We start from the raw sequence: 1,031,361 nt of genomic DNA on the forward strand, positions 1-1,031,361 counted from the left end.
ATTCAGTCCAACGGCTGGGATCTCGTTTTACTCCGTGGGCCTCGCGGCCCTGACTTCAGCTGGGAGGCTGGCAGTACCAAGGCCCTCCACCAGGCAGGCCCCGCTTTCGGGAGCCGGCCAGATTCCCTAAGTGACACCCAGGGGCTGCCCCCCGCCGTCCTGCCGACTCCGGGTGCTTCCTTATTGAGACAGAGGCGCTGAGAGCCTGGCACCCCCATAGAGAAGGGGGCCCCCGCCTCGAGGGTGCTTTCCTGGAAATCAATGATGGTGACAAATGGCCCTCTTGTCTAAAAGGCGGCTCAGATGTCTGTAACGGTGGGCACCCAGGCCATGCCACATTAGTGGGTCCTGAGAACAGGGGGCCGCCTCCCCCGGGCCTTTATTCACAGGCCCACACTCTTTCCGCAGTGGAGACGGATCCAGCCAAGGGGCCAGCGAGGTAGGCAGTTGGTGTCTGGGCCATGGACGGCAGGTTCCCTGGGGACTTAAGAGAAGCCTTTGACTGTGTTTAAGCTGGAGGCTGAACGTGGAGGGGATGCTGAAATGAGGGTGGGAGCTGGGGGGAATCGCCCCAAGTTCACCATTCTCCCCGCCCCCCATCCCCGGGCCCTCCCCACCGCTTCTGTTCATTCCTGGTTTGCTTGAATTCTCTAAACCCTTGTGCTGGCTTCTCTCTGTCTCCCCTTCTCTCTCCTTCCTCTCACTTTTATTATTCCTGCCAGCTCTTTTCCTGGGCTGCATTAAGTGCTCACTCTAGAGTGGCTGGTGAATTGGATTAAAAAGCTGGAAATTATTAAAGGGAAATCAAGGTCGGGGAGCCTGGTCCCGCTGGTGATTGGTTTCCCGATTGTTAACAAATGGGCAGGATGCCATGAGGGCCCCGAGCTAGGAAATGACAAAACTGAGGAGAGGCGTTCTGTCCTGCTGCCAGCAGAGTGGACGCTTGTGCCTGGGCCCCAGCGGCCTGGATGGCCTGGTCTCCCACCTGATGGGCACAGGTGTCGCCCCCTCTCCTTGACACCTTCCCCCGTGCAGGCTCACTGCCCTAAGTTATGTCCCCTCAAACCTCGTGCTGTGCACCCCGATCCCCGAGCACTGGGATCTCCGTGTGACACACCTCCCCAATCATGGGGTGAATGGCCCACCATGTGACATCTCAGGTCAGCTGGGTATGCATTTTCCTCTGCACTATGCCCTCACCTTTGCAACCCAATGCCTCCTGCTCCTGACACATGATGGGGGCTCAGCGGGGTTCCTCTTCGACCTCCATCCCCACCCCCCCCAACACTCCCATGTGGACCCCTCACCACACTCCATTTCGATCCCCCCTGAGGACGAGGGGCTGTGGCTGCCTCAGCTCTGCCCCCAGGAGCTCCATCAGTGTCCGAGGCCAAATCACTGAATGTCACCCAGTGACATCCTGGGACTCTCCCCAAGCTTCATGGCCCAGTCCTGAAATCAGCATCCGTAAGTAAACCACACGCCACCCCACCTCACGCCCTAAATACAGTCGCCAATAAGGCAAAGTCACCAAAAATGCCCAAAAAATTGATTCTAAAACCAAAACCATCCAGAAGACCTTTAGGACAAAGCTGAGAACCCGCCCGAGGTTTGTATTTCCAGCAGGCAAGGCTGCTGCGGCAGAGAAACACTCAATTCCAGAAACAAGGAGCCCACCAGGCCCCCATCCCTTTCTCTGCCCGTCCCCTCCTCCCCAAAGTTTCCCCAGAAAGGTTTCCAAGTCCTCAACATCCCATTTCACTCCCAGAACCTACCCCCCAACCTGCACAGAGCAGATGACCAGCAGGCTGCAGGGCAAAATGCTGGTTCTGAAAAATGAAGAACGAGGCTACACTCAGACACTGGGAAGGTCCTATCACCCTGGGAATCTCTGCGTAGCTGGGTTCACCTGCTCATGTCTCCCACGTCAGTCCATCAGCGGGATGCGAAGTGATGGACTCTCAGGGTTGGAAGCTCAACCCCACTTCATGCATAAAACTCCTCCACTCGGTCCTAGGGAAGTGCCCGAATGCCTCCTCTTGGATGCCTCTATTGACGGGAGCCTCATCACTACTAATTCACAGTAGGTGCTAATGACCTGGGGGAATCTTTATACTGAGCCAGCCGCCAGCTCCTCACCTTGGACCCCCATCTGAAAGCACATGAAGGGGTCTAACCTGGCTGGCGCTCACACTGGGATGCAGAGGCAGGCCCCTCAGGACCACATCTCAGCACCCTCAGCTCTGTTCACTGCAGAATCCAGCCCATGGTGTCTTTTTGGATCCGGAGTTTGTTTCCAGCAAACTTGAGGTAACACAGAGCCTCCTATCATTTGAAATTTTAATCAACAGGTCATCCAAATTTGCATCAATGTCCCTGATTACTGGTTGAGCGGATAGGAAGAGGGCAGGGTCAGAAGGCCCTGCACTGGGGGACTTTGGCCAGAGGATGCTGGCTTTGCATCCCAGCCAGAGCGGTCAGACCGACCAGCCACCAGGGAGGAGGAGGGCCCCTGAGGGGCCAAGAGCTGAGGCTGAGGCCCGGCTGCCTGTTCCACGACTGGAAAGGAGCTGAGGCCTAGCGCACAGCTCTGGGGCTGGCTGCACATCCCGGGGGCCTGGAGACCCAGCTGTAAGCCCTCCAGCCCAGGCTGAGGCCTCGGGGCCCCAGAAGCTAAGTGCTGCCCTTAGCTCGTCTTAGATGATTGAAGTTCACCCTTTCTTCCTCGCTTTCACTCGGCCTCAACCATGGTTTTCCTTTTTCGTTTATTTTTCACTTCTGTTTTTCTGCATACTATTTTCTACTTATTGTTTTCATTCTTAGTTTAAAGACACGGTCAGGAGGAAGCCGGGGGAGGAGGGTCTGTACCCTCAGCTCTTCTTCTTCCAGGAGCCCCTGGACGGCCCTGCCATCCCCACTGCCACCCCCAGGACCCCCACCTCCCGGGACAAAGCTTCCAGCACCTTCAGTGGTGAATTCCTATGAGATGAAATCCCTTCCAGGCCAACAAGGACTTTGCGCAAAGGTATCACTGGGTCCTGCTGGGGCAGAGGTGCTGCCCCCTCCCTTGACCCTGAGCCACCTGGTCTCTGAGAAGGAACTGACTTAACCCTGCTCTCTGTCTGTGAGCTTGCGGACGCCAGGCGCACCTTGTGAGCCAGTCGGCTGCCCCCGGCTCGTTCAGCCAGGATCTGTCCCGTCTCCAAGTCCATCCGCCAATCTTGTCCATGCGTTGTGAGCACCCACTAGGTGCTAAATATCGGAATCTCATGAGGCTGCGTGACTCAGTGGAAGGAACAGGAGTTTGGGTGTGGGTTCCCACAGCAGCTCTCCATTCCCCCCACCCCCCGTGTGCTCTGGGGCCACACCGCCCACCCACCCTGCGCCCACCCGCCACGTTTGTTGAACGGGGCTGGCGTTGCCATCCATCCACGGTCACTCTACAGAGTGAGATCCCGCTCGTGAACTTCCCGCCACAAGGCCTATCCTGTGTCAGGCGTGAGAGGTGATGTGGGTCATTACGGTTCGGAATATAAAACAGGCGGCGTCCAGGGGAGGAGGAGGTGCATCGCTGGGAGTGTGACCTGCACTGGGGGTGACTGTCAATGTCACAGGGGAAACAGACAGACACCAGACAGATGCCTGGGAAGATGCATGCCCCGTATCCCTCTCCCCAGCCAGAGGTGCGATTCCGTTCTCTTTGGGTCGATTCTGCATCCGGACAGAGAAGGGATGCAAGATTCACGTCGACTCCACTCGGCCCCATGTGTTGCACAGAAGAGAGGACGGGGTGATGGTGGAGGAAGAGGGAACAGCACGTGCACAGGCTGGGGGTGGGAGGGCCCGAGCTGAGCATCCCTGCAGCCCTGCGGACAACGTAGAGGCACCAGCCGCAAATGGGCGGAGACACACATCTCGGCCTGACCCTCCCCCAGCCCAGTAGCCTTCAGAGCTCTTGCTCCGCCCCTTTCTCTTCTTGTATTTTTTTATTTTTTTTAACATCTTTATTGGAGTATAATTGCTTTACAGTGGTGTGTTAGTTTCTGCTTTACAACAAAGTGAATCAGCTATACATATACATATGTTCCCATGTCTCTTCCCTCTTGCATCTCCCTCCCTCCCACCCTCCCTATCCCACCCCTCTAGGTGGTCACAAAGCATGCTTCCCTGGCCGCACTTGGCCGTCTCCCCTCCACACCCGGCGCTGCCGTCCTCGGCCGGGCACTCCGTGGCCCTGACAGTTCACAACTGCTCTCAGTCCTAGAGCAGCGAGACCCGCAGCCTCTGACACTATGGGTGCCCCTCCACCTGCCCGCATGAATTCCCATCCCCTCTGCAACCCCTCCTCTTCCGGATTCTCTCCTAACCTCTTAGATTTTTCCTCCTTGGTTCATTTCTCCGGTCTTTCACCAACTCCCCGAATCCCCCCTAAACCCTACTCTTCCCCCTGTGTCCCTGAGATAATGACAAAGCCCTTCGCCATCTGGACGAAATCACAGAGGCAGCCCAGGGTCTCCAGGCAGAACCCACTTCTAGCCCCCGACCCCATCCCTGACTGCTCAGGCTGCTGTAGCAAAGCACCACGGCCCAGGCAGCTTCAACAGAAATGTATTTTCTCTCAGTCCTGGACTCCAGGAGGCCAAGGTCAAAGTGTCCGCAGGGTTTAGTTCCTCCGGGGCCTCCCTCCTGGGCTCACAAACGGCCACCTTCTCCCTGTGTCCTCGCATTCTTCCCCCTGGATGTCTGTGCTCTAATCTCCTCTTCTTATAAGGACACCAGTCAGATTGGATCAGGACCCACCATAAAGACCTCCTTGTAACTTAATTGCCTCTTTAAGGATTGTCTCCACATACAGTCTGAGGTACTGGGGTTAGGACTTCAACATACAAATTATGGGGGGCACGGTTCAGCCCAGAACATACCCCCTAACTGAATACCTCACAAAAGCGTTCTCTCCCTCCATCCCCTCTGCTCAGCAATGGTCCTTGCAGTATTGCCCGGACGCAGGAACAAATTCCCACCACCCCCCCCACCTCCCAGCCCCCAGCCCTCAGCTCCCTAATCCACCTGCCACCCCGCCCCCAGTGCCATGCTGCTCTTGTGTTTAACCATCACTGTTGTAACCCTGTTACTTGCAGGAGAAAAAGATTTATGTCGCTTCACCCTCTGTCCTAGCTGTTTCTCTTCCCCACCCTCTGCTCTGCCCATCTGGCGCCCTGAACTGACACATGAACAAACTCTCAGGCAGGGGTCAGAGCTGCTCTTTCCCTCTCCCTGGACCCCATGCTCCTCTTGTCCCTTACTTCTTTACCTGGAAAACCAAACCACTCCTCTTCCTCCTCCAAGACCCCACCAAGGGGGCATCCTGCCCTCACCCCAAGTTGATGGTCACTCCATCCTCTGTGCTCCTGAGTGCTTTATGCAGACCCGTCTCCTGCACGGAGCCCGAGGGAGGCTGTATGCCTCTCTGTCACCCACTCCAGCCGACAGAGAACAAGCCCTTTCCATCTCTGTATTCACTGTGCCTGGCACAGAGCAGACACCCCTAGGTCCTGGATAAACAAACGAATGATTAATTCAGTGAATGAACCTACAGCCTGGGGGCTCCTCCCCTCAGAGTAAACACAGAGCCTTACAGAGAGCTTATTTTGCTCTAACTTACAGTCTCTGAAAAATGAATCACTGTCTCTGAATTCTAAGAAATCCAATATCAAAGCCCCTAACAGGAAGCTGACATGTGCATGTTACAGACCCAGCGGTGGAATTTAAGGAGGTCTGGGCTTCGCAGCATCCTCTGGTCTGCGCGAGCCTCAAAGCCCAGGAATGTTCTTCGGGGAGAACATTCATCCTGCCTGCCGCGGCGTCCACTTAAGGGAATGCCAACCGCTTCACTCCACGTTGATTTTGCAGGCGCGCATAATTACATGTGAAGTGTTCCAGCAGCTCCAGTGAGTAAACAGCAAGGAAAGCCGGCCTCCGTCTGCTGGATGCAGCAAGCAGGACAGGTCGTGCCTTTCATCAGCTGCAAGTCTTGGGTTACAGCTGGAAAGCTGGAACATTTTGGTTCTGTCTCAGAAGCCGGAAAGTTTGGGAAAAAGGGGACATTTTCTGAATAACGAAGAGCTTGTTTGTTGGCGTGAAATCTACTCCTTGGCTTCTAGCAATGAATGCACGCTGCTTTCTAAGTCTCACGTAGTCCCCTTCAGAACACGGGACAAAACCCAAAGCCTTGAACTTTGCTGCGCTCTCAGTTCTGCACGCCGAATCTCCATCAGTATTCTAGCCCACGTGCCTGCACCTTTTCTCCGGGTTCAATGCCACCTTACACAAAGCTCACATTCTGACGGCGGCCCCGAGCCCCTGGAACACAGCCGGTGGAGCAGCCGACTCTTCGGGCCCTGTTCTCATTCCTGGCACAGGTCACAGCAAGTCCGCATCTCAGCTTCGCACAGGGATTTACAGAGCCCAGCCTCGGGGAGGTGCTGACCCAAGACTATCCACACAGCTCCTGCCCGGTCACTAGCAATGTCCTCATTCATTCATTCGTTCAACAAACCCTTATTGGGCACCTACTCTATGCCAGGCATGGTTCTAGGCGCTGAGGATACTACAGTGAAAAAGTCAAGAAAGATGCCCACGTCCAAATCCCTGTAAGCTGTAGCTGTTCCCTTATGTAGCAGAAGGGACCTTGTGGATGTGAGTAAGACGGAGAGATGTCTCCTGAGATGGAGAGATTCTCCTGGATTATCTGGGTTGGGCCCTAAACGTAATCACAAATATTCTTGTAAGAAGTCTGTTAAAAAATTCTCTGGGGCTTCCCTGGTGGCGCAGTGGTTGAGAATCTGCCTGCCGATGCAGGGGACACGGGTTCGAGCCCTGGTCTGGGAAGATCCCACATGCCGCGGAGCAACTAGGCCCGTGAGCCGCAATTACTGAGCCTGCGCGTCTGGAGCCTGTGCTCCGCAACAAGAGAGGCCGCGATAGTGAGAGGCCCGCACACCGCGATGAAGAGTGGCCCCCACTTGCCGCAACTAGAGAAAGCCCTCGCACAGAAACGAAGACCCAACACAGCCATAAATAAATAAATAAATAAATAAATAAAACCTTTAAAAAAAAAAAAAATTCTCTGATTACTCCAACCTCACAATAAAACCTAAAAAAAAAAAAACCCAAAATCTATCCACACGTCCTAACTGAGAACAGAGAATTCTATAATCCTAGGAGGAAAGACCACGTTTTCTGTGCTATTTTTTGGCTATCTAGAACATGAAGTATGTCAACAAAGGCTCAAAGAAAGAAACAAGAGATGTTATTTTAATACAAGCTTAAAAGGAGAAAAAAGCAAATTGCATTTATGCACGTGATTTTCTTCAACATACACACAATAAGCTAAATATATTTCATTAAAAAGAGAAGGAGGCAGAGGGAGCTCTGGCCACAGGAGAGAGAAGGCAGTGTGATGACCGAAGCAGAGGTTGCACGTACTTTGAAGGCGGCAGAAGGGACCATGAGCCAAGAAATACAGGCGGCCTCTAGAAACGGAAAAGGCAAGGAGACAGATCCTCCCCTAAAAACCTCCAGAAGGAACCAGTCCTATCAGTACCCTGACTTTAGCCCAGTGAAATCAATTTCGGACTTCTGACTTCTCAAACTGTAAGCAAATAAGTGCGTGTTGTTTTGACTCACTAAGTTTGTGGAGTGTGTTACAGCAGCCATAGGAAACTAATACATACCTTTTCCCTCAAGGAAGCAGAGCAATGATGGAGACTGATGCATGATAGGAGATGGCAGACGCCCAAGAACCTTGGCAACGCAGAGGCTCTGCTCAACCGAATTGGCACATGGGAGCTCTTCCTATGGAAAAGGTATGTATTATGCGGATTTCATGGAGCCAGAGTATCCAGGCCTGGAAGGCACAACGTGGGCTATCTAATATGCCACCAGGTTTCTAATTTTCATTAATTCACTAATTGGGCAAATGTTACACAGCATATCTCAGTGGGACATGGTGCTGGTGCAGGGAATGGAGGTGACAAGGACAGCCCTACTGCCTGGCCTTGTGGAGCTCTGGCCATGAGGCTCCCTGCACATGTCCAACCACAGGGACCTCACTCTGACCCAAGGAAGCCCATTTATCCTCGGACAGCTCACTCTTAGAAAGTTTTAAGGACTCTTTGGAAATTATAATATTTCTTCCAGCCAGTTTGGAGAAAGGCTGCTGCCCGGAGATGAGCACACTGTCCCAAGGGCTTGTTCTGTGTCTTTATTCCACCATCTACAGGTGTGTGAATGCAGCCTGACGCTGAATCACTCACCCCTTGACTTCATTACACCATCCTCCCAAATCCCCAGCCTCTTACACACCTGCCCTCATTCAGACACATCTTCTTTGTACCTACGCAACTGGTTTTCTTGAAGCCAAGTTAATTGTGCTTATGGAATTCCATCTTTTTAGATATGCTCCAGTACTCCTCCCTGACTATACATCCAGCACATTCACAGACTCCTTAGCTATCTGTCATCGGAAAAGTATTTCTTCTATTTTGTGTGTGTGTGGAAGTAGAAACTTCAACAAGGTCCCCATGCAGATCATTCCAAGCCCAGGTCTACCGTCTCGCAGGAATGCCCTGCAAAGACATACATTCAAACGTCCTGCAATCAAATGCCTACCACCCTCCTCGTCTGTCCTCCCAAGGCAGCGCCAGCTTCTTGCCAAGCAAGAAGTGGTTAATGCATCTCCTTGCCTTCCTCCATCTGGAGACCCAGACATCAGCCCTCTGGCGTGCACATTCCATGAGCATTAGGGTACCAGGCAAAACCCTCCCAGGCGGATTCCTTGGAAGATGCATGGAGGCAAAAAGCATGCTAATCAGGAGGCTGGCTTCCAACAAAGATCGGTGAAGCCTGCCTTATCAGTCCTGGGAGCTGCAGCCGGCCGCCCAGCACACTCACCCGCCCTGCCAGCAGAAAACAGACACCGGTAATTAAGGGCATGCCATTTACCAGAGACAAAGAAGGGTATCACCAGAAAGCTGAGTTTGGGAGGACTGAAAGGGCACAATCAACATGTAATTGGGGGGGTGACAGCCTCTGTGCCTCCTTGCCAACCCCTCAGCAAAGCATATTCTCGAGCCTTGGGTTTGTGCTGTACTTTGCTCACACGCTGGTCATAGCATAGGAATAAAGAGATGAAGACAACCTCTCTGTAAAAAATAGAGTAAGTTCCCAAAGCCAATCCTTCCACTGCCCAGAAAGAAGCACTAATACCTTTAGTGCTTCAGTTTTTGTTTTATCTTTGTGTGTTATCTTTATTTTGTGTTTTATCTTTCCAGACCTTTCCAGCTCTGAGCATAGACACACCGAAAACTATGCTGGACACATGCTAGTGCCTTTGACATATACATGCAGTTTGTTTGCTTCTTCTCTGCATACATGTAACCCACGGGTTATGCACTGTTTTGCCACTCGCTGTTTCCAGGCAACAGTATGGGTTGGGTTTCCTGTCATGTCTGCACGTATAAATTCACTCATTCTTCTTCACGGCAGCCGAGCGCTGCGCTGTAGGGACACATCTGAGATTGCCTCACCGTTCCTTCCATGTTGAACGTTTGGGCTGTTTCCAGCGATTTTCTGTCCCTGACGTCTTTGTCAACCTGCCACCTCCGTCATCCTCCGTTGGGGCTGGTGTCCCAGATCCGGCCCCTGAGTCTCCTCCCATCGTTCATCCACAAGCAGCACAGGAAACCATGTGCCACAGCCTGAACACACAGTGAGGCCCCCCCCCCACCACGCCGTGGTCCACACAGTGACCTGGACGGATGGTCTCTGCCCAGCCTCTTGGTCATCCACCTGGCCTGACTCCCCTTCCTGCACTCTCGGCTCCCTGGAGACCTCTGCAGAGACCGTCACGGATCTGCCCAGGCAGAATGCGCTGCTCCCCATTTGTAGGACACTTCTCACTGTATCACCCTCCTTTTGCATCCCAGCCCCTGGCACGGTGCCTGGAATACAGCAGGCATTCAGTAAGTATTGTTGAGTGGATGTAAGAATGAATTCACTGGGTTCACACCCACCCACAGACAATGCTCATCTCCTTGTGGTAGACCTCTTTGGGGTCTACATGTTTGTGTTTCCTTTGTCATTATCGGCCACCCCTCAATGTCACGGCCCTTTAACCAATGAATGTCTATGTTCTTCCAGGTGAAGCTCTTGGTGGTGCTGCAGGAATAGAGGGAGTTTACTGAACTCCCCATGTGCCAGGCAGAGCTCTCTAGGCATCATCTCACCCAGTCTCATCCAGGAGTGACCAAAGGTCCTGGATGGCCAGGTCCAGCTGTACTGGGCTGAACAGTGTCCCTCAAAAATTCATGTCCACCCAGAACCTGTGAACGTGACCTTATTTGTAAATAAGAGTCTTTACAGATGTAATCAGGTTAAGTTGAGGTCACGTTGGATTAGGGTAGGCCCCCAATCCAATATGGCTGGCGTTATGGACTGAATGATTTGTCCCCCCAAAATTCATATGTTGAAATCCTGATCCCAAGGTGATGGTATTCGGAGGTGGGGGCTTTGGGAGGGAAAGAGGTCATGCGGGTGGAGCCCCCATGAATGGGATTAGTGCCCTTATAAGAAGAGGTGGGAAACTAGGTGGCTCTCTTCCTGCCACATGAAGATACAATGAGAAGCTGGCCATCAGTAAGCCGGAAGTGGGTGCTCCCCAGAACCCAACCATGCTGGCAGCCTGATTTCAGGAGTCCAGCCTCCACAACTGAGGTAAATCTGCTGTTCATAAGCCGGCCAGTCTTTGGTACTTTGTAACAGCCACATGCACAAAGACAATCAGTGTCCTTATACGAAGAGAAGAGCCACACAGAGACACACAGGAGAGAAGCCGTGTGATGACGGAGTCAGAGATTGACATGCTGCAGCATCAAGCCAAGGAACCCTGAGGATGGCCAGCAACCCCCAGAAGCTGGAAGAAGCCAGGAAGGCTTCTCCCCTACAGGTTTCAGAGGGTGCATGGCCCTGGGGAACCTTGATTTCAGACTTCCAGCCTCCAGAACTGTGAGACAGTACATTTCGCTGTTTAAGTCATCTGGTTTGTGGCACTTTGTTACAGGAAGTGCCACAAACTAGGAAACAATCCTGCCATCCTTCCTTCCATCCTTTCTTCCTCAGCCAGGCAAGTCAGGGAACCCAATGACACAAAATCCCCCTCCCGTTAGACTGATCACACACAGCCCTGCTACCCTCAGGAGGGGCAGCCATACGCAGAGGCAGCTACATGATTTGCAAAGCCCAGCACAAAATGAACATGCAGGCTCTCTGGTCAAAAGTCTTTTCTTCTGTGGTCTCTTGACCTATCATGTTAGCTTTTGTTTGCTGTTTGTGTCTCTCTGGCTTGGGCACAGGGATGTTTGTGGGGTGACTGCAGACCTTCACAAGTGTCTGTTCCCACAACTCAGCACACCTACCCTGGCTCCCCACCCCCGTGCCCTCCCAGACCCTGAGCAGGGGTCGGGGGTGGGGGGAAGCGGGGCAGGGGGGCAGCAGGGGGTGCACCCTCCATTGTCCCATCAGACCCCCATAAAAACACAAATTCAAAGATAAAACGATGAAGGATTTCAAGACGGCGACTGCAGAGCATTACACCCCAGGGGCAGGGCCCTCCGAGCTCAGGCCCTGTGACTGGCTGGTCACACACACAGGAGACCAGCCCTGATTAGACCAAACCAAGGCCACTCAGAAGAGGACACAACATTTACTGAGTCTATGATGTGCTCAGGCTGAGCAATTTAAAAACCTTATCTCCACCAGGCCCCGGAAAGCCACATGGTGTGATCGTTCCTTTTTCCCAGATGAGAAAACTAAGGCTCACAGGGCAGAGTAAGGTTTACTTCAGAAGGTTCTCTCTGGACTCCGGCGTCATCATTCCCTAAGCGTTCAGCCCCCCCTGACAGTCAGGTATCAGCCACCAGCTGGCCCACACCACGGATGGAGAAAGTGGTCTATTTCCAGACAAGGTTGGGGGCAATTTACACTAAAAAAAGATGCGATAAATCCAAAAACCACTGAAACAAGAATAAAAAGACCAGAAGAAAAGAATAAGGCGGGGGAGGCAAATATTTTTCCCAGAAAACCGAAGCTAGGATAAACGACCTCCACTGCAGCACAAACGGCCACCAAGGGAGGACTTGGGACCCGCGCGGCCCTGCTGCGGAAACAGTGTGCTGCCTGGGACCCGTGGGACGGTCGCAGAAGAGCATGATGAATTCAAGAATTGGACGATGGCGGTTTTACAAAAAACATGCAGATGTTCCAAATCTGGCCTTTTCATATAATTATGCTTCTTATGAAAACTGAGGGCATGATGTCAAGGTGACTGTTGGTGGGGGGAAGAGGCAACAAGTACAAAGGGCGGAGAGCGCTTTCCCGCAGACCCAGTGTGGACACCCTAATCCCTAAGGACCTGGTGGCCTCTGGAAGGACTAGTGGGGAGTCACCACTTTTGCCCTGGCCCCGGAACCTCCATGTTGTCCGCGGGGAGGAGATGCAGACACACACGAGCAGCTGGTGTGTGCGTGTTGGATGGCAGGGTCTGTGCCGAGAGCCGACATCCTAGAGGATGCCCTGCTCCCCGCTCCTCCAAAACAGACGCCTGTGCACACTACACACACACACAAAATACCTATTTTTTTAAATAAATTTATTTATTTTTATTTATCTATTTTTGGCCGCACTGGGTCTCTGTTGCTGTGCACGGGCTTTCTCTAGCTGTGGCGAGCGGGGGCTACTCTTCGTTGTGGTGCGTGGGCTTCTCATTGCAGTGGCTTCTCTTGTTTCGGAGCACGGGCTTCAGTAGTTGTGGCTCACGGGCTCCAGAGCGCAGGCTCAGTAGTTGTGGCACACGGGCCCAGTTGCTCCGCGGCATGTGGGATCTTCCCGGACCAGGGCTCGAACCCGTGTCCCCTGCACTGGCAGGCGGATTCTTAACCACCGCGCCACCAAGGAAGCCCCCAAATACCTATTTTAAGTAAAATAAGCAGTTAAAGTAGTCCAAAGAACATTCTCTTCTTTAAAAGGGTGGTGTTTTTGTCTTGGTTGAGATAAAAGTCTGTTACTAACAGAATTGCTTTTGGGCCACATAAAACGTGCCCTTGGCAGGAAGACGCTCATTTGGTGGCCTTGGCAAATGCCGACCTTGGAGAGACTCCTAGAGAAGAAGCAAACCCGGCAGCTCGTGCAATAGACCCAGCTCACCCAGTCAAGCATGGAGGAGAGGACACCCAGCGTGTCTAGGGGCCCCGGCTGGGGCGCAGAGCTCGGGGCTGAGCGACCGGCTCTAGCAGGCAGGGCCAAGGCAGCACCTGCAGAAGACCGTCGGGCTCCCTCCCAGCCCAGCACGGACCAGGGGCGCGCCCACCTCCAGCAAGCCCAGTGCCCCCAACTGTAGACGGGAGGATGATGGTGAGAAGGGCTCAATGAACAAATACCAGCGGGTACCCAGCCCAGGGCTGGAAACACGTCCTCCGAGATATCACTTCCCTCCCGCACCCCTGCGTGCCCGCCTGCACGGTGCACGCGCAGTTCTGGTCCCTTGGGACAAGGCAACGTGGCAATAAAAAGCCGTTTGAGGGAATGGCTCAGCCCGGAGTGGCCTGACTCTTTCACAGGAATCTGTGGTCCCTGGAGGGAAGAGCTGCTGCCCTCCTGGGTCTTTGTAGGCTGAACTCAAGCAAAGAATAATGAGGGACCTTGACTGATTGGAAAACATGACGATGGGTCCTGCTGGTTTTCCTTAAATCCCACTGTTCTGTGGGTGCTGGCAAAGATGGCCCAGAGAGAACTCACACGCTGGAGCCGCAAAACGGGCACCAGTGAGCCAGGGTTGGTGGGTCTACTTCCCAACCAGGTGAGGATGCCCAGTGCTCGGCCAGTGTGGGCAAGCAGCCCCGGGTTCAGTGTCCTGTGGTCTTCCCGTGAAGACTGCGACGCCAGGAAGAACGTGCCCTTCGGAGACACAGGACAGAGGTTCATCAGGCTAAACGGAGAGCTTCCAGCTCTGCAGCACGGCAGGAGGGAGAGCCTGGAATTGGGCACAGCTGTTCTGTGGCTCGCGGAGCAGCCTGGATCACGAGGCCCTCGCCTTCCAACCCGGGTGCTGGGAGCAGAGAGCAGGGAGGAGGGCAAGGATCGGTCCGATCGGCCTTCTCACATCACGCTGAAGAGGGCCTGCCGGCAGGTCAAGTAGGAGCCCAGGGTAAGGACACAGGACACAGGACTCAGGCCACCCTAGAAGTCCTGTGGGAGCCCAGAATGTGGGCCCAACACTAACCCTCCCTTAGCGGGAAGTGGAGACGCAGAGACCCAGCGACTAGGGCTTTTTTCAAACTGTGTAACTGATCCGAGAGCCTGGGAGCCTCTGGGGATGCTTTAAGAGATCCGGAAGTTTCCAGGACTCACGCAAAGCTGGACTCAGCCCTTACAGGGAGGCAACTGCAGTAAGGTGGCAGGTGAGCAGCCCCTTAGCTTCCGTGGGTGAGACCCTTCATAGCGGAAACCCACGGTTACCCCCAAACTATCTTTCTTAGGGGTGTAAAAGAAGACTTGAGCTTGAGTCAATCATTTGTCACTGTCCACAGAGTAAACTGCTCGCCTCGTCTCTTCTGGGCGCCTGTTCTAGGTCCCTCAACGCTCACGTCTTGAGAACCCTGTGCCACACGCAGGTGCCGCAGCCGACGGAGAGGTGAGCGAGGTACAAGCCCTGCCCCTGGGACCTTGAGGTCTAGGACAGAAGGAGGACCAGGAGGTCATCATGGTCAGACACACGGTTAAGGAGCAATGAGCTCCATCCCCATGGCTTCCAAGGCCAGACTCTAGCATGCTCAGCAGGCAACGGCCACGTTGTCACGTCCCCAGCTCCCACCCCACGTTTGACCCAATAGGAGAGCCCCCCGCCAACCTCAGGCTTCCTTAGTGCTGGTCCCCTAACACCAAGGTGACCAATGAGCTGCCCCTTCAGGGTCAAGCCCAGCGGATGGGCAACGGCTCCTGCGATCACTGTGCCGAAAGGATTCTGAGCCAGGCCTGCTAGCGGGGGGCTGGCAGGGAAGAGAACCAGGACGGAAAAGCCGTGCCTGACACTGACCCCAAGGTGCTCGTGCTGCCACCCTTTCACTCCTGACCTGCAGGTGTCTCTGCGCAACAGGTCGGTTTCCCCAGCTTGACCCAAGTGAACGACCCAACTCCATCAGAGCTCCTGTAACTCACTCGGTATCACACTGACCATCACAGCTTCCCAGTGCAGGCTCCGCCCCTCCCGGCTCACCTAACTGACTCGGTATCACACTGACCGTCACAGCTTCCCAGTGCAGGCTCCGCCCCTCCCAGCTCACCGAACTGACTCGGTATCACACTGACCGTCACAGCTTCCCAGTGCGGGCTCCGTCCCTCCCAGCTCACCTAACTCACTCGGTATCACACTGACCGTCACAGCTTCCCAGTGCGGGCTCCGTCCCTCCCAGCTCACCTAACTCACTCGGTATCACACTGACCGTCACAGCTTCCCAGTGCAGGCTCCGCCCCTCCCAGCTCACCTAACTGACTCGGTATCACACTGACCGTCACAGCTTCCCAGTGCGGGCTCCGTCCCTCCCAGCTCACCTAGCTGACTCGGTATCACACTGACCGTCACAGCTTCCCAGTGCAGGCTCCGCCCCTCCCAGCTCACCTAACTCACTCGCTTTCACACTGACCGTCACAGCTTCCCAGTGCGGGCTCCGCCCCTCCCAGCTCACCTAACTCACTCGGTATCACACTGACCTTCACAGCTTCCCAGTGCAGGCTCCGCCCCTCCCAGCTCACCTAACTGACTCGGTATCACACTGACCGTCACAGCTTCCCAGTGCAGGCTCCGTCCCTCCCAGCTCACCGCTGGCTCTGAGTGAGGCGCAGGAGACCCGCCTGGCCCCGGGCACAGCTCGTGGGAGATGGTGAGCAAAATAAATTTGGACCTGATCTGTTCACTCAAACCATCCACCGCCAAGGAGCAGGCGAGAAGGTTTGGGCTGATTAATCATTGTTGCTGAAGCTGAAGGGAATTAGTTATATAATTCTGAGCAGTTGAACTGTAGTTCCGCTGAGCTTTCATCACGAGACCGAAGCGTTAGCACGGATGCCTTTCACGGGGCTCAGAGGTGTGATTACGCTTTCACGTTCTCTCCGCTCGCCTTTGAGCTGAGTCCAGTGCCAAAGGCTCACTATCGACTCACGTTGTTTTACTAAAACGTTTGTGGAGCCACACACACGAGGATTTCTTTATTGAAAACCCCGATGCCCGCCCCAGGACTGAGGCACCTGCTCCTGGGTGGTACCTTTTGCCCCGGCTGGTTTCCCCAGCCCTCTTCCCAGTGAGGCGCTCTCGTTACATCTGTCCCTGTCACTCTCTGCCCAAAGCATGGCTTTCCTCGTGGTCTCCTTTCTGTCAAGATGGTCATACATGGGGATTCGTTCCATTCGCTGTTGCATCGGCCTGTGGCCTTGGTCGTGGTGACCTGAAGAAAGCCCCTTGACCTCATCTTCCTAAATCTGCCCCTTTAAGACCACAGGTTGTCAGCAGATTCTACTTGTGTACCCTTCTGGGTATGTTTTGTTTGCAAGGACATGAAATCTGCCTCCTGATGCTAATTTCTAACATAAGTGTCTACAGCAGACAGATAACCCTCAAATTCCTCAACAGCGCTGGACCCCTGTCACTCTCCCCTTTTCTACACACTATTTTTTTTTTTTAACTTTTAGGGTTTATTTATTTATTTATTTATTTATTTATTTATTTATTTATTTATGGCCGCGTTGGGTCTTCGTTTCTGTGCTAGGGCTTTCTCTAGTTGCGGCGAGCTGGGGCCACTCTTCACCGCGGTGCGCGGGCCTCTCACTGTCGCGGCCTCTCTTGTTGCGGAGCGCAGGCTCCAGACGCGCAGGCTCAGTAGTTGTGGCTCACGGGCCCAGTCGCTCTGCGGCATGTGGGAATCTTCCCAGACCAGGGCTCGAACCCGTGTCCCCTGCATTGGCAGGCAGATTCTCAACCACTGCGCCACCAGGGAAGCCCTCCCCTTTTCTAAATTAAGCCACATGAGTGCTTGGGGTGCCATCATGGCGTAGGAGTTGGTTTCCCGTTCTTTTGTGACGTTGCACGTATTCGTCCATAAAACACATAGAAGGGTGCCTGCCTCTGAATACGTGTTCTGTACGTCTTGACCTCCATCAGCCAGTCACCAACCATCACTCTCTAATTCATCCCAGCTCGCATCAAAAAGAAAACCCAACCCGCGGTCCCGTCGACAGAAGAAGGCCTTAGAATGAAGCAGACCCAGGCACCAAAGGTAGCAACATCACTCCAGGCCGATGGCTGAGCGATCACAAGGATACAGTCTTGCAAGGTGGCCTTGAAAGTAAGAGAGACGCTGGCTGAGAAGCCCTGGTCACACCGCAGGAACCCAGAGAGTTAGGGCTGTTGTCATGGGGTACCCGCCGGCACAAAGGAGCAGTGCCTTCTCCTGTTTATTAAAACTCTAGCTCCGTGGCCCGGGAACACTGGTCTCTCCCATCCGTATTCAGGGTTTGTCCCTTGCTAAGTGTTATCTCATTAAGGAGCTGTCATCTAAAAACTTGGTTTATTTTGAAAATCTAGCCCTACACAAACAAATGGGGAATGATGCTGATTGAGTTATTCATCATTTAGCTATTCATCATCATTCATCATTTAGTTATTCATTTATTTCCCCGTTTTTTTCTACAACAAATCCCAAGGAGATTATAATATACATAATAACTTCATTCCTTTAAAAATACCAAGCAAAAGTATGTAATAAGTCAGGTGAGCTAAGAAAGTGTCTGGGATGAGCTCCGAGTCTTGCATCTAAAGATGGCAGTTTGAGTTCATGGACTTCACCTCCCCCCCCCACCACCTTAAACATTCCCACTGAATTCACTTTCAAAATAAGAGAGGAATTCTGTGAATGAGCTGGAAAATGATGCTGGTGTCACCATAGGTAATAAATAACCAGGACTTTCCGTAGGTACGTGGCTGGTGGGACACGGACCCCACCTGTATTGGAGGAGTGACACAGTCACGTTGTGAAAGAGCATGGGTCAGAATACGTTGCTGCAAATATCTTTGAAAAATACAAAATGCCATGGCACCATTGACTATTTCACCATAGCCTGCGTTATTGTTTCAGTTAATGAACTAGTTCAACTAAGTGATATGGAGATGTCATCATTTATCTTTCATCAAAATAAAATTAATAAGGAGTCATTGGGTGATTTTTCATGAGGAAACGTAAGCAGAAGGTAGCCTTCTTGATCAGCGAACATTAAAAAGCATAAGCGTAGTTGCTGACATCTCTGGGTCTTAGACACAAGTGCAATCAATGACTTTTGCACCGTGTTCCATAGCAGTGCCGATTCTCTCGTAGAGGTGGGGAAGAGGGAAGCCTCGACTTCCTGATTTCCCCCTTAACCAGAGCAGCTTGGATTTTTCTGTATTTGTTTATGTTTTATTTTACCTGAAAAAGTTACGTATCTGAAAACTGTTACAGCAGCCTTGAGCTAATGCGATTGCCTTGTTTACAGATAAGGAAACTGAGTCTGGCCTCCCTGGCACCTGCCTGGACACAGATAAGGAAACCGAGCCTGGCCCAGGACCCAGACTCTCACCCTTACCTGGGATCTTTGCTAAATCCACAGGCAGCAGCCACAAGTCTGAACTTGCCTGCATGTCTGTACCGCTATCAGTCAGAGCCTCCTAGGTTCAGCCTGATCATACCCCTGGGTGATTGGGTGGTTTTATTATAACCAAATATAAAATTATGTGTAACAGGGCAGAATCACACAATGCAGGCAGACCTGACATTTTTCTCATAGGACTTGATGAAAAATGGAGTTATGACATTGTTTGAGATTATTCCAGAAAGCAAAATGCAAAACAAACTAGCCTGAGGATACAGCATAGCCCTCGGGGTATGTTAGATCCTCAGAGGCCTTTTGAACTGCTAGAAGGTTTGCTAAATAATGTCAAGAACTGAAAATGTCAGTGACATCTATTACTGAAGACTATAGGTTTTTTTCTTAATGGTTAAACCCTAGGTTTTTACCTCCTGTTCAGCTTGGAGAAATGTCAGGACACATAGCATGTGAGACTAGCAAGCCCTAGGAGCGTCTGGGACAGGCTCGCAGACCTAGTATTTCAGATCTCTCATCTGGAATTCATTAGGTGGTAATATTATTAAGCTTCTAGTCAAATAGAAAAAAAAAACCCACCGTATTCGTTGGAAATGGAAGGCGTTTGAATGTCAGCAGCCAGGCCCTGCAGCCAGGGACAAGGTTTTCTTGAAAGAAATGGAAAAGCAGCCAGCCTGTTTTCCTGGTGATTCCACCCTGTTTACACATGGTTGGAATATGTAGCAGTTCTTCACTGGGCAGGGCACTTGACCTCCCCATAAGCCCTGTCTCCTTTGTCATTACCTCAGCCCTGTAGGGTACATAGGACTCCTTTTGGCTGGTCGGAGAAGTTGTGAACTTGGCTGAGGTCACCCAGCCAAGAAGTGGCAAAGGTGCATCCGGAATGCCACCCTGGGGCTCCTGGCCCAGTGCCCCATCCTGGGTACCCGCCTCCACATCCCTGAGCCACCGAAAGTCTCTGCGGTGGACTGAATTGTGCACCCCCAAATTTATATGTTGAAGCCCTAACCCCCCATGGGACCATATTTGGAGATAAGGTCTCTAGGGAGGTCATTAAAGTTAAATGAGGTCATAAGGGTGGCGCCCTGATTGAGACTGTGGCCTTATCAGAAGAGGAAGAGACCCCAGAGATGCTCTCTTTCTCTCTCCCTTCTCCCCACACACACAAAAGAAAGGCCAAGTGAGGACACAGAGCGAAGCTGTCTACAAGCCAGGAAGCAGGCCCTCGCCAGAAACCAAGTTCACCAGCACCTTGACCTTGGACCTCTGGCTTCCAGAACTGTGAGAAAATAGACGTGTGTTGTTTAACCCCCTCACGTGCGGACTTTGTCGTGGCGGCCTGAGCAGGCTAAGACAGCCGCTCTCACCCAAAGCTATGGGGTGTGAGTAGAAGATCTTAGAGAGGCCAAGGGAATAGATCCCAGAAGTCAGAGCATGGGGGCCCCTTTCTAAGAGAAAGAGCAAACGAGGGGTCCAGGCTGAGGGCCCAGCAGGGCCGGTCTGTGTGCTCAGGACTCTGTGGAGGTAAGTGCTATGGGGCCTCCGATCTGGGGGTGAATCCACTAAAGGGAGGCCCAGCCACGGCGGGAGGCCATGGGCCCCACTCCTGCAGGCTTGGAGTTACACGGGGACTCCGGACTTATCCCGGCCAGCCTACCAGGTCAAAGGCAATCCCAGAAGGGACCCAGAGTCAACGGCAGAGGTGGGGCCCTGAAGACCTCCCTGGACTGGACAGTCAGGCCCAGAAAAGCTGCCCTCCTCCCTCCCTTCCAGCCAGTGCCAGGAGGCAGCCAGGAGGAGTGTCACCGTGCCCCAGGGACATCACCAGGGTCACGAGGAAGCTGAGGACCAGAGGACGTGGATGAGCCTGGATGGTCCTGTCTGTCCAGGCAAAGCAGGTTCATGTGTTCATGAGACGTCTGCTGAGCCCTGACTACAGGCAAGGACTACAGTGCCCACTGGAGACCCGCGGGGATGGGCTCAAGCACGGGCTGGCGTCTCCTAGGGAACCAGGGCTCCCGGGGAGCTGCCAGCCAACCGTGTAACTGAGACGTGGGCACCTTGGCAGAGAGCAGTGGAGAGCGTGGAGGCAGTTGCTAAACGAGGAGTCTGAACTTGTTAAGTGAAGAGGCATCCCTGGGGATTTTCAGGCAGGTGTGAAATGCCTAAATCTGCATTTCAGAAAGGTCACTCAGGTGGCATTTTGGAGAAGGGAAAGGCTGGAGGGGATGAGGCTGGTGGGAAGGTGGTACAATAGTCCAGACAGGGAGCCCCTGGACCAAGGTGGAGATGGCAGAGACGGAGAAAGAGCTGGTGATGGACCAGACGTGCACATCAGGGGATTGGGGTGTGCTTCCAGACCCCCGGGTTTCTGGTTTGAACAACTTGCATGATCAGCCATTAATAAGGCGGGAGCACAGGAGGGCAAGTGGGGACAGTGGAGGCAAGGAGGGTAGCTTGCTTGAGCTCCTGAGACATCACCATAAAGGTGTCCAGGGGTGGGTGGGACACAGATCTGGGTCTCAGAGGAGAGGTCTAGACTGGATGCATGGAGCCAAGAATCCCTTGACCCATAGATGGCATTTCGGTAAGATCACCTGTTATAGGTGAATTGTGCCCTCATCCAAATTCATGTGTCAAAGGCCTAACCCCTAGTTCCTCAGAACGTAACCGCATTTGGAGAGAGGGCGTTTAAAGAGGTGCATAAGTTAAGATGAGGCCGTTAGAGCAGGCCCTACTCGAATCTGACTGGTGTCCTTATAAGTAGAACTGTGGACGCACGGGGGACCCCAGGGATGCACGTGCACAGAGGAAAGACCGTGTGTGGATGCAGCGAGAAGAGGGCTTTCTGCAAGTCGAAGAGAAAAGTCTCTGCAGAAACCGGCCCTGCCGACACCTTGATCTTGGACTTCCAGCCTCCAGACTGCGAGGAAACAAATTTCTGTTGTTCAAGCCCAGTCTGTGGCACTTGGTTGTGGCAGCCCAAGCAGAGGACGACCAAGGAATCCTGCAGGAAATCAGGACACTAGTGAGATGGAGAGGAAAGGAAGTGCAAATCAAGATGATGGTGGATGGAACCGTGAGAACCAGAGTAGCGTCACGTCAAGTGGACACTTCCTGGTGAGGTCATACACCAGTGAAAAGCAAGAGCTGTTTCTGTGGAGCAGTGGGGACCAGGCCAGACTGGATGGCTGGATGGAGCCAGCGGGAGGGCGGCCCATGGACATAGCAGGAGTAAACAGCCCTTCAAGAGGCTTGGGGTAAAGGGCAGAAACGGTGGGGACAGCGGTGTGATGGGGACCAAGCGCCCAGGGACGATTTTAAAATTCTGTTTTCTTTTGTTCTTGGTGAAGAGCATGTGTATTATGCGAGAAACTCAAGACTGCTTCTGTGGACAAGGGGTTGTAGCATGTGGCTGGCATAGGACGCATTCTACAAGATCCAGCCGAAGACGTACAGAACGCTCAGCTGGGATCGTGCAGAGAATTTATCGAGGGAACTGTGGGCAACATTAAAGACACGAAAAGGGATGCTGAGACACCCACGGAGAGTCATTAAACATCCAGAGCCGAACAGAAGAGAGAAAGACACGGTGAGGCCCGCACCAGGCTTGTCTAGGGGGACCGCATAGCGGAAGGTGCCCAACGAAGTTGTGCCTCAGAGGACCTGGCACCTTCGGACCGGCAGCTTCGTTACAGGAGGGTCAGAAAGCAGGGCTGGATGCCTCTGTCACCTCACATCTGCTCCTGGAGGCTCCTAGAGACAAACCCAACCAAGGACCGAGGGCAAGAATGCCAAGCGAAGAGGCCAGAGCAGCCATGCCCCCCGGGTACAGGGCACAGCTGGTCACGGATTTGGGGTTGTTCTGGGTGAATTTTGTCTGCCCAAAAAAAGATACATTAAAGCCCTAACCCCGAGGACCTCAAAATGTGACCTGATTTAGAAACAAGGCTGATGCAGATGTAATGAGTTAAGATGAGGTCACACTGGGGTAGGGTGGGCCCGACTCCAGCCATGACTGGTGTTCATATAAAAAGACAGCTGTGTGAAGCCGGACACACAGGGAGAGCACCGCGTAAAGACGGGGGATTAGATTGAGGATCTAAAAGCCCAGAAACACCAAGGATGGCCACCAAGAACTGGAGAGAAGAGAAAGGAAGGGGATAGATCCTCCCCTAGGGCCTCTGGGGGAGCAAGGCCCTGCTGGTACTTTGGTTTCAACTTCCAGCCTCCAGAACGTTGAAACAATACTTTCCTGTGGTTTTAAAGTACCAGTCTGCGGTACTTTGTGAGGGCAGCCCTGGGAAACTAACACATGGGGATAAAGAGGCGAACAAGCAGATTCAGGGAACAATGATGAACAAAGTTCCTGGCTGGGCTGGAGGGTCATGAACAAAAGGAGAGAAGTAAGGCTTCCTGGGAAGAAAGAGGAGGGGGCGGCGTGGGTGCAGAGAAGGAAATTGAGGGCATGCCCTTCCTTCCCCTGCTTTCTCCAGGGTGTGACAGGCAAGGTCCTCAGCCATGAGTTAGGTGTAGTGGCTGGGGTAGGAGTTAGGGAGCCAGGGAACAGGCAGGGAAGGGACACGAAGGTTTCTGAAGAAGGACGTAGTGGCCGAGTGCCTGGGGGACCCGCCTAGATCCAACTCCATCCCCTTGCCTGGCACCTGTCTTCACAGTCTTGTGATTTTTCTCCAGCGGCTACTAGCCTGGTTTGGGGCGAGATGTGGGCTGTCGGTATCAGCCCACGGTGGGGACTTGCAGTGGGTACACTGCCAAGCAGTGCCGCCTGATAGGACTTTCTGCTGTGAAGGAAATGTTCTCTAAATCTTCACTGTCCAGAGGGAGGGCCACAAGCTATGCCTGGCTACTGAACACTTTAAGTTGCTGGTGCAACTGACAAATGGAATTTGTTTTACTTTCATTAATTCAAAGTTAAACCACAGGTGGCGCTTGGCTGCCATACTGGGTCTGGCATGGGTGAGCCATGGTGGGTGAAGAAAAGGCCAGTTTCAGCCAAGGAGCTGGACCCACAAAGCCCGAGGCCAGGTTGGAGACTCATCCAGACAAAGGAACAGCCTGAAATCATTAGATTCTCTCTTTACTAAATTAACTCCTCAAGGGGAAATTGGCCGCTGGCCTAGAAGTTGGTGGGTAATTTTTAGGAGTGAGAGTTGTGTCGAGGTGTGAACCCTGGAAAGTAAAGTCATTCTCTAACATCTTTTCTTAGTTGGCCAAGGTCACCATGCCTGCAAGTACCTTGTGCTTGTATTATGTGCAAGCAGCTTTCTGAAATGTTTTAAAACTTCCCAGATGTGCTGAAGAGCTTTGTCCCAGAGAAGTTACAGACCTGGTATTTTCATGGTGCTTTATCGTATCCTTGGATCCTTCTCCCAACATTTTGAAGAAAGCTCTTGAGGAGGATAAGACGCCTGTCGATTAATTAAACTCAGTACAAGCCATTTGCCCTCTCCTGGGGCTTATTAAGCCACGGAGATTCCATAAAGAAGCCCCCGAAGGAACTGCAGTGTCTGGAGAAAAATATTTAATCACTTTTCCATTATCCACTAAATTCCTCACTGGTTTTCTTGATGACAAAATGCATTTTTGGAAACTCGGCAGTTTCCTCCCATGACCTTGTTCATCCCCCAATAAACTCTTGAGATCCTTCCATGGGGGACAGTGCTCCCCTGTGTATTACAGGAAAGCAAGCTGGGATGTGGTCTCCAGGCAGAGAGGGGTGCAACCCAGACCTGCAGACTCTTGATCCTGTCCTCTTCCACACGTAATGTTACCTCCTGGGCAGCACTGACCCAGACCAAAGCAAAAATATTTTAAATCCACCCCTCTTGTCAAAGTTCTGTCAAATTTCTACCAGGGTGTATGCTCAGATGCAAGAAAAATAAAAGAATTGTAAACAGTCACACGAAAGAATTCTAAGGATACAAGAAAAATAAATGTTGGGAAGTCTGTGCCGTGCCAGCGATGGAAAAATACACACACTGATACCTGCTAGAATCACTGATAAGTGGTCCTCTTATGAGAGTCGGAAACACAGCCACAGGGCCTGGGCACCACGGCTCACAAACGCATGGAGGACACCCAGCTTCCCAGATACTGACAACCGGTCTTCATAAATCTCCGAGTGTAAAGAGGCCAAGGGTCTGCCATGTGTTTCCAAAAGATAAAATTCAAAGGATTAATGACAACTTAGCTTCCTAGATTGATAAAAAAAAAAAAAAAAAAAAAGCATGCTAACCCTTTGTTTAAGCTGGATGTGGTCTCTGTGCTGCCCGCCCCAGGACCACGCGGTTCTGTGCCCTCTCCGCCCCAGCCCAGGCAGCTGCGGCATGGGGCAAAGTATCCCTTCGTGGTCTGTGAATTTTTCATACGTAGACTCTTCGTGCTCTGGGTTATTTCCCCCCATTTATTCAAACCTAATTGGCAAAAAATTCATTCCAAGAACCCTTATTAAATACTGTCATTTCAGAAGTGAGAGTGTAATGGTTATGATGTCATTTGGGGATTTGGAAAAACAACATTTTTTCAAAATCTATGAAGTTAGCCTGCCCTCTTGAAGTTTGGGTGTTATCTCAGTAAAATGAGTATCCCCAGGCAATATTTTTGGAAGGGAAAGGGCTGGTCAAGCCGCACACAGGTGACTAAAACAGCAATATTTCTCTCTCACCAAATAGCCCATGAGGTTTCTCTTACTAAAGCAACATCCAAAGCTCGCCTTTGGCTCCTGCTGGTAAAAATCAATTCCAGCAACAGACCGGGGAGCAGGGTTTCATGATGAATGCACTCATTCTATGTAGAGTGCTTGGTAGCAGAGCTAATTCTCTCATACGCTGCGGAGCCAAAGGTAAGTAACTCTGGCTTGTGAGTTTTGCTCTCAGTAGGAAAAAGAAACCATTTAAAATAATATTTCATGGTTACCTCTTCTGAAAGTTACATGCCAGGTGCTGGGGTGGAGGTGGAATTGGGGAGGCCAGCCTGAGGTTGGTTTGGAGGCTGCCGCCTCATCCGTCTGGAACAATGTCTCCATCACGCGATGCTCATGGAGAAGGCAGGGCATTGACAACTCGGGTTTTGTTATGATGACTGCTATTATTTACGTATCTGTCCAATACTCAGCCCCCACTGCCAGCCGCTGCTCCCCGCAGAAATACTGCAGGTAATTAGAGACAAGCTTGCCTTCCCGGGGCCGTAGCTGGTAAGTCCTGGCACGATTTATGTTGTTTGGTTTTCACTAAGGAACCCGCAGATAGCTGCCTTCAAAAACCCAGCCTGCCCTGAGGATAGATGTGGTAAGTCTTGGCCAAATTTATGAGAGTTTCATGAAAGCACATAAATCAATCAGCTGGATCTGAACAAGTGAAGTCCCTTTGTTCCTTTGTTCAAAGGGCACGAGTCTCATTCATTCATTCCTTAATTCAGCAAGTATGGATGGATCCTCCTGTGTTCCAGACACTGGAAGGACCCAAAGACACCAAGATGAGCGGACAGTCTCCTGTTTAATCGTTCCACTGCCCTCCTCCCAACTCCTTTTAGGTGAAAAATACAGTAGAAGTCGGAGAACACACAAGGGAAGCAAAACCCAGACCTATTCTCTTATATGCCATGGTGCTCACAGGTGGGCATGGTTCCCAATGTTCACATCCCTTCTCTGTCACACCTGAGATTGAAGAACAAGCAACGGAGCATCAAGAGGGCCAGGTGCTCAGGGACAGACAGGGAGGATGGCTGCCCTGATGGGGCGTGTGGAGTAGATGCTGATTAAGGCCCCTCGGGGAATTCCACCTCCTCCAGGCAGCCCTCAGGAGTCTGTAAGGCAAGCTGGAGCCCCGTCCCTTGGCCCCAGTGTTGTTCCAACAAACTGAGTTAGTTGACTTTGGGGAATGGCGCCCGATCATGACTTACTCAGGCGCTGACTAAGACAGAAGGTTACATGAATTGAGTCATCATAGCTGGGGCCAAGAATGTTTTTTATTTTCCCCACTGTTACCAATTTTTTAATATGTGGATTCCTCAAATATTATGCACGTAACCACAGGGCTCGGTTCTAGAAACTAATAGCAGAGGGCTGTTAAAATGGAAAAGAACTTTGCATTTGAAATGTAAGAACAAACAACTTCTGGTAAATCTGTTTAAAAAGAAGGATGATGTGGAAAGAATTCTTCTTGAGAGGACCAAGGCTGCAATGCAATCGGCTGCTTCTGGATCAAGTTAGCATCTGCCAAGTTTATGGATGGTGAAATTGAACTAATGGATTGATTCATTTGATAACCATCCACTGAGATGAGTATGGGGCCCTCCCAGCATTGTCCAAGCCTGTGTATCACAAGTGTGGTCACCCATCCTCAACTGCCCTTTCACGACAATGTCAAACATTGGAGGAAATTAGAAAGAGAAGGCTGTCAGGCAAGGGGAAAGGGGAGCCACCCCTGAAGGGACAAGTGTGCTAGGCTGTGTGTTACCAAATGCAAGTTCATGTGCCTGACGTACAGTCAGGCCAAACAAACCAAAACAGCAGAGTTTGGAGCAGAAAAAGATTTATTGCAGGGCCCTGTAAGGAGAAGGGTGGGTCGTGCCGGAAAAAGCCTGAACTCCCTGAGAGGTTTCAGCAAAGCACTTTTTTTTTTTTTTTAGTATGAACTTTTAAAGGCATAGGCGAGGAAGGGGCGTGCAGCAGTCCACCTAGGTCAGGTCAGGATGTTCCTGTAAACCTCCAACACGACAAATGTTATTCTCTTTTCTGCAACTTTGTATATCTATATGAATGTAAAAGTGTTATACCCTTAAAGGTCAGAGCCTTGAGAATAGCCTATCCTGTATATTTCAGGCTCTAGGCAACATTCTTTTACAAAAGGTGCAGAGCCAGCATGACTAAGCACAGGCAACAGAGCACAAGGGTTAAAGTAAAAGAAATAGATCCAGCATGGAGTCAGATTTGTTCTTCCCCATTACGTGTGTAGTAAGGGTCATTATAGAACTGTCTTAATTGACACTCACCGCACACTTTGAGATGGATGTTAGTATGGAATCCATATTCTAGAGGAGAGAATGAAGGCTCAGAAAGGCTGAGTCACTTGTCCAGAGCAAGAGTTTGAATTTGGGTATGTCTGATGTTGCCATCTCTGAACTAGAAAGAAAGCAGCATATGTTTGGCTGGAGGAAGCCAGCCTTGGGGGATGGGCAGTACTTGCTTCCAGAGCTGGGCTGTGAGCTTGGTGGTCCTTCCCAGGGAAATCCGGAATAAAAATCTGGCTGGCTGAGATCCTGGCTCACAGATCTGAGTTGGCGGGATCCAGGAAGACTATAGTCTGTTGGTGGCATCTGGCCTATCCTGAAGTCAGGGATATTCGGAGAAACACAGCCCAAGGTGGGGTGAAGCGCACTTCATCTGGCCCAAAGCCAGGCCTGACCCCAGTGATCGTTAGCTCCAAAGCCTTGGGCAGCTTCTTGGAGCTGGATTAAAATCCAAGTGGGTCTGCTCTGACTGCATGTTCCCTCACTGAGGGGAGTGTTGCCAAAAGAGCAGTCATCTCCTGTATTCACGCAATTGCTTATTAAGTCAATGAGCATCTCTTCGGCCTACTGTGTTGCCAGGCTTGGCATGAGACCCTGGAGGTACAAAGGAGCAGGAGGGGCCTCCCCAGCTGCCCTTCCGTTGGAATATGATTGAGTGAGAAGCACAGCAAACACACACTCTGCTGAGCCTTCAAATCTATGGGCATTTTGTAGATCAAGTAACCGAAAGTAGGCCCTGCACAGAAGCCAGTAACTCCCCATGGAAACGGCCATCTGTTGAAGGAAGTTCTGATTCGTGATTGGAAAGCAGGAGATAGTTGGCCGCCTCTCGATACAGAACCTTCACAAGGACTCAGGGCCTCTGATTGGGCTCCTCTAAGACAATCTCCCGTTTCAGACATTTCAGGACTTTTCACCAAAAACAGGCCATGTGGTTAGGGTGTCCAGCCTTCATAGCCCACCCTCCCTACGTGGCAGGGGTCTGGCTTCTAAGATTGAGCTTTCTAGCCACATGAGATCGATTATTATTTTTATGAACTTCCAGGAAAAAGAATGGTCAGTTTAACAACCTTCAAGTGATCTTAGAAGACCCGACCCAGCTCTCAGAAAGGAAAGACAGGGAAAACAAACCACGAAGTAAAAATCAGTGCACTTTCCTTTGCTTAGTTTTAAACCCACCTCTTCATCCTTCCTTCCCTTTGAGTGGAACCCCAAAGGCCCAATTTCCTATTTTCACGTAGTCCTCCTGGGCTGCAATCCTGTTTGGCCTGCAGATAACTTCTGACTTCGGGAAATTCTGTAAAATAAATCTATATATCATCAGGTATATCTGCTCTTGAAACCAAAGACTCAAGGACTTACGCCTAACCCCATAGCTCAGCAAAGAGGGAAGAGGAAACAGAATTCTTTTGCAAATTGGGTTTGGGTTTCTGGCAGCGCTGGGGTTTGCTCTGAGCAGCTGGGCTGACCGTCTCAGAAAGCCCCCCGGGTCCCCGTACTAGTCTGCCTGGACCGATTCCTTTTCCTGGCAGCAGCTGGAGGCAGTGGCCTCAAAACCAGCCAGCCCTAGGTTCAAAGTCAGGCTTCCTCCCCTTATATGCCTTGTGGGGGTTCCTTTATACAAGAAGCAGTGGTGATAATCACACTCGATCAGGATTCCATGAGATGACGACATTTGGGACGGGCTCAGCCCAGCGTCTAGCACCTAGATGGGAGCTTCCTCTCTCTCGTTCCCTCTCAAACTTCAGACGGCACAGGGCTCTCCTCGGGACCTGGTCACCACGCAATCCACCGTCTTCAGTGGGCTGCTCCCGTGGCACCATTGCTGGAGCTGCCAAAGCACCCAAAGCTTGAACAAAACTGCCAGGAGCTCCTGGTTTTGTGCACCAAGAACACAGGAGGTTTTTTTGTTTTTTCTTTTTTTTTTTTAATTGAAGTATAGTTGATTTACAATGTTGGGTTCGTTTCTGCTGTACAGTAAAGTGATTCAGTTATACATCTATATACATTCTTTTTTATATTCTTTCCTGTTATAAACCATGTTTTTCTTAATCGTGTGGGCCTTTATAAGTTGAAGCACATGGAGGTATTTCACCAGGGACTTCCCTGGTGGCACAGTGGTTGGGAATCTGCCTGCCAATGCAGGGGACATGGGTTTGGGCCCTAGTCCGGGAGGATCCCACATGCCACAGAGCAGCTGAACTTGTGTGCCACAACTGCTGAGCCCACGTGCCACAGCTACTGAGGCCCACACGCCTAGAGCCTGTGCTCTGCAACAGGAGAGGCCACCGCAGCGAGAAGCCCACGCACCGCGATGAAGAGTAGCCCCCGCTCGCCGCAACTGGGGAAAGCCCACACGCAGCAGCGAAGACCCAACACAGCCAAAAATAAATAAATGAACAATTTTTTTAAAAAAAAGAAAAAGAAAAGAAAATCCATAGACTGTTTAGTATCTTACTTTTCAGGTCTCTGAGCGGGAAACCACTGGATGCTGTAGAAACAGGGGTCTCCAACCCCCCCGGGCCTCGGACTGATACCGGTCTGAGGCCTGTTAGGAATCGGGCCACACAGCAGGAGGTGAGCGTCGGGTGAGTGAGCAAAGCTTCATCTGCCACTCCCCATCGCTCGCATTACCCCCTAAACCATCCCCCGCCCCGTCCATGGAAAAATTGTCTTCCACGAGACTGGTCCCTGGTGCCAAAAAGGTTGAGGAACACTGCTGTAGAAGACCAAGTCCAGGGATGCCTGCTAAGGCGGGGCGTTGTAGCCTCCAGGCCCCCTTGGTTATCATTTCTGAATGTATCTAGAGGCCATGGCACAGGGCACCATTGTTTAGTGGGCTTAAACCAATCATGTTCCTGCTTTCACTGTTTGTTGTCACGGCATCTCTCTAAAGGCAGCAGATTGTAGCGTGAAGAGCTTGGGGCTTAGCGGTAAAAGCTCTGACTCTCCTTCTTCTGTTCATTCATCTGTTTATTCAACAGCTCTGCATTGAGCAACTAGCAAAGGGCCAAGCACAGTGCTGGGCGGTGGGTGTGCAGAGACGATCTGGTTCCTGGTTCAGGGCGCTCACGTCTAGCTGGGGACACGGGACACAAAGGAAGGCAGGTCTAAGTGATGCAGGAGCCCAGAGGGACCAGAACTTTTGTGACCACACCAACCCTGTCTTGGGTGTATACATCTATCAGACATTATGCCGCACAGTGAATACAGTTTCTCTGAATTAATCCTCAAAACAAGCCCGTGAAAAAGATACCACCTGCATCCCCATGTTATAGTCATCAAAACCGAAGCTCTGAGATGTGTAACTTTCCCAAAGTCACACAGAGACTAATGGAGAGTAAAACCCAGACCTGCTAGACCCCAAAGCTCCAGCATTTGGCAATCCCTTCACATGCTGTTTGTTTCCCCTTCTACCTGAGTTGCCGCCCACACCCCTTTCTAGGTCGTCTGCCATTTAAAACCCCCGAGGCACCTTGATGGTAGGGGTAGCGAGGTAAAATAATTCATGATGCAAAGTATCATTAATAAATTCCTGAGTTTCCTACACAGGGAAGTACTTGGTGAGCTAAGCAAGATTTTGATGCATTTTAAACAGCCCTGAACTTAATGTGAGGCTGAGATATGGTCACTTATTAAACATGATTGTTCAACTGATTTTCAGATTCTTTTGTGCAGCCAGGCTTAACCACGTGAGGTTCACAAGAGCTGCAGAGTCCTGTCTGGCCCGGCTCTCACTTCCCGCGGGGCCACCCAGCCCAGGGTGCTGTTGCTTCCGGATCTACTGTATCACAACTCAGTGGGACCCGATTCCACGAGAGTCGGACAGCCCCGTTTTTTGCGGGTCCCTCTGTCCTACACGATGGTTTCAGCACAAGATTTGAGGCAGCCAGGCCCACCTGCCCCACGCACATCCCCTGGCCACTCACGCTCGCCTTAGGGGATGTGGAAACAGGTCTAACTGCCTCCCCCGTTACTAGAGGTGCACGTGGATCAGCTCTAATCCACAAGCTCAGGCTCTTCCTCAAGTGATGGGTCCATGCACTTCTCAGATGTCTCTTCCGACTTGATTTTTCCAGCGGATGTGGAACACATTTCCCAGGATGGGTGGAAATGCACTAGAAGACTTGCCTGGATATTGTGCAAACCAAGGGTGAATAAACATTCACAGAGGAGACCATCTCCTCCCCCGGCTTCCCAAAGGGAAAGCCACTAATTTAGCAGTTTGGTCTCAGCGCAATCTCACAATTTTAGTGCAATCTTAGTGCAATCTCACAATTTCACTGCAAGCCACTAATGTACAGTTACTTTCCCATCTGTAAAGTTATAGCCATCTTTTCCAGCCCTTGAAAGGCATGACTGCTCTATCGGGGTCTCTCCTGAGACAATGTTTTCCAAGATGCTCACCCCCAGGGCGGGTCTAAGATGGACTCGTGCCACCACTGACCTCCCCTGTTTGCCTCTGGGGTACTCAGACTGAACACATAGAAAAAACTCAACTGTTGGGCTCTGTGGCCACCAAAATGCTTCTCTGGGCACGTGAGTCCACATCCTAACCTGAGTGATCATCAGATCGCCTGGGAAGTTTTAAGACATAAGGGCTGTGGGGTCCATCCTGGAGTTCCTAAACCAAAACATCCACGGGTGGACCCCAGGAGTCACTCTGGTTTCAGACCTTCCCAGGGAGTGTCCTTGTTGCCAGGCCTGGAAACTCTTCCGTGTTCCACGTGAACACTGCAGGCAAAACCAGCTCTGGAACCAGAAACACATGTTCTGTAAGGAATGGGTTCCATGGCCAAAACAGCTGAAAGGGTTCCTTCACCCCCAGACTTCCTGAGCCTCGGATACGCCAGGATGCACATGCCGTTCCCACGAGGCAAGGCAGCTCTTCCCAAACCTGTGAGATCACAGAACCCCCTTTCTCAAGGAGCACCGGGGCTCCGGTTGGGCTGGGCACCCCTGGAGAAACGCTGCCGGCACACAGAGCGCTGGGCATCCACTCATCCCTCATCCCCACGGTTGTATTTGTGCCCTCCAGCCAGCCGGTGATGCCTGGAGCGTAACGCACCTGAAATCCACTACCCCAGGGACGATCCCCCAACCTCAGCTGAGACACCTGCCCTCCTTGTGTCTGTTTCTTCTCTATAAAACAAGTGCTGGCCTGAACCCCAGAGTCTGGCATCCGAGAAGCAGAGTTTGTAACTTGCGATCAAAGAGCCTGGGGCTTTGGGGTTTGGTCACAAATGAGGGTGATGACGAGGCTGGTCTCCTCATGATTTGTCTCACCCATCGGGGACTCAAACCAGGAAGGTAAATGTGCGGGGTCCCCACAGGAAGCTGAGCCTGGGCAGTCCAGAAACGATGAGTTGATTAAGTCAGCCTCCAGGCAGGCTACCAGTGGCCACACCTAATCACTCGCTGACTGCTCGCGGCCTGCCCCTGGGAATTCCACACCTGCGAGTCTCTCACCCTCGTCAGCTGCTGGGCTGTGTATCCTTCTCCAGCCCCCTTGTTAGCGGTCACCCTGCAGAGCCGGTCCCTCCGCCAGCATCAGGGCCTTTGGTCGCCATCAGGCAGGAGGTTAAGCCCTGACTGCTAGAGAGGAGATATTCTGGGTTTCAGGATTCCACATGGGCAGTAGTAGAAATAAGGTGGAGTTTTACCCATGCTAGTGTCGAGTACTGGAATTTACTAAAAAGAAAACAGAAAAGAAAAATATCAACTGCAAGGGAGTGGGCGTGATGGGTGGGAATCAAGAATGTCCCCACCTTCTCCCTGCCAAGGGCAGGAGACTTTGTCAAGTCCAAGGACAGGATTCATTGATTCAGAGTCCGGCCAGGAACAAGGAGCCCATGGCTTTGAGTTGAGTAGAGAGAAGGTAGCATAGAGACCTTGGTAAACGGCGTGTGACCATGTTAATCGTGCTGAAGAGCCATTCAAAGTCCATGAGGCCACCCGGAGATCAGCATCCGGGAGGGAACGGAGCGGAGGTGGTACCCGAGCAGAGGCCAAGGCCACCCAGCCGGAGAGGCTCTGTGGCCAGGCACCGCAAGTGGGAATTAGGATCACAGAGACGATGTAACCACTGCCAGAGACACTGTCCAAAGCAGAGACAGGGAGGAAGGGACAGCCTGGCTCCTCCCATGTGCCCACCCTCCTGCTGGGCCCATCCCGTGGCCCAGGGTGGCCAGAAGCCGGCGACCAGGAGTCCCCCGAAGTGTAGTTTGTAGGAGTCACCCCTTCCGTGCAGAACATTTGGAAGGATGACTCTGACATTTGTGTGAAGGGTGAGTTGGAGGGACAGAGATAAACCAACAAATGAAACTAGAAAGGGCTTAAACTGAAGTGACGGCCCCGGCGGGAGAATGATAGGGTGGCAGCAGACCGTGAGGGAAGACAAGTCCCTAAGATAGCTATAGCTTGCTTGAACTTGAATTCACTTCCCGTGTGACACAGCAGGTCGACTGCACTGACTCACCCGGCACCACCCCATCTCAGTCAGGGCCCAATCAGGAGAAAAAATGTGAACAGGGAAGGTTTGATGTAAAGAATGATAAACTGTAACAAGGAGTAACTGGCACACCTTCCCAAAACCTCACTACAAGGGCAATAGAGAAAATAAAAAGAAATATAAATACACACATACACATGTGTGTATATGGATATACACATATATATCAATATATAAATGTATTCACCTTGACTACTCACTCACCTTTTACTTTCCATCTTCCAAAACTGTAACGAAATCAGAAGGCTTGCAGAGGGAGAAACCAGTAAGAAACAAACCTGTTTATGCCACAAATTCCAAAAAGCCTTAGAAATCTGAGCTGCCAGGTGCCAATGAGAGGGTGATGTGGCCCTGTGGTATAGTGTGCAACATACAGTTTGCAAGAACCAACTGCTACATTTCCAAGATGTCTGTGAGTCAGCTTTTAAACATGGCCATTATCAAAACTTAAATTATATAAACTTAGAATTTAAAGTATGTTATTAAAAACAAAGATAAAACTCTCAGGATGCATCACTTCCTAATCCTTCTATCACGTTTTGCCACCGTCTGCTCTTGAGGGGACCGCGGTCACTTGTGTCTATGTGAAGAACGTGCTGCAAGCATCTCTTCCCGAATCTGCCTTCAGTGACGTCACATGGTAGCTTGAAATGGACCATGATGGGAATATTTACACCACAGGAATCAAGAGACAATAGAAATCAGGGCTGTGTTTTCCTTCCAGAAGGTAGTTGTTAAGCATTTACCAAGATGCCACTGCATGAAACTGAAGACATATGATCTTAGACCCCCCCATATCCCTCCCCTACTTCACACTCAGGAGATCACCCGTCCCAACCCAGACAGAAGAGTGTGTCTTGTGGGGAAACTGAATCGGGGTCTGGGGAATCGGAGTCTGGGCTTTGGGAACTCAGGCACAGCAGACAGTGGGTACAGGAGGAAGGACTAAAAATAGGGCAGTGAAGCAAAATTGTCCCCCCAGATGGTGAGACTCGCTAACCCCCTTCCCTTGTTTCCTTTCCGGGATGCCACGAATCAGGGTTACACTTCCCACACCGAAGGAGGAAGATCTGGAAAAAGAGACCAGCCTGAGAAGAAAGCCCCACAGCCACTCACCCTCAGGCCGCCGAGGTGAAGCCTCTCGGCCCCGTCAGCTAGTTCTTCCCCAGGGTCCGCTGGCCGCCAGGGCCCCTCAACGCACAGTCAGTCAGACTTTGAGCGTCTCATTGTGAATGGTGACTAGATCACCAAAGATCAGTAGCTATTAGAGAAAGATCCTAATGTGAAAGACAGAAACCCAAACCAGCAAGCAGGCCAACAGGGGGAGAAGGGCTTGGCTGGAGCCCAGCCCGTGGCAGGTCCCATGTGTGCAGGGCTGGGCTGGGGACCAGGACACGGGCTGGTGGTGTCCCCATCACATTCATGGGCAGGAGTATCCCCGCAGTGGGTTGACCGGTGTCCCCGCAAAAGACACTGCCACCAGGAGCCTGGGAATGGGGCCTTGTGGGGAAAGGGTCTTTGCCTAGGAGTGTAACTTGCACCTGGAGTCCTCCCTGCCTGAAGCCCCTATACTCCCACACGCCCAGGCAGTGGCCACGCGCCCTCCGGGGCATCCCCAGCCATCCTACAGACCGGGAACCCCAGAGACCAAGGGCAACAGCGTGAGGTTCCACTTAGCTTACAGATCCTGTGTGCGGTGGGGGGAGAATGTGACGGAAACCCTGGGAAAGGCTGTCTAGGTGAGACCCTGAGAGCCCAGCTTTAAAAGTGGCCTCCGTGCCCTCCTCCATGAACCACCAGAGACCCTCCAGCTGCGGTCAGCCTGCAGCAGGGCCGCCGAGCAGGACGGGGGTCCAGGCTCTCTGAGAACCGCCCATTCCTTCTAGAAACACGGGTCTAGTGGTCCATCCTACAGCCGTGAGAGCTGAGCACCCATTCCCCGGAGACTCTGTCCGCTGCCCACGTCCTTGTCCTGAAGCCTCATCTCCTGTTCTCTGGGTGTGGGTGGCCATGATGACCTTGGCTTCTCACCTAGAAACAGGCTCCTATCACACAGTGATTAATGACATCAGTGTGGATTGACTTCTGGACACCTGAGATGCCTTCACTTTTCCTGAAAGCATTTACTTTTAACAGGGACGGCATTCCAGAAACCGTCCTGGGGACTGCCAGCCCACATCCGTCCCCTGGGCCTGCCCCCTGGGGTCCTGGCCGCCCTCAGGCTGGGAAGGGAGGACCCCTCTTTGTAAACGTTCCCTGGTTCTTCCTGGGAAGGATCACTTCCCCCTCTTGGCTCTGAGCATCTCCAGAAGAGGCCACCGGGAATCTTCTCAGCATCCTGCCCATAACAGTTTCTCTGCATCGCATTGTGCATCTCCCCTTCCAGGCTGGGAGCATAGAAAAAAAGAAAAACTGGGACTTCCCTGGCGGTCCAGCGGTTAAGACTCCACGCTTCCAATGCAGGGGGCGTGAGTTTGATCCCTGGTCAGGGAACTAAGATCCCACATGCCACGTGGCACGGCCAAAAAAATTTTGTTTTAATTTTTAAAAATTAAAAACAAAAAAAGAAAAACCAAAGCCACAGCTGTCTCTGACATGTTAAAGACAAGCACAGTGCCTGGCACACAGTGGGCGCTCAGTAAGGCTCATCCGATCCATGACTGAATGAACACACGCACGGATGGATGAATAAACTAATGGGAGCCAGTGTGGAATAAATCACAGGGAAAGATATTCACGGGCTGCACAGCTGGGCAACGGGCGATTTTTCATTGACACTCCAGCTCCGCACGAAATTCAAATTCTCATTAGCACACAGCCTAAAACACAATTCTCACTTTTAACCACGACCCTGAGAAAGGCAACGGTGGGGGAACCTTTAATGCGTTCTTCCTATTGATCACAGCCTCGCAAAAAGGAATGAAAAGCTTAGCTTCAAACACTTTGCTGTGAAAGGCTAAAAGGAAGCAAATTCAGCGTGGTATCGTGAGGCCCGGGTCCCTTTCAGACACACCGCGGCCACCGACTCGCCGGGTTTGTGACTCGCCCCGTGACATGCCGCCGTGCCAACACACATTCTGAGTCACCCAAGCAGATTTAATGCCCTCGCCACAATGACTCTCTCGGCCTTTTCTTCCAAACATGGTTAAAGGGAAGATTCCGACCTACCTAGGAAAGGATTTTAATCAGTTTAGTTCCGGAAATAACTATGGAAATTCAGATTTTTCCATTCTGCTGCTTCTGAACATTATATTCTAACAAACGGCTGATGAAGCCACCCCCAGCCCCATTTTCTTTTTCCCCAGCCCATCGGGAGAAATGACTTGATTGGCAGCCCTTCTGAATCCCACATGGAAAGGTCTGAGTCAATAAGCATATGAAAAGGCAACAGAAATGAAGCTTTGGAAAATGAGAAAAACACCAAAATCACCCATCACTCTTCACACACCCTACAGATAACCAGGCCCTCCCATGAAGAGCCCTGCTGCTATTGCCAATTATCTCAGTCCTTGGGAAGCACGACCCTGAGAAATCTAGACAAGGGTGTGTGTCCAGTGACCAACTGTACAATGTACGGGTGACCATAAACTCATTTGTAGACTTAAAACAAGCCCGGAAAGTACAGGGTGCACTCGAGGTATGATATTGAAGACATCCCAGGCTGCGTCATAGTTAAGCACTGGGGCAGCATGAAATGAATCATGCAAAAAGCTTGGGAAATGTTTGGGGATTCTTTGGGTGGCTTCCCAGCATTTTGCAGCATTCACCCCTTTATCCCGTCACTCAACAGTATTTCCTGGCATACCTGCTCCTTTGACCTTTGCAAGAACCCTTTTATGGAGGTGGAGAAGTCTTTTTTTTTTTTTTTGGCCTCGCCACGCAGCTTGCAGGATCTTAGTTCCCCGACCAGGGATCGAACCCTCTCCCCCTGCATTGGAAGCACGGAGTGTTAACCACTGGACGGCCAGGGAAGTCCTGGAGAAGTCATTTTAAGGGTGTGAAAACTGAGGTTCGTGGAAGAACTGTTGCCGGCATCACAGAGCTATCGAGAGGCAGAACTGAATCTGTCACCCCGGTCTCCTCAAGCAGGCCTGTCACTAACCGTGTTCTCTCTGGGGTCTTTAAAACTAAGTGGTGTCAATATTAAATTGAAAGGTTAAACCTCCCAAGGGCACTTCAGATGTTGACTAAAGTTTAATTTGTGTGTGCCTTTTTCAGAAGCATGTCTTTAGCTCTTAACCAGATTTGTGGAAGTAAAATCTCTTCAGGCACCATGAGGCTGGGTCTGAACCCTGCACAAGGATTGAAGGTATGTCTTGCCCTTGCCTGTCAGCTCGCAAACTTCTGCAGAGTTGAGGGGCAAGAAAAGGGAAGCTGAGGGCTCAGGGGACCCCCTAGGATATACCCTCAGCCCCGGGATTGTCAAAGGGCCCTGCTCCGAGCGGATCGTAGTAAGTCAGTGCATAGCAGCCAGAATTCGTGTGTCTAGTGTTTGGCTAATCCGAGACCAGAGTCCCTCAGTCTCAGCTCTACGGACATCTGGGGCCAGTAATTCTTTGCTGGGGGCCGTCAGTTCATTGTAGGACGCTCTGCAGCTTCCCTGGCCTCCACCCACCAGATGCCGGGAGCATGCCACCCCCGGGGAGGCAACCAAAAATGTCTCCAGACACTGCCCGACGTCCCCCAGGGACGTAATGGCCCGGTTGTGGCAGATGTGCCTCACTCTTTCAGTCACTGCCCACAGGTGGATACTCTCTCCCCGAATTTCTCTGGAGTGCATTGTTTCTTGCAGAGAAGATGCAGACTGTGCCCCGAGGCTGTGGACAGAGCGGCTCTGGACCTGAGCACGTGCTCCGTGTGCCCTGGGCTGCTGGCGAGCACCTTGCAGAGGCCCTGGAACTGGAGCATCACGGGAACCCTGTGAAGCAGGGACTATTATCATCCGACTTTATGAACGGGGAAACTGAGGATTCCCGAAGACTCCCCAGGACGTTAGTATTGAGGGCTCTTTGGGCCTCGTGGTCAGCTGTCCCCACTCTAGCAGAGGCTCCCACTTCCAGAAGGCAGACCTCAGTGCTGTGGCCCAGACAACGGCTAGACCACCCTAGACGTGACCGTTGAAGCCGTGTCCGTGATGCGTGTGTTAGTGACCCCGTATATGGTAACGAACCCACGTGTGTGTGTGTGTGTGTGAGTGCATGAGAGCCGACTCTAGGGAAGAAAGCTCAGTATTTTACAGAAATGTCAAGCCACCATCAGTCACTCAGAAAGCAAAAGAAAAAAAAAATTGCTGCAAATACAAACTGCCTACAATAAGTGATTTAATTTCCTATGAGCCCTTACCTAAACTAGCATCATTCCATATTAAATGTCTCTGGATACTTTAGGATCCTGGCAGGCACTGCTTGTACGTGCACCATCAAGGGTATAAAGGAGCTTTCCTTGGAGGGTCCAAGACCACAGGCAAAGAGGACTAAAGTTTTTTTTAATGCTGAATGGACCTTTTCAAACATTTAGCTCACCGAAAACCATTGCTCTGGAGAGAGGAAATCTCAGGGGCTTGTATCCACACAGAGGCACGCTGGAGCTTGAGACTGAAGGCTGGTCCTTCCAGAAAGGAGCTCTGGGGAACCTTCCTGCACTAATCAGCCATCCCACTCACCCCATTCAGGGCAGATTCACGTGTGTCCCCAGATTCTGTGATACTGGGCTTACCTTAGATGGAATGTCTCCTGGACCCCTGGTTGGTGGTCAGTGCCCTCACAGGAGGAGCCCAGCAAAGGCAGAATTTCCACATTCCTAAAAAGTTGGGTCACATCCCTGAGCTGTTGTCTCCTGGGGAGACCCTGAGAAAAGGCCAGCTGCGAGTGAGTTAAAATTCCTCGCTGCTCCGTCAGAGATCTGAGCACAAACATCCATGGGGTCTCATCCCAGTTTGCTGCCAGGCTCCTGCGAGGACTAAAGTCCGTCGGCCAGCAAAGAGTTTTATGCCCAAAGCATTTTCCATCTGGTGTTTTCAGTGGCATTATTTTTCTTCTTCACTTTCTGGGAACCCAGTAAATTGCTCATACGTTGAACCAAATGGAAAACATTTATCCCTGACTGACAACAGACTGCCATCAGGGTGGCTTGCGGTGGTCCCGCTGGCCGCTGCCATTTGGAGCAGAGTGCCAGGCGGGAGGGAGGGGAGCGGAAAAACTTCCCCATCTTGGGCTCCAGGCAGGGCCGTCATGGAGCTGATGGCTGCTTTCCTCCCCGGCCCAGACCCCACCCTACACTGGAGCTCCCGACATCCACATGGGGTCCAAATGCCATCACTTGCTAAATGACTAACAGTGTTATTACTATCTCACGAGGCTGGCACTTTCAAAGATCTTTCCATCACAAAGGATGCCAAAAGAATGGTCCTCGAATGGCAGAATTCAGACTCTGGCCTCTGTGTTTGAGGAGGGCCAGGGACTTCTGCCCAGCCCTTCTTCCCCACCGACGCCCACCTCGTACCCCAAACCTGGCCCATGACCTCTGCCCGCTCCACGCCCACATCCGCGAGGTGGACAGAAATTGTTTAAAATATTAACTGATGATACCCCCATGGATATTCTGTACCCTTGACCTGGGCCTCTATCACCACATCTGCAGTGACACCACCCAGTACCGCTCCCGAGAAGGATGTTATAGCCAGAGATCAAAGGGAAGGCTTTTGAGTCTGGATAAGCCAGTCTTCAAGCCCCAGGCAGGGCAAAGAAGGGGATTTCTGGAAGGACCAGAGAGACCTTAGTCACTGGAGCAGCCCACAGATGGAGCCTGCATCCCGGAGACCCGTAGGGGCCTGCGACACTGTGTGCTGAGCCCTGGGGGGAGACAGCAAATCTACATGATGCGTCTAGATTCAGTTCAGCCTCCCTCCCTCTGCACCTCAGTGCAGGAGGAAGCAGCTGGTGATTCTCCTGGGCTTCAGAGAAGGCAGAAAAGCAGACAAGAGCCAGGGGCAGCCCCCCAAGTACCTGAGTACACCGTGGTCCAGAGAGGTATGGAACGGCAGAAAGAGACCCTTGAACAGGGCTGTCAGAAGGAGCCCTGCATGAGGACCAGGCAGGCAAGAGGACATCTCAGCAGATGCCGGCAGGGATGGGGGAGGTGGGCATCTCTGAACTGACCAAGATGGGGCCTCAAAATAGAAGTTCAGTTGAATTACTTCTGTTATGCCTGTTGCAGAGCTGAGCTCGGGGTGCAATCAGTGCCCCACTTCGCACTGACTACATGGTATGTTTCTGTCTGAATTTAGGCCACTAGAAAGCACAGAGCAAACTTGCAATCCTTTTCTATTCTCAGGAACCTGTATTTGGGTCATAACCTTCTGCGATTTCACTTTGCCATTCTGCTATTTCTCCTTGATCTTGCTGTCTCACCTACGGTTATGCCGTTATCGCACTATCCACATTATTATTATCTGACCTGAATCCTATTTGGAACAAGGCAAGGCGCATATGGACCGGAGAACATATGTGTGCATCAAGTAGATATTTAATTTATAACCCAGGTTTCAAAACTCTCAGGCGTAAAGCCCTCTGAGAAGGGGGACCCTTCCTGCAGGAGGCTGGATCTAAGGCCTGGGGGCTGCAGGGGGCTATCTGCTTTGGGCCAGCGGGGGAGCTGAAATGCACGAGGTGCTTTGCTATAGGATAGCAGCCCCCAAATTCACAGGTGAGATTTGGATCCTGGTCCGGGTCGACCCTTATGTTGGCAAGTAGCTCTCTATGCCCATCGGTCCCATCAGAGGTGGAGCTGGTCAAGGCAGCGTTGGGGCACCAGGTCCTTCTCTGAGCTCCTGCCCAGGCCCAGCTGCTGAAGCCCCCGCTGCTCTTGTGGCCCAGGTAGAGCTGGTGAGGGCACAGCAGGAGCGGCCATTCTGAGAGCGCTCTTTCAAACTACTAGTGAAGTGGGTTTACTTGGTGATGCACAGGCCAGGAATGTAGTCACTGCAAGGCCTGAAGAAGAGGGTCATGGATGGGTTATCTGTTAAGTGAAGAGTCTGTCTTGACCAGAGAAAGAGAAAGAACTTAAACCACAGAACCTCGGCAGGGAAGGTTCCAGGCCCATGTCGTGTGGCCTGGGGGAACACGGGGCATATATGAGGATCAGTTCTGGGACCCAAACCCTTCGGCCGGCAGCAGGTGGGGACACTTCTGCACCAACTTTGTGTTGACAGGGGCACCTACCGACCATCTCCCCTCCCTCAAACACAGGGCATGAATTTTAAAAACAGAACAAAACACTCACACTCAAATTTTTCTCCTTTTATATCATTTCACCCAAGTTAATCTCTTGGGCTTTGCCTTTATGGTAGTACTCTTTTCTTTAAACACATTTATTAGGTTGATCATCCATGCTGTAAGTATCTGTATTATTGTCAAACATGCCACCTAATGCCAAACAAGCTTTTAAAACTTAGACCCGAACACCTTTTTAGGAAAAAAAAATCTTTATTAAAAAAAAATAACTTACAAATGGAAAGAACTCTCTGAAATACAAGGTTTGTTTTGTGCGCCGTGTTACAGACTGGAATAGTGTTGCTTTCTTTATTTTCAATGTAACTTTACAATAATATTAATGTCACAAACTGCATTACAGAGCAGTTTTCGCTCCATATCCCAGACCGGGCCAAAATACCACACAGATATAAAACTATCGTAAATAAAACATTTCAGCCAAGACTGGCATATATTTATATATATATATTTATATGTGTATATATATATATATATATTTATATGTGTATATATATATATATATATTTATATGTGTATATATATATATATACTTTCAAAACAGCTAACAATTAATGTCATCCTTAGTCAAAACGGAAGTCAAACTAATCTCAAAACTACAACACTGAATATATGTCAGCATTATACCTCCCATACAATATTTAAAATATATTTAAACTTTCAAATACATTTAGAAGGTACATCAAGAGTGAGAAAAATAAAGTCTTAAGATTTAAATACAAATCACCATATAAAACCTTCAGGGAGCACAGGAAAGTCCTATTTTACAGAAGTGCAGGCAAGCCTGTCCCGCAGCTGGTGTGACAAGCAGTGGGGACTCCTCGGCACAGCCCCACATGGTGGGCGCCACTCCGTCGGGACGCACGGCCACGCGACAGACAGCCACATTGGCACGAGAGAGAGAGAGAGAAAGGAGCCACAGGGACACACGTTCCCCTTTTCACGCAACTGCGGCATCAAGCCTGAAGCCACTTTGCTTTACTGTGGAAAATGACGCAGCCCGGTGCCCTGCTGGGAGCAAGCACACACGTCCCGGAGGCCGTGCAGAGCGCATCACTTGGTGTTTTGCTCCAAAGCCGAGTACTCGGTCTCCGACACTCGGGAGGCATCGATGAGCTTGGTGAGACCCGTTTTGGCCGAGTACTTGAAGATGAAGGCTTTCATCAGCTCGTACCTGTAGTTGCGGTTGATGAAGCTGTAGAGCACGGGGTTGACGCAGCAATGCACCAGGGACAGGCACTGCGTGACGTGCAGAGCCGTGAACAGGAAGTTCTCCAGCTGGCAGGTGAAGGGGATGTAGTGGAGGATGGAGAAGACGTCCAGCAGCACCACGACGTGGTAGGGGAGCCAGCACACGAGGAAGACCACCACGTAGGAGAAGATGATCTTCCGGCTGCTGTGCTTCTCCTGGTCGCTGGAGGAGGAGATGGCTCGGGCGAGCAGGAAGTAGAAGACGGCAATGATGGAGAAAGGGATGGCGAAGCCCAGGACCACGGAGACCAGCTCCATGCTGATCAGCCACTCCTTGATGCTGTGCTCGGGGTAAAAGGACCGGCAGTAGGTCTCGTTGTTCGAAGCGGACGTGACCGTCTTCAGGTAGTAGGTGTCGGGCAGGGACACGCAGAAGGCCAGGAGCCATGCCAGGACGCACACGGCGCGGCGCACCATCTTCTTCTTGCGGCTGGAGGTGTTGGTGAAGTAGGCGACAGAGAGGTAGCGGTCCACGCTCATGCACGTAAGGAAGAAGATGCTGCCGAAGAGGTTGATGGAGAAGATGAGGTGAGTGACCTTGCACGTGAGCTCGCCCATGGGCCACTGGTTATGCTGCACGAGGCTGACCACCCAGACCGGGATGGTGACCACCACCCACAGGTCGGCGATGGCCAGGTTCAAGATGTAGCAGTGCGTGTCGTAGCCCGTGGTCTTGGCCTGGATGTTCACCCAGACCACCACGGAGTTGGCGATCATGCCGATCACGAAGATGAAGATGTAAATGAAGGAGAGCGTGTACAGCAGGACGTTCTTGTTGGGCATGTTGGCGCACTGCACGGTGTCCACGACGATGCAGTCACTGCTGTTGCACGGCCAGCTGATGTCGGAGAAGTTCCCCGGTTCCGAGTAGTCGAAGACGTGCAGATCCATGGTGCCACGGGCAGCGATCAAACGGCCTACGTGCAAAAGCAAACGAAAGGATGGAAGACCAGCATGGCTCCATTAGCAAACACTCCAGATCTGTAAAACGCTTTCCCAGTGCCCCCGTGTGCTCGGCGGTTTCCCCGTAGCTCCCTAGTATCTTTGCAAAGAAAGGAGAGAAGAAACCAAACATAACAGAATCTGCAAAAGAAAACACACCCAGATTCTACATCCGTGTGAATCTAAATCCATCTCTCTCAAGGAGAGAAACAACGTTTGCTTTCTCTGTCTTCGCAGGGCTGTGTTCTCAAGACATCACCAGCCTGGCTGTGCCCAGGGTGTGAAACCGACACAGTCCAGAGGCCACAGGAACATCAGGCACTGAGCCCCAGGCCCAGTAGTGCTGAGGCCCAGGGGCCAGCTCATTCTCTGCTGGGGATGGCAGAGCCATCTCACCTACGTCCCCAAGAGTGGCGGGGTGGATCTGTTCCTGGCACTGGTGTATTACAAGTGTCCTGCTCGCCTGTCTCGGGTCCACTGCGGTTTGCAGTCAGGAGGCCCCTGGAGATGTGGGCAGCGTGTGGCATGCCCTGCAGCTTCACTGCACCCCAAACCTGCAGCCTCTGAATTTGCCATGTGGTTCACAACTCAGGGCAACCAACCAGCTGTCTCAAAGTGTGGGCCATTGCCTAGTTTTCCATCTTCTATTTGTCCAACTGCTTCAAGAGTAACTGGTGCCAAGACCCAAAGCACAAAAACCACCACCTGCTGCATCTCTGGAGGGGCTGACTTTTCTCGTCTCCCCTGCTGACCCGGCGTGAGGTCAACACTCTCTCAACTGTCACCATTTTAACACCCAAGGAGAACCCAGGCCCGAGGCACCACTATGCCTGGAAATGATTCCCCCACAAACACCAGCTTTGAGAGCTGCCCAGGGCTGGGCTGTCTTCTGCTGACTGGTCCACCCAAGGGCCCTGAAATCCCTCCACCACCCGCCATGGGATGGCAGCCTCACTGCATGACTACGGGAAGGAAGATGTAAAATGAAACTATTCAACCTGAGGGTGCCCTGATGGGAGTGATCACCTAGAGGTAGGAGTTTGTTCTTCCTTTTCACCTGTTGCAGGTAATGACTGACCATGAGTCAAGCTTATTTGCCAAGTTCATTTAAAGTGGACTCCAGGACTTCCCTGGTGGGGCAGTGGTTAAGAATCCGCCTGCCAGTGCAGGGGACACAGGTTCGAGCCCTGGTCCAGGAAGATCCCACATGCCGCGGAGCAACTAAGCCCGTGCGCCACAACTACTGAGCCTGCGCTCTAGAGCCCGCGAGCCACAACTACTGAGCCCGCGTGCCACAACTACTGAAGCCCACGCGCCTAGAGCCCATGCTCCGCAACAAGAGAAACCACTGCAATGAGAAGCCTGCACACCACAATGAAGAGTGGCCCCCGCTCGCCGCAACTAGAGAAAGCCCACGCGCAGCAACGAAGACCCAACAGAGCCAAAAATAAATTAATTAATTAATTTTTAAAAAAAATAAAATACAGTGGACTCCAGGCCACATAGAAGAGCTCCCAGAGGATGAGGACTATGGTCCCTGGCTCAGTGCCCAGGTGACCGGGCTAAGGGTCTGCGGAGACCCAGCTGGGAAAGCACCCATCTGACGATCAGACCTTCCTGGATTGGGATTCGGGTTCCTCACTCACTGGTGTTTAATTTGAGACTAGCTAACCTGTCGTTTGCCACTGCTTTCTCAGGACACCAGCACCCATCTCACGGAGCTACCTAAGAATTCACGGGCCTAAGACAGAACCTAACACAAGCAGAAGCTCAAAACTTCATCCCCGCCCCTCCCCGTCTCTTTACCTATTAGAAAGCACAGGCTCACTTAGCTTTTTGTTCCGCGTTCAAAACTGACTCCTCCCAGCTGATGGGCAACGTCCTGCCCTGGAGGGAGACGCAGGAGCCACGCAGAGAGCGCGGTTTGATGCTCTCACCGCCAGACTTCATGAACAGAATCCCAAGAAGTGAGACCGTCTGCTGCCTCCCAGGGCTGCCTCCAAACTCACGGCACAGGACCTGCTCTTCAGTCCCATCTAGGGAGACAGCCCTCAGGCTCCTGTCCCTTCTCCTCTGTGGGTTGTGAGTGGCCGCTGCTTCCCCTCCAGGTCACCTGACCGCGCCTCGGTGTCCCCTGCCGCTGATGGAGACGCCTGGACCTCCCCGGAGGCGGCTGGAACCGCGGGCCCTGCAACCGGGAAGCCTGGTGGTCCTCAGAGTCACCCCGCCAGGAGGACCCTCGGGCCCCGGGACCACCAACTTGTCGCAAGACCTGACCCGTAGCGCGCCCACGCAGAGTCAGCCGGGTCAAGTTAGGACAAATAAAGTCCTCGCGTTAAGAGACCCTGGAATGCCCTGTCCTATGCAGCTCCAGGACCCCGAGGGGACATGGACACACAGAGGGCGCCTCTGAGAAGCCAGGCCCCCGACCCACTGGATGGGCCTCAGGGCGGGCAACCACCCCCAGACCAAGCCTGCAAGGTACTACCGCCCCTCCCGCTGCCCGGGCTGCCCACCTGCCTGGAGCTGACCGTGCCCGCTGCACCCCTGACCCCAGCAGAGGGCAACGGAGGATTTGCGCTTTCCTCTCCTGCCTGGCTCTAGCGTGGTGACACTTTTCCCCCATTTCCTTAAAATGAAACACCTCTGCAGCATGGCTTCATTTCATAAAGCGCTTTCACCCAGTGACCTCATCTGAGCCGAGTCCCTGCAGAGCAGAGAAGCTCAGCTGGAGAACCAGCCACAGCCCCACAAAGGTGGGCAAAGGTGGGCTGGCCCCTAGCTGGGGCTCCTTCGTCTGCCCGCACTGGCACAGCCCTAGCAGGCCTCGGCGGACACAGCCAGAAACCCTGGCGTTTGGGTCATTCACAGGGGCTGGAGAAAAAGGAAGGACCCCCAGCCTTTGTTGGCCTGACTTGGATGCCGTGTCCTCACCTCCGTCTTCGACCCAAGGAGTCATTCCGCTCGCCGGGACACTCTTGTGCCCTGCAGTGTCCAGGTGGCGGGGCACTGCTCAGTGTGGGCAGAGGGACGCATGCAGGCAAGGGACCTCGGGGGAATGCCAGGCGTCTGTGTCCCTCTAGGACCCCACTTCTCCCTCACGACAGACTGTCCGCATTCACACCACGGGGGCTGGGCCAGCCCTGGGTGTTCCCTGAGCCGGAGCCGAGGTGGGAAAGGGCTCAGGGACCCTGAATCGGTCCTTTGGTTTCTGCCCTCTGGGTGATGAAAACCTGATTTAGCGATCACTGGTCCTCTGAGCCCAAAATGTTACTTGTGAACCGGGCACATCACTCCCTGCAGCCGTCCTTTCCCCCCCCTCCTGGACAGCATGAGGGAATCTTCCAGAAAGGGCCGAGGGGAGAGCAGAGGCTGGGGGGGGACTCCTCGCTGGAGCTTGAAAGCCCATTGGCCCCACTGATCGATCATCCATCACCGATCCATCACCGATCACCCATCAGCCCAGGAGATGAAGCCAGAGGCCCACGCCTTGACCACCAACCTTCTGCTGGGGAACCCACCCACCCCAACCCCAGGGCAGAGGCTCCAGTGGTCCAGAGACGGAAGGGAAGCACCGAGAGAGGAGGTTAAACAAGCAGTGCAGTAATCCAGTCCTTCCCAGATTTAAATGGGAAGCTAAAGAGGAAAAAAAAAAAGAAAGAACGCCAGACGATAGCGTAGCTCCGGTCATTTGTTATTTTACATGCATTCTGTTTTGGAAACAAACAAGGGCTCTTTCCAGAAAAGAGAATATTATGATATAAAGACAATCTGCCATGTTACGTCAAATGTGGTCCGTGGCCGTCTGGGCGCGTGTCCCGGAGCTCTGGGGCTAACGGTGTGCGCCCCTCACCGCCCCACTGCAGACAAGAATCTTCCTAAGTCACTGGCTTAGGTTTTAACAAGTGATGCTCTCGGAGCTCCTGACCCGAACAAAGACGTGACACAGCAGCTACGAAATATCGACCCAGGCCCCTGGTTCCCCAAGGCCTGGCCAAACCTGAGGGAGGAGGGGGTGAGGGAGGCTTCCCACCGACCCCCTGGGGCCACTCAAACCCCCTGAGATCCTGCACCAGAGTCTCATCTCCAGGAAAAGCGGGAGTGGGGATCACCCCATCCACTAGGGAGGCCCCACTGCCTGTGCCAACCGGGAAGGACCTGCGGGCCTGACACAGACCCCGGGACCTGGAGCAGACGCCCTCATCCACTGGGACCAGACCCCCTCTGCTGGAATAAACCAGCAGTTCCATTCCCGTCAGCTTGGGCCAGAGCTGAGGAGGGACTTCTGGGTATTAGTCCCACCTGCCCACCGCCTGCCTCCCTGTGGGCCAGGCCCCCCACCGGGGTGGACAGGAGAAGGAGAGGCCACTTCTGACACAGGTCATGACATCTGCATAAAGATTCCTGACGGAAGGGAAAAAACGGGGCTTGGAAGAAAAGATTCTTACCGTTCTTTAATTTTACAAGTTCACACGTTCTCCTCTCAAAATATATATTCCCAGGTCCCCAAATGTACATGCAAGAATGTTTACCGAAGCACTATTTATAAACCAGCAAAAAACTAGGGACAACATAAATGTCCACCCATGGAGGACAGCAAACCACTGTCTGGAATATAATACAGCTGTACAAAGAAATAGGAAACCTACTTTTACGAACGTGGAAAGTTACACTTATACACATACCGTAATCTCATGTATGTTAAAAAAAAAAACAAACCAAAATTATGTGTATTTTTATAGATAAATATATGTGTGTAAAGGAATGGGAAGAAGATCTGTAGTAAGTATAACTTTGGGCTGGGAGTGTGGGATGAGGGGACAAAGGGGGAACTGTAGTTTCTACTCTATACACTTCTGTATGATTTGAAACTTGCCATCAAGAATCTGTAAATGTGAATAGAGGGAGGAATGTTCCACAGAACAATAAAGGTTCACGGTCCATTTTTTTTCTAGACCGGGGAGATCCCACTGAGAGCAAAGCAGTAATCATCACTTTTCATTCCCTTTTCCCCAACATGTACTGCTTTATCTCACCGAACCCCCCTCCAGGGATCACTTCCCATAGATTCCATGCCCAACACCTGCTCCTGGAGAGCATTGCACTTCTGCCAGGACAGGAAGTGGATCTTCCTACAGCCTGAGGATGGAGGACCAGCGTCCGTCCATCCCCCCTCCCCCACCGGCCTGGGATCTGTAGAGGAGCTCATCTGACACTTGCATCCCCAAATGGTGGAAGGGAGATTCACCACTCATTTCTCAGGCTTATTATTCATCAATCAAGTATCCTTGGTAACCACTGTGCTGCTTCAAGCGGCCTGACACATTCAGCTGCCTCCAAATGGTTGCCCTGAGCTCACCAGGCCAGCTGGGGGCAAAGCCAGAATGAGAATCTCCAAGTTCAGGGTCCCCAGGGGGTGGCAGTCTGGCCTGCAAGGAATATGTCCATTCACTGGCCGAAAGCCACTCCCTCCAGGACACAGACTGGCACGCGTTCAGGTATCTGGCCGGTGTTTCCCCAAAACTGCCTTCAGTATGTTTGCAATTTCCAATCACAATCCCAGAAGACCCTTCCCAACCTACCCCTGAGCCCCTCCCGTCCCAAATAAATTCCATCCCGAATATCCCCTCTGTTTCTCCCGCCTTCTCCCAGCCCGGCGGCGCATCTCCATTCTGTGTCACTGGGCTATTGGCGTGTCTCCCCTCCTCCTCAAGCTCCCACCCCACGACGTCCTACTCTCTGTGTACAGAGCAGCCAGCAACGGCACCTGGACAAAGTAGGTGTTCAATGAATTCAGAGTCAATGAATCGACAGTGAATCAAGCTCCCCCAAGACCAGAAATCTGAGGTTATCAATGGAAATGGAGGCCCAGAAGAGACTTTTCTGAAATCCTCACAGAGCTAAGATAAACATCACTGGTTTCTATGCCCCCAGATGTTTGTGGAGCCCCTTCTGTGAGGGGCACTGCTCTGGGGCATAACAAACCGGAATCATCACACCCGCCCGCCCCCAGGAACTCGCCAAGTAACCAAGAGGGTCAGGAAGGCAGGAGGGTGGTGCTGGACAGCCCTTGAGCACAATGGTGATGGATTTCCACCCCAGTGGCTGATGGGGACCCCCAAGTAGAAAGGGGGTGGTGGGATGCTCAGTGATATGCCATGAGGAGGGTCACCGAATCTGGCTGCAACAGTCAGGCGGGGCCTGTGCACGCAGGAGCCATCAAGGCCTTGAGCGAGGGACTGGCTTCGGGGCAGAAAAGGGGGAAAGAGGTGACACAGACCACAGAGAAGGCTTGCGCTGGAGGCTGGGTGCAGGTCGGACTGGAGGCAAGTGCCAGGATGCAGTGCCAGGCCGCCCGGGGCACCAGCTCGGACGCCAAGGGGCCCTCTGGGCCCTCCAGAACCTCTGCCTGCAGGTGGCCTTCTTTACTGGTCTTCTGCAATTGGGACTTGTGTACTCCCAGGGTGGAATTTCACGGAGCAACTCAGTGCTGTCCCAACAAGATCACCCGGCTCGGCTAATCTCGCTGCTGGGCACCTGGAAACTGAGGTCAGACGGGCAGCAGGACCAGCCATCTCAGGGGTGTGGCTGATACCAGCTCTCTTCACTCTCCCCACTCCCCAGGGACTCTACAGTGGCACTCAGGCCCTGGTCTCCTGTGAAAGCCCTGCCCCTTCTACTACTCAGCCGAGTGCAATTTGCATGAAGAGGGCCTGCATCCTCTCTAAAGGTCATTAGGAAACCGCACATCATTGGGGTTTGTTTCACTTCTTAGCAATCCTGCATTCAATCTATGGGAATGTCCAGGAAAGCTTCAGCCCAAGCTTGGGAGGCCACCTGCTGGGGCTGAGAGCAGAATGGGGGAGGTCTGTCCCCCACCCCGTGTCGCGCAGACAGAACAATGCTGTCCTGACTGCTTATTTTACACGAGTAAAGAATTGCTCTGAATCACTTGAGAACTTAAAAAAATAATAGAGAGAGAGAGAGAGAAAGAAAAATCCAAACCCTAATTCACATATGGGCCACCTATTTCCAGAGTCCTCAGACACACTACACATTGACACACAGGGCAGCCGTATCCACTGTAAGTATTTGGGGAGATGAAACGAACCCCACATCCAGAAACCTGATCTGTTCTATTGTGCTTCGCAGCCCACAGGGAAGCGGTGCTGGACCCAGAAGGGCAGATCCAGAGATTCCCACGGCACAAAGGCTGCCGTCTGGGTTGATGGGTGTAACCAGAGCCCTGATTCCCACCCAGCTTAGGATCAGGATGAGGCAGCCCAGGACAGCCACTCACCTCCGGCTACACACAATGGGGTTCCCAGGAGAATAGGACGCAATCTTAGACAAAATTAAGGGAAGACCCGACAAAGGTTTCTGTTACAATAAGAGAATTGGAAGACGCAAGCTACCTGGCTGGCAGAGCCCTCACCATGCGGTCCCCCTGCGGCCCCCTGCACCTTTATCTGCCCCTTGACCAAGAGCGGTCCAAGGCCACCTGAGGTGGTCTCAGCCCCTCCACCTTTAAATGCGCGGAACAAAAAAAAAGGGTCAGCTTCCAAAACTACTTGGGGCTCAGCAAAATTTTCACTATAAAAATATGTAATTCTCTCATCACTTTAAGAGCCAAGCAACAACGTTTGTTTTTTTCCAGTTCTAAGCTAGTAGATTCTTATGTAACCAAAGTATCAAAGATTCCCTGCAGAAAACCATTAAGTATTCAAAATCAGAGGCCTCCCCCTTTTTTCCTTTCTGTTTGCTTGCTTTTACTTTAGTAAAACATATGTGTCCCAGAGCTACAATTTCCTGGACTTTAAAAACACTTGACATGACACACAAATTTCCACTTACACACATGCAATTCGATTGGAAGCCCTTCTAATACTGTTTTTGCTCCTGAGTAAAACCAAGTTCCTTGGTTGCCTGTATGAAAAGTACAAATACTTTCTAGCCCCAAATTCCATTCGTGTTCTGCGAAATCACTGAGAACCATCTCAAGTGCTGAGTTACTCTTGGGGCTCACAGAATGACTCCCTTTCAGTCTCAGGTTTGAGTGACCAACTTCCCTCGTGTCTCCTGGAAAACGGGAACCTCTCTGCCTGGAGTGATCACACAAAAAGCCACTGTTCCTGATTAAGTAGTTTTTTTTGGTTTGGTTTTTTTTTTTTTTTTTTTTTTTTTCATCCAGAAAGTCTATACTTTGCCTGTTCTGGACCTGATTAGAAACCATAATACCTTCTCCAGTCTCTCAAGACTTGCTGTTAACATGGGATAACCTCACCTCCGAAGCCCTGACTCAGTTAAGCATTGTCATGCTGCCTCGGCTGTACCTTCTGGAACTTTTTTAAAACTACGATTGCAACGCACACCCCTTTAAAAACATCAGAAGGGCGGCAAAATACAGGCATTTCTCAATTTTCTTTTGCTTTTCTACTCTAATCCCGTGCAGCCCTCCTCCCCCACCCCGGTTTCCAGGAGGTTGTGGCATCAGGCTCCACAGTTGTGTGCACACTGGAGTGTTTATGGCAGAGACTGGGGAAAAAAGAGCAAATTGTTTCCAAGCTAGAGCTCCCATGTGCAACTCTGCTTCAGAAAAAGGCTCTGCATCTGGGGAAGCTCAAGGGCTGATGAAAGAAGGGCAAGCAGTTTATCCATTTAAAATCTATGGGAAGTTAAGCACAGACACCAGCGGCCTCCACTTTCCTTTCCAGACAAGCCTATTTGATCTCTGCATTTTCCTGGAATAAATAAAGGGACACAAAGGCAGCATCTGCACATTTAAAAAGAAAAGAAAAAGTTACCACATTGAGATTTTGCAGAATGAAGTTTCAGGGGATGTCAGGGCATCAAATACCTTCAAAGGGCTGTAAACCATTTCAGGGAGGCCTCTTCTACATCTGGAAAACGTAATTATCCTGGTGTGATTGCTCACACCAGGAAAATGAATTGAGAGGAAAGAAGGAAGGAAAGAAAAAAGAAGGAAGGAAGGACAGATGGAAGGAAGGAAGAGAGAGAAAGGAAGGAAGGAACGAAGGAAGGAAGAAAGGAAGAAAGAAAGAAAAGAAAGAAAAAGAAAGAAAAAAGAAAAGAAAGAAAGAAAAAGAAAGAAAGAAAGGAAGGAAGGAAAGAAGAAAGAAAGAAAGAAAGAAAAAAGGAGACAGCCAGTCTGACTTTTACAGCTTCTCATTCTCCCTGGAACTTACAAGTCTTGGCTAACCACCCAACCCTGACCTCACTGCAAAGTTTTTACTTTCCGTCACCCCTCAAACCTTTATGCGGGCTAACAAAACCGAACAAAATTCGTTTTACTTCAAGAGTATAATTAAATTGCAAAATCCTAGACTTGCGTGTGTGCCTTTTTTTTTTCCAACTGAAGTTGGGTTTAACACCTTCTGAGCGAACAATGGATACTCAAATTAGATCAGGAGGGATGCAGTCAAGAGACAAGACCACCGAGCTGTATTTAACATTCACCCTTATAGCTTCCGGACTTACAAGCTCTGGTAATCCTCCAAAGCAGTGAATTCAAACCCACTCTGGACCCAAAGAGATTCTCAGCCCAGTTTTCTTCTTCGCTCAAGGATGCCTCTTCATAAATGGTACATCTTTCTGGAATTACACATTCACTGCCAATTCTATTTCCCAGTGGATATACCAGAAGCAAAACAGGTAGGCAGTGGTGCCAAGCTGACCCCAATGCCAACTTTGAGCAAGCTGAATGGACAGTCTGCCTTCTTGTGAAGTTCTCTGCTTGCAAATAAACCCCCGATTCCTCAATCCAACAAACACACACACACACACACACACACACACACAGAGTGCCTTCCACTTCAGAAAACTGCCCTTTTTTACTTTCTGCAGCCAAGGTGAAGCCCCAAGTTAACAACCTCACTCTGCAATGCAGCCCTGCGACACACAGCCTGTGCTTTCAGAAACCAGACCTGCACACTCTCCAACACCCATCACAGCTTATAAAAAAGAAGAGCTCTGAAAAAGACCATTAGCTTAAGAGCAGAGCCCCTGCCCGCCATCCTCCCTTCCTTTCTAAGCAGGGCTGCTGACCCAGCACAGTTTCCTTACCTCCCGGCTGGGCTCCGCTCCGGCTTAGGGCTCAGGGCTCGCCTTCCCAGCTCCTGCGCTCACTGCCTTAGGGCTGAGCACTTTGCAGGAAGTGTGAGCTCTCGGGCTGCAGACTTGCGTTATATACACTGCAGGGAGGCGGCCTCTAGATGGCAGCTTTGTAACCCGCATCTCCTCCCTCCCTCCCCCAGCTACCCCCCTCCCTGTGCGTGTGCGCGCGCGCACACACACACACATACACACACGCTTGCAAGCACGCACACACTTGCACCCGCGCACACACACCCCTCTTGTAAACCCCAATCTGTCATTTCCGGCCAAGCTCTCCCACACAAGCACACTCTTGGGAAACCCCAGCCTGCCTTCATTTGCAAAGTTTAATGAAGCTACAAGGTCCAGACCCCCGGGGGGAGATGTGTCAGCAGAAAAAAAAAAAAAAAAATAGGCAAAGAAACCCTAGTGCTTTGCAAAATCATCAAATATTTATCTGGTCGCAGGTATATCTTTAATAATCCCATTAACACCAAGAATTCCTTTGAATGCCTCTTAGCTCTAGGGAAGACTTTGTTCCCAAGACAAATTGCTCTGAACTTCTGAACTTCGGTGTTGATTTATTAAGCCTGGGTTGTCTTTGTTAATTCCTCCAAAACAGAAGTAACAATTTTGGTATGGGAGCAATGAATCCATACCACAGCATATACACCCAAAGTGAGGGAAAGAGCTTTGTCATAGATTTTAGTAGATTTTATTTAAATGCTTTTATTTGTAAAGGACTTTAGGTCCAAAAACCTTGAAAATCGAATGAAAATGATGTTCTGAAGCACACCCAGTGCCAGACACACATTACCTGCGTCATACATGTCTTTTGATAATGTCCTTTTCGGAGGTGAATTTAGCAAATATTTCTTTATTTTTATTTTTGAAATCTACATTCTTACCTAGAAGTGGGTAGCTGGAGTTCTGTCCATGGGGGAATTGGACCTAAAAATGTGTTGCATATAATAATCACCTCTCCTGCCCTATTTAGATAAATCAAGCGTAAGACAATGACTTCAACTTTCACTTTTAAAACCGTGCTGAGCTTTTCCCCCCGGTAATGTGCAGGGTTGTGGCTTTTGTTTTGCTTTCTGCTCCTCGTGGCGTTAGTTCTGTGGCTCACCTCCCTGTGCGCTGGCACCCGGTGCTCCCACTCTCACCCCAGCTGAAACTTTCTGAGGTTCTTTTTATACTTCTACTAAAAATACCAGCAGACAGCCAAATGCTCAGTCTGGAGAATTGGGAGGTCAAACTCTCACGCAGCCAGAAGGCCTGGGTATGCAGAAAGCCCTTAACAAAAGAAATATTTTGTTTAGATGAAACTTCACAGAGCACAGTGGAAGTCACTCCAAAATGGGAGTTAAGAGCACACCTGCTCCGAGGTCTCTCACGGGGGTCTGCCCACCATGTCCCTGCCCATCTGGTCGCTGTCCTTAAGAACTGGCGCGGATCTTCTTCCTGTCCTGTTGCCTGGGCACCCAAAGCCCCATCTCCGAGCTCCCACAGTGAAAGCTGCTGTAAAGCAAAACCTCGGGCAGCTGGGTCTGCACGCACGCAGGATCTGGGGAGACTGTACGAAAACGCTCGTGACTTTCTCGGTCCTGTTTTCTACCAGCAGGTGACCCTGTGTCTGAGCCTGATGGAAATGTACCTGTGGCGGCCAGAGCAGAGATCTCCTCCGTGACACTGACACCCAGGCTGACTTTCTATTTCTATGAACGTGATCTGTCCCTTAACGCGATTCTCCTTTGGCAGGTTTGGGGGCAAGACTGAAACGCAGGATGGGTTTGAATCTGCTCTCAATTAAGCGTGCTACGTTGAAAAGAAAGCAAGCCTTGCCGAGAAACCCGCGACAGGATGCAGTTGCTGAAGTGCAGGAAGGAAAACGCAAAGTAGATGTAAAAAAAAAAAGAACACTCTTCAGTTCAGACGCTGTAGGGCCCGCGCTCCCCGGGGGCTGGGCTGGGGCGCCCGTCGCAGCACCCGGAGGACGGCGAGGGGCGCGGGAGCCGCGCGGGCACCGGCTGGGTGCAGAGCTGTGCGCATGGGTGCCCCCTGGGACGAGGCCCGCAGCCCTCCCGCGTCTGAGTTCTGCCTGGGTCTCCCCACCCCTGACGGAGAACCCAGTCCTGGGGGAATTGAGAGGGTAAGTAAGCCAATGTTCTGTAAGGGAGCAAGACTCCATCACCCCAGGACCTAAAATGTCTCTCGGAACGTTTGGAAGTCTGCTCCAGCTGGTGGAAGGATTGCATTTGGAAGGGAAGGTTAGTCTCAGAGGAATGAGTTTGGTTCCCCCACGATGGGAAACTGAGAAGGCAGCAATGGGTCGCTGTCCCAGCTGACCCAGATTTCATAGTTCCTGGACCTGTTTTGCTCGCCCTGACTACGTAGTGTAGCGGGGGCGGTGAAGGGGTTTTCAGCGAAGCCCCGCCCCCCATCCTTTCCTGTCTATAATCTGCACCTGGGATTTTAGACTCCGCAGAGCAGCCTGTCCCCTCTGGGCTCTGACTTGCCTGCAGATGTGGCGCCATCATCCTCCTGCCTTGAAACCCCACCTCACTTTCAGAGGGATCCTGGAGGGCCAGTGTTGGGGCTGGCGGGGTGAGGGCTCCAAGGGAGCACAGTTAGGCTGGAGAGAGCGTGGACCCTGACGCCTGCAAATGTGATCCCAGCTCACCTGCATCTTCGGCCCAAGGGCTGAAGACTGACTCTGCCCAAGGGCGGCTGTTCCGTGCATCCTCAGAGGATCACACGAGGTGTTACGGATTCCTAGAGCCAGCCAGTAGATGTCCTGGCCTGGCGGGAGTCATCTCAGCCAGGACTGGGCATCCCCCCCCCCCCCGAATAACAGATGCCAATGCCTTCTGTGGGGGAAGGACCTGGAAGGAAAGACAGAGCCCTGCCCGCAAGGGGATGGCGGTCCCAGCCTGGGCTCCATTCAGACAGGCCTGATTTGGAACCTGACTTATACGTCGTATCTCCTTAGGCAACCAACCTTTTTGGAATCTTAGGTTCAGGTCTTTAATTATAATAGAACGTTCTGTTCTCGGCAGGGGCCTCTCAGGATTAAATGAAAAGGTTAGAGGCACCTCGCAGGTGCCAGAAAGGCTAGTTCTCTCCCTCCTCCTCCTCCCCTGGCCCCGGCCAAATTCTGGTGACACAGAGCATTTTTGAAGATATACAACCCAAGTCTTGCCACATTTTATGAGCTCTTTCATAAAGTTTGGCAAGTTTGCACAATAATAGCTCTGAGTGTGGAACTTTTGCCGGGCTCTGTGCTAAGTGCTGCGTTCTTTCAGTTAATCTTCACAGCAGCCATTAACCTAAAATTTCTCTAGTTTTGTCCAGCTTTTCTTTTTTTTTTTTTTAATTATTAGCACCTTTAATTATTATTTATTTATTTATTTGGCTGTGTTGGGTCCTCGTTTCTGTGCGAGGGCTTCCTCCAGCCGCGGCAAGCGGGGGCCACTCCTCATCGCGGTGCCCGGGCCTCTCGCCATCGCGGCCTCTCTTGTTGCGGAGCACAGGCTCCAGACGCGCAGGCTCAGTAGCCGTGGCTCACGGGCCCAGCCGCCCCGCGGCACGTGGGATCTTCCCAGACCAGGGCTCGAACCCGTGCCCCCTGCATTGGCAGGCAGATTCTCAACCACTGCGCCACCGGGGAAGCCCTGTCCAGCTTTTCTAACTGAGGAAACCAAGGCCCAGGGAGAGTGGGCAAACTGCTCTGGATAACTGCCAGTGAATAGAAGTGGGATTCAAACCTGGGTTTGCCCAGCTTCATAGCACATGCTATTACCTGGTACTGTAGAAAGACATACTCTTAAAACAGAAAAACCATTGTAAAACATACATCAGGGTGTGTTAAGTTGGTTCCCTTAAAACAGACTCTCGGATGAGAATTCAGGGCAACTGTTGTATTAAGGATGTGCTCCCAGAAGAACCTGGCAAGGATAGGGGAAAAGACAACCGGAGGTGCAATCTCTAGCTAAGTCTCAGCTGCAGCCTGACCCCTCACGTCTCTCTGAAGCCTAAATTACACCCTAATTTGTCCCAACTCCAGGCAAGGGAGCTGGCTTTTGTGCTCCTATATCCTTCAACCAGTGGATTAGGGCTGCTGGGTGATGGGTGGGGTAATGTAACCCCCATATACTCCCCGTTCTCAACCCGTGTGGGCAAAGCTACTCCAGTAACCCAAGGTCAGTCACTCAAGAGACTTACCCAGTCTCAAGCCTGGGCAGTAAACCCACATCAAGGGTTGGGGGAGGGGTGCACAGAACTAGAAAGGGGTCAAGGGGAACTGAGAGAAGCACCGCCAGTGTCCCCCGCACTGGGCATCTGTGGCGTCTGTTGTATCAAGTTTGACCCAAATAAGAGAGTACTCTCTAATCAAGACTCGGACCAACTTGTTTCTATGCCAGGCCCTTTGCACCTGACATTTTCTGTTCTTGGAATGCTCTTTCCAATAATGGTTATATGGCTGCCTCCTTCTCACTATCCTGTTTCAGGCTTGAATAAAATTGCTTTAGAGAAACTTTCACCACTCTAGCCAAAGAATCCTCCCATCCCAGTTACTCTCTCATTATCCTGTTTTCTTCATAACAATCACCATCCAAAGTCATCAGTTTCTTGTTTGTCTTCTCCCCACTAGAGTGTAAATTGCCGCAGGGCAAGAATGTGGCTGTTTTGTTTCAATGCAGTATTCCTGTGGTCACACTCAGTGCTTGGCCCATGGTAGGTGCTCATAAATATTACCTGAATAAACTCGGAAAAATCTCACTTTTAAATCAGGTTTTCACCTGTCCCCTATTTTGCTCACCTTCTGCCTCGTAGAAATGGGGGGGTGGCGGTATTTAGGAAAGATCCCAGGTTAAGTGCTTTGGGGAAACTTAAAACATAAACCTTGAATTAGGAGGTTGAGATTAACATATACACACTACTATATATAAAATAGATAACCAGCATGGACCACTGTATAGCACAGGGAACTATACTCAAGATCTTGTAATAACCTATAAGGGAAAAGAATCTGAAAAAGAATATATATGTGTGTACCTATCTATCTATCTATCTATCTATCTATATATATACACACATATACGTATGAATTGCTGTGCTGTACACCTGAAACTAACACGATATTGTAAATCAACTATACGTCAATTAAAAAAAAACATAAACCTTGAAAGTGGGCAGAAGACTTGAATAGGTACTTCACACAAAAGGATCTACAGATGAGCAATACACATATGAAAAGTGTATGACTTCCTTAGTCATTGGAAAAATACAAATTAAAATCACAGGGCCAGACAACTGGACACCCACCGGAAAGAATAAAATGAAAATGACTGAATGTTAGCAAAGGTGTGGAACCACCAGAATTCTCACACACCAATGCTTCTTAAACTGTATGTGGTGAAGGACCAGCATTCTTTCTTCTTTTTCAATTTCCAGTGCATTTCAGACCAAAATACGGTGCGACTGAGAAGGACTAGTATGGAGCTCCTGCTACCTGGGCCTCATCATGCAAGTGTGACATCTGCAGTGTCAGTCTTCACTGTCACACAAGGCTGCTGACTGTGGATTTGTATGCCACAGCAATGGCACATTTCTATAGAAGTGTCTAAATGCTCACTCTCGATTTCTGGACCTACCTCTTTGCAGACTAGTAGCAAATAGCTCATAGCCCACACTTCCAGTGACACGCTGTGCCCTGATGGTGGAGGTGCAAATTGCCACAACCAGTTAGGCAGGATTTACTAAAATTAAACATACACATACCCTCTGACTCGGAAAGTACATTGTAAGATATATACCCAACTTAAAGGTGCAATATTGCAGCAAAAAATATGCCAGAATGTTTATAACAGAACTATTTATAAGAACCCCAAACTAGAAATAACCTGACATTAGCAGAAAAGGATATTACAGACCAATATCCCTCATGGACATAGACATGAAATCCTTTAAAAAGCAAATCAAATACAACAATATAGTTATCATGGCTAAGTGGGGTTTATCCTTGAAATGCAAGGCTGGTTTAACATTTGAAAATCAATATAATTTAATTCACTAAATTAATAAAATAAAGCATTTGAAAACATTCAAAACCAATTTGTGATAACAACTTTCAGCAATCTGAAAATAAAATGATTCTGATTTGATTTAATTCCTCAGTTTGATATAGGACATGTATAAACTTGATATAGGGCATGTGTGAATACTTAAGAGTTAACATCATACTTAATGGTGACAAATTGAACACTTTACATCTAAAATTGAGAACAAGGCAAAGATATCTATTTTTACCATCTCCTTTCGACATTGTACTGATGGTCCTAGCTAGTGCCAATAAGGAAAAAAAGAAAAGAAAGGCAATGGATTGGAAAACAAGATGTAAAACTTCTTTTATTGGCAGTTGACGTGATTATTTACATAGAAAATCCTGATTAATCTACAAAACAAATTCAAGAACTAATCAGTGAATTTAGAAAGGCCACAGAATACAAAGTCAGTATAGAAAAGTCAATCGTATTTCTATACATCAGCAGCAAACAATTAGAAAATAAAATTGAAAATTTTCTTTACAGTAGCATCAAAAAACATTTACTACATAGGAACAAATTTAACAAAAGATTTGTGAGACCTCTACACTGAAAACAACAAAAGCAACAGTGAGAGAAATTAAATGAGAGGTATACCATGTTCATGGATTGGGAGACTCAATATTGTTAATACATGATTTCTTCCCAAATTGGTGTGTAGATTCAATGTAGTCCTAACCAAAATCCCAGATGATCCTTTGGTAGAAATTGGCAGGTTGATTTTTACATTTTTATGGAAATTGAAAAGACCTAACCATATCTAAAACTATCTTGAAAGAATGTTGGAGGACTCATATTTTGTGATTTCATGACTTAATATAAAGCTATGGTGATCAGTCTAGTGTGGTATTGGCATGATAGACAAATAGATCAAGGGAACTAAATAGTCCAAAAATAGACACACATGTACAGTCAACTGATATTCAGCAAAGGTCCCATAGCAATTAGCAAAGTTTAAGAACAATGATATTTACTGTATCATGGTAGAAATCAAATAGTTGTTGTCTATTGGGGTGGGGATTGACTGGAAGGGAATCTTCCGGGGTGAATGGCCATGTTCTATATCTTGATTGGGCTAATGGTTACATGAGTGTTTATATTGATCAAATCTCACCAAACTGTATGCTTAAGATCTGTGATTTTCATTAAATTTTGCCTCAATAAAAAACACAAACTGTGGAATGTATATAAAGTGATATTATTTATATAAAATTTTAAAGCACTCAAAGAAAAGTATATATTGTTTGGGGAACTATAGTAAAAGCCTACTTAGATGGAAGAAAGGATATACACCAACCTGAAGACAATGGTTATCTCTGAGGAGAGAAAGAGAAATAGGACGGAGTGGGAAGCAGGAGCACATACACTGTCTCTATAATGTTTTTATTTCTTTAGGCAGAATACTCTCATTTGTTAGATCTTATTGGTGGGCACATTGGAATATTTTATATTACTTGTTCACCATGTTTGAAAATTTTCATTCTTAGCTTTTAAAGTTTAAGAAAAGAAAAAAAAATAACTTGAATAGAAAATTCTGAGTGAAGCATTGCTTTCTCTACTTTTACTTCACTGTAAAGTGTGACACAGAAAAGAATGTTTTCTTATCTCTGAGGGAGACCAGGAAACTTCTGCCAGGAGAGTATATCAAAGCATGAAGGGCCTAATGAGATACCAAGCACATCAGGTCAAACCTAAGTCTCGTTTTTCTGAAACTTTGGCAACATTCTAAAGTATTGTGATTTCACAGCCCACAAACTTCAATATAAAGATTTTAGCTTCAAAGCCTAAAAACGATTTCAGCTCAAAAATATCTAAACCTGAAGACAATCAAAGAAGAAATATCTGAGTATATCTAATAAAATTATTTCAGCTGATATGAGTTTTAAGATTACAAATTTTATATATGCTAGTAGGGTTATATATTTTCATTTCCACGTATGTTTGAAAATGCCTCTACAGATCTTAAAACACCATATGAGGTCAAATTAGAATGGGAGACCCTTCCTTCCTTTCTCCCTCTTTCTTTCCTTCTTCCCTTCCTTCTCTTTCCTTTTTATTTTTTAATTTTTTTTAATAATTTTTTATTTTTTTAAATAAATTTCCTTTTTTAATATTTTTTTTCTTTTTTTAAAAAAATTAATTTACTTATTTTATGTATTTTTGGCTGTGTTGGGTCTTCGTTTCTGTGCGAGGGCTTTCTTTAGTTGCGGCAAGCGGGGGCCACTCTTCATCGCGGTGCGCGGGCCTCTCACTATTGCGGCCTCTCTTGTTGCGGAGCACAGGCTCCAGATGCGCAGGCTCAGTAGTTGTGGCTCATGGGCCTAGTTGCTCCGCGGCATGTGGGATCTTCCCAGACCAGGGCTCGAACCCGTGTCCCCTGCATTGGCATGCAGACTCTCAACCACTGCGCCACCAGGGAATCCCTCCTTTTTATTTTTAAATAATTATAAACTTACAGAAAATTTTCAAGTAGAGAACAAAGACTCTTCTTTCCCTGAACCATTTGAGACTGAGCTGCTGACATGATGCCCTATCAATCACCCCCTAAATACTTAATGTGCATTTCTCACAAACAAGGATATTCTCCTTCTTTAACCCAGGGCAGCCACCAAATTCAGAAAAGTAACGTCAAGACAGTCCTGCCTCTAAGTCTCCAGAGCCCATTCGAGTTTTGCCAATTTTCCCAATAGCGTCTTGGGTAGAGAAAGGAGCCTCTGAATCGTGTGTTACCCTGAGTCATTATACCCCTTTCCTTGTCAGCCTTGTAGACTGTCCTTACATTTGGGTGTGTCTGATGGTTCCTTGTGATTACATTCAGGTTATGCATTTTTGGCAGGAATCGTACAGAAATGAGGGTGTGTTCTCACTGCAGCCCATCAGGTGGTGAACAATGTTCATTGGTTCCATTACAGTACTGACAGTGTTCACTTTGATCCCTTGATCCCTTGATTCATTACAGTATTGACAGTGTTCACTTTGATCCCTTGATTCAGGAAATGTCTGTCAGACATCTCCACTGTCTTACCCTTTTCTCCTACATGATTTTGAGGGGACAGACTTTGAATCTATGCAGATATCTCATGCTTCCTCAAACTTCCGGTTTAGTCATTGATTTATTTACATCTCTATGAATTTGTGGTTTCCTCTCTGTGAGTTATAATCCGTTGCTCTCCGTATTTATTTTGCAGCTAATTGTCCCTGATTTAACCAGTGGGAGCTGGCCTGGCTTCTGTGTTCTTTTTATATATCCCTATCATTCTTTGAACGCTTCTTGTTTTCAGGCACAAAAAGATGGTCCAGGCTCATCTTGGACTTTCTCTAACCCAGCCTGGAATTGGCTTTCCAAGAAGCCTTAGTGGAAAATGGTATTTAGAAGCCAAAATCTAGGTGCAAAGTGTGCTTATCGTGGTATTGCAACTCCCCGGCTCTCTCACTTGTCAGTCAAGACATACATATGTATGCATACACACACACACACACACACACCTATACAGACATACATGCACATCAAAATATTTATATACATATATATAAATATATAAAATAATTGGTTCTAACACCAACACTTCTAATTCCAATCCAATAGACAGGTTTTATTCAAGTGCTCTCCCTTTCCATATTCAGAACCCCCATCTCCATAGCTGGGAGATTATCCTTATTAATTACAGTTATTTAGTCATCATTCCCTTTATTCTAGTCTCTTATTGCTGCTGTAACAATTTACCATAAACTTAGTGCTTAAAAAAACCAGAAATTATTTTTTTACAATTCTGGACATTGTAAGTCTACAATCAACGTGCCCTGGGGGCTTCTCCTTCTGGGAGCTTCAGGAGCGACATGCTCCAGAGGATTCCTGCACGCCTTGGCTCAGGGCCCTTCCTCGCATCACTCCAACCTCTGCTTCCATCCCCCCACCTCCTACTCCTGACTCCAACCTCCTGCCTCTCTCTTACAAGGACCTTGTGGTGACACTGGGCCCACCTGGGGAATCCAGGATCACCTCCCCGTCACAAGATCCTTAATTAATCACATCTGCACAGTCCATGGTGCACGCGTAACGTTCATGGGTATGGGGGATGTGGACATCTTTGGGGGCCTTGTCGCCCCTTCTTCCTCTGGGGTTGGATGTCCTCTTCACCATGTCTGGGCCCCGAGACCTCCTGCAGGGCTGTCCTGTGAGGATGTCTTCCTCCCCCTAGTCTGAGCCTCCATGGCTTCCATGTGGGCCCCACCTAATCAATTTAGGACTGCATTGTTCAGGAAGGAAAATGGAGAAAAGGGGCAGAGCCAGAGCCTACTTTCTAATACACTTTCCTTATAAGTCATTAACAACTAATTTCTAGAGTTCCTATTTAAAGTTATGTTCACTTCTACAGAAACCTTATCAAAGAAGTGAACCAATGGCCCTCCTACATCTTTTTTTCTTTAGAAGTCAGGAGGGCTGCAGTTGTTATTCTTTGTTGGTAATTGCCAGGAACCCAACTTGAACTAGTTTAAGCAAAAAAAGAGAAATTTATTGGCTCATGTAACCAAACCAAGGCGAAGAGGGGCCAGAACTGGGCTCAGAGATGGCAGGAACCAGGGGCTCCAATGGCATCAGGACACTTTCCGTTTCCCATGTGTGCTTCTCTCTCCTCTTGGATGCTTTCTCCCAGGCTGGAATCAGGGTGGAAGGCTGCTTTTCCAGTTAATAACTTCTCAGCTTCATCACCAGGTGTGAAGAGAGACTTCTCCTCTCTAACACCGGCTTGAAAAGTCCCATTTCTGATGTAGATCAGGAATTACCCCTTAGGTCCACCACTTTGGCCAAGGAGACGGGGTCATTTATGAATGAAATGGTCCTGCTCCTTCTTGCACGAGCAGAACACATTTGGAACAGACATTTGCGTGGAGAAATTACCCAGTCTCATACCTGCTAGAGTGAAAAGACTGTGAATGTCAAGGAGGTCATAAGGATGTGTAGTTTACAAGAGGCAGAAGACTTGGAGAAGGACCGAAGCAGGATAAGGTTCAAGTATTTGAAGAGCTGTCAGGTGGAAGACGGAAGATAATCATCTCCAGAACCAGAACCAGTGATGGAGGCTTGCTCAGTATGTGGAGGGACTGTCTGACCATCTCAGATGCAGGTAAGCTGCCTTGCTGTGGATGACTCAGAAGCTTGGCAGCGCCACGCTGGGCACGTGAGCATTTGGATTCAGTAAGACTTTTAAAGTCCCTTCCAAACTTGACACTCAGTGAGACCCTATTGTAATGCTCATTTATGAATTGCCTCTCAGCTATAGATTCAGCATTTTTGCTTGTCCTGTGAAAATGGATATGACCCCTTTTAATATTTTTTCTTTGCCAGTTAGCCTGATGTTCAGCTTTGTGGGCAGAAGGGGCATGAGGGAGCCTGAAGGAGGCAGGAGGAAGTGTTTTGCTTCCTAGTTTGGGTGCAGCCAGCAGTTTCCCCCAGCACCCCTGGGTGGTTTTTAGCAGAAACCCGGTGGTTTTTTGGTACAAAACCTGGGTAACCTCTGATGAGACGTTTCCTCATGAACAGCTTTCTCCAGAACCCTAGAGCACAGGGTTCTGGTAAGTCCTGAAGGGGCATCACCATAGCAACATCTCTGCCACCACGTAGCCCTGGCTGTGCCCTCTTCAGTGAGGTCTGGGTACCAGCCCTGGGGCTCATGGCTGCTCTTTATATCTGCCAATCGTATCTTCTTTAGAGTTCTCTTTACTTCTTACTATTCATCTCTCCTTACTCAATCCTCTGTTATATTAATAATTCTTTACATTAGACCTCCCCTGTCCAAGTTGCCTGCGGCTTCTCTCTCCTGTCTGGACCCTGATCAATACGCCCACCTTGTTCCCCATGATGACTTCCCTGATCCCGCCTTTAAGGAGTCATCATTCCCTCAAGGATCCAGAGACCTTTTACCCAGATCTGTGGGCACAGGCCTCAATCATACTTCACTTTATTTAGGTAAAATGCACAAAGGGTTAATAACCCCTCGAGGGTAAAGGAATGTGTCTTAATCACCTGTTTTCCCAGAATGGAGGAAGGGAAAGGGAGCAGGTATCACAACGGCCTGGGAGCTTTTTCAAACCACACTTTCCTCCTTGAGATTAAGTCCCACTGAAGTTTAAATCCACCATGGACTCCCAGCCGTGACTCAACACTGCTCCTCAGGACACCGTGTCCTGCCCCCAGAAACAAAAACGCTCCGTGAGTCTCTGTCCTGGACCCTGTCTAACAATGGTACAGAGACTAGATGCGAAAGAATTTTCTAAGCAAAGGCCCACACTAATGGAATAACAATGCAGGACAAATGCCCCAAAATGGCTAGAACAAGTTGAGATGAAATAATTAACATATCACCAAAGAAAACACTTTCTTCTTCTGAAGTCTGTATTTTTTGAGTCACTCCCTCCTCCCTTCACTGTATCAGATGCCCACAAACCAAACTGCCTCTCTCCACAAGCCCAGCATCTGAACACAAGCCAGGGTGGGTGGGGGGAGGCACGGGGGGCTCCCATTCCCCACCTGCAGAGCCAGTTCTGCAGGCCTCTGACCAGCCACGTTTCACGGACTGGGCCATCTAAATACTCTCAAACACGACCAAGGATGAGGGCTTTCCTCTCCACCTCAGATTTTAAGCAGGTGCTTCACTATCTGTGCCTTAATTTATTGAACTTGGGGTTCTGCTCTGAGCAGCTGGGTCATTTTCCAGCTTCTCCTTGACTGAGACCCTCAGGAATCTGTTTTCTCGCTGTTCTGACTCTTTGTCATTGGCTTCTCCATGTCTTGGTCTTTCCACCTCAGGCAGAGCTCTCTTTAAAAGAGAATTATGACTAAACACACCTGTGCCACTCCAGACCCCCAAGCACCGGGAAAGTGCCAAAGGGGCACTTGAAATCAGAACGGGACGAGACATGCATTGCCTGCTGGAGGTTAAAATGTGTTCCTTCTACAAATGTCCCAAACTATTTGATACCATGAGCCTCACCGGGGGCCCAGGAAGGGAGGGTCCTGTGCAAGTGGCCGGCATGAAGTCCTGTGGACATTGCCGTGGCCCCTCTGCTTCCAGCTCCGGGACCCTTAGTGCTGCGGCTCTGTTACCCCACCCCTTCCGGTCACCTCACCCACATCTTGGTACATAGACCCTCTGTAGACAAACACACTTCATGGTGTCATCACAGTTTATCTTTTCTAATTTTTCAACAATAGCAGACATTTACATTTTTTCTAGATAAAAATCCTCTCCAAAGGAGAAGTTGTTCTGGGGTCACCACAGCCCATGGCAATCAACATGACGCACAGAATAAAACAGAGGAGGAAAAGAGTGGAAGGAAATACACCGAAACTCTACAGGGGGCTTTCTTTGGGTGCTGGGGCCCATGTTAATATGTTCCCTTAGTTCTGATTTTACTAATTTTCTCAGTTGTTCACCACGTAAAATAGAAATGAGTTAAATGAACTGTAGATCAATGACAGGCAGGTGGAAACGGTCCTTTCTCTCTCCCCAGCCTTTGTCCCCTCCTGCTGCCCTCACACACACCCACGTGGACACGAGTCTTCAGCCAGAGTCCCCTACCAGGGACGTCTCCTCTGCTTCACATCTCACTCAGGGTTTCACAAAGCCCGTTTACATCTTAAAAGATCATCCCCAGTTTGCTCGGGGAAACCTTGAGTCTTCCCCACAAAAATGTAAATACTCTGAATCAAGGAACTGGACGGGAAACCCTGCAGAAAGTTCCACAGGGGGAGGAGACCATGTTTCAGTTACTAAAATGGGGAAGAAGGGAGTCTGAGGATAAGGAACAAAGCCAGAGTCCAAACACGGGCACATGAGTCCCACTGCGGGATGAGACCAGCAGCCAGACCAGACGCTGGGCCTCTGAGCCACGGCCGTGGTCTCCCTGACCCCCTGGACAGGGCCGGCCGGCGCAGAGGCGGGATGGGGCCCAGCCTCTCTCAATGTTCCAGCTGCAGGAATCAGAGAACCGGGGCCCCAGGCATCCCAGCAGATGGAGGTCTTGGAGGTCTGGGCTACAATATAAATCTAAGCTGGCTGACACCGAAAATGAGAAGTACTGTACATTATTTCAAACAGCCTAAAATATATTTTGTTGTTTGGAAATATTCCATTCTGCCTTTCAGAAGCCATCATTCTGTGGATTAAGGTGGCAGCGACAGGGAACAGGTGGCTAGTCCCCATACAACCCATTTTGACTTTGGGGTCTGTTAGTGTATGAAAGGGGGTGCCTGATGCCATTCTTCTTCCAGAGACGGTGCACCTGGGGAGGGAGCTGGCAGCACGGACCCCTCCTGTCAGGGCACGACAGCACATCCGGGTCTGAGGCCTCAGAATTGCATGGGCAAAAGCTTTCGGAGTTCCCCGTGGGAAGCCAGAAGCACGTTTTCCTTCCTGTGGCCACACGGCTGGTGTTGCGGGCAGCTACCTTCAGCTCAAAGTCATGGTGGGTTCCTAGACACCTGGTCAAGGGGCTTCCCCTGGCCGGGGGGAGGGGCACGAGGGCTCCGGGGCATGAAAAGTCAGCCTCCTGGCGGGCCCCGGGTGAGGATCCCTGATCCTCTGAGGATGAAGGAGAAGTGGGGTGCCAGTCAGGCAGCCCCTCATCATGTCACCCAGGCCTCTCTGAGATCAGCCCTCAGGTGGGATGTGAGATGCAGAGGCGGACGGTGCCCTGTGAAAGAAGGCACCGAGGGCAGATGCATCTCCAGTGCTGAGGGACCAGGGAAACCAAGGTGGGAACACCCATGGGGAAGAAGACTCTGCCTCCAAAACGGGTCGAGGCTTAGTAATAAGAGGCCAGGAGCACCAGATGCGGATGGACATGACGCGGAATGGCTTTATTTTAACAATAAAAGTATGATGGCGATACTAAGTAAATCTTTAGTGAGCATCTACTCTTTGACAGAGACTTTTTATTTATCTCTGAACCCTGGTAACAGCCCCACAAAAACTATTAATATACCCATTTTACAGATGGGTATATTAATACTCAGAGAGGCACTGTGCTTTGCCCAAAGCCTCGCCCAGCTATTCAGTCTCTGGCCTGGATTAGGGAGACTGACTCACTTGCTCTCAGAGAACCCTGCCTTGCCTGGAGCTGGTGTAGGGCTGCGTCTCACCCTTCAAGTGTGGCACTGGCCTGAAACAAAACTAAGTCGTCCCCCAGGCATGGATTTCCTTGAAAGGTAATGCCATCAATCAACGTGTATTTTACTGCCCGATGACACGAAGAACGTTGACTCACCAGTTGCAGCTGCACCACTGGAAACTGAGACGTTGTCTCTAACCAGGCTCAGCAGGTCAGCACACTGGCCTGGCAGACGTGTGGGCCCCAGGATGCCCACCCACCCCCAAATCTCCCACTGGGACCTCATCTGGCAAAGCAGTGCTCCTGGTCCAGCGTTCCGGCCCATTTCACCCCAGCTATAGACATGAGGAAGGATGTTATCGATTTCTCCCCGGCACTTCCCACACTGCACAGCCTGCCTGAGGAAAGCCAGGCCCTCTGGTGACTGTGGGGATGGGAAAGGACAGGGTACGAAGCAAGAACCCACACTGCTGTGGCTTGGCTGCCTGCTGCAGAGCTGGAGCCTGTGATTATCCACTTTCAGGGTGCACTTGTCAAAAGCCCAGTGAGCATCCCCGGTAGACAGTGCTCTGTCCCCGCCATCACAGTCACAGCACACAAGATTAGATCAGGGACGCGAGTCAGGTGGAAACGTCCTCAGTCATGTTAGAGAAATTGATGATTTTCAAACACTATTTACCCATCGGTCCTCTGGACCTCTGGAAATAAGTGGATTGATTCATGGTTCGCGTCCAATTGTCTTCTACTGAACACAAGACATAATGTCCACATTCAAAATGCGCTCTCCAGGGGTGTACCGGGCACGCACCACGATAACATGTACCTGCCACAGCTCTGCAGGCACTCAGGTGTTGGCTCGCTGCCCCCCAGCTGCGGCATAGGCTGGGCATGCACCGTGCACCAATCTCCCGGCACCAGCAGTGACCTTGCTCCTGTTCTCACGCCCAGAACTGCAGCCAAGGGAGGAGTATGCTGCCTTAATGAGCATCTTCACTCCATTATGATTTAGTGAAAAACGAAATCACTTGGAAGCCTACTGGCAACACGCCTCTCATGGGATCCAGACCCAACAGTCGGTAGAGACACCTCACGGAGAAGAGCCCTTGGGCGGGATAGACCCTCCAGTGTGCTGTGCGTGGGGACCCCGAGGATGGGAGCCTTCTGCCCATTAAGGAGGGACACAGGGTACCTGAAATCACCCTCCAGGCAAGAGCAAGGGACAGATGGCACGCCGGGAAGGGGTGAATGACAGGGACCCAAAAAGGATGATGGACAGGATTACAGACACCAACCAGGGACTGTGAAGCACATGGGGGTCAACAAAGGTGGAAGCACCCCCCTTTCTGCAGCCCTTCAGGCCTGAAGGGTGGGGTCAGGAGTAAGAATGAAGCGTGGAGCAGGCAGAGCTAGAACAGGAGGAGAGAGTTGCTCCGCGACCAAGTCATGGGCTCAGACCAACCTCCCACAGACAGAGAGAGCAGGGGCAGAAACACTTCAGCGTTTCAAAAGCATCTCAACTCAATCTTATTGCAAAAGAGAAGAACTTATTTCAGATAAACAGAGTTTATCAAAATTTGTCATGGGTTCTTAGTTAACTCACTAAAGCTGTCTCATATTTCCTTCCAAAGTTGAACTGAGATAATTAACGTTCTCTATTGAATTAAACAACTCTAATTGATGACCAAAAGCTGGTCAAGCTAGAGTTTTAAGAATAGCCTATGTGTGCCCTTGCTGTCTGCCTTGAGGCAATATACTCCAAAATGGTAATATGGCCTCTTTAGATACCTGTAAATGAGCTAACTGGCAAGAAACTCATCCAGTAAGTATAAATCACAATTAAATAAATACTGAACTGTGCCAATGTGAATTTTTATTGGCTGTTATGTCAGAAAAAAGCCAACATCTGCAAGTCTCCTCAGATAATACTCTCCAGCCTCTCCGTGCATGTGTCACATGGAGCTCCTTTCCCAAGTGGAACGATGGCTCCATCCAGAGGTATGCAGTGTCCTCTCTGCTTCCTCTTGCTGGATTGGTTTGCTCAAAAACATGGGACAGTAGCCAAGGGGTCAGGTCAGGGACCTCCACACACAGCACCACACCCTCCGTGGGGAGGTCAGTTAGGGAGATGGTGAAGAATCTTATCCTCTTGGTCTTGGTCCTGCTTAGAGGGAGAGAACATACTCCCTGGGATTCATAATAACAGGCCAGACTTATGTGAGTTTGGGGGCTGACTTCATCCCACTTTTGTGGTCCAAAAACACCTTGGCTGAGAAGTTAGTTTGAAGTAGACCTTCACGCAGGAGCCAGACTGAAGTAAACACAAATCTCTCTGGAAGACAGTGCTCTCAAGCCAGGCCTCAAAGAGTTCCCTGAGATGAAGACCACTGATCATGAGCTCACAACCAAAAGAAACTCAGAAAAATCACGGAATACATGAGCAGACAAGGGACCAGGAATGCTGGATGAGCAGAAAAAACAAACAGCAAATCCAAACCTGCAGACACAGGTATTAAAATTTTGGGGGAGAGACAAGAAAATAAGAATGTAGAAAAATGAAGACATGGAAATGGGAATGAGAAATGAAAAGATATGAAGGGCTAACAGGAATGTCTAAGATGTCTTATGGAAATTCCAGAAGGAGAGACAGAAGAGAATGAGGATGACACAATAATCAGGAAAAATAGTTCCGAATTTTCCAGAAATGATGAAAGACACAAATCCTCAGATTCAGGAAACACAACAATTCTCAAGCAGAATACACACAAAGAGCTCAACACCCAGATATATTATTTTAAAATTTCAGAGCACTAAACACAAAAGAGCTCTCAGAAGCAACCCTCAAAAAAAGACAGAGTACCACAAAAGAATGGCAATTAGACTGAAATCTGACTTCTCAGCTATAATAATGGAAGTTAGAAGTCAGTGGGATAATTTCTTTACCATGATCAATCTAGAACTCTCGATTTAGAATTGTCAGCCCAGGATAATTATCTGTTAAGAATGAGTGCAAAATAAAAAACCTTTTGTAGCCACACACTATAAAGTTCAACTGTTTAAGTGCTTTCTAGTATATTTATAGTTGTACAACCACCACCAAAATCCAATTTCAGAACATTTTCATCACCCCAAGAGATACACTTAATTTTAAATTTAGTCTCTACTCAGCCATAAAAAGAATGAAATTTTGCCATTTACAGCAAGGTGGATGGACTTGGAGGGCATTATGCTAAGTGAAACAAGTCAGACAGAGAAAGACAAATACTGTATGATATCACTTATAGGTGGAATCTAAAAAATACAACAAACTAGTGAATATAACAAAAAAGAAGCAGACTCACAGATACAGAGGACAAACTAGTTGTTACCAGTGGGGTGACAAAAGGAGGGAGGGGCAATATAGGGCTAAGGGATTAAAAAAGGATTACTGTGGGATTATATGAAATCATATGTGTGAAACTTTTGAAAATTGTAAACCACTATAGAATTAAAATTTTTTATTTAAAAAAATAAAAATTAGTTTCAAGTATTCATTTCCCAAAAAGCATTTGACAATAAAATATCAACCATATATATATATATATGTATATATATATATATATATATATATATAGTCAAAAATTAATCTTTTGTACTATCAAAGATTGAGTTTTTCACCAACAAACCTTCCTTAAAGGAACTTCTTTAAAGGTTCTACTTCTTGAATATATAAAATAATCTCAGGGGAAAAAAGATCTGATACTCAAGAAGAAAGGATGAGCAAAATAATACAAATAAACTTATTTACAAAACAGACTCACAGACTTAGAGAACGAACTTATGTTTACCAGAGAGGAAGGGTTGTGGGGAGGGATAGTTAGAGGCTTTGGGACTGACATGTACACAGGGCTATATTTAAAATGGATAACCAACAAGAAGGACCTTCTGTATAGCACAGGGAACTCTGCTCAACATTCTGTAATGATGTAATTGGGAAAAGAATTTGAAAAAGAATAGATACATGTATACGTATAACTGAATCACTTTGCTGTACACCTGACACTAACACAGCATTGTTAATCAACTAGACTCCAATATAAAATAAAAAGTTTTTTAAAAAAAAAGAAAAAAAAAGCAAAGAAAATAATAAACTTGTGGGTAAATCTAAAAAAATTCTGATCATATATATTTGGAGCTTATTCTTTCTGGACCAGGAAGATGTGTGCTTTCGCAGATAAGCCTAGGGACAAATTGCTTCTCTTCAGCGCATCTCTTAGTTGGGACCTGAACTTCAGTGATTGTGCTTGCACCTTTATGGTGTATGATTTGAACTAAGTTAAAAACAAAAACCAAAAAAGAAGGATAATATTTGTGAATAGTCATTATCTGTGCTGAGAGGCTCTGGGTGATTTTTATTTCCTTCTGTATACTCTAATATGATTTCCGCATTTTCTAATACGTTTTCCGCATTTTCTAAAATCATCCTTGCAGAGGTCTCAGGAGCATGGCCAAGCTGGCGGCCGGAGTGCCCGCTCCAGGATGAATGGACATCCACCCATCTTTATATTTTATAAAAATACATAAACCTCTCAGGACGCTTTTACTACCTTAAATCTAATTTCTCACCGTAACCACCAAGAACTGAGCACGTGTTTTATTAAATTTGTAGCGGAAAAGTAGCTGTGTATTAACATAACCAGATGGAATAGGCCCTGCCCTTGTGCAGGGGAAGACTGACGGAGAGAGACAGAGCAGAGTCTTCACTGGCCCCTGAAGTCAAGAGTCCTCTGTGGGTCGGTGCTGAGAAGACATCCTTCCAGAACGAGCCCCGAAGGAGGCTGGGGCCCCTCAAAAGCATGTCAGTCATCAAAGTCCCCATGTTACCAACGACTGAGAAGCAATCTTCATATCACAAATTCAACCCATTTAGCCAGTTATCTAGTTTCTCACAGGGCCGTGGAGCGTCAGAAGGAAAATTCTGTTGTTTGGTGCTTTGCAATTCACAAAGCACTGCTGTGTAGTTTCTGCAGTCACACAGGTGATGAATCTCTGAAAAGGAAGCAAAACCCTTGTGGTCATAAGATGGCTCCGTCCTCTGCAGTCAGGCTGAAAAATGAGGCCGAGAACAGTTGCTCCATAACTGCACTTCCTTTCCCACATGCTGTAGACTTGGGGCTTTTCAGTTCTCACCATACTGTGTGTCTGAGGCATGTGAAGTGCAACCACAGCAGGCTAAATCACGCAAATAATTTCACAAATAATCATGACTTCTCTTTCTAGTAATGCAAAAGTATTTATTGAAAACACAATACACTCCCCCCATAACGGCTATAAAATAAATTCCCAGAGGTTTTATTTTACATCCCCAGAGAGAAGCGATCCCATCTTACATACCATGAAATCTTCCTGTTTTATAACCAAGATGCAAAGAGCATTAAACAGTTGCTGCACTGAGACTAAATCCATATGGCAGCCCTCACTCCCCGCTCACTGTTGAAGACAAAAGTGTCTGGGAAGGAAGGAGAAGTAGAATATCAGGCCCAGCTGAACGTCCTGACCTTTTATTGGTCTGAACTACACTCAGAAAAGAAATCAATTGTGTCCACTTGCTTGCCTGCACTAAGTCCTCTCTGGAATCCTAATATTGTGCGTGTCTTTACTACCATGTCTTGAACACCATCATGGAAATATGCCTGTGGCTCCCTGGGTCCATTATCATGGGGGGGTAAAACATTTTCATTAGCCTCTTCCCTTTTTAAATACAGCACTTACAGAGGGTTCCAAGGACCTACAGACGTGTGCACAAACGCGAAAGAAATACCCAAGTAGAAGCACTGAGAATTGCTGTGGCTTAGAGATGGTGAATAAAGAGGGAAGCATGAACGTTGTATTCTCAGGCAGGGTGACAAAAGGAAGGGCTGTGGACACTCAGCAGGGGGGCACTTCAGAGCTGGGAATGATGCCATGGGCACAAATTCCCAAATGTGTTTGAGTGACAGAGCCCCTGAAGGTCAAGGTGTCTGTCTCACATCCTTCAGTTGCTAGAAACAGAAGCCCTCTCAACCTCACTTAAGCTTCCATCAATGAAGGATGTATAGAATGAGTGCAGGACGATCCAGAGAACCCAAAGGAAGCAAGAGTGGCATCCTGAGGAATTTCAGTAAACAGGAAACACCAGCCCCCCGTGATGCAAGGCTGCTGGGGGGTCACATGTCTCTTCCACCTCTGCTCTGGTTGCCCGCCACCATCTGCAGACCAGATTTCTCTCCTTTGGAGTGAAAAAGATGTGAAGATGTCCAAGTGTCTTCAGTTAAAAATAAAATAAAACCCATATTGTGTCTTCTAGATTTCTGCCATGCTTTCCAGGTTTCTTAAAATAATAGCCTACACTTTGTACCTCTACTTTCTTCCAAATCTAGCCCGGATCTCTTTTCCAAGCATCAAACCAATATTGACACCTTCCTTGATGCACCTCAAATTCCTGGATTGAGCCAATCATCGTCCCCCTAAAAACTGTTCCTCCTCGTATTCCCCTGGCTCAGTCATAAGACCAGGACCCGTCAAGCTGGTCAACCCGGAACTCTGAGGGGAGTCATCCCTCCTCCTCTGTGCAGCCTCTATCACCACTGATCCAGTCTCTGGATCGCTCTGGAATCTGCTGGCAGATCTATGGTCCCAGATACAAGCCCTGTGCTCCTGCAGTGGCCCCCTCACTCGTCTCCCTGCCTCCAGGCTTGGGGCCATCCCATCCGACGGGCCACCCTGCCACCAAAAGCAGCCATGGAGATGACAAAGCTGCTCCTATCATGACCCACAACACAACGGCGTCCCACTGTCTGCAGCAGCAGTTAGAACCTCTCTGAATCCTAGGCCTCTTGGTGCCCATATAAAGCTATGACCCTTTTCAGGGAAAAAAAAATTAGAGAGGTCTGTAACCACTATGTTGAAGAAGCATAATTCATGGATACAATAATCTGTTAATTTTATTTGGAATTCCACTGTGCCTTCAAATTACTCTGGTAGGCTGATTCTTCCCCTGCCCTGAGATGGAATTTGTGTCATGTCCCATCACCGTTCTGGTCACTTTCAACCAATAAAAGTGCCCATACCAGTCAGGAATGACAATGTCCCGTGTAGTGACGTAATCAAAATATGTGATTTCATTTAAGAGTTCTCTTCCTGGCCAGCGCATGCCTACTACAGGCCAGGCACCTGCTTGGGAGGGTGGGGCCTTCATCTCTCCTCCCCTCAAGATGCATATTTGCCCATCACCCCTTGGGGATGGGATTGGGACACACAACACATCAATAACCCCCCGAAATCTTCCCTTCGCCTCTAGGCTGGCTTTTCTGTAACCTCAGTGTGTGCGAAAAATTAAAAGTAATAAAACAGCTTTTGTCTTTATTGTGTGTGTGATTTCAAATCATTTATTTTCAACAAAATTGAGGGAGGACTTTATTTAGCTGTCAGATGATAGAAAATTAAAAACAATACTTGAGAATGGGAACATATACAAGAAATCATTTAGGTGCATAACTATTATAACCATTCTCTCCCTTCTCATCTACTTTTTATGGGAACAAGGTGGTTTTAGCACTTACATCTATATTAGTCCTTCTCAAAATGTGGTCCAAAAACAGCTGGGTCCCTGAGGCTCTTTCAGGTGCCCATCAGATCCTTTCTCCAGCTACAAGTTTGTGTGCAGCCAGATTTTTCTTCATATATTTCGATCAAAACAACATATTACAAAAGATTAAATGTATAAGCAAGTATGAGAATCCAGTTGCCTTTTAAGGAAGGCATTAAAGAGATTTGCAAAAATGGAAAATAATGCCAATATTCTCAGTATTTTTTTGGAAATATAGTCTTCATTAAAAATATGTCCTTTATGGTTATATGTAATGGATTTGTTACTTTTATTTTTCATTTTTTTAATTGCAGTATAGTTGATTAAAAACGTTGTGTTGGTTTCAGATATACAGCAAAGTGATTCAGTTTTACATATATATGTATATTCTTTTCAGATTCTTTTCCATGATAGGTTATAGGTTATTACAAGGTATTGAATATAGTTCAGTATACAGTAGGACCCTGTTGTTTACCTAAAAACAGCTTTTGTCTTCACCACCTCCAGCACGGGGCCTCAGACTTCACTTTAGAACACGGCGTCCATTTCTTGGAGTCTCAGCTGAAACAGAAACAAAGGGGTTCCATTTCAACACCCTGCTGCACACAATTTCTGAGGCCAACGGCACATGAACCCCATCCTTGGTGCCCGCCACTGCACCATGCTCTGGGGCCCAAAGCTCGAGGCTCTTCCTGTGCACTTTCTCTTCCATCTGCCGGAAGCAACCTCCCTTTCCTATCTTCCTGCTCTTCGTTTTATACCCCAAATAGCACCTCGTCCAGAAGGACTCCCTGATCTCCCTTTAGGATCAGGAAAGCATTTGTCACACTACCCTGTAATCGTTTTACTTCTTGGTCTCCCATGATAGATTTGTACTCCTGGAAGGCGAGAACCATCCTCTTTGTAACCATACTCTTTGCAAACTGTTTAGCACAGGGCCTGTGTGTAGTAGGTCTTAGACAAATAGTTTTCCATAGATAACTTAACTGAAAGACCCACCAGAGGGAACACAAACTACGACCGAAAGTACTGAAGCGTCATGGTGTGCTCTGAGTTTTTTACAAGACACTCTCAAAACGCAGGGGAAGAAATTCCAGGTTGGATTCTCCTACATGAGCGGTGTCCCAGATCACTACTGCTTTCCCTTAAGGTTTATACTGCGTGTAAGAAATGTCATATACTTTTTCACTTATATGTAAACTTAATTCAAACTGAAATGCAACTTCTCTTGTACTACCACAATGCTGCTCAGAACGAAATCTGTACCACTCCTTCCTAACCCGAAACACATGTAAGGAGGATTATAAGTTTCTTGCTGCCAATTTACTCTGATGGCATGAAAGACCCACGAGATAGTCCAAATGCTATAGGATAATGATAGAACTACAGCTGGTTGGGAAAGTTTCCAGCGCTTTTTGAGGATGTGTGCCTCTGCATAAGTAGGTGTAGCACTTTTGAAAATGGGATCCTTATCTTTTGCAATTGCTGGGGTGAATGAGTGGCTGGAAGGCAGACACGGACTGGAACGCATGGCCCCAGAGCATCCTGCCACTGGTCTCACCCACCAATTAGATGCCATCTGCAGAGGACCCCTTTCTGGAGATTAGCTCTAAGGTTGTTCTGGGGCCAGATTCCATCATAACGCTCGGCATGGTCCTTTACATTAACAGTATACCTGAGTAAATCTGGCCAAAGCAGTGAGATGTCTGTCCCCAGTGTCCTGACATCATGAGTTCTTCCTCACGGCACATAACAGCACACGTGAAATCTCCACCTCTGCCCTATCTCCCCGCCAGCAGCAAAGTTGCCCCGTGATGTACTGGTAAATGTTTAACAACCTGTTCCTTGGGGAAAAAAGTCCTAATTTGTAGCTCTTGCCAATTTCCATAGTGTAAATGCTCCCATCATGGCTGATGGCAAGTTACCAACATGGCATCCGTCACTGAATGTGGAGTTGGGAAGAGAAGCACAAGCTGGTTGGACCCTACATTTTCACCCCTGAGAGGGACCCAGGATTAGCCAATTGCTTATTTGTGCATCTACCCTACAAGCATTAAGCCCTCGCAGGGTCACGGTGCTGTGCTGAGTTGCACAGAAGACAAAGCAGCGGGATCTGCACTGGGTGCTGGGACACGAGCAGACTTTCTCACAAGAAAGTACCAAGGTTTACAAGTATTGACCATTGAAAAATAAATAGAGATTTTTCCCTATACTAAGGTGACTCAGTCATCTTCCTTTAGTTGCACATTTCTGAGCAGGAGACAATGGGGTGGAACCCCAGCTACGGCACACTTGTTACCGACCAGGGTTCTTGGTCTTCCTTAATCGATAGAAATTGATAAGAGGCCAGACGAGAAATTAAGGCAAGGCTTTAATGGGACTTGTCCTCCAGCACAAGGGAGCGAAAACAAGTAACGGTTGCCCTTGATGGCTTTCTGAGGGGGCAGGGAGTTGGTCCCTTAAATGGGGTGAGAGTAGGGGGGATGGGGGGGGTCTGGCTGGAGGGGTGACTTGGATGATCTGCCCACCCCCTTGGTGGTGCTGGGTGCAGGAATCATGCTCAGGACCCTGCTTTTGCTCCTCAGAAATGACAGTCGGGTTTTTTTTATCTTTTTGCATCTTCTTGCCCAAAATTTGCCCCAACTGCGCATACATGCGGTTATTTTTAGTCCCTCATAATTTCTTTGTATTTCTTTTTATTTTCTGCTTGAGGAGAGGAGACATTTGTCCAGGTGCAAGCACTGCAGCAAAGGGGCCCAGGTCCCAGCCTGTCTCAGTATTGCTATAAAGACAGATGTAAGGGTCAAAGAAGCAGAATGTGCCCAGAAATAGGTGCACGTCGGTGTGCTCAATTAATTGTCAACAAAGACACCAATGTAATTCCACGGGAAAGCAGAGTCTTTTCAGTAAACGGTACTGGAAAAACTGGACAATTATGTGGGCGGAAAATGAAGCTCCACCCTTACTTTCTACCAGGCTTCCCAGCCTCCAGAATGGCAAAAAACGAATTTCTGTTGTTTATAAGCTACCCAGCCTGTGATAGCTTGTTATAGCCCCTTGAATGGACTAAGGCAGCTAGTTAAGAGTGTACAATGGTACAACCATTTTGGAAGACTGTTTGGCAGTTTCTTATAAAGCTAAACTTTACCATTAGCAACTTAACTCTTAGGGTTTCACCCAAGAGAAATGAAAATGTATGTCCACAAAATAATTTGTACATTGAAACACAAAGCAGCTTTATTCATAACAGTCGAGAACTGAAAATAACCCGAAGGTCCATCAAGCAGTACATAGATAAACAAAGTGTGGTACTTCCATTCAATAGAAAACTACTCAGTAATAACAAAAAAACAGCAAACTACTGATAGAGGCAGCAACGGGGAAGAATCTCAAAATCATACTGAGTGAGAGAAGTAAGACACAAACAAGAACACTGCATGCTTTGATCTCTGTGACGTTCTAGAAGCTGAGAGCCCAATAAGATTCCTACAGGCCTGTTAAGAAAGGCTCACCAGCACAGCCTGTGGGGGCCTCCTTTGCCCTGAGCTGGGGTTGCTAGGTTCAGCAAATAAAATTTCAGGACACTCAGTTAAGTTTCAGCTTCAGATAAGCCATAAATAATTTTTTTTTAGTATAAGTATGTCCCATGCAATTATTTGGGACATGGGTGGCACGTACATGCATGGGACATACTTTACTAAAAAATGATTCATTTTTCATCTGAAATTCAAATGTAACTAGGCATCCTGTGTTTTATCTCGCATCTCTGCACTGCGGTTTCCTGTGGCCTCTCTAAAGGCAAGCCATCTACTGACCGAGAGGCTCCCCCCAGGCCGGGTCCTCTCTCTCAGGCCCTCCTCAGAGAAGAGAGAAACAAGCCTGCCCTGGCCCTCCCAGCTCGCAGGCCCCAACCATGCTCAGTGCCAGTTCTGCACTTGGTTTCTCAAAGGGTGGAGGGGTGCAAGGCTTGCCCTCCCTCCAAGGGGCGGGGGCGGGGGGCAACCCCACCCAGGGAAGGCACGTGGCTTCCCCTGTGATCACGGATGGAGACCAGCCTCTGGCTTGAATGGTTCCTTCTGACCACATTTTCATCACTTCACATTGTGAAAAGGCATTGTTACCATGTTTCTGTTTCATTTTGCTCATTCTTGCCTACTCTGTCTTTCTTTTCAGGGGACATCTAAAGCTCCTGCAACTTTGCAGGACACACTCAATCACAGTTCATCAAGTTGCGGATTACAGCGCACGAGATTTTTAGCCTGTTTCCAAGAAGTCAGACACCAGGTGTGACGTGCCCGGATATTAACTGCACCACACAAGGAAAGGGGGGGTCTGATCTATTCATGTTGCTTTTCATAGTAGGGACAAAAGAGGCCTTTGAGTCAAAATCTGTTAAGAGTGGTTCAGGGAATTATATTTAAAAGAACCATTTTTTAAAAGACTACCTACTTGGAACATAAACACTTTCTTAATAGGTTATTTTTGTTTTCCTAGCCTGACAGCTAAAAGAGGTACAATTTGCAAGAGCTGACTCCCTAAAAGAAGCACATTCACTTGCTTGAAAGAGCATGAGTACATGTCAGTGAAAGAAAGAAACTAAATTTGTTGAGGAAATTATACCTTTTGGGGAAAGTGCAAAAATAATAATAAAGTAGTAGACAGGAACACTTTGATCATAAAATTATTATGCATTTTTCCCTCTGTAGAATATCACTAACCTTGGCTCATAAATAATAGTAGTAAAAAGATGAAAATGTGAAATTAAAAGCAGGCCACTTCAAAAAAGTGAAACTCGTGGAATCTAAAGCCGTTCTGAAGGACGGGTTGTAATGCTCTCATTGTGTCCAGAGGTGTTCCAGGGGGCCTGCACCTCTTGTACTTATGTCAGGGTGACCGAACTAAAGTGGCTTTAAAACTTGGGGTCATGGATCATTAAGACTCTAATAAAAATTATGAACCTGCTTCCTGGAAAAGTGCACATACACCCACGTGCACACAGCTTTACGGACCGTTTCAAGAGGTTCAGACACTGCCCCTGAATTTATTCACGGAGCCCTGGCCAAGAGTCCCTGTGCTGAGCAAAAACCACGTGTTTACAATTCCCTGCTTCCTTATGGCTGATCCCCACGTGGCCTCTCGCACTTAGAGCCGAGGCAGGCTGCCCGCGGGGCTGATCTTTGCCCCCTCCGTCTCCCTTTCAGCAGCTGGCAGTTTCAGTTTCCCAGCACTAGCGTTCCTAGAATGCAATCACAGATCCCAGGATGCTGGCCTCGGTGTTACACTGCCAGGTGACACCCACCGTGCTTTTTCCAAGACATGGAGAGAGCAGAGGCAGTGGAAGTCCCCTATGCCACTCCCCGCGTGACCCGGGGCCAGTCCCTTGTCTCTTCGAGTTTCTGCATCCCTATCTGTAGATGGGGACGATGACGGTGTCCACCTTAGGGGCTGCAGTGAAGATGACATGACATTATGTATATAAAAGTTCCTGACATGCAGCAGTCACTCCAGAAAGGTTAAGAGGCCATCTATTCCAGCTGTCACACAGTTCAGATATTGATGTCTGCCTTTAACTGTCAGTGTTGCTTCACCCTTGGACAATGATTTGCAAATGGCAAAGCATCTCCATTGGAAATTCATTACTGATAATACTCACAACACCCACGGGATAGGAAAACTCGAGATTAATGCTCCCATTTTACAGGTGAGAAAGTTAAGTCTCAGGTTAAGTGAGTTGGTTCCTCCAGAACCAGACCACCGGGTGGAAACCCGACGTTCCCTCCTCCAGATAAAAAGACACAGGTCACCCACAAGCTACCAGTGAAGTTCGTGACAACCCAGGGGCTACTCAGTCCTGATGCCCGGACCCCCCAAAGGGCCCTGGAGCTGCATTCCAGTCCCTCCTTGAGCCCCAGCCCACATCCTCTCCTCCCACCTTCTCCTGCAGCCGGGTTCCTGCCGGTGCTAGCTGTCGGCACCCTCCACCTGCGGCCCCAGGGCTGCCCTGTGCCTGTGACACCTGCCTGGTACACCCATAGCCTAGAAGTACCAGGGAGGGACACCCTGTAGTGAGGTTCCCGACGCGGGGCGCAGGAGCCCCAGGGGACTGCTCCCTCTCCCTCCTCTGGAGGCAGACTCCACGTGGCTCTCAGAGGGTCCTAGGGAATGGGACCCGACAGCCCTCAGTGGTGGCCAGTGTCAGGAAGCACCTAGTCGGGCCCTGCCCTCCCAAGCTTCCCTCTCTCCAGGGCCCACACCTGCCCCCTGAGATGACTTCCCCAAATAAACTCCATCCAGCTCTGCTTTCTGGAGGGGAATCCAGGCTGAGACAGGAGCCCACTCTCGGTCTCCTTCCCCCCCCAGTGCCTACCCTCCTTCTGTGCCCACCTCTCTCACCTGTCCCTGCTGATGGAGCCCACAGGCCAGTAAGAAAACCTACCTTCGAAAAAGCCACTGCAACTCAGGACTTAGAAGATTGCCGTCCGAAAGTACTGGGTTCCAATGTCAAGATTCCACACCTGACCGCCTGAGATGGCGCTGTCAGCTCTCCCCTTGCCTAAGGAGGCCCCAGCTGAGGCCTGGGCTTTCCTCGGTCATGGCCAACCAACTCTGGGGGGCAAAAGCACTGTTCCTAAGCCCCCAACCCAGGGCTTTGGGTCTTTCCTCCACAGAGGAGATGCCGGCGAAGGCAGGGGCCTGTGTGAGCTTCCACTAAGTCCGCCTTTCCCTGCTTTGACCACCGGTGGGCTGCCTGACGCGTTAGCCAGGACCCTGGTCCCCACCCTAGACTGGAATCAGGTCGGGATGGCTGAGTCCTTGGAGACAGAGCCTCCTTCTGGGAGACCCTTGGCTTTCGGTGGGTTCCACACACAGCCCCACATAATCTCCCACACCAAGGCCTGCTCATCCTGGCTGGCTGCTCCAATGCCAGGCCCATATCTGCCCTCTATACTTCACACACACTGCTGAGCTCTGCGCATGAAATGTTAGCAGCGTGATGAACCAAAACCATGGTTTTCCCTGGCACAGCTTCTAAAATCCTGCATCACTCCCAATCCCCCTGTTCTAGACACCAACCCAACTCCCTGCTGAGGTTTAGACTCTCTTTCCATCCCCTTCAAGAAGACCTCTAATCATGGGGGAGGACATGCCAGGAAGCACAGCAGGCAGGGCCAAGGCGGCCCCTGCCTTCAGGCTGGTATGTTCCTTGTCTCTGCTCCGCCCACGACTGGGATGGGACTCAGCTCAACCCTCCAAGTGCTGTGGGTGAGTTTGCTACTATTTATGCTAACTGGTGTTCAATTCATTCTGAAACTCAACAAGCTGGTCACTAAGCTCTGTCTTCTCTCACAGAGAATTCCATACCCTCCACGCTTCTCTGTGGATTTTCTTACAGTTGTGCCCCTGTTCAAAATCAACTTCCCACTAGCCTTTCTCAACTGATATGCCCACATCAATGTTGAATTCAGAACCTGTGCCGAGGACTGAAGGAAGACTGGCCATATTTCACGTGGGCCGTCCTCACCTTTATGCAGAAGGTTTGAGGATGATATGGCATCTAAGAACCTGTTCAGCTCCGAGCTCCTGATTGCGTTTTGTACTTTCACTTGAAATTCTGATTTAAGTTTTTTCATTTGGTCAATAATCTTCAGCATTAATTGTATAATTGTTATATTGGGGCTGAATCTGAGATTTTTGTTTGTTTTCTTTTTTTAATTTTTATTGGAATATAGTTGATTTACAATGTTGTGTTAGTTTCAGGTGTACAGCAAAGTGAATCGGTTATACATATACATATATCCACTCTTTTTTTTAGATTCTTTTCCCAAATAGGTCATTACAGAGTATTGAGTAGAGTTCCCTGTGTTATACAGCAGGTCCTTATTAGTTATCTACTTTATATACAGTAGTTGATACTGTGATTTATTTGGCCGTTTTCCTAATATTGAACGTTGCTTTTTTACTGAAAATAAATTTGTACAGAGGGTTCCTCCTCTCTTAGGAGAAATTCCCAGGAGTGAGTAAACAGATTATAATATTCAAAATCACTTCCCTTGGGGGATGGGAGATGTAATTATGTCCTTTGGTTACTCATGGGAGGGAACATTTTTCCTTCTTATTTACTAATTGTATTTATTCTTGTGAATAATACTCATAATCCTGTGCATTTGTTCACCAACTACTTGATGCGACTCCTATCAATTTGTGTGGATGTCAATGTAATATGGATATTTACTGTTATTTTTCATTCTTCCTTTCCCTCGTGTAAGTTATGATTGTAGACCTGCCTTGACTTTCCAGTTTGGGAGCTATTTCTGGATCCATCTCTGCGGTGAGCATTGCATAAGAGCATCCCGTGAAAGCCTGAAGCAAGTCAAGTTCATCATTTCCTGACTGAGTTCAGATGTTCTTATCCATACAACAGAGAAAGTTGGGAGACGGAGTCTCCTGGTACTGATGTCTGTTCCACCATCTTCTCAGATGCCCATCGTGAAACTTTCTAAACAGCATCATTACTGTTTTATAGCCTCATTTTTATTTACTAATTATGTTTTCTCATATTTAAAAAAACCCATGATCTACCCATTTTTAATGTGTGGGTTAAATTTCGTATTCAATGTTGAGGATCAGTAATAATTCTCTGTACTAAAATTCCTATATTGAGAAGATTCTACTAGAAAAATGAACGAGCCAGAAATGTTTAATACAGATGGCAGCGTATACACGAAATTAATCTGACGCACTTTGTGAAGAACAATTTCACCTTGTTGAAAATGATTTGCAGTTTAAACTTAATATATAATATTGGCCTTTCTGATAGCCTTTCTTGTTCTTGAGTAAAGAATCTATTAGAATGTATACTATATTTTATCAAACCTGTGCTTCCTACTTGTGAAAAGCTCTGGACTGGGAAGCTCAGAGTTTACAATCTGAAACCTGACAAAAGAGAAGAGAGTGAAGCACAGAACAGCTGAGCAGAGGGGAGCAGCTCCATGGGGAGGGAGCAGGTGGGGAGGGCAGCCGACCTTACTCTGGCAGTTTTTCTGGAACTCTGGCCCTCGTCAGGTCCAACTAACCTCGGATTCTGGTTATGTCCTTGAATCTTCTTTTTTTTTTCAGGAAAAATTGTTTATTCTGGTCTCTCCCTAACTCCCAGCACTCATGGTCCTTAGAACTTTGTGATCATGTTCAGCAAACTATCAAATACAAATCCAAACCAACGTGAAGGGCCCAGTCTCTGCCAGACACTGTGTCACACAAATAGAAAAATGTTTAAGGGAATAAAAGCCAAGTCTCTTATTTTAAATCCTAGTTGGACAGTCCGAAATAACTTGTGGTGGCACGTACATAGGTAACTTTAGACTGTAATTTTTATTGCACTGTTAGTTCATGATCAGTCTTCTTCAAATGGGCCACCACTGAACCTTTTTATCAAACCCCTCTTTTTGTGTAAGTTAGTTTGTGCGGGATTCTTTTCCTTTTACCATGCGGTTCCAATAGGAATGTACTTTCCAAGGCTTTGTCAAATGCCATTTCTTATCGTGGGAGGCTCTGGAGTATGAAAGCCTTAGGCTAACGCCACTCCTCGCTAGCTGTGTGACCTTGAGAAAGTCATATGACTTTCATTTCCATATTTATACAATAATAATAATAAGCTTGCCTCACTGGTATGAAGACTGAGATATACATGAAGAGTGCTCGTAAGCTATAAAATGCTACATAACCCTTTGATATTATTTTGTCCTCAAAACAATCCTGAGTGTTTTGTAAGGAAAATACCATCACAGCTGTTTTCTGGGTGAGGACCCAAGTGAAGTGGAGCAGGAGGCCCCGCCCAGAGCTTGGTCCACTAAAGCTTGGGCACAGAATCAGGGCTGAACCCCAGGCTGGGCCCTGGTCCAGGCTATTTCTACAGGCCCACAGTGGTGAGGACCTGGGGAGGTAAGGCAGAAAATGAGTATGTCTGAAGTGATTTGGAGCTTTTCTTTCTGGAGAAAATACAAATCTAAACAGTAGGTTTTAGACATGGCAAGACTCCCTCATCAGACCCTTCCAGGCAGAGAGCCAAGGCATTTCCAGGAATCCCTCGCTGAGTCCCCAGCCAGGGTATTTAGACTATTGGCATTCAGTGCGATTATTGACATGGTTGGGTTGAGTCTGCCATCTTGTTCTTTATTCACTTTTCCTTCCTTTTCCTCTCATCTTGGAGAGGTCCAAAGGCCAAAAGCAGAGTAGGCTCCATGATGGAGCTGCCCCAGGAAAGAGGCTCCGTCTCAAGAAGGGAGGATGGGAAGGGCTGACACACCCTCAGATTTTTTGGGCTCCAGGAAAACACAGAACACCCACCATCCTGTCCTTTGCCACTCAAACCAAGTTTATCTGATAAAGTTAAAGACATATTTTTGACTTGAGTAAAAAATGATGGTTTTTGTTATTCGAATTGCGGCTGTCAGTTCTATTTTTCTGGTGGCACGAAAAAGCATTATTTGGGCAAAAGCTTTGAACTCATTTCTTCAGACAATATTTATAAACATTTAGCAAAATGGATTATCTCCTTCTTGTAAACTGGAAAAAGACAGGCAATCATCACCACAGATCAGAGGCTGCAATGCGAATAGTATATGAAAATATCGCACATGTCTTAGGTTTTGAATGACAGTGACACAAAAGACTTTAAAATTCAAGCACAGATTTTGTGTCTTTTAGACTGTTGCAGCTTTTCCCCAGTCTGTTGCTGGGCAGTCATCACGCTAATATTTGTTAAGAACACCAGGCACGTGTGACTAGGTGACCCTGCTTCAGGATGATTCCGAGGTAAGAAGCACGAAGCATATTCTTGTGCTAATAAGTCAGTTCAGTAGAGATTAGCCCCTCCTCAAAGAAATGCAACAATAACTTTAAAGCAAAACATTTTCATTTGCCGTAAGTCGTAAAAGAAAAAAGTTCTCATTGTCTATCAATTAATATTACTTTCCGTCATTAACAACATAAATCATTACTGCACTTCCCAGGGCCCAGAAAAACAGAAACGATACTCCAATAGTCAGACCTTCTAATCACACGTGGGGCGAGATCTGTTCATTCATATACAAACAAGAAGAAAGAAATGAAGAAGTGATCCAGAGGGAAATATTACAGGCCCCCTAACTCTTTAAATTAATGATGGGGGCAGAAGCACGGCTGACTCGGGATCAGCTAGAGAAGTGATCCAGCCCAGGCCACCAGGCAGGGACTAAGAATTCAGTGGGAGACAATGAGATGCTAGAGTTTGCAAAAAGGAAAGCAAACCCCAATTTCAGCTTTGTGTGAAGGCTGCGTTAACCCCAAGGCTTCTCAGGTTTGCAGCCAATAAACAGTGCTTGTCGCTAAGCCCACTGGAGTTGGCTTCTCTGCCATTTACAACCTAAAAAAATAAACAACAGCCTCGCGGGAGTTTAGATGAAGGAGAGATTGCTGTGGCTGGGCTGGTAGAAAAGGTCTGCGGCAAGTGCTGGTGGGATTCATCTGGTCTTTGAAGGTCACGGGAAGAATGAGGTTAAGTGAAGAAAGGGGAGGGTGAGATCATTTGTGACGGTGGCCAGGAAGGCTTCATTCAGTAAAAGGTCTCAACGTGGTGGAGAAGAAAGAGAATTAAAATTTTGTTCTTCAGAAGGCTTCAATATTAAGAAAACAAACGTGGATGTTCTGGTGGATGGTTTGGTTAATCTTTCACCGAGGAGATGAGAAGCAGCCCTCGTCTGATAAACAGCTTGAGATTCCAAATACTCAACATTGTGAGAATTCATGGGATAAGCTTAGTCTTAAGCACAGCATAAAACACCCACCCAGTGCGGCTACTCTGTAGAGCGACTGAGCATTCTCTCTTTAGTTGTAGAGAGAGATATCCTTCAACTCCACTCCGCTCCACTAGGATATATTCATTCAATCAGAAAAAAATTCTTGTACACATACACAAAGGATCGTGGGCCACAATGTCGGTAGGAGCATTGCCTGTATTAGAAAAACTTGGAAACGATCCAAATGTCCCACAAAGAAAGAATGGCCAGATATATTTTTACAGTAACTATATGGCAGTAAAAATGAATGAACTAGAGCTATGAATATTGGATGGAGCTCACAATATAATGCTGAGTGATAAAGGGAAGTCACAGAAGAATACTTACATTATGATATCATTTCAAAAAAATCCAAACTCATGAGAAACTAAAGTCTGTCGATACTGTAAAGAAAAGGAAAAGAATAGAAAGAATAGGTTCATAGTTACCTTGGGGGAAAGGAAGGAAAAGAAGATGAGTCGGGAGGCTACATTGGGGTCTTCAACTGAGTTAGTGATGATATTTTAAATCTCTGGAGTGGGAATCTATGTGCTCGTTATGTAATTCTTTACACCTTTTTAGTTGCAGAAGATATGTTATAATAAAATGTCAAAAAAAAAAAAAAAAAAGAAAACCCTACCCAAGTGGGAACTTCTAGTCTAAGCTGAGAAGTGGTTGATGATTGTCACGGAAAGCACGCCTTGCGTACCTATATTTAAGAGAAAGGTAACTCTCTCTGAGCCTGGAAAAGGAGAAAGGCTTTCAATAATGCCTCCTAACATGCTACAAGTTCAAACCAGGTCCACACGTCACTCATAATTCCTTCATTCTGCAGATTACGTGGCTCCACCACCGGTATTTATTTTATGCCACGAGCAATAGCCTTGTTGCCAACCCTCGGCGAGCTGATTTCAGCAGCCGTGGGGATGCTGATGGTATCTGTGCCTTACACCACATGACTGTCAAAAGCCCACCACACCGCCAGATTTCCCTGTAAACCAGCTTCACCTCCACCTGGGAGGTTGGCAGCTCCAGGCTAGTGCAGCTCACCCTAAAGGCCACTGGTTACTACTGTGAACTTTTAAAGTATGTCTGTGTTCAGTTTCTTTTTTTTCTCACAGTAAGGCAAGAGTAGTTCAAAATGGTATTTCGTGCCATGATGAAAGCCTCACTTACTCCTGCTCAGAGTATATTGTTTTGTTTTGTTTTAACACGGAAGCGTCTCTAAGAAGGCAGAGACCCTGAAGAGTCACTGCCTTTGGTGACACTTTTCCCGCTGACTGCGGACACTCAGTAAATGCTCCGTAAAGGAAGCCAGTGAGATCGGCTGAGGAGGACCCTCCAGGACCGCGGCAGCCCCTCCCGCCTGCATGATGCCTGCACTCAGCCTCACAACCTGCTGCTTTTATGGTGGATTACTGTCCCTTTATTTTGTGGTGGCACTAAAGTGGATGCAAAAATGATTAAGGTGCAAACTCTACGGTTGGAAAGGTTCCAGATCGGTAAGGAACAGATACAAAGTACGAAAGAAATGACAAGAGAAGGTGGCATGTGTTAACTTCCTATAAGAAGCTGAAAAGGTGATGGGTGGACTTCTGGATGGGGACGAGGAGGCAGGTGACGTAGACGGTCTCACTGCAGGCGCAGGCGCGAAGGCACACACGAGTCCCAATTCCCTTCTACTTGTGGAAGCTTTGCACGTGCAGGAGTCCGGTCAGTCGTGTAACAACCGCACGTAGGACCAAGGTTTGGAGTAATATCTGCATTTTACAGAGGCTGCAATTAAAAGACCGAACTCCTAATAATGTCTACTAATTGTTTTCTTTATTAGCCAAAGTGGTGGGTTGTTTTTCTGGAATTGAAGTAGAGTTGATTTACAATGTTGTATTAGTTTCAGGCGTACAGCAAATGATTCAGATATATATACATACATATATGTGTATATCTGTCTATTCTTTTTCAGATTCTTTTCCATTATAGGTTATTATAAGATATTGAGTATAGTTCCCCGTGCTATATAGTAGGTCCTTGTTGTCAAAATGTTTTTTTTTTTTTAAAATCACCTGATTTCATAGCCTGTGGCAGGTAGAATTCTAAGGACTTCAATAGTCACGCCCCCTTATAAGCCCCTCCCCTGAGAGGGGGCAGGCCGGTGCCTGGGATGGGAGAGCCGCCCCCTTGATCAGGTTAGAAGCTGTAAGACTCTCTTGCGGCTCCCACAAGAGAGAACCTCTCTGGCTGGCTTTGGAGAAGTGAGCTGCCTGTGCTGTAAGAGGGCCCTGGGGCTGGGACCTGAAGGTGCCTTCCAGGAGCTGAGTCCTGGGGCCTCAGTCCGCACGGCAGGGAGGTGAATTCTGTAACAAGCTGAATGAGCTTGCAGGGGGACCCAGAGCTCCAGCAGGGAACACAGCCCAGCCAGCACTCACCTTCAGCCTTGCATGACCCTGAGCAGAACCCCCAGCTAAGCCGTGCGGGACCTCTGACCAATAGAAACGGTGAGATACAAAACGGATGCTGTTCAAAGCCACCCGGTGTGTGATCATCATTCCACAACAATAGAAAGTGCATGGAGAGCACATCTTCTGTGATTTGTATCCACTTCTTCTTTTTCTTTTTGCCTTTTCTTCCCATCTGGTCATTTCTTTTCTCCATTTGCTTCTCCCTGAATTGTACACCCATTGTACTGTTTAATAGTAGTACAGCCTCCAAATCACACAAAAAAAGGAAAGGTGACCCGAGTCCAGCTCCTTTTCTAATTCATCCAGGCCTTGAAACAAGCAGAAATAAAGACAATCCCTCGATGACTTCTGGTTGTGTAGAAAACAGAATTTTATCCTCACCAGAGATCTCTGCATCTCTCTGCAGATGAACTTAAGCGATTGTCGAGATGCAGGCACCGTCCGTTGCAGGAGGACGGGGGCAAGGCCTTCGTGCTCAGCCCTGACTCTGAGGAAACCAGAACCTCTTTCAGAGTCTGGAGACCTTCAACATCCCACCGCCAGCCAGGGAGATGCGGGTCTGTCGAAACACGAAAATGATAACAACAGACCTGGTCTCACCCAGGCCACCTCACCCTTTTATCCTTTGAGCCATAAATTCAGGCCTCTGGGGCACTTTGATTTTTTCTTGTTCATCCTAATGCCTTTTTAGAGGAATATGGATGATGGCTCCAAACTCAAGAGGCTTGGGAGGGGAAGCCCTTTCTGGGAGGAGCCGAAGGTTAAAAGTCTGGATATTCTAATGCCAAACCCTTCTGCACAAGGAAACTAGAGATGGACACACATTTCAAATAACTTCTGGATTTGAAACGGAAGATTGGAAGGAGTATTCGTGAACAGTGACAGTAATACATAAATGAAACATTTTAAAAGTTCAAGGAAATAACTGAAAATAATTTTGCCTGCATATCATTCACTTAAATTCTGGATGATTATGATTTCATAGTGTAAAATCATGTGATCCACCACTTTTCTGAAATGATTTTCAATTCAATCAGTTACAGTCATGGGAAGGTTATCAGCACTGCAAACGGAGGTGCTGCCGTTTCTCGTTAACTTCCTCTTATAGTTACTGTCTGTGCCATTAAATCTAGATGTAGCTGAAGCATAAAAAGAACAGATGTTAAGAAAATAGTCCTGAAGCAGAAACTATAAAGGAAAAATATTTGGCAAAGAAGCAGTCTCTCAGTTCACTGGAAGAGGAAGCTAAACACAATTATTTGTTAAAATAAACAATAATTCTGTCCAGCCCTGTTGAATTCATTGGTACTGGACCAGCCCTCCTGCCATAAACAACCATACAACTGGATAAAAGTTGGGGGTAAACTGTTTTTCAGACACTAGGTAGTGAAGAATCGGAGAGAAGGGAAAAGCAAGAGTGGTGGGAATCACCTCCAAGATTAGGTTAAAGAAAGTCTTACTCACCCTCTCTGGCTCACTCGCTCCGATGGAGTCCAGTCCCCTTCTGTGAGCCGCCCTATGGAGAGGCCCGTATGGAAAACCCAAGAGCCAACACGGAACTGAATCCCTCCGTCCAAAAGCCCAAGAGGAACTTGATCCTGCCGACAACCATGCGACTAAGCTAAGCCAACCCTGCCCCAGCCGAGCCCTCAGATTTGTATTTCGATTAATTTTCAATAGATATATTTTCAATAAATATATTCAATAAATATATTATTTATTTTCAATAAATATATTCAACATAGACTTGTCAGAATACATCAACATCATCTACAAATTAATAAGAAAAAGACAGAAAATTCAATAAAAAGCGGTCAAAGATTTCCATAGGCAAATGCTCAAATGGCCAAAGAGGCTTATGAAAGGGTTCTCGGGACCTTTATTTATCAGGGAAATGCAAATTAAAACCACAATAAAATAATAATACCACAATTTCAAAGAAAAAGAAAAAGACAGAAAATACCAAGTATTGGTAAACGTGTAAAGTGATCAAAATTCTTATTGGTAAGATTGAAGAAAATGCTACAACGACTTTGGAAAACTTTTTGGCAGTATCTGCTGAGGTTAGACATACGCATACTCTATGATCCAGCACAGGATGTGCACTAAGAGATACGTAGCAGATTGATCACGGCAGCATTGTTCATAATAACCTCAGCCTGGGAGCAACCCAACTGTCCCTCGCGGTAGAATGGATAACCAAACTGCAGTCTGTTCATACGAGGGAAGACTGCACAGCAGTGGAAACAAATTGCGTCTCCGTGCAACAATGTGGATGAACCTCACACTCATAAGTAGGTCAAAGCTACGTTCAAAATAATGCACATCATCTTATCATTCCCTCTTATAAAATGTAAAGTCTTCCTTTTAAAGGGAAAAATTAATCTTCGGTGTTCGGCAGTGTTTGCCTTTGGGAAGCAGAGCCAGGATGAGATTAGGAAGGGCTCAGGGAAGCTCTGGAGTTCGCCTTTTCTTCTGTGTCTCGATCTATACAAGTGTTTGCAAGCTGAGAAAATTCACTGAGCTGGATGCTTAAGAGTTTCACAGTTTTCAGCACTTATTATACTTTAAAGTATTTTTTAGATTGTAACTATTATTTTTTATCTGCATTTCACCTGTCAAGACAAAAGAGAAGTATGAAATATTTTTCTTAGCATAAAAAGCATATGGAAACAACTCCCTGGGAATATATCTCAGGCAGGCACATGCCCAAGATGACATTAATATTTAAGCCTTAAGCTCATCTAAGGCTGCGCTGGTTATCTGAACCAGTAAGATGCCTCAAGGAAGAGGACCCCATCCTGAATGCTGTGGGGCCTCTCGTGTCCGAGCCCTGGTACAGGGCAATCCCACATCTCAGGAGGACCGCACTTCTAGGGAGAAAGGATAAACCGAGAAGGGCAAGCAGAGAGACAACAGGAAGACAGATGAAGAAATGCATATAAAAATTCTTACTACCCTTCTGCCTCATTTTTTTTATTGAAGTACAGCTGATATTCAATATTATATAAGTTACAGCTGTACAATATAGAGATTCACAATTTTTAAAAACTATACTCCATTTATAGTTGTTATAAAATATTGGTCTATGTTCCCTGTGTTGTACAATATATCCTTGTAGCTTACTTGATACATAATAGTTTCTACCTCTTACTCCCCTCCCTGCTTCCCTCTCCTCACTGGTAACCCCTAGTTTGTTCTCTACATCTGTGAGTCTGGAAGACGGATGGTGGAAGGAATGTGCATATAAAAATTCTTACTAGCCTCCTGCTTGATTTTTTAAAAGCAAGATTATATTTCTATTAAGTCTGGCAGTGTAAATTAATTGATTAAGTAGGCGTTTTCTCTGCTGTTAAACTTCATCTTACTGCCGTAGTCAGGGCCATTGGCAATGCAAGTCCCTAAATAAGCCTCATGAATGTACCACTTTTGTTTTATGAACAATGCAGCTGCTATTTGTAATTGGCTCTCTACCCTGGGTACCCAAGAACTATTGTTTCATTATAAGCATTGTGAGAATAAAATAGCAAAAGAGGAGGGAACACGTATGAGAGTCAAATGGAAACAAAACAAAACAAAACAGAAATTGGACAGACACATGCTGGTTATTCAGAAGTAGTATCAAAATATAGGAGACTGTCGTTTTTGAGGAAGGTTTAAGGCTGAATTTATCAATGGCCTGTGGAAATCGTATTCATTTTTAAAGACAGCAGGTGTTAGAACAATGAGAAGTGACCTCCTTTGCACCTGGGTTACAAAAGCTGCCCCAATGTGTGTGAAAAAACAGGATAATAATAATTTGAAAAACATCCTGCCTCCGGCTAGTTCCTTTTTATTTTTTTCTCACACTGGAGAGTTTTATTTATAGATAATAAAGGCAGCTTATAAGAATCACACACACATACACACACACTCTTACACTCATTTCCCAGTGGAAGTGATGTTTATGTGACGTAAAATAGCTTTGGTGTTTGTAGACTCTGTTATCTTTGGAATCCCATCCAGAATGCAATGTTCAGATTGCTCATATCCCTTTTTAATCAGTTTACTAGCATATTCTCAACAAACTCTACCAAATAAGATTTATTTCCAGTCCAAAACATCCTTTGATATGTGATTATAATGGACTAGAGAGAAGCCAAGATTCACAATCAAAACTTCTTGCTGTTTGGGAATGTCGATTCCATCTGCTGGAGGAGTTTGCAACTATCACCGTGGTGAAGGCGGTATTCATTGACCCCCACCTATGGAGCAGGTCTTTGACACCCAAGATTTCTGTGAACCCCCAAATTAGGAATACTGCTAGCTGAGTTGGGGATTTTGAGCAGACACCTAGGCTCTCCCAGGAGCTTAAGGAACAAGCTGCCACACAACAGCATGTGGTTCTAATTTGTGCCAAGTGCTTTACCTACATTATTCACCTAGTCCTTTTCATAATCCTTGGAGGTAAGTGGAACTGTCCCTCTTACAAATTATAACATTCATGGACATTGGGGGTGGGTCATGGAGAGTCAAGATAGGAAATATTTCAGCACCAGAAGTCTACCAACGCTTACTTTAATAATTGTGAATTAATGAAATACATTCTTGATTCATTTCCAGTTGCGTATGCAAACATAACAAGTTAGCATTTTATCGATTTGCTTTGGTGCAGACATAATATCAGACACAAAAGCTGGCGTGTTACAGCAGAGAGTTTAATATCTGACATTTTAAAATACGCCTCTTCTGTAGAATGACATTTTATACTTAGAAGCATAGAAAATGCTTCTTACAGCTAAGTTGAGAGAAGTCCTTCAAATTCGATTTGAACTTGAGACCTTTTCACGTTTATCCATCCTGCTTCCTCTGCCTGCAGCCCTGCAGGCCCACCTGAGGAACACGTTGGAACTGAACCAAGGTCCACTCTGCTTCCTTCTCAAGGTGCCATCAAGGCTCATCAGGCCAGGGAGGGACCACAGCCATCACTCCCCAAACTCCGTGGACACCTGCATGCCAGCCTCCTCCCAGGCTAAGGGAACTTGCCTCTGAAAGATGATTCCTGTCCCAGGCGCTCAGTGAGGGGAGTGGGGAAAACTGCCAACAACGCTCAAGCACCGAGTTTTCAGAAAAACATCATGAACTAAACCTCCAGAATCCTGAGTACACAGAGTCGTAACATCCAGTATTCCAGCGCAGGGCAATTCAAAGACCACTGGAGGAAGAGGCTCACCACGGGCTTTGAGTGATGCGGGGTTTGTTCTCACTGAGGCTCAGAAATGGTACGCGAGCTGCTTCAAGTCACCGTGTTAGAAAATGGAAGGATTGGGACGAGGTGTCTGACGGTTCCGACTGTCCGCTATTCCATTCATAGTAATAAAGCCCCCAGGTTTTACTTTCAAATGAACTATGGGCTTACAATTTGCCTGATTACACTGTAAACTTTTTTTTTTTTTAATTAATTAATTTACTTATTTTTGGCTGCGTTGGGTCTTCGTTTCTGTGCGAGGGCTTTCTCTAGTTGCAGCGAGCGGGGGCCACTCTTCATCGCGGTGCGCGGGCCTCTCACTGTCGCGGCCCCTCCCGTTGCGGAGCACAGGCTCCAGACGCGCAGGCTCAGTAGTTGCGGCTCACGGGCCCAGTTGCTCCGCGGCATGTGGGATCTTCCCAGACCAGGGCTCGAACCCGTGTCCTCTGCATTGGCAGGTGGATTCTTAACCACTGCGCCACCAGGGAAGCCCCTGTAACCTATTTTTGAGCATCAGTGGAGCAATTAAAGTATTAAAGGAGAATAAGCGACATCCTGTGCTCTACAGACTAATAAGCATGATCCTCACGCTGGTGGTGTTTCAGGAAATCTGTAACTGGGCAAAGGATGGAAGAGACGCAGCGTGACGCTGGGCAGGTCCCCGCTGAGAGGAACACACGTGTGCTGGTCCCTAGAGATGGATGTGCTGTTTTCTGGGTACATCTGGGGTGCTGGGGGGTTACAGAAAACCCGCAGAGATTTAGCCAAACTGCATTGTGCTGCTGACTCCACTCACGCTTCAAAGGCCAAATTCCATTGTATATATGGCACAAAATTTGCCATTTTAACCAATTTTAAGTATACAATTCGGTGGCCTTATCTACACTGACAATGTTCCACAAACATCAGCACTATTTCCAAAATTGTTCATCACCCCAGATAGAAATTCTGTAATCGTTAAGCAATAACTCTCCACTCCCTCCTCCCCTGCCCCAGCCCCTGGGAACCGCTAATCTATTTTCTGTCTCTATAACTTTGCCTATTCTACATATTTCATATTAAATGAAATCATATGATATCTGTCCTTTTGTATCTGGCTTATGTCAAGGTTCATCCCTGTTGAGGCACATTTCAGAACGTTATTCTTTTTATGGCTGAATGCTATCCCGCTGTATTTACCCCTCATTGCGTTTATCCACTCATCTGTACTTCTTGACTTTTAATTGGTCTCCCTGCCCCACGATCATGTGAATCCTCTGCTCAAGTGGACCCCCACGGTCTATAGAGTTCAGTCCAACTCCTCTGGCTCCCCCTGAGCACACACACCATCTGGCCGAGGGCTAGGATGCCAAACCTATTCCCAGATCAGATCGAAATGTCCACCATCAGATGAATAGCTCCCCACACTTCTGCCTTTAAGCCTTTGCCCATGTTGCTTCCCCTGCCTGGAATGTTCTCCTTCTGTTTCCTCAGGTCAAAGCCACTTCAAATCCCACCTGCTGCATAACCCCTTCTACTTTCCCAAGGGCACGGTGACCCTTCTCGCTCTTCTAAACTCCCAGGGGACTTGGCACCGTGGCATTTAATCACCTTGGACCTATCTCTCTTCTCCTCTCCTCTTTGAAGGCAGAAGTCACCAGGGTCATCTTTTTTTACTGCCCAGTGTTGAGTACTGGGCTCTGTAGAGAAGGGGCATCAATCAACATCTGCCCAGTTGAGGTCACACATATCAAGAGGACGATGAGTTTTCCCAGAGAGCTGGCAGTTGGATTACGAGGCTGGGTAAAAAGATATGAACATTTTAAATGAAACAAAACACCAATTATTAGGACAAAGCATAGTCACTGTGGAAAAGATACTGATCAATTTAGAGGAAATTACAGAAAGGTGAGTCAGAATAATGACTGGGGCCTCAGATGTCCAGGGCAGCATAGAGTATGGTCACTAAACAAAATGAACTTGGTACTTTCCTGCCAGAAGAGAGAGAATCTAACACACCTGGGCATGGCAGGAAGGGACTCTGGGATAGACTCGGCAGGACAGAGAGAGGTCAGGGAGGGTGGAGCAGAGCACAGGCCTCCCAGGAAGCCCAGGACTGCTCTGAGTCCTTCAGGGAACTAACCCCCAGGGCCATGTTGCTGTGTCTGGTCAGGCCCCCACCAGCACTGCCTGACTGAGAGTTGGAGCCTTTCCTGGACCAGGTGCTTGGCCCAGCTGTAGAGTCTGATCATAGGGTAGAGTGCCTTCCTGCCTTATGTTCTAGTCTTGCTGTCAGTGGGAAGAGCAGAAGGGGGTTGGCTGGCAGAGGAGGAGGGCAAGGAGCCTGGGTCCTCGAGTGACAAGGCGGCCCTGGGAAGCGGGAAGCAGTGCCCCATTCTGATTGGCTAGTGGCTTGCGCGCCACCTGGTGGTATGAAAAGGCCCTGCTCCTGGTGGCAGCTGGAGTTGCCCTGCGCTGAGGTTTGGACAGATGAGCAGCTCTGGGGTGTTTTAACTCTGGTGCAGGCCTTTCCGGAGACTCAGGTGTGAGTGAGGACCCAGGTCCCTGGGACTGGCTGAATTACCACGCTTCACGGGAAAGCAGGGTCCGGTGGAGAGGTTCTCAGTGACTGGTGACTCAGAAAAGAAAAGAAGGTCAGGTTCTGGTCTAGTGAACTTCATGTGGATCCTGAACAGATCATTAAAACGATTTGTGGATTCTTAGAAAAGGAAGAAGAGACAAGTGGGTTCTCTAAAACAAGGCACACCAGATGACCCTAAGTTTCAGTTTCCATAGTGACTAGCCTAGTAGAAAAGGACAACGCTGCAGATGTAAGAGGGCTGTATACTAGCGACAAACGTGACAGCATCCTTATCTCATGGACTTGTTGAGGACAAAGAGGAGACAGGGTGGCTGGGGAGGTTGATAACTTGTCGACTGATGCTACCTTGGACACATTTCTAGTGCTGTTCTGTCAGTCTGCTCAGCTTTCTCATAGAGAATGTTCTCATCGATGGCCTGGACCAGATTTGAGGGATGACATGGAATTGGATGGAAAGGTGAGCACACGGGATTACAGAGGGCTCAGCAGGTTGACTGTGGTTGACTGTGGCCGCCCAACAATAGATGGAAGGGGTGGGAGCCAAGGTATGGCCCCTGATGGAGTGCCTACCAGCCCCCACGTGGAAGGTTCTGTTTCATCGGTCTATGTCTAAAGGACACCAGTGAACAGAGATACAGAGGGACTGACGGCAGGGGAACTTGAAATCTGGTGTTGAAGAACGTGGTCGTGCTTACTCTGTAATTAAGAAGACTGGCGGGGAGGGGATACATGGGTTTAAATGTGTAAAAGTCTGCTCCTGTAGAAGAGGGGTGTTCTGTTTTGCCCTGGAGCTTTGATGGAAAAGCCGAGACTAATAGTGAGAGCTGTCCAAAACCAGATGGACTTCGTAAAGGGGCCAGGTGGTCCCTCCCACTGCCAGAGTGTGGGCAAGAAGGGATGCTCAAGAAACAGGAATGTCCTGGGGCCTTGAAGCATCTGAGACAGAAGTAAATCAGACAACCTCTGATGGCTCTTCCAGGCCTGTCATTCCTCCAGGAATGGGATAATGAAGCCTGAGATCATCATTCTCCCGGATGCTTACCTCCTCTACTCCTGGAAGGCAAGATCCGTTCATGCCAGACTCACCTTTTCCTCTTGCACGGTGGGAACCATTGTGCTTTGCATATAACAGGCATCATTTAATATTTGCCCAAATGACTTCACATATATCCAGAGGACCGAGAAGATGAATTTGCCCAGAGACCTGGCAGTCTGATTGTAAGCTGCATAAATTATTAAATACTGAGGACAAAGTCACCTTTTCTACTCTATCTACATAATTAGGTAGCAACGTTTTTTTCGTAAAGGAAAAGTAGTTTGGGGAATACTCTTCTTAGTAACATTTGTCTCACAGGAAACCAAATTTTTAAACAAATATCAGTTAAGGTAGGTGTTGCTACCAACACAAAGATAATGATTAGGGGTGTGGTCTTTAAAGGGAGACTAGCAGGTGGTCCGAATACCAACTCCACCATCAATTGGAGGATGGCCTTGGATACACAGTTACTTAACCTCTCTGAGTCTCAGTTTCCACGTGTGTAAAATGAGCATGAAAATATTACTCAACTCATAAAGTTAGTGGGAAGATTTAATGAATGAATATATATCAGGTCCTAAACTGTCCCTGGCATAGAAAAAGTGGTCAATAAGTGTAGCAACTGGCAGAGCTCATGGGATATAATCAGAGAACAACTACGTTTGTTCTCCTGGTATGCAGAGTTGGGAGACCTTGTTTCACTGTCTTATACTGAGTACCTGCTCTTCCTTTTCACATGACTTGTATCTTTCGATCACTGGATTTCATCATCAAGTGTTTTATTTTCCAGAAGAGCTCATGGGATTTGGCTCATATGGAACGTTGCCTACACGACAGCCCATACTGCCTGATGTGGTTCTTTTATCTACCTCTCTCTCTCTTAATGCAGGTAAATGCTGATTACGACAATAATGGCGGTCACATTTCTCAGCTGGTCCTTTTTCTAGCTTGAGATGTTACAGAGTGAGGCTGTAACATCTAGAGCCACTGTAGAGGGAAGCCATCTGACATCCCAGGGATGACAGCTCCAAAAGATAGAAAGACCATCAAAGATTGATGATGTCACTGAGCCACTGAAATAATTGGCTCCAAAATAGCCTCTCCTCTATTCTTGTTAAGGGAGATTATAAATCCTCTTACTGTTTAAGCCATTGGACACTGGGTTTTCTATTACTTGCACTTGAAAACGTGCCAATTTACGTGAGTGCTGTATTTCCTGAGAGCTTTCATATTCTGGAATATTAACTGCAATGAGTAGAAATATCCTGATTCACATTTTCCCCCAAGAACTTTTTAAATACCTCTAGCTTTTCATCTGACATTGAAAGCTACTGCGGAGAAATTCGAGGCCAACCAAATTCTCTGTACCACTTCTCCCTGAAGTTCAATAACATATCCAGGATATCTTAGGTGTTGGTTGTTCTATGTCAGTTTTTCCTGGAACACAATGAGAACTTTTGATCTGTAAGTTTCACTCTTTTATTTCAGAAATGTTTCTTTAGATCTTTGAAAAACTTAATTGGAGCTTTCTTTTCCAGGAATATCAACTAAACCTTTCTAATTGCTTAAACATCTGTCTTTTCCTTTTACCTTCACTGCAGTTGATTTAAGCTTTTCCTCTAAGTCAGTAATTCAGATGAATTATGCCCAGTCCATTCCTTGGTTTTTCTAATTTAGTTCCTATATTGGACTATTTCTGATTTTCATTTGTTTCGTTAGCTATGCAATCTTCTTTTCCTTCTAATTATGTTGTTTTATATTCTCTCCCAGCACTTATTCTATTAAACTTCTATTCTTATTAACTTATTCTATAGTATAAAACACTTGTAAAGAATTTTCTTCTGTTTGGTTACCTTTTCTCCAGGCTAGGTTCTTCACCTGTTCTCACCCATGCTGTAATCCTTTTTTTCCTTCCCCTTTTATTGAAGTCTTGGATTTGGATAGTGGATATGCGGCTTCTTATTCATATTTAATATGGATTGCTCTTTGTATATCTTCCAGTTCCTCAAATATAATGTGAGCAAATTCTCCTTGACTGCTTTCTCACTGTATCTGAGTTTGAGAGCTGGAAAATTTTATTTTTATCCACCTTTCTATAGCCTGGATACACGGTAAGGATAAGGGCTGATCCACTGAATCTTTGCAAGGTCTGGGCTCTGCTTTCTCTTCCGAGATCTTGGTAAACTCTTTTACCACCATCCCTCACCCTTCTTGGGAGTATATCCTATTCCTGTGACAAAATGTCCTTTGACTTTGAATCTTTGCCTCAGTTCAGTGTAAAGTCCTAAAAAGTGGCAAGCCCTAGTGATTTTTTCTAGTTCCGGAAGGGCCCTGTGGGTGGTAGTGATTGTTTCGACTAGTGATAGTTTTGTCTCACCTGGATTTCCCCAGGTGGCTCACTTACCCTACTCACCTTTCATCTCAATTCTCAGATTCCTGTCTTCCTTGTATTGAAAAGTATTAGTGAGAATTCTTGGTACTTTGCCTACTTGGTACTTTCTCTCCCTAGTAGGGATTTTTGGGGGGAGTGGGGATGAGATTAGACACCATTCTCCACTGCAGGTTTCTATTTCATTGAGTAGCTTTTGAAGTTTATGGCATGAAGTTGTACTTAATTTTTTGTTTGGCTCTCCTTTTCTCTTCCTTTTTTTTTTCTATTCTTTTGTTCATTTCATTAGTAATTGTGGGAGAAGGGTTGTGTGATCCAGATTTATTCTGTCCTTTTTACGTGTTTGCCCTCTATATACTTTTTCAAATGCATTAGTTCTGAAAAATGTTCCACTAGAAATTGCAGATTATAAAATTATAAAATTTGCAACAGTTACCAAAGATGATGAAAGAAGAACAATGCACACAAACACAGTGACTTGCTAATAACTAACACCCACACGGCATCTTACATTTACAACGCACTGTCGCCGTATTTCATTTTCATTTAGCCCCAGAAGGGCATCTGCATCTGCCCTGCACCCCCAGAACCTAAGTCTGCGCTAGCCCAGAGTAGATAACCCAGTAAGGTTTCGAAGGAACGAAATGACTGTTACCCCACTTTACAGACGGGAAGACTGGGGCTACCATCATTAAGGACCTCGCCCAAGGCTACATATCTGAAGGTGGATGAAAATGGGCAAACGGGAAAGCGGAACAACGGCGTGGAGGACAACGAGCGGGTGGACAGGACCTGGGGCCGATCCCGGGGAACGCTGGGCGGGTCCCCCGGGAGGCGGGTACTAAGCGTGGTTCCTGCGAGGAACCCCGGCCTTCGGCGTTCGACGCGGTTGCCAGGGAAACAGCAGGAGGCGGCGCAGGCGCCTAGCGCGAAGGGGGCGGGAGCGCGCCGGCCGAGCGGACCCGCACCGCTCAGGCGTAGCGTCCGTAGCTAGGCTCCGCCTCGCGCCTTCTCGCTGCGGGGCCACAGGAAGGTTCCGGAGCCTGGGGGTCTAGGCGAGACGGCTCGAATCCCCCTCTCGGCGGCTGCGCGCATCCCTGCCTATCGCCTTTCCCTTCCCTCCCTTCAGAAGGAACTCACCCCAACGCCCTCTGGCGGTGTCCCGACCCCTGCAGCCAGCCGCCCTTCAGAGGACAACAGAACAGCTTCCCAGCGGGCGAGGGGAAGAGGGAAAGTAGCCAGCATGTCGAACGCGTAAGTGATGGGCTGCCGGGCCATAGCCATGGGGTGGGCTCCTCCAGACAGAAAGATAGCCTGCTCTGCTTCTTTTCCGTTTCTTTTCTACCCCACCTCTTCTTTTTGCAGTTTTAGCAAGTAAAGATACACGTCAGCAGAGAGCATCAGCTTCTGTGGACAGGGAATGCCGTACACTTAGACCTGCCAACTCTCCCGGTGCTGTCCCTGCCCCACATAGAGATGAGCTCCTCCAGACCCAGTGCTTGTGCCCGCTAAGCCCTTGTGGATGTATTTTTGAGGAAGCAGGGTCTATGTTCAGTTCCTTGCCTGCTTTTTTGTTAATCTAACCCAGTAACATACAGTGCTTTGTGAAAACACCCAGGTCCCGATATTTAAGTTAAGAAAGATCTTGAGGAAGCTTTATTGTACCACCTTGCTTTTCACCAAGAAACGCCAGTCAGGTGGCAGTGGCACCAAGGAGTATTCACCCAGCACTGTGCTATTTACACAGCACCAGCCCAGCAGTTATTTCATAATGGTCATCTCAAACGTCTATTCTAGTGCTGACTCTGCAGGCACTGTTCTGAGTGCTTGAATATAGTAACTCATGACTCCCCTGTAACGTAAGAGCCGTTAATATTATTTCCGTTTTACAGATGAGCTAAATAGTTCATATACAGCAAGGACACGGTGTCAACGAGGCACTGAAGCTCCAACCTGCATTCCAGCTCTCAGTAACCCTGTTTTCCAGGCCAGGAAATAAGAGCAGCGAGGCTAAGGGCTTGCCAGGTTTTGCGGGTGGGGGAGATCAGGAGTTCAGTTTTGGACGTGTTGAGTTTGAAGTGCCTATTGGACATCAAGTGGATATAAGTAGACAACTGACTTGAATTCAGATGAGAGGGCTGTGTATGAAATATAAATTCAACAGCTGTTGGCATAGACGGTCTTTATGAGACATGGGACGAGTGTAGACAGAGGAGAGAACAGGTCCAAGGACTAAGACTCGGTCATGCAATGGCAAGAGATGGAGGAGGAGAGACCAGCAAAGGAATCAAAGGTGTGATCATTGAGAAGGAAACAAGATTGTGGTGCCTTGGAAGCCAGGAGAAAAAGTAGAGTTTCTTGGAGGAGGGAGTTACAGACTCTGTCAAATGCTGCAAGACAAGCCAGAGGAGAGCTGAGAATTGACCATGGATTTAGCAGTGTGGAGTCCAGCGGTGACCTTGACCTTCAGGGGGGTGATGGAGTGGAAAGATGAACTAGAATGAATGTAGGAGAGAGAAAGAGGCGCAGCACTGGCTTTTTAAAGGCATTTCACTGTAGCTGGTGGCAAGGGAAATGGGGTCCAGAGACAGATTTTTTTTTTAAGATAGGAAACAACAGCCTATTTGTTTGCTGAAGGGAATGGCCAGTATAAGGGAAGCGGGATGACATGGGAGGAGGAAGGAGAAGTGGGGTGACATCCTTGCTAGTGGGGGCACGGGCCCCAGCAGACAGAGAAAGGAGCTCAGGTGGTTTATGGCGGGAAGATGAGGCAGGGTAGAGGCTGTCTGATAAAGATGCTGTTCAGTGGGTCGATGTCCTGGTGGGGCCTGGAAAGATGATGTAGATGGTAGATGGTGGTGACACTGAGGGGCCGAGGGCGATACCCTCTGATGAAATGAGGTTCCAAACTAGGGGGTGTCGGGGGTGGGATGGAGAATGGTCTGGAGCTGGAGTGAGGAGCCAGGATCTGGCCCCGCTCCGTGCTGCGGTCAGAGGGCTCTGGGACGGAGGGAGGGCTGCAGGAGAGGCTGTGTTCTTAGGGGGAGAGCCAGAGCTCCCTTAGAGCAAGAATGCCAAGGAATATTCCAGAAACAGTACAAACACCTAGATAGTATTGGAAGAATTTGAAGGTTTATCATATATAAAATAACTGGAGGAGAATTCCCATTTTGCAAGCTTTTGTATCGAAGTACGTGTTTATGTCTGAATATTTAAGTCTTTTCTTCCCCCTCCACCCACCTGTGCATCATCCCTCCATCCCCCAGTTACAGGAAAACTGCCAAAGCTGCAGAAATAACAATCTGGTGTTTTTCAACTGTCATATTCGCTCTTCTGCGCCCACAGTCCTCCTAACTTCAATATCTGTAACACGTCTAGGTCATGTGCTGAAGTCTGAAACCAATCATGTACTTAAAAAAAATTCCAAGTGGTCTCATGGATAAAACACTACCTTCTCTTTACAAGGCACATTTAAAATGTCAAGAACACTTTCACATCTGTTATCCCATTCCTCAGTAATCCTGTGGGGTGTCCAGGGTAGGTGTCATTATCCAGATTTGCCACTTGAGGAAGTGAAGGCACAAGGTTAAGTGACCCTCCTGAGACTGACTACCTCAAGAGACGGGTTCTGATTTTAAGCTTGGAGCACTTACAGCTTTAAAAACCACCTTGCCATACCCCAGAGAAATAAAAACATAGGTCCACACAAAAACGCGTATTGGAATGCTCATAGCAGCATCATTTACAAGAGCCAAAAGGCAGAAACACCCCATGTGTCCATTCACTGATGAGCGGATAAACAAAGTGTGGTATATACATGCAGTGGAACATTATTAGGCAATAAAAAGAAATGAGATAGCGATACACACCACAGCACAGTGGGCTTTGGAAAAGTTATACTGAGTGAAAGGATCCAGTCGCAAAGGGCCACCTGTTATATGATCCCACTTATGTGAAATGTCCAGAATAGGCAAATAAATAGAGACACATTAGATGAGTGGTTGCCAGGGGCTGGGCGGAAGGCGGATAAGGGCAAATAGGGAGTGACGGGCTAGCAGGTGTAGGGTTTCTCTTTAGAGTGATGAAAATGTACTGAAATCAGAGAAAGGTGAAGGTTGCACAACTCTGTGAATATGCTAAAAAAAAAAAAAACCCCACTGAACTGTGCACTTAAAGAGGGTGAGTTTATGTATGTGAGTTACATCTCCATAATGGTTCTCTTAAAACATCATCTTGCCACATTCCGTGTCTCAGATCATCTTCATGGGCACCGGCTCAGCGGAAGGATGCTGAGACCTTGGCTTCGAGGCGAGGTGGGGCTCAGGCTGGACTGAGGCTTCGAGGGGCGCGGAGGCTGCACTGGCTGGGGGTCCAGGGAGTGACAGGGTTGTAACCAGTGGACACACGTGGAGGGGCAGCAAGGCAGCGGGGAAACTGGAAAGCTGAAGCCAGTCTGCAGGGGAAAGGGTAGCAATGCAGGGTTGCGTGCTCACACAGCTACTTAATATCTCCCCATCAACCAACAACCTTGCCTGGTCTCTCCAACAAGGGTCCCCCGAAAGACAGCAGGTGAGGAAGAAAGAGGCTGCAGCCCAAATGTCAGGACTTGGAAGGATCAAGCCACCAGGATGGTCTTTGGCCAAAAGTTCCAGTTCAGGAGTCAGCTCTGCCCTGGCTCTGGAGGGATTCCTGCCTCTTTGACCCTGGGTAGAAGCCCGGGAGTGCACTGAACTAGGGCAACAAGGCTTCAGCAGGCTGGATCTGCCCCAAAGCAAAGTCTTAAGTTCTAGGTGTGTCCCATCCATTAATTTGGCTTCTGTTTCCCCTGGTGGAAGCCTCCTTTACCCAAGATCCCTTGCTAATGATTGGTGTGGGTCTTTATGGGATTCAAGTCACCCCCCTGCACCCTATGGAAAAAGCCTCCATGGGTGGCATAACACACCTTAATGCTTGCTGGTGCGTTAAATGCTTTGAAGTCTGATAAATACCCTTTATCTTTTATTATCAACTCCACCCCTGCATATAGAAATTATGACTGGATTTATTTACAGAGTTTCCTGTATATTATTACCAAATTCTTGGTAATATTAAATCTGCCTGTCAGTCTCAAGAATCTGCTTTCTTTTTATCTGGTCTCTCCAGGCGGGAACAGAGACCGCCTTCTGCCTGTTCCAGACCTCTGCAGCTAGCATTCCAGAATTTTCTTCAGCTACGTCTTGTGTGGCTCTCGCCATATTTATTCTTGAATGTTTAATGTTCTTGATCAGCACTGTGAATGGGGTTTTGTTTTTCATATTTTTTCTCTGCATTTAGTTTTTGGGCCTTTTATCTATGTCTTGCAACTTTGTATTAATTGACTTCTTACATTTTGTTACTGATTTCCTTGGATTTTGCAGCGGTGTCATTTACAAGCAGTTTTTTTCATCTTTTGTATTGATCCCTTTTCCATCTGTTTCATCCTTTTTGTACTTGTGTTTTTTAGCTTTCTGGTGTTTCTCTATTGAAAATATTTATGGTCTCTGGTTTTCAGCATTTTGAAGAGGTTGTCATCATCAGCCTCTTTGGACAGTATTCTTAATCAGGTATATGCCATAAATTAAATTTATTGAGCATCTTCTTGGCATCTGTGAAAATAATCCACAGTTTTTACTGTCTTGTGCGGTATTTCATTCAGCTTTCCTTAATGTTGAACTCTTGTGAATTTCCCGGGTGACCCCCCCCCCACCTCCTCCTTGGTCAGCAGGAACAATGCTTTTGATCTGGCTCTGTGTTTTGTTTGCTGAGTGGAATTTCAGATCCGAGTTCCAAACAAAATTAGCCTGTAATTTTCTTCTGTAATGTTGTCCTGCCAGGTCTAGGCCCTGAGCCCTATTTACTCTGCAGAACGATTGGATTTTCTGTTTTATGGGAACAGGTGTCGAGCCTGGTGGCACGTGGGGCCTGCGTCACCCGTCAGGTCAGTGAACGCCTGGGGTCCCCGGCCCCCTCTCAGATGCTGGAAGTCTGGGCTTTGGTAAACTAAGAACCTGCTCAGCTGCTTTGTACCCATTTATCATGCAACGAGTGAGATGTCCTGGGCTAAGTGGAATTCTAACTTTTGATAGTACCTTTTCTCTGTTATAATGAAGTTGTCTATCAGAGTGCTCTTTCACTAGCAGTATTTTTAAAATATTGCCAAGTTGGGAGAAATCTGGTACTTGAACCCGAGGGATGCAGTGCCAGGGCCAATATTTAGCATCCAACCTCAGTGGGGTGCTGGGAGGGAGGAAGAGTTTCGTTTTTAGCTATACATCTTTGTTTCCTTGTGGTGTCCAGCACTCCTCTGCCCCGGGATTTGTCCTGACAAACTGGAGGCAATAAAGGTTCAGAGCCTGAACTCTGGAGCCTGGCTGCCTGGGTGCAAATCCTGCGTTCAAATCACACAACTTCGGGCAGTAACTTCTCTGTGCCTTGGTTTCCTCATCTGTAAACTGGAGTGATAATAATACCCACCTCATAGGGTTTTGAGAATTACATGAGTTAATATATGTGAAGTACTTAGAACAGTGACTGATATGATGTCCGTCATCATCACCAAAACCCTAAAGACTTTTCACATCAAGAGAAGCTTTTCACTTTCGGCCAGGAAGATAAAAATCTCCCATCTCTGCTCTAAGCTCATAAAAATGATAGAAACAGCAGAAATTAATACAACGTTGTATATCAGCTATACTTGAATAAAATAATTTTTTTAAAAGTATAGAAATTAGTATAGAAACAGTAACAGATTTAAGTTCCTTTCTTGTTTTATGAGCACCAGCATGTCAATAGGTTTAGAAATAAACAAAAGTCCAACGAACTGAGGTTTTGTTAATACTATGATTTCCATATTTATCTTTCTCTAAAATTAAGGATGTTGCTTTGTTCTTAACTTATTCCAAGTACTCAGAATTAACAAAGGCAATGTTTCTTTTGAATTTAAGGTGATTTATTTAGAGAGCAGAGGTAGCTCAGTAGAGTCTAGCACAAAAAATGAAGTGACAACATGGTACTTAATTTTGAAAAATGTTCAGAGTATAGCTAAGTGGCTTTCCATATTTAAATAACGTAGTGTATGACATCTAGTTAGTAAATGTTAATTATTTTTATTTTTAATTTGGAATTTTGATCAATAAAACAAAAATCAAGTTATAAAAAAAATAGAAAAATATTTTTAAGTATTATTTTCATTTTTTATCTAAAACTTTTATTTTTTAATATTTTTATTTATATTTTAAATTTATATTTATAATATACTAATATCAGTATACTAGTTTATATTTTTATATATATATATATTTATTTTTATTATATATATTTAATATATATATATTATATATATTATATATATTTATATATATTAGTATATATTTAATAGTATAATATTAAGTTATAAAATAAAACTAAAATATTTAAAATTGAAAATAAAAAACTTTTTTTTTTTTTAATCCAAGTTGAAAAATCTCTGCACCAGGAGCAGAGTGGAAACCCAGGGCAGTGAGCAGGCCAGACCAGGAGGCCTAGTCGGTTCTGGCACAGGGGTGGGCAGTGCACTCTGGGATTTCAGTTCCTGAAAGGCCTGGTACCAGACCGTCCAGGAGGACTTGAGCTGGACTCCCATGGAATCCGGGGCAGGACCGCCCTTCCCAGCTGGGTCAGAGACAGAGGGAAGGGCCACAGCCCATTCAGGGTCATAGTGGGAAACCAGCTTTTCAGCCAGAAGGCAAGCTGTGGAACACATAAACTCAGAATACGTAAAGAAGCCCCACAATTTAGTAGAAAAACAAAACCATGTAAAAACAGGTAAAACAAATGGATGAACAATTTAAGGAAGAGAAATTGCAGATGACCAGTTGCACGTGGAGAGATACTGTCTCGGTAGCAACTGGGAAAATGGACACAGAAATCCTATTTCTTACCTGTCATCGTGGCAAACATTATGGTTGTGTGTCTCAGGGCGGTGGCAGGGGCTCTTTTACTTTGGGGAGAGGTGGAGGCGGCAGCGTGGTTTGAATCGTGGTTTCAGCTCAGAATCGTGTAGACCCGGGTTCAGACGCTGACCCCGCCTCTGAGGGACATCATCTCCCTCCCACCCCAGTGGAGCGATGGGAGCCTTCCCCAGGGATGCTTCAAGGATGACACGCAGCATGGAACGCGGCAGGTGGTCAGTTTCAGCGCGAGATGATCACACTTTCTTCCCCACGGGAAGGTGGGGTGCATGCTTGAGGACGGGCAGATAGTGGAGCCGAGGGCCAGAGGGGGTGCCTGGGAATGACCTCGGGGAGGAGGTGAGGGATCCCCAGTGGAACAAGGTGGATTGACCAGCATATTTATCTCCGAATGGCCTCTGAAATGGCAGTAAGGGATTTAAGACGCTGTAAACACACGAGGGCCAAGAGAACATTTGAGCATTTGACAAGAGACATCAGGAAAATGGAGGAAGAGGGAAAGCAGATTTGGATGAGAGGGGAGAGGTGGGGTAGAGAGCGTGGCCTGCAGGCCAGCAGAGCCCTGGGAAGGTCTTTCAGAGGTTGGGGGGACTGGTCGGAGATCAGCAGAGGGGGCAACCCCGGAGAGCAGGTGCTAAGCTGCTCCCATCCTGGTGGAAGAGGCCGGTGCAGCAGCCTGGACCCAGGATGCAGGACGCAGGTGGGCGTGGGAACGAGAGGCCGGGCTGACAGCAGAAAGGCAGTGAGAGCCCGCAGCCCCCTGGACCCGCTTGCTTCTCAGGCTGGAGGTTGGAGCCGCCCTCGCCAGTGCATCCTGGGAAGACCCTACAGACAGAGACGGGCATTGGCGGGTTTCGCCCTCATCCCAGGGAGATGGCCAGGATCCTACCCACCCCGTCACCCCCGGTTAAGCCCACTGGTTAAGAAGCCCCTTCCCAGACACAATGAACTTCCGTTTAGCTTTTCAGAACTGGGTCTTGGATATAAAATAGGAACCAAAAAATCAGCCAAATTTTGAAAGAAAATAAAAGTCTCTGCCATGAGTACATTGGTCAGAGTCCCAGCAGGAAAAAGAGGGCCTACTCAGCAGGGTGGCTAATAAAGGGACGGGTGACAAAGGTGTGAGCTGAATCCCGGGAAACCAACAAGGGATGGGGTGGTGTCCTGGGGGTGGCAGGGCTGTCACCACCCTAAGGCTTTGCTAGGAGGAGGATCGTTTGTTGACTCACTGGGGGGCCGCGAGAGAGGACACATCCCCATCTCACTCTCCCACTCCCCGGGCTCCCGGCTGCACCCTCCACTGAGCGGCTCAAACAAGAGCAGGGAGCCGGCCTCCCCAGCCACAGTCTGCACCTTACTTCCCACACTCAGTGTTATGGTTCCGGGGTTCGTAGGTGGTGCTTAGAGCTGTAAGTCTTTCATTTCTCACTGCTGTGTATTAGTCTGTTGGTGACTATACTACAATTTATTTATCCATTCTCTTATTGATGGACATTTGGGATATCTCCAGGTCTTTTACTTTTATCAAGAAATGCCACTGTGATCATTCTTAATGCAGATTTACAAGAGTCTCTCCAGGGTATAATTGTTCATTCGTAGTTATGCCCATGTTCAACTTTACAAGGTATTTTCCAAAGTATTTGTTCCAATTCGTACTCCACCAGCTGTGTATGTGGACAAATCAGGTAACTATTCTGGTTATCAACTTCCTCATCTTTTAAGTGGGTGTAATAATACTGGCTTTACCAGTATACTGAGGAATCACTTCATACCATTTAGGCAAAAGGCTTTTTTAACTGCTTATTTGATGATAATAGCCGTGGTCATATCCAAAACTCACATGCATAACAAAACAGGACATAAGTGGTCTAAAGAGCCTTGCAACTATACGCAGTGTTCTTAGCTCACACTTACGGTGTGTTACATTTTGTTATAGCAGATGCCCAATATGTATGCCTTGCAAAGTAATTTTTTCTTCTTGTATTGTTGACCCTGTCGTCCCTCAGAATGTATAATAAGATGTGGCATCAGACCCAAGAGGCCCTCAATTCTCTGCTTGATAAAGAATCTCAGAAGATGATGAAACCACAAAGAAATCAAGTTTTCATCTTCCAGATGTTAGCCACCTTCTACATAAAATATGTGCAGATCTTTAGAAACCTGGAGAACGTCTATGACCAGACAGTCCATCCACAGAAACGCATGCTGATCCGAAAAATCCTGGATGGGGTGATGGGTCGCATCCTGGAGCTGAAGAATGAGATGGTTGAATTGGAATTAACCGAGTTTCATTATTTTGATGATATCTTACAGGATCTAAAGTTGATTCCTGTAAGTACTCAGGGTTCTTTTCATATTAGTTTCTTCTCGTTATAAATAAGATATATAGGCCTGTAACCAATGCTCTGCAGACTTCCTAGTCGTCTTTATTAGTTGCATGTTGTATTGAAAGTCGAAGCATAGCCCTTCAATGAAACTACACTGCCGTGGACGAGGATTTGGGTTTGCTCAGTTCTGGGCACAGACAGACCTTTGCACGGTCCTGGGGTCTGCTGGACACCGTTGTTGTGGTCTTACCTGTCACCATGGTGTCTGCCCAGGTAGGTTGGAATGGAGTAGGATGAACCTTTCACAAATATCCTCCCAGTTTCCAATAGCCATGCCCCTACTTCTGTTTCCGAAGGAAATCTCTCTCTGGCCTTTGTTTCCCATCATCTTCTCGATGAGCAGCCGGTTGGTTGCTGGTTCCTAATTCCCAGGAGGATGCATCTCCTCCTTTGCTTTGGGTCAGTGGTGACTCAGGAGATGTATGGCAACGGGCCTCTGAGCCTCCGACACCAAAGAAGGGCCCCCTCCCTTTCTCTCTGATGCCCTGAGCACTCCCTGCCGGCACCTGTAACCACGGTGCCCTCCTGTGAGCATTCTGTCCTGCAGCTGCCCTTATGACCACTGCCTGATGCCCGGGATCTCTTCTGGCTGGGTCTGTAGGGGCTGGTGGACAACCCCCTTCAGTGTCAGGAGTCATATATGAGTTCAGTCTTCGTTTTGAAAAGATTGTTTCCCTAAAATAAAATTAGGAAGAGACAGTGTTTAGTTTTCTACACGGGGTTTAATATTTCTTCCTTTGGAAAATAGGCTTCTATAAAAGGATGTCCCTCTCTGGGATAAACTTTCCTAGCATTATTACTGCATTTAATCAGAATGGACTAAAGAGAATACCTGGAATGAGTGAAGATGTGGAAGATCGTCTCAAAATGTTCATGTTTCTTGCATTCATGTATAAGAGCATGGGTTAAAGCACTAGGTTTCTTAGATCAGGAGTACTTTACCCACCCCCCAGTGTGAAAATATCAAGAACAACTCAGGACAAACATGAAATAAATAGTCATTAAGTCATAATAATAAATTTAGTTAATAAGGTAATATTCAATTTATTAAAATTCCAAGAATATTAAGTAATACTCCTAAATTTAAGGAATACGCAGTTTATGAAATCTATATGGTGGGCTCCTTCAGTTTTCTCCCTGCTCTTCATCCTGCCTCAGCACCCCTGTGCTGGCTGGTTCATCTTCTTGAAGGTCGTGACCGTTGAGAAGGATGATGACCGAGTGACATCATCCAGGCAGCCTTCCTGATAGGAGACCATGAACTACGTGTTCTGCCAGCCCTGGAGGGTGTTGATGGAGCCGTACGATGACGCTGAGCCCCAGGTGGTTAGGGGGCACATCACGCAGCCTCAGCACGGGCTCCAGGATCAGTGCCCTTGCCAGCGAGACACACATGGACCAGCCTCTGGGGATACCTGTGTGGCCCAGTTCTGCATTTCAGGGTGAAAGCTTGACCAACCAGCATCCTCTGTGGCTGGGCCTCTGTGGCTATCACCCACACAGCCCACAGCTCCTGTGTGTTCTGTCGGGCCAGCACACAGATACTCGTACAGCATGACCACCCCTGACCATAGCTTATTGGCTCAGGGACGGAGACCGACCTTGGTGGCTGCACTAGCCAGTCCTTCCTTGAGAGATTCTGAAACTGGGACAGAGAGAGACTACTTTCTGTCTCCAATTCTGAACTGTAGTCTCCCAAACTTGTAAGTAGTTGGAGCCTTTGTTCACCCGACGCTCCAAAGGAAGAAGCTTCAGAGAGAAAGAGCGAGAGAAATAGAGAGAGAGGAGAACAAAGCAGGATCACCAAGAGGAGTAGAAAGAAATGGCAGATTCCTGAAGGCATCGTCTCCCCTGGACACATCCCTGTTGCTGGCAGACACCCAGCTTTGTTCCTGCCCTTGTTCCAAGAGGTCCCAAATCCTTCCATCAATGTCCCCTTTGGCTAAACTAGCCAGAAGACTGTTTCTTTAGGTCCCCATAACATAGAGAAACACGTAGAGGAGAGAGAGAGATTCTCTGTTCCAACAAATTTACTTTGATTCCACCCCATGGAGAATGGAAACCCCAAGGCATCTGTGATGGGCATAAAATATATCACAGATGGGATGCAGCAGCAAGCCTGAAGCAAGGGATACCTACGTTCCCCTCTCGTGCATTCTCAAGTGCTCTGTTTCCTCACCTTCAAAATTCTAACTGTAACTTTATTGGTCCTACATGGACCTGATAGAGCCACGTCAATAAAGTTTCGTCTTAAAATTTAGAAAAGCACAACACTTGAACATGCTTATTAATAAACAAAAATCACATTAGATAAAAGTGTCGTCATTCTCCACTGACTGTCCACACTCACCCCCTGGACCCTAGAAGCTCAGTCTTAGTTCACCCCAAACACTCCATTAGCCTAGGAAAGTTTTGGTTTTCAAAAACTGCTGCCACTTCCTGGAAGTCCTGGGTACGCTATTCCACCAAGTCCTAAAGAGGCATTCCTGTATGCTAAAATGCTTTTTCAAGGGAAGGCCTATTCAGAATTCTCCGGATTGGGGAGATGTGGGGAGTCACACCAGAATGGGAAAAGGCAGAGCTGATCCCAAGGACCAGAACTTAGCTTCCCCCCAGTCAACTGGTCTACCAGAAGGCAGCCATGCGTGTTCTCATAGAGTAGGACGGTGTTTCTAGATACTAGGGCCAAAGGCCCACCCATATTCTTGAATAACACTTCTACAATCTTGGTTATTGACCTTGGAATGGTAAATATTCATTTGACCTCCACTAATTTGAAATATCTGTACACAAATGAACAGAAGTTTAGATTAGTGTATAAAAACAAGTTTCCTAATAAAGCAAATTAATTTTGTAAATGATTTTTGTAATGGGGTAATTTAGGTCAAAATAAAACCAAATTATTTTTTTAATTGTGACTGTTCACGTACACATGGTCAATGGTGCTAATAATAAATTATTAGGTTTAATTCAAAGATCTCTATAGCTCAATTCTATGCTATCCTAATTTGCATTGTTTTAGGTAAGCTCAGATAATATTATATTTCTTTAAAGAAAATTTGTTAAGCTATCATTGGTTAATTGAGGCCTAATTGATACGAATTACTGGAATTTTACAGTAATGATCAAAATGGGATATGGTTACACTTTCTCCTTTTGACTTCATTTATGTCTCCTTAGCGGGAAGGAACTGTCTTCACACCACTGGCTTCATCACCTCTTAAGTGAGGATGGGAAGTAAAGCGAGTCTCTGATGCCCTTGTCCTAACTGTATATTTTAAATGGATTTGAGTCCTGGAATCATGACCAAAATGCTCTTTTGCTTCTTCTTTCTCTTCTCTAGCAACAGTTAGAAATCCCCATACCGAAGTATTTTCTGAAGGAGAAGTTGGAAGTAATAAAAGGAAGAGAGAAAATCCTTGCTCAACTATTAGCCGACAGTGGATTAGGCGTAACTGAAAAGGTTTGTATATCATTTTAACAAACATTATTCCATAATCTGTAAAACCTCCTTTTCTGCTGCCCCTAATTGTGCGAGAAACAAGAAGACTGTTTTCAATGCGAGGAGCGTGGCACCTTTTCTCCCGTGTTATTCAGTCACTAAGAAGTTGCATAACCTTTGGGTGTGTTTTTGACCAGTCATAACCATTCTTTTTTAAGATCAAAACATAGTACTTCGTTGGTTAAATCAGCATCTCTAAGATTGAGTAGGTTATTGACTCAGTTTACTGGTTCATCTCAAAGTCAGCCAGCCTACAGTCAGAAGCAGAATGTTGTTCGTATAAAATAATTAAGTGCTGAGATAACTAGGAGCTAAAAAATTACGACACTCTCTGAAAATGCCGATTGACCTCTTGTAACTTCAAGCTGAGTGGCACTTAGATCACCTCGAATGGACTCTCCCTGGGGAAGGCGGGGGAAACCCTGAGAGGCTCCCCTGGAAAGTCAAGGGCAGAACCCAGTGGGTGCTCTGGCCCCATTCCTCCTTTATCCCCAGTATGTGTGCGGCTGCATCCTTCCCTGTTTCCGCAGCTGTCTTCGCTCTGACCCTCACTGCCTTCTCGTGGATTCTGTGGTCACCTCCGTTCAGCCTTATGGTGGGCAGCCCTTTCCACAGGGCACTGCCAGATCAACCTGATCAACCCCTCACTGCCTGCAAAGCAGTGCCGCCCGCCTCTGGCTGGTCTTCATGGCCCAAGCATTAAGGCGGCAGCTGAGCATTCACGCGGGGACAGTTCAGAGTGACAGGGACACTGTTAGTAGCTATGCTGAGACGGTGCGTGCAGCCTGGGCGCACAGGGCAAACCGACACCTGTGGTCTTCGGGCAGGTGGGCCCCGTGGGGTACTGCCAGCCTGGGCCATGGTGTGAAGGAAGAGTCCAGGCGCACCCAGGATGGCAGGGGGGAGGGAGAAGCGTGTGCCCTGTCTGCCTGCCGAGGGACATGCACCGGATCAGCACACACACCACACTACGGCCCGAGCTGTCTGTCCTTTTGCACAGGCAGCGTCGCGCTGCATAGAGGGTTTGCTCTCCTCGCTGTATCCCTGTCAATGTGATGCTAATTCTGCAGAGCCCAGTGGGGCACAACATCCCTGCAGAAACCTTTCTTGACCCACCTCACTCCCGACCGCCCCTCCTTCCTGTGCCCCTTCTCCAAACGACCGGCCCCCCTTCTACATTCTACATTCCTTGAAGTGGATTCCTGGGAATCTGGCCTGGGGGTTGTCCAGCCATTCCTTCACCACAGGCTCCTGGGTCTGTGCCTTCTGTCACCGCATTATCACCAGAATGGAGCCCTCCCTCCCCAGGAATCCACCCCAAAGAGGCCCTGGCCCAAAGCGTCGACAGGCAGTGCAGAATCCGCGGAAGATCTCCCAGGGAAGACAGAGAAGGGAGGTTACCTGGCACACCCTGCAGTCAAACCCAAAGATGTCCTCTCTGCCGTTTCTCCGCCCCACTGTCCCTCTCGGTTTGTGCGGGGTCAGCAGCAGGAAGGTTTCTCTCCTCCCTCACTCCGCATCCAGCCCTGGTGGCTCCTTTCTGCTCGTTAGGTCGAGCTGTTCATCTCTGCTCCAGGCCCCGTTTCAGGGGTGCCTAATGCCCCGCAGAACACGGGGCTTCTGAGCAACACCCAGCCATCTGTGTGACTTTCCCATGCCCTTCAGTGTCTCACTGGACCGCCTCTCTCACCTTAAGCTGCTTATTTCTTGCAGATATATGCAATGTATACCCCAAGAAGAATTTTGATAAGGGAAAATTACTGCCCACTCCTACAGTGGTCATGCTGAATATTTCACTGATGTTCAAAAAATCCTTGTCGGACTGAGTAGATGACACAAAATCCCTCACAAGCATCCCATAGAAGCTGAAATTATTTTTAGAATGACAGTATGGAATCTAAAGGAAATAGACAATAATAATTAATGTTTGCCAGGCACCTGCTCTGGGCTTAAGGGTTTTTACATACATCAGCTGCTTTAATGCCAGCATAATATTCATTTTACCCTCACGTGCAAAACGCATTACTGAAAAGGAGTGCTCACTGCAAATTTGAAGCAGCAGGACCCCCTGAAAACCAAACCCTGAGTAATTGTTGTGTGAAAGAGCTTCCTCCTATAAGGCTCTAGGTGTCCCCATGCTGAGGGGCAGTGGGTGCTTTCGTGGAAAGAGGGTGGTCCGTCTCGGTCCCAGGGGGCTCCACCCCTGACTAACGGTGGGAACTTGCGTAAATTATTTTACTTTTTTCAGCCTTGGTCTTCTTAAGTGGTCACAGTAATACCTGTCTTGGCAGTTGCTCTGTGAACTTGATGAGAACACATGTGAAAAGCATCTGGCATCTGTAGGTCCTCAGTAAATGTCCCATTTCTCCCCTGCTTGCCCCATTCTCTGCACCGCCCCCTGTTGCACAGAGAAATGACCGTCCCGGGAAACTTTGGTCCAGGGGATGAATTGGAGCACCTCTACCTGGTCCCACAGTGTCTTGCCCTGGACCCTGATGGGGTGGCCATCACTGTCCTCTGAGGCCTGGAAAAAGACTCAGCCCATGATTGAGTGTTTTTCGAATTCAAAAGGCCTCTCCCTTCTGCCTCTATCCATTCAGGAGGCTTGGGTGAAGCCAGGCCAGGTCCACAGCTTTTCACTCCTTCCAGGAACAACGCCTGAGCTCATGCAGGACCCAGGACGCCCCCAGCAGCCTTGCTCTTGTCCCTCTCCTCAGAAAACATCACCGCGCCTCGCCGGACCTTGCCTAAACACACCCCACTTGAGATCTCCAAAGACAACATCCTATTGCATGAGCCTGATTTTCTCAGTCTTAATAGTAACCATCACATTCAGATGTTTTAAAGTGCAAGTGTTCAGGTACTGGCACACATTTCCCATATAAAGGTTTTTTTTATTAATTAATTTTTGTTGGAGTATAGTTGCTTTACAAGGTTGTGTTAGCCTCTACTGTACAGCAAAATGAATCAGCCATGCATATACATCTATCCCCTCCCTTTTGGATTTCCCTCCCATTTAGGTCACCACAGTGCATTAAGTAGAGTTCCCTGTGCTATACAGTATGTTCTCATTTATATATAGTATCAGTAGTGTATATATGTCAATCCCAGTCTCCCAATTCCTCCCACCCACCCCCCCTTTTCCCCCTTGGTATCCATACATCAGTTCTCTACGTCTGTGTCTCTACTTCTGCTTTGCCAATAAGTTCATCTATACCATTTTTCTAGATTCCACATATATGCGTTAATATACGATAAAATTAAATACTCCTAAAATGATTCTAATATTAGTCATATTCACTAGATCATCCTGTAATTGATTTTAAAGTCAGCATTTGACTTCATCTATATTTCACATTTCAAATTCTCATAGTAGGTATGTTTTGAATTTGTACATTTCTACTATTAAGTTAATGAAACAGTGACAGCAATTTCAAGTTTATTTCAATCCATTTTATTGGCATTCCTCGTATAATTTGCTGCCAACCTAAAACCTTGTGGAGCTAATTAGTATTTTGTTCAAAACGGTAGAGGAGAGCTTGAGGGGTCCTTAAGTATGGGCCCGTGGTGTGAATGTGGCATAGTATCAAAATATACGTATTCACGGGAAAAAATGATTCATATCGAATGGCTATCATACTATCAGCAGTTTGGAGACTCTCAGCAGGGTGGTGTCAGAAGTTAGCATGTGATGTTTCTGGAATCAGCTGACGTCATGAACATGTTTAAACGTTGATATATCTTAAATGTTTTTGCAGAAATACCCTGTAAAGCCTATCCCCCTAGAAGAGGCTGTTAAATTAATCCAGGTCGCCGAGAGGGCACGGCAAGGACGCCTAAGAGCCATGTTCATGAAGCAAATCTATCTTCAAGAATACAGAGCAAAGCAAGCCAGGTTACTGGGCGAGAGAGTAGCAGATGTGGGGACTGCTGCACTGTGTATCCAGAAGGTGTGAATGGGGCGCTTTTGGACTTGGGGGCAAGGTGTCTTGACACAGCTGGAGATGCAGACCAGGGACGGGGATGAGCTCTGAAACTCAAAATTCCCACGTCCTACCTTTGGTAGGACTGGCCTAAATTCCAGAAGGACTGATTATCTTACCCTGGGGAAACTGTTAAGCAAGCTTCGTTATATTTTTTAAAATTTTGTTATAAATAGGTATGAAACTCAGGCATTTTATTGAAATATTTTTAAAGATCACCGATAACTGTTGGAAAGAATGTTGCTATATAAGTCCTCACTGAATTTTTTAAAATACATTTACATGCAGACGTGGTAATTATAGAAGGGGAACAGAGTTAACACCTGGGAGCTTGCAGAAGCGTGTGCCATTTGCAGAAGCTCCAGTGACCACCACTAATAACCAGAACACAGATGGTCCTTTCAGAAGAGGCCCTTGAAGTTTCCTTCCCTTTGTCAGATGACCACCCTCGAGTTATACCCCATCTTTTTTCAAATTGTGACTAAGGTTGCTCGTGGGAAAATGCAGAAGATGGCAACGTGACACAAGTTAGAGTTAGGTTGGGGAGGAAGTAAGTATAAGGACATAAAGCAGAGCCAGAAGATCAGGAATCTTGTCCCTAATTGTGTTTGAATGGGAGTGGTGGGAATGCTGGGGAGACACAGATGATAGACTATTTTCTTTCAAGTTTCTGTGGGGATATAAGGTTTTTTAATATTTATTTTATTGAAGTATAGTTGATTTACAATGTTGTGTTAATTTCTGCTGTTCAGCAAAGTGATTCAGTTATACGTATATATATTCTTTTTCATATTCTTTTCCATTATGATTTATCTCAGGATATTGGATATAGTCCCCTGTGCTGTACAGTAGGACCTTGCTGTTTATCCATTCTCTACATAATAGTTTGCATCTGCTCATCCCCAGACCATCCCTCCCCACCCCAGCCCTTGGCAACCACAAGTCTGTTCTCTATGGGATATAAAGTTTTAAATGAGCATCTGAGTTCAGAGCTTGAGTTGTACAATTCTTGGATGTTGCTGTGTTATATTTCTCCATGTTACAGTGGAAATTTTTCTGTTAAAACTCTGAAGTGCCACCCTTAGATTTAGCCCCACACTCCTGCAATCTAGAAGTTTCTCTTGAAGAAATACAGGTAGAGGAACCTCACTAACAAAAACTATAGGCTATTTCTTTTTGCTACCCAGCTTTATTGAGATATATTTGACATATAACATTGTGTAACTTTAAGGGTACGACATCATGATTTGATATATGTGTGTATTTCAAAGTGATTGCCACAGTAAGGTTACTTAACACATCCACCACCTCACATAATTGCCATTTTTTCTTGTAGTGAGAGCATTTGAGGTCAACTCTCTTAGCAACTTGCAAGTATAAAATACAGTATTGTTAACTACAGTCACCATGCTGTACATGATACCCCCAGAATGTATTCATTTTATAACTGGACGTTTGTGTCCTTTGACCACCTTCACCCACTTCCCTCATCCACTCAGCCCCTGGCAGCCACCAAAGCTACTCTCTATTTCTGTATATTTGGTATTTTTACGTTCCATATGTAAGTGAAAGCATAAAGTATTTGTCTTTCTCTCTGTGACTTATTTCTCTTAGCATAATGCCCACCAAATTCATACACATTGTCGCAAATGGCAGGATTTCCTTCCTTTCGTAGCTGAATAATACTTCATTGTATGTGTGCATCACATTTTCTTTATACATTCATCCATCGACAGACACTTAGGTTGTTTCCATATCTTGGCTATTGTGAATAATACTGCAGTGAACATGGGGGTACATGTATCTTTTCAAATTAGTGTTTTCCTTTTCTTCAGATAAACACCCAGGAGTGGAACTTATGGATCATATGGTAGTTCTATTTTTAATTTTTCGAGGAACCTGCATGCTGTTTTCCATAGTGGATGCACCCAGTTACATTTCCACCAACAGTACAGGAAGGTTCCCTTTTCTCCACATCCTCGCTGACACTTGTTATCTCTTGTCTTTTTGATAACAGCCATCCTAACAGGTGTGAGGCTGTTGCTGGGTCAGCAGTGGACTCTCCAGTTTGCTCCCAGGGACAAGGGTGGGTCCTGTCTTGTCCCTGGGTGGGCAGAACTGCCTCTAGTACCCCTTGTTCAATAGGGAGGCCCTGAACAAAGGTCCTCATCAGGGTCCACAGTTGGGTCCTGGGAGAGTGGACAATGGTATAGGCCACTTCTGTGATTCATACTTTCTTTAAAAATTTTGCCTGTGATCACAAAAGAAAAAACACTCCATCAACACACACAGGTGCACGACCTTGACCGCATAATCATTACATCATTTGGGATGTGCAGGTTGCATGGGAGAAACAGTATGACCATGTTTTCTTTATTTTTTATGTATTAAACAAGTAACCATTTATTTATTTATAGGTTTGGCGAGGTTTCCATCAGTGCAAGAGAACTGAAAAAGAGAGAGAAGAGGAGATGATATTCTTGGGTATGGTAAGTTTTCTTATAGACAAATAAGCACCTGGTTTTCTTAAAGGCAATAGAATCTGTAAGACTTGTGTCTTCCTTAGAGAGTTTTTGAGAGAAGAAAGGAAAGCAAAATACATGACCGGTGACTTAAGAGAATGGAATCACCTGTATTATCTAGAAGCCTGCCCAGGTGATCCAGAGACAGCAGGGTCTTGTCTGTTTACATGTCTGCTGGAATACACGGGCTGCTCCAAAGGTGGGACAAGCTGTGAGCTGCCCACCAATATCAGCTGTGCCCTACACTTTGTTAATATATGTTAGTATTCGTGGTCCTGAGAATGGGTTTGCCCTGATACAGCTGCCTTCTTTTGGGTGATCTCCATGGTGATTACTGAATCAGAGTTGAAAGGGTATATTACTTAGTTACTGCCACAAACTTAGCAGCTGCAACAACACACGTGTGTTACCTCGGTTTCTGTGGGTCAGGAGTCTGGGCTTGACTGAGTCTTCTGCCCAGAGGCTCACGGGCTGCAGTCAAGGTGTTGGCTGAGGGTGGGGTCTCATCCTGAGGCTCAGCTGGGGAAGGATCTGCTTCCACGGTTGTGTGGTTGTGGGCCGGATTCAGTTCCTGATGGGCTGCCAGGCTGAACGCCTCAGTTTTTTTTGCCAGTTGTTAGCTGGAGGTAGCCCCCAGCCCCTTGCCAAGTGGGCTTTCCATGTGGCAACTTGCTTCATCAGAGCTGGGGGACGGGGAGCTGCTTACAATCCCACACAAATGATTATGGAAGTGGTATGCATCACCTTTGTCCTATTCTGATGGTTATCAGCAAGTCATAGGGTCCACCCCATGTTTTTTAAGACAAAAGTGATGAAAGTTATAGAGCAATACCCTGAATGTGGGACCAAATGCTATTTTTTCTATTTACAGTAATATCACTGATAAGATCTAATTTACTTTAAATCCTAAGACCTCAGAAAAGAAAATTTAAATAGTCATGTTTTTGGTTGATCCCAGAACTCACTCTTTGCTCTTGCATCACTTTTATAATGGCCTGTTCTAAGTGACAGACGACGTGGTAAATCGTTTTAGAATAGCATATATTCTCCTCCAGCCCCGCATCCTGACTGCTCCACCTGCACTTCGGCCTCTGTGCATCACCTCTGTTGTCAGCACAGAATGGAAAACAGGAATTATTTTGTTTGAGGAAGGGATTCACCTCCGTGGTGCAGACACTTGGAAGAGCGTCTTTCCCTGGTGAAGGGGCGTACGCTCACTGCACCTGTGTGCGGAACCTCAATTGTGACGTCCAGGCTTTATTATCTTAAAAAACATGGTGACTCATATCAGAGTGGCATATATGATTCAAGAAATACCCTGATTTCACCACTTGCATTCTTGATTTCTTTTTGATCTTTGAGTTTCAAAAATAAGTCAACATTAATTTTTAGAATTGAAAACCCCTAGGATCCCAGCCCATCTTTTATTTCTTGGTTGTTGAGGTGCCATGAGAATCAAATGGGTGAGTCCCTGTCAGTTGTTATAGATCTTTATGATTTCAAAACTGTGCTGGGTGCAATATGATTCAGCCATAAAAAGAGGGAAATCTTGACACATGCTACAGCATGGATGAACTTTGAGGACATTATGCTAAGTGAGACAAGCCAGTCACAAAAAGACACAGGCTGTATGATTCCATCTTTATGAGGCATCTAAAGTTGTCAAACTCATAGAGACAGGAAGTAGAAGGTTGCCAGGAGCTCAGGGAGGGGCAATGAAGTATAATCAATGGGTTCAATGGGTATAAAGTTTCAGTTTGCAAAAAAGAAAAGTTTTTCAGATCTGTTGTATAACAATATGAGTATACTCAACACTACTGAATGGTATACTTACAAATGGCTAAGGTGATAAATTTTATGTTATGTGGTTTTCACCACAATTTAAAAATTGTTTTTAGTTCACTGAACATGGAAATGTATATTGAGATGGTTCTATAGGAATCATCACTATTCACTAATGGCCAAAAAATACAAGTTAAAAATTAAATGAGATACTGTATTTCATTGAATCTAAGATGTTATTCATTATAAGATACATCATGATCGAAAATAAAAGAAAATGTTCGGGCAAATAAACCAAAACACATCCCTGATTGTAATATACAGCCATCCCTGTATATTTAACATTTCAGATATGTTAAACCGTGAAAAATATGTATGTTAGAACTGACGATAGAAGGCAAGTTGTATCTGTCTTATTGGGGGGAAAAGTTGTTTCGTGTTATATTGGAAAAAATCAATATCGTTAAAATAACCACACTACCCAAGGCAATCTGTAGATTCAGTGCAATCCCTATCAAATTACCAATGGCATTTTTCACAGAACTAGAACAAAAATTTTTTGAATTTATATGAAAACACAAAAGACCTCGAAGAGCCAAAGCAATCTTGAGAAAGAAAGACGGAGCTGGAGGAATCAGACCCCCCTGACTTCAGACTATACTACAAAGCTACAGTAATCAAAACAATATGGTCTTCACACAAAAACAGACACATAGATCAATGGAATGGTATAGAAAGCCCAGAAATAAACCCACGCACCTTGGTTCAATTAATCTATGACAAAGGAGGCAAGAATATACAATGGAGAAAAGACAGTCTCTTCAATAAGTGGTGCTGGGAAAACTGGACAGCTACATGTAAAAGCATGAAATTAGAACACTCCCTAACACCATACACAAACATAAACTCAAAATGGATTAAAGACCTAAATGTAAGATCAATTTATAATTATTGACAAGAGTGTGATGAGATGCTTATTCTCATACACGGTGAGCTAAATTGATTCAGCTTTTCTGAAAGAGGCAACACAATCATTAAAATATATCCTTCCCCCTGAGTTCTAGTTCTAGCTTAAAGAAATCATCAGAAATAAAGGTTTATGTGCATAGACGTTTCCTACAGTGTTGTTTTTAATAACAAAAAATTGGAAATACACAATCCTAGTGTTCTAGAGTAGGGATGGAGTTAAATGATTTATGGTGGACCTACCTTAAAGTAGTGATAGACCACCATTAAAAAAATATGTTTATGACTCATTTTTGATGTGAAAATGCTCAGAGTGAAAATACAGGATTTAGAATTATACATATAATAGGATTTCAACTAAATACATACACACATACATGCACATACAAAGGAAAGAAAGTTTATGTCGTGCTCCTTTTTTCATGTCGGAACTTTGGAAGTTTTTTGTTTTAATTGTATTTTCCAAAATGTTTAAATTTTACTGCATTAACTGGAAAAAAAAAGGCACACATTTAAAACTAAAAGCAAACAGCCATAGAATATTATCAATTTTTTCTATTCAGATCTCCAAATTGTTTGGTGTATGTACGTAGGTGGACAGGTTATGATACAGAATTGTTTCTCTGTTCTACCCATTAGAGACACAGAAATATGAGATGTAATGATAAAAACAATGGTTATCTCCAATTTTCTACTTTAAAAATTAAACTAGCGGTCAGAAGATTCAATCTAAGATAATCTAAGTTTAACATGAAATTTTATGTAAGCAGCAGTTTGACTCAACCACTTCCATTTAATTTAATTCAGCCGACATTTACTAAATATGATGCGTAACAGGCCAGAAACTTAGGGAATGGCCAAATGCTATTTTTTTAACCTAAGGTTTTAATGGCTTACATTGGTACCACATAAAGATAGAGTAACATGTTTTTTACTGTAATTTTTCTGTTTTACTTTGTCGTTTGTATATGCTGAGCTCAAATAAAGGAAGTCTGTTTTAATTTTTCAGCAGTACAGAGTTTCGATAGTAAAAAGAGGACAGCTTGTCTGTTTCATATTAAATGAGACTTTCTCCAGTTTGCTTTTTTTCCAAGCATGTCTTCTCTTGGTATTACGTGTTCTATGAAATTTTACACCATTGAGAAATATATGGATTCAGTTTTTAAAAGAATGGTATCTTCTGTTTGCTGGCTGATAACCATAAAAATCCATTACCCCAAATCCTGGGAATGTTTTCAATTAACTACATTTTTCACTATATCACTAATTAAGATAGTGTCTACTCATTTTAAAATTTCATTTTTCCATTATTTTACTTTGTTACATCATATCAGTGTATAAACCATTGACTTCTCTGATCAAAACAGTATTTGTATCTTTGTGGGAAGCTTGGCCTATTTCCAGGGGTGACTATTTAGTAACTGAAACGAGAATTAGAGCAAAAGACATCATTATGTCCTCAGTTCCTGACTAAATGTTGCCTTTACCATTGTCATATAAATTATTTTTTGATATTGCCATTTTAAATATTTATATTCTAAAATCTACAAAGGAAAACAAATAGCACTCTAAAAATTCATGTGCAGTTATTTTAATTGGCAGAGCCAACAGAGTGGATGAAGGAGGACACTTAATGAATGTAATATATTTCATTCTGTGGGTCCCTTTGAAATAATGTGTCGTACAGCCATGACCATGGTGTATTTTATGTTACCCTGAAGCTATCAATGTTTGCATTATAATAAAGAACACTAGGGGACACTTATTAAACACGAAGAACTGTCGCTTTGAAATGCATCAGCTAAATCCTCAAAACACCATAACACCCTGCTCACTTTCAAATTCTAACATGAAACAAGCTACCTTATAGATTATTTTTTGGTCAATAAATTAGACTCATTTCTTATTCACAAGTAACCCCAGGTAGGAGCTTGGGCACCCAATGAATGCTCCCGAAAGGCGGCTCCCTCCTAAGGCTCCCCTTGGTCTGGGGCCCTCAGGGGCTCCTCTTTGGGAACTGCTGTCAAAGCCAAAATGAGTGAAGGATCAAAGTGAAGCGGTCTTTACGATCACACTTTGATTTCAACCCCAAACCATGGCATCCAGCTTGGTCCTGTGCATTATTCATTATATTTGGCTCCAAATGACCTTTGGTTGTTTCTAGAAATAAATGTATTTAAAAACAGATTTGCCATGATTTATGGGGTTTTGTTTTGCTTTGTTTTAGTTTTATTTTACTTTTTTTAAAATGTTTATTTCAGCTTACTTTTTTTTTTTTTTTTTAACTTTGGGTTTATTTTATTTATTTATTTATTTATTTATGGTTGTGTTGGGTCTTCGTTTCTGTGCAAGGTCTTTCTCTAGTTGCGGCAAGCGGGGGCCACTCTTCTTCGCGGTGCGCGGGCCTCTCATTATCGTGGCCTCTCTTGTTGCGGAGCACAGGCTCCAGACGCGCAGGCTCAGTAATTGTGGCTCGTGGGCCTAGTTGCTCCGTGGCATGTGGGATCTTCCCAGACCAGGGCTCGAACCCGTGTCCCCTGCATTGGCAGGCAGATTCTCAACCACTGCGCCACCAGGGAAGCCCCTATTTCACTTTTAAATGCAAAAAAAAGGCTGTTTCCCTAAGTGTCTGGGGACAGCAGCATCTTAGAAATCAGTGCACGTCTCCCCTTGGCCTTTGAAGGGTTGGCCTTCCAGGTGGATGGAGAGGCAGGTGTCTGGGGTGGCCCCTCTACCACGTGGGTCGGGGGGGGGGACACTTTGAGCCACTCACTCACCCTCCCCCTGAGCCTCAGTTTCTCCTTCTGTAAGAGCAGGATAGTGCTACCTATTTCACAGAGCTGTTAGAAGGGCTTCCGGACTCAGCCTAGAGCTTAGACGGGTTGCCTTCAAGGAATGGTGGCTGATGGTCATCGTCTTGGAAAATTACATCACTTTGTCCCGATAACTGAATGATTTTGTACAAAGGAAAACTATCACGATGCATCATGACATCTCTATGTTAAACAAAACAAAATATTTCAAAATAAGTTGTTGCCTAACACATGCATGCCGCTGATTTCAAAATATAAACTAACTTGGCCCTTGTTATTTGCTGCTCGTGTTACCGACCAGGATTCTTAGCCTCCTTAATCAATAGAAATTGATAAGAGGCCCGAAGAAATTCAGGCTAGGCTCAATTATTGGGGCCCCTGCTGCAGCTGGAGGGGACGAAAACAAGTAACGGTGCCCTTGCTCACTCCCTGAGTGCGGGCGAGCTGGTTCCCTGTAGGAGGTGAGGGTAGGGGTGTGTCCAGGGGTTGGGCTAGAGAGGGGGCTTAGTTGTTTTGCCCACCCCTTTGGTGGTGTGGTGTGCTGGGGGCATGCTCAGCACCCTGCTTTTGCTCCCGACACCCTGATTTTGCTCCCGGCTCCTCAGAAGTGGCAGTTGGGTTTTTGGTCTTTATGTATCTGGTTGTTCATGATTCGCCCCAACTGTGCATGCACGCAGATATTTTTAGTCCCTTATAGTTTCTTTGTTTTTTTTGCTGGAGGAGACGTTTGTCCAGGTGCAAGCACTGCAGCAAAGGGTCCCAGGTCCCAGCCTGTCTCACTCAGATTTATGAACTTGAAATTAGTCTATTAAAAGTGCGATCTGGAAAAGCAGTGCCATTGGAACAGCCCAACAGGGTCCGAGTCTTACCCAGCTGCAGAGGGAGAATTCGGAGATCCCTAGGGCAGCGGGCACTGCCCACCACGTACACTGTGTGTGTTGCACCAGGAAAATGTTTGCAAACCAGGAAAACCAGTGATCCTGATACAGGCATGCATGAAAGGCTCTTAGGTTGAGCAAGGGAATCAGAGCCCGAGGAGGACACCCTGAATAATTTTTGTGATTCAAAAGTCCACCTCAAGATGCTTTGGGAAAAAAAGAAAACTCACCATTTTCTTTTCTGTTAAATGAGATCTTACAGTCTAGTTGACTGGGAACCTTTAGTTTGATTTTAAGTATTTTTTATTGAAGTATACTTGTCATGCAGGATCATATTAGTTTCAGGTATATATCATAGTGATTTGACGTTTATGTACATTTTGAAATGGTCACCCCACAAAGTTATTACAATATTATTGACTATATGCCCTATGCTGTGCGTTTCACTCCAGTGACTTATGTATTTCATAACTGGAAGTTTGTTTCTCTTAATCCCTTTCACCTACTTCTCCTGGCATCCCCCTCTTCCCCCCCCCCCGCCCCCCACCCAGTCCCCCTCTCCCCTCTGGCAACCGCTTTGTTCTCTGTAACAATGAGTCTGTTTCGGTTTTGGTTTGATGTCCATGTGTATTGATTTTTAGATTCCGCGTATAAGTGAAATCATACGGTATTTGTGTTTCTCTGTCTGACTTATTTCACTTAGCATAATACCCTCCAGGCCCATCCATGTTGCCTTAAATGGCAAGATTTCATTCTTTTTTATGGCTGAATAATATTCTGTATGGAGTTAAATGATTTATGGTGGACCTACCTTAAATGGCAAGATTTCAACAGGCAAGATTTCATTGCCATTAGATGGCAAGATTTCATTCTTTTCTATGGCTGAAGATTTGGCAAGATTTCATTCTTTTTTATGGCTGAATAATATTCCATTGTGTGTGTGTGTGTGTGTGTGTGTGTGTGTGTGTGTGTGTACTATATATATATTCATTTATTCATCTTCTTTATTCATTCATCTATGGACGGACACTTAGGTTGCTTCCATATGTCAACTATCATAAATAATGCTTCAGTGAACACGTATCTTTTCGAGTGAGTGTTTTTGTTTTCTTCAGATAAATACCCAGAAGTGGGATTGCTGGATTGTATGGTAGTTCTATTTTTAATTTTTTGAGGAATCTACACACTGTTTTCCATAGTGGCTGCACCAGTTCACATTCCAGCAGTGTAAAAGGGTTTCCTTTTCTCCATATCCTCACCAACACTTGTTATTTTTTTGGCTTTTTGATAATTGCCAGTCTGACAGGTGTGAGGTGATATCTCATTGTGGTTTTGATTTTCATTTCCCTGACGATTAGTGATGTTGAGCATCTTTTCATGCGTCTCTGTTGGCTGTCTGTATGTCTTCTTTGGAAAAAGGCCTGTTTATGTCATCTGCTCATTTTTTAATTGGGCTGTTTGTTTTTTGACATTAAATTATATAAGTTCTTTATATATTTTGAATATTAACCCTGTATCAGATACATAATTTGCAAGTATTTTCTCCCATTCAGTAGGTGGCCTTTTAGTTTTGTTGATGGTTTCCTTTGCTGTGCAAAAGCATGTAGTCCCATTTGTTTATTTTTGCTTTTGTTGCCGTTGCCTGCAGAGAGAAGTCCAAAATAATATTCAGATTGATGTCAAAGAGTTTACTGCCTTATGTTTTCTTCTAGGACTTTTATGGTTTCAGGCCTTACATTAAAGTCTTTAATACATTTTTAATTTATTCTTTTTTTTTAACTCTTTATTTTTTTTAAATTTTTTTATCTTTTTGGCTGTGTTGGTTTTTTGTTGCTGCACGTGGGCTTTCTCTAGTTGCGGCGAGCGGGACCTACTCTTCATTGCAGTGTGTGGGCTTCTCACTGCAGTGGCTTCTCTTGTTGTGGAGCACGGACTCAAGGCGCGCGGGCTTCAGTAGTTGTGGCTCAGGGGCTCTAGAGCACAGCCTCAGTAGTTGTGGCGCACAGGGCTAGTTGCTCCGCGGCATGTGGGATCTTCCTGGACCAGGGATCGAACCCATGTTCCCTGCATTGGCAGGCAGATTCTTAATCACTGCACCACCAGGGAAGTCCCTAATTTATTCTTGTATATGGTGTGAGATAGGGGTCCAGTTTCACTTTTTTGCATGTAGCTGTCCAGTTTTCCCACCACCATTTGTTGAAGAGACTGTCTTTTCTCCATTGTATGTTTGTGCCTCCTATGTGTGTCATAGATTAACTGACCATGTGTGCGTGGGTTTATTTCTGGGAAGTATTTATTGTTATTCTTATTCTGCTTTATTCTTGCCCTGGTTCCCCAGGTCGTCAGAAACTCAATGAGCAAAACAATTCTCTCCCTTTAGTCACCTGATCCCAGGATTCTTTTATCCCTACTCTAGGGCAGGACATTTGCCCTTATTTATCTCAGATTAGGGCCCATTACAAAGTCCTTTACTGCAGCATAGTAGAATGGTTAAGGCCAGGAACTCTGGAGCCAGCCTGCCTGGGTTCAGATTCTGGTTTCACCATTTACTCGCTGTGTGAACTGAGGTGGTGTCTTGGCTTCTTGGTGCCTTGATTTCCACATATGCAAAATGGAGATAGTGCTAGCACCCAGGCAAAGATGTGTGTTAAGTATTAAAGAAGTTGGTATCTATAAAGCATTTAAAATAGTGTCTGACACACTGCACCCTGTGAGCACTAGGTAAGTGTTCACTGTTTTTTTATTTTTTATTTTTAAAGTTTTCTTTTTTTTTTTAAATTAATTAATTTATTTATTTTTGGCTGTGTTGGGTCTTCGTCTCTTGCGAGGGCTTTCTCTAGTTGCGGCAAGCGGGGGCCACTCTTCATCGCAGTGCGCGGGCCTCTCACTATCGTGGCCTCTCTTGTTGCAGAGCACAGGCTCCAGATGCGCAGGCTCAGTAGTTGTGGCTCATGGGCCCAGTTGCTCCGCGGCATGCGGTATCTTCCCAGACCAGGGCTCGAACCCGTGTCCCCTGCATTGGCAGGCAGACTCTCAACCACTGCGCCACCAGGGAAGCCCCCACTCTTATTTTGTGTAATGGCTTATAATTGTGGGTTTAAATGCTCACATCACTTATGTTTAAAAATGCTTATTAAATTGCCATTTTTTGTCTATTTAAGTTGGCCAAGATCAAAATGGTTAAGGTCACAATGTTGGCAAGGTGTGGGAAAAAAGGCTCTGTCATACACTGTTGGGGGGAAGAGTAAAGAAATCCTGCAACCTCTTTGCAAGGCAGCTCAGCAATATCCATTAAAATTACAAATGTATATTTTTGAAAAGTATGATCTATAGTACCCGTAAAAAACCATTTTCAGACAAACTATTTTAAGCCAGAAGAAACCTAGCAGTGAAGAGATACAAGAAAGCATACAGGGTAAGAGGAGAGATTCTGGAGGTACATGCTTCGGGTCAAAGCCCCAGTCTGCCACTTCCTGGCTGTGTGACCCTGGACAAGTTCTTTGACCTCTCTGTGCCTCAGTGTTTCTGCATATATAAAATGAAGATAGTAATGGTACTCATACATAGGCTACTTATCATGAGGAATAAATTAGTTAATATTTGTAAACCAGTTAAAATAGTGTCTCGCAAACTTTAAGTGCTGTGGAAGTGTTTATTTTAAAACATTTTTAAAGAATGTAGGACACAAAAGTAGCAAATTTGGCTCCCACCACTAATCGATTACAGGCTCAACTATACAGTTCTATTCCAGCTCTTAATTAAGCAAATCTTAAAACTACTACAAGTTTCTAGAAAGTAGATTTAACGGGCTAGAAATTGCTCTATTTTTAATTGTTTTACACCCATTTGAAGTTGTGGAATCCTAAAATAAAGATTTACCATAGCTGTAGTATGAGCAGAGGGCAAAAGAAAACCATCGGCCGGCTTCCCTGGTGGTGCAGTGGTTAAGAATCCTCCTGCCAATGCAGGGGACAGAGGTTTGATCCCTGGTCCGGGAAGATCCCACATGCCACGGAGCAACTAAGCCCATGCACCACAACTACTGAGCCTGCACTCTAGAGCTGGCGAGCCACAACTACTGAGCCCACATGCTGCAACTACTGAAGCCCACGTGCCTAGAGCCCGTGCTCCACAACAAGAGAAGCCACCGCAATGAGCAGCCCGTGCACCACAACGAAGAATAGCCCCCACTCGTGGCAACTAGAGAAAGCCCGCCCGCAGCAATGAAGACCCAACACAGCCAAAAATTAAATAAATAAATAAATAAATTTTTAAAAATTAAAAAAAAAAAAGAAAACCATCAGCTCTGACTCTCCCCGCAACTTTTTTTCCACTTCTTCATGCTGGGTTCTTCTTTCTGAGTAGATGTGTTTATATAAACACAGATATACAAGTATAGATATATTACTGTGAAATGAAATGGTAAAACAAAAGAGCTTATTTTTATAAACTGGGGAACGTCCATACACACGCACACGCACGCACACGATCTTAAAACGGACCAACCGAAGAGCAGTTTACTCCACAGCATGAGGCATTCCACGTGTAAAATTAGTGCAGGAAGCGTGCAGCGCAAGCCCATGGGCTGATGGGGCGGCTCTGAGTGCTCCCTAATGATGACCGACTGGGGGCTGCGTGGAGCTGATTAATCTCTGCACTGACCATGGCGGTCATTTGTTGGAATAGACCCTCTCCCTTCCCCTCACTGCTCCCTCCTCGCCTTAAGTTACTACAGTACCCCCAAGACCATGAGCTCCTCCAGGAAGCTGCCAGCATTAAATCACTTATTTACAAGGGGATTTGTGACTGATAAATTGAACAGATTGTCATTTGGACAAATGTCCATTTTATCTTACTAATTTGACCAAGGATTTTTAAAGGCAAAGCCCATCAAACATTAGATAAGCATTTTAAGTTAATGGACCATGGAGTCCTATTTCTTCACAAACCCAGGAGTCATCATCTTATGTCCTATTTTTACAGCAACATCAATTATTAATATGTATATTTTTGCTGACGGAGGACCATGCTATAAACTTAGGTTTCGTTAACCAGTTCTGGGTCATTAACTGTGGAAAGCTTGTAAATATAATGGTTTATTCACATGGGAAGCCTTCATTAAGATGCATTATTCTACAGCTGATGTATTTCCATATATAGTGTATTATTGTGTTCTCTATTTCCCTTTAATATTCGTAATTTATTTTTCAATGAGTTGCTGTTTATGCGGTGAGTTAACAAATTTGAATGCCATATGACCAAAGTTGCTAAACAGGAAAAAGATGTTTTAGCCCAAAGGAAAAGCTACTCATTAACATAAGAATCTAAATATATTATAACCTTCAAATTCAAAAGCAACTAGCGAAAGAAGCTACAAATGACCCCAAATGTATTTTTGTCAGAGAAAGTCTATCTCAAGCAACACGCATGAATACACACATATTAACAGCCCAGCGTGGTGTAATAGGAGAAACACAGACCCGGAGGAATCCAGAAACCTTATTGCCAGCTTCTTCATTCACATAGGGTGGCTTGGGAGAGTCATTAAGTGATGGACCTCAGTCCCCATCTGTTCAATGGGATAATCAGGTCCTTACTTCTGTCTCAAAAGATGGATGTAACATCAGTAAAGAAATGTAGAGAAAGAAGGTGTGGGACAGAGTGCCATGCCAATTACAAAAAATCTGATGAGCGCTGGGAGACTTCTGTTTCACTTGTAGATCATGGACGTGTTATGAAGTTGGCTGAACACTTTGTGTAGAGCTTTGCCAGGACACCAGTCAGAGTTGCCTACTCATTAATTCACTTTTAGGGATTCAAAGGGGAAAAGGCCCAGCTAAAATATAGTTTGTATGTGTGAATCTATGAAAAAAATATGTCATGATTTACCATAAGAACAATGTAGTGGGGGGATTTCATATGATTCACAGATAAAAAATCATAACATTAAAGCAAGACTTCAAGACAATTTTACACGTTCATCGGAGACAAAGAAATTTGGGTCATTTGTAGCAGAGATGCATTTGAACATCTTCACAAAAACAATGGACTTTAGGGTAGTCATTGGAGAGATCAGATAAAAACCTCTGTGTGAGTTATAAACTTCTATTTCATAACACTAGGAATGTAAGACATTACCTGAAAAATATGAGAATTGGATACTTCTTTAAATGATTAAATAAAGGGAATTCTTATCTCTTTATTTTGACACAAAGTAGATAATATAAAGTCATGGCTTTGAGCACTTACATCTTGAGTCAATTTAGATCACTGGCTTTTAACGTTGTTCTTTAAAATGATTCTGTGATTCTCATTCTAGATCCACTTTTAAAGTAGTTTTAGGGGGTTTTCCCTATCAAGAGTTGTACATTCTCACCTTCTCATTATACTAAACTTAGACAATTTGCTTAGTTTGTTACACATTCTAATACATATTTTTATCAAGTATTATATGTGTGATTTTCTTTTCATTTTTTTTCCACCTGGCTTTATGTCATTAAGTGGATGCTATATTCTGACAGCATCTCAATTGTGGATTCAAGTAGAGAAGTCACAAACCAAAACAATGGTCACATTCCCACCAACAGTGCAAGAGGGTTCCCTTTTCTCCACACCCTCTCCAGCATTTGTTGTTTGTAGATTTTCTGATGATGCCCATTCTAACTGGTGTGAGGTGTTACCTCCTTGCAGTTTTGATTTGCATTTCTCTAATAATTAGTGATGTTGAGCAGCTTTTCATGTGCCTGTTGGCCATCTATATGTCTTTTTTGGAGAAATGTCTATTTAGGTCTTCTGCCCATTTTTTGATTGGGTGGGTTGTTTGTTTTTTTAATATTGAACTGCATGAGCTGTTTATATATTTTGGAGATTAATCCTTTGTCCATTGATTCATTTGCAAATATTTTCTCCCATTCTGAGGGTTGTCTTTTCATCTTGTTTATAGTTTCCTTTGCTGTGCAAAAGCTTTTAAGTTTCATTAGGTCCCGTTTGTTTATTTTTGTTTTTATTTCCATTACTTTAGGAGGTGGGTCGAAAAAGATCTTGCTGTGATTCATGTCAAAGAGTGTACTTCCTATGCTTTCCTCTAAGAGTTTTATAGTGTCTGGTCTTACATTTAGGTCTTTAATCCATTTTGAGTTTATTTTTCTGTATGGTGTTAGGGAGTGTTCTAATTTCATTCTTTTACGTGCAGCTGTCCAGTTTTCCCAGCACCACTTATTGAAGAGACTGTGTTTTCTCCATTGTATATCCTTGCCTCCTTTGTCATAGATTAGTTGACCATAGGTCATAAATCAAGCCTTAGGAAGTTGAAATCGTATCTAGCATCTTTTCCAACACAACACTATGAGATTAGAAATAAATTACAGGGAAAAAAATGTAAAAAACACAAACACATGGAGGCTAAACAATACGTTACTAAATAACCAAGAGATCACTGAAGAAATCAAAGAGGAAATCAAAAATACCTGGAGACAAATGACAACAAAAACACGGCAATACAAAACCTATGGGATGCAGCAAAAGCAGCTCTAAGAGGGAAGTTTATAGCAATACAATCCTACTTCAAGAAACAAGAAAAATCTCAAATAAACAATCTAACCTTACACCTAAAGGAACTAGAGAAAGAAGAACAAACAAAACCCAAAGTTAGTAGAAGAAAAGAAATAAAGATCAGAGCAGAAATAAATAGAAACAAAGAAAACAATAGCAAAGATCAGTAAAACTAAAACCTGGTTCTTTGAGAAGATAAACAAAATTGATAAGCCATTAGCCAGACTCATCAAGAAAAAAAGGGAGAAGACTCAAATCAGTAGAATTAGAAATGAAAAAGGAGAAGTAACAACTGACACTGCAGAAATACAAAGGATCATGAGAGATTACTACAAGCAACTATATGCCAGTAAAATAGACAACCTGGAAGAAATGGACAAATTCTTAGAAAAGCATAACCTTCCGAGACTGAACCAGGAAGAAATAGAAAATATAAACAGACCAATCACAAGCACTGAAATTGAGACTGTGATTAAAAATCTTCCAGCAAACAAAAGTCCAGGACCAGATGGCTTCACAGGTGAATTCTATCAAACGTTTAGAAAAGAGCTAACACCCATCCTTCTCAAACTCCTCCAAAAAATTGCAGAGGAAGGAACACTGCCAACCTCATTCTACAAGGCCACCATCACCCTGATACCAAAACGAGACAAAGATACTACAAAAAAAGAAAATTACAGACCAATATCATTGATGAATAAAAATGCAAAAATCCTCAACAAAATACTAGCAAACAGAATCCAACAACACATTAAAATGATCATACACCATGATCAAGTGGGATTTATTCCAGGGATGCAAGGATTCTTCAATATATGCAAATCAATCAATGTGATACACCATATTAACAAATTGAAGAATAAAAACCATATGATCATCTCAACAGATGCAGAAAAAGCTTTTGACAAAATTCAACACCCATTTATGATAAAAACTCTCCAGAAAGTGGGCATAGAGGGAACCTACGTCAACATAATAAAGGCCATATATGACAAACTCACAGCAAACATCATTCTCAATGGTGAAAAACTGAAAGCATTTCCTCTGAGGTCAGGAACAAGACAAGGATGTCCACTCTCACCACTATTATTTAACATAGTTTTGGAAGTCCTAGCCACGGCAATCAGAGAAGAAAAAGAAATAAAAGGAATACTTGGAAAAGAAGAAGTAAAACTGTCACTGTTTGCAGATGACATGATACTATACATAGATAATCCTAAAGATGCCACCAGAAAACTACTAGAGCTAATCAATGAATTTGGTAAAGTTGCAGGATACAAAATTAATGCACAGAAATCTCTTGCATTCTTATACACTAACAACAAAAGATCAGAAAGAGAAATTAAGGAAACAGTCCCTCTTCTTTTTCTTTATCATCATCATTTTAGGCTTTGCAGGCCATATGGTCCCTGTCCCAACTATTCAGTGTGGCCGTTGTAGTGTGAAAGCCACCATAGACAGTATGTAAATGAATGGGCATGGCTGCGTTCCAATAAAACTTTATTTACGAAAATAAGCAGTGGGCCAGGTTTGACTCCTGTGCTATAGGTTACCAAACCTTTTTCTAGAGCAGTTAGTTTTTCCTCAAACTTGGATATTATCAGAATCACTTGAAGACTTTCCCAAACTACTAGTTTCTTGCTTCTTCCTCACCCCCAGGATGGAACTGGGAATCCATATTTTTTTACTGCTTTTCAGAATTTTGAGGAAAAGCATGAACTTGGAAAAAATAACTCACTGGTATATTTGAAGATGTGTTGCATCTAAAATAATTTCCCTGAACAAAGTGACTACTAAAAATAAGAAAGGAGCAAATATAATATAAAATAAGAAGGAATTTTGGGAAGATAAGAGCATGCTCAAAAAAGCAGAACAATAATAACCCCTCTAAAATTCTAAATAAATCCAAATAATAAATGGACATAACTGAAAGCCAAATTAATTGTGAAAGATAAAGATAGAGAAATCTTCTGTAACATAGTGCAAGCAAGTAAAGGAGAGATGGAAAATATAAGAGAAAAGGTCAGATCAATCTGGTGCTCTGCCATTTATGTAATATTTGTTGCAGGGAAAAAAATGGAGAAAAAGAAATAATAGAAGGAAAATTTACAGAGGAGAAGACATAATTCTTTATATTGAAAGGACCCACCAAATGGAGAATGTGATGAATGAAGAAATGCTCACACCTAGGTTCATTTTGATAAACTTTGAAAAGACTAAGTGTAAAGCATCATAAGAGCAGAATAGCGTATCTACAAAGGAACAATCATCAAATTTCCAACAAGCTAGTCAGTGGCAGCTCTGCCCGTTAGAAGAAGTATCCTCCAGGGTAGCTACTAAACTGCCATTCAAGTGGGAGGGGCCAAATGAGGACATTTTAGAAATGCAAGTACTTAGAATACTTATGGCTGACCATATCCAGTCTGAAAGTTGCACTCAAGGACATGCTTCACCACCTAAATGTCCATCAACAGATGAATGGTTAAAGAAGGTGTGCCACATATATACAATGGAATATTACTCAGCCAGAAAAAGGAACGAAATTGTGTCATTTGCAGAGACGTAGATGGACCTAGAAACTGTCATACAGATTGAAGTAAGTCAGAAAGAGAAAAACAAATACCATATGCTAACACATAAATATATGGAATCTAAAAACAATACTGATGAGCCTAGTGGCAGGGCAGGAATAAAGACGCAGATGTAGAGAATGGACTTGAGGACATAGGGTGGGGGAAGGGAAAGCTGGGATGAAGTGAGAGAGTAGCATTGACATATATACACTACCAAATGTAAAATAGATAGCTAGTGGGAAGCAGCCGCATAGCACAGGGAGACCAGCTGGGTGCTTTGTGACCACCTAGAGGGATGGGATAGGGAGGGTGGAGGGAGACGCAAGAGGGAGGGGGTATGGGGATATATGTATACAAATAGCTGATTCACTTTGTTGTACAGCAGCAACTAACACAACTATGTAAAGCAATTATACCCCAATAAAGAGGTAAAAAAAAAAAAAAAAGGACATGCTTCAGCAAAATGAAAACTGAATAGGAGAAAGAAGACTAAAAAGTGAAACCAAAACAATGGTTAAATTTAAATAGTTACTGGTTTAAAAATTAATCACAATCTGTTATTACACAAAGTTTGAGGGAAAAAGAGTGAACACATGCAGAGGTCCTAGACTTGCTTAAAGAAACAGTAAAAATGCTAATGAATTCTAGACATAAATAGAAATATAGGTGGTGATTATGATGTTAAAAATTTCAGAATAACTGGCAGAAGATTATAAATAAGATGTATAGTTTCTTAACCACTGCATAGCAAGAATGAACAAAGTTAACTGCATAGACCCAGCAAAAGGTAGGAAAGGAAAAACAAGAAATTGTTTTAGAAAACATAAGATGGCAGAATTAGCTCTGAATATTTTATTTATAGAAATGAATAAAATTCCTCTTTTCTATAATTTTCAGATAGAGTTTTTAATGTACAGTTATATGCTGTTGAAAGGGAGAAACTTGTTGAAAAGTTCAATGCAAAGGGACATAACAGCTGTGTCAGTGAGTTTGGTTTAACTCGGTAGAATAAGCGCTTGTGTTTATCTTGTTCTTTCTGCCCAATGGGGAGCGAGGTGAGATCCTGTTCTGAAAGGAAGGATTAAGAGAACAGTGAGACCAATAGCTCCCTCCCTCTGCTTGGCTCTTGCAGCCACACTTACACCTCTTCAGGAGCAGATGGGAGGATTTCTGTCTGCAGAAACTAACCAGCTCAAAAGAAAGACATTTGGGTACTGATACTCAGATACCTCAAATAAAGCAGCTCTGACCTCACCAGTCAGCAACTCCCCTACACAGCTTCCAAACAGCTCTGGGAGCCTCCCTCCTAAATAAGCGTGAACCACAAAGGGTCATCAGTCACTTAGGAAAGACAGAGACCCAACAGAAAAGAAATTGGAAGAAAAAAAACAGAGGAAAAATAAAACATAAACAGAATTCTAAAAGTAATAACCTTATGGAAATAAAAGAGGATTATCGAATCCAGAAATTAGAACAAAATGCCCCAAAAAAGGAGAATCAAAGAACAGTTGAAGTGCTGTTGAAGAGTTAAAATATAATAATAGAGACTTCAAAAAATAAAGTTGAAAGAAAAAATTAAGAAAATCTCCTAGAAAATAGCAAAATGACAAAGAGATGGATGAGGGATACGTGTAGAGATGGATGAGGGATACGTGTAAAGTTCTGAGAAGAAAAGATCTAAGAAAACAGAGGAAGGAAATTGTAAAGGAACAGTAACCAAAAAAATCCTTGTAACAAAAGGATATGGATTTTCAGATTTAAAATGGTCCCTGGCTTTATGTTGTATCCATACCTTGGCTATTGTGAATAATGCTGCAGTGAACAGGGGGGTACAGATATCTTTTTAAGATCTTGATTTCATTTCCTTTGGATGTATACCCAGAAGTGGGATTGCTGGATCATATGGTAGTTCTATTTTTAATTTTTTGAGGAACCTGCATAGTGTTTTCCATAGTGCCTGCACCAGTTTACATTCCCACCGACAGTGTACAAGGGTTTCAGTTTCTCCACATCCATGCCCAACACTTGTCATCTTTTCTCTACTTGATACTAGCCATCCTTTGCTGAATCAGATTATAGTTTTTGGATTCTGGAAGAATCTTTCCTGAGTTTTGTGTGCTATTCACAATGTAAGTGACACAGACACGACACACTTTTATGTTTATCTGCATTATTATTTTCTCTACCGCTTTCTTAAGTCTATACAATCAAATCACAGTAGTAAATCAAGCCCTCATTTGTAGCATTTGCTAATTTCGATGGTGTAAGTATTCCTATAGCCAACTGCAAGCTGTTAACCTGAATGAACACAGGAAGACACGCACAGAAGTGACAGCATTATTACAGTATTTTCACCTTAGAGATACAACAGACATAATGACATCAAGAGCATAGATGACAATAAAATCCAGTAAAAATAATTATGAAGCGATGAGTTTTTGGTATCGGTAACTTGCATTGTTAACATAATTTAATCCTAAGTTTATATAATTTAGCATTTAAAAATAACTGTGCCTAACAGCAAGCTTGCAAAATTCCTGAAAATCTATCAACTGGATCTCATGAGTCATTACAGGCTGGCTCCAGCACACCACTGAATTTGTCCGTAATTTGCTAACTTACCTGGGCTGAATCTCTGAACTCCTTAGAGCTCAGGATCTTTAGCTCATACCTATGATTCCCATGTGTGTTCTTCTTCTCCAAGTCCCTTTTAGTTCTTTCCATCCAAACCCACAAGGTAGCACTTTTATAGATTATTTGACACGGTTCCCTACTGTGATGGACATTACTCTTATCCCACCAACCTCATTTCTTTAGGGGTTCTAAAGAACAGGGATTATGTCTCAAAGTGACTTTGTATTTTCGGTTACCACAATCCTCCACATGTTGCTGGACCAGTGCTGAGCATTTGGTTGGCGTTCTATAGCCAGCCGTTGTTGCCTTTCTGATCAGCAGATGTGGAGAGAGAACATTCTCACAGTAAGATGTAATAGCGTGAATGTCTGGAGTCAGCTGAGAATTTCCTGCTCTGGAGGTCTTTAACAATAGAGGGGATATTTTCAGAGTTGATTTTGGTGTCATTTTTCTTGAAATCAGAACACCCAAACTCTTTTCATCAATTCTTGCTTCATTTACTTTCTAATGCTATATTCTTTTCTCTCCCACTAACCAAGAAGATTTGGAAAACTTTACCTTCCGTAACTTGAATGATTTTTTGAATGATTTACCGAATAAGCATTTTTTAAGCTAACTACCAGTTTCTGGGAAATAGTACAGAGTGATCCCATACTTCCTCCCCATGGTTGTGAATTACTCCTTCAAGTTCTTCTGCAAGATCTGATTCTTTTGTTCTGTTTGTATTTCTTATGGGTCTTTGGTAGGACACCATTGAGGATACTGCCATATTTCATTAGTGTCTAATATTTTTCACCAGCTCTGTAACCTTTATGATCTCAAACCTTTTGGCTTATATTTTCAGAACCCACCTCCTTTGTTTAATGAAGTCAGTGCTGCAGTAATCCAGGCTGACAGGGTGATGCACCTGCGGGATAAGGTGCAGGTAAAGCATGAAGAGGAATACAGAGATGCCTTGGTTACAATCAAGGATGACTTGAAACTAATAGAAGGTCCCAACATCAAGGAGAACCTCCAAGATCAGATCCGGCGTTGGTTCATTGAATGCAGGTGAGTGTAGGACATCTGTCCTGACAGTCTCTTCTTTGGTGGTTGATATTCTTGTGTGTTTTTAAACACAGAAACATGTTGATATAGATTCATGTGGTTTCCTGGCTTCATTTTAGAAAAGTAGAATGTGAAGTCTAAGAATTTAGGAACTAATTCTTTTTTTAATGAAATTGCTTTTGTTCCTGGTTTTTTTTAAAAAATACAGTCTATGTAATACCTCTATAACCACATGAAATTGAACATCATGGGTGGATGACACAGCCCCAAGATGGTAGGCTTTCACAGGCCAGGTCTGTCTGAAATCCGAGGGGTCCGGCCACAAGCAATTCATGCTGCCCTTCCTTCTGGGATTTGACCCTAATTGTATGAGGCTTCACAGCCTCAGTCATGCTCCTTCTCTGTCATAATCCCTTGAAGCAGCTGCTGACTCTGGGACCTGATGCCTGGCCCCCAGGCCTCCCAGGAAATGATGGGAAGGTAGCAGTTCTGGGGACAAGGCATTATGTATATTAAGGCCTTCCTGTATTAAGGGTCTGCCTATATTAAGGGTCTTCTTTAATGCTCTTAAGTGAAATGTTAAGCAATTTAAAGCTTCTTTTCAAAAGATGGTTTTTGTTTACAAAAGATGTGCTCCTTTATTAGAGAAGTACAGTAGAACAAACACTTGTAGAACACAGTACAAGTTTCCACCCAGTAGAACAAACGCTTTGTAGACAACCCAGTTGGAGCAGCTTTAAAATCTATTTCAAGAGGGGAAGGAAAGAGAGCAGATTGTTGTGATCAGTCCCAGGGCCATGGAAGCAGACTCACCACCTGTTTTCTTTGATGGGTATTGTGCTGTACCATGTTAGGTTCAGAGACACTCAGATTCCAACTTTGATGAGCTCGTCAGGACCAGGGAATTTAACTTGTTGGCAATAGAAAACCAACCTCCTTCTCAAAACATTACATTAAAAGATGTTTAGGGGCTTCCCTGGTGGCGCAGTGGTTGAGAATCTGCCTGCTAATGCAGGGGACACGGGTTCGAGCCCTGGTCTGGGAGGATCCCACATGCCGCGGAGCAACTGGGCCCGTGAGCCACAACTACTGAGCCTGCGCGTCTGAAGCCTGTGCTCCGCAACAAGAGAGGCCGCGATAGTGATAGGCCTGCGCACCACGATGAAGAGTGGCCCCTGCTCACCGCAGCTGGAGAAAGCCCTCGCACAGAAACCAAGACCCAACCAAGCCAAACATAAATTAATTAATTAATTAATTAAAAAAAAAAAAAAAAGATGTTTATATCTGTGGTAGGCAGCCTCCCAGGTGGTCTCCACTGACCCCACCTCTTCCTCTGGTAATGTTCTCCCTTTGAGTGTGATGTAGACCTAGAACTTCACTTCTAAAGAAAAATATATGGGGAACTTCCCTGGTGGACCCGTGGTTAAGACTCCGTGCTTCCACTGCAGGGGGCACAGGTTCAATCCCTGGTCAGGGAACTAAGATCCCACATGCTGCACAGCGCAACCCAAAAAAAAAAAAGAATAAAAAGAATATGGCAGGGGACTTCCCTGGTAGTCCAGTGGTAAAGAATCCACCTTACAATGCAGGGGACGCGAGTTTGATCCCTGGGCAGGGAACTAAGATCCCACATGCCGCGGGGCAACTAAGCCTGCACGCCACAGCTAATGAGCTCACGCGCCTCAACTACAGAGCCCACGTGACCTGGAGCCCTCGCGCTACAACTAGAGAAGAGAAAACCCGCATACCACAACTAGAGAGAAGCCCAAGCGCTGCAATGAAAGATCCCACGTGCTTCAATGAAGATCCTGCGTGCCTCAACTAAGACCCGACAGAGCCAAAAATAAATAAAATAAATAAATAAATAATAAGAATAAATAAATCTTAAAAAAAAATACAGCAAAAGTGATGGGGTGGCACTGCCATCTTGCTTGCCTCTTGCCCCCTCCCTTGCTTTCACCCCTGGCTCTGAGAGGGGTCAGCTGCTGCCCAGCAGAGGGGCCCCGTAGAAGGAACGGAGGGAGGTTCCTGGTGACAGCCAGCAAGGAACTTGGGCCTCCTTCCAGCCTGAGAAGAGCTGAATCTTGTCCACAACCACATGCGTGAACTGGAAGGGCATTCTCCCCCAAGTGAGCCTTCAGATGAGGCTGCAGCCCCAGCCAACACTGTTTGCAGCCTCGTGGGGGACCCCAAGGCAGAGATACCCACCTGAGCCACATCTAGTTCCCTACCCACAGAAACAGTGACACAATAAACATGTGTTGTTTCAGTCACTAAGTGTTGGGGTGTCTTAGCATGCAGCAAGAGATGTCTAACATACATCAATTATTTTACAGTGATTCAGAAAAACTTGAACAGTCATAAACTTCTCTTGTGGTAATTCTGTATAGGATTCTAACATGCTATCTCCTCAATAATACTTAAATTTTATAACAAAGTTTCTTCAGGAATGTTTGATATAACAGTTACATGCTTTTGATTGGGGAGTTCTGTCCTTTATTATGTAAATAGAGCTTTTAAATACTTACAATTTTTTAAAATTAAAAATTGACTAATTTTGTGAGCTTTTCTCTTTATATTGTATTTATCAGGGATATTTTATTGCCAAACGGGATATTTTAAATGAAAGGAATATTTTAAAATGAGAAATTTGACATTGTATTAATTCTGTACTGATAACTGATAATAATAAAGAGATAAAGAAAAGATGCCGATAGGGAGGGAGATATTTATATATGCATATATCCCCTCTTCACTTTATCAGCTTCCTCCTTACTTTTAATTCTGGTGATGGCTTCATGGAGACATAAGATATACATATACATGTGTGTGTATATATATATATATATATATATATATACACACACATACAGGCAGATAGATAGATATCTCAAACTTATCAAATTGTACACTTGAATATGAACAGTTCATTATGTATTACACATCCATAAAGCTGTTAGAAATAGATCAAAGATATTATATCAGCAAAGATGTTAGTGTCTGAGTTTTTAAAAATAGCATGTTTTTTTGTTATTCAAACACCAAAACCCAGTATTCCAATCACTAACCTTATTCTCAGACTACCCCGCTACCCCCCTGCCAAACTCCCACTCACAGTATAAGAAAAACTTAATCGGTAACAATTATAGGTAACAATCTCTTCTGGCTTAAATAGTCTCTTTAAGGTTGACTGTCTATTTTGAGTAAATTTGCAGTCACTTCAGATGCCCCCCTATCGTGAATGTCCCTGTTTTTCTTCCCTTTGTGGCATCTGCCTGCAAAGGGAAGTTACCAACCTTCACAGCATCGGCTGGGGGCCAGCAGAGTGAACAGCATCTGGGCTCAGGCTGTGCCGGCGCCCTGGCTGCTTTCCGCAGGCGGGTGGTGTAGCCATCTGGTCCACGAGGAGAGACCAGGCCACCTGGTCTTTGGGGACCCCCTCCTGTGGCCTGTGGTTTCTGCCACGTGCCCTCAGTCACTGGGCAGCTGCGATTCAGGCCTCTCACTTCCTGAACAGGCCTCATCCCTCTGGGATGCTGGTTCCTTCAGGACCCACGCTCCCCAGGAGCATACAGGGTGCCCTTCTCAGGCCTTGGGGGACGGGCGGGATCTCTCAGACCCTCCACCAGCAGGTCCCCCCCTCCTGGCTCCGTCCAACCCCATCACATGCTGCACACCCAGGAAGACAAGCACTGCCCAGACGGTCCCTGATGCTCTTCAGCCACTCCGCGGTCTCTGCTGGGATCTCAGCGCTCATCCCCGCCTCGGCTGAGACCCCTGGAGGATGGGGCCCAAGACGCAGATGGCATCCCCACTTGTCCACCTTCTCCTCCCTTCCCCCACCACCCTGCCTCACCAACTTCTTGTTCAAATCCATCCTCCTTATGAAACCCTCCCTGAGTGCTTCCCTGCAGTTCCTCTCCATCTCCTCCTTGAGCTCTGCCCGCATCTTCCCCTTCCCCCTCCAGGTGATCTGCATAATCACAGAAACTGGAGCCTTGCTTCCTGAGAAATAGTTGTGCAGCCTTGGGCAAGTCTCTTAACCTCTCTGTGCTGTCAGTCTCCTCATCTGTGATACGAGAACCTATTTTGTGGGGTTGTTAAGATATGAGAAACTTCGACCCCATGATGCAGACCATTATTATTCCTACCGTATTGTGCACATCTGCTCATTCATATGCCCCTCCCCCAGATAAATGGCAAGCCCCGTGAGGACAGTGCCTGGTGCTGAGGAGAGAGTGGTGGAGACATTTCCCATCCAAGCAGTGGGTAGTGCAAGCCAGCAGTATTGGCATTTTCTTTTCTTATCTAATTACATAATTGTGTCTGGAGGAAATATACTCAGGATGATTTTGTGCAATCATGGAAATTTAAGTAGAAAGGCATTGTTTCAAAAGAACTGTCTTCTGATTAAATCACCTTGGTTTATAATTGAAACCTTCATTTTCATAGTTAATGAAGATGATATGCCCTGTGTTCATGAACTTTCCTTATCAGAAGCTTTCCTCCCTTTTCTCAGGACATCAGAGAACAGATGCCCACAACCATGTTTTCTACAAATGAAATAATTCTTTACTTTTAGATAGACTTTTATAATCCAATTTATTGTTAGGTGATATAACCAAGTTGAAAGCACTATGTACAGTTATAACTCCAAATAAGCTAAAATATATAAAATATACGTATACACACATATACATATATACAAAGATATATTCACACATGCCTTTAATTTATTAAATATATGTTTGCATATGGATGGGAAATTTCTGGAAGGGTACACTAGAAACTTTGTTAGCATGGCCACCTCTGGGGACAAGAGTAGTGACGTTACTTTTATCTCATATTCTCCTGTACGCTTAGAAGTCTTTCTTTCAATAAGTATTATTTTTATAATGAAAAAGCCTAGTTAAAAATATATTAGAAGAAAAAGAAAGGCAAGAAGTTAATTTGGGATAATCCAAAATAAACATTTGAAATGTTAAAACACCCTAATTTTTTAAAAAGTATATTGATGCAATGCCTGCAGAACACTCCTGGAAATTCTTTTGATGAAAGAATAGGGCGCCTTGAGGCTGGCAGTAACTGCGCGTTGCTCCCCCATCTGAGGTGCTGGGAGGGTCATGGGAGGCTCCTGATGGCCTCCTGGGGGCAGCCCCTCCCATTGGCTCTGGGCTTTCTTTGAAGACCCAGCCCTCCCGGCCAGTCCCCTTGAGAACATTCCATCCTGCTGTTACTGACCTGACAATTTGGAGGCTGAGTTAGAGCAGCTCCCATGGGTATGCTGTGTGTAATTCACAGAGACGTAAAGATCCCTCCTTTTGAAGTGATGTAAGGTCGAGGGAGGATTTATTTTCATAATTGGATTACATTTATCTGATTGACTTTGATAAAATCCCTTTCCTTGCTTTTTTAAATCAAAGACAAATAAAAAGCAAATATTGTCTTTTGAAACATGAAACATGATCAGTCTTCAGGATAAATTCCAACAGGACATACAGTGACAACTAAAAAATGACTAGAAGTTACAAATATAAACTCCCACAATTTTGAACACTAATTCTTAGCTGATTTAATCAATACTTGTAGTTGCCAAAAGTTGCCCAGTATTTTATCAAATACTAGGATTTGTGGTTCAAGTTGATTTTTAAATTATTTTAAAGGAAGTCTTTTTTTTCCAATGTTAAAACTAATACATGCTCATTGTAGAAAATTTACAAGACAGAGTTTAAAGAAGAAAATTTAAATTGTCTATAATTTTAGTAGACAGAGATAGCTACTATAAAAATTTTTGGTAAATTGCCTTCCAGTATTTTTCTCTCATGTATATATTTTAATTACAGTTTTATGAATCCTTTTTCTAATTTTTAAAAATTTAACACTGGGTTTCCCTATGTCCTTAAAATATTTTGCAAAAAGATGTCTTTCATGATTGCTTAACGTTCTGTTGGATGGATGGACTAGCTAATGAATCAATGATCATCTTTTTAATATTTTGTCAAATTGTTAAGAGAACAGTGCTGTCCCTTAGTTTGCATTTATTTTATTTTTTGGAGGGGTTGAAAAATCTTTTGGACTTTTTGTCAGTAGCATTTCTTCTGTGAACTGCCCTGTCATTTATATGCTTCCCTTTGTGATGTCTTTTTTCTTAAGTGACCTCTAAAATGTAGTATGTATATATAAAGTAGTTTAACCCTTGCATTAATTTGTGATTACTGCTGTAATGCATGACCACAAACCTGGTGGCTTAAACCAATAGAAATTTATTTTCTTCTCGTTCTGGAAGTCAGGAGTCTGAAATCACAGACTCAGCAGGTCTGTGCTCCCTCTGAAAGCTCTAGGGGAGAGTCGGTTCTTCACATCTTCCGCTTCCGGAGACTGCCGACACTCCTTGGCTCCTGGCTGCATCACTCCAATCTCTGCCTGTGGTCACTTGCCTCCTCCTCTTCTGTGTGTCTCATCTCTCTCTGTTCTTCTCTTATAAGACACTTAGGATTTCATTTAGGGCCTACCAGGATAATCTTATCCCAAGATTCTTAATCACATCTCAAATATAGATATCTGTTTTCTTATAAATAACATTCAGAGTTTCCAGGGATCAGGACCCAATATCTTTGGTGGCTGTTATTCAGCCTACCACAATCCTCAACAACCCCATGAGATAAGTACTCTTCTTTCTTTCATTCGTTGGCAGCGTTACTAATGAAGGACAAACGAGAAGTTTGTAGTACTCTCGATCAGCACTGTCCAATAGGACTTTCTGCAGTGGTGGAATTGGTCTGATGTGTACTGTCTACTCCAGTAGCCACCAGCCACATACAGCTCTTGAGCACTTGAAAGATGGTAGGGTGACTGAGGAGCTGAATCTTTAATTTAATTTTAATTCATTCAAATTTAAGTTTAGATAACCACGTGTCATTAGGGACTACCATATTGTATGGCACAGTCGTGGGGATACTTGTTTCCAGAAAATCTCTTGCTATAATTAATATTTCTTTTGTCTTGGGACCTGTCATAAACCGTCATCTAAGTGTTACGATCCACGGATGAGCTTCATTTTAAAGTATCATAAAGTAACCTCATCCAGCCCCTTAGGGTGATAAAGGAGAACCTTGAAGTCCATGGGACTGTGGGCTCTTGTCCCTGAAGATGCAACAGCCTCTTCCCCCATTTCCCTCACGAGCATCAGAGCCACCTGAGTAGCTGTCAGCTCTGAAAACCGGGCCGAATCCAGGCCTTTGTGTCTCTGCAGTTGGTCCTGTGTGGACCATTTCTCCCCACCTGCATTTTTAAACTTAGTTTGTTGAAACTATGCCCGGCATCCAGCTCACCTTCAACCTAGAGAGAAGTAAGACCCTCACATGGGGTGACAGCTCTAGGATTGGCCCTGCGGCAGTTCTCCTGGGATTTTAGCAGATTCCTTTTAATCCATGTAATCTTGAGGAATCTGGAAGTGATAGTAAATTACACGGCCTTATTCCATTTTTTAAGCCAACACACAGTCAATGAGAGGTGATGGCTAAGAGGAAGAGCTCTGGGGGCTTGGGAGGATCTTCGTCCTCAGCAGGGTGAGCCTGACTGCGAAATGAAATGCCAGTGCCTCTTAATCTTGCGATGTGATGGCATCTATCATGCTCTCTATAATAAACAAATACATTACAAATCACACACACACACACACACACACACACACACACACACACACGGGAGGAGTGGTCTGAGAGCCAGGCTGCCTGGGTTCAAGTCCCAGCTCTAGCACTTAGAGACTGTGTGTCCTTGAACCAGTTCCTTAACCTCTCTGTGTCTCCATTTCCTCAACTTAAAATGAGGATATTAACAGTATCGACCTCACAGATAGGATAACATAGACTAATACATATAAAGCCCTTAGAGCAATGTGTCGCACATGATACAGCCTCAATAATTATTTTAAACATGTAGGAAGGCCGGCACATTCTCAGACACACAGTTTGCAGTTTGGAAGAGTTGCCATGGCCATAGTGCCCTGCGTTTTCACTCCTGGGTCTGGAGCCTTTATATTCACAGCCGTAAGCATCTTTTCAAGTGCTGCATCCTGCAGGAGAGACTGGCTGGGGATGGAGGCGGGGGAGGAAGGGCTGCCAGGGCTGGGGGTGGGGATAAAACTGAGGGGTAATAACAGGGTAGGCAGACAAAAATTAGACAGGGTGGAATGTGCTTTTAGTCCCCACGGCGGGGGAGCCAGGACGTGACATGTCTACAGATCACCAGCAGACGTACATCCTTCCTGGAAGAGGCCTTGGAATGCTTTGTTAATTTTTTTGATTAAAGAAATTAAGATATAATTTAAATGCGGTAAAGTTCACCCTTCTGTGTACAGTTCTGCGGGTTAAGCTTTGTCATTTTAAGGTATGTGGACCTGGAGAGACCTGCAGATTTGTCTCTCGCCTCCACAGTTTATGCCAGTTTAGGGGTCCAGGAGTTTACACTGGAGGGGGCTCAAGAATTATCTGCAAGTGAAGAGAATGGTGCACTCACCACCCAGGAGAGCTCCCGGACACGTGCAGAAATTTGCTGAGGATGGGGATGTGTTCGGAGTGAGGCGGAACGACAGAGTTTCCTATCAGCCTGGAAAAGTGGATGTCTCTTTCGGAAAAGACTTTCGGATCTCTCCCATCCAGCCTCCAATGCTGCCCCCCTGCCAGGACCTCCCGGGCCTGCACCAGCTTCCATCACTGTTCACTCCTTCTGAACTTGCATACCTGTCTACTGCTCCTCCAAGAGGGACCTCGCCAGGTGCTTCCCACGGATGCTCTTCTGGGATCCCGAGGCTTAGAAAGGCTGAGTGCCTTACTCGGGGTTCATGGCTCATGAGAGGCCATTCATACTCCAGTCTCTTGATTCCAAAAGCCATGATGCTCCCACAACGGCAAATGTGTCTCCTCGTTCTGAGCATTCCAGCAACAGAGAAGGCTCGTCCTGTGTGTCTTGGGCTCCGTGGTCATTTCATAGGAAAAGATGGCAGTTGCCCAAGGCCGAGTTGCTCACTAGGTACCGCCTGGAAACCAGGAGCTTTCCTTGTTCCTGACTCCTTCTCTGTCCCTGCTTCTAAGCCTCTTCCCGCAGAGTGAGGTGATGGTCTGTGTAGGCAAAAGGGAGAAAGGCAGAGAGGAATCGTGGGATTTGAGAAAACTGGCTGACTCCAGTTATTTTACAGGTGACAAAAGGGACTCAGAGGAGTCAGGTAACTTGGCCAAAAACTTGGGTCGCTACGGGCAGAACTAAAACCAGGGTGAGCAGAGGCTTTCTGAAGCCTGATCATTGTGTAAAACGAGATCGGTTCTCAGGGAAAGGTTCAGAATTGTTCCGAGGACTTTTAAGGACATCGGAAAGAAACCACTAGAATGTTCACGATAGATATCTTCCCGGGACTGGGACCACGGCTCTACTTGTTCTTTTCCTTCGTATTCCAAATTTTCTACATTGAGCATTAGTTACTTTCAGAAAGAAAAAAGAAATTTCAGGAGGACAATGGGAAAGGGATGGCCAGGGGAGGTGATTAGGGGTCGTTATTTTGAATTCCTTGTGTAATTATATTTTCAGTGAATTCTCAAAAGCAGCTGTGGTCTGTGGAGGAGATGTGAACACATGTGGATTACTCCTATGAGAAGGTGAATAGCTTTTTCTTTTCTGCCATTCGCTTTGGTGGAAAATATGTTAGGTTGAATGGAGGACATAAGAAGAGGTGGGTGAGAAATCAAGGTTATTCACCGAGGCCTTGGGGACAGGTGCACACCTGCGTGAAATCGCGTATTTTGCTGTCAGTCGTCACAGTAAATCAAACTAAGAACAGCCAGCAGCTACAGGCTCTCTGGGCTTATCCAGGCACCGGGTCATGGTCCTTTGAGATCCCAATTTCATTTCCTTTGGATATATACCCAGAAGTGGGATTGCTGGATCACATGGTAACTCTATTTTTAATTTTTTAAGGAACCTCTCATACTATTTTCCGTAATGACTGAACCAATTTACATTCTCACCAACAGTGTTCAAGGGTTCCTTTGTCTCCACATTCTCGTCAACACTTATCTTTCCTCTTCTGATAACAGCCATCCTAACAGATGTGAGGTGACATTTCATTGTTATTTCAATGTACATTTCCCTGATGATTAGTGATGTTGAGCATCTTTTCATGTACCTGTTGGCCACTTGTATGTCTTCTTTGAGAAATATTTATTCACTTCCTTTGCCCATTTTTAAGCCAGGTTATTTGGGGGTCTTCTGCTATCGAGTTGTAGGAGATCTTTATATATTTTGGATATTAGTCCCTTATCACATGTATGCTTTGTGAATCCTTTCTCCCATTCTGTAGGCTGCCTTTTCATTTTGTGGATGGTTTCCTTTGCTGCACACAAGTTTAGTTTGATGTGCTTCCACCTGTCTGTTTTTGCTTTGGTTGCCTGTGTTTTTGGTGTCGAATTTCTAACACGCTCCTGGGAGTTGCTAAGAGTCCTGGTCCTGGGATTATACTTGGAGCAGCCTTGGGCTAGAGGCACTGCCACCCTCTGCACGCCTTCCAGGGAGGTGGGAAAGTGTAGGCAGTCGCCTCAAGGAGTGTCAGAAAACCACTGAAAAAATTAAAACCAGTATTATCCTGGGAATGTGAAAGCCCCCAAATCTACTGACTCTCTGCTGAAGTCACTGGAAGCCGCCTCCTTCATAGGTACTTAATACATTGCAAGGCAGGGCAAACTGTTCTTTGGGTATGGAGCCTTTGGGTTTGTTTCAGCAGGCTCTTAATTTTTGTGTCGTATGGTGACATATGTCAACACACGTGTTGCTTCAGACAGAAATTATCATGCCTTTATGTTTCATAAATAGGTGTTTGTCACTTGATAGAATTAAGGTCAGAGGATCTTCAGAATTAACCTTTGTACTCTAAAGCTTCCCTTTTCTGTAATTCACTCTGTTGCTGTTTATGAAAGATTAATTTTGAAAGTAAAGCGTAGGAAATGAGTCTAAAATGTAAACATCTGTAAAGTTTCGTTTCCTAAACTTTCTGGACTCTTGAGTTAGGAAGGGCAGTGACTCACTCCTTTAAATGAGGAAGAGTCTATGGATGAATGATGTCTGGGGTTTAGAACTATAGGTGCATGAACAGAAATGGACGGCCATCTATTTAAATGGAAAATTCTCTGCATTCCTTCGTAAAGTGATTTGTTCTTGCTTGGGTATGAATTTTTTATACAGATAAATATTTCAGACAAAAGGTGAAAATAAAGCATATATATCATTTTCTCAACAAAAGAGTCACCAAAGTCTAAATAATCAATTACGTCATCTGTAGTATATTGTTCCTTTTAATAAAAAAAAAAGTGAGCGCAGGGCAGGGAGGTTCCTGTAGGATTCAAGCATGAGCAAAGATAATACTTTGGAATCAAGAAGGAAGCTTCCTCCTGGAGTAGTAACTGCTAATCATAACCCACTAATAAGTAGAACCATCAATGAATAAATCAGATTTTGTAATGTGCCACTGAGAAATCGCCTTGCTTTGCACATGACTTTTTCCACCTCTCCTTTGAGAGATGGCGAACCCCTCAGTTTCCCAACGAGGGCCATGGTAATTAAGTCCATGTGTAGCCAATTGCCTTTATTGAGTGTAAGTGAATTTATAGGCAGCAAGTGACACTTTTGGAGGCTTCTGTGCGATGGCACAAGCTGCTTTCTTTAGAACGCAGGAGAAATTTATGAACCTGCTGACATTAATGTAGGTGGTTGGATGACTTGGGGGGGACCAGCCGGAAACCCCTCCCTCCATATATTTTTCATACTTGGTGAAACACAGATAAATCTCTGCCCTGGGTGTCTGAAACGGTGGGACCGTTGAAGCTCAGTGTCAGAGCTCAGGGGAAAAATTTATCATTTTAGTAGTTCTGCTTTCTAAATCACTGCAGACTCTAGAGCTGGTCCTTTTCACGTTTGTGAAAGAATTTTTGACAATATGCATAACTTTTTAATCAGCCCTAACTTTACCAAATGTTCTGTGCCTCACGTTTGCTAACTGAAACATAGAAGGCATGGGTGTTTTTCTCTTCAGGCTCCCTTAAATAAAAGAATGTAAAGGCAGGTGGGTCTGTTGAAGGTGATTTTTATAAGAAAGTAACATTAATCATTGAATATTCTGTAAGAAATTAACATTGCCCTTCCCCCATTAACATTGTCGTATATGAATTATAGCTTCTAGAGCTGAAAGGAACTTTAGAAATTGTCTGATAGACACACATGCCTTACTTTTTAATAACGAATGAATAAACCTAGTTCAACAGCATCGTTTGGAGGAGAGGGAAACGTACCAGCCTCCCACAGTGATGGGGCGATTTGCTCAAATCACACCTCTGATTAGTGGGAGCAGCCCGCTTTATTTTTATTTTTATTTTTTTATTTTTTTGATGTGGACCATTTTCAAAGTCTTTATTGAATTTGTTACAATATTTCTTCTGTTTCATGTTTTTGGGTTTTTTTGTGTTGTTTTTTTTTTTGGCCGCGAGGCATGTGGGATCCTAGCTCCCGACCAGGGGTCAAAGCCACACCCCCTGCATTGGAAGGCAAAGACTTAACCACTGGACCACCAGGGAAGTTCTTCCAGCTTTATTACTGGAACCTAAACCACCCGTGTGCTTTCCTTGGCCGTCAGCTCAGCTCTGCCTGTGTAAAGTGCCAGGCCGGGGAGCGGAGCCTGCAGGTTCTCGAGTTGCTCCAAGCTTGGTTCTGCTGGGGCAGCCGGTGAAACTTGCTAAGCTTCAGTTTTATCATCTGAAAAATATTGACGGCAAAAATAGCACCCACCTCACAGGGCTGTTGGGAGGATTAAAGGAGACCATGATCTCAAGTTATGAGCACATAGTGCTTAAAAAGGAATATATTACCATGGAAGATCCTTTGCAAATCATTTCAATGCGGTCACTAGATCAGGTTATCCAGAAATAACATTGCATTTTAAATAAAGATCCAAGGTCATCTCATTTAAGCCATTCAGTTTATAGGAGAGAACCAGCAGCCAATATAGAACGGAATCTGCCCAGTGGGGTCCTAGGACCTCGCCCTTTCTAGCTGGACAGGCCATTTGACTTGAAGGAGCCGCTGCTACTCGTGAAATCATCAACTTTGCCCAACATATCCCCTGTCTTGAGGCTGATTTTGGTTACGTGATATAAATGACAGTCCAGTAATCTGAAAAGAGAGGAGAAAAATCCTCGGACACAAAATATACCCAAATGCGTTGCTGGTCCCTCCTCTTAACGGCCAGAAGCCCAGGGCCTAGACCTTGCCTCCCTCTGTTCCCTGCCCTTCTCGGTGTCCATGGTAACCTCATCCAGGCTCACAGTGTTCCATTCCATCCCTGTTTGGTTGACTCCCAAATGCGAATCCCCAGCCCGGAGCGCTCGCTCTCCTAAACTCCAGACGTGGGGGTCCCACTGCCCACTCAGTATCCCCGCAGAGATGCACTTGGGGGGGCGGCATCTCAGGCTCCACACATCCAGAAGTGCACTGGCATCTTATCCTCCCAAACCTGCCCCACACAGCCTCCCACCCCAGCAGATGTGAACCCACCCGTCCAGTCTCTTACCATCACCCCGACTCTTCATCTTCTCTCAGCCCAGCCTGCAGTCGGCCAGAAAATCCCATTGGCTCTACCTTCCAAATATGCCCCAAGCCCACCGACCTCTCAGGCCTCTGACTTCGCCACCACCTGAGGTCTGAGCTGCATCAGCCCCAGCCTGATGAACCCACCTCCCCGCAACCACCCGGGCTCCCCAAAATCTGTTTTCAGGATGATGCCAGTGTATTCACCACCTATTGCTGCGTACGTAACAGTTATCACTCAGACTTACAGACTTAGTGACTTAAAAACCACACCCACTGCAGCTCCCACGGTCTCTGTGGGTCAGGAGTCTGGGCTTAGCTGCATCCTCTGCTCAGGGTCTCACAAGGCTGCGGTCAAGGTCTCAACTGCTTCCACGCTCTCCTGGCTGTGGGCGTGGTTCGGCCCCTTAGGGCCTCAGTTCTTTGCTGTTGGCTGGAGGCCGCCCCCGGCTCCTTGCCAGGTGAGCCTCTCACCATGGCAGCTTGCTTCACCAAAGCCAGCAAGAGAGAGAGTCTGGGAGAGAGGTGGGGATTACAGCCGTGGAGAGCCATCGGGGAAGTGACATCCTGTCCTCATGCTTCCTGTGTTCTATTGGCTACAAGCCAGTCCTGGGTCCCAGCCCCACTCAAAAGGAAGGAGAGACACAAAGGTGTGGACACCAAGACACAGAGAACTCAGGGGCTGCCTCAGAGTCTGTGGACACAGAGAGGAAGAATCATCCTTCAAAAACCTAAGGCAGGGGGCTTCCCTGGTGGCGCAGTGGTTGAGAATCTGCCTGCCAATGCAGGGCACACGGGTTCGAGCCCTGGTCTGGGAAGATCCCACATGCCGCGGAGCGACTGGGCCCGTGAGCCACAATTACTGAGCCTGCGCATCTGGAGCCTGTGCTCCGCAACAAAGAGAGGCCGCGATAGTGAGAGGCCCGCGCACCGTGATGAAGAGTGGCCCCCGCTTGCCACAACTAGAGAAAGCCCTCGCATAGAAACGAAGACCCAACACAGCCATAAAATAAAAAATAAATTAATTAATTAAAAAAAAAAAAAAAAAAAAAACCTAAGGCAGGTCTTGACCCTGCCTTAAAAAGTGGCTCCCTTTCCTCTCCAGAAAGGCAAGTTCGGGCTCGGTGCCCTGCGGCCACTGACAGTCCTGGCTCTCCTTGGGGCCGCCCAGGGGCACCTCCTTCTTGGAGCGTCGCCGTGACCAGGCCCCGGGAGCCGCCTCCACAGGGACTCTAGTGCCTGGGAGATATGCTTCCACAGTCTCTGCTCCCAGAACTGTCCCCCGTGCATGTTTTGTGGTTTCTTCTAATGAAATCTGGGAGAAGGGAAATTACAGGCTTCCACTTACGTCACTGAATCCTCAGTGTGCAGGATAGAAAATTATGTGTCATGATTATTCTTGATTCATTTCCAACTTGTTTGTGTTTAGATTTTTCTGTCTCAGTTGTTCTTTCAGATATGACTTTTAGGTTTCCAAGTCATTCAAAATTAGACACAAGTGTTTATTCCCAGGAATATAAATAGTTCAGTGGTAGGAGAATGCAATATTATGTACATCAGGAAAAGCAATATTATCATTTCGGGTCATGCAAAAAAATTATTTGATGAAATGGAATGCCCACTTCTTATTGTAAAAATTTAAAAACAAAGACAAGGGTTAATTCTTAGCATAATAAAATGTAAACTGAATAACAACAAGGATTTTTTTTATCTTCTGTTTACTGCTTTTTCCCCTGTGCCTAGTACAGTGTCTGGCACATAGTTCTAAATGAGTGAATGAATGAATGAAACGTTAAGTATTCCTTAAAACAAAAGAGAGCCATACACTTAATGAGGAAACACTATAGGTCGTCCCACAAAAGGAAAAGAAAATATAGATGACTTTGTACCCTAATAATTAGTGCCATAATATAAATTGTTATCAATATAATGACATCAAAAGGAAACAATATTTTTAAAAATGTAGCAAAATGTATTTTTTTAAAAATCAACCACAGACTAAGTATGAAAGAGAAATATATGAAAGTTTAAGAAGTCTATAAATGTCAAAAGGAAGAAATTTTAAAAGACTTGAATAAATGGTGAGACGTGCCATGTTCCTGGTTAAACAGAAAGATGACATGATTGCTCTGGGTAATTGATAGAGAGGACACAATTTCAATTAAAGTCCCAACAGGATTATTTATTGAACTTGAAAACATAATTATTGAAGTCATTAGGATTAAAATAAGAAAATAAGAACCATAAGGAAGAACAAATGGCACTTTATTTTTAAGAATATTATAAAGAAAAATAAGGTATTGATATAAATGCATTACACTAATATAAAAAGCACAAGCATAAATCAGTGAAACAAAGTAGAGAGCCCAGGAACTGACAAACATAAATGGACATAAATAGCATATGATAAATTAAGTTTAAAAAGTAATAAGAATGGAAAAAAATATACTTGCAATAACTAGATTGGCTTAATTGCTAAAGCCAACAAGCAGTCGAAAGCTGAATGGAGAACTTAACTTCCCTAGAGAAAGGTCACAATTTTCTAACTATGGAAACAAACATGTTTTCCGCTGGCTGTAAAAATGACAAGGTCTTTATAATAATCGAACCCTAAAATAAGACAAAAAAGGAAGTCAACCAAAAAATAAAATTTATTTTTTATTGTATATTATTTTACCTTGCCATTTTATTTAATTACAAACATGATTTCTATTTGTCATAGCAAGGAAAGCAATACTGAAATATGTACAGAAAAAAATGAATGGTCTCCTCCCTCCAGGCCCTCTCTCTGAGCTAATCCAGGTGGATGGTGCATGCGTTCCTCCTGCACCTGCAAACAAACACAGGCGTACAAGGCTCTCCTGTCCCCTTTTCTTTTGATAACCCAGGTCGCTCCCCAGCCCAGTCTTTCCCCTTAATAGTCTATCTTTAACATCCCCTCTGTCCACATAGAGCAGACTAGTCTTTATGAGAATTGAATTTATTCATCCACCTAAGTATTTATTAAGTGCTGGTGGTGAAAAGGTAAAGAGGAACAGGTGAAGTCTAGTCCCGATGCTGGATTCCACAGTGGGGCTTTACCAGAATTACATACGCATTCCCCATTGGGTGATTATTTGCAGTCTCTCATTACAGTTTTTATTTTTTACAGCTTTTGCTAGTACAAATTGTGCATCACAAAATATCTCTGCTTTTACTTCAGTAAGGATTCCCAATAGTGGAATTGTTGGGTTAAAAGTTGTGTACATGTGAAAGGTATATAACACAAACTTGATAGCTAAAGAATTAAGGAATCCATTGTCTAAGGGTTTATGCAAAGCCAGTCAGTGACTGTGATTAGTAGAGACATCCTGGGCTTCTAGGCAGAATCCCAAGGTTAGAATTGAGGCACTTCTGTAAGGAACCGTTTGCCTTTGGAAAAGTCACTTAGACTCTCGGATTTTCCAACTTCCTCCTTTTCAAAATGGACAAAAGTGCTTAGCTCACAGAATTTCTGTAAGGATGAAATGAGAAACAATTTGTGAAAGGCGTGTGTGAAAACGCTTTGTAAACCTGCATGCAACAAACACACAGTCGATGATCATTTCTGCTAAGTAAGTGGGTCCAGGAGGTAAGGAGACAGTTACACAAATGCACATGCACATAGCAGGTAGCAAAGTGCCAACCTCAGTAGTAGCTAAATAAATGCAAATTCAATTTGGGCTTCCATTTTACACCCAAAACCCATAAAGGCATCCGAGGAAGAGGAAAGCCAATGCGTTGGTGTGATAGGTGAAACAGACTGCAGGGGGCACTCAGAACTGCCTGGTGGGTTTGTGTTTGAATTCTGTTCTTTCCAGGAAGTGACCAGGGCTTTTCTCTGGGTACTTCCATCATGGGCACCGCCTCCCCACCCCCAGCCCCAGAATAATTGGCTGGGACAGGGGGTTGTAGTTATACCGAATTTTAATTCTTCCCATTTAAAATAATGAGCCATCAGCATCCTGCCCAGAGCATCTTGACTTTCAAGAACAGGTTGCTGCTGTTAGGAGATGCCTGTGAGGTGTGAACTAAGGTCACCTGAATTGATGTGAGTTTTGATGCTCGGACGGGCCAGGGTGGCACCTCGGTGTCTGAGTGCTCTGCCGCAGAGCCCAGGCGCCTGCCTCCAGACCGTGAAGCCATTTTTCAGGCACAAAAAGGAAATGGCAACAACATTGCCTGAGTCACGCAGATGCCGGACAAACGCTACTTGTACAAGATAAAATGGGGGCTACTTCCCACCTCCCTGTGTGAGATGAGGGAGGGGGCAGGTCTGTTTGCCCCTGGCCTCAGACAGAGTGGAGACAGGCTTCCACAGTGCCTCAGGCAGGAGTTCTTCACTTAGGCTACAAGATGTGCAGGACGCATATCATATCTGCAGGGCCAAAGACAGATTGAAAGCCCAATCATGGACCAAGGGTTTGGATGGAGGTTTGGACCAAGGGTTTGGATGGGGGTTTGGGGAGGAAATTAAGTGAGAACAGTTTGGGATCAGATGATGGGATGGCTGGGGATTCAGAGTCATTGCTTTACACACGTGAACCCTGCCTGGAAGCTCCTTCAGGGGAGAGATGGTGCAGGTCCCACTTAAGAGCCGAGGACTTGGAGGCCGTTATCCTAGATAACTTTGGTCATGAAATGTGGATGGGATGCTTTCTGAGTCAGTAACTAAGCTTGGTATCAAGAGAAGAAGCTGGAAGAAATGTCAGATTACTAGAGCTTTCCAACCCTGGAGCAACTGCCACGTGCCATCACTTAGAAGGCTCATTCTCTGGTGGGGAGGGGGGCATGGTGGCTTCTCAGCTTCTTTCTTTTGTAAGTTTCCAGGGGAGATCCAAATTTAGTGGTAGGGAGGTGTCACTTGTTTTTGAAAAATATTCAACAATCTCTAGTTTGTTGATAAATCTAAAGTTTGATAAATAATATATTTCATATTCAGCATTCCTATTCAAATTTTTCTAAATACTTTTTATTTTACTTTTTTATTTTACTTTATTTTATTTTATTTTATTTTCTAACTGACAAAGCAAAAGAGTTTAATAGGAAGGGGTGCCCGCGTGGAGAGCAGTAGGGTGAGGGAACCCAGGAGAACTGCTCTTCCTAAATACTTTTTAGGGAATGGATTTAATGAATACCTGGAAGTTTATCTTTTGGAAATTATACTTAATACTAATTAAATATTGTTCCAAAAAGTTGAATTCTTGCTTTTAGAAAAAAATGTCATCCCCATGAGACGTGCCAGCATTTGCTTGGCGGTGACTAAATGGAGACTAGGAGTGCAGAAATATCTGGTAAATCCTGTCTTGTCAAGTTCCAGATCCCTTTCTCAAGCTTTGTGTTCTTGGGTGGTTTTCACCTTTCTCGTTTCTCCTGTTCTGTAGATGCGGGTGAAATGTATATAGTTGAGGTGATTTTTCATGCAGCCGTGTGATGAGATCCATTTTCTGCATCACTTGGTGCATCTGATGGTTTGGATGCCCATTTGAAGAACCTGCTTTGGCCTTGCCTATTGCAGCAATTTGAGGGCAAATGGAAATTAGTTGGTGGCGGGCGGGGGGAGGGAGTGGCACAGCGGGGAGGGTACTAGCCCACGACCCCACGTTAACTTTGAAAATCAGCCAGACGATGAAAGTTCAAAGGTAATCAAATGTCTGAGGAATTAAGATTCAAGCTACAATTGAGGGAAAGCTGTGATTTAAATAATCACCATGTACCACGTCAGGATCTTTACCATGTAATGATTTTGCAGAGGATTTTGTGTTAACATTTCCTTTAAGTAGAAAAGAATTCCCGCGTCTATGAAAGCACTTTCCAAACTACAGGGAGAAACTGGGGTAATCATCCAGAAACAACTTAACATCCCCTCTCTTCTCCATCCCAAATGCACATCCCTCAGCAAGACCTTTGGCTGTGAGATAAGAGGGAACCTACTGTATTTGGTCAAACATGTACTTTACGCAAGGTAGTCAGGGAAGGCCTCTGTGATATGATGCCATTTGAACAAGCCTTAAAGCGAGTGGGTGCGTGTTTTTTCTCTCTGAACGTGAACACCTCTCTGAGGAGGGGGCATCGGGGTAGACGGAGAAGCAGCTGGAACGATGAGAAGGTGGAGGAGGGCAGGAAGGCAGCAGGGAAGCCGTGGTACCAGGGCAGCCGTAGTAAGTGCAGGAACCAGGTAAATCACCATCCGAACCAGGAGACTTGTAAGAATGAAAGGGGGTGCTGTTGTCAATTACACATAACTGGGCCTGTCCCCAGGAAAGCGGGCCGTAAGTTAACCTAATTACGTGGGCGTTGGTTTCATTTGGAGGGAGAGTTTTGGCAAACTTGGAGCAGAGAAACGGCACGACATGACTTATGTTTTAAAAACATCACTCTGGCTGCTACGTGGAGGGGAGCAGGGGTGCAGAGGGGCAGCAGGGAGACCAGTTAATCCCAGTAACACAAGTACAAGATAAGGATGGCTCGGATCAGTGCGGGTAAGAAAAGTGGTTGGATTCTAGGCATAGAATTGGAAGGTAGAACCAGCAGGGTTTGCCGATGGATTGAACTGAGGTGTGAACGAGGGAGACGAGCCCAGGATTCTAGGGTTTTGCCCTTGCAGCAACTGGAAGATGAGTTTCCATGTTCTGAAATGGGGAAGTACAAGAGGAGGGGGAGGTTTGGGAGAGGAGGTGAGCACAAGGGTGGAGGTTGGGGCATTTACGTCTGAGACACTCACTGTACTTCTGAAGGGAGACACTGGGCAGGCAGGTGAGTGTATGAGTGTGTGGTCCAGGGGAGGGATGAAGGCAGGAGACGTGGTGATGGGGCAGTGAAGCCTGCAGGGGGTGTTTAAAGCCAAGAAGCTACATGAGATCCTAAGGGGTGAGCATGGAAGAGGAGAACCCAAGGGCCGAGCCCGGGGTCCCCCAGCATTTACAGGTGGGAAGGCAAGGTTCTGGCAGAGAAGGCTGAGCAGGTGGTCGGTGGCAGGAGGAGAACTCAGAGGGAAGCCAATCACAAATCATTTCAGGAGGAAGGGAGGGTCCAGAACTCACGCTGCTTCCAGGCCACGTCCTGTGAGCCCCTTCTCTGTAAGGCAGAGAAGGAGGTGCCAAATAGAAGAGGAGGAGGTGAGAGATGGAAGGAAGCCAAGAGGATCCCAAGCTGGAAGCCAAGGAAGAGAACCTTCCAGAAAAAAGGACTTTGTCATCTGCATCTGATGGATCAAGAGAGAGCAACATGGTAAAACACCCTGGGAAGCCAGCACATCAAACTCACTGATAAACTTGTTTACTTAGTTTGTGGGGGAGATGGAAGCCCAAGAACACAGGGTCAGCAGGGTCGGCTCCTTCCGAGGCTGAAGGGAGAAGCTGCAGATGCCCCCTTGTCCCTGAGTCTCTTCACATCATCTGCCCTCTTGGTGTGTCTGTGTCTGTGCCCTGATCTCCCTTGTTTATAAGGACACCAGTCATATTGGATGAGGGCATCACCTCATCTTAACTAATTCCATCTGCAAGGACCCTGTTTCCACAGGCGGTCACATTCTGAGGTCCCGGGGGCTGGGACTTCAGCCTGTGGGTTTGGGGAGGGACACAGTTTGGTCTGTAACACCTCGTGGGAACTGTTTTAATGGAGCCAGTGAATGTGAAGGACTTGAAAAGCTGGAGTGTGGAGGTGAGCAGGGAGATGCGTGAGAAGCTGGGGGATGAGTGTTCACAGACGTAGACCACAAACTGGTGGTTACCAGTGGGGGGGGGGGGCATACAGGGGTGGGCAGTGGGAGGTACAAACTACTGGGTGTAAGATGGGCTCAAGGGTGTACTGTACAACACGGGGAACAGAGCCAGTATTTTGTAATAACTATAAATGGAGTGTAACGTTTAAAAATTGATTTGAGAAGTTTTAATAAAACAAAAAGGAGGATGATAGTTTTCTAAATGAGAGAGGCCTGAGCTTGTTTCAGATGCACAGGGAAGCATCCAGTCAAGAGAAAGAAAGGGCCCGGGGGGAATGGGAGGAGTGAGACGGTAGGGGGCCTTGAGACGCACCACCAGGCTGGCCTGGGTCCTGGGAGTAGCTTCCCTTCCACTAACGAGGGTGGGAGAGCCAGAGGGTCTGGGCTAGACCATCGTCCCTGTCTGATGGTAGCTTCCCTCTCCTCCACCCCGCTGCGCTTGGGCAGAGCCCTGGTTGGGGGGGCGCGGGGGGAAGGAGAAGGATCCCCTCTGGGCCGAGACCCCATCACTCTGCAGTTCCAGGTGTTTGAATAACGTCCATGTTCACACGATGTGTCGGCTCTGAGCTCCGTGGCGGGTTTGACAGGCCTGAACAGACACCCCGGGTGTCCCGGCAAACGTAAACCAGACACTGTTTCCACTTTGAATCTTTCCTGACACCACGTCGTTATGGGTCTTCGGCTGCTCCCCTAGAGGTCCCCACACGGGCTGTCACCTGCGGTCGATGCGGTCAGCCCCCCGGCTCTTCGCACCTGAAACACCGTGGGAGCCGAAATAGTATTTCCGGTCACTCGTCTCCAAGTATAAGTCATCTGTGCCCCGGAGCTCCCCAGCTCCACACTGCGCTGAGTTCCAAGTACTGACAAGCTCGTCGCCTCGCAGCTTCCTTACTCTCAGCAAGAGAGGCGCTGACTGCGTCTGGGTTCCGAGCGTCGTTATTCCGGAGACGGAAGGCCGTGTCCCATCTCTGCCCCAGAGCACAGCTGAGAACGTGGTGGTGAAAAGCCGGCAACCAAGGAAACGTGAAACAGAATTCGAGAACTGTTTTCTCCCAGCGTGCTGTAAGTGGCGGAGTCTCAGTGCGAACCCCGGGCAGCCTTGGACATCACGAAACGGGTGCAGCGGCTGTGGGAACGGAGGTCCCCTTGCCGCAGAGGGAGGGCGTGGGGCGTCGTGAGAACAGAGAAGGAGTGTGTGTGAGAGAAAGAGCTGTCAGGTTAGGCTGTCATTTTCTACATACGAATTTTAAAAGATATCTTTTAAATGTGTGCCCGACGACAGTTCTTACATTCTTTAAGGATAAGACCTTCAATTTGAAATTATGATTAATTATTTAAGCTGTCACTAAAAAACTAAATATGTTCATTTATCTATTAGAAATAAATATAGTTAATAGTATATTTGCAAAAAACACTATGAAAAATATAAAATTATCAAATCTTACTCTGACAATTGATGGGTAACATAATTAAGAGTTCCATTTTTTTAAAAATAAATTTATTTATTTATTTATTTATTTATTTATTTATTTATTTATTTATTTATTTATGGCTGGCTGGCTGGCTGGCTGGCTGGCTGGCTGGCTGGCTGGCTGTGTTGGGTCTTCGTTTCTGTGCGAGGACTTTCTCCAGTTGCAGTAAGTGAGGGCCACTCTTCATCGCGGTGCGCGGGCCTCTCACTATCGCGGCCTCTCTTGTTGCGGAGCACAGGCTCCAGACGCGCAGGCTCAGTAATTGTGGCTCACAGGCCCAGCTGCTCCGCGGCATGTGGGATCTTCCCAGACCGGGGCTCGAACCCGTGTCCCCCGCATTGGCAGGCAGATTCTCAACCACTGCGCCACCAGGGAAGCCCCAGGAGTTCCATTTTAGTAATGGCACATGTAAATCCCTTTTGGTTTTAATTTATATAAGTTTCTAGGTTTGTTTTGAGTCCTCAAAAACACTCAAGCTTTATAATGAAACAATAACAGTTTACAATGGAATTGCCTTTGAAGTTGGTTGTCAAAGGAATAAGGTGAGTGGGTGTGAAGAAGGGAAAGTGCTCTAACTTTTAATTCAATTGTATTCATGGTTTTTATCCAAGATCGTGTAGGCTGAATGATGCACAGATAGGACAGAACGCGGTCAGGCACGTTAACAAGGTTTGAGATACGAGTCTCGTAGACGCGCAGGATCCGGGGCCAGATCTGTGCCTCAGCCCTGTGGCTGTGGAGTGTGAGCTGCATGAGGATGAGGTCTGACGTCTTTGAACCTTCAGATCACTGTCTTCCATTGCAGCATCCAGAATCTAGTTGGTACTAAACAGATGTTTGTTGATTGACTATGTGCATGAATGGATGGATGGATGCCTAGATGGATGGATGGATGGATGGATGGATGGATGAGTGCATGAGGCCGCTAAAGTAGCTGCAGTCACGGTAGCTCCATTGACAGAATGGCACACATAGTGTGTCACCACCCGACGTCCCCACTGCTGGTGCATATGTCCATAGAACCCCCCACCCCACCCCAAGCAGTGCACTGTGTTCAGTTCCTTTCAAAGCAATGCTGAGGAGCTGAGTCACGTGCCTGCTGAATGAGCCCATAGGAAAGTTTCAAGAGACCTGAGAGATTTTTGTCTAGACAGTGATGTAACTGTCCTAAGATGTTTGAGAAGCAGTCTATGAAAGGGATGGGGCCAAAGCCCTGCGGTGGGGACAGTTAGGGAGGTGCTGGCTGCCGACCTCTGCCCGAGGCAGTGGCCGCAATTCAGACCCAGTTCAGAGTCATCGCAGTCCTCACTGTCATGCACCTGCCTTTTTAAAAAGTTCCTTTAACAGTATCCTTGAGGACACCGTAAAAAATAATTGTAAGACTCAACCCTTGAATACATAGCTTTTCAAAATTGTACGTGAGGAACCTGGAGGTGAGGTGGCTGCCTTCTGCTGCGCCCCAGAGTATGAGGGCCACTCAGGATGGGCACCTGCCACCTGTCCAGCTTCAGACCGAACCAGACACTTTTTATGGAACCTCATTTTTCCTTGAGAAAACGACTGACGCTCTGGCTATTCAGACTCAGGTTTGGGACAACATTTTCTCAGAAATGAACCAAGTGAGCCTGAAGGAAAACAACTGAGGGCATTTGTTGCTAATAACAAAATGCAAGCTTTCTAGCGAAAATTACAATTTTGGAAACCTTGTAGTCACCTCTGTGAGTCTGAGAGCTTCTCGTTACTTAGCTTTGGGGTATGAGATTGGTGGTGTTATTAATGAACATGATTTTTGGTATGATGAAATGTGTAAGCATTGGGAAGGTCCACATACGTCAGTGAATCATTAGTTTTGAAATGACCAAGATGTTACAAAGTCATGTTACAAAGTCATGTTACAAAGTCATGTTACAAAGTCATGCTGGGGTGAAAGATCTATTCAACGCACAAGGCACGTGGATTTTGATGTGACAGGGAAGGGAAAGTTCTTGATATGCTTTCAGATTCCACATCACCACCAGCCTTTAGGAAGCTACCACTTGTCGAGTTGTGGTGTAGAATCAAAGCAGAATATTCACAGCTATCTAAAACGCTATTAAAACTCTCCTCTCTTTTCCAATTACACATCCGTGTGAGGCCAGATTTTCTTTCTATACTTCAACCAAAACAACATATTGTAACAGATTGAATACAGAAGCAGATATAAGCATCCTGCTAACTTCCATTAAGCCAGAACGGTAATACTGTTCTCACTAATTTTTTTTGTTCTGGGAAATACATTCTTCATTAAAAATGTTGTTTATGTGAACACATAACGGGCTTATTATTATTTTTTAATGAAAAATGCATATTTTAGAAATGTGTCAGGTTTAAAGTTTAATACAGTAAATATCAATAGCTAGAACTCACATAAACAAAAGCTTTTGGGGATCATCAAAAATTATCAAGGGTGTCAAGAGCAACTAAGGCCAGAAGTTTGAGAACCGCTGTTATAGAATCATCTGGAGCGTGGGCACCTCCTCTAACCCTCAGATTCTGTTCTTCCGTGGATTAATGGAACTAACTTGGTCATTTTTTCTTTCTATATATGGAATAAATATAACATTCGTATCCAAGTCAGTTTCTCTTGGAAAAATTAACTTCATTTCCCTTCAGAAATTCCTCAACATTAAATTTCAAAGTCTGCATTTTAAAACATAGAAACTATATGGTTACAGAAAAGAAATTACTATTCGGAACTCTTAACATATGGGGCCTTAGACTCACTAAAATCTAAAGCATGCATGCGTATTTCATGCACTAGTCCTAAATCTGTAATTCGAACAATGCCATGCTTCTGTTTTATTTCAAAATCCTGTGTTTATCCTAAATTTCAAACAGGAAGAAATAATTTGTGCTTCTGTCTTCATTTTTAATGCAAGCACAGAGTATCTCAATAATTTAAAAAAGCAGAAAATTACAATCTGCTTCAAAGAGAGGTGTGTCTGTCTCACAGTAACAATTGCCTTGAGGAAGGAAACCTGTTCCTGAATGTCACTAGGTCCTTCTGCTTCTTAGAGACCGGATGTCCAGCCAGCAACTGGCAGGGAACACCTATCCTAATAACTATCACTTATTTCAGTGAACTTGACCAGAGCCAGCTAGTGGGGAATGCAGCAGAGAGGGCTGTGCTCATGGATGTTTATTCTGCCCTTTTTCTTCCTCAGGCACTTAACGGGCACATTTCCCGACTACCCTAAAGAAGAAGAAGGAGGTTCAGCTATTATTTTTTCCAACAAGACGCGACAACAGGTACACATATGCGTGAGAAATAAAATGTAAATATATCATAATCGCATTTCTTTGAACTTTAGAGATAATGACTTTTGCAGTGTTATTAGGTCTTGGTTATTTCCCTACAGATGTTTACCTGGAAATACTTTTGTTGTTTATCAGTTAATGTACTTCCAAAATTTTTTAGATGAATTCATGCTTTCTCCTGTCTTTGAAAGCGATGTGACAACACGAGTCTCATCTTCTCAGTCAGTGATGAGCAGCTTGATTTCAGGAACCCTTTATATTCTGGTCCCTGCTTGCCTCCCAGTATCATATCCTGTCCCCCTCACCCCATCTTCACACCATCAACTCCAGTGGTCCACTTGCCCGTCCTCCTCACCGCTCATGCTGCTGCACCTTTAGTGCCTTCGTGCATCTCATGCTCTCCCCTCACTCCAGGATGCCTTCTGCCCTTCTTCCTCTGCTTAGCTTCTGCTTGCCTGTCAAGACTCAGCTCTTTGCCATATTCATGTTCTTCAAGAGAAACACCCTTGGACCATCTCTGTAGATGCTCCAGTGGCATTTGATGATTGACATCCAAAGCTGCTTTTAGAAATGCCTTAATAAACTAGAAATAGGAAAACTCTTCTTAAACTCAGAGTGTTTATCATAGAAACCAAGAGAAGATTTGCATTACTCAACAGTGAAACGTTTAGAAGCATGACCATTAAAAGTGAAACTCAAGAAAAGAATAATTGCCATCAGCACTATTAGTTAATACTCTCTGGAAGTTCTAACAAATGCAATAACGTGAGAAAAAGAAAAGAAGTTGCAGATATTTAAAAAGTGACGATTTTATTATTGTTTTCAGATTATGTGATTATATTCCTAGAAAACACAAACTTATCAAAAAATTATATTGACATATTATGCAGAATTGTACAGAATTATACAGACAAAATTCACTGAAGAAAATGAAAGAAGACATGAACAAATAGACTGATGGTTTGTTTCTCTGGATAGAAAGATTCAATAAAATACAAATACACATTATCTTTCCATTGTTTATACAGTTAATGCAATTCCAATAAAATCAAAACAATTTTTTATTGACAAAATTATTCTCAAGTTTATAGGGAAGAATGAATGCATGACAATATCCAAAAAGTTTATGAAAAAGAACTGTAATCAAGGGAACTTGCCCTATTTGGTATAAATCAAATTATAAAGTAATTGAGCCATCACGGTACTGGGAAAGGAATAGACAGATAACAGCAATAACAAAAATAGTATGTCATGTGCAGCATTTATTGGACAAATATTCTGTGCCGGTCCTATGCAAAGAACATTATGTAAATTAACTCATTCAATCCTCCCAACCCATGAAGATCAAGCCATTTGGCCAGATTCACAGTTAATAAGTTGGGGAGCTGAGATTCAAACCCAAATAATCTGACTTCAGGATAGTGTGCTCAGAAATTGTTTCAGGTACTAGTTGTAATTCAGAAATATAATCATGACCTAAGTGGAGAAGGATGAACTATGCAATAAATAATATTGGGACAACTGGCTCTCCATTTGAGAACATTAGTTGATCTTTACCTCCCTTAATATACAAAATAAATTTCAGATGCATTAAGTATTTACATGTAAAATATTAAACCACAAATTACCAGTAGAAATTGTTTGATATTTAATAATAATGGGGAGTAATTTTGTAAGTGTATCACCATAGGCAGAAATCATAAAGAGAATAAGCTGATATCTCTGACTAAATGAAACTTAAATAGCAAAAAATATCATAAATGAAATTAAAATCATATGATAAAATGGAGAAAATATTAGCAACGTAGCTGACGTTAGGTATCTTTCATATGTAGAGTTCTTAGAAAGTAATAAGAAAAATCTGAACACCTCAGTAGAAAAGGCAAAAAATATTAAAGTAATTAAAATATTTTTAACTCACTAGGAAAGAAATTTAAATATTATGTTACTGTATCTCTTTTCACCTATAGGATTACTAAAATTTTTAACTTGTGATAATAATTGGAGTTGGTGAGCATGTGGAAAAAGTCACTCTTGCACATCGTGGCTGGATACATAAATTAGCATGACATTTTTTGAGGGCCGTGGGCCAAGTAAATATCAAAATATTTACTGTGTATACCCTTTAACCCATAAATGCTCTTCAAGGAATTTATACTAAGGAAAAAATAAAAACAAGTTGCCATAGATGGGCAACAACAAACTTTTTCCATTAGCAGCAAAATAGTAAATATTTGTGGAACATACAGTCTCTGCAGCAACTACTCAACTCTGCTATTACAACATGAAAGCACAGACAATATGTAAATGAATGGGCATGGCTGTGTTCCAATAAAGCTTTATTTATAAACGTGGGCGGCAGGCCAGATTTGGCCCATGGGATGTGGTTTGCTGATACTTGCCATAGGTGACTGAAACAGCTGTTCTTGTCTGCACTGTTCACAGCATTGACAGAGAAGAAACAGGCTAATGTTCGTTTCTAGGGAATTAGTTAAGTAACATGAAACACTAACTAAGCAGCAGTAAAAACCATGCTGTAGATGAGGTTTTGTCGGCACTACTGACCCCACAGTCAGCATCCCTGGCTTCCTCTGCTTCCCCGCCTGAGCCCTCAGGGTCAAGGGGAACAGCTCTTCTCCCAACTCCCTGTCAAAAGCCAGCATCAGCTCCCAAAGCCTTCTCTCCACCCTCCTGTCCTTCTCCCCTGAACTGTGTGACCACTTAATAACCACCCTCTTGTTGGCAGTTCAAGCCCTCCCTTGAGTGACTGTCATTTTGACGTGATGTTATTTCACTTTTTTACATGTTTAGGTCTTGTCCCTCCAGCTAAATCATCCGGCACAAGTTGTGTCTTGAAAGCCCATGACAAGCAGCCAGACATGTTTCATGTTAGCTTTTAAAGGTAACAATTATAGAACTAAGAATGTTGGTGGAATGTCTAAATTGTCCATCAGAAACTCTCAAAAGTAGAGTTAATGTCCAGTCAAACTAAAAGCAAAAGAAAACTGAAGACGTCTGGTTAATACGTACACTAAAATCAAACAAAGGGAGCCACAAAGCAGCATGACTTTAAAAGGCAGATGATTGAAGAGTCAGGACAGCATTGTGGTGAAGAATCCGAGTTCCACTAGGTCTGCAGCCTTAGGCAAGCGACTTCCCCTCTGCGTCTCAGTTTTCTCATCTGCGGATGGGGATGCTAAAAACACCTGCCTCCCTGGGCCGATGCAATAATTAGATGAGATGATACGTGGAATGTACTCAGAACGGAGCTTGGCACCCTGAAATCATTCAGAAAGTCTTAGCAGTTGTTACTAATGGGAGGAGAGGGAGGAGGAGGGAGAGGAAGAAAGGAAGAGGAGAAGGAGGAAGGGGAGGGGGAGGAGGCAGAAGAGATAGACCAAACACAATCATTATAACATGCACGTATACAGTCAAATTTATATTTGTAAAAACAAAACAGTGCAAATACTTTTTCTGAAGTGAGCATAATCACATTGATGCCAAGCCCCCCAAAACATGGAATACAAATAGAACCTCAGGTCAGTCTTCCTTATGAGTATAAATGCAAAAATGCAAAGTGCAATATTAGCGAAACACTACAATCAAGTGGTGTTTATTCCCGAACGCAAGCATGGTTGTGTTTTGGATGTTCTGTGAATACATTGCATCATATAAAGAGATCCGAAAGGGAAGACCATAAGCTCATCACTGTGGATGCTGAAAGGGCATTTTACAAATTCAACTCCCTTTCTTGATATTAAAAGGTAGAACAAAAAGTGGGATATATGGATACTTCTTCAACATGACAAAATATTTCTTAGTTCAAAAGTTAATATCATGCTTAATGAAATTCACAAGAAACATTTCCACTGATGTCATGAAAAATACAAGGATGGCCATTATCACCATTGACCCACAGGATCTATTGAACACTATTACACAAGAGAAAGAATGTAGAGATAGAGAATTGGAATGGAAGAGGGGAAATGGTCACTTTTTGCAGATATGTTCTGTACTTATAAAAGCAAAGAGAATAAACTGAAAAACACCTTAAACAATATGAGTAGTAAGACAGGGAGTTACAAAATTAATATGCAGAAAGAGAAAGCTTTTCTATGTTCAAACAGCAGCTACATAGAAAATATAATAAAAGAGTCCATTTACAATGGCAGCAATGACACGAAGATAAAATATCCAGGAATAAATTTAATAATAAATGTGTGTTCTATGGGAAGAACAGCTTAAAACATTCTGAAGAATGAAAATGAACAGATGGAAAAGCATATTGTGTTCTTAGGTAGGAATACTCAATGTTATAAATACTTCAACACTCCCAAACATCATCTATACATGTAGTACGATCAAAATAAAAATACCAATAGCATTTTGTTGGAGTGGGGAGTCAGGGCATGCAGGTGGTGACTAATTTGATTCTAAACTTTAGGTAGAAAGTAAATAACCAGGAATAACTAGTAAAATTCTGAGAACGAAGGGTAATGAGGAGGAACCAGCCCTGCCAGGTATTAAAACATGTTTTTAAGAGCCCACTGATACAGGCAAATGACTAAATGAAAAATAATAGAAAATCAAGAAATATATCCAAATACACATGGAAATTTAGTGTATAATAAAGAAGCATCTTATCTTTCTTGTAGAAGGAAAAGAAAAAGACCATTTAATGAATGGTATTATAATAACCAGGTTGTCAACTGGAAAAGAAGAAAATTAATCTCTATCTCTTGATACTTTACCCCAGAATGATTCCAAATGGATCAAAGATTTAAATGTCAAACAAAACAAAAACACAAAAGAACTAGAAGCAGCCAACAAAGAAATATGTCACAACCTCAGAGTGGGAAAGACCTTTTTACCTCTGTCGCACAACCCAGGAGTCATAGAAGAAAAAAAACATAAATTAAACTACATTAAAAAAATTTTTTAACCTGCATGGCAAAACCAACCCCAAGTAAAGTCAAATGACAGATGACACACTGCAAGAATTATTTGTAATGAGTATCACAGATAAGAGATCATTTTTCTAATATATAAAGAGCTCCTACAGCTCTATAAGAAAAAACTCAATAACCCAATATTTTTAAAGCCAAAGGCTATGAACAGTTCTCAGAAGTGAAAATCTAAATGGATTTGAAACATAATAAAAGATGTTCAACATATGAAAAGACAATCAACCTCACATGTATAAGAGAAATGCAAATTAAAGCTACACTGACAGACAAAATTGATAGATTAAACCTCATCAAAATTCAAAACTTTGAGGCTTCAAAAGATGCCATTAAGAAAACGTGTAGCACAGGGAGATCAGCTCGGTGCTTTGTGACCACCTAGAGGGGTGGGATAGGGAGGGTGGGAGGGAGGGAGACGCAAGAGGGAAGAGATATGGGAACATATGTATATGTATAACTGATTCACTTTGTTATAAAGCAGAAACTAACACACCATTGTAAAGCAATTATACTCCAATAAAGATGTTTAAAAAAAAAGAAAAGAAAGCAAATTCACACGATTAAATGCTAATTAGGTGAAAGAACATTAGAGGGTATATAACATTTATTTTCTCCACAAAATTTGCATATCTTTAATGCAAAACACCATGTTTCAATTCTAATTTAAAAATATCATAACATGGACTTCTTGGTTAATCTAGATGGAATGAAAAAAAAAAAAAAGGTAACTAATGAGAACCTACTGTATAGCACAGGGAACTCTACTCAATGCTCTGTGGTGACCTAAATGAGAAGGAAATCGAAAAAAGAGGGGATATATGTATACCTATAGCTGATTCACTTTGCTGTGCAGTATAAACTAACACAATATTGTAAAGCAACTATACTCCAATTAAAAAACAAAACAAAACAAACAAAGCAAAAGTACAAAACCTTAGTGGACCATAAATACCACTTCCTATGTTGGCAAGAATACAGAATTAAGAAAAATCATTATTAATAATAAAAATACTTAATGTTAATAAAATTTCAATAACATTAATAAAAATTATTAAAATGCCAAAAAAAAAAAGAAAATGCAAATACAAGAACAGACTGGAAGAAGATATTTGAAAACTTATACTTGATAAAGGATTTGTATCCAGAATGTACAAAGAATTCTTACATCTCAATAATAAGACAAACAGTACAATCAAAAAATGAGCAAAAGACTTGAATAGACAATTCACAAAGGAATATATATGAATAGCTAATAGGCACATGGAAGGATGCTCAACACTGTTAGTCATTAGGAAGATGAAAATTAAAACTATAATAAGGTACCATTTCACAACCACTAGGATGGCTGTAATTAAAAAAAAAAAAGACAATAACCAATGTTGAGGATGTAGAGAAGAGGCAATCCCCCTGCGTGGCTGGTGGGGATGTAAAATGGTGCAGCCACTTTGGAAAACCAGTTTGTCAATTTTTTTTTTTAGGAATTCCTTTATTTTTATTATTTATTTATTTTTTTTTTAATTTTTGGCTGTGTTGGGTCTTCGTTTCTGTGCAAGGGCTTTCTCTAGTTGTGGCAAGCGGGGGCCACTCTTCATCGCGGTGCGCGAGCCTCTCACTATCGCGGCCTCTCTTGTTGCGGAGCACAGGCTCCAGACGCGCAGGCTCAGTAGTTGCGGTTCACGGGCCCAGTTGCTCCGCAGCATGTGGGATCTTCCCAGACCAGGGCTCGAACCCGCGTCCCCTGCATTGGCAGGCAGATTCTCAACCACTGTGCCACCAGGGAAGCCCCCAGTCTGTCAATTTTTTAAAAGTTAAATATAAATTTACCAAATGACTCAGCACTTCCACTCTTAGGACTTTATCCAAGAGAAATGAAAACATATGTCCACGCAAAAAAAAAAATTGTATGTGAATATTCATAGGAGCGTTACTCATAATAGCCAAAATTTTGAAACAACCTAAATGTCCATCAGTTGGTGAATGGGTCGGTGAAATGTGGTATATCCATGCAATGGAATATTATTCAGCAATAAAAATGGAACAAACGATTTATACATGGTATAACTTGGGTGAACCTCAAAAGCATGATGCACAGTGAAAGAAGCCAGACATGAGAGACCACATAGTATACAATTCCGTTTACATGAAATGTCCAAAAAGAGTAAATCTATGGAAGCAGAAACTTGATTAGAGCCTGGGGAGAAGGGCAGGAGAGGGAAGACAGATTAACAATTAATGGACATGAGCGGATCTTAGTGGGGTGATGGAAATGTGCTAAAACTGATTTATGGTGATGGTTGCACAACTTGATAAATTTACTAAAAAATGATTGAATTGTACACTTGAAATGGGTAAATGTAAAAAAGGTAAAATATGCTTCAATAAAATTATACATATATTTTCAAAAAGAAAAATAAAACAGGTAGCAGGCCAGATTTGACCTTCAGTCCCCTTAGTTTACCAAAAACGTGATGGCTGACTTAATAGGCACTAAAGTGCACCTCTGATTTTGGGAGGTTTTGCTATAGTTGAAGAGCATAAGCAAAATAAATTCCATATTGACACCTAAAAAAAAAAACCCCAAAACAAATACAACAACATGCCTTTTTTCACCCATTCAACTGGCAAACATAAGCGCCGTGTCGGTGAGCATGTGGGGAAACGCGTGGTTGCCCGCATCGCTGGCAGAAGTGTAAATCAGCAGAACCCGGTGGAGGACGTTTGATGGTATTATACATGTATGTGCACGTGATCCAGCGTTTCTCCTTGTAGGAATTATCCTGCAGGTATGCTCGCACACTTGCAAAGTGACATTTGCATGCGTTGATTCATGGCAGCTTTGTGGGTAATAGTAAAAGATTGGAAATAACCTTAATTTCCATTGGTAGGAGAATGGTCAAATAAGTTACGAATGGGGAGGAAACATTTCACTACATGCTCTTTCGTAACTTCTGAAGTGTGGATGGTGTAAGTGTTTTATCTATTCAAAATAGTAAATAAACTGGGTAAAGATCTAGAGGAAACAAACAATGCTGTTGATGCGATCGATACACTGAATTTTATGCTCCACAAATAAAGATTTTATCCTCTTTTCAGATGCATATATACATATATATATATATATATTCAAGTTTCTGAAAGTTTCCAAACTTCCGAGACCAAAACATGTCCATTTTCCATAAGTGCACCAGAGCATAAAAGTCCTAGCAGCCACAGTTTGGTTCTGTGAGTGGAGCTGAGCTTGATCCCCAAGGAAAACATTGCTAGTCTGATAACAAGGGACTTTTAATCCTATCTAAAGACACCCTTTTTATTATCAAATAATGTGCACAACATATACGTCACCTCAACTCCCCAGTACCCCCTCGCTGAGCGCCCCCCGCCCCTGCAAAATCTTCATTAGAGCCTAGGGGATGGGTGAGTTTCAGGACGGTGTGGAGTTGGGCACATGACTATAGTTTTTTTTTTTAAGTCCAGATGGTGCCTGAATAGTCTGCTTTGTTCATGATAAAGCTGTTTTGAACACTTTTAAAGGTACGAAGTAAGCTCCTAAAAACAACATAGCTATAAATTCAAAAATACAATACTAGAAAATAAACTTCAGCATTTTAGTAAATCACAGTAAGGCATAATCAAAGTAGGCTTGATCCCAGGAGGATGGTTTAGTACAACACACTAGGGGTGAAATGATATTAGCCCTTTTTTTAAGTGCATACCTTGCTCTCCAGAAGTAACCACTGTACTGAATTTGGTGTTTATCATTCCCTTACATTTCTTACACTTTGACTATGTATGTATGTATCCTGAAACCGTAACCGTCAAGTATCATTTTTTTGTTTCACTAGATGCATTTCACACTGAAGGACGAATTTAGAGATATCGTTCGGCATCTTGCCTCTTTACTTTCTACATTATGCAGGTCATCCAGGTTAGCACCTGTTTGAATCCAGCTCAAGCCACTTACTAGCTGTGTGTGTTGACTGTGTGACTGAACGCTTTGTGCCCCATTTCCCTCATCGATAAAACAGGTCGATAACAGCTTCCGCCCGTGGGCTGTGCTCGGCAGTAAATGAGCTCATCTTTGGGAAGCTCTTAGAGCCATGCCTGGCGATTGTTAGTGCTGTGGATGGAAGTGTTGACTTCATTCTAAAGCTGAGGAAACTGAGGCTCAGAGAGGTTACACCGCTTGTCTCAGTCACATGACCAGTGATGAGCAGAGCCCGAGGGTCAGACAGGGTATGTGTCCCGTCACGGTCACCATCCTGCCTCCCAGAATTCACAGTGGGAGAGAGCTCAGTAAGTACCTGCTGTATTGAATGGAATTATATAGCTTTTTACAAACTTCTGCTAATTCTCCAGGGATGCTAATCCTATATGAACCAGGTATTTTTTAACCAATATTTTAAATTTTAGGAGAACAAATGGATTTTCGTAGGAAATACAAATTAAAGCACAGGTGAAAGACACCAACTCTGAGGAGAGATGCATGATCATATGTGGAGTCCAAGCAGGAAACAGCAGGGGTTCTTGGCTGGGATTTGGGGAAGAGGTGTGCGTGGGCCTGGCGCTCGGGCTGCGGCTGAGATGCTGAGGGAGCCGAGACCTCTCCTGGTGTTCGTGGAACCCCTGGGAGCCAGAGCAGCTCTGAACCCGCAGGGAATTGGTTCAGAAATGTCCACCCTCTCTCTCTGTCTGCCCTCCAAGATCCCACTGCTGCCTCCACTGATGAATCCAACCAAAGGCAGATGGCAGGAGGGAGCCCAATGATGTTAGGAGGGGTCGGTCTGTGGGCCCAGAGCAGGGCAGAGGAGGGACACTGGCACAGATACTTCCTTCCAGGCAGGAAAAATAGTCCTCATCTCGATCCAACTCTGAAAATGCCACGATGATTTTGTTTTTTACCAGGTTATTGAGGATATTATTGCAAGCCAAGAAGAGGAGGAAAAAAACAAAAAGAAGAAAAAGGAAGAGAAACCCAAAAAAGGCAAAAAAGGAAAGGAAAAGAAAGAAACAAAGGAAAAAAATAAGGTAAGGTATTTGGAATTTTAGAAATTGGGGATTTTTTTTTGCTTTTTTGCTTTGAATCCGTGGAATAATCTCAAATTTGTTGAGACTGTAGTCACTCGTTTCCTTGGGAACCATGCTATCTACCAGCTGTTTTTCTTTTTCTTCTTTTTTTTTTTTAATGAAAGCCGACACTTTTTTTTCTTATTTGCTATTTATTTTATACATATTCGTGTATATATGTCAACCCCAGTCTCCCAATTCATCCCACCACCACCACCCACCCCCCACCACTTTCCCCCCTTGGTGTCCATACGTTTGTTCTCTGCATCTATGTCTCTATTTCTGCCCTGCAAACCGGTTCATCTGTACCATTTTTCTAAATTCCACATATGTGCGTTAATATACGATACTTGTTTTTCTCTTTCTGACTTACTTCACTCTGTATGACAGCCTCTAGGTCCATCCACGTCTCTACAAATGACCCAATTTTGTTCCTTTTTATGGCTGAGTAATATTCCATTGTATATATGTACCACATCTTCATTTTTTTTTTTTCATGTTGGTCGACAGTTGCCATCTTTTCTATGACTCATAAATACCTATTAGGATGAGGAGTGGTTTCAACAACTCAGATACTTTACATTATTCACAAATGTGATAGCTTTGAATTTTCATTCTTCAAGATAAGTGATTCCACTCATCTTTTCTCAAGGGTAGAGATAAGGAACAGTTCTTGGCAAACTAAGTGACCACTACAAAGTCAAAATAATTGTGTCTGCTTTCACCAAAGTGTGTTCATTTCAATTCATCCCTTCACGTCGACATCTTGGACCTGTTTTAACAGGACTTGTTTCTTACTACCCAAAGGAAAGCAGAGTTCAGAGTCACTGCGGGCCAGGCATGCCCTGTGAGATGGGGTTGCTGGGTGGTGGGAGGGCAGGGGGGTGCTGCTGTCCTGGGTGCGATCGGAGGGGTTTTCACCCTCAAACAAGTGGAGAGACCACTGCCAGGGTGGTGGTTCTGTCCGCATAAACTCCTTCTTTGGGAAATGGAGTTCAGGCTGAAAGCTAGCGTCGTCTGAAAACGTGAATATGTTCACTGTAGCGGCTGACCCAGACAGATACTGCTTCACAGCTGACCAAAACCCTGATCTGAATCAGAGTGGATCCTGAAAGGCTGTGTCCCTCTGTGACTGTCCAGAAGCAGAGACCCAGCTCTAGCCCGGCTAGCCGTGGCCATGCTCCTCACATTCCGAGGATTCCCACTGACGCTCAGACTCACAAAGTTCTCTGTGGGAGAAGCAACTCACTGGGGTCTGGTAGATGCATCTGGGACTTTTGGATGCATCACAGTGAGAGAGAAATTGGACGGGCTATGTAGTCAAGGAGTGATTGGACCAAGGAGGCAGAAGTTGTGAGCAAGGAAGAGGGGGCTGATGGTGAATATAAAATGTCAATACCCAAAGTCCACGAAAATCAAGTAAATAAAAGCCAGCCTCTTGTTTAAAATCCTTTGGCTTGATTGAGGCCAACACTGCAGGCGAGGGTCCCTTTCCAGTGGTCACGCCTGCACGGTGATATGCGGAAATCAAGCACCTGTCCCCGCTGTCCTGCCCTCTCTGTGTTCCATTGTTTCGCTGCGCGGACAAAAGAAGAGAGACCCCTCCCCACTCATTTTGAGCACAGCCCACTCCACTGTAGTGGATGGTGAATGGGGCCCCTCTGATGCCCCCTTCAGGACCAAGGGACTCAATCCCCAGCTACCCAGGATGCGGTGCTGACCCCTCACAATTAGTCCCTCCCCGGGAACTGTTCAGGGTCTAGGAGGGTGCTTCAAGTGAAGTGAGCCGCCGCCACGGGGCACGGGCCTTCAAGGACAGTCACATTAGGGACTTCCCTGGCAGTCCAGTGGTTAAGAGCCTGCGCTTCTACTGCAGGGGGCACGGGTTCAATCCCTGGTCGGGGAACTGAGATCCCACAGGCCTGCATGGTGCAGCCAAAAATAAATGAATAAATAAACAAATAAATAAATAAATGAAATGAAGAAATAGCATCATCTTAGGAAAAAAAAAAAAAAAGATAGTCACGTCGGGGTACAAAGACCTAGCCCCTCACCTCCCAGGACAACTCTGAAGGGTTCTCCTAGCTCCTGGGCTCCCTGTGGGATCAGCTACCATTCTCTTGCAATTGCATCCCAGTTCAGCTCCCCCTCTGCCCAGTTCAGCTCCCCCTCTGTCCAGTTCAGCTCCCCCTCTACCCAGTTCAGCTCCCCCTCTGTCCAGTTCAGCTCCCCCTCTACCCAGTTCAGCTCCCCCTCTACCCAGTTCAGCTCCCCCTCTACCCAGTTCAGCTCCCCCTCTGTCCAGTTCAGCTCCCCCTCTGTCCAGTTCAGCTCCCCCTCTGTCCAGTTCAGCTCCCCCTCTACCCAGTTCAGCTCCCCACTCTACCCAGCTCAGCTCCCCCTCTACCCAGTTCAGCTCCCCCTCTGTCCAGTTCAGCTCCCCCTCTACCCAGTTCAGCTCCCCACTCTACCCAGCTCAGCTCCCCCTCTACCCAGCTCAGCTCCCCCTCTACCCAGTTCAGCTCCCCCTCTGTCCAGTTCAGCTCCCCCTCTACCCAGTTCAGCTCCCCACTCTACCCAGCTCAGCTCCCCCTCTACCCAGTTCAGCTCCCCCTCTGTCCAGTTCAGCTCCCCCCTCTACCCAGTTCAGCTCCCCCTCTGTCCAGTTCAGCTCCCCCCTCTACCCAGATCAGCTCCCCCTCTACCCAGTTCAGCTTCCCCCTCTACCCAGCTCAGCTCCCCCTCTACCCAGCTCAGCTCCCCCTCTACCCAGTTCAGCTCCCCCCTCTACCCAGTTCAGCTCCCCCTCTACCCAGTTCAGCTCCCCCCTCTACCCAGTTCAGCTCCCCCTTCTACCCAGTTCAGCTCCCCCTCTACCCAATTCAGCTCCCCCTCTACCCAGTTCAGCTCCCCCTCTACCCAGTTCAGCTCCCCCTCTGTCCAGTGCCACTTCTCTCCCTCCCTCCCTTACGGGTGATGTTCCCAACAAAGCACCTGCACGTCCTCCATCTCAGTGTTTCCAGGGAACCCCACCCAAGGGACCAGCTACTGCTCTGTCTCATGGACTTACAAAGCTTTCAGCCTTGTTACCTTTGTGATATTTTAAAAAGGGTCTATTTTCCCTTTATGGAGATTAGTTGAAATATTCAGATGTTTTTATATGAGGTCTTTCCCAAGTTTTCTTACTATATATATGGGGCTGGCAATTGATAGATGACCAAGTGTTATAAAAATACTCAAAGAATAACCATACAGCTCTGCTGTTGTGGTTAGGGGTTAGAGTTAGGGGTGAGTCAGTATCTGCAAGTTAAACAAAACTCGTTTCCTCTGTTTCCTGCCTTACCCTCTAACCAGGATGAATAATAGACATCTTTTTCTACAGGTCAAAATACTAATTTCCACGCAAGGATTTGAATAGCTGGTCTCAGGAATGCTTCCTGATTCTTTAGGAATGATTTTAGAATAAGACTTTAAAAGTCAATGGAAAAGGTAATCTGATCTATAAGAAACATACCAACATCATTTAATTGTATCAAGTTTTCGTAGAGATGAACATTTCACATTTTAGTAATCACATTGTCACTGTGTAGACCTGTACTTTTCATATAAATTCATTTCTAAGTAATTCTGAAGGATTTTCCCCATCATTTGCAACAACTTCATAAATGCTGATGTACTCAAACTTTGCTTTTTTGTCCAAAACCATTCATCATTAAGTGACTATTTAATAGCTAGTTAATAAAACACTATCGCTCAACAAAGAGCAGATTGTGTAGCAGATAGTTTCAGATTTTTATGGAACAAGCTTCGCTAACAGTGAATTTTAATTTGCAAGTGTCAAACTCACTCATGCATATTTAGAGGAAGAGATGCTTAGAATAAAATTGAAATTCTTCCAGCTGTCCCTTTTCTTAGGCACTGCTTCAAAATTATCTTGCCAGGTGGAGGAGGATTTTAAAAATTAACTGTATCAAGTGAGCTGTCTTTTTGGTTTTGCTTCTTTTTTTCTGGAACAAGTTAGAATTTTAGGAGTGCAGGCAGATCAGTAGGGCAATAGGTAGTCTATGGGTTCCCTGGAAACACTGAGATTGAGAACGTGCAGGTGGTGTTTTGGGAACATCACCTGCAAGGGAGGGAGGGAGAGAAGCAGCACCGGGCAGAGGGGCAGCTGAACTGGGTAGAGGGGGAGCTGAACTGGGTAGAGGGGGAGCTGAACTGGGATGCATTTGCAAAGGAGCATAAATATCCAGGGAGTAGCTGTTGGGAGGGGCCTGGAGGGTGAGTGGACCAGAAGGCTGGGCGGGGGCAGTATTCCAGGCAATCTCCAAGCCACAGAACCAGAGGACAACTTCAGAGTGTGGATGACAGGAGGCCAGGATAGGTATGCAGTGTGTGGAGCCCGGAAAGGCTGCAGCAGGCAATGAGTGATCCCTTGGGGGGCCTGGCAGAGACTTCTGCAGAGAGAAGATGGACAGAGAGAAGACCCTATAAAGAGGCTGAAAAGACAAGCTATAGACTAGGAGAAAGTATTTTCAAATTATATATCTGACAAATAATTTGTATCTAGAATATATAAAGAATTCTCAAAATTCAACAGTAAGAAAAAAAATGTCTTTCTTTTAAATCTTTTGTTTTAAATCCATCTCTAAAAGTATTGAGGATTGCAGATAAGGAGATTCCCTTAAACGAGGGCTTTGATAGAGGAGATGCTGGTGCCAGAAGGACATTTTGTGCAGACCAATAGCAATCTCTGCAAATATGCTTTCAATAGCAACATAATTTTATTTGCCTCACTCTGGACCTCATGTTGGCTTTAGAAACAAAAATACAGAGAAAGAGCACTCTGTAATCCATCCCTACAATTCTTTTCTCTTTGTTGTTTTTCAATGTTCCGTATGTTCAACCATTTGGAACTATTTTCAGTGGTCTTGTCCTGCCCATAACACATGATCACGCGAATACTAAGGAGTCTTCTGTAAGTTTCCTCCAGCCATAAAATGACTTGACTTGGTGCTCACTTCTGGAAAGCTCCTTGGACCTATCCATATGCAGCACGATTAGCTTGAAAAGCTATTGTTTGTCTGCAGTGCCACTCAGCTGCTCTGACCACAGTGCCCCTTGGCCCAAGGAGGTGCTCCACATTGAACCGTGGAGCCAACCACGTCCTTATATAATTTTAGAGTATTTCAAGCCAAATTTTGCACTACTTCACACAGGTGGAAAAGTGAGTGTCATGGGTTTCCAGAGGCTGCTATCAGCAGTAAGGATTTCATTATGGAAATATACACACTGAGCATCTTCTGTGTCCACTGAAGTGCAGTAAGAGAGGGGATATAAGGAAGTGAGAGGCTTCTGGGCTGTAGAGGCGGGGGCTCGTAACCCAGGGAACACGGACCCTGTGGATACACACCCTGAAATTGTACGGAATTATGCGAGATGCATTCTCCTGGGAAGAAGGTGTATGTGTTTTCTTTGTGTTTTCAAAGGATTCTTCTCTCTAAAAAGCTCAAAAACCACTGCATGCAGAAAGGACATATTGGGTTGTATAAGGGAAGGGCCAAGAGAAGCACTGCAGACCCAGAAGAGAGCGAGGCTCTATGAGCACCGGAAAAGGTGGAGGCTTCCCGGAGGGGGTGGCATCTCAGGAGAGCTACAGGAGTCTACGCATGTCTCCTCATCTCAGGGGAACGAAATCTCCTGGCCGCTGCCCCACCTCCTGTCCTGCACGTGCAATCTCTTCTTCCCGCAGAAGCCAGAGTGACTGGACTCCAGTGTAACTCTGATCAGCGCTCCTAACAACTCTTGAAACTCACGAGCTGTGCAGTATTTATTTCTGAAGGAATGAGGAAGTACTCAGGTGAGGACCCTAGGGTGGAAGTGGTGGATGGAAAAACATGGAAAAGATGCAGGAGATATCGCAAAGGATGACCAGCCTGGTGGCCTGGGTGTTTGAGGAGGAGAAGGAGACCCGGAGTTGAGGTGGCTTCCAAGCGTCTTGAGCAACAGGAACTGGCTTCAGAACCTTGATGGTGGACATCCAGGTAGATGTCAGACAATCAGCTGGAGGTTCAGCACGAACTCAGGTGGGGTCAAGACACGGTGTAGATGCAGGAGTTGCCCCTGTGCAGGAAACCCTAGTGAAGGAGGGAGGATGGATGGGTTTTAGGAAAACCAGTGTGGGTATACGTTGGAGGACCTGGATTACATCCATCTATCAGGGCAGGGGGAAGAGGTGAAACCAACCAGGGAGATGGAAACAGCCTGGCGGCAGGGAGAAATTCAGCACCATGATGCTCCTATTTAATTTTCCACCTGGGTGAATTTCTAGAAGGAGGAAAGGAACGTTTCCCTTCTGTTCCCCTCAGTCCATTCACCATGAGAAGTGAAAACTAAGAATACGATGGAGGCAGAGTCAGGGGATTCTTTAAAGAGAAGGGACCACTGGTGTCAAATACTGCAGAACAGTCAAGGAGGAAGCTTGAGAAAGAAAGTGTGGTGATGAGAACATCCCTGGGGCTATTTCAGGAAAGCGGAGCAAGGGCAGGAGGTGCAGAAGGCAGATGACAGGCAGGCAGGGGACTCGGGCTGAGACCTGTGGGCAGCTGGTGGACATATCTCCTTCAAGAAGTTGCAAAATGATGACTTAAGTCGAGAGAGGACTTTAAGATGGGGAAGAACTGTAAATGTACCGGGACAAAGGGGAAAGTGCCCGTGGCCTGGGAGAGCTTAAAATTGTCAGGAGGTGATGCCGAATAGAGTAAGACAAGGTTTCTCTGCAGCCAAGAGCAGCAGAGGAGAAGCCGGGAGAGCACAGGCATTTGAAGAAGTGAGAAAAGGGTGGAGAAGGGGAGACCGTTGTATTCAAATGGCCTCTGGCTTCTCAGTGTAACAGGAAGCAAGTTTGAAACTGGTGTGACACTGCTCAGCTAAGAAGCACACAGCGAGGCACATGCAAAGACAACAGGCAGGTGGAGAACCCACTCACACTGGGACCGTCTCGGGCTTCAGTTGCTACAGCTGCCCCACGCCACCAGCTGGGTGTAGCCCGGACCAGAACCAGACCGATTCAGGTGAACTGTGTTCTCTGGACCCTGATTTCCCACACTGTGACTTTCTGGAAAGGTCACAGAAATTTCCTTCCAGGAGAAGTAGGCACTAAAGACGGGAGGATCCCGGGATTGCCCTGCTGGCCTGGCCCTACCCTGCAAAGGCTCATCTAATTAGCATATCAAGCAATATATAACGTCACTCAAGCAGTACGTGTTCCATGCAGAGGGGAAAAAAATCACTGATTAGCAGAAAGAGAAAAATAAATGGAAGTTGCCCTTGCACCCATGACCCAAAGTTAATGGTCATTAACATGTTGGTGTATATACCCTTCCAGAAATTTCTTTATGCATATATATATATATATATATATATATATATAGTTTCTTAAGATACATTATTTCTAGTAACTGTTAATTGTCACATCCTGTGGAGATGTGAAGTCAAGATAAAGGTAAGGATTCTGAGTGGGAGCATGTCAGTTAAGCTATGAGAAGGCTGAGTGTTAACTCGAGCTAAGTCTTCTTAAAGGGCAGAGAGGTCAGCCAGGTGGACAGAGATAAGAGTGGCTCCCCCAGCAAAGGGGGCCTATGAGGACTACAGAGGTGGGTGCAGAGCCGGGATGGTGGTGAGTGGGCCGGGGAAGGAGACAAGCCGGCGGTCTGGATGGCCCGAGGGAGAAAGTCGTATATTCCACAATAATAGCCAGGAAGCTCCTTCTGACAAAAATTAAACCTAGATATCTGCAGAGAAAATTGGGACAGATGTATTGAGGACATAGCTATACATTTTTAGACTTCAAATTGTAGGTTTTGTCAGATCTGCCATACATCTTTCATGTGGGAAGGCCAAAAAGGTTGAGTAACTGATTCTCCAGTCTCAATGGAATGTGAGAGCAGAAAAGGCAAATGACATTCTAAACGCAAGCTTGAAAACAGTTATGAGATGATGAAGTATTTTTACAAGTCAAATTTCATGAGATATCACATTATCATGCATTTTTATTTTAAAAGGCAGTTTTTAACGATGATAGCTTCTGGGCTGATTTTTTTCACTCCTGGATCTAAAAGAGGATTATAATTTCACTCTCAGCTCAGTGGGAAGTAATCAGCCTCTTCCCAGTCACAGCAACCTCACTCCTACCCCCAGGACAGAGACCCTAGGGGAACCATCAAATAATCTGAAAGCCACAAGTGATCAGTCTGACATTTGGACTTGTATGTTAATAGGTATATGCTGAAACACATACCCCCATTTAAAAAACAGAACAGGGACTTTCCAAGAGGTCCAGTGGTTAAATTAAGACTCAGCGCTTCCACTTCAGGGAGCACGGGTTCGAGCCCTGGTCGGGGAACTAAGATCCCGCGTGCTGCATGGTGTGGCCGAAAAAATTTAAAAAAAACGGAACAGATGTGACCCTACTTGAATTTTGACACTTACCTGCTAATGTGAAGTGCCGACCGTCCCTCCCCCCACAGACCACTTCAGATGCACACGTTGGCTCATAGAAAATTTCAACAGGGCTTCTGTTCGTCTGAGTCCCTCTTTAAGCCAGGCTGGAAATGATCCTAATGGTTAACATTTGGGGAGGGGCGTGGGCAGGCACACTGTTTACCTCTGTCCACTCTCCTAACTTCACCAAGACAAATACCTAGGATACTATATTTGACAACGGAAAATCTTTTGGAATCCTCTGCATTTTTCTCTGTATCGCTATCTCATTGATGATGATTAAGGAAAAAAATTGTGTTGTATAAGGACCCATGTCACACAATAGATGGAAACTTACTAAAAATTGTCAGTTTCAGTACATTGACGTTATAGATATGTTCTAAAAATCAAATCGAGGGGCGTCCACTGGTTTATTCTTACTAAGAAACTGCTTTGTCCTTAATGATTTATGACGGATTGGGTCATGACAAGAAAGTGGGGAGCTGATCTGAGAATAGCCAGCTGCCCGAAAAGAACCTCCGTGTGGCGGAGCTTCCTAGTGGGACCGAGAGACCAGGCAGGCAGGTCTCACTGCTGCTAGATGCGATGTTTGAGGCATCCTGGAGAAAGAGCGGCCCAGAGGCCGGAGCTGTGACAATGGCTCAATTTGCAAAAAGAGAAGAAAGCCAGATGCCACAGACCACAGATCATGGCACCAGGTGCGACCATGCAGAGGACGGATAGCCCATGACTCAACCCTCTGAGTGAGGCTGGGAGGTGAGAACACGACTCTCTCGTCTGTTTGGTGAGTCAGCAAGTGTGGAAGGCAATGGAGAAATAAAATGAATGAGACATAATAGACACCGCCCTCCAGGAGCATAAAGTCAGTTAAGAGACCAAAGGTAAGAAACTGACATTTATTAGCAATAAAAATACAAAACCATCAGTACAATCTCAAGGTAGGAGAAACCCGTCTACATGGGACATACATGGAAAAGTCAGGAGGACTTGTCAGCTGTCTGACTCGTGGTGTGATGGAAACGTCCGGAAGGCCGGCCACCTTCACGTTCAGGCCAAGAAGGAAGCTGACCATGGCTCCGCCTGTAACCATTAGACCAGCACCATTCCTTAACTGGGCACCTGGCTGACTAGAACATATCCGTCCACAGGAGAGAACCAGGAGGTGGAACTGTCTGGAAGTCTCTTTTTGAGATGTAGGTAAAGGAGCCAAGAAGGTTTCACCGTGAGCTGACTTTGGGCTTGACGAGGGTTTGGATTCTCTGACGCTCCCGGAGGACGAACCGGGTCTCATCTGATGGAAAGAGGGCTTCTGTTAACCTGTGGTCCTTGCTCTAGCGGTCGATTACAATCGCACAGAATGGGCTGGTTCTAAGAAAATGTCCATGCCCCATTCGAGGAGATTCTCATTTCCCTGGTCTGGGGTAGAACTGGGGTATTGGAGGTCTTTTCTTTTATGCTCTCCACTGGGTTAAGTAAAAAGAAAGTGTTTTCTAACAGTGGAGTTGGGCTGCCTCTGGAAGAAGTGAGTGTCGGAATGTGGGCCAGGGCTGTCCAAGGTCTTGTTCGCCTGAGCAGGCAGGCCAGAGGGCAAGGGGCTGGGCTGCACTGGAGGAGGGGGGTGGGAAGGCGACCCCCAGTTTCCACGGGGGAAAATATGTATCTGACAGTCACAGTCACGGGGAAGCTCAGGACCCAGGAGTCACCTAGTGAGAGGTGACACTGGCAGATATCAGGAAGAGGGATGGTGGTGTGACATCAAGGGGTGTCCCAAGGCACGGTCAGTGAGAATCTGTGAATCCCAGTGCAGGAGATCCCAGAGGCAGGCCCCAAAGGTAGAGCCTGAAGGATGCACCCTTGTAACCCCAGCACCTAGAAATTTCCACACGCGGTAAGTGCTCAGGAAATATTTACAAGTAAACAAGATAAGGTCATAAAGCTGGTAAACTAGCCCCCCACACACACGCAAAAAAAACTCAAGACAAAATAAAGTTCAGTGGCACCCAAAGAAGGCATATGAATTAAAAGTTAATACTATGTTTCACCTACTCAGCTGGCAAAACTTTTTTATCATTATAATTATGCTGTAACCGACAGACATCACCTATGCATATAAATAAAGAAAAAGAAAAATGAAAGGTTCATTGGATAAAGGTGACAGTGTTGCAGCTGATTATTTCCTTGGATTTTTAAAATCTCTATCGCATTGTTGCAGTGGTGTCTTTTCTACAATTAATAAGCATTTTTGCAAAACATGCAACATGGCTCTGGCATTAGCTCGCAGGAGGAGCTGGGGTGAGCCAGCCCCCCTCTCTGGACATCCCTGGCTGGCGTCTGCACAGAGCAGATCCTCAGTGATATTTATAACATTTCTGAACAAATGGAAAGGCTGGACATATCTAAGACGCTGTTTCTTGTATTTTTTTTTTAGTACATTTATTTATTTTATTTATTTTTATCTTTGGCTGCATTGTGTCTCCGTTGCTGTGCGCAGGCTTTCTCTAGTTGTGGCAAGCGGGGGCTACTCTTGGTTGCGGTGTGTGGGCTTCTCATTGCGGTGGCTTCTCTTGTTGCGGAGCACGGGCTCTAGGTGCGTGGGCTTCAGTAGTTGTGGCACGTAGGCTCAGTAGTTGTGGCTCGCGGGCTCAGTAGTTGTGGCTCGCGGGCTCAGTATTTGTGGCGCACGGGCTTAGTTGCTCCGCGGCATGTGGGATCTTCCCAGACCAGGGCTTGAACCCGAGTCCCCTGCATTGGCAGGCAGATTCTCAACCACTGCGCCACCAAGGAAGCCCTAAGACGCTGTTTCTTATTGGGACTCACTGGGTCTTCTGGGTGGCAACACCAGCTCGCTCAGGTCAGCAGACAATGAGATGGAGTCAGGGCACGTGGAGGGCTCAGGACCTGGCAGGCGTGGTCTGGAGCTGGGGGTTGCAGGACCCAGGTCCACTGGGACCAGCTCCTCTGTCCACCCCCTTCTCTAAAGAAGGCCGTGTGGTGGCTGGGACCCGCGTTCTCACCTTGCTGCCAGCTGGCCGGTCCACCTGTGTGTTCCCGCGCCAGTGCAGAGGGAGCCAATGCGGCTGGCCAGTCCAGCTCCTCGGGGTCAGGCTGCTCCAGGAGAGGCACGTCTCTCTGGTTAGACACTCTCCAGCCACTCGGCTGAGCTGGGAGTTATGGCCGAGAAGTTTCCATCAGAAAGGGCTGTTGGTCAAGGCAGGCACCATTGACAGGTGCAACTGTACTTGTATGACCCCTTCACAGTGAAAGATTCAGAAAAAAAAAGTGACTTTGGAGTTGAGAGGGTAAAACCTCCTCGTGGAATTTCTCTCTCCCAGTAATTGTCAAAACGAGCAAGATATTAAGTGTTTAAAACAGCAACCAAAGGAAAGGATATGTCCGATAAACTATTGACCAAAGGAAGAAATATCTCTAAAAAGGAAAGCAGACGTATTCCATCGTGCTTTCTCTCTGGTTAAAAGGTGTCTCCTGTGACAGCCAGTTATGTCATTACCACGTGGAAAGTCGTGGGAACCGCTAACGTCCGCTGTCATTCTGTGCAATCGGGATCAGATGTTTCCAAAACTGGTCTTACGGTGTTTTACTCCCCTTGAGAACTTGATATTTATTATAGAAATAAAGCTGTACAAATAGACCTATAAATCTTATTTTTACTTACATGCGTTAAACGCCTAGAGAGCAGGCCTGATGCTGGTTCCATATAGGGTACAAAATATCAGCAAGATGGAATCCTTCTCCATGGGGGCCCACAGCCCAAGAGAGCAGCTAAGACAGGCACACAAATAGCCAATAATATGCACAGAGAAACAGGAGCCAGGAAAGATAAGCAGATCCTACTGAGCCAGGGGAGAGTCTTCTTGACCTGGGAGAATCCAGGACGGCTTCACAGAGGAGGGGATATTTGCCTCAGACCTAAGAAGAATTTTCCACAGAAGAAGATGGGAAAATGAATTCTGGTCCGAGAGAGGTGGGCACCCTGACCCCCTCCAGCCTGTGCCTGTGCTCCAGCCAGAGTCATGACCCGACAAGCAGATGCATTCATACCACGCTCCTGCGGGGACCCCCAGGTGGCTGCCCTGCTCTCAGACCAAGTTCACACTCCCTGAGGAACACGGCTCGTGGGCCTTCCAAAGTCCGTCTCCTCTCTGCATCTGTGTCTCTGTGTCTCTGTCTGTCTGCTTGGCCCTGTTCCGTACGCCCCTGCCCTACTAACTTCCAGTTACCAAAGGCAACACGGCCTTCCAGCTCAGACTCACGCGGACTGGTCCCTCTGCCGAAAGCGCTTCCACGGTGCTCCCTCCCTGGAACAGCACTCCTCCCCCTCCCTTTCCCTTCCCCCTCCTCCTCCACCTCTACCCATGAAGGCGCACACCCACCACCTATAGGGGCTCCCAGAGGCCAAATACAGGACAATGTGAGTATCCAAAACCAGAAGAGCCACAGCACGTCCGTCAGCAGCGCACTGACTGAAAAATACAAAAGATCCGTGAATGCTTCGTGATACCTGGAGAGAGAGAGGCGGGGAGAGAGAGGAGTAATATCTCTGAGAGTATTAATTAGCTATTTCAGATGCCCCTTTCTGTCCGTGAATCATCTGTTTCCTCCAAGGACGTGCCTTTTTCCAACACTGGTCTTCTCCGCGCTTCTCGGGCTGATTCTTCTCGAATGACTTGGTGTCCTGGGCTGTGTGAGTGAGTGGGGCTCCTTCCCCCGTGAGCTCTGATTTCCTGTGGGTCCTGGAAGGTGGGTCAGTTGCTCCACAGGCGTGGAGGCCCCAGGATTTCTGGGTCCAGGTTCTCCCCCCAGGTCTGCAAGGCGGGTGGCCCCTCGAGGAGGCTGTGTTAGCCTCCGCGTGTTTCGTGAGCTGTGGTGCAGGCAGGTCTCCCGTGTCACCCCACCCCCGCAGGAGTCAGAGTCCTCCCACCACCCTGACTTCCTCCTGGGAGCTCCCATCGCTCTCGTGAGCTCGCCTCACGTGTCTTCCCGACTGCCACGTGGAGTAGGGGAGGAGAGGTAGGCGGGGATCTGGTACCCGGGCGCTGCCGGACCACGGCACGTGGCGCGTGAGGTCCCAGAAACGAGGGCACGTCCTGTGCCCAGACTCACCAGAGGCGCTCACCATCTTATTGCTGCTCCTTCAAGCTGTACAGAGAGCACTTTGATTGCTTTGGAAACTCCTCATGGACATCGTGTAGACCAGCATCCCTTCTTTTGCCCTTTGTGGGGTGACAGTAACCAGGATTTGGGTCATCGGGCACCTGACTCTTAATACAGTACAAACATTATTGCCCAGAAACGTCAGATGGGCCTTTGCGAGGTATGGCTCTTCCCGACGTGGAACAGCCCTGGTGGTGTAGGGCAAAGGGGACTTCTGCCGGGGGTCGGGGCAGACCCTCCAGCTGCAGTGGCCGGTGTCCCTGCAGCTCCGATCTGGCTGCACAGAGGCAGCCGGGACCAAGGGTGGCGTGGCCAGGCTCTCTCTGCAGCGGGGGCCCAGGGCAGGGAGGCTGGCAGGACCTCCAGCTCAGGCTGGGGCTCAGGACTGGCTTCCTGGCCCAGGGAGGAGACAGGCAAGCCAAGAAAGGAGCAGCCCGGGTGCTCCGACAAACCACCACCTGACAAGTGGCGGAGCAGAACACAGACGGAGAGCAGCAGCAAATCTGGGTCACGGCAACGTGGCAAAGGAGGTGGCAGGACTTGGGCGGGCATCAGCTTTCAGAGCAAGGAAGGAGCAGAGCATCAGAGGACAGGACCAAACTCGGGGTGGGGTACCCCAGGGAGCCCAAAGGCAGAGCTAAGTCTCCAGACCATCCCCGCCCTGGTCGGTGGACACAGCACTCCCTGCTCGGACTGGTCAGCAAGGAAACTGCCCAGGTGGGCAGACGCCCCACAAACCAGAAAAGAGTCTACGTGCTTTTCTGTAGTCACAGCAACCACGATGTACGTGCCTTTCACTGTCTGATCACGACGGATAAACTCTGCCTGTAATTAACAAGTGTATTATTCTGCTTTCACAGGAAGAAGGTGAGGGCTGGAAAATGGCACCGAGTGTTTTCCTTCATATGATGGAAGAAGGAAATAACGTATACAAAGGTCAGTTTAGCAGAATAGGCGTGCTGACTGAGGTGGCCCCGTCCACCCAGTGTGGCCTCAGCCTCTGTTGGGCAGAATTTGCTGCCCAATCATGAGAGGCTGCAAACATGCAATTCACAGCCAAGACCTTCTGTCCGTCTCTCTTTTAAAATTCCTTTGGGTGGCTTCAAGGCATATAACTGGTCAAAGAGCAAGATGAGAACGTAATCTAAACCTCTGTTCTGTTTTAAACCCTTAAGACTTCAGCTGAACATTCTCTTGTTAGGAATGAAAGGGAAGAAGGATTTTCCCTGGATTGTTTAAATTAAGAAAATCAATGCCGTATGTACAGTAAAATGTTTTAATCCTATTAGACTAAGATTCGTGCCTGAACACTGACACCTAAATCTTTTCCCCCATGTTCAGCATACTTCGCAGAGTATAATCTGGCTCATTCAGCAAGTGTATGGATTGGTCTTTGAGATACTCTCATTATACTTTACTGGAACGGTTATCCAATTCCTGTGGTTCCACCCCACCCTCACAACAAATCCCAACACAGAATGACCTGCCAAAGTGACCCTGGTCATCAGTGTTATTTGGAAATTCCTGAAAAATGCAATAAGGGCATGAAGTAGAATATGTCCAAACTCCAGTCACATGCGTGCCTCCTTCCTAATTCTGGTCTTAGGTGGACAGCACCGGTACTATAATTTACTTAATATCTATTTTTAATTGATGCACGGTTTTTACCCCAATTAATTGAGCCTCATTCTCAGCAACTATATCAAAAGTCGTTGCAGGTTTGATATGCCGGTTCTATAAAATAAGAATGTCCGTGGACTTCCCCCTGGCAGTCCAGTGGTAAGACTCCACACTTCCACTGCAAGGGGAGCGGGTTCGGTCCCTGGTCAGGGAACTAACATCCTGCATGCCGTGCAGTGTGGCCAAAAAAAAAAAAAAGAATGTCTGTGTACCTCCTGAAATTCTTTCCCTTACCAGCAGTGGCAAGGGTCCCACTCTGCCTGAGATACTGAACGAAGGCAGAAGCACAGGGATAGGATGACCCCAGCAGGATTTAGTGACTGCTTTAATTGGGGAGGAAGGAGGTCAAAGGGTAAATTAACATTGATTAGGCGCCCAAGACACAGAAGGCTTTGTGTTTTCGTTCCCATCTTACTTACCTTTATAACAACCAGGAGTGGTAAACATCACTTACCCACGATAAGCAGGTCTGATCTTCTATCAGGTCTACTGATAGAAGACCTGCCATCATTCACGTTTGAGAACATCAACTGTTTTTCTTTTCCATTATGGTTTATTACAGGATATTGAATATAGTTCCCTGTGCTATACACAGTAGGACCTTGTTGTGTATCCATTCTATATAGTTTGCATCTGCTGACCCCAAACTCCCACTCCAACCCTCCCCCATCCCCACCACCCCCTTGGCAGCCACAAGTCTGTTCTTTATGTCTGTGAGTCTGTTTCTCTTTCGAAGATTAGTTCATTTGTGTCATATTTTAGATTCCACACATAAGTGATATCATATGGTATTTGTCTTTCTCTTTCTGACTTACTTCACTCAGTATGATAATCTCTAGGTCCATCCATGTAGCTGCAAATGGCATCATTGCATTCTTTTTTTATGGCTGAGTAGTATTCCATTGTATATATGTACCACATCTTCTTTATCCGTTGCTCTGTCGATGGATATTTAATTTGTTTCCATGTCTTGGCTATTGTAAATAGTGCTGCAGTGAACACTGGGGTGCAAGTATCTTTTCAAATTACAGTTTTGTCCAGATATATGCCCAGGAGTGGGATTGCAGGATCATATGGCAACTCTGTTTTTCAGTTTTTTGAGGAACCTCCATGCTGTTCTCTATAGTGGCTGCACCAACTGACATTCCCACCAAGATAATACCAACTCTGTAACAAACAATGGTGCCAAGCAATCCCTATCAAAGCATCCATTCACTTACATATTCACTCAACAAACATTGATTGACTCCAATGTGCAGGTGCAATGCTAGCCTGGAGCTACAAAGCTGGCGCATGCCACCAGCAGGCTCACAACACACCAGGTGCTGTGGCGGTAGATGGGTGGGGACTGCGGCACAAGTTGGATGGCTTGTTAGGCTGGCCTCAGCCGCCTCCGAGGGACCCAGCTAGGAATCGCAGTAAGTCACGGGCCTGGCTGGGGTGCCCCCGGAACTCAGGGCTGTGTCCCAGACAATAGCTGCCATTTGTTAAGACACCACTTCACATGACTTCATGTATTGGTCTGTACACACTGTCTTTTGTTTCGTATTCTGCATATCTATCACCAGCCTTCGAGATAATTTTCCAGGCCTTCGAACGCATTAGGTAATTGACCAGCTCCTCTTCTTCTGAACACCTCCCTTCTGAAGCCCTGCCAGCTGTCCTCCTTGGGGCTTCCTTTGCCTTCTGTGACTGTCACCCCTTCATTTTCCTGTTACTCCCTCATTTTGGTGGAGCCTGTCCTACTGGGTGTCCTGAGAGGGGCTGCCGGTGGGGAGTTTTAGGTGCCAGGTACATCTCAATACACTCACACTCGGGATTTGGAAGGCCTGGCTCCCTTGGCCTCTAATGTAACTACATGGAGAAAGAAAGAAAAGTGGAGAAGAGCAAAATTCTCACCTACCTTAACAGGGAGTCAGGAGCCCATGTCTAAAATTGATGAATCAAGAAGCAGCAGTATAAGCGTATCATCTAGACATTGGGAGAGGAACAGAGAAACAACCAGAAGAGCCCACGTGAAGCTAGATCACTTCCCACCCTCCTCCCATGGGCCCTGTGCTCTTCCTCCCACAAGCTGCTCACACTCCCACCTCAGGGCTGTCGTACTTTCTGTTCCCCTTGCCTTCAATGCTTGTCCCTTCAGGCCTTCTCCCACCTCACCTGTGCCCGCCACTGACCCCACTTTACTCACCTCCCTCTGACTTCCGTGTGTGTGTTTGCTGTCTCCCCGCAGGGGAGGCGGGTGGGGGGGGGGCGCCAGGTCCATGAGGGCAGGGCATGAATTTCATAATTTACAAATAGATCAGATTTATGAATGAATCTGAATCTAGTCAATGCATTTTTGAATGAATGAATGTGGGAATAAATGCCCCTGGACAGTGTAACTGGAAGGCAGAGTTTTTTTATTATAATCTTTTCAATACTCTGACTTTAAAATAAGGTGCATGCATTATTTTGATAAAAACAGTAATTAACTTGGGGGACATCTAAGGTTCCCATGGGAAGCCTGCGGACCCACCCAGCAAAGCTCTTGAAACGACCCACACCTAGTGTGTAATATCTGTTTCCATCAAGACTAAGAAAACACAAGCCACTCGGGAGCAGGAAACATGAAGTGTGATTTTCCTAGTTGGCTGTTGGGGCATTTGATGAGTTACCTGTCCGGTCTTCGGTAATTTACAGAAATTAAATGTTTTCATCTGAGAATTCTTTTCATAAAAACCAAAGGTTTTCCTTCTCAGACGAAACATTAGCATTTTAATCACTGAGATTAAGCCCCCTCCTCGTCACCCCTCAACCTGCAAAAGCTGCCGCTGCTCCCGCTTTCCCAATTCTGGGATAAAAGCTCATTCTCTGCTGTAGGAAAGAGCGGGCAGTTGTTTTCCTTTGAGAGCCATGAATAGCTTCCTGCAATTAGAAATGTCCATGAAATTCTTGAAGGGATTGAGAAGTGCCCTGTGCAAAAGTGTCATGAGAAAAACAAAGTTGCAGTGGAAAACTAGGTCCATTTACATGAACTAGAGTGAAACCGGGAAAGGCTGCTACGAACTGTTTTATCTGTAAAATAGTTACAGCTCCAGAAATGGGAATGTCATGAGGTGCCACTGCTTTTACATAAATAATCACATCTTGCTTTCCTTTCTGTTGAATATTCTGTGTTCCTTTCATTATGAAATGCATGGCTTCCCAGTCTTAGTAAATCTATCCCGTGAAAAAGCAGTGTAGCTTCCTTTAAATAACAAAGCAGTTTTGCTCTAAAAGATCTTAATGAAACAGGTGGGTTTTGCTGTGGGAGAAGATTTAGTCATCATACAAGGGGGAAATCTGCTAGAAAAGAGCTGTTATTAGTGAATAGCATGTTTTAACACAGTTATAGTATTTTCAAGGGGGAAAGCTTACAATTTTAAACCCATAAAAAAGAAGCATTATATTATTCCTGCATTTCAAAGTTTTCCACAGTCTAAGCTTATGTAAATTTTCAGAAAAACGTACAGAGAAGGGGCAGTTGCCTTCAAGCCCGTGAGCCAGCCTCGCCTTTGTGTACTCACACCTTACAAGCTCACTGCAAAATCCCCCTTCTCGGGGGGGGGGGGACAGACATTCAGGCCAGAGCAGAAACTGAGGTCACCCTCAGACAGGTGTACAGGAGGCACACCCCCAAACCTCTCCTGCCGTATTGTCCCGTCCCATCGTCTGAGCCCTAGCGGCTGGGCCACCTCTCACGTGGCCACCCTGCTGGGGAAGGACATGTGGGTGAATCAATTCTATGAAAATTTTACCCCCTCTGTGATGTGTTTCTTGTCTATTTCTTATAAATCCACACTAGCCACCCTAGAAAAGGTTTGGGTGCTTTCATCATCCTCATTTTCAAAAATCTGCCCTGGAAACTTTTTATCACCCGTAGGTTTCTCCTTGCTCTCTTCCTGGCACAGACTGTGACCAGCCAAGGATTGGCCCTGTCCAGGCCGCACTGCCTTTGGTTTGCTGGTGGGAGGCCGGTGGGCCTAAGAGCCCTCGCCGGGCCTGGAATCCAGACAGGCCGACCCCTCTACCCAGCTAACTGTCCAGGAAGTGAGCCAGGCCTGACCTGTGTGTGGCTATCACCTTGTGGTGCCCCTTCTCGCTTCCAGAAATCTCCATGCCAGCCTCTGGGAGCAGCGTCAGGGTCTCCAGCCTGTGGCTTGTGGACCCGACCCACCCTTTCGGGAAACTGGAGCTGCACACCCACATCCCGTCTTGCTCCCCTTGCATCCTGTGTGGTCCTGACTCGGACCCCTAAGAGGACACGCCCAGCGGTCCTCAGCGTCCTCACTTCCACTTGCTCTCTGGGCACAAGTGTTTTTAGAGTAGCTGCTGTCCTGCCTGGTTCCTCGCCCCTCGAGAGGCGGAGATTGTTGACAAGGAAAGGGAAGAAAGACTGAGACCAGCAGCTGGAAAGTGGTAGCATGGGGGATCCACCTGACGGGGCTTCCACCTGGCTGGAGCCCTCCGGGCAATGCCCTTGCCCAGTCGCCCGTTCTTGTGCATCTGCATCTCGTCGCCCTTTTGCTCCATCTCCCCAGGATCTGCAGCCATTCCTGGCTCACACCACGTCCCATCCCTTCTCCTCTCCTTTCTCGTTGCTTCCGCTCATCCCCGGCCTCCATGATTTACGTGGAGATTCCACCCTCCTCTCTCATCTGTTTGCCCACTTGACTCTCCGAGAATCTTCTCTGCTGTCCGCCTTCACAGTTGACACCTCTTGCTCCCTGTGCGCCCAGACGTATGTTTCTGCCTGTGACCATGACTGTCCTCTATGGCTTGTCCTCTAATGCCACCCTTCTTGGTCAGCTGTGTCGGGGGACACAGTCCTGGCTAGTCTCAGGATCCCGTGCGGTGCTCGTAGGAGAGGCCGTGCTTGAGAAACTTCCATCCCATCGTTCACCGCCTGCCATCTAGGCCCCGCACGACCCCCTTTCTTTCCAAGCCATAGCCATTGTCAGACGGAGGTGGGGAAACCCCTGCCTGGGGCCCCGTGGCCCTCGGTTGCCTTCCCGAGTTTTGAACAGCATCAGTGCTCCAGGGATGCGTTCCCGGCAAAGTGGCCCAGCTGAGTGGTGGTTGCAGGTTTGGTTCCAGAAATTTTCCATCACATTCTGAACACAAATTCAAGGAAGAGATCTCATTTCCCAAACTGGCAAGTCTTTTTCCCCTGGGAGATCCCCCAATCCCACAGCCAGGATCCAGTGATCTGCACCTCTGTGCAATTTGGAACTCCCTTTCTGAGAAAACAAGTTTATTTCCATTTATTCCAGTGATACAAAATTACCCTTATTTCCTCTAGAGTCATATTTCTCTAACCATCCTCCTAACTGCCAGGCAAAAGGGAAATGTAAAATATGTATGATTTCAAAAACATCCAAAAAGTGATACAAAAATAGAGCCGTTGAATTAGGGGCGAGTAGTGGGTCCTTGTGGGTTCAGTGTTGGCTTTTACTAGGAGCCAGGGTAAATTACTGGTGAGTTGAACTAGCAACAAAATCTCTCCTATTTTAGCGAGTCATTTGAATAATAAAAATAATGTAAAACGTATTACAGAAACAGTCATCTATAACTGTATAATCCCACAATTAACATACTATTTTTTACACGTGTTTAATCGTATGGAAGAATGCTGTTTGTTTCATACTTTTTTATTGGATCTTTTCACATGAGCAGTTTCCTTCCTTATTTTTTAGATATTATACAGGCACAATCCTTCTGTTTGGGAAGTGGAGAAGGAGGTAGAGCAGAAAACTGAGGTTGTGTTACATATCACAAAACTGCGTTCCTTCGTGTCAGCCACAAAGGAATGGGCACTTGCCGTCTACCTCTACAAGGATTAAATCATGTGCTCTGCAGCTGCTGACTTGCAACACCCCCTGAAAGGAGTTCAGGGTGGAGAGCTGACATGGGGCCCTCTGTGCTCTGGGAGAAACGGGCAGAACAGGTCTTCAGAATAGTTAGATATTTTCAGGAGCCAATTTTATGAGCCCAATTCTTGTATCTCCTCCTATCTAGAAAAGCACTAAAATCCTTCATGGTGACGACTGCTCCTCGTGACTAGCAGAAACCTTCTGCAAAAAAATATGTGCTCGATTGCGTGTACTCCCCCTTCACCAAAATCACGTATATGCTAACCTTACCCCCTACCTCTTTAGAGCAGTTTCTCAGAGCTATCTGAGACGCTGTCTCCTGGGCTATAGTCCTCATTTTGCCCCAAATAAAACTTGACTCACAACTCTCATGGTGTACATTTTTTTTAAGTCGACATTAGTCTTCACGCTGAAAAAATTTCCTTTTCTTTTTCTTTATCCTTCTGGAGTACAGACCTGTGGAAGAATAAAGATGAATCGTGGAATGTCCCCCAGGGCTATGATCCCGAACTGATCAAAGAGGACAAACGGAAAGAATTGGAGTCGGAGATCAGGCTGCAGGTAAGACTGCTTTTATGCTGGAGTCCCGGTAAGTCATTCACTGCAGTGCTTTGTTACAATTTCCTGTTAATAACCTACCCAGAATTTAAGCTATTTTTAACTTCACAAAGAAAACACAAGTCATGCGAAGTCACCTAAACCTAGGGTCTTTTGTATTCACCTAGGTTGACGAGTTGATGAGACAGGAACTAAAAAACTTAAAACTAGCTGTGAACAGAGAGAAGGAATTATCGGGCAAAACAGGAAGGAAGAAAGGAAGTAAAAAGGTGAGTGGTTCTTTTTTTTAAAAAAATATTTATTTATTTATTTATTTTTGGCTGTGTTGGGTCTTCGTTTCTGTGCGAGGGCTTTTCTTTCTAGTTGCGGCAAGCGGGGGCCACTCTTCATCGCGGTGCGCGGGCCTCTCACTATCGCGGCCTCTCGTTGCGGAGCACAGGCTCCAGACGCGCAGGCTCAGTAGTTGTGGCACACGGGCTTAGTTGCTCCGTGGCATGTGGGATCTTCCCAGACCAGGGCTCGAACCCGTGTCTCCTGCATTGGCAGGCAGATTCTCAACCACTGCGCCACCAAGGAAGCCCCAGGTGAGTGGTTCTTATGCACGGGAAGCAGAGGGCAGATCCAAACCGTGACCAGGAGCCCGGCCCCCGCGGGTAGTGGCCCGTCCAGGCGTGCTGCCCGTGGACCCTGGCTGTCCCAGGCTGATTCTCCGGGAAACGTGCCTACCTTTGGTGAATTTACCTCGGTCCACCAGGTAGCCCTCAGGGTTGTGGGCTCATAAATGAGATAAATCCAACAGTCTGGGAATAACTTTCCCAGTCCGCCATCACCGCAGATCCGTGGTACCCAAGCCCCACAAGTGGGATGAGACCTATCGGAGGAGCTGGGGCATGTGCCTCAAATGCCCACCCGTCTCTCCCTGGAGAAGATCTGTAGGGGAAGCCAGTGGCAATGAGCAGGTTCCTTGTGAGTCGGGGAATCGGATGAATTGAATTTTCAGTTGCCACCCATCCGTCTCAGAGTGGTTTCGAGTAGCCAGTTGGATTCCAGTATTCCATGTTCACATACTAGGGTCCTGTGAGATAATAGAAAATATACGTATTGGTCTCTGCCCCTGGTTGTTGGCAGGGAGCTCCTGGAACCCTTGTAAATTCCTAAGTGATAAGCACACTGGGAGCGTCTTTTGTTACAATGAGGCAATGCTGGGTGGGCTCCTAGATGGCTCCCAGGTGGGGGCTGGTTACAGGGAAGACCAAGCCATGATTAGAAGCCTGGAATTCTCAGCTCCACCCACCCGCATTCTCTAGAATGGTGACAGGAGATGGAAATGGAGTTAATAATTGATCAAGCCCACATGAGGAAGCTTCCATGAAACCCCAGTAATAATGGGATTTGGAGAGTTTCTAGGTGGGTTAACACATCCACATACTGGGAGGGTAACACACCCCAATTTCATAGGGGCAGAAGCTCCTGCACTCAGGGCCCTCCCAGACCTTGCCCTACACACCTCTTCATCTGGTTGTTCTTCTGTATCCTTTATCATATCCTTTAATGAACTGGTAGATGGAAGTAAGTGTTTCTCTGAGTTCTGTGAGCCCCTCTCACAAATTAATCAAACCCGAGGAGGGGTTTATAGCCGGTTGGTCAGAAACATAGGTGACAACCTGGACTTGGCAATTGGCATCTGAAATGAGGTGGGGAGCAGTCTGGTGGGACATCACCCTTAAACTGTGGGATCTGACTCTATCTCCAGGTAGACAGTGTCAGAATTGAGTTAGATTGCAGGACCCCAGCTGGTGTTGCAGAAAACTGCTTGGCGGGGGAGAACCCCGCACATCTGGCATCAGAAGTGTTGTGAACATGGTCCACTTCGATCCAGAGCCAGCCCTACCTCTGGGGCCAGGATACTCCAGGCAGAGGAGCTGGCAGGGTTGTGGGCAGCCTGTGCCCTTTGAAGGCTTTCTCAAGTTTCCATGGTCCATCAACTCTTCCTGGGACTCACACACTCCCTCAGAGTTTATCACACTCACAGCTACATTAGTGACTAGTTTCGCCAGCCCAGGGGCTGTATGGGTTTTTGTGTTGACTTTACAGTTTACAGTTTAACTCTGACTCTGAATGTCCTTCATGGGCCTTTACTGAGGCTCCATCTCTGTAGCCCACTGAGGGCTCTCTATAGGCTATTCCCTCATCAATAGGAAATAAATATGCCACCCATTGACCCTATTAATGAATTTCACGTCTTCAGAAAGTGATACCTTAATGACTGAACATGGAAATCAAGCCAAACAAAACAGGAAATGAAGCCAGGAGGTGACTGTACCCCTCCAGCTGAGAATAGCCTTCCTCCTCTTACCCAACAACTGATCATCAGTCTGGCCCAAGGGCACCCTCTGTACTGCTGCCCCCTCTCACTCCTTGCAGCCTGGTGTCTGCCCTCACCATGTCCTAACTCATGACATGTCACAGGGTGAGAAATTGCTATGAATTTCTCTCTTGGAATTAAACTGGTTGAACACACAATGGATGCACTCAGGGTACCCCAGTAGATTGATGGTAATTGTGTAAATGTAGAGTTTTCAATTCTCATAATTCCAATCCAAACGACCTTGGGAGACATAAATATGATTTAATTTCGTAAGCTGAAACTTAATTAACTATACTAAATCCTCTCCTTAAGAAGACCATTAGCAGAAGGGGAATGGGCAACCTTGAACATAGAAAAGGGGAAAGAGGACTCAGAGGGATAGAATTTGGCAGTATTATTCCAGAATTATCCAGAAACAGTGACTTGGTCAGAGATTATACAGCAGCCTGAGTGCTCCTTTCGAAATATAAATATGACCTTAGCACTCCATGCTGAAACCCTTCAATGACACCCCAGTTCCCCCAAGGATAAAGATGACAGGCTTACAAGGCCATGACCAACCTCGCCAGTGTCCTCTTCTTCAGGCTCATCACCCACCTCTCCTCCCTGGCTGCACTCCAGCACCCTGACCTTCCTCTTTGTGCCTCAAACACCCTGTGCTCCCTCCCACCACAGGGCCTTTGCACATGCTGTTCCCTCTCAAGAACTGTCTTTACCCCCACACCCTCAGTCCCCAGTGTAGTTAACCCCTATTCATCCCTGGGGTCTCAGTCCTAGCCCTTCTTCCTCAGGAAAGCCTTTTGGGACCTCCAAAGTAAGTCTGGTTGCTACACATACACTTGACACTGAGTACCATGTCTTCCTGGTGCTTTATCACAGTTTTAATGTTACATTTACTGGTGAGATCATTTTGATCATTTTGTTTGTATTTGCCTTCCCAAATCTACTAAAGGGCCATAAGTCCAGCGACTATGTGACTGTCTTTTCTGCTCACCTTTGTAGCCTTTTCTGGCACATAGCAAGTCCTCAGCACATAATATTGAATGAATTAATTAATCAAATCTAGATCCTATGCAGATTGACCCCTATAGGCTAAATAAGTGCCTCAAGACGTCACAGTATGGCATAGGTAGCAATTCAGTGCATCCAGCCACCTCCTTGCTTATTCCATACTCAACAAGCAACCTTCTGATGGGTTATTGTAGTTTCATGTTCATTTTCTTACAAGAAGGAAGGCTACAGAGTCTGTTTCCCTTGGCAATTATATTTCACATTATAATTTAATCTACTTACATTGCAGTCTATTCCACCTTCTCTTGTGATTTAGAGATCCAAAATCAGATCTTGGGGGACATATCATCTTTACTGATTGTTTCATTTAATATTATTTATTGAGCACTATATGCCAGGTACAGTTCAAGGCATTTGAGGTACAGAAGATAACAAGACAGACAAAGAGTCTGTACTTGGAAAAACAAGTTTGCAGATATGCAGGACTGAATCAACCCTGGATGTGCTGTCACCCCCATTATGACATCACTGAGTGAGGTCCTGACTCTCAGAGGCCATCTCTCTCTCTCGAGCTCCTCTCTTGTTCTAATCACAAAATCTTTAAGGACATAGGAGTTCCTGGAGTGGCCATGAAGCTCCTTGAGGATAAGATTCTTGACTGGCTCTATTTTTTGCATTCCTGAGTGCTAGCATATATAAATGAAAAAAAATGCCATATTTAAATAGAAATTTAGAATCTACATTTAAAAGAAACAAATAAACATTCTACAGTTGAAAAATATGGTATCCAAAAATAAGAAGTCTTCTAACTGGTTTAACAACAGCATAGACATAGCAAAAGGCAGGTTGACCTCAAAAACAAGTCAATAGGAAATCCAAACTGCAGTACAGAAAAAACAAATACTATGAAAAACAGAACAGAGAAGAAGAGAGGTTTGAGACATGGTCAAAAGTTGTAACATATGTGTAATTAGAATTTGCCCCAAAAGAGGAGAATGGAACAGAAGCAATACATGAAAAAGTAATGTTTGTGAATTTTCCAAATCAGATGAAATACACACAAATTCAAGACCTTACTGAGGTCCAAGAAGGATGATTACAAAGAAAACCACATCTAGACACATCACAGTCAAAATACTGAAAGTCAAAGATAAAAGGCAAACTCTTACTAGATTTTTTTAAAAGGCACATTTCCTTCAGGATACCAAAAAATAAGAAAGACTATTAAGTCTCTCAACAGAAACCATGGAAGCCAGAAGGAAGTGCAAATAGCATCTTTAGAGACTGGAAAGAAATAACTGCCAACCTAGAATTCTATACCCAGTGAAAATATCCTTCAAAAATGAAAATAAAATAGAGACAAACAAAATCTGATTTGCCTTAGCAGCAGCAGACCCATAATATGGAAATACTAAAAGGATATTCTTCAGGCTGAAGGAAAATAATCCCAGATGAGAGAACAGAAGTGTAAGAAGGAATAATCAGTTCTTCAAAATGTAAAATTTGGGCAAGTATAAAAAGCTAACTATTCTTAAAATATTCTGGTTTTTAAAGCAAGAATAAGGGTCTGTACCATACATACAAAGAAAATATATAACAGCAGCAGCAGAAAAGTTGGGTAGGAGTAAACGGACTTGTGAGATTGCTGCATTGTTTAGGGAGCCAAAAAGAGCTAATTTAAGGTAAATTGTAATAAATCAATGATGTATTTTATAATTTTTTAAGTCATACTAAAATGTATAGCAAAAAAGTAATAGTGAAGATGAGCAGAAAAATTTTAAATAATTAATCAAAAAGAATACAGGAAAGGAAAAATAGGAATAAAAAGCAAAGAAAATTAATAAATAATAAAGCAAATATGAATTTGATAGAATTAAATCCAATTAATTTAATACATAATTACCTAAAATGTAAGTGGACTAAATGTTCTATTTTAAAAGACAATGATTGCCAGGCAGGAAAAAAACAAAACTAAATGCTATTTATAAGAAACACACTTTAGGGCTTCCATGGTGGCGCAGTGGTTGAGAATCTGCCTGCCAATGCAGGGGACACGGGTTCGAGCCCTGATCTGGGAAGATCCCACGTGCCGCGGAGCAACTGGGCCCGTGAGCCACAACTACTGAGCCTGCGCGTCTGGAGCTTGTGCTCCGCAACAAGAGGCCACGACAGTGAGAGGCCCGCGCACCGTGATGAAGAGTGGCCCCCGCTCGCCGCAACTAGAGAAAGCCCTCGCACAGAAACGAAGACCCAACACAGCCAAAAATAAATAAATAAATAAATAAATTTATTTTTTTAAAAAAAGAAACACACTTTAAACATAACAAATAGATATGTTGAAAATAAACTATAAACTGTAGATGGTAAACTGTAAACCATCAAAGGACTAGCCAAAAGATAGCTAGTGTAATTCAGTATCAGACAAAACAGGCTTTAGTTAATAACCACCCTGCACCATCCAAACACCACAGAAAAAATGTGGCCCCACTCCACTGCACACCAGCACAGGTTGCATGGGGAGCCTAGACTTCTTCCCTCATGAAGACATAGGAGACAACCCAACACCCTCACTGGAGTGGTGTCAGAGAAGATCAAATAAGGAACAAAGACTTTCATTCCTGCCCATTGGTTGTGAAGCCTTGCCATCCACTATGTCAGTGGAGGCCACATGGGGAATCTATCTGGACTCCACCCCCAACCAGTGATAACAAGGCACCCCTCCCTCCCTGCTGGGATGGATCAGAGGAGACCTAGTGGAGAGTCAGGACTTCACCAGTCCCCAATGATAACAAGGCCACCTTCACCTCAGTGTGAGTGGAGACCACATGGAGAGCCAGAACTCCCACCCCCACCCAGAAATATAAGGAGCCCCTCCCACAATGGATTGGGGAACCTAGACTTCTACCTTCCTGGCAGTAACAGCACAACACATACACACACACACACACACACACACACACATTATTCCCCTTCCAGAGCAGTGTCAGAGTTAAAACAAGAGATTTAAATTAAATTCAGAGTCTCATAACATAATACAAAAATGTTTAGGTTTTATTGAAAGTCACTCATCATACAAGAACCTGGAAGATCTCAGACTGAAGGAAAACAGACAATAGATGCCAAGTCTGTAGTGTCAGAGATGTTAGAATTACCTGACAAACATGTTAAGGCAGCCATGATTAAAATGCTTCAATGAGTAATTATAAAGCTGCTAGATACAAACGAAAAAAAAAAAACAGCCTCAGCAAAAAAGTAGAAGATATAAAGAAGAACCAAATGGAAATTTTAGAACTAAAAAGTACGGTATGCAAACTGCTGGATGAGCTCAGCAGCAGAATAGAGGAGACAGAGGAAAGAATCAGTGAATTGGAAGATAGAACAATAGAAATTACCCAATCTGAACAGCAGAGAAAATCAACTGGAAAAAAAAAAGCTAAACAGAGAATTAGGAACTATGGGACTATTAAAAAAAATCTTATATTCATGGCATCAGAATCTCAGAAGGAGAAGAGAAAGAAGATGAGGCTGAAAAAGCACTTCAAGAAAGAATGGTTGAAATCTTCCCAAATTTGACAGGAGATACAAACCTGCAGATTTAAGAAGCTAAATGAATACCCAACAGGATAAATCCAAAGACATCTGATCTGAGACACATCGTAACTAATCTTCTAACTACAGAAGACAAAGAAAAAATCTGGAAAGCAGCCAGAGAAAAAAATGACCCTTTACCTATAGGAGAAAAACACCTTAAATGACTGTGCGTTGCACACCAGAAACTGAGATGGAAAGAAAGGGCACAGTACTTTTTCAAGTGCTGAAATAAAATAACTGCCAACCAGAATCTATACCCAGCAAAAATATTCTTCAACTGTGAAAAAGAAATCAAGATATTTTCAGATGAAGGAGAACTAAGAGAATTTTTCACCAGCAGATTCACCCTGAGAGAATTTCTAAAGGAACTTCTTTAAATGGAAAGAAAATGGTTCAAAAAAAAAAACAAAACCCTGGAGCATCAGAAAGGAAAAAATAACTTGGTAACCAAAAATATAGGTAATCTGGGTATCAGTGAAATCACAAAACACTCCATGTCATGGACCTCCTGGGTACTTCAGAAATACTAGAGGTGGCAGGTGCTCAGTGATACAACCAAGAATCATCTACCTCGAGAGTCTCAAACTCAAATGCCTTCAGTGTCAGTCAAGTTCCATAAATGAGAGAAGCAGGCAGAGGACTGTGATGAACTAAACAGCATACATGACTCAGCTCTGGCCAGTGATTGCCAGGCGGGAAGGCAGGCCCTGTCCTGCCAGATCTTCCAACTTGTCAAGAAAAGCCAGAAATCCTAACACAACATTGTAAATCAACTATACTCCAATAAAAATTTGTATATATATATATATATATATGTATGTATGTAAATAGAATAGGCTTTTCTTCCCTTTCTAAATTATGTTATTTGATTGAAGCAAAAATTATGACACTGTTTGACTTGGTTCTCAGTGATTCAGAGGAAATATTTAAGACAATATTACAAATGACAGGGGATGGGTAAAGGCATGTAAAGGGAATTAAGATTTTTCTACTTCACTCAAAATGTGACATGAGTAGACTCTGATTCACTATGCATATGTAATGTAACACCCAGAGGAACCACTAGAAAAGTATACAAAGAGATACACTCAACACTATCAAATGAAATTCTAAAAACTGGTCAAGTCACCTACAGGATGACAGGAAAAAGCAAATAAAGAAATAAAAAATATAACAAAAAAATAAATAAAATGGTAGACAAGTCCTAATATATCAATAATTACATTAAATGTAAATAGTCTAAATACACCAATTAAAAGAGAGTAGCAAAGTAGATTTAAAAACATGACCCAACTATATGCTGTCTTCAGGAGCCTCATTTGATATATAATGATATAAGCAGGTTGTAAGTAAAAGGATGGAAAAAATATATCATGCAAACAATCAAAAGAAAGCAGGAATGGCTGTTCTAGTATCACATAAAGTAGATTTCAGAGCCAAGAAAATTATCAAAGTCAGGGAAGAACTTATATATGATAAAAGAGCCAGTCCATCGAAGACAAATTAATCCTAAATGTGCATACACGAAACAACAGAACTATAAAATATAGGAAGCAAAAACCAATAGAACTGAAAGGAAAAACAGACAAATCCACAATTATAGTTGGATTCATTCTCAAGAACTGATAGAATACTAGACAGAAAATCATCAGCAAGGATACTGAAGAACTCAACAACACCATCGACAAACAGAGTCTAATTGAAATTTATAGAACACTCCACCCAAAAAACAGAATACATATTCTTTGCAAGTGCCCACAGAATGCATTCCAAGACGGACCTTATCTTGTGCCATTAAACAAATCTTGACATATGGAAAAGAAATGAAATCATGGAGAGTGCATTCCCCTACCACAATGGAATCAAACTAGAAATCAATAACAGAAAAATAATAAGAAAATCTCCAAACACATGGAAACTAAACAGCACACTTCTAATTCATAGGACAAAGAAGAAACAAGAGAACTCAAAACATATAATGAAAATACAAGATATCAAAAATATCTGGGACACAAAGTAGTCCTGAGAGGGAAATTTATAGCACTAAACACATACACTAAAAAAAGAGGAAAAAGTTCAAATCTGTCATCTAAGCTCCCACCTTCAGAACTTCAGAACCTAGAAAAAGAAGAGCAAAAGAAAAAAAAAAAAAAACCCACAAAGTGAGCAGAAAGAAGAAAAAGATAAGAGCAGAAATCAGTGAAACAGAAAACAGAAAAACAATAGGGAAGTCAGTGAAACAGAGCTGCCTCTTTGAAAATTATCAACAAAATTGACAAACCTCTAGTAAGACTGACAAAGAAAAAAAGAAGTCACATATTACCAACATTAGGAATGAAACAAGAGGTATCACTACTGACTGCAGATATCAAAAGAATAATAAAGGGATACTACAAACAACTCTACACACAAAATTTGACAACTTACACAAAATGAACACACTATTCCTGAAAATACAAACTATTACAACTCATTTAATATGAAATAGATAAATTGACTAGCCCTACATCTATTAAGGAAGTTGAATTGTAATAGAAACAATTCCCCAGGTAGAATCTCCAGGGCCAGATGGTTTCCCTGGAGAATTCTACCAAATATTCAAAGGTAGATTAACACCAATTCTACACAGTCATTTCCAAAATAGAAGAAACACTTCCCAACCCATTTTATAACAAGCTAGTGTTACCCTTAAGTGAAAACCAGACAAAGGCAGTACAAAAAAAAAAAGAAAAATATAGGCCAATATCCCTCATGAATATAGATACAAAAATTCTTAAAATATTTTCAAATAGAATGCAAAAATAAAGAGAATTATAAACTGTGACCAAGTGGGGTTTATTCCAGCAATGCAAGCCTAGTTCAATATTTGAAAATCAACAATGGAATAAACTATGTTAACAGACTAAAGGAGAAAAAAATCACATGATCATGTCAATTGATGCAGAAAAAGCATTTGACACAATTTAATGCTCACCCATGATAAATCTCTCAGAAAAATTAGAGAACTTCCATGACTTGATAAAGAGAATCTACAAAAACACCTACAGCTAACCTTCTACTTAACAGTGAAAGACTAAATGCTTTTCTCCTAAGACTGGGAATAAGGCAAGTGTGTCCACTCACTGCACTTTTATTGAACATAGTGCTAGATGTTTTAGCCAGTGCAGTAGGACAAGCAAAGGAAATAAAAAAAATAAACAGTCCCTATTTGCAGACGACATGATTGTCTACTTAGAAAATCTCAAGGAATCTACAAAGAAACTCCTAGAAATAAAAAGTGCGTTCAGCAAGGTTATAGGGTACAAGGGGAACATAAAAAAATCAATCATATTTCTGTTTACTAGCAATGAACAGATGGACACCAAGATTATAAATATAATATCTCTTAAAATCACTCAAAAATGAAATACTTAGGTGTAAAGCTAACAAAGCGTGTGTAGGACTTGTATGCTAAGACTACACCATGCTGATGAAAGAAATCAAAGAAGATCTAAATAGATAAGCATACTATGCATATGGATTGGAAAACAAAATGTAAAAATGTCAATTCTTTCCACATCAATATACAAGATTAATCCAATTCTTATCAAAATCCCAGAAAGATAGTTTATAAACATAGACAAGATAATCCTAAAATTTATATGGAAAGACAATGAATCTAGAATTGCTAAAATGATTTTTTAAAAGAGGAATAAAGTAAAAAGAATCCATCTACCTAATTTCAAGGTTTATTATACAGCTACAGTAATCAAGACTGTTTGCTATTGGTAGAGGGTTAAACTGTAGATCAATGAAACAAAACAGACAACTGAGACATAGGCTCACACAAATAGGCCTGACTGATTCTTGACAAAGATGCAAATGCAGTTCAAGGGAGGAAGGATAACCTTTTCAGTAAATGGTGCTGGAGCAACTGGACATCCACAGACCAAAAAAAAAAAAAAAAAAATGAACCTTGAGCTAAGTCTCACATATTGTACAAAAAAATAATTCAAAACAGATCATGGACTTAGATGTAAAATGTAAAGCTGTAAGTTTTAGAAAAAATATATAGGAAAAAATCTTTGGGATGTAAGACTAGCAAAGCGTTCTTAAAATTAACACTGCAAGCACAAATCCATTAGAGGAAAATTTGAACTTCATCAGAGTTAAAACTGTTCGCTCTGTGAAAGACCCTGTTAAGAGGGTGAAAAGACAAGCTACAGACTGGGACAAAACATTTGTAAAGCACATATCTGACCAAGAGCTAGTATGTAGAACATACAAGGAACTCTCAAAACGCAACAGTTAGAAAACAAAAAATCCGATTATAAAATGGACAAGAGACATGGAGACATTTCACCCAAGTGGATGTACAGAGGGAAAAAGAGCACAGAAAAGATATCCAACATTGTTAGCCATTAGAGAAATGCAAATTAAAACCACAGAGGAATCACTTCATACCCATGAGGATGGCTAAAATAAAAGCAATGGCAACACCAATTGCCTAAGATAATGGGGGACAAACTAGATCACTTTTACATGATTGGTAGGAGTGTAAAATGGTATGACCACTCTGCACAAAATTTGGCATTTCTTAAAAAAAAAAACATACAACTACCATAGAACCCAGCAATTGTACTCGTGAGCATTTATCCCAGAGAAATGAAAACTTCCACACACACGCACAGACATTTGTTGCACCTTAATCAATTCATGATAGCCCAAAACTAGAAACAGCAATAATAATAAAAAAAAGGAACAAACTATTCATGCATACAATGACCTGGACAAACTTCCTGAGAATTATGATGAATAAAAAGCAAGAAAGTAACATACTCTATGATTCTGCTGATAGAACATTCCTGAAAGGGCAAAACTGTAGAAACAGAACAGATTAGAGGTTTCTAGTAAAGCTGGATTGGTTGTGGGAGGGAAGCGAGGGTTACTCTGAAAGAGCAACTGGAAGGACCCTTGGGGTGCTCGAAACATCCTGGATCTCAGCTGTATCAGTATCAAGTCAAGATCATGGTTGTGACCTTGTGAGAAAGTTCTGCCAGATGTTACCCTTAGGAGAAACCTGCTAAAGGTTACATCTCTCCATAGCAATTCTTACAGCTGCATGTGAATCCACCATTATCTCAAAATAAGAACTTTAAATTTTAAAATACTGAAAACGTGAAGTATAGCTACGTGCAGATGCATATGTGAATCTTGGAATTGTAATACTGATTGGAGGAAGCCAGACCTAAAAGAGTTTATGGGGTGCGGAGTCAAGATGGCAGACTAGGAGGACACGGAATTCACATCTCCTCACAACTAGGGCACCTACCAGGCACTGGTGGGGGACCACGGACACCTAAGGGGACGGGAGGAATCCCCAGCGACCGGGTAGGATGTGGGGGGGGGGGGAGTGAAGGGAGAGGAGAAGTGGAGGCAGGATGGGACTGGCATCCCTGAGGGATGGCTGGGGGAGGGGAAGGGATCCCACACCCAAAGGGGGAAACTGGGGGACCATTGGGAGGACATAGGATCAAAAGGGAGCATGGCCAGGTTTCCCATGCCCACTTGGGACCCCGGGGGCCTGCTGAGATCCTGGACCTAATCCTCTGCCCACTGAGGCCCCCTCCAGCTGCGTGGGTCCTGAGGGAGAGGGTGGGGGGAAGGGGGAGCAAAAGTAAAGGCCGGACCTCCGGGACCGGCACCCCTGGGGGCAGCTGGGGGAGGGTAGGAGTTCCTACACCCAGCAAGACCCACCCACGGTTAGGGGTCCAGCAGCGATGTAGGAGGCCCTGGGGGAGACAGTTGGGGAGGGGCATGAAGGAATGGAAGGGAATGGGGCCAGTGCTTTCCCTGTCCACTCAGGTAGCGGGGAGCCTGTTGGGCTCCTGGGCCTAATCCTCTGCCCTCGGAGCCTCCCTCCTGCCACAAAGAGCCCAAGCCCCACCCCTGCACCCCCACCCAGGGCACCACCTCTACACTCGGAGACCCCCTCTGAGAACCCCTCCAACACACTGGGCCTAAACCCCACGCACACACCTTCACTCAGGGCCCTACCTCCAAACTCTGGAACTCCACATTCCAGAGACCCTCCTTCTGATGTGCTGCTTCTCCCCTTCTGCACAGGTCCTAAGCAGAGGCCCTGCCCCACGTTTGAACATCACCCCCCACCTGCCTAGGCTCCACCCCACCCAAAACCCCACTCCTGCCTAAGTTCCACCCCCCACCTAAACTCCGCCCCCATAGCCAAGGCTTTTGGTTTTTTCCTCTTTTCGATTGGAGTTCTGTTTAACCTTGTTGATTCATTGTTGTTGATTCTTTTATATTTTTATTTTTCCTAATAAATCTTTTACTTTTCTAATTTTATTTCATTCTTTATACTTTGTTATTTTTCTCTCCTTTTGGCTTGTTTCCCACCCAAACTTTTTTTTTTCTTTTTTCTGTTGTGGTTTTATTTTATCTTGTTGCAGTTGTTTCAACTATAGTTTTATTTTTCCTAATATATTTTTTTATCTTTCTAATTTCATTTTGTTTTTTATTCTTTGATATTGTACTGCTCCTTTTTTTCTTTTCTCTCTTCCTTTCTTTTTTTTTTTTTTTTAACCATGCCACAAAGCTTGTGGGCTCAAGGTCGGGCTCGAGCTCCTGTGATGGGAGCTCCAAGTCCAAATCGCTGGACTAACAGAGAACTTCAGACCCCAGGGAATATCAATCAGAGTGAGGCCTCCCAGAGGTCCTCATCTCAGCACCAAGACCCAGCTCTGTCCAACTGCCTGCAAACTCCAGTGATGGACGTCTCAGGCCAAACAACCAGTAAGACAGGAATACAGCACCACCCATCAAAAAAAAAAAAAAATGAACCAACAAAAAAATAAGTTACAGACGAAGGAGCAAAGTAAAAACCTACAAGACGAAATAAATGAAGATGAAATAGGCAACCTGCCTGAAAAAGAATTCAGAGTAATGATAGTAAAGATGATCCAAAATGTCGGAAACAGAATTGAGAAAATACAAGAAACATGCAACAAGGATCTAGAAGAACTAAAGAGAAAACAAAGAGTGATGAACAACACAATTACTGAAATTAAAAATATTCTAGAAGGAATCAATAACAGAATAACTAAGGAAGAAGACAGATAAGTGAGCTGGAAGATAAAATGGTGGAAATAACTGCCAGGGCGCAGAATAAAGAAAAAAGAATGAAAAGAATTGAGGACAATCTCAGAGACCTCTGGGACAACATTAAACGCACCAACATTTGGATTATAGGGGTCCCAGAAGAAGAAGAGAAAAAAAAAGGGTCTGAGAAAATATTTGCAGAGACTATAGTCGAAAACTTTGCTAACATGGAAAAGGAAATAGTCAATCAAGTCCAGGAAGCACAGAGAGTACCATACCGGATGAACCCAAAGAGAAACATGCCGAGACACATATTAATCAAACTATCAAAAATTAAATACAAAGAAAAAATATTAAAAGAGGCAAGGGAAAAGCAACAAATAATATATAAGGGAATCCCCATAAGGTTAACAGCTGATCTTTCAGCAGAAACTCTGCAAGCCAGAAGGGAGTGGCAGGACATATTTAAAGTGATGAAAGGGAAGAACCTACAAACAAGATTACTCTACCCAGCAAGGATCTCATTCAGATTTGATGGAGAAATTAAAACCTTTACAGACAAGCAAAAGTTAAGGGAATTCAGCACCACCAAACCAGCTCTACAACAAATGCTAAAGGAATTTCTCTAGGTAGGAAGCACAAGAGAAGGAAAAGACCTACAGTAACAAACCCAGAACAATTAAGAAAATGGTAATAGGAACATACATATTGATAACTACCTTAAATGTAAATGGATTAAAAGCTCCAACCAAAATACATAGACTGGCTGAATGGATACAAAAACAAGACCCGTACATATGCTGTCTACAAGAGATCCACTTCAGACCTAGGAACACATACAGACTGAAAGTGAGGGGATGGAAAAGGATACTCCATGCAAATGGAAATCAAAAGAAAGCTGGAGTAGCAATTCTCATATCAGACAAAAATGACTTTAAAAAAAGACTATTACAAGAGACAAAGAAGGACACTACATGATGATCAAGGGATCAATCCAAGAAGAAGATATAACAATTGTAAGTATTTATGCATCCAACATAGGAGCACCTCAATACATAAGGCAAATGCTAACAGCCATAAAAGGGGAACTCGACAATAACACAATAAGAGTAGGGGACTTTAACACCCCACTTTCACGAATGGACAGATCACCAAAAAGGAAAATAAATAAGGAAACACAAGCTTTAAATGACACATTAAACAAGAAGGACTTAATTGATATTTATAGGACACTCCATCCAAAAACAACAGAATACACTTTCTTCTCAGGTGCTCACAGAACATTCTCCAGGACAGACCATAGCTTGGGTCACAAATCAAGCCTTGGTAAATTTAAGAAAATTGAAAGCATATCAAGTATCTTTTCCGATCACAGCGCTATGAGACTAGATATTGATTACAGGAAAAAAACTGTAAAAAATACAAACACAGGGAGGCTAAACAATACACTACTAAATAACCAAGAGATCACTGAAGAAATCAAAGAAGGAACAAAAAATACCTAGAAACAAATGACAATGAAAACACGACAACCCAAAACCTATGGGATGCAGCAAAAGCAGTTCTGAGAGGGAAGTTTATAGCAATACAATCCTACCTCAGGAAACAAGAAACATCTCAAATAAACAACCTAAGCTTACACCTAAAGCAATTAGAGAAAGAAGAACTAAAAAACAACCCAAGGGGCTTCCCTGGTGGCGCAGTGGTTGAGAATCTGCCTGCCAATGCAGGAGACATGGGTTCGGGCCCTGGTCTGGGAAGATCCCACATGCCGCGGAGCAACTAAGCCCATGAGCCACAACTACTGAGCCTGCGCGTCTGGAGCTTGTGCTCCGCAACAAGAGGCCGCAACAGTGAGAGGCCCGCGCACCGCGATGAAGAGCGGCCCCTGGTCACCGCAACTAGAGAAAGCCCTCGCACAGAAACGAAGACCCAACACAGCCAAAAATAAATAAATAAGTAAATAAATTAATTTTAAAAAAAAACAACCCAAGTTAGCAGAAGGAAAGAAATCATAAAGATCAGATCAGAAATAAATGAAAAAGAAATGAAGGAAATAATAGCAAAGATCAATAAAACTAAAAGCTGGTTCTTTGAGAAGATAAACAAAATTGATAAACCATTAGCCAGAATCATCAAGGAAAAAAGGGAGAAGACTCAAATCAATAGAATTAGAAATGAAAAAGGAGACGTAGCAACTGACACTTCAGAGATACAAAGGATCATGAGAGATTATTACAAGCAACTATATGCCAATAAAATGGACAACGTGGAAGAAATGGACAAATTCTTAGAAAAACACAACTTCCGAGACTGAACCAGGAAGAAATAGAAAATATAAAAAGACCAATCACAAGCACTGAAATTGAAACTGTGATTAAAAATCTTCCAACAAACAAAAGTCCAGGACCAGATGGATTCATAGGCAAATTCTACCCAACATTTAGAGAAGAGCTAACACCTATTCTTCTCAAACTCTTTCAAAATATAGCAGAGGGAGGAACACTCCCAAACTCATTCTATGAGGCCACCATTACCCTGATATCAAAACCAGACAAAGATGTCACAAAGAAAGAAAACTACAGGCCAATATCTCTGATGCAAAATCATAGATGCAAAAATCCTCAACAAAATACTAGCAAACAGAATCCAACAGCACATTAAAAGGATCATACACCATGATCCAGTGGGGTTTATCCCAGAAATGCAAGGATTTTTCAATATATTCAAATCAATCAGTGTGATACACCATATTAACAGATTGAAGGAGAAAAACCATATGATCATCTCAATAGATGCACAAAAAGCTTTTGACAAAATTCAACACCCATTTATGATAAAAACTCTCCAGAAAGTAGGCATAGAGGGACCCTACCTCAACATAATAAAGTCCATATATGACAAACCCACAGCCAACATCATTCTCAATGGTGAAAAACTGAAACCATTTCCTCTAAGATCAAGAACAAGACACAGTTGCCCACTCTCACCACTGTTACTCAAAATAGTTTTGGAAGTCTTAGCCATGGCAATCAGAGAAGAAAAAGAAATAAAAGGAATCCAAATTGGAAAAAGAAGAAATAAAACTGTCACTGTTTGCAGATGACATGATACTATACATAGAGAATTCTAAAGATGCTACCAGAAAACTACTAGACCTAATCAATGAATTTGGTAGAGTAGCAGGATACAAAATTAATGCACAGAAATCTCTTGCATTCCTATACACTAATGACGAAAAATCTGAAAGAGAAATTAAGGAAACACTCCCATTTACCATTGCAACAAAAAGAATAAAATACCTAGGAATAAACCTACCTAAGGAGACAAAAGACCTGTATGCAGAAAACTATAAGACACTGATGAAACAAATTAAAGTTGATACAAACAGTTGGAGGATATACCATATTCTTGGATTGGAAGAATCAACATTGTGAAAATGACTATACTACCCAAAGGAATCTACAGATTCAATGCAATCCCTATCAAAATACCAATGGCATTTTTCCATTGGTATGAACCAAAAATTTCACAATTTGTATAGAGACATTTCTCCAAAGAAGATATACAGATTGCCAACAAACACGTGAAAGGATGCTCAACATCACTAATCATTAGAGAAATGAAAATCAAAAGTACAACAAGGTATCACCTCACACCGGTCAGAATGGCCATCATCAAAAAGTCTACAAACAATAAATGCTGGAGAGGGTGTGGAGGAAAGGGAACCCTCTTGCACTGTTGGTGGGAATGTAAATTGATGCAGCCACTATGGAGAACAGTATGGAGGTTCCTTAAAAAACTAAAAATAGAGCTACCATATGACCCAGCAATCCCACTACTGGGCATATACCCTGAGAAAACCATAATTCAAAAGGAGTCATGTACCACAATGTTCATTGCAGCTCTGTTTACAATAGCCAGGATATGGAAGCAACCTAAGTGTCCATCGACAGATGAATGGATAAAGAAAATGTGGCACATATTTACAATGGAATATTACTCAGCCATAAAAAGAAATGAAATTGAGTAATTTGTAGTGAGGTGGATGGACCTAGAGTCTGTCATACAGAGTGAAGTAAGTCAGGAAAACAAATACTGTATGCTAACACATATATATGGAATCTAAAAAAAAAAAAAAAATGGTTCTGATGAACCTAGGGGCAGGACAGGAATAAAGACACAGACGTAGAGAATGGACTTGAGGACACAGGGAGCGAGAAGGGTAAGCTGGGATGAAGTGAGAGAGTAGCATTGACATATATACACTACCAAATGTGTAATAGATAGCTAGTGGGAAGCAGCTGCATAGCACAGGGAGATCAGCTCTGTGCTTTGCAACCACCTAGAGGGGTGGGATAAGGAGGATGAGAGGGAGATGCAAGAGGGAGGGGATATAGGGATATACATATGCATATAGCTGATTCACTTTGTTATACAGCAGAAACTAACACAACACTGTAAAGCAATTATACTCCAATAAAGATGTTAAATTTGAAAAAAAAAGAGTTTATATTGTAAGATTCCATGTTTAAGAACAGGCGATGCAAATCCCCAGAGAAGTCAGAGTGGTGGTTACCTACAGACCGGAAAGCAGTGTGAGAGAGAATTCAGGAATGGTGAAAATATGTTCTGTATTTTCAACTGGGTGGTAGTTATATGGTTATATGTAAAAATTAAATGTAAAATGTTAATCAACCTGATGTGGGTATACTTTATGTACATTATGCTGCAATAAAAACAATAAATGAAAGCATGAATGAATGAATGGGGAAAGGGACATGCAAGAGTGAAAGATGATGGAGCATTAAGAAAGAACTTGGAGGGAGTCCTTTGTGATGGGGAGCAAGAGTCACCTGAGGAGGCCTGAGATAGAAGATGAGACAACAAAGGAAGAAAGGGGCCAGGCTGCGGAATTTTAACTTTATCCTGTGGGCAATGGGGAGGTACTGGTGGAGATTTTAGACAGAATAGTGCAGCGATCAGCACTGCTTTAACGGACCACATTGTGAGCACTGCCCTCCAGCCGGCACAAGGATCTGAGTGCAAAGCCCTTTGGGAACCAAAGTTGGATGGTTGCCTCACTCTTTGGGCTCCAGGTTTGGGACCTGATGCTAACAGAGGGGTGATCAGATACCAAAGAAAAGCACAGCTTGATTGCCTGTGCACTCGGCACTCTCATCCTTTGTAGTAAGCGTCCCAGGGCCCAGAAGAAGAACCAGAATGCTTGGGGCCTGCTGGGACAGTCCATGCAGGTTTCAGGGTGGCCACCTCAATGCCAGTCCCTATGTTCATGAAGTAAGTGTTGCAGCTCCGTGTACCACGATTGACTTCCCACCTCCCATTCCCCTACGCCACCAACCAAAATCAGCTTCCTTAGCTAATTTCTGGAGCTCATTTTTCTTGTTTGCACGAAGCTTGTTTTTACTAAATGGGTTTTTTTTTTCCATTTTCTTCCAGAAAAATAAAAAGGAGAAAGGCAAAAAATGGAAAGTGGGGAAGAAGGATAAAGACCCAACGGCTGACAGGTGAGGGGTGCACACTGGGGTGGGGGGCACCCCAGAAAAGAGCATAGGACGTGGCCTGAGTCCTCGGCCTGGTCTGGGAAAGGCAACCCCCCTACTGCTCTGTACACCACACCCCTTCATCCTGGAAGAGTATGGTGGGGGAAAGCACGGAGACCTCTCTGCAGTCCTGCATGCAGGCCAGCATCCTTGACTGGGGAGACGCAGTGGAGAGGGGGGGCCTGGAAGGCAGACTCAGGCCCCATCGCTTCTAAGGCCGTGTGACTTTTTTTAAGTTTTAAAATTCGTGGGGTTCTCAAGAAATTTTTTTGAGAAATAGCATCCTGCTACAGCTTTTGAGGGAATGCTGAGGCTTGCAGTCCTTGAGGGCAGAGACAGTTCAGATTACATGCCCGCCCCTGGGCCCGGCCCGCTGAGGCCCTTCCTAAATGCTCCTTGAAGGAAAGGATGAGGATTTGTCTTATTGTAAAAGGATACTTCCATTTCCTTGAGTGTCATCGGCTGAACTTTGATATTAACGAATAATTATAAATGCTCATTTTTAAGCTGAAATGGGCTTCAGTGCTTTACTATTGGAAATAAATAGGGCCTAGGTTTTCAAACATTTTCAAGGATTTAATTAAAATCCCTAGGAAGTGAATGTCAGAAATCATTTTTTTTTTAAAGATTTATTGATTGATTGATTGATTGCTATGTTGGGTCTTCGTTTCTGTGCGAGGGCTTTCTCTAGTTGCGGCGAGCGGGGGCCACTCTTCATTGCGGTGCGTGGGCCTCTCACTATCGCGGCCTCTCTTGTTGCGGAGCACAGGCTCCAGACGCGCAGGCTCAGTAGTTGTGGCTCACGGGCCCAGTCGCTCCGCGGCATGTGGGATCTTCCCAGACCAGGGCTCGAACCCGTGTCCCCTGCATTAGCAGGCAGATTCTCAATCACTGCGCCACCAGGGAAACCCTCAGAAATCATTTTGAATGTATACCTTTTTTCCCATGGGTTTGTTAATGGATAACAGGTGTTGCTCCCTGTTTGGGGTGTTCCCTTGTTCCCCTTTTGGTGCGCTGATACAGTCCCAAACTCTGCTTGAAAGAAGACCCACGAGAGAGGAAGCCGGCTTGGAACCATCCACAGGAGAAGTGGGGACCAGAGCACCCCAGAGCTGGTGCACACGCCCAGGGCCCTGGCAGGCAGCCTCTGGAGAGACACCCAGCCTTGGTGTGGGCTTTGGCTCTGGGGAGAAAAGGCTCCCAGAGGATATCGCTAGAGGGAGGAGCTGCAGGCTTCCTCACATGACGTTCCACTGTTTAGGGAGAAGTTCAAGGTCAAGAGCTTTGGCTGACCGCTACCTGGTCAGCATTCTGAGACTCAGCTGCCCAGTTCCTGGGGAGGAACCCATCTACCGATGCACCAACACTGACGCCCCCTCGGGGGGGATGTTGTAGTCCCTTCCCTGGAGGAAGGTCCAGCCCCTGCCTACCCGCAGGGCTACTGCTGTCTTTCAGTGACTTTCACATGCCACTTTTCTCCTTTGTCCTTACCTCAGTCTTTCAGGAGAAGAAGATTCTGCTAAGTGTCTTATTGAGTGACCACCCAGAGCTAAACTCAAATCTGCCAAGATGAGCTGACCACTAAGTTAAAATTATCTATTCACATTCTCTGCATTTAAATAGTCGCTTAACTGAATACAATTCTGCTTTAACAACACAGAGCACACACGTGTGGCTCATGGACCGTGTCTGTTAGTCAATGAATGTGTTCTTTGCATATGTTTCTTTACAGTTGAACTATTATAAATGAGCTACAGCAATTCTCTAGTGAAATGAAGAAAGACCAGTAGTATTTTATTCACTTTTATACCCAAAAGTGCAAAAATACCTGATCATCTTATTCCTGGAAGACTTTTCATTTTAATTTTAAAGACTCTATGTTATTCATTAAGTGGGATTCAGTAAATGGGCTAGTTCTCTGCCAAGACACTGTAAGACAACTTATGTTTCTCTCATCCAGTTAGTATAAATCTTAAATCAGTATTTTTATCATAGTTTATAAGGTGGTTTTATTTTATTTATTTACTTTTTTTTTTTTTCCCATCACAAAACTACTCAACAGTGTGCTGACAGTCAAGGTATTCAAGGGACATTTCATGCTCCCTGCCATTCACAGGGATTGTTATTTTGAGTATTGTAATGGCCTCCTGAAAAATCAATTTAAATAGACTTATCACTCTTAGCTCCCTCATCTATCTCTTCCTGGTCACTGTATGTGGCCGTGCTCAGAAAGGGACCATCTCTTCTCAGCCACTTCCTGGTTAATGATTAGGATGATCTATTATTAGTTTACAATTTGGGATTCCTCCCTGACCATTCTTGGGCATGATGCTTTTCTGTTCACTCAAGGCAGCCCCAGGCTGGTAGGTTGGCTGCCCAGACAAAAGGGGGCCTAGGGCTTTCAAACTGGCTCAGCCATATAGGTAGCCATATAAGGTAGTTTTAGAGTTGAAATTTTTTATTCTGTAGCAAGAGTTTATTTCACTGGAAAGATCCAAATATAGATCTGTGTTCCCGGAGTCTTAAGATATTTGGTTTGGATTATTTTAGAGAATCTTATTCCATTTTATGTTAATATTTTACGCATATGTTTATGTTAAACGAATATTCAAGTCAAAACACTACAGTTGATACTGCCTTGGTATAGATCAGATACTGTCATCCCAAATTCCATTACAATTAAAACTTTCTTAATTCTCAGCTGAGGGCACACTATTTTAAATATATTTGATAGAATAAAATTTCAGTCAACCAAAGACTGGAGTCATTGAATTAACATCTATCCTGATGGTATTTGGCTTGAATCTCACTGATGTTCTTGAGTCTCTTTTAATCACACTAACTTGGATCATTGAACAATCAAAGAACAGTTTAAAAATAGTTATATTTACAATTCTTATTGAACCAAAGCATCAGGCCCCTAAAAATGAAAAGGGAAAAGACAGAACATCTCGAAGGACTCTGCTGAACCGTATTTGAGCATGATCTATCTGAATTCCAGCAAGCCAAGCCCCAGTTAATTTCATTGGGAGTTTCATTCATTAAGTGGGATACTATCTCCATTTTTTTCCTCAAGTAGTATAAATTATCACTCTGCTGGCTACATGCCCAAGGCCCCCTTAGAGAAGAGGTTTTGTCATCTGTAAACACTATGGAAGAGTATAACATCCTCCTAAAAAATTATAATATTTTGTCTTTCATATTAAAATGATTTCCATTATAAGCCTTTGTTTTTTATAGATATTTCTTTTAAACTATTATGCTATGGAGTTAAAAGGAAACGTCAATTTCACGAAGGATTGATGATTTATTACAGCTTGCAGATGCTAACTGAATATATAATTATGGCCCCGTTATGTTACTATTATTGGGTAATTTCTAATTCATATTTGTGCCATCATGAAGGCTGATGAAAGGGCAGACTGCAGGAGTTATAGCTGGTCTCAGATGCCCAAAGATATAATTCTTATTAATGGGAAACATCAGGTATACCCATGGACGAGTGCAAGTATTGTTTTTAAAAAGCCTAATTTATCCCCAAATTGTAGTAACGCTTCAAAAATCAATTTATTGGCATACATTCAAATGTACTTTGAATGAGATCTGGTTAAAGTTCTCTGAGTATGTGATGATTAACATCAGTACTGCGGATTTGATGTGTTTGCTCACAGAATAGATGGTCTGCTTTATCCCCAGGACCATCGAATCTCTGTATAAGGAACTAGTGGAAGAAGGCTTACTGATCCAGGCTCTGAAAGTCAACCTCTCTGATTACATTGGTAAAGTACACAGAGAATAATGCATGTATGTGTCACATATGTATGTCACCCCTTGGGTTTTTGAGGACCCAACAGCTGGAAGTATGTTTCGTCTGTGCTTTTGTCCAACCTAAAATCTGGCCCTTAGTGGCTTGCAGTAAATGTTTGTTGGATTGAATTGATTTGAGTTCATTCTGTGCTGTGACCTAATGGGTCCAGCTCTCTCCCCTAATGTGGTAGAAGCAGGTTTCCAAACCTACTAGCAAGGTTCCCGGAGGCATTCTTTGTGGCTTAAGCTGAATTGAGGAAATGAGGAATTGTTCATGCGCTCTGGTTATCAAAATGCCCTAGGGGGCAGCCCCTGGTACTTCCAACACAGAGTCCTCACAGGAGAAATTCCTTCCAGAATTCCATCTAGGGGCCACCACAGGAGTAGTTGGGAGGAAAAAGAGGGCACATTTGCTATCACCATCTTCAGCTAATGTTTTTCTCTTAATTTTTAAAAAATACCATGAGGATCTGAAAACATTTAAAGCTTAAAATTCTTGATACTCCTACCACCCTAATGCAGATATCATTTTCACTTTCATACATCTACAGTCAACTGAGGACATTCGCCTATGTAACCACGAAAAGATAATCACACTCAGAAAATTCAACATTAATGTCGTACTGTTTCCACTAGGTAATATCTAGTTAATAATCAATTTTCCCGATAGTCCTAATAAATAACGTCCTTTGTAACTGTTCGTCTTTCTCAATCCCAAATGCAGTCAGGGATCACGGATGTGATGGTCATATCTTCTTCGTCCCCTTTCATTCCTTTAATCAGCACCAATTTACAGGCTTTTCCAGTCCTTCACAACATTGACATTTTTAAAGAGTCTGAGCTGTTTTACAGACTCTCCTTCAACTGAATTGGTTTGATGGTTTGATGGTTTCCTCCTGACTTGATTCATGTTAAACATTTTTGACAGGAAAACTACAGGTAATATCGTGTCCTTCTCAGTCTTTCACATTGAGGGCACAAAAATGACGCTTTGTCCCATCACTAGTGATGTTAAGTTTAATCACTGGCGAAGGTGCTGTTCCACAGATTTCTCCATTGTAAAGCTCCATTTTCCCCTTTGTAATCAATGAATAATCTGTGGGGGATAGTTTGAGGCTCTGGAGATTCTGTTCCCAACCATCTTAAAGGTTTAGGCATCCGCCGATGACTTCTGCCTGCATCAATTTTTGCTATGGTGGTTGTAAAGTGGGAATATTCTATTTCTGTCTCCTCTTCCAGCAGGTACCATCGTTCTGGAGAGATTTCCCTCCCACCCTCCTTTTAAAATTGTTTTGGTATTAGAGTAGACACATGGATTCTCTCTTTTTAAAATTGTATTATAACCCATTTCCGAGTTATTCATTCCAGTGTTTACACTGACCCAGTTTTGGCCTGCAGGAGCAAAAAGGCTGATATTTTCCTTGGATCAAAAAATGATCACTTTAATCCCTTTGAAATAAAGCCACATTTCCCTCTCAGGGGCTTGGAGGAGCATATTTCCTAATGGTGTAAGATTTTACCAGAAAATGTACTGGAATATCTGTTGGGTTTCTGTTTATTTTATGTTTCTTATTCAAGTACTGCAGGGTTTTCTCCTGGATTGCCTTGATTATGTTCTGTTAATTCTGTTCATATGAAAAAATAACACTTTTAGCAGAACCCTACCTCTTTACTTACGATTGGGATCTCTGAGTGCTGTCTCTCTCCTTGTCTGGTTTCTTCCTTCATATCATGTCTTTTTTGCTTATCACTGAATTCCTAGTTTTTAGTACAGTGCCTAGCACATGGTAGAGTCTCAGAGAATTAACGGACATATTTCTCATCTTCTTACTAATTTCTTATCCATCTTGGACTTCCTCACTGATCTCTTTGTCAGTTTCCAGGCAGCATCTTGAAGATGCTTAAGGTCAAAGCAAATGAATCAACCTCTTAAGAGTGACCTCAAATGTAAATGACCCAGTCTAGCAAAATCAGTCAAATCGCCACAAGGATTGGCTCCCTTTGATCTTTTCCACGTTTGTCTTCTTTTTCCCGGTTAAGATCCTTAGCTTGAAAAGATAGCAGTGGATCTTCCCAGATCCCCACATAAAAATAGACAAAGCAACTAGATGGCGAAAGCAAACACCTGTGGACAACATTAACACAAAAACGAAATAACCAAGTTTCCCCTCAAAGCCCAAAGTGCAAGCCACTGGAACAAAAGAACCCCAAAATAGCCAGCAAGCACTCACTGGAAAGCACAGCAGACCAGGGTAGTAACTGCAGCTGGAATTGGGAGGGGTTTGCCCACTTCAACAGCAGGTGTGTGAAAATGGGTAGAATCAGAAAGTATGAACGGGCGAGAACAGTCCAATCTCTGGATGCTCTTGAAATTGACCCTTCCAAGACACGGCCTTATACTGAGAAGAAACTCTTGGGAGTAGAATCACAATTGAATAGGAACAACAGAGATGAGGGAGAGAAAAGGTCCCGAATAAATTGGGGGAGGGGAACAGGACAAGGACATCTCAAAAAGCAAGCCACCATACTAATAACATATATGAAAACAACAGAAGAGGGGACTCTATGAAATTTAAAAAGCTACCCTGACCCAAGCTATCTTCTAAACATATAGGAATATTAACTCATATAAATTCAAGCAATGGAAAATGTCAAGGTCAAAGCCCATGCCAGATGTCTATTAAAAAAGAAAGAATAAGGAGCAAAGTATCATCACAAAAAGACATGCCCACAAAGCAGACATAACTGGAACCTACTCTTTCAAACCAAGCTAATATACATTAAGAAAATTTTAGAAGATATGTAAGAACACATAAAATGGAATTAGAAAAGTGCAGAAATGAGTTACACAAAATTCCAGGAATATTTTAAATAAAGGAGAAAAATCGTTTTAGGACAAAACTAAATTACAATGAATACAAGAATGAATAAAGTCCACAAACCATGCTTTAAGAGAAATGAAATGTGAAAGACAGAAATTTTTTTAAAATACAACTAGAAATGAACAAAATTAAAAGGTTTCAAAAGAAAGTAACAAGTACTAAAGGTAGGCAAAGAAAATTCACATAGGCAGGCAAAGATAATACACATCCCTGAAGAAGAAAACCAAAGGCAAGGAACAGAACAAATACTAAGAATTTTTATTCATGAAAAATTTCCTAAAACAGAAATGCAAACCGCATAATGAATGATCACACTTTGTATGTGAGAATATCAACTCCAACTGACCAACACCAAGATGTATTCTAATAAAAGTACCAGACCTTAAAGTAAAGGGGAAAAAGAAACCTTGGGGCATTACCCCTCCTCCTTTTCTAGCTGGCCCAAAGCTGGACAAGCAGGGCAGGGTGGGTGTTGGCTGTGCCTCAGCAACTGCCCCTGCAGGCGGGGACAGAGCACAAACCCTCAGACTCAGAACGTGGTCTCATGGTTTGGACATTCTCCACAGCCCAGGAACCCTGTATTCACAGCCAGCCCGGCTCAGCAGTGCCGGGACACGAGTTGTCTGGGGGGCTTCCACTCTTTTCTAAACACCACTCAAATCCAAATATGCACTAGGATCACAGCAGATAGGGCTGAAAGAGACTTGGAAGGCAGGAAACTCAAGTTAGAAATGTCTGGTTCCCCCAAGGCCCAGCCTCCAACTCCCCCCACCCTCAGTTCCTTGCTCTGTCCCTGCGCACCTGCCCAGCTCGGAGCACTGACCCTGTGCCCAGGAACCAGCTCCCGCCATAAGCTTGGGTATGCAAGAAATAGCACATTTCCTTATTCATTAAATAACCATAACTTAGCATCACGAGGGCTAAACTGCCAAGGTTATTCAAATTCAATCCTTCTTACAAGCCTCCACCCCTGCCCCCAGGTACCATCAAGGTCCCCGATTCCCAAATGGTGCCCGGAGGTTGGGGAGAGATTCTGGGCACAGGTGCCCTCCAAGACCCCTTGGTGCCTGCAGGGGCCACTCATGCCTGCCTGGGGCCCTCTCTCAGCGAGGGGCTCTCTGCCCTGCTCCCTCGTCCTCTGTGCCACCAGGACACAGGGCTGATGCCCACTGACCAGAGACCCACTGACCAGCTGTCCCGCCCAGGCTGGGAATGTCTCCTCCCTCCTGCCTCTGAAGCTCCCATCCTCTCGGCTGCTGGTCCTTTCTGTAATCTTTCTGTGCCTCAGTTTCCACAATTATGAGGCTAATAACAGCAATGGCCTCACTAAATTGCTGTGACAATTTAATGAGTGAGGAAATGGAGCCCTCGAGGGCGTGCTGGCACAGAGCTAGCTAGCTGTCTGCCTGTGTTGCTGCGGTGGTGATCTCACCTATCCTTCCGCGGGCTCAGGGTTTGCCAGCCAGAGGGCTTGTGACTTCCTGGTGCCTCCGTGCCCCTCCCTCCCTGTGCACATCGCAGAAACATGAGGCACCTAGGTCGGCCACTGCTCAAGGGGAAAATACAGAGGGAACAAACACAGCCAATACTCCCCTAAATTACCTGGCCCTGCCTATGGTTCTGGAGCTGCTGCGTTCGGTGGGAACATTGACACCCAGGCCAGGGCTGGTGCTTCTCACTTTCTCCTTGGCATCCAGGGCCTGTCCTAAGAACAAGAAGATTCAACGGGTTCCCCAAAATCCCACCTTAGAAGACTTGACTTAGACATTACATGTGAAAAACATCGGAAGCTTCGGAATACCTGGGCCCCAGGGTGCATAATCTTGGCAGAGCTGTTGCAACAGAAAGTTAACCTGAGAAGTCTCTCTGTCGACCTCATTCTGGAAGCTGGTAGCCTGCATCCAACATAAATTTTTATTGTATAAACAATTCAGGAACCTGGATTGTAACCACGTAGCATGCGTCACCGTGCTCTTCATCATCAGAAGATGTTCTGTGCAGCCCTGGCAGTGCCCGGGGCAGAGCTGGCATGTCCTGGTGCAGGTGGGAGGCCCCAAGTCCTACGAGCATCGTCTGCTGACTTGAGGCCTCCTGTGTTCTCTCACTCCTTTTCTTTGAGTAACTTTTTTAAGAGGCTGTTATTTTTTATCAATTGTTCTGTTCTTTATTCTCTTTTCAATGCTATGTGGGGTACAATGGAAATGTTAGAAGCTGATTTCACCTTGATTTCTCAAATATTTTTTATTTCTCCTTATTTTTTAAGTGTGCGTGTATGTTCCTATTCTCTACAATTAGTTCCTCCTTCTGTGTTCATTTGCTAGGGCTGCTGTAACAAGTACCACAGTAGGGCAGCTTAAACAGCAGAAAATTACTCTCTCCCAGTTCTGGAGGCCAGAAGTCCAACGCCACGGTGTCAGCAGTGTTGGTTCCTTCTGGAGGCTCTGAGAAGGAATCTTTTGGCTGTAGCCTCAGAGCCCCTTCAAGCCCCCACCTCTGTCCTGCTCCCTGGACCTGTCAGTCCCTCCCCTGCCAGGATGGTGAGCTGCCCTGGGGCTCACGTGGCCTAAACTGACCTCTTCCTCTCACCCCTCGTCTTGTCCATCCCTCGGTGGTTTGCTGGCAGTCGTTGGCGATCCTTGGCTTCTGCTGTATCGCCCCATCTCTGCCTTCATCCTCACGTGACCTCCTCCCTGTGTGTGTGTCTGTGTCCAAACTCCCCCTTTTTATAAAGGACACCAGTCATATTGGATTAGGACCCACCCTAATAACCTCAGTTTAATTAATTACGTCTGCAATGATCCTATTTCCAAATAAGGTCACATTCTGAGATACTGGAGGTTAGGCTTTGACATACGGATTTTTAAGGGGACACAATCCTACCCATAACACAGTCCTGTTTCTTTTCCCGCTGTTGTCCTAGGTTTCCTTGCCCTTTTTCATGCTTTCTATCTCCAACACCTCTTCATCTGCTGTTTCCTTCTTCCCTCGCTCGTGGAAGACCTGGTGTCTGTGCAGGGAATCCTGAAGTCTCTAAATTCTGAATGAGTCCATGGGAAGGGCTTATGGCTTCCATGCTGGGCAATAGCAAAACGTAGTAACACACTTTCAGAATGAGTCTCCTCACTTGGCAAAGGGTCGTTCCTTCTATCAGAACCAACACCCACCAGTTCAACTTCCTTTGTCTAAGTAGGGGCTAGAAAATATGGCGCATTTGGGTATTAACTTGGATTTACTTAAGCAGGAAAATGGGGTCACTTTTATGCCCCCCCTAATGTCATGTTTACAGCAATAAGTGCTGGATTTAACGGTGGCTGCAGGATCCCTTCCTGCTCTAGTGAAGGCGAAATGAACCGCTCTTCTATTTATTACCTGCTCATTAAAAAGCGTGCAGATCGGAAGCCATAATAGACGCTTTCATTATAACTCATTTCCCTCACCAAGACCATTGCCCTTGCCAAGGACTTTTTTTCATGCGGAGGCTTTGAAAGGCTGTGGCCCACAACAAAACAGCAATCATTATCTGGATTTTAACTCTCATTTCCTTAGCATTTGAAAATGCTTTAAAGCCCTTGATATTTTCAGGATTTCATAGACACCTACATGTATTTCTTCAGTGTTTTCATACACACATAAAGACATTTGTTGTACATATATAACATTGAAAGCTCTGCAAGATCCGTACATGTTATGAAAAGAAAAAGTCAGGAAAAAAAACATCAAGAGATTGTGATTCGTTTTTCGAATATTTTTCCTTCAGATTCAGGTACAGATCAAGAGAGAATCACATGAGCATGTAAAAGTCCATCCTCATGACAAATGAAGGCAGCAAAACTAATTTTCGTGGTGACCTTATCTAAATTAGTTAGAAAATAACACTTCAGATTTATGACTAGTTACAATTAAGCTCTTTGATGCCTTCTAATTAAACCTGTAAAGATTTATTTCGATATTATTCCTTTGGTAATCCTTTAAAAATGATAAAAATGTTAATGAATATCACCCTCAAAAGGAGATATTTCTATTTATCCTAAATTAGACTCAGATCCTACCTTTCAAATGATTGCATTTCAGGTTCAGATTTACACGGCTTCAATACAAATTTCACATCCACCTTAAGTAAGTTATTTTTAAAGTCTGAGCAAATGTTAGACATAATCTCTTGGAATAGAAATTAAACCAAACCTGCCATATTTTAGTTTACTTTGTATGTTCTTCATTTTAGAACTTTGCTCTTCACATATTCAACATCCGAAGGTTATTTTTTAAAATACTAGGAGGTTAGTATCATACTCAACATAATTCCCAGTTATTGTAGCGAGTATAGAAATGTTTTTGTGGCTGGACAGTTTTTCTTCAAGCCTTTATCTGAGAAGTTCTTTATAATGACTCTCCATAATATGATTGTATTTGCTCAGAAATGTTCAATTTGTATCCTATGTTAATTTTGCAAGTGTCCAAATTATGCAACTCAGAGTAGCGTAGTTTCCCATTCATTTGTCCTCTATTTTTTTTCTCCCCAGGTGAGTACAGCTACTTGGGGACTACTCTTCGCCAGGTGTCCACAGAACCCATGCCTTCCCTCCTGGATGTCCGACAGCTAATCACCCTGTACGGGATCCTGCCACTAGGTAAGGACTCCACTTGCCCCGTTGTGACTTTGCTAGAAGCAGGCGTGTGTGCTCGTGTCTTCCTGGTCGTCATCAGTGTGCATTGCGGCTTACCTCTTCTATTGAGAATTGTGAGTGAGGGTCGTTCTGCTGGGCTAGAGCATCCTGGAGCACAGAAGGGTACCGCCCGGGAAGCACATCTGTAGCGCCTTTGAATGTCTGGTTAGCATTTTGAAGGTCCTGGAAGCTGTCATCTGGAGAGGTGATAACCGAGGCAGGCACCTGCGATTCAAAGTGACCAAATTAGGACTTCCCCGGTGGCGCAGTGGTTGAGAATCTGCCTGCCAACGCAGGGGACACGGGTTCGAGCCCTGGTCTGGGAAGATCCCACATGCCGCGGAGCAACTGGGCCCGTGAGCCACAACTACCGAGCCTGCGCGTCTGGAGCCTGTGCTCCGCAACGAGAGAGGCCGCGATAGTGAGAGGCCCGTGCACCGCGATGAAGAGTGGCCCCCACTTGCCGCAACTAGAGAAAGCCCTCGCACAGAAACGAAGACCCGACACAGCCAAAAATAAATAATAAATAAATAATAAATAAATTTTTTTAAAAAAACAAAAAAACAAAGTGACCAAATTAGACAAAGGCTGAGGTTAAGCTCACCTGTTACACCCAGGCTCTGTCACTGGGTCCTTAACAGAGCCGGCCCTTCAGGAGTCAGTGAAAGTGTATTTCTTGGATCTAAAGAATCAAGGTTCTGCCAGTTTCCACGGAGATTCAATCATGGTTGTTCAGACAGACGGACCAGAGTCTGCAGGAAAGTCGGGGCTCTCGGTAACAGATACCTGCCCCTCTCGTTCACTTTTATTTATGTTTTCATGACTGCGTCACCTAGGGCAGGGGCAGGAACTCCAGCCAGGCCATGCTCTGATGACCATTCTGAACTAGAAATCGCATTTTGTTTGTTTAATTTGCTTTAAAGTGAGATGGGAGTCGTTTGGACACTTCTCATCTTATTCCACGTTGACTTAAATAAGAACTTAAACCTATTGGCAAGGAATATTTCATTCTTCTTTCAACTTCATGTCAGAAGCAGTCCATAGAATAGGGGTCAACATAAATAAAATACATATATAACACAAATATATAATACTTGGGGATCAACATAATTTGGGGTCAACAAAATCAATATACAATATTTAACGGGGTCCGTGTAAATAAAATAAACTGATTAGCCCTCAAACTTCATCACAGAGTGATGGAAGGCAGTAGAGCCGAGAACATCAAGAGGTGTCAAGATTTTAAGGGAACTCCTCACAAGTGAGCGTGTGGTGTGTCTGCATCCTCCGCTGGCAGATACAAGGTGATGGGTGTCGTCTCCAAGCTGACTTGAGGGTTCTGGAAGAAGCGTGCCCGGGAGGCATCCCACCTGGACCCTCCTTTTGTCAATAAGAAACCTGAAGTCTCCCTGGTGGCTGACGTCCCCAGGCCCCGGAGGCAGCGGGGCGTTTGTTCTCATGACCTGTTCACGAGTTTGCACTGTACAAACAAGTCAGACAGAGAAGTTCGCTCACACGGCAGCCTGCCAGGGCTTCGTCAGAATTTCATACATCTAAACTGGTATCCGGTCACAAAAGGGAATGCGTTTGTTGGTCTGATTATTCAGGTTGCCACTGCCAGGACCTGCCAAGGCGGCCACTTGGAAGAGGGCACACACCGCAAGGCCACTGCCCACCCTGCCCGGCAGCAAAGCTCCCACCGGCCTCCAGGGTTCCAGGAGCCTCGGCCAGGACTCCCAGGACGAGGTGTGAACTTTCAAAGCAGTAAGGGCGGTAAGGGAATGCCCAGGAAGCATCTGGTCAGCATTCACCCGCTCACTGTCCCCCGCCCCGGAAATATCACTGTCCCCGCAGCGTAGAGGGAGAGCGGGAGGGGAGGGGGGAGGGCGCTCATGCAGCAGATGCGTTTTATGTGCGGTTTCATCGCCCAGCAGAGGTGGCCATTGAGCAGCCCTCACGGATGAGTAAGCCTTTCCATGATGTTGAGGAACTTTCTCCAAGTCCGGGGTCAGAAGGGGCAGAGCTGGGCTTAGGACACGGAACACTGGCTTCCTTGTGACTCTTTAATCCTCCGAAAGTTGAAAAGGGTGAATGCACAAAAGCCTGGAAATTTCCTCTGTCTCTTAGCAATTCTAGGCAATTTTTAAAACTGCCCTTGAAAGGCGAGATGAGCAGCTAGAGCCATGGACGCCATGGCAGATTTGTCCCCAGCGACTCCGCGGCCCCTCCCTGCCCTGCCGTCTGATGAGCTCTCCAGAGGCCAGCGAGGCCCCGGTGCAGAGGCCTTTCTGGACCCACCCTCTCCCCCTCTGCACGACGCTGGTGACCACCCCCTTCCTTCTGGAAAGTCACATCCCTGGGGTAGATGACGTGTCTGGGCCTCCCCCCGCCTGTGCCCCTTCCCTCCTGCTGCCCCTCCCCCAGTTCTGTCCTCAGCGCTGTTCTCCCCTCCCTCCACCCCTTCCGGAACTTTCCTGGCCCCCAGGCTTCGGCCACCACTCTAACCCTCATCATCTTCCAGGGACCCCGACAGCTGGTACCACTCTCCGCCCCACCCCCTTGCTGACCCCAGCTACCTCGCCAACCAGAATCATCTGCCCCCACCCCCCAGGACCTGACCTTCTGCTCCAGGCTGTGGTCACTGCGTCCCCCTACTTGTGTCCTTCTCAGACGCCCCCTTCCACTCTGCCCGTTCTTCACCGGCCAGCTCAGACGCAGCCCCTCTCTCTGAAGTCTGGCCTGACTCACCCCCATGCACCCACCTCATCCCCCCAGTGGGAAGTCCTTTCTTCCCTGAATCTCTGTCTCTCTCACGGATCTTAGCACGGATCTTTTCCTCCCCTTCTAGTTACTTCTCAAGTTTAGCTCCCCCCGGCCATAAACTCTTTACAGCAAATCCTGTCTCTACCACATGCGCATCCCCAGTGGCCCCCAGCCGAGGCCACAGATGGAGCCCTCAGTATCCGGGTGATGAACGGGAGACGGGAAGAATGGCGTCTCTCTGCTGTCGTGGAAAATGAGTTCTGCTTCACCATAACACATTGCCATTTCCCACGCTAACCACAATGGAAGCGTGCCCGTTTAGCTTCATTTTAAAGAGAACTTGCTCAAAACTACTTTCCAAGTTTTTGCGGAGTGTAGTCGGTAACTATAAAAATTGTTCCTAATGATTAGATAAATTCCCTAAGTCTTGTCAATCACACAAGAAAAAAGAAAGAGAAGCACAATAATAATTACAATGTTGATTTGTTTACAGCTGATCCAGAAGAGCCCAGCAGTTGACCAAAAGCAAATTAGTGCGATAGCCGATGTTCCAATCACAGCCTTCTACAGGATTTCATTCTGTTCACTCTCTAATTACTTAGTGCCGACGTGTGCTCTGCTCGTGTTCAGGATGATGGAAGAAATCAAGCCCGAGTTCCAATCTGGGCTCGCAGGAGATGGGCGATGAGGTTGAGAGCACAGGGCAGGGACCTCTGAGGGACCTAATAATTCACGTCCTTTATTATCAAGGGTCAGGTTGACTCTGCCCCTACCGACAGACTAGAAACCAGGACAGACGAAACCAACAGGGACCTACTGCGTAGCACAGGGAACTCTGTTCAATATTCTATAATAACGTATACGAGAAAAGAACTTGGAAAAGAATAGGTACGTGTATATGTGTAACTGAATCACTTTGTTGTATGCCTGAAACCAACACAACATGGTTAATCAACTATACTCCAATATAAAGTAAAAATTAAGAAAAAAAAGCCAGGCTACTGCTGCCTGGATCTCGTTTTTTCCCCCTTTTCCCCCGCATCTTCCCGTGCATCACACATTCGTCTTCCCGAGCCTTCAAAGGCTGTAGTGCTGCTGAGAAGCAGAGAAACCCCCAGCCCCTTCCCCCAAAATGCCAGAGGTTAGTTACTGCAGGAATGTTCTCTAAAATTATGAGTGTGGGGGCAATGCTGGGGTGAGGGGTGAGAGAGAAGCAATGTATTGAATGCCCAAGGAGACCTGACAGCTCCACCTTGACATACAAATCAAAGGTGTCACGGAGCTGGCTGAGACAGGAGGCGTGCCCCTGGTGAGAAATGCCTTCCACGCATCCATCACTGTTGCCGAGACTGGGGTCATGCCACGGAGTCATGGCCTTGAGGAGTCCCCGTCTAAGAACCACTTATTTTCTTGGCGGGATCTTAGAGCCTCTGCCTCTGCCTTTTTAGGTTCTGAAGCAGTGCATGAGAAAGCTCCTTCGGTGAAATCTCTGCTCTTGGCTGGTCCGTCTGGGGTGGGGAAGAAGTTGCTGGTCCACGCCATCTGTACCGAAACGGGAGCCAACCTCTTCAACTTGTCCGCAGCTAACATTGCCGGGAAATACCCGGGCAAAAGTGGCCTCCAGATGATGCTACACGTCATCCTCAAGGTATCTGTCCCATTTCTTGATCTCCGGTTCTCGTCCTTCTTTCAAATTGCATTTTCAAATGCTGCCGTTAATCTCCTTAAGCCAGCTAGCACAGACCCTCACAGATCATTTCCTTAGGCAGACATGCACATCCCTCTTAAACTTCCCCATTGCATCCTCCTGTAAATTACTTTATTATTGCACCTGGCTGAGCGTCCAACAACCAGACACAGCTTCTCTCTTTGCGTAAACGCCCTCCTGTGCCATTCACATCAGCCTCCTTCTGCCACAGGAGTCCTTCCTGCAGTGTTCACAGGTCTCGTTAGAAATTCAATCCTTTTCCAGCCCACCTCCCTCCAATAATGGCATCAGATATTTGCATTTGGGGGTATTTTTTTTCTCACGTGGCATAAATTGAAGTCAGCTTCTCACACGGGAAATAAAGGAGGAAACCACAGGAAGCTAAGCTGACCACAGTAGTGTAGATATTCAGTTACATCCCAGTGCCAGAGGATGCCACGTCCTCGAAGGTGCATACACAGCCCAGCACTGTGATCTTAGATAAGCTCTTCACCTCCCTGGGTCTCTGTTTTATCGTCACTGAAATGAAGGAGTCAAACCAAATGATACTGTCAGCCCTAAAAGCAATGATTCTCTGATATAGTTTAGATGTAGATGATGATGGTGATGGATGATAATGAAGATACATCGATGAATGGATGGATGGGTAGTTAGATGATAGATAATAGATAGATGGATAGATAGAGACACAATATACAGATGTACACTTGAGGATTACCAAGTTTTAGAGCATTCTGATACTCAGTATTTATATTTGATATTAAAACTTCACAGGATTTCATTTTCATTTGTTTGAGTCCCTCAGGGTTGTCCTTAGGCTGTTCAGTTCATTTTGCTAGCATGCCCGATAAGCCAGCTTTTACTATATCAAAATGTACACAGAGCAAGGACTGTCCGGTACCTGGGGCTAGATGTTAGCTCTGCATCTGCTTTCAGGGGAGATGGTTACACACGAGCATCCGCTCATAGAAATGGTTCCTTTTCCATCTCCTCCTAACAGCCCCAGGGAGGAAGTGATGGCAGCGGGGTTTCCTCTTCCAGCCACATGGACCCCACGCTGCGCAAGTTAGGACATCCCCCCCTACTTTCGTCCCTTGCTTGTCCTGAAGGAATCCATGGAGAGAGAAGTTGGAGGAGCTGGGAGGCGAAAAGAAGAAGGAGGGTGGGGAATAAAGAGCGGAGCATTAAGCTATTTAATAGAGCGCCTCATACACGCTAAGTGCTCCACGTCTTGTGTCATTGTATTTAATCTTCACAGCAGCCCAGTGAAGAGTTCATTCTCATCCCCATTTTACAGATAAAGAAACTGGGGCTCTGAGAGGTTAAGTAACTTGCCCAAGGCCACCGAGATCAAGTGGCTGAGCAGGGTCCAAACCTAGACCCTTCTCTTCCTGACCCTCCTGCACTATTTTTATTAAGGTAACATTTATATACAGTGACATGCACAGATCTGAAATATGCATTTTAAGTGTGAGCTTTGAAGAAACGGATACAGCTGTGTCACCACCATCTTCATGTGCTTTTTGGTCCTTGTATAACTTCTTTTTTGAAATGTCTGTTCAAGTCATTTGCCTACTTTTCACTGGACTGCTGGTCTTGAGATTTGGAAGAGTTCTTTATATATTCTGGTTACAAGTTCTTTGTGGGACACATATATTGCAAATGTTTCCTCTCATTCTGTGACTTGCTTTTTCATTTTCTAATTTTTTTGTTGTTTACTTGTCCTATCAATTACTGAGAGGGGGTATTAAAGCCTCCAACTATGATTGTGAAATTCTTTATTTCTCCTTTTAGTTCTGTTGGGTTTTGCCTCGCATATGCTGAAGCTCTGGTATGCATGAGATGTATCCACACTTAGGATGTTATGTCTTCCTGATGGGTTATTTTATCATTATGAAATGTCCCCTTTTGTCTCTAATAATACTCCCTATCTTGAAGTCTACCCAGTCTGATATTAATGGTGCCACACCAGCTTTCTTTATACTCTTTTATTTTCAATGTCTTTATAGTTAAAATGCCTTTTTGTGGATAGCACATACTTGAGTCTTGCTTTCTTATCCAATCTGACAATATCTACCATTGAATTGGAGTGTTTGCTCCCTTTACAATTATTCACATGGTTGAGTTAGGTCTCCCATTTTGCTGTGTGTTCTCCATTTGTCCCATTTCTTTTTTATTCTTCCGTTTCTCCTTCTTTTGGGTAAACTCAGTACTTTTTATTACTTTATTTGAATTCCTCTATTGTCTTTTTAGCAATGACTCATTTTTCAGTGATTGCTCTACGAATTACAATAGTCATTTTTAACTTAACACAGTCTACATAGTATTAATATTGTACTATTTTCCTTAAAATGTGAGAATCTTACAATATAATCCATTTATTATCCCTTGTCCTTTATGATTTTGTCATACATTTTACATCTAGAAATGTTGTCAGCAACACAATAGAGTGTTATTATTTTTGCATTGAATAGTCCTTTGTCTTTTAAAGAAATTCAGCAGAAAAGTTTAATATTTCACACTTACCCACACATTTACCATTTTCAGTGCTCTTCATTCCTTTCTGCCAATCCAGGTTTCCATTTGGTGTCATTTCCCTTTCAGCTGCAGAACTTCCTTTACATTTCTTTTAGTGCAGGTCTGCTGGCAACAGATTTTCTCAGCTTTCATTTTATTTTTAAATGTTTTTACATTGCCTCCATTTTTGAAGGATATTTTTGATGGATATAGAATTCTGGGTTGACACATTTTTCTTTCAGCACTTTAAAAATGTTATTACATTGTCGCTGTGACTGCATTATTTCTGATGAAAAGTTGTCAAAAATTCGAATTATTGATCTCTTGTGTGTAATGTGTCAATGTTCTCTGAATGGTTATAAGATTTTCTCTTTATCTTTGTTTTCATTCACTTGGCTATAAGGTGTCTAGATATTTTTGTTTGTTCTTTGTACTTTAACTGCTTGTGGCTCACTGTGCTCATTGAAACTGTAAATGTATGTTTTAAGCCAAATTTGGGAAATTTGAGCCATTATTTCCTCAAATATTTTTTCTGCCCCACTTTCTCTCCTCTCCTTCTAAGATATATACATATATATATATATTTGACTGCTTCATATTGTTCCACGAGTCACTGAGGTTCTGTCTCTCTAGTTTTCACATTGGATAATTTCTATTAATCTACATTCAAGTTTACCTACCCTTTCTTCTACTATCTCCAATCTGCTATTAAACCTATCTTGTGGATTATTTTTTTGTGTTTCTGATATTTTGCTTTTCAGTTCTAGGATTTAAATTTGCTTATTCTTATAGGTCTCTATTTCTCTGTTGTAATTCTCCATCTGTTCATTCAACGTAGCTGTCTTTTCTTTTAAGTCCTTGAACTCAGTAGTTGCCTTATAGTCCTTATCTGCTAATTCCAGTACTGTGTCATCTTGGGGTTTGTTTCTATTTGTTTTTTCTTGACTATGTGTCACATGTTCCTGTTTCTTCATATGATTAATAATTTTTTATCATACATTAGACATTGTGGATGATACATTGTTGACACTCTGAAGCATGCTAGGCTTGGTTCTATCAGGCAGTTAAGTTGCTGGCTGATCAGCTTGAACTTGCAGAGGTTTTGTTTTCTATTTTGTCAGTGTGGGTCTATTTTGAGTTCGCCCTTAGTCCTGGAACCTTGTCTTTACTTTGAGGTCTAAAAGGACAGCTTGAGGTGTTTACCAAGCTCTTTTAACTTGGCAGAAGCTAAGGTATGTGCTCAATTATTTTAGTTTTCCAGCTGTTGCTTTCCACTGAGCTTCTTGGAATCTTCCCCCATGCATGCACACTTGCAGGGTTACCCAAGAATTTGAAGATGAGCTGGAATTTGAAGCCCAGCAATCTGACTTGTGGCCTCTGTGTACTTAACCACCAAGCTCAAAGCACTAAGTTCTTCAGAGGAAAAGTAAGAGAAACCCATCCTCTTGCCCAAAAGAACACCTAAATGCACTCATTCTAAATGCTGAATTTTGTTGACATTGTCAAGTAACCAACAGAAGCACATGAGTATAAAAATATTGGCATTTCGTGAGCATCTATATATCACAGACCTTACACTTCTGTTTTAACTCATTCACTCCTCGCAACAACCTTATGAGGTGGGCACTATTGTTATCCCCATTTTGCTGATAAGAAAACTGAGATACAGAGCATTTAAGTGATTTTCCTGGGTTGCAATGCCGTGACGTGAGCCTGGTCAGTCTAGGTGCAGAAGCTCCAGGTCTAACAGCTGCATTATTCAGCCTCTGAATTAAGCCGCTCTTCTCCAGCCACCAAATGGCTCAATCGCTCAGACTCCAGGACAGAGCCAAGGACATGATCATGATGTTCTCACTCTCCAGAAATTATTTGCTCCTGCCACTGAGAGGTTTGTCTTGATATCAGTCAAGCTATCTTTGCACTAATTAGAATCACTGCAGACTGACAGTAGGTGGGACCACAAAATGCTGGATGTCAGATTATCAAAATGTGGAACAGTACATGCATCCACCTAGGCCACTCCACGTCGGAGGGCCTGACACACACCTCATTAAGCTTCACCTTTACTGTGTATATAGCTGATTAATGAAAGACCAAGAGGTCTCTGGAGTGGAAGTCATTCAATTAAAGATCACGTACAGTGAGCCTCTGTGTCCTGGCAGGACTGACGGAGCAGCTATCTGCATTGCAAAGAGGTATTTGCCTTTAATTAACCAAAGGAAAGTGGGATTTTATGGCTGTGCTGGTGAATCAGTGGCAGGAAGCTCCAGTGGGGTCCTGTTATGTGGGCTGGGGCCGCAGCAGCTTGAGGGCAGCAAAATATGGATCTGAGAGGCATTTGCTGGAGAAGGTGAAATAACAGAAGGGCCCAATTACTCATCACGTCTTCTTATAAAGAATTCCTCTGGCTGAATTAATCTCGGCAGAGCAAAGAATGCAACGCCTAGGAAACATCATAATTTCACTTCTGGCTGGAGGCGTCTGCTTCACCCACAACACCCCGTGCACGTGAAAACATGCTGGCGAAACAAGTTTCTGATCTGTTTCCCAAGCACAAGTTCAAATCTGTTTTGTTCTCATTATTTTGGGAGGGTTCCTTTATTTTACACGCGATAACTCTAATGCATTCCTTTAAGAAATGCCTTTACCGTACCAGTTAACAAATGTTATTTAAAATTCTCTCGTCTAGTAAAGCTATACGTGGAAAGGAATAGACATCTATTTAGCTAGGAAATATTAGAAATACATCTAACAATTAAGAAACACGGGATAAATGATTAATATTCAATAGGTGTTTTGCAGACAAAAGAAGTTATCAAGGCAGGGTGCCAGCCTCCTCAGGTGTTTATGATGGTCAAGCAGGGGATGGAGAAGCAGGGAAGACTCGTTGTCTGGCCAGAAGTTTTATACACACTTTCCCTTTTCATTGCCCCAATCCCTGATGAGGCAGGAATTAATGTCTCCTTTTTACAGACGAGAAAACTGAGGCTCAGAATGCTTAATTCAACCAAAAATACAAGAGAACTAAGGGGCTGGTATTTGAATTTAAGCCTAGATCTGACTCCAGAGCCATCACCTGGCCCCCAGCTGGCCTCTGGGAGAGTGAAGGCTGTGTCGTGCCCGGCCCTGTGAAAGCTATGCCCTCGTGGTGGCCCGAGCGCAAGGCCATTCCTGGGCCAGAGTGTCAGCTTACCCTTTTCAGCGTGAGAAGGTGAAGAAACTGGAGGCTGTAGCGTCCCGTTGGCAAGTTCCCGCAGCACCCCACGCCCTCCCGATTTCCCCCTTCCCTGACGCTCCAGACCGCCCGTGAGAAGGCGGAGGAGAGGCCAGCAGCACCCCGGAGAGCAGGACAGAGCAGAGCATCCTAATCCTGAGCTCTGGGTCCTGGGGGAGATGGTCCCTCCCTCCCTGGGGTCCTGGCTTCCTCCCTTTCCTCCTTTGTCAGAGGTCTGGCCACTGAGGGGTGGACTCAGAGGGAGACCTAAGAGAGCAGGGCTCACGAGGCCACCCAGCCGGTGTCTGGGCCACGTGGCCCGCACTGGCCTGTGAATCCGGACAAAAGGGAGCTGAGATGCTCCTCGTGTCTCAGCACCACCCACCAGGGCTCCATGCTGGGCTCACAGCCAACGGCCCGTGGCAGCTGGCCAAGGGATTTTGCCCAGATGTGCTGGTGTAAACAGCTGGCCCAGGAGTCAGCAGATGGGGAGCCCAGGCAATTACATCTCTGTAGCTCGTGGAGACTTGTACTCCTGGTTAATAACCCAGACAAAGACATCGTGGCTATCCGTGGATGATCTTTAAAAAAAACACACAGATGTACAGTAAATGTAATAAATATGTCAGTCCCACCTTTTCAAGGTGAAATTCAGTAAGGGTAAAGCAGAGACCTACACCTGACCCCCCAAAACAGAGCTGCTCAAATGAGAGAGGGGTTAAGAGAGGAGGGGGAGAGGAGGGGGAAACAGAGAAACAGAATTTAGCCGCTTTCGTGCAGCCTCAGGTGTGGCAATAAAGGAACTGGGGGCTGCTGCCCGTGAGCCCTGAGTGGGCTGCTATCAGAAAGCTGGATCCCCTCCCGCTGGGTCGTGTAGGTGGTTTCAGGTTGAAGAAGGGAGCACACGTAGGCAGCAAAACCTTTTTTTTTTACTACAGACTTTCCATTTTAGAGCGGTTTTAGGTTCACAGCAAAACTGAGCTGCAGTCAGCGCATCCACACGTCCCCACAGAGGATGGGCGGCCGGGTCGGGGGGCAAGGGCGGGTCCCAACCCCGGATGCCCCGGGCGCCACCTGCAGTGAGGTGTGTGCAGACGCGCTGTGGGCTGTACGGCACGTAAGCATGGCTGCATTTGCTCTTGTTCCGTTGTGGGTTATGGGGACGGGGCCCATGTCACAGGCATTAAAGAATTTTTAACCAGTTTGGAAACGCTTAGAGCGGGGAGTGCCCTACATGTGGCTAAAAGGTGCATGGGGAGGGTAACCATGGCCTTGCACCCAGGCGTTAACCCCTGTGTTTCCCAAAGTTGGCACAGAGTCAGGGCGGGTGGGCGTGAATCCATTAGTTCTAATGGATTAGCTGGGAGTAGGCTGGGAAGAGGGGGTCCCAGGGGAAAGTCTGGATGATCTGTAAGCGTGACACCTGTCACCATCCAGACACCATCCCCTCGAATTCCACCTGGTAATCAGCAATGGTATCAGTGGGTTCCTGGCACCAGCGCTGACCTGGTTCCCCCATGTCACCTTTCCCAGTCCATCAGCTGTGCCTCCCTCCTGGTCCTCTCCTCTGCCTCAGTTTACCTTCCTTTCCATACAGGGTCAGCCCAGCCGGGCTGCTGACTCTAATCCACCTCTGCTCTTCCTGTGATTGTCATTCACAGTTTGTCCCAACTCACAGCCAGCAAGGACTTGAAGTAACTCCTACAATCACATAAAACATAATGCAAGGAAATAGAAATTTTGAAAATATCATTTGTAAGTAATGGAAATAGAGAACAAAATGTCTTCACATATTAAATGGAAACAGAATCCGAGTGACTATAGTTCAGAAAGCTAAGACCCCCCCCAAATAACCGCCCCCCAGCTCCTCCCCAGCATGGCAGCACCTCGCTGACGGCTGCCTGACTGCCCAGCAGCTCCCATTCAGACACAGGAGGCCACACACTCTGCAGGCAGGGACCATGTTTCCCAGACGTCCCTGCCTGTCACCACAGATGCTCAGCAAAATCTGTGTGGGTTGGATAGATGGAAGGGCGTACGGACAGATGGATAGGTGGATGGATGGTCCTTTTCAGTTTGGTAAATAAACTAAGACACAACCACTGAAAAACGGAGCTGGGTTTTCCTGGGGTTCTCTATGGCAAACAAAATAGGACCCTTTCAGAAAGAACTTCCAAAGCTTCCAAGGGTCATTTGGGCAGATCTAATTAGTAATTCAAGCGTGCCAAACACAAACTGGTTTTCATTGTTGAGCCATTATATCCCAACCAAGAGAATCTAATTCCGATGGCGGATGTTTGACAGCATTTCTTTGGAGAACACAAAAGATCAAATCCATAAAACTCACATGGATGGAGAAGTAACTGTTTGCTAGACCTTCCCAGAATTTGAAAAAGCACATTTTGGTTGAAACGCATCTTTATTCGGGAATTGATATTCAGTAGGACTACAGAGCCCTCTACTGGCGGCTTAAATAAACTATCCCCTGTAACTTCTGGAAACTTCCATTACGAATTAATTACATTTAATTGCCCATGACCTCAAACTATCTGTGGGTAATTTAAACAAAGCCTTTTCATTGCTAAGTGAAAATTAAAATAGCAAAGGATACCATTTTTCATTAACGAATTGACAAAGAGTTTTTTATGGTTAATACTTGTTGAGGAGAAGAGAGTAGAAAAACAGATCCACTTATTTGTGGCTGGAGAGAGTGTGAACAGAGGGCCTCCGGGAGGGTAGGTGGACCACACGGGAGAGAATGTGAAGAGCTGGCAGACCCTCCGACCGACTAGCTTCATGGACCCAAAAGCACCCATCTAAGTGCTGTTTGGTTTAGCAAGAAGGAGGAAAGCCATCCAAATGTTAAAAAAAACAGGGGTTAGATCAATAAATGATGAGACCCCTTGCTAAAATGATGTTGGAGAAATAAATTTCGTGCGAAGTGAACAATAATATAAAGCAGTGTGTGACGAACAGTCTCATGCTTGCAAGTATAGATATTGAGAAAGGTCTGTAGAGGCAGGAAAGGTCTGATGAGTTGCCCTCAGTGGAGGGGGCAGAGGGTGTTTATGCCTGTCTGAATATGTATTCTGAAATTTTTACTAACCAATGCTGCTTTTGCATGACAATAAGAAAGGACTGGGACTTCCCTGGTGGCACAGTGGATGACTCTGCGCTCCCAGTGCTGGGAGCCCGGGTTCGATCCCTGCTCAGGGAACTAGATCCCACATGCATGCCGCAACTAAGAGTTTGCGTGCCGCAACTGAGGAGCACATGTGCTGCAACTAAGGAGCCCACATGCTGCAACTATGGAGCCTGCCTGCCACAACTAAGACCCCATGTAACCAAATAAATTAATAAATAAATATTAAAAAAAAAAAAAAGGACTGTATTTCCAGGGCACACGTTTTCAAAGCTCAGCCTTGCCTGCCTGATGCCTCCGTGGATGTGCCTTGACTCTCCAGCACCTGCCTGGCCCACAGGCATCCTTCCCCTCCCCGTGGCTGTGAAGCAGGGAAGGCGTCTCCCCTGAAGGTCATCCTCTCCCGCCTTACCTCCCCACCCAATGCCATCTCTAAACTCTGCCAATGTTTCCTGTCTCTGTCCCATGCGCTCCTCAGCTCCCTGTCACCTGGCTTCTGTCCCCTCCACACCCTGCCAAGGCCACCAGTGACCTCCTGGTTGCCAGACCCTTGGGCCAGCACTGGCCGCCGTCGCCCACCCCTCACTGTCCTCCACCTTCCCTGGGCTGCAGGACGGCTCCCTCTTCTGTGCCCCTTTGTTCTCTCTGGGGCTTCTCTTCTTTCTCTCCTCCATCAACGTCTTCACCCTGTGGTCCCCACTCCGCAGCCCTGGTCTGGCTTCCTCCCCTCTCCCTCTTTCCTTGGGAATCCCCTCCATCCATTCCCATGACTCTGCTGCCATCCTCAGAGCCCTTTCCAGCCCCCCACCTCCCTCCTGCCCCCCAACCCCATCAGTCCTCCTGCCTGGACGTCCAGCTGCCCTGGGGCTCCCCTGGCCTAACCTGACCTCATCCTTTCATCGAGTCCCCTTGTTGGATTCCTGGGCCATCATCCTCCTATCCTCCAGGCCTCCCAGCGTTGGAGACCCCCTACTTCCTCATCCCTCACCCAACCATCACCAGGTCTGGCAGATCCTAAATGCCCCTCACATCCGTTTCCTGCCCTCCCCGCCACTCCTCTGCCCCAGATCTCACCTCCTCTTCCTCCAAAAGCCTCCGAACCCTCTCCCTGCCTCCAGCCTCACCTCTCACCACGCCATCTGCACACACACCCCCATCTCTTTCCCAGTCTCCGGGGAGCAGTCATGCTTCACACCCTACCGGAGGGATTTTCCTCTAACACAACCAGCATCAAAGGTCACGATTCAAGACCCTTACAGACTCTCCACAGCTTCCAGGGTAGAAGCAAACTCCGTAGCACGGCCAAGGCCTTTGTGACACCTTCCAGAATGACCCCGAGCAGCCCCATGCGGGCACACCTAGCCCTGCACCTTGGCTCCTGTCCTGAGCATGGCAGATGCATCCCCTTCTCCAGGCTCTGGGACCTTCTGGAAACCATTGGAAGGTCTGTCTCCTTTAACCCTCGTCTGCAGTCTCCATTTCTACTTACCCCCTCATCCACTTCTCCCTCTTTCTGTCATCGGTGGTCCTTGCTGACACCCTATTTTCCTTGTGCCCCCCTCCCAGCTGCACATCTGCCCTCCCCTTCTATCGGTGGGCTCCTTGAAGTCAGCAACCCCAGCACCTACCCCAGTGCCCTGCACATCAAAGCCCCTCTATCAATGTTGTGAATGAAAAATGAGAGAATGGCTTTCATTTTACATGCTGGACCCAAAATAATAAAGCCAGACTTTCTTCCCCATGACAGCCTTTCAACTACTTGAAATCAGCTCACTTGCCCCCTTGAGTCTTCTTTTCCCCAAGGAAAAGAGCCTCAGCTCCTTCCATTCTTCCTGGTGGGAGAGGTGTTCGGCCTGGGAGGGCCCAGCTTTCTGTACCCCTCTTCTCTGCCCAGAACTGACCAAGGTCACCAGACGTCCCCTGACCAGGCACGCCACTGAGGAAGGTCAGGGAAATAGAGATTCATGCTCTGGAGGACAAGACGGTGATGGTCTTAGAGCCCTTCTTCCTATTAGAGTGAAAGGTGATAGAGGAGGACACGGGCCAAGGGTAAGGAGATGCTTTGGAATAGGCATCTTCTCTCCATGGCAACGTGGGAACCTGCTGCCTGGATGATAGTGCTGGCCTGGGGGTGTCGGGCCGACCCAGGGCTTACTCTGGGCTCCACATTTGTCTGTGCCGGGGGAGGAGGGGATTTTACTGACTTCTTTCTCCGCCTCGGCACCTTATGTGTAAAGAGGAGTCGGGTGGGACGCGCTTGCCTCCGCATGGGGTACATGGAAAGGGAGTAGCAGTGGCATCCTAGATCTCAAGGCAATTTGCAAATGACCATTCTTTGTATTGTTATCATCAAAGAACTCGCTTGGGAAGTGTTTTCTGCTCATTTGATAATCACTGAGCCCTTCCAAACCATGTGGCCACCCAGGCCCTCTGCACAGCCCTGGGAACCCCAGAGCAGGTGACAGTCCTGAGGAAGGAATTCCTTCACAGGTGCGTGTTAGAAACACAGGAAGTGTGGAATTCCCCCACCGCTCAGAGAGAGCGCTCGAGTTCAGGGAACAATCCTTAGCGTTCCCATTCAATGGAATGGTGTGGCCAGGTTTTCAGAACAACTTTAAATAAGGTGCGAGAAATAAGACTGCTGCTTTCAAAGTTATCCCAAACTAATAAGATGCCTGTGTGTCAAGTCCATCTAGGTAGCTTACCTTGTTAAAATCGGAAAGAGAAAAGGAACGCTGGAATACTTGGTACTCACATCTGCAATTTCCATTAAGAACAGCTGGATCTAGAGAAAAGAGGCACACAAATAAGAGTCATGGAAGATCCGGTGTTTGCCAGATGGACACAGGAGAGGCCGGTCTGCTGCCTCGGTGAGCGCACGAGTCAGCCTGAGACAGGAGACAGCTGCTTATGTGAAAATTGTGTTTCCATTGGTTTCCGTTCTAAAGCTAAGATTTTCAAGAGGGATTGAAAAGAATCAGATTTTTGCCTTTGCTATTATAAAGTATCTTTTTTCAGAGAAGCTGAAAACCTTTTATGTACAGTATCTCATTTGCTTATTTTCTTTGGGGGCTGGAAGCAGGGAAGCTTTTGACTTAAACCCAAAATAGCTTTTAGTGGCACAGTGGTTCCTTGGAGACTGCCCCTCTGACACTTGAGTGGGTCCCTCTGACTGCAGTGGGCAAGACAGCTGGAAAGAAGTTGGGGGTTAAAGTCAGGAGCTGAGAGAATGGATGCACTGATGTGGTTGAAAGAGATTAGGAGGGGGGATGGATAGACTTGAGGATGGTTAGACATGGGAGGTGGGGCAAGGGAGGGTGCTCAAGCATCTGGCTGGAGGAAGTGAGAGGACCCGAGGACATGGCCGTGCCTCCAGCACAGACCCGGCAGCCATCAATCAGCCTGGCCTCGCATCCTGCTTCCGCCACTTTCTAGCTGTGTGACCTTGGACAGGTCATGTAGTGTCTTTGAGCCTCAGTTTCTCCATCTGTAAACAGGGATGATAATAATGCTACCTGCTACATAGGGCTGTAGTGAGCTCACATGAGGTATCACAGGTGACACCCTCCAAGCAGAGGAAGTGCTGGTCTGTGCTGGCCGTAATCTTGCGTGTGATGCCCTGTACAATGCGTGTGGCCCGGGCCTGTCTCGCTCACTATTTTGATTGCTCCACGCCAAGCTGCCTCGGGTACTGGGATTGAGACTTGTGATTCTGAATTCTTAAACTCTGTGGCTCAGGGCCTAAAGAATAACGCTGACCATAGAGTGGTTGGCTGGTACCGTTTCCTCTCTGAACGTCCTGGCGTCCTGGCGTGTGTGGGACTGGAATACAGCCAGCCTGGGGGTCGGAGTGGCAAGGGGATCAAGCTGAATCCACTTTTGTCTTTGAACGCGCATAATCTGCTTCCCTTGGTACGTAGTGCTGGCGGAAGCAGACTCAGCCAGTGTTCCCGGTGATTTTTCCATCATTTATTAAATGTCTGCTTTGGTTTAAGAATCATACCTGCTGCCTTAATGATGTTTAAAGAGATACAAAAATAGGAGTACGTAACACTGCATTCGCTGTGGCTGGAGACGGCTTTTATCTGTCACCATTTTGCACAAAGCGCAAATTGTTGCAAAAATACCCGAACTCTGCTCTCATGGGGGCGCTTTGAAGAGATTGTTAGGTGCGTGGCAATTATTCATGGGCCCACGGTAAGTCCCAGTGCTGTCACGAAGCCCCGCTCGCCCTGGAGGGGCTCAGAGCCACCTTCCAGAGGAAACCACGGCCACAAAGGCGCAGCCACACGGAGACGAACAAATGGCATCATGGGGGCCCTGGTGCTAAAACAGCTTTTCTCGAAATGAGCAAACTTGAATCAACCTGGGAGCGGGGCGTAGGCTGTAATTAAAACTCCTGGCCCAATTCCCTTCGTTTGCAGCAGAAAACTATTGGTTTATTTCAAGCCAAACTGAGTCGAGGCTCGGGGTCCTGGAACAGATCGCACAGACCCCCAGCGCACCTGCCCACAGGTGGGAGAGGGCCGGGCAGCGCCCCCATCCCGCTGTGAAGGAGGCCACAGGCCGCATGCGCAGTGCAGCCCCGCGAGTCCCCCACGCCGTCCCCTGGGGTCAAGTGTGCACCCCAGAGGGAAATGCATTTACAACCCACCATTTCTCCTTGCAGGTGGCCCGCCAGCTCCAGCCCTCCGTGGTGTGGATTGGAGACACCGAGAAAACCTTCTACAAGAAAGTCCCCAGCGCCGAAAGGAAGGTGAGGGCTTCTCATTTCTTAATGCGGCCCTTCCCCTCCTCCAAAGGGGCCCCGTACCAGGGACTACCTCGATTTTTCAAGACGGTCTTGCTTTTTCAAGGGAGGAAGGAAACGGAGGGGCAGCCGTCTCTCTGCCTTAAGCCCTTGTCTGCATTTGAAAGGATCCAGTGTCTGATTTTACGAGACATAATTTAGAAGAAATGAAAAAAAGTATGGAGAAGGGGGGAGGGGAGCGTTAAACCCAAACCTACCGATTCAGGGGTAAGAAACAATTGAGAGAACTCCGCTCACTTACAGCAAATGGCACACATAGGAGTTATTATTAGGATTTCCTATTGTTCATCATAATAAATAGCAAAAGGCCTGCAATTTATGAACAAAGACCGTCCAAAGAACTGCCAAGCGCCCCACATTGGGTGTCCCCGGGGAGTCTTCTGTCAATTGCTTCCTTCCTCCTTTTCTCTCCTTTCAATGGCTCCCCTCCCCCGCACTTCCCCCTGCAAATCACCAGCAAATTTCCCACAAGTTAAAAAAAATTTGCAGATACACATGATTGTTATTCCACATCAATTTGCACCAAAGCAAATAGTGGTTAACTGTGAATTTCTGATTAAATTCATAAGGATTTTAATCACTTTTGCTCCTTATGTATTATACATCATTTTTAGCAGGTAGAGATGATTTGGATAAAGAATGAAAGCTGAATCTTTTCTTCCCCAAATGAGCCTTGATTGCCCTGTCATTTTAGAAACTCGTAAGAGGACTCATTTATTATTTAATCTGGGAATCTGGTAGGTAGCTCCCTCTGCTGGCGAAGTTGGTACGTTAAAAAAAAAGTCCACATACAGTAAAGCAACTATACTCCAATGAAAATTAATTTTTAAAAAACAACAAAATAAAATATATCTTTTAAAAGGCCACATACATGCGAACTTGAAGGCAGCAGTTACTACGATAAATCTAAAGAGATGCAAGGCAGTGTGTAATCCAAGGTGTCACACACTTCACGGCACCAGCTTTGTCTCATTAATGGGCGAGGGCTCTCCCACTGGACATCAGCCTGGAGAATGAGAATTCAGGACATGTATGTTCCAGCCCTGCTCTGCCCTTCATCTTAGTTGGCTGTGTGTCCCTGAGCAAGTAATTTAACCTCTCTGAGCATCCACTTCCTTAACTATCTAATTAAAGGGCTCCAGAGAGAACAGCCTCTGAGTTCGTGAAGCCCCTCTCGAATTCTCTCCCATGACCCCCTCGAGCTGTCGGTTTGTTGCCAACAATTACGTCTGCTCGTCTGTACCCCTCAGTGGGTCGAGAGTAAGAGGGATGGACATGCCCGTTTGAGAGAGCCAGAGGGGCCCTGGGGGAAGGGCTGGTGGGCTTTGAGGGAGAGTCAGGCAGGGAACGAAATGTGAGTTCAGTAGACGCCCCCCCTAAGGGGAGTCACTGTGAAAGAGCAGGGAGCCGGCAAAGGAGAGTCTCCAGAACCCTCCCCTGAATAGGCCCTTCCTTGCTGACCCCGAGATGTTCTCTCCAGCACAATCTCTGATTCCCACAAATATAGTCACGGACTAGTCATTCCTGCAGAAAATGAAGGCCTTTGGTGGCACAATCTTTGTTGCGGACAAATCGGACATTTATTCTGTCCACCTCTGCATTAGAAGAGTCTGTCGTCCGTCCGGGGAATTAACTGCACTGAGGACTGAATCACAACCTGGGAAAATCCCAGGATGCCTGATGAATACAAGCAGAAGGGTCCCTAGGCCCCCAAATGTCCAGAGGCCAACTGAGGGCCTGAGCCAGCCCAGGCACAGACAGAGCTGCAAGGGGCATGCACACCCCTGCAGCAGTGCAGGGGCCCCAGCTCCAGTGCCCCGGCCAGGGGAAAGCACGGTGGGCAGAGAACCACTGCCTATGCATCCTCCAGCTCGACGTCCTGGTCCTGCCCCTCGGAGAGCAGGGCTGCAGGGTTCCTGCTGCCTTCCTGCCTCTGGGGCCAGCGCTGGGCCAGCTCTCCTCTCCTTCCCACCCCACCTCCAGCCTCTGACTCCTGTCCTTACCCAAGTCCCTCAGCCTCCAGGGCCTGGGGCAGTCATGAGCATCGGACGTCCAAGCTCTGGAGGTGACCACCAAATTCCAAGGGCAGCAGCTGCATCCGCCAACAAGAGGCACCAGGAGGTAGCACGACCGGTTCCACATTGCATCACCTGGCCATCCAGGAGCCCGGCGTCCTTACTGCCACCCAGCCCAGCCTCCGTCCCAAAGGCTCCCCCGATCCCCAAGGTGCTGAAACCTAGAGAAGAATGTCCACCTGCAGAGAAACCACCACCTACAGCCACGACACAGAGCACTCCTGGCGTCCGCCCAGGGCATTGGAGGGATTCCAGGAACGCTCTTCGAAAAACACTCTCACCCACAATGACTAGCTCCACCCTCGAGGCCTCCACCTCTGGGCTCAGGCCCTTTAGGAGGTACAGTGTGGAGGCTCGTGCAGTCATAAGGAGGGAGGCAACGGAGAAGGTCAGGTGGCAGCGATGGCTCCTGGGTGCAGAGCCAGGTGCAGAGACCCCTAGGGCTGCTGCAACAGGCAGAGGACGCCCAGGGGGCACAACGCGTAGGTCAGGAAGCTCCTAGCACCCTGGGAGGGAGGCGGCCTTCCCGTGTTTTGCAGGAGAGGACAAAGGCCCGAGAGGGCGCACAGCTGGTCAAGTACAGTTCTGGGACTCAGAGGCAGGACCCCTCTCCTTGCCTGGATGCAGGTCCAGTGTTAGCACTGGCTTCCCGGCTGACCCTCCACACTTCTACTACACCTGCGTCCTCCCTCTTCCCCTCTTCAACCCCCAGGCTACTTTAAACCACATCCTGAAGACTGCCCGTGGGGCCCTCAGATCTTAGAGGCAAATGTGTCAGGCTCCGGAGTCCCCTGGACCCTGACCACCCCTGCCCTCCACGTTGTCCTCAACACCCAGCCCCCAGGGACTTGGCAGATGCCTGGACAGCACCCTCCCCCTCCCCTCCCAGGAGGAGGGCCCTCCTTTCCACCCTCTGAGGCTGGAGCTGTGGTCAGCTGTTGGTGTGTGAGGCGAACGCAGTAAGGAATGAGGCAGGACGGGCTGCTGCTGCATTTTCTGCTCCATTACCCCCATGACTCCATCCAGCAGGAGCCCTGCCCACATGACAGTAGGGCCTCCGCGAGGGAAGCGCTGGCTGGGTTGGAGCTGGCTGCTGCCGTGGTTTACTGAAGCTGGCTGCAGAAAAGCAAATGGAAACTGCCGCATGGGTGTTAGACACTAATTTGAAATTGCCCACAATGATAAGGTGGTGTGGGGCTGGCAGGTCCAGCGGTCGGGGCGGCTGAGAAGGTTGCCAGGTGATGGTGGGGATGTTGGCTGACATGATGGATGAGCACACCAGTCTCATGCGTAATGGACATGGCTCTGAACCGGAACAGGGGTGGCCCAAGTGCAGAAGAGTGTTGGCTGAATGTACTCACCTTTCATTTCCATCCCCTCCTAATGGGACTCGCCATCAGTGAAGATGTCACTCTGGACGCGGCCCAGGATCAACATTTGTTATCCAAACAGGCTAATTAAGTTCGGTCATCCCTGCCATTGTCAGGAGACACAGACAGCAATATCATCTCCTGCCTCAGAACAGGCAGGACTGCACCACTGTCACCATGGCAACCAGACTGCTGGGGATGGGCTCAGACCTTGCAAGCGTGTGTCTGCCCCCACAGAGTAGTAGTCTCCAGTCTCACCAGGGTCCTGGGGTCAGTCCTTCTTCCACCGGTCTTTGGGCAGCTCCATGTGCACCCCACACATGCCCCAGTCGCCCCTACCACCTTGCGTTGTTCTCCATCAAGCTTCTTAAAAGACTATTCTCACCATCCCCGCTCACTCTTCAACCCGCCACTGTCCACTTGATGCTCTCCAGCTCCATGGAAACTGCTCTCACAAAGTTCTTTGAAATCCATTTCGCCAGTGGGCCCCAGCTTGTAAAACTCTGTCCTCCCTTAGCCCCCATAGCCTTCTCCTGGTCTCCTCAGACCGCACCAACACTTTCTTCTGTGTCTCCTCCATGCACTTCTACCCACCCCTTAAATACACTGGTGCTCACTGAGATTCCATCTCAGGCCCACAGACCTTTTTGCTCTCCTCGCCCTCCTTGGGCACCAGCTTAACAAATCACCCCTAAGCCAACGAGTGCCCCCACTCCATCCCCAGCCCGCAGCTCTCCCCTGAGGCTCAGGTGCAATCACCCGGCATCACCCAGAATCACCCATGGGATACCTCCCCCACAATGCTGCCAACTCAGGCAGGGCCTGGCCAAACTCCTCCTCCATCACCACCTACCACATGACCCTGCCCCTCCTCCTGCCTTTTCAAAGGGTTACGTTTTTAGTATAACAACTTTTCATAAGAGAGCTTTGGATCCACCCTGGTAAAATGAATTCTGAGTATCTCCAAACTCTCCAAGCCTTGTCTAAATGCAGTGGATCTTTTCCTGGCACAGGTGTAGATATTCCTATAAGGAATATTCTTCCAGAATCTCAGCAGAGGTCTTTCCTCAGTGGCATGAGGCCTAGGAGGCAGCTCCTCAGAGATGAGCAATTGACGTCTCATCATCCAGTGCAGTGGAAACTGGGGGAGATTTTTACACCGTCATTTTCAGCTCCATTGGCAATATTGCTAGTTTCCTTCAAATCATAAAGCCCCCAGTTTTTATGACTCTCCCCTTTAGAAACCTTTCTCTTCAATAGAGCAGACCTAGCATTGATTTCCTACCAGCACTTATATTTCAAGCACTTGTCAGACAGACACATTATGCCATACACCCCTCATGCCATCCCTCCAGGTTAGGACCTATGATTATTCCCATTTCTCAGATGCAGGGACTAAGGCTCAGAGAAGCTGAGTAACCTGCCCAAGGTCACACATCTGTTAAGAGCAGAGCCAAGACTGGGATCAGATCTGTCTGACCCAAAGCCTGTGCACTGAACCATTTGCTACATCATCTGCCTGTTGTTATGGAGTTTTTTTCCTTGAGCTTTTCATTTTTGCACAGAGCCCGACCCCTGAGGGAAGTTCAGTAGCAAAGTCAAGGCCCACCAAACATGCCTCCCTATCCTAGGCAGCCCAGAAGCATGGGTCTGAGCAAAGGCAGGTTTCTGCAAAGACCTGGGGTAGGGGTTGGGGAGCCGCCCCTTCGAGAGCAGGTTTCCATCCTTATGCCCATTTCTGGGATTTCAGGGAGTCTCATTCTGGGTCATCCCTCTCCTGTGCTTTGCCCTCTTTTAAGCTCCTCTGTTGTCCCCAACCCCCATTCGTGCTTCCTGGGTGGAGTCCTGCAGGGCCATTGTTCCCTCCTGATGGAGCCAAGCAGCCTCTGGACTGCTGTGAGGGCAGGAGGAAATGATCAGAAGCTGCCTGGTGATCTGGCTTCAGGCCCAGCCTGTGAGATTTATTTTGCTGTAAAAATCCCATCTCTTTCTCTGCTGTGAGTTACATTACAGAACGTCCCTTTAAACTGAATCCAACAACACAGAAAAAGGATTGTACACCATGACCAAGTGGGATTTATCCCAGGCTTAACATCCAAAAATCAATTAATGTAATATACTATATCATTAAAAATAAAGGACAGACACCACACCGTCCTCTCAACAGATGCAGAAAAAGCATTTGACAAAATACAACACCCCTTCATGATTAAAAAAATAGAAAGAAAAGGAAACTTCCTCAGCCTGATAAAGGGCAGCTACAAAAAAATTCACAGCTGACATCATCCTTAATGGTAAAAGACTGGATGTTTTCCCCTTAAGAGCACCTCTTCTATCCCACATTATATTGGAGGTTCTCACCAGGGCAATCAGGGAAGAAAATTAAGTAAGGCATCCATATTGAAAAGGAAGAAATAAAACTATATTTGCAGATGACATGATCTTGTATACAGAAAATCCTAAGGAATTCACTAAAGCAGTATTAGCACTCATAAACTAGTTCAGCAAGGTTGCAGGATAGGATATAAGATCAATATACAAAAAGCAACATTTCTGGGCTTCCCTGGTGGCGCAGTGGTTGAGAATCTGCCTGCCAATGCAGGTGACACGGGTTCAAGCCCTGGTCTGGGAAGATCCCACATGCCGCGGAGCAACTAGGCCCGTGAGCCACAATTACTGAGCCTGCGCGTCTGGAGCCTGTGCTCCGCAACAAGAGAGGCCGCGATAGCGAGAGGCCCGCGCACTGCGATGAAGAGTGGCCCCCGCTTGCCACAACTAGAGAAAGCCCTCGCACAGAAACGAAGACCCAACACAGCCATAAATAAATAAATAAAAATTAAAAATCTTTAAAAAAGAAAACAACAACAACAACAACAAAAAAGCAACATTTCTATACACTGGCAATGAAAAAATTAAAATTAGACTTAAGAAAACAATTCCATTTATAATAACATCCAAAAAATCAGAATAAACTTAACAAAAGAAGTGCAAGACTTCTACTCTGAAGACTACAAAAACATTGTTGAAAAAAGTTAATGAAGACCTCGATAAATAGAAAGATACATCATGTTCATGGATTGAAAAACTTATTGTTAAGATGGCAAGAATCCCCAAATTGATCTACAGATTCAACACAATCCCCATCAAAATTCCAGCGACCTTAGTTGCAGAAGTTGACAAGCTGATCCTAAAATCCATGTGGAAATTCAAAGGACCCAGAATAGCCAAAACAATCTTGAAAAAGAATGGAGTTGGAGAACTCTCACTTCCCAGTTTCAAAACTTACCATAAAGCTGCAGCAATCAGGACAGTGTGGTACTGGCCTAAGGAGAGACATATGGGCCAATGGAATAGAACTGGTCCAGAAATAAACCCTCACATTTACAAAAAAAATGACTTTTTTGACAGAAGTGCCAAGACAATTCAATGGAGAAAGAATAGTCTTTTCAACAAATGCTGCTAGGACAATTGGATTGCCACCTGCAAAAGAATGAAGTTGGACCCCTACCTCGCACAGTTAACCAACAATGCACCACAGACCTAAAAGCAAGAGCTAAAACTATAAAACCCTTAGAAGAAAATAGAGACATAAACCTCTGTGACCTTGGATTAAGCAGTGGTGTCTTGGATACAACATCAGGAGTACAAGCAACGGAAGAAAACTTAAACTGAACTCATCAAAACTGAAAACTTTTTGCTGTAAAAGACATCAACAAGAAAGTGAAAAGACAACTCAGAATGGGAGAAACTATTTGCAAGTCATTAATCTGACAAGGGACCTGTATCTAGAACATATAAATGACTCTTACAACTCAATATTAGAAAGACAAGTAACCAATTTAAAAACTGGGCAAAGGATCTGAATACACATTTTTCCAAAGAAGGTATACAAATGGCCATTAAGCACGTGAAAAGATGCTAACATCTTTAGCCTCCAGGGAAGTAAAAGTCAAAACCACAATCTGATACCACTTCACACCCACTAGGTTGGCTAAATAAAAGGAAAAAGTAAGAAAAACAGACAATAACAAGTGTTGGTAAGGGTCCAGAGAAACTTAAATCTTCTGCTCTCTGCTAGGATTGTAAAATGGTGCAGACACTTTAGAAAACAGTCTGGCATTTCTTTAAAAGGTTAAACATAGAGTAACCGTAAGACCTAGCAATTCAATTCCTCTGTACATACCCAAGAGATATGAAAACATGAGTCCATACAAATCTTATACACAAATGTTCATAGCAGCGTTATTCACAACAGCCAAAAAGCGTAAGAAAAACAAATGTCCATCAACTGATGAGTAGATAAATAAAATGTGGCATAACCATACAATGGATGTCATTCAGCAATTAAAATGAAGTACTGGGCTTCCCTCGTGGCGCAGTGGTTGAGAATCTGCCTGCCAATGCAGGGGACACGGGTTCGAGCCCTGGTCTGGGAAGATCCCACGTGCTGTGGAGCAACTAGGCCCGTGAGCCACAACTACTGAGCCTGTGCGTCTGGAGCCTGTGCTCCGCAACAGGAGAGGCCACGATAGTGAGAGGCCCGTGCACCGCGATGAAGAGTGGCCCCCGCTTGCCGCAACTAGAGAAAGCCCTCGCACAGAAACGAAGACCCAACACAGCCAAAAATAAATAAATAGATAAATAAAAATTAAAAAAAAAAAAATAAAGTACTAAAACACGCCACAACATGGGTGAACCTCGAAAATGTTATCCTAAATGAAAGAAGCCACACACACACATAGGGACACATATTGAATGATTCTATTTATGAAATATCCAGAATATACAAATCTGTAGAGACAGAAAGTAGATTAGTGATTGCCCAGGATTGCAGAAGGAGGTTGGGGGAAAATGGGCAGCGACTGCTAATGGTTGGGGTCTTTTGGGGGTAACGAACATGAAAACGTTCTAAAATTAATTGTGGTGATGGTTGCACAACTCTGTGAATATACTAAAAACCACTGAATCATACATTTTATTTTTTTAATATTTTAATTTTATTGGTGAATCATACATTTTAAATAGGTGAATTATATGGTATGTGAATTATATCTCAAGAAAGCTGATCTATACCATAATAATGATATAATAATAGATAACATAGTATAATAATAATAGATATTTTAAGTCTCCTTTGCAGCCCTCAATCGCTATAGGCCCCTAAACAGGAAGGGAGTTGGGGGGGGGGCAAGCAAGGCCCCCCGCACATCCCCTCTGAAAGGCAGGGTCCCCAGAACAGGGGGAGGAGCAAGGTTCTGGAGTCACTAATTCCGTGCTGGCAGCTGGGGACCGGCTCATGAACTCTGGGTTGCGGACGTCGCTTGGCCTCCTTGTGCCTCAGGCCAGCATCTCCGGAGTGAGGGTGAGGACGGGTCCCTCTCCTGGGGTGGCTGCGAGGATAAGGTGAGAAGGTTCATGTCAGGCACCGAGCGAGACCCCTGGAACACAGGAAACACGCAGTAGATGCTACCAGTACTACAGAAGCAGCCTGGGCGTAAGAAGTAATGAGCAAGGCAGACGGGCCGGGAAGTAACAAGCTGCCCTGTCCTGGAAGGTCAAGGCAAGCCCCCAACTGCACGCCTCATTGGAGCCAAAAGTTTCTGCAACTTCCCACTGGGCTTTCCTCCGAACGGCCCCTCGGCCCGGCGTCTTGCTCTTTCTCATCCAGTATCTTCCCTGCACCCCGTCAATCCAGGCATGGACCTGGGCCTTTCTGTTGGAGAAACAAAAGGAAGGAGGAAGGGGTGCGACACTGGGCCCCCTGCATGGCCACAGCCCATTCCCTCCCCCTTCCCTCCCCGGCGTCACCCACCCAGCTCACACCCGCCCTGCGGACCACACTCCTAACCCCACCCTCCCCGCCTCTGCCCAGCAGGCTGCTGTCCCAGGTCTGACTCCCAATTCCACGGGGCAGCCAAAGGGCCTCCCAGGGAACGGATTCCCCGGCACACGAGTGTCCTTGTCCCAAAGGCCCTGCAGCCGTGCACAGCTCTGTCACCCCCCTGCCTCCAGTTTCCTGCCATTCGCTTTTATTCTCGAGTGTGGAATTTATCCCACGCCCACTCCCTTCCCTAGATGTTGCCAGCCCCTTCCTGCGGGCAGACGTGCGGGGCTGTCGTCCGGCCAGGTGTGCAGGACACACAGGACCAAACAACAGGCGACCTCATCTCTATAGAGTAGCTCACATGTGCTGCGGCGGTTCCAGGAAAGCCCCAGGATAGGTGGGATCTTTAACTCTCTGGCTCAATTGCCCCTGAGCCAAATGGGAGCAAAAAAGGCCCAGATTGTTCTTGGGTGTCTCTGTGGAGGCCCCCCCCCATCACCCCTAGCCACTTCGTCTTCTCTTGCTGCACTAGTTGTGGTTGATTTAAAGCCCGTGCGTTGCCATGGCAACGTGGCCAAATCTGCCACGCCCCCCCCACCCCACCCAGAGGCCAGAAGTTATCCTGCCTCGGGTACCTCAAGCCTTGCTCCTGTCCCTCATTAGTGCTGAGATCATACTGAAATAATACAGGTTCAAACTACATCCAAACTGCTTCAGAGAGAAGTTTCACACTCTTATGTAACCAGCTGTTTTCAGATCTGAGATCCAAGACCTTGGTCCTCATTGTCACGGCCGTCGGCAAAGGAAATCTTGAGTTCACCTTCAAAACAGCTCAGAGGAACACACTGGAAACCAATTCTCAATCCCAGCCAGCTTCCTTCCGCTTGGAAATCCGCCTTGTTTCCCATTCTTAGGGTTAAGATGCTAGAACGTTCGGTCAGGTGCTTCCTTCCTTCCCCCTTTCCAAATCTGAACACCAGATTTAAGGAAAGGAAGCGCCAGCAAGTCAGACCATGCAAACCAGGAACCACGTCCCGAGACCCGACCCGGAACAAACTCTAAGCAAGTGTGTTTGGGCATCACTTTTTAGCAAATGTTTGCCACAGTGCATCCAAGGCTATATTTTCTTTTGTTCTTAATTCTTGTTTTCTTTATGTGGGCTCATTTTTTTCCCTCTCTCTTCCTCCCAGATGGAACCTAAGCGCCTGAAAAAACAGCTTCCCAAAATCCTGAAACTCCTGAAACCAGATGACAGGATTCTGATTGTGGGGACAACACAGCGACCTTTTGACGCTGAACTTCAACCTTTTTGCAAAGTTTATCAAAAAATTATTTTGGTTCCCAGACCAGACTATGCTTCCAGATATGGCAAGTACCCCTCACCCCTTGCAGTATGCGGTAACCGAGGCTGGGCCGTCCGGTGTGGGCTTGCAGGCATGTGGGCTTGAGCCGAGAGGGTGGCCTTCGTCACCCAGTGACCATCAGAAGGTGATGTAAGTCCCAGTGCCCCAGGACGTCAGCCGAACTCCAAGCCATAAACATAAACACCAGGCCCCAAGATCAATAGATCTCTGTTCTGTTGTTAACATAATTCTTTTTACCCAAGACAAAAGGAAACTGGCCAGGCATTATTATTTTGAGCCCTGAAGGAGACAAAAGCCCCCGTGGGTGAGAATTTTTCTTTTGACAGGTAGATTAGGGTCACTCAGCTTGTCCCCGTGGTGGTGATGTCTTTCCCATGCAACAGCATTTCTTTTCACCTGGTCGATTTTTTTTTCCAGGCTCAAAATACTAGTCCAAGAGAATGTTGATTTACTTAAACACTAAATACAACAAGAGCTTACTTTTTTCCATTTTTTCCCTTGGATAGACAGATTCAAAATCACTTCTTTTGAAACCTATTTTTAAATGGGAACAATACAAAAAAGTGACCCTGGGAGGCAGTGCAGTGAAATTGGGAAGAGCCGTGGCACGTGGGTTCTGACGAGACCTGGTTCTGATCCTGGCTCTCCCACCGAATAGCTGATGACCTTGAGAAGTAGGCTGACATTCTGAGCCTCCATTTTCTCAGCTATAAAGTAGGAGAAGTGTTCAGTTCACAGGGCTGTGGTGACCCTTACATGAGATGGCTAGAATGCCCAGCACCATCTCAGCTCCCGGAGAGCACGGGTGGAGGGGGAGAAGGCGGTGATGGTGGGCGTGGAGGAGGAATATTTAAATGGCAGGTTGGTAAATGGCCCAGGGAGCCGGCAGTGGTGCTGATGGTGCTTTCCATTATCGATTGCTGTGTGACAGACCTCCCCAGTGGCTTGAAACCACAAAGTACGCCTCTCATGATTCTGAGGGGCCACTGGGCTCAGCGGGGGACTTCTCCCCGAGGTGTTTCATGATGGCGCAGTAAATGGCGGCTGGGACTCCAGTCATCTGAAGACTGGACAGGGCTGGACATCCAAGACCATTCCCTCCAGGACTGTGTTGTTGCTGGCTGTCAGCTGGGAGCTCAGCTGGGGCTGGTGATCAGACCTCCTATACCTGGCCCCTCCCCATGGCCTTCCACAGCACGGCAGCTAGGTCCCCAAGGGGAACATCCTAAGGGGAAATGTTTCAAGAGGTTGAGGCAAAAGCTGGAAGGATCCTTGTGACCCAGCTGCAGAAGTCACACAGAGTCACTTTCACCACACTCTGCTGGTCAAGAGAAAGTCACAGGGCCAGCCCAAGTTCAAGGACAGTGGACTACACAGCATGTGAATACCAAAGGTGCGACTCATTGAGGGGTCGTCTTGGCCGCCCATGGTAGGGTGGTAGTGGTAGATTTGGTTTAGAGATGATGATGGTGGTGTTGGAAATGGTGGTGATGGTGACCGCAGCCTGGAAGTGATGGAGATGCTGGTGGTCATGACTGCAGCCTGGTGGTGATGGAGATGGTGGTGGTCATGACCACAGCATGGTGGTGATGGAGATAGTGGTGGTCATGACTGCAGCCTGGTGGTGATCGAGATGGTGGTGGTCGTGACCGCAGCCTGGGGGTGATGGAGATGCTGGTGGTCATGACCACAGCATGGTGGTGATGGAGATGATGGTGGTCGTGACCACAGCCTGGTGGTGATGGAGATGATGGTGGTCGTGACCGCAGCCTGGGGGTGATGGAGATGCTGTTGGTCATGGTGGCAGTCGTGGTAGAGGAGATGGCGGTAGCAATGATGTGGTAGCCATGGTGCATTGCTGATAATAATAAAAACTATTAGGTCAGACTTGGTTTCTATTAATCCTTCATTAGTCACAATAGCACCACCAAAACAGAGAGGATATATGGTCCTTTCTGGTTGATCTTAAGTTCCTGGTCAGTGTGATTTGCTAGAAGAACAACCCTTTACTCCCCATACATTATAAACTCTTAGCTTATTAGCCACTCCGTTTGCCATATGCATTCGTTTCTGTTTTGATAAAGTGTGTTCATAATCACAATGTTATATGCAAAGCACAGGAAGACTTTGGGCCCAGTTATTTCTCCACCCATCTAGGGACTTCTCCATCTTCTGGGGCCTACAAGCCCTCCACTGGATCCTTTGCAACCAGCCAGCATCAAAGGAAAAGAAAGAAAGATAGTATAAATGATCTCTCAGGAGATTTAGGGACCAGACTGAGGAGGGGCCAACGGTTCTTCTAGCCACATTGGCCAGAATGAGTCACGAGGCCCCACCAAGGTTCAAGGGGGCAGGGATGTGTAGTTTAGCCAAGGAAGGAGTCAACACAGAGGTGGGTGAGCACCAGCGTTCTCTGCCCACTACAGAGGATTCCACGCTCCTGGCTTCAACAGAGCTTTCCCACTCTCATGCCCCTGGGTTAGATTCTCTGTGTCTCTCTGTCTCTCTGTTTCTCTGTCTTTCTCTCTCTCTCTGTATTGTATATATATTTTAAGCTATCTTAATGGAATAAGGTAGAGTATTAATTTTCAGGGGCTAGAACATTATTCTTGACTTTGAACAGTTTCGATTGTTTGACAGAACCATAGGCCCTTTCAAAATGAAGCTATTGATGTATAACAAGGACAGTTGTGTTCTTTTGATAAAGTGCCAGGCCTCTCTAGGGACTCAGATCACAAGACAGATTCCAACTTGAATCCCCTCACGGCAGCATCGTGGGAGAGGAAGGAGGAAGCATCCCTTCACCTGTGGGCGGATGATAAACCTGCAACAGTGGTCATCTTGGGCCCAGGGCTCTGTCCACTCAACCACATGTGTCTCACATATTTCTTTCTCGGTGGGTGATTTGTTCAGGCTGCCATTCTCGCCAACATCATAAATGCTGTCCAGCGTTTCCTCCAGTGACCTTGAAGTTACCATAGCCACAGTGTCTGGGACATCTATCTTAAAGAAAGACTATTCCTGTCTTTGCAATGATCAAAAACGGTCTCTTGGGGCTTCCCTGGTGGCGCAGTGGTTGAGAATCTGCCTACCAATGCAGGGGACACGGGTTCGAGCCCTGGTCTGGGAGGATCCCACATGCCGCGGAGCGGCTGGGCCCATGAGCCACAATTACTGAGCCTGCGCGACTGTAGCCTGTGCTCCACAACAAGAGAGGCCACGATAGTGAGAGGCCCGCACACTGCGATGAAGAGTGGCCCCCACTTGCCACAACTAGAGAAAGCCCTCGCACAGAAATGAAGACCCAACACAGCCATAAATAAAAAAAACAAAAAAACAAAAAAACGGTCTCTTGCAGCCTGTAAAGCCTGGGCTGCAAATCCATAACTTGGGCCCTTGTTTGTCCATCTGTCTGCTGGCAGCAGAGGGCCAAAGGTGCGTGGAACACTCACGATCCAACATCTCAGATTCTCCAGGCGGTGCGGGGGAGTGACAGGGCTGAGAAGAGAAGGGTAGATCAGCCAGAGGAAACACGGTCCTTAAGGTTTACCAAATATGATTCAATATCTACCTCCTTTCCCCAAATCAAGCAGTTTCCTTCAAAATGTCTCTGCAAAGAAAATCCACCCCCAGGTTGATTAATGCCATGTCTAGTCCCCAGAAATCCCTTTGGGCTTCCTTCTCTCCACGTTCCTCATGCCTCCTCCTGCCTCTCTTCCCCGGGGTCTGTTCCGCTAATAACCCAATTCATCACAGGCCCCCCACCTTGGACCCTGTGTCTGCTCGGAGGGGTCCAGCCCATGTCTTTCTTTTTTTTTTTTTAACATGTTTATTGGGGTATAACTGCTTTACAATGCTGTGTTAGTTTCTGCTTTATAACAAAGTGAATCAGCTATACATATATATACATTCCCATATCTCCTCTCTCTTGTGTCTCCCTCCCACCCTCCCTATCCCACCCCTCTAGGTGGACACAGCACCGAGCTGATCTCCCTGTGCTATGCGGCTGCTTCCCACTAGCTATCTACTTTACATTTGGTAGTGTATATATGTCCATGCCACTCTCTCACTTCGCCCCAGCTTACCCTTCCCCCTCCCCGTGTCCTCAAGTCCATTCTCTACGTCGGCGTCTTTATTCCTGTCCTGCCCCTAGGTTCTTCAGAATCATTTTTTTTTTTTTTTTTTTTTTTTTAGATTCCATATATATGTGTTAGCATACGGTATTTGCTTTTCTCTTTCTGACTTACTTCACTCTGTATGACAGACTCTAGGTCCATCCACCTCACTACAAATAACTCAATTTCGTTTCTTTTTATCAGTCCATGTCTTTCGATTTTTCTGGAATTCTAGACTGCGGAGGCCAGAAGCTCATCCAAATCACATTATTCACCTTCTTGTGCTTTTGCAAAATCCCAAATAAAAATGAATTTTAAGAGACTATGTCATCTAAAGCACTAGCCAGGATAGAATCAATTGGGAATGCCAAAAGCAGAGAAGGGACCCCCAAGACCAGATTCCTTTCAGCCTAAAGAAGGGGAAGGGGATATAGATTAGTCTGAAGAACTGAGAAGCCCTCTACATCCGAGAAAGGAAGGTAAAACACGGCAGTAGGTCCAGAGAGCCCCTCAGCTGCCTTGAACCATTCTGTAGCCCTGGCCTCTGGTCCTCACGGCCACGCCCATTGCCAGCCCCCAAGCCTGTTGTGCTTTTGTGCCCACCACCCCCCTCCCCGCGCTGGACCAAAGGCTTGGCAGCCTGCTTGTGGCTCCAGTACTGGCTGTGGGGCTCCCACTGCAATGAGCCACCAGGCTGGAGCTGCCTCCGCGCCTGAATCGCCTCTTTGCCCCAGAGCAGCTATTTAAGGGCCAAGAACCCATGATCTGGTGGCTTTGTAAAAGCAGTAGAAGCTGTTCCTTTAAAAGCTAGTAAGTCTAGTTCATCAAACATGAGAAGGAAGTCAAGCCTGATTCTCTTTCCCCTTCTCTGGATCTGGAGATGGCTGGGGGCAAGTGGGCAAGTCCCACCGCAGCTGTGACTGCACCACCATTAAAAAATGATGAGCTTGGGAAAGTCATCAATGTTTTAGGTATTTTGACGAAGCTTGACCAAGACTTTACACGAATATTATACATGTTCAGTGTCAATAGGGTGTTTACATGTCCACACTAGACCAGAGTAATTGTCGTTTTTTGCATCACTATTTTTTTATTGGAGTATAGTTGATCTACAATATCGTGTTAGTTTCAGGTATACAGCACAGTGATTCAGTTGTATGTATATATGTATATTCTTTTCCAGATTCTTTTCCCTTATATGTTATTACAAAATATTGAGTAGAGGTCCCTGTGCTATACAGTAAGTCCTTGTTGGTTATCTGCTTTATATATAGTAGTGTGTATCTGTTAATCCCGACGTCTGCGTCACTATTACTGAATCTTTACTTGCAGGGATTTTTGTGTTAAAATACAAGGAGGCTGTGACTTTCATAGCTTAACAGGGGGGCACGGGAGAGCCGATATTTGTCGCTGGGAAGCCCTTAGCCCTCACTGTTTGTCCCCTCCACGCTGCAGGTAGGAATTTCACCCACGGGTGCCCAAGTCTGAAGCTGCTCTGGGTTCCCAGCCTGGGGTATCTACCGGGTCCTCAGGTTTAGGGGTTCTCGCCAGTGACTGTCCCATAAAACATGTTCCCTTCTCAGCTCCCAGAGTCACCACTCAGACCTGTTCGCACGGCTTCTAGATGTTATGAATGAGGACAGGAAACAGACGACATCCCAAGGGATGGAGTCATCTGGTTGTTCTTGTTGCTGTGTGTTTTTACCACGGGTTGTGTCTCCTGATGTCTAACTCTACAACAGTTGTATTTAGATAAGGGTAACCCTCCCCTGCTCCAATCCGTCTTTTACACAGATATGCTTAGAAATACTCTGTAGTTTATTTTGTGTTAGCTTTTATCATTGATGTTTTACTGAGCATTAGGAAACTTTGGTACAAAGTGGAATGACTTGATAGTAATAAAATTACAGAAATAACAGTAATAAAGCTACAGAAGAGAAAGTGTCCACCGTATGCCAGAACAGTTTCTTCCAAGTGATTTGTACACATTCTTGTCCTTATTTCTCATAGCAGCTTGAGAAGTAAATCTTTCTACTCCTACTTTTACCTTAGATGGGTTCAGGTTCAAATAAACCCACCAAGGAAGTAACAGTGTAGACGCAAGAGGAAGATGTTGCTTCAGGCAAATTTGGGGGCCCCCGTGGCCCTTGCTGCTCTTATTGCAGCTTTCAGCCCTTGATGGCTAACCTTCCACCGTTGGAAGACACCACAGGCCCCATGATAACATGTACCCCTTCCCAGCAACTCAGCTCACCTTGGGGCCAAGAATCCCCCACCAAGGAGGACAGTGGAGGCGCATTGTTGGAATAACTCGTGGCCCCAAAAGCCAGACTCTGATGTGGGTCCTAGTTACGTTCCAAGTCATTCTGTCCCTTGACAGTCATTGGACCTTTTCATTTCATCAGGTATTTTTGGATCAATGTATTTGGACGATGCAGTCATGTCACACACCTGACGGTGCTCAGATCATGCAGTAATCTTCAGTTTTTAAAAACTGTTTCAGATATTCCTCAAAGAAGGTCAAAATGCTCTAGAGACATCTGGCCAAATCTTCTCAGTGCTGCGGGTGGTTCTGATACGGAAGACCTTACCCCTGCCTGCATCCTTCCTCACTGTCCTCATAGAACTAAACACACCACAGCAAGTCTCATTTATTTCCCCGGAGCCTCTCTTGACAGAATAGACATAGTTCTCGAAGTGTAATCTCATCTCAAATGTTGTATGGGGACCATCCTATCTCTAAGGTTAAGTAAACATCAGGGATAATTTCATAATTCATCTTCACAGCGTCCCTGTGTTCTAAGTGAAATCTCCCGGTTACCCCAGGTCCCACTGACCCACACAACAACAGGACACCCATCTGGTAGATCTGTTAATCTGTGCATGTTTTTCCATTGTTGGGGGCAGAGAATAAAGGGTCCAGTTGCTCTGTCTAATAGGACGTGTGGGACAGTGTCTTACACCCAACGGGAACCGAGCCCTGCCGTGGCTGATAGAAATTGGACTCTGCATTCCAATTCCACACATAAAAATCATGTAAGAAATGAACTTTATAGCTCAAACAAGTCAGACTCCTACTTAGCCAAATGCCATAGACACCCACGTAAATTTCCAATTTTGGAAGATTTTGAACATCTTTGAAGGTACCGCCCTAAAACTATACTGACCCTAGTTTAATTTTTCCTTGTCAATTCAAGGGGCTCGTAGTCTGTAGACCTCAGGGCCATCGATGTGCATCCCTTATGGTTGAAAATCACTCGGGGCAGAGCATTTGGTTCTGTGGCTTCCTGCTCATTTGAATTACAAATTGGAGCAGACCTCCAGTGCTCTCCTTTCTTGGTGAGCCGCAGCTTTGTCCTGGGAACTGGGTTAATGCTGCTTTCTCTGTGGTGACTCCTGTTCTCTGTCTTTTCCATCATTTTGGATACAACAGTTTTGTGGAAAGAGATCATTCAGCGCAACGGCGGAGTCATCACTGGTGCCTTGAGTATCAGTTGCCTGGCAAAGATCAGCGACGGCTTCACGCAGGGACACATCGTCCAAGTGGTGAAGGAGGTGCTCACGGAGCGGAGAATCCAGCAGCAATCTCACAAGCCACTCACCGCCCTCGAGTTCGTCACGTCTCTCACCAGCATGAGTCCCGTCTACCAAGAGGAAGAAGAAAGCTTTAAGGTAAACGCAACGCCTATCTGGCCAGGTCCTAGCAGCAAACACTTGTCACGTCACCTCCTCCCTCCAATCTCCTGGGTTTCATGCATTTGGACTCTACCATACCCAGTAAAATTTAGAAACTCGAAATTTTGGGGCCACAATATTTTTCTGGCCTTAGCAGGAAAGCACATGTCTTCCAAATTTTCGGAAAATTATGATCCATGACCTTATAAATGAACAGCCAAATTGCAGAATTGAGTAGCAGCTTCAAAACCATTGGATTTGCACACACACACACACACACACACACACGCACGTCTCTTGGTTCTCACTGATTTTTACTTCATAATCACATAATGGAACAAGTTTTGCATGGAAAAAAACATTCCCTAAACAGTGTACTTCCAGCCAATGCTGCTTTTGCCCCATATTTGCGCTGGTACACTTCATCTTCCAGTACACTTGCGATAGGAAATCACAAGAAAATTCGCCAACATTTAGTTTTCGTATTTTTGAACACACTCTGATATGTTCACAGAACTTTTTAGATCTGGAGGAAACTTTGAGAATTAACTCTTCCATATCCCTCGATATGGGAGGAAAAGAACTAGCCAAGGGTGATGTGCCTTTTCCAGGCACAATCCGTTTTAGAGCCTTCGTCCCCAAGGCCCAGGCCAGCAGGCAACCCCTCCAAATCCTTTTAATAAGAATGAGTACAGCTGTGTTCTCTTTCTGAACCTAAAGGTAGTTTTCTTGGCCAACTGGAAACAAAAGGGAGGAAAACTGTATCCATGCAATTATATCCACCACCATCTTGGCCATGCAGTCACCGGAATGAGAGCTGGAATTCCCGTTCAAGCCTCTTGTCTCTGAAAGCCTGCTTGGGATTAGGAAAATTCCCTCTACGATGTGTCACTTTTCCACCAACTGTAGAAACTGTTTCCCTTCTGCTTTGCTGCTGATGCTTCAATGAAGGTTGAAAATAGTCTCAATACTGATCCCCAAAATAATGATCTGCATGAGGGTTGACAAACTTTTTCCAAAAAGGGCCAGATAACAAATATTTTAGGCTTTGAGAGCTATGCAATCTCTGTCACAACTGTTAAACTCTGCATCATGGCGCAAAAGCATCCAGACAGAGAACATAAATGACTAAGTATGACTGAGTTCCAATAAAACTTTATTTGCAAAAACTTTATTTGCAGACCAGATTTGGCCCATCAGCCATAGTTTCCTGACCCCTGCTCTAGAAAAACTCAAAAGAAATATTTCCAACTCCAGGCTGGAGATTTTGCCAAGTGTCTGAATCAGTATACTTGTTAACTATTTAAACCTTGTTAGTATTAATTGCAAATATTCATCCTCTTCAAGCGATATATCCTTTTCAGAAATCCCTAGGTTATTTCTCCTTTCTAAAATAATGTTTCTCCTTATTTTGAGGAACTAAGCTTAGGTGTTAAAATCTATGCTTTCTCTTAGCTGGGTTTTTAACTTTCTGAAATGATCTCTAGAAGTTTTTCTATCTGTTACAGGTGCTTGAGGTCCAATAACTGGAACCGATCACACTAAGCAAAACAAGGAAATGCTACCATTTTATAACCTGGGATGAGAAAGCATATGCTTCTCACATCCATTCTTGGCACATTTGATCACTTTTTTCATTTTTCAGGGAAACGAAATCATTTTACCACCATCACCACTAACCCCATCCCCCCCATCCATTTCTTTTTTTTTTTTTAACATCTTTATTGGAGTATAATTGCTTTATAACGGTATGTTAGTTTCCGCTTTATAGCAAAGTGAATCAGCTATACATATACATATATCCCCGTATCCCCTCCCTCTTGTGTCTCCCTCCCACCCTCCCTATCCCACCCCTCTAGGTGGTCACAAAGCACCTACCTGATCTCCCTGTGCTATGCAGCTGCTTCCCACTAGCTATCTGTTTTACATTTGGTAGTGTATATATGTCCATGCCACTCTCTCACTTCGTCCCAGCTTACCCTCCCCCATCCCCGTGTCCTCAAGTCCATTCTCTGCGTCTGCGTTTTTATTCCTGTCCTGCCCCTAGGTTCTTCAGAACCTTTTTTTTTTTTTAGATTCCATATATATGTGTTAGTGTACAGTATTTGTTTTTCTCTTTCTGACTTACTTCACTCTGTATGACAGACTCTAGGTCCATCCACCTCACTACAAATAACTCAATTTTGTTTCTTTTTATGGCTGAGTAATATTCCATTGTATATATGTGCCACATCTTCTTTATCCACTCATCTGTAGATGGACACTTAGGTTGCTTCCACGTCCTGGCTATTGTAAATAGAGCTGCAATGAACATTGTGGTACATGACTCTTTTTGAATTATGGTTTTCTCAGGGTATATGCCCAGTAGTCAGATTGCTGGGTCCTTTGGTACTTCTGTTTTTAGAAGTGGACATAGTAGCCATGTCAATTTTGGGTCGTCGTGTTTTGGGTCGTCGTGTTTTCATTGTCATTTGTTTCTAGGTATTTTTTGATTTCCTCTTTGATTTCTTCAGTGATCTCTTGCTTATTTAGTAGTGTATTGTTTAGCCTCTATGTGTTTGTATTTTCTACACATTTTTTCCCGTAATTGATGTCTAGTCACATAGCATTGTGGTCAGAAAAGATACTTGATACAATTTCAGTTTTCTTAAATTTACCAAGGCTTGATTTGTGACCCAATATATGATCTGTCCTGGAGAATGTTCCGTGAGCACTTGAGAAGAAAGTGTATTCTGTTGTTTTTGGATGGAATGTCCTATAAATATCAATTAAGTCCATCTTGTTTAATGTATCATTTAAAGCTTGTGTTTCCTTATTTATTTTCATTTTGGATGATCTGTCCATTGGCAAAAGTGGGGTGTTAAAGTCCCCTACTATGATTGTGTTACTGTCGATTTCCCCTTTTATGGCTGTTAGCATTTGCCTTATGTATTGAGGTGCTCCTATGTTGGATGCATAAATATTTACAATTGTTATATCTTCTTCTTCGATAGATCCCTTGATCATTATGTAGTGTCCTTCTTTGTCTCTTGTAATAGTCTTTATTTTAGAGTCTATTTTGTCTGATATGAGAATTGCCACTCCAGCTTTCTTTTGATTTCCATTTGCATGGAGTATCATTTTCCATCCCCTCACTTTCAGTCTGTATGTGTCCCTAGGTCTAAAGTGGGTCTCTTGTTGACAGCGTATGTATGGGTCTTGTTTTTGTATCCATTCAGCCAGTCTATGTCTTTTGGTTGGAGCATTTAATCCATTTACATTTAAGGTAGTTATCGATATGTATGCTCCTATTACCATTTTCTTAATTGTTTTGGGTTTGTTATTGTAGGTCTTCTTCTCTTGTGTTTCCTACCAAGAGAAGTTCCTTTAGCATTTGTTGTATAGCTGAATTTTGTGGTGCTGAATTCTCTTAGCTTTTCCTTGTCTGTAAAGGTTTTAATTTCTCCATAGAATCTGAATGAGATCCTTGCTGGGTAGCGTAATCTTGGTTGTAGGTTTTTCCCTTTCATCACTTTAAATATGTCCTGCCACTCCCTTCTGGCTTGTAGAGTTTCTGCGGACCCCACATCCATTTCTGCTTCCTGTCGTATCTCCAGGACTTGGCACAGCGCCTTGTCCCACCTAGATGTTCAGTTAACTTGTTTAGTGGCAAATGGATTGAGCAGATGGATAGATGGAATGAAACTGTCACTCTGCCGAATAATGTGATTCCATGGCTGTAGTTGCTGGTAATCAGGTCTATCATTTTCACCCTGAGGAATTTCACCCAGCTGTGCTTCTGACAACGTGTCAGACTAGGGTCTTGCAGATTCTCCAAACACATGTACCTGCACAATGGACATGATGGAGAAAATATTGCATGATAATGATGTAATAGTTATAATAGTGTTAGCTAATACTTATGAGTACTTATGTACCAGACACACAGTTAGACTCAGTTAGACCACACCATTTACCCTATTTTGCAGATGGGGAAACTGAGTTATAGTGAGGTGTAGTAGGCAGAATATTGGCTCCCCAAAGAGGCCTACATCTGAGTCCCTGGAACCTGGGCCTGTGTTAGGTTACATGGCAAAGGGGAATTAAGGTTTCAGATGGAATAAGTTTGCTAATCAGCTGACCTTAAGACAGATTACCCTGAATTATCCTTGTGAGTCCAGTGTAATCATAAAAGTTAGAAGAGGGCACAAGAAGAGAAACCAGAGAGATGGCAGCGTGAGGAATCATTGAGACTCCAGGTAGCACAACAGTGCTAGCTCGAAGGTAGAGATGGTGCCACAAGCCAGGAAAGCCGGTGGCCACTGGAAACTACAAAAGACAAGGGGACAGATTCTGCCCTGGAGCTCCAGAAAGGAACACAGCCTGCAGACACCTTGATTTTAGCCCCATGAGACCCATTTTGGACTTCTGATCTACAGAACTATAAGATAATGTGTTTTTTTAAGCCATGTGGTAATTTGCTGCAGCAGCCAAAACAAAACAAACAAACAAAAACCACAAGAGGCAAAATGACTTGTTCCAGGTCACACAGCTTAAAAGGAGTAGAGCTAAAATTCAAATCTCACTCCAAAGCCAATTTTGTTGACCACATTCCATACTGTGCCTCAGTAAATTAGGAGTCCATCACCTTAAGTACTTGGCCACCTCACCTTACGTTGAAAGGTGAGTCAATGCTAAAAGAAGAATGAGAAAATCCCCAAGTGCCAGAAACAAAGATAAATCTCAAACACAGGGACAACCAGATGCCTGGCATGTAGCATAGAGAGAAATAAATGATAGAAAACAAAAAAAGATTAGGAGTTGTAGAAGATAAAATGACAAATCTGCTGCTTCTATGACTGGATCTTTGATATCCCAATATCACCAAGGAGCATTAGCTTCTAAACACCCTATAAGTCCTGGTTCTGGATGTGGGTTTAGAGAACCACGTGGAAGCAAGTGCAGTACTGCTAGGGAGGTAGGTATAATGAGAGAGAGAGAGAGACCAAAACAAATCTGAAAATCAAAATTCCAAAACATTTTAGGAAATCTAGTGTTACATACAATCTTCAAACAAAAATGATTAACAGACAATAGTTTAGGGCTTCCTGGTGGCGCAGTTGTTGAGAATCTGCCTGCCAATGCAGGGGACACGGGTTCGAGCCCTGGTCTGGGAAGATCCCACATGCCACGGAGCAACTAGGCCCGTGAGCCACAATTACTGAGCCTGCACGTCTGGAGCCTGTGCTCCACAACAAGAGAGGCCACGATAGTGAGAGGCCCGCGCACCGCGATGAAGAGTGGCCCCCACTTGCCACAACTAGAGAAAGCCCTCGCACAGAAACGAAGGCCCAACACAGCCATAAATAAATAAATAAATACTTTAAAAAAAAAGAAAAGAAAAGACAATAGTTTAAACAAAAACATTTAGATTAATATGATTAAGATGTTCAAGAAAATAAATGAAGGCGTAACTTCCATTAGAGATGCACACAAAGTTTTGAAACAAAGACAGGCAGAAATGGAATAAAAACAGATAATTAAGAAAAAAATCACAAAAAGAAAGCTTTGAAATGAAACATAAGGTAACTAACATAAAAAGCCAAAAAATAAAAGAGATGTGAACACTAGACTAGACATGGTCAAAGAGCAAATTATCAGACTGGAGGATGGTCCTGGGGAGCTCCCCCCAGAAGGCAACATAGAAAAATAAAAACATAAAACCTATAAACGGCAAGTAAGAACCTTTGAAGACACTGACACCCAACTAACAGCAGTTCTAGAAGAAGAGAAGAAATGCCAGAGAAACAATTATTTGAAGAAATACTTGCTGAGAATTTTCCTTAATTAAAGACGTGACTTCTTAGGTTAAAAACAAACTCCACATGACCAGCAGAACACATGAAACAAATCTACACCTACATGTGTTATTGTGAACCTAAGAACAAGGCAACAAGCCAGTCTTAAGATACCAGATTACCTGCAAAGAAGCAATTGGGAGATCAGACGTCTCCTTGGCAAAAATAGACACCAGAAGAAAGTGAGAGTATATCTGCAAAGTGCTGAGGAAAAATAACTGTCTACCTAAAATTTATATCCAGCTAAACTAACATCCAAGAGATCAGAAAAAATAAAGACACTTTAAGACATACAAAGACTGAGATAGTGTCCTACTCACACACTTCAGAGTGCAGTTTGGAAATATCAAATAAAATTGAAGATGCTCATGACCTACAACCCAGGAATTCTATTTCTGTGTATATGCCCCAGAGAAGTTTTCTCGTTTGTGTATAAGGAGATATAAAAATTGTGAATTTCAACACGGTTCATAATAACAAAATATTGGAAATGACCTATATGTCCGTTAATGGGAGAATTGATAAATAACTTGTAGCATAGTCACTTAATGAAATATTATAACCACAGAGCTTGTAAACCAAAGTGTTTCTCAGATTTCAAATAAATGTGAAAGTTGAGAAAAATGTCATCACAGGGCCAGTTGCAATCATTAAGTGCTTTGGGGTATTTTGGCTCCAATATTTCTGCCATGTTTTTAACAGTATTCCTCAGTCCAGCTGCTGGTGGCCTTGTCTGAACCATGGGGAGCCATTCACATTACCAAGAAAACCCACACCTTCGGGATAGAGCAAGATTCCCAGGAAGTCAAGTGACTTAGTTGGGAAGGGTCGTTGGTTAGATCTGGCCAGTGATCCTCCTTAACTGTTAACTCCTTGAGATAGAAGTTTCAAATTGTATAGAAACAGAGGTTGGTAAACCCACGTAGAAAGAATTTGTATTGAACATACATTAAATGCCCAACATTTAATGGCTGCTTGCCCCCTTCCGTTCAGTGAGCTTTTCTTTATTTTTAAGGGCACACTAGTGAATTCACATCATTTTGATATTTTCCTGAACGTCTGTTCGATTTCAGGACTGGTACGCCAAGACCCCTATGGGTAAAAAGCGAGCCTTGGCATTAAAAGGAGATAACAAAGAAAATGAAAAGGACAAAGGAAAAGAGAAGGAGAAGAAAGGGAAAAAGGAGAAAAAGAAAAAGTAATGCCTCTCTGAGGAGCCAGGGATGGAGGTGGGCCCGACTCTCCAGGGAGGAGATTGACCATTGCCTGTCTGAAGACCCACACTGATGCCCTAAGTCCACCAGCCCTGCCCTCTCTCAGTTAGATCTTTGTAGGCTGACCACCAAGTTAGTTGTGCATAACAAATGTTTCTAGAGCTTGTAATTATTTCTTAATCTATATAAAGTTTGTATATAAGCAAAACTCGCTCTTCACACACTCCACAATCTATCCCAGTTGGACACGTCATCTCATCAGTACTAGTTGCTAAATTTAAATTTTGATAGTTAGAAAATAATCTGGCAACTAGTAAATTCAGTCATCGGTACTACTAGCTTTATATTAATAATCTGTGTATTATCTCGCACATATTTTAATAAATTAATTCTTTGCTCTATTCATACATTCTATATAATGGAGTAAAAACTTTTTCTTGGACTGACTCAGTAATTTGGTTTCTGGAGCTAAAAAGGATCTTTTAAATAAACGCTTTCAATCTTCTGACTTTGAAGATGGGGAAACTAAGGCCCAGAGTCCCACAGCTAATATTTGGAACATTGGGACTAAGTCATTGCCTCTTAATTCCTGGGTTCCTGCTCTTGAGAAGCACTGGAGCACTGGCAGGCCAATGGCTAGATGAAAACTACGACCCAAAAAGGGGGTGAAAATAGGAGAAGAGAAACTCTAAATAAAGAAGTAAGAAATACTAAGAAAGAGAAAGATTAAAGAATAGAAAGGTGAGGGTCAAAAGATAAATTTCAATTTTGCAAGAATATGAAAGGTTACTTGGTGGCATATTGTAAGTAACCCCCTTCTAAATTGTGGTGAGAACACAATCAAAGGAAAGAGACAAATTGAGGTGGGATAAATTTATTGGAATTTAATTCAAATGAACTATTGGGCAGTTTTTGGTTACACCACAGAAAGTTCTACAATCTCCTACTCCGTAGACCAAGCTAGATCTCCAGGCTTTCCTGGGATTTTCAGTGGGTTAGATCTTTAATGCCCAAAACTACCCGTGGTTCCCAGCTGTCTTCTGGCCACCAGCACATACCCCTCAGCCTGTGTCTGTACAGGACATGAACACAAATTAGGACAGAAAGAGACAGCCCCAGGCCCCCGTGCTCTGCATGTGCTCTGTACAAACTGGAAAACCATCCCTCAGAGTCTGTCCTCTTGAACAAGCTCCACTTTCCCAGTGCCCCGCCGTAGATTTGCCTTCTCATACCAAAGGAACCCCAATTTCTGCAGACTGTCTGTCTGCCCTCCCCCTTACCCACCCCAGACTGTGTCTGGCCAAGGCTCAAAGTGGCCTGAGAGGTGGGCGGACTCCCCATCCTAAGCTCAGAGAGCAGTGAAATGTTCGTCTCTCCAGGGTGGTCCACAGAGACCCTTTCTTTCACATGTCATGGGAGCAGACTCTTGGTTTTGACCCAAGCTGAGAGCTCCACGGCTCTAGGGTTTGGTGTTCATTGCAAAATAGTAGGATCTGGATTGTAAAGCAATGAAAATCATGATTGTAAAGGAATAAGCGTTATGAAAATGTTAGTGGTGGACAACACCTTTTAACTTGGTCTGACTGTGATAAGCACACTTTTCAGAACTCATACAAACCTGTGTACGTAAAGCTTACTAAACAATTACTAATTAATTCATAAAACATGAAACAGACCCACAAACATAGAAAACGAACTTGTGGTTACCAAAGGGGGAGGTGGGAGGATGTTAGGAGTTTGGGATTAACAGATACACACTGCTATATATAAAACAGATAAACAGCAAGGACCTACTGTGTAGCACAGGGAACTAACTGTATTCAATATCTTGTAATAGCCCATAATGGAAAAGAATATGAAAAAGTATATATATATATATGAATCACTTCACTGTTCACCTGAAACTAACACAACATTGTAAATCAAGTATACTTCAATAGAAAATTAAAAAATAAATTTAAATGGCCACATGTGGCTAGAGTGCCTAGCATATTGAACAGTGCAGCTTTGGAGTAACTTTGAGTCTTAAAAATTGGTAAAGATCATCTAAATATTGTCCCTATGGGCTCACTCTCTCATGGCACGTTCACACTGAGACGTGATCTCCACTGGCCCCTCTGTTTTCTCCCAAACTGTGACTCCCTGCCCTTCCCAGTGCTAGGTTTTCACTCTGTTCCACGTGGCTCCCATCAGCCAGCCCCACCTGGTTACCAAGAACCACTATGTCCTCCCACCCCAGCCGGCTTTGCCCAGCTCACAGGTGCCCTCAGCTTTGCACAGAGTGGGCCCCCTTGTAGGTCACTGCAAACTGCGCAAGAGCCTGACAAGCTATAGCCCAGCACTTTACGGTATTTGTACCATGGCCTCTTGCTCTGTGTGTGTGCCAGGGGATGGGTAGATTCCTGCACGTATACTCACAAAAATATATTTCACTTTTTTTTATACAAATGGTAACATAGCATATATATTGTTCCACCCCCTTGCTCTTTTCACTTAATAATATACCTTGGGTATTGTTTCATATCAGCACACACAGATTGGCCTCATTTTATATTAGCTACATAACACCCACTTGGTGGGTATAGCATAATTCATCTGACCAGTCCACTCTTGGTCAGACATTTAGATCGTGTCCACCCTTTGCTATTCCATCAGTGCTACAATGAATACCTTTGTACATTCTTCTGTGTGGACATGTACAGGAGAAAGATCTGTAGGATAAATCCCTAAAAAAGAAGTTATGGCAATGGAATGCTATGCAGCCATTAAAAAGGATGAAATAATGCCATTTACAGCAACATGGATTATTAACTACAGATTATCATACTAAGCGAAGTAAGTCAGAAAGACAAATATCACATGTTATCACTTACATGCGGAGTCTAAAATATGACACAAATGAACTTATCTATGAAACAGACTCACAGACATAGAGAACAGACTTGTGGTTGCCAAGGGGGAGAGGGGAGGGAGAGGGATGGGGTGGGAGGCTGGGGTTATCAGACGCAAACTATTATATATAGGATGGATAGACAACAAGGTCCTACTATATAGCACAGGGAACTATACTCAATATCCTGTGATAAATCACTTTGCTGTACAGCAAAAATTAACACAACATTGCAAATCAACTATACTTCAATAAAAATAGAAGAAGTTACTGGGTCAGATTAGCCATGCATTTTTATTTTTTAGTTTTTTCAAGATTTTTATCCTGTTGGGACAAGTCCCTTTATTTATTTTTTTTAATATTTATTTATTTATTTATTTATTTATTTATTTATTTATTTGGTTGCGCTGGGTCTTAGTTGTGGCAGCCGGACTCCTTAGTTGCTGCTCATGGGCTCCTTAGTTGTGGCATGTGAACTCTTAGTTGCGGCATGCATGTGTGATCTAGTTCCCTGACCAGGGATGGAACCTGAGCCCCCTGCATTGGGAGCCCGGAGTCTTATCCACTGCGCCGCCAGGGAAGTCCCTAGCTGTGCGTTTTTAATTCGGGTCACTCTTGCCAGGGTACCAGGCGCTCACCCACCCGTCCTGCAGGGGGATGCTCATGACGTCATCATCCACCGGGCAGCTCGTCAAACTGCGAGCCTGTCAGCAATCCACGTTTAAAATCCAGGTCCCCCTGGGAGAGTGATGCCGCCGTGTGCTACAACACCCATTCTTTTCTGAGACAGAGACACGACAGAGACATGACAGCCCTGACGGGGGGAAAGCAAATGAGAGCGTGTGTGGGGTGGAAGGGCAGAGGGACTGGGGGAAAGAAAGGGAAACAGACCCTTCCTGGGAGTTCTGCTGGGGCCGGAGCTGTTCCAGGGTCATTATGCGACAATTAGCTCCTCTGGAGTGTGTTCTGAAATGAAGGGGACAGTAATTAATGTCATTAACCCTCATTAAGGGAGCATCTATGGAATGCAATCTGATTAAAGTGGGATTAAAGCTCTCGGTGGCTCTGCCCTCTGCCTGCCCTGAGGAACCAGCAGGTTCCGGGTCCAGAACCACTGCGGGCTAACACGGCGTTCCTTCAAAGATGTTCTTGAGACCATGCGGCCTTAAACAAACAGCTCCGTCCAGAACTAGCAAGTTTAAGACCCCTAACGCTGAAGAAGCTGCTTTTGAGGCTCTTCCTAATCCTCCATCCACGTGTGATGCGAAGACAGTAATGGTGGTCGGTGTCACAGGGCTATTTCAAAGAGTGACACTATTTTCAGCCACTAAAGACATTGTGGGACCCAAACAACTGAGAGAAGCGGCTTCTGATGTCCTCACAGGTCTGAAGATTTTAATTTAAGGGAGGCATGGATGACGCTAACGAAAGCAAAGGAGCCACGAAAGACCAATGGGCTTGGAACCAAGCTGGCAGCTACCTCAACAGTGAGGTTTGGAAAATCAGAGGGAGCTTGACCCAAAATATGTGTCTCCAAGCACCTGAGATCCCCACCATTAGAATCACTCATTCGCCAACGCGTGGTCCCCTTAACCATCCCGGGTCACTGAAGACACGGTTGCAACATCGCAGTGATGTGGGGTTCACTCTCCAAGTCTTTTATTGAGCGCCTTCTACGTGCCAGACACCGAGATGCCCAGGGGAGCTGCTTTGCAGTCTAGTGGGGGAAGGGACATCAATGAAACGGTTGTGCGATGAATGTGTGTGGCCAGATCTGCACAAGGGGCGTGGGCACCGGGCACCCGACCTAGGACCTCGTCTAAGGGATCCGGCTTCCGGCCGCCTGGCCTCATCCCTGCAAGAACGTTTTCCAGATGGAGAAGCTGAGACTCCACGAGTACCTGGCAGGTCTGATTCCTTTCCTCTTCAAAATGGCCACACTTGGTGCCCATATAACTACCTAAGACGGTGTATTTCGGGCCCCCGGCACATGGGATGTACTCAGTACGGGTTTATTGCCTCATAGACATTCCGCAGTGCACTTTTCATATGGGGCTTTGGGAGGCAAACGGGAGGCCAGGAGTCGGCCTCCAGGAGTTTTGGCCTCTACCCCCCGCTCCCCTGCCCCGCGCACTGGACTGTAGTGGGATGACTCTCTCTTCAGCCCAGCTCACCCAGCTCCTCCACACGGCAGACAGACACAGCGCGTCGCTCCTCCTCTTGGCCTAGGGATTAAGCATCTTAGCAATTTGGTCTCTGCTGTCAATTCTAGTGGCTTAGAGCGAAGGCCTTGACTGACCCAAGCCCAGGCTCCCCAACTCTCGCCCTTCCTGGCCCTGCACCCTCCACGTTCTCACCAGGCACGCAGTTGGTCTCCACCCTGCGGGGCTGCTGTGAACAGTGACCCCAGCTATGACCCGTGCACCCAGCACAGCGGCCGGCACCAAGTGAGGTCTCCGTGAGCACCGCTTGCTGTTCCATGACCGGCAGAGCTTGCACTACAGGGGAGATGACAACACAGCACTGCGATGAAGGTGGGGTGGGGGAGGGGAGGGGGGACGCTCCTGCATCCCCAGGGCCAGGGTGCACGGTCCTGTGAGAAGCCAGGAGGCTGTCTGCAGGGTCCCCCCTCACCCTCCATCCCCAACCATTTCACTTGGCTCTGTTTCCCTTGTTGAGGGCCAGTTTGGGGGTCTGGTAGACCTCCGTCACCCCTCTGGGATACCCCTGCTCCGTCTCTAGAGCCCTTGGGTAGCCTCACTCCGACCCATCCTCAGGCCTTTCCCCGCCTGTCTGGAGGGAGGTCAGCCAGTGTCTGGGAGGAGGGTCGTGGCTTCTTGGAAAGCACCGTAGGCTGAGCTGGGCTGAGTCCAAATACACAAATGAGCTGGGTGACCTCGGGCCAGTCCAGCCACACAGACACACACATATTCACACTGCACACAGAAACACACATGCCCACACACACAAACACACCAACAGACATATAAACACACATGCACATATACATGCATATATACACACCCCACACTTATACACACCCACACACACGCACACGTTCACATGCATACACACATGTACATACATGCACATGTTCACATGCATACACATAGGTACACACATGCTATACACACTACACACATGCACATGTTCGCATGCATACACGCATGTACACACATGCTATACACACCCACACATGCATACACGCATGTACACACGTGCTATACACACTACACACATGCGCATGTTCACATACATGCATGCACATACGCACATGTGTTCACATGCATACACACATGTACACACATGCTATATGCACATCCCCCTCCCGCAGCCCCCATTTCCTTAGCAGGGCCGATGGCAGATGCCCGTGACCCTCGCATCCCTGAGCCTCAGGCCTCCCCCCAGGGGAGGAGTGGGCACTGGGGAGTAGCAAATTGGGGAGATGTCCCCACAGGTGCTACTGGGCTCGGAGCTGTGTGTTTACTGTCTACACTGAGCGAGTGCTTCGTGAAAACATCTGCTTCCTGCGCCTCGAGGGAGGGAGTCGCGGAGACCCCAGCTGCGGCAGGAAAGGCTGACATGGACCCCCACGGCTCCCAGCTGCACGTGGAGCAGGAAGGGCAGGAGGGCAGCCCAGGAGAGGCCGCGAGTGCATCCACGGCAAACCGAAACCAGACTCCCTACCTTCCAGGTGGGGATCAGAAAGGTTAACAGTCTTCCCAGAGTCACAAAGAGCTGCTCCCCGACACCACCAGACCACACAGTCAACTCGGAGGAGTGGGAGGGAAGCTGAACGCAGGGTGATGTGGGGCCCATCCTGGGGGCCCCCAGGGAGCCATGTTTGTTTCCTCATCTATAAAAGACCTGGGGTGAACCCCACAAGGGTCCTTCTAGCTCTGAGTTCCTACTGCCCTTAGGACAGAAGCATTCCAGAGGTGAGGGATCTGTAAGCCTTAATCCATGACAGTCATCAGGGTCATTTGCGATAAGAGGACCAGGACCAGGTTCACCCCGCCTCCTAAGCAATTGGGATCCAGCCACATTCTTGAGAAAGCACCCAAAATACCACAGGGCAAAGTCCTCTACCTGCAGCTGAATGTTCAACATCACACAGCAAATGGAGCATAGCGCCGAGAGTTTTATGCTGAGAGAAGCGGACCCCGTGCTGATGAAGAAGGTAAACAGCTGGAGGTCAGAGCTGGCGTGCTCTCACTCCGCACGTGATTCTCTGAGCATCCTGGCTTATTTTATGTCCCAGAGCTACAGCCTTAGGGCTGGAGCCCTGTCTGGTCAGAGGTGGCCCTCATCTTGGAGAGCAGGGACAACTTTCATCTTTGACCATTGGCGTCTGATGACCTCAGGCTGCATCAGCACCGCTCAGGTGGCCCCGTGGGGAGTTCGGCTGCTTCTGCATCCTCCAGGCGCCGGCCAGCTCTTGGCACCAGCCAAGCATCTTGCTGGCCCCGCTTCGGGGTCAACTCCATCTCCAACAATAGTGCCCACCCTGCCCCTCTGTCCTCCTGTCTTGCTTCATGTTGTATTACCCATGCTTTATTTACCGTCACCTGACATGGTAGACATCCATCTGTTTTCCATCCTCCCCCAAGCTACACTAGAACGTACAGCACCAGAGGAGCAAAGTGAGAGCCTGGATGAATCCAGGGAGAAGTCCTCCCTCACCTTTAAGTGGACTCCGAAAGGCCGAGAAGCTGCTATTGTGCAAAGCCCCTGAGAGCTTATCGGGGTGGAGGAGAGCAGAGAGGACCAGTGGAAAGGTTTTAGGGGCCAGGCCTGCAACAGTGTACACATCAGGTCTATATCCTTGGTCACTATGCAGTCACACGGCCACGCTCAAGAGCAGGAGAGGGGGAGGAAGATAGGAAAGCTGTATGCCCAGCCTCTACCACGAATGGAAACATGAAAAGTTACCTCCAATTTTTAAATTGTGGACTCAAGTGTATGAATTCAAGAACGTTTGCTACTTCCAAGCAAAAACACTAAAGATAAATGAATATTCCCTTCTGGACAATCCCATTGATACTTGCTCTCTGACTACCTGAAATTGCCTTTAGAGAGTTGTTCTTCTGAAAGAAAACTTTCCAATAGTCTTTTACCAAAATGTGAATATCCGTAAGAGGGGATGCGCATTTGTGTTTTTATTGAGTTATGACACAAGTAGAGCAAAGGTACAGTCCAGGATATGAAGGGGAGGTGTTGTCAGCCCCTTAGAAGCCCACTTGCATAGATGTATATCGACAGATGAATGGATAAAGATGTGGTATTATATACAATGGAATATTACTCAGTTATAAAAAGAAGGAAATAATGCCATTTGCAGCAACATGGATGGACCTAGAGATTGTCATACTAAGTGAAGTAAGCCAGACAGAGAAGGACAAATATCATATGATATCGCTTACATGTGGAAACTTAAAAAAAAAAAAAAAAAAGACACAGATGAACTTATTTACAAAACAGAAAGAGCCTCAGACATAGAAAATAAACTGATGGTTACCAAAGGGGAAAGGGGTGGAGAGGGATAAATTAAGAGTTTGGGATTAACATATACACACAACTATATATAAAATAGATAAACAACAAGGACCTGCTGTATAGCACAGGGAATTCTACTAGATATTTTGTAATAACCTATAAGGGAAAAGAATCTGAAAAAGAATATATATAATAATAACTGAATTATATATATATATATATATGTATATAACTGAATCACTATACTGTACACCTGAAACTAACACGATACTGTAGATCAACTATACTTCAATAAAAAATAAATAAATAAAAATTTTAAAAAAAGAAGCCCACTTGCAGCGCTTCTGCACTGGGTGTGGCGCACACGGGCCACTTCCAATGCCATCCACCCAGTGAGATGTGGCGCTTTCCCCACCGGCCAGGCTCCCATGTTTATGGGGCTCAGCAGTGGGGAGGTCTCATTGGGTGGTACCCTAGCGGGGCTGGGCCTGAACAGAAGCTGATGCCACCGGGAAACCTCAGTATCCCTGTGGCACACACGGGGCTGCCATGCTCGGAGCCCAGACTTACACCCAGTCCTGGGGGCTCCCACAGCTCACTGAACACAGCATGTCACCCCCAGGCGACCATCGTGCTTGACTCAAACAGCCAGAGCAGGGATGACATCCTGCCTCCTGAAAGATAATTTTACTCCAAGTGGAAACATTGATTCTGCCTCAGCAACTTTCCCAATTTGCGAGAATTCTACAACTGACAGATGAGCTGATAGGGAACGTTATCTTTATATAAAACAGTGAGCCACAGACTTCAGAGTGTTCTCGAAGGTAAATTTAATTACATCCTCCCCAACAAGACATCCAAAATACCCTCGCTTAGCTTTTGTGTGTGTACTTATACCAAGCACAATGCCCACGTCCTGTGACATTAGTATTTCTCTTTACATCATTGAAAATAGGAGTCCTTTGGAACTGGTTGGAGCAAATTATAATGCCCCTAGCCAGGGCCTTTTGTTACGCAGCTCTTCAAAGGGGGTGCCTGCCTGGCCCTCTGAAAGCTGTCGGACCACTGGAGTTCATTTGAGAACCCTCTACCCCAAGTTGGTCTTGCAAATTATTTCTGCCCTATGCAGAGAGTCTTTTTACTTTCCTCATGGCATCAAGTGACTTTGAATCTTGCATAATACATCACAGGGAAGGGATTATTGTGTTGCCAGGATTAAATAATGCTTATGATAATGAGCTGATAAGATCTGGAATGCCAGAGGTTTTGTGTTTGTCCCTGGAGCACGGTGGTGCTGTGTCCAGTGAGGGAAGAGCTGCAGGTCTGTCTAGGCTCAGTCTGCACCTACGGACTGGCCTGCGCCATCCTCCAAATGCTCCAAATCTGGATTGGGGCTACATTTGACCTCGGTGAAGCCCATTCCTGCCTTCTCTCCTGGTCCTGGGAAGGGGAAGAATGATAGGTCAGCTAACACTAAGATGACAATCAGACCACACCAGATTCTAATCTTACTTCGTGAGCTTGGTTTCCAAGGCTGGGCACCAAGGGGCACTCCACCCCAGATCCTCGGCTCTGTGAGGAAGGTGAACCCAGCCTCTCTCCCACCAATATGGAATCAAACTGGGACAGTCACCCATGCATGGATGGCAGCAGGGAACTCACTTCCCCTGCAGAGACTGGCATCGCTTCTCCAATGGCCAAGGACATCCAATGCTCTCTGTGCAAAGCCAGCACAGACTAGCCAGTCACTTGACTCAAGGCCTTTGTCCTTGACGAGAATGGAAACTTCTCCTGTTCCTCAAGGAGCACATTGAGAGTTTGATGAAGAGCTGGACCAGTCAGGCCCTCGCCCAGGGTTCCAGTTGAAAGGGACACCAGAAAAACACTGGGACCACAGTGCCCTCAAGTGGAGATTTGCAAGCACCGCTCTTGGTCAGTTCCAGGTTGGGAGCGTGCTCTGTTACATCCAGGACACATCGGGACTCTTATTCTAAATGTAAAGATGGCAGCAAGTCATCTTATGAATAAGTATCTTTGTTTACTAATAGAATATAAGCTATTCTACCATCTCCAGTAAGTAAATGTACAAATATTTAAAGAATGCCCATTTTTTGTCTGCTTGGGGGTGTCTCCACACCTCTGCTTGTCCCTGACATCTCATCCATTCTGCATATGCTCACAGGAAATGTCCATCACAGGGTTGTCCCTTCCTTGGGACCATGGAACATTTGGGGGATGCACAAGTACATGTCGAAAAGGGAGGAAAGAGTGACCATGAGTGAGAAGAGACACTTAGTGAACCGGCAATTCCTTTAGTCCTATTTTGTGCAAGGCACAGGCATCTATCAACCTCGTGATGAAGGTGGTTCTCAAGTGTGAGCTGACTGAGCGCTGCATGGACTTGGGCTCGAGGTGGATCCTGGCCGCTGGGGGAAACTTGGAGCACAGAGTTGCTGTGGCCTCAGCTGACTGTGCCTGGTCCTGTGGTCCCAGCCAAGCCCTCGCCTGTCTGATAGGAAACAGTACAAGTAAGATTCCGGAGTCCTCCTTGTGTGTTTCACCTGGTCATCAGTCACTAACTTCTTCTATTGGATCATTATCACTGGCCAGAGTCTGCCCGGGAAGACCACGACTTTGCCTTAAAAGGTGGATCCTGAAGACTGCTGCCGGCCGTCCCCCCTGCAGCTGAATGACATATTCTTTATCTCAGCAGTATTATCATCAGCTGACCACAGCTGACCATCTGGGCCATAACAGTCATGCCACAACAAATGTCATCTCACACAGAGCTTTGTTCAGTGCCTCATCTATTTCTGCTTGATAGATTCTCAAAAGTGGCCCAGCTGGGTCAAAGTTCCATCTACACAAAAAGTAGAAAGTAGAGGGGAGTGAAAATCATAGACTACAGGGCCGTGGCCTCCAGGGGTGAGGTCCCAGCCTGGGTCATGGACACCCCCAGCAAAGGATGCCTGTCAACCATTTCTGTCATCATAGAAACTGGCCAAAGGCAGACGTGAGCAAGGTCGGGAGAACCAGCCCTCACTGGAGACATTCCCTGAATCATTCGCATCTGTAGATGCCTTCAGAGGGGCCCCAGCGCTGCCATGGTTCCACCCTCTCTGGGGTCACTTGCCAATGGGAAAGCAGGCAGGCCATGACACCTGTGCTGACGTGTGTTGAAAAGATCCAGCGCCTCCTGCCACACCAGACACAAAGGGGCAAGGGGCAAGGAAGCCATTGTCAGGAAAGGGTTGAAATAAACTCCAAATACCTTGAGAGCAGAGCAGGAAAAGTTCTTCAGTCAGATTCCCATTCCCTGCACTCACTGGCGGATGGACGTCTCTGGAAAGCGGCTCCCCAGAAGATTGCTGCCGGGAGCTGGGCTGTGTGCACACCTTAACCCTGCTTGTGATGGTCGCAGAGGATGGCACTGCTGCCGATGCTAAGTGGGATTGCTGGCAAACATCTGAATTTGCATCAAAACGAGGCAATGGGTGGGGGAGGGGGAAATGGGGAGCTGCTAATCAATGGATGTAAATTTCAGTGAAGCAACATGGATAAGCTCTAGAGATGTGGTGCACAGCATTGTAACTATAGTCAACAAGGCTATATTGTGTGCTTTAGAAAAGTAGATCTCATGTTAAGTGTTCTTTCAAAAATGAAACAAATTTTTTTCAAAAATGAAGTGATGGGGAGAGGAGCTTCAGACTACAAGGGATAGGAAGTCACCATCTTGACACTTCACTTAAAAATATGCTCTAAAAGAGCATTTTAGCCGGAGTCCCTCAAAAAAATGGAGCATGCTGTACAGGGCAGCTGGCTCAAGGGGCAGAGACCTGCACTAACCAGCCTCTACCTGTACCCCCTCCTACCTCCTGGGCGGTGCTGTACCCTCCCACGTGCTCTCATGACTGGTGACCTCAGGATGCAGACGAGATGCTTGAGACGGGTGCTCTATAGGGGCTATGCCCACACTAGACACAGAAGAAACAAATCTTTAGCACAGAGAATCCAGGAATGGATGAATCCATCTAAATGTCTCCCCTTGAGTCCAAACACACTAAGGGACTGTCCTGCTTCAAGTGGGCAGCCCTGCATGCACAAGGTGGGGAGAGGACAAGACCCACCTTTGAGGACAAACAGCTGTGACGGTCAAGTGCAGACTCCCCTGCAAGCTCACTCCCCCATCCCCCTTAAAGATGCCCCCACTTTGTCACAGGGGTATAAGTTGTAATGGTGGAGAAAATGGGGTGCAGGATGGGAGGGGTTATGCAGTGAGGAAGGGGATGTAACTTGTTTTCACTTCTCTGATAATTGACACACAGAGTAGTAGTAGTGAGTTAAAGCTGCAAAGAAGTGTGATATTAACCAGGCAGGCTTAATAGTCAAATGGATTTGGACGAAATGCAAAAGAGTAGAAAACTTGGCATCTGCCCCTTCTTCTCTCCTTATCAGAATTGCGGATTCGACAAGCCGTGCCCAAAGCTAAATAAATCTGTGTTTGCCCATTATTTTCTGTTTGCCTTGGCCAATTACATTAGAATACAACTACAAACCACCATCGCTGCCATATCCAGAGGCACATACACACACACACACACACACACACACACACATCTCAGCTGATGTATATAAATGTTAAATCCTAATGACTTCCACTGACGGCGGAGGGAAGAGCTAAGGTCCTTTGAACAGAATGTATTTTTCAAAGCCTTCCTCCCTGTTGCCTTGGTGAATCCCAGTGGAATGGAGATTGTCTTGGCGATAAGAGGAAGCCAAACCAGGAGAATGGAGGAGATGGTATATTGGGGCCAATAAAACTTCCTTGAAAGTTGGTTTCTTGGAGACAAGTTGGGGACACCACGGTGGTTTCACCCAGCTGTCCCGCTGGCATTATTAGGTCAATAAACTCTCCTAAGTTTCTATGAGCCAAATGGCCTCTCTCCCTGCACATTGCCCCCTAGCCCAGGCCCCGACTTCCGCGAAGGGGAGGGACGCTGCTGTCACGTGGCCGCCTCCAGGATGCCTGAGGGCATCTGCAGGTCAATAAAATGTCCTCAGACCCTGCCTGCCAGACCCCATCTGTGCCTGAGGCCCTGGGATTTTAGTGAGAATACAGCTTGTAAGATGGGGAGAAGGTCCACTGTACAAAACAGTTGCCTATTAACTAGGAAGACCACCAGGGAGAGGAAGGGAAGAAGGAGGGAGCAATGGTGGGTCATCAAGTTGGCCTGAAAGGAAAAAGCATGAAAGATCCAGATTGATCTCAAAGAACCTGCCTGGGTACCAGGCAGGCTCCTGGCAGAATCTCAGTGCAGGTGCTGTCTGTGGATTGTCACCAGCAGCTCAGGGTTCCTGCAGTGGCTTCACTGCTGCATCCCTGAGCAGCCCCTCTTCATGTTGGATGTGCCCTTGGATCTCCCAAGGAGCTTGTTAACATGCAGGTTCCTTATCCGTGGGTCAGGATTGGGGTCCAAGATTCTGCATTTCTGACAAGCTCTCGGATGATACTGATGCAGCTGGTGCCTGAAAACTTCATTAGGAATAGAGCATCTTGGGCTCCACCCCAGACCTAGGGAATCAGAATCTGCAGTTTATCACATCCCCAGGTGACTCAAATGTACATAAATTTTCAGCAGTTTTGTTCTAGACACTACTTACACACTGGAAATCAGGAAGAAGGCAAGTCAGAGAAAATGGTGCCTGAGCACCCGTGTTTGGTACACTTGAAATGAGCCAACCAAGGGACCATATGGAGCCATCACCTTTGAGTTTCTGCCGTCAAGGAGCAAATCCATCACACCTGCAGATGCCACCAGACTGAACAAGCCAGACAAGGATGGGCAATCCATTAGGCAGGACTCATGTTGTATACTTTGCCCCAGGGGCCCCTAAATGTCATCCATTCATGTGGCCATTTGGCCATTTGTCTCATGGCAATAATGCCCACAATTTTCTCTGATTTTCAAAAGGTAAGAAACCAATGGTTTTTGTTAAAATGTAGATGTACCAAAACGTGTTAACACAAAGTTCCAGGAATTAGTCCTTACAGGTCAAAGTCATGTGTGCTTATGTGAAAATTCAATGAAATCACTAAAACACAAGTGCAAAATACTTTGGGAGCCTTTGATTTTAGGCCTGGCAGGAAGCAAAGCATTGTTTGCATAAAGGAATAGACATAGAAAAGCATTTCAAAAGTCTTCCCGCTGATAGAAAAACCCTAAGTATTATCAGCAAAAGGAACTTCCTTAAATTAGTAAGAAATGAAAGTCAATCTATGCTTTATCCAAAGAAACAAAAGAAAAAAGAAAAAAAAAGTGAGAAGAAAGAACACAGAACAGGGAAGAAGACCCCGGTACAAGCTCAGTTTTGTCACCAATGGGTGTGTACAGACCTTTGACAAGACTCAATCTGCCCAAACCTCAGTTTCTTTGTGCCTAAAACTGGTCATCTGACTAGTTCACAGCTCATTCTCAGGTCTAAGAATCTAAATTTTCAGAAGTTATGACTTTACATTTTGCTGCTTTTCTGTGGCTTTCAAAGTAGACACACAAATGCATTTAAAATATCTTTTTAAAAATAGGGAACTGAAAAGACAACCCACAGAATGTAAGAAAATATTTGTATTTGGGTTTTTTGAGTTGGGGCTTATTATCCAAAAAAGCTGCTATGAATATTTGTGTACAGGTTTTTGTGTGAACACAAGTTTTCATTTCTCTGGAATAAATTCCCAGGAGTGAAATTTCTGGGTCTATGAAAATCACATGTTTGGTTTTATAAGAAATTGTCAAACTGTTTTCCAGAGTGGCAGCACCATGTTACATTCTCAGCAGCAGTGGATGAGGGATCCAGTTTCTCTGCATCCTGGTCAGCATTTGGTGTTGTCACTATTTTTTATTTTAGCCATTCTGATAGGTGTGCAGAGATATCTCACTGTCATTTTTTTTTTAACTTGCATTTCCCTGATGGCTACTCACGCCGAACATTTTTTTGTGTGTGCTTATTTGCCATCTGGATCTCCTCTTCGGTGAAATATCTCTTCATGTCTTTTGCCCACTTTCCCTCCTTTTAACTAAATTTGATTAAAAAACACAGTGCTGCTTTTAGAGGAATAGGAAGCATGCATCCCTGACCAAAAAAAAGTGGGGGGATGTGCATCCTCAAACATTCACAGGAAGACCTGCAGAAACAGCCATAAAAATCAGCTGAATTTATTAACAATCGTTGGGAAGAGCATCCAAACACAGAAGCCAAAGCCCCAATAGTTTCTGCCAGATTTCAGAAGGCTCCAGAAGAATATTTCTGTACAATGCTCTTCAACAAGTTAATGTCTGTTCTTATTTGAAGGGGGGTGGCGTGTTCATACTTGGGCTAACAGGTCTTAGAGGCTCCATTAGGATTCAGACCACTGGGTGGTCTGAATCAATACCCAGTGCTGATTCTAATACACGGTGCTGTAAGCGGCATATTAAGATTCTATTTTGGTGGAAAATGGACATTAGGGAGCCCCTGGCTTCCAATATTGCAGGCCACAATCATTTTTTCTCTGCTCTGTGTTGCAGCATTCTGGAAGATACCTGGGCATCCCAGAAAGTAAATAGATCAGAGTTGCTTTTGTTTGAGAGAAGTCCCAGGGCTGGGAACAGGAACTCCTGCAGCCCCTCTGAGCAGGGGTAGGGGGTCCACAGTGAAAGCAAGGCGCAGGGCGGGCTCATTGCATGGGCACCCGTATTCACAGCAGCATTATTCACAGTAGCCACAGAGATGGAAGCAACCCAAGTGCCCACTGATGGATGAAGTGATAAACAAAATGTGGTCTATATATACAGTGGAACTCAGTTTTTAAAAGGAAGGGAATTCTGACACAGGCTACAACATGCATGAACCTTGAAGACATTAAGCTAAATGAAACAAGCAAGTCACCAAAGGACAAATTGTGTATGATCCCACTTCTATGAGGTCCCTAGAGGAGTCAAAGTCATAGAGGCAGCAAGTGTAAGGGTGGTTGCCAAGGGCTGGAGGGAAGGAGATTGGGAAGCTGGTGTTTAATGGGGACAGAGTTTCAGTTTCTGGAGAGGGCGGTGGTGATGATTGACCAAATGATGTGTATGTACTTGAAGCCACTGAACTACACACTTAGAAATGGTTAAAAGGGCAAATTTCATGTAATGTATATTTTCCCACACTTTTTTTAAAAAGGAAAAGAAAAGATGGTTTCTTTACTTTCAGACACACTTTGATCTCACCTTCCCAGTGACTATCCAGGTCTGTTCAGAAGCAGCCTTGTTTTGATTCCCCAAACCTCCAGGAAAGAACAAAGTGTAACAACCTGGCAACTGGTTCTCATTACCTTAGGAAGCAAAGACTATTCTCTTATTTGCCAGCAGTTGGGTCCAGCTTGATTAGGTCCACTGGCAACACTCCTCTGCCGTTCAGAATAACAGGAAAAACCAGCTTTGGAGCAGAAATTTAATGGAAATTCAGGTCTTGTTGGCAGAGGAGAGATTTGCTGGTTTTTTCTTATCTTCACCATACTTGGTGGACTCTGCCTTGGGCGATTCTAAGCATTAACTTTGTGCAGATATCAAAGTCTTCCGAGCTAGAATGGACCCTAAAGATGGTTTACTCCAAGCCCAAATGGAGAAAGAGACCCCACATGACAACAGGAAGGGACAGACCCAGGCCACTGCACTCTGTCCTCCATCCAGCTTTGGACTTTTTGTGCTTCGTTTATCACACCGTCTAGACCCCCGGCGAGGTCGTTATTACAATCAAAGAGCCCTGGGAGAAAAACGCCTGACTTCTCACCTGTGTCAGGCACGTGAGCTGTCAGCAAATAGATCCACCGCCCTCTGCAGGGAAGAGGGAGAAAGTCCTGCCCTCACAAAGGTCACGCCCACGGTCACGGGGTCCTGATACTGTACACTCAGGATGCCACGTTGATGCCTCACCGAACGACGTTCAGATAATCAAAACAGGAACATTGACTGCGCCCCTGCCTTGGGGCCACACCGTTCATGTATCAATGCACAAGAAAGTGCCGTGTCCCTCCCATCTTGCGGATGAGACAACTAAGGCACAGAAAAATCAATTAACCCACAAGGCACATGGCTGGAAGACGCTGACCCAGACCCGCTCCAAAGACTGAGATGGCAAGGGGTGTTGCCCAACCTCAAGGTGACTGAATGTAAGTCCCAGTTCCCTGTGGTCCCAGCTCTCGCTGCTAACCCCGCTCCTCCTTCACAAGTGGCCGTACAGCATCCTGAGGGCTGTGCCCTGTCACCATCATGAAAGTCACTCCTACCAGGGGTTAGCTATAGTTCTCTGAGCCGGGCTGTGAGTGGACCAGGTGGTGGGTTAGCAGGACGGGCATCTGGCCGCTGCTGCCCCCTGCTGGGTGGCCTGGGCTCAGCAGCCATTTGCTGGGGGGCCCACCCTGGAGAGAAACCCCCTGTGGGCAGTTCTGTGAGTGGCCACTGCCGGGAGGTCACCTCTCCCACTCCTCTCCCCGCCGCTGGTCCTCCTCCCGGGGGGAATGGATGGAGGAGCTGTGAGTGGATTTCTCAGCATCCCTAAAACAGCCCCAGTCAGCTCCCCAGGGTGGCCTGTGCTGGTCTGGGAGCCCTGGACGTGAGCCTCTCCTCCAGCCAGGGGAGGATTTCCAGCTATACCTCGAGTGGGGAGGGGCGGAGGTCAGTCAAAAACAGAAGCACCTGGACAGTGTGGGCGTAAAGTGTATGCAATCCAAAGGGGCCAAGCCCGTCCTTCCACAAGGGTGTCGACCTCTTTGGATTCACCATGGGGAGCTTTCCTGAACCAGACCTGGGAAGCAAGGTACTCCACGTGAGGTTCAGGTGATGAAATAAGCCGCTTGTTTCTGCACTGCTTAGATACAGAATTGTTGTGAACTGCTAAGCTGGTGTCAGGGTCCTTGGGCTTTAAGCTGCACCAACCAAGTTGCCAGCACATCACGCAAAACTAGTCTGAGGCAGCGGGTCAGGGCTGGTGAGGAAGTGTTTTCATTTCCGGCTGAGTTTTTGGGCGATGAAAACGTTCTCTGTCTCAGTTGTAGTGTGGTGACTTGACTGAATACATTTGTCAAAAAATTCATTATATAGTTAAAATGAGGGAATCGTATATAAATTACACCTCAGAAAAGTTGAGTTTTTTTTTTTTAATATCCATGTCAGGGCAATTTCTTCTTTTCTGGGAGGTTGACTGATTCACTTTCCCTGGTTATGTGTGAATCCCCAGGTGGAAACCTGGTTACCTGGCACCATCTTTTGCAATTCATTCCAGGGGTGATTTAGCAGCCTTCGTGGACGGATGTGCTCATTGGCCAGGTAGCAAAGTACCCCAAAGACTGGAATGAACTAGATCAAGGACGACCCCTCAGCCTGGGGCTCGTGGCTCTCCACCCCCAGACAGCATCTCCTCCCCTCACAACTCCCCGAGGCAGCTTTCCTGTCAGTCAAACACGTCTCCCTACTTTCCTCCTTGTCTTCTTATCCCAGATGCCCAGTCCTTGACTTCTCTTTCCTAACATCATTCGCTCCCTGGATAATATCCCATCGAAAGGTCCCAAGTATCTTCCAAATGCTGATGACTCCCAAGTTCCTATCTCTTGCCTGGATCTTTCTCTCAGACCAAAGATGGTGGATGTATCTCCAACTGCCAACTCAACGCCCGCCTTGGGTCTATAATGGACAACTGAAACTTAGGTCCAAAATCGAACTCTGGTTTCCCCCCAAAACCTGTTTCTCCCCAAGTCTCCCCCAGCTCAGTGCCTGGAAACTCCATTCTCTAATTGCTCAGCCCGCAGAACTCTCCATTCACCCTTGACTCCTCTTCCTCTCACTGGCCCATCTGTTCCATCAGGAAATCCTGACTCTTCCATCTTCAAAATGTACCCAGAGTCCAACTTCGTCTCATCTCATCCATGGCTACTGCCCTGGTCCAAGCCATCCGTGCTCACCTGAATTGTTGTGATAACTTTCTAGGTGTCTCCCTGGTCCTACCCTTGTCCCCTGCAGCCCTCCCTGGGCACAGCAACTAAGGAAGGTGAGTCATCCCTCCACTCCAATAACTTTCCATTTCCCTGAGCAGAGATTCAACATCCTTACAATGACCGTTAAGTCCTTCCATGACTTAGCCCCCCATCCGCGCTAGGTCTCACTCCAGCCCAGTGGCAGCCTGGCTCTTCCCAGACACACCTTGCCTGTTCCTTGCTCGGGGAATTTGCACCTGCTGTTCTGTTGGCCTGGAAAGCTCTTTGCTCCCATATCTGCATGACTCTCTCCCTCCCTTCCCCCCAGTGTTCGCTCACCCTTGCCTTTGACACAGTGCATTAAAAATATTTCTAGATTTGTAATTACTTGTGTAGTTGTCTTGTCAACCATCATATAAAGCCTAGAGAGGAGGGATTATGTGGTTTTTCTGTCTTGACTCTCCAACGTCTTACAGTGTCAGGGAACAGAGAAGGCGTTGAGCGCAGACTTGTTACATGTGATGACTCTCTATTTCATCCTGACCTCCACATATGGGTGGTCCCAAACTCAGCCGTGACAGACTCCCACTCAAGGAGAGTTACCCTGGTCTGGGTCCCTGCCACTCCAGGCCATCTGGCAAGGTACCAGAAGAGTGAGCCCTCTCCTCTTCCCAGGCACACGTTCCTCCCCCCCAGTGATAGTGTTGTCTGGCTGCGAGGATAGGCGAGGTGATGGGATTACCAGTGCATGATGGATTAGCCCCATGGCCCATCGGCCTGAGGGGACATGACATCTCTGCAGAACCACACCTTCTCAAACACCTGGGCTGCTCTTACATGTCTGTTTGAAAACAGCATCCCCTCCTTTCTGTGTTCCTTCTTTTGATTCCTCCCAGCTTTCCCCGTGGGACAGTGTGGACCACCCACAGAGGTTCAGTGGTGGTGCTCATTTCCCTGCCCAGCTGGATGTGGACATCCAGCTCCTTGAGTGTCCTAGATGACCTTGGGTGGTGCCTGGAAATTCTTCCTGGTGACACTGGACTTCTCATTTACGCTGTACATGGAGACCACTGAACCCTTCCAGACTCTACTCCAGCTGGACCCTGCAGGCTAAAGACCTGGGGAGGGCTGAGGGAGCCAGACTAAGAACCAGTCACTGCCTGAGAACACAGGCCTCATCCAGGAACGGCAAACTCCCAGAGAAGGCAGAAATCGGCCGGGATGGCAAATGGCGAGCACCATTTGAAGATAAGATACGTGGGGAATGGCTGCATGCCCTCGGAACTGTTGAGTAGAAACTAGAGATAATTCTGATTGTTGACTTGTGGTTACTTCCCCTCCTCCCTCCTCCCCTCTCACCACCAACGGAGAGGGAGCTTCAAGCCAGAATACATTTGAATGGCAAAATAATTTATGCTTAATTAGGGTGCTGGATTTAAAATTAGAAGTTTCGATGCAGAATCACATGGATTGTTTAATCGCATTGGTTTGCCACTCATTAGCCACTCTTCTTAGATGTCTGTGACCCTGGAACCTTCTCCCTATTCCTAGGCACCCCCTTTCTTCTCTATAAACTATGGCAAATTAATCTTCCTAAAATGCCACCCTGGTCATTTCATAAGCTACCTCCAAAAATATCGAAGAGTTGGGCATCCATGGCATTTAAGCCCTTGCATGCTGACCATGTCCCCTTCCCATGGCATCACTTCCACTCCTGCTGGCCGGGTCTACACAGCTGGTGGTCCCTCCATATCCCTTTGATCACTTTCTTCTCTACATCTGGGAGGGAACCTTTTTACCTAACAGAATTCTGCCCATTCCTTACGACTCAATTCAAAAACCACCTGCCCATGAATTCTCTGGTGACTACAACAAGAAGTCTTCTCCCCACCACCACCGTTGATGGCCAAGCTGATTAAGTTCCTCATTATATCTTCTTATCCAGTTGGTCCTGGAACCAGACACCTTGTTCTACAAGCCTTTGTAGCCTACAATAGGGGCTCACTAAGGTGATTCTTTTGGATTAAGGGTAAATGAAAGACAGGCCCTGTTTCTCCTTAACCCTTTGTGACAGCTCAGAGAACAGTAAGACGTGTGATATGCTTAAAGCACGAAGCTTCCCCTGCTGCAGATGCCACTAAAATTCACAGGCTCTCGATGCCGTACACAGATTTTCTCTCTGCTCCTAGTCAGCTATCTCACCTGTCAGCCACACCAGATATTTCTAGTTTTCACTGCTGTGTTCAAGCTCTTTACCCCAATCATCTCTCCCACCACTCAGCAAATGACTTTGACCCTCATTTCAAAGAAAAGACACCACTAGCCCTCCTCCCTCGCTCTTCTGGACCTGGGGACAACCTTACCTCTGTCTTTGGGGCACCTGTGCCTTTCTGCTTCCCTCCAGCGTCAGGTGCGCTCCTGCTTCCGCTAGAGGCCAGGGCCCCCAGCTCAACCTGGTGACAGCCCGTGTGCTCCATCATTTATTCCACTTTCTGCAGTACTTACAATAGTTCTCTCTCTATAAGCTTTATACCTCGTAGAAGATAAACATGCTCAAATCTCTGCCACCTCACACAATTACAGGCCTATCACTGGAATGGTTAATTTTATGTGTCAATTTGACTGGGCCACAGATTGTTCAGGTATCTGGTTAAAGATTATTTCTAGGTGTGTGTGTGAGGGTGTTTCCAGGTAAGATTGGCATTGGAATTGGAAGACTGAGTAAAGCCAATGCCCTCCCAGTGTGGGTGGGACTCATCCAATCCATTGAGGACCCAAATAGAACAAGAAGGCAGAGGAAGGGGCAATTTGTTCTCTCTGCCTGTCTAGGCTGGAACATTGGTCTTTTCCTTCCCTTGGACTAGAACTTATATCACTGGTTCTCCCAGTTCTTGGGCCTTTGGACTCAGGCTGGAGCTACCCCACCGGCTTTCCTGGGTCTCCAGCTTACAGAGATGATGGGACTTCTCAGCCTCCATAATCATGCAAGCCGATTCCTTATAATAAATCTAGAGAGCTAGTAAAATGATTCAATTACGTCATGGCACTGGCCAGGGCGGCCTCAAGCTTCCTTCTCACAAAATAGATGGTTTTTCCTGTGGGTCTTTACCATTTGGAGTCCAGAGCCCAGAGGTCTTTTCCCTTTAGCAGGAGACCCCTGTAAGCATTTTGCCTAATTGACTTTGTCCTGGATATTTTGGTTCATTTAGTCATTTTATAACTGAGTCTTGCTGACCTGAAAACCATTCTCTCCTTTTTTACATTTTTATGGAAACTATATCTATTATGTGTTCTCTTATAAAAAATGTAGATGCTCATTATAGAAAAAATATAATGTAGGTAAGTGAACAGAGTAAAATAAAATACATCCTTCAAATCTTTAAATAAATAAATACAGGGTTGGTTTTTTGTTTCTTTTGTTTGTTTGTTTACAAATATTGGATCACAACATGCATTCAGCTTTGAAACCAGATTTTCACTTAAAATAAACTGTAAACAAATTTCCATACCATTAAATATTCTATCGTCACGGATTTCCGTGGCTCTGTAGAACTCCATTGAATCAATGTACCATAATTTATTCAGCCAATTCCCTGTTAATTGGATATTTGGGTTTTTGCCAACTTGCAGAGGTACATCAAGTAGTCCCTCCCAAAGAAAAACCCCACCACAGAAATGGCTTGCAATCCTCCAAATGATAGTTTTTCAGCTTCAACAATTTTTAGCTCCAGCATCCACTGAGAACTAGTTCTGACCATCTCCTCTGCTCCATGGGTCTGTTATTCCCTACACCCGTACCACACCACTAATCATTGTTGCTTTCTACCTTCTAGGGAAATTCCATCTTTTACACGTTCCTCAAAGTTTTCTAAACTATTCTCATATATGTATTCTTTTGGGGGGGGGGTACTTTCTCAGGATACTTACAAAAGTATCATTTTATTGCAGAAAACTGAGAAAATACAGATTTTTAAAAATACTTATTTAGAGATAACCACTGTTAACATTTGGAATCCGTCCTTCCAATCTTTCTCCAAGCTTAATTTCATATACGATTTACCGAAAATAAAATCATGCCATAGCATGCTGCCCTCTGGTAATTGTATATCTGCCAGAAATGTATGTAAATACCCCTTTCCCTAAAGTCACCTCAGCACACAAACATGCACATTTTTAAAGATTTGTCAATTTAAAGTCTGGTTTTAATTTGCATTTCTCTGAATACTAGTGAAGTTTAACATCACTTTAAGAGATTTATTGGCATTTTTATTCTTTTTTGTGAGATGGCCATGAACGCCCTTGGCCCCTGTTGCCATTGGAGACTTGGAGTTGTGCTTATTGAACAGTAAGAAGCCCTTTACATGTGAAGGTTCAATCCTCTGAAATATTTCTCACAAGTGCTCTTACCATTTGTTTTTAGGGCTTTTTTATATTTAGAAGTTTCAAATTGCTTATTTGAGCAAATCTATCTTCTAGATTCTGTCTTTGTTTTAATATTTAGGGAGCTCTTCTTCAGCCCAAGATCATAAAAACATGTATTTATATTCTCCTTTAGTGATAATATGATTTTATTTTCAGCATTTTATTTTTTTAATCCTCTGGGTCTTTTGGTGCATAATACTACAGATTTCACTTTTTATTTTTTCAGCTACCCCAACTCCAGTTATTGAAAATCCTTCCCTTCCTGGTGAATTAAATGCCAATATTTCATAACCTAAACCTATTTATTGTTTCTGTTTCCAAGCTTCCTACCGTCTTCCACTGATCTTCCATGGACGCTTTTGCTGCTAACGCACCTGGAAGAACTATTGGTGCTCTACCCTGTGTTTTGCTCTCTGGTGAGGCAGATTTTCTCTCAACTTTCTTCTTTTATTGAATTTCCTGAACATTGATGTGAATTTATTTTTCCAGGATTCTCTCCTCTACACCTTGCCCAATTTTCTAACTTTGCTGGTATATAGAAAAGCCATTAATTTTTTTTATTTGGGGAGGGACATAGGCTAGCTTACTGAACATTTTTATAAGTTCTAATATTTTTTCAGTTGATTCGCTTGGATTTTCCAAATAACTGTATCATTTGCAGATAATCGTTGCTCATTTTGATTTTTTTTAATACTTGTTGTTCTTATTTCTTTTCCTGACTTACCACACACTGGCGAACTTCTTGAAGGGTGTAGAATATTGTTAGAGCTCACCTTGGCCTCATGCTTCCATACACCAAAACTTGTACTTGTGTGATGCTTCTGGCCTCCTTCTGATCTCATACCTTTCACTCTGGGAGTACTTTATCGGTATCTCTGGGAGAAAGAATTTGCTTGCATGGCTTAGCCACTTCTAGATTCATTTGGGATCTGCGTATCTGAGGAGAGGGTACTCTGGGTCTCTCTGCTTCTTGGGAAGTGTCAGTCCGTGTTGGGTGTGGGTGGGGAAAGGAGGGTCAGAGCTGTCAGGGACTGTGTACATTGCCTAATTCGGGGATTGCTAGCAAGCTCCTCTGGCTTCAGATCTAAAGCCACCTACTTCAGTTGGCTTTATCAGTAGTGAAGCTGACACTATGAGCCCCATCTGTCTGATGCCTCCCCTCAATTGATTCCAAACTGATACATGGAAGACATAATAATACAGGGTTGGCTTGCCTGTTTTGTTCTTGTCAAAATAATCTGTTTCAGCATTAAATATGAGGTTGGTTGTTAATTTTAGAAAGATAATCTCTATCACGTAACAAAGTATTTTTTTGATCTAGTTTACTAGAAGTTTTAATACGCAATATGTTAGATGTTATAAAATATTATTTTAGTATCAGTTGAGATGATCATATTGTTTTCTCCTTTGGCATATTATGAGATAAAATATATTAGTAGATTTTTTTTTAAAAAACTAAACAAATTTGGCAATCCTACAACAAACTCTACTTGGTCATATGTATTATTCTTTTAACACATTGCTGGATTTGATTTGTTGATGTTTTACATAGAATTTTTGCAATTATATTTGTAATTCATATTGATCTAGCTTTGTTTGTTATTATTGCTATGATTGCTATTATGTTTGTTATGTTTTATTTTGGCTTTTTGTGAATATTTCTTTGACTTTTTTTTTACTTTTGTCGACAAAATTGATGTACTGTGGTTCTCTACTCCTTCCTTATTTCGTTTTTGTTTCTTTTTATTTTCCTGAAAAATCACTCATCCCATTAAGACTTTCAGACAAATTAAAACATACTTTCTTAAAGATTTAAAGTTCTATTCCTTATCTAGTTATAGCCTCTTTTCCCTTAAGGTTATGTATTTGTGCCTATTCTCTTGGCTTTTTACTGATCTTTTTTTTTTTTTTTTTTTTTTAATTAATTTATTTTTGTCTGCTTTGGGTCTTTGTTGCTGCTCACAGGCTTTCTCTAGTTGCGGTGAGCGGGAGCTACTCTTTGTTGCGGTGCATGGGCTTCTCACTGCAGTGGCTTCTCTTGTTGCGGAGCACAGGCTCTAGGCACGCGGACTTCAGTAGTTGTGGTGCGTGGGCTCTAGAGCGCAGGCTCAGTAGTTGTGGTTCCTGGGCTTAGTTGCTCCACGGCATGTGGGATCTTCCTGGACCAGGGCTCGAACCCGTGTCTCATGCATTGGCAGGCGGATTCTTAACTACTGTGCCACCAGGGAAGGCCGGCTTTTTACTGATCTTGCTAGAGATTTTTTCATGTCTTTTTTCAAAATAATGTTGAATTTTTAAATCATCTTAACTTTTTTTAATTATTCATTTCATTATTTTCTAAATGTATTGTTTCTACCTTCTTGCTTTCTTGGTTTTATTTTTATATTACTTTCTCTGTGCTGAGATGAATGTTTAATTCCTTTATCTTCCTTCTTTCTTGTTTCATAACAGAAGCATTGAAGGCTATGAATTTTCTTCTGAGGATAACATTGGCCACCTTCCATAACATTTGTTATGCAGTGCCCTCACTGTAATTCATCTGAAACAATTTCTTATCACTGATTTGATTTCTCCTATAACCTATGAGTTGTTCATAAAAAGTACTTTTGCTTGTTTTTAATATCCAAGTGCTTTGATGAATTTTTGCCTATCGAAGGCTATTGCTACATTTTCATTTTATTCACTTGCAGTCAGAGAACATAAATACATTTCATTGGAAATTTATTAATATTTTCTGTACAGCCTAGGATATGAACACATGTCCATGCAACACGGACATTTGAAAAGACTGTGTGTTTTTGATTTACATGCTACAAAGTGCAATATGTATCTGCTACATCTATGTATTTATCATATAATAGTGGGCGGCACATCTACCCTGCCCAAGACACTGGGCAATTTCCCACTGATTTCTCTCCAGCTGTATCTTGATCCATAAGTGTTTTCCTTCACACCATTATCCAACTGCAAGTCTCTTGCCCATTTTTCTACTGGGCTGCCTGCCTTTTTCTAATTGATTTGTAGGAGTTCTCTTTTCAGTGGGCTTGTGAGTACCCAGCCCACTAAGGGTGAGTTTACCACAAGTGACAAGTGACTGAGGCGAAGAACAGAAGGACTGGACAATCTTGGGGACACCAAATATCATCCAACCAGGGGCTCATTGGCTGACAGGCTGACCTTTGATACACGGGGTCTGGAAGGTGAGCTAAGGGACCCTCCTACCCTGGGTCAGTCCCCATGGAGCCTCCTGGGGTTAGCAGTGGAAGGTCTTGCTCATCATCTGTCTGGGGGATTCCTCCACCCGTCCCCCACCTCCCCCAGATCAGGTCTTTTTTTGGTTTCAAAGTTTGAAGAAGCTCTCAACAAAAGCTCCTCAGAATATTTCTGTCTGGTTTCTGTTTCAGTTGCTTTTTTCTTTGAAACAGTCTGTTTTTATCTTTTTTATATTATGAAGTTTAAGATATATACAGAGAACATCACACACACACACACACACACACAACTGCTCAATGAATCATCACTAACACCCCTGTAACCACCAGTTCAAGAAGTAAAACACTACCTGAAATCTCCCAATTTCTCCCTCTTCTGAAAAGGCAATCACTATTTTGACTTTGTTTCCTGTAATTTACTTTTGCCCATTTTTTAAATAAATTTATTTATTTATTTATTTATTTATTTATTTATTTATTTATGGCTGCGTTGGGTCTTTGTTTCTGCACGGACTTTCTCTAGTTGTGGTGAGCAGGGGCTACTCTTCATTGTGGTGCGCAGGCTTCTCATTGCAGTGGCTTCTCTTGTTGCTGAGCAGGGCTCTAGGAGCGCAGGCTTCAGTAGTTGTGGCACACAGGCTCAGTAGTTGTGGCTCGCAGGGGCTAGAGCACAGGCTCAGTAGTTGTGGTGCACGGGCTTAGCTGCTCCATGGCACGTGGGATCTTCCCGGATCAGGGCTCGAACCCGTGTCCCCTGCATTGACAGGCAAATTCTTAACCACTGCACCACCAGGGAAGTCCCTCACCCATTTTTTAATCTTTACATAAATGATGTCATACGGAATTCACTCTTTTGTGTCGGGCAACTTTCATTTATTCAACACTATGTTTGTGAGAGTCAAGCACTGTTGCAGGCAACTGTAGTACATTTCCCTTCATCATTGTGTCTCTTCCATTGTAGGAACACCATTTATTTATCCATTCTACTGTTAACAGACAATCGGATTGTTTCTAGTTTGAGGCATTAGGAACAATGCTGTTATGAACATTCCTCAACATGACTTTTAGTGGGAATGTGCACACATTTCTGTTGAGCATTTACCTGGGAGGGAGATATTTTTGTAACTAGATGTGTTTGCCTTCAACTTGAGTAAATAATCTCAATTTTCCAAAGTGGTTGTACCGGTTTATGCCCTAGTATAGTAGGTTTTGGAAATCTGCATTGCCCCAAATCATCAAAATGAAATTGTAGGCATTCTCGTGGCAGTGTAGTTGTGTTTTAGTGGGGCTTTAATTTGTATTTCTCGGTTGGCTAATGAGAATAAGCCCCTTACATTTATGTATTGTTATTTGGATATCCTCTTTTGTGAAGTATCCACTCAAGTCTCTTGTCCATTTTTCTACTTGGTTGCCTCCCTTTTTCTAATTGATTTGTAAGAATTCTTTATCTGAAGGTGAACACTTTGTCTGTTTTACATTTTGCAAATATCTTTCCCCATTTTTTCTCAAGAGATGATGTCTGTGAAGTATTTTCCAAGTCCTTTCATGACTGAAGATCTCGTTCTGATTCCCCACACATGAATATTAGATTGGCTGAGAATGGAGTTCTTGGGTTATAGTATATTTCTCCCCCTGCAAAAAACTTTGTGGGCGTTATTCTGTTGCTGTGTGCCACCTTAAAAGAAAACTGCTATCAATTAGGTAATGTGGCTTTCCTACAGTATGAGGGCTGTTCCTTTATCCTTGAAATACCAAAATGTCATCAGAATACGTTCAGGTATGTTTCTATCTTTTCAAAGAATCTCTTGAAGGATACTTTAAAGACAATTTTTAATCTTTAAGGGTGCTTAAAGAGAGCTTTGATTTGGAGAGAAGACATTCTTCAGCTCAGGAGACTTACCATAGCCCATTTTTGTTATGGGCTACCATAATAAAATAGCATAGACAAGGTGGCTTAAAAACAAATCTATTTCTCACAGTTTTGGAGGCTGGGAAGTCCAAGATCAAGGTGCTGACAAAGTAGGTTTCATTCTGAGGCTTCTGCTCTTGGCTTATAGGCAACTACCACCTCGCCCTGTGCTCACATGGCCTTCCCTCTGTGTGCCCAGGGAGAGGGGTCTCTGGTGGTTCTTCTATAAGGACACCAGCTTTATCAGATCAGCCCCCCTCCCCACTTATGACCTCATTTAACCTAAGCCACTTGTTTAAAGGCTTCATCCCCACCAGAGTCACATAGGGAGGGAGGGCTTCAACATATAAATTTAGTGGGGGACACAATTCATTCCACAGAAGAACTTACCTTTATTATTTCCTTGTTTACATGTTATAGTCTCTCTGCTCCTATTTCTCCGAAGATGTAATGAATTTCCTGAATCTGTCCTCAATGTTCCTTTTCTTTCCGTGCATCTTTTTGTCCCTTTTATACTCTGAGTATGAGAAATTTTCTCTGTCCGGTCTTAAATCACTGATTTGATTTTCTGCAATCTCCAATCACTGTGTCAACTGCATTTTAAAACTTGAAGTAATGGTTTTCATCTCAGAGCAATCTTCCTTGATCTCCTGTCGTTCCTATTCCGTGGACATAATGTTCACCTAGATTCTCAGTGGCAGCATAGATCAGAGATTTTCTCAAATTTTCTCTTGTTTCTTGCAGCAACTTTGGTTCATACAGAGACATCCGCTCTGATGACTCAAAATAATCCATCCTTCTGTGGTTCTGAATCAGAGTTCATGTCGGTTTATCCTTGAGTGAGGAAGGAGAGAACGAGAGAGGGAACAATGAGGTCCATGGCTTTCTTAAAAAGGTAGTTCAGGTGGTGGATTAATTATGTATTACTTCATAACAAATTACCCCCAAAACCTAATGGCTTAAAGCAACAAGCACTTACAATTGTTCAGTTTCTGTGGCTCAGGAATGCAGGCATGGCTCAGGTGGGTGGTTCTAACCCAAAGCCTCTCATGAGGTTGCAGTCATGTCAAGACTCAGCTAGGCTGGCAGATCCACTGCCAGACCCCTTCACTGACTGCTGGCAGCCTCAGAATATCCACTTTCAAGTTCACTCACCTGGGTCCCTCCACGGTGCCGCCTCATCACATGGAAGCTGGCTTCCCCCAGGGTGAGCAATTCAAAAGGGAGAGAAAGAGAGCATCCAGAAGAGAAGCTGCAGTCTTTTTATAACCTAATCTCCAAAGTGACAATCCATCCCCTCTGCTGTATCATATCCATTAGAAGCAAGTCACCAAGTCCACACTCAAGGGGAGGGGATGACACAGGGTGTGAAGATCAGGGGCAGGTCAGTAGGGCCATCTCCGAGGCTGCCCACCACAGTTGGGTAGATCATAGATCGTGTGTGTCTGAGGTCAAACATTTTCAGGCCCAGACTAAGAGAAGAGACAGAGTTTAACCTTACAGACATGGTACTTTTCTATTTAACAGGTTTGTGTAGATTTGGAGAGAATTAGCCACAGACACGGCCAGGAGCTTCAGCACTGGGCAGAGTGTTTCTTTCCAGGTTTTTGTTTGTCTTGTCGTCTTTTAATATATAAGCCTCTGGAATGGCTGGTGCAATGCTCCTTTCTGAAACATGCATGACTGAAGCTAGAGGCCATCGGGGGCAGAGTGTGACCCGAGATCCTGATGCTCTGGGAGTACCGCGGGGCTCGGGGCTCTTCCCCAAACCGCTGAAGAGGCAAGATCCACCCCACACCCAGCCCAGGGCTCCTCTCCTACTGACACCCATGGCGAGCCCATGGCGAGCTGGGCAGCCCTTCCTCAGCCCTGCCTGCCCTACTTCTCCCAGGAATTCCCCAACACTTCTGTTACGGTGCACTCCGGCCTTAAGTTCAACCAGACACACAACTCTCCGTTTTTCTCCCTTTCCTATATTTCCAAGATTATCTAAGATGGGAAGAGTTAAAACTTGAAAGCAGATTACAAACTGTGCTTCTGCATCCTTGGAGTTGTCAAGGTCAGACAAGGGGTATACAGTCTGCTTTGCTCTATCAGGTTGATTTTAACTTTTAACTCTCAGAAGGCAAACTTTCCACCTTACAGTATTTCGCCTGATGGGTGCTGCACTGTCTCCCCCAGTCAATGGCAGTGATATCCGTAATTAGCTGGATTACTCTTAAAAAGCCATGACCCTGGTGGTCTGGGCTCAGCACGGTGTCTTGATTAGGGGAACACCCTCCAGCAACCCCAGATGATTTCAAAGCAGTTGTCTTTCTTTCTTTATCCAATTCCCACATACGTCATAGCTGCTCCCAGGCCTTTTCTCCCAAAGTCCTCCAAATATCCCTGGTCCCTGCCTCAGCCCTTGTACCTCTTTTCTTCCCTCCCATGCCTTCCCCATCTTCTTCCACAAGACTGCATCTGGAAAAAAGAGCAAAATAGAAAAGAAGGAAGAGGAGGAAACGGATGAAGAGAGTGAAGAATTGGACCCAGTGGGGGTTTGAACGAGAAGCATGGCCACACAGTTCTAATGAGCACAGTTAAACTGCTCGCATTTGCATCTTAGCTCTGCCACGTAGCAGCTGTGTGACCGCCAGGAGATTGCTTCACTAGTCAGTTTCCCCATCTGCCAAAGAGTAATAATGATAGCCCCTGCCTCGCAGGATTGTTGAGAAAAAGAGAGTTTACATGTGCAATATCTTTAAAAGAGGACCTATGTAATAAGTACCCAATATATAGTATATAGTATATATAGTATACAGTATACAGTATGTAGTATACTATATTCTCAGTACATCAAGAGTACCTGGCATATATGAGGGCTCAAAAAGTGTTTATTGGGGGGGAGGAATAAATTAGGAATTTGGGATCAGCAGATACATTCTACTATGTATAAAATAAACAACAGGGACCTACTGTATAGCACAGGGAACTATATTCAATATCTTGTAATAACCTATAATGGAAAAGAATCTGAAAAAGAATAGATATAGATACAGATGCAGACACAGATATGTATAACTGAATCACTTTGCTGTACACCTGAAACATTGTAAATCAACTATGCTTCAATAAAAAAGTAATAAAAATAAATAATTAAATTAAATTATGCTTCAAAAATGTGTTTATTGAGTGAAACTCGTTTGTTATTTTGTCTTTGATGGTTATACTAATGGAAAATGTCCACATCTCCAGCTGTATAACTTCATCCTTGTGTCATCATAAATCATGCCCCTAACAGGAAGAAAAAAAAACAGGCAAGAGTTGTAAAGGGCTTTTATCACATCTAGCTAGTGCCCACATGCCATCACGTTGTTTCAAGCCTTCAAGGACACAAAGGAAATGAAAGTGGCCTCTGTTTTCTGGGTGCACGAATTGCTGCCCATAAAGACCACGTAACAATGCCCCTTCACAAAGCAGCTCCCCACAGCCCAGCAGGTTGATGGGTGAGCCCTTCCCGCCACACGTATGTCTTGGTTGAAATTGTCAAGCCTGAAAAGCTATGAGGAACCCCTAAAAAGGAACTTAGAAAAATCTTCCACTGAGTTGAAAAGCTTCTGACCCCAGGGAGACACATCTGAGTTGCTGAAGCTGGGAACTGGGAGAGCCGGACTGCGGGAACGGGAGACAGGAGAGAACAGCCAGAGATGGATGGAAACACCACGGCCAGGAAGGGAGCCCCGGGTCAGCCCCGAGCTGATAGGGTCCACAGCTGGATTGGACGGTGAGGTTTGAGCCAAGAGCACTTGGGGGCTGACCTACAGGGAACCCGTGTGTTGAGGGAGCAGCTCTCCAGGACCTCAGGATCTAACAGGGGCCTTTCAGGCTCAAAGAAGCAGCCAGTCTCAGAAGTGGACCCACTTCACAGCGGAATTATGCCACAGTCACTTTGAGTTAACCTGGATATGCCCGGTGTTTGTCCCTGACCTGAGGTCACAATGGGGTCTGCGTATCTGGGACTGACCATTTCTCCCAGACCATGACCCTCCATTGGCAACCAACTCACTGATTTTCATCCTAACACGGGGCTGAGACTAAATTAGACCCACACTGTATTCATTTATTCATCAGGCATTGTTATCTTGCTGCAAACTAGTTCAAGACCAAGAGTATCGACAGAGAAAAAGTTCCAAGGCTGGTGGTCTCTGAAGGCGTGCTACTGGGCTCTGCACAGCTATACCAAGCTCATTGGATGCAAACTGCGTGATGCAAAAGAATTCTAGCTAATGTTTATGCTTTTCTATGAGGATCTGTTACCAGTCCTCATCTAAACACATTTGTAAACATAACTTGATGTAAATCACATACAATATATCACTGAAAATCTGTGAATTATGGTACCCTCTGATGAGCATTTAAACATCCAAGCAGAACAATGAAGCGACCTTTATCTGATTCACAGAAAGCCAGGATCCCTCTGCTATTGATTGCTTAAATATATTCTGCACCTTCAAGGACAGTCAGTGAAGGAGAAAGTCAAATACAAGATTTCCAAGAAGTTAAGGGGGAAATATTGATACTGCGTCCCTTCCTCCTCAAATGATCGCTCAGCCAGTGGGGGACTGAGGCAGGGTGGGCAGTAGGGGGGTCCCATGAACTAATCAAAAAAGGAAAGACAAAGAAATAGAGATCAGAAGATTTCACGCTGAAATAAAGAAATTCGTGTTGCCTTAAATATAATTTGTGTTAGTTACATTTCAATTCCTAATTTATACATAGCAGGGTTGATAAAGAATTACATTATAAGAAAATTAGCCAGCATAATTAGCATAGTATATGTGCTACTGATTAAACACCCAGCAGATAGCTTGGTAATTAAGATCAGCGAGTGCCATATTTTGAGGCTTTGTCATCTTATTATCTGCCTAACAAGTGCTTCATCTTTAGCTCCCTTCTGATTTGAAGTTTGATAGCAATCTCCAATAATTCTCAGTTTATTTCTTTAAATTGCCTTACCCAAATTCCGATCATTTTCCTGTGGTCACTACCCTCCCTCTCTCTGTATTGACACAAACGTGCTGGTGTCAAATTTCTTTCTAAATGTAAGGCATCTGATGCTACAAAACATTTGTACAAAACATTTGTACAAAACATTTGTACAAACATTTGTACAAAACATTTGTACAAAACATAAGGCATCTGATGCTACAAAACATTTGGGTCTTTCAAAACCCATCATTCTTCGGCTGAAAGAAAGAACCAGAGGCCAACCACACGCTTTGCAAGTTAGTCAAACGTCTGAATCCACAGAGTTCATACCTCCTTTCTAGGCAGAGCTCCATTGCTAGCAATTCCAAGAATGTCTCCATCAGGGTCCAACAGCAGCCCCTCAAGTGGCCCTGGCTGCTTGCTCACTGCTGACCCTAGCGCGTCATGCCACTGCTCCATGTTCGGGGGGTCTGGGGTCAGCTGCTGTCCTTGCGACACACAGTGAGATTTTGTCACGCAAGGCAAGACTTCAACTACCAAAGGACAGAAAGCTGGGGGCTGACTCACGTTCTTGTCACAGGCTGAGCTGTGTCTGCTGCACCTCTTGAGGCTGAAACTAGAATGTGTCCATGATTTTAAAGGCAGAGTGAACTCACCTACATCCACCAGGAATACTTTGAGCTGCAAGTTACAGAAAACACATGAATAGTACTTAAGGAATAAAGACAAGAAGTCTGGCAGTTGGTGGCCTGGAGCTGGGGCAAAGGTTCAGAAATGTCATCAAGGAACCATCCGCCTCGTCCCCTCTTTCTTTCCCGCTCACCTGGGACATGTTGAGCCTTCATTTCATGTCCATCACCTCATGGCTGTAAGTTGGCTGCCACAGCTCCACACATCATGTCCATGTTCAAGGAAAGAAGAAAGGGAAAGGAAAAAACTGCCAGCCACTACTTCCCCTTTCAATCAGGAGAGCAAAGAACTTCCCAGACACACCAGAGCAGACCATGCCTGCCCTCACTGGCCAGAACTGGGTTGCAAGGGAGGCTAATTCACAGAGTAGCTAGCAAGGAGCCTAGGGTGGAAGTTACTGACTTAGATAAACATGATTCATCACCAGGGGCCAGGCACATTGTCACAACAAAGAAAACCCAGGGTCTCTTAGGTAGGAGGAAGGAGAACAAATATTAGGTAGTAGCTTCAGGGCTGGCTCCTCAAATGCAGATGCAGACATGTCGGGAAAAGCACCAGTGTATGGAACAGAAGCTGCAAAGTCATGCAGAGGAGCTGAGAGGAGAGGGGTGTGTCATTCAGGCTTCTCCAGAGAAACAGAACCAAGAGGATGTGTGTGCATATATATATATTCTTACAATAAAGGCATATATGATTTATTTTAAGAAATCAACTCACGCAGTTGTCGCAACCAGCAAGTCCAAAACCTGCAGTGTAGGCCAGCAGGCTGGAGACCCAGGAAGAATTGCAGTTCTAGTTCAAAGGCCGTCTGCCGGCAGTACTCCGTCTTGCTTGGGGGACAACAGTCTTTGTTCTAGGAAGGCCTTCAACTGATTGGATGAGGCCCACCCACATTACAGAGGGTCATCGGCTTTCCTCAAAGTCCAGCAAATTAAACATTATCATCTCGTTAAAAAAAAAAATACAGGGGCTTCCCTGGTGGCGCAGTGGTTGAGAATCTGCCTGCCAATGCAGGGGACACGGGTTCGAGCCCTGGTCTGGGAAGATCCCACATGCCGCGGAGCAACTGGGCCCGTGAGCCACGATTACTGAGCCTGCGCGTCTGGAGCCTGTGCCCCGCAACAAGAGAGGCCGCGATAGTGAGAGGCCCGTGCACCGCGATGAAGAGCGGCCCCCGCTTGCCGCAACTAGAGAAAGCCCTCGCGCAGAAACGAAGACCCGACACAGTCAAAAATAAATAAATAAATAAATAAATAAATAAATAAATAAATAAATAAATAAATAAATAAAATTTTAAAAAAAACAAACAAACTTCACAGGAGCATCCAGAACATGTTTGACCAAGAATCTGGGCAGTGTGGCCCAGCCAGATTCACACATAAAGTTAACCATCACACAGGGAGACAAGACAAAGTAAGAAAGGGAAGAGGTAGCAAGACTGGCACACAAGGTGAAGAGGGCTCTACAAAAGCTATGTGATATATATACATATATATGTATAACTGAATCACTTTGCTGTACACCAGAATATAACACAACACTATAAATCAACTATACCTCAATTTAAAATTTATTTTTAATTTTTCAAATTTTAAACTTTAAAAAAATAAAGCTGGGCTTCCCTGGTGGCGCAGTGGTTGAGAATCTGCCTGCCAGTGCAGGAGACACGGGTTCGAGCCCTGGTCTGGGAGGATCCCACATGCCGCGGAGCAACTGGGCCCGTGAGCCACGATTACTGAGCCTGCGCGTCTGGAGCCTGTGCCCCGCAACAAGAGAGGCCGCGATAGTGAGAGGCCCGTGCACCGCGATGAAGAGTGGCCCCCGCTTGCCGCAACTAGAGAAAGCCCTCGCACAGAAACGAAGACCCGACACAGTCAAAAATAAATAAATAAATAAATAAATAAATTTTTAAAAAATAAAATAAATAAATAAATAAAGCTATGTGAGGAAAGAGGAGAGATGTCATTGAAGGGCACAAACTTGCAACCAGCAGGTAAATAAGTCCTGGAGATCTAATGCACAGTATAGTGTCTATAGACAACAGTAGTGTATTATGAACATCAAACTTTCTAAGACACGAAGAAAACTTAATTATCCCCACCACAAAAAAAGAAGTCATAATTCTGCAACAAGGTAGAGGTGTTAGCTAACACTACAATGGCAATCATGTTACAATATATAAATGCATCAAATCAACATGATGTGCACCTCAAACTTACACAGTGTTATATGTTCAATGTATTTCAATTTTAATATATCCGAAAATTAGTTTTTAAGCTAAATGGCATAGTCTGGGCCCCTCAGGTCATTACAGCCTACAGGCGCTGCTGGAGCAGCTGTGTTTTGTGCCCAGGTCTGGGTGGGGAGATACAGGACCACTAGAGACAGAGGTTATGGAAAAAAAGTCCACTACCCCGCAGGAAAGCACAGAAACCAACATTAGTGCTTTGCACTTCCACGGGGCATCAAATTGGGTGCTTTAAGCCAAAGTTAGCAGCCTTAAGAAGTACAGAGGCTGCTGCTAATACGCCGGTTACTTTTTGTGTTCACTTATGTGATGCTTTTGCCTTCTCGAGACCAGCAAGTCCATCCTGAATTTGGAAACCAAAGATTTCCCTGCATTCTCAGTTTCAAGGCGTGTCCAATTTATAGTCAACCAGACTCTCTTTTTAGATGAAGTGAAGGAATACGTGGTGTAGAACGTCACAGTATGTTCCTTTCAACAGAACAGAGGTTGCAAGCCCAGGCTCGGGAAAAGGATTTTCAAGTTTCAGGACAGAGTCTCACTTTGATAAAAGAAGATGTTGATCAGCAGTACCTACAAGAGCTTTTTAAAAAAAAAAACGCTGTGTCCCCTCTGCTTCTCCCACTCACAAACAGGTCTACTGCCCCCCTCTCTAGAATGATCCTTAAGTGAGGCCTTGGGGAGATTAATTCCCTTCTCCCTGTGAGGAAGCGGGTGAGGAGGACTGCTGGCGGGTGGCCGTTCCCAGGGCTGTAACTGGAGCCACGTTTCTTCTATTTATAGACACGCCCGCAGCCCTCTCCGCCCAGCTGCTGACTTTGGACTCAGTTGGGAAGAAGAGCAGTTTGGTCAACACACAAACGACATCACAATGTCCAACTCTGATTGCCTTCCCGATTACCCGGTCAACTCGGATTTCGTAAAGAGATTGAAGTCAGCCCTGGAAGCCAGGGATGAGGCGAGAGTGAGGGATTTGATCTGCACTGAAGTTCGGCAGGTGGACGCCGTGATAGAACTGGCCAACGACGACTGGATGAAGGACCCCTCGGCCCAGCTGCCCCCCGGGGTGCTCCTAGGTAACTGCGATGAATCCGCTGCTTCCCCATCGTGTGCACGTGGTCGGGGTGGGGAACATTCAGGGGTGGAAGGGCAAATGGTTGAAAAAGGCAAATGATCCGTGCCCAGCTGTATGATTCTTATTTATATACATACACACATGCTGCATATACTGTATATATACATGTACCTAGTATATATCTGTATATATGTACATACTATATGTCATAGTATATATATATCATAGCATATACATATACACATATTTACTGTATTTACTATACAGTACATAGTAAATATATATATATACTATGTAAATATATACACAGTAAATATGTATATATATACTATTATATATAGATCTATACTGTGATATATACTATGTGTCTATATATATATACACATACACACGCATATATATACACACAGTATGTTACACAGGCAACAGTTAAAGTACAGTACAAAAAGTTTAAAAAGAGAAAAATTAGACCGTGGCACCACCATCCCGACCCAGTGCCTCTTTTCATTTCTCCACTTTTTTCCAAGCTAGTCTATTTGCATGTGTAAATTTCCTCTACTTATAACCGTGTGGTAGATAATAATTTTGTGTTCTGTTCTGTTGAGTTAATACACCTAAAGTACTTTCCATATTGCTACATGTCTTCTTAATTTCAATCACCTATTGAGGTGATTAATCAGAAAATACTTAAACCAAATGCCTACAAGAGGGGGCTATGTGTTTACATTTTTACTACTATCAATAATGCTATAATTAGTGTCTTTATTAGCATTCATATGCTTTTTTCTTATTCAGGGTTCTGTCCTTAGGATAAATTCTTAGGAGCTGTGTTACTGGGACAAGGATAACAAATTTTCCAAATTGTTTTCTGAAAGGATTTCTATTCCTCCTGATAGAGAGTGTGTGTCACATCACACCCTGAACATTATGGGTGGTTAATATTCATATTTAAATCTCCAATTTAGTAAGTGCACCCTGGTCATTCTCCACTGCATGCTCATCCATCCTTTTATGTTTGCTTTTTTTTTTTTACATCTTTATTGGAATATAATTGCTTTACCATGCTGTGTTAGTTTCTGCTGTATAACAAAGTGAATCAGCGATATGTATACATATATCCCCCTATCCCTTCCCTCTTGAGCCTCCCTCCCACCCTCCCTATCCTACCCCTCTAGGTGGTCACAGAGCACCCAGCTGATCTCCCTGTGCTATGCGGCTGCTTCCCATTAGCCATTCATTTTACATTTGGTAGTGTATATATGTCAATGCTACTCTCTCACTTCGTCCCAGCTTCCCCTTCCCCCCATCCTTTCTTTACTGCTCAGAACCAAGTCTTATCTGTAGGGTTTGGGTTTTCTTTGTAGACCTTTTTACATGTGGGTCCTTGTCTAGTCAGGTCCTTGGGCAATATCTCCTCACTTCTTTATAACTTTTTGGTCATTTTGTAGGTCTGCTTCACATAACATGTATATAATCCCATTGTCATATTTGCTGAAAATGATTTCCCTGACCAGAGCTTAACTTTTCATTGCATCGTGCTAATTCTAGCTTGTCAGATGTGCCCTCCACAATGTTAGTCTTGACTCCTAAGGAATGTTCAGGGCTCCCCTCCCCCCACTAGACAGACTCCTTCCCAACACACATGAGTGCATGCACACACGCGTACCATTGCACACACAAGGCACAAACACACACGTGCACAAACACATGCTCACACGTCCAGGAAGGACACCAAAAGGGAACGTGCCTGGGACATTGGTGCTGGCGAGTGGAGCTTTCATGTCATGAAGGGACAGATCAGAGACTGAAACTTCTAAGGGGGTGACCATCCCTCTATTCCCCCGTGATTTGGGTGCACCCCCGGTGCTGCCTCTCACCGGTGGTGTAAACAAGCTGCAGAAGGCTTTAGGGAGAAACCGGCTCCTGCTTCTTCTTTTCCTTGGTTTTCCTAATATCTGGGGCCCGGATCAGGGTGAGGGCCCAGGAGGCACGAGCCCAGAGATCACCACACCTCTATCCAGACCTTAGCTCTGCCTGGATGGGCAGGGGTCCTCACCGAGACAGCACCTGGTACACGCAACAATCCAGGAGCCTGCCCTGGGGTGCGGAGGGGACTTTGAAACCCTAAACTGCGCTTTGGCCAGGAGTGTTGAGCTCTACATTTTGCACTTGCACTCCAGACCCCCCCTGCCCCCTGCCCCCTGCCTGCCCATGAGGTGATTTTATGAACCACATCATCCTGGCCCATGCTCTCTGACCCCCACTGGGTGTAGCTAACGCAAGGTGCTGCAAGGAGCGGGGAGGGGAGGGTATTTGCTCTGGGGACCCCCCCCCCGCCAGATCATCGCTGTGATTTGGCTTCACCATTGGGCTGAAGGCTCAGCTCCTGGGTGACACCCCCTACCTCCCTCCTTGCCCCTTCAGACACAGGGAGGGGGGCTCCCACGGTGGCCCTGGGGACCCCAGTTGGCTTCCCTAGCCCTGCCCGCCTTTGCTACGCCCTGGAGTTGTGCCGTCTGCTTTCTGCTGCAATTCTGACTGGAGCAGGTGCCCGTTCATCGCAGCCCCTTTTACAAACCCATCCCAGCAGGCTGGGGATTTGTGTATTTGGAGTCCCTGAGTTAAAATATCATTTCTTGTCCTTTAACAACAGCCCTAATCTGTTCTTTAGATTCATTTATTAAATAGCATAAGTGTTTTCACAGTAGGACACGTCATCAGTGCTCCACATTAATATCAATTACAGGTAACATCTTACTATTTTAAATGAACTACGTGAAAAGCTAATGATGTGATAATATTTTTCTTTCAGTATTAATAACATATTTTGTATTAATCCAAGATAAAAATCTAGTCTTTCCAACAAAAAATAAAATAAAATATCATTTCTTTTCACATTACTAATTGCCCTGCACCATCTTTACTGTCCCCACCACTTTACTAAACACTTGAAACCAATGAAATCTGTGTTAAGAGTGTCCCGTTCCCTCCCACGAAGAACCTGTATGTTCTAAATCATATCCGTATCTACTTCTCCCTGCCGAGCGACGCAATTCAGAAGGGCAAGAACAGGTCAATGCTGCTGACATCTTGTAAGGACTTGGGCTTGTTCTGGGTTGTTTTTTGTTTTTTGGGTTTTTTTATCCTCATTTTTTTTTTAACATCTTTATTGGAGTATAATTGCTTTACAATGGTGTGTTAGTTTCTGCTTTATAACAAAGTGAATCAGTTATACATATACATATGTTCCCATATCTCTTCCCTCTGCATCTTCCTCCCTCCCACCCTCCCTATCCCACCCCTCTAGGTGGTCACAAAGCACCGAGCTGATCTCCCTGTGCTACGCGGTTGCTTCCCACTAGCTATCTATTTTACGTTTGGTAGTGTATATATGTCCATGCCACTCTCTCACTTCGTCCCAGCTTCCCCTTCCCCCTCCCCATATCCTCAAGTCTGGGTTGTTTTTGTTTCGTCCCAGCTTCCCCTTCCCCCTCCCCATATCCTCAAGTCTGGGTTGTTTTTGTTTCGGGATGATGGTAACTGAGTGATTAAGCCCGTGACCTTAGGGCACATACTGTTACGGATGATTTTATTGCGGGGGAAGCAGGCTGGGCTTGAAGGGGAAGCAGGCTGGGCTTGAAACCGGGGTAGAGATGCAGCAAGCTCACACGTGCATTGGGGGGCCGCCTCTCTGGCTAACATGTGAGAGTAGGATTTGAAGGAAACAAGAAAGGTTAGGAAACGAGATCTAGTTAGGAGGTGATTGAGGGCAGTCACCCAGGTGAGAGATGACAGGGTTTAGCTAAACCAAGAGAGTGGAGTAGACACAGAGATAAAGGCGAGAAATGACAAAGCTGAGAAACGCTGGGAAGGGGCTGGAGATGAGTAGAGGATAGTGCCACCAATCCAGACAGAAATCAGGGGGCTCTGTGATTGTGACAATGTTTGAGCCTTTGCTGTGAGCCTGGCAGTAACGAGGGGAGAATAGAAACAGGAATAACACACAGGACCGCCTCCCAGGAGTTCAGAGTCCAGCCTGTGTCATCACAGGTAGGCTCTCAGGTGCCTCAAGTAGCCTTGGAGGGCGACGCTCCAGAGGGAAGCTTGGACTCTGCCACCAACGAGCTGTGTGACCTCAGGGAAGTCACCTTCCCCTCTCTGAGCCAGTGCCTTTACTTATTAACTAGTTCATGAGGTTCGATTAGTGATTCCCAAGCAGAGATCCCTGAGCAAAGCTCCACGGGGGAGGTCCCTGGAGAACCACGCTGTCAGAGAATATGCAAGGGCAGGTTAAAGGCTCGCTATGGCCTCACCACCACCAGGGGGACTGATGGTTTGCAGACACGCCTTGGGCAACGCTGGCTCAGATCATTGTTGAGGCCCCTTCCATCTCCAGGCTTCTCTGTGGCCGTGGTCCCAAAGTCTCACTGTCTCAGCCTAAAATGGAGCGAGGCCTCCTTTCTCCTGAGTATGGGAGTAAATGGGCTCTTTCTCGGGGGGTACTTATGAGTCATGGGGGAGCAGCCCTGAGAGGACCAGGAGCTGTCTGCATTCAGACACACACGTGGGGTCTTTAGAATGTGTGAAGAGGGGTCAGAACTTGTAGCAGCACCTTGAAGGGCAGCCCACCTTGGGAATGGATACTGGAATTTCAGTCCTCCTGAGGAGGAAGGTGAAGATGAAAGGATGATGATGGCCAAGAAGACCGGGCCGGGCCCGGCGAGGGGCAGGGGCTGCAGGTGCCCCCGCCGGCCAGGAGAGGCAGGGCCAAAGGCCAGGCTGGAAAGGCTTTTCGGGGAAAGGGGAGGAAAAGTTGCCCATCCCAAGGACAACCCTTGTTCAAAGAACTCTGAGTATTGTTCACAAGAGGACAATTTGCAAAAATAAGAAAAAGAAAAGTAACAATTCTTTCTGCTTGTCAATATAAATATACAAGGACCTTGCTTCTCTCAGTGAGATCCCCATGCTTGCGTGTGAGCTTATTACTCCCACCAAATAGAGCAGAAAAAATAATTATTATTTATTTCTGTGCAGCCATGTCCCATCACAATAAAAGCATAGGGAAAAGAGGTACCAGCCAAGAAAATGGCAGGAATGACTTGTTCTGGAGAACCCCTCAGGTATACATGGGTCCCCTTAAGGAGGGCAGAGGGCAAAGGAACTTAAAAATCCAGCCCCAGCAGATAATGGGTCAAGGTGCAGAATGTACCCTCCCTGCCTGGCCATGAGGCAGAAGAGTGGTCCTCAGGCAGGATTCCCCTAAAGACGCAACTCACGTGTGCTCTTGTGAAGCCGCCTGCTCTCCTGCAAAGATGTGCCTGTGGGATGCTGGGAAGGGCATGGAGGTCTCTAACAGACGCTCAGCCCGCTCCCCGCCAGTCAGACTGAGACTGGCCCGCTGTGAGGAACCAGGGAAGGAGGCCTGGGGCTGGGGCACAGCAATCTCTCTCATTCTCTCCCTCTGTGCATGTGTGTGTGTGTGTGTAATGAGGGGAACAGAGGTGAGGCCCCAGCTCATCCACAATCTGCTCCCCCATCTTTCCCATCTACCCCATCCCAACCAGAACCTTCCTGCCAGGACGACACCCAAATCCCAGGGCTTGTCAGGACCTCCCCTGCCTCCTCGGCTCACCTAGGCCATGCCCTCCTTCCAGACCCCACACAAGAGGGCCCCCCTGCACACCCGACCCACAGACCCACCACTTCCCTCCACAAGAGCACAAAGCCCTCAGTCTCCATCAGTTTCCGAAACACACAGCCTCGCTGGGCTAACTTTTATACCCACTGAATATTTCATCCTCAAATATGGCCTCGTCGAGGTCAAGACCCTTGCCTGGTATCCGGAGCCTGGCTCAGGGTCTTAGCCCTGATAAGGGCTCAAACTCTGGGTGCCCTGGCTGCGTGGGTGAGCCAAGCTCTTTTGCTAACATTCACCCGGGCGGACACAGACTGCATTTCCACAGACACGATTGGGATGAGTCTTTCTGCAAAGAAAGATTCGATTCTACTTTCTGCTAAAGGCAAGTCTCTACTGTTGAATATTAGCAACAACGGCATTATTCGTCCTCGCCTCTTTGCAATGCCTATCAGCTCACTAACCAGCGAGCACACAGCAAGGGAGAAAGGATGGCGGGGGAGGGGTGGCGAGACCCCGCTTGCCCCCCAAATGCATCAACTGTACAATTTGGTAACTGGCGTAATCAAACTACTTAAGAAACAACTGATTACTAATTGCTATTATTAAGGATGTCAGCATTCCATGATTTTGCTGCTGATATCTTATATACAAGTCAAGATGCTACTTGAATTCTTGATTGAAATAGAAAACTAGAGGCATTATGGTGTGTTTGGGGTAATGGTATTTAAGCATCTGGAGGCAAGTTAAAGAAATATTAATTGGGTTTTTATTAAGAGATCTCACCCAGCAGCAAGTACAGGTGGGGAACGAGTGTGGGTGAACGTGGGATGGACATAGACCCAGTGGGTCCGTTGGCAGAATTTGACTGTTCATTCAACCAGCTTGACGCTGAGCGCGCTGTGCCATCCAAGGTACATCTACTCCCTCTGTCCCTGTGTGCGGAGGGGAACATCGCCCACGGAAAACCCAACAGCTGAATGTCAGTTAAGTAAGCACAACCCCTGCCTTGGAGGACTCACATTTGAACCAATGACAAGTGTGTGTACGTTGCTGGTGTAATGGATACAGCAAGAGATTAACGGTGAGGTGACCCTGGCTCTCCCACGGACTGAGTGGTCTTGAACCTTGAACCTGTGTGGTCAGTCCGTCTCTCTGAACCCTAATTTCCTCATTTAAAAATATGGGATCAGTGGGGTCATCTCTCAGGGTGTTTCCCAAAGGGACGAACTAGGGTTCTAAGAACAACGACTTGTGTTTATGGAGACTAACAAAACCCCGCTGCCTTCACAACACCTTCAGGCGTCGTGCACCCTGGCAGAGGCCTGTGTAGACTGGGCCCCAACTTCAGAGGAACGGCTGGCTCCAGGCCAGATGGGCAGGGAATGTATCTCCTGGTGGGAGGCTGGTTTACGAGCTCGAATCACCAAAGACCAGCAGCCTTGCACAGGGCCAGCCTCATTCCGATTGTTAGGAGAATAAGTCCACAGACCAGAGCTTGTTAGCACTGGAGCCAACCGCAAGTGGGGCAAAGATGGAAGAATCACGTGCAGTGAGCACTTCTCTTAGGTATACGTTTCCCAAGGGCTATTGTCTTTCCCACTTTCCCGGCTGAGGAAAATGAGGCTCAGAGAGGGTGAGTTCCACATCTCAGATGCCACAGCCGGAGGAGGTGGCAATCCAGACCTCTTCCTGGTACTCCTTAATGCCTGTAATTGTCCTATGGCTGCATTTGACAGATGGGGACACCGAGGCTCACATGTGTTCCCTCACTGGGCAACAGCCAGTTAGGAGCAGCTCACAAACTGGGTATGTTTTCTGACTTGTAGTCAATAGTTCTTAACACATACCCACCAGAGACGTGTGGCAGGAAGATCCATGAAAAATGTCCCCATTGAGGCTGTAACAACCGTTCGACTTTACATCAGACACACACACACACACACACACACACACACACACACACGCACACATCAATAGCATGGAGTCCATCGCTTCAAATCATTCAAATAAGAGTATTAAGAAAAAACATGGGGCTTCCCTGGTGGCACAGTGGTTGAGAGTCCGCCTGCCAACGCAGGGGGCACGGGTTCGAGCCCTGGTCTGGGAGGATCCCACATGCCGCGGAGCAACTAGGCCCGTGAGCCACAACTACTGAGCCTGCGCGTCTGGAGCCTGTGCCCCGCAACAAGAGAGGCCGCGATAGCGAGAGGCCCGCGCACCGCGATGAAGAGTGGCCCCCGCTTGCCGCAACTAGAGAAAGCCCTCGCACAGAAACGAAGACCCAACACAGCCATAAAATAAAAATAAATAAATAAATAAATAAATAAATAAGCAAATATGGTTAAGAAAAATATTTAAACAAAAAAAAAAAAGGATGAATGAACGGGGCGCTCGGCTGCAGAATGAAAACAAAAATGGGGAGCAGGAGGTCAGTGATGACAGGGAAGGATGGAGAGGCAAGAGCTCTGCCGTCTCGGCTGCAGCCCTGATCAGAGCATGTGGGGGCAGGGAGACCCTGCTCGAAGCAAAATGAAATTAAACCTTTCTAAGTACTTATAAATCAGCACCTAATGACACCATCCCACCACCAGCCGGAGCATTGCTCTTATTACTTTGATTCACAAGCCAGGAAAAGATCCGGAATTATGCACAAATTATTGTCCCATCTTCTTAATTAACACTGATTGCAAAATTCTTGCTAAAGTCCTTGCTAACAGACTCAATTATGTGCTGCCTGAATTGATTCACCCAGATCAAGTGGAGTTTATTAGAAATACACTTTCCTACAATAACATCAGATTATCTTTGAATATAGTTAAATTATTTAGGAATAAAATGGCTCCAGCAGCAGCCCTTGTTTTAGCTTCAGAAAAATATCTCCCACCACCTAGAATGAAGATATGCCTTTGCTTTCTGCCAGACACACACCCTAGGCTCTTTTTTCCTAGGAGCAGGTTGACTTGCTGTGGTGAGATGAGATATATGCCTTCGAGCTAATGGTCCAGCTTCAAAGCGTATGGGCAGGAAGAAAAATCCGACAGGGTCAAGTCTCAGCTCCCCCCAGTATGAACCGTCACTGCCTGTGGAACACAGTGAAATTGCAATTAGGCTAAATCAGGATATTTTCAGAATCAAAATTGAGAAACAGGCTAATAAAGACATAATGTATGCTGATGACATACTTCTATTAGCATCACTCCCCAGCACACTGGAGAGTTTCGAAAGAACAAAAAGAAACGAGGATAAGAGGGAAGAGGCTTTTCTACCTTTCCAGGATGACGGTGGTTCCTGCAATGGTGCACTCTGCTGAGGATAAACATTCCAAAGAAACGAATTGGAAATGGCAAATGCACTACCTATAGCCTGGTACCAAATACCAGATTCAACAGATGGATATTGAACAGGGTCTGGGCTTGTCCTAATCACCACATCCTGGCACATAGTAGGTGTGTAATAAATATTAACAGACCAAATAACATATGGAGGACACTAAAAATCTCCTGGGTTGGCCCTTGAAAGATGAACATGTTCTTGACAGGCTGGGATGGAAAGGAAGTTATTCCAAACTGAGGGAGCAAAGGGAGAAGATGTGGAGCACACAGTGTGCACACAGGGAAGTAGGAGTTGGCTGGAAATAGGGTGTGTTAGGGGAGAGGGAGGACTATCTGGGCAAGCACTTTGGGACTGTATTGTGTGAGGCCACAAATCCTAGACATAAGCTTTACACTTATATGCAAAGGCAGTGAGGAGCCACTCAGCATTGGAATGAGATCATCTAATTTGGAAAAAAGTGAAAAACTCCTACATATGTAGGAAGGATAGAGGTGGAGAGACTGGTGCCGGGAGTCATGGCTAGCTGCACGCACCCACTCCCCCTCCTCCTTTCCCAATAAAATCCCTATGACAACACCATGTGCCCAGCTGGAGAAAAAACAACATTTCCCCACCTCCCCTGAAGCCAGGGCTGGCCTTGTTCAAGTCAATAATGGACTGAACAGCAGATCAAAGATGACGGGAGAAAGAGTCAGTGAATTTGAAAACAGATCAATAGAGAGTATCCAGTCTGAAGAACAGAAAGTAAAACGATTGAAAATAAAACGAACAGGGACTGTGGGACAATATAGAAGGTCTGACACATTCAACCATAGTCCAAGAAAGAGGATGGAGCAGAAAAACTATTTAAAGAAATAATTACCAAACATTTCCCAAATTGGATGAAAGATATAAACTTACAGATTCAAGAAGTTTAGCAAACCCAAAGCAGGATAGGCATCACAGGAGACAAATGTGTGCCTGGTATCTGGATGCTCTGTTGGCTGCTGTTCAGTCAGACTTGCCTTGAAAATAAAGAGCACGTTTCATTGCAGTGAAGGGAGGGAAAAAGGTATGCAGAGAAAAAGATGCAATAACAGTTTCTTATTTGGGGGTGCATGTAACTCTCCTTCCCACAAGCCTGCAGTCGTTCCCTACTGCCTACAGCAAAGGTTGGCAAACTATGACCCTAGGGCCGGCTACCTGTTTTTATAAATAAAGTTTTTTTTTTTGTTTTTTTTTTGTTTTTTTTTTAAACATCTTTATTGAAGTATAATTGCCTTACAATGGTGTGTTAGCTTCTGCTTTATAACAAAGTGAATCAGTTATACACATACAATATGTTCCCATATCTCTTCCCTCTTGCATCTCCCTCCCTCCCACCCTCCCCATCCCACCCCTCTAGGTGGTCACAAAGCACCGAGCTGATCTCCCTCTGCTATGTGGCTGCTTCCCACTAGCTATTTTACATTTGGTCGTGCATATATGTCCATGACACTCTCTTACCCTGTCACATCTCACCCCACCCCTCCCCATATCCTCAAGTCCATTCTCTAGTAGGTCTGTGTCTTTATTCCCGTCTTGCCACTAGGTTCTTCATGGCCTTTTTTTTTTTTTTTTTTCCTTAGATTCCGTATATATGTGTTAGCATACTGTATTTGTTTTTCTCTTTCTGACTTACTTCACTCTGTATGACAGACTCTAACTCCATCCACCTCATTACAAATACCTCCATTTCATTTCTTTTTATGGCTGAGTAATATTCCATTGTATATATGTGCCACATCTTCTTTATCCATTCATCTGTTGATGGACATTTAGGTTGCTTCCATGTCCTGGCTATTGTAAATAGAGCTGCAATGAACATTTTGGTACATGACTCTTTTTGAACTATGGTTTTCTCAGGGTATATGCCCAGTAGTGGGATTGCTGGGTCGTATGGTAGTTCTATTTGTAGTTTTTTAAGGAACCTCCATACTGTTCTCCATAGTGGCTGTATCAATTTACATTCCCACCAACAGTGCAAGAGTGTTCCCTTTCCTCCACACCCTCTCCAGCATTTATTGTTTCTAGAGTTTTTGATGATGGCCATTCTGATCGGTGTGAAATGATATCTCATTGTAGTTTTGATTTGCATTTCTCTAATGATTAATGCTTTACTGGAACATGGCCCTGCTCATTCATTTACACAGTGTCCATAGCTGCTGTCATGCTACAATGGCAGAGCTGAGTAGTTGCCACAAAGACCATATAACATACAAAACCTAAAATATCTATCTGGCACCTTACAAAAAGGCTTGGCAACCCCTGTCCAACAATGTACAGTTCCGATTTTATAGCAGGTGTCCAAGAGTCCAAAAGATGTGCTGTGAACTAACCCACCCCACCATCTCTACCACATCCTTCACCCACCCTGTACTCCTGGGACTCCGAACAATAAAGACACTACTCATAGCTCAGTGGGGAGTAGGGGTTGCTCTGCAAAGTGTTTGCCATGAAAATTGACAGTAAACATTTAGAAACGTTGACAGCAATTTGACAATATAACACCCACGTGTGTGATTACTGGACTTGTAATTATGCCTTTTTTCCATTTTATTCTTTCTTGTAATTAATTTTTATTGTATTTTGAAAGAGAATCACTCTGTGACAAATTGGGACCAAAAAAAAAAAATATTCCTGGTCCTTCACCTGATGTGGTTGAGAAACCCTGGTCCAAACCAGGCCTCAGTGACACCCCCAGGCCCTCTCTCCCCTCTTGGCCTTGGGGCAGGCCATCTCTGATCTCCAGTCTTCATGAGCTCTGACAACATGCCCACCCGTCCTTCCAGGTGGCCCAGGAGCCTCGGGGTTCACAGTTGGGTGCCGTTTGTCTTGCAGGGTATTTGCTGGGGATCCACACCTTCGAGGGGGAGGGGAGAAAGAGGGATTGGCCAGTGACCCAGGCCCCGCCATGCCTCGGCCAGCCCCAAGGGGAGCTTTGGAGCTGATCCACGTATCACGGTTTTCCCACATGGGGTCACGGTGGCAGGACCTGTCTACCGGTACCCATCAGTCACTGGATCTGCCACGTCAGGAAGCGTATTCTGGAGTGAGATGCCTCTCTACCCAGAAGGAGCTGACAGCCGGGGCAACAAGTCCTCCCTAACAGTGGGGTCTGGGCAGCACACCTCCGTGTCCACCAAAGGTCTTGGCCCTGCCGTGCACCTCGGCTCTGATCCCTCAGACCTGCTGTCTGCGGCTTGCATCCTCCCCAGATCCCCGCTCTGCCTGCCTGATCGCCGCCCGGTCTCCCGAGCACCCACCTTCCAGACTGCACCCTGGGCCCCACCAACACAGCCCTGAGGCCAGAGATGCCTGCCTGCCTCTTGCTCAGCCCAGAATAATGGGACACTCATCCCCCACCACAGGCCAAGAGGAGGAGACAGACACCCTCAGGGGTCATGAGCCATCTTTTCCTTCAGTTCCCTCTGTGCTTTGCTCAGATGCCACCTTCGGAGAAAGCCTGTCCTACCCCTACTTCCTGTCACTCTGATACCTTACCTGATGCGTTCTCATCTTCACACCTGTACCCTTATCGATCAGTGATCTCACTCCACTTGCCAGCTAACAGCTGCCTTGTCTGTCTCCCACAAAGTATAATCCTCCTTAAAGGCAAGGATTTCTACTCTGAATCTCCATAGGCCTCTAGTACCTGAAAAATGTCCCTTATCTGTACACTCAATACAGAATAATTCCAAATGGTATAGAAATTTACCCTTTCACCTGCAAACTCTGAAAATATCAGTTTCACTAAACACTTCCAAAACTTGATTTTTTAAAAACCTTTCACAATTGGATAGGCAAAAAAGATGTCTTCCTTTAACTTGCATTTCTAATTAGTAAAAATGGACGTTGTGTATATGTTTAGTGGTCATTTCTATTTCTTATCATGCCCTTTTCCTATTTTTCTGTTGGAAATTCAAAGTTCTCATTTTTTGCCAACCGAAACATAAGGACAATGAACTTTAAATCCATCAGATATCACTGGGCTCGCTTTGCTCTGTGCAGACTTGCAAAGTAACCAAAGGACTCCACCAGAAGCAACCCCCCTCCTCAACTACAGGACCAGTAAACTTCTCATTTCTAGAAGGGAAGTAAAGGATGATAAAGCATAACCATCGGACCAAACCAACTTCAGGAGAGAAGTATTTTGCTCCCTGTGTGAGATTCATAAAAAAGCAATCAGTCTGAACAGGCAATTTGTCTCAAGAGGCAGGAGCTGCAATTTTATCATGTAATTAAATCCCCATGACAGTTGTAAAGAAACTCCGTCACCTTTATCAGGGAGAACTTCAATGAGATGCTTTCCAGCTCCATCACCAGAGTCTATAAGTGCCCTTCCAGGGCTGTTTACTCGTGGCTGTGCCTGCCGAGGTCCGGGCTGCCCCATCTCCCGCTCATCCACAGAGGATGGCAGTGCTCAAGGGCACCTTTGCTTCTGAGCTCCCGGAAAAGCCCTCCTGGGCCCTGATGAAAGCAGCACTTGACCTTTGGATGAGATGGCATTCGTAATGAGAAGTGACCATGTTGCTTTGCAGGATCTGCACCAGGCTGGGTAGCGCTGTCAGGAAAATAAGTTAGCGAGGTGTTTTCCCCCAGTATTGTACTCTTCCACATGACGGGAATGAGATTTCTCAATAATGTGAAATGAGGACAGACAATTTAATTCATTATTAATAGATGCACTTGATCTGAGGAAGTAAAATGTTTTAATGTTTTGTTAAATGAGGTGTGCTGTGCTAACATTGTTATTTGGAGAGAAGGTTAGGATACGTTAATATTTTTGGATGTTAATGTCTGTGTGACTAACTCTGGTGAGTGGGTGGGTGGGTGTGTCCTGAGCTCTTAAAAGCAGAGCCTTACATGCCGGCTCAGCTTATTATTTTTAAAAAATGTTTTAATTTTTTTGTGTGAATTGCTTCTTTCACTTACGTAGTATTTTCTTTTTTTAATTGAAGTATAGTTGATTTACAATGTTGTGTTAGTTTCAGGTGTACAGCACAGTGATTCAGTTATACATGTATATATATATATTATTTTTCAGATTCTTTTCCCATATAGGTTATTACAAAATATTGAGTATACATAGTTCCCTGTGCCATACAGTAGGTCCTTATTGTTTATCAATTATATATATAGTAGTGTGTATATCTTAATGTTAAATTCCTAATTTATCCCTCACCCCACCTTTCCCCTTTGGTAACCATAAGTTTGAAAAAATGTTGTAATTTTAAAAAGCTATAGGGAGTGGGGATGAAGGAGGAGTGGGCTTTAGAAATTAAATAAGGAGAGTGAGGGTCAAAAAAGGTGTGAAAGTAAATCCACGATAAGACCTGGGGCTAGTGCCAGGCAGTAGGAACATTGAATTTAGGCCATCGGATTTAGTCCATGGCCACTTACAGAAAAAATTCGGGTAGGAAGCAGAATATTGGTCAGGATAACAGGATGCATTAGTTTGTTGGAGGAAGTAATCAGAATCTCATTATGTCCCCAAGGGGAATGCCTTCCTGCCCTAGTGTGCCCATTTACTTGGACGCTTGACCCCAGAAGGAAGCTAGACATTTGCCCAATGGCCTAGGAGAGAATCCACACAGTTGCCCTTTCCCAAGAGCACAAGGAAACTCTACCTCGTGGCCCAAACACATGGGAAGCCACGGCTCTGGATAAGCAGCCTGACCCCGTAACAAACCCACCAGCCCCACATTTCAGGCTCTGCTGGGCTGTTCCACAGAACATCACCAGAGCCCATTCTCAGGCACTTCTGAGGAAAAGGAAATCATTCATCAATTCAATGGCAAGATGCAAAGATCCTGATATCACGTGAAAATAGTAATTACCATTTGAACACTACCATTTGTATATCTCATTATCATTTTAAGGTGGATTTTTTTTTTTTTTGGTCTCATTTGATAGAGAAGCAAAAATTCCCTCTTGTTAGCTACCAACGCTACAAGACTTGGTATGGAGAACCAGTTTTTGTGTCTCCCATGGGCAAAACATTATGCTTATAAGTCCCCAAAATATTCTTTACAAAAGTATATTCAGGACTTGAGGACACAGGAAGGGGGAAGGGTAAGCTGGGATGAAGTGAGAGAGTGGCATGGACTTATATACTCTACCAAATGTAAAATAGATAGCTAGTGGGAAGCAGCCGCATAGCACAGGGAGATCAGCTCGGTGCTTTGTGACCACCTAGAGGGGTGGGATAAGGAGGGTGGGAGGGAGACACAAGAGGGAGGGGATATATGTATACGTATAGCTGATTCACTTTGTTATAAAGCAGAAACTAACACACCATTGTAAAGCAATTATACTCCAATAAAGATGTTAAAATATATATATATTCACATCCAGTGGACTACCTGGCAAGCTAGGTAGAGAGATTTAGTCTGTTCACTGAATCATCCAGATAAAAGTTGGGTATCCTCTTCTGCTTGCATTTTTGTCTTCTCCTAAGTTCACTCCACACTCTGCAATAAAAGGCCTCAGCAATTAAATTTCTTTACAGATGAGGTTCCTCCATCAAATAGGTACCATCTGAAACTTCATCTGAAACACTGAAAGTATTAAACATATTGATGTGGAGAAAATTTTATTCATCAGAACCCCTCTCTTTCAAGAAGGGCACTGTATTTGTTCAGAAGAATTTCCTTGACCAGCTCCCTGAAGCTGAAGCTGAAACTAGCCAGGCCTGAGAATGTATGGAACCACACTGAAAGGGAGAACAGGGAGGAAGATTTCAGTGTTTGCACCAGAGAGAGGGGAAGCAGAGATGGAGGAGATTCGTGGGACAGGTCTGTACAAACTGTGATAGACCCCTTCACATCCTCAGTATAGTCACCAAACTCGCTAAGTAATATTGTTGGTTGGCTAACTTGAAAGCAAACAAACCAACCAGAAAAAAAATTAAATGAGCTAACTTTGTGCCACAGGCAGGACAGAACACACACATTCGAGCAGACACAGAAGTGGGGAAACATGAGGAGGCAAAGCACAGGGGTGTTCAGGGTTCCAGGGAGGACTCTGGGTTACACAAAACCAAGGGTCCCAGTGAGTGAGGGAACTCAAACTGACATCTAACTGACACAAGTTACTCTATACAGGCACGCTTTGAGGGTTTTAAAATAAAGTCAAATAATTTGCTGCACTTAGGCCACCTAAAGTTAGGTATAAACATCACCAAATCCATCGCACGACTACCTCTGAGCTTAAAAACAAGAAAGAGAAAACTCGGGGCTTCCCTGGTGGTGCAGTGGTTGGGAGTCCGCCTGCCAATGCAGGGGACACAAGTTTGATCCCTGGTCCGGGAAGATCCCACATGTCTCAGAGCAACGAAGCCCGTGCACCACAACTACTGAGCCTGCACTCTAGAGCTCTCGAGCCACAACTACTGAGCCCATGCGCCTAGAGCCCGTGCTCTGCAACAAGAGAAGCCACCGCAACGAGAAGCCTGTGCACCACAACGAAAAGTAGACCCCTCTCGCCGCAACTAGAGAAAGGCCCGCACATAGCAACGAAGACCCAGCGCTGCCATAAATAAATAAATAAATAAAAATTTTAAAAAAGAAAGAGAAACCTCTAGTCCCAGAAACAAGGGGACCCCTGGAAGTGAGTGGCAATTTCAACCAAGTGATTCACGAGGACAACAGGATCCTATGGACCTGGGAGGTTGGTTTCACCCACCAATTTGATACCCACTCATCCACATGTTCACTCAAATCATCAGTAAGCATATTATACAGTATCAGGCTGGAAACAGATTCTGGTCTTCCCTTGTGAGCAATGTTTCTCAACATTGGCTGCATGTTAGAAGCACCTGGAAAGTTTCTAACCATCCTGATGCCCACGCTGCTCCCTCCAGCCCGTTACATCAGAATCTCTCAGGCTGGGGTCCAGGCATCAATGTTTTTAAAGCTCCTCAGTGATTCCACTCTACAGACACTGCTTTATAGGCACCATGTATATTATTTCTCCAGTTCAAGTTTTTTAGCAATATTTTCCTAAACAAAGACCCATATTTTTCCATCTTCTCTAAAAGGTTTTCAACCTTCGATTACAGGTTGAAATATTCATACCTATGCCTACATCTCCTTGCATATTAATGAGATAACCATGACACAAAAGAAAATTCTTTGTGAGTCCACCCTCACTTCTTCCTAGTGACCCACAGAGCTCCAAGTGCCCCCACTTCCTTTTCTAAATACTCCCAACCAATCCTTTTCATGATCCATTTAGGGATCTTGCCCAGAACTGACATCAATTCAGACTTTGAAGAATCAAGTTCTTTTCCTATTTGAAAACTAAAACTCTAGTCTTCTGGTCCTTCTTCTGTTTTATCTCAGTTTCTCAAAGATTTTGGCAATTGCGGAGCAACTTAGTACACAAATTCACCCTTGGAAGAAACTGAGTTTTCATATGGACTGAAGTAGGCAGAGAAGATAAGACTTGCGTTACATCTTGAAGGCTATGCATTGCCTTTTAAACAAGCTGAGAAGGATGAGGATGATAAAAATGAGATACAAATGGCTTGATCCAAGCAAGGTTTTGATGGGCAGAATTGGTGTGCAGCAGGAAAGGAGGAGCCCAACCAAGAGAGCTGGGTGAGGAAACAGTGTCACTCACGTAACTAAAGGACATCGTTCAGCTGGTGGGAAGGAAGATAAAGAACTCCTGTGTATTGGGGTCCTATGGTCACTGCTTTTTTCCATGTGATCTTTTTTTATTGAGTTATGATTAACACACAATATTACATTAGTTTCAGGTGTATAACATAGTGATTCGGTATCTTTATACATTACGAAATGTTCACCACAATAAGACCAGTTACCCTGTGTCACCATAAAAAGTTGTTACAATATTATTGACTATATTCCCTGTGTGTATTATTACATTCCCTTGACTTATTTATCTTATAGCTGGAAGTCTGTACCTCTTAGTCTCCCTTAGCTATTTTACCTGTCCCCTCAACCCCTCTCCCCTTTGGCAACCACCAGCTTATTCTCTGTATCTATGAGTCTGTTTCTCTTTTGTTTTGTTTTTGGATTCTACATGTAAGTGAGATATTATAATATGTGTCTTTCTCTGTCTGACTTATTTCACTTAGCATAATAGCCTCCAGGCCATCCAAGTTGCCACAAATAGCAAGATTTCATTCTTTTTACGGCTGACTAATATTCCATTGTATATACATACCACATCTTCTTTATCCATTCATCTCTGGATGAACACTTAAGTTCCTTCCATATCTTGACCATTGTAAATAGTGCAGCAACGAACATAGAGGTACATATATCTTTTCTAATTAATGTTTCTTTTTTTTCCTTCAGATAAATACCTAGAAGTGGAATTGCTGGATCATATGGTAGTTCTATTTTTAGCTCCATACAGTTTTCCCTAGTGGCTACACCAGTTTACATTCCCACCAACAGTGCACGAGGGTTCCCTTTTCTCCATGTACTCATTAACAGTTGTTATTTGTGATCTTTTTGGGTGATAGCCATTCTGACAAGTGTGAGGTGGTATCTCATGGTGGTTTTGATTTGAATTTCCCTGATGATTAATGATGTTGAGCATCTTTTCATGTGTCTGTTGGCCATCAGTATGTCTTCTTTGGAAAAATGCCTGTTCAGGTCCCCTGCCCATATTTTAATTGGATTGTTTGTTTTCTTGATATTGAGTTGTATGCATTTTTAATATATTTTGGATGTTAACTTCTTGCCAGACATACCATTGGCAAATACCTTCTTCCATTCAGTAGGTTGCCTTTTTGTTTTGTTGATGGTTTCTTTCACTGTGCAAAAGTTTTGTAGTTTGAATTGGTCCCATTTGTTTGTTTTTGCTTTTGTTATCCTTGCCTTAGGAGACATATCCCAAAAAAAATTGCTAAGATGGATGTCAAAGAGGTTACTGCCTATGTTTTCTTTTAGAAGTTTTATGGCTTCAAGTCATATTTAAGCCTTTAATCAATTTTGAGTTTATTTTTGTAGCTTCTCCATGTAGCTGTCCAGTTTTCCCAACATCATTTATTGAAGAGACGTTTCTCCATCATATATTCTTGCATACCTTGTTGTAGATTGATTGACCATATGTGTTTATTTCTGGGGTCTCTATTCTGTTCCACTGATCTATGATCTATTTTTGTGCCAGTACCATATTGTTTTAATTACTATAGTTTTATAGTATAGTTTCAAGTCAGAGAGTGTGATATCTCCAGCTTTGTTCTTCTTCTTCAAGATTGCTTTGGCTGTTTGAGGTCTTTTGTGGTTCCATACAAATTTTAAGATTATTTTTTCTAGTTCTGTGGAAAATGCCATTGGTATTTTCATGTGGTTTGCATTGAATCTATAGATTGCTTTGGGTAGTAGAACATTTCAATGATATTGATTCTTCTAATCCATGAGCACCAAATGTCTCTCCATTTGTTTGTGTAACCTTCAATTTCTTTCCTCAATGCCTTACAGTTTTCTGAGTACAGGTCTTTTACCTCCTAAGGTAAGTTTATTCTTTTTGATGCAAATGTAAATGGGATTGTTTTCTTCATTTCTCCTTCTGATAGTTCGTTATTAGTGAAGAGAGATGCAACAGATTTCTATATATTAATTTTGTATCCTGCAACTTTAGTGAATTCTTTTATTAGTTCCAGTATTTTTTTGGAAGAGTCTTTGGGCTTTCCGGTATATAGTATCATGTCATTTGCAAATAGTGACAGTTTTACTTCTTCCTTTCCAATTTGAATGCCATTTATTTCTTTTTCTTGCCTAATTGCTGTGGCCAGGACTCTATGTGTTCCCTGAGAGTAAATGTGTTATATTTTTTGTCTCTGAATCCCCAAAACCTAATAGCACACCCTAGAACATAATATTACACAAATGATTATTGAATAAATAGGTGAATGAATGGGTTGATTTTCAGCCATTTGTGGGGGTTTTTTTGGTTTTCTTTTTATTTTGCTTGGCTTTTTTTTAATGTAAGAGTCACACATACAGCTCTTCTTGTTCTTTAAAACAACAACTCTGCCATGCTGCCGTGTAGAACTAATCTCCATGTCCTACTTGTGAAACCAATTCTGTCTACCATAAGCTATTTTTAAAGCTCTCACAAAGAACCAAATCTGTTTCTGGACTACTACCCCCTACCCACTGAAATCAAGCTTGAGTATTTAGGGTGCTGTTGACAAATATAACACTTGGAAAGCTAAATTTAGCATAGAACACAGGGTGGAATGGCTCTTATCCCTGGACTCACCTCCAGGGTCCCACCCCTTTTAAAAATAGCCCATGACAACATGTATCAGGTACAAAAGAATGCTCCAGTTTAAAGTACAGGCTCCGGTTGGATCCTGGATTATAGCTGCATATAAAAAGTCTTTCAGAAATGTATCTAATTACAAGCTATCAGTCTGAGAAAATAACAGGGCAGAAAGGCTATGTTTAAAGAAACGAAATACCCAAAGAATTAATATTGCTACTGAAATGAATAGAGCAATGACATAATATGGAAATGAAGAGGGAAGAACAGATGACTTTATTCTAGTGGACATTCCAGAAGGGAAATGGTCTCCGTAGTGTTGCTGTTTGTCATTCTCCCTATGCTCTTGTCTCCTGTGTCTGATAAAGGCTGCATGCTCCTTGCAAACATGGTCTGCGTAGTCTTTACCACTGCATTTTCCGTAGCACTCAGCAGGGTTCTGGGACACCCCCAGCCCCTACACTGTCTTCACCAACGTGAGCCCTTCAGCCTTTGAGGCACTGTCAACACCACTTATCCGCCTGCACAAAGCATCACAGATGAGCAGAGGCTACACCTCTCCCATCCCAGCACCCTGCAGCCCCCTTCTGTAGAGAAGGTGTGGGTTTTACAATTTGGGGGAAGCTCCAGGCCTTGGGTCAGCCCATGTAATAGTTATGCCTGCAAATCAGGTCTATGATGAGGGTAAACCATCTTTATTAAATCATAAGTGCATCCAATCTCCCCTCCACTCTTTACTGCAAGCCTTGCTAAGAAAGGTCAAGGGTATTCTGCTGGGTCCCCCTTTTGTGGAAAATCTCAATGAAAGGGGCACCCCAGGGGCCAGGTTACTCTGAGAGATCCTGCTCAGGCTTTAGAGGGACTTAGAGAGAGGCAGGGGGTGGTCAGGGGGCAGCTTTGGGGAGTGAATGAGAGTGAGAGAGAGGGACAGGGGAAAAGAGGGTGCTTACGAAGTCCAGCCCTGACTAAAGTGGTGCTGCCTCGTGAGCCCTAACCCTTGACATCAGGTCTTTTCTCCTGTTGTCTCTATGCTGTTTGACTGTAACACCACATAACAATGGATCCCACGATCCCTGGGCTACCGCTGGCACTGAGAGGATGGTGGCTACTGATATTCACACCTCCCTCCCCCGGAGCCTCTGTGCCTAACTCTCCTGGGCACATGCTCCACCCCCTTTGCTGGTCCAGGTAGCGCCCTCCCGACTCTCCTTCCTCCCTCTAGCCTCTGGTCACATTTTTTATTGTAAGTCACATAGACGTGGCACAGGATCCTGTCGGCCAACTCCACTGGCCCATCCCAGCTTCGTAGCAAGGGAAAAACAAGAATTGGAAAAAATATATGAGAATTGTGTTTTATCTATGTTATAAGAAAAAAGTGACCTTATTAATTTTTTTAAAAACTTTCCATTGAAGTATAGTTGATTTACAATGATTCAGATGTACAGCAAATTGACTCAGTTTTATGTATATATATGAATATATATATATTTTTTTCAGATTCTTTTCCATTATAGGTTATTACAAGATATTGAACATAGTTCCCTGTACTATAGTAGGTCCTTGTTGTTTATCTATTTTATATATAGTAGTGTGTATCTATTAATCCCAAATTTGCAATTTATCCCTCCCTCCCCTGCTTTCCATTTTGGTAACCATAAGTTTATTTTCTATGTGTATGAGTCTATTTCTGTTTTGTAAATAAGTTCATCTTTATCATTTTTTTAGATTCTACATATAAGTGATATCATATTTGTCTTTCTCTGTCTGACTTACTTCACTTAGTATGATAATCTCTAGGTCCATCTATGTCGCTGCAAATGGCATTATTTCATTCTTTTTTATGGCTGAGTGAGAGTCCATGATAGATAGATAGGTAGATAGATAGATAGATAGATATAGATAGATAGATAGATAGATAGATAGATAGATAGATGATAGATAGATGATAAATAGATCACATCCTCTTTATCCATTCATCTGTCGATGGACGTTTATGTTGTTTCCATGTCTTGGCTATTGTAAATAGTGCTGCTATGAACATAGGGGTATCTTTTCGAATTAGAGTTTTCATCTTTTCTGGATATATGCCTAGGAGTGGGATTGCTGGATCATATGGTAACTCTATTTTTAGACTTTATTAATTTCTAGACAATAAAATAAAGCCCTGAACTACAGTGTAGCAAGTAACTAGTAACTAGTAAGTTACTAATAAAGAACTGTTACCATCCATTAAAAAAAAAATTGTGGCATCTCTCATCTTCAGCAAGGGATGCGCATTTTGGGATCAGTTCTCAACAACTGGGAGAAACTCACAGGCCACCTGGGGCCCCAGATGATGCCTTTGGGAATCCCTGGTCTGTCCTACTACGGAGTCTCCCACCCGGGGACACTTGTGCAGAACCTGGTCATTTGCAGTGTCCAGCTGGGCCTCCCTCACACAGCCTCGGGGCTGACACAGCCCTCAGAACACACATCCATTCACCACTGGCCACAGCAGCTAAGGAAGTGGATGGGATGAAAGCAAGAAGACACCCTACAGAGCAGGAAAGAGAAGCCCTGCCTGTTTTAGGCTGTGTGCCCTTGTCGTGCGGAGAGCTGTTTGGAAGATGTACAGATGTGCTTGTCTCTAGAGTTTACATCTATATAATCACAAGGGGGTGTCTGAGCTCTTTGGCATATTAGTGGTCACATGATGCTGGCCATATCAAGTAACCATTATCACATCAGAGCCCACAGGAGTTATAAATACACCACCACCCAGCCCCAGCTGGATGACAATTGAGTAATAACAATAGAAATAGCTCACACTCCATAAGACCATCTTTCCCCTTCCTGGAGAACTTTTCTGAGATCATCGGCATTGCAATGAAGAGACAGCCAGAGCCAGTTAGAGGGAAACTTCAGATCTTTCAGAAGATGGGAAAAGAGCCTCAAGCAAGAGCTGGGTGGCCGGTGCTCGAGTACCATACTGCCTTGGTCACAGGAGACCTGGACCGTCTTAAGCTCCTCATGGACCAGTTCTTCCAGGACGCCAACGTGGTGTTTGAGATCAAGAAGGATGAGATGGAGTGGCAGGTGAAATCCCTGGCCACGTTTGGACCGTCAGGTACCTTTGCTCCTTTAAAGCCCGGTTATTTATTTTTTTAAGGAACTACTAACACACCTCTGAACATATAGCTCCAGTGTGTAGACTGCTCACATGGGTGCTGCATTTAACATACTCGAGCAAAAGACATCTAGAAGCCAAACTTTGCGTGCATGATTTTTAAGATGTAGTTTTTAGGTGAGAGATGAGAGAGATCAAATTGGAAAGGCCAAGCTGTTGGTGAGAAGTGCCCTTCCCATGCTGGAGGTGCCTCTTGTCTTTAAAAAGAGCTTTGGTTTGAATGCTGATCTGCCAGAGCCTGGATCTGGCAGCCAGGGAGGCAGGAGATAAAGTACGCCTCTCCTTTGAGTGCGCCCGGAGCGGGCCCCTGGCGAGCAGCACTGGGCAAGTTTCCTCTGTGGATCCGTGAACGCCACGGCTCCAGCGGGGAAGCTGGGACACAGCCAGCACCGTGGAGGGAGAGCTCTCAGGAGCCGCTCCTCCTGGAACCCGGGGGAGCCTGGGAAGGGGGAGGAGGGGGAGAAACCAGAGGTCCTTAAGTTGTGTATGTCTGCATTCTTGTCGCCTGGACACTGTCGCTATGTGCCGGGCAGGCAAACATACCCCCAGGTAGAGAGAAGCCCCCTCACCCCCCATCTGGGATGAACAGACTTTCTGACCATCAGGCTGCACTGTGGCCCCCTTGGCCGGCACTCCGCATTGGGCACCCTTCCTCCCGTGCATCCCAATGCCACACGTTTACCGAGAGGGTTCATGTGTTGGAATCTGTGAGGCTTTCAGACTCTGTGGTCAGTGGGCCAACAGCCAGTGCCCCGTGCCCCTGACTCGTGATCTCTGGCAGGCCAAGAATCAGGAAGGGTGGTTTCCAAAGCACTGACCCAGTCTGTGTACACCTCACACAGGGAGAAGGGAATAAACCCAAACCCTGCCAAAGGGCTAAGCAGCTCAGAGTCGCCAGCGAGGCGGCAGAGGCTGCGGGAAAGGCACGCGCAGGTCTAGTCTGGGCCAAAACCCCTCCCGGCCAAAGGCATCCCAGAGCCTTTTTGGGTCTCCTCTCCCTCACCTGTCCCAGATGGGGCACACATCTTCCTCCAGAGGGCTGTGTGACCATTCAACCAAGAATGCCAACTGCTTGAATGTTCGATTAACGTTGTTTTTAATCACATGCCTCGCAGCCCTGGACATACACACACTCAAATGTTGCACTGATAGATATTAATGTCAGTTCATCGTCTGAATCAAAGCCTCCTTCCTGTTTTCCCCCTCAATCTTTCCACCCCTAACTTTGCTGTTTTTCTATGGCACATCTGTACGACAGGAGATTAGAGCATTGTGGCAGTGAAGGGACCTGAGATATGACCGAGCAAAAGGGCAGCCCTGGGAGTTAGTGCTGGCCTGCGGCCTCAGTGCAGGCTGGGAAGAGAGGATGGACACTTCTGGACCCTGTGCTCTTTCAGCGCAGCCACCTGAATTCTCCCAGCTGGTCCAGTAGCAGAAATGACCAAACCCGGGCTGAGGACAGTGGCCCCGACACTGCCCTCGCTCGTACGAGGACTTCCTGGTGGCCAATTCAGCTCCTCCTGAAGGGAGCCATGGGGAAGGGGATACACAGGTTCATAGTGGCTGGCTCCTGGGTACCACATCCACGACGGAATGCTGGCCCCATCAAGCTCGCAGTGCCAGGAAAGCATTAGCATGGAGCGGATGTCTAGAGGGAGATATCACATGGGGAGAAGCCTGCTTCTGTGTCCTTCCTGGTGGCAGAACCTGGACCAAGGGTGGGATTTATAGGAAGCTGATTGATGATTCAGGTTTACTGAATGAGAGAGCTGCCTTAGAACGGGATTCTCTGTAAGGCCTGATAGAAGCTCATCACCATCTCCAGGGACCTGGAGAAGGGGGCTGGCCCTAAGCTATGGCTGAGCTAAATGCCCAACCAAGGCCCCTTCCCATCAGTCCAGGGGAAGACTTGGGAATCTTGGGTGGGTGAACAGAGCTGCTGATGGTGGGAACTTGGCATGCTCTAGAAAATGGAGTACCCCCTTCCTTGACCCTCAGTAAGTAAACTTCCTGTCTCAGGAAAATGAGTAGAATCAGCAACCAGGAGCTGGCCCCTACAAGAATGTAGGTCACTGTTACGGTCAAGGACCATATCCATCATCCCCCTCAAATCAGACCCGGTCTTCACTGGGCAGGGCAGCTCAAACCCATGCACGCCCACGTCCGCAGGGCCTCCAGCCGCCATCACCCACCACCAGGACGACAGGACCCCTCTTCCCCCACCGAGTGCGCACAACCTCCAGGCTGGGCCTTGGGGACGCGGGGCGGGCTGGAACCGCGTGCTGCATGGAGGTGCGTAATTATGAGTGGTCTTTCAAACTGCTCAGCATGGGTCCCGGGAAGGAGGTGGCCTGTGAAAAGGGTCTCCTCCACAGCTCATTACAGCCACAGTATCGATTCTTCCATCATTATCAGAAGGCATCCCTGCCATGTGAAATCCTGTCCCTTGAAGTGTATTCACCAGGGACAGCTTTCCCCCATTTCCAGGAGTGCTCACGGCTGCTAACAACCTTCCCCAGGCCTTTTGAAAGCCCCAAGTTTTCAGAGAAGTGAAATGTACAGCTCCCGCTCCATTCATCCCTCAAGAAAGAGCAACCCTACGCGCGCGCGCGCGCGCGCACACACACACACACACACACACACACACAAAACCCCAAAGAGCGCAAAGAAACAAACCAGAATTGTGCTCAATGCAGACCACCACATCAAAGGGTGCTTCTGAAACCCGGCCACTTCCAAGACAACTAAACTTTCCGAGTCCTTTTCTCGAGCAACCTTGGTGATGTGGGTCAGTTTGTTTTGTCTGTTGTCTTCCCCTCTTAATGATAAAGGGGTAAATTCGGGGCTCGAAAAGAGAGGGCTTGGATTCCAGAAAAATCCACAGCTCACTTTCCTCCCTCAAGCTGCCCCTAATTCAGAGTCTGGAAAATGTGAATTCTCCCACTATCCACCCTGCTTGTTCAGCTTTTAACTCCTCAAATCTTACCCAAGTTACCCTCATATTTGGCAAAACCCTCTTGCTTCTCAATAACCGCCCACCCCGATCTCTCCTTTGTATTTCTTCTCTCCCTGTCTCTCCATCTCTGTCTTTCCAGTGTGTCTCTGCTCTGTGTGCTGTTACTTTCTCCCCTCTTCCTACACTTTTTTCCCTTGCTATCTCTCTGCCCCTCGCTGTCAGGGCCCTTTCACCCCTACCCCACGCCTCCCTCCAGCCCTCATCCGTGATCCAGTTGGCCCTCACTGGGTTTCTCTGTCCCGAACCCTGAGCATCTTTGTGTATCTCCCTACGTGCCCACCTGGTACCTACTTCTAAGAGATGGTTTCACCCTATTTCAGTCTTCATGGACACCGCTCCCCCCACCAGCGTCCCCCGACTCACCTGACCTCTCCCCACCTCCCCTCCACCCCCAGGCCTCTGGACCCTGGAGTACAAGCGCGAGCTCACCACGCCCCTGTGCATCGCGGCGGCCCAAGGCCACACGGCCTGCGTGCACCACCTGCTCGGCCGCGGCGCGGACCCCGACGCCAGCCCCGGCGGCCGCGGCGCCCTGCACGAGGCCTGCCTGGGGGGCCACACGGCCTGCGCCCAGCTGCTGCTGCAGCACCGCGCCGACCCCGACCTGCTCAGCGCCGACGGCCTGGCGCCCCTGCACCTCTGCCGCACGGCCGCCTCGCTGGGGTAAGGACCCGGGGCCCCGGCCACCCGCCCGACCCTCGACCCCCGACCTCCGACCCCTGACCCTGCCCCCGGACGCCCTCAGCGCCCCGGACCAGGCCGGCGTCACCGCTCCAGGCCCCGCCCCCAAGCCCACCCCCGCAGGCCCCGCCCCCGGACCCTCGGCCTCGGCCCCGCCCGCCGCCTGACCCGGACCCGGACCCGGACCCGGACCCGGACCCGGACCCGGACCCGGACCCGGGTGCTCTCGGCCACGTCCGTCAGAGCCCCTCGGAGGCCACCGGGCCCCCCGCCCCGGCCTCGGCCCCAGCCCGGGCCCCGCGCCGGTTTAATTAGCGCTTGATTGCGAGCGCGGGGGGGGCCGGCGCCACACGGAGGTAATGAGCCGGTGATCACCGGCCCGCAGACGCCGGCGCGGGAGAATGCTAAAAGGCCACTGGCGGGGTTGGAGGCTGAAAAATTAGGGGTTTTAATGATAATTTTATGCAGAATAATTGTCACAGTGTGACATAAATGGTTAGCTCCTCGGGCGGGGCTTCGGCGTCCCACAAGCCAGCCGAGCTGCGCCCGCGTTTTCGGGGCCCACCCCCCGCCCAGGTGCCGGGGTTCTGGAAGTTCTGCTGGTGCCGGGTCCAGCCTCGCGGCTGTCCTTGCGGAGGGTCTGTCCCCTCGGGGTCCAGTAGGTCCTGGGAGAGACGGCGGGGGCCCACCGCGTCATTGCATAGGATTTCTGTGCTGGGGTCCCAGCTTGCGTTGTGTCATCTTGACATTTCTTTTAGTCCCTGTTCTTGGGATTAAAATTTCTTGGCCTTCTGTCTCTATGATGACGATTAAATAAAATCACCATGTCAAGCGCAGGCAGGCAGGACTACTGAGCTCTCAGGGACCAAGGCGGAGGGGCACCGCCTACCAATGTCACGTGGAGCAGGGACTCAGAAAGGCACGTGGACCACCAGGAGTCTTGAAGGAAAGTGACTGAAAACAATATATTTTTCAAAAGCAGCTTTACTGCGTTGTAATTGCATATAGTAAACTGCGCATGCTTAAAGTATACGATCTGATAAATTTGGACACAGGCATGCACTCATGAAACCATCCCTATAATCAAGATAGTGAACCCAGCCATCACCAGCAAAAGGTTCCCTTGCCCCATTGTAATCTCTCCCTCCCCCTCCTCCAGTTTCCCACTGATCTGCTTTTGGTCACTATAGTTTAGTCTGAATTTACTAGAATTTTATGTGAATGGAATGTAGTCTCTTTTGTCTGGCTTCTTTCATGCAGCAATATTACTTTAAGATTTGCTTTGAAGCATATATTTTTTATTTTCATTTTATATTGGAGCATAGTCGATTAACTGTGTTGTGTTAGTTTCAGGTGTACAGCAAAGTGATTCAGTTCAACACATACATGTATCTATTCTTTTTCAAATTCTTTTCCCATTTAGGTTATTACAGAATATTGAGCAGAGTTCCCTGTGCTATACAGTAGGTCCTTGTTGGTTATCTATTTTAAATATAACAGTGTATACATGTCAATCCCAATACTTTGAGAGTTGTCATACTGTCGTGTGCATCCATAATTCACTCCTCGGCATTGCTGAGTGGTATCCCACGGTAGAGGATAACACAATGTATCTATCCACTCATATGTTGAAAGACACTTGATTGTTTCAGGCTTGGGGCTGTTACAAATAAAGTTGCTATGAACATTTGTGTACCAGCCTTTTTCTGGGTATATGCTTTCATTTCTCCTGGATAAATACCTAGGCAGAGCTGTGTCACATGATATGATTAAAAGATAATCTTTTAGGAAATGACCTTCCAAATTGGATCTACCATTTTACATTCCCACCAGCAATATATGAATGTTCTAGATGCTTCCCATCCTCACCAATACTTGGTATGGTCACTCTTTAGCTGTAGACATTCTTTAGGTACTCAGAAATGTTCCATTGTAGTTTTGATTTGCATCTCCCTGATGACAAGTGATGTTGGGCATCTCCTCATGTACTTATTTGCCATCCATTTATCTTCTTTGGTGAAGTGCGTGTTCAAATCTTGTGCCCTTTTAAAATATTGGGTTGTTTGTTTTCTTCTTAAATTTTTAGATTTCTTTGTATATTCTGGATACAAGTCCCTTGTCAGGCATGTGATTTATAAATATTATCTCCCAGTTTCTGGGTTATATTTTCTTTCCTTAAAAGTGTCTTTTGGAGAACAGAAGTTCTTACTTTTGGTGGCATCCAGCTGATCATTTTTTTCTTTTAGGGATTGTGTTGGGTTATTTTATCTTAAAAAGAAAATCTTTGCCCAACCACGGCCACAAACATTTCCTCCTATGTTTTCCTCTAAAATTTTAAAAATAATTTTATATGTTACATTTAAGTCTATGACCCATTTTAATATGTGAATATGGTGTGAGGTATGGATTGAAGCTTTTTTTTCTCTGCACGTGGATCCAGCACCATTTGTCAAAAAGCCTTTCCTTTCTCCATGGATTTGCCTTTGCACTTTTGTTGAAAATCAACTGACTACATATGTATGGGTTTATTTCTGGCTCTCTTGTCAAGTACACACAAGACAGGGCAAGGCCTGACCAATTCAACTGGTAAAGATCCACGGAGCCACTCCTAGATTCGGACTTTTAACGCTTACATAAACAGTGAAAAGAAGAATAGCCAGAAGTACCAATTCTGCACGGTCCTTGTCCCACACACCACAAAAGACAACACCCAAACAAAAGGGGCCAGATAATGGCAATGTGAGTTGGCAGCATACCCTGTTACAGAACACCCGAATCTAGACTTCAGGTCAGCGGTTTTACAGTCTGCAGCTCTATTCTGAGGGGGGCAAGGCAGGAAGTCCCAAACCTCATCAGAACTCAGGAGGTGATGAGAAACGTCTCAGGACGGCCTCCCAGGGGCCATAGGGAGGTGAGTGGACGATGGTCTTGTAGCAACTCCTTACGAGGCTTTCATTCTGGAGGATCACAAGGCGCTCTGCCAAGACTTGGATCAGCAGTGGTTCAAACTTTTGTTTGCGTGGCCTGTGTGGATACGTGCAAGTCGCTGGGGCTCCATGGCAGAGCCATGGTTCTGTGTCTCTACTCCATTACATTGCTCTATTGGTCTTTTTTGACACCAGTACCACATTGTATTGAATATTGTAACTCTGTAAGAAATCTTCAAGTCAGGTAGTATAAGTTCTCCAGCATCATTCTTCATTTTCGAAGTTGATTTGGCTGTTCTAGCCTCTTTGTATTTCCACATAAATTTTAAAATAAGTTTGTCAATTTCTACCAAAAAAGCTGCTGGGTTTTGACTGAGGTTAATGTGGATCTATAGATCAGTTTGGGGAGACTTGACTTAAAAATATTGAATCTTTCAACCCATGAACCCGATAAATCTCTCCATTTATTTAGATCTTTAGTTTCTTTCAGCTTTGTTTTATAGTTTTTAGTGTGTGGGGCTTGCACATATTTTGTCAGATATATCCCTAAGTATTTCATATTTTTGATGCTTTTGAAAGTGATATTTTTATTTAAATCTCTGTTGTGGTAGCTACTATATAAATTGATAAGAATTTATTTTTGTATATTAATTTGAAACCTGCAGCCTTGCTAAGCTTACTAACTGTTCTAGTAGCCTATCATAAATTCCACAAGATTTCTGTGTAGACAATCATGTCATCTGCAAATAAACAGAGTTTTACTTCTTTTCCAATCTGGATGCCTTGTAGTACTTTTTCTTGCTTTATTGCACTAGATAGAACCTCCAGTGCAATGTTGAATAGAAGTAATGAGAGCAGACAACTTTCCTTATTTCTAATCTTAGAGGAATTAAATCTTTCACCATTAAGTATGATATTAGATGTAGATGACATTTTTCAGATTGAAAGAGTGCCTTTCTATCCCTACTCTGCTGGGAGTTTCTACTATGAATGGATATTGAATTTTCTAAATGCTTTTTCTGCATATATTCAGTTGATCATATGGTGTATTTTTTAGTGTTAATATAATTATTTACACTGATTGATTTTCAAATGTTAAACCAACCTTGCATTCTTCAGACCACAGTTTATAAATTGCTAGGTTAGATTTGCTGAAATTTTTTCAATCTGCATCTATGTTCATGAAGGGTATTGATCTGTAGTTTTTTCTTGTAATGTTTTTGTCTGGTTTTGATATCTGAGTAATGCTGGCCTCAAAAATGAGTTGAGAAGTGTCCCCTTCTTGTCTATTTTCTGGAAGAGCTTGTGTAAAATTGTTATTATTTCTTCCTTAAATGTTTGGTAGAATTCATCCGTGAAGCTATCTTGGCCTGGAGTTTTCTTTATGAGAAGGTTTTTGGCTATGAATTCAGTTTCTTTAATGGCTATAGTGCTATTCAGGATATTTCTCTCTTTTTGAGTGAGCTTTGATAGCTTGTATCTTTCAAGACATTTATCTCTTTAAGTTATTAAAGTTATTGTCATAAAGTTGTACCCTATTATCCATTTAATAGCTTCAGAATCTGTAGAATCACCACTCTCCTTCATGATACTGGAATTTGTGACTTTTATTCTTTTTTCCCTGTTCAGTCTTGTTTTGGGTTTTATTGATTTTCTTTTTTGTTTTACTGTTTTATTTTTCATTGATTCCTGATAGGATCTTTATCGTCCTCCTTTCTTTACTTACACTGAGTTGTATTTGTTCTTGTTCTTCTATTTGTTAAGATGGAAGCTGAGGTCTTTGATGATTTTTATTTTCTAATATAGGCTTTCAGTGTTATACATGTACCCTCTATGTACTACTTTAGCTGAATCCCACAAGTTTTAATATGTTAAAATTTCACTTTCAATCAGTTTTAAATATTTTCTAATTTCCCTTTAAATTTTCCCTTTTGATTTTTTTCTTTGAAACATAGGTTGTATAAAAGCGTGTTATTTAGTTTCCAAATATTTGGGTATTTTCCAGATATCTTTCTATTATTTATTTCTAATTTAATTCCATTATAGTGAGAGAACTTACTTTGTATCACTTTACTCCTTTGAAATTTATTGAGTCTAGTTTTATGATCCAAAATATATCCTATCTTGGTAAAATTTCCATACGCACCAGAAAAGAATGCATATTCTGCAGTTGTTGGGTGGTGTGTTCTATAAATGTCAATTAAGTCAAGTTGCCTAATAATGTTATGTAAAACTCCTATATCCTTACTGATTTTCTGCCTACTTGTTTTACAGGTTATTGAAAGAGGAGTGTTGAAATCTTTGACTATAATCATGGACTTGTCTATTTCTCTTTGCAGTTCTATCAATCAGTTTTGTTTCAAATATTTTGAAGCTCTATTATTAGTTACATAGATGTTTAGCCTTGTTATTGCCTCTTGAAGAACTGACATCATTATTAAAAGATATTCTTTATCTCTGGTAATATTCTTTGCTCTAAAGTCTCCTTTGTCTGATATTAAAATATCCAGTCTGACATTAATATAGATTTCCTTTGATTAGTGTTAGCATAGTGTACCCTTTTCCATCTGCATTAGTTATCTGTTGCTGTGTAACAAATTATCACAAACTTAGAGACTTACTACAACACCCATTTTATTGTCTCACGGTTTCTGTGGGTAGAGTTTGGGTGTGGCTTCACTGGGTCCTCTACTGCAGAGTCTCTCATAAGACTGCAATCAAGGTGTCAACAAGGGCTAGGGTCTCACCTGAAGGATCAACTGCGGAAGAATCTGCTACAAAATTCATATAGTTATAGGCGGAATTCAGTTCTTTGGGACTGTTGGACTGAAGGTCTCAGTTCCTTGCTGACTATTGATTAAAGGCCATGCTCAGTTTGTGTCTTTATTTTTAAAGTGGATTTCTTGTAGGCAGGTTATAATTGAGTCTTTTTTAATCCAATCTGGTAGTCTTTGACTTTTAGTTGGGTGTTTAGATCATTTACATTTAATGAGATTTTGATATGATTATGTTCAAATCCAACATCCTCTTATTTTTTTCTATTCATCTCATCCATTCTTTGTTCCCTTTTCTTCTTTTTCTACCTTCTTCTATACTGAGTATTTTTCATGATTCCACTTTATCTCCTTTTTTGACTTATTATATATAACTTTTGGTTCTGTAATTTTAGTAGTTGCTTTAGGGTTTTTAGTATACATCTTTACCACAGTCTGCCCTCAAGTTGTATTATACTACTTCATGTATAATATAAAAACCATATGACCCTACAGTTCCATTTCTCTCCTCCTGACCTTTGCACTACTGGTATCATAGATTTTACTTCTGTATATAAGTCCCACAATGCATTGTTATTATTTTTGTTCAAAGTCAATTATCTTTTAAATATATTGAAATAATAAGAAAAAAAAGTTTTTATGTTCACCCATGTAGTTCCTATTTCAAGTTCCCTTCATTCCTTTGTATAGACTGAAGATTCCATCTGGGATCATCTTCCTTCTGCTTGGAGGACTTTCTTTAATATTTCTTATAGTGAAGGTCTGCTGGGGATGAATCCTTTTGGAGTTTGTATGTTTGAAAAAGTCTTTATTTCATCTGAGTGTTTGAAAGGTACTTTTGTTGGGTAGAGAATTGTAGGTTGACAGGTTCTTTTTTTCTTTCAGTGTTTTACACTCATGGCTCCACTGTCATCTAACTTGAATTTTTAATCTTTAAATCTTCTATCTAGCTGCTCTTTGTTCTTTTGTATATAGTGTCCTTTTTTTCTGGCTTTAATAATTTCTCCTTATCACTGGTTTTAAGCAATTTGATCATGATGTGCTTTGACGTAGTTTTCTTCATGTTTCTTGACCTTGAGATTTACTGATTTCTTGGATCTGTGGGTTTATACTTTTCATCAAATTTGGAAAATTGTTGGCAATTATCTCTTCACATATTTTCTATATGATCCCCTCCTCTGCCTCAGGGACTCCAACTGCATATATGTTACACCACTTGAAGTTGTTCCACAGTTCATTAATGCTCTGTTAATTTTTTTTTTCATTTTTTTCTTATGAAATTGATTTACCTTTTGTTCTGAAATCCCTGATCTGCCATTAATCCCATCCAGTGTATTTTTCATCTCAGACATTATAATTTTCAACTTTAGAAGCCCAATCTTAGGTCTTTTTAAAATATCTTTCATGTCTTTACTTAACATGTTCAATCTTTCCTCTAGCTTCTCAGATATATGGAATGCAGTTCTAATAACTATTTTAATGTTTCTTTCTATCAATTCTATCATCTGGGTATGAATAACATTTTCTTTATTTTAACTTTGTTCATTTTGTAAATTTCAGATTCACATAAGGCATAGTTGTGAGAGATAAGATATGTAGATATAAGATTCAAAGTAGAAATGCTTATGAATACATTTCTCAATGATTTTTTTAAAGCTGTAAGTAGATAGCTATTCTGCATGGATACTAAATAAAGATTAACTTCTACCTCATTTTAACTTACAATTTCTATCCTTGAGTCATTTGGTAGATGATTTGCTGGTGTACAAAGTTGCCATGTGGTGACAAAAGTATAGAAACCCCATCTATTTTTGAAAAGCACAGCTCTAAGTTCATCCAATAATGATTCTTTCCCTACAAGCATTCAATCGCAAGTTGTTGAACTCTACACGGTGCTGGGGCTGCGCTGTGTTGTACACAGTCTATTCCTGCAAGATGCTTTTGGTTTCAAAGGAGAGGAAGGTAATTTACAGCAGTGTGCTAGACACTGAGCCAAGAATATGTAGAATCCACTATGTGCATGGAAGTTGAGAGTGTGGGCTGGTAAATTTCTACTGGAAATTTTCTAGGAGAGAAAGAGGCACCAGCTTTATTAAAGGACATAAGCCAATCAAATCAAAGCAAATGTCTTTCTATATACTAAGAAAACGGGCAAAATTATTAGGCAGTTTTACATTGATTGCACTCAGTTTTCATCTTTTTTTTTGAAATCATTTATTTATTGACTCTCCTCACCCACCCACCCCATTCATCATATTTTTATACCCTGCAATTTTATATGTTACAAGTACATATTTTGCTACATCTGAGGTCTGGGTTGAACCCCAATTCCAACACTTACTGGCTGTGCAAGCTTGGGTAAGTTATTTCATTTTTCTGTGTCTCACTGTAATATTTGAGCCTACTATGTAGGGTGGTTATTATGAGAATTAAATTAGCTAACGTAGGAAAAATGTTTAGAAGAGCACCTTGCATATAGTTAAGAATTATGTAGGTGCTGACTGCAATTTCTGAGGCCTCTTGTATAATCATTGTGTCTATTTTATGAGAATTGAAAAAACATTTCACTATTTTTGATTAATATGGGGTTTGTGGTTTCTTTTCTTTATATTTGTTGGTCATCTATCATTTATTCCAAGTAATATCTCTAGTCAAGAACATACTCACAATTGTAACATATTCCTATGGAAAATATAACCCATTTGATGATACTGCATGTCTAGGAACACACCATGCTTCCCACTCCCCCAAGAAGGCATGTCTATATTTACTTTTTCTCTTGTTCAAAATTAAGTTCTCTAAGTGCAGCATGGTATCCTGGATTGGATCCTGGAACAGAATGTGAACATCAGTGGGAAAAGTGGTGAAAGTCAAACAAAGTCAGTTAATAGTTTTGGACTGATGTTAATTTCTTAATGTGGGCAAAGGTACCATAATAATATAAGATGTGAACTTTAGAGGGAGCTGGATGAAGGGCATTTGGGAACTCTCTGCACTATCTTTGCAACTCTTCTGTAAATCTAAAATAATTTTAAAATAGAAGGAGTTTTAAAAACCAAGTTTGCTTCATACCTTGGGCTCCAATCTTCCACCTTACAGTATTAGAGAAATATTGTTCTTTACTAAGAAATGAGAATGTATCACCTACTCAGAACACAAAATATTGTGAATCCTGACAACAGCCCTTAAGACAAACCAACAAGCTTACATTTGGAGCTGAGGCATATGCAGACCATTCAAGCTACCCGGCTTATACACTGTGTGATAGAAACTAATTTCCTGGCTTCAGCTGGTTTTTCAGAAATCATTCAGATCTAGCACATTGTTTAATAAAGACTCTTAAAATGTCTTTGTATTAAGATGGGGCTTTTAAAATCTCTTTTCTTTTGTCTTTCTCCTCCCCTTTGTTCTTTTTCTTCTCCTTTTCTCTTCCGTCTCCTTGTGTCTCTCTGCATGACTCTTTCTCCCTGGTGATTTCATTTGACAGTCTTGACTTATTTAAATCCAGGTTATTGGGGAAAAGTTTAAGATAAGCGATGAACACACCAGAAGTTCAGGCAGAACTATGCAACAGCTGACTTAGAATATCAATGACTTGATGGAAGATGCTGGCGGGTCCCCTTGAACACCTCTACAATAACATAGCCAACTACCTTGAAGGATAAAAGTTAACAGATGTCAGAGAGGGCCTGAGGTTTAGACTACGGCTTTTCAGCTCTGAAGAGTCCCCCTAAAGTTAGACTCCGAGGAGGTCTGGCTTCAAGTAGTATAAACATTATCACTTTGACAGGAAAGAGCTACTTTCTCCAGAATCTTTTTATACATAGTAGATTTTAGGTCATCCTTAATTTTTTTACCTTACAGCAGAGAGGGGGTCGTTGACCTACATACAGAGCCACTTCATTTTCTTACTCTTGATGACAATGGTCTCCACACCTAGGGACCCAGTTCTGCTCCATCCCCTTTTAGTCAGCAATTCTCCATGGGTGCAGGACTTTAAAACCTTTGAGTCTCTGAGTTCCTGGGATTTAAAAAAAAATTATCTGTGCTTCCTTCCAACCAGCAAGCTTCAGAATTCAGAATTCAACACACAAAAAGGGATATCGGAGCTTTAATCTAGGAGCCTTTTGAAGAGATTTTCCCAAAAAGAAAAGTTCCAGTAAAGTTACTCTCTTCACGTTAGTAACCTGCATGCCAGCCTCGCCCTATTTATTATCAGATTCCTCTCCTTGACCTTTTTAAAATTCTGAGATAATTAAAATGAGAAAAGAATTAGTAGAGTCCTGATTCTTTTTCTCCTCTAAAGCTGTCTTGACTTAAACAAAAGTGAGGAGGATTTGCTTCCTTCACAAACATATTAGTTAAAAAGCATGCAAGTTTACTTCTTGGTCCCAGCTGTGTCAATTCAACTAAATAAAAATTCATTTGTAAGCCAGAATTGGACTTGTGGAAGCAGCTCATTATCTTGGGAGGAAAAAATTATTGAAGAAAATCACTGGACAATTCTTTTCTAACTCAGACCTGGCAGGTTGAAATCTGGGCAGAGAGGAATGAAGTATGACTCTTCCTGAGGAAAGAAAGGCACTCTCTGGTCAGGATTTGAACAGGGACAACTATTCTGAGTCCTCGCCCCGACCCCAAAAGCCGTTGCCTAATAACAGGATGTTTGCTTGCATGAGGTTCCAGCTCATGAGCATTGATGTATATTCCAGTAAACGGTCCACTCTCCACATCCCAGATGAGTGACTGATCGTTGTTCAAGTGGAGGGGAGAAAGCATGGTCTGGTTCAACAGGACTTTGAGGCATCTCAAGGAATATTAAAGAACAAGGTGTCAGTTAGGGGCTACTCCCATTGGATGATTTGATATTTGTAGAAGAACTTCACATTCTTTTTTTTTTTTTTTTTTTTTCCTTTTCTGCCATGCGGCACGTGGGATCTTAGTTCCCTGACCAGGGATCGAACTCGCATCCCTGCAGTGGAAGCACGGAGTCTTAACCACTGGACCACCAGGGAAGTCCAGAATTTCACATTCTGAGCATTTGCAAATGTCTTACGTGCTATGATCCTCCTCGCAGGCCGGCAAGACATGGTTATCCCCAGTTTACTGGTTAGAAACCTGAGGCTCACCAAGAGCCCATGTTCTGCCGTTAAGGTGGCACACAGTGTAAACTGTCAGAGCCAGGTTTGAAAGCCAAGTGCCATAAGAGAGATGGATGTTGAAAGATAGCTTCTACCTTGTTAACCTAATTTTTTCAAAAACTGCCAACAGTCAGAAAGTAGCTCTGCTCATCTCTAATCACAACCTTTCAAACATGTTCTATCGTAGGTTTATCCTCCTTCCTTGACACTTCTGGCATCTCAGGCAGATTCCTCCATTTTCTGGTCACTTACCAAATTCTATTTAAATACAGACAACTCGCTGTCAGGAATTAAAAGAGGTAATCCAGGCCAAATCAAACCTTCACCCTCTGGGCCAAATCCTTGATGAGACACCTCAGGAAAGATATACAAATGGCCAATAAGCAAATAGAAAGGTGCTCAACATCATTAGTCATCAGGGAAATGCAAATTAAAACCATGAGGAAATATACTTTATGTTACACCCGTTAGGATGGCTAAAGTCAAAAAGACTGACAACACCAAACACTGGCAGGAATGTGGAGCAACTGAAACACTCATACACTCATGTTGTTAGGAGTGTATAATGATGCAATCACCTTGGAAAACTGTTTGGCAGTTTCTTTTAAAGTTGAATATACACCTACCAGCAATTCCACTTCTAGATATTTATCCAAAAGAAATGAGAACATATGTCCACAAGAAGACTTACATAAAAATGTTCATAGCAGCTTTATTCATAATAGCCAAAAAACAGAAATACCCAAATGCCCATCAGTATCAAAAGGAGAATGAATTTTTTCATTGTGGTATGTCCATACAATTAAATATGACTCAGAAATAAAACAGAATGAGTTACTCATGCATGCAACAATCTGGACGAGCGTCAAAGACATTCTGTTGAGCTGAAGAAGCCAGACACAAAAAAGTAGAAAATTCTAGAAAAGACAAAACATGGTGAGAGAACTCAGAACCATGGTTGCCTGTGGGGGTGATGACTGGCTGGTAGCACACACAAAGGAAATTCTTGGAGAGATGAAAATATGCTACATCTTGACTGGGATGTTGGTTACAAGCATGTATTCCTTTGCCGATTTCTGCAGCTATACTTCTCAGACCTGTGCATTTCTCTGTATGCAAATTTACCTGACTTAAAAAATACATAAATACATGCATATAAAACTGTTCTCTCATACAAGTCCCAGCTCCACCCCCCTCACCCTCATCCCTGCCTAAAAAGGGAGTCTTTTATTTCACTTTTCCTCCTCCTTCTCTTCCCCTCACTCTGATGCCTCTGGGTCTCCCTCTTCCTCCAGTGTGCTGGGGCCAGGGGAGGAGAGAAAGGTTGCCCATTTCTTGTTGAGGAGGGGACACTAGTGAAGCTTCCAGAAAGTCAGATACTCCTTCAAGGGCAAGTGAAGCAAACAGTGGAGCTAACTTCTCTCTGTTTGCTCCTTTAATCAGTCCTCAGTCCACCAAAAGGCAGAATTTCACTCGCCGTCCGGGGAGAATTTGCCCAAAATAGCAGCAGCAGCCACAACCATTCAACACTTCCGAAGCAAATTAAATGGCAGCTGTTGCTCCAAGGGAAAACGGAAGGATGGAAATGGCCAGCAAGCTTCTCTCTCCATCTCCCCACTACCCTTAAGGATTTGTCCATTCACGTCAGCCGTTTCCATTGTAAACATTTATGCTTGATCGTCTCACAGCTCAGCATCCCGGGAGAAAGGGAGGGAGAAGAAAATACAGAGCAGACGAATTCATAGAAAGGAGATTGTTAGATGTGTTTTAATGATAACTGGGGCTGTATATAATTCTGGCACGTAGGGATTGTCGAATGCTCCTAAAAATAGAATGCTGTGGAAATGTTTATTATAGGGAAATTGACATATTCTCTAGGAAGGACGGGGTGAATGGGCCTGCTACATTTTCTACATTGAAGACATATACAGGTTTTGATTCTACTTCTGTTAAATCAAGTGGGGCTTCATTGGATTTCTGCTACTGCGGAGATGATCAAATTCTGGGTAGGGGTCAGGAGAAAATTAGTCATAGGTGTTCTTGTGTAATAAATACTGTTGAAAGTGTAAATGAGCCATTCATCAGTAGGACTGAGAACAGAATAACTGTTACATTACTTCATATGAGATTGTCTGTGCTACTGCCCCTAGAGCTCCAGTGAGTGAGTATTTTGAATCTGAAGCTCATCCAGATCTGAGGACGGAATAAATGGCTAGGCTTGATATGGCTAATATAAATAGTATGCCTACATTTATATTAATTAGTGGATAAGATATGGGAAGAGGAATTCATGTTGTGAGAGCCACGGTTAAGGCTAGCATTGGGGCAATAATATATACATTGATGATGTTGATGGTCATGGTGGTTCTTTAATAAATAATTTGGAAAAAAAAAAAGAAAATACAGAGCAGAAAGGGGCGGGTGGCAGGTCCCCGAAGGAGAGGCTCAGCAGAAGGTCCAGGGAAACTCTCCATCAGAGTCCGGGCAGCGGCTTCCCCATCCTTCATCTGCAGCCAGCTGGGGAGTCAATCCACAGAGGGAGCCTCCTTTCAATGGAAAGCACGGCTTTCATTAGAAAGCGCGGCTGTGTTTTCCTCCCAGGTCTCTCCCCTCTGTCCCCTGCCTCCCCCCATTCCCGCCTTGCCCAGCATCCAGCCGATCTGCCTGCCCCCACCAGCGGACCCAGGCTTCGGGCTCCAGCCACCCTGCCCCGGGGACACGTCTCCAGCCCATCCGCCTCTGCGTCAACTCCGAGGAGGAAAAGCAGCATAATGATGATTCAACAAGACTGGCTCATGACACCCATTACTCTCGCTGAGCACACTGCCTAGCGCGAAGCCCCTCCCGTCTGTCAGAAGGGATTCGGGCAGCAACCAAGGGAAGAGGACAGTGAAGGGCAGTCGGGATCGTCCAAGGACTCTGGCGACTTCCAGCCGCTGAAACCGTTGCTCAGGAGACAGACGCTGAACACACCTGACAAAGGGCTTAGAAGCAATGTCTGTTTCCCCTCGAAAAAATTTAAGTCATCTTTGTGAATTTCGCCTTGTGTTTCATAGTTCTTTGTCACTGTTGTCTTTCAGTACCATCATTAGGTCGCTGACTCATTCTCTTAGCCAGCGGTAGCTGGGGTTCACATCCCAAGCAGCATGTCCTGGCTGTCGAGTCACCGTCACATCCCAGGTCCCCACCCTTGAGATCACTGCTGAACCCTCAAACACCACATCGCCACTGAAATCCAGGGAGAATGAAATCTGTGGCGCAGAGTTGCCCACAGGACTGGACGAAAAGCAGGTTCCTGTCGTTTGTTGTTGTACAGCACAAGGTCCACGGGCCAGGCGACCTCCTTGGCCTTCTGCTGCCTTCAGTGTTCTATCAGTGAGTCTCCAGGAATCCTGTGGAGTGCTCAGAGAAGAGACCCTTCCCCTCGCCCTGACAAGCTGCTGGCGTACAGAGCATGGAGGAAATTCTCTACTTATTGAATGAACCGATGAATGAAAAGTTTAGAGAGAACTTATGGGAAATGCCTAGTACCATGCCTGGCTCATAGAAGGTGCGTAACAAATAGTACCAACGGGCAGAGCAGCCGGGCAGGTAGGGTGACTGAGAACTAAGCCAGCCACAGCAGCCAGGGTCTCTGCTCTGCCACCTCTGGGCTGGATGGCCCTATGCAGATCACTGGGCTTCTTCTAAGCCTCAATTTCCCCACCTGCAAACTCCACCTACAACACAGATTTGTTGCAAGGACTAAAGATAACATTCTTCTAAAAATAAATAAAAAGACCACGTGCTGGGGAATGCACTGACCTCCCAGCTCAGAACCAGAGGCTGTGAAATACCACTTTTGAGGGCTTTGTGCAACTAGAGGGATGGTGAGGAGGGAAGCCGGAGAAGGAAAGCCTGGAGCTGGCTCTGTCTCACGGGGTGCAGGGCGGCTTGGCAGGTGGTATGAAAGGGTAAGGAAGAGGTGAGCAGTGAGGAAGCCCGGGCTGAGGCACTCGGCACCTTCCTGCACCTGCGAGGTGAGTGGGAAAGCCAGCGCTTCGGGAAGACGCTGGAGGTGGCTGGGAGCGGTGTGCGGGACGTAGGCTCCGAGTCCCACTTCCCTCTTTAGAAATAAAGTTAAAATGACATTCATTCAGCAGCCCTTGATGGGTTCATCTCTATTAACTCCTGCCTTTTGGCTCAAGCCACTTTTTCTGTGTGCTGTCAACCTTGGGCCCCATAACAGCTTGTCACCTCGATCATTATCAAAGACGGGGATGAGGGATGGTGGGGGGGTGGGGAGCGTCTGCCCAAGTTGCTTCATATCTGAGGCTGTTCAGACAATACAGCATCTCCTTAATCTCGTCAGACAGAGACAAGTCATTTTGACATCGTCAGATGGGAACTTACCCTTGCTTCCCGACAGCGACTGTCCTACACTGGCTCCAGGCCTTCCTTCTTGTGTCTATCAGGATAGCAGGAAACCTGCTCGCAAAATCTCCCCTGGGAGGAAAGGGCTTGGCCAAAGCTGGGTTTCCCACACAGTCCTGCAAAGGCTTGGGTGGTACTTTCCCCGCCGGGCCATCTCTTCCTTGACTGGAGACACTGACACATATAAGGTCAGGTCTTGCAGGTCCCCAAGACTGTTACCACTGCTCTGCTTAGCACTGAGGACCTCCCCCCCACCCCCGCCCGCTCCTCTCGACTCACCTTCTCGGAGGCCCTGCCATACGCGCTTTCCCAGATCGTTGCTGACGCCTGGACAGATCAATGGAAAATTTGAGAGCATTCTGGAAACCTGGAAAGCTGAGCTGACATTCTTAGAATCCATGAACTGCTGCTGTGGCAGTGGGGGATGGTTCTGTTAGTAATAAGTAACCTCCGTTGTTGTCCCTCTGTCAAACTGCAACTCTGATTCATTCTGGAAAATGAATTTGAAAATACAGGCAGGCGAAAAGGAAATAAAAGCACCATCACCCCATCATCCAGAGGTAAACACGCTGGCTTGTGTATTTCTAGGCTGTCTTCCTATGCATATACATACCTGCTCTTTTTTTTTAAATGGGAGTGTTCGATGCTGTCTTGTAACCTGATCTTTTCAAATGACCACTGCAAATAGTTTTCCATGTCATTAAACAGGTTCCCACAACTTCACTGTTAATGACTGCCCAGTGTGTGCCAGCAGCGGTGTGCCCCAATTTGTTGTGTTGTTTTTCTCTCATGCCTGTGGTCTGCAACTTACATCATTATCTGCTCTAAGGAAGTACCAAGGTTTAGCCAATTAGAAGCTCTCCATTAAAAGTGAAAAGGACATCTGCAGCCCTCCAGAGGGTGGGCCAGTGTCCTCATTCTTCTGAAACGTATCTTTGTTGCAAAGAGCAACCTGGCCATCAGCCTGTTAGGCTGCGGACGTGGAAAAGAGACCCACTTGTATTTCCCGGTGGACTTCTTCAGAGAGGTTGGGCTGCTTTTAAAAAAAAAAAAAAAGAGCAGAAGAAAATGTTTTGTAATTGTTTGTGAGTGCACACAGGCTCAGTGGCAAAATGAGACGGAACCCTTGATTTCTAACCTCCTGCTGCACTGTTCAAAATTCCTCCCAGAGAGGCAAGGAGGAAGCAGATCTGAAGCGCTCTGATTGTCCAATTTGCATCCTCTCTTAGCTGGTTATTCTCCCAAAGGACATTTCACATCAAATTGTACTTGTTTGTAAAGATCTTTCACCCAAGACAGACCACCTCCCAAGATACTGCTGATATGGAGGCTAGAGAAATACAGAGAGAGGATTTAAACTATTGCGAGTCCCTGGGTAGAAATGTAAACAGATTTCAGGGCAGCGGCTTCCGGCCTGGAAACCCCCAGAGGATCCCGTCCAGAGCCCCGGTCAGGTAAAGAACAGGACAAACAGCAGCCACACGAAGGAAAACTGGAGGATGTTCATTAACGAAATGCATTTGTTCAACGCGCTCTTAGGGAATACCAACAGCGGGCTAGCCCCGCCCTCGGCGCGGAGAAGCAGAGATAAATAAACCCCCGTTTCTACACCCAAGGAGCCAACCGCCTAAGAGAGGAATCCAACGTGCCAGCGAACATTTGAAACACGGTGTGATAAAGGCTGCGCCCAGACACTTAGGCGCGAGGAACATGACAACGCAGAGGTGTGACCCAGAGGAAGAGGAAGGAAAGATAGGACGTGTCCTAAGAAGCACACCTGGTCAGGTAGGATCGAAGCACGGGATGAAGCATCAGGAAATGAAACTGGTGAGGCCCCCAGAAGCTGCATCACGCGGCGTCCTGCGTCCCGGGGAAAGGAGCCTGGGCTTTCTCCAGCCGCCAGGAGGAGCCTTTGGGTTTTCGGCGGGCACAGGTCTTACGATTCACACTGGAAAGTCTCTTTCTGGGTAGTACGGAGCTTGTTAGACTGGCACGGGGAACAAACCAAGAGACTGTCATTAGCTTCAGGCAAGAAATGATTTGGGCCCTCAACAAAGGACAGTGACAACGGGGATGGAGGCAGGAAGCAGTTCAAGTGATTATCCAAGAGACGGAATCGACAGGGCTGAGTGGCCAACTGAAGAGGGGGTGGGGGACAGGGTGAAAGTGAAGAGCAAGTAGTGCACACAGCAAGGCCCCCAAGGAAGCCGAAAAGGACGACACCTGGGACAAGAGGATCAAGAGGCATTCCTTTCCTCAGCCCTACGGAAGTAGGAGAGGACAATCATGTAGACGCCCTACGGAAGTAGGAGAGGACAATCATGTAGACGCAGATTCTAATAGGTATGGGGGCCGACTCAGTGGCGCAAGGCGGGAAGGATGGCAGTTCCTGGGAGAACGTGCACTCTGAGTGAAGTAGGCGTAGATGGCGGAGAAGGAGGAGAGGAGAAATAGGATCTCTTGAGGACAGCGGTCAACATTTGGAACAGCCAGTAAAGGGCAAGGAAGGAGGAACTGGTGCTCAGCCCTGGGAAGCATGAGCCAAAGGGCCCTGAGGACCAGCTGAGCCCAGAGGCCAATCTCCATGAATGGTGTTCCCTCCAGCAGCACTCTGCAGCCAAGCGGGGAAGAGCGGCTGGGTGATGATTGGCTTCCCAGCTGAAAATGTGGCCAACGGGCGCAGGAGATGGCCACGTCCCCTCAACTCAAGGGAACTGAGGATGCCGAGAAGAGAGAGCGGAGGGCTGCCCAGGGAAGGAAGTGAAGCCAGGAAGGGCTGAGAAAGCCAGGGGCCGATGACCCAAGTCTCAACAGAGCAGAGAGTACCGACAGGAGGGCCAGCTAGACGGACCAGAGCCTTACGCTGTGAAGTCAGCATGCTGGCGCGTCAGACGCCAAAGGTGGAGTAAACACACTGATGGCAACGTCCAGGAGGTGACCCCGGGAGTGGGGGATTGAAGTGGGGCTGGTGTTCTGGCAGTGCCCATGAAGGACAAGGGCCAGCAGAATGGAGGAGGCTGCTGGGAGGGTCTATGAGACTGTCCTACTTTCAGGCTGGTCCAGGCTGAGTTCCCCACCAGTGTCTGACGCCCCAGGTCCAGCATGGGCCTGCCCAGCCAGCAGCTGCCACCTGGGCTTGGATTGAGGTGCCTGGAGCTCTCCCAGGTGAGGCAGAGGCTCTGAGGAAGCTGCTCTCCTGGGAGAGGACAGTCTTGGGATCCACCTGATGGACCTGGAAGCAGCAGGAGACACCCACCTCTGGGGGAGACCACAGTGTCCCACGGGAGCCTACAAACCCCAGGACGCCACTGCGGGATTTAGCAACAGCCAAAATCCACAGTCTGTTCAAGGAGAGCTTGGTTGAAACCAAGATAGTCCCCCAGTTACGCATGGCTGCGGGTTTCGCCCATGCATCCAGTCCTGTCTGAGGACACCCCTGTGCCATTCTGTGTCAGTGTCTTGAGGGATGGGTAGATTCCCTCCCAGGGAGTAAGGCAAGCCTTGCCTCACACTGTCGCCAAAGCGCAGGTACATGCCGGCTGATAAAGAGCCCGACGGCCTAAGGGGCCCTCTTTAGAACCCTGACTCCCAGTCCCTTCAACTGCCACCTGTGACAAAGAGCCCAGGTAATTCGTGTTTCCAGCACCGTCATCTGAACCACATGAGCTTCCAGAGTAGCACCAAGTAGTTACACATTACAAGGTAAATGTTAACGCTGCACGTGGGTTCTTAGGAAAAGTGCCTAGCTGTTGCCACCATTTAGTAACCTGTACCCCCAGGTTTGCCTTAATCTTTTTTTTTTTTTTTTTTTCCAGCTCAGTTTGAACTCCTATAGCCTGGGCACGGGAGACCTGGATTCCTGTCCTGCCTGTTTTAGGAGCCAACACCCCCGGTGGGGAGGGAGGGGGTCCGAAGCCCCGGAACCCGCAGGCAGGGCGTGGCGGGCCGGGGGAGACAGGGCGCGGGTGCGCCGGGCCCAGCCCGGGTGACTGACCTTGGCCTCCCCGCAGGTGCGCGCAGGCGCTGCTGGAGCACGGTGCCTCGGTGCAGCGCGCGGGCGGCGCGGGCCTGGACACGCCCCTGCACGTGGCGGCTCAGCGCGGCCTGGACGAGCACGCGCGCCTCTACCTGGGCCGCGGGGCGCGCGTGGACGCGAGGAACGCCCGCGGCGAGACGGCCCTGAGCGCGGCGTGCGGCGCGGCGCGGCGGCCCGACGAGCACGCGCGCTGCCTGCGCCTGTGCGCGCTGCTGCTGCGGTGCGGCGCGGCGGCGGACGCGCGCGACGAGGACGAGCGCAGCCCGCTGCACAAGGCCTGCGGCCACGCGCTCCACGGCCTGGCGCGCCTCCTGCTGCGGCACGGCGCCGACGCGGGCGCGCTCGACTACGGGGGTGCGTCGCCGCTGGCCCGAGTGCTGCACACGGCCGCCTGCGCCCCGGAGGCCGCGCCGCAGCGCACGCTGCAGGCGCTGCTCAACCACGGCTCCCCCACCGTGTGGCCCGACGCCATCCCCAAGGTAAGAGGGGGTCGGGGACAGGCCACGAGGACTTCGCAGCGCAGGGACCCGGCCTGCCGCCGGGGGGCATGCGGCGCTTCTCAGGCTTTCAGGGGCCCGGGAACCCCCTGGAGACTGGTCCAGATGCAGATTCTGATCCCGCGGGAGGGGGTGGCAGAGTCTGCATTTCTAGCAAGACTAGAGGTGAGGGTGAGGTCTTGGGACCACACTTTAAGGAGCCAGGGCTGGGCAGCCCTTTCTAGAGTCACTAGAAGATGAGTGAGACCTTGCAGAGTTGTCACCTGGGAACGCCAGGCACTTGTTTCTATGACGCCGTCATGGCTCAAAATATTTTGGCAGATTATCTTTTGGCGTAATTGGTGTACAATGAAATCAGTCTCTTGTCGCATCTGGTATTTGACTTGAAATGAAATACCCAATGTGATCATCCACCTTATTAATGGGATTAATGATAGCACTTCACAGATTTCTCTCACTCAGTCCTCACCGCACTCCTGTGAAATACACCAGGCTCCTGACATTCCCTTACCTGGATTTCAGTCAGGTGAAGTGCCCTGTTCAGGGTCAAGGTTGTGTTGGGACCTCAACCCCACTTTGCGGACTTGACTCTGAGCAGCTTGTCGCCTTTCCACGTGTCACATCTACACTGAAATGATGAAGAATAAACATTTCTTATCAGAGAAAATAAAGACAGAAAATGTTTCCAAAAGGAAAGTTCCCAAAATACTGGTTAAAATAAGCGATTGTCCTCCCCCAAAAGACTTCATTGAAGGGAGGTCATTCCATTCGATGTAAAATTGGCTGTGCTTAATTTAAAAATTATCCCAGGCTCACCAGTCATATGCCAGCGACATGTTTGGCCTGATAAGCTTTACACAAATAGCCTAAAAGCTGTTATCCTAAAAGAACAACACAGCTAGATGATGGTCTGAAATAGTGAGATTCACACATTTCTTTCAAATGCTAACTTTGCATCGCGGATGCATACAGAGTAAAATTCTTGTCTCTCAAAACACAGGTGAGAAATGGAAAATCCACCCAGACAGTTCCCTGGGTGTTTCCTTCCTTGACAAACTTTGTGACAAGTTTCTTATGCCAAGTCTTGCACCATCTTCGAGTCTTCCTCGCGAGGCACTCTACTAATGCAGTGATTTCCATACCGTGCGTGGACTCCTGAAAGGGAAGAAACGCCAGTGTTTTTGTATTCTATAACACTTCCCTTTTATATTCATGATTTACATTTAGACGTTTCCCAGTATTAGCAGGCTTAGTTCATCTACCGATAAAATGGAAACAAATGGAAACCTACCACCCCTCCAGTTCACACCGTGTGTGCCTTAAACCAAGATGCACCCTTCAACCCTTATGGTGTGAAACTGCATAAAGAATGAACAAGAGGGCTTCTCTGGTGGCGCAGTGGTTGAGAATCTGCCTGCCAATGCAGGGGACACGGGTTCGAGCCCTGGTCTGGGAAGATCCCACGTGCCGCGGAGCAACTGGGCCCGTGAGCCACAATTACTGAGCCTGCGCGTCTGGAGCCCGTGCTCTGCAACAAGTGAGGCCGCGATAGTGAGAGCCCCGCGCACCGCAACGAAGAGTGGCCCCCGCTTGCCGCAACTAGAGAAAGCCCTCGCACAGAAATGAAGACCCAACACAGCCATAAATAAATAAAACTATTTTTAAAAAAATGAACAAGAAACAACAAAACAACAAAGAAAGAAACAAGACTTTACATGATGGCCAACAGTGAAAAACAACCTGGGACAAATTCTTTTAAAGAAAAAAAAAAGTCAGTGTATTTCAGTGGTGACTAGTAATAATCCTTTGTTAGCCTCGAAGGCACTCGATTTTTAGAGATCTCTGTCCAGGTTTCAATGTCCGAGGTGCAGCCCCACAGGCATCACCCCGGGGGACAGGACTTCTAGCACCTGAACTCTGTCTCCAAGGCCGTGGGAATCACCCCACCTTGACCTAGAGATGCAGGGCAAAGGCCAGTGCCTCCCCTTTGAGCCTCCAGGGGCCTCATCCTGGGATCCCCTCACGACATCCTTTGTCAGCCACACAGGAATGGAGCAGGTCAGTGGGGTGCGGGGTGGCTGTGGGTTTGGGTCTGGGGGCAGTTAGTTACAACGGGGACCCAGAGGCCACGAGAGGTGCTTGGCTCCTGGAGATGACGATGAATCTCCCAGCAGTTCCACACCATTGCGGAAAGAACCGGAGTTTCTTTGAGAAATCTTAATACTTTGAGGCTTTCACAGAGCACAGTGCAGGGGACCTTCAGTCAAAGTTTGCTGAATGAGAGAAGGGGATTCCAGCAACTCCGGGGCACGGCGCTGCAGTGAAATCTTTGGAAACGGACCTCCGACGTCTTTGCGCTGAGGCCCGCCCACACCTCGGGGGGGGGGGCGGGGCGGGGCTGAGGAGGTCCGCAGCCCCCTGCCCCCAGCCACCCCCCCCCCACCACCGGCGCCCCCGGCTAGGAACAGGTTGCGGGCAAGAGCGCGTTTACTGCCAACCTGAACATCCTCCAGGCCAATGTACAAGTGCCTGTGAGGCTCTGGCCTCGCCCCAGGACAACCAGGGCGAACGCTCTGGCAATCTGGCGTCAGCATCCAGGCCCCCTGCATGTGCTCCACCGGGAAAGGGGTCTGATCAGCACGCGGGACATCAAAGGGCAGACCCGACTCGCTCAGCAGCCCCGTGGAGCGCGCAGCAAACACGCTGAAACGAGCCACAAAGCTGCTCTGCAGGCAAGACTCAGCGCCGTGGCGAGGCGTACGCAGAGGCACCGGGGAATGTCACAGAGCACGCCGGCCGTGGGCAGCGGCCGTGCTTTAAATAGATGTAAAGAGACACCCACGGAGCTCAGAATTACTGAGGCAAAAGGTTTCGCAGCGAGCTTATGACATAAATCACAGTTCCCCCGTGCCCAGACAAAGGCACCATTGCCGCAGCAGGCGGACTCGAAGCAGCCGTCGGAGCCGCGCGCACTGCGCTGCCGCGATCATCAAAGCGGTGTCACGGCTGGGAAGGCAAGCATGTCGACAATGCCAGGCCTTTCTGCCCGGCTGACCGCTACTTAACACCAGCGTCAGGTGCGGGCGCGAGGGCAGGTGCAGGTGCGGTGTCAGGATGCAGCCAGGTTTGAATTCTGGAAGTTGCCGGATCGCAGGGGGCCCGGCCTGGAGGAGAGCGGGCAGGAGGGCAGAGAAACGCACACGAGGGTGGATCCAGACTAGCTGCCGCTAGTTGACCTTGTGGGTCGGATGCTTGGTCTGGGATAAAGGCCTTTGCTCACGTTCCTCTCTCCTTCTGCCCCTCACCTGGGCAGTCATAAATAATTCACGCTTAGATTTGCCCAGGAGTTGGGCAAGTGCCAGCCCAACACCAGTGATGAAAGCTCTCCCCCACAGGCATCCCTTAAGCACTTATTCATTCAACAAACATTTCTGGGGAGCGCCTGTGCTCCCGTGCTGGTGGTACAGTGTTGAACCGGAGCATGGGTATTTCCTGCCCTCCTGGAGCTGCCCGTCAGGTGGGTGAGATGGCCTTGACTCAGACAACCACACACACCACTGTGAAGTTGCTGTGATGTGAAAAGCTGCAAAGCCAAGGCCCTCCAGACCTTGAAGGTACCAAACGAGGGGCCAGACCTGGCTGAGCAGGGCGTCCGAGGCCCCCTCGAGGGCTTATAGAGTGATTCCGGATCTGAAGGCCGAAGACTTAGCTGTGTGAAGAGGGGAGGGGAAATCATTCCAGGCAGAGGGAACAGCAGGTGCAAAGGTCTTGGGGCAGAAGGAACTCTGCAATATGTGCGGGCCGGGGTGTGGGGGGGGGGGGGGGGTGTGGGAATGACCCAGTAGCTGGAGGGGAAACAGCAAGAGCTGGGACCCTAGGCAGGGCCCTCGTTAAGGGTTTGCGCCTTTGTCTTAAGAACAATAGGAATCTATTACATCATCTTAAGCAGGACAGGTGACATAATCCAGAGAGAACTGGAGGGTGATTTCTCTGCTCAGGGATAGAGAACGTGCTCTCGTGTGGGCTGCTGAGAAACCCCCGACTGTCGTGCGGTCCAGGTGAGGGATGCAGGTAGCTGGAGCAAGGGGAAATGGGAGGTGGAGGGCCAGAATGACAGATTCTAGAAACATCTGCAAACCTCTGGTCTTGCCTCTCCTTCTGGGCATTGACCACGCTGCACATATGGACCTGAAGTTTTTGTTTTCTTTTTACCGAATTACGGAATTGGGTAACGTGACTTCACACTCCAGTTTCCTAGGGTTTTCCATGGGGGGAGCCTGGGGTAGCAGTAGTCAAAACCCAGGGCTCCCTTCCCTGCCTTTACACAGCAGTGCCTGCACGCTGCCCCCATGGGAGGGGGGAGGTGAGCTATGAGCAGTAACGCGCCTCTGTTTTCCTTGCTCTTGTTTTATTTCTCCATCTACATAGAAAGCAGTGTGCCCGTGTGATTTTTCCCCTTAATTTTCTTTCTGCCGCCTCATTAGCTGAAGAGAGTGTGCGCGGACCCTAATGCCATCAGCGTGTCAGAGTAATGTGGCAGCCGCTTCTCCACAGACAGCAAGGAGGCAGCGGAGATTTTTAAACTGTGTTGGCGTAAAAATAACGAAGGCAGCCAGCTGCCTGGCAAACATGAGGGGGGCACAGCGCGGAGGGGTTGGGAAGGGCCCGGGAGCCCCAGAGAGGTGGAACAGAGGAGAGACAGGAAATGAATTCCCAGAGACAGGCAATAAGACTTTGTCACAGTCCGTGACCCAGGGAGGAGGGGCCTGGAGGAGGGGGAGCTCTTACTGAGGGAGGGCAGCTGTTTCTGGGGGATGGGGCTTGAGGGGAGGGATGGGGATGTCCAGGTAGCATGCAGTCACTGGGAACCATTGAATATTTTGCAGAGAAGTGAGAGGGCCAATGGGAGGGTAGCTGGAGGGTCCAGGTTGGCCTGAGGAAAGTCTGAAGATGCAGGAATTGCCTAGGATACCATGTAAAGACAGACAGACTAGATCTGGAGCGGTCCAGTGTGAACTGCTCTTTTCAACGGCATGGTTTCCGCCCAACACAGAAAAGGGGCCCATGGGATTCACTGTACTCCCGGAAATGGCATGTTAGTGGTGGCTCATGTAAGTCAGAAATACCAACATGTCAAGAGCACACGGTGGGGTGCGAGGCTGGGATGGGAAGATGCACGCCTGCATGGCTCTCCCTCTGCAGCTCAGCCTACCGTGTTCATTCTCTCCTTCTCTAAAGCCCACTTAAGCCGGAGCTTGTGACAGTAATGGATTAGGGAAAAAACAAAATTGGGGTAGGGAGGGGACCAGAGATGATAATAGTAATATGATTACCAATTTAAATGGGCAGCTGCTCCTGTCTTCATGTTAAGATATCTGTGAAGACGTAGACAGGAGGAAGGAAGGATGGAAGAAAGAGGGGGAGGGGGAGAAAGCAAATCCACGGCACCAACAGGAAGATCTCATGTCTGAGTCAGGAAGGGCTGACGCGGCCCTAAGTTTTCAGACAATCAGGCAGGCATTACAGACAAATAGTTTAAGTCCGCCAGGCAGCAGGGGAGGCTTGTGGAGGTGTGCAGTGCATCGTGGGAGATGCAGTAAAGTGCAGAGGTGGAAACTGAGGAAACAGTTCCATAGCAACCTGCTACCTTGCTGGGGGGAGGGTGGGAGGAAGAGGCCTCCCGGTGGAGCACAGGTCACCAGGCTGGGCATCACCCTCGCCAGCCTTCCTCCACTTTGCCCCTCCACCATCTCACAGGTGAACAGAGAACGGGACCATGGACTTCCCCTGCATGTTGACAGACCTCGTGTCTGGATCTCACCTGAATCAGAGATGAATACAGGAAAAAATTAATGGATTCATTGTGGGGAAGGGCAGAAGAAGAAAAATGAGATAGCATCCTGAGAGTAGCGACAAAATCTGTACCTCTCATCAAAAGATCCAGAAGAAAATCTGAAAAATTGTGTACCCTGTGTGCCATCCTTTATGGAATGCAAGAAGATCTAGTCTTTAAATCCATAAAACCAGACAGGTTAAGATGAGGAGTCAATAGAATGGCATGAAAAGGAAGATGGAGATAAATTTATACCAAGAAAGCAAGAGCACAGTGGTAGGTCAGATTACACATTAAAGGAAGTAAAAGGCAGAACTGATTCATTAAAAAAATCAAATCAGTGAGGTAAGTGAGGGTGCTGTGCTGTTTGCATGTGTGCCCCCAGATCCAGTCCCTGCTGTCCCTGTGTTCCGCTCTGCATCCTGATAGGGTACAGAGCCCCTTCAAGCTAACACAGAGCCCCATATCAGCTGGCTTCTGACTGGTTTCAGCCAAGGGAGACACCATGGGAAATTGGAGGGGGAGGGGGGAAAAGCCAAGGTATTTCTCCCCCTCTTCCTCCACTTAGGTAGCTTCTACAGCAGCACGTGCATCTCCATGGCTCCAATACCCCCAGGGGGCTCTTTCTCATAGTCACAGCCCCACCAGGCAGCCCCTGCCTGACTTGGTTCCAGCCTCCCTTGTATCTCTCATAACAAGAAGCACAGGCTTCAGGATTGGTGGTTTCTGAGTCTCAGTGACATCATCAAAGAACCAGATGCCTTTCAAGCTCAGTAAGTCAGCCTTGCCCTCAAAATGGTCCTTCTCTTGGTCCCTAAATGGCTTCCAGCAACTGGGCCAACCAGCCTCCTATTCAGATCCAGCTGTTTTCTCTAGAAGCCCTGAGGAAGTCTTTGTTCGCGTTTTATTGGCCCCAGTTGGCTTAAACTTGCCCTTCCCCAAACCATTAAATGATGAGTGGAATAGAATTATCATGATTGAATTAATCTAATCATTTGGAGTGTTGGGAAGTCAACCACAATGTTCACTACAAAGGACTAATATTAAAAGATCTTCTGGGGCTTCCCTCGTGGCACAGTGGTTGAGAATACGCCTGCCAGTGCAGGAGACACGGGTTCAAGCCCTGGTCTGGGAAGATCCCACATGCCACAGAGCAACTAAGCCCGTGCGCCACAACTACTGAGCCTGCGCTCTAGAGCCCCCGAGCCACAACTACTGAGCCTTTGTGCCACAACTACTGAAGCCCGCGCACCTAGAGCCCATGCTTCCAACAAGAGAAGCCACCACAATGAGAAGCCTGCACACTGCAACGAAGAGTAGCCCCCACTTGCGGCAACTAGAGAAAGCCCACGCTCAGCAACAAAGACCCAACACAGCCAAAAATAAAAATAAATAAAATAAAATAAATTTATTTAAAAAAAAAGAACTTCTTAAGTGCAAAAGAAAAAACAAAGCCAAGAAACTATAAAACAAAGTGATGGTCGTAAAGGACAAAGAGCAGAGAGCCAATTCACAGGTAAGTGATATTATTGAAGAACATACAACAATGGATCAGAAATAGTAATCAAAGAAGACATAATAGAAGAAAACTTAGCTGCACTAAAAAAATCTTAACATAGAGAAGTTGAATGGATATTCTCTGCAAATCAGTGATGGGAGACACATACCTATATACATTCTTAAAAAAATGTTCTAAAAAGGCATGGAAAAAGGCTTGCAAAGTACCCAAGCAGAAAACAGGTTATTCATAAGGGAATAAAAATCAGGCTGGACTCAGATTTCTCTGCTGCAGTGTTATTGTAAGACAATGAAATATCATCTATAGATTTTTGAAGAAAAGGTTTGGATGCTAGAATTCTAGTTTCAGCCAAGATAACTTTCATTTTGATGGCAAAAGAAAGACACTTTTAGATATCAAGGGCTCATAAGACATGCCTTCCTAATGCATTTTTTTAAAAGAAAAAAAAATTCTATTTACTCCATTATTTATTCAACAAATATTTATTGAGCAGCAGCCATTTGCCAACAACATACTAGATGATTAGGATACCTAATGAGTGAATAAATCAGGGGAAAAAAGTATTGCTACCCTCATGGAGCTTACATTCTAATGGGGAAGACAGACATTAAACAACGAGCATAATACATGGGCCAATAAAATGATAAGGGCTAGGGGAGGAGAAGCAAGACGGGAGACAGTGCGTTTTAAAGAGGGTGGTTAGGATGGGTGGTTTTTGAGTAGACTTGAGAGAGGTGAGCGAATCAGCTAAGCAGATGTCTAGGCAAAGAGCAGCCCAGCAGACAAGCCAAGAGTCTTGTGGCCCCAAGGCTGGAGTGAGCCTCATCCACGTGGGGAACAACAGAGGAAGCAGTGTGGCTGAAGGTGGAGAGAACCAGTGGGACAGTAGCAGGAGATGAGATGGGAGAGGTGGGGGAGGGGCACAGACTGTGTGGGGTCTCGTAGGACATTGCAATGACTTTGGCCATTGGAGTGGTTTGAGCAGAGGAGGGGTATGGCCTGACTAACATTTTATGAGGCTCCTTGTGGTCTCCATGTTGAGAACATACTTTAGGAGGAGCAGAATAGAAGTGGGGAGATGACTTAGGAGGTTGTGACCATAATCCACCTGCGGGATCACGGTGGCATGGACAAGGGAGGTGGTCTGATTCTGGATATATTTTGAAGGTAGAGCCAACAGGATTTCTTGACAGATTGGCTGTGGGATACGAGAGAAGAGGAGTCAGAGATGACTCCAAGGCTTTTAGCCTGAGAGACTGAAAGGTGAGATGTGCCATCAACTGATATGGGGAAGCTTATGGGGCAAGTTAAGTCCGGGGCTGGGGGGAGACTTGGGATCTATGTTTCCAATACGTTAAGTGTGAGATAGAGCCAGCCACAAGGAGATATCAAGTAAGCAGTTGGATATTCAAGCCTGAAGTTTGGGAGGGAGGTTTGACTGACCTGGAGATACGCTTTGGAGGGCTGGTGGCATATGGATGGCATGTAAAGCCAGGAAGCTGAATGACATCACCAGGGAGGGAGAGTAAATAGAGAAGAGGAATGAGGACTAAATCCGAGGCCATTCCAGCAGGGAGAAGATGCAGAGATGAGAAAGTAGCAGAGGAAACTGAGAAGGAGCATCAGTGAGGGAGGTGAAGGAATAGAAGTGTGGCTTCCTGGAAGCCAAGAGAAGAACATATCAAAGTGACGTGGTCAGCCATGTCAGATGTGCTAATACACAGCACGAGGCGAGGCAGAGCCGTGACCACCAGATGCAGCCTGCTCACGGGCACTCTTGGCAAGGGCAGATTGGGTGGAGTAGTGGAGACAAAAGGCCAGATGGGATTGGAGTACCCAGCTGACCAAGAGGTGATGGGACTGTCTCAGGAATGGGAAACTCAATCTGCAGACTGTCTCAGGTCGACCTCTTAAATATCTCTCAAAATCTTTCTTCTCTTTCCATCCTGGCTGCCATCAGCTGAGTTTAGGTCACCACCATCTCTCCGCTAGATTGCAAAAATATCCTCGTAACTGGGCTGTCTGCCTCCAGTATGGCCCCATGAAACTCTTCTCAACACTGTAGCCATGGTGACATTTCTAAAATTAAAACCTGACCCTGTCACTCCTCCACTCATCATCCTTCAAGGGCTCTTGGGTGCCCTCAAGATAAGTCTAGCCTCCCTATCATGGCAGACAGTGGTCTTCTAGATCTGACCCTGCTTTCCTCTCCAGTCCCAGTTCTCACTACTCCCCATGTCAAACTCCATGCCACAGCCAATATTTTTTGTTCCTTTTCACCTCCCAAGTTTGGTAAATGTTTTCTCCACCTAGAGCATTTTGGTCCTCAGAACTCTCCACACCTTTTGTAACTCCTACTCCATGTCTTAGCTTGAATGTCACTTCCTCCAGAAATCTTTCCTTGACCAACTCACCACCCCATTGCAAATCTAGGTCTGAGTTAGGTGTCATTTCTAGCACCTGGTGATTCTCTCACCATAGTACTATGGCACCTATACATTTATTTTTATTACTACTACTACTACTACTACTACTACTACTACTACTTCTACTACTATTATTTGAGACTGTATCATTTGGGACTGTAAAATTCTGTGAAGCCAAGGCTTGCCTTTGTTATCACACAAACATAACACAATCTTTAACTTCTAGTAGGAAATTGATTAAATATCTGTGGAATGAATGGCTTAAACAATACAGTTAAAATAGAGACAACTTAAATAATTGTAAGGCAGGTGGTAAAACTAAATGCAACTACCAAAAATTATTTCCGAAGGAGATATATAGCATAAAATAAGATCTTGTACTAATTATAATCTGGAACACAGACTTCAGATGTTACTAAGGAGGGAGAAGAATTGGTTAAGAGACGTGAGAGAAGGGATAATGGTACATCTAGAGCACCAAAGATACTATTTTGATGTTTAGAGAAATACAGGTTAATATTTTTTTATTCTGAAGGTAACCACTAGTAAAATTTTAAATAAGATGTAGACTTCCAAAATATAAAAGATAGGGACTTCCCTGGTGGCACAGTGGTTAAGAATCCGCCTTCCAGTGCGGGGGACATGGGTTCGATCCCTGGCCTGGGAAGATCCCACATGCTGCGGAACAACTAAGCCCGTGCACCACAACTACTGAGCCTGCGCTCTAGAGCCCACGAGCCACAACTACTGAAGCCCGAGCGCCTAGAGCCTGTGCTCTGCAACAAGAGAAGCCACAGCAATGAGAAGCCCACACAAGGCAACAAAGACCCAATGCAGCCAAAAAAAAAAAATTTTTTTTAATATATAAAAGATAAATACAAAGAAGATACAAACCTGTGTAACAGAAATCAGACAACAAAGGAAACAAGAAGCATAAAAAATCGTAAATAATAAAATGATAGAAGTAAAACCAGATAGATTATCTATAACAATAAATACAAATTTCTTAAGTTACCCTATTACCAGTAGAGACTCTCAAACACTTTAGAACAACGTGAAACAAAAGGTTAGAATTAAAGAGTGGGCAGAGGTAATTCTAGCAAAAACAAACTGAAAATAAAATGATGTACTGATATCAATATGCAATGTAGAAGAATCCCAGGGAAATACACAAAATGAGAAGAAAAGATTCACTCGACATTGATAAAGGATACAGTCCATAGTGAGGAGATAACCATTAAGAACCTTACATGCCAAAAAAAGATTATGTTAAAATGGAGAAAGTAACTGAAAAATAATAATTCTAGATGATTTTTAATTCATATCTCAGTCTTTCCCATAGATAAAGTAGGGAAAAAAATTTTAGAAGCTTCAAATCATAAATGTGACATATACATGTTGAACTTTGAACCGTCAAACAGAATACAACTTCTAGTACTTCAAAATCAGACATTATTTAAAGCCGGAATACAATACCCCAGAAAATTAATAGCAAAAGTTAATTTTTAAAAATAATTTAGGGAGTTCCTTGGTGACCTAGTGGTTAGGATTCCGGGCTTTCACTGCCATGACCCGAGTTCAATCCTTGGTTGGGAAACTGAGATCCCGCAAGCTGCAAGGCGCAGTGTGGCCAAAATTTTTTAAAAATTAACTTTTTGAAAATTTCATCACACACTCCCAAATGAATACTGCATCAATAGTTATTTAATTGCAGACTGTTTAAGAAAGAAAGACAGTGACAACGTTGTGCCTCAAGACTTATGGCTCTGACCACACCTCTGTTCAAAGGAAGAGCCATAGCACTTTAAAAATTGCTTTATTGTGACTCAAGGGAAAACATATTGTCAAGTTAACTGAGCAGTCAATCCAAGGAGCTGGAAAGAGAAATGGAGAAAGGGATTAATAACGATAAAGGCAAAAAGTAACGGATTGGAATATTTTTAAAGAGAACCGATCAATGTAATCCGATAGCTGGTTTCCTGAGGAAAAAAAATAGACCAAATTCCAGCAAGACTAAACATGAAAAAAATTGCAAATACAATCATAGTGAATCTCATATGAGACAGGGTGCTTATTCCTATATACAGTGGAGATACGCCCCCGTCCAGATTTGTTCTCCACCTGCATGGGCACATCTGCAAGGCTCCTGGCCCTTGCTTCCTGGGTTTCACCAGCGCAGTGTCCCAGAAGTAGGGGAGGAAGGAGAGTGAGGTCAGAGGATGTATCCACTTGGCGCCCTCTCAGCTTCAGGCTGGTTGTGTGTCCCCAGCCAAGGATCACCCACCCCATTCTCTCACTTTGCAGACCCAGGAGTGGAAATAGCTCTGCTGTTAACTCTATATCAATGCACTGTTCCCTGTGGTTCCCCTGGCTAAATAAGCCCTGTTAATCAATAAACCCTCCTGGAATAATCCTATATCGAGTGTGCCATCTATTTCCCGTTAGAACCCTGACTGATACATATGCAATGCTAAATTTCTTTTCTTTTTCCAGGAAAATATAGGTGAACAAAATTGAGCCAAGAAGAAATCAAAACAAAATATGCCAGTAACCATGAAAGAAATTGAAAATATTAAATTATCACCTACAACTAAAGGCTAGGCTTAAAAGCTTCAAGTGAAAGGTCCGTCATGCTTTCTTATTTCCAATAATTATCTACTTTTCAAAATCTCCCAGAGTATTAAAAAGATAGTTTTCTCAGATGGTTTTACTAAGTTAATGTAAAGTGATATTAAAACCTGACAATAATAGCTCAAAAAGCTAAAACTGTAAACCAGATTTAGTTATCAAGAGAGCTGCAAAAATCTTAGCAAATTGAATCTGCCATTCTATTTGGAAGAACAGCCAAATAGAGTCTGTTTTATGAAGGCAAAAATGGGTTAATATTGGAAAACCTTTTTGTATCAACTTGGTTAGAAAAAGGCAAAAAAAATAAATCCTGAAATTTGTAGTAACCTAGGAATAGAAAGATATTTCCTTAACTTAGAGTATTTATGTGAAACTAATACCCAAGATTATGGTGAAATGTTAGAGACAATCCTATTAAAATTAGGACTAAGATGATGATGCCTGCTATCAGTGTTGCTATTTAACATTGAATTTTAACGCTCTAGCCAATGTAACAGGACAAGAAAAGTAAGAAACATTAATATTGAGGAGGAGAAAATACCATTATTTGCAAAAATGATTCTCTACCTGAAAAATAACCTTAATAAATAAAGTGTACTTATAAATCAACAGAAAAAATGAACACACTGTAGAAAAAGTGAGCAAAAGACATAATTTAGCAATTCACAAAAGAAGAAAGACAAATGGTCAGCCAGAAGTAAACATTCCATATTTTACCTATCAGATTTAAATAATTAATGAGATGGTCTGGGTAGGAGGAAAGAGGCACTCTCATACTCAGTTCTTTAAAAAGTGTAACAACTTACTTATAATTTGACAGTACGTTTTAAAAGCCTTAAAACGTACACACCCTTCGACCCCGCAGTTCTACTTCCAGCAATGCAGTAGAAGCAATCTAAATAACAACGGCTGGGGGCAGAAAGAGATAGAATTGTGTTCACAGATGTTCATTGTTTATAATATCAAAAAATACTGAGGCAACTTATAGTAGTTAATTCATGGAATTCATTATGATATGTTCATACAGTATTTTATGGCCACTAAAAATGATGTTTAAATGCTCATTTATAATTTTTGAATTGTTCACAATCTATTTTGATAAATCAGTTTTCAAAATAATGTGCAAAGCACTAGCTCAGTTTTGTTATATATATTAATTCCTTGTCTAAATGCATATAACCTTAGTATATACAAAATGTTGACAGTGGTTATCTCTGAACAAAGAAATGTGAAATTTTTAAATTTTGCTTTCCTGTGTCCTAAAGGGGTGTTAGATCTGAAAGAAGCTAGGTAAGCTGTAAAGGGAGCAACCATGTTGGGTGTGTTCAAGGAGCACCAGTGAGCATGATGCAGGCCAGGCTTGCCATTGGCTCTGACTGTAGATATTTGGTGCCTGACCTTAGAAAAATTGCTTAACCTCAGTTTTCTCAACCAAGAAATAAAAAGAACAATTCTACAACTCTTGGTAAATCCTAAACCTCACAAACAGAGAATAATGAAGTTGCCCTGCCCCTCCCCAAAATCAACTCTGAATTTGATCAAGCTTCTGAATCCAACTACTAACTAATATACAGAAAGCAGAGAAAGAGCGGCATCCCACAGGGATACAATCAGCAAAATCCCAACAGTGAGAAACTCTACGGGACAAATAACCTAGTTTCTTCAACAAATATATCGACATGAAACAAAAAAGAGAGACCTGAAAATACATCATATCAACCAATGTAAAGGTATTGGTCTTACTTGAATTCTTATTCAAACAAACAAATGACTGTTTTGTTGGGGTTTTTTTTATTTTAAATTTTATTTATTTATTTATTTATTTTTGGCTGCGTTGGGTCTTTTTTTTTTTTTCTTAATTAATTAATTAATTAATTATGTTTGGCTGTGTTGGGTCTTCGTTTCTGTGCGAGGGCGTTCTCTAGTTGCGGCGAGCTGGGCCACTCTTCATCGCGGTGTGCAGGCCTCTCACTGTCGCGGCCTCTCTTGTTGCGGAGCACAAGCTCCAGACACACAGGCTCAGTAGTTGTGGCTCACGGGCCTCGTTGCTCCGCGGCATGTGGGATCTTCCCAGACCAGGGCTCGAACCCGTGTCCTCTGCATTGGCAGGCAGATTCTCAACCACTGCGCCACCAGGGAAGCCCCAAATGACTGTTTTTGATATAATGGCATTTAAGAGAAATTTGTGAATTTAAACATTGACTATATATTAGATGATACTAAGAAACTATTGTTAATTTCTCAGCTGTTACAGTGGTACTGTGTTTGCATTTCTTCTAAACTTCCTTTAAGAGACACACAAATATTTACGGATGAAATGATGATACACTGAATTTGCTTTTAAATAACATTAGGGAGGGGGACTGGAGGTATGGATAGGGCAGGATTGGCCATGAACTGGTGCGGGTACATGAGGGTTTACCCTACTATTCAGTCTACTTTGTGTACTTTCAAACTTCTTCATAACAACAACAACAACAAAAAGTTTATTTTTTAAAAAGCAAGTACTGTTTCCATCTTTATGTTGAAGCTGATGGACTTGAACTGTAGACTTTGCAAATCAGAAAATAAACATTCTTTGCCAGTGGGGACTCTGAAAATAAAACGGAAAGGCCAAGTGGAGAAGAAATGCAACAGCAAAGCAATTCTTCTCCCCCAATTTCCCAACACATTAGAAAATCGAAGTAAGAAACTGGGAACACCATCCTTGGGCCAAATTCCCTCCCAGCAGAGCTTATTTCCTCTTCTCTGAGCAGCTCTCCAGAGCCAAAGGAGCCTGCCCGGCCATCAGCATATTCCTCCTGGGAACTTGAATGCATACCTCTTGGCCCAGACTTTTCATGATGATAAGACAGCCCCTTACAGAGCTCTGCCCTGTGCTTACCTGTGCACTAACGCCTGGGGCCCTACAACGACCCTGTTGTACTGTTACTGGGATTGCTATTGTTCCCTGGGAGGAGAGTGAGGTCACACAGCCAGGGAAGTGGCAGCAGTGGGATCCAAGCACACCCTCCTGTCTCCCCACCCTTTCCCACCTGGACCCAAATCCCGGCCCACCCAAACTGTGCCTCCCACCATTTCCAACCAGGTGCTGAAGACCTGCGCGCCAGCCCCCGCTGTCCTCGAGGTTCTTTTCAACTCCTACGCTCAGCTCCGCGTGTCAGAGTCCTGGAAGGAGGTGATCCCTGAAGAGGTGTTTCAGGTGAGGAAGCTGCCCCTTCTTTCCCCGTTAGTACAAGACTCTTGTCTGTTTCTGTTCACCCACGTGTGGAGTTTTGCGCTAATACCCAGGTAAGTGGAAAACATCTGGAGAAGGGAAGAGAAAGGCAAATTGGGGGCATATCTGGGCGCGTCTGTTTTTCTTCTGGAGGCTCAGTAATCACACAGCCCGTGGTTCTAATTGGGGTCCTGTGGGCTGCAAGGAGCAGAAAACCGACCCACACTGGCTTAAGAAGCTCAGGGCTCCAGTAACCACTGTCCAGAGGAGGGTGGGCCGTGGAGGTCCTGGCTCCTGTGTGTCAGTTTCTTTCTCTGACAGCTTAAGATATGACCGAGGCGGCTGCTGGCACTGCATCCACACACCACAAAGTCCACAGGTGACTGTCAATTAAGAAAGAGAGAACTTTTTTTTCTAGAAAATGTCCCCTCATGTTTCATTGACTTGAGTCCTGTGCAGATTACTGAACAACAAAGTGTGCTCTACAAAGGGGGTGGGCAGAGGGGAATTCTAGGAGGTTACCCATAGTATCTGAAATCACCCAAAGCAGACTTCCCTCTGACTGGGCAGGAGCTGCACTTTAGAAAAGTATCCGGACCCTCTGGGGGAGGGTTGTAGTGCATCAGTAACCATGAAAGGATCACCTGTGCCGTCAGGGCTCTTCTGTCTGGGAGAGGGACATGTGTCGGTTCCACGTACCCAGACTGACGTCCCCCCGCCTTCCTTTCAGGTGCACCAGCCTTTCTACGAGTCCCTCTTTGCCTTGGCCTACACCCCACGCTGTCTGCAGCATCTCTGCCGCTGTGCCATTCGGAAACTGTTTGGCAGAAAGTGCTTTTACCTCGTGCCCCAGTTGCCCTTGCCGAAGTCCCTGCAAAATTACCTTCTTCTGGAGCCAGAGGGTGTTTTGCACTGAAACCCAGAGATTTGGACCAAGACACTTGTGCTCGTCTGTGGAGGCTCCGGGGTTAGGAGGGGCCCTGGATGGCACTTGGCACTCACCCTGTGCACAGACCTCACCCAGCTTCAGCTTCACCTGGGCGTGGAATTGGCAGTAAAGGCCCTTTCTGCCTCTCAGGGTTGCTCGTAAGGACTGAAGCTGTGAATAGCGTAGTACTTGTATCAGAAAGTACTTTTCAACAGAGGTTGAACTAAAAGGTGTACGTATTTTTCCAAGGTCTGTCTCCCGCCCACAATGCGTTAGCAGCGTTCAAGCTGCACCCCGCCCCCCCCCACCAGCCTTCAGACCCTCTGCCTCAAGGGGAACATCCCACCCCTCCTAGCGCTCAGCCCCTCGGAAAGACTCTGTCCCCCCAAACATGACAGACGTACACACTGAGCGAGGACACTGGCTTCCGTGACGAGAGCCCCTGCCCAGGAGCCCACTGGTGCTTCCCAGCGCATCACAATCCAGAGGCCCCTAGAAGGACATCAGAGGGGTGGTGAGCCGGACATTCTGATCCTATGCGAGCCTTCTGTCCGACAGCCTTACCAAACCCCAGCTGATCCAGCTGTGGGGAACAGCCCAGGAAGCCAGATGCCAGGGCTAGACACAGGTTCGTGGAGGTCGCCATCACCTCAGCCCCAGCATCCAGAATAGGAGAGCCTTCTTAAAGGTCTAGGACTGTATTAACCGTGTCTTTTATTTTCTATATTCTGGTGCTTCGACATCTGGGGCCTTTCGGACCCTGGAGGGACTGCCCCTCCCTGGGTTAGCCAACTCCTAGAGATAGTAAATGACATGCCCCCAGGCATCCTTTTCAAATACAACTCAACCAACCCAGAGTTCACTCCCCTACCACCTCCCTCGAGCTCCAGCCACTACCCCTCTGGAGCCAGTGCCAGACAACCAAGGCCAGCCCCTCTGCCCTGGAGCCCACTGCAGTCATTCGGACTAGCCAGTCCTACGCCTGTGTATCCTGCCTCGCCTATCCTTTCCATGGAAACCACAATAAAGGCTCTTGCCCATGTCCCCTCCCCCCACTTCCTGATCAACCCCGGTGCTTCCCCGTGTGGTGTGACCCTTCTCTTGGGAATGGTGACTAATAAACTATCTCTTCATTGATAACCGTCTCCCAATCTGTTGGCCTTACTAGACCTCACATTTTCTATTAAAAACCATCTTTTAAAACAAGGACTCTTTATTTTCATCCTCTGAGGATAAGCAGGGGCTCCCATTTTTTTCCAGTTTGAGCCAGTGCAAGGTGCAGCTGGGACGAACCTCAGGAGGGTGGGCACGCCATCCCACTGTTTGCAGTGTGGAAGGGGGGGTTCCACACCCCAGTAGATAACTGCAGTCTAAGGTGGGATGTTGTGTCTGTGAGTGAAGCCCACTGTGGAGGTGAAAAGAATGAGGGTGGGCATCACGAAAGGAGTAGACCGGCTGAGCCTTGGTGGATGGTCAGATTTCAACACAGCGGGTCAGGCCAAGGGAGGGATAGGAGAGCATCCCCCTTCAGCTGACCCACCCACATCCTGCCCTTCGAGACTGACATCTCAGCCAAACTATGTAAACACGGTTCAAGATCCCACACACCCTCACCCCAGGCAGATGGCTCTCCCCAAGCCCCTCCCACGTAGACATTCAGGAGCTGCCCCTGGATCAAAAGGAAAACTTGAACAAAGGCGGGGGTGCAGGAAAGTGCACACACCATGGAGGAACGGTGATTCATCCGCCTGGAGGGGAGGGTCCCTATGCTTTGGCCACTGGAAGGAGGCCAGTCGGGAGGGTCTTGGCCTCCAGACCAAGGATTCTGAACTTCGTTGCACAGGCTTTGAGGAGCCACAGGGCAGGTGAGCAGATGTGATGCCAGTGAGACTCCAGGAAGTCACTTCGTCCTGGAAAGGGATGCAGCACACCAGAGGGCGGGTAGGAACCCATGGTGACACCCCAGAGGTGGGGCTTCAGATCCAGGCTGCTCCACTGAGCAAGGAGAACCGTTACAGTTATCTAACCGATGGGCTGCAGTTTGCTCAGCTGGGAAGTGAAAGCATGCACACCTCTCTCACTGGGCTGGGACTCAGTGAGACAATTCGTGAGGGCAGCAGGCTTCTCCAGTCTGAAGGGGTCTTGCTGAAAGGCAGATTCTGACACTGGCGTCTGGGGCGGGTCCCCAGATTCTGTGGGTCGGCCAACTTTAGCGTTGCTGACGAGCTTGGGTGACGCCCCTGCCCCTGGATGGTCCTACTGAGAGCAGAGTGCAAAGCCCTAGGCCCAGAGGCGGCCCAGAGAGGGAAGGCAATAAATGGTTCCTTCTCTTATTATGATTGTTTGATTATTAGGAGAAGAAAATAGCCTAATATTGGGATAAAGACTGTAAAAATGGAAAAGCAAAGCAACGTTATTTATGAGAAAAATGAGAAAGGCGGAAACAGCAAGAAATGCAGCCCCAGCAGCTCCTAAGGAGCCCTGTCCTCACGGGATTTTGCACATGAGAATCTGAGTGAGCCTGCGGCCTGACTCAGCCTGTTCTTCAGCCTCCCCTCTCCACCCCGCTCCTCCTTAGAAAACAGGTTGTATTTCTGAATGCACTAAAGTTTAAATATGTTTTGGAGTCCCGGAACAAAGTAGAACTCTTTTAAAACACATTGACTTTAAATTTCTAAAAATCTGATGAATAATGACCAACTATTACATTTTTCAAAAACATGTTTTTCCCCGAATTACAGCTTAAAAACAACATGATTCTCAGAGTGAGCCCCAGACATCTCCCCATAGCTGCCGAAATTCCACCACTGTGGAATTCTTATTCATTATTTCACCCCCCCAAGAATTTTCTTTTAAAAATCAGATGCTCCCAGGTAGAGCTAATCCATGAAGTTCCTTGGGGATAAACCATTCACTCATCCGTTCAGTCATTTGTTCATTCCTTTAACCAACCCTGCCCGAGCCTGCTGGGGGTGGAGCCCAGGGCTTAGGGCTCAGGACCCACCATCAACAAGACAGGCTCCTAGTGGAGCTCACAGCCAAGCCAAGAAGGCCAACTTGTTAGCAAGGCTGTTGGAGAGACTTGGGCACATCAGGGGAGGTGTGGAGAGAAAGGGCCCCTTTCTCCACTTTCTCTCTGGCTTCACCTCTGCATCGAATGAGGGCCCCTGTTCCCAAGGCAGGTGGCAGTGTGGGCAGTTTGCAGCCTCCCTCACCAACACACGCATCGTGACACACTCACGTGACATCCCCGATGAGCACCCACTCCGCCCTCCCCCGCCGGCCAATACCATATGCGGTGGGTCCAGTACCTCCGGTATAGTAGCGCTCTTGGTCAACATGGACCCATGTGCAACAGAAACAGAGCAATGAACAGGGCCTCTAAAGATGTCAGGAAGTCCTTTACCCTGCCCCCAACTCAGGTACGTGACTGCTGCACAGAAAAATAGGAAATAAACTGGCACTAGAAATTAGTTCTGAATCACCCGGGTTCTAGTGGCTCCAGATGTGCTGAAAACGATTCCTGATGTATGGTCATGAGTGCATGGGACAAAAATGGCAAGTATGGTGGTTTGGGGGTTATCTTAACCATCAAATGGGATGGAATTCATTCCTAGTTTTTCAGAATTTAATTACTGCTAGCAATTTGCTTTGTTAAGCAAAAAATAAAATAACTGAAAAAATTTGTGGTATTGATGACTGTCTAGCTCTGCCCTATGGGTCATGTGGCAGGAAGTTCTAAAATGAAGGGGACTTGCATAATTCCACATAGATAATACAGAGGAGGAGGGGAGAAGGGAAGGAGAAGGACAAGACTAAGAGAAGGACGAGAGGAAGGAGGGAGGGAGAAAAGGTAGGAAGGAGGGAGAGAAGTAAGTTAGCTGAGAAAACATCCAGAACCACATTCTGCTTTGCAGCTAGAATTATCTTGTCTGTCTTCTTTTCCAGTGAACAAAACATACCCTGGTATTTCTTTTATTAAAGGGCAAAAGTGTTTTCCATTCTTAAACAGCTCATATTAAACATCATTATTTTTCTCTCTGAGTATATTACATAAACTCAATTCCATAAGACCTAAACTTTTTAAATTTTAAATTTAGTGTTTAATGATGCATTCACATGGTTCAAAATTCAGAAGGTAATAAAAGAGTAGATGATGTTTCCACTAAGAGGAAAAAGATAACAGAGGAATGTTTTCCCTCAAACTTTGAGTATCTTTGACTATACACTGTCATCGGACCACGGAGAATTCAAAAATACACACATGAGGTTCTCTGCCAACAATGGTCCTGAGAAGTTTCACCCCTTTCCATCCCGACCATACCCTGGACACGATGAGATGTCCACAGCACAGCTAGATGGCCAGACACGACCCACAGCCCACAGGCAGGCAGGGCACGGACATGGCACGGTGTGATGTGTCATGTTTCAAATTCTGAAGGCGGTATTGGGCTTCTCTTATTAGTGTACTTTAAATCCATTTAATTTTAAGTTACATGACAATCATCCATTCCGCATGTTTGGAAGAAAATCAAAACCACTGACTCTTTAGGAAGCATTTGCTAATCCCAGTAACTGTATGTAATCACCACAGTTTCCGTCTCCGAAATAACCCTTACGTTTTCATGTTGATGGGGCAGGCTGTTGAACTTTTGCAAAGAACACTTAACCCTCTACAAAAACGGTATAAAATACAGGCTTGGAGAATGAGCGGGTCTGCTCCAGTGACGGGTCCTGACGCAGACATCTGAGAGAGAGCTTAATCGCCGCAATTGCGGATGTTATTAGCTTGCCAAGTGCTTGTCATCTTTTAAGAGCTGCCCGAGGACCAAGTGATAAACCAGGAATATTGCATCTTTTATTCCATTGTTTCAAGAATAAATTATTCCTTAGTCAAATTTTCTATGTGCACTTGGGATATTCAGGGGTCCCAAAGTTTCAACTAGGATCAAGGTCACGTCTTATTTTTGGCTTTCAGTCGGCTTCTCAAACTCCAGGGTTTGTCTTGAAATTGTCAGTATCGGTCTGATTTAAAACAAAAATTAATCTCATTAAATTGCTAAAAAATAAGCCTGAATGAGGTCAATTCCTAGAGCCCAGCGGGAGGATTCCAGCGTTGAAACTTAGTTTCATGGAGTCCTGCAGGTGGCGCCATAAGCAAACGGTCTTACCCGGCCCACCAACCGGCTCTCCCCAGAATCAGAAGAAAACAAGATTTTAGCTCACATGATAAAGGGGAGAAGAGTATAGGAAAACGATAGAATCGTGACATATCATATAGAATTATGTTGCTATAATTTTAAAAATCCGTAATTAAAATATTGATTATGGGTTTGCCTACTTCCTTTGTATTAAGTATGCACGTTTTACAGGCAATGTGTTTATAAATAAATATAATTTTAAGTTGACTCTTTTATGATGCCATAATGACAGCCCAATCCTCATTTATGTGTTCAACGTGTTCTTTAACAAAATTATACATTCACCATTGCAATGTAACTAGCTGGGTTTTCAGCCTTCATCTAATCTTCCAGAATGGCTTTTCTGCAGTCCTAACACTCTGCTTAATCACGCCAATAAAAAGAGTAGATTTCTTTGTAATGCAATTTGTAAGCAATGAACATGATTGAGAATGCAGTGTTTGCTGTCGACTATGTTTAATGCAGGGTTTTAATTCGGTGTGTAATTATTCACTTGGTAGGCACTTTTCCCATTCACATATCTTGTCCCTGCTCTGAAAAAAGTTGGTAAGTTGGGGAAACATTGGGGAAACAGGATTTTCTAGTACTTTGTGCAAGCTGGAGTTTGATGCAGATGTTATGGAAAAAGAACATTTTTTTTATCTGCTAAAAACAGGAGGTCACATTAACTCCCAGTACAGACACATAAAAATGTGATTATGGGTTCTAAACAGAACGCAGTGGGCTCCTAGTTAACACAATGAGATTTCTAGGAATTGATGCATAAATTCTTCAAAAATGACACATTTCTCACGTTTCATTCCAATTAAATTACTGAGGCAGCTAACAGCGAGGAGCACAAAGTACGGGGGTAAAATGAGGGTTTTCTTCTTGTAACTGTATCTCTGTGAAAGTATATCTTTATGGGAAGCAGTTAACATTACGCTATTATTTTTCAACTGCGCTGGAAGGGATATCCTGAGCCTTTCTTGTCGAGAGCTCTCCCCGGAAGAGTCGATTCCTTTGTTTCCTGGGTTTACTAATAAGGAGGGAGAATTGCTCCGCAGGCTACGGCCCCAACCCGACTCTCTGGAGTGAAAGACCCCAGCCCGAGAGGGGTTCCGGGTGTCGGTCCTCAGGGTCCTAGGGTCGGGCCCAGTAGCTGCCCACGGGCCTACGGCCGCGTGACTCAGATACGCCCGGAGCTCCACTTACAACCTGCGGCGCGGGGCCGGGGGTTAGGGATTGGGGGTCCGCACCCACCCGCGATCCGCTAACACGCGGGGCGGGTCCTCCCGCGCCCGGCCCAGGTCTCCGGATCCTGAGTGCCCTGTGGCCGCGCGGGGGAGGTTCTCCGGGTGGGCCTGGAGGGGGATCTAATTGGGGGGTGGGGGGGAAGACCTGCTAGGCCAGCCCGCCGTGCCCCCCCCCCTCCAGGCGAGCCTGGGTGTGTGAGGGTCCAGCCCCGCTCCCAGGGCGACGGGGCTCAGGGCTGCTCCCCCGCAAAGGAGGCCAGAGGAGCGCAAGGCCGCCCGGGGGGAGGCGGGAGGGGGCGTCGGAAGACAAAAGGATGTGAGGCTTTAAATTCAAAAAGATGTTTTTGAAAGCCTCGTCCTGGGGTTTGAAAGGCGCACCGAGGACAGCGGCAGAGCGATCCCAATCAGAAATGCGATTTGAAGTCCTAATGAACTTGATTGCGTGAACATTTATAATCCCCCATGGCCCTAAATGAAATCAGATATAATCAGAAGATACAGGGAAGGGAGTGTTTACAGCCGACGCCGGGCGGCTGCGGGACGGGGAGATGAGGCCCCGGTATTGATGTCGAAAATGATGGATAACGCGGGAATGGCAAATATACTATTTGTCTAATGGCTCGGCAATTAAATTCCCCTGTAAATGACCCATGCCTCATTTCATCCTAATCTATGGAATTTTGATTGAATTCGTCAGCTCTAATTGAAAAATACTGCACTTTAATGTCTGCATTGCAGTTTCAGGACGAGAGTGGTTTTAATGAGACAGTGCCCCCCTGACCCGGGAATATTTGAGACTTTTACTCGGAATTTAAAGCCAGAAGGTTGCTCAACTGAGCGCTGCGATATCCGCCCCTGTATCCGCGTTCATCTATCTCCAGACGCGATTTAATAAACGCACTTGGGGATAAATGCGCCCCCGACCCTCGCGCCCACGTGGCAACCAAGGGGCGCCCCCTCCCGGAGATAAGAGTGGAGGGGGCTCGGGGCGGTGCAGTGGGGGGCCAGGGGAGGGGGCCTGTCCCCTTCCCCGCCCCGGTGCCCCGCCCCGCCGGCTCCCGGCCCTATCGCTGACCACTGCCTGCGACTTCCCGGGCCGAACTCAGGCAACCCCCGCCCCCCAGGAGGCGGCCCAGCTGCCTGTGACCCTTGCACGGGGAGATGGGGCCGACTTCCGACGCGCTTTATATGCAAACGACGAGGCGAAGACAGCCCTAAGAAATTAGCTACTTGCCGAAGCATATTTACTAGATTGAAATGAATTAAAGAGAGACATTTTAAGTCGTGCCAACGAGATAATTGGGCCACATTAAAACTGGAGATGTTTGCCCCTTTCCATAAAAAAAGCAAGCCGGGGGTGCGGTAAAAATCGCCCCCCACACCTGAAACGAGATCAGGCCCGGCTGCTCAGAGAACGGAAGTCTGGGAGTGCGAGGGAATAGTCCCGGCGGGGACCTTGACGCGGCGACCCTCCAGCCCGGCTCCCCGGCTCCAAGGGGCCGATCCCGACCGAGGCCCGCAGGGGGCGCCGTCGAGCCAGGGTCCTGCAGAGAGAGCAGAGTGCTGCCGAGCGGAGAGGGCGGGTCAGCCCTTGGTCCTTGGCTGGCAGCTCGCGTCCCGCCCCCCAGCTTCGTCCACCCGCAGCGTCCCCACGGGGCCGGAATGGGATCGGGATGGGGGCCCTGGGGAGATGGAGTTTGGGGGGAAGCAAGAGGTCAAAGTGTTCAGGTTGCCCACCCCCTCCCCAAAGAGGAATGTATTTGAGCTTTGTTCGTTTAGCACATGAACACAGTTTACAGGTATTTTATTTAAAGTAAAATAATCTGAAATGACAGAGAAGTCATCTCCCTGGGCAGGCAGTGCCTAGCGCCCTTCTAATGCTAAACTTGGTGATGAGGGCCGACTGCAGAGGGACGCTCCGGGGCCGGCGACTGTCGGAGGCAAGCTGTGCCGACGCAGGGGTGGCGCTTTGGGACCTCTCTCCTCCCGGGGGAGGCCTCGTGTGTCGTTAAATACTGGCCCGCATCCTGATCCATTGGTGGCCGGTGCTTTGTTTCCAGTGCTCAGGAGCCTTGAGATCAGAGGCTGCCTCAAATTGATACTCTCGCTCTGAGCGCACAGGCTTGCCGCCCTGGCGGCCCCGCGTCCACCCAGCACCTGCAGCGCTCCGGGGCTGGCGGGCGTGCTTGCAATTTAGAGACCCTCCCGAGCATTCGCTCCGGGCCAGGCGCCCTGCCACCGCGTGCTATGCGATCTAGTTCAGACCACCCGTGACATAAGCAATCTGTTAATTATCTGCGTTTTAGGAATGCAGTCAGGCCGCTGATGAGACAGAGCCGGCATTCCCGCCCATTACGCGGATGGAAAAACTGAGGCCGGGGTGAACTCAGCGGTGCACCCAGGCCCCTCAGGCCCAGGTGTCAGAGGGTTTCTTATCCTTTCCGCTTCTAGGCCCTGCTCAGGAGGAATCAAAGAACTAGGAGAACTTTACATGGATTTTAAAGAGAGACGATGTGGGTTTTCTATGATCACGTCCAAAATCTGATCGTATATCTTAAGGCCTTGCGCAATCATGCAAGTCTGAATTTTACCCCCTCATTTGTGACAAAGCCTTCTCTTGTAGCCTAGACGTTTATAATGAAAAGAAATTGGGACTTTTTCTTGTGCAGTTGTACACATGAAAAAGGTAGACTCCCCGGCCCTTCTAATTCCGCAGAGGGGGAGCCCGCTTCGGTCCCCTTGGAACCGCCGAGACGAAACAGGCCCTAAAGCAGATGCCATTATCCGCATGACACATAGGCGGCACTCTAGATCACCGAGCGCGCCACACACCCAAGGTGCTTTTCACACTAATATTTTTGAAATTTCAAAGTCTCAAATAAAACTGTCTCCTGCCATTCTCTCATTAATTTATTAATATATAACACTTATTTGACTTCTGTTTACAGATATTAAATAACCTTGTTAGATTATTAAAATTAAAATGTCAATGTGAAATTTGCTTCCACAGTAAATTATCCATTTCTTTACATTTTAAAGTATAAGTTTCCAAATAACTTACAATATACTGAACGAACTGAATTTTAAGGGTTTGGGGGTAAGACTGAAGTTGAACTTTAAGAAGTCTCTCATCTCTTAAGTCTTTTGGGGTTTTCTTGTTTCGTTTTGTTTGCAGTTTAAGTGGGCCTGAGAGAAACTTGAGGACAGAGGGAAAATTATAACAAGCAAGAGATGAGGCAGCCTCACATGCTCAGGAGGTGAGCTGAGGGGCAGGCGGCCTGAAGGAGCCCACTCACTGAGCCTTGGCCTCTGCCCTGCTATGGGGTCTGTGACTGTCCTGCTATGGGGTCTGTGCCCTGCTATGGGGTCTGTGGCTGCTCTGCTGTGGCCTGGTCAGAGCAGGCAAGGGACACCCAAGGGAGCCTTCAGAAGCAGCCTCGGAGCCCCTCTGCTGGTGTCAGTGGCAATGTCCCCTGCAGGTGGAAATCACCTCAGGACAGCTCACCTCAGTACATGGGTGTGAAGGAGCTACGAGAATAACCTCCCAGGGGTGTCATCGTGCAGAATAAAGACTAGATACCGAGACATGAGCAGCCTTTCTTTAATGCTCTGCTCGTCGCTCAGAAACAAAACAAAACACTCTCTCAACAAACCCACACACACAAGGGGCAACATGGCCCGTGCAAAATATTTTCATTTCCTACAAAACCCAGAAATGTCCCCTAGGGAGGTGTGGGGACAGCATTCTAAAGTTTTCGGGGTTTTTCCCACTGTGTCTCAAAGAACTGCGCTCCTCATTCCCTCATTTCCCTGTCTGGTTGCATATGCTCAAGCAGGTTGGTCCCTAAATGAAAACACATGGGGAGGGGCGGTATTAAGTTCTGCTCTCTATCCTGGTTCTTGGTTCCTTCTTTCTCTAAAGTTTGGGGACTTCAGGCTGCACCCACAAGGGAGATACAATTGTTGGTAGCAAACTTATGCAAATTGAGCCTTCTGTATATTTTCAGATGATAAATGGAGGAAATTCAAAGAAATTCTTTTGCTTCGGAGGCCTAGGAGATCAGCATTTCCAATTATTTCTGCAGTCACCACCAAGGAGGGGTTGTATATTGGGGGACATGAGGCGGCAGGTTTTAGAGGTTTGTTTAGAGACCTACAAACAAGGATTCCCTCCTCCTGGTATGATTCCAACCTTCTCAGGCAGTGACGAGGAGCAATGAGGACAGTGGGTGTGTATGATCGAACCAGGGAACAGTGTGGATTGTCCCAGCTTGGCAAACACAGATGCCCAGAAAGCTGGCTCACCCCCTTGTGGCCCATGACTTACACCCACCCTCAGGTCAGTGAGCAAAGAAGCCTGGGGAGGTGAGGGCTCAAGGAGTCTGAGTGTCGAGGAAGGGGGAGTTGAGTCCTGTGGCCAGCCTCTACTGACTGTCCTTTGCATGGGCTCTGGTTCTTGGTGGCTTTCAAGCCCCTCATACAAGAAGTCAAAGATCTACACTGGAATTTTCCTCCAATGTGGAATGGGTCCACCCCAGTGGTTTGGGGGTAAGCACTCTTCTCTTCCATGCTTCTGTAAGTTGGGTGCCCTATTATAAGTGAAGTGTTCCTGGTTACCTTTTCAAGTGGCTTCCACATCTACAGTTAGTTCCATTTAATGGTTGATTATAACAGAACGGCTCTCTCCCCACCTCCATCAGCCCACACCGGCTCCTGTCCTCCCATGGGAAACATCTGTCATTTAAGTCAATCCTCCCCTGAGAGTCAGAGCCGTCCTCTGGGAAAACCTCGTGGAGCTGGGTTGGTCAGTTACAGACATACCTACCCTTGAGGTTCCCAGATGAGCTTATTGATAAGCGAACTTTTTACGATGACCTTTCCCCCAGAAATCCACGGGAGGGATTCGTTAGGAGGAACAGAGGCCGTCCCAATTCTCCCTCCACATTTAGCCAACATCTCTCCCCTCTGTTTACACCCAGTGCCCTGCCCTGTCCGGTGACATCCTTTCTGGCTCACAGTTTCTTAATCGGAGGGGGCAGTAACCAGAGGAAATCCGGGCCCTGCTTTGCAAGCATCTCTGGAGAAAGGAGAAACGCAGTTCCGCCTGGGAGCACCTCTGCTTTTTATCGGTCCCTGTAGAAGCTGAAGTCGGAGCTGCGCCCTTGATTGTGGTGGCAGTTGATCCGAACACTCTCTCGCTTCCTCCAGTGTGGTTTCCAAAGGGTTAAATGGATGAACTCTAGGTAAACCTCGTCCTCTTTAACAGACAACACCCCTGCAGGGGGTCGGGGCCATCGAGGGGTGGCTGCTGGGGCCGTGGTTTGCGAGGGCCCAGGAGTCCCCAGAGGCTCCAGCCTGAGTCCCTTGGCGGGCTCTCCCGGGCCACGCGGTCTCCTCCCGAGAGCTGGAAGCTGGGAGGGCGCACTGCTGAGCCCCGGCCATCGGTCGCTTCCTACTTCCGCATCCACTGGACGCCGGCTGTGTCTGGCCCCGGACCGTCACAGTGTGTCCGGCGCCTTCCGGATAAGGCGGGCGGGATGAGACGGGGGTGGGGGGACAGTAGCTGACCCGGGCGTTCCAGGAGGGTTGCCAGTACGGCGGTTCCCAAGGCCCCCGGCTCAGGCTTGGCGCACCCCCTCACCCCTCGGTGCCCTCTGCCCGCCTCCCGGGCCGCCGTTTACGCGGCCCCGGGATTAGCATCTCTGTGAAGTCCCGCAAACAATGCCCGCTGTGCGGGGAGATGAAAGTCGGGCGCCGGGTAGCGGGGCGCGTTTGAAGTCCCCGAAAGGTGGGGCCGCGGGAATCCGAGGGGGCAGATGCGTAGAGATAAAGGCAGGTGAGAAGTGCCGCGCGGCCTGCGCCTCCCTCCCCGGCGCTCCCGGGCCTGCGGTTCGTGAACTCGCGCGGCCTCCCAGATGCGCGGCCCGAGCCAGCCCCGCGGGAAGGATGCGGGCGCTACTCCCCCCGGCGGCCAGGCCCTCGCCCGAGGCCTCGGTCCCGCAACTACAGCCCTCGGGCCGGCTCCCGGCCTGGCCTCCGCCCGATGCTTCTTCCTCCCAGCCTGGGAGCTCCGGGGTGGACGGGCTCAGTCCCCGCTGAGGATCCGCTTTGCCGGGGCTGGGTGCTGCCGGGGAGATGCGTGGTGAGCGCGGGCGCGGGGCTTCCAGGACGAAGGTGTCAGGCGATCCAATACCCCCAGTGGTCACGAACTACCCACTCCAAGCTCCGGGGCTATTCTGAAAAGGAACTCGGACCCCTGCCTGCGCCCTTGGACGCCTGGACCCCGGCTCTGGAGCCGAGGCCCGCGTGGGGTGCGGGGGAACCTCGAGCTCCACGCGCTCGCAGCTGGCGTCTGGGCGCCAGTCTCGCGGCTCCCGGGAGGTGCAGGACCTCCCCGCCCTGGTCCCCAGATCCCACCAGGGCTCGGCTCGCGGGCCACGCGGCCGTGGCTCCGCCCGTTCCTCCGCGCTGGGGTGGGGAGGGCACCGCAGGTGTGAGGGTCACGTTTCCCCGACTGCAGTCCTGCGGGGAACAATTTCCAACTTCTCCAAGGAAATGCAAAAAAAAAAAAAAAAAACTCTTCACATTTCTGGTTTGCGGTTTCGTTTCTGCTATTTTGAGGGTGGGCGAGAAAAAGCAAAACTTTCTACAGAAGAATGTCGCAGCACACACGGTGCTGCAAAGTGTTTCTTCTTCAGGGCGCTTTAGAAAACCCCCCTGGTCCTGCTTTCTGCACGGCCAAGGAGCAGAATAATGAAACCAAAGACTTTTATTTTATAAACCACTTGATCTTTGCTTGGGAAACTCTATTAATTGAATGGGTTTGCCTTTTTTGCCAGTCCCCTTTATCATTATTTATGGGCTTTAAATTGTTTAAAGTTCCCTTGACGTTCAATTTACAAGTTTGGGGACTTTTTTTGTTCTGCCTTTTGTCCTGGAGAAAGACATCGTGTTGGAAGTGCTTTGAAAAGCCAAACATGAGAGGTTGGCAATGAAAGGGAAGCGGGAGAGATCCCTTTTAATTCCGTTCTGTTGGTGAATGGCTCTTTTACATAATTGCAGGAGCTATTTCAAAGCCAGCCAAGGGCTGATTTCACTTAGAACCACATGGAGTCTATTTTGGGCTTTCAGATTTAAAAAAAAAAAAAAAAAAAAGGCTGAATAAAATAGTTAAAAAAGATGAGGCTTCAATGCTTTCTGCTACTTGCAAATTGGTGTGTCTGATGGGGAATTTTACACAAGCACCCCTTTGTAAGTGCGTCTTGGGCTTGGGAGGGACTGTTCTGGGTTAGCTGGGTGTGAATCCCAATTGCCCTTCCATAAATAAAACCCATCCCAAGCTATTTCCCAACTATTGCCAGGAGCAAGAGCTGCGGCAATGACCTAATGATCAGGCCACTCAAAGTCCCTATAAATAAAAACAACATGGTTGCCCGAGAAACCGGCCTGTAGCCTGGGACTGGGCGGCGGGCCGGAGCACCCGGCCAGCCAAGCCCGCGGGTTTCTCCGCACCCACGGAGACCTCGGGCTCCCACGCTGCCTTCTCTCCACGACCACCCGGGACCTCGACCCTGGCGGCATCGTGCAAGCGCGCGGTTCACGGTGCTTCCTTCTCCGGGCTGGACTCGACAGGCCGACACAAGTTTGCTGCATGAATATTCATTTACTTGTGCATTGAGCATTTTACACTCAGCCTCCATACACCTGCATGCAAAAGCTGACTGGGACAGCCCCGAAGCGTGGCGACAACTTAATTACCATCACATTTACTGACGTCTGATGTTTTAAGTGGCCTAATACGGTCTTGACACCAGCTTGGGCACCGGCCGAGGAAAGTGTCCAGGGGCTGGGCTAACTTCATCCCGACTGGAGTTTCCCCGGGGGAAAAAGAGTTCGCAGAAGTTAACTGGAGTTGGAGGACGCAAGGTCTCCCTTCGGGTGCGTCCTTCGCTCTTCCTCCTCGGAGGGAGGGGACAGGGGACACCTAAGGCAAATTTGCAAAGGTCTGTGCCGGCTGGTTTTCCCGCGCAGCCTGGGCCGAGCTGAATCACCGAGAGCTCTACAGTTGGAGGGAGTTCCGAGCTAGGCAGGTCGGAATCCGAAGGATGGATAAGCGATGTACCTGTCTCTCGCTGCCCAGAAATCTCTCCGAGGAGCAGTGGGAAAACTCTAAAGGCTTTTATTATCCACTGTCCCCTCGCTCTGAACGCTTTGTAGGTAGCTCAGGTGCCCCGAATGAATCTTGTTAATCACGGCGAAACACAAGGATCCTTTTATGACGCGAACAGTCGTTTGCTAAGCAGTTAAGCATTAGATGAGAAAATATGACTGCACTGCATTCGAGAAAAAGCACACTAGTAAATAAAATTCATATTGATGAGAATTCTCTTAACTCACTAATAAAAGCAGGTTAGTACTATAACCCCTGTAGTCAATACTTTCCACGGCAGTTTATGGGTGCAAATAATATGCCATCAATCATTTCAAGTGTACCTATAATTCAGTGGACCTCAATCTTCTTGCTGAACTTTAAATGTGGAATTATCACCAAAATAATCAAAGGAACCTCTGTCCCTTGGAGGGTAATCAGGGGACGGAAGTCCCTAGAACAACATTTTTACACCCAAATAGCAAAGTGGATGGCAAATCTGCTTAGGTAAAATGAGTAACAGCTTACACAGACATGCCAGTGTCAAGCAGCGAAGGGACCCGGCTGTATCAACGTAAATCAAGCAGTCGAGCGTTTTTTTTTTCTTTATTATTCAAAAAACAAGGTAACCCTGCCCAAGACTGTGCGACTGTAACTATCTCATAATGAGAGGGAGTATTTATTATGCTCATAAAGAAACCAGACTTTTGCCCTGGGCTTCGATTTTTTTTTTTTCTTTTCCTTTTCTTCTTGTGCTTCTTTTGCAGGAGTGGAGAAAGAGGGATAGCGCTTACAGAGCCCACAGACGTCTCCTTCCCCGTGGATCCCAACGGGAATTCATTTCCCCTCTCGCCGCCTAAGCCACCTCGGGGTCTGGGCGTGAAGGGAGTGGAGGCAATACAGGCAGCGTCCTAATGAATTCCTTTCAAACCGCCTGCGGCCGGAGCCATCTATTACTGCGGCCTGGAGTGGGGAAACGCGCTGGAGACGTCTTTGTCCTGGTGGGGGGGCGGGGGGAGGAGGCGAGGAGAGGGAGGGCGGCTGGCGGCGGGGAAAGCGAGTTTTCTCAGCCCTCCGGGGCGCCGAGGATGCACCCTCCCCTCGCTCCTCCAGGGCCCGTTGGGTGGGCAGTGGGTCCCCGGCCAGACTCCCGGCTGAGGAGGTGGTCCAGGATTAAGACGTCCCCCAGGGGGCCTTCGGGTTAAGAGAAAGAAGAAGAGCGAGAAAGAAGAGCTTCAAAGAATCAGGTCGATAAATTCATAAAGATCGATTTCTCTTTATCTTCCAATTAAATGTGCTTGTAAGTGATACATAGCACACGTCCAACACGGGCCAACTCCCCAACCACTAGCTCCTTGGCGTGAGCTGATTTTTAATGACCGGCGTAACAGTGCTCTTCTCTCCTCTCCTCCCCAGTCCGGTGCTTGTCGGCCGTTCCGGGCGAACGTCTAGACCCGGGAAGTTGGAGCCGAGGCCCTGGAGGCGCGTGGAAGCCCCGCGCGCGCTGGCGCGCTTGGCACGGTCTGCCCTTGCCACGAAAGGATTCCATTTTAAAGAGGAATACAAGAGCTGAAAGTTTTGTTTTTATCATGGTGAAGGGGATAAGAACATTCCTAACACCCACCCCAACCCCGCCAATTCCCTTACTCCCAAATTCTGGGTTTTTACCATTGTCGAGACAGGGGAAACATCTTGAGGGAATCGGCGGCATCCTGCAGTAGGCAAAGGGGAACCGCGCACCCTCGAGTCCTCGCGCTGGAAACCTGGCGGCGGCGCCGGGGTGAGCGCTCCCTCCGTTCTCAACGTGCTTAATTAGCGCCTATTTACAAAACGCAGCTTTTATTTGCGCAAACATCATAAAGCTTTCATCAGGATAATCTCACGTTATACAAACTGGAGGCACAGCAACTCCCCCCTTCCTCCCCGAGGATGGAGCAGATAAAGGACTCGCTTTATTATCATAATTATCGTGGCTGTTATTTTGGTGCGCGCAGGCAAAGTGTGTAAATAGGTGCGATGATTAAGAATGTCATGAAAAATGAGAAGGGATCGCTCACTGGAGGGCCCAGCTCGGGATGGGGGCATCAGCAGCCTCCCCGCGCCGCCGGGAACGCGGGGGCGCCTCGAGCAACCCGGCGGGTTCCCCGCGGCGGGCAGGGGCTGCTAGCTCCCGGCCGGCGCCCTAGGGGCGGACCTGGAGGGGCAGGACCTTGCCCTCAACTCCGGGAACCTCGCCCGGACCCCGGGAGCAGCAGCAGCACCCAGCAGGTTTGTTCCAAAGAAACAAAACGCCCGCGGTTTAGACGCGGCCGTCGCTAGCCCCGAAAGCCGCCCTCGGAGGCGGCCTCGTTGAGGCTGCCGAGCCCCGAGTTTCGAGCCTAGGCGGTGCCAGTGGCCCCTTTCAGGTTTGTGCGGCGCGGGCCAGGCGCACAAGCTCCGGCTCTCCGGGCCGCGCGCTGCGCTCGAGGCGTCCACTGCCTGCTCTCGGCCAGCCCTGGTGGAAGGGGCGGAGCCCCACCTTCGCCCCGCCCACTCCTGGCGCAGCCAATAGGCGGCGGCTCCCGGCCCCACGTGAGGGGAGCCCGGCCCGGCAGCAGGCAAAATGTGAATGAGAAAGAGGAGCGCGATTTAAAGGTGCTGGTGGCGCCCGCCGAAGACAAGTGCGCCAGCTTCGCGCGCTCCCCAGCGGCCCGCAGGAGGCGACCGACGGCCAGCCAGACAGACGGACGCGCAGACGGCTGCGAGCCCGGGCCGAGGGCCGCGGAAGCGACGCGCGCGGGCTCCGACGGGCAAACGGCGGGCGGCAGCTCCAGAGAGCCCCGCGGGGCCCGGGCGCCCGCTCCACTCCGGGGCGCACGGCCTCACCCGCGCACCGCCCGCACCCGCTCCCGCCAGGCATGCAGCGGGCCCAGGACTGACGGGTATCTGCTCTCCGGGTCCCGCTCGGCCCCTGCCCGGTGCACCAAGCTGTGCTCCCGGCGCCCGGCGGGCTTCCCGGTGGCGGCGCGGCGCGGGGACTTTTCGCCTCTCGCGGGCCTCCCCCGAGCGCGTCTATGAGCGCAGCGTTCCCGCCGTCGCTGATGATGATGCAGCGCCCACTGGGGAGTAGTACCGCCTTCAGCATAGACTCGCTGATCGGCAGCCCGCCGCAGCCCAGCCCCGGCCATTTCGTCTACACTGGCTACCCTATGTTCATGCCCTACCGGCCGGTGGTGCTGCCGCCGCCGCCGCCGCCGCCGCCCGCGCTGCCCCAGGCCGCGCTGCAGCCGGCGCTGCCGCCCGCGCACCCTCACCACCAGATCCCCAGCCTGCCCACCAGCTTCTGCTCCAGCTTGGCGCAGGGCATGGCGCTCACCTCCACGCTCATGGCCACGCTGCCCGGCGGCTTCTCCGCGTCTCCCCAGCACCAGGAGGCGGCGGCTGCCCGGAAGTTCGCGCCGCAGCCGCTGCCTGGCGGTGGCAACTTCGACAAGGCGGAGGCGCTGCAAGCCGACGCGGAGGACGGCAAAGGCTTCTTGGCCAAGGAGGGCTCGCTGCTTGCCTTCTCCGCGGCCGAGGCTGTGCAGGCGTCGCTCGGTGAGTCGGCGGCGCGCGCGACCCGGGCGGGAGGGCGCGGGGGCGCGCCAGCTCCGTTTTCCCCCGGGGACCGAAGGGGTGAGGCCGAGCCCCCGCCCGCCCCCCGCCCCGGATCCCCCGGCCTGAGGAGCCGGAGGATGCAGCGGAGCTGCGCGGCGGGGCCTCCGGAGGGCATTTAGAGCCACGCAACAAGCTCGGGGGCGGGGGGCCGGTGTGCGCATTCAGAGCCCCGGGCCAGCTGCTGCTCTGAGCGGCAAATTTATCTGCTGGCGAGTCTGGCCGAGTCTTGCACTCCCCCATCTCCAGCGCTGTGACCTGGGATCCCGGGTAGGTTTCAACCTTTAGGGGAGGGGGGTTGGGCTGCGCGCCTTTGCAGGGAGGGTGCCGAAGGGCGTCCAGACCTATTAAACTCCTTTACCGGGCTTGCTGCTTGCCTGGGAGAATCGGATTCCTAGGAGGCTGTGCGTCCCCATGTGTGTGCTGGGGTGTCCGTTGGGAACTTCTTCTAAGGCTACAAAAACTTCCCTTTGACCAACATCATCTGTCTCAAAAACCGACATGGTCTGGGATCTGCACCTCCGTGTGCCCTCGCTCTGGCTGCGATGAAATTGAAGTTCACAGAATTTTGGCGGCGGCGGCGGCGGGGAGGGAGGTGGGCGGGCAGGATGAATCGTGAACTCCCCCTCAGTCCTCACCCAGCCCCCACCCCGGGGACAAAGAGGACGCCCTCTTGGGCCTCACGCCTCCTGTTACTTCTGCCTTAAGCTGCGGGAGGCTGGGAGGGTGCAGAGGAGGCCTGGTGGCCCCTTGAGTGATGGTTCTGGGCAAAGGGCCGTCGCCTGTACTGTCTCCTCCTCTCCCTTGAGCTTTCTCACGCCCCCCCCCCCTTCTCTACCCCTCAAAGGCCAGGAAATCACAATGTGTTAATGTCACAGAAAGACAATCCGCTAAGGGGGGAAAATGCCCGAGTGACGGTGGGAACGGGAAAGGAAGGCCAGTGTGCGAAATGTAATAAAACGCCGTTTGGTTTTGCTTTCAGTCGGGGCTGTCAGAGGGCAAGGGAAAGACGAGTCAAAGGTGGAAGACGACCCGAAGGGCAAGGAGGAGAGTTTCTCGCTGGAGAGCGATCTGGAGTACAGCTCGGATGACAATCTGACTGGCCAGGCGGCTCACAAGGAGGAAGACCCCGGCCACGCGCTGGAGGAGACCCCGCCGAGCGGCGGCGGCGCGGGCAGCACCACGTCCACGGGCAAGAACCGGCGGCGGCGGACTGCCTTCACCAGCGAGCAGCTCCTCGAGCTAGAGAAGGAGTTCCACTGCAAAAAGTACCTCTCGCTGACCGAGCGCTCACAGATCGCGCACGCCCTCAAACTCAGCGAGGTGCAGGTGAAAATCTGGTTCCAGAACCGCCGGGCCAAGTGGAAACGGGTGAAAGCCGGCAATGCCAATTCCAAGACAGGGGAGCCCTCCAGGAACCCCAAGATCGTCGTCCCCATCCCCGTCCACGTCAGCAGGTTCGCCATTAGAAGTCAGCATCAGCAGCTGGAGCAGGCCCGACCCTGAAGGCCCAGGGAGGGCCAGGGCCTGGACCACCGTGGAGAAGCCACAGTGCCCGAGGGAACTCCATGGTGGACTCCACCGTGTTTGAAGCAGAACTCAAAGTCACCCCCCAACTTCGGACATCCCAAGCAAATTGAGAGTATATTCATTCAACAGGCTTGAAAGACTGCTTTTGAAGGGGCTACAGCTACACCTGAAGACACACTAAATATTTATTATACTATCCTACTTTGTACATTAGATATCTATATAGACTGGATCTCAGCTGCTGTATTTTGAAAGTTATGGGACCCAACTACCCAGTAATGTCCTCCAGCCACATTCCAGAAGAGAACAAAACCTCTGCTGTAAACCTGCCACGCATAGCAGCCACTTTTCCATACTTTTCCAAAGGTAAACATCACATGCAAGAACAAACACTGGGGTCTCCACTTATTTTTGTTTCTATTCTGGCTTTTTTAGTTGACTGAAAAGCAGACGTTTTGGGGCAGCCTGGAAATTCGCTTTGCTTTGGTTTTGCCTGGCTTTCTTTCCTGGGGTTGCATATCCTATGAGCCATGTCTGAAGCACGTCTCCGTTGTGTTTAATTTATTTCAATGTAGCTTATTTTCGTATAAGTTATGACATTAAAACAATCTCAGTCTTGTGAATAATAAAAAGGAGAGAGAGAGGGAAAAGACCAATTCTTGGGTCTCATAAGTTTGTCCAGATTTGACTGTTTAGAGGGAACCGCCTGCCGGCGTGTGGCCAGGCAGCTGGTCTGAGACCAGTACTGGATGAACACCCCGTGTCCAGGGCCTCCTCAAGCTGGCCGGACATGAGCCGCATAGCACCTCACCAGGTTTGAAATAGGCCAGCAAGAGCTCCAACTGGGTTATCAACTTGAGCAAACCTAATTTTCACCTTAGAAATCTAACATCTTCCCCTCTGCTCAGCCTAACCAGTACCTAGGAGGCTGGCAAACTTTGGCCAGAGGAGGTGGGCGCCGGAGGAGGGAAAGTGAGTGCGGGTATGGGTGGCTTTGCACAAACTCCTGATTCTCTAAATCGACGACAGCCGGGGAGGGAACGCGTTTCCTTACAAACATCCCGGACCCGAAAAGAAGCGGTGCTCGCTCGCGGGGCAGGGCCGAGCACTCATAAATCAGCCTCCGGGCGTGATCTTCCGACAGGAGCAGAAACCCAACTAGCCGAGCTGGGCTTCCCGGCAGCGCTCAGCTCGGAGGCGGAGGCGGGCTGTGAACGCCCGCGGGCCGGGCACCTCCCTCTCCGGGCGGGGTCGGAGCGGGGCGGGACCCGACCACCGCCCCACCCCGAGGAACGCCGGCCAGTTGGGGGGCCGGTCCGCGGGGCTGGGGGTGAGAGCTGGGCACCTCCCCTTCCTCGGGATGGGGGGGCGCGGCCGGCAGGGCGCGGGAGGGGCGTGTCCGGATTCCCAATTCCGCTCCCCGACCACCGCGGACCGCGCCCCCCGAGCCCGGCCAGTTCCGCGCGCTGCTCCTTTCCTGACCCGAAGCGCCCGGCCGGACGCGAGCGGCCAGGCCTTCCGGAGATTGCCGCGGACAGGCCGCGGGTGACCCAGGGGCGCGGTGCCAGAGCCCGCGCGGCCACCAAACCAGCAGCCCGAAGAGCGAAGAGAAGCCGGCGGCTTCGCCAGCCTCAGCCTTCAGAATGGAGGCCGCGGAACGGATTGCGAAGCAGCCGCGCGCCTTGCTCACCGCGGTTCTCGGTCCAAGAAGGCGAAATCCATCGCCGTGGGTCAATACTAATATTGAGTTAATTTATACGGCTTACGACCCGTTATCTCTGCGCGGCGAAGGGGCATTGGGGACCGAGGTTTCAGCCCGAACTTCAGGCGCGCGGTGAGGGCCGGGCGCGACCGAGACACCGATTTCCGCCGCGTTCCCAAGATTTCCAGGGACAGAAGATGGCCCGGGCTTGGATTTTGAGCACAGTGATACTGAGTGGCCGTTCCTCCGAGGGCCTCAGTCCGCTCTGCGGGGAGCGGAGAGCTGTGGAGGCTCCTTGCTGCCCCCCACCCAGCGCCCGGGCCGCTCCCTGCCCGGCGCACGGTCCCCAAGGCCCCGCCGCTCCCGCCGGTAGCTCGCCAGTGATTGCGCCCGGGTCGCCCGTTGGCGTCATCTGCTCGCGGCAGGTCCCCGCTGGCCACTAGCCGCCGCCGCAGCAATGGAGGCCCGTGGAGACGCCGTCCCCGCCCCCCCACACCCGGGCCTGTCCATCCCCAGGCCGGACATGTGCCCCTGGCAGAACCGCGGCCGGTGGCGCAGAGTCCGGGCCTGAAGATCTGGGGGGCTGCGGCCTCCGCGGCGGGGACGCCCCCACCTGGCGCTCCGGGTCTGGGGAAGGAACCCCGGGTGTTGAGAGCAGGGCACTCCCCGCAGATCCTGGCGTGCCCCCCGTCCCATGTACCCTTGCACCATAACAGGTGTAACCCCTACCCACCTTCTCCAAAAGCCCATGGTAGGGATGGGAGGCACAGAGTGGAGGTGCCCAAGGCCTTGGCTTCAAAAACCTTGGGGGGAAAGTGAAGCTCCCTAGCAAGGAGGGGGGTGCCTTCAGGGAGCCTCATGGCGGGGCTCAAGCTCCCAGGCCCACCCCAGCTGCGCTGGTCCTTGGCCTTTGGAAGCAGGAGCAGTAGAGGGCCTGGGGCTACCCCAGCCTGGTGGACACCGTGGCACCGGCCACCGCTGGGCCCCCCTGCCCTCTCTGGGCTCCGTCTCCCTCCTCCCCAACCTCTGAACACCGGGCGCCCCTGAGAGCCCAGTGCGGAGGCCCAGGCCCGAGAGACAGGCCGAGGGGAGGAAGATAAACAAGCGGCGCTTGATGGCCGCTGTCATCATGGCCGTCATCATGGCTTTCATTTGGCTGCCTAATGAGTCACATCACAGGCAGAGAGAAAAATTGTCAATCGCCCGGGCCCTAATGAATTTTTTTGCAAATTGTAATCAAGCCAGGCCGTCTCAGCTGGCTGATTAATGAGACCCACGAGGCTCGGCCAGCACCTCAGCTTTTTATTCCATCCCGTCCTCTCTGCACTAAATTAACAGCAACTTGTCTGAGCTTCAAATTAACTCCCAATGATTAATTCTGATGGGGGGGGGGCCTGAAGAATAGCTTGTTCTAATAGGCTCTGGCCTGAGATGCTGTTGGAAATTAATACACTTCCCCTTTGGCTGCCGGCTTTAATCCAAGGTTGGGTTTTGACATCACTATATTTGTTGTTACAATAAATCCCACTTACATCTGCAGATCAAATAATTACGCTTGGGAGCGCCGCGGACCTGCACCCACCCCCTCCCTGCGCTAGGGCTCTTGAAGCCTGTCCGCACCCTGCATCCACCAACCAGGGTAGGGATCCTGGGGGCGGGGGGCGGTGGTGCGGAGGAATAGTCACCCAGCCCCAGCCCTAGGCCCTAGCCTCGGGGAGCTGGGTGCCCCTGGCCTTTGCAGAACTGAGGGTACTTTGAAAACCTGCCGCCACATCTCCACGTTCCGGGGGCAGGGCCCTCTTAGATTGGTCTTGGGCCTTAAGCAACCTCCTGCCCCTGCTCCCCGCTGGGGCTGGGAGAACCCCTCAGGGCACCAGGGCTTGGACTTGCCCACCCCGGTCCCGTGCTGGAATTTTTGAGGATCAGCACATGCTTCTGCACCCAGTTTTTGCCGCCCAGTCCCCAGACCCAGGGTGGTATTTCGCAGGGACTTTTCAGCTAAAGGCGGTGAGGGTGGGGTGAGGGTGAGGTGAGGTGGGGTGGCCTTCTAGGCCTCTCAAGACCAGGTGTGTCTGGCGGAGCCATCCCGATCCTACGGCTGTCTGCGCGCCGGCCAGTCGGCAACAGGCGTGTAGCTGGCTGGAGCACCTGCGTTCCACCCTTTCTCTCAGGGTCAGTGCCCGCTCAGTCTTGCGTCTGTTTGTTCGAGCTTAATTGGCTTAATCATTTCAGCTGTGTCTGGCAAGCCTAGAACAGGGCCTCCGGGCCGCTCCCTCCGGCCCCGGGCCTGTCCCAAGCAGAGCGGCGCTCTGTCCCCCTTGGCAGAGGGTTCTGCTGGGTGCGCAGGAAGCCGGGAGGGATACTCTGGCGGCCTCAGGATCTGGCCACCGCCTGATTCTCGCCTCGGGGCCTTCTCAGCTCCCTGTGGCGGCCCCGAGTAAGGGTCTCTAGTGGTTGGAGCGCTGCGCATTCCACGGCCTTGGCCGCAGAGTCGGTTGCCTTCTCTTGTCACCTGCAGGAGGCTTGGGTGACCACGCGGCCTAGTGGCGTGCCCGCGCTCAGCCTCCCTGGCGAGGATGCTTTTGTGTATGTGCCCCTATTTCTGTCCCGGGAGACCCCAGGCCTCTGCCCAGGCATGCGCAGCAGGAACAGGTGGTCCGCTTGGACCCTCTGATGTGCCAGGGCTTCCTACACAGCCAGGGCACAGCGGGGCCTCTTTCTGCCAAAGCTGGATGCCGGGCTCTGAGGTCTAGAGGGGAGCCGAGGTCTGGGGTCTACCGGGAAGGAGTTGCCGGGCAAAGGGAGGTGGCATTAATCTTCATTTCGGCCCCTTATGGTGTAAACAGGAGAAATATGATCTTGGTAACCGAACATGAATGCAAATCACACCGTCAGAGTAATAAAGCACCTGAAACCCCGACACACAAAAGCAACACCATATGTATGAAGACAACCTGCATAAATTATAAATTACATCATAAAAATTGATTGCCGATTTGAACAGCTCAGAAGTGAGAGACCTAAGCTGACTTCCACCCTCTCTGGCTTTGGGGAAAGGTCTGGGAGCACATTCCCTTCGATGGGCATCGGACCAGGGTAACTGGGCCCAGGGTCTCCTGCCAGCACTCTGGACCCATCTGCTTGCATCGGAGGTGGGGCGCGCACCGCCGGCTCTGCCCGGGGAGGAGAGGAGAGGCCCAGAGACTCTGGAAGCGCTATGAAGTTCCGTGCAGGTGGGGCGAGAGGCGCCACAGGCACCGGGGCTGCTGCGCATCAAGGCCGGGGCTGGATTCCAAAAACCGCCCCACCAGACCAAGGAGTGCCGCCCCTCGACCCCAGCCCTTCCAGCCGGCGCTCAGATGTCTAGCTCTGAGCCAAAGTTCCCTGCGCGGGTGTCCCTCCGCGCGGAGTCGGCTCTGTGATGAGCGAGGGTGTGAGTGTGGCCAGGTGCGTGAGCGCGCGGGGAGTGTTAGCATGTGTGTAGTGGGATTCCCCTCTCACGTCTAAGCCCGCTTTGCTGAGTTTCTCGGAAGTCCTGGATCGCGGAGAGCCAAGAGTCCGACCCCGCTGGAGGAGCCGAGACCCCGCTGGAGGAGCCGTTCCGGGGCGCGCACTGCACCTTCCCCCGCGGGAAGCCGGGCCTGCGCCTCGGAGCTTTACCTCCACTCCTGTCCCACCGCGTGGAGGCCCCCGGGTCTGGTCTCCGGCCTCCACCTCCCACCCTCTAGCGCACTCCGTCCCCTTTGACCTCTGAGCTCCCCGCACACACCCCTAACCTTTCTGATCTCTGGGATGGCGTCCTGCCCCCACCCCACCCCGGCCTTGGAGCTCTCCCGGGTCTGGACTCTGGGCTGCTCCCCTCCCCGCCCCCGAGGTCCACCCCCGCCTCCTTCTCTAGGAGCTTTCCCCCCCAACACACACAGCTGGGGGGCCGGATCTACCCCCTCCCACCGAGCGGACCCGGCCCGGAGCCGGGCCACACACCGGACCAGGGAGAGGAACATGAGGCCGGCGCAGCTCCGGCCAAAGCGCGGGGAGACCCTGGTTCTGCCCGAACCGTCGCGTCCCGTAGGCCTCGAGGGAGAGAGGAAGGAGGTCGCGATCGGACCCCGCGGTTCCGAGGAGGCAGGGAGGCCGTCGGCCCGCGTGCGGTTGCCCCGCGCGACCTTGCCGGGGACAGGCTCCCGGGCCCGGAGTCCCAAGCTGGGGGCCCATTCAAAGGCGCGCCCGCGGCCGGAGAGCTGCCTAGGGCCCGGGAAGAAGCCGGGGGCAGAGCCCGGCCTGGGGGGCAGACGTCACGCTGGGCGCTCCACCCCCAGCCTTCATCTCTTTATTTCCCGCCACTGCCTCCCGCGCCTTTGTCATGCCTGTCCCGCTCTGGTGTGGCCGCGCGTCCTCTTAAAGGGCTCGGCCCCCCAGCTCGGGCTCCTCGGCCGCCCGAATGACAAAAGCCGAAATGAGATTACACCGACCAGATCCCATTAAGTCGGCCCCCCGGCCCGCGCTCGGGCCGACTCAGATCCCTCAGCCCACCCGTCCCCCCTCTCCGCGCCCCCAGCCCGACTTCCGCAGACGCACCTGGCTCGGCGGCGGGGACCCTGCGGCAAGCTGAGCGCCTTGGGGGTTTGCAAGTGGCCGCCTGACCCCAGGGAGGGAGCGCGGCCCCGGCTCTGAATGACAAAAGCCCAGCCGGGCCACAGCGCGGAAGGAAACCGAGAGGGGCTGCCCCCAGCCCAGCTTGGACTGGGCCTCCCTGTAGGCAGAGGCGGGGTGCAGCCCAGGCTGTCAGAACCCAGGCCAGGTTGTTCTGTATGGAAGTTTCTAGGGCATCTCGCCCATAGGGCCAGCCAGGTAGCTGGGGCCTAAGGTGCACGTAGGAACAGGAAAGACACCACCACCCTGTACCCAGTGCTTTACCTGCCCGCTCAGCTCACAGTCACTGGGAACACGGGGGCGGGGGGCGGGGGGCTCCCTGTCTGCAGATGGAGCAGCCAGACTGAGGGAAGTGGCTTCAGTCAGGGTGTCGCTTGCAGTGGGTCCTGGATCACTCCAAAATCTGATCGCTCCAGCCGAAAGCTTTGGGTGCTGAGGCCAAGGCCATTGGCACACACAGCAGCCCCCTGAGTCGGGGGCCAGAGCTCAGGTATTGGCCTTTTGGGGCAAGGCTGGGCGTGGGGAAGGGCTGGTGAGTCAGAGCTTCGAGCACCCTTGTTGCTGGATATGGGATGGTAGGATGGGGCTGGAGGTGCCTGGCCCTGTTTCAAGTTTCCCTTTTTCTTCAAATAAAGAGTCTGTCATCTTTAGATGAAATTGGGTAGATCTTCCAGAGACGGGGTGCAGAGCAGTGCAAAGAACACTGGAGGGAAGTCAGATCCTGATAGGAGCTCCCCTTAGCTAACCTTGACCAAACCACTTCCCCCATCTAAACCGTTGTTCCTTCACATGATGACCTGGCACAAGGTTCCAAACACCAAGACGTCTTGGTTTCTGGGGCGGTTTATGATGAAACACAGATGAAGTGCACGGTAACATCAGGGCCACTGCACAGCCCGTTTAGGGCCTCGGGGCACAGTTTTGAATGCAGACCACCTCGGTTCCCACGCTTGGGGGTTTAACTCTGTAATGAAAGCCGATGTGGGCAAAGGGCACTGGGCAGAGCTGGGGCACACAGTGAGCCAATATTAGCCACTGTTTCCATTTGCATCCAAACAGAGGCAGTTTCCCCAGCTGAAGGCTGGACAGAACCAAGGGCTGCATGGCCACTTCTGCCTCTGCGGCTCCTCCTCTGGGTTGGGGTCTGCTGTGTGACCTCAAGCTCCTCGGTGACAGCCCTTCCACCCGCCCAACCCAGGTCTGTCCTGCCGCGGCTGAGGCCATTGCTCGACCCTGTCCTTTGTGGAGATGGCCTGGAGTCCGCAGCACCCTATTTGCTCACTTGGTAAACGGGCTTCAAGTCCTGCACCCGCACCCTCTGTCCTCAAGGGGCCTGAAGTCTGTGGGGAGGAGACAGCTGAATGGGCTGGGGACCACTGCAGAAGGAGACACCTCTTCAACCCATGAAGACCATTGCAACTCGATTTTTCTCCATGACACCAAATGACTTCAGTGGTCCACATGTGCTATCTGATCGGATCTGCTGTGACATCTTAGCCCTAGAGTCGGGGGTCCCTGAGGCTGGCCTGGGGTGGAGGCAGGACTCCAGCTCTAACTTGTTCTTCTGCACAAAACCCGACAGAGGAGGTCTCAATGAATGTGTGAATTACGGATAACGACGTGAAGTCTCGTTTCAGAAGGGCCTGAATCATTCCTCATATTTGCACAGTTCCTCCTTGGTACGGACACCCATCTCCCTCCAGAGGAGCCTGGTGGGATTATTTAGAAAACTGGCAAGAGCCCGAGCACTGTGAAAACTAAAAGATAAGCATTTTAAACCCATTGTTGTCGCTGTGCTTAGGCAAAGAATCTCTGAGTCGGGTGAAATCTCGCCAGACTCGTCATTTGGTTTTCCAGTAACTTGGGGCACGGTGCCACCCCCATGCAGAATGACCACAGACCTTCATGCGATCATTCAGAATATTTGTGTTACCAAAGCAATTATTTAACATACATGTATGTGATGATTACTTTGGGGCTTTAAACTATTGATCATTGAAAAATGTTTATCAATAGTTTTGAAGTGCATTTCCATTTTCCATGACTACGGCTGGAATTTTTCCCCACAACAGTTTTCCTATTTCAGGATTTTGAAAGCTATAAATTGCCAGAAAAGAATGATAATTGCCCATCTTTAAATGAGAAATTGTTAATTTGGGATTTACAGAGGACTTTCCTTCATGAATAATAGTGAAGACAAATTTGTCTTCCTGCCTCATCTCTGGAGGCTGCCGTCTCCTTACAGCGCCACCTATAGGCAGGGCATCTCTACTTGGTGTTTTTGGCATCGCTGGCAGGACAATTCTTTGGTATGGGACTGTCCCATGAATGTCAGAGATATGACCCAGTTAAATGACAGCCAAAAGTGTCCTCAAGGAGAATGCGGCTGTCCCCAGCTGAGAACACTTCTGCTAGGCATGGGGACCCAATGGGCACCTGGGTGCAATGCACACCTTTGGGCACTCGGTGCCAGAGGGGAAGACAGCTTGTTCCGGTGTGGGGAGACCAGTGTGCCCCGAAGCTCATGGGAAGACCTTCGTCCCCAGCCAGTTTGGGCAAGAAAGGCGCACAGGGCAGAGGCTCCTGCGGGGAGGCTACTGGATGAACAGGCATTTACCAGGGCCTTTCCCTGCACCCCAGTGACCACAGTGGGGCTGCTCCGGGCACCCAGGGCCACCAGTCAACACAGCAGTGTTTGCGTGACCAACTGCCTACAGCTCAGTGCCCTGAGGGCTTACCTGGCTCCTCCGTTCAGACGCTCCCGGGGCTCTAGGGTTCGTGCTCCCCGCTAAGCCTCATCCTGCTTCTGAAGCTGTGGGAGGGATCCTGCCCATTCGAGCTCAGTAGTCACAGCCAACCACAGCTGGGGCAGCTGCATGGGATCTCAGCACTCCGGGCCCCCTGGCTGAGAGCTGACAATGAACATGGGCAGTTCCACCCCGTGGGAGTTCTCCCTTCCCAGGGCACTTCCCTCCTGCAGAGGTTGCCCAGCACTTACGTGGTTCAACATCCCATCCCTTGGGCTCAGGACCGAAATGGCCTCCAGTGTGTCTCAGGGGCACGACGGCCTTCACGGGGGTCCACACTGGCAGCCTGGAGCTCTTGAGGGGGCTCTGCTGACCTCACTCTCCACCTGGGCCTTTCGAATGCTTTCTCAAAATGAATGAATGGTAACAATAAATAATAATAATAATAGTTTTCCTCCCCTTACTACCCAGCCGCGGCCACTGGACTGCCAAAGAAATCGAGGGGTTTATAGATGAATTTGGAGATATTTAGCCAAGTCCCTGATGAGACCGGAGACCACAACTTTCAAGTAATTCAGTCCATTAAGCCGATAGCCTGCCAACATTCCAGAGCTTCCATTGCTTCGGCTGGAGGAATTCGATGATACTTTCAGGAAATGTTCCCAGTGACATTACTTCTTGGCAAGTCCACCTTGGTCTTGAAATAATGATTTAGTAATATGAGCTCATGTCCCCTCTAGCCCAGACTAGGAGAGCTCCTGCTCCTCCCTTTCTCGCCCCTTCTCCCTTTAACTCCGCTCTCAGACACGTCAGAGGGGACCGGAGTCCATGGGAGACCAGCGCGTGGCAGGGGGAGAGGACAAGGATAGTAAGGGTGTCCACGCTCCCCAAATTAACTGCGAACATCAGGGCAATCTCAGTCAGAATCCCAGAAGGATCATCTGAAATTTGACCAAATGATTCTAGAGTACCTCTGGAAGATGGATGAACAGATGGATGTAGCTGGGGAATTTTTTTTTTTGTAATTTTTTTCATTTATTTATTGAAGTATAATGGATTTACAATATTGTGTTAGTTTCAGATGTACAGCAAAGTGATTTAGTTATATATACATATATATTTTTTCAGATCCTTTTCCTTTCTAGGTTATTACCAGATATTGAATATAGTTCCCTGTCCTATACGGTAGGTCCTTGTTGTTTATTTGTTTTTATATAGAAGAAAGTGTATCTGTTAATCCCATACTCCTAATTTATTCCCCCGCTTTCCCCTTTGGCAACCATAAGTTTGTTTTCTATGTCTGTGAGTCTGTTTCTGTTTTGTAAATAAATTCATTTGTGTTATTTTTTAGGTTCCACATATAAATGGTATCATATGATATTTGTCTTTCTCTGTCTGACTTACTTCACTCAGTATGATAGTCTCTAGGTCTATCCATGTTACTGCAAATGGCATTATTTCATTCCTTTTCTATGGCTGAGTAATATTCCATTACAGACACACACACACACACACACACACACACACACACACACACACACACACCACATCTTCTTTATCCATTTATCTGTCGATGGACATTTAGGTTGCTTTCATGCCTTGGCTGTTGTAAATAGTGCTGAACTGAACATTGGGGTGCATGTATCTTTTTGAATTAGAGTCTTCATCTTTTCCAGATATATGCCCAGGAGTGGGATTGCTGGATCACATGGTAACTCTACTTTTAGTTTTATGAGGAACATCCATACTGATAGCCATTCTGACCAGAGTGAGGTGATACCTCATTGTAGTCTTTTTTTTTTTTCTTTCTTTTTTTTTTTTTTTAAGAGTTTCCACTTTATTTATTTATTTATTTATTTACTTTCGGCTGCACTGGGTCTTCGTTGCTGCATGCAGGCTTTCTCTAGTTGCAGTGAGCGGGGTCTACTCTTGTTGCCGTGCGTGGGCTTCTCATTGTGGTGGCTTCTCTTGCTGTGGAGCACAGGCTCTAGGCGTGTGGGCTTCAGTAGTTGTGGCACGCGGGCTCCGTAGTTGTGGCGCACGGGCTTAGTTGCTCCGCGGCATGTGGGATTTTCCCGGACCAGGGCTCGAACCTGTGTCCCCTGCATTGGCAGGCGGATTCTTAACCACTCCGCCCCCAGGGAAATCCCCTCATTGTAGACTTGATTTGCATTTCTCTAATAATTCGCGATGTTGAGCATCTTTTCCTGTGCCTCTTGGCGCACGTGTGTCATCTTTGGAGAAATGTCTATTTAGGTCTTCTGTAGCTGGGGAATTTTTAAAGAGAAGCATAATGATGAGGGGCACTTCTTTGATGTGAACAGCATTTTGATGAATTCTTTTTAACACTTTTATTATTTATTTATTTATTTATTTATTTATTTTTTGGCTGCATTGTGTCTCCGTTGCTGTGCGCAGGCTTTCTCTAGTTGTGGCAAGCGGGGGCTACTCTTGGTTGCGGTGTGTGGGCTTCTCATTGCGGTGGCTTCTCTTGTTGCGGAGCACGGGCTCTAGGTGCGTGGGCTTCAGTAGTTGTGGCACGTAGGCTCAGTAGTTGTGGCTCGCGGGCTCAGTAGTTGTGGCACACGGGCTTAGTTGCTCTGCGGCATGTGGTATCTTCCCGGACCAGGGCTCGAACCCGTGTCCCCTGCATTAGCAGGCAGATTCTGAACCACTGCGCCACCAGGGAAGCCCAACATTGACTTCTTGAAGGCTTCAGGCGAACACTCTTATATAGACTGTCCTCTTGTCTAGTTTTGTCAGAGTATTTTTTCCTATCCTCTTAATTCCTCTTGGTGATTAACCTGCTGGGGGTTGGGGGGTACTTCTAAGAAAAGAAAAACAGTGCATTTTATTATATAATGGTGTTACATTTTTATGTAGTCAAATCTGTCCATTTTTTTAAACTTTGGGTTATTTATCTTAATGAGGCAACCTTCTTCTAGCCCAAGATTATAAAACTATTCCATATTTTTCTAGTAGTTTTGTTTTTACATGTTGTTTAATTTTATTCTATTTTATTTTATTTGGCTGCGTTGGGTCTTAGTTGCAGCACGGGCTTCTCTCTACTTGTGGCAGCACGTGGGCTTCTCGCTAGTTGTGGCATGCGGGTTTTTCTCTCTCTCGTTGTGGCACGTGGGCTCAGCAGTTGTGGCACAGAGGCTTACTTGCCCCGCAGCATGTGGGATCTTAGTTCCCCAACCAGGGATTGAACCTGCGTCCCCTGCATCGGAAGGTGGATTCTTTACCACTGGACCACCAGGGAAGTCCCTACATTTTGCTTTAATCTATTTGGAATTTATTTTTGCATACGGTAGGGTAAGAGTCAAAGTATACTTGCCCCCAAATATATGGCCTGCTGTCTCTCCCTGTTTATTAAATAGACTTTTTCTATTGATGTGAAGTGCTACTTTTATCATGTTCTAAATTCCCATATATCTATGATCCATTTTCTAGAACTTAGCTATAACTCTGATCTATCTGTTACTTTCTGCTCCAACACTGTATCACTTTAATTTCTGTAGTTATTTTGATATCTTTTATGGTAAGTTCTTCCTCACTGTGCTTCATTTTCAATTTTTTCTTAGCCAGTGTGTCACATTTTCTTTTCCAAAAGAATTTCAGAATCATCTCTCCAAGTTATTTTGAAAAATTCATTTGGAATTTAGATGGCAAATGCACTAAATTTATAGGATAAAGGGGTAACATCTTCACAATATTGAGTCTTATCATGTAGGATCATGACCTGCTTCTCTTGTTATTCAGATCTCTGCCGTCCTTTCGTAAAGATTTAGAATTTTCTTCATATAGGCTTCATGTATACCTTACATAGGTTTATTCCTAGCTATTTAAAAATATTAGTTGCTATTATAAATGGGAACCTCTTTTTCTTTTTACATGAAAAATTGCTAGTTTGTTAATGGTGATGGTATTAGAATGCAAGTGACTTTTTATGTGGGTTTTGTCTCTCCTTTTCAATACTTATACACCCTTTTTTCCTTGTCTTATTGCACTGGCTCCACCCTCCACTCCAATATAATAATGAATGGTAGTGGCGATGATGCACATATTCCATTTCTCCCTGATTTTCTTTTTAAAATTAATTAATTTATTTTTGGCTGAGTTGGGTCTTTGTTGCTGCGCGCGGGCTTTCTCTAGCTGCGGCGAGCGGGGGCTACTCTTCGTTGTAGTGCACGGGCTTCTCATTGGCGGTGGCTTCTCTCATTGCAGAGCACAGGCTCTAGGTGCGCAGGCTTCAGTAGTTGTGGCACGTGGGCTCAGTAGTTGTGGCTCGCGGGCTCTAGAGCGCAGGCTCAGTAGCTCAGTAGCTGTGGCGCACGGGCTTAGTTGCTCCGCGGCATGTGGGATCTTCCCAGACCAGGGCTCGAAGCCGTGCCCCCTGCACTGGCAGGCAGATTCTTAACCACTGTGCCACCAGGGAAGCCCTCTGCCTGATTTTAATGGAAATGCTTTCCTTTGTTTTTTTCTCTATCATCTCTGTGTCAGGTTCCAATTTAGCATGTGTGCCTGTGCACACCCTCAAAAGCAGAGCTTAGATTACTCACTTTGGGCTGTAGTCGATCACATTTCAAGGGTGCTCAGGCCTTGGGTCAAACTCCAGCTTTGCCTTTTCACACAGTTGTATGGCCTCTGGCAGGTTCCCAGCCTCTCTGGGACCCATTCTGCTCTTCCGTAAGAGGGAGACACTGGCGCCTCTCTCTAGGACAATTACAAAGCTCCCAGCGAGGGGAACGCTTATCCCATGCCAGCACCCACTCCCCTTCATGGTTGCCTCCCCTGGGGCAAGCACTGCACTTGAGAACATGGCCTTAGAAGGGGCAGCAAGCTCCTTGGGCCCTGTGGAGGGAGGCCTACTTGGAAAAGAAACATTTACAAAAAATAATCATAATGCGGGTTTCAATGCTGTCAGACAGGCCAGGTTGTTCTGGCTCCACTTTTCCTTGACGACCAGCTCTTCTTTCTCGCCCCTCAGATTCTGAAGTGTCCCGGGCAAACACATTGGCAGCTGAATCCACCATCATTGTTCATGATAAAAAATGTGACTAAATATATCCTTAAAGTTGGTAACTCAAGAAGGTATGTTTCCCCTGGTGTGTCCCTGAGAATAGCGGTAACAAAGGGTGCATCACATGAAAATTAATTTGTTAAATTCAGTCTCCTTACTCAACCTCTTCTGGAAGCCTTCACTCTGCCCATGGGAGACCTAGGCTCCAGAGTGGTGCAGGGTCCCTTATTCAGCACTTTCCATGCACATGTGACCACAGACAGAGCAGACGCTTTCTTTCAGGTGTGCGGTAAATGCTTAACAGTCAGGGGGAAAAAAACCTCTGCTGTATAGTGTTTGCCAATCTCCTTGGTGTAAACACTCCAACCACGGCCAGTTTCAAGCTACCTATGGGATGTCACTGAGCACGGAGCTGGGAAGGGAGGTTCACAGTCAGCTCTCCGGAGCTGGGGAAAGCTGCTTCCAGCGCATCACTGCTCAGGGAGTGGAAATCCAACAGGCTCTCTGATCCTTAAGGGGGGGAATGGTGATGCACTTCCCTATGCCCAGCAGGGGTCCCAGTGTTTTGTGTTCCCTTCCAGAAATTGTTTTTAATGTGTGCATCAGTATATATAAATGGATAAACAGTATGGAATCATATGTAGAATCACATTATTCTGCACCTTGTATTTTTTAACTTAACATATCGTGGCCAGTTTTCCATAATCAGAACATATGGAAGGGTCTGGATCTTGTGGTCAGCTCCTCCATAGCCTAACCATCTCCCCCCCTGCTGGACGTCCCAGGGGTTTGCAGGCCTCTCCTGGAACAACGTTGTTCTCTGCAAGCACACATTTCCTAAGCCTCCCTCAAAGGACCTTGGGCAGCCTGGCCCAGCCCGGCCTGCTCTTCCATTGCAGACACCTGCTGAGTGGTTGAGAACTAACCCTCTTTTGGTATTAATGCCTAATGATAAACCAATCAGTGCCCTTCCTTGAGCACTGGGTACCTTCCCTCTTGCCCAGGGCTACAGACTTGCAAATGCATTCAGCAAAGACAACCACCTGGTGCAACTGAGATGGAGGAAGACGTGGACACTCTTGGCATCTTGGAGCAGGAGGGATCTCAGGGGCTGCCAACAGCTTTGCGGAATCCATCCCCATCTCTGGATTCCAGGTCCTTGGTGGAGCAGCCCGTCCTGACTCAGAGTGGCCGGCACGACTGTTTGCCAGACTCATGACTCCATCAGAACCTGTTCCAGGCTGGCCTCTACTGAGGCCTTTGACCAGGAGACCAGACACGGGAGGGCGGGCATCCCCAGTGCCCCCTCTGTGGGGGCAGACGGTGCCTCTTGGTGCTTTTTGTTTGCACTGAGCTGAAAGGGTGGCTGGAGTGGGGGGGAGAGGCCCCAACCTCAGGGCTGAACTAGTATGCCTCTGTCACCAGGGGGCCCAGGCCTGACATCTGCGTTCCTGCATGGCTGTCCCTGTCAACTCTGGAAGACCAGGGCAGACGTGTGGTCCAGACAGGCCCAGGTCCTCTGAGGGTGCCAGCCAAGGCCACGGGCCAGGAGCCAGCTCCACGGGGCTCAGCAGGGAATAAATCTGAAAGCCAAGGAGACCCCCTCCCCTTAGGATGCCAAGGACCAATGCCCCGGGCTGCTGGGCAGAGTGGGAGATTAGGGGGGGAGGGCACGGTGGTTGCTTTCAGCAGAGCTGGGGGTTCAGTGAGGAGGACTTCACGTGCATGCATAGCTGTCGTTCAGGGCAGAAAAGTCGGGGGGACGGGTGATGGGGGTGGGGGTAGGTGGGAGCAAGGAAAGGTCTAGGGTTTTCCTTCTTGGCATGCCATGACGCCTCTGTGTTTCACTGAATGAATGAGGGACAGATGGGCCGTGTTCTGCTCCGGACCTGGGCTCTGGGATGTGGCTCGCTCAGAGCCTGGTGGTGCCAGATAAGCTGCCTGAGTGCGGGGGAAGGACATCTCTGTGAGGGAGACTGGAACTGCCCCCCAGTGTCTGCCCTTCAAGAACATGTGTTCTGCTGGGACAACGCCATCCAGAGTGGAGACTACACACCCGGCCTCCCTTGCAGTTGGACATGGCCACGTGATGGGGTTCTGGCCGGAGAATGAAATGGAAACCTTCCGGTCCAGCGCCCTTTATTGCCTCTGCCTCTCTTCTCCAGTCTGCATGCAGACGCCGCCTGGGGCCATAAGAAGGAGGGTCTCACCTAGTGGTGGTCAAGTGCTGGGCTCAGAGGAGCTTGGGTCCCCAAAGACTCGACCCTCCACGACAGGACTCCCAAATTTTATATGATCCGTAACGGAACTTGAGTCTAAACTTCTGTCTTGTTGGAACCACCACTGCCATGCCATTTTGTGGTTTTCCCTTTCTGGCACCGTCTGAAATCTACCCAACGTGGTACGCCCACGAGGGCTACCGGACCCCAACCTGGCTCTCGCTGACACACTGTATTAGCTGTGAACCGTGAGTGGTACCTGGGACCCACTGCCAACCATGAAATTGGAACCTTTGTGGATGAGGTCAGCATTGTAGTCTTTACAAGCTCCCAGTGAATCCAGTGGGAGCTGTAGGTGGGAACGAGTGATCGACATAAATAAAGGAAAATGGAATGTATTTGTCCCTCCCCCAGCCATGCTGAAGTCAGGCACTGGGGGCCTACCTAGCTGCTCATCCGGGCAACTCAGTGTCGTGAGCTCCAGGCTGGGTGGGGTAGACTAGTTAACAGTTAATGAATTTCCTGAGCAATGCGGAGAGGTCAAATGCATTTATTCGACACATTTATAAGCACTTACTGTATGCGAGGCATTGTTTTAGGTGCTGGGAAAAGTGGTCGATAAGACATGCATAGGGCCTGCCCCTCCGGGGACTTGTGTTCTCCTGGGCGGTGCACACTTCAGCAGGTAACAGTGAAGATGTGGTGTGATTTCAATCGGGGTACGTGCCATGAAAACCAGTAAAGTAGGATAAGTGGGGAGAGAGTGGTGGGGCTGTTGCAGGTGGGGTGGTCAGAGGACCTGAGCTTCGAGCAGAGACCTAAGGAAGGAGAGAGAGGAGGCACGTGAAAGGCAGGATGAGGAACAGAGTAGGTGAGGGAACGGCAAGTGCAAACATGGGAATGGATCTATCGGCAAGCTCAAGAGTGAGCAAGGCCAGTGTACCTGTGGGACGGGGAGCTCGTGGAGGAGCCGTCAGAGGAGGGGGTGGGCAAGATCTCATGGCACCTTTGCAAGACAAGGTAAGCATCTTGAATTTATTCTAGGGATGCTGGGAAGCCATCAGTGTGGAGAGCACAGGTGTTTCAGGAGCTGACTTACATTTTAAAAGGGTCACTCTGGCTTCCAGGTGGACATTAAACAAATGGGGCAGCAGAAGAAGCAGGGAAACAGCCTGGTATTGGACGCATCCGGCGCCTGGATCTGGGTGGCTGTGCTGGAGGGAGTCACACGTGGTCAGCTCTGGGAGGTATCTTTGGAGATGATGGGTGATCGGAAGGGAGAGAAGTCCTGGATGACTCCTGCACATCTGGGCAAGCACGTGGCAAGGACGAGCTGATATTTATGAAGATGGGGCTTCTTTGGGAGGGTTGTATTGGGAGGGAAATATTAATTTCTGTTTCGGAAACGATGCACTTGAGATGACTATTAGATATCACAGGAACTATTGATTGGTTACTCCAACACCTATTCCCAGCCTCCTTTTTTTCTTTTCCACCCACAGGACAGAGGCTGGAAAGGATAGATACTTGCTTCATATGACCAAGTTCTGGCCAATGAGTTAGTCACGGAGGGAAAAACTGCTGGAAAATGGTGGAAAATCTGGGAATAACTTTGCTTTCTTGATAAAAAAGATAGATGTGGCCAGTGCCATCCTTTTATCCCGTGGACATGAATGCAATGTCTGGAGCTATGGCAGCCATCTTTTGGCTGTGAGGTGGCTTGCTAACAAAGTGGAGCAGCAAGAAAGAATCTGAATTACAAAAATTAACACTGCTGAGCCACAGTACCAGACCTGGACCGCCTGCCTCTAAATATTTTGTTATGTGATACAATTAAGCATCTTTAATGCTTAAGCCTCTGTTACTTGAGTATTCCATTATCTATAACCAAAATAATTTGTACCTATACAACATCCAAATACCTACTCAACGGTGGATATAGGAGGCTAGAACTCAGGGCAGAGACAAGGCTAGAGATATAAATTTGGAAGTCAAGGGCAAATATTGAAAGCTCTGGGCCTCGAAGAGATCATTTAGGAAGGTCTTGTGATAAAGAATAGTCTAAAGACTAAGTCCTGGGACATCTAGCATTTGGGAGTCAAAAAAGGAGGAGCAGCCAGCAGAGGAGACCAAGAGGGACAACAGAGTATGCTATGTGTGTGTGTGTGTGTGTGTGTGTGTGTGTGTGTACATACACACACATACACACATGGGACCTTTGGTTTGGGGGTCACATGCTACGTGTCTATGCACTGATCTGCAACTTGACTTTTTATTAACAGTATATCATGGACCCCTTCTCCCATCAGTACATACGGGTCTACTCCATTCTTTTTAATGGCTACTATTATTCTATTATATGGATATTCCATAATTTATGCATCATATATTAAAAAGGACTTCCATCCTATTGTTTAATACATGGAACTGGTACGATTAGCTAGCCATTTGGAAGAAATAAAATTTTCACAAATGGAAGATGGATGAAAGGTTTAAATAAAGTACTGTAAAATAATAGAAGTGTACTAGAAGAGAAATTGAGTTTTGTGTAATTTGGGTGAGGAAGGACTTTCTAAGCATCACACGACGGGCAAGAATCATAAAAGTAAAGACTATTTGAGGACATAAATCTTAAAATTCTGTACATTAAAAAAATCATAAAATAGGAAAGGAAATGAAACAATGAGAAAAATTTTTATAAATGTGCTATATAAAGGGTTAATATCCTCTAAGTTTACACATCATTAAGAAAAATGTAAATGCTCAGAAAGAAAAGTGAGCGAAGTATATACAAGGGTAACAGTGACAAAATACAAACTGTTATTAAGCAAAAAATTTCAACCCCAATAGTGTTAAAATGCAGATAGACTAAGAGATCCTATTTTTTTGCCTTTCTCATTGGAAAAGAAAATGTTAGCACCGTATCCGTAAAGTGCTGGGGACCAGGCAGCCACATTCCTGAGTGAGTGTTTAAATCATATGAGCTATTTTTTTTTTTTTTTTTTTTTGACATGAAAAGTTGTTCATGCTCATTTAAGTTTAAAGAAGTAAGTTATCATGACAATTAAGGGCGCCGAGTGATTATTGATTGGATCTTGGATGAGAGGAAAATCAGCTATAGACATTATTGGGACAATTGAGGAGATTTGAATATGGGCTGCATATTATATCATATCAATGGTAACTATCTTGGGAGTGATAATGGTCTTTTAGTTACGACAGAGAAAGTCCTTGTGCTTATTTATTTAAGGGTGAAAAATCATGATGTTGGTAATTTACTTTCAAATGGTTCAGTATCGTGTGTGTGTACATTATCATCTTTCTATCACCTGTCAATTTATCTATCATCTATCTATCTACCATCTATCTATCATCTATCATCTTTCTAATCTCTATATCTATCATCTATCTTATATCTATCTATCTATCTATCTATCTATCTATCTATCTATCTATCTATCTATCTATCATCTATATAGAAATCACCAATGTGTTAAAATGTTAACAATTGGTGAATACAAATGAGGTATCTCTGATGTTCAATGAAATATTTCTTCAACTTTTCTGTAGGCTTGAAAAACTTCAAAACAAACATCTGCAGGGAAGAGAGGCTGCAAAATAGTTTGAAGAATGTTATTTTATTTTTTAAAAGAAAAGTACATCTGTATTTTTTAGAAGGCTGAAAGGACACGCATTCAAATGCTAAGAGTGCCCATCTCTGAGGTGTTGGTAGTTGTTTATTTCACTTTCTTTCCTTATTTTAAAAACAGTTATAGTAGTAATAAATGTTCAGATGAATCAGAAAATTCAAATAAGCAGAGAACAAGTTAAAATCATGAATAATCTGAGAGAGGACTCCTGTTAAGATTTGCTGCGTCATCTTTTGGAGCGTTTCTATACATATATACATATATGTAATTCTGTGTATTTTTTCCCAGCCAAAATAGAACTCATGGTATACACACTGATAACTTGCTTTTTGTAAACTCTCACTCTGCGTTATAAACATCTTCCCATCTCCTGCAAACTGTTTACTGCTTGCATACGGATTAGGGGGGATTTTAATATTTGTATGGTGTTGCTTAATTTGATGTTCCAAATTTTCTGTGATATTAATGATAGTGATGATTTTTTTTTTTTTTTTTTTTTTGTGGCTCGCGGGCTCTAGAGCACAGCCTCAGTAGTTGTGGCTCACAGGCTTAGTTGCTCCGTGGCATGTGGGATCTTCCCGGACCAGGGCTCAAACCCATGTCCCCTGCATTGGCAGGCAGATTCCTAACCACTGCGCCACCAGGGAAGCCCAATAGTGATGATTTTTAATACTTACTGTGCACTCATTAAGCACTGTTCTAAGAAATGTATTAACTTATTTAGCCTTCACCACCCTCCAATGTGAGTATTACCATTACACCCATTATACAGATGAGCAATCAGACTGTAATAGGGAAGAATTTTGTATTCTATTACAAGGTTTTTTTTTGGTTTTTTTTTTCGACCACGCCGCACAGCTAGTGGGATCTTAGCTCCCCAACCAGAGATCGAACCTGGGCCCTGGCAGTGAAAGTGCCGAGTCCTAACCACTGGACCACCAGGGAATTCCCTCTTTTACAAGTTCATCACTACAGGGATGTTGCCTAGAAGCTTGAATGATATATGATGGCCCATCTCTGGGAACCCTGCCTCCCAGGTAATGAGCATTAAGCTACAATGCCTTTGTTTAGCTCACAGGAAACATCCTGACCAGGCCCACCTGTGAATGACTGCAGGAAGGAAGAAATGAACACATCCCCTCCGGAGGCTGACTGGAACCAGGAGATGTTTGACTTTACTTCCACCCCTTTTCGTGTAAAAGAAGCCTGAATTCTAACTCAGGAAAGACGGTTCTTTGGGACACGTGTCCACCATCTTCTCGGTCTGCCGGCTTTCCGAATAGAGTCCCTCTTCCTTGCCCCAGCCACTCATCTCTCGATTTATTGGCCTGTCGTGTGGCGAGCCGTAAGAGCTTGGACTTGGTAACAAGAGGATCCAGGAAGCCCAGGCTGTCTGGGTGGACAGCCCACGTCTTAATCCAGTACACTGCTTTGGCAGTGAGCATGACAGTTTGTTGCTAAAAGGCAATATTTCATTTTCATACCAAACAGCTCAGGCACTGGGAGAAGCTGCAGCCAAGCTCTCTGAGAACTCGGCATCCAGGCCAACACCTTCTGTTCAAGGAAGTCATTTCCCTGAGCGTGGTTTGGCAAAGCCAAGATGAATGGGATGGAGCGACAGTGACCAAATTGCCGTGCATTTCGAAAGTCCGCACAACCAGGGCACAGGTCCTGGGCTACTCTGTCCTCCCAGCCCCTCCCCAGCCTGCCTGGTGCAGAGTCACCTGGACGGATGGCACAGGAGTGGGCAGCCCCTGGGGTGCCTGATCTGTGGAGCGTTTAGCAAGCGAGGACCCTGCACACAAATGATGACTGGGTCCTCAGCCAGGAGCAGTGCGGTGCCAAGCTCTCATCATTCCTGTTCATGTGGGGGGTGTGTGTGTGTGTGTGCGTGTGTGTGTGTGTGTGTGTGTTGTGTGATTGTGTGTGTTGTGTGTCATGTATATGTGTGTGGTGTGTCATGTATATGTGTGTAGTGTGTGTGGTGTGTGTGTGGTGTGTTATGTGTGTGTGTGTTGTGTGATGTGTTGTGGTGTGTGTCATGTATATGTGTGTGTGTGGTGTGTCATGTATATGTGTGTAGTGTGTGTGGTGTGTGGTGTGTGTGCACGTGTGGTATGTGTGTGATATGTGTGGTGTGTTATGTATATGTGTGTTGTGTGATGTGTGTGTGTTGTGTGTTATGTATATGTGTGTGTGTTGTGTGATGTGTATGTGTGTAGTGTGTGTGGTGTGTGTGTGTGGTGTGTGTATGTGTGGGTCGTGTACCCTCCACAGTGCAGTAAACCAGGTTCTTTCTCTCCAGCTTGGAGCACAGACAGACCTTGAGGCCGGAGCAGAGCTTGGTCAATACCACATGCAAATAAATAAGTGCTAATTGCCTGCAGTGTCTTTGGGTGTCAGGTGCAGTTATCGGACTGCGTTTATGGGCCAATTAGGCTCCTTACGGGACTCGATGGTGATAAATCGTGGCTTAGCGGCTCCGGGAATGTGCTAGGGCCGGCGGGTGGGTGGCGCTCCACGCGGGCTGCTGGCTGTCCCTGCACGAGCGCGCTGGGACCCGCGGCGGGGTGGGGGGGGGGGGGCGGCCCAGAAAGCTCCGCACATCAATGACCGACCCTGGCCCGGGGCCACAGGCCAGGCTGAGGCTCCACCGAAGCACCCGGGGACCTCTGGGGGGACCCGACCACCTGGTGGAAAGGGCGAGGCGCAGAGCGCCCAGCTGCGGGCCTCCCTCCGGACCCTTCCCCCTTCAGCCCGCTCACAGTGACAACGAGGTTTGGTTTCCCGAAAAGCAGAACCACCCAAAGACAATGGTGCAGGGGAGAGGGATGAACTGGGAGTATGGGATTAACAGAACGCACACTACCATATATAAAAGAGATAATCAACACGGTCCTACCGTACAGCATGGGGAACAGTATTCAATATCTTGTAATAAACTATAATGGAGAAGAATTATCAAAAAGGATATATGTATACTTTGCTGTACACCTAAAACTAACACAATATTGTAAATCAACTATACGTCAATAAAAATTAAATAAATAAATAGATAACTTTTTGAAAAAAAGAAAATGGTGCCCCAGGCAGGGCCAGGGCATCAGCAGGCGGGCCTGTTCCTGACCTCATGCGCGCCCTCATTCAGGGGATATTCGGGCTGAGCCCATGCACCCTGGGGGGGACCAGACAGACCCGGAGGCCTGGAACCCGAGTGAGGTGCGGTAGGGGGTGATCTACCCCACAAGGAAGTGCACGGTGAAGGCCAAGGAGAGCCAGCTGCGAGCGCAGGGGGCGGGGCTGAGCCGGGCATCAGGGTGGGGAGGCCTCTTTGAGGAAGGGGCATTTCGCGGGAGACCCCAAAGATGAGAAGGAGCTAGCGGGGTCTCCCCAGGGCAAGGAAACGGTGGACAAAGGTCCAGAGCAGGAGAGAGGCCTGGAGGCTGGGGCGTGGCTGCAGCTGAGAGTGAGGGGCAGAGGGGCGAGAGGACGTGGGCAGGGAGGGTGGGGGCAGAGGGCAAGGAAGCAGTAGGGCCGCCCTCAGGGTTGTGGACGTTCCTGTGGGGACAATGGGAGCGGTTAAGAGGTTTCAAGCGGGAAATGGCAAGATCAGGTCCCCAGGAGAACTGTCGGCTGCAGAGGGGAGGGTTTGGAGGGGTCTCGCGTCGGCCGGGGAGCAGCTGTGGTCCAGGGTGAGAGGGGTCTGGGAGGGAGGGAGGCGAACGAATGGATGAGCCTTGGGAGGGGAGGAGACGAGGAGGCCCCTGGCAGGCCCGGCCTTCTGGATGGTTCCCAGCTCTGTGCGCTGACTGCGTTGAGGGGTCCGTTTGAACTTTGTTCCATCAGAGTCTGTAAATTACGTTTTGCTCCTGGCCTGAAAGCGTCCTAATTTTTAATCAATTTGTGTCCGTAGTTTATTAATCGATTAACGAATCACTTCTCCAATCTTAATATAAGTGAAAAATATATGAATAAAAAACCCAACCACTTTCTTCAAAGTCAATGGCAAACTGTGAGCTTTAAAATGTACCTCAAAATAATTTTTAAAAAAACACACATACTTATGGAGAAGAGGTGGACGGTAAAGTATAAAGAAGGAAACAGAAACCACCCAGAACTCCTCATAGTGAGATGCCATTGCTAACATTTTGGATGTTTTTTTCCGGATATAAAAATATCTTTATTTAATAGAGATCCGTCTTAAACACACTCTGTATCCTAATTTTAAAATTTATATTGTATCATTTCCTCACGTGATAAACACAATTTGAAATGACTCATCTTCTCATATATATATATATATATATATATATATATATATATATATAAAAAACTGAATCGCTTTGTTGTGTGCCTGAAACTAACACAATATTATAAATCAACTATACTTCAATAAAAACCGTTAGACTTTGTGTTTGTTCCCCATATTTTGTTATTATAAAAACTGTAGCCATGAAGATCTTTTACACAAATGTCGAAGTGCTCACATTACTCCTTGGCCAGATTCCTAGACGTTGAATTTATTCATGTAATTAACACATTTATGGAGCCCCCCCCACTGTGATGAAGGCTTGTCTAGGCACTGGGTTCCTGGGCCAGAGGGAAGATTTTCAGTGTCTTTGAACACAATTCCGTATCGCTGTGCAGATATGCCGTTTTACTTCGTTTCCACCAACCGCGTGTTAGGGACAGTCCCACTGTAGCCTGGCCAGCACTGCATACGATCACTTAAAAAATCTTGGCTGTAAAATCTAGGCACTCAGTCTCACTTTAGTTACCTCACTGAGGCCGCAGAACTTTCCTTGGCCTGGGAAGGTGAGTGATTCAGTTCCCCACCCTGGAGGCGGAGAAGCTGTGATCTCCCAGGAGGGCGATGGACGCCCTGAGGCTGACTGAAGAGCACTGGAGGGAAGGTGGGAGCGGTCAGGATGCCGTAGACCAGGACAGGCCAGGGGCCGCTGAGTAGTGGTGAGGCCGGGCCAACCCGCCTACCGGGCAGCTCTCTGGGGAGTCTGGGTGTTGACAGAAGGGTGTGTTTGGATGTTGGGGAAACTTATGGGTGGAGGGGCGGAGACCTAGGGCTGCCCACTCAACACCTGCTGCCTGCTCTTCCTTACCACCAGACCCCGCCCCACTGAGCCCCCCTCGCAGCCCTGAATGACGCCACCTGGTCTGGCCAGCTGTGTGGCAGTGGTTACGAGCGGGGCTTCGAGGACGCCAAATAAAAGGGCGACTCGGCTGCCCCTTCCCTTCTCCCCACCTGGAAGGCAGACGCTGGATGTGGAACAGCCCTCTGCGGGGGCCAGGAGGTGATGGTTGACCAGGTGGCCGGGAGGAGGCTGGGCCCAGATGGCCTTCTGGAACTTTCCATGCAGCCCTGGCCTGCCTACCTCTAGGTGTCATCCCTTACTTAAAAGAACTGTTTTGTAAATCTCTTACCAAATAGATAACCAATATGCATGTGAATGCAACTGATCCCTCCAGAAAGCAATTTTCTTGGTCCTTCTTTGGCTTATTTACTAGAAGACAGGTCACCTTTGCCATGGTTTGAATTTGGCCTGCTGGGGGTCACGTGACTGCGTGGCTGGGTGGCACGCCCCCTTCTGTGTTGCGCAATTCACCACTCTGTGGTGCTGTGGGCTCCCCACGCCACGGGGAAATCTCAACAGAAACTGTAAATACTAGCGTGTCCTGTGATCGCGCGGCTCTATCTTTACTGACATGGAAGACCGGGGGTTGGAAAGCCATCCGTCTGTCTGTAGAGAGAAGAGTCTGGAAGGTGCTCCAATCACTAACCGTGGTGACATCCGGGTGGTGGCATTTTGGGTGAGTCTTACCTTCTTTATACTTTTCTGAATTGGGGGATAAAGATAGGATGTTATTTTGCATGAGAACATTTTAATAATATTAGTAATAACATCGTCCTGGAATGGGTTTATTTTCTAGCCACCGCTGAGTCCTTATCACATATCTGGGGCACTGTGGGTCCACTGGAAAGATACATCTGAAGCATCTGATGTATCAGAACTTCCGGGCCCAGGTGATCCCTGGCTGCAGGAACCAGGGCCTCTTGGAATTTCTTGTAAATAAGTCAGAAGAGCTGCTCCTTGTTTTTTCCCTCTTGCCATGACTGTAGCACCTTGGGCCAGTGTGCTCATGCACGGGGCTGCCTGGGCCTAGCAGAATCCCTTCCATAAGCACTGACCTGGGAATAGAGACCCAATTAATCATGACAAAAAAATGCCTTCCCCTCCCCGCCCCCCTAAAAAACACCCCAAGAAAAACCTCCACGGAAGCGGTGTAGACATATTTCCATTTCTTTATTAGAAAGAGGCCTCTACACTATAGCCACCTCTCTCCATTACTTTACACCTTTTTCTTTTTCTTTTTTTTTGTCCCCTTAGAATACTGTACAGCTGACACAAAAAAATCCCAAGGCAGGAAAATACAAACTGGCATATTTAATCAAAACAAGATCATATGAAATAACAAGCCAAGTGAAATGTCTGTCAATGGTTTTAATTACAGTACAAACAATATAAATAAAGCATCATTGAGTCATTGTGAAACAAACTTGCTGAATGAGGTAATATAAAAACAACCAAAAAAAAAAAAAAAAACCCATCTCTGGATAAACCCCAGGCTACTCTTCCATCTTCTATACATGGCTATTTACAGAACAGAGAAATGTGCTAAAATGTGCCGAGGCGCGGCCTTCCCTATTCCCTCCTAAAAATGCCTCTCAGTCATCACCTTTGACCTGCTCAGGCTTCCCTTTCAGAAACACACCCAGTGGCAAGATGAGAACCCAGTTCCAAGTCAGGGACAGGAGAGTGGGGCTTGTCTGGGGCAGGAAGCCACACCCTAGGACCCACGTGGCAATGCCTGTGGCTGGTGTGGCCGAATTCCAGCCCTTCCCTGGGCCGCCAGCCCGGTCCTTCCGGGGCTCGGCAGAGCGCCTTTGATCAAGTGCACACGGCATCGCCAGCACACGGGCACTCAAACCAGGGCAGGGGCAGCGGCCCCAAGAATTTGATAAATTTTAGACACAAAAACTCAGTCGGAGGAGAGAAACCGTGCTGGTTTTGAAGGTTTGGAGAAGGCATTATTTCTAAGACCAAGATGCGTGAACAGCCATACAGCAGTTTCCAAGGGTACCTACCCACACGGCCTGTGCACCACAGAACGGCTCTGACCCTCACTCAGGTCCACCAGTGCACGCGTAACAGTCCTGGTGGGAAAGCTTCCGGGACCCCGTGGGTGGGACCGGGGGGCTGAGCGGTGCGTGATGGGCTCACATGAGCAATAAAAGCTAACTCCCTGGCTTGTCCCCAGCTCACGGCACCCTGGGTCCAGTCTCTGTCCTCCCAGGCGGGAGGTACCTTTTCCCCAGGCGACTCAGTGGACCGTCAGGTGCAGAGCTGAGTGCCGTGTCCCCAGCTGGGCTGCTCACCAAGGTCTTTGCACGAAGCCAGGCACCCAGGGTTTCTAACACAGGCGTCGTTACAGGGGTGGGGAGACCCGGGACGTCCTTCATCCAGCCCCTGACAACACCTTTAATTTCCACGAGCCAGTTCTGAGTATGAGCTTCTAGGGGATGGGCAGAGTCTCCTTATTACAAGAGTATCTGAACCAGCTCAGACATTAGCTTCCAGGCCGGTGTGGATGCCGTCCGGCACTAGGGAGGCGGGGGCGTAACCTGATTTAGGGGCGACTGTTCCCGACGGCGGGTGTGTTAAGGGGGTTTGCTCCATTCCAAAGACTCTCCAGCCCTCTCACATCTTGTTTGGTTCCTTTCTTTCATCTGCATCTCAAAAGCTGAAGGTCAGGGAATGCTCACCGACACTGAAATCTGGATGAGTCCTAATTGCACTCGGACAGGCGAGGATCTCTCTTACGCCTTGATCACGACCCTCGGGGGTCCTTCTCTACAGATGCCACAGCCAGGCCCAACACAAGACAAGCCTCAAGCCCACCTCTCTCTCATGCAGCCACCTTGCCTCTCCTTGCGCACAGCCGGCGCCTGCTGGGAGCCAGGTGTCCCGCGGTGTCTGGAAGCCAGCGATCCTGTCCTTTTAATGGGGCAGGTTCATGCTCGTACACCTGCAGCCTTTAGAGCCACCTTGGGTCTCTGCTGGGCACGCCTGCCCCAACCCTGCCCTCTCCCCGGCACCGAAGGCCTTTTTCTGGATGGGTTGAGGGCCTCAGATAAGGACACTTTTACCAAAAAGGCGCAAACCCCCAAACCAAATGCTGTCGACAAAAACAACACCTCATAAGTGAAATGCCTTAAGGAGAGCGTTTCAAGTTCATGGTCACTGCACCCTTGCTTTGGGGAGGGTGCTTGCTACACTGGTGAAACAGAAATACTTCTAAAATCTGGGCTTTAAAAAAAACCTCACAGATTAAAAACAGACTTTTTCGTTTTACAGAATCCCCTGCTGATGAAATGTCCTCTAATTTCAACTCAGACCCAAACTGAAAAAGCCAACCGGAAAAAAGTGTCAATCTATGTTTAAAAAGCAGCAGACATCCAAAATGAGACAGGGAATTTATTCATATTTTTAACAAAATCTATTTTAGGACAGCATTTCTTTTCTAAGGGGGAGAAAATCTGTGGTTTGGGGATGATCACGTCTTAGGTGGCTGAACGTCCAACGTGGAGGTGCTGACCCTGTGTGGCAACGTTTTTCTCTCTCTCAGATGTCACAGCACCTTGGGTTCCAGTGACTACTTCCTGGCAGTGATGGAACTGAAAGTCTGAGCACTGTTTCATCTACCCCAAGTGATCAGCCCACCCCGCTTCTCTCCTCCGCATAACTGGAAGGAATGTGATGTCTTGACTGAAAGGCAAGCTGATTTAGAAACGTGAATGACAAAGGACCTGTCAGCACAGGGCACAGAGCAGAGCAGGAGCAGGCCAGGTGTGTATCCGGGCCCCCTGCCCACACCTGGGGGCCCTGGCCTGGCCAGGGTGGAGCCCGCACCAAAGACCCACTGACCACAGGACAGTGGCTTCCCGAGGACAGCCACTTGGGGAATCCAAAAAAGAAACATGTCTAAATCATGGCTACAAGAGAAAAATGCAAGTCTCGATGCCAAAGGCCCTTATTTAGCTTTTTGGTGAAGGATGGGGGTGAAAATCACTCCAAGACATGACTTCACAGCGTGTGAAACCCACGTGTAAAGGGGCAGTTAGAAATAAATCATATTTCCTGGGAAAGAAAGATGTGTATCTTCAGCACGTTTCTATCTGAGCTCCTTCCTGACGGCTCTTCAGTTTGTTTGCTTGAAGGACATAAATACAGTCCAGGGGAGCTCCAGGAAAGTCGCGATGACCTTGCGGGGCACCTGACAGAGAGGATGTGAGGGAGGGAAGCAGCCCGTCCAGAGGTGACGGATTTGCTTTCCAATCATCTGTGCCTCCTGAGCAGTTTTTGAGACCTGACCCTACTTTACTCACTGAGGACCTACATTGCAGCAAGGCTTCCGAGCCCCCCAGGTGGGAATGTGGATTGCCCCCCCCCCCTTGCTTCCAGAACATTCTAAATGCAAAGAGAAAGGACTGGCGGGGTTGGAGCCACCGGGGCCCACGTCACCCGTGAGCACAGCTCAGGCCGGGGATTGGGCAGGAGCCAATGGCCACTCCCAAGGGGGAAGATGGTACCACCAAGGGCAGGCCCAGGACAAGGTCACTGTCACCCTTGAGAGGGAAGACAGCTCACTGACCGGCCACAGCAGCTCAATGAGGGACAGAGAGAGAGAGAGAGAGAGAGAGAGAGAGAGAGAGAGAGGGAGAGAGAAGGGGGCCCTGGAGCCTCAAGCCACACCCCGCCAGCTTAGGGTGCCTGCAAGAAGCTCTGGTTTTAAAGAGGAAGCAGGAAAAGGACACTCAACGGTCCCCAAACACGAGTGTGTCCAGTGGCCTCTCAGTGCCGGAGGAGGCGTCTGAAGGACGGAGGCCTTGGGATCGACAACACAGCAGAGGGTGTGGGAGAGAGAAGGGTGGTCTCGGCCAGAAGCAGCGGGAGTGAAGGGCCTGAGGGGGACACTCACCCTTCCATCCTCTAGAAAATCAAACTCAGACTCAGGCTGGAGGGTGCATGGCGGTGAGTGGGCTGACGCGACGGAGAGGGGGCAGTGCGGGCACATCCCTGGGGGAGGGGCTGCCTGGAAGCAGGGTCCTCGGAGAGCCTCGCTCCCACTGACGACCACGGGCTCAGCAGAGACAGAGGAGGGTCAGAGCCTCGACGGGAGGGGCTGGCAAGCTGGCCGCCACCGACCCCCCAGGGCACTGGCTCGGGGCAGGTTTCCCGGCTGGTGCTCTTGGCCCCGTCCCATCCACGTTCTGTTCTCCTGAGCACCCCGCCCCTGGCTGGGCATCGGGCTGGCATTTATCACACTGGTCCAAACGTCACCACACCCTGCAAGGCCACAGGGTTTCACAGCTGAGGAAGGACCCTGGGAAGCTGGATGGGACGGCAAGGCCAGGTGAACCCAGGTCTGCTCGGCCCCAGGGGTGCCTTTCTTGTTGGACTGTTGTTCCCTAGTGAAGTAGTGAGAGCTCCTTTGCAAATGTGGGGAATGAGCCTGAATGTGTTCAGGTGGCACCAAACTGGGAGGCCCGGAGCCGATGCTGGAGGCCGAGGCTGGGTCCAAGCGGACCGCATCAGGCGGCACAAAACCTCAGAGGAGGGGGCAGAAGTGCACGGCCCTGCACCGGTGCTACAAGGGCCACAGCCTGGGCTCGTGGCCCTGCAGGGAAGGTGCTGCTTTAAGGATTCCAGGCCAGAGTAATTCAGGAAGAGCTGCTTTCCTGCACCCGACAGCCCAGCGGTCAGCAAGCGCCCGCTGCCCTCACCTCCTTTCTGGGATGATTCCACATAGGGTGGGCTTCCTGGGGGACAGGAAACTGTACCTGCTTATGGGACCGAAGACTCATGGCAGTAACGTCACTCACTCACCCTCGACTGCTCATTTCCTGGGAAGACTGGAGACGGAAGGAGCCTGGGACCCTGGCTTGGTAAACCATCTGTCTGTCCACCCCAGAACTCGAGGTCCACCCAGGCACCGTCAGAATCAAGGCTCCTTTCTCCGCAGGGTTCTCTGGGCCACAAGAGAAATCCAGAGAGGTCTGCAATACACCCAGCTCACCTGTACAGGTGCCCTCACGAGTGGCCGCCTTATCACATGCCTTCCCCAGCCAGTGGGTTTCTCGTCAAGGAAAAATTCGAATTCTGAATAGAAAAGGTTACGTGGATTCTGCAGTGGTGGCTTCCTGTGTCACTGTCATGTCCCTGAACGTACACGGAAATAAACTATGAAAACTGGACCCCCTTCCTCAACTGGTTATTTCTAACACTGGCCCTGGGTCCTTGCTTCTCCGGCCTTGGTGTTAGTAAGGCTTTAAGATGGCAATGAGGGCGTTGTCAGCAAAGAAAGGACTTCTAGTTTGACACTGACATACAAACAGACGAGCCGCCGGTCACATTTATTTTAAAAGAAAACCCTTGAAACCCACTACCGCCTTTTCTCTGTTGCCAAAACTCGGGCGGGCTCGAGAAAGCAGGCTGCCCCCTGCAGCAGATCAATATCGCTAAAAATAGCAGGAGAGGGGTCGAGTTTTCTAAGGAGGAATCAATGAAGTCCCAGCGCTGGAGGGAGGGAAGGGAAGAAACCAGTCTAGCATTCAGGTCGTGAAAGGCTAAGTGAAAAAAGAAGTCATCTGGGAAAATATTATATTATAGACACATATAACAATCTGTACACACTCATATACATCCCAAAGAGAAGCCTTACAAGGAATTCCGTTTCTTTTCAAAAGAAGGCTTCACTGTGATAAAGCATTCCTACAGTGGGAATTAACTACAATGAAATAATTTAAGAATTTCGTTTATACTCTATCTGCGTTCACTACATAACGTCTACGCTAACGGGGAGGCCAATGCGCGTGGCTGGATTAGAAGAGTAATGCGTTCTTCAAAAACAGGAAGGACTTTCTTTTTTCCTCTATTCACATTTAAAATAACCACACAGCGATGAAACAGAATTAAAAATCAGGTGGAGGGATTATGGACCTGTTGTCAAGGCTCCCAGGCTGGAGGCTTCCGCACCTGTTATCCTGGGAAACCGCCGAGTTTCACTGAGCTGCATCAAGCTTAGAAATGCCCATGAAACACTGACCCAGGTAGAAACTGTGTAAAGCTTTATTTTTTCCCCACCTACTTTAATTTTTTTTAAAAAAGTGAAAGAAGAGGAAAAACTCTTACAAAATAGAAGCTTTAATATACGAGAGCAAGGAACTTCCCCGGAGGCGGCAGGGTTAACGTGGCCCTATGTTTCTGTGCTACATCAGTCCCATGCCATCCTTCAAGGTGACGCCCTCTCCCCCGTCATACTGCCAGAGGGCTCAAGGCACAGTTGCCCCCTTTTCTTTTTCACCTAAGGTGTCACGATCTGGTTTACTATGTTTGGCCACCACGTTGAAGGTGGCCGAAGTCTGAAGCAGCCAGAAACCATGACGACGGCAAATTGGGTGATGTACTAAAATGACGGGCCTGGCCACCAGGCAAAAAAAAAAAAAAGTCTCAGGGCGTTTCATGAGTCAGTCTGTGCTCCCAAATCGGCAGCGGCGGTCAGGATGGACCTCTGCAAAGCGCCCGGGTCTGGGATTTGGAAAGTCACCCCCCGCGTTGCCACAGCCTGTTCCTCTGGGTGGGCAAAAGTAGGGTCAGATCTAAATCGTGCTTTCCAGTAACAAGGAATCACATGCCTCTTTCCCCCTCTAATATGCTTTTATCCCCCCCTTTCTTGATTTTAATAAGCAAATTGTACCACCATCTTATTCTGATATGCTCCTTTTTAGAAGCTGTATATCACATTAATGGAAGTGTTTACTGCTGGGAATATTTCCCGTGTACAATGATCTGTAACCCTCTTATCTCAACTAGTTGCATATTATTAGTTCACATCCAGTTCAATTTATAAATTAACAGAGGTGCCATTTGTCTGTACAGAAATCAATGCATATTTATGAACTTCTTTTATTCAAATAGATTTTCAACACATCTCATCTAAAGACAGAATACAGAAGCCTGTTTGACTTGGGCAACACGGCCCCAGAGTGACTGAGACCCAAGACACCCACCTTGGCAAAAGGACACAAACTATCTCTCAGGTTTGGGCAAAAACAGCCTTTTATGCATTTACTTAGTTCACTAAATGTGCTCAAAATGCTGTTGTTAGCTGAATTCGTGATTTCCTTTTGAACTTCCAAGTCACTCTTATTTATTTTTTCCGTTTTGTTTTTGTGCCAAGGAGACTGCAGTCAAATAATACTCGGCAACTGATTTCCTCTCTTTGGACTGAAAAATTAAACAGATACTAAATTATGACAGTGAATTTAGAAAGGAGGGCTCCAAGGGCTTGAAAGAACATGTCTGGGATAATATGATGCTTCTAAGAGTATTGCAATCACATCGTGGCAATCATCAGAGCGTGCTGTGTAACTACCTCCTTGGCTAATATGCTTTCTTCTCGGTGATGACTAATCATGTTCTATTAAACAGCGGTAATGCTGGAAGAACTCAACTATACGAGTGTAATGAAGCCAGTATTCTCCCTGGACAGATTAGCTACAACTGATTTGACACATACCATCATAGGGGCTTCAAACCTGACAAACTCTGCTTGCTTCTGATTTATGCCGTCAAGCTCCTCGGAGAAGAGATGAAACCCAAGTGTTCCGTCTGGTAGAGGTGAAATGTACTGATGTGCTGAACTGCCAGTTAAGGAGAGTTACCCCTTCTCCTGGCTGCGCGCCTCCCCTCCCCCATGTCCCGCCCCTTGTGCCACGCTCTGTCTCCCGGCCACCGGAGGGACCAGGACCAGGGTCCGGCGCCGTGTGCTACTATCAACGAACCCAGGCCCGCCGGTCGCTCCTGTGTGTTGATCAGGGGAGTTTATGCAAAGGAATCAATGCTGCAGCCTCTGGGCCTCCTCTTCACCCCTTGAGGACCCATCCGGGTTTTGTGATTTCGCTTGGCGTGAGGGGGGGCGGAGGCGTGGGGGGTTGGCTGGGGACCACCAGGAGGAGTGAGGGGACGCGACGGGACTCACGTGGCGTGATCCCTGAGGGCGCGCGGGAGGCTGCGGGCACCGCCGGTCCTCAGATGATGGTGGGCACCCTCCCGCCGGTGTTGTTCCGGTTATTGTTCTTCCTGGACAGGTTGGGGGTGGCCATGAGCACGAAGCGCTCGTCGGGGCAGCCGTACTGCAGCAGGACGTCGGCGCACTCCTGGCTGGAGGCCTGCCGCGCGTAGGCCAGCGCCGTGTTCCCATGCGCGTCGCGGGCCATCACGTCCACCCCGTACTGCGGAGGCAACAGAACCGCGTTAGGCTCACGGGAGGGAGGGGACAGGGCGCCTTGTTCAACCCCGCAGGCAGCTGGGGCAGATGCGGACCCCGGGACGCGCTACCGGGAACCCGCGGGGGAGACCAGCGTCCAGTGTCCCTGCCCCCGTCCCCCTTACCCCCGCCAGGTGTATTCTTTTCAGAAAAGAATGTGCTGTTTGCATCGAAAAGCCCCTCCCCTGTGCAATAGAAACGGACCAAGGATAACTCTAGTTTTGCTATTTCTATTTTGACTTTCCAATTATAAACACAAAAAACGATCACTCTTTTGATCTCACAGGCGATTCATTTTCATTGTAGGAAATACATAGGTAATACATAAGAGCACAAGAAGAAAAAAATCACGTATAATCTCGCTATTCAGAGATAATCTTGGTTAATCTTTCAGCGGATTTCCTTCTAATGGTTTTTCTTTGAATCTAAACGCATATATGAATAACTGAGATAAAACTTGCACAAATAATTGGTATCTTTTTTTTTTTTTTTTTTACTGAACTTGGTGCTCTGATCATTTTCTCAGATCATTAAAAGTTATTCAAAAGCATGACATATAATAGCCATAGAATATTCCTCCGTATGAACGTAACTCAGTTACTCTGTCCTCGGTAGCTACACATTGTGTTTTATATTTTTTTATTATTTTTTTAAAAATTATTTATTTATTTATTTTGGCTGCGTCGGGTCTTCGTTGTGGCACGCAGGATCTTTTTTTTTTTTTGGGGGTTGCAGCATGAGGACTCTTAGTTGTGGCATGAATGTGGGGATAGAATCCTGACCAGGGATTGAACCCAGGCCCCCTGCATTGGGAGTGCGGAGTCTCACCCACTGGACCACCAGGAAGTCCCTACACGTAGTGTTTTAAAGTTGTCCTTGGTCTAAATAGTGCTGTGGTGTACATCCTCGCATTGACTCTTTCTCAGGATCTCTGACTGTCAGAGTGATGACTAGAGGGGGTAACACGAGATTAAATTACACAAATATGTTTAAGCTTCTGGCTCTCGAGAAAGGGTGGACCGATGTCCACTTCTTCCACCACCATGGATGGGAGTCTCATCTCTCGTCTTCAGGAAGCATTAGCATTAAAGGAACTCTTGGCCAATTTGAGGGGGAAAGATGGCATGCAATTTGTTAATGGAACTAACTGTGTTCCCCCAAACTTTATATGTTGAAGTCCCAACATAGGAATGTGCCTGTATTTGGAGATAGGGCCTTTAAAGAGGTAATTAAGGTTAACTGAGGTCATGTGGGTGGGGCCCTAATCGAGTATGACCTGTGTCCTTATAAGAAGAGAAAAAGACAGCAGGGACGCATGTGCACACAGAGGAAAGGCCCTGTGAAGACACAGAGAGAAGTCTGCAAGCCAAGGAGAGAGGCCTCAGGGAAAAAAGACCCTGCCCTCACCTTGACCTTGGACTTGGACTTCTGGCCTCCAGAACTGTGAGAAAATAAATTTCTGTTGTTTAAGCCCCCGAGTCTGTAGTGTTTCGTCAGGGCAGCCCCAGCAGACTCATATGCAACTGCTAACATGAAGCTGAACACTGAGTGATTCTGATATCTGTGTATCTAATTCTCCCATCACACCCATCCCAAGAGTCAGGTAAAAATATGTAGAAACTGGCATCGTTCTCAGCTGTGCTGGACAGACCCATCGCCTGCCCCTGGGGTTGGGAACAGAAGAGCCCCCAGCAGGTGACCCACCTCTGCACAGTGTCCCACTACTGGTGAGCACACACCTCCCCTCCCTACCCAGGACCCTCTCAATGGGCAGCTTTCTGCCACCCTTCGAATGGGGACCTGCTGTGGCCGAGGACCCCAAAGGCATGCAGGCAGCGGCCAGGCAGGGGGTGTGGGCTTCTCAGAAGCAGCTCCTGGCTGGCACTGTCATTTTCTCCCTTTCTTCTCCCCATTCAAGCTGCGTGGCAAATGCTTCAATAGAGATTAAAAAGATAACTTTCCCCAGTGGAAATTAATCGGAAGAGTCCAGAAGAAGCCCTTTGACAAACTCCGATCACATCAAATCTCAAAGTCTAGGGTCCAGCATTTTTGTGTTATGTGAACGAAAAATCCAAAGGTGTGGCAACGGGAAAACCCCATAAACCGTTCAGTTTATATCCTCTCTCTCCCCCCCTTCCCCACAAAACGATGATGGGAGTCTTTTGTCAAAGCAACAAGAGCGACATCACCAACTATGCTTGACCCAAGGCGGGGGGTCATCCCAAAGATGAACTCGGCAGAAACGCTAGCAAATGCTGTGCAAAGTGGACCACTGTGCCCGCGTAAGGAGACTTCATTCCTCCCTTTTAAACTGGTGCTCTGTGTGTGCCCTCACACAGCTGGGCTGAAAGGGAGCCCCCCACCCCAAATCCTAAATTCCCTATTACTAATGCTTCCCACTTCCAGGCGGGCAACGACAGCCTTCTCCCAGAATGATGCCCGCGGAGCAGCGCTAAGTGCCCGCCGCGACCCGGCTCCCAGCCGAGGGCACGTGGGCGACCTACCCAGATGAGGAGCTGGGCCAGGACCACATTGCCCTTCCGGCAGGCCAGGTGCAGTGCCGTGCGGCCGTCCCCCTCCCCGCAGGTCTCGTTCACTTCGTCCCGGGAGCCATGCGCCAGCAGCAAGATGACCATCCGCAGGTCCTCGTCGGCGGTGGCCCGCAGCAGGTGCTGGCCCAGGGACAGCTCCGTGCACGACAGCGGGGCCAGGAAGAGCTTCTGCTCGTACTTGGCCCGGATCCACCGCTCCTTCTCTTCCCTGCAAGAGTCACCAGACAGGCGAGGTCACGATCGCACGGGAGAACCGAGGCTGCACCCCTCTGCCCAGCGACCACCGTGTGGTGCGTGGTCCGGAGGCGTCCAGGGGGCGGTGACAAGTGTCTTCACCCGGCACCAGGAAGCCCCCCTCCGGGGAAAGGCTTCCCTACAGTGTACAAAGTGGGTCCCCACCAGGAGCACCACCTGGGCACCTGTTGGAGATGCAGGTTCTCAGGCCCCGTCCCAGCCCCCAGAATCAGAACCCCTGGGATGTGTTTTAACCAGCCCTGCAGGGGATTCTGACGCCCTAAGGTGTGAGAACCAGGGATCGGCCTTGAGCTCTCATGGGATTTCTTGTGCTTTTTGTGGCCCCAGAAGAATCACCCTGCTGCCCGGGGTCCCGCCCAACGCAGGATGGATGCCACAGGCCCGGAGGCCCGATCCACTTTAAGCAGCCACAGTCAGAGCCAGGATTACAGACCACGTGGCTGGAGTCCAGGGGGCAGGGTGGCCGGCGGGCTCTCCCACCTGGTGTGACCTCGAGGGCTTAGTTCTCAACCTCATCGGCCGGGGAGGGGGTGTGTGTGAGCTCGGGGGTCTTATACACACTCCCGTAGAAGAAAATGTTGCTACAGACCACATATGAAAAGGCAGCGAATCCAATGGGGAAAAGAGATGCCAGCGAAGCTCGTGACCCTGCTCGGCTCTGTTAGCTCTCGGGATACCTGGGGGAGCCGCGGTGAGGGCGTCAACAACTCCTTCAACACAAAGAGCAGCCGGGTGGGTTTTCGAGGGAAAGTGGGCTGGGGCCCAGCCTCGGAGGCCAGGCAGGTGGGTTAGGGTGCAGAGGGCAGGAGGACATGGGGAGGGAAGGTGTGAGGCACGATGAGCATGGCAGCTGGTGCCCCTCCCCCAGGAGCATGACCCCAGCGGGGTGGGAGTGACAACAGGCCCCCTCTCTGGGGCCCAAAGAGGACAGGATGTTGCCTGACACATCTGGAAGGAGGGCTGGGGAAGGGAGGAGGGGGCAGGATGGGAAGAGGAGCTGAAGAAAGAGAGCAGAAGAAACCAACAGCAAGGTGTGTTCATATTGACCGGAAGGAGAAGACCCCGGACCGTCTACTCCTGCACTTGGGCCGCTAATGGTGGATTTGGGTGTTGCCTCTTCTAATAAAGGTGAAAACCACTGAAAACAACTCAGTAATCCTCAAGACTGCAGCACTGCTGGGGGAAAAAAAGTGTGGGGGGGAAATGCAAAAGACAGAAGTGAGATTTCACAAGTAGCTCTTGAAATGAGAGAGTCTGGGAACAGAATGAGGCCGGGGCAGCGAGGGAGGTAGGGGGAGTGGGGTGGGGGAACTTAGGCCGGACAGATGCTTTTTTTTTTTTTTTTTTGATGTGGACAATTTTTTTAAAGTCTTTATTGAATTTGTTACAATATTGCTTCTGTTTTATGGCCGCGAGGCATGTGGGATCCTAGCTCCCCCACCAGGGACTGAACCTGCACCCCCTGCAGTGGAAGGCAAAGCCTTAACCACTGGGACCGCCAGGGAAGTCCCCGGACGGATGCTCTTTGATGAGGCTGATGAAAGAAGAAACAGAAGCCCTAGAGATAAGAAGTGACTGTAATCACCCCCAGAGACGTCCATATACACTGATCCACAATTGCCCTCTCCTAAAACTCAGCGTTTTCTCCGGGGGAGTCAGGAGGGTACATAGCTACAAACCACACAGAGGAATCACCTGGGGCCTCCGCTAGACTGGAGAAAGAACACTCGTTACCCCGTGACATTTTTCCTTTCCAAGTACAGAATAAAGGCCCTGTTTACACCTTTTACCCGTGTTTACATTGCTCCTGGTGATCTAGTGTCGGGTTAGCCCTAATCTGTTTCTAAATACTTAGGCAAACATTTTCTTCCAGGAGTAAATCTGGATTAGTTTTGCTTCACTTCCTGGTCCATACGAGGGACCCCCGAGCGACCCCCCGACCCTTTTCATTAGGCGATTTCCAGGACAAGCACGTGGCTGCAGCCGAGAACTCACACCAGCGCCCGCAGCTCGGAGGCCGGCTGCACACCATCCCTGACTTGGGCCAAAACACAAGCACAAAAGCGCCGGCAACACCTTGGAACTACCGGAAGAGGTGAAAGACAAAAAAACCCCAGGACGGGCCGTGCTTTTCGTGTTACTTAAAAACCTTATTTAAAATGTATTAAACATATGTTGATGCATTTCATAAATCGCCGAAGAGCAAAACATGAATTAAATGAAAAGGGACGGTAGTGGGGGAGATAACAGCCAGATTTTCAAGTTCCAATCTGCTAATTCTCATTTTTTGGTAGGCATTAAAATCAGACCTCTTTTACTCTGCTCCGGTTGATTTTAATACTCATTGCCAAGTCATTCAGGGATAAACCAGAGGACGGAACACGGTAGCCATAGTCCTAACTGCAATTATTCCATTTTTAAAAAAATATTCGAAGACCCCAGCCAAGGAACGAGGTCAGACCCCCCAGCTTCTAGCTCCTCTCCCGTGGTCAGTGTGTTCTCTTGGGGAACGCCCCACCCCAAGCTCACCTGAATTCACTGAACTCGACACGTGTCTGAATGATGAGTGCATTTAAGCTGTTCTTTGCTTTTAAAAATCAGTGTCGTTCGCAATACGTAATAAAGGCGGGTCCAGGTATCGTGAGGCTGAAAACACATACCATTTGGGGAGACTTCTTTAAGAGGAAGACTCTGAGATTATGTATGTCAAATGCGGAACAGGGAGAAGGGCCTGGGGCTTGGGCTTCCTTGGCTTGGAGCGGCGTGATGATTATTTGTGAGGGTTTCAGAACCTCCAACAACTCAAATACAGAAAACAGGCTTGGTACTGGGAACCGTCCCCAAGCGATGCTGCAAGGAGACAAAACCAGTGAAAGCCTCTAGGCAGCCTTCTCGTTGGGGTCCACCTCTCCCAGCCCCACGTCCACATGGCCCCTCACCTCCACCAAGGGCGCCCCCAGATCTGTTCAGTGCATGGTTTTTATTACCTGACAGGACCACAGCTCTTCACCAAAACTTCGTGTGTTATTTAAAAATAAGCATTCGATGCCGGCTTCTGGGTCCTGCAGGACGGTGATGTTTCGGTGTTTTGTTTTGTTTTTTTCAGACACCAGGAGGCCGGAGAGCAAAGGCAGGCAGACCACTGGGCCTTGAGTCTGTGTCAGGCGTGCTGCTTCTCCACAGCTGAAATCCAGCTGGAAGGAACAGGGGATTCGGGAACGTTTCCGTTTTGTGGGAGCTAATTCAGCAACCCCCATGCGTGCATCAGCACTTAATATTAGTTACAGCCTATGTCCTGTGGTCAGTGTCCACGCTAACAAACGAGGAGGAAAGCTTAATTCTGCATGCTTCCTGCAGCGGCCAGAGGGAGGGAGAAGAGAATCCACATTGAGCTAAAAGGCTGCGGTTTTCGGCCTTGGAGAGGCTGGCGTTTATGTGCTTGCTTTGTTCTTCTTTGTGGTGCAGACTTTTGCAACTTCAGTCACTGCTTGGGGCCTCGTTTCCTCACCTGTAAAACGGGCACAGTGACGTCTACAGCAGGCAAGGTGGCTTTGGAATTTGAAGTCATGTGTTCGGATGATGTGCTGGCCGTGCACAGTGGTCACCTGACAAATGGCAGCCGTGGGTGTCGTGATGCTTGAAGAGAATAACATCTCTCAAGATTCGCACTGCTGTCATGCACACAAGCGCTCCCCATGGGGGTGGCGCAGGTGACGAGGTGGTGTTGGTGGCAGGGGGGTGGGGCCTGACACTCCCGCTGGGTGGGCGAGGGGACCCTGGCCAGAGGCCTTGGCAAACCCATGGGTGTCCTGTGGGGCTCCCCCTCCAGGGTGCAGAAGGACCTGACACATTGGGGTGAGGAGCGCCCAGCAAATTCAAACGACCCCATAGCTGTCAGGACCACTGGGGCCAAGTCTGGTTGGCCTCTGCCCGTGGCCTTGAGGCATCTAAAGCCTTCCTGGATGTTATGGACTGAACTGTGCCCCCCCTCCCCCCAAATTCATGTGCTGAAGCCCTACCCCACCCAATGTGACTGTATTTGAAGACAGAGCATTTAGGAAGTAATTGAGGTTGACTGAGGTCACGGTCCTGGTCCGTATAAGAAGGGGAAGAGACAGCTGGGACCTCTTTCTCCTCGTGCACAGAGGAGGGGACACAGCCGGTAGGTGGGTCTGCAGGCCAGGAAGAGGCCTCAACAGAAACCAACCCTGCCGACACCCTGACCTTGGACTTTCAGCCTCCGGAGCTGTGAGAAAATAACTTCTATTATTTAACCCCTCCACCTCCTCTACCCCCGTCTATGGTACTTTGTTATGGCAGCTGGTCTGACCAATACACTGGACAGCCACATGGTCCACCGTTTCCACTTGGTTTCTGTGCCAACAGTTACCGTGTGAAAGATGGATACTCTGACAATGATTCCTTTTCTGCGAGAATATTCTGTCTAAAACCATTCGCCCCAAGAAATCATGATGCCAAAGCACAGATACCCTAATGGTGACTCTGACGTCCCAATCTTGCTTCTGGGATTCCCGGCTTGTCTCGGCCCAGCCTTTCTTTTTCCCCAAGGAAGGCCAGTTCAAGAGCAGCGTAGCTGGCAGTAGATCACCTCACCTCATTCCAGTCCCCTGGAGGCCCGCGGCTCACAGCCTCCGTTGGCTAATGAGCTAAAAAATGAATTATTGGCACGGCCGGCCATCAGCAGAAAGGAGGAGGCCCGGCTCCTCATTTGAGCCCTGTGCTGACACACCTTTAAATAAATCAACTGCACGGGACCAGGGAAAATGAGAGAACGGGCCACTAATCAGAAGAAAGACACCAACCCAATCCCCCCAAAGAGAAAGACAGGATACACTCGAAGGCACAATAGTAAATATTTTCTCTCCTTCTTGCCTAAGATGAAACCCTTTCTAGGTAGCCGTCCATGCTCTCTGGGCCCAGGAGACCGCCTGGGGTGTGAGCCTGGGGCCCAGGTCTCGGAAGCCGTGAGTCCAGGGTCCTGTGGGGTCTGCCGGGCTCAGCTGGTCTGCTAGGCCTGCAGCCGGACAGATGAGGCTTTGCCGCACTTGACCTTGAAGGGTGTTGACTCGGCCAAGGCTCCACCAAAGGTGATCCCTGGGGCAGATCTCACCTGCAACCCGCAGATTTAGTGCCTGCCAAATGGAATCAGCTGCCAGTACCAGTAAATACTGCGAGGCCCCACTGAGGAGGTGCCGCCTGCAAGCCGCAGGAGCGCTTACTGTGATGGTGCTGCTGGTGACGGTGACGATGGTGACAACAGGGACCGGCTTTGTTGACGATTCCTGACCCCGGAACACCCTCCATGTTCTCACGAGTGACCTACATGTCGAATGCTGAACACCATGCATGTGTGACAGCAGAACTGTGGCCGTGTTTTGGGAAATCATGACATAAAGGAAAGGCTTCAGGAAAAGAGATGGGTCATTTTTTTTTTTTTTTTTAAAGTAAGTGATACCTTATTTTTATTAATTAATTAATTAATTTATTTTTGGCTGTGTTGGGTCTTCGTTTCTGTGCTAGGGCTATCTCTAGTTGCGGCGAGCGGGGGCCACTCTTCATCGCGGTGCGCGGGTCTCTCACTGTCGCGGCCTCTCTTGTTGCGGAGCACGGGCTCCAGACACGCAGGCTCGGTAGTTGTGGCTCACGGGCCTAGTTGCTCCGCGGCATGTGGGATCTTCCCAGGGCAGGGCTCGAACCCGTGTCCCCTGCATTGGCAGGCAGCGTCTCAACCACTGCGCCACCAGGGAAGCCCCGATGGGTCATTTTTGTGGCAAGCTTCAGAAGATGGGGAAAAGGGTGGAGTCTGGAATTGACGGACACGGCTTTTCCTTTTTTGAATTAGGACGGCCGGATGCCAAGACCTGAGGAATCCCACACCATCCATGCTGACAGGGCTGTGGATGGACGCGGCCCCAGCTGGGGACTGAGGATCAGGCCCCCAGACGGCGCTGGGCTTCAAGACCGGCCTGTGGACCGGCTGCAGCTCCTCTCTGGAGAAGGATGGATGTTGGGCTCTCCCAGCCCGTGGGGGCCGGACGGAGAGGGCGGGAGGGCTTTCTAGTCCACGCGTGCCTGAATGTGAGCGAGGCTGACTCTGGTCCCCTCCCGTCCACTGCGGTGTCAGCAGCTCCCGGGGCCGATTAACATAAACCAGGTGGCGCTCACACGTCGAGGACGGCTAGCTCAGACCATGACAGAATCAAGGTTAGTGTCGAGAAGAGAAGATGAGGGGTCAGAAATGAGCATTTACGTTTGCAGAAGAAAACGTGGGAGTTCAGGGTTGTGGGGAAGTAGAGCTTCATTCCAATCTCTGTGGCCACGACCCACGTGTGGGCTGGGCTGGGTTCCATCGTGAGTCCCGGGGGCCAGTCCTGGGGCGAGGGCCGCTGTGCCAGGCGCTGGAAGACCACTGTGGTGCTCAGCTCTGGGGAGACACGTGGGTCAGTGGCGAGCCAGGTGAGGTCCGCGGGCATCCAGGAGCCAAGGATGCCACTGGGGCAAGACCAGCCACGTGACAGCACTGTACCTGATTACAGTGGGGACAAAGACAGCAACCCATTGTGAGGGTTCATCTGCCCTCAAGTAACTGAAGGGTGTCACGGGAAGGGTTGGGTGTCCCCAGCACTTCAGCCTGCCTGATACGGGGACCAGTGCCTTCTTAGCCCAGTGAGCAGAAAAGCCACAGAGGGATGCCTTGGCCATGTGAATTGACTGGGATGTTGTCCTCAACAATGTTTGCTGTTTTTTTGGGGGGGGGGGGGCGTTTTTAGGTATTTTTCTTTCTTTTTGTTTTTTCAAAATTTTTATTGGAGTATAGTTGATTTACAGTGTTGTGTTAGTTTCAGGTGTATAGCACAGTGAATCCATTATGCATATACCCATATCCACTCTTTTTTAGATTCTTATCCCATACAGGTCATTACAGAGTACTGAGTAGAGTTCCCTGTGCTATATAGTAGGTCCTTATTAGTTATCTGTTTTATATATAGTCCTGTGTATATGTCAATCTTTGTTTGCAGTTTTTTTTAAAAAATAATTCTTTATTTATTTTATTTTTTTGGCTGTGTTGGGCCTTCGTTTCTGTGCGAGGGCTTTCTCCAGTTGCGGCAAGCGGGGGCCACTCTTCATCGCGGTGCGCGGGCCTCTCACTATCGCAGCCTCTCTTGTTGCGGAGCACAGGCTCCAGACGCGCAGGCTCAGTAGTTGTGGCTCACAGGCCTAGTTGCTCCGTGGCATGTGGGATCTTCCCAGGGCAGGGCTCGAACCCGTGTCCCCTGCATTGGCAGGCAGACTCTCAACCACTGCACCACCAGGGAAGCCCTGTTTGCAGTTTTATAGTAAACTTTAAGCCTGTCTCATCCTTCCTTGACCTTTACTTACCATTCGGCATGAGCCAAGCAATGGGCATGCGGTGATCGACCATGGACAGGTCGCTGGTAAAATAGCTGGACTCCGTTACACACACTAGGAAAATCCCCAGTAGCTTCAGAGCTAAGGTTTATTAAGTCCTTCTGATGTGTTAGCCGCTGGGCCGAGTAATTATCTGGTTTCATTCTGACAACACCTGGTGGCGTAGGTCCTGCCATCACTCCCCCACATTTTAGAAGGTGAAGACGGTCTTGCTGGGTCCCCGACCCGTGACGGCCGAGCGACTGTCCCCAGTGGTCACTGCCTGAGCTCTTCCTCCGGGCTCTGCCACCTCCCGAATAAGGAAACTTGATCCCATCTGGAAGGGCATCGCCTGGGTTGTGGGATTCCAGCTGAGTCCCCAGCACTCCGCCCGCCCGTTCTCTTCAACCATCTCACCACGTGGTGATGGGTCAAGTGTGCGTCGCTTTGGAGAATCTAGAGCTGTACCACCCCGGGGGCAGCATGAGCCACGCACAGGTGTTTAAATTAATCCAGATAAAACAACAAGTCCCGCTCCTTTAGACACGTCACATAGGTAAAGTACTCAGTGGCGCCAGGGCTGGCGGCGGCTGCCTCAGGCAGTGCAGATGATCTAGAGCGTCTCTATGACTGGATCTAGAACTTCTCCATCCTTGCAGAGGATAGTGCTGATCTAGACAACCTGTCAAGATCAGCAGGAGGGAGGGTTTTTCTCTCCCATTGTTTTTCTTACCAAAATTATTTGGGAATAACAATAAATGCAGAATGAAGAGAAAGGAAATCACCAACGTGTGTGGGGGAGACTGAGTGGAACGGAAGCCAGTGCAGATGCCAGCGCTCAGGACAGCAGCCTCTCTAGCAGCCGGGTCCCGGGGGACACCTGTCCCCGTTGGTGGCCATGACGTCACTGGAGCACCGCAAATGTGTGCTGTCAGCAAGGAGCAAAGGGCAGGGCGGGTCTCACAGACCCTTCGGGAAAGCTGAGGCTGAGTTGGAGCCGCACGAGACCGGGGCCACCCCCCTTAGAGAAACGCCATCTTGATGTGTCGGTGGCCCCTCCTCTGTCCACTGGAGGGCCACAAGGATGCAGCCACACTCGGCTGCCACCAGCTGTGTTTGGGGTCTGGCAGGGAGGGCCCAGCAGGCGACCAAGGGTAACAAGGTTAATGCGCTGGATTCCCAGCAAAGACCATTTTAGCAAATAACCACAAAGCTTCTGACTGGCTTTCAGCACTGTTCTGTGGTCGCCAGGAGCAGACCCGGGAGCCGTGACCAGACGTTCCCTGGGTCCTCAAGGGGCCCATCGTGGAGGCAGGATGGACGATATTTTGGGGTGACGTGAGGAGTGGTCAGCCTTTCCATCTCCACAAACGAGGCTTTCTCTGGGTAAGACACTGGGCAGGAATGGCCTTTCCCAAAAGCTCCCTCAGTGTCAAGTCTAATGTGTTCATTTTGATGGGAGATCCTCCTCCCAAATGTTACAAGGCCAAGAGCTTTTTGGGTGCTATTCACACTGCTTCTTCCAGAAACATCTTTTTTCTTTCCCCCTCAGGGGGTGGGAAAGGATTTTTCAATAGTGACTTTATTTATTTATTTGGCCGCCCCGCGCGGCATGTGGGATCTTAGTTCCCTGACCAGGGATCGCACCCGCGCCCCCTGCATTGGAAGCGTGGAGCCTTAAGCACTGGACCTCTAGGGAAGTCTCTCAACAGTGATTTCAAAGGAGATTTTGTAGCAAAGTATACCGGAGTGGAGGAATGTCCTCAGGGATGAGGAGGAGAAACTGGAGGAGACCTGCACGGCTTTAAATGGTGACCCAAGAGGCCAGGAAGAGGAAAGAAAGCGCTAGCTAGCAGCAAGGAATTTCCCAAGTGTCTTTCGGCCTCAAGCAAAACAGGAACTGGGAGGGGAGGCATGGTAGAGGGGGCTGGAACAATATGTTAGGAAAACAGAGGGGCTTCCTCTCTCTGCAGGGGAAGACCCCGGCCCACTGCGAGCCCCGGCACGCATGCTTTCTCCCCCGGCCGCGTTGCCAAGGGGGCCGGCCTCGGGATGGGGGAGGGCAGCCAACAAAGACTGATGGCTATTTATTCCTTAATTACCAAAAGCTTTTAAGGAACTGGCCACTGTAAATCCCACATGCAGAGAGCAGGAGGCAATGAACAAGGATTTATGCTCACGGGGCAAAGACAAAATAAACATCCTGCCTGACTCCGGATCAATATTATGAGTGTTTTTGCCAACCTGCAGGGTGCTTTATGAGCTCGGAGGAACAGAACAGGATCATTATTAATTAAATAAAGTCAACTGCATTAGGCTTATTACTTCGGCGAGTCACAGTGAAGTGTGCCAGGTAGCAGGGGCTGGGGGCGGGTGGGCAGATTCCGGCCCCGGCAGCCCAGGAGCGAGTCTGTGCTCAGGTGGAGGCCCCGCGCCGTCCCAGAAGGTGAGGGTAAGGGCGCTGGTCTCCCCCCACACCTTAGTCCGAGGTCCCGGTGGAGGCCTGGGGCCCGCGTGGCTTTGTTGTCATGAGCACCGGGCATCTCCCAGCACCTGCCTGTTTGGAACCTGACCGGGCTGAGTGGGAATATATCCCAGGATACAAGCAGCGACGCAAATGCAACATCAACCCCTCTAAAGATCTGAGGCAACCTAGGAGGATTTTGCTTCGGAACCTCAAAGCAGGAATAAAGGAGATGTCAGGCTGGGTCACCGGCTCGCGCTGGCCTGGACGTGAGGAGGCATTAGACGAATTAATGCGCAAAACCCGGCTCAAGTTCCACAACCTGTTAGGTGTCTGCGATGTGCCGGTGCTCGCAGGGAAAAAGAGACCTGGGCCTTTCGGGGAGCGGGGCTGCACTCATCCTCTCCGCGACCTCGGTTTCCCCTCTGGAGAGGCTGAAGGTTCTGAAGTTCGAGGCCCCCCAGAGCCTCCACTTGGGAGGTAAATGATGGATGGAAGGTGCTCGCTGCCCCCCTGGGACTGGGTGAGCCCCGCACAGTTGGGCCAGACATCTCCCCACTTACCGGGTCTGTGCAACGGAACGCCTCCGCTGAGCTTTCCGTCCGGACAAGTACATCTGTACATCGAGTAGCACCGAGGGCAGCCACTGACTCATAGCTTTCAACCACCTTGTCTGGGACCAGCTCAACCTCGGGCCACTCCCAGACGAGGCAGAGATGCAGCCGAGGGGTCTCTCCAGCGGATGCTGTCCTGCTGCCACCAGCACCGTGACCCCCAGAGGTGGCACCACTGCCCCGGTGAGCAGCCCGGAGAGTCTCCCTCACCCACTGGCCTGCTGCGAGCGCCCTGCACTGCTTTCTCAGGCTCCGCTCATGGGAAATTCATTCCAGAGTGAAAGAACCTGCTGCATTTGTTTGCTGGTCCCTGGAATCACAGCCCCCAGAGCCCACCCGTGTCAACCCTGTAACTGTCCACTCAGGAGGCCACCAGGTTAGAAAAGGTGGGTATGGGTCAAGGGGAGGCAGGGCAGGGGTGGAGGGCTGTCTTCAGGGTGCAACGGACAGAGCTGGGGGCAGTGGACAGGGAACCCAGAGGCCGGTGTAGGCGGCAGGTGGAGTGGGGAGGAAGCAGAGTGGGGGGCGCTGAGAGCAATTTAGAGAAAGTCTAACTCTTAGGGGAATCATTTTCGGAAGCAGGTTATGCCAGGAGAAAAAGGCAGAACGTCAGATTGTTCCAGAAGCAGCTGAAATATTTTCAACATTTTTTTCAATTTTTAAAATTTTCAATGGTTTTTATTTTCAATATTTTTATTGAAAATATTTTTTATTTTGAAGTTTTCACGATTTCCCCCTATTTTCTAATCTATCATAAAATAAGACAAGAAGACATAGGAAGTTAAGGGGAAACACGGCCACAGCACCCCTCCTCCACTCACAGACTCTCTTCTTGTCTCTCTGCTTCCTCCTTGTCATTTCCACTCACAGACACAGGTCATCTCGTTGGAATTTTAGCACAGACGCCTTTATTGTTACCTGCAAAGCTAGTCTGATACATTAAGTTTGTGAGTTAGTTTGCAAATTGTGTGTTTTTACATAGTAACCCTAGCTAAGCTGCAGGAGCCACACACACACTGGATGTTTCTGTAGTTCAACATTAGAAAAAAGGCGGACAACTGTTTTAAAGCATAAATCCCGATAAATCTGTGCCAAGTGAGAGGGAGCCTGAGCCAGTCAAGTGAGGCGGTCCTAGATTCCGCGTAATGTGGCATGAAACGGGACGCACCTCGGCGGCACTCTCGACAGCCCTGTTGGTAGGACCCCCATCACAGCGAATTAAGTTCACCATAACAGTGGCTGATGGGATCGGCTTTGGAACATATCACATCATAAACAGATAAGGGAAGAGAAATGGCCCTTTTCCTCCACTCGGAATACTGTAAAATGGATATAAGCCTTTGCTGGGTGTGCACCAGTGCCCTTTAAACACCAGGGAGCAAAAACTCCACAGCTGTTCTTAAAAGAAAAATCGAGCGACAGGATGGAGTGGGGCAGAGGGCCAAGCGTGACCCGGTGGCTGCTGGCTAAGTGGTCATTAAACACAGAGAGAGAGAGAGAGAGAGAGAGAGAGAGAGAGAGAGAGAGAGAGAGGCTGTAGGTTATGGAGTGGTGACACATTTGGAAAGCAATGGAGAGTTTTGAGTAGGTTTCTAGTAAAAACTGCCAAGTGGCTTTAAGAACTACAGTCTTTGGTAATATTATTATTTTTTAAGACACAAGATGATTGATTTTAAACAATAAAGAATCATCTTAATGTAGATTTCCTTTTAATTTTCTCTGGGGGTGGGTGCGCACAGGGGATTGGAAGAATCACGTGGTTCCTCAATGGCAAAACAAACAAAACAATAACAACAACAGCAAAACAGATTTTAAAAGAGGAAAAGCATTTCAGAGGGTTTGCAAATGGATAGGGGCATTTAAAACAAATTTGCGTGTTATTTTTTTTCAAAATATGAAAACACAGAAACATGCTGAAAGACGCTAATATGATCAGGGGTCAGCTGGACTGACACATTCCTTACAGTGGGGATGCCTTGCCAGCAGCCAGTCACACGGGCCAAGATGAATTCCGTTCCAATGTAATGACAACTGCAATTTTATTAGAGACCCTCTTGGAGAAAACCCAACAAATGAAGAATGCTAGTTTTTCATTCTCAACTAATCGTAAATGTTAAAAATATCAGACCCAAATCTACACATCCACTAGGTAGTATTTTTTTCTAAATTTGGTTGTGAAGGGGTGGGGCTGATCACAAGAATGATTCATCAGGAGTGTATACGTGAATTCTCTGGAGTAAGGAAAGCATTTACTATGAAATAAGCTAAAGCTAAATTTCTTCCTTAAAATCACCAAACTTCTATCTAATGGGATCAGAAGGCAGAAATTGGTCAGATGTTTTATTTTCCACAATTGACACAGAGTTTAACTTGCCCAATGGCATTGTCTTTGCTATTAAAGACATTAAAACATTAATGGCGACACTCGAGTCTATCTGCTCTGCTTTTTCCTGGAGAGGGAATCTTAGCACAGTGGCATGAAGAAGACCTCAGGGGTTCACTAGCCCAATGCCGGCTTCATCTGGGTGCAAGCTCTGCAGCTGGACCCTGAGCTCAGAAGGGGCCTGTGCTTGGTGTAATGGTCTAAGGGTGCTGTCTTGAAATTCCTGATAACTACTGGACAAGGGCCACACAGTTTTATTCTCTACTGAGCCCCATAAATTCTCTAGCTGGCCCAGGAAAGGCCAGTTGCTTTCAAGTATCAGTTGGTGGCAAAGCTGTCACCAGCCCACTGTAGTGAGGTTTCCATAAAGCTAGATTTTTAAATTTTTAAGGCAGGCCTTTTTCTGATGCTACATTCTTTCTGCCTTCTGGGTGCTAACATGTCCTTTCACGAAATCATGGTGATAGTAAATGATTGATTTCATTTCCTCACTTGGCAAAGTTAAGAACCAGCTACTACCACATCTATCCCCCAAATATATTTTACAACCTGACGTAACTGGGAAGTCCCATCAGCCCAGTCCCTTTCTGCGGATGGTTTTGTCCAAGGCGGGACCGCTCGCTGGGGCAGCCAGGAGACCAGGGCGAGTCTCTGCTCTCAAGCCCATGCTCTGGGCTTTCCAATCTGTCCTTGTGCGTGAGGATGTTTGAGAGACTTTAAAAAGGCTCTTAGAAAAAACGCATTTCATCGAGACAGCCAACACTCCATTTTAAATGCGCCAAAAATCCAGACCCTGGGAAAATAGTATGGAGGCGCCTCAAAAAACTAAACAGAATGACTGCAGGATCCAGCAATTCCAACTCTGGGTTTATAGCCAGAAGAACTGAAGGGGATATTTGTACACCTGTGTTCACGGCATTACTCACAACAGCCAAGAGGTGCAACTCAAAGGTTCATCGACAGATGAACAAAATGTAGTCTATCTCTGCAGTGGAATATTATTCAGCCTTAAAAATGAAGGGAATTCTGATATTGGCTGCAACATTTATGAACCTTGAGGACATGATGCTAAGTGAAATAAGTCAGCTGCACGCAAAAAATATTGTATGATTCCCCTTACATGAGGTCCCGAGAGTGGCCAAATTCATAGCAGCAGAAGGTAGAAGGGTGGCTTTCAAGGACTCGGGGAGAGGGGATGGGAGTTACTGTTTAATTGGGACAGAGTTTCAGTTTGGGAAGATGAAAAAGTTTTGGAGAGAATGGTGGGGATGGCTGCATGACAATGTGAATGTACTTACTGCCACTGGACTGTACACTTAACATTGACTGAAACGGTAAATTTGATGTTACATGTATTTTACCGCAATTAAAGATAAAATCCAGAATCGGAATGCTCTCTTGTTCCCTTCCCTCACACAGATACCACTGTGTGAGTCTCCGACATTTCATGCCTGCCTTTTGATGGCTCATACTATTATAACGCCAGGACCTCAAAAATAATATAACATTATTATTGCTAATATGTGGTCTATATTCGGTTTTCCCCAAGTGATCCCAAAATGTCCTCTAGAGTTGAATTTTTCTTCCAGTTCAGAAGTCAGTCAATGAGGATGTGATGCACTTGGTCACCCCATTTCTTTCATCTCCTCTAATCTAACAAACAGCTCCCTCCCCTTTTTGGTCTTTCATTATATTGATTGTTTCAAGGACTCCAAGCTATTTCTACGGTAGAAGGTCCCCCACCCTGTTTTGTCTGATTTGATTCAGGTCACATATTTCTGTTGTGAATACTACACAGGTGGCACGTTCTCCTCTGTCACATCAGGAGGTGCAGACTGGGGTTGGTCCCAAGGCCAAGTCTGAGCACAGGGTTAAAGCAGGGCCCCTGGCCCTGTCCTCTCTCTGGAACCTTCTTCCTCTTAAAACTAACAAGTGATCTGGGGGCGGATACCTCGAGCTGGTGAATCTATCTCCTGTTCCTCTAAGACCTTTCCGCCACAAGTGCTGTGGCATCACTTGATGATCGCTGATCAATTATTACATTCTCAGTTACAAGACAGAGCTTTTCCGATGCTCTCATTCTTTCCGTTTATTAGTTGGCATCTTCTATAAAGGAGAGGTACCCCCCTGCCCCTTTCTGGAGTATCACTGTGGATTCTTAGACTTTAAAAAACTAAGTGTGTCATATAAACTATTATCGACATTATGCTTTTTGATTCTTAAATTGTTCCACTTTGGCCAGTGGGAGCCCCTGTGTGCTGCGTGCTGTTCTATCTGACACGTCACCCTTACGCCCTGTCGGCCTCTTGCTTTCTGGCACGGCAGGATGTCCTAGGTCCATCCTACTTTCTCAGATCTGGAATAAGCTGTTTCCTTAAGGAGTCTTGATTCTTTTTTACGGAAGCCACCATCGATTTTGCTTTGTTTTTATAACTTAAAATTTGATAGAACTGTAGATTCACACGTAGTTAGAAGAAATACCGAGAGATCCCATGCACCCCTTACCTAGTGTCTCCCAATGGTAGCATACTGAAAAACTACAGCACAATATAATGATCAAGATATCTTGCTATCGATACAATCCAGCCATCGCGTTCAGATTTCCCAGTTTACTTGCAGTTCGTATTCGTGCGTATGGATTTAGTTCTATGCAATCTCATTAAAGGTAAGTTTCCGCATCTACCTCCACAGTCAAGATAAGGAGCATTTCCCTTACAAGGGTCCCTCTGGTTGCCCTTTTATAACCATGCCCACCTCCCTCCTGCCCATTCTCTGCATCCCCAGCACCCTGGCAACCACTCGTCTGTTCCGTGTCCATGATTTTGCCATTTTAAGAATGTTTTGTAAATGGAATCATGTGGCCTGTAGTCTTTGGGGATGGGCTTTATTCACTCAGTGTAATTCTCTGATGCCCCATCCAAGCTGTTGTGTGTATCACTGCTCACTCCTTTGCATTGCTGAGTACTATTCCACGGCACGGGTGTGTCCCAGCTTGCTTCACCGGATCACCCGCTGAAGGACGTCTCCTATTCTGGGCTGTTACAAATAAAACTGCGTGAACATTCGTTAAAAGGTCTTTGTGTGAACGTAAGCCTTCTTTCTCTGGGAGGAATGCCATGGGGTACAGCTGCTGCCGGGTCGTGTGGGACTTGTGTGTTTCGTTCTAGAAGAAACTGCCCACCTGTTTTCCAGAGTAGAAGAAATCAATGTTTCAAAACAAGAATTGACAAAAACCAATTCCATTATGAAAAAGGCACTGTGAGGGCCCTTATGATTTAGAGGGACATGATATCCCTGCATCAGAACACGGTGCCCTGGGGGCCTGGGGCCACTGCAGCCTCTGTCTTCATCCCCTCTGACGCTCCTGGGCAGACTGAGGGGCACAGATTAGCTTCAGGAATTCGATGGGACAGAAAAATGAGTAGAGACACGCCAATGTGGGGGGGCGGGGTGTGGGTAGAAAGCACGGCTGAAGAGGTGGCACGCGGGGATCAAAAAGGGGGTTCACATGTACATCAACAAGCGAGGATTGAGTTTACACGGTGGTCAGTGAGAAAATGTGCAGCCCCGTCTCTGCTAGTTTCCAGTAGAAAAAAAGGGATGAAAATAACACAAGTCTGAACAACCGAGAGCACACTGCAGACGCGCCTCCTGCACACGGCCGTCCCCAGGTCTTGGCTCCAACGGGGGCCTCTGGCTAGCCTGGAAAAGCCGTGTCTACGTTTCCACACCTCTCTCCCGCCCCTTCCCAGACTCTCCGGGGCACATTTGGAAATTATTTTAAAAGATAAAATGCCTCTAATCTGTTACCCATTAGAAGAAACATGTGAATATTATTTTCTAATCTGTGACTCTTGAGTGTGTGTCTCGAACACCAGAGAGAAGTAATTGAAATAATTATGTCTGATCCTGCATATTTCTATTTTGCTCCCGAAATAAGAGGGTGGATGTGTCCTCTTTGCGTGATATGCCCGGGGGTTGAAAGTATCCCTGAGAACATCAAAGCGCTGGACAAGAACGGCCACAAAACTGCAATTTCTACCCAGCCCGGCGGTGGCCTGAGCAGCTGGGGCCCTGGGGCAGGCAACGGCTGAGCGGAGAAGTGGGGGGCAGTGGGGCTTCCCGGTAAATACGGGCTCTTCCCTGCAACCCACTTGCCCCAAACTCCCCTACCCAAGTGACTAATTTGCTGCCGGAGCCCTGCAGTATGAGGCATAAGCCTGATTTATATAACATGAGCGGCGTGGATTTTTTTTTTTTTTTAAACCCACTTATAGTGCGACTTGAGTGACTAACTCCTGAAAATTGGTAATTTCTTGGTGGTTAACAGTAGAAGGTCCACCAATGAGAGGCGAGGCCCGCTAATAAATTTATAGGGCGTCATATGCCAATTAGACCTCGTCAGCCATTCAAAAGGCAGGGACGCCAATCAGGTTATCATTCCACAAATGCACCCTTTATCACCGACACTCTTGCAATTCAATCCCCCTTTATATGTTGGAAAAGCAGCATATTAATGCTGACTGTACAGGAATCTATAATTTTCAGACGGCCCTTCTGGTTAAACCACCTCCCTTTTCTTCTATGCAAACTCCTCTTTGTTCTCCAGTGGGAAACAGGGACTTGACATGAGCATGAAATCTACATAGAACAAATTCATTCCAGACTCTGGGTTTCCCCACCAGACACGGGCCCTCAGGGGAACCGCAGGGTTTACTGGTATCACTATGTTATTATTTAGTCAGGCACCACTTAGTCATATGCTAGCATCCAAGGCCTAGTGGGCATTCATCTCCACCTCGTGGTCACTGGACAGTACATCTGCTGGAACACAGTCCTGGCGACTGGGGGACCAGGAGGCACAGAGGTAATAAATACGCCCTTTTCGCAACAGTGAGGAAACATGTAGACCTGCCCAGGGAAACAGCATGGAAGTTTGCTCTTTGCATTAAAGCAGTGGACTGGACTGACTTTAATTTTGTATGTTTTCTTTGAAGGAAAAAAAAATTCACAGAAGTGCACGCTCTCTGAGAAAAAGCCAGCTGTGTGGAAATGTACAAAGTGGACTTAGCTGCCGCTGCCCGCATCACTGGTCTGGCTTGCACCCTCTCCTCCTGGACACTTCCTGCTCCGCACAGCACCCCAAGTACGGTCTCCACCCCTCCTTTTTCCATTCCCTCAAGGGATGAATGTCAGCTCCCTTCCACCTCTATACTTTGAAACATAGAATCCTTCTTCCCCTTACTTGAAGTGAGTTCTCTGAATCTGATTTGATTACCACCACCATCTAATGCCCTATTAAGCATTCATTCTTTCAAGAAATGTCAATCGAGCACTCACTAGGAGTGAGGTACCGCACTGTGTCAGGTTCTGGGCTACAGGTGAATAGAGGCAGACAGATAAATAAATACATCACAATGGGAAAAGAACTACCTTTGTGGTATAGGCTGTGGTAACGTGATTCACAGGAGCCAACACACTGCGTAAGAGAGAGAAGCAATGTGTTCTTCATTTTCAACTACATGGACAGCCCTGGATTTAGTTTACTAAATTTAAAGTGTAGCTAAACCCAGATGAAAAAGGAACCCTATTTCCTGCAGCTTAAGAACACAAAATGCATCAGTAAATATTAGAGCATCTACAATTGGTGGGCAGCCTGTGAATCACTCAAACAAATACTTAAGTTCACAGAGGCACCAATCTCACGATATACCTACCACCCACTAACCCAAGAGTAAAGGCAGCCTCTTGGGACACGCCAGCCCACTAACACGTGTATCAGAAGCGGCTGGTGTTTCAAGATGGTGCCACAGACAGTGGCAACACCAGGCCCAGACTCCACATGTGTCCTTGCTTAATGGGCCTTCTGGTTTTCCAGCAGAGCTGGAGTCAGAGACTCCTTCACAGCACTGTCCAAAGAGACCTAATTCCCTGCATAGGAGATCAAAATATGCCACTCAGGCAGAAGGATTATTTTGAACTGAAGATATCTGAGAGTCAACAAATGCAGGAAAAGGCTTTCTCTGAGCTACCTGTATCTGCCTACAAACAGATCCTCCATAAAAAAGAGCTCAATGGCTGTAAATCCCCTCCCTGGGAGTTTCATCGACCAGGGAGGAGGGACTCTTACCCCAGGAGTGATGAGAAGTTGGCACCACACCCATATAAACTTCGTCACAAGCTATCACGATTCTCATTTAGTCTCCTAAGGGCCCAGTGATCTTTCCTAAAAGTTGTTTGTTTTCCCACAAGCGGCCTTTCTCCCCTTCCCTTTCTGTTATGAAGACGGTTAGTATATAAGCTCTCAAATCTCACCATCCTTTCGGTATTCACTTCTTTCTTGGATGCCCCCATGCATGTAAAATTAAAAATTAATAAATTTGTATGCCTTTTCTCTTGTCATTCTGTCTGTTGTCAATTTAATTCACAGGCCCCCAGGTACTGAACCTAAGAGGGTAGAGGAAATGTGTTATCTCCCCTGACAACACCCCCCTTCCTCCCCCCCCCCCCCCCCCGCCCCCAACTGCTTGTGGAGGGGATAACTCTCTGTCAAGGCTGGGACCCAGGAGAAGGTGACCAGCATGGGTGAAGTCCGAAATGAAAGGACACTGGAGTAGCTCCCTACCTTTCTGGAAATGACAGTTATGGAGGCTGAGGGTCTCTCTTGCTCCAGCGGGGAATCCTGCCCAATCAGCACATCAACAAACTGGACAACCAGGCCTTTCTGACCCGTCCCTCAGGCCAGGGGACACGGAGCGTGTCTCACATGCCTTCCCTAACCCTGGCCGGGGCTTGGTGCTGATGTTTTATCTGACTTGCCACGTACAGTCACTTGCCTTCCGTGAAGGCTGACCAGCCCTCAAGGTCTCTGCACACCTTCAAGCTTCTAGAAGGGGGATCTCAACCACACAAATACCCCCTCCCCACAAAGATGGCTGGCCTCCCACCTCCGGCCAGAGCCCATTCCGGAGTCCTGGATAATGATCAATCAGTCTGTGTTCACTGAAGCCCGCCTCCTCCCCTGATCTGGTCCTTCCTGGACAAAGAGGACGGCTATGGCTCTGTTGGCACCTAACAGAAGATGCGTCGTAACTGCCTTAACAGACTTCCCACTACGCCACAGGTTCACAGAAGAAATCCTTTACAGATGCCAGGTGATCATGCTATCACGCCCGGGAGGATCCCTGTCCAGAACCTCACACTGGTCCTGTCCCTACTCCCCACCCCCGACCCCCCTTTCAGCAGGAACCGTGGGGGGCAGGGCAGGCTCTGGGGAAGACGTGGGGTGGACTCCTGAGCCACGCCAAGGAAGATGTCACCAGGTGAAAGGGCAATGCTCCTGAAGGGTGCCCTTCGCTCTCCTGGTGGTCTTCCTTGGAGGGGGTGTCGGGGTGCAGACGGACACTCCCACCTGGGCTCCCTCACACTCCCACTTCGCCCCTAAACAGCAACGAACGCCCCGTCCCCTGATGGGCTCCATAATGAGAAGCGCTGTCAATCACAGCTCCATTAGCCGGGACAGACTTTCACTTCCTGAAACAATTTATTGGATTCCCAGAAGCAAACGGGCCTTCTTCCTTTTCAGCTCTGTTTTTAGGGAGCTATTCAGAGGGAGTGTGTGTCCCTTCTGTTCCTGCTGAGCGGCCTTTGTTTCCTTCATTTACTCATGAAGACAGTTTCCTGAGTTTACCTACCTCCTCTGTCCTGGGTTTCCCGAGTATTTGCCGAAACTTTTCCCCCCACTGGTTCAGTGGCTACACAAAACCCACCAGCTGTTTCCAGCTACTGAACCAGGGAGGGAGCCATGAATTTTATTTGCAGATTTTTGGAGGGGGCAGGGCAGGGGGTGGGGGAGGGGAGAGGGGAGGCACATACTTGAAGAAATTAAACTCGGGCAAAGGAATAAAGAAACGAGGCTAAAGAATGGAAGGCAGACGATGCGCCTAAGCTAGAACTCTGGGGTCCCGGCCCTCCCTCACTCCCTCATGTCCGACGAAGAATTCTATAAAGCATAAAGATGCCCGAGCTGAAACTGTACCTTAAGAAGATTCACAATTTTTGGACCATGTTCACACTTACAAGATCTGTGTTACGAGTGACAAAGTCTTACTGTGATAGAATTTCCAACTGTTTAAAAAACCTACATGACCTACAAGAAAAGTGCTGCCCAAAGGGCTTCAAAGGTCAGTGTCTCTCCCAGTTATGAGCAGAAAGAGAGGATTCAAAATTACATAAAATAATATTTTTCTTCTACTGCGCTTCTTAAAGAATAATATACACCTTGCAACTGCACTTGAGCCGGGAGGCCCTATCCTTGAAGCAGAAATCAGTTTAACTTTTAACCTGGGAAAACAGGCTGAAGGAAGCAGTTATGTCTTGCCTCTGAGAACCGCACGTCAACAGTAAACCGGGGGGCACGTGAGTGCCACTGAGATCCGATCAGGGTAGAATTATGCAGCCACGTAAGAAATAATATCTATTAGGCTAATGTAATCACTGAATATTTTACAGATGAATTAGAATTTAGAATCCAATTATTTCCAACATTTGGACTGTCAGAGCCTGTTTCTAAGCGGGAGGAAGAAAAAAAGTGGGGGGAGATGAGGGCAGGTTTTAAAGATGCAGTGACTGGGATGGACCCTCTCCTGCTCCAAGGCTGCCAGAAGAGCAGAGACAGGACAACTGACATCAGGGTTTCGGCCATCACCCCGCCCCACTGAGCCCAGTGAACCCAAGGCCAGGATTCGGGATTTGTTATCCCTGACGGACAGCCATTGTCCCCGCCAGGAGCCCTCCTCCCAGGCTGGCACGCTTTCACAAAGGAAGCTGGCCGGGCCACATCCTGGGGTGGCCCATGGAGCAGGACGCTCTCCAGGCCTGGAAAACCACAGGGTGCCCTGGGGGCCACTGCAGGGGCCTGGCCACGCCCAGGCCTGCCTGCCCCCTCTTCCAGCAGCATCCCCCCACCCCCGGCTCTCTTCAGAGCTGGGTTTCTTTTTACGGAGGGTCAGGGAATGCGGCAGAGAGAAATGAGGAAAAGGAAGCAGCACGAGTGAGCTCTGGGATCCATGTGAGCTGGTACCACCACCTGGGACCGGGTCTGTGGTTCCAGGTGTGGGGAAACGGGGGATGGGTGGAAACTGAGGCTCGGCTGTGAGGTCAGCACTAGAGCAGCAGCAATGGAAGTGAGTAAACAAAATTCTTACAATTGATATTGGAGTGATGAATAGATTTGTCTCAGAGTTCAGAGGGTTTTTTTTTTTTGAATTCAGAGTTTTTAATTACTTAGATCCAAACAGAGGTTTCTCTAGAGGAAAATGACTGAAAAATAAATCTTTTTTTTTTTTTTTTTTTTTTGCCTGTTACTTTTTTTTTTTTTAGGACAGAAACATGCAGGAGCCCTTTGCATCACGGCTGTTTGCATCATGGCTGTTTTGCAATGCTCAAGAATCTCCCATAGGGGGCCTCCCTGGTGGCGCAGTGGTTGAGAATCTGCCTGCCAATGCGGGGGAAGCGGGTTCGAGCCCTGGTCTGGGAAGATCCCACATGCCGCGGAGCGACTAGGCCCGTGAGCCACAACTACTGAGCCTGCGCGTCTGGAGCCTGTGCTCCGCAACAGGAGAGGCCGTGACAGTGAGAGGCCCGCGCACCGCGATGAAGAGTGGCCCCCGCTTGCCGCAACTAGAGAAAGTCCTCGCACAGAAACGAAGACCCAACACAGCCAAAAATAAATAAATAAATTAAAAAAAAGAAAAAAAGAATCTTCCACAGTCTCATAACAGAGCGGGAATGTTAGGGAAAGAAACCTCCACTTAGAATTCATTCTAGAATGATGCTTACAGTGTGAAATGAATGAACGGACCGTGCATTTAAATGTTAATATGCCAGCGGGTCACGGGGCTGGCTGTCCAGACTGAATGCGCTTGTTTAGGTTTATGGTAGCTGGGCAGACACCTCTTCTTCAGGAAGACACAACTAAAGCGAGTTACAGCCACTACCTGCTGGGGCCTCCCAGTCCTACACCCCCCGACGGGAGGGAAGTTTGGTGTTTACAGGCCACGGGCTTTTATGACGGGTGCTTCCTGCCCGGCTCAACAGACAGACAGGTCCAACCTACAGACTTTGCGAGTCCTAAACATCTTCTTCCACCTGGCATACAATGCGTCCTTATTATCCCTTGAATTACTGAGCTGGACCGCCCTGCTCCCCCTCAACTAGAACCTTTGTGTGTGTGCGTGTGTGTGTGTGCACACACACACACGCACACACATTTGTCTCTTTGATTCATTTAATTGAGGGCAGGGCATTGGATAGGATCTCAGGCCTCAGAAGAGGCCTTCCTTGTTCTAGGATGATTTATTACAACTCTTGAAAACACCTGTTCATCAGTTTATCCTTTTGTACAAGATCAGACTTAATATCCAGTTTCTTTAAAGTACTTATAAAAATCTTCCTATGTAATACATTAAGTTAAAAAAAACCCCACAAAATTATAAGAAAAGAAACTCTATTTCTCTGTTGAAGAGTAATTGTAAGAAAGCTTCCCAAATTGGGGTGATTATATCTCTATGTATGCAGGCACACACACATACACACAACTACATGGAATTCTGGTGATTTCTTAGTAATGGGTATTCTCTGCTCAGCAAAGGTAAGCTAGTAATTGCTGAAAATAGTTTCTTCAAGGCAAAGCGTGTGTGTCTTCTTCTCTTCAAAGGAGAATTACTTGAAGCACTCAGGCACCCCTTGATGGGTACAGACCAAAAAAGTCACTTCCTTATGACCAAACGAAAACAATCCTTTAACCTTTCCCTTAGGACAAAAGTCAGCCTCCAACGTCACATTATCAGTGTGATAGGCCTGCATGGGAAACAACACTTACATATGACAAACTCACCTCCGCACATGTTATGGGGAACACACAGGCTGACTGAAAACCCAAGACGGAGGGCTCCCTGTCAATCACCGCTTCCCGTAAATTCACCGAGTTGGCCAGTCTAGAAGGTGAGGCCTCCTTGCTTCTTTATTTACTTATTTAAAATTTTTTTATTTTATATTGGAGTATAGTTGATTAACAATGTTGGGTTAGTTTCAGGTGTACAGCAAAGTGATTCAGTTATACGTATACGTGTATCTATTCTTTTTCAAGTTCTTTTCCCGTTTAGGTTACTACAGAATATTGAGCAGAGTTCCCTGTGCTATACAGTAGGTCCTCGTTCGTCATCTATTTTAAATACAGCCGTGTGTACATGTCAATCCCAAACTCCCCATCTATCCCTCCCCCTCCCCTCCCCCCCGAACTTTACCATAAGTTTGTTCTCTGTGAGTCTGTTCTGTAAATAAGTTCATTTGTATCCCTTATTTTAGATTCCCCAAGCGATGTCATAGGATATCTGTCTTTCTCTGTCTGACTTACTTCACTTAGTATGATAATTTCTAGGTCCACCCACTCTTGCTTCTTTAAACTTGGTAAGTCTCCTAATCCAATCACCACTGCAGGTAGGTTGTTTGCCCCTGATGGGCCTGGTGGGAATCATCTTCCTTTCTGGAGGGGATGGAGCAATGCTCCCCCAGCCCTCATCCGCCTGGGTGCTGGGGAAAAGCTCTCCCTCCCTGAGAGATCACACGGGCAGCAGCCTCAAGCAGGACCCGGTCTGTGAGCTACTGCAGCCGCATGCCTAATTAATGACCCTGCTGGTCGCAGCTGGAAGAGCTGAGCTGGGGGTGATTAATTAAATTAGCTGGCAGAGGAAATTACAGTGGAAAAGCCAAAGTTTGATTGCTCCATGATTAACCGCAGTGCAAATAATATCTGCATCTATAACTTCCAGCGATGAGATCAGAAGCCAATTGAATTTGGCACTGATTGAGGCTGGAAATATCCTGTGGTGAAAAATGATAGGTTTGTTCTAGAGGGAAAACTTACAGAAATGGACATCTAGCAAATGTGATCGGGGAAAAGGGCACCAGGGGAAACTGCAGGAAGGAAGCCTTACCTTTCAAGCTGCCTTTTTCCAACATTAAAACAACTCTTCTTTTTTCATATTTCTTTTGGATTAGTGACTAGGCGTGATAGCCTATATAGCCTGTCTCTACATTTCAGATTTGACTTCCCATGCCTGGAACCTACGTTAGGGTTCCATTTCCCTTCCTCGTTCCAGGGATTAAAACGCAATTCTCAAATAATTTCATAGACTGATATGAGGGGATCACTTTCATCTCCCCTAGAGAAGGAATACTCTATTTAGACCATCAAACGTGTGAGCTATTGCTGCTTTTCTGGATAATGACATTTTTTTCTTCTTTGTAACAATTTCATGTTCAAAATACGGTTTCATTAGCGATAGGATTCTACTTAAAAGAAAAAAAAGTATTTTATACAGATAATTGCCCTGCAAAAAACTGCAGAACTTTCAGCAGATGGAAACATTACATCTTCCACCATCCACATATTTTCACGAGCAAGTCGTTTCAAAGCAGAAGTCATGCATTTCTACAGGAAAAGCTCTCGCTAATGACTTGGTGGCTTTGGACTAGGAGGTGTGGCATCTGCCTGGCAAGTGGTCAACATTTTACCCCAATCTTGACACACAGAGAAGCTCTCAGTCAAATGCAAGGGACACTAGAGCTATAAAAATGTGACATACAGGGAGTTTGTGATTAGCGGATGCAAACTATTATATATAGGATGGATAAGCAACAAGGTTGCTACTGTATAGCACAGGGAAATATATTCGATATCCTGTAATAAACCATAATGGAAAGAGTATGGAAAGGAATATATATGTGTGTGTATATATCTCTCTCTCTCTGAATCACTTTGCTGTACACCTGAAACTAACACAACATTGTAAATCAACTATACTCCAATAAAATAAATTTAAAAAATGTGACAGAGTGGCAACATCTTAAACGTCGTATATGGTTCAGAAACGTATCCCTAGGAATTTCTCATTTGAGCTGCACAACAATCTAGTGGGTAGACAGGGCAAGTATTGTTATTCTCAGTTTTTTATTTAAGTGAGAAAGTTGAGGCTCTGGGTGGCCAATGTTATGGCAGACTTTGACCCAGCCTTCCCGCTCACTGCCCTCATTCTAGCCTAGGATTCCCCCTCCACCTCCTGACTATACATGGTCTTCCTGCCAAGAGATGGCTCCATCCTCACCCCAGGTTGGGATGTGCCCACAAGCACCACACGTGGATGGAGAAAAACATGTAGGCAGGGCCACGATTCGGGTGGGGGGGGGGGTCGATGATGGGGCCACAATCTCTAAAGAGAAAAGGATAATGAGGAAGACAGATAAAAGCTCCCCAAAGCTGTCCATGTTCTGATACCTGGAACCGGTGACTCTGGGACCCCACTGTGGCCGTATCACTGGGGGGCTGGAGTCAGAGAAGATGTGATGGCAGATGCAGAGGTCAGAGTGATGCAGAGCCACGAGCCAGGGTAAGAGGGCAGCTTCCAGAAGCTGGAAAAGGCAAGCAGATGGGCTCCCGTGGAGCCTCTAGAAGGAATGCAGATGTCTCCACCCATTTTGGACTTCTGACGCCCAGAACTGTTAAGATAAGGAATTTGTATGACTTTAAGCCACTGAATTTGTGGTCGTTTGTTATGAAGTGGTAGCAATCTAACATCCACACTGTCAGGAAGAGGACTGGGTGAAAGATGCACGAGGGGCTGCCGGGTGGTGTCCTGGCTGAGCTGGCGGGGGCCTGGCAGACAGAGGGCCCATCACACTGGACGCCCGGCAACCTCAGCCCCTCGTGGCCACAGGGTCTCCAGGAAATCTTCTCTGCCTTCACAAACTGCTCTTCTATTTCCTCCCCAGCTGCCCCTCTGAGCCTGAGTCAGGAAGGTTCTGGACTCTCCAGAATTGAGGCTGGAGACTTGAGGCAAGGGGCCGTCTGTCCTGTCTTCCTTCCTTTTGCTGGGAAACGATTCTTCATTGGTCTCTTGCATCTGCACGGCTTTCCAGCAGAGGCTCAACTGCCTTTGTGTCCGATTATCTTTCCAGGAGTGCCTGCAGGGCGAGCAGCCTTGGACCAGAGAGGCAGCCGAGACAGAGTGCTTTCTGCCCATCACTGAAGTTTCGGGTTCCCTGAGCGTGGGGCTCCTCTACTGTCATGTAGCCCGCTGCGTGTGTGGATGTCACCTGGCCTCAACTGCATCACCCTGGAAACTGGGGGCACTGCTACTGCCGCAGGTAAGAGCTTTTCTTTGTTTCTGACCCAGGAATCACATCATGAACCAGCTCCATGGAACTGTGGCGGGCTAACTTGCCCATCAGGGAAAATTTCAGACCCATCAGTTTCTCACTCCCTGCTAATTCCAGCCTCGAATGTTGGTCTTCAGCAGCAGTGAAACACACGGGAGCGTGTCGTGGTGGGTCCCTCTTCCATAGCTCTGCACAAACCGCCCCTCTCTCCATGGCACCCCTCTCCCTGGCCCGCTAACTTCCTGCCTGGTGCTCCCTCCTCTCCTTGATGAAGCCTCCCTTGGTTTCTCTGTTCCCCTCTTCTTGCTGCCGTTTGGCATGTACGACATTATCCAGCAGTTTTCAGCGTTGCCTGTCTCCCCTCTAGGCAGTGAGACTCCGGAGGGCAGGCATGGTGTCCCCAGGCCAGGGTACGGGTTGGTGCTCTGTCTGGTGTCATCCCTCATGAGGACAGGACTGGAACCTCACTGCTCAAGCCCTGGGGTCACCGTATTTGGCCAGACCTTCTGCTGGGACGAAGGCACAGCGGGTGGCGAGGAAAGGCAGGCAGTGGGTGTGGACACTCATTTAACCACATGGGATGAGGGCCGCTCCGGGCGTAGAGAAAGGCATAAGCGAGGTCAACGACATGGTACAGGGCAGGAGCCTTTGTGGAGTGATCAGTCTGGCTCAAGTATAGGATTCCTATAGGGAGGAGGGGGCTGGAGGGCGGACTGGGTCCGGTGTGTGAAAGTACCAAGTCACAGGAGCCAGGCAGGGGACCGAAAATGTGAGGCCCATGTGATGTCAGGAAATACTTAAGTCGTTCAAGATGCCATTCGGTAGTAATACTTATCCAGGGAGACTATCCCTTAAAAGGCAAAGGGACCCAATAAAATGCAGCCTCCTCCCCCCAACCCCCGCCCGCCTGCAAGGACAGACAGCTGGTGGCTTCTGCTGGGATGAATTCTCCTGGCAATTGGAGCCAAGGCAGGTATGACGGCCAATATCATGTGTCCGCTTGTCCAGGCTGTGAAGCCCAGTGATTTAATCAAACACGTGTCTAGGTGTTGGTGTGAACGGGTTAACATCGACTACAATCCGTTGCTTCTAAGTGACGATTGCACTCAACAATGTGGGTGGACCACACCCAATCAGCTGAATGTCTTAGGAGGAGAAACCCCAGGTTTCCTGGCGGTATTCTGCCTCAAGACTGCGGTGCTGACTTCCATCTGAGTCTCCAGCCTCCGGCCTGCCCTACAGATTTCAGAGTTGCCAGCCCTCACTATCACATGAGCCAGTTTCTTGCAATAAATCTCAATAAATCTTTCTCCCTGTACATGTGTCTGTGTGCGTGCGCGCGCGCGCACACACACACACACACACACACACACAGTTGGTTCTGTTTCTCCGGAGAAACCTGGCTGATAGAGCAGGTTTCTGAGGAGAAAAGTGACCTGATCAAAGCGGTGCCATAGAATCATGAGTCCTGGACTCAAGGACTGGCTTCAAGGGAGGGAGGGGGACGTGGTGAAGGATGGAGAGAAAGGCAGGATGCTTGGGGGGGGAGGGGTGGGCAGAGGGCACCACTCTTCTGGAGAGCATTGAACTGACACGAATTAAATTCCTCAAAAAGTCTATAACGTTTGATCTAGTTAGGCTCCTTCTGGGGACCCAGCCTTAGAAAAGCATGAGTCATAAGTCCCTCAAAGATGCACACACAAAGATGCTCACTCCGGCCTTCTTTCACTATTTCATTACGAATGTTCCCTAAGTCCAAAGGTGAAGGACCAAATTGATGGCTCAACTGTCGGATGAATTACTGTGACTCCGTTAAGAATAATGCTCTAAAAGAAATATGTAACGATGGATAGAGGATCATGATATACTGCTAGTATGGCGGTTCCTTAAAATACTAAAAATAAAACTACCGTATGATCCAGCAAATCCCACTCCTGGGCATATATCTGGAGAAAACCATAATTTGAAAAGATACATGCACCCCGATGTTCACTGCAGCACTATTTACAACAGCCAGGACATGGAAGCAACCTAAATTTCCACCGACAGAGGAATGGATAAAGGAATGGTATATATACCAAGGTATATAGGGTACACATATACAATGGAATATTACTCAGCCATAAAAAAGAATGACATAATGCCATTTGCAGCAACATGGATGGACCTAGAGATTATCATGCTGCTATACACCAATATAAAATAAAAATTAAAATAAATAAATAAGTAAGCTAAAAAGAAAATAAAATATGTAACAATAGAAAGAGGATCATGACATGCTAGTGGTAGCCTAAAAAAGGCTTTAAAATTGTTTTTTAAAGCATTGTTTCTTTTCGAAAATTTTGTATGGGAAGACTATATGTAATACATCAAACACTAACTGGGGGTGAAATCACAGATGTGTATACGTAGATGCATGTATAGTGTACGTATACATATACGCATATGTATATATTTTCAGTTCTCTGTGGGAGAGCTTCCCAAAATGTGGCCCTTGACCTTTAGAAGGTATTTTTTTTGGGAAGCTTCTGTTAAGTACGCCTGGGAAGCACTGCCCTTACTCGGATGCCCACAGCACAGAGCCTGCACCCCTTACTGGAAGAAGCCACGGTTTGTTTACTTTGGTTCTCAAACACACCTCTGTTTCCAGAAACACCTGTCACCACTTGCTGGAATTAAAATTCACAGGAGTACGCTCTGGCTTTTTTTTTTTTTTTTTTAATTTCTATTTATTTATTTATTTATGGCTGTGTTGGGTCTTCGTTTCTGTGCGAGGGCTTTCTCTAGTTGCGGCGAGCGGGGGCCGCTCTTCATCGCGGTGCGCTGGCCTCTCACTATCGCGGCCTCTCTTGTTGCGGAGCACAGGCTCCAGACACGCAGGCTCGGTAATTGTGGCTCACGGGCCTAGCTGCTCCGCGGCATGTGGGATCCTCCCAGACCAGGGCTCGAACCCGTGTCCCCTGTATTGGCAGGCAGATTCTCAACCACTGCGTCACCAGGGAAGCCCTACGTTCTGGCTTTGACACAGCATCCTGGTTCCTATGCTGAGAAGGTCTGGCTGGCTTACAGCCCATGTTTAAGATATTCAGGAAAGAGATTTCTCAAGACTTAAAAAAACCCACATTAACAATCTCCGGTTGCTGAAAACAACCTGCTGTTCATCTCCAGACCTTATTGAGAAGTACGTGTGAAGGAGCCCGTGACGGGGTGGGAGGGTCCCAGTGGAGATCCGAGTCGCCCCACAGCTCCCGGAGGTTCGAGTGCGATGTCCCGGCACCGCCTGTGACCAACCTTTTCCTACTAGGCCTCCTTGGCCCCATGGCTGCTGCTGCCGACCTGTTCTCACTGAGGCTTCCTCTGAATGGGTTTCTTCTCCAAATACATTTCGGATTCTGAGCCGCTTGTCCTGACAAAGGATTTCAAATCTAAAACCACTGGCGGCATCTTCATGACACGCCAGGCCACTGGCACGGCTGTCCTCACTGTCAGAGGCCCCTCTCGGAACCTGTGACATGTTGGACCGTCTTGGAGTCTCGGGAGGAGTGATGAGGTCCCTCCGGGGCCCACAGGGGGACCTCAGGCCACTTCTGGTACCTGGAAGCCCCAGCAGGTTCCCTATTTACCGGAAAGGCTTTGGAAACCAAGGACTAGAGACAGCCCAGATTCCCTGGCCCTCATCCCAGGCTGGAATACTGTTCCCTCTGACAAGCGGGTCAGGAGACCCTTGGTGGCTTTGTGGGCCCCACTGATGTCGCCTCTTTTTGTCCTATGTCTTCTTTAGCTGTCTTAATAAACTGGGAGCCCCCTGGGGTGGGGGAGGGCAGTACTAAGTCTTTTTTTTCCCCAAGAGCTTTATTGCGGTATAATTTACATACCATACAATTCACCTATTTAAGCATACATTTCAACAATTTTTAGTAAATCTACAGAGCTTTGCAGCCATCACCACAATTCGGTTTTAGAACATTTTCATCACCCACCAAAGCTCCCTCACATCCATTTACAATGAATCCCCAATTCCACATCCAGGCCACCACGAATCTGCTTTCTTTCTCTACAGATCCGCCTTTTCTGTCTGGCTCTTTTCACTGAGGACTCCAGTCCTTATGTCCATTCCATAGATGACTGTTAAGTACATGAAAACAGGAATTGCAAATAAAAGACACATCTGAGAGAGGGCTTTGTGCTGAAGAAATGCCTGGGCACTGTGCAACTAATTCAATGTACGTTTCGTACCATTTCTACACGTCTGTTTTGGTTTGGAAAAACCTACTGTATTTAGGTGCTGGGCTTTATGTAGACTATCAGTAAGTACAAACGGACTCTTCTGACGTTTAAGATGAAATTGCTGAGTTTAAACCCTGAAAAGGAAGATCAGCCTACGCCAAGCCAGATAAAAACTGATCATGAACTTCCCAGAGTCCACGATGTGAATTCGCCCTCGGTATCTTTATACATTAACCCGATGACGAAGTTGCCCATTCTGAAGAGACCGTTAGGGTGATTAAATGGAGGATCGGAGAAGTCTCTTTATAAGACGTCTTTATCGACACTCGGTCTAACTCACACCAAAGAAATGCTGGAACCTTTTGTGTGGATCATAAATGCGGAGGGAGAGGAGAGTCGCAGACGGGGCTCCTTGGTGGACTTCTGCTCAACATCTCTTTGCAGAGGACACTGCCGTTAGGATAAGTGACCCGCCCTGACATGTGGCCCAAACGGGTCAAGAACCTGCAGTTTCTACTACGCTGAGCCACTCGCTCTCACAGTCGGCTGGTACGCAAATACCAGTTTGGAAAGGACTAATGTGTTACCAAGGATGTCGGGACAAACGTCTAATGAAAACTGTCATTGGACCTTTAATGAGAAGGAGGGTCGGCTACTCTGAAGGACTGTCTGAGGTCAAAAGTCACGGGCTGTCTGCTCCTGGAGAAGGTCACAGCCTTCCCCACAGCCTCCTGCCCTCACTGAGTACGGCCCCGAGTTAGTTCTGGAAGCTGGCAGCTCTGATTTGTCTGGAAATGAGTCTGCGGATACGTGCACCCCCTGGCCAGTCCCGGGGCTGCAGGTCAGCGCTTGAGGAAAGGACTGGGGCATGAAGCTGATGGTGGCTGGGGGCAACCCAGCCGAGGGAGGAAAGCTCTGCTGGGCAGGAGAGTTGAGGCTGCACAACTTCAAGTTCAGGCAGGTGGCCTTGGCATACAAGGTCTCATTTTAGCCTGAGACACAGACTATGCTCACAAGGCTTAGGCATAGGCAGTTCACGCCTGAAGATCCCGCTGGAGGGTCCAGGGAACCAGTCCAGGTGCAGGGGGTGAGAGAGGACCCTAGGCCTTGGGAAGATGTTCAAGGTGTAAGGCATTTTGCCAAAACAAGGATGAGGGAGAAATCCAGGGGGATTTGGGCACAGCAAGACGAGATAATGCTGCGTACCATTTACTGACCGGGCTGGGGGGCTGTCACTGCAGGGGCTTTACACACTTCTGGAGCTCAGGTCGGACACACGAAGCACACATTCTCGCCTCCAGGGTACGGGCAAGGACACCAAGGTCCTGAGAGGCTGAAGGACTTGCCCAAAGTTGCACAGCTGGCGAGTGGGGGGGGAGCCAGGCAGACTTCTTAGTGACATGGCACTGGACTGCTGCGACCGACGAAAGCAAGTGGCAGAGCCGGGGAGGACCCGATGGGGACAAGCAGAGAAACCAGAGCCAGTCTCTAAGCTTTGCCCTCTCATCTTTACCGGCTCGGCCTGCTCGCCAAGGTGCAGGCCGACTTCTCTCCCGAGGCCCCGAGAGGCCCATCTCCACAGGGTTCCAGGCACTTCCTCGCTGTTCCTTGGCCAGGTGTGGCCTCGTGGGTCACCTGCGCAGCTTCCCTCTGGACGTGGACTCTTTGCTCCCCCTCCTCACACCCTGAATCGGTGGGTGTCAGCCAGAGCCTCTGCACCTTGCTCCGTGTTCCAACCACCCGGGGAACTTCTGAAATGCCTCTAAGCGCAACCTCACCTGCATCCAGTCGTGAGCTCTGGTGGCGCTGGCGGTGTCAGGTGACTCTAATGAGCGGCGGATGCTGAGAGGGTCCCAGAGCAGCAGCCCCGGCCTCACCTGGGAGCTTGTCAGGAATTCCCCTGTCCTATCCCAGGTCCCTCGAGTCAGAAACTCGGGGGCTGGGGCCCAGCCATCTGGGCTCTAACAAGCGCTGCAGGTGATTCTGATGCCTGCCCAGACTGAGAACCACTGCTTTCGGGAGGGTTTCTTCACTTTGGCACAGTGATATCTTGGTCTGGACAGTTCTCTGCTGTGAGGGCTGTCTGTGCATCGCAGGCTGTGCAACAGCATTCCTGGCCTCTACCCACTGGAGGTCAGTAACATCCCCCCACCCCAGGTTAAGGCAACCTCAGATGTCTCCAGTCGTTGCTAAATGTCCCCCGAGACATGAGGACACGGGGAGGGGGAAGGGTAAGCTGGGACGAAGTGAGAGAGTGGCATGGACATATATACGCTACCAAATGTAAAATAGCTAGCTAGTGGGAAGCAGCCGCATAGCACAGGGAGATCAGCTCCGTGCTTTGTGGCCACCTAGAGGGGTGGGATAGGGAGGGTGGGAGGGAGGGAGATGCAAGAGGGAGGGGATACGGGGATATATGTATATGTATAGCTGATTCATTTTGTTATACAGCAGAAAGTAACAAACCATTGTAAAGCAATTATACTCCAATTAAAGATGTTAAAAAATAAATAATAAATACAATAAATAAATAAATAAATAAATAAATAAATAAATGTCCCCCCGAGGGGCAGAATCAGCCCCAGGTGAGAGCCTCGCTCTAGGTAAGGCCCCAGCACACAGAGCAGGGGTTCCTGACCTGCGACACACAGTTTAACGCCTGGGAGGAGGGCGTGGGGTTTTATAAAATGCCAGTGTCCAGGTTCGACTGGCAGAGTCTGGTTCCAGGGGCCTGGAGAGAGGCCGCAGACCCCCAGCGGATCTCATGTGTAGTCGGGGCCATGAAGAGGCCCACAGGTGATTGTGAGGGAAAGCCACGTTTGTGGCCCAGATAAAAAAGCATGATCTGCTCCACGTGCTGATGAAGAAAGACAAATGCCAAAAGACTAAGTGCTTTCCTTGCTGTGACGGACCCTGAAATTGAGACCGGGTTACTTAATAACCATTCCCAGGTTATTCTGCAAGTAAGACATTTATATGTGAGTATCCCTGTAAGGTCTTTGCAGGAGACTAACTTATAAAGCCAAGAGCGTCATAATCTGACATCCCACCCCATCGCTGTTTTACAAGTCGAGAGGGCAAACACCACCTCTGTTCTCATAAGCTGTCTAGACCCACAGGGTTGGAAATGGTGGCCACTGGCCACACAGGACCACAGGACGCCTGAAATGGGCAAGTCTGAACGAAGGTAGGCTGTGTGAAACAAGAGACCGGGTTTCAAAGTCTTAGTATCAAAGAAGAATGTATCTATCTCATTATTACTTTTAGATATTGATTACTATGTTGAAATAACAATTTAGAGATAATGGGTGAATTCATCATATCTTTAAGATTACTTCCCAGGTTCTTCTGACTCTTTAAGATGCGGCTAATAGAACTTTTTTTTTCTTTAAACATCTTGGGAACTTTTAAATTATTTTGGTTTTTTTGGCTGCGGTGCACAGCTTGTGTGATCTCAGTTCCACCACCAGGGATTGAACCTGTGCCCTCGGCAGTGAAAGCATGGAGTCCTCACCACTGGATCGCCGGGGGATTCCCTAGAAAGTTTAAAATGATATACGTGGACCACGTTATACTTCTGGACAGTGCTGGTGTAGACAGCGGTGAGGATGGGTGGGAAATTTGAGGAGAAAATGTAAGACTGTTCTCAAAGAGAAGACACTTTTCTGATCAATGCAAAAGAAAAGGCCAGGTTAGGTGGGGTTCCTCCCTCCTGCGGGTCTGTGTGCAATCTGCTCCTGGAGGTGGGCAGGGACAGCCGTTTGAAGGAGAATCACCGTGACCATGAGCAATGGCACCTGTGGACAATTCTCAACCACTGCATAATTCCAAACTCCGGCGTGGCTTTTAGAGCTGAGAGGAACTCCCCCTTGGTGTGGCAGCCACACACAGCTGCAGCATCCCAACCTGCTCTGCCAAGGAGGCTGCCAAGGGTTTTGAGAGGGCTCTGGGAAAGGAGGGGCAGCATAGAGACTCCAAGGCAAAGTTAGGAAACAACCCCTCCCCCCTGCATTCCTTGTCGCCTTTTTCTTCTTTTATTAAAACTCTCACCTTTACTTAATCTCTTCCAGACAAATAAGCCCAATCGGCCTCACTAAGCTGTTCAAAGTCAGTGAGCTTAGCATGGCACAGGGAGGTCAGCTCGGTGCTTTGTGACCACCTAGAGGGGTGGGATAGGGAGGGTGGGAGGGAGACGCAAGAGGGAGGGGATATGGGGATATATGTATGCATATAGCTGATTCACTTTGTTATACAGCAGAAACTAACACAACACTGTAAAGCAATTATACTCCAATATAGGATGCTGGTCCTAGCCACCAGCCCCACCCCCTCCGCTGGCAATCCAGCCTCGGGGAAGAAAAAGAGAACCACCAGGTCCTCTTACAAAAGAGGAAACTGAGGCCTGGGGAGGGCTTGTTTCAAGGCTGTGCGGCTCAAGTCTGAGCACTATGCCTCCTCCAGTGCTTTTAGCACAGGGCCACAGCCAGTGGGTACCAGGGCGCAGACAAGGGTGCCCTTCGGGTGGCACCATCCGCCAGTCTCACTCTGTGTGAAAAGCACGGTCACGTGCATGCCATTCACACCAAGAACACACCCACCCTGCTCCTTCAAAGGTTTCAATCTCATAGACACTGTATAAAAAAATCTAACCACAATTTTAAAAGGGTAGAAAATTAGAAAGTAAAGATAAGCAATAAATAGGTCAAAACCCTATCCCCCAGAAAATAAAAAATAACAATTTGGGGCACATTCTAATTTATAAGATGCTTTTAACTTAATATACTGTGACCCCCTCTCTGGGTTACTACGTTTTCAGCTGCATCATTTTTAGAGGCTTCAAAATATTTCACTGTATATACTATATACTGTAATCACCTACACATTTAATATTTTGTAAATAGATACATTATTTATATACTAAAGAAAATACGATTTATTTGATCACCTATTTTGGATTGATGCTTTATTTAAAAATTTTTGACTATTATGAACAACAATTCTGTGAGTACTTTTGCAATGAAATCTTTTCACACAGCCTTCATTTTTTAAGGATAAACGTTAGGAGAAGAACTGCTGGGTCAAAAAGCATGCCCTCTGAGCTTCACACGTGAATTCTACCAAACATTCAAAGAAGATTTAATGCCTATTCTTTTCAAACTCTTCCAAAATATTGAAGAGAATGCTTCCTAACTCATTTTAGGAGGCCAATATTACCTGATACCAAAACCAGACAAAAACAATACACAAAAAGAAAATTACAGGCCAATATCTCTGATAAGCCTAGGCGCAAAATCCTCAACAATCAGTGTGATGCACTACATTAACAAAATGAAGGATAAAAATCATATGATCCTCTCAATAGGTGCAGAAAAAGCATGTGACAAAACTCAACACCGTTTTATGATAAAATAAGTATAGAAGGAATGTACCGCAACGTAAGAAAGGCCATATATGACAAACCCACAGCTAACATCATACTCAATGGTGAAAAACTCAAAGCTATCCCTCTAAGATCAGGAACAAGACAAGGATGTCCATTCTCACCATTCTTATTCAAGATAGTATTGGAAGTCCTAGCCAGAGCAATTAGGCAAGAAAAAGAAATAAAAGGCATTCAAAACAGAAAGGAAGAAATAAAACTGCCACTATTTGGGGATGACATGATTTTATATATAGAAAGCCCTGAAGACTCCACAAAAAAAACCTATGAGAAATAATAAATGAATACAGTAAGTTGCAGGGTACAAAATCAATATACAAAAAAATCTGCATTTCTATACACTAACAATGAACTAGCAGAAAGAGAAATTTAGAAAGCAATCCTATTTACAATTGTAACAAAAATAATAAAATACCCAGGAATAAATTTAACCAAGGAGGTGAAGACATGTGCACTGAAAACTGTAAGACACTGTTGAAAGAAACTGAAGAAAACATAAAGAAATGGAAAGATATTCCATGCTCATGGATTGGAAGAATTAATATCGTTAAAGTGTCCATATTACTTAAAGCAATCTAAAGACAATGCAATCTCTATCAAAATCCCAATGACATTTTTCACAGAATTAGAACAAAGAATCCTAAAACTTACATGGAACCACAAAAGACCCCAAATAGCCAAAGCAATACTGAGAAAAGAGAACAAAACTGGAGGTATCACACTCCCTGATTTCAAATTATATTACACAGCCATAGTAATCAATAGCATGGTATTGGCGGAAAATAGACACATAGATCAATGGAAAAGAATTGAGAGCCCAGAAGTAAACCTACACTTATACGGACAATTAATTTATGAAAAGGAGCAAAGAACATACAGTGGAGGAAGGATATTCTCTTCAATAAATGGTGTTGAGAAAACTGGACAGCCAGATGCAAAAGAATTAAACTAGACCACTATCTCACACCATATATAAAAATCAATGCAAAATGGACTGAAGACTTGAATGTAAGACCTGCAACCATAAAATTCCTGGAAGAAAACATGGGTAGTATATTCTTTGACATCAGTCTTAGCGATATCTTTCTGGATATGTCTCCCCAGGCAAGGGAAACAAAAGCAAAAATAAACAAATGGGACCACATCAAACTAGAAACCTGCTCAGCAAAGGAAACCATCAACAAAACAAGAAGACAACTTACCAAATGGGAGAAGATATTTGCAAATCATATAGCTGATAAGGGGTTAATACCCCAAATATATAAAGAAATCATACAATTCAACAACAACAACAACAAAACCAAACAACCTGATTTAAAAAAGGGCACAGGAGCTGAACAGACATTTTTCCAAAGAAGACGCACAGTTGGCCAACAGGCATATGAAGAAAATGTTCAACATCACTAATTACTAGGGAAATGCAAATCAAAACCATAGTAAGCTATCACCCCACACCTGTTAGAATGGCTATCATGAAACAGGCAAGAAATAACAAGTGTTGGCAGGGATGTGGAGAAAAGGGAACCCTCATACACGGTTGGTGGGAATGTAAACTGGTACAGCCACTCTGGAAAACAGTATGGAGGTTCCTCAAAAAGTTAAGAATAGAACTACCACATGATTCAGCTATTCTACTGAATACTTCTGGGTATTTACACAAAGAATACAAAAATACTAATTCGAAAAGATATATGCACCCCTATGTTCACTGCAGCATTATTTACCATAGCCAAGGTATGGAAGCAACCTAAGTGCCCACTGATGAATAAATGGATAAAGAAGATGCTATAAATACACACACACACAAAGGACTACGACTCAGCCATAAAGAAGATGAAATCTTGCCACCAGCAACAACATGAATGGACCTTGAGGGTACTGCGCTAAGTGAAATAAATCAGATTGAGAAAGACAAATACTATATGATTTCACTCACATGTGGAATATATAAAGGAAAAGAAGAAACCAAACCAACCAAACCAAGCCAAACATCTAGATACAGAGAACAGAGGAATGGTTACCAGAGGGGAAGAAGGGGAAGGAGGTGAAACAGGTAAAGGGATTCAACTGTACGGTGATGAATGGAAACTTTCAGTGTCCAACACGCTGTAGTGTACACAGAATTCAAAATATAATGTCAGATAAATTAGGAGTCTGGGATTAACAGCTACATATTACTATATATAAAATAAACAAATGACCTACTGTATAGCACAGGGAACTATATTCAGTATCTTGTAATAACCTACAATGGCAAAGAATCTGAAAAAGAATATATATATAAAAAAACGGAATCACTCTGCTGTACACCTGAAACTAGCACAACATTGTAAATTAACTATATTTCAATAAAAAAAAATGGTTAAGAAAAATGAAATACAATGTGGTATACATGAAACTTATATAATGTTACAAGCCAATGGTACCTCAATTAAAAAAAAAAAAAAAAAAAAAAAAAAAAAAAAAAAAAAGCTGTCCTTTTAAAGACGTCCTTTTTCATGCCATGTTCTTTCCAGGAAGGTTTTCCCAATTTTTACTCTTACCAGCAGTGTTGGCAGGGGGAGGGAGGGGCTGAGGGCACATTTCCGCGAAACCCTGGCCAACAAGAAGCATCACTATTTTCGGAAACGTAACTATCTTTTTTACCCATCAGATGTTGCACACTGATTGGCAGCTAATTATCTGACGCCAGTAAGAGTCACTCCATTTTATCGGAACGTACACGACATGCCCTTCTCTTTGCCAGACCAGCTATAGCAGAAGACCGATGGCTGACCTTGAAAGTCCAGCGGCCGTGACTCGGAACACGGTGTAAAATACCCCAGTGATGGTCACTGCTCTTTGGCTTCTGTGACATGAAAATGAAATGATTTTCTGACACATGAAAATCACTTGGGATTCCTGAGTCTCGCCTTATAGGTACAAAACATGAAGGTTGTAAAGGATGCAAAAGATGTCTAAGGGATAAGCCTGCTTGCCCAGCATCAAAGGAGAAATATCACTTCATTCTCTTCTTCACATATGTGCCACTCACAGTCTTGGCCACAGAATTTAGCCCATAGTAACGTATATTATTTTACACTACATCGTAAGAAAATAATTGAATTGCCTTTCCAGAAACATCTTTCCTGTTTGTCCCAAAGGAGTTGGCACAGTATGAGTATTACTACAGATACTGATGACATTTTCTGATCACTCATTTGATTTAGGACCTTGTAGCCAATATAACGTGTGTACACTGTAATTTTTACATAAGCTTGTTGAACTTGACCCTAAAGTACATGAACTTGTAGAAATTTTTCCCCTTTAAACGCTCGGTGATTTTTCCTTAGAAAAACTATAGATGACATTTATCTAGAACTCAGACCTTTATTTAGATTAGGTATTCAGCACGGTGCCACACATACTGCTCATTCAATCCTCAAAATCATGCTACAAGGCAGGTACTACGATTATCCCTACTTCGCAGATGGGGCAACTGAGGTCAAACACAGAGGTCAAACAGCCCAGGATACACAGCAAGTCAGTGGCAAACTGAGATTTGACCCTGGTCAGTTGAACCTGAGCCTGAACTTGAACCTCAGCTTCGGAACCAGACCCACCTGGACACGTACCAGGCTTGGTACATGCATCTGACATGTACCAGGCTCTCAGGTCTTAGTGATTAAAAAATTAAAAAAAAAATTAAAAACCACCATTGATGAGAAACTATATTTCAGATATGCCTTTGAAAGAATAAAGCGTGCAAAAAAAAAAAAAAAAATACCACTGATAGAACGAACCCTAATCCTTTTCAGTACATTTTCTGAGGAATAGATGTCAGCCACAAAAACAGTACGTACCCCATAATGCTATTTACATACATTTCTAGAAAAGGCAAAACTAATCTTGTCCTGATAGAGAGCAAATCCACGACCATTGCTTAACAGAGAGATTAACTGGAAGGGGTACGAGGCCACTTCCTGGGGTAAGAGAAATATACCAATAGGAGTGTGGGTTACACACGTGCATGTGGTTGTCAAAGCTGCTGGAACTCTTGGCTCCCTCAGATGTGCAATGTACTGTATGTAGAATACACCTTGATATAAATGTTTAAAAATGACCCCTCCCACCTCACTAAATCATCCAATAATTGCGAGATTTCATGCTTTATCTCAACAATCCCAAAAGGACACTTTGAATGAGTCTTTTGTCCATACTTGGACTGAGAATAAGATATTCAAGTGACTGGTATGGGCCTTGCACGTTCAGGGCGTCCTACAAGCCAAAGCACCCTGCAGTCTGTGCTTTAGTAAACGGATCTGCAAAGTGAGTGGCCTTTCCTGAGCTTGGGAAGGGTGGCCCTGTGATGACAGGGAAAGACAGTGTGGACCAGGGGTCAGGCCAGGGGAGCAGGGTTTTGCAGGATGCACGGGCAAGTCACGCTGGGAAGCACAGTCACCAAGGTCATGAGCAGTGACGCTGACATCACTGGACACACGCTGACGTGGGGTCATCCTGACCACGAGATAACTACTCCATCAAATCTCAGCAAAAGCACCGCGGGGAAAAGCCACGGTGACCTGCAAGTTTGTCTTCAGTGACCAAAGGAGTGTCCCAGCAGATGAGGAGTTTGATGGACAGCGCTAGGCCTGGGGAAGGCCACGCTAAAGCCAGTGCTGGAACGTTGGTCCTCGGTCCCTCATTAAACCACCGCCCAGCTGGCCATCACAGGACTCTGGGACTCAGCATGTGGCAACTGTCAAAAGATCCCCCTTTTTAAAAGGACCAGGGAGACGGGCTGTTCCGGCAACAACTGGACCCCACTCCCTCGCCTTGGGAAACAGGATTTCACTGTCAATATGCACATTAAAAGTGTTGTTCCTGTTTCTACGTGCTCTGGCCCCCGTGGTGCTCCTTTCGATAATCACCCAAGTGTCGGCGGGCTGGCCAAACACCATCTCTGTTCTGCAGAGAGCCCGACAGAGCGTTAGCAACATGTCAGCAAAGCTTTCCAGGCTGCCTGTGAACAGATCGTTTAGGGGAGCGTCCTTTGATGACTGCTTCACAGCCAGATGAAACCCAACGGCGGGGGGGGGGGGGGGTGTGTTTCAGAAATAAGGCGCGACCCGTGGGTGCAGGGGACCGAGCAGGCGCGACAATGCGGTGAACAACACACAGGGAACCGCAGGCTCCTAGCTCAAAGCCAGTGGCCGCGTTCCTTGCCCTTGGATAAGTCATTCAGCCTCCCCCTGCACCACAATTTCCAAACCACATGTGCAAACATCAGGGACAGAGTCCTTTTCAAACTTGTGTTGAAACCAGGGAGATTTCAGGAAGCCGTGATCAGGTCGGATGTTCACGTCCGTCTCATCAGAGTGCATCTACCTCCAGGAGATGAACCGCCTGATTTCCGTCTGTAGAAAATCTGACTTGAGAAGCTGCTGCTGAGGCAAGGCCGCCTGCTGGCTTCCCCTTCTTCCCTCCACCTGCTCTGTGGCCAGGGGAGGATCTAAGTCCCTTGTCGCCTCCCTGGGGCCTGACTCTCTGCCCACAGTCCTTGTTTCCTACATCACGTTCTTTGCCCACTTAGAGGGATGCGCTGGATGAACACAGCTGGCTTTACCTGGCCTAGTAGGTTTTAGGTGAGGGTACCAGTCAGTGTCTGGAGGGACCTCGGTAGGTTTGGGAAGCTGCATATCAGCATTTATAGAGGAGGGCAGGCGAGGCCCAGAGGTCAGGTTGCACGCCAGCACAGTGGCAAGGACAGCCGTGCCGTCCGGTGGCCGCAGACCACACCCCTTAGCACCCGGCATAGCATCACCTGCTCCAGCTCCCCAATGCCCTGGGGAGAGCATCCTGGCAGCCCCCCCCCCCCCCCCCCCCCCCCCGGCCAGCAGCCTCCTCATCTGCATGTGCCCCTCCCACGGCTCTGCACGGCCCCAGGCTACCTCCCTGGAGAGTCCCGGGGAGAAAGGCAGGGAGTTAATCCTGGGTGACCGTCAGACCTCAAGACTCATCCCTCAGCAGATGTGGCTCATTTGACAGCGTGGCTGCAGGTTAAAGAGGGCAGAAAATAACTCTGGAGTGAGGCTTGGCCTTCACCTTGTCCCAGAACAACCCCCCTCCACCCGTTCCATCCACACCTGGGCCCTCGTGCCTCCCCTCGAGTTCAGACGATGACCTGGGAGCCGCCACCCCTCCCGCTCCCGCTCTGCCCCCATCGGGCGCTGCGGGGCAGGTGAGAGGTGCTGCTGGGCCACTGGAGGGGCCCACCTTCCCCAGGTCCCACCTCCCAATGCCTCCACCCTGCCCGGGGTGTGGGGAGACAGGGTCCAAGAGTGCTCCGGATAATGAGGTGGGCTAGACTCACACCCGGGGAAACGCAGGACACACCTGCCACCTTTCAAGTGATCAGGTCAGAGGCTGGAGTCAGGAGCAAGGCACGCAGAGAAGCGGGGCTGGAAGGACGGAGGAAGGCGCCTGGTCGGCCCTCATCTCGGCCTCCGCCCCTGCTGCAGCAGGAAGACGAGTCAGCGCCTCTGCGGGCTTCCCTTGCATCTTCTCATCTGAACGCACAAGCACCTCGGGAAGCAGGCACTACTGCTCCCAGTTTACAGGTGACAAGACTGAGGCCTGGCCGTGGTCTGCTAACTTGCTGCTGGGGGCGGCGCGAGGACCAGAACCCAGCTTGGGCCATTTCCATAGCTACTGCCTCTGTCCTCTCCCGAGAGCTGCTGTCTGAAGCTTCCACCACAGACGGACGGAAGAGAAAAGCCATGCTGCTTGTTATCTTGGTTTGTCTTTAAAATACACTTCCGAAAGCACCTTTCCTGACCTCCAGATGCTTTAGGAGACTAACCTGATTAGGAACGGGTGTTCCTTAAGTGACAGCAACAATACCGCTTGGGGCCTGGCAGTTTGCTCGTCACCTTCCAGGAGCCTCTGCAGGACCATGAACCGGCCTCCGGGCTTTCTCTCTGCCTGTCTCCCTGCCCTTGTCCAGCGGGCTCGCTCCCAACTTCACCTGCTCACCAGGAGATTTCTTCCAAGCAAGGAGGCTGCTGTCAGGAAGAAAACCTTCCGCGCCTGGGTTACAAGCCTAAGCGAGCTCGATATTTCCAGTAAGCACCACAAAATGCCCCCCTTCCCTGCTCCTTCCTCACACAAAGTGCTCGAAGGACTCTCCTCTCCCAAAGCAGACGTGGAGTCCAAGGCACAGGCAGGCTGCAGACTTGACAAAGCCGACTAGTGACGCCTCACCTCGAGGAGGAAGGTGGGTATGACCAACACGCATCTGGCTAAATTAGAACTCAGTGCATCAAGATGGAGATTAAGGAGACTGACCAGTGGTCCCTCGGTGTTTGCTGAGGCTGAACAATAAACTAAAAATGTTGGCTGTCGTGTTTCTGGCCACCATTCTCCACCATGTTCAGAGGGCATCACGGTCCCCAAGCAGCTGAAAGAGGACAACGTGCCACATGGCAGGCGGTGGGCGTGGGAGAGGGTGAGGCCCCGCCCCAAGCTGATATGGATGGGAGGCGTGGGGGGGGGGGGGGGTGGGGGGACACAGGCACAGACACGCTGCCACCTGGTCATCCTGCGTCCTGCTGAGCCCGATGGCAGCTGTACTGTGTCTCACTGTTGTCCGGTGTCACATGCAGTTCCCTTTGGTCACCGACCCCACAAGAGCCCAGCAGCAAAGCACTGAAGCTCAGAGTGTGGGCTTTGGGGACAAACTCCCTGTCACCAAGTACCTGCTGTGTGACCTCCGTGTCCTCAGCTATACCCTGGGGATAACAACTGCAGCTTTCCAAGGGGTTCCTGGAGACTTGCAGAGATCCGGACGCCGTGTAAGAACTCAGCGGCTGTTAAGAACTCGGGGCCGTTAGGAGGCCAGGGGCTGCTATAACTCGTGGGTGGGCCAGCGCTGGAGGGGCCGGCCTGCCCGCCCCGGGTGCTGTCGGAAGTGGGCAGGCAGTGGATGAGCTGGCACATTTGGTCTTTGCAGCGCCGATGGGCCACGTCCATCCTGGAGGTTGTGCTTTGCAGGGAGCATGGAGAACACCAGCCTTTTCCAGCTGCTAGGGATGCGCCTCTGCCGCCCCGGGCCTTGGGGGCTCAGCTCGTCTCTGGCCTTGATGGCTTTAGTGTGATGGGTGTGAGAGGCCAAGGTCGCCTTGCTTTGGGCCATAAGATCTCTAGCTGGAAAGGCCTCTCATCAGCCCCATGACCACGTAAGAGGCAGCGGCCTGCGTGGATCACCACACATTCATGGTCATCACCGAACACGTGGGCCCAGCTGGGGGTGTTTTAACTCTTCTGACCGCAGGACCTCACAGGTGTCACAGAACATCCCGGGAGCTCCCTGCACCGGACGTGTCTCTCCTCACCGCTTCTTGGCTCTTGGTGCTTTGCCATCTCGGAAATAGGTTCCTAAACGTACCGAGGATTGCATTCTAATCCCTCACCACTACCTCCTAATCACAGAGACTCTTCTCCCCTCAACACCGACTTCACGCGGAAAGGGCACTCCGCTTCGTGACATCGGAGTCTAGGGATAAACGCGTCCTCTCCTGATGGGGTGGAGGTCTCCTCTGTCAGGACTGCTGATGAAATTACGTCCAGGTGCCCCTCCTCACATGGCACGGACACTGGTTCTTGTTCCACTGTGGAGAACGGGGTTGATCCCAGGAGATTAAAAAAATCTCACACACGCTTTGTCAAGAAGAAACCTGGTCATTAGACACTAAAACTGTCCACAGACACAACTGTAACAGAAGGATTGAGAATTTTAAAATCACAGATAATTTTCTGCTGTTCGCACTGGATTAGAGCAGCCTCGATGGGATCGGAATCCTACTTTTACCTCCTCTGTCCCAGGGACACTGCTTCTGTAAACAGCGCTAGGATGCCCTACGCCGTACAGGTCTCCAGACCGTCTTCCGACTGTTAAGTGAGTCTGGGTTGCACACAGCCGTACGGGGCTGTGCGTCCTACTCCATCTTTTAACTGTGATGTCATGTCATAGTCTCTAAGTATTGACGTCAGCCCTGTTTCGTGTGTGGATGGACACTCCACGGAACCTTTGGCTGGCCACTTGCTTTCTCTTCCCTTTTATCTGCCATGCGGCATAGCCCCAACGTAAGTTTTGGGAAACAAATAATTAAAAATACAAGCTCTCAAGTATTTATTGAGCCTCTATTATGGTTCCTCTGAAACTCTACAGAATAGGCCATCACTCTTATTTTCATTTAACGCATCTGGAAAGGTAGAGTCTGACATTCTAGAATGAGAACGTATTCGTCCTCCTTGATTTATCCATTCCACACGCCCAGGAGAAATCTCCGGGGAAAGTAACTGGATTCTTAGAGGCCTTCGCACGAGTTCTTTAGAAGACGCTAATGATCTCAGGAGGTGAGGGCTGTTTTGGGTCGTCTCTTCCTTGCTCCGTAGCAGGGGTGCTACTGGCATTCTGGGCAAAGCAATTCTCCCTTTTGTAGGACCGTCTGGGGCTTCAGGATCTCAGGCCCCTAGGACTAAATGACAGTCATACCCACCCCCCACCCCCCGCCCCATGGTCATTTCCAAATGCTTCCTGGGCTGAAAACCACCAGAGGGTTGAGAAGGGCTGGCACAAGGACTGTGGTCATTTGCAGACAGAATTCCACGCTCCCAAGCCCTGCAGTCGACTTCTCTTCGGTGCCTCCAGGTGACCAGTCTGTGAGCTAAGTTCAGCCTGCTCCCGGGCACTGTGTGAGATTATAGGAGTCACCTTCCCTGTCCGGGGTCCTCTTCACTGATCTTAAACACAGACCTCTCCTAATTTCACTAAGATCGCGAAGATCAGTGTGAAAACACATGGGGCAGCACGTGGAGGTCCTTGAGGAGAAAGTCACAGCTAAGTCACCACGGTTATGTGTTCGTCCTCAAGGGTCATTTGCATAAGATCACGCACATTAGAGATGCTTTTCACGTGAGTCCTAAGCTTGAGTGCTGTGTACTCCAGGTAATGTTTATCTTCCAGACCCCAGGTTGATGAAATTTTGTATCAGTTACAAATGACATTTAATTATTTGAAGCTTTAGTGCTGCTGCCACTGCTGTGCCCACTCTCCAGGGCCTCAAGCAATTTCTTGGAGAAATCGGGACTCTGAAGCTGGGAGAAGCTTGCTTTGTCCCGCTGGCTTGGGATGGTACACCCTGAAGCCCAGATACCCTGCTCCAAAGCCACGACCGGACAGGCAAGGCTGGGCCTCGGCCATGCTTGACCACCTCCTCAAAACCACGGGGCATAAACGGGTGCAGTGTCCACCTTTATTAACACGAAATCAAACTGCCAGGATTTTACGGCTGAAATTACCTTTTATTTGTTCTGCCTGTCATTTAAAGGCCTCGCCATCCACCCAATGGCCCAAGAGAGAAAACTAAGTATCACGTTGGATGCTTGTCCTTCCCCAGGCCCCCAGCTGGGGTGAGCCCTGATGATGTTATGCCCCCGAGATCCCTTTGGTCCAAATGCCTCCTGAGGAAGGGCTGTGCAGCCGGCAGGACCTGGGTTGCATTCTGGTTCCTGCATTCACAGGCTCAGTTTCTCAGGCCAGTTTCCTTGTCTATTAAAGGGGGAAAAGACATCGGTTTGCCCTGTGGATTCCAGGAGTCAATGGCTGTGACATGCCTGGCCTCTCAAGGCTCTGGAAGGCCCTCATAGCACTGATTATCACTGATTCCAACTCACCAATTCACCTGGACATGACGCACCTCTTTCTACCTGGCCTCACCCTCCTTTGGCCTGCCCCCCCCCAATTGCAGGGGGTTTTGGCAGCAGTGCAAATCCTGCTCAGAGCTCTATGCTGGACGACCCCCTCCCCCAGCTCCCCCAGCTCCCCGAGCCAGATGAGGGGCAGACATGCTGGCCAGGCCGACCTTCCCCCACCATCCAGCTTCAGCCACCCTCGTGTGTTTCTGCCTCTGTGCCCAGAATGTTCCCTCTTTGTGGAATGCCCTGCCCCATCTGTTCTCCTTGGAAATTCCTTCTTTTTTAAAAAAAAATTGACACAATTCATATGCTTTTTCACATTTCCTACAATTCACGCTGTAAATGTGTATGCTTTGGCGGACTTTTAGTTTATTTACAAGATTGTAGAGCCATTGCCGTCATGGAAATGCAGACAATTTTCATTATCTACCCCCAAAAAACCTGTATCCTTTAAGCAGGCACTCCCTGTACACCACTGCCCCTCATCCCCTAGCCCCTGGCAATCACTAATCTACCTTCCATCTCTACGGATCTGCCTACTCTGGCCACTCCATATGAATGGCATAATATAATGCATGGTCTTCTGTGTCTGGCCCCTTTCACTTAGTATAATGTTTGCAAGGTTCATCCAAGTTGCAGCATGTATGGTACTTTATTGTTTTTTTGTGTCTGAATAACATTCCATTGTATGGATGTACCATCTTTTGTTTACCCATTCATCATTAAAATTTTTTATTTTATTTTATTGAAGCATAGTTGGTGTATATCCATTATTTGATGGACATTTGGTTTGTTTTCACTTTTTGGCTATTATGAATAATGCTGCTATGAACACTCATGTACAAGTTTTTGCATGGACATGTGTTTTCATTTCTCTTAGGTATATACATAGAAGAGGAATTGCTCGGTCGTACGGTAAGTCTATGTTTAACTTTTGGAGGAAACTGCCAGACTGTTTTCCAAAGTGGCTGTGTCATTTAACATTCCCACCAGCAGTACATGAGGGTTCATATTTCTGTACATTCCCACCAACACCTGCCACTGACCTTCTTTTTTATTATGGCCATCTTAGTGAGTGTGTAGTAGTATCTCAGTGTGGGTTGACTTGCATTTCCCTAATCAGTAATGATGTCTGGCATCTTTTCATGTTATTGGGTATTGGGTATTTGTATATCTTCTTTAGAGAAATGTCTATTCCAATCCTTTGCACCTTTTAAAACTGAGTTACTTGTCTTCTGTTGCTGAACTGTATACATTCTTTATACATTCTGCGTATTAGACTCTTATTCGATATATGGTTTTCAAGTATTTTCACTCGTTCTCTGTTTTCAATTTCTTGATATTGTCCTTTGAAGCACTAAAATTTTTAATTTTGATGAAGTCCGATTTATCTATTTTATTTCTCTATTTTCTTCTAAAAGTTTTATAGTTTCAGTTTTTACACTTAGGTCTTTGACTCACTTGGAGTTAGTTTTTGTATACGCCACGAGATGGGGTCTAAGCTTCATTCTTTTGTATGTGGACATCTAGTTGTCTCAGCGCCACCTGTTGAAAGACTATTCTCTCCCCAATGAATTGTTGAAAATCAATTAACCATAGAGGGACGAGCTTATTTCAGGACTTTCAATTCTATACCATCAATCTATATGTCTATTCTTATGTCAATATCACAATCTTGGATTATTGTAGTTTTGTAGTAAGTTTTGAAATCAGGATATACGAGTGCTCCAACTTTGTTATTCCTTTTCAAGATTGCTTTGCCTATCTGAAGGTCTTGTGAATTTCCATATAAACTGTAGGATCAGCTTGTCCATTTATGCAAAAAAAAAAATCTGTAATTCTGAAAGGGATTGTGTTGAATCTATACATCATTTGGGGAGTGCTATCTTAGCAATATTAAGTCTTCTAATCCATGAACATGGATGTCTTGCCAATTATTTAGGTCTTCCTTAATTTCTCTCAAAGATGCTTTGTAGTTTTCAGTATATAGGTTAAATTTATTCTTGAGTATATTAATATTGTAAATGGAATTGTCCATTTCTCATGTATAGAAGTACAACTGAATTTTGTATATTCCTGAGGTCCTTTATTAGCTCTAATAGTTTATTTTGAATTCCTTTAGATTTTCTATTTATAAGATCACATCATCTGCAAATATAATTTCACCTTCTTCCTTTCTAATCTGAATGCCTTTGGTTTCTTTCTCTTGCCTAATTCTCTGGCTCGAACTTCAATGATGAAGCAAAGTGTTGACAGTGGATGTCCTTGTCTTGTTCCTGATCTTAAGCGGGGAGCTTTCAGTACTTTACCATTAAGTTTGATGTTAGCTGTGGGTTTTTCATAGACACCCTTTATTAGGTTGAGGAAGTTTCTTTTTATTCCTACTTTGCTGTGTGTTTGTATCATGAAGGGGTATTGAATTCTGTCAAATGTATTTTCTGCATCTCTTGAAATGAGTGTGTAGCATTTGTCCTTTATTCTATTAATGTGGTATACTACTTTGACAGATCTTTGTGTGTTGAACCAACCTTGCATTCCTGGGGAAAATGACATTTGATCACAGTATATAATCTTCTAGTAATGGGGGCAGACAAAGAGATGTTCTCTGTGGGTTGTAGCACCTTTGAGATGGCATATTGGATATAGAGTATGGTAAAGAAAGAGGACAGATACCTGGGTCTTAAGAAATGAGGAATAAAGTCCAGGGACTTGGGCTAAGACAGTGAGAGGGACTCCAGGCGGGTTGTGGGCATTTGTGTATACTGCTTGGTGTAGACCAGTGCTTCTCAAACTTTAATATGCATAAGAATCACCTAGAGAGTTAAAACACATCGTTGGGTCCCACCACAGGGATACACTTGGAATGGAGTCCAAGAACGTGCCTTGCTGATGCTGCAATAAACCACGGTACAAAGCAAAAATAAACCCGGACCACATATTCCACATCAGCAGACCCTCCCCAGCACCTGAGAGCGCACGGGCCACTTGCCTCTCTCACTGCCAGCATGCAGGACCCAGGCACAAAGCTGATTGAGTTTTCCAGATAAAGAGCCCAGGAAACTTCATAAATAGTATTTTCTTTTAGCATTAAATCTACATGATTAAGTGGGTGGACTAATGACTAGTTTCATCTTACAAATGAGAAAATGCCCTGGTTTTTAAAAATCAAAATCACAGAAGATGCTGGCTATGAAACCAGAACTAGAAATCCTCTGGCCTGGCTCCATATTTCATCATGCAGATAATAAATACGATTGTGAAGCTTTTGGAAATACAAGCTAAATGTTTTCAACAGACAGTGTTGGGTCAGGGACATGAACAGAGGGAGGTTCAGGCAGGAGAAGGATGTGGTTCCGTGAAAAGCTGGGGCTCGAACCGTGTGACTACGTTGTCTGATCTGTATATTTAGGTCTCAGCGCTGTCTTCCAGAGGAGCTCTAAGGATTAGCACTGACTGCAGAAAATTCAGACTTTAGAATCATGACTGAGTGACTTGATCAGGTTTGCTGTATGAATGCAAACTAAAATGAATGATGCTTTATTATCTTTAAGTTACCATGAATGAGGCTACTCGATTTTATAAGTGGAAAGGCATTGTAGTTATGCCATTATACATAATAAATTTACAGTAATAATATATAAACACCGACACACTAATGGCTGGTAGGAGTATGAGCTGGGGCCAAGGGGAGGAGAGGGAACGTATACTGGTAAACACAGTGGTACCTCTAGATGCCACAGTTGACCATGGGATGTGGCCATATGATGCTGAGCAGAAAGAGGACGGGAGCAGCAGAAGGACCAGGGATGAGTGTCAGGAGTCAGGTCCTGGGTTCAAGCGATCTGTCCCTTAGTCCCGGGTGACCCTAGACAAATGACTCCAGGACCCTGACCTCACAGTCTTCTCACATGGGAAACTGGGGTCATCCCATGTCGTAGGATGGCTCTGTCCTAAGAAAAAGCACCCAGTACACTGTGAACTCTGGACCCAGGTTTGTTTGCTTCTGCCTCTTCTTCATTGTTAGGAAGAAGAAAGCAGGACCCTCCTCAGAAGAGAGAAGGTTTCTGGTGCAAAATGATCAAAACACCACTGAGAGAAATGACCTTCTGGAAAATGCTCTACTTTTGGAGGAATCAAAACAGAGGCAGTTGTTTTAGAGTATTTATAGGCCCCTGTTTAGAAGGGCTCCCATGATCTAGAATTCAAGTCTAACAGTTTGCCTCCACATTACATTGCCTCATCTATGGACGCGGGGCTCAGAAGTGGTCAGGGCACCTACAAGCAACTGATGCTGGCAGATGACTAGCATTTTCAGCTACCAATGATAATAAAAATTCTTAAAAATAAAAAAATTCCTTGATTGTCTCCATGGCTACATTTCAGAGAGTAAATGAGAGGGGTTTTCAACCCAAGACAGCTCTCCGGTCGCAAAGCCGGCTACCACATTCGGTTTCCTGCAGGATCAAATAAAAGACAGGTTTGTGTGTGGCAGGAGGACGTAATAAACCAACAGCACTATTTCATCCATCTGCTTCAAAGGCAACTGGAAGGAACAGTTATGCTGCAAAACGCGGATCGCATTTTACTTAACCTTATGGAGAATCTTGTTAGATCCGCCTTTCTTATAATTAGGGCTAGTCTATCCTGAGAGCTTAATCGGAGAGCACTGCCGATGCGCAGATTCCCTCCACGCTCCCTGCCTGCAGTTTACCAGGCGAACTGCTCTATCTGTTGTCAACCGTAATCTACAGCTATTATTTTTGAGGCAGTGTTAATGCACGTCTCATTTGTACATTTCCCTAACTGACTTAATATTGATAGTGGAATATTTCTGATCTGGGTGCAGAGCTCGGGTAAACCCAAGCATATTTAGCAACGTGCTAATGAGGACCATCCGGTCAAGGAGGGTGGATGAGTTATGGCTCTCGGGGTCTGGTTCCAAGGCGGCCTACACCGAGAAGTCCCTAAAATATCTTAAGTCAAATCCGAGGTCCCCGAGCAGCTGTTGGGTTTGCAGAGCCGCGGACGTGTGAACTTTATTGGCAGTAAATGTCGCTCCTGCATGCGGATGGCGTGCCTGCAAACCCAGGGCTCCTCGGAGCCTGCCACTGTCCCCGCTCACTCAGGACACTGTCCCCGCCTGGACCCGAGGCCGGGAGGGTGCGCCCCGCTCCGGCGGCTGGGGCCAGGGCACGCCCGCTGACAGGCGCGCCACGATGACAGAAATGCACTCTGAGTTGCAATTAGTGGCACTGTCATTTTCGGGGGCTCCTGCCAATTAATTAAGCCTGTCAAACAGAAAAACCACAGCGCTCACATGATAATTTATATTGGAAGAGACTAGCCTCATGGAGCACAGCGGCTCCCTCTGCAAACAGAATTCTCCCTCCGAGCATGGAAATACATTAAGAGAAAATAAATAAAATAAAACAACAGCAACAACACAAAAGGGTGGATGGAGGGGAGGTGGAGATGGGGTCCTGCACGGGGAAGAAGAAAGTGAGGCCGTCCTTGTTATAATTGTTAACTCTGATCGCCAGAGTCGAAGACAGGCTGATTAAAACTCCAAACGAGCCCCCAGCTCCCTGAACCCTCTGCGTCCGTCCGGGATGATAGAATCAGGAGTTTATTCATACCATTAAGCCCCAGAGAACTTAATTGAAAGAAGAGCACAGCCCGGACCTTGACAAGCGGGAGGTCACAGTAATTGCTGCCGGACATATTTAACATTAAGATAATCAGGCCATTAATTACCCTTTGGATCATTAAATCAGCCAGTTGCAAAATGAAATTTCTGCCTCTATTACTCACTTGAGAGACCACAGGGGTGGCCTTTAATTTATCAGTGAGCTTGAGATACAAAGGCTGGGGCTGGGGGAGGGCAGGCGGGGAGGGGGCCGAGCGGTGGCAGTGGCAGCGGCGGCAGGGCATCAATCCGCCATGCTCGGTGATCCTGGCAAATTAACTAGGTAAGATAACCTCCGCTTCCAAAGGCAGAAGCTGGGGGTATGTAAATAGATGAGGGCAGACAGGGAGATCAGAGTCTGCACACCACTTAGCAGGATAATAAAGGAAATCATCCTTGATTATCAGTGCTAATTTGGACACTGCCGGTAGCTTGTTATGCGTGTTCTGAGTAGCATTTAATTAATTCAATTGCTTGTTAATGAGGGAAGTGACATGTGGGGAGCAGATGCCACCCAACTGCAGATGGGTTCTGGTCATCACTGCAAAGTCCTTTTTTCCCCCCCCCCCCCCGCCCCTATTTCTCCCCCTGCCCATTTTTCTTTTTTTTAAGGAAAGAAAATAGGAGAAGGTGTCAAGCATAGAGGAACACTCCAAAGAGACAAAACACTGACCTCAGCAGGGCCAAGAACTGTTGAAAAATAATAAGATGAGACAATCCTGGGACCGCGTGGGTCCTTATGTTCCCTGAGGCCACATTTGGATCAGTGCATCTTTATGCCAGAAATTTGAGCCTGAGATTACTATATTGTGATCTTATGATCAAACCTAACGAGACAGAGACGTGGCCAAGTGGTGCTGCTTTTAATATCTCAGAGTTAGCGGTGGGGATCCAATTATTTTCAGTTTGGATACATTTCCCCTTTATCAATATCTCCATGTGCATAAATAAGATGAAAGTGGCGTTCGGAAATCAAAAGGACACGGAACTTGGATCACCGGGCAGACTCGCTCCGCCTGGAAGCGAGCAGCCAGTCTCTCCCACGCAGATTTCTGACGTCTGGCCCCCAATCTTCCTCCTGAAGTGACATCTTTTTAGAGGTTAAACACAAGAGGGGAGTTTAGGGGCGCAGGTGAACTGACAGATAATGAAACCCGGAGAAAGGATGCTAAGAGAGGGAAGGGAACGTATGCTAAATCAGCAAACTCGGTCCCCTTCCATGTGGGATCAAAGAGGTGACGGGTGATTTCAGTTGGGCCTAGAGCTTCTCCCAGGGGCTCTTTCATGGAATTGAGGACACAGCTCTCTACTTCCAGGTTCCTTTGATTTCCTAGACCAAATCGGCAGGCCCCAAACCACCTTGTAAACAGGATACCTGCCCTGAAATGCAAAGAGCAACTGGTCCCTGGTCCCTCCCGGGCCAAAGCCCTCGACTCGGAGACACAAAGATGGAAGATGAAGACAGAAAGCCGCACAGCCCAGTTGAGCTCGGCTTCTGCCAAGAGGAATGCGGCTCCAGAGAGCTCCGATCGGTCCTGGTGGGAAATTATTTTCCCTGCAGTCAATCGAAAAAGCTTCTAAGGGAAAGGGGGATGAGAATCAAGAAGAAGGACCTGCCTTAAGTGATGCAGACCGGCCCCGAAAACGCCAGTGCGTGGCCGAGCGTGAAAGGATGCACAGAGAGGTTTGCTGAGATGGCTTCACCGTGTGCTGGGAATTTCACTCACAAACACACGAGGAGTTCTGAGGCCCTGAGGATGCAACACCCGCCCGACACGTGTATTCCAAGCTGACCAGTTTCCTCTTTCTATCATTCACCCATTTGTTCACGCACTCCGGAAATATGCACGTGACTGTTTTAACATCTCTACCTCCGAGCTGTGTCCTGACACTGGAACCAGAGCCCTGCCTGGTGGCTCCAGGCCCCGCGTCCAACCCCACAGGACAACGTACTCTAAGATGCAACACACCAACTCACATGCAGACCGTCCTGCCGACAGCAAACTGCCCCCCCTTCAGCCCCTAACACCTAGTTCATTCTGCTACCACTTCTCCCCTACTTCAGCAGCCCCATTTACAATCAATATTTTAAGTGTGTGCTTAAATGGTATCAATAGCAATTAGAGGGGAATTCTGATTCCACCCCAGAGGTAGTTACTTGTTATAGCATCGATCTTCTCTACCTGCTCCTTTCTCCAAATTAAACCTCCATTACAGAGGGGGACGAAGGGCATCCTCTCCCCTCCTGAGACAATAAATTTAATATCGAATGCACTGGAAAAAAAATGGCAGTTGTTGCAGAATCCATCCAAAAAGATTTTTTTTTTCTTCCTGGGAGTAATTAAAAGATGCTTTTCTTGACTAATGATTCCCCGGTTTAGGAATGGGAAGTCAATACTGCTTTGCCGCCGTCAGCTTCGATTGATCTCAAAGCTGTTCAAGTTTGAACGGCAGTTCTCAGGGCAGCTGAGAATCGCTGGAACCAATTACGTGCCGTCCAAAGCTGCCCTAATCAGGGGTGAAGGCGCAGCAAGCAGTAGGGCAGACGGCTGGTCAGAGGAGCCTGCCTGGGTGACACCAACGCGAGGTGGTTTCGGTTGTTTTTTTGGAGAAGGATCTGTCGTGTTCTACTTCCCCACGGTCCTGAGTGTGTGTGCGTGTGTGTGTGTGTGTGTGTCTGTGCGCTGGGGGAGGTATGGCACATTTCTAATTATATTCCACTGTCAGAATGAATCTTCTGAACAAGACAGGATGGATGGAGCTTCTCGGGAAAACAGCTGGGCCCTTTTTCAAAGAATTAGACTGGATATATTGCACTTGGCTTCTCCTCAGATAGAGATAAAATTTTATTAAAATATTTCTTTTTAGTATTACCCGAGGGCCACATTAGAGAACCGTCCAGCTCTCTGTGCTAGTGATCACAGGTCCTGCAGAGGGAGCGAGGCGGGGTGGGTGGGAGGGCGTGTCTTTCCTTGTCTTGGAGAGGCAGGAACCAGACTAGATATCCATTCTCACACCGCAGACTGAATTCCATGTGGACATTCCAGCCCAAACTTTGGGATTTTAATTCTGTTTGAGGAAATTGCAGGAGGTAGTGAAGGAGGTGGGGATCTGGATTGTTGTTTTACAATTACACTGAGTGGTCTTCGAGTGTATCTGAGGCCTTGCCCACGTTCCACCAGGACCACAGCCTTCCAACGACCTCCTTGCCTGTCTCCATCCTTTCCTAGGATGCCGCTGGCTGCCTCTAGTCCTCGGAACAGGTGGGACATATACGAACACAGAAAGAGATCCAACAACCCACCCTCTGCCCAACCCCGAGCGTCGCTGTTAAAACACCAGCCCGGCTCACCAGGCCTTTGCTCTGTTGTGGCCTTGCCCTTCCCCACTCCTCACTGTGCTCAAGGGTCCAGCTTCGCATGGGCCCTGAGGCTTCCACGTTCCTGTTTGGGTGTAGTTCCCTCCCATCCTCCAGCACACACACTCCCCACGCCCCTAGGCCTGGAGATCACAGCACAGTTTAAAGTCAGCTCAGATGACTTTTCTCCTGGACCTCCTGGAGCACCGCAAATCCCTCCAGTCTATGAACGCCACCGAGTCCTGGCATCCTCGGCTGGCCCTGAGAACATTCATTCACCAGTCACCGCAGACTTACGGTCATCACCTAGCCATCACTTCTTTTCTGTGAGGAAGCACTCAATGAATATTTGCTAAATTTAATTAATGAAACTCCCTGGGAGAATTACTAAAGCACAAAGGTATATTCAATTCTCAAACATGTTTATCTTTAGAGATGGACAGAACTTAGAAACCCCAAAGTTACCGCTGGAAATACGACGTAACCACATCACCTCACTGCAGGGATTTCACAGCAGTGACTCCACTTGTGAGAAAGAAAGACTCAAATGTCTCCAAAGTGTAAAGGTACGACGTGTATAATACTACACAGAACAGGAAGTTACATACTCCAGAGCTTAATTCAAATGTACAAGTTAGAAGGATAAAATACCCTTACATACACCGTCTTCACTTATGAAGATGAAATTATTATATAATATTTCCCAGTTAAAAAATTAACCTCCGTCTTTGTTTGTAATCATTCTAAATGGTTTCTAATTGTGATAGATGGAAAAACAACCAAACTTTTCTAATTCATGTATTAAAAATAGTATATATGCTCCTTTTACACGCAAACAGTAAAATGTATAAAGTTAATTTTTTCCCAACTTATTTTAATGTTTTCTGCATTCACACATTAAACTCAATCCGATTTCCAATCATTTTTCTTTTTCAGATCTAGATACCCTCCAAGGAAACTATATGTATGAAAAAATAGACATTAAAACATGAATTAATCTTTTAAGAATGCTCCTAGTGGACAACCCTGCAGATTTCTATATTAGTGTTAAATCAAAATTAAAAAACTGTAGAAGTGTATCATTTCTTCAGTCTGTAAGACAGTTGCCTGCGTGTATATTACACAGCATAACTTATATATAAAGAGCTCATAGCGCCAACCTGCTCGATTTTAAACAGATGTACTTTGTGCACATTTCTTGCCCACCCCCCCCGTCCCCTCCCCACAGAGCACCTAATAGGAAGGGCAGGGTTAATGACACCAGCTTCATTCTCTCAAGTGAACCGAAGGGGGCACCACAAATTCACTTTTTAGTGTTGATGAAATGAAGCCCACTGATTTTCCATGTTATTAGCGGTGGAAACCAACTTCTTACCCCTTGCATGTGGCCTGACCACAGACGGACACCTGGGTTTCCTTGTTGTCTGATCACCAGCAAAACAGATCCGTGCTGATGCTGGGAGACCTCTTCTCCCCCTTCACCTCTGCACACACCTGAGAAGTGAAGGCTGAGCCCACCACCCCGTGCCCCTGCTTCAGATGCTGGGATGCCCCCCACCTCCCCGAACAGCCGTGGAGACAGGATGGTCCATCCTGCCTCTGTGAAAGAGGCTTTCTCAGAAAACGTGCCATTTCACCACCTCTTAGGTACATTAAATATGCATGTGTACTAAAAAAATGGCTTATAATTGCTGTAAATGAAAAATGAGAAACGGAATGGCCTCAAAATAAATGCGTTTTTTACACTGGGTAACAATTAACATTAATGAGAAGCCACCAAAAGTTACGCCATACTTGGTTGATTAAATGTGTTAGAAATATATTTTAGAAAATAAAATACATTTGGTTACTATAAACTCACTTAGTGGGGGTCGGGGGGAGAGGGGAACCAATGGAGTAGATGCTTATCAAAGACATAAGAATAACAAAATTAAAGAATCCAAAATTCATAATTAGTGCTAACAGCCTAGCTTATGCCTATTAGAAGTGTATTAATTAAAGTGATATATTCATAAGGTTAGGAGCTTAATACATTTCTAAGAGAGGGAGAGGAATCCCCAAAGTGCAAAAACAAGCTTAAAAAATTAAGGAGCTTGAATTATCCATGTCTGCGGAGGAGCAATTTTTAATACAGATGTTTCTGTCTGGGGTAATCAGCTTCCCACTGGTTGCTGGGGCAGTTCCAGTGGTGGCTGTCATTAAGGTCATTTCTGGTTGTTGAACTGCCTGCAGAATGCCCCGTAACCACACGCCGTCCCGTGTCCCTACCTCGTGGAGTCCAGCGAGGGCTTCGTCCGCCCCTGGGTGCTCTCCTCCCAGATGCTGTTGGCCAGCTCATTCCCAATGGACGACATCACCTTGATAAGCTCAATGGGCCAGTCATCAAGGTCCAGAGATCGGACTCGAGAAAGGTGGGTGCCGAGATTCCGGTGGATCCCTGAGCACTCAATGCATATGAGGGCTCCCAAGTTCAAACTGGCCCAGTTGGGATCTGTGGGAAGAGGAAAAGGGCGCCATATGCAATGAGACCGTCACCACTCACCCCAACCGTCCTTAGGTCTCAGGAACAAAACGGCCAATCAGACTTCCCATGCAACAGTCCCTCCCTAGAATCACATGGCTTGAAAATGCTCCCTGGCCGGTACTTGGAACCGTCTTAGGCATCTCAAAAGATCTGACATGTTGGCGGCAACTTTCAAACAACTGGCTTTAACCAAAGCCTTGGAAACAACTGAAAGCATTGGTCTGGAGAGAAAGATGCACTTTTGGATACTTCCACAGCGGCACTCCCCTTGAGCAGGCAGACACACATGGAAACAAAATCAGGCATGACTTGGCGCCTACTGTGGATGGCAGCTGACAGTGGGAAAGAGAAGGTGTGCTGAGGGACAGCTGGGTCATTCCCAAAGCTACCAGGTCCCACGTGACCACCTCTGCAACCACGGGCACATCAAAGTTTTTAGCGACATGATGCGCACGTTTGCAAATTTCAAAGATGAAAGAAAGGTACACTACAATGAAAAAGTGTGATTATCAGTGATCTTATTTAAGGGCAACCACCAAAGCAACTCCCGTTTCTCCACCCTTCACTGCTGGCAAGATGGTGGACATGGTCCTTTGGTTAGGTTACTACCCAGGATGATCGACCCTCATTCTCGGAATAAATGGTAATGGGCTTTGGGCTGTGACACTGCACCAAGGGCACTGAATGAGTCCAGAGAACAGCACTGGGACCCCTGAGTGGGATCAGTCCCTGTGTGAAACTGGCTGACATCGTCAGAAGACTGGGGATTCAGACCCAGGGCTGGCTTCACGCTAGAATCACCAGCTGAATTGCAAAGACGGGGCTGACCTTGACAGTCAATGGCTTTCACCACCGACAGAAGCAAATAAGGCTTAACATCATCCAAGAATAATCAATATTTACTCCAGGTACACTTGAGGAGTCAACAGAAAACCAGGTAGCTGACATCGTATTTGTTTGGAATCACCCTGGAAATGCAAATGACCAGGAGTGGCCTTGTGCTCATTCAGCAGAAATCAGCCAGTCATTTACTTAATATCTAATACAAAGGCAGGAAGGTGGTGATAGAGACCTTGGTGGGGGGCACACAAGAAGAGGGGTCTGTGACCTCAGAGACTGTCTGGTTGGGAAGAGGAAGCAGATGCCCCTAATAATAATAATAATAATAATAATACATAAAAAACAAAACACCTTTGCCAACGTGTCATCTCTCATGTCCTTGACCTCAGCCCCTCGACCTTCCCCTTGTCCTCTGAGAAAACACAGCAGGGCAGCCAAGGGCTTAGTTTGAATCCTGCTACACGACTGGCTCTTATGATGACCTGGGATATATAACTTGACCCTTCAGACTCTTCATGTCACCCTGTAAGTGGGACACACTGTAGCAACAACTATTACAGTCACAAGAATGGAAAGAGACGGTGCATGGTGGCACTGGACACAGACCTGGCAGATAATGTGTTTAAGGAATGGGAGTTTAAGACCTCTTTTCTCTCCAGATTTGTCACACTTTGTCCCTGGATTCCTACTCAGGGTGGCCTCACTCTAAACAAACTGGCCCCGGAGCCTCCCCCAACCTCCCTCTTCCACCTGCCCTCCTCACCTGGGCACTCGCCCGCCCAACCCGGCTCTCAGGATGTTCTCTTGACCTCCAATTGGCCACACACCACGAAGCTCATGAGCCACGGAATCTTCCCGTTAAAACAATCTTGTAGATGATAGTGGAAACCACTGCAGACGTTTCTCCTAATGGAGGTTCCGATATGTCTCCGATTTTGTGCTTTTAAAGAACTTACTTTAAAACTTCCTGATAAAAACACACTTCAAATAACGACTTCTCTCTTCTAAAACTTCATGTCATGACACGTATTGAAAGTAACATTTAAAAATTCAAACAAAAGAAGACGCTTTAAAGAAGTCCCTCAAGGGCTTCCCTGGTGGCATAATGGTTAAAAATCCGCCTGCCAATGCAGGGGACACAGGTTCCATCCCTGGTCTGGGAAGATCCCACATGCCGCGGAGCAACAAAGTCCGTGCGCCACAACTACTGAAGCCTGTGCTCTAAAGCCTGCAAGCCACAACTACTGAGCCTGCGCTCTAGAGCCCAAGAGCCACAACTACTGAAGCCCACGCTCCTAGAGCCCGTGCTCCGCAACAAGAGAAGCCACCGCAATGAGAAGCCCGTGCACCGCAACGAAGAGTAGCCCCCGCTCGCCGCAACCAGAGAAAGCCCGTGCGCAATGAAGACCCAACACAGCCAACAATAAATAAATAAATTTTAAAAAAACTATTAAAAAAAAAAAAAAAAAAAAAAAAAAGAAGTCCCCCAAGATACCTGAAGAGGAGACCCCTTCTTTCACCCGGAGGCCGCAGACGTGGCCTTGCTGTCCTGCCCTCACCTGCCCTGCCAGCCAGTGGTCTCTCCCAGGTGGCTCTGCCCTTTTATCTGTGACAATCCTGAGTTCTTCCTGCTATGTCACACAAATCCTACCTGGCCAGCCTCCTACCTGAGCAGCAGATGCTCTTTTCCTGAACAAACCAGAGCCGTTCAGCTGTGCGTCCTGCTGCTTCCCTGACTCACAGTGACTCGCTCCCCACCTGCTCCAATCCTGCCCATTTCCTGCACAAGGTCTGCTCTGAGTTGCTGGGTGCCGCCAACGGCCTTTCTCCGTGGCCCCGGGCTTTGTGGCCACTGGGCTTCAGGCTCGGGATGCCAGGGCCACCTCACACCCTAGCCTGGTGCTGGCACCTTTCATTTTGTTTCAACTGGACTCAACAACAGCAAAAACATATGATTGGAAAAACTTTACTGAATGGGCCCAGCACTGTGCCAGGGCTGGAAGGTGAAGAATGAGAAGTAAGTCCTTCACTTCAAGGATATGAACTACAAAAGGACTTTCTCAAGGGGAACGTGGCATCATTCCCTGGACAGCGGAAAGCATGGAGGAAAACCGGGTTGCTCCAAGGCACGAAGCGTAATTATGAAGTCTGTCAGTTCAACCAAACGCTTTTAGTGTGTAGTGAATTCAAGATAAAATAAAAAGATACCATTTGATAGCAAAACCTAGAACATATGATTTCGAAATAAAGAAAACAAACCCCAGAAATCTCTGGGCAGGATTTAACCAACTGTATTCTATTTTTACGGAAAAAGCAAACAAACATATGATCGTCGATCAAGCCAAAGGTTGATTTCTGGATGTGGCACAGGATCTGGGCAGGTGGCCTAATCCCTAGCATCTGTGGTGTGACTGTGGCTCATGGGGATGCCTGAGGCATAAGCAAGACTTGTGATGAACCAGAATGGAAAAGAATACGAAGAAGAATATACACGGGTCTAGCTGAATCACTTTTCCGTACGGCAGAAATGCACACAACATTGTAAATCAACTACACTTTAATAAAATTAAAAAAAAAATCAAACAAACAAACAAAAAAGAATTACAGCGCCATCAGAGAGGCCTTTGTGTGAAGGGCACTGTGTTAGAATGAAGTCCAAACAAAAATATTTCAATTCCTTAACAGCCATTAAATCATGTGATAAACCTTCCACGCCCGATGACAGACGTGGGTTTGCTGCAATGCGCGCTGTGTCAGACCCCCCCATCCCCCTCTGCCGAGGGCCAAGGCCCGCCCCGTTCCCGGCTCACACTTACTTTGGGTCTCGCAGTCCACACAGTGGGAGTTCCCGCGGATGTTCCGTATCGACTGCAAGGCCATGGCCTCACTCTGGCTGGTCAGTCGGGACTGGCATACAGGGAGACATACAAATGCGAGATATGAGACCTCCGAGAAACAGGTATATATCTGCTAATGACGCCTGGGAAACACCAAACAGATCGTGAGCGAATATAACACGAGGGCAGTTTCAACAAGGGACTCCGCTTTAGATGTCTTTAGGATGGAGCCTAGCGGGTGGAGAACGGATCGGCGCCACCTGTTAAGACGCGTCAGATGAGAGACTCGTGCCCTAAGCCACATCTCGCGATTCCTCGTCAGGAGACCACACGTGCGTGTGGCTGGGGGTGTTTATGCTGCAACGTACACTTACTTGTCTTCTCTAAGCAAGTTAGAAGAACACAAAGCGGGGAAAAGAGGAACATAAAAATTATAAACTATCACGGCTAAGTTTTATTAACGTTGTGGTATCTATTCTTCTAGCCGTTTTAAAAAAAGCACATGTATACAGATAGATACGCTTAAAAAAAAAAGGCAGCATGGTATACGTTGCTTTGGAATCTGCCTTTTTAGCCTAATGACATAGTGTCATCTCTCAATGCCATCACGTAGTCCCTGGTATTATCTTATTTAATTTTATTTATTTCTGATGTGATAGATATGCAGAAGTTTTGTTTTTCTATGTGTTTAAATTTGATTTTGGAAGGTAGCTATTACATATGTTACTGATTTTCAGTCTTTCAGCACCAAGACCCCTTAGGAAAAGGGTCAGAGCAACTCTGGCATCATTTCAAATGGCTGCATAATATTCCACTTATGATAACTTAGTTACAAAGTTTTCTTTGATGGACATTTAGACTGTTTCCAATTTTTGTCTGCTATCAACAGTACTGTGAATATGCTTATTGCTAACTCTTTGCACAAATTCGTGATTATTGACTAAGGATGAATTCTTCAAAATAGGAGCGCCAGGTAAAAGGGTGTACGTGGTTTTAAGGCTTATGATGCATACATTTCATGTAATGGCTAAAGCCAAATAAATCCCAGAGGGCACTTAGAATAAGCTTGATTTTTGTGTAAAAATTATTCACGAATGGAACCATCTTATGTCAAATTATTTGCTGTGAAACAGTTGCTTACTACTTAATCATAAACTATAATTTATTAATTGCTACTGTCTGATTAGCATAATGCATCATTGGGGTTTTATTCCCTTTGGTTAGATGCCCAAGTATTCAAAGTGTGTTTAACAATTTCTATTGGCACCTGGAGTGTGTGTGTACACATACAGAGATGTGTCCGTCTGCCTCTGTCTACCTCTATAACCTCTAGGGCATATGTATGTATAGGTATGTCTACTATTGCTACCAATTCTTAATTATCCACGGGCAGCTAGAACACCTTACAGCCCATTCTCAGCTGAGGCTGTATTTTCCCCTCCAGCTATTTCTTGTGGATACTATTTCCATGCTGTACACCGTCACACCTGTTCACCAGGCGCCTAAGGTGCTCAGTGAGTCCTCCTCTCACGGAGAACTCTAGCCTTTGATGGCACACATCTATCGAGAGAAAAGGGGCAGCATTTTAAGGCTGGTGTTCGCATCAGGCCGAGGTGACGCCGTCTGTTTTCACAGAGTAGAGAGCTGGGAGGCATCTGGCAAGGGTGTGAAACAGAAAAGGCCAGTGCTGTCCCCCACCTTCCTGAATCCGATGACCTGGCATACATTCAGGGTCTGACTTGAGATACTGTGATTTTACACAAAATTTGGAGATGCGTTTGTCCGTTCAGCCACACATGCCCCCCCCCAATGCCTGTTCTGAAACCGAGTTCCTGCGCTTTGTAGGTGACAGGTGTCCTCAGTCCCCATCGACAGGAGATGCGGAAGCATCCTGAGTCTGCTTCAGAAGCCACGTCTGCAGCCGTGACTCAGTAAAGCCAAGGTGCTCAGAAATGAAAGGCCCTGATTCTCCCCACTGTGGGTATAAACCATCTTTAAAAAAGAGAGGCAAATTACATTATAATAATAATGACCGTGGTCTGGTTTACCCTGGTTAAAGAGGGTAATAAAATAAGACACTCCATCTTTTTGAAAGACAGACTCCCTTCTTAATGACAAAGCTGAACATAAATCATTGGCAGAAATTTCTTTAAATGGTTACAAATGAAATTGCAGGTTGGAAGGCAATGTCCTTTCTCCTGGTTTCTAGTTGTTCACAGTTGGAAAAATCAAAATGCTCTCCAAGACTTTAAAGTGTCCCAGAGAAGGGGTTAAAAATATCCAAGCATTAAAATAATGATCTTTGAAGGAATCTCTGATGGGAAAAGGGAAATGAGAAAAATGACCTTTGTATAAGGAATATCACTGGGCAGTAATTCAGAAAATGCAGGTTAAGGTCTGCTTTTCCTGGCTAAACAAGTGTAAAAGAATTAACTCTAACTGAATAAACCCCATACCTGGCTTTATCAACAGAATTTAAAAAATGGACATTTTATCTTCCCTACACTCTTTGCATGCTCGTATATGTGCATGCACTTTTCATCGAAGCCTGCACGAAGGGTCAGTTTTCTAACTTGACGTGGATTTGAACTTGAGACATTTATGAGACCGGAACAGTGCCTCCTCGTAAGTCTGCACTTCTTTTCCTGAGTGTGTTCAGCCTAAAGCAGAAATCAGTGTGGACACAGAAGCCACAAGGGTCCAAAAGATTCTATGATCTCCAATAAAAGGTCCATACTTTACATTTGGGATGAGCTGAGAGAGCAAAGATTTAAAATGGGATATTCTGCCATCCGAACTGTGGTTAAGCTAGGCTACTAATCTATGCTGCAGGACACATATCGACACAATGTTTTTTTTTTATCTTTTCAATTATTTTGCTTTTTGCTCAGAAAGATTTAAGAGTCTTGCCAATTGCACGTCTCACACGATGCTCTCCCCTCCCCCACCCATTTCCGTTTCAGGATCAGCCGCTCCTGATTTTGGTGGCGGGGCCTTGCCGGGGGTGGGGGGGGGGGGGGGTGGGGGGGGGCCGCGGTAGGCTGCTCCGGGTCTTACCTTATTCTTGCTGCTCTCACACGACTGTAAGCTGGCGAGGATCTGGCTCTCGATGGCCTGGACCCACGCGTCTCGCTCCTCGTAGGTGGTGGCTTCAAAGTTCCACGTCTGGCCAGTGAGGGACACAATGATAAACTCAAAGTTTTCTTCTTGTTCTGAAACACAGAGTGGTGGGGATGAAGAGTTTAGCTTTCATGAGATCACGGCCCCTCTGCCAGCCCTCGGTCATGAAAGTGCCTTTGGGTTCAATCGCGCCTGCATGGGGCCGAGGCACACACAGGACCGGCCGCCCCGCGGCGGAGATCTGAATCCGCAGACCTCCAAACACTCCAGATTTGGTTCCTAAAGCCAGCATGGCTTAGCTAGGTTTCAATCAATGCTCAGGGGATGAGGAAAAATGAAAATCAGCGTGTGATGTCAGTGTCTCTGTGCTGGGCACAGATGAAGCAACTCAGGGACGTAATATTGTAACTCGTGGCCGGCTGCTGAAATTGACAGTGGGATGAAAATCAAGTGAACGCTGCTCATCTCAGGGCACAATTTAATTTCTTTATAAGCACCTGTGCGCCAATCCACAGATACACCGCGGCAGAAAGGGAGGCCTGAGGACGTCTGTCCTTTTAGGGCAGAAGACCAGCTACAGCGGGGAAGGTTTTAGTCTGGAAGAGCGAGTGGAATTCCAGGCGATTTGAAGGGGCCACCGTGTACCAGGAAGAGGGGTCCTTACGTTCAAATCCTGCTCCGCCACTTGGCATGTTGGGAGTCTGGACAAGTTCTCAATCCGTGCTGGGTTCATTTCCTCACCCTTAAAATGGGAGGGGAAAGCTGCCTTCTTCACTGCGTTTTCCACTGGCTAAATGACGTGCACTAGCTCAGGCCCACGCTGGGCGTGGGCCACGGAACACCCTCCGTGAGCGCTGGTGTTTGTCCTCTGTCCTGATCTACCCTCCTGCCTCTGCCACGGAATGAAAGGCAGAGGAGGGGCCACGTGCAGACAACATAACCAGCCACAGGTAACCATGAAGACGTCTGGAGCTGGACTTTTGGGCACCGCCATGTCTCACGTGATCGGTCGTTTCCCATCACTTGTTGCTGAGCCAGCTGCATCATGAGCCCCTGGCGAGCAATTGTTACTAACAACGCGAATAACCTACTGCCCACCCAGCTGGCCTCTGCGTTAGTCAATTACCTCTGTCACCCACACTCGGCTTGCTCGCATCTGCACAAACCTCCACCTTCCACACTCTTGGCTCCTCTAGCCTGTGTCCCCAGCACTCCTCATGGCCCCTGACCTCTGGCCCCCGACCTCTGCAAGGCTCCGTGCTGCCGGGTTGGCCCCGCCCCTTCTCAAGGCCCTGCCTCACTGGGAGCCCTCGGGCCTCCTAGACAAGGGCGCTCCCTCAGTCTCCGAAGCAGCTGCAGTCATCTCCAGACGCCCTCTCCTCCTCCCCTTTCGTCTCAGAAGAGAAGCAGCTCCCACTACTGTGGCTGAGAGACCCTCCCACCTGACCCCACCGATCTGGGCAGGTGGGGACAGGATGCTTGTGTCTTTGTCAAGCACACCCAGGTCTGGGGAGCTGCTCCAACACCGACTGCCACCGAAACAGGGCCATGCCACCTTTTCGTGAAATCTTCATGTACCCTGATGACAACAGTATCGTGTTCTAGGTGACATCAGGATCGCTGCTCTTTCAGAATTCACCCTGCTGGCGGGCTGGGCCTCAATCTGTGGCACCTGTTCTGAACAGCATGTGAAGGAAGGTCAGGGACTCTCCTATCAGGGCGCCCAGCCTCAGGGGGTAACGTTTCTCCAACAAGAGGGTCCACGGCCCCCACCAGCTTCTCAAAGCTCTGTGACCCTCCCTGCAGCTGTTAAAAGCTCCTGGGACGGGGGTGCATCGTGGGGCTGTGGAAAAGCAGGCGTGGAGCGCAGGCCCACCCCCGGAAAGGGGCCAAGCAGGGCGTCACCTGGAGCGGACCCGGAACAGCCCAGGGAAGGGGCTGAACGAGATGGTCCCGGTCCCCAAAGTAGGAGAGAAGGGCAGCTGGGAGGCAACCGACACACGGAGACAGGAAAACTCTCTTTCAAGAACCAGAGAGGAATAAAGATTCATATAAAAAACTGAAAGAATCAAGAGCCCTTCCCTAAAGGAACTGGGAAAAGACACACTTCAGAAGATTCTACAAAGAAGGTTTGAACCAGATGGGTTAGGGAGCAAATGGATAGACATGTAAATACACCTAAATAAAAATTATATCAAATACTACTTTTCTTATCACGTCTAATTTGGGGAAGGTACAAAATACTAGAGAAATGAAAGTGGACATGGGGACCCTAGAGTCAAAACGCCCTAGGACTTTGCATTGTTCCATAGGGGAGTTAAGAACTATAGACTTTGGTAAACTAGGTACACATGAGAAAATACCAGGGTTAACCTCTATGAGAAAAGAAGTAGAATGTATAACTCCCTGACAAAGAAGAAGGAAAATTTAATTAAAAATATGATTAAAATCTTTTGTCAAACTAGGAATAGAAGGGAATCCTCTTTCCGCGGACAAAGAGTACGTATCCAAACCCATAGAACCATTATTCTTAAAGAGGAAATGTTAGAAGCAATCATTTCACACCAGTTCAAGGGCTCTGAAGGCCAAAAGGTTCACGGTACCAGCCCTTGTTCAGCCCTGCTGGCCGGTGCAGTGAAACAAAACAGGGAAGTGACAGATCCGGAGATTGGAAAGATAAAAGACACCAAACTGTCATTCACAGATTACAAGATTGCTTACAAAGGAAACCCCAAGGAATCTACAAATGTTGAGAAATAATAGTAGCAGTTAGTAAATGGGCAAGATTTAAGACCAATACCATGAAACGTTAATTGCATTTCTGTACATGAGGATCTAACAGAAATCACGTTTAAAATATATCTGTTTATAAATTCATTTCTCTCCATCTGTGAGGTAGGGAAGGAGAGATACAAAGAAATGTGAATAAGCCGAATGGTTCCCTAAAAATAACAACACAGAGGATGACTCGGAACCTGTAGTCTCTGGTAACAGGTGGTAAAGAGAAGACTCCACACTGTGTTTGAGGTGATGGATTAACCCAAGCACGTGAGTGGCCAGAGAGGTTTCATGCTTGTCTCTGGAAGGTGAAACCCTGGCTGGTCCACTAACAATAATGAAACACCAGTAAGGCTCAAAAGATCAAACAGATGCAGGACATCCCGTGCCCCCAGCCTGGTGGAGAGCAGCTCATGAGAAGAGGCTGGGATTGGAAAGGTGAGCCCCGTGAACACAACTGGATGACCCTGGAAAGCACAGCCATGTTTCACATCCTAATTAAGAACCAACTGTGCAAGCACTCCAAATTTGCTTCGTCTGAGACAGTCTCCTTTTGAGAGGGGGAGGCCAGTGGGGTGACTGTCAATCCGGAAAGGCACGCAATTATACGAATAATGAAGAGGGGAATCAGAACTTACAGTCCCAATACTTCGGTTACCAAGTCAGCTGCATCAATAAGCGGTGATGGCCGTGACTGTCTGTGTACGAGCTGTCTGCTTCTAAGGGCTGTGAAGCGTGCACATGTACTCAGGTACGTGTCGGGACTTGTGGTCAAGGCTCTTCACGCTATAGTAGCTCACTACGCAGTGAAACACTGACCAAGCGTTCTTGTGCGAAGTATTTATTGTTTTAACCGAAGGGCTTGGCCTAGCCCTGGAGAGGCAGGAGATGCTCTTCCAGTCTTGTCCACGCAGGGTCCGGCAATAGCTCCCGAACAGAAAGGCCTCTGATTGTGCCTCTGTTCCTGGGCTGGCCTCTCCCAGGTGCGCCGCACTGAGGGGCTCCTTGCTGAACCGTGGATGTGAACATCAGGGCTACCTGGAGGACAGGGGCCCAGCTCACCATGGAGAAGGCAGGGAGGAGGAGGGGGCGGAACCGCCCCCTAACACCGTTTCAGTTCAGAGGCAGCCCCACAGGGGTGCTACTCCAAGCCTTCTTCTGGATTTCAGGCCCTGGTGAAGATGTCTTTATAAGAGGCCGGTTAGCTAGCATTCCCCATTTCCTGAGTAAGGGATTAAAATCTGGGCATGGAGTTTAGTTGCAATCACTCTATACCACCAGCATCAGTGGAATCCAGCTGATGCTTAAGTTTTCACGTGTTTCCCCGGGTACTGTCTGTTGTATGCGGCTTTTGTTTTTTTTTTTTTTTCTTTTTGAGGGAGGGTAATATGTTAACACTTACAGATACAGTTAGAGTTTCAGAACTAAATTATACCTGCCTTATGACTTTCCTCTGCTTCCTAAGATCGAAAAAAAAAAAAAAAAGAACAAGGATTATAGAGAAGTTGCATTTTTAATCACGTTACATATGACTTCCATGAAGGACTACTACTTGTTTCTTTGTAATGAATCTACTGCATGGAATAATAAACATAAAAAAGAATACTACTGGGCTCCAAGTTCGTGTCAGAAAAAATGCTAAGGACTTCATAGGCATCATCTCATTTAGTTTGATTATTTTCCTCTCTTAAGGTGGCCAGCAGTGCTTTCTTTGTTTCTCAAAAATAAAACAGTAAAAAAGAAAGTTCTCCTAGGGTGTCCAGCAGGAGATGGATGGGTCTCCCCACTTCCCAGTGACTTTTTCTGTTATTTTCCCTCACTCCTGATGTCAGAAGAGCAAGGTGGCAGGGTCTTTTAAAGGTAGTTTCCCCAGAAATCCCTAACCAGCTTGTTGCTAATGTCGTTATTTATTTTTAACTGGTCACGTCTGGAGAATGCTAGGGGACATGATGCCATGGATGTGGCAGTCTAAGCTGGGGACATTCCAGCTTCCATCTTCCTGCGTATCTGGCTCTGTGGCCAGTGATTGGTCTGCATGGGAAGGAGGAACGGTCCCAGCTACACCAGGAAAATCAGAGCATGGGAGGCTCTTGGCCACTGATCTGTCCTAGTGGGGGGCACATCACCCAAATGTCCTACTCCAGGTTTTCTTATCTGAGCTGGGGTCGCAGAGCCCCTTCCCTCTTATCTTGGACTGAACAAGACACAGCTCACAAGTTATCCACGGGAAGGAAAACCTCTGCTATCTAGGCCAAAATCTGTGGACAGGTGAGAACACTGCTGACCAGTAGAGAGAAGCAGGGATGGGATGGACCTGATGCCTGCCAGGTTCCTGGGTCCCTGCAGCCAGCCCAGCTGCCTGTCCTACAGTTGGATTGGATAAATTAATCCATTCTCCCTCCTTTTTTCACCTAAATCCCTTTACATTTCTATCACTTCCAAATCCAGTTCTAACTAATCCAGTGGAGAAAAGATCTATCCCTGATGGGAGCCTCCAAGCTGCTGCCTGGTCATCTTCTTGAACCAACACCTGGTAAATCTCTAGATTTAATCTTGGCTTATATTTCTGTATCGTGGCACTGACTATGAACACTCATTAAGTAAACAGTACATCTGGGGACCTAAATATTACCCCTTCTTCTGTGTGGACAGGACATTCACAAGTTCCTCCTCATGTTCAAACAAGAATTTCTATCAGACGATACAGCCCTATTCAAACCACCAGTGGACCAGAAGGGTCCCATCACATCCTGAAGTGACACTGTGATGCTATTTTAGTATCAGCAACTAGATAAAAAAATGATAAAAATAATAACTGGCAGTGGGGGGCCAGTCAGTCAGAAAGACAGACGGAGCATTACTCTCCAGTGTTATCCTCACTTAAAACGTGAAGAATGAGAGCTCAGAAGGTGAGGACGGACAGTGGCTACGTTTCAAGTGGTTTCGGTTCACTGACACAAACCGACTCTTTGTGACAATTACAGCAGCTTATATTTAATTCATTCTGTAAAAATTAGAATTCAGGCTGTAGAAATTCCTGATGATAGCTACGTTACAGGAGGTTTCTTAGTTTTAGATACACAGGTGATCATCAAAATTCAATCCCCCAGACTCCCCCCATCATAAAAAATCAAAGCCCGCCACACCCAGAGCCCGAAAAGAAAGAACCGTGTTGTTTCCCAGTGTGACATTCCAGGGCTTAGTGGTTTAATAAAGTTCTGTGATTGGGCTCATAGGGATTTAAACAGTTTTCCGTGTTTAACGGTTAGCTGTGGAAAGGTCCACTATAATAGTATTTTAGCACCATGAACCTGTCGAAATCAACCTGCCCAATTATTCCAAACGACATTCATAACACCGGATATTACACTAATTGCGTCCAGTTTCTATGCAGACGAGGCCCCGTGGGGCTAATTTCACCTCCTTAGGGGCAAGCAACTCAGCCATCAGACTGATTTCACAAGGAATCCCTCCTCATTACACAAGTCCGGGCTGTCAAACTTTTTTTTTTTAAAGGTTAATGGGCCAATCGGTCATCAATTATTTTTGCGGAATCCTAGCAGGCAAAGGGTTAAAGGGCTAAACACAGCTGCAATTGATTTACATTTGGAAGTTGTTTTCAACAGGAGACATCTGACAAGGATGCCTTTTGGGGGAGCGGGTGGAATGGGAGAAAGACGGACAGATGCGTACCTCTGTCGTGAGGGGCAGGAGATTTGGGACCAGAACCATTGCCCTGTACTTCTGCAAAGGCCGAGAGGATCCGGACCCTTGTGCCCATCTGATGCACAACGGCTCAAAAATGCCTGCGAGATGCAGGTGTACTGTGTACGGTGATACTGAGATTTGTTTCTCTTCTGAATTTATAAGAACCCAAAGTGTCTGCAGAGGTCACTCATTCGACTTTCTTTGTTGGCTGGATGAGGAATCTGGGTCCGCGTTCCCCGGCTCCCCTGCAAACCTGGAACCCAGACCCTGATGCCCATTTCTGTCCACGAGGCTAAGTGTCCTTCCCGACATACTTAATGACAAACACATGATGAAAACCTGTTATTTAAATGGTGCGGAGATGACAGTGTCCAGCACGGAGGGGCCATGTGCCCACTGACAGAGGTGGCCAAAGGGTCCACCGGGCCCAGAGGCTTCTAGATGGTCACCATTTAAAAGTGATCTGACCATCAAATAGCCAAGGCTCGCAGGGAAATCGCTGTCCTCTCCACCTGTGACTTCTGTTGTCGCAGAATTGGGACTTTCGTTTTCGGGTACAGCACAGTACCCTGACGATGATGTTAACAGCAACTCAGACCACTGGTCAAGGGGCTTTTCCTCATTAACGAGTATTTGCAATGGGTTTCTCCCTGTTTCTGCCTGAATCTCCACATGCTCTTTTCTTCGTGTCCTTGGGGTCTTGGGCTCCCATTTTTGGGGTCCTCCCTCCCGCTTCTGGGGCCCTTCCCACTCTGCCATCTACTAACTGGGGCTGAGCTGCCCATTTCACCCTGCTGGTCTCAGCTCTGTGGTCCAAGGAGGCGCCAGCAAGGACTGGGACGACAAAGGCATGCTGTCCCTCCCTTTCTTTTGCCAGGGAAGACCTCCATCACTGACCCCAAAGAGCCTGATGAAGCCTCAGAATCCTTCCTAGCCCAGTTCTCCAGGTAGCCACTATCAATTCATCTAAGTTGGAAACCGAGATGGAATGTGTTTGCTATTCTGCCCCCTCCCCAGGTCCCCCACTATCTACACCCTTCGAGATCACGCCAGGCTTGGTCAAACACAGCCCCAGGCTTTTATGCTAATTTTGAAGAGTCCTACAATTTGTAAAATACTTCAATATTTCTGCTTTCAAAGCATATATTAAGTAGGCATGTGGTTTAGATATTTTGCCCAATTACGATGAAAACGACACACGTTTAAGATTTCAGCCCCAAACCCACCACAATACTGAAAGTCAGTTTTTATTCATTTTCAATTTTTCCTCCCATTTTTGTAAGAAAAGATAAATGTGAAGGATTTGCTCCAGGACCGTGCAGAACCAAGACCTATGGCAAAAAAATAATAAGTTAAAAAAATGCCCTCTTCCACTTGAGTTGTTCATTTTTAACAAAAAGAAAAAAAAAAAATCATTATTTTTTGGTCTTTATAAACACACACCGGTCATGGTTCTTGGGTAAATATTTTTGCAAGCTCTCAACTTGGTAAATATCTTTGTTTAGCCCAGAGTCCAACGGAGGTGTTGTACTGTGGCTTAATTTAGGACGAGAGTAGAATTAATTTTGTGAAGAAGCAAGACCCCAGAGGGAGGTCACAGAGTTAGGACTGTTTACTGCTAAATGTTATCACAGGAAGATCCTCATGAAACACAGAGAAGTTCTGGTTTTCCAAACACATTAGACAGAGGTGGGAGGGCAGCCGGAGAACTAGGCAGCACGAAAGCTGCTGCTTCCAGACCACAGGGGGCCACGTGCTCCCTTAAATTAAGAAGAGTGTCTAAAATAAAACCCCTGAAAAAAATAAAATGATTGGATCCCAAACTGAAAACCTCTCAGGAGGCAGAAGACGATGTGTTAACATGTTTTCTGGCACCTGCTCAGGCCCAGGCACCCCGGGAAAGCTCAAGGCCCAAGCTTTTGGTTCAGAAAGAGAAAAACTAGAGGCCGTTGTTGTAATTTACCTGGTTGCTCTATATGCTTACCATTTGTTACTCATTCTTACATTCATTAATCACTTTTCAGAGGTCCCCTGCTCTCCTAATCACAGGGACATGGGGCCCAGGGCCCTTCCTCTGCTCAGAGCCTGGGGTGGGAATGGGGAGACTTGGACTGGCAGGCTCCAGAACCTTCCACGCTGCCCCCACCCCCAGCTCTTCTCTCTCGGTTGCGGCTCAGCGCGTGGATGACTGTCAATCTCATCATTCTTTTAAGAGTTGAGGGCTGGAGAGATCAGCAACCTTGCATCTCTCCCCAGAAAGTCAGTCCTGGAGCTGTAGTGCTCAAAGCGTTTCCTAAATCTGAATTTATCTGCATGAGATCTTAACCCGTGCCATCCATGGTTGACGAGTGCTGGCTTCGGCCGATCCTGCCCTGCCTGCGTGGACACAGTCCACAGGCCTAAAACCTGTGTGCTCCACGCAGCATGTTCTTGGAGATGGTTTTCCATGACGTAAGCATTTGTGACAGTTTCACAGCAACCACCGCGGTCACCTTCGCCGTGTGCCCAGCTCCCTGGTAAGGGCTTCGTCTGCCTCTCTCAATTTCTTCTTCAATTGTCATTCGAGGTAGGTTTTACGGTCGGTCTCCGTTTTGGAGAAAGAAAACTAAGCAGGGGAGGAGAGACCCAGCAACCCCAGTAATTCACACAGCTCGGAAGTGGCAGAGCTGGGATCGGATACAGGCATACCGGACTCAAAAACCCAATTTCCACATCTGACGGTTCTTTGGAGTATGAGAGTAAATGCAACTGGGAAGGGTAGTGAAAAAAGTCCGGGAAAAAGAAGTTTGATTTTTAAAATCCCGTCTTACGTGTTCAGGGGCAACGTTTCCTGCCGAATCTCTGCTCCTCACTACGTAAATGATGCTCAAGCATCTGAATCTTCTTTGCCATGGAGACTCTCTGGCACTCCTGACACTAGGAGCAGTGGTAGTGGTGACGGTGGGCACCGTGTTACCTGCCTCTGGATAGATGACCTCACTGACTGTCCCCAGTTTACAGATGGGGAAACTGAGGTAGAGAGCGGGCACAGGAATGACCCCAAGGTTAGAGCTAAGAAGTGGGGACGTGAGAACCAGACCAGTACCATCTGCTCAAGAGTCTGGGCTTGAAACCACTGTGCACACCGCCGCTCACAAACCCAAGGTCGCACGGCTTCTCATCAGGAACCAGGGTTTGACTGCAAGTATGTGAATGACTTAGGGTGAAGAAGAGCCCAGCCCGAGCGTGGAAGGCGGCCTCAAGACGGTGGCCCCGCACAGGCTTGCAGGCACACGGGGCTTGGGGAAAGCTGCTGGGGTCTGGGGTGGGCACTGGATTCGAGTCCTTCAGAAGGACAGCATGACTCGTCACACCAGCGCAGGCCTTCTTCCTCCACCGCGGTGACAGCCATCTGCTGGGCGTCATGGTCCCGACGGGGGTGTGTGCTCCACGTTCATTGCCGAGCCGTCATCCGGGCTTCAGCTGCAGCTCTGACCCGAATACCTAGCCCACATGCCATGGTCTCCACGTGCCAGAGTGCCTTCCCGGGGCTCCTGACTGCTCCCTCTGTGCCTTGGTTTCTCCTTTTGTAAAAGATCAAGGACACGACCTCCCTTAGGGGTTACTGGGGAGCCACACGACAGGATGCCAGAAGTCTGAGTACTCAGCCCTGCAGCCCGTCATGACCCCGAGACCCCTGAATCCAATGTAGTCTCGCACTCCACTAAACCCGCAGGGCGCCCAGGGCCTCGCTGGAACTTCTCCCTCACTCTGCATCAGGATTTCTGCCTGGCCCCCCCGGCCTGACTGTCAGCCCGTCCCCTCCATCTGCCCGGGGCCCAGCATTGGGTACCCACACTGGGCAGGCTGGTCACCGTCTCAGGAGGGAGGATGTGAGCATCACCTGCAATGGACTGGAACGAGGTGGACGTCTCAGATCTGTGACTGCGGACACCGGGGGGAGGAGGGAGCATCACGGAGTCAGGCCTCAGATCTGTGACTGTGGACACCGGGGGGAGGTGAGAGCATCACAGAGTCAGGCCGGCCGTGGGAAAGGCCTGCTCTCATCTGCTCACACGGAAGGGATGGTCTTGGCCATCTGGTGGAGGAAGGGGGTGCCAGCCCTGACCTGGGCCCGAGGGACGAACCACGCCCACCACGTGTGTTCTCCAAAGGGAGACTCGTGTTTCTCCATGGTGCGGCCTATTTGGAAACACTGTGTCCGGCACCTCTGAGTTCATCCATCTGGGCCACCACGCCGCGGCAGGGGACCCCAAACAGGCTTCACAGGCCTGTCTCTGGGGCAAGTTCCAGATCCAGGGACATGGACCCTACGAGCAGGGCTGAGTTGGGACTCTGGGCTATACTGAACCCGGCTGGTACTTGGGTGACGCGGCCTGTTGGATGCATACAACGTGGGTGGGCCTGACACCCCAGGAAACGCCCCTCATTCCTCAATACATCTCTTCTTTACCCATTTACGCTTCATCACACGCCTTCTTCTGCAGGAGCAAGGAGAGCTGAAACGGCCCGGAAGAGTCCACGGTTGGCGCACCTCACAGTGGGCGATGGTCTGCCCTGTCCCCAGCAGTGCAGGGAAGGGGAGGCCTGAGGACACCCGCACAGAGGCCGCGTGATCCCTCCCGGGTGACGCTGCGCACAGACCACCCAGCCAGCCGCGCTGCCACGCGTCCTTCTGCACAACGCCCACCTTCTGCTCAGGTCCTGGAAAAATGTTTCCAGTGGAGTCGATCATTCCCAAGTCCAGCCTCATCCACCTGATATGAGATACATTCTCCTCGTGGCTTAGGAGGCAGCTACGAATTGGAGAATCACAGCATAAATAAACTTTCCATCGCAGTCTGCAGGCTTCCGAGATGGAAAAGTTAAAGTTGCACTCTTGTGGAAGGAACTTAAATTTCACCAACCCTGGGAAAGAGCTGAATTGTTATAAAGTAACAAAGATTTTAAAATTAGGGCAATACAGTACATACAAATGAGGTTTCCAGCTCGGTTTCAGAGAGAATTAGCCCTGATGGACAAAAAAAAGTGGAAGAGAACATATTTTTGTTTGTTTTCTGATCCTGTCTATGCGCTTCCCTCATTAGTTCTGCTTAATTAGTTTTTATCCACTCCTGACATCCATCTTTGACCATTTCCATGAGCACCCAGGAGTAGGTCCCGGAGTTGAGAGATCTGGGCAGGTGTCCTGTCTCCAGAAGATGCCAGCTCCTCGTCCTGCAGAATATCACTTGACTTGTCGAAACTCCAACTTCCCATCTGTAACGAAGTACCTACCTGGCAGTGAAGATTCAATGAGATAATGCAGCGCAGGGGCCAGAACACCGAACGTAAGAATAAAAGGGCTTTGGAGCAAGACCATCAGGTTCGTTTCTTGGTCCCACCTGTCTTTCACCAGCCTGACTCCTCGGGCGAGTCCCGTAACATCTGGGCTGTTCTCTCTAGATCTGGACTGAGGGGCGTGGACACGCTCCCCGGACAGGGCCTGGCGCACAGTGGGCACCCTCCCCTCTCCTCCTCAAGTTTTAACTTCCTCTATAAGAAACTCTGCTGTCAACAATATTTTGTGGGTACCTCTGAACAGATTACTCAAGTGAACCCGTTTAAAAACTAGGCCATTTGGGGATGGGTATCTTTAGTGGAATACTCAAGGCCTCAGGTTACGACAAAAGTTAGAATGTTCGGGATATGAATTTTCATAAAGGATGATTTTATAGACAGAGAAGATGTGGTGACATCATATAGCAAAAGACCGGAAATCAGAAAGGCATTCTGATAATTTATCTTATATAATTATATGAATTCAGGACTACTATATTGAAAGCTGTATGAAATGAGACTGGATGCAGACAGATACTAATCTTGAAAGAAACCTGAAGTAAATGAAGAATGGTCATGTCGCTTAATTGAAGATTCATAAATGTAATCAAATGCTGAACAGAAATGAAAGAAAATGTGAAGGAGACTAGTCATCATTTACTCCAATATCTTCAGGACTGCCTTGCGTAGCTATTGGCCATTGACTAGGGACCCTGAGTGGGTAGTGTTATCCGTTATTTACAGATTTCAGAGAGCAGACAGCATCATGGTCCCTCCCCACCCAGGAGCTCTGGGCAGGGCAGTGCTGCAGGTTACCTGGTTGGTCAAGGCTGAGAAGTTCCCACTTCTGCAAACTATCACACCTGTCGCGAGACACCTCCCCGCCAGCGTCTCCAGGAAGACCCCCATCAGCAAGTCTCGGGGGGGCCGTCTGCCTGCCTCCTCCTGACCACCCCCCAGCTTTGTATATAACCACAGGTAAAACCAGACCTCACAAATATTTTTTAAAGGCCGAAAGTCAATAAACACATTTGTTGTGATAAATGCACACACATACAAAAGAAAAACATATCTGATAAGGACACAGGGAAGAGAAATGATTATGTACTCTAAGTTGAAACACTAACATTAAAAAATAGTGAATGAGAATATTTAATACCCTTTAAAAGACAACAAGACATAACACTGCATGTGACTGTTTCTAAAAGTCTGTTCTTTTTCTCTCTCATTTTGTCTCTCTTGAACGAATGCTTTGAAAGAAGATACCAGGGGGTCAAGTTCCATTGGTACCTTAACAGACGACAGTTTCCCCTTGAGGAATGAAAAAAAAATTATGATTAAAAACAGGTCTTTAACAAGCCATCGTGAAAATGTAGTTTTGTTTTCCGCATTCTTTTTTTTTTTTCTTCTGGCTGAGAGCAGGGCTTTCGGTGGCGAGACAGGAGTAATTGTGAAAGGAAGGAAAAAAGGATGGTGATATAAATCAGCAAAGGTTAATGATTGGGACGTGAAGAGGGGGACTTGTTTACAGAAATAGTGTGCAATTTAAAATTTACAAGAGATTTAATGCCACTGCTTGGCAATCGCTAAAATCAACAGCCCAGAAAACAGTGACATTAAGAAAAATATTACAGTTATAATCATCCCCAAATAAGTCAATTAGTGTTAGGGCACGAGCTTGCGATTACTTGACCCATTTGGCTTGCACTTAAGTGAAAAAAAATGTCCCCCTATTATCCCGAGATCACTGGATTGTAACCTATTTTGCATCACACGTATTGTACGCCAGCCTCCCTTACAAGGGCTTGGGCTGATGGGGGTGGTTTTCCTTTGCCTGGCATCAAAATAATTCTGACCCTTGACATTTGTAATCATAAAAAAAAAGGGCAATTTATAATTGTGTTGTTTCAAATGAAGGCAGGGGGGAAAAATTCAATCTGCTATTATACAAAAGCAATGACGGCTGTCTTCAGTGAAAAAAGCAACGCAAGTCAATTTGTGAACTTTGGCACCAGACGACCTTTAGAAACACAACAATATACTGAATTTACAAGCAATAGCAGGCCATGCAAATGACCCGGGCCTGGCTGCCTCTGTGTTAGAGCTGCAGAGAGCATTATGGAGAATGTTTCCACAAAACAAATTAAGACTGTTACTTAAATGTCACGGCACACTATTGTATTTGGCTACAGATCATTACACCTGATACTAACACTTTTAAAAACTGTAATAACTTGGGAAATATTACATTGAGTGCCCACATGTATAAAGGAAAAGAGAAAAGAGAAGAAAATAGGTTTGTGAAGTAATTTAAACATCACTACTCTACGACTGCAAGGGAAAGGTCAAAATTTAAGTAAGCTGAAAGGAACATGAATGGGAAAATAAAACACACAAACAAAAAGATGGAAAGACCACAGGAATGACTGTGCAAACACAATCAGGGTGCATGCGGCTTTGGGCGAATCGCATTTCCAGTTCTGCGCTGGAGAGGCGGAGAGGCAGGGAGGCAGGGAGGCTGGGAGGACCCGGCGTGGAGGGGGAAGGGGCCGAGGGGCGGCGTTACCTTCGGTGTTGGTGCTGCTGTTGTGGATATTTCGCAGGCTACCAACACGGTTTAGTTTCCATGCTTTGCGTTTGGCTGCATCCCGAGAGCAGAGAGGGGAGGGGGGGAACAAGAGAGAAAACAAAAAGGAAAAGAAACAGATGAAAAGGGGAGAAAAGAAATGTCCAAGTAGCACGTGACATCACCTCCGGCCTCCCGGCTGGGCCTCACCACCCCAAAGCGCAGAGAAACTCAGGAAGGGCAGAGGAAGGCCAAAAAAGCATCCTTAGCTTTGCAAAGAACCCAACAAACGCCCAGGCGAGGAAGCCCATGCACCCCTTTTGCCCTGCTGGGTTCCACACGTGGCTACTCAAGACAGTGCACAAAGCTGGTCTTTTCCCTGGGGGCTGGGAGCATCTTTTGAAGGAGCTACGAGGCCGGTCGCCATAAGCCCTCTGATTTGGCAAAACACTGGGAGCATGTCAAATCAAAAGGGACTCTAGTGATTAGCCGTTCCTGTGTATGCTACAGATGGCAGGTGTGCAACGCCCAGAGCTGTTAAAAAATGAAGTATTTTCTCCCCAGACGTAGTTTGATCTAGATAGGAACCTACGCTAGCAAAACTCGACTACCATCTTGCTGTGGCTGAAGGGTGGTCCATTCTCCTTCCTATGGCGAGGAGGCTGGAGGCTCTGAATGGAGGAAGCCAAAGGGCACGGGCCTCCTGAAGCTCTCAGCTCACTGAAGAAAGCATCCGAGAGAAAAAGACAGACACCAGGTTACCCACAGAGCAGCCCTGGGTTCAGAAGTGAAGTGCGCGACAAGTTTAACACGGGCATGACATGCCCACGGCTCACACTGCGTGCTGTGACTAACGGGGGTGAGATGCCCCCTTCCCACCTCTGCGGACACTCTTCTTCACAGACCCATCCTCACCTCCTCACCGCCTCCACCCTCCCAACCCCCGACTCAGGAATGCAGACACCTGTGGCCAAGAGGCTGACTCCTGCCAGCCCTTCAGAGGAGACATATGGTAAAAAGCAAAGAGTTAAACAGGGTTTTGAGGAGCAAGTCTTCAGGCTAATGTGGCGAAAGATCCAGCCACAGATCCAAGGGCTGGATGGACGGCGTGGTCGGTGACAGCCACGGTCACCCACGCTCCTGAAGAAGGGGCGTAATTGGACCATCTGTCTCTTCTGACTTCCACAGCCGGGAAGAGAAACTCGTCAAACCTTGCACGCGGCTTTCATTGGATAACCATTTGTTTAATGCAGGTAAGAAGCGCTCACCTGGTGAGGCAGGTGTGTGCATTTCCGCAGGTGTGTCTGAAGCTCACCGCAGAAAGCTAGGCTGACCCACTCGGTCACAGACTGACCAGAAAACGAGGCATGCACTGGCCAGTGGCCAGCTCTCTCACCCCAAAGCATTCCTGGCTTAGGACAGATTGGCTGTTCTTGCCTTTGGTAGCATTAAGGCCAAAGGACTCAACGTCAACTAGTACGGTGGAGGCTCTGGGGGGTGCCAAGTTCTGGGGGCCACAGAATGACCGGGGTGAGGACCAGGTCTTCTCAAGGAGTTCTGCTGCTGAAGCGAATCTCAAGCACTTTGGTGCACACTGGATTGCTTTGGCGTGACAATATAAGATACAGGTGAGAAACAGGAACACTGAAGGGAACCAACGCAATTCCGAAACGGTACTGTATAATCAGGAGGCAAAGTTTATGTTACTGAGAGTACGAACTAGTTGTGAGTTAGCTGTCACCTGATTCAAAATGAGAAAAAGTGAAGCTATAACTAAACAGCTAACGATGACCTTGTGGCTTGAAAACCCAAATAATTTACTAAAAAATGTCTTGGGAATTTGGGGTTAGCAGATGCAAACTATTATATATAGCACAGATAAACAACAAGGTCCTACTGTATAGCACAGGGAACTATATTCAATAACCTGTGATAAACCATAATGGAAAAGAATATGAAAAAGAACGTATATATATGTGTAACTGAATCACTTTGCTGTACAGCAGAAATTAACACAACATTGTGTAAGTCAACTATATTTCAATAAAATAAATTAAAAAAAAAACAAAAAAAAGAAATGTCATCTCTAACCTAGTAAGGTTGGTGACTGAGACCCTTCTACAGCATATGCGTCTAAATTTAGTTTTCCATCAGTGGAGAAGTTTCCCTTATCTCTACATCCTTAAGGTATCTTATCTATAAGGTATCGTCCCAGGTAACACCACACATGGCAAGGGGAGCTTCAGGTACACCCACTATTACAAAGGTCATTTGAGACAAAGGAAACCGGTCACAGTTTTCGAGTGTTTACTTTGGAAATGTTCAGTGGATATTTACCGGGTTCCTCCTATAACTGAGACATTCACAGAATTAAGTGTGTGTTTAATTATTTCAACAGCCCGAGCTCTGGTGTCTTGGCCCACGTTTCTCAAGTTCCAGAAAGTCGTAGCCACAGAGGCTGCACTCCTCAGTGGAAAAACTTACCTCTTTCTAAAGCATTTACATATAAATAGGCAGAATCTGGGCTGGGCACCTCTGTGCAAGGGAGGGGAGCTCTGGTGCAGAAAACCTCTTTCCTGCCTGCTTTCCGCCTTACATTTTTCATACCCCAGTCTCCCATTACCATATGGATATATAAGCAGGAAGTGAACTTGCAGCCTGGTTTTCTATTAACCTATTGATGAAATAATCAATTTTAATGTGTAAAATGTCATGCCTTTTTCTTCCTCTTAAACAAATGGACTTTTTCTGGCTGATACCAAGGTCCTGAGACGTGCATTTGTCTCCTGGGGCATTGATTGCTCTAAGTCCACTTGTTTAGAAGCTTCTCAACAGGAAAATACAATCATATTATCATCAATAAAATCTCTGGTTATGTGCAATGCTGCTGCCTGGATTCACCGCTAAAGGAAACGAAGACACGGCACCAAACGGACCCAGGAATTATCCAACCTGCTGCCGCGGGCTGGATGCCTAGCTCCACCGACCAGCACACACCATGGCCATCGTGCTGGCAGCACCCCCTGACCGCAGGCCTTTGGAATAGACGGTGATTCTTTTTTTTAAAACAAACTTTATTTTTTAGAGAAGTTTCAGGTTCACAGCAAAATTGGATGAAAAATACTGAGAGTTGCCATATACCGGCTGTCCACCCCTCACTCAGCCCACACAACCTCCCCCAATATCAACATCCCACACCAGAGTGGTACATTTCTTAGAATAAATGAACCTACACTGACGCATCATTATTTCCCAAAGTCCATAGTTTACATGAGGGTTCGCTGTTGGTGTTATACTTTCTATGGATTTGAACAAATGTACAGTGACATGTATTCACCATTATAGTATCATACAGAAGAGTTTCACTGCCCTAAAAATCTTCTGTGGTCTGGCAACCATTGATCTTTTCATTAGTTTTGCCTTTTCCAGAATGTCATATGGTTGCAATCATACAGTATGCATGCAGCCTTTTCAGATTGGTTTCCTTTGCTTAGTCATATGCATTTAACTTTCCTCCGTGTCTCTGTAATGGCTTGATAGCTCATTTCTTTTAGGCGCTGTATAATACTGCCCAAACTTGGAAGCAACCAAGACGTCCTTCAGTAGGTGAATGGATAAATAAAACTGTGGTAATCTAGACGGTGATTCTTGAGGACTTCGTGTGGACTAGCTCAAATGACTAAATTTTCTGGATAATTTTTATTTTAATTAAAAAATTTAGTTTAAAAAAATATTTCAGGAATATAGTTTCTTTCTTTTAAACAAAGATTAACTTACTGTGCTTTTCTCACTCATGTTATTCTCATGAAACTATTACTTTAATACAAGAACCTCCCCTGGTTTTGGACAAAAAGGCAAGCAGACTGTGAGCATTCCATCAGTGTTTTCCATTCTGCTGTTCTGCTGACTGGATAAACAACAGTCTCTTCTGTGAGCAAGTTGCCACAATGCCTTATATAACTAGTTAAATGGCATCATGTCTCAGCATCTTGTCCGGTGTTTGAGAACATGCAGACACCTCTCAATGGACACAGAACCCCGCAGCACATAATCTCAGATCTAGTGCAAACTAACTGTCATCCCCAATGCAGATGCTGAGATGGGCCACTTCTCCCTGCAGCCTGCAAATTAAATGGAACTTTCTGAACCCCAGTCTGGGTTGGCAGAAACGTCAGCAGATCCAAGAAAGGGAGCCTTTAACAGGACAGCGTAGCATTCTCCCCATAATGGCGCCAAAACATGAACCGTGTTAAACACCAGACTACTACATGAATATCACAGCAAGAGGCGGTACACGGGACACACAGCTGATGGTTGAGAATTAAAAACAGAGGAGAGGAAAATTGGACAGGTACATGTAAAAGTATGAAATTAGAACACTCCCTGACACCATACACAAAAATAAACTCAAAATGGATTAAAGACCTAAGTGTAAGGCCAGACACTATCAAACTCTTAGAGGAAAACATAGGCAGAACACTCTATGACATAAATCACAGCAAGATCCTTTTTGACCCAGCTCCTAGAGAAATGGAAATAAAAACACAAATAAACAAATGGGACCTAATGAAACTTCAAAGCTTTTGCACAGCAAAGGAAACCATAAACAAGACCAAAAGACAACCCTCAGAATGGGAGAAAATATTTGCAAATGAAGCGACTGACAAAGGATTAATCTCCAAGATTTACAAGCAGCTCATGCAGCTCAATAACAAAAAAACAAACAACCCAATCCAAAAATGGGCAGAAGACCTAAACAGACATTTCTCCAAAGAAGATATACAGATTGCCAACAGACACATGAAAGAATGCTCAACATCATTAGTCATTAGAGAAATGCAAATCAAAACTACAATGAGATATCATCTCACACCGGTCAGAATGGCCATCATCAAAAAATCTAGAAACAATAAATGCTGGAGAGGGTGTGGACAAAAGGGAACCCTCTTGCACTTTTGGTGGGAATGTAAATTGATACAGCCACTATGGAGAACAGTATGGAGGTTCCTTAAAAAACTACAAATAGAACTACCATACGACCCAGCAATCCCACTACTGGGCATATACCCGGAGAAAACCATAATTCAAAAAGAGTCATGTACCAAAATGTTCATTGCAGCTCTATTTACAATAGTCAGGACATGGAAGCAACCTAAGTGTCCATCATCGGATGAATGGATAAAAAAGATGTGGCACATATACAATGGAATATTACTCAGCCATAAAAAGAAATGAAATGGAGGTATTTGTAGCGAGGTGGATGGAGTTAGAGTCTGTCATACAGAGTGAAGTAAGTCAGAAAGAGAAAAACAAATACAGTACGCTAACACGTATATATGGAACCTAAGGAAAAAAAAAAAAAGGTCATGAAGAACCTAGTGCCAAGACGGGACTAAAGATACAGACCTACTAGAGAGTGGACTTGGGGATACGGGAAGGGGGAGGGGTGAGATGTGACAGGGTGAGGGAGTGGCATGGACATATGTACACTACCAAATGTGAAATGGATAGCTAGTGGGAAGCAGCCGCATAGCACAGGGAGATCAACTGGGTGCTCTGTGACCACCTAGAGGGGTGGGATAGGGAGGATGGGAGGGAGCGAGATGCAAGAGGGAAGAGATATGGGAACATATGTATATGTATAATTGATTCACTTTGTTATAAAGCAGAAACTAACACACCATTCTAAAGCAATTATACTCCAATAAAGATGTATTAAAAAAAAAAAAAAAACAGAGGAGGAGGTGAAACTCGTCATTAGGTTGGTTGGAAGATATTTTCTTAGGATTAAAATTTCGCAAAAGGCAAGTTAAGACAGTGCAGAGACTCATGCCCCACATGATAAGAAAACAAAAAGTTTACCGCCCTATAATAACAATGGTATTGTCACTTCCCCTTAAAATTAATAAAGAGCCCTCTTGCGTATGAACACTGAAGGTGTTATTAAAACCGAATTTTTAAGGCGATCTTTGAATTATAGAGAGAGGAAAGGAGAGGTGACTTTGGTACTAACGGTGACCAGTGTAGGAGTGTGTGCACTGGGGGATGTCACGTGACGCTGTGCCCTCCTGGGCGCAGCCCTGATGTCCACATCCTCCACTGATTAATCTTCTGGGGTAGTGGGCTTCCAGGTTGGCAGGTGGGTGGCTGTGACTGACCCAGCTCACCCAGGTCCCAACTGCTGCCCATCCTGAGTCGTACAGCTAAAGAAGAAAAGCCGACAGAAAGTTTAATTCACAGAACACTTCTCTAAGGTGTCTGGGAGTCATAGATGATGATTTCTGTGCTCGGATGACCGTAGGAGGTATGGCACCATACACTCAACTCCTCGAAATTACAAACAGACAGTCACCGTCTTTTCAAAGGAAACAGAGAGAAAGGGAAAATGTGCAAATTATGGCTTTCTAGTAAGAGTAGCTGGAATCATTTAGAGTTAACGACTCCCAATTATTACACACCTCTTTATTTCTGGAAGCTACAGCTTTTCATACAAGTTCCTGTGATGATCATAAGGCATTTAAAATTTTATTTTAAAGGAAAATTCATTTTGTTTCTCTAAACAACAACAACAAAATTTTAACTACAGCAAATGAATGTCTGAGAACTAATCACACAGCGGAATTCCAACGTGAGAATCCTTTGACTAGCTCTTTAGAAGCGGAATAAAAATATTCTGCAGTCTGTTGGCATGCTCAGACGAGCAGGGTTTTATCCTAAACTCTTCCTCCATCATAGTACCAGGAGACCACAGACTTGTATTAATGTCCCCTCTGGTCTCCTTCTGACAGCGCTCTTTGTTGATTAGATAAAGATTCCTCAGATAGCTGATTAAAAAATGATGCAGCCGGGAACTGTGTGTCCGAGCCTTGTCAGCCATGTTGGATGCTCAAGTGTGCGTGAATTACATCCCTGGTGTGAACAGAGCAGGGCTGGCGAACTGCATGCCGCAGCCCTCAGAATCAATTACGAGAACTAATAGGATCTTTTTACCTAGGCAGAAGAAGGGGCTGGGTTGACGAGGGTGTGCCACTCATTTCTAAGACTGTCTTGTCTCAGCACGAAACAAATAACCCTCTCCATTCCTACCACGGAGTGTAAACTTGTACCTCTTGGAGGAGCCAAATGATAACCTCGTTTGATAGCACTGTTCCCTGTCCACGTCGGATGTGTATTTATTTATTTGTAGAGATGCCATCAGTATAAATGCCACTTGTGCGGGGGGGTGGGGGGGGGACTGCATGGGCTCCCTGGAGCATTGCAGCCGGACCGTGGCACCAGGATGCTGGATAAAGACAGTCCCCCAGGAACCTCTGCAGGCAGGGTCGGATTCTGCTGTGGTTTTGTGTCCCTTCCACTTTAGTGCGCCCGGTGTCCCGTGATCTTTTGCCGGTGCAGTTTCATTGTGAGGTTAGAGATTGGAGATTTCTTTTGTGCCGGCCATCTGAGCATTCACGTGCTCAACAAGACTGGGTAAATGTTCTGTTCTTTTATAAAAAGGCAGTGGGTTTTTTTTTCTTTTTTTTCCCATAAGATGCAACCCCGAAGATTCTTCCACTATGTGAAGTCACTACTTTAGCTGTGAAGGGGCTTGACATAATGGTCGCTTCCTAGAGGCTACCACACAGAGAGGCAGTCATGTTGAAACGTCCATTAAGAGGGCCTTTGAGAGGATTAAACAAAACCTGAGGCCAAGCAAAATAGGACAAATGTGCAGGAAGCAAAATAACTTCATCCTTCCCCGTTTCCAGCAAGACGAGTGTTCTTTTCGTAATTTGAAGTCATAGGACACAAGACAAGATACCAAACCAAACAGAACTCCGAAATAAGGAATCGACCCTTAATTAGACAATTTTAATTCCATTTCCAATAACCCATAACTGCTTTCTTAACAGCCAATACAATTTCTGTATTGGGGGCTTCTTTACAGCTCTTACGATTTGGAAACTGCCGAGGGCTTCCAAACAGTGGGCTAATGTAGACGCGCGCAGAAAACACCATTAACCCTGGAAAACACGGAAAATAAAAACGAAACCAAAACTCCAGGATACGCCATAAAACCAGAAGTTCCAATTAGGTGGGGTGTTAGTTTCTCTTTCGGCCTAGAAACACACTGAGTTGCAGAGCAAGGGTTCAAGTGCACCCAAAATTAATTGGGTATTTCAGTTTGACACCGAGAGTACAACTTTCAATAGGGGCTGAAATAAAAAAGTGACTTGAAGTAGAATATCCCCATTTTAGCTGTGGCACATTCTCAGATGGAGATGAGAAATCCATCAGTAAATGATGGAAACTTCTTTCCATGTCTTCAGGGAGTAGCTATTCATTTTGAGAAGGGGAGGCTTTTGAGGGGCGGGCGGTGGCTTGTTAGGATGTTGAAATCGGGGCTCCCTGGCCTCTCGGCCTCACTCTCTTTTGGGATGTGATAAGGGTGTGAGAACAGAGCCCAATCGCGACTGTTGGGTCCCCAGCATCACGAGGAACTGCTTTTTTTTTTTAGGCCTGGTTTCTTAGCGAACAGGGTAATGTATACCCTAATCCTTCCGTAGTATAGGACTGGACACGTGGCATTCAAAATAGAAACAAAAAGTAAATCAAATTCTCACGTAAGCAGAAAAAGTGAGGTTCAAATCAGTTTGTTCAAGCTGGACGATGTGTGTGAAGATCGTCTTCTGTGAGATCTGTGAGCAACTGTGCTTACCCAGGCAAGCAGGAGCAGTGTCTGGGAGAGGTGGAGGGTCCCCCGACCTGTCCCCCTCTCGTGCCCCCTCCCCGAGGGCCGGCTGCTCTGAGGAGTGGTAGGCAGGCCCAAGGCTGGCAGTGCTGGGAGGGGAAGGCCGGCACACGGGGACCACCTTAGGCTTTCTGGGACTGAAATGAGTGATAATGGGAAACATTCGTCTTTTCTTTTTTCCTCTTTCCTTCCTTTTTCTTTTTCTTCTTCTCAGTCTCCTCCAATAGAATACATGGCAGGCCTTTTTTCGATTTTTTTTCCCTTTTAAAACACAACATCTTTCTCAGCAATTCTAGAAAAAAGTTTTTTTAATAAAGCTTCAAATTGTGCTATCACATTTCAAAGGCAATGACCAGTTAGAGCAACTAATCAAAGGCATGATGATTTAATGACTGCCCCTCGCGTTCTCTGGAAGGGCTGTAATTGAGGGGCTGTGATCACTGGACCACCAGCTTCAACAATGGCAGACACTGCATTTGATCTGCCATCTTTGTAGTTGACTTCCTACAACCACCAAGTGAAATGATACCCTTTGGGGTTATTCAGTCCATCATGTTCCCCCTGTGGCCATCTGAATCTGAGAAGACTGGTGAAAATATCTTCTAGAAAACATTTTTAACATATTGCATTTAAAGAAGGACTTCACCGGAAATTCTCAATAGCATTCTGATTTGTGGTTTGAGAAATTCTGGAAGCCATAAGATCCTTGGTACTTACTGAGCCAATCAAGTACAAAGATCAGAGTAGGAAAACAAAAGAAGAATTCGAAACTTTTGATTCTTCTTGCTATTATGGAAATACATTCCTTTAAACACTGACAGATTTCTTCCCCCTAAAACTGCTTGACTATAACTTCACAACTTCTTAGCATGCTCCTTGGTTATTGTGAATGATTAAACAATGTCGTTATTATCCAAGGAGGGCCTGGAAAAGTACTGCAGTGCTGACACAACAAAATAACAAAGGTCTCATTTCTTTCGTTTAAAAATAATTTAAATACATTAACTTTATTCAGCTTCCAGCAAGAACACGTTAGATTACGTGACTATTATTGCAGAAGCGAAATTAATTTCACAGTAGTATAATAGTAAGAATAAACCATGACTAATCTAACTACCCCTTCCATTTTTCTTTTAAAGTTCTTATCCACATACATACGTAATTATCACACTTATAAGTACAGCTCTGACAGACCTGTACTACTTTTGTATGTAAGGTGTTACAGTTACCAGAGTTCTCAAAACTATCCCTTTTAACAGTTGCATTGTGGAGTTAAAATATATCATAGTTGTAGCCATTCCTTACTGTTAAACATTTAGTGAGTTCCAATTTTATGCTATTAAAGATACTATAATCTGTTTCACTTAATATAGGTACAGATAATTACATATAGAAATACTTATATATATGTGTATATACATGCTAGAATACACACATGTATTTCTTCTCTTTGCTAAGTCTGCTGAGAAGACCAAGAAGAAATGACATCCCAGTAGCAACAAGCATACCTAGACCCCAGATCTTGGTTTCCTATACCATTCTCCAATAAACAGAACCAGGGGGTCCTTTGGAGAAATGGCTAATTCTAGGACCGAGACAGGAAAAATGCAAGATGAGCCTGAAGCACCTTGTAGTTCTAGGAAGTAAAGAAGTGCTAAGACAAACAGGTAAACAAAACCCACCTTGATGGGGATAAGGACAAAAGGGTACGGGAGCTAACTGAAAGAGCTCCCAATGGCTGAAGCTGGAACAATTTGAGCATGAAGAAAAACAAAGTAGTACTGGATTATGACCTCAAGTATAAAATAAATATCCAAGAGTCCATGCTGATATAAATGACTGAATAAATTAATAAATGGGGAGAAGAGGCAAAGCTTCCATGCAGAAAGAATTTCAAACAGTTTCCATAGGTGCCCCACCTACAGGAGGTGATGCCTAACTGTCCATTGCTTAACTGAGGGCCGTGCAGAGAGACCTCCCCGCAAAGCGGAGCGTGTGGAAGTGGGGATGCGGAAGGGAGAAGCCCACAGTGGAGGAAACTGACAAACACAAGCTCAAGCTAGGTGATCAAGGTCAGCACTGATAGTCACCGGTCATGTTGATGGTGTGTACCCTCAATATGATGTGATGAAAAGGGCACTTTATCTCTGTGGTCTTCCTCCACCAAACCTGTAACTCCAGACTAATCCTGAGAAAAATATCAGACAGATCCCGACAGAGAGGCATGCTACAATATGCCTGACCAGTACTCCTCAAAATTGTCAGTCATCAAAGACAAGGGAAGCCCGAGAAAGCGTCCCCGCCAAGGGCAGCCTAAGGAGACGTGAGGATTACGTGTCATGAGGCATCCAGGATGGGATCAGGATGGGACAGAGAGAGGCACTGGGGTAAAAACTAAGGAAATCTGAATAAAGTACAGACTTTAGTTAACACTTATATATCAATATTGGTTCATTAATTATAGGAAATATACCATACTAATAAAAGATGTAAATAGGGAAAATTGTACGTGTGTGTGTGTGTGTGTGTGTGTGTGTGTGTGTGTTTGTGTGGTATATCTGTACTATCTCCTCAAATTTTCTGTACCTCTTACATTTTTCTAGAAAATAAAGTCTATTAAAAATACTATAATCAGCATCTTTGGGCAGGAATATGTTTTTGCCTCCCAATTATTTTAATTGTTTCCTTAGAATAAAATGCCAGGAGTAATATTACCAAATGAAGGGAATATTTTGTAACTTGGAATATACACGGAGAGGACTAGCTCATCACAATATATCATTTATTCTACTCACTAAATCCACTTTTACAAGCTAAAGACAATTTGAAATCTTAGTGTGGCATCAATATTACATGTCACATGTGCTACTGAAGTTCTTAACAACTTGAACGCCTACCCCAACTGGCAGTTGTGTGAAAAGATGTGCTATTTGATTTATGATGGTGAAAGTAGGTTTCAGAGTATGTTTGCTAACTAGTATTCTTTAGAAGCAATAATATACCAATGCTGGTTCTTTGGGTTACTGTGCTGTCTCCTTATATTTCATTTAGAATTGTTGACCTTTAAAATATTTTTCCCCTTTAATGGATTACAATGTATATTTAATAAAAACGTACCATGTTTGAACAAGTTTCCAGCTAGCTTCCAGGATTAGCTTTTAACAATTAAAGAATGAGCTTTGGGGCTTCCCTGGTGGCACAGTGGTTGGGAGTCTGCCGGCCAATGCAGGGGACACGGGTTCGAGCCCTGGTCTGGGAAGATCCCACATGCCGCGGAGCAGCTGGGCCCGTGAGCCACAATTACTGAGCCTGCGCGTCTGGAGCCTGTGCTCCGCAACAAGAGAGGCCGCGACAGTGAGAGGCCTGCGCACCGCGATGAAGAGTGGCCCCCGCTTGCCACAACTAGAGGAAGCCCTTGCACAGAAACTAAGACCCAACACAGCCATAAGTAAATAAATAAATAATAATTAAAAAAAAAAAAAAGATTAAAAAAAAAAAGAGCTTTGATCCACTGGGAAAAAAGTGTTTGTGCTCATGTTGAATTTAGATCTCAGCTTCTAATCAGCACATAAAATTGTCTTTTAAATAAATGTGACAGGGTTTAATAAAATTAAAGAGGAGAGTCATGCTAAGCTGGCTTCCTGAGATTCATCTGTGGTGACTTACCTATTCCGCGAAGGTCTGAACTTAGGAACGGCCTTAAGACTTTTGTCAGGAGACAAAATTAGCATCTTTTAAACGGGGATGAACAGTGATAGTTATATACGAAAAGCAAGTTTCTAATCACTAGTGCATCCAGAAAATACGGTCCAAAATAACATATGTTTTACTAGGACACACGATATGAGGTGCTATTCTCACCAGTGCCCATTTCATATATAAAAACCCCAAATAAATTGCAAGAAAAAGAAATACTAAACTGACTTATGTCACCGAAGTACTGAGTTCAAGGCCTGATGGTTTTAAGGTTTTCAACCATCAGTTTCATGAACGGATAGGGAACATATAAATCTGTACCGTATATGCATTATTTAGGTTAAAAAAAAAAACGTATTATTTAAACTTCTCTAATTCTTTGGGGGAGACAGTGATGTTTTCCAGAGTGGGCAGGACGTGTAAACTGCCAAGAAAAAAGCATCAGGACAGCAATGCATCGCTCCCTTCAGGGAGGAGAACTGGCTGCAGGGTGTGTGTCTGGTCTCAGTGGGTTAACGACTGAATGTGATCAGTGTGGCGTCTACACTGCTTCCTCCCAGAAGTGCCAGGTGTGAGGTACGATGAAGAACAGGTGGGGAGTGGGGTAGGAAAAGCTGGTGCTCGGGACTCTCGCCGCCCCAGCCGGCAGCAGCGCAGGGTGGCCGTGGGGTGACTGGGGCTCTGGGACAGGTCCCCTTGGCATCAGCTCCATCCCAGAGCTGCCACGATGAGTAAAGCAGATGACACACCAAGAAGGGCAGAAGGTCTGTGGGCTCAAGACCACTCTACGTACACAGATGCCTGGAAAGAAAGTCTCAAACAGCAAGAAGGACGTGAGTGAAGGCAACTCCGGTTGAACCTGTAATTTGAATGATTTTCTAATGAACTTCTGCATTAGTTCTGTGGACCCCCAACTCTCCTTTTTTTTTCAGTGAGCAAAGTAAAAGAAGTGCTGGAAATAGAGCAGGTGTCTTGAGGGTGTGCTTCAAATCCAGCCACTCTGCCCCTCCTACTCATACAGATTTCGTTCTTAGGAAGCACAGTCATTAAAAGAACAATCTGAGGACATGCTGAACTCAAGGCAAGAAAGAGTATAAATGGAATGAAATGTGTTAATGAAATAGCTTTCCGTAACTTTTGGTAAAGTTCGATAATTTTATGAAGTCCAGCCATTCAGCATGGCTCCTATGGCGTCATCCATCTCCCTCTTTTTAATGTTTAAATGCCCCATCCAAGAGGTACAGAAGGATGCAATGGGTTCCACCCTCAAAGGCCAAGAACCTCCAACGAAGACAAACAGATGAAAGGCTTTCTTACCAAAAAAACTCTGTAACAACAGCTGATGACCCCGCCATAGGGGGTGGTGGTGACACTATTTGTGAACATATTCTTTTCACATCTCTTTTGTCATAAAACTAGAATTTGAAGCAGTTTATGAAACATACACTAGCTCTCTCACACACACAGGAGGGTTGGAGAGAGGAATTTCAACAGAAGACACTACTAGAATTAAAAGACCAGAAGCTTTCATCTGAATGGACTTCAAATTTTTCAGATATCAAGACAGGTTTTTTTGTTACGTATCCTAGAGATTGCACTGGAGCAGCTTAGAAGGTCTCAAAATGACATCTTCTTAAACAATAAACCAAACATTTTAACAGGGATCAATATATAATCAACCACTAACCATATAGTATCCTGTGTGCAGTGTCTGGACACAGGTGCTATGGGAATTGAAGGTGCAAGATATAGCCACAGCTCTCAAAAAAATGTACGACAGAGAAGAAAAAATACAGATGATTAATCTTAAGATAGTATGGAGATATTTCTGCAAGTTGTAGAAATACAGTTCAGAATGATTTCTGGAATGATAATATTTTATAAGTCCTTCATTAAAGGCACTATGCATGTTGCTATGTACACACACACACACACACACACACACGTACACACTTCTCCACTGCTGGCCACGTAACACTCTACTAGAATCATCAAGTAAGGCCCCAGCGATATATAAATTCAGTGATGTTTCTCTTCTACTTTTTGTTTTAAATTTTAATTTATTTATTATTTATTTATTATTTTATTTTTGGCTGTGTTGGGTCTTCGTTTCTGTGCGAGGGCTTTCTCTAGTTGCGGCAAGCGGGGGCCACTCTTCATCACGATGCGCGGGCCTCTCACTATCGCGGCCTCTCTTGTTGCGGAGCACAGGCTCCAGACGCGCAGGCTCAGTAGTTGTGGCTCACGGGTCTAGTTGCTCCGCGGCATGTGGGATCTTCCCAGACCAGGGCTCGAACCCGTGTCCCCTGCATTGGCAGGCAGATTCTCAACCACTGCGCCACCGGGAAGCCCTCTTCTACTTTTAACTAGTGGTAGAACTATGTTTTCTGATAAACTCAACTTGGGTGAAAAGGTAACAACAAATTGGCAGAGATAAATCTCTCCCAGTGGTTCCCAATTTTTAAAAAATATGCTCTCCCTTTTGGATGACAGTGATTCAGCAACATTCTAAAATGACTTTGCTTCCCGTCAATCACAATGTCAGTACACATACACCTCTGTCTATACAGAGGACACCTGGACTCAAGACCCTTGGCATCTCCAGAGGTCCTTTATCCGCAGGCTGGGAGCTATGGCTCCATCCTCTTTCCTCCCTCCAGATAAACTGGGTTTGATGACCAACAGAAAGTCCCAAAGGGGCAGCCTGAGAGTCGGCAGGGCTTGGCTCTCCAGCTCATGCTTCCATCCCTGACTTAGGGGCACGTAAGAGCAACCTCACCTCTCTAATCAAGACGGTTGGCATTTAAAGGGCAAAAAAATTTAAATAAAAGGCAGGGTGGGAGGTCAAAGAAGAATGCCCACCCAATGACTAGAAACCATGTCAAAGCAGAACTTTAAAAATTAGAAGACGTACACCAGACACTTTACTTCTCTCCCTTCATCAGGCTGCCATGACTGGCGAGTCCGGCAACCTTCCCGGGGAGAGCTGGGCCTCAAAGATGTCCTCACCTCCCATGCAGATGCCGGGTGCCCGCTCAGCCAGCAGAAGCTCTGAGTGGTTAAATACGGATGAGTGAATGACAATGGCTGCTACTAATCGTTTATTGAATAATGAAACTGACACAACTGATAAAAGGGTTCAATCTTGAGAAAAATGATTTATCGTTTTTCAGTTTACTGGCACTGCCATTTGTGTGACAAACGGCTGGAAAGCCCCCAGTTAATCTCCGCACACCTCCAGCCTGAAAAGGCAGCTCCAGCCTGCACTTCCAGGTAATCAGGAACAGCTGATACCACGGCTGCGCTGAGGCAGTGAGGGCTAAATACTGGTGTTTTATCAAGGCTGATCTCCGAATCAATTTGCACGATGGATTTTTCTTTTCTTTTTTTTTTTTTTTTGGCGATGGGTGAGGGAGAGAAGAGACAGAGAAAAGAAAGAGGTACAACAAGAAAGAAAGATAAGGCACAGCTAGAGAGAGCACGGTCCTAACACGGAGAAATGGAATTGTCAGTAGGATCAAAGCATAAATGACTTTGGATCGTCTCTGGATGGCAGATAGATTTTCTCCATGGCAAAGTCTGATCTGCGGCATCAAAGCACCCTATCAAGGTTGTTTGTCACCTTAGAGTGCAGGGCTGCTGTGCGCAGAATGTTCCTTCCACCCATGAGGAACAGAGGATGTTTATTCTTTAGGTATATTTTTTTCTGTTTTTCTATGGGTGGGTTGCAGGTGGGGGGCAGTATGGCTTTAAGGACGTTAAAGATTTTATTTATATACAGCACTCAAAAAAACACACTTATTTCTATGGTATTACATGTTGTGTCTTCGTCTAATTTTGGTAAAAATCAAATCAATTCAATAGGCTCGTCCCCCCGAGAAACTGACATAACATGAAAACCAGAACAGCTTGGCGTTTTGAGCCCTCTGCTGCTGCTTGGTGCCTGTGTCACCAGATTGGGGGGAAAGTAATTAAATAAGATAATGCACAGAGTGTAATTAGTATGGAGTTGGCAGAGAATAAACAGTAAATATTAGCTATGATGATGATGATGATCTACTTCTCAACTTTCAAAACAGAAAGGAACAAGCCTCTACTTATACTATTGTCATATCAATCGGTAAATTTACGATGTACGTAAGTGCAAGCACGACAAGATTTCAGTTACAGGAACAGAAATGAATCTGAGGTCCATCTTATAAATTACATCATCTCTGTCGGCTATTCTATAGCGTGAAAAAGTTGGGAAAGACTTCTAAATGTAACCAGGAATTTCAGGAATGCATAAAAACACATGCAGGAAAAAAATGCTAAGTGCAGTGGATTTTTCAAAGATAGGCATTCTCTAAGGTGACCGTGTTTGCTGAGATGAGAAAATGAAACTACACGGTTATTAATTAGGACACATATGGAAAGTGTGTTATATAACTTCAGGTGATAGATAAAGGGTATTTTAACCCAAGCACCGAGTCCTGGAGGAATTAGAGGCTGTGGATCGACGTCTAGATGGAGGCGCTGGGGAAGGTGTCTGTACTAGAAGCACCGCCTTGAGGGCCATCATAACCTTCCTTCCAAGGTTAAATAAGTTAAAGGAGCGGGGAGGGGGTTCTTTTCCTTTTTTTAAATGGAGGCTTCTCAGAGCCCTCAAGTTGCTAATGTGCATCTAAAACTCCAAGATGGATCTAGACTAAACAACACTCTGCAAACTTTTGTCTTTCAGAGCATCTTGTTGGATTCATGTTCGGTAACACAAACTTTCGGAAAACACTGGCTGATATCACATAAAACCATCCTCATCCAAAAGAAATACTTTGGAAACCAATTAGTACCTCCAAGTGGGCCCTTCGAGGTGCTCTTCTTTTTCTACCTGGTGGACGAGCATCCATGAGGTACACGCCACGGGCGTGCAAGGTGCTGGGCTTTTTGGGGACACGAGCACATAGGAGGTGTGTCTCCTGCCTTCTCGGGCTTTCCGTCTAGTGGAAGGGGCAAGACTAGCCCCATGTGAAGTGTTTCAAACCAAACATGTCATGTACACAATACAAGGCTGCCCTGTGGCAGAAAGCAATTGTCAACCGAACTGTGCAGAGAAACATGAGTTGAGGAAAAAGATCATTGTGCCCCCTGCCCTCCCCCTCCCCCCTCCTCCACCAAGGGTCAGCCTTTTTAGCTGTACAACCGTGAACTGTGGGCATTTTATACATCTTGCTCTCAGTGCCGAGGGAAAAAAACTCTACGTAAGGGGGCTTCCCTGGTGGTGCAGTGGTTGAGAGTCTGCCTGCCAATGCAGGGGACACGGGTTCGAGCCCTGGTCTGAGAGGATCCCACAAGCCGCGGAGCGGCTGGGCCCGTGCGCCACAACTACTGAGCCTGCGCGTCTGGAGCCTGTGCCCCGCAACAAGAGAGGCCGCGATAGTGAGAGGCCCGCGCACCGCGATGAAGAGTGGCCCCCGCTTGCCACAACTGGAGAAAGCCCTCGCACAGAAACGAAGACCCAACACAGCCATAAATAAAGAAAGAAATACTTTAAAAAAAAAATTTAAAAACTCCACGTAGGAACTAGAGTGTCTAAGATGCAGAGTCTTTGGTAAAGTTTCATTTTCAGGCCATACACATGAAAATCCATGTCTTAAAATTAGGAAGTTTTTCCTCACCTTTAACAGTAACTTTTGCCACTGTTTTACCAGGGACCTTCCATGACCTTGTCATGATGGTGGTCATGACAGGGCAGACATTTCTAAGTTTGCCTCTGTGGCCGGACAGGCTCCCCAGCCCTGGACGAACTGCAGGCAGACGGAGCATGGCTCACCCTGGAGATCCACCAGAAGGGGCCGGAAGAGCCCAATGAGCGGGACCCACTTCCGCGTGGCAACAGCTCTTACCCACCCCGAAGTGCACTGGCAGTGTGCACTCTCCCTGGTGCCCACCTGTGCTCACGGACCCACAGGTGGGTAGGACATTAGCGGGCGGGGTACACTGGGTGAGTAGAAGAATCAGCTTAAAAATTTCATCCATGCTACTTAATGGAATAACCTCTGGTGGTTACTGTCTACAACCTTTGAAAGAAAGACAAATATCATAGGCTACCACCTATATGTGGAATCTAAAAAAACGGCGCAAATGAACCTATTTACAAAACAGAAATAGAGTCACAGGTGTAGAAAACAAACGCATGGTACCAAGGGGGAAAGGGGAGGGGAGGATAAATTGGGAGTTTGGGATTAACATATACACACTACTATATATAAAACAGACAATCAACAAGGACCTACTGTGTAGCACAGGGAACTCCACTCAATACTCTGTAATGACCTATATGGGAAAAGGATCTAAAAAAGAGCGGATATACGTATATGTATAACTGACTCACTTTGCTGTACAGCAGAGACTAACACAACATTGTAAATCAACTAGACTCCAATAAAAATTAATTAAAAAAGAAACAATCACTGTGCTGTACACCTGAAACTAACACATTGTAAATTAACTATACTCCGATAAAGTTTAAAAAATAGAAAATAAAAAAATGAAACTTTGATTTATATGCTTAAAAACAAAAACAAACAAACAGAAAAAGAAGAAAAGCACAATTTAACAAGTGATCCCTTAAGTCAGAACCCAGTGTCCCTGGGCCTTTGTTAGGTGAGCCAGTATAATCTCCAAATTTACTGCGAGTAACTGGGCTCCCGAGAGTAATATTTTAATGTATATGAACTGAATCCCAAGACAGGAATTCGGGGCAGGCTCCGTCCTACACATGCGCTCACGGAGCCCTGACAACAGTCCTAGGTGGCTTACTGTCCCAGCTTATGGCTGAGAGCTCCGGGGCAGGAAAGCAGGAGGAACCGGCCCAGGCCATCACCCCAGTAAGAGGTGGAGCTGGAATTCAACCCAAGATGGCTTGAGTTCCTGACCATCCCCCCCAGCTGCCTGGGATCCTTACCTTCACCATCACAACCCCCGTTGGTGCCTGGCCGCCTGCCTGCCTGGATTGGCCATACACTGCGGGAAGAAACACACCAGGAGAGCAGAGTCTCGCTGATAATTGAGGAAGAATAGGGCATCTGGGCACTTGCAATGCTGGCTGTTTCGCTTTCATGGACAGCGAGATTCTAAGCATTTTTTAAAAGTTTGAATCTGTACAGAATCTTTATACTTTTTTCCCCCTGACTCACAATTCAAGAAGATATTAGAGGAGACCATCAGAGGTAAAAGGAACATTTTCCAAAGTCGGAGCAATGAGTAGAAATAAAACCCTTGCAAGAAATATTTCAGCAAAAGAGAAATTTCTTCTTCTTCATTAGAGTAAGGAATTGCAGAGTGAAATGCTTTAATTACCCATGAAGCAAGATAGCCTAATGTGATTGCCTTCGCTTTGAAAGCACTAGAAAGAATACCCAGTATTAGACGCTCGTGTCTTTTCCAACTGTTGGAAAACTCCCAATGCCATTCGCCAACCTCTGAAAGTAATCCTATGCAGAATAAAACTATTTAAAAACTTTAAAATATTTAGTCTACTTTATCTTAAACTGTTAAAGTGATGTACGTAAAAAGGGATCCATTTTTCTTGAGCATCCTTCTGTATTTGGTGGTTCTCTGGACCACTTTTAAAAACAGTATGATTTTCTGATTCATAGTGCTGCTTGGAAAGAATAAATCCTGTAAATATGGGAATATAATTGTATGTGGGGAACAAGCTAGAAGATATTGAAATTAAAGACTGCATAACAGTCTTATAATGTATAACAATTCTTTTTTTTTTTTTGGCCACGCTGTGTGGCTTGTGGGATCTTAATTCCCCTACTAGGGATTGAACCGGGGCCCCGGCAGTGAAAGCGCTGAGTCCCAACCACTGGACCGCCAGGGAATTCCCAACAATTCTTAAAAAAAATAAAATATTTCCCCAGTTATTTTACCAGCAATTCCAACGCTGAGATCGAAGTAAAAGTCAGCTTGTTTAAAATGATATGGTAGCACGTAAACGTGCATATAGATCACAATATTGACTAGAGACAAGTGCTGAGTTTAATGAGGCCCCCATAACTACAGCGAGATCATGATTCCTTCGCCGGGAACACGCGGACCCCAGAGGGCCACCTGCCGCCAGCCTCGCCTCTGTGGGCTTTCTGCTCCGAGTCGCCTCGGGAGCCTCCTGGGCCCCTGTCCCCGAGAAAATAACCTGGTGGACCTGAGTCTTCTTCCTCTGTCTCATCTCATTGCACTGCTTGATCACAACCGGACGTATCATATATTTATTTACTATCTGGGACGCATTTTCCACAACGGCGACAGCAGTATGGGGGTTCACAGGCTTTTCTAGACTCTTGCCACGTTCCGGCAGGAGTGTGCCTGGAACCAGGCCTTCGTGTTTCCTAGCGATGGACAGCGTGCGTCCTCAGAGGCGAGGACACAGGAGGAAACGTGGCTCCCGCAGTGCTGGCCCACCGTGCTGGGAGGAGGCCTGGCCACGTGGAGGGGTCCCGTGTAGGTGTCTCGGCCGACGGCCAAGGTCCCAAGAGGCAGCACCAACAGTCAGACACGTGGTGACCGGCACTCCAGACGTTTCCAGCCCCTGGATTTAGAGTCTTCTAGGGGAGGTCCCAGACACCGCAGAGCAGAGACAAGCCTTCCCGGCTGTTTCTGTCCTAATTCCTCAGCCACAGACGGGAGGGAAGCTTCTTAGGGGGTGCTCTGCTCCAGAGGGTGGACATTCCATCTGTTTGTCTATGTGGCCGGCTACAGCAGTAGGTCACGTAGAGAGGGAGGGGCAGGTGCTTTTCAAGGGGCAGGGCTTGCCTTGAAAACAGCAGCTCAAATACTAATTCTGGTATCTTGTTTAAGAAAACAGATAACGATATTTGAGCTTGCATATGCTTGAAATTTGATTTAAACCAATAAAATTAGGAAAAGTATAAAACCAATAAAACAGACGAGGCATTCTAATGGTAGAGCGCCCGGGGCAGGATAATGACGTCAAGTCGTCTTCTGGGGGCTGCCAGGTCCTGGCGTGTGACCCGCACTCTGCTGGGTCTGAACCTTGCTGATGTTCATGCGTGACACAGTCCTAGGTGACCTTCACCTGAACCTCCGGTTCTCACTCCTGGCTCAGTTGGAATCACCTGGCGCCCAGGCTCCCCGCAGGCCAGCTGAACCCAAATCTCGGTTTCCAATCAGTGATTTAAACACTGTCCAGGGAGCTGGCTGGCCGGCCGGCCCCTCCTCGCGCTCTCCTCCTCCCCTGGACCACAGCGATCCCGTGGCTCCGCCAGCCCTGGTGTTGCCTCCTGAGGCTTCCACTCTTGCAGGCCTTTCCTGCAGGGGCTACCTGGCCTGCCAGCATCTTCATTCCTTCTCCCCACAACAGGGTCCGCCAGTGCCCCCGTCCTCTTGGTCTCCTGCACTCCCTCCTTTCTCCAGCCGTGACCCTCGGGCAGGCACACCCCTAACTGTCCTGTTCCTCCTTCAGTTCCTGACCCCCACGGCCCGCAGCTTCTGCACAGTCCACGCACCGCCGTGCACAGGACCCTTTTCCAGGCCTCCTTCCCTGAACAATGCTCCCCCAGCCGAGCACATCCTCCCCCGACGGCCCACCTCTCCGTTCCATGCGTCACCACCGAGCTCCCGGTGACCCTCCTGCTGTCATCACCCCCTCTTCTCATCTTCCCCCTCCCGCCACACCAGCTGGGATGTGTTTCAGAAATCGGGGCCTTAGAAAGTCCCTGGGGGGCCAAGGAGTTGGGGAAGCTGGCCTCGGGGAGGGCCACATACACATCATTCCCCCTCCTCCTGGACCGCAAGCTCTCAGTCGGCAGGGCTGCCCCAGCTGGTCTCTGGGCCTCAGAAGCAGCAGGTAACAGTGTCCTCTGGGTAGCAAATGGCCAGTGAGTGTCTGTTATCAATCCGAATTAAAGATACTTAAATTCCAAGATCCAAGGAGGTTACTAGAGGTAACACATTATGAAGATCTGGCATTGCCTAAAAGTCGTGAGGCCAGTTTTTACCACTAAATATAATGATGATAATCCCACAACTTTATTTGAAGGATAAAGGAGAGGAGGCCTGAGGGGATTAAATTCTGAAGGACAGAAAAACCAAAAAACTCTACAGCTGTAGAGGGAAACACGAAAACATGGCATTTGAAGTGATCTGATGCTTTCCTTAACAGACCGAAACCAAAGTTTGTAACCACATAAAATCAAAGAGGCACAAGAGCTAGAGAATCATCACCACCACTCAGCCCGAAGTGGTCTTAAAAAAACTGAGATTAGTACCAGGTATCTGAAATCGTCTGTTGGAAAATCCCCTGAATGGTGAGCACCACAGTGGTGACAGTGACACCTGATCTAGGACATAAATACGCAATGACCACAGAGAAATGAGGGGCGACCAAAGGGGAGTGAATGCTAAGTCACTAATTCTGCAGCGAAACAGAGAAGTTAATCACGGGCCAAGGGAGGCTGGCAGAAAAAGAAAGACTAGTTTCTGGTCTTTAAGATTCCATTTGCCCACTGGGCCGCTCATTACTGGGAAGTTATAGAAAAAATGCAAGTGTCCCAGAGATGATGGAAAAGCTGACCTCTGCAGGCAAACTGAAACAGGAGAGATGCCCGTGTGCCTTGACTACGTAACTACTGCTGCTCGGTACAGAAGCCGGGCTGTCCGGAGAACACTGACCCTCGAGATTAGAGACCGGCTCCCAGCAGGGAAGAGCACGGGATGATGGGAAATTCCAGAGTATCTTAGGCAGTCTGCAACTGATCCATGGGGGCAGGGAAGGGGACCAATCGTCACTCACGTGCCAATGAAAGGAGGTCTTAACTCAAGGTACTTAGGATTTTTCAAAAAGAAAAATATGAACGATGTAAAAACACATGGAAGTCATAGATTGCTGTAATTAAGAGGGAGCCAAAAAGTGGATTCACTCAATTGTAGGAGAGTCTTCCATTTCCTATTTTAGATGAGGGAAAAAGGGAAGTCAGACAGCAGCGTAAGAAAAGAGGAAACTTGGCAGTTCTTCAAAAAGCTACACATACTCCTAGGTATAGGTAGAAAAAAACCTGAAAAGAGACTCAAACAGATATTTGCATGTCAGTGTTCACTGCAGCATCACGCAACGGCTGAAAGGTGTCCATCAGTACCTGAAGGGATACACAAAATGTGGTCTATCCACACACTGGAGTATTATTTGGCAATACAAAGGAATGACGGGCTGGCACAGGCTACAACATGGATGAACCTTGAAAACATGACGCTAAGTGAAAGAAACCAGATGCAAAAGGACAAATATCATATGATTCCATTTATATGAAATGTCCAGAATAGGCGAGTCCACAGAGACAGAAAGTAGATTAGTGGTTATCAGGGGCTGGGGGAGGAGAGGGGAGTTATTGCTTAATGGTTGTGGGGTTTCTATCTGGCGTGATGATAAAATTTTGGAAATAGCTAGTGGCAATGGTTGCAGAGTACTGTGAATGTAATCAACGTCAATGACTTGTATGCCCAAAAATGGTAAGTTTTATGTCATATATTTCCCCCACACAAAAAAGTTCCAAAATAAAAAAAAAGTAAGGAAAGAGAATAAGAAAGTAAGGGAGGAAAAAGACGACGACAGTGTGGATGGGAAAAGAGGAAATAAGAGAAGGGAGAAAAAAGCGAGAAAACTCTTGGATGGAGGAAGGAGAAAGAAAGAGAAAGAGTGAAATGAGGAAAGAGAAGCAAGAATGAGGGAAATGAGAGGGGAGGGCAGCCCTGGAAGAGCTGGAAGCAGAGGATGGGCCCCAGGGAAAGGTCCAGGAGCAGCCCTGCCCGAAGGTCCCTCCTGATACCAGTTCAGGGTCCCCTGCAGTAGCCCCGGTCCTTCCTCGACACCTGAGCCTCTGCTCAGCTCCCACCTGCCTGTCCCCTGGGGTCACACCCGGCCCCGGCGTCCCAGGAGACCCGAGCTTCTCCCGGGGCGGCCTTCCCTTCCCAGCTTCCTCCGTGCAGACCACCTGCAATGGCCCTGCAGTGGCCAGCACCTCGACACGGACTCCAGCGCTACGGGATGTGCCCTCACATGTCACAGTGGGCTTGGCCACCTTTATCGTGCGGAGGAGTAATTCGAAAGACTTTAGGGGTTAGAAAAAAAGTGACACCAAGAACTAGACCTGGCCCGTAAATTAATGGCTTTCAGATCCTGCCTTAGAATTCTTCAAGCAAAGAAACTTGGAAAAACATAGCTCTCCTGGGCGAACTAAGCTGATCTGTTGTGATCAGAAATAGAAGGTAGCAAGTTATTGATGATAACAACATATTAATCTCCAAAAGAAAACCAATGACCCTCCATGGACATTCTGGAACCACTCCTGGTTTGGAGGACATGGTGGCCCAGGGGTGGCTCTGTTCTCCTCCACGAGGGCCCGTCATGGGGGTGTTTCTATGCCGTTCAAAGAAAAACGGGGCCAAACCAGGTCTGCATCCCTCCCCGGCGGGTAGAACAGGAGGGAGGCTGTGAACACCCGTCTCCGTGCTCGTGGAGAGACAACGATGATACAGGCTTCATTCACTGTTTACAAGCTGCTCAAGAAAAGGTCCCAGGCCACCCGCCACAATGGTGGCTCTTAACGCAGGCACATCAATAGGTGACCACGGGCAGGTGAGTTCCCTCCCTCCATCAGGTCACGGCGGGCAGGTGAGTTCCCTCCCTCCATCAGGTCACCGTGGGCAGGTGAGTTCCCTCCCTCCATCAGGTCACGGCGGGCAGGTGAGTTCCCTCCCTCCATCAGGTCACGGCGGGCAGGTGAGTTCCCTCCCTCCATCAGGTCACCGTGGGCAGGTGAGTTCCCTCCCTCCATCAGGTCACGGCGGGCAGGTGAGTTCCCTCCCTCCATCAGGTCACGGCGGGCAGGTGAGTTCCCTCCCCGCTTCTCAACTCCTGCTGTAGGAGTCTGATCCCACAGAGAGGCAAAAACTAACATCTGGGGAAGCGGTGGAGGGATTCAAGAAAGTAGTTGACTTAAATTGTTTACACTCTTTAATTAATCGGCCTTTTCAGGGTAATTACATGGTAATGACAGCACGGATTCTGCACTCGGTGATGAAACTGTATTTTCTGTATTTTCGAGTCACTGACTCTTTCTCTTTAAATGTGGGCACTGGACTCATCTGCTCAGGTAAAAACACCAGGCTGTAAACAGGTCATCACAGTGGATGCCAGCTTTCTAAAATTCCTACCTTAAAACTTGAACCATTTGCTAATTGTGAATTTGATATTTTCCAACTGCCATAAAAATACATTTTGTCAATTTACTGAAACATTGCCAGGGGTAAAACGACAAAAATTCTTAATGGCTTCAATATTAACTTATTATAATTAAGAAATATCCTTTTTGACAGCCTATTGTACAATTCTTTGTTTTATATAAATTTAATCCTTAGGGAAAGTCCTAGATAAGCCATGATTTGGAGTGAGGGAGACCACTGAAAAGACACACATGAACTTTCAAAGGGAGGGGTGGTCGCTGTGGAGACTCAAGCAGGAGGTTCCCGTGAGGGTCACGAGAGGACACACAGGGAGTGTTTAATCGCAGTGCTGACGTATAGCAAGGGGTCAATAATTGGGCGCAATGATTATTGCTAATAGATGGTCAACTATCTTGGTTTTCTGTTTTGTGATTTTCTCCTTTAAAGAAACATCACTAAATCTAAATTTTGATAGAAGATATTTTATTTTCATGACATCGAGAACAAAGAAATCCCCTGTGTGTGCGTGCGTGTGTGTGTACACGTGCAGAACATGAAGTTAAGGATTCTGGTAGGTTCTCCTAGGGCTGTTTAGTAACCATGCCTACGGTACATCTCGATTTTGCAGAAAGTCAACTGAAGCGGAGAAGCATTCCCTCCTGCAGAAAGCAAGACCAATCCAAATGAAAACCAAGTCAAAGAACAAAGCTACCTACTTATTCAATTAAGAAGAGTCAAATCAGGTTACTGAGGTGCCCAGTGTGCAATGCGAGGGTTCCATCCTCTACGTCCCCCCAATGACTGAGGCCACGGGGAGCACCAAACCCTTGGTGGATTCAAGATAGATTTTTGAAAACATCCCACACCGATCGCTTGCTTGGGCGTGGCCAATTCCTCACCTCGTACACAGAACGGTAGAAAGAACGTTCACATTTTCCTAGCTGATGACTCTTGAGACAATCTACACACCAAGAATCTGAATTAAGAGTATGACACACGAGGAAGAAACATCTTGGTTTACAACAGTTTTCTGCATATTATCATGTGCTTTAACGGGGTTAGCTTCATAATGGGCAACGTCAGCGATCATGCTGGCAGGAAAGCATCCCACCCTTTCAAATATCACTAGTCTTTCCCCACAACCGGGGAAACGATGTGGTGACAATCCTTTGGGCACAGACAGCAGAGTTCACAAAACCCAGCCATGTCGATGTGCACTCCCCACAATTACTGAAGACAAGCCAGTCGCCTGCGGGAGGAATTCATTACCTCTTTTAACGCTTTTTGCCGAGACGGAAGCTAACCGACAGAGATCTTATCTCCCCGAAGCTCGAAGCCTCCCTAGATGAATCCGGGAACCTGAACACAGTGGTCCCGTAACCGAATCTGTCCTCCATGCTCAACACGTGTGCTCGGCGGCCAATGCCATGAAATACCTTCAATATTCTCAAACATGCTCTGATTAAACAGAAATTAGACGGAAACAAGGGAAGCCTAAAAATTGACTAGGAGTTCGGATGCTCTAAATGGCGAACACGTCCATTTTTCGTCTGAAACCCTCTCCAAATGCAGTTTTGCTATTAGGCAAAACTCAAAGAAAGGTAATCAATTCCAACTCAAAAGCACTTATCCTGGGGGGATGGTGTGCACAGCACTTCAAATCCCTGGCTGCCTGCCAAAATCCAGACACCAGCCATCTATGCTTCTGACTAGGCGAGGAGCACAGGGGCCATGCGTAATTGACTAGAAGATGGGCTAGAACTGTGGCCAATCAGTGTGTGATCAAAAACGCGTGGAATATTCAGCACCACTTGATTACACGGAGGCTTGTCCTCTCACTCTCCTCATGAAATCTCTTCAAGGTCCAGAGTACTGTAATAAGATCATTACTGTCAGGCGGTACGAATCGCAGGCAATGAGTCTTGGGATAGGAAGTCATACTTCACAAGCTCCCCTGGTCTCTCTCTCTCTTTTTTTTTTTTTTTTTTTGTATTTTACTGCATGCAGAGGCAGCAAGGCAACGAGGTGGCAGATAATGATCACATCACTGTGTGGCGACTAGAAAGGCACTTTTAAGAAAAAGCAGAGAGACATCAGCTTAAGAGAAAACTAAAACATTTTCCCTTTGCTTTTTTTCCCCCTTAAAAAAAATTAAATAGAATTAAACTGTGTGCGGTAGTCGCTTTCATGAACTCTGAGATAATGTCACTGAATTTAACCATTTGAGAGATTTTCATATGGCAGCAAAGCCCATTACCCCACAGACAAATGGCCAATTTTCTCCATGTCCCAAGTACAAAAGAAGCCTTGTTAGGTTGTGTGTGTATCTCAGTGGCGATGCCTGAAGTTTGCACCGTACCTGCTTCTTTCGTTGGTGATGACACCCTGGGCTTAATACCTGGGGCCTGTTATATGTCTGGGATGAGAAAGGGGTGGAGTTGAAAGGCAGGGGCGCATTAGCAAAGATTCCGAAATAAACGCACCAAGTTTATCTCGAGCCACACCCACTCTAGAGCGTTAATCATACATCGCAATAAACTGAGAGCGCGCGGTGATCACACCTGGCAACGAGGTGCGGCAGACATCTGATCATACTTAAATCAGCAAAGCAGGATTCCAGTGAATGATGGGGAGCTTAATCAAGAGCTCCCCTTCTCCCTCCAACTGTCCTGAAAACTGCTCACTCCCCTTGTCCAAAAACCCACAAAGGATATCATCCTCACAACGAACTTAAAAGCTGGGCTCACTGCATCTGAGTTAAACATCCCTAAGTTCAAAAAAGTTAAGTGATGTTCCCTGCCTGTTCTCTAATCCTGCACATTCTAATTGTCTGCAGAGTAGCTGAAGCAGTGATCCTCATCCTTCGTGGAATGTACAACACACACACACACACACACACACACACACACAGAGAGACATATGTGAGAAAAGCAATATTGTTTGTAAAGAAGCCACGTCACAACAAGGGTCCTGAGAAAAGAGGCTGAGATCAAAACTAGGAAAGGAATCACTGCTTCCAAGTTCTTAAGGGCAATGGTGGGGGGTGATGGGCACGCAGCCCCCCACCAGCTGTGATGAGGCGAAGCAGTGCCAGGAGCCACAAGGCTGAACCACGACCTGCAGAAGCCTCCTCTTCACACCCAAGCCGCTGAAGGCCTTTCCAGGAGGACAGCACAGGTAAAAGGCAAGCCACACAGACTTCCAAGTCCTAGAGGCCTGATGTAGACCCCCAATTCACACTCACCTGCCTACCTCTGGCAAATTACTTAACGTCACTGAACCTTTGTCCTCATTTGTGAAAACAGAGATAACACCACCTCCCTGCTGGACACTACGGGTTGTATGAAGGATGCAATGAGGTAACACCTGTCTAAGAGAAGGCACTGAATCCTGGCTTCCTTCTTTGATGCTTGAAGACCTATTCTAACAAGGGAGGCAAGACCCCGGGGAGGGAGGAGGCAGTGAACAGAACAGGCGTGATCTGCAGTGACTGCATCCATGAAGCCCACAGATAGGAATAGAAAGTTACAAGGCTTTGTGGACCGAATGTTTGTGTCCTCCCAAAGTTCATCCGTTGAAGCCCTAACCCCCATGTGATGACACCTGGAGATGAGGACCTTGGGAGATAATCAGGGTTGGATGAAGTCGTGAGGGTAGGGCCCATAGGATGTGGTTAGTGGCCTTATAAGACAGAGAGAGAGCTCTCTGTGCACTGAGGCCCCTCCCGGACCTTGGTCTGAGCAGATCGCATCACACCCTGGGTCTCAGTTTCATAGCTGAATGAAGTGACATCCAAAGACTCTGACAGCTCCACCATTTTGAGAACATCAAGAAAATGACTTTGAGAGATTATCTTGGAATCCCCTAAAAGTCGGTTGACTCGGGGTCTCCCCAACCAGGCAGAAGTCCAACCCCAGGATGCCTGGGGGGAAATGGCTGTCCTGAGTCCTCCTGATGGACAATGGAGGCTGTGGGTGGTTCATGCAGAAAAAGCAGCTCTAAGTTTAGGGCCAACAAAAGGAACTGGGGTCGGCCGCAGATCTGTACTTGTAGACAGCAAGCTTGAGAGCAGTTTGCATCTTTCAAAGGCGAGTCCACTCTTACGTACAGCAGGAGGCTGAGTATGTCTTGTTGCATCAGGAGTGTCTGCAGGGCCCTGGAGCTCCAAGCCACCTTATACCAAGATTTATCATGTGTTCACTTTTCATATTTTTTCCCTTTTTTGGAATAGCAGATATTTCATTCTGGAGCCTCCAACACCCAGGGTGCTGGGTCGAGGTCCCTTGGGCTCCCTGCACAGGCTGCTCAGGTGGCCACGGCTTATTTAGAGATCTGCTTTCTCCACCAGACAGTGGGCATGCTGAAGGCAGGGGCCACCTCAGTCACTTTTCCATCCAGTCCCAGGCATAGCTCTTGGCCTGCAGTAGGTGATTAATGCACTTTCATGGAACTGAATCTAACTCTTTAGTTTGCGTGTACTTTAAAAAAAAAAAAAAAAAAAAAAAGGACCAAAAAATCCTTCTCTTGTTGTCAGCTCATCATGATGGGAATCCTCTGTTCTGGCTTCTCCTGCTGTGATCAACTCATCTTTGTTTATTTCCAACCCACAGACTTCCACAAAGGATCTGTGACCACTGACAGCTTGTGTGTGTTTGTGTCAGAAGGACTGTACCCTGCAGGATGGCTTTTGAGTCAACTGTGCCCCGTCTAGGATGTCAATGTCTAGAGTAAACCCAGATCTACTCAATTTTAGCAAGTTCATTCTTGTGGAAGCTGGAGTTACAACCTGAGAACTCTCTTTGGAAAAATGATCTGGTTTGTGGGGAGTAGGCAAGTCCATCAGAATATCCAGTGTCTCCTATCACTTCCGCCTCAAGGGCGAAGAAACCCAGCCAACCTGGCTCCCTCATCAAAGTTGCTGCATTTCAGGAATATCATCCAGGAAGATGTTCCAGTTCTTGGTTTTTCCCATTTGCTCTAATTAACTGCTCAGCTTATTGATTTAGAGGCACGTACCAACTAGTTTACTAACAAGGAAGTTCAATTAAGAAGTCCTTACTGTTAGAAGAAATTACTGTTGATTATGGAATTTTGATGGAATGGATGATGGAGACTTCTGATTTTCTTTCCTTTCACTGAAGGTAGCTGCCAAAATTGTAACAAGTGGTAGATAAGGAGTGCTGCTGAAATGTTCACAAATAGGAGATCCAAGAGTGACCCACAAGAGTCACACCTGACAGCTTTCATAATCTCCCCTAGCTTTCCCCTCTAGACACCTCCAAACAATACAAAATCACACGAATCACACGAGAAAGCCCCTGTGGACAAGAAGCAAGCCATGGTGGTAGCTCCTTGGCCATCATGGGTTTCTTGCCAGTCATGTGAGCACCATCGCATCTAACATGGAGTAACCAGCACGTTAACTGTGCCCAAGGAGAGAGGAAAGGTGAGAACACCCTGGTGATAAGACACTTAAATAACAAAACTGCCCTCCCAATCATGCTGTGCAAAATCCCCAAATTACCACTGATGCCCCAAACTGCCCAACCCTCAACATGACCCAATGGTCACAGATGAACCCGAGCTTTGATACACCTGTGGACTGCTTTCTTGTAAAAATGAGTACGCAGGGGGCTTCCCTGGTGGCGCCATGGTTGAGAATCCACCTGCCAATGCAGGGGACACGGGTTCGAGCCCTGGTCTGGGAAGATCCCACATGCCGTGGAGCAACTAAGCCCGTGTGCCACAACTACTGAGCCTGTGCTCCAGAGCCCACGAGCCACAACTACCGAGCCCACATGCTGCAACTACTGAAGCCCGCGCGCCTAGAGCCCGTGCTCCGCAACAAGAGGAGCCACCAAAATGAGAAGCTCGTGAACCACAAGGAAGAGTAGCCCCCGCTCGCCGCAATTAGAGAAAGCCCACGTGCAGCAGCGAAGACCCAACACAGCCAAAAATAAATAGATAAACTTAAAAAAAATGAGTATGCAGGGAAAATATTGTACACTGCTCCTGCGTAATAATTCTTCATTTCCTCTCCAAAGTCTTCCAAAATATCAACTAAGAAAAATTTTTTCAGAAGATAAAAGGTAACTGATCAGTTACAGCAACATCTGTTTCCTTAGCATCTAAGTGAAAACAAAACTTTGTTTTGTGACTAATTCAATCAATACCACTGGTGTTTCAGGTTGTTGTAAATAGAAGACATTTAATGAAAGTGATGTTTTTTGTGGCGTTTTATTAAATAAGATAACCATTATGTATTAAATCTGCAGAATCTACAATTAAGTTCTACAACATGTTAGCTTCCCCTAAACTTTTACAACTCGATGCTGTGTTGTCTTTCTTCTGGACCACCCATGCCTCTCTTAAGTATTCTGCCTGAAATCCTAGGTACAGTTTCTGGTGCAAGTCTTGCTCCCATATTAAGGCTATGAATGCCTTGGGGTGAGAGAGAAACAGTTTTATTCCTCTTGTCTCCCATGGAGCCAAACACACAGTGCTTCCTCTGTGCTTGTTGCTTAATATTTGATGAAAGAATAAAATGATTCACAATGTCAGGTTCTTCTCTGAAAGAACGAAGGAAAACTAAGTCCTGTCTGACCTCCGCAACTTGGAGTTAATGAAATTTGTGAACATGTTGGAGACCTCACCTCTGATGGCTTAGTGGGTACAGCTGTGATGGGCAATTTTTCTACTGTAATGGACAGAGGCCAGTTGTGACTTTTCTCTACAGGATAGTATTTCAATATCTACCCAGGATCAACCATACAATGAGTCTATAAAGACCCAGAATGAACAACCAGGGGGGTGGAGATGAGAAGGATAAAATAAATTTCCTTCTGAGACCTTTAGTAAAAAGCACCATGAACCCAAGGGGACCAAAAAAACAAAACAAAACCAAACCAAACCTCACGAAAAACAAACAAAACCCAACAACAACAACAACAGGATTTCTGCATACTCTCTTGTGTAATCAGACTGGGTAAATCCAGACTGGCCCTGCATTTTTTTAAATTTTATTTTTTTTAATTAATTAATTATTTATTTATTTATTTATTTATTTATTTATTTATTTATTTATTTTTGGCTGTGTTGGGTCTTCGTTTCTGTGCGAGGGCTTTCTCTAGTTGCGGCAAGCGGGGGCCGCTCTTCATCGCGGTGCGCGGGCCTCTCACTGTCGCGGCCTCTCTTGTCGCGGAGCGCAGGCTCCAGACGCGCAGGCTCAGTAGTTGTGGCTCACGGGCCCAGTCGCTCCGCGGCATGTGGGATCTTCCCGGACCGGGGCTCGAACCCGTGTCCCCCGCGTCGGCAGGCGGAGTCTCAACCGCCGCGCCACCGGGGAAGCCCTGGCCCTGCGTTTTAAAGAAAGATCTTTGCTACACAACTTCTCGATGTGATGATCCACATAAAAGTCAGTGTCTTTGAATCTGAGAAAATATCAAGGAAGCCACTCCGCCTGCCCCACTCCTAGATTCAAAAGCCGCGCCATACACCTCAAAGACTTGCTTTTTGCCTGGTGGAAAGAGTTTGAGGCAGAGAATCAAGAGACAGTTCTGTCACCTACCAGCAACCTGACCCTGGACAAGAAAGCCACTTAACCTCTCTCTACTTCCGCCTTTTCACTGGGGAAACAGGAAAATTAACACTTGATGCAAACTTGCATGAATGTTATAAAACTAACGAGAACCACCAGACTGGGGAACCACAGAACTGGGACCGCAGAGACCACTGGTACATTTCAGCCACAATTATCTCACTCCTGAACCCTGGATAAGGAGATACCCAGAAAGGAGGGTGATTCAAAGGCAATGCCAAAAGACGGCAAGGCATTAAAGATCTGCAAAATCCCCACTACCCAAGAGCTTTCCAGGCACACACCCTTCAACTTGGCTCTGGCCATGAACCCAGGGCACCTGGGGCCAGCATCCTTCTAGAACCCGGATTCCGCTACAGTGGCCCCACCAGTGCTGGACTTGCTACAGGGGACCAGGAACCTTGCCTCTCAGGACAGCCCCAGCTCTTACAAAGTTTTCCTTTTAGTATCTGAACCAAAATCCACCTCCTTGAAACTTCCACCCATTGGTCCCAATGAAACCCATCAGGGCCACCCAGGACAATTTGGGACTCTCTTTCCATGGTTTGAACACAGTTAGGACGCCCCCATGCCTCTCGTGCTGTGTCACCATCTTCCTTACTGACACGTGGACTGACTGCTGTTGATCTACAATCATCACAGAGATCAGCACCCAGATCTGAACATACCCATTTTCTTAAATATAACTAATAATTCTGAGCAAATCAAATCCAATTTAAAATCAAGACTGTCACTGATATTTTAATATCCGTTGTTCCCAATGGTCTATTAAATAAGAATACAAGTAGTATTCGGGATACAGAAGTTTTGTTAAAAAACGTTAATACCGCCTTCACATTTTTAATGGTAAGGCTGGAGGATGCTGGTTTCTAAGAAGCTTACCCTCAAAGTTAAACTCAACGGTGAAGTGCCCTATTTCTGACGTTCTTAATGAACAGTCGTTTTCCCAGATAAAAACATCACAAAGGTGCCTATCATATCAAACAGGGCCACAGAATTTGAAAAACTCTCACATATTTTTAGAGACTGTATGTATGGAAAGAACAGATCTAAACCTGGGGGAGCCTCCAGGTAGGTAGATAGGGGGCCAGATGCCCGGTGATGCAGAATGTGCTGGAGAAGTACATAGGGTCCTCCGGCGGTTAGCATGGCAGCCCTTCACCTGCCCAAAGACACACCTCAGGTCTCAGTCCTGGGAACACCTAGGCACACACCCACCTGTCTGAGGAACTTCTGCTTTAAATGACATACGTCACCCACACTAGCTTGTACCTCTCAATTCTTCCACACTTACCTAAGGAGGGGGCTGGAATACTTTACAATACTGACTCTTTAAATGATAGTCATAATTATATATGAGCCCAGTGACTATGTTGGAACTCAAAATACTCATAAAGGAATTCTTCAGTCATAGTTTCTACTCCTATAATTCACTAGACTCATTCCATTCATTTTATTTTTATTTTTTAATTAAAAAAATTTTTTTATTTTAATTTTTTAATTTAATTATTTTTATACAGCAGGTTCTTATTAGTCATCAATTTTATACACATCAGTGTATACATGTCAATCCAAATCGCCCAATTCATCACACCACCACCACACCCCCCCGTGGCTTTCCCCCCTTGGTGTCCATACGTTTGTTCTCTACATCTGTGTCTCAATTTCTGCCCTGCAAACCGGTTCATCTGTACCATTTTTCTAGGTCCCACATACATGCGTTAATATACGATATCTGTTTTTCTCTTTCTGACTTACTTCACTCTGTATGACAGTCTCTAGATCCCATCCACGTCTCTACAAATGACCCAGTTGCGTTCCTTTTTATGGCTGAGTAATATTCCATTGTATTTATGTACTACATCTTCTTTATCCATTCGCCTGTCGATGGGCATTTAGGCTGCTTCCATGACCTGACTATTGTAAATAGAACTACAGTGAACATTGGGGTGCATCATGTGTCTTTTTGAATTATGGTTTTCTCTGGGTATATGCCCAGTAGTGGGATTGCTGGATCATATGGTAATTCTATTTTTAGTTTCTTAAGGAACCACCATACTGTTCTCCATAGTGGCTGTATCAATTTACATTCCCACCAACAGTGCAAGAGGGTTCCCTTTTCTCCACACCCTCTCCAGCATTCGTTGTTTGTAGATTTTCTGATGATGCCCATTCTAACTGGTGTGAGGTGATACCTCATTGTAGTTTTGATTTGTATTTCTCTAATAATTAGTGATGTTGAGCAGCTTTTCATGTGCTTCTTGGCCATCTGTATGTCTTCTTTGGAGAAATGTCTATTTAGGTCTTCTGCCCATTTTTGGATTGGGTTGTTTGTTTTTTTTAATATTGAGCTGCATGAGCTGTTTATATATTTTGGAGATTAATCCTTTGACCACTGATTCGTTTGCAAACAGTCTCTCCCATTCTGAGAGTTGTCTTTTTGTCTTGTTTATGGTTTCCTTTGCTGTGTAAAAAGCTTTGCAGTTTCATTAGGTCCCATTTGTTTATTTTTGTTTTTATTTCCATTACTCTAGGAGGTGGATCAAAAAAGATCTTGCTGTGATTTATGTCAAAGAGTGTTCTTCCTATGTTTTCCTCTAAGAGTTTTATAGTGTCCGGTCTTACATTTAGGTCTCGAATCCATTTTGAGTTTATTTTTGTGTATGGTGTTAGGGAGTGTTCTAATTTCATTCTTTTACATATAGCTGTCCAGTTTTCCCAGCATCACTTATTGAAGAGACTGTCTTTTCTCCATTGTATATCCTTGCCTCCTTTGTCATGGATTAGTTGACCACAGGTGCATGGGTTTATCTCTGGGGTTTCTATCTTGTTCCATTGATCTGTTTCTGTTTTTGTGCCAGTACCATATTGTCTTGATTACTGTAGCTTTGTAGTACAGTCTGAAGTCAGGGAGTCTGATTTCTCCAGCTCCGTTTTTTTCCCTCAAGACTGCTTTGGCTATTTGGGGTCTTTTGTGTCTCCATACAAATTTTAAGATTTTTTGTTCTAGTTCTGTAAGAAATGCCATTGGTAATTTGATAGGGATTGCACTGAATCTGGAGATTGCTTTGGGTAGTATAGTCATTTTCACAATATTGATTCTTCCAATCCAAGAACATGGTATATCTCTCCATCTGTTGGTATCATCTTTAATTTCTTTCATCAGTGTCATAGTTTTCTGCATACAGGTCTTTTGTCCATTCACTTTAAACTATAAGAAAATGATTGTTCTTAATTTAGGTGACAGCATTTTCTTTTTTAAAAAATTTATCTTATTTATTTATTTTTGGCTGCGTTGGGTCTTTGTTGCTGCACGTGGGCTTTCTCTAGTTGCGGAGGCTACTCTTTGTTGTGGTGCATGGGCTTCTCATCGCGGTGGCTTCTCTTGTTGCAGAGCACGGGCTCTAGGCGCGTGGGCTTCAGTAGTTGTGGCTCACGGGCTCAGGAGTTGTGGCTTGCGGACTCTAGAGCGCAGGCGCAGTAGTTGCGGCGCATGGGCTTAGCTGCTCCGCCACATGTGGGATCTTCCCGGACCAGGGATCGAACCCGTGTCTCCTGCATTGGCAGGCGGATTCTTAACCCCTGCGCCACCAGGGAAGTCCCAAGGTGACAGCATTTTCTACCATTCTGTGTAGAACTACTGTTCTTCTGCAGAAAAGAACTACTAAAATCGAGTCTGATGAGGGCCAGGGCAGCAAGAAATTCATGGAAGGAAGACGCTTATTACCATCAGGAGCACCAAGGGTCCCCAGGTGGACAGAGAGTTTCTGGCTTTTCAGGCAGCATGAATACTGATGATACACTTTAGCCTTTACTTTCTGAACAAAGACGCCACAAAGGTAAGGAATATCCAGCGCTAGAACCTCTGCGCTCAGCTAAGAGCCTGGGAAGGGCGTGGGGGCTCTTTCGGGCTTGGCTGGGGGACGGCTCAGAAGTGCATCTGGGGAGCTCCGACCCCTCCCTCGGCGGGGCTCAGGCCGGGCCCTCGGGGGCCACGGTGGACAGAGGCTTCTGGTCTACTGCGCTGATGAAAGATCAGTGGACAGACGTGCCCAGGGGCTTGTAAGAGGCACCGTGAAAGGTGTGGGCAGCACACGGCTTCCGCTGGCTCACTTCCACCTGCCCTCCAACGCCCTCAGAGGCAGGCCTTTGGCTTCTGGTTGGGTCTGGTCAAGGAGGTGGCGGCATGAGACCAGAGGCAGGGAGGAGAGTGAGGTTAGGCGCTTCCCCTGCGCTCCCTCACCCTCTGGGTCACTGGGGTGGTACATGTCCCTCTGTTGAAGGACACAGCTCCTGATGGAGACCTCCCCCACACACTGCCCTCTCTGGGTCCTCATAACCGGCCCCTCCTTTCCCCATCACCCCGCTGGGAGTCTGCACCATCCCTACAGCTCTTCCCACACCCTGCCCACACCTCTGTAGGTGGTCCCTGTGGAAAATTCCCATCAACGACCCGGTTGAGGGTGCCATGTTTTTCCCGGGACCCTGACTGAAATAGCTGAATTTAATTTTTCTTATACTCTAAAGAGATTTGAGTCTAGTCATCTGTTCCAATGGGGTACGTCAAAAACTACACAATTCACCTACTTTATGGACATCGTCTAGAGAACTTTTTGCATCTGCAATTGCGACTTTCCAGCACGAGGTCAAGCAAAAGAGAATACACTGGTAATAACAAGTCATAGTGCTTTGCAGGAAAGAGAAATATTTTTTTACAATTAAAATTAAACAACCCTCTAAAAATATACAACTAGCTTTCATTTCAAGAACAGAAGGCTTAGTTTTGATGGTTCCCACAATACACTTTGATTAAGAGCTGCTAAGAGTACTAAAAAATATTGTATATCACTGAATCGAAAATGATCTCAATTGAACGATGCATTCTGACTTCAGAGATGCGAAAACGTGAAGAAAAAAAAAATAGTGTGCCTTGGATACAATGCAATACAGCCTGTCTCCGAAAAATCTCATTTATAGGTCGGTAGGTAACTTTTCCTCGGGAAAAATGATACGTTTTCTTTTTACAGAGAACTTGTCTTATGTTCTGTTGGAAAGACGTCACACTGTGGCGTCACAGAGACAGTCCTCTTAACTGCAAAGTGAGGCCCAGCTTCCTCTCTAATCATTAGCGTTGAACTTCTGAACACACACAACCATCACTCATCGTTCATGCCTGAGATGCTGTTGTGGTTTCTAATTTCGGTGCTTCTTTGGTGGCCTGGGGGTCTGTCTTTCTGTCTGCATCACTGCCTCAGCAGTGAGGCCCTTTAATGAAAGGGTCTGTGGTTGGTTTGGGGTTGAGGATCTGACTCAGCCTCGTCATAGGCTATTGCTTGGAGCACACAGTACAACCTCAGTAACTCAGGCGGTGGAAGATGTAAACGTCTCAGGCGTCCAACAAGCTTACAGTCACTTGGCAAATTTTCTGCAAACTCACTGGATGACCGGGACGCTGATTTGAACCCACAGCCCGATTAAACACGCAACCACTACTAATATACTTTCAGGCTGTATCTTATTCACACAGCTTTCACTATGTCAGTAGGTGGGTGGGATGATCAGAATGTGTAAAATGTGTGTAATGTAGTGATTGGTGGACTTGATCACCAGTTTCTACCAAGTGGCAGACACTCCTGAAAAAAGTCATTGGTTGGAAACACGTGACAAACACGGTAAGATATTTATCCGTGAAATGGGCACGAGGCCTTTCCCTACAGCAAATCTTACTCTTCCCCTGGCTATGTGGGGCACAGGTTCCCCACCCTGATGAGAGGCCATGCATCTTCCTGGCTTTACCTCAGTCCTTTTGTTGGTGGGGTGTGGCCACCTGTGCATGGCTGGGGGCTTTTTGCTGAAGTTGTTGGAAGGTGTCTCATCAATGCTCAGCATCTGTGGCCGATTCCCTTTCCAAAGGGGAAGGTCAGTGGTGTCTGGGTGGGTGCTTTGATCCATAATCATTATTTTTCACCACTGCTGATATAACAGAATCATCCTCATTTATCATAACAGGACAGAATTGGTTTTTATTGGCTAAACTTGTTAGCAGGAAGCTATGGGAAGCAAAATGGTAAGAAATGTGGTGAAGAAGGGCTTTCGGACTCCTCCCTGCCCACCGGGAGAGCCCCAGCAAGCCCCCGGACACTCGCAACCCCAGTCTCCTCATTATAAATGAAAATACCACCAACTAACTCACAGGCTTACGGTAAATGACACAGAGCACGTACTGCAAACTCCGTTCCTTCCCTGCTAACATACACGTTGTGGGTTTATAGGCCCATCTTTGGATATTAGGAGGGAACAGGCACTTTCTTTAACACTGAAACTTACAGTTTGAACAAAAGAGTATTCAGAAAAACTGTGGCAGAAATAGAGAGAAAGGATATCAGTTATGAGGGTATTTCCAGCGCATATGGAATCCTCGTTGAAACCAGATTCTTTTACTACTATTGGTCTCACCAATAATTATTCATGTTATACAACCATGTTTTGGAATTTTAATGTTCCTTTGAAGTATCTGTTTAACTTGTTTATTGAAACTACATTAATTTCACCTCCCATAATGTGTGTGTACGTGTGCATGCGTGTGTATCTCCACTTGCATCCATGGAATAAAAAAACAGAAGTCCATCAGAAGGAGCCGCTTCTGAAAGATCACATCGGGCCATCGCTGAGAATAAAACCTGACTTCAACAAGTCAAAGGAGAAGCAAGACAAACTGTGCCAGCGGGAATACTAATGCAGCTCACAAAACAAAAAGAGTGACGGACACTAATAGAAGGGGCGTTTATCATCACACGTCGCTGAAAGTCAGAATCGGTGTGGCTGTCGCACTAGAGTTAAGTCTACCGGTGTCAGGGAAGATTCCTAAATTAGGAGGCGCCGATCTTTTTTGGAGGAAGACAACATGGGACAGCTCGGTTGGAGCAGACACCTTGACCCCAGGTTGCCGGGGTCGGGGAAGACCAAACAACTTGACCAGATGTTACGAAGGGGACACCAGCGGTACCATCGACCAGGCAACAACTGCCAGGAGGTAAGACAGCTGCTGCGGTTGAACAGTCTTGAGAATCAGTGAGTGAAGAGAGGGTCCCCTAGCACCACCTTGTTAACAAAAAGCACACGCACTGACCTGCGTTATTGTGCATTTGTGGTTCTGAGGATAAATGAGTCCACAAATGAGAAAAAATAAAAACTAATTTTCAGAAACGCAGACTCTGGCCCTGAAGTCCCGGGAGGCCTTACCGTCAGCAGTGCCTGAGAGGCCATCGGCTTTGAAGTTGCTGGTGCTTTTCTTCCTCCGATGCTTCTTTCTGTTGGCGTGAGGGGAGGGGGGCGGGTCGAGCTTGGGGCTGGTGGTGCTGGAGATGCTTGGGCTGGAGCACACGGAGTCACCGAGCCCCGTGTCTGCCACCGGACCGGAAAAGGCAAAAGAACGCAAAGGTCAACACTTAAAAAGTAGACTTCGCGAAAGTACTAGAGCAATGTTCCTCCAGTGCCATATCAAGGTCCGCAAATAACACCTTGACTGGAGGCCCAGAGCATCCCGTGTTAAAAGGTCACAGCGCCCCTGCAATTCAAAAGCAGGCTCTACTTTTGGCATCATCCTTATGCTCTGGAGAATTTAAAGTTCTCTCTCTCTCTTCTTTTTTTTTTTAGGCCAGTGCTTCTCCAACTTTTTAAAAAAATTTTTATTGGAGTCTAGTTGATTTAAAATGTTGTTAGTTTCTGCTGTACAGCAAAGTGAATCAGTTATACATACACATATATCCACTCTTTTTTGATTCTTTTCCCATACAGGTCATTACGGAGTCTGAGTAGAGTTCCCTGTGCTATACAGTAGGTCCTTATTAGTTATCCATTTTATATACAGTAGTGTGTATATGTCAATCTCAATCTCCCAATTTATCCCTCCTCCCTTCCCCCCCCCGATAACCATAGTTTGTTTTCTACATCTGTGACTCTCTTTCTGTTTTGCAAATAAGCTCATCCGTACCATTTTTTTTTTTTGATTCCACACATAAGCAGTATAATATGATACTTCTTTCTCTGTCTTACTTATAAAGTTCTCTATTCTGCAAAATTGGAGTTCTGGAAAAGGAAAGCGGGAGGTGGGAAGCTTTTTACTTGTTTATTTTTTCCTTCCCATAATTACTGTGATATATTAGGAATGAAGTAAAGACTCTTAGGAATACATATGAAAGTGTCATCTTAAATGGGGTTGATTCCGTGTGTGTGCACACACGATAAAGGTATTCCTGATTCTCTGTCCTCTACCCCCAACATTATGTATGGCTGTACGTTAGTTTATTACTAGTGAAAATCAGCATGCCACCTCCCTCTCTCACTGATGTCCAGCAATAGGATTGGAAGTCCATAGTAGACCTGCCAATTTTTGATTCACAGAAGCCACTTACAAAATTTTAAAACCAGTGCACAAATGTGATCATTCACTGGACGTGAAACTCTCAATTTATTATGTCTGTTTTTACTTTATCAGAGAGAAGAACAGAATGCCATTAAAACACCTGAAATGAATATGGAATTCAACAGAACGGAAGAGTACCCAGAGAAAGTGACGGGGGAACACCATCCAAACACCTCCAAAGTTCTAAGAATTCTGTATTTCATGATTCAGCATCTTTGTAACTCAAAAGACAGAACGTTCTGTGCGATATATTTCATTCATTCAACAAATATTTTTTGAGCACCTACTGTGGGCCAGCCACTCTTCCAGATGTTTGGGATCCATCACTGAGAAAAACAGATAAAGGTTCCCGTCTGAGTGGCACTGACACAGTAGTGGGGCCACAACCCCGAGTTCATTACGAGGTGGTGAGAGCCGGAGAGGGAGAAGGAGGGCGCGAAGGGTGGACGCTGGGGAGGCGGCAGCGTGGTGAGGGGGAGTTGCCATTTTAAATGACTGGGTGGGTCTCACTGAGAAGGTGACACGTGAGGCAATAGTTGAAGATGGTAAAGGCGTGAGAAGGTGAATGTGCACCTGGGGGACGAGGAAATTGCCAGACCCTGGCCCGAAGACCGGGTGTGCGCGCCTGGTGTGTTCCAGAAACAGAGGGGGGTGTGAGTGGCCGGGGCCAGTGAGGATGGGAGACTCACAGCAAATGGCACTGGAGAGAGGAAGGGGCTTGGCCACTGTCTAGAACCCTGGCTTTTACTCTGGGGGAAATGGGGAGCCTGGCAGGATTTTGAACAGAAGGATGACATGATTTCAAATATAAAGATACTGGAAATCAAAATGAATTTAAAATCTTTTCATTTTCTGATGTTCTAGGACATTTTATCATGTACTGAGAACTGTCAAAGGACACAGTATCTTTTTAGCTACAAATATGGTTCCAGGAATGCCCTAGGATGCAACTTCCTGATATCCTAAGACCAGCGATCCCTTGCCCATCTCTGCACGGTCGGAAGGGTCAACCTTCTTTCCATATCCCCATCACCTGTGGAGCAAAGGCCTCTGGGAGCCTGTCCTGGGAGGGGTGTGAAGAGTCAACCCACGGCTCCTGCAGGAGAACCTGCCTCAAGGAGTCTGGGGCTCCAGGTTGCATCTTTATCCATAAAGTGGCCGTTTCTTCCGCATTCTCTTTCCAACTTCCCGCCTGCTCTCCACCGAAGCCACACTCACCCTGGGTCCGATCCTTACTCCCCAGGCCTGGACGGTACAGCTAACTGCAGGAGGGCTCTCTCCTGCTGGCTTGCCACTTTTTAAGCTGTCCCAGTCTTCCGCAGTACGAATCTTCTAAAAGTGGCAATTCTTACATACTTTTTTTTTTTTTTAAATACTAGATCCTACTGAATATCAGATGAAAGCTGTAGGCATCCCAGAAAAAGAAAAAAAAAAAGGCTAGTCTAGTTAATACTTGTGCACAATTTCAGAGGGTTCAGAAGCTGCCTGATGTTGCTAAGGGGTCCAGGGACCCCAAGATCATTGGCTGATCCTAAAGCAACCCTTTCACATGTTAGTCAACGTTCAAACCTTACAATGAATATTTTTGTACATTTCAAGTATTTGCTGCCCAGGTTTCGAAAGTCTTCACCCTCTGACTGCATCGTCTCTGACTCTAAAGTGTTAAGAACCCATCCTGTGCCTGGCGTGGTGACAGGTCATGGGGAAACCATGGTCCCAATGACCCTCCAATCGCGGAGGCAGATGAGGGGCGCAGGCAGAGACAGCTGCCCTCTGCTGCAGCAGGGCTGGCGTTTCATTATCTCACTCTGTCCCTCAGGTGTTCCCTCAATTCAATGCACAATGTTCATTCCCAACTATGCCTCTTAATCCTTACGTCACATTCTCTCCCAAACTAACATTTCTCATCTTTGAACCCTTACAGATCCTAAAGCTGGCGCTTCCTGCCCTTGGCCGTCTGTCCGCTATCTGGATGCAACTGGCATGGTTGTTTCCCAGGGCAGCTAAAGGTGCTCACCCCCATACTGAGCCGTCCAAGGCTGGGCACGCGGTGGACGCAGCATTATAATAGGGACACCTGGGTCCCTTCCATTATCCAGCAGTTCTTTAAGGTGGGTACCAATATCTCTTTTTAAGATGCTCAGAATATATATATATAAGCTATACTGTCATATAACAGGCTTCCATATACGTGAGGTGGCTCTATTTCCGGGTTCTCTATTCTTCTCCGATAATCTTTTCATCTATCTGTGTTCTACAGCACATGGTCCTGAACGCTATGGCGCTTTAGTCACCTTGGTACCTCATAAGGTAGGGCAAGTCCCCACACTTTGTTATTCTTCACAATTGTCTTAGCTCTTGTTGGCTGTTCTGAGCACACAACTTTGTGTATTCATCCAAATCAGTGGAAAAGATATTCAACAAGGTGAGGTCAAGACAGAGCCTTGAATCTTCACTCACCAATCCACAACCAGAAGCTTTGTTGAGTGATCACTGAGTAAGACCTGGAGACATCATACTGTCTGTGCATCCAGCTCAGACACCTTTGAACTTGCCTATAAAGAAACTATGGAACAGCCTCGTTAAACACCTTGTTGAAAGATAGATGGGTACCCAACTTACAGATATGTTTGACAATTTAAAAACAAAAAAGGGAAATCCATTTAATACTTCTTCTCCTTAATGAACTATCTCTGTTCAATTAAATCACTGTTTCCTCTTCTATACGCACACAAAGCACAGAAGTATTACCAATCTAATTCAGAATCCTACCTGGGCTGGATTTTAAACTCACTGGTTTAGGGCTCAGAATTCAGCATTTTGGAAACCAAAATGACAGGCGCCTGTTTCCAGGCATCTCCCCACCCCTCCCCCTCCAGCTGCAGGAAACTTTCCGCAAAGTAACTGACAGCGACACGACAATCTCATTTCCAAGGTTTCTGAGTATCTTAGAATACGTGTAATTGAGGGGGAGATGCCTGACTCGCTTGAAGAAAGTAGCTAAGTGCCAATCTCGAGAAGGAACTACTTGCAAGTGGTGACACCCACCTTCCCCTAAGGGACGATCAGAGCCAAGCTCGTCAGCATCCGTTACAGCCTTCCTTTCTGGGAGGCCATCCTCAACACCAGTGGGTCTATCCCCACGCGGCTCCATGTTTCCAGTAACCCGCTGGCTCACCACTGGGAACCCTCACCCAGCGACATCTGGCAATGTCTGGAGACGTTCTTGGTTATCAGACTGAGCAGGGTGCGGGTACCATAGGCATCGAGTGGGCAGAAGCCTGAGATGCTGAAAAACACCCTACAACACATAGGACAGCCCTGCCGCAGAAAACCGTCCTGCCCGAAACGTCAGTAGTGCGGAACCGGTGGACTCGGAAGGGCTCTTCTATTCTTCTTCAACCTCTCAGACTCCTCCTCCAGAATCCTGTTCTGTGAGGGCTGGGGGCAATGTCCCTCACACCAGCGACCCTCCCCGAAGGCTCCCTTTCCCTGGAGCTACCCTGGCTCTGCCCCGGGGACACATCTCCTCCTGCACCGCAAAGCACGCGGGTGGGCGGGGCGTCCTCCCAGCCCCGCGCTGCTGCCTGCAGACCACTCTTCCTCCCCCCCAAGTCCTGGCCCCTCTGGAGCCTGTGCCCTGGGATCCCGCTCGCTCCCCAAGACCCCAGGTCCCACCCCTTCACTGACCGTTTCAGGAGCAGCCCACCCACCCTGACCTGTGATCATGTCCGGCGCCTCCTAGGCACTCCCTCCAGGCATCCTGGCCTCTGGGCCCCTCCCGGGTGACCTCGTGAAGCTCTTTCCTCCCCTCTGCCGCCACACCCGCTGCTCTCCTGGCCCGGACCCAGGCCCGCCTGCTGCAGGAACCGGCCCCTCTGGGTTCTATGCCCCCCCGCCCCCCATGCCCAGTCTGCCCAGCTCACTTACACCGGGGCCTCAGGTCCCATCTACCGGCCCCATCGCTCTTCACCGACCAACATCCGCCTCACGTTCCATTTCTCTCCCTACCCCGCGGGACAACGTCACAGGCACTGCTCCTGCAGAGGGCAGGCTCGACGCCCCCTGCCTCCACCTCCCCTGACCAGAGCCCCCAGCATGATTGATGATTTCTACCCCTACCTGTGCCGCGCCAGGACTCGGGCCCGGGATGGAAGAGAACAGCGCCCTGCCAACGGCTTCCTCTACTGTGTGGCCCCTTTATGGTGGTGGGGTGGGACAGGGGCCCAACCTCCGGCCTGTGCTTCAATCCACTGCATTCTGGGAGTAAATCCATCCCTCCCCCTCCAAGAGGCTCTATCACCCCTTCTCCACTCCCCTCAGACACCCTGCCCTCCATCCCACCCCCCTCGAGGACCCCCATTTTCATTTCACTGCAGACAAAAAAACGGAACGATAAAAGCAGCAACCAGAAGAGGGCACCCCCCTTCCTGTCCCCGGTCCCCATGGACTCTGGGGCCTCCCTCACCCCGCCCTGCTGCCGAGGCCGCCCCTCCCCCGTGAACTGGCTTCCGCCGGCAATTCGCACCCTCTCCTGCCTGCATTGAACATGCTGCGTCGCTGTATCATCCCCGTTCCTAACGAAACCCTCCCTTGACTCCAGGCCCTCACCCAGCCACCATCTGGTTTCTGCTCCTCCTTAAAGCAAAGCCCCCCCAGAGCTGTCCTCCTCCTGGCTGCCCGCGTCTGACCCGCCAGCCCCCGACACGCCCCTGCTGAGGCCCGGGTAGCCCCACAGCCTCGTCGGTGGGCAGGTCCCAGTGGGGGATGGCGCCCGTCTCAGCAGCGCCCCACGTGGTTCCCGGCTCCCTCCCTGGCTGGGAAGCGGCAGCGAGGCCTCACGCTAGTCGGGTGGGAGGGAAACTAGGAAGCTGTGGGTCCTGGGATCCAAAGGAGGATGGCCGGGAGAGGCCCCCATTCTGGCCATCGCCCTCGGTCGCCTCCTGTCCAGCCCTCCCCGCCTCCTTGGTGAGGTGGCCCTCACCACACGGTACACCCCGTCACCCGCGCCTTTGTCTCTTTGTTAACTGGACACCTTCTGAAGGCAGGAACGTCCTTCAACCTCTTCACCAAGACAGAGCCTGAAACGCCCTGGGGATGAACGATGGGGGTTCCGGGCATGTCTGTGGAACTGAGTTTTATAAAGCGTTGATTCTCTCTTGCAGAGGCTTTAACACAGGTGGATGGCACTGCTTTGGGTGTGTAATGGAGAATCACCATTGCAACTTAGTTTTAAAAGTAACCACAAACATGCTTCTGTGTCAAACTGCAGTCAGTCGGGTAAGTTTCCAGCAGTCTGGAACCTATTTTTAGGTGAGCAACTAAGATGGTGAACAAAGTCTATTTACGCTGCCAAAGTATCTCCCTTAATGGACCCCTCCATTGACCACGCCCACCTCGTGGGCCCTCTGTGCTCTGGGGGCCAGCTCTGCCTAGGCTCCTGGGTCACGTCAGAGACTAGAGGGTGAAAATCCCTGTCCCCGAGTTGATGCCAATGACTGAGAGGATGCCTATCTGATCAGAGGATGAAAAGGGGGAATCAGATCCACGGCAAGCACACCAACTGCATGGATTTAAACGTATGTAAACAGAAGTGCCACCTACACGCAGAGAGAAGTAAGGTGAGGAACCATCCTCATGTCCCCTGTCACCAAGGTGAGCACAGGCAAGCCGACCCCATGGCCTCCCTTGAGAAATAGGAATATGACTCTGGGACCGCTGCTCGGGCCACTAGGACCCAGAGCGAGAGTGACAGAGAGCCAAGGTCAGGGGAAGGCCCAGAAGCGGGGTGGGGGGAGGAGGAGAACAGAAGAACATGAGTCTTGCCCTGGCCCCTGGAGGAAGGGAGGGAGGAGGGAGGTGAGCTTTCAGGATGACACGGGTTGTCATCTAGTAATAAGAGCAATAATGATAATGATGAAACCAGAAAGCAGGACCAGCATTGGTAAGCCCCACAAATTCTTTTGCAGACAAGGAGGAGCGTGAATAAAGTAAGGGATATGCACCGGTCCCTTGGAGACCAAGAAGCGCTTCCCGTCCATGGCCTGGTTTGCTGCTCACAGGGTCAAGGTACCGCCAAGAAAACCACCACTGCCCCAATTTAGAGACTTTCCAGGTCCTCCTGCAGGTGAGGCTGGAGCCCTGAGCTCCTCCGGTGCCTTCTCCCCGCCTGTGTCTGTGCTCCACCACCGTGGTCCAGGCCCTGGACGTGTGCCCCTAACGTTTTCGCTGGAGGAGGGAAAGCAGCCACTATGAGGTCAGGCGTCCAGGCGGCTGGGCTAATAAGGGGGTGGCCACAGAAGTCCCTGGAAAAACCAGATGCTCTGGGGTGGGGTCAGTGGGAGCAGGCACAGTTCAGGGCTGGACAGCTCGGCGAGGAGAGGCAGCTGCCCAGGAACCAGGAGCGCCCACTATGCGAGGGGACCTGCACCATGGCCCAGAGGAGGGGGTCGGAGTGGTGAGTCATGACCGAGGCCAAGGAGGGGCAGGGCCACGCGTGGTCAGGGAGGCCTGGAGGAGAGAGGGCCCCTGGCAGCCCTGACCGTTCTCGAGGGTGGGGGTCACGTCAAGGAAGCTCTGGTTTCTAGCTAACTGGGTCCCGAGTCCCGGTGCCGGTATATGAATGCCCGGCTTCTAGATTTGGAGAACTCCCTTCCAAGAGGAGTCATTTAAAATTCCCCTGGTTTAAAATATGAGCAATCAAAACGCACTAGGCGTCTAGGCTGTGCTTTTCCATTTCCGAGAGACTCCTCTTGCCTGACAAGGTATCCTTCAAACTGAAGAGGCCCCCAAAAGCCCAGCCCCAGACACTGAAAATGAGCCCACAGAACGCAGTACAAATAACGCATCTTATTCTGTATCAATTACCGGGCATCTCGGGACAGACAGTACCGTCGACAGCCTTAAATACGGGAGGGCGCATGCAGAGAGCAGAGGAGGGGGGACGCGGAAAGAAGAAAGCCATGCCAAATTAAAAAAGGCAAGCGCCTCATGACGCCACCTCTCAACCGGCTTTGATGGAGGGACCGGAGCCCCCGAGACGAGGCGCCGAGCCGGGAGAGGCCGGTCCACCGCCATCCCGAGAGCTCAATGCCGGCCATTAGTTCTTCCCAATCGGGCATCAATGTTCAACGCACACCCCCAAAAATATATAATACAAGCAATAATGGTAACAATCTGCAGTCTCTCCGAGCTTCAGTACGTGAAGTATGAGTCAAAGAAGCAGTTTCACTTTTCACTCGGAGAGCTGACAAGCATGACTAGAGGGGGAATAAAATAACATTCCGTTCGCATAAATATCAAGCAGCCTGCTTGAGACTGATGGGCCAGGCATGTATTCTTAGCCATCATTCCGGCAGACAGGCCCAAGGACACTCATAACTTATTTTACAATCATTTAGTTTCAGCTCAAGTGGAAAACGTGACAACTTATCTCTGCTGACAAGATGCCATATCAAACCTTACAATTAACTCTCGTCCTACTATCTGCCCAGCCGATCATTAGCTGGGCCATTTTTGATGAACTGTTGCAGGGAGCATGCCTTGGTGATGGTCGTCAGTGCCAGGTGTGTGGATAGGTTTTCTGCTATCCCGACTGATATTCAAATAGACCCGGCTCCATGCCTGTGATACCCATGGCCCTGCTTCTCCCAAGGGTCTCCAAATGTGTATGGTGGGGGAGGTGTCCTTCTGCACCTCGCTGGGAAGGAGCGGGGCATCCCTGCGACTGTTATGACCGCAACAACTACTGGCGTTACTACTGCCTTTGCACGTCCAGCGCACTTCCCCGATCCCCACTCTGGAGTTCATTTCAGGGAGCTGTGGACCCTCTGGAGGGATGTCTCCCTCCACTCGTCCGTACTGGGCTTGATTTGGAGAGCGGACACCAAGCATTTGCTGCAGGGAGCCCGCCACGCTATCTGGAGGAGCTGCCAAGGGTTCTGAGGGCAGGCTGACTGTTATTTCCTATGTGTTGATGAAAGATAGGAATTGCTTTAAAATGCATGTTCACAAGAAGCCTGAATCTCTATTAAAAAAAAAAAAAAAAAAAAAGGAAAAAAGGAAAAGGACCGACCGCGAATGCATATTAGCTTTCCTCTCTCTCACTTTCACATAGTCCCTAACTTACTCATCTGGCAGGATCAGGAACAATATATTACTAAAAATCTTTGTTTTTTGGTATTACAAGAATTCAAAATGATCAAAGACAGGGCTATTTGTCGGTGCCGGGTCGGGGTGGAGGGGATCAGTTGAGGGTTAAAACCTTCCAAAAACTCAAGATGAAGTCACTGTAGGAGCTAGTTAATTAAAACCTATTCCCTTCAAGACAAAGCCGACAATATACAGCTAATTTGGATCTTCACTAAGGGCTCGGTTCTTTCTGAAGCTCAGAGAGATGTGCGGGCTGGTAAATAGAGAACAGGCCACCTCTGCCATCCAAGGAAATCACAACATCCCGGCCGCTGTTAAAAGGTGAGTGTGAAGTGAAGTTCAAAACCTCACCCCTTCTCACAGTCCTTTTGACGGGAGCTTTCAACAGGACGAGGTTTACTTGAATCCCAATCTCTGAAGATGTTTCAGAGCCCGGCATATTGTCCGGTTCCCTTTGCAGCTAGCGGCGCTCACACGGAGGTACACGGTGTCAGAAGAAGGGGCAGCGGGGACACTGCGGGGGGCCCAGGAAGATGACAGGTGTTAGGGAAAAGGGAGAGACAACACAGTGTTAGACTGAGTTACAAAAGTGGGAGGAAAGGAATACAATAGGAGGGGCTAGAGTGGAGAGAAAACATAGGGAGAAGTATTTCCTACCTGGGCTGTGTTCAGTTACACCCAGAGGTCTCTGTAAACGAAGCTGAATACGTTGGAACTGGTCTTCATTTACATGAAGCCCTTACTTACTGAAACATGTTTCTATGACAGTCTTTAAAAAAAAAAAAAAAAAAAACCCACAAATTCTGATCGCTAATTAGGGTACGGGGTTTCGTTTTGAGGCAATGAAAAAGGTTCTATGATTGACTGTGGCGATGGCTGCACGTTTCTGTGAATATACTAGAAGTACTGAATTGTAGACGTTAAATGGGTGAAGTTTATGTGCTGTGAGTTTTAGCTCAGTAAAGCTATTTTAAAACAAAAGAAAAGGGCGGGGGTCCATTGTGTTAAATGCTACAACGCAACCGAATAGGGAAGACAAAAGAAGGTAACGGGGACAGACAAGCAAGACGCAGGTTCGGGGTCAGAGCAGGGGGTCCGAGGGGGCCTGAGGACACTCAGAAACTTAAGCTAAGGCCGTTCACAAGACTCAGGTCACAAAGTTGAGTGTGGGGACTGGATGTGGATGCCTGGGCCTCCAGACAGCCAGCAGGACCTGGTTCCAGGTCTCAGATAAAAGGTGGACCCTGGGATGTTCTGTCCTTCTCTGAGGGCGCCGTCCCGGCCTCCCCCTTGTCCTGTGCAGCGAGCACACGCCCAAGGGCGGAACAGCCTCACTCCTCTCAAGTTTCCTCACATCCTCCCCCTCCCTGAGCTACATCCGCCTCCCCTCTGGCCTCCTGGTGCATGCCGCTTCCTGGCATCCAGAATCACCTTGTCACCTGTCCCTTCCTGCCCACTACGGCGGGCTCTGCAAGCGTATCCTCGAGTCGCCCACTACGGCGGGCTCTGCAAGCGTATCCTCGAGTCGCCCACTACGGCGGGCTCTGCAAGCGTATCCTCGAGTCCCTTTAGTTTTGCCTCATGCTGGATGGTCAGCCTGTACTCATACCATCACCCGATCTGGGGAAGGCAAGTCAGGATTTTACATTTCAGGGTCAAAAATTAAATTGTTCTCCAGTTGATTTTTAGCTGAATCAAGCGCACAAAGTTTAAATTCATCCAGTGTACTCCGAAAAAATGTAAAGGCACCCTGAGCAGTACCGTTCGGTGGAAGTGAGACCATTTCAAGAGATTCCTGCATCTCTTTTTACATAATCAGCCATGACCATTTCTCAAGTTGGGCGCTTACGGCTGCTAAATGACAAAGAGATTCTCTTTCACGTGGGAGACTCCACTGGCCGAACAGGCCGGGGAGCGGCTGAGACGTCTACAAGAAAACTCAGTTAGATAGAGAAGTTAATTAAATGCACGATCCCTCTTTGATAACGTAAATTTCCCATCTTTAGAAACTTAGCTGTTTCTATTAAAGGTCACTTGGGGGCTTCCCCGGTGGCGCAGTGGTTGAGAGTCTGCCTGCCAATGCAGGGGACACGGGTTCGAGCCCTGGTCTGGGAAGATCCCACATGCCGCGGAGCAACTGGGCCCGTGAGCCGCAACTACTGAGCCTGCGCGTCTGGAACCTGTGCTCCGCAACAAGAGAGGCCGTGACGGTGAGAGGTCCGCGCACCGCGATGAAGAGTGGCCCCCGCTTGCCGCAACAAGAGAAAGCCCTCGCACAGAAACGAAGACCCAACACAGCCAAAAATAAGTAAATATAATAAAATTAAACTTTAAAAAAAAAAAAAAAAAAGAAAAGTCACTTGGAATCAAATTCCCAACTCCTGCACACGAAATGGTCCCGTCTGAGGCAGGGAAGGCCAGCTTCAGTTGCGCAAGTCCCCAGCGGGCTCTGTCCAGGGTCCTGAATACGTTCACTTGGTCCCTTCTGCTCAAGGTACAGAAATACATCAAAACAAGGCTGTTTCTTCACGACCCATCCCTGCTCTTAATCTACTGATATCACGTGGTTTGAAAAAGGAGAGCGATGGTGTCCCCAGCTTTAAGAAAACCTGATATACAGAAGCCCAGCCTAAAACAGGAGGTAATTTGGTTGTGATGTACCATCCCATTGCTCCAGGGTCAAATGTCAAAAAGGTAAATAAAGAGTAGAGTGTGCTTAACTATTTCCCTAATGCTTAAGACGGACTGAAAAATTTTGACCATAAATCAATACTTTTCATATATTTTCCATATTCGGAATTATTGCATTAGGGCAGTTTTCAAGGGATGGGCCCAAGAAAATGAGTATTTGTGGGGCTCTGGATACCTGATGCTAAACTGCTCCGAGAAGCTCTGTGCTCCCCCGACGGCAGTGTGTGAAGGATCCAAACTATCAAGTCCCTGAAGCCCAGGAGCTGATTCGCATTTCAGCTCCTACCCTGACCATTTCCTGATGAAGAAGTCCATGGTCCTCAAAACGGCCAACATCAAGTGGCCCAAAGGGATGCAGATGGGGCGGCAGGAAGAGAACCACAGGATGACTTCCATAAGAAGGAACTAGAACAGCTGTGGAATCAGAAAAGCAGTTCAAAATCCCACCTGGCTATGTGACTGGGTAGTTCATCTCTTTTGGCCTCAATACCTCCACACGTAAAATGGGCAAAACAGCACTCCTGAACACCTGCCCTTGGCCTGCCACACCCCGACCTGCTCCTTCTCCATCTTGGCCAACACCAACTCCACCCTCCAGGTGTGCAGGCCAACAGCCCTGGCCCATCCTGACTCCTCTCTTCCTCTCACGTCCCACACCAGTCCAAGAGGACACACCACCACACAGGACTTGGACCCTGTGCTCAGTGCGGTACTGACCAACTGCCAGACAAATGGATGGACAGACAGACCCACTCACCCCGTCAGGCTCTCTTCTAGAGCTGTTAACAACGGAAGTAAATAAAACAAAGCTCCTGTCCTAGAGAGCTGATGTCCTAGTGAGGGGATATTATCAATAAACACACACTAGACACAGACTCACAAAGACTCACACATTAGAGGGATGATGATAGATGCTGAGTGGACGGGTAATCTAGGTGGGCGTGGAGGGTCACTGACATGCTCTCAGCCTCCTTTAATCCTGAAAACCACGTAAACATGGCCACAAAGGGCAATCAAGTTTTTTAAAACAATAATCATCCACAAATAACCACTGTTGGTGAGGACGTGGAGAAAAGGGAACCCTCCTACACTGTTGGTGGGAATGTAAATTGGTGCAGTCGCTATGGAGGACGGTATGGAGGTTTCTCAAAAAACTAAAAATAGAACTACCACAGGAGCCAGCAATTCTAATCCTGGGTAGAATTTATTTTAAAAAATAAACAAACAAAAAACACTAATTCAAAAAGATACATGCATCCCAATGTTTACAGCAGCATTATTTACAATTGCCAAGATATGGAAGCAACCTAAGTGTCCATCAACAGATGAACGGATAAAGAAGGTGTGAGATATCTATCTACCTCTCTCTATCTATACATCTATATACACAAACAATGGAATACTACTCAGCCATAAAAAAGAATGAAAATTTGCCATCGGCAACAACATGGATGGACTTGGAGGATATTAGTGAAATAAGTCAGACACAGAAAAACAAATACTGGTATCACTTATATGTGGAGTCTAAAAAAACTAACCAGTGAAGACAGTAAAAAAGAAACAGACTCACAGATATAGAGAACAAACTAGTGGTTACCGGTGGGGAGAGGCAAGGGGGAAGGGCAAGACAGGGGTAGGGGAGTAAGAGGTACAAACTACTATGTATAAAATAAACTACAAGGGTATATTGTACAGCACAGGGAACACTGCCAATAGTTTGTAATAATTATAAATGAAATATAACCGTTAAAAATTGTGAATCACTATGTTGTGTACCTGAATCTTACCTAATATTGGACATCAACTATGCCTCAGTTAAAAAAGAAAGAAAAAATAATAATCATCCAATAAGTTGAAACTAAGGAATCTGAACACAGAACTGCAACACAAAAAACATACATTACTGATACCAAAAGAAGATTATAAATTTAGGGGGAAAAGTTCCAACAACTATTAGAGAGGATCTGGGACGCTCACTCTTAAGACATGCCGAGATTAAAGCTGGATGAAGTACAGTGCCGACAGCAGACGGCTCACGGATTCCTGCAGGGGTGGGACCCTCATCGTGATGTCCTCCTGGCCCCTCTTCCCAGCTCCCACACAACACTGCACCCCTTTCATTGCCTTCTGAGTGCTGTGATTGGTTCTGGGGGATGCTTCCCTTACTGGGTGGTGTCCCCCTCCGAGTTTTAACTTCTTTCTGTATGCTTAGCAGCCAGCAGGCACCAAACACCAAAAATGGATGCTCAGTAAAAAGTCTTTCAAAAAAAAGAACTGCCAAAACACAAACTGCAGTGCACACACACACACACAAACAAAAAAACAGAAAAATCCACAACAAACAAACAAACAAACAAAAAACCCATACATTTAAGGAAAGTCTTTGAATGCTGGAAGAAACAAAAACCCGTATATCTATCATTGTATATCTATGACCTAGAGGTTTCAGATATTATTTAAATGCCAGCTGAAAAATCTGCATTAAATATCCTCACAGTTTTGAGCCCTTTGTAAAATAAATGATTACCCTATGAAGATGATAAATTGTATCTTCTTTTTAAAAAGATCTCCATTTCCCTTGGGCATCATCACATGTAACATTATGTTATGTTTCAACTCAACAGATGGCTTTTTTTTTTTTTTTGGATGAAATCAAATGGTAATTTGCCAAGTCACAGAAATAATATCTTCTCAACATTTAAAATGATACTTGAAAAACTTCTTGTTCTATGTCATCTCACTACTGTCTCCTAAACCGTGGGACAGGAGGTTTGATTGTGGTTCCCAAGCCTTTGTTGATGCTGGGTGGCACGCCAGTGAGAGATGGTATCAGGTGCCTCAAACGTCGGGCCACTTGAAGGAGAGGCCCCACAAAGTCTCAGAAACTCTATTCCTTTCCGTCACACCTGGGCCCTAACAATCGCCCCAGTCAGTGGATTGGAGGCTACTGAGCGGGACTCCCTCCCACCTTGAGCCACTAAGCCCACAGCGGAGCTTTGAAGGGTTGGGTTCCATTGGTAATCCCCCCTCAGCGGTCTTGCACAGAAAGCCTTGGAGCTGGAGCAGGGCAACTGGCAACCACTGGGGACCAAAGGTGACAAAGCTCCCCACTTGGACGAGCATGACCTTGACTACATATTCAGAGAGCGTTTGCACGTGTGCACACAGACACCAGCCCACAAATAACTACCCAGCACCCGCTTTGTGGGAAGCACTGTTTTAGGTCCTGGGAAAAGAGCAGGAAGACACGATGTGTTTAAAAAAACAGATACAATTAACAGTGCAAAAACCAAACAAATCCACTTGTAATTCTATACTGGACGTGTGGATGCAAGAAGTACTCAGAATACATTTACCTAAATTTGCATCGTGAGCTGCCTTGGTTACCTGTTTCATACCTATATACCCTTCTAACAGAATACACATTTTTCATAAAAATATGGGACAACTCCATAGTTAAATGTGAGGACTTGTCCTATGAAAATTTTTTTTGTAAAAGTGTGAGATGATTTCTTTAACTGCCACCGAAGAGAGAACATTTCTCTTTCCTGCTGTTTTAGAATTTTGCTAACCTGCTGCTGATGACTAATGACTATGCTACATATTTTATGTAGCTTCCAAGGCTGGGGTTAACCTCTCACTTCCTCTGCCTGAACACCAGATGTACTCAACTCACTCATGTCTCCAACTAGCGGCAGTTGAGGGCTGGGGCTGAATTCATTTGAAAAAAGAACTTGAGACATTCAGGTCGTCTGTACTTTGAATTCTGGAATCAGTCTGGTGTGGTGTTAAGAAGATGAGGCCAATGACCTTTCACTTCTGATTACACTCTCACAACAACTGTATTTAAAATACTGACCAGGTCACAAATACGTATTAGGTAGGATGATAAAAGGTTCCCCAAGCCAGAGGGCAACTGAGTAGATCAGAGTGGGCTGTTTTGTTTCCACGCCACGTCTGTAGTTAAGATTTCTCCTTCTTTCGAAGGAGCCTGCGCGAGAGCTTCCTACATTTGGCAAGTTCTACAGTCTGATGGTGCCAAAACTGCCCAGTCCATGCAGGGCCTGGCAGGCTGGCACAGTGCCATGCACCTGAAGCCCAAGATTCTGATCACCTAGGTTACAAGGATACTGCTGGTTTTGTACTGGAATAAAATGAGTAACTCTCATGGAGAGTACCCATGAGGAACAAAGGCTGCACATAACGGTACTCAGATGAGCCACCTTGACTAGGGGTGACAATCACCCTGCTTTGCCTGGTACGATCCCAGGTTATGCCTGTTGCCCAGCATAATTAGTAACATATGGTCACCACAACCTTAATCCCACTCTGCCATCATTTCTGAAAATGACAAGAAGAACAAAGTTCAAAGGAAATCTAATAATTATGGTTATTAAAGCTTTGGGCAAGCAAGGTTTCCTGAAAGTCGAAAAGCCCCTCTAAAAACCTACCCTAAATTTTTGTGTTCTATGCTATTGAATCTCATGACGATTTCACGTCAATCTCAAGTCAGAAAACCAAAAAAAACAAAAAACAAACAAACAAAAAACACGCCTGGGACTTGTAAATGCTGGAGAAGTTTGTTATGTGACAGATAATCATCTTAACTTGCCAGAAAATCTGTTGAATATTATACTCGGGATAGTTGTCCCTACCAATAACCCCATGGATGAAGATACCATGAATAATATCTCCATTCAAAACCACAGACCAAAAATCATTTCATTTCTGAAGTGGTGTTTAAAGTACAGCCTTTTTCAGCAGTTTAATAATACTGGCCCTTTTTCAATGGTTTAATAATATTGGCCAAATGAGTGACTCTTATTTTGTCTTTTCCACAAAAATGAGAAATCGGAGCGTAACCTCTAAAATTAATGACGGTGTTTAAAAACTAAGATTAAATTACTTCTGACAAAAAGCGATTAATAATTTAGCCTTCACCCCAGAACATTCTTTTTAAAAAAGAACTGACTTCATTTGTACTACTCTAATTTCACCATTTTAACTTCTAGCACTGTCTTGGAATTTGGGCTTTGTCCTGGCAAAAGCAAAATAAGACGCAACAAAATACAACAATAAAGAAAGTGTTTGGAGATCCCGAGTTGGATCTGCTTTGAGTTCAAAGCATTTTCCTTATCGTGGCTAGAAATTTTGTCAATATAGTTCAATCAGATACTAGGGCGGATCTTTGGGGAAATGGCTGTAAAATAAAATGAGAGATAAGATTGTGCTCCCAAACATAATAACTGACATTTTCCTCTTCTTCCTTAAGCAGAAGCCCAGCCCCCCTGTGGCCGGCACCAGGGTCGGTGAAGGATGCGGCGCCCCAGCCGAGGAGTGGAATCTGCCGCCTGCTATCCACGCAAGGACCGCCCGTTCCCGTTCTTCCCACTGCTGTCTGTTGTATCCCCTGGGGTGGGGTTAGAAGCAGTAAGGCCCCACCAGCCTCCCCAACCAGGGTGAGGCCTCCTCGCTGCCTCCACGGTGCCCCTGCCCCCATTCCTCAGGAACACATGCCTTTGCCTCTTCTCCCCCCACCCCGCAACCCCTGCAGAGGGTTTCCGTCCATCCATAATTTTCTCCCGAACGCACTCTGGCCAACTGTCCCTGCCCACACAGCCGGTGCGGCGCTACAGCACAGCCGAGGCTGGTACTGGGTGGCTTCTGCTGTTCTTCACTGGGCTTCTGTCACTTGCGAGGGTGGAGGACACTCCGGGAATCCGAGGAGGGAGGGGTTTTAGGGTCCCCTGGGCACGAGACTGGAAAGGCCTTACTCCACGTTCATCCAGGTCCGCTGGGGCTATAAGCCCACGGTCACCCCGTCTCCCGCTGCCTCAGACGGCAGCGCAGATGCGTCCCGACCCTGAGCGGCTTTAACTAGCCACCACCTCACCCTCCAGATCCCAGCAGCGAAGGGCTCTGGGGAGCAGTTTTGCTGCTGTTTTTAGTGTCCTCTCTGATCTCCTGGCTCTGGCTCAGAAAAGGAAGAAATAATAGGCGTTACGTATTTTCTTCCATGAAATTCAAGTTCGTTTTCTAATCCTGCATCTCAGGACACTTTCTCACAGGTGAAGGCGTCTCTTCTGTCTTTTCCAGAGGAAGCGAGTCTGACCTTTAGAACTACAGTTGTCTAAGTTCCCAGAACATCCCGCAGGCCGCGGGATGCAGCTAGTGGGTAGGGTGCGGCGTGGCTGGGCTCGCTGGGTTCTGCCAGGGTGTTTAGGTACCTAGGACAGACAGCAGCTCAATGTGTTTCTGCCCTTATTTCATGAGGGTGAGTGGAAAATGGAGAAAAGAAGATGTCGATAGTCGTGAAAAGAGCTCGGCACTTCGTATGAGCTTTATATGCAAAACGGGCCCAAGAATGGGATTCAGGAGGCATGCTCCAAGTGGCAAATCTATATAGCCTTGGACACTCAGGGGGTTTGAGCAGATCTGTTCTATTGTGAAGAAAGAGAACAAAATGATGACATGGAGACACAGTGCAGAAAACTAGGCTGAGATGAGGCATAATTAGGAACTGCACAGTATCTTCTAGCTCCTTCGAAAAGCACGGCCCTGCCACCACTCTCTTTTGAAGTGTTATAGCCATTGTTCTTACAAATTCAACTTTTTTTTTGGCCGTGCTGCGCGGCTTGCAGGATCTTAGTTCCCTGACCGGGGATCGAACCCGTGCCCCCTGCAACGGAAGTGTGGAGTCCTAACCACTGGACTACCAGGGAATGCCCACAAATTCGACTTTAATACATGAAAAGAAAATCAGTAACAAAATTATATACTTAAGTATCTGACTATATCTGGCTTCACATCTGGAAAGTCTCAGGAAGAAGCTTATTTGTTCAAGCCATGCTTGTGCGGGCAGGAGAAGGGGCCGGGCACGACTGGGATTCAGAGCCTTGTTCTGGGTCCACGCAGATGAGAACGTTCACTGACTATTAAACATTGCAATTTGCTCAATGCAACGAAATGAAATGCAATGAAACTGTGATTCACCCTACCATGGACCCTTCATGCATGTGAATAATTCCACTTACTGCCGGTACGACGTCTGCTTTCCGGGAGACAGGACAGGCTCTGCACAGCTTCCCCATGACTCTACCCGGTTGCTCTGAATTGAACTGGGTCTCCTGGTACCTCTGTAACTGTCTCCCCTGTGTGGCAAGTGGCAGACTGGGGGCAGGGACCCGGGCACGCTGACTTTGGTCTCTGTTTGCCCCACCACAGCCCCGCTCCCCTTCTCCTCCCTGCCCCCAAAGCCTCAAATGCCCCCCCTCCTGCCTGCTCTGCTCTTCTTGGCTTTACCAACGCCAGTCAAGGACCACGCTTTTCTGATCAATTAAAGTTGCAAACTGAATTATATTTGCTACTAACAAAGTGCAAGTGGAAATTCTCAAACGTTCATGGCTTCATTTGTGTCTTTTCTAACTACAGAATTCATATTGGAAATGACTTAAAAAAATTTTTACGTAAATAATAGGTATTCATTTCTGAAAGCTGAGAAGACAACAAGGGAAAACAGTTAAGATCTCGTATAACTCCCTCACCCCACACTCTTTCCATCCAGGAGCCCTTTACACACACCCTGCCCAGCCCATCTACGCATAAAACATGTGATCCTGCCAGCTGTGTGACCTGGGGCCAGTTATTCAGACTCTCCAAGACTCAGTTTTCTCATTTAAAATGAGGATAAGAGCACTGCCACACAGAACTGTAACAGATTTAATGAGCAATGTGTCTAAAGCACTAATCCAGGGCTACCGCGGGGCGAATAACATCGGTACATTATATAAGCCTGAGGGAAAGCTCACTGGGCACCCCGTTCTCAGCCCTGGGAACAGAGAGGTGAACCAGATGGAGTCCTCGCCCGTAAGAGGCGTACATTCTGGGCTTCCCTGGTGGCGCAGTGGTTGAGAATCTGCCTGCCAAAGCAGGGGACACGGGTTCGGGCCCTGGTCTGGGAGGATCCCACATGCCGCGGAGCAACTAGGCCCGTGAGCCACGGCTACTGAGCCTGCGCGTCTGGAGCCTGTGCTCCGCAACGGGAGAGGCCGCGATAGTGAGAGGCCCGCGCACCGCGATGAAGAGTGGCCCCCGCTCGCCGCCACTAGAGAAAAGCCCTCGCACAGAAAACGAAGACCCAACACGGCCATAAATAAATAAATTAAAAAAAAAAAAAAAAAAAAAAAAGAAGCGCACATTCTAGTGGGGAAGATGACAGATAATAAAATCAGCGAGTGAATTACGAAGGTTGGAAGGAACTGTTTTTAGATAGAGTAGAGAAACTTAACACATCTGTAATTAAAGCCAGTTACGATGTAATCCAACTTTTGGCAATAAGTTAAGAACACAGACATATGCACTGGAAGGGTACACATCCCCCAGACTAAAAGCTTAGGGTAGGAGTTTTAACAGCAAAAAGCTTCTCTGCATTTTTAATTTTTCTAAAATGTAACGTTTTATAATTAGGAAAAATGCAAAGTTATTATCGCAAAAATGAAAGAAGGGATAAGGTAGTTAACCCACTCGCTAGAAGGAGGAAGAAAGGCTTCCTAGCGTAGGTTGAAGTATGCATAACTGACACCGATGTGATACTCTGTGTCTTAGCCCCATGATGGACGGATGTCACCTCCATTGACTGGTGGCACTTTTTACACGAGTACGTCTATCATCCAGGCTTCTAGAAATCAAAGAATTTTAAAAGTGAAAAACAGGGCATAATGAACACAGTGCTAAGGGAAAAAAATGAATATTGTTTGAAAGGACAAATAATTTCTTTAAAAAAAATTTACTGTCCAGGAACTCATATTCACGTGATTTGATGGCTAACACTTTGGTTTACAGTTTTGCCAGCGTCCTGGGAAGACAGACGTGTATAAAAACCAGGTGCTGATTCAGGCAATAACCCGAACCTTGACTGCTTTAGATGGTACCATAGGATGATAATTTTTCCAGAATGGGTGGCCCGGATGGACGCTGCTGGCTTACAAATCTCATCTGGGGGCCTGAACTGCATGTCTTGCTGGCGCTACCACTGCCTTCTGATTGATGGGGGCCTGATGGGCCCCCAGACTTCAATGTCCCTCTGTACCCTCACCATAAAGGTGCCTCGAAGGGAGATGGTGAGGTGGTGCTTCTGGGGACATCTTGACATGGAAGGAAAACAGCCCTCAGACAGAGGATTTCTGAGGGCTGTTTTGGGGAGTGGAGATGCTTATTTCACTTTCTGCGTCAGTGCAAAGCTTGATACGAAATGAACGCAAGAGCCAACAGCTGGTTGCAAGGTGAGTTTTCCAATCTCGTTAAAATTAAGCTTAAAATTTCGAAGTACATTTTTCTGTTTTCTAATTACACGATACATAGAAAACATTTCCAAAGTAGCAATGCTTTATAATTTCAGAGTCCAGCTAGGGACTATATGCTTATAAACACTCTGAAATATAGAACGCCCATGTGAAAAGGTTAACTGGTATGGTTGCAATCTTGGCTAAATGCTGCAGAGAGCAACTCTCATGTCAGAGCTGAGATCCTGAACTGAAACCCGATGGAGAGATCAGGTGTGGGAACTGTGTAAGGTATTTATCGATAATATCAAGCTCCCCAATACTACATTTTAAATGTAATTATAATTATTTCCTTGTAAATAAGTACACATTTTAAGAGATTCTGACATACACAGACAAACATTTCCCTGCACGTGTAGTTAAGATTTTAAGAATCCCACTGCAGAAATAATGTAGCAATTAAAATAGCATTTATAACAAAATATGTTTAAAATGTTTCTTCCTATAAAAGAGTAAAATTTTAAGTCATTTAAAATAACCATCTGTTTCCTCATGACATAAAATTTTTAGTATCATGTAATTAATATCACTTTCTGTTAATAACCTTATCTGTCAGATAATAAAGCAAAGATGTAAGGAAAGATATATTCATTGAAAAGAAGTTTAAGAATGCAAAACCAAAGTAATGTACAAGTACTAAAGGAGTAAATACACAGAGGGTTTGATGATGACCCTGATCTGTACAAAGCTACCTGTCAGCTGTATCTAATCAATCATCTCTCACCCTACCTACCTACCTACCTACCTACCTACCTACCTACCTACCTATCTTATCCATCCAGCCAGCCAGCCAGCCACCCACCCCGATCTATCTCCCTATTTTTATCTCTATCTATCTAGCTATCTATCTATCATCTATTACCCTATCTACCTACCTAATCTTATCTGTCCATTGGTCCATCCATCCATCCAACCGCCCACAATCTCTCTCTAACCCTATCTATCTTTATCTCTCTGTCTATTAACTATCTATCTGTCTATCTATCTATCTATCATCTATCCACCTACCTATTTCCTTCTAACCATATTACAACCAATTGTATTTTTATACCCACTCCTCTGCTACCTTTACTTCCACTCCTTTCTTTCTTATCAGTATCTAAAAAATTTTAAGCCCGTTACGTCTTTCCCTCTTTGTATGCATTTGTAAATAATAGGAAGCAAGGGAAGGATGGAAAAAGATCTGACCAAATTTTATTCTAATAACTGAAAAAGTCACCAGGGAGACAGTATCACTTTAGTTTCTTAAGCTATTTGATTCCTAGATTGAGGACTTGAGCAAAGCAGAGGAATAAAAAATGAATATTTTCCTGGCCCAAAAGTGGTATAAAATCATGAGAAAAAGTCCTATATTGCTTAAAAATATACAATGTTATAAAATCAGATGGGTTAATGTTGCAAATGCAAAAGCTCACTGAAAGTCTTCTTTCCAGTTGGAGAAATGGCATATACATTTGACGAATCTTTTTATGCCACTCCACCTATATGTTATTGGATGCGGGGCAGTAAATGATGCTTTCTATCTGTTAAAAAAAAAATTACCCTAAAATTGCAAGTTTGCAACTAAAACTGCTGGGACCAAAAAACAACCAAACAAAAAAACTAAGTAACTGTAAAATTTTAGACTTCCGTATTTGAGGAAGCTTTAACAATTTACATCAATAACACGTTGTTGCATTGAGACCAGTGAGAAACGATGTTACTAAAAATACCAGTGGGATGGGAAATGGCAAGTTTCAGTGACAACTCTACTGGAGACTTCTAGACTTCCAGGAGAATCAGGGGTTTCTGGGCTTGGACTACCTCCCTCTCTCCTAACCCACCTCTGCCTCGTCTTTCTACACCAGACGATAATCCATGCTGACTCAGCAGTTGGCTTGTAAAAGTCACAATCACTGCTCCCTGAAAACCACGAGGGGGCCACTTGACTGCCCAGACTCGAGTCCAAACCTCTCGTGGACCCTTTTTCTAATCACCCTTCCTACCCTGACGCCTTGTCTCCAGCTAAGTCCCTTCATTACCCACCCCACAAAGCTCCCCAGACACATGCCCTTCCCAGCCTTCACACACACTCTTCCCTTCCCTGTCGTCAGAGAAGCCAAGAGAAGAGAGAGCTTCCAGCACGATGGAGCGGTCACTGGGCTGCCCATCGCTAAGAAGCAGGTGGCGAAGGGAACCACGCTGTACCTGGGGTGGACAGAGCGCGGGGCCCGGCACTGGATGAGAGCAGTGTCCGGGCAGTGCGGGGAGGGAGGACAGATCGGGACGGATCAAAGAGAAAGCACCTGGTGAGCAGCTGGAGACACTGAGTGTAGACAGGAGTCCCAGGAGGGCGTATGGAGAAGGAGGCTGAGAAGGGGCTGGAAGGTCAGAGGGCCACGGAGCCAGGATGGGAGATGCCGGAGCAGGCCTGTCTGCTGAACGGAGGGACCCAACACCCGGGAGAATCTGACGGTACAGGAAGCAGACAGGGTAACTGCAGAGGCAGAGTCCTTTGGAAGTGAGAGGTGATGGGTCCAGAGGTGGAAGGAGCGACACTTCACGAGGGCAGGGACCTCCCAGCCCCTGGCCAGCAGGAAGCAGAGCAGAGGCTGCAGCTCGGGTGCAGCTGGGGCGTGGGGTTGCGAAGGTGAGTTATGCGCCTTCCCCTATTTCATTGGTGAGACTTAAAGAGGGTCATCAGGTGAGGGAGAAAGTGAAAGATTCAAGAGGAAAATTTTTGAAAGAGTCATTTTGAAAAATTATGCTGTATCATATTACTTTACGCTACTTTGTGTCAAAATTGTCCCAATTCCTGTGCTGTACGGTAGGTCCTTATTAGTTATCCATTTTATATATAGTAGTGTGTATATGTCTACCCAATACTCTTTAATGGCCTATATGGGAAAACAATCTAAAAAAGAGTGGATATATGTATATGTAGAACTGATTCACTTTGCTGTGCAGCAGGAACTAACACAACGTGGTACATCAACTACACTTCAATAAAGATTAAAAAAAAATGGTCACAATTCTTTCCTGTAACTTTGACCCACTGTTCCGAGTTCAATTCTCTGGACGTTCACAGGGTAAGGCTCCTATTTGTTACCTTGACCGCCATTTGCATGCAGTGTTCAACCCCGACCTCCGCTCCAGAAGAGTGGACCTCAATCCCAGCTGCACCTAACAAGCCCCCTGGGAACATCTGGTGCACAGGCTCCACCCCAGGGCCAAAGAAGCCCATCTCCAGCCCTTGGTCCCAGGAGCCAGTACTTTTTCAAAGCACCCTCCAGAGCAGGACCAGGGACGCCCCTGCCCCGGAGGCCCCTCCCACCTCCCAATTCCTCCATCCCTATCTCTGACGTGGGTTCCAGAGCCTTCTCTACATGCCCACCCACTGCTGTGAACAATCCCCATTTGCCAGTGTCCTTCTGGAAATGTGGTCCCACGAAAGAGACCTCTCTTTCTCTTAGGGCAGAGTAAGTGTCGACGGCATTTCAGCAGATGAGCTACACCCAGGTCAGCCTCGTCGAGGTAGGGTTCCCCATTCTACGTGTGCACAGTTGGTTTGCTGAATCTGAATGCAGGATATTTATCTTAGTTTCACTTTGTTAGCCTGACCCATTTTGTGCTCTCTGAATAGGGAAGCTGCTGAGATTACACCCGCCAATGTGTGTCATCCGCGTGTCCTCAACACAGGCCGAGGGTCAAGGCCATCCCGGGTCTCCCTGAGGCAGAGTTCTTGGGGCAGCTGAGCGTGGTGGTTCAAAGTACAGCACAGTGGAGGCTGAGACACAGCCTGAGATGCAATCCAGCCTTGGCCACCGGCCTGCTGCTACCTCTGTTTCCTCATCTAAAATGGGGATGGCACTAGCCCTCCTCTCCCGGGTCCTCGTGCCTGACAGGCAGGGAGTGCTGGACGGATGTCATGTGACATCATCACTGGTAGTAGCAGCAGAACTGCCATGGGGCTGGTACGACCCCCGCCTTCTGCCTTGGGGAACGGTCTGGGAAGCTGAGTTGAAAGTCTCGCTGCGGACAAGGCACTGCTTGGGTTGGCTGTAGTCATTCTCTCAGGAAAGGAAACAGCCTCCCTTTTCTTTGGGAAGGATTATCATTTAATTCACGGTGAAACACAGTGACGGTGGCTGCTAGGGTCCATAAAACCCAAGTCTTCATTGTCCAGACCAGGGTTTCTGGACCTCCGCGCTACTGACTTTGCACCAGATGGTCCTCTGTCGTGGGGAGCTGCCCTGTGCAACTGCAGGGGGTTCACAAGCTTCTCTGGCTTCACCCACTCAATTCCAGTAGCAAACCCCTCCAACCCCCTCAACTGTGACAACCTAAACTGTCTCCAGACACTGCCAAATGTCCCCAGGGGAGGGACACACAAAATCACCCCTGGTTGAGAACCACTGGTCTAGATGAAGATACCGAGGGCCAGAGAGGCCAAAAGATATGGTCCAGGTACCATAGCAACTGGCAACAGTATCCTGCTCTAACATCTGTTTAAAATGATTTCTAGACGTTTGCCAGGCAACAAGAGAACTGCCGGCCTGCAGGTATGCAATCTCCTGCTCCCGGTCTGATACGGGGGCAGCGTTTCCCCTAGTCAGCACCTGCTGCTAGAAATAGCTGTTAGGAAGGAACTGAGGAGGCAAAGTACAAAGTAACAACGTTCTGATTGGGAGGAAAAAAAATACACCTTTCACCCCCTGCGGCCAGATACCCTAGGAAGCTTCTGCTTTCTCCTCGGTCCCATGCAGAGAAAGGGAAGCAGGTTCTGCCTGCAGAAGGGAACTGGGGTCATCCCTTTAATTAGGCCGACGAGCCTGGTGGGGGGAACAGACCGCAGCGGCCGAGACCGGGCGTGCCCAGCTTTGAGATGAGAGCCCACGGGTCCTTTAATTCTGAGCTTAGCTGAAGGTTGATGACAACCCCCAGGGAATGGTTTCTGAATGCCAGCCAAGATTTGGGAGAATCAGATGAGAAAGGCAAAGTTCAGCAGAAGTGAGAGAAGGGAAAATGTCTACCTTCCCTTAAAAAGCAAGCTCTATGAAGAGATAAACAATTCTTATGATACGTTGTTTTAATACTAAGAATTCATTTCTCCTTTAAAAAAAATAGCAGAGGGGAAAACCATAAGTTTTGGAATCAGAAAGACCTGGGTTTGAATCCTGGCTATTATTAAGAGTGTGGTCTTAAGATTCTCGACCCTTTGGAACCTCACTTATGAAACAGGGATAATGATTCTCAGGAAATGGGCATTAGATGTCAAGCTCCTGACACAGAGAGGCAGCTGTACAAATTCAGACACTAGGTAAGATGGCCAAACAGGCACATGAAAAGATGCTCAACATCGCTAATTATTAGAGAAATGCAAATCAAAACTACAATGAGGTATTAACCCACACCGGTCAAAATGCCCATCATCAAAAAACCTACAGACAATAAATGCTGGAGAGGGTGTGGAGAAAAGGGAACCCTCCTCCACTGCTGGTGGGAATGTAAACTGGTGCGGCCACTATGGGGAAGAGTATGGAGATTCCTTAAAAAACTAAAAATACCGCTACCGTATGATCCTGCAATCCCACTCCTGGGCATATATCCAGAGAAAACTCTAATTTGAAAAGACAAATGCACCCCCAATGTTCATAGCAGCACTATTTACAATAGCCAAGACATGGAAGCAATCTAAATGTCCACTGACAGATGAATGGATAAAGATGTGGTATACATATAAATGGAATATTACTCAGTTATAAAAAGAATGAAATAATACCATTTGCAAAAACATGGATGGACCTAGAAAATATCATACTAAGTGAAGTAAGTCAGATAAAGACAAATATCGTATGATATAACTTACAGGTGGAATCTGAAAAAATGATGCGACTGAATTTATTTAGAAAACAGATCCACAGACATAGGAAACAAACTTATGGTTACCAAAGGGGAAACAGGGGGTATAAATTAGGAATTTGGGATTAATAGATACATACTACTGTTCATTAAATAGGTAACCAACAAGGACCTACTGTATAGCACAGGAAACTACATTCAGTATCTCGTAATAACCTATAATGGAAAACAATCCAAAAAAGAATAGATATATATGTGTAACTGAATCACTCTGCTGTACACCTGAAACTAACACAATGTTGTAAATCAACGATACTTGAATTAAAAAGGAAAAAAAAAAAAAGGTGAGGGCGGTAGTGTCACACTACCGCCACCTGCTGGTCACATGATAAAATTGTTAGCATAGACCCCAAGGAGAGAAAAAAAGTGCTCAAGCTGTAAAAATTAAAATGAATGAACTGACAGTAAACCTTCCCAGAACCCAAGGTTACGGCATGCTCTCTGTAATCTCAAACGCAGGGCTGCCTGCCCCTCCTGGGGCTGGCTCTATGAGAAAGGAGAAACCAACGGTAGTGCAGGACACAACGCCCAGAGCTGAAACCCGTGTTTCTAACTTCTACCATTTAAACAAGCCTTGTAAAAAATGTCCATGATGACAAGAAATATCTAAAAGTTAGCAAAAATGCAAGCGCTTCAGATTCAGGATTGGTTGTCTAATAACCACAGATTCTGGCGGGAAGATGTGTGGTTACATGGTTAGAAGGAAATGGGCACACACACACCTTCCATGTGGAAGAGTGAAAGATGGGTGTGGTTTTTATACTTGAGGCTGACAAGGCTGGACGGTGGCCTGGTGGAGGCAGGTGGAAGTGAAATGTTCAAGAGTCATCTGAAGCAGTGCAGTACTGCCGGTGATGGGCAGCCAGGGTGGCAGAAGATTAACTCTTGGAATGAAGCAATCAGAGATGGGGTGGAGCCATCAGAACAACCTGACAGTCAAGAGGAGCGGGGAGTTTGGCTGCCACGGCAACGGCCACCACTGAGACCCTCAGCCCACAGCTGGCAGTGGCAGGAGATGGTGTGGCAGGCCGCCAGGCTTGCCGAGACACGCAGGACCACTCGCAGATGGATGCGCAGGGTTCACGGCATTGGCTCGGGCCCTCAGCACAGGTGGGGTGCACCTGAAAATGCATTTTGCCTCGGAGCAAGGTATGACAACTAAGTACACTACAAATGACCCTCCCGGGGGTCCCCTGCTACCCACAGTCATACTAACTCTTGGCTAGCACTTCTAGAGAAAATTACCTATAGAGAAATGATTAATCAAAAAAAAAAAAAAAAAAAAAAAATCACAGGCTCCCAATGAGACTGCAGAGAATTCTCAGCCAATAGTTGTTGCAGAGATAATTGTTCTGAATCTATCAATAAAGCTGAGCTGCCCCTTCATTCACTGCAAACACCAATTTCTTTCACCCAGGATTATAAGCTGGTGTTCACAGGCTCACTCCTGCCATTACCGTGATAAACAGTTTAAACCACAACAGGGTCTGACATGTAGATCAATTCTGGGTCCATAAAGAATCTACACAAGAGGTCCCAGGACAGGAATTTACAGCCACCAGTTTTTATTCTCTCTTGCTGCAAAAATTACTTCCGTCAAACACTTAGGAGAGTGAGGAAAAATGTAAAAAAATTAATTTTTCATGTACTACTGGAACAGCCTTTTTCAACGCAGAAGCTCAAGATGAATACGTTTCTGTATTTAAAAAATTACGCTGAGCAGCATGTGGTGCTTAGTCGGAGTGGGACCCAATCCTCTGTGCTGCAAGCTGGCAGACAGCAATCTGAAACCCTGAGCTGAGCTGCCTGCATTTCCTCTAAGGGCAGATGCGGCTCTCACGTTAGCAACGCCAAATTATATTAGACATTTAATTTTAAACCTCAGGTACTTAAATGTAAAACCTTACAGCAGTAATAATAGTCATAAAGCAGGGGGGCACTGAATGGATTCTTTTTTTTTCCCTCCTTAATTTAACCAGAACCTCCTGTTTTGTAGTTTCACACACCACAAAGTCATCTATCTAATTAGGAGTCGCTCACAGCTGCTTAAAAGACAGAAACCCCCAGGGTACCTGTGCGTCTAAAGGGGAAGACTTTACAGAGTTCTCTGGAGCCAAAGTCTTAATTTAGTGTGGACAAGGGGGCAGAGAAAAATGGAATCCCAATGTTATGTATTATCATGTACAACAAAAATGTGGGACAATGGGAAGGCATATTCAGCAACACATGGGCATTTGGATTCAAAAGCTGCTTACTTCTCCCTGTCCCTGCTGATAGCACAGTGTAAGCTTTTTTATGACTCTGACATCCAAACCAGAGACTGGGGTGAGGGAGAGAAAATGATTTAAAAAAAAAAAAAAAAAAGAGGGTGGAGTTTGTATTTCACTGCGACGTAGAGAGAAAAAGCACAACAGAGAGCTCTTAATCATTGTTTGTTTCTTTTGTGATTATTTTCCAAGCATGGCAGGGAACGTGGATGCCCCAAGTTGAGGTCTTGAAATCCATTCATAAATGTGTCTTCTTGAAGTCAGCCGTCAGATCCCGTGCCCTGATTTTATTAACAACTGCTCGGCGTCTGGCAGGTTGGTACTAACGGGAGGGAAGCCAGGACATTACTCTGGCCGCAGGCAGACAGGGCTACTCCACATCCAGGTGGACCCGAATGGCCCAGGATTCTTGACAACGTGCACTCTGATCCAGGAAGTCTTGCTGGAGCCTGGGACTGTGCATTTCTAGGCAACTCCCAGGGGCTGTCAGATACCAGTTAGTCTGTGGACCACACTGAGAAGCAAGGATTTCGAGCAATGGCTCTCAAACTTCAGCATGCAGCATCATTCCGTGGAGGGTTTGCTGGCACAAAGGTTGCTGGGTCCCACCCCTGAGTTTCAGATTCAGTGGGTCTGGGATGGGACTTCCGAGTCTGCATTTCTAACCAGTTCCCAGGGGATTCTGCCGCCACAGGTCTGGGAAGCATATCCTGAGAAGTGCTGACGTAGACTCCAAGGCCTAGGATCAGGCCACCTGGGTTCACATCCCAGCCTTACCGGGACGTGACTCCGGGCAAGCAGTATTGAGCCCTTCTGTACCAGAGTCTCCCCACCTGGAAAAGGGAGCTAAGAGCAGTATCCACTCCACGGGGATCAAATGTGAAGCCCTCGATAAATCTTAGCTCTTATTGTCATTACTACTGTTTCTCTTTTCCATCATATCTTGGGTGTGACATACCATCCATCCTTAGAAAATACAGGCGTGAAGGAAGATCCCTGAGAAGCTACAGGAATCTTCCTTCTGTACAACATTCTGTTGTCTCTCTGGATCTTTGCTATTTAAAGTGTCAGCTGTAAGCCTTAAAATAAGATGCTAATTAATTTTGCAATTCTGACCCCTTAATACTCATCTCTCTTCTTCCTCTCTGTCCTCATTTTCCTGCATTCCAACTAATACCTTGCACTTCCCTGTGGCCCCTCGGCTGTGCCATGTTGCCCTTTCCTCCTCCTCAAGTCTGTCCAAACTGCCTTCACGTTTAGAACAACTTCTTCCTGGGGTTTTGCACACACACAATCCATCTGGTTCTCGAAACGCTGCTCAAGTTTCAGTCTCTTTGGGAAGTTTTCCTTGATTGAATGTCTCCATCCTTAAACTACCTGCACAATTTCAGCCCAGGCTTTCTCCATCCACATCCCGCAGTAGGCTCGTACCGGGGCACAGACTGGTTTCTCATCTCCTGTGTTCACGGTTCAATCTCTGGGGCATCAGCAAGCCTAGCTAGTCTTTCACAAACACACAGTGTGATAGAACAATGGACACCCGGGGCGTTGGCATGTGAGAAATCGCTTTGTAAATTTAAAAACAGCGTTCATCCGTTGGCAACCTCAGTCGTACAGGTACTTTATAAATATGCCCGTACGGACCAATACGATCACCTTCCGTGGGAAGAGGCTTCTCACCAAATCAAGGGTCTGGCGCTCACGGAGTCTCTGATGTGACGGTGTGGAGGTGCCTTGGCATACAGACATGACCAGAGGCAAAGAGTTCTTGGGTAGAGGGAAAGTTAGCTAGGGAGTCTTTATCAAAGTGATAATTATGCAAATGGAATATCTGTAAAGAGTGGATTTTAGGTTAATAGGCTGCTTCCAATGCTTTTTCTGTAAAAATATTCTGAGTGTGGGGAGGCAAAGACTTGGGGTGAGGCTCTTGTTCAGGAACCTGTTCTTCTAACACGCCCCCCCCCGCCCCCCCCCAAATATAGCTCCTATGGCACACAAGGAACAGAACCTAGAGACCGCCGCCCTCATCAGGCTGTAGTGGTGACTCAACAGTTCTCACTCACAGGAGGAAAGCTTTAGAAAGGGTGCTGCTGGGCAGGGCAGCGTGCGCACCAGGCCGGGAAGAGCCAGCGTATGACTCCTGCCCCCCTCAAACGTGGGCGCGCACCTTCTCAGAGGGTGCCAGAATGAACCCACTCAGACAGTAAGGGTAATATGCTCATCGAAAAACGGCTGCATTTCCGAGTATTTGATAACGCAATTGAGCATGTGAACCGCTTGCCCCCCTAAAAAAAGTAACCATGGCAACCACAGCAGATGCTCAGTGACAGAAGCCACAGATGGACACTGCCCTACATACCTACTGACCACGCAAGGGAGAGACGAACACACCCATTTAAGATTAGAACACAGAGGCTTGCAGAGGTAAGGCCGCCTGCCGAGGCCACCTGCTCGGCAGGTCGGGGGCCTCTGCCTGCAGCACGGATGTGTCTGCTGAGAAGGCCCCCGGCAGGCCTGCCGGGGCACCTGACGGCTATGAACGCACAGCTGTCGCGTTACAAGGGAATAAACTGTACGCGGCTAATTTATAATGACTTCAGCCTCTTCATTGAGCGTCTTAAGGTGCTGTCATGGTTTCAGACGAAAGGTGGAACGCCCAGTCCCTGAAGAGGCTGGAGGTAGACGTTCGTTCTCTACCGAAGCGTCCTGTTTTGTCTGAGGAAGGAGCTTGGGAGCGCACTGGGCGAGGGCGATGCGGTCCGTAGGCCCCAGGCCCGCGCCGCTATGGCACCCGCTGGAGCTGCCTTTCGAGACCTCACTCCTCCTCCTTGGTTTGGAGATGTCTTTTCTTTAAGGCCTCTCTGCTCGGCGGCGTCTGATGGAGGGGCGTGGAGTAACTAGAAATAAGGATGATGTTTATCCAAAGCACACGTCCTGCTGCAGCAGCTGCTGGGTCTATAGGGAAGACCTGATGCTGAATCTTTCAATTAGGACAAATTATGCTAAAATTACTCTAAAACCGTGTCTGATAGATGACACACTACAGTGGGAATTCCTTTAAATACCGGTGAACAGGCCACAGACAAAATGCCACAGGCAAAGCGTGTTGTGGTAAAGTGCAGCCTCAACGCTGCATAATTCACACGCTCACACATATGTCAAGATAGCTTCCAGTGTGCACATTTGTTTCCCTAGAATCTGCCCACACTTAAAAAAAAAAAAAAAAAAAAAAAAAGGCAAGAGGGAAGACTCTCCAAAACTTAGATGATATACCAGGAATCTTGGAAAACGGATAAGGAGAATGAATTACGTGTTTTCCTTTGATGCAAAAACACCGCAAAGCCTAACCACATAAAATGCACACTAATGATGGAAAGTGCAGGCCACATCATGTAGGCAAGTGTGATCAGGGGCATACCACCTGCAGTCGGGTCTCAGCCCTGCCTGCGGTCTCAGTTTCCAAATCTGTCAAGTGGGAGTGAACATCTACCTCTCCCCGCACCAAAGAAGGACACGAGATGCCGCGGGTGAGACAGCCGATCAAGGATAAAGCGCTCCACGGGTGGAAGGCGGGCCGGGCAGCGTCGACAGGGTGGCCGCCCTCAGAGCGGAGCTCGGAGAGCTCGGGGAGTCATGTCCAGCCCCTGGTTTGCAACCGAGGACCGCGAGGTGGCCGCAGGTCCGTGGGGCTGTGCCCTCTCTTACCACTGCTGATGGCTGAGTTTGCAATGACCGTAGCCTCGCTCCACTGGTCGGCACTGGAGACAGAGTAGGACCGTTGCTGCACGCTGTCCGGTCGGCTGTTGAAGGAGCCCAGGCTGACGCCGCTCGCCATCTGAGACCCAGGCGCACTAGTGACATTCCCTAGGAATAAACAAGTCAGGTGAACACCAGCGCGCACTGCACACCCGAAGCCGGCACGAGTTAGTCTAGGGGCTTACGCGCCTGCACACCGTGGACCTGACACCGAGAGCAGCCGGCGTCCCGATACAGGGCAAGTGGAAGCATCACACGAAACAATGTTCCAGAGGAAAATAGGGTGAAGCAGGCCTTACGGTGTTTGACAAAGGAACCCGATGCTTCAGATGGCTACACCCACCACAATCCAAGACAAAGATGCACACCACCACCACCGCCATCTCTAGATGGAGTAGTGGTGAAGACAAAAGACCCGCTTTTCGGAAAAGTGATATTCCTGGCAGGCCAGCGAGCCGGGCGCTGAAGGATCCCTGCTGCATCCACACATCAATGGAAATGAAATGATCACCAGTCGGGGGTCAACTGTCTGGTGCCAGAGGACTACTTTCGCGGGGAAGCTATACTTCATGATCAACACAAATCAAAGTTGCCAGATGCGACATCGGTGGAAACGCAGACTCTTAAACCAGGTAAGTTTACTCTTAACCTTGAGAAGACTACGCAGAGGAAAAATAACCTTAGCGACTTCACAGCACGCACATAGACTGCACTGAAAAATGGTTCCATTGTATACTTAATGATTTGAATCAGTTGCTCAACATCAAAATGAATTATGATCTGGTCACACCAACTTTAGACTCAAAAACATAATTAAGTGCCTATCTCTAAAGCTCAGCCAATCATACCTTGCTGGCAGTGAGTTCGTTTGTTAGATCTGTAGGCAGATCTTCAAAGGCATTAGGTTTCTTTTTTTAAACATTCCTCCCATTGTTTTAGTTTGGAACCAATTAAGTTCAAAATTGTTTTCATAGAAGGTTTTCATAGCACAAGATTTTAAATACACAGACCGTATCAGTAGTTCCCAAGTCTGGCCAATTACCAGAATTACCCGTGGAGCTTTTTAAAAATAGAGGCTCGGGCTTCCCTGGTGGCGCAGTGGTTGGAAGTCCGCCTGCCAATGCAGGGGACGCGGGTTCGTGCCCCGGTCCGGGAGGATCCCGCGTGCCGCGGAGCGGCTGGGCCCGTGAGCCACGGCTGCTGAGGCTGCGCGGCGGGAGGGGCCGCGACGGTGGGAGGCCCGTGCACCGCGATGAAGAGTGGCCCCCGCTCGCCGCAACTGGAGAAAGCCCTTGCACAGAAACTAAGACCCAACACACCCAAAAATAAATAAATAAATAGATTTATAAAAATAGAGGCCTCAAGAAATTCAAATTTCGATTCAGGAGGTCTGGGGATGGAGCTTGAGGGGATACGCATTTTCAAAAGGACTTCGGCGATTCTGGTGCGCAGCCAGAGGTAGGAACCAGGGCTCCACCACAAACGAGGTCCTCACTGCAATCGCACAGAGCATCCGGAAGTGACAAAATCATCAATGAAACAATACGTGGGCAAACAGGACAAACAAGTGGTGAATGAAGAGGAAGGAGATTTTGCTCTGAAAAACGTTATTTCTACCTTAAAAAATGATGCCGACTTCACGCTGTTGTGGGAACTGGGTACATTTTGAACGTCGTAAAAGTAAGTCTTCCTAGGCAGGTTTACCGGACTCCAGAAAAAAAGCCAAAAGTACCACCTGAGAAAGGAAGAACGGGAGCCCATATATCTTCCTAAGTGTGGGCCTCACAGCAGAAGCAGCTGCACCGCCCGGGGGGCATCTTCGAAATGCAGGCTCCCTGGCCTCGCCCTCGCCCCTGCTTTTTAGTAAGAGCCCCAGGTGACACGGGCACACGTGAAAATATGAGTGGGCCTGCAGGAGAGCTCCGACTGATTTAAAAACCAAACCCTTAAGCCAGAAAGTAACCATGAACACGAAACAAAAACTACAACGAAAGCTCTTCCCCGCCGCGGACCACTGAGGTCAAAGATGCTCCCGGGAAGTGCACCTGCCCTGGCTCCTCGGCTGAGCTGCAGAGGGTCTTGAGCCAGTTTCCCACCTCCCTCCCAACTCTGATGTTCTGATTTTAGGACCTGTCCGAGCCCTAAAAACGCAGAAACTCGTGCATCCTGAATGGCAGCGTCAGCCAGAGCTGGCGCCCGCTCCAGCACCGTCCTCAGCAGCCTGGGGAGCAGGGCCAGGTGTGTAGCATCTCACAGGGACAGAGGAGCCAAGGCACAGAGAGGCAGCACCAAGGGACACACCACACGCTCCTCCGGGTTTTTTCCACGTGTCATCTATCATTTAGGGTGCCCTGGAGCTGTCTTCTGGTTGCGCTTCTCCTCGGCCAGATCCCTGTACCACAGGGCATTGTAACAGCCGGACAGCGTGCCCAGCAGCTGACCAGGCGAACCTGTCGGGCAGCACGGCAGGGTCTCCTCCTGACCCTGTGCTGACGACCCGCGTCTGCCACCCCCTTCTCCCCACGCCTTCTACGCCCGGCTCCCTTCCGAGGAGGGCACCCGTTGGGTCACCTCTGGCTTCCAGCTGGGCTGAACGAGGGGGGAGCACAGGAGTGTGAAGTGGGGATGTGCATCCCTGGCCCCCCTTCGGGTCTGTGGTGGTCCTGGTGCCACTCTGCCAGCCCTGGTGCCTGTACTACCTCCCGGCTTCTCTCTGCCCACACCTCTGTCCCTTTGCAAAGAAACCCTTCTGAGCAGGAGGGTGTGGGCCTCTGCCTTCCCTTCCTTGTGGGGACCCTGGTCCCGCACGCCCGCCATTTAAGAGGGGCTCACAACTCCTCCTGAGGCTCTGAGGCCCCTTCCACTTTCCAGTGTGGTCCTGGTGTCTGAATTTTACGTGAATTCATGAAAACGCTAACGTTAAGGGACTTCCCTGGTGGCGCAGTGGTTAGGAATCCACCTGCCAATGCAGGGAACACTAGTTCAAGCCCTGGTCCGGGAAGATCCCACATGCCGCGGAGCAACTAAGCCTGTGCGCCACAACTACTGAGCCCATGCGCCTAGAGCCCGTGCTCTGCGACAAGAGAAGCCACCGCAATGAGAAGCACACGCACCGCAACGAAGAGTAGCCCCTGCTCGCCGCGACTAGAGAAAGCCCGTGCGCAGCAACAGAGACCCAATGCAGCCAAAAATAAGTAAATAAATAAATAAACAGATAAAAACGAATCGTATAAAAAAATGAGCTTTATTAAAAAAAAGAAGCTAACATTTTTATGGTGGGTGGAAGGAAAAAGGAAGTGATGGAAAGAGAATAGGAGAAGAAGCACAATGAGAAGCTGCATGTGGGCTGCGACCCCACTCTGAGCCGGGCCCCCTGAGCCCGTACTGCCCATGGGGACACCTACTGGCTTGGTGAGAATGTCAGGGGGATGATTCCTTCCTCCCTTCAGCGCTCATCCGTACCCCTGACAAGTCATTATCACGTGTGGGATTTGTCCACAAAACCTCATTTCATACCACCTGTAGGCACACAAGGCCAAAACACCTGAAAAACCAAAAATAAATTCACCATCCGTCCGTCTTTGGGCAGATGAGTCCAGCAGTGCCCCTTCCCTTGTTCATTCTGTCTGGGGTAGAGTCTCCGAGGACGACCAGCCCCAAACCCTCCCGACATACTCCAGTCAAAAGGTAGAGAGAATTCTCTTAGTGCGTCTAGCACTGCCTACTTGGTGCCAAAGTCCAGGAATAAGTAGCCACAGGCACTCAGGACAGCCAAGTCCATCTGAACTCTGGGTCAGGGATGCAGGAAACATTCAAACGGAGACATCGGATAAAGAGGTAGTCTTAGGATGACAAGTTCTCCATCTTAAGGCCAAACGTCTACCAGGGAAAGAGCAGATTCCTTAGAATGTACAAGCTAATGAAAAACTATGCGATGATGCTGGTCATACCTCTGGTTTTTAAACTTCCAGCTGTTTGTCGAATGGAATTTTCAGTACATTAAGCTGCTGGTGGATCCACCCTGGGGTTTAGCTCCTGAGGGGCCCCCAAGGAACCAAACTGGGATCTCCGGGGTGAAGAAACTCCTGTCAAGGCTGTGTGGTCCTGGTGTCTGACTGCAGAATCCGTACGAGACCCAAAACAGCCGCATGGAATCATTCAGAAAGCACACCCTGAGGGCCCTCCAGCTGGCGAGGGTCTTCTTATCCCAACCACACCCAATTCCCAATTGTCAGACTAAACAGAGACACCATGACACCGTGACTGAATTCTGGCCAAATGAATGTGTGTACATGGCCACATGGTTATAGAAGTAAAATTTTAGAACAGATCCATAATCTTGGGGCCTGGCGTCTGGGTTGAGCTCATAGATGTGTTTTTGCTTAGAGGGCAATGAGTTCTTTTTTAAGTAGAATTAATTTGGGAGTGTGCATCTAAAAATCTGTGGTCTCTGGCATTGTTTGAAAAATAAGAATATGCGGCAGCCATGGGCCTGTGTTTATTCTCAGAAACAGTCAGTTGACTCCATCCCTTGAATCCGTCTGGGTTGTCTGAATCTACCCCGCAAGAAGACAGGGCACACACCAGCCCTCCTGCCCACCCAACTTCACTCAATTACCTGCCTGCCTACTTCCCGATCTTTGGTGACCACGAGTTACAAAATCTTCCAAAACTGTACAGAGGACGATTCTCATTTCAGAAGGAAAACATTTCTCATTTTCTCTCAAGAGAGTAAATCTCTTTTTTACACATGCCCATTCACTTTAATTTCAGTTAAAATGTTTCTAAAATCAAATAATAAGAGATCAACTAATTGTGACGTAAGGAAACGAAAAAAAATTGTGAAGGGTAAGAAATATTGTTTCTGCCCTAAATATATATACTTTGGAGTTCCACAAACAGGTGCTTGCCTGTAAATGTGAATGCATAAAGACACATGTTCCAACTCTGAAGCAAACCAGTGGTCCACAGACTTGGTCATGACACTGTGAAAGTAGCTAACTACTTCACAGTAGTTAGTAGTAGATGTGGCTCATGACACATCTTGTCCCAAGCATGAGCAGTCTTGGGCCAGTGGTCATATTTTGAGGCATTTCTACTTACTTTGAGTAAATCCTTCAGTCAGAGCAACCAACTACCCTCCAACTGTTTCATGAATATGTTTAGTAACTATACAGAGTTAAAAATCTAATGATAGTATTTTATGTCATAATTTCTGATGCTTATTTTCAAGCGCATGCACGCACACACACACCCAACAGAGGCTAGTGCATAAGTTCAGTTCTGTTCCTGAATGAACCTAGCTAACTGGTCAAGTAGTACTGACCTGCCCCTGCTTCTGCCCTACGTGTGAGCACTCAGGGAGCGTTCACCAGACTGAAAGCACCTCTAGGCACATAAGGAGATGCCAGGTTTCAAATCACTTTCTCTCCTCTCACAGTACTCAAGGGTGACCTCTCTCGTTGAACGGCAATTCATTTCACATTAATAAGTAATTAATTAAGGCTGTGGATCTGGAGTTCTCTCACTTGTGACTTATCTGATTCCCTGAGAGCTAAGGGTCTTAAAATCAAGACCACCTGCGATCAAGTGATGCCTGAACACTGTTCTAAGTGCAGTCAGGGTCAGCCTGAAGTGAGGCAGAGGCCTCGGCTCCCGGTGATCAAGAGGAATAGCTGGGGATCTAAAGCCCAAATGGCCCACAACCATCCACAGAAACACCTCGCTCGGGGTGGGGTGACTGCCCTGTTGATCAGTCAATCACTGCAGGGGCACACGGTCTGAGAGGAGCCCTGCCCGACCAGGGCCCTGGTGATGCCCAGGAGAGAAAGGCTGCTTCCTCTCCCAGCCAGGTGACCACCTAAACCGTATCTGTGTGCTACAGAATTTCATTTGTGTATCTGGAAAACAAGACAAGAGGCTGGGGTCTCTCCAACCGGGGGGACTCAGAACAGGGCTGGAACTTGCTGTCTTTCAGGCACGTCTGTGTTTCTCCAGAGAGAAGAGATTCCACAAGCCAGACTGGGACGTCCCCTCCCCTGGAGCTCAGGGGGCAGGTCTAACAACTGGTTCTAGCTCACCGAGCTCCGAGCAGACACAAGGCCTTAAAAGGAGGCGGGCGGATGTTCGCCTCCCTGAGATGAGCACCAGGCCTGTGCCTGCCTGTGGGTGGGAAGGGCACTTTTCATCTTCCCTTCCCTTCTCTCCCCTCATCCCCGTCTTCCACCCTCCCTGGGCCTCAGCTCTCCCAGGATACCCCCTCCTGCTGGTAGACAGGTCCACGGGTCCTTCACGGCATGGTACGGGGGCGGGGGGGGGGGGGTGGCACCTTTTTGTTCCAATGATCTTTTCAGGAATGTCTGTGCAGTGAACAGACTTGGATGATGGAGAGACCGTCTTCCTCCAGAGGAGGGCGGATCTGTGTGTTGTCGGGATGAAAACGTCATGTTCCAGGGCAAAGGCTGGGCAGGCGTGCCGGTACCCCATTATACAAGACTGGGGTTTCCTAAGCTCGGGGTTCCTCTCCTAATGTGATGCACTGTGTATGCTGGTGTCACCTGGCCCCGAGGGAACTGGTGCACGACACTGCTGAGACTCTGGCCACTGCTACTGCTGTGAGTAACAAGCTGTCATTTGTCCTGACACAGGGGTCTCACCATCCAGGAAACAGGCAGGCTGGCTGAACTTGCAGGGAGGGTAAAATCAGACCCTGCACAGTCCTGGTCACCAGTTCTAACACCAACCTACTACATTTCCTTGTCTCACTGCATGGAACCCCTGCTGTGCTGGGCACGATGAGGAAGACAGTCCCTGGACCAGCCACCGTCTGGTCCAGGAGAAGGTCTCAGACAAGCCCACGAGTGGCCAAAATGCAGGGCAAGGAACACAAGAGCCGTGAGAAGGTCAAAGAGGCAGGATATCATGCCTGCTGGAAGCTTCAGGAGAAACTTCATGGAACACTGTAGATTTATTTTAGACTTTGGAATTGGCCCATCTCTGTAAATAATAACATGGAAAGAGGGGACACTACCTAACACCATCCCCCGACAACCCAGATGTAAAGCTTTCACAGAACAACCCAATTCGTTTTTTTGTCTCTTAAAAGATTCCTCTTTTTTCTTTCACATCCCTCTGGATTAAAATCACACCAACATAAACAGATGAATGGATAAAGAAGATGTGGTGCATACACACACACACTGGAATATTACTCAGCCATACAAAAGAATCACATTTTGCCATTTGCAGCAACATGGATAGACTTGGTGGTCACTATGCTAAGTGAAGTAAGTCAGACAGAGAAAGACAAATGCTGTATGATATCACTTAATGTGGAATCTAAAAAATACAACAAATTAGTGAATACAACAAAAAAAGAAGCAGACACACAGATATAGAGAACGAAGTAGCTGTTACCAGTGGGGAGAGGGGAGTAAGTGGTACAAACTATTAGGTATAAAATAAGCTACAAGAATATACTGTACAACGCAGGGAATATAGCCAATATTTTATAATAACTCTAAATGGAGTATATAACCTTTAAGAATTGTGACTCACTATATTGTACACCTGTAACTTACGTAATATTGTATAGCAACTATACTGTAATAAAAAAACTTAAAAATAAAAAAAGGACAAAAAAATCATATAGACATGCAGAAACAATCCACCAGAATACATGCACAAGAATGTTCATGGCAGAATTATTGAGAATGGCTGAAACGTCCATCCATCCACCATGGGTACCTCGTGGTAGATCCACACCAATAAGAATGAATGGCCTCTGACATGGGCCACAACAGGAGAGACACCACAGACAGGATGTGGATCCGAAGAAGACAAACACGAGGGCTCCACCTGTCCTGGTCCCATACAGCCATACGATGGGTCAAACCCAACAGGCAAAGCCCATCTACGGAGTGGGAAATGAGACGATGGTCACCCTCGTGTGTGTGTAGGGGAAGATGTGGGCAGCGATGGGATGGGGCCCGGGGGCTTCCTGGGCTGCCGGCCACCTGCTGCTATTTGACTCGTGTGCCGGTCAGCCGTACACTTAGCTAGAACTTAGGAGCTTGCACTTTGTAAGTGTATGTTAATCAATAAAATTTACCCCCCAACCCCCCGCAAACAACTCATTTGAATGGTTTGTGAACGCAGAGGTCAGATCAGGAAGTATGAGAAGAAGTCACCAAGGAGCAAGGAGACAGTTTCACCCGTGTTATATCCCAAAGAGCGGCCCAGCCCTACAAAGTATGGGATGCCGGCATCCAGAGGAAGCGAGGCACAAAAGGACCCATCTGGTATTGTCTCAGTTATTTTTTTTCCCCAAACAGTATCTGCATTATGATGACATACGTGGTCGACTTCCTGGCCCATTCTGGAACACAGGAGAGTGTGTCCTCAAAGATCCCCTCCACTGATCAGCTGGCTGCTGGCCTTGCTGAGCAGGGGCGGCCGCATTAGGATGTTAATCCACGGAGCCCCACACCAGTGCCTTGATATGGAGATGTGTGTGCCCACTGGGCCGGCTGATTAGCGCAAGCTTCCATGTGTCAAAAGCGCCAGATTCTTCCCAAAGAATAATTTTAGCTTTGCTTACATCCCTAAAGTGTAAGAGTTGATTTGAAAAGGTACTCACCTCCACCATATGCTATTTTTCTTTAAACAATTTGCATTTCAAAGTGAATATGGCATTTATAGCTGAATGAATATCAGTATGTTGCCTGATCTCACACGAGCATGAAAAAGATGCTGGTTTTCTATTGAACAAGAATGTTTTCATCCACCAAATGACACCAAAGGGAGAATTCTTCTTTTAAGCTATAGGCTTATTACATTAAAAATAGCCTGTTCTGATTTTTTAAAAGATAACCTGAAATAAGGTTTTTCATAGCATTTAAACAGAGATTCATCAACAATCTTTTTTTTTTTTTTTTTTCTTAATACAGAATTCTGCTCACTGCACATCCTGATTTTGGTCTACCTTCAATAATGAGACTTGACCCTACCAAGTCTTCAACTAGGAAAACAATATTTGGCATTTGACTTACTGGTGAAACAGCCTGGAAAAGGGCAGAAACTCTTGGTGATGGTGATAATGAAGTTTCTCGTACACTGAGAGTGGAGGAGAAAAACCCAAAGAAGATCCTATGAGCACGTGAGCGTGAAAGAGACGTTTACGTCCATTGTGGGACTTTGTAATTTTTTTAAAAAATCATAATTACAGAAATAGGATTGATAGGAACTCACTCTTCCCCTCGAAGGCCTCACCCTCTGACATAGCGATTGCTCTTATAGGCCCTTTTTCATTCCTATGTGGCTTCAAATGTTAGAAAAACTCAGAGTTCAAGGCTACGGTGCAAACCTACAGCTACACCGTGCCCCATTCCGAGTGCGGGCGGGAAAACCGGGTCTGCGGGAATCAGGACTGGACGACCGAGGCTCTTCTAATGGCCACATCACTTCAAACTAGGCCTCCGCCATCTGTTCCGTCCTCTAATTATAAACCCAAAAATAATATAATTCACCACACTACCATAAAAAGTGAGATACAAATGATTTAAGTGCCTGTGAGGAGGGCCCATTCGCCTCACTATTTGCATTGGAAATCTGCCCTCCTTTTGGCAACCAGGATTTCAGGCTAAGAGGATTTTTTTTTCCAAGGACACCTTCAGTTAGCTTTTCTTAAAGATGCAGGCATTGAGGACTCCACATTATGTGATACTGGTTTTGTAAAAGCGTGCAATTCAACACGTCTACTATTGAGATAGGAATCTTGTGTTTCTCAGAATGCTATGCACTTTTTTTTTTTTTGGTTATATGTTTTCTGCAGTATGCTTACCAGAGAAAAAAGAATGTACAGAGTCCAGACCCAGTGGTAATGACAAATGTTAATTACTACTAAATGCAACACTGTGGCCATGCCCAGAATTGAAAATCCTGGAACTAGATAGTTCATGGTTATCTCCTAAAATGTAGAAATAGCTCATTTTATTCTGATTTCTCCCTGTTCTAATGATGATGTCATGGGGAAAAAATGGGAGTATGTTTTGTTCTATAAATTACTGAAACTTATTTTGCAAGGTTATGCAGATACACAAATAATGTAAAAGAGAAGTATACCAAAATCCCATCTAATAGATCAACTCATTATTGAACATATGCATACATTTTTCTTAATTATGACAACAGAAAAGATGTAGTATTCTATAACACTTCTGTGTTATGACTTCCCAGCCATTTCCCCATGTTGTTCCAAAACCTTCAAATAATTTCAGACATGTAACATCTTACAGATTTAATGTAGATAACTTACACTGCCATTTTCCTACATCTGGATAGTTTTGATTGCTTGCAGTTTCTCATCATTATAAACAATACCGCAAAGGACATCTTCTACTTTTAGACTTTTCCTTAGGCTGACATCCCAGAAGAGTTATTATTGGGTTAAACAGCATTAACATCTTTCTGACTTGTGATATATGTTATTAATTAATTTTCTTGATGACCCGTGGGCTAAAAGATGGAACCTGGGCATCCTGAAAACAAGTCAGTTCAGAATTTGTAAAATGGATAGAACAGTAACAATGATGATAAAATGCAGGTAATAATGATGATGATCATAATATGCCCCCTGTGGTTAACACAAGGACCAAATTACATAAAGCACGTCGTATACTGCAAAGCCTCTGAAGATAGTAGCTGTTATTAATTTTGCCAACAGTGAGTTGTCCTTTTCTCTACAGTTTAATTTTTTAGCAAAAACGGTGATACTGCTAACTTTAAAATCTAGAAAGTCTGGATATTTCACTCCTGTTTCTCTCGTGGCCGGTGTCTCTTTGTGTGTAAACTGCTCGGGACTGTTTGCCTCCTATCTGTGTTTTGGTGTCCTAGTCATTCCTCACTTCACATGGGCCCGAACACTCATTCACCGATGGTGTTTCTGGAACACCTACTCTTGTATATGGACCAGTACAGCATTTAGCATTGGGACAACTCGGAGACACTCTTCCCGCTCTTAGGTCTCCCCAAATTCCAAAGGTAATGCCAAAGTCATCAGAAGTAGAGTTTATAAACGGAAAGACAGAAAGGAAAGAAATCGTGTGCTTGGGACATAACGCCAGCAATGGATGAAATGAGATTACCTGATGGGCAAGGACGGGTGAGCTACAGTATCCACGGTCCTGCTTACATCCCATCCCTGGGATGCAGCTCTACCCTGGGGATGGATAGAATTTGGTGTTTGGTATAAATTAAGAATAAAATATTCAGCACAATCAGAAGGTAAGTTCTGATATTTGGAAAGAGTTTAAATATTTATTGCAATGACAAAATCTGCTTTTTCCAGTTGGGTGGCCCAGCGTTCATCACTGCAAAACGACACCTGCACTTCTCATCCTGCCCATTGATATCTATCTGCCTGAGGAACACTTGCTACTACGGATTCTGAAGGTGTCTATGGAGGGTGTCACCATAATGCTTACTTATGCTCTATGCACATGATGCTTACACAACGCTTACTTACCTACAAGCCATTTCTTGGTACGGGTTACATGAACAAGTCTATATGCAACACAGTTATAATGAGGTATGGTGACGTTACAAAAATGGTTGAAGCTTCTGTTATTCATTTAAACTATATTATCTTCATGGTCATATATTTATGGTTCCCTTTAATTTAGAATGGTTATAAAGAGGACCATCACATCATAAAGCAATTTTATAAGACTTGAGGGCTTACTCACTCAAGATTATTCAATAGTTCAGTTTCCTCCTCTGCCATGCATAATAGTCCCGTCTTTAAAATCTTCTTTCTCCTCCATCTGATATCTACAATAGGTGTGTTTTGCACAAAATTCAGTGTGACTTGACAGCACTGCTTTGAGGGAAGTCCTCCCTGGCTCTCACTGAATTTTACAAGCCCTTTCAGGGAGGTGGCCACACAGCCCCGCCCCCAGAAGTGCTCACTTGGACTTCTTCCTCTCCCATCCAGGCTTCACAGAGTCATCTCTCAGGACTGAACAGAGAGAGCCATTACGGGGTGAGGGCACTGAGGAACTCCATGTTTGCAACTCTGATGATGTGAAGGGGGGCTGCTTGTTTGTGGGCCAGGATGTTTTGGGGTTTAACCACTCACTAGGAATATTCCAGAGAGAGAGGCGTGGTCTCTGTACGCATGGTTTCTCAAAATGCCGGGCCACAAGGTTCGGAGCTGGTAAAACATCATGACTACTTGGAAAAGTTCTCCTCTGCCAATGTGGCAATGATTATGGAGCAAGTGAGCCAACCACAGACGACTCTAGCACAGAAAGGCTCTAACCCAAGGCCCTGGTCCCAGCAGAGGCCCCGGCCAGCTACCTTGCTGAAGGCCGTTGGGCCAGTGAAAGCCGCCCTCTTTCCTAGAGCTCTTCCAATGCTGACCATTTTCCCAATCTTGAAAGTATCATGTCAACAGCTGAAACACTATTCTTCACTGAACACACACATTTTTGAGAGGGGGGGGGGGGAAAGTTTCTAAAGCAACTTTTATTTACGGATCGGGATATCTGTTCCCACAGAGATGTATGGCTCAGTATCTCCATCATCCTTCTATGTTTTTAACGGAAATCATCAAGGATTAACTTGCTTTTGTCAGTTCTTACAGAAAAGAACACTCCATTTAGAGTTCAAATGATTGAAGACAGTTTCCTTAAACTGGAAGGTATGGCTTTGATTTATATGTGAACTGTACCCCAATGATCTTGATCACAGAATGTTGCAATGGAGGAACAGTTATCTGAAAGCAAACAATACTTACTCTCAATATTTGTCACTTACATCTCACATGATGGGCGATACTCAGGAATATTTACTTAATGCAAAAATAATTGCTAGGTCACCGAAGCTAGGAGAGGATAACAAAGGAAGAGAAATAATGGTCTATGCCTCAAAGAGTTTACAATTTAATGATGGAAACACTGTAGCACACATTTGCCTAAATCTCAGTGGGAGAAACGTCTAAACATAGAAACGACTAACAGTAAGAAGGCATTTCTCCTAAAAGCAGATGCCAAAACGTTTATAAAGAATCAAATAATCACTTTAGAGCCATTTCATTTCAGATGTCACCAACTTCTTCAAATTTTAGTCTTAGAGAAACCCCACAAAACGTTTTTAACCTAAAAATAATGAATTATTAATTCGCCGTCAAAACCTACTCCAATAAAACCTGGTTTATGGAAGCAGACGTCATCACGGGATACTGATTTGGGGGAGTATTCTCCAGCAAGTTAATTCTCCACCAAGAAGGCGATCATCTGCAAGTGTTCCACCAAAGCTGCTAGAAGGGTGTTTGGCCAAAGCATCCAATTTATGTATCGGCGGATTCGTGCTGTGAACAGAATCCAAAGTGTGGGAAATAAGCGGGTGACCAAGGGCTCTGATGTCCTAACGAGCCTGCGACTCGACCCACCGGGAGGAGACCCGCTCACCCGGTGCACAGACTCCGGAGTTACGAAAATGTCTTCTAGACCATTTGAAACTAAACAAAGAAAAACTTTGTTTCTACAAGACAACCACGGATCTAGTTTTGATGTTGCGTGTTGCGTTATTTTTTTTTTTTTTAATAGCTATTACCACTGTAGCAGCAGCTTAGCGACTCAGCGTCTGCAGTGTGAGCAGTTTTGATAAACAGCCTCTGCGGGCCACACAACGGGGATAATGTATCCTTAAGTACCGCCAATGAGCTGCCATTCTGCACAGCCAATTACTTCTGTGCGTCTGTCACTCAAAGGAAAAATGACTGAGCCCATTAGATCAAACCTTTGTCACTGTTCCTAATGCACTCTTAGGCCTCATTAATCTCCGGGAGCAGCAACAGAGCTGCCGGGGTCTCATTGCCTCCCCCGACCAGGCCCACGTGAAGCCTCTCATCTCTCCCCCAAGTGTTCCGCGTTAATCAAGCTCTCCGTATTACCCCAGTCCCTGTCACGGCGGAGAGTGCGCTCCCTCTTAAATGCTCTCATTATGACCCATCTTTAGAGCCGGCTAAGTGGAAAAAAAAAAAAAGAGAGAGGGAGAGAGGGAGAAAGAGGACGGGAGAGAAAGAGGAGAGGAAAAAGCAAGTCCGATCACATTAATATTCATGACACTAATTAGTATTCTAGGTCACTGAATATTCATGCTATTAGTTGGGTTTTTTATGGGTTTGCTGGATGCCCTGATTACTGAAGTGTGGAGGGACACAGCATGGTTGAGACTTTCGATGTCCACGGCGGTTCAATACTCAAAACACATTGAGATCCCTGCCCCCACCCCTGGAAAATCAGCCTCAACCCTCCAGACGGCTTTCATATTTTGAAACCGCTGGGGGCCTGAGCGGGGGGAGGTGGAGGACAAGGGGGAAAGGTCTCCCCGTCACGAAGGTCTCAGCATCAATCTGGTTAGGATAAAAACACACCCACAGCTGCAAATACCCAACAAAGACACACTTTAGGGATGAGAAGATAGCTGTCATCTAGGAAGCAAATGTCGCAACCAGGAGTTATGGCGAACACAGGAATAAAGAGAGGATGGACACACAGAACTGGAGCAGAGCCCCCCATGGAGATCCAGGGAAGTCCTGAAGGGCATTTCTCTGGCTGCCCAGCTCACTGCCATCATGGGGGGAGCTGTGGGTTGCGGGGCATGGGTTTCGTTGATTCTGACCCACTATGTCTACTCAAAGGCTAAATAAACACTTCATGGCATTTACCGAAATTAATTCAAAAACATAATTTCTCAACCCTCTTCCTTTCTTTTCTTCACTAGTGATGAGCACGACTATTACGATGGATTCCTGATACAGTTCTGAAGAGTCACCCCGGGTCAGGCTTTGGAAAGGCATGCAGTGTGTTATCCTTTACAAGGATGGGGGTAGGCACTGTTTTCCCATCTTCAAGATGAGGAAGCTGGGGTTTAGGTCCTAAGATGGGGAAGGTGGGATTCAGTTTAGTGTTTCTGACTCCAAAGCCCCTACTGTTGGCCATTATGTTTTCCTGCTTTCTACTGAAATGTCAAAATACCTGTCAGAGCTGAAACAATCCTATATTCTGTCATATATGAATATTATTCTACCAACCCACCCAAAAACTCATGTCAGAAAATATTTTTGGACATTTGACCCACTTCTCTGGAAGCATCCCTGAAATGACAGTTGGGCAGACTCTAAAATGTGGTTTCTGATGGGTTCCCATTAGAATGGCAATGTAGGTTCCATGCTGAAGGAATGGAAATGGCAGATACTGCCCTGGGCATCCTCAGCAAGTGACCTTGGAGGAAGGGGAAGATGTGATGGGGAAGGGGGAATTTAACCAGGCCTGAATAAAGAAATATCTTCCGGATTCTTCTCCTCCTTCTCCTTCTTCTTCTTCCTGAAGTAGATGCTTAAGTAATTTTTTCAGAAATCCATTGAGAGGGAAATGTTCTATATCCCTGTATGTGATCTAAAAATGTCTTCACACTTGATTGATAATAGTTTGGCTCTACATAAGCTTCTAGATTCAAAATTATTTGTTCTTGTAACAAATACAAGGTGTTACTCTTGAGAAGGTCAAGGACTATCAGAGTTTTCTTCCTTGATAGGTAACCTCAGTCTTCCCTTATCTTGGATGCTTTTGGGGATTTGTCCATGTTTACAGCTTCCTCTCCCATCCAGTTTGATACTTGACTCTTCAGATGGGAAGACACTGGCATTTCCTTTGTCACCTCTAGCACGTTTTCTTCTGTTATATTGCCAACAGTATCTTTAAGCCAAGTTCTTTATAGTATGTAATCCAGCTACTGAAATTTTTATTTTTGCAATCTTTCTCCTTAATTTCCAAGAACTCTTTCTCCCCAGGTTTTTCTTTCTTTTTTTTTTTAACAGATTATTTTTTAAATTTGTTTATTTATTTATTAATGGCTGCGTTGGGTCTTCGTTTCTGTGCGAGGGCTTTCTCTAGTTGTGGCAAGCGGAGGCTACTCTTCATCGCGGTGCGCCGGCCTCTCACTATTGCAGCCTCTCTTGTTGTGGAGCACAGGCTCCAGACGCGCAGGCTCAGTAATTGTGGCTCACAGGCCCAGCCGCTCCGCAGCGTGTGCGATCTTCCCAGACCAGGGCTCGAACCTGTGTCCCCTGCATTGGCAGGCAGATTCTCAACCACTGCGCCACCAGGGAAGCCCACCCCAGGTTTTTCATGTCATCTTTTGTTTGTTTCATTTTGGAATACAAAAACCAACCTCTTAAATCTTTCTGATGATACTAGTTGTAATTTCCTCTTAAGTTCTCTTTCACCAAATTATCACTCTCTTTCTTCCAAGATCAGTTGTCCTTTTGCTTATGTTGGTCTTTCATATTTTGGCTGTTGGTCTCCACAAACGTCTTGGTTGTCCACTCATGTTTATGAATAAGAGCAGGGCTGAACAGACTCTGCAGCCCTGGGGCACGTGTGTGGCACGTGCTGACTGGTGGGTTCGTCTTTGACCAACAATACAAGTTCATGGGCGGGCTGGCACACCTCCATTGCGTCCCTCATGGTCAGAGCTGCCCTTCCTTGCCATTCATTTATGTTTCCCTGTGACTACGCAGAGGTCTGAGTTTTCCAGCCTGCTTCCTTCTCTTGCAAGCATGAGCACCCACATCAGGGTATCCTCCCCAGGCACGCTGCTTACTTTCCCAGCGGGGATGGTGGTGGGGATGCCGCTGGTCAACTCTTCCTGAACGTGTCCCTCAGCCTGCAGTGCCTGCATCCCACAGGTGCCCAGTGGAGCCGGGAGCCACTCCACCTTCACTGCAGCTCTCCTGCTCTGGTTAACTCGCGAGCCCCAAAATGAGACCCAGGCTGGGTTATCAGTATGCAGGTATGCAGTATCAGGTATGACAATGTGTTTTTCCTCCTCTTCCCCAAGTCCCTGGCGAAACTCGGTATTAAGATCATCACATTTCTAGCATTTTAATGTTTGAAAGGTAGTCAGCATTCCAATACTGGCAAACCACTCCCCGATACTAGGAATAACATAAGACCACCATCTCCTGCAAGTAATTTTCTATCCAATTGCTCCTTTTAGACCCTTTAGCAATTATCACCAGCTTCAGTGGTCTTGCTTGTGTGTTTATCTTCTGATTCTTCCACCCCCCCCTCCCCCCATTGGAGTGTAAGCCCTTGGAGGGAGGGTCCCCTGAATCTCCAGAGCACTAATCAGGGCTGGGCATGCAGCAGACTCAATAATGATGGTAAGTGAATGGTACAGGAGGCAAAGCAATAAGGTATCCAAATCATTAAATTGGTTGGGAGAAACTAAAAGTCAACACTGACATACAGTTAGGCATCGTAATGTTTGAAATATGGAATGCATTATGACTGCACACTAGAAAACCAAGAGAAACATCTGGATAATTATTCCAACTAAGGAAGAGTTCAGTAAGATGGCTGGATATAAAAAATACAAAAATTAGCATCTTTCTTATTTCTTACCAATTAGATGATAGAATAGACAACCCCTCGCCCCGCCAAGTATCAGCTTCACAGTTCACCAAAAACTATAAAGTAATAGAATGGATTAACAGGACACATACAGGATCCAAATGGAAAAAAGTGTTAAAACTTTACTGAGGGGTATATAATAAGTTTGAATAAACTGGGAAAGAATTGTGTTCTATGATAAACTCAATATAGCTAAGATGTCAGTTCCTCCACAATGAATTCATAGATTAACAGCAATGCCAGTCAGAGTCACAGTGAGATTATTTTTAGGGGGAAGAGAAAGGTTTCAAGTTATTCTGAAGTTTACTGGAAAAAATAAATGGTGGCAATAACCAAGAAACACTATAAAATAAAAGAGTAATATGAAACCATGTTATATGTCACATTACCAGATATAAATTGAGCCATGAATCTAAGACAATGTGGTAAATCCACACAATGCGGAGAAAGTAGGTCGATGGAATAAATTTTCAAGCCCAGAAACACAGCTAATTTGATTAAATGAGTTAGTTGTGCAAGAAAGGTGACAAATAGAATCAACAGGAAAAGGAAATTACAAAGAGAGAAAGAACAATTAGTTATACATTTGAATAAAAAGTTTAACTAGATTTCCTATTATATGTAATAGACCCAAACAAATTAAAGGTGGATTAGAGGTTAATTATAAAAAAGGGGAAAAGGAACAACAATAAAATTATAAAACTCTGAAATACATATATATGAATTATGATCTTATTTCAGGATTATTAAAGGCTTTCTAAATATCTAAAGTAGAAACTACAGAAGTACAAGTCTTATGATTTGATGACATACTAAAGAGGGGGAAACTCCGTACGTAAATAAGACTATAAAATTCAAAAAGCAAATAGTAAACTGGGGAAATAGCTGCAGAATATATTACAAAGTGTTGATATCCTTAATATACAAAGAGTTCTTACATGTCAATAAGCAAAAGACAAGCACCTAGTGCAGCAATGGGCAAAGGATACATCTACACAATTACAACACAAGAAACACACAAAACCCATAAATACATGAGCTGTTCAACCTCACTACTAACTGAAGAAATCCAAATAAACAAAACACGAGATATTTTTATTGCTTATAAGATTAGCATAGATTCTAAAAATGTGTAGAGGTGAAATGAGCACTCACTTTATGGACAGAAGGGTATTTTATATAAAACCTTTCTAGAAATGAATTTGGAAATATGTACGGAGACTCTTGTAAGTGTTTATATCCATTGGCTGAGTCACTTCACCTATGGACTTTTATGCTAAGACATTAATAAGTTACACACAAAGATTTCAGTACAAGTGTGTATCAGGTCTATGTGAATGGAAAAATGACTAGAAGGGAAGGCACATAACATTGATCTAATTCATAACATGGAGATAGAAAACGAATTTAAAAAAAGCTAAAAAGAAACAAAGATGCCCAGTTAATCCAGAGGTCTAAAACAAAATGGCAGAATTCAAATGAGTTGAGAATGAAAGATGAGGTTAAGTAGTGTGTTAAGTTCTTCGGCAAGTTAGCTCTAAAATAACTAATACCTATCTTTAGCTAAAAGTTCATCACTTAAAAGTAGCATCCATTTACTTCAAATTAAATTTGCTGGCTTGGAATTCTTCATGTAAGAGAGTTCTATGAACAACAGGGTAGAGCTCTGGGTGATACCAGCCAAGGAGGTCGCCCACAGGCTTAGCTGAGGGCACGACATCCCTGAGCACTGCTGTGACCATGAGGGGCTTTCTTCCCCCAAAGTGGCGCTGTGCTCCTGCGGACATCATATTCCCACTTCCAAGTCCCTACGTGTGATCCAAAGAAGATGAAACATCTACCAGGCTCCTTGAATGGGGATTTACCCGGCTTAGGGTTGAAAGGATGTGCTGTAATAAACCGACCATGGGTGTGACCATGGAAAAGGGATTTCAATCGTGACCCAAATCTTCCCATTCACCCCACAGCAAGAATCTTAAAAAGAAAGCAACTGGGCATTGAAAACTCAATCCCTAGCTGAGGCCCATGACGTAACCTCCTCTGGGGATATGATAAAGTTCATATGGCATTCTGTATTTTCTATTTGTTATCAAACATTACATTCTCCTTAGCACAGTAAGTGGCAGTTAAGCCCCAAAGAACACAAATCTCAAGATGACATTTCAAACTCCAAATCTTACATAGCTGACACTTCTTCAAATCATCAGGACTCTTCCCTCATCCTATGTGCCTGGCAAGTTCCCATGCTTTCTTCACACCCCACACAGGCATCCCCCAAGCCCTGAAGCCTTGCCCCACCTCCTGGGGTGAAGCCGAGCACATCACCCCTGGGCCTTCACACTGCTGCACTGCACCGGCACATCTGCTCATCTTTCCCACCTCCCAGAGGGTGAGATTCCAGAGGGTAGGGATTATGCCTCATTTTTCTGTACCCCCAGAGCTCAGGACAGTGACCGGCACACATTAGAAACTTCATACATGCTTGCTGACTTGAACAACACATGGATAGATGTGTCACAATGGTCAGAAGGGGAAGTGGAAAGTCGGTTATAGGGTGACTGCCTCGCATAGAAGTTCTGGAGGTCAGAGATTCTGGATCCACAGAATGCACAATTCCTGACACAGAACAGGTGCTCAGCAAGTACTTTTTGAACAAATAAACAAATTAATGAAGACAATAGCTTTTTATTCCGTATAGAAAATTTTTTTTTCTTGGGCACTACTCTCTCTTCCCATCCCATGGAGTTAGCACACCATCTAGAAAAGGAAAACTCATGTATCACTTGGAAGGAAGGTCAGCAGGTCATGAGACCACATAAAGTAACCGTATCACCTTTCTAGAATGAACTAATGTCTCTGTTATCAGAAAGGCCAGTTTTATTTTGATTCGTCACAACAGCTGATGTTTGTATTGTGCTTTATGAGTTTCCGCAGCACCTGCCATCACACCTCTGTGATGGGGGCAGGGCCAGGCAAGATCAGCCTAACGTAAAACATGGTTCAGCTACCTGCTCAACACCATGCAGCACCGGGCAGTAGAACCCAGGCTGCTGGACCCCAAATTCTGTCCCCTTTTTCTTACCCTCCTTTTGCCAAACAATGTCATTCACGCCACGGGACTGTGGGGTCAGCATCATTCCTCTTTAAAAGCATCTACCATTTCAGAAAGGAAAAAAGGCAGCATCTTTAGGAAGCAGAGACATATGCTAGGAATGACTGCAGAACAGAAATCTATTTTGAGAAGATCAGATGTAGGTTGGAGACAGGAAAGGAAACAACTGAAATCTGTGAAGGGATTCCATATGTTGGAGGAGTCTGAGTTTGTTGGTGGAAGACTTAAAGTGGTTCTTACCACCTTTTCTCTGATAAGCGATCACGGGAAGGTAAAAGCCACAGCACAGTTTGCCAAGACTCTTCAACAAAAACAAACCACGACACTCTGAATGGTTTGCATTGCACACCGAAGCAAGGAATTTCTCAACACATCTATTCTGAGAAAACACTAACTTTCTCTGATCCTGAACAAAAGCCAAATTCTCCCTTAAAAGAGAATAAAGAAAACCAAAATTCTCTGAAAGAATCACATTAACAGTTACAAGAGAAAACTGAGAGAATCTGAACTTTATAGCGGTCCAGGGGTTTCCTTTAAGTCTTGCTCCAAATGGCTTTTCCATTTTTCTAAACACAGTCACTACAAATTAGTTAATACTAATCCTTGACACCTTAACAATGAATTCATGTTTTTTAGAAGGCCCTTAAATCCTCCAACATGTGTAAAACATGACTTTCAACTGCCCAGCCCTGGGAAAGCCTGGTGGTTTGTGGAACTGTGACTCAAAGTGCCACAGTTTGCTTGCTGGCAGTCCAGGAACCCAAGGGTGTAGCGGAAACAGTCATCCACAGAAGAGATGAGACTTGTAAACCTTAGTCTACAACCTTAATGGTCAAAATCTCCACTTAATCCACAAACCTCAGCACTGTCCTCCAGCCAGGACCACCCATTGCTGCCATTGTGCTGGATTTCTTCAGCATGTCGGCTGTGAGCTTACCTGAATTTGGTGAGATGTGCAAGCTGCTCATGTCCTTGGACAGGCCGTTGGTTTTCGGGCTGGAGATGGGCGCGCAGGCCGATGTGGCTCGGGGGGGCCTCTTCCCTGGGACTTTCACAGTGGTTCTCAGAAGATCAATCTCTTTGCCATGAACATTCTGCATGTAATCCTGTTCAAAATGTTAAACATCCAAGAGAGATTAAAAGAAAGACCTTTTACAATCTAGGACAAGAGGTTCTATCAGACATCCTGAGTTATAATCCTATGACCCTTCCACGGTGGCAAGCGCTTAAAAATAAGGTTTTGATCTGTCTTGTACTGGTGGCATCATCATTACACTGAAATCAGCTCTGCCTCTGTGTCCTGAACTAACCCAGGCCCTGGAAATACAGGAGACACAGTCGATGCGTCTATCCAGGAGGATGAGACACCAGTACGGACATGAAATCCTATTTTGTGAGCTGCTGCATATTAGATGGTACATTAGGAACCTGGGCTCTTCTTGTAAGTTTTGGGTAAAATTCCATGGAGTAGGAACTATTTTGTAATAATCTTTTTGTCTCCGAGGGCAATACCATTAGACATCTAGGTAAGACTGAAGTTGTCTGGTGGGAACTCAGGTGAAAACGCTAAGTAAGAGGTCAAGCATTTTGCTCAGGAAGATGTCTGAGGGGGTCAGTGGTACAGTGCTGAAAGAACATGGAGGTCACAAGAGCTGGATGTTAAAAAAGAAAGCACATTATTTGTACTCAAGCATTATGTTTCTCCAAGTGATTCACTGTACTCAGAAAAAGTATCTTGCTTTTGTCTACACTTTGCAGGTGAATGACTAGCAGTTATCACGGAACTAAAGGGAAGTCTAGGTACACAGGGAATTCTTTGTGCCGTCACCTAATTCAATATGGAGGAAAACAATACTTGAAGAGTCGGCTGTTGGGTGGCGAAAGAGAAGACAACTGAGAGCCAGAGTGAGGGGTCTCTTGACAAATTAGAGGAGTTATTGACCCTTTCATGCATTTTTGGGGGGGGCAATGAACCCCTCTGTCTCTGCAGACATATCATTAAACCAACATCGCACATGAAGAAAGGATATAGTCTATCTAAATCACTCTTGGGTAAACAATATTTCAAGTGTTTTAAGACTAACCAGGAAATGAAATAAACAGATTCCTTCCTTGGCAGAATCTTGGTGGATTCCTTTTAGGATATAAAGGGAAAAAACCAATGAATCTGTAGTGCACGGGTCAGAGGCCTCAGCCTGCAGGATGAGGAAAGTCGGTCCAGGTGTACGGCAGAAGCTTCAGAGGGCACAGAAGGTGCTAGGGAAGCCAAGGGAAGGACTCCAGTGGCTTCTTTTAATTGCAAGACAAGCCAAGGGAAGGACTCCAGTGGCTTCTTTTAATTGCAAGACAATGTCCATATTCCATAAGGTGAAGGGGTTGAGAAGCAGTCACTGGTTTATCCGCAAGTAGGAAGTTTGCTGATAGAAGTTATGGCACAAAAAGGAACTCAAAGTACTAGATTCCAACACAGGGGAAAGAACCCACATATGGGTCGCTGGGACCGTATGGGACGGAGAGAACCGTCCTCTCTCCAGCATCTGCAGGAGGGAGGGCCGGCTCTAAGTGTCACACCTCACCTGAAACCCAAGCAGTTGGACTTGTGGCCACACGGGAGCCAACCCAGACTCAGGAAAGGGAGTGGGAGAATTCTCAACAGAGGAGGAAGGGCTGGAAGAGAAACTCCATAACGTGAAGGGGGGCCCTGTGATGGAGATTACAGAACTCTGGAAGGCTCACCAAGCACCAGCCCAGGAGATGATGATGCAGTGACTTCCTAAGGACAGACCTCCAATGGCCAATTCTTAGTGCAGAGCTAAAGCTCAAAAAGCTGAGGCTAGAATCAGGAGGAACGTGGGACTGAAGACAAACAAAGGATCAGAAGCTGCACCAAGTAGGGGCAAATTCAGACCAGCTCCTCCAGGGAGGGGCGAGCCTGGGCCTTCCTCAGCAATGATAAACCATCCAGAGAGAAGCACCTGCACCGGCACGTATGCTGTCAGCCGGGGAAGCCAGGAGCAGGCGTGCTGATGCACCCTGGGCTGCCCAGCTGTGCATTTAATCTCCCAGGGCAGCTCAGGGAGGGACATCTGCCGGGGTCGGCCACGGGCATCTTGGAGGAAGGTCATCACAGGTTTGGAGAAGGGGTGGGCTGTGTCCAGCTGGGAACAGACTAAAGACTCCACTTGAAAGGCAAGATGCTTCGACCGCCCCCACGCCCCCTGCCGCAAATATAATCTACTATGAAAAAAGTTGTGGTTTTGAAAGGATGAGGACAAAGGGTGGAAAGAAAGTTATTATCATTAAATTAGGCTAAAGGATAAGGCGGATTGAAAGAAATGTAGACGTCTCATGACCAAGCTCATCACGAGGATGGTGGACAAAAAGCACACGGAAGAAGGAAGTGGCTTTTGGTTAGTACAGGACCAAGGGTCAAGGTTATTAAAAAAAAAAGGTTGTTCTTAAGCATCTTTCATTTACTTCCATTAACATTTACCCCAAATAGGCAAACCCAAGTTTCAAAACCAAAGTTAATGCTTGCAAATAATGAATTCCTTCTTGCATAGTTACTCCTTTAAAAATATCAACTTGCTACAACTTTCTTCTTTAATGCCAATTCTTAACAAATTAAAATACAATAACAGGAGTGTAATTGAGCATTTATGGCTTATGGGCTCTAAAATGAGGCTAATCAGAGAGTGACTAAGCCTCAGCGTGGTCTCTTTTTTAATAGGCATGTTTTAACATACAATAACCAGGATATTTTATTTAAAATTATTATAGAAATGCACCAAGTGTTGGCTCTCTGGATTTGAACGCGGCGACAGAACCCATTTATCTTTGGCTCAGCATGGGCTGGGGGATCTGTTTTCCTGCCTGAGTTAGGCATGGAAAGTGCAGAAGAACTAGTTCCTAAGAAAATCAGAATATAAGCCTGGCAATTCTTATATTTCAAGCCACTAAAATTTATAAAAATGTTACAAGATCCATTTCCTAATCCATAAAAGTCTTTCAGAAACAGGTGGATACGTGGGTCTGAGGCTTCTAGCTTCTCCCAAGAGAAACAACACGGAGCTTTCCGTTTCTGAAAGAACTACCCTTTTCATCTCTCCCCAGCTTGGTACTTGAGGAATTAAAGCTACAACCACTAAACAATGTCGCCTCCTCAGAAGTGGGACGCGCGGCCTGATGGTCCGAGGTAGGGACCGTGCAGGGGGACATAAAGCCAGCGAGCTTGATTTTGATATGCAAACGTTACAGATACAACCCCTCTCCGTGTTCCTTGCAGAAAATGCTGATCGAGGATAAAAGGGGAAAAAACCCTTTAACAAGGCATGAGGGTAATTCAAAGCCAAGTACTTTTAAACAGCACTTAACAAGTCCCCGGGGCCCACTCAAGAGCCAGGCCCCCCCAGAGGTGCTATCTCCTGCCCCTCAACAGCTTGAAAAAGTAGTAATTGCAAACCTATTTGCATTTTTCTTCTCAAGTTGTCCGCGCTCATCTCGTGGATTATTTTTTGCAAGCAGGCGCCGGAGCAGGGGGACCCGTCCCCGACCGCGTGGACGCAGCTCCAGAGCCGAGCTCGGCATCCCCCTGCCACCCCGCTCCCGCACCTTTGCCATCCCTTGTTTTTTACATTTTCCTCCTAATTATGTTGCATCTATTGCCGTACACTTAATTAGCTGCATTAATGTGATTTCTTTTCACATAGTCAAGCAATTAAGAGCTATGATTGAGTTGCATTCAATTAGCCTCAACAAACATGCTAATTGATGTCCCAGATGCAAATGAGGTGCAGTGAGAGGAACCTGCTAGCAATTGAGAGCCGTGTCAGGGACCCACAGCTTTCAGCTTGCTGACAGAAGCACAGCTCAACGTGGCTCCCACCTTCGGCGGGGCTGCCTTGGGAGAGGGCGTGGAGTTCCGAGTGCCTCCGGATTGGAGAATTAATGGATTGGCTGCTGTAACGGTGTTGTCCTAAAATCTCACAGTTACCCGTTACCAGGACTGGGAGGTCATCACTGGATGACCCTCAGCTCCGGCAATTAGAGTGGTACCGAGTCCTCATCAAAATACCGCACGAAGCTCCTAAAAACACCCCACCGGAGTTCTCCCCAAACGGCCAAGGGAACGATGTGTGGGTCTCGTCTTGCCCATCCCAGAGCCCTCTGTGTGCGTGACAGCCTACACTTCTCAGTAAATGGTGAGTTCATCTTAGTCAGCTCTGGGGCATTTGGCACTTGAAGTTAAGCTCAAAATACAGCAATCCATCAATAGTCCCTAAAAATACTCTTACTATATTGATTCTCACTGCCTCCCATCCCTTTGTTACCTTTGGCTGTCTGGTGAAAGATGGTTTGCTTGTGTGTTCACAGGGTACCAAAAAGCAGTTAACAAGATCTTAAAGCTAAACCCAAATGCATCAATGATGTGATTGGCATCTGAAGATTAGATCATCAGAATAAAACACACAGCTTTGAAATGCAATCAACATTGCTCCAGTTTTAACATATACTCTTCATTCCCAAAATTAAATGATGGAAAAGTTATAGAAATCTTTGCTCCAATTAGGTTTTCTCAATAAGCTCTGGTTTCTAACTGTACACAAATGTTGAGAAATTTATTATTTTCTATTACTATCTAATATTTTGTCTAAGTGAGGTAACTGTTAGGACACATTGATGCTTGCTTTGGTCTTTTTGCCATGGCTAATCTAGTCACGTGTTTTCTCTTTGCATAATCTAAGTTCAGCAGTCCTCAAAGTGTGGTCCTCAACGCCCTATCAGGGGCTTCATGAGTCTGACCTATTTTCAAAACAATCCCAAGACATAGTTTGCTTTTTCCCTGTGTTGAACTTTGCTTCGATGGTGCAAAAGCGATGTGGGTAATAAATACTGCTGACTCCTCAGCACGAATCAAGGCAATGGTAACCACGTTGTACTTTGTACACTGTCATTATTTTACTGATCGTCACGCTCTCTAAATACAAACAAAAAAAAACACAAAAGTTTCACCCAAGGAAGTTTTCTTTTTTTTTTGTATTTCCTTTGATTTTATTGGTCTGAACTCATTTTACACTAACACTTCAACATTTTAATTTCCCGTAACTGTAAAGAAGAAAACAGAGGAACTTAAGAGAATACTGAATCAGAGTTGGTGTTATAAGAGCACTCACATATCTTGCTAACAGAAGTATATTCACTGTTAAATCGATAGCCTGAACAAATGGCCACAATTTTTTCCCCAGGAATTTCCCTTCTAGGTAATAATTCTAAGGTTCAAAGATACGACAAAATTTAGTTCAAGAATTTTCACTGACGTTATATAACGGTAAGAATAAGCAAGTGCCTAAATGCCCGTTACAAATATTTTGAATTATGTGATAATTTACAGCCATTCAAAATCATATTTTGAAGAATACCGGCTAAGTTTAGATAACAAAGTATGTTCTTTTTTTTTTTTTTAACTTTTGGGTTTGTTTGTTTGTTTGTTTATTTATTTATTTATTTATTTATTCATTCATTTATGGCTGTGTTGGGTCTTCGTTTCTGTGCGAGGGCTTTCTCTAGTTGCGGCAAGCGGGGGCCACTCTTCATCGCGGTGCGCGGGTCTCTCACTATCGCGGCCTCTCTTGTTGCGGAGCACAGGCTCCAGACGCGCAGGCTCAGTAATTGTGGCTCACGGGCCTAGTTGCTCCGCGGCATGTGGGATCTTCCCAGACCAGGGCCTGAACCCGTGTCCCCTGCATTGGCAGGCAGATTCTCAACCACTGCGCCACCAGGGAAGCCCAAAGTATGTTCTCAATAAACCAAAAAGAAAACAAAAACCCTAATGATTTAAAAAATTCTAACCTTTTTTTTTTTTTTTTAAATTCCAAAAGTAGTTTTATTGGGTTTGTTTCAGCTGAGAACATCTAGAAAAGAGTGAGTAACAAAGGGGTTTTTTTTTTCTCTCTCTCTCTTTTTTTTTTAATTACTTAATTATTAAAAAATTCTAACCTTTGAGCTTTTAAATTTCCCAGGTGATGTCACGGCAAGTATACTTAAGCGTTTCTGCTGCGCCGTGAGGGCTGACCATCCTGCACAGGAAAGTTCTTCCCTGAGTGTTTCATTCACAAGCTGAATTCGCCACTTGTTTGCTGGGACAACACTTCTGCTTGAAAGAATGACTATGTCAGACATTAACTATGGTTATCTGGTCTTGGGTATGTGGCAGATATTTTCTTGAAAAAGAACAAGTACTTTTCTTGTATTTGTACTGGAAGGAAAGCAGCTGACAGTATTTGTGGCCGGTGATAGAATCTGAGCTTTCCAGCAACAATGAGAATTTTGAAAACTTGTGTCTCTCACCATGACACCTTCCAAATACCTGGAGACTTTTCTGACAAGACTGGTGGCGATATTAATGAATGTGATTTTGGGCTATTACTTGATGAAAAGTATCACCATTTGGAAATCTGCATACCTCAGTTAAACAAGCTTTTTGAAGTGACTGACACATGGTGTGTCACATGCATGGATACAAGATCGTTCAAAGTGCAAGACAGGTCATTGGATTTAATGTAGCAGAGAAGGAAAATTGCACTGAATTCCTAAGCTTTAATAAACTGTCACATGTCAAGTTTTAGTGTAGTGTCCAAGAAGAACATGCACAATGATCTGAAATGGCTATTAAAATACTCCTCAACCCTCCTCCACTGTTGGTGGAAATGTCAACTGGTGCCACCACTATGGTAAACAGTTCAGAGGTTCCTCCAAAAACTAAAAATAGAGTTGCCATATGATCCAGCAATCCCACTCCTAGACATATATCCAGAAAAGACAAAAACTCTAATTCAAAAAGATACATGCACCCCAATGTTCACTGCAGCATTATTTACAACAGCCAAGACATAGAAGCAACCTAAATGTCCGTCGACAGATGAATGGATAAAGAAGATGTGGTACATATATACAATGGAATACTACTCAGCCATAAAAAGGAATGAAATAATGCCACTTGCAGCCACACGGATGGACCGAGAGATTATCATACTAAGTGAAGTAAGTCAGACAGAGAAAGACAAATACCATATGATATCACTTATATGTGGAATCTAAAGTATGACGCAAATGAACTTATCTACAAAACAGAAGCAGACTCACAGACGTAGAGAACAGACTTGTGGCTGCCAAGGGGGAGGGATGGATTGGGAGTTTGGGGTTAGCAGATGCAAACCATTATATATAGGATGGATGAACAACAAGGTCATACTGTACAGCAAAGGGAACTATATTCAATATCCTATAATAAACCATAAGGGAAAAGAATACGAAAAAGAATGTATACGTATGTGTAACTGAATCACTTCGCTGTACAGCAGAAAGTAACACAACACTGCAGATCAGCTATACTTCAATAAAATAAATTTTCAGAAAAGCACACTTAAAATAAAAAATACTCCTTCCTCTTCCAACTAAATATCTCTGTGAGAGCTTCTTCACATACTTTAACCAAAACGACATGTCTCAACAGACTGAAGGCAGAAGTGGAAATGACGGTCTAACTTTCTGAACTGAAATCAAAGAGCTTTGAAAAAATGGAGAACAATGTTACCCTGCTTATGATTTCCTTTTGTTTTGGAAAGTATCTGTTTCATTAAAAGATGTTATTTACGGAATAATATGCAATGGGTAGGTTATTGTTATTTTAAATGAATTATATGAATATTAAACGTTTTCTCCGTCATTTCTCAGTCATTTCTCCCATGATAAACATCAGTAGATAGAATCCACGGAAACAAAAGCTTTTTCAGATTCTTCAGTTTTTAGGAGGGTAAAAGGGCCCTAAGGCCAAAAGGTCTGACACCCACTAGTCTAGCTTGATGTTCACAAAACAGCCAAGGGCTCTGTGTGTGTGATTTTATGCACACCGCTGGGGAAGAAGCATCACAGCCTGACCTGTGCAGATATTAGAAATGGTCTGCAGATATGTTTGTCTTCTCCTGGAGGAGAGGAAGAACTCAGTCTTCCCTATTTTCACTACACCTCATGAATGTGTCCAGGTTCAAAAGGAACAGTAGTTTATATAAATTCTATTTTTAAAAACCCTTACTTCTGGGCTCAAAAAAGGTATGTAAGAGAAGCCACTGTCAGATGCGCTGCTATTCCCAAACTCCACTTAATACTATTTTCAAAGGAAACTCATCTATAAAGACATACATAATACCATCCCTTCAAAGAGACCAAGCAAACGCTTAAGTCCAACATGTATGAATAATAAACAATAGCCTCATATATAGTCACAGGCACAGAGGAAAGTAATACCCTAAAAATACTATGAAAACAGTATCATAAAACTATGAGAAATCTCCCGGCCACATCCTTTCAGATCACATCCCTCAAAGAAGACAATTTCTCCTTCTCTCCAAAGGATCACAGTTACAATAGCAAAGGTAGAAGGCAGCTTCAAAGAGAAAAACCTTATGAGAATCAATTTGGTTTCCCAAAGACAGCCAACAGAATTCCACTGTTTCACTTCTGGAGCTGCTTCGGAGAGACCACTTGACCAGCGGATGTCAATGTGACCTGTGGCCACCGCAGGAAGAAGATACCTGGCAAATTGGATGTCAAATGGCGTCTGAGGCAAAGGCAACGCTTAGGACACCTGATTCTGAACCAAGGCTTTATTGGGCCTGGGTAATTACCCAAGAGGTGGTAACGGAGAAGGTTGGTGAAGCGTCGTGAGGGATCAGTGGTGGCACCCTTCTCTTAACCACAGGAAGCTCAACACCACTGAAGCAGGGCAAACCTCTCCAGTGCATGTGCTAAAAGCGCTGGCATCCAACACATGCGGGCTCAAGTCCAACATTAGCCCAGGGGGAATAGGTTAATGTAATATAAATCAAAATAGCAGAAAATTCTATGTTGAATTATGAATATACCTTTTGCTTCTTGATTGTATCTGTCTTGACTGACCTAGTATATTGAGCTTTACACTGCAAGAAAGATTTTTCTCATTTTAGGTTAAATTGAATATTACCCAGTTGTAACCCATGCGTGCTCAGACCTAGCCTATACAAAATGAATGTGTTGGATATGCATTTAGGTCTCTCCCAGAGGCAAGCATGAGTGAAAGTTCACAGCAATGAACTACAAAGAGCCAGCCCCATTCCTTGGCTCCACGGCTATTTTAATAATTAAATATGGCTTGAAACAACTGGACCAGTAGTTAGATCTTAGAAATTCTGAGTTATGTAGGAATGTTCACCATAATGATAATTAGATCTATCTGAACCTCTTTAAAACTTCAGATTTCTTGGGATGAATTTGCTAGAACATGAAGCACTTAAAGAAACAGATTCTTTTTTTTATGTTTATTTGTACATTTATTTAGTATCTGTGAGCTCTGTGAGGGCAGGGACAGTATCCCCAGCACCAAGCAAGTGTCTGACACAAGATAGACACACAGTGACTTTTTACTGAAGAAATGAAGAAGTAGGATTTACACACTCAGGAAAGCACCTCAGACACTGCAAAGGAATGGGAAGGAGTAAAAGCATAGGGACACCACTTAAAGGCGTGTCAGAAGGAAGGGGTGGCGACAAGAGATCTCCTAGAGGGAAGAAACAGATTTTTAAGACAGAAGAGCACACGCGTCTGTCTTCAGAGGACACTAATGATCGCTAAGCCTTTTCTTCTAGCATTTGACCCAACATAGGACAGAAAAATTCCCACTTCAGTTTCTGCCCATCACAAAATTTAAATACTTCTTCTAATTTCAAAACTTTCACTAGGCCTGTCTGGAAGTCTCATTTTTTTTTTTTTTTTTTCCTGACGCATTGTTTTTTTAGGAGTGATTCTGTTTTCCTAACGCTACTGACTGCCCGCCAAGGTGGTTTACAGTAGTATGATCAGATTCATTTCAGATGAATAGCAGTCAGTTCACTGATGAACATAGTTTTCTGGTTTCCTAAACCAAGGATGGATGTCCACAGAAAACAAAGGTAGCCTCCTCCGGGCCAGAGGATGGCCTCAGAGTGACAGTGCCTGGGAGCCTCTGCCTGTTAGGAGTTGTGGGCTTGGGCCACGCTATTTAATCAGCCTGGGTCCAGATTTCCACATCTTGAAAAATAAGGGTGTTAACAGTTCTTGCCTCATGGGATTGTTGTCCTGATTAACTGAGACAATATACAAAGAGCTTGAAAGAATGCCAAAGCCCTTAAGAAATGTTGGCTCTTACTGCCCTTGTCCAATAAAAATACTTAAATACTTGCCCTCTGATTTTATGTGGGCATTTCCTGAAGTGCGGGCAGCGTCCCCACTGGGGGTGGCCATTCCGACAGGATAAGCCACGGAGGTGACCTGCAAAGCTAGTTTTCACTTCACAGCATAGGAAAAAAAAAAAACTGTCCTCTGCAAACGCGTGACATTTTCTACTTTTTCTTCTTCTTTTTCTCCCCCCCTCCTCCTTTTTCTTTTCTTTTTTTTGGTGGGGGAGGCATGTACAGGGTAGTCAGACATTTTTATTGCAAAATGCCGTCTGGAAAAGATGCAAAACAAAATTGCTAAAATGCAAGGGAGAAAAATAAGGGAGAAAAACAAAAGGCCCCCTTCCCTTTGCTTATTGAGTTCAAAGGCATAACAGGCAGCACCCTGCAGCAAATGGGAAGCTACACTAATTTTAAAGCCATAAAACGCTATCAAGTTCCCTGCGGGGCAGGACTACACTGAAGCTCATGGCACCTAAATAAGATATGGTTCATTTACTTCGCAGCTTAGCCTAATGTAATCATCAGCGGATTTTTAGCCTAGAGTTGTAACAGGCAAACAGCCGCTGAGGCAGAGGCGGTACTCCCAGCCATCGGCGGGGCCGCGGCTAGATGGCTGTTGATTAGAAAATTTTTCAGTTTTGACAAGCACTTAATGAACATCAATCGCACCTTGATTGGTTTCCATCTGGGGCCACAGGCACACCTGAGAAGAAGCAGGTCTCTCCATCTCCACCTCTCCTTCCTTCCCAACACTGTAGCAACCAGCCGGCAACCAGGTTAGAACCGGAGAAGCACATACTTAACAAAGTCGAATAATGAAATTCCATTTCTTGGCAGCAGGGAAAAAGAACATTCCCGCACTGTCCCCCACGTCCGATCTCTCCCACTGACAGTTCTCTGGAGCGACTTGCCGTCAGTGAAGAAAATGGACGGGTTTGATTTATTTACCTTTCGCAAGAATTTCCGGCCACGATTAGTAACCCTCAAAAGGCCCGAAATGGAAAACAAAGTGATACAGATTGGGTACAAGGATGAAGCATCATGCTGCGTACTGAGAAGACAATATTCCAAGGACTCCTCTGGAAGCTTTACTCAGATCCACAAGCTACATGGTTAAATCTGTACAGTTATAAAAACATATACATACTTTTTTTTTTTTTGAAAAGCAAGAAGGCAGAAGAATTTTTTAATGTAGAAAAAAATTTAAGTTAGGTAGGGTCTAGGCTACCTGGTGGTCTAATTTCTAAACAGATATGAAGACTTTATCTGTCTGATCTCACCCTGCTTATGGTCACTCTGTTCTCAACATCAAGACAACGTGTACTACGGTGAGCCTGCATTCTGGCCATTTTAACCATCAATCTAAACACTTTCAAAGCCCAAGGGCTATCTAAAATAAACAAGGAATTCCTCAGGGCAGAAATAAGACTTTGATAAAGAATCTAACATTTCTGTGTATGTGTAATAGGTATGAGTTTTTCAGTAGTCATTTTTTTTCTAACAAAAGTTGTAGCTATTCCCTGAAAATATTTATACTACTGTGGCAGTATCATGCCATGGGTTTGAAATCATTGATATACGGGAGAAATAATTTACCATGCTATCTGAAACTCGTTGGATGAATGCCAAAAATATTTCCCAGGTCACCTAAAGAGCAGAGAGGGACAGCCTCCCTCACCTTTGGTGGGCACTTGGCAAACACAGAGAGAGCCCATGGCCCACGTGGGCAGGGGTGGGTGGGTGTTTGCATGCCACGTGGGTTCCAGACCATCATTCAGGTTATTAAACCTCCAGAACCCACCATGTTCTTGACTGGTCCTAGCGAATTTCTCTGTGGTTATTTCTCATCCAGGGCCCTCGTTAATGCTGGGCACCTTGAAATTCAGCCATTCTCAATAGTTCTCCCACGCTGTAGTTTTTACATTAAAACCTCAAGCTCCAAAGAGGTATTTGTACACCTATGTTCACAGCAACATCATTCACAATAGTTAAGAGGAGGAAACAGCCCAAGTGTCCATCCAACAAATGGATACACAGAATGTGGTATGTATACCTGGAACTGGTTCCAGGACCCCCATGGACACCAAAATCCGCAGATGCTCGAGTCCCTTATATAAGATGGCATAGTATTCGCATATAACCTACACATATCCTCCTGTATACTTTGAATCAGCTCTAGATTGCTTATAATGCCCAATACGATGTAAATGCTACATAAACAGCTGCTGGCATGCGATAAATTCAAACTTTGTTTTTTGGAACTCTCTGGAATTTTCTTCCCGAATATTTTCGGTCTGCAGTTGGTTGAATCCCTGGACTGTATATATCCAATGGTATTGTATGTATATACAATGGAATGTTATTCAGCCTTAAAAAGGAAGGAAATGCTACAACACGGATGAACCTTCAAGACAGGATGCTAAGTGAAATAAGCCAGTCACAAAACATAAATACTACGTGATTCCACTCCTATGAGGTACTCAGAATAGTCAAATTCATAGAAACAGAAGGTAGAAGGGTGGCTGGTGGCTGCCAGGGGCTGGAGGAGGGGGAGTTCAGAGTTAGTGTTTAATGGGGACAGAGTTTCAGTTTTGCAAAATGAAGACGTTCCGGAGACAGATGGTGGTGACGGTTGCATAACACTGGGAACGGCCTTGTCACTCCTGAACTATCTGCTTAAAAATGGTGAAGATGGCAAATTTTATGTGATGTGTATTTTACTACAAATAAAACAAAACAAAACCAAAAAAAAATCTCAAACTCCTCTCCAACCTTGGTGACCTTTTCTTCATTCTGCCGAAATGGAGCCTGGAAGTGACTGTGACACTTTTCTGTGGCTTAAAAACATCGCATGGTGGCTTCCTTTCCTACAGTTTCAGAACTGCAGGCCTACAGATGTGAGGACAGGCCACGCGTACGGCTAATCGTGCCATCATTCTTTCATTCCTTCGACAAAACAGTACTGGCTCAACGTGAAGGAAACGCTGGCAACGGGACCCAAAATGTCTCTGGCTCCGAGGAGCTCCCAGTTTTGGGGGAGAATCGGGGCCATGAAATAAGGCAAGAGAACAGGGAAATGAGCCAGAGGGTAAGGTGCGGGCACACAGCAGCGGTGCCCACACAGGCCTAGGAGGGGAGGAGGCTTCCGGGAGGAGGTGACATGTAAGACACCACCAGGAGGGGGGGCAGGAAGGAACACTGCTGGTGGCAGCGACTGCATCTGTTAGGACCGGGAGCCCCCAGAACACTGCCAGTGCCAGGAACTAAAAGAAAACCAGAGCTGTGGAGGAGGGATGGCGGGAGACTGAGGGGAGCAGGTGAGGCCCGGAGGGGCCTGCTAGGGAGCAAGGACGCCGTCTGAAGCGAAGCGGGAATCCTCTCCGCACAGAACGTCTAAAAGAAACAAATGCAGGGACGGAAGTCAACGTGTGATGTGAATTACAAGTGACGGCTCATGGGAAGACTTGCTCTTCTCCGCCCTGCGTGTGGACAGGTTTGGGCAAACGCGATGGGCAGGTACCACTCTAGGAGAACCGAGCAGACGTGCAGTTCTGAAAGTTCAGGACAGGTAGGGGTTGGGAAGTCGTCTCTCTAACTGTGACCTCTGAGGTCTTCCTGATGAACTCCCAGGGACTGCGGCGGAGAAGGAGAGGCCAGCAGAGCAATCACCTCGAAAGGCACCTCCTGATTCCAGGGAGCTGCCCAGTCCCAGGGGCTCCACAGGGGCACCTCCAGGCCGCCACGGCGGGGATGGGGCCATGCCAGGAGCCGAAACCATGAATGAGGGGGCCCGGTCCGTGGCTGCTTCTGTCCACCTGCAACCAGAAGGTATCGACTCGGGGTTGTGGGGGGGGGGGGGGAAGCTGACGGGAACGCCTCTGAAATCAAGGAAGGAAGGAACTGTAAGACGGAAGGAGGTAACGATGTTTTCGAGGCCACAGAGATCCAACACACCTTGATCTCATTCTGCAGATAAAACACATTGAATGAAGTTCCGCCCAGAGCCATGTGCGTATAAACGTAAGAGCCTACACTCCTACGTTGACTACAGGGGGGTGTATTCAGAATACACTCTCCCATCGAGCGCCTGCCGTAAGCTGCGTCGGTTCCTGCCCTGGAAAAGGCAGAGCATTCAGTACGCCTTGAGGTGGACAAATCAGCAGCTCCAGGTCCTCGAGGTGATTCCCACAACACTGGCTTGAAAGGCCAGGTCTGCCCTGAAACTGATCCGTTTGGATAAAGGGCCTGTGGTTGCTTCTGGGTAAGCAGAGAACGCTGGAGGCTGAAGGACGTGAGCCTCTGTCCCATCCTCGACAAAGCCCCGCACACAGGGCTTATCCCTTCAGGCCCAGAAGCAGCAGACACACTTGGGATTTTCGGTGCTTCTCAGAGCTGACTCCTGCCGGTCTGAGAAACTCTTGCAGAAACACCTGTCGCGGTCCAATGTACTTGTCGCGGCCCGATGTACCGTTTACAAACCCTTTCCCACTTGTCTGAAACAGGCAGTAAGACTAGAGAACAGAAGTGCTCATTTGTTGCCATAAAGCTCCAGACCTTTGCTCCCTGATGCCTACATATTTTCCTAACCTACCTGTACATGGACTGTTCTGGGTTCCAATACTGTTCTAAGATTTTATGGCATCCGTATAATGCCATTTGTGTGTGTGTTCTCTTCCGACCCCGACGTAAGCTAATCTATTCTTAGGGAGGTCTAGTTGTGCAGTGTGGGTGGCTTTCTCCGTCCCAGTCCCACCAGAATTTTTAAAGCAGAGCCAGGATCACCAAGGACAGGTGTGGAGCGCAGGCAGCCTAGGAGCAAAGACTTGACGTGAAGCTCCAGAGTAGCCATGCCCCCTGCCACGTGGCCCCTACGTCCGGGCCTGTGTGCTGAGCCCGTGCTAGCCCTGGGCAGACGGGGGACCGGGCACAGTCCCTGCCCTCGGTGAGGCTACGCTAGACGAAGCGGTACCGACGTGAGAGGCGCCAGGACAGGTGGGCAGCCTGGGAACCAGGTGTACCTCCCGTGGACAAAGGGCATGAAAGTCCACCTGCATGACGAGCATCAGACCAGAAACACAAGAAGCCAGACTGGAGAGGAACGTACGGACCGAGGACAGCTTCCGGCACTGCGGCTTCTACAGGGGTAGCAAGATCCCGTAATCGTTCATCACAGAACGAAGCAGGTTGACTGCCGCGGTGTGACACAGCCAGGACACGCCAGACACCATCTTCTCAGAAGGAAAGGGAGGCCTGACTTCTCTCTCAGGGTTATCAGTCATTCCATGACTCAAAGCTTCTACATCTGGAAATCTGGGCTTGGAATCTGTCTGTCTAGCCCTGTAGCCTGGCTTCTGCAATGTTCTGGGGAAAACAAGGGAGAGGTTTTCCACGTGTTAACTCAATTCACCACCTCAAGAGATGGGGGTCTCCCTTCACGGGTGTGCAGTGGCCTGAAGGGACTGATTCTTAGGGAATCCTCAGTCCTCAAGTAAAACGTCCCCATTTTACGTGAGGATTGTGTTGTCTTATTTTTTTACTTTTTTAATTTTTGGCCGCACCTTGAGGCTTGTGGGATCCTAGTTCCCTGACCAGGGATTGAACCCGGGCCCTTGGCAGTGAAACCGGAAGAGTCCTAACAACTGGACTGCCAGGGAATTCCCAGGATTGTGTTATTTTAAATGACAGTTACCAGCAGTGGGTACAGGCAAGAGTTGTTCTTCTTACAACAAAAGGTATCTTCCTTTTTACCTTTAACTATTTCTTTTGAGAAGCATACCTACTTAGGAAAGCATCTCACATCTTTTTGTTATTTTGGCATCAGTATCAGTAAACAAGTGGATTTTTCTGCCTGATTTTGAAACTAGAAACTTATACTGAAATCAGCATTCTGATAACAATTCAGAGTTCAAGTCCACGGGGAAAAAAACAAGGAAATGTCAGCAACCTGCAGAATCCGAGGCTTTGTGGAGCTGGAGAGTCTAAGGCACTTGATTAGGAATGAATGTCCTGTAAGAAGGAAAAGCCCAGTTCTGCAGGGCAGGGAGAAATGACAGCACCCCAGCTGCTACTGTAACTCAGGCAACATACAGAATGGGAAAGAGATCCAGGAGGGAGGATTCCAAAAGTGTGAGCAACTCAAGCACAGGTCAGCCAGGTGGGCTGTCCACACCTGCCACGTGTGCTCAGGAGGAAGCCGGGAGGACCTTCCTGGTCCGGGCACCGTAAAGTCCTTGGCTTGACCTGCAGCCAAGAGAGAACTCTTACAGGTCCACTCAGGAGTCCCCCTGCACACAACCTTTGCCAGCAGGAATTTCAGCCGTGCCCTCGACGGCAGCTCCTTCGACACGGAAGATGAATGGGTGGCGATGCTGAACTGTGCAGCCCCGAGGTCAAGTTCTTTCTCATTATCCTCCCCATTTTTCTACCAAGGTGCTCCCTAAGGCTCACATTCAAGTCCACAGAAAGGGAATCCAAGGCTCTCGGAACAGGCTGCCCTTCACCCACCCAGACTAGGAACCAGCAGAGTGTCACAAAACCTCGGGACACTAAGACGTGTCCCCCCCAAAAACGTTAAGCAGGTAGGGCTTTTTAAAGGTCTTATAGTTGTACAATTTTTCCGAGGATCAAAAAAATACAGACCACAGAGCAGCAGCTGCAGAAGTCAACAGCTTGCTTTTTATTTATTTATTTTAAAAATGTGTTTATTTTGATTTATCTATTTTTGGCTGCGTTGGGCCTTCGTTGCTGCGCGTGGGCTTTCTCTAGTTGCAGCGAGCGGGGGCTACTCTTCGTTGCGGCGCGCGGGCTTCTCACTGCGGTGGCTTCTCTTGTTGCGGAGCACGGGCTCTAGGCTCCCAGGCTTCAGTGGTTGTGGCGCACGGGCTTAGTTGCTCCGCGGCATGTGGGATCTTCCCGGACCGGGGCTCGAACCCGTGTCCCCTGCATCGGCAGGCGGATTCTTAACCACTGCGCCACCAGGGAAGCCCAACAGCTTGCTTTTTACTATTTCAGTCTTATTTATATAGTTAGGGTTGTCTTTGCAAAATGCCACGTGGAGATGAAAGTGCTGCAGTTAAGCTGGTCAGTCCTGAAGCACAGGTGACCAACTTCTCCCAGTTGCCTGGGACTTCCCAGGTTTTAGCACTGGCCGTCCTGCATCCTAGGAAAACCAGGACAGTCGGATACTCTACAAAGCCAAAGCAGCTTCGTTATCTTGGTTGAGTTTTCCACGTGTTATCTAAACTGCGTTCTAGGTTTTATTTAATTTAATAACAGCATCTTGAGAAAGAAAGACGAATCAAATCAACTGGCTTGTTTTCTGAGCCCGGGTCTTCATCTTACCATGAAACTGATCCCACCCAGCAACTCCAAACTTGGAATGGGGGGTGTCCTTAGAAGTCCAACTGACTCTGTGAGCCTCCATTTGCTAGGGGTTCCTGGTGACAATTTCAGACGCACACACTCTTGAGAGTCTGAAGTGAGCTTGAGAAGACAGTAACACCGAGCATCCCCTTGCAGTTAAAGGATTCTTTCTCTGGATTTCCAGAGCAGACGCTGTGCAGCCAGTTTTTCAGTGTCCACCTTAAAATGCACACTGAGAAGAAATGAAGCCTGACTGTGTGCAGAAGGGTAGGATGTGTGAGCTGAAGCTTCACAGGCAAGTTCCACCTTCTGAAAAGGCGGCAGCCCAGGCCCACCACAGACCAGGTGCTGATACACTCAGTTACAGAGACAATGCCATGGACTTGTGGGTTCCTTCAGTCCTCCCCCAGCGGCTGCTCTGCTCAGCTATTCTGCCCCTGCCATCAGACCCCATGGCTATCCTTCCCCAGGGCGGGAACCACCGATCTTTAGGAACATCTAGGTTGAAATCCACCATCACTTCTTCCTCCTGTGCCTGCATCTCCTCCTCTCTACCTACAATGCAGGAGGGAGGGGACCCCATGAGCCCAAGCCAGCCACTGCTGTCGGCCCCTGAGCCCCTGGGGAAGAGCGGAAGCAGGCCAAGAGGGGTGGCAGTGGGCGAAGGGTGGGGTTGGGACTTCACGGACCACAGAGTGAGTAAATCTGGGGTCCAGAGGCATCGCTGATATCAACTTGTAGGGAACTTTCTCCGTCTGGGTGGGATCAATGTTTGGCCCACTTTCCCTCTGATTTCCAGATGATCACTTCCCACGATCTGGCCACGCACAGGCGATTCTATTCCACTGCTCTGAGAGGGTCTCTCCTCCCTAAGAGAACTGTTTAAGGTTTTCAACGACAGGAAACATGCCTGGGGTGAAAAAGCGTCCTTCAATGACGTCTATCTGCGGTACAGGGAAGGCTTAGGGACGCCTGTGCTACAGAAATGGCAGAATGAGGCCAAGCTGTGTGTCAGAGGGAGCAAGGATTTTGGGCTCCTAAATAATCTGTGTAGGAGCTGAGATGAGGCTTGGGGTGAAAAACAGAAAGACACATCCGGGATGATGCCGTCAAACTGGGCCGACTTTGAGGGCTTGGGAAGAAGATGTGGGTGTGAAAGGATGTGCCAGAAGGAAAGGGAAATCTGAAGCTATGGTGACCAGTGGGAAGTGATGTCCTGGGGACACCACCCGAGGTCCCTTTCTATTAATCTTGTGCATGTGAGCTCTGAGGGGGACAGGCCATGTAGGGGGACCAGCGTCAGATCCCCTGGCAGCTGACCCATTCCAAGCACTCAATGAACTTGTTCTCACACCAACCCCACTGCCGGCTGCAAAGCTGAGGCCCCCCAGTTTCATGACCGCCAGCCTGTTTCTGAAGCCACCGTTTCTGACAAGCCAGAGCACGCCATCCTGCTAGGATTCCACAAGCTGAGCACACAGCTGGGGCCACACACTGACAGTTTATTGTGTCCAAAGGCTGGGTCTGTTTTCTACCCCACCAACGCGTGCGAGACGTCTGCTGGGATTGAAACTTGTGGTTCGGGTCCAAAGGATGATCTTTACATAAACACTTTCCACAGACACCTGTGTAATAAGGAAACCGTATCTGTTTCCCTCAAGAATAGAAATGACCTCTTCTGGGAGATCTTTTTTTTAAAGGGCATCCAACGAAGACAAAAAAATACAAGAGTCGTGTGGGTATTTTTTTTTTTTTTTTTAAAGGAAATGGTCAGTCTCCTGCTTCCACAGCGCCCGAAGTAAGTTAAAGGTAGAGCCCAGTACTGTTGGAGCATCCTGTCCAAGAAAACACCTGAGAAAACCAGCATCGCTGGCAGCCCAGGGGAGCTGAGGGGCTGATACGGCAAGGCTGGGGAAGGAGAGAGGCTTGTGGGGCAGCTGTGCCCAGCAGCAAACTCTGTACCTTCTCATAAACTCCTGGCCTTGCCTGCCTGTCGGTCCAGGAGCACGGGTCAGGGTGGTCATCTGGGATTTTAAATTGGCTAGCTAACAAAGGAGCTGTCTAGATCAGCCCCTGCAAAGGGGGCCCAGCCTTACAGACCACGCTCTCTGATGCAGGCAACGCTCTGAAGGTGATGCGCTTTGATTGCAATAAAACAACTCAGGGCCTTCACCACGCTGGCCTATTTCCACACGAGCTTGATTCAGTCGTTTACTCTTGCTCCAGTCTTCCTTGTGTGCAAGACCCCGCCGAGATACTTGGGTTCAACAGGACACCACGTCGAAGGTGACTCGTGATAGAGTCAGGGTCCAGCCTGATGGAGTCCGTGTGCAGTGCATGTGTGCACAGGAAATAAACGCCTGTCCCACCAAGAAGAGAGCCACACGGCAACAGGTAAATGCTGGCTTTGAAGGGGCCGCTGGGGCTGCTACAGGCCCCGCCTAACATCTGTTTGAATGATACACGTTTGATGCATCTCAGGCCTATTGCTCTCAGACGCCCAACCCCACCCCATTACAGGAGCATTACCTTATTGGAATCCCACCCTCACAAAAGCATGCCAGTTTCCTTTTTGGTAAATCAATTACCTCATCGTCAAAAGTTACGAGGATACACAGGAGCTGGCACAGTTATTCCACCAAGGACAAACACAATCTTTGTAGAAAACTATCTGAAAATGTCAGGCTGTTTAGCCAAGTTCTTTTCCTCGGCTCCCTGGAGAGGAACAGGCTGTAGGCCCTGCTACTTGAGATCAATGCTGGTCCCCTGCTCCATGGCCAGTACGAGGGTGATGACCGACAGTACTGAAACCCAAAGCCACCAACCTGGGCAAGATTTCCCCAACATTTAACCACTTAGGTCCTCAGCACAAGTGGCCAATGAGCTTAGAGGTCCTTCTGCCATAATACATCTTGGAGATAACCCAGGGAGTGCGGGATACAGTGTGATCAGTGTTTGAGAGCATTTGGTTCTATCACCTTTTAAAATTTTCCAGACTCAAATAATTGGGCCATTCTCCATGATGCAGAACTTTGGGACTTGAACTAGCAACACATCTGCATGCTCCCGAATTTCTTATTAAGGAAAGTCAGCATTCTGCCCTTGGACATCCCCTTGAATACCTCCTCCCATCTGGAACCAAAGAATGCCAGTCTAACTCAGCTGCTGGGGATCTGTAGCTCCCAACAACTTAGACTAGAACAGATCCATTCCAGGTACGTGCCAGAGAATATACCTGAAACTCACTGCCCTCTAAACCTTCACCCAAAGCTTAGCTGTACAGACAAAATCAGTGAAGGATTACAATGAAGGTCATGCCATCCCTTCATGCTCTAGTAATTCAAATCCACTTCTAGATTAAGCCACTCCCTCAGGGAACTGTGTACCTGCATCAATAATTCCAGTTCCCAAGAGACTGGCATTAACTGAAATGCACTTTAAAATGACATTGGCTCTTGCTTGCCCTACAATTACACAACAAAGCCCCACTGTGCTCCTTTTCTGGATTCCAGTAATATCCGTGCATACATAGGAAAAAAAAAAAAAAAAAAAAAGATGGCATTGAGGACCATCACGAGACGCAGACTGTGTGGGAGAATTTTTGAAGAACCGATGGTGATTATATCACCAAGAGGTTGAGATGAAAAGTAAGTGGGCATCAGCCCTCCGACGGGAATGTTCCAGTACCATCTTTTGTTGTTACCATCTTTCCCCCTTGGCAAGAAGGAGCAAATGCCCCTCTGATGGCTCCTGAGCTTAGCAGGTGAGCGTAAGGTGACTTAAGACGCATCGCCAATCAGATCTCACTTTTTTTACTTCCCAGCAAGAAGGCGGTGATTGCACGTCTCCCTCTAAGTAACATAAAGCGAATGGGTCAATAATCCGGCTTTGCTCTCTGACGGGGTCTTTGGAAGAACTACGCCAGGGAAAGGGCAGCCTCCTTGTTGATGGGGCAGCTTTGCGGAGAGAACCCCAAAGACCTGGAGGGGGGACAGGACTGTCACAGGCAGGTCTCATGGGATGGTATTAAGTCTCTGATTTGGAGGTCACTGGAGAAGCAGCCTGACTCTACTCCCCAAATAACCCCAAATAAATCAAGCACAAAGGAATTTCCTCTGTAAAAGAAGGAGTATATATCTCAAAGGTCTACTTAATGGTGAAGCATGGGAAGCATGCCATCCACAGGAGAAACACACCAGAGACACCTAAAGAAACACATGCTTTTTAACACGGTTCAGAAAGGTGAAGCCACTGCTGAAAGACAAGAGGGAAAAGGGCAATTCACCCCAGCAAGCAAATTACACAGCGAGGGTACCATTTGTTACCCATCCTATTGGAAAGGTTTTTTAAAAAGGGAAATGTCCCTGAGAGCGCAGGGGAAAAAGCCAGAGGAGATGAACTGATACCGTCTTCCCAGGAATTTGGCACTACATGCCCAAAGCCCTTAAAAGCACACACTGTTCAAACTCAGGAAGGCTACGGCTAGGACTCTGCGGGAAATGGATGAGGGCACAGAAGTGTCAAAAGAGGAACCTGATTAGAGTTACTTACACCAGCAAAAATCATTCAAAATGTAAATTTACTTGCCAAATGTCTGTTCTGGAGATACTGTTAAGTCAATTAGGGCACATGTGCAGAATGAATGTTATATAAATATTTAAACTGGTGGCATACATCTGCTGACATGGGAAGGTGCCTATGATCTGGCATCGTCTAGGAGAGCAAGCCACATGCCATGTGCACAGGGGTACTGCATGCTTGTGGAAGGAGAAAGCACAGAGTATAGAAATGGCTGGGAATATACACCCCGAAATGTGAGCAGTCATGTTTTCCAGTGGGTATTTGGGGATTTTCATCTTCTTCCGTATGTTTATTTCTAACTTCTTGCCAATCACTGTGCAATTTTTTTTAAGTATTTAAAATGAAAAGCTTAACACTGTGATGTAATCAAACAACCAGCTAGTACTATATATTCTAATCTACGCATTTGTCTACATCAGGGCAGATAAACATCACGCAGGATTCATGGAATGTGTTGTTCCGGAATAGTCATTACACCCCGTCTTCAGGTTTTACCAAAGCTTTCTAGAAGAGCTCACCGTGGGTGGAATGTCTACTTTTCCCCCAAGAGTGAAATTAATTGTCTTTTAATCTATCTTATAAAAATCACCAGTATAAGAGATTTTATTACACAGAGAAAACGAACTTGCCTCACAAACTGGTATGTGTTCTTATCGGACAATAAAAACTGACTCATGAATTGCATTTAATTCTTGTTTTTGCTCTCAGCTGCTCAAGCTGACCCTGGGTTCCCTAGTCTAGATGTTCAGACAGATCTCTTTTTTTTCTCCTTTCTCTTTTACTACTTGCTCCTGTCTTTTTACTCTCACTTAAAATTTTTACTCTCATTTAAATACTACTTTAACCTCCAACAGAGCTGAAAGGTTTGACTGTGCTGGGACCCCCTCTGCCCCTCACAGCCCAACACCTGCTAATTTCTCCGAAGGAGCAATACTCACATGTAAACTTGGATGATAGGTCAGCACACCATTGTCACACAGGGTGACGTATTTCTTTTTCCATTCTTTGTTCAGTGATTTGCCACTTCGCTTCAGCAGCATGCCCTGTAAGGAAAAAAGAGGCAGACAGAAATTAATAAATATAAATTATAAAGTCCTGTGTCCATTTTTTAAAAAAAGAGTAGGCACATAGGTAATTTTTAAATTGTTAAACTTTCATTTTCTCTCTGCCATCTTAAAATGGAAATGGCACATTTTTAGCTTGGTAATTTGCTTTTCTCCTTTCTTTTTCATACAATATATTTATAGTCAACCAATGTCCTCTTGTGTGTGTGTGGAGAACAATTTCCTTTTGTATGTGTGTGTAGAACTTAACTTTGTGACATTAATGAGTGCTAAGATATGCCACTGGTTCAACAAATATAATACAAACCATCCTGATGCCACTGGTTCAACAAATGTAATACAAACCGTCCTCCTTCCACATCATACCTTTTCTTATAACTAAGTTATAAGCACATGGAGCCCCTAAAGGTATTAAAAAGGAACCTACATTTCCTTTTCTAAAAATAAGACAGTAACCATATTCTTACCTCATGATATTTATAAATAAGAACATTTTTTTTTACAGTTCTTCATTTCAGACCTTAATTTATTAAAAATGAAATTCCATTTGCAAACTTAGCAACGGCATTTAATAGATGAACTGTGTATAATTTACTTTAAGCCATTTTTAATGAAATCACATTAGGGCTTCTTGAAAACCATTCAAAATTTGAAACCAACGCACTTCTGAAGTATATTTAATCCAGTCTTCCTTAGATGACTGATGAGAATTCATTCTTGTTTTAACTACCAATTCCCAGCAAACCTTCCGCCTTGTTTGTAGGTTTTCCTGAGTTAAGAAAACCGAAGGCAGGGGGTTTCCCTGGTGGCGCAGCGGTTGAGAGTCTGCCTGCTAGTGCAGGGGACACGGGTTCGAGCCCTGGTCTGGGAAGATCCCACATGCCGCGGAGCAACTGGGCCCGTGAGCCACAACTACTGAGCCTGCGCGTCTGCAGCCTGTGCTCCGCAACAAGAGAGGCCGCGATAGTGAGAGGCCCGCGCACCGCGATGAAGAGTGGCCCCCGCTCGCCGCAACTAGAGAAAGCCCTCGCACAGAAACGAAGACCCAACACAGCCAAAAATAAATAAATAAATTAATTAATTAATTTAAAAAGAAAACCGAAGGCAGCCCTGAGCTCCGCCAGGCCCAACACCTTGACTCCGCACTTTCTCTTTCCCTTTTGGGGCTTCGCGCCGTCCTTACTCAATTTCAACTTGAGCTCTCATATCTGGGTTCGTCTGACTCTTGTTCACAGAGAAGAAGGAAAACAGAAGAATCTCCTTCCTTGCTCTTCCTCTTGCTGCCCATTTATAAACCTACATGATGATAATTATGACTGCGAAAGCATAAGACTAATGCTAGTGAATTCACCCAGATCGAGGCAGAAAGAAAGTTCTAAGTTTGAAATAGAATCCGACACCTTAAAGAAGCAGAGGCATCCTGAGTCCCCTTGGGAATTCTTACCAGCCTCCGTCCGCCTCCTGATTCTATTGATCAGGAACCCAAACACAAGAAAAAAATCAAGTAAGCATTTTTTATGCAACAGAATTAAGTTCCAATTAATTACCAATATTGTGACATTATTTTTACACCAGATTTTACAAATGTAATGGACAACTCGGGACTCTGACCACAAATGTTTACTGTCGCTGAAAGAAAACATTTCAAAGTTTGAGGCAACCGACAAGTAAACCTTTGGAAGAGCATTTCTTTCCAAGTTCTTACTTAAAGAAAGCACGTGACATAAAGCTGCAGACCTTGATTTCTTGGAATCTCAACCAATATAAACCAAACATGGCACACAGACTGACAAAGGGAACCAGGCCCAGAGGAAACTTTTACTTACAAACCAAGGCGACACAAGTTCCAGGACATAAGTAAGAACCAGTGGGAGAGGGGTGGTCGCCACTGGTGACAATGAATTAGTGATAATGAAAAGGCAACACTTAAAATCATGAAATGTCCCTCCCTGGTGGGATTTCTAAGATATTAAAACTCAGCATAACAAAACATGATGCAAGTTCTCCTGCAGGCTCACATTTTCCCACCACCATCCATTTTAGCTGGAATTCCAACAATACCAGGGGCTTGGGGTTACTATGTGTCATTAGTGGCTGAGAGCTGCCCTGGGCCTCAGAAAGCTTTTCCTCCAGCCTCAAACGAAATGCAGGCCGCAGGTCACACCCCGGGGCTCCGTGCAGATGGACGTTCAGAAGTCTTTCAGCTAGCTCGTGGGCACTTTCAGAAGCAAATCCTACACTCCCCGGTGAAAGGTATAAAGACTTATTTCTTAAGGGAATAAAGGGAAAATTTATCAGGAGGCCACGTGAAGAGACGACGTCATAGTTTTCTGGGAAATTAAATTAGGCCAATTTGTTTGGTCCTAGGAAAACTTAATGTCTTGTTGGAAAAAAAAAAATCCAAATCTTGACAATCTTAAATAAATTCCGTGGTTCACCTCGGAGGATTATCTCTGATTACATGTACTATTCAAATGCTGCAACATTCAGCAGACCTGAACACCCTGATGGCCTAGGAACCATATTTCTGCCCTTCAGCCTTGGCCCCAGCTGGGCTTATTATCCCACCCCTCAGAGCCCACCTCCCCAAGACTGCAGTAGAGACTGAACCGATTGGCCGCCTGGCTCCCCACGTCACGTTGCATGCAAGATGGGGTCGCCCAGCTGCTGGTCTGGGCAGAGCTGGACCAGGGAAGGCGCACTTTTCTTTCAGTGGCCTGAGCGCTAGCAGGTGCTGATGCGTTTCTAAGCGTCGTCATGCCCTCTCTCTCACTCGCTCCCCGTAAGAAGCAGGGCAGGGGTAGCAGAGTTACGACGGCTCCCTCGTTACAGACGTGTACTCTGACCACAGAGCTAAGGGAGCTCGTTAGTGATGGGAAGTGACAGGACCAGCCACCGTGCCCTCTTCATTCCTGCCATTACACTGGGCTGCTAAGTTCTGGCCTGTGGGCAGTGACCACAATGGTCAAACCGACCAGTGTCCCCAGCACTCCGGGCCTACAGCCTTCGGTCTCGAAGCACCAGCCCCTCCTCCCAGGGCACGAATCCCAAACCTGAGAGCGGCGGGTCACCCAGCATCCTGGCAGGCACCTCCAGTCTGGTTCCTCTCTTGAGAGGGCACTGAGAATCCAGGATTTGCAAGGGAATATAAAATACCAGTAGCATTCGGTCTGGTATTTTATATCCACGCCGTGAAAGAACAGATAAGCACCATTCTAACATGAACAGACTCACAACTGTTCCTGAAAATACATTGTATATGGATCCAGAGGTAGGGGTTTCTGTTTGCTAAATCTTAAGAGTACCCTGAAAATGCCCTAAACTCTGAGTGTCCTGGAGAGAGGGGAGACCGGGACGAGGATTTATGGAAGCAAATCTCCAGCTTACTAAAAGATTCCAGGAAGCGGGTGGTCAGGCTGTTGCAAGTGGAGAAGGCCAGACCTCTTGATGGGGTGGAGAAGGTCAACGAGGCACAGCGGAGCCAACGGTCCAGGAACGGCGCCCCGGACTGAGCAGGGAACGCAGGGTCCGCGTCTGCGTTTCCAGATTTCCTGATGACCCAAGAGAAGAAGAAAAACTGGAGCTTTATGCGACGGCTCCTTACTTTAGAATGTCAGCAACGGGTTATACACCATCTGCGTGTAATTCAGGCCAAACCCAACACGTCCGCAGGCCAGACGCAGGCACCTCTGTGTCTGCGACCTCCGGCCAAGAGTTAGCAGAAGGCGGTAGCGGGGTCTGGACCAAGGTGCTGGACCTCCCACGGCTGGGCCACGTGGGACCTCCATCCTATCACCCAGACAACAGCCATCCACAGGCTTGCACTTCCTGGAAGGGGAGTCCCAGGAAAGCCCAGGGCTGTGGATTAATGCCCACAGCTCTGGACGTCAGGGTCCACTTCTGCACTTACATGTGTGAACCTTTAGAAGAGGTCAGCCAAAACCCTAGGAGAGACCAGCAAACTGTGTGGTCTCTCCATAAATAATAAAAAGAGCCCCATCCTGAAAAACATGATGAGACACGAGGTCTTTGATGAGCCGAGGGCGCGGGAGGCAGCAAGCAGGATGAACTTTTGCAATCAGAGGCTCAATTGAACTTCAAATGAGGAGACTCAGGAAACAGCTTCTGTGGATTAAAGATGTGTTTCCTTTTGCTTTCCTTCTATTTTTTTTCTTAAATTAATTCTGAACCCTGATTTTGAGAGAGTATTTGTATCAAGTGGGAATCACAGAATTTCAGAATCACAAGAGACTCTGAAAGTCAAACCATTCCATCCTGAATCTGCTAGACCAATATTTGTGCTTGATCCCTGCCTGGGGTCACCCTGCTCAAGAATCCCTGGGGACAGTGAACCCATGGGTCTGGACCCCTAGAGCTGCCTAAGCAGGGCTCCGCTGCCCTCCGGGGGGCGAGCCTCGTCTGTAACTCTGGAGTGCAGCCTGCCCCCGGCTTGCCCTTCTTTTGAGGGACCAAGGACAGTTGCCACAAAGGCCCAATGAGATGTCACATAGCTACACAGCCAAGCCCCGGACTCCTCCCAGAGCAAAAGGTTCCAGACACGGTGGGGCTCTCCTCTGAGCACAGACAGCATTTCCCCCGAAGTGCTGAAGGGAGAGAACCCGTCACCTCCCGTTAGGACAGACTTCTACCGACGAAGCAGGATGCTCTAACATGCCAGCAGCCCCTCACTGCAGGCTGAGCCCCTAGACTGGATCCCCCCATGCTTCTGCCATCCCAGACTTACACAATTTCTACTCTAACTACCAGGAAAATGGAAAACCCTAAAAATAGCTCATCTTAAACTTTTGAAGGACACGAAGCCCTGATCCCACAAGCTAGAAGATGACAGAGGCCGGAAGGCGCTCTGCCAGAGACACACGGGCGGGCAGCTCCCATCAGCGAGTGTAAATGGCCCTTCTGATTCTAAGTCTCTTTGATTCTGTGTGACCCAGGGCAAAACCGCACGGCGGAATGTCAAAATGTATACTTGGTCTATCTTTCAGATGCCACTTTTGTACATGTAAAAACGATTTCCTGCTTAAGATCGTTTCTCGTGGACCAGCTATCCCAGTGTAGACGTCAATTACAGTTAATGCTTTATTTGAATTTCGTATGGCTTATGCACCTGTTTTTAAAATTTTTTATTTCAGAACAATATTGGGCTCATTGTGAGCCACACGCTGCTCTAAGAGCCTTACAAGTAAGTATTAACTCACTGAAAGCTTATGACGACCTGATGGTAATGACTATGACTATCCCCATTTTACAGATGAGGCCACTGAGGCACAGAGAGGCTACGTAACTTGCCCAACTCACACAGCCAGCTTGGTAGCTGATTTCAAGACAGCTTCCAATGCACCAGGCTTCGTGGTATCCGTGTCCCTGTGTAAATCATCCCACACTGACTCAGGGGTGCCTGAGACTCACTTTAACCAACAGTAGCAGTTGAAGTGACGCTACCTACGCTGGGTTTAAACCTTAAGAAATCCTGGCAGCTTCTGCTTCGGGGAGCTCTGACCAGGAGGCCGTGCTGTGCTCTGTCCACAGTCCTGAACCACAGAATTATGAGAAATAATAATAGTTTTTTCAAACCATTAGGGTTTGGGGTAGAGTATTAGGCAAAAATAGACTAGAAAAACACAACTAGCATCCTGCATTGCTGTTAACAAAAATCAAAAACACATGTCACTGGCTTGGAACCAGGCAGCTGGCTGAGGCTGGCAGGGACTGAACAGCTGGAAGGACCGTGGGGAAAATGCTCCCTGAGGTTGGAGAAAGGGGTCCGACTTGTGCGCTGTCAGGACGGACAGTTAGCAGACCTGCTCCCTGTGGGAACACGCAGCACGGCCAGGATGTGTAGTGAACCCCTGGATGGACGTGGCTAAGATTTCCCAGCAGAATGCCAAACACGCTAACTGCTCTGATGAGCCCCGATGAGTCTGGGAGGAGGGAGAGGAGATCAAGGTAGTTTTCAAGCAGAATTAGAAAAAATATTTCTGATTTAAAAACCTCACTGGAGGGGCTTCCCTGGTGGCGCAGTGGTTGAGAATCTGCCTGCCAATGCAGGGGTCACGGGTTCGAGCCCTGGTCTGGGAAGATCCCACATGCCGCGGAGCAACTAGGCCCGTGAGCTACAATTACTGAGCCTGCGCGTCTGGAGCCTGTGCTCCGCAACAAGAGAGGCCGCGATAATGAGAGGCCTGCGCACCGCGATGAAGAGTGGCCCCCGCTCGCCACAACTAGAGAAAGCCCTCGCACAGAAACAAAGACCCAACACAGCCATAAATAAATAAATAAATTTAAAAAAAAAAACCTCACTGGACCAGACCATGAGAAAAATGGTTTCTCAATCCCAGCTTCTCCTGCAGTAGAAAACTCTGAGAGTAAGAACTGGCCTCAGAACAAAGCTCCAATCCAGGGAATGGCAGGAGATGTGATCTCAGAATAAAGACCCCACCAAGAGTGTGGCAGTCAGACCCCCTTCTTGAGAACTCAGAAAGATTTAAGGTACACCCTTCCCATTACTAGAAGATCTGTGGATCAGAGACAGGAACCTGTGGATTGGCTTTTGCCTAATGGACAAAATTTGTAATTTGATACAAAGGACACCCACAAGGTTTTTAAAGGAATTACACCACTTTGGACTAAAAAGCAGAGGGGACTTCCCTGGTGGCGCCGTGGTTAAGAATCCTCCTGCCAATGCAGGGGACTCGGGTTCAAACCCTGGTCCGGGAAGATCCCACATGCCACAGAGCAACTAAGCCTGTGCGCCACAACTACTGAGCCTGCGCTCTAGAGCCCGTGAGCCACAACTACTGAGCCCACGTGCCACAACTACTGAAGCCCGTGCACCTAGAGCCTGTGCTCCGCAACAAAGAGAAGCCACAGCAATGAGAAACCCGAGCACTGCAACAAAGAGTAGCCCCCGCTCACAGCAACTAGAGAAAGCCCGCACGCAGCAACGAAGACCCAACAGAGCCAAAAATAAATAAATAAATAAATAAATAAATAAATAAATAAATAAATAAATAAATTCATTTAAAAAATAAAAAAAAAATAAAAAGCACAGAGAAGGTTCAAAATGAAAAGAGGCTCTGGGCCTTCAACCCAAGTACAGGCTGAGAAAGCTACACAGCTGTGAACACAGGCCATTTCTTAATGGCGAAGGAAGGCTGACTCAGATAGCAGAGCCCAGGGCCAAGGAGGATACCCCTGGAAGCAGAACACACCCTGTGCTGTGGACCAGTAATATCTACAGGTGTTCTGTCCCTCTCCTCCTTTTTGGAATGAGGTACCTGCTGTGGTTCTCTTGTGCCGGTGTCAGCACTGTGAATGTGCGTGTGCGTGCGTGTGTGTTTATGTGTATGATAACTTGTCCCTTGAGTACCTGGTCTTCAGATGGAAAGGTCATATCCCAGGTGCCTCATCTACATGTGCACCTGATGTAGATGACAATCTTGGATTCAAGCCTGAGCCAGATGCCATGATGGAATGAGACTTTGTGAATCTGGGGACAGGGTTAGGGTACTCTGCACGTGGGAGGGCAGATTGAAGTAGCTAGTCTCCAAAGATGACCCTCAAAAACTCAGCTCACTCTGTCATCCCAGGCCCTCAGACTTAATTTAACTAGTAGAATGTGGTGGGAATGACGCTATTGTTCTGGCCGAAGCCTTAAGAAGGCCCGGAAGCTCCTGTTTTTGTGCCCTTGGGAGCCCTAGCATCCTTGTAAGAAATTGGACCACTTTTCTAGGGAGACAGTGAGAAGGGAGAGACCCTGAGACTACATGGAGGAGAGTTGGGGTCTCGGATACACGACGGTCGTTGACCTGCTGGCGTCAACCCCCAGCCGTATGAGCCACGTCTGCTGAGGCACCAGATGTGACTGAAGAAATCATCTTGTATGCCCCAGCCCTAGAAGGCATTTTGCGGAGCAGAAACGAGCTGTCCCCAACATCCTTGCTCCAAATTCCTGACCCACAGAGTCATGAGCAATAATAAAATGGTTACTGTTTTAAACCACTATGATTTGGGTTAATTGCCAGCAACAGATAACCAATGCAGTGGGAAGAGCCCGGAGCAATAGTCTATACTCATAACCGGAAGCTACACCACCTCCTTGTGAATCATTTCACCCTCCAGACCAATTTCAAAGCTTCAACATCTGTTACTAGTTTGCATAGTAAGAAATTTAAGGGCTTTGTGACATCTCAAATATTCCTCTTCTCTTACTTAGAAATGGCAAACGTTGATCTAATTGCTACCACCTCATTCATTTACTGATGCATCAGAAAGACTGATTTTTAATGATCTACAACCAAAACATCCGATTCTAGGCAGGCATTTCTTGCTTTTTTGGCTCAGGGAACTCTGTCTATGGTGGAGCAAAGAGTAGAATTGTCTTTTGGCTGCAATCTCTTTATTAGTCATGTGCATTCTCTGCGTAGTCCCAAGCAGTCATTGAAAGCCAAAAGCAATGTTAAGTGTACAAGCTTTAAATAACTTACAAAGTTAATGTAATGAATGTAAGTGCTATCTGAAGTCCATCACTCAGTGCCCGCTGCAGCCCCAAGCTGTGATAAAACACCACTCATAAATTTATATTAAAACTCTGTTCGATAGCAATTATTTACCAACAAAGATTTACTGATTGCATTAGAGACTGGGGGTCTAAAGCAGGCAAATCAGTCTTTGTTTTGAGTTGCAGGGACCAGTGGCGTTGGCGTCTGTGAGCACAGAGATCATCACGACACCGGGGGAACATTTAACAGCCAGGGTCCTACGAGGCAACGGAGGACCAGCCAGCTGCAGGCTGCGCCACGGAAAGATCAGACCATCGACAGACACATCCACGAAGCACTGATCTTTGCTCTGAGGCAGCATTTCTCATCTGCTTTAACAGCCGCTGGAGGCCATGCATGCATCTGACTGAAAGCAAAGGAGAGGCCATGTGTGATTCAGCAGTGATATAAATTGAATTATCCTGCTGCACTTGAGGGGGTGCCAATAGCTTCCTAATTACCAAGTTCAAAAAGACGATAGTTTTTCCAGGGTTTGAAACCATCCACACAAGTTCAGAAATGTTTAGTTATTTCTGCTTCTAAAAAAGAAGTGCGGTTTGAGTCCTTCTTGGGTTCCACAATGAACACCTGTTAAGGGTGCCTCGGTAACTTTATGATTCGCATTCTTAGTACTTTTGAGTAGATTCTCATGATAGCAGTTAAAGGTTTTCTATGGAATTTCTAAAACGTCGCAGAGAAAAGCTGGCATCTTTACCTGAGATCCAAAGAGTAAGATCACCAATCATTCAATTTTCACATTTGCATTTAGTACTTTTATTCCCATCAAGATTCTTCCTGTCACATGTATTATACTTGTGGTTTACTTACGCTTTGTTGACTTAAAGAAAAAAAAAAAAACTAGGAAAAGGGCATTTGGGTGAGTGGTACATTTCACATTAGAAATTGGGGAAGCACAGGAGTCGAACGACCATACAAGGGACAGGGACATTCTTCTCCCCTGTCAGAGGCTCCTGCAGAAGCCCCTCCAGCTGGGCATCACTCCCCGCTGTGTCTCCCCCGATAGCCCACTCTTCCAGAACGAAACTTCTCTCTCCATCCTGTTCCTGCTCTCTCATTATGCTAAGCTGTCCCTTGCAGATAACAAATACACACTTTACCAAGAGCATGCCTGGACCCAAAGGAGTGGAGATTCACGCACAGAAGTGTCTGTTGCAGGGGGTGAAGTCTGTGCCCGCCTCCCCGCACATCCCTCCATCACTTACACGTGGGACCGAGACTACATTAGCAAACTCCCTGTTAGGAGTGTTGGATGTATAATCCTGAGTGCCGGGCTCATCCCCATTTCAACAGGAATCTCAACGCCAGTGCACCCTACAGAGACTGTTAGCGCTGGGAATCCTGCAGCACTGGGGCTGCCAAAGTCTGGCCTGTGGGCCAAATCTAACCTTCTGCCTCTTTTTGTAAATAAAGTTTCATCGGAACGCAGCCATGTCCATTCTTACATAGGGCTGCTTTCACCCAGTACAGCTCAGGAGTTGCAGGAAAGACCGACCGTGTGACTTGCAAAGCCTAAAATACTAGCTATCCGGCCCTTAAAAGAAGAAGGTTGCTGAGCCCTGCTATAGGATATGGTACCATGAAGAAGCAATTGGCAGCCACTGACTTAATTTACTTTATTTTTTAAAAATAAATTTATTTATTTATTTATTTTTGGCTGCGTTGGGTCTTCGTTGCTGTGCGCGGGCTTTCTCCAGTTGCAGTGAGCGGCGGCTACTCTTCATTGCGGTTCACGGGCTTCTCATTGCCGTGGCTTCTCTTGTTGCGGAGCACGGGCTCTAGGCACGTGGGCTCAGTAGCTGTGACTCGCGGGCTCTAGAGCGCAGGCTCAGTAGTTGTGGCGCGTGGGCTTAGCTGCTCCACGGCATGTGGGATCTTCCTGGACCAGGGCTCAAACCTGTGTCCCCTGCACTGGCAGGCGGATTCTTAACCACTGCGCCACCAGGGAAGTCCCCAACTGCCTTAATTTAAAATTGGCAAATTCTGTCCTTTTCCCCCAAGTTCCCATCTTGCATCCTCCCCTTACTCCTGCTGAAGACCCCCTTACAGTCTAGCACTCTGTGGAAGCTGGGCTCTGGGCTTCCATAACCTCTGCTGGAACAAGCATCACCTGGACCCTTAGAATAATGCTTGTTCTGGGCTGAATTATATCCCCCCCTAAATTTTTATTGTGAAGTCCTAACCCCCAGGACCTCAGAATGTGACTGCATTTGGAGATACAGGGCCTTTAAAGAACCTATGGCTAACAAGGCCTTTAGGATGGGCCCTAACCCAGAATGACTGACGTCCTTATAGGAAGAGATTTCAGACACAGACACACACGGAGGGAAGATGATGTGAAGACACAGGGAGAAGATGGTCAACTACAAACCAAGGCAAGAGGCCTCCAAAGAAGGACGTCACCTTGATCTCAGACTTCCAGGCTTCAGGACTGTGAGAAAATAAATGCCTGTTTTTAAGGCTCCCAGTCTGTGGAACTGTAACCAAGCAGGACCCTGTGGGGCCTTCCCGGGACAGATGCCCTCCCGCCCCACATGTCCTCCACCTGCCCCTTGTCTGTAGAAAAACTTTAATAAAGGTTTTGAATAAATTTAATCAGAGAAGTGAGAAAATGCAGGAAGAAAACAGTCAAGCAAGACAAAATAATAGTTTAGCCATTAAGCAAAGTCAAGGACCTTTAGTTCCTCCTCAAGGGCTACAGATAATGTTCCGAGTCTTATCCTTTGAGCTGTTTTGCAGATACTGAAACCCACACCAGGCGGGAGAAGTTAACTGCATGCTGCCCACAAGCACGTAGACCCCAGACGGGTTGGAACCAGAAGGCTGATGATGTTGACTCCCGATGACCTCACCACCAGCCAATCAGAAGAGTGTCCGTGAGCTGATCACACACCCTCCAACCCCCCTCCCTCACCCCGTCTTTAAAAACCTGTCCCTGAAAGCCATCGGTGAATTCAGGCCGTTTGAGCACTAGCTGCCTGGACTCCGTGCTTGGTGCCCTGCAATAAACGCTGCCCTTCCCTTCACCACAACCCGGCGCCAGGAGACTGGCTTTACTGCGGGCAAGGGGACCCAAGTTTGGTTCCGTAACAGTACTTTGTTACGGCAGCCCTGAAAGACTAGTACAACGGTGTACAAACAGGTTGTAAGCTGCTGTAGGACACAGAAATGGTCTCATCCACCAGCACCCAGCACAGCAGGTGGTACAGCCCGGACCTCACCACGAATGCCCTGCAGGTCCCCACGTCACACAGAATCTTCAGATCTCAACTCCCTGCTCACTCGAGTCTCACTTTTCCTCCCCAGTAGGACGTGTTCCAGCAGGCACCTCAAACACAGCACACCCCAACAGACTGGGAATTCTGGGGCACCAGGTCCGCCAGAGCTGGCATACGGTGAGTCCTAAATAATCACCCCGATTTACAGATGTTCCTAGTTCTAAACTATCTCCCAAAATCCAGAATGTCTCCAAATAGCAGAGCAATCCATCGAAAACCTAAAACCAAAAATAAAAAAGCAGGGAGGGTGTAACAACCCGCCACTCAATTAAAATGCCATTGAATCACATCGGGATGAGGGACCCACCTATTATAGGTTTAACAGGAAAAAGCAAGTGGGACAAAAATGACAAGACTATATACACCGTGGATCAAAACAGCTTGTGGTTCTAGACGTAGAAAAATACTCTTAAGTGAAAGAAGAAAATCAGTAACAACCGCTTATTATATGCAGGAAGAAAATTCCTATTAGATGGTTTCCCCAGATGCTCCTCAAACAGAAAAATTCTGGCAAATTCATACACGTGAGGCTTGGATGTCAGTGTTGGTAAAAGGAGACGGACCAATTCGACCAGGACCTGCAAGCTCTGCCACGACTCCACCATTTTAACTTTCCACCTAGTTTAGAGTGTTTCCATAGAAACAGCAGGAAGCCCCTCTTAGCTGAGCTCTTTTTTTGGAATAGTAATATCTGCGTCCCTAGCCCCCCATCCAGAGGATCTATTATACCACAAATGGAAGCTCTGCTCTAGCCTGTGGAGGGAGTTGGGGGAGGAGGCCAAGGGACCAGTGAGGATTCTGGATCTCTAACCAGCTCCCTCGCGATGCCCTCCCCTTTCTGGTTAGTAATATTTCTGTCATTCTGCCAGGTTGTAGGGTACAAAGGGTTCCACTTTAATTGAGCTGTCAGCATCTCCGGCAATCCTATAAAGCCTCGATTATGCACGGCGGGGTTAGTGACACACTTGTTATTGTGGATGCCCTATTTGCGAAACCCAAGCCTGCACCACGCGCGGGTCAGCTCACCCGCGCGACCTTCCTGTCATTAGCGGCGTCGATTTCTACCTCACCGCTGAGAAAATCACACGGCGCGGCTTCAAAGCGCCAGCCGGGACTGGATTCGACCAGGAGCTAATCACCCACAAATCCAGCTCAAATGGCAATAATTGGCTAAACTGCTCCCCTCTCCAGAGCTCAGCAGTAATTTGGGATAATAAAGAAAAGAATTATTCAGCCAACTGCCCCGGAATGGATGCTTTGTGACCGACACACTTCACATTTTAATAATGATGGACACAGAATCCAATTTAATTCCGTGTCAACTGAATAACGAGACGGAGAACAATGATGGGGAAGGGAAAAAAGTTTGTTGGTTTTTTTCCCCCCTTTTTAAAAAAGCACGTTAACCCTGAGGAACGCTGAAGAGATGTGTACTTCACGTTAGGTCTGGCTGAATTATGAAGTCCCAACACGAACCAGATGAATTCTAAACGGGGGCGGAAAAACAAAACAATGAGGCTGCTATATATTGGGATAATTTAAAACAACAACCAAAACCACCCCCCTCGTCGAACGAAAAGAAAGGCAACTAAGAAGAAAACCATTCCCACCAGGATGGACAGATCCTTCTTGATTTTTCTAGTTAATATCACCTCTTGATCACTTCGTTTTTCTTCCCTCTTACCCTGCCTCTTTCTGCCACCAGGGTTTCGGCAGCTGGGATGAGAGCCCTGCCCTAACGGCAGCCTGGTGACATGGCTGTGGCCACCCCTCAACACTGACTGCCGTCCGGGGGCCCAGCGGGCGCGCGGCGGAGCAGGGCTGCTCCACCATCATCCCGGTGGTCCTGACCGGTCCTCCCACCCAGACCACCGCTGGAGGCGAGAACCACGAACAGAACTGCGGGCTGGAGATGGACTCCACTCGCTCGGAGCCGGTGGGACTTCTTTTACCGAAGAAAATCAAACTGAATCCAATCCCCTGCCTCGGAAGCCAGGGCACCCTGGCGTCCAGCCGGGTGACAGCGTGAGGCCAAGGATGGAGGGGCCCCTTTGTGCGACGGGGGGCATTGCCCCAAGTACAAACTGTGGGGCGACACCTGTGAACGTGTGTGTGCGAACATGGCAGAGAGGAATTCCTGGACAAGCAACAATAAAAAACCTGCGGCGGCTTCTTTATGCAAGCAAATGATCCCTAAACCCAGGCACCAGCCCCCCTGCGATACCCGCCAGGGCGACTGTTCGCGTGCGTGCGAGCAGGGTGTGTGTGGGGCCTGGAAGTTACCTGGTGTGAGACATCAGGGGAGCTATGAGTAGATTTTACATCTCCATCAGCTCGGTATTAGTCTCCTGCAGGGGAGATTTGTCTTTTCTCCCCTAACCAACACTTCTAAACGTGTTCTCCTTGGGACACACTCTGTTCTCGCTTCCTTCTCGTTTCTCTCCTACCTGTCTGCCAACTGCTCGCCCACCTGCCTCAGATGCTGCCACTGCAGAGACCTGGTTTCTCTCCAGGCTACACTCTGCCCCCAGAAAGTCACCCGCAGCTGTGGACAGCCCTCCCAGGGCCCCCCAGGTAGTTCCTTCCCACCGTGTTCAGGCTCCCCGTCACGCCCAGACCGGGCACCACTGCCCAACTGGCGAGACTTGTCACCAACTGTGGCGCCCCTCCCCCTGCCTCTCCCACCTCCTCAGCTGGCGTCTCCTAGTCAGCTTAAGTGCCCCCAGCTCTGGGCCTGCTCTGCCCAGCAGAGTCTCACCACGAGCCCCGGGTGACAAGTGAGGACTCCACCTGTCCTCAGCTCTGAGACCTGCTGTAGGTGTAAACCAAAACCACACACCAGATTGTGAAGGCTTAGCAGGAGAAAAGGGCAACTTTTTAAATTGGTTACATGCTGACACGATTTAACTGGGGATAGGGCTCAGTTAAACAAAACATTATTAAATTTCATTTCACTCGTTCTTATTTACTCTTTCTAATATGAATAGCGAAAGAGGGGTGCGGTTGTATCTGTGGTTCACATTCTGTTTCTGCCTGCCCAGATCACCTCTGACCCTCCCTGTCGGCTCCTGGGCTCCTGTAGCTGCAGCTTAACCAGGCGAGAGACCATTCTCGTCTTGCTCGTTTTTGTTTCCTATAACCTGGCACACAACAAGTGTTCAAAAAAATGCTGTTGGACAAATGAACACATAACTGTACGATATAACCATCGCCGTGAACGGTAAAAGGTTTCATGGAGATTAAATCATTGTGCAAGGTAATATGGCCAGTGAGGAGTAAAACCCAAATTTGCATCCACGTTGTCTGCAGGGCTCCAATCCTATTATGGTAACCACATGCCTTGCACCACACAGTAAAGGTGATTAGAAATAGCACGCTCATAAGGAGATCTCATCAGGCACCAAATCAGTACAAATCGTCTTCCTGTACGCATGGTAAGTGTAAACTGCTACTTTGGATACAGGGAGGCATAAAGGAGAACACCACGCGGGGCCTGCCCCTCTGGATTCTTCTATTTTGGAAATTAAGATGTGGGCACAGGCAGAGGAAGGCAATTCAAACCTGGATTAGAGTTTCTACTGGAGAAATCAAAGAAGGGGAGGATTACTCACTTTGCTCCTGGTTAAGAAAAGAAGAAGGTTTGTGCAAACAGCCATGTTTCGCTTTTAAGCCAAGACTTAAACCAGGGGTGGCACCCACTTGGCGGGCGGGCTCCCACTTCGCCACCCTCTACGGCACTTGCAAGGGCGAGCCTTGAGCTTTCTCAACACAGCCCTCCAGGCAGCCTCTACTGTGGATGAGAACCGGCACAGAACAGGAATCCACAGCCGTCCCGCCCCTGATACTGCTAAGCCCTGGTCTCCAGAAACATCCCACAGGCAATCTTTTTATGAGCGGCACAAATATTTCCTTCCACGACTATCTTCTGTCCCAACGATGATGATGATTACTACCACCACTATTACTACTACTTAATTTCTTGGAAACTGAATACTGTTGTGAACTGATTAGAAAATAAAAGAGACAAAGACAGAGACAGAGAGATAGAGGCAGAGAGAGACTGTGTTTCTGGAAAACCAAAGTGAATCTAGTCAGTGCCATGTCCTGGGGCTGTGTGTATCCACAGAGTTATCACTAAACGCCCAGGACGGCAGGGTCTCTATAAGCTAGTGGGTTAGTTTTCATTTCAGACCATTACCTGCCAGGTGCTCAGTTACTAGGCAGTCTGGTTGAAGGAAGGGGGCACCCCTGCTCTCAGTCTTTGCCTAAAGGAGTGAGTTCAAACAAAGATACCCAAGAACACCCAGGACAGGGTGCAAAATGATTCTCTTCCTCCCAAATGGTCTTGTTGTCTTACATCTAAGATGTCAGGTGGAACTTTTCTACAGATTCCAGTGTCTTCCCCATCAGTTCCATTTGAGGAAATGTCAGATTGCTGAAAACTGTCATCAAACGGATATATGTGCTTACAAGCGTAAATACGCATGAAGAAGGTAAAGGGTCATCCCTAGACTTACTCCCTTGGTGAGCAGGAACTAGCATGCCCACCCATCCACCAGCGGCCCACCAGGGTCACCAGTGGGTCCTTTCACAGACAGCAGTCAGCTCATCTGTCTGAACATACCTGGAACCAAGGCGAGGGAAGACAGCCGTCAGCGTGCAGAGCCCCGAATTGCAGGCAGTGTCTACCCCGCTGAATACACACAATGCATGTGGGTGACAGAGGTGACGGTGACTGGGGGGCAGCTCGGATGTGCTTCTTTTCTACCAAACATCCTCTACCAACGTCTTCTGTGCTCCAGCTTAGAGGCTGTTGCCATCAACGAGAAATGTGCTCCCTAATTGTGGAGTAAAATCAAGTGGCGTCCATCACACCTTACTAATATAAAAATTCTGGATAAAATTCTCAGCAGTCATCAAAAATGTGCTTAAGGAAATGTCCACACAAAAAAGACTATACCTTATTTCACGCCAAAGTCCTCAAATACCAAAATTTAAAACATAAAAGAGGATGAAGTCATGTCCAACCAATCCTGTGATGCATCACATTAGAAAAAAAAATGACTCCAGTGGTCTCACTCTAGAAGTTGATTGTTAATCAGGGCAATTTAATGATGAAACACTTCAAGTATTGTGTCAGCAAGTTAAAAATGGCCTTGTTTCAATACAAGAATCACTCGGTATATACTATATATAAAGTATTGTATTTCATGCCCCATTTACTGTAACACATTAGTGGGTTCAATCATCAAGTAACAACTGTTTCCTTGCCGGGTTCAGATATTGGGGAGGGGGAGTCTGCAGTGGGAGAAGAGCCCTTGTAGGCTCAGAGGGCCGTAGGCACGTACAGAGATTTGGTCCTGTTCATTTTATGGGCCCTTCAACAATATTAAATAACTGCACGTCTAGATTTTAGCAAATAATATGGTCTTAGTGAATGCTTATTTTTTAAACGCCAACTAACTGAAACACTATTTGACATGTTGTTCTTCATTGAATTATTTAAGACTACTCAGAAAGAAGACTAAAAAAAAAAGACTAGATAGCAGAGCCTTCCTGCAATGATTTGATTGATTCACTTCACTATTAAAATGTCAGAAAGAAAAAACAGACTGCAACAACTCTCTGCAAAGCAAAAGGCTGTACAATCTTTAAATATGAACTGTTTGCAAACTCCAGTCACTTCTTATGTTAAAAAAAAATCCAAATTTGAGACTAAGATAGGATATTTCACTAATTGGATTCTCTTTGGTTTAACACTATCCTAGATACTATTCCAACTTATCTATGATGTGAGAGGAGAAGGTATGGGGAGACAGTGGTGATTGGAAACCTGTGTGCTTAGAAAAGCTCACTCATATATTGAATCCATAAACTGTCTCCTTCGGGGGGAATAAAAAAGGACAGCAACCATGGTTTCAGGTTGGTTGAGAGGTTTACGGGAGATGCCGGGCACTCACATAATGACTCTCAACAGAGCAGAGATCTGTATTTTCCTTTTTACCTTGACTGCCAGGATGCTCAGAGATGTTACATTTTTCTGAGCAGGTTTTCTGGTAAGTGCCTTTTCCTTTGGTGCCTGGCACTTAACTTTTTATAGTTTTCACAAGTGTCTGGGCTTCTTTTAGTGTAAGATAAAGTTGAAAGAAGGAGAAGAAGAAAAACACTTGAGAGGAAGGTTTAGCCCCCAAACTCAGGCCATAAGAAAGCAGTTAAGAGACCGGTTTGGGAGGGAAAGGGAGCCCGTGCGGTTTGTGATCGCAGCCTAATTCCCCTTCAAGAGGCACCCAGTGGCAGGCACACAACCTCTGCTCGGCGGTGGACGCCTGGGCTCCCAGGCAGGACCCGAGCTGCCCTCGAACCTGAGCTGTTTGTTACTTCTTGCTGCCGAAAAGAGGCTCGGAGCCAGGGCTGAGGCATTTCGGTCTTTGAATTGCTTTCAGTGCTGTGAGGGGCAGGCAACGGCTCTCCAGACAATAGTTCAGAACTTGTTCAGCAAAGCTTGATTTTTTTTTTTGCCTTCAAAGGTTGAAATTTGTTCTACAGATAAAAGTAATGCCTTCAGGGAAAAAAACTCTAAGGCATTCCTGACAAATTCAAGTCCCTCCGAGCATCAAGCTACTATTGTGCTAAGGTACAGTCAGCTACGAAACACAGTTAGAAAAGGAAAGCCAGAACTTCAAAAAAAAAAAAAAAAAAAAAGAAAAACTGCCCAGGGAAAACAAGGAAGTAGAAGGCCTGATGCTACTTGGTTGTTTCTATCTGAAAGCTGGCAGACCCAAGGACATACACATTTATAGAGGTAACATGCTCCCATGTTGAAAGGGGAGGGAACAAAAAAAAAAAGAGATGTTTGTAGATTTTAGGATGCCGGCTCTAATAGGACGACAAGTAAGAGCTATTCTTCCTCAAGGACAGAGAATGGTTCTCTAGCCTTGGCAAGTATTTCCTCCCATTGAACTTCTTTGAAAACTTCTCATGGGTGGAGAGGGAGTTAATGAAAGAAACAATATGTATAAGAAAATGCAAGGTGCCCAGAGTACGGCTAATAGAATTGGATGCTGGCTTTAATTTTAATGAAGAAAGTTGCCAGTAGCAACAAAACTGTCAGCAGCCGCGGAGGACCATTAATAAAGACAGAGACGACATTAGTGCCCGGCATCAGTACAAAAGGTTCCCCTCGCTCCATGCTGTGCTAAATTGGCTGCCCAATTTTTCTTAAGTGTCCATTCTATTTAGAAGACAATTTATTAATTTTTGCCATTTATTGTCAGTTGACAGGCCATCATTTTGTAACCCGAATTTTAGATGAAAACTAATTGAAAAGACTGGCAGTATTTATGAGGGGTATTATTTGCCAATTACAGCGGCAAACACTCCTTGCTACCACCGATCTTGATGCCCCAGCTCTTTGGGTGTGAGGACTGGTACGGCCGGCATTAAAATACGAGTGAGTCTCTCCCAGCTCATCAATCACAGGCACAGAGGGAAACCACCTTCATGTTCTAGGGACCTTTCAGGGTGGATGGATACGTTGTTAACTTTTGACAAAGGGGAAGTACACAGCAAGTAATGAGAACAGATAATTGTGCACACAAAATGTAATTCACTGCGAAATAATTCATATTCATTACTTTTTATCATCTCTGGATAAGAGTCATCATAACTACTTAAACAGTCTGCTTTCTTAATTTTACACATTTTAAAATAATTTCCCCTAAGTTACTATATTTCAAACAAATCCAAGTAGATGTATATGCTCTGCCTGTCGGTTTTCCAACTTGAAGGCTCAAATGTCTTTTTTTTCAAAAAACACTAAGCCTTATCCTTTATAAGGAAAACTGCTTTTACTCAGTCAAAACCCCTCCAGAACCTTGCAGCTAAAATGTTTCATAAATATATTTCCCTGAAGATGTTATGTTCACATGCTACAGTATTATCTTTTCATGTTTTAACTAATGTTTCCAAAACCTTGGATACAATGTGTTGAAGCAGTGAACAGTAATTTGCTTACCAACTAAAGAAAAGTTAAATGAGTTATAATTTTATGTGCCCAACTTAAGTTTCCTTTCTGTAGTAATGTTGATGGTGGAATTTGTTAAAGATTGCTATATTGCCTGAATTATGTTCCATTTGAATTTATACAAAGTTAAAGGTTTTAGCAATTAAGATAAGCATTTTCCCCAAACAGCAATACTAAATTAAACGACGTACGTGGCGTCTTGCCAATTACCCAGTCCTCTGCCAGAAAAACGAAAATTCCCTGGGATCACCCAGGCAGCTGCACGGAGGGTAGCTATGCTCACCTAAAACATTCAAACGCTTAAACAAAAAACATGGCACCGATCAAAAAGGATATTTCAGGATGAACTTCAGTAAACTTCTGGGTCCTTCAGTGCTTCTAACTGGAAAACCTTTCTTTGTACCCAATCAATTCCCAAGTGACTTCTGTGCTGAATTCTTGGAAATCAGTTACAGGCATACATACAAAATGCTTGTATCGGTCTTTCCTTATCAGTAACTAACTGACTGTGTATTTGCTGCCACCCCAAAGCTGACCGGCGGGCAGAGGGGAGCTCGTCTGTCACTCAGGCATGGTGCACACATGCAAAGAGGGTCGACATGTGTGTGACACGCAAGCCATGTTTTCGTGCGCATCCACTTTTGTAGTTTCTGGTTTTAAAGTAATGGCTGTGGGACTTCCTTGGTGGCGCAGTGGTTAAGAATCCACCTGCCAGTGCAGAGGACACGGGTTCCAGCGCTGGTCCGTGAAGATGTCACATGCCGCGGAGCAACCTGTGTGCCACAAGTACTGAGCCTCTGCTCTAGAGCCCGCGAGCCACGACTACTGCCTCCCACGCGCCTAGAGCCCATGCTCCGCAAGAGAAGCCACCGCAACGAGAAGCCCGCGCACCGCAATGAAAGAGTAGCCCCCGCTCGCCACAGCTAGAGAAAGCCCGCACGCAGCAACAAACACCCAACGTAGCCATAAATAAATAAATATATATATATATATATATATACACATATATATATACGTGTGTATATATATATATATATACGTATATATATATATATATATACATGAAAAAAGTAATGTCTGCGACCAGGGTGGTGTGCTCCTCAATGGACGTGCTTTTAGCAACCCAGGAGGGTCGAGGACAGGAGAGGGGAGGGACCACGTCCGAGGTCCCCGTGTGATGCTCGGGGAAGGTTCCGGAAAGCAGCATCCCAGGAATGCAGTGCCTCTGCACTGAGCTGCTGACTGCTGATGCAGCATCTGGGTGGGCTCCAATGAGGGCGCTCCCCGGAGGGCTGGTTCCCATGCAAGCAACTCTGGGCCCACTACGTGGGGTGTGATTTGAGTCTGTGCGTCTCTCTGCGTGTCTACAGCAGTGCCCTCGAACCCCGATGACGGCCAACCAGGCTACACTGCCGGGACCAAGCGGCTTCCCAGATACCACACGGCATGAGCCGACCCTTACTTAGGAGACGTCTTTGGGGTTTAGCCTCAAACAGGCAGCGCTGTCTGAAGTAGTTTTTCTTCTGGTTTCACTGAGAAATAACTGACATACATCACTGTGTAAGTTTAAGGCGTACAGCACTGTGGTTTAATTTATACGTATTGTGAAATGATTCCCACAATAGGTTCAGCTAACATCCATCTTCTCATATACATACAATACAAAGAAAAGAAGGACAAAAAGAAGGAAAGGGGGGGGGAGAAAAGCTATTCTTTGCGATGAGCATTCTTAGGATGACTCTCTTCACCTTCCTATACACCACAGAGCAGTGTTAACTGCAGCCAACATGCTGTTCCTTACATCCCTAGTACTTGTTTATCCTGTTAACTTATTCACTGGAAGTTTGTACCTTTTGACCACCTCCCTCCAGCTCCCCGAGCCCCTACTGTTCCCCTTTGGTAACCACAAATCTGATCTCCTTTTGTATGAGTCTCGTTTTTTGTTTTGTTTTGTGTTCTTTAGATTCCACATATAAGAGAAGTGTTGGAATTTAATGGCAACCCTGGCAGGGACACTTATTGGTGACCCTCCCGCACTCACCCCTATTCTCATTTCGGCCGGTGTACGCGGGGTGCCCTTGGTCAAGGTCACTGCCTTGCCGGTGCACACTGTGTCCCCGACTCATGGGGGCTGGGTCAGAACTGGACTGGAATTTGGTCCATGTGAGCAGCATTCGGGGGGTCTTCTGTTTGAGGCTACTGCTGGCTTAGACGTGGTAACCGCAGGAGGGCCCGGGATTCAGCACACGGAGCACGAGAACGCGCAGGGCCTGAACCCAAAGAGGTCAGAGCCGGGAGATGCTCCCTGGTGCCATACTTTGGGGTTGCCCCTCTGCTTCCTGGCTGGCACCAGGTGAGGTGACTTTTCTCACACACACACACACCCCAAATCATTGTGGGTGAGCCACCAAGGATGGGGACAAACCTAAGGGAAAGAGCCACAGCCTCAGCAATGCTAGATTAAGATGCAAATTTTAAATACCTTCAGTACTTCTGAGACAAGACTGGCCTTCTGGGGATGCAGCAGCCTCTGTGCCTCCAGAGACCCCCAAAGGGTCCCTCCTCCCTACCCAGATGCCTGGTCCTCCACATACCAACAGGCCTCCCAGCTTCCAGCATCGTGGAGGCAAGAGAAGGAGGTCTGGGTTGATGTGTCCAGACAATATAAAAATCCAAAAGTTCAGGGAATGAGTCTAAAGGACAGGAAGACAGATACTCTATTGCTATTTAGACCTGAGATCACTCCATTTTGAATTTAGTACAAGTCAACTTTTAAAACTTCAAAAATATATCCAAGATAAAATAAGCTTAGAGTTAGGTTTTGATAAACCTGAACAATGATAAAACCTGTAATTGACTTAATAACTAGGTCTAGAAATTTTGATGATGTTTAAATAAAGGAGAGCAAAGAGAACTTCAGATTCCAGGTGGCATTTCCTTTTGAATAAACATACTAGTGATTTTGAAATGCCTGCCACACTACCACAAACCCCCTGGTCCAGCTGCATCACCATCTTCCATAGACTTTTGCTGACCGTCACCCCTCTGGCCAGACTTTCCTTTCCATTCCAGGCCTAATGCACAGCAGCTCACGCGTCAGCAAGGCCAGGGTCTACGTGATACACCTGAGAATACGGTTTGCTGAACATCACAAAGGAAGGACTTCATCTTTGCTTCCTTTCAACTTTTTCTGCTTTTCTTTTCTTTCACAAAACTAGGATCCATTAGCCATCCTAGTTTAAAATAAATGATGTTGAAATTTCAGAAGTAGCAGAGAGAGAAGAACTGAAAGCTCTCCCTCTGAAGCATCCTCTCGGGATGAACAGGTCACACCATGAGAGCTGACCAATGTCCTGGGCTCTGGCCGCGGAAGTGAGCTAAACTTAAAGGGATCGAAACTTTCCAGGATACCGGCTCCAAAACCAAGGAAGACTAAAGAACTGTTTCTCGTAGTTTGCTCTATTAACTTCTACGCAAAAAAAAAAAAATAATAAAGTAAAGCAGGGGAGAGGGGGATTAGCCATTTTTGAAACCCTACACCGAGACTACCTGCCATTCACCCACTCAGGGGGACAACCCACAGCTTAACAGATGATGCAAGTAAAGCTTAGGCAGGTTAAGAAACTTCCTCAAATCGTGGCTAACAGGTGGAAGTGTAGGCACTAGGTGCTGGGTTGGCCTGGACTCAAAGTCCCTTGTGCCCTCCATCTCTCTAGGCCCTGAGCTAACTCCCCACCCCGGGGACCGCATCTCAATCAGCTGTCGGAGAGTCGGCTCATGCTTTGCAGCTACAACAGCAGTTCAGGGTGGGCTGAGGAAACGGTTGGCTCTGCCTCTCTGAAGAAGGGCAGGATAAGGGGATGGGAGAAAAGGGGGAGGACGCACCCACCCTCTCTGCCTCTGGCCACGTGGTTTGCCGACGGGGCCGTGATGCACGATTCAGCTGGAAGCAGAGGAGGAACGCTGTCTCCTCCACGCAATGTTTTCTATCTGTTGACCCTGATCAAGAACTGGGCCTAAACTGTCTCAGCTGTGACAGAAGGTGACAGAAGGCTTGATCATAGGATCATACGGATTTTGGTGGGTTTCATACTCGGTTTGTTGGACGTCACCCCAGGAATTCTGGAAGATAAGGGAAGGCTGGTTGGGTGGAGCGTCTGCTCCCACAGGGCAGTTCCACTTCCTCCAGCTGAGTAATCTGGATTTCACATCTGGGTCTCAATCATCCTATGAACCTATGCGTGTGATTCCTTTTTTCTTCCCCCAAAGAAAGCCCAGAACTGGCATATTTACCATACGTACTTGCTTCATGAAAAAAACTGGAGTCATTAGGTACGGCTCAATTACAGCATCTAGTATTTCTATACTGGAAGGTGATGAAGATAATCGGCATTTACTAGGAATTTTTGTTAATAACGTCATTTCCCAAATTAATTCTGAGAGCAGTCGATGTTTATTTCTAACCGAACCCAAAACAAACCACCATTGTCTCTCCCATCACAATACACCAGACTGTGGGTTTCTCATTTTACTCCCCCCCAAAATGAACTCGTTTGTCCTATAAATTTCAGCACTTGTAAATGCACTTATCATACTTTACTACCTAAATGAGGTTGAATAATATATTTGGTCTGATTAAATTTTCATTAACATTCAAAATCATTATTCAGTCATACTGTCTGGTAAAACATTCTGGCTTTTGAGTCCCCAAATAATTACCAGAGGGTCTTGGAAAGGGATACCTAGTCTTGCTAACAAAGGAAAACAGAATCGTCTCCTAGACTACCTAAAATAGATAGCAACTGCAGATGGAAAGAAAGATCACATCCTCTTATTCACCATATCCCTGGGGTATTGAGAGATTTATCTGTACCTGCCTGGGGCTTAATTAGAAAAAAAACAACTAACATCACAAGGAAGTTGACATTACAAGTCCAGGATTTTTCTAATTCAGTATCGGAAGCAGTAAGAAAGGCACAACCTTGTTCCTTAAAAAACTCCTCCCTTAACTTGCGTGGATCACAAGATTTCTAATCTTTAAACAGAGAAGGGGGACGGTTTCCCCCCCATACAGTCTGTAAAATGCAGTAAAGACAGGTCCCTTGACACAATCTTTGATTTTAATGCCTTACATTTGCACTGTTTATTGCTTGTCCTACGAACACGTAAAGCTCCAATAAATGGAGGGAGAAATGAAGCAGCAGCAAGGTGCTCAAGGAAAGAGTGGAAACGCTCATCGATTTCCCCCCTTTGCGGAGCGAATCGCCCGGCTATAGAAATTAAGGGGTATTGTGTAAGTTGCCCAGCTTTCTGGAGGAGCAATCCATCTCCCCACCTCTACCTTCTGGAACCTCTTTGTTGGAAGATGTCAAAGGTCTATCAGAGATGCGCTGAAGTCGGGACCCACAGAAGCAGCCTGGGAGCTATCAGGCCGATCTGGAGTCCACCTCTGTGTTCACTCCCACCGCTAATTCATCATGGCCCGGACAGCTGGGCTGATTGCCGGCCTCCCAGCACAAAGCGGGGCCGGCCGACCACCCCTGGGCCCTGGCCGGGCAGGGGGAGGGCTGCCGGCACGGGCTCCAGCGGCCCTAGATAAGTGCTGGCTGTCAGTGCAAGGACAAAGAAGGGCAGGCCCTGGGGAGAGAAAGGAGATAAAAAAAAAAAATTCCTCACAACTGCTTTATCTGATGAGGGTTATGGCTAATTAATTATAAACTCAATTACCTAACCCTTACTTCAGCGGTCTCTATTCATTAAGAGATAAAACTTGACTGACGGCTAACTTTCCCTCGCACACATACCCACATGGCAGGCTTGCTTTCATTTACACTCGCTAACCCCCCATTTCCTAGAAAGATCTCCGAAGGCAGCCATACCCGTCAGGTGCCTGTCACAAGCTGGCCCGGTTCGGGTCCCCCCCTTTCCAGCCCTGGCCCCCTCTGCCGCTCTCCTCTCCCATGCTGGGCCCCGCGCTGAGCGGAGACACCCAGACCCCAGACAATAGACGTTATGGGCACGCGCCCCGGTCTCTGCTGCATTTTACGGGATCCTTTAATTTGGGTGTAAAACTGGGGAATCGGCCGCAGGGCGGTTTTTCCCCTTTCCGAGTAAACCTCCCCAACCAGGAAAAGGGAAGGGAGGGCCAGGCAGGCGCTTCATATTTTTACATGTCAATTTCCACTGCCCCCCGAAACTCTGGACAGGCCTGACCTTCTTTTCAGCAGCTCACGCCTCGTTTCAGAGCCCGCAGCGGCGCACAGGCCCGCTTCATCAATAGGCTCTATTCAGCGAAGGCTGTTAATCTCTTTCACCCTCTCCGCTTTGCCCACTTTAATGTATTTTCATGTCTATAAGTTCTTTTAATAAGCTGGGAGGGTCTGGGAGAGAAATACTTCAGGTTTCCTTACTGCTTGTCGCCAAAACTGCCTCTGGTGTTCCGCGGACGAGATGAGAGGGTCGTGCATCCAAACACCTGGCTTTCTTTTCTTCACAGGAGGCGACCGGAACCCCCAGCTTTCCGACGGGCGAGCGGTCAGGACACGCTTCCCACCCCCCTCTTCCTCGCTCACGTGCTCCTGCACTTGGACCTCCTGGCGGCCTGCTGGGTGTTCACGGCGACCACGGGGACACGTGGCTGCAGAGCCCCACGCCCTGCCCTGGGCAGCCTGGCCTCGGCTGCAAGTGCTCCAAGGTGGGGAGACGGAGGGACGCTGCTGGCAGGGCAAGGCCACGTGCAGACGGCACACCCCGCCTGAAAAGTCCCCCCAGCCAGCGTGGCCCCCTCACACCCCCCCGCGGCCCCTCCTGGTGCACGGGGCGAGGGTAAAGTTTACGGGAAGGCCTGGAGCTTCCTCCGCCTTCCCCTCCAGCAGGCCCTGCCCCGGGGGTTCACCTCTGCGTGGCCTCCAAGCCCACACCGCAGGTTCACGGAGCCTCTCCTCTTGTCGCCGTGAGAGCAGGGGAGAGACCCGGGGGAGGCTCACACACGGTCAGGACCGACGGGCTGATGGGCGCTGAGCACCGCTGGCGCCAGCATTCCGGGCTGGGCTGGAGCTCAGAGATCCCAGGGAGGCCGGCTGGCGGGCCCAAGGCTGACCAGCCGGGAGGACACATAGAGGCCGGGTCTCCTGGACGTGGGAGAGCCCTGCGAAGGCCGACGCAGAGCACACTCTGCCTGGGAGCCCCCCGTCGGGTGTGGCGGGGAGGGAGCACGGTGACGGAGGCTGTGCCGAGGGGGAAGACCTGGAGTCAGGGACGTCCCGGGCAGGGCCCCTGCCCACAGCAGGCCACGGTCCCTGCAGACGGACACAGACCTGCAAGCTCACAGAGCCCCTGGGATGGACTTGGCGGGAGCGGGCTGTGGGGCGGCCATGGAGCTCCCCGACCTCGCTGTACAGCTGTCACCTCTCCAAGTCCACGACGGTACAACACCCATCGCGTAGAGACAGCGAGAACACAAAGGGTGATCGTGGCCACGAATACGCTTTGCAAAGCAGATATTTTTTTCAGGAATACACAGCAGCTGTTCCAAGTCGCCCCGAAGTGTTTCTCGTCCAAGGCCTCCCTGCCAGCAGCCTCAGGTAAAGGAACGCCTCACCGTCACTTTCCAACGTGGGCTCTGAACGAAAGCTGCCAGAATAATGTCACTGCAGTGAGCGAGTGCTGATCTGTGACCTCGAGGTCACAGGTGCCGGCGCCCAAGGAAGCTGGGTGATTATTTTTAGAGCTTGAGAAACGTCATCAATTTTTAAAGTAAGATTAGGAAGAGGGACAGCAGTTAATAACTGTGGCTACTGACAGTTCCATCGTATTTAAATAAAGCAGAACTTCCCACGGCTGTGTTTGAATTGTCTCTACAGCGCAGGATGTGGGGTTCTTCATGAGTCTCCACTCCTTGGGCTCCTGTGCAGCATCTGTGCTTCCTTCTTGGTCACACTATTCACCCGCCCAGGCCTGCTGCCATCTCTGCATTGTAAAGAGGTGCTGCTGCCGGCAGTGGCCCAGGGGCCAGGACGGGGAGGTGGGCAGGAGCGGAGGCAGGTGTACGGGCCCTGCGGGCGAGGGCTGGGATGCGGGGAAGCCTGGGTCTTCTCAGAGCATTCGCACGTCTTACTTCCTTTCCAGTCCGCATCCTCGGGGACCCTTCCTTTCCATTAGCATCCTCCCCGCATGCTAACGGGGAGGAGCAGCAAAGGAGACCGAGGTGGAGAAGCCAAGGGGGCGGGGCAAGACAGGTGAGCCTGGAGAGGTAGAGGTTGCATCTCAAGGAGAGAGACGGCCTGTGTGCCACGTGCAAGAGGAATACGGGCACGTCGGGTGCCAAGAACACATCTTCCCACCCAGGAGCAGAGGGTGTGGGGCGTGGACCAGGAAGTATGGAAAAACCCTGTGTCCCGGGGAAGGGTGAGGCGAGGGGCCAGGTGGGGCCGGAAACTCCAAGCCCGACAAGGTAACAACCTGCACGGGGCGGTTCCCCCACCCCGGCATCCTCAGAGCAGGAGGACGTCATCAGGATGCACTCGGGAAACCTCTCCCAGCCACACGCTGTGAACCTGCTACCCACCTGGGACGTGATGCAAGCCCACACCATGGACCAGCACGAGAGGAAAGACCGCTGATGGAAAACTCAGTGTCCGCACGTTTACATCCCCACCACCACGCCAACAGAGGAATCACTTTGAAATGTGATTGGAAATGATGAATACTTGGAGAGACGTTCAGAAAGACCAGTTAATTACAGTCATATGTGTAGTCATAATTGGGCCTTGTTGGCCAATAGAAGGAAGACATTTGCAACTTTTCCCAGGAAATTATATTCTAAATCCTTCACGAGGTGGACCTCGTCCTTTTTTTCTGAGAAAACTTGATGGCGGTCTTTAGTATTCACTGGCATAATTAGGACTGCAGTTAATTTCATTAAATTCTCTTGCTGCTAAATGAAGCAGATTATGAGACATCTTTTATTGCAAGGCGTGAAATTACAGCCTGTCAGCTGCCAATGGTGGGGTGAAACTCATGAATTACAGGGTAAATAACACCAGAATTAACCAGCCAATTGAACATAGCGCCACGGAACAAAGTCATTTTACTCAGAGCTTTAAGAAGTAACATGGCCAGGACACCTCTGAAGCACATATATGAACAGGGAGCCTGCCCATTCGGACCCCAAACAAGGAGAGGGCAGTGAGGGGCAAAGAGAGAGTAGCCATGGAAGTGACTCTCAAACAGTGGAAAAGCATTCAGAGCCCAAATGAGAGGAGCTCTCCCAAATATTTACAAGCTGGGGAAAAAGTTAAGGAAAAAAATTATCAAGGTGCAATTGTGTGTTTCTCACTCACTCTATTTGTTAAAAGGATCGGGAAAACTTCATCTGTGTGCTGTGCTGAATGGTTACATTTGGACACACCAAACAGGAGATTTGGGAAATACCTAAGAACTTTGAAACTATCAATAGTACCTGACACATGAATTACATGATCAGTATTAGTCTCATGAGTAATGATCTCATCGTGAACATCACAATTAATGGATTATTGTTTTCATCATGAAGTATTTCCCCTTTTTGCTAGGTCCAAAAATTTGTTGAGATAATAATTATTTTCCTTTTTTTTTTTTTTTTTAAAAAAAAAAACCCAACGTCTGATATGGCAAAGGCAGTATTAACAGCTCCCAGTATTAGAAGGAAGCTGTCTGCCTAAGAGTATGACTTTATCCACGATTCATGTACCAAGTGCAGACTCTGTCTCAGGTGCTGTTCTGGGCGGAGGTGGGGGCAAGCAAGATGGTGACGGGGCAAGCAAGATGGTGACAGGGCTGTTCCCTGAAGAGCTCAATGCCGCTGGGCAATTCTGATAGGTGAGCAGACACATGCAGGTCTCAGAGAAAGGACCAGAAATTGATGTTAAAGGTTTTAAAGCCCCCGCCCTGATGTACTGACCAGGCTATGAAACTATAGGACCTTATAATCCTGGAGTGGAAAGTAACTTTAAAGGCCACCTGGTAAAGTCCAATCTCTCATTTTGATGATGTAAAATGTATGCTGCGAACGAGAAAACCTCACGGGGATTCTGCCCTCCTCGGGAGAAGACACAGAAAGTAGAGCCCTGGGGAGGCACGGCTCAGGCTGCACCTTCAGACGAGACACAGAGGTCAGGTGCAGCGGTGTGTGAGGGTCCCTGTCTCTGCAAAGGAACCCAGAAAGGCACGTGTCAGGATGTAGGAACATCACTGGAAGGGGAGCGATCATCTCTTCAGGGGTGCTGACCACACTGCTTAAGTTATGACGACTCAAAAATAGTGCAAGTTTTTGTTTGATAGAAGGACAGATTAAATGAGTACAGTTAGAACAGTCTGACTCATTTCAACCCTGTTCTACGTTTTCAAAGATGTAAGTTTCTATGCAGAATGAACTTCGAGCTAAATAATCTATGAAGAGGTTCACTTTACTTATGAATTTAATCCAGAGTATGTATATTGTGCAACAACACCATTTTCATTGGGAATCGTTTTTCTTTTGAACAAAATCAAAAGCAAGAGTGATGTGAATGGAAACAGGATTCTGAATCTGAGGAGGGTATAAAAGGCCAGAACGGGCACACTCCAGAGGAAAAAAAGATGATCAGTGCCAGTTTCCTTTCTAAAGCAATGCTTTTTTTTTTTTTTTTTAAATGGAATTATCTTTTCTTCCTCAGTTTCCGATGCTGTTAACAAACCACTGCCCTTACAGGCTCCTATTCTCAAAACCTAAAGTCTCACGAGACGCTCCCTTCCACGCTAGACTGGAGCCGCCACTGGGCCCTGGGCGCTGGTCAGCCTGTGTGCACCTCCCCCCCCACCCCCAGCACCCCCTGCCTTTGCATCAGCCTCCAACCTTCTTGTTCAACATGTTCAACCTGGGACGTGTCAACCCCTCTGCAGTTAACTTCGTGGGATGAGGAGAGGGGAAGGCCACAGCCCTTCTGAGAACCGTGGCACCTCTTCTGAGAAGGCGTTCTTACAAACTCTTCCATCTCATTTGGTTTCCAGGGGTCTATGCATTTACCAATGGCTTTCTTCAAAATCTCCTTTCTCCTCTGAGTCCTAGATCTAAACTCCCAACTTTCCAGTACACCGTTTAACAGGATGCCTCTTAAACTCACCAACTTCTGCAAAGAAACACACCTAAACACATCATCTCAATAAAACATGGCGATGGAAAGTAGCTTTGAGCAAATGGTGAAATGAAAATTTCTAGAAAAGAGGAGGTGGAATTTAGCTTGACAGATCAGTGTGCCAAGGGTCCCCCCCAAGCCACAAATCACAATCAGCAAAGGGAAAAGGCCCCTGGGGTGAGGTCCAGGGGAGACCAGGCATGCAAGGGGCCCCTCCCAGCGGAGCCACACAGGACACACTCAGCTCCTGCCCCCGTGAGTTGTGACAACACGTGTGAAGTGCTGTCCACCAGGGACACTCATCAGAGACTCGGCGCTCAGGGCTGGTCCTGCAGGCACCCTCTGCCTGTCATGGACCCCAGTTCCAAACTCCCTGGAGGAGAGCAGATGCTTGGCATAAACCAACCTGGTTGCACAAACAATGCAGGTGCAGTGAGCTGCTCTAATAGGTCCAGGGAACGCGGGCACCCGCCCCCCGAAATCCGAGTTCCCAGACCAGCCAAGGGCCACCCCGTGAGCAGTCAGGCCTGCGTGGGGTCTCTCTCCTGCACAGCCGGCCAGGAGACGGGCAGGTGGGCAGGCGAGGGCATGCTGGTGGCGGGAGGCTGGGGTACGGGAGCACCAGGGCCGAGCCAAGGCCACGGGGCAGGCTCCTGAGGGGCACAGACTGGACGTCTGACAAGACCAGGCAGAGTCCCCAGTTCCTGACTCGGGGGACTCTGCAAATGTCACCGAGACAGACATGCACACACAGGTGCTCAGGAAAGGAGGAGAGGAAGATCCCTGTAGACCAGCAGGGCCGGAGGCAGCCAGCGGGGGCCTGACAAGAGTCCCGAGGGAGCCCAGGGCTGCCCAGCCCCCGAGCTGGCCCCACGGGCCGTTCTTCTCTTAAGGAGTGTCGGGCACGGCAGGCGTTTCTGCATCCCCGTCTGTAACCACCTGCATTCACGGAAGCGGCACAGTGTCTGACTTGGCTCTGGTGCCCCTGAAGTCATCATGAAGGTGGTCTGACTCAGGAGGCGGCTGGGGGTCTGGGGGTCGCCCTGCACTCCCTTGACCCCTTCTGAGGTGCTGGGGCATCCCAGCTGTCGGTCACCCCTGAGGCTCTTGGGACTGAGCTTTGGTCCAGGGCAAGTTTCTGTTCCCGTTCAGGTGGCCCGCCTGGCCTAACGCAGGGCCCGTGGCCTGGAAGCTGCCTTTTCAGCTATTCGAAAACAGAGCCCAGTGGCCAGGCTGTGTCCTGCTAGGCCCTGGGGACCCCTCTGACATAAGTTGTAACTGCTGAATCACTGTCTGGGGCGGGGGGGTGGAGAGTGGAAAAAGAAATAATGCATTATCAGCACCCAGTGTGACAAGCACCACCACGTTCCTGTGCAGAAGGCCGTGGGAAGAAAGCCAGGAAGGCTTCTGAGGGGTGGCAGTGCTGACACCAGACTTGGGCCAGCAGGACGAGCCAGGTGGAGGCGCGATGGTCGATAAACGCTGTGTGCAAAGGCACAGCAGGGAGGTGGCACCTATGCCTGGGGACACGGGCGGTGGGCATGGCTGAGACGGACAGAAGCTGGAACGGGAGGACAGAAACGGGCCGAGCCGGACCTGTAATGCTGCCGAGATGGCTGAGCTTCTGGGGAAGCCTGGGAGAGGGTCTGAAGCAGAGACCCACCCTGGAGGCTTGGGGGGCCGTTTCCAGCCTACACATACCTTCACATCAGCCCCTATGAGTGCTTAATGTTTGCTGAAATCAGTTGCCAGCATTTAAAAATGACAAGATTTGATACGCAAACCCAGACTCCTGGCTTCCTTTAAACACTAGGACCATCTGGGAACATGGGGGCCACAGAGTAAGAGGGATGTGGATGTGAGTGCCGGCTGCCCCGTGGTGGGAGCTGCTTTCATGTGAATCAAACTCTTAACCAGCTCCCCATCCCAGGGCGCACTCATCACACGTGCCTGCTTGGCCGCTGTGATGCACTGGTGTTCGTAATTCCTGCACTAAGCATTTTTATTCATTTGGCCACAGGCAACGCAAGTCCACACCAACCACTGACATCCTGGGGTCAGGCGGAAAGGTCCCACCAGGAGCTGGATTTATGAGACCAAAAAGATCCCAAGGGGTACGGATCCTGGGAGAGGGGGGAGATCTCTAAAAACAGAGATCTCTGGTTCAGGGCAGAGTGCCAAGAGCTGGAAGCCCAAGATGATGCTATTTACGGGGTAAGACAAAGCGGGAGGAGATGCCGCAGAGACAGGACACCCAGAGGTTCCGAGAGGAGAGTGGAGGGGCGAGGCATGGGAACCCCAGAGAAGAGAGTGTCACGTGGGAAGGAGCTCTGACAGCATCACTCCCTGGAGAGAAGTCAGGGAATTGCTTCTGTGGAAATGGGAATGTCACTCATTGGCCCCAGGAAATACAGTCCCACTAGGAGAGGGGCCCGATCCAGAAGCACCGAGCAGGTAAGTAAGCAGAGGAGGCTGAAGTGCTGGCGGGGCATAGGAGCAACCCTAAAACGTCCTTTAGGAGAGGAAGGGAGAGCGTCCAGTGGGGGTGTGGAAGTGTGGATCCAGGATTGATCCCAACAAGGAGCGGGGAGCCGACTGGTGCCGGGAGCCCGGGGCCGGGGGGGGGGCGGAGCCTGGGGCATCACCAGAGACCAGACAGGTTCACGCGGCCTTGAAGGGATAACAGGACAACAAGCCTTTTCGCTCAGTTTTGAAGACCCGTGTCCTTAATTTTATATAAAATTTTACATGAGATTAAAAACACATTCCATTTACAGAATTGATTGGGTAGGAAAACATGAATCCACAGGGAGGCCTGCTGGGGGTGGGTCCCTCTGGGCATTTCCTGGAGGAGCCTTTCTAAGAAAAATGTCTTTCAATTCATAGGAATACAAAAGATTGTAGAATACAAAATATTTTGATCACTGCCAACTGACCTGAAAGGCAGTGATCAAAATATTTTTAAAACGTCTATGGTAGATAAAGTAAACAACGTGACTCTTTGTTAACACTTTAAGATCTAGCAGGAGAGCTGATACCCACCATACTTCCAAAGAGTGGGAGTGTAAGCCACTCATCAAATTATCTGTGACAACTGCCATGTGAGGTGTAACAGCCACGATGTCTGTGGGTGACAGAGTCCGGGCTCCGCTATCGCTACTGTGGGTTGGCGTCTAGATTCACGTTTCCGGGAAATGCCAAATCTCAGTGGACGTTAGTAGAAATAAAGATGAATTTCCCCCACCCACATTCTTGGATCCTCGAATTCTATCTGCAGAGCCCGTTAAGAACTCTTGCTGGAGAGCGTCTACTCTGGGCTCGGGAACTAAGCCGTCACTCTGGACCAAGCCACTTGCCAGCTGCAGTGGCTTGTGAGTTGGCATGACCTCCTTGATCTGGAACGTGTGGTCCCTGTTCTTGGTCTAAGACATGGAGGATGGGAGGGAGGCCCACACCAGGAGAACATGGAGGGGGGGCACCTTGGGGGGAGCACACGCCACACGGCAGCACCTCGTACAAGGCGGGAAGGCAGGATTGTCATTGTGGAGTGGCGACCACAGATTTCTTTTAAATATGGGGACGTCTGCTAATTCAGTGCCTGAAGTTCTTTAACTCCCTGATGAGTATAGGTTAAGACTCTACAAATAATAATGCAACTGGCACCCAGAGCTTTGGAGGGAGAGAGTGGTGGGCATATGGGTGAGGAAACAGGAAATCATGGGAAAATGACACCAGGCTGAGGCTGTGAGGAGGGGTGCATGCTGGAAATAATTTCTTCTTTCAGCAAAAGCAGAAGGGAACAGAATCTCAGAACCACCTGGAAGGAACTGGCCATCAGGAAAGTCAATGCGTTCATAACGCAAAGCCAAATCACCATGCCTGGCACGTGGCAAGTGCTGGATAAACACTGGGAATGGTTTATAAGTTGCGAAATGACAAGCAAGTAACTATTTAAAAAATAAACGTATGTCTATTCAAAAGCTTCCTAAGGAGTGAGACTGCTGATAACTTCTGAACAGGAACTCACCGCAGTACGTTATTGCATCCTTTACTACTACACATTAATCAGTAACTTAGACCTAGTCTCCTCCTTTCCATCACGGTCAGGCTTGCTGAAGTGTTGTCTACACCCGCTGTCCCCTCCTGCTCCTTATTCACCACCCGCCTGTGATCTACCTTCCTCCCCATCCCTTCACTGGTATCATCCGTGACCTCGCTGTCCCCCAAACCAAAGGATACTTTTTAGTCCTTTTCCTATTTGATCTCCTTTAAAAAGCCACACCCCCTTTTCCCTAGGATGGCGCAGTCTCCTAGTTCTTCTCCTGTGGCTCTGGTCCTGTTTCTCAGTTTTCTCCATGGGCTTGTCTTCATGGGCCCGCTCTTCTTAACATTCATGTTCCTCAGATGCCACCCCAGCCCCTGGATCCCATTCTGTGCAATTCATTGATCTCATGCACTCTTATGTCTTCAATTGCCATTTCTGTGTTAATGATCCCCAAATATACATCTTCAGCCCAGGTTTCCCTGATCCAGAAAAACATCCACCAGTTGGCTTGCTGTGGACAGTGCACAGGCTCCTCAAACTCAGGGCGTCTAAAACTACACTCACTGCCTTCTGTGGTCCATCCTCCCGTTGCGCTTCTCACCTTGAGACTGGACCAACTTGTATGAAGTTGACCAAGCCAGAAATCTCAGCATCATTCCTTCTTCCTCTATCTCTTTCATCCTCTACATCTAACCAACCAATCAGTACTGCCCATTCTACTTCCATAAAATCTCCCAGACACATCCTTTTCTCCCCATTCCTGTAGCCACAACCTGCCTGAGCCCACGCGGCTCTCGCTTGGATCACTGCTCTACCTACCTTCTGTCAAGAGCTCTTGGTCCCTCTGATCAGCCTCTACTTCTGCAGCTAGAATGACGATGCTGTAGTACACATCTGAATACCACTCGTAAAACATGGACCAATGGATGTGGAGTTTTAACCCATCCCATGGCAAAGCTTCCGAAGGGGGTAGTTAGAAAGGAAGACGGAGAAAGAGGCCTAAAGAGAGGATGGTTGCAACTCTTTCTGGGCACAGGTGAAAACACGGCAGGGAACGCAGTGTTTTCTCTCTCTACACGCGCCACTGGGCTATGTCTCGAAGCCACTGCTTTCCTTAAATAGCATCACAATGGTTGAAGCCATCAGAATCGGTGCCACTGGACAGTGGCTGATTGTCCTGAAAGACTGACCGTCAACAGGTGTGTGGCCTCTGAGGCATCCGCTCGGTGCTTACCCCGTGGCAGGTCCAGGAGCAGAAAAACTACAGCCTTGGGCTGCAAGGAGATGGTGAGCCCCCCAAAGATCGCAGTCTGATCTGATTAGAAACGTTCCTCTCACACGTTTCGAGTAAACAGCTAATATACCCTTAGCTGGAAAATTATTTTGCTCATAAATTATTTCAGATTTTAATTTTCCCCTTTTCTGGCTATGCTGCCTCCCTTCATTGACTTTCTCATTTTAAAAAGAAGTTCATAATTCTTTCTAAGTTTCTCTCATCCTGTGCTGGTGACATCTATTTCTGAGTGGAAATCAAGCTACAGAAATGTCTTTCAAATGACGATCATCTGCAAATAAGGAACCATTTCATGTGTGAAAGCACAAACAACCCCTTTCCTAGGACTCCGGGAGAGGAGGCAGCAGCAGCCTCCTTCATCTTTGCCTTGGGTTTCCCTAGAGTAGTGGTTCTTAATGGGGTGGAAGTGAAACTGGTTTGAAACAAACCTCCCCTCCCCGGAAGCCCATTCACAACGCCTAGGGTCTGGCTCCTCCGACACTGTGTTTCGCTGGGTTTGTGTAAAAGCCTTCCAGGTGACTCTGATGAACAATCTTTGAGAATCACCTAGAGAATATCACCAGACTCAGCCCAGACCAAATGAATCTGGATCTCCGTGGAAGGAGTGTACGTGAGCATCTATATGTGTGCAGAGACGTGAACAGATGTACCTCCGAGACTGAAAACCACTGGTGCAGAGGCTTTTTTGGAGTCCCTTGTGCAATATGTAAGTGGAAAAGAACTGCCTTGTGTTCTCAGACACTTTATTTCAAACCCCTCCTTTTGTTTGTAAGCTTTTTCCACAAAAGATTGCTTCATACTAAACGCAGACAAGTCCCTGGGGAGAGAAAAACCATGTTCCTGTCTTCTGATATCTAGACCTTAGTCACATTAAATACCCAACATGGTTAATTTGCTAAATACGGAAACAACAATGTGTCTTAAATAAATCCCTTGTTCATCGAGGGTAGCTTAAAGAATGGCTTTGTATCTTAAACTTAAATTCCTGATTGGCAAAATTTAACAGAAAGTCTTAGAAATTTTCACTTTAAGTCCAAAAAAATTGTGTTCACTTCTAATTTGTGCTTTAAAAAAAAAAAAGTCTTCCATCAGTTAGATTCCAAAAGAAAAGGCTTCCTGTTCACTAAATATCATCTATGGGAAACACTCACAAGATGAGGATGCAGTAGATAAAACGTTCCCTTCTGGTCCCCTGGCCCTTTGTGCCGCAGCACCCAGTAGAGTCTGGTACATCCGGGACCTCCTGAGATAATCCTGGCTTTCCTGCTGGGTGTAAGTCCCCAGAGTATAGACTGTGTCTCGTTCAAATCACTTTCCTTTTTATAACTAATGATGGTGGCCAACACGTACATGGGTCAGCAAAGGCCACCTGAGATGATGTGCAGTCACTTTGATCATTTCCTAATATTCTGGAGCAAACTATCTTGAATTCATTACGTTTTCTAAACACTTATCCATGGGCAAAATTGCGAGAAAGAATGAATACTTCAGACAGCACACAGTTCCTATTCTTCCTCCTACCATACGAAGGGTTAGAGCAAAGAACGTCATTTTTTAATACAAATAATATCTTTTTCATTTTTAATAAAATTATTTTGAAGGGCAAATATTCACCAATGGCAGGCTGCTCATTATCAACAGTACCGTTTAACGACATTTGTCGGATGGCTCAGCTGTCGATTAAACGTGCTAAACAAACATCACAGGTTTGTGAGATAACTCTGTCACTCCATCCTAACACTTATGCTTGGACTCCCCACCTACCACGTTTATGTTCGTTTAAACTTTTTCCCTTTATCTGAAATCAAGAGCAATAAACTGATTGATGAGAAAGGAGAATCTCCTCCCATATGTAATTACCATGATCTAATAAAGTGGAATAGATGGTGTCTCCATATATATTTACTTTTATGTGAATGCAGACATAGTGATGGCAGTCACTGTACTTCCTGAGCTGTTGATTAGGTGCTGCCTGCTTTACAGAGGCCATCTAGTATCCTCTTAATCCACCCAACAACTCTGGAAGAGGGCTGTTCTATCAATCCTATTCTACAGGTGAGGTACCTGAGGTTCGGAGAGAGGGTTTGGCGTTTGCCTGAGGTGCACAGCTGGTAAGTAGGGTTTCATTCCAAAGCTGGGATCTTTGCACCTTCCAGAAGGTCCTGTCCCTGAACATCTGTGTCAAAGCTCGTGCCAGCGTTGTGCATTGTGATACTTGATATTAAATGTTCCATCTCAGTAAACACTTACTAGTACTTTTTTATTTTAATGTAAGGCTGTTATATTTAACCTGAGCTATTCTCAAAACCCTTGAACACATTACCCCTCTGCCTGCCCAATCCACGACCTCCAGTTTATACCAGCATCTGAGATCTGGGCAGAGGAAACCATGAAAACCAGTGTTCGCTGGTGCAGCACTTCTCTTCCCTTCTTTTCGTGCTCATGCGGCTCTCGGCTTGGTTCCATTTCTCTGCCCCTTAGCTCTAACCACGGAGGCCGCGTTAGAGAAAACCCCAAGGGAGCTGTTACGATGCAAACAGGCCCGCCTTATCAGCGAGGCAGGGGGCTGCCTTCATCATCTCCCTGCGAAGTCAATGAGCCCTGAGCTTCTGGAATCACCCATCTTAACCCGTTAATTTTAAATGCGTGCTCTTAAAAACAGGATGCACATCACCATGGTTTGAAATCTGAGACTCCCAGAGGAGAAAAAGTGTGATGGACAACAGGTTTCATCTCTCTTGCCAAGGCCTTGCTGCATGCTGGCTGGAACTGAAGCGTTACCTAAGGGCCAGAGTTTTGTGGCAGCCCCGGTATTCCCACGGGTACTGGACGTGGTCCCCACAGGACCACTTCTTTGGCTCTTCTCCCCAGTCAGGTCCCTAACCGCTTCCTCGGGTCACCATCACAGCACTCTGGGCCGCCTGCTGCAGGGCTCTAATTTGACTATTACTCTTTGGATATATGGCTTTTGATCACTGTACCTTTCCTAAAGAATTAAGGTAACAGGAAATTAACGACAATATTTATAGCATCAAAAGTTTGCTTCATTCAGAAACCAGCTGAAGGGCTTTAGCTGCTTGCTGTTCAGTTTACTCTTTTGATTGCTTTGCTACTATGTAAATCAATTTGTTAATGTTCCTTACAAAATGCATGAGCCAGTTATACTGACAAACACACAAAGCTCATTCGTAATTAGCGGTTAATTAGTAAGAAGGAACAGATGCTGTTAGAGTTTCAGCAGGCGAACAGGTTCTGTAAACAATGCTTATAAATCTAAATGAATTTATTAACCACAATACAACTGTCAACATTTTGTTGGCAACCATACAAAATATGGCGGAATCCCCAAAATGTCTTTGCAATGTATTAATAATCACGGTGACAGCCAGGGCCTTTCCAGCCACCTCCTTTGTCTTCCTGAGATGCGGTGGCTTAGTCATTCCCTCTTACCGTAATCTTCCGTACATACTGATTAGTAACAACGTTTAACGTGACGCAAACTTTCCACAACTGCGGCCTGGTTTGGACGCTCCAGCAGGGCTAGAAGTCAAGGGACTCAGAATCCTCCGGGAACTCAACGACCATCGGGAGAGCCAGATATGCACTACTGCCCACTCCCACAAGAAAAAGCTGATATAATGTGCCAGGCAACTTAATAAAGGGCCGTGGGGGTGGGCAGAGGTGGGCCTGGGATAAATATGGAAGGTTTCAAAAGAGAGGGGCTGCCTGGGCAGCATCTTAAGGATGAGAAGTTTAAAAAACAGATAAGGTTGGTAAAAGAGCAAACAGGCTACACAGGCTGAAGAACCTCCCTGTGGAACGTGGGGAGACGCCAGACACGCTATATTTGGAAACCCGCAGAAGTTTATGGGGTGGTGGGAGCCCCGGGGAGGCTGTAGGAAACCAGATCAGCGCCGGGTGGTGGAGGAGGGCTCCTGCCCTGCCACGGGCTTTGGCCATCTTGGTACAGGCGGTGGGGAGCCATGGAAGATTCTAAGCTAAGGGGTGACAGAATCTAATCGGCATTTTCTGAAAGCAACCTTTGGCCTCAGTGTAGGTCAGGGTTGGACGGGGAACGGGCTGGGGTGGGCACTGGCATGCCATCCAGGAGAGCAGGGGAGGGCGGGGCAAGGAGGTGGGGTGGGCGTGAGAGGCAGGCAGGGGTGACACCAGCTTTTAAGTTAGTCTCTTCCCCATCTAGTTTCTGAAAGTCATTACCATTCACCGTAATTAACGAATCAAATGTTCCCGTGATATCACACACATGACGCTGGAAGGGCTGTGACTTTGTCCCGCTTGCCTGGAGCGATCCTGACGGGCTCCCGCACGCTGGTCCCTGCAGCCAACCCTCCGCATCCTGCTCAGGCCCCCGGGATGGGGCCTCCCCTCCCCCCAGCCTTCTCGCCAGCTGCCCATCTGCTTTAGAGCTGTTCCTTCTTGGGTGACCTTTCATTTAAATGGCATTTTCCCGTCCTCTCGTGGGGACCTCCTTCATAATAGTCTGCTAAATGAATAACTGGCGAGCACAAATGAGAACTCCAGCAGACAAGGCACCCCCCCTCCCCGGCTTGACATTCCAGATAAAACATTTTCTCAAGGCAGACGCAGAATGTGTGAACTAAGAGCTGGAACGACGGGCTCGGCCTCGGAGACATGTGGGAACTCTGCCCTCCTGGTGCTCGTGGATGTGGCAGCACTCAGCAAGGTCACACCCCTCCACGGCTAGTCTGCAGCTGTTCCAACGGGGCCGAGGTAGAAGTCAGGGCAGGGCTGGCCTTGACATGCAAATACCTCCCTGGACTGGCCGGCGCCCTTCACACTGACAGGCCAACACTGGCCAAGGGGCCGACGCTACCAGGATGGTGTCCTGAAAAAACGTGTGTCATGCCAAGCAGCAGGTCAGGAAATCACTGTAATGGGTTGTAACCGCACTTGTCAAAAAAACGGGACAGAAGAGAGTAGGCTGGAGGGCAATGCACTTAGTAAGTATTACTTCACAGAACTCAGATTTCAGTTAGGCATATCTATGCACATACACACACACACACTGCATCCCGGTGTGAGATACACTTCCTACTCTGTGAAATTCTGAAACACGTCGCAACAGCTGGTAGGTAAAAGGTCTGTGGTGACTTTTGCAGCAATCACAACATATAAATGTGGCCAAAGTGAGCTTACGTAGTCAATTGCTCTAATTGTATTCTGGAGAGTTAAATGCACCTGAATGTGTAACTTGAGGAGTTAAAGTGTCACTGAGGCCTCGGACAGGAACTCACTTGAAAAAGCAAAGAGTCGAGTTTAAAAACCAGCCCCTCCAAAGCCTTAACCTGCAGGCATCAGCAGGGTCTCGCTCCCCTGGCCCCTTGGGCTGGGCCTTCACAGGACCTGCAGGGCACAGGCTGCTGCCTTCCTAGATAAGGCCGCTCTCTCCTCTGCCTGGACACCCCGAGGGCTCAGCCACCAGACTCTGGAGACCTGGTTTTCAGTGCCTCTACCCGAACATGATCATTTCAGCTGAGCTTTAGAGACCCCAGAAGGCCACAGTCATAGGGACTGGGTCCCGGCCATGACCCAGAGTGACCAGTGACCAGAAGACCCTGTGGTCAGATCATGCCCCAGCTTCACACAGCCCTGTCCTCCTGGCCACTCCCACAGTGTGAGCTGGCAGGGATGGCCCCTGGGCACCCTTGTGGCAAGTGACATCACCTCTGTGCAGACCCCTCAGGTTTCTCCCCAACTCAGGACTCTGCAAGGACCACACAACAATCTAAGTAAATTGGCAACAGCGCCCAGCCCATAGCAAGCTCTCCACAACCATCGGCTATTAAAGCTAATAGTGTCTTACATTCTCCACGGAACGTTCTCCTAAGTTCACCCCATGGAAAAGCAACAGCCTTCCCTGATAGCTGGCGCCTCCCACCACAATCCTTAGGGACAGAAGGAAGGATGGGGCAGCACAAGCTTTACTGCCCAGAGCCATGTGCAAACCATTCCTCTCCACCGTCTATAAGAGCCCCTCCTTCTGAAGGAGCTCTCCTGCCTGATCTTAACGCTTAGTTCTAAACCTGCAGAAAGGGACTTGATGGGGTGCAGCACGGACAGATCCCGTCCTGAGACACTGAAGTTTGCCTAATTTGGTAACGGTGGCATTCAGATCAGTAGAGAACAGACAAACTCAATCGACGAAAGAGCTTAACAACCTGGAAGAATCAAATAGCAAAACAGTGAAAGGATGAAGTTGTAGGAGGGCTTGGGAGGAGAGAAGACCTTTAAAGCATAATTAACAAAGGAGGCAACACAAGATGAATAAGACTCTATTCCAGAATTTTTAGAAATCTTCTCAAGGTCAAAAATTACTGCAAACAAAGCTGAAGTCAAAAGATAAGTAAGGAACACATGTATATAACATAACGTATATAAAAGCAAAGGGCTAACATGCTTAATAAATAATGAGGATTAACAGGCCAATGCTGAAGATACCAACAGAAAAACGAGCCAACACTTAAACAGGTCCTTCACACAAAACAACACAAGTAGCCAATAAATGTGTTTTTAAAAACTGGTAATAAATAAAGACAGTGTGTTTTTAAAACAGTAGGGTGCAATTCTAACACAGAAAACTCATTAAGATTAAGAAACACATATGTATATGTATGTGTACACACACACAAATACCCAAATGCAGATGAAAGTATGTAGAAAAATCACTTGTGAAAGAGTGAATTCACGTATTTTTTTCTACAGAAAAATTTGGAAATATCTATCTAAAGCCTTAAAATTCCTACGCCCTTTGACTAGTCAAATCTAATGTTAGAAACATACACTAGGGAAATCAGGAAGAATCAGCATAAAAAAGATCTGGCTCCCTGGCTGTCACTGCAACCCTTCTGTCCTCCAATAATAGGAACCAGGGGTTCAAGTGGATCTACTCAGACTGCCTCAAAGATGCCTCCGACGCTCAAAGGCTGGAACCCAGAAGCAGGTTCCAAATGCCTTCCCTGTACAGTGTGATGTACCTTCAAAGACACACTGTTACTGTTTCATTCATTCAAGAAACATTTATTGAGCACCTATTATGATATTAACTGCAACCAAGAGTCACGATTTCTTCTGTCGTGGAACCCAAAGCAGGTGAGACCAACCAGGTGACAGAAGTGCTCCAGGGAGGACCAGGGTGACAGGGATGGAAGCAAGGGGGGGCCTCAGGGAGGGGGGTGGGCAGGTTAGAAGAGGGTTCCACACACAGTGAACCTGAACAGGAGTCTGAAAAAATGTGGGTAACCACTGGGAGCTCAGAGTCACGGCACCATGCGTGACTTTTCTTCTTGTCCTTGTATTTTTTCTAATTTTACTACAATGAGCATGTGTTACTTTACTTTTTTCCCGTAGTTTACAAAACAATTCCATCCAGGCCCCATCCTGCCCCCGCCCCTTTCTGGCCACCTGTGGCTCCTCCCAGTCCCCAGGCATCCTGGGCTTCCTTTCAGCTGCAGTTCTGCCAGGCAACCACCCCTGTCCCAGCGCCTCCTTCCTGGCTTCCCCCTACCCTTCAAGCCTCACGCTGTACTCCTGCACACCGCCTGGCCTGGGCTGCAGGCTGAGGGTCCTGCTCCAATCCACACTGCTCCAATCCACAATCCCTCCACCCAACAGCCTGCTTGCTGACCACCCTTGGGTCCCGCAGCAAGCCTTCTACCTCCCTCCAAAGACACCTGCTGTCTGGCTTCCTTGTTCTCTTCTGCTGCATCCCCCAGCCCATCAGCCCTTCCAGCCTCACTTCCTTGTGAGTCTGTGCCTCAGGAGTCAGATGTGACACGGTCTCAGTGCAAAGGAAACCCTGCCTTGTGGGGAGGAGGAGGTTCCCCTCCTATGCCCACAAAGGAGGTGGGAGAGCCAGCTTCTTCCTGGCAACTGACCAACACCATGAGCTGGCTGCTTACCTACCCCTTTATCCAGGGGGTAGATATCCTCCCCCAAGGCTCAGTGGGTCTACACCCGGTTACTCCAGGCAGTAAACACAGAAGCCATCAGGCAATTGATTACTCCCCCCAGCTGTTAATTACAGATGTTGACACTGACACAGGACAGGGAGAATTATTACACTGTCCTGAATGCTTATTATTATTAATTGGAATTAAGTTTAGAATGTCTACACTATATAACTTAAAAAATGTTTCACCCATTCTAAATTTAATACGATGTATAAAGTACTTGGAAAAATTATATATGCTCCTGAGCAATTATGTAATCAAGAGTTGATGATTTTGAGGATGCATTACATTCAGTGTATAATGGTCGAAAAGTAAGCAATAATTCTACTAAACTGCAAAGAAAATGCTAACGAAACACTGCAGGCAAATCAAACAAGCCCAAGATAGAAATGAAAGGGCACATCAATAATGATGGCAGGGAACACTAAAGGATAATTATTAGAAGTGGAAGGAGGAATGATCACGAGAATGAGAAGGCAAGCCACAGACTGGGAGAATTTAATTTTGAAAGGCGTATCTGATAAAGGAATGTTATCCAAAACGTAACATACAAAGAACTCTTAAAAATCAACAATGATAAACAAACGACCCAACTGAAATATGAGAAGATCTGAACAGACACTTCACCAAAGAAGATCTACAAATGGCCAATAAGCACACGAGAAGATGCTCGGCATCACAGGTCACTGAGGAACAGCAAATTAAAACAATGACATGCCACTAACACACCTACTGGAAGAGCCAAGGCCGGCAACACTGACACCATCAAAAGCTGGCAAGGCTGTGAAGCAACGGGAACTCACATTCACTGCTGGTGGCAATGCAAAATGATACATCTGCTTTGGAAGACAGCCTGTCATTTTCTCATGAAGCTAAAAATATTCTTACCATACAATCTAGCAATCCCACTCCTTGGCATTTACACAAGTGAGTAGAAAACCTGTGTCCATAGCAAAATCTGCACACAAAATGTTTACACAGCAGCTTTATTCAACATGCCAAAACTTGAAAGTAACCAAGACGTCCTTCAATTGATGAAAGGACAAACTGTGTTACATCCAGACAATGCAATATTATTCAGAAATGAGCTAACAAACAGTGAAAAGACATGGAGAAACCTTAGATGCATATTACTAAGTGAACGTAGCAAATCTAAAAGGACCAGATACTGCATGATTCCAACCACACGACGTGCTGGAAAAGGCAAAAGTATAGAGACAATAAAAACTTCAATGGTTGCCAGTGCTGGGGGGAAGGAGGGATGAATAGGCAGAGCACAGAGGATTTTCAGGGCAGTGAACCTATATGCCGCGTTACTGTAATAATGGATACATGTCAGTGCGTATCTGTCCAAACCCAGGGGATGTGCAACATCCAGAGTGAAAGGTAATGTGAACCATGGACTCCGGGTGGTAATGGTGTGCCGGTGCAGGTGTACTGGTTATAGCCAATGCACCGCTGTGGTTCGGGCTGTCGTGAAGGAGGCTGTGCATGTGTGGGTAGAGGTTATGGTGGAACTTTCTGCTTTATTTTGCTGGGAACCAAAAACTGCCCTGAAAAATTAAGTCTACTAATGAAGAAGAAGAGGAGGAGGAGGAGGAGGTGAAGGACGAGGAGAAGAAGAGTGAAATGCTCATGACCAATCAAATCAAAGTCCCGGGTGTGAACCACCGACAGCTCTAACCTCCAGGGAGAGCGCCCAGGAGGTGCCAGCACAGCCCGGAGTCCCACAGGCCATGCCCCTTCCACGGGGCATCCTGTAAACGCATGAAATGCCAGCCTCCCAGAACTGCTCCAGAACTCACCCATGGGGATGCAACTCCCATGGGCATCCCATCAAGAGTCCCCATGCCTATTTAGTTGCGGACAACTGACAGCTGAGCTTTTACTGGCTAACCGCTGGACTCACCGAAGGGTGTATCTGAGACGACCGCGACTGTGAATAGCATCCGGTGTAAGGTAAAGGATTCTTAAAATTCCAAGGAAGAAACGTGTTGTCAACACCTTTTCCAACCTGCTGCCAGGTAAGTCGTCTGCGAGCGGCTTGTTCACGCTGCGGCTTCGCACGCTTGGGGCCGGCAGACCTTCCCGGGCTGGCCTGGGCACCTCTGCCCCCTTACAGCACAGCTTCTCCCCAAAATGAACCCTGAGTCCCTCTGACCCCCAAGGTATCTGACAAAGAACGTCCAGCATGCAACAGCTACCCCTGAGGGAATTACGTTCTTCTTTTTTTGTTTTTTAATTTTTATTTATTTTTTTGGCCGCACCTCATGGCTTGCGGGATCTTAGTTCCCTGACTAGGGATTGAACCCTGGCCCGTGGCGGTGAAAGTGCCGAGTGTTTACCACTGGGCCACCAGGGAATTCCCTTTTTTAAAATTGAAGTATAGTTGCTTTACAATGTTGTGTTAGTTTCAGCTGTATAGCAAAGCAATTCAGTTATATATATATTCTTTTTCAGCTTCCTTTCCCTTGTAGATTATTACAAGATACTGAACATGGTTCCCTGTGCTATACAGCAGGTGCTTGTTGGTTATCTATTTTATACTTAGTAGTGTGTATACGTTAATCTTTACCAGCGGCTTTCTGAATTCTCGAATGTTCATTGAAATGAACACCTTGAGGGAGAAACATTGAGTAGATCTGACCCCTTCGATGCCCTTACGATTAGAACACGCCCTGGGCGTCCCTGCCCTGGAGGAAAGGCAACTGCAGCGCTCACTGGTGATGAACAGCACGGCTTTCCTCACAGAAGTTTCCAAAGTGCAAAGAAAAATGCAATCTACTAAATAATTAAGTAGCCTTGTTAAACACAACTAATTTACTAAGCACACCGACCCTCCCTGGCCACCAAGACGGCCGACTGCAGTCCCATGTCCCGGTGTCAGGGAGAAACTCCCCGGAACCCAGTCCCTCCTCGTCCACACCTTCCTTCCGTGGGCCTCCTGCTCTGTCCTCACCCTCTTTCCGGGGTCGCATCACAACGGCCTTGCACTGGGAACTACGCCTCGGGCCCCCTGCCTCTGTCTGTCAAGATGGAAAGCAGCGCAGCGGCCATCGGGCTCTGCTGTCCATGGTCCTGACCCCAAGCTTCTTCCTAGTCTTTCCAGAGAAAGTATCCAGGTACCTGTCACCATAGACTGCTTGTCGTTCCTTTCCTGAAGCCCTCCTCCCCACCCCACCCCAACCATTCTCCGTGCTCCCGCTGCCCTCGCCGGTTCCTGCAGAGGGATGTGTCTGTCACCTTGCTCCTCCTGGGAGGGTGTGTCTGGCTCTGTCAGCACTAGCCACACACTCAAGCTTTCTGCCCACCACCCTGCAAACTCCTCAGGGCCCCAAGGGGGCCTCCTGTCCACATGCACAGCCCAGTGCAGCACAAATATATGCATCAATCCCAATGTCGTTCCCAGTCTGTCAACAAGCAGGCAGGGAGGAGGCCGCCACAGCACGGGAAGCCATACCCCAGAGAGGCTCCCTCTGCCAACCTAGGGTTCGCGGTGCTCTTCTCGGATCCACGCTCAATTTCAACGCAGAGAAACAGGTCTCATTGTCTTCCAATATCATTTCTAGGAGCAATTTGCACTTGTCTACAAATGGTGTTTTGTATGGTTATTCTTGCTGAATTGCAAACAATAAGGAAAGACTTTCATAAATCAAGTCTGCTGACTCTCTTCCTCTCTTGGTAATAAAAAGAGGGTTTCCATTAGGAGAAAAACAAAAATCAGGGAAGCCTCCCTCCAACACGGGACAGAAAAACACGCTTCCCTTCTGCTGAGATGATCCAGTCCCACGAATGCCCAGGTTACCGAGATGAGTACACATCAAACAACAATACGCCTGTCGTGTTGAAGGCAGTTTCTTTTTGCTGTTGTTGTTGTTCTGCAAATATGAATGTGGGCAGTCTGATGTAAGGACATAGCTGATCTAAGTGAGAAAAATATTTTTATTGCTCTGAGAATAGTCACTGTTAACTGAATACAACAACAAAAAGAGGGGAAAAAAAAAAAAAAAACAAAAAGAGCATGCAGACCCGAGGGAATTACCGAATCAATTAACAAGTAATTCAGGGACTAATTTCTATATTGCCTCTTAGCACAAAATTGTATCTTTAATTTCTCCTGCAATAAGCATCTCTACGATGATCCTAACATACACTGCCACTGTGAATGAGTTTACAAGGATCTCTTTTTGATTGGCTCTACATTATTTCTTCACAGTTCAATGATACTGAAGCCAAGTGCTCTGAAATATTTAATTATACTGGTAGCTACCAGTTACCAATTTGCAAGACCCACAGTGAGTACAGTACATTTTAAAGAACTAGTAATCAACTAATTAAAACCACAGCGAATTCCAGATACTCCAATTACAAACCACTGCTGCGGAATACACTTAGAGGATGAAGGGGAAGGAGATCTTGCAGAAGGTCTGGCTGTACCGTGGAGCGCGGATGCCACCCACCGAAGACCCCGCAGCACTGGTGCTGTTAGGAAAACGCATCTGCACTAGTCCCTGGGTGTTGTCCTGGGCCTGGATTTTTAATATCACATGGGAAGGCCAGTGGCAGATGAGGCCATTCAGTGTGAAGACCACACAGGTTTTGGAAAGAGGCAGATTTGGGTTTGAACCTAGTCTCTGCCTCTTACTGGCTTTATGAACCCATGTACGCTGAGCCTCGGCTTTCTCATCTGTAAAATGTAAAGAGAAACAGCACACAGCCTCCCAGGGCTGCTGGGAGATCAGTGAGCCTGCTGAATAAATGCATTAAAAAAAACGGTTCATACTGGGAATCAGATCCTTTCAAATACAATGATTTCTATTTCTTCTCTTCCTCCTTTTTTAAATAGATCCAACAGTATGAAGCTGAAGGATCCAACTTAGGAAAAAATGGCCAGTCACAAGAAAATCAAAATACCTGCAAACATCATTTGTTATTTCTATTCTTTTAAAAAAAGGTCCAAGGAAGAAGAAAATGCCCGAGATGTTTGGTGTTAATAGTGGAAAGGGCACTGGAGTGAGCATCTGAATGATGGATCCTGGATCCTGCATGTAATAAAGTGTAACCTTGGGTAAGTCATCTAACCTTCTTGGGACTCAGTGTCCCTATCTGTAAAATGAAAATCCTTTCCAGCTTTAAAAAACCAGTATGTTTGGGCTTCCCTGGTGGCGCAGTGGTTGAGAGTCTGCCTGCCAATGCAGGGGACACGGGTTCGAGCCCTGGTCTGAGAAGATCCCACATGCCGCAGATTAACTAAGCCCGTGAGCCACAGCTACTGAGCCGGCGTGTCTGGAGCCTGTGCTCCACAACGAGAGAGGCCGCGACAGCGAGAGGCCCGCGCGCCGTGATGAGGAGTGGCCCCCGCTTGCCGCAACTGGAGAAAGCCCTCGCACAGAGACGAGGACCCAACACAGCCAAAAATAAAATAAATAAATAAATAAATGTGTTTTAAAAAAAAAAAACAAAAACCAGTATGTTTGTTGTCCTAAGATACTGTAATTTCAGGATGGACTCAAGGAGAGCATTTGGTTATTTGGGCAAAAATGGCATGACCACAGGGAAAAATAACTCTTATGGTTAATATTTAAAATTAATATATGTTAATATATTACAAAAATATATACCTATCAATATATATATAAACACACACACATATATATTCTTCATTCTCTGAGATAAATTACTTAAGAGAAATATGTAAAATTTTGAGTAGAATTTCAATTTTCAAGCAAAAAATGATTGGGGACCAAACTGAAACAGACCTTGGTTTGGAGAAGTACCTCGGGAAAGCTTCCCACTTTACACCAACCTGGTACAACCCCTGACCCCAGCAGCTCTCAAAGCATAGCTGCTGTTTGATAAACAAGACTGACCAGTTTGTAAATGAAAGAAGTTGGCAGCTGTTAGTCATTCCTTAGGATTTGTTGAGAATCCACCATGGGCCCACATTCCAAGGCCCACAGCCCCTGGTCAGCCTTGAGTTTGGGAGCTGCCCCTCCATCCTCGGATCTGTCTCACCAGGTCCACTCACCCTCCCAACCTGGGTGGCCCCTCCTCTCCTGGACCCCTCCTCACCCCAGCTCCTCCTCAAAGGCCCAGCAAGTTTCACAAGTGTCCCCCTTTGCCCCTTCCCCCCAACAAAGGAGGGGCTAAACAAGCACTTAATTGGTTCTCAGATGGTAAATCAATGGAAGACTAAAAAGAGAAGAAGAAAAAAAAATCACACAGGGAAGATATTAGTTGTCCTTTCTTTCAGACTATGAAATATTTCTGAGTTACAGGTATTACTATGTTAAAAGGCTGATAAGTACCTGAAAGCACTAGTTTATGCATAACAACTACTCTTGAAACTCCTTTGATCAGGAGAGGCATTTCACGGAATCCAGACTTCTAATTCACCTGCTATAAAAGAGGGGTTATAAGCTTTGTTCCACTTATGTACTCACGGCGCCCGGGGCATTGTGCTCAAGACTACGTACATTTATCAGAAGGAAACTCTTCATTTTTTAAAAACCTACTTATTATTGAATGCAATTTGTATCATTAAACATGTTTTTACAGAATATCAGCACAGTGTCAAAGTATCCCCCTAAGATACTTACCAGTAACTTCCTCAAAAGGAAGAATGGTAACTGCCAATTGAGAAACCCGCAGACCCCACCTTAACCAAATGACCAAGGTTGACGCTACCAGTAATTAGATATTTGGAAAGCACGTGCCCCCTGTTGAGGGCACTGGGAAGGGCACAACGCTTCTTGTGTTCCTGCCATAAATGCATAACCTCAATCTATTCCGGACAAAACATCCCCAGTGCAGATCGAGAGACATTCTACAACACAGCTGATGAGTATTCCTAGATGGTGTCAAGGTCACGGAAGGTAAGAGAGACTGAGGAATTGTCTCAGTGTGGAGGTGAGGAAGTCGACACGGCAACCAAATGCAAGGAGGGAGCCTGGCCTGCATCCCGGGATGGAATCCGAGATGAGTCTGCAGACAGAACAGTGTGTTATCCGAGTTGTCTCCTGCTTTGATACCTGTTTAGGGTCATGTAAATTGTTCACATTAGGGAAGCCAGGGGCGGGGTGTATGGGAACTCACTGTACAATTTTTACAACTTTTGTACAAGTCTAAAATTATTTCACAATAAAAAGTTAAAATTTTTAAAGTTCTCCTTTAATCCCACACCAATTTACTTGTTTGTGTTCCTATTCATCCACTTTTAAACCGAATGTACATATATTTTCATGTGCTTATTATAAATACAGTTTCATGCTTTCACTTAGTATTTCCTAACACTTCTCACAGCTCTAAAGAGCCTTCAAATTGACCATTTAGAGGCTTTATATCCTACTACTGGTTAGTTGACAGTCACTAATTTAACTTCTTGCTTGTTGGACATGTGTAGTTCCTGGAATTTTAGTATTATAAATAAACTTGCTATGAACATTTTTGTACACTTAAGATATTGTCCCTTTCTCCAAGTAAATTATCCCCTTGGGATGAATTTCTAGGAGAAAGGGAGAAAGATTACTGGGACAAAGTGAATACATTTTTTTCAGTCCTTTATATACTGCTAGATTATCCTCCAAGAGGGCCGGGCCAATTTTTAGTAACACAGCAATGCATTTCTAAAACTCTGTTTTTTCCCTAATTTTTGCTAAGAGTAGGATTTTATCATGTTTTGTTATTAATAATTATAAACCTAAGTATAAAATTATTTCTCATTGTTTTAAATTTCTAATAGTTTAGGTATGAGCAAAGAAAACCCGAACGTCCATCCGTGTTTATTTCCTTCTTGTGTTTCTTCATTTCCAAATCATCCCTTGTATGTTACTCATATCCCCGGTAGTTTGTTAGTGTAGTTGGCATACTTATATATTTCCATAACATTCTTTTTTATGCATATTAAAAACAATATAAATTATTTTTCTGCAGAAGAACTTCTTGATGATAAACATATTTTTCTTTGGGGGACAAATTACAATCACAAAGGCTACGGTTGATGTAGGCTGAATAATGGGGCAAAAATGTGGCAATTATGAAAACAGTCAAGTGTTAACTAAAATTTGCTGGTTTGACAAGAAACAATTTTTAGAAACAAAATTACATAATGAAGACATCTATTTAGGGACTTCCCTGGTGGCACAGTGGTTAAGAATCCACCTGCCAATGCAGGGGACACGGGTTCAAGCCCTGGTCTGGGAAGATCCCACATGCCGCGGAGCAACTAAGCCCGTGCGCCACAACTACTGAGCCTGCGCTCTAGAGCCCGGGAGCCACAACTACAGAGCCCACGCGCCACAACTACTGAAGCTCACATGCCTGGAGCCTGTGCTCCGCAACAAGAGAAGCCACCACAGTGAGAAGCCCGCGCACCGCAACGAAGAGCAGCCCCCGCTCACCGCAACTAGAGAAAGCCCGCGTGCAGCAGCGAAGACCCAACGCAGCCAAAACCAAATAAAATACAATAAATTAATTAAAAAAAAAGACATCTATACGCAATTTCTTCTGTAGTAAAGAAGTTTTAGAAGAAACTACTTTTCTACAATCATTTTGGTCACTGACAAAGGTTTTACTCTTTGAAGATTAAAAGATGTACCTCTTGTGTTTCACCTAAATAGAGTATTCTATGTACATGAATCAGAGTTCAGAGAATGTTGGATTACAAATTATTCTGTATCTTAAAATATAACAATGTAGAGTATGACTTCTCCAATGTAACATATTCTTTAAAAGAAACATAATATTGTTTTCGGGGAAAGAAAAACATTTCACACTATTGACCTAGTCCATCTACCATATATACTTGCCTACCTACTCGCCCTGCCCTGTGGACGCTCCAGAGAGACACACTGTCAAAAGAGGCAACGCCCCTCCCCTCCCACCCCTCCCCCCCAAAGCACGTGGGAGCAGAGGGCATGAAGGATGCACGTGTCCATGCATCCGGGAAGACGGAGGCAAGATCCCAAGGCCTGACGAGGTGTCAGGGGAGGGAGGAGAGAAGACACCACATCTCCTTGGGGACAAGGCACGTTTCCCTGGAACAGAAGGCACGTGACATGGGCCCTGAGGACAGGAAGACTGTGACAAACACAGACTACAGGGACCAACCGAAGCTGGGAGCCCTATGTGTGTGAGGAGGGAAGGGAAGGAGCCCTGAGGCAGGGGTCCCTAACCCCCGGGCCATGGACGGGTACCAGCCCACAGCCTGTTAGGAACTGGGCCGCAAAGCAGGAGCTGAGCTCCTGGGCGAAGCTTCATCTCCGGCTCCCCATCACTCGCATTACCGCCTGTACCATCTCCCTCATTCCCATCCGTGGAAAAACTGTCTTCCACGAAACCGGTCCCCGGTGCCAAAAAGGTTGGGGACCGCTGTCCTAGAGGACTCCTGGGTGTGAATTCCAGCGCTGCCACTTAACAGCTCTGTAACCTGGGCTGTGTGACCTAACCTTCCTAAGCCTTGGGCTCCTTATCTGTCGTTGGCAGTAAGTTGTGTCTGAGGCTAGTGGAGAATTAAGTGAGGTCATGGGATTAAAGCATCTAATATAGAAACTGATGCACAATAAGCACCCAGGGGGGTTGCCAGCATTCTTATACTAAACTGAACACAACAGCAATCTGGTCAATTGCGATGACTTTCTAAGCAGATGGAAATGTCACGAGCAAATATAGTGGGGTGTGGGTCTGATGAACTTGGGAAGGTGCTAAGTTGTTAATAGTATTTTTTAAAATTGAAGTATAGTTGCTTTACAATGTTGTATTAGTTTCAGGAGTACAGCAGTGATTCAGTGATATATGTATGTATATATATACACACACACACACACACACACACACACAGAATATATAATATATATAGATATTCTTGTTCAGATTCTTTTCCCTTACAGGGTTATTACAAAATATTGAGTATAATTCCCTGTGCTATAAGTAGGTCCTTGTTGGTTATCTCTTTTATATATAGTAGTGTGTATATGTTAATACCAACCTCCTAATTTATCCCTCCCCCTGCTTTCCCCTTTTGTAACCAAAAGTTTGTTTTCTATGTCTGGGGGTCTACTTCTGTTTTGTGAATAAGTTCATTTGTATCTTTTTTTGGTTTTTTGGGGTCAGATTCCATATATAAGTGATATTTTTAAATGTTTCTATCTCACCAGTCTATAAACGTTAACTATAATCTTAAGTACTTTGAAGAAAATGTTTAACTGCGAACAGATTTCTCAAACCTACAAATCCTTCCACGCCTGTTTTATAATATTTCAGCAAATTTCTACATATTTCATTACGGCTGTCAGCTTTGGTACCAAGGGTTTGAAAACGTGGCCATCGGTACCTCCGTTAAAAAATAAATTCCCTGAGTGAGATGCAGGAAGGCAAATATGTTTTTGCTGCTCACATCTATCGGATACAATGTCGCTGTCTGATGACCAGAATTCTTGGGAAGGGGTCTGTGAAGACGTCTGAGGACGCATCCGTCTTCACAGTTTCTGGGGCCAAAGCCTCCGGAGTGAGCAACCGGTGGAGCCAAGTCATGAGAAGGGAGCCCGAGTGAGAAGCCAGGGCCCCGTGCTGAGCTGGGCCCCCTCCTCCGGTTTTTGGAAAAGTGCCCAGTCAAGCAGCCAAACGTCTCAGAGGGTTCCACTGTTGCTGTTTTTACGCAAAACATGACATTTAAAAAAAACTGAAGTATAGTTGATTTACAGTGTTTCAGGCATATAGCAAAGTGATTCAGTTATATATATATATATATATTTTTTTTTTGGTTTGTTTTGCTTTCACATTCTTTTCCATTATTACAAGATATTGAATACACGTCCCTGTGCTATTACAGTAGGTCCTTGTTGGTTATCTGTTTTATATATAGTAGTGTGTACATGTTAATCCCAACCTCCTAATTTATCCCTCCCCCATCCCTTTCCCCTTTGGTAACCGTAAGTTTGTTTTCTATGTCTGCGAGTCTATTTCTGCTTTGTAAATAAGTTTATTTGTATCATTTTTTTTTTTAGAGTCCACATATAAATGATATCATATGATATTTGTCTCTTTCTGACTTGCTTCACTTAGTAAGGTAATCTGTAGGTCTATCCATGTGGCTGCAAATGGCATTATTTCATTCTTTTTATAAGGCTGAATCGTATTCTATTGTATATACATACCACATCTTCTTTATCCATTCATCAGTTGATGGACGCAAAACATGACATTTTGACAGCCCGTATGATTCTTCCTGCCAGAAAGTGAGGTGCTCACTTGTTTCAAACTTTATATTCACAAAGAACGAAATCCAAGCTAGCCTTAACAGTCATAAAACGCACTGCCTAGAGAGGGAGCTACAGGCTTAGTAGAAGGAAGTATTCCTGTAACAGTCTTACTTCAAATGATAAGTTTACTGCAACTTAGGAGAATTTAAGTTCAAATGCTTAAATCAGAATATTTCAAATACCACGTGTTTCCTAACTAGTACACGGAGCCTCCTACAAAAGGTTCTTCCGACTCTCAAACATACGGACAGGAATGAAGTGGCCTCACCTTGCAATCCTAGGAAGGCGTTAAGGCAGAAGAACGTGTAGACGGAGAGATGGTTTCAGATGGCTCCTAGGGTCACACAGACTGGAGCTCCTGTCACAGCACCGCTACCAACTAGCCGTGTGCTACGGGCTGAACTGTGTCCCCCCAAAATTCACAGGGTGAAGCTATAACCCCCAATATGACCTTATTTAAAGATAGGGGCTTTAAAGAGGTTATTAAGGTTAACTGTGGTCATAAGGGTGGGCCCCAAATCCAATACCAAGAGGAAGACTCAGCAGGCCAGGAAGAGAGTCCTCACCAGAAATCAATCCTGCTGGCACCTTGATCTTGGACTTCTGGTCTCCAGAGCTGTGAGAAATAAACTTCTGTTGTTTAAGCCTCCCAGGCTGTGGTGCTCTGTGTGACGGCAGCCCTAGCAGACGTCCACAGTGTGATGCCAGGCAGGTTACTGAGCCCCACCTTTCTCATCTGTGAAATGGGCACCATCATATTTACTACTTCATGGTTCAAAGGGATGACACTGTGAAGCTCTAGCACAGTTCCTGGCACTCAGGAAACAGCCAGTAAACGTCGTTCACCACTAGTACTCTGACAGATTATAATCGCCCAGTGTCATAAACACTATGGGGATAAAGCAGCAAGGGGGAGGAAGCCCTCTGATCAGGAAGAACAGCAGCGACAGGCCCTCGGAGAAGTAAAGGCTGCTCTGGCCGGCCCTCGGGGACACAGCCTGCGGGCGCTCTGCCCCGGGGGAGCGTGGAGCCCTGAGCTCCACGCACTCAGAAGTCTCCCACCCTCATGCTGCCACTCAGTGGGGACGAGTCATGACTCCCCACAGCCGAGGCAGAGAAACTGACGCCAACACCTCTCCGCAGGGCAGTCAGAGCCCTCGGCAACGGGACGCCTCGGCCGTTCCAGCTTCCCCTCCTGGCCCCCCTCCTCCTCTCTGCTCTGCTCGCCCTGCCCCCTCTGCCTCTGACGACTGCCTGCTCACACCTCCAAGTCCAGAGGGACTGACCCCTCTGGTCCTCCCCCTCCCCTTCCCAGCCCAGTGGCATCCACCGTTCCTCCAGGGGTACAGGGCCCTTTCAACACACCTCCACTGCCAACGCCCACCCACCGGTACTGGAGGGCAGGGGTAGGGGCCTCCCTGAAAGTCTGAGGCCAGCCTGGGTGGCAGGCATCTATCTTCTATCTCCCCAAGCCCCTGGCAGAGTCCCCAGGGCGTGTCCACACAGGATGAGTGTGTGACAGTCACAAGCCAACTGAGTCTGGTAAGAAATAATGCCAAAACCAAGTATCTTATTGATTCATCCACAAGCTTGGAGAAACTGAGCTTTGAGCAACTTCCCTCTATTTGTATGTGAGTTTATCTTTCTGAGCCCGTAGGGAATTGGGTTTTCATCACCACTGTTGAACTTTTAAAGAAAATAAACAACCTTCCGGTGAAATGAATCACTAAATCAGGTATCACCTCAGCTCCTGGATTATGGATACACAGAGGACACACCCAGTCGTAAAACGAACTTCCACTCCTGGAAATAACATTATGTTTGCGGGCTAGTTCACAGTATATAAAGTGCTTCATTGTATATTACTTTGTATCACCCTCCTGCAGCCCTCCTGACCAAGGGAAGGATTAGGTTAAATTGCTCTGCAGATTTATATTTAAATCATGGACTTCGTATTTCAGTCATGTCATTTATTTCAGCATTTTGAGCATTTTGTACAGACCAGACTGCCATCCACCTACACTGGCCAAAGTGTCAGGGGGTCTGCCCTACTTATCAAAGACGGATGACTGTAAATTCCAACGCAGGCATCCAGATATTCCAAAGTGTGCCAAGAGTGCCAATGACACTATGATATCTGAGGAGTCAAAGGAAAAGCGTGTGATGCCCCCACCTGACCCATTAAATTAATAATCGTAATTGGCTGAGTCTGTCGTGAACCAGGTCGGATGCAATCCTCGCAGGGCCCTGTGCGCCCAAGTGAGGTAAATTAGCTTTCAGAGCACCGGGTCTGTGTCAGTAAATTACCTGCTTCTGGGGAGCTGGCTGGGCCCCCGTGGGTGCCGCGCGGAGCTGATCTGCCACATGGGTGAGCAGAGTCTTCTCAGGATGCTGGTGCTCACCGGCCCCTCTGTGGTCACGGAGTAAACAGGATCCCTTGTGGACGTGGCGCCATGGGGTGAGCTCTCCCCGCATCCTGGGACGAGGGCACAGCCGTCCCTTTCTTTCCCTGCCAGTCTCTCTAAAGTTTCGGCCCGGTCACCAATCTTGTTTCCTCCAGGAAAGCAGACGATGGCTGGGTGGCCGACCACCTGGCTGTGAACGGTGTCGAACTTTCCGGAGATGCTAAAAGTGAGCGGCATTGGGTGGCTTTCTTCCTGCGGACGCCGCACCATCCACCCCCCTCCCCACTCCCGTGTCGATCCCAGGTACCAGACCACGCAGGTCAGCGCCTGCAACAGGCTGGCCGAGGGGATTCACTCCAGAGGGTCCTGTCACTTAATTGACAACTGCTGCTTTCTACCCAACTGAGAATCAAACACATGTATGGCTTCAAAACGGCTCACAGGTGATGGCAGAGCGCTGGGGACAGTGCCACCCAGGCCGCTCTGCCTCTGATGCCCTGGGAAGGGCTTTCCTGTGGCTTCAGTGGCTGCAGAAAAGGCCCTGCTGTCACTGGCTGGCTGTCTGCCCCAGAGGTGGCCAAAGTCCATCAGGGTTCAAGGTCAAAATTAAGACCTTAAAAAAAGTCACATGAAACCAACAAGGACCTACTGTGTAGCACAGGGAATTCTACTCAATATTCTGTGATAACCTACAAGAGAAAAGAATCTAAAAGAGAATGAATATATGTATATGTAAAATTCAATCACTTTGCTGTACACCTGACACCAACACAATATTGTAAATCAACTATACTCCAATAAAATTTAAAAAATAAAATAAATAAAATAAAATGCTTCCAACCACCCAGGTGAAAAAATAAAAAAGTCACACGAAGACACTTTGTGTTTGGTGTTTCCCTGGAGTATCCCAGAATTAAACAGCTGAGCCGGGTCTCCAGCAGCACCTCAGGCCCAAGTTCCGAGGAGGTGTGCCTGGGCTGGACCAGGCAGAGGAAGAGCCAAACGGAACGGGTGGCCCCTGAGTGCCTGTCACAGCTCGGGTCCCCGCACACACCTCTCTGCCTGCGTTTCTTCAAGGTCAACGGAGACTTGTTTCTCTCAAAATAGCAACCAGTGGACGAAATACATAGAAAACTTCTGAAAGCAGGAAGCAAGCGGATGCAGTGCTTTGCCCATGAATCTCTAAGAACTGGCTGTGAGTCCTGCCAGCATTTAAATCTTTAAGAAACAAGCCACCAGGCAAGCGGCACCCCAGCCGTGCCTGACAGGCCCGTGTGGGCCCTGCTGAGGGGGTCCACAGGCACAGTGAGGGGTCTTCGTTGCGGCCGGATTTACAGGCAGGCCCCGTGCTCTTCTGGAATCTCCCCTGCTGCCTAACCGGGAATGCCCACCCCTTAGGGCCCAGCTGTGAACGTGGGATGGGTGTTAACAGCCGGATAGACACCATCAGTCTGTCTGAAGGGGGGAAGGACAGACCCCCAGACAGAAGCATAATAAAGCAGGCAGTAGTTTTCACTCTTTTTCATTCTTGGAAATCCCACGAGACAACATTTAGGGAGGCGTTTGCTTGTTTCTTGTTTGTCCTCACAAATAAAATATACATACGGGTATTTTCAATTGTGCAAGCAAGACAAGATAAACTGACCAAGATTGTAAAGATTCAAACGTTCATACTCTAGTGTCAGTTACGAGGTGCGAGGCAAGGAGGCCCTGAGGTCTGTTTTCCTGGCGTGAACACCGGGGGCAGGAGGAGGCCCGGGAAGGGAGAGGCCAGGCTGTGCCTGAGTATCTGGACCCTAACATAGAGATGAAAAAATGCGGAAGGGAAAGAAAGAAGAAAGAGCACACAGCTGCCGTCCCCCAAACAGACCTCCCATCTGCCACCCACGATTTGCATGTCACCTTCTCCGGGCTCATTTGTACTTCATTAACTGCCAGTGACTTAACAAGATTTATGCAAATGACACCATAGGAGCTCCCCAACTCCCACTGCCATCAAGCGATTATGCATGTGCAACTCTCCACAGCAGTGAAAAATTAATACGTGACAAGCCCACTCGCTGCCGAGCCGGGCCTCTGGCCTTTTCTTTTTCTTGCTTTGCTTTTTAATTTTTATTGGAATAGACCTTTTTGAGGAGGAGGAGGAGGAGGAGGAAGGAGACGGGGAAGCAGCAGCAGAAGCAGAACTCTTTGAACCAAATCTCCACTAAGACCTCAGAAAGGACAAAAAAGGCGAGGTGGGCCCAGGTCCACCTCAAGAAATGGAGTTACTTTGCAGAAAATCAGTCATATCCTTGACGAGGAAGCTTTCACTGGGGAAGGAGGGAAGAGATGACCACTGCCTGCCGTGCATGGGCAGCTCCCACGCTGGGGGAACAAGCCTCTGTCTCACAACGAACGGACGAGCTGTAAAGCGTGAGCCAAACAAGGTTAAGATAACCCACCGGAACGTGTTTGATCTGTAAAAACACGAGTCAGGCTGCAGAGCGTGTTGCAGATGGCCTCACCCGTGCCCTAAACCGCCCCGGACAAGACTCCTGTGCGGAGCGGAAGACAGACCCCGTGATGATCACAAATCCTGGCCCGTCCCAAAGCCATCCCCAGCCCAGCCCCACCGGCAGGTCCCTGAGGTTCAGGACAACTTCTCTGCTGTTAGGCAAAAGGCCCATGAGCTGGGGTTCAGGGCCCCAACATACAGACCACGTCCTGAATGCGGGCTGAGTGTGGAGACAAGTGCTCGGATGCTGGTGGGAAGGGCAGGCTATCAGGACAGGATGAAGGGACCCCGTGCAGCCCCGGACAGATGCGCGAGGACCCGTGTCCCTGGAGAAGCGCGTTGCCGCAGGCACACCTCAGGAGGTTCCTCTCCACAAGCAGGAGGTACTTCTGTCTGAGGTCAGGGATCACACGTTTAATTTAAAACACGTAACTTTGCTTCTTAAGCTTTCTGAAGGCTTTTCGCCAACAGGCAGTGTACGGCACACGGGCGTGGGGATACGGGGGCCGGGGTCTGAATCCTGGCCCCTCGGCTTCTGAAGATGCCTGGTCTGGAAAGCTTGCCCTACGCGGGTTTAATTTAAAAATAAGGATAACGCAGCTACCTGAACCGCGCAATGTTGAGGGTTCAGTGATATGCTAGATGAAAACAGCGTAACAAATACTAAGCAGTCACTTAGTTGTTCCAGGTCTGTAGTGTCTAGAACATTCTGGCAGGTGCTGCCCCACTGGGCTCCGTCCATCCTCTGTAATCCTCTTGCTTCATCTCTACCGGTTGAAGTCATCACTGGGAGGGTTAGGAATTTAGACTACCTCTAATGGTCTCGGTTCCTTTATAAAAATACAGATAAATCTGTATGGCAGTGTGCAAACCCACAACAGTCCGTGTGAGCCACAGCAAGGCTCCGACGACAGTGTCCTGAGCAAGACTGATCTGAAAATCCGGTTGTGTTGGAATCTAAAAATTCTCTCTGGCCTCTCCACATCCCAGTGTCCCAAGGCACTTGATATCGTCCAGAGCCCATTTCACAGATGAGGAGTCTGAGGCCGGGCACAGAGTCCAGGGGACTCAGGCCAGGTGAGGTCTCCGGGAGGCGTCTGGTCTGTGGCCACACGTGGGGGGCAGCTACGAGGGACACGAGCTACATGCACTGCCTGTGTCACGATTCTCCAGAAAACCAGACCGTGATTTAGAGTTCGACTGGATTATTTGGAACATACACAACTGAAAGCTTCCAAGGAGTGGCTAATACAAACTTTACGCCGCACGGTCAAGCTCCATCGGCACCCATACTGAAAGCCTGGCCTGTAAGGCGAGCGCCTCCACAGAGGAGCCTGGGGGTCTGCCTGGCTGGCGTGGAGGCCAACGCTCCCACCCGAACCCACAGGACACGTGACTTAAGGCAACAGTCTAGTATTGAGTTCTAATATTCCCTAAGGGAAATGTCCCGGGACCAATATTTTAAGTGAGAGGAATAGAGTTGAATGCTTTTTCTAATTCTAGTTGAAACAGCATCAACAGAATGAAAATTACACATTAAAATTACCTTATTGGAGAGTTAGGTTTATAAATAAATGCACAAAGAATAAGCAACTGTGTGCTTGCATCTCTACGGCAAAGAAGTTGTTTAAGGGCCTTCAAAAACACACACAGAGAACAGACTTGTGGTTGCCAAGGGGGACGGGGATGAGGGAGGGATGGATTGGGAGTTTGGGGTTAGCAGATGCAAACTATTATATGTGGGATGGATAAACAACAACAACAGGTCCTACTGTATAGCACAGGGAACAATATTCAAAATCCTGTGATAAACCATAATGGAAAAGAATATGAAAGAGAATATATATATGTATAACTGAATCACTTTGCTGTACAGCAGAAATTAAACACAGCATTGTAAATCAACTATACTTCAATAAAATGTTTTTTAAAAATGCAAAAGTCAAAGAAAAAAAAAAAAAAGGGAGAACAGCAAAGAAGAGGGAAGAGGACTCTTCTTAGTGGTTCTCCATGCCAGCCCACACACTGGCTGCTCAGCATCTGAACACGTCTTATGAAAACCTCGTGGACTTCCTGCTCTGGTCTCACCTGTGACGCTGGGGCCCGATCCATCCTGGCCCTCCCCGCACCTCCGTGCAGAAATTGCCCGGTCCTCAGCTAAAGCTGTACTCCTACTGTTTCAAACGGATTAAACTAAACTGTGGAAAGACTCCAGCCCTGTTCAAGGGTGGTCAGTGCCAACACGAGTTCCTACAGGATTGGTGAAACTGTCTAAGTACCTGGAGAAGAGGCAAAGCTGTTATCCTGCCCACAGACTCCTCTTCCTCTGAAGCAGAATGCACTCTAAATCAACTGGCCTTCTTTAACAAACTAAAAGATGGCATTTCCAGAAGCCGTGGTGCCGGGCTGAACACTTATTTTTATTTTCCTGGGAACTACCACAGCCAAATAGGTCCGATGAATTCCCGTTTTACTTGAGACATAAAGTAATTTGGTACCCGGCTTCTGGGCTAATGAAAAACGATTCCAGGCTAGCAACATAGGCCAAAACAAATGCCTGCATTCGAGTCCTGTTGTGTAATGAGGAAGTTTAATTAAGGCCCCGCATTACAGCTGTAAATGTTCCCTTATATAATAAGATCTAAATGAAACTGAACCTAATCAAAGTTACAATTCCTTCATTAGCAAATTACAAACAAGAGCGCACAGCTGACACACCAGCTATGATTATCACAACTAATTGCCTCGTTGTTACAAACCAGCCTGAAACAGTGTTCAGATGTCCGTCTGCGAGAGCAAATTAGGGCCACGTCGGGCTACTCCTGTGATCACAAGGGGCTCTTGTATGGCGATCTGATTTGCCCCGTCGACTGGCGGCCAGCGGCCCAATCAAAGCCGAGCTACAAAGGCAGCCTTTGAAGCCAGTGCAGCCTCCAAACACGCTCCATATGCAGGCGGGCAGACTGCACTTCATTAGATCTGTTGTCACATTTCCCTCTTCTTATTCTAATGATCCTATTTTAATACACACAGGAACCTCTTCTAATCGATGTCAAGTGAGTGACTTCTACATTCATCAACAGAGCACATCAAACAAACCTTGGCGCACGAGCCAGCATCACAGCGAGCAGAGACCCGGGGTGTGTCTCCAGCTACAGGGACCGGAAGGGGGAAACGGCATACCTGTTTAATTGGGATGGCTCGACCGCTCCCGATGCTGTCCGCCCGGCTCTCCAGGCCTTTTTTCTCTTTGTCTGGGTCACTCCCTTTCCGAGACTGCAAAGTAAAAATAAAGTTAGCATTTGGGAAAGGGCTGCGGTTCACAGATCGTGGAGGTGAGCCCCCATCTGCACGGTTTCTGCAAAACACACGCCCAGAAGCCCTGGATGAGCTATGTGTGTACCCACGTGCGCACACACAACCCAGGAGCAGACTGCTGGGGCGTCCATCTCCACCGAGCCATCACGTTACAGGGAGTTTTCTAAACTCTTCTTCCTACTTTTCCACTGCAAAATTATCTTTTAATTCTTTTGTAAAGAGTTCAAAATTCAATTACTAGAAACCAATGGACCATACAGGAAAGTAACGCCCAACGGGAAAACACATTCTAAAGCTGCAGTTAATCCAGCCGAGGAAGAGAGGATTCCTCGCTGCTTGTTTGGGAAACCTATGACATAAATGCATATATTTAATTGACATCTGAAGGATTTAAAAATTCTATTAACGTTTCAGCTGTGCAATTCAAAGGGACACCCTTAATCTGTAGCAAGGTGCCCTTAATGTTCCTTTTGATGGCTTCTGGATAGCTAGGAAAAGAGCAAATTCAAAGTTAAAACTAGTTTAAGATACCACAAAAAATAACAAAGGGAAAAAAGTTGAAAATACCTTTTGGGGCAAAACATCAGTACTCTGGGGAAAAATGAGTGGCTTTGTTTGCCAAGTTCCTGAACGGTTTCCCTGGCCATATTGTTGAGGTACGTGCACCGCCCAGGAGCGGGCGATCGGCGGGGAGGGCGGCAGTGGTCACCCCAGTTCGGAAGCCACAACCCCAGCATACGGTGACTTGGGGACACTGAAGGAGCACCACGGCTAAGTCTCCATCTCTTGGTGGCATGAGAAAGTGTGAGCGCAATGATTTTCTGACAGATTTATTTTATTCTGAGAGAAAGATCTAAGATTCGTCCTCCTTAATAACTGTGCTGACAAGTGACAACTCCACTCCATTACTTTTCAATGGGAACATTACTCACGCAATATTGAAAATGGAGAAACATTTTCATGTGCTTTTCAAATCTGGGATGATATATGAAATGAACAGACTTTGTGGTGTCCAGGGCGGCAGTGAGAAGCTAATGAAATCCAGTTTTAAAGGGTGTGAGATGGAGCCGCTGATTTTTTTTTTTTTTTTTTTTTAATATATTAAAGGGGGTGATGTCATAGGGCATAAGGGAGAAAAGTCCCCATGACGTAAACCCGGATGTGGGACTGCAAGGGGCACACGGGCTCCTTAGAAGACAGGCTTCTTCGATGATGTTAAGAAGCCGACATTTATTTACTGAACACCTACTAAGTGCCAGGCTCCGTGTGCTTTTTTTCTTTAGGATGCTAGGAGCCTGGAATGAAGTACCAGGAAATGAAACAAGCAACCAATAGAAAGTTGCAGAAGAACATAAAACGTGACATTTAACCTTTGGGCTAGGAAAGAAATAGAGATTTATCAATTCCTTGTCATGAATTTTAGTTAAGAGTTGAGGGCTCACTTTTCTCTTTAATTAACTCTTTAATTAATAATCTGTGGTAAGAGCTACATAACAGCCTTAAATTCTCTTTGCCTTACATCTCAGTTCATAAGAAAGCTGGAATTTGAGGTTACTATTTGTAAAGTGAGATTCAAAGCTCATGGCGATGACTTTTAAAATTGTTTTAAATCAAAAGAGACCATTAATGGTACTTTCAGAATTCTATGAATTCTAAATTTCTAAATCTGGAAATCCATCTTCATTATTCTCTATTAACCAGAATAATTAACAAAACAAACATTAAAAAAATTAACATCCTCCTCAAGGCAGCACATCTGTCCTCACAGCCACTCTGTCGTCAGAGCAGAATTTCCAGATTCCACGCGAAGCAGGATTATGAACTAAGCTCCGCGTTTGATAGCACTCCTTGAGATGAAGGAGGACGAAACTGAGGTTAAGACTTCACCGCCAAAGTGCAACAGAAATTCCCTACGGCTCCAACACGTTGGTGGAGACAGTCATAAAACTAAAATTTCAAGACAGACCAGTGGTTATTTGTTAGGCAAAAGGGTTTGCTGTATCACTGTCTTACAGTGACTTTTGGTACAACAGGCTGTGATATACGTCATAAAACTGAAATCCAACAACGAAACTGAAACAAACCCGTTGGACATAAGACACCGCAGCACGTACAAATTCCCAGTAAGGTCTCCTGATGTTTCTGCCAACTCTGAGACTACATCACCCACGTCCTTACGTTCTAGCTGAAACGGCTCCGTGAAATCATCAGATCCGAAGTCTCTCTGGGTACCGCTGCCTGGGTCAGGAGTGAGTGTGCAAGGCATCCAGCCTGACACACAACCAGAAACCTAACGGGAGTTTATCACACCCATCACAGAAGGTCGGGGGGAGCCGGAAGAGTGACCGTGTAGCCTCCGCAAACAGTGAACACGGAGGAAAGAAAGGCCAGGATAACTCTCATTACCATCTCCTTCTTTAGAGGAATGTTTAACTTCCCCCCAGGTGATAAAAGAAGCTGTGAAGGGGCACCTCATCAGCTGCCTGCTTACAAGGACAGGAAGCTTCGCTGACAGGAGCCCTCACTATTAAACAGAAACCTGCTTTCCCCTTTTTAACTGATGAGTAAGTCGAAGGCTGCTGGAGCACATATAATAGGATCCACGCTCCCCTTCTCTACAGAAGACAAAATACCATTCAAACGGGTCTATTTAGACTATCAATTTTGCTGCCTTATTTTTACAGAGCGTCTCTATGAGCTGGGCTATGCCTCTTCACAATCTTAGGTTACTGGATATGCTTGGCTCTGTTTCGGGGTGTCGGCATTATATGGTAAGCTTTAAAAAATACCATGTAAGTGACGCCAGGATTATAAAGCTTGAAAACAGGCAAAGCAACGTACAATTGTGGACACGTACTAGAATGAGGTTACGACACGGATACAGAAAATAGACACCAAATCCAAGTGAATGCCGATCCCTGGACCAGGGGTCAGGGGGATGTATTCTGGAGGGGCACAGTTTATCTGTGACTGGGTTATTTCTAGAAGAAGTAACCGCAGCAGTGGCAGAAAAATGCTTTTATTTGCTGAGTTGCACGGTGAGTACATGCATGTGTTTTTTTAAATTCCTATGTGTTTGAAAATATTTCCTAATAAAACATTTGAACCACATGTAAATTAGGGCTACTAAACTAATCATCCTAAGTGCCAATATTACAGAACGAGGAAGTGAATGGAGATAGCCTCTGAATATTTCTTTTCTCAAAACAATGATTTTTTTCTCAAAGAAATAAGCAAGATAGGATATAATTTAGCTTTTTTATCAGTGAAGTACTGTTCTTACCGCCAATGTAACACGTAATCTGCTACTACAGGAGAGACTTTTTTTAAGTTTGTACTATTCTGTAAAAGGTGCGTGTGATTTATTTTTGCTGAAGATTTTTGCTTATATCTGCACATGTGTATATGCCAACAGAAACATCTGGGACTGAAGAATGTTAGCCCAGAGTGGTACATTTACAGGTCATCAGATCCGAAGTTTATACAATTCATAAGCACGTTATTTGAAATCTGGTGTGTGTACTACTTAATTAACTCTGGCCTCTTTACGAGGGTCTAATAAATACGGAGGACAGTGCTCCCTCATCTGGACATTACCGTCCCAGCCTGCGTGGATTTTTATTCACTAGGATTGTTCGGCATATGGCACTTCTGTCCTCCTGATACACGCTTTTCAATAAATACACTTTTGCCAGTTTAAGCCAGTAATTACCAATAATCGCCAGGGGTGAAGAGTCTATGAAATTTTACATGTTTAAGAATAGATGCAAACCGGTAACAAGGAGAATTTAGTGTCCTAAGTGGCTGCAATCTCAAAATTAATTTGCTTCTTGTCATTCCTTGGATGACACTGACATCTAGTGGAGTTGACACTTCTAAGATCTTCAACCTACACCACCCACCCGGCGCCACCACCGTCGCCATCATCGTCTTGTTCAACGTCAAACCCAGTAATGACGAAGACACAGGATCTCAGCCGTCTTTTCCTTAAACGCCGTGATGCAAACCCGCCGTGAAGTTAGCTTCTTCCATGACCCGATTCCTGTTCCCGCTATTGACAGCCGAGCAGCCGGATTCGATTTCTAAAAGGGTGTATTTACTCTCAGACCATTTCCCAGCACTTGAAGAGGTCAAGCACTGATCCCGCACAGGGTCACAGGCAGGCCCCCGCATCACTAGCTACGTTAATTATGACATAATAAATGAGGATTTTCAGCCACCACAAGGATGAGTTCTTATTGGCTCTGGCACTGCCCCACCCGGCCTGGACAGCCGGGCCCCTGGCCTCTGCCCGGGTACCTGGACACGGCGGCAGTGCGTACGTGTGCGCCGCTCCAGCAGCAGGGAGGGTGCCCCCTCGCTCCAGTCTCCGCTCTCCTCCGGGCGGGCAGAGCCCCCCGGTCTCTAATCTGCTTCCCCTTGAACGTGGGTTAGCTCCCATCACACTACTCCTGATAGAAAACAGAACCCAGCTGCGCAGACAGCAGAGGGGAAGGGGACGTTTATTACCCGAGTTACGGTTCCTTTGCTTCTTCCTGCCTTAAACTTGTCTCCTTTGTCAGTTACCCAGTGGGCAGGGTCCGGGACACTATTTTCTGGCACATTCCAACCCCAGGGCTGCCCTTATAAAGGGTGGGGATGGGGATGGGCACATGTCAGAGCAGCCCCATTTTAAAGAGACTTCCCGGTGCTCACCTCTCACCTTGAACAGAAACCAAAGCCAGTGGCCAGGAAAGGTGCCCCTTAGAAGGTGTCGTGAGCCTGGGTGTTTCCCCTTCCCGCCACACCCTACAAGGAGCGGCAAAGATACAGAAGATACTCTGGTCCACGTTCGAGCGCCCCCGCTCCTCCCCGCTACGCTGGTGTCCTGCTCTCGGCCCGGTCTCTCCGCATCTTCGGCAATGGGCTTCTCAGGTCCACTGAGCCATAAGTCAGTGCACAGCCTGTTCTGTGAGGTGACACCTTCTCAACTGGCAGACCCCACATGGGCGTACAGAAATGTTACAGGTGTTGGATAAGCCAGAAGTGCTGCTTAGGTGACTGCTGTTATTCTCGGTATGTCTGAAGAAATTCCACAGTAGAGCATCTTATTCATGTACAGATATACGCATATCAGATATTCACCTGTATTTTGCAGACACCTAATTACCTCCCTCCCAATCTATTACACAGCCCTACAACTACGTTTTTTTTTTTTTTTCTTTAATTTATTTATTTTTGTATGCGTTGGGTCTTCGTTGCCGTGCGCGGGCTTTCTCTGGTTGCGGCGAGCAGGGGCTACTCTTTGCTGCGGTGCGCGGGCTTCTCATTGCGGTGGCTTCTCTTGTTGCGGAGCGCGGGCTCTAGGCGCGCAGGCTTCAGCAGTTGTGGCACGTGGGCTCAGTAGTTGCGGCACACGGGCTTAGCTGCTCTGCGGCATGTGGGATCTTCCCGGACCAGGGCTCGAACCCGTGTCCCCCGCATTGGCAGGCGGGTTCTTAACCACTGCGCCACCAGGGAAGCCCTCTACAACTACTTTTGCTTATGCATTAAGAGAAATCATTCCATAACATTAGTGGTGGTGAGATAAAAATGAAAGCGAGGCCACACAGACTCTTCGCCCCTACAGGGAATCTTCTTAGCAGCCTCGCCACAACTACCATTGTTTCCAGCTCAGAGAGATTAAGTAAGTTGCCCAAGGTCCAACAGCCGCTGGCAGTGCAGGACGGGGTCTGAGCCTGTCTGATGCTCACTCTGGCCCTCCAATAGCAGCGTCTGCCAGAACTCACATGGCACAGGGCAAAGAGCAAAGGGAAGGGGAGAGTTGTGAGGAGGGGGTGTTCGCTGTTGGCAGTAGACCTCGGCACTAAAGACTTATCTGATGGGAAAACTGTTGTGAACGTGGTGGGAAAGGGATGGGGGGATCTATCGTACTTGGTAGCCTCGTTCACCATCAAGAACGCCATCTTCAGGGAATCCCCTGGCGGGCCAGTGGTTAGGACTCCATGCTTTCACTGCCGAGGGCCCGGGTTCAATCCCTGGTGGGGGAACTAAGATCCCACAAGCCTCGCAGCGCCGCCAAAGGAAAAAAAAAAAAAAAAGAAAGAAAGAACGCCATCTCCAAGTAAGGGCAGTGGGTCAGATAAGAGACTTGTGGCCACCCCTGCAGAATCTTCCTTCAGTTTAAGCCAGGAAATACTGAACTTCTTTGCATCTAAGTCAGCAATAATCAACCAAGAGGAGAAGTCAAATGGCTTACAACAGGGCACCCTGACACTGGCGGCTGGAGACCTCTCTGCTGTGGGGCTGGCCTGTGCATCACAGGATGTTTAGCAGCTCCATGGTTGCTACGCAGACTAGATGTCTGCATCTAGTGGTCCACACCCACTCCCACCCGCGAGCGGAGACAATTCAAACTTTCTCCAGAAATGGCCAAATTTCTGGGAGTGCAAAACCGCCTGGTTGAGAACCCCTGCTTTGAAAGCATACACTTGTAATGCACAGACCTAGTTCCGGGAGGGAAAGTGTTCTTCTCAAATCAAATGACTCCAGTCACACGGCAGTAGCAGCTCTGCCTGGAGTTCTGTGCCCAGAGTTCTGGGCTCCACTGCAAAGCCTTCCATGATTGACTGGTAATGTCTGCTGTGTGTAAGGGAAGGGACAGGGCAGCAGCACTTCCGTGTCCTCTGTAGTTCAGGGGTTCTCTGCATCCCAACTGCCCAGGGAACTTTTAAAAACTACACACGCCTGGGCCCCACGCACAGATTCTGAGTTCGTAAACCTGAGCCCTGAGAGCTGATGTAGAGTTTTAAAATGCTCCGCAGATGGTTCTGAAGAAAAGTCCAAGTGGACTGGCTTCTGTCCGTGAGCCGCTAAAGACCCTGAGCTAAGTCCTCAGTGCTCCAGCCTGAGGAGAAGGGGGTCTGTGCATTGATACGGCTTTATACATCTCATCTGAAAGGCTTGATGCACACGTTTGGGGAATTCTGGCAGAGTCTGTCACCTCCAGGTATCTAATGTGACAAGTCTTTAAGCTAGAGACCAAGAAAGGCACAAGATAACGGAGACCTTTATACAAACCCCTTGCTCTTCATTTCTGACACATGTCAGGACTCCCTGCAACTGAGAAGGTCCCACTTTGCTCCACGTCTGCGTCTTGGCATCCTATAATTTTCTGAGACTTCCACAGAACTCAGCGCTCTTCTCGTTAATTTGGTTTGGATGCTACACCTGTCGTTGAGCCACCTGGCGGCCAGAGGACCGCTAGGTGAGCAGGAACCACGCTCCGATCTCCCCCCCCCACCGCGGCCCCCCGGCGGGACACTCACGGTGAAGAGGTTGGACCGGCGCTTGGACTGCTTGCGGACGGGCGTGGGCGTGTTGGCCGCGGGCGGTACGTCGATGCGCAGCTCCTTCTGGCTGGTGCTCGGCGTGGACGGGACAGAGGAGGAATAGTCGCTCAGACTCCCGCCTCCGTTACTTGTCTGTAATGATTGAAAGCCAAGGTTTTGTTAGTGACACGCTGCAGGAGCCTACCCCGCCACCTGCGTGGGGTCATAACCCACAAGCCAGCAAGCTGCATGGAGGCGCGGCCCGGCCGGTGGGACCAGCACCTCCCGCTTGCTGGTGGCAGCAGCAGCAAGCAGGCACGGTTTCATCCTAGAACAGACCGATCAGCTCGGCACCGTTCTGTCTAAGAAAAGTGACCGAAGACAGAGAAGTCTCTATCGTTTGATCTTATACACTACCAAGTGTGAAACAGAGAGCTAGTGGGAAGCAGCCGCATTGCACAGGGAGATCAGCTCGGTGCTTTGTGGCCACCTAGAGGGGTGGGATCGGGAGGGTGGGAGGGAGACGCAAGAGGGAGGGGATATGGGGATATATGTATACGTATAGCTGATTCACTGTGTTATACAGCAGAAACTAACACACCATTGTAAAGCAATTATACTCCAGTAAAGATGTTAAAAAATCTGAGAGTTAAAATGTCATTATTTTCTATTTCCTCTGAAAAGGGAAGGGACTAAGTGGTTTCTACAGTCCCTTCACTGCTCCAGACTAGAAGGAGAAAGAGTGTGATTTTGCCCAAAACTCACATTTTGAAAATGACCTCTTGAAGGGATAAATTGGGACACTGGGACTGACATACACACACTACTATATATAAAAATAGATAACTAATACGAACCTACTGTATAGCACAGGGAACTCTTCTCAGTACTCTGTAATGACCTATATGGGAAAAGAATCTAAAAAAGAGTGGATAGATGTATATGTGTAACTGATTCACTTTACTGTACACCTGAAACTAACACAACATTGTAAATCAACTAGACTCCAATAAAAATTCATTTAAAAAAGAAGAAAATGACCTCTTGGAAATGTGAATGCTTCTGGAAGATACTTCAAGATCCAGAGAGAGTTACAGATGCCTGGAGTGGGATTTAACATCCTTGAGCGTGCCTTCACAGGACCCCACTGTAAACACATTTCCTGACTCTTCAAGCTACCAAAAACACGATACCAGACCTTCTCACTACATCTCTTTAAAGAGTGCCAATATAACACCCGCCTAAGAAATGTTAACCGAAGACACACGGGCAGGCAAAAATAAGCCAACGGTTCCTTACTGGGTTTTTGGTTAGGTTCTTCAAAGTGACAATTATATTGTTTGTTCCCAAGTAAATAGCAAAATGTTGCAATGGAAAGATACTAGTTTCCAGAGGGCCTAAGGGAGACGGGAATTATAACTGAGGGCTGCTACCATATTGAAGCATATTGTGGGATTAGCTACTGAGATTCACCCACAACTGCTCAACCTACAAGCAGACAAGAATGAGGACCAACGTGGGGTCATTTAAATCAACAGCAGAGACGGCAGTGCGTACCCTGCACCTCCACTCCAGCCAGCATGCCTCATAACACAGGCAGCGTGAAGACGGGCAATATTAAAGAATGATTCCCATAAAAACCACTTGGCCACAGCAGTTTCTGAAGGAGATGTTAAGTCAATTACTGACATGCTGTTATTCATAAAATTGAAAAGAAAAAAAAAAAAATCCACCTTGGAGCTGGCTGGGAACACTATTTGGCAGGTGTGTCCTCCTGGGTTCTGACCTGCTTTTCAGTCCAACCTCTCACGGGACCAACATACCTGGCTGATGTGCACGGCAGACACCTGTGCGGAACAGACAGACGAGTGGCTCGGAGAGTTGGGTAGGGACTTGCAGGGCCCGATGGACAGCTGCTGCTTCTTCCTCGTGGCAACGATCTTCTGGGCAACTAGCAGACAGGAAGACAGAAGAAGTCTACGTGAGGCTGGTTTCCAAACAGAGGGAATGTGGCAGAGACCGAGGGCTGTCTCCGTTATCCACTATTCCCTTCATCCGCGGTAACAGAATTCCTGATTTTCAGTTGGGCACAGGACTACCAGAATAGATATGACATTTCCTGGAGCTTTCTCCGGTCCATCCCCCTGCACCCCAGCTAAACGTGGCCATGCAAGCAAGCTCTGGCCGATGGGATGGCAGCAGGAGGGTCACATGGCGGCGTCCAGGAAACACCCTTGAGAGGGCTGCCCCTGGCCCATTTCTTCCTTATGTCTTTTTCCTTCTTGCTGTGTAAAAAGCACCTATGTTGGCTGTAGCTCTGGAAGCGATCTTGCAGAAGGAAGCCACACTTGGTGGGACACAAGCCCCTTCTAGGGGCTAGGCCTCTGGCTCGGCAGCCCTGTGCAAATCTCAGATGCTTTATATGTAAAGCACAAAAATACACACCTATCTTGTTTACATTATTCTAATAATAGGACTTTCCCCCCAGTTACTTGCAGCAAAAGTAATCCCAAATAAGACAGGGTAATTTAAACCAAACCCTTTGGAAAATCAAAAATCTATTTTTTTGCATAGCCTGAAGAATTACTCTTAACTCTACAGGCTACTGCATAGAATTATATTCAAGGACATGTAATTATGTCAAAGACTTTTTTTATTTAAATATATGGCTACACACATTGGGAGTTTATCTTAATCAATACAAATCTAAATTCAACCAGCCATAACTTCTCTTGGCAAATAGGCTGGCTGATAAAGCATATTGGATTTAACTGGAAAGGAAGTCAACGATTAGAAAACTCTTCCTACACCAATAGGTGTCACTACAGGAGAATAACTACAGCTTTTATTTGACTAGATGTGCGTCTTCGGGGAATAGCTGTAATTAAGTTCAATGATATTCAATCCTTACCTCTGCCCAGAGAGGTTGCTGATTTTAAAAATACCCACGCAAAGGAAACACACCACTGTCCCCAGCAATAGCTTATGTTGTAGAAGGAACACACACAGTGTCCGCAGATAATTTCTTTTCCAAATGAACATAATTTTAGTAAGGAACTGGTTTGTCCACAGCTTATGGCTTTCATGTAAATGAATGATAGTATAAATATGATTAAGTGAAAATGCAATATATAAAAAATGGCTCACAGAGATGAAGAAGCAGCTTCATTAGTTACATCCCACCTCCGATAGGCCTCTTACCATCCTGAAAGGATGATATCAATTAATTTACCTTCCCGTAGTGTATTGACCATAACCTTCAGCAGCTAATCACGTTTAAATTACAGAGGAATATCGCCAACACTCTGTCATTTCAAAACCATTGGTGTATCGATCTGGGGTCTTTGAAGATGCACATTAGAATATTTTAAAAATCATTATGTGAACTCAAAACTAAAACCTAAGATCAGATTCCAACAGCCGCAAAACGTGTGTCTTACAGGTGAACTGAAATCCCAAAACCAAAAGTAAATGAACTTAAAATCATGATTGTTTGGGTGACTGCCAATTTACTTCTATTTTTTTCTTTTTTTGAAAAAGAGCAAAAGGTTTTTTTTGATGTTCAACTACTCCTGGCCTCAGAGTCACTACTCAGTTGGATGACCATACTGACTTTCACCTTAAATCTCATAGAAAAAAACACAAACGTCAGAATTAAACAGGGCGAAGCTGTTGGGAGAACTTCATAGACATTTTCTATAAGTGTTTTCTACTCTAAGGGGAGATTCGAGAAACTTTCTAAGACAAGTCAAATTTGTTACTAAAATCCTCATTTTATGGAACTCCAAATGCAAATGAACGTTCCCTCCTTCCCACGTGGAGGCTAGAATGAGCAAGTTCACGGGCAGAGAGAACCTTTTCCCATTAAACCCTCTCACAGAACAACAGACAGGGCTGTGCAAAGCGTGAACCACACGCTGAGGATTACGGTTCTTCTGTCCACTGCATTATGGCTTGGCCACATTCATTACCAAAAAAAACGAAGTCACAACTGCTAATAACTGGTAGCATTCTTTTAAACTTAACTAGAACCTTCGACCCTAGTTGTTGTATTTCCCCATAATTTTTATGTCTACACACACATGGAAGAAAGGAAATGAGTTACAAATATTTTGTTCTAAAATACATAGACTGCTTTAGGAGTTACAGGATCACCCATAAAAGTGGGGGACACTTAATAAAGAACAACAGCAGTATCTGACTTAAGAAGGAAAAGGAGATAAAGGGACTGTTTTGCAAGGTTGGGCCACCTTCTCCTCCACAGTGAAGAGCCCCCGGCCCACTGCGGGCTACAAGGCTGGGCTGGGCTGTGTGAGTGGAAGGGCCCCCCGCCCCAATAACAACTCGAGGGACACGGGATGCCAGGGGCAGGGAGGCACTGTTCTCCTGCAACTATGATCATCAACTTTTCCTGATATTTGGAACACTTAAATGTCAGGAGACTTAGAACATGAATATTACTTACACCCCAGATTACACTGGCTGGGAAATTTTTATAATCACTGAGTTTTTGTCTGCATTGGATCATTCCACAAATGAATACGTCACGTAGTTTATATAAATACAGGCAATGCACGAATGAGAAAACAGAAACACAGTCACTTGAGATTACTTAAAAGAATCTGGGCTCTTTATCATTGAGGTGCGATGTCTTTCCTATTTTGGTGACTTGCTGTCCTATAAAGTTGCCCGAGGCGCTAAGCCTAAGCCTGAAATGCTGTCGTTGGCAGATACGGAAAATGTCTGCTCTTTTACCAGACACCCCACCAATTTCATTAACCTGATATGGCAATACTAGTACTTGGTGTCATTTTAAAAGTCACTTCCTAGGGATGTAACGTGCATGATAAACGCACAATAGTTAACACAGCTGTAGGTTATACATGGAAGTTGTTAGGGGCGTAAACCCTAGGAGTTCTCATCAAAGGTAAAAAACTTCTGTTCCTTTAATTTTGTATCTATTTTACATAGATATTTTATTATATCTCAATAAAACTGGAAGGCAAAAAATGTTCAAATACCTTCAAGTACAAATGAATGAATGAATGAATAACGTATCTCACTCCCTCCACAATTTTGAAATTTTATTTGGGTAATAGATAAAACATACCCTTTAACGAGCCCCTTTAACCATATCTATAATTACACTGTAGAAACTTCAAAACCAAGCAAGCAAATTGCCGGTGCCTGGGAGAGGCACGAGGGGCTCCTGGGGGCTGGCAGTGGCCCCTTCCTGACCTGGGTGATGACTCTGAGATCATTCTATTTTAGCCGTACCCTTAAGTATACTTTCATAAACGTATTTCCATTCTTCAACTAGAAAGAAGTTTATTTACGAGCTTAAGCAACAAGAAAAGCGAGTTATACATTTACTTTCCCCACAAATTTTAAATTCTCTATTGGATAGATGATAAATGGCACCTTTTAATTAGTGTGTAAAAATAAGACTCTCAGATAGCTCGCAAATAAGACCTCATTAAATCCTGGCCTAATGCCCGATTTCTGCTTCTGCTTTGTTTTCTCAAATCATTTGCACTAGAGGAGGAGCAGAAAGAACGAATCTGGTCACACCAAGGGAATCAGGCCCACCTCTCACCAGGTAACTAGGGGGCACCCTCCTCCCCTCCCTCTCCCCCCTCTTCTTTGTCCCTTACATCTGAACAATGGGCCAGTGGTCTGCACTTCCCGTCTACTGAGTCATTTAATCCTCGCAGTTGAGGAAAACAAGGCAGAGGGGGGACCGGCAGGAGAACAGGGGTTCAGGCACTCCATTGGCCCCCATGACGGCTCCAAACACTGCCGCCTGGCAAGGAAGCACCCCACCCCCCCCCCAGACTCTACGGCTCCCAGGACAGGCACTGTGTCCCTTTGGCCCTGTCCCCTCACAGACTCTCCCTTGCTCTGCTGACCACTGCAACCCAGCTTCCGCCTCCATCCCCTTGGCTGGACCTGCCATTGCCAAGGTCGCTGGTGACCAACTGGAGGTCAGGCCGCATCCTTCTTGGCCTCTGGGCAGCCCTAGGCACCGCGGATGGTTCCTCCTCCCATGACGCTGACTTTCCTGGGTTTCCTCCCCTGGCTGGAACCTCTTTCTCAGCCTCCTTCACCGGTTCTTTGAATGTGGGTGCTTCTAGGCTTCCTTCTTTGGCCCTTTTCTCTCCATGCCTATGGTTCCCAAATCTATATATGTAGCCTTGCTCCGTGCCCTTCCTGCTTCTAGAACCGTGTATCCAATAACCAACGCCACAGCTGCCCCTGGATGCACCTCAGTGTCCACGTGGCCCAACCTGGGCCTCGCCTCTAACTCTGTACCACCCGAGCACCCCCAGGGCAGGGACAGAGGAGCCAGAATAGATCGATTCTGCCACCAGAATTTCTCTTCAGTTCACGCTCACTGCCACTGCCTTGCCGCAAACCTCATCGGCCCGTGGCTGGTTTCTAAATTTAGCAGCTTCCAAAGCTGTCCTCTCCTCACTGCCACCCAAGGAACACACTGCAGGGCGACCTCCGTAAAGGTGACTCGCACAGGCCTTGTCCCGCTCTCAGTTCTGCAAACGCTCCCGTCACCAGACAGACGTCAGAACCGAAATTTCTCAGCAAATGGGGCTCTTTCACGCTTGGGAGGGGTGGATTCTCCCCTCCTGTTATTACTTCCCATGGATCCCGGCTCCCATGGCCCGGACACTCCTGGCCTCTTCCCAAGCCCTCCAGTGAAGGTCCGACCCACTGACAAGTGACTTAGGTGGTGGCCGGCTTGGGACAGGCTGCCCCTTCTCCACCCCTTCGGTCTGGGGCTCCCACGCTGCCTGGAACCGTACGGGCAAGTCTGTCTGATTCTGGTTCCCACAGAAGGAAGCCCAGGTAAGCTTCATTTCCCAGGACAGCTTTACCAATAAAAAGTAGTCATCCCATCTTCCAGGGTCTTATTCCTTAACTGGTTCCGAACCCCAGGGAGGACAAGGATCCCTGCCCAACCGGACACGGCCCCCCTCCAGCCTTGCTGCCGGCCCCCGGGCTCCCTGCCCACTTCCGAGCCGGACAGAACCCACTGCAGATGCCACAACGTGTGCTCTCTGAATCCTGTTACACAAGTTGCCACCACGGCCCAGACGTGCTTCCCCTTCTCTTCATGGCCAATTCCTTCTCAGAATCCGTTATCTCGAGCATCACTTCTCCTAGGCAAGCCTTCCTCTCTAACCATCAGGTTCCTCTATGGAGACCCTGCATCCCAAATACCAAAGGTGCTAACACAACCAGCTCCGTGTTTCACCCAGGCCTTGACTGAGAACCGCTGCACATTTACACACACACATACGCACACACGCACACATACATGCAGTCAGGGCCACGCTGAAGAGCTGCAATTCTACTTTTCAGCCCTGAATCCCTAGTGCCTGGTGCATAGGCATTGTGCAATAAGCGATTATGTAATAATCCCAAACCAGACACGTCATCATTCACATCAGGTCCTGGCCTCCTGATCTCTACTTACAGGGCGAGGCCCCAGGATGGGGGTGTCTTTGACACTCCTCTTGCGTGGTACCACCTGGCATCGGTAACGTCCACAATTAAGCACTTAAATTAAGCTTTTAAAAATTTCATTAACGATTATGACATTCTTGGTAAAGTCCAATGAGTGTTAGTAATTTAATCAGCAAGATATCTTCCCTAGTTTAAATGATTTACTTGAATTAAGTCAATTAACAGAAAGGTCTGAAGAGCCATCTATGGGCCCAGAGAAGGAAGGGGAGGCAGGGGAAGAGGCATGTGACCTGGTCTCTAGCCTCATGCAGCTCCCAAGCCAGGAGCAAGGTCCTCTGCATCCCACATCAATAGCTCCAAGGTTTCACCAGAGACAGGACCGCTGAGAACTGCTCAAGGGTTCCGCTGGGTGGTCCCTGCTGCCCCATCCTTTCTTCACTCCTCATTTACTCGGTTCCTACGACCCAACCTTCTCCCTGTGCAGGTCCTGAAGGAGCAGAGGCTTCTCCATCAGGCAACAAACTGGCGGCCCTTTCACGTCCCTTTTGCCCCAGTTCACTGGGTGCAGAGGAGACTTAACTCATCAACCAGCTTTGTAATGATCTGCTTTTGAACATTCCCCATCATGACGCCCCATACGACATCAGTTTCCGCTATGTGAGCCCTCCCGTATGAGCAGCACGGCCCCTTCTGGAATGAGCAGAGCTGAGCCCCACGTCCTCGGGCTGCGCTGGGGAGCGGGTGACTCTGGGGCCTGGGGAGAAGTGGGGTCCGCAGCTCAGGACGGCACTGTGGAAGCACGTACACTTGACTGATGACGTAGGGTCCCAGCTAGATGCCAAATAGAAACTTGGTGTGAATCAAGCCAAATCTGAGGAAGAGGATGATCCTTCAGCTACTAGGAAAAGCTGTATGTAGCCCACTGGGGCCAATATGGGGTGGCAGTTCTGCGTAAACAATGTTAGATAGGAATTTAAGTATGAATGATAAATCTATTACAGTAGTATTTTAAATGTTTATAATAGACACACTGAATGAAAATCAACTAGCATGAGACTCTAATTTTGCTCCACAAAAATATTTTAAAAGCACAATTTGAGTTGGGGGTTCATGCCATTGTTTTATTTCTATTTTTGGTGCTACCACCCAAACGTAACATTAACTGTCTTTGCATTGAAGGGCTCTTCCATTAGAACCTTGGAGGGCTTACCAGGCAAATCCCCATAAAAAATGAAAACCACCAGGGGTTGTAAATTTTCCAGTAACAAATAAAAGGTCCCCTAATGTCTCAACTCAGTTTTAAATTACAGTTGAGTGATCATTAAACTATCTTGTTAATTAAGTAGAAATTAATTACCAAATTATCTATGTAGTTCTGAATTTGTGACTTAGGAAAGAAAAAAGTTTGAAGTGGAATTTTTCTCAAAGTTAATGAACGTTAAAGGGGGTGTAGTCTGTGTTGTTGGTAATCCTATACCCATCTCCTAGATTTGTTTTCATATGACGTTTTGGGAATAGAGGAAGCTATGCCAGAAAAACCATTAAAACGAAAAAGAGAGAGGGAGGCGGGGAGTGGGGAGAGGGGTCTTCTTGAAGGCCTCTTGGGTTGTGTGATGCTTAGTGACAATTAGTGAACCACAGGGACCCACAGCCCTTCCTGGCCCACACACCTGTGGAGATCCTGCCAAACTGAGCCGCCAACTGGAAAATACAGTCAGCTCACGTTCCAAGACAATGGGCCAATTCCACAGACCTCCACGTGACTCTGGAAATGCTAGACAGGATGCTTCATTTACCTTCCTAGGGTCAACATGTACTTGACATTCAACCAGCACTCACCAACTGGGTCAATGAATGAACAGATGGATCAACAATGGGGACGGGGTGAGGACATGAGGAGAAGCAGGGGTGGAGAAGCAGCTGGAAACACATGTTTAAGGATCCCATATGCAAAGTGTGGATCGTATGCTTAAGGCAACAGGGAGCCGTCAAAGCTATTCACGGGCCAGTGACAAGATCCAGGCGTTGGAAGGACACCTGGTCTGTGTGGTTTGCAAGATGCAGGTGATCTCTACCTGGACAGTGGAGAAAGAAAGCATGGGGGGTGGGGGGCGGGCGCAGGGTGGGCGGGATTTGGGGGACTGTGACGGAGCGGCCGTGGTCTATACGCAGGACCCCGGCTCTCTGATATTCTGTTTTGAGACTCTCATGTCTCAGACTGCCCTTACACATGATTAACATTTCCAAGGGGTGTAGAATTCTAGGCCGATTACACGTCATTTGACGATTCAAAGCTACCAAAAGGAGTTATTCTAAGGGTATATGCGCTCACTGACGTAGTGTTAGCTAAACCACCATAGTTAAAAAACTTTCAAAGCAGATTTGGACATTTAACCTATTCTAAGTTTCAGTTCCTAAATCTGAGTATGCCGATCTACCTTAGAAAGACAGGCTCTCCTGTTCTTTAACGTGTGTTAGATCTTCCCGTCGGCAAGGCGACCCGCGAGGAGAAACTCATTATCTTTGTTCTAGCAAAGCTTTCATCCTTTTTGCCACTACCTTTAAAATCACCCAACTGCCCTCTCCGAAGCCGACTTGGCCCCTTCCAAACCATCCTTCGTATGGACACGTTTATCATTCTAAAAACAGGCCTGGCTTGACCACTTCCACGTGTCATCAAGACAAACTGTAAACCATCAGAATAGTTTCCTAGTTATAACAAATATTATTAAGGAAGGAGACATACCCTGTAACTGAACAGGTCATAAAATGAATTTAGGGGTGCGTGAAAAGGAAACACTCTCCCATGCATTTGTTTCTTGATTCCTTGTCAGTGAAAACCTAATGAGAAGCTCTGCCAGAACCCCTGTGCCCTTACCTTGTGTACTTGCGCACAAAATATGACATTTCCATGATATTTTTTAAAAAACCCTCTAGGCCAAGACAGGCCATGGTTAAAAATCCCAATTCTCTTTAACTTCCTCTAGCGAAGCTTTCAAGTTTTCAGCGAAGTAATGAAATCCGAATTCTTAATCTGAGATTCCGTTCTTGTCTGTATGCTTTTTATCTCGTTGTATTAAAACAAATCTATCTTCATTCATGTCGCAATTACCTATTAGGGTTGTTAATTTGCTGGAAATGAAGCTATTGTTTAATTGCGCCTATTAATCGGGGGATTTAAATGCCGACTGTAATCAACAGTTACCTTCAGGGTGGAGCAAAGTCACGGCTGCTGACATTAATTTCACAATTTCAGAATGAGGGGCAATTTCTCCCATGTCCCAGGCAGCTGGATTTCCCTTTTCCTCCCAGAGAAAGTGCAAGAGTTTTTCAACATAAAATGTTGAAAAACTCATGCTGAAATAAACACGGGCTATTCAACGTGTTTTATACGTGTACCTAGTTCTGACGTAAAGTTATTCTTTGCGTCAGGGGAACATCAAAGCATCCTGCCAGAAACCCACGTCCCTGTTTCACGCCTTTCTTCACAGCACAATTTTCTCTTAAAACCAAGTCCCAAAGTGGAGCTGCCCACGGGAAGCTCTGGGTCCCAGCGGCCCCAGATGCTGGGCTGGCGGGCAGCAGGCACCAGGACACCAGCCACCTGCTGGGCTTCTAGGCCTCCGAAGGACACGGGGCTCCCGCGTCCACACGCAGAGGACTTTGAACATTCACTGCTCTCAAAAAAAATAAGTTTCAGCATATCCCAACACCATATTGTCAAATGTCCTTCAGCTGGTTTTGCCTGCGGCCGGGCTGGACGCGGCGCTTCTAGGGCTGGACTCCGCTTCAGTCAGCATTTCTCCGCTAGCAGGAAGGCAGGCGTTCCAATCAGCTCTGCCTGGCGTCCCCTCAGGGAGGGTATCGCAGGCTCCAGCGGCCCTGTGCACCATCAGGACGCCCAGCAGACCGTCAGTTCCAGACCTTCTGAGGTTATCTGCAGACACTGAGGGATCCTCCAGTACCTCTGCCCTCCCTCCCCTCGTGCTGCCTGTTCCTCCCTCAGCACCGCCCACATTGCTGTGCCTTCCCCAGCCTGCTGACCCCACCAGCACCCTCATCTAAGACCTTCGCCACATCATCTCTCCATCACTGTGCAGGCTCCAGGTTTTCCTCTCCGAGTGTAGAGGAAAGAACATGATCCCACCCAGCATCTGGCACAAATCCGATGCCTGGTGGACGCCTGGAGAATCAGGGCCCCCCTCAGGGATGGGTTCACGCTCCGGACAAGTCCGAGGCGCCCAGCGCACACTTGCGTCAGTGCTGCTTGGATCCAGGGGGCCTCCAGGGTCTCCAAACGGAAATGAGCACCACCGACCTGAGCGGCGACTCTCAGGAGGGCCAGTGGGGGGGAAGAGACATCTGGGCTCCGCCCCTCCTTCCCCTGCCTCCCCTTGGGCACAGGTGAGGCCAGGATGACACCTGCCAGGCGTGCATGAGCCAGAGGGTGCAGCATCGATGCCAGTGACCCAGGCTGGTCCCAGGACACTCTCGGTCCTGCCACGAGTCTTAAGTTTAATACGTGGAGTCGGCTTTTCCCTTCCATGGGTCAGGGGCGGCGCCTTCCCTCTGGCTCTCTGGCGTCCCTCGCTCACGATCTATTCCTTCATCACATCTTGGAGCAGCCAGTATGTGCCAGGCAACCTGTCAGATGCGGGAGACAGTGGGGTCCACACCGGCCTGCCGGCCACACCACTGAGGAAAACAGGGACCAGGAGGCCTTACACGCTAGCGGTGAGAGCGCCCTTCAGAAGAGATGGTCACACAGCCTCCAGGACTTCTTTTACTAAGGTCTCAAGAAGCAGCACTCGGCAATCTTAGCGGAGAACCCGCAAACCTCTCACTCCGCACCACTGTTTCAGGTTCAGCACCTGCCTCCTTCCTCAACAAGTGTGTCGGGCACAGGACCAGCTGCGGGGCTTTAACAGCGCCCTGAAGAGCGGCGTGTATTTGTGACCTCAAAGTGGGGATAATTTTCAAGAGGGAAATATTGATGAATTGTGAATATACTACATAGACACTGAGGAATCATTAAAAGCAAGAAAAATTTGGGGAAAGGGGGATTGGGGAGGGATAAACTAGGAGTCTGGGACTAACAGATACACACTCCTATATAACAGATAACCAACAAGGACCTACTATATATATAGCACAGCGAACTCTACTTGATATTTTGTAATAACGTGTAAGGACAGAGAATCTGAAGAAGAATATATATGCGTAACTGAATTGCTGTGCTGTACACCTGAAACTAACACAATATTGTAAATCAACTATATTTCAATTTTTTTTTCAATTTTAAAAAAGCAGGAAAAATTTGGAAGCATGACCAGGAGCACAAAGCACATCCAAGTGTCCTGCCCGAGGAGCCGGCAATGATCGGCACTGGATGAGGGCAGGCCCTGATGAAACAGAAAACCAAGGTGTGTACGCGGCCGCAGAAGCAGCAGCAAAGGGTGCGTGTGTGCCCGTTGGCTCAATCCTGAGCCAGGAGAAGACGAGGAGTCAGAACGTACAAGCCAGGAGCAGTGAGGGGGCTGCTGCTGGCCGTGGGCTCGGAGCATCAGCAAAGGGAGATTCCAGGAGGCGGGAGCCGGTACCTCTGACAGGTGCAGAGACCTGGACAGGGGCTGGAACGCCACTGGCCACCCTGACCCTAGAGCTTTACTCTGATGTGCTGCATAAGGTTACAAGACTGAGTACCAGCTACTCAATGCTCACTGAGCATTCATTACTATGACTCCGCTTAATGAATAGATAATCAATTAATACAAGCCAGCAGGGTTTAAAAGCAGGGGACGTAGCTTAGGTTAATCTCAAATGTAGAAAGATGTGCCAAAAGCATAAATTAAAGATCTTTCAAAGAGCGAAGCTTTCCGGACTGGGGCACTGTGATATTCTCACCAAGACCCAGGTGAACACGGAGCTGCACCTAGACTCGGGCTAGAAAACGTTCCAAATGCTACAATTAAACCCAGCGCCAATCTGTTCGAGAGGCCAAGAGATGATTAACTTTCTCTCTCCCTTATTCTCAAGTTGGATGCAAATCAGTGTCTTTGAAGACAAGGCAAGTGAAGATCCCAATAAATTGGCAATACAATTTAGATGGCAGACAAGGATCTAAAAGATAAATGGCTTAAACGAAGAGGGGGAAAAAATGAACCTGTCACTTCTTCTCAACTCATCAAGCTGTCTCGTGGAGAAAATGATTCCGGAGCAGAGATGTTTCTGACGCCCACTGAAGGTGACGGCGCACCCTGGATGCTTTCATCTGAAGCTCCTCACCATTTTTTCTGCACCAGGAAGGCCACAGGACTCACCTTTTAGATCCCCTATTTTTTTTTAAAAAGGCCAAATTACTGGTCACAAAATAGACTAACACGGTTATGAGGCAAGTGAAAGAAACACCCAGGATAAATGCAAATAAATGTAGTGATACCGGAAGAACACAATCCATGACAAAGACAGAAGTGACACAGGAAAAAGGTGACTGCGAGAAGGATTGTAAAACACGATAAAAGAGAAGATACCAAAAGAAATGATCAAATCACAAAAATGATTATTCAAGCTGAAGAAACTGCGTGAAAATTTAAGATGAGGAGATGAAGATAAATGAGGAACAGGAGACAAAAAGCGTCCAAAATAAGAAAATATATGAGACAGAAAGGCCGTAAGTAGATTTTTAAAATCGGGAAACTTGAGGCAAATACAGTTAAGTACAATCATTGGTTTTCTCTTTAATAAATTAGTATAGTTTGGTTAATATTGCCTTAACCAAATTTGGAAGGTCTACTTTGCTTCCTATGTTAAGAGACACACGCTCACAGAAAAAAAAGGGAGTTTTAGAAACTTCTTTAATCTCCCCATCTGTCACAAACACATTCTCCTACAGATATCTTTTAACTTTCAAGAAAAATGGACCTATCTATCACAACTGAAGCTGTTTTCCTATTTCCGGGAATAATTATCCTTACGACAATCTCCATTAAAAAAGACATTTTCTTCTTAAAGTGGGGGAGAAGATGTCTTGGTTGGAACCTGAGAAAATTATTCCTCTCTCCTCGGCTCTGTTAATAACAAGCCAGCCGCCGTGCTCCTTGCATGAAATGCCTTGGAAGAAGTGACAGTGACACACAGGTTGAATTATACAATGTATTGTGATGCAATTAGGAAGAAGGATGAGACGACAAAACAGATTTCCACTTGGTCTTCAACAGGGCTGTGTGCACTGAGTCACTGTGAGGCTCCGCCCACCAACCATCAATTATTATCATTTAACCAGCACCACCACCCAGAACCCTACCCTCTCCAATACACACAATTCCTGTGGGTAAGTCTGGCCTTTTGCGATACTTCAGCGATAGTAGGCATTTAAGTTATATGAATTCGAGGGCCCAGGTAAAGAAATGATATATGATTCCATAGAATTAATATAGCATCCTAAATAGATAACTAATAAGGCCCTACTGTACAGCACAGTGAACTCTACTCAATACTCTGTAATGGCCTTTATGGGAAAAGCATCTAAAAAAGAGTGGAGATATGTATGTGTATGTATAACTGATTCACTTTGCTGTACACCTGAAACTAACACAGCGTTGTAAATCAGTTAGACTCCAATAAAAATTTTTTTAAAATTTAAGAAATTTAAAAAACAGCATCCTAGATTATTCTTTTCCATAGATCATGGTTACTGAAGAGTTCAGTACACAGTGTAGAGAAACTTTTTGCAAGTTTTTTTTCTTCAACAAAAAATTAAGTGTATCAATTGCCACTGTAATTACTCACAGCACCACAGGTAATTAAAAGGGCTCTAAATCTAATTTTATTTACATTTAGAAGACCTGAGGTCATCGCCGTCAAGATTTCACTTTTGTGACTAATCATGTTTAAGTATTAATTAGAGTTCGGCAGAGGATATGGATTGATTTCTGAATGTGTAATCTGCTGTGATTCAGAAACTGTGAGGAAGTCAAACTATCCCTACCTGTTACTGCTAGTTTCTACGAATTACTGAAATTCTTGCAAGACTCATGCATGCATTTTAATTCTGGAAAGCCTCATTTCAAAAAAACAAAAGAGCTCACAGTAACACTGCACACTCTCCCTGTGAGAAAGTACTTCACATTAAATTCAGTGCATCTGGACCCATCTTACTGCAAAATACTGACAACAGTATTCTAAATGGAATAACAATTGTTTTTCTTTCCCCCTAAATTTTACAATGCAAATTTATAACCGTGGACAAAAAATGGAAAGAAATGTAGCATGTACACCCATGTCCATACCACCTAGATTTTATAATTGTAGATGTTGCTCTACTTGGCTTATTACATACCTACCCACCATCCATCCATCTTATTTTTTGATGCATTTCAAATATGGGGCAGACCATCAGTGCTCTTCACCGCTACACTCTTCAGCATGTGCATAATTAACTGTCACGTATTAACCGTTTAAGGTTCCTTTTCTTGAGATTGAAGGTACATACTGTGAAATGCAAACATCTTAGCTGTACCATTCCATGACCCGACAAATGTCACGTAACTCAAATCACTATGAAGCTTCAGAAGGTTTGTGCCCCTTCCCCAAACCCACTCCCACCAGCCCCTCTCACTCTCAAAACCACTCTTCTGATTTTTTTTAACCGCAGATTAGTTTTGCCTGTTGTAGACCTTCATATAAATGAAATCATTCATTTACTACGAATGCCTCTGTTCACTCGACATCACGTTTTGTGGATACATCCAAAATAACAAGTTTTCAAACTAACTTCATCACTGCCACACTGAATACCAGAATCCTCATTACAAAGTCTTCATCTCTTCCCAGTGAAACACAACAGGTCCCTACGAGAAGATGGCGATCTCCTACTATAAAGAGAGTAACACCTAATAACCATGAACTTCTCTGGTCCTGCCAAGAATGAAAAAGGAACAAACTGTCCATATTTTTTGAACCTATTTCTAAATTTATCTGACCTGGGGTCTATGTGTCAGCTGTAGATAAGAGGTCATAATGACTCTTCAGACCATAAGTTCAAAACCCTTTCTACACATGGGAGTCTTCCTTTAATCCACCCTAAGAAAGTATCCCTCATTAACAAAAACTGAGGAATGTTATCCTTGGTGACATCACGGTTCAAACTCACTGAGAAAAATGGCATTCAAAAAAAAAAAAAATCCACAGTGGACACTCTGAAAACAAGTCACAGAATCTCAGACTAGATTCTCACACCTCCACCTACACACAGCAGCAGGTCACAAAAAGTTATCATCTGTATTCCAACAGTTCAAAAGGTTAAAAACTCAACAACGACATAAAAACGTCAATTCACAGCACTTACAGCTGAAGACAGTGGCCTCCTACCCGATGCCTACTCCATTGCTGCAGGATGCCCAGCGACTCTTTAAGAACATGGGCAAAAGTCACAGTGCAACTTCAACACGTTATCTTAACACGTTATCTTAATGTCGAAAACTGTAAACATTTAACACACAATCCCGCTACTTCAGCACCCTTCCAGGGTGATACTTACAAAGAAAGAAGGAACTGATTGTGAGTTTTATGAAGTTATTCAAAGAAGGAAGATTATTCTTCCACTGATACTGCTACTTGTGACATTTTATCTACTAACGATATGTATGTTTACATATCAATATAAGCTTTTCTAATAAAGCTTTTGGGAATTCATTTTGAGAAAAAAAACCCCAACATGAATAGATGAAAAGGACTCAAATGTGTGCTAGTTAATAACCCAAATCGTTATCTATCACAAGAATTAGAGAAAGTAATTTGAAAGGAATGCTCTCTCTTCACTGCTGACACCCCAAATCCATCTGTGGCTGAGACACAGGAGTAAAAGGCAAATGACAGCCCAGGAAATTTAATACACTAACTAAGGACGTTGTCAAAGAAAGTTTAGAAAACACAGGGGGGCTTCCCTGGTGGCGCAGTGGTTAAGAATCTGCCTGCCAATGCAAGGGACACGGATTCGAGCCCTGGCCCAGGAAGATCCCACATGCCGCGGAGGAACTAAGCCCGTGCACCACACTACTGAGCCTGAGCTCTAGAGCCCGCAAGCCACAACTACTGAGCCCGTGTGCCACAACTACTGAAGCCTGCGCGCCTAGAGCCCATGCTCCGCAACAAGAGAAGCCACGACAATGAGAAGCCCACGCACTGCAACGAAGAGTAGCTCCCGCTCGCTGCAACTAGAGAAAGCCCGTGCACAGCAACGAAGACCCAACACAGCCAAAAATAAATAAATAAATAAATAAATTTATTAAAAAAAAAAAAAAAAAAGAAAATCCAGGGATTTATTTCCTTCCTCCAAACAAAAATTATATAAATAATAAAAGATGATAAAGATATTTGTCTTTAAAACAGATTTCTCTTTTGATGGGCAATTATACAAACATGAGGGAGATAAAATGTACAGGAGCTAAAGCTATCCTTCAAATGTATTACCAATCCACCCAACAATGGCTGGGACTTCAGGCCCATGAAGGAGAAGACGATGCCTTCCATGCTCTACACCTTGAACTGCAGCCTCTGCCCCGGGTGGGGTGGGGCACCCTGCCCATCTCCATCCTTGCTTCTCCCTGGCTGAGGCTGGCCCCTCAGTGAAGAGCTAGTCCTGCTGTCCGGTCAGAGGCCTTAAACCGAATCCACAAACACCAGCAGCCAAACAGTGGACAGTCAGAGGAATCCCATTGTGTCACTGGGTCTACAGGATAAGAAGAGTGTCACAGCTGCCAGGAGTCATGGCTTTAAGCCTCTGGATCCCACAAAAGGAATTCAGGAACTCCTTACAAACTACAGGCATTCCACCAGAGAAAAAGACATCTGATGAGAAGACTCATTTACATCCCCCAAAGCAAACTGGTAATGGGAAGACTACCGTGTGTATTTTCCCAAACAGCTTCAGCTGGCTGTGCGGTGGCTCAAAGGCGCACTGGGTCCTACCTGGCTATGGCAGCTTCCAGGCACCTGAAGACTGTTAACAAGACAGGAATTTACAAGTGTCCCCTGAAAAGATGTCTGCACTCGGAAAGCCTGATTTAGTCTCCAATAAAGACTCGACTCTTCATTTGTGACTTTCTGGCCTTTATAAGCATTTAACTGTCATAACGTCTATAGTTCAGCATTGAAAAGGCATCATAGGGCGTTTATTATAAATCTTGCAAAACATATAAGGCCCCTTTGCACTTTAATCATTTGCTAACAGTTACAATAAGATTGTATTAAAAATTTAAACTGCCCTACTTAAGCCATTTACCTTCAAACGTCCATTTCCAGGGAATGAATCCAAGGGATATGAATGTCGAACCCTAGCTCAGATTTATTGCACCAAAGAATATTTCTACTGATACAGCTCTGATGAGTGAAGTCTAATGATTGTAGTTTTATTACTTTTTAAGCACTTAGTGGGAAAATTTAGACATTTTCACAAGACCGAGCTTCAACAAGAATGGTACATTTAAAAAGTGTCAGGCTGGGGAAGGTCTATGAGATTACTTGAGACATACCCAGATGAAACACAATCGGTGGGAATTTTAAGGCAACATCTAATGTCACAGGCTTGCCTCTGACATTATTGGTTTGATCAACATCTTAAAATAGTCCAGGGAATATTTAGCCAAGAGTAACCATAGAGAATTTTATTATTCTACACGTAAACTTTTAAAGCCATTTAAAAAACTCCACAGTATTTAATATTTTTCCCCACACTTACAACCACTTACCATAGGGAGGTTACAGAACAAATACCATAATTATCTCCGTGTAATTACCCAAGCCCCGGCAAGGAGCAACTGTTTCTATCACCAACCAGACTGTCAGCGGGAAAATTATCTTTAAAATGTTCAGAAGCAAATCAGAAAGTTTCCCTTTACTTGAAGTAATTTCCCCCCCCATTTAAACCCACAGCTGTGATCCCTCAGCTTTCAATTAATGAATGCCAAGGCAGTAATCCTATCAATCACCGCGGACTATAAATTTCTTATCTTTCTCATTAGCTACACCATGGCACAGCTTAAATATAAACATACCTTGCCACCAGACTGTAAATCACTCGGCACCAGAGACTCTACCCACGGTCAGAAGGGGCAGGAATGATTTCAGCAAATCCGTCGTGCGCCCACTACACTGAAGCTGATTTACACTTCTCCAAAAAAACAGAAAACTACTGAGATTCACACTGACACCAGCTCTCTTTGAGTTTGCTTATTTGGCTTAAAACTGGTAATGACCTGCCTTTATTAGTATTACTAAGTTTTATGTGCAAAATCCAATTTTCTGTGCAAATATATTTTTTGCTGCATCTGCCAATAATACCTTGTGTGGTTACCTGTAGCTATTAATTTTTCCAGACCTAAATCCTTCAACTTATTTTTAAAGCTGTTAAAAAAAAAATTAACCATCTTCTTGAAATAAAAGTGGGCACAACTATATCAAGAGGGATGGCAGGCCCGGGGTGGGGGGCTGAGGCGGCCCCTCCAGAGGACTCGCCACCCTCTTTTTCAGGTAACTTTTGGGGTTGACATGTTGATACCAATATTCTGAGCCTCATGCGAATAGTTTTATCAGATGTTCTCTAGTGAAACTATGCGGTCCAGTCCCTTAACAAAAATTCAGGCTACCTAAGTATTTCTCCACCAGGTGCAAACTTTATAAACTGTGTCCACTCGGTGGAGCTGGTGGCGATTTCGCCCACTGGTGTCACAAAGCAGCGCAAGGACTCGGAGCCTTGGGCTGCGCTGTTTCGGGAGCTGACCGTGCTTCGGCCGTGAGCTTCCAGTTTCCCATCACATCCACTTTATGCCTAATTTAATTAATCATATCTTTCAAATTAAAATGGATGGGGCACATTAACTCACCACCTTCGGTCTGCAAAGCGCAGAGGTTGATTATCTCCCCTGAAGGAAACCACGGACAGGCGGCTCAGGCCGTGGCAGTACCGCCATCTAGCGGCCCCCGCTGTCATTGACCCGACCTTCCAGGGCGGCTTGGGCTCTGGGGCTGAAAATATTTCTTGAGCATCTCAGGAACTGCTGGGTTCTGACATATTCTAGGGCACCCGAATACGCTATTTAAAGAGCTTCCGGAGAATAAACTGTGATGAGAAATACTTACTTCACAGGGTACGGGAAGTAGACACCATTAGTCACAAATTGCTTTCAGGTTACAAACATCTAAGACTTGAAGCAAAAAGCCCAAACCTCAAAATCAAAAATAAACAGGTAACTTTGACGGTTTTGAACTGTATCTCAGTAAGGCTGTTATTTAAAAGAAAAAGCAACTCATCAATGCCTCTATTAGGATTTCCTTTTTCAAGTCCTCTAATGAGGATTTCTCAAGTTCCTGAGGATTCTTTGCTGATGACTCCACTGAGATTTTTGGTAAATATTTATCGATCAAATTACAAGGGCAGTGAGTGCAACAGGGAGGAGCACGGGTGATGGAGCTAGACGGCCTGGGGTCCCATCTCAGCTCTGCAATTGATGACCCACATCACCGGCAGGTGACCTGGCCATTCTGTGCCTGCTTCTGTCTCTGTCTACGCCTCATGGGAGGGGGGTCTGAGGAACAAGTCACATTTGATGAGCAGGAAGCAGAGGAAACGTGCCGGCCTCGTGCAGAGGGACCACGGGGTGTGGGTGATGTTGAAGAGATGAGGGGGAGGAGCTGGGACACCGACTGGTCTGGACGCCACCTCTGCTCTCTTGGGAGTTTACAGGTCAGGTGAGGAGCACAGCCGTCAGACAGACCATCACCACTAAGCCTGTGGAGCCCTTATTCTTTGTCAGGACCTGATCTGATCACTGTACCATGACTGACTCACAGCAGACTACCGTCACCTGTTAACTGAGAGACCTGGCGCCTTGTACGGGGGCAGCAGAGAGGCAGACGCCTGACTTCAGGGTTCCGATCTGAAGACTGAACTTGGGGGGAGAGAGGGGCTTCGAGGACAAAGAAGCAAGGACGGCATCTGGTGGAAGAGAGAGCAGCATGGGGCAGGTAGGAGGAGGGTGTGGATGCCGAGAGGTGCAGGGGGTGCGGGGGACACGGGAGTCAGGAGGGTCTCAGGACTCACAGACTGAGGGGGGGGAGTGTCCACCCCAAGCACAGCGGGGAGTCTCAGAAAGGCATTAGGAGGCGCTGTCTGATAAGACCTGAATTTAAAAAGCATTGCCAGAAGGACTGGAGGGGGAAAGGGGGGACGCCTATAAAGTGGAAAGTGCAGAGAGGAGCCCAGTGGGAAGGGCAGTGGCTGGGGCCAGGGCACTGCTGGTGGTGATCACACAAGGTAAGTGACCAGAGCACCAGCCAGTTAAACCAACAGAACTTGGTGAAGCGCACATGGAAAGGAAAGCAGAGAGGGGGATCAGAGTGGCCCCAGCTGTCCAGTCCCAGTAACAGGATAGATGTGCTGGGACTCCAGGATCAAAGGGGCAGGTGCGGAGCCTGCGTGCCCCTCGGTACCCAAGAAGAGCTGCCCCGTAGACAGCTGACGGGGGCAGCTCTCAGAGAAGGGCTCTCCACTGGCAGAGGGCTGCACTCCGCTCAAGCAAGCAGACATCTTAGGCCAGAGGGGACAGGGCGAGGAGGAAAAGCAAGGCCAGGACAGAGCCAGGAGGGTCACAGAATGAGCCCCCAACCCACAGCAAAAAAAAAAAAAAAAAAAAAAAAATCCATTTTATTAAGAACGTGTTGATGCGGAAGCATACTGAAAAGTATACTGAATAGTACAATAAACACCTTGTAAAGCCACTGCCTACATGCAACAAATGCAAACATTTTACTCTATTTGTCTTATTTCTGTTTATTAGCTGAACCAATTAAGTAGCAGATTATCATTTCCCTTCAGCCCTAAATACTTAGAACACGTTCCTTCTTGAAGCAGGGACATTTTCCCACACAGCCACTACACCATCTGAGACCCACAGGAGAGTGTGAGTCTGTGCCCGTGTGCAGGGGGCTTGGGGACGCTCAGATGACTTGCTGGAGAACATCAGTCCCCAGGATCAAGGGGATGAGACGCGGCTGGAGGTGGGTGCAGGTGCAGGTGCAGGCGCAGGGCAAAGAGCTCAACCAACCAGGGCACCGGGGAGGCTGCAGGTGGACACAGACGGAGCTCCTATTTGTCTCCAAGACAAACAGAAAAACAGACAACGGGACCGAGGGATAGAACTCTTCAGCACCGCAGTTTTCTCACGTTTGTCCCACTTCCGCTCATTTCATCCCTCCAGCTCGGAAGAGCCCAGTGAATCACTTCTGTCTTGACTTCCTCGTTTCTCTGCAGCATCCAGCCCGTCCTCTCCAGCGAGCAGACACCCACAGGATATGTGACACCCACAGGCTCACACAGGTGAGCCGAGAGCTCACCTGGTGCCGGGGCCCGGGCTCGGCAAATGGGCGCAGGGACGAGCAGAGCCGCATCTCCTCCTGCTCTGACACCGCTCCCCGCTCGGGGGAGAAGGCAGAGAGGGGGGCGAGGAGAGGGGCTGCGAGCTGGGTGCCCACGTCTGAGGGGCCAGAGGACTCTGCTCAGTGGAGGGCATTCCAGGCCAGGGCAAGGGCGTGGCAGCTCAGCGTACCTGGGCCACAGGTGTGCAAAGGGAGGGACGGGACAGGAGGCAGGTGTCTGTCAGCCCCGAGGGAGGGTCCTCTGCTTCTCACTCCTACCCAACTCCCACCTTGGGGGGGCGGCTGGGGGGGCACACGGGGCGCCCTTCATAACCCACAAGGAGCTGCTGCCTGAGCGAATGCAGGTCAGCGACAGGAGGTGCTGGGCCAGCAGTCAGGGATCTGGGCCGCCCTCACTGCCATCCACCCTGCCTGCGGGTCTTCAAGCTGGGAAACGCCTCCCGAGAGGGGCTCACAGCCACAACCAAGTTTGGAAACCTCCATGGTGGTTGCCAGGGAGCCATCAAAGGCTTCTGAGCAGAAAAGAATCATGTCTGAGCTCCATCCTAGGCAAGGGCATGGGAGACAGTGCAACACAGAAGCTGAGAGCAGCCTCACCGTCCGGATTCAGAAAGGAGGATGTTGACCAGCCGTGTGGGTGACGGCAGGACTTCCGAGAGGGCGGGGGGGCGGGGGGGGGGAGAGGCCGGAGGGCTGGACGCAAGGCCACGCCCGCCTGGCATTCACAACCAGCCCCCTTAGTCATTCAACCACAGTTACGGGAAGTTCCCGTCCGCTGGACCCTGTGACCACCGTGTTGACTCAGATCCACTTCCTGCCCTCGTAGAACTGAAGGTACAATCATTTCTAAAGAGGGTCTCACATCTAGTATGGATTCAGAACAAAACAAAACAAAGCACAGTCTCCTCAGCTGTACGATGCCCTGTGTCTACGCTTTCCTACGGAACAGAAAATACTGCAGGAGAGCCATTCACGGATACAAGTCAGCAGAGGCACGGGGTGGTCCCAGGCGCGGGGAAACGTACAGCCTTAAAGGAGCCAGCGGGCTGCCTCCACGTTACGTGGTTCCTTGAAAAACTCGTCACAAATTCCTAAAACTCGTTTCCAACATTTTTCTGTCTTTGAAATACTTCCAGGAGACTAACTGCTTGATTAATTTCATGGACGTAGAACTTCAGACAAAGTAAAGGCTCTCCTCCCCGCCCCAAGACCCCAGAGGAAACTCAGAACAGCGAAGTCCGGGCAGCGAGTTAGAGCAAGAGCAGGTTCACGCCGGGTGAGCCCGTGTCTCGGGGGAAGGACTCTGACGCTTCTCAGCCTCACAGACCAGTAAGCGCTGACCTCCCGGCCGATGGAGAACCCGGGCTGCTGACGGAGGAAAACACAGGTCTATCAAGCTTCCAAGGAGACTCGCCCTGAAGATGCTGTTCTTCCTGTTTCAGGGGGAAGAATGCCATTACATCCGTGACTGTGGAGAACAGCTTTGATTTTTCTCCTGGTAAAAATCTTATCTCTGCTGGTTTAACATGCTCTCAAGGCAGTTATTTCAGCCATCGGGGCTCAGATGAAGGCGACATCAATGCAAATCTTCTCCCACTGAGGGCAACCCTCCCCACTACTTGGTGCCCAACGGTGGCCGATTACAGTTTGGGAGCTGGTCCATCTCTGTCATCACCGGTCCGTGCGCGCACACCGGGCACGGCCTGGGGCTCCCACACCGCCATCTGAATCTCTTCCTTTGCCCCACGAGGCTGCTGGCCGACTACACAGCCTCCAACGCCCTGCCCAGCACTGCATTCTACCCGCCGTCTTATTTTTATCACAACTACTTGAACTTCCCCTCGACTGTTCCCAGAACTGACAGGAAGGGAATCCTTTCCAGGAAAAATCAAATTCGAATCTCAGAAGGAAGCTCTAAATCTTCCCTACTGACGCGTACATTTGAACTGTACCCTTATCGAGGTGCAGGTGGCCTTGTTTTTGTGGCCCAGGGACCAGCCCAGGGGACCTGAGCGAATGGAGGGATGAATGGACCAGCCCAGGATTCAGAGCATCTCATTAGCGTTTCCCTCCCGCTGCCCACGCATCTCTCTCATCTTAATTCTCTTTCACAAGATGAAAAACGGTAATTACTTTAGAACCATCTGTTTTCTGAGACTTCACCGAAAATACCAAAATAAGTTCATTGGAAAGCTCTGACTGGAACCCAAGCACCGCCATAAAGATAAAGGCGGCTTGCTGGAGCAAAGGTAATTGGGAGCCACCTGACAACTATTTTAATTACTGCATTTACACCGGGCTCCACTTCCAGCCCTGGCGTTATTTCCATTTTAAATGCTACATTTCTCAATCGCTGCTCGCTTTACTATCAGCAATTTTTTAGGCTGTACACACAAAGGTTGTGATTTCTTATTCGCATTTTCCCATCGCCTACTTCTCGTGCCCAAATCCACGCTGATGTGGGAGAGTTTTGTGGCGATGTTTCGAGGGGAGCACGAGATCCTGCAGACACCGTCCTTTCTGAAAACAGGAGAGACGTGCGTCCACGTCTCAGCCGTACCATTTACACTTTAGTTACAGGCCTTCCGTCCGCAGACACCTGTCTCCTCATCCAAAAGAGGAGGTAACAGTACTAAGGATCCTTAAAAGCAGTTGTGGATGTGGTGTTGTTTTGTGGATTTTTCCAGCCGTGGGTTCTTAATTAGACATATGCCACATTCAGGGGCGGGGGATGTCTGTAACATCCTGACAAAAGGTATCTATTATTTGAATTTCCTTTTCAAAACTTAATACAAAGAAGCTCAAAGGTCTGGATGTTTAATTGCAGAATATATCAGAATGGGCAAGACTAAGAAATTTAGCTTTCGTTCAAGTAGTAACTAGTGACTACGTACTATCTCTTGATGCTATTTTTGCTAAGGATCCTAGAAAAAAAGAGACTGGTGGAAATGACCAGCAGGTGGGATAAAGGGGTAGTCATCTTAAGCAGAAAGAAAAAACTCTTCAGTGAATTCTGGTAATATTTTCAAGAAGGAATTCATTTTTTTAGGTGTGAGGAAAAGAAAGGCAACCAGGGGGACTCAGTTAATTAGTAGATACACTGTGGTTACCCAGAGAGACGCCCCTCCCCCTGCCACCGCACCCCTTTAATAGGGGAGAATGTGACTAACCGAGCAATTCACTTAACAGGTCCTCAAGAACCCTTTTTTAATGAATGAGTCAGTGTTATTTAAAAGATCTAAAATTTATGGTGAGTTAAACTGCGTCCAGAACACAGAGGGGGAGAGGTGTTTACAGGAGACTCAGTGCATTTTGGCCTACATCCAGATGGAACTGGACAGAGCCGTCTCAACACCTTTCCTGGACGGGTGAGGCACAAGCGCCAACCCCAGAAGGGCTCTGAGACCTCCCTGAGGGCAGAGCGGGACCAGCTCGCATCTCTGGGAGGCCTTCCGCTACTTCTACGTTAGGTAGATATTCTTTTTCAAAATCCTCCAAGCTAGCCACAGATACATTTCAGTTATTTTGGTCACCCCTACAGGGAAGCAATAATGGGAATAATGTCCCAACTCCACAGGTGGGTAAGCTGAGGAAGTGAGACGCTGAATCGTCACGTACGGCGGGAAGATGAAGATGGAGCCCAGTGTTCTGTGGTCCAGCCCAGCATCCATCCCCGGGCTACCCAGGGGCGATGGTTTCTTGGTAACTGACTCGGGAACATCGGAGATTACGATTCACTATCTGTTGAATTCCCAAGCCTATCGGCGGGTAGCGATTCAATAACAGCTGTCTTTACGGGATTAAGCAGGAAGTTCGTCGAGAGAAATCGGAGTTTTTCGGTGTCTCGTGTCATTAGTGACGGCTCAGCCTGTCTCATCGTTAGCAAAGTTATAGGAAACATCTGGGCTTTGAGATGTTCCATTTACTTCAACCACCTTCTAAATAGAATAGTTCAATAATTCCACCAGAGTTCTGTGGTTTGTTTTCTAAACCCTGGATGAATCCGCTTTAATTCCCATCACACTTATTTTGAAACAGGCAGAAGGGCTGAACAATAAAATACAAAATGTAATAAAGCTAAAAAAGGAAAATATTCTGAACCCTGGACTCATACTCAAATACTTTTCTAATCGTCTACAAACTCCCAAATCAGCTGCACAGTTTCAAGCATGCCTTTTCCTGTTCTGAAAAGGCTAGTTGGGACATATCAACTGCCAGGCACTGCTAAGGATGAACGTGTAGCTTCTGGCTAGGACCCACTGTGGCTGGTCAGTGTCACGTGGACCTGGGGTTACTGTGGCACCTCCAGGCGACGGACAAGAATCCAGTGTCACGCAGCGAGGGTGCAGACATACACACGCTGCACTCAATCAACGCTGATGGAGGTCAACAGGGGCCAATGCCAATGGCAGGTCTCGGCACCATTTCTCACAGCTGCCTGGCAGAAGTACCAATGCAGCTTCTTGGGCATAAACTATATAGTTGAATCAATGGAATGGATTTGGGCTGTGGACTGAAGAGAGAGAAGATTCAGTGGCTGAGGATGGGGGTCTCAGTACGTTCCATCGACGAAAGAGGCTGGGGAGGGGTGGCAGGTGTCACAGAAGGAAAGGTCAACGGGTGAAGGAGGGATGAGCGCTGAAAGTGACCACTGGATTTAGGCAAGAAGGTCACTGGCGAGTCGGTGAGAGACGGAAGGGTGGAGTAGGGCAAGGAGTGGGAAGCAAGAATTAAGATAAGTAGCCCTGATTTCGGGGACCGGAACTGCTGAAAAACGCCAGCAGTCTGACCACCCCACCCCGGCCTGAGCCTGCTCGGGCCCCTGCAGGCTGGGATCACCCCCCTGGGAAGACCAGACAGCAGACCAGAGCTCTCTGCTGCCTCTGGTCACCGGCGAGCACGCGGTCACCCGCTCCACCCATCAGAGTCCTGCCTTCTCACCCTCAACCCCACTTAAAGCCACTCCTGTCCTTGTCACGCTCTTCACGAGCCCCACGTCCTCCTGGCGGTAGGAAGCCGTGTCGTGGACACAGGATCCTGGTGGTGCCTCTGCTTCCAGGTTTGCACGTGCCTGGTGGGCATCTGAGCTCCGGGCAGCTCCCTCAGGCCCCTTTCCCAGGCTCCTGCATCACCACGGCAGGCACAGCTGAGACACGGAGTTTCCTCCTGCCTTTTCGAATCACCCGGCCCCTTTCTGTCTGCAGGAGCTTCCTAGGGCTGTCCTAGCAAATCCCCGCAGAACAGACGGCTTGGAATCAGCAGAAACATGTTCTCTCACAGTTATGGAGGTCGAGAGTCCAACATCTGTATTACTTGGCTGAAATCAAGGTGCTGGTAGGGCTGTGCTCTCTCCAGAGGCTCAAAGGAGAACCTGTTTCTTGCTTCCCCAGCTTCTGGTGGCCGCTGGCGTTCCTTGGCTTGTGGCTGCATCACTCACTCCGCCTTCAACTCCCTCCGCTCCATTGTCACGTAACCTCCCCTGCGAATGCGCTCAAATCCGTGCCTCCCCCTTACAAGGATAAATGCAACTGCTTTCAGGGCCCAACCAGAACATCCACGAGCTCCATCTGAAGATACTTAACCACACCTGTAAAACCCTTTTTGCCTCTTAAGGTATATCCACAGGTTCCAGGGATTAGGACGTGCAAATCTTCGGGGGGACCATTCTTCCGCCAACCACACCATCTCAGGCTGTGGCTCAGAGATTCCTCAGCTTTGGAACCTGTCACTTAAAGCACCATGTTCCTAACACTGATGAGGGAAGTCCACCAAAGGCATACTTTTTCCCCACATCCACCAGCTTTTCTAATTAGTTTTAATAAAATTCTGAAATGACCACTTGTCCTTCAATTTAAGCTTTTAATTTTTTTTAGAAGGATTTGTATTTGGGAAAATGAATACATGAGATTTAGGAATGGATCTTTATAAAATGCGGCTTAGTTTTGGTCATTTGTCAGAAAGAAAGGGGTCCATAAAATGAGCCTATCTGGTCCTTTATAATTTTTGTCCAATGTATTTAATGGTATCGATTCCTTTATTTCCCAAGAGGAATCTACACACCAAAGAGACAGACTCTCTTCTTCCAGTCTACCTACCTGGAGACCCATTTGTAACCACAGTTCACTGGTGATCAGAGATGCAGGAGGGGGGTCCCGACAGGCTAATGTCTCATGCACACAGGCAGCGGGAGATGCAGCTGCCCACCCGGACCTCCCCCCCGCCCCCCGCAAGCACCTCTCCCAGGCAGGGCTGGGAACGTCACAGCTGATGGTGCCTGATCTAAATGGTCAGAACCTAAGATGCTGTGAGCAGGAGGGGGGCACTCGAGATATTTAGGGAAAGGATCTAGAGAAGGTGAGTCTCCAGACCAGCCTTCTGTCTCCAGGGTTGGTGAATCCAGGTTGGCAGATGCCAGCATAGAAAGGAATGCTGTGAAGTCATAAAGACACTGGAAATTAAACAACGTAGAAACTATTCCCAGGTCTTTTTAAAGCAGGTTATTAACAAGGATATAGAATAAAATGCCAATTTTGTCTTAAAAGTATTGAATGGCTAGACTGACTAGATGGACATACAATGTTTATCACGAGGCGGTGGGATCACAGGTGATTTTAATTGGCTTTGTTAACAGTTTTCTGTATTTTTACAAACAAGTGTTATCCTAATCAGGAACAACATGAACGTTTAAATATACAGAAACAGATAACACATGAAATATACATGTGTATCTTCGAGGAAATGGATGTGTACCAGGACTCTGAAAAGCAAAACCCCATGGAAAGGGTGCAGCCGAGGGACACATGCCCGCCCCCAGTGCGGGACTCGCTCAGGGAGCCTGGGCTTCATGCACGCTGACCACCAGCAAAACTACAGAACCATGAGCTCCGCTTCCCCACTGCTACCTGGCCAGGTGGGCGGGGGCAGGTGCACCTGAGTCTTACTCATGGGATTGGCTCTTTTCCACTCTCCCTCCTTATTTCACCCATCATATTTATAACAAGTAAGTTAATGACATATCACGCTGAATGATCTCCTCTGTCATCTCATTTCTTCAACGGCCTCCTAACTGTCCCTGTAGCACACAACAGTGTGACCTGCCCAACTAACTGCATTTCTCTAGGGACCATTTAGGGAGAAAGGGCAGGAGACAAAGGAGGGAGACGCCCTTGCACAACCAAGGACGGGCACTCCTAAAGGGCCCCGAGGAGGGAGACGCCCGGGGAAAGCAAGGTGTCCAGGAAAAGAGCCCCTGCTCACAGTTTCGAATCTGATTTTATGCGCATGTTCACCCACATTTATCTTGAATTACTTGATTCATCGGGACATTCGTTGAGGATATTCCATCATCAGGGATGTATTTATGACATCACTATTCTTCAACCTGTCCTCTAGCAGCGGCTCTTCTTCTTCCAGAAGAACTTCATCAGGCAATGCCAACAAGGAAAGATTCAGCCGGCTGCTCTGGCTGAGCTGGAGCCTGGCCCCCTGTAGCCCCCGCTCAGAATACGAGGGTTCCCAGGACACTGTCAACCGCCCGCCGACCCTTGAGCGTGTGTGCATCCCCAGCTCGCTACGGAGCCAGGCTCACTGTCTGCAGGGCCTGTGGACCCACCCTGGTGCCTTGTGAGCGGTTTAATGCAGAAAGTGTGTATTGAATTCAGTGGAAATACCTGCAACTTGGGCCACTGCCCCACCTCCACACGCCCTCCCTCTAATGCTCTCATTTGCAGGGGCTGGTAAAACAGTCTCTGGCTCTAAAAGAAAGTCTGTGAAAGCTGCCCTCCCAGAGGGGCTCTTACGCCTCATTTGGATGAATTTACCCCACTTCTACCTAACTTCTCTTCTTGCTCAAAATATTCTGCCCTGTTCCCACTATTCCAAGGACTGAAAATTGTAGAACTCTCCAAATTATATTTTCTTATAAATTCTAAACACTCCATTTGTAAATAACCGATTAAAAAAAATCTATATAGAAGAGCCTGTGACTTGATATACTTCTCACTGGAAGTACCAAACGTGTAATTAGCCCCATTTTCCAAATAAAGAAATTGAAAATCTTCTGAGCTGAGATGCGACAGTGTCTAATGGAAATTATACAGTGGGAGAAAATAAAGGGTGAAAGCAAAATACAAATAACTGGAAAGTAACAGGGAGAAGCTATCCGCCTTAGGGGGAAAAGAACTAACAGAACAAAACAAAACAAAGGAAAACAAACCACCACCATCTCGAGAAACTAAAAGATTCGCCCAAGACAAACGCAGTCTCTATCAGAGGCTCTTTCCTCTCCTGCGTGCCCCCAGCCCACTGCTGGTTCACAGAAGAGGCAACACCTGCCAGTTCTCCGGAAGGGCCCTCGACACTTCAGGTGCCTATAAACCAACCATTTGGCACCTGACCACCTGTCAGTAATGGTGCTCACCTGTGCAGAAAAGAACACCTGTGTTTCCCCAGACTGATCCACTCTGCCCGGGAATGTCAGTCTGACTGTCGTCTGTTTCATCACTAACTACCAGGCAGCACGAAGAGCCCACAGTCTCCCCAAAACAGGGAGAGGCAACAGCTGGGCAGGGAAGCTGATGGCCGGGGCTCCACCCCGGACACCTGCTTCGCCCGGGCGCTGGTGAGAGAGCGGCCTGTGCTCCACCTGCCTTCCGATCAAGGGTGCAGACCCTAAAGTGGGGAGCCTGGGCTGTCACTCAGGCCGACGGAACTCTTGGTGGCTTCTGTTGAAAGAGAATGGCAGACTAAATAAATCCATTTTATACTGTGTTAAAAAATAAGCATATCGTTTGCCAAACTTTCGTTGATTCTTCTCTAAAGTTACACGAGAGGCAAAATTAGGAAAAGGGGATTTGGGTCCCTTTAGCCACAGACGACATCATTTCCTCTTTTTTTTATTTTATTCTCCTCCCCATTCCAACGAGTGAATGAAACTTCACTTCTGCGTTCGTGCACTGTTGATCCAGTAACTTCACACACTTTATGGAGTGTATCTTACTACAGGTCTAAACAGCCTCTTAAACCAGTGTGTTAGTTTTATTACGTCTGTATTCTGCACAGTGACAGCAAAAGTTAAAAATATGTGGGAATCATCCTTACGAGCTCTTCCGATGCCCCCTAGTGGCATCTTACTAAACTACAAAATTGAGTACTTTCCTTTGCTATATTTTCATTGAATCTCAGAGATCCTGTCACAGATCTCGTTCTACTACCCACATATTCTATCACGTAAAGAAAACAGTCTGTGTGAATGTGTTTTTATTACACAGTTTATCCGAAATATTATAATTTATAATTACAGCGCTGCACCTAAGCCAAGATCCCTCACTGGTGAAATGGCCTACGCTGTATTAAAAATAATGATCGCTTAAAGGAGCATTTTCGTTCACTACCAGGTTTCAAATGTAATCAGCGGTTTTTGAGTATAACATTTTCAGGACAAAGGTAGAACTGTGCAGGCAAGAGACGCAGATCAAATTTCCAGCTTCTGCTTTGCGACTAAGCTAGCTCCCTGGCGGAACCGGCCCCAGGGGCCCTGCCTGCTCGTCGGTAAAGCTAGCGGTTGAGCGGGACAGCGTCTCAGGTCCTTCCTGACGTGAAATTTTACAAGCCTGCAGGTCAGGCAAGAAATGAATTTAAATGCAGAAGACACCTGGGTATTTCACTTAATAATGAAATCCTGGTGCACGGATGGGAGCACTCCCTAACATCTAGGCGACTGCACTGGCGCTCAGTATTTTTTCATTTGGTTTACACAGCAAGTTAAATATGAGGGAGTTTCCCGAAGTGACAAAGTTCACAGACAAAACATTCCTCCTTGAACTATGGCTGCACGTGGAGCACAGCTGGCCAGGGTCGGGTCGCAGCGTCCCCTGCAGACAGAGACACGCACAAGGGAAAGAGCCGCCCAGCCTTCTAAGGGGGTGGCACCTGGGGCCAGGTGACACGGTAGTTGGCCAGACGACTCCCGACGAACACGCCTTAGGTTCTCTTTTCTTTTAGGGCTGACTGCTGTTTATTAATCACATATTTAAGTACAGGCTTGCAGGTCCCACGTGCGCCCACTGAAGGGCATGTGACTGAACACGGCAGCACCTGGGGGACCTGCAGAGACAGAAAATCAGGCAGCACCACCTGTGCTCCCGGCGGCGGACACAGGTGCCCACGACACGGTGTGAAAAGAGCACATGCTTATGTTTTCTTTCTTCCGTGTTCACAGCAGTGACTCGTGTGGGTTTGCAAATTTTGACATTTCAGACGCTTTTGATAATGAAGTAAGAGTTTTATGTTCCCCCAAAGGGAGGATGTGCTTCGAGCATCTGGGAAACATGGGTCGAGATGAAGTTCCAGGCCCAGCCCCAGGAGGAGGACCCAGAATGGCAGCCCAGGGACCTGCCCCGCGGCTGCCCTGCTCTGCAGCCCCGTCCCTGCAAGGAAATGAGGGGCAGGTCCAAACCCAAGGACCTGGGTGTGCCCTCTGCTTCCCTCGAAGTCACTTCACACCGGGGGTCTGTCTCCACGGTGACACAGGCAGCGCTGGTGAGAAAGTCTGAGGGAACACTGCACTTCCGACATCCAGCTGCTGAAGTCACAGCTCTGCACGGGTCTGGGGACCGGGCTCTGGGCCCGGCTGCCCTCTGGGGAGCTGGGTGCTCAGAGAACCCACCTGGCACAGCCCCGAGAGGGCATGTCTGTGGGAGCAGCAAGGACCCCCTGCTCCCCACGTGTCATCCCAGCCAAGAAACTGGCTGCTACCTCCTAACAAATGAGCTTTTTTTTTTTATTAAGGGACAGACCTACTGAAAGTAATACTTGGAAAAAACTAGAAGTTATGACTATTTTCTGTCTATAAACAATAAGCACTTTTAAAAATGAAAATATCCAGGGTGGCCTGAGTGCAGGAAAAGGACGCCTGCCGCAGGCAACCTGAGCTGATACAGGGTTCCCCAGAAGGTTAAGGCTATCAAACCACAGGGACCAAAAGCTTTAAAGCTATGCAAGTCGCTGAGCAGCAGTCTCACGTCTGGAGGTTTGTCCCAAAGAAATGATAAAGGATGGAGATGCAGCTTTAGGCAAAGAGCCAACCACTGAAGCACTAATTCTGAAACAATAAATAAATGGAGGGAGGGGGTCACAAAATGTCTAATAGAGGACTGGGTCAAAAAGTTGTCACAGTCACTCAACGAATGCAGTGCAAAAATTAGAAACTATTTTGCAGAAAAAGTATTTTTGTGCAAAAGGTTGTAAGACATCAGCATGCCCGAGAATCCATTTTTTCAAACACGTGGGCTTCCATGTACAACCCCCCTTCCCAGGCCTTAATGATAATAGCCAGTGGGTGGTGGTCTTCCAGGTGGTATTTATTTTCATATTTCATAACCTTTAAAAATCACCTCTCTCTTTTCTTTGGCAAGTCTCACAAAACCCAACTTACTTATCAAAGTTTTTATATCCGTGTCTCTTGTAGACAAACTTACAATCCACTTTTCACAGTTTACTTTTCCCCAAATCAGGGACGATCATCGATAAAGGTGTTAATGCATCCTTCCCCTCTTCACAAAATTTCCAATGGCTCTCCACTAAATACACAAACTAACCCCAGACTCCAGAGCCCGGTCTTTGGGGGGCCCACCATCTGCTCCAAGCCTGGCTCCCCCACTCACTCTTGGAGCCAGTGTCTGGCCAGGTTCACCTGGCAAGCAGCATGTAAAAAACACCCAGTCCACAGAGAGAAGCTACGCTTTCTCGTATCAAAGCATCTCACAACTAACTAAAAGTCAACCTCTTTTGAGGATTACTTTGTCTTTCATGAACTGGACCAATTTGGTGCTGCTAACCTAGTGGGTAGTGGGCAGTTCCTCAGTGAGTACAGGTTACTCAAAATCTGGCTATGTCAGAAAACAGACTTGTGGTTGCCAAGGGGGAGGGCGGTGGGGGGAGGGATGGAGTGGGAGTTGGGATTAGCAGATGTGAGCTATTATATACAAAATAGATAAACAACAAGGTCCTTCCGTAGAGCACAGGGAACTATATTCAATATCCTATGATAAACCACAATGGAAAAGAATATAAAGAAAAGTGTGTGTGTGTGTAAACATATACACATAACTGAATATATATATATATAACTGAACACATATATAACTGAATCACTTTGCAGAAATTAAACAACGTTGTAAATCAGCTACACTTCAATAAAAAAAAAATCTGGCTATGTCCATGTTCTATGAGGGAAAAAAATGTTATAAAATAAATAGAAGACTTCAAAATAACTTGGAAACATCAGCTACAGATCGTAACAACTTCTGACTATCCTAGTTAAGTAACATCTTCATATTCTTTTGATCAGAGACTCTGTGGAGGGTTAAATAGGTCAAAAAATACATCACCGTTTAATCATCTTAAAAACATTAGAAAGAGCAGAATGCCGTGGCATTATGAACAGATTATGAACAAAAATAAAAGCCATTTGTATGCATTAATGATACATCAAGCTAATTCAAGCTGGCTAAAGTCATTAAGAGGAATCCTGGGGCAAAACACAGCTCTGATGCCACAGTGCGGCAAAGTATTAAAAGAACCATTTTCTATGGCATTGATAAAATTAATTCTCTGAGCAAAAGATAGGCTCTTAACGTGAAAATCAAAACACAGCCCATTTACTAATAGTGTGTTTAATGGCCTCGTGTTGGTAGTGTGAGAGTTAACTCAGGCATTTCTGTGCACTTACACGAACACTGGGACCCACTCAATGCTCCCAAGGGAAGCACAGCATGACAAGTCCAGACTCAGGGTAAGAAACTGCCAGAAAAGATCCAAGCCTCTATCAACACAACATTCCACGACACCATGAGATAAAAGATGGCTTACTGTCTCTCGCTGTTTATAATATCATCACTCTTGATAAAGATTTTCAGATGACTTCTATGTTATTTTTTTAAAGAATTAAAATGCCTCTCCTTGTAATGGTTCCTTCTACCCATATCAGAAACTAGTTTAAGAATTATCATTTCACACCTGATTCCGTATCGTTAAGGCCAGTAGCTGCAGTCTGTGGAGTACGAGCCACACTGATAATTTAGAAATTCCCCCCTACCTAAAAATTGTCATTTTGGAGAAGTGATTTTAAGCAAATCAGTCAATATTCCAGGGAGATACTTCCTCTTTAAAAGGAATTATCAGTGGACCTCTGGGTCCACTGAACATGATGGGAGATAAATTCTTAAAGAGGGCAACTTCTACGCAAAGAGACTCCAAATAAGGAACGAGCTGATTTCATACTGGTGACAATAATCATGCTTTAAAACACTCGAGTTATTCAAGGTTCATCACCTCTTAGCCCGGATTGCTCGGTGCAGGCCAGTCACAGGTCCCACCTTGACACACTCCCCACCTGGTCACCGTGTTGGGAAGATCTGGTTACAGATCACGTGCCAGACGCACCGGGCTCATCTGGAACACATGTGTTGAAAACTTCCCACCCCTAAGAACTTTTGAGCTCAAAGAGTTTTTTCTAAAAACAGTAAAGTAACTCAAAAGTTCTTCTATTTTGCTTTTGTTTTTGTTACCTCTGAGAATACAGTTTACTACACCAAGTGTTGCTATTTTACTTCTGGCATTCATTCATTACTTCGATTTGTGATTTAACCCTGTTACAGAGAAAGCTTCCCTGGTTAAGAAATTCACTGCATTTGAAAATGCATATATAAGCGGTATTGACAATGTCATGTTTCATAAAAATAGTTAGTATAAATCATTTACACACTTTCTCACCCAGACATAAACGAGGGTTACAGAACAAGGAGAACCACCTCCCCAAGCCTACATATCCTTAATCACTCCACCCACGCCCCCTCCACTCACAGGCTCAATCAAAAGTCTACTTAGTGCTGGGGATATTTTCCGTTTGGTGAGAGATGATCTGCGATGGGCCAGGTATGGCTCTTTTGGAAACAACTCGCAGATTCTAATTTCCAGGAAATGAGACCACGTTAAAAGCTACCAGGCAGTGACAGCCAAAGACACCTGTGGCTAATGATGACATCAGGGCAGCCGCAAAACCAGGGTCAAGACCGCCTTGTAAGACTTCACTAGTTAACTTGAGAGGAACCTGATGACTGTTTTCCTTTTCTTTTGTCCCCCACCTTGGCACCACCACGTGAGTGCTACGTAAGACTTAGGCAGGTAACTTTTTTCACGTCATCTCTGTGCTTGGGAAGTTTTAAACCAGTAAACCCCTTTAAAAAGTGTAATTTAAGCAGCTGAACCTTTTTTGCCCCATCCTAATACACACTAACCAACCATCTGTCCCAGGAAGTCCTGCACATACAACTTTCCACTGCAAAGAGGGCAGTGAGAGTGGGCGGGGTGGGTGTGGGAGCAGTGACGGTGATGGGCACAGAGGTGCAGTGAAAACGGAAAATGGACACGCGGGCCTGACACCAGCCGTACGATGTGACTTTAGGAAGCCAACCCCTCAGAGAACATGGCTCCCAACCACAAATCAGGGCTCATAAGATCTACGACCTCACATCATAAGCCCTTACGCTGCGATATAAACATTCGTCGTTACTACAAATGACAAAGGAAAGTACATGTTAACAGATACTTAATGACACTTAACGACTTAATTAGTTCACCTTTTCAATATATATTAAATGCCAAATGGACACACATGGCTTGCTTCTGAACATGAAAAAGCTTATCTTTGAAAGTACTCTTTTGGAAAAGAAAAAAAAAATATATATATATATATATATAAAACAGTAAATTGGCTCCAATCTAATCTCTAACATCATAAAAAAAGGAGAAAAACAACATTAACACTACAAATAACAAAAGAGGCCACCCCGCCGGTGAAAATTAAGCTGGTGCCAGGAAAGAACGGAATAGGCCTGACACATCCCTCAACAGGACGAACAGAAGACTGTGATGTAAGCAAGACAAAACGGTGCCAGATGATGCCACACTGGGGAGAAAAGCCCAGAAGACTGCTTACACTTAATGATGCCCTAACACATGCAATGAGGTTGCACAAACTGGGCTCATTAATACAGCGACCCTTGTACTGGACACTCCTGTAATTAGGGCCAAGCAGCTGCAGATGTTTCATGTGAAAGGCGATTCTCTGTACATCAGGGTTTCAGTCTTTGGAAGCAAAGGCTGGAAAGCAAACTGAGGCTGTGTGCGGTGCCACAGGACCCTGGGCAGGTCGGCAATCTCTCGGGGCTCAGGCATCGGCATGAGGGAGCCGACCCCTGGCAGGCGTGAAGCCCAAGTAGAACAGCTTCTACGAAAGCGCCTTCCAGAATGTTGACTGCAGCACAAATCTGAAGAGCTGGGGTGGGATGAATTGGGAGATTGGGATTGACATATATACACTACTATGTGTAAAACAGATAGCTAAGGGGAACCTACTGTATAGCGCAGGGAACTCAGCTAGGTGCTCTGTGGTGACTCAGATGGGTGGGATGGGGAGGCGGGGTGGGAGGGAGGTCCAAGACGGAGGGGATATGGGGATGTATGTATACATATAGCTGATTCACTTCATTGTACAGCAGAAACTAACATAACACTGTAAAGCAACTATACCCCAATTAAAAAAAAAAAAAAAGAAAGAGCTGGGTGATGGTGTCAAAAGACTGACACGAATCTTCCTAGGACGGGGACTGCTATAGATAAATGCCCACCCCCAGGACAACTGGAGGAGAAGCCCCAGTAAGCAGAAGGTCTAGCAATAGGCAGACAGAGACCTTCAAACGCTATCGCCCAGCTTTTCCAACCACATGCACCTAAAACTAAATTGTTTCTTTTAATAAAGCAGATCCATCCTAGAACAAAACGTCTCCCACCTGAGATCACTAAACTATCCCTGACAAACAACCCAGTGACAAAATCCAGCAGCCTTGGGGAGAATTAAGCAGGATGGCAATCTGCAATTTATCTACATCTTGGTCTATATGGATCTTGAGCTGGTCCACCAATTATTGTCAGAGCAAAATTTTGCAGGTAGGTTTCCTACTGTTCAATGAATACAAGCTTAAGAAGTTAAACCTTTAGTGGGGAGTATGCCTTAACGTGTATAATAGAATGCTTTGAATTAGGATTTAACAAATGACTACAACTTTAGAATGTATGTGCAAGAACATTAAATTCTGCGTACAACTGATGCTGGGAGGAAAAACAGAACATCCTATATATAAAACAATACTGTTTACGATTCATATAAATCTACATCAACTCATTCTGGGGGCGGGGGAGGGAGCGGGGGGGGAGGGAAGGAGGGAGGGGAAGGGCATAAAGCAGCTGAGATAAGGGAAAGGCAAAATGGTGTTCTGTACCACCAGCTGGTTCTACTTCGCATTCTGTATAAAGGGAAGCCACTCTTCTTTAGGTATCAGAGATCTTTAAAATATGCAAGCCAGATGCCATAGTTTAAAAATTATAAAATATACCGCTGAAACCTCAGGGGTCCATCAGCTCTCTTCCACAAAACGCCAAAACAAACAAAACAACGGATCCTCCCCCCTCCCTAGGCTAAGATAACTGTTCTGTGACACAAATCTCTATGCTCATCCCATGTCCATTACACACCACTGTCACTCTCGGCAAGACAAGTTACAAACACGGACACCCGATATAAGGTGAGATATTTAAAAGTGTTCAAAGAGTGACTAAAATCCACAATCTCCAAAACCCAACCCCAGTAAACTAAAATCATGTCTGCTCTGTCGTGAAGACTTTCTTGCTCCCAAGATGGCGCATGTAACCCTCCAAGGGGCACTTGCACCACCCACACCAATGACTTTTCACTACCTTTAAGCCCTGCTTGGTCTTCTGAGGGAAGAATTTACTTTTGTCAATAAGTGGTCTTTATTTTAGGTTATCACTGAACGTCTCGCTTGAAAACTCCCACCAGCAATGCCACCTTCCTTTACCTGCCCAGAGGCTGAACTAGAACGCCATGAAAGACGTGCTCACTGCAAGGGCTCTGGCCACTCAGACCTGGTTCCTTTATAGAAAGTGACACTTTTCTTCTTAAAAAAAAGAAAAGAAAAAAAAAAAATTACAGCACCAGAGAAACGACACCTGCCGAGAATGAACTTTATTTGCTGCAATCCTGTTTCTGCATGTATCCAGGCCCTAATCTGGACAAATGACCAGGGACTTTCAAAAAACTGAATGCCAAACACAGAAATCACTGTAATATTAAAAATACAACAACCTGCAGTTCCTCTCCCAAACATGGCCAGGGGCAAACCAAGCAGCACAGAATGGGACTGAGAGACATGGGGTGGGCCCCTGGCAGCCCACAGGGGCCTCAGAATGCCCTGTAGGGCCCTTCTGGGAACCCAGACAAAGAGATGGGTAAGCAGGCCCCAAGCCAGATTCAGCTGCCCAGATCAAGTAAAAAGCAGTGAGTGTATTAATTCTCAAAAGGTGAATCTGGCGTACAGGAACCCCCTGTGCGGGCCAGATCTTTCTGCCCCACAAGCTACACAAACTAAGAAGCAGAGGGTGACCCCAGGCTGTCGAGCAGGGGCGACGGAAAGCACCCTAGTCCGGCACTACCTCTTCTCCGCCCCCAGGCAAGATGCCGCCTGCATTTCTGGGTGACTGTTCTAAGTTTATCTTCCCTGCTGGACTTTCACTTCACCAAGACAGGGGCCCTGACTGTGCTTCCAGGCATGAGGAAGGCTGGTGCTCAACTAAGGGAATGAACGAACGAACGCAACAACCAACCTACTTCACTTCCTTCCTCGAGAAGCTAACAGAGAACCTCCCTCCTGAATCACCTTCCAGGAGATATGTGACAACTACACCAGCAAAACCATCCTGTTTCTCCATTACTTTCACATTCTGTCTTCTGTTTTAGGACAGTTAAAGAAGCAAAGACTAAGGTCCCTGGTCTCTTACAAAGTAAAGCTGGGCAGCCAGCTGATCGGGAGCTCGGCCTGCAGGAGCAGGTGGAGGTCGGAGCTGGGGTAACACACCAGGTCCGGATGCTTCTTTGATCGATAAGCTAATGGTTACACAGAAGTCACATGCTTTTTAAAAATTTTTTCTACCATGCAAAGATATAAAAAGTACACAAATAAAAGTAAGCCCTAGGGCATAGCGGAAGCCCTGAAGTCAAAAAAGAAATCCAGATAAACCGAGTCCGTGAGTGGGCAGTGAACCTGTGCAGTGAACGTGTACCCTGCCCCCAGCCTGCCCCAGGTATGTGGGCAAGACCCAGATGCTCTGTTTTAACGACAAAACGGTTAAGGCTCTAGGCTCCCGGCTCCCAGGACTGGGGTCCAATCCACGCGAGTACCTTTGGTCAAGCTACGTGACTTTTCTGAGCCCTGAGTTCTTTAGCTAGAAACCTTCCAAGTTTTTTTTTTTTTTTTTTTTTTCTTCCCTTGAAGATTAAAATGAATGGTTATTGCTAATGATTTCCAAGTACTGAGTATATTCCCTATTCGGTTAACCACTACTTTTACCACTAACAATTCAAGACTCTACGATTAACAAATAAAAATGTTTACCGTCTAATTACCACATAAAATATGCAGAGTAACCCCAATTTTATTTTAGAAACTTAACCTTCATGTAAATAAAAATATTTTAAGAATAAAATCACAATAGTCACAGACGTTGCAGTATCATGGATGTTATTCCCTTTGCAGACTTTGTACAATCCAAATACTCAACGGGAATGTATCGTTTCTAAAATAATAACAAAATGTTCTGGAAATCTCGCAAGGCTGTGAGAACTCACACTTCGAGTTTCATATGGTTCACCGGTGGAATCACTGAGGAGTTGTCACAGCAAGGAAACACTGGTATTTTAACCAATGACTTTTGGAAAGGTCCTTCCTCCTCGCGCTCCCCTTGCCAGCTTCCAGCTCGAGGATGACAGAGAAGTGCCCCCAGCACACTGGCGCCTGCCCACTGCCTCGGATACTCTGGACGCTGGGCAGGGAAGCTCCGTAACTTGTCATCCCCGAGTACTAGTTAATTTACTATGTGTAAGACGAGTTCATTTATTTATGGAAAGTTCACATTTGGAAACCTCCATCAACGCACAAGGAAAGCAATCACTGTGGAGAAGAAACTCATCCATGCAACTAAATGCCGATCCTCTACGTCAGGGATGGGCAGGCTTTCTGTAAAAGGCCACAGAGTATGTCAGGCTTTCTTGGCCAAAAGGTCCCGCTGGAACCACTCAACTCTGCGGCAACACCCAAGAGCAGCCCAGCCCACCCCTCCCGCAGCCTGTAAACAGAAAAGTCTGTTTATAGAAACAGGCTGTTGGCCAGATTAGGCCCCTGGGCCCTAGTCTGGAGACCTTTCATCTGTTAATACTCCGCTTTAACCATCACCGGGGTTTCCACTATTCGGGGCACACGGCGACCTTGCCCGCTGGAGCCCACCCCTCGGGAGCGCCCCACACGCTTCCCTGCATCATTCTTCACGGTGACACTAACGTTCAAGGAGCTGCAGATACTGGCCCTGAATGGCTTTCAAGTGGGGTCTGCTGCCCAGCATGGGTGGGCAGGGCCCGAGGAGGCCCACGTAAATGTGCGGTGAAGGACAAAGGGGACGCAGAGCCCTGGGGACTGGGGGCTGTTCTCGGCAGACCCCTGAGCTGGGAGAGGTAGTCAGGAATGTGGCGTACAGGGACTAAATAGGATAAATGTGCTGAAAAACAGAAAAGGCTGGTAATTATCTGGGAGGCGGGTAAGAGGAAAGAGATGGCCAGCTTGGAAAAGGAACTGGCTGCTAAGGAAAGTGGAAGAAAATGCAAAGTTAAAAAATGGACACAATCTTTGAAATTTAGTAAAATGGCGAGAGTGTGGAATTCCTATAATTTCCTCTGAAAGCTCGTTTGGACATTTTAAAAAAGAGCATAACCTGCCCGGTTTGGGGAAGTGCTGGGAGCACCGCATCATTACTGCTCCTCCTGGCATTAACCGTCTCCCCAGGGCAAGGCCTCCACGACCCCAGGAGCAAGGGCAGCCTCCAAGCAGACCCAGCCTGGCTGCCCTGCTCAGCCCCCAGCAAGCCCCGGCACAGAGCTGGGGATGCAGAGGTAGGTCCAAAACAGATTAACCCACAAGAGGAGGGGGCCTAGAATTTATGCCCCACGACTCCCATCAGAAACAGAATCCTCTGCTGGGAGGATCCTTCTCCCGGGTCTTTGATGCTAACCTACCCCAGACCCTCCCCGACCCCACCAGACCAGAGACCACCTTCCCTGCTACAGACCCACCCCCACCTCCCGCTCATCCCCACCCGCTGTCTCCCCCGCCCTCCCGGCCTGACGTCTGCCATCACAGTTGCGTACGGGGGGAACCTCTGCTCCGCCAGGAGAATTTCCCGCCTGAGGGCTGGCTGTCCTGGAGGTGAGGGGTCAGGAAGGAGGCAAAGACAGGACACAATTCCCAAATGCTGGCGCTCACGCCCAGCCACCGGTCCTAAGGCGTAGTTACTTCCGGCCAAACGTGACTCTCTCTCCTTTCTGCTTACTCTCCTCCAAACCTAACATGAAATATTTAAACCTTTTTCTTTTAAATGGGGCTGAATAAAGAGCGAGCATCTCCAGTGAGGCAGAAATGATGCGTGTGTACGTCTGACACGCCCTGTGCATAAATAACCACTTGAGAAGTGCTTCATCCTGTGCACAAAGAGGTCACCAACGGTACACACAGGACTGTTCTAGGGTGGGTGCTCAGTGCATCCCCTGAAGGCGACCCGGGGCTGAGGGTCCCCTCCTCGTAGGCAGCGCTCGGGGTCACGTCATCCGCGTGGACCAGTGACCGCTGTGAGGTGAATGGATGCTGCATGCACAGCTTGAGTACTTACCGTCCTGGAAGACCCTCTCCACGTTCAGCCCGTACGTGGCGCACGTCTCGTAGTACGTGCACCTCTTGAGGTCGCTGGAGAGCTTCCGCGCCCTGGCGTCGTCGATGACCCGCGGGTTGGTGGAGCTGATAGCATCTGCAACAGACCGACAAGAAGCGGCGACATGGTGACCACGAGCGGCCGGGGGACGTCCCGCCACTCACGGCCCCCAGGAGTTCAAAACCTGCCCCACGCTCGGCACTGCTGGGATTCTTTTCAGGACCTGGAGTTTTCAAAACATCGTTTATCCCCAAAATAATCATCCCAGACACCACAACGATCAGCTGTTTAAGAGGATCCTGCTTCTGAATATGAAATAAAAGAATGTCCCCAAAGACCAGAAGGGAAGGGTAAGAGTTAAATGTGGCTCCAGAGGAAAAGGCTTCAACAAGGAAAACCACACGGTCACTACGTGCGGTGACCTTCTCGGGGGCACACGGCACCCGGGAAACACACGCCCTCCATCTGCCCGCTGGACACATGCTCATGGAGCCCTGTTGGGTGCCTGGCCCTGTTCTAGGCACAGGGATGCCCCTCAGGGAACAAGAGGGACAAAAATCTGTGCTCTCAAAGAGGGGACATTAGGTCAGCTGGGGAGGGAGGCAGGAAATAAGTAAAACAGAAACGAGGAAGGACGATGGGTGTAGGATGGGACGTACGGTAGGAGCTGGGTCACAGGGCAGGGGTCAGAGAAGCCACACCTGCAGCAGGTGGCGGGTGGGGGAGGGTGCCTGGGGCAGGGGGCGGCAGAGCGCCTAGCATTTAAGGGGGACCCAAGGGCGAGGCAGGAGTGGGAGGGGGCCTGGGGCACTGGAGGGGGTGTCGCAGACTAGTGTGCGAACCACGTTGGCTCTTAACAGATGGCTCGGGTGGGGGACTTCCCAGGTGGTCCAGTGGTTGGGACTTCGCCTTCCAAGGCAGGGGGTGCGGGTTCGATCCCTGGTCGGGGAGCTGAGATCCCACATGCCTCGGGGCCAAAAAAAACCAGAACATAAAATAGAAGCAATACTGTAGCAAACTCAATAAAGACTTTAAAAGTGGTCCACATCAAAAAAAAAAAAAAAAAAAAAGATGGCTCGGGTGGGAGACACCCCCCACCTCCTTCAGGACCTGTGTACAGATGGGGGCATCTGAGCCGCGAAACACATGTCAGGCACCAGCCACTAGTCTCCTAATAAAAAGAAATGCAGCCCCTTTCTTTTTTTCAGCTCCGCATCCACGAGGCCCCCTCCCCCTCCCCGTTCATTCTGTTACTACTGAGTAACTGGGGGGCCCCCACACGCCCCGCACACAGGACCAGAGGGCGGGCTGAGACGTCCCGGCCGGCGTGCTACCCCGCGACAACACACACTTTACAGGGGCTGCTCCTGACGCGGAATTTTCCCCGAGGGCGTGAAAGCTGCTGAGTTACAGGAAACACTCAACGACTCTCTAGCCAAAAACCCGCCAACGGGATTTTCTGTACTAGTCCGGGGAACAGCAAGCAGTGTAAGTCACACAAGACAGTGACAACCTTTTAAATGTTTGCTGTTGCACAGGAAGTGCAGGAGGCACTCCAATTTCTGGAAGAAGTAAACAAAAGGGACATCTTGAGGGAATCATTGATTTTTTCCCCTCTTTCTCTTTTCCTTACTCCCTATTTTTTCTTTTTTTCCTAGCCCCATGGAATAGGTTTAACCGATAGTTCTGAATCACTTCTAGGGAAACTAACTATGATTCAGGACCCTTCCCCTGACAATGACCGGAGCCACCTCAAATAGATGTTCCAGAACATTCCCTGGCAGGGCCTGTTAGAGGGATTTCTTCAAACAGTATCTCGTCCTGTCTTCTTATCTTACAGAATAAGAAATCTGACTTGGATTTCATAACACTTAAGGAAAAGAAGTTTTTTTTTTTTTAAGGTGTAAACATCTTTTAAGAAAACAGGAGAAAAAAAGTTAGAAACCCAGAATTTTCCAGTGCTTTGGTATAAACTAGAAAATATACACCACAGAGCATGAATCCAGCTTCAGATTTATCCTGACCCCGTAATCCCCCAGTCCCTCCTTCCCCGGTGGGTGCCCACTCATTTCTGTCCCATCTCAGCTTCCTTCCAAGATAACGTTGTCACGTGTCAGAAACAGACCCTACACTTGAATGCTCTTCTAGTCTTACTCTTCATTCCTCTTGTGACTCTGCATCTTTTTACAGCTCGGGCTTCGCCCTCAAATCAATGTGATCTTCAAGTCTTTAAAACAGAGGTTTAAGGACATCACACCATCACCTCGTCCTCCTGGAAGCATCCTCCAGCTCCCCGACGGTACCCGGCAGAGAACACGTCCTCCCACCTCTGGGTAGGGCCCCACACCCCACGTATCCTTCAGGAATTATCTTAACTCTTCTTCATCTTCTCCATCCCGTAATCTCCTACCTCGAGGCCACCAGCTGCAACCAGCTGGGAGGGAAATCTGAGATCCCCTCACCCGTTGTCTCTGGCACCCCATGCAGCCTGTACAGGAGCGGGACAAGCGTGGCTTCACAGAAAGCGAAAGGAGCTGATGGTACCTAAGGGTGGAACCTTCCAGAAGCCCACACTCACTCCACCTTCCTGCCATGGGGGCTTCTAGGGTGCTCTGGGAATTAGAGGTCTGGTTGATGACCAAGAGGAGCCCTCAGGTGAGGACTGTCCCTAATTGATAACATTCCCGTCCTGCTCCTTTGGGACATGGCTTTGCTGAAGTCCAAACAGGTCTCACAAATGAATATGAGGGGACAGTGAACAAGCCCTCCATCAGTGCTCCCAGGTGCTCGCTGGGTGCAAGCTCCCAGGTGTACCTTGCAGGTACATGGCCCTCAACCGACAGACGCTTATAAAACTAGAGAGAATAAAAGGCGGTCGGTTTCTCCACATCAGGGCTTCCCCAGAGCCTCTGTGGAGCCATCCCCAGGCCTCCCTGAGACACAGACCATCCACCATCCCGGTGGGAGGTGAAGATGTGCCTTCCTTCAGCTGGGGCGGGAGACACAGAGAGGCTGCACTTATCTCCAAGGTCAGGAACAGGGAGAGATACGCATCTGCAGTCCCAGCAGGACCTCAGGAAAGCTGGCCACATGTGGAAATATCAGGAACAAAAGCAACCACGAACTCGACACTGCTGTGCCCACGGATGCCCCCACTGCCTTACGGGATTTCCTCCCTTCAAGGCCTGGTAGCGTCAAGGTCAACAGCAGCCTGGAGGGAGTGATGCGGGGTTTGCAGGGACCCCAGACTCGCCACCCCTACTACCCAAAACACGGCTGTGTAGGAAAGACGACAAACTGATCAAATTGCCTTTCTGGCCTGGATTGAAAACCTACCTGCCCTTTATCCCGGTGAGTCCACCGCAGAAAGGCATTCTGCATCCTGAACACAGATCCCCTGAACCCAGGCGGCTGGTAAGGAGCTGCCCATACAGACCCCGCTCCGGCTCAGAAATGCCCTCGGTAGGCCTGCAGGAAGAGGCGCTTACTGGAAATTAACTGCCTCCATGTCGATTTCAAGGCAGCTTGAAGCAAGGTCTGCTTCAGATGAGCTGCCCACTCTAAAGTATTACGTATTAAGAATTTTCAGGAGGCCAACTCAAATATGCCAATTCTGTACGTCCGAACAAGAACCAAGGGCTGTTTACTGGCGCGCCTTGTCTCCCGGTGACCACTAGAGGGCACTTTGGGCGTAAAAAACCTCCCAGGTCCCATGTTGGTCTAAATCCACCTCTGCTCTGAAGGTTTCAGGTGTGAGACTGCTGACCACGACATATATGCTATAAAAAAAAAAAAAAAAAAAAAAAAAGGGGAGGCGGGACTTCCCTGGTGGCGCAGTGGTTAAGAATCCGCCTGCCAATGCAGGGGACACGGGTTTGAGCCCCGGGCCGGGAAGATCCCACATGCCGTGGAGCAACTAAGCCCATGCATCATAACTGCTGAGCCTGCGCTCTAGAGCCCATGAGCCACAACTACTGAGCCCGCGTGCCACAGCTACTGAGCCTGCGCGCCTAGAGCCCGTGCTCCGCAACGAGAGAAGCCACGCAGTGAGAAGCCCGCACACCGCAACGAAGAGTAGCCCCCGCTCACTGCAACTAGAGAAAGCCCACGTGCAGCAACAAAGACCCAACGCAGCCGAAAAAAAAAAAGGGGGGGGGGCGCGTTTGGCAATGAAGTTCTCTCCATGAAAACCCAACTCTCACAGTTTACATCTAGCACCCTGAGCAGATGACTTTAGTTTATTCCAAACTTTTTTCTCCCAACACACACACACACTCCACGATTCAGGCTTATCCTGCCAAGGCAGCGGATTACCCCGCCAGAGCTCTCAGTTATATTAGATCTGGTGCCACGCACACAGCTAATTGTTCCTGCTTGTTCGACACAGCTGGTTTCTTATTTGGAGAAGTCTTACATCAGGGCATGCAAGGGCAGACCAGATGTGCTCATTCTAAAGGAATTAACAAAAACAGAACCTGCACCAAAAAATGAAAGGAAAATCCAGTGTTTCTTGACATGATTATATTTTTTAAGTTCCCCATTTTTCCGACAAAGCAGTTTTAAAGTTAACCTTCATCTGACTTTTAAAAACATTCCGTACGACCCCTTAGTTAAGTCCCCAATGGCAGGTACCAGCACATCAACGAATCTATGATCAAGGGCATAGTAAGTGATGTCACTTTACTAAAAGACCAAGTTTTAAGTGACCTAGAAAAAAACACAAAACCTACCCACGTGGTTAAGATTCTATGCTTTCTAAGGGATCTGCTAAGAATGAGATACAGATCATAAGACATTAAGAAATAGAGCCGAATAAAAACAGAACTCTGCATTATATCAGAAATCAGTATTAAAGGTGCAAAGGTTAACATAAATAACCTTTTAGGGCGCTTATGTATTATTTTGTAACAGAGAATTAAGATATCCTAATATAGAACTTAAAGCACTTGGGGGTGTGGGGGGGGTGTTTTGTTTTGAAGTTGCCAAGTGATTTCTCCACTGAATCAAATCAGGAAATGTGACAGTTTCAGTTTCATGGACACTCACTGTAAAAAGGGAGCCTTCAGCAGGAAATCACTGCTTCTTTAAACCACTTCCAAGCCCCTCCACTCTGAAAATACAGGCCAGGAATCACCTACTGCTCAACGGCTGGAGCCCTAGCAGCACAAGCCGCCCTCGGGCACCACTCACCCTGGGTTCCCACCAGGACCAGCGGAATCTCACTCGTGTTCCGGTAGTTGGCCATCCGGCTGTAGTAGTGGTAGACCGTCTGGAAACTTATCTCATCCTCCAAGCTGAAGACAAATATAACAGCGTCCACCCACATGGCAAACTGGGGAGAAAAGAAGGGCAGGTGAGCAGGAGGAACTGGGTGAGGAGCTCACAGAGAGAAAGGGAAGGAACAGCATCAGGTCACCTTCGTGAGCACAGGACGGAAGGCCGGCAGACACCCACTCCAGCCAGGCCGCGTCCAACGTCCGTTGTAGGGCATCGCTGGGGCGCCACGAACGCCCTGCTCACCCTCGCACAACACGCCTGCGATGGGCCCTCAGCCCCCTCCCACCCAGGCCACGCTGTCTCCCAAATAACACCAGACATTCTTCCCCATGGGAGTGTCTACCCTCTGGCCCGCCTCGGCCAGTAGGAGGCAAACCCCACGCACGGCAGAGCCGACCTGGAGACAAGCACGGAGGGCGACCCTGCAGCTTCCTGTTTCACCCTAAACCCCCACAGAGGCCGCCCAGGAAGCCGTGCTGGACCCCTGAGATGGGGCTCTTCCTCTGGGTGCCCACGGCTCGGAAATCCTCCACCTCCAGGGGCCAACTACTCCGTCAACACAAGAGGCCTTCATGTTGTAAAGATCAGCCGCCACTGATTAATTCCAGCACCCTTCAAGGAAATTATGACTCACTGCCAGAGAAATGAACAAAACCAATGAACAAAATGAGCAAAACTCAGAGGAAAAAAATGAAAACCCCACAACAGCCTGACTCTTGTCATTTTATTCTCACTTTACTTGCATCCAGCTGAACTCACATCAGATCCTCTCTCTGGCAAATGACCACACCCTCAAGCACACGTTATCTCGTGGAACACCCATAACCATCTTGTACAGCTGGAGCCCAGAGAGGAGAGGGTCCTGGAAGCGCAGGAGCTTCCCAGGGCTCCCAGGGTCACAGAGGTGGCGCCGAGGAAGAGACTAGCGCCAGAGACCCTTCTCTTTGATGAAAGACCCAAGTGAAAATGGGAAAAAAAAAAAAAAAAATGTCCCACATGCTTTCTCTAAAAGAAGCTGCAGCTCCCACATAAGTTCTGATGGTCAAGGCATCCGCTCTAATATGTTCGGTGAAATTTTTAGTGGGTTAAGCTCCGACTTCCACATATAAATGAAAAGTGTATTCAGTTACAAATGGAGATTTTACACAACAAGACGTAAATAAACCTGAAGTTCAAATGATAAATATGAAATTAAATGAGAAAGAGAACTTGGGGCCAGTAGCCTTGGGACTGGCTGATGCCTCCTGAGGGGCCAGGACTCAGGCTGACACGGCATCTCCTTCTCCCGTTCTCTACCTTGAGACGTGTTTTCCTTTCTCTTCCCAAGAATCGGGGAGAAGTCAGCTTTCCCATGCCCACGAGCACCTTACGAATGCTTGTGGTCCCTGGGACCAGCCCGCACCTCCCAAGACTGACAACCACCTGACCCTCCGTGCAGAGGAAATGCAAACCAGGTCGCATCCTCTCAAGGGTGCATCCTGAGAGCCCCAGGGCCTAGTGAGCAGTGGACACTCCATAGATGTCCCCCATCCACCCCAGCGGCTTCCCCACCAACTGCAAAAAAAAAACCCCAAAAGACCAGTTAACTGGCAGAGTTTTCACACTACCTAGTAGGACACTAGTAGCCACAAAATCCTGCAACTTCACTCATGAAGCCGTCACTAACTTCGCAGACTATATGACATGATCTGCAATAGTGGAAACAAACATCACGCTCACACGTGCCTAGGAGTGGTGACTTGAAAACAGTTCTTTTCCTTGAATGTCCGAGTACACTCGGCCTAGTTTTGAAAGGTTCCGTCTTGACATCCCCTCAAAGCAGAAATCTGTACTTTGACCAGGGGAAGCTTCTAGCCTAATGATGCTTCTGCAGGAAGTATGTGCTAGAATAAGGGACTGGTCCTCAGGGAAACTCACGGCCAGAGGCCAAGACAGAGACCTCCTGGGGGCCCTAGTTCTACCTCCGGCGGGGGGTGGGGGAGGTGTGGGCCGGCCACCTCGGCCTGTGCCCTGACGTCATGAGATCTCCGGGCGTCAGCGTCCTTGGTGACGGGCACGCTCAGAGCATCGTCCCCCAGGGTCACCTCGAGGATTAAACGAGCTGCACCACTCAGGGCAGGTCGGGGGGCAGGGGGCTCACCCAGTGTAACCGATTCACAATACGTGTGCTTTTCAGGCACGAGAAGGAACTCACAAGAAGGGTTCCACTATTGCTCACAGGCCTAAGTTTTTTTGTTTTATTCTTAAAAGCAATTCTTTAATTAATCAGGGACTAAAAGGAAGGAAAATGTTACTGCCTCGAATGACATCACATGTCCTAAGCATCTGAAGCTACGGAAAAGATGTATCCCATAGGAACACATGCTTCCGAGAGGAAAGATGCTTCTCAGAGAGTACATACCACTGGAGAGAAAAACCCCTGGGATTTTCAATGTCACCGTCTGGGGATGTGGGAAACACTGGGCCTGAGCTTTGTAATAAGAGAACCACCCCCCCAAAATACTTTCGTTAAAAAGGCAACCCCAATAGCAATCGTGGCTGATGAAACCTTCAGGGTGGGGCAGTGCTCTGAACCCCTAATTCCTCGGGCTGGTGTTCCCTCTCCAGCGTGGGCCTGGGGCTCCTTGGGAGACTGGTCTCACTGCGGTTAAACTCTGGCCCAGGGCAGCGAGTTCACTGCTCCACGACGGGCGTCAGGGGAAGCGCCGTGTCTCTGCAGCCCTGTGCGCCCCCCAGCATCCACCCCTGGCAGCATCCCTGGGCAGCAGCGCCTCTGAAGCCGCTACACCAGCTCCAACATGCGCTTCTGTACTTCTCCCAGCTTTCTTCTTCGATCCTTTATGTCAGAGCTAAGGTGTGCTCTCTAAGTGTGAGATTGCCCCTGGTCACTCCAAAACATGTATGAGCTAGAAAAGCGGAAAATCACCCCAGGTGACACCCACACTTTACCTACTTCATTCTCCTATCTCCAGCTGCCTCGGAGGGAACCCTTGTGATAGCAGGACAGACGTCCCACGGGCAAAGGACAACTGAGAAAAAGTGATTTAGCTTTTAGCGCCATCATGAACCTTCTAGGACCGTGTCAGATATCACACCCTGTCCTGCTTAAGTATAAAGTAACAGACGTGCGCTGAACCCGAGCTCCCACAGCTTCGTAACCTACTTTTTTTCATGTTTAACATGCCTTCAGCGTTTCCTTACTCTTATCATCGACTATGCTGTTTCAGCGAAGCTAAAAAAAATCTTTTCCACACTTTAACGTCTTTGCTATCAGAACATACCTTATGGACTGCTTTGTTTCACAGTTTGACAGTATTTTTCTTTTAAATACCGGTATAACTTATAATCAGTGGCATTTTAGACTCACTGAAACACGGTAAATCCACGCCATCTTTCTGTAGAGCCGCATACACCTCAGTGTATGGAGTTCTAGAACTTTAACAACCGCCATATTCAACATTGTTCACTTAAATCACCAATAATCCTGTGTCGCACTTTCACCAAAGGGTAAGTTCAAGAAAGAACGTCAGAGAAAATTTTTAATATTGAGTTCGCATTAATGGGTCTTGACTATTACTAGCCCTTGGTTCCTTCAAAGTGTTCAGCTAGTAAATTATATAGTACAGTAATGAACTGGAGAGTAAGTAAACCAAAGAAAGAGGTTTTCCACACTCATGCTGTTGTTTTTTCTCCACAACACCCATTTTTCAAGGAACTTTCAAAGAAATCACACCGTGCTGCATCCTGGTTTGCGGCGGAGAATGATCCGGGCCGAGAAGCTTGGTGGGCAGCCTGGCGGGAGTGCTCAGATTTCCAAATCCCACCCAACTTTCTAAATGACTGTACTGCTCTAGAGATCAAACACTTACAGGGTAAAAGGAGAAAAAAAAGGACTATAGACACTTCCAGATGTCAATTCAGCTGAGTTGACACATCAGCGCAGATTCTGCTCTTCCTTCCTTCTTAAAAAACGCAAAGTGAAAATCAGCCACACAGCCCAAACTTCCCTCTAGGTTTCTGTCTGAAGGAACACCAGAATTAGTCTCTCGGGGATGAGAAAAACCTCAGGCACAGAAAGAATTTTCATGGGGCCTCTCTCTCACCTTTCCTTGTACGCACCTGACCGACTCCTTAGAAGCACCTGTGGAGTCAGACCCTTACCAAGGAGGCACAGGTGAAAGCTGGTCACCAGTGTGCGCGCAGTACTCACCTGTGCCTCTGGAGGGCCCCCTTCATCTCTGATCAGCAGCAGATAGCTCTGTCCGTCAACAACAATCTCTTTCTTGAATCTGCCACCTGCCATACACACACAAAAAATCTTGTTACGCGGGAAAGACACAGCGAGGGGAGGGCAAACAGACGTGGGCTTCGCTTGTGGAAAAATACACCCTAGGCTGTGGCCCTGGGGGCAGCCCTGAGTGTTTAGGAGTGGGCTGCGGCTCTGCCTCCAGGGACCCCTGGACTTTAAAAGAACTACTGAACTCAGATTCAAATATCCATCCTTAAGAACCCGTGTTCCTTTCTAGTTAGAATACACAGCCTGCATGCAATGCCAGGATCACTCGTGGCTCAGAAGGGTGGGATTTTAATGCAGGCTTTGTGTGTAAATTCAGGAATTCTCTCTCCCTGGGAACACGCTGATACCGAGTCCAGAAACAGAGAGCACGGAAATTGTTCTCTCGTTGGGTTCACAAAACCGAAACGAATTGTATCTGCTGCACAGGGGCCTGGTCTCCAGCACGTTGACAAATTCAAGGGCTGAGAATCTGTATTCTCCTCAAGAGAAACCCAGTTCTTGGAAGGAAAACATAGAACAGCATGGGGATGGTGTTTCCGTGTTCACAGTTCACAGGTAAGGGAAGGGTGCTCAACTACTACACACGGGTTAGACACAAACTACTGGATGGCAGCTCCGCACAGGTGGGGACACAGCAGCGCAGCTGGCGGACGGAGAGCGTTAGAGACCACGCTGGGTTAGCGAGAGACCACCAGGGGCGCCGCCGGAACGCTGGGGGAATGGGGGTGGCCACGTGAAGGCGGCAGGGGCTGACCCCCCCCCCCCACGCCCAGGTGCCTCAAGCATCTCCCCTCAGCGCCCCGGATCGGACTGCCAGGCCTCCCCTGGGCAGCGGGAAATACTTCCACTTCTGGGTCCCTCTGCCACGCCCTCTGCCACCTCCAGAGACAAACGACCCTCCCACGCTCCGGGCTCTGAGCCTGCCCCAGTCACCCCTCACTGGGCTTCGGAACTCGTGGTCTCGAGAGGAACACCCCAGCACCGGCTCTCATTTCAGCTCCTCGGCACGGAGGCCTTCCAGAATCACCAGCTAACCCCGAATAACTGCAAGCCCGCGAACCTCGCTGGTGGCGCTTCCCCACCGGCCCCAGAGGCTGGGTGTCGGCCCCCCGCCCCCCCCGGAGTCACACCTGGCTCTCCGCCACAGTGGCCCCTCGACGACGCGGACCTTCCCTCCCAGAGTCCGGGGCTTGGGCCATCCCAGCGCCCGAGAAGCAGAAACTAGACTCCCCGTCCCAAACCACCCCACCTCACCCCACCCCTAAGAAGTGTCTGCAGGTGGGCTTCTGCCACGTGAGGCTGGCGCGGCCGGTGAGGAGGTCGCCTCTGCAAGAGGGCACGCATGCGCACATGGCCGCTCCCGCCCCGCACCCCGCCCCCCCGGGGAACCCCGCGACAGGCAAGATGCACGTGCTTAAAGAGCAAAACTTCAAAAACCGAAGAAAACTTCCCAACTTTAAAACGGATGAACTCTCACTTTGATCCCCCTCACCGCCGACACCGAAAAAGGAGGGCAGAGTCCGCGGGGAACGGACGGAAGGAAGCACATCTGATGGCCAGGGGGTGGCGGGTGGCGGGTGGCGGGTGGGGGTTTGGGGGGGTAACAGCGCATGCGCGCTGGACCAGACGGGCTGAGGCCCGCTCTGCACCTGCGCTTCTAGCTGTAGGAGGATCCGCAGCGATTCACGGTCCCTGCGCCCCGCAGCTCCCCAAACGAGCCCTGACCCCCAGCATCTGAGCGCACGGAGGCCAGCCCTGGTCTGATGAACTCAGGTTCGACCTCCACGAGCCTTCACAGCTGCCCTGGGAACGCTGGTCTCACACGGCCAATTCCTCACTAATCCGCGTGGTCTCCAGAGCAGGAGGGGAGCTCCCGCAGTACCAGCACCCCTCCGCTGCCAGCCGCCTCCCACCATCTCCCTGGGGAGCAGGCACCCGGTGGGCGTCACCACCCAGCTCTCCCGGGATGACGCCCGCTGATGGCCCTGCTCCTCCCCTGGGTCTCTATACCCTCCTGTGTCCTACAGGGTAAGTGCTTGTTGGATGAATTTCACATCTATTCGTTCATTCATTTTCTTTCACATATTTTTGTAGAGTCACGATCCCAAGTTATGTGTCCAGATAGTTTAATCACAATATTAAAGTTAAGAAAGGTTTGCACAGAGTTCTTTCTGCGCCTCTGCTTTGTAACCTCAAGCAGAGGCCTCTGGATCTAATTTTCATCAGCTCTAAAAGGAGGGGTGATTCTCTCCTCCATCCTTAAGGCCCCTTCCAATTCTAAAATCACTTTTCATTTCCCCCCTAAGATATGTAATTAGTATGTCTCTTCAATAGTTTACAACTGCAAATATTAGACATTTGCAATGGACTTCTGTGTTTTCTCTGGTGTTATACATACATCAGGAAACAAAAATGAAACACTCAAATGCATTTGCCATGAACCCAAAGGTTTGATTAGATAAAATTCAGCCAGGTGTTTAAGCACCCAGATTGTGAAAAAGTAAGACTATGATTAATAAAGTTATATATAAAAAATAAACTCCTACTGCAGATAGATTGTCAGCAGGCTCAACGGGAACATAGACCACTGGGTACTGGAGAAACGCAGCCCAGCAGGTAAATAAAATTAGACTTTAAAATCCGTTTTCTACAGTTCACTTTAGAGACACAAAGGGAAAAAGCCTTGGGATGAAGGTGTGGGAGGTACCAAGCTGGTCTACACTCACCAGGGGCCACCTCTCTCATTATCTGAAATTCAAACCCGCCATCCATCCCAGCCATTAGATCTTTTCCTACCGAAATATTAGAGCACACTACCAAACTCTACATCCAACTTCATTTCTAATGCAGATTTTTAAATGCCTATTTTATAATCCTATTTCCAATTACAGTCATCCCTCAGACTCCACAGGAGACTAGTTCCAAAATCCCTTATATAAAATGGCGCAGTATTTTCACATAACCTACACACATCCTCCCGTATACTTTAAATCATCTCCCGATTACTTATGGTATCTCGTACGGTGTAAATAGCTGTTAAGTTCAACATAAATGTTACGTAAATAGCTGCCAGCATGAGACAAATTCAAGTTTTGCTTTTTGAAACTTCCTGTAATTTTTTTTTTTTTTTTGAGTGTTTCAGATCCGTGGCTGAACAAATCTGTGGATACAGAGGGCTAGCAGGTCTGTTTTACCGAGCTTTGTATTCCTAGCATTTAATGCACAGCCTGGCCTGCGGCCCATGCTATAAACTTGTTACACGAATAATCGTCAACGGTCTCTGACTGCCAAATACTATTACGTAACATTAAATTACCTGAGGGATAGTTTTACTTTTAGAAAGTGTACCCAAATCTGACCCCTGTATTGGGAACCATCAACATGCCCTTGGCTCAGCCCACTTGTGCATATGTGTGCAGTGTCCCACACACAGCTGCCTGCCCACCGAGTATACAGAGGTACAAGGGCTCTGTACCTGTGGTGACATCTCCATGAGAAGGGAAAACGGAGGTCCCTCCTGCACTTAAGTCTGTTCCTTCCAAAGATGCCGTGAGGTCAGCAGAGGTAGACAGCACCACATTAAGTATGCAGCCAACAGGTAGAGACAGGTGAGCAGAACCAAGTTCACCTCTGGGCTTTGATGTTCTTAACTGAGTTTCGCTGGACAGTAGAAGAAGTGTTTGCATCTCGTTTGAGCACACAGAGGGGACATTCTTCTTGTCTGAACTCAACCTCACATGCAATTTATTAAATTTCTGGTTCACCCAAAGTCTAGTTTTCAGAGTTTCCAGAAAACTGCCCTGGGAAACGTTGTTTGCCCTTGAGCTTGACTTCTTAAGCGAGTCAAGGTCTTAATTTCTTCCAAAAATGAGTAAAAGATGGACCTGAATATACCTATCAAGAACAGGGATTCTGGATGTGTTGTGAATAGCACACCAGAAGAAAAGGTCAGTTGTTTTGTTTCTTTACTATCTTGAAAAAAGACTCAAGGGGGCCCCTTACAATCCACTGGTAACCAATCACTATCAAGGTTTCAAGGTCACTCCCCTGAGTCCTGATCTCATGCTGGGGGAACCAGTTTTGAATTTGGGATGCTGGCATAGGTAAAAACAACCAGGTTCCTTCTACTCTTTAAACTCAAGCTAGGTAGGATGGAGCTACAGTGGAGCCCTATTAAATATAAGGGCTGTCTACACTGAGAGAGGTATAACCATCTCACCTGGGTTGACATCTCTGCTTTAAGGGGGAAAAAAAGAAAACCGAATTTTCCTATTCTCCAAAAAAAAAAAAAAAAAAAAAAAAAAAATCTTGTTGGGAGTAAACACTGCAACAGATGTTTGACATTTCTGTTCTTTCTGGCTAACTGGACTAAAAGATATTCACGTATCATTAACAGCTCTCCAAGCAACAGCAAGCCTTCTAATACTTTACAAAGCACTTCTCTTCCCACATCATGTCCATTATTCCTCACAGCATCCTGAAATACAAATATCATCATCAACATCCACGTCTAACTGGGGTGGAAGAGAAGTTCAGACACTGACCAAACCCCCCCCCACCCCTAGCCAGCAGGCAGGAGACCCAAACCCAGAAGTGCTGACTGATTCTCACCTCTGCCCTCTTCCCTGTGGATTTCTGCTGAGACAGTTCATGGCACACAGTGTCCACACATGAGCTTGGAACCTTTTGTGTAATTTCCCAGCACCCACAGGGCGACACTGAGAATGCAGGGCAGTGGGGCTGAGGATGTCTTTTCCTCGCTCCACTCACAGCTCTGGAAGGGAACTGTCTTCAGCTCCAAATGATAATCATCCCTGTGCTTAGGAAACTAAAAAGAACTAGACCTGCCTATCACTGTGTGTAATAGGGAAGAACCTGTTGTATTCTATTACAAGTTAATCATTGAAGGGATGTTGCCTAGAAGCTTAAATGATACGTAATGGCTCAGCGCTGGGAACCCTGCCTCCCAGGTAATGAGCATTAAGCTAAAATACCTTTGTTTAGCTCACAGGAAAACATCCTGACCAGGCCCACCTGTGAATGACTGCAGGAAGGAAGAAGTGAACACATCCCCTCCGGAGGCTGATGGGAACCAGTAAGTGTTTGACTTTACTCCCTCCCCTTCTAGTATAAAAGGAGCCTGAATTCTAACTCAGGCAAGATGGTTCTTTGGGACCCGAGTCCACCATCTTCTCGGTTTGCTGGCTTTCTGAATAAAGTCGCTCTTCCTTGCCCCAGCCACTCATCTCTCGATTACTGGCCTGTTGTGTGGTGAGCAGTACGAGGTTAGACTTGGTAACATGTTTCATGTTTTTTTCCTGTTGATTTCCATCTTTACTTTTCCACGCATAAGCAAAGGATGAGTATCATTCTTGAGTTTAAAACTGCATTTGTGGAGCACGCTATTTCCCTTTTCCATAAGAAAGAGGAGGGGCATTATTCCAGCCTCTGAGCAGACAAAGTCAAGCCGCTAAGACCCTCCCCATAGCTGCAAGCTGGCCTCACATCTTGTCACTCTCATGAGGCCCCAGCTCAGGAGCACCTGATTTTCCCAGAGGAATGGTTTAGAGATTCTTGGCATTTGTAACATTTGCCTAAAATTTTCTTCTTACTTAGCCCCAGAACAAATATTTGTAAATGTTGCTGTTCCCTAATTATTTAGGATTGGCGGGATGAGAGGACTACACTGGAGACAACTATGAATCTTTTCATTTCTCCCTGGGGGAATATGAAAAATTTGATCATGCATGTGCCAGAAAGGCTTTAAAATTAATTTTGCTCTTTTAACTTTGATCAAAATACTGAAGTCAAGTACCTATTACTGAGGTTTTGGAGAAGTTTCGCATCATGACATTTAAAAGGGATTTTGGATGCCATATTATTTTTACACTGGGGAAGAAAAGTTTTATTGGTTACATATCCGTTCACAAAATTTAACCAAATCAGACTTCACTTCACCTGCCAAGTTTTAAAAAACTTACACTGTTTAAAAAAGGGGAGGGCAGGGACTACTATAAAAATGTACTAACGCTAAGGATCTAATTAATGTGCGGTGATTGGTAAGTTCACGGGTGAAATGCTCACGCTTATGACGTGAGGTGAAATGGGATTTAACACACAGGCCACAGTCTTTAACAACTTCATTTCACCCAGACCTGAGTAAAATAAAGAAGGAAGACTGAGACAGAAGTCAAAGTTCCAGGGTAAGATGAAAGATTTGAACTTTGCTATAACCAAATTCCCTTCCTTCCATTTCTAATAAAATGGGGGGGGGGGGGAGTAAAAGCCACATAAAAGGTTCACCATCCACCAAGAAAAGAAGCAAAGCTTTACATAACCAACCTCGAAAACACTGGCCTTAAGAATAAAAAGGAGGACTCCAGAGCTGGGTGGAGAGCGGCTCCTGATCCCCAAGGGAGGAGGGAAGCTCAGGAAGGGGCCTTTGTGTCCTGTCCCCTGACGGTTAGGAGGTTCCCAAATGAGCAGCCGCGAGGGCTCTCTGCAGGCAAAGTGCCCGCGATACCCAGACTGCAAGGAGGGGCCCCCGCAGGGAGTGACAGTATAACACAACCCCCTCCCAGCCCCCGCGGAGGCAGGGGACCCGGTGCAGGGCATCCAGCAAATTCCTACGGAGAGCAGCGCCCTGTGTGTCACGGCAGCTCACCTCTGTCTGGAGGCGATGCCCTCAGAGGACAAAGGGACTCATGTTACACTGCGATTCTCAGGGAAAGTAACATCCAGCCTCAGCCTTCTGTGCCCAGAGCTTCCCTGCAGGGGACCGGGGGTGTGACGGAGGTCTGGGAAATGGGAACTCGGGCAGACTGGGCCATCCCTCTGGGCCAGGGATGTCTCCTCTAGCCTGTGTCCTGCCACAGGAAACCAGATGGCAGGGGGCTCCCCACACCCCATACCTGACCCAGGACGAGTGGCCAGCCTATGTGAACGGCCTGAGCAGTGCATGTATCCCTGCACTTGACTACAGTCAAGACAGCGCCAATCTCAGCAAAGGGGAGGAAAAAGCTAAAGAAATGGTAAGACTATCATGCAAAGATAGGGCAAGGGGAAAAAAACCGGGAGGGATTGCAGGAGTTCCCTGGTGGCCTAGTGGTTAGGACTCCTGGCTTTCACTGCCACGGCCTGGGGTTCAATCCCTGGTCGGAGAACTGAAATCCTGAAAGCCGAGCAGCGCAGCCAAAATAAAAGGGGAGGCGGGTTGCAAGGGAGCCTGCAAAACCCAAAGAGCCAGTGGTGGAGAAAACAAAACTCAAAAAGCAGAAGGAAATCCCTTCTGATCACTTCCCTCCCTAATGCCACTTACAAACAGACATTTAACAAGACAAGGACTCCAGGGAGAAGAAACCGAAACAATGAGGGAAGAAATGGAAACCTCTAGAACTGAGGACCAAACCAACATTTTGGAACGAACACAATGTGAAAAAGTAAGGGAGAGAAGAAACACAGCTCAAAGCTGAAATTCTGACATGGAGGAAGGGCTTGAAATAAATAAACCCCGTGAAGATGAAAAAGACAGAAGTTAATTGACAGGAAGACAAATGAAACTAACAAGAGGATAAATGGCACCTCTGACGACAAATCCCCAACAAAAGAGCGCAAAGACTATTCAGAGATAAAATACAGAGGAATTTTCTTGAAATGCAAAAAGATATGAACCTGCAGATCAAAACAGCACATGATCTTCCAAGAGAAAAAGACAGACTCTCAACGTCACTTTAAGGATGGGGCAACCAAGGCCCTGGTGAAAAGCTGCCATGCCAGCCAAGATGGGGGCCCTTATCCCGCAGCAGGGTTCAAGGTGCACCCCCAGGAGCACTCTCCAGAGCCACTTCAGGGGTTTGGAAAATGGCCAATGTAATAAGCATTTTTTACATATGTACAACTGGTTTTGAAACGGTTGTCACAATGACAACCAACCTGCACTGGCAAGTGTGTTACACACGAACCCAGAGACCAAGATGGTGGCTCTGGCTGCATCAGGCAACCTGGGCAAAGGCAGAACCCACCTGCTGGGATACTGGGAAAGTTGCGGCCTCGCCCTGGCCTTTAAAAAATCTCATCCTGCATTTGTTTGTGCCTGAAAATCATGAAGACAAGCAAGCAACCTGCTTTGGGACATGTCCCACCTTCCGTGAGGGACAAGCCGGGCACACATGCGGTGACAGTTTTTTGTGCGATGCAAGTAATTTAAGCAACAACAAGCAAATAGTTAACCAGCTGGCTCTTGGCGATGCCACAGTGCATTCAGTGCTGACCATGGTCCAGGGGGACTCCTACCTGAACACTTCTATGGAATGAGAGTCCTTGCTTTTATAGATTCAACCTGGAATTTCAAGAGTCCTACTATTCCTACTACTTCAACACTTCTGGATGTATTTAATGGAAGAGTACCTTGAAATGGCAAATAAGGTGAATATGTATACATACATTTATATATATATATATATTTCAGTGTCACTTGTGTAGCTCAGGTTTTCTTGACATCAAGCAAATAAAATCAAAAATTAATTGGATGAAAAGGCAGATATAAAACTGAAACAGGAGCCCCTTAAGCCCTATTCTGTGTTCAGAAAATAGCTTTATTGCTGTCTCTGATAAGCAATGAGTCAGAAATTTATAAACTAGAACTTGTACAAGTTTTATTAACAGAACACCATGATGTTATCAGAGATCTACTTAAAACATTTTGTAAAAATGGTATTGCTGCTCAAAAAAGAAACTGGAAAATTAATGTCTGGGGAAGTGGTTTGTTGCCCAATAGTTAAATTCAATTTCCTTACATCTTAACTTCCAAGAACTTTGAGAAAAAGGTAAATTAGCAGCTTAACACATGAAACCCATTAAGAGTTCTCTCTTCCAAGTGCTATCTTCTCACGACTAAAATAAAACACAGAAACCCTGGGAAGGTGTAGGCTGGTTGACCTGGACCAATCTCCAATCATCAACGTCCAGGGACAGGCCCAATTCCACTTTCATAAAGTTTTATTAGCTTTTCCCCTGCAAAAAAACACTAAAATGGCTGTAAAATAGGATTATCCCAACAAAATGTTCTCTGTAATCACGGCGGCAGAACCTCAGATACTGCAAAGAATAAAACACGCCCTGCGATATCAGCAACCCCAGAAGGCAGGCAGGTCCTGGAGCCCAAAGCATCCCTTTTCTTGTGAAGATGTCCACGGGCTCCGTGGTGGACAGGGGATGCTCTCTGGAAAGGGAAGCCTGGACTTCACTGTCCTCAGCTCACACTCTAGGTGTGATGCAGCTCACGCTCCAGGTACGATGGCTGGTGCCTGGGACCGCAGCCTGTTCCCTTGGGCTCAGAGCCCCAGGCCCGTTTAGGCTGCCCTGGCTCCACACACTCAGACTTTCCTGCAAAGCTGTCTTTGGAAGTTAGGACCCACCCTGCCCCCCACCCCCAAAGTTCACATACTGTCCTCCACCGAACTCAGTACTTTCCCCAATAACTCAGCAGCTGTTCCAAGGGACAGGCAGCCTGCAGGGGCCGGCACGGCCCAGCACGCAGGAGACCTGGTGACCCGAGGTCCTGCTGAGGCCCCTGAATGTGGATGCTGAGCCGTCAGGTGGGCTGTGGCCCTTTCAGGACAGCAGAGTGTGTGTATCCAGGCAGGGGGAGTGCAGTGCAGAGGAACTGGCTTGAAGCCGCCCGCCAAGGGCCGGCCTCTGAGCTGGGTGACCTTGTGCGGCTTCAGTAGTGGCTGGTGCCTCAGCTTCCTTATGTGAAAACTCAACGGACACCACCACCTGCCTCTGTAGCCACAGCGAAGGGGAGCGGGAGCTGATCTGTGTCAGCTGTCAGGCTCCCGAAACACTACCTGTGTCTCCTGAACACCAACTAAGCTCTGCTATGTTACACTGACGACTTTGTCTGGGGACTTGCACATTGAGGGAGAGTCTCAAAGTGAAATTCAAGGACAAGGAAGAACCCAGACCACAGCAAGCAGAGAATGAAAGCAAGGTGTGTGTCTCACGCTCAAATTCCCATATGAAAACCAGGATTCTCCTTGACACTCTGTCACAATTCCAGGCACTCTGGAAGACCTAAGGTAACAATTATTTTTCCCAAGTCAAAACAGCTCATGAGATAGCAAGTTTTGGATGGTGCTACTCATACTGCCCCAGGGAGATTTTGTGAGTCCCAGTATCCGTCTCAATATTTTATCCAAGTGTACGGTGTGTTTCTAATCTCAGACGGGGACTTCCATGCAAGCAAGCGATAGAGGAACACAGGGGAATATATCTGATTTGCACTCCACCTGTGACACAGTCTGGCTCTTATTAGTATTTGGCAAGGGTTCTCCCCCTGTGTTTGCCGTTCCCCATTTCTCTGTTAGCTCCCTACACTGGGGCAATAAAACCTTGGTCTTCAGAACCACCACTCAGCAAGCATTTAGCAAAGCCCGTTATGGGCCAATAATAAGCACAGTGCTGGTGCCGGGAACAGAGTGAACAAGACAGAATCTCTGACTGTCAAGGGCAGCGGGAGGAAACGGGAACTGACCCGGAGAGCCAGCTGGGTGGGGTATGGGAGGGGACTGGGCACCAGGAACAGACACAGCCTGTGCCCCCTGGAACCGACTGGGAACCCACCGAGCGGATGGGGCAGGGGGCATGGTTTTCAGTCAGCCCCCTGAAGGAGGAAATAGCCACATAACGATGGGCCCCTCCCTATGAAATCTAATATACAGGCACACCTCGGAGCTACTGTGGGTTCAGTTCCAGACCACCGCAATAAAGCGAATATCACAATAAGACGAGTCACGGGAACGTTGGGGGTTCCCAGTGCATATAAGTTATGTTTATACTATACTGTAATAATCTATTAAGCAGCATTATGTCTAAAAAACAACGTACATACCTTAATTTCAAAATACTGCTAAAAAGTGCTGACCATCATCTGAGCCTTCATCAAGTCATAACCTTTCTGCCGGTAGAGAGTCTGAAATATGTCAAGCATTATCCAAACGTAACACAGAGACGTGAAGTGAGCAAGTGCTGTTGGGAAAAATGGCGCCGACAGACTCACTCGATACGGGGTTGCCACAAAGCTAACATTTGTTTAAAAAAAAAAAAAAATTGCAATATCTGGGAAGTGCCAATAAAATGAGGTATGCCTGTGTGACCAGAGAAGTAAGCTGTTTGTTGGAAATGTTCCAGTACCCACTGTGGTGGCTGTACGTGAACATTCCAGCATCTACTACCGTCTCTGAAATAGTTTGGCGGTAAATGGAATATTAGTCGTGCACATATACTTGTTTCCCTGGGGGGGAAATGTACTTAAGGCTATTTGTTTGTTTTATTTTTAGTATTCTGCACATTTATTTTCAGCGTGAAAAAGGATGAATTACAAAAAGTACTGCAGATTCAGGAGAAAGAGCCCAGCTGCTCACCTGGTGTCTTTAAATGAGGCCAAATCCCACCAGCCATGGCCTGGGACAAGTCCAGGGGCAGCAAGCAGCCTCAGAAAAGTGGGTGTGGAGGTGAGCTGGCCGGCACCCAACAGTACCTTGGTGGGTTGCTCAGCTACCAGCACACGGGCAGATGGTCTCTTAGTCCCTCAGATTTCATTGCTGTCAACTAGTGTTTCCCATGTGAAAATAACTTGTTATTAAAAAAAACCGTCGTCGTCAACTTTGTTTTTGAATATGCAATTCAAGAATTGGACACGTGAAAGTACTGGCTTTAGGACTGTCTGTTCACACACACAATTCTCTGAATATAAATCAGGTGTTTGTTTCAAGAAACTAAAACAGGATGGTGGTTGTGAGATTAGACCCTATGGAGAAAGCCAGAAATCCTCTGCATTTTAATACCTGATGTGTTGACACTGCAGAGCAGGGTCACAAACCATTACCGCAAAGGGCCACCAGATAGTGGCCTTGCGGGCAGTTGCCTTGTTTCGGGGTCGGGGCGGGGGGGTTGTTTTTGTTTATTTATTTTTACAGGTCTTTAAAAATGCAACAATCCTTCTCAGCTCACAAGCAGCAACAGTACAGGGAGGGGGTGACGGCTATGGGAGAGCCGTCTCCCCTTTGGTATTCCTTCTGGGGACGCGTCACTTTTTTTTTTTTTTTAAATTTATTTTGGGCTGTGTTGGGTCTTCGTTGCTGCATGCGGGCTTTCTCTAGTTGTGGCGAGTGGGGGCTGCTCTTCGTTGCGGTGCGCGCGCGGGCTTTTCATTGTGGTGGCTTCTCTTGTTGCGGAGCACGGGCTCTAGGCGTGCAGGCTTCAGTAGTTGTGGCACGTGGGCTCAGTAGTTGTGGCTCGCAGGCTCTAGAGCGCAGGCTCAGTAGTTGTGGTGCACGGGCTTAGTTGCTCTGCAGCATGTGGGATCTTCCCGGACCAGGGCTCGAACCCGTGTCCCCTGCACTGGCAGGCGGATTCTTAACCACTGCGCCCCCAGGGAAGTTGGGGACACATCACTTATCGTTTGGACTGTCCTCTTCCATTTCCGGGGGTGGGGGGAGAGGTGGAGGATCACCCTCTGTAACTGTCTCATTCCCATGGAAACAGTGTCAGGACTTTAACAGCAGGATTCCAGCGGGCTCTGTCTCCAGGTCACTGTGCCCATCCTAGAGGGTGATGTGGTCTCTGAGAAGGCCAGCACCCTGTGAGCTGGACACCACCAAGACCTGGAGCAAAGCCCACCGTCCAGGGCTGGCAGGAGACAGACTGCCCTGGGGTGGGGTGTGGGGGTGTGAGTGTGTGTGTGTGTGAGTGTGTGTGTGTGTGTGTGAGAGTGTGTGTGTGTGTGTGTGTGTGTGTGTGCGCGCGCCTGTCTCTCCCTCTCAGGCAGATTCGGAACCAGCCCAGCCCAGGAAGCCCCTGCACCTGCACCCTGGGACACACTCAGCTGGCACCTGTGCTGCCCGGCTCCTGCCCGAATCGGAAGGCCGGCCAGGGCCCATCCTACAGCCAGTGCTTCGTGGGACTAATAAGCTGCCGCCCCTCCTGATGGGGCAGCAGAGGGTCCAGTGGTAAGTGGTCCCCGCGGCTCATTCCCACCGTTATGTGTTAGCTCCAAGGCCCAGAGGTTGTCTGAGGACTCCTCCCATCTGCCCTGCTGTGTCCCTCTCCAAAGCCCGCGCCTGTGTAATGACCACCGGGATCCCAGGGGTCCAGCCCCCAACTCCCTTCAGAATCCTTCTACGCACGAGGGCGATGGGAGATGCACGCGCTGGCAGCCCGGTCCACCCGGAGATCACGTGGTCACACCCCGTGTAACTGGCAGTCCCTGCACACACCTCCCTCTTGCTTCAGCCTCACCCGCTCCCCTCTGCTGCGTGGAAGGAGTCGAGGACACACTGCCCCCTGGTTTCTGTCACCAAGCCCCACCCCCTCCACACACACCCTCCACACTTTCAACATACTGTCCCACCCAAGTGGCCCTCAAAGAGCCATGCTGCGTTCTTCTTTTGTTTGTGGTGTTGCCATTTTGTAAAAGAAGCAAAACGGTAAGAAATGGGGCTCAGAAAAGGATGGCGTGCTGGCCACACGGACAGAACCGAGCGGCTTCCAGACACAAGACGGGGGTGACCATCTGCTACACTCAGAATTCTTCCTGACCCAAGATCCTGCCTCACAATCCTTCCCAACACAGGACATCCAGGAAGCCACCTACGATGGGTAAAAGACTACACTGTGAGTTGCACGCGGTTTCCACTTCTGGCCTGGGTCAATCATCAAAGAATTGATTCCGTCAAACCATTTCAGTCACGTCGAACTGTCACCTTTTGTAGATAGCCGGCAACCGTACGTGGCATGCACGCACACGGGGGCCTGTCCCAGCCCCTCAGGTCTTGTGCCCACGATGCCCCAGCTCTCAGGCTGGGGGTCCCTGAGTCCTGCATGAGGAGGTGACGTGGAGGGGAGCGTCTGCGGGCACCTTCGTCACACTACACACCCTCCTCATGTAGTTCTTTTTTTGGCACTTGGCCTATTTTGCTACTGGTATTTTACCTTCTGTTGCCTTATCTCCACGTCCTGGCCCTGGGAGTTGACCATGGCCCCAGCGAAAGTCTGCCCTTAAGAGTTCTAACGTCCAGCAAGCGTGATCTCACAGCGTCATCCTACAGGAGGTACGTCTCCTTTCCACGGCAATCCCGTCTCGCACCAGCCGTGACTGGAAGGTGGGCTCCACGCTGTCACGTCCGTACCCGTCCCCCTCTGGAACGTAAGCCTGTCCCCCTGACCCACTGCGCCGCATCTGACGGTGCTGCCTGCCCTCCTTTCTTTCTCCTCCGCCCGCCCGCCCCGAGGCTGGCCTCAGCCGGCATTTCTTCCTTTCTGCACAAACTTCCACAGAGAACCTCCTCCACCTGTGGTCAGACTGCCTCGGTCAAGGACTGGTTATGAGTCTCTGATCTCGCCCTTCCCTGGGACCAATAAAATGGGGTGGGAGGGCGGGAGAGAAATGAGCTTGTAAAAGGCAGAGATTTGAGAAAGGAAGCACAGAGGTGAGAGCAAACAGGACCTGGCCCTTCTGGTCTCCGGGGCACCCTGTTCCCACTGGGTAAACTGAGTGGAACAGGTTTGTTCATCAGGGAAGAGATCTGCCATTACAAAGCCTCCCACTGGTTAAAACTCAGAGTCTGCGACTCAAGCAATGCCATTCAGAGGTGTCTCTAAGTCTTCCCCTGGAGCTATTGAGAAAAACATCCAACTCTTCCTCCCCATGAGATGTGAGTTTTGAAGACCGTGCAGTCATGAGGCCACCAGAACTGCCTGCCGCCAAGTGGGGAGACCCAAGCAACGGGAGAGGCAGGTTCCTCACTAGCTCACGTGGATCAGGTGATTAGGGGCTTTCTCAAGCTGTACACCCATCCCCGGAGCTGCTCCAGGTACCTAAGTTAATAAATTCCCCCTTTCTACTGAAGTGCAGTGAAGCTGGTCATCTCTCCCTTGCAACCAAGGGATTCTACACTACGACAATGAACATGAACCAGATCAGAGCAGGCAGCTGCCTGGGTGAATGATGGACTGGTCAGCGGCCACTTGGTTCCCTGGATCCAGAGCCGCTGCCCGCAAGACGACAAAGTCAGGGCGCAAGGTCATGGGCAGATGTAGCAACGGACCAAGGAGAAAACACCTGGTGGCAATTCAGCTTTGACAGATCCAAGGACTGTTTTCTAATTTGCAGTTAAGTCGTGCACTTAAAGGTCTAAAAAAACATCTTGGGACTTAAAATTTCTCTAGAAAAAATAATTTCTAATTTCAAAGGTGAAACATTCTAGACCCCAGTCTCCTTTTTCCTATTAAAGAAATGGTTTTGCCCTGAGGTGTCTTAGGAAAGACACGGTTGTGTTCCCAGCATGCACGCTACTATTTTGGGGTCTCTGTCAGTCAAATGACGTGAAGGAGCATGTGTGGGCTACCCTGGGAGCCCAGGAACACTTCCCGGCAGAAGCCAGCATGCAAAGCTGCTCAGCTGACCAGGTGTAAATCACCACCGTGAATTACAGTTATTCATCCAGAAGCTTCTTCTCCCCTCTGGGACACACACACTGACCACAGGTGCCATGCCCAGCTCTCAGCAGGCCCTCAGTTTCCCGGTGAATGCATTATAACAATACGGGACAATGTGTTCTGAGTCCCAAACAACCAATTCAAAAATACATTTTGTCCTGCCAATTTTGTCAATGCGAAAAACATAATCTCCTTGTTCTAATTTTACAGCTCTCTTTTTCTTGTTTAAAATGAAGTAGAACATGCTTCTCTTTAATTATTTCTTTGAAGTTCTAGTGATAATTTCAGTATCCTTCGCCTATTTTAAAGGCACTACCACCTGACCCTCAATACGGCTTACATGTGCGGGGACAGAGTTAGCAGACGGTTACATAGATCAAGACAATGACGAGAATCAATGGTATTTCTACAGTTAGAGGCTGAGTTTAGCATCTGAAATAATTGAAGAAGATGGCCGAACTGATTTCTGCTCTATCTATTAGGCCAACCTACCAGTGGGCTCTTAATTTTAAGGTTTCAGATAATCCTCATTAAAAACTTATCACGTACTTATAATCACTTGGTTGCAAGTAACATGGTAAAGTTACGTTGCAACATTTAACTGGCTAGCTTTCAAAACTACTCAAATTTTATTAGTGTTTACATATTTTGTTCATTGGAACACTAAACGGCACCCAAGAACGTGTTCAGAAATAAGCCTAACATCTGCTGAGCAGCGGTAGCTCACAAAAATGCTTTTTAAGTTTATTTGATTTGGAAAGGGTTTGTGGAGCTGACAGTTTAAATGCATTTCACGTGTCCCAGAAAATAAGGCTGGTATTTACCACATGGCTTGTTTCTAAGGAACTGAGTAAACATTCATTTTTTTAAAAAATGACTTCAGATACCCATGCTCCTCAGAAAGCTTTTACTGCCCTGACGATAGACACATCTGTTGGGAAACAATTCCAGGCGGAGTCCTCAAGGGAAGCGGCAAGATTAACAGAGGGACGTCCAGCTCACAGTGACCTGATGGCCAGCAGCCCCTGCTCCCGGAGGAAGTGACCACTAGAACTGCAGCCGGTGTGTGACGTCCCGGCTAGGAACGGGCAGGGCACAGTGGTAACCCCAGGGCCAGTCACCCTAGGGGGGCACCCTCGGATTGGAAACACCGGAGAGAAGGCTAAGATGGGGCCGTCTCATCCACCACAGCGGCCACCGTGCACCGAGGCCACATCCAACCAGAGAAGCTCGTGACCCTGAACCGTAGCCCAGACAGAGGCCCCACCGCCCGGGTGCAAGAAAGACCTCACAGAGCTCAGCCCCATCCTGGAAGCCCTGTGGGGATGGTGGGCCAATTTAAATTCCATCCTTCTTTCTAGTTTCCAAATGGCCTGATTAGGTCCCAGGCGTCTCGTACAGAGCTCTATCTACCGTCATGACCTGAGCTGTGCTTAAAGCTGTTAGAATAACCGCACTGGTGAGGAGAGACAGTTCCTCAGGCATGTTGGAGCCAGGCCTGAGCTGGTCAAGGAACAGGACGCCTGGGGCATGAGCAGCGCATAGCATGACCTCGCGCCCGGTGGACACGAAGTCCTGAAGCCACACCTGTGAGGACAGCCCAGGAGGCAGGGCTGCCCACCTGGCGAAGAAGATGCAGGAGCGAAGGGGCAGGACCCATATTTACAAGGTACGTGTCCCTGAGCCCTCTCTCCGTGCCAGGGGCTAATGCAGTCATCTGCACACTTACACTCGTATTCAGTCCCTACAATGACTGGGGAGCAGGGAGGAGTAAGCTGAAATTCAGGAGGATGGGTAACTCACCCAAGGCCACAACGATAGTAAGTGGCTACGACGGGCTGGGAACCCGGGTTTCAGCCACAGGCAAGTGCGGGCCTGACTCGCGGGTGAGAGGCGGTGCCGTCACAGCCCTCATGCCGGCACGTCCCCCGTTACCAGGCTCGTGGCCGGAACCTGCTGGCTGCCGGCCTAGATTCGGGGCTGCCATGGCCTCGGAGCTTTTTTACCCAAAAATGTGAACTGGTGAAGAGCCTACAGGAAGCTGAAGAGTCATTCGCTGAAGGAATGAACCTCTGATGGATTCAGCTCCTGAGGACCTGAGAGCGACAGGGTCATGCGCCCCCAAGTCACCCCAGGCCGAGGCCCCGCTCCGCAGCAGGTGGCGAGCCCACCTATGTCACACCTGGATGAGGGCTTAGTCCAGATTCCAACGAAGGGAAGCTCTCAGACAGCGTGACATCATCCTGGCACTTTCCCCCCATTTGGTGGCCCTAAGTCCTTGGAACATTAGCCAAGAGCAGCTGACTTCATCATCACAGGAAGGAAGGCCTCTGGACGTTCTTAAAGTGGTTTCCACCAACCTTAACACCAGCTACTCAGTCCGCTGGACGCTTTAGTGCGTCTTAGAACTAGAGGCCCCTCCCCTCCTCCACCGCCATGAGAGCAGCCGCTGGGCAGCAGTCTTTCCGGGCCCCAGGTCCCCTGCGTGGCCCACGGTGGGAGGCACAAGGGGAGGGGCACAGAGGGAGATGTAGCGGGGCAAGGGCTCAGCTCTGAAGCTCAGAGCTCTCGGGGACACCACCGTGTCCCGGTCTGCAAGGGAAAGTGTCTCAGGTGGCCCACGTTTCCATCAAATTCCTACATTAATACTGGGCAGCCTTGGTTTTCCTTCCTTTTCTTTCTTATTTTGAAGGAAGAGAGCGAAAACCTGCGGCAGGCCCGTGGAGTCTGTGGCGGGGAAGGCAGGGTGCCCAGCAGACATCAAGCGCACAAACACACGGGACGGAAACTCGAATGACACGCCCAGATCCTCATTCACTGTCCTAATTAGCAGCCACTAATAGGGCACTGAATGGCAGAGCAATAATTTTCACCCGATTCTTTCCATCAGAAGTGAGTGACAGCTGTGAAATTCCATCAGCGGTGTGGAGGTCACATGTAAACTAAGCTGATCTTTGTGATGTTCTAGGAGACCAGCCATGAGCGTGGCCAGTGAGGTCTGGGGCAGCTCATCGCCCTTCTTGTCACCAGGAAGTAACGGGGCAACTTCAACAGGTCTGAGTGCAGCTTCTGTTTCAACACCAGATGTGTAAAATACACATACTATTACGGGTTAAATTCTGTCCCCTAAAAATGCCTTCCAGTCTGAACCCCCAGTACCTGTGGGCCTAAATCCAGAGACGGGTGTCTTCGTGAGATGAGGGAAACTTAGACACGGGGAGAAGGCCCCGTGACGACACGGCAGAGACCGGAATGATGCGTCTACAAGCCCAGGAACGCCAAGGGCTGCCAGTCACCAGGAACATGGATCCTCCTGCGTTCCCTCCAGAAGGAGCCAACCTGTCAGCAACTTGGTCTCAGACTCCTGGCCTCCGGAGCCGTGAGAATACACCTCCGTTGTTTCAAGCCACCCAGTTTGTGGTAATATGTCATGCAGCCCTAGGACTCGGATACACACATGCATCTCACGCACACGCACGATTAAAAGGGTATTTGCCTGCACAGAAAGTTTACTCTTTGGATTATTTTCGTGGACTTACAGGCTCCCTACTGGGTTACCCACTTTTGCGTTGTTAATCCACTAATTAAAAAACACACATAATATTTGAATCCATTCCCTCCTTTCAGCTGTACCTTTAAAATAATCTAAATTGTATGAGTCAGCTGCCTTTGCCACGAGGATTAAGTATCAACCCAAATGTATCACACAATTAAAGCACAACAGGTGTCATCCTCTGAGAGGTGATGAAACCGGCACTCTGGCGAAGGCTGGGGATCTGAAAACAGAAGGCCCTGACCGCCTTCACCCTCCCAGCAATCTGAAGGTCCCCACCACAGGTCAGAGTAACGCTCAAGGGTGTTCACACATTAATTAAAGCAAAAGAAGAGCCTGTGCAGACGGGAGAAGGGCAGGGAAGCTCCCATGAGCTGTGCGCACAGACAGCGCCCCCGGGAACACGCCTGCCCTGTAACGCCGCTGCCCTGTGTGGGGAAGGCAGTGGATCACTCCAGCCACTGTAAGCGGAAAGGGGGATAGAGCTGCAGGTAATAATAACAGCAAGAAAGTGGAGAGGCCTCACAGCTCACCCAGAGGCCAAACCTCTCGGCCTGGCGACCGTGACGTACACCTTCAGCTGTGTCCTAACCCGACCCTTTGCTACGAAAGCAGCTGCAGGTGGGGCTGAGCTGTAATCGGCTTCATCAACCTCCCGCGCACCCTGGAGAGGATTCCCTTTGCTCTGATGTTCTCCATAAACCTGGGTGATGACACACAACACTGCAGCTCCAGAACATTCTCTGTGGAAAGCTTCTCAATGAAGCGAGCAAGGGCAATCGATGGATGTTAATGCATCCGGCAAGGACTGAAATCGCCTTGCAGCTACAGGCTCTGTGACCGGGGGCAGGGACTTCTGTGTGCCAAGACGATGAGAAAGCAAGGCTTTTCTCATTCATTTCCTTTTGGGAACAACAAATTATGGTTCCCTCCTGCGGCGGCCACGTGGGACTCGCCCCAGTACGTGGACAGAACATGGGAAGCAAACACATGCCCACGTGCCTGGTTGCAGGGTGGCTGGCCTCTGGGAAGCAGGGAGTCACGGGGACTAAAGGCTTCCAGGCACCAGGCGGCACCTGCTCACAATTCTTCCAGGTCCCGGAGGACCTGACGCACGTCCCCTGGGGGGAGCTCTCTACGCTCCTGGCAACGTCAAGGAACAATCCCCTGACCTCTCAAACGGTGAGAGGACAGGTGGCAGGGCCAGCTCCTGAAGGGCGCGAGCAAAGATCTCGGACAATCTTTCCCCTGACCCAGGAGCCCTTGGGCACAGACCCCACTGAGGGGTGAGATGTTTCCACTTTGCACACGAAAGAAGGGATGTCCCGTTAGCGAACTCGAGAATGCATCCACCCTGTAAAATAATGCATTCTGAAAATCGTATGATACCATGAAATTCCCGGAGTAAAACGTGTTAGCTGGAAAGTCGAAGAAGTAGGGCTGTTACAGATCACATTTAGGTCTCCCCACTGGGCACAGTTTTTACTTTTGATGTGCCAACGTTCTAGAGAAAGGCTTCTTCTGTGTTCATCAAAATATAAGGGCCCGCTACAAAGAAATCACAGTCAGGGCCAAATGCGATGGCACAAACTGAACGCCCAAAGGGAGATGGCAAAAGCCACAATAAGGGCAAAACGGCACCACGCGGGAAGGGGAAGGCGGCCACAGGCAGGAGAACCAGGGACCCGCACCAACCACGCCGGACGTCGAACGGAGCACAGGAGAATCCAGCTCGTGGCAGCAAAACCAGGGCCCAGACCACGTAACCTCCAGGGACCCCCGACCAAGGGGTCCCCTCAGCTGAAATCCTGAGCATTCCAGGGGCACACAGGCAGATTTACTTGAGGAGGTGACCCTCTCACTTGCAGCCCAGCTAATTAGTCCATCAGCAGCTGGTGTCATCAGTCTACACAATTGCTAGACCCGAGGAATAAGTAGAACCCCCAAGAAAAGAGCTCTAAAAAACTCTCGGGTATAATCAAAATGACTGGCTAAAACCCACAGTCAGACGCAAAGGCACAAATACACAAGTACAACCCAGGTACGGATTCCAGGAAAGAAGACGGCTAACTTTCTCACCTCTCTAAAGCACGCAATTTTCTAGCATCCGTATCCATTTTTCAGTGTCTAGCTATGCTTTTCCTCATTGATTCCCACATTTGAGCCTTCACTTCTAATCTCCCTCAAACCATCATTTCAATACAGATAACGAAAAAAAGTAGGCCTTTCCCTCATGTGACCACCACGAGACTTTTATGGTGGGACTGCAAAACTCTGCAAAGTCATGGCAGAGCCCCAAGCAAAGACTGCCACAGGATTCCATCTTGCACACTTTTCTGAACGGTTACACGGTATCCAGGACAAGAGTTAAATACTAGAACAGGTGTTACAGGAAACATGTGAGGCTGCTCAGGACTACTGCTAAAAAGACATCTAAGGGACAAAACAGGGGGGGATGTTTAACTTAAAAAAAAAGAAAAGGGTAAAATGAAACCAAATAGGATGATACACAGAACGAGGAGGGAAGGGAAGACTACAGTACAGAGTTGTGTCTCTCCTCGCTCTTCAAACAACACAAGCGCTGCCATGAAGAAAATGTATAGTTACCTGCATCCATATCTGCAAAGAATGGAACAGCCAGTAAGAAAAAGAAGGAACCAGAAATTCAGTGTCTCAGAGTTGGATTTTCAAAGGTTACACGGAGAGAAAATATAATTTAGAAAACTGTGCGTGTACACTCTACCTGGATTTGGGGATGCGGGAGCTAAGTGGTTTCCTAGCATTACTACCATCATTTTATTTAAAGCAAAAAAACAAAATATGGATATGTTAACTGAAGAAGTAAAAGCCTCATGGCAAAAGAAATAGCTTATCCTCATGCAAAGTGATTATTAAATGTTTAGAATACAGTATAAGGGGGAAAACATACTCAAACGTATGGTGGTGGTCATCTGAAAGGCTCGGATCTATGACTAAGGAACAGTACACACAAATTATGTATAAACTCAAGATCCAGATCAGAGAAACGTCCAAGCAGTAGTAGTTAAAGGAGTGACACTGGATTCACATTTGAAGGGACAGAACTATTTGGTACGAAATACATTCCACAGCATTCATGGTTTGACTCTTATTTGCTCCAAATGCCGAGATGGTTAGCGAAAAATACTACAGAAGAAGCAACATGCCTACGGATTTTTACTGCTTGGTATGTTATTACTTTTCTTGACATGGGATACATCACAGTAATGATTTAGAATATGCTAACAAAAATTTTAGAAAACTAAACTCTCTTGAGGTGGAGACGGTGTGACATGCAGCATACCTTCGGGAGACTCCTCCTGGACGTACGTGCCAGTCAGATAGCGATGCACCAGGGCCGACTTGCCGCTGGCCAAATTACCCACAATGCCCTGAAACACAGAAATGGACAGTCACTAAGGAGTAGTCAGTACATCACGCTATTCAGCAACCTGCAAACAGAGAGGTTAAAACGGACAGCAATCCTGAACACCATCACGACCAAGCATCAGCGGGATGGCCAAAAATGGGCCAGTTAAATCCTTCTGCTGGAGAAAAAGGGATTCCAACGCCTTCAATTGACATCTCACGTTTTATCAGCCTCTACGGCCTGAAGAAGCAACGTGGTTAGAGCACACACTGAATCCCATGAGTGCTGGTTACATCGGGAAGGTGTACAGTGAGTCAGCCCACCAACATGTATTCTGGACCCTCAAAACACTCAACAAGGTACGAGGTTAAATGGGACGCAGTGGCAGTACAGAGTCATAAGGGGATTAGGAGGACATTCTGGTGCATTCCGTCACAACTTTGGGGTAGGATTTGGAGCCGGGTGAGACTAGCTGAAAAAGAGCCACACCAGAAAAGCACAGTGCTGGGGAGGGACCGGAGGGGAGAAAACTGGACCAAGGCGGGGAGGAGGAGGAGAGCCGGCCTGCACCTCTGGACACAGGGTCCACACTGCAGGACAGAGCAGGGACCCACGGTCAAGGCGGCAAAGGTGTTCATGCTGGATGAAAAACAATTCAGCATGATGTGAGGGCCACTGTACCAGCAAGTAGCAACTCACAGTCACCGGCAGGCAAGGCTGGCTTCACCCTGCCTTCTTCAGAGAAAAGCTCCCGTGTTAACACAGCTGACTGACACACCTGGACTCAGGTGGCTGTCCCCGGGGAAGCCCTCCCTCTGCTCGGGATCTCACTCCCCCTCTACCTTCTGTGCAAAGACTCTCCTGCATTTTAATCTTTTCCTCCCCAGCTAGAACTTTCCCCTCTGCATTTAAGCATGATCCAATCAATTCTCTCTTGAGGAAAAGCAGGACGAGAGACCTGCCCTGGACACAGGTCCCCGCCTACGAACAGCCTGCTGCCCCTCACCCACTCTCTGACCCTACCCACCCCCAGCCTGATGTTCTGACCCTATGGCTACAAGGACACTGCTCGAGGTCACCGATGACTTCTGTTTCTAAATCCCCTGGCCCTCCCCTTGCTGCATCACCGGAAGCTGTAGAGGAGATTCTCTTTCTTCAAACTTCCCGCTCTGGGCTTCCTCTTCAAATTAGCCCCAGCCCACGCTGGCTCCTTCCCTAGACCTCCTAGATTCCCTAGACCCTGGATTCTAAGTACCACCCCTCCAGCCAAGGGAGCCAGGCTACATCCCACCTACTCCCTGTAAGCTATGGATACCCACTGGCATTCTCCAGCCCCACCCCCTCTCCAGGTAAACCCATACACACCTACACTGGTACTGAAACCTCAGCGTGTCCAGACCTTACTGTTCTCCCCCCAGTCTGCTCATCATCCTGTGATCACACCACCGCCCAGACTCCCAAGCCAGACACCTGGACGCCGTCTCCAATTCCCACCCCGCCCAGATGTGCTTTTGAGGGTCTCCACACCCCACCCCCCACCGGGGCAGGCTGTGCGGTCCGTCCACTGGATCCTGGGAGAGCCTTTAGCTTATCTCCCTGCCTGGGAGCTCCCCCTCTTTGCCCAGAGAATACCAGAGATTCCTTAAAATTGACGCTGCAAAGATGCGACTCCCTCATTTCACAACTCTCGGGAAGCCTCCCACTGCCTGCAGGCCAGAGTCCAAGTATTTCATGAACAGACAACAAAGTGTCTCGCTCCAAATCCTTACGATCAACTTTGCTGTAGGCACCCCGGTCCGGCAGGCACCGCTCCCTTCACCCGAAGAGAGTTCTGGGTGGCTTCCCTGCTTCTCTGCACACCCAGAACACGTTACACTGTGACTGCTGATGCTCCTGACTCCACCCCCCAGCACGCTCAGGTCCCCGAAGACCAAGCACTATGTCTGTGATGCTGGCAAGGACACCTCTCTCAATCCCTACACCCGGCACAGGCTCCGGCCCCGGTAAAGTGCCGGTAAATACGGGATGGTTGGATGGATGGAACGGGGGTTGGGGGGGTGTGCTGGCTGGCTGGATAAATGGGTGATGGTGCCACTAACAAGAAGAACAAACATGAAAGCGCACAAATTTGCCACGAGATTGTGGAAAGGAAGTTAAAAACCTGACCTAAAACCCTGGACCATCCTGCCCCTCCCACCGTCATGGTCCTTTCGTCCTCGGCTTCCCACGCCCTGCTTCGTCCTCGATATGTCGGTGCCCAAACACCATCCTAACAGGTCTTGCAGACTCCAGACACCTAGATTGTTCCACATCAATCGCTGCCCGAAATAATACCCCTACTCATGGGTCAGCAATCAGTTCAGATATCACCTCCTCTGAGAAGCCTTCCTAATGCCACACAGCCTCAACCAGTGCCGCTCCCCAAAGCCCCCTTAGTGCCCTCCTCCTAACGCTACCTTGTCCCTTACCTCTTCGTCTCCCCAACATCGGTATGTGGGTCTGACTCTCTCCAGTGCTGACAAGGGACGGGCGTCTCGTTTGTGTCTGGTTCTCTACCCCGCAGCATTGCCCACGGCGGGCTCCTAGCAACACTGGGTGAATAAATGAATGAATGACACTAACGCCAGTGAGTAGAAACGAGATGCTTTATTACTACAGCTCCAAGCCCCAGACTATGTGGACGGATCCTAAATAAAGTTGTTTCCCTTCCTGATTTGACTTATGTCTTCCCTTTGCTTTGGGCCTCTATAATCTGAGAATTTCTACCTGTTAATTATTCTTTTGCTCAAGGGCACCTGCTGTTTGTCAGCTTCACGCTGAGAAAATCCAGAACAGTATGCCGCAGAATTGAATTTTTAATTAAGATTAGGCTTTTTCTTTCCCGAGGAGGAAAATGCTCAAAATCAAACACTGTTCAGTCTGTGCTTTCTGTGTGTGGCGATATTCCCTCCTTCTTACATGTCAATGATTTGCTAAGAATTAACTCACCCCTTAGAAGGATCAAATCACTCAGTCCCGGGGGTGGGGGTGGGGAGGTGTTTTATTTGGATCGAATGGCCATCTCATACACCTTCTTATGTTTGCACACCACGGGCATTATTTTAATTTGAAACACTGGCAGAAACTAACAGCCAGCTGTGAGGAGGAAATAAAGTAAGGGATAAAAATGCTCTTTAAGCTGTAAAGCTGCACTGGGATCCATGAACTGCTACTGGATACAAACTAGAGAGAATGGAATCAGGCCAGTCTGGGTCTACAGGCTCGGGGAGAAGCAAGGTAACACGGGAAAAGGTGTCCTGAAAATTACAGATCCGTGTATTTTGGTGGCGACACGTCATCACACGGGCCCGGCATCCTCTGGGCGGGGCTGTGAACGGTCACATCACACGAGGTGTCTTTCTAAACTGAGTTCTCTACTGTCCCACGCTTCACCACTTACCAGCTGTACACGTGGTTTGCTGAAAATAAAATCGAGGCTTTTGGTAAAAATCCCAGTTGAGAATTCAATGAAAGCGCACAAGTAGGATATGACAGGTTGCTGACAGACGCCCACCTCTACGGGCCAGAGATCTATGGAGTGGTTTCCTTTCCGCCCAGAGGTAAGTGGGCAGCACGTGCTGCCTGGCACACGTCTGCAGGGACCCGAGTGTGGACCCAAAGCAACTGGCCCCCATCACACAACCTCAGGAAGCACATAGCATGGCACTGCCACTCTTGAAAAGAACGCGAACATCGGGGAATTCCCTGGAGGTCCAGTGGTTAGGACTCCTTGCTTTCACTGCCGAGGGGCCGGGTTCAATCCCTGGTCAGGGAACTAAGATCCCACAAGCCATGTGGTGGGCCAAAAAAAAAATGAAAGCAAACATTGACATTTTTTCTCTGACAGATTCCAGATGGTTTATGGCCCAACATTACATAAAGAGTCCATCTGAGGCTTGCTATTATGTCACTGAATTGCTGCGTTTCTGAAACAGTCAGGGGTTCCGAGGGTGCTAACCTAAGGGACCACCTGTCCCGGGTGCTGTACCCAGGCAGGACACAATCGCAGCCCTGTGGATACACAGAGGCTGCCCCGAACAAAGGAGCATTTCTGTAGACGCCGGGAACGCCTTAGCACAGAAGGGATCTGCTGAGGCCAAGCTGCCCGCTGCACCCCCCAGCAGGAGGACGCCCGGCCCAGAGCAGAGCTGGCCGTCCTGCTGGGGTCTTGGCCGTCCCCACACGGGTCGGGCGAAGGGCCCCTCCCCCAGAAGAACTGCAGAATCCTCCCCATTTACTTATCCGTCAGATGGAGTCCACCCCTTCTGTGAATTCAAGCCAACTTTATGACAGTTCTGTTTTAGGATCATAAATCCACACCACCGGTTAACACAAGCACCCCTACACCTCCAAGCACTGATTCCAGAAAATTCCATGCTTCTGAAATACCAGCAGAGAACAGGTTTTGGTAGGAGGCGTCCTCAGTCACTGGCTGCTATGCGGGCTCTGGCAGAACCCTCACCACCTCTAACTCCCCAAACCGGGTCTAAACCATGGGCCTTGACACCCTTAAGCTTTAAACTTCAGCACCTCCCTTGTACTGGCCACACTTCAGATGCTCTACAGCCACACGGGGCCCATGGGTGCCACCTTGAAGACAGAGGACATTTCCACATCGCAGAAAGTTCTGCCAGCAGAGCCGATGCGGAAGCACCAACGCCAGGTTCAGATCCCGGCTCCACCTCTCACTAACCAGGGCTCCTTGGGCACATTCTTAACATCTGAGGCTCAGCCCCCGACGCCTGCGGAGTGGGGACAACAGCCCGACCGGCTCAGGACTAAAGGTGGCGACTCCAGCCAGGAGGTACCCCACGCCCCGCACAGAGTTAAGTGTCGTCATCATCAGAACACCGTTCCCCTCGCTTGACTCCCACGGCAGGACCCCAACCTCTGGCCGGCTCCAGGGGCCGCCTCTGAGACTCGGAAACCTCCCTGGAAACCTCCGAGCAGCATGCCTGGCCGCGCGGCCGCGATCGCCGACGTCGCCTCCTGACCGTGTCCCGCGGGATTCGCTCTGTTCCGGGGACAGCGTCACAGAGCACAGGGGACACAGCGGCGCTGTCCCAGGGCTGGGCTTACGGAACCCGCGCTTCTGGAACGGCCCCGGAACCGTGGGCCCCTTCGCCTCCCCCCAAGGAAGGGGCCACCGAGAAAGGTCAGACCTGGTGGGAGGAAGGAGGGGGGATGGGAGGGCAGGGGGCCCGGCCTGGATGCCTGGCAATGGCAGCGGGGACACACATCAGATGCCCTCGGGCCGGGGGGGATGTCAGAGGCCCTGCCCACGAGCCCTCCCTTCAGGCCTTAAGTTTCAAAACCTGTTCTTCCCGGTGACACTGGAAGTCACAGACACTCTTGTCCTCGCTCCATCTCCTTGTCTCGGAGGGAGAGGCCAGAAGAGGCCCGTCCCCCCCGCCCCGGGTCCACCCGCGAAGCACTGCAGGTGGCTGGGGCCCCGGGAAGGGCGTCCGAGGGCCTCTGGGGTCACCGGGCAGACAGGCTGGAGCTGCTGACAAACCCTGGGGCCTCGGAGAAGGGGCACATGGGGGGACAACATGCCGGGGCTGAGGGGCCAGGTGGGCCGAGCAGAGCAGGCCCAGGGCCTGGACGGGAAGAGCTGACCTGCTGTCACCACGGTCAGGTCTGTCACGTGACAAGTTTAAGATACACACACACACACACACACACACACACACGTCCTCCAGACGCCGCATATTTCATCACAATGTGATTATTTAACAGTTCTAGCTGTCCTTTCTTCCGTCCCCAAGTGCGGGGGGTGGGTGAAGTGGGGAGACGCTCAGAGGTGTGGCTGTAACGGACCCAAGTCATTCTTTATTTAAGTCAATTTGAACCTTAAATAGTGTCACTGAAAGAGTACTTAAAGTTCATAATAAAAACAAGACTTTTAATTTTACGCTACTCCTTTGTAACACAGTACACAGTCACATTTTCTCGGTGATGAATTATAATTACATCTCGATGACTCGCTACAGAGACTTTCCATGACATCCTGCAAAGGACTAATAAAGCTGTGTGCCTGTGCATGTGCGTGTGTGCGTGAGACAAAGTCTCTCTCTCACACACTCAGATACGAGAGACAGTGGCGGGTGGACCCAGCCTTGCACACAAGGCCACCCGCCTGGCCGTCTGTCATGACCGTCACGGGCGCCCTCAGGACTCCAGCCCTAACCTCAGCCTCACCTGGCCCCTCCCCAGGACACAGCAGAACACGGCCCACCTCTGGGCCCCAGGGAATGAGACCCCTCACGCCCACCGGGATGCGGGCTTGGGGCGCTCACAGGTCACACCTCGCCTCTTCCTGAGCCCCCCTCCAAGCCCCCCTCCTGCAGGTGAGGAATGACCACACCCGAGGCCAGAGCAAACACTCACCACTTTGAGCTCCGGGACGGATCGACTTAATGTCCATTCCTGGCTGTTCACAAAGGCATCTGTAAAACAGGAGGGTAAAAGGAAGTGAGGTGCTGCGACTTACCAAAGTGCAAGGTCAAGATGCCCCCAAGGTGCCAGTTTTCAAACGGGAAGGACACCGAAGACGGTCCAGCCCACCCCTAGCCTCACTTCCACCCAGAGAAGCTGAGATGTGCCTGGCTCACACGGCTGTTCCGATTCCAGTGGGTGTCCTGCCTCCTAAAACGCAACACACACTCCAACGACTCCGAAGTCCTGCCCCAGTGCTGCAGGCCCCACCCTGGCCACGGGCGTCAAGACCCTTCCGATCCCGAATGTGGGCAAGTGTGAGGACGAAGGAAGCTCCTGGCTTTCCTGGAAATGACCCTGTAGCCGGTCAACTTCGGGCCGTTTGGTTTTTCACTAAAATACTCACTTGCCTGAAATCCCCCCCATAAAGTTATGGTAGGTGATGGTTGGAAAATCCAAGTGTTTACAGTACAACAACACTTTATGGTTTAGAAGAAGACTTTTGAGCTGGAGTTTTGAGCCTCAGAAACATATTAGACACTGAAGATCCAGTCAGAACACTTTGGGATGTGTCAGAAAGTCAAGGGGGAGGACTTCCCTGGTGGCGCAGTGGTTAAGAATCCGCCTGCCAATGCAGGGGACACGGGTTCAAGCCCTGGTCCGGGAAGATCCCACATGCTGCGGAGCAACCAAGCCTGTGCGGAGCAACTAAGCCTGTGCGCCACAACTACCGAGCCTGCGCTCTAGAGCCCGTGAGCCACAACTACTGGGCCCACGTGCCACAACTACTGAGCCTGTGCTCCAGAGCCTGCGAGCCACAACTACTGAGCCCACGTGCCACAACTACTGAGCGTGTGCTCCAGAGCCCGCGAGCTACAACTACTAAGCCCGTGCGCCACAACTACTGAAGCCCGTGCGCCTAGAGGCCGTGAGCCACAAGAGAAGCCACCGCAATGAGAAGCCTGCGCACCGCAACAAAGAGTAGCCCCCGCTCGCCGCAAACAGAGAAAGCCCGCGCACAGCAACGAAGACCCAACACAGCCAATAAATAAATAAATAAATAAAGTTATTTTTAAAAAAAGAGTGCCGTTGCTGTGCTTGTAACAACCCAAGGCTGGTTACGTACATTTGGATACATCCATGTAATGAAGGCTAAGTCGCCAACAAAATGTTTAAAGCCCCAACGTACCAAAGTGCAGCCATCCCAAAGCTATAGGGCTGGGTGTGTGTGTGTGTGTGTCTCTGTGTGTGTGTGTGTGTAAAATACACACACAAGCTTGTCCATGCTGAAAACACTTCTGGCAGGATAAAAAACTTCACAGTTGCTGATCTAGGGTTAGGGAACCAGGTGGCCTGGGGACAAGGTAATGAAGAGACTTTCTTTTCATTGTCACCTTTTGGTACCTTCCACATTTTCTACCATCTGGCATGAAAAAAGAAATTCAATAATATAGTTTTTAATAACCTTAATAGGAAAACAAAGAGGGTAAAGTGGGAATTAAAATGAGCTCCATTCACTAATGCACGGCTGATATTTAAGCACATACCACCAAAGATTATGTTTATCACAGCAAGTATTACATATTGATTATAAATTAAGCAGGGCTCCATTAAAGAAAGACGTGTAATTATATAAACACTGCAACAGTGTGTGTCGTGCCTTTTTACTTGCAAACATATCTTCCCTCGAATGGAATATATTTGTTTGTGGCAACTAGCTTAATAAAATTAATGCCTGATTTACCTGACCAGATTAATGGAATTAATGCTTGACTTAACTGATCAGAAAAACACATCTTCAATTTTAAAAGATTTACTTTAAAAATGTTCATCGCCTCCATCACTGCCCGGTCAGGACTGAATGGTGCCTCCCAAGAGGCTAAATGAAAAATAACAGAAGATTCAGCAGAAGACGTACACACCAGATACTCCTTCACGCTACTCCTCTATGGATCGGGACCTTTCTGCGGGCTGGACTCCCTAAGTGGGGGTTACAGAGATGACAGCACAGCCCCTCTGGAAGAGGTCATCATGGGGTGAGCAGGGTGGGGACCATGGCGACCAGACCAGCCGGCTGCCCTATCTAAGTCCCACGTGCAGCAATCCTTAAAGGATAAACACGTGCTTCGGGGGCACACACCCAGCAGCCTGTGCGTGTGCGCGTGTATGGGAACGCGTGTATGGGAAAGCGTGTGCACGTGCACATGTGTTCCCAGAGCAGCTAGAACCAAAAGTCACGGAAGATGTGTCTCATTTCAGAAGAGGCCATTCTGCGCTCCACTCAATTCCCCCACTTGGAGTAGAATAATCTTAAGAAAACACATTCCCATGCTCTCTTGAAATGCTACTGGACTTGAATTTAGAATAAAACACGCCCGGTGACCGCTGACTGACTGCTTTCAGCCTGTCGGGGACATTGAAGCCCCTTTAGCTGTCGTCACTGGGGGGCCAGCATGCTGGGCGTCCTCTGTAATGACCCAGTAGAGTTTAGGAAACGAAGCCGTTAATCATTTCTTATCATTAACATGGCTCCACTTCAGATTACATTTTATCTTTTCAATTTAAATCATAATAGTGAAAAGAAATTCTCAAAGAACACCAGGATTAAGGAACCTGAACTAACAGGGAACTTTTATCAGGAGCGGAAAAACCCAAACTATTAGCTTCTTCAGAACAGAAATCTGAAGGCAGTTGGAGAAAGAAAGTGACCTCCCACCCCACCCCCCACCCCCCCCCACCCCCCACCGAAAGCAGACTCAGGGACAGGGCCTAAGGACACAAGGGAGGTTAACACAAAGGGGCAGGAACTGTTACGAATTTTAAGCAGAAATTCTCAGCCTAGTTATTCTGAGTTGACGACCAAAACGTGAAATTAAAGGAGAAGACACCAACCCCACCCCGCTGTCTCACTGGTGTGCCCCCAGGTCACCCGCATGGCATATTATTTTAGGACTTAAGAAAGGGAATTCTAAATAGTTAAATGTGGGTGCCAGGAGAATTCCTTCCCAGCTTAACCCTAAATTAAGATAGAGTCCAGCGAAGCTCAGAACGTTGAAAATGCACTGTATCCACACAATGCACACTCTTATGATGCTGAGCAAAGAGGAAGCTGCCAGACCTACACTTCCAAAGGCAAAGGTGCTTGGGGTTTGGACAATTAGTGCTGAGCCCCAAGAAAAATGAAATTCAAACCATCTGGGTCATCCATTTATGGTGTCCTCAGCAGTTTCTTTGTTTTTACGATTCTGGTGAGTGAGTGACGACGGGGCAGGCTGTGCATGTGGGGCGGGAGGGGCACGAGGGGAACCTCTGTACCTCCCACTCAGTTTTGTTATAAACCTAAACTATTCTGAAAAAATAAGGTCTCAAAAAATGTAAGCAAGTATATATGTATATATACAAATACACGCATATATATAATAGACATGCATACGCACACAGACACACAATGAAATAAAGTGCCGAGCCCGGACCCCACCCTGCGGTGACGAGTGAAGTGCAGGTCGCGGAAGACGGCTGAGACAGAATGCGTTTACAACACCACACTGTATTTATTCCTGTTCTGGTCCTAACACTGCTGACCACGCGGGTCACTGAGTAATAACCGTGTTTACACACCCACAGCGCTGCTGGAGAGCCAGCTCCTGGCGCTGCCCGGCCCGGGGGAGCCCTGAGAGCGGCCGGCAACCTGGGCAGAGGGCTGGGCTCCTGCAGATTCCAACCGGCCTCCACCCGGAGGCCGTCCTGACAAAAGGAACCACACACCGCGCACCTGGACCACCAGGGTGTGGTCAGCTCTCCTTGGCATCCCGGACACCCCGCTCTTACTCCAAGTGGAGGGTGTGACTTGGGGCTTTCTTAGGAAATATGAAAGCGTGATGCAGGAGGAAAGCAGAGATTATACAAACACCAGGAGAAACCCTTCTTTGGGCCAGCAGTTCCGCCTCCTCCAGGTAGACCTCCTTCCTCATCCCCACTGGCTGCTGTTTGTTTCCCGTGCCCACGGGCACCCCTGCACCCGCATCGATCTGGTTTCGTCCTACTGAGGCGCAGGGTGAGCCCAGCTGACCTGCAGGGTGAGGGCAAGCCTTCCACGGAGGGGCTCAGACAACCTGGAGCTGGAAATAAAAGCCGCTGTCCACGCGGCAGAGGAAGGAGCCCGGACCCTGCAGCGGCGCCCGATCCTGGCCGGCCTCGGGGCCCCTCACCGCACCCCGCACACCCCAGCACACTGGCGTGCACCCTGCTGTCCCTGAAACAGCCTGAACCCTCTTCCAGAGGACACACACAGATCAACCCTTGACGGGGCGCAGGAAAGCATCTTAAGCGCTTGCCTCCAGAATCCCGAAGTCCCTTCCCTGTTCTTTTGGAGGAGACACAGTTACAAAGGACGCGGGCTTATTTCAGAGAACAGCCTCTCTCCCCAGCGGAAAAGCTGCTTGTCTGAGCCACTGGAGAAAAAAAGCAGAAGATGCAGCGAGGCCTTCTTTCCGGAACCTCCCTTTCCAGGACCACCTTCAACCCCACCCTGGCTGCTCTCGTTGACAGGAACAAGACTCTGGACCCCAAGGAATGCAAACAGCTCCTGACACCGACAGACAGGAGAACAGGCCTAAGACCATCCGGGGCAGGGAGCTGCAGAAACAAACAAAAAACAAATCCAGTAACAAAGCTACTTGGCTGTTCATTTTTATTTTCACTCCCAGGAGAACTGTGTCCTTTCCCTTGCCCGGACTTTCTTAAAATTCATCCTGACTACAAACTCCCTTCAATCTCCGCTTGCTGAGAACACTGAGGGGCTCAGCTCTGGTCTGTTTTCACAATTATTCATATGCAGAACCACACATTTAACCAGGAAATGTAAGGCCCTCATTTTACTACACACACAAAAGGCGCTCTGACTTGAAAGCCCTTGAAAGCCCTAAAAAAGCTCCCTTTTTTAACAACCCCCTCGGACCAAAGAGAGAACAAATGGGGTGCGGGGGGGAGGGCAGGGACCTGATTCCCAGCTGCTTAATTAGCAACTTGCTGCCCATGGGGGACCACGGACCAATCACCTAATTCCTAAATGCTAGGAACACGGGTGAAGAATAGGTCCAGGGAACAGACCAAATCATAGTGATTTTACACTGGGTAGAAAGCCCCGTTCTCCCCTTGGTATTATTTTGTATTATTACAGCACCAACTCTTCCACTCTCTTGACTTGACGTTATCAAAAGCCAAAAATTCAAGTCTTAAAACTGATAGGATTTTGCAAAGTAGCCAAAAAAAAAAAAAAAAAAAGCACTTCTTGTCCTTCAGCATTTTCCTCCAATACCTCAGAGTTTATTTAATCGCAGGGCATGAAGATGGCTACAGACTACATTAACCTTTGGATTCCAGCAATAACCAGGAACCCTGGGTTAAGATCTACCAGGGAGATTACCCCTTCGTTTCGTCCATTTCCGCTGAGCCTGGACCAAGCAGTTACACTTTGACACTCAGAAAAGCATCAAAGCTGTGGTTGGACTTCCTTCTTGTGCACTTCATGTCAAAAATGAACAACATGTGAGAATAAACACAGCAATCTACTGGCGTAATAGTACACCTCGATGAAAATGACTGATTATGAAGGACAATCTTAGCAGCCTATCTGGTAGGGGGACTAAAATCATAATAAAAAGGGATGTGATTTATTTTCTCCTTCTCTTCCTGCCCTGAACAAGAGAGTGAAAGGCTTTTCAGGAGTATAGACATCAGAATGAATAAAAAGCGTAAGTCTTCTTTACAACATCAAATCAAATCTCTTTTGCAATACAGGCAAATGATGCCATTTTTCCATCACAATGAATTTGGTTTGGAGACAAATGATTTCAGTAATTACAAACAAACACCTTAGACGGAAAACTGCCCTCAGTACGCATGACTTTACCACTGTCTATGCAATGAGGATCAACCCTGCACAGGCCCGGATGAATGAAGCACAGAGAGAAAACAGAAGAGAGAGTCTCAGCGACATTTACGACTGAGCTTGTGATACTGATGACCATCCCCTGAGCACGGCTGTGACCCAGGCTCACCTGATGCCACAGCAGCGTGGGGACAGGCTCTCACTGCTCCGGGCTGCCCGGTGCTGCTGGAGAGGGGCGGTCCCTTGTGAAAGGTCACGCCAGCAAATCCCTCCCTCTTCACCTGCTGTGTTCTCGCCTGTGCGCTCCTCGCCCCACCTTGCCCCAGACTCACCTGGGACACCTGGCAAAGCTGGCGACAGGTGAACGTCAGCCGGGACCCATCCTATTCGAACTTCAGAGTCTGCATCTCTAACCAGCTCTCTCTGGATTTCTTTACTCCCTGTGCTTTCCAAACTTTGCTAAGCAGATGTGGCCAATGTAGAATTCCAATGTGGGAGCCCTGCTTCTCCCACCCGGCCCCACCTGTCCTAATGTCCAGGACCCCAGAGAGGAGGGAGACCCAGAGGAGCACAGGGAACTCGGCATGGGGAGCCAGAAGCCACGGGCTGACGGTGGCCTCCACCTTCTTGGGTGACTTTCTGAGTCTCTCTGACACTGCGTTTCCTCACCGGTAGAGTGGAAGTCCTTCCCCTCCACTCGAAGAGATGATGTAACCCCTCTGCTAGCAAAGGGCCCAATCTCCACAGTGGAAGCCCTCCTACGGCCTTTGGGGGTGTGATCAAGGAGCAAGGCTTCTGGTACCCCGTTGCCTGGGTCCCGCAGCCTCTGGGGTGGACACAGGCCACCTGAGTGCACCGCCTGTGTTGGGACCACAGGTGAGCCTGAAATAGCACGGTGCCCGAAAAGGCCTCATCAAGCCATCAAGCCACAAGTTATTAGCTATTGGCATTCAAAGCAAGCCATTAACTCTAAAGCGAGTAAAACCCGCTAAAAGGTACTGCCGGTTAGTTTCGATCCCGGGCCAATTTATATTACATTGAACCTCCTGGAACTGTCATTTTTGTAGGTCAAAAGTGGCTGAGTAGCAATTTCATGTGGTTCACGCTACAGCACGTGAGAATGCAAGAGGAAACAAATGTATCCATGTGGCATGATGACTCACATATAGCAGAAATTCTGCAGGGCTCTAAAAGAATTCTGAATTCACTGTCTCTCAGCAAAAAACAAAAGAATCAAAGGAACGCCAACAAGAGGGCTATGGTAAACCAAGAGATCTCTCAGTGGACTTGAACTGAGACCATAAAGCCCCACGTCCTGGGCCCCCATCTTGGCAGCAGGGGAACCTGGCTAAGGACCAGGGAAGGGCCAGCGTCGCTCCTGCTGAGGCCCCGTCTCCACAGCTGTGTCCTTCTTCGGGGTCTTTCGCGATCGGCTCCCAGCGCTCCTCGCTAGACAAGGGCGCTCGTCTTCAAGTACGCTAACCCAGCCCCCCTCTGGCTCCTGGGCTCACTCCCCAGCGGAGCTACGGGCTCATTTCTTCCTCCAAATTCTCACGCACAAGCACAGCACGGGGCCACGATTAGACGGTTACAGTCTCTCCTTCCCCCACAATCCCGTTTGGATCCAGTGGCCACGAATACAGGTTCCAAACAAACCTCCCGAAATTATATTTAAGGGTTAAAAAAAGGACCCTGAAATCACAGGTGACATTTTTAAAACTACATATTATCTCCGGGATTGAGATGTTTGTTTGAAACCTTAAATTTCACAGGAAGGTTTTTTGAATATTCTTTTTAGCAACAGAAAAGTGAAATAGCATTTATTTTTAGTTTAAAGCATTCAGAATCCCAAAATATAAAGGGAAACAACAATGGGAAAAAGGAAGCACAGCCACCGAGAAAAGAAGCACTGGAGGAGACCAGGGCTCCCATTCGGCCTCGTTCCCGTGCTGAGAGAGGAAACGCATGTCCCTAATAAAACAAGAAACCCATTTCAATGCAGCAGCAAAGAGCCACACTGCAAACTGGTTAATACATTAATACACTGATGACTCTCAAATGGAGGGTTTAACAGAAGCTCCCTGGCACAGTTTCCCATGGGATGATTTAATTTCTTATTTGAAAATCCCTGAGTCTCTCTAAGAAATGGAATAAACCATAAACCCTTGGGATACAAGATTCGTTCCAGGCTTCCCTGGAAGTTCAGGATGCTTTCCAGTGACCTCAAAGACCCAGAAACCAGTCTCCCACCCACACGTCCCCTGACAGCATCCAACCCCTACTCCTAAGGTCCTCCCAGGACAGGGTGACGCCCCCAATCCCACCACCGCGGACACGACCAGGGGCTTGAGATCCCAAGCATCTTCCTTCCCCTGAGCCCTGATGTGACTCAGAATCCTTCTCCACGAGACCAGCCTCTAAGGGGATCCTTTCTCTTCTGCCTAAGGAACGCCCAAGGCAAACGATGCCTGCCCAGATGAGGTCCAGGGGAGACGCGAGCTTCTAACTTCTCAGAGGACGGCTGACTCCCTTCCCTACGTTTCCCCCAATGGCGTTCCTACATGCTTCATAAAGCACCTTGTTCCAGAGCTCTCTGACAACACCACTGCTGTGCTGGGTGTGTGAAAAACGGCTTGAAAGATTCGTGTCTGAGGATAAGGAGAGTAGAGGGTGTGAGGATTTGAGAATGGAGAGGAAGAAAACGTTCCTTTCCTCCTTCAAATACGAAAACTGATGCCTCTCTACAGCCCAGAGGGGGAGCAGGCGAACCACCTATGAAGGGCCCTTCTGTGCAGCCCTGACAGCTCTGTGTTCTGTATTTCTTTCAGAAGGACGCGCACGTCATTAGCCGACACCACTCCAGAATATTTTATTCACAAACGACACAACAATCCAAAAACCTGCGCAACCTGATTCCATCTGATTTCTGTTCTGCTGTCATAAATCCAGGGCGACAGTGGGTTTTGCTGCAGATGTCCTTCTAGAGCAGGCTTTGGATCCCCAAGCACGATAACCCTATGGTCCTCACTCTGGTTAACCCAAGAGACACCATGTAAGCATTTCCACGCAAACAGACAACAGGCCAGTCTCCAAGCTCAAGTCAGGGGCCTTCTATCAACACCAAAGTCCCTAAAAGAACCACTATCGGGGGAACGTAAATTGGTGCAGCCACTATGGAGAACAGTACGGAGATTCCTCAAAAAACTAAAAATAGCATTACCATATGATCCAGCAGTCCCGTTCCTGGACATATACCCAGACAAAACTATAATTCGAAAAGATACATGCACCCCTATGATCATAGCAGCACTAATATTTACAATAGCCAAGACAGGAAAACAATCTAAATGTCCATCAACAGATGAATGGATAAAGAAGATGTGGGGTGTATGTATGTGTGTGTGTGTGTGTATATATATATACATATACACACAATGGAATATTACTCAGCCATCAAAAAGAATGAAATAATGCCATTTGCAGCAACGTGGATGGGCCTAGAGATTATCATAGTAAGCGAAGCACCAACAAGTCAGAAAGAGAAAGACAAATACCGTATGATATCATTTATAAGTGGAATCTAAAATATGACACAAATGAACATATCTATGAAACAGACTCACAGACATAGAGAACAGACTTGTGGACTTGTGGTTGCTGGGCGGGGGGATGGTTGCAGGCGGAAGGAATGGGAGTTTGGGATTAGCAGATGCAAACTATTATACATATATGTAGGATGGATAAACAATAAGGTCCTACTGTAGAGCAAGGGGAACTCTATTCAATATTCTGTGACAAACCATAATGGAAAAGAATATGAAAAAGAATATATATATCACATAGGAGATGTTCAACCTGGACTTCACGAGGACTTACAGCTGAGCCCTGGGTAAGAGCTTCTGTAAGTGGGAAGATTAACAAGAAGTTTTAAGTGATGGCTGGTGTGATTAATAATTGTGAAACAATAACACTGGCTGCCACACTAGGGTCCTGAGACAAGGACCCTCAGAACATACGGAGCCCCACCACTAAAATGCCAGCTCACGGCCAAGGACACACAGCCTCCTGGCACATCTAAGCAGCTGCAAAATGTTGTCATCTCAGATCAAAGTCAGAATCCTACCTTTTTAAAAGATTTTAAATTGTAAACAGACTTTAAGGAGTCTTTAAAACATTTTAACACCTACAATGAAACTGCCGAGTCTTCGAAAACGAAAATGTTTAAATAAGGGCGTTTTATGAAAAGGTATGAGTCATAAATTGCCAGAAAAAATAAAATCAGCAGGTTAAATTCACAGCCGTTTTTCTGAGATAGGTTACAGCTGTTTTTCTTATTGAAGTTTGAGTCAACACATGAATTAAAAGGTAATTTTTAAAAAAATATTTACTATTTATTGTGGCCGCACTGCATCTTAGCTGCGGCATGCGTGCGGGATCTAGCTCCCTGACCAGGGATCGAACCCGGGGCCCCTACATTGGGAGCAAGCAGTCTTACCCACTGGGCCGCCAGGGACGCCCCAAAAGGTAACCACTACTATGCAGCTTAGATGCTGCTGGTGGGCAACAACCACTATTTGTGAAAGTTAAGACAAAGCTGAAACAAGAAAATTTTCCTGGTTAAAATAAATCCTGGAATAAACAGAGATGGCTTAGATATTTACAATTCATCAGCTGCACTTCTGTCAGTCCTGTGCTGGATATAATTGAGCCCGACAGTTTTAATTTCATAAAGAATTGCAAACAGTCAGTAATATTTTGTACCTCTTGGTGCAATCAATGTTTATAATAAGGGATGGCCTGGTAACAGATGACAATGAATCCGGAAGATGACTACAGAATGAGCAGGCAGAATTAACTCTTTCCCTACTGCCCCTGAATTTTGTCTAAAAAAACTGTAAGGTTGGTGGAGGAGTGGAGGCCGCGTGGCCAGCAGGGCCCAGGACCACACAAGCCCAGCAGCAGGGGCAAAAGGCACAGAGCCCGCTCTGCGTCGGTTACCATGGCCTGCCCATCGCCGGCAGAGAATCAGCATTCCATGCGGGGCTGCAGGCGTCACAGCGGTGGGGGGCATGGATGTGCTCGGCCACTTCTGAGCTGCTTCACCAGGACTAAGCGCGTGAGACGGGAGACAGTAACCAGCACTTCTCCAGCTGGAGGTGGGAACTCCTGCTTCCAGGAAGCAAGTCACTTAGCCTCTTCGGGCCCCCATCCTTTCCCCTGTAAGACACGAGGGCTGCATCTGGTCCCTTTGGCCCTCACGTCCTAGAATCTTCTCTTCCAGGAACTCCTTCCATGCAGACCCACAGCGGGCTGGTGCTTAGGGCAGGCCCAGCCTCTCTCAATTTAATGGGCCTGCGCTGACCAAAAGGGAAATTTCAAAGACCCTGGTTTCTCGACACGGCCTGATAATGGCCTTCGGCTAATATAACCCTTGACTTAACGTAGATAAAAGCAAATCAAAACAAAAAGAGCTGGGATATTTCTCTTTATAGGGTGGAAACAGAGCTCATCTTGAGTTAGCATGAATGATTTCTCCCACAAATAAGTCTGCAGCCCTTGCACAGGAAATGGGTGGTGATTTCACGGTGCCACTACCAATGCTGTGGCTGCATTACAAGATTAAAATAAATACTGCCCATTAGGCTGTAATGTCCAGCAAATCTAATCACCATCTCGGTAGAAGGTCCGTTGAGTCAGCTGACAAACACGGATCGATGTCTCCTGCCTGTGGGCCCGGTCCAGGGCCTCCTGTCTGAGAGACGTGGATGCAGACTGCCCAGGGCAGAGATGAAGGCCCACCTCCATCGTCACACCTGTGCGTCCACCGTGCACTTCAGGACCTGCACGGCTTCTGGGCCCCTCTGTCACTGACATTCAGGGTCAGTACTGGTCATGAGCAATGGATGAAAAACTGGAAAACAGAGCAAGTGTGCCAACTCCCTCCGCACTGGTCAGGGCAGTGCCCGTCGCTGTACTGCCGATCCTGGGAACCCCGCCCCACACACATGCACCATCTCGGCCCTCCTCTGTTCTCAGCACAGAAGAATTTCCAGTGGTTACACAGAAAGGGATCAAAACCTGAAGTCCACAACAGAGGGGCTGGCGACGGTCACACCCGTCATCTGCACCCGGCCTGACAATGCTGCCCGGCATCTGTGCAAGACCCACCTCGGTCGCCTGCTTGAGAAGCTCCTTGGGAAGACGGCCACCACCCTGCTCCTCTCCTCTGCTCCCCGGGCTGGGTGCCCAGCGGTCCTGTCACACACGTGCACCTGCGGGACTCGCCACCCACTCTTATCTCCTTCCCCAGCAAGGCGCCCCGCTGCACCTCACCCTGTGCCCTGATCGGCTCCAATTCACACGGAACAGGCACGGCTGTGACGGTATGTAGGTTCGGGTGCAGACTGCACAAAATACAAAATCTGCCTTTGCGTGGAAACGCCGCAGGGCGGGTGACGTGCGATACGCTGAGCACAGAGACGGGGTCACAGGACGTGTCACCTCAGCCCACAGTCGGGCACCAGGTAATTAATGAGTGAGCTCGACAGCACATAAACAACCGCAAGGAAGGTTGTCTGGAATGACAGCCGCCGCTGTGAGGTTAGTTGGGTTATCTCTAGGAGGAAGAGGCAGGGGGATCTTTTCTCTCTGATTTTGGTCCTGTTTTAATTCTTTACCATGGGCAGGTATTATCTTTGTAACGAGAAAAGGTAGGAGAGATACTTTCCTCATAAAGGACTGGTTCCTTTTTACGCTTCTAACAACCAGAGGAGCATGAGGTGAGTCACCCACGTGGTCATCAAGGTAGCACAGGAGGAAGCCTTTAAAGGTCAGCCTCACTATCTAAGCATTGAATTAGGGAGGAAACACAAGGAGATGGTCCCCATTATTTCCAGACTTCTCAGTCCTCAGACTGTGACTGTCAGAGATCCTTAGGTGATTCTGAAGTTACGAGGTCCATTCAGTAGTAAAAGAATGCGCATGAAATTTTATGTGTATGTACGTATATTCATTCCCCAACTCTGGGGATCTGCCCGTCATCCCCGCCCATCACACCGTGCAAAGCCACGGTGGAAACTCAGCCTGCACGGGGAGGCCTGTGTCAACGCCACACAGGTTAAACGGGCAGGAAGGAATCTGAGTCCCCACGCATCCTGGCCGTTCATCCTCTACATCTGAGCTGTGTTTGCTTTCTAATTACACACGGCCTCTCGGGAGGGAAGGAGTCCCATGTGGACACAAGGCAGGTGTGCAGTGACAGCAGGACACCTCGCCAGAGGGCCGGAGAAGATGCTGAGCAAAGTGAAGAGGAACAAATGCCCCTGTGAAGCCAGAAGATGCATAGAAAGGAGCTTCCGGATACTTTTATTCCTAATTCTTTACGTCACTAAACTTAAAGCTAAGCAGATGGTCGCCTTCTAGAATCAGACATGATTTCTGTTACTTTCTATGAAACATTCATGATACATTCTGCAAAATTAGTAGGCATCCAAACTGTCTTGTTTTCCAAATAGAAAAGCCATTACTTCCCAACTGCTGGGGAGCAACTCACAGGATCTACTACTACTTCATAGGAATCTAGATTATTTCTGGCAGAGACAGAATTTTCTGCGTGTGAAGAAAAGCTAAGCAAGATCAGTTCTCAGTTAACTCTTCTATTTAATTTCTACATCCTCCTATAAGACAGCAAGTACAACTGCTTCTGATGTTTTTTTTTTTTTTAATTTTTGGCTGTGTTGGGTCTTTGTTGCTGCGTGCGGGCTTTCTCTAGTTGCGGCGAGTGGGGGCTACTCTTCGTTGCGGTGTGTGGGCTTCTCATTGCGGTGGCTTCTCTTGTTGTGGAGCACGGGCTCTAGGCACGCGGGCTTCAGTAGTTGTGGCTCGTGGGCTCAGTAGTTGTGGCTCGTGGGCTCTAGAGCGCAGGCTCAGTAGTTGTGGCGCACGGGCTTAGTTGCTCCGCGGCATGTGGGATCTTCCCGGACTAGGGCTTAAACCCGTGTCCCCTGCATTGGCAGGAGGATTCTTAACCACTGCGCCACCAGGGAAGTCCTCTGATACCCTTTTAACAAGCGTTTCTGACAAAACCTTCACGTGATCATGGAGGGCGGGACAGGCCCTCCCTCCAGCCCCCCGGGGTCTGGCCGTGGGGAGTGTTGGTGGCTGACTGCCTCCTGATCCTGATACAGTGGCCGAAGAGAGCAGCGTAACCCAAGCACCCGGCCCCTGGACGGCTGACCACAGACGGGTACCAGGCATAAAGGCCTGGCCCGCTTACCTGACTTGGACAACTCTGGGAACTGTCCCAGCTCCAAAGTCCCTGCCCTGCCACCTGCTCAGGGTGCCCGAGCCCCGTGGGGGGACTGCTCTGCAGCCGGGCAGCCTGACCTCCCCCACGGTGGGTGCCAAGAGCACGCAGGCCTCAGGGGATGCGCTGCCCGCCTCCTGGAGGCTGCTTCCCTGAGGGGCTGGCCTCCAGCAAGGGCCTTACGCAACAGCAACGGCTGCAGAGCGTGACAGGGTGCCCACCAGGAAGGCCACCAGATCACGCAGCCAGACCTGGGGAGCATTTTCTGCCGCTCCGCTGACCATGCTGGGTCACAGGTGCCCCTCTGCTCGTGGCACCCCGCCAGTCCCGACCCGGCCGCCCACTCCGGGGCATACTGTGCACTCATCTCGGGAGCCGGGCAGCACCAAGGACCAACTCCAACCTGACCCCACCCTCAGAAAGCCTCTGTCTAGGGCAGAAGACCAATAAGCCCACAGACAGGTCTGGAAGGCCAGCCCGTGATGCCAGCAGGATGTACAGGGACCCAGGAAAGGGACGGGGGGAGGAGGTCCAGGGCAGGCAGTCAGGAAGGGGGCTCGGAGGTACTGGCATTTAAGCCTGGGGGATGGGGAGCAGCCAGGGGAAGAGCAGGCGGGCAGGGGGGCAACTGAGGAAGGGGGGAGGCGGGAGCAGGATGGAGTGCGGCTCGATCTTGGGGTGGAGGACAGAGTGCGGGTCTTCTCCTCACGGGAGTGAAGTCGCCTGGCCTCTAAGGGCGAGAAGACGATGACAGGAGTCATACTTCCTGGCTGGTGTTAGAGACCCGCTGGAAAGGGCTGGCAGAAAGGGCTGGCGGCGAGGCCCCTCCTGCTCTCTGTGGGCCCAGGTGGTGGAGGTATGGGAGGAGGAAAGCAGATGGAGCGGGGAGAGGAGGGGGGAAGGGGAGGAAGAGGTAGCACTCCCAGGACCGCTGAGGGACCAGCTGCGGGAGGGGAAGGCCAGGTGCCCGGCTGGAGGGGCAGAGGGAAGGTGGGTGCCACGTGCTGACATGGCAGAGGGGCCAGAGGCCCAGGTGGGGTTGGGGCAGGGGACACCTCCGTGGAGACGTCCACACCTACTGCGCACGGGGGCCCATCCCAGGTGGGTGCCTGCCAGGAAGCCCCCTCTGTGTTTGCTCTGGGTACATAAAACATCTTCTACAGATATTCAAGATCCAACTCACTGTGCATGTTTGGGGTCTGAACTTATTCTGTTTGAGTTACATCCTCTCAAGACAGCTGTATAATTTTTGCAACGTGATCTATCTTGCAACTAGCTAACCAACTAGCTATCGTGATGGTGCTTATTTCTTTGAAAGGTTTCACGATGCACCGCGTAGTTTGCTTCTAGGAAATTTACTTTTGCATCCCTGCCTTGCCTTCCAGCGCCTTGGACGTCATCAGCCACTATTCCCAAGCTTGGCCAGTGCTGCATCCCAGTGGTGGAGGGGCCCGCGTGATGGAGGCCACACTGAGGCCAGATGAGGAGGAAGGCAGAGGCAGGTCCCCAGATCATGAAGCCCACCCCCGGCTCTCTGCCCCTGGGGCCCCTGCAGATGTGAACCCACAGCAAGAGGTAAATTTCACTGAGGGTTCTCCTGGCATCCGCTTTGCAGTACTCGCCAACACGTGACCTTACTGTGGTCACATCCACAAGTAACAGTGGTTATCTGATCATTTTTAGCGCTCTGTGGTGAGGGAAGGAACAGAAGGAGGTGAATCAAAGCCAGTCGCAGACTCGCTAGAGCCCCACCTGGATGCTGGCACATCTCAAATCATTACCCTGAGGCCCTAAGCAGACTCTGAAGATGTGTCAAATTTACTTTTGCTTATTGCAGTGGAAACGTGTACAGTGCCCCACCTCTGGGAGTACGTCACTGGAAAGCACAGGCTTTCAAAAGGCCCAACCTCTCCCCTCCCTTGATGAGCAGTGGCCATCCGCAGAGACACTGGCCTTGCCCGCAGAAAAGAAGACACCCAGCACCTAGCACCCAGAGCCCAGGTCCCTCAGAAGGGGGCAGACTTCCCTGGGCCCTGCCTGACCTAGGGAATAGAATCTGGAGGGAGGGGTAGAACCTTCCAGTAAACAGCTCCCACCCCAGTGCTTCTGGCACTCTCACCGGAGAGCTCTGAGATCCCCAGCTCACCGCTTAATCAGAGAAAACCCGGCAGCGGGCAGCTTCCAAGAAGGCTCCTGGCATATTTTAAATAGCCACAAATCCACGCTAAGCCCTAGATGCAGGCTCCAAGTGTTTACATGGCTGCATTTAGAACTCTGAAAATAAAACCATTGATTTGGACTTCTCAAAACCAATCCTCAAACTGGACTGCAGGCGGAAAAAAATCATGAGCAAAGAAAAAACACAATGACTTCATCCAAAGATACAGCAAGAGCAAGCAAAATCCAAGACCAACGCACCCACCCAAGCTGACTTGGGTCCACCCCATGGGGAGGCCGTGTCTCTGCCAGAGGAGCCCCAGCATCTGGATGCCACCAAGCATGGTCCCTGGGGCAGCAGGGCCGTGTCAGTCTCAGAATCTGCCTGCATAGGCTGAGGTGTTCACCCTGCCCGTCCTTCTAGTCAAGGGACTAAGAATAAACTGTGCCCGGGGACTTACTTCCCTGGCGGTCCAGTGGTTAAGACGCCACGCTTCCACTGCATGAGGCGTGGGTTCAATCCCTGGTCAAGGAACTGAGATCCCACAAGCTGCGTGGCACGGCCAAAAAAATAAAAAATAAAAAAGTAAGAACAAACCGCGTCCCTTCCTGGTTCCCTTCACTCTTCTTCTAAACTAAAACCTGTGCCGAAAAGTTTCAAATGCCAAACATCAAATGCTCCAGTTGGAGCTCTGCCTCTCTGCAGCTAGATGTAACCTATAGCGCCAGGCCTCCGGGCAGAGGGGGAGGGAGGCTGGGGTGCCTGAAGCCTCAGGAGCCCACCTACCTGGCCCTGTCCTTTCAACAGCCCGGGCTTTCACCTTCAGAAGGGTGGGGTGGAGTCGGGGTCAGAGTCCCTGCAGCTCTAACTTTCCAGGGTCCTTTGTTTCAGAAATGTGTACTGAAGTCCTCTGAGCAGTAAACGGGAAGCCACTGCACTGGCCCCAAGCAAGGGGCAGGAAGTAAGACCCCCTCCTTGTCCAAGGAAGAGATAAGAGGCGCACCTTTGGACCCATCGGTGACTGGAAAAAAGGGACACTACCACGTGAAAACCAGCGAGGAGTGAGACCCGGGGCTCGCAGTCACCTGTGCGTTAACTGCAGTCTCACTTCATCAGACATATATATGCAGCTGTTAGATACCTCTACCATCAGATAAAATCGGTCCAGGGAAAACAGTAAATAGAGGAAATATTTTTTAAAACATTGTCAGCACCACTAAACATCCTCAAGGGCTTAACACAGCCTGGAAAGCGAACTCTCCAGCCTGAGTGCACTCCCAGCCTGAGGTGCAAACCGCGAGCTCACTGCCCACCTGCTTGGACACAATCAGCCTCAGCCCGGCCAGCCAAGACTTCACAGGTGTGAACACACACGTACACACACACACTTGCACGCGAATCTACCACCATCCCAGCTCTGAAAGGCGGAAACTGCAGGGGAATCCAGGGAAACATTCCTGATCTTTCATGACTTGGGTTGAGATGGAGGAGGCAAGGTAGGGAAGATCCCTGTTCCAGGCCTGCCAGATGGAGGCCCATCAGTAATCACATCTTGGAAATAAATGACAATGAAAGCGGGGAGGCCAGTAGATCCTGGGAACCTGCAGAGGCCAAGACCGCAGCCCCACACCATCCCTGCCCCATGGCTGACAGACCTGCACACGTGCTCTGTCTGCCCCTCTCTGCGTGGTCCTCAAATGTAAGGTCTGGGGCTGCACGGAGACCCACTGCAGTCGCTAAACCCCACCCGTTAACAAAGTCGCCCGGTACTGTGTCAGAGTCTCTAAGAGCCTAAGAATGCGACAAGCTCCGGCCCTGCCACCCACTGGGCCGCGCAGGGATGGCGAGGACAGGGCAGCCTCACTTTTCCCACCGCTCCCATTCCAGCTCCCACAGCCCCCAGGCCATCTCCGTGCGGCAGGGATGTTAGAGGTGAGAGTAGGTCGTAAGTGGACCAACTAACAGCTGGAGCCCGGGAGCCCCCGACTGACAGGTGGTCTCGGGCTCCTCAACCTCCCCAACCATCTCTATAGACAGCTCCTCCACAGAGCTCTCTCCATAGATAATCCGTTAGCCCTACTGACGTGCGGTTTCTGGAATCGATGAATGGACACAAGCCGAGCGCTCCCAACAGGGCCCAGCCTGGAAAACATTACGTAGGTGTGGCTGTCACTCTTAATTGCCTTATTGTGACACGACAACAAAAACAGTCTAAAAATAAGCATAATCGCTCTGTTCCTCAAAGAGCACAGTCTGGTGGCAGGAGCTCCAGACTGCGGGGCAGGGAGGGGATCCAGGATGGACCCGCTGTCCCCCTCGCTGCTCCCGAGACCCGAGAGCTCGGTCCCTCCACTGCCGGATGCCAGGCACCACTGGACGGCCCCACCCCTTGAAATAAATCACAGTTTCTATTTCAGGGGCAGGCAGCGACTCCCTGTCCTGGCCATAAAACGGGGCACGGGCCGTCACACACAGGCAGGACAGAAACCTCAACGTAAGGAGAAATTCCAGTCCACCCGAAACCAGAAACGACACAACAGACCCTCGCAGGGCCCGGGGCGTGAGCTGCAGGGCACACTGAGGGCCCAGGGAGTGGCAGAAAAGTCCAGATGCGTGTTTGAAGCAGAGGGCCCGGCGATGTGAAAGGCAACTGAGCTGTGGGACCCTCGCTGACCCCTAGAGCTGGAGAGTGATGGGACGCCTCTGGGACAGGCAAAGCGCTCCCCCCACACACGCAGGACCTCACACGCAACAGGCACTCTGCGACCCGACAGCTGAAACCTCACACGCAACAGGCACTCTGCGACCCGACAGCTGAAACCTCCTACAGACACCGCGACCGGCCACAGACCCGGAGGACGGGACACAGCCCACACCTGACTGCCCCAGGACAGAGGTCAGAGGAGAAATCCAGGGGACATCCTTCTACCACACAGAGCCTAAACTCCTGGGCATGTGAGCTTCCCCTCAGAAGAGATGCTGAATGCTGAAATCCTCCTGCCCTCCCTCAAATCTGTTAATATCCCAGATAAATCTCTGGCCATGCCCTGTGAAGGAAGGGAACGTTCCTGTTTATTTTGGAAACAGAAGAACTGAAGAGCTGACAGGTCATCTAAACAAACAATTTGAGTTTCAAAGGCTGGTTGCCTCCTATAAAGGGATTTTATCTGCAAGTTTTATCAAATTGTAACTGACATGCATCAAGTACATCTAACTTTGGAAACTCACCTGAAATGGAGTGTCAGCTGGTATCTAAGGTGAAGGACCTTTCTAGGATTTGCTTGGCATTAGACGCACAAATCATATTATCACCCCAAAGGCACGCCTGCTACAAATAAAAGTCAGGCTTCAGAGGCCACTGGGGAGGAGATTCCTGGGCATAAAAGGTGCTGGTTAACACCTGCCACCCAGGAAGCCCAGACTGAAAAGGGCAACCTGGCCTGATAGAACCTGAGGCCTTAATCTCCTTCCCAGGGATGGATATCTCTCTGAAGACTTTAAAGAAAAGGAAAAATGCCACAAAAATCTCCTGCCGTGTGGAAAACTAACTGCCTCAGAAATACACACTTGTTTGACAGCAAATACCTGGATTTTTCTGCTGAGAATAGTGTGCACTTTCAGAGCTGGGGTTCATCCCTTCCCTGCTTCCCTGGACAGAGGCTGTTACAGCCCCCATCTACCTGACCTTTAACCTGCAGGTCTTAGGGGCGACCCCATAAATAATAATGTCGTGGGATTCATCCGGATGGACCGGACAGGGAACTGGGGAAGGAGGTTATTTGGAAAGCTTTCCTCTGAGCCGGAATTTGGAAGTGGCATTTGGATCTGTCGGTCAGGGGCTGTGTCCAAACCTCCTGTAGGTGCTGTACGTATGCAGGCATCCTCCGCAAAGGGGTATAAGTGGTGCGCAGGCCTCAGCATGGGCATCTCTCAATCCCAGCTTCTTGGCCTACTTAATAAGTTACTTGTTAATTTTAAAATTTTAACTAATTTAAATATTAAATACGAAATTTATTATTTTGTAGTTTATAAAACACTATATTTGTATAATGTATGAATATTAAACCAAGTAAATATGAAATTTTAACGAACATTTTAAAAATATGTATTTCGGAGAGATGAAAGAGGCAAGTACATTTCAAACAAAACAAAATGAAACAAAAAAATCAGTGGAACCCCAAATTGTAACCTCTTTCCAAAGGGTCATTATTTTTTACCCATGCCACCTTAAGCAGAAGAAATTATTTTTCATTTTAAAGGAGAGTAAGATTTCTCACATACACAGCACCCCACTCTCCCCGCTGGCCAGGGTGGCAGCACCTCCTTCCAGAACAGTTACTGTCATTGGCGGGGCGGGGGAGGGGGGCACCACCAAGCAGGCAGCAGCTGCCAAGGGGTGGGGGACACACGTGGCGCCCCTGCTGCCCTGAGCCCACAGGGTGGCACACACTCGCCCTCACCCCTCACCACCAGCCCAGGTCCAGCGCTGTTATCAATCCCTATTTTCCAGACGAGGAAACCGAGGTACAGAGAGGTTAGAGAACACGCTCAAGGACACACAGCCAGAAAACGGCAAAACCAGGCGTCTGGTTCCAGAGGCCTCGTTCTCAGCCAACAAGCCGCACGTGCCCTGTGACCAGCTTGAAAGGGCTTCACAACACACCTATTACTATCCTGGTACGAAAACACAAGCAAACAAAAAATAGCCGAGTGGCATCACGGTATAAAATACGCACACTCTCAGACCCTCTGCCAGACGCGACGTGATGCATACGTCGGTGGAAAACAGTACATTTCCCCAATACTCTAATTCTGAACAGATTCCTCTGTTAGTGATCTACTCCTAAAAGTCAATAACCCACCAGAGCTGTAGGGCGTGGTATTCTTTAGGCACTGGTCGATGTTAACGGCAGATGTAAAAATTACGGTAACTGTATTACATTTCTAGGTGCTATATAGAATTCAACATTTACTCCTGTCTCATAAACCTGAGATCTGAGTTTAAGGATGGGCGGGGGCAAAGCTAAAAGCTCTGTACAAACACAAGCTCCCTCCCAAGTGGCTCTGCGTGTGTCTGGCTGTCTTGGGAAAAGTGGATACACAAGGCAGTTAACTCAAGCGGGGCGGAACTGAGCTGAGGACAAAAGCACCAGGCCTGAAATGACTCCCTTCCGCTGCCGTGCACGCATTCTGCTCCCAGGGAGGAACACAGGAGACTCGTGGTGGGTGAAACAGGGGCGAAAATTCTCAGAGAGGTGAGCATCTTGACCAGGTAAAACGGGACGGGACGGCAGCCCCCGGGCACAGGTCATCTCATCTGGTGCCCGCGGCCCGGCGTCAGCCTAGGCGCACAGATGGGAAAGCCCGCCCGGGGTGGTCCAGCAGGTGCTAGGGGGGTAATTCCGAGCAGAGCCTCCGGGGGCCCACAGTCGCTCTTCCCACCAGGCCACGAGCTTTTCCTGATGCGGCCTGAACAGGACAATCTGCAGAAGAACTGTCAGAGCAAACATTCCAGACAGGGTGAAGCTCTGGCCACGGGGACTCGGGATGCTACTTGAAGATGCGCTGCACGCGTCGGAACCAGGCCAAACGGATGTCACCTGCTCCCGGGCAGAGACAAGGCCCCGGGAAAGGCCGGGCTTCCCACCTCAGGAGGCCACCTGGATCCCCTTCCACTGGCACGCAGAGAGCCAGAGGACAGGCCTGGGGGCGTCACACATCAAGGGCCACATGGACATCCCGGAGGGTGCATCCCAGGTTGCAGCTTCCAGAAAGGGCTACTATGCCCTTGACCTTCGAGACACCTGCACACATGCAGACCCTCACTCCATCCCACCTTCACTGGGTTCAGGCCCAACACGCCTCCCACTGCTAGATCAGAGCCTCACAGCCTGCCCAAAGCTGCCCAGTTTCTTCACATCTGAGCCTCTTTCCATCAACAAAGCAGATTTTCTCAATCTTCCATGAGCATACACTGAATTAGCACTCTTCGGTCTTGGGGGGGCGTCCCAAGAGGAAGCCCCATCATGGGCCCAGCTCCCTGAACTCTGACCTCTCCCATGTGAACCCCAAGTGCCTCTCACCAGGGTTACCTGCTGGCACGAATGATGAACAGGTTTTATGACACGATCTTATACTGTCGAGCCACAGTGCTTTCACCCAAAGCAGTAGTACTTGATGTACAAAAGAGTGGAAATGTCAGCTTGACAGCAACACAGGTCCAAAGACACCATCTGTATCACGGTGTTAGAAAACTTGAGTATTTGAAGATAACATGGAATGCTCCAAATGACCTTGATTATACACTCCACCCCGCTGGACAAACAATATGTTGCATCAGAGCTTACTACTCTGAAGGCTGTAAGTCAGTGCCAAGAGGAGGACCAATTGCTGTTCAATAAAATAGGAAGACGGCTTCTTCTAGGGATGCAGACGACTCTGGTTTTCAGGCAACGCACCCTCCAGGAGGAAAGCACAAGCAGGGATCACGAAAGGCAGGTTGAGGGCGCAGCACTCGGAAATAAACACATATTTGGCTCGGATCAGGAATGAAATGAATCCACATGCTACTAACGGAGTTAACTCTGCTGGTTACAGGATCAAGAGGGGAAAAAAAAAAAAAAAAAAAGGACCACTCTGCTCTCCCACTTATAAACTGACAATTCAAAAAGAAGTAATTAACTGGGAGATCATTAGAAAATACGGGGTGAAGTAGTGAAAACAAAATACAAGGTTAATTCATACTTGTGGCTTTGGAAATGCATTTGCCCCACCTGGGCCAGCTTACACGTGAGAGCAACCGTATATCCAAGCATATCCACGTATTTCATATGTTCTATCTTTGGGTCTTTTGTAAAACATACTATAGGCAATCATTCTAAAGCAAAGCTATTCATTCTGGCCTTCCTGAGAATCAGCCACCGGGATTCTAAACACCTACTTAAATAATGAGACAGATGGGGCTCAGGGCAGTGAAATGACTTCTCTGGGCACCTTGAGCCCAAGTTTGCGGCCAAAATCAAACCTATTCCACTGACTCTGGACGCCGCGCCTTCTCCACATGGCAACTTAAAAAAGTCTCCCACGATAAACAGAACATTCCTTCCTGCCACCATCATCGACTTACTCACACACCTGAAATCAGTTTTCAAGGCAAGAACGCTAAGAGAAAGCAGCGCAGGCTGCGAGAGAATCAGACTGAGATCACGCCGGGACATCACCCACCACCTTGAAGGCAGAAGGACAAACGGCTTCAGTACCATGAGGGGCTTGATGGCCCGACACGAGCCCAGGAAGCACAAGCTGTGGTGGCAGCTGCGGAGTGGCCACGGGGCAGGGGGGATGGGACAGATCACTTCCCCTAAGTCTCAGGTTAGCCAGCTGAATAAAGCAGCAGTCACAGGTACAGCCAGGTTTGGGGGGGGGCCGGGGGGAGCCGGGGAGCAGGTAGGAGATCAGTACAAGGAAATTACAGACAAATACACCTCTCTTTCTGTAACTTTGGGAGAAAGCTGCTTCCTGAGAGACCAGGTACAAAAATCATCAAAATCCTAGATCCTGAAAGGACTCTTGACCTTAAAAACTAATACGGGACTTGAAGACCACCAATTCTAAGCCCCAGACAACGAACACGGCACCCCTTCCAACATTCCCTGACTAGCCTGGGCTTGACAGCCTCCTGTGACCGGGAACACTTCACACAGGGAAGCAGCCCACCCTTCAGGTGAGCAGTGCCTGCCTAGTTCTGAGTCAACCTGGTCCTAACGCATTGCACTCGTCAGTGCTGACTACTGCGTCCTTCTTATGGCTGCGTCTCAAAAACCGGGAGACAAGTCTCCACACTCCCAGGCTTCCCTTCCAAATTAAAATTCCCCAAGTGTCTTCAAATGAACTTGGCTTCCAGAGTCTTCCAGGAGCCAGATCAGGCAAGTAGATTAGGCGTCTTCTGTTAAATGCAAGAGAGATCAGATTCTCAGAAGGTTGGCATTCTAGTCTGGCAAGTAAAATAACCAGAAGAATAAGATATTCAGGTATCCGGGAGCTATGGATGAGCGGTGGGCACCACGGAGACAGCCTGCCTTGCTGGGTCCACCCCTCCACCAGTGACTGGGCCAGGATCTAAGGGAGCGGGGCTTAAGTTGCAGGAAAGCAAGTTACAGGTGTGCGTCCCTAAGTCCCAAATCTTGTTACACATAGCTCACAGACCAACTGGTTTTTCCATTGTTTTAGAGCCCTTGCTAATTGGAGCAGGAAGGTACAAGATGGATCAACAAGCGCCGTCCCGTCCCCACCCCCATCAACTGAAGGAGTGGCATCTGAGTAATTCTGGTCTGTGTGAGAACGAGGGAGGGCAGGAGCTGCATCAGAGAGCCTGGTGGCATTGTTTACCGGGTCAATTCTCAAGTGTCTGATGGTCAGCAGCATAGCTGAAAGAAGTCGTCGCGATGACAGGCACAGGGGCCAGAGGGAACACAGATGCCCTTTGACAAGCATCTCAAACATGAATGTCCACGCACACATGAATCTGTATTCCACTGGTACCCAAAGGCAGCCCTCGGAATAAAGGGAGTGGTCCTAAGTGTCGACCAAATGAAGGGCACGCTAAGTCAGGCAAAACCTTGCACCTGATGATCACACCTGAAACAGACCCAGTGCTTCGTAACTATTCTCAACAAAGGACAATATTAGAAAGTAACCCTCTTTTTCCCTTTCACTCCCACCAAGTGAAGTGTGCCTCTTCAAATTATCTTTGTTAGATAAGGAGAAGCCAAATGACCCTTTCCCAAGCCTCTGGCTGGTACGCCCTGGTACTGAAGGAGGGAACAGAGATTCCCATCCTCCAACCTATGAAGCTTATTTCTTTGTAAGCTTTCTGAATCTTCAGATCCATGAGTGATGTTAGAATTGAAAACCAACGTGAAAATGAAATTAACAAGAGATTATGAGAAAACAAAGGGTCAAGATGCATCTTTGAATTAAAACCAGCCAAATGAATAGATGTGTGCTAAGATTTTTTAAATTACGGGAGCATCTACAGGTTTGTCTTAAGTAAATGAACAGGAGAAAAGAACACTAACAAATGTGAATGCCTACATCAATGGAAATGTATGAGAAACAGAATGCCTAAGGCTGTAACCTACAAACAAGTAAATATCATCACCACACCACACTGGACTCTAACCTGAGCTGAACAAAACCTAGACCAAAACGATGGTGGGCAGATGGTACTTTCTCTCAAAATGATGCAAAGACAATAATCGCCCTTCTTTTTGCTAATCTGTTGACCTTAATACCAATTCTGTTCATCACCTGGGGATATAACTGCAGTTTGCAGCTGTACATACTTTATCTCAATCGTTGCCCTAATAAAAAACCTTTTCTTTTGCATTATTTTACTCATTGTCAGCATTTTAAATAAATATAATTTTTCAAATAATTACAGAAAAGAATAACAATAGCCTAAAGGCAATTTCCCATCATAAACAAAAACCTCATGCCAAAAAAAGAAAAGAAAAAAAAAAAAAACCTCCTGAAAACCATAACATCCTTTTTAATGGCTGACAGTGGCATTAGTCATATAGATCTGGTGAACACGAATGATTCTTTCAGGAGTTAACTATAGAAATCCCAACCAACTTGCTGGTGGAGAATCTCCTCTTTTCTACCTGGTAAACTCCTACTGATCCTGCAAGACCCAAATCATTTTATCTCTCTGTGAGGCCTTCATTCACTCCTTCCCCTCTTCAAGGACATTTGCTCCCCTTTTTGTGTCCCCCCCCCAGTCATCTCAGTTCCTCCCACAAACACCTATTACAAGTCTATGTGCCAAGCACAGTGCTCTTAATTCTACAAGAGGAAGAGGAATAGGACGCCCAGGAGGGACTCATTGACTATTAGAACTGGCAAACAAGGTTACTGTTACACATTAGGATTAGTGCTCCGATGGAGAAATAGTCATACCTTCCCCTAAGTATCCCATGAAGTTGTGATTCACGGGAACCTCTCCATCTCCCCCAACAGGCTACCGACCTTGGAAGTCAGGAACTGTGCCCTAGTAAGCCCTAGCTCTCTGCTCCACTGCAGATTACACCACAGAAACTCCAATGTTTGTTAATGCAATAGAACAACAAAAAGACTGAAAATACAAAAAGTGGTACCAGTGCTTTACAGTTGGGTCTTATACTTCCAAACAAAAGTACTTAATTGTATAACCGACCAGAGGGCTGCAGTGAACCTATGTTAAAACTGGAGGATTTCTTTAGCAGATGTACTTTTGAACATCCCTTTGGAGGCAGGATATTCCAAGCCCAGCCAAGCCCAGATCACGAAAGATGCTAATAGGTGACTATGCTGAAACGTGGGCTCCAACTCAAGAAAATAAATGTGGCAAGACACAGCCTAAGCCTCCAGTGCCTGCTTCGAGGGTACCTGGCTGACCAGCGCAGCTCTGTCTGTACCCCAAGTGGGCTGCTCCGTCTCCAGGAAAACAATTCAACCTTATGACTAAAACGATGCGGATTTTCCTAAATTGCTACCTAGAGTCATTTATTAAACAACAAAAACAAAACAAAAAAACAACATACACAAGTGAATTTCAAAACACTGAGTATGTAATTGGTTCAAAATGTCTCAAATGAAAAACCTGCAGTTATATCCTTTCTTTAAAACCCTGTATGTCTTTCTCAGCAACAAATCAAGTTCAAAAATAAAAATGCATCAAGTTATTTCAGTCATTTCATTTCACTGTTGCTTCCCCTCTTACTGAAAGTTTTGGTTTTTTTTTTTTAACTATAAAACAGTCTATCATCCTACACAAATTGAGTGATACAAAGCAACGGAATCAAAAATTAAAGAACAAAGCCACTCATCAAAATGTGCTGTCAAAAATCAGCTGTAAATTAGTAATTTAAAGAGCTAACCTCAGTCTGGGCTATCAATGAATTTATTGCTGTAATCAATCCTCCCAGACAGCAATAGAACACCCTGAAAACACGTGCAGCCCTAGACTGGCACTGCCGGCATCTGGTTCCAAGGATGCCGGCAGCTGGTTCCATCCGTCAGCAGGCTGGCCGGGATGCAGAGGGCCCTCGCCAGAGAGTGACACCCTACAGTGTAATAAATCATTTATGATGTGATCTTTCGCTGTATTACATGATAGTTGTGTCAACAGACTCTGCCCTAATACACGCGTATCAGATAACAGGAAACTGCCCTTGATGTGACATAAGGCCTCTCTGAAATGTTCTAGGGCTCCCTAATATTGATAGTTACACAAAGCTGACAGCAGCCACCCTGGAACCTGGGAGGCGACGGTTACACATCACGGTGGGGGGAGAAAGAGGAAGAGCCTCAACAGACCAATAGGGATTAAGAAGTACGAGAGAACCATCCAACAACAGGAGCTTTTCATTCTTTCATCCCAATGCCTTGAATTAAGATTATAAGAAAACCACAGCTATGTGATGTGTGAGCCTGTGTGCATCCTTAAAATAAGACTCTAACCATCTTGCAAAGGTACCTTGCCTAAGCAAATTAACTCTAAGAGGCCAAGTAATTAATAATAATTAATTCGGTAGTCTTTTGAAGTTATTTTCCTATAGTCAATTCAAACTTTTAACAGCTGAAAGAGTGTAACAAGAGGAAAATTTGCCTGATGACAAATCTCCTCTAAGGTCCTTTATACTTGAAAGGATGTCAAATTTTCATACAAAGTGGCTGAGATTTAAAACTAGTGACTGCTCCTCCCAATATATATATATATATATCACATTACAGGTCTGCAACGGCTTACCTGTAACTCTGAAATCTAAACAGGTCTGAAAATGGAAGCTTTGTTCACAAATGTTTAGCAGCCTCTTGGTGGCAAAGCACATTTATCATACCGAGTGTGAATATCTCCGGCTTTGCTGCATTTTGCTAGTGTCTGATTACAGGGTGTTGCCCGACTTCACGGCCAGTGTTCTGTCACACACACCACTTTACCTTCCTAAAATCCGAATTTTCTTAAGCCCTGCAAATCTACCTGGCCCCATGGTTTAAGGCTCTGGGAACCTTCGCGCTATGGACGTTCACAGGGAGATTGAGCCTGGGTTCCATTGCATCTGAATGTTACCTGAGAGAATTCTACCCTAAATTCAAAACTTCATTTAAATAGCACCTAAAATTTGCATAATCTGTCACAGGAAGCAAATATATAAAAGTATGATAAAAATGAGAAGACCCAAAAGCTGTGGGGTGCACCTTTTACTTGTAATAGATACAGGCCTTACAAAAATCCTGAGAACGCTGACATTTCAGGTATTTTAGCCAAAGGCAGGTGAAGGAGGTAGTTTTGTGAGTACCTAGAACTTTGAAGTAAGGCCCTAGAGTTCCAACTGTGTGTGCTGTAACCTAGTTCGCTAACATTTGGTTTTTCTGCACAACCCACAATGCTGTTATTCTCAGATGAAAGTAATTCCACCCTGAAAAGGAATGGCCACAGGGACAAAGCAACCAAGCGTTATTTTAATTATTACTATCGTTTTTGTCTTGTACTGCCCTAGAAGGGAAAATTTCCATACACTTCACACCTTTACTATTTCAAATCTACTATCAATCCATTTGACAGGAAAGGAAACACCCAAACCCCAAAGCTTTTAACTTGTATCAATAGCCACCACAATGAAACACATTTTAAGTGCTGTCTGGGCCGGCTCCCTCCTCCTCCCCCTGAGGTCCCCCTCCCCCTCCCCCTGAGGTGTACCTGCCTGGGACCCAGGCAGCTAATGACTATTTTCTACAAAGCCCCTGACAACAAAGATGCAAGCCTGCCATTAGAGGAAGAACGGGCTGCCTGCATATCTGAACTTCCACCAAACACAACTGATGGCAGCGGTAGCTCCATACAAACCAAGTGTCTCAACAAAACAACTCACATCATTTTTTAATATTTTAAGGGCACGTGGGAAGTGGTTGAGATAATAATTGGAGTCAAACACGGTGTTTTCTACAGTATTCCAAGGCAGGTTAAAACAAAAGATGTGTGCAGCAAGTTAAACTAATGCAAGCCGGACAACAGGTAACTTGATGCTATACAACCTCGCTAATCAAAAAATTCAGATTTTAACACTACTTGCACATCTGACTGCTTGGTTTCAAATATTTTCCATCATATCCTGAGGCTCAAAGGGAGCGTATTAGAACATGACATCATCTGTCTTCAGTTTACCTTAAAAGTAACTTCAATGAAGGCAGTGGTTTCTTTGCATTGTCTGGTTTTAATATACGCCCTCGGCAGTCAGCTCACCTGTGAAGCCCACTAGGGAAGAATACGCTCTCCGGGGCTAGGGGGTTAGCAGGTGAAAAGCTCTGATGAAAAGCCCACATTGCAGTGCTTCAACTATCTCCATCTCTATCAGAAGCAGGGTTCTGGTAATTAGCAGAAAGGATGTTACTAATGATTTTTCCGTGGTGAAGTGCACGGGGGACAATATTCTTAGGCATCCCCCTCACACCCCTCCCCATGAGAAGGGCGCAACAATGTAGCCTAAACCCCCACCCCCAGCCTCTTTAGGGCGATGTCCAGGCAGCACGTAGAGAGTTTTGCTGTTTCTGGAAGATTCTGACCCCCAAACAACTACCAGAAGGTCAGCTGATTCTTGCAAGAGAATGTCACCACATCTGCCTCCAGAACGTTCCCTGTTGGAGGTCCAGAGAACTGAGCAGAGAGTAGAGAACTGAGATCTCAGGATCAGCTGCCGGGCGGTGGTTTTCCCTGCCCGTGTGCTGTAATACGTTCCTAGGAAACAAGAGTCCCGGCCCAGACGATCTCTCACCATATGATGCCACTTGGCAGGGAGGCTGTGGGCAGAGACCCATCTCTGACCACTGAAGTGAACCCTCTCTACCAAAGGGTGAGAGCTGCCAAAGCAGCGAGGCCACATCGCAGCACTCAAGAGATGGTAGTGCCTACAGGGAGACCAGGCTTGGGGGCGGAGGTAGAAATTAACCAAGATGAACACCGCCTCTCCTGGCCACGCAGCACCTGCGTGGTAGCTTCCGGGGCCAAGCCCCAGCTCCCTGCTGCAGCCCACAGGTATCCCAGCCGGCAAGCGCGCGGGGCAGCACGAGCTCACGGGCCCGCTGATGGAGAACTGGCTGCGCCAGCATCTGCGGGAGAAAGGCACCGCTTGGCAAGGTGATGTCTCCCTAGACGGGCTCCCAGTGGCTAAAGCGACAGTCCCTGAAAGGCACCAGCACACGCAGCTGGGAGCAGGGGCAGTCAAGAACTTCCAGAGCTGCAGTGTGACTGGGGAAAAACCGCAGTACCGGAGTTCACTTCCAGCACGGCCACTCGCCGGCTGGTGACCTGGGAGGGCAGGTCCCTTAGCCGTTCCCAAGTCCCGGCGTGTTCTGCCAGGCAGGCCGCTGCGGGGCCCCCGGCCGGTGCCCACCACTGCCCTCCCCTGCCCGGCCGCGCTGCCCACCTCTGCGCGGGGACCCGTCGATGCTCTCGGCGCTGGACGAGTGCGCGTCGGCCGGGGCCCGCCGCAGGCTGCTGAAGTAGCCGCGCGGCCGCGAGGCGCCGCTCCGCGGGGAGGGACCGCCGCCGGTCGCGCCGTCCCTGCGCGCGAAGATGCCGCTGAAGAAGCGCAGCAGCCGGTGCTCCAACGCCGCGCCGGAGCCCGCGGCCGCCGCCCGCGCGCGCTCCAGCCGCTGCAGGTCGCTGTTGTCCAGCGTGCGGTTCTTGCTCTTGCTGCGCTCCCAGCGCTCCAGGTCCGAGAGCGCGTCGTTCTTGCTGAGCACCTCGCCCACGTCCAGAGTGTTGCGCTTCTCCGAGGCGGGCTGCCCGGAGGCCGCGGGCTCCAGGGCGGCCTCGGGGTCGGCAACGGCCTCGCCGCCCGGAGCCCAGGCCAGGCTCCCGGAGCTGCTGTGGCGCCTCCCGCGGCCCAGGGCCTGGCCCCGCGGCGCCTCGGGCCCGCTCCAGTGCCTGAAGCTGAGGCTCCGCCGCAAAGGCGCGGCTCGAGCCCCCTCCACGTCGGGACTGCCGGGAGCGGGCGAGCCGGGTCCCTCCTCCACTGCCGGGGGGTTGCCGGCCAGGGCCGCGGGCTCCGGGCCGCGTGCGCACGGCCGGAGCCGCCCGAGCTCCAGCTGCCCAGTGCTGCGGGTGCGGAAGGTGCGGAAGTCCCAGCCGCGAGGCCGGCGGCCCTCGGGGTCCTCAGCGCACGCCACCTCCTCCGCCTCCTCCACTAGCCGCCAGGGCGCGTCCGGGGAGCGCGCGGGCCGGGGCCTCCGAGCCGGGCGCGGGTCGGGGCCGCCGGGGCCCGGCACGCCCAGCTGCTCCTTCCTGACCATGGTCACGGAGATGCGGTAGACGGTCTTCCTGGGAGGCGTCCCGCGCGGCATCGCGTCCGCGGGCGGAGACGCGGGTTCGCCGCTGTCGTCCAGCAGGTACATGTCTCCCGGGACCGCGGCCGCCGCGCCGCCCGCCGGGGCTCCGCCGCATCCAGCGCGCCGCGGGCCGGGCCGCACGGTCGGGGCGGTCGCCGCGGAGGGCGGGCGAGCCCGAACAGGGTCCACGCCCCCCGCTCACCGCGAGGGCCGCGCTCAGGCTGCGGGAACGGCGCCCCTGGCGCCCGCCGGCCCGTGCGCCGCGCGGCCCGAGTGCGGGGGTCCGGGCCCGGGGCGCCGAGCCATGGGCCGGCGGGGCCGGGCGGGCGGTCAGGCGTGGGGACTGTCTCGCCGGCAGGTGCGGTCGCGGCGCGCAAGGCCCGGGGTGGGCGGCGGCGCCCGCGGCTTCATTGTCTACGGCGCGGGGCCCGCTCTCATTCTCGGGCCTTTTCTGCACAGTTCGGCGGCTCCGCAGCCTCCTCCACTCCGTGGGCTCGGGACACGCGGGCAGCTGCGCCGGCCGCGGGCGAGGGGCTGGCGGGCGGCGGTTTAAAATGGAAATGCGCGCCGGAGCGGGGCGGGGCGGGCAGGGGCAGACGGGCACGGACCGCGGGCCGCGCGCCCAGCCCGGCAGCCGAGTCCCGGGAGCGCGGCGGCGGCGGCGGCGGCGGGCGCGCGGCTCGGCGGCCAGGCCTAAGCGCCGGGGTGGATCGCCGCCGCCGCGCGGACCGGAGCCTCCGGGGCATTGGCTGGGGGGGGGGGGACGGGGGACGGGGCGGGGGAAGGAGCGAGCGCCCGCCTGAACCGACACTCCGGGGCTTGGCTTGCAAAAGCAAACAGAATATGGACCATCTCTCACCTGCTGAGGGTTTATAGGAAGAACCTCTCCTAACCAAGGAGCTTTGAAGGAGCGACTCAAAAGGCTTGTTTTCAAAATCAACGTATCTTAGGTACTTGTTGCCCTAACTGTACAGAGGAGCAAGTGCACCCCCAGGAAGGAGAGAACAAAGAAGGGCCCAGGAAGGCAGCATCCGGCGATGGGGGTGCGGTTCACACCAGTGCCCTCCAAGTGAAGGACCGTGCAGTTTCACTCCTAGAATAATATTTTGGAGTATTTTCCCAACGGGTGGGGAAAAACTCCTGACAGGCAGGCATTTGCTGTCTTGGAGAACAGGCCAGAGAATACAGTGGCTAAGAGCAGAAGAAAGCAAAGAAGGCTGCCTGTCCCAGCCCTGCTTGTTCATTTCCTTCCTAGAGGGCTCAGTTTTTACACCTGTCAAGGGGGGATGGAAAAGAAATACAAAAACAAAAACCCAGTACCTAAACTCTGAGCATTCTTGTGAGGGCTGAATTAGCTGAGGCTATGGGCAGGCATTCTGTGTAAGTGCTAAATATTTACCATTAGTATTGTTTTTTAATCAACAGGTTGATTTTAAATATTTATTTATTTACTTTGGCTGCACTAGGTCTTAGTTGCAGCACGCAGGATCTTTTAGATGCGGCATGTGGGATCTAGTTCCCCAACCAGGGATCGAAGCCGGACCCCCTGCACTGGGAGTGCAGAATCTTGGCCGCTGGACCACCAGGGAAGTCCCTTTACCATTAATATTTAGTGTTGATTTTTCTCCCATCATCTTCCCACCAGCTACCTCTTGGCTCTGTAGATACTGGTTCTTCACATCATCTGATGCAGCACTATATTCACACGTACTTGATCAACACATAAGTTCTTCATGCTGTCCTGAACATAGATCTCTCTGTTTAAAAGCTTCAGAAGGAAAATGTGGTAAAGACAACGTCCACTCATCAAACCGGATGCTTTTACACAGCCTTCTCTAGGCCTGGAAATGCCAAAGACTGCTGAGAGGCTGTTTCTAAGAAAAGTGCTCGAGGCCAGGCCAGGTGTGACTCTGGGATTAGACAGCTGTTCGCAAGTGCTGATTTCCCTTCTTTAATCTCTTAACAAGTAATTATGGGGCAACTGTTGTGTTTATGGACTGAAAAGTATATGAAGATGAATCGTGAGGTCTCTTACAAAGGAGGTTATAACCTAGGAAATCTGGATTTTACCTCAGAGTGAAATGAAATATTTGGATTTGATGAAATAAACCAAAAGTTGGTTGAGTTTTTTTTTAAAAACATACTTTATGGCATAGAGGATTTTTAGGGCAGTGAAAATACCCTGTATGATATAATAATGATGGATACGTGTCATTACACATTTCTCCAAACCTATAGAATGTGCAGCACTAAAAGTGAACCCTAATGCAAACGATGGACTTCGGGTGAGGATGACGTGTCAGTGTAGGTTCATCAGTTGTAACAAACATACCACTCTGGCGGGGTATGTTGATGGTCTGGGATGCTCTGTATGTACTGGGGGCTGGGGCGGGGGCGGGGGGATGTGGGAATTCTCTGTACCTTTTCAATATTGCTATGAACCAAAAACTACTCTAAAAAATAAGGATTTTTTTTTAAGTACTTTAAAACACATTTGACCACCCTCAGTGGCTCTACCTGGACACAAAATTGCCACTGTCACAGGCTCACAAGCTCCATCCACCTGCTCTTGGCACTAAAGGATTCAGGAATGTGTCTCTCACATGTCCTCACTGCAAAGATAGGGACCCCAGGACAGATCAGTCTTACCTTTTGAGTTTCAATAAAAAGCCCCCTTTGTATAAGACACACAGATCACCAACTTCTAGAGCTAGAGCCAGGCAATAATCATCTATCAGAATGAGGTTTCTAGAACCCATAGGTTAGGGGAATGTGAAGGCTCAGAGAGGGTGTGTGCTTTCCCCAAGGCTACGCAGCTCATGGCTGAGAGCTAAACTTGGGGTCACACTGCCTGTGCCCATTTCCATGCTTCAACATCATTTCTTTTGTCAGCGTTCTGCTTTGTGGACGTCAGAGAAACAAATTTGAGACTATTACTGCATTTGACACTAACTGAACACAAATGATATCTCAACATCTCAGCAAGTTTTCACTTATTCATTTTTCCATTTGTTCATTTATTCATCAAATATATATATTGAGCATCTACTGTGGCACTCTGCAGTGAGAAGGTAGAGTCTCTCTGTCCTCCGAGAATTCACAAACCTGTGAAAGACGCTGCAGTTCGCAAGGCCAAGTGATGTAACATACAAAGACAGAGAGGAGAATGAAAGGGTGGTACAGGGCAGTGCCCAGCATGGTCTGATGGACGAGCTCCCAAAGAGACAGCAAAAGCCTCCAATTTTACAGCTGTCGAGACTTAAAGGTCCACCAGGTCTATAAGCAGAGAAACTGAAATTCAGCAATGCAGAGAGGCCAGGATCTCTGTTAGGACCAGAATCCAAGGCTCTAACTTAGCCTGGCATCCATTCTCACTAGTGTTTGAGACCATGGCAACTTCCAAACATTGAGATGAATTTTAATATGAAATCAGCTGCCCCATAAGATATAAAGTATATCTTGTTATCTTGGGCATTCACAGAGCCCAAGGCGGGGAAACCGCATTTCTTTAGAACTCAAATATTGAACTATTAGGGTCCTTCCAATCACTCCGCGGTTGTCTGGAATCCAGCCCGGGTTTTGCACTTTGCCGCCCAAGGATGCAGGCTGCAGAGTAGAAGATTCCATTCTATCCACCTTAGATAACTTGGAATCTTAGATGACACTGAACGAGGAGACCTCTTTCTGCTATAGCCGGTGTTGTTCACTATCTTTCAGTGCTTTCTGCCTCACAAGTAGCACCCATTTTCCATACCAATCGTAACGATTCCGTGTGAGGCCTGATCGTCTGCACTGAAAAACCTGGGAGAATGGCCTCTCCCTACTGCCCTGGATACATGGGCTCTTCCAATGCAAAGAAGACAGAGAGAGGCTCAGACAGAACCTGCCCCTCCAAAATCGAAATCCTTTCTCACAGCCAGACCTGCCTTTGAAAAATAAAAATAATCATACTATATGTGTTCAGGTGGGCATGACCGCTTTATCTTCCTGTTGCTTTTTAAAGCAGCCCTGCTAGACCATTACTTCTTGAATTTTTCCATGCCATGGAGTATATCTGTATCACCATTTTGGCTTTAAAAAAAAAAAAAGAACGGAAGACTGTAGTCGATCTCACTGCCACATCAAAACCGAGCAGCCGGCAGGCAAGCAGGCAAAGCCTTGGCACTGCAGAGATGCCAATGTCAGAAAGGGAAGGACCACATGGGGGTCCAGGAGAGGGGCCAGCCCTACCTACACCCCCATTCATCACCTCGGCAGGTGGCTTCCCTCCCCCCGTCCCAAGTTTATGAGATCCTTTGGCCACCCTCCCACGACTTTCCTGTCCTGGGCCATTTCTAGCTGCCTATAAATTAAACATCCTGCATGAAAATACTATTTTGCAAGCTTTCCTAGAGCTGATCAGCCTTGTTTAAAGGAAACCCCTGGTAGTCAGCAGAGCCATCTGTTCCGCAAGCTGACTTTCCAACTAACAGAACTTGCCAGCCAGTCATCACATTTACAGGATCCTGGCAGAACCACATCTGTGGGCAACAGAAACCTGCAACCCGTGGACCGTGCCCTGGCCTCTGCACGCCCACCCCAGGAGCCATCAAAGGATCCCTCCCCCTGTCACGGGGCACGTGACAGCCTCTTTTCTGGCAGCAGGTTGACTGACAGATACAAATAGGAAGCAAAGACAGACATGTATGTTTTCCTAACAATTTCATGTTTTACCTTTTGGCAGAAGACTCGAGTCAGATCCTTGCAGGAGGAAGGGTTTCTGATCTAAGATCTACCCTGATGCTCAGCTTCTGCAATCACCCTGCCTGGGCTGAACTCATTAGAGGCCCCATTTTCCCTCATTTTATAAACTGCAGGTTCAAGTGGAACTCAAGTGAGAGGCCCTTGAGTCACAGAAGGACAAGGCACGTGCTCAGTCCCTGGGGCAAGGGCATTCAGCAGAAGAAAGACCACAGGGGGGCCTCTGAGCACCTACATCTTACCGGCATTCTTGCTCAAGGACCGACAGCAATGCAGTCACTGCCAGCCTAACGACGGGACCGTGTGACGTGTACAGATGCACAGACATCCCAAGGTAGCGCCTGTGCTCCACACGCTTCCATTTTAACAGGAAGCCCCAAGGTGCAGCCTCAACAGGCAAGACAGCCACACTCCAGGCTTGAGAGTGAGGAAACCAGGTCAGCGACTACTGGTCATAACTGAGCTTGGTGTGACCTTAGAAGAAAGGGTTTTCTCAATCCACTGCCCGTCCGAAGGCATCCTCAGATCTGAGAATCAGGCAGTTTTGTCCCCATGGAAGCCAGCTGGGTGCCCCTACGGGTGGGCCGGGGCAGAGGAGGGGCCGGAGACCCACGCACCCACCCCCAGCGGTAGCTCAAGTCCAGCTCAGTATCCTGCCAGCAGAGGTTTCTCTGGGAGACCCTCCTGCGGATTCCAGGTGACAGGTGATCGCTACAAGATGCTGGCGGTCGGCACCACACCTGCACGGGGCAGCAGCTTGGGCGCTCACACTTGACTTGCAGACGATTTCATGTCGAAGGTGAATCAGGAACACACACCCTGACAGTCGGTGGACCTCTGACAGCGGGGGTTGACAAGTGTCACAAATAACCACCAACCAGAAGAAAGTGTTACATGTGATAAGAAGAAGGCGGGGAAGAGGAAGGCAGAAGATTATTATTTCTACCTGAAACACGCAAAAAAAAAAAAGGTTTCCGAAAGGGAAGCGGTATCTGGCCTTCATCCAGAGCGGGGTGTGTCCAGTGCAGCGCTCTGGGCATTCTGGGCTGGGCCATTCTTGGTAGGGGCGCCGTCTGTGCATCGTAGGATGTTCAGTTAGCAGCACGCTGGCCTCTGCCCACTAGATGCTAGGGGCACCCCTCCCCCCATTGGCAGATACTGGCAAACGTCTCCTGAAGGCAAAATGCCTCGGACGGGTCCAAAGGCACAGGCGAGACACACCCACGTGAAAAGGGGACTAGGGGTTCCCGTCTTCTCAGCTTTTCATTTTACCATTTTATTATTTCAGCCAGTCCTGCCTGCCTCTGTTTGTAGTAATGAAAAGCTCTAGACAATCTCTATAAAAAGAGAAGCAATGATGTTCTGTAATCCTTCCCAAAATACGGAGAATAGCAGGAGTTCCAGAGGAGGCCACTACTGGTCCTTATTCTGTGACAGACATGTCATCAGTTACAATTAGTTTAAATGAATAAGTATCATGGATGTGATTAAAACGCTGGAAAGGAAAAAACTGAAGTTTGGCCTACCTTAATTATTTAAAATCCAAAGCAATGTTGTATTACTTTTAATCAGAAAATGTCCTAAGCAAGATGCTTGGAGGCTTGGACCCAGGGGTGCCTTCCAGCACTGCCCAGGTGTGGACAGAGCACCTAAGGGCATGTGGGATCTCAGCTCCCGCCACGAGCCCCTGCAGGGACTTGTGCGCAGGCCTGACGGGCCACAGACCAAGGGTTGGAGGTACTTTGTCACACGGTCCGCTCCTGCACTAGCTCAGGGTGACATCACTCCATCCTTTGCAAATGGGAACTGCTGTTTAAATTACAGCAAGCTAGAGCTGGAAGAGATTTTAATTTGACCCATTTCACAGATACAGCAGCTGAGTCCACGGGAAGCCACCTGCCTGAGGCCAAAGGGGAAGAGCAGAGGAGAGGGCCCTTCACACAGCTGCAACAGGAGCCCCTAGGAAACCTCAGAGCCACTTAAGCAGACCAGGGAGGAGCAGTCTGGATTTCAGAAGTATGCCCCTTGTCAGTTATGAATAGATTCTCACTCCCAAATACAGGAGTGTGTCAGAAACATCTTCGTGGTCTTCCTTGCTAAGTGTCAGGCAAAAGTGACTTAAGATGCTGATAGAATGAAAGCCAAGCCTACTCCCTGTCACTTTATGGAAACAAATGCCAACACCCCATGGAGTGACAACCAGAGCAGCTCCCACCTAATGTCACCCTTGCGATGCCGGGCGCTGGGCTGCAGCCGGGGCTCCCCGCAAGGATGCTCCCCTTTTCCGGCCTCCAGCTCTCTGTGGCAGTTCAGCTGATGAGTCAGAAGGATTTAATCAAGGGCAACACACAACTTTGCACCTGTCCCCTGAACAGCTGCAAAGAAGCTCTGGAATTTGTGTGGAGAAAACCCAAGAAACGCCTACAGATTACCTAACCCTCCCAGCCTTCGAGTGCATGAGGGGCCGAGGGGCCGGGCTGACCTGGTAACATTTTCCTCTGCAGGATCCACCAGAAGGGATTCCCCTAACAATAACATCTGCCCGATCGTTGACAATGAAAACCCAGGGAAGAGCCTTTCAGCTGGAACTGCCATCTTCCAGTAATTTGCCAAAATGACCAACACAAAGGGAAAGAGGAGGGGCACCGACTACATGGTCTCTAGGCCTTTTAGAAAACATGGAGTGGTTCCTTTGGCCACATACACGCGGAATCTACAAGAAAGGTGGTATTGTAGATATCAAGGGACCGGGCACTGTTCAAAAAGGAATGCTCCACAAATGTTACCACGGCAAAACTGGGAGAGGCTACAACATTACCCAGCATGCTGTTGGCATCACTGTAAACAAACAAGTTAAGGGCAAGATTCTTGCCAAGAGAATTAATGTGCATATCGAGCATACTAAGCACCCTAAGAGCCGAGACAGCTTCCTGAAACGGGTGAAGGAAAATGATGAGGAAAAGAAGGGAGCCAAAGAGAAAGGTACTTGGGTTCAACTGAAGCGCCAGCCTGCTCCAGCCAGAGACGCACACTTCGTGAGAACCAATGGAAAGGAGCCTGAACTGTTGGAGCCCATTCCCTATGGATTCATGGCATGATGGGTGTAAAGAAAATAAAAGACCTGGACTGTAAAAAAAAAACCAAAACAAAAAACAGGGAAGAGTCTGATACGGACCCTCCTAACAGCCTCTGGAGTAAAAACAAAACACCAGGAACTGTCAAAGAGCAGCCACCTAAGTGTGTGTGACAACAGCTGGACGTTCACCAGGCTGGTCTTCAGATCCATGACCCCAAAGATTCGTAAAATCCAGAACTTCTGTGAAACTAAGAATCGAGGACACAAATAATGCCGTGGGAATTATTATCCGCACTGCTACAAAGCTCACCATCAAGAAAAGCCTATTTGAACAAGAGTTATCACTACTGCATCCTGTGTGGGATTTGGCTGCAGAGATATCTGGAACTCTTTCATCTGTGCCCAGGGGACTTGAAGGTTTGATATATTTTTCTCTAAGTGCTGAAAACAGCATGTGAAGATGCCTGTTCGAAGCCCAAATCCCCCCTCTGCCCCAAATCCGCAGTGGGAGACATGTGACCAGCCTCCTGCCTTCGTTAGCCAATGTGTCACCAGCTCCGTGGTCCCCAGACTCGGAGGATAAACGCTCCACGGCGGCTGATGGCAGCAGCCAGCCCCTTGGTAGTTACAATTTGCATTAGAGCTCTGGGGACAGAAGACGAGTGGGTCGCCGGGATGAGTTCTGACACAGTAAGATGGAACAGAACATCTGTGCCTTCTCATCTGCTTGCCACACACTGGTCATCAGCACCCAGTGCACAAGGAGTAGGGGCGAGGGGTGAGGGGTTCCTGGAGGAGGAAGGTGGGAGGGCAGGGGGGCGCAGGGGAAAGGCAAGGCTGGGTCTCTAGCCCAGACAACTAGGGCAGCTCTGAGCTTCTTTACCTAGTTATGATGTTGTCCTACGCTTGCCTCCTTTCAAAACTCACCACCAACCCCAGGACCTTCCATGAAAAAAGATGGACCGAGCGGGGGAATGATAAATAAATCAGCCACGGCCAAACAATCCACAGGACTCAAAATCTTTACTGACTCTCCCCTCCAGCGTCATCGCTGTCCTCCCAGGAGTGTTGCTAACACTTCTGTGATCTGCCTGGCAATGAACCAGCACAAGACTTTCCAAATTTGGAAAAGGAGGTTCACGACGCCTAGCCTGCCAGCTCTGGGCACCACTGTGGGTGGATCTAGGGCAGCCTGAAAAGCCTCTAAACTACAAAGTCATATAACCACCTAAGACATGACTAGTTGGCCCCGCAACAAGTGATGTGCAGAGCTGGGGTTCAGGCGCCATCCCTGGGTCCCTCTTCTCCTGTCCCTCTGTCACAGCCACTCCACCCCAAGGGAGGCGGCCAGGGCGGCCGGGAGAACCTGGTCACACACACCTGCCTCCTCAGCCCCAGTGGCCTGTCCTTCACTGGCTTCCAGAGGCTCCTCCCACAGCCACACCCAGAACCAGCGCTGTCCTACCATCCTCAGCCGTTCTCTGCCCACAGCCCTCCATGCCGGCCAGCCTCTCCTTCCAGAACTGCACCAAAGCGGTTATTTTAATGAACCCTCTCCTTCCCAATCCTTCAGATCCTTCTGTATCCGGCAAAGGTCGAGAGACGTCTCATTGTCTACACCAGCCACTGGTGCCTCAGAGACCCCTGCTCCTGCGCTCCCCACAAAGGTGGGTCCATCCAAACTCCACCCCACTGGACCGACGCTCCTCACACGTGTCCACGGCCCGGCAGCACATGGCGCCCACCCAACCCTCTGCATCTCCAGGAGGCTCTCGTGCAAGCTCAAGCGTGGAGGCACTGGGCCCACTGCAGATGCTCGCACAGCAGGAAGGGCTAGGTGCCAGCAGCCTGCAGCCCTGGGCTCCCACCCACCCTCCCCGTTCCAACTTTCCGGGCTGACCGCCCTCCCTGAGAACGCCAGGGCACCAGGCCCTCTTAGGAAGACTTCAGGCCAGCGTTCAGGGCAGCCTCACTCTCGAGCCTCACAACCACACCCACGTCTCCCGCTCAGAGTTGGCAAACGGACCCTGTACCATCCATCACAATCGTGTCCTCTCCTTCGGCCAGGCCAGCCCATGAAAATGCTCAATTATCTCCCATTTAATAAGAAACAGAAACAAGAGCCTCTCCTCCATCTGCGTGCCCTTGGCCTCTGCCAACGTCCTCCCAACTCTCCTTCCTCCCTCCATTTCCCCATCCTCTTCGTCCTCCACTGGATTCCCACAGCAGGCGGACCTGGCTGCCCCACGCCCCGGCTTAGCCCACCCTCGGGCAACCATCCTTTCTGCTGTGATCGGACTTTTAGGGCACAATTCCGCTCAGACCCCCAGAGACTCATGTCACCTGCAGAGGTAAATGCCCACTCCTGCACTGGTGCCCCAGACCCCAGACAGCCCCCACTCACCCCTGCAGTATAATACAGCCACCGGGGTGCCGGACTCCAAGGCCAGAATGATGCAAACCCCGTGTGACTTTGGGGAAGTGACCCTGAGTCTCTGCACCCAGTCTCACTTACGCAGTAAGGTGATAACTACGGGGCAGATGTGATGACCAAATGCGATGATGTCTGTGAAGCACCGGCCCCCGTGCTTAGAGCTAACGTGTGTCGTCTGCATCCCAAGAGTCTTCCCTGTAACCCATCAAACTGCTTCCTAGTCCTGACTCACCTCCCCACCCAGTCTCACCACTGCCTCCTGCTGGGGCTGCAGGATCAGCTAACTCCTCTCATCACTGGGGCCCGGGCTCAGGTGTCTGTGTGTGACCTCCCCACCACACACACCTGTGCACACCCCTTCTGGGTATCGATCCCCCTGCTCTGACCTGCCATTTGCCATTTACATAACCACCTCCCCCAGAAGATCAGGGTTCTTGACATGGGGCCACCAACTTTATCTCTAAACCCCAGCCCTTATCAGCGTTCTGCTTAAGAAATGCTGCCTAATGGTTCACTTCATCAACCCAGGTGGCTGATCCAAGCTGAGTCCCGGAGGGGAGGGGTAGTGCCTTGGTCGGTCATGTTACAGATAATGGCAGAGGTCAGCTGACTTGCTGGCCCCGCCTCCCCCTCTGGGATGCCCCAGTTTACACCGCTACACCGCACGGCCACCCAACCCCCTCTGAGTTTATCTACAAAGTCTCCAGCGGTTAGGGAAAGACTCGGGAGAAGACGGTGATTCATTTCTTCCCCTGGCCACAGAAAGCCTCAGCTGCAGCTGATCTTGGGTGGCTGCCCCCTGAGAAAAGGTGCCCCTCCCTTGGTGGAAAACAGGCAAACATGATGGGGGGGGGGGGTGGCGAGTTCCCAGAGCCTGACTGCCTGTGGGGAGTACCCCCCAGCAGAAGCTTCATTTTAGGGAGGGGAGTGCTGGTCACAGGGAAGACAGTCTGGAGCCTCGAGAAGGCCTTCCTTGGAGGGATCCCCTGGTAGGGCTGCTCCTTCCCTGCCCACCCCTCGGGCCTGGGCCACACCCACTATGCAAAAGGAGGCGGGTGGGGATTCGCCCAGGGGTCCCCAGCCATCCCGGGATGGGGGTGGTCAGCGGGGATTCAGCATACAGGGGCTACCTGCCGAGCACCGGGCCTTTCCTGAGATAGAAGGAAACGCAGGCTATTGAGCCAGGTGCTTAGAACACCCTCGAAGAAATACAACACCTGAAATAACTTAGAACTTTTTAAAGGGAGGCTACTAATGGGAGCTCCCCCGGAGTTAATGCAAGGATCCAAAGGCTCTGAGCACCTGGCACTTCAGAAGTTCTCAAAATAATGGTTTTCCTCACTTTTCAAATGGCACATTCAGGGAAGCCGTCAGGAGCTGTGGAGGACCCACAGGGACGGCCACTCTGCAAATACCACCTCGCTGCACCCAAACCGTCCGAGAATCTCCAGAGAAGCGACAGCTGTCACTGGAAATCTCTGGGCGCAAAAAACGGTGACCTAGGCAGCAGAATGTTCATGCAAAAGGCCTTTTTCTCAGGAAGACTGCTCTATGGAATTACAAGTTCACACCCAAGGAAATTTAATACTTGGGATGGCCATCCACGAAAACCACCGGCACACACCACTCCTCTGGAACTTGCCAGCGTTCACAGGCTGTCATCAAGCAAAGGGATGAACCTGGGCCTGCAGCCTGCCCACACCACCTCCCCCAGGCTGTCGTGCAGGGGCCTGGCCCACTTGCTGCGGCCAGGCCAGGGGCGGGTCTCACTCATGGCCAAGAATGAAGAGCCGTGGTGTGGCCATTCCTTGTAAGCCACGCATGCAACACGCTTTCAGTTTACCCGCTCCCTTCCAGACAAGATGTAAAAAGGTATTTTACATCGATCGAAGAGTCCCAGTACCGAAGCCTAGTGTGTGCAGCTCCGTCCTACCAGAGGTTTAACCTTTGAGGCTTCGAAGATACCAGGCCACCAGCAGGGCAGGCAGGGCGGGCAGGCCCACCCCCAAGCCAGCCCTTCTAGCACTTCCGCCCAGACCCCCAAGGAGCCCGCTCCCCATCACCCTCCTGCAGCCCCGGCCTCCCCTCACGGGGCCTTCAGGCTCAGCCAGAGCAGCCCTGGGCCCCTCTTCCCGATGTGACCAAGGCCAAGGCTGGAGGAGGGCAGGCCACGGCCAGGCTCAGCCAGAGGCCCTTCACAGATGCTTTGACACAGTTCATCCATTTTATTCCCCCAACGCCCCGATGAGGCAGGCACTGTTATTAGCCCTAGTTTTACAGACTTGGAAAGTAACTCGCAGAGAGGTTGAAAAGGTGCGCTGGATCTCATTCCAGGTGTGCCCTGCCCGACCCCCTCCCCAAAGCACCGACTGCACCCAAGGGGTGAGGCCGAGCCCACAGAGGGAGGCTGCACTGGAAGTGAGGGTGGGGAGACAGGGTGAGAGCGCGTCGCGGGAGAGGGTCAGGGAACTTCATCTTGCTGCGGGTGGTGCTGGGTGAAGAGGTAACAGACTTCGGGAGCAGGCAGGCAGAGGAAGTGATATACACACACACACACACACACGCACGCACGCACACACGCGTGCACACACACACACACACACACACACACGACACACCCCTCACCCAGCTCCCTGCGATGGGAAACTGAGAGTTCAAGGCAGCCTGGGGTAAAACAGGCGCCCATTTCACTTGAATCTCTAGGGACAAGGTACCAGTCCAGGGGTGAAGATTATCCCCAAATCCCTCCCTCAGGGCTGAGCAAAGCCCTAGGCTCCCTCCCCTTCCCCGTACCGGCTTTGAGAGGGCTTCAGCCTCCAGCCAGACTCCAGGGCAACCCTCCCAGGAAAACCTAATGGCCCCAAATCACCAACCCACTGCCCAGTCTACCTGCTGAGCCCGCCTCCTCCTGGGGAGCCCCCTCCGGCCCCCCATGAAACCTGCTCCCTGCCCCCCACCCTGTGTGCCCCCAGGGCCCTCTCACCCCTCGTCCCGGCCCCTGACCCCTGACCTCGACCCCAGCAGGCAGCAAGGAAGTCTGTCAATTGCAGTGCTCCCTTCCCTAAAGAGGATGTACTCACTTACGAAGCCATAAATTCTTAGCATCAGACACACTCCGGATACAATTAGATCAGGACCACGGCGTGGGCATCAGGAAAACTGCCCATCCCCCAGGGGATCCAGACCTTCCGTGGTTTTGTCAACTCAGCTTCTCCAAGGGTTACATTAGCAGCATTATTTCTAAAGCAAAATCTCATCATTTCTAGTAACAGAAGAGATTTATTTTGCTAACAGAAAACGGTGTGCACAGAGAAGCAGAAATGCTTTCCAAAAGGGTTAAAAGTGTAAAGGAAAATGTCCATAAATGATTAATTGGCTACCAAGGTTTTAATGACCTTGATGACCAAGACCAACAGTTTAACGTTCATAATGGCGTTTGAAACATCACTGCTCTTGTCTGCTTGGGCTGCCGTCACAAAGTATCACAGACTCGGGGGTTTAAACCGCAGAAATCGTGTTTTCTCGCAGCTCTGGAGGGTAAAAGTCTAAAGTCAAGGTGTCGGCAGGGTTGAGTTCCCCCTCCATGGCTTGTAGGTGGTGTTTTCTCCCTGTGTCTCCACATCGGCTTGCCTCTGTGCCTGTCTGTGTCCTAATCTCCTCTTATAATATAGGACACCAGTCTTATAGATTAGGGTCCATCTTAGTGCCCTTATTTTAACTTAATAACCTCTTTAAAGGCCCTGTCTCCAAATACAGTCATATTTTTAGGTACTGGAGGTTAGGGCTTCACAGCTCATGGCATCATCTAGATGGCATCATGGTTTAACCAAAAACAACGATTCTTAAAGGAAGGGGTGCATTCAATATCTAATAGTCCCATTTGGATTTACAAAAGGCATTTTTCGCAGCAAAAACTCAAAGCAAGCCCGACATCAACAAGGTGCTGCCATGCTCAGCTCAGCTCCCAAGCTCCCCAGGCCCCAACGGGAGTAACAGTCACCAGTTGGTGAAACTCAGGACAGAGAGAAACTCAGCTTTTTCCGGAGGAAGCCGAGTCTCACCCCCCACCCCCTTCAGGCTCACTGCGATCTTCTCGGGGAAACTAGGAAAATTCACAGCACACGTGTGGGCTGGGATCAGTCTTGACTCTCGTTTCTACCTTGTCATGGACGTTACTGGATTCATGTAAAACCAGGCGTGTCTTGCTCCAATATTAAACCAAAACCCATGCGTATGGTCAGCAGTTTCAACTAAAGACCCCTGGCACAGAGCGGAATGCAATGCTTCTTTTCCTTTGTAGCTCTTATGTCCAGACTGCGTTGTTCACTAGGCATAAAGCAAGATTTTAGGCTTAAAAGTCAGTTCTTTCTTTTTTTAAAGTAGCCCTAAGAACAAGTGCATGAGGACTGTCCGGCCAAAAAGGTGTGTCACGTTCAAATCCGAGCCTCCGCAGTGGTGGTAAGGCACCAGGATAAATGAAAGCAATATTCTCTCCCGCCTGGTGTCCCCATCAGCCATCAGCAGCAGGGATGACCTACCCCCCAGGCCAGTGGGAATGGGCTGTGGTCTGGCAGTAAAGGACGACTCCTGCGTCCTCACAGGGAAGGGGACATGCAGTGGACGGCCTTCCCGGACAAGACGCTTTCTTCCCTTGTCTGATTGAGCCTGTGCAGCCCTGCTCGTTACTTACTGGAAGGCTCAGAGCCCCAATTGCCTTGCCTTCCTCTGCACTGCCCTCTCTGATCCAACAGAGGTTCGCCCACAGCACGCAGGACAGAGTCTCACTGGGGGGATAAAAAGGAGACTGGAAATCTCCACTGAACAAATTCAAACATGAATAAATCATACTTTCCTGGGAAAAAAAAAAATATATATATATGGTTAAGTTAGATTACTTCCCACAAAGTAAGGAATTCTGCTCCAAGGCGACCCACAGAGCAACAGGGGAGCCACCTGCTTCTCTCCAAGGTAACTGCTCCACTCAGGGTGCGGCTCACACACAGCCTGGCTTGAGAAACACTTGGTTATTAGTTGATCAGATAAAAGCACTCAGCAGGGTCTGCTCTCTCCATCCGCTTTCACTTTGGAAGTTGAGGGTAGGGAGTGTAACACTGGTGAAATAAAGGCATGAGGATCAAAAGTAAAGTGAGGTGAGCCTGGGATGCTTCTGGACACCTAATTAATTCCACGTTCTCAATTCCAGCATGAATTAATTTTCAAAGCATATATATGTCTGCTTTTAAATCTATGCTGACCTTGGGTGGAATGCACAAATGTTTCTGTTATCACACAACTCAAAAAACAAACAAACAAAAACAACCTGGGGATCACTCTGGGTACAGTAATTAATATTTTTTATTCATGAAAGAGCTTGTTTGAATATGATTCAATCAGAAAGTCATTTTCTTTCCAAGTTTGCTGGGTTTCCTATATGAATGCAAATCATAGTGACAAAGACACAACCTGAAGACTGAAAACCCGCACTGCTTACTCCTTATAATGTTTAAATTTGGCCCAGATAGAGCCATGAGAAGCAACTCAGAGAATCTGATAGAATACGTTGGATATTTTTATTCTCATTTTCTTGAGACTATTTGCCTTCGTGAAAATAAAGCAGAGACCCATGATGAAGCCTTTTCAGATGAAATTATCGTCAAGCGCTGTCACGTGGGACGAGAAGAGACAGTCTTTAAAAAGTCCTGCGGGTTAGGACTGGAGCACGTCAACTTTAGGACTGGCCAAGGGGGACTACTGACTGCCAATATCTAGTTCCTGTCACTTGAAATGTGTCACTGTCCTGGGATCACTTCATCGCCACTAAACCCGTACACGGACGTCTGTGGATGACCTTGGACGGGGTGGACCACTCTTTACCCTGGTCTCTACCTTCGGACAGTGAGGCTGGGCCCATTAGATTTTCTCTGGTCATCCTGCAATCAGCAGTATCCGTGATGCAGAATACTGTGCCCTTTTTCGATCTGTCATATATCAAAATATTCCATTGGAAAGTCTGTTTCCTTCATCTTGCTATTGTTGTTACATAGTTAAGCAGCCCCAGCTGTTCAGGAAATACCACCGCAATGAACACATTACTGGGCAAAGAAGAATGAATGGAGGTTCCTGACAACCATTCCACCGGCTACAAAGAGGCCAGGAAAAAAAGAGCCCAGGTTACATGAAATACACAGTTATGAATAAAATCCCTCCGCTGCCTTTTATCACCTCATCACAGGCCAGACTGAAAAAAGCAGCTGGAGAACACTGATTATAATCTCCTCTCAGTACCGGTAAGATGTTTCTTCTGGTTCTTTATCTGTATTTTCTAAACTTGACATGTATTGCTTTTAATAAGAAAGGCTATTTTTAATGGTTAAACTTGGACTGGGGCTGGCTTTCAACAATTTTGTTTATGCTCTGAGCAAGACAATGACTTTAAAATCTATCTTTACATCTCTCTCCTCAAGCCGACCACCTTTAAATCCTGACTGTTTCCCCTTTACTACTTAATCCATCCAATAATAAACAAAGTTGGCACAAATCAGGCAGAAGAGAGCAGTGAACCTACGCCACTATGCTGTATGTAGCAAAGCAAGAGGGGGCCCCTGCACAATGGCTGGGTACCATTTCCTCCCTTCAAGAAGAGGAAACAGGCTTTGGGAGGTAAAGGACTTGCCCCAGGCCACACAGCTAAGGAGAGAGGACGGTTAAAGGATTCCTGGCGAGGTCAGCTGACTACAAAGCCAGGCCCTTTTCCTTCCCGGTGCTGTGCTGCCTTCCCACCCTTGCTGATCACTGGAAGAACAGGTATTGCTATCTTTTACACTTTTGTTTACCTCCAGCGCTGAGCCCTCTTCCCCAAGGTTTCAGCGATGTCTGTGCAATAAAGTTTTGAAATCTCCTATGTTCACATGCATAGCCCTCCTCCAGCTGTCCCCTTAAGGTGTAATCAGTGTCGTCACCCCACAGACATGTGACCAGGGAATTTGCTTAGGGCAGTTCCTCAAGGGTGAGTGAACCCACAGGGAGAGGGTAGGAGAAGAGTCTCAAGACGTAGGAACCCAGCAGGTGGGTGGGCAGAACCTCGGTGGGTGATGGACAGAGGCTGGAGCGTGACCAGGTGGCCTCGGTGGGGTCCCCTGATAAACCTGGAAGCCAGGCCCAGCCACCCGGGGTCGGGCTGCCTTCTCCAGAGGGACACACTTGCAGCATCCTTCCCTACGTCTTCGGAAAGGCTGTCAGCTAGTCTCCTGCCCAGTCCACGTGTGTCTTCAAATGAAGGCAAGCCGACCCCTCTGGTATGATCTACAGCTGGCGTCATCCTGTATTTCTCCCTCAGTTAAATAACCATTACAAAACTGAGTTCAAAAACCAAAAAGGTGCCCCAAACCCTAAGCATTTCCTACTAGAAGACACTTTGTGTAATGTAAGGCTAATTTGCATCAAGAGAAGACATTTTCATCAATGGTACTTGCCTTACCCCTTCCATCCTACTATAAAGTAGGCTACTTTATATCCTTTTTGGAACACGACAGGGTAGAAATACAAATTACTCCATCAATTGTTGTGAAAATCTCGTAATTTCCTTAGCTTAGATTCCTAGAAGCATAATTCCTGGGTCAAAGTGTACAAACCATTTATCCATTCACATTTCCAAACTGCTTTCTAGAAAGGGCAAATTATTTCGACTGCCCCGTCATTATTTGGGGGCCTCAGTGCTGCCCGTCCCCTACCCACCAACAGACAGGCTTCTTTGGGCCACCGTCCAGCCCATCCCCACAAAACGGCCACAGGAATGGATACCTCTGTGTCACTGTTACCACTGGTTTTAATCTTCGCTTGTTTGCTCAAACAATGGCATCTCAGATTAACTGGGTTTCGTTCATTTACCTACAGGAATTTTCATGCTCATTTGCATGGGCTCTTTAAACATGAGGAACAGCCACTTGTCTGGAACATTCAGCGCAAGTATGTTTTCCGTAACGTGTCAAAATGGAGATCAGAGTACATCAAAAAAGATTTTCAAGAATACTGCTATGCAGACATCAGAGCATAGTTTTCTCGATGGTACCAGATCTCCCTCCCGGTTGGCACTGCCCACAGAGTGGCAGCCCATCTTGTCTCTATATTGGCTGGTCTTGAGGCTGCCAACAGTCAGAGGCTGGGGTTCTTCTGAGCAGCCTAGCTCTTCCCACAGAACATTCCTTGATAAGTCTTTCTAGACTTTTAGCCGCAGTTGAAGCTAAACTCACAGGTCTGTAATTTGCAGAAACCACATTTTTGTTTTCTACTCTGAAAACGGGTACTTTTTATCACGTTGAATTTTCTGTGCCCTGTTTGCCAGGTATTCTTCAGAACAGCAGGGTGGTAGGGGGAGGGTAATCTCATTTACAAGAATCCCCCAGACCTCAGAAGTTATGCAAGCCGTAGCACAAGCGTCCAGTTTTATGGCCTTTCTTCTCTGCTGTGTCCCCAGTGCCTAGAACTGCCATGGAGAACAACTAACACATAACGGATGGAGGGAGTGGGGGAGGGGTGATAAGGAGATGCCGGGAGGGGAGTGAATGAATAAACCCACAAACCCACCCAGCTCCCAGCGCAGCAAGGGGCTCCCTCACACCCTCTTCACTCCTCCTAGGTCTGATCAATGCTTACTTTCATCTTTTCCATCCAAAGCTCACTCTCCAATCAAAAACACATTTTTCTGATTGTCCACCAACATGGTCATCGAGTTTGATTTACTGAATTCTACTGCCTCGGCAACTCCATATATTAACTCGAGCTAGAGATTAAAAAGCCACTACTTTGATGTAAAAGGCACTCCAGCGTAAATGATAAGAGAAGCCAGCTCCTGATCTAAATGAAGAGCTGAAGTGCTTCTAACTGATTTCATCTCCATCAACCTCAGGACACCTAGGCACAGCCCAGATCCTTAAATTAGTGACACCTGATACACTGTATATTCCATCGCGCCCTTTAAAGTCCAGTGCTCCTTGCTTGGCATGCGGTCCCCGGACCAGCAGCGTCAACAGAGAACGTGGCACAAGTGTTAGAAATGCAGACTCTCAGGCCTCACCCCAGACCTTCTAAATCAGAATCTCTGGGGGTGGAGCCCAGGAATCTGTCTCAAGAAGACTGCTTCTTAAGCATCTCTATTCAAGTGTGCAAAGCGCTGCTCCAGGACACAGAGGGCTGGTGTCCTTTCTGACATTTCTGACGTAACAGACCATGTTAGATAAACACTTTAGCAAATGTCTTAAAACGACTGATTTAGTAAAACGCCAAATGTTCTATTTCCCCACCCTTTCTTATTTCCCCTGAATTCTGGAAGAATGGTACGGCATTGAAGGATCATTAAAGTAACACATTTTTAAAAGACATATGACAAGTGTGAAAGGCTTTTAAAGCATGACAAAGTCAATGATGGAATAATGGAAAAATTAAAAATCTCCTGGAAGTAGAGGCAGAACTGCACCCAAAATGTCTCTAGGACCTATTCTGTAATAGGAAAATAAACATCTCCTGTAGCCTCACTCCCTCTTTTAGAGGAAACTGCCCTTCCCCTCCGCCCCACAAAGTCCTCTGAGTCCTGGAGCTCTCTGCCCAGTGACCACACCCACCTCCCTCCTGGGGCCCGCTTCCTCCAGGGAGCCCCCTGCCCATCCCTAAACAGCAACACAACTAAATTCCAGTGCATGTCAAGGGTTTTTAAATAAGCTTTCTGGAAATGTCGAACCGCCCTCCTTTGGGACCCTCACGAAGTCACAGCGTTCTGAGTCCTCCAAGATCCAATCGGAGGAGCCACTGTACTGACAGCACCAGCAGGGTGACCACAGTTGGACCAGCGATAATCCCGATCAAAGTTCACGTGCAAGTGGCTCCAAGCACCATGGGCACCTGAGCATGCGCCTTTTAGATCTGATCACTGCCCCCATCAACTTCCGGAGGTGGAGACCATTATCCCTCTCCTTTTTCTACATAAAGGACTAGAGACTTGGAGGGGAATCACTCAGTCACACAGCAAGCAGTGTGCAGGAAGGGAAGGCGCAGAAGTCTGAACCCAGTTCAGCCTGATTCCAAAACTCCTGCTCCTGATTTAAGAGATAGAGAAACAGTAGGAGGGGCGGAGGGTGCCCTGCGGGGAGCTGCCTGGACCGACCCATCCTTCCCCACTATGGCTCTAGCGCGGGGTGCGGGAGGGGTGCCCTGCTTCTCACATCCTGGGAACCGAGCCCCACAGCTGCGGTTCTGCGGTGGCCTCCGCTCCTGTCTTCGTATGGCTTTAACTTTATGGCAACAGCAACTAGAAGATGGCATCACCCTGAAGAGGAGGAACCGTTTTTCAGGCTGTGGCTGGATTCACCATGGACATGGAAAACCCTCTCTCCAGGGAGAGAACCACTCAGGCGAAGTACCCTTGCTGCCGACCTTCTGGAACCTCTGACTTCAGGCACTTTAACTGAGACAAGTTTGACATTGTCGCCTGCAGACTCCTCATGGGTTCTCATTACACAGTTCTCCATATGAAGTGGGACGGCGCTGGCCCGTCCGTGGCCCATCACAGGCCCAGGTGCAGGGCCAGTACGTCGTCACAATTTCACGACCCACCCTTAACCGAGGGGCTAAAGGTCAAAAAAAGAAACCAAAACTCACTGCCCTGGGGGGCACAGGAGGCAGAGGGGCAGGAGGCTGGGGGCAAGCAGGCAGTTGTGGGAAGACAGAAGAGATGGAAGTGGCACTGTGCCCACCGGATGGACACGCCCGCGGCCAAAGCTTCTCAACACTGGCCCACAACCGTGCAGGGCTTTCTAAGAATAAAGGGGGGTGAGGTTCAAGAGAAGAAGGCCCTGTGCTAATCTCAGTCACCCCAGTACTCTTGACCTTCTTGTATGACTGTGTTTGGGGGTGGGGATGGGGAGGCTGCATTAACTGAAGGATTTCATTTTTCTGAATGGCAACCATCTGCTCTAATCCAGACGGATGCGGACGCGGTGGCTGTGTGGTCCATGATGCAGACACGGAGGGGGAACCCCCAGGTCCCACCTGGGCCCCCCTGAACTGGTCAGCCGTAAGCCTGGACCATAAAGTGATGATGAGACTAAAACTTGCATGGAAGTTCATCCCAGACCTCAAATTCTACCATTTTTTTAAAAACGTTATTGAAGCATAGCTGATTTACAATGTTGTGTTAATTTCTGCTGTACAGTAAAGTGATTCAGTTATACATATATACACATTCCTTTTTAATATTCTTTTCCATTATGGTTTATCACAGGATATTGAATATAGTTCCCTGTGCTATACAGTAGGACCTTGTATAAATCTATCCTATATATAATAGTTTACACCTGCTAATCCCAAACTCCCAATCTTTCCCTCCCCCAAATTCTACCACGTTAACATCAGGATTCCTTTCGTAGGCCACTACAAGTGACTCCTCAACTGAAAACCTCGATAAAGTTCACAGGCCTCTGTCTGATCTGAAATATTCAGGTTACTCAGGTGCCCTCAGGTAAACATTTTTCTCCCTCCTGCTCAGCAAATCACTGAAATACGCTAAGGGTAGACCCGGGATCAACTGTCAAGATGATAAACTCATCTGCATGCAGTTGTGACCAAACATTTGACTAGCATCTTAAAAAGCAAACAGAAAGCCACCCTCCGTGTCACTGGGCACTCTTCACTGTCAGGACACAGACCCCCGCGTCGACTTTCCAGAACGAGGACGGCCTTGCTCCCCTTGCTCCATCATGCTGGCTACATCTGTCTCCGTGAGCAACTCCAGCCCACCTTTCCTTTAGGGCACAGTTAATTATTTTTCTGCTTTAATGCTACTTTCTTGTCCTAGGGCAGTGCGCAGGTCTAAGATCAGGAGCCCCTATCTGGATGGTGTTGCCTCCCTTACACTTAAACGTGTTCTACAAAAGCCATTCTTACAAGAGAGCAAAGCTGATGTGCTACCAGAACGATCTGCGTAAGTCAGCACATCGAGCGCCGGGCTCTCCAGCAAGAGCTCACGGCGCACCGGGGACAGGACTCCAGCCGGCGGGCCGCTACCAGAACGATCTGTGTGTGTAAGTCAGCACATCGAGCGCCGGGCTCTCCAGCACATCGAGCGCCGGGCTCTCCAGCAAGAGCTCACGGCGCACCGGGGACAGGACTCCAGCCGGCGGGCCGCTACCAGAACGATTTGTGTGTGTAAGTCAGCACATCGAGCGCCGGGCTCTCCAGGAAGAGCTCACGGCGCACCAGGGGACAGGACTCCAGCCGGCGGGCCGCTACCAGAACGATTTGTGTGTGTAAGTCAGCACATCGAGCGCCGGGCTCTCCAGCAAGAGCTCACGGCGCACCGGGGACGGGACTCCAGCCACAGTCCACTGTGCTGTATTTCGGTCACGTCTCAAATCCCAGAGCCCGTTTAGCCAACTTCTCAGAGACTGCCTCCTGGTCTGAGTGCCTGACTCCGCTTTGCCTCGTGCTAATTCGATGTGGACGTTTGAATGATTCCCTCCACGTGGAGAGGCTATCGTGGATCTCCCGCCCAGGGGATTAAGAGTCTGCAAGTGAACTGTTTATCCCAGGGCAGAGAATGAGGACGAGCTACTCTCAGATAAATGGGGCCTCGGACTTCCCTGGTGGCGCAGTGGTTAAGAATCCGCCTGCCAATGCAGGGGACACGGGTTCGATCCCTGGTCCGGGAAGATCCCACATGCTGCGGAGCAACTAAGCCCATGCGCCACAACTACTGAGCCTGCGCTCTAGAGCCCGCGAGCCACAACTACTGAGCCCACATGCCACAACTACTGAAGCCCACGCGCCTAGAGCCTGTGCTCTGCAATAAGACAAGCCACCAAAATGAGAAGCCCGCGCACCGCAACGAAGAGTAGCCCCCGCTCGCCACAACTGGATAAAGTCTGTGCACAGCAACGAAGACCCAACGCAGCCAAAATAAAAAAAAGGGGGGCCTCCCCTGTGGTTTCACGGAGTCGACTCCCTGGAAACGCCTGTGTGAGCACCAGCTAGTACAAGAGAGAAACATCAACAAGAACGCTCCCAGTAAGTCCCCAGGGACGGGGACACACACACACACACACACACACACACACACACACACACACGCGCGCGCACACACACCCCAGTGAACACGCCATGTGACAGCAACAGGACAGAGAGAAGAGGTGCTGCCACCGGGCTCTGCTCCCCCTCCTGCTCCTCCTCCAGATTATCTAATGGGGAAGAAATCGGACTGCTCTTCCAGACTTTCTTCTCCCAGCCTCCCATCCTGCTTCCAAGGGGTCCATCCAGGGCTTCTCGACCACCTGCAGCGGAAACAGCGCAGAGAATCCCAAGACGTCTGCAAGGCTGACTTCCCATGGTCAGAAAGCTGCCCGTTTCCAGAATGGGAAGGCTGCCCTGCAATTCCGCACCCCGCTTTGTGGCTCGGGGAGTCCCCCCTCCTGCTGGTCCCAGGCCTCCTCCACCACGGGGGCACCAGACAAGGGCAACACACACCACGGGGCTCTGTCACCTGCTTCCTTTGATTAGATCATCCGTTTCTCTCCGAGGAAGATCACAGGATGTGGAAGACCCAAATGCACGTGCTGGCTCAGATACTGGGGACCCCATAAAGAGACAGCATGATTGGGCGGGGGGAACAAGTCGTTCTTGACAGAGTCTATTTCCGAGTTATGTTTCAACAGTGAACTTGTCAATTGCTGGCTTCCTATCCAAAGAAAAGGAAATAGAATTGTGCTCAGACCAATACGCAAGATAACCTGATCTCCAGGGCCCCGCAGATGGATAAGGTAAATTGCTAAGGGCTCCCCAGCGGAGATGCTGTGGGTCTTACTGGGCAACGCTGAACAAGGAGACATCCACCTGTGTCACACAGAGAGCGTTTCCAGTTCCTTCCATTCCCCCGTTCACTACGATCACTCCCCCCTGACAAACACAATTAAAAGAAACGTTAAAGGTCATGAAAGGGGAAAGCCTTTCCAAGAAAGCATGTATTCACCGGCCTCCCCCTCCCCAGCAGGGCGGCGGCAGGAGGCAGATGGTTGTACCTGTGGTCCAGTCCAACTCTGTGTCTTTCCCAATCCTCCTGAGGCAATCTGCTGCGAAAACTGATCCCAAGTCACTTTTTCTCCATCTAAAAGCAAGAATTAGTCTGCACTTCCTCGTTAACAGAGCCTTCGGCCGCCACGTGACTTCCTGAGCCCAAAGGAGCCTGTGGCCGGAGGCCCGCTTCACCTCCCAGCGTACCGCCTTCGCGGGTGGGTCTGTTTTTGGACATCTGGGCCCTGTGGACGTCTCTGCCGACAGCTGTTAGGACACAGGGAGGGAGTGGGGAGAGGGCCTGCGGGGACCATCCCTGCAGAGAAGTGCAGAAGGCCCCTTGCCACCTCTGACCCAGGCCATCAATGCCTGCGGCCATAGCCCGAGGGCCCAGGAAGGTTGGAGGGGTGGGGGAGTGTGCAGAAGGCTCCAGCCTCACGTTTCTTCAGAAATGCTCCCCACTAAACGCCCCAGACCTCAGTGATGAAAGAAATGCACACTTGAGCATCCATCCCATTGTACATGCAACGAGCCAGTGGGACTTAGGAGATGAACCCCTGGTAGGAGGCAGGCTGAGCTGAGCGGGTGAGGGGCACACAAACTGAGGATGGGGACACTTTGGGACGACCCCCTGGGAATTATCGGAAAACCACAGGACCATGAGTCACCTCAGCCCCAGGAACCCACGTGGGGACTTCAGGCTGAGCAGAGACTCAAGGTGCAAGGAGATGACGGAAGAAATGGCTATTCAATAGCGAACAACCTAATGCTCACCGAAAAGGGATCAAGACAAACAGATACACAGACAGACAGATGAAGGCAGGTTTGAGAGAATCTTGTGCCACTGCTGAAAGGTTAACGGTAAAGGCCGAGCAGCACTGTAGAAGAGCTGGTGACCATTTCCACGCAGCGTTATCCTAAGGTCATCTCTGCACACAGAAGAACAAGGCTGGAGGAGGACATGGGAAAATGAACACAGGGCATCTGTCGGGTTGGTGAAATCAGACTGGGGCAATTGTTCTTTAATGATCATCTCCTACAGTGCAGTAACATCACATAGCAGTAACATCGCTTGCGTATTCTTTACATTTAGAGGACGATGTCACTGAAAGTCGGGGGAGAGAAGCAACGCTCTGGACGGAGACAGAGTAGCAGCTTTTGAGCAGGACCAGCCGGCAGCCACGTGGGCAAGAAAGGAGCCCACGGCGCCCAGAGGAACAGGGTGCGACCAGCTCCACGGCTCCAACTCCTTGACATTTACCAAAGTGCTGCTTGAAACGCAGCCTTGGAATGCACAGGCAGGCTTTCGACGTGCACACAACACAAAAGGCATTTCTTTTCTAATTACAAGTTTCCCTAAAACACAACCAAGACGTATTTTAAAAAAAAGAATTCCACATTCTGGGGACATTCACATATTTCTGTAGAGTTGTATTTGCCTGAACTGTAAGATTAAAGAGTATTTTTTTAAAGTTCAAAACCCCCATTATACATTGTTTCTGGTATTGTGTAGGTCTGCACATGTGTAACTGGCTGGTGAGCAAGGACACGATTTGCGTGATTTATGGGAAATACCCTTCAATCATAACCTGGTTTTTTTCTGGGGGGGGGTGCCCACTGTCAGCTCAGGAGTCAGGCTGGTCATTACAAAAAGGCCGAGGTGGAGACATCGTTCTTGGGCAAGAACACACTCAGAAGTAGAGCCTATTCCTAACCCACCTCAATCCAGCTCACCAGATCAGGACTCTTCTCTCCCATCTTTTCCAGTCCACCAAACATCTGACAGTTCTCCTTCTAGGGAAAAGAACAAACGTGCCTCCCTGCCTTGTCAGGCAGGCTTCCCAAGGTGCCGTTCAAAGGGTTTGCCCGCCACTGTTCTTTAGAATTTGCCCCCAAGACATTCTTAAAAGATGACAGGGGAGTAAAGATGGTGGCAGGTGAGAGAACATACAAATGAGTTAAAGATGCTGGCCTGTCCCATTCATGGCTTCTGCCGCATGCATTCCCAATCAGGCAGTTTAATTACAGACCTTAGCGGTTTACGGACCAGAAGTGCCAGGAAACAACCAGGAAATGCAACTCTGCACTGGTCTCTCATTAAGCTGAGCCTGTCCGTCTACCAGCGGGGGAAATGGTTCTTTGGAGTTGTAGGATTTCTTTGCTTCTGAGTTCTGAGATGGGAACACGTGATTTGGGAGGTAATGCACAGTTCATTCCTTTTCTGGAAGATAATGTTTCTGCCCTGTGTCAGGCTGGCCTCTCTTGACCCTTGATCTCTTGAGGGGAGGGACAGCACCTTCCCTCCTGGACTGGGGCCAAAATGGCCACTAGGGATTGTTTTTAACTGCATGGTAAACCAGCCAGAATCTTGGGAGATGGGCCAGCTTGAATCTTTTTTTTTTTTTTTTTTGTATTTATTTTATTTTATGGCTGTGTTGGGTCTTCGTTTCTGTGCGAGGGCTTTCTCTAGTTGCAGCAAGTAGGGGCCACTCTTCATCGCGGTGCGCGGGCCTCTCACTATCGCGGCCTCTCCCGTTGCGGAGCACAGGCTCCAAACGCACAGGCTCAGTAGTTGTGGCTCACGGGCCCAGTTGCTCCACGGCATGTGGGCTCTTCCCAGACCAGGGCTCGAACCCGTGTCCCCTGCATTGGCAGGCAGATTCTCAACCACTGCGCCACCAGGGAAGCCAGCTTGAATCTTCAACAGAGGCAGGAAATGTTTCAGCATCTGAGGCTCTCAGAGCACCGTCTCTGTTCATCTGGGAACGCAGTCCCTGACCGACAAGGCTCTCCGCACCCAACCACCTCCGGGTCGGGGGATGATCTCTGCAGGGAATGATGCTGAGCGCCCCTCAGGAGGGAAGGGGTTAAGTGCCTGTGAATCGGGCTGCCCTGGGCGCCGACGACCACCTCCCAAGGGGACACCAAAACCCCAGTGGAGATGCTCACGTCAAGGAAAACCAGAAGTCTTTTTGAGCAACTGTGGATCTCTGAACCCTGCGACGGACAAATCACAACGAGAAAGATGCCAATGTCCCCGAAGGGAAACTATTCTATTCCTGACGACATGATCAACTGCTGGGTCCCTTAAGACCTCAAAAATAATTCTAAAAGGAAGTTCCAGAACAGTTTCACTGGCCCTTAACGTGTTTTTTCACAGCTCTGAGAAGCAGAACTCGATGGCACAGGCACACGGGGTGAAACGTGCTGCTGTTGGTTTGACAGACGAAGGTGCAGCAAGCCACAGCTCCCCGTGATCCTTCCGCAAACAACATGCACCTCCTGTGCGCCCAGAAACACAGCAGACGGCCCCACCAATAAACAGCCCACCAGTAAAGGCCGGGGCAGTATGGAGAGGATGCCGGGCAAGCCCCGCCCCCCGAGGTCATCCCTGACGTTTCTGCATCTGCCCTGAGCTTCCACCTCACGCCCCGGCAGCTGCTGAGCAACAGCTCCGGCTGGAGAAATAAACTCCCCTCTCAGCCTCCTCCTCTTCTGCCCACCCTGGAAACCCTGGGATTCCCCAGGCTTCTCTCCCAGGCCACACAGTCACCCTGGATGAGTTCATCCGCCCCCGTGGCCTGCCCTGCATCTCTGGATGACCTTCAGAGGGATGCCCCCTGCTCAGATCAGAGCTTGAGGGCTGTTGGCCCTACAGCCTTTCCTACAAGCCCACTCAACTGTCCCACAGAAGCTTCGCACGCACCAACGGCGTGGCCACCAGGGAACTCATCCCGGTCCCTCCCCCAAACTCAGAGCCACCGTGATCCACCCAAGCCCCCAGGCCCCACGCCCACCCTCGGCCTGGCCTCTGCCAAATCCAATCAAGCATCAAGTCCGGTACAGGCTCCTCTGGGATGTCTCCCGAATCTCCCCCTTCCCTCCGTCCCCACCGCCATCTCTGGGCCAGCGGTTCTCAGCGGGGCGGTTTGCTCCACAAGCGGCATCTGCTTAGGACTGTCTGGAGACGGTCCTGGTTGTCACAGCTGGAAAGGGGGGCCACTGGCCTCTAATGGGTGGGGAGCCCAGGGACGCTGCTGACCATCCCACAATGTCAGTACGGCCGAAGGTGGAAGTCCCTGTCGCAGGTCCACACCACCCCTCTCCTGGATTCTACCAGCTTCCCCACCGGACTCCCCTCTTCCAGTCCCTGCTTTCCCAGCCCGTGCGCGACAGGGAAGCCAGAGCGATCTCTCTCTCCAGGACACACATGATCACAGCCTTAATCTCCCCCAATCCTGGAAAGCAAAGCCGATGACTTGCAATCTCCCCACTCACAGACAGCTGCCATTAACACCACGGTGTTTTTCTTTCTGGTCATTTATCTGGGCGTATTATATAGATTTTTTTAAATCAAAAGAAATATATTTTTTTGTTTTACAAAACTGAGATAGTATTCAACCTACTATTTTGTAACAGGTTTTAACTTAATAACATTTCCCCACATCATTTTGATGTCTATCTTTAATCTGACCATTCACATGTTGTCGTGGAGCGCACACTTCAGCTTTCCTCACTCTGAGTCAAATGTTATGGGACACCTCACATGCAGTGCCAGGGGTAAGACTAAGACATGGCGCCTCCAGGGGTTCCCACTCCCAGAGCTGCCGCCGTGACAGTGCCACGCTCACCTTTCACGGTCATAGCATCTTGGGGCCAAACATCATCATCAGGTCTAACTTCCTATTTTACAGCCAAGGACGCTGTAGCCCAGTGAGGCGGGGGGGTCGGTACCCAGGCCACGGAGCTGGTCTGTGACACACAGATCAGCATCCTGGCTGCCCATCCACGGCACTTCCTCCTCCTTCTGGAAAGGGCTGAAACACGCTGCTCTCTGGCCTGGAGCGTCCATCGCCACGTTCCTCCCAAAGATCATTATAGTTTGAGATCCCATGAGATGCTGGGAAGCTTATGACCCTACAAGGCAGGTCTTATCTTCATTTTACAGATAAAGGAACCAAGATCAAGAGCAAATGCCCCACACCACGTGCTGAATCACACAGTGAGTTGGTGGTATTTTAGCTTCCTAGGGCTGCTGTGTTGAAGCTATTAAGGCTGGGTGCCTTGAGCAACAGAAACGTATGGTCGCACAGTCCTGGGGGCTAGAAGTCCAACAAAGTATCTGCAGGGAAGGTTTCTTCTGAGGCCGTGGGGGAGAACCTGGCCCAGGCCTCTCCCCTGTTTCTGGGGGTTTGCTGGCCATCTCTGGTGCTCCTTGGCTTGTGGATCTCTGCCTTCATCTTCCCAGGGTATGATACACATTTATCTCCCAATTCCCCGTTTTCTATAAGGACACTAGGCATATTGGATTAGGACCCACCCTATCCCGCTATGACCTCATCGTAACCAATTACATCTGCAATGGCCTCATTTCCAAATAAGACCATATTCTGAGGCACTGGGGGGTTGCGACTTCAACACATGGATTCTGAAGGGGACACAATTCAACCCCTAACAAGTGGTGATACAAGGATTCAGTCAGGCTGACTCACCTCCAAGCCAGTGGGGTCCTGGGAAAGCTGGCGTGGAGGGTCCCAGAGGACGGGCCATCTAGGGGTGGGCACTCCAGACTCTGGAAGGGGAAGGCTTGGTTCTGGACAAGGCCTCTTCCACCGCCAGCACTGACCCAGAGGGCTGGACACCTGCATCCCTTTGCAAAGTCATGACTATTCCCCAAATTGGAGAGCTGTACCCCTCACGTTCCTTCTCTGAGTCCAGCAACCATAGAAACTCAGCAGGGGTGTGTTTATTCTTTAGAACAGTCACCCCCAAAAAGTACAGTGCACAGGATGCCCCGCTGTCTCTCTGCACATGGCCAAAGCCCTGGAAAGGCGCCCCAAGGTAAAAAGACCCAAAGAACTTGCTTGAAGAAAAGGACAACTGAGCCGGATGAAAATTCAGGGCCAACCGCATTCTCCAGAACCCTTTTCTCGGTAAGATGGGATTTCAAAGCACTGAAAGGAAAACACCAGTCCTACACAGGACAATGCTGTTCGCCCCACACCTCCTGGGATGCTGCTTCCTGGGGCGTGGCTTTGGCGATGGGAGTGGGAAAGCTCTGGAAAAGGCCTCACGGATAACTCCGACACTGACTCTAGAAAAGTCACTCATCTAACTGATTCTTCCTAACATGAAAGCAAAGTGCACCCCTGCTTCTGTGTTCTTGCTTCTCAGAGACTGAACCCACTGTTGCCAAACCATTTAAAATAATCTCAGGAACTGGAAGTTTCTGAATGCTGGGTGAAAGAATTAATCCATTTTCCTTACCTAGAGACTCTACCAAGCTTTCAGAGTAAGCTGAATACCAGGAAGATGAAGGGCAAAACCTATCAGGCAGAGAAAAGGGGAAACGGAAGAAACACCTGCATCTCAGGGAGCTTTGCAGTGGGCACAGCAGGGTAACGGAGCTCACCTCCTTCCCCATATGACCTTGGGTGGGTTTCTCATTCCCATTTCCAGAGGGGGGCAGCGGAGGCTCGGGAAGGTTGGAGGCCTTACCCACCGCCATGCAGCCGGGCTATAGGGTTAGGATTCAAACTCAGGACACCTGCTGCTCATACCTCAGGTGCTTCCTGACCACAGGTCCCAGGGCAGAAGGCTGTGCAAGATTCCTCATCGGGGAAGAAACGTTCACGCGGTCTGAGGGGAAACCGGTCCTGGACTTAGGGTCCCAGAAAATCCACGCAGACCTGACAACAGACAGCCGGCCGCCGTGTCGACACTTCAGAGGGATTCAGGGGAGGGGGTGGGGCAGACAGGGGACCACTTGTCCATCCACTCATTCATCCCACGAAAGGTACGGTGCCCCCAAACCACGAGCCAAAAGAGAGCCTCCCTCTCTGAAAATTCAATGCTCTTTTCAACGCTCTGAAAAGCTTTTATTTTGACCAAAATAAAAACCAGTGTTCTCAGGTTCAACAGCACAATTAAAGTGAGAATGGGGAGAAATCTGATGAAGAAACAGCCCCAAAAACACAGGATCAAGCCTCGCTCGTACTGGGATGCGGACAACTGCAAATGCAGCAGAGAAGGTTCCCCGAAGCCCCTGGAAGGCTCAGCCTTTCCTTGACCGTCCTGCGCGTCTTGGACACACAGCTGGCCCACAGCACAAGCGGTGGAACTCATTAGAGACGGGTTTAATTCACGGCCTGAGCGACTTGGTTTTGACACAAGAAATAACTTTCTGATGGACAGTTTCTCGGCTCCGGTTCCCGTGAGAAGCTGTAAGTAAACAAGCGTCTTCTGGTGGGATGAGTTCTGTCTGAGGGATGCCCGAGGGGACCTTCCAAAGCCAGGGCTCTGCACTGTTTTACAGAGTGCCACACACAGGGGCTGTAATTATTACAATGACACTGCTGCCCGCTTGCATGGAAGACTCCTAAGGATGTGCAGGTGAAATGTAAAGATACATCAGCGCTACCTTGTTTACACACAGAGCTCTCAAAAGCACAACTTTCATCTAGCGATGTGCCAGTGCAAACGCATACCATAAATTACTCCCAGGACCCCAAGGAGAAATTCAAGAGAGAGACACAATTGTGGGAAAATCAAGTGAAAAGCCCCAGCATTCGTCTTAAAGCCGCAGCTGCTTTCTTCAGCCCCAGTAGTGTTCAGCCCCTGTGCACAGGTCCAAGGCCTGGAGAAAATCAGGGCACCCAGCTGCAGCGTTTGTGGGAGGGGGTCAAGCAAAGCAGAACTCAGAAGCCCACCAAACCCACCCAGAGGGAGGGGTAAGACTGCCCACTGGGCTTCTGACTTTTAAGGAAACAGAGATACCCTCCTATACATGAGATAGGGCCAGGCAGGTCTGCCAACGCAGCTGTCTGTGCTTTCCAGCAACTAAACTCCTGCACCTTACTATAAAACAATGATGCTTGTCCAAACAGGAAAATCAAAGCGACAGCACATGTTATAAACCTCCAGCGACATGCCATCAGGCACCCCAAAAGGAAGGCTGAGCAGATGAACAGGCAACAGCTGGCTATCGTGCCTCGTGATTAAAGCAGTGGGCGCTGTTTTGCAGCAGACACATGACCACCTAAACGGCAGGGGAGAAGACAGAGCCTTGATTCCCAGACAAACCAGGTGGAACCAGAAAAACAGAAGCATCCGGAGGATCCCGTTCGCAGCCATGACCTGCACAGGCCTGCTGATTTCAGCTCCGAAAACCAGCCGTGTAGAACTCAGCCATCAACAGATGGTCACCAGACAGCCCCAGGTGTATCTCGGATCTGCCAGCTCACCAAAGCCTGTACCGTGGCCGCAATCGTCGTGGAGATGGCAAAGCACAGGGTCCCTGGAGGAGAGCACAGGGTCCCTGGAGGAGAGCACAGGGCAATTCGCCCAGCCATGCAGCGGCCTGTGGGGACTCGGCCACAGGCCAGGCAGTCTCCTGGGACCTCTACTCAGGAGGGGAGCGCTGAAGTCAGAAAGACCGCTTGTTAATTCACCTTGAGATGCTGAATTGCTGGAGCAGGTAACCTCTTGGGTCTCGCAGACAACACATTCTCACCTTGTGCATTAATTAGGATCATGTGGCCACATATGACTGAAAACCCCAATAACAGTGGCTTAAAGCAGACAGAAGGGCAGTCCCGTCGCATATTAATGAGGTGTCCAGGTGGGCTGCCCCAGGTGAGGCTGGGGGCCCCATAAACCTGGACCCCTTCCAATTCCAACGTGGCCGTCATCCCTCCTTCTTGGGATGATCAGAGAGGAAGGGGCAACGGGACCCACCCTTGTAAGGAGGGCATCCAGAAGCTGCCACGTAACGCCCCCAGCTGCATCTCAGGGGAGTAGCCATCCCCAACAGCAAGAGGGTCTGCGTGGGTCTTCATTCTGGGCAGCCGGATGAGGACCAGTACCAACGACCAGCTGCACTGAATGAGCATTTCCCACCTGCCACAGCTCTTTCTAAGCATTTTTCCACGCATCCCTCATTGAATTTCACTGGCAACCATGTTGCATAGATATCACTACCCCCCTTTCTCAAGGTACACGGGGGCTCTAACCTCTTACACGGAAGTCCAGCCCATGGAAGCTGGCTCTGGAAGGCTTACGGTGCACCCTGGGAAGAAGCAGAATACGGAAGAAAAGTCCTTTAGGAGGGGTGGTCCGTGAGCCCAGGGAACTCTGGCAGGAAGGCAGGTCAGTCGCAGCAAGTACAACGTGGTTTGGTCCTTGGGCACAAGGCCCCTCTCGATCAACGGTGCCCGGCTAGCCAGGGCAGCCTGCCCCACCCCCCTTACCCGGCACCTCCCTGGCGACTGCCCGAGCCTGGCAGGTCACAGGTGGCCAATCCATCATCTTTCCCTGTGCCAACCCCACGCTCCATGCGTGGTTTTTTCAGTTCAACCCTCCTAAAGCACCCTTTCCAAGTGTCCTGGGGACACCCTCTCATTGCCCTCCAGGATCTGACAGCATCAGAATCAAGTTGGCTAGGACTTCCCTGGTGGCGCAGTGGTTAAGAATCCGCCTGCCAATGCAGAAGACACGGGTTCGAGCCCTGGTCCGGGAAGATCCCATGTGCCGCGGAGCAACTAAGCCCGTGCGCCACAACTACTGAGCCTGCGTTCTAGAACCCACGTGCTACAACTACTGAACCCGCGTGCCTAGAGCCCGTGCTCTGCAACTAGAGAAGCCACCGCAATGAGAAGCCCGCGCACCGCGACGAAGAGTAGCCCCTGCTCACCGCAACCAGAGAAAGCCCGCGCAGCAACAAAGACCCAATGCAGCCAAAAATAAATAAGTAAATAAACAAATAAATTTATTTATTTAAAAAAAAGAATCAAGTTGGCTATTTACACATTAGAACAAAAACAGAGCCTTCTCAGCGACGAACCCTGATGACATCGACAGCGCCCCCTCTGCGGATTCCCCCTTGGGAGTCGCCGTGGGATCCAGGCGTTGCCAACACATTTGCATAAGAAGGAGCTAGACGGTGGGCCCTGTCAAAATATTTCGTGACGGGCCAGAGACGCGTTTGATGACACGATGAGCAGTTACCAGGGGATGTGTTCACAACATGTCTCCACAATCTGCTGGCTCTCAGAGGCGGGCTCTTTGTTTTGATCGGGCTGCGTGCGGGCTGTCACTCAGGTTCATACATTATGCAAGCCCGGCAGCAAGCTGGGGCAGCACGCAGGCCTGGGTTCAAATAATCAGGAGGAGGACCAAGCGTGGAGGAGGCAGGGCTGGGCGTTGCCATGGCGACGGCAGGGACCGCAGCCATGTTCTGATGAAGCACAGATGCCTCCACCAGAGCTGCTGGGCTGCCAAACAGCATCAACGCAGTGAAGAAGCAGAATCACTGAACACTGGAAAATGAAGCCTAATATGCAGCCCACTGCTCCCCCCAAACCTGCACCTAATTCTCTGACAGGTACCGTGTACACAGAACATGGATGTGCTGTGCTATGACACGACATGGGAGATGCTTAGGCTGTAAGGCTCCAAAATCCCATCTCAAACATCTCATGAAAAAGAACGTACAGAAAAATGTTTAGCAGAAATTCCACCAAAATATTAACAATGATGTATTACAGGTTTTCAAAACAATAACTTTCCTTTCAATATGTGTTTTGTTTGGCATAAAATCTTCCTACGTTGCTCTACTTTGAAGTTTTGTATTCGTGTATTACTATTCTAATAGAAAACAATGCAATGCAATGTTCCATATCCAGTGATGAAATGGTTAATACTTGCTTCAGGAGTGCTTTTGACTAATGAGGCTTCATAAAAATCCAGAGTAATAGTCATTTCCTGCCTTCAGTGAAGTCTATTCACATCAGGTTATCAGTGGTGGTCCCTACGCTGGATGTTTGGTCCCCATCCTGGAGATGCTCCTCCCACGTGTCTGTCCTGTTCTCCTTCTCCTGGTCTCGAGCGTCTGGTTATGGCCACAGCATCCTAACCGGCCCGCCTTCATCCCGCTCCCGGAGCCTGATGAGGCCACATCTCACTGAAGAAGGCCTCCAGGGCTTGCCCACCTTCCCTGCACACCTGGTCTCCACCTTCCCTGCTCTTCCAGGCCTCTGGGCACGTGTACCTGCTCACCCATCCCTCTGCCCAGACCACACCTCCAGGCTTCCCTTCTGCCAAGCCCATCCCCAGAAACCCAGCAAAGAGCTCCTCCCTTCCAGCCCCACCTCATCCCCAGGGGCTTCCTGCCCGGTGTCCCTGACCCATCCCCGGGCTCCTCCACGGGGACACCAGGCACAAGGTCACAGCCATGGTCTGGCTTCAGGTCCTCTGCTCCAAAAGCAACTCCACTACAGTGAAAGGCTCAGAAGTGACACCTCGGCAATGCCCAGCGGGTGCTTTCCTCCATCTGCTCTGAATGACCTTCCCCAGAGCAGTCCGAGCCCCTGACTCACCGGGGGTCTTACACTTCCCTCTCCTCCCACCAGACTTGTTCTGGAGGACACTCGCCCAGCGAGTGAGTAGGACCTTGGCTGTCTTCCCCTGTGGGTCAAGGACACGGTGCCCACTCGGGTCATCCCTCCCTTCTTTTTCATCAAACATGTCCTTCCTTTCCTAAGTTCACCTTTCCTCCCCCCAGTCAAGAACATCCCAGGACATATTTTCTAGTTCTGACCCCATCCTCATCACCCTTTGGCCAGAACTCAAAAATAACATTCAAACCACTGAGAAAAATCGCCCCCTTTCAGACAATCAGACCCTCCATTCCCCCCACCAGTAACATACCTTTCTCCCGAATATAGAGCCGGACCTGACCCCAGCCACACAGACTCCTGTGATCCCCTCCCGCTGCCTCAGCTGGGCTCTCCAGTGCCCGAGGCTTGCCGTGCATCATACCTTGTCCAAGGAGCCACGGCACAACTCACCCCACGCTCACTGCCGCTACAGGGGCATCATCTGAGAGCCCGAGATGTGATTCTCTGTATGGCATCCTGAAGCAGTTCAGGTCTGGGAAGAGTTTACTGCTACAGATGCAGATGTCAAAGTTATGGAGCAAAAGAGAGCTGCACCCCAAGTCCCAACCCAGCACCTGGAGCAAGTCTGGAGAGCCCTCCCGTGAAACACTCACCCCCACCACGATCTGAGAGGCTGTGGCTGAATTCCCCCAGCAGGATCTGAATCCCCCTCAGCCCTCCACACACACACGTGCGCGCGTGCACGCACGCGCAACTCACTTTTCAGCTCACACACAGAAAAAAATTTTTAGTATTTAAAAATGTCTGATAGTTTAAAGAAATATGCAAATATTTAACTATGAAACAATAAGTTCTAAATGGAATATTCTACAGCAGGTAAAATGAAAGAACCAGAACGACATGTATTAACACACTTTTTTTTCATTCACCCTGCAGAAGGATACCTTCAGCGGGTGTTACCCTTGTGGGTTTTTACACACACAGCACACCACTTACTAAGGACACATGCTCAAGTCACAGTCTAAAGAGGTATAAATGGGAATTCCCTGGCGGTCCAGTGGTTAGGACTCCACGCTTTCACTGCCGAGGGCCCGGGTTCAATCCCTGGTCGTGGAACTAAGATCCCACAAGTCAAGTGGCGCGGCCGAAAAATATTTTAAAAATTGAATAAAGAGATGTGGATGGAAAGACACGAACCATGTCAACACAGTCGAGGAGGTGGTGCTGGTGCTAGTGGGCCTCCCAACTATGTTTTGTTTCACAAACATAAACACACAACCACACCCCACATAGAAAAAGCAAACGTTAAATTTTAAATCAAGGAGGTGCATAATCACATCCACCATGGTCTTCCCTGTGGATTTCAGAATTTGAACCATTTAATACCTTCAACGATTAAGATACAAGGTTCTCGCAACCGTTATGAAGTTTCTTTTCAGCAAAGAGTCACTTGGGACGGCGGCTGCAGAGCTGATATCTGGCCACCAGCTCCAGAGCAGTTGGCCACGGTTCCGTGTTCTTCTGTAATTAGCAATGACAGATTCCCCTTGAGGCCCCGCTTCTGGACACACTGGTGTGATCTAACTTATCCATGAGGCAAGCTCGCACTGGAATTATCTTTAAAACAGAAATATTCCTCTTGGGTACTATACCTTACTAAATCTGACCTTTTTTCATACTACAAATACTAAGTGCTTCATAAAAACTGAAAACACTACAAATACCAAAGAAAAATCTGAGGTAGAAAGTAATAACCTGGGGTGGCAGAGAGCAGAAGCGTGTCATTCATTCAGAGAAAAATGGCTAAAGTGAGGGGAGGGGTGAAGAGCCAAAAGGCAAGAAATGCACCCCAAAGGTGTCATTGGGAGGCTTCCAGAAGTGCACGTTCGGCACGGGCCTCCAGCACCCTAACCTTCCACTCACGCCCAGCCTCGCTGGAAGGACCACAGGACCTGCAGCTGGCCTGGGAGCGCAAGGCTGGGGACGCACCAGCACAGGGAAGGGAACAGGAAAGATACTGAGACAAGGTCCTGACCCAGGACGGCTCAGGTCACCCTGAAACCTTGAAGCAGCAACTCTCAAAGCCACCATGTGCAGAACAAGTGAAGTCTGATAACCCGCTATTTCCAAATGAACTAATTTTCTGTTCCCAAAACATGTTTTGCTAATGTTTACCCGAGCTGGCATGAAGCAACGCAAATCTGGCTGTGTAGCTGCCGCCCGTAGATTTCTGTGTGTGCACAGCATTCTGCATCAGCAAGCAAGAGGTCAGCCTACAGAACACAGATAAATCCCCAAAAGAGTCAAATCAATTCGGATGCACTGTTTCTGCAGCTGCATTTAAAGTTCCAAAGGAAAGGAAAGGCCCATTTAGGTAAAAATTTCATAGCTGTGGCAGCCTGGAGAACATCAGGCAATAACAGGAAAATGAGCTCAACCCTAGAATATACTTGGATGCAAACTGATGAGCACTGCAGCTGACCCCCTATAATATTCCCCTCCCCGCTCCCTCCGGGGTGCAGGCGGGTCCGAGGGCGCGAGATGCCCTGAAAGCCAGGGGCAGGTTTTGGCCAGAGAGGGTCACATCTGACTTGGGTTTGAGGGCTCCCCCAGGCCGCTATGAGAAAGAACATTCCAGCGCTAACTAGAAGGCCGCAGCAGTGACCCACCGAGTGACGCTGCTGCCCAGGAGGGACCAGGGTGCCAGCAGCTGACGCCCAGAAGGTGAGGAATCTCAGCACGGGGCACGGGAGGGCTTCAGGTGTGCCCAGTAAGGTCTCTGGGGAGCCAAGGGCAGGTGCTGCAGAGGCCCGCCGGAGGATAAGCCACTACAGTGAGAACAACACGGTTCTCTGGACGCGCAGCCAAAGGCAACCAGCCCAGCGGATGCGGAGGTTCAGGAAAACCGAGTTCCGCACAGACGCAGGCTGCACATCCTGGACAAAGCGCACAGCAAGGCAGACCGGGGCCCCCCGTACGATGCAGCAGGAATCACCCGCGAGTCGGAGCGCTGAAAGCAGTGGACACGTGAGCCAAGGGCACAGTGAGCCAAGTCCCAGTAGTAAGTCCCTACACTCAGTGTCTTGTCTCTTATTGCCGCTGTAACGAATTCACCACAACTTAGTGCCTGAAAGCAACACCTAGTCCGTATCTCACAGCCAAAATCAAAATCAAGGTGTCGGCAGAGCTGGGCTCTTTCTGGAGGCCCTTTGCCCTTTCCCACTTCTAGAGACGGCCCTTATTTTTTGGATCACGTCTCCATGGGTCCAACTCCTGTATCTGTCTTCACCTCTTCTGCTGTGACTCTGACCGTCCTGCTCCCTCTTGCAAAAACCCTTGTAATTACATTGGGTCCACCTGGATAATCCAAGATAATCTCCCACCGACTGGACCTTAATTTAATCGCTCCTGCAAAAGCCCTTTTACCATGGAGGGTCACATATCCACAGGATTCAGGGATTAGGAGGTAAACACATTGGGGGGCCATTATTCTGTCTCCCAGATTTAGTCTCCCAGATTTTCTGTTGTTTTTTGTTTTTGTTTTTCTGGCGAGGATTAGATGAGATTACATACTCTAGTTAACCGAAGCTTGATAAAAATTTAAATATTACTATCAAAAGCTTATTAATCATAGTGATTAACACTATTAAAATTAAAAACCTTCTAATTTTAAGCTTTTATTGTACATTGTCTAAATACAAGCTTAATGATGGATCTTATTAATGAAAAAAAGATAAGATAAAGCCTTGATAGTCTGTAAATCCCTACTTCGAAGCTTGTTAATTTGTGCTTGAATTGTGTCTGAAAACTTCTGTATTAATGTAAAATGGGTCTGTAGAAAAGGAGAAGCTAGAAAAGAAACAAACTGCAGGAAGCCAATTAAACCAGACAGATCAGGGCTGAAACTGCAAGAAGAGAAACAAGGTGTCCAATTACAGATTGCACTGGCTGGGCAGGCTAAGTGCGGAGCCCACAAAAGCCAACTGCTCCTGAAAGTCACCCACAAAAACCTACCGGAATTTTTCAGCCCCTGTGGTTCAGTAATGATGAGCGAGAAATTATTAGCATCTCATAAACTTGGAGCTCTGGGTCCCAACCAAAACACAGTCAAAAGTCACAGTTATGGAGGTGCCTTCAAGATGTCGGAGGAGTGAGACGCGGAGATCACCTTCCTCCCCACAAATACATCAGAAATACATGACATGTGGGACGACTCCTACAGAACACCCACTGAACACTGGCAGAAGACCTCAGACTTCCCAAAAGGCAAGAAACTCCCCACGTACCTGGGTAGGGCAAAAGAAAAAAGGAAAAACAGAGACAAAGAATAGGGACGGGACCTGCACCTCGGGGAGGGAGCTGTGAAGGAGGAAATGTTTCCACACACTAGGAAGCCCCTTCACTGGCGGAGATGGGGGGTGACGGAGGGGGAAGCTTCGGAGCCACGGAGGAGAGCGCAGCGACAGGGGTGCGGAGGGCAACGCAGAGAGATTCCCGCACAGAGGAGCGGCGCCGAGCAGCGCTCACCAGCCCGAGGGGCTTGTCTGCTCACCCGCCAGGGCGGGCAGGGGCTGGGAGCTGAGGCTCGGGCTTCGGTCGGATCGCAGGGAGAGGACTGGGGCTGGCGGCGTCAACACAGCCTGAAGGGGGCTAGCGCGCCACAGCTAGCCGGGAGGGAGTCCGGGAAAAGGTCTGGAACTGCTTAAGAGGCAAGAGACCATTGTTTCGGGGTGTGCGAGGAGAGGGGATTCAGAGCGCCGCCTAAACGAGCTCCAGAGACGGGCGCGAGCCGCGGCGGTCAGCGCGGACCCCAGAGACGGGCATGGGACGCTAGGGCCGCTGCTGCCGCCACCGAGAAGCCTGTGTGCGAGCACAGGTCACCCTCCACACCGCCCCTCCCGGGAGCCTGTGCAGCCCGCCACGGCCAGGGTCCCGTGATCCGGGGACAACTTCCCCGGGAGAACGCACGTCATGCCCCAGACTGGTGCAACATCACGCCAGCGGCCAGCGAAGGCTTGCCCCGCATTCCGTGCCCCTCCCTCCCCACCCACCCCAGGGCTGAGTGAGCCAGAGCCCCCGAATCAGCTGCTGCTTTAACCCCGTCCTGTCTGGGCTGGAACAGACGCCCTCAGGAGACCTACACGCAGAGACGGGGCCAAATCCAAAGCTGAAACCCAGGAGCTGTGCGAACAAAGAAGAGAAAGGGAAATCTCTCCCAGCAGCCTCAGGGGCAGCGGATTAAATCTCAACAATCAACTTGATGTACCCTGCATCTGTGGAAAACCTGAATAGACAATGAATCAGCCCAAAATTGAGGCAGTGGACTTTGGGAGCAACTGTAGACTTGGGGTTTGCTTTCTGCAACTAATTTGTTTGTGATTTTATGTTTATCTTAGTATTTAGAGCTTATTATCATTGGTATATTTGTTTATTGGTTTGGTTGCTCTCTCCCTTTTTTTTAATCTATATATACTTCTTTTTTTCCTTTTTCTCTTTTTGTGAGTGTGTATGTGTATGCTTCTTTGTGTGATTTTGTCTGTATAGCTTTGCTTTTGCCATTTGTCCTAGGGTTCTGTCTGTCCGATTTTGTTTGTTTGTTTGTTTAGTATAGTTTTTAGCACCTGTAATCATTGGTGGATTTGTTTTTTGGTTCGGTTGCTTTCTTCTTTCTCTCTCTTTTTTATTACTTTTTTATTTTTAATAATTTTTTTCTTTTAATAACTTTATTTCTTTACTTATTTTTCTTTCTTCATTCTATCTTTTTTTTTCCCCCCTTTTCTTCTGAGCCATGAGGCTGACAGGGTCTTGGTGCTCTGGCCAGGTGTCAGGCATTGAGTCTCTGATGTGGGGGACCCGAGTTCAGGACACTGGCCCACCAGAGACATCCCAGCCCCACGTAATATCAAACGGAGAAAGCTCTCCCAGAGATCTCCATCTCAACGCTAAGACCCAGCTCCACTCAACGACCAGCAAGCTGCAGTGCTGGACACCCCATGCCAAACAACTAGCAAGACAGGAACACAACCCCACCCATTAGCAGAGAGGCTGCCTAAAAGCATAATAAGGTAATATACACCCCAAAACACACCACCGGATGCGGTCCTGCCCACCAGAAAGACAAGATCCAGCCTCATCCACCAGAACACAGGCACCAGTCCCCTCCACCAGGAAGGCTACACAACTCACTGAACCAACCCTAGCCACCGGGAGCAGACACCAAAAACAACAGGAATTACGACCCTGCAGCCTGTGAAAAGGGCACCCCCAAACACAGTAACTTAAGGAAAATGAGAAGACAGAGAAAAATGCAGCAGGTGAAGGAGCAAAGTAAAAACCCACCAGACCAAACAAATGAAGAGGAAATAGGCAGTCTACCAGAAAAAGAATTCAGAGTAATGACAGAAAAGATGATCCAAAATCTTGGAAATAGAATGGAGAAAATACAAGAAACATTTAACAAGGACCTAGAAGAACTAAAGAGCAAACAAACAATGATGAACAACACAAGGAATGATATTAAAAAATTCTCTAGAAGGAATCAATAGCAGAATAACTGAGGAAAAAGACTGATAAGTGACCTGGAAGATAAAATAGTGGAAATAACTTACCACACAGCAGAATAAAGAAAAAAGAATGGAGGAGTCTCAGAGACCTCTGGGACAACATTAAGTGGACCAACATTCAAACTATAGGGTCCCAGAAGAAGAGAAAAAGAAAGGGACTGAGAAAATATTTGGGCAGATTATAGTTGAAAACTTCCCTAATATGGGAAAGGAAATAGTCAATCAAGTCCAGGAAGCACAGAGTGTCCAATCCAGGATAAATCCAAGGAAAAACATGCCAAGACTCATATTAATCAAACTATCAAAAATTAAATACAGTATGCTAACACATATATATGGAATCTAAGGAGAAAAAAAAAAAGGCCATGAAGAACCTAGTGGCAAGACGGGAATAAAGACACAGACCTACAAGAGAATGGACTTGAGGATATGGGGAGGGGGAGGGGTGAGATGTGACAGGGAGAGAGAGAGTGTCATGGACATATATACACTACCAAATGTAAAATACATAGCTAGTGGGAAGCAGCCGCATAGCACAGGGAGATCAGCTCGGTGCTTTGTGACCACCTAGAGGGGTGGGATGGGGAGGGTGGGAGAGAGGGAGATGCAAGAGGGAAGAGATATGGGAACATATGTATATGTATAACTGATTCACTTTGTTATAAAGCAGAAACTAACACACCATTGTAAAGCAATTATACTTCAATAAAGATGTTTTTAAAAAAAATTAAATACAAAGAAAAAATATTGAAAGCAGCAAGGGAAAAGCAACAAATAACATACAAGGGAATCCCCATAAGGTTAATAGCTGATCTTTCAGCAGAAACTCTGCAAGCCAGAAGGGAATGGCAGGACATATTTAAAGTGATGAAAGGGAAAAACCAACAACCAAGATTACTCTACCCAGCAAGGATCTCATTTAGACACGATGGAGAAATTAAAACCTTTACAGACAAACAAAAGCTAAGAGAATTCAGCACCACCAAACCAGCTTTACAACAAATGCTAAAGGAACTTCTCTAGGCAGGAAAAACAAGTGAAGGAAAAGACCTACAACAACAAACCCAAAACATTTAAGAAAATGGTAATAGGAACATACATAGCGATAATTACCGTAAATGTAAATGGATTAAATGATCCAACCAAAAGGCACAGACTGGATGAATGGATACAAAAACAAGGCCCTACAAGTGGGTCTCTTGTAGATGGTATATATGCCATCTACAAGAGGCCCACTTCAGACCTAGGGACACATACAGACTGAAAGTGAGGGGATGGAAAAAGATATTCCATGCAAATGGAAATCAAAAGAAAGCTGGAGTAGCAATTCCCACATCAGACAAAATAGACTTTAAAATAAAGACTATTACAAGACACAAAGAAGGACTCTACATAATGATCACGGGATCAATCCAAGAAGAAGATAGAACAATTGTAAATATTTATGCACCCAACATAGGAGCACCTCAATACATAAGGCAAATGCAAACAGCCATAAAAGGGGAAATCGACAGTAACACAATCATAGTAGGGGACTTTAACACCCCTCTTTCACCAATGGACAGATCATCCAAAATGAAAATAAATAAGGAAACACAAGCTTTAAATGATACATTAAACAAGATGGACTTAATTGATATTTATAGGACATTCCATCCAAAAACAACAGAATACACTTTCTTCTCAAGTGCTCATGGAACATTCTCCAGGATAGGTCATATCTTGGGTCACAAATCTAGCCTTGGTAAATTTAAGAAAATTGAAATCGTATCAAGTATCTTTTCCAACCACAATGTTATGAGGCTACATGTCAATTATAGGAAAAGATCTGTAAAAAATATAAACATATGTAGGCTGAACAATACACTACTAAATAACCAAGAGATCACTGATGAATTCAAAGAGGAAATCAAAAAATACCTAGAAATGAATGACAATGAAAACACGACGACCCAAAACCTATGGGATGGAGCAAAAGCAGTTCTAAGAGGGAAGTTTATAGCAATACAATCCTACCTCAAGAAACATCTCAAATAAACAACCTAACCTTACACCTAAAGCAAATAGAGAAAGTAGTACAAAAAACCCCAAAGTTAGCAGACGGAAAGAAATCATAAAGATCAGATCAGAAATAAATGAAAAAGAAATGAAGGAAACGTTAGCAAAGATCAATAAAACTAAAAGCTGGTTCTTTGAGAAGATAAACAAAATTGATAAACCATTAGCCAGACTCATCTAGAAAAAAAGAGAGAAGACTCAAATCAATAGAATTAGAAATGAAAAAGGAGAAGTAACAACTGACACTGCAGAAATACAAAGGATCATGAGAGATTACTGCAAGCAACTATATGCCAATAAAATGGACAACCTGGAAGAAATGGACAAATTCTTAGAAAAGCACAACCTTCTGAGACTGAACCAGGAAGAAATAGAAAATATAAACAGACCAATCACAAGCACTGAAATTGAAACTGTGATTTAAAATCTTCCAACAAACAAAAGCCCCGGACCAGATGGTTTCACAGGCAAATTCTATCAAACATTTAGAGAAGAGCTAACATCTGTCCTTCTCAAACTCTTCCAAAATATAGCAGAAGGAGGATCACTCCCAAACTCATTCTACAAGGCCACCATCACCCTGATACCAAAACCAGACAAAGATGTCACAAAGAAAGAAAACTACAGGCCAATATCACTGATGAACATAGATGCAAAAATCCTCAACAAAATACTAGCAAACAGAATCCAACAGCACATTAAAAGGATCATACACCACGATCAAGTGGGGTTTATCCCAGGAATGCAAGGATTCTTCAGTATACGCAAATCAATGTGATAAACCACATTAACAAACTGAAGGATAAAAACCATATGATCATCTCAACAGATGCAGAAAAAGCTTTCGACAAAATTCAACACCCATTTATGATAAAAACTCTCCAGAAAGTAGGCACAGAGGGAACTTACCTCAACATAATAAAAGCCATATATGACAAACCCACAGCCAACACTATTCTCAATGGTGAAAAACTGAAACCATTTCCACTAAGATCAGGAAAAAGACAAGGTTGTCCACTCTCACCACTCTTATTCAACATAGTTGTTGAAGTTTTAGCCTCAGCAGTCAGAGAAGAAAAAGAAATAAAAGGAATCCAAATCAGAAAAGAAGAAGTAAAACTGTCACTGTTTGCAGATGACATGATACTATACATAGGAAATCCTAAAGATGCCACCAGAAAACTACTAGAGCTAATCAATGAATTTGGTAAAGTAGCAGGATACAAAATTAATGCACAGAAATCTCTTGCATTCCTATACACTAATGATGAAAAATCTGAAAGAGAAATTAAGGAAACACTCCCAGTTACCATTGCAACAAAAAGAATAAAATACCTACGAATAAACCTACCTAAGGAGACAAAAGACCAGTAGGCAGAAAACTATAAGATACTGATGAAAGAAATTAAAGATGATACTAACAGATGGAGAGATATACTATGTTCTTGGACTGGAAGAATCAACATTGTAAAAATGACTATACTACCCAAAGCAATCTACAGATTCAATGCAATCCCTATCAAAGTACCAATGGCATTTTTCACAGAACTACAACAAAAAATTTCACAATTTGTATGGAAACATAAAAGACCCCGAATAGCCAAAGCAATCTTGAGAAAGAAAAACGGAGCTGGAAGAATCAGGCTCCTGGACTTCAGACTATACTACAAAGCTACAGTAATCAAGACAGTATAGTACTGGCACAAAAACAGAAATGTAGATCAATGGAACAGGACAGAAAGCCCAGAGATAAACCCATGCACATATGGTCACCTTAATCTTTGATAAAGAAGACAAGACTATACAATGGAGAAAAGACAGCCTCTTCAATAAGTGGTGCTGGGAAAACTGGACAGCTACATGTAAAAGAATGAAATTAGAACACTTCCTAACGCCATGCACAAAAATAAACTCAAAATGGATTAAAGACCTAAATGTAAGGCCAAACACTATAACATTCTTAGAGGAAAACATAGGCAGAACACTCCATGACATATATCACAGCAAGATCCTTTTTGACCCACCTCCTAGAGAAATGGAAATAAAAACAAAAATAAACAAATGGGACCTAATGAAACTTAAAAGATTTTGCACAGCAAAGGAAACCATAAACAAAGACGAAAAGACAACCCTCAGAATGGGAGAAAATTTTTGCAAATCAAGCAACTGACAAAGGATTAATCTCTAGAATATGCAAGCAGCTCAATATCAAAAAAACCAACAACCTAATCCAAAAATGGGCAGAAGACCTAAATAGACATTTCTCCAGAGAAGATATACAGATTGCCAACAAACAAATGAAAGGATGCTCAATGTCACTAATGATTAGAGAAATGCAAATCAAAACTACAATGAGGTATCACCTCACACCGGTCAGAATGGCCATCATGAAAAAATCTACAAACAATAAATGCTGGAGAGGATGTGGAGAAAAGGGAATCCTCTTGCACTGTTGGTGGGAATGTAAATTGATTCAGCCACTACGGAGAACAGTATGGAGGTTCCTTAAAAAACTAAAAATAGAACTACCATACGACCCAGCAATCCCACTACTGGGCATATACCCTGAGAAAACCATAATTCAAAAGGAGTCATGTACCACAATGTTCATTGCAGCTCTATTTACAATAGCCAGGACATGGAAGCAACCTAAGTGTCCATCGACAGATGAATGGATAAAGAAGATGTGGTACATATGTACAATGGAATATTACTCAGCCATAAAAAGAAATGAAATTGAGTTATTTGTAGTGAGGTGGGTGGGCCTAGAGTCTGTCATACAGAGTGAAGTAAGTCAGAAAGGGAAAAACAAATACCGTATGCTAACACATATACATGGAAATTTTTTTAAAAAATTGGTTCTAAAGAACCTAGAGGCAGGACAGGAATAAAGACACAGATGTAGAGAATGGACTTGAGGACACGGGGAGGGGGAAGGGTAAGCTGGGAAGAAGTGAGAGAGTGGCATGGACATATATACACTACCAAATGTAAAATAGATAGCTAGTGGGAAGCAGCAGCATAGCACAGGGAGATCAGCTCGGTGCTTTGTGACCACCTAGAGGGGTGGGAGGGAGACGCAAGAGGGAGGAGATATGGGGATATATGTATATGTATAGCTGATTCACTTTGTTATACAGCGGAAACTAACACACCATTGTAAAGCAATTATACTCCAATAAAAATGTTAAAAAAAAAAAAACCAAAGGAAAAAAGTCACAGTTACTAATGGACATAACGGGTTACAAATCATAACCACGGTAATGGTAAAAAGGGAGCAAAAATTGCGTGCATCAAAAACTGAATTTTGCAACCCTACAAAAGGCGTACGTGTGCTTAGAGACGTGAACCTTCCCAATGCTGATTTTGGCAAAATTAGACGAGTCACATGCACTCAGGTGATTCTTCATGAAATGTTGGTTACTTAACTCATTTAACTCTCCCTGCTCCCAGCCCACATCACCACAAAGACTCCGGTTCCCAAATCACTGTCTTAGTGTTTAAATTTAAAAGTGAGTTTATGCATAGCGTAAAATTACTCACTGTATTCACTTACTTAGTAAAAGAAATCTGATTTCAGAGAGTTAAAAAAAAAAAAAAAGCAGCTCGAAGGTAAATTATGTTTCTACCCAATCCTTTACCCAGGTCCCAGATTAGAGATTATAACTCAAAAGCAAACGTTCTTCACAACATCAAAAGCAGTAGCAGCAGAAGCCACACTCCTGATTTGGGGCTTCATTATTTTAACCACTATCCTACCTTCCTCTTAAACCCCAGCCTTTCAAAAATGTTTGCATGTAAAGAGTAACTTTTTGTGTTTTGGAGAGAGCAATGTCTAATTCTCTGGACATCTTAACCGAGTTTTTAAAATTATTATTTGGGTATCTCTTCCTCATCTCTTTACATATATTTGGTCTGTTTTTTTCCTATATTACAATTAATCCTTAAAATTATAGAGCTACAGTCCCCTGGTAAGGCCACTGCCGCATGCCAAAAATGAAAGCAAATGTTCCCCTTCTTCACTGCAAATTCATAAAATGTGAGCCCTGCCCAATCCCTGGGGAACTGGTATGACTTTGACTTTTTAACTCATCTGAAGTTAAAAAAAAATAAAAAATAAATTAAAGATTCACATTTGTTCGTTTTACAAGCATCTCTAGGGAAGTTAATAATGGCATTTAAAAATTACACAGTATATCCCCCCACTTCAAAGATGCAACAAAAAGGGCATCTTTCCCAAGCTTTTATTAAGCTGAAAAATGGTCTTTTTAATTATTATGTTCAGAAATTTTTTTTTTTACTATTCATTTTTGTAAATTTTTTCAGGGCAAAAACATGTATTAAAGGTCCACTCCATGCAAGGCACCCAGTGACGTCAAGTTGACCACAGCTGGGCAGGGTGAGACCCCAGGTGTGGCCAGAAGCCATAATCCTGTGAGGTTTTCCATACACTCACATGAGTGCTTCATTTATTGAGCCAAACTGGCAGAAGGGTTAAGGGTTGTTGGGCAGAGTGGAATTGCTAGGTCAAAGGCCACATATCTTTTTAAGGCTTTTATTACATTTTGTCAATTTTTTTTTCCCAAAGGGCTATCCCAATTTACATTCCTTCCTCTCATGTCGAATGGAAATACTATGGTCTGAATGTCCCCCTCGAAATTCATAGGTTGAAGTCTAACCCCCACCAAGGTGATGGTATCAGGAGGTGGGGCATTTGGGAGGTGACTGGTCATGAGGATGGAGCCCTCATGAATAGGATTAGTGCCCTTTTAAGAGAGATCCCAGAGAGCTACCCTGTCCCCTCCAGCCACATGAGGATATAGTGAGAATTCAGGGACCTGGCAGAAGGCCTTCACCTGACCATGCTGGCACCCTGATCTCAGGCTTCCACCCTCCAGAAATATGAGCTATAAATTTCTCTTGTTTATAAGCCACCCAGTGTGGGGTAGTTTGTTACAGCAGCTGGAACGGACTAAGGCAGGAACCGATTTCCATATACCTTTGCCAATATGGGGGTCTTTGTTTTCAATACTCTACTTAACTAGATGAAAAAGTCAACTCATCATTTTAATTGTTCTTTAATTAACAAAGCTAAATGTATTTACATATTATTTGCCCCTTCATTTCTTTTTATGAACCTGTGTCTGCTTCTTTTGTTGGGGAATTTCCCGTTCTTTTTGTTTTACAATAATTCTTTATATATGGAAGATAACCCTTTGCCATACATTGTAAATATTTTCCCAGTTTTTTATTTGCCTTCATATTTGCTTAAAGTGTTTGTGATGTTCAGAAGTTGTTCACTTGTTGTTCAGATGTTGTCAAGGCAAACCTCTTTTTTTTATTTTCTGCCTTTGATGGCCATCCCAAGAATATATGACTTTCAAGATTTGTTTTGGAGGAAAGGATTCTGTCTTTGGAATGGCTATAGGCAAAAAGAGAAAAACAGTAATTTGACCTAGTTTCATAATAACCCAGCTCCCCAAGAGGGACAGAATGCATAGATATACTGTGAAGTCAGGAGACCAGAAGAAGGCTGACCCCACTGCCTTAAAATACTTGCTCTTGGCATAAAAAGTAGGCTACAATGGAGAGGAGAGTAATGCCAAACATACATTTGACCCACGCTTACAGATAAATTCAGGCAAAATGTAATAAATCCTCTGCCTAGAAACACTAGAGAGATAATGCTTTGAAAAAATATCTCAGGCTGTGAGTAAAGAATGGGATCGTTCCAATTTTAGGTCATTTTAGATCATTCCAATTTTAACAATACTGGCAAACTCCTCAGCGGGGCCAGTTAGGAGAGTATGAGGCACAGTGGAAAGACGGATGCTGTGCTCAGATGTCCTGTGAAGTCTGATTCTCTGATTCCCAGTCACTTGACTCTGGGTGACGAAGCAAAGCCAGGGACACGGCTCTCCGCCGCCGGACCCTGGAGGTGACAACGCCCACCTCTGACCACGTGAGGAAGCAGAGGGCGTCACCCTCTCGCACTCTTCACCTAACAGCTACCCTCACTTGCATTTTATGAGCAGAAAAACGATCCAACAGAAAAAGCACTCAGCTGGCATAGAACCTTCTGTGGGCACACGACCCACAGGCAGAGGTTCGTTGGCTGCGGGTGTTTGGAAGAACTGAAAGCCTTGTAAGAACATCACATATGGCACGTGCTCCAAGCAGAGAGCACGTCTGAGCTAAACAATTAACAGTATTCCCAAGAGGCAAAGAAAATGGGAAAAGACAGCACCCAACGTCTGGTTCTATTTCACACGAAGTCCTCACGGTACATACGTACCGCGGGAGCTGCTCTAGCCTCTTCCCAAACCACGTGGCCGCTGCTGTCTGGCCCTGTGCCTGGCACATCCCACACCCCACACCAGGCTGCACGGGGGTGGAGGGTGGGGTCTGGGGAGGACATTGCCAGGGACCCTCAATGCTCCCAATGTAAGTGAAACTGCCAAAGATTTTACACCAGAAACCTCTGACGACTTCACAGGCTTTATAAAGAACAACCCCCTAACCCTGCCCCACGCATCCTGCATTCCCTCACCGCAGAGCTGCAAGAGCCTTCTTCCACATATTCCTCAAATACATCCCTCCCGCACAGGGCCTTTGCACACGCTGTCCCCCCCCTCCTGAAAGAAGTGCACTGCCGTCCCCACTGAGACTGAAGAGGAGGAGCAGCTCGTTAAGCTGGGTCACCGCCCTCCTCAGAGGCCCTCCTCTGACCCCGCTGCTGGCCTGTGCGCCCCAGCACCGCCCCCCTCTCCAAGCAGCACTGACCTCACTGAACTGTATGGTTATGGGGGTGACCCTGGCCAACCTCGCCTTCCCTTCCAGACTCCAAGTGCCGGAGGCCAAAGACCTTGCTTGCCTTGGCTCGCCAGCACCAACGGGAGGCCAAGCACACTCACAGATGCTCAATAAATATTTGACGAATGAATAAAATGAACCGACACGAATGCAGAAAATTTAGGGGCTTTCATGATCATTTAGCAGAACATACAGGTGTGTCCGTGTATGTGTGCGTATATATTAAATATATATACATATATTTTTAATTGTAAGAAGAAAATCATACCAAAGATTCTGACACATCCCTACATTCTGAAATGATAAAGAAGTCTTCCAGGCCACTGCTGGCCAGGTGTCACCCCAGTTCCCTACACAGCAGATGGGTGAGGACGCCCGCAGCCCACGCTGTGTTGCAATATGCTAATTCGCTGTTAATTACAGCCTCTGCTAGGAACTGTAGGTAGGGTGGCAGGTTCTACGGGGAGGGCTGCACCAATTAGGCACACTCACAAGGGAATATTTTAAAATAATTACCAGTTTATTTTAAAGGTTTCCTTTAATTTCAGATCACCTGGAGTAAAAAGCAAAAAAGTGGTTCTATTTACCTGTGATATAGTTTCCTCTTTTTTCCTTTTCCTTACGATTTCTAGCAGCTTTTTGCCCCTGCCAAAGGGAACACCCATGGGCAGGAACAGTGTTGAGCTAAAAATTCTTTCCCTAGCCTTCATCTTTTTCAAGGGAATAGAGTGTCCTGTTAGTTCCTGAATCCACAGTTTCTATTCAAATAGACGTAATACTTGTCACTAACAGAAGCTGAAAGGTTTGGGGGACAGGGCTTCTGACATATGCATTACATGTAAACCAGTTTAGATGACAAGACAGAACCTGTTTTATTGTAAAATAAGTTGCCAAATTAAGATACTTATATCCCTAAGGCTGTCTGCCTCAAAACCTCATGTGGAGTACTAAATGTAAAACTATTTCAATACGACTTATATTTATTTGCTCACCTTGGGCAACAGAGTGCCCATGTACCTGCCCATCAGTAAGAACGCCCCCAGCCACGAGGAGAGAGCAGGACACCTGAGAGACGAAAGGGCACCAAGACAACCCAAGCTAAGAGTCTCGCATGGAGGCAGAAGCTAGAATCTCGAGAGGCTGGCATCCACGCCCACAAGAGCACAGCGCTGGCCGGCAGGATGGGCGGCCACAGGCATACCTGGGGGAGAATCACCCAGCCTGGCTCTCTGGCCACCACAGCCCAAACAACCCTGGATGCGCTGCTGAGACGCCCAAACTCTGTCCCACCTGAACACGACCCTTCCTACACTAACTTCATGGATTCGTAGGTTCTCAAGGGTCAGAGCAAAACCCACACAAGGCCTTGCTCCTTTCCCTCGGCACCTGAGTACGACCGGCTATTAAGTGTGTATTTGTCAGTCTGAATAAGCACAAAGGCAAAGACCAATCCATAAACCATCTGGAGGGGTCTGGGCACTCATGGCATTGCCCCTGAGATCTCATTACTGGGGGCAGAAGCCCCGGCTGGCTTGAATTATTTACTGCAGCCCTGGCCCTTTGATTATGCCCGTGCGTTATATGCAGTGAAGGTGCATCTGGGTCCCGCTTTAAACAGGCTCTGTCCAGAGGCACCAGCTCGAGGCGAGTGAAGGGTGCAATCAATTAACAAGCACTCTGAAGCCTCACCAGATGAGAGGAAATAAATGCCGGGATTAAATCTGTACAGCCCTCCCCGCCGGCAACAAATCTGCCCCACAGGCACTCAAGCAGCAGACTACGGGCTTCACTGAGAAAAGGAAAAGTCTCAAACAATAAGCAACTGGGAAAACAAAATCCTGTAACAGCGCTCGAATTATGATTACAATTAGAAAATAAAGCATGTCTGATTGTTCTCCAGTGAGACCGAAGGCTGCAGACCAGAATAATTTTACATAATTATCAACATCACCACTGACAGAGGACTTTCCAGAAGGGAGTCACGCTGCACCTGGGTCCCTGACCAGTGGCCTAAGATGTGGTTTCAGTCCCAGAACGACGTTCCCAGTGACCACGTGGTCTGAAACTGGGACAGAAGATGGAAGCACTTCTTTGTCTGAAATGTAAACATATTTACGTGGAAAGTCCTACAAAGGTATGAAATTCAGATCATATTTACAACTGACGAATACTCTTTAAGGAAATGAAGACCTTTACGGCAAACCTAAATTTTAGCAGAAACTCAAGACTGTACTTTTTACTCTACCTGTAATGGACATACACAGCTGTTCTTTACAACTGGCTCAATCTCCTGCTTATCAACGAGGAGACCCAACCCAACAGACTCGGACTCCTGTTCAAAGACACACAAGAGAGGGGTTCTCTGATTACACCTGAGTCCGTATTTGAGGGCTGAGCACCCCAGTTATCTACACGGTGTCATCACCCAGGTGTGCAGCTCCTGGCAAACAAAAAGGAAGGAGCTCTCAGCACGCAGGCAAAGCATGTCCATGATTGGTTTTCATAATCTGGAAGAGTATCATGTCGGAGGAAGGCACGCCTCCTGACTCTCAAGCAGTGTCAGGTAACAGTGGCGTGTGATACTGCCAGCCGGCTTCAAGCTGAAACCCTTCCTCTTGCTGAGGTCAGTCAGCACTGCGACAAACCTGAAGAGCTGACGGTCCACGTCGCCACGAGAGTCTACAGGCATAGAAAGCCCTAGATTCACGGTTCAAAAGCACTCACCCTCCCATTAACAGTGCTCACACTGGCCCCCAGGAAGGAGATGCTCAGTTATCCTAAGGTGGTCAGCCAGTCACCTCCTGTCCCAGCCCAATGACTGGACCTCGAGCAACTAGCCGGCGGGTCTCCACTTACCCACCTTTGAGGCAAGAAGCCTGGAGCCGCACCTCCGATCCTGCTGCGGCAAACACTTCCACCCCTCCCAATGCACTTCCCGGCCCCCTTGCGGTCGTGGGACCACCGACCAATCCTGGCCAGTGAGCTGGGAGCAAAAGTGACCTGTGCAACTTCTGAGCATCTAACTGCAAACGCGAGACCCTCCGCCAGAGCTCTTTTCCCCAGCACAGAACCAAGAATGTTCCAAACGTGAACCGCTCCATCAGCCTGGGACCCCGAGGGACCAGATGCACAGAAGCCCCTCTGGCTAGCCTCGGCGCGCACGCAGATCCGGGGTGAGAGCGGGAAGCAGCCCTGGGCTGCCCGAAGCTCAGCTGAGCCTGCGTGGTACCACCGCACAGCCCAGCCCCACGCTACCGACACCCCTACCATGCGCTTTCCCTCCACTGCCCTTGCCAGCCCCTAGCCTCTATTTATTCTTATTTCTCTAAATCTCAAATAATGTTATCCCAGCCAGCCCCCTAGGGCTTTGGGCCCCCCTCCAGCGCTCCCTCCCCGACTGTCTTCATTCCCCTGCCCCCATCACCTCTAGGTTCCCTTCTCCCACTGGGGACACAACTCCACTGCTTTCTCCCAAGCACTGCTGGTCACTCCAACTCCACCTTTTCTTTTTCTCTCCTACGTTCCCACAGCTTTTCTTACTAAAATCAGGGCTCAAGAAAAAGTGCTCAAAGAGCTGCGTCATAGCACCTGGCTGCAAACTCTCCCCACACAGCAAGACAGAAAACCACCAAAAATAAGACCAAAAACAGGAGGAAAGGAAACCACAAAGCCCTTGGTAATAAGCATCCTTCAAAATGACAAAGCTCTGTGCAAAATTACTTCTATGCAGAACTTAACCACTGCTTCCCTTTTCTATGGTCTCTTAAGTTTGCTCTTTTATTTCTATTATTCCATCTTTATTACTATTATTATTACCACCTGCTGCCTCCAGGGGGCCCAGGGCCTGGCCGCCCCCCACTCTGAGCACCCCCGGTGCCCTGGCCTGCGATGGCTCCACCTTCCAAGGACCACACCCCACAGGATCCTTGCCAAGGCCTCTCAGCTGGGAACTCTGACCAGCAGGGCTCTTTCCAGAGCCAGATTACAAGGGGGGAAAAAACACACGCCTTGGAATTTTACAGAAGACAGCCAGCCAGCTCTGATTCCAGCAGTCTGCAGTGCTGCGGGCCGGAGCTCTTTCTCCGTGAGAATAAGAAGGGACCACAACGGGGACCAGGCAGAGGAGTAACCCCAAGACTCAACGAGGGGCCGTTCCAGGGAAGTCAGCTGTGAAGCCAAAAATCCCAACGAGCAAAACTAAGAGCTCCACAGTCCTCACTCAGGAGACTAACCCTCCACTCCCCCCGCCCACCCTCTAAACGGGGCACCCCGCAAAGTACAGGGCCCACAAGTCATCGGCTAAGTCGGGCTCAGCAGATCTGGCTGCATTTTTTTGTCTAACATATTTTCAAAAGAACAATATTTGTTTTGGTGGAACCCAACATCTAGATATTATCTCTCCTTTAAAAATTCTAAACCACTAACAAAACCTCGAAGAATGTTCCCACCACAGTGTCAGGGCTGGGAATCCAAGCCTCCAGCAGCCAGCAGCCTCCTCTCTGCCACCCCATCGCCAGGAAGATGACCGGAGCTGGAGCCCCACAGACTTCCAGGGAGACGCCAGTCCGTCCCCTGCAGTGGGGAGGGGGCCTCACGAGGTTCAGGGTCCAGCCCCTTCAGGTGACAGGCAAAGCAAAGGCTAAGAGAGGGGCCCCGAGTCACACTCGATCCGCCAGGTAGGGAAGAGCCAGGCTTGCGGGCTGCCAGCCAGTGCCCCCCAACGCCCAGAGTGCCTTCCTCCTGCCCTGGGCTCCATGTGTCCTCTTATTCCTGCAGAGAGCACCGAAGGGAGACCAATACAATTCCATTTAACAGTAGCTAAGTTTCCAAATAGTTAGCTGGATTTCATGAGTAAGAAGCTAAACCGTGCTTTGGTCCTTCTATAAAACCTCCCGTTTCCCACCTAGGCCCCTCGCCTGCATGGTTTGGGGACGGCCTGGGGTCGGGGAGAGATGGCTCTGGCCTTAGAGACATGGGAACTCACTTTGGTCCCAACTCTGTTACTTGGGAACCTGGGAAAAGTCCCTTATCCACCTGACCTTGTTTTCCCATCCAGAGGATGTAAACAAGAACTCAATACCCTAACCTTTCCACCTCCCTGCCTCACTGGGCGAATGAGACAATGTGTGTGAAACGGGTTTATAAACAATGATAATTTATAAGAAATGCTGCTGCTTGCTTTGAAACTCCATGGCATCAGTAAGTGCTTCTGCCTTTATTCTCCTAGGATTGGTTTGTGATTCCTTCAGCGATATGCAAGACTCGCCGTGATGCCCAATTGTCTTTTCCCGGAAAAGGCTCATTCTGGGTGTGATACTGGACATTCAGAACACAAGCCCTGCAGACGGCTTAATCGAAGCAGGACTTGGTCTCGGAATTGCGCAGAGCTATCTTCCCATCAGTCATGCTGTCTTACCACCCCTCCCCAAATCCACTAGAGGATGGATGGCCCAAGGGTGAATTACGTTCATCTTGTGCAAACCAGTTTTGCTTTCATTAAAAACTGACACATCGGGGGACTTCCCTGGTGGTCCAATGGTTAAGACTCCGCACTCCTACTGCAGGGGGCAGGGGTTCGATCTCTGTTTGGGGAACTAAGGTCCCGCATACTGAGTGGGGTGCCGCCAAAAAAAAAATGTTTTTTAATAAATAAATAAACTGACACATCAGTTCTCGGCAATCTAGCTCAGACCGTGACAGAGACCACAGCCCTCTCTCCCCTGCCCTCTGCACCAGATTCACCAAGAGGCTGAAAAAGGCCATTGGTGGGGCAGCTGCACACACATCTGCACAGTGATGCCAAGTGTGACAGACGCCAAGTAAGTGACTGGCGCTTCACACCTACGAGAGGCCTGGAAAACAGCCGATCTTGGTAATCAATGATCAGTATTTACTAGTGTCCAAAGACGACTTCTCTGCAGACATACAAACATAGCTGCTTTACTGTTTTCATTATAAAATGCATGCTTATCAGAGGAAGTCTAGAAAATCCTTAAAAGTGGGAAGAAAAAAAATCGGAGTTCCAGCAGGCAAGTACCTCTTCGTGCCTGCAGTGTTTTGGTGGAGCTCCATAAACCACCAGACTGAAGCTTCAGGAGGTCGGGGAGGCAGCCGTTACCATGGTAACACAAGGCCGTGGACGGTGGGTATGGCTTCCTGGGCACTCCTCAGGTCTGTGGCTGCAACGCTAGAGTCACCGACTAATTGCTGGTTGAGAAGAAATGCTACACAACAAAAATGTGCTGACTGGGCACAGCCGGCAATTTTTAGAAAGCAGCATCTTCCGAGGTTCCCAATTTCTGATGCAGGATAAGTCTAAAAATTTTAAATTTTTGTAAATGTGCTTACATTTCTTAAATGCTGCCTTTCTTATGTCTTCCCTTAGGGTGTCTTCATTTCTAGTATTTCACCTGTTACACATCCACGCTGCAACTGGCAACACAGCAAAGAGAAAATAACTAACAGTGATAAAAGCATATTATGATGCCAAAGATGTAGTGCTAAGTGATAAGCATAAAAAGGTTCCAACCAGACACTAGGATTAGATCGCAAACGGCAAATACCATCAGGTATTAGCTGTACAGCCCTGGGACTTTGCCCGTCTGTAAAATGAGGATAGTAATAATGATATTAATGAAGATGATGGACATGAAATGCACAGCACAGAACACAGAGAGCACTCAATGTTAGCCTCACTTATTCCCTTTTATTATGATTATTATTAAATATTATCAGCCAGAAAAGAAATATGCATGTGCAAGCCGAAACCAAAAAAAAAAAAAATGACATAAAGTGTAAAGTGACAAGCAATATTCCTTTTATATGTGCCCGTTGGAGAAGGAATGATAAATGTGAACTAAAAACATGTTTTTAATTCTATTCCTGATGCCAAGTTATAGCTGGAGGTTGCCTCAATTCTGAGGGCAATGATCGTATTTATCTTAAAAGAAAAACAAAATGAACAAATGAACTGCATGGCCAGAGAGCTCTTAACAAGATGCCCCTGTTATGCAACAGTTTTCTTCATCTAAATTCTGAGGTAAGGGATCTATTCATAGTAAGCTTTCCAAAAGCAACAGAAAATTCAATATGGGGAATGAGCACTGACACAGGGCCTTCCCCTCCTGAGTGCCAGGACACAGGAGGGCCAGAGCGTGTGTGCAGACATGTGTGGGGCTACACAAAGCCACCTCTGACCTATAGTGGGAAACCCACTCGATGTGCCCCTTTCTGATGCAGTGGATAAAAGTAAACTAATTCACTAACTGTTGAGATTTCTAGTGAAATAATTCCCCACAAAATATTTCACCACCAAAACATTTACAAGCAGGGCTTTGCAGACAGGGGAAAATACTTCACACACGTGGTAAGACAGATATTTTTTACTTCTTTTTAAAAAAAAAAGAAATCGCTGAAAGTTTCACACTCACAGAACCTAACATGTTTTTTTATACACAAGAGAAGAGGTATCTAACAAAAACTTACATACCTCCCCCCGGAGCACCTAAATTGCAAGTATCTATTCTACATCAAGTCTTTCAACCAATACGGACCGAACACTACAAGGACTCCTTTCTGATCTCAGTGTTTGGGCCCACAGAGACGAAGACCCGAGCCGTAGGGAACTCGAGCCCAGTGGCGGTGGGACAGGCGAGAAACAAGCATAATGAGAGCGCCTGATAGTGACGGTGCAGGAAAACAGAAGGGGAGGGGTTGCGGGCAGGAGGGAAGCCCAGCGCTGAACCGCTGGGAGGCTGAGCTCTGAGCAAAGGCTTGAAGGAAGTGAAAAACCCACGGGGAAGGGCCCTCCCGGCACAGGCACGGCCACAGCCCGGAGGTCAGCCCCTGGGAGGAAGAGGGTGGCCTGGCTGGAGCCGAGGGAGCCAGGAGGTCGGGGAAGAGCGGAGGCCGGAGCAGGGCTGGCAAACCTCTCCTGCCAGGCACCGGAGAGTAAACAGTTTAGGTTTTTCGGGCCAGGAGACTATCGAGGGTGTCGCAAAGGTCTGTGTCTCGAGGACTCAACTTTGCCGACATCTGAAGGCAGCCGCGGAAGGTGTGTAAGCAAACTGGCGTGGCTGTGACTTAGACGCGGAAATGTGAACTTCATAGGACTTTCACGGGTCGCAAAGTATCTACCTTTTGATTTTCCCCCCAAGCGCTTTATAACCATCAAAACCATTCTTAGCTTAAGAGCAGGCGCAGGACGGACTGGCTCCTGGGACTTGGTAAAGGGCCACTGCAAGTGCAAAGCTCTGCAGCAACATGACCGACTTGGGTTTTAACAGTCACCTAGAAGCTCTTGGGAACGGCCCCCTGCGGGAGGGGTGAAAGCGAGGGGACCAGCGCATGGGCAGTGTGACAACCCTGGAGTGAGGGGGTGGCAGGACTCCTCCCGTGCCCAGGGTGCAACCGGGGGTCCCAGCCTGACCGGAAATGGGGGACGGTGAGAAAAAGAGAGGCATTGTGGATTATCCTGGGTTTGGGGCCTGAACAACTCACTGGGAAAATGAAGTGACTGCCAGCTGAGATGGGCCAGGCTGCAGACGGGACACAGGACAAGGGGCCAGGGAGGGGGCGCTTCAGACCGGGGGAGAGGAAGCCAACGCACCTTCCCTTTTAGGAGCAGCCCATGGTCCAGCACAGGGAGACGTCAGTATTCACAACCGGGGGTAAAGAGAGGCCACGAGTCGCCTCATGTTAGGTCACCAAGTCTGGCTTTGCTGCCAAATGAGTTACAGAGTGTTTCCATTCTCGTGGCTTTCTGATACGAGACAAAGGACTTGAACCTTTATTTGCTGAATAAATACCTAAATGACTATAAAGGCGGGTGAGGGGGGCTCCCTGAAGGCTATTTATGTGCCTCTGAAGTTGGCAACCTGAGGCTTATTGTGGCTGCAATTTGTGCCTATTCGTCCTTAAAGTCTGGAAGAATTTTCAAACCTCTGCTAGAAACAGGAACTGGCCTGAATCAGTTACACAGACTGAATTCCTCATGTCCATGCCCCATCGTGACCTCTGCTGCTTCCATGTCCTGGATCCAGGCACTGCTGTCCCTCACCGGTCTGAGCCAAGCCTGCCTAGCCGGTGGGTGGCCAAGTGGAACAAGTGGCGGCCAAAAAGGATCCCATGCGAGTGATGCTTGCAAGTAGCCCTCTAGTTTCTTTTTCCCCCCCAGCTTTATTGAGATATAATTGACAGATAACGTATGTAAGTTTAGTGTTTACAATAGGGTGATTTGATACACATATATATTGTAAAACCATTACCACAGGAGGTGTTAACACCCCCCATCACATAATTACCTCTTTTGTGAGGTGGGAACATTTAAGATCTACTCTCAACAACTTTCAAGCACATAATACAGTACTGTTAAGTCACCATACCACACATTAGACCCCAGAACTTACTCAGCTAATCACTAGCAGTCTGTACCCTTTCACCGACATCTCCCCATCCCGCCCCTGGCAACCACCAATCCGTTCTGTTTCCACGAGTTCGCCTTTTTTTGGTTCCACATATAAGTGAGATCATACAGTATTTGTCTTTGATTTATTTCAATTAGCACACTGCCCTCAAGGTTCATCCATGTTTTCACAAAAGGCAGGATTTCCTTCTTTTTATGGCTGAATAATATATTCTATTGTGTATATACCACATCTTCTTTATCCATTCATCCATCCAGGGACACTTAACGTTGTTTCCATGTCCCGGCTCTTGTGAACAATGCTGCAATGAATGTCGGGGTGTAGCTATCTCTTCTAGACACTGTTTTCATTTCCTTTGGATATATGCCCAGAAATGGGATTGTTAGATCACATGATGGTTCTATTTTTAATTTTTTGAGGAGTCTCTATATTGTTTTCCATAGTTGCTGTACCAATTTTCACCCCCACCAACAGTGCAGCACGAGACTGCCCTTTTCTCCACATCCTCACCAACCTCATTTTGATAAAAAGCCATTCTAACAGGTGGAGATAACATCTCACTGCGGTTTCCCTGATGATCAGTGACGTTGAGCATCTTTTCAGGTACCTCTTGGCCATTGGTATGTCTTCTTTGGAAAAAGTCTATTCAAGTCCTTTGCCCATTTTTTAATCAGATTGCTTGGTTTTTTGCAGGTTTCTGTTTTAGGACTGGTGAAGGGGCTCTTAGAACCATTTCCAGAAGGTTCCGTGGGCACGTGAGCAGTGGCAGAAGCCTTGAAGTCATGTGCAGTTTTCCAAAGCTGAGTGACCACTTTGTGCAAATCCTGACTTGGTGGGGAATTTCTTTTTTAATTTATTTTTGTATCCACGGAATAAAGCCTCACGTGACCTTGTCATTTCCCACACGTGGAGAAGGCATCACTAATTACCACCCTTCACGCCTGGCTGATTAATTACAGCCAACACCCCCAAGGTCCTCTCCAGTTCACTCTGCACTGCCCGCTTCCCTGCCCTCCCCCCAGTACCGGGCACCAGGAAAAAGGCAGAGACCACCTCCCCGGCCCCACCTTCTCTGTCATCTGATTCCTCCTGGGCAAAACTGGGGCAGGAAGAAAGAAAACACACAGCCCGCCACACACAGTGTGACTCACTCCAGCTCGCACTCCCCTGGTGGCTAAAAACACACACCTGCACAGGCTCTCTCGGCACACAAGGAAGGGACCAGCTGCAGTAAACTGGACTGCCCTCTGGAAGCAGCCAGGAGTTCTCATTCTGGCTTCAAGTAAGTCCGCCAGGAGTAAAAACAGGGGAAGCATGTCAAACTGACTTGGTAGAGCATCCAAAGGCCTCTGGGGAAACGCATTTCACCTGCTGTGAGGAAAACGAAGGGCTCATCTGTGTGCACCACCAGGCAGGGAAGGATCGACCGAAGGAAACCGACCGCTCTCTGCACCCACCAAATACTTCAAGCAGCTGAGCTCCTCCACAGCCCTGAGCACCTACATCAGTGACTGAAGACTTCGTTTTTCACGCGCTTTTTAAATAAAGGTATTACTCCAGCACCCACAGCAAGTTAAGAAGGAAGTGGGGCCCCAGCTCACCTCTCTGCCCGCAAACGAGAAATAATCAACCCGCCCCCCGCCTCCCTGGGGACTTGAGGGTCCTCTGACGAGTCTCTCCCCGGACCACCAGACCTGCCTGCCTTAAGCATCCCACAATTCCACAGCTCCCTGCTCCCTGATGTGAGGCAGAGGGCTCCGATGTCACATCTGCCATGGTGACCCCCTCCCAAGGCCCCCACCATCCTGCCTGGGCTTCTGACGTCATGAGTCAGGGTTCCACCTGTGTCAGGTACTATGTGTTCACACGCAAGGCCTCTCTGACTGCCAAATCCACATTTCCTATAACTTTACTTTTAAACGCAACGCCCTCGTGATGCCTTGCTTGACCTTAACAGGTGATGCATAGAGAGTGGAAGCTGATTAATCAACGCTGGGCAGCACCTGGACAGGGTTTCCCGCAAGGTCATCAGCAGGCTTGGTTCCGGCAGCTTGCAGGGGTTACGCGTTTTGATTCAAGTATTTAAAAATTATCTTAAAAAACTAAAGACTTTGCCGTGAGTCCCACAGAGGTAGCTGGGGAACCAGGATGTCCCCCAGGCTAAGGAAGGCCATACAGCAAATGCACAGAACCTGTGCCACCCCAGTGACCGCAAAAGTCACACCAGGGGGGCGACTGACTTACAGCAAAAGTACCCCATCTGTAACAGACTCACAGATAGAGAGAACAAACTGGTGGTTACCAGTGGGGGGTGGGGGAGGAGCAGGATAGGAGTGGGCGATTAAGAGGTACAGACTACTAGGTAATAAGATAAATAAGCTACAAGGATATATTGTACAGCACAGGAAAATACAGCCATTATGGTATAATAACTTCAAACGGAGTATAATCTATCTGTTGATTCACTGTGTTGTACACCTGAGACTAAGTCAACTATACCACAATAAAAAAATAAAATATTAAGTATGTTCATATAAAAAAGCACCCCATCTGATTCATTAAGTGGTTCCTTCTCATGTCACTGCATTTGATTTAGTAATTTTGAACTTACAGTTGGATTATCCAGGACTGATGAGTACAAGAAGGTAAGAACTATTAGTTTTGCGTACATTGTTAAGTAACCATAAAGAAACAGCATGAGCCAGTTGCGGGCCGTGAAGCACGGGAATATTTCCTTTGCTGTCGTGCATGATTCAGAGCTGAGACACCGCTCAGAGTTCGGGGCTCTGGTCCCAGGAGACACAATAACCATCCCACAAGAAGGAAAGGAAGAGGGAACAGCAGCAAACCAACGGGTGCCGGCTGGGTGGTCGAGGTTGTGCCCCTGGTGCCTCCTCTTAATAAGGAAACAAATCCCATCATCTCCAAAGGCCAGCACAGTGGGGATGAGGGCTTCCACATGGCGGGGAGCACAGTTCTGTCCCTAGCACTGACCTTAGATAACATGAGTTTTCTGGTCTCGAGGGCTGGGGTGGATGAGGAGGAAGGGTTAGAGCTGATCTCCAAGGCTTCCTGGAGACCTAAAATTCTGCTGATTCTCAAAACTGATTTAACAATCAATATCCACTTACACAGTCCCATCAAAGACAGCCCCACAAGACACAGCACCCCTGACAGCCAGGGACCTGAGAGTCTTCCCAGCCTCACTTGCCTCCCCGAGACCAGCAGAGGTGCTGTCGAAATGAGAGGAAAGGCTGTGTTTCAGGGTAGTTTCCATGGAATCACGGCATCACTCTCCTGTCGATAGCACTGCAAGCTATCAGGGCAACCACTGCGTTTACACAAGCACATCCAAGAACATAACCTGCTAGGCGTGAGAAACGCCTGACACCCAGTGTATGACGTTTGCAAAGCAGCATGCCCTTGCTTCCTTCTGAAGAGAAACATTTTGACCTTGTGGTTCTCTATAATGTTGTAATAACCCACCCTAGTTTATGTTGATTTATTCACAAACGGCTCTTAGTAAGGCAAATTCATGCATACATTTTTCTTACTTTCCAAAGACAGAGACGTTCTAAAATACACTTCGTCACTTCATGCTGCTGTCAACAGCTAGTTCTTGTTCATTTCATGTAAACCATCAACTATAAATATCTCAGCTGTATCTGCAGGAGATTTATTAGTGAGCTCGGTTTAGCGACGGATTTACACCGACAGGAAGTGGCAGGACGGTCACTCCCCTCTGTTTACACATCTCACTCCCTCCATCTACCGGTAGCTGCTGAAAATGAGTCCTAAAAAAGTCCAGGCTTAAATGTTTCAATAATGGACACTAACAAATCTATATAGCCTTGCTACACCTGGTTTATAAAAGAACAGCATGATTTCAGGTGCTCTACTTAGTTAACAAAATTGAAACCATATGAGCAGGCGAATTGCGGCAATAGTGGACCACTGTGTAATTAAGTAAGGTGAATTCTAGACTTCAGTGACACGGACGTTATGAGACTATATCTCAGTGTTTAGGTTGGACTTGGGGTGCCCGGGGTTGCTATCACCGTTTCTGGCCGTCCAGAGGCCATGCTTCCCTGGGAAGCCTGCTTTTCTAAGCGTCAGCTCTAAGAAGCAGTGATGGGCCCCAGCAGCTGTTTTTAAGGCGTCCTAACCATGCTGGCTGGCTCCCCAACAGATCCTTGGTTTTCCAGCCACTTTCCCTGGATGCTGGGCTTCACTTTCCACTTCTTGACTGGGGCACTTATGCAAGGCTGCCCCCATACTCTCTGAGACCCCTTTTCTGGGGAAATGTGAGCGAGTTCTTTAGGCATGAAATAGACTCCTCTGGGCTCCACACCTGTCTCACCTGGCCCATCCCCACATCCCAGGCTCTCAGACAAACAGACGGCCCTCTTCCTCCTTGTCAATGCCAATCTGGGGGTCCCGACTCCAGCCACCTCCTCTGGATAGGCTGAGATTAAATTTCCTTAAAAATTATTTCAATGTCTTTGTAACTGTGTTGATATCATAAAAAAAAAAAAAAAGTCTGGAAAACTACACATCCTATTCCCAGTCCTTTAAAATAACAAGACTGCTCATGCAATGCCGATCGTGGTGCCCAGCACGCAGACGTGCTCCACATGAAGGAAGGACAGAAGGACAAAGTAAACTGCACAGGACCATATAATCATTTTAAAAGTTGGAACAGCAGAGAGACCAGAAAGCTATTCCTGTGTTTACGAAGGAGAAGGACAGGCGAGAGAGACCACTGCTGATTCCAGTTTTCTTTTTCAGGTTTAATAATAAAAATAATATTTAAATAGAAAACAAATCAAAATGCAATTCTGCTACGAAGAACAGACCGTATTAGAATGCGTTTAATCACCAGAAGGGGGCAGTGTCTTCAAGACTACGTAAGTCCTTACCCTGCCTCAAGTCTGCTCAAACACTGAAAACCCACATGAGACTAAAAATACACCAGGTTTCCGTTTAAATATCTCACTCTCCACTTCCTTTATATCACTAAAAAATAATAATAATAATAATTACATGTGAACCTACAATTAAAATAAAATTTTAATTAACATAACATAGTTATGATATATTATAAATTAATGCAGATATTGGTTCATCCTTTTCCTTTCCTAGCTGTGGTGCTCTCTTACATTACATGAATACACATTTTTTGAAAATCTCAAAGCCACAGGTAACTCTGATGTAGCCTGCAACCTGAGGATGGCTGACATCAATAATCAGTGCAGAACTACGGACCCACAACTTGTTCGCCATCATTTCCCGCCATCTCACACATGGTCAGGTAAAGAGGGCCTTAAGCAGGAAGGCGTCACCTCAGGCTTGTTCTAGAAGCTCAGCCGGCCCTCGAGGCCACCCTCCTGGCCATAGTCCCAACACCCACCACCTGATCATCACTGACTGCAGCACTCAGACACCCTCTCTACGTGGAGCCAAAACGTGTATTCCTGGGATCCCGACATTCATGGGAGCCTTGCAAGGAGAAGTTACACCCACCCCATCTTCTATTTCCCAATGCCTCCTCTCGTCTCCAGGAAAAGAGTAGCTTCAGCCCTCAGAGGGCATGGCTTTCCCGCCATTACCACCCCGAACAACCTCAGCCAAATTCCGTGTTCCACGCACGTGGGGCCCACAGTGGAAGCTCTGGCTTCCCTCTGTCTCAACTCTGCTACGAATACTGGTGTCAAGTTCCTCCCAGGCACGTCCCACCTGTGAACAAGGAGGCCTGCTTGGAATTACTGATCACACCTGCAGGGAGGAGGGCCTGAGACATTCCCTGGAGCACTCTCTGCCAGTCTGTGCCACCAGCCACAAATCCCCCCGTGGTCCTAGTTCCAAAACTGCCAGCCTGGAACCAGCCTCTTCTGGAGCCCAGCCCCCCAGAACACTGCAAGACAGGGTCTCGTCCAAAGGAAAGGTCCCCCAACTCCGTCATCACCGGGCTCCTTCTATACACCCTGGTTTGTCTCCTGGTCCTCAAGAGCGTGGTGTCCAGAGCAAAGCCCACGTCCCAGCGGTCTAAGCTGTCGGGGACAAACATCCCCTCCATCTGGGGCGGGGATGACAGGCACAGATCCCGGCCACCTCACCGACCCCACTGGACATAGCTCCCCGTCCAGCTGGGCCTGGACCTCTCAGAATCGGAGCTGCCTCAATTTACTTCCATCTCAGACTTGAGGGAAACATACACACACAGCAAATGGGGCACACTAGCTCTTTGGGGACCACATCCCACTAAGAAAAAGAGCGACTGACTCTCTGAACCCAAACCCATCGGCTTTTAGGACACATCCCACCAAGGGCTGCAGGGTTCCAGACCCAACACCAAGACGTTACGTTATTTCCTGCTCAATTCCATCACATCGAATCAGTTCATTCCTATCGCGGTGTATGGAATTTTTAAAAATGTCTCTGATCCCATGAGATTCGATGGGCAGGTTTCTTTACCCCTGGATTCGATGGACCGGCTGTGGCTGAGGGTGCAATCAGGGACTTTGCTGGGCGTGACCTTCGGGGAAGCCCACCTCTGCTTGGTCACTGTCCCAGCATCGCCTCCCAGGGAGCCAGGAGGCCGTGTGGGGAGGGCAGCACTCTGCCACGCCACCTTCCACTGGCGGCCCCTTGCAGAGGGCCTGTCCCTTTCTTTGCATCTCATTCACAAAGTAACAGATAAGGTCCTTCTTCTAAGATCCTTTTGTATTCTTGGCTGGGCTCAGCTTTTCTGACACTCCTCTCCCAGCTCATCACTCGTGCTTATCCACCACCAACTTCGTGTCCATCTTCACACCCAACCTGGACACCAGGTAGCTTGGCCTCCTTGCCCATCACTAGTATGTGCAAACACCCATACCCCTGGGAGACGTGTCATCTGACAGAGCAGGAAGGATGTGCACCGAAGGGTCAATAATATTCACCTTTGTGGGAAGAAATTATGGTTGCTTTCTATTCATGTTTTTATAATAAGAAAAATTAGAACTACTTGTAAAAATCCAAACCTTAAAAAAGTTCCCATTGAGTAAAAATTGGGATAGATGGTAACAGTGACAGAAAAGCAAAGATACTTCCTAATCCTTCCCAAACCTTCTCCTAAGGGATCTCGCCTCTTCCTCTCTCTGGACTCTTTGGAATTCCGTGCCCCTTCACCCGGACCGTCCCCACCTGTGCCCTCCTTCTCCCTCCTGGCAACACGTGACGACACAAACCCTAAAATGACCATCACTTCCTCCGATCATCTTCACTCTAGAATAATTTAAAATATAAAGACAGTCATCCCAAAGAGAAAATGGCACCTGTAGCTGGCAAGGCCCTCCTCCCCATGAAGAACCAGGAGTTACATGTGAAAAGTTCAGGTGGAGGGAAAATTCAAAAATCAGACACCGAAAGAAAGATATCTCTCAAAGCATAAGGGTACCTGGCAACCTTTCTTGAGGGCTGGACCCAAGCAGGACCGGGGAAGGGCATTTCCAGAACTCCTGGAGAAAGGAGTGCTTGGAAAATGTGGCAGAGCTATTACTACAGACTGAATGTCTGTGTCCCCCCAAAATTCATATGTTGAAACCTAACCCCCAAGGTGATAGTATTTGGAGGCAGGACCTTAGGGAGGCCATTAGGTCATGAGGGTGGAGCCCTCACGAAAGGGATTAGTGCCCTTATAAAAGGGACCCCCAGAGGCTCCCTGGCCCCTTCTGCCACATGCGGACACAGTGAGCACACAGCCATCTGTGAACAAGGAAGCAGACCCTCACCGACACCAAATCGACACCAAATCTGCCGGTGCCTTGATCTTGGACTTTCAGCCTCCAGGAGTGTGAGAAATGGTTGTTTGCTGCTTAAGTCCCCCAGTGTATGGCCCTTTTGTTACAGCGGTCTTGACTAATGCAGATATATTCCAAGTAAAGGAAACACAGGTGTATTTCAATACGGAAACAAATAAGTAAGCGCAAGCATGAAGAACAGCAGAAATCCAAACTGCTGATGACCTTAGGGGCCAGTTAAAATTCTGAAGTAAGCTCGGAAAACAAGCCACTTGAGACCCTCCTCTGCTGGAAGAGTCTTTAAAGAGTCCCATCAGTAACAACAATCTCCAGTATATTCTATAAAGGGAGCCCCCGTGTAGTCACAGAGCCTAGGGATAAATTTTAGTCATGACAGTTATGGCATTCTCGATCTGTAATTTACACTAATAATCTCCAAGTAAAGAAGGATTTAAAAGGAACAGAAAAAGTAATCACTTGTGTCTCTCTGTGAACTTAAGGAAATCCAAAAATCTTCCCAAAAAGGAACTCAGGAGTGTGAATGAATAGAGTATAACTTCTTAACAACCGGCTCTGGGAGACCGTCAATAGCTCTACTAAAAGCCAAGTATTACTTAAAATCAGGATTTTACTATGTGGAGGGGTTAAGTGTCGGCGGCCACACCTGACCAGGTGTGTCAGCAGTAGTGAGTCAGGGGTTCTAAAGAGGTTTGCCCATCTCAGCACCGAGGACAAGCACCAGGGTGAGGGGTGGAACTGACTTTAAATATAGAATAGGGGGAGTGGGTGGGAGGTTGAATGTAGAGTCGTGGAAGAAGGAGAAGGAACCATAGTTTTCCCTTCATTCTAAGGTACTTTTATCCATAACGAATTCTGAGAACTACCCTTCCCTGTGACAATTTTCATTTAGCAGTGGTTGAACAAAATCCTCCAAGTGAAAGTTCCTAATACCCAGCAAATGACTGAGCTCCAGTTCCTGGGAAGCTGTGGGAGAGCAGGAGGACTTGGTGTTTACCCCTGGCTCCCCACCTCCAGGGTGGCAGCTCCACTCATCACCACCCCTGCCTCAAGCATCCCTCCAGTAAAACACATTCTTGGGCAACAAAGGAAACAATATCTTTCCAATCCTTCCAATTACGTCAGGCTCCCAGTGAGCTCAGAAGTCAAGTCACACCTACGATTATTATAGAGAAGATGCAGAACTCAAAGAAAGGTGTCTTCTCCAATTTTCTTTCACTCTCCAGCTGTCTGTAGCTCCACCTGCTTTAAAAGACAAGACTCAGTCCTCCTTTGATCAGAAACTCTTCTCTACTTTTCCACCTGCTGGTCCCTAGTAGAAAGCTCTCCACGTAATGAAGAGATAAGAGGTATTTGTGTAATTAACAAGTGAAATACAAGTGATTCTATTATTGCAACCATGTTTATATTTGGGTAAGACTTCCTCCCTATAAACGGTTCAAAAATTATTCAATTCAAGGCATTGACTCATCCATTCAAATAAGGATTTAGCGAGCGGTTCCTCATTAACCTGCAAAAGAATGAACTAACAACAGAGGTAGTGAAACTGTCTGTCTGCATGGGACTGAAAACCGCCACCCTGGTAATATTTTTTGTATTGATAGGGTTGCCAGTTACATACGCGAGTTCTCCTGGTGGAAATTCTCAAGCTCAATTACACTCCAGTGAAACGTGCCCAAGAGAGCCGCCACATGTGCACCATCCCCTGACCCACTGTCCAGCACCCAGAGCCCAGCACCCAGCGTATCCTACTGCACCCAAAACACCCTTCCGAAGTGAGTCCGCAAGAGGTAAGCATGGGTGGTCCACCAGTGGTGAGTGCAATGGCTCCTCTCTCTCCCAGATTATATACCCCTGCAGGCAGCCTGAGGGCTCAGCCACCCCAACTCGTGTGTGTGTGTGTGTGTGTGTGTGTGTGTGTGTGCGCACGCGCGCGTGCACATGAGAGAACCCACACCGTAGTGCTGAGTCATACTGAGTCGACTAAAGTCCTTACACCTACTGTTTATCCAGGAGGCGTTTCTTTTCAGCCACGCTTCCCCCACCTGTACCTGACTAGCTGATCAGCCAAACTCCTGTGCCTCTTCCTTGCCCCTGCCCACATCTAATCCACAGTCAGAACCTGTCTCAACACGCCCCTCGGTGCCAGCTGCAATCCGTAACCTTAAGTTTAAAGGATTCCTCCAGCTGGTTTTGGTTTGCACAAATCCGGGCTGCATGTGGCCGCAGCTCTTAACCGCTCCCCCTGCCATCTCAAGATATGCTCCAACTAAACAGAAAGGACCAGACTGGCTTTATTTGGGGATCTGCACAAAACAAGGAGCTGACCCCAGAGCAGAAATTAAGACGATGGTGGATGCCAATGGGTGAAAACCTGGTATGCGACAGATCTGAATGTACCTGCTGCTTTTAACTTCTGGTTTTTAGGAAGGAAAAAATATATTCAGTTAAAATGGACTCACACTTCTGTGGGATTCTTTTTTTTTGGCCGCACTGTGAGGCACGTGGGATCTCTTAGTTCCCCGACCTGGGATGGAACCCGTGCCCCCAGCAGTGGAAGCACACAGTTTTAACCACTGGAAGTCCCTGTGGGATCTTTTTAAGTGTCTCCTCCAAACCAACCATTCACCCCGAGCCTCCACGGGATGGCTGGTGCCACCTTCCTCCTTCCACAGACTGGATGTCAGCATGACCCCGCTCTGCCTTTTTCCTGGCAGACAACTACTGGCCTGAGATAAAGTCACAGGTCCAAAGACATTCCTTTGGCAAGATGGCCATGGCTGTGGTCTTCTAACAGTGATGCCCAGTCTGGGGTGGCCTGCCTGAACTTGGCCCCCTCAGAGCTGCCCCAGGACCTTGGCTTTGACCTTTTACCTCTATGAATCAGGGAGAAATGAGGATTATTCTGGAAAATGCACATGTGGGTCTGGAGATGGCCAGTTAACTAGGGAATCATTTCAACCTTAAAACACAGGGGGACCCGGCAGGTTCAGAGCCAAATCCTACCAACAGTTGTAAATGAACGGAAAGCTCTTTTCAACATTTTCCCCCAATTCCACAAACACATTTCATCAAAAAAGTTCTGTAAATTCTCACCAAAGCTGCTGTCCGGGGTCATTAGTGTTAGAAAGGAAAGTCAGGACCCGGCACAGTATGCTGTGATTCCCGGGAAGCTGGGACAAAGGGCGCTGATCCCAAACTCTGGTGATGGCGAGACAGGCTAAGGCCCCAGGCTCCCAAGTTCTGACGGATCCTGGGCTCCCTTGGGCCATCACCCCAGCTGCAAAATCCTTGAAGCCCGCTCCATGCTTTTGTTATAAATCACAGTTGAGAAACATTTACACATCCTTCTAAAAGGGTACCACTCTTCAATGTAAGAAGCCCAAATTTTGGTGTCCCTTTGATCTCAAGGTTGCCACTGAAACCTGACCCCATAATTATGCGCACGACCCGGTGACCCAAGAGCAGAGGGCTCTGTCCGTGCAATGAGGGGCCGCCACTTCTAAGGGGACACCACGTGGTTCTCAATGGGCCGCCACTGGCGTTTGGCGGCAAGACAGTTCTACACAGGGCGGACCTGTCCAGCACATGGGGAATGAGTAGCAGTCCTGGCCTTAGGGCACTAAAGGCCATGGTGAGATAACCAAAACTGCCACCACACATTGTCACACTGCCCCTGGGAGCAGCACTGCCCAGCTGAGAGTGGAAAGGGCAGCATATTCATAGGTCTGCCAAGGTCAGGCCCAACCTGGGGCCAGAATGGGTTGAAACCACAAACAGGAACCCCAGGGCCACATCTGGGGGCCAGATGTCTCTTCTCCTACGGGGCTGGCATCCCCTCTTGACTCCGCAAGCCTCTCTCCAGCCTCACCCCCATCACAATCGTGTGCTGTCTGCTGCAGTAACATCTTCCCTGGATGGGACAAACAGCTCACATCCCTTAAAGGCTGCTGTAATCCGTAAGGTTCTTTCTTGAAGGCCTTAAAGATCTCCCTGGGTAAACACGCAACAATAAAACCTTCCTGCTTGCTATTCAAATAACCACATTGCACAGTTTTCTTCTTACACATTTCAAGCTTTGCCACCAAACGTTGGCATTTTTCAGGATGGCCCTGTGGTTGTAGGATATCCATGGTAACATCACTAAGTTTTCTTTTTTCCTTTTAAATAGCTTCCATTAATATTTCCATCAGTTTCACACTCAGTCCATTAAAAACAGAACAATACAGACAATCATCCTACTTTATGATCAAATTCTGTATAAATCAGGGGTCACAAAACAAGCTTTCAGACTCAGCACCTTGACACACAGTGTATAACTTCCAAGTGCCAATCTCTTTGAGCATCAGTTTCTTTTTTTTGTTTGTTTTTCATTTGTCAATTATTTTATACCTATAGAAAAGCATGCCAAGTACATGTATAATCTCTTCAAAAGTTAATAATATGATATATGAAGGGAAAAAAGAAAACCAAGGACTATCATGATATATAACCATCCTCCTCCAAAATATATACATTGTTTTAATGAAATGATGCCTGGAATAAAGGCACCAAATAGACAATAAGTATGTATAGAATACCTTGAAGAAAATGTCACAACACTGTAAATCAACTATCCTCCAATAAAAATTTTTAAAAAAAGAAATAAAAATAACCCTGCTCACAAAACTAAAAAAAAAATAAATAAAGAACCATTAGGATGGAAGGTGAGAATTTCATTATAAGCATCAGTTTCTTGATAAGAAAAACCTCACTCCACACCTCACGTGGTTATAATAAGGACCAGATAATGTAACAAGCTCTGCAAAAGTGCTGGGAAGTCATAACGCAAGGGCAGCGGTTAGTACTTGTTATTCACCATCATCACGGTGGGGCTGCATCATTACTGGATAAAATCTAGAGCATCTTATACCCACTGCTCAGAAGCAGAGAAAGCACCTCTCACACAGAGCCTGATTCAAAGGTTCTCACTTGATTTTTTTTTTTCTCCCACTCTGTAGCTGAGCTGTCATTGGTTATTTATCGAGTGCCACAGTTAAAATACAAGGGGCCTGGGCTTCCCTGGTGGTGCAGTGGTTAAGAATCTGCCTGCCAATGCAAGGGACACGGGTTCGAGCTCTGGCCCGGGAAGATCCCACATGCCGCGAAGCAACTAAGCCCGTGCGCCACAACTACCGAGCCTGAGCTTTAGAGCCTGCAAGCCACAACTACTGAGCCCACGTGCCACAACTACTGAAGCCTGCGCTCCTAGAGCCCGTGCTCCGCAACAAGAGAAGCCACAACAATGAGAAGCCCGTGCACCACAAGAAAGAGTAGCCCCCGCTCACCACAACTAGAGAAAGCCCACGAGCAGCAACAAAGACCCAACACAGCCAAAAATAAATAAATAAATAAATTTATTAAAAAAAAAAAAAAATACAAGGGGCCAAAGAAGCGAAAACAAAGTAAACACAAAATGATAGCTATCATCAATTAATTAACTGACTCTAGATAATAACTCTCTGGAACGATTCTTGTACTTGAGGATGCCCTAAACTCAGACACACAAGAACCTCTTCTTTAGAGCAAGTGTCATTTATTCCAGGAGTGAAGGCACCCTTGGGATCATTTGGTGCTGCCTGGAGGGGACTCCCAGAAAGTGGGAAAGTACACCTGCCAACCCCCGTCTCTGCCCAGCACCTACAGAGAAGTCACTGCCACCTAGAGAGAGACAAAAGAAAATAAGGAAGCACCCTAGGATGGTTAATTTTATGTGTCACCTTCTCTGAACCACAGCGCTCAGCTATTTCATCAGACATTATTCTGGATATTTCTATGAAGGTGCTTTTTGGATGAGAAACATTTAAATTGGCAGACACTGCGTAGAACAGATTGCCCACTATAGTGGGGATGGGCCTTATTCAATCAGTTGAAGGCCTTAAGAAAAAAAGACGGACATCCTCCAAGTAAGAAGGAATTCTGCCAACAGATGGCCTTTGGACTTGAGATGGAACATCAACTGTCCCCTTCATATTTTGGGCTTATACCGCCATCATTATGGAAGTCAATTCCCTAACATAAATCTTTCTCTCTGTTAAAAAAAAAAAAAAAGGAGGAAACAGGCAAGCTGCCAGTATTTCCACATTCTCAACAGTAATAAGAAAAACAATGGGGGAAAGTTTAGTGGTTCCTCAAAAAGTTAAGCACAGAATTACCATATGACCCAACAAGGCAGTTTCTAAGTACATCTCCCAAAGAAATGAAAACCAGTAACTCGAGTAAATACATATACACACATGTACTAGCAGCAGCGCCCTTCACAACAGCCAAAGGTGGAGACAGCCCGAATGTCCGACAACCGATGAGCGGACAAACTCTGGTGAGAGGCCAACAAAGCAATACCATTACCCAGCTTTTAAAAAAAACTACTGACGCGGTACCTCAGGGGTGGACATCAAGAACATCTGAGCACAAGAAGGCAGACATGAAAGTCCGCAGTGCCCAATTCCATTTATTTGAAATGTCCAGAATAGGTAAATACACAGAGACAGAAGCCGACTGGTGGTTGCCAAGGACTTGGGGGGGGGGCAGGGGGGCGGATGGGGAGTGACTGCTAAGGGTACGGGGTTCCCTCCTGGGGCAATGCGACTGCTTTGGAACTAGACTGAGGTGAGAACTTACTGAATGCCACTGAAGTGTTCATGTTAAAATGGTTAATTTTTCGTTACGGGTGTGTTACATCCCTCAATCACTAAAAGCAAGGACCACAAAAATGGCAACAACAAAAGGGCCGGGCCGGTTCACCTGCTGGGAGCCTGACCCAAGGCTGTACCGAGTCCCAAGAAGACTCTTGTGCCCGAGGAAGATGCCTGTAAAAGGAAAATCTCTGAGACCACAGAGCACGGGGAGATGAAGGTCATCTGACCAGGAAGCAAAGGCATCGCCTGGAAACCCTCAAGTACTGACCAGGGCTCCTTCAGGACAGCAGGCTGATGGCCCCAAAATGCTCCCTGTCCGACCTCACGGTGAGACCGTCAGGGGCTCCCAAGAGGCCTCCCGCAAGGAGAAAAGGGGCCCGGCTCCCAGAAGCCGGCTGGTCATAGCAGAGGAAACCTTTCGCTTCTGATCTCCTAGCTGTGCACAGACTCTGCCCCAGTGCACCCTTACCTAAAAGTCGTAATTTGGCCAATAAGTCGTGAAAATGGGCACCCACTGTAACAAGAGTTGAGGAAACAATCATCTTGTTTCCTGATTTTCTTTCCAAGCTTACTAAACTGGGTACCTTTTAACTTTAGCCAGTGATAACGAAATCCTCAGTTCTTCTAAGACTTAGACTATCAAAGAAAAGGAAACAATTTTAAGATATATGTTTGTGTATCTAGACAGACACAGATGCCTAATATGCATGATTTATATGATAGACAGGTAGACAGGAATACACTATAGATGTATAATTTTGACCCTAAAAACTGAAAAACTATCAAGCTTTTACACAAATATTTAAATAGTGCACTGATGTTTTTTAAATTCTGGTGAAAATATACACATAACATAAAATTCACCATCTTACACATGTTTAACCACGGAATTCAGTGGCGTTAGGAACATTCACTATCATTTTAAAGGTCTCCATCACGTCACTGGCTTCTCACAAAGATATCCGGGAGCAGTAAGGCGAGCAGGTCCCTGGGCCCCAGGCCCAGCTCCAGACTCCACTCCCATCACACTCGGGCCCTCGGAGCCCAGCCCAGACGCAGGGTGACCTGCCTCTCCCCAGGGGCAGTCCTGAAGGAGCCACCACCGCAGCCGGCCCCTGGGACGGTCCCTGTGAACACCGCCCTGCCTAGGCAACAGCCCTATTCACACCAGGCCTGGCTTGGGTTTTTTCAATCAGCACAAAGGCAATCTATCAGGTCAGAGCCCACAGACATGAGGCTTTTGTGCAGCGCTGACAGAGGGTGACATTTCAGGAACGGCCAGCCTGCCCTCCCTCCCAGAGGAGGGGCAGATGAGCCCGTGTTGAAGGCACTTTTTGTTTATGGCTCAATTAGCCGAACCATCACAGGGTGACGACACACACTCCCTGCTCGGGGGACGGGACGCTCAGGATGCTCGGAGAGAATGGTCACATAAAAATAACCAGGGCTGGGGCCACACAGCCGTGCTCTGGGCCGCAGGGACTCTGGGCCACCACTGACCCCAGCAAGTGGCACGAGAGCATCCAATGACTTCCGAACACACAAAGGACTCAGTTCCAAGCAGGCACTCGGCGAGAGGCAGCGTCCATTCCAGCCAAGGCTCTGGGCAGAGGGTCAAGACGCCGGATTAAATCAAAACTGTCCAGGGGAGGCCACCAGACACACGCAGCTACCGAGCACTTGAAATGAGGCTGGTCCGACTCAGATGCGCCATGAGTGAACAACGCACCGCAATCCAAAGGCTTACAACCAAAAAGGATGAAGTCCACCCCCTTAATAAATCCGATATATTGCAGATGGGAAGGATGGGACTTTGGATGTGCTGGATTAGACACAATATATTAACGTCTCAGTAAAATGAATTCCACTTGCTCCTTTTTACTTTTTTTTATGGGGCTACTTGAGAATTTTTAAGGACTCATGAGGCTCACATTCTATTTCTACTGGACAGAGCTGCTAAGGGACCTCAAGAAAGACCCAGATTTCATGACAACATAAATTCTTCCCTTGGGGAAGATGCAGAGGTGGAGTTTGGCATGCAGGGTACGGGTGGGAGATGCAGATCTGTGGAAGGAGGGGAGAGAACCAGGACCCGCGGGGAGCCCTGCAGCATGTGCAGCCTGTCGGTATCATCAGGATGGGCCCAAACGGCCAGACCATCATGCCAGGCAGACCACTGGAAGAGGGCCCAGAGGGATGTGCCCTTACGTGGGCATCTCCTTCTGCAGGGGCCACAGCCGGTGATGCTCCCTGCAGCCGGGCAGCCGTCCTCCCCAGGAGGGGCCCCCAGCACCCAGCATCCATCTCCTCTGTCCTCCACCTGCCCGTCCGCAGTACTCACGCCGGCCGCCACCACACAGCATGACCACCGGTGAACATGGCAAAGATACACACCACAAAGTTCTTCAAAGCAGATGCTGGGTCAGCTCATTAAAATTAGGCAATGCTTCCAGGTCACGCAGAGAGCAAATGCTCACTGAGCACTCAGGGTACCACCTCCCAGCCCCCAAACAGCAGCTTAATAATAAAAGCCTGGAGAATGAAATGAGTATGGCGCTTGATGGATTGGACAGACTCACGGCACAGAGGTGAATGAACAAAGCCCAAACCCTACTTCTGCCCTTTGTCCATGGGGAACCTGAGGCCCAATGTCATGCAATATACTGAGTGTCAGCAGCACCGTGACCCTGGCCTCTGGGTCCCCAGTCTGGTGCTCTGCCTGCTGGTCCCCAGATGTTTCGTTCTTGCCAAAAGCTCAGCCACCTGATGCCAACTGCTATTCCCAAAGCAGCTTTCCAGCTCAACTCCTGGGTGGCAGGCTTGTCACGTGAATGTCTCAAGTCACTGTTCCTCCACAAGTGCCCCAGAGGCAAGATCATGCCGCAGCCCCCAATGCCAGGTCAGACTCTTGGGATGGAGCTGCTGCAGGAAGAACTCAGTATCTCCAGATAAGATGGGTCTTGGTCAGCTCCGGCTGCTGTAACAACACGCCACAGACTGGGTGGCTTAAACAAGAGATGCTTATTTTCACAGTTCTTTTTTTTTTTTTTGATGTGGACCATTTTTAAAGTCTTTGTTGAACTTGTTACAATACTGCTTCTGTTTTATGTTTTGGTCTTTTGGCCACAAGGCATGTGGGATCTTAGCTCCCCAACCAGGGATTGAACCCACACCCCCTGCCTTGGAAGGTGAAGTCTTAACCACTGGACCGCCAGGGAAGTCCCCTATTTTCACAGTTCTTGAGGCTGGGAAGTCCTAGATCAAGGCACCAGGTGATTTGGTTTCTGATGAGAGCTGCTTCCTAGCTTGTGGATGGATGCTTTCATGCTGTGTCCTCAAAAGATGGAGATAGAGGTCTCTCTGTTATCTCTTCTTATAAGGGCACTAATCCCATCATGGGGGCCCCACCCTCATGACCCCATCTAAACCTAATCACCTCCCAAGACCCCACCTCCTAATACCATCACACTGGAGTTTGGGGCTTCAACATGTGGATTTGGGGAGGACACAGTCCATAGCAGGGTACACCAAAACTTTGTCATTAGTTGACCTTCACGGCTACAGAAGAAGAGAAGCTTCTCTTCTGCTACATCCTCAAATTTCCTCTACCTGGCTCAAAATCATGCTTGGTTCTTCTAGCCAGGATCTGTCAGTTGAAAGTGGCAGATGAGTGTCAGGAAACTGGCCATGGACATTCACATCCATCTCTCTGCCTCCTCAAGCTACATCCTGACTGAGGGCCAAGTGGACCGCCTCCACCACTCTGCACCTTCAGCCCCACAGGTCCCTCTGCCTGCAGATTGCTGAGCGCAGCCATCCCCTGGTCCCAAGCCGCAGCCTGGCCCGTCTGCGCCTGCTTCCCTGGGTGCTCGGTTGGAACTTCTACCTCTGCTGGACAATGAGTTTGGGATTAACAGATACACACGACTGTATATAAAACAGATAACCAACAAGGCCCTACTGTATAGCACAGCGAGTTACACTCAATATTTTGTAATAACCTATAAGGGAGAAGAATCTAAACAAGAATATATATACTGAATCACTCTGCTAAACGCCAGAAACTAACACAACATTGTAAAGCAACTGCACTTCAATTAAAAAAAAAACAAAAAACCACTATATATTCAGTGTGATCACAACAACGTACAAAAAAAAAATCTGTGAATGAAAAAAAAAGAAAAATATTCTTTTCAGGGAACATTGTTTTACAAGACTGGAAATCAAGAAGGAAAATGATGTGGCTTCAGCTTTAGGAGACGCTTTAGAGAACACCCCTCCTGTACCAATAGGAACAAAGTGGACAGTCACCTAAGATGCAGGTTTAAATGGCATCCCCAAATCGAGAAAGGAGGACAGATCCACATACACTGTGTTCTCCTGGACTGGTCAAGGTGTCAAGGAATTTACAGGAAGGCATCCCTTAATTTATTGACGCTATTAAATAATAAATACACACATATGTAAAATGTATTCAAAACCTTCTAAAATTCAAACTGCCACATGAACACCATTCGACCCTGTTGACCTTACTCAACGTGCCCTGTTTCTTTCCTACGTTACATGTAGGATGCCGGGAAATGAGTTTGCCGCCACCACTAAGATGGCATGTGAGCCAGCAGGGGCACTGGAGCTGGCTGGGAGCAGGGTCGGGCTGTGTGGCCTGGACCAGTCACCCAGCTGCTGCGGGCCAGCCTCTCTGCTGCCAAGCATGGGGGTGAGTCTCCCGAGGGTCCCGTGACTCTAACAGGTGGGTTTCACCGGACCCCGGGGTCAGACGGAGGCACAAACCTGACGTGCTGATTCTGAGTCTGTGGCTCCTTCTCCTCTGGGACCTTTGGTGTCACTAACTGAGACATTTGCCACCCACACAACAGTTCTGACCCCAAACGTGCAGGCTTCTTCCACACTAACACCGATTCTCCAATTCCTTGGTCAGCAACCTGGCGTCTTGAGATTCACGTGAGTTCTGACGCCACCCAGAATTAGTGTCAGACCCCACAGGTTAAGGGGCTGGTCCCACAAGATCGCCCCCGCCTCAGGTGCCGATGAGAACCAATCAGATGCCTCGCATCCTTCTGAACGACCAGCTATAAACTGGGGATTCCCACCTCCCCTCCTTAGGTTTGTTAATTTGCCAAAATGGCTCACAGAACTTTGGAACAGTTTACTTGCCAGTTGATTATAATCAGCCAGACGGAGGACACGTGTAGGCAAGTCACGGGGAAGGGTGCAGGGGCTTCCGTGCCCTCTCCAAGGGCGCCACCCCCCCCCCCCCAGTACCTGGAGGTGTTCACTGTTCAGGAGTTCTCACAGAGATTCATCTCCAGCTTCTCTTCCCTTCCCGGAGGTCGGGGGGCAGGGGGGAATGAAAGTTCCACCTCCGTTTACTTGGTCTGTCTGCTGACCACCCCATCCCGAGGCTATGCAGGGCCTCACACTGCGAGCAGAGCAAGCGGGGAGGATGCGGGGAGTCCAGAGGGCAGGGGAGCCCCAGCTGGGGCAGGGTGGTGCTGCCCAGGGGCGGGACCCCAACTGCCTGGAGAACCAGCCCGGCCTGCAGGAACCAGGGACTCAGGCCCTGGGGTCTCATCACACTTCCTCATAGCAGGTGCCGCCGACAGCAGCCGGACACCTGCAGGGGAGGCCTTGGGTCACGGTCCCCGTAGGAGCTCGAGGACAGCAGGTGTCGGGGGGCAGGCACTCAGTGCAATTCCAGTGAACGTCCTGGAATTGTGCGTAAGAAGCTGGGTCACACCGCACACACTCAGGGGCAGGCGGCTGAAGGGCCCAGAGAGGAGAAGGCAGAACCCGGAGGAGCTCTCAGCGACGCTAGCAGGCTGTTAATGCCTTTTCACTGCAGTTGTCCAGCAAAATGCCGTGAAGTTCAGACCCAAACAGAGGCTGAGTCCAGGCCAGCGCCAGAGCAGAGAGCACACCATGGACTCTGGGGCTCCAGGATTTGGTTGGGGGTGGGGGGTGTTGTGGAGGTCACTTTCCCTGACTGAGCATCCACTCCACTGTCGGGCCCTGTTGGCCTCTCTCCTTAAGCCAATCCATCCTTCTGTCTTCTGGAAGAGCTGTCTTTAAAACAAAGATTCACAATTTCCCTATCGAACAAAAGGGTTTTCCAAGTAAAATACGTATCGGAAAAGGGCCTGGGAAATGGGTTTCTATACAAGGAGGCACAGATGGCCAACATTTTAACCATCACCACACAGGCAGGGGACCACAGTGATGGAAATGTCCCTCATCTGCATGGTCCAGCATGCGAGCCACCAGCAACACGTGGCCACTGGACACTAAATATGTGACTAATGCGACTGAGGAACTGAAATTCTCATTCGATTTAAATTTGAATAGTCACTTGTGGCTCCCAGCTATCACACTGGAGGGTACAGAGCTAGATAATACAGACATTATATTTAAAGTATTTCATCATGAATAGGAAGACGCCTGAGGTCCCCTGAGTAATACTACTTCCCAGGCACTGTCCTAACCATGCATCGTCACACTTAATCCCGATAAAAGTGTTATCAGAGGGTTGCCATCCTCCCCACTTTACAGATGAAGAAACTGAGGCTCAATGAAGCTGGACTCTACAATAAACAATCTTTGGACTTAAAAGAATCATGGGACACCCAAACAAAATTAATTTTAAAAACTAGTGTCTAACACACTGGCCGAACGTCAGCACGTAATATTCAGTGGCCATAAAACCACCACCAAACTCACCTAGAAAGGAGTCAAAAGAATTTTCAGTTAGTGACTCACTTCTTTCTCAAAGTCTTTGCAAAGCAAGACAGGAATGAGAGGGTGTGCATACATATTATGTGCTTCCCATGTTAAAAGGGTCCCAAGTTTATTTGTAAGTCTTCATCCCCTTTTTAAGAAGGGACTTTCTTTTCCTTTTTTAAAAATTTATTTATTTATTTATTTTTGGCTGCGTTGGGTCTTCGTTGCTGCATGCGGGCTTTCTCTAGTTGCACAGCGGGGGCTACTCTTCGTCGCGGTGCACGGGCTTCTCATTGTGGTGGCTTCTCTTGTTGCGGAGCATGGACTCTAGGCGCGTGGGCTTCACAGTTGTGGCACGCAGGCTCAGTAGTTGTGGCTCACGGGCTCTAGAGCACACGCTCAGTAGCTGTGGCTCACAGGCCTAGTTGCTCTGCGGCATGTGGGATCTTCCCGGACCAGGGATCAAACCCACGTCCCCTGCATTGGCAGGCAGATTCTTAACCACTAAGCCCAAGGGAAGTCCGAAGAAGGGAGTTTCTTATACACTGTAAGATAAAGATCTGGCTTTGACATTCCTTTTGGCCAGCAGGAAGGAAGCCAGCCTTAACGAAGCTGCTCTTGCCTCTGAAGGAAGGTCCCATCCCCTCCCAGGCCCCAGACACACAGGGCTTCCCAACAGGGGTTGGTCCGCGGTGACAGCTGCCCGCAGGAGGCTGGTGTGCTTCTCCACCAGGGCGACCGGCCCCAGTCCTGCTCCAGGAAGAATACACACATCCCAATCCCTGCCCATCAGGCTCAGCCCCGCAAGTAAAGCAAAGGCTGGTGGAAGGACAGGCCTGGAGCTCATCCTGGACAAAGTGAAAAGCAGTTCCCTCTTTAAAAAGCAAAACACTGAAAGAAACAGAGAGGAGGGAAAGAGGAAAAGCACCAAGAAAGGCAGGCGTAAAGAGACAGGTTCTCTAATATTTTTAATCGTGGGCCACTCACCCCATTTCTTCCCTTAGATTTTCAATGCTGGTTATAATGTTTAATTCCACAAACATTCTAAATTTATACCTTGTTTTTTATTAAGGACGTAAAGAGAGCACCAATCTGAGAAATGACAGCGTCCACTTCTGGGTTCTGATTAGCAACGGGAATTTCAGGCCCAGGTGGGGTGAGGAATAAATACTACATATGGGTCAGTCTCTGAACCAACAGGCTCCAAGACGAGACGCCGCTTCCCAGGTCCAGTGAGGCCGAGAAGGGCCGAGCCAAGGTGAGACCACAGACCCTCCTGCTACGTGGGCTCCCCATTTCCCGAATTACCTGAATCTGAGCACCGGGTCTGCTCACAGACTGTTCTCACCTGGGCGCGGGCAGAACCCTGGGCTCAGAAGCATCAGGGTCTCTTTCCATTTTGCCCTTTACTGCATGGAGTCCCTCAACATTTGAGCCTGTTCCCCACCTGTCAAACTGAATAACAAAGCCCTCTCTGGACGGTCGCTGTGAGGGTTGAATGAAAATACACGTAAAGGGCTGCTTGGCCCCAGACAGGCATCCACAAGTGGTCATGTCACTGCGCTAAGATCCCTTCTGACAGTGTGCGGTGGACTCAAGTTAACAGGCCCACAAAGGCGTCCACTTTCTAGTGCCCTGAATCTGTGGATACGTCGCCTCACAGGGCAAAGGGGACTTTGCAGCTGTGATGAAGTATCTTGAGCGTAGCCCGGATTAGGCACTGGGCTCAGGGCCATCACAGGGTCCTTACACGAGGGAAGCAAGAGAGTAGAGTCAGACAGGGCAACGTGACGACGGAGCGGAGGGACAAAGAAAGAGACTGGAAGATGCCCGGCTGACTCTGATGTCAGAGGAAGGGGCCAGGAGCCCAGGAGAGCGGGCCAACATCCACCCCACACAGACTTACTGGGGCCACCACATCTCAGGGCTGGGAGCTTTAGGACGTGCCTTGACCTTCCCGATAAGCCTCAGCTTCCGCCTCGGAAAAAACAAGGCAAACTCTGTTCCAATGGGTTGTGCGTCTACTCAACAAGAGAACAAGCGTAAATGCTTAGCAGAGCCCGGGGCAGTGCAGACAGCAAGCCAACAGCAGCTCTGGATTCACAAACAAGGAACTGTGCTTCCATCTGTAAGCACCCTGCTGCCCTCAGACCAGCTGGTAGGACTTCTCAAGACCCAGTCAGGGACGAATTCCACGTTGGGCCTCAGTCTGACAGCTTCTGCCTGCGGGTGGCCCCTTTCAGGATGCCATGCAGGGGTCCTGATGGCACCAGAGCCATCACAAAGTCAACAGGCAATCCCCACGGAGGGCACCAGAGATGGAAGGGCACTGGCAATGTCACCCACCCAACACGCTCTGGGATAACCTCCCTGAGGGCATCCACCCAGCAAGTGCCTGGCTCCACAGCTCCCTTCTGGAAATTTCTCAGCTGTGCCCCACAGCTTCCTATCCCCACCCCTGATCTCTAGGTGAGCATTCAGACAGGTAGCAGCCCCACCAAACGGTACCAGCTGGGAAGCAGGTTGCTGATGGACCTCTGCAAACACGGCGTTGAGAGCTCCCAGCTGTTGCCCGGCAGACCCCTGACCTGCAGACACACGGCTCAGGTAGAGCGAGCACGGTCCCCGCCAGCTGAGGGGCCCAGGCGGAGAAGGGACACAGGAGGAGAGCACAGTCCCAGCAAAGGTGCAGACGCGGTGAGAGGATGAGACCCCTCACAGGGTCAGGCGGCTGGAGGGAGGGCAGGAGGAGGGCAGGGCTTGGAGATAAAGACGAAAATGCCAACAGGCAGATGGTCAGCCTCAGCAGTGCCCAGTGCCGGCCTCCCAGCCGGGGAGAGGGGCATTGGGCTTGAGAAGGGATCACTGGGGAGGGAGGCCATGGCTCGGGCTTCTCCTGGGACAGGTTCTCTCCCAGAAAACAGAGTGTTTCCCCGCCTTTTCCCAGGATCTCCACTTCCAAACATCCTTCCAGCTCAACTGTGACAAGAAAGAAGAGAGGCCGGGGACTTCCCTGGCGGTCCAGTGGTTAAGACTCTGCTCTTCCAATGCAGGGGGTGCGAGTTCGTTCCCTGGTGTTGGTTCCCTGGTTCCCACATGCCTCCCGGCCAGAAAACCAAAACATAAAAAAAAAAAAAAAAACAGAAGCAATATTGTAAAAAATTCAATAAAGACTTAAAAAACAAAAAGAAAGAAAGAGGAGAGGCCAAGGCGCCAGCCCACACATCAAGTTCTGCCTACAGCTGCCCACTGGCCTGGGGTGGGAGTGGGCCCCTCCTTAGGGGGATGGACCAGGGCAAGAGGCCCACGTGGCCCCTGCAGCCAGGCTCGGGCCTGTACTGGGCTGAAGAACGTCCCTCCAATTCACATCCACCCGGAAGACACACACAGGGAAGTAGGTCATGTGACGACAGAGGCAGAGACCGGAGTGAGGCAGTTACAAGCCAGGGGACGCTAAGGACTTCCAGCAGACCCAGGAGCTGGAAGAGGCAGGAAGGACCCTCCCCCAGGGTCCCTGGAGGGAGCACGGTCCTCTGACACCTGATTTTAGACTCCGGCTCTCAGAATTACGGGAACAGATTTCTGTTGCTTTAAGCCGCCCAGGTTGTGGCCCTTCATTTTGGCAGCCACAGGAAGCTAACACAGGGCCTGCCTGTCAGCCAGCGGCTTCTAGGTCCACACACGCTGGACCCAAAACGCTTCCTGCCTCATCTGCGTCCACTCACGTCTCCCTCCAACAGATTCTCCCGCGTGCCGGCTGGGTCCAGCTGGACCACATAAATATGAGACACGGAGACAAAGCACCTGCTCTCGCACTTAGAACCTGCCCTCCACTTCACACAGTGAAAAGGTCGTCCAAAGTCATCGAATGGCACCCTCGCGAATGTGCATTTCCTTGTTTATAAATGTTTATCTCAAAAGGAAAAACAACTGGAAACCAGTCTCAAACTTGAGTCGATAACAGATGATATGCATGTGGCAGCACTTTGAGGGAGACGTACTGAAGTCTGCAACTGGCTGTGAAACGCATCCGAAAAACGAAACAGTGGAGCGATGGACAAATGTGATCAAGCAAGCACAGCTACATGTTAACTGCGGAATCCAAGTCGTGGGTATACAACTACTCACTGTCAAATCCCTTCCGTTCTTCTATACGTTTGAAATTTTTCATAATAAAATATCGTAAAAAAGAGTACAGTGGCAAGACCCCCTTTGAAACTTTTTGGAAATCAGTAACATGAGAAGCTTTGGGTAGATACACTTCACAGTGGCCTTTTAGGAACCTTTTCATCACAAATAGCAAAGCAAAGTGCATCTTCCTAACAGCACTGGAATACCTGAACCCCTGGTGGGTTCCTCCCAAGAATCCCCTCCCACATGTCACATGGTCAGTCAGGTAGCTGCTACACTGTGAGAGAGGGCACTAAAGAGATGAACCTTTTAAAAGCACCCCCTCAATGCCCTTAAAACAGATACCGCAAAGCTAAGCGGGGCTCCTCCACCTTGGTTTACGACGCCGGCAAGGGGCCCAGGGCTCCACGGGGAGGGGGCTAGTGCCAGGACCCGGGTGATGGGGATCCAGACTGACAGCTGGCCCCAGGTCTGGCTCACAGCCAGCAGGCCCTCGATGTGTCAAATGGATGAGTGATGCCAAAACCCAGTGTTTAGGAGAAGCACCTGAAGGCACCCTCACAGGCACCGACACTTCCGCAGAACGTGCAGAAAGCTGGTCTCGGGTATTCGGCCCGAGAAACCGGATTAAAACCCTTCCCCCACGTGAGGACACCGGGAGGCCTCCTCGGCCCACTGCACGGCAGACGAGATCGATGTCTGTGGAAGGTCACGCTCAGCCCCAGTAGCAGCGTCCCCACTCCCCCGCCCCCCCCCCCAGAGTCTGACTGCGCGAAAGCAAGGCTCAAGCCCGCAATTTACACCTGCTTCCTCAGTCCAAGGGAAGCATCCTAGGATGTCACGTCTTGGTCATTAGTAGCTTGACCACTTTAAGATTCGACGGATAGAGGCCAGGGTCATGATCATGAAAAGGTTTTAAAAGGTTATGTGGGGACTTCCCTCGTGGCACAGCGGTTAGGAATCCGCCTGCCAGTGCAGGGGACACGGGTTCGAGCCCTGGTGCAGGAAGATCCCACATGCCGCGGGGCAACTAAGCCCGTGAGCCACAACTACTGAGCCCGAGTGCCACAACTACTGAAGCCCGCACGCCTAGAGCCCGTGCTCCGCAACGAGAAGTCACCGCGATGAGAAGCCCACGCACCACAGCGAAGAGTAGCCCCCGCTCGCCGCAACTAGAGGAAGCCCAGGCGCAGCAACGGAGATCCAATGCAGCCAAAAATAAATAAATAAAATAAAAATAAAATTAAAAATAAAAAAGGTTACGTGGGCTGAGAAAATGTGCAGGATGAAAGGTAAGTGCCAAGAGGAGGCCCTTCTGACTTCTCCGGAGACCACCTCCCCCAGCGGAGATGCACAGACCAACACCTTCTGTCCGTGGAGAGGGTCCTAGGGCCACACAGAGCCTGGGTTTGGGAACCAGAGACCCACACGGACCACGTTCTCACTGCGGCCACGTGACCTGTAGCAAGCTTCCCCACCTGCCCAGCCTCAGTTTCCTTATCTGTAACAGACGGATGATACCACCCACTTCACAGGGATTTCGACAAGAATTAAATCAAGTAACACTCTTGAGGAGCTGGCACAGCGCCTACCACCTCTGAGACACTCAAGAAATGCTAGTTTCCTTCTCTCTCTCTTGCAGGGGCCCCTTCCCAAGTCCCAGCAAAGTTAATTAGGATCAAGAAAATAAGGCAAGTTCCTAGAATTCACCCAGAAATCAAAGAAAATCAGCCTACCAAGAAAAGGATGATAATTTATTATAACAATCCAAGTCCCCCAGGGTTGTAATCTATAAAGAGAGAGTTCTAAAACTACAACTTCCTGTCCGATTGTAAAAATAGAACAGTGTTTGTCAAAGACCCTGGATCCAATTAATGCATTCATTTTCTCCACAGAAGGAATCAAAGCCTCTCAGTTTCTACCCATGCGGAGGAAACTGGGACCAATGAGGGGGCTCGGGAAGCTTCTCGGGGCCACTGCCGTCGTCTGGGTAAGAGTGAAAGCAGGGTGACTGAAGCCACAGCCCCAAGGATAAGGGTCCCGAGGCAGGGTCCAGAGGATGGGTGGGGCAAGGCACCCCCAGAACCAGAAAGAAGAGAAGGGGCAGGACGGACAGAAAGACTCACCATCCCTAGGGGCCGGGGACACGGAACAGGCCTAGAGCTCAGAAGTGTGACCAAGGCCAGGCGTGGTCTGGGGGCACAGCTGAGGGCTGGGAGGAGACCCTACAGCACATCCAGTCCCACACCAGGCACGGGGCGCAGACGCCTTCTGTAACCTGCACGGCACCCCAGGACGTAAAGATGTGCACCGCAGCCCCCCACTTTACAGATAAAGAAGCAGAGCAGCTGACTTGCCCAACGTCACCCATTTCAAAGGGGCAGAGCCAGGACTGGAGCCGGGGCAGCCTGTTAGTTTTACAACAGAAGCTACAGGGCAGGAGGGTTTCCAGAAACAGACCAAAAGAGAGCCCCTGGGTCTGGCAATTAGAAGGCCTCTGGAAAGCTCCAGGCACGGGGAGAGAAGTCCACGGCCGGGGATTGAGGAGGGAACTGGGGACTTGGGGGCTCACGGGGTGGAGGGGTAATGGGGCCAATGCCATTCAAGAACACACACTCCAAAACGCACAGAAGAGGCCACATCCCCGGCTGTCCCCGTGGTCAGGGCTTGGCACTGTCCTAAACGACCTGCCATCTCTTCCTCATTCCTCAACCCCACGGTGGCAAATATGCACCCACACCCTATAATCACTTGATTACAGACATAATATGTTATGATTTGACTACACTGCCTGATTATTACAGTGTGAGAAAATACAGGAACTGTTTCCATTACGCCTAATGTAACAGATGAATAAAGGGATCGCTTTCAATCATGGTGAACAGCCTCAAATGCTGATTTCCTTTAAGATTGCTTGAGATCGTCTCTGATGTGCAAAAACTTTAAAACTAACACAAACCAATCTCTAAGCTCACAGATTTTGTCACCATTTGTTGGGAGTTTTGTGTGTCTGCTCATCTCAACAATGTCACAGAATTAGCTAGTTTGTTTGGAGAAAAACCTCAAGCTGGTCCACGGAAGAGCCATATGTGTGAAAATTTAAAGCCTTGGTGGCGCGGTGGTTAAGAATCTGTCTGCCAATGCAAGCGACACGGCTTCGATCCCTGGTCCAGAAAGATCCCACACGTCGCAGAGTAACTATGCCCGTGCGCCACAACTACTGAGCCCGCGCGGCACAACTACTGAAGCCCACGCGCCTAGAGCCCGTGCTCCACAACAAGAGACGACACCACAATGAGAAGCCCGCGCACCGCAACGAAGAGTAGCCCCCACTCGCCACAACTAGAGAAAGTCCGCATGCAGCAACGAAGACCCAATGCAGCCAAAGATAAATTGAAGAAAAAAAAAAAAGTAAAGCCTTGTGTTTTATGAAATAGGATAAAAGTCAAGCTCAGAGGACATAAAAGAAGTTGCATTTCAGCCTGGACTGGCAGGCAGCCCCTTCCTCTGCAAACAGAAGCTCAGGTTCAAACCTGCCAACAGTTTTTACATCAAAGGCCTTAGTTTCTGCCGAATCACTAACTCAATTACAGTTCTAATCTGAAAAAGGTATTTAATGGGCCTTTATTTGAGTTTATGGATATTTTCCCCCAATACTGAATTAGCAATTTAACCCTCTTATATCCTCACCAGACAGGCAGATGGCAAGAGCCTCAGGAACACTGCCCAGGGCCAGGACAAGGGTCAAGGTCGGCCTAGGAGGGACCAGCCCCTCCGCTTGCACCCCCAGGTCAGCAGCCAGAGGAAACACCAGATAAGGGGGTACCCAGCTGCACACCTGGATCAATTGCGGGGAGTTGAGAACACCCCTAACATGTCAGGGAAACCCTCTAGCTATCCCCCCACCCCAAATCAGCAGAAGAGATCTGTAAGCCCTCCCATTCTTCCCTCCCATACCCCGGCAGCCTCCCAACCTCCAGGGTTTCTCATAGTCACTTGTTTGTTGATAAGTCTCGAATTCAAGACACAAAGAAGTAACATTGGAAATGGTGGCTAGGTCCCCAGCCAGCTTACGAGGCCTCTCTGGCTAGAAAGGAAGCTGAAATACTGTGTCCACACAAAGAAAACAGACCGGAAAGCAGAGTCAGGGTAAGACGATGACCTGACAACACGAGGGCTCCACATGCGGACAGGCCGTCCTGCAGTGTCCAGCCCCGGGACAGCCCACCTTGGTCGCCTCTCCCCTCCAGAGGCTTCTCCACACAGTCCAGACGTCACACTTGGAGGAAGCACTCAAGTCCTTTGTGCTGAGTCTGATCAGTATTTTTTATGACTTTTCCAACAAAACAGGAGGAACTCTGACAGGGCGTTGTGGGGGGGTGGGGGGCACGCATCCAGCAGTGATCTGAGCTACCTGGAACATCACTTGGTCCAGTAGAGCAGGGGTCCCCAACCCCCAGGCCATGGAACCGGGTCGCACAGCAGGAGGTGAGCAGCAGGTGAGCGAGCAAAGCTCCGTCTGTATTTACAGCCGCTCCCCATCGCTCGCATTACCTCCTGGGCTCCGTCTCCTGTCAGCATTATGAGCTGTATAATTATTTCATTATATATTACAATGTAATAGTAACAGAAATAAAGTGCACAATAAATGTACTGCACCTGAACCATCCCGAAACCATGCCCCCTCCCCCAGTCGATGGAAAAACTGTCTTCCAAGGAACCGGCCCCTGGTACCAGAAAGGCTGGGGACCGCTGCAGTAGAGAATGTAACACCTAAAGTTTACAACCTCTGAAAAGGTAAGTTTATTCATTTCCTGTTGCCACTGCAAGAAACTGTCACAAACATTAAAGGACTTCCCTGGTGGCGCAGTGGTTAAGAACCCGCCTGCCAATGCAGGGGACACGAGTTCGAGCCCTTGTCCAGGAAGATCCCGCATGCCGTGGAGCAACTGAGCCCGTGCGCCACAACTACTGAGCCTGTGCTCTAGAGCCCGTGAGCCACAACTACTGAGCCCGCGAGCCACAACTACTGAGCCTGCGCTCTAGAGCCCGTGAGCCACAACTACTGAGCCCGCGAGCTACAATACCGAGCCTGCGTGCCACAATTACTGAAACCCACAGGCCTAGAGCCCATGCTCTACAACAAGAGAAGCCACTGCAATGAGAAGCCCGTGCACCGCAATGAAGAGCAGCCCCTGCTCGCCACAACTAGAGAGAAGCCCACGCTGTGCGGCAACGAAGACCCAATGCAGCCAAAAGTAAAAAAAAAAAAAAAATAAATAGATTTAAAACAATGTTAATTGACTATCTTACTGTTCTGGAGGTCACAGTCTGACCTGGGTCTCACGGGGCTAAAATCAAGGCCCCAGGGAAGAATCCCCTCCTTGCCTTTTCCAGAAGCTTTCAGAATCCACCCACATTCTTTGGCTCGTGGTCCCTTCTCCCGCATCAGAGCCAGTGACAATGTGACCCTTCTGTCATGGTCACACCTCCCACTATGACTCTCCTCCTCTGCCTCCCTCTTTTACTTTTAAGTACCCTTGTGATTATGTTGGGCCTACCAGGTAATCCAGAATAATCCCCCACCTCAAAGTTGTTAATCACGCCTACAAAGTCCCTTTTGCCCTATAAGGTAACATAATCACAGGTTCTGGGGATTACAGCACAGATATCTCTGGGGCCATTTTTCCGCCTACCACAGTGGGGGGAAAGATGAAAGGAGAAAGCACATTAATCCTTATGCTTAACAAGCTTCTCAACACACGCTCAAGTGTGGTCCCTGCAGCACTGCTTATAACTGGGGACAATGGGAACACACCAAGGAGCGCCGAACGGGGGTCTAGTTAAATGAGTGATGGCGCAAAGCCATTCAACAGAACAGAGGCCTAAACACGCTGACGTGGAGAGATGTCCAAATATCCCGTGAAGGGGAAAAAAAGCAAACTGCAGAACAGTATTTAGGGGATTCCATTTTTCTTTGAAAAAATGAAGAATTAGCACTATCTTACATGATACACAAAAATTAACTCAAAATAGATCAAAGACCTACATGTAAGAGGCAGAGCCATACAACTCCTGGAGGAAAACATAGGAGTAAATATTCATGGCTTTCGATTAGATTAGGCAGTTATTTCTTAAATACGACACCAAAGCCCACCTGACCAAAGGAAAAAAACAGGTACATTGGACTTCATTAAAAACTTTTGTACATCAAAAAAACACTGTCATGAAAAAAGTAATACACAAAATGGTGGAAAATAGTTGCAAATCATGTATCTGATAAGGGTCCAGTATTTAGAATACACAAAGAACACTTAGAACTCAACAGTAAAAAGACAAATAATCCAATTAAAATATGGACAAAAGATTTGAATGGGCATTTCTCCTAAGAAGATATACAAATGGCCTATAAGCACGTGAAAAAATGTCCAACACCCCTAGTCAGTAGGGAAATACAAATCAAAACCACAATGAGCTATGGCTTCACACCCACTAAGTCAAAAGGACAGATAAGAGCAAGTACTGGCACGGACGTGCAGAAACTGGAACCCTCACACGTCGCTAGTAGGAGCTTATTCCCAATAACCAAAAGGCAGAAGCAACCCAAGCGTCCATCCGTGGATGAGTCCACAAACAAAACCCAATACACACACATACGATAGAATTCAGTCTTTAAAAGGGAGGAAATTCTTTTTTTAATTTTATTTTCTTTAATTAATTTTTTATTGGAGTACAGTTGATGTACAAGGTTGTGTTAGTTTCAGGTGTACAGCAAAGTGACTCAGTTATACATATACATGTATCCACTCTTTTTTAGATTCTTTTCCCATACAGGTCACTATGGACTATTGAGCAGAGTTCCCTGCACTATACAGCAGGTCCTTATTAGTTACCCGTGTCACACAGAGCAGTGTATACCTCACTAAGAAAGGAGGAAATTCTGATACATGCTGCAACATGGATGAAACTTGAAAGCACCAGGCTAAGTGAAAGAAGCCCATCACAAAAGACCACAAATTCTATGATTCTTTTTTACATGAAATGTCCAGAATAAGCAAAATCCATAGAGACAGAAATTAAATTAGAGAGTATCTACTAATGGGTACAGGGTTCTTTTGGAGTGACCAAAGTGTTCTGGAACCAGATAGTGGCGGATGGTTGCACGACTCTGGGAATACGCCAGAAACCACTGAAGTGTACTCTTTAAAGGGGTCAATCTTATGTGAATTACATTTCAATAAGCCTATTACTTTTTAAAAGTAAAAAGTTACATACTGGACTTCATGGGCATAGAACATTTCTGGAAGGATCTCCAAGAAATAACAGTAGTTACCTCTGGGGGTTTGGATCAGGGGGGTCCTTTAACTTTCTATCTTCTGGGCTATGTAGTTTTTCCTCCAGTGAGCACATGTCATAATGAAAAACTGACTAATCTTCGAGAACACTCCTTACAGTGACAGACACTTCCACTAACACCACCATCACCCCGCTTGCCCCGCACAAGGCGTGCTCTCTGCAACTCTTCACCACCTGCCAGAGAGATGGCTACCAAGACCCAAGACCATCAGCGCTCAGCTCCCTGGACGATTTCCAAACAGTCTCAGGACACTCAAATCACCCCCATCATCATATCCTCATAAATTCTAAGCTGGCAAATACTTTATTTTTTTTTAAAAAAAAGCCTTCTATGAAATGTGTAATGAACTCTTTTCCCCTAATTACAAACAGACCTGTCTGAGGCTATGGTAATGCATTCACAGAGCTCAATTCTGTGTACGCTGTACTTCACCCCCCAGTACATTGGGGCTCCTCGTGAAATCAATCTGGAAAGTTATCTTTCTGGCTGAGAGTGTAATCATACTATTATAAAACTACAGCACTTGACAGTTGTTGCATCTTCCTAATCAAACCTTCCGAGGCTGCGTCCTTTGTGAGGAATGGGGCCCTGATCCCATCATAACATTGCTCCTCTGGGAAACGCAGACAAGGCTTCCTGGAACTCAGGGTGAGGGAAGAGGACTGGACTCTCTGGGGCCCTTCTGCTTCTGATGGCTAGGACTGGAGGGTAGCTGGGAACAAGTACAGAGAAAGGAAGTGGATGGAGATGGGAGAACATTCTGGAAGGGCTCTGAGTATTTTCCAGAACTTGAGAGGTCAGATTTCAACACATCTGGTTTCCCTGGTCACACTCTATTCTTAGAATCCATCACATGCATCAGAGGTACCAGGAGACAGGGCCACCGAGATGCAGACACACAGAGAGGCCCCCAAGGGGCAAAAGTCAGTCAGACATGGACAACGGCAGACACAAGAAGGAGGTGCCAGGAAGGATTTTCAGGGGAGGGAAGTGGCTCAAAATACAGGGGAAACAGGTGGCTAATGTCATTTGAGGGAAATATGCGACGAGGACAACAGAGAGTTAAATAAGAAATAAATTATGAAATGGGGGAGACAAGGCAACCTTTGTCCAAAAGAGCCAAACGCTCGGGGCTCCCCACCCAGGGAGGAGAATGTGGGCAGTTCTATGGCATCAGTGCACACACACACTCACACACAGAGACACACGCACAGAGGGAGACAGAGACACACAGACAAGCATGCATGCACACACACAGCAGAGACAGACACAGGCACACAGACACACACCAGACACACACACAGACAGAGGCATGCATGCACACACAGGCTCACACACATACAGGTGTGCACTTGCACACAGACACAGACAGAGACACACAGGCTCACACAAACACAAAGACACACATAGAGACAGGCACACAGACACAGACAAGCATGCATGCACACAAAGAGACAGACACACAGACACACAACACAGAGACACACATACTTAGACACAGGCGCGCACACACACACAACAGACACATACACAGACACACAGGCATGTGCGCACACACAGGCGTGCACTTGCACACACAAGACACACAGACACAAAGACACACATAGACACATAGGCTCACAGACACACAGGCGCACACAGGCTCTCACACACACAGGCCCATGAGGATGTGAACAATCTCCATGAACCTGCATGCTTACCTTGTCCCCCACCCCACCCCGAGTACAGAGCGATACCCTTTCTCATGCAGGGGGACCTCATCCCTCCACAAGGCAGCCCTGGTGAATGGTACTCCTCCCACTTACAGACGGGGCCTGAGGCTCAGGTGGGCTGAATACCAGGGCCCGGGTCAGAAAAAGAGGCGAAGCTGGGACTCAGGCCCGGGCACATCTGCCTCTACATCCCCTACAGCCCCTGCTCTCAGTCCAAACCTACCACTTTACAAACAGGTGAGCGAACCTGTCCGGAACCAAAACATCACTCACATGAGGCAGGGCTGGAGGAAGCACCGATGTGGACCTCAAATGTCACTCAGTGCAATAGCTCAGTGCAAATCAAAAACGCCTCTGCAACAGAGCTAAGCGGTCACTTTCACACACGGGACCAGACACACAGGCGGGAGCCGCTCGGGGCTCAGGTGGTCTGGGTGGGCTCTGGTCCCACCAACTGCACTGTGGCCCAGGACAAGTTCAGGAAGCCTCTGTGCTTCCCCTTCTTGTCTGAACAGCAAAGCAAGTTCTAGTTACAGGATGGTGGAAGGATTAAGTGGGTTCCTTCGGGTTAAGCACTCAAGAGCTCTTGGCACAGAGAAAAAGCCAACAAAAGTTCATCCACGTCATTGCCACGATCATCATCAACTCTCATTTTCCATGTCTCATTAATTCTCAAAAGCCAGCATCTTTGGGGCTTCCCTGGTGGCGCAGTAGTTAAGAATCCACCTGCCAATGCAGGGGACACGGGTTCGAGCCCTGGTCTGGGAAGATCCCACATGCCGCGGAGCAACTAAGCCCGTGCGCCACAACTACTGAGCCTGCGCTCTAGAGTCCGGGAGCCACAACTACCGAGCCCACGCGCCACAACTACTGAGCCTGCGCTCTAGAGCCTGCGAGCCACAACTGAAACCCACGCACCTAGAGCCCGTGCTCCACAACAAGAGAAGCCACTGCAATGAGAAGCCCCGCGCACCGCAACGAAGAGTAGCCCCCGCTCGCCGCAACTAGAGAAAGTCCGCGCACAGCAACGAAGACCCAAAGCAGCCAAAATAAATTAAATAAATAAATTATTTTATTTTTCTTAAAAAAAAGCCAGCTCTTTGGAATGAGTTCAGACTCCATTCCTTTCACCAAATCAAAATAACCCCAAGCCTCTGGCCAGCGCCGCTGTCTTGCTGCGTTGTTTGCCAGCACCCATAGCACTGGTCCTCCCGAAGGGAGGAACCGAGCAAGGCTTTCCAGCCCTAAAATAACATCAACACACTGCAAGGAACAGCTCTGAAGAGCAAAGACGTTTGTGAATCACAGGGAAGGAGTGAGGGCCGGGGCGGGTTTGGGCAAACCCGTGGTGGCTGGCTCAGTTGCCCACCCTTCCCTCCCATCCCCGGTCTCTCTCCGGGACCCACTGTGAAAGCCTGCAGGAAGCAGACCTGGTTGGCAAGGCAACAGACCCACAGTCTCCAGCATCCTTCCCAGACCACACCACAGACCCCGGGTCCCTGCCGGTTGGGAAACCTGGGACGGCCCTTTGGGCTTCCACCTCCAATCTCCAGAAAGCCCTGGGGCCACAACGGTACCTGCTAAATACTTGGGTCCTCGGAAAACAATCACGCCCGGCTCCAAAAAGATACAGCCTAGTTCAAACCTGACTTCTACATTCCTCCGCAAAAATGCAAAAGATCGCCTGTGCTTGTGTCCAAAACAAACGTCCACACACACAGTCCCATGGGGTAAGTGCACAGGGACACTGGTCTCCCTCTCACAACGCCGCCACCGCTCAATACACAACTGAAAGGATTTCTACACTCCTGACCTCATACCTTGGTAGAGAAAAAGTTAAATGCAGCTTACGGCACTTTCTAAGGCAGCCGGGTAGATGAACGCACGTTGGTTTGGATGGATGCACACATATTAGTTTACTCCCGTGTGCACACACGGAGGCAGGCAACACGCACAGAGAACTGAGTCCCCACTGCAGTCTGCAGGAGGCTCCAGACGCCCTCCCTGCCCAGCTGCAGGTCACTCACGGGCCCCGACACCCGGGCCACTCTGAGCACCGTAAGGGTGAAGGTTCAGGCATTCGTGGCGTCTCCACTGACGCCCTTCTTGGGGCTGTGCACCCCAGATTCCCACGTGGCTCACCTACGGGACGGGGAGGGCGGGGGGCTGCCCCCGGGCATCGTTCCATCCTGGAAGGCCTTGGCGTGGGCAGCTGGGACAAGCCTGGCTTGGGCCGTGGGGCAGGGTCCTCCTATCTTGTCTGTGGCCACTGGAGCAGTGGCTGAGTCCTAGAAGGCAGGTGCAGGCCAAGGACAAAGGGACTTGGGGGGGGTCACAGGTCTGTTCCTGAAATGGGGCCAGTGGGCAGCGGGAGCCATGACACCAAGCTCACCAGGAGGCAGCTCCAAGAAACCGGGGCCACCTCTGCTGCTGGTCAGGCGACAGGCGCGGCCAGGCTGGCCCCCACCACGTACACACCCCCTTCCGGCTCAGTCCCCCCCGTCCCTCCTCCCTGAGCGAGGCTGCAGCCGTCCCCCGTTCTCCCCGGAGGCTCCTCCAAGGAGCAGCTCCCGCTCAGCCCGCAGACCAACTCAAGGACAGCGGCAGGCAGGCCTGGGAGGCCTGCTTTCCAGTCTGAGGGGCCCAGCCTGGCCAGACACGGCCCAGAGGAGGTGCCCCAAAACACCAACCAACCTCCTGGCCAAACCTGCAGCGGCCACTGGCCGGCCTCAGACCAACGGCACGCCACCCACCACGTAGATTTTAACCTCAGTGACTCGGATACGGGCAGCGACCCCCAGGCCTCTTCTCCTGAGCACCTCAGCCAACCACAGCCTCCACTCAGGTGTGAATCACACAGCGAGGCCGCTTAGAGCAAAGCCGAAGTTCACACGTGTGCTCTGGGGCAACGTCTTCCTACCTTACCGAAAGCAACCTGACGAAAGGACACGAGGGCTGAACCGACGGTGAACACGGCTGCCTCTTCCTGCCGTACAGCTTGGTGGGCGTGAGGGGTTGCTCCCTGCACAAGCTTCCTTTGCTTGCAGCAGCGAGGTCCCGGCCCCCGCCAGCCCTGGATGCTGCCCTAACACGCCTGCACCCTCCTGACAGGTGCAGGACGTCTACAGATGAGCAACTCCCTGTGCCCGCGGCTGGGCGTCAGACACCGCGCTGGGGACGGGCTTCACTCAGAGACTGCAAATGGAGAACAACGGGACGGGCACAAGTGAACAGGGAGCCCCCTCCCTGGTTCTCAGCTGAGCAGACCCACCATGCTTGCAGGACGGCCCACAGAGCAGGACCGCAGGCTCTCCGCATCACAGAGGGACGGGGACGGCTAGAAGGGTGGCATTACAGAACAGGCAAACCTCTGGCATCTGTAAGAAGCAATGCTTTCCTCACTAACCCAGATTCCTAAGAAAATGATCCATCTGGAGAGAAGACCCACAGAGCCGCGGTAGCTCTGCCTAGAGGCACCAGGACCCTGGGCCCCTCCATCCCATCCGACCTCGCCAGGGCTGCCCGGGGTTCCAGGATGCCAAGAACCCAACTGCTCACACCCACCCCAGGAAACCACCGCCCCACACCTCCCTGCGATTCTACTGGCTGGAGAGAAAGACTGTTTGACAGACTCAAAAAACATTTCCAAATGGCATCAAGGCTCTCACAAGGTCCTCCAACTTACAGGCGTGTAAATGGAAGTCTCTCCTCTCCCTGACCAAAGCTGGAGGCCGCCCTGGTGACGCCCCAAGCAGTCCGGGAACAGGAGGCCCAGGGTCAGGCAGCGCCTCTGGTTAAAAGGCTACGGAAGGGCAGCTGGGTCCTGGTCTTCTTTTCTTACCAGGAAAGCTCCAAGCGCTCCCTGGGTCCCCTAGAGAAGGTGGCCAGCTCCCAGCTAGGGCTGGAACCCAGAGCCCCAGTCCCATGCAAACTTCCCACATAAGAAACCCCGATAACCCACGAGGCGCAGCTAAGCAGGCCACGCGCTCTGCTACAGCACAGACACCACCGGGCAGAGCCAGGCTAATTAAAACAAGATGCTCGAGATCAGGGCTCCCAATTACCTGCCAAATTAACGCGCTGCCTCACAGACTGCCTCCTCCTCATCCCCAAAGCCTACCTTCAATCAACCTTTCTATTTCTGAAGACCACGCTCCCCGGGGCCCTTCCACAAGCCTCCCGCAGAGACTCCGACTCCACCTTCGTTATTACAAATAAGCTTCCCTGCATCTCTGGGCAGAGGTGACTTGGTGGAGAAAACTCTTTGTCCACCCAGTAACAGGCCCCAGAGGTGTGACTGCAGCTCGGGGCCCCACCAGCTGGGGTGGGGAGTGGAGGAGACGGCGGCTCTCGGATCCCTAAGCTGAGGCTCTTTCACACGCCTATCAAAGCTCAGTTAAGCCACTCTCAAGGGGAACTACTACTTCCACTGCAGAGGACAGAGAGTGCCGCTCAGGAATGTCACACGTGCTTGCGGGCGCCCTGAGTGGCTCCCACCCACACCTGCCAGAGGCCCTGCCCTTTCCTGGCTCAGTCCAAACCCGAGGCCCCGCGAGGTAGCTGCCCAACTGCCCTGCTGTGGCTCCAGATGGAAACTGTTAACCGGCGTCTTCAGGGACCAGGCACCATTTCACACACAGACTCACTGCCGCCAAATGCCACCCAACAAGGCAGGGAGGTGTGCTGAAACACCAAGACTCAACCTGCTCTCTTCACACAGACGATGAGGGCGGTGACGAGGACTGGAGTAGCAGCGACCCCTTACTAAGTACTAACCATGTGCCGGTGTCCTGGCATCTGTTTTTCTTAACTAATCCTAACAACGACGCAAGACAGGCATTAATGCTACCTGTGGAGAAAACAGAACCGAGGCACAACTAGGAGGTCATCACACTCACACCCAGATACACGCTGTGTGTGTGTGCACGCGTGCATCAGAGGTTAGGACCAAGGTAGGCACGGCCTCTCTGCACTAGCTGGGCCCACGGCCAAGGCCCCCACTGCTCAGGTGAGAGGACACAGCCTATCGCACTCACCTGCGGACACTAGAGTCTGCGGCTGGGTTCCTGAAACTCAACTCTCTGGACGGCAGACGCTGCTCTCACCTGGTTCTACCACACCTCTATGAACCCTCCATTCTCTGAGTTTGACCCTCTCTGCATCCACAGCACCTCTGCATACTTTGGCCACACCTGTCTGCAGACCTCTGACAGGTGCGTGCACCTGCCCACCGCCCACCGCCGCGTCCCCACTGCCCGGCGAGTGGGAGCTGCTCCTCTGACATTTTCAGGGAGTGAAGGAGAGATGGAAGAATTCCACCCTTTCCGGAAAGTCCAGTCCCCGGGGTTCCGGACTTTTCTCCAAACAGCCAATGGTTCTACTTGACCAAGCAACTCAACTGGTCTTCCTGGCCTCCACCAAGGCAGGAGTTAGACCTGCACTGAAACCCCACAGGCACTGCTAGCACACCAGGGGAGCGCTCCAAACCTGGTTTCCTTCACTATTTTCACTTATAAAACATTCCTCGATAGGATTTCTGGGCGCCAACTTCCCTCTCTTCCCTGCAGTAACCGTGCTTCTCGATGCCAGCAATGTGCAGAACTGAAAGTGTGTCTGAGGAGACCCCTCCAGGTGAACATGGCAGAGGGGAGACTGAACAGCATGGAGACGAGGCTCAAACTCACCCGTTTAACGCTTCTCCCAAGTCCTGCTCAACGGGCTGGCAGGGACCAGACTGAAACCATCTGTACCTTAACTGCACACCAGAGGTCTTCAAGGGACTCTGCGAACTTCCTCTATCTCCTTTAGAGACTTTGGAGAGACGTGACAGAAGCCCCGCCCCCCAGCCTCCTCCTCCGTCGGGCTCCTCCCCCTTCACTCTGAGCCCAAGGGCGGCAGCGGTGGGCATCGCCGGAAGCGTGGCGGCACACCGCTCTCTGCTCTTCTGCACAGAGCGTCCCCCGCTTCACCTCCCAGGCCTGCCCGTCCAGGGAAGGACAGAAGTGAGCCCCTTTTCACATCCCAGAGAAAACTTCCGGCTTGTCCCTCTTTCTTTAAAGGTGCCCCACTCACAAACCCTCAGCACACGCCAGCCAAGTACATGCCTGGGAAAGAAAACGACTCAACCGGTCTCGTAAAGGGGCCTGAGAATCTGCCCAGCTCCTCCCTCCTCACCTGCTCAGAATCAACTCGGAAGATCCAGAGGCCTGGAAATCCCATTCCCAGAAGACAGACAACCAGGCAAAAGGGAATCGACCACAGCTCCTGAGAGTGAGACACAAAAGACAGGGCTGACCTTTCCCAGGTGGTCTCACCTGTGCGGAGGTGGGTCTCACGTGATGCTTCCTTGCTCCCTCCCTTCCCCCACAGACCAAGCACCAGCTGCCGCATCCGGTCCTGCTGAGCCTCCCACCTCTCTCCTCTGAGGTCAATTCACTCTTGAGAAATGCTGTTTTATCAGCAGACCACGAGTTCACTCTTCAGCCACAGGAAGGACAGAGGCTCCCACCACCCTGGGCATGGCACCTGCAGGGCCCGCTTCTTGGGTTGAGGACGTAAGAGGCTCCGACCCGAGTCCCCCCTGACCGTCAACACCACCAAGGCAAACACCTGTCCGCGGCGGCCAGACGGGAGCCCGTGGCACTTCCTGGGTCAGCAGGTCGGGGGCTCCGAGAACTGGCATTCCTGACAACTGCTGGTGGCGTCACTGCTGTCAAGGATCAGCATTTGGGGTGAAGAAGGAAGGGCTGGACCACGAACTGAGGAGCCACCCTGCCCGCAGAGCTGACCTCTGTGGGAGGAATGGCCAGGAAAAGCCCCCCACGCCCCCCCAAGCAGCAAAGGGTTTCAATTTTATCAAGAGCTCCTAAGGCGAAGGCGGGGAAAGGATCCCGGAGGAGAGTCCAGCTGCGGGGCTGGAACTGGGGACAGGCTCCCAAGTGCCCAGGGCCGCCGCCTGCAGCACCGTGAGCAGTAAAGCCTCGGGCCACCTGTGGGTTCAGAGCCTGCGGTCCCGATGCAGGCCCTGCCCACCCCCGCCCAGCGCTCTACCCTGGACGGGGACCTGCACCACATCTCTAAAGCACCAACCCTACCAGCTCTCCCTAAAATCCACCCAGCCTCATAAGGACAGATACAAGGACGTTCATCATTTTAAATAGCGGCGACCACCAAAGAGCCAGCTGAGTCCACAGAGCCGAGGACCAACCCTCGCGGAGGCCCAGACACCTGACCTGCGGCCACCAGAGGACCCAGGGCCTCTCCTTGCCCTCCCCCTGGGATGCACCTGTCCCCCACTCTCTCCAGCAGCTCTTCCTCCTTCCTCCGTGACAGCTGGGGGCTACCGAGTGGCCACAGGAACATCTCAGGTGAGCCTGAAAGCTGGGTAACGAGAGGCAGGGGTGCCATCACCACCAGATCAGGGTGACCTTCTGGCAACCGAACCCATCACAGACCTCTAACATCAGGTGTCTGGCAGGTCACTCTGCACAAAGGCTGCCGGAGTGGCTCCAGGACAAGCCCAGGAGGGACCCTGGGAGGGTGACCGTCCCTCCTGCTGATGGCGGCTCCCAGCGGCCAGGAATCCCTGTGAGGAGGCCCCAGGCCGTGCAGGAGGAGCTACCGGCTCCTGGGCCCACAATGGCCTCCCTGGGGCGGTGCCTGCCGGTACAGGTGACACCACACCCGCGGGGTGACGGCACCAAGAACCAGAGGGCACAGCAGGGCTGCACCGCCCACCTTCCTGTCTCCTTCCACATCCGCAAAACAGAAGGATGACCGATTAGCGGGGCTGACGAGAGCCTCCCAAACTGTAATGTGTCCCCGTCACGTGGGGATCCAAGTGCAAGTACGACTCGGGCACACGCCTGCACTTCTGACGTGCTCCCAGGCGACGCTGTCTTCCAGTCACTCAGTGACGTGCCGTCCATATTTCCTGCCTTGCATCTCGAATTAACAACTCTTAGTGGTTTAAATGGTTCTCCTCTACAGACCGAAACCGCCATGGGCACTCATAAAATACACGGGTGCTCAGAAATATCAATACTCTTCATGTTATTCACCAGGTGCTAAAATGCAAACAGTATTACCCTCATTTTAAAAAATTAGATTGTGAAAAGGGCTTAAAAAAAAAAAACAAAAACACTAATCCAAGGGAACAAAAGCGGACCACGAGGCCCACGGAAGATTAACGGGCAAGTACAACTTGAAAGAGGAAAGCTACGACAGGTGGGCCGAGCTAGAAACAGCAGCTGGCTGCAGAGCTGTGCTCACTGCTGGTGAGGGTCCTGCATCTCCTCCAAACGGCCACGCCGCTCTCCAAACCCAGGAGCCCTCCGAGAGCGGCAGGCTGGTGCAGGCTGCGAACCTGGACTCTGTCCTTGCAGAGGGAGGCAATGCGACGTCAACCCCTGGGACACCCCGGGGGCTGCACTCACCGACTCTCCCTGCTCCTCCCGGCTCGATTACCTACGGGAGCCTCTTCTAGTCTGCATTCCTTACACTCGAAGGGTCTGGAGAACCCCACTGACCTCGCACACCTTCCTCCAAAACTGTGAGGGACACGATACCAGAGGAAAAGGAAGCCTGAAGCTGTTTAGTCACCTGCGTGAGCTCCCAGGACTAGAGGCCGTTTCTCCAGAGCGAGCAGGTCGCCATTCCTGCACGAGCCCCAGCGCCTGGACCCTGGACCACCCCCCAGGCAGGACATGTCTCGCCAGGGCGGGGTGGAGGCACGTCTGTAAAAGGCCAGATGCAAAAGCAGCCAGAGGCAAGGCACAAACAGAAGACTGTGGCTGTTCCAGTCAAACTTCATTAACAAAAACAGGGGGCGGTGGCCTGGATTTGGCCCGCGGGCTACGGTTTTCTGACCCCTGTTCCAGACCTCCCCCACCTTTAATCAAACACGTGGATAATTCCATAGTGAAGCGCAAGCACCTTCACGTGCATGGACACATACATAAAGAACACAAGCAGCGTCCCCGATGAACAGCTCAGGCTTTGCTGCCAAATGAGCATTGCAGACCTAGGAGCTTCTGGATTTCCCAATTCCAGGTAAGGGGCTGTGGGCCTTTATGTTCCCCAGTGTTTCCGGAATTAAGTTGGGGGAGGTGAGAGAGGATGAAACAAAAAGGAGAAAATGAGCCCACGACGCGCCATCTTTCGGCGCATCTCAGCACACGGATCCCACCGCTGGAACATCCTCAGGGATGTGGGGGAGACTGCACATCCCAGGGCCCCGGGCACACCAGGTTAGCGTGTCACCTTCCCCCGAAGGCAAACCGCAGTCCGTCGGCTGAGCACTGAATTAATGCCTGAAGCGCTGGACTTCGCTCTGGAACTAACAGGAACCTTATAGCAATCGCTCTGATTGTCTTCTTGCTCTAAAACAGACATAAATATTTCTCATGACACCTGGGCAGAACTGGCAGCCAGAGGCTAACCCCCCAAGGCTTGGATCACAAATATTAACTGCGCCTGTTACTACTGCACACGCATTTTCACAAAACCACCGTGCGCCGGAATTTCACTGGGCTCTTTTCTTTTCGACGCGCAGACACTGAGCACCTGCCTGCCGTCTCCACTCCCAAGTTCACCGCCATCCCCGCAAGTCCAGCCTCTCACAGGGACAAGGTGAAACAAGGCCACCCCCCAGTCTAAAGGACTCACACAAGCTAGGATGCGGTCATCCGGGAGGTGGACATCATGGGGACTTGAGTGTTTCCTGGAAGAAACGTACTCCTTTCCACATGGAACACGCGAGATGCATGTGCATCATGACATCACCCCACGCAAGCCCCAGGCTGAATCCGGGAGGCTGGTGGGGAACGGGGCAGAGGCATGAATCGCATGAAGGCAGGCCACAGGGACGCCAGCAAGCGGGAAGACTGAAGGCCCCCTCCCCCTCCCATCAGATGTGCTCTCCTAGGGCTCGCTCATCTCTGTGTTAATGGATTTCATGGCACCCATGGGTTTGGCCCGTGCCAGGCTGGAAGTGTGGCCTCAAACGCCTTGTGGTCTCATTCATCTCCGTGTAGTTTTCCTAGAGTGGCAGATGGAAAATGTTGCAAGAATGTGACTTGTGTCTCTTATTATGTTACAGATGTTCTGAGCAGTAAAGCAATGTTCATATACCCACGACCAGGAGGAGCAAGGGCGCTCAAGGTCGCTCTGTCAAGAGATGGGAGTTGAGAAAGCCACTAGAAGAATCAAGACGGCAACATATTACTACCGCCTGGAGCTTTGTTCAGGCGTTGGGAAGCAAAAGATACGTAAGATATGAGGGCAAAGGTTTGCTAAAAGATTTCTCAAAGCCTTCTGAATCACAAGAGAAGCATGTTACTTTGGCAGCGGGGGTACCACGTGGCTAAGCCATGTCCTCGGGGCCCAATCTCCAAGTCCACCACTGCCATCACCGCTGCTCTCTGATGAGGAGCGGAGCATCTCTCCGAGGTGCATCCTACACCACCATCCTCAAAACGTGTGTCTTCCGTCACACGGCCAAAGGTGTCTTCTTTTGCTGACGCGGTTCACCTCTGCACAGCTCTCTGGGTAACAGAGCAGGTCCATATGGACCACGCGTCGAGTACCACAGATGGCCTGCTTCCTTGCCCTGCTTCCACAAACTGCTTGCTTCTCGTTAACCTTCTCTAATCTGATTCAAGATTCACAGCAGCATATAAATAAAATCTTTTCAGTCTGTCACAGAAGAAACTGAAGACCACAGAGGTAAAGCAGCATTCAAGGCATGGAGGAGCACCTGAGATCTCGGACCAGCAGTTTTGTCCTGGTCCACACAAGGGCACCCACGTGTGCTGGACTGAAGGACTGGTGGTGAAATCAGACAAGCCATCGCCGGCACCCCCAAGGACCCCCCCCCCCATCACCCCCAATACCCACCCCGAAGCTCCCACCCCATCTCTGGCATCATCGCCATCAGCTGGGAAATAACCTGATTCTTGGCTGGGAACCAGAGTCATCTTGGAAGGACCCCAGCCCTGTTTCTCAACAGAGATCCGGGACAGATGCGCTGATCCCAGGCATGGTTCTGGAACCAGAATTCCTCCTCTTACTAGGCTGCCAGGAACCACCAGGAGTTCAACCTGGGCTAATTTACAACCAGGTTCCTTCTAGACTACAACCTCCACTTTTCTTGTCTCCTCTGCCCCTGAAGATCAAGACCCTGAAGAAGCAGGATGACCCCACTGGGGGCGGAGGGCCTGCTGGGCACTCAGCCGTGGGCTTCCCTGCAGCTCCACTCTCGACTCCGATGAGTGGCATTCACATACGAGGCAAAAAACCACCTGAGCTCTAGGGGGACGGCCCGGATTGGTCCGGCCTGCTGTGGTGACAGCTGTTCCCATGTCCCTGAAATTCTGCCCTCTGACCCCCTCCATCACAGACAGACCATTACAGTCCAGGGTGGAAAACTGCTCCCCATGTAAGGCAAAGGCTGGGCCAAATCCTGGAGAATGAGGAGGTCCCAGCCAAGACCCTGGGGGTGGGGAGGTGACAGCCAGGCAGAGAGGACCCCATGGACAAGGGCCTGCAGGGGAGAATCTCATGTGGTATAGAGAGTTTCTTAATTCATTTTTCAGTACTACCTGTCCTAAAACACCTTTTTAGATTTTTTTTTTTTTCCCTAATCGCTCTCCCCCATGAAACTTTAATAGCAGAGGTATATCATACACCTGTTTACAGCCTGTGGCCCACCAAAACCACTGGTCATATCTAGGATTTTTTTTTTCTCCTCTCAAGAACCAATTTTCACCACCACTGAGAATGCACTGTATAAAGGGATTACCAGCAGCTTGGGCTGTTGAAGAAACAAGCACGGACGCTGCTCTGCCAGCGGGTGGATGTCCCCCAGGGTCGGGGTGTCCCCTTCTGGGCCCTGCCTGCCCCACCTGTACTGGAGCCTCGACCTCTCTCATGCTCTGTATCCAGCAAGTACTCAGTAAGCGCCAACCGACACTTGGTGCTTCGGCAGACAACAGGGTGTGTAAAAGGTGGTTCTGGTCCCTGGCGCCGTCAGGACCAGTGGAGCCACACAGGGTCCAGTCTACCCATCACAAAGCAACACCCAACGGGGCCAGAATAAAAAGGTGTCACTGTTGAAGACAGAAGAGCTGGAGCCACCAGGGGCGGCTCCCTAGAGGGGCACTGGAGCTGCTGTGTGTTGGGTTCCACAAGCAGAATCTGCAGGAGACAACTCCAGCTAGCCACAGTGACACGGCCTCCCCACGGCCAACGAGCCCGAGGTCTGCAGGAAGTAAATGGCTTCAGGAGGCAGTTATTGAGGTCGACTAAATCTGACCCTGAGTTAGAAGCAGAAAATTCCATCTACTATTTCCCCTGCTTCACCCTCAGCAGTTGCAAGACATCCAGGTAGGTTTCAGCTCAGTCTCAGATTTCCTCCAAATAAACCTCGAACTGAGGTTTCCTTCACTGGCCCTCCGGAACTGTAGCTGGGACGGATGCATGGTTTCCTTGAAACGCACAGCCTCTGAATAATCATCCCTTCCTTTCAAAAGCGAAATGCTCACGCTCAGCTGTTCGGGTATACTGACTTGTGTCTCACCAACAGCATTCTGGAACACTTACACTACTTTCAACAGGACAAGGAAGCGAGAGTCAAAATGATTTTCACCAACAGCCCTATTATTAACGAGCCCTTTGAACCTAGGTGGGTCATTCGGATCCCAGCTTTGGGAGTGTCCACGTCGCTGAGAACACGGTGTCCCATTTTCCCGAGCAGAGAATGATCTAAACAACAAAATGGTGATAACCAGGGTAAGAGACAGGAGACTGAGAAAACAGTGTAATTCTACTACTTAGGGTGTAAAAGATACATCCGCATTTGAAATGACTGCTTATCTCATTAGCATATTTTTTTAACTCAAGCCAAAATTTTAAAACTATCAAAAACCTCCACCCACAGACTACAGGACCACTGAGAAGATGGTAATGTGACCCTGGACCAGTCTTAACGAGGTGGAAACAAAGGAATTCTGAAACCTGACACAAAAGGTTCCCTAGAGTCAACATTCCAGCAGGAAGGCTTTTCCTGGTTAATCAACTAGAAATTCGAGTTTGACAGCTATGGGGGCGGGTGTCCAGCAGGCTTCTGCACTTCCAACCGGCCAGGCACACACTGTCCCACCCTGAGGGTGCCAGGCAACAGGCCCTCGCACATCTGGGTTACTTCGCTGTAACTAACAGGGAAAGAGGCTCAGGTGCTCGGCCCCCATGCTTTGAGAGCCTGACCTGCGGTGAACGAAGCCTGTTTCCAGCCCTACTGACTCTGAGAAGGATCCTGTTTCTACCTCAGAAAGGCTGGTCACGCCCCAGAGAGCATTCTTCTTTCTAAAACTTACATAACAGAAACTAAACACAGACCCATCTAGAGGGGGAAAGCCAATCCCTGCAGACTCGGGGACCTTGTAAGCGATTCCAGGGGGCACAATATCTCCCACTGTTCTTGCACAGCTTTCACAAAGGCAAACTGCAGCATCCTCTGTGTCTCTGTTGGCTTCGCTCTCTCCTGCCCCAACGCCTGACGGACCACTGCTTGGACCACTGCTTGGACTACTGGATGGGAAATCTCTTGCCACGCACTTCCATCAAGTTCCTGAAACCAGTGAAACTCACATCTGAGTGATCAGTCATCACTCATCAAGATGGCCATTCACATGTCTGTGAAGCAGATCTGTGCACCTTCAAGGTTAGCCTTATAAAACTGTCTCCCCCCGGGGTCACTCTGTATTCAAACACGCTTCCTTGAAGCGAGGGAGAGAGAGGTGACGGAACAGCCAGCACCCGAGGACCAGGGCATGGCCTGAGCCAGCCGAATTCAGGCCACAGCAGTGCCAGGGTGCGGGCAGCACATGTAGGCGCCGCTGTAAAAAAGGCTGCCGAGCCCCCGGCAGGATGCCGTCTTAGATGCGGCCTGTGATTTCCCCCGAGGTCACGCATTCAGAGGGCACAGGCTACCACTGGACACCCCAAGGAACACCTGCTGGGCCAGGCAGGACTCCGAGTAGCCAAGGCTCCTGCACACTTGTGAGGCCGAGCTCACCGCGGGGCTCTCGGCTGTGGCCACGGCCACGGTTATTCTGTAGCTGCACGAGGGACTGGAGAAGCCCACAGAGGCTCTGGTCATGGAATCACTCTCCGCCCTCAAGGGCAGAGCCACGAGGCTTCCACGAAGAGAGCTCCTGCTCTTCCCGGGAGCGTCTACCCTGCTGAAGCGTGCTCAAGAAGCTGCTAGAAAAAGGTGCAGGAAATGGAATCACTCCCTTCTTTTGCTCAATCCATTCAGAAACGGCATGTCAGATTTACCATCTAACCCCACCAAGGAGAAAGCCGCAGCCCTGAGGGAGTCGGGGTACCTGCCGTAGAAGAAGGTGCTGGCGCTCCGACCCCAACGCCCGGTCAGAGGCTGACCCTGCCTTCCTTCAGGGTGACCGTGTCTGGGTTCCTCCCTGTCGTGACAGGGTCTGCACCCTCTGGAGGTGGTCACAGTTAACAGACATACTTTGCTTCTAGACCAGGGAAAATGACCTTTCCAAGCACCAATGCTCCAGGCAAGGCAAAGCTGGGGGGCACTGCAGACTTGAAGGATGAAGAGGTCTTTGCGGGAGAGGTTAAACTTCAAAGGGAAAGCAACAGGGCAGCCCAGGGTCAGGCCAGCCCCGGAGAAGGCTTCCTGCTGCAGAGTATGGTTTCATCCCAGCCCCTCAGCCTGCAGGGCATAGTTGCAGGCCAGACAGCCCCTGCCCTGGAGCTCAGTCCAGCAGCACCCTTCCTCCAACCTCTCACCTGGATGCTCTGACAGTCTCCCAGTGAAGAGGCAAAGCTAGTAATTCTTACCATACGCAATGATGGAACATCTACCAAAATTCCAGACTCGAATTTAACCATCTCCCACTGAGCATGCTCCGCAGGACCGGAAACTTAATAGCAATGAAGCAGATACGTTGTGTCCTGAAGACCGGCTACATCCGAACCGGAGGTACTTCTTCCTGATGCTTCAGCACCTGCCCCTGCTCGGTCCCATCCCCAATCAGAACCTGCCGGTGACACTGAGCTCCGTTAGGTGGAGCCACAGCCAGCCCTCCTCCTCAGGGCCCAGCCTGTCCCTGAGAGCTGCCTGGGGAAGGGGATTGATCCAGCCCATCACACTGGGTGGGAGCCACATTGCCCAGGGAAGGACAGTGCCTCGACTTGCCCAACGGGTCCTGAAGAAAAGCCAGCACGTGGGTGTACAGGGAGCACTCGATCAGAACATGCCCAAGTCCTGAAAATGAAGGACAAATCCCAGCTGCAATTTGGTCCTCCTAGTAGTTCAGTTCATGCAAGTGAAAGTAAAATGCAGACAATTTTCTTAAAAGCCCCTGGGAGATGAGTGGGCAAGTGAGGGCTGTGAATAAGGTCAGCACAGGAGACTGGCATTGGGTTAATGTCCTATGGTCAGTGGATACTGGGGAGGTACAAGTGGCAGTATCTGATGCTGAAGTGTCAGGATGCCTGCAATGCAGTTGCAAGAAAACAAAAACAAAACAAAACACAATACAAAACAAAACAAAAAAAAAAAAACCACAAAAATTTATGTATACATAAATAAAGCAAATGTGGCAAACTTTTTTAAAAGTCTCAGAGAAATTCAACTTTCTTTTTAAGATCATCTACATGTAAAATATATATAGTTTCATAAGCACTTTTTAAAATCTGAGTGGACACATCAAACTCATGTATTAGTATCAGATGGGTGACGAGAATTTATGGACTTTTTTCCTGGTAGTGTTTTTTTTTTTTTTCTTTTTAAACAGCGAACGTGTATTACCAGAAAGAAAATGAGATTTTATTTTTCGGTGACGGAGGCTGGGAGTTGATGGACTCTTTTGATCTGATAGAGAAAGCGCTGCCTGAAACCACAGGAGGAAACAAACTCCACTGATTGCTTCCTTTTCATCTCAGGAGTCACTTCCACTCCCACGTGTGCAGACAAGGAAAGGCTCCCTGAGGCCAAGGTCGAGACCCCAACCCTGGCCCTGGCCCTTGTGCTCAGGATGGGTCCCCGCTCTTGGGCTTCTAACACCTGACCTCCGGCTTTTGGCAACCAGCCTACAGGAACCCACTCTTTGAACTGTACTTTGCTCCCTGGGTCCTGCTCTAAAGATTTGTTGCAATAAATGAAAGTGAAAGATACACAAACAGTTCCAGCCTGAAGAGCAACACCCCTGCTTCCACAGAGAGTATCAACTTCACTCCTGGAACAGTGATTATTCACCATCTGGGCCCTTATCCATATAAAAAAATGTCACATGACATTCAGTGTCAGCAGGGACAAAATGATGCAGCCATTAGAAAGAATAAGACAGAGATCGATGCTTACATAAGACGAGAAAATTTCTTGAATAGTGCAAAGAAATTAACCATAATTACTTTTGATATTTATACTCCTTTTTCCCCCCACTGTGAGCGAGTATTATTTTATTTTTATTTATTTGTTTATTTTTGGCTGCGTTGGGTCTTCGTTGCTGTGCGCAGGCTTTCTCTAGTTGCGGCCAGCGGGGTGGTTGAGGTGTGCAGGCTTCTCACTGCGGTGGCTTCTCTTGTTGCGGAGCACGGGCTCTAGGCACACGGGCCTCAGTAGTTGTGGCGCACGGGCTTAGTTGCTCCGCGGCATGTGGGATCTTCCCAGACCAGGGCTCGAACCCGTGTCCCCTGCATTGGCTGGCGGATTCTTAACCACTGCGCCACCGGGGAAGTCCTGCGAGTACTACTTTATTAAGAAATAAATTCTCTTCAACTCTAGGTCTATCTAGACTTTGCTCAAGCAACTCAGCGACCACATAGAGAACCATGCTGGGTAGAAATTAGCTACAAACATCCCTCCAAATCCGCAACTTGTGTATTCTATGCCCCAAGTATCGGAAGCCCTTTTTCCCCATAACGCTGTGCACCGGCCCTGAGTGCCTCCTCCTGTCTTTTACGCTGTGAGGCACGAACTGGATAAACACGCGACCTTTGTAGGTAACACCATATCCTCCTGTGCTTTTTTCCCTTCATCACGGTCTCCTCTTCAAAGATCTGTTCACTCTCATTCTCAGACACTGTGAGGTTCTGCAGAGATTTTCTCCAGTGTCTTCCCTTCCAAAGAAAGCACACCCAGGAGAGTAAGTAGAGGGTTTCCCCAGTCCTTAAAAGCATCGTTTCTTGTGCTTTTCTGATAACCAGCCTCTTTTTTCTTTTTGATCTTATTCAATAAAAACGGCATTCTCTCCTCAACAAGGATAGAGAAAAGGGTTGAAAAGGAGGCCAATGGGAAGTGTCCTCCCCTGCATCCATTCGGCCCCTGCCTGCTCCTCTCTCCAGGGACCCTTGGGGAGGAAGCAGGATCCGGGTGGCTCTCTGGGCAGGACTGGTGTCCACAGTCCTCTGGGCCTGACTCAAGACCAGGAGGACCGAAGTGGATCTCCAGTGCAGGCACGAGGTGCTTCCTTGACCCAGACTGAAAGGCCTTAACTTCTTACGCCCAAAACCCTAGTGGGTCAGCAATCTACATTTCCCTGGCTGCCCTGCAGTCTTCGTTCATACATGCTCCCATACGCCCACCACGGGCACCTAGCACTAACACGCTCCCCACGCGGACGCCGCTGCGATCACGCGCTGAAACACCTCTCATCGAATCTTCTCTTCTCAGACACAATGACCAGGGGGAGGAGGACTCCACATGAGACAGACCTCAGTGACCTCTGCCCCACACTGTGGTACCTCCAGGGCCACCTCACACCTCCGTCTCCTCCCTCCCACCTGATGGGGAAAACGGGATGGAGGGTGGACAGGAAAATTACAAAAGTAGGTTCAACACAAAAAATAACTACTCGGGCTTCCCTGGTGGCGCAGTGGTTAAGAATCTGCCTGCCGATGCAGGGGACACGGGTTTGAGCCCTGGTCCGGGAAGATCCAACATGCCACAGAGCAACTAAGCCCGTGCACCACAACTACTGAGCCTGCGCTCTAGAGCCTGCAAGCCACAACTACTGAGCCAACGTGCCACAACTACTGAGGCCTGCGCTCTAGAGCCTGCGAGCCACAACTACTGAGCCCATGCACCGCAACTACTGAAGCCCGCACGCCTAGAGCCCATGCTCCGCAACAAGAGAAGCCACCACAATGAGAAGCCCGCACACCGCAACGAAGAGTAGCCCCTGCTCACCTCAACTAGAGAAAGCCCACGCACAGCAACAAAGACCCAACACAGCCAAAAATAAATAAATAAAATAAATAAATTTAAAAAAAAAAAAGGCCACTCATCGTGAAGGACCAAGCCTGGCATCCTGAAAAGGACCGAGAGTCGGAGGCAGGAGACCAGCGTCCTTCAATTTAATTGAGCCAGAAACCCCTCCCCAGGTAGCCCCGGGCAGGCACAAGATCCATCCTCGTATCTCAAGAGTGTGGGGTTAATTTAGAAAAGTCCCTAAGAGATCAGCTACCTGGCACATTTTAAGATTCCAAAGCACTGTCTGTGCTCTGCATTCTCCATGCTAGCCTCTTTAAGCAAAAACAACACAATACATCATAAAACTTCAGCCCCAGAAGAAACATCCCTAACACTTTCTCCAAGGAGAAGCTGTGCAAAGCGTAAGTTATTAAATGCGGTTGGAAGTTTGCACACCAACTGCTGCAATGCTGCACGGGGTCTTCCAGACCAAGGGAGACCAGGACTTTCGATCAGGAAAAGGCAAGCGTATGTGCCGGTTCACTGTGCTTTTTCATAATATCTGAAAGTTTGCATGTAAGAAAGTAGCTGCTGCTTCTCTGTGAACAATAAATAAACGATTTAAAGCTCACACTTCAGGACTTCCCTGGTGGCGCAGTGGTTAAGAATCCGCCTGCCAATGCAGGGGACATGGGTTCAAGCCCTGGTCCGGGAAGATCCGACATGCCGTGGAGCAACTAAGCCCGTGTGCCACAACTACTGAGCCTGTGTGCCTAGGGCCCGTGCTCTGCAACAGGAGAAGCTGCTGCCATGAGAAGCCCGCACACCGTAAGGAAGAGTAGCCCCCACTCGCCACAACTAGAGAAAGCCCGCGCGCAACAACGAAGACCCAATGCAGCCAAAAATTTTTTTAATTAAATTTAGAAAAAAAAAGGGTAAGGCTCTTTGAAAAAATTTAAAAAAATAAAACTCACACTTCAGAAAGCGGTTGATGAGGCCCAAACAAGTTTTTCTTTCTGCCTCCCACCAGGAAAAAAAAAAAAAAGGTTTAAAACGCTATAATATAATAATAGCAGGTTCAACAGTTTCCACTGACTTTTTAAATGGCGTTAAAATGCTATAATACAGTAATAGTTTAAAAAACATCTTTCCTCGTATTTTTTCCTTCTGGTAATCTGACTCTCCCCCATTGGTATTCCTCGTTCTGCTCTGGAATACTAAATCCTACCTTGGAAAACACACTTCAAAAGTGTCCTCCACAAGGCAAACTCATCCAAAGGAGGGAACGCTGATGAGAAGGTGGGAAAGGAAGCCCTACGCGGAGGGCTGATGGCCTGAGATGCTTCAGTCTGGACCAAGGAGGCGGAGGGTAGCTCCCGCCGAAGGAGGACCACCAGGTGATAATCTGCTCCAGGCACTCCACAGGGACCCAGCAAGGAGCACAGAAACCTGTGCAGAGAGAACTTTCCAGAGAAAGGGACCCCTGGGCTCAGGAGCAATGCCCCACCCTCTGTGCAGAGGTGAGCAAGTGTACACACGTACACGCACACACACACGCCGGCTGGGGCTTTTCCTCCAAAGCCGGGGAGAGAAGTCGGTCAGCACATCCCCGGACAGACAGTCTGCGTACAATCCAATGCATTCTGGGATTGAATACCGCTTATCACATAAAAGTAGGATGACACCCCATCACAGGCACAACCTGCGTCAGCCAGAAACCAACCTGGTCCCTGCGCTGGAAATTCAGGTTTTACACTGTAAGTCAGGAGCACCCAGTCTGCACGACCATAAACACTCAAAGGCTCCAAATAAGCCTATAACCCTATTTTCTTTTCAACAACATCACAATATGGATTAGGCTTTATAGTTGTTCTCTGAATCTCTCCTGGGAGGCAGGGTATAAGCTGAGATTTAGCTTTTATCTCGAATGTGCAACAATTATGACTATCGGGCGTATTAGCAGCTGCAGAAAATATGAATTAAGAGCTAACCTGAAGCCACTTGGTGTGGCTGGTGTGATATATTAGAAAAAGTCTTCAAGCCTGCTCTTCAGGGGAAAGCATGCTGGTTTTTCCGATGACAGATGCACAAAATTTTTAATGTGGCTGACTTAATGCCACGCAGGAAGAAAAGGAGGGCAAGAGAAAGAGGAAAAAAAAAAAAGCAAGTGATTTCCAGCAGCAAGTCCCCGGATCACTCGGTGACTTTGGCCTTAAAACATCCATGACCCGCAGTCAATGGTATCTCAGTTGTTGAGATAATTATTGGACTGGATTCAGAATTCAATGATATGGACTTGAAAGCTCCTACAGATCAGCACTGTTAATACTAGAAGTGATAATTACACTCAACGTGACGGTGTTCGCGTGGAGAGCTGCGGGCTCCTCGGATTTCTCCTACTTTACCCGCGGCCGGCAATGGGGGAGGAGACACTCGAACCCAGGCTGTGCTGTCACTGCAGTGCTACCCTCTCCCTGGGGCCCAACAGCCGCCAGAGTCCATCCTCTCCCTGCTACCACTCGGCCCACACAGGGCCCGCTTCATCTGGTCCACGTTGCTTCTCTGAGCTCGCGTCAGCCCTCTCCCCTGCCTCCCTCTGTTCCTAAAGCCTCAGGGCCCCTCCCAGCTCAGGGCTCCGCCCAGAAGCTCAGGCCGTCCCACCCAGACCTCTCCACCCACACGTGCGCCCTTATCCAGGCCTGCGGGCAGCTGCCCCTCTCGGCCAGGCCTTCCACGAGGCCACTACACTTTCAACACCCCCCATCCCACATACACACACTCACACCCCTTCCCTGCTGTATGCTTTTCCTTGTCCTTCTCACTGGCTGTACATTTTACTAGTACTTTACCGAGCTTTGTTTGCTTGTATCCTCCATCCACCCCAAAAATATCAGCTCCAGGAAGGTGAGTTCGCACCTGTTTGTTCGCTGTTGATGCCCCGACGCCTGCAACTGGACACAGTTGAAAGAAACACTTCTGTGTGAGACTCCGGTGAGAGCCATCCTCTCCGGGGGAGCTGGTGCCCACACACGGGGTGCTGGGCCCTGCGCAACAAGCACCAAGGTGCCCAGGGTGGGGACAGGCAGGAATGGACACAGTGTCCTGTCTGAGGGACGTGCGCCCACACCCGTACACACTCTCATGTGCACACACGTGCGTGCACGCACACCGGGCTCCGCGTGCCTGTGCTGTAAGCAAACGAGAAGGGGCCACAAAGAAGGCAGGCACCCCCTCCCCATAGGGAGGAAAGGGAGATAGTTTTCATGGGAAACTGAACAGTTGATCTGTCCTTGATGTGTTATAAAGCTTTCCACTAACGGAAATAGAGATTATTCTTGACGGGAAAAAAAAAAGTCAAAGCCAGGGGAAATGCAAGGCGCTTTTAGCATTACAAGAGTTAAAATTAAAAGGTGGGGCTCATTGGAAGACACGTGAGTAACAGGGAGGAAGCAAAGGTCTAAGTCCTACAGGACAAGCCAGAAAGGCCTCTGCGGCCAAACCCTGGAGAGCTCAAGGTAGCGCAGCCGGGGCCCTGGGCTCCAAACGCGTGCTCCCCCCGTGGAGGAGGCTCCAGAAAGCCGACCTCTGGCCGGCAGGGATGTGCAGAGCCAGGCACCGGCAGGTCCTCCCAGCAAACCTGCCTCAGGATCCAACCCTCTGAGCTCATCAGGGGCACACCGGCTCACTTACACACTTAGGCGTGAACATGCAAGCTTGTTCAAGGCTGCCAAAAACCTTTTCTTCTGGAATGAAAGTGCCAGCCCGGAAGAGCAGGGCGCGTGAAAGGGCCGCAGCTCCGAGCCAGCGAGGACGCAAAGCCCGGCCCGGGGTCTTTGAGGACACTTTCGCCACGACTTCCTACCCGCCGCAGAGAACACAGAGAGGGGAGGATAAAGAGACGAGGCGGCGTTTCAAGTGTTCAAGGCGCTGTTTCCATCCAAGATGCTATTCTGAGATCCATTCATCCCGCGGGGGAGGGGCGGTCAAGTTCTCATTTCATTTTCAGTGAGGACATAATGAGGGTCGACAGTGGCGACCTCCACACCCTCTTCAATGAACTTGCTCGGCACACACAACCCTTCCTTTCTTGAACTCAGTTCAGCCAGAGGCTGGCACGCGCATGTGCGCACGGACCATCCGGGCAGCGCTGGAGGCACCGGACCATCCCTCCCCACACTCCTGCCAGCGCCGGCCCGGCTCTCCTGGAAAACCCTTGGCTGCAGAAAGCCATTCATGTCAACAGCTGGTCTCTTGACACGCAAGCCCGAATTCCAGCACAGGAGAACCAGGAAATGGGCCGAAGGCATTTGCAGGGGGAAAGCACCCCTGGGCTACGGCTGCAGGCTGGCGTTGGCTTCCTGCTGTCACTTTCCTGGGCTTCGCTGCACTATTTTTGCAGAAAAGGTCAATACTACAACTGAGAACTCATCTCAGGAACCCCAGACAGGGCAGAATGAGGTTAAAACAAGATGCCTTGACAATTTGAGAGAGAAAGAGACAGAGACAGCAGCCTGCCACCGTTCCTGGCCATTGATGTGTGCAGCGGGCTGCTGTGAACACTTCCACGAATTACTGTACCTGAATTTCCAGACGCTGCTCTAAGGAGGTACCACCGCTACCCCTGGTGTTTCGAGATGAGGAAACCGAGGCACAGGACATCCCTGAGGTTTAAGGAAACAATCTGCAGAGCGCATGTGTTATGATTAAACAGAATGACATAATTTACACATGAATGTGTGTATATCAATAAGCTTCTAGCTTGATTACGTTTCGAACATTCATCAAAAAAGGTAAATAGGGCTTCCCCGGTGGCGCAGTGGTTGGGAGTCTGCCTGCCAGTGCGGGGGACATCGGTTCGGGCCCTGGTCTGGGGGGATCCCACGTGCCGCGGAGCGGCTGGGCCCGTGAGCCACGGCTACTGAGCCTGCGCGTCTGGAGCCTGTGCTCCGCAACAAGAGGGGCCGCGATGGTGGGAGGCCCGCGCACCGCGATGAGGGGTGGCCCCCGCTTGCCGCAGCTGGAGGGAGCCCTCGCGCAGAGACGAGGACCCAACACAGCCATAAATGAATAAATAGATAAATTTATAGAAAAAAAAAAAAAAAAAAAAAGGTAAATAAATGGCCCTGAAGCTGACATGGGTTATGGAGACAAAAACAGTACAATCAAGAGCCATTTAAAAAAAAAAAAAAAAAAAGAGCCAATGGGAGAGGGCAGCGGGGCAGATCAGTCCCCACACTAGAGAAAAATCCCAAAGCTGACTTCGTGCCAGCCTCCCAGTGCCATTCTCCGAGCATTCCTTCTCATTAAAGCAAAAGACAGAAGAACAAACACCAAAAAAATATAATAAAGCCTGTCTGATGATTTTAAAAACTGGAGTAGGACGCCTGCCACGTGTTTAATCTCAGCCAGAACGTAATTTTGCTCAACATTCCAAGCAAAATCTCTGTTGTGATGCTTAGCATAAAATGCCACCTAGTTTCTAATTACCTGACGTGCTTCTATACAATGGTAATTACAATGAGTAACGGATGCACACACTTCCCTAAGACCATTCTCCACTTGTCGGATCCAGAAAAATTAGTCGTTAAGATTTCTTACATAATTTCCTATTAAAATCCACTTGATTTCCTGCCTGCCACAAACATTTGGATCTTCATTAGTTCTAAAAGGCAGAAAGTCAAAACCTCTCTCATCAGAATGCAACTGACTGTGGTTTTTAATGAACTTGATCATTTCAGGTATTTAATGGACTATTACTAGATTGAAAAATAATTCTTTCAAAGCAAAGACATCCAAAGAGGGCTGTAACTCCTTGCTTTTGGTGCTCATTAACCGCTCATGGTGTGTTCTATCTCCCTTCACTCTCATTATACTGGCGCCTCACAAATAGTTTTCGCCTGATTTTGTTTTCCTTTCTACCATCAGTAGCCATAGATGGCTCCCTTCTTTTTTTTTTTCCTTCCATCACCGCCATGACAAATCTGAAGCACTGATGACACAACTGCACCAAAGAAAGCAACACCCATGTCTGCCAACTCACAGAAGTGGCTCTGAATGGAAGGGAGACCCCACCGTCCACAGTTCATGCTGAGGATCACGGCTCCCCGTCCACTCACCAGGACCAGGAGGGAGCAGGCCGGCACATACCCTGCCACCCGCAGACAGGCAGGGGACGGGGGTAAACTGCGGCAGGGGCTCTGGGTTTTCTTTTCATCTGTTTTAAAATATTAATTTCTGTCATTTTTTATTTGATGCACTCAAAAAGGTTGCTTTTTTTTTTTAAATCTACTTTGGGATGAGTCAATTCCAATACATCCACATACTTAAATATCATGCAGCCATGAAAAAGATCGCTGATGAAAAGGCGAGGACACGGGAAATGTCATCGTAACAAAGACTCAGTAGGAAAACGCTGGACACACCATTGCGTAGGTGACACTTGCCAACCCTCATAAAACACCAAGGTGGGAAAAAGAGAAAACCTCCCCAGAGTAACAGTAGTTGCCTCCAGATGGAAGGATCACAGGCAATTTTTCTTCTTCTTTATAGTTTCCACATTCTCTATATTGAGCATATAACCTGTTAATAATCAGAAAAAGGGTTGATTCACTCCCTGCAAATTCTCCTCTTTGTGATCAACTCTACCTTTTCTGTTTTCTCTTTTTCCTGTTGAAAACTCGAAAACCCAGACAAGCATCCGCTGGGTGAACAATCTAATGAAGGTATCACTTCTCAGGGTCGGGGCTCCTGCTTACCTAGAGGCAAAGGTGGGCAGAGAACCAGGGCCTCCCAGTAACCTTGTCCCACCACAAGGACCCGTGCACAACTCATTATGCATCTCAAGGCAGAAAGTGGCAAGTGACGTGAAGAGGGTCAGTCACAAGCTATGGGACTTGAGAAGAGAAGACCGTCCAGGAGATGAGGACACACAGCCCCTGGGCGAGGCTACAAGGATAACTGGTGTTCCCGCAGGAGTGGAGGAGGGGACAGGAGCAGGTCCAGCCACGAGGAAGCTGTGGAGAGGCAGCAAGAAGGCCTCTTCACGCCGACGAGCAGGGGGCGAGGCCACCTGCGAGAGGAACACTCTGCCTCCCCAGCAAAAAGGGGAAACCCCAGTCGGTGCAGGACAGCCAGAGGCTTCAGTCTGGACGAGGGTAAGCTGGGATTCCAAAGTCAGCCTCTTTGTGCTGGGTCTAGGTTTGCGGCACACGTGCGTTCACAGGTCGCGACAGTTGCCCAGAATCGATACTCGTTTGCTAACTGTACTTCCTGAACTGAAGTGGAAGTCGGCAGAGAGAGCCAGAAAGCCTGACATTCCGCAGTGCCCTCCCACCGCCCCCCCCCTCCCCGTGTGAACAGCAGAGCCCAGTGATGACGGGTGTGGCCCGTCTGCATGGCAGGAGAAGAATCACCTGCAGGAACGTTGGCCCGGATGAGGAACAGACCCAGGGGACTGAGGTGGGCAGAAACGTGCCCCCGCCCAAAGATGCCCACATCCTAATCCTCAAATCCCGAGACTATGTCACCTTACGTGGCAAAAGGGACTTTGCAGATGTGATTACGTTAAGGATCTTAAAATAGGGGAACTATTTTGGATTATCCAGATGAGCCCAATGTCATCATGAGAGTCCTGAGAACTCGGAAGAGGGAAGCAGAAGAAAGAGAAAACATGATGTGAGGATGGACGGAGCGATCAGAGAAAGATTTGAAGATTTTACACGGCTGGCTTCGAGGATGGAGGAATGGACCACCAGCCAAAGAGTGCGCGGAGCCCGCAGAAGCTGCAAAAGGCCAGGGGATGAATTCTTCCCTAGAGCTTCCAGAAGGAGCACGGCCCTGCCAACACCTTAATTTTAGGACTTCTGACCTCTGGAACTGTAAGAGAATAAATCTATGTTGATTTAAGCCACTAAGTTTGGGGTGACTTGTTACAGCAGCGACAGGAAACTAATACCAGACCAAGGTCACAAGGGACCCTGTGAAAGTCCTTGGAACTACTTGCTCCATGGAGTAAAGCACAATCTACGGGGATATTACATATGTCATACAGCAAACCAGTAGTGTGTGGAAGACCTCAGTAATGAAGTCTGAGACACCGACACTCAGAACTGGCCGCACTCACTCCAGATAGCTTAGTAACCTGGCAACAATCTGACCCCTAACTGCATCTTCTGGATGTAACTGCATCTTCTAGATGTAACTGAATCTTTTGGACCCCCTTGGTAGCACGACAGTGGGGTATCACAGGTACGTTACAACTCACACCCTTTCTTCGACACCAACTTCAAGGCTTCCAGCTCTGTCCACTTCAGAGATAAATGATAAATGTCTTGACAAAGACAAGACGCATGAGACGGCAGGCTGCCCGGCCTCCTCTTCTTGGTACTTGGGGGCTGATTCTCGCCTCCCCGGCCCTACTTGACTCCAACGCCACACACCTTAGAGTAAGGATGCAACACACCTTACCCTAACCTTCCGAGTCCTAGAGAACAGGGATTCTTGAAACCCATCCCATTACCCAGTGAGGCGCACACAGCCTCCGCCCAGCCCAATCACTGCCCCATCGCAGCTCCGGGCCCTCCTCCAACTGCTCAGGTAGGCAGCCAGGGGCCAGAGATCTGCCCGCCCAGCTTCCCTTCTCTCCCCCACTGCTCAACCTCTACTCCCGATATTGCCGACAGCCCTGACTCACAGGTCAGGCTGAGGGGATGAAACGCATGACGGTCCCGAAGAAGATGCACGTGCCAACGTGTGCACCTCACACAGGGGATCCCAGGTGGGGACAGGTTAGCACAATAATGAGAATAACCTGAATGCAGAGGTTCACTGTTCCCTTCCAGCTCTCAGACACGGGGACCTGAACTCTTCTGGCCCGAGCTCTCAAGCATTTTGTACCAGCTCCCTGGAGCTGCCCAGTCTGATGCTGGCTGTGTGCACGTCTGTCCCGTGTCCCATGGATACCACGTGCAATGGGGTCAGGCACACCTGGATACCAAGCCTGATTTCTCCATTCACCACCTGTAGGACCTTACATGACATTCGTATTCTCTGAGTCTCTTAATCCCTACCTGCCACGATAATAGGGATTTTGCAGATTATTACAACAGGTAGCCAATGTACATAAAATTCTTGACATGCGGTTGATGCCCACTAAATTGTAGGTATTACAACCACCAGCCCAGAGCAAGCTCCGGCACACGGTACAGAAATCCGAGTTCCCTGGAGAGGACTTACAACAATTGCTTCCCACAACATAAAAGGACCAGGGCTGTAACTGTGACAAGGCAGCAAAGGGGCTTTCTCACAGCGCAGCAGGAATCCGACCAGGCAGTAGAGGGAGGGCCCGGAGCCACTCCCCACACAGAGTGAGAGGGCCAAGAGAGGGGACGTGGAAACCATCGGCACTGCAGACAAGGAAGGAACGAGAAAAACGCACAGCAGAACAATCAAGTAACCGACAGCCAAACTGTGATCAAAACTATTCATCACACACAGGGATGCTTGCACACACCGAAGCTCACAAAGGATGGAAACGTGTTCTTCCAAAGTTCCTGCAAGAAGTAAGCTGGGCAAAAAGACACTTTGTTGAGAAGCCAATCTCTCACCGACTACATGACAATGACAGTCTCAGCCGGCTCTCCCTAGGCAACTCCCACACACTTTGCTTTTACTTTCCCCAGAGTTTTGGGAACTTCTCCATCCCACCCTCCAGTTCCAGACCTGAAATGAAAAGTCCATAATCAACATCCTCATGAAGCCTAAGAGATCACAGACAGCGGCGGAAGGCGGGGATGAAGAGTTTTGGGAACTTCTCCATCCCACTCTCCAGTTCCAGACCTGAAATGAAAAGTCCATAATCAACATCCTCATGAAGCCTAAGAAATCACAGACAGCGGCGGAAGGCGGGGATGGCCCGTGTGTGCACGTGGCAGTCTGTCCCAGGGGCCTGCTGGGTGAAAGGACAGACGTGCTCCAGCAGCTGGGCTAGTAAAAGCCACCCCATTCCACCCCTTCCCTCTGGAGTGCGATGCCCAAGTGTGAGGTGGGGAAGGGAGGGTCCATTCTCCTCATGGGAGGATAAATTGGTACAAACTTTCTGGAATCAGTGCAATAATACATTACTTTTATTTGGGGAAAAAAGAAAAAAAAACTTTAATAGAACAATTACCCATCTAGGACGACATCACAAAGAAATAATGCTCAGTGCTGTGATTATGAAAACATCCTTTACTGCATTGTTTAGAACAGCAAAAACTCAGAAGCACCTTAAATGCCCAACAGAGTGTGGCTAATTCTGAAACATCCATTCACTTGAAAGGATAATACACATGCAATTTGGTAAAGATGCTCTAGTTATATCACCAGGTATTAAACACAGGGTGTGAGGCTCTGAGCACCATAAGAGCCTCTGTTCTAAGATGTGAGAGGAAGCAAGCAAAGACCATCTGAAACTCATACGAAAAAACCTAAACACTACATCTTGAAATGCTCGGTTATGGGCTTTTTTTTCCCCACCTCTACTTTGAATAATCCTACAATGAACACAAATTACAAATGTTTAAGCAGTCTGTTTAATAGTCTGTTTAAAAATAGCTGGATGGGACTTTCCCTGGTGGCATAGTGGTTAAGAATCCTCCTGCCAATGCAGGCGACACGGACTTGATCCCTGGTCTGGGAAGAGCCCACATGCCGCGGAGCAACTAAGCCTCTGCGCCACGACTACTGAGCTTGCGCTCTAGAGCCCGCGAGCCGCAACTACTGAGCCCGCGTGCCACAACTACTGAAGCCCACGCACCTAGAGCCCTGCTCTGCAACAAGAGAGCCACTGCAATGAGAGAAGCCACTGCAATGAGAAGCCCGGGCACCGCGACGAAGAGTAGCCCCCGCTCGCCACAACTAGAGAAAGCCTGTGTACGGCAATGAAGACCCAACGCAGCCAAAAATAAATAAATAAATAAATAAATAAATTTTTATAAATTATATTAAAAAAAAACTGGATGCCTGTTTTTCAGGCATTCTCCCCACTTACTAATAATTTCTTGACTTGGGTCAGTTTAAATACATCCCAGGCCACAACTCCACACTGAGAATCACGTCTGGCCAGTGGCTTGACAACCTGGATCCTCCTCCCAAAATCACACACCACCCCCCATTTCCACTTTCCTGGGGATTTTGCAATCTCCCGTTCCATACGGATTCCTACTGACCACTGTTGCCAGGAACAAAACACTAAGTTGATACAGAAGAATTACTACTTTACTTTCGCTTGATACAGTTTCATAGAAGACTCCAAGCCTGACGGTATTTCCATCTCAGAAGAAAAACAAGACTAGACCACCACCATCCCAGAAGTATGGAGAGAAATGCTTCCCAAAACAATCCACTCTATCAGTTCCACGGTTTCATTCCATCAGTGGAAGTTTGCCTGTACAGTTCTGGGATAAATGCTACAAGAATTCACCCACATTCACTTACAGTTTGCAAGGAAAAGTGTTCCATTAATTTTTAGGTTTATTACACATCATCACTATTCTCAACCTAAAGAAGCAACAAGTGCCTCCAATTTCCAACCTCAGGAGGGTGGTGAACTTTCTCACAAAGTCCCTGTAGCTCACGTCCTTATCTGCATCTCTTTCTGATTTTAATTTATGCACAACAATCTTGTCAAGCTCCTACTGCTTCTAAGTGTATGCTTTGTTAAGGTTTTTTTTCTCTTCTCCAAATAATTCATTCCTTGTTGCCATAACTTATTCACAAGAGGCTTTTTTTTTTTAAATGTAAATCGTTTTCTATCACAGGATTACAAGGGTGATATTCCACATTTTCAAATGATTTTCTTGCTGCAAAAAATAAAAATCTAACTCACGGTCTCCAAGTAAACAGAGATGAATCATAAGCAAAGGCGACAGCCATGCCCAACCCTTCCCCTGGGAGGAGACAGGCCAGGACACCTGTGCTACACCGAAGGTCTTCCCACGGGGCTGCTCTGTGGACGCCCGTCACAGCTGGTCCCCAGGTTTGCATCGACCAGGACAACCCAGCTATGCCTCTGGATCCGTGTGGCTAAGTGGCCTTGACTTTGAAAAACAGACATCAGACAGAACTCCCACGCAGCCTGCCCACTTTATAAACTAGTCCTCTCTCTTGCAATGGAGACATTTGCCGAAGACCACATCAATACCTCCAGTTTCAAAGGAGACCCTGACATAAAATAGAAATTCAACATTCAACAGCGACCACCCCAAAAAAGGGGGTAAAGTCCATTAAAGTGATCAATCTCAATGTTCTCTGCTAAATTTCATACCTGCCTTATCTCATCACCTTAAGAAATTTAACCCTGAAATTTTAAAATGACATTCACATCGTGCAGACTCAGGAGGAATACCTGATACATTTTCAAGCTTTCTTTTTCTTTAATGAAAACTCCTATTTTGCAATGGAGACATTTTACCTAGAATTTGTACACAGAATTAGTTGATCTAGAATTTAATACATAGTTAGCCAGCAATATCCAAGAATCAACCCAAAGAGATGCAGGATCCCTAGGGTTCCTCCCTCCGTCATCTTGGGGCCCAGATGTGCCCGGCGAGGTCGATAAGGGTGGTATGTTGCCCACCGTCTGCTTCTCTTGGATGTACGTCCCCCACCCCCCACCAAACCCCCCAGTCAGTGAGCAGGGCCTTGTTGGGCAGGGTCTCCAGTACAACCTTCTGTTTTCCCGCTTTGTGTGATAAGAACATTTCCTGGAAGGGAGGGGTGAGGGCTGTACAGCCAGCTCGTCCTTTGGGGGAAGGCCCCAGGCATACGGCGGGAGGATGGGGGTCACACTGACTCGCGGGCAGGACCCCGGAGGCCCCGTCCTCTGACAAGAGATTGCGGGCAGCCGTCCACCTGCATCCTCTCCTCTCCAGATCCTCAGCTCAAAGCCTCCAGACCTGCCTCCACCCCTTTCCACCACCCCTGGAGCCTGCAGACAAAGTACACCTAAGACACCCTGTACCGTTACGGTTACATCTTGGGCCTGAGCCATCCCCCGCCCGGCGTGACACGCTCACTCCCTCTGAGCAGGACTTCTAATCGGAACCAGCATCCGTGGGTGTCACTGGGATCAGGGTCGGCCGCCCTAGCCACGGGGAGCCAAGTTCAGCCAGCTGTCACGTGACAGTGGTGCCCCCCCCCCCGCCCCGCCCACTGTCATGACCATTTTACGGTCGTAACTAGGAACACAGCTTAAGCAGCATCTACCCCGTCCCAGGCGCTGTGCTCAGCGCTGGCGTGAATCACCCCTTTGGACACTCAGCACAGAACTCAGAGGAAATGGGCGGCATTGTCCCCGCTGGACGCCAGGGGCGTGGAGCTCAATGCCACCAGCTGCCGAGGTCACAGGGAGGTCCAAGTGGCACTCAAACCAAGGTTGTCTGGCCACAACCCCCCCCCCACTCCCTCGTGCACCCACACGGTTCCTCCCCCATGGGCATCCAGTCCGGCCAGCTCCGCCCCTGGGTACACACTTGCTGTTTCATCCCTGGACGCCATAAAACACTTCTCACAGCTTATCTTGGTGAAGGTGACCAGGGCTGGGGCAGGTGCTCGGCAGATGGCTCCCACCCTTGAGTGGAAACCGGGACCCCTGCTCCCAGGAACCAGCACCCAGCGAGGCGCCATCCACACCAGCCTGGGTCTCGTCCTAGGCACTGACAAACCCAGCGTGGGAGAAACCGCTGCCTTCCCCTGAAATGTATCAGCACTCGCCATGCCCCAGAGGCAGGCAGAGACTAGACCTGCACAGGGAATGAAACACTTCCTCCCCAAGAGCTTTCCAACAACCTGGAAAGAATGAATGACAAAATCACAAGATCTCCATTTTGCAACCTCTGAGCATGAACAGATCCGGAAGATGACGATTAGGCACTGCTCACATCAAAGAAAGACAACTCAGAGGTCCATCCCGTGATGAAGCCCGGCCTCCACCCGGGAAGTCGTCTGGCCAAACAAAACCAGAACTGGAGTCAACACAAGCCTCCACGACCACTAATTTACAGGAAAACACAGAGGCGGCATGTTGAATAATTCTAAGGGGATGCGGTCCCAAAAAATCCAGACCAAGGAAGTGCCACAGGGCGCACCAGTTCTGTTAACAAATCTATTCCACAGGAAGAGAAGGAAGACGGCTGTGGAACCCACACGTCGGAAGGGACTCAGGAGAAGCAGTAACCACCTGCACAGTGTGGACATTATTCGGATCCCGGTTCAAACAAACTGAAAAAAAAAAAAAAAAGATGATACTCCTGAGACAATTGGAAATTTGGACACCAACTGTGTATGTGACGATATTAAGAAATGGTTCATTTTTTAAGTGTGATAATGGTGATGTGGTCACGTGTGCTTTTTTTTTTTTTTTTAAGAGTTCTCCTCTTTTGGAGATGGACACTGAAATATTTATGGATGAAATGACAGGATGTCTTGGACTTGCTTCAAAATAATACTGGTGGGTGGCAGGGTGTCTGAAAGAAGTAAGATTGGCCACGGGTTGGTAGTTATTGAAGCTGGCTGATGAGTATCTGGGAGGTGATTATGCTATTCTATATACATTTTACGTGTTTAAATTGCTCTGTAAGTTTTAGAAAGCAATACTTAACTCAAAAAGTTCAAGCCTAGACTCTTCTTCTACCTTCACTCACTATGCACACCCTACATATATACACATGAAAACACACACACGTACACACAATTCTCTATTTTCTATGCATACATTAGACCTTCTCCTTAGGGAGCGAAATGAATGATCATGCCACTCTGAGTCTCAAGTTTCCACATCTGTAAGTCGAGAATTACATCTACGTCTTAGAGTCACTTGAGGATTAAACCAATTAATAAACATAAGCTGATTAACATAATTCATGTCGCATAACCTGCGAACTGCTATCGCTAACAGTACCAGTTTCAAACGTGCCAAGGTGGTTTGCTCTGACAATTCTCCTGGCGGGGGCCTTCTGTCGCTATGAATTCAAGGAGGATCAAGGGCAGAGGGGCAAGATGCACTAAAGGAGCGATGTCAGAGTCACCGGCCTGGAAATGAGGTGACCTAAGGATCACGTTACTGATGGCTATGCCCTCGTCCCTCTGGTTTAAGACGCAGAAAATCGTATTACCTTGAGGATTTAAAAGTGAATAACCATTCTTTTTTCCCTCGTCTCTCTGGACTACAGCAGGGGACACCAGCTGAAGCTCTGCGCCACTCCCAAAGGCTACCGCGCACAGCTGACAAGCACTGACCTGCAACTGCCAGCGTGGCTCCCGTGTCAGGACACCGGGGGATCAAAGTCAATTCCAGGAAGCCAACAGGGGGAGGGGCGTAACACAAAACGTCTTGAAAGACACCATTTAGGGGGTATGGGGTTTGGGCTGACAGCCAATTTTATTTCTGTCACCTTTAAAATTCTTTACCAAAACCCTTTTTTAAAAGCATTCAAAGACAGTAGATGAAAGAAGAATCGAAGTCGTGAGACTGTCCAAAGCTGGGTTCGGAGATGCACTCCAAACACGGATCGAGTGCCAGAGTGCCAGAGATACAGAAAGAACTGACCGTGGCAAGAGGGATGCGGCAGAACCGTGGTCTTCAGGCAAAGGGAAGACAGTCGGCCCTTCGCTCTCTTCTGGACAACGTTTCTGGGCCAAGCTCGCGGGACAGGCTGCTGGTTCATTCCTGCTCCGAGCCCCGGGGGCCCAGGCCTGGCTGGGCTTGGATCGGCTCACCTGCCCCTGGGGCAATAACCCTAAGGTGGCGGGGGCGGGGGGGGGGGGGGGGGGGTAGCCCGGGAGGCATCCCTGTACTGAAGTCTCACTGCGAACAATTACTTCTGCTTTTCATTACGCTTCTTTCTTTAAACAAATTTTTATTTTTTTATAATCTATTTTATATTTTTAAAAAACTGCTTTAATCTAAACATACTCTTCTACATTTTTTATAAAACAGTAACCTCATGGCTACTATTTTTTTCCCAGTACAAATTAGTCTCTGCAACCTCAATTAAGATAAAATTATAATAAACATATAAAATACAGATATGCTAAATACAATCAAATATAATGTAAATAAAAATATTAATAAAGAAGTAAAGATATTATACGTTATAATAAAGACAAAAAATAAATAGTTCATCTCAGGTTCAGAAAGTCACTGTTCCCTGGTTCCATTCACTTTGGAAGTCAAGGGCGGGCTGCCCTCCATACCTGCAGTAGCGGAGACGGCTGTGCAGTCGGAGCCCTCACCTGAGTGGGTGATGAACAAATGCTCAGGTACCACATACGGGTGATATGGAGGAGGCCGGGGCAGGGAAGGACACTGCTATGGACTGAACCACGTTCCCCACCCCCCAAATTCCTATGTTGAAGCCCTAACCCCCAATGCGGCTGTAGACAGGGCCTTTAAGGAGGTAAATAAGGTCAAATGAGGTCCTAAGGGTGGGGCCCAAATCCAATAGGACTGGTGTCCTTATAAGAAGAGAGACCCCAGAGATGTGCACACAGAAAAGGCCACATGAGGACACAGGGAAAAGGTGTCCATCCAGAAGCCAAGGAGAGAGGCCACAGGAGAAACCAACCCTGGCCACACCTTGATCTCGCACTCCAGCCTCAGCACTGTGAGACAATAAATGTCTGTTTCTTAAGCTCCCGGGTCTGTGACAGTCTGTTACCCTGCAGACGGACACAGACACCGAGCCCTTCCAATACGCCACCGTGTCCCCAGCCAGTCAGATCTCACCCTGCACGACCAAGGATGCTTCTGCCGGCAACAGTCCATCAACAGCACTTGCATGGCTGGCCTTCGGGCCAACCACGTTAGGGAGGGTGAACCCCACTGCGGAGACCCAGCTGGGGGAGGACCACCCTCCACACAGCGTACCCTCACAAGCTGAGCATCCACCCCGCTGACCCTCAGGACATGCAGAAGATCTGAAGTCTCCTGAGAGGGGCGAACGAATGTACATCCACTCAACAGACCTCTGTCTGAGCAGCGGGTGGGGAGGGGAGAGTCAGCGGGAAGAGCAGCCAAGGGTACCAGGTGCTGACACTCACTTCCTCCAAGTAAAGTAGGAGGAAACTGAGGGTCAGAATCCAAACGGCTTCTCCAAAGCACACAGCTAGGAAGAGCAGGACCAGACATCATTCAGACACTCTCCTTAGACACTACAGTATATGCCCCACAATCAGTAGTTAATATGACAGAGTAAAAGCAGAAAATGCCAGGAGGGAGGTTCAAATAAAATGTGCCCGGGTATGAGAGAAGGCAAGGGCACAGCATTTCTGTTTTATTCCCAGGCTCGGGGAGCAGAGTAGAACAGTCAGGAAAGGCGTTCCTCTCGCGAGCAGAGCTTTTGTGGGGTGTTTATTGCTGCCAGGCATGCGTGCAGCTGGGGTGCCTGTGCCCCGAGGGAGGAAGGCCGGGAGAGGAAGGAAGCCCAGGCCAGGCGAGTGTGTGCCTACGGGAACCACCTGGTCTGCGGGAGGATGGGCAAAGTCCCGGGGCAAGAGGGAGGCAGGGAGCTGGAGCCCGAGCGCTGAGGCAGCCCAGCCATCTGCCACCATCCCAAGCCCACAGGCAGCCCAGCGACTTCTCCCTGCACCTAGCAGGCCCTCGAGCCGCGTCGCTCAGCTACCCCAGCTCTGAAAACTATCTCACTTCAGTGAACACTTAAAAAGGCAGCGCTGTCCTCTGGCATTTTCCCAGCTCCCTGGATGTTTAATTTCCAGCCTTTACATTTGCAAGGAGGAATTCAGAATGTCTGAAGCTGCTTACCAGTTGACACATGGTGTTTGCACATCTTAAAGAAAAGTCACCAATGAACCCGTCCCATTCTCTTTGAAATACTGCAAAATATCCAACCATAGCCAGACTTTTTCATGAAGAATTGTAAGGACGCAGTGGACTTGGGCAGATGCAGGAAATCACGCTCCAGACTCAGGACGAGCATCTCACTGCTGACGGGACAGCCCGCGTGTCCTCCCCACTGTGATGCACTGGCGCCGCTCCTGCCAGCCGGGCATCCATGGAGGCAGCTCCTCCACTAGCCTTTGAGGACCTGCCCCTCTTCTTCTCTACCACCCTCCTGGCACCGCCAATCAAGGTGGCCAAGAGGTGGCTGATTCCCTCTGGCAACAGGAAGCCCAAGTGGTGGCCCAGGAAAGAAGTGCGGTACCCCAAAGACACAGGGGCCCTGGACCCCTCAGCGGCCCTGGTTCAGCCCATCACCAGGCCTGGTTCTCAGACTGGCCTCCCATGCTCAGGACTGCCCCCCACATCCTTCTGGTAAATTCATCCGCTGGAATTTGCTAGAATGGGATTCCGATGTTTTCAGCCATGGACCCAAACAGACCAATTTATCACGCTCCCCAGCTTAAAAGGTAAGCAAGTTCTGGCTATTCTAAAAGGCAAAGGCCACTTGCTGAGGGCAAAGATTGCCTGAATTTAGGAACTTTTTTTAGTGCCCGAAGTTCTGAAGGCCATTCCCAAAATGGCAGCCACAGTAACCTCAAAGTCCTGGGTACCCGGCCTCACGGACTGGTTACTACAGCCTCGGGCCTCTTCTCTGGGTATTTCAGTCCTTGGGTCTGTGTTCATCAGCTGTGTTCCCTGTTGGTACATACATACGGCCTCATTCCAGGGAAGATGCCTTCAGGAGCTTGGTCCTCCCCTCTCACGCGGTCAAGCTCCACGGAGCTCTCACCGCACAGTGGGTCCTGCGTGGGATCCTGGGGTCTGGTCCCACGACCAGAGTCCCTGAGCACCTGGAGCCTGCGTTGGGGAGAGACTGGGGGGCTGGGGGTGGGGACACAATCAGAGCTGGGGGCACAGGCTGCCCGCCTGGCGTCTCAGCCAGGAGACGTCCATACGGCCTCCAGGGAGCAGTGACACTTGAGCTGAGTAGTGAGGACGTCAGCTGGGTTAAGAAAAGAGGGGCACGCCTGCCTGGGGGCAGGACCCAGACCACCAGAGGCCGTGGCGGAGCCCGAGATGACAGGTGGCCCCCAGGGAGCTGTCTGCAGAGGAGGTGCCTGCAGGGAGGGGCAAAGACCACGCAGGCCCGTCACCAAGGGCCCTGGACGCTAAGAGAAGCAATTCCATTTTCATTTCTTTATTTACCCCATGACTTGTTCTAAAAAGGCTAAGGGGGTGAGGCCAGGAATTTCGACTTCACTCTGAAAGCCCTGGTGAGCCATTAAAGGCTTTTAAGCAGGGCAAGGCCTGGCCAGATTTGTTTTGGAATCTATTTATGGGTTAGCTAAGCTGTCAAACACGAATTACCACATCAACGTCCTCGGACATCTGAGCACAGAAGCAGAGACGTGCCTGCACACACCGAGGGAGGCTGGTAAGGATCGCCGGTGCTTGATCACGTAAATATAAAAACGTGTTTATTACACACTCAATCAAAGATGCGGGGACAGCACACAACCTGTGAGGCTGATCATAAAACATCTCAGCGGCATCCTACGGGTTATCACACTGTGAAAACTTGAAAAGCTATAAAATCTTTATTTATATGGAGAGCTCAGCAATTCTCAAGCAGGTTTGATGTGGGGGACTGCATGTTGCTGGGCCTTCTGGCTTTTTAACTAAGAAAGGGCTGTGAAAGGGGGCAAGCTCACGGGCGTCCTGTGACAGCAAACCACACCACCGATGCTTCCTGAGCCCGCTGGGTAGGACGTTGGGTCCTCCACGCACCAACGAGGCACGTGCCCACAGGGCCTGTCCACATTCCAGATTCAGGTCACTCACCGCTCCTCACGTCGTGACACCAGGATTGGGAGACCCGGAGCAGTGGTCCCTAAAGTCCAGTGCCCCACCCAGCAGCAGCAGGGGCAGCCCCTGGGAACCTGTCAGGGAGGCGGCATCCCAGGTCCCGCCCCGGACGGACCTCCTGGCTCAGAGCTGTGGGGCGCATCCGGCGCTCACACGCTGTCTGGGTGACTCTGAGAACCTCTGCTCTAAAGGCCACCGGCCACCAGCTCTACAGCCAGGCCCGCGGGTGGGCCCGCCAGCCTGGACAGGTGCTGCGGAGGGACGAAAGCAGGTGTACGGGAAGGGAAGCCACGCCTTACAAACCCGCGGTGGCAACACAGCAGCTCTTGAACGGAGTGATGGGGACACAGGGGGAAGAAAACAACACATGCTATGTCGTCAAATTTCGTGATCTCAACCCTTTAAGACAGTCTGGTATCAAAGAGAAGCTAGGGAAGCCACGTTTGAACTAGAAAAGCATAAACAGGCCCAAGAAAACTGCAAAACAGACTCGAAGGGAAGTGACCTAACCTGACAGGGCCTGACCTGAGGAATGACCTTGAGGAATGACCCTGAGTGGACCGGGAGGGCCTGGCTCCAAGCACCATTGCGGACAAGAACCCCAGCTCTGCAGAGGGGACCGACCAGCCAGGAACCCCTCGCTCTTATGAACACACAGTGCATTTTTTATAACATCCCAAGCACTTAATATTTCACTAATAATATATTCGTGAATGTTAACGTCCTGGCAAGGGAGGCAAAGGGCAGGTTCTCTGACTGGTGCAGAAGTTAGCTGGCCCTCGAGGGGACACCGGGGCTGCTGAGCAGTGGCAGGACCCCAGAGAGGTCAGGGTCTACTTCCAGTTCAGAGGTCAAGGTCTGCTTTCAGTTCAGAGGTCAGGGTCTACTTCTAGTTCAGAGGTCTCCAACCAGCAGCGGGCCCACGGCACATCCTTCCTAACAGAGAAAGTGAGGCAGGAATGGGGAAGGAAGTACAGGGGTTATTTTTTTATTCCTGTGTCAAAAAAAAGTGTTTCCCATCCTTGCTATTGTCCCCCATAAGCAAAAAAAGAAAAAAAAAAAAAAAAAAAGAATAAATAAGCAAACTCCCAAGCAGATAAAAGTCAGCTCTGCAGTACTTTGCTCATGCGGCAGGAAGTGACGGCTGACGCGGACACGGGCTGTCATCTCCCTGACACACACCGAGCCCCACCATGAACACGTCTATGAAAAGCTTTGTAGGAGCAAAATCCGTGATTTGAGGCAAGTACACAGAGTTTTCTCCCCACCCTATAAGTAAAAGAACTGCCAAGGGAATGCTCCAGAATGTGGAGTTGTCAAAAAGATTTAAGTATGCAAGTTTCCAGGAGGTTTACTCTTGGCCAGAGAACAAGTGAGTAATTTCCTTGAGCCAAGCAAAGGTTAATAATCAAAGAAGTTCGTTAAGACGGCCCTGAGCTCAAGCTGCCACGCAGTTAGTGTAAAGCGCTGGGTGGAATTTGCCGACTCAAGCAATTGGAGGAGGGACAGGAAAGTCACATCCTCACCCAGGAGCCAGTTTCCTAGAAGCCTTAGAGGAGAAGGTGCTGGCTGGGTCTCACACAGCCCCCGCCCGCCTTGAGAGGCTGCGTCAGACCCAGGGGACAAGGCCAGCCTCCCTCACTGCGAAGTGCTTGATCCCGGTGAGCACATGGGTCCATTACCCCACAGGTAATGCCACTGGTTCCCACCTGAAAAAGCAACGTGTGCCAGGCTGACCCTTGGTCAGCGCAGAGCTCTGCACTGCAGAGCAGAGGCTGGCAGGGTCCAAGGAAGTCCGGCTGGCGGTTTTCAGCCCAGCACTGTTGAGATTCTGGGCTACCCTGTGCAGCATCTCTGGTCCCCACTCACCAGATGCCACTAACACCTGCCTCCCCAAAGCTGGGACAACCAAAAATTTCTCCAGACCCTGCCAAATGTCCTCTGGGGGCAAAATGTGTTCCCTCTCTTTGTTAAGAACCACAGATCTTAGCCAAACACTTGGATTGACAAGGAGCGAAACTGACGTCAGTGGGGGTCACAAAGTGCAAGATACCTGCCAACCCATGAGACAAGGATGGCAAATCCTCTCTCTCAAGGACAGGTGCTGTCCTCAAACAGCCTGCTGAACTTACACCCAGAGCAAAGACGCTCAGACTCCTGGCGGGAGGTGTAATCCAACAACCAATCTGGAAAACAGTGTGGCAGTTTTTTAAAAAGTTGACTATACACCCACGACATCTCCCAGCCACTCCCTGCTAGATATTTACTCAAGAGAAACAAAAGCGCGTGCCCATAGGAAGAACAGTACTGAGTGTTCACAGCAGATTATTTGTAAAAGCCAAACCCTGGAAATGAGTCAATCAATATCCAACAACAGGATAAGCTGTGGGGAGCATATACAATGGAATACGACTCAGCAGTAAAAAAGAGCAAGCGACTGATACACACAGCGACTTGTATGAATCTCAAAATCCTGACACTGAGCGAATGAAGCCAGATGAAGAAAGGGTCCATTACCACGTGATTCCGCTTCTGTTAAATTCTAGTAAATGCAAACTAATCCACAGTGACAGGAGATCAGTGCGAGCGGATGGGGGTGAGGGGATGGGTCACAGGCGGCAACGCCTGAGGAGACGAACACGTCCGACAGCGTGATTGTGGTTTCGGGGTGGTCCATCAAAACTCATCAAATTGTAAACTTTCAATGTGCGCAGTTTCTCTTGCAGAAATTGTAAGTCTATAAAGTGGTAGAATAAAATAAAGTAAGTGCAGAAAGGGCACGGCAGCTGTAAAATTCACCGAGAATAACTGTTCCGTCCCATGGCGGGGGGGCGGTCACAGGACCTTACAGGTAAGTCCTGCCTAAGCAGGTGGGGACTGCTCAGGTGGGAACTCTCGGCTAGCAGCGCTGCACCCCCTCCCCCGACACTGCTACGATGCCGGGGGATGGGCACACAGCCACCACCTACACTTCCCACTCCTTCCCCATCACCCAGGGGCCCATCGCCCCTCCCCGGCCTGGGGCAGGGCAGGTACAGCGGTCTGCCCCCTGCACAGATGGGGACTAAGCCCCGCCTGAAAGGCGAGTCTGGTCTGGCACAGAACAAGAATGCAGACCGTCACCAAATGCCCTTGGAAGGAATGTTGTGGACAGAGCACTAGACGGGAATCAAAGAACTGCCAGCCTGACAAAGCCAACTACAGGGCAAGCCTGGGTGAGCCTCGCCTCTCTCCGTCCCCAGAGCCACTCTCTGAAAGAGGGACGGTGCCGTCTGAGCCGCCCGACCACACCTGCGGTGGAAAGCAAATCCTGTGCCGAGCCCCACGTGCAAGTCTGGCTCTGCTCCCCCATGAAACCAGCATCAGAGCCGAGCACAGGACTCGGCCACTTCCGGCCCTGCCACCTGGCTCTGCGTGACCTCAGGTCAATCACGTTGACTTTCAGGGCAGCAATTTCTCCATAATGTGCTAATTATAGCTCAGAGGAAAAGTAACTTCTATTTATACGTGTTTAAAATGAACTGCTTGCCAGCACCTTTATTATTAAAAGGTCACATAATTCGGGTGCCTTAAATTTAACAGCTATAGTTTCAACCAGCCCGGAAAAAAAATGTCACAGATGTTCCGAACTCAGGTGAATTTTCAAAGCCACGCTGTCTGGAATCTCTCCCTCCTCCCAGACTGGGAACCTGTCACCGCAGGCCGCCAGCTTGTGCTGGGTGTCCTTGCCGTGCAGTCAAAACCGCCAGCCAGCATCCCGACGCCACCAATCACAGCAACGGAGGAAAAGCAAGCTAGCAGCTGTGATTTCCCTGGGGACCACGGTGAGTAAGAGACACCTGCAGGAGGAGCACGGACCACAGAGAACTCCTCAGCCCCTCTGTACACCTTGGGCGGATCTGAGAGGTCTCCTTTCTGCATCATTAAAACATGCAGAAAGGTAGGTGGGAGGGGGAGGAGCGGGGGGGGGCGTGCGGTTAGTGGGTGAGTCCTGAGTTCGAATCCAGACTCAGCCCAGCCACCTCCAGGTGTCGGTGGATTTTGGCAAAGCTCTCAACGCCAGGCCTCAAGCTCCCGGCCGGCAAAATGAGGGTTCTACCACCTCTGTCCTGGGGTGACCAGATAAGATGACACAAAGCATGCTAAGCCCTTAACACAGGGCGGGGTCCCCCACGCAATAAACAGTTGGTGCTATTACGGATTTTATTAAGGGAGGAAAAGGGAAGGAACTAGGAGTGTGTTCATGAAATGTTTAATAGAAATTTCTGGAATCTGGAGCAGGAGCAGCTGTCAGGGATGCCTCCCAACGACGGTGTCATTTACAAGGCAAACCCGCGCCCGGCGGCCGCTGGGGCAGAGCTGCACCCCGGGTCCACAGGCCGAGCCAGACTCCTCCGCCAGGGCGCCCGGCCACTCATCCCTCCACCGCCTCGTGCTGGCCTCTCCCGACTGTCCTCGCGGTGCGGGGCATTTTTAAGTAGCTACTCCCGTCCTCTGTTCCCCAAAACGAATTCGTAACTGAAGTCTGAAAGGGAACCACTGGGGGAGGGGGAGGCAGGGGCTGGGACTCCTTAGCCAGCTGGCCCGGGAGCGAGCCTGGCCCACGGCACCAGCCGTCACCAGCCATCGGCTCCCACGTGACAGATCCCGAACAGCTGCCTCCCTCGGGGCTTTCCAGGTACCGAAGCTCGGCACAGAGAAAGGTCCACACATGATGGCAAAAATAATGCCCCGATGAAAGAGCAGGAAGTTCTGAAGAAGGGCTCAGCTCCAAAGGGTCGGCCCAGAGCACGTGTGGCCTGGCCGCCGGGGGGCTTTAGGGAGAAGAATCAGCTCCAGCGCCCTCCAAGCTCGTAAAAAAAGGCCGGAACCTAAATAGCAGAGATCGTAACGCACAGAGAAAAGAGCAAGAAAACACACTGGGCAGATGGCTGGGGTCTCTGTCCACTGTGCCCTGTCCACTCGGTCCCTTGTCCACCACCAGGCCCCATGTCTCCCCTCTTTGCCGTGTCGGTAGAGGACAGAAGGCAGCACGGATTTGGGTGGAGGACAACACGAGTAAGTGCTGGGCCTTCACTGGTGACTTCAAGTCTCGGTGGTCCTGCTCATGTGGACGCAGCTTCTCACAGCTCCTTACCAAGAATGGTCTCGGTGACATCACATTTTGAAACCAAGAGAGAAACTTTTGGTCAAACAAACTCAGGTTTCTGATTAAAATTTTTGTTTTTGTGTCCAGAAAGCCCTAAAAAGGCAATCTCAAAGTCATCACTCTTTAGGTCATGTTTTTTTTTTCAATACTGGAACCCAGGCTTAACAAACCCCAGTAACTGAATCTAACAGGAGTTATGTAACAACAGCCAAGGTAACAGTAACCATGGAAAATGGATATTCCACACACAAGTTACTGGAAAAGTTCACTGCAATTAGCTTTGCACAGTATCTTCCTACAGAATTCTCAGACAGGGGTTGTTTAAGAATCAACACATGGTTGCAGCAGGATGGAGGGTCCTGTCCCCTATGGCTACAAGACTCGAACCCCAACCAAGACGGTCCATGCATCTCTCCATCCCTCACCTGCTAACGAGCAATTGCCAAGGCTGACGGGACAGCTCTAGGGATAAAACAGAACAAGACTACGTGCTCCCGCCCTCTCGGGAAAAGACACCTTAACACATCCACACAAACACCCACACTCACAAATGTAAGTATAAATCGCATTACGTTTCCATGAGAGAGACGGGGGCGGGGGGGACACCAACAGGGAGCCCGGCTACAGGGGTGACCGAGGTGACTTCCCTGGGTCCCTGGGGTTTAAGGTAAGGCCCCAAGAACAAGTGGCTTTTTAATACTTAAAGAGAGTCAAAGGGGACTTCCCTGGCGGTCCAGTGGTTAGGACTCCGAGCTTCCACTGCAGGGGGCACAGGTTCAATCCCTGGCTGGGGAATTAAGATCCCACATGCCTTGCGGCCATAAAAAAAAAAAAAAAAAAAAAGAGAGAGAGAGAATCAAGCCTTAAGGAGAATTTTGGTTGCCTGTTGTTGAAATAGACAAGCGAGACATCTGAAATCCTTCCACCATGAAAACGCACGGAGGCTGGGGCATTCCTTTTTTTTTTTTTTTTAATTTATTTTATTGAAGTATAGTTGATTTACAATGTTGTGTTAATTTCTACTGCACAGCAAAGTGATTCGGTTATACATACACACATTCCCTTTCATATTCTTTTCCATTATGGTTCCTCATAGGATATTGAGTATAATTCTTTGTGCTATACAGTAGGACCTTGTTGTTTATCCATCCTATATGTAACAGTTTGCATCTGCTAACCCCAAACTCCCAATCCACCCCTCCCCCGCCCCCGCCAGGCAACTACAAGTCTGCTCCCTATGTCTGTGAGTCTGTTTCGTAGATAAGTTCATTCGTGTAAGTGATAGCATTATGGTATTTGTCTTTCTCTGTCTGACTTACTTCACTTAGTATGATTATCTCTAAGTCCATCCACGTTGCTGCAAATGGCATTATTTCATTCCTTTTTTATGGCTGAGTAGTATTCCATTGTGTATATGTACCACATCTTTATCCATTCACCTGTTGATGGACGTTTGGGTTTGTTCCCATGTCTTGGCTACTGTAAATAGTGCTGCTGTGAACACTGGGTATCTTTTCGAATTATAGTTCTGTCCAGATATATGCCCAGGAGTGGGAGTGCTAGATCATACGGCAACTCTATTTTTGGTTTTCTGAGGAACCTCCATACTGTTCTCCATAGTGGCTGCACCAATTTACATTCCCATCAACAGTGGAGGAGGGTTCCCTTCTCCGGGAGCATTCTTTTTTAACTAAACTGTTAGAACGAGAGAATCCCTGTCCCATCAGCAGGTGACACGTTCAAAAGTTAAGCTTTCCCCACTTTGTGGGGAGAGGTGGTCATTGTAAGCAAGTCAGAGGAGAGCATGGGAGGAAGGGATGGACACTCAGAGCCACCCAGAGGCTCAGTCCCTAGTCAAGTGACAAGAGGTGACAACTTAAGTGTATTTTGCCATAAGTGCCCCTCAGCTAAAAGCCAGTCTGGACTTTGAAGAGATGATCATGACGAAGTGGAAGTTAAAACCCAGGGCTCTGGCTGGATATTTTAGACCCACAGGCTCACCAAATGGAAATTTGGTTTGGAAGCAAAGGCAGGGCTGTGAGCTAAGATGGCTTGAAGGCTCGAGTCCGGGGAGAAAAAAGTCTGACCTGCCAGCATAACCTGGGTGCAGCCCGGAGATGCACCCTGTGACGTGCAGACAGCAGCACGGAGCCGTGGCGAAGACATCGAGAGACTATATACAAGGGAAGGAATCTGCTGATTCAGTCCCCCTGAAAGGCTGCATGGTCAAAGGCCAGCTCTGGGCAGGATGTGGAGGGAGCCGCAGGGGGTCGGATGAGGAGGAGGCTGCGGACTAACAGCCCTTTGTGAAGTCATCGCTGGCTCAAGGACAACCCAGAAGACATGGCCCATAAGGGCCCAGTCTGGGGAACAGGAATTTGGGCCGAATCAGGTTCTGTAATTAACACTGTAATTAACGCTGCTGAGACAGGAATCACACTATAATCTGGCTCCCAGTTCAGCCCAGGATGCTCCCTAAACTCATAAACTGGAGAGGTGAATGAGAGCTGAACTGGACACCTAGCATACAGGCCATACACACACACAGGCTCGTTAACCACACCTGCAGCATTTACCGTGTGCTCACCGCAGTGACAGTGATACAGCGCGGCCAGGATTACAGACAGTTCCACATCTGCTTCTCCTATCTCTGGCTAAGTCTGGGGGACCAGGGTATAGTGGAGATGTTGGAGGTTATTATCACGGACAGGGTTCACTTCTGCAGACCCCTGCACACTCTCAGATGCCATAACAAGGCCTTCAACGTGTGTGCACCCGTTACACAAGGCACACAAGTGCTAGATCATCCACGTACTACATGGATTACATACACACATACAATATGTTTTCTTCCCTTTTTGGCTATTACTCTACTGAGTGAAATTTCACTGTTGGGTTTGTTGAGGGAAAGAAGACTCTGGGTGGAACAACTGAACACAATGCCCTGGGACAATCTGGCTTCCTCTGACCAAGTCTTCTCCTCCCCACCCTCCCCATCCCCTGCCCTCCACCTCTACCAGACCAGGTTGGTTCAGGGACTGAGGGGCAACGGATGGGACAGTGGCAGTCACTTTGGAGACTGGAGGAACCTTGAGCTCAATCAAAGCTCAACACCATGGATTCTAGACTCTGAAACTGAGGCCGAAAGGGACACATGTGTTTCCCAAGGATCCACAGCAAGTCACTGAGGCAGGAGCCTGTCTTGGCTCCCCCGGCTAGGGTTGCCTGTCCCCCTACAGTCACATAGAGTCATCAGGGCTGTGGTCCTCCACGACATCATTCTGCTTCCAGGAAGTGATCATGGTGTTAACATGATCCAACAAGAAAATGCCTGTGCTCCATATCAACACATGGACTATTCCTAAAACCAAAGTCCTGGACAAAGAGGATGGCATGCCACCCCATCAACCAAAACCACCAAGGCCCAAAGTGGGGTTGCCCTCCCAAACACACACATGCTCAGCCATAGAATTCAAGTCAGAGCTCAATTCAAAGTGTCCCTTTGGGTTCAAGGTTGAACTGTATCGAGATTAACAACACACACTACTATATATAAAATAGATAACCAACAAGGACCTACTGTATAGCACAGAGAACTATACTCAATATTTTGTAACAACCTATGAGGGAAAAGAATCTGAAAAAGAATACATGTATTCAGTTACATATAATACATACATATTCAGTTTTATATATATATAACTGAATCACTTTGCTGTACACCTGAAACTAACGCAACATTGTAAATCAACTGTGCTTCAATAAAGTAAAATACAAACATAAATTTTTAATTTTTTAAAATTTTATTGAAGCATAGTCGATTTAAAAAATAAATTAAAAAGAAAAAAGACTAACAACAAAAACTGTCCTTCCGAAGCACAAGTTAAACCAACTTCCCCTGCAGAAGGGGACGCTTCACATTCAATCCGCACTTAATAAGCACCTTGTCCCTGCTGTGCCTGCACTGCACCTGGAATCTGATACCACGACACCCAGAGGGTACCGTTTCCGGAAGTCCTTTGGATTCCATGCCAACACGGGGCCAGCCTAGGAAAACCCTGCATTCTATTAAGAATGCCTGCTGAATTATCATCCTCTGGATGGAGAGATATACAAAACATTAACTAGCGGAGAAGCAAAGCAATGGGTATGTAAGAGTTCACTCTGAACGTTCTTTCAACTCTTCCACGTTTGAAATTTTTCATCACAATGTGTTGAGGAAAAGAGATCCTCCTCAACTTGAAAACAATGTTCATCTCTTTCAATTGCAAAATGCCTTGCTCACACAAATCCCAGGCCCTAGGCTGTGGGACCCAGAGACCCAGAGGGGGTGCCTGCAGTCCACCCAGGGGGTGGGGGCTCCGTGGACTCAGGGGAGGGGTCTCCCTTGCCACGCCCCGCGCCACGCAAAGCACCCCGATGTCTATGCCAAGGAGTGGCGCAGGGTCCTGTCTTCCCGGATGAGGGAGACTGCACCGCGCTGAGATTCGTTCACGTCCCAGCAGGTGACCTGGAAACTGAAAATCCCAGAAGTGCACCCCTTCAACCGGCATCCCCTCAGAAGTTGAAGCTGGGATTCTAGAAGAAACACAGGCTCTGGCATCTGAGTCTGGAATGCTGAGCCACTTCAGAAAAAGCAGCACTGCCACGAAGTCCAGACCCAGCTCGCCATCCGGGCAGGGTCCCCAAGACGCGCAGACAGAAGCACAAGAGCCAACTGCCCATGATCTGAGCTCCTACCACTTCCCCCCCCCCACCCCGCAATTCTCCTGCCAAGCAAGGAGTTGAGGGAAAGAGTTTGGGGCTTCGGAGGTTTGGGGGGGGACTCTAGATTTAGAGAGCAGGCAGGAAGAGATAGATATATAATTTTTTTATGCCCCAGCATAAGATGACCAGAAGAGCAAGTCCAAATTGAGAAACCTGGGTAAAACTGAAATTATCCAAGTGAAAAAAAAAAAAAAATAGAAACACACTTTTTTGTGTGAAGACAGTGAGATTTCTTCGGGCCGAGATGAGAGTTTCCAAAGGCCTCCTTTGGAAGCGAGATGCCAAGATGCCCGGTCAGCGACCCCCCGCCCCAAATGGCATTAGCTTCCCATCTTCTGGGGCTCAAACAGCGCTTCCTGCAGGAGCTCCCGGGCTCCTCAGGGCACCCCCTCCAGCCCTCCCAGCCCACTGCACACCCGGCCCGAAGCTTGTGCCTGCCCTGACCTACACAGCAAGCAGCCTGTTCGCCTCCGCGCTCCCAGCACGTGGCTCTACAAGTCTACGGATTAAAGCCATAAAGTGAAAAAATAAATACACACCTAATAGACAGATACGGTATAGCGACAGAGACAGAGACAGAGAGGGAGACACAGACGCAGAAGAGATTTAGGCACCAGTCCAGCACCATGGGACACGTGCTCTGGGGCAGGCACAGGTGGCCAGGAGACGACCTGGCTGGATGAGCAGGACCGCAGGGCCACCAGAGCCCAGGCTCAATCATACACGTCCCCCCGCGGACTGATTCAGCTCCTGGAGAGCAATGCACGCTAGCTGTACTCCTAAGAGGCTGCCGTGCCCCTCAGACACGCAGTTAAGATTCTGCAGGGGAGGAACTGGCTGCCGTACATCCCAGATGCCTGCCCCTCAGCCTGGATGACAGACGGGCGTGACTCGTGAATCTGTACATCTGAGCCCACCCTGCAGGGGCAGGGTCCTCCCACCACAAATCCCAGGGAACCGGGTAACCGCACTGCTGTGGCTGAGCACCCCCCCGGCCCACACCTTAGGGCTTCCAGGGCACCTAGAGGTGGAATCCTCCAACACGGCCCCACTCCTGCGTTCCCTGCGTCAAACTTCGCTCCCTCCTCCCGCTCCCTCCTCCCGAGACTCACAGGCAACCTCAGGCCTGCACCTGCACCTTTGGGGGCCCATCTCTGTTTCCCTGCTCCCTTGCCCAGGCCCCCACCTCCCCTTGCAACAGCCCAGTTTTGTTTTCTTTTTTAATTTTTTTTTAATTAATTAATTTATTTACTTATGGCAGCGTTGGTCTTCGTTGCTGCACGCGGGCTTTCTCTAGTTGCAGCGAGCGGGGTCTACTCTTCGTTGCGGTGCACGGGCTTCTCATTGCAGTGGCTTCTCTTGTTGCAGAGCACTGGCTCTAGGCATGCGGGCTTCAGTAGTTGCGGTGCACGGGCTCAGCAGTTGTGGCTCGTGGGCTCTAGAGCACAGGCTCAGTAGTTGTGGCTCATGGGCTCTAGGCAGGTGGGCTTCAGTAGTTGTGGCTCACGGGCTCTAGAGCACAGGCTCGGTACTTGTGGCGCACGGGCTTAGTTGCTCTGCGGCATGTGGGATCTTCCCGGACCAGGGCTCGAACCCGCGTGCCCTGCACTGGCAGGCGGATTCTTAACCACTGCGCCACCAGGGAAGCCTGACAGCCCAGTTGTGGACCCTCCCTGCCACTCCCCACCACCACCGGCCGCCACCACCATTTCTATCCTGCCTGGTAACAGCCGAGCATCACGGCACAACCCTTTCCAAATGGAAATCCATCATCTGTAATTTCCACGGCCCAATAAATAAAAGCGCTCCCAGCATGCTCTCTGGGGCTCACCGGGCTCTTCTCCATCCTCCGGCCTCTCCTCCCCAGGTCCCCACAGGCTGCAGAGAATGGGTTCTGGATGTTCCACTCCTATTTCCCACCCGCCCGGAAAGCCACCACTGCCCGATTCCCACCCAGCTTCCAAGTCCAGTTAATCCCACTCCCCTCCCCTGCATCACACCACCTGCTTATCCCAGTCTGGACCAGTGTGGCCTCCTGGGCTAGGCCCGACTGCGCTGGGAGAGGGGCTCCGAGCCCACACGTCTGCCTGTACCCCCAGATGCAAAGAGAGAGCTTTGCCCACTGTCGGTGCTCGATAAAATCCGATCTACTGATTCTCATACTGGCCACTGCCCATACTAAACAAAGTGAGGGTGAACCCAGCCCTCCCAACCCCCATGCCTCGGAATAAATATTTGCGTTTGTACAGCCACTGGAGACGTTCACACAGGCACACACCCCTCTCTCTCTCTCAGGCCCTCGGGTCCTTACCAGCTTCCCGGGTTTGGCCTCGTGAGCGTGGCCTTTGTGGAGGGGGATGGGCGGCTCCCAGGACACAGCCGGAGGAACAAAGAAAATAACCCCTTGGGAGTAACAGAGAGTTGGCAACACTTCGCTGATCTTTTTCCCTTTTGTGTCTCCGCATAATTGCTACGAACCACAGAGACTGAAGAGCGCTAATACGGAACCATTAAGACCACAGATCAGTTTGGACGGGGAGTACAGAAGGAGTTTCCCTTCCCATGCCAACAGAGACGCACAGGTCACCTAAAACCCGGCACCGAGGTGTGAGATGGACTCGGGGCTGGTCTGGGCTCAGCCAGGAGGACCCCCACTGACCACTGATGTCGGGCAGGAGCCAGGGAGAGCCGAGGGGACCCCGTTCCAGCCCCGGGGGAGTAGCGCCATCCGCAGTTTCAAGGAAAACACTTCCTGGTGAAGGATTTCACTCTCACAGCTCCACTTACAAAGCTACACTTATTCCACTAACGGGGAATGAAGAGCCTATAGAATATCCAAAGCTGAAAACCTAACGTCTAAGACAGTGCCGGAAACGTATTAAGCACTTGACTCTTCGTTTCTGGACAAACGGCTGGAAAGAAGGAGAAGCAAAGGACAGAGGCAGCAGGCAGCCACATCCTGAGTGTCTGCAATGAGCCCTGAACAGCAAGGAAAGGTCTCCAGACGGGGGCCACCAACGGAGCGGGTGCAGGAGCAGCTGCATCGACCTGCGAGAAGGGGTAACAGGACGCAGCGCTGGCTCCCCGGCGTGCACCCCCCAACAGGAACGGGGCCACGTGGGCACCAAAGGCACGGCAGCCCTATTCCCACCAGCCCCGAACACGAAACCACCCAAATGCCCATCATCGGGAGAACAGGGAAGTAAACGGAGGCAACCAGCTCCAACCACATGCAATACAGATGAGTCTCGCCCTGCGCTAGCCAACTCAGGTTTTTTGATCTGGATGCTGGATGTACCCGTGTGGTCAGTTTGTGAAAACGCCCTCCCTTATGACCTGGGCATCCTTCTGGATCTATGTTCTATGCCAAAAAAAAAAAAAAAAGAGCTCAAAAAAACTAGGGCGTTTGAAGTGGTCTCAATCCCTCCAATCCCAAACTCCTAATAGTAACATACGGAAAATCAGAGATCCAGGCTTGATCGTCGAAGCTAAAACTGAAACAATTGTTTGTTGGTCTGAAATTAGGGTTCACCAGCCTGACCTGACAGGAGCGGGGTCAGGACATGAGGAGACCGAGTCACTGCTCGCAGCAGCACCCAGATCTTTGGAAACCACAGCAAAGGGCAGGCAGGCAGGCCCACGAAGTCCCCTCCCTGGAAAATAGGCCAGTTCTCCCCTCTCAGACAAGGACAACTGGACACACAAACAGCAGACTCTCAGGGCAATCCGCTCTCTCCAAATCCACTTCTATTTCATTACAAAAGGGAGCCAGTAGCTACCACATCCATAAGACCAAATCTTGCTGACGGCCACCATCTGCCCTCACACAGAGAATATGAAGGAATAAAAACTCTTTCAGGACACTAAGGTGGGTCTTGTTTTGTTGTAGGTACTCACGAAAAAATTTTTTTTTCTGTCGTATGCTCAGTACTGCTGGTAGACTATGTCCATATCACCTCAAACTCACTGAATGAAACCTAAATTCACTGCCTGGAGATACCGTTCCCCCTTTAAGACTATTATCTGAGGATCCGGTAACAGTAGCTTTGTGTGCTAAGCTGGAAAGGGACATGGTTGTCTTTGCAAGAGCCTGCTGGATGTTGACATTTCTAAGACCAAACATAAATCGTTTGTGAACATGGCCGGTAATTATTTGGAATTCTTCTCCCAGAACCATGAAAAGTGTTTCCCACCCTTTCAAAAAAAAAAAAAAAAAAAAGCAGCTTCTAACCAGGACGCTAATGACAACCAGACGGCATAGGCAGTTTCTGAAGATTCACAGTCGCTCGTGTAGAAACACTGCACAAACACTCCAACACCGCAGCCCAAAAGAAGACAGTCCGCATCAAACAGCGGGAGAAGTGTGACATCTGCAAAGGAGCCCCTGGTTAAACAAAAACACCAGTCTGTTCGCAGAGAGCTCAGGGTGGCCACCTGTTCAGGGCCGGTGGCGAGTTCTGATTAGCGGTGGGAGAAACAGTATCAGAGCGATGACAGCCCCCGCTCGGGCCCTGGGCCCAATCCTCCGGCCTATATTTAGTCCACTCTTTGTGGAAATGTCCCAACCTCGCACACAGACAAGCTCTTTGGCCGGTTGCTCAAAGGGTCCAGTAACAAATCTCTTCTGCTGGGGCAGGTACCTTCTCTCCTTCCCTCCCTGGCCGCCACGTGCAACCAAGGCAGCCCCGCCGGCCTGGGTCAGTCGTGAGCAGAGAGCACAGGGAGGTGGAGGGGTGGGACCCACTGCGATGCCAGCCCTGCCCCCGGATGGGTCACCACCGCGACCCGGTGTGCAGGCTTCCCACACCACAAGATGGGAGCCAACGTCCCCCTCAGCCTCAGAGGCCCGCAGCCCCCGGAAGGATGGGGCCCAGGGCAGCACACACCGGGCCTGGTGCTCAGAACCCGAGGAAAATCACAGATGCTGCAGAGATTAGAGATGAACATCTGCAGAGTACATTTTCCTTCTCAGAGAAAGGTACTTAACAAAGGGTAGGAATTATGCGGCTAAGCACCAGCTCAGAACCCCCAACCCTGGATTTTAAAAATAACTCAGCCTGATCCGCTTTGCCAAACTCAATCACTTAGGCGAAGGCCTCAAAGAATCTGGAGTGTTGGGCAAGGGGTGCGGGGGAGGGGTGGGGGACACGAGTTTGCTGGAACATCGAGAAAGAAGAGACAGGCCCAAATCAGTAGTTCAAACAAGCCAGAGCGAGATGCACCAACTGTAAACACCTGCAGGGTACACGGGAAAAAAGGATGCAAAATAAGAGATTTTAGTCTTAACAAAATAAAAAGTCAGTTTGAGACACACACACACAAAAAAACCAACAACAACAGAGGTGGTAGTAACAGGGCTCCAGGTTCTGCTGTGAAGGTTCCTGCAGCTGCCAGGGCTGCTTCTCCCTTCTGAGTCACTTCCACCAGGCTCCCCACACAGCCTTCTTAAGCTGCTAATAACATACAGCTCCCCTGTTTAGAAACGCTCTTTTAGCTGCACGACAAAAACAAAATGTATCACCTGCCAAATTATCGTAACAAGTGAATACGGAAGAACCCCACTTAAACACACAGGAGACTACGCTAAAGATCAAGGACCGCGGAGACACAGGAAGGGAAGCCCACAGAGCCCCGGACTGGGATTTACGGTCTCCCTCCCTAAGGGATGCCCTTGGCAATGTCCACCACCCACCAGCCACGCTCCTTGCAGGGGGCTCAGCGTCAGCACCGTGGAAGCAGAGCGAACCTGGACTTGAACCCATTCGAACCTGGGCTTCAGGGCCTCCTCCACTGCGTTCAAGCTGTGTCACCAGAAGCAACGCCCTGGGCTGCTGTCACCCACAGGGAAGGACAAGAGGACGCCCCTCTGCTGACGGAAAGCACCGCGCGGAGCCCTGGCCCAGAAGCGATGCCCAGTCCGCCGCCGCCGGAGCTCCCTCCCCTCCCCGGCCATGCTTCTCCAAGTGCCATCCCTGGACCGACACCACCAGCATCCTCTGGAAACTTGTCAAAAGCACGTTCTCAGGCCTGCTCCAAACCTACAGAACTGGAAACTCTGGGGGCAGGGCCAGCAACCTGTTTTCCCAAGCCCTCCATGTGATTCCACTGCGCGCTTAACTTCGAGGACCAAGGCTCTCAACGTTCCACTGAAGATACTACGTCAGCCACCCTGCCTGTCACTCATCCATCCCTATCAACGGTATCGATGCTACGTCTGAAATTCACTTACGCCCAAGAGGAAGAAACACCACCCTTTTGCCGAGAGCCAGGTTGAAAAAGTTGCCAGGATTAAGCAAGCACATCTTTTTCTTCCCCTACATGCACTAGAGAAAACTTCATTTCCACCCAAACACCACACGGCATTTAGTTTCCACACAGGCTAATCCACCAGACCCAAAAACACCCCGGCCCTAACACCTGTGCTCTTGTGACAACTATCAAAACACTGTCACTTCTGCCAGAGGCTCAACATTGTTCAGATCACCAGTGAGGGGCAAGAGGACCCAAACGCCAGAGAAAACGCGAGCCCCTCTGACAAGTCACCCGCGCGACAAACATTTCCCGGGCGTCCCCCGAGGGCCAGACACGACACACCGCATCACTGAGGAGACAGAACACAAGCACGACCTGATTTTCCTCAAAGGGCCCCCAGTCCTTGCTGGGAGCTGGGGCCTGGGACAGACAGGGAAGATGCTGACTTCAGCCAGGCTGAAGGGACGCCCGGAATCTGGAAGGGTCCGGAGACCGTTAAGGTATGAAATTTCACCTGGAAGTGACGGCCCGCCACCCGAGAATTATTTTGAAGGAGGAGACTGTGGCACTCATACCAATAACGAAAAGGCCCCAAACTTACAGCTCGTATGAAGCCTGAAAGATTACGAACATAGCCAAGAGTATCCAGGAAGGGTTATGCTCATTCACGGCAGGAAGAAGGGGTTTGTTCCTTAAACACACACACCTGCCCCAACCAGATTAAATAAATTCTTACAGGCAAACAAACTCTTGCAGAAGTTCTGCCGAGGTAAGCAACCACACAGAGAGCGTAAGCTTTCGGTTAGTGGCGGCATCCGCTACCCCTTCCTGTCTTGGGTAAAGGGGACACGTGCTTGGGATGGTTTGTACATTCAGCCTGTGGGAACTATGAATAACCAAGAACTTCATTCCTAGCTCAGAAAGGGCTAGAGAGCCAGCGATGAGGTTGACCAGCCCAGCCCATCTCTTTCCAGCAAGTTTCCCACCCTTTCTGGGCCTCCAAGGTGGCATGTGTGTCATGGAATCATCACAGGATGGACTGAGATGACGCAGGTCAAGCACTCGGCGCTCTGCTGTACACAGGCGCTCAACAGAGCTGCTGCATCGTGGGATGAAAGGGGCTCCCTGCCCCATCTTCCCAGGCTCCCCAAATGCTGGGGCTCAGCCCTTCAATGCCCCTGTGTAAGTGCCCTGACCAGGGGTGCCAGGCGGAGTTCTCTTGCCGAGCACTGGGCCACTGTGACCTCCCCAAGCCCTCCCAGGAAGCCATGCAAACCACCGGCAGGGCCAGTGGGGAACTCGGTGCCCCGCTCCCCGAGCAGCTGCTTGGTGAGCGTGGAGGCATGAATGCTGGTTAGGGGCTCGACCACGGCCCGGCTGAGTGAGCTGGCCAGGTTATCGTTTGCATCACGGTTCTGCGGCAGGCAGGCAAGCTGAATTACAAGGTGCAGTGGCTAACAGAGGCTTTACCCGTACTAGAAGAACAAGCTTTATTTAACAAGAAAGGCAGCTGACTCATTCACCTCAACCCCATCAACCCCAGGTGGGCTTTTTAAAGGAGAACTGGAGGGGGGACCCTAGGCAAGATGCTTGCTCACCCAGGAGGCAGGCTGGTCCCCGTTCATTTCCAGGCATGGAGGACACCCAGGGTGCCGGCCATGCCCCTGGGGGACAGCCCAGAAATCTGACCAGGTCAATCTGAAAACAACAGGCAATGCTTCCTTAAACTCCAGAGACTGGAGAAAAAAAATAAATCTCTCAAAGTCCGAAGTAAAGATTTGAAAAAACACTTTACTTTTTTCTTTTTTTTGGCAAGGTCATGTTTTAAAACAGGACTGAGAACTAAAAATCACATTCCCCATGCTTTCAAGCAGGGTCACAGACCCATTCAGATTTGGGGATCTCGGTGAGCTCTTTCGACTAAAATATATACAGTTCGGCCCATCATTAAGAGACTTTCCAGTCCAGACTCTCTTAGAATCGCTGTGAAATAAGCATTAGCCGAAACACCCTCCCCTTTGACAAGCCCACTCCTCACTCCAACAGCCAACAATTCTTGAAAGACTCCGGAAAACAGGGAAATTTTAAGTAAATTATGGCACAGTCAAACGCTGGAATATTATGCCGACATGAAAAATCGTATCTTGGAAATTGTTTCATAACGTTGAAAAGTGCTCACTTTATGCTAATCAGGTAGTTTTGTAAGTATGACTCCAACTTTGCGTAGGTACACACAGAGGAAGGAAAAAAGCCTAGCTGCATCTCCTCTAAAATGCAGGCAATTTTCTGTTTGTTGAGGCAAGCGATGTTTAAACCATTTGTTATGACGTGCATATACTTTCCTGATTGGAAACGGTCTTATCTTAAAATTCAGAGAGGTCTACGTTTTGCTACTGTACCATCCTCACCTGCAAGGTTCACAGGCAGGGGCAGATCTGCGTGTGTTTCTTAGCGGTACTGTGATCCTCTGGGCGCACACTCAGTTACGGCACAGAGTTAAACGCGTCTGCAGTCTCCGTACCCCACGGCAATGCTCTCCTACTCGGTGTGAGTGAAGAACCCATATCCTACACAATTGCACAAAACTGTTTCTGCATGCTTCTCTCCTCACAGGAAAAATGTCATCCTGCCACAATTGAGCAATCTTCTCAATTTCCAAAATATCAATGATGTGGATATAAATCACAACCGTATCTTAAAATTGGTAGTGTGTAAGAACATTTCATTATAACAGGTGAACTTATATTTCATTAGGAGGGGCATTATAACAAATGAACTTACATTTCATTAGGAGGGACATTATATTTCTTTGGGGGGCTGCAGACCTAGGTTCAAAGGATCCTTTGGTTCAGACCCGACTTTGACCTCAGTCACACGTTCAGGAGGTCGTTATCCTTCCCTGAATGAAGCTGGCCCACGTTCTCTCACAGGGTTGGTACAGCCCCACATCCAGCTTATGAATGCAAGAGCATGCTTGCTAAAGTTCTATACAAGTAAAAAGTGGTATCGTTGTTAATAATAATGCAAAGAACAGAATCATATTTGAATGGTTCTTAAACCTCATTAAATTAACCACAGCCCTGACATGATATAAACATTCCTTCTTCTAACAAAAAAATAATAGCTTTGCCAAAGTCCCAAGCAGGATTCATCACTGATTATGCATCTTATTGATGATAACAAGGTTTCCAGCCAAGAAGGGGCCTAAAGTCTGACATAGTACAGGTAGACAGCAAGCCACCAGAAACCACCATCTAGGAACCACACAATGTTTTGGTTTTTTTAGGAAAGAAGGAAAAGAAAACAAAAATGAAACCACATCCTCTTGCTAGATAGTCAAAATTCTTCGCGGGGGGTGCCCGAGACCCCAGAACAGGGCTTCGCGATGGGAAATGAAAACGAGGCAGCATGAATCACACTCAGCCAGAGGTCTCTGCACAGAGACTAGGTGCTCTCAGCCAGGTGCTTTCAGTACTAGTCACCAGCTTTCAAAGTGTTTCATCATCAGACTCCTATGGATGCTGCCAGAGAGCTGCGGAGAGACAGCGGAAACAGGCACAGGAGCCCTTCACTTGGGTGGCCACGGAGCCAGAGCCCCGGCTCTGGAGGGACGTTTCTGCAAGCTCACCCAGCATCAGCAGCCGTGTGCCGGTCCCGCGGCCTCCCGCGAGTCTTGTCAGAGCCACACTGCAGCCTCTGCCTCTCGAGGAATCTGGAAGCATCTTAAATCGCCAACAGGGCGGCCAGGTGCTCTGAGAGCCAGGCCCACATAAGGCTGGAGCGCTGTTCAGACCCTCCCCGGGATTAGCAAGTCCCCTGTGGATGCAGGCGACCAATGAGCATCCTGGCCGGGAGGCTGTTCAAGTCCACGGGGCTGCCAAATGCCAAGAGGATCAGCACCGCCACATCCACCTTCCCCACCTAACTGGTCACGCGTCAAACCAAGACACTCCGGGGTGAGCAGCTCAGGCAGCACAGCGCCAGAGCAACGCTCTCCTGAGGCCAGGGCCCCCTCACCTGCGGATGGAGGGGAGCGGGGCGATGCCTGCGGCTGGGCTCCCGACACACTCCTGCCAGGCCTTAGAACCTTCCCAGTGTTCCTCAACTGCGGCCAGAGTGGCTTTTGGTCAGAACAGTTCTATATTATGGACAACCCACCCTTCAGTTCTTTTACCATCATTGGCCAATGGCAGTGAGAAGGGAAGCAAGGGAACAAACCGGAAGCTGAGTAGCAGAGAAATAACAGCCATGGTAAACCCGAGAAAGCACAGGCCCAGGAGAGGCAGAACTCGGCTGCAGGGCTCCTTAGGATCACTGCCTCGCCTGACTTGCAGGAAGGGTGGGTGGCCTCCCAGTGCCAGGTATGTGACAGTGAGACCCCCCCAGGGAGGGTTCTTCTGATGTGACCCAGGACTTTTGGTAGAAAACACGCCATACAAGAAGCCAGCTTCTGAACAGGGGCAGGTGGACCAGCACCGGGACACGATGCAGCCTGCAGCGGGGGCTGGCTCTCCGCTCCGGCTAAGGTCAGCTCTCTCCACTGTGCCCCCGAAATGGCCAAAGACACCAAAGGGGTTGGCCCTGCCCGCCTAAACACCCCAGCCAGAGCCTCGCCCCCAGCAGCAACACTTCTCAAAAGACCTCTTCAACGTCCAGCAAGACGCTCGGCCCCAGCCTGGTAACCTGTCGCGGTCCGGTGGCGCCGACCCCTCCGGCTGCCCCGGGGCTTGGGCTGGGCCGGGTCACTCGGGTGGCCCAGGACGCGGCCACACGGAGCCACTTTCTCACCGGAGACTCTACTGCCCATTAGCACATTATCGCCGGCGATCCATCTTCCCTGGCAGAGCTGGCGGCGCGCTCGCCCGGCCCTCGGCCTCCCCCTCCGCTCTCGCCCGGCCTTGCGGGGTGAGAAGCACCGCAGTGCCCACTCGGCGGGGCAGCCGCGTGCCACGGCCCGGCGCGTGTGTACACACGCACGCACACACACGCGCGCGCCCGCTCCCCCGCGCCTTCCAGAAGCCCCGCGGCGGCCCGGCCCTCACCTTCGATGGCGATGACGTGCTCCCGGATCTGGTTCTGCAGCACCGGCTCCTCCACGCGCTCCAGCAGCTCGTAGATGGAGTATATGTTGGGGTGGACCGACTCGAAGCGCTGGATCTCGGCCCGGATGGCAGCCGAGTTGGCCAGCTGCTGCTGGTAGTTCATGGTGCAGGCACCGCGCCCGGAGCCGCGCGCCCCCCGCCGCCGCCGCCGCCCCGCGCCCCGGGGCCCGCGGGCCGCCGAGCCCGGGGCGCCGCAGCCCCCGGGGAGCCGGGCCCGCCGGCGGCGGGCGGAGGAGGCGCGAGAAGAAAGGAGCGGGCGGAGCAGGCGCGGGGCCGGCCCACCGACTCAGTTCATGGCCGGGACGCGCGGCCGGCGGGCGGGCGAGCGAGCGGGCCCCGGCGCCCCGGGTCAGCGGGCCCCCATGGAGCGCCGCGGCGGGCGCGGCCGGCCCCGGAGGAGGCTCGCTCGGGCGCCTTCCTGCGCCGCAGCCGCCTTCCACCCCTAGGCGCTGCCCCGCCGAGCAGCCATTAAAGCCCAGGCAGCTGCCGCGCTCTGAGCGCCGGGGCCGAGGGCCGGCCCCCGGGCAGCGGCCGCGCCGCTCGGGGCGCCCGGCCGCGGCGTGGGTCCGCGCGCTGCGTGCTGCGCCGCCCGGCGCGCCGGGGCTCCCGCGCCGAGCCCGCCGTGCGCCGCCCGCCCAGCCGGGACCGAGCCGCAGGCGCCTTGCAAACCGCGGAGCCCGCGCCGAGCGCCACCCGCCGCCTGCCCGGCCAGCCCCCTCCCTGGCACGCAGGGCTCCGGCCCACGTCGGCCCCGCCTCCGCCCGCGCCCCGCCCGCCCGCGCGCTCGCCGCCCGCCGCCCGCCGCCCGCCGCCCGCCGCCCGCCGCCCGCCGCCCGCCGCCGCTGCGTCCTCCCCGGCGCTTCCCAGCGCGCCGGATCCCGGGGAATTGCGCCAGGCTCCGCCCCGCGCCTGCCCCTAGGCTTCCTGGGACTTGTAGTCCGCACCGCGCCGCGTCGGCGCCCCGCCGGGACCGCGGGGACGAGGCGCGCACGACGCCCGGGGCCCGCGTGCGGCCGGGGCCCCGGGGGCGAGCGGCTGGGCTGACGGGCTCGCAGACCCGTGACGCGGCCGGGCCCCTGCCCCAGCCTCTCCACGAGTTTCTGTGCTGCCCCGCGGCTGTCCCGCCGCCTCGGGACCCGGGAGGCGGTGCGCGACCCCGCCCGCGTTTTTGTTTGTTTCTGAGCGGCTGCCTAGAGGAGCCTCTGCGACTCGCCGTGTCCCCCGACCGCACTTTGTTGCCTCCCTTCCCCCCAGCCCCAGTTTTCACTTGCTGTCTCCTTTTGCGAAAGTGACACGAGTGCTTCCTCTAAATAAACTAAATTTCTTCCCGAAGGCGAAGAGCCTCCTTAGCCGTGGCGGCGTGGGTATTCACAGGCCAGGAGTGAAGTTTAGACGGGGACACGAGGTGCTGTGAAATACCACGGAGTCTCCCTAGGCATCCTTTTCCTTTAAAATTAAAAAAAAAAAAAAAAAAAAAACAAGTAAACTGAGATGTGGGTCCCCAGCCTGCTCACCCACCCCAATCCCCGCGTAAGCTCAGCGCCCGGGACCCCGCGGGGCCGGACCGCACTGCAGCAGTGGGCCCAGCGCGCGCAGAAGGCTAATTCCGCAGGTTCGAGGCAAACCGGATAGCTGCAGATGTGCTGAGCACCGGCGCCAAGTTTGTGCGCACCGGCCTGGTCCCTGCCCCCGCCCATCCAAGTGACCTTTTGGAAACGCGAGTCCGCTGCCCTGGCATCCCTGATCAAAGCCAGCTGAGCCTTCACCTGGTTCATGTGCAGCCTGCTTGTGGCTTACTCACCCTGGTATCCAGCCTGCTTGGGTTACACTCTTTGGGCTCACACTTCCCCCAGACAAATGTGCCGACCACCTTCAGCACTCTGAGCCCTTGCTCATGCCTTCCTCCCTATCCCCAAATCCCACAAGGGTCCCTGATGCCTGAGGCAGAGTTCGCGGCTCCCTCTGTGATATGCCTCTGGCTTTGCTCTCATCCTACCTAACCGTAGTAACTGAGATGCCGACAATGTGGCCTCATCTTACTTAACGTATCAGCAGTCATTGGTCGGTCCCCTCCTTGAACCCTTCTCCTGGCTGCTGGGATAACATGATCACCAGGCTTTCCCACTACCTTCCCGGCTTCTCAGTCCGGTTTGTGATCCCCTCTTACTCCTGTAACCTTTAAATATGGAGAGCCACTGGGGCTCATCTCCGGGTCTCTTTTCTATAAGCGGGGAATCTCTGCCTTCTGGGTGTGAATATCATATACAGGTTAATGAACCTCAAATTCATGTCTCTAGCCCAGACCTCAACCCTGAATCACAAATTCATATCCAACCGCTGCCTCAGCGTCTCCTGGATGCCCGCTGACAACTGAAATCTAACGTGTCTCAAACTGAACTCTTGCTATGCCCTCCTCCTGCTCCTCCTGAAATCTTCTCTGTTCCAGTTATGGGCAACTTCAGGCCTCCTTTTGCTCAGGCTAACAACCATCCTTGATGCCTCTCTCCCCCATACCCCAAATAGTGTCAGCTCTACCTCCCCAAGATCCAGAATCTCACAGCTTCTCACCACCCCACTGCCACCAGCTTGCTAAAGTCGTGATCATCTTGCCTCTGGGTTATTGCTAGGAAATTGATCTGGCAATTGATCTCCTTGCTTCTTATCTTGTGCCCTTACAGTCTGTTCTCAAGAAGGCAGCCCTGGTGACCCTTATAAAACCCAAGTTAGGTCACGTTAAGCCTCTGCTCAAAACACTCCCGTGACTCCTGTCCCGTTCAGAGTAAAATTCAGCTCCTTACTGTGGTCTCCAAAGCCATACACACACTAGAGCCTATCAAGAGCTGTGCGGGGTGTGATGGTTCCCCCTACTTGTAAGCTAACAAGGTAGCCTGCCAAAGACACGAGACTCCTGGGTCAGAAACAAAGGACTTTATTATTCATAGCAATAGTAGTAGCTAGAGGATCAGCATTTTCATGAGCTGGTAGTTAACGGAGCCCCAGTTCCCAGAGGGCCAAGAGGTCCAGATGCGCATATAGTGGACTGACCTATAGGAGAGGAACCCTGAGCTTAGAGAACCCCAATCTTTTATATGGGCAGTAAGCATTCTGCCCTATAACTGTGACAGGAAACCCTATCTTCATCTCCCAAGGCTGTTTGCTCTACAAAAGTTCTTGAAAAATAGTTCAGAAGAAAGGCAGTCAAAGCCACAACTACTGAGCCCGTGTGCCACAACTACTGAAGCCCGTGCACTCTAGGGCCTGCGTGCCACAACTACTGAGCCCGCATACTGCAACTACTGAAGCCCGCATGCCTAGAGCCCATGCGCCGCAACAAGAGAAGCCACCGCAATGAGAAGCCCGTGCACTGCAACGAAGAGTAGCCCCTGCTCGCTGCAACTAGAGAAAGCCCACACACAGCATCAAAGACCCAATGCAGCCAAAAAATTTTTTTAAAAAGAACAAAGGCAGTCCATGCCTCTTCACTCAGACATGCAGAAGTGCAAGAGACCTAGGGAGGATTATCTCCCCCAGCTTCTTGGTACACCTCCCACCACAGCATCTGTCCTTCTGCCCCATTCTCCCCTCTTTAGCCACGCTGCCTGGCCTCCTTGCTGTTCCTTAAATATACCCGGCACACACCCAATTCATGTATTTGCACATGGTGTTTCCTCTGTCAGGAATGCTCTTCCCCCAGCAATTTCAGCAGCTCCATCATTTCCTTCACGCATTACTCCAAAGCCACCTTCTCCGTGAGGCCTCTTCTGACATCCTGTCTAAAATGGCATCCCTCTTCACCAACACTTCACGTCTTCCTTCCTTGCTGTGGCAGGAAAAGTCATGGCCCCGAAACATGCCCACATCCTAATCCCTGAAACCTATAACTATGTTATCTTACATGGCAAAGGGGTTTTGCAGATGCAATGAAGTCAATGATGTTGAGATGAGATTATCCTGGACTCTCTGGGTGGGTCCAATGTAATTACAAGGGGTCTTATAAGAGGGGAGGCATCAGGGTCAGAGTCAGAGAAGGAGCTATGAGGATAGATGCAGGGATGAGAGGGAGAGAGAGAAGTTGGAAGATGCTACACTGCTGGCTTTGAAGATAGAAGGATGGGACCATGAGCCAAAGAAAATAAGTGGCCTTTAGAAGCTGGAAAAGGCAAGAAAATGGATTCTCTCCTAAAGGTTCCAGAAGGAATCCAGTCCTATCAACTCATTTCTGACTTGTGACCTCCAGAACTATAAGATAATAAATTTGTGTTGTTTACACCACTATGTTTGTGCTAATTTGTTACAACAACAATAGGAAGTTAATACACTTGCTTAAATTTTTTCTTAGCACTCATCCCCATCTGATACAGTACATACTTAACTTAGTTATCTGGGGTGTATTCTGTGTCCCAACCAGAATATAAACTCTATGAGGGCCAGGATTTCCATCTGCTTTATTCCTTGTTCTAGCTCCAGCACCTATAAGTGCCTGACACATAGTAGGTGCCCAATAAATGCTTATCAAATTAATGGCTTCCCCCATTAAATTGTAATTTCCATGAAGACAAGGACCATCCCTCTTCTGCACAGTCCTTGGTCACTGTAGGGGCAATAAATATTCAACAAGTTAACTGATGAAAAATAGTAAAAAAAAAAATAGTAAATATCTCTCCTAAGGTAAGGGCTCCCCTCCCATCATACCAGGCACATAGTAGGTGTTCAATAAATATTAGCTGAATTGAAATGAAAGTTAGTTTTTCTAGCGACATGAGACCCAGTGGTATTTACTGTGAATACAGCCAAGAATTCGGGCCAATTTTGATATGATAGTCCTTCCAGGGACTTTAATTTGTGAGTGAAAACTTTACTGTGAGAGCAAGCTGGCTCTCAAAGTAGTGAATTTCTCCTGTCACCAGAAGTATCAAGGAAAAGCCTGATAACCATCCCATTCATTCATTCATTCATTCTCTCATTTATTCATTCAACAGATCTTCTTTGATCACCTACTCTGTCCTAGACAGGTACTACATTCTAGAAATAGAAAGATGAAAAAGATGATGCCTGCCCTTAGAGAGCCTCCATTCCAGGGGACTGTCTGTAGAAGAGGCATTGCTTTTGGGGTTCAATTTCTGAATCCAACTCAGAGATTGTAAACAGAGAGTGAAAATAGTTATAAATGAAGGTGGCCGTGAACCACCCCCCCCAACACACACACGCACATGAACACAGGGTTTACACACTCAAACATTCAGTGACTGAGTTACAGTTGGATGAATAATTCCGGTCATGTCTAAGTAAAAGTGTAAATTTAGGGCATTTCTGCTAGTGCCTAGCCATATATCTTTACTTTCTCCTGAAATGAAGCGGTGTGAGTTGTGTCCTCCAGGGGAAGAACTTTATTGTCATAATTTTAAACATCAAAATGCTCCCCATCCCCCAAGCCTGCACAGGTGCCCTTACACATAGCTACATAGCTATTCCACCTAAATTATCTCTAAGAAGTGATTTAGAAAATTTATAAAATATTCTGTGTCTCTGGATTCTTATTGCTTTATCTATTTACCTGAGCTTGAATTGATTTCATTAGATTACTTTGCACGCTTGGTTGGGGAGCTCTGAGATTTTTATTTGACATGTGTGTAGACTGTAATATGACAGAGGTTGCTTCATCTCATAGGGTCATCTGCAGAGAGCAGAGGGTCGTTGCGGGGAACTAGCGTCTCACGAAGGCTTTGGGCTCCAGATGGAGGTGGGGAGGGGCCACATAGGGCAGGAGAGGAGAGCAGGGACCAGAAAGAGGGGTAATTCAGAAAGGGCCAAGATAAAATTTCCTTATCTTGCATTTTGCTCTCTGAGGAAATGACTCTGGGGTGAGGACCAGAACACACATAAAGTGTGTTGGCATTTTTGCAGTTTGAGCTCTAGGCTGATCTAGACTGGGCTCTGCGGGGCCATGCCTCTCTACTCCACGTAGCTCTCATTCTCCTCCTGGCACTGCAGGACTTCAGGAGGCATGTGCGTCTCTTAGTGATGGGGAAAGTTCAGGAGAACAAGCCCCATTGGGCAAGCTCATTTCAAACCTCTGCACTCTTCACATTTGCTGACATCCCCATGGCCAAAGCAGGTCACAGGACTGTGCCCAGAATAGGGGAGGGAAGAATACCCCACCCACCATGAGAGGACCCTGCAGAGTTATGTGGCAAAGGTGTGGCTGTATAATCCTACTGTTGGAAGGTAGTGCAGAGCTGGCTATTAGTGCAGTGGAGCACGCCATCCTTGGCCATGTAATCAAGCCCTTTAGCTGAAATTTTGTTCTTCATTCAGTTGTTTGGCCCAGGGAAGAAAGCAGTGACATCTCACAGGGCAGTTGTGAACATCTGAATAAGGTATGTGGGCAAATGCTTTGTCAACTGCAGGTATTATCCCAGCAATGGAACAAGGAGTTCTATAAGCCTCAGTTTACTTTTCTGTAAAAGATAGATTATAACACCTAAAACATTGGATTATTATTGCTATCAGAGCTACAGTCAACTTTCCCAAGTTCACGAGGCCATAGTAAGCAAATAATCCAGATCTGACTTACTCCACTTCTCTAAGGGAAGAAATAGAGGGGCAGCGTCCACCTTTTCTGTACGTGTAACTTTCCCAGCCATCGAGGGCAGCAGAAGCAGTGATGCAGGATTTCTGAGGATGGTTCATATAAAGCAATACACCTCCTACTGGTCTTATCTTTCTCACCCCTCCTCCACACTTTTCACTGGCCCTTGACCACCATGTTGTGAGGAAGCCCAAGCCACATGGAGAGGCTACAAGATCGTGTGAATACAAGATCCTTCAGATGATTCTAACTCCCAAGCTTCAAGTCTTCCAGCTGAGACCCAGGTAAGGTAGCGTGAGACAACCTGTTCTCTCGTGCCTTGTCTGAATTTTGGACTTATCAAAACTCTGAGAGATAATAAACGATTATCGTTGTTTTAAGCCTCTAAATTTGAGAGTGACTTGTTCTACAGGAATAGACACTAACGGAGAGGGGATCCTTGAACCTGTGCAGATGTATGAGAATCTTGATACGTGTGTGAGAATATATGACATTTTTGTTTCTTGATTCATCATTTGTTGACATTTGCCCTGAATAAGGGCCCCCTTGAGAGAGAATCCAGTTCCCCCATCAGCTCTGCTTGTCCTCTCCAGGCAGCCCTTATCTGGTGCCCATGACTCACCTTCTGAAACAGAGTCATTGGTTTTCTACTGCTGCCACCAACAACACCAATGTGTTATCCTGTAGTTCTATAGGTCAGAAGTCTGACATGGATCTCATCAGGCTAAAATCAAGGCATCAATATCACGGTCCTTTCTGTAAGCTCTGCATAGCATCTGTCTCCTTGTCTTTTCCAGCTTCCTAAGGCTGCCTGCACTCCCTGGCCTGCGGCCCCCTCCTCCATCAATTTCACGGCCAGCAAAGGTGAGTTGAGTTGTTCTCACGTCACATCACTCTGACCCCCTCCTTTGCCTCCTCCCACTTGTCAGAACCTTTATGATTATATTGATCCCACCTGATAATCCAGGCTCATTTCCCCATTTCAAGATCATATGATTAATAACTTTAATTCCATCTGCAACCTTAATTCCCCTGTGCCACGTAAGGTAACATATCCACAGGTTCCAGGCATTAGGACCTAGACATCTTTGGGGTGTGGAGGGGGGACATTATTCTGCCTATAACACACTAACAGATGCTGCCAGTGTTCAGTATGCACTTGTTGTTTACTATCTGGGGTTATCAAGTGTAATAGTAGTTGCATTTGAACCTACCTATGCGTAACTAGAAGGGTTTTCAAAAGAAATGTTGGGTTCCCAGAATCAGCCTTGGACCCACCCACACCCCTCAGTACCAGGTAGCCTTTGAAACTCATGAGATTTGTGTAACCTGATGAGTCACCTACTACTAACATGCTCAGAATCCCCCCATAGGCCCTCACAGCTCCTGAGGCAAAGGGATGTAAAACAGAAACACAGATGAACACAGTCTTTAAAGGCTTCATTTCTTTTGCACTTACATTTTTAGGTCAGTCAGTGCTTATTTGCAGGGTTAAAAGAATATCTTCCTAATATGCAGAGTAAACAAAATGAGCAATAGTACTATTTAGCTCAAGGTCATTTAAAAAAGATTTTCATGGGACTACCCTGGCGGCGCAGTGGTTAAGAATCCGCCTGCCAATGCAGGGGACACGGGTTCGAGCCCTGGTCCGGGAAGATCCCACATGCCGTGGAGCAACTAAGCCCATGCACCACACCTACTGAGCCTGCACTTTAGAGCCCACGAGCCACAACTACTGAGCCCACGTGCTACAACTACTGAAGCCCACGCGTCTAGAGCCTGTGCTCCGCAACAAGAAAAGCCACCACAATGAGAAACCCACACACCGCAAGGAAGAGTAGCCCCCGCTCGCCACAACTAGAGAAAGCCTGTGCGCAGCAACGAAGACCCAATGTACCAAAAATAAATAAAAATAAATAAATTTATTAAAAAAAAAAGATTTCCATGTTTATGGGCTATCCTTAAAATTAATAGTGGATGCTATATGATTTTATCAAGATTTTCAAAATCCCACTGAAAATGCAAAATGTTTCTTGTATGAAATCCAAGTTTTATTTCTCCAACTGCCACTGAAATGGGAGTGCGGTTCTTGAGGACTCTTAGAAAGCTTGGGGCAACAGAAGGTGGGACGGGGTAAGTCAGAGTTCAGGGTAGATGGGAGCAAATTGAAGCTGAACCCCGAATGTTACTTTTCTGGAAAGTGCCTTGGTTCTGCCATGTGGAGCTCTCACTCCTGACCTTTGCCCTCGAGCCCTCCTTTCTCTGGAGGCCGGTTGCTCCTCTCCTCACAGCCCCAGTTGTCTTGAATCACCAGGAAGGAATTTGCCCCAAACCACGACACTTTATGAAACTTACTTTACTCCTTTGGATAAAGGTCTGGGGGCACACACACACACACACAAAATCACCATATTTTCCTAAATTAAGGAGTAATTGTTATTCAGAGATGCATTCTATGGGTCACGATTCTTTAAGAGGTTGCGAAACCAATCTTATCAACAAATAGAATAGAATACAATAGAATAGAACAGAATAGAACAAATAGGATAGAATATCAGTGCATCATAGGTAGTGGGGGTGAGTGCTGTCTAAAGGTAACAGTTGTTCTGTGAAACTTTTGTTGTTTTGTGAAGACAGCAAGGAAGTACTACTTCTCAAAGGACAAACATATAAGCAAACCTCTCACCCCCCCACCCCCGCCTTCTCTCTAGGTGTCTTTGCTAAGCATAACTCTTCTGCAGTTTCCATGTTGTATCTGATCCCCATGGCTCCTGCAACAAATTACCACAAACTTACTGGCTGAAAACAACACCTATTTATTATCTCAGTTCTGGAAGACAGAAGCCTGAAATGGGTCTCATGCGGCTAAAATCAAGGTGTCCGTAGGCCTGCACTCCTTTTGGAGGCTCCGGGGGAGAATCTGTTTGCGAGGCTTTTCTAGCATCTGGAGGCTGCCTACGGTCCTTGGTGTGGGGCCACCTCTTCCATCTTCAAAGCCAGCATCGTAGCATCTTCAAATTTCTCTCCCACCCTCCTGCCTCCCTCTTTAAAGGACATTGTGATTACTTTGAGTCCACTGATGATCCAGGACAATCTCCCCATCTCAAGATCTTTATTTTAGTCACATCTGCAAAATCCCTTTTGCCACGTAAGGTAACGTTTTCACAGATTCCAGCATTAGGACACAGACATCTTTGGGGGCCTTGATTCTGCCTTCCACTGATGCTGACGGGACAATGGAAACAGACACGGGCTTTGCATATTTCAGTGAAATATATCATGGGCTGTCCCTCAGATATATCCACATCAACACATGCTTAGTGACCAGCCTCCCAAAAAAACGAAAACAAAAAACCCAGCCTCTCTGTGGAAAATTAAAGCACTGTGAGCTCTTCTCATTTTTATATAAATTTAATTTAATATTCTAAAAGTCATTCAATAAAATACATAGGACTATGAAGGAAACCAGTTATATTGAATTAGAATCATCAAGATATTTAACAGTTTATGATATAGGAATATATGTGCTTCTTTATTAACATATTAATTAACAAGATGTAGCAGCCAGTATACTAATAGAACTTTGAACTGCTGATAAACCTAAACAATATTTTAAGGGATTTGTAACATTTGTGATAGGAAAGAATCTGATTTCTCTCAGTGACAAAGTCTCAGATACTGCTGGTACTTCTGTGATTTATTATTTACATCTATAATGGAAGGAAATACCACATTTTAATTAAAGCTTAGTGAAATTAAAGATGTAAATGCTTCCTCATCCAAGTTCACAGACCCCTCTGTTTAAGGCCAGAACAAAGTGGGCAAGACAAGGTCCCCAACCTAGGTGGAGGCTTGGGGTCTCCTAAGGCAAGTCTTTTTTTTTTTTCCATTGTGGCAAAATACACATAACATAAAATGTACCTTGGTACCAATTTTAGGTACACAATTCAGTAGTGCTAAGTATATTCACATTGTTATGTATTCGGTCTCCAGAACTCTTTTCAAATTGCTAAACTGAAACAATATATCCATTAAACAACAACTTCCCCTCCCCCCTTCCCCCCAGCTCCTGACAACTACCATTCTACCCTTTGTCTCTGTGAATCTGACTATTTTAGGTGTCTCCTGTAAGTGGGATCATGCAGTTTTTTATATTTTTGTGACTGGCTTATTTCACTTATCATAATGTTTTCAAAGTTTATCCATGTTGCAGCATGTGTCAGAATTTCCTTCCTTTTTAAGGCAGAATGATATGCATGCATGTGTGTGTGTGTGTATATATATATGTGTATGTGTGTGTGTGTGTATATATATATATGAATGTACATCACATTTTCTGTATCCATTCATCCACTGACTGACATTTGGGTTGCTTCCATCTTTTGGTTACTGTAGATAGTGCTGTTATGAATATGGGTGTGCAAATATCTCTTGGAGACCCTGCTTTCCATTCTTCGGGGTATATACCCAGACGTGGGATTGCTGGACATGGCAAGTCCTTTTTTTTTTTTTTTAATTTTTTAAAAATTTATTTATTTATTTATTTATTTATTTATGGCTGTGTTGGGTCCTCGTTTCTGTGCGAGGGCTTTCTCCAGTCGTGGCAAGCGGGGGCCACTCTTCATCACGGTGCACAGGCCTCTCACCATCGCGGCCTCTCCTGTTGCGGAGCACAAGCTCCAGACCCGCAGGCTCAGCAGTTGTGGCTCACGGGCCCAGCTGCTCCGCGGCATGTGGGATCTTCCCAGACCAGGGCTCGAACCCGTGTCCCCTGCATTGGCAGGCAGATTCTCAACCACTGCACCACCAGAGAAGCCCAGGGCAAGTCCTTTTGATGGCTGTCAGAGGGAAACAACTCCACCAGGATCAGTCTGCTTCCAGACCAGGGTTCCAGCTCCTAAGATTTGTGCTGGAGAGAAGTAGTTAGAAGTCTGGTCTCAGATTGTCACAGAATCAACACTACGGAAGAGACCTCAGAGTCCCTTTCGTGCACCAATGAAAAAACTGAGGCCCCCGTGGGTGAAGTTACTTCCTGCACTACTTGTTAAAAACGGACTCAGGAGTGGAACTGACCCTGTGAAAGTTACCAATTCCTGAGCCCACACAGCGTGGGTATCAGCATATGGCTAAGACTCAGGTGGCCAGAGCAGGGGGAGGTGCCGGCTCCAGTGCAGAAATTCCACTGCTTTGGTGGAAATTTCCTTCCCCTTGCCTGATAGGAATACAGCCACACAAGAACGGTTTCCCTAGAATTTTCCCATGGAGCCAGCCACTGTTTCTTTTTCTCTTTTCCAAATGAGGACAAAAGGCAAAGATGCCTTATTCTCCTAGCAACCTGCTCAAGCCCTCTTCTGCGTGTGCCATGAAAACTCTGTTCCGAGTTCACGTCAGCTCCTGGGGTGTGAAAATGCAGCACACCAACCTTGGATTTGCAGCAGTTTTTAAAGTGGATGTTTATAGAGACACAAGCTAACACAATTCTGTAAATCATTCCTCCTTGTATCAAGTGCAAAATGCATAATAATTCTGAATGTAAGAATTCTTCTCTCATATAATGGAAGATTAATTTTCTTCTACACATTCTGTGAGCTGATTAAAAAGCCGGTTTTATACATATAGTTTTGGCTGATGAACAAATTAGACATTGAGAAATCAGATGCAAATGAGTAGTTTACAGACACTTTTGAAATTATATAATCTTCTCCCAGATCATATGAAAACCAAGTAACTGATTTAGAAAGGATCTGTTGAGGCGTCTGAAAGGAGGGTTTCTGTAATGTTTATCAACTATTTTTTTCTAATCACAATTGCCATATATTTTTGCAAACATCTTTGCACTTGTGCTTTGTATCTGTTTGTTTTATGGATTATTTGTTACAATATCTTCGGGGGGGTTTGTTAAAGTTTAGGATTTAATACGTTTGGTAAACTTCCTTTTGCTGCACCCTCTGAAAGTATAGAAAACAACATCCCCCCAAAAGGACTGCTTTTCTGTTCTTCAGTTTTCACTTGGTGTCCAAATATAGATTCAGTTTAAATATTTACCGAAAGGTCGCTAAATCCTTGGCTGGGCACCTGTCGACATCACCTTATTTAACCTTCAAAGACATCACAGGGCAGCTAATGCTGTGCACCCAAGAGGCCCGAGGGTCAGGGAGGAGGTGACGGGCCCAAGGCTACAGCCAGACTCGACACACCCGGAGGGTAAAGCCCAGTTTTCTGAGTGTGAGCACACCTGTTTCCCTTCTAACCACAGTGAATCTCTAATTTTAAAAACACAAGGGAGGAATTCCCTGGCGGTCCAGTGGTTAGGACTCCACACTTTCACTGCCAAGGGCCTGTGTTCGATCCCTGATCGGGGAACTAAGATCCCGCAAGCCATGCGGTGTGGCCAAATTAAAAAACAAAAACAAACAAACAAAACCCACAAGGGAATGTGTGATCACAGAGACATTTTCTGTGATATGGAAGATGACACTATTACCAAACAGATCTAGATCAGTGTGCATGGTTTCTGTGGAAGGGAAGAGCATTTTCCCTGCCTTAACTTCAGTCTCTCCTGTTCTCACCAGGCTCCATGTTTTGACTGTCATTCGGTGCTTTGCTAAGCTGTGACCCACCCAGCTCAACATGTTGCCCGACAATAATCCCTTCCTGTGTGTCACACTCTGCCCGGGGTGTGAGTCTGCCCTGTAGAGGAGGCCCTGGCATGTGCCCGGCTGGGATCCAGGGCACACTTGGCATCCGGCATGCTGGCCAGCTTTCTGCATGTATCCCAGGAATGTAAGACTGCCTTTGGAAAAGGAACAGCAGTGGTGTTCGGACTTGCCTCCTCTTCTTAGGACAGTGGTCATCCGATTGTGTTCCTTGGAGCCCCCTAAGGAAGCCGGCTCGCTGCGGGGGTGGGATGTGAGTGCATGGGGTTCTCCCTCACCCCCAACACTGACTCCCTTTACATAAAAGCTTCACTTTTATCTTATTAACATGCAAGGTTCCCCATTAGATTCAGTTTGGGGCAGGGGTGTTATTTAAGAAGCAAGACACATCAGTACAAGATGTCAAAAAACTTTCTAGGTACTTAAATACTTCCTAGACCCATGACATTTCTGCATGATCATCTGCAGGCCTTATCTACTTGGGGTGATTTTGTTCTACAGGACATGGAAGATGGGGCACAGGGATGATGTGGGCAGAGGGGAAATTTGCTTTCCTTCCCAACACCTCTCTCCGGTTCTATTATATTTTCCGTCCCTCCTTCCCTCCACCAAGAGTGGAGAGCAGGTGACAGAACACCAGGTTAGGGGCTGGCAAAAGAGAGCCAGCAGGCCAGATGGCCTATGAGGTAAGAATCATTGTCACATTTTATTTAAAAAGTCAAAAGAAGACTATTTTTATAACATTTGGAAGTAAATAAAATTCAAATTTGGGTGTCTAAATAAAGTTTTATTAGAACACGTGCACACCCATACGTTTGCACATTGTGACTGGCTGCTTTCACACCACAGAGTTGAGTAGTTAGGACAGAGACCTGAGGCCTGCAAAGCCTAAAACATTTACTGTTGGGCCCGTTGCAGAAAGAGTCTGCTGACCCCTGCGCAAGTTTTAGAGGGTCTGGCCTGGTTTTAGAGGGGCTTCTGAAAGGTGTTGCCTTAACAGCAGACATTTTTTCTTTTTCCTAATCGAAAAAACATTTTAATAATCTTATCTCATTGACCTTTCTCATGCTTGAAGAAAATCTGAAAAAATGTTGTTTGCACAACTGCCTTCTAACCTACGCAAATGAGTCAACAGCAGACCTCTAGTCGTAACAGAGCAGGGGAAATGCTGGGGAAAAGTCAGAGAGTCCTTAATCTGGACTCCCTTGTAGCTACAGCTATTCTGTGGGCGACCTCTGAATACACAATGAAGGAGTAGCACAGTGAATACAGAGCCTTTATTTTGATGCCCATGGGACTGAGTGCATAGGAACTTCATGAATATGCAAACAGTACACACCAAGCTTTGGCAACTCTTTTCTCAATTTCACTGGTTATGTTTTACCAAACAAGTCTTTGAAGCAGTTATGAAACCAAGACACACCTTACTGAGTATCACACAAAGCTGGACAGAGGTTGGTGGGTGGCCTGGAAGGAGAATAATTTGGTGCCTATCAAACCAATATTCACTGAGTATCTAATGTACATAGACGTGAAGCTAGGCTGTTCCAGGAATGTAAAGAGAAAGGTGTCTTGGGGTAGCTCAAGCCAGCCCTGGTCCCCGTTCTCCACGGCAGTTCAGCTCTGCCCCAAACCTGCATCACTGATTCACAGAACCAAAGTTCTGGAGGAAACCACCCTCCCTACAGTGCAGTGTGGTGACCATCTTTGGGCTTCTCATCTCAGTCCAGTTGGATTGCTTCAGAAGCAGACTCTGAGAGGATTCAAGGGCAAGGAGCTGATTTGGGAGGTGATCCCAGGAATCCCCAGAAGGGGTGCTGGGAAGTAAGATAAGGAAAGGGAGGAAGCCAGCTTAGGGTGTGCTCCTGAGAAGGGTGTTGCTGTAGGGCAATGGGGGCTCCTTTGCCCAGGTCCTCTAGAAGACTGCATGGGGTCACCCCAAAGTGGTCCTTGTCCCCCACAGGTGAGGAAGTCAAGGTATTTACCCACCAATTCATTCATGAAGGGCTGTCTTCTGAGGCATCAGTTCCCTGACATTTCAAACCTAGCACATTCTGTGGTCAAAGAGATCTCAGGTTCCCACAGGGAAAATCCACATGTGGGTTTGGGAGGCAAGCCTCGGGCGTAGGGAAAGGTACCAGCCGTGGTGCCCACATCCTTCTCCACACACTGTGCACAACCTGAGAGCATTCTGGGAGGCATGCATCCTCCAGCTCCTTTCTCTTGCAGAGGTGCTTTGTGTCCCTGGCTGTGTGCTGCTCTAAGGGGCCACACAGCTGGCCCATCCTCCATCCATCTCTGGGGCAAGGGGATGGAGAAGAGAGTCTCATAACTGGGGGGTGGGGTGGAGGGGGGCGCTGGGGCAGAGGAAGGAGTAGGGACGAGCCTCTGCTGGGCATGGGGGCTGTGGGGCTTCCCTGTCACAGCCCCCCACCTTCCTGTCACGTGGAGTAAAAACTTCCTCGCCTGGGCTTCCGCTTCCTTGCTTGAAAAATATCAGATGGACCAGAGGACCTGTAGGCCAGCACTTCTCAAACTTTAATATACACACAAATCACCTGGGGTCTTATTAAATCTGCAGGTCCTGATTCAGCAGATCTTAGGTAAGGCCTGAGATTCTGCACTTACAAGTTCCAGGTGGAGCCGTTGGTCTCATCTGCCGGTCTTGTAAGGTATAGTCAGGATGTAGTATACCTGGTCCATCAAAAATCTCTGGTTAACCGGGATGGTATGGGAATGGGGTCTTACAACTTCATAGCTGTTAATGGAAACATTTTTGTGGTTGCTCTTCTAAAACTTGCTATTAAACTTTTCTCTAAAATATTTTAGATCACAGACCTGTTTAAGGAAGCCCATACTATTTGTAAAAACCAAGCAGTTTCTAGAAGTTTCTTAGAAATGAATGCAATCCCTTTGTATTTCCCTCAAAAAGCTAATTTCTCTGGGACTCCAAAGGGCCTGTTTGTGCCGTTATCCCACTTATCACCCGCCTGGTTATTAGAAGCACAAAGTCACCGCCAGGTTTATAGGGTGAAATATCCTAAGTGGGGTGAAGTAGGTGTTCTATCCAATTCTTTCCCCTAGACCTGGAGTAGAATCTCACAGTCCTTCGCTTCTGGCAGCAATTCTGGCCCCGGGCAATTCACCCACCTGTGTCTCGGCAGCATTCTGGACCACGTGCGGGCTCACTCTCTGTCAAACCGCTCTTCCTGGAAGTGATGACCAGCCCTGTGCTTGTGATGTCACCATGCCAGAACCGTGCACAGCACCTCCAGATGGCTCTTCATTATGGATGAGAAAACAGAGGCTTAAAGCTAGTCTCAAGTCACCCAGAAAACAATGGCAGATGTAGCAGTAGGAGAAAATATCTGGTCCAGAGCCCTCTCCCGGAACCACTCAATCTAACCACAGATAGAACCCACATACACCAGTCCACTTAATTCAAATTCTGGCTATTGTTAACTAAATGACTTAGGTGAATTCATTACCATCTTTGGGCCTTGGTTTTCTCATCTATAAAATGGAGCCACTAAAACACCTACTGCATACGGTATTATAATTATGTTTCTGGGAATCTTATTAGTAACACCCGCAATCTTATTAGTAACATCATTTACTAATTTAATTTACACACATGCAATTATAATGTTTAATGCCCTTTTACATTTCTTCTCAAACTCAAAGTATTTCTAACTGAGTTAGGTTAAAAGTGCCCTCTAAAATCTTATTTTATTTTTCAAAATATATGCATGCATAGGCTCTATTGGGGTTAGCATAAAATGGGACCAGTCAACCAGCCAATAAATGTTTACAGAGCACCTACTCTGTGCAAGGCAGTCAGCGTAATGGAGATTTGGGACACGATGGTAAATAAAAGAGACTCACTTCCTTCTCAGAGCTGTCAGTAAGCAAATACTTTCTCATCACTAATTAACTAATTCCAAGTGTGTGCTCCAGTGGACTTGAGGTGAGTTGCTCTTTACATCAGCTTCAGTGTCTTCTTCAGCCCAAGTGTCTAGGCCAGATTTCCATTTTCTTTTCCCTCAGGTTTATGTGTTGATTACCCTGTAGCACCTGAACTTCTCTTTGACCTTGACCTTCAGGGGAAAGATGACCTGAAGGTCTAGTCTTGAGGAGCAGAATCTGCTCAAGTTTTGGCGAATGACTGGGTTGTTTGTTTTGAAGAAAGGAAGTAAATGTTTGCAGAAGAATAATTGAAAAGCCTTGGACGATAGAAGGTGATTTCAAGGCTCTGTGGGAAGAGATGGGGAGAGTGAGAGGCTCAGCAATAGGTAATCTGTTCTAAAACCTAGAGAGAAAATTAACATGACTAATGCAGAAACTGCTTTAAGTTTTACTGTATGACATGCATTTTCCCCCCTATATGGCATTCTTTCCTTTCCATGGAAATCAGTAAATTCTACATCACTTGCACGTGTGTTGGATCCAGATGTGGATTTCTTTTTGGATGGAGGGGGTGTTGAGACCGGGTGGGGGAGCATGCAGCGTCACTCAGGGTTCTCCCACAGGTACAGGTGTGTGTGAGGGGGTAGGAGCAAGGGTCCTAGTGTTGCACTGAAAGTAGCTCATACAGCCTCGTGCAGCAGTTCTGGGTTGGGGGGGCAGAAGAACCCCTATGGCCAAAATGTTGATCCCCAAGGGGTTGTACAGGGCTGACTGGCCAGGAGGTATGGAGGGTCCTACAGAGGACAATATGAGGCAAAGGGCACGTTTGCAGCACACTTTTCCATCTTGCCTGGAAAGGAACAGCCCAGCTTGTGTGATATGTTTTATCGTGGTGATGGAGGGGAGGGGATGGGAACTGAACTGGGCGGAGTCTGGAAAAGCTGATGCAACATTAATCTTTGTGAAGCTGACTCCTTTGAGTTCAGCCTGAGCTCTTGTATCACCTGTCTCCAAGACGCTGGGGCTGTCTGGGGGCCAAAAATGCTTTTAGAGATCCTCTAACCAAACACACCTGTCTTCATGATGCTATCCCAGGATCCCATGGAAGCCGGGAAGGTCCTGGTGGTGGTATCAGATCAAGCTAAGGTCCGAAAGATTGGAGACGGGAGAACCTGAGAGCGGATTGCTGAGTGTCAGGTTCAGTCTGGAATGTAGAAACCTCATTCCCAATTCGCTTCAGCTGAGCTCATATCCAATGCTCATCTATCACAAACAAAGCAGGTTGGAATCAGTTTCCAGGTTTCACTATGGAAATCTAGCCTTCCCTGTCCCTCTGTTTTTTTGACTGTCCCCAAAACTCTGTTAAAGGTGCAGAGCTCTTGTTTTCTTCTCACACATGACACTTGGGATTTTCTCCAGAGAAAGGGTTGGTGTGGTCAGGTATCCCCGGATAGAGCTGGGCTCAAATGGTCCAGGAATTTCCCTAGTGGGCAAGGCTGATGCTACAGACTGAATTGTGTCACCCAAAATTCATGTGTTGAAGCCCTAACCCCCAGTGTGACTGTATTTGTAGATAGGATCTTTAGGAGGCTTAAGGTTAAATGAAGTCATAAGGATGGGATCCTAATCCGATAGGATCGGTGGCCTTATAAGGAGAGGGAGGGAGCTCTGTATCTCCACTATGTGAGGACAGAAAAATGGTGGCCATCAACAAGCCAAGAAAAGAGCTCTCACTGGAACTCAATTGTGCTGGCACTCTGATCTTGGACTTCCAGCCTCTAAAACTGTGAGAAATGAGTTTCTATTTTTTAGGCCACCCAGTCTATGGTATTTTGTTATAGGAGCCCCAGCTGACTAAGACAGCTACTGTGTTCCTGGCTTTGTGGCTCCATCCCTGTCTAGCAACTTATAGGCACTGAATACTATTATATCCCATCTGGAAAGCAATGTGGCAACACTTTGCAAAAATGTTATGTCTTTGGTCTTATAATTTCAGTCCTGAGTATTTTTAGGGAGTAATTTAACAGGAGGAAAAAACTGTATACATTGAAGAAGTTTATTGGAGTAGTGTCTTTCAGGTTATCAGGTCAAATGTATTCCACCATGTAGACTAGGCAACAATAGAACAGGGTGTCAACTTGGGCAACATAGAGATGTACAAGATACATTTTATATTATATGGTTTAAAAAGGAAAAATGATACATTTTGTGTAGGTTTTAATTAGAAATGTGAAACATATGCGTCTATGTGAAGGAAGAGAGAAAGAGAATTTGTCAACATCGAATGAGTTAATTTAGGGCAGTGGGATGTTAGGGAATTTGAAAAATTTAGACATTTTCCCTTATTGCCGTTTCATTTTTTCTACAGAGAACAAAACAAGGTTTATACTTGTCAGCTTCCACCCTCGGCAGTGCCTCCCCTCCCAGCCTGCTTGTCCCCTTGAGGCTGAGTTTCCAGACCCACAGGAGGCCTTCCATGCCATCCCCGGGGCTCTGTTTTCTAATAGAACACCCACTTGTCACAGCAACTGTGTCCTCCTCTCTATGTAAACTGTCACCGCAGTGCCCGACAGCCTCCTTTGCATCTTGCCATTAACCTCACACCTGGGCTCCCCTCTGGTTAACAGAAAAACCTCCGTGAAGCCAGGAGCCAAGACCAAGTTCACTTTTCCACAGCTTTACAATGGCCGGCCGTTTCTCTCACTGGGATGTCACATGATTTGCTCTTGATGACAAAATCCCCTGGAACCAGATCCTTCTCTGAGTCAGAGCTGGATCCTCTTGCTGAGTATCTGGTAGCTTGAGTCAGGTGATACCTAGCCTGGCGTTTTGGCACTGAGCCCTCAGGACCGGGTACTCCTGCTTTCAATGTGCGCTGGGGCCGAGTTTCATCTCGCATCCCCCAAACTCGCCTTAGTCCCTTTGTCTACATGACTTGGGTAAATACGGTCCTTTTGGAATTGAATTTAGGTAGGAAGTGATGAGTATTTTCCACTTATACAGCACCTTTATCAATTTTTGAAACTATTTCCTTTCTAATGTAAACAAATGAATGCAAACGGTAAAACAAAACAAACAGCCACAAAAAGGTCAAAAGAGAAAAATAAAACTATGCCCCATCCACTAGTTCCGCTCATTGGGAGTAATTATTAGCAGATTCTTGTGTACCCTTATGTCTATGCATATTTGCACATATGCAGCATCTATACATATATTCTGCATATCTTAAAACAAAACAAAACAAAATCAGGATCCTACCGTGCACTGTCCTAGTGTTACATTTTCACTTAATTATATTGACATAGCTTGGGATCTTTATCAGCACAGTTAATAGGCCATTTGATAGATATTGAGGTTGTTTGTTTTGTTGTAATAAATAATGCTGCAAGTAACCATTTTGTGCACATAACTTTGTGCACATTTGCAAGTTTATTTGTAGGGTACATTCTTAATGATGGAAATACTGGGTCAAAGGTAATGTGCATTTTAAATTTAGATTTCTACTGACAAACTGCCTCCAAAGAGGTTGCTTTAGTTTATTCTTCTACCGACAATGTATGAACCCACTAGATTTTTCCACACTCTAGCTGATGATATGCACGCAAACTTTTAAATTTTTGCCAATTAATAGTTGAAAAGTGGCCTCTTCCATTATTTAATGATGGTATCATCATTATTTTAGTTGCATTTCCTTCATTATGAGTGAGGCTAAACATATTTTCATATATTTATTGGCCATTTATATCTTCAGTTCTATAAGATGCCTGGACCCTGGCATATTTTTCTGTTGGGTATTTGTCTTTCTCTTATTATTTTATTAAGCAAATTAGCTCTTTATCTGCTTATGGGTTATAAATCTTTCCCTAATTTTTCGCTAATGTTGGTTATGAGATTATTTTTCATACAGAGAACATTTAAAAATTTTTCTTAGCGTTTGGAGCCACTTTTCTCTGGTCTCCAGGTTTTGGGGCTGTTTTTAGATAATTCTTCTTCTTCCTTTTTTTTTTTTGGCTGCACTGCACAGCATGTGAGATCTTAGTTTCCCGACCAGGGATTGAACTCTTGCCCCCTGCATTGGAAACGCAGAGACTTAACCACTGGACTGCCAGGGAATTTCCTGATTTCAAGATTATAAAATTTGTATTTATTTTTCTTCTAGTGCTTTAACAGGTTTACATTTAAACACTTGAACCGTTTAGAGCAGCCTTGTTCAACAGAACTTTCTAGGATGATTAATATGGTCTGTGTTGTCCAATGGTAATCACTAACCACATAGGGTTCTTGAGCACTTGGAATGTGGCTAATATGATCGAATAAATGAGTATTTACTCTTATTTAATTTTAATTAACTTATATTTAAATAGCCACACATGGCCAGTGGCTACTGTATTGCAAACCACATACCCAGAATTTATTTTGGTGTTAAGATTGCAGGAAGGATCACTTCCCTCTCCTCCTGAATGCCTAACCAGGTGTCCCAATGTCATCTGCTGAACCTATCCTTTCCCCTTGATTTAAAATGTCACCATTATCATATGCTCAATTCCTGTGTGCACTTGCATCTATTTTTGGACACTCTGCTTGGCTACATTGATTACCCAGAACCTTTATATCTGCAAAGAGCTTTTAGAAAGCTTCTCTAGTTACAGTATCTCAGAGCATCAGGATTACGTAACAGAAACATCTATTCGTTAGCCTTTGCATAGAAGATGGCAATTCATTCCCACATTTTTCTGTCCCATTCTGTTTTTGACTATAATACTTAACATTTAATGTCTAATCTAACAGTGATGGTGGAGAACAGGGGAAAAATAGTTAAAGGATTGACATGTGAGATTTTAAGAGCTAAAATGCACATGCACACGAACACACACACACACACACACACACAGATTTTCCAAAGATTTTTTGGGAGCCAGCTCAAGGCAAATGAGGATGTGGGTGAGGGCTGGTTTCAGCACCTTCAGCTATACATTTCTGGGCCCTCTCATCCCAAACAGCAGTTATTCCTTGTCCGTCCTGAGCCTCTCACGAAGCTCTTGGTCATGACAGTTGTCCAAACATCGGCTCTTTTGTCGCACTCGAGGTATCAGCTCTTTGGACGGGCTGTTCCCTGACTGACTTATTGCAAGTTTCCTCAGCTCCTTCCCCAGGGGTCCACCCCACAGCCTCTTACAGTCAAGGTCCCCTTGGCCTTGAAGGTCACCCTCTTGGGTGGGTTCCCATAAAGTCAATTCTATCATCAGGCTATCTTTTCAGCATCCCCTTGGCCCAGAGGAAACTCATGCATTTGTACCACATCCGTGTTGGGGTCTGTGCTATTGTATGATCGCCCTCTCTCCCAGGGGGTCCAGTCAGGTCCCCACCCTTGGAGCCTCCAGTGGGGAGCGGACCCCAGTGTTCCCAAGCGCCCCCCTCCCTCTAAGCTTCAGCTCAGGCAGCAGGATGGCAGTGAGTTTCTGCATCTCAGCTGCCATTCAGGTGGGAGAAAGACACAGGCACCAACAGTCTCTAAGGAGGGGTCTCTTGGAGCCTTTGGGGGTTGGAGGGGAGTCATGGGAAACACCTTAGCCCCTCCCCCACCCCACGGGCTGGCTCTGCTCCGTTGCCACCCATGATCTCCGATAAGCTCTAGTTTGTGCTGAGATGGCCTTCCAGTAGGTTTGAGGATTACGGAGCGTGCTTGGTCAACTCAGGATAAGTCCCGTGCGGATGTGTCTTGAGGCTCTATATTAGAACCTGAAGTTATTTATTGCCTACTGTCCTCAGGAATGGGACCTTCCCTAAAATTCTCAGACAGCACAGAAAGAAACATCATATGTATGGCGCTTAGCCCCTCTTGCCACTGCTTTGAACCTTCTCTAATTTCCTTTCCCCTCTCCCTCTCAACCTTTTAACACACCCTAGTTCTTTTCTCAGCGCTCCTAAGATTATTTTATTTTTAATTTTAAAAATGTTAATACAATTTTTAAAGGTTGCTTTCCATTTTCAGTTATTACAAAATATTGGCTATATTCCCCATGTTGTACAATACATCCTTGAGCCCAACTTACACCCAATAGTTTGTACCTCCCACTCCCCCATCCCTATATTCCCCTCCCCCAAATGGTAATCACTATTGGCGAGTCTGCTTCTTTTTTGTTGCATTCACTAGTTTGTTGTAGCTTTTAGATTCCACATATAAGTGATATCATACAGTATGTGTCTTAAGATTATTTTAGAACAAAGTACCAGGACAATGGTAAAATAAAAAGAGAAATTAAAAAGGGTTGGGGACTTTCCCGGTGACCCAGTGGTTAGGAATCTGCCTGCCAATGCAGGGGACATGGGTTTGAGCCCTGGTCTGGGCAGATCCCACATGCTGCGGAGCAAATAAGCCTGCGAGCCACAACTACTGAGCCCGTGTGCCACAACTACTGAAGCCTGCGTGCCTAGAGCCCATGCTCCACAAAAAGAGAAGTCACTGCAACAAGAAGCCCGTGCACCACAACGAAGAGTAGCCCCCGCTCTCTGCAACTAGAGAAAGCCCGTGTGCAGCAGCAAAGACCCAATGCAGCCAGAAATAAATAAATAAATGCATACATACATACAAACATACATACATATTAAAAAAATAAAAAGAGTTGGCAGGCACTAATATCCATTATAAAGTCCTTTTGCTTAGTATGATAATCTCTAGCTGCATCCATGTTGCTGCAAATGGCATTATTTTGTTCTTTTTTACGGCTGAGTAGTATTCCATTGTATATATGTACCACATCTTCTTTATCCATTCATCGGTTGATGGACATTTAGGTTGTTTCCATGTCTTGGCTATTGTGAATAGTGCTGCTGTGAACATAAGGGTACATGTATCTTTTTGAATTAGAGTTTTGTCTGGATATATACCCAGGAGTGGGATTGCTGGATCATATGGTAATTCTATTTTTGGTTTTCTAAGGAACCTCCCATACTGTTTTCCATAGTGGCTATACCAACTTACATTCCCACCAACACTTTGCTGTACAGCAAAAATTAACACAACGTTGTAAATCAACTATACTTCAATTAAAAAATAAATAAATAAAGTTCTTTCGTTTTTTGGTGCTACTGGGGAGCCTTTCTCCGTCTCTGGCAGAATTATCCTCCGTTCCAGTTCCCCAGCGAGCACATGACAGCAGGCATCCTACCAGGCTGGAGCTGCAGCTGGGTGGGGGCCAACCCAGGGAATCAGGTACAGCAGAGATGCCCAGCAGTGCTTAGCACAGCTACAGGGGCTCCCCATGGGAACAGGCAGAAATTATGCTGTGTTCAGATAAGAGAACTCTAATTAATAAGAAATGTAAAGAACACCAATTTGTGCTCCACAGTGCACAAATTCCGCAGACCCGTGGCTATTTAGGGACCACACAGCCATAATGGGCCTAATTGTCCTTTATTGAAGAACAGCAGAGCACAGTTAAGAGGTAGAAAAGGGGCTTTGGGAAATAGGTATCATCCGGTTCCACATTCATTTTCTTCAATTGCTTCTGAGCAGAGAGATTTTCCTCACCAATGAAAAGCAAAGGCTCATTTTCCTCTGTGCCAGTACTGAATCTTGGAAATCAGATTGGAGGGCTTTTGGTCTTGGGTTTAAGTACCAGTAATCTATAGCCGAAGGCTGATGGCTTTGTCAATGCTGGAACACCAGAGCGTGGCTGCATTTATATTCAATTCTCTAAATCCATGTGTTTCAGGATTTTCTCTCAAGTGGAGCCATTGTTTTGTATTGATAACAATCTCCCAAATGAGCAGAGGTGGGAGGAGGGAAGCAGGTCAGGAGACATGGATTCTAATCCTGGTTCCGGGTGCACCTCTGAACCCCTTCGCGTTAGTTTCCTGGGGCTGCTGAAACACGGCACCACACACTGGGTGGCTTGAGGCAACAGAAATTCATTCTCTCATGGTTCTGGAGGTAGAAGTCCCAAATCAAAGGTGTCAGCAGTGTTGGTCCCTTCTGGAGGCTCAGAGATCAGCTCTGTGCCTCTCTCTTAGCTCTGCCAGCATCCGTGGCATTGCTTGTTTTGGGGAGGTGTCACTCCATCTCTGCCTCAGTCGACACATGGCCTTCTCCTTGTGTGTGTGTGTGTCTGTGTCTCTTGCCCGCTTCTTATGAGGACTCCAGTCATATCGGATTAAGGGTCTACCCTACTCTAGGATAACCTCAACTTAGCTTACATCTTAATTACATCTGCAAAGACCCTATTTCCAAATAAAGTCACATTCATGGGTACCTGGGGTTAGGACTTCAGCCTATTTTTTGAGAGGACACAATTAAACCCACAACACGCTCTAACCCCGGCTTCCACTGTTTGAATATTTGCTTCCGCTGTCATGAGGCAGATCTCTGGTGCTAGGTGTGGCTCGGCCATCTTTCCTGGTCACAAACAGCTAGGCTGTGCCCAACGACCTCTTCCCCAGGGCTCCTGAAGAGCATTCCTGGGCCCCCCGGTGATTGTGATCAGGGCTATTCATTTGGTTGCAAAACCCCCAAACTGATGCATACAAAACAAATGCAGAATGTCACAATTAGTAATTGAAACTAGTAAGATCTTTTTTTTTAATCTCTTCTCCACAAATCCCAAATTCTTTCCCACTGCTTCCCTCTGGTCCAGTGGAGTTATGGTACTTGTTCCCTTGACGTGTTTCTTTCCTTCTGAGATCTGCGATGAATTTCCCTGAAAGCACACGCTTGCCATGTTTCTTCTGCATTCTGGCCCCTTTAATTCTGGGGCTTTGTCACCAACACCTGCTGTTTCCTGTGCTAACAGGCCAACGGTTTTGCTCTTATCTTTGCTCCCCGGCAGTGTGTCTCTCTCTGGGCTGTGTCCCTAGATACGGTGTAATTTTCACCAGTGTTTATGGAACATTCCGTCTATCCTATCTCCTCTGTCTGGCTTTCATCGTGTTCAGTTTGGGAACTTCAAATTGGCCACTGTTTGTGGTCAGGGTGGCAGATGTGACCCAAGAGCCACACAAAGGCCAATAGCTTGTCCTGCATGGTCACTTCTTCACTCCTTTTGCAAAACTGGATCCCAATCTTCTGACCTTGTCAATTTCCTCCGATGGCTGGGCTGTGTATATAGTTGGGAATTCCTGATGTTGATATCCTTGTTGGCCTTTTCCAGAGGAGACGCTGCTGCCAGCATCCTGCCTGGAGTTGTTGGAATAAAGGGGTCTCAGCATCCATGAGGCAAACACACGCTTAACTTCCCTGTCTTTGGTGGAGGGCCCTGCCCTTGGTGGAGCCTGGGCACCCTGTCCAGAGGCCATTGCCTTCCCTCTCTCCAGAGGGTCTACTTCCAGGCTTTGCAGGGGGTGGGAAGGGGCATTTCTTCTGCTGAGAGGAGGGGTTACCTGAACTCGCACTCAGCTCTGCCTGGTTGAGCTCTACGCCACCCCTCACTAACCCCAATTCCTAGACCTCTGGGGGACTCTGCTCCTTGGTCCTTAGCCTCCTCGTGGTCTGCTTAAGGTTCTTAGCTGTCACGTTATTTTACTCATTGCTCTTCTTCCCAAATTTCAGACCTTATTGCTGTTGTTTACTCTTCCATTTTTCTTATTTGTATGTCTTAAAAAAAGCCATTTACTGTTATATGACTCTATTGTAATACACTTAGTCAACTACTGTTTTGGTTATTCATATCGTTTCCATTTTCTGTTATTATAAAGAAGCTGCATTGAACAGCCTTATGCATATCTGTTTATACAGCACTTATAATAAATTCTTTTTTTTTTAAAATTAATTAATTAATTTATTTATGGCGGTGTTGGGTCTTCGTTTCTGTGTGAGGGCTTTCTCTAGTTGCGGCGAGCGGGGGCCACTCTTCATCGCGGTGCGCGGGCCTCTCACTATCATGGCCTCTCTTGTTGCGGAGCACAGGCTCCAGACGCGCAGGCCCAGTAATTGTGGCTCACGGGCCCAGTTGCTCCGCGGCATGTGGGATCTTCCCAGACCAGGGCTCGAACCCATGTCCCCTGCATTGGCAGGCAGACTCTCAACCACTGCGCCACCAGGGAAGCCCCTATAATAAATTCTTATAAGAGAAATTGCTGGATACATACACATATACACACACATTTACTATATATGGCACATATGTATCAAGACTTGTGAGTACTCATAAACATCATACTCACATACATATACTCACACTCATGAACTCATACGTGAATGTATGTTTGTATATACTCATGCATACTTAATGAGTTTATCATGTTCATATGTATTTTATATGTATAATATATTGTCAACATGGTTTTGGTATTGTCCACATGTGCTTTTCATTTATATACATATGTATTTATTTTATTTTTTATTGAAGTATAGTTGATTCACAATGTAGTGTTAGTTTCAGGTGTAGAGCAAAGTGATTCTTTTCAGATTCTTTTCCACTGCAGGTTATTATAAGATACTGAATACAGTTCCCTGTGCTATACAGGAAGTCCTTGTTGTTTATCTATTTTATATGCAGTAACATGTATCTGTTAATCTCATACTCCTATTTTATCCCTCCCCCCACCTTTCCCCTTTGGTAACAATAAGTCACATTTGTTTTTCTTTCATTGACTTTAGGGTGTCGGGGTCAAATTGCTTGGGTTCAAGTCTCATCTCTCCGGCTCCTGGTCAGCCTCTCTGTGACTCTGTGCCTCTCTGTGCCTCTGTGCCTGGAGATAGAGCGTCTCCTCCCTGAGGCTGTAGTGAACACTCAATACAACAATACTGAACATTCCTGTAATGTCCTGGCGCAGAGCCCGGTGCCCAGCCAGCCCTCAGGAAGGGTCAGCAGTGTTTGCTTTCAGGGTCAACAAGTGGCACTCCCCTCCCACCCGATTTCGGAATAATAATAAACTAAGACAAAACAATCAGGAGATAGAGACCTTTATAACACCTTTGTCACTGACGAGACCAGGTTCAGGAATGGCCTGCTGGCTCCCTGCCTGCAGGGAGCAAGTGTGCAGCTGACAGGCCTCGCCCTGTCCTGCCTCGAGCTGGGCTGGGTGGGGGGATGGGAAGACAGACTCTCAGGGGCATAGAAGACGTCAGGCAAGTTGCTTCAGGGTGGCTCCTGGCACTGAGGGCTGGTGCATCACTGGCAGGCCTTGCTCCCCTGCTGGGTGTGTGGGGCGGTGGAAGGTCTGGAGGGTTCTGGGAAAGCCCCTCCTCTGGAGAGCCAGAGGGGTTCTCCCAGGTGACTGTGCTCTTTAGCTGCCCGGCTGTTGGGCCAATGGGCGACCTAGGCCAAGCCCCATCTCAGGGGAGGGGACCAGCAGTCCATCAGGGCAGGTCAGCTCCCACCTTTGCAGGGTGCTCCCCCTACACCAGGCACTGGCCTTTTATGGATTCTCTTAGGAACTTAGATGGCACTACAGACTCCGCCCCCGAATAGCTCAGAAATCAGCTGAGTTAAATCAACGCAAGGTCGCTTTTCTCCCAAGGCCACACACTCAAATCTACCCCTGTGTTCAACAACGCCTATCAGAGATTCTGCACCGGGATCCAATGACATCCTAAAGATACTCCAAAAGTTAACAGGTGGTAATAAGTTACCCCCTATGTAAATCTAGACCCTCTCTTCATTAAGAAGTTCCTGGGGATAAAATAAAGCCAGAAGATTAAACCCTCTTACAAGCTAAACTTCAAAGAAGTAGAAGTCCAATGGAACCAAAGTTGGAATTAAATATTTTGCCCTTGTGAGTTAAAAGTCAAAGAAATTAAAGACCAAAAATCAAGCTCCAGGCTTCTAATTCCTCTCTGCTCAGCCAGGGACATTCTTGCCGGGATGATGGGCAGACCCCCAGACGGGCAGCTGGGGGTCTCTTCCATTGGAAAGGCCGGTGTTGCCAGCCTGACCATGTAGGATGGTCAACTGGTGCATTCATTTCCTGGGGCTGCTGTAACCAAGTGCCACAAATTGAGGGGCTTAAAACAGCAGGCCTTTATTCTCTCACAGCTTTGGTGGCTAGAAGCTCGAAAGCAAGATGCTGTCAGGGTTGGTTCCTTCTGGAGGCTCTGAGGGAGAAACCATCCCGTGCTTTCTGCCAGCTTCTGGTGGTTGCTGGAAATCCTTGTCATTCCTTGGCTGTGGGTTCATCCCTCCAACCTCTGCTTCTGTCTTCACAGCGACTTCTCTGCATTTCTATGTGCCCCTTTCTGTCTCTTATACAAAGACACTCTCATTGGATGTAACGCTCCCCGACCCCATGCAATCCAGTGTGCTCCCATCTTGATTGCAAACTAATTACATCTGCAAAGACCCTAGTTCCAGATGAGGCCACATGCTGAGGTTCTGGCTAGACCTGTAGCGTGTGTACAACCCCCAGCGCCCAGGCCGAATCCCACAGCTGTTAACTCAGGGTCTCTGGGGTGGAGCCAGGCGCCAGTCCTTCATCAAGGCTCCCCAGGTCATTCTGATGTGCAGCCAAGGCTGAGAAACTCACTGAGGTCTCAGGAGGTGGAGGGAGTCTCTTTTAAAGAGGCCAAGTGTCAAGGGGCAGGAATAAGAGAGCACACGTGTCACACTCACCACCTTAGTGAGGCTGGCCAGTGCTTAGCCTTGCAGGGACCTGGGGCATGTGAACAAAGGGTGGGTGGGGATGGAGAGAGCCTTGTTTTCACCGCACCCCTCACCCAGGCTGCCCGTCAGTCTGTGAGGATCGGTTCAAGTCCTTGACCTCTGAGTTACACTCAACTGAAAGAAATCTGCTGTCGAGACATTATTTATTTGTTATTTATTTGAAGTCTAGTTGATTTACAGTGTTGTGTTAGTTTCTGGCATACAGCAAAGTGATTCAGTTATACATGTGTATATTATCTGCAGACTTTTTGATGATGGCCATTCTGACCGGTGTGAGGTGGTACCTCATTGTAGTTTTGATTTGCATTTCTCTAATGATTAGCGTTGCTGAGCATCTTTCATGCACCCGTTAACCATCTGTACGCATCGAGACATCGTGACGGTGTGTGTTCATCTCATTTGGGGACAAGCTCCCTGTATACGTGAGACAGGGCTGCCTTCTTGCAGAGCTTTGCCATTTACAGTTTAAGGCCCATTCCTGGGTCTTGTCTGCAGTCTCTTCCCCATGCTGCATGAGGAAACCTCCGGTTCTGGTACTTTGGTACTTCGAGCGCTTGCTCTGCGGCTCCCTTGGCGGGCCGGCCCCCCAGTGGGTTTCCCTCCGCTGTCCTCTTCCTCCTGAGGCCACCTTGAGTTTCCAGCAGCTGAAGCTATTTTCTGAAAGGCTCCCTCTCTTGTCCCACCCACCTTTGGTTAGAACCATATCCCAATCTGAGTGCCTTTTCTCCTAATTCCTTGTGGCTTTTGTTCTAAGATATTTCTCCACCCTCTGCCTTGTGAGACTACCGAGTGAGCCAAAGGAAATAAGAAGGTTCTAGGTCTGTGACAACTATCCACTGTTCAAAGAGTTCTCATCTCCTTACGACTCCGTTCCTGAGTGGGTCATTCCACCGGGAGGGCACCCCTCCCTGAGGACGAGTATTTCAGCCAGGCTGGACTTGGTCTAATTACTGTCCTCCTGGCTCAGGGCATCTTGGCTGTACCTTTTCATAGAACTCTTGTTCCTGAGCTTGTTCTCACAGGGCAGGATGTACTGGTCCCACCTCGACTGTGTCACCTTGAAATGCATCTAAGGAGGCTGCTTCGAGTGTTTCATGCTGGTCTGGGTGACCTTCTCTAGAATCTGTTCAGATTTTCTGTAACCACTTGGAATATCCATCCAACGTTAATGGTAGTTTGCAGTTGCTCTCACCACAGACACTGAGGCTCTGGACGCCTTCTCCCTCCAGAAGGAGGTCCTCCCAGCAGAAGTCCTGAGATGGCAGAGCTGTCAGATTTTATTGGACTCCACTGTTTCTGACCTGTTAACAACCAAGATCACATTAACAACATCCCCCTATTTCCCTGTTAGACCTGGGGGTGCATCTCCTTTCCTGTTTATAATGTCTTTCCTGGCCCTGAGATCTCAGTTATTCCTCCCGTACTGTTTTGAGTGTTGCTAAAATCCCACCCTTTCTCCTGTCTCTTAAAGAAATCTCTCTCTCTCCAGTTGAATCCTCCCAGTCTGCCTTATTTTATTTTTACTTTTCCTGTTCTGACTATAAGCCTAAAACATTTTTGTTTGTTTGTTTAACATCACTCTGATTTTGCCTCGATTTTCTGAGCAAGTTTGATTCTTAGAGGCATGGGTCTTTCTGGCTTTTGGATTTGCAACAATTTCACTGAGTTGATTCTCTGCCTTCACCAAAAATGACAGCATTTGTTTCAGAAGAGATCCTTGTTTCTTTTTATTTACTACTGAAAAATCCACCACCTCCTGAAGGGGAGTCAGTTTGGTCCTCTGAAGTCAAAAGCCAGGGTCAGAACTTTCATAATGAACGTGTCTAGAGCCAGCTCGAGAGCCTATGGGGAACCCTGTGATTAAAGCTTAGTTCCTCCAGCCTTTTCCTTGGCCGTGTATGCAGAACGAAATCTGGTGGCCAGTCTATTGCTGTCTGTCTCCCCAGGTTTAGCACCCACATTCTAGACGTACAACTAACTCTCTGCAAAAAATGCAGAACTCAGCTGCCTTCCAGTTTAAAAGCAGACCATGTTCTGGCCACCAAGGTCAAGGTCAAGGTCAAGGAAGGTCTCCTCCAGCCTCAGCCTCACCTGGGGTACTGGTGTGCATATTTAAATGTCAGCTGTGTCTGCACAGGTCAAGATCAAGCCGTGGCAGCTGGCACGCCACGGCCACCCACGCAGCTCATATTTGGCTAAAGCATCTGCTTGGTTCCCAGCAGCACACGCCTTCGCTAAGGCCTGGGCTCTGTGTCCTCCATTTACTGCCCAGGATCGCTATGGCTGTCACAGGCTGGGAGCATCTGCTAAGGTGTGGGTAGCCTGGGCTGGGCCAAGGTCAGGGCTGCTGCCCTTCCTTTTTTTTTTTTTTTTAATTATTAGCACGTTTAATTATTATTTATTTATTTTTTTGGCTGTGTTGGGTATTCGTTTCTGTGCGAGGGCTTCCTCTAGTTGCGGCAAGCGGGCGCCACTCTTCATCGCGTTGCGCGGGCCTCTCACTATCGCGGCCTCTCCTGTTGCGGAGCACAGGCTCCAGATGCGCAGGCTCAGCAGTTGTGGCTCACAGGACTAGTTGCCCCGCGGCATGTGGGATCTTCCCAGACCAGGGCTCGAACCCGTGTCCCCTGCATTAGCAGGCAGATTCTCAACCACTGCGCCACCAGGGAAGCCCTGTCCTTCCTTTTGAAAAACAAAACTGTCCAAAGCTGCAGTGGCTCACCGAGGTCAAATCTCACTTGAAACAGTCTTAAATCTGCTTGAAATTGTCAATATCCAAAAAAATCTTTGAGTCCTGTCTTCACAAAAGCTTCATGTACCCTGTGTCTTGGAAAACCTCCTCGTGAGATTCTGGACTGGGAAAGCTTGGGGCTGGGAGGAGCAAACCAGAATGTCTGCTCTCTGATGGCATGAGGAGGATGGGCTGGCTGAACACGCCTGTTCTCTTTCCTTGACTTTCCAATCAGGTCACTGACCCCAGCTCCCTCGGGAAAAGTAAGAGGTAGGACAAGGAACCAGAGTGTTTATGGAAAATTCCTCTCGTGGAAACCAGCGTAAATGCTATTATTATTCTGTTATTAAGTAGGAGGAGCTCCCTACCTTTTGGAGTATTAGCACTATTTGGGTGTTATCACCAATAAGTCTTTGGTTAGCTTGCATAATATAGTAGGCTTCACATCTCATGACCATGTAAACCCTGGGATTTCAGTCACTCTTATTGAAGTGTTTACTCAAATTATATGTGACTCTTCCACCTGAAATGCCATTAGTTGCTGTGGACTAGTACAGCTCCAAAGTCAATAAGTGTAATTTTAGAAATAAAATTCAGCATAATACATGCATCTTAATTTATCTGAATCTTGGCCAGTCTTAACATTTGGAGGACTGACAATTGTAATTCGATCACTTTAATTCTCTTTTGTACCCTTGGCTTTATGATCAAAACACATGACAAATGTGATTTACTTATTCCCATTGGAGCCTGAGGCCCTACATCTATTTTAAGTTATGGCACTGGAGGAGAAGCTTAAATGATATGAACCCCTGAGGGGTGTCCATGAGACCCCAGGGCTACAGGATGGACCAGAGGTTTCTGGAGGATTGGTTTTGCTTTCATTTCCATGACACAGGTAGCCTTGCCCATGTTTTTACCTAGAAAAGGCTAAAATGAACCCTGTGGTGTTGAATTGGGATCAGAGGTATCAGTATAAACTCATGATTTTATAGAGACAAAGAAATACCGATGTGTGTATCAGATGGGTTACTAGACATATACATATACATACATGTCTTAGCTCTGTCTCTGAGAGAGCCTAGAAGCAATGATACCCCAGTAACAACGAGCACACCTGCTGCCCAGATCCTGGTCTCTAAACAGCATTCTTCAGAAATAGGAATCAGGGAAAACTGGTTGATCCAGTGCTGGGGCAGGAAAAATACAAGATGAAACTTGTGGTGACAAAATAAAAAATAAGGAAATGCTCAAGTAAAGATGGCAGCTTATCAAAACAATACAAGAGTCAACATGAAGGAAGCCCACATGGCCAAAGCTGAAACATTTGATCAACAAAATAGATGATGATAGTGTTGAATTTTAACATATAGCATAAAATTAAAAGCCATCATGAGTTCATACTGGTATAAATAAATAACTGAATAAACAAGTAAGTAATAGGGGAGAAGAGACAGCTCTTTCTCAAAATAGAATTTCAATTGCTAAGTAAACACAAAAAGAGGGAAATAGAGAATAATCATTAAGCAAACACCTCAGTAATAACTGTTGCAGACTAGATCCACCAATGCTAAAATTAGTGGGAGAAAGTTCGAGAAGTGGGGTTTGCATAGTCTCAAAGTATCTGTCCCAAGATTCTTATCCACTACTGAGCAAAGAAAGCGTGACTTTACAATGGAGAAACCCAGCAGACACCAACTTAACCAAATTATTGAGGTAAATGTCACAGTTAACAACACATCTTGGCATCATGAACCCCTTGATAAGATGCACTGAAAGGATATGATGTCATTTTTGCCATATTCTTGTTCCAATCATGAATAAACATTGGCCAAATCTTAACTGAGGAACATCCTACAAAATAACCAATCAGTATTCTCCCAAAGCGTCAAGGTCATGGAAGATGGGGAAAGACTAAGGATCTGTCATAGACTGGAAGAAACTAGTGAGACCCAGCAACGAAAAGCAATGTGGGATCCTGAACAGGAGCTGGGAACAGAAAAAGGACATTCGAGGAAAAATCGCCAGATTCTGATAAGGTCTGCAGTTCAGTTAATAATATCATGGCAATGTTAATTTCCTGTTCTTGATTAAACTGTGGTTGTGTTACCATGAGCTGGAAGCAGGGTATACTACTTCTACAACGTTTTTTATGTCTAACGTTAATTCAAAATATAGAGTTTAAAGACAGACGTTTTCTTGCCCCATGATTTTACGCAGGGACAGATCCAGATTTAGTGGAGCCTGAAGCTTGTACAATTTTGGAGGGCCTCATGAAGAAGAATACAAAATTATGAATATAAAATTAGGCACAAAATTAGTATTTATTTATAAAGAGTAAAGAAAGTGCAGTAGGTTTTTTGATTACACATAATTTGGTAATTGAGTTGTCCTTATGCTACAAATTACAGAAAAATATTGTTTTTGATGAGAACCTTGTTGGCTTAGGCCGTTTTACTGATACATGGCAATTTTGCATGCTGTTTCATCTAGAACCATCAGACTTTGTAAGGACAAGAGGTGTCAGATATGGGCACACACGATCCAAAATTTGGGGTGGGTAAAATACGTATTTTTATACATAGAAATGCTTACCGTTTGTATTACTGCTGCAGGTTAAGACAACTTTCATAGAAATTCTATTTACACAATTCCCATGGATAAAGAGAAAAATATGGTCCACTTATAGCTGTATGTGCAGGATTATAGGTATATTCTTGTTGGGAGAGAACTTCTGCTTTAGCTGGGCATCGATAAGAACTGAATCCTCAGCTTATAATTTTATATATGTAACGATTGGAAGGATTTTCCACAGTCTAGATACTGGCTTCTTACTTTAAACTTATTTTCGCTCCTCTCTGCACATACTTGTGATGCTGGGAACCGAAGGATACCTTCGTGTCACAAAGGGGCCAGCAACACATCAGAGAGTCCTGGAGCGGATGATAGCGTTATCCCTGGCAGCCGTTCCTATGCTGAGTTGGCTGGAAATACTGTAAACTATGTACAGATAAATATATCCATTAAGCCACCACTGAATGTTATCACCAAGACAACTTCCTCTCAGTCAGATCCCCAAACTGCCCAGACCACTCCAGTGCCATGGACGTGAGAAGCTGACAGAGAGGAACAAGAGTGGAGAAAGAGAGAGAGATCATAACAAACTGCTGTTAAGACATCTTACTTTAGCAGTTTTCAAAAACATATATGACTGTGTCAACGCATTACGCGGCCCCTCCCAGCATCTTGGAAGGGCCCCTGCAAGCCAATGGCCCCAAAGTGTAGAGCTCACTGGCTTCACACTGAGTCAGCCTCTGGCTACCCCTCTCAGGGGAAAACTGAACATTTCCTGAAGCTACGGCTTTCTCCCACTCTCTATTACTGATTTCCAAACTAGCCCCTTGCAGACATTTGGCCAGCAAGCCTTTCCTGTCTCTGTTTCCCATGTTCCTCCTTTCTAGTCCCACATAATGGGGTCGCCTTTGACTTTTTCACTTCCTGTTCTTCTCTTTAAGACACCACAAACAAGAATCCCTTCCTGGAGGAAGCTAGAGAGATGGGGAAGGTGAGCACGGTCCTGCACTATGATCACTTGTCTCTGTTTTGCCCTGATAGTTGGGTTTCTATTATAATCATCATTTATTAATGGTGGCTAGGTTGTATGCAGTGCCAGGTGATTCCTGTACATTATCTCACAAGACTCCATGACTCCAGGAGATGGGCAAGAGTCCACTGGAGTGGGCTGGGCAGTTTGGGGATCTGACTGAGAGGAAGTTGCCTTGGTGATAACATTCAGTGGGGGCTTAATGGATATATTTATCTGTACATAGTTTACGGTATTTCCAGCCAACTCAGCATAGGAACGGCTGCCAGGGATAACGCTATCATCCGCTCCAGGACTCTCTGATGTGTTGCTGGCCCCTTTGTGACACGAAGGTATCCTTCGGTTCCCAGCATCACAAGTATGTGCAGAGAGGAGCAGGATACTCCAATTATTCAGCTGTGGTAGGGCATGAACAATGATCATCAAAAGTGGACTTGGGGGCTTCCCTGGTGGCGCAGCGGTTGAGAATCTGCCTGCTAATGCAGGGGATACGGGTTCAAGCCCTGGTCTGGGAAGATCCCACATGCCGCGGAGTGACTGGGCCCGTGAGCCACAACTACTGAGCCTGCGCGTCTGGAGCCTGTGCTCCGCAACAAGAGAGGCCGCGATAGTGAAAGACCCGCGCACCGCGATGAAGAGTGGCCCCCGCTTGCCGCAACTAGAGAAAGCCCTCGCACAGAAACGAAGACCCAACATAGCAATCAATCAATCAATCAACAAAATAAATAAATCTTTAAAAAAAAAAAAAAGTGGACTTGGCCACAGGGATAAAGCAGGGTCCCAGAGGCATCAACCCTTTAGTTGAGGGGGAATCTGGGGAGAGTCCTGGGGGAGGGGTGGGAAGAGTTGACACGGAGAGGGTTCAGGCAAAGAGATGAGGACAGTGGCTATTCACCAGCTGGTACAGGACTATGTCAGCATTTTATGGCCCTCCTGGTGCCAATAGCTGAATAGCAGCCCTGGAGGTAGGAAATGATATTGTCCTTATTTTGCTGAGGAGAGAAAGAGGTTGAGAGAGGTCGAGTAACCTGCTCAAGCTCACACAGTGGTAGCTGGTGGAGGAAGGAGTCCATACCTGGTCTCTTAACCAATGGCTTCAGAGCCTCTAGATGAAGGGTCTCCATCCTCTGGTCACTGTTGTTTAGTCTATCGCTTCACGTTGCTGTATGTGGACCTATGTGCAGCCAGAATGGTAAGCCAATATCTTAAAGGAGCTGAAAGACACTGAGAGTCCCCCACTGGGAACCACCTGGGCCCAGGAGCCGGCTTGTGGCACCTGGGAGGGTCTTTCTCACCAGAGGGATGCTACCCACAACCCCTCAACCTCTGGGTCACTGAAGCCCAAACTGGACTTTGCCAAATTGTTAAAAAACAAAACAAAACAAAAAAACAAGAAACAGGGCTTCCCTCGTGGCGCAGTAGTTAAGAATCTGCCTGCAAATGCAGGGGACGCAGGTTCGAGCCCTGGTCCGGGAAGATCCCACATGACGAGGAGCAACTAAGCCTGTGCGCCACAACTACTGAGCCTGCGCTCTAGAGCCCGCGAGCCACAACTACTGAAGCCCACGCGCCTAGAGCCTGTGCTCCGCAACAAGAGAAGCCACAGCAATAAGAAGCTCACACACTGCAACGAAGTGTAGCCCCCGCTCGCCGCAACTAGAGAAAGCCCGCACGCAGCAACAAAGACCCAACACAGCCAGTAAATAAATAAACAAATAAATTTATAAAAAAAACAAAAAACAAAAAACAAGAAACAAAGTGTAGATATGTCAAGAACAGTCTGACAAAATTAGCAAGGGAGCCTCTTACACATGCTGCCACTTAGTATGAGAATGTCTTCCCCCAAAGCCTCATCAACACTGGTAACCTTCCAGCCATTCAGTCTCTGGCAATCAGGGCAGTGGGAGATGGAACCGCACTGTTGTTGTTTTTTCCTGCAATGTTGTTTTGAGTTGCATTTGTTTGTGAGTGAGGTTGAACACTTTTAGAGTAAATGTTTAGTTAGACAATTTGTTTATCAAAACTCTAAATGTCTGTACTCTTTTACACATGAATTTTACTTACAGAAATGTATTGTTTATTCTTGCAAAGGTTTCTAATAATAATATTCAGTAATTACTGAGTGTTTATAATATGCCAGGCAGTGTTCTGACTGCTTTCCATTATTATCTCTTTTCATCATTACAACAACCTCTTGGGAAGTAGAATTTTTATTCCCATTATACAAATGAAAAGATTGAGATAGAGTTGAATGATCCTGCCCACAAGACACAGAGTTAATTTTTTTTTTTTTTTTGGGTGAAGTAGAAAGAGTAGCTTTATTGCTTTGCCAGGCAAAGGGAACCACAGCGGACTAATGTCCTCAGAACTGTATGTCCCAACCCGGCGGGGTGGGGTTGCCTGTGAGGGGTCTTGTCGTCCAGGGGTGGTAAGGATCAGGGTGCCCTGCAGGGCCCGCATCCCTTCAATCCAGAGGTCATCTGGCATCAGGTGATGATGGGCAAACTGACCTTCTCCGGAATGAAGAGTGCTTCATCAAGTAGCTAACATCTTCCATTTGGTGGGGCTTTAGTTCTGGTTTCCGGACTTAACGAAGCTCACGTTCTTGATGTCTCGTCGCAGAGAGAATTCAGTGAGAGACAAAGTGATGGGTAAGAAGTGGATTTATTTAGACAGACACACAGTCCACAGAGTGTGGGCCATCTCAGAAGGTGAGAAAAGGCTCACAGAGCTAACTTATCACAGCACTGTATGTAATTGTAACATCTAGAAATAACTTATATAGCTATCAATTTTGGGAACCAGCTAAATAAATTGCAGAACAGCCATTCAATGGAATACTGAACAGCTGCTTGGAAGAATACCATAGATGCTTACTTGTTTACTGGTAAGGGAAGACGTCTAAGATCTATGTCTATATCCAAATCTATCTATATATATGGTAAAAAAATCAAGTGGCAAAATAGCATCAGCCCACTTAGATAGAAAAAATAGTATCTATTATAAATGTATTCATGTATGTGTCTGCTTCTCTACGTACAGACATTATCTGGAAGGATATGTAAGAAACCTCTACAAGATAAATAACCTACTTATGGTTTCTTATGGAGCCTAAGTGTTGGGAGGGAGGATGGAAGCCTTATTTTTCACTTTATACACTTCTATAGAGTTTGATTTAAAAAAACAAAACCCATGAGTATGCATTACTTTAGAAATTTAAAAAAACAATAAAATTATGTTTTAAATGGATATAGTGGGCTCTCTCTCATAGTGTTGTTTTAAGAATGAAATAGGATGACAGTGAAAGAGCCTAGCTGTGCCAGCTTAAAGGTGGGGCCCGGTGAGCATTAATTCTGAATCTAATCCAACACCTGGCACAGGGCACATGGGACGTCATTCTTGATTGAAGAGTGGGATTCACAGGCCAGCCTTGAATGGAAAGGCTCAGTGCTGTGCTTTGAGCAAGGACCCGGATTGCTTGAAACCTAAGTTTCTTCTTAGTGAGAATAACATGAGAAAAGTAACATCTGGCTGGTGTAAGTCAGGACTGTTACAAGGATAAGCATGTTACAGAGAAAATAACCACGGGAATTGGCCTCGAAGGCTGGGTTACCGTCTTAGCTCTGCCCCTCACAGGTGTGAACCTGTGGAGACTATGGGAGTCTCGGGTTGCTGTGAAGATCAATTAGATGAGGCATCAAGGGAAAGGCTTTTGTAAATTGTAAAACACTATTCATATACTTTGTTTCATGTATGTAAAAGTAGTGTGAGAAACAAACCCTTCAACCCCCAAATGTTAGTCATCAAGAACAAAACAAAATGAAATAAATTCAGAGGGAGCCCACAGAATGTATTCAATTTAATCCTTTAAAAAAACACACCTCCTTATTCTTTTCAAAAAAGGAATAAAGGTGGGGGGAGGTCCAGGTTCTGTTTATGATGTAGAAAGGTGGGAAGAGCCGTGCTCCCCCCAGCAAGAAAGAAGAACATCCAGCCTGAAGTCTAGGGGAAGACACGGGGCTCCAGGAAGGCATGGGACCAGAGCACTTGCTCTGGTCCGAGCAGGGAGAGGATGGGCCGGCACACAGCAGGTGGGAAGACGGCAGCCCAAAGTTTCACCTCATTGTCAAAGACATAACGTGGGCTCTTCTGAGCGTGGAATCCGGGAGCTGCGGACACAAGGGGAACCGCACCTGTTCATGGTCCTTCTGCATGGACCTGGCTGATGGGAAAGATGGGAGGGGGCGGTAGGGAGGAGAAACCTCTGCAGGTGTCGGGGAGGGGCAGCCCACCAGGACCTTCTCACACAGGAAGCCGGAGCCCAAGCTTTTTGGAGAAACAAACCCAGTTGCCCTGCAGGGCTCAGGTCAACACCTATTTTGTTGGAGGAAGGGAACAGAAAAGAAACCATCCTGGACCCAGAACATAAGAGATCTTCTCCAGGGAGAGAGGGGGAGGACCAGGACCCAGAGAGCCAGGCCTGCCTGAGACTGAGGATGAGCCAGGACACCCGAGGACAATGCCTCTCCCTCCCAGGCTCAAAAGCATGATGAACAAAGAACAGGGTCTCCACTGGCGAGTGGGGTTCGGGGGACTGGAAAGAGGAGGGATCTTTCCAACTCGTTTTTAAAATACAGATAGGTGCTACATTTATATCTGCCCGTTTAAATTCTGTCCTCTTTCACTTCTAGAATCCTGGTGTGGAAAATCATGTTTTACTTTTAATTAAGCATTGGTAATGGAGTATCTGGTCAGAGTAGGAAATCATTCTGTAATTGACTTTTGTACCCAGTGCATATGGATCATTCCTCACCTGTGATGTGCTCCAAATGCAGCTTCCTTTTCCAGATACCTTGATGCAGAATAAAGTGTTTCATCATTAGGTGTACAAACAAACAAACAAACAAACAAACAAAAACCCTCTCGGTTGGCAGGAAAAGCCCAATGTTGAGATTAGAACAGGAACCCAGAAAGACACTCTGGCGACCCAGGGTTTGGGGTCTGGGAGGAGGGGTGGAGGAAAGCAACCTGGGTCTTTGCTTATCTGGTGCTGCTGTGGTCCAGCCTGGGCTGCCATGTGCATCATCCTGCCGGCTCTCCCGGGCACAGGTGAGTGTTTGGCTGTAGGCCACTCGCTGCTCAGTTCTCAAGGGTCCCGCTTGCCCTCTTCCAGCCCCGATTCTGCCCTGGGTCACACACCTCACAGCCCCCTCTGTGGGGTCTCCTCTCCAGACAGGCAGCCCTCTCCAGTGGGACCCTTGCTGCCAGACAGGATGAATAGAAATAATTTAACTGAACTTTTAAGTATTTTTAGAATATTACTTTATTCTTACAGAAATGTTTGTGCCTCCGAATTTTTCATAAAACTGATTTGCTTTTCTCCCTAAATATGAAAGCAATCTATGTACATTGTCAGAAATGTGGAAAGTCTGGAAAGGAGAGAAGGGGAAATTTCAGACCCAAACTTCTTAGCCTAAGAGCTAATGTCTAGTGTTTTGGCTTCAGTCTGCATTTCCCACTTTCTGTTGCCGCCTCTGCAACCAGCCAGGGGCTGCCTTCCGCGTCAAACACACCTCTGTGCCTGTGGTGATGCTAAGCCCTCCCTACCAAAGGGCTTTAAACTTGCCACCAAAATATAGCAAGCGTTCCGGTTTGCACTTTCTCCAAGCTCTAACGTCTGTCTCTCTCTACATATATATGCTTATGCAACTCGAATGTACTATTTTGACTAAAGCTTTTGATAGAAAAGCTCAGCCAAACATCCCTTTCCCAACAGGAATAGAGGCGACAGACTTTGATATTTCAAACCCCTCTGGGAAGAAACAGGATGGCGGTGCCACCATCCAACCGCATACCGGAAGTGAAACAGCTTTCTGCAAACAGAATTTCTTTGTGGAAATTAGAAGAGGTGTCCAATGACTTTGAACCTTAGTTTCTTTCTTCCTTCCTTCCTTCCTTCCTTCCTTCCTTCCTTCCTTCCTTCCTTCCTTCCTTCCTTCCTTCCAATATTTATTTATGTATTTATTTTGGCTGCACCTGGTCTTAGTAGTGGCACAAGAGATCTTCCTTGTGGCATGTGGGATCTTTTTTTAGTTGCGGCATAGGGGATCTAGTTCCCCGACCAGGGATCGAACCTGGGCCCCCTGCATTGGGAGCGAGGAATCCTACCCACTGGACCACCAGGAAAGTCCTTTTTTTTTTTTTTAAATGATAAGTTGGAAGGGAAAAGACCTTTGCTAGGCTTCTTTCCTCTTTTTTACCTTCTGCCATCATTATGTCACTCAGGGCTTGGCCACCTGTGCCAGGGGCACCACACGGTATGAAAGGTGACTCTAGTGGGCTCTGAAGATGGGCACAGATGGGTTTGAAGTACAGCCCAGGCTACTGGGCACGAAGCTCGTTCTCCACCTTAGCTGCTGCATGAGCCTGAAAAAAAGAGAGAGAACGAAATTTCCCAACAGGTCAGACATGCTCTACCTTCAAAGGAGACAGGTTTCTTTCTCCCTCCTGCCTGTTTGTACCTGGGGGGTCAGATTTTCTTTCCTCTCTTCATTTTCCCCTTACCTTGAAACCTACAGACTTTAAAAAAGTTTACTGTTATTATTATTTAAATAACACTGGATCCTTCCTGACCACCTAACAGAGGTCGTGACGAGCTCTGCCAGATCTTATTGTTTTCTTTTACTTTTACACATCAGTTCTTTTCAAAAAGAAAAGTCAACATAGAGTTTTCCAGGTAATAGGGCTACAAGGAAATAGGTGTCAGTGCTAATTTCTAACCTATACATTGAAACATTTCCCAAATTCTGTTCTATGGAACACTGGCAGGTGTTCATGGCTATTCCATGGTCAGAGCATCCTGTGATTTAAAATATTTGATAAAAGGATTTATGAATATTGGTGATTCACGTAGAATAGATATTAGCATTTTAAAGGCTTCTTTAAGTTTTGCCATAAAGAAGTCTGTTTAAAATTGCTAAACCTAGAGCTTTTTAAGCTTATTTGACTCTGGAAAAATTTTCTTTAAGAATTCTCAATCAATTTGAAAAAATCTGAATTGTATTGAATAAATAAAAATAATACTGGACTTCCCTAGTGGCGCATTGGTTAAGAATCCGCCTGCCAATGCAGGGGACACGGGTTCGAGCTCTGGTCCGGGAAGATCCCACATGCCGCGGAGCAACTAAGCCCGTGAGCTACAACTACTGAGCCTGCGCTCTAGAGCCCATGAGACGCGACTACTGAAGCCCGTGTGCCTAGAGCCCGTGCTCCGCAACAAGAGAAGCCACTGCAATGAGAAGCCCGCGCACGGCAACGAAGAGTAGCCCCTGCTCGCTGCAACGGGAAAAAAAGCACGTGTGCAACAATGGAGACCCAATGCAGCCAAAAATAAATAAATTAATTAATTAAAAAAAATAATATTGTTTTTAACTGGGCCTCCTGCTTCACAAGCAGTATAAACGTAAACTTGAGTTCTTGCTGCAAGAGGAAATTCCGAGCTTCTATTCAAAATCTTCCTAATGGCTTCCCTCTTCTAATGTGCCATTTGTCCTTTGGACCCTAGATAGCTTGTTCCTTTGTTCATCCATCCATTCATTCATTCATTCATCAATGTGTTTGTACTTAGGGAATCCAAAATGTTTTCCCTTAGGGTCTCTGCTTTTATGAACCTATAATCTAGAGATGCAGGACATGACCAATGGCTCCACTGAAGGACAGAGTAATATGAATAATATTGATTAATCAATTAATTAACCTAATAATTAAATAGATATTTACTGAGTGCCTACGATGTACACTCAACACACAGATGGAGGCACTGGAGAAACATCTGTGAACAAATAAAATTCCTGCCCGGGGAAGTGGTACTCTCTTTGGGGAGACACACAGTAAACAAACACTGGCATGTCAGATGGTGACAGGTGTTACAGAGAAAAGTAAGGTAGGCAAGGGACAGGGAGTCCCAGGTGGGGAGGGTGTGAGGCTTGGGGTGGTCAGAACAGACTTCACTGAGAGGTGACATTTTGATCAAAGATGGAAAAGGAGGTGAGGAAGGAGTTTTTTGCTTTCCTGGGGAAGAACATTGCAGGCAAAGGAAAGAGCTGGTGCAATGGTGGGGCAGACGAAGCCCTGGGTAGGCAATTTCTTTTCATTGATTAGAATTCTGTCTTTAAGAACAGTCCTGCAAGTGTTTAAAGAGAGTTATTCTGTCCTTTCCTGGGTCCTTACAAGTTCTCACAGTCATTTTCCATTCGAATGAAGCTTCACCTATCCCAGATTATACTTCCCTAGGAAACACTCCTGGTTTCTTTCAATGTCTCCTTTCAAACATCTTTCCTAGACCTGGGATGGATGTGGTCTGACCACACCAATCACTGTTACCTGCCTTGATATGACACAGAACTCCAGTCTTTACAGCCCAAGATGATACTTGGATACAAGGCAGCCATGTCCTTGAGTTTGTGGTCAACTTCTCCAACATGAGTTGCTAAATCACATTCATCCATCTTCTACCCATGAAGATGACTTTAAGACTCACAGTTGGACATAGCTGATGACACAGATCTGAGAGGGATAATTTGGTTGACTGATTAGAGATTCAACATTATCCCAATAAGCTAGAATAATGGGTGAAACTAACAGAGATAAATCTAAGAGAGATTAAAATCCCATGTTAAGGTCAAAGCAGATCTTCTGGTTCCTGATTAACACACTGTGTTTCAATGAGTCGATTTATTCTACTTGGGCGTCTTGAATCTTCTGTTCTAATTGCATGTGCAGCCTGAAGAAAATGCCATAGCACTAGGTCTTTGGTTAAGGATTGTTTCCCTTCCTACCATGACAAAAATAGTGATTGACAGTGGGCTTTGCACATGTATTTGTGTGTGTCTGTGTGTGTTTGTAGACTAAGGCGCCTTTTATCAGGGCTTTTCCATTCCTAATGTTCCAATGGAAAGACTCAACAGACGGACAATAACTTCACCAGATTCCAGCTGTCAGTGCCTCATGTTGGCCAGGAGTGCATATTAGTTATCAACTGCTTCATAACAAATTATCACAAACTGAGTGGCTTGAAACAACCCACATTTATTAACTCACAGTTTCTGTGGGTCAGGAATTCTGGCATGACTTGGGAAGGGGGTTCTCTGCTTAGGTTCTCACAGGCTGCAATCAACGTGTCAGCTGGGCTGTGTTTTCATCTGAAGGCTTGACTGGTGAAGAACCCACTTCCAAGCTTATTTGAGTTGCTAGCATAATTCATTTCTTGTGGTTGTAGGACTGAGGGCCCTGGCTTTCTGCTGTCAGCTTGAGGCTGTGCTCAACTCCTAGAGACCACATGAAGTTCCCTACAATGTGGGTTTTTGCAGTGTGGCCAACCCCTAATCAGAGCCTCTAGCTCTGGTTTGCTTATGGAGTCTTATATAATGTAATATAATCACGGGGTAACATCCCATCACCTTTACCTCATCCTGTTGGTTAGAAGTAGGTCACAGGTCCTACCCACAGTCAATCAGAAGAAGCTACATGAAGGTGCCCCACCAGGAAGCTGAGGTCATGGAGGTCATCTTAGGGTCAGTCCACCACAGGGCATATCCCCCGGAGGCCAGCTCACACAGGATGTTGAGAAACTCATGTCTCTGAAACAGCCCACCCAAGTATATGGAGAATCTCTCTCCTATAAACTTACTGAGAACAGGGACCCGTGCTCTATACACTTCTGTATCTCCAAGTTTCAGCTTAGCACCAGACATGTAGTTTGTACTCAATAAAATGTTTATGGAAGTGAATTATACAGAATAGAGTTGACTTTCATTGCAGAGTATTGAAATAACTGGCAAAGGTGAACTGCTCTGACAAACCCTGGCAGTGACGATGAAAATCAGGTGTGTGCCTGAGGACCCAAGAGGGCACAAAATAACATTTGAAATGGAAAGAGAAGCGGTATATGATTATAGAAAATTTAGTGTGCTTCCTGAAAAATTTAAGATCGTATTAAAGAGTTATTTGTGAGGCAGTCATTAGCAACCAGCAGGCATCCACTTCACAGGTCATGGTGTTCCCACAACAAGCCTTTTGCTGGTAGGGCGATTGGAAGAGCAGATGAGTAGGTCATAGAATCCAGGGTCGTCCCCGGGAGGTTCCTAAAATCTTCATAATATCACTGGGGTGAGAAGCTCACAATGTGTTCTGGATTATGGTTCATACATATAGCTGTTGAAAAACTATACCCACAGAATGTTGATGAATTGACCAATGTCAACATAAAGAATGGTTTCCTATAAGTGCTTCACCTCGTCCTGGTCAACAGTTAAAAAGCCCGAAGCCCCTTACTCATTTGCAGCGATCTACTCCTCTTTTGGGACTTTTGTCCTAGACACAGTCCTTGGCTCAGATTAGCCACGGAACTGGCTTTGCATACTGTTCCCTTCTTGGCCATCATGGATGCCAAGGTGACCTGTCTCCCAGGTTCCATCATGTCCACAGCACTCATGGGCTCTTCCTTGTTGCTCAGCCTGTTATTAACCAGTTCTTCTTATAACCTTGGCTGCCTTCTGAGTAATGAACTTGTTATTAAAGCTAGCTAAGGTGTTTTCCAATCCCACTCTGGGCATATATCCAGACAAATCTATAATTCAAAAAGATACATGCACCCTTATGTTCATAGCAGCACTATTTACAATAGCCAAGACATGGAAAGAACCTAAATGTCCATCGACAGATTAATCAATAAAGAAGACACAATAAATATAAATATATATATATATATGTATCTACATACACACACACACACGCACGCATGTGTGCACACAATGGAATATTACTCAGCCATAAAAAAGAATGAAATAATGCCATTTGCAGCAACATGGATGGATCTAGAGATTAACATACTAAGTGAAGTAAGTCAGAAAGAGAAAGACAAATACCATATGACATCACTTATATGTGGAGTCTAAAATATGACACAAATGAACTTATCTATGAAACAGAAACAGACTCACAGACATAGAGAACACACTTGTGGTTGCCAAGGGGGAGAGGGAGTGGGGGAGGGATGGATTGGGAGCTTGGGGTTAGCAGATGCAAATTATTATATATAGAATGGATAAACAACAAGGTCCTCCTGTATAGCACAGGGAACTATATTCAATATAGTGTGATAGACCATAATGGAAAAGAATATGAAAAAGAATGTATATATATGTATAACTGAATCACTTTGCTATACAGCAGAAATTAACACAACTTTGTAAATCAACTATACTTCAATAAAATAAATTAAAAAATAGCTAAGATGTTTTCAGAGACTCTGCTTTTAGCCATCCAGTGGACACCAAGGTCTTCCATATGTTTCACACCACAGTTTGCTTTCATAACAGATTCTTTGATGTGGGATGATTTAGGTGTAAGGTGGAATCACATACTTCCTCTGAAAGGCCACACTTCCTCTCACTTAGGATGGTGCCCAGGAGTGTTTCTGCTGCCTGGATCAGTCTTCTTCTCCTTCACTCCTTCCTTCCCCAGATTAGTTTCCCCTCCTCTATAGGTACATCTAAGGGCTCCCAATTCTGCCTAATTTAGTCAACAGGGTTTAATGAAAGCTCAGCTCCCCTTGGGATGGAAAATGAGAATTCTTAATTAAATCTTGGAATATTTAGGTCTGAACCTCAACCTTTTTTGACAATTCCAAAATTATTTCCCCTGTAACGTTTAAAGCTGCAAAAAGGTCATGAATGTACAAGGAAGCATTTTAAAGTCACGTTGGAGATTATGTTCTGAGCCATGATTTAGATTTTTTTTTAATTAATTAATTTATTTATTTTTGGCTGCGTTGGGTCTTTGTTGTTGTGCGCGGGCTTTCTCTAGTTGCAGCGAGCGGGGGCTCCTCTTCGTTGCGGTGCGCGGGCTTCTCATTGCGGTGGCTTCTCTTGTTGCGGAACATGGGCTCTAGGCGTGAGGGTTTCTGTAGCTGTGGCACGTGGGCTCAGTAGTTGTGGCTCGTGGGCTCTAGAGTGCAGGCTCAGTAGCTGTGGTGCTCGGGCTTAGTTGCTCCGCGGCATGTGGGATCATCCCAGAGCAGGGCTCGAACCCGTGTCCCCTGCATTGGCAGGTGGATTCTTAACCACTGCACCCACCACCAAGGAAGTCCCCATGATTTGGATTTTAATTAGGAGTAGGATACACAGTTGAAGTAATGTCCCTTCTAACTTTGGAAGTTATTTTTATATGTCTCAGGAAAGTCTTTGGGAGTGGTGGGCAGGTTGTACTTTTCTCAATTGTGTTCTCTACCAGGGGAGAGAGCCTGCCTCTTTGGGTCCAGCCCCATCCTGTGAAGTCGGAGTGTTTTTCTTGGCAAAGACCAGCTTCTGTGCCCCTAACCACCGTGGTCTTTCCCTTGGGCCCCTTCCAACAGGATGGAGTAGGCACACGGTGCCGAAAGACCCAGAAACAGGAGGAGAGCTGAGTGCAGAGTGGAAAACTACCTTACATCCTGACATCCACCAGACAGCTGCACTCGCGCAGTGGGCCTGAGCAACGCACAGGAAGAAAACCTGCTCACGTTCCCATCACGGAACAGGGTGGGTTCATTCTCACACTTGCATTGTCTATATTTAGGTTTTTCCTTCATTGAGGGAAACACCTGCAGGTCACCCACACTCTATCTCGTGGTGCTGATCGTTTTTCCTCCAAAAATCTACATGTCTAGGGGTTGATATGCTACAATGACACAAAAATAGTCCAACGCTTGCAACCACTGAAATATGTTAAAGGAACCTGGAGGAGTCGTGCTTGGGAGTTGGCAGGTGAGCACATTATTTCTTACTGAATAAAAGCTTGTTTTGAAAATTTTGTATTTATCATATAAGTAATATATGTTCATTGATGAGCTATCAGAAGATACAGATACACCAGGAGAGAAAGTGAGAAAAATACTTGTAATCCCAGAGGTAACCACACTTAAGGATTTGTTGTGCACCCTTTCAGAATGTTCTCTACGTTTAGTATGAATCAATCATACATACTATTTTATAACCTACTTTTTTACTTATTATACAACGTGAATAACTTTCCATATCGATGAATTAATTTCTGCGACTACAGTTCTGGTTTCAGTTCCAATGTGCGGGTTCCCCCCCTCCCCCCATACATCCAAGCAATTCTGGGATACGGGGTGGAGGGTCCTACAGTTTAACTCAATTCTGACTATTTACCTGGAGATAACGTCGGATCCCATAGGTTGAGGGCTCCATCCCACAAGACTGCCCCCCTCCCCCTACTTCAGATGCCAATCATAAGTCCAGGTTGATAGTTACCTGTGCTTCTGACCCGCTGGCTATAGATCAGAGGTTCAATTAATTTGCAGGAGCAGCTCGCAGAATTCAGGGTAACATTCTACTTACTAGATGACTGGTTTATTATAAAAGGATATAACTCAGGAACAGCCAGATGGAAGAAATGCATAGGGCAAGGTATGGGGAAAAGACACAGAGCTTCTGTGCTTTCTGAATAAGCCACTCTCTCCCAGAATCCATGTGTTTACCAACACGGAAGCTCTCTGAACACTGTCTGTTGGTTTTTTGTGAGAGCTTCCATTACACAGGCATGATGGATTAAATCATTGGCTATTGGTGATTGAACTCAATCTCAAACCCCTCTCTCCCTGTCTTGGAGGTTAGGAAGTGGAGCTGAAAGTTCCAACCCTCTAATCACATGGTTGGCTCCCCTGGCAACCAGCCACCACCCTTAGGAGACTTAGGGGTTTTCTCAAAGTCACTCATTAACATAACACAAAAGGCACCTTTAATACTCTCCTTACAGGAAATTCCAAGAGTTTCAGGTGCTCTGTGCCAGGAACAGGACCCAAGTCCAAATATATATATTTCTTATTATAATTCACAATATCACACTGCAGTATAATTTTTAATGGTTGCATATTACTTTATCAAATGAATATACCATAATTTATTTGATCGGTCCCTTAATTCTTTAATAGCTAAGTAGCTTCTAGTCTCTCACAACTACTCCTGTAACAAAAGTTGTGTACATTCATCATTTTTAGTTTGTTTTGTATCTTGGTGCACAGAACTGGATTGTGCATTACCTCCAGCTCAGGACACTCTATCTTCATTCATCCACTAAAAATATTTCATATTATTTTATTTTCTTCTTCACCCAAGTCTCACTCCATATTTTTCCCTTATAGATTCTACTTTTGAATATTTTGTGTGTCCTTCTGATCTATTTTCTAGACTTCAATTTATACATATATGTAATTTAGTGAAGCATTTATTGCTTTATGTGTTTTAAAGTTGCCACTTCTTCATTTTCATTCAGCATTACATATTGAGCTTTTCTTTCCTTGATGTATATAGCTTCTGTTCCTCCCTTTCCCAGGTAGAGAGTACTCAGTCATGGGCATCCACTGTTATGTATCTGTTCATCCCTGATGCTGGACTTCTAGGTTATTCCCAACTCTATGCCATTATAAACAACACTGCATGGAACACCTTCATATGTGTCTTTTAGTGAAAGTTTCTCTCAAGTATATGTCCTGGAGTGAGACTTCTGGGGTGATATCATATGCAGAGTAATTTTCACTAAATATTTTCAACTTATTCTCCCAAAGAGCTTTGCCAGTTTATACTTCTACTAATGGTGTGTGAGGATTCTCATCTCCCCCAGTATTATCTCCTTTTAAAATTTGGGCCAGTCTGGTAGATGCAAATGACAATTTTTATTGATTGAATTATGATTATTAACAAGTCTATTTCAGTCTATGTTTTTTAGCTATTTGATTTTTTTCCCCCAATATGAGAATAAACTATTCATAGCATTTTCCTATTTTCTATTTTTCCATATATAGACATATATATTTCCATATATATAAAAACTTAGAGTTTTTTTGGATTACATATGCTGAAGTATCATCTTCCAGTCAGTTATTTGCTGATTAACTTTATCTCTGAATTGAAATCTTTGCCTTTCAGTTGGCTTTAAACCATTAATTTTCCCTTTCATGACTTTATCTTTCAGAATCTCATGTAAGAAATCATTTCTTACCTCAATACAACAAAGAAATCATTTCTCACCCCTTCTTAATTAACTATTTCCTTAGGATATATTAGTTAGAAATGGTATTTTTGGGATAATGAATGTACATCAGAACTCTTTGGTTATAAGTGAAAGAAATTTAGCTCAAATCAGCACAATGCAAAAAAAAAAAAAAAAAAAAAAGGAAATAAATTGGCTCATTTAACTGAGAAGTCAAAGTTGTGGGGGTGGTTTCAGGAACAGCTGGATCCAGGGGTTCAAATAATATAATCAGGGCACTGACTTTGGCTCTTTTTATTGTTGCCCTGCTTTGCCCTGTCTGGGCTTGATTTTCAAGTGAGAATTCCCAATGTGGTGTCAAAAAGGAATAGTGTCTGCTCTTGGCTAATAATGTCCATAGAGATTGCAATTGTGTCTTCCCTGATAGCCCTGGGAAAAGTCCTGAGGGAAGCTTTGCATTGTGGCTTGAGTCCCATACCATCCTTGCGAGTGAGGAGAAATGACTCTCTGATTTGAAGTCCCATGAAAGTCCCCCAGAAAATAATAGTGGTCTCCCAGAAAAGGACCTGCTGGACAGCTAAACATGTGTTCATATTTTTAATTTTTATATTTTGAGAATACTGATTCCAGAATGGTTGCTACTTCCCCCAGCAGAGAAGCCGGCCCCACCGCAGAGTCCCCTCAGCCTCAGGCAACCGCACGTGTCCTCCCGGCTCCCTCCATCTGTCTGGGTCAGTCTTCCTGGGCATCAGGGTCCATCAGGGGAGGTCCATCTCTCCTGTCTTTGCAGGAGATTCATGGTGGTGGCTACTCTTTCTTGCACCGGCAGCCTCTCCCTTCCACACACGCTGCCCCTCTGCGTCACACAGAGAAAGGGGGGCTGCTTTTGTGCCAAGTCGGCTCCCCGCAATCACCTAAGATGGTGTCTAGGCAGCCGGGCTCCCCAGACCACTGTGCTCTCCCCCGGTCCAACCCTCTTTGCTCAGGAATCCCTTGGAACTAACAGAAATCGAGACATGGTGGAGGAGGGCGCCTCCATCCAGGGTCCTGGGGGAGCTGGACAGGACCAGTACATCACCCAGGAGTTCTGGGCTCAGCCCGGCTGATCTGTGCTGTGACTTAGGGTTGGTTTAGCTTCCGGGTCATACGGCCATTTCTGGGGGAGTAAGCTGAAGGTTCTGGGGGCAAAGGGGGGGGCCAGACTGTAAACGCAGCTTGATGGATCACTTGTAAGTATTGAGGCCTGTGGTTTGGGGCCCTCCATTTCCACGTGTGCATCCACTCCTGGGTACAAGAGATGCCTGATTATCCACCTCCCCCTAATCCCCTGTCTCTGTCTGACTGGACAGACTTGGGACACCAGCTCCAGCCTTCATTGTGATCTGTAGGTTATCATGTGCAAAGAGAGGAAAACATGGGCAGGGGCTGGCCCTGTGGTTGTCTGAGGGCCTGGACTGTAATTTCCTGGTGGAGAAACAGGAGGTCAGAGCTGCCTGGGGGAGAGCACCCACTGGAGACCTGGTCCATCCTCCTCCTTGGGGCAGAGAAGATGGCCTTCAGGTGAGACAGAAAATGGGTGCCCACCAGGTTACCTAAGGTCAGGTCACGAGCTGGGAGATGGTATCTGGAATGGACTTAAGATGCCTGAAGGGACCTCACAGAAAACCATTTGCTTGCTCTGCTGGGTGAGAGACAGGCGAGGCACAGGAGAGATCAAGGTTTGCCACCATCGCGGAGATGGACCAGATGCGAGTCCTCTGCGTGGTCCTGATGTGGAAGGAAGCGTGGGTACCACAGTGATTCTCAAAGGATGCTTTGTGAGCCCTGGCTGCTGAGGTCCCCAACTGGGCCTCACATGGATGCCCAGAGGCAGGTTACTTTTTCTATCTTGTGGACGGAGGTGCACAATGACCAAGGACTTGCATGTTACTTAGGAGCAGGGCTGTTACTAAGAGTTATCAACAGCTTCTAAAATGGAGTATTTTCATAAACTACAATTGAGGTGTTACTAGCATGTGCCAAGATTCATTAAGTTGGCTTCTGGGAAAACTGGCTGCTGTGGGGAGTTAGACATTTCTACCAAGCCTGTGTACATGTGCATTATCAAGATTCTTATTTGGGGGCAGGTTGTTTCATTTTTTTTTCTCTTTTATCAGTACGTTTTTCATGTTATCTTCAATTCAGTATAGTGATTAATCTTAGCGATTAAAAATCGTCTTTATTAAGGTGTAATTTACATACAACAAAATGCATCCATTTTCAGTGTGCAAGTTGATGAATCTTGACATGTATTACCCATATAACCACCATCCCAACCAACATATAGAATGTTCCAGCACTCCAGAAAGTTCCATTGTACCCTTTGCAATTGTTATCCACCTCAACCCCTCCAGGTAACTGCTCATCTGATGTCCATCACCACTGATTAGTTTTAGCTGCTCTAGATTTCAGGTAAATGGAACCATCCAGTATGTATTCTGATGTATCTGACTTTCTCTCAGCATACCTGCGATATGATTTATGTTGCTTATTAGAAGTTTATCCTTTCTCATTGCAGTTATAGCTATTCTCACTTTCTAATTATACATTCCAGCTATTTGACCTTTCTCCTAATACATTTAGAAAGTTGTGGGCCGTTCGGTTATTCCTTCTGTGTAGTGGTATATATTTCCTCAGCCATTCTTTTTCAGCCTGGAAGTGTTTCAATAATTTTAAACAGGCATGCATTCTAATACATGTGAGTTATCCCTACCCTCATTGCTAAGCTGGATGTGGTAATATACAGTGAGTATTCATGAATTTGTGATGTTTCAGTACTTTGCAACATACTCACAAGGTGTGCATACTAAAATCTCTCGGTTGGTTTTAGTTCAGAGACCATTATTTTTATAATCGAAGTCATGCGTAAAAGCACGTATTCTTCTCTTGTTTGTTAACAATAGTGACTCACTCTCCTCTGTCTTTCACTTTTCCTGTATAGGTGGAAACCCTGGAGGAATAGCTGTCACTCTTGGTTTGAGAACTGCACCCTTTCTGAGCCATCAAGAGCCTACACATGGTGAGAGCTGAGTGTGGCCTGAGCCCCCATCACACCAACATCCCCCCAGCCTTCCCCTCCCTCTGGCCTCTAATCATTTGTTCTTTTATCTCAGAAGGCACCTGATACCTAGAGGTGTGTTTTTCATATTAAGGGTCATGACCCTCTGGGAGTCATGCGATCAACTTGAAGGGTTATCATCTGCATTAAAAAAAATGAGATAGAATAGAGAAAATTACATAGTGCATTGTACTAAGTAAGAGTAACATTTTATGAAACTCTTGTTTCATTTGTGTATGTTTGTGTGCGTGTTTGCGTTGTACATAGGTGTGTAAGTGTTGTGTTTGTGTATGTGTGAATGTGTGTACATAATGGGTCACCATGGAAAGTGTATTTTTTATTGTGGGCCATGGACAAAAATGATGTTTGAGAAGCACTCGTCTGGAAGAGACCCGGAATCTCTGTCTTCCTCTTGTGCTGAGGTGACTCTGGCTGCAGAGGTGGGTGTCGATGTGTCTGCAAGAGAGCCCCCTGAGGGCACCCTGCCCCCCCTTTGGGACGTTCTGGCTGCCCCTCCCTGCTCCTCAGGACAGCGTTAGGCAGGCTGGTTGGCACCTATCCTGCTCTGGTGGGTCTCAGTCCGTTTTAAGCCTGCTGCACCCACTTTGACCCAGACCCCTATCACCACTGCCCTTCCCCCAAGGATACGGCCACAGCTGTTCTTGCAAGACTCCGTGGTCTCCACTCCTGGCTGGCGGCTGCCGCGGCTCCTCTCGCTCGGCTCCAGCTGGCCACTCTGGGTTGTGCTGATCCTGGGGGGTTCAATCCAGCCGAGCATTTTTAGAGGTTGGGGACCCTGGGGCCTGGACCAGCTTGGGTGAGAGCTATGCAGTGTGGCCCAGGTGGTACCCTGCAGGGAACACTGACTGAGGAGGGAAGGCACCAGGAGTGGGATCAGGCAGGGAGGGGGCAAGGCACAGACGGGATGAGTCACCAGGTTGACGTTGGGAGGATTAGTGTAAGTTTGGTGTGACAGCAAGTCAGCTCGGGACGGACAAAGATGGACTCTGTGAATGGGCGGTGGTGTTCAGGGGACAGCCCCAGGGACCAGGTAAGCTGGCCGCTGCCCCGAATCCTCCTCCACTCAAAGTCAGTCCACTTGTTTCTCCAAGTTTCCTACCCAGGCCTTGCTGGAGGGTGCCAGTCTCCTGCTGGTTGTTCAGAATTGGAGTATTTTTTTTTCTTTTCCATTATGGTTTATCATGGAATACTGCATATATGTCCCTGTGCTATACAGCAGGACCTTGTTTGTTTATCCAGCCTGTATATAATAGTTTGCATCTGCTGACCGCAAACTCCCAATCCATCCCCTCCCCCCCATCCCCCTCCCCCTTGGCAACCGCAAGTCTGTTCTCTATGTCTGTGAGTCTGTTTCTGTTTTGTAGATAGGTTCATTTTTGTCATATTTTAGATTCCACATATAAGTGGTATCATATGGTATTTGTCCTTTCTCTAACTTCACTTAGTATGGTAATCTCTAGGTCCATCATTGCTGCTGCAAATGCATTATTTCATTCTTTTTTATGGCTGAGTAGTATTCCATTGTATATATGTACCACATCTTTATCCATTCATCTGTCAATGACATTTAGGTTGTTTCCATGTCTTGCTATTGTGAATATTGCTGCAATGAAAATAGGAATGCATGTATCTTTTCTTTCTTCTTCTTTCTTTCTTTTCTTTCTTTCTTTCTTCCTTCCTTCCTTCCCTTTCTTTCTTTCCTTCCTTCCATTCTTCCTTCCATCCGTCCTTCATTCCCTCTTTCTTCTTCCTTTCTTTCTTTCTTTCTTTCTTTCTTTCTTTCTTCCTTTCTTTCTTCTTTCTTCTTCCTTTCTTTCTTTCTTCTTTCTTTCTTTCTTTCTTTCTTCCTTCCTTTCTTTCTTTCTTTCCTTCTTTCCTCCTTCCTTCCTTCCTTCTTCCTTCCTTCCTTCCTTTCTTTCTTTCTTTCCTTCTTTCCTCCTTCCTTCCTTCCTTCCCTTCCTTCCTTCCCTTTCTTCCTTCCCTTCCTTCCTTCCTTCCATCCCTTCCTTCTTCCCTTCCTTCCTTCCTTCCTTCTTCCTTCCTTCCTTCCCTTTCTTTCTTTCTTTCCTTCTTTCCTCCTTCTCCTTCCTTCCTTCCCTTCCTTCCTTCCTTCCTTCCTTCCTTCCTTCTTCTCTTTCTTTCTTTCTTTCTTTCTTCCTTTTCTTTCTTTTCTTTTCTTTCCTTCTTTCCTCCTTCCTTCCTTCCTTCCTTCTTCCTTCCTTCCTTCCTTTCTTTCTTTCTTTCCTTCTTTCCCTCCTTTCCTTCTTCCTTCCCTTCCTTCCTTCCCTTTCTTCCTTCCCTTCCTTCCTTTCCTTCCTTCCCTTCCTTCTTTCTTCCTTCCTTCCTTCCTTCTTCCTTCCTTCCTTCCCTTCCTTCCTTCCCTTCCTTCCTTCCTTCTTCCTTCCTTCCTTTCTTTCTTTCTTTCTTCCTTCCTTTCTTTCTTTCTTTCTTTCCTTCTTTCCTCCTTCCTTCCTTCTTCCTTCTTCCTTCCTTCCTTCTTCTTCTTTCCTTCTTTCCTCCTTCCTTCCTTCCTTCCCTTCCTTCCTTCCCTTTCTTCCTTCCCTTCCTTCCTTCCTTCTTCCTTCCTTCCTTTCTTCATTCTTTCTTCTTCCCTTTCTTTCTTTCTTTCTTTCCCTTCTTTCCTCCTTCCTTCCTTCCTTCCTTCTTCCTTCCTTCCTTCCTTTCTTTCTTTCTTTCTTCCTTTCTTTCTTTCTTTCTTTCTTTCTTTCTTTCTTCTTCCTTTCTTTCTTTCTTTCTTCCTTTCTTTCTTTCTTTCTTTCTTTCTTTCTTTCTTCTTCCTTTCTTTCTTTCTTTCTTTCTTCCTTTCTTTCTTTCTTTACTTTCTTTCTTCCTTTCTTTCTTTCTTTCTTTCTTCTTCTTTCTTTCTTTCTTCTCTTTCATTCTCCCTTCTTTCTTTCTTTCTTTCTTCCTTCTTTCTTCCTTTCTTTCTTTCTTTCTTTTCTTTCTTCCTTCCTTTCTTTCTTTCTTTCTTTCTTTCTTCCTTTCTTTTCTTTCTTCCTTTCTTCTTTCTTTCCTTCTTTCTTCCTTCCCTCTTCTTTCTTTCTTTCTTTCTTTCTTTCTTTCTTCCTTTCTTTCTTTCTTCCTTTCTTTCTTTCTTCTTTCTTTCTTTCTTCTTTCTTCTCTTCCTTTCTTCTTTCTTCCTTTCTTTCTTTCTTTCTTTCCTTCTTTCTTTCTTTCTTTCTTCCTTTCTTTCTTTCTTTCTTTCTTCTTTCCTTTCTTTCTTTCTTTTCTTTCTTTCTTTCTTTCTTCCTTTCTTTCTTTCTTTCTTTCTTCCTTTCTTTCTTTCTTTCTTTCTTCCTTTCTTTCTTTCTTTCTTTCTTTCTTTCTTTCTTCTTCTTCCTTTCTTTCTTTCTTTCTTTCCTTCTTCCTCCTTCCTTCCTTCCTTTCTTCCTTTCTTTCTTTCTTTCTTTCTTCCTTTCTTTCTTTCTTCCTTTCTTTCTTTCTTTCTTTCTTTCTTCCTTTCTTTCTTTCTTTCTTTCTTTCTTCCTTTCTTTCTTTCTTTCTTTCTTCTTCCTTTCTTTCTTCTTTCTTCTTTCCTTTCTTTCTTTCTTTCTTTCTTTCTTTCTTCCTTCCTTTCTTTCTTTCTTTCTTTCCTTCTTTCCTCCTTCCTCCTTCCTTCCTTCTTCCTTCCTTCCTTCCTTTCTTTCTTTCTTTCCTTCTTTCCTCCTTCCTTCCTTCCTTCCCTTCCTTCCTTCCCATTTCTTCCTTCCCTTCCTTCCCTTCCTTCCTCCCTTCCTTCCTTCCTTCTTCCTTCCTTTCTTTCTTTCTTTCTTTCATGATTGGTAGAGATGTCTCTTAAGTCCCTTTGAATCTTAGGATCCTCCTCCATATTTTTTTCTTTTTCTCTTTCTTCTCTATTGTGGTAAAATTCACATAACATCAAATTTACTATTTTAAATATTTTAAAGTGTACAATTCATAGAGGCATTTAATACATTCAAAAAGTTGTGCAACCATCAGCACTAAAAAGTTCCAGAACATTTCATCACCCCAAAGGAAACCCTTACCAATTAAGCAGTCACTCCTATCCCCCTACTCCCCAGGTCTTGGCAAACACTGATCTGTTTTGTGTCTTTTGAAGTTGCCTTTTCTGGATATTTCATATTAATGAAATCAAACAACATGAGA

At 47.5% G+C, this 1,031,361-nt stretch overlaps 5 protein-coding genes and 1 pseudogene across 9 annotated transcripts; 4 read left to right on the top strand and 2 right to left on the bottom strand.

The window, feature by feature from the left end:
- Positions 1 to 42,564: 42,564 nt before the first annotated feature.
- ACKR3 (atypical chemokine receptor 3) lies at positions 42,565 to 54,953 on the bottom strand. Its single transcript, XM_068544177.1, has 2 exons — positions 54,847 to 54,953; positions 42,565 to 44,738 (listed from the first exon to the last, which is right to left on the bottom strand). The coding sequence occupies exon 2, from the start codon at positions 44,710 to 44,712 to the stop codon at positions 43,624 to 43,626; it is 1,089 nt and encodes a 362-aa protein (XP_068400278.1). The 5' UTR covers positions 44,713 to 44,738; positions 54,847 to 54,953; the 3' UTR covers positions 42,565 to 43,623.
- A 49,219-nt stretch (positions 54,954 to 104,172) lies between these two features.
- On the top strand, positions 104,173 to 270,523 carry IQCA1 (IQ motif containing with AAA domain 1). The gene is made up of 19 exons (XM_068543717.1): positions 104,173 to 104,456; positions 113,176 to 113,500; positions 116,900 to 117,019; positions 120,817 to 121,008; positions 123,459 to 123,530; positions 143,605 to 143,810; positions 169,847 to 169,931; positions 179,807 to 179,929; positions 194,500 to 194,575; positions 201,668 to 201,774; positions 201,939 to 202,040; positions 221,300 to 221,367; positions 225,100 to 225,182; positions 232,613 to 232,720; positions 236,968 to 237,167; positions 250,770 to 250,856; positions 261,370 to 261,547; positions 269,092 to 269,330; positions 270,054 to 270,523. The coding sequence occupies exons 1-19, from the start codon at positions 104,446 to 104,448 to the stop codon at positions 270,180 to 270,182; spliced, it is 2,511 nt and encodes an 836-aa protein (XP_068399818.1). The 5' UTR covers positions 104,173 to 104,445; the 3' UTR covers positions 270,183 to 270,523.
- Positions 270,524 to 314,077: 43,554 nt separating this feature from the next.
- Positions 314,078 to 377,710, top strand: ASB18 (ankyrin repeat and SOCS box containing 18). Its single transcript, XM_068543718.1, has 6 exons — positions 314,078 to 314,282; positions 337,504 to 337,626; positions 341,098 to 341,365; positions 360,649 to 361,153; positions 376,666 to 376,779; positions 377,525 to 377,710. The coding sequence occupies exons 1-6, from the start codon at positions 314,078 to 314,080 to the stop codon at positions 377,708 to 377,710; spliced, it is 1,401 nt and encodes a 466-aa protein (XP_068399819.1).
- A 17,650-nt stretch (positions 377,711 to 395,360) lies between these two features.
- GBX2 (gastrulation brain homeobox 2) lies at positions 395,361 to 397,852 on the top strand. Of its 2 annotated transcripts, XM_068543720.1 has the most exons (3): positions 395,361 to 395,887; positions 396,190 to 396,210; positions 396,923 to 397,085. In XM_068543720.1, exons 1-3 carry the CDS (start codon positions 395,361 to 395,363, stop codon positions 397,029 to 397,031), a joined length of 657 nt encoding a protein of 218 aa, XP_068399821.1. In that variant the 3' UTR covers positions 397,032 to 397,085. The 2 variants fall into 2 exon arrangements, with proteins under 2 accessions (XP_068399821.1, XP_068399820.1); XM_068543719.1 differs by lacking the exon at positions 396,190 to 396,210 and having other exon boundaries at positions 395,361 to 395,883; positions 396,923 to 397,852.
- Positions 397,853 to 429,730: 31,878 nt separating this feature from the next.
- Positions 429,731 to 973,110, bottom strand: AGAP1 (ArfGAP with GTPase domain, ankyrin repeat and PH domain 1). 4 transcript variants are annotated; one of them, XM_068544178.1, is made up of 18 exons: positions 972,902 to 973,108; positions 786,927 to 786,985; positions 780,432 to 780,519; positions 757,972 to 758,057; positions 753,675 to 753,816; positions 748,446 to 748,580; positions 706,505 to 706,632; positions 704,679 to 704,834; positions 697,237 to 697,329; positions 633,408 to 633,512; positions 610,215 to 610,383; positions 588,635 to 588,793; positions 555,396 to 555,557; positions 500,475 to 500,629; positions 497,397 to 497,487; positions 493,485 to 493,707; positions 434,378 to 434,633; positions 429,731 to 431,838 (listed from the first exon to the last, which is right to left on the bottom strand). In XM_068544178.1, exons 1-18 carry the CDS (start codon positions 973,062 to 973,064, stop codon positions 431,635 to 431,637), a joined length of 2,574 nt encoding a protein of 857 aa, XP_068400279.1. In that variant the 5' UTR covers positions 973,065 to 973,108; the 3' UTR covers positions 429,731 to 431,634. The 4 variants fall into 4 exon arrangements, with proteins under 4 accessions (XP_068400279.1, XP_068400280.1, XP_068400281.1 ...); XM_068544179.1 differs by lacking the exon at positions 588,635 to 588,793 and having other exon boundaries at positions 972,902 to 973,109; XM_068544180.1 differs by lacking the exons at positions 429,731 to 431,838; positions 434,378 to 434,633; positions 493,485 to 493,707; positions 497,397 to 497,487; positions 500,475 to 500,629 and adding an exon at positions 541,023 to 541,215 and having other exon boundaries at positions 972,902 to 973,109.
- Positions 826,048 to 826,558, top strand: LOC137764682 (large ribosomal subunit protein eL21-like; annotated as a pseudogene).
- Positions 973,111 to 1,031,361: the final 58,251 nt, after the last annotated feature.

This window comes from Eschrichtius robustus, chromosome 5 (genome assembly GCF_028021215.1).
Source record: "Eschrichtius robustus isolate mEscRob2 chromosome 5, mEscRob2.pri, whole genome shotgun sequence".
In the NCBI taxonomy this organism is placed as follows: Eukaryota; Metazoa; Chordata; class Mammalia; order Artiodactyla; family Eschrichtiidae; genus Eschrichtius; species Eschrichtius robustus.

Bases quoted from the DNA above. Each gene is read 5' to 3' on its own strand.
- ACKR3 (XM_068544177.1), bottom strand. From the start codon at position 44,712: ATGGATCTGCACGTCTTCGACTACTCGGAACCGGGGAACTTCTCCGAC.
- GBX2 (XM_068543719.1), top strand. From the start codon at position 395,361: ATGAGCGCAGCGTTCCCGCCGTCGCTGATGATGATGCAGCGCCCACTG. The intron at 395,884-396,922 runs GTGAGTCGGCGG...TTTTGCTTTCAG, and splicing joins GGCTGTGCAGGCGTCGCTCG to TCGGGGCTGTCAGAGGGCAA.
- AGAP1 (XM_068544178.1), bottom strand. From the start codon at position 973,064: ATGAACTACCAGCAGCAGCTGGCCAACTCGGCTGCCATCCGGGCCGAG. The intron at 780,520-786,926 runs GTGAGTGTTTGC...TCTGTGTTTCAG, and splicing joins CCGTCCCGGAGCTCAAAGTG to GGCATTGTGGGTAATTTGGC. The intron at 493,708-497,396 runs GTAAGTGTGAGC...CTCTTCCCACAG, and splicing joins TGTGGACTGCGAGACCCAAA to ATCCCAACTGGGCCAGTTTG.
- ASB18 (XM_068543718.1), top strand. From the start codon at position 314,078: ATGTCCAACTCTGATTGCCTTCCCGATTACCCGGTCAACTCGGATTTC. The intron at 314,283-337,503 runs GTAACTGCGATG...CCTTGGTCACAG, and splicing joins GCCCCCCGGGGTGCTCCTAG to GAGACCTGGACCGTCTTAAG. The intron at 341,366-360,648 runs GTAAGGACCCGG...GCCTCCCCGCAG, and splicing joins CGCACGGCCGCCTCGCTGGG to GTGCGCGCAGGCGCTGCTGG.
- IQCA1 (XM_068543717.1), top strand. The intron at 202,041-221,299 runs GTGAGTGGTTCT...ATTTTCTTCCAG, and splicing joins GGAAGAAAGGAAGTAAAAAG to AAAAATAAAAAGGAGAAAGG. The intron at 225,183-232,612 runs GTAAAGTACACA...TTTTCTCCCCAG, and splicing joins CAACCTCTCTGATTACATTG to GTGAGTACAGCTACTTGGGG.